This window comes from Antennarius striatus, chromosome 17 (genome assembly GCF_040054535.1).
Source record: "Antennarius striatus isolate MH-2024 chromosome 17, ASM4005453v1, whole genome shotgun sequence".
NCBI lineage: Eukaryota > Metazoa > Chordata > Actinopteri > Lophiiformes > Antennariidae > Antennarius > Antennarius striatus.
This window is the reverse complement of record NC_090792.1, coordinates 11,064,936-12,208,159: the sequence shown is the minus strand read 5'-3', so window position 1 is coordinate 12,208,159 and position 1,143,224 is coordinate 11,064,936. Positions and strand designations below refer to the sequence as shown.

At 40.6% G+C, this 1,143,224-nt stretch overlaps 73 protein-coding genes, 2 long non-coding RNA genes and 1 other non-coding gene across 136 annotated transcripts; 38 read left to right on the top strand and 38 right to left on the bottom strand.

Annotated features, from left to right (window-relative positions):
• Positions 1-9,645: 9,645 nt before the first annotated feature.
• On the bottom strand, positions 9,646-25,348 carry LOC137610951 (uncharacterized). Of its 2 annotated transcripts, none has more exons than XR_011038559.1 (3): positions 24,290-25,348; positions 10,282-11,909; positions 9,646-10,179 (listed from the first exon to the last, which is right to left on the bottom strand). It is a non-coding gene; the product is annotated as an uncharacterized lncRNA (long non-coding RNA). The 2 variants fall into 2 exon arrangements; XR_011038560.1 differs by lacking the exon at positions 24,290-25,348 and adding an exon at positions 13,695-13,838.
• A 2,171-nt stretch (positions 25,349-27,519) lies between these two features.
• Positions 27,520-29,886, top strand: id2a (inhibitor of DNA binding 2a). The gene is made up of 3 exons (XM_068338876.1): positions 27,520-27,983; positions 28,323-28,383; positions 29,249-29,886. Exons 1-2 carry the CDS (start codon positions 27,630-27,632, stop codon positions 28,377-28,379), a joined length of 411 nt encoding a protein of 136 aa, XP_068194977.1. The 5' UTR covers positions 27,520-27,629; the 3' UTR covers positions 28,380-28,383; positions 29,249-29,886.
• Positions 29,887-31,208: 1,322 nt separating this feature from the next.
• On the bottom strand, positions 31,209-71,844 carry kidins220a (kinase D-interacting substrate 220a). Of its 3 annotated transcripts, XM_068338067.1 has the most exons (32): positions 71,720-71,844; positions 67,821-67,969; positions 67,248-67,346; positions 66,468-66,566; positions 64,713-64,811; positions 64,195-64,293; positions 64,002-64,100; positions 63,324-63,521; positions 63,118-63,216; positions 62,692-62,790; positions 62,201-62,299; positions 61,928-62,105; positions 61,651-61,815; positions 61,384-61,563; positions 61,126-61,291; positions 60,875-61,026; positions 60,491-60,591; positions 60,207-60,392; positions 58,895-59,035; positions 57,708-57,945; positions 57,498-57,589; positions 56,025-56,169; positions 55,704-55,866; positions 41,794-41,972; positions 39,656-39,867; positions 38,752-38,868; positions 38,257-38,316; positions 35,284-35,400; positions 35,008-35,106; positions 34,398-34,616; positions 32,926-33,147; positions 31,209-32,646 (listed from the first exon to the last, which is right to left on the bottom strand). In XM_068338067.1, the coding sequence occupies exons 2-32, from the start codon at positions 67,950-67,952 to the stop codon at positions 31,768-31,770; spliced, it is 5,133 nt and encodes a 1,710-aa protein (XP_068194168.1). In that variant the 5' UTR covers positions 67,953-67,969; positions 71,720-71,844; the 3' UTR covers positions 31,209-31,767. The 3 variants fall into 3 exon arrangements, with proteins under 3 accessions (XP_068194168.1, XP_068194169.1, XP_068194170.1); XM_068338068.1 differs by lacking the exon at positions 38,257-38,316; XM_068338069.1 differs by lacking the exons at positions 38,257-38,316; positions 38,752-38,868.
• A 716-nt stretch (positions 71,845-72,560) lies between these two features.
• Positions 72,561-106,871, bottom strand: mboat2a (membrane bound O-acyltransferase domain containing 2a). Its single transcript, XM_068338070.1, has 13 exons — positions 106,714-106,871; positions 90,999-91,144; positions 87,475-87,552; positions 83,269-83,364; positions 82,222-82,277; positions 81,118-81,172; positions 78,671-78,857; positions 78,106-78,298; positions 77,609-77,712; positions 77,447-77,511; positions 76,862-76,994; positions 75,955-76,106; positions 72,561-74,854 (listed from the first exon to the last, which is right to left on the bottom strand). The coding sequence occupies exons 1-13, from the start codon at positions 106,795-106,797 to the stop codon at positions 74,662-74,664; spliced, it is 1,542 nt and encodes a 513-aa protein (XP_068194171.1). The 5' UTR covers positions 106,798-106,871; the 3' UTR covers positions 72,561-74,661.
• A 19,185-nt stretch (positions 106,872-126,056) lies between these two features.
• Positions 126,057-171,597, top strand: asap2a (ArfGAP with SH3 domain, ankyrin repeat and PH domain 2a). 4 transcript variants are annotated; one of them, XM_068338042.1, is made up of 28 exons: positions 126,057-126,654; positions 140,944-141,016; positions 147,532-147,677; positions 149,167-149,241; positions 155,096-155,145; positions 157,422-157,551; positions 157,748-157,833; positions 157,942-158,017; positions 158,126-158,212; positions 159,377-159,480; positions 160,031-160,100; positions 160,355-160,442; positions 161,078-161,126; positions 161,315-161,481; positions 162,974-163,107; positions 163,578-163,672; positions 164,294-164,483; positions 164,572-164,657; positions 164,770-164,885; positions 165,478-165,545; positions 165,646-165,753; positions 166,029-166,263; positions 166,718-166,870; positions 167,099-167,204; positions 167,589-167,647; positions 167,761-167,840; positions 168,794-168,906; positions 170,053-171,597. In XM_068338042.1, exons 1-28 carry the CDS (start codon positions 126,529-126,531, stop codon positions 170,078-170,080), a joined length of 2,898 nt encoding a protein of 965 aa, XP_068194143.1. In that variant the 5' UTR covers positions 126,057-126,528; the 3' UTR covers positions 170,081-171,597. The 4 variants fall into 4 exon arrangements, with proteins under 4 accessions (XP_068194143.1, XP_068194142.1, XP_068194141.1 ...); XM_068338041.1 differs by having other exon boundaries at positions 126,059-126,654; positions 168,791-168,906; XM_068338040.1 differs by having other exon boundaries at positions 126,060-126,654; positions 168,794-168,910.
• Positions 171,598-172,021: 424 nt separating this feature from the next.
• Positions 172,022-175,181, bottom strand: itgb1bp1 (integrin beta 1 binding protein 1). 3 transcript variants are annotated; one of them, XM_068339051.1, is made up of 7 exons: positions 175,074-175,181; positions 173,789-173,904; positions 173,615-173,693; positions 173,399-173,529; positions 173,226-173,318; positions 172,802-172,951; positions 172,022-172,698 (listed from the first exon to the last, which is right to left on the bottom strand). In XM_068339051.1, the coding sequence occupies exons 2-7, from the start codon at positions 173,858-173,860 to the stop codon at positions 172,627-172,629; spliced, it is 597 nt and encodes a 198-aa protein (XP_068195152.1). In that variant the 5' UTR covers positions 173,861-173,904; positions 175,074-175,181; the 3' UTR covers positions 172,022-172,626. The 3 variants fall into 3 exon arrangements, with proteins under 3 accessions (XP_068195152.1, XP_068195151.1, XP_068195153.1); XM_068339050.1 differs by having other exon boundaries at positions 174,892-175,119; XM_068339052.1 differs by having other exon boundaries at positions 172,802-172,917; positions 174,892-175,119.
• Positions 175,182-175,449: 268 nt separating this feature from the next.
• LOC137610481 (cleavage and polyadenylation specificity factor subunit 3) lies at positions 175,450-180,006 on the top strand. Its single transcript, XM_068338043.1, has 18 exons — positions 175,450-175,579; positions 175,706-175,769; positions 176,095-176,192; positions 176,296-176,424; positions 176,513-176,690; positions 176,796-176,885; positions 176,975-177,125; positions 177,313-177,488; positions 177,565-177,723; positions 177,842-177,988; positions 178,093-178,245; positions 178,396-178,504; positions 178,602-178,700; positions 178,819-178,913; positions 179,010-179,097; positions 179,217-179,283; positions 179,422-179,518; positions 179,596-180,006. The coding sequence occupies exons 1-18, from the start codon at positions 175,509-175,511 to the stop codon at positions 179,695-179,697; spliced, it is 2,073 nt and encodes a 690-aa protein (XP_068194144.1). The 5' UTR covers positions 175,450-175,508; the 3' UTR covers positions 179,698-180,006.
• A 127-nt stretch (positions 180,007-180,133) lies between these two features.
• Positions 180,134-181,852, bottom strand: LOC137610482 (uncharacterized). The gene has a single exon (XM_068338045.1). The coding sequence runs from the start codon at positions 181,846-181,848 to the stop codon at positions 180,823-180,825; it is 1,026 nt and encodes a 341-aa protein (XP_068194146.1). The 5' UTR covers positions 181,849-181,852; the 3' UTR covers positions 180,134-180,822.
• Positions 181,853-186,027: 4,175 nt separating this feature from the next.
• On the top strand, positions 186,028-190,155 carry iah1 (isoamyl acetate hydrolyzing esterase 1 (putative)). Of its 4 annotated transcripts, none has more exons than XM_068338949.1 (6): positions 186,028-186,605; positions 186,751-186,803; positions 187,128-187,305; positions 187,836-187,980; positions 188,072-188,193; positions 188,539-189,123. In XM_068338949.1, the coding sequence occupies exons 1-6, from the start codon at positions 186,543-186,545 to the stop codon at positions 188,629-188,631; spliced, it is 654 nt and encodes a 217-aa protein (XP_068195050.1). In that variant the 5' UTR covers positions 186,028-186,542; the 3' UTR covers positions 188,632-189,123. The 4 variants fall into 4 exon arrangements, with proteins under 4 accessions (XP_068195050.1, XP_068195047.1, XP_068195048.1 ...); XM_068338946.1 differs by having other exon boundaries at positions 186,033-186,605; positions 188,988-190,155; XM_068338947.1 differs by having other exon boundaries at positions 186,048-186,605; positions 188,991-190,155.
• Positions 190,156-190,260: 105 nt separating this feature from the next.
• Positions 190,261-202,925, bottom strand: adam17a (ADAM metallopeptidase domain 17a). Its single transcript, XM_068338945.1, has 19 exons — positions 202,757-202,925; positions 202,306-202,438; positions 201,642-201,775; positions 201,087-201,175; positions 200,540-200,729; positions 199,177-199,307; positions 198,931-199,017; positions 198,281-198,400; positions 197,365-197,509; positions 196,290-196,381; positions 194,803-194,955; positions 193,982-194,181; positions 193,728-193,831; positions 193,457-193,591; positions 192,929-193,059; positions 192,715-192,793; positions 192,462-192,550; positions 192,284-192,343; positions 190,261-190,679 (listed from the first exon to the last, which is right to left on the bottom strand). The coding sequence occupies exons 1-19, from the start codon at positions 202,872-202,874 to the stop codon at positions 190,263-190,265; spliced, it is 2,607 nt and encodes an 868-aa protein (XP_068195046.1). The 5' UTR covers positions 202,875-202,925; the 3' UTR covers positions 190,261-190,262.
• A 998-nt stretch (positions 202,926-203,923) lies between these two features.
• Positions 203,924-210,824, bottom strand: LOC137610848 (14-3-3 protein beta/alpha-A-like). Its single transcript, XM_068338714.1, has 6 exons — positions 210,702-210,824; positions 209,771-210,171; positions 206,825-206,948; positions 205,123-205,283; positions 204,944-205,039; positions 203,924-204,797 (listed from the first exon to the last, which is right to left on the bottom strand). The coding sequence occupies exons 2-6, from the start codon at positions 210,065-210,067 to the stop codon at positions 204,732-204,734; spliced, it is 744 nt and encodes a 247-aa protein (XP_068194815.1). The 5' UTR covers positions 210,068-210,171; positions 210,702-210,824; the 3' UTR covers positions 203,924-204,731.
• A 27,036-nt stretch (positions 210,825-237,860) lies between these two features.
• Positions 237,861-252,616, top strand: grhl1 (grainyhead-like transcription factor 1). 2 transcript variants are annotated; one of them, XM_068338799.1, is made up of 16 exons: positions 237,861-237,996; positions 240,069-240,258; positions 240,515-240,588; positions 241,284-241,417; positions 241,531-241,736; positions 242,315-242,397; positions 242,722-242,875; positions 242,990-243,101; positions 243,524-243,618; positions 245,718-245,961; positions 246,729-246,856; positions 248,285-248,313; positions 248,506-248,591; positions 250,323-250,408; positions 250,728-250,792; positions 251,337-252,616. In XM_068338799.1, the coding sequence occupies exons 1-16, from the start codon at positions 237,977-237,979 to the stop codon at positions 251,449-251,451; spliced, it is 1,821 nt and encodes a 606-aa protein (XP_068194900.1). In that variant the 5' UTR covers positions 237,861-237,976; the 3' UTR covers positions 251,452-252,616. The 2 variants fall into 2 exon arrangements, with proteins under 2 accessions (XP_068194900.1, XP_068194899.1); XM_068338798.1 differs by having other exon boundaries at positions 241,501-241,736; positions 251,337-252,615.
• Positions 252,617-258,438: 5,822 nt separating this feature from the next.
• LOC137611172 (Krueppel-like factor 11) lies at positions 258,439-261,818 on the top strand. The gene is made up of 4 exons (XM_068339228.1): positions 258,439-258,595; positions 259,338-259,616; positions 259,934-260,894; positions 261,078-261,818. The coding sequence occupies exons 1-4, from the start codon at positions 258,557-258,559 to the stop codon at positions 261,377-261,379; spliced, it is 1,581 nt and encodes a 526-aa protein (XP_068195329.1). The 5' UTR covers positions 258,439-258,556; the 3' UTR covers positions 261,380-261,818.
• Positions 261,819-262,365: 547 nt separating this feature from the next.
• On the top strand, positions 262,366-265,459 carry dnaaf2 (dynein axonemal assembly factor 2). Its single transcript, XM_068339226.1, has one exon. It carries the CDS (start codon positions 263,557-263,559, stop codon positions 265,327-265,329), a length of 1,773 nt encoding a protein of 590 aa, XP_068195327.1. The 5' UTR covers positions 262,366-263,556; the 3' UTR covers positions 265,330-265,459.
• Positions 265,460-265,497: 38 nt separating this feature from the next.
• lrr1 (leucine rich repeat protein 1) lies at positions 265,498-269,920 on the bottom strand. The gene is made up of 5 exons (XM_068338919.1): positions 269,414-269,920; positions 268,082-268,180; positions 267,114-267,366; positions 266,436-266,910; positions 265,498-266,353 (listed from the first exon to the last, which is right to left on the bottom strand). Exons 1-5 carry the CDS (start codon positions 269,594-269,596, stop codon positions 266,098-266,100), a joined length of 1,266 nt encoding a protein of 421 aa, XP_068195020.1. The 5' UTR covers positions 269,597-269,920; the 3' UTR covers positions 265,498-266,097.
• A 2,724-nt stretch (positions 269,921-272,644) lies between these two features.
• On the bottom strand, positions 272,645-276,143 carry si:dkey-13p1.4 (transmembrane protein 151B). The gene is made up of 2 exons (XM_068339480.1): positions 276,015-276,143; positions 272,645-274,276 (listed from the first exon to the last, which is right to left on the bottom strand). Exons 1-2 carry the CDS (start codon positions 276,141-276,143, stop codon positions 272,645-272,647), a joined length of 1,761 nt encoding a protein of 586 aa, XP_068195581.1.
• A 383-nt stretch (positions 276,144-276,526) lies between these two features.
• rpap1 (RNA polymerase II associated protein 1) lies at positions 276,527-290,653 on the top strand. 3 transcript variants are annotated; one of them, XM_068339604.1, is made up of 27 exons: positions 276,527-276,545; positions 277,442-277,644; positions 277,844-277,992; positions 278,147-278,239; positions 278,438-278,597; positions 278,716-278,880; positions 279,016-279,243; positions 280,054-280,169; positions 280,284-280,382; positions 280,986-281,087; positions 281,414-281,581; positions 281,728-281,907; positions 282,004-282,138; positions 282,258-282,428; positions 283,222-283,379; positions 283,934-284,104; positions 284,205-284,400; positions 285,070-285,179; positions 285,289-285,484; positions 285,784-285,930; positions 286,139-286,281; positions 286,493-286,925; positions 287,222-287,340; positions 287,410-287,641; positions 287,720-287,896; positions 289,602-289,658; positions 289,959-290,653. In XM_068339604.1, exons 2-27 carry the CDS (start codon positions 277,446-277,448, stop codon positions 290,100-290,102), a joined length of 4,248 nt encoding a protein of 1,415 aa, XP_068195705.1. In that variant the 5' UTR covers positions 276,527-276,545; positions 277,442-277,445; the 3' UTR covers positions 290,103-290,653. The 3 variants fall into 3 exon arrangements, with proteins under 3 accessions (XP_068195705.1, XP_068195704.1, XP_068195703.1); XM_068339603.1 differs by lacking the exon at positions 276,527-276,545 and adding an exon at positions 276,740-276,785; XM_068339602.1 differs by lacking the exon at positions 276,527-276,545 and adding an exon at positions 277,250-277,357.
• A 34,608-nt stretch (positions 290,654-325,261) lies between these two features.
• ltk (leukocyte receptor tyrosine kinase) lies at positions 325,262-375,005 on the top strand. Its single transcript, XM_068338323.1, has 29 exons — positions 325,262-325,474; positions 335,819-335,917; positions 341,700-341,849; positions 342,147-342,375; positions 343,737-343,876; positions 344,188-344,325; positions 346,117-346,266; positions 346,677-346,777; positions 346,886-347,046; positions 347,449-347,543; positions 349,541-349,612; positions 349,836-350,010; positions 351,036-351,186; positions 351,361-351,489; positions 351,725-351,881; positions 352,682-352,867; positions 356,802-356,900; positions 359,238-359,399; positions 359,511-359,621; positions 363,254-363,440; positions 363,576-363,666; positions 364,095-364,159; positions 366,378-366,507; positions 366,590-366,687; positions 368,624-368,716; positions 368,975-369,076; positions 371,161-371,295; positions 371,722-371,812; positions 371,984-375,005. The coding sequence occupies exons 1-29, from the start codon at positions 325,423-325,425 to the stop codon at positions 373,040-373,042; spliced, it is 4,608 nt and encodes a 1,535-aa protein (XP_068194424.1). The 5' UTR covers positions 325,262-325,422; the 3' UTR covers positions 373,043-375,005.
• itpka (inositol-trisphosphate 3-kinase A) lies at positions 373,507-384,549 on the bottom strand. Its single transcript, XM_068338324.1, has 7 exons — positions 383,878-384,549; positions 379,657-379,756; positions 379,320-379,533; positions 377,761-377,965; positions 377,311-377,412; positions 376,774-376,845; positions 373,507-376,423 (listed from the first exon to the last, which is right to left on the bottom strand). The coding sequence occupies exons 1-7, from the start codon at positions 384,115-384,117 to the stop codon at positions 376,145-376,147; spliced, it is 1,212 nt and encodes a 403-aa protein (XP_068194425.1). The 5' UTR covers positions 384,118-384,549; the 3' UTR covers positions 373,507-376,144.
• Positions 384,550-386,159: 1,610 nt separating this feature from the next.
• On the top strand, positions 386,160-396,494 carry ivd (isovaleryl-CoA dehydrogenase). The gene is made up of 12 exons (XM_068338521.1): positions 386,160-386,403; positions 388,013-388,102; positions 388,254-388,305; positions 388,556-388,725; positions 388,841-388,934; positions 391,422-391,552; positions 391,721-391,817; positions 391,973-392,066; positions 392,326-392,407; positions 392,539-392,643; positions 393,026-393,098; positions 395,524-396,494. Exons 1-12 carry the CDS (start codon positions 386,272-386,274, stop codon positions 395,655-395,657), a joined length of 1,254 nt encoding a protein of 417 aa, XP_068194622.1. The 5' UTR covers positions 386,160-386,271; the 3' UTR covers positions 395,658-396,494.
• A 3,646-nt stretch (positions 396,495-400,140) lies between these two features.
• Positions 400,141-427,033, top strand: bahd1 (bromo adjacent homology domain containing 1). Of its 2 annotated transcripts, none has more exons than XM_068338259.1 (7): positions 400,141-400,247; positions 416,613-418,378; positions 420,907-421,316; positions 421,466-421,625; positions 421,713-421,792; positions 422,455-422,546; positions 422,741-427,033. In XM_068338259.1, exons 2-7 carry the CDS (start codon positions 416,737-416,739, stop codon positions 422,931-422,933), a joined length of 2,577 nt encoding a protein of 858 aa, XP_068194360.1. In that variant the 5' UTR covers positions 400,141-400,247; positions 416,613-416,736; the 3' UTR covers positions 422,934-427,033. The 2 variants fall into 2 exon arrangements, with proteins under 2 accessions (XP_068194360.1, XP_068194359.1); XM_068338258.1 differs by having other exon boundaries at positions 400,141-400,700.
• A 136-nt stretch (positions 427,034-427,169) lies between these two features.
• On the bottom strand, positions 427,170-430,062 carry ccdc32 (coiled-coil domain containing 32). Its single transcript, XM_068338262.1, has 4 exons — positions 429,952-430,062; positions 429,442-429,705; positions 428,337-428,490; positions 427,170-427,863 (listed from the first exon to the last, which is right to left on the bottom strand). Exons 2-4 carry the CDS (start codon positions 429,686-429,688, stop codon positions 427,674-427,676), a joined length of 591 nt encoding a protein of 196 aa, XP_068194363.1. The 5' UTR covers positions 429,689-429,705; positions 429,952-430,062; the 3' UTR covers positions 427,170-427,673.
• Positions 430,063-430,175: 113 nt separating this feature from the next.
• pcmtl (l-isoaspartyl protein carboxyl methyltransferase, like) lies at positions 430,176-433,126 on the top strand. 2 transcript variants are annotated; one of them, XM_068338260.1, is made up of 9 exons: positions 430,176-430,243; positions 430,536-430,682; positions 431,125-431,229; positions 431,303-431,334; positions 431,423-431,527; positions 431,639-431,759; positions 431,858-431,943; positions 432,194-432,363; positions 432,519-433,126. In XM_068338260.1, the coding sequence occupies exons 1-9, from the start codon at positions 430,183-430,185 to the stop codon at positions 432,529-432,531; spliced, it is 840 nt and encodes a 279-aa protein (XP_068194361.1). In that variant the 5' UTR covers positions 430,176-430,182; the 3' UTR covers positions 432,532-433,126. The 2 variants fall into 2 exon arrangements, with proteins under 2 accessions (XP_068194361.1, XP_068194362.1); XM_068338261.1 differs by lacking the exon at positions 430,176-430,243 and adding an exon at positions 430,247-430,331.
• A 460-nt stretch (positions 433,127-433,586) lies between these two features.
• On the top strand, positions 433,587-436,183 carry rpusd2 (RNA pseudouridine synthase domain containing 2). Its single transcript, XM_068339167.1, has 3 exons — positions 433,587-434,244; positions 434,627-434,923; positions 435,050-436,183. The coding sequence occupies exons 1-3, from the start codon at positions 433,609-433,611 to the stop codon at positions 435,902-435,904; spliced, it is 1,788 nt and encodes a 595-aa protein (XP_068195268.1). The 5' UTR covers positions 433,587-433,608; the 3' UTR covers positions 435,905-436,183.
• Positions 436,184-437,565: 1,382 nt separating this feature from the next.
• On the bottom strand, positions 437,566-451,090 carry disp2 (dispatched RND transporter family member 2). The gene is made up of 10 exons (XM_068339348.1): positions 450,921-451,090; positions 446,676-446,820; positions 446,215-446,486; positions 445,215-445,245; positions 444,988-445,110; positions 444,345-444,469; positions 444,009-444,109; positions 443,595-443,692; positions 442,423-442,581; positions 437,566-441,840 (listed from the first exon to the last, which is right to left on the bottom strand). Exons 1-10 carry the CDS (start codon positions 451,013-451,015, stop codon positions 438,517-438,519), a joined length of 4,473 nt encoding a protein of 1,490 aa, XP_068195449.1. The 5' UTR covers positions 451,016-451,090; the 3' UTR covers positions 437,566-438,516.
• On the top strand, positions 443,210-443,281 carry trnat-cgu (transfer RNA threonine (anticodon CGU)). Its single transcript has one exon. It is a non-coding gene; the product is annotated as a tRNA-Thr (tRNA).
• Positions 451,091-453,521: 2,431 nt separating the features above from the next.
• On the top strand, positions 453,522-462,514 carry pkdccb (protein kinase domain containing, cytoplasmic b). The gene is made up of 7 exons (XM_068339606.1): positions 453,522-454,214; positions 454,895-455,026; positions 456,820-457,091; positions 457,438-457,517; positions 457,824-457,931; positions 461,064-461,240; positions 461,535-462,514. The coding sequence occupies exons 1-7, from the start codon at positions 453,621-453,623 to the stop codon at positions 461,639-461,641; spliced, it is 1,470 nt and encodes a 489-aa protein (XP_068195707.1). The 5' UTR covers positions 453,522-453,620; the 3' UTR covers positions 461,642-462,514.
• Positions 462,515-470,544: 8,030 nt separating this feature from the next.
• On the top strand, positions 470,545-512,845 carry eml1 (EMAP like 1). Of its 9 annotated transcripts, none has more exons than XM_068338089.1 (25): positions 470,545-470,753; positions 496,119-496,301; positions 496,516-496,569; positions 499,274-499,412; positions 499,820-499,840; positions 500,578-500,706; positions 501,088-501,116; positions 501,922-501,948; positions 504,915-505,044; positions 505,645-505,794; positions 506,393-506,462; positions 506,633-506,743; positions 506,855-506,950; positions 507,354-507,488; positions 507,674-507,773; positions 508,036-508,187; positions 508,651-508,776; positions 508,972-509,103; positions 509,575-509,642; positions 509,777-509,865; positions 510,119-510,216; positions 510,537-510,624; positions 510,949-511,044; positions 511,127-511,257; positions 511,369-512,845. In XM_068338089.1, the coding sequence occupies exons 1-25, from the start codon at positions 470,726-470,728 to the stop codon at positions 511,492-511,494; spliced, it is 2,508 nt and encodes an 835-aa protein (XP_068194190.1). In that variant the 5' UTR covers positions 470,545-470,725; the 3' UTR covers positions 511,495-512,845. The 9 variants fall into 9 exon arrangements, with proteins under 9 accessions (XP_068194190.1, XP_068194186.1, XP_068194185.1 ...); XM_068338085.1 differs by lacking the exon at positions 470,545-470,753 and adding an exon at positions 481,368-482,034 and having other exon boundaries at positions 506,636-506,743; XM_068338084.1 differs by lacking the exon at positions 470,545-470,753 and adding an exon at positions 481,369-482,034.
• Positions 512,846-514,018: 1,173 nt separating this feature from the next.
• evla (Enah/Vasp-like a) lies at positions 514,019-545,677 on the top strand. 6 transcript variants are annotated; one of them, XM_068338694.1, is made up of 14 exons: positions 514,019-514,433; positions 533,291-533,459; positions 534,581-534,761; positions 537,930-537,987; positions 538,621-538,682; positions 539,562-540,506; positions 542,782-543,035; positions 543,144-543,259; positions 543,452-543,479; positions 544,251-544,275; positions 544,416-544,476; positions 544,645-544,702; positions 544,807-544,864; positions 544,983-545,677. In XM_068338694.1, exons 1-14 carry the CDS (start codon positions 514,429-514,431, stop codon positions 545,018-545,020), a joined length of 2,058 nt encoding a protein of 685 aa, XP_068194795.1. In that variant the 5' UTR covers positions 514,019-514,428; the 3' UTR covers positions 545,021-545,677. The 6 variants fall into 6 exon arrangements, with proteins under 6 accessions (XP_068194795.1, XP_068194794.1, XP_068194793.1 ...); XM_068338693.1 differs by lacking the exon at positions 514,019-514,433 and adding an exon at positions 518,968-519,185; XM_068338692.1 differs by lacking the exon at positions 514,019-514,433 and adding an exon at positions 523,891-524,245 and having other exon boundaries at positions 542,836-543,035.
• An 844-nt stretch (positions 545,678-546,521) lies between these two features.
• On the bottom strand, positions 546,522-554,568 carry degs2 (delta(4)-desaturase, sphingolipid 2). Its single transcript, XM_068338698.1, has 3 exons — positions 554,379-554,568; positions 549,348-550,090; positions 546,522-548,124 (listed from the first exon to the last, which is right to left on the bottom strand). Exons 1-3 carry the CDS (start codon positions 554,458-554,460, stop codon positions 547,981-547,983), a joined length of 969 nt encoding a protein of 322 aa, XP_068194799.1. The 5' UTR covers positions 554,461-554,568; the 3' UTR covers positions 546,522-547,980.
• On the top strand, positions 553,772-554,507 carry LOC137610838 (uncharacterized). 2 transcript variants are annotated; one of them, XR_011038552.1, is made up of 3 exons: positions 553,772-553,849; positions 554,151-554,286; positions 554,383-554,507. It is a non-coding gene; the product is annotated as an uncharacterized lncRNA (long non-coding RNA). The 2 variants fall into 2 exon arrangements; XR_011038553.1 differs by lacking the exon at positions 553,772-553,849 and adding an exon at positions 553,880-553,956.
• A 1,123-nt stretch (positions 554,569-555,691) lies between the features above and the next one.
• yy1a (YY1 transcription factor a) lies at positions 555,692-559,881 on the top strand. Its single transcript, XM_068338852.1, has 5 exons — positions 555,692-556,305; positions 557,215-557,365; positions 557,679-557,739; positions 558,572-558,730; positions 558,840-559,881. Exons 1-5 carry the CDS (start codon positions 555,807-555,809, stop codon positions 559,020-559,022), a joined length of 1,053 nt encoding a protein of 350 aa, XP_068194953.1. The 5' UTR covers positions 555,692-555,806; the 3' UTR covers positions 559,023-559,881.
• Positions 559,882-560,066: 185 nt separating this feature from the next.
• On the bottom strand, positions 560,067-567,708 carry tpp1 (tripeptidyl peptidase I). Its single transcript, XM_068338851.1, has 13 exons — positions 567,630-567,708; positions 567,141-567,215; positions 566,502-566,641; positions 566,120-566,270; positions 565,663-565,784; positions 565,377-565,561; positions 565,069-565,267; positions 563,955-564,143; positions 563,385-563,454; positions 563,093-563,213; positions 562,853-563,014; positions 561,559-561,684; positions 560,067-561,127 (listed from the first exon to the last, which is right to left on the bottom strand). Exons 1-13 carry the CDS (start codon positions 567,641-567,643, stop codon positions 560,984-560,986), a joined length of 1,698 nt encoding a protein of 565 aa, XP_068194952.1. The 5' UTR covers positions 567,644-567,708; the 3' UTR covers positions 560,067-560,983.
• A 1,598-nt stretch (positions 567,709-569,306) lies between these two features.
• mis18bp1 (MIS18 binding protein 1) lies at positions 569,307-574,804 on the bottom strand. Of its 2 annotated transcripts, none has more exons than XM_068339165.1 (16): positions 573,971-574,804; positions 573,748-573,885; positions 573,318-573,607; positions 573,053-573,126; positions 572,768-572,889; positions 572,554-572,644; positions 572,238-572,344; positions 571,956-572,116; positions 571,788-571,857; positions 571,057-571,705; positions 570,802-570,980; positions 570,425-570,564; positions 570,180-570,322; positions 570,015-570,099; positions 569,880-569,934; positions 569,307-569,637 (listed from the first exon to the last, which is right to left on the bottom strand). In XM_068339165.1, the coding sequence occupies exons 1-16, from the start codon at positions 574,743-574,745 to the stop codon at positions 569,537-569,539; spliced, it is 3,180 nt and encodes a 1,059-aa protein (XP_068195266.1). In that variant the 5' UTR covers positions 574,746-574,804; the 3' UTR covers positions 569,307-569,536. The 2 variants fall into 2 exon arrangements, with proteins under 2 accessions (XP_068195266.1, XP_068195267.1); XM_068339166.1 differs by having other exon boundaries at positions 570,425-570,558.
• Positions 574,805-575,444: 640 nt separating this feature from the next.
• LOC137610890 (serine protease HTRA2, mitochondrial-like) lies at positions 575,445-579,187 on the top strand. The gene is made up of 8 exons (XM_068338792.1): positions 575,445-576,131; positions 576,763-576,967; positions 577,341-577,535; positions 577,609-577,641; positions 577,759-577,867; positions 577,972-578,041; positions 578,126-578,221; positions 578,626-579,187. Exons 1-8 carry the CDS (start codon positions 575,674-575,676, stop codon positions 578,789-578,791), a joined length of 1,332 nt encoding a protein of 443 aa, XP_068194893.1. The 5' UTR covers positions 575,445-575,673; the 3' UTR covers positions 578,792-579,187.
• Positions 579,188-580,627: 1,440 nt separating this feature from the next.
• Positions 580,628-598,352, bottom strand: hif1aa (hypoxia inducible factor 1 subunit alpha a). Its single transcript, XM_068339313.1, has 15 exons — positions 598,091-598,352; positions 587,659-587,849; positions 586,387-586,538; positions 585,919-586,003; positions 585,504-585,613; positions 584,928-585,130; positions 583,752-583,858; positions 583,509-583,656; positions 583,079-583,389; positions 582,802-582,983; positions 582,569-582,691; positions 582,211-582,467; positions 582,023-582,122; positions 581,846-581,921; positions 580,628-581,754 (listed from the first exon to the last, which is right to left on the bottom strand). Exons 1-15 carry the CDS (start codon positions 598,120-598,122, stop codon positions 581,591-581,593), a joined length of 2,241 nt encoding a protein of 746 aa, XP_068195414.1. The 5' UTR covers positions 598,123-598,352; the 3' UTR covers positions 580,628-581,590.
• A 3,751-nt stretch (positions 598,353-602,103) lies between these two features.
• prkcha (protein kinase C, eta, a) lies at positions 602,104-619,480 on the bottom strand. Its single transcript, XM_068339075.1, has 14 exons — positions 618,749-619,480; positions 614,831-614,894; positions 613,317-613,470; positions 613,191-613,225; positions 613,019-613,101; positions 612,360-612,489; positions 612,145-612,278; positions 611,936-612,067; positions 611,471-611,644; positions 608,706-608,860; positions 606,273-606,411; positions 605,061-605,249; positions 602,788-602,934; positions 602,104-602,653 (listed from the first exon to the last, which is right to left on the bottom strand). The coding sequence occupies exons 1-14, from the start codon at positions 619,097-619,099 to the stop codon at positions 602,504-602,506; spliced, it is 2,037 nt and encodes a 678-aa protein (XP_068195176.1). The 5' UTR covers positions 619,100-619,480; the 3' UTR covers positions 602,104-602,503.
• A 9,435-nt stretch (positions 619,481-628,915) lies between these two features.
• Positions 628,916-641,565, bottom strand: slc38a6 (solute carrier family 38 member 6). Of its 4 annotated transcripts, none has more exons than XM_068338142.1 (18): positions 641,493-641,565; positions 641,271-641,371; positions 638,890-639,020; positions 638,692-638,765; positions 637,852-637,904; positions 637,689-637,728; positions 636,819-636,840; positions 635,722-635,838; positions 633,838-633,923; positions 633,705-633,763; positions 633,560-633,631; positions 633,044-633,100; positions 631,345-631,424; positions 631,158-631,258; positions 630,935-631,059; positions 630,451-630,595; positions 630,031-630,125; positions 628,916-629,888 (listed from the first exon to the last, which is right to left on the bottom strand). In XM_068338142.1, exons 2-18 carry the CDS (start codon positions 641,361-641,363, stop codon positions 629,805-629,807), a joined length of 1,434 nt encoding a protein of 477 aa, XP_068194243.1. In that variant the 5' UTR covers positions 641,364-641,371; positions 641,493-641,565; the 3' UTR covers positions 628,916-629,804. The 4 variants fall into 4 exon arrangements, with proteins under 4 accessions (XP_068194243.1, XP_068194244.1, XP_068194242.1 ...); XM_068338143.1 differs by having other exon boundaries at positions 638,890-639,270; positions 641,493-641,511; XM_068338141.1 differs by having other exon boundaries at positions 641,271-641,546.
• A 99-nt stretch (positions 641,566-641,664) lies between these two features.
• trmt5 (tRNA methyltransferase 5) lies at positions 641,665-644,506 on the top strand. The gene is made up of 5 exons (XM_068338140.1): positions 641,665-641,688; positions 641,820-642,418; positions 642,843-642,967; positions 643,255-643,894; positions 644,398-644,506. Exons 1-5 carry the CDS (start codon positions 641,684-641,686, stop codon positions 644,466-644,468), a joined length of 1,440 nt encoding a protein of 479 aa, XP_068194241.1. The 5' UTR covers positions 641,665-641,683; the 3' UTR covers positions 644,469-644,506.
• Positions 644,507-644,627: 121 nt separating this feature from the next.
• mnat1 (MNAT1 component of CDK activating kinase) lies at positions 644,628-679,207 on the bottom strand. 2 transcript variants are annotated; one of them, XM_068338145.1, is made up of 9 exons: positions 679,040-679,207; positions 677,581-677,675; positions 671,996-672,148; positions 671,540-671,613; positions 670,306-670,409; positions 669,844-669,984; positions 668,612-668,743; positions 657,297-657,418; positions 644,628-644,950 (listed from the first exon to the last, which is right to left on the bottom strand). In XM_068338145.1, the coding sequence occupies exons 1-9, from the start codon at positions 679,100-679,102 to the stop codon at positions 644,836-644,838; spliced, it is 999 nt and encodes a 332-aa protein (XP_068194246.1). In that variant the 5' UTR covers positions 679,103-679,207; the 3' UTR covers positions 644,628-644,835. The 2 variants fall into 2 exon arrangements, with proteins under 2 accessions (XP_068194246.1, XP_068194248.1); XM_068338147.1 differs by lacking the exons at positions 677,581-677,675; positions 679,040-679,207 and adding an exon at positions 672,390-672,463.
• A 14-nt stretch (positions 679,208-679,221) lies between these two features.
• On the top strand, positions 679,222-685,840 carry six4a (SIX homeobox 4a). The gene is made up of 3 exons (XM_068338139.1): positions 679,222-680,093; positions 681,632-682,335; positions 683,691-685,840. Exons 1-3 carry the CDS (start codon positions 679,360-679,362, stop codon positions 684,299-684,301), a joined length of 2,049 nt encoding a protein of 682 aa, XP_068194240.1. The 5' UTR covers positions 679,222-679,359; the 3' UTR covers positions 684,302-685,840.
• Positions 685,841-691,365: 5,525 nt separating this feature from the next.
• Positions 691,366-693,825, top strand: six1a (SIX homeobox 1a). Its single transcript, XM_068338903.1, has 2 exons — positions 691,366-692,275; positions 693,110-693,825. Exons 1-2 carry the CDS (start codon positions 691,716-691,718, stop codon positions 693,402-693,404), a joined length of 855 nt encoding a protein of 284 aa, XP_068195004.1. The 5' UTR covers positions 691,366-691,715; the 3' UTR covers positions 693,405-693,825.
• Positions 693,826-707,801: 13,976 nt separating this feature from the next.
• six6a (SIX homeobox 6a) lies at positions 707,802-714,902 on the bottom strand. 3 transcript variants are annotated; one of them, XM_068338912.1, is made up of 3 exons: positions 714,005-714,902; positions 712,780-712,959; positions 707,802-708,452 (listed from the first exon to the last, which is right to left on the bottom strand). In XM_068338912.1, exons 1-2 carry the CDS (start codon positions 714,574-714,576, stop codon positions 712,794-712,796), a joined length of 738 nt encoding a protein of 245 aa, XP_068195013.1. In that variant the 5' UTR covers positions 714,577-714,902; the 3' UTR covers positions 707,802-708,452; positions 712,780-712,793. The 3 variants fall into 3 exon arrangements, with proteins under 3 accessions (XP_068195013.1, XP_068195012.1, XP_068195011.1); XM_068338911.1 differs by having other exon boundaries at positions 712,753-712,959; positions 714,005-714,901; XM_068338910.1 differs by lacking the exon at positions 707,802-708,452 and having other exon boundaries at positions 712,241-712,959; positions 714,005-714,901.
• A 27,624-nt stretch (positions 714,903-742,526) lies between these two features.
• ppm1aa (protein phosphatase, Mg2+/Mn2+ dependent, 1Aa) lies at positions 742,527-756,760 on the bottom strand. The gene is made up of 6 exons (XM_068338827.1): positions 756,378-756,760; positions 754,611-755,464; positions 754,392-754,509; positions 753,631-753,742; positions 753,419-753,476; positions 742,527-743,325 (listed from the first exon to the last, which is right to left on the bottom strand). The coding sequence occupies exons 2-6, from the start codon at positions 755,445-755,447 to the stop codon at positions 743,296-743,298; spliced, it is 1,155 nt and encodes a 384-aa protein (XP_068194928.1). The 5' UTR covers positions 755,448-755,464; positions 756,378-756,760; the 3' UTR covers positions 742,527-743,295.
• Positions 756,761-763,903: 7,143 nt separating this feature from the next.
• On the top strand, positions 763,904-768,734 carry dhrs7 (dehydrogenase/reductase (SDR family) member 7). Its single transcript, XM_068339154.1, has 7 exons — positions 763,904-764,170; positions 765,930-766,082; positions 766,172-766,278; positions 766,576-766,815; positions 767,033-767,155; positions 767,289-767,504; positions 768,043-768,734. The coding sequence occupies exons 1-7, from the start codon at positions 764,041-764,043 to the stop codon at positions 768,082-768,084; spliced, it is 1,011 nt and encodes a 336-aa protein (XP_068195255.1). The 5' UTR covers positions 763,904-764,040; the 3' UTR covers positions 768,085-768,734.
• Positions 768,735-769,000: 266 nt separating this feature from the next.
• pcnx4 (pecanex 4) lies at positions 769,001-779,617 on the bottom strand. 2 transcript variants are annotated; one of them, XM_068339151.1, is made up of 11 exons: positions 779,481-779,617; positions 777,744-778,518; positions 777,460-777,639; positions 776,438-776,976; positions 776,242-776,342; positions 776,026-776,148; positions 774,533-774,893; positions 771,676-771,779; positions 770,490-771,595; positions 770,199-770,385; positions 769,001-770,028 (listed from the first exon to the last, which is right to left on the bottom strand). In XM_068339151.1, exons 2-11 carry the CDS (start codon positions 778,439-778,441, stop codon positions 769,777-769,779), a joined length of 3,651 nt encoding a protein of 1,216 aa, XP_068195252.1. In that variant the 5' UTR covers positions 778,442-778,518; positions 779,481-779,617; the 3' UTR covers positions 769,001-769,776. The 2 variants fall into 2 exon arrangements, with proteins under 2 accessions (XP_068195252.1, XP_068195253.1); XM_068339152.1 differs by lacking the exon at positions 779,481-779,617 and having other exon boundaries at positions 777,744-777,846; positions 777,966-778,247.
• Positions 779,618-783,854: 4,237 nt separating this feature from the next.
• lrrc9 (leucine rich repeat containing 9) lies at positions 783,855-802,081 on the bottom strand. The gene is made up of 33 exons (XM_068339110.1): positions 802,041-802,081; positions 798,488-798,555; positions 797,854-798,072; positions 797,456-797,596; positions 797,184-797,247; positions 797,011-797,081; positions 795,725-795,907; positions 795,449-795,604; positions 795,109-795,314; positions 794,847-794,978; positions 794,578-794,757; positions 794,352-794,469; positions 794,035-794,173; positions 793,815-793,955; positions 793,613-793,728; positions 793,201-793,380; positions 792,983-793,102; positions 792,618-792,809; positions 792,414-792,539; positions 792,139-792,279; positions 791,852-792,029; positions 791,386-791,606; positions 790,825-790,947; positions 790,600-790,730; positions 790,377-790,485; positions 790,152-790,285; positions 789,374-789,510; positions 788,693-788,910; positions 786,627-786,695; positions 785,645-785,770; positions 784,425-784,572; positions 784,059-784,212; positions 783,855-783,978 (listed from the first exon to the last, which is right to left on the bottom strand). The coding sequence occupies exons 2-33, from the start codon at positions 798,545-798,547 to the stop codon at positions 783,924-783,926; spliced, it is 4,488 nt and encodes a 1,495-aa protein (XP_068195211.1). The 5' UTR covers positions 798,548-798,555; positions 802,041-802,081; the 3' UTR covers positions 783,855-783,923.
• A 325-nt stretch (positions 802,082-802,406) lies between these two features.
• Positions 802,407-824,908, top strand: rtn1a (reticulon 1a). Of its 3 annotated transcripts, XM_068338930.1 has the most exons (9): positions 802,407-802,999; positions 812,480-813,217; positions 813,934-814,608; positions 820,848-821,055; positions 821,135-821,273; positions 821,387-821,456; positions 821,743-821,789; positions 821,869-821,927; positions 823,771-824,908. In XM_068338930.1, the coding sequence occupies exons 1-9, from the start codon at positions 802,780-802,782 to the stop codon at positions 823,811-823,813; spliced, it is 2,199 nt and encodes a 732-aa protein (XP_068195031.1). In that variant the 5' UTR covers positions 802,407-802,779; the 3' UTR covers positions 823,814-824,908. The 3 variants fall into 3 exon arrangements, with proteins under 3 accessions (XP_068195031.1, XP_068195032.1, XP_068195033.1); XM_068338931.1 differs by lacking the exons at positions 802,407-802,999; positions 812,480-813,217; positions 813,934-814,608 and adding an exon at positions 816,542-816,782; XM_068338932.1 differs by lacking the exons at positions 802,407-802,999; positions 812,480-813,217; positions 813,934-814,608 and adding an exon at positions 819,314-819,389.
• Positions 824,909-824,964: 56 nt separating this feature from the next.
• On the bottom strand, positions 824,965-841,446 carry tdrd9 (tudor domain containing 9). The gene is made up of 35 exons (XM_068339344.1): positions 841,322-841,446; positions 837,271-837,353; positions 837,099-837,166; positions 836,390-836,611; positions 835,367-835,489; positions 835,093-835,173; positions 834,852-835,016; positions 834,652-834,755; positions 834,441-834,560; positions 834,180-834,264; positions 834,028-834,085; positions 833,832-833,936; positions 833,650-833,747; positions 833,441-833,572; positions 832,754-832,916; positions 832,550-832,613; positions 831,421-831,484; positions 831,248-831,292; positions 830,663-830,716; positions 830,373-830,489; positions 830,126-830,233; positions 829,898-829,998; positions 829,626-829,796; positions 828,926-829,037; positions 828,610-828,822; positions 827,897-827,986; positions 827,556-827,813; positions 827,130-827,297; positions 826,643-826,713; positions 826,456-826,565; positions 826,204-826,300; positions 825,986-826,124; positions 825,534-825,652; positions 825,374-825,446; positions 824,965-825,291 (listed from the first exon to the last, which is right to left on the bottom strand). The coding sequence occupies exons 1-35, from the start codon at positions 841,444-841,446 to the stop codon at positions 825,181-825,183; spliced, it is 4,017 nt and encodes a 1,338-aa protein (XP_068195445.1). The 3' UTR covers positions 824,965-825,180.
• Positions 841,447-841,815: 369 nt separating this feature from the next.
• Positions 841,816-851,706, bottom strand: kif15 (kinesin family member 15). Its single transcript, XM_068339490.1, has 35 exons — positions 851,574-851,706; positions 851,261-851,291; positions 850,810-850,996; positions 850,631-850,707; positions 850,481-850,518; positions 850,281-850,378; positions 850,005-850,184; positions 849,597-849,806; positions 849,374-849,499; positions 849,019-849,141; positions 848,789-848,936; positions 848,499-848,587; positions 848,184-848,393; positions 847,689-847,866; positions 847,481-847,604; positions 846,946-847,087; positions 846,663-846,830; positions 846,454-846,582; positions 846,189-846,294; positions 845,708-845,873; positions 845,474-845,624; positions 845,301-845,386; positions 845,121-845,199; positions 844,917-845,003; positions 844,725-844,829; positions 844,443-844,565; positions 844,194-844,340; positions 844,020-844,115; positions 843,736-843,900; positions 843,472-843,563; positions 843,299-843,365; positions 843,187-843,224; positions 842,970-843,102; positions 842,654-842,785; positions 841,816-842,562 (listed from the first exon to the last, which is right to left on the bottom strand). The coding sequence occupies exons 1-35, from the start codon at positions 851,590-851,592 to the stop codon at positions 842,488-842,490; spliced, it is 4,125 nt and encodes a 1,374-aa protein (XP_068195591.1). The 5' UTR covers positions 851,593-851,706; the 3' UTR covers positions 841,816-842,487.
• A 1,333-nt stretch (positions 851,707-853,039) lies between these two features.
• On the top strand, positions 853,040-859,244 carry tacc3 (transforming, acidic coiled-coil containing protein 3). Its single transcript, XM_068339248.1, has 17 exons — positions 853,040-853,150; positions 854,362-854,527; positions 854,936-855,063; positions 855,150-855,196; positions 855,281-856,352; positions 856,458-856,500; positions 856,590-856,725; positions 856,851-856,909; positions 856,995-857,125; positions 857,279-857,363; positions 857,502-857,630; positions 858,077-858,144; positions 858,241-858,284; positions 858,374-858,534; positions 858,649-858,755; positions 858,836-858,956; positions 859,043-859,244. Exons 2-17 carry the CDS (start codon positions 854,363-854,365, stop codon positions 859,106-859,108), a joined length of 2,562 nt encoding a protein of 853 aa, XP_068195349.1. The 5' UTR covers positions 853,040-853,150; position 854,362; the 3' UTR covers positions 859,109-859,244.
• Positions 859,245-859,976: 732 nt separating this feature from the next.
• On the bottom strand, positions 859,977-884,717 carry LOC137610793 (fibroblast growth factor receptor-like 1). Its single transcript, XM_068338608.1, has 7 exons — positions 884,369-884,717; positions 883,646-883,741; positions 868,730-869,002; positions 863,475-863,561; positions 862,740-863,024; positions 861,801-862,154; positions 859,977-861,425 (listed from the first exon to the last, which is right to left on the bottom strand). The coding sequence occupies exons 2-7, from the start codon at positions 883,728-883,730 to the stop codon at positions 860,974-860,976; spliced, it is 1,536 nt and encodes a 511-aa protein (XP_068194709.1). The 5' UTR covers positions 883,731-883,741; positions 884,369-884,717; the 3' UTR covers positions 859,977-860,973.
• Positions 884,718-886,196: 1,479 nt separating this feature from the next.
• On the bottom strand, positions 886,197-906,091 carry zfyve28 (zinc finger, FYVE domain containing 28). 2 transcript variants are annotated; one of them, XM_068338901.1, is made up of 14 exons: positions 905,750-906,091; positions 894,647-894,787; positions 892,337-892,474; positions 891,952-892,154; positions 891,756-891,845; positions 891,534-891,623; positions 891,343-891,444; positions 889,723-891,252; positions 889,396-889,491; positions 888,932-889,086; positions 888,727-888,843; positions 888,507-888,611; positions 888,299-888,402; positions 886,197-888,188 (listed from the first exon to the last, which is right to left on the bottom strand). In XM_068338901.1, exons 1-14 carry the CDS (start codon positions 905,783-905,785, stop codon positions 888,057-888,059), a joined length of 3,039 nt encoding a protein of 1,012 aa, XP_068195002.1. In that variant the 5' UTR covers positions 905,786-906,091; the 3' UTR covers positions 886,197-888,056. The 2 variants fall into 2 exon arrangements, with proteins under 2 accessions (XP_068195002.1, XP_068195003.1); XM_068338902.1 differs by having other exon boundaries at positions 888,507-888,608.
• A 665-nt stretch (positions 906,092-906,756) lies between these two features.
• Positions 906,757-914,662, top strand: cfap99 (cilia and flagella associated protein 99). 3 transcript variants are annotated; one of them, XM_068339044.1, is made up of 16 exons: positions 906,757-906,836; positions 907,175-907,309; positions 907,402-907,546; positions 907,757-907,851; positions 907,936-908,042; positions 908,270-908,447; positions 908,575-908,655; positions 909,382-909,450; positions 909,665-909,751; positions 909,854-909,942; positions 910,405-910,609; positions 911,100-911,241; positions 911,334-911,485; positions 912,250-912,464; positions 912,941-913,130; positions 914,100-914,662. In XM_068339044.1, the coding sequence occupies exons 1-16, from the start codon at positions 906,834-906,836 to the stop codon at positions 914,157-914,159; spliced, it is 1,953 nt and encodes a 650-aa protein (XP_068195145.1). In that variant the 5' UTR covers positions 906,757-906,833; the 3' UTR covers positions 914,160-914,662. The 3 variants fall into 3 exon arrangements, with proteins under 3 accessions (XP_068195145.1, XP_068195146.1, XP_068195147.1); XM_068339045.1 differs by having other exon boundaries at positions 906,776-906,836; positions 907,185-907,309; XM_068339046.1 differs by lacking the exons at positions 906,757-906,836; positions 907,175-907,309; positions 907,757-907,851 and having other exon boundaries at positions 907,443-907,546.
• Positions 914,663-926,683: 12,021 nt separating this feature from the next.
• On the top strand, positions 926,684-932,563 carry si:dkey-21a6.5 (tumor necrosis factor receptor superfamily member 14). The gene is made up of 9 exons (XM_068339155.1): positions 926,684-926,890; positions 928,945-929,118; positions 929,702-929,840; positions 929,927-930,015; positions 930,251-930,314; positions 930,570-930,658; positions 930,784-930,896; positions 930,978-931,134; positions 931,936-932,563. Exons 1-9 carry the CDS (start codon positions 926,842-926,844, stop codon positions 932,091-932,093), a joined length of 1,032 nt encoding a protein of 343 aa, XP_068195256.1. The 5' UTR covers positions 926,684-926,841; the 3' UTR covers positions 932,094-932,563.
• A 1,173-nt stretch (positions 932,564-933,736) lies between these two features.
• mrpl35 (mitochondrial ribosomal protein L35) lies at positions 933,737-935,337 on the top strand. Its single transcript, XM_068339258.1, has 4 exons — positions 933,737-933,817; positions 934,203-934,368; positions 934,866-935,010; positions 935,090-935,337. Exons 1-4 carry the CDS (start codon positions 933,787-933,789, stop codon positions 935,276-935,278), a joined length of 531 nt encoding a protein of 176 aa, XP_068195359.1. The 5' UTR covers positions 933,737-933,786; the 3' UTR covers positions 935,279-935,337.
• Positions 935,338-935,415: 78 nt separating this feature from the next.
• On the bottom strand, positions 935,416-942,731 carry reep1 (receptor accessory protein 1). The gene is made up of 8 exons (XM_068338699.1): positions 942,654-942,731; positions 941,326-941,398; positions 941,116-941,192; positions 940,834-940,954; positions 940,310-940,423; positions 939,927-940,089; positions 938,264-938,508; positions 935,416-937,493 (listed from the first exon to the last, which is right to left on the bottom strand). The coding sequence occupies exons 1-8, from the start codon at positions 942,683-942,685 to the stop codon at positions 937,422-937,424; spliced, it is 897 nt and encodes a 298-aa protein (XP_068194800.1). The 5' UTR covers positions 942,686-942,731; the 3' UTR covers positions 935,416-937,421.
• A 1,136-nt stretch (positions 942,732-943,867) lies between these two features.
• On the bottom strand, positions 943,868-946,832 carry chmp3 (charged multivesicular body protein 3). The gene is made up of 6 exons (XM_068338959.1): positions 946,531-946,832; positions 946,094-946,154; positions 945,543-945,722; positions 945,293-945,414; positions 945,039-945,153; positions 943,868-944,791 (listed from the first exon to the last, which is right to left on the bottom strand). Exons 1-6 carry the CDS (start codon positions 946,573-946,575, stop codon positions 944,652-944,654), a joined length of 663 nt encoding a protein of 220 aa, XP_068195060.1. The 5' UTR covers positions 946,576-946,832; the 3' UTR covers positions 943,868-944,651.
• Positions 946,833-948,547: 1,715 nt separating this feature from the next.
• hspa4l (heat shock protein 4 like) lies at positions 948,548-957,043 on the top strand. 2 transcript variants are annotated; one of them, XM_068338503.1, is made up of 20 exons: positions 948,548-948,651; positions 948,755-948,909; positions 949,824-949,881; positions 950,008-950,148; positions 950,393-950,515; positions 950,604-950,703; positions 950,850-950,983; positions 951,072-951,316; positions 951,418-951,494; positions 951,796-951,947; positions 952,064-952,170; positions 952,315-952,448; positions 952,567-952,763; positions 953,190-953,264; positions 954,610-954,750; positions 955,199-955,324; positions 955,438-955,545; positions 955,662-955,781; positions 955,949-956,110; positions 956,190-957,043. In XM_068338503.1, the coding sequence occupies exons 2-20, from the start codon at positions 948,803-948,805 to the stop codon at positions 956,379-956,381; spliced, it is 2,499 nt and encodes an 832-aa protein (XP_068194604.1). In that variant the 5' UTR covers positions 948,548-948,651; positions 948,755-948,802; the 3' UTR covers positions 956,382-957,043. The 2 variants fall into 2 exon arrangements, with proteins under 2 accessions (XP_068194604.1, XP_068194605.1); XM_068338504.1 differs by having other exon boundaries at positions 948,587-948,683.
• Positions 957,044-957,571: 528 nt separating this feature from the next.
• plk4 (polo-like kinase 4 (Drosophila)) lies at positions 957,572-963,441 on the top strand. Of its 4 annotated transcripts, XM_068339552.1 has the most exons (16): positions 957,974-958,340; positions 958,379-958,525; positions 958,638-958,733; positions 959,032-959,127; positions 959,350-959,464; positions 959,564-960,542; positions 960,618-960,709; positions 960,968-961,305; positions 961,391-961,495; positions 961,625-961,727; positions 961,826-961,975; positions 962,064-962,292; positions 962,376-962,460; positions 962,566-962,703; positions 962,790-962,896; positions 962,974-963,441. In XM_068339552.1, the coding sequence occupies exons 2-16, from the start codon at positions 958,406-958,408 to the stop codon at positions 963,083-963,085; spliced, it is 2,865 nt and encodes a 954-aa protein (XP_068195653.1). In that variant the 5' UTR covers positions 957,974-958,340; positions 958,379-958,405; the 3' UTR covers positions 963,086-963,441. The 4 variants fall into 4 exon arrangements, with proteins under 4 accessions (XP_068195654.1, XP_068195653.1, XP_068195652.1 ...); XM_068339553.1 differs by lacking the exons at positions 957,974-958,340; positions 958,379-958,525 and adding an exon at positions 957,572-957,735; XM_068339551.1 differs by having other exon boundaries at positions 957,974-958,525.
• Positions 963,442-963,575: 134 nt separating this feature from the next.
• Positions 963,576-994,370, bottom strand: itpk1b (inositol-tetrakisphosphate 1-kinase b). 2 transcript variants are annotated; one of them, XM_068339555.1, is made up of 11 exons: positions 994,147-994,370; positions 993,517-993,670; positions 989,184-989,208; positions 981,698-981,823; positions 977,537-977,654; positions 969,493-969,591; positions 968,738-968,778; positions 968,263-968,428; positions 966,538-966,605; positions 966,286-966,448; positions 963,576-966,116 (listed from the first exon to the last, which is right to left on the bottom strand). In XM_068339555.1, the coding sequence occupies exons 2-11, from the start codon at positions 993,609-993,611 to the stop codon at positions 965,797-965,799; spliced, it is 1,221 nt and encodes a 406-aa protein (XP_068195656.1). In that variant the 5' UTR covers positions 993,612-993,670; positions 994,147-994,370; the 3' UTR covers positions 963,576-965,796. The 2 variants fall into 2 exon arrangements, with proteins under 2 accessions (XP_068195656.1, XP_068195657.1); XM_068339556.1 differs by lacking the exon at positions 994,147-994,370 and adding an exon at positions 993,769-993,786.
• A 1,828-nt stretch (positions 994,371-996,198) lies between these two features.
• Positions 996,199-1,001,426, top strand: LOC137611388 (putative E3 ubiquitin-protein ligase UBR7). The gene is made up of 11 exons (XM_068339558.1): positions 996,199-996,416; positions 996,750-996,883; positions 997,082-997,142; positions 997,244-997,339; positions 997,434-997,487; positions 997,593-997,698; positions 997,814-997,941; positions 1,000,018-1,000,212; positions 1,000,327-1,000,483; positions 1,000,662-1,000,723; positions 1,000,914-1,001,426. Exons 1-11 carry the CDS (start codon positions 996,309-996,311, stop codon positions 1,000,995-1,000,997), a joined length of 1,185 nt encoding a protein of 394 aa, XP_068195659.1. The 5' UTR covers positions 996,199-996,308; the 3' UTR covers positions 1,000,998-1,001,426.
• Positions 1,001,413-1,019,725, bottom strand: btbd7 (BTB (POZ) domain containing 7). 2 transcript variants are annotated; one of them, XM_068339549.1, is made up of 11 exons: positions 1,019,405-1,019,725; positions 1,013,864-1,014,091; positions 1,011,434-1,012,573; positions 1,007,550-1,007,758; positions 1,006,967-1,007,042; positions 1,006,432-1,006,592; positions 1,006,173-1,006,316; positions 1,005,545-1,005,734; positions 1,005,128-1,005,306; positions 1,004,633-1,005,037; positions 1,001,413-1,004,501 (listed from the first exon to the last, which is right to left on the bottom strand). In XM_068339549.1, the coding sequence occupies exons 2-11, from the start codon at positions 1,013,943-1,013,945 to the stop codon at positions 1,003,734-1,003,736; spliced, it is 3,354 nt and encodes a 1,117-aa protein (XP_068195650.1). In that variant the 5' UTR covers positions 1,013,946-1,014,091; positions 1,019,405-1,019,725; the 3' UTR covers positions 1,001,413-1,003,733. The 2 variants fall into 2 exon arrangements, with proteins under 2 accessions (XP_068195650.1, XP_068195651.1); XM_068339550.1 differs by having other exon boundaries at positions 1,001,413-1,004,498.
• A 4,712-nt stretch (positions 1,019,726-1,024,437) lies between these two features.
• On the top strand, positions 1,024,438-1,054,750 carry LOC137611291 (protein unc-79 homolog). Of its 5 annotated transcripts, none has more exons than XM_068339396.1 (51): positions 1,024,438-1,024,570; positions 1,025,860-1,025,980; positions 1,029,065-1,029,378; positions 1,030,117-1,030,287; positions 1,030,455-1,030,550; positions 1,030,640-1,030,695; positions 1,031,804-1,031,933; positions 1,032,055-1,032,119; positions 1,033,403-1,033,491; positions 1,033,861-1,033,901; positions 1,034,056-1,034,081; positions 1,035,191-1,035,420; positions 1,035,628-1,035,799; positions 1,035,946-1,036,176; positions 1,036,409-1,036,599; positions 1,037,463-1,037,586; positions 1,038,240-1,038,380; positions 1,038,875-1,039,090; positions 1,039,327-1,039,554; positions 1,039,766-1,039,907; positions 1,040,298-1,040,377; positions 1,040,487-1,040,635; positions 1,040,728-1,040,885; positions 1,042,115-1,042,296; positions 1,043,090-1,043,291; positions 1,043,392-1,043,574; positions 1,044,187-1,044,255; positions 1,044,660-1,044,949; positions 1,045,042-1,045,224; positions 1,045,354-1,045,516; positions 1,045,606-1,045,755; positions 1,045,860-1,047,146; positions 1,047,909-1,048,010; positions 1,048,344-1,048,460; positions 1,048,730-1,048,832; positions 1,048,923-1,049,063; positions 1,049,181-1,049,219; positions 1,049,343-1,049,455; positions 1,049,647-1,049,732; positions 1,050,085-1,050,318; positions 1,050,549-1,050,617; positions 1,050,717-1,050,827; positions 1,052,067-1,052,171; positions 1,052,272-1,052,349; positions 1,052,453-1,052,542; positions 1,052,634-1,052,809; positions 1,053,180-1,053,363; positions 1,053,450-1,053,653; positions 1,053,841-1,053,918; positions 1,054,012-1,054,053; positions 1,054,146-1,054,750. In XM_068339396.1, the coding sequence occupies exons 1-51, from the start codon at positions 1,024,549-1,024,551 to the stop codon at positions 1,054,332-1,054,334; spliced, it is 8,163 nt and encodes a 2,720-aa protein (XP_068195497.1). In that variant the 5' UTR covers positions 1,024,438-1,024,548; the 3' UTR covers positions 1,054,335-1,054,750. The 5 variants fall into 5 exon arrangements, with proteins under 5 accessions (XP_068195497.1, XP_068195498.1, XP_068195496.1 ...); XM_068339397.1 differs by having other exon boundaries at positions 1,034,053-1,034,081; positions 1,050,085-1,050,258; XM_068339395.1 differs by having other exon boundaries at positions 1,034,053-1,034,081.
• Positions 1,054,751-1,056,987: 2,237 nt separating this feature from the next.
• On the bottom strand, positions 1,056,988-1,068,851 carry prima1 (proline rich membrane anchor 1). The gene is made up of 4 exons (XM_068338875.1): positions 1,067,367-1,068,851; positions 1,066,412-1,066,553; positions 1,064,076-1,064,208; positions 1,056,988-1,059,386 (listed from the first exon to the last, which is right to left on the bottom strand). Exons 1-4 carry the CDS (start codon positions 1,067,646-1,067,648, stop codon positions 1,059,287-1,059,289), a joined length of 657 nt encoding a protein of 218 aa, XP_068194976.1. The 5' UTR covers positions 1,067,649-1,068,851; the 3' UTR covers positions 1,056,988-1,059,286.
• Positions 1,068,852-1,071,680: 2,829 nt separating this feature from the next.
• Positions 1,071,681-1,075,722, top strand: LOC137610948 (protein FAM181A-like). The gene has a single exon (XM_068338874.1). It carries the CDS (start codon positions 1,074,646-1,074,648, stop codon positions 1,075,423-1,075,425), a length of 780 nt encoding a protein of 259 aa, XP_068194975.1. The 5' UTR covers positions 1,071,681-1,074,645; the 3' UTR covers positions 1,075,426-1,075,722.
• A 199-nt stretch (positions 1,075,723-1,075,921) lies between these two features.
• Positions 1,075,922-1,081,509, bottom strand: LOC137610947 (ankyrin repeat and SOCS box protein 2-like). 3 transcript variants are annotated; one of them, XM_068338872.1, is made up of 9 exons: positions 1,081,405-1,081,424; positions 1,080,693-1,080,875; positions 1,078,358-1,078,527; positions 1,078,052-1,078,207; positions 1,077,688-1,077,933; positions 1,077,431-1,077,602; positions 1,076,654-1,077,248; positions 1,076,411-1,076,564; positions 1,075,925-1,076,253 (listed from the first exon to the last, which is right to left on the bottom strand). In XM_068338872.1, the coding sequence occupies exons 2-9, from the start codon at positions 1,080,812-1,080,814 to the stop codon at positions 1,076,123-1,076,125; spliced, it is 1,746 nt and encodes a 581-aa protein (XP_068194973.1). In that variant the 5' UTR covers positions 1,080,815-1,080,875; positions 1,081,405-1,081,424; the 3' UTR covers positions 1,075,925-1,076,122. The 3 variants fall into 3 exon arrangements, with proteins under 3 accessions (XP_068194971.1, XP_068194973.1, XP_068194972.1); XM_068338871.1 differs by having other exon boundaries at positions 1,075,926-1,076,253; positions 1,080,693-1,080,878; positions 1,081,405-1,081,509; XM_068338870.1 differs by lacking the exon at positions 1,081,405-1,081,424 and having other exon boundaries at positions 1,075,922-1,076,253; positions 1,078,726-1,080,835.
• A 1,157-nt stretch (positions 1,081,510-1,082,666) lies between these two features.
• Positions 1,082,667-1,085,538, top strand: ccdc197 (coiled-coil domain containing 197). Of its 2 annotated transcripts, none has more exons than XM_068338298.1 (9): positions 1,082,667-1,083,398; positions 1,083,494-1,083,539; positions 1,083,730-1,083,906; positions 1,083,987-1,084,144; positions 1,084,231-1,084,313; positions 1,084,416-1,084,588; positions 1,084,661-1,084,771; positions 1,084,851-1,084,967; positions 1,085,154-1,085,538. In XM_068338298.1, exons 1-9 carry the CDS (start codon positions 1,083,295-1,083,297, stop codon positions 1,085,337-1,085,339), a joined length of 1,155 nt encoding a protein of 384 aa, XP_068194399.1. In that variant the 5' UTR covers positions 1,082,667-1,083,294; the 3' UTR covers positions 1,085,340-1,085,538. The 2 variants fall into 2 exon arrangements, with proteins under 2 accessions (XP_068194399.1, XP_068194400.1); XM_068338299.1 differs by having other exon boundaries at positions 1,082,668-1,083,398; positions 1,085,143-1,085,351.
• Positions 1,085,539-1,087,481: 1,943 nt separating this feature from the next.
• Positions 1,087,482-1,088,892, top strand: LOC137610621 (ubiquitin thioesterase OTUB2-like). Its single transcript, XM_068338304.1, has 6 exons — positions 1,087,482-1,087,570; positions 1,087,684-1,087,764; positions 1,087,841-1,087,959; positions 1,088,037-1,088,121; positions 1,088,235-1,088,426; positions 1,088,551-1,088,892. The coding sequence occupies exons 2-6, from the start codon at positions 1,087,684-1,087,686 to the stop codon at positions 1,088,755-1,088,757; spliced, it is 684 nt and encodes a 227-aa protein (XP_068194405.1). The 5' UTR covers positions 1,087,482-1,087,570; the 3' UTR covers positions 1,088,758-1,088,892.
• ddx24 (DEAD (Asp-Glu-Ala-Asp) box helicase 24) lies at positions 1,088,804-1,093,647 on the bottom strand. Its single transcript, XM_068338295.1, has 8 exons — positions 1,092,236-1,093,647; positions 1,091,694-1,092,158; positions 1,091,463-1,091,616; positions 1,090,283-1,090,798; positions 1,089,870-1,089,945; positions 1,089,564-1,089,752; positions 1,089,357-1,089,486; positions 1,088,804-1,089,277 (listed from the first exon to the last, which is right to left on the bottom strand). The coding sequence occupies exons 1-8, from the start codon at positions 1,093,083-1,093,085 to the stop codon at positions 1,088,991-1,088,993; spliced, it is 2,667 nt and encodes an 888-aa protein (XP_068194396.1). The 5' UTR covers positions 1,093,086-1,093,647; the 3' UTR covers positions 1,088,804-1,088,990.
• A 118-nt stretch (positions 1,093,648-1,093,765) lies between these two features.
• serpina10b (serpin peptidase inhibitor, clade A (alpha-1 antiproteinase, antitrypsin), member 10b) lies at positions 1,093,766-1,096,047 on the bottom strand. 2 transcript variants are annotated; one of them, XM_068338296.1, is made up of 5 exons: positions 1,095,986-1,096,047; positions 1,095,177-1,095,791; positions 1,094,817-1,095,090; positions 1,094,451-1,094,598; positions 1,093,766-1,094,367 (listed from the first exon to the last, which is right to left on the bottom strand). In XM_068338296.1, exons 2-5 carry the CDS (start codon positions 1,095,775-1,095,777, stop codon positions 1,094,176-1,094,178), a joined length of 1,215 nt encoding a protein of 404 aa, XP_068194397.1. In that variant the 5' UTR covers positions 1,095,778-1,095,791; positions 1,095,986-1,096,047; the 3' UTR covers positions 1,093,766-1,094,175. The 2 variants fall into 2 exon arrangements, with proteins under 2 accessions (XP_068194397.1, XP_068194398.1); XM_068338297.1 differs by having other exon boundaries at positions 1,095,177-1,095,787; positions 1,095,986-1,096,007.
• Positions 1,096,048-1,096,185: 138 nt separating this feature from the next.
• atxn3 (ataxin 3) lies at positions 1,096,186-1,101,239 on the bottom strand. Of its 3 annotated transcripts, none has more exons than XM_068338302.1 (11): positions 1,101,133-1,101,239; positions 1,099,808-1,099,972; positions 1,099,675-1,099,719; positions 1,099,496-1,099,581; positions 1,099,325-1,099,391; positions 1,099,151-1,099,238; positions 1,098,945-1,099,074; positions 1,098,630-1,098,796; positions 1,098,245-1,098,398; positions 1,098,049-1,098,110; positions 1,096,186-1,097,949 (listed from the first exon to the last, which is right to left on the bottom strand). In XM_068338302.1, the coding sequence occupies exons 2-11, from the start codon at positions 1,099,859-1,099,861 to the stop codon at positions 1,097,900-1,097,902; spliced, it is 903 nt and encodes a 300-aa protein (XP_068194403.1). In that variant the 5' UTR covers positions 1,099,862-1,099,972; positions 1,101,133-1,101,239; the 3' UTR covers positions 1,096,186-1,097,899. The 3 variants fall into 3 exon arrangements, with proteins under 3 accessions (XP_068194403.1, XP_068194404.1, XP_068194401.1); XM_068338303.1 differs by having other exon boundaries at positions 1,101,137-1,101,211; XM_068338300.1 differs by lacking the exon at positions 1,101,133-1,101,239 and adding an exon at positions 1,100,474-1,100,545.
• Positions 1,101,240-1,101,311: 72 nt separating this feature from the next.
• Positions 1,101,312-1,116,050, top strand: ubr1 (ubiquitin protein ligase E3 component n-recognin 1). The gene is made up of 47 exons (XM_068338335.1): positions 1,101,312-1,101,362; positions 1,102,285-1,102,544; positions 1,103,192-1,103,270; positions 1,103,520-1,103,630; positions 1,105,675-1,105,802; positions 1,105,891-1,106,029; positions 1,106,109-1,106,171; positions 1,106,280-1,106,403; positions 1,106,514-1,106,621; positions 1,106,712-1,106,800; positions 1,106,888-1,106,986; positions 1,107,077-1,107,234; positions 1,107,323-1,107,422; positions 1,107,507-1,107,635; positions 1,107,768-1,107,948; positions 1,108,029-1,108,081; positions 1,108,188-1,108,298; positions 1,108,382-1,108,447; positions 1,108,548-1,108,649; positions 1,108,734-1,108,797; positions 1,108,872-1,108,996; positions 1,109,083-1,109,135; positions 1,109,226-1,109,328; positions 1,109,420-1,109,468; positions 1,109,552-1,109,706; positions 1,109,817-1,109,916; positions 1,110,032-1,110,135; positions 1,110,263-1,110,343; positions 1,110,493-1,110,674; positions 1,110,756-1,110,964; positions 1,111,050-1,111,149; positions 1,111,260-1,111,412; positions 1,111,510-1,111,610; positions 1,111,727-1,111,814; positions 1,111,901-1,112,049; positions 1,112,130-1,112,185; positions 1,112,277-1,112,373; positions 1,112,483-1,112,550; positions 1,112,680-1,112,827; positions 1,112,932-1,113,019; positions 1,113,249-1,113,385; positions 1,113,470-1,113,578; positions 1,113,649-1,113,705; positions 1,113,804-1,113,881; positions 1,113,972-1,114,142; positions 1,114,273-1,114,374; positions 1,114,557-1,116,050. The coding sequence occupies exons 1-47, from the start codon at positions 1,101,318-1,101,320 to the stop codon at positions 1,114,696-1,114,698; spliced, it is 5,214 nt and encodes a 1,737-aa protein (XP_068194436.1). The 5' UTR covers positions 1,101,312-1,101,317; the 3' UTR covers positions 1,114,699-1,116,050.
• Positions 1,116,051-1,116,192: 142 nt separating this feature from the next.
• On the bottom strand, positions 1,116,193-1,119,537 carry prph2lb (peripherin 2-like b). 2 transcript variants are annotated; one of them, XM_068338336.1, is made up of 4 exons: positions 1,119,406-1,119,537; positions 1,118,313-1,119,180; positions 1,117,685-1,117,931; positions 1,116,193-1,116,933 (listed from the first exon to the last, which is right to left on the bottom strand). In XM_068338336.1, exons 2-4 carry the CDS (start codon positions 1,118,891-1,118,893, stop codon positions 1,116,661-1,116,663), a joined length of 1,101 nt encoding a protein of 366 aa, XP_068194437.1. In that variant the 5' UTR covers positions 1,118,894-1,119,180; positions 1,119,406-1,119,537; the 3' UTR covers positions 1,116,193-1,116,660. The 2 variants fall into 2 exon arrangements, with proteins under 2 accessions (XP_068194437.1, XP_068194438.1); XM_068338337.1 differs by having other exon boundaries at positions 1,118,313-1,119,110; positions 1,119,406-1,119,505.
• Positions 1,119,538-1,126,114: 6,577 nt separating this feature from the next.
• On the top strand, positions 1,126,115-1,127,435 carry LOC137611372 (transmembrane protein 179-like). The gene is made up of 4 exons (XM_068339523.1): positions 1,126,115-1,126,500; positions 1,126,882-1,127,019; positions 1,127,101-1,127,179; positions 1,127,262-1,127,435. Exons 1-4 carry the CDS (start codon positions 1,126,115-1,126,117, stop codon positions 1,127,433-1,127,435), a joined length of 777 nt encoding a protein of 258 aa, XP_068195624.1.
• A 1,076-nt stretch (positions 1,127,436-1,128,511) lies between these two features.
• Positions 1,128,512-1,141,392, bottom strand: c17h14orf180 (chromosome 17 C14orf180 homolog). The gene is made up of 9 exons (XM_068338795.1): positions 1,140,964-1,141,392; positions 1,140,160-1,140,190; positions 1,136,799-1,136,885; positions 1,135,492-1,135,612; positions 1,133,723-1,133,753; positions 1,133,279-1,133,387; positions 1,131,214-1,131,380; positions 1,130,968-1,131,094; positions 1,128,512-1,130,201 (listed from the first exon to the last, which is right to left on the bottom strand). Exons 1-9 carry the CDS (start codon positions 1,141,114-1,141,116, stop codon positions 1,129,996-1,129,998), a joined length of 1,032 nt encoding a protein of 343 aa, XP_068194896.1. The 5' UTR covers positions 1,141,117-1,141,392; the 3' UTR covers positions 1,128,512-1,129,995.
• Between the last annotated feature and the right edge of the window lie 1,832 nt (positions 1,141,393-1,143,224).

Here is a 1,143,224-nt window from a genome sequence, read left to right as displayed (position 1 = left end):
CGTGCTTCTGTGAGGAATCTGACATTTCAGGAATGGATGCCAGAGCGTTTGATTTCCAGTGCAAAGAAATTTCCAGATCTCAGCTTTACTTGTACAACTGATTGTGTATTTTTCTCTTGTGTAAACCAGCATTTTTATTTGCTTTGTGCCATTGTAAAATCATTGTGCTCCAAGTATTCCTGCGCTAACACATGTTTCTTTTTATGTTGTGTGTGAAATTATCTTCCCCCTTCTCCAGCTCTCATTTTTTTTCCTCTAAGAGATCTATTTGTGGAAGTCATGGCCTGCTGGTGTTTACGATTCTCACTGGGCCCCGACTGCTGGTGTTTTTCCTGCACACACAAACAAGCACAGAGTGGGTCCTTACTGCTGACACTCAACTTCACTCTTTGCTGCAGCTGCATCTGTTGCCACCATGCAGACCTTGTTTATTACTTAACCCCCCTGCTCACAAAAACACACACACATGCACACACTATGAATGAAGCAGAAAGGCTGTGCATCCCTTTGTGTTTGATTTGGTGTTATGGGACCCATCGGAGCACAGCCCCAAGCGTGCCCGGGCCCATATGCACAAACACACACTCAGCAGTTGGCCTGCATGGATCCATAAGCAGCACACTGCACCTAATCACCTCCAGGCTGGTCTGGATAATAACATTTGTTAAGGCTTTGACTCAACCTGCGTGAGTGAAGAGGCCAGTTTGGCAATCTTTCCTCTCACACAAAGATATAAAAAGAGAAACTAAAATGATGTAAAGCAATGCAGCAGGTGCATCTTGGTGGCAGGGCTGAGTAATAAATTGCATGCAGGTAGAATACATGTGTATGTTGTGTTAGTGTAGAAGCGTAAGGTCATCCTGCTTAGTGGACGGCAGAGTACAGACAGGTTTGTCGCAAAACGGGGAATCTGTTATGCAACATGTGAGAACCTGATAATCTGGCTGAACAGCCTGGTCTTCCCGGTCACCTCTCGGCACCTGTACGCACACACACACACACACACTCACACACACACACACACACACACACACACACACACACACACACACACTGGCCATCTCTCTAACCATGCATGATTACACACCCAGGTGGCCTTAATAGGTTTAAGAGCAGTCGGAGATCCTCCTGCACGTCTGTCAAGACTTGTCTCCTGTCTGCACATGTGACTGCATAGAAAGATGCACAAGGAGGTCAACGAGTAAAGAAGCCACCAAAAAAACATAATAGAAGCAACTTCTTCAGATGCAAAGTAATATTATTTTGATGTGCTGATGGCCATCGAGGGTAACCTCACCCAGCAGGGACACAGAATCGTTTCAGTGTTATCGTTTCAGAAAGTTTGTCAGTGTAGCTTATTGATCATTTTGGCATCTGGCTCTTTGCAGTTGGTCATTTTAGGATCGTGTGTCTACAGCTCCACATTTGAAGTAAAGGTCATTTGGTGACCTATTGAGATCAGGCAGCTCCACTCACTAAGCATGCCTTCAGCAGCGGTGCTCAGCTCGTTGGCATACGCTGAGTGGCTCAGCCTGCAACAGGCGTACATACGCACGTGTAGGTACATCCACACAGCTCTCCACCAAAGGTCTTTTACAAGATGACCTCCAGGGGATAGACGTCATGCAGGCTGCTCACAATTTAAATGTGAGATCTCTAACAGGGACGGAAGTAGCATTAGGCTATTCATTTATCTTGACAAGGTAACAATTTAACCTAATTCAGTAGTGCCAAGTTAGTTACCTATTGGAACACCAGGAAGTCAGTGATAGAATAGTGACAATATTAACCAGAACATGATCACTACCATGCTGAAAAAGAACCATTAAAGAGGCTCCTCATCAACAAGAGTTTAGGCTTATTTCATTTTTGCCTTCAGGATTTCCTGCCATTTGGCCCCTGCTCCACATTTGTGACAGCTTTGATGCGCTGTGAGGCTTCAGATCCTCTCTGTATCCATAATTGCTGTACGGCAGCACAATAAATACTTTGATAACAGCGTAATCTGTAACTTGGGGAGAGAAAAAAAAATAACACTGCGGCCCTTACAAGAGTTCTGTTGTCAGGATTTGGTTCTTGATTCATGAACCGAAGAAAACAATTGGTTCCAGATTGAGGCTGGCTTCTGTTCTCCCCAGGGGGATGGTTTAAATATATCAGAGAGGAGAGCGAAGCAGGAATAACAGTGAAAATGGTGAGAAAGCAATTGAGAGAGGACAAGTGAGTGAAATGGAAATTAATTCAATCGTGGGTAGTGTGAGAACATTTAAAAGGGATAGATGGACAAAAGGATAGATGATAGTGCATAAAATAATTATATTTTGGTGAAAAGTAACAAGCAATACTGCCATTGACTAATATTAAGCCTCCCTGACAGTATTAGAGAGGGTCAGAGTGGAAGCCAACCTAACCCCTTTTATACAGAGATTGTGCATTAGGATAGAAAAGGAAATACTTCCCTATGCTGCCTTCATTTATTTACACTGAATGAACCAATGGCAACACAACCAGTCTGCTTGTTGATCACATGGCAGGACTCCTTGAACAAAATGTTTTAATGTATAGCACAACATCATCTGTGTAGTGTGATGTTTTCACACTCCCATCTTGTCCCAACCCCCACTGCCTCGCTTCATTTACACAGATGTTGATCTGGTGTTGTTATCGTCCAACACTGCCAGAGGTGGAAAACAATGACCCACTATGACTGCAGGTGAAACATTTATTCTGAATGTTGGGAACCAATAAAGACCAAACATTTTTACCTCTATATGGATCTGGAGCAGTGTAACTGTATACAGAAAGCAATTACAGACCCAGCTGATTGAACTGCTTCATCACACTTTCGGAAACACTAACTGGAATTTCCCACAATGTACCTCCACACCCACTTCAAACATTTACTTACTTTCCATGCAAAGGGCTTTTGAAGGAACAGGTGGCTGTGTGACATCAAAGGTGATCTACATTGTTTTTGAGAGGACGAAAAGCGATGTACGTTTTTCTTGAAGTTAATTACGTTGTAACACTCTCAATGCTGGCTTTCTGTAGCACACATTCATACGCGCTCTCGCTCTCAAGTGCATGCTTCATTCTTGAGAGGTAACAAAAAGGACCTAGCAAGGGTTTGGCCAAGGTCCAGCTGCCTTCACACACACGCGCGCGCACACACACACACACACACACACACACACACACACACACACACATACACATACACACAAACAAACAAACAAACACACACACAGGGCACACTTGGTCCCCATCTCGGGTGATTACACAGTCTTTCAAACTCATTTACACACACAAGTAGTCAAGCTGAAAACTAATTTGTGCTAACATACAGAAATACAAGGAAACACACACACACACACACACACACACACACACACACACACACACACTTTCTCGCCTCCGCTTGCTTCAAGGTAACATCATCAAGCCACAAGTAGAAGAGCTGGAACAATGTAGGTGAACACAAACACAAATGTTCATACACGTTCACACATACAGAAACCAGAGCTGTGTTCAGTCCATTTCCAAACAGTGACCGGATTTGGATGTAACAGCTAAGACCTGCAGAATCACAAATTGTGGACCTGGTGTCACAAAGGACGCTTCTCTTTTGGTGGATGTCTTTCAATCAGTCCCCCTTAAAACTAAGATTCCACTGGATGGTGATAAAGGAAGTTTCCACCTCCCTACTTCCCCTCCACAACACCCACATACCTCCTAAATTCAATACCACACCATTAGCTATTAGCAGAAGCAGAGCCGGTTTGGTCAGCTAATTACTCATTATCAACTTATTATCAGAGCCACAGACTGTGTGCATGGATGTGTATATATGTGTGTGTCGACAGATGTAAAGCACACTCAAGCACACACACAAACACAGATTTTCAATTGTTGCATCCCAGAAATGGGACCTTAGGCCATCTGACACCTCTTCCTGTTTGGACATCAGGCTCCCTGAGGACACACACAGCTGGGGACAGGACAATGCCAACTCCCTCTCTCTGCATCCACACAAACACACACACAGTGTCACCAGTAAGGTCTCATTCATCAGCCTTGTTTGTGACACATTCTCTTTTTCATGTGTGACTATCAGCCCTTGGTCACATGAAAGATCTAGTAGCAGCTGTGAGGAGCACACAGAGGACCATCTGTATCCATGTAGGGGTGTGTAACACGAACTGTATGTAAAATCGATGTATGTGCACTTGTTCTTGTCAGTTTAGTCTGAGTCAAACAAGTTTCCTCTGACATCACTTTGTCATTTCTGTGAAACTAGCCAGAAAATGACTGAGACTAACAAAATAATGTAAAACCACAGCTGCATCTCTGAGCAGAATGAGTACAGAGACCAAAAAAGACAAAACAAGGTCTCATACCTGCTTTGTACAGAGCAGGTGTATTAAAATGTGTGTGGGGTTTTTTTTCTTGCATCATGTTCAGTTTGTATGAGCTTGGGAAGTAAGAATTCACATTGTCTTTTTGGAAAAGCAAAACCTGGCCAAACAGCATGTATAATCACATTGCAGGATATAAATTAAATTAGTGTACTGCATGACATATACTCCAAAAGTACATTCCCCTGTTCACATACTTAAGGGTATTTATGATTTTAGGCCATTTTTCAAGGTTTTGGCTGGGATAATTGGCTTAAATTAAGGGAAAACTTGATGCCACAACATGCTATGATATTTCAAAAAGAACTGCGCTTCCAACTTTGTGGCTACAGTTTGGGGAGGGCCCCTTTTCTCAACATGAAAATGCCCGCCCCTGCATAAAACATGGTCTTTAACTAACCAGTGAATATTCCAGGAAGTGACTGACCCCAACCACAAAACATTCCAGCACACAATCCCACATAAAACAATGAATTATTGTTGGCACACTGCTAACCGGTGGTCTGTATGAGTAGAATGTACATTGACTCAACACGTTGTCGTTTCTACCGTTGTATTATTCATTCTCAAGTGACGTTAGCATACCTTGTGTGGATATGTTATCTACTATATCTTATTTTGTTATGAATTTTGTCATGAGTCACATGAAATAATGAACTATCGAATTATTAACTCAAAAATTTGAGGGAAATATTTGGTCAATTGACACTGATTGATATACAGACACCAATCTGTTCAATGTTAGCTAGCCTAGCCTCATTTATCTTTTTGCTTTAGAATAAGATTTGTAATCATCAAATGATTACTTTTCAACATATACATAGAGATGTGCTGTAATAAATTATTTAGAATACAAATCTTTTATGGAGACTGACTAAGGAAGGTTCGCCAATTCTTAGATCACAGTAAAGTCACGACATTGCTGCAGTTAGTAATAACCGTAAACGTTCTTTACAGTGGCCTTGACAACCAAAAATAGTACACTGATTTCATTTACTGGGCTTAAAGGTCTTCTCCTCAAAGAGTAATTTCTTGTGAGCTGAGATTTCTCTTTTCAGTTTTGTGTATGATGGCAACACCTTATAATAACTCTCAACCAAATATGAATTTGCTATTGTGATGTGGAACATGAGTGTTCTTTGTGAATTACTCAAATATTTTCATAAAAATTCTTGCCCTGTGTAGCTTTAAGAATATATGACCCTTAGGATGCCTGTAAAGATTTACAACAGCATGTTTTTGTGTCAGCAAGCTTTGGTGCGGTTGTAGCCTCAGGCATTTTTACATTTAGCAAGGCGTAGCACTCTATCCCAGCCACACCACGTCTGATAAGAAAAAAGACATGTGGTGCATTAGTGTAGCATCTTAGCCAGCCATACTACCGTAGTAATTCCTACTTTGATATGAGGGAACCTGAGGAGGACGAGAGGAATATCTCCACCAGGCAGCTGAACCAGCCTTGATATGGGACTAGACATGTGTGGGAGATAGACGAAGGAGGAAAGAGACTCTTCCTCATCTCTGGGCAGCGGGATTAGAATGTTTACCCGCTAATGTCTTTAGCTACACCGATACTAGAAAAACACACAAAAATACATATGCACGCTGATACAAATAAGGTAGATACTCTTCACACAAACACAGACTTGATCCATATTATTTCCCATACATGCACAGACAGGAACTCCTGTGCATCCAGTTCGTTCAGCTGGCCAGGCCTTGCTTTGTGTGTTTGTGGGTGCTGAGGTCTGCACCCATCTGCTCTGTGTGTGTGTAATCTGCCTCAGACAGGCTACAGCGCTTAAAGGGGCAGGACTGCAAACACTACTCTGGGATGAGACACCTGCCACACGACTAAGACCAGAGCTCTGACGCACAAACACACACAGATGGATAGGCCACATTTACCACATTGGACAAAGCAGTCACTCCATTACAGCCCAGGCAGCGTCACACTCAGGTGTTTTTAGACTATTTAAACCATAAAGTCATTCTTATTCGTGCATTTCCTGAGGTGTGTGGATTTTACATCCCTGTGTTGCAATGACCAGTCCTAATTGGCTGGTATTAATCATCCATGGAGGAAGTACATTTGACGGTTCTATTTAACTATGGTGTTCATAATACTCCTGGTGAGGAGGGAAAAGTCTCTACTTATCCTCTTCTTGAAGTCTAGCTTCGAGCATCTGCTGTCAGGGTGTCACGTCTGAATTTAGCAAAAGCCCAGGCACGAGGTGGCTGCGTTTTAAATGCCCAATGCTCAAAGGACTGTCTGTCGTGCCGCGGCTCGGCGTGCCAAATCAGAGCTGGCTAGGAGCTCCCTATAGGCGAACAGATGGCCATTACTATCATTTATAACTTATTAGGGCCTATAATCCTACCTGCGTCAAACACGCCCCGACGCTTACGGCTGGGTCCTTTTTTTTCCTGCTTCATTTAAAACAGTTCCACATGCCAGAGAAGTCCTCATCACGAATTCCTCTCTATCCCTCTGTATTGTTAATCTCTAAACTGCGTGGTTGACACATATGTGCAGGAATGATATCATATAGGGCTATCTTTACTTTAAATCAACAGTCAACAGATTGCCCCCACTATGGCACAGAGCTTGAAGAGGATATTGCTGGATGGAAATGCAGGAAAAACATGCGGCATTTGGTCATTTTCACCAACTGTAAAGGAAAATCAAACAAAATTATGTTTATTTTCATGAGCCAGCACTGTTTTCACTGATAGGCTGCAATCATGGCAACAATAAACAGCCCGTGATTTGAGCTCATGGTGGGAAACTCACTTTAACGACTGTCGGCAGGTAGCATATTTGTGTTGAATAAAATTCTGATATTGAGCCACAGTGGATGTCCAATTTCTCCCAGATATCTGCCTCCTAACAAAGTCCTTCCTCTTACTTTGTCAGTCTTAGTCTGGCTCCACAGAGGCAATCGTCAGCGATGCCTCACATTCACCACCCAAGCAGGTGTGGGCATTGACGTTTCTGCTGTGAACAGGCTGCATCTGTCATGTGGCAAAGCAAAAATAACTCTAATCAATGTCCCCCTCGGACACACACGTACACACACACACACAAACACACTCACACAAACACACACACACACACACACACACACACACACACACACACACACACACACACACACACACACACACACACACACACACACACATTATGTCTATGCACACAACCTTAGCATCGCTGTTCTCCAGCTAACCCTAAACCTGTGCATCCAAACCATCCACATTGAACTTTACTCAAACTTCAAAAGTAAACACAACCTAGCCAAGGCCGAAACGAAATCCCCAAACCTTTTGACTCAATATCGCGCCTCCCGTTGGCCGCCATTTTGCTGCAGCTACTTTGCTGCAGCCATTTTGTGTTCCTGCCACTTAGCAGTCTATTGAGCTTTAGCTTGGGATGCCAAATAGGACGTGTGAAACCCCCACCCGCCCACTCCGCCCGATCATTTGTGACCATTTGGAAGACAGACAAATAGATGGGCAGACAGAGAGACAGAAGGAAGGCAGATGACTGGCTTTGATGAGCTTTATGGGGACATGTGCAGAAGGACAGACAGACAAATGCGAGTCAGCAAACAGACGGATGGATAGTCGGACAGACAAGGTATATATGCACATGTGTCTGTGTGTGTGTGTGTGTGTGTGTGTGTGTGTGTGTGTATATATGTGTGTGTGTGACAGAGAGAGAGAGAGCGGATGTCAGACCAGGTTGTGTGTTCCTGCAGTGGCAGAGATGAGAGGGAGAGAACAGGAAGCCGCTCTCCTGGAGACAGATGGACTGCCATTCTGTGGACACACACACACACACACACACGAGTGACACACAACAGTGCAGCCAGCATGAGAACACATCAGAGCACGACTGCTGAAAACAGAAAAACACCAAGATGCTAGCCTAAACAGGCGTCACGGACACAGATGCAGCATTCAAGAGAGTGAAGGAAGCAATGCAAACAAAACAAAGTTTGCTTCACAAAACTTCTTCCTGTGGTTTAATTGAGGAAATGCTTCTGAAATCTTACAAAATAAGATGTTAAAAAAATCCACATGGACTACAGCAAGATGTTGATTGACGAACATGCATGACACACTCACGCTCTGAACAGGTGTTAATCCTGCCTGCCTCAGGTATGTGGTGACAACCTGCTCACACCCAACTTGAGAGCTCTAGCGGATCTAGGCTACGCCAGGTTGTCACACAGGATGTGTTGTGTGTGTGTGTACGCAAAAACACACAAGTGCACATTCCGATTCTTCTCCGCACTTTTCACTGACTTTATTTTGAACAGAGATGCAGGAAAAAGGAAGGAACCGGGAAGTGAGGGAGCGAAGATGAGAGCCCGAACAGACATCGACTCCAGCAGCGACAACAGCAGTATCACACCGTGTGCTTGGGTGTTTCTGTGAGTGTCTGCGAACGTGTGTGTGTGTGTGCGCCCAGGCGCGTGTGTTAGGTGTGTTTCACAGGATTGCCAACACATCTCCTCGCAGCGAGAGCCCTATAGGAACAGAGACATCTGTGGAGTGAAAGGACGCCAGCTTGCATGGTTGTCTCTAGAGAAAGGAGAGGATGGAAAGAGGAGAGAGGAGTGGAGAGGAGTAGGAAGAGGAAGATGAACCGGCAGGAGGATGGAGGAGAATCGGCAGGAGCTCCAAACCTTGTGTGTCAGGAGATAATTAGAGGAACCCTGTCTCGGTTAGACAGAAATGTTTCATCTGAAAAAGTTTCTCAGTGGAGTCCTGAAGTAAAACAAGACAACAAGGCAGATAAATTTAAATATTTTCCGATTTATCCCAATTTATTAGATGAAAAAGTATCAAAATAAGTCAATTAAATGATTGGCTATTAGTTTGCTTCATTTGTACTGAAAAACACGTCAATTACTTTTTTGTGATCAATATTTGATGGCGTTCTTTGACCTTAATCAGTTATATTAAAAGCTTTGTGTTGTTTCTGCTGCTAGGTGACTCACAGTAACAATACAGAAAATGTTGAGCCTGAAAACACGAGAAGTGCTGTTCTCATTGTTAAATAACCGTCATCATCAATGAAAGTCTGTAAATCTTGAAAATCAGAGAGACTCGGATAGAAGGTTTCATGGATTCGCTTGTGTGAAAAGTTTTCTTTCAGGTTTCTTTCTAGTTACTTTTGTCAGTTTCCTCCATCACACCATGACTCGCTCCTGGAGGAACAAAAACAAACATATCTTACTTTTCATATTTTATTACCTTGAAAAAGTAGACATTTCACCATAATACACAGCGAAGGTCAATTTCTATCTCTTTATGTGAATATGCTGTATAGAAGGTAATAATGAGTGAGCTGCATGTGATGAACGTTAACCTTGAACACACCACGAATTAAAGTCAGTGAATCAAATCTGCCTCGCAAACATAAGAATAAAGCACCTCAGTGATAAACGAAAGGCTCCCTCAGTGAACATCAGCAGATCAGAAAACAGATATTGAAAATGTTGGCCTTCTTCAACAATCCGTCAATAACCCTGCAGCCAGGGACGTCCACCACAAATGGAGTTGATGGCAATACAAGCAAATCTTCTCCTTTTGTACAAAGCAAGTGCTCTCGAGCAGATGTGTGCTGCAGACCTTGGGGGTTTAAGCCAGGCAACAGGACACAGGTGCACACGCTCTCTGCTCTCGATGAAAGGTCAGCCAAATTCAGTGAGGGATGCAACCTTCCAGCTTTTGTCTGTAAGTGTGTGTGAGCCTGTAAAAAGAAAAAAAAAGAAAAAAGAAATGTGAAAGAGAATGAAACAAGGACAGTTAGGATTTGTTTCCAGTCTGAATATTTACAGTATATACAGATTACTTTTGTAGAATTGGTGGTGCATTATCCCACTTTTCTTCCTGGATAACCATCATCTCCACACATCCAATCTGAGAAGGTATACAGGAGAAAACATGTGCAGCCGGACGCGTGCCAGAAGAGACAGAAGGTCCGCAATGATGTTTCACTACATAGATTATGCAGATACCACGGTTAGAACGAGGAACAGACAGAGAGAAGGAAAACGGGAGTGGGAGAAAGAGAAGATGAGAGACGGACAAACAGGCGACGCACAAATACAGACGGAAAGAGCGTAGAGAGATGGGAGCGGGCACAGAGAGACGGAGCGGGTGTACGCATGAGAGGGAGGACATGAGAGACGGAGAGAGGGAAGTGAAGCAGAGAGGGGTGTGTGCATGCTACAGCTGGCAGAGGGATTCCCAGAGCCAACTGCTAGTGTAGTGGAGCTCCTTAACAACTTCACAGGACTCTCAGAAAGGAGCTTTAAAGTGGCCACATGGCCTGGCCAGCACAGCAGAGCAGAGCAGCAGGCTTTACTGGGGCTCTGCACACACACAAACACACACACACACAAAGATTCACGTACATGTATTCATACACACACAAGCTCAAACAAGACTCGGGCCGCCAGCTGCTGACAGGGACAAGAGTGTCCAGAGTGATTAATCTGTGTGAGCGTGTGTGTGTGTGTGTGTGTGTGTGTGTGTGTGTGTGTGTGTGTGTGTGTGTGTGTGTGTGTGTGTGTGTGTGTGTGTGTGTGTGTGTGTGTGTGTGTGTGTGTGTGTGTGTTGGGAGGAGGCAGGAGGTTGGCAAAAAAAAGCAAAAGAGCAAAAAGCCTTTCCTGACCTTGCATGGTATATAGAAAATATCAAATAAACCTGCATGAAATTATGAAGTTTCTCAAAGACATTTGTATCTCCTTTTTCTTTGTGCCTTTATGCACAAAGCAAAAAATCTAAATGTCCAAAAAATGTTTTCTTGCTCCTCATCCTCCTTATGTTACGTATCCAGGAGCCAAAATGTTTGGTGCATACCGTTCAAGCAAAGCGGCTTTGCTTTGTGCCCTTTGATTCTTTTGATAGCGGTGAACGGTGATCATCAAATGTTTTCAGCAAGTTAAGCCTCCTAATTTCAGAATCACCTCCTGATCCTTGAAATACCAAAGCTTGATGCAATGTCAGAATTGGTTCTTTTTTCCATGTGCTCCATTCCCATGCTTTATAATCATTCTCTCTCATTTGAGCTGAACCTTGATAGAAAAGAATGAAGGGGGGGGGGGGGGGTCAGGATGGGGAGGAAAATGAGGATGAGATGCCATCACACATTCGACAGATATCTCCCCCTCTCTTTCTCAAAGCCTCTTCGGACGCCCGTCTGTCTGGATCTGCAAAGAATATTTTCTAAGGGTTGTTCAGCAACAAAAGTTTTCCAGCCTGGATTGCTGTCTCTCTTTTTTGTCCCAGCATCACTATGCTAGACCACCACTATACTAATGGAGGGGCATTAGCATTTCAAGGAGCCTCCATTAAGGAGGGCAAGAAAAGCTGCTCTCAGTGCAGGGAAATCCATTTTGTCCCGGGCTCCAACATCTGCTGCAGCCAACCCAGCCAGAAGGACGATGGGATAAAGCCGAAGAGCCCTCTGATTTACTGTAATGACAGACAGACAGATAGACAGGCAGAACGGATGACCATATGTGGAAACAAGGGAGAAAAAGGGAAAAGACAAAAACAACTTCTGTCTCACTGTCTGTCATTTTCTGGTGCTTTCTATGTGCATGTGTTAGTGATGGTGATGAGTGGTGGTGGTCATGGGAAAGGCAGGTTGCCAGATTAAGCTCTGCCGGGTAAAATCCTTTACGCCATCAGCCGTGTGCGGAATAAAGACAACAATATCTTAGAAATAGGATGTCATAGTAGAGCTAGAGTTAGTGGTGAGAGGACATCTGCAGTTATAATGGCACAGACTCACAGGCTTGATGTCATCTGGTCTCACATAATGGCTAAAAGACCTGAACCAAAAAGAGACGAAGAGTGAAAAGAGGTGGCAGAGATGCAAATGGACAGAGGGACACAAGGCCTTGATCCCTGTCCCATCTGTCTCCCTGTTCTCAGTGCCCCCCTATATCCTTCATCTCATTCTCTATGGTGGTCTCCTGTTTGCTATGGTCTAAAGGTCTCTCTATCCTAAAGCTTGAGCATCATGGAATCAAAGCAGACAGACACACACACACTCAGCAACACACTTGTACACAATTCAGAACTGGGAAAACATCAGCAGAAACCTAAAGCAGGAGTCTATCTTTTTTTTTTCTTTGTAGTAACACACGGAATGTAATGACAGTCTGTCCTTCTAATGATAGAGCATGTCTCAATTACATGACCTTTTCCCACCCAAACAGAGCGTTTGTGATGTCATGGCGCCGCTGCACAGATATTTTTATGCTCATCTGCATGAAGCTCCCCTGATAATAACACATTCTTTGAGATAAACACCATAGCAATGGTAGCAGGCAACCTCTACGCTGCTGTGACACAACGCAACACGACTGTGATGGATAACGACTGTTGCTGCACACCAAAACAAAAACCTCCCTCTGGCTGATAAACAGTTTTTTGTTCTGTTTTTTCAGAGAAGCATATCTGAGTGTTTGGCTGGTTAAATTCATCTGTCTCTGCACTATGCCACCTACGAGTAAAGATACTGATACAAGGTGTCTGCTGGAGTTTAAACAGATGGAGAGCCTCTGCTGGGAAGGTCTATTAAAGAGGCTTCTCCTCTCCAAAAAACGTAGAAAAATATGTCTTAAATCTTGGCTTCATTTAGCAGTCTGCTATTAAGAAGAGGTGGCTGCTTCCAAAGCAGTTTTTTCTTTTTTCTTGGAAGTTGCAAAAACAATTTGATGCATATTGGAAGAGCCTACATGTCAGCTTCATGGGTGACTGGATTTGAAACTCCGATTTTCCAAAAATCCATCAGACAAATAACACCTACAGAACGTTTTTAAAAAAACACTGAAAGTACTGAATGTTTTTAACCACCACACAAGCCTCTATGACAGAGGCTCCATCAGAGGAAAATCTAATGAATTTCCATGGGGACTTTGAAATGCAGTTTAAGATTAACAGGCATTTTGTAGAAGTTGGTACTTATGCAGATGAAACTTTATTAAACTCTGGTGATGCCATGATAAACTACGCTGTGAGAAACATCATCCTCACACCAAGACAGTCAGAGGTACAGTATGGTGTCCAGGTTACAGTGGATGCACAAAGACAGACACTGATTAAAACAAACCTCCTCAGACTGCTGCAGAGGTAAATGCTGGGAAATAACTTTATTGGTTCTTGCAAAAAATATCAAATTTACTGTTTTCAATACTAAATTGAAGTACTCTCATTCTTTGCTATGAATGTGTACACACAAAAACATACGTGCACACTTGCTCTCTGGTCAGCCCAACTAAGTCTGTGGAGAAGGAGGGCGATGATGTCATCAAAATGAGACCGATTCAGCTGCAGAGAACACCTGGTGGCTTAAATCACAGGAGAGCCATTACATGTCGAAAATGTCATCGCACCTGTACACATTCAGACACACACACACACACACACACACACACACACACACACACACACACACACACACACATAGAACCGTCAACTGATTTGCAATTTCAACTAGAAATAAATAAAACATTTGAAAAATGGCAACAAACTGGATGCTGCAAAAACCTCCTCTCTTTAGAGCCCCCATATCTCTCTCTCCCTCTCTCTAGCAGCCTGATGAATGTTTTTTACTCTGTGTGGTCCAGACATAAGTCATCCAGGTCACTTGCTTCACTCTGTTTACTAGTAGGTTATTTCTGACGCACACACACCTACACACAGATGCACATCATGGCTTACTCTGTCTCTCCAGGTCTTCTTCTGAGCTCCATCCCTCCTAACAATTATCTTTGGTGTTACCTCACACATCGGGCACCTCAGAGTCTGAAGCTGCTTCCAGGCAAGTCATACTCGAGAGGTGTGTTTACAAAAGCCGGGCTTAAATTGTGAGTGTGTGTGTAAGCATGAGGAAGAGAAGTAAGTGCAGCTAGACGCTTGTAGTTTGCAAAGTAACACTTTAAAAGGAAGGCTTGAAGTGCTCTTCCTGCTACCAGATCATGTCCAGTGTGTACATACACAAACACTACAAACACAGACACACATACACAGACACAGACACACACACACACACACACACACATAGAGCCAGATGGACAGCAGTGCTAAGGCTTAGTTTAATGACAAAAGGACCCTCAATCTGGACACGGATTTATCACTCACTTTAAAGTCCATCTGCGAGAAGTTTGGACTGCAAACACAACTGTTCAATCTCTCCATCGTCCACTTGCGCTCAAGCAACTCCCCATTTCCCTCTCTGCAGGCCACACTCTCACACTTTCTAATACATCTCACGCATCAATTACCAGTATTAATGATAAATGTTTGAACACAAGGGTGGTGATGGTGGTGGTGGGGTCTCTCAGCCCGGTGGCGATATCACAGCAACCATCGGATTTTATTTCCTGGGTTTAGTGGTGTCCAGGGCCCTGGCAGCACATGGGGTAGGGTGGGGTGGGGGGTTGAGGGGAGGCTGGGAGGCAGATAGACAAGAAGAGTGACAGCAGAGAGATAGACTAGCTACCTATTTATAGCCCAGGCCATCTGCAGAGCTCCCTCTTGTCTTTGGTCATCCTGTTCACAAAGGCTTGGAGGCAGATTCCAGCAGCCCAGCGCCCAGCCGCTCCATTCACTATTCATTCCAGAGCCGGCAGCACCATATGGATCCGGCCCCACTGCTGGGCCCTGGTCGGCCTGCTTCTCCCTCTCCATCTCCCCCTTCAGATTGACATGAAGCCTGGCTCTACTTTCTTTTACACCCCTCTTTCTCCTTGTGTTTTTCTCCTTCTATCTTAAAGGCACCAGACCGGCCAGACCCCCACCCACCCCACTTCTCCTTCCCTCTCGTCCCTAGTACTCTCCCTCCTCCTCTCTCCTCCTGTCTTTCTTTACACACAGGCCAGACCTTCCTCTCCTCCCTATTCCCACTCTCAGACAAATGATCTCATTTAATTCCCTGACACCTGCAAAGAGCTAATGTGACCTTAAGTGGTCAAGGCCTTACTACATCTCCATTCCCACCCAAACTGACACATTAGACTTATACTGTATATCACCACAGCAACACGTCACAATCCTATTCTGTTAATCATCGGCATCATATGTCAGCTTACAGGTTGGATACTCCCACACCACTTCCTTTTCGTCAGCTCAGATCCCCTTTCCAGCTTGACCATCTCACTTCAATCATGCAGGCCAAACTGACAATAAAGCGGAAATGAGTCAGAGAAGGGGATTCCACACAAGGAAACTGCTAATGATGCTACAAAATGTTGCCCCTCAGGGGAAGTAAGACGATTGTGAAACTAAACTCAAACGGACCTTCTGTCAGCCTCACTCTGTTCCACTGGATTCTTTGATCTATTGGGGAAAAAGAATTATAGCCGTGTTACTCACCAAACTAGTTCAGCGTGGTAAGTGTGTTATAAAGCCACATCTAAATTACATGATAGAACTAACAAAAGCTGGCAGACAGAGCTATGGTAGTTTTCTTATTGGCAACCAAATGTATGTAAAGGCCATATACACCCACACCTATGATGCTGACATTCATTATAATAAACACACCAGCTTCCTTGAGGCATCAAGCAACATCATCCTATAAATTGTGAATCTGGTAAAACTAATGGTGAACAACCTGTCTGGTCTTCTTTATCCTAATGTGTTTTCCCCATTGGACCTATTTGAAGCGGTATCACTCCATCCCAAGACCTAAAAAAAAATAAAAATAATTATGCTCCCAAACTATACATCTTTTATTGAGCTCTCACTACAGAAGTGTCAAAATTTTAATGTTCAAAAATTGCGAACAGTCTATTTATTGTATTGCACTGTTTTACAAAAAATAAATGAAAAATACAGTTCCTACCATTTCCCCCCATATTAATGGGAGAGTTTTACCTGCTAACTGCAGATGGAGAAGGTATTTTGCTGTGATCATATTTTTAGAAGATGGATAACATCAACGGTTCACTAGTAGACATGGGTGTCATTCAGCTCTATGTGTGGTGTTCACCTTGGGATCTGTGGCGCCTGAGGCCTAGGCCAGCCCAGTTAACCATGCATGCTGTGCTGGGCCTAACCTAATTAGGTGCCATCCCAATGTCAACACTGCTGTGTTCAGTGCGTGACAAAAGACAAGCCCTTTCTCCCTCTATTCAAACTGTGAAAGGGCTACAAAAAGTCGGGTTAGAGAGAAACTACCATCTGCAAGCTCTGTGTGTGTATTTGCATGTGTGTGATGCAGGCTGTCCTTTGCTTTCAGCCGTTCACTGCGAAATGCAAGATATAAGGCATCTGACCAACTTCTTTATCTTAGCGGGACATTAGCAGCAGCGAGTGGACATTTCAGTTCATTCAAAGTTTCTTCCGTTTTTCTCACAACAGCCAATGCACATCATACATTACGGATTACGATGTGCGTTGAATCCATTCCCACTTTAAATGCATGTGCATTCTAATTTCATGCAGTGATTTCATTTAATTTTATTTGATTTTGCATCCTCCGCATCATTATAGCAACAAACAAACAAAAAAAACACACAAATCCCAATTATGGTCAATCAAACATGGCACCTCCAGCACTGATGCACATGCATGTTCACACTCAGTGTTGCCTTTTTAGCGCGTCGTCAAACCATCCACTAATTCCATTTATACGGATAAACCACTCTCACAAATAGATTACCTGCTACATGCGATCTCCTCTTTCACTGCGAAATGGTGGCACGCAGCCACATCCTCCCACTGCTTCGTAGTCCATTAAAATACAGATGAGAGCATTTTACAGCCTGGGCCAACAGCAACGCCTCCCAGCTAATCCACCAACAAACACAAACATCAGATGAATTATCTGTAATGTAGAGGACTCTGTTCTGGCACTGGTGATGGAGAAATGAAACAAAACATGAGTTTATTTTTGGTAAATATTTGGATTTCATTTTGATTCTGCTTTTCTTGCACATAATTAGCTGGCAAATATAGATCCATTTAGAAATCCCAGCTTTTTTCATCAAGAGGGAATTGGTGTCTTTAAGTGCGCTTCCAGCAGTTCTTTTCAGAACTGCCTCACGCGTAAACTAGATAGGAGAGAAAAGTTTGTTCTCTTTCAGCATTTGAATAGTTTTGTCAAGTTCAGCTCCCACAAATGCAGTTTTCAGATGATGAACCACTCTCTGAATCCTCAATCCATCCATCTATCTGTGGCCACTAGCACACATGACAGTTTCACTGGTTCAGGAGCCAAGCAAACATTGCTGCTCTGACAAGCGAATCTCTCCCGTGTTGGAATCTCATCTGCTTAAAGCGCTGTTTATTCAGCACACATCCTTTTAATACTGAATCTTGGCAACGGCGCATGAAATCCAGCACCTTAATTCCATTAGCTTGTTACTCCAATAAGTCCCAATAATCTAAAACTAACTGCAACACATACACAGACACTGGAAATACACAAGCCGTAGCTGCTCCCTCTGGGGTATTTTTAATAACACTAATAGCCTTTAAAAGTTGATTCATTCTACTGATATTAAAGTAAATGGCCACATTAACCTGGGCTGTCTGGGATTAACTGCAGCGGCGCTTTGTCATAATGAGGAAGCAAAAACCAGTAGCAATATGAAACACAGCAGGTTTGAAGGATTTAATGTAATTACATCACAAAGATGTAAAGACTCCACAGCTGAAGAAAGTTGTTATTCAAATGCTTTCTCTTTCCCACTGCTCCTTAGTTTCCCACCATCCTGAATGAACCGCCTTCTGCTTGATCATAGTCCCCAAACAGGTCCAAAGCTATTGTTGATAAGAGACTGAAGCTTCTCTTCAAATGGGGCTTAGCAAGCGTCATTCAAAGACTCTGCTCTTCATTTGAGAAATAGTGACTCAGCTTTTGTTAGTAGAGGGGGTGAAAGGGGTCCTTAAAGACCCAGATGCCCTTGGTGGGAAAGAACCGATAAATCTGCAAAAACCAACACAAAACTGAAATGAAAATAATGCCGGACGGTCCGAGAGAACGACAGCAGTATGAGGCAGATTATCTGAGAGGAAAGAGAAAGGGAAGGTAAAAGCATACCAAAGGAGAAAGGCCTGAAAAAGTCTGTGCTTGGTCTGATCCTGTGTGAGCCGATGAGATGGGTGACGGGTGAGGAGGGGCGAGAGATAAGAGCCAAAGAGGATTAGGGCCGTGAGAACCTTTGTTGTTGTGATCAGTTAAAAGCAATGGCTCTTAATGATCCACCTGACTGCTCCAACATGCTTACAGCAGCAAATCTGAGTGCAAAGGTGTGGCAAGACGGCTTCAGCATCTCTGAGCACCGACTCAAGCAAGGTCATGTCTGCAGCAACAGAGGCAAATTCTCTGAACTGTGAATGACTTGGGCAATTAACGCATGAACACAACACTCTTGACTGATGTGGATAATTCATGTTAAGAATTATGTAATGCATATAAAGTAGCAAATGTTCAAAAACAACCTACATAATGCATCATGTAGAAAGGAAAATTAAATTCTGAAGTTCAAAAAAAAATTTTTTTTAATTTTGTAGTTTTGTCGCCTTTATATTGGCAGTTCAGTAACCTGAGGGAGGCTACTCAGTTTGTTGCTGGGCTGGAAATATGAGTGAGTTTAAAAAAAACACTTTTTCAAAGAAAAAAACTCTCCCCATGTGAACAACAGTGGAGCAGTGAGAGTGACTCAAACTACAACAGTGAAAGGTCTGGAGGATGGGAGTCAGTTTCATCTGATGGTGTGGTTGCAAGTTGAGACCAACCGAATGAAACCAACAGAACAAACCTTGTCTCTTCCCAAAGAGGAAAAAAAGTGGAACCCTCTCTCTGAATCTAACGTTGGGTTTCTTCAATAACAGAAAAACAGAAACAACCATAGCTTCAGGTGACTATGCAAAATACAAAAGAAATACTACATCCAAATTTTTGATTTTTTTTTTTAATTCTAAGTTTGTATAGACATGTAGTGCCTTGATCAATTACTATTGTTATTCTGATATAACATCTCAAAATATCACGTTGCTTTAAGGACAGTGCCTTCTCTCTGGAATTGTATTGTTACTGCTAACTGCTGTTAATTCAGTCATATTAGCTGCCTGTGCCCGGAGTGGGTGCTTGGCGTTCATGGGAAAGTTGGTTTACATTAGCTTTGGTTCACCACAAGAAGAGTTTCAGGGATCAGGTGCCTGAAGTTGAGCAGGATGTATTCTTATTCCTCATAGGTTTTATGTGCCTGTAACAAATAACTACTAAGCAAAGAATTTGTTTGTGTGAATTTGTATTGATCTGAACTGCTTCATATTTCCCAGGTGTATTTTTTTAGGACATGTGGATGTAAAGAGTCAAATTTGGTTCAATATAGACTTGATCTGTGAATAAGTAAACTAGCAGTACCGAAAAGGCAGCCGGTTGTCAGCTCAATTCAAATCAGTGAGGAAGATAAACAAACACACAGCCACAGATTTATATCAGCAGAAATCAAGCTTCGATTGACAGCAGTCATGCAGCCTCAGTTTACTGCAGAAGCAGAAGTGCTAGTGTAAGGTTGGGTTAACCTTCCGTCTCTGTCAGGCATCAGTTCGGATGTAGTTTGGATGAACGGTGCTGTAGAGAGTCAGGTTTTGAACAGGCACTACACAAGCCTCAAGAAATCTCCAAGACACAGATGTAAGGTTGGGATGCTGACATTAATAAGGCAGAGATGGGATGATTATTCATGGATGGATGGATGGATGGATGGATGGATGGATGGATGGATGGATGGATGGATGGATGGACGGATGGACGGATCACTTTGGAGATGCTCGCTGTCATGTGATCTACTTTGAACTTAAACTGAGTTAGTAGTTTAGTACGTAAATATTACATAGAATATTTACGTAGGATAGTTAAGCAGTTTTATCATTTCAATGTAGAAGGAAAAAGTATTATCATTTCTTTGTTGTAGTTGTTTATTTCTCTACCATTTAAACTCACTTAAATATCTTGGAATTATGAATGTGTACATGTGCTTTCCAGTATTTGCAGCACTTAATACAAGAACAACTCACGCTGAGATGCTGCAGCCTTTCATCAAACACAAGAAACATCGTTCATCACAGTGGAAGCATGGGTGGTCAGCGACGGAACAGGACAGAGCAATGAAACAGCCCCAGCTGTTTTTACAGAAAGGAGTGTGTTTCCTACATTAACTCTCTCTTCCCTTTGTGTCACATAAATATATGCAGATTGAGTAAGAGTGGGGTGACTGCGGTCAGATGGTTTGGGCTTATGAGGAAGTAGGCTCTGCTGCAACGAAGAAATACAGCAGAAGGGAACAAGGCCATCCCAGAATGCTAACTTCATGTGGTGTTGCTTTGTTCTGTCTACACAACAACAGACCGCGAGCTGGACACTAACACAAGCTCACACAAGGCACACTGCACAATCTATTGTGTAGAATTTCTGTTCCTAAATATTTCTATTCAATAACTGACAAATGTTGCTGCTGCTTTGCTACCGTAACGGGGCTAGCACTCAGGAGTCTGAAATATGACAAAGGATAAGACAAAAAGGTTGAGGTTTGGTTGAGGCCTGCAATGCGCTGGCGATTTGTGTAGTATGTACCCCACCTCTTGCCTGTAGTCAGCTGGGATTGATTTCAATAGAACAGTGACCCAAAAGGCAGAGAAGTTGCTGTAGACGAGGAGATTGCAATTGTTTTGTCTTCAAAATGGATGGATGGATGGATGGATTGACGGATGGTGTTTGGTTGAAATCAGTTTAAAGTACATAAACATATTCAGTAAATTACTAGCTTTAAACTAGTCATGTTGCCTCGAACTAAAGCAGGAACCTTGAAAATCTCGACTTTTGCCAGATGTCATTGAATCACAAGAATTCTCTAATTTCTATTTTTTCTGAGCACTTTATGATGTTCAAAACTTCTTTCCACTATTGATTGGCTTGTTGCGTTCAAGCCACCACTAGGTACCATATTTCTTGCCAACTAGATATAGAGGATTTGTTTAATTGAAAATGGGTTACTGTTGTCACTCTGTCAGCATTAAATACCCGAAATTTTGGTCATAAATACAACTCTAAACAAGGGAGTCAGAGACTGCAACATCCAGTGACATCATCACATTTTTGTGCCTCCGGCTTCCTGGAAATGTTGCTTTTTGTTTTGTGATTACATCTCATCAGGTTTCAGAGATGTGCACCTAAAAAGGCATAAAAGTGAAAATTCGACCTTGATCTACTTTTTCATGGTCAAGTTTGTGATCTAATTTTCATCCCCTAGCTTTCCTGAATATAATGCCTTTTGTTTTGTCTTTCTATTTTATCCGGTTCCTGAGATATGTACACAAAAAATGTACAATTTGACCTTGACCTAGTTTTCTCAAGGTCAAGGTCATCATCTCATTTTCATCCTCTTTGCCACCCAAGTAATGCGCTTTTTGTTTCATCTTTCTATCTGCAACAGTTGTGAAGATGTTTGACGGACAGATGGACAGACGGACACACAAACACTGACAATTACAATACATCAGCGCTTCGCGGGATGTAAAAAATATGAAAGATCTGCAGCCAACAATATACAGTCTGTAATGGGGAAGTTCTCTAAAATGAAACAAATCTTAAGAGAGAACTGTTTCACACATGCCATCTTCAAGATATCCATACAAAACCATGTGACCACAGAATCCAAGAAGTATCAGGCTGAGGTGGTACCAGAAGTCAGTTTCACATCTCACATATATTCTCAATTCCCCTTGGGATAGAGGAACCTGACAGTCTGCACCTTGGGATCGAAACAACACAGACATTCCGTTGCTCACTGACTAATTTCCAGTGAAGACACTGCATTGTGACTGCATCCGTTTCATCCCCACGGTAACTGACTCAGTGGTCAATAACACCAAATGTTAATGTTGATCATTTTTTGCAACATAACTCTGGGACAGATAAGACACCCTAAAGCAATTTAAAATTCACTCACAGGCAGCAAACTCACATCCATTCTCCTTGCTGCATTAAATCTGATTCCTACAATCTTCTTCTGACAGTAAGGGCAACCAAAAAACCACACTGTCATACTCCCTGTGTGAAAGTGGAGATACGTAGATATCTGATCATGGGTTACAGACTGCAAGCTGCAATGACAGCTGTGCAGCAGTGATAGGTGGGCGACACAGCAATGTGAACGTGTGATTGTATGCCAACAGGCAATATTGCCCAAAAGTTAAACTGCAGCCAATTTTTCCATACTGCCAACTCGTTGGTTTTGGTCACACTGGCCTAAATATTGAAGATTCAAAGAGAAAATAAGTTGATTTTTTACTACTTCTGGTGACTACTTACTTATACTTACTTATAGCTGCAGGGAACAGCATTAAATATTTTACAGTACCTCAGCTGTCAATCTCCATTGTCCACCACCTGTCACTAGACCTGAAGCCAGCTGTGTGTTGTGGGGGGAGTCTTGTGTGCAGGGCAGGGGTGGGGGCGTGCCTCCAGGGAGGCTTGGATTGGCCACTCCACAACCAGACTACAAGTCACTTGGGCAGTCACGGTGTCTTTGTCTACCAGTCCAATCTGGCCACATCATCTCTCCTATGTATCCATGTCTTCCATTGCCTCCTGCAGCTTGTCACGTTACAATAGGCCTCCATGCCGGATGCTCAGAGAGCACAGAGAGTCCAATCTGGACCACAAGACAGACTTAAGAGAGGCATGAAGGAGAACAGGAACGAGGGGACAGTTACTAACCACGAGTATTTTAATCAAGGCCACGAAATCCGAGCTGACTTGTGTCTGATGCAGTGGATTTTATTATCAAGTAAAACAGAATGAAGAGAATGCAGATAAAGTCATGGTAAGTTTGATCAAAGAATGTGTCCAATAACAAACCTCGTTTTTTACACAGATATTTCAAGCATCTCATGTCTCTGATTACAGCTTCTTGCATATGAAGACAGACTGAACAGCTCTGAATGTTGATTGGATAAAACCAGGACTCTGAAGGCTGTACCTCCATAATCTAATTTAAATATTCTGTGACCTGATATTTCCCGACAGATCCCTCACTGTCTTCTTTTAAAAAAAAGACAATGAAATTATTTCTTTTATTACAAAAACCAAAGACAACCGTGGATGTAACGGACATTGGCCTGATGCAGCGTTCGCTCCGTGGAAATCCCAGCTCGCCCCTCTTTTCTGGGTTTATTCCGGTGACACGTCACTAGTGTTTAGGGGTGTGCAGGCCACGCCCCACAGGTTTCCACGCTGCTACAAGAGTCCAGCGCCACCAATAGATGCTCACACTCCTCCACGCGATAGGCGCGTGCAGCGCGGCAGAGGCGGACGGGAGCGCGAGAATTCTGCGGGACGGAGGAGCGCCGACGCGCGTCTGCGGGGCTGTGCGGGTGTCTTCTCTAGTGGACACGGAGCGTTCAACTAGCAGAGATAAATGCGCTGTTTTTTGTTGTTGTTTTTTTTAAAGACAGGGTCAAATTTGGGGAGAATAATCGAGAAAAGTCGTGTAAAAAAAATAGATTGTTCAAAAGTTGTTTTACTTTTAAATTTCCATTCGCAGCTCACCTTCCAGCACTGAAGTTTTCGTTAATGTTTTGACTTTTTTTGTGCACGTTGTCTCCTAGTTTGTGACCTTTTATATTTTAATTCAGAAAATGAATGATTTGTAGCTCAACTTTTCCTCTAAAGGACGAATCGTTCTTCTGGGAATGTTCTTAACTCATCCCACCATAATTACACTCAGTCAGTTACAACAAATAAAAAGTCACTCTCGTTCAGTATTTTTGTCGTGCGTATTTCTGACGCGCTTTGGTAATTGGAATTTTGCGTAATATTCACCCACAGACGTCGGTGCTGCTGCAGGGCGAAGGATCATCTGGTTGACCGGTGCGCAGACAGCCCGACGCCGGGACGGCAGGGCGCGTTTCTCCTCTCTGGCAGATCGGCTTTGTTTCCCAAACCTTATCTCTTGAACCCAAACTAATAGGCTGGTGACCTTCGCTGGAACTGAGGAATGTCTTTCAGTCTCAGACGGAGCAAAAGAACCAGATAAACTTGTGCCTCTTCGTTAGGACGTGGGCTGCATTGGAAATTCACAAAACTTTTTGAAAGTTCTTCCTACCCCTACCCCTACCCCCCCCCCCCCGCCCAAAAAAAAGCTTCATACGGGATTGTATCTATTTGAAGATGACCATCATACTAATACATATGAATTATGTCTCACTGTTAATGATTTTGAAACATGCAGAGAAGATCAACTCTCCCCTATACCTAAACAAACTGAATAAAAACCTCCACTATCTTTTCCTTAAGGTTAAATTTATATTTCATGATACAAATTCAGATAATTTATTGACTTTTTCCCAGTCGTGAAACTTGGAACCCTGTCAGACTGGAAGGTGCAGAAAACACATAAAATACCTGTAGTCTGGCAACATGAACTCAGAATTACGACAGCAATAAAAGTACAAATTTGATGGATGATATATTCTGATAATTTTCGGCCGACCTAAATAGTTCTCAACTTTGACGGTCATTAATAGAATCTAATTAAAACTTTTACAGTGTACAAAAAGGACTGCGGCTGATATGGTAGCTATTATATAGGCTAACCCAGTAAATTCATCTTTTCATTAGTGATTCATTAGGGTATGAGTCCAAGTAAAATTTAATTTTACTGCTGTGTGTGGATCCAGTTTTGTGTGGATCAAACTGATTTTAATATGCGTGAGATCTCTGTATCTTCACGGTTCATTTTACTTATTACAAGATAATTATAAACCAACGAACATTAGACAACAATTCTCGTATTAATGCAATGGGGGTAAGACGTAGCCTAATATTTTCCTCTGAATTGTTCATGCATTGAAAAGAAATATTGAAATAAAGTATCTCTACAGGTATTTGTACTCTGGACTATTACATGCATTCACCAGTCATCAGCGACCCGTCGTGAAAACTTCCCCGGTTCGGTCCCCAGGTTGATCATCTGAGAATTACTTCAGATTGACAATTCCGAAAACCCGTGTCCATAGAAACCGCCTCAGCGGCGCCGCGAGGATTGGCTCTAGGGCTGCTGTGAATGGGGTGACGTCACGGCGCCGGCGCCAGAGAGTCTGCTCCAAAGACAGAGCGAGAGAGGGGAGAGAGAGGGAGGAGACGGAGGAACAAGGGAGAATAGAGAGGAGAGGGTAGCGCCACTGCCAGAGGTTCCCTCGGCTTGCACCGACGTGCTCTTGCGCCAATTCATCACCTGGCTGTCAGACATCAGTCAGTGGGGGTGTCTGCGGAAGGTGCACAGCTGCGGGAAAGAAGGGAAGACAAGGAGAAAATGGAAAATTCGATTGCACCAGATGCGGACACAGTCTGCAGGAGTTCCAGATTATATTAGAAATGCATAAAACAACCTCACCAGACAGCTGAAGGAGAAGGTGTTCCTGTCTGCTGAAGAGAACCGCGCGTAAAAAAAACAAAAAAACGATGGTGCTCTGTGAAATCCTGCAGAATATTCCACCCGATATTCATTCCACATCGTATCCCGAACGCATGATCGTCAAATATAGACTTTAGCAATTCAGTCTCTGTCATTTAATCAAGGGAATGACTGTTTGTTTAAAGGTGAAAGCTTTTCATAGTCGTGTATACCTGCCTCTTCATCGCGAAACGGCGTCTCTCCTGTAAATCGTTTTTTAGAATAAACCGGGGAAAGCCTCTAAATCCTCTATTATTATTTTTTTTAGTGACCCTCTCATCTCGCCTCTTTAAAAAAAAACCTCACACATTTTATTTTATTGAGGAAATTTAATTCACAAAGCAAATATAATCGAGCACGTCACAACAGTCTACAACTGCCCTCGGGGGCAATTAGTGCAGCATCAAACAGCCTCTTACCTTCAGCTGAAGAATGAAGCGTGTAATTCCTACAAACAAATGGCTCATTCAGAAAACATTAAAGTGTCAATCGTAGTTAATCACCTCCTCCCGTGTTCGGATATGAAAGGCACATTTGGAGGCCGTGACTAAATGACGTTTGACACAACAGATTCGGGTGACATTTAACGCAAAGATGCGCGGAACCTCGTGCATTTATATATGACAACACGCTAAAATGATGGGCTTTTGTGCGTGGATCCGTGGGGTCAATTTAGCGCACATACAGTTTAAAATTACTAGGTGCACAGATGTATTAAAGTTATTCGTCAAAACACTTTTTTTTTCCTTTTATTGATCTGTTGTGGCACATGATTTCCATCAATGTTGATTCAACACAAGAAAGAACAGACAATGTCAAGGTGCACCACATTACTGGATCATTTATTTTGAATCACTGCGTTCATCTGCCTCTAAACTTTATATTCTCACGTATTAAAAACACGTTTATTTGAGAAATCATTTTTCTTGCAGTTGATTTCTCCACATTTTCCTAGTGGAAGCTTTCATTTGCCTCTCAAACTTTTTCTTTTTTTCCCACAGACTTGCCGTCACACCGGTCCGGGCTGGACTGAATTAAGAATGATCAGGCGCGCCTGACGCGGCGGCTGTCATCAGTTTCACACCTCTAAACCCGCACATGTGCAGGTACCGGTTATTCAGTGCGACGGTCCTGCCTTGAAAATAAGTGTCATATATAAATCCTCATAACGTCGAACAGGAGGTGAATGTTTATTCTGACTGGAATCCGTTTGATTTCTAAATATATATGTTTTCTGCTTGATAATCATCACAGAACTATAAAAAAAATAAAAAATAAAAATCGTGAAAGGGAAGTTACTGGCGCGTCGCCATATTTAGCCATAGTCGACTGACAGCGGTGCGAATCATTAATTTTCTTGATCAGAAACAGGTAAGGGCTTAATTTTCCAAATTGCCCACCGGAGCTGTGAAGCACCCTCTGGGTTCCGCCTCCAACATGCGTTGCTACTAGTAACGCGGTGGGGAGGGGGAGGGATTGGAGCGCGAAGAGCCAATAGGAGGCCTAAATATCGTTGAGTGACGCGGCGGCCTTAACCAATCATCGCTTTGGACCCGCCTGCGTCGCACGTCCAGCCTGCTGCCTATATAAACCACACTGACAGTTTAGTAATCCAGTCTGGTCGCTCGTCGTCTAGCAAAATTAAGGGAAAAAAAAAAGAAAGGAATCGCCACTCAGAAAAAACCGTCTCGCCAAACTTAACACTGACAAAATGAAAGCAATAAGCCCCGTGCGATCCTTCAGGAAAACCAACGCCAATTTATCAGATCACTCCTTGGGAATCTCTCGGAGCAAGACCCCGGTGGATGACCCGCTCAGCCTGCTGTACAACATGAACGACTGCTACTCCAAACTGAAGGAGCTGGTGCCCAGCATCCCCCAGAACAAGAACGTCAGCAAGATGGAAATCCTGCAGCATGTCATCGACTACATACTGGACCTGCAGATCGCGCTCGACTCCAGTGTCGCACTCACTACTCTGCATCACCCACCGCGGCCGGGACAGGCTCCATCCAGGACCCCTCTGACAACCCTCAACACAGATATCAGCATCTTGTCGTTACAGGTAATTACGCTGTAGATAAAGAAAAATCTTAATTTTGGAAGCCATATCCTTTTTTTTTTTTTTCCAGGAAGACATGTAATGGATGTTTTTCTTAATTATCTTTTTTTTAATTATTTGTACGCACATGCAGTGCGCTTTTCGTAGTGAGCACGTAACCCGCAAAAATAACATGTTGGAAAAGATGTTGTTTTTTTCGGGGTTTTTTTTTTTTTTTTTTTGCTGAATCAATTGAATAAGAGATTCCACCTACAAGATGGTGTTGCAAGAGTCTACGTTTAAAAAAAAAAAAAAAAAAAAACACCTAACATTTGACCTGTTTGTTTGTTTGTTTGTGTTCAGTCCCCGGAGTTGCCATCAGAGCTGGTGACAGATGACAGCCGGACTCTGCATCGTTAAAGCGGTAAGTAGGCTGTCCTCATGTCTGCTGCTGCATTCTGTCCAGGGCTTTTAGGCTCCACAAACAGCCTGTCTCCCAGTCTGGCTGAAGCAGTGTGGGCTAGAATTACCATTTACCAATCCGTTTGTTTCCTGCTAGTGTGGCTTCTCGCCTCACGTTGCCGTAATGGTCCCAATACGTTTTTTTGGAATGCAAACGCTGGGGCGTCAGCGATGAAGTGGCGCTTGACTTGAATCCAAATTTTGATCAGATGGGGTTCGAACAGAAAAGCGGAGCTACGAGCTCCAACATCACGGGCTCTTTCAGGACTTCAGTGTCTCCTCAAAGTGGCCCAGATTCATTCGATTCCGTGACTCATCTGTGCGCAAAATGTTTCGCCAGCTCATATTTGAATTTTGATGGAATAAAATGGAAGATATTCGCTCCAGGCTGCTCGTGTTACTGTATATAAGCAGCAGTCGTCGGGGTTGTATTATACCCTCTTGTGTCTGTAATGAAGAGCATCTGCAACAGGAAAATAATGGCTGTTTGGATTACTGCTACTACGATGTCTGCACATAATTGGTACAAGAAGTGGGTAGGCGCCAGCTGAGCGGCAATTACGCTGATTCTTCCCCAGATTGTAGGCTGAAGTTGTGCGAAAAGTGTGTGTGTGTGTGTGTGTGTGTGTGTGTGTGTGTGTGTGTGTGTGTGTGTGTGACTCCCCCCTTCTTTCTCTGTGTGTACATCTGGAGCGCAGGGTTTGCTTAGTATTGGGAGTGTTTGGTTAAATGTTAAAAACTGCGGCTTCCTCCCTGGCGCCAGTCTGTCCGGATCTCTGCCCTGTTTGCATTTTCTAAACACGCCTCTCTTTCTCAATCTTTTGCAGGTGTTTGGTCAAGACGCAAAAACACACACAGGACCTGGGGAGCAGGACTTTCTCCCCCCCCCCTCCAACCTCTGTCCTCCAGGCCTGGACTTTCTTTTTCTTCTGACGCTGAAATCAAGAGACTTCTGCTTATTATGGGACAATCTTATGTGATGTGTTTTCTGTTTGGACACTTGATTATTATTTAACTTAAGACTTTTTATTTGTGGGTCCTTTCTGGAAATGGAAGGAAGGTTCGTTATATTCCCGACAGTGGGAGGAAACACGAGATTATTGTCACAAGGATTATTTCCCCCTCACCCCTGTCCTGTGTTGAAGACTCCGCTTTTTGCGGAGGTGGGAACGTGAATAGAAAAGACAACTTGATTAGTTACTGTAAAAAAAGAAAAAAGTTTAGTCTTGTCTTGTCAGAATTGTTGGCACATGAAGGACTGGACGTTGTTTAAAAAAAGTTAAATGAGAGAATGAGAACGTGTGAACTCTTATTTGGAGTTTATCTTGTATAGTTGCAGGAATTTGAAACTTCTGCAAAAGTGTAACGTTGTACTTAATTATGCTGAAACTTTTTATAAAAGTAATGTAAATTGTACCTTTTTTATACAAAAATAAATCCAAAACTCAAGTTGAACATGTTTCATTTTGGGAAGTATGTAGTATTGGGTGGGAAGTGGGTGAGAATTGGGTATTGGTGTTCGTGTGAAACCAGTGCGTAAAACCAGTTTCCCAGCAGTGCATCAAACTGGGCGAAAGCGCACTACGGTGACGTGACAGCTCCTGGAGGTACAATGAACATCTGACCCACTTCAGAACAAATTCCTCAACAAAGTGTCCTTATCTTACGTGATTATGCGATGTATGATTGTCTTTAAACAGCGCGTATACATTTCCACAAAACTAAAGCAACCAGGAGACAGTTACCTAAGATTTTATTTAAAACCCACTGTTTACCTTTTATTCTTTCTCACATTCTCTGTAAACAGGATTAAATGTTTCTGTTTGAGGTCCTCCCTTTTGGCTGCTTGGGAATAAAAAGCAGATTTCCTTTTTTAAAAAGTTTAAAGAGAGCTCCTGATGTCTCTTAGATTCCAGGAGTAATCTTAAACTTAGTGCTGCTTTGGGGTTGTTATTACAACCATTTATTCTTAAGCAGTAATGTGCTGTTATTCCTCATGTTTGCCTGAATGTGTCTTATCCCGTCTTGTGACGGATGGAATAAGACGAGTCCAACTACTAACTTGATAAACCAGTTGAAAAAACTCACCTGGTGACTGAACATTGCCGCTTAACGCAAAAAAAAAAAATGTTATGAACACAGTTAATCAAGGGATGGTGGGATGTAGCGATCAAATAATCCAACTGGCTTTAAATACCCTGAATTTACTGTGCGCAAAGTCCGGCGATGTCACGTGTCTGTGGTATGACAGGTGGAGGCGGCTCCGGGGTGACATTAACACACTGCATTGGAAACAACTGTCAATCCTGTTGGTTCTACAGCGCAGCATGACTGCTCAAATATTCCCCAAAACATAGTCATTTGAGTTCATCCCATGGATTAGGATTACGGGATCGTCCTTGACATAGACGAACTCACACTTTACCTGACATGGCACGTGTAAACTGTGAATCGTGTCGTACCTCGACAACCTCCTCACAGGCCTCCTGCAGGTCCGGTCACTGTGCTGAAGCTGAACCCGGCAGGCAGCTTCCGTTCAAACAGCGTTTGTATGGAGAGTGCGCCATCTATCGGATAATAGAAATCCTGTCACCGAAGCGCTATATGGTTGCCTGACATCCTCTCCTTTTTTTGATCTTAACTGCAATAGATAAAATATTTAATGGCTGTCGAGAAGACCGTTACTTTAAATTCTATGATTTATTCCGGGATTAATAAAGTATCTATCTATCTTATTCACAAGATGAATGCAATTTCACTGAAAGAAGAGGAAAAAAAAACCAAGGCACATCTAAATGATCCAAATAGCAAATGTTTACTGATTCACAACAATGTTGACCACATGAGGTTAATCTACTACAGCAATGTCTAACAACACGCGGTCCCTCTATCTACATCCCAAAAACACTTTCACATTGGAGACTACCAGACAACAGCAGCACAATTCACACACGTAAATAAGTCTTCAGTAACACTGCTTTTTTTCACTCTACAGTTTTTTTTCCTGTAACATTAAATGTCCACCACATGTAATATTTAAACTTCACGCAGGCAGAGGAAGTCACACTTGATTGATTCAATCACAGAATAGAAGGCCTTACAGTATAATTACAAGGAAAGTAAATCCAAGTTTGACCTGGTCAACTATAACTATGAATGTGTATTTGGATTTAATTACTTAATAACAATGAATCAACTAAAGCTTTTTTCAAACTGCTACTCTTGATTGAGAAGAAGGATCCCTAACAGTTAAACACACACCTACTCTATTTCTTTATGACTCATCACAATACCAAGTTTAACATTGCTGCCGACCACATCAAGAAAATGGTGCCCCATCGTCTCCTCAGAGGACGCTCTCCCTCTCATCTCCCAGGCTGATGGTGTGCAGGTTCTGGTTGTGGATGGAGGCAGCCGTTGTGTTGGCTGTGCTGCTGCCGGGGGTGATGATAACAGCTGGAAAGATGTTGATGCTGGAGGAGGGGGTAGCAGATTCAGTGCCTGTGATGTTTGCGGGCTGCTGGTAGCTGTTGTTGGTGTTGGTGTTGTTTGCGTTGTTGTTGAGGGAGGTTTGGCTACTGGTTTGGTTGAGGTTGCTAACGCTGCTGGATGTCCATCCGTCGTCTGGAGTACTGGCCATTAGACTGGCCTCGGACGGAGCTTCGGAGCAGATGGACATGCGGGCCACCGTAGCGTCCTGCAGGCCGCTCAGGCTGCTGGGGAGGAAGCCTCTCTTCTTCACCTGGCCCTCCAGCTCCAGCTCAATTGAGCTGGGCTTCTCTTCTCCTTTATTTACATCAGCGCCAGTTTCAGATTCCTCCAGGGAGGGGTCTGAGGAGCTGTCGCTGGACCGCATCCCTGAATCGGATGAGTCCTTCTTATCAAGGCAGATCTCAGCGAGAAAACCAGGCTTGGTCAGCAGCCCAGTCGGCAGGGCGCCTCTGTGGGAGGACGGAGCGCCACCCTCTTTGTGGAGGAGACGTGTGGTAACGTCAGCTTCTTCAGGGCCTGAGTCTTCATCGTTTGGAAGCCTGTGGTACAGTGCCCCGGCTCCCTTCTTTTTGGTGCCAGGAGTCCGAGAGGATGTGCTGTGGTTCTCGTCCTCTTCGCTGATGGGGTCCAGGAGCTGAGCATCAGGCCCCAAGGGGAAGTCGGTGGCATCGCTCGCCTTGGAGCCTCTCTTGGTGAAGGACTTGCGGCAGTCTTGGTCAGCTCCTTCCTTGGCCTGAGTAGGGGAACAGAAACATGAATGAGTAAATAATCATGAACTTTCAAGAAACAGTGATGTCCCTCTCCTCACCTAGAACAGGATTTTTTCCATTCCAAAGACCATTTGAATGTTTAAAAACTACTATATTTAGAGGACGGAATAAATTAGTCTCAGAAAATACATGAATGCAAGTTAACGACAGCGACCACAAAGTATTTTCTGTGATACGATTATTTACATTGTCATTGGTACCATGATAAGAACTGAACAGCCTTTTCCTAACCGTCCACCCACCCCTTTGTCCTCTGAGCTGGACGCCTGAAGGAACTGTCCAGGGTGGGGCTGCACGGGCCGCTCCCCGGCACCGCCGGACATCTCCAGCTGTGCCATCTGTGCAATGTACTCCCTGTAGGCGTCACGATACTCTGCTTGCTGCATGTCTGTCAGCTTGCAGATGTCGTTGGAGGATTCCTGAGAGTTGAGGCTGGACAGGCTGGAGGTGCGATGATTCCTCACCTAACAGGACAGCAGAAAGTTGGGCGCAGTTTGTCCATGCAAATACAGCGTTTCTATTAAAGCAACTCCAGAGGGAGGAGCTTGGTTTGGGATTGAACCGACAAGAACTGACACCTGAATATAATAAATCCAAAAAACGTGGCAATTACAGCAGCAGTGGATGAGGCTATAATTACATTAGTAACCAATGAAATATTCAGAACGTGAGAATAAGATACAGCGATAAAGTTAGTGGCAAAGACAGCAGACGGAGCGGCAACGAAAGCCGTGGTGTGTTTTCAGTGTCAAATGATTTGAATTTGAAGAAGATCATCAAGTGAGATTATATAAAATAGAAGCAGAGCCAGCTGTCTACGTGTGAGTGTTTGCTCGTGTCTCAGATTTTGCAAACTGGAAATAAGGAAGGTGAAAATAACAAACAGGGGGCCTCTTGACACCCTGGTGTGCGGCACAGTGTGCTTGTGTGTGTGTATTTTTAATTCTGCCATGTTCAAGAGCTCCGTCAGCTTCCTCTGCCACGCGCTTCTCTCGCTCCGAGCCACATTAACATCAAGTAACTGTGACTGCTATCACGCTGACTTGATTTGGGTGACCTTGCAATACCATGCATAAGTGTTACACATGTGTATTTTTAGAAGAGCGACATTAAAGAGTTCACCTATACATTTCCCAATCATTACAACTGAACATTTCCTTTGTGGGAGTAGCCTCACACCGCCAGTTTCTCAAGCAGCAGCTGGTTCATCCTCCTCTTTTTTGCTTCTCTGTACTCTTCTATTTGTTAACTTTGACTCCAACAAAAACATTTTGTCCACCTTAGAAGTTACAGAAATCTTTTAAAATCACACCGTGAAATGCTTTGTCTTCGTCTATATAAACTGTTCTTTTCCTTTCCTCCTTTTCTAGTAAAGCCTTCCTGCAAGAACTCTGCTGGAAAAATGGGAAAGAAACTTCTCCTTAAGCAAGATTAGGTTTGGCAGAATAACATCAGACAAAATAAGGGAAACCTAAAGAAATTAAGTTTCAAAAACAGAAGTAAACAGAAGCTGCAGTTTTCTTGCTTAGAAGAGGAACACAAAAAATAGTCATATTTTTTCAGCAACTTGGATGAAAATACACAGAAAAGTAGAGTTTAGGTTCTAAGTCTACAGTTTAATACCTGTTTTCTCTTCTAATTTTGAAGAGCAAAGACACGGTTCAGTATTAGCTGATGCGGTTTATTGAATCCATGCTCTTGGAGGAAGACTTACCATCCAGTGTGAGTTGATGCTGTGTTTGGCAGGCTCCTCCAGACCCGCTCCGCTCAGCTCCTCGAAGCTGAGGTTGAGGCTGAAGGCCGCAGAGTCGTGCTGATTCCCCCCTGGGCGTCTGCTGGGTTCCCCATGGTGCACGCTGCTGCCCTGCTCACTTGCAGCTTGGCACTCATCTTGAAGCAGCGCCTGGCTTTCAGCATGACGTTGCTCCATCATCTGCAAAAATATTTGACAGTCTTTCATTATTATTATTATTATTTGTTATTAAAGCATGAGGCAGAAGAAACAAAAGGTGATGGTCTCTGGCAGCAACAACATATGGCTTTGGGGGCGAAATGTTCTTTCACTTGAGCTGTTTCAATGTCCAATCCCCACCAAAATACCTGTTAGGGCATGACGCTTAAGACCACTGCATTTTCCAGCAGCTCCAACAGGAGCTTTGCATACAATAAAGTAGAGAATTTGACAAATTCTTTCATAATCATTTATATCAATTGATATCAATCAGAATCAGATTCATTCATTCATCGTCAAACGTCCACAGTCGCAGGTCCCGCACAGAGCAGGACTCGCACAAGGTTTCTCCAGAGGAGGAATATTGTCTCACCATTCCTCTGAAAAGCTGCCAGTCACCAAAGTTCATCTCCATCTCTTTCTTCAGCTCGTCGAGGTTGCACTGAGACAGCACTCGGCCGTTTATGTTAGCCTGCAATGGAAAAGGAAGAGACCAATGGGTTTGCCCTTTAGTGCAATCAAATGATGAAATAGCACAAAGAAAAGATGCTGCACAACAGGAGTGGGGAAAAAGCACAGATCACTATCTATATAGTCTAGTAGAGATGACATATTCCTTATATCATTCTTCATGTTCTAACAGATGTACCTTCTTGATGGTAGAAATGTACTGAGGCAGCATGTTGCGGTCGATTCCATCTATCTGTTTGACAAGTTCACACACTGCATCCGTGTTCATAGAGCTGAGCAGGACCAGAGGAGAGACCTACAATCAAACACACAATTAGAACATAAGAAATCCTTTCAGACTGTTTTTGTGAGGTAAGGTTACCAGAGCAAACTCACACTCTGTTAGACTGACTTAAAACTGCAAACACATGGATTAGGACAAAACAAGCAGTGATTCCTGGCGAAAGACATCTGAAGGGTTTTTGCCATGAGACTCGGGGAGACGGAAAACGGCATTCCTACACAGTATTCCTCTCTATCAGTCACACAGTGTAAGTGTCAAAGTAAACAAAGCTGCCAACCTATCCAAATACGTAGTTATCTGCTCTTATTCTTTTTCCCTGTGTATATACAAGTGTTTAAAGTTTGCACACAACACTTAAGGGATGGAGTCTGTAAGTCTGTGAGCTCCCATTGAGCTGTGCCACACGGAGGAGGCTTAAGCATCGAAGTCTGATGAGACCCAAACCAATGTCCTGCTGATGCTGTCTGAGGCCTCACATGGCAAACATACTGTAGGTCCCACTGGCACACACACACGTACATATCCAAGCTAGTTTTGGGCTCTGTAATGGAAGCTCAAATCACATCTGAATGACTTTCAGGTGACTCCAACCTCCATAGGGTGGGGGCCTCCAGCCCTTGGAGAAACCTATACGAACATCTTCAAGCCTGTCCTACAAGTACTGCTGACATTATTCAACACAGACATCTACCATGAGCTGGATGTTTCCACTGAAAACCCTCACCATCTTTCGATCCTACCTTCAATCCAATCCTCCCAAACAGCGTCTACTCTTTCTCATCACTGTCTTTCCCCAACTCTCATGTCATTTCTATTCTCTCTTGGTCCAACACCTTTAAGACCTCAGAGTAAACCCTGGGGCTTTGTTTCTGGTTCTGAGGGTGAGAACAGCAAAGCTTTGTTGGACTGGGAGTGTTTGGTAAACAACATAAACAAAAAACAAACAGCTCATAAGACATAATACACAACACTAGGTGCTGACTTTCTGCAGGAGTGAGCTAGAGAATGAAGACCAGAACTTCAGGACTTTTGCTTTATGTGCAAACAGGAGATTCACACAAGATTTCATTAGTAAATCGAATAAACGAATGACAATAAGAAGATTTAAATTAACTTAGAAGTGATGAGTCTGCATTTATTGTTTCTACAGCGAGCTTGGTAGCATTGAACTGGTGTGTGAGAAAGGAGGCAGAGGTATGAGGGGAGATAAAACGTTGGATGCAGACACATAAGTTACATGAAATGGAAGGAGTACCTGCTTAAATTTATAAAGTAGTGACTTTCAATGCTTGATAATAGAGACAAGAACAAAAAGAGGGACAAATAAACAAAGACACATGTGTGTAACATTATGAAGATCGAACTGTGTCTGGACAAAAACGAGGAGGACAGGCAGACAAGCAGAGAGACACACATGTTGAACTCATCAGCAGACAGGAGAACATAAGAGCAGAGCAGACAGACATTTATCCATCGTTTAGTGGATGAAGATGGCTCATTTACATGTCTGCCACATGTCAGACAGAAAAAGAAAAGGCTTTTGGGAGCAGAATTTCTGGACAAGAAGATTTTGGTTTTCTTGATGGAGTCAGAAAGCTTTTGCAGCGATAATCTTTGCAGACGACAGAGTTGGAGAATTGATGCGGCGAGAAAATCAGACATCTCTCAGTCCACTCACAAAGAGCTGAAGTTCCGACTCGGAGAAGGGCTCGAATTCTCCTACTCTTGACAAAGAACTAAGAACGTTAGCTAAACAGTTAATGTGTGTGTGTGTGTGTGTGTGTGTGTGTGTGTGTGTGTGTGTGTGTGTGTGTGTGTGTGTGTGTGTGTGTGTGTGTGTGTGTGTGTGTGTGTGTGTGTGTGTGTGTGTGTGTGTGTGTGTGTGTGTGTGTGATAAGACTGTAATTACAGCTGGGCTGAGCTCAGGGCTGGGCAGAATTATGGGGAAGAGGAAACAGAGCTCTGTGACGGAGGAAACGTCTTTGTAAGGAGATAAGCTCTAACAGTGCTGGGTTCATTGTCGGTGTGTGTATGTGTGTGTGTGTTGCCAGCCCCAATAGTTGCTCTGATGATAATCCCGACAGCCTGAGAAATCCTCGCTCACACTTATATCAACGAAGCAATTACACTGGGCTAGGCCAGCATACACATTTAAATGAGCACGATTCCATGTATCGTATAGATTTGCAGAAATAGATGCATGTGAATAAAGAGATTAAATGTGAATCAAAACAGGATAAGATGGGCTAATGATGTATAAAGTATGACTGGAATGAGAGAAGGTATGAGGAATGAAAATGGTGTAAATAGTTAAACATTTGAGCAAAAGAAAGAATCTTAAAATGAAAAGTGTGGCTATTTAGGGATAAATTTGAACAAACGATGCTAACCCCAAATGCAGATAGAGATGAGGAACATCAGAGAAATCGATCTTCAAATGTTTCAACAGCTCACTCCAATGGGTTTCAGGCAGTGGAACAGAGCTGGGTTCTAAAAAAGGCTGCTGCTTTCTCCAGAAATGTTCATATTTAGTTGTAGCGACTCAGGTTTTGTCAGAACAATCTATTTAGGATATACCTGGAGCTGTGTTCTGCTGGGCCATCAGTGTGTTATATTTACTGCACATATGGTGATATTCACCACTATAGAGGGTTAGTGGTCACAGGAGATGCAGCTGAAACAGTTAATGATCTCACCTATAATCAGTTTGAGCAACAGAACTGTCTGTTACAGGCATGCTTCTTGTACATGCAACATAAGAAATGACGAATAGGCTATAAGCATCAGACCGACAGGCAGATAATGAAGGACCGGCTGTCTTTCTGTATACTGTATCTGCAGCGTTCGCTGATGTTAACTACATGTTACCATGGTAGGCTCAAAGGGACAGGAGGGAAAGCCTTCTTTGGTGTCCTCTGCAATAACATCCTGACAGAATGGAGACAAGGATCGCATGGAGTGAGAGAAAGGCAAATAAAGTTGGAGTTCATTCCCACCCCGAGGCATTGAAGGAGCCTTGACTGTTTTGTTTTTTTTGCACAAACTGAGAATGGCCAGCGTCTGGAGCTGCACAGACGTCGGGTACAGGAACAGTAAAACAGGTGATGTTAAAATTACGAAGTAAAAGGGACAGGTCAAACTTTACGTCACAAGGAGGAAAGGAAGGGTTAAGGAAGAGGAAGTGAAATGATTTGTTGTTTATGTAGCAGGTCAACACCATAATTTTGTGAAAATGAACGTCTAATCTAAAGCATCAAAAGACATCATTTGAACATTAAGGCAAACATTTTTCTTTATGATAAATAACACCAAAATTTTGTCAGTCACAAGACCTGATAGATCTAGTGTTGCTTATTTACTTACAAGTCCACTGGTGTTGTCCTTATGTTGACCGGGTGGTTTAACGCAGGGGCGCGAGGATGGGGGAGCATAGTGGGAGTAATGCCGTGGCGGGTGATACACATGATGGGGGAAATAAGGCTATAAGGGTAAAAGAAAGCAACATGAAGAGGGAAGGGAGAAATAAAATGAAAATCATATGAGGAAGGTCAAATACAAAAACAAAAATGATGCAGGGAAACCATACCATCGCTAACATGCTTCTCCTTTTTCAGCAAAATAAACTGTCTTTATTAAAAGCCGTGGTAGTGTATTAGTTGTCATGTGGTGAAAAAGAATGATAATGATAACAGCTATGAATTTTATGTTAAACAATCAAATGTGAAGCAGTTTCCTTTCTCCATTCCACAGTGATAAAAATGAAAGATGATGAACAGAATAAACACCACCTACTAAAGCCCATCCAATAGTACTTATAATACTGGGATGTTTCTTTTAAGTAAGCTAAAGGATGCATTAATCAATGTTTTAGATTGGCTACTTTCACTGTCTTGACCATAATAACAAAATTAACTTTAACAGTTTTTACAGTGATGTAAAACTTAGATTAAATGTGTATATATATTGAACATATATAAAAACATAAATTGATTCATTCACATATTAATTTTGACTTAAACTATGGGTAAACTTGTCTTCAAAAGGTACAACAATATTGCAGCAGTGTTCAATTCAAACACGTCTCCTTGAATCTCTTAGTTTAACTGCAGTAAAGGTTATTAATAATCTGTGGGTGTGGATGGTACTTCACTGCCAAGTGAAATCGGATTCAGAAAGAGGCATTTTAATACCAGTGAGGCTCTCTGTGTGTACCATCAACGAGCATCATTCAGCTGGAAGGGACTGACTGAGTCCCGTCCTGTCTCACCCGGTTGTAGAAGGGGTGCTGAGGGCCGGTTATCCCACTGAAGTAGGCGCTGTGGGGCTGAGGAGGCAGCGGTCTGGCATAGGAGCCCGTCGGGGAGCAGGCGGCAGAGTGTTGGCCGTAACCTGACTGGGAACGCGGCACTGCATCTTGCAGAGGCATCGTGGGATAGGTCACTCCTCCCATGTGCATCTGCTCCCTGGCTGCACGCACATCTAACAGAGGGAGTCGAGGAAAGAAAGCACAAGAGAGGAAGAGAAGGAGATTTTATCTGTGATGCTGAGGATTGTGTCTTGGCTGTGATCATAAAGATCCTTCAGATCCACCCACGCATTACTAATTTAGCTTTATTTTATTCTATCAAGAGACATAAGACGGTTGTGGGAAATAATATACATCAAATATTTGATGTACATGAGAGCAAAAAGCCTTGTTTCTGGAAGCGCAGTAGGGAATTAATGAGAACAGTTAAAAGCAGCACAGAAAATGCAACCCTCTCTTTGATTTTATTATACCATTTGCTGACAAACCAATACATGTCATGATTGGCTGTGTTTTGTGGAGTCAGCTACATAATGACTCCAGCACATGGAGCCCCTTGCTGTCCCTGTGAAATACATTTAGCCATGTAACCAAATAACACGGACCGTATGAGACACTATCAGTGAATGTACTGTGCTGCAGTTTGTTTCAAATGAATCAAATGGACTCTGAGAGAAGTCTAGTAATAACAGAGGAGGGAGCTTATGTGAAACATCTCAAATTAAAGTCAAATAAGCCCAGAGACAGAACACAGTGGCTCTGTGTGGCTGGCAACAAAGTACGAACCAGAAACAGAAGCAGGCACCAGAAAGTCTCCTGGTTATACAAGTGGCTGCTGAATGACACGCTAAGCGAGACCCAAACCAGTCCGAACACACAATAGGGGCCTTATGATGTGAGTCAGGCTCATGGGCGGGTATCACTCACAGCACTGCCCACTGGCTGGCCACAGGACACTGGGCACCAAGTACAGAGTGGCCGTGGAGAGAGTAGGGAGAGGAGGTGGTGGGATGACGGCTTAGGAGCATTGGTCACCTTCCGCTCCCCGGAGACATGTGTGGACTTAAAAACACCTACACATTTCTGTGCACACATAATTATACACATGTTCCATGGATATATGTACGGTATAAATGTTACACACCTTTTGGGCAACAGTCCTGTATTTAGAGACCGGATCTCTCCATGTGGAGTTTCGCCCACCATGACTCAACATTGGTTCAATGGAACAGACTTTGTGTGTGTGATGTTGTGTATTTTTGTGCTCTCAAAACACGATGATGCAGCAGCTTCACACTAGGCGTCACTAACACTGGATATTCTAAATGAACACTGACGCACAGTAGCAAAAGGACAGCACCACTCCAGCTTACAGTTTAATACTGATACACTATCAGGTCACGGTAAATACTAATTGCGAAATTAGGCGCGGCACTGGAGGCAGTTCGGCGACAGCGAGTGAAAATATTCTCATAATGCAACAATGCTGCGATGCAACCTTGCTCGTCATGTGATTGTTCGGAAATGAGAAGGAAGCTGTGGGTTTCTGTGAGCCCCTGTGGTGGGTGATTTTAGAGCAGACCCTACTGCAAAGTTCTGAGTAATGTCACTGCCAATGAGCTGGCAATGAACGCAGCACAACACCGAGAGGACAGTTCTCATTGCTGTCACATAAACACACACAATTATATCCGTTTCACTACACAAAGAATTACGAAGAAGTGGGAACTTCCAACTTTTTAAATTTCTAAAATGAATGTCAAATTTAGATGCAAATAAACATGGATATAACTACATGCATATACAAAACAAATATACACTACAGAGGCTTCTTCACTGCTCAGTCAATGGTTTGAATCAATAAAAAAGATCCAAATCATATGAAAGACTGAGGATTTAAACCACACCTTGTTGTTGTCATGAAGATGGATTAGTCATTGATTTCTTTTCACATTCATGATGACCGATCAAGTCCACTTATTTAGTAAGGCCAGGAGATGAGATTGTACGCTTTTGCGGGCCTAAGCTAAGATTCATGCAGTCTGTTCTAGCAGCTTACAAGAATCTGTTCTCCTGTATGTACACCTGTGTCCATTTACCTGCTATGATCTCCCTGAGTTTAGGATCCAGGTTAACGGTACAAGGCAGAAACATCTCCACATCTCTGGCAGTGAGGACGGGTGTTCTGGAGGACAGAAACACCTCAAAGCTGCGGACGTCTCCATCGATCTCCAGCAGGGGTTCCACATCTTTAGTGAAAGGGATGTTCTTGGAGATTCTATAGGAGAAATTTGAAATAGATGTTAAAGAAAAAGCTTTTTCTAAACATTCAGAATATTCAAAACATCTAAACAATTTGGAGAATAAGCTTATTTGGTTATTGGGAATAATAAATGAGAACAACTACTACACTACAACTCTTTATTGTCACCAGTTTTTTTCGGCTACATAACATAAATGGGTCACCGTATTCTGATTCCTAGACTCACAGTAGAAAATACAAACTCCACATTCTGGTGAAAAAAGAGCAAAGGAAATAGCAAACACGACTGTGAAGAGATTTGCACCGGTCATCAGCATCAAGAGAGCACAGAGATAACTGGATTTAGAGAAGGCAAGATAGTGAAAGGGGGGATGTTTGAGGACAGATAGAGCGAGGGATGTTATCTTTTCTCAGCAGAGGAGGAAACCTGAGAAGATGACAATCAGGGTAATTTAGCAAGCAGTGAACGGAAATGCGTCATGATGCGCCACTGCAGTTAGCATGATGTTTATTATCACAGGATGCAAGCAAGCAGTATGTTTACCGCTTGTTCCATTAATGTGTGATATATTTTTTCTTGCTTGTACCAAAGAAAATTATAATAAATTAAGAACTCAGTTTAAAACAACAATCTCTTTCCCAACAAATTCCAAATTCTAACCCCATATGATACAAACCAAAGATTAAAGCAGTAGTTCAGAAGCATCCCATCCATGCATTTTATGTAGACGAGACAATTGTCTCACACACCCCGGATGAGATGCCAATTCATCACCGGGCCACAGGAAAGGCAAATAAAAAACCACACTCTCACTCAAACCTACTGGCAATGTGGTGTTGACCAGTTCATCTAAGCTGCATGTTTTTGGAGGTGGGATGAAGCTGGAGAGAACATCATCAGCGTCTTACGTATTTATTGAACTGAGTCACATTTCAGGTGTACAAGGTTAAAAAAGATCTGTTTAATTAAGGACAATGTAGCCTGGCTGCAAGAAAAACAAACATCAACAACCCGGAGCAATCAGTGCACCCCATTAATCCCATCATTCAGACGTGAAAATATGAAATTAGGAATGACTTATGACACCAGTCATTCATCAGCAGAATGTGCCGCTCTTATCAGATGAATGAGACTCCAGTATGGAAGCAGAGCTTTTCTTTTTTTTTTTTTGTTCATGACTGCATCCATTTCTCATCCAAACCCTTCATCATATTCTTAGTGGATGCTTTCCTCTCCCTACATTCTCCTTAACCTTTCCCCCATCTAGTTCACTCTCCTCCTCCTCATATATCACACAGTGTGTACTGTTGTGCTCTGCTGAGAACATGGGCTGATGGCTTCAGTTTTTCTCTCTTTTTGAGAGTTAGCACAGACAGGCCTTACTGAGTCTTGATCAGATGATTAGTAACATTGCTACATAAGGATAGCCAAGTCATAGTATGGTCACAATGTAGCAAGAGTTCAAAAAAGCACATTGTTATTTTATAATCCAAGCTAACAATGAACATAATTCAGTAAATAAATTAGCGATAAAGTTCCTGTGAGTCAATGCAGTTATTATACCAAAGTGATGATTAATGAAAACAGCACCTGTGAATTACATGATCATTTCCATTTTTGGTTTTATCAGATATTTTCAGCTCTCCTCTTACACAGAGTGAACAGTTAGGAATCCAGACTTCTTTCCAAGCACGTTGTGACAGGACAGACAGCTGGCGGTCTATGCCTACAGTTACTGTATGCTTATAATCAATGCACAAATGTAGAAAGAAATACAATTTCTTCAGAGTGGCCTACTTATATGTACATACTGTATATTAAAAATTCCCACAGGTTATCTGTATCATAATCTCTGCTAAACTTTGATTGCTCTTCCGTGCAACCTAAAGGTTTAGGTTGCACGGAAGAGCAATCAAGTAATTTAGACAACATCTATATTTCTGTAAATGACTATTTGCAGTCAAGCATATCCTTTTTGACACTTCTATAAAGGAGTCACCAACCCAGGTGGGCAAACCAAACCTCACAATCACCACCAAACCACTAGCACAGACCCACAAAGCAGAGAGGATAGGCTGTGAGACAGAGGGACACGGGTGCACAGCTGGGCTCCGCTGGACAAAGCCCTCTCAGTGTTCCTTTCATTTGAACCTTATACAAGACCCCAAAGGTCAAGGAAGCTCCATGTTGGCACAAAGATGAACCCCACTCATGTGACCTCAGCTGGAGAGGATGAGCAGGACTTCTGAAGACACAGATGTTACCTGTATATATTCATGCTCATGGACAGCACCAGTTAGCGTACTGGTGCTGGTTCAAACAGTGACAAAAACAACACCAGTATATACAGTATGTATACCTGGACAGCAAGGATAAGAAAATTCAATGGCACGGATGAGGGGTGAGTATGAGTATGTGGGTGAGTATGTGTGTATGTGCAAACACATACAGTATGTGAGGCCTTTTGGTTCTTTTTCCCATGAACTGTATTAACCCGTATCAAGACTGAGAGTACCCTGTGCTTTTCCCCGTTTCCAGCTGGCTTAGTGTTGTTTATTTATGGGTCTGCAGACACAGACCAACAGGAGCCAGTGACTCTCTCTTACACACACACACACACACACACACACACACACACACACACACACACACACACACACACACACACACACACAGACACACACACACACACACACACACACGCGCGCTTAATACAGAACACCCTCCAAGATTTTCTATGGAATCTTGGGGTTTTTTTGGACCATCTAACACAATATAACCATAAAGTGTCCATACATATAATTTTGTTATGTGCCAAAATTTGCATATACACATAACTTATTTCTTTTAATATATTGATTGCCACAGTTGCAACACTTGATCATTTTCAAGAAATAACAACTGAAAGTATAAAAAATAACAAAGAATGCTTTATTATCAGATTGTTTAAAAACCCAAATGGATATTTGTTTCTTCTCTGCAAAGGTTCACCTGTGGGTTGTTGAGCCCCATGGCCTGGCGCTCCAGACTATTTAAAACCGCCTTCAGACTTCAGACACTTTCTGCACTCTGTGCGCTTTGCATTTTGCCACTGCTGCCATCCTGCTGTTGAGCTGCTACTTAAATAAAGGTGTTATTTGTCTCCTATCTGCATCTCTGAGCCACGTTGTGACAAAAGATGGGGCTCGTCCGGGATTTCAAACACACAGTGCAATATGCAAAATAATCCATGGTAACAAGCAAGGTATCCAAGAAGCTACAACGGCCTACAACTGCACGTATTTTGCTGATCTGCATGTTTGCTCTGGGCCACAGTTGAACACTGTAAATCTGAGGTAGGAAAAACAACCGTGTTCCTCTCATCAGCTCCTGTTGAGGACATCCCACACTGACGTACACCCAGAAAGGTGAAAAGAAAAAGTGATCATTTATGTCCAGATTTCCATACTGCTGGAAAACTCTATTTGTACTGATGTGGACAGGCACAGCAGGACAGTGGACAGCAAGAAACTTCTGGGTTCCAATCCACCTGACCATTCTGTGGAACTTTGCAAATTTGACTAACCCACACAGTACAAACACTTGCAATATGGGCAACCTGTTGACACTAAATGTGAATGGTTATTTGTCTTTCTATATTTGGTCCTGTTGGTGAAAAGGACCAGGGCAACCTTATGTACCCGCTTTGGAAAGGACATGAAAATGAGAGTCAGAAGATCCTAAAGCTCGTGCTGACTTCTGCAGCCGGCTCGACAGGAGCTCACACTTCAACACTGGTCATGTAAGATCGTAAGCAACAAATAGAGAATACCAATAAGTGGATGATTTCTATAGAGAGTTCTAGAAAAGGGAAAGAACAAATCCAATTATGTGTAAACTGATGAACCAACAGGTGAGACAGCATCATTTGTCACAGAACAAATTGTACCTTTCAAATCACAGCATCAGTCTGTCCATGAGGTTGAACAACATCAAAAGACTTCTTTTCAAGTTAACTAATGATAAGCTGCTAGCTTTGGTATTAAACAACTGACACAAATCACTTCAGCCTTAATTATAATCACAGTGAACAGACAGGCAAAACGAACAAAGCCATTTTTATCAGCGATCACTTGCCAAATGACAAACCAGCGTGCTACTTTCAAGCAGACTGAGGACAAGTGAGATAAAGGTCGTCAGGCATCCCAGCAGAAGTTTCTGCACAATGGCTCCATTGACTGGTCTTAGCTTATAGCTGTGGCAGCACAGGCCCAACCTCTCTCTGTGTGGCGTGTCCGCTGAGAGTTTTCTGAGCTTATCCAAATGCTAATAGGTCTCAAAGATGACTGGAGCAAAGCACAGCCTTTCTTCTCCTCTCTTCCTCCCACATGCTGTCGCTGACGCCAATGAGAAGAATTCAACTCTCTATTTCTTCCATCGTTGATCTGGGCGCTGTGTATGAATGTGCCACTTGACTTTGTTTTACAGCTGCCCACTGTGCTTACAGATGACATGCGCAAGCATGCTATAAAGAGGTGGTCCTGCTCTCAAACATCTCAATAATGGGTCCAAAGTCAGGGCGAGATGCCTACAGAACAGACAATCGCCTTTGCACATTGTGTTCCAAAAGCTGAAGCGTTTTAGGCTGTATAGTACAACACAGTGTGGGTGAAGAAGTTAACCGGGACCTGGTCCGGCAACATTCCTCTCCTGGTCAGACTCAAGCTGGAGTCTGTAGCTCAGTGTCTGCCAAGAGTGTGGATGAACCCACGAAGTCCTCTCTGGGAGAAGAGTGGACAAGCAGACAGACCAACATTCTGGCACATTAACTTGAAGCCTAAATGCTGAGAGAGGTTACTCTTTCAATGGCTGATGCAGAGAGCAAAAACATGTTTCCACTTTAGATGACGCCACGTTCTTTGTCTCCTAAAGATCCAGATTTATTTCCTTGATTTGAATCAAATCCGTCATGTAATGGGGACACCCTCCGTCTCTGTTCTCCTCTCTGTCTACAATTTTCTCTCTCATGAGTCCTTGTACTGGCAGTGCCAACCGACAACTTGTGGAAGCGCCTGCTTTCCATATACATTCACAGCAAAGTTTATTCCAATAAATGAAACTGTCTTACACTGCTGGACCTGTGCATCTAAAAGCAAACCACAAAGACAAGCAGGCTAATGGGAAACACACCAGGCTGATAAAAACTGAGCTGCTTTTGAGCGAACAGCCTCCCTTTGAGACAGATTCAGGACTTTCAGTGGTTCCCTGACATGATGATTAAACTCATGTGTAGCGACCAAACGGAGCCTTCTTGTTCCAGACCCCAAAAACCTTAACTGAACCCTCTATTCAATGCACTAAGGCTTCATTCTTGACAAATTGTAAAACCCTGAAACTTATCTTGGTGATTTATGCTCCGAAAAGCGAGTTTGAAGCAACTTACGAGCACAGAGAGTTTGTTCATCATGACGCTAATTGCACCGTCGAGTTCACTTTGAAGCAAATGGTTGTTGTTAGTTGTAATAAGGAAGTGATTGGCTGTATGATGCTGAATTAAATGAGATGGACTGCTAAAATGAGGAAAAATGTGAAACTCTACAGAAGATGGTACATCTGGAATAATTTTGTTTTTGAGCTCAAATCCATCCAAAAACTGATGAACGTGACAAAAGGAAGCTACGGATTCTCAGATTGGACCAAAAATGCTCTTGCTCGGAGTGAGATGTGTACCTCCCTAATAAGATGTGAGACTGACATGAGAATGCCAACTAGTGTCTGAGTATGGGTGGGAAAGAGCCCAGCAAAGATGTATGATAAAGCAGATTTTTTCAATTAGGGTCAGAGGCAACAAGGAAAAGCCCCTCCTGATTATGAAGAATTTTCTTAAGAACCTGAGACCCATCGATCGAGCAAAACAGCATACAAATGTGATTACTAAAGACTGGTGCTATAAAGTAGCTGGGAGCATGAGCCAAATACAAAAATATTTTAATAACAAAGATAGGGAAGAAAAGGACACTCGTGATTTTTCTTGAACATAGGCTGGATGGGCTCTGTCTTCAGTTGGCCTTCTCCGGGCTCACACACATGTACACACCATAGGAAGGACTGACCCACAGGACTTTTGAAGGGTTCTGTGTATGTTTGTGTACCTGGTAGTGCAGCTATCAAGTGTGCCTGTGGTTTCTGCAGAGCCTGAGTCACCGCTGAACCTCTTGCAGTCTTGTGCTGCTATTTGTAATCCCCCCCATCCAAGTTCCCCAGTTCAGCCCCCCCCCAGAAAAACAACAGAGCGATCAGCAATAATTCTCAACAGCAGTAAGATCCCAACCTATCAAGCAGATGTCAGTTTCTCAACCCGAACTCCTTTCCTGCCATCTCCGTGTCCCATTTAAATGTTAATCCAACCCTGTTTTCACTGATATGTGACTCTATGGCTAAAAAGCAGAGGGCAGACAGAGGTGTAGTAGAGGCTTTTATTGCATTTGAAATGACTCTTTATGCTTTGTACAAAAAAGGAAGGGAGCTGTTCTCTTGTTTCAGACCAATTAGACTAATCCTTCAACTTCAGCTTACAGGCAGGAATGAAAAAGGCTTTAAGGATTTTCTAACAAAGAAGATTGCTGCATGAAGTTTTTTTTCTTTTCTGTCCTCAAGTTGAAGTCGATACACAGAGAAAAAAATACCTGTAACTAAAACAATATTTAAAAATTACCTTGTGCAACGACATACACACACATACAAATTTGTCACCTGTGCCTGTGGCTGATTCATCACTGAGTCACCACTTCCACACACCTGAGGAATGGAGGAACAATGATGCAGGCCAGGCCAACACACATACATTCACTCAGGGAATCATTCGGGAACCAGTATCAGCCATCATGTGGAAACCGTGTGTGTGTGTGTGTGTGTGTGTGTGTGTGTGTGTTCACCACCTGGACTATCTCACTTGCAGCAACAGCATCACCTGAGGCTTTGAACACACCTGACACAAACCAATGACAAAAAAATAGCAGTAATCCTGCTCGTACCAGTTCTGACCTGCTTCAGTAGTCCCACACTTTGATTCCTCTACCGTGTTTTAGCTCTTGAGAATAGACTATTGTTCCGACTGTCTCTCGATGACTTTTTTCAGTCAATACAATCGCTTTCTTTTTTCAATCTTTCTCTCACTCCAACCATCCTTTCTTTTTTGTGTCCTTCCATCATTCTCTCTTACTCAGTTGGGTGATTCTGTTAGGACACTGTTGAGGAGAATCAATAAAGACCTGGTGTCCAATCAGTGATGCAGCGAGAACTCTGTTGAGATATTCATCCAAATTCAGGACTAGTGACAAAAGGTAAGGCAAAGATCTCTGGCTTTTTAGGAATTAACTCCATCTTTAAGTGAAATGCAATCTGGTAGAAAGGCACAAAGGGCTCCTTCAGAGAGAAGAGAGAAAAAAAACAATTGTGCACTTGAGCATTTGATGTGTATCAAGAGAATTGAAAGTGTTAAGAATGTGAGAGGAATACACGTGAATAGGCAGTGTGGCAAAGGAGACTTTTCTTTTCAGGGCAAGAAGAGTTCACAAGTATTAATCATAAGAAAAGAATAGTATCTCGTCATTGTTACAGCAAGATATTTAGGAGCTTATTTAAATACTTCACAATAGGAATTCACTGAAATAAGCTTTTATCCGAGAACATAATTGCGGCTGAATTACAATAATAGTGTCAATTAAAATAATCCTGAAGGAGAAGAGAATAAGAGTATCTCTAGTTTAGACTCAATTGGAAGGCTACATATTCTTTCAGAGTGTGATTATATACAAAAAAGTTTAGAAGTGTCTGAGAAGTGCCGAGAGAGCACCTCGACAATCTGCAAGAGGGGGATTGGAGAAAACGGGGAAGGGAAGAGGGAAGCAGTTAGTTTTTGACAAGTGATGAAAAAAAAAAGGAGAAATTATTATTTACATATTTTTTTGGCAAACAGCGGCTTAACAACCGGCTTAAAAAGCACTACACCTTTACCTGACAATTATTGTATTTCTCTGCTGTGTTTTGATTCCACAACCTATAAACATGAGCACTTGTGTGCAAGCATGCATTGCATGTATGTACGTGTGTGTGTGTGTGTGTGTGTGTGTGTGTGTGTGTGTGTGTGTGTGTGTGTGTGTGTGTGTGTGTGTGTGTGTGTGCCATGCATGTTTGCTGAATGCAGCCTGCATCCCAGGGCCTAATTAATTACACTGATTCCCTGAGGAGCTGGTGGTGACATATGTTCTTGCACTGGTGTGAGAGCTAGGTGTGCATGTGTGTGTGTCTGCTGCATGTGTATGACATGCATGGTTTGTAGTGCAAAAGTGTTTGCATGCGCGATTGTTTCTGTTACAGCATGATTGCATTTTACCAGTTTGTGCACGTGTGGGTGAGTAAGTGCGTGCATGGCAACAGTTTGTGTACTGTTTGTATTTGTGTGGGTGTGTGATGAACAGAGGATTCAGGTGCAGCGCCAGAAACACACTCTTGAGTGCGTCGGGGGCATCCTGGCACACACAGGGCACCAGATGTCAGAGCAGAGCAGGAACCTGCTCAGTGGACCAGTGACACTTTTTAATGTAGAGCTGAAAACAGGATCTGGATGTCCAGGAATAAACTCTCTCTCTGGGGGGTCTGAACTGAAACTGCCCCTTTACGTCATTTGGTCCAAATATGTTCGGCCCTAAACTGAAGCACAGAACTCTTTATATTACAAAAACCAAGAGATTGACAGAAATTGTCAAAAACAGACTGAAGAGCATTTAGAAAGTGACTGGAGGTGTGTCCAGTGAACGAGAACCTGATTGTGTCCCTTGATCCAGTGAGATTATCCGAGTACTGCAACTTACTGTCTACATTAATTGTCTAGTTCCCTTGTCGAAGGGCTAACCCACTACTAAATGACTTAAAGTTGCAAAATAACTTGCATATCTCTGTGGTGATTTAGATCTGCTCCAGAGTTTACAGGTTCTTACTGGACCCATGATAACCCCATCCACAAAATTTAATGCAAATCCAGCCAGCAGTTTTTCTGGAATCCTGGAAATAAACAAATGAAGATCGTCCTTGAGAGCCATAGAGGACCTATGCTTGCTCACTTCACTGCATGGCTAAATATAATGTAATGACTAAACAACCTAATGGAAATTAAGAAATGCACAGAGTCCATTAACAGCCATAGGAAACAATAGGTCTGCTTTAAAGCAATAACCATACAGCATAAGATAGCTGAGTTAGATGCAGTCATTTAGCCTCTAATGGCAGCTAAAACAAGGAACAACTGACTCCTGAAAAGAGGCAGGGAAGAAATAATGATGCTGAGAATGATGGTCACAGGGCTGCAGGCTCCAAATTCAATTTGCTAGTGATAAAAAAAAACAGATTTAAGGTTGTTAATTTGATGACTACAAATACAGAGGTCGGTCCAAAACACTTGTTTTGTTTTCTGTTCTGTTTCTGTCAGTCTGCCGGGAAGGCCACGGTTGCTGGCTCACTGCTCGAGGTGTAATTGTGTAGTTGTCCCTGCAGAACTAGTGAGACAAACATTTTAGTTACACTTTGTGTGTGTGAGTGTGTGCGTAAGCTTGATTTTTTTTAGCCAATAACTCCTACAGACAGTACAATCTTTGTTAAACAGCTTTTTCCCCCTGCAACTATGCATTTGTCTTGCTGTTAATGATAGAAATCGCTGAGGTTATTAACCGATTACACATTCTGCATCAGATTAGAAGGGTGGTACTGATCCCCTCCCTCTACAGGAATTAGCACTACAGAGTTCTCTTCATTTTGTGTCCAACATTGACACGTAACAGCCCTTCATGGATTCTTGTAATTCCCAAGCGTTCTCATACAAATGTGGGTTCATTTCAGATGTATGTGCAGCCATTCATATATGTACGGATATTTTTTATCTTTTCAGGACAGGTTTACACTGTGCAGAATAGCTGCCACCTGCTTCAGTGAGTGGCACTTTCTCTATTGTGTTTTAGTGCATGGATTCATTTTAAACTGGAGGCCTCTGCAGGCCATGAATCCAGGGGTCAAATCCAGACCGCAAGAAGCTTCTATCCAGCCCACAAAACCTTTGGACATAATGAGAAATATGCAGAGAGCATATTTTTTATTTTCCTCATTAAAGGAAATTTGAAAAGATGATATGACCTGCTTAGTCGAGAAGCCTGAATCTTAAAGGGTTTTTCTGCGGCTGGGCTGTTACAATAATCTGATAACATGCTGCTGCTGCTACGTGTGCTGCTACGCATGTTCAGGAAGCAGGAACAGAGGAAACAACATGCACAAAAAACAACTTTACCAAAAATTAGAAAAGGTGACAGTGAAAACTGACAATTGTGTATTGATCACACAGATGTGCACATTTATTTTTTTTGCTATGTTTTCCTAATTTGCATGGAGTCATTTGCAATCATCAAAATCAAAATATTACATGTCATTATGGAAGGCACTTGAAAATTTACATGAAACACTCATAGGTTGTGACATCAAGAATGAATTTGTGCACCGTACGTAATTTTAGCAGTTACATGCCACTGGCAAAAACTGAGGGAATTAGTAAATTAACTAAAAATTAATTATTGGCAAGAAAAGGAGCTTAAAATAAAAAGTTTGCTCAGGTTTTTGGGAGATAATAGGGATATGAGCTCTTGACCTTTTTGGTTAACATGTCATTACAAATAAGTGACCTCTAGTGTCCAAACTTTCCAGATGAAGATGGACATGAAGTGGACCTCCAAGAGTACTGCACGCAGTGAAGCCAATTCAGAGTAAGAGAAATGTTTCCTCTCATTTTGATTTCATTCAAAAAACAATTGGAAACATGTACATTTTCACAACTTAAGTTCAATTCAAGTCAGAATCCTTTTCTAGTCAAAAATATGATCACATTTTCACAGGAGACAAAACCTGGCATTTAGAGAACAGTGTGGATCGCTCCCACCGAATTTTGGTCGGAGAAACAGATCATGTGAATGAAAATATTAATGTGAGTTGTGATATTTGATTTATCTTTTTTCCATCTTTAATCTAACTTAATATACTTTAGTAATCCCCGAAGGGAAATTAAGAGCACACTCTAGTTAGTCCAATCAAACCACATATGTTAGTGTGTACAGGCCCTGAACAAACAAACACACACAGGGGGGCTGTACGCATGTAGGGGAGGTAGAGTGGCGGGCAGCTCCTTTGTGGTGCGCCCGAAAGAACAACTTTAAGGGGGAAGGCGACTTGCTCAAGGGAGCATCGGCAATACTCTGGAGGTGAGCTGACACTTCCCACTGTCAGCTCACATCCGGGTGTTTTTTTGGGTGGGAGCGGGAATCGAACCGCCGACCTCTGAGCATTGGACGACCCGCTCTACCGCGCACTTTACCACTGAGCCAGTTGCTTATGGACAGAAATGCATTTATTTATAATGCAAACATGGAAATAAAGCTGTTCATGCTGTTTATCAAGTGTTTAAAAAATGACAAACTAATTTATTTAGTCTGACAAAGAAAAAACCACAAAAAACAAAATCCAACAGCAGGGGCCAGTTTACTTACTGGAGATAGTCACAAATTTAAACGATCAAGCCAGGACCAAGGAAACATTTTATTTTTATCCTGAAAAGGATTTATCTGTAAAACACCATATCTGTGGTGATCTGTAGCCCACTACACTGCATGAATCCTTTCAAAAAGGAGAAGAGAGGAAGTGCCTGCTGTCTTGTGACTGAGATGCAGGGCGACAGTTGACCTATAAGGGGCTGACTTACCCCATGTTCACTTCACCACTAATATATTCACTTAGTAACGCTCAGGGGAGTGTGGCGCTGCATAAACACATATGCATTTGAAACGCAAGTAGAGCACATAAATGAGGTCTGAACTTTCAATTGTGGTTTTGTGGTAAAAGCATTTAACAAAAACATGTTAGCCATACCTAACAGAGAATAGGAAATGGTCTACTGGTTGAGTTCAAGAAATGAAAATGTGATATTTGTACATGTGTGAATATGCACCGCTCAAGAGGGATGCAAAAGGAAGTAAATATCAACTTCTCAAGCAGACAGCCAAGTGAGAAAACCTGAGGTTCTACGACACCAGTCAAGTGCCCGTCTTTTGTAAGGAAATAACAAAAAATTTCTCATGTACAGCAGGAAGAAGACCCTAAAAGTCTGAGTATGAAAACAGGAATATAATAAAAGAGGAAGAAAAGAACAGATAGAAAAGCATGCACACAGAGGCCTGAGTCTTATCAGTAGAAGATTACTGCAGGAGATAAGGCCTTGAGGCGAGGCGCTGTGTTTAGCCTGTTTGAGTCTTCCTGTCATCATCATTAGGGCCGCTTCTTCGACAGCCACAGCGATACAGAGCAGTCATTTGGAAAGACATCGAGAAGGAGAGGAAGATAAGGGAAGACAGGACCGTTGGTCAGAAATAAGATAGCTATATTAAGTCGAATGAAGACTGTAAACCCAATCCCACAGAGCAGTAAATCCATTCACATCTAGACCTTTAGCTGTAGGAACCAGTCAGAATGTTACGGCAGTCATATAGTATATGATCACATTTATCTTGTATTACTTCCAATTGTAATTATGGTGAAAGAGTGGGCATTGACTTTAGGGTGTCTGCTAAAGATTAAAATGATAATAACAAAAAACAGGAAAAGATGAAACAAAAGTGTAATGAAACATATCTTTGTGTAAATTAACAATTACAACAGGCAACAATCATCCAATCCAGTAAAGTAATCAGTCTTTCAGACCGTACTCTGTCCTCCCCTCATGCTGTACTACACCATGAAACACTACATTGCTGTATAAAAATTGGAAGATAATACTCATTGTTCTTTCAAATCTAAACAGTGCAAACCAAGTCAAATGAGACACCAATTTGCCTCTGAGAAGGGGGAGGGAGGCTTGTCTCCCAAATCTAGCTGGCTGATTGGCTGACAGTAACGGTCTGTGACACTTCACTGCCGCAGGAGTCATAGTCACTAGTGTATTGTGACAGAGTGCAACCTTTAAAGGCCAGCGACTGATGCACAACAGCACCCAAACCCAGCGGCTCAGCTTGTGTTGGTTCTCGTCCTCTCATCTGTCATGAGCATGCCTAAAAGAATCCGCATTCACAAACACACAACGGCATGAGCAGTCACACTGTTTACACACACAGAGATAGGAAGCCTTTCCTCACTGCTCAACCACAGACTCCACGTCTCATTTGTCTTCTGACCAGTGCTACGGAAATGTGTCCCTCAGCAACCTGGAGAAGTCCAAGCAATAATGCAGACATCATTTATCTTTTGAGTCATGAACAAAATTTGTCTGTCAGTGCCAATTAGTGCGGCCTTCATCGCTGAAGACATGAATTGTGGACTGACTCAATGTAAAAGCCTGTACTGCTACCTGCTGGTCAAACATGCTCATGTCAGAATTTTAATCCATCACCCACAAAAGCAGTGTTCACCAGTGAGTTCCAAACGTTTGTTTTTGGACCAATATTTTTCACTACAGAACTGATTATATCCACTCCTTTTAGGTAACACTTGAGAAAATAATTTTATTTGTTATGTGAAGGCCATGCAATTCCTCTAACCACACCAAATGAATCTGCAGGCATTTCTGTAGGATATAACCATTCCTATGATCTAAACATCTTCTAAGCATTTTATCTAATGAATCCTTTCTCCAACAGTGAAGTGATGAAGAATAGACTGTGTCTGTCTGTGTGTGTTTGTACCTCTCATAAATGGTCTTCAGAGAGACCTCACAAGAAATACCATCCGTCTCTTCCAAAAAGAGGATGATCCACGAAGTTCTGTAAGGCCACTCTTCTGTCAGGTTGATCCATGAAGCCAGTCGGTCCCAGTGAAAGATGATATGATTAGCCCTCAACAGACGACCTGTCAACCATGGGAGAGTTGAAGAATTAGTGGTCAAAGAAGTCACTGCTCTGGTCTTTCTCCAAATGTCCTTCATGCAGTAATTTCTAAAAACTCCTGCTCTCTTCTGTTATCTTTGTGAACAGGATGGTGAAAAAGAAACAAAGTCCACTCCTTACCTGTGATAGAAACAATGTTGAGCAGCCTCCTCATGGTCTGTGGGCTGATGTCGCTAAACCAGTCCTCAGTCACCAACAGCTTGGTTAGATCAAAAGACATTTGTCTGGTGATGGTCCTCTGCATCTGCCGACGTCGGTATGTATCCTTCACAAAGTAAAAAGAATGAGACAAAAAAAATCCCAAAAGAAATTAGCACAGAATCATAAAACACACATTTAAATCTGTCATGTTATCACCTGGCTTCTATCAAGTCTTCATGACTGTGGGCCCATTTGTTGTTTTAAGGAAAGAATATATTAAATGCCACAACGAACAACTATAACAATGAGAATATGGGAACTGTGTGTGTTAACCCACTTAGGTTTTGGAATTATTTTGATTATCAGTATTCAAAACTGAGACAAAAAACAAGTAGCCCCCTAAACATAGAATTTCATCTTGTAGGTCCATTTTATGATCTGAAGTGTGTCTATATCAAAATTTAATCAACTCTTTCTTGACCTAAGATCCATCTCTGCAAAAGATTTCTACAAAATGCATAGACAATATCTGGAAATATCATTGGAAGAGACAAAATATGAATGATACCATATTTTATTGCATTGGATTACGACTGACACAAGTTCTACATTATGAGACACAAAGCATTTCAGGATCCTCGCTGTATACTTGAATCTGAAGTCCTAACAATAGTTTTCCTTAGTAATATACTGTTTAATCAAAATATGAAAACTTATTTTCACATAAAAGGTCATTCCATTTTTTTTTAGAAAAAGACTTTCATGTCGAACATTTACCTGGAATTGGAAATCAATCAATTCTAGTAAATACTAATAATACGGCAAAGAATCTGGAAATGCCGTTTATGATTTAAGAGACCACATTAAACCCACCTCCATATTAATCTCCATATACAGCTACCAAGAGATAGTTTGTGGTGGAGGGCAAATAAGACAAGAACACCACCTCCTAATAAAAGGTCAAAACCAATAAATAGCGCTACTGGTAAACCTTGGGTACAAAAATGTGAGGCAAACTTATAAAAAGGGAGGTGAAAAGAAAGGACGGGTAACGAAAAGGTCTCACAGAGGGGGAGGAAGGCATCAACGACAGCAGCAGAGTCACTTAGCCTCCTGCCAGCAGACCTGGTGCCAGTGTTTTGTCACAGGGACCCACTGCTGCTAGGCCTTGTCATTAGGCCATGGCAGCACAGCAGGAAGGATAAACAGTCATTACATCAATTACACCAGAAACCATGGCTGCACACCGGGCACCTTTCTCTTCTAAGTGTCTCCTTCTGCCCTCTGGCCTGTGCACCGGTTTGCCAACCCCCTGCCCCCATCAGAGAGAAGCCTCACATTCACATTTTTGAGGTCAAAAATCATTTTAACATACATTTTCCAGCTTTATGATATTTCAGGCTATTTGACATTGGCCTATGTGAATAAACTTGAAATGAATATATTGGTTACCCTGCGATTTAGGGCATTCTTGCTGCCAAACTTGGCCTGGTCTTGTCCCAGATTGGTCAGAGACATCTTTCTGTCCATGTCTTCATGCCATCCTGAGGTGAGAGACAAGAGGACACAATACAGAAACCAACAATAACTTTTAGACATTTCTATCCAGAACTGTGTGCATATAATACAATATACAATAAGTAATTTATCGTTTGTCTTTACCCTCGGCGGACATTGCCTCTCCATTGGTGGGAGTCACCATGCAGAGCTTTTTAGCCGTACTAAGACCTCTACTGTTTAGGAATACTGGCAGGTGAACGATGTTCCTCATGTAGTCGTGACCGTTGATGTTGGAGTCTCTCAGCACACTGTTAAGGTTTTGGTTGATGGCTTTGATAATAATATGAGGGTCACTGGCAAAAATGGAGATAAATGGGCCTTTGGAGAAGAGAACCCGTACCTAGAAGAGGAAGAGAAGGATTAATAAAACAGTTAAGGATATTGTCTGCCTTTTTTAAATTATATGTCATATTCCATAAATAAGTAAAGCAAAAACAGGACCTGTAGCCCCACTGCTTGTATTAAACCGGAAATGTTGTCATGTGAACAATGTATCCTTCAGTGAATTGTCCACTACTTAAATGTGAAATGGGGTATTTTATAACTTAAACATTTAACAACCAGAAGTAACAGCATGCAGAACAAGGACTGAATGACTTCTGTGAGAACAGACTGCAGCACATGGTGTCGGGGATTTCCACTTTGATCACTAGGTCACACAGAGTCACAGGACATCTATTTGTGCTGTATGAACATGAGGTTTGTTACCCCCCTGACCAGCACCCTCAGCTTTGACCCACAGGATGATGAACCGCTGTCCCCACTGCAGCTGTTAGCATTTAAGCACCATCACATGATGTCAGCTATTTTAATGGAGATTATCTGGTGTGGAAAGTACAGAGACAGATTTTGGTAAAGTGTATAACCTAGGAATTGGATTTTAGAGTGCTGTGTTTGTATCTCTCTGAGCTGACAATGGTTTCAGAGTGACTGGGGAGTGCTTACAGAGATGAGGAGATTAAATTAGCACACAGGAGGTTGCCATCTTCTCTGGGTTTACTTCATTAAATAACAACGTTTGGCTAAAGGAAATTTTATTATAGCAGCTGGGTGGACGATTCTTGTAGGCGAGCTGACACAGCTGGGAACAAAAGGATGGATGTATAGTGTGGCTCTGTGTGTCCAGGTGACAGACCCATTGAAAGTTAAGACCACATGGCAGCTGCTTTAAGTATTTGCTGGAGACAGATGTTGGAAAATTCAATTCCTTCATGTTATCTTGTTATCAGCAAAAAGGAAGCTGCGCTCATCATTTTTGTCCCCACGCAATGAGTCATGTGCAAACACACCGTGTCCAACATCTGCAGCACTTTGTCCTGCTCACAGGCATCCAGCCCATCGATGATGACGGCCATGCGTGTCTGGTTCTGGGTAAATCCATCAATTGTTTTGGCCATTTTTGATATCAGCTCTACCTCGTGTTTTAAAACCTGGTAAAAGGGGGGGGAAAGTAATAGACAATTTAATTATCAAAGCTTATGTCACATGAAAAAGATGATTGAATTAGAATTACAACCATAAAACATCATGAACATATCCAAGACTTGAATATGTTCATGATGTTTGAAACATTCAATGTTGGAAAGCTTTAAATCTACTTAGACTAGATTTTACAAGATTGGAACCACATTATATAGGCCTCAGCAGAAACATATTCAATAATTTATTTTTTAAAAATTAATATTGACTGACAAATACCTTGGGAAATCTGAGGAAATACGACATATTTCAAGTTATAGCATTAGAATCAAAGCAAATATAGAATGCACCTGACTTAAAAGGATTATGATTCTCCTTTTCAGAGCAAAATTCTCTGTGGAAAGATTAGAGGAGAACAGAACAACTCAGCATTGTGATGTTGGAAGAGCTGCCCTGTAATTCCATCACCTTTTTCAATAAAGTCAGATATATACAGTATAATCCTAGAATAAACTACAACAAGAAAACACCTTTACACTTCTGGGTGCTTGAAATGTTTCTCTCCAGCTCAATGACAATTTCTGTAAAACAATGGGTGTTTTACAGAGATTCTGTAAAACACCCATTTTTCCACAGCTCTGGCCATGCAGCTGGGAACAGCTGGGAACTTGCAAGTCATACAGTCAATTTTAAACTATTGTTGGATCTCTGAAGAAGAGGAACTTCCCTTTGATCTAACAGCCTATTTCTCCAAAGCCTACACTGGAGAAATAGGCTAGACTGTCTATTAAAAAAAACCCCACACAAGATCTCATCTTTAGAACTTTTTCGAAAACACAAACCTCCCCCAGGCCAGGTTACCTGGGAGAGGGTTAAAAAAAGGCCTCGAGTTTGGTTGGGCGACATAAATTATATCGCATGTCTATTGCAAAGACTCCCAACTGAAATTTTACTTAGCCTTTTTTGTGGTGGAAAATTGTAGACGTCACATTTCTTCATCTTTACAATAAGTACTCCTTACAATACTTTTAAAAATATATGTTAAAGTTTTAATCCTACACAGACATTTGCATTACATTTCAAGGTTAAAGTTTTAAAGTATCAATATCAGTTTCATAATCATCAAGATCAAAGATTTCCACTCATTCATAGTAAAACAGTATGTCGAGTGCTTGAATCCACCTTCATAAATCCTTCACTCTTGAGTTTATGCAGGTTGTTGGCAGCGTTGTGAAGCCGTTTCCTCTGAGAGTTGAGAACAGAGTCAGCCACCTGCCACCAGGTCCTACAGTTGAGCAATAAGGCCAGGCCAACCACACTGGCCATGGCAATCAGCACTGCATTAACTGTTAAGTTGTCAGGGTCCACCTGAGAAATAAAAGCATTGAAAATGATTAGTAACGGGCTCAGGGACTAATTGTCTTTATATTTAAATCTGGATTCCACAGTTCATTACTCGCACACACCTTAAAGATGGCCAGAAGGGCCATACCGGTGATTAGGCACCCCAGTGTCACGGCAAACAGGATGAAGGAGGGAATGCAACACGTTTTCTTCCACTTCTTACCTGGGTTTGAGAGGAAGATATAAGTGAAGAAATAATGAAAAAGAAAAAGGAAGAAGAAAAAGAAAAAAGAACAAGAAGAATAAGGAGAAGAAGAAATAGAGACACCTAAAAATTATAATCAATTGTGCTTTTAAGAGTCTCATTCTATTTTTCAGCCATTTTCCAATGATGATGCAAATTTATGTGTGTAACAATAAGATTCTTGTTAATCCAACCAACAAGACTGAGTTTGACTATTAGTATCAGCTGAAAGGTCATTCAGTGCTCTCTAAAGTGACATCACCTTGGACTCCACTGCTCTTGAAAACCCTGAAAAGTCTGGCAGCCATGAATCCAAACTCCCTCTCACAGGCATCAGAGAGTGTGGCAATCATTTCAGCCATGGAAGTCTCTCCCCCAATGCTGGACAGACGGTTATAATCTGTGAACAAAAACCTGTATGGCAAAGAAAAGTTAACCATTGGTTTACTCAAATACATATCAAACTGCAGGAGTGTGTGTGTGTGTGTGTGTGTGTGTGTGTCTATCACCCACCTCACAGGTAGTGCGCGGGTGGTCTGTTCAGGGAGTTCAGGAGGGTTGACAAACATCAGTTTGAGCAGCAGCTCCAGGTAAATAACCTGACGAGCCAGACGTGTGCTGATGACCCACGCCCAGTTCCAGTTCTCCCTCTCACGTCGACTTCCAAAGTACACCAATACTGAGGACAGTAAAATTATTAATAATTAGGTATTTTCTGTTTCATTTATTTAAACTTCCAATTTGTGGTTTGCGGTAGATTCATTTTCACACCGAAAAATATGTAGAGCAGTGCTAGGAGGCTGAGGGAAACGGATATTGCCAGCTTGGGATCCACAGTGAAGCCGAGAACAACGGCCACCGAACTGCACAGGAGCAGGGTGAGGAAGACGACCAGCCAAGAGAACTGGAACAATGGCTCTATTTGCTGACCTGCAAACGTCTTCATCTCATCTGTGGCACAAAATGAAGGGAATGACAGTCAAAACAGAATCTCATGACAGATATTTTACGTAAGTGAGATGCCATGATTTGACTTACCCTCCAGCTTCTTGAGGAGGAAAGACTTGCCGCTGCCCCACTGGGCGTACAGTCCAACACAGATAGGTGGCTGCATGGTGGGCTCACTAAGGATGTCTGCTAGAGCACTGCTATACAGGTCATAGCCCAACATGTCTCCATCTGACTCAGAGGGGGAGAGGTGCTCTGAAAGAGAAGGGGGGGAAAGATAAACAGTGTAAAAGAAAACCAAAGAGAGCAAAGTAGAAGTAAAGTTTAATCTTTTTGGGGTATGAGCTTTTTTAGAAATGGGTCATACTGGCTCCAAATATTTGTGTAAGGATGCTTTTCTGGTGGGTGCAGTCAATGTTGTACGGCGTCTCTCCAGCTTTATTGGGCCGGTACAGCAGGCGGCCATCTTTAGGGTTCCTCAACAGCAGCTCAGCCAACTTTCGGCTTCGCCCTCGAATGGCGATATGGAGTGGTGTGTCTCCCTTCTAAGTGGGGAAAAAACAAGGAACTTTAAATCCATTCAGCCATAATAAATAATACTTGAAACATGCGCAGTTTGCAAGTGTGTTGTTTAAATTACCTTGTCCAGTGCAGACACCTTTGCTCCTTTGTCCAGCAGCAGTTCCACTATCTCTATGTTCCTCATCTTTGTAGCTTTGATGAGTGGCGTCTCTCCCTCCTCCAATATAAACATGAATTTTCAGTTAGCAACACTCTGAAATGTCTCTCAAGGACTAAAATCACACACTGGATCATAAAAGTCCAGCTAATATAAACAACACATATGAAAACAACACCACTGTGAAAACAGAAATGTTTTTTTGTACATATGGTACTTGTAGCTTTGTAGGTAGGATCTGGAGTTTCACATGTTTTTTCACAAGCAACAAATTTATATTGATATTTCTGTTTATATTATATTATACACTTTTCCTATTTATAATAGTGAAGAGGATATTTTATTTTTTTTTAGAAAACAAGAGGACTAAAGGGAATTACACCATACAACTAAAGATCAGACAGCTTTTGTTCTTTACTTCTTCACTACAGTGCATTGCATTTCAGCAGTACCTTAGTGCAGCTCTCAGTGTCGGGGTTACACTGGAGAATGTCTCTGACCATGGTAGCGTTGCCTTTCTCCACTGCCCAGTAGAGGGCAGTCTTTCCATCCTAACGCAAAAAAAGAAGAGGCAAAAAACTGATACAGTATTAAGAAAATGAAGTTTCAGAAATACAAACAGGAGTTCATACAGACTAATGTGCACGGTTGAGAATGGATTGTATGTGTGCATAGTACATGCATACCATGTAGCAAAACTCATAGGACATGTTGACGTGTGTTTTTATTGCATTAATACTTATTTGTGTATGTTCATCTAAGTGTTAACAATAGAGTACCTTTCAGGTAAGAAACAAAACCTAGAGAACACAAAAAGGCCTCCTGCTGTCTTTCAAACATTGACAAGGCTGCAAAACAGCTGGAGATGAGTTTCCTACCTGGCCCCTGACGTCAATATCTGCATATTTGTTCAGCAGAGCTCGGACAATCTCCACATGACCTCCTCTCACTGCTCCTATCAGCATTGTTTCCCCACCCTGAACAAGATAATAAAAACAAAGAAAAGTAGACAAATGTGAGTTGTTTTTCCATTCACACCGTATTACATATCAGTCATTCTTCTGTATCCTCTCGCAGGACTCACCCTGTCTGGGATATTGACGTAAGTGCCGGCATCCAACAGGTCCTGAACAATCTCAGTGTGTCCCTCCTTAGCAGCAATGGCCAGAGCTGTGCTGCCATCTTTGTCAGTCATGTTAACATTGGGGTTCCTCTTCAGCAGTTCCTTAACTACCTCTGTATAGCCACCTTTAACTGCCACAATTAAAGCAGTCATTGAGTTCTGAAACAAAACGGGGAAAAAACTAATTCCTTTTAATAACTGTTTTCCTCTTGTGGAAATTTTTGGTTGGTGTTCAATTTGTTTAAAGTACAATCATGAACAACTGACTATTTACAAATGTCAACAGCACATTAAGATTCAACAAAAAATATCATAAATATAAATCTTTTAACTATCAAATTTTATGTTTATAATTACTGTATATGAAATTACAAAAATATTGTTTATTCAATAATTATGTAAGCAACAATTATGAACTGTAGTTCTAATTAATCGTGACTTGACAAGTTTTCAAACCAATCTAGCGATCATGTACACAGCTGCAAACACATGCACTGTCTTGTGTTTAGAAAGGCTCATGAGTCTTGTTGAAGTCAAAACGTAAAATGTTTAGACGTTAATGTGAGAGTATCAGGTCTCTTTTGAAAATTATGGTTTTGTATTTATCAACCATTTGCAGGAAATGCACCACTAGCTCACCGCTCCTTCCTGATCCACATCTGCTCCATTTGCCAGTAGATGCATCACACTGTCATAGTGGCCTTTCCTGGCTGCCCAAATCAGGGGAGTGGTGCCATACTGCCACAAAGATGAAAAGTAAAAAATCAAAATAAGAGAGACAAAGGAGTAATCTTTTGAGCTCATACCACAGCACCTTTCGGTATGTAGTTACCTTGTCTGAGCAGTTGACCTTGGCTCCGTGCTGCAGCAAGAGACGAACAATCTCAGCATGGCCTCGACCTGCCGCCCAGATAATGGGGTAGACGCTGTACTGCAGAGGCATAGGACACTAATGATCAGTGTCAGGTCTGTGGTTGTGCTAACAGCAACACCGTGCATGACGACTGAGACAGCAGATTATGGGGAGGCATCAGACAGGCATCAGGTGAAAAAACGGGCTTGTGGGTACACCAATTTCTGTTACTCTGAAGTTTACTGACAATAAATGTTCATCTGTTTACATTTACATTGAGCAATGAGATTGAAACCTAACACATGTCATCACTTTCTTTACAATAACAAAAAACAGCACCATTCAGGAACGGTTTTCTGAGATTCAATTTAACCAAAATGGTAGAAACTCCAAAATTTCATATATTATACATGTGGCTATTGTCATTGCAGGTTTCAATAATGGTATAGATAAATAAAACCAGTCAGGCTATGCCACACAGTTTCTAGTCTCAGTACCTGGCCAGTGATGTTGGGGTTAGCTCCTTTTTCCAAGAGCAGCTCGGCCACATCTGTACGACCTTTATAAGCTGCCCACATGAGGGCAGTCCATCCTCCCTGAGGAAACAGACACAGATCAGAGCTGCATTAAAATAAAAAATACTTGTGCAGGAATGATAAGAGTAGAATGTTTTATGACTGCAAAACACTCTAAATGTAGAAATACACCAAGTGTATATAATATTCTGGGTAATTAATTTGTGCACTATGTATAATTTTATACTAATGATAACAATGTGTATGGGAAAAAGATTTTTTTTGCAGGATAAGTTTTGCAGTTGTGGTTAAAAAATGCACTATTTAAAGATAGTGTTACACTCTTTCCAGTGGGTGAACAGTATCACACACTGTGGTTTATTATAATCCCACTGTGATGACTGGCTGGGATCTGTCCGGTGCTGCTTAGACATGTCCTGCACAGCACTGAGACAGTTTACTCGCTGAGTCACTTCCAGAAAGTCAAAAACGAAGAGGATTAAAACAACTTCAAATGTCCTGTCATACATCATAAAATAGTAAATGGAAAAAAGTGTCGTTACACAAATCTAACGCATCATTTTCTCCCCACATCGAGAGTTGTTGCTCATCAGTTTGACATTACAGTAATGGAATTTCTGGCTGCTGGACATAAACCTCTAAAGCTGAGATATCTAAAACAAATAATACAGAGTATGTTTGGCTCCAAGTAATAAATGTATATCTCTGCCGCCAATATTCTATACATGAATATACAGGTTAGCAGACACAGCAAGACTACAGACAGTTTGTCCAGATCCAGATCCCAAAACGAAATTAAATCCCTGCCCGATGCAGATACAACCAGTTTGCAGTAAATAGGATTACAACTAATGGGAAGCCATTACACATACAGTAATGTAATTCTTTCTGTTCCTTTCAAGGATAATGGATTATTCCAAGCAACCAGCCTATAGACTGTGTTTTGTAAAACTTTTAATAACCATACAGTCAAGGTATCAATACCTAATTTTTTTTAAAAGTTTCACAATAAGACTCAAATTATAGCTCATTTAAACAGGTGTTCATCAAACTGAAGTTTTACTCTAATGTTTTCAGCAGAAGTTTGACACATAGTGCAATTTGTCCATGTTGTTTAGCCATTTCATATTTCTGCTTCAAACATGAATAGTGAAGAAAGCAGATGACAAAATGCATGAGCGGCAGCAAGAATATGATATGAAACAAAGGCAACATATTCTCACTCTGGATCTGCTTGACAAAAATTGCACATATGTTGACACTTTGGTTGTATTTGAGCATCAAAACCCATTTGTTAAATTCACTCATCAGATACCACTGACAGAATGGCAGTGCCATTACATGCCTTATTCTGCCGAGTGGCTCATCACGACAATGACACTTCTATCCAACCACCTCGCACTCTTGATACTCCTGCACTAGACGGACACTTCCAAATTTGACACAACACAAAAAAATGTATACTTATAAATGAAGAATCACATCATGCTGCTGTGCTTGACTTAATGGAAGAGAGAACGATCTGAATCCAAGCATGCTGCAATTACATCTCATTTACTAAGTCTTGATAGATAACTGCATGGCCTTTCCAGACATCAGGCATAATCAGTAAATTACCGTTTTGGATAATGGAATGTTACAATTATGTTTGTAGTGCATTAAAGAGAAAAATAAATGTGAGTCGAATATTTGTAAATTCTGATTGTTTATTCTCACCATGTCTCGATGTTCCAGGTTAGCATTATTCTCCAGCAGTTCTCTCACCACCTCAATGTGTCCTTCCTTGGCTGCCGAAATCAAGGCCGTCCAGCAGTCCTACTCACACAGACAATGTTTTACTCTCGGAACCACCAACCCCAGCTGAACAGCTGTCCATCTGATCTCTGTGCTGGAACTTTAAAGGCACTGTACCTACCAGCTGGTCATACCAGGTGCTCATGGGAACACGGTGTCGCATGGATATAAATTAGTGTCAGAGAGTAAATGGTGAAAGACAACAGTGAGTAAAGTCTCTACTGCTTCTCCTGTCACCTTTTCTGTTAATGTGAGTGTGAGCTCAGGTTTTTGGTGTGCAGTTTGTAATGCCAGGTTTCACATACGTAAGGTGTTAATGAGAGGTGTAGTGTGTGAGCATGCAAGCGTGTGTCAAAATGGGAGGAGCAATATGCATGCGTGACTGTGTGCGTGTGTGGGGGGCCGTCTCCTGAAGAAACAGGGTGTTGGCCAGCGAGAGGATCCTGTGATTTAGTCAAAAGCGAGATGGCAAAAGTGTGTAATAACTCATCATTATGGCTCATAATAGCCATGACTAAGCCCAAGTGTGATGAGTTCAGCAGGATCGAACATCAAGGCCACTAGTTCAATGTGGTTCAAATGATTTCACTGTTTTGCCACCTGTGCTTCGACTCTTGTGCCGTCTCACACCATGTCAATTTGTGTGTGAGGGCATGTAATTAATATTAGGCACTTTGAGAGGTTGTGCGTGACCATACTTACAACATCGTCCAAGTTAACATTGGCTCCTCTCCTAATGAGCTCTTGTGCTATCTCCAAATTGCCCTGCTCTGCCGCCACCATCAGGGGAGTCTGTCCATTCTGGAACAAGGAGAGAGAGATGGAACAAAGACTGTGATACCAAATTTACCCCACCAACAAGAAAGTTAATTATATTTCTTTCTCAGCAACCCTCAGAGCTTTCCCTGGCAAGCAGTGATGTTATTTGATTATTTAACTATAATCCTGCAGTCCTAATGAAATGGTGTGGACATCCTGGCTTTCTACATGCCCCTCTAAACTCTCAATTTGTTCATAAAGGTATAACAAAGTCAGAGTGTGTTACCTCAGTTTTCTTTATTTTTAGTAAAGAAAACTAAAAACTTAAATGTTTGGTTATAACCACAAGAGTTTCTCATGGACACTGATAAAAAAAAACCCACAAGTAAAATAGAAAATAAGCACTGCATCTTCTTTTACAGTTTCAAAAGATTCTATTATCCCTTGTCTCACAAAATATTGATCACTGAGAGTGTCTCATTATTTCACATTCTATCTCACTAATGGATGACTTACGTCACTCCTACTGTCCACATCTTTAAACTTGTCCAAATGTGCCTTAATGGCAGCCAGGTTCTCCTCTTCTAAATATCCAAACAGACTCTGGACAGCCATGGAGGTCATCTTCAGGGAGGTGGTGGTATCCATGGCTAACTTCTACACCACTGTAGAGCAAGAGGACAGCTCAGAATACACAGAAGTTTAAAGACACCAGTGATATCTGTCTGCTTGCTCAACAAAACCTTGACATGCTACCAAAAGAGAGGCAGAATGGTTAAATGGAAGAAGGGAAGAGGGTGCAGTGGACCTTTGAAGTTACGAAATGGAATAAACAAGCATCATCCAAAAAGGAGCTCACACGCACAAACTCACCCATGTAAACAAAAAGAGACTGCAAACATCACAATAACAACAGAGGTTGTCAGACTTTGAAAACAGGGAAATTCTGCTGTGTTTGTCGCCATATATTTAATAAAGTGTCACCAATGTGGTTTGTTTGCATGTGTGCTCTTGCATGCACATTGGTTCAATGGATGTTTATGCCTCCACTATAAAATCTGAAGGCAGTTGATTGTACAAGCAGAAACACACACACACACACACACACACACACACACACACACACACACACACACACACACACACACACACACACACACACACACACACACACACACACACACACACACACACACACACACACACACACACACACACACACACACACACACACACACACACACACACACACACACACACACACACGATTTAAGTGTCTGTTTCAGCCAGATTGTATTAGTATGGATGGATTCAATAAGACAATGCGATAAGCCTGCTCATAACACAAGATCTAACAGGGGCACAGACTTCAGGTTTTGTTTGTTCAGTCTGTTTGCTTGTGCTGAAAACAGGAATTGAAATTTATCTGTTTAGTATAATAAATGCAGAGCAATCAGAGTGCTCCACATATAGAAATCCTCCTGTGTCTCACATGGCACTGAAGATAAACAAGACTTCAGACTTTGAGTCTTTGATCCCATTATCCTTTTGGACAATAGTGCACTCAACTGTGTGCTCTAATTATATCAAGACCCTTCTCATTTAGACCCTCTGCTACTGTCTTAAGTTGGACTTTGTGAAACCGTTGTGCACTGAAGAAGAGATACTTTTTACAAGTGCCTTCAAGTAAAACAGGTGCAGAATGCATGTATAACTGCTTTATATTCTTAAATAAATATCAGTAAAATGCAATTGCACAACTGCTGGCAAATAAATGCACACTGATTGCTTTAGGATATCATAAATAATTTAGTCCCACCATTTATAGGAATTTTAGAAACATGGACATAGATTAGCATAAAAATTGTAATTTTAACCACTCTAATGTTAAACAGTTTTACTGTAATCTCAAATGATGCTTCTCTACCTCTTTGGCTGTGAAAAAATATTTACTGTTCAATCTCAATGGTTTCTTGACTGCAAATGTATGATTCATCATCAGACAAAGAAATCCCCTTCAAACATCAAGCATTTATCAGTAGTAGTGACTCACCCAATCCATGAAAACCTCATCAATGATTCATGAATTTAGAGTCTTCCATTTTTGTCAGACCTACTTCCTGCCCACGGCAACACAACATTAATTAAACTAGCAAACATGCTGCTCAATATTTCAATGTGGTCTGTAAGACAAGCAGCTCACATTTGCTGTAGGTTATTACATGTTTAAATGTCACATGTGTTCTGGACTGAAAGTATACAAAGACTCAAAAACAGTCCTTTGGATCAATTAAGGACAACATTATTTTGTTTTGACTGAAGTCTAACACTGTTCCTCCAGTCAGGGATTGCCTGCCTGCAGTTATCCATATCACAGAACAGCAGAACACACAGTTCTAAATAGGAAAAGAATCTTTTGTTGAATATGAAGGCAAGAAGAGCCTGTTGACACACCCTCTTCAGCTTCTGTCTATAGGGACAATGGGTGGACAATAACAGCACACAGGAGCCAGTCAGTAAACATTTAGCTCTCTCTCTGTAGAGTAATGATCCGATGGGAGCTCACATGGAGCACTTGAACAAAACATATACACAAAACACATTTAAAACCAGCAGAGAAAGCAGACAAATAAAAATTACAAAATTCATTGATACAGATTAGAGAAGATGTTTACAGAGATACATGGTAAAACAAGTAAAATATTTAAGAGATGAACAGACAACCCCACTTACTCTGGATGAAGCTTATATTATTTTGGCTATTGAAATCAATCTTTATCCTTTGCTCACTCACACACAGTATCAACAAGCACTGGCTAATGCTCAGCATCCCCCTTTCAGAGCTGAATATTAGATGAGGGGGGCTGGCCTCCGCCCAGCTCTTCCCAACACAAAAGACACACATTAGATGCAACGGCTGGGCACCAACTGATAGACATAATGGAGAAGGACAATCACAGTTTTGGTGCTGTACTGGACAGATTATGACTCTTGAATGTATTTGATTGAGTCATCTCTTTACATGGAAACAGCAAACAAATCCAGAAACTGTAAGGTTATTTTAAAATATCTGATTCCTTTAAAAAATCCTTTAAGAAATCAGCCCAGATTCATGATATTTTAATTTTTAAGCCCTATTTAAGGGTAATGACATGTACCTTATTGGGAAGTTGTACTTATTTCAGAGTAGGCAGTGACTAACGATTGTTTAAAATAAAGACTGATCTCTCCATTCTATACCCAACCCCCAAAAAACCTTAGACATAATATGAAAAAAATAAATTGTAAAAACATACTGTACATCACAATTTCCCATTATATACTCCATGTGTTGTTTAATTTGTGTAAGCATCAAAAACACATGTAAAGATTAAAAAAATACATGTAAGGGACCTGCGACCACAGATTTTTTTTCTTTTAAGATTTTAACATACTTAAACAATCATCCAAGCAGGTCTGAAGGAAAGCACAAGTCCTCATACCTGTTAACGTCTAAAAAAAACCATGCTTTCAGGTATAATGGAATCTAAATCCTCACAACAAAACACACATTTACATTAGAGTCAGATATGGTACATCGTTTCTGTAATTTCTGGCTACTTGATTTTATTAAGAAAATAACACCACTGTCAACTACTGTGTGCTGCTCTGAATGAACTCAAACGTAAACTTGGGCAGCACTGGATAGGATCTCTATATTTAACCAGTCATCTCTTCGTGGCTTGTCATGTGGGTATGAAACTGCTGAGGATTTAATTTCCATGCACATACCAGTACCAGCTCCTAAGAACAGGTTTACGTAATCATCTGTCTGCAAATCTTAAATAAAAAACGCACAACAATATTTAAATAGTCATTGCCACGACTTTAGGCGGTTCTGATATTTTTCACAGGTCAAACATAACTGTTTGGACCAAATGTTTACATCCAGTACAGTCAAAGCAGCTGATGTTACAAACATAAAACCCAGACCGTGTCAACATGGTGATAAACATACTGTGTTAAGTGGTTTTCTTGTCTCAATTTGCAGTTACAAACATTTATAACAACAGCGTGTATTGCGCGGCAGCGGCTGACAGGCTGCACGGTAACGGGCTGTCAAGCGTCAACATCTGGATGACAAACGTCACACGAGTGGCTTCAAATTCAAGTGTATCTACGAAGTTAAGTTACTTTCTGCTGTTTCACGAACGCAGTTTGACACTGCAACTACATATAGAGTGAACTCTCGTGTTCTTCATACAAATCACCAGGAAGCCACGACCAAAAAAAAAAAACACTTAAGGCGAAACTCCCAGTGGCTAACAGGCTAACGGCGGCTAGCTCAGAGTGGAGAGCTGTCCAACTACCCCTGACTTGACGTGTTAATTTCTAAAAATTTAAAAAGTGCAACGCACAACATGCTGTCAACTTACATGTGCTCTGGTGATCTATAACCGGTTGTATATTTCTTCAAGTCAACAGAGACTAAAACTGCCGACGTCTAACGCCATAGTGTGACTTCTCTGCTTCTGTTTTTGACGTCAACCTGCTGCCCTGGTGCTACAGTAAAGTAGCTCCACCCCTTATCTGTGGTTACAGCGGAGCGTAGGATCGGTAACTCCTCCCTCATTGTGACGTCACCAGAAGGCCCCTTACCTGTCACCTGTTGACTGTCAAGATGTCTGTGTAGGTTCTGACTGTCAAGATTGCAATTAAGATATAGCTACAGCTGGGTAATAGAAATATAAACTAAAGAATGAAATATGATTATTTGTTTTCCTGGAAATTATACAATTTAAAATAAACTTAATCTAATATAATCCGACCCAACCAGCTATAAATGCCTCTGTTTATAATATACAGTAGTGTAAATCAATAAACAGTACTTAATTCTTCCAGGGATGGAATAATTTTGGGAAGTTTCTGAATTATTTTTTTCCTCAAAATATATTATATTGCACCTTGTCAGTAGCTTGTGGCAATATAATTACAAACTCAATGTTTAGTGAGTATATGATCAACCTACACAGACCACATCAGATCAAGTAATTGGCATGTTTGCATGTTAAATACATTACTGCGCTGTTCTGCACCACAATAAGGGGACACTGTTGTATTTCCCTATGCTGTCCTGGATTGAAAGTAAAAACATAACGATTTATGCTGGCATTTGATTTCGCCAGAAACAAAACAGGAAAATGTTTTTGCAAATGATCACTCTCCAAAGACATTTTTTTCAAACACTACATTAGTATTTAAAAATAATTTGTCTTTATTTTGCCACATAAATCAGAATTTTAATGTGCCGTCATACAAATCTTCAAATAAATTTCCCTCTGACACAAAAATAACCATATTACACAGGCACACATACAAACTACATGGACACATGCACACACATCCACACACACCAACACATACAAAGCGCCAACTGTGATTTGGCACTTTGGACATATGGAGCCGTTTGCATTGATCTGCTGGTTTGGATGGCCATGCAGTGCAATAATGACTATGTTTGTATAATGACATCCTTTTCCCTTATTTGGGTCACACACAGGACCCAGGCTACAAATATAATTCACGTGAGACCACATCAACATGTTCGATCACGTGAAATTTGGTACACACACAGTTATGGCAGGGATATGCAAATGTTACAAGAAACTAAGAGGTACATAGTTTAAGCTTTCACCTCTGCTGCTTTCATAATTTGCATGAGACAAATGCCAACTCAACTGAAATGAAATTTTTAGGAGAAAAACCCCCAAATCTTTTGTGTAAATTAATATATATATATCCTGTTCTTTTATATGGATAAAACTGTCTCTTTTCCTTGTGGAAACAACAAGGAGGTGCCATTTTCCAGTTTAAACCAATAAACTGTGTAAAGAAACAGAATCAATTCATGTGAGTGGACTGTAACCTTGATTATATCCAAGTCTTAAGGTGAGACATGGATACAAAAAACAAAAAACGTTTACACCATACAGTAAATGCACCTTGAAACATCCCTAATTCTAGCATAATTGCACACCATGTGAGATAAGACCATTTTCCACAACATGGGATCTTCCTCTTTGAATTGTGCACATAATGCTGTCATGTATATAAACTACAAAAAATAAGATTTCATCAGAGACAAATGCAAATTACACACATCATTTGTGTGCTTTTATGCACAGAGCAATAATAAAAGTGTTACATTTAACCAACCTCTAACTTTGATGATACAAATATAAATTGAACCAGTCTCCAGTGAATGTGGTTATCAGACAAGATTAGCTTTCGTGGGATTTAGAATCCAATTACATTTTTTTGTTCAACCTGTGTTTAACAGTGATATTAACAGCCCAATCATAAAATTATTTATTATGTAGTTTTGGAAACTTGTATTACAGAGACAAGACATTTGCACACAGAGGAAACCTGTTGGGTGAAAAACATGAACACGAAAACAAAGCCCTGAAACCCAAGTGAGATCATCTTAAAACAATTAAAATCAAAATCAAAACATGGTAAACTATGAAAGTCACATTTAGCTAATAAATTGTGTTCATCAACGAAGCAGCAGAAAACAAAAATTTAAAACAAGTAGAAGTCCATTTGGTAACTCTTGAGTGTTTTTATTTGTTTTACACTTCCTAATCGATGGAGACGGATGAATATGAATTCTACTTTGGGACTCTCTGTGTCAAGCAAAGTTAAATTAATCCCAGCAAAAGAAGCACTGAAAAAGGATTTTCAAGTAGCATTTTCACAAACATCTAAATACAAAACATGTAAAATGTGGATTCTTCTCCCAAAAAGAATTTTATTTTAAAAAGACACTGAAATAAAAAAAAAACATTTTTAGGGATCCTAAGGCCTGTTTGAAATTGGCAGCTGATGATTAAGGTTATGTTTCTTTTACATGAACACGTTTTCCATTTCCCGTAGCAGAGGCTTGTGTCCAGACAATGACGAAAACCCTCAACATATTGACCTTTTGTTCAGTTCGTGTAACCTGACACCACAGCAGTGAAACTTCTCATGGCGTGCCGTCCAATTGTTATCTTTCAAGACAAGTACAAAGAGGGTTTAAGGCAGCTTGGGAGTCTTCATTTCCACTAATGTAAAATAACCTTTGTTAGTCATTAGTTTACACTGTGACCATTGTTACCTCCTGGTGTCATATTCTAGTGTATGATTGCTGTTATCCTTGCTACTGGAAGTTGTGACAGAACATTGATTCATGTTTTCTGTCTATTAGGATTTTCAGAGCATCAGATATTTGGTTCTTTGTCAGGAACGTTTCCCGCCACGCTCCAGAGCTTAGTAGTTTCTAGTTTTCAAGTCTTCCTGCTGCTGAAGGGACTGTGCACTGTTGTCCAGAGCTTCATGTGGCTTTGTCCTTCTGGTTGCAGTTGTTGTCTGTGCTGTTGTGGTCTGTCTGTTCCCGTAGGCCTTCCTTTTGTGGGCCGTCTTTCTGTGGACCGTCCACTTGCTCTTTGACCTGCCGGTGTCTTGATTTCACAGGCAGGACTATCACCACCAAGAGACAAAGGAGGTGAAAGCAGAAGTACCAGGTCCTGCAGAGAGACACCAAAGACAGACTCATGTCAACACATTCATTAGGACCAGTTGGAGAATAAAATTTAAAAATAAAGGAAATATGGAATGACAGTGTCACTCAGTTAGTCCATCTCACAAGTACTGGGTTATTTGGTGTTACATTTTTCTGCAGACAACCATTTAATATCCACAGAAAATGAAACCACAGAAGATAATCCTTTGATTACATCTTGATATTTACTAAAGCATTTTGAGGTTGAAATTTCCCAAAAATTATTTGATTAATGAACACAAAATTTGGCAGAAATCCTCAAGTCGACTTTGAATTTGTCCAGCATTCAACAAAAATCTGCAAGGCGTTGCACTAGTGCAACATTTAACTATAGACTCGAAGATTATTGTCTTGTCCTTCTATGAGCAATGACTGCATGCATAAAAATGCTTTGAGAAAGTCAGGGAAATAGAGACGAGCCTCAAACATGTATTAGTCATATATTACAAGATGAATTTAGAATAGGAAAACTACATAATGATCAAAAATAGGACATTCTTGTTGACAGAAAAATTATGTTTCTAACTAGACTCAATATAGGGAGCAGTCGGAACATCAGACAGGTCAGTTAGGCTTGTTATGCTCTTGACCTATGTGATGCACATGGATATACAGTATACATTATTCCACTTCTCCAACATCCCCGACGCTGTAATGAGTCCGTTTTATTTTAGCCATTTAGTAGCTATGTGCTGATTTAATGGCAATCCTCATCTGGACGACACCGTCCATCGATGGGCCCTTATTCCAAAGCATCTGCAGCACAATGTTAAGGTCACACTTTTTATTTCACCCTCATCAATCTTTCCCCCATCATTTTCTCATTAAACTGTCCAGATAAGTGATAAAGCTTGACACGAGGGAACCAGCCAAATAAAAAAGTGTTCATTTCTAAAGGCAGCCAGTAAATTCATTAAGAACCTTAGTAAGACTTAGAATGGCAGAGACAAGAGTACTCCCTTTTGATCACTCATACCATTTGCTAATGGACTGCACAGTGTCAACAAAACAGCTCAGACAAATACTGTGTCACCAACAACACACATTTCAGTCAGATGGACGTACCTGTAGAATTTGAGTGACGGTCCTACAGCAAGCAGGACAAATGGCACCACAGTGTAGCTGATGGCGATCTGAGTGCATGCCCACGTGATGACATCATAGATGCATTTGTTCGAGTCAGAAATGAGGAAGTACGGTCTGATGTTGTGCCTCACCTAGAAAACCACAGTAATGTCCTTTGAGATTTCAGCATAAATTAATTGGTAAACTACAAATTGAATGCCACTACACTTGCAGAGCTTTACGATAAATTTAGATTGAACCACCACTGACCTACACACCCCACCCCCACCTCCACCACCCTAAATCTTTTTCTTTTTTGCTTTTCAGTCTCCTAGATGTTCAGAGAGATCTAAAAATGAATGTTACTCTTTAGCATTGGTCAGTAGTTCTAACTGGGTCACTGGCTGCGTTGTTATCTTTTACAAAACGTAGAGCCTGTCAAAACTCAACTCACTGAGCAGCCTTCAGTTAATGAACCCTTCATGACCTGAGCCGATTATCTGGAATTATGGTGTGAGTTTCCACATGTACCAGCACACCACTGTTTCTATATAAATACCTTCTTCTCTCCTTCATTCCCAAGAACAGAGCAAAGAGCTCTGGTTTAGCAGAGATTAGCGGTAAATGGTCTCACACTTACACATGAGGTATAAGTGGAACACTGCTTTATAATTAATGTCTTACTCTCTATTTTAGTTGTGTGTTTGCGGTCTGCCACAAATCTGAAGAGCTCTTTGACTTTTGTAAAATGATGGGAAAAAAATACATTTAACTCACTGGAAAAACTCCTATCACAACTGCAGGAATCATTCTATACAGTATGAAAGCAAGGTTGGTTCATTTTTTTTTCTTCTTCTGTGGATCCGGTTTTGTTAATGTTCTGTAAACACGGAAAGTGAGTACTTACTGCACGTGCAGCTGTAGTCATGACAGTACCGGTGAGGAAGGTCATGTAGTAGCCGGGGTACACTCCATGCCACATGGCCGACAACATGAAGGTCGCAGCAATGGGGTTGATAGTGCAGCGCTCATAGCACACCCTGGAAACAGAAAATGTAATCAAGCTATACTTGAGATAATATTCAGCTACATTATAAATGATTATGTAAGTCACAAGTGTTCATTTTCAGAATCAGAATACAATCATTTATGATGAATGAGTATTCTATAATCTGCGGCGCACTGGCGTTGCACCCGGAGTTTGCTATGCCTCACGCTCTAAGACAGCTGGGATAGGCTCCAGCTCTCTGTGACCCACTATGGCAGATAAAGCGATTTGGACGATGAATGAATGAGTATTCTATAATTAACGTTAAGCCAAATTTTGTGGTATTTTTGCTTCAGTCAAAAACAGTTAAAAGCAAAATGCCAGACTTGAGATATTCATCATGTATTTATGAGGATATTCCTGTGGACAATTTAAAATGAACACTTTTTGTCATGCAATTTGAGCAAAGTTAAGTATTACTACATGATTTTTTTTTTTTTTTACCTTTTGAGCCAAAGTGCTGTCTGGATATTCCAGTTATCTAGGAAACTCTTGAAACTGGTTGCAAACTGAGGCAGATGCAAATAAAATACTGTTAGACTACAGTAAAGAAGAGCTTTTATCTGGTTATATGCATGTATTATATAAATCATAAAAATGTCAAACCTCAATATCAAGAATTCTGAGATTTGATATCAAGTCCCACCGCGGAGAGCCATCTTTGTTGTATCCATTGAATCCTAATCCAGCAGCATTGTTGATAGCATCAGCTGCAGGAGAGTGTTGCAAATGTTTTGGAACAACAACAGAAAAAAGAAGCTCCACATCTTCAGAATGCATCCTTTTGTGACACAATGGGAGAAACCGATGCAATTTGACATCGGGGAAAAAATAGTTTTCACCACTAGATGTCAGTAGACATCAAAAATGCTGTGAAATACTGTCTTGTAAATTGTGAAATGTACTGAAATTGTAAAAACAGAAGGCAGACTGCTTAGACAGCCCAGTGAATTTATACCATATAGACAAGTTTTGCTTGAAATGTACTGACTTTCTATCGAGAATTAATTATACATTGTTCTATGGTCATCAGTGACAGAAAAAAATAGACTTTTTAATATGAGTTATATTTGATTTAAAAAATTCAGTCATCACCAACTCACCAAGTGTCCAGACAAAGTAGTACTTTGGTCTCAGAGCCAGCATGGCCAGGTAGAGATAAATAACCTGAAGGTAGAACGGTGTGGAGTTGACAAAGTCATCATCGATGGCGCGTTCCACTGGGAGCAGCTTGCACAGCGACAGGTAGATGGCCAATGATATGGCACATGTACAGAGCTTGGAGATAACATCATTCTTGTTGGAGGTCAGAGAGGAGGATGGGGTAAAAAGGAGCAAATTACACCAGATCATAATCATATTATAAGAGATGATACTTCACAAACTTGAAAGGTCAGCATGATTTATATTTAAAGTTGACTGAGTGTCTTTGTGTTGCAAATTCTGAACTGTAGGACAATTATTAATGTATTCAAAGTTTCACACATTAGCATTTGACATGTCAATTTCTCAATAGGTAACCAAACACATCATAATTTAACATGCATTCTTTAAAACAGATTTCAATCATAAAAACACACGTTATATTTTCATCTCGCATTATCACAGCTTCTCATTTAAGTACAAAAATTTTATGATGTGGACTAAGTGCTCAAATCTAGGTCGTACCTTGGGTGAAGGCTCACTCTGCTTGCACTTGCCGTTCTCCATGCCGTTGGCATTCTCCTGGTGGTGTGGCTGGAAGCTGGTACCTTTGATGAAGGCCATGTAGTCGTTGTATGAGCAGGTGGGGCCTGCCAGCATGCCCATGAAGTTACAGTTGTAGCTCAGGTACTCGAGCAAGCTGGGCATCCGCCTTCAGGGGAACAAAAGACAGACAGAACAGATATCAGGAAGGAATTAAAAGATAATTTCATGCTGTGCTATAATGTACTACCCTGTGAAATACATGCAAGAACAGCTACCAGAGAGAAACTAATATGGTCTAATCTACTAAACTACCCAAAGTGAGTCTGAATGCTTTGGCCAAACAGTTTGTCTCTTACCCTTATCTCTCTTCTTAATAATCTGTTGGGTAAGGTATCTAAACTGTAGTTTAGATAAAGTAGTTCTCACTCATAATGGCTGGCATAATGGCAAATGAAAGAAGGGTCTGTTAGCAAAAATATAGGAAACAATACCAATTACTTCATCATCTTCTCCTAATCGCAGCATTTCATATTATTATTGCAACTTAACTGCACTCCCATCTCCAAAAGAGACAGGAATCTGCTATTACAATAATGGAGGACGGGGCATTCCTCCAAAACGGATCAAATTAAATCAGTGTTCTCTGTTTGCGTGCGTCCTTTTTTTGACAGGGACACACGAGTGGGACGCAAATTTTAAATGCACTTCCATTCAAATAATATTCGCAATTTATCCATTTCTGCACAGCAACTCTGTGTGGAGTTTGTATGTTCTCCCCGAGTCTGCGTGGGTTCTCCTGCTTCCTCCAACCTCCAAAAACATGTGCTTCAGGTTAATTGGCCATTCCAAATTGACCATAGGGGTGAGTGTCTGTGTGACTGTTTATCTGTGTCTCTGTGTGGCTCAGCGGTGCACTGGCATCACACCCGGAGTTTCCACCGCCTCACGCCCTCAGTCAGCTGGGATTGGCTCCAGCTCCCCACGACAGCGAATGTAGCAGTTGTGACAATGAATGAATGAATGAATGATAAAATCGACCGTCTGCTCATTTTACACTCTGCAGTGAGAAAGTGATGAGTAAGTCTCACATTATTGCCATGTCTCCGAAAAAGAGGCAAAAGTTGGAGAAAACCCAAGTTACAATGAGTGCTTTCCCGAATAAAAAAACAATCAAAAGTTAATGAAAATAAAGAGACAGATGTTACTGTGGACAGTACGGAAGAGATGCAGAAGAAGCCGAGCGAAAACCAGCAAAAATCCGAACATCCGTACCTCAATGGACACGATTGTTTCCATGGGTGAGGCATGGCTAAATGTCAGCACCCAAGACAAAATGCAGCTTAGGAAAAATATGTGTGGAGAAGGCTTTGTCAGCTTGGTACAGTGTCCACAGGAGAACACAGTATATGAATTAAAGGCAAAGAAAACTATTGAGTGAAAAGCAAAAGGGAAAAAAACTGTATTACATCTTTATTTTTTTTAAATGTTTTTTTTTTTTTAAAGAATGACTAGCAGGCTTCAACATTAGATTCCTGTCTCTTTTGAATCAGAGAATCAGAGTCTTTATTTGTCATGCTGACACACGTTTTCACATATGACAGTATGAAATATGTCTCTGAAGGTCCCAGCAAGCCCGGTCGACAAATAAGATAAGTTAAGAAAAACAAGGGAAAAAAAGGGTTAAAAATGTAAGATAAATAAGAGAACAGAGAAAACGTTAAGAATGCTAGATATATAAAGTGTAAAGTGTACATTGTAAAGTGTCTGAACAGCAAAAATTTATTTACGATGCAGCAGCTTAAGTGTGTAGGTGCTCCATCTATTGCACCTGATGAAACACCATATTGCAGTAAATCCCCATGTGTCTGTGGTGACATAGGGGGCGTTGTGACGGTGGCTACAGAGCACCACAGGAGTTTGGAGATGGGATTGGAATTAAGTTGCAATAATAATGTGAAAGAATATGTCATTTTACTTTTTTTCTTTTTACTTAAACAGTTATGACATCACTATTAATAAAATCATTAAAATTAACAGTTTGTTTAGTTTTTATATTGTACTGTTGGCAAAACTCAATACATGCGTACCCTTCTACCGTATATTCTGTTATTACTTTGGGGATGCATAAACGTCATAATGGGATGCACAAATTTTTGTTGAAGTGCATCCCAGGGATGCACTACTTTCTTGAGGTAAAATGAAGTCTGAGAGATGCGTGGCTTTTCCAGGATACAAAGTGCCTAACAATGGCAGAGCGCTGTGGAGAGTGTAAAAATAATTTCTTCCCCAGAGACCGATAAAGCCTGGCAAAATAAGCAGCATAAAGTTTTTCAGTTCTAATTTTGAGACCATGCCAGTTTTTTCACTCAGGTTAATGGAATAATCCCATCCATCTGAAGCAGTGAAAACATACCTGGGCCACATACCTGATAGCTAGGTATTTCTGACTGGGGGTCAGCTGCACATCTGGCTTGGTCAAACCTTCAAGTAGACACGAGGAGAAATACATCTTAGAGATACATTCGTGCATAAGAACGTGTTAAAAGAAATGTCACATTACACAACATCCTGTGTTGATGCTACATTTGCTCTAAATGGAAAATCATCAAGTTGCACTTTGGCCTTCCATCATATTGAATGTTATTAATGGCCTGGTGTGTTATTTGGACTAAATATCTGAGTGTATTTGCAGTGTGTAATTTGTTAAGACCCACAGCAATGCAGCTCATTAGAATGGATGCTCACAGAGCTTTGGCATCATGGGACATACACATGGTGGAGCGCACAACTCATCTGACAAGGCTACGTCTGGTTAAATTCTTCTTCACCACTGGCCGCAATTACATCTCTGATCTAGTTAAATAAATTAAAAGACGAACTGTAAAGTGGCTTCAGTTTGCCTTTAGTAACTCTTAAGTGCTGGACTATCAAGCATCTTATGCTAATACACTGTGCAGTGTGTGTGTGTGTGTGTGTGTGTGTGTGTGTGTGTGTGTGTGTGTGTGTGTATGACAGTAGGTATCAGGGTGTGAAAGTTCTCTTAGGATGGGGATTACAGACTGTTTCTCATTAGACCCACAGTTGCGAGGAGAATCATTGATCTGAGGTGAATTTAAAATACCACACTAACACAAACCTCAAACACGCGTGCATCCACCAACACACAGACTGTTGTGAGCCTGCTGAACACCAGGAGGAGGAGTGGGAGTTGAAAAGCTGTCAGTGACTTTCATCAACGCCTCAACCTCTAAACCCCACAGATACTCTAACACAAGGATTTATTTTACCTCTGTGTTTTTTATTATTGGCCAGCAGCTCAGGTGGCGTTTCAGTCATAGAAAAATGAGCACCAATAGCACTCGTCTTCAGCTTGTGTTTAAAGTCCAATGTTTAAAGAACACGTTTTCGGTTATGTTACTGTGTTTATGCTGGTTTTCTGGATCACTGGTCAGTTGTGAACTGAGGTCATGTGATCTGTTCTGATGCTTTTTCAGACAGACATTCTCCAGAGTTTCTGAGGTTCATCTTACCGTCATGTATTTCAAACGCCAAGCTGGTGATCTTCTGTGTCATTACCATCATTGGTCTGAGAAAAAACATCAAATGAGAAGTTACGCTAGTGAGGGCTTTTAAAATCCATGTTTTTTTCCTTCTCACATCCTTGAATGTAGAGGGTGTTTGACTGCTAACTCGTATTGTTGTATTTTACAAAGGTAACTAACGGCCTTAGACTCAAATCCCTCCACTAATAATAGCAACAGTGGCAGCTGCAGTAATACCTCCACAATAAGACGTTTCCCCCTCGGGCTAATTTAGGCAATTTTTTTTGGATTTCCTGTTGCTGTTCATTCTATTCATTCTTTTTTGTTCTTCAGGCCCAAACTGGTGATGCTCCAGTCATCTTCTTCCCTCTTGGCCTCTCTATGAAAGACCGGCGTAACATCTGATCTCATTTGCTTCAGCCTGCATTCAGATATTGTATAAATTCTCTCTTTTGACATTTGCATCAGCACGTAAAATTACCAACCTAATTTTAGACATAGGAACTGCTGGTGGTTCAATCAAGATGTACAACAGAGTCAAAAACAAATGACAAGCCACAGACTTTCTACAGGTTTCTATTTTTTTTTTACATCATATCAACCTCCAAAGGCAAACACGTTTGGTTACCAGGTTGACTAGGAAGTCCTGGAAAAACTTGCAATTAGAAAAAATCTTGCATTTTGCAAGAAAAATAGAGCCATTACACAAAATAAAAGAAATAGTGAAATCTCTGCACTCACTGAGGCATTATGGGTTTGTATAAGGTTGCTTAGAAACTAACCACCCCCACCCTGCTGGGTGTGCAGGCTGTCTGCTTTATTTGTCAGACAGTCTGGAGGAGTGGGAACCAACCACAAGCAAGTACAGTCACTGTTGCTGGCCCCCTGTTGACCAGACCTTGTAACGCATTCCTTCTTCTGTTCCTTGCCCCCATCCGATGTTATTCTGGCTCGTATTGAACACTTCTCTATCAAACACTATGATTACTAAAATTAACCTTCTGAAGTCAGCTCCGTGGTTCTTGTGTAGCTTACCCTGTAAAGTCTGCAGAGTACATGCCATAGTCAAAAACGTAGACTCGTGTGATCTGACACATTATCAGATAGCCAAGAGTTATGATGAAGCAGTACCTGCAAAAAAACAAACAAAGAGGAAAGAGGAAAATAATTTATACCATATAAGTTTTTTAAAAAGTAAATAAAAAGGCAAAAACACAGACATTTGTGAATACAGTATATCCTAATCTTACAATTGTCATTTTCACAGTGTTATGATAAGTTTAAAGCAGATTATCTTCATCTGCTTTTAATCTCTTAGTTCCTGTGAAATAAACAGTCCATCGCTTTGTTCGCACATCTGTGACAGAACAAGGACTTTGTTTGAGTACAGCACAAAAGGCCTCAGTAACGGAGCAGAGCTGTGGGAAGAGGAGGGGGCCGAAGATCAGACAGAGGAGGCTCCAGTAATGTGTTACCGTCACTGGTCCAACGTGACCTTTCAAGACCAAAGACAGAGCAGCACTAACGCCTATTGTACAGAGATCTGCTGCAGAGTCAGCTCCGGGTAAAGCCAGCTAGCTGGCATTCCTCTGCTGCCAACAAGAAGGGGATTGTGCTGCACAGACCAGCCTGATGATTCTGAGAGCCTACTGTATCAGGGGTCCAAGGCACAGTCAAGCACGCAGTCATCCATAGTCTCTAGCATTTTCAACTCAGATGCTAAAAACGCAAATTTTAGTCTCTACAGCCAATCCCAAAATGAACGGTTTGATTCTGCAGAGGCAGTCAAGTTTTGTGGTTCATTCGCAACAATTCTTTGCAGCAACCTAAAACTTGTATGTAATAAGTGCTTTCCTTTTCATTTTTGTGTCATACACAATAGAAACACCTGGAACTTAATCCAGCAATAATATTAATGGCATTTAACTGGCCAAACTAAAAGGAACAGCTGTTTTACTTCTCTAAAAAAAAGGTTAGACTGACTATTTGCATGTCAGGATATAAAAATAATCAGCAATGTTAAGATGCTGTATCTTGTGACTAAAGGCATCCAAGTCTGTCAAACTTTTCTGCTGCTGTACTGCTAAACACTCACACATGTTGTCAGTACATTTGCTTACAAGCAACAGCCATTAGAAATACACAGGAAGATACTCGTAGCTTTCAAGACTTTTTTTTTTTTTGATACATAAAGTCTGGACATAGCTTTGGAAAAAGTTTTTTTGGTCTGCCATTCTGTTTTTCTGCAATCAGTTACAACCTGGCCTGAATCTGAAGGAGACGGTTTCATTAAAGCTACATTTTAAGTACATTTTAAGAGTTTGATGTACAGACATCTGGTTAGAAGTGTTTTCATTAAAACAGATACTTTGGTCACATACACATATTATTTTCACCTACAATTATTTACTTTGGTTCTATTTTGACTGTTATTGTTGTATGTCTGTTTACATGAAACCCTGTTCATTGCTGCCAGTCTTGATCAGGACTCCCTTGTATAACAAATGTCAAAGAAAAGTATATGTTTTTTAAATAACTAAAAATAACTTCAGGGGGATAATTTTATAATTTTTTCAATCCTTAGCAACGACCTTATATCACTAATATCAGATTTTTCTACTGGCAGCTGCAGATATCACTGAGGATGCGAGCTATATTTGCAGTTGGCCCATCAGGAGTCCCGTCTTTATCCTGGTACAATTTGTGTTTGCATAATTCACAGCTCAGAGGGGTGCATGTTTCATTTCCACTCGGGACTAAAGTAGGCCAGCTTCCCACTGTGGGACAGCGGTCGATGGGTCAACGGGTAAAACCACAGGTAGATAGATGGGAAGAGATAATACTTGGAAAGAATATATAAATAAATATGTGATCCCTCCAAGACCTCTTCCTGAGCCTGTTTGCGCACATTGAATAGTTGGAGGTGATTATATTTTTAAAAAGATCCAGAGGACATACCCATCTGTTCAGCTGAAATTTGAACACTTCACCATCTGATTCTTCGACATGCTCTTATATGAAACCTAAGACAAACTGAAATTGACTTACAGTAAAATATTTTTTAAAAGATGGCATGCCTAACTCAGACCTACCTGCAGATAAGGGGTTTTAACTCTAGGTGGAAATCTGCTATTGGAGGTTAGATTCTGGGTAAACAGCTAAAGAAACCAGTCTCCCTCGTCAGCATTACCATTTCCTGTTTTCTTTCACTGTTTCTGTCTACCTAATGCCGACCTAAACTTTGGTTTGTAGAATAAGAAATGGATTTTAATAAAGTGTTATATCCACAGATTTTTCCTCTTTAACACAGTGAGATGAGAATTTTCATGATGAGATTGTGTTTCCACAAGAATCAGTTTGTTTTCAGTAGGGCTTTAGGAGGATTGCTCAAAAACTACAAAACAGAATTCAGCAAATTTTCATGGACAAGTAAAAACAACCCTTTAGTTCAGCCTGGATGTATGTGTTCTACTGATTGCTATTCTAGTATAACACATACTACTGGTTATGTGTGATGATCAGACTTTCCTATATTTTCATTTTATTCTTTATTTATCAATGTCTAATTCTGCCTTTTCAGTGAGTAAGAAAATTACAAGGGAAAAATAATGTACATAATTTCCTTGAAAAAATGAAGGAAAATCCACTCTGGTGTGACAATCAGTTGAACACACTATCTTGATATCTGCATTAGTTTAATTCTCAGTTCCCAGTCCATCCTTGCAGTCAACCAGCAGGCAGTGCTGAGTTAACATGCGAGGTGAGTTAGGAAGCGTCTGGAACATTCCCTGTTTGCTCACCACATCTAACAGGTGAACTGTCAAACAGAGTGTGTGTGTGTGTGGGGGGGGGGGATGACAAGAGTGAAGAGCATGAAATATGATGCCTCACCACTGACCAAAATAGTCGAGAGTCCCACCACACAGGAGTTCAAACTGAAAGTCATACTCCAGGAAAAGAGACGTTAGCTATTCCATAAAACCGTCACACTGAACTCACTGTACTTAGAACACAAGAGGTCACTACTGTAGTGATCCAAAGCCTGACAACTCTCACAGAAAAAGGTGTTGTGTTAAAAGCAGACAAGGCATGATAGAGTTTCACTTCATCCCTACACAGGAGAATTATCCTTTGCAAGAGTTGAATAATTCTATAAAATATGAGATATGAGATACAATGGCTGATAGAGAAATGATGGCTAAAATGATGATTGAGGGAAAGAAATGGCAAATCTGTCTAGATCAGACTAGAAAAAAGGTGGGATGGGGAACAAACACAGAGTTAATATGACAATGAAGAGGATAAACATAGTCCAGTATAACCTGGCCAACGGTTAAACTTTGAAAAGACATCCAGTTAAATCTCAACCTGTTACCACAATGATATATTTGTTAAAATCGCAAGCAGCAGGTTCAACACCCTGTGCAAACAGAAACATGTCAGTACGCCCTGACTGACTGTGGGTCTACCATCCCTCTATGGATGAACTTTACCTCTGGATTGAATGGAGGGTGTGCAGTTTGGGCTGTGGTGACAGCTGCAGATTTCATTTTCAAAAGAGGTGCAGTAAGAGGGGGCAACCTCTGCTTATCTATCCTCTTATGCAAGGGGGTGAAGATGAGGCTAAATGCAGACTAGTGTTAGTGTTAAAGGTAGAGAGTTAAAAGTGTAGGAAAAATGGAAAATGACTGTTGGGTTACATAAAACTAAATATCATGTGGAGTAGAATAAACTTGTCCCATGTGTCACTGGCTTCCGGACCATTTCTTCCTGAGAAGACTCACTATGATGAATGCTTTGCTATCATCTAGTTAACTAAGGATAACTCCTCCCACTCACACCTCCACCCCTGACCTTGGATTCTGGTAAAAATAACCAAAAGCTACGCATGTGTGTGGTGTGTGCATCTGTGCTGATGAGCCATGGTCACACAGATGGAAGTCTGGGGGCAGAATTATCGGAGTCATCATGACCGAGGCTGGTAAAAATCCGAGATGAACCCAAGGAACCACAAAGAGAGGATTGCACTAAACTGAAACAATACAAATGATGCTGTTCTCATGTCGGGTCATTTCTGTCTTCTGATCTGGTTTGCTTTATTACACCTTCAATCGTGTTCACATGAGAGAGTGAACACGTTTGTTTGTAAAGCTGGGATTTTCTGATGTTGTTAAAGCATGGCAACATCAGGGGGAAATACAGTATTACATTCAATTTGCACTCCAACTCCAATTCACTTACTTATGCATGTTCTCCAATCCAGCAAAGACGATCACGCTGTAGGACAGACCACTCTGTACCAGGAAGTGAAGCGAGTACCTGTGGAGAAACACAAATCTCAACATTTTCTTGGCATGTTATCTTCTTTTTTATTTACAAGAGAAAATACTTTTTAAAACATCCATTTTCCATACTGACCACTGTTGGATTTCTGTTTTACCGTCCATGTCCTGATGAGTCATGCTTTATGGTCATTCAAAAAAGGAAGTAACATTATTACTAAACCATAGGTGACAGCAGACCTTTGTGACCAGTAATGTGTCATCTGTAGCAAACTGACAGAGGAGTCACGTCCACTCATTCTGTGTGAGTGTCTATGTGGGTATGTGTGTGTATGTGTGTATGTGTGTGTGTGTGTGTCGATTTCAAATTCTGTAAACTGACATCTGCTTCACCCTGATACACACACACACACACACACACACACACACACACACACAGACACACACACACACACACACACACACACAGACAAACACACGCAGATGGATCTTTGAAGAGCACTATGATTCTGCCGACATCTAGCCCTCCAGGAATGGACCAATGCCACTACGTGTTAGTAGTGAGTCAACAGATGATGGTAGGTCATCAGGGATGGTTGGGGGAAGGGAAGGAGATGCAAGATGTGATATTTAAATGAATTGCCCTTTAAATTAAGTTAGCTAGTGCTCCAGTATGTGGAATATTCCTGCCTTCCTTAGGTGTACTGAGAGCAGTAGGGATGGGTATCTGCTCTGGAGAAAATGACCAATCTTCATATCATGTGTCTAACTAGTATACTGTAATTTTGCAACAAAATCTGATAACAACATATTTATTTACTTTTCATATCTGGGACCAAAAGTGCACAAACACTTGAGGACAGGAGAGGACAAGATTTAACAGACATGGTTCAACAATCATTTGATAACATTCAGAAACAAGCATGTGTCTGACATGGCAGGAAAATGTCCTAAAATAAACTAACACTCTACAGCATCGGTGAAGCAGATCCTCTAGGGCCAGATGCACTCTATGTCAGAACAGCATCAGTGTGTGCGTCAGTGTGTGTGCGTGTGCGTGTGTGTGTGTGTGTGTGTGTGTGTGTGTGTGTGCGCAATGGAAACTGAAAAACTCAGGGAGAGCTTGTCACGTTTGATAAAAGTGTGCAAATGTGAGTGTGTGAATAGATGCACTCATGCATTATTGATGAGGAAGTAGTTGAGGAGGGACATCTTGATAGAGATTCTATGAACAATTCTAATTATAACCAGGTTACTGAGATCTTCCTCTTTCTGAGATGCTCAGGAAACAATTGGCTAATTTCAGCCTCTGCATCATAATGCAGTATAGTAAATTATTTAAAATTATATATCTGTGTTTAACGTACCCCTTGAATATTTATAGGTATTTGAATATTTATAGATATTTGAAAAGGGACTAAGGGAAATATTTTTTTAATTGGTCTGATAAATTGATCTCTCATCTTTAAGTACTTACAGTTATGTTCATAATAATAGCAGTTGGTCTTAAAATGTGAGCAAACCTCAATTCTTCAATTAATTTTCTATTTTAATACAAACAAATGCATTGCGAACACTTCACATTCTATTTCACGGAAAAAAGAAAAGTGGAAAAAGTCATTGCATATGATAATATTTTACAGAAATTCAACAAACATAATGTTCAAAAAAGTAGGAGTGCTGAGTTTAATTAGTGACATTATTGACTATGTGAAGAAAATAGGTGTTAAACAGGTGGCCCTTAGTTGGATCAAGGCAACTGGTGCTGTAGACGCTGACTGTGTATTTGGTCTTGAAAAACATAGTAAAATGGGTCGTTCAAGGCATTGTTCAGAAGAAGAACGTTCTTTAATTGAGAAGATAATAAAAGAGGAGAAAACCTATAAAGAAGTGCAAAAAATGATAGGTGTTCAATTAAAATGATATCAAACGCTTAAAAATGGCAATGAAAACCAGGAAGTTGAGGAAGAAAAAGAAAAACAACCACTCAAATGGATTCGGGAATAACCAAAATGGCAAAGGCTCAGCCAACAATCATCTCCAGGAGGATCAGAGAAGATCTGAGGTGGTCTGTGAGTCCTGTAACGATCTGATGACATCTATGCGAAGCCTAGCTACAAGCAAGACACCCCCACAAAGTCCCATTTTCAAAAAACACTGTAAAAAATCTACTGAAGCGGTTAAAATTTGCCGAAGGACAAATCCATTGGCCTACGAAGAAATGGCATAACATTTTGTAGACTGATAAAAGTCAGATTGTTCTTTTTGGGTCAAAGGGCCACGTACAGTTTCTCAGACGACCCCCAAACACTGAAATGAAGCCACTGTACAAAGTGAAGCATGGTGGTGCAAGCATCATGATATTGGGATGTTTCTCATACTATTGTATTGGTCCTATTTATCGCATACCAGGGATCATGGATCAGTTTGAGTCCATCAGGACACTGGAAGTAGTCATGCTGCCCTATGCTGAAGAGGAAAAGCCTTTGAAATGAATGTTTCAACAAGACAATGACCCCAAACACACATACAAGCGAGCAAAGTCATGGATCCAGACAAGCAGCATCCAACTAATGGAGTTGCCGGCACAATCCCCAGACCTAAATCCCATAGAAAACTTGTGGGCTGACATAAAAAATGCTGTTCATGAGGCAAAACCAAGAAATGCGAAGGAATTGTGGAACGTAGTAAAATTGTCTTGGGTTTGATTACCTGTTGACCGGTGCCAGAAGTTGGTCGACTCCATGCACCACAGATGTGAAGCAGTTATCCGAAACTGTGGTTATGCAGTTAAATATTAGTTTAGTTAAGATTCTCAGGAAAGTTGAATCTTCGAATAATGATTAGTTTTATGCAAGACATTTTTGAGTTTTAAAAAAAGATGCAACACTGCTATTTTTTTGAACATTATGTTTGTTGACTTTCTGTAAAATATTATCCTATCCATTGACTTTTTTCACTTTTCTTGCTTTGGAATAGAATGTGAAGTGTCCCAAATGCATTTGTGTGCATTAACATAAAAATTATTTGAAGAATTTTGAGGTTTACTCACATTTTTAGACACACTGTTATAATTATGAACACAACTGTACATTACAGGTAAGTCAGTGGGTAAGTGAAACCACTGGTGCTTGCAACACACGTGATCAATGCAGATTCATGAATTCATGTTTATTTTCAACTTTCTTTAGCATTTAAATTGGATTTCAGTTCATGCAAAAGCTAGAAGCATCAATCTTTTTGGTACCACGCAGTCTAGGAATGAATTACACAGCATGATCTCACTCAACCAAAACAACAGTCTCAACTTGATCTAACCACAGATCAGTGTCAGTTCCATCATGTGCATGAATCATCTCTGCATGGTCTAATCCATTTTCCTACTAGCTGATGTCAAGATAACGTTTCAGGGGAGGAGGAGAGCAGGGGATGGCTTAAATGACAAGACAAAAATTTACCAGGATAAACAGAGCCATGACTTACCAGCCAAAACAGAACAGAGCCAAGTATAAGCCCAGCAGCGTGGCCACCACATGTCTGATGAAAGGACTGGTCTTGCTGGGGTGGAGGTAAATCCGAAACCACACAGCCATCAGCAGGGCAAACAACTGGCACGCCACAAAGTTAACCTGAAGACAGACACATAAAAACAATGATGCCCGATGTATGTGATTGGATTCAACCCAAAAATAGTGATGGCTGGAGCTGAGCCATGTGAGGTTTGGAAATTAGAGAGCTATGAAGGCATATCAGTCATGAGAAATTATAGCTGGAGGAGTGTCATGAGGCTGGCAACAAGCGCCACTGTGGAAACTGTAGGAATACAAAGGATATGAGCACACCGATCACAGACTGTGAGTGCATGACAATCAAATCCCTGATGTCAGAAACATGACACCATAAAAGATAATGATTCCCCCCAAGATGTGCATTCATCACTGATTATGAAACTGGAAAGTGCGCCTCAATACACTAGTCAGGTTGCAGTTCACATCTATGCCAGTCCACACAATTAAGTTGTGGTGAATTATAATGATTAAATTCTGAATGAAGCATCAAGTAAGAGACACATTCTAAAATGCAGAGGCTGCAGTTTGGGCTATTCCGTGATGTCACACTGTTGTTCCTGTACATAGTTAGTGGCTAACCAGCTATTTTTGCAACTTGCTACCGAGTCAGTTTTCTCTCCCAAAGGCATCACGTTCTTTCTCAACAGTACTTAAACTGATAAATCACAAATATCTTGTTGTTTACCCTTTGAATTTGTGAAGGATAGCAAACAGGTACATTATAGATGTGCCAACAAGTTCGCTATAATCTAGATAGCAGGGCCTCAGCTAAACTACTGCTGAGCCAAGCCTGTATTCTACTCACATGTAGAGGTTTTGTAAGAAGCATAAAACATCCCATATTGTCCACTCTGTCCCACTATAGAATGTAGATATTAACCCTTTCCGTTAATGGTGTATAATCATGCTGAACATTATTTGTACATAAATAGATCCTGTCTGACATGTTATGGTAATGCTATCTTAGAGTGGTTCTTTAAGGCATTATTTAATCTGTAAATGGTACAGCAAAGAGGCTTTACGCCAGACAATAGTGAGGATTGACTGGATCAACCGAGGTGAGCACAATGGAACCCTCTCTGCTTGATTACTAGCACTTTATCTAGACCCATAAATCCCATGGTGTAGGATAGACAAGGTCTGTAAAGACTGTAAATATACAATGGGTTTGAAACCACCATGACCTATTTGTTTTTAGCCTTTTTTTTCATCTCTTATCCGTCATTTGCATACATATTGAATTTAACAGAAATTGAATTTGTGCATGATTGCATGACTCGCAATTCAAGGCTGATGATTAACATGTTATTTAGGATCGATACATCCCATGTGGCCTAGCTGTTATCACACTAATTAAACAAAACAATGACACATGCAGCATGCCTACAGGCACAAAATGAAAGAGGCGAAGAGAAGACTTAAACTCTAAGACTGACATTTGTGTGATGCCACATTCAGTGATGCATGTCTGGAAGGACAATGATCCGTCCATGTACATATGTAGGTCGTGTCAGCAGGTCCGTCTGGACAGAAAACAGGGAAAGACTAGAGACACAATCTTTTGTCCTGCATGATTTATACAAAAAGGAAAGCAAGGGATAACTGCAGGGTTGTTTAGTTTGCATGTTTTCATGATAACACAATTATTGCGTCACATCAAATGCCACTAGGTAGCAAATCCTGACAACAAATGTGTGCAAAAGGGAGAATATGAAGATCTGGCCCCTTCTGGCAAGTACTGTAGATAAAGAGGAACCTAAGAATCAGATGAGTATAATTAACAAACAATTAAAAAAAAAGAAAAAAAAGAAACAATTTGGTGCTTGAAAAGGTTGCTTGAGCAACTTCTTTTGTTTACATCTTCAAACCACAATACACTTTGTGTTCTTTGGCTTTGTCCATCTCCATTTGACAAGTCGGCAGACATTTTTAAATCTAATTCAAATATTGGTGGAGTGAAAACTGAATCAAAAGCTCTTTTTGGAATCTCCCACTTAGTGTATTCCCTGTCTCAGTCTATAAAGGATATCGTCCTCTTCCCGACCTTAATAGCAAGGAGACTCTCATTAACTGAATTAAGAAACCATTCGTCTCATTCCCATTGGATAACGGATGACATTTACTCCCGTAGATAAAAAAAAAAAAATAGGGCTTTCCATTAGAGGGGTATTCCAAAAGATTTCAGAGCATATGAGTATTTTAGTATTCTGAAGAAATATGACGAGGTTTCCCACATTTCCCTTTTTAGGATACTCGAGCTGAAACAATGTAAAGCAGTAACAGGAATAGGGCTGTGTCATGTCTTATCTATCATCATCACCATCTCTTACTGACTTGCTGTTTTTCTGACATTTGTGTCTACCTTCTCTAGGCTGCTGCCTTTAGAGCTATTTTTGATCAAAATAATGAATGAACACTGAAGAAAAAAGACAGAAATATGGCCTTAATGCTCCAAACCTTGCCTCGTTTTAAGATCAGCTTGCTTGATTAGGAATTAACAATGTCACTTTGTACCAGGTTTAAGATAGGATAGTGTGTCAGTAATTCGGAGTGGGGGATATTTCAATCATTTATACAGTACATCAATGATACTGAAAGGAGGCCTTTTTTTAGCCTAAATTGATTTGCTCCTTGCATGAATACTAGGGGTTACACATGACTGAAATTAGATGCAGCCTCATCTGCAAGTAACCTCCTCCTGCTTTACATCTAAAACACTTAAAGTAGAAAATGATGCCATAGTAATGACAACATAGCTCAAACACACATCTGACCAAGCCTTCTCATGCAAGAAATATTTACGTCATACACAGCTTCGGATGTCATTTTATGCTTGTATTACTTCTACTCTCTGAGACAAGATGGCATTGCTAGTTAGATAAATGAAAAGACAAGAATGAAAATGACAAGTGGGTTGGTCAAAAAATAGCAATGACGCACGGAGCTGGATATGAAAGAGGAGCTTGTATGTCAATAAATGTCAGTATTTATTCAGACTGGAAGCTATTTCAGTCATTCAACCATAAATAAAACAGGAAATTGGCCTAGTTTTGGTTGTAGTCCACATTGATTCGCTCCTCCCTTGCACGAATAACTCTGTGTTCTTTGGCTTATTTCTAGTATTACACATCCAGAAAAATAAACATCTGAAAATCACTTATTAGAAATCAAATGCTAAAAATAGAATGCATTACAAAGACTTGCATCGAACAGCCCTCCTCTTACCACCTCATCTCGTGCTGAGCCACCCAATCCACTGCTCTGGTCATTTCACACTTTGATTACTTCAAACTGGGCAACCTGTGGTCCGGCACACACAACGGCTGACCGGCAAACATCACACCCAGCAGACACACCACTTTTCATTGGAAGAACAAATACAGAAAGAATAAGGCAGTCAGAGCCTGCAACATCCCGCAACACCCCTGAATTCAACGTTTTACCCTGACCTACACATATTTGTGCTTCTGGCAGCCTGAAAATGTTGCTTTTTGTTTCATGATTATATCTCATCAGGTCTCAGAAATGTGTACCTAAAAAGGTATACAGTGTGCCATCGTTCTTCGAGGTTAACGCGTTCCAGAAACCACATGGAATTAACGAATCTGCGATATAGCGACAAACTATTTATCTTATTATTTACGGTAATTTAAACGTTTATGAACCCTCCCTATACTGATATTAAACTACCTTCTATCTGTATTACCTTTTCCCACACTCTTATCAACTGTTTAAAGCTTTTGTTGTCTCATGGAAGTCCGAGACTCACAGACTGTAGAGCACTTCCGGATGCCATCAGCCAATAGAATGTGTGTACGGTATCACGTGACTGCCTTCCAAAAATCCGCGATGAGTACAAAAGTTGAAATATGACCTTGACCTAGTACAAAAAAAAAGTTGAAATATGACCATGACCTAGTTTTCTCAAGGTCAAGGTCATCATCTCATTTTCATCCCCTTCGCCGCCTGAGTAATGTGCTTTTTGTTTCATCTCTCTATCTGCAACGGTTGTGAAGATACTTGGTGGACGGACAAACACACAAACACTGGGATTTAACAAATAGCCATTAGAGCTTGCCTTTCTAAGCACATTCATTCATAGACTCTAATGCGTCAAAAACAATATGCTGTTTTACAAGTGTGTGTTTCTTCAATTAAACTTGACCTTGACAAATCTGACTATAACACCCTGAAAGCAGGGAGTGTGAAATTGGCCCCTCCCTGGTTATCAAGACATTTCTTTGTAAGGAAGGAGGGCGTGACAGAGGAACTGTATTGTTCACACAGCAAAGCAAAGTCGTGAGTGACTGCTAAGAACTGTGCAGCAAAAGTCTATTGCAATTTATCAACCTGGGAACTATTTGCTCTTTAGCCTTTCACAGGATATCTAGACTAGGTCAAACTATTGGGGTGGTAATATTTGACGATGAAGAAACAACAATCACTTTAAAAGCTGCTTTTTAACAGAGGGCAGCACTATGAAAAGCCTAAAGAGCAGACTTCCAGTCAAAAGCTTGCACTAGTATTGATTTGACCTAATTCCATGCATCAATTTCACTAATACACAGTTATAAAAAAATACTTGAGATATGAAACCAATAATTCTGAAACAGAAAACACATATCAGCCAATGACTGACTTCTATACTGACAAGGCGCATAATTAAAACTTAATTTAAAATGTAATTTTCCAATATATAAATTACTTCCAGTTGGAATCTATAAATGTTGACTTAGCCATTCTTTGATTATGCAGCTTATAATTGAACCTGGTGACTGGCATCATTTATCAGTGATATCAGGTTCCCCTGAAACTGCACTCCCTGACACACCATCGGTCTGAAGGCTCATGAAACTAATGAACCTGCAAACCCCTTTACAGACCTGGGAGCAGTTCCAGAACACAGCAAAAACACCAACTGCATGCGAGAACAGATGGTTGTCAACAAGCAACAGGTGTGAACAGCGTGAAAAAAGTGTTTATGAAAGGATGTCATTTTAGTTATTAACACATGTTCACATGTTTTTCCATCCAAATTCCCATGGTTTTTATATTGTTTCATCACCAAATATTGCCAAAGTAACACTTTATCAGAATTTTAAAACAGACTTAAATTCACTGGATCTATGATAGGGTAGTACAATAATTATTACAGCAGACTGACACAAACTAACAACAACACAACTGTTTCTGGTGAACCGACACCACGGCACCCCTGCTGGGATTGTCGTCCTGCATCAAAGATGATTTCCAGATAAAAGTGCAGCACAAGATTTTGTTTCCCGAAGATCCATACTGGACATTATAGGAATGTTAGATGGGGCAGCGCATGAGAAAAACAATGAACTATGAAGACCTAAAGACATAGTGCTCTTGTTTCACTGGGCTTGTTTGTTAACATACCGGGCTAAATGTGGGGTTTCTTCCCCCGGTGATGAAATAACAGTTTACTGAATAAGCAATTTGTACCAGACAGGCTCCTGTGCCAGGGATGTTGCTTATTCATTCATAATGAATGGACATTCTTCTCCATTATTGATCCACTCTGAAGTTAGCCCTACCCTGGGGCACAGGCATCTTTTTTATTTTATAATGTAAGGGAGACTTATCTGTACAGCAAAACAGAAAAAATCAAAATGAGCTACAAAGATTTTAGATAAATACGTTGGAGCAAAAGGATTGAAAAATGTTCCTCAGGTTAAAAAAAAAAAAATTGAAAGGCAGGTTTGGTGGAAGTTGCGATTTCAGAAACCTACCGCTCATTTCATCTTGATTCGAGACGAAAGGCATCTTAGAAGATCAATTGTGAATCGTTACAGCACGTACGACTAAGAGTCGGGAGGAGTAACAAGTAGATGTTTTGATGGGTGGGGGGCACTGCCGACTGATTAGCACTTCAGCTATGAAGCAGTTCCTCCTGACAGATCGTTCTTATAGACTGACATATAGTCTGGCAGAGGGAAAGCAGCCAAAGGGGAGGGAGGGAAGGAGGAAGCCATTGTGGATACAGTGGAAGACATAGATAAGCCGGTTTCCTGGAGCTCATTGTTTGGTGAAATAAAGACTGCATGGCCCTCTCCAGAGAGAAGGTACGAGAAATACCAACAGGACTGAAGCACTGCTCTCGTTCACGTCCTTCTAAAAAGACTTTCCCTATTTTTATTCACTTTCTGTGTCCTTCCAAAATAACACCAAAAAGAAAGGTTTCATCCATGACTGAGGCATTAATATAAAGATGTAATTTTTTATCTTATTCCATCTGGTCTGTGTTAAATTTAGCTCAGCTAAGAGATGTCACAGTGGAATTAAGATGTACCCAGGTAGTTATGAATAAAACGATTGGTTGCACAGGTAAAAACAACTAGACAGCTAACTCTTTTTTTGTCTCTGTAAAAACAGTACAGAAAATCTACAATCATACTGACAGCTCAGGGACGCTGTACTTCACAGCTATTCTGTGAAGTTACGTGCTAACATCAGCATTATATCACCTTCATAATGACAATACAAACACGGTGATGTCAGCAAGAATAGTGTTTATTGTGTTATCATCCTGGATATGAATGTTAGCATGCTAACAACTGCTTATTTAGCATTAAACACAAAGCAGAGCCGAGACTGAAGGGAAAGTCTTCGTGTCGTGTGAATTCTGTTCTGGTGACGGAGCTAAGTTAAAAGTTTAGGGACAAACAACGTATCCTCAGGCAACTTGGAATTTGCATTTTCAACATTAATATTTTTGGTGATTTTCTTCATAAAATGGACTTTTAAAAATGGGAGCAGACTTTGAACAATGACATGCAGGAACTGGAAATCTATCAGATCTGACGTATTTGTCACTAAACACGTTCTAGTCTTTATTTTTGCTTCACAAGTGAAGAGCAAATGCTGTGCGTATGGTTCCCATGGGACACTAAGGCAGATAAGCATCTCGATAAAACAGCTTCTTGAGTTTGACCTGCCCTCTCCTTGAGCGGGATGCCTTCCCCATGGCAGAGCTCTTTGCTTTGGTAATGACACCCAGGCAAACACAACTTATCATACATTGTCAATCTCTTGATAGAGACTATAGCATGTTTGCATTAGTTTGTGCATATCTCAATACAGAGGAGGATAAATCCTGACGGGCATTAACATAAACACCCCCCTTTCCATGTCAGTGAGTTGCCACTCGCTCCAACACCCCCTTCCCTTTGCAACGCAACGGTTCTGTCCTGCATAGTCTCATTTCATTCCCGTCAGCTGTGACCATGACTCATGCCGCTTCACGTCGCTGCTGCTGCCAGACCCGATTCTGACACCTGAAGCTTCACAGTCCGTATTGTACGCTAAAAGTCAAGGGAGTAGCATATTTGGTAGGCTACTTGTGTACTCTAATAAATATTCTTCTGGGTACACAAAACATTGTGTTGTCAGCAATTTTCACATCAGGTCGGCACTTAAGAGAGCATCAGTGCTCACCACAGAGGATTAAAAACAGCTCTCAAAGGGTGTTAGCAAATGTTTTGAAGGGACGTGGACGGTACATCGCATGAGAAAAGGTCCAATTTAAGCTGTTAAGTGTATGTTAAGTGCAGATTTACCATCCCAAGACAACGCAGTTGCACATGGATGAAGTAATGTAGTGAGGAAAGTCAAGTGGGGATTGTACACAGAGAGAAACTAGAGTGAGAAATGTCTCCATCACATAAAGATATGTGTACACACACACACACACACACACACACACACACACACACACACACACACACACACACACACACACGCAGTGTTAGCCTGCAGTCCAACCAACTCCTCCTCTGAGCTGATCCACAGATACCGCACAGGCTCCACGGTCAAGCGGGCTATTAATAGTCCAACGATCAACCGTTCCTCACAAAGGAGGCGGCAGCACTGGGCCAGAACCGCACACACTGTGTGTATCCTTTGTTCAAGTGCATAAAACCCATGTTAAGACTGCAGGCCTCACAGGTGCTCTGATCATCCCAGAGCCCAGCCAGCGAGCGCATGATGATGGAATCACATTAACAAATGGAAATACATTTATACACTGTTGAATTCACTTGGCTGGATGGTCTCAGGTGTATTCTGCATACATGTAGATGCAAAAACAAACAGGCAACATGTGTAGAAAAGGGAGAAAACCCCTTACTAATGACTTGCAAACACTGTGTAGGTCTTGTAGACTTTGGGGGGTGTTTGCGTAACTTCAAGTGCCGACACGTCCACCTCAAGGTTACTTCTTTCCTTTATCTTCTACTGTCAGACAGCTTTAGTATTGCTTACACCTCTTATTAAGAGCAAACTCCAGCAAACAACCTCCAGCAACATCATTTACACAAGAGATTTACTGTCATCATTAGAGAGGCAGGGATGTATTTTTAAGAAATAACAGGTCCTCTGATCATCTCATTTATTATGGCATATTGAAGCTACCGTTTGATCTTTTACAGTTTGGAATAATGTGAATAGTGATATTAACAGGAAGCTTTATTTGACAGCTTCTTTTTTTATGCAGAAGAGTTTTTGCAAATAACAGTAGTGCAGCTATTTGATTTATAAAGTGACTTAAATGCAAACAGGCGGGAGAGGAAATACCTTTAAAAGCCTTTTTCATGGGAAATGTGGACAGTTCTGGAGCGAACACAGACTTAAGGGAAGTCTTGGTAAGAAGGAATGATGGCATACTCCAGCAATGAGTGATGTAAGAGAGGGAACAGAGGGACACTGAACAGCCAGAGCACCCAGTTAGAAAAGATCCATTCAAACTGGTCTCATGTTTCAAAAACTGTGCCCAGCAGGCTCGGGATATTTACTGTAAGTAGTTGGCATGAGTCCAGAACATACCATGTGATACCAGATATTATGATGATATGATATTAACCATCAATGTCTAATTCATTCAAACACATTTCACTGTTAGATTTTGATAATAGTGGTCCCCAGCCATCGGGCCTTGAGGGTTAATTGGTACCAGTACGCACAGAAAGAATACATCACCTACATTATTTCCGTTTTATTTATTTTTGGAATCTGAACAATGCTGTTTTGGAAAAGTACCAGAGATCCACATCAGTCTGAGTCACTGTTTACAAGATGCTTGCCTCGGTCACATGACTACCTTCTTAAAGGGGCCGCGCCGGCCGGTAAAACAGAATTTATTACACCTTGAATGAAACTCACAAGCTAGAAAAACAAGCAAAGTGTTACGAGGACACTGCAAATAAAGATACACATTGGATTCACACTTTTATCATGTTTTAACAGTTTTTATGCTGGTCGTCTTTGACGTCTTTATCACCACACTTTAAAGGTCCTGTGTGAAAATATTGTCTGATGTTAAGTTTGTGGTGCAGAAATGGTTGGAAACCACTGGCACCCTACCTTCAGGTATTAAATAATATCTTTTCACGCCACACATCATTGTTGAACATGAGCCTGTGCTAGTTTAGAACAATCAGATGTGTTTAGGTGAGCATATATGGTGGACTCCTCATGGTGAGGATTGCTTATGGTTTGAGAAAAAGCAGTGAGTCAGCACCTTGGTTCAGATCATCCTGCTTCACTCACTCACAGCCTATGAAGAAAAAACCTTGATGCAACAGTCAGGAGTTTTAAGCTAATTTTAATCAGCTGGACTTCCCTGGCAGACAGAGATGCATTGGGGGTGATTGTGTCACCATGCACGTTCAGCTCTACATAAATAAAGCTGCTCAGATGCTGTTCAGCCTCAAGCAATGAAGCAGATCAAGATTTATTTTGATCATTTTAACTTTGGTATCTAAGGGTGCAGATCCAGGTAAGGGATCACACGTAAAAGATGCTCAGTCCTACTCATGACTTCATGAGAATAGTTTGCATGTAGAGGGGAACAGCCTTTGATTCCAGAGAAGAAACGCAGAATAATCCTAGTATTGGCAGCCAAAACCCTGATGAGAAAGCAGTCAGTTGCTATGATACAGCACCCTATATGCACAAGTCCTCTCTGGTGTGAGCAAAGAGACAACCTTTAAACAACTATCTCTGCAAGTGACTGAAGGCATTCTGGCAAAAATCTGCAGTCAAGTACTCACATTATCAGTTGTGAATGTTGACAGGCTTTACAATTTTGTAAATCATTAAAAATAAAAAAGAAACACTCAGAAGTCCAGTGGTGAAAATTTAACAGAAACACTCTGGCATCAGAACAGGCCACAGCACAAGAGACAAGCTTTTCAGTCACGCTACAGGCTTACATAAGCATGTTAAATAACTGACATTTGCTGTTTGAGTAAATTCTCTGGACCCCTCATTATCGATAGCCGCTTCCCTGACAACCACTGGAAGACGCTTCATCTGCGTTTAATTCAGGTTAATTAGCAGTTGGGTAAGATGCATGATAGGTGAAGCATAGTCAGCATGGAATCATGCAAACATACAGACAGACTTCATTCTACACAAGGTTGTGTTATACTCCAAGAAAGCTCTGGCTGATTTTCCATTAGACGGGTGGCAAAAAGGTATTAAGTGCCTTAATGAAATTACACGCGGCAGTCACACCAATAAATATTCAAGTCCTCTCATGTATATTGGATTCATTTCCGTCACCCTTCAGGAGTATCGGTTGAGGTCAGTGGCAGAATCAGAGGGTAACGAGAGTTTTATTGGGGAAATGATGGGCCTTATACTCTAACATCCATCTAAAATTTATATATGTGGCACCTTGTGATGTTGTCATAGTAGTGTCTTTCCATATTCTCCCAGGAGGAATCTTGCATGCTTGTGTTGATTGTGAGCCATAACAAGAGCAGCAGCCAGCAGCCCTCCATTAGAGAGTCATGAGGAAAGAAATCAATTGGTAGAATAAGACTCCCCAGAGGAGCACCAATTAAAGACCTACGGGGCAAGAGATGCTCCGTGGAGGCCTGAGACCTTTAAGACCAGAACTCCCAAACCTGTGAGGATCTGAAGCAGCAGTGGTTTTGAGAAGCCGTTACAAATAACTTCTTGACCCCTGATTTTAACCTTCAGTTTAAGTCATTTCACTCAACCTTTAGTGTCTCATTCCAATGATAGCAGAGAATTGTAAGTGGATAAAAGAAGAGTTAGGAGTCAAACTGTGGGCCCAAAAACCTGGCAGAAAAGGCAGCAGCAGAAATAAAAGAAGGCTGTTTATCCTGACCAAAGATGTTCACTGTGACAAACTGCAATCCAATATGTCATGCAAACAGAGGACATTGAACAGCTGGGCGGTGAGTCTTTTGTGACCAGAGGACATCAAACATTACTGCTCTACACAGCCAGCTGGAAGCTGAAAGACTGCAACTTCATATCGACTGCTGGCACATTGAAATATATTGGCTGCATGTTTTCTCCATAGGGGCATTCAACTTCTACTAGTCCAAAACAAAATAGTAAAGTTGGACATGAAAATTTTTCTCATCAAATACTGGACAGAAAAATAGAGCAGTCATGACACGTCATATCCACTTGTTCCACCCTGAACTTGTCAATGACATGCGAGCTATTTACAAAATGAGCAAGTCAGAATGATCTACCCATTACAAAAATTCAAAATATGTATTTATAAATACATTGAGAAATCTTTATATGTACAGTGAATGTGCCTTGCATACCCACAACGACCCATATTGCACAACACAATTAACTATGCTCATTTTTTTGTCTACTCTGATGATTTGCACTGAATGGAACCAACCAGGGATGTGAAGTCCGCACGGTAGCTGCAGGTGAAACGCTCAGGTGAAACAGGGCTGCAATTTTTGATGTGAGTGAATCAACCTCAGCATTTTCCCGAAAAAAAAGATCCATGCAGCACATAAATGGAGCGACTGGCTCAAGCAAAGAAAAGTCTTGAAACTCTATCAATCCCCCTTGCATCTACACCTCTGGTGCCACATTCTGCAAGATTGCCAAATCATGCCGCCGCAGCTTTGAGGAGAGATCTTGCATCATGAACTATTTATTAATTAGTTGAGTCAGCTGCTTCAACAAATGTCTCTTATACCATCTCTCTGTCTTGAAATGACTTCTTGATCTTAACCATGACTCACACGGAAAGATGCTTCAGTGGCGGCTTTTGCTTTTAAAATTGGCTGTGAGAAAAACGACTGCTGTCTGGACAACTAGTGGTTTAGTTCCTTCACCTTTCTCATTCTCAGCTCACTTTTGGCAGAAAGTCGGTGTCATAGTTTCTATGAACAGTCAGAAAATGCTCCTCTACATTTTCCTTCTGCGGTATAGAGATGGTAGATTGGCAGAGGAGGCAAAAGCATTTCAAAAATGTCATAGTGAAAAAAAGTCCTCCTCTCATTCCGTATGAAAGTGTTTAGTTTTTGTTTTCTTACTCGATCCAGCAGTCACTATTACCTATTGTTCATTATGTTATAGAAATATCACTAAGGACAAAACTAAATCTAATGTTTAAAGATCAAACCAATCACTACACTTACAACACATTGTGCTGGACATCTTCATGCTGCATGCAAGCCCAATTAATCCATCTTCACGAAGACCATGTAATCCAGCTAACCTCACAGTTCATTGTACATATATATGTGTGACCCCACAGCTGCATGTTTTAACAGCTGCAGCTGTGGAAGAACTTCAGTGTTACTGGAGTCCATTCTCAAACATTTTTATATCAATGAAAAAATAAATAAGTAACCTTGATTTGAAAGCCTGAATGAAGTAACAATGTTTCTAGTGGTCCTTCAGTATAATTCAGCACAGGTCATTTCTGATTTGCATTAGCTAATACAATGTTTTTTGTAGCCACCTTACGTTTGACGCCTATATTACACTTATGACGTTATATACAAGGGTTTAGATTTAGATTATATTTTTTGTAGGAATATCAACGTTGTGTCAATATGTTGATTTGTTGGAAAATGTCAGAATTATTCCACAAATATAACATTTATAACAAACAGACTATCTGGCAGCCTAACACAAATTTGGTTACACATGGCTCTGACAACCTGTTATCACTCATCGGTCTGTGGAGCCATCTCGTTTGCATGCCACATGTTCTGGTGAGACTTCATGACGTCTACATGCAGAATCAGCTGACATACAATGAATTTCTCAGGGTCTTGAGACTCCTCACTCTTAACACCAAGTGGGACAAAACCAAGGACTGACCAGGGCAGTAGAAGATCAAATTTTTCTGCTGTCACAAAGCTGATAAAAACCATCATGTTGAGTGATCCTATGTTTGTGTGATGGAGAAAGGGGTCAGGTTTCATGGCTAACATTATAGTGCCAAAGCCTGTCTCTGCCACGGGACTCAGACAGACCAAGCACCAAACAGAAAGGCTCCACAGTATAGCAGCTTCATTTAAACAAGTGTGGATATCAGACACAGATTATAGAGTATCTGAGAGGCTGTATTGATTCCTGAGGTGCTGACAGCAGTCCTGGCACACTAGAGCGCCCTGTTGGAAATAAACAGACGAACTACATCGTCCCAAGGGTGACACCTGTCCATACACCCTGATTGTTTGTCCTATTTGGCTAATGCCATTCTCTCTAGATCGGCCAGCATTTAAAAAGAGGGAACTTACGAGCGAGAGACTCGGCTCTAGTAAACAATATACTGTACATGGCAGTGGAAGACTTCTCACTTCCTGCATTACAATTACCAGACTTCCTCTGACTGCATTACCATGGCATTATGTTCCAGATAGTAAACAAGCTGTATGGAAAACAAACGGCTGCTGTTACTGTCATCATGCTGGGTAAAACGGTGAAATGTGCTAACAGCACAGGTCTGAGTCAAGTTATACTATGTGTCCAATTTAAGAAGTCTGATTATAAATTTACATTTTTATAAATACAGTACATTTATAAAAATGTGCAAACTTCAGCCAGATCAAGGCTGAGAACACAGTCATTACACACAGCACACACTCATCTTTTCAGGTGTCTTTACAAAAGGCTCGGGTTCAGCCCCGAGTGTAGAGACAACTGAGTCATGAGCTCCAGGCTTGCATGAAAAAAGGAAGAAAAAAGGCTCATCTGTCTATCACCCTACTGCTGAGAGGAAATTCTTAAGATAAGTGCAAGTGACTCTGTGCTGTGATTGGAATCAGTATCATATAATCCACTATAGAAACAGTAGCATGAGAAGATAACCCCCCCCCCAGCCAACACAAAAGCATGAGCAAAGAAGAAACGGATACTGAAGATGTATGTATTTATGTACGTACTGAACAATGGGTGTACCTTGTTGCCATAGATATGTTAAATTATAAATCGTATAGTGTACATAAAATAATGATTAAGTTATGCTCCTGGTTGACTATTTTTGCCCAAAACAAGAAAAATGAAAACTTAAATGAAAAGTTAAACATATACAAAAAAGCATCACTCTTGTTTGTTTAATGCAGTGGCTGAATCTCAAGAATTAAATAAAATTTGAGTTGTGTTCAAGACAGAAAACATTTAAAGACAGATGGATGGAGTGACACCCATATGGGATGACAATTTAATCACTGCCTGGTGAAAAATTATTGACATGTTTCTAACTTTCCTCTGACAGGCCACAGTTCAATTAACACAACAGAAAATAGTTTTTAAAAATCTGTTTTTTTGGACAGCAACGTCTAACCTACTGATCTTATGTGTCTGTTGAAACCACTGCTGGGGGGAATGTACTCCCCTATGTACACAGGAGTACACATGTATCATTTTCATAAAGAAGGTGTGGTGCTGGTGAAAGTGCTTTAAATGCAAATTTCAAAGAATGCAGAAAACTATCATTTGCTGTTATAATCTCATGATTCTAGACCGAATAGTGACTGCCAATCCCATTTTAAAGGTGTGGAGCCATCTCTCATTACAGATGAGTAACAATGACCAACAAAGTAATCTGCAGCACCACAAATCTATTTTCCCCAATAGGTTTGGTTTGCAAATGTAAAACTCCACAAGGTTTGACTCATTCAAATGTGCTCCTATAATATAGGCTTTTATCTTTACATATCAATCTCATGTCTTTCTTCAGATTGAGTACTGCTTCAACTGGTCGTGAAACTAAGATCAGTAAAATCAATATATACCAGATCCAGAATCTGATTCCATCCTGACCGGATTAAACAGCTTTCGATTTAACAGCACGTTCCTTTCTCAAATGAAACTTGATTCACTTTCTGTCTCAAAGCTATAGGGACAACAGAGTTCAGTCTGGTTACACATTGAGGCCTGAATTTCACACTGTTCTGTGGCTAACTTCAAGAGAAGGGTAGGAGAAATTTAACTAGTTAATCCAGATTACACGGGTGATCCGATGACTATCAGATCAGATGGATCTCTGTCCCTAAACATCAATCTTGGAAACACTGGATTAGGACCTTCGCAGTCGAGAGGAAGAGACAAAAGACATTAGCAGCAGGCTGACAAGGGACTAGCTGATGATGGGAGTGAAACGCCTCTGACTTTGAACACGCGTTTTCAGTAAATCCGCAAAATTTTATAACAGCGTTTGGACAGATTAGCGCAGCGCATCATCAACCTCTGCTAACGCTACACACACACACACTGCTTTCTATCGCTAACTACGCAAACTACACTACTCAAAAACATTCCCATCAATGCTTTATGTATCTATATCCACAAACATCACCTACCTGGTCAAGAGGGAGATTGATAATTTCGCTGATTGGCTGCAACAGAGTGGACCCAGTGCATGATGATGTCGTTTGGGTAGCCATGCTTGCTCCGTGTTCCTAAATCCTCTCTCTCCCCGAGGCTGCAGCGCTGATAACCACGGCTGCTGCTGCTGCTGCTGCTGCGACGGACTGGACGCTTGTCAACCACTGAACACATTCAACAGAGAGTACACATTCACAGCAAGATAGATATCCGATGGCGACGTCGGTCTTTGTCAGACACGGGACGCCGTATTTCCTGTTAGATTAGATTGCCTCACATTGGAGGTATTACTGAGGCAACGCACGTATTTTACTTAAATGTGTTGTTGTTTAGACATCCCTTCTAAATACATACCTTTCTTTTAATTATTGTGTCACAATAGGCAAAAAACAATCTTTTTATCCACTTTGGGGTTTTTTTAACAATTTGGGCGTAATTTCCCAAGGAGATGTTGAATTGAAGCTAAGAATAAAAAAAAGTGTACATAAAATTAATTAAATTTGAGCGAAAAACAAAATGACAACAACAGCAGTAATCTACAAAGTGCACAAAATTGGCTATAATTTTTGGACTCTGAGTGTTTTACTGTAAACAGCAGACAAGAGTGCAAAACGCTTTAATAAAGATTTCAGATTAAAGCTTAAAGAGTTATAACTGAGATCAAAGAAGAGTTCCATCCATACATCCATCCAATCATATTCTTCCGCGGTGCACTGGCGTCATGCTCGGAGTGTCCCCCGCCTCTCGCCCACAAGTCAGCTGGGATAGGCACCAGCAACCCCCGCGACCCGCCAAGGGTGGAACAAGCGGTAGACAATGAATAGAAACCATCGAATTGCTGGTGTAGACAGTAAACTATCTTGACAATAGCGGATCTCTGACGATCATAAAAATGGTAATGATGTGGGTGGAGAGATGGCGGTCAGTCCTCTGTAATGACCATTCACTTTCATCCACGGAGGAAGGGAACTCCTGCAGCTGATCCTGCTCTAAACGATGGTGGGTGGCAGTCCGAACTAATGACAGTGTTGAATGTGGCCCTTACGTTTCTCATATGGGCACAAATGAGGGCGAACAAGTCGGATGTGATAGAGCAGCTTGGCTGCGTCCACTAGAGAAAATGACCACGATGACACCGGTAGTGGTTGTTCACAATGAAAGGCTGTGTCTGCATAGTGTTCCTCTTTTTAGCTACTTGGAGACATGAGGTTAATAGTTCCACATGCTTCATGACCTTAAAGCTGGTCCCGTGCATTACTATAAATGCATACAATTAAATAAACTACATCATGAACTTGCAATAGTAAAATATAAAGGTGAAAATCAAGACTTGTCTGGATATGATAATTGAAGGTATTGATTGACATAAGTAAGTAGTGACTGGCAGCAGGCTTTTTTATTCACAATCTACCAGCACCATCTACACGTTGCTATTGGTATTCCTCCAAAACTATTTTAATTCAATGTTTGGAACGCTACATGTATCCTCAATACAAAAAATAAAGTTCGAAAATATTTCGATAAGAAATTATTCGAAATTTAGGTCTAAGAAATTCAACTACCAGTACATTCAGTCATTTACATTTTTTACTAGTTCGATTTTTTGCCTTTGTTTGTAATGTGTTTCAGAAGCCACTAGGGGGCAGCCCCGATAAACCAAATCTACCTGGGACTCCTCAGTCTACTCAGAAACTTTGGGGTTGGAATTCTGAGTTCCTATGACTACCTTCAGGGGGGAAAAAATACGACCTGAATCCAGTTTCACACAGCCATTGCACTTTAATTGCAATTATTATCTGAGTTTGGATCTACAGCACTTTGACTGTATGTGTAGAATGACTCAGTGCATGTTGTGTGTGCTTTTAAGCCTGCTTCTGCCTGTGGGTGAGAAATCAACATACTATATTAAAGGATTTTTATTAGAAGCAAAGGAGGAGAAGCTATATAAAAAATGAATGTTGTTGGCCAAAACAATATATATAAATTGACATTTTAGAGCACAGAACATAAATGTCATAAATTATTAGCTCTTTCCCATATATGGGTAGAATATATTTAAATGCATGTGACAAAAACACTTGTATTATTGAATGTTATTTACTCATGCCAAGCACCCCTGGAAGCTCCTTCTGTCTTCCTTTTACATCTATACATGCTGTCTGTAACACTTGTTTTGCACTCCAAGAACAGCACTTATATATAATATAAGTGCTGATAATATGTAATGATCATTAATCATTAATAATTACACAAAGAGAGATTGAGACCATGTGTGACATTAAGGCAGGCTGACAGCAAGACAGACAGAGCCTCATTGCATTCATGTCACTCCACTCAACTGAGATTTTGTTCCTCCTCAATGATTCAATCCAATTAAGTCCACAATCAGGAAGGGAGGCAGTTCGTCAAAGTTTGCATCGTCATGGCAACCCCATTCCTCCCTTCCCTCACAAATTGATACTCCAAGGAGAGCATCATTTTAGAGGAAAGAAGGGAGGAGAGACCGACAAAGCTACCATTAATCTGTTTAAAAGGCTGCGCAGCATGTGAATGGTGGATGAGTTACTGGAGAGTCCCACTCATTCATCATGAATGAGTGGGACTCTCAAGTCTATCATAGTTAAGTTTGAATTTCCTTTTCTTCTTTTATCAATTTTTATTTTTAATATTCTTTACAAAACTGCTACTCAACAATTATGAATCTAACATAAATATAGTACACATTAGGCTATGTGATTGATATATATTTTTATGTATTTTGCTGTCAATGTCCATTATTCCCTCCATATATAGTCACTACTTCATGTTTTTGCACTCTGACTTGCTCCCCCAAGGACATGGACCCTTTCACCGCACAGATCTGAGAGGAAGTGCCTTTGTGTTTGGGATCCTGGTCAGAGTTTCCCCACTGGATGCTACTTCTTGAAATAGAACAAGTCCACAGAGATCTTCATGTAGTGCATTGAGTGCAACAATGCTCTATGAGTCTAAAAATCATGCCATGACTTCTGCAATGCCTTTCTGTCGTTTCCACCTTTTGCTTTGCAGAGACAGCTCACTTTGGAAGCACAAAATTGAGCGTTGTAATGCCTTTGAAATCCCAGTGGGATTCCAGCAACAGGGCAGGAATCCCTGAGATGTTGTTTAAGATCAGGGACATATTTTCAATCAATAAATGGTGTTACCCAATCAATATGACCTTGTTAAGTGATGAGTTCCAGCCTTGGATTACTGGCCATATTATCATGAAGACATCATGGACGTTAAAGATAAAACATAATGTGAATTATGGTAATGTAATATTCTAAATTTGATATTCAAAAGCCCAAGTACTGCAAGTGGATTTTGTTCATTTGAAGACAAAATCTGGCACATAGAATTGACATGAAATGGGATACAATTAATGCTGAGTGTAACTAACACCCACTGCATGTCCACTTCAGCTTTAGGAAAATATGGAGACAACTCTCCAGTCATTGTCTTTTTCACTGGCAGAATCATGAGCTCTCTTAGCTCACAATTCATTTTCTGAAAACAGTTAGCCCACAAGTGGGACATGAATGTATTTTACCTTTCTCCAAGTATGATTTTATGGGTTGAGGTGCTCTACTCTTTTTAAATTCTAGCGTAATGTATCTTCAACCATCTCTCCCTCTCTCTGAATGAAAAAGAAACATATTTACCCATTTCTCGGTGCTTTAAGAAAAAAATACTCTGATATCAAAATGATCACAAGATATTTCATGTGAGAACCTGCCTTTTAATGAAATAGACCTCTTGTATTGTGTAATTAATTTCCTGTTTTTCCGGGTAGAGATATGATGAGAGTGACTCAGGGACAACACACCAAAGTTCAGCGTCAGTGCACATAGCAATGCAGCATGCAAAGTGGGAACAAAAGCAGGCTGCCGGGAAGAGAAACAATGCTTCTTTAAATGGGAGGGAGTGCTGCACAACTACACCAAATATCTTTGCAACCGTTGCAGATAGAAAGATGAAACAAAAACCACAGTACTCAGGCGGCAAAGAGGATGACCTTGACCTTGAAAAAACTAAGTCAAGGTCAAATTTTAACTTTTGTACAGATCTGATCAGATAAGATAAAGATAAGATAAGATAAGATAAGATAAGATAAGATAAGATAAGATAAGATAGAGACGAGGGAGAAGGCCAGTGTAAGTAAGACCATAGACCAAAGGCCGTGCTTCCATCTACCTATGCAGTAGATTTGATCTCCGTGGAATTTTGCAGTCTCTGACTGCCTTGTTTCTTCTTCTACCTATTATTATTATTATTATTATTATTGTTGTTGTTGTTGTTGTCGTTATTTTGTGGTAGAGTAGACACCAGTTCAGTTCAGACACCTGGACTGATGTTAAAGAAGATCTCGTGCCGGATCTTGTACAATAGTTTGGATTTTATGCTCATGCACTTTTAATTGTTTATTTTGGTGGGATTGTATGTCCATGTTTTTTTGATAAAATCTAGGTCTGGTAAATATTTAATATCTCCATCATAAGGCTAGAGGCAAGAAATTGTTAAGATTTCAGAGATCATAATCAGGTATGTGTTTTTCCTGTGATTTAATAATTAATATCCTGGGGTTTACGTAGCCAAGAGACCAGAGGAGACAATCCGCAGCATACAAATACAGCAAACCAGATTTATTCAAACTGCATTAGAGGACAATGAACAAAATTGCTGCTCTGCTACACAATGAAATAAAATTGGACTTGTTTAGCATGGAAGACAACAAACACTTCCTGCAATGTTTACAATTTAAAGGGTGCAAAGTGGAAGTGAGATGCTTGATTATGCATCTCAAGTTATGGTAGCTAGGAAACCAGGAACATCCTCTCTTGACATGGCACCTGTCAGGATATAATGAAGCACAGGGAGAGTTGACATGCTCAGGCTCACGGTGCCAAATCCTAAGAGGGGTAATAATTACTGTAAAAGCCACTTGCACTTAATGATGCTAGTGAATCAGCTGCAAACCCCCAGTTGTGGTCATCACTCACATGAGTGTGTGTGTGGTGGGGGCTGGTTGAAAAAGTCATGTCACTATTCTATGGGATGTATTTCTTGGATGTCCTTCAGGGTGGCGAGGTTAAACAAAAATGATGGGCTGGATCGTTTCCCAGCTTAAAGAATATGGGAGCGCCCATGTTACCGGTCCCAAATACTGAGGGACGTAATAACAAATGAATGGCGGTTCTGTACGCCTCGCACCCTGAAAACACAGGAAAACAGTCACAGGAATGAGAGAGACGAACCACCCTTGTTGCATCTCCAGTATGTTCTCTTTTTATTTCACAATTATTCACAACATTACGATAAACATTCATGTCCCTAATCTCTCCCTAATACAATAAAGTTCATGTCTCAATGTCCATTGTGTGGCTCTCATACTGTATGTCCATGCTTAAACTCCAGGACACAGTGTATTCCGCTCCATCTCACATCACAGTCAGTTTAAGATTTTCACCATAAAACTCAAAATAAGCCAAAAATAAATAAACATGAACCAGGGGGATTCAGATGGTATATTACTTTTGTCCCAAAAGCATATTTTCGGCATCTAGGCTATTATCGTGGCTACTATGATATGTAGTGCTCTGGTATAATCTAAAACAGTAAACTCATTGCATAGGGAATGTTAATGGACTAATATACAGTAAAACTAACAACTTTAAAACTGACGAAAATGCAGTTTCACCCTTCATACTGTAACTATTTATTCCTGAAGGCACATGAAACTAACAGTGCTTTTTATAAACAGAAAATAGCCATTCAAAAATATATGCATCTACTTGTTCAAGTAATTTCCATAATGCACCATAGTAAACAAAGATCCTACAATATTAATTTAATCATATCCCAACAGAAACGCTCTATCTACAATGTTTGTCAGGTGTGCAGGGCCAAAAGAAGGAAAACAACTAAAATCTTGCCACGCAATGTGCACGTATGCAAATGAACTCTGCCTAATATTTAACAGGTAGGCGCCATTTTCCGAAACTCCCGCCAAGTGGCTTTGCTTGCTAGGCGGAGTTTTCTAGCTAACATCAAACTTACTTCTATACGTTGAGAAACGCCACCAAAGCATGTCAATAATGCTAAAAATAATTATCTCTTAGAAGGTAGTCATTTTGTGGTTGTCACAATGTACTAACCTGAAAACACAGGAAAACAGTCACAGGAATGAGAGAGACGAACCACCCTTGTTGCATCTCCAGTATGTTCTGAGGAGAGGGGCCGAGGTCCGTCACCTAGAGTCACCTGGGTGCAACGCGACCTGCACTTAGGTTCCGCCCTCCTGTTTCCCTGCTACATGAGTTACTTTGTCTTAAAATAAAGACGAAATTAATATCTGGGAGGACAGACATTAATATAAAAATGTTTCATAAATTAGAATTGGCGAAAATAAAGTGCTGACAAATCAATAAAATAATATGTAAAAATTAATCCCCAACAATGAAAACAAATATGACCATATATTTTGAGTGTACCACACACTCCCCAACAAATAGAAGTGGCTCCTGACACCTGATTAGATCAACTCAAAACCTCAAAAATTCAAACACCACATAGGCAATCAAGGTAGGTATGGAATGTAGGTAAGTATGGCTCCAATGTATGTGCATGTGTGTTACAATCTCTCCTTTATGTAGATGTACATGTAAAGGTCTCTTCCCTGTCGTTCAGAAGCAATGGATTGGTGGGTGTGAGTATGGTACAAAAGAGGGGGACTGGAAGGGATGAGGGTAGAAGCAGGGGTAAAACCAGTGACTATACTGAAAGGGGTGGACTTCAACTGCATTTACAGTGGGGCGCAGCTCATAGGCTGGTTGGCCAAGGGATGGGTATGTGAAAACAACATTAGGCCGTCTTTCTCTGGTGGATTGTCTCAGAGGGATTTGGGGTTCAACATGAGGTTCTGGAACATCCTCCTTCGGGTGAGCCATTTGAGGGGCCTCTTGATCATTATTGGGCTGAAACTGATCCCTGTCAGGCTGATACTGACCCAGTTCATGCTCATCCTCACTATGCATTCCTGGCTCCTCGCCTGCAACATCCTCCATTTCCAGTTCCAGTCCGGCTTTATCTCTCTCCTCTGGGTGAGTTTCACTCCGTTCCAGTCTGTTCTGCAAAGTGCGGCAATTACTTTGGTCTGGCAAGTTTCTGCCCGTCCTTTCCGCAGGTAGTCTTAGCCAATAATGAGGCACACCTTCCTCTCCATCAGAGTCATTTGTATCTGACTTCTGTCTATGTTCTGTGGTTTGTGAGGTGACTGTGGGCTTCCTAGTTTTTCTGTGTGACTTGGGCACATGCGCAACAGGGCTCTGGGGTGCTTCTAGGGGCAAGTCATTCACTTGTAACAGCAGGTTTCTGTGTAGAGTGCGAACGGGCCGGTCTCCGGCTTCTGGGCTTACTTTATAGACAGGGTTTTCTCCAACCTGCTCTCTTACAACATAGATGGTCGGCTCCCAGTACGGCCTGAGCTTTCCGGGCCCACCTCTTTCACTAAGATTACGTACGAGAACTCTGTCCCCAGGCTCTAGAGTCACACCTTTACTTCTCTTGTCATAGTGGGCTTTCCCTTTAGCACTGGACTGCTGGCTGTTTGCATTTGCTATTCGATATGCCTCAATCATCTTTTCTGCCCATTTTCCAGCATAGCCCCTTGGAGTTTCCGTTTCTTTGTCTGTTACAAGGCCAAAGAGAAGGTCAATGGGGAGGTGAGGATGACGGCCATACATCAAGTAGTACGGGGAGAAGCCCGTGGCCTCATGCTTGGTGCAATTATATGCGTGAAGCACATGAGGTAAGTGGTCCTTCCAATTTTCTCTTTCTTTCTCCCCTAGGGTCCGCAACATTTGCAGGAGAGTGCGATTTAGCCGTTCAGCAGGATTGCTCTGAGGGTGATAGGGGGAGGTCCTTGAGTGGCCGACACCGGACAATTGTCTGAGTGATCTGAATAGTTCATTTTCGAACTCCCTGCCTTGGTCGTGGTGCAATTTAGTGGGGTAGCCAAATCTAGGGATAAAATCATTAAAAAGCCGATCAGCAGCCGTCTTGCCAGCTTTATTTCGAGTGGGATAGGCCTGAGCAAACCTCGTGAAGTGGTCAACCACTAGTAGAATGTACTCCCATCCCCCACGAGAGGCTTCTAGATGGAGAAAGTCTATACACACGAGTTCGAGGGGCGAGTTAGATGTAATACTGCCCATAGGTGCTCTTTCATGTGTGGCTGGCTTTTTCTGCTTAAGGCAAGGGCACTTTCTGGTTATGTACTGTTCAATCTCATTTTTCATAAAAGGCCAGTAGAACCGCTCTCGTACTAGGCTCAAAACCTTTTCTACACCGACATGGCCCATGTTGTCATGCAAGTGAGTGAGTGCTAGTTGTCTGTAAGTGGCCGGCAGGACCAGCTGTCTTTGCCCTATCGTTCTCCGATAGAGGAGACCATCCTCTATATGCAGTCTGTTCCACTCCCTTAAGAGTCTCCTTGTAGCTGTGTCCACTTCCCTCTTGTCATCCTCTGTTAGTTGTGTGTTTCTTTCCTTTAGCTCCATAACTTTCCCAAGTACTGGATCCATCCTTTGTTCTCTTACGATTTCATCATGACTGAGTGCCTGCATAGGTTCTGTGTGGGGCTGGCTTTGGGACGCCATGTTGAGAGCGGCCACCCAGGCTACGTCTCCCTGCTGGGCCCTTCGGGTTCCTTCCCACACAGCGCCTACAGCCTCCTCCGATAGCTCCTCAGAGCACCTCTTCATGAGAGTGTCAATGTCAAGGGGTAGACGAGATAAAGTGTCGGCGTCTATGTTGATCTTGCCTGGCCGATATCTTATGTCAAAATGGAAATCAGCTAGTTGACCCACCCAGCGGTGGCCCACGGCGTTAAGTTTGGCTGAGCTGAGGATATATGTCAGTGGATTATTATCTGTAAAGACGGTGAAACCCGGGGCATAGAATAAATAATCCCTGAATTTATCACATATCGCCCACTTTAACGCCAGGAATTCTAACTTTCCACTGTGTAGGTGATAATTCTGTTCGGCGGGGGTTAGGGTGCGCGACCCATAGCCAATTACCCGAAGTTTCCCACCCTGGTTCTGATAAAGAACTGCACCTAACCCTTTCTGGGAAGCGTCTGTGTGGAGTGTGAAAGGAAGGCTAAAGTCTGGGTACGCCAATACAGGGGGGTTGCAGAGCATTTCTATTAACTGTTCCAGTACCTGCTGATGTCCCTCATTCCACTCTACTGGGGCCCGGGAGGACAGCTGGGGTCCTTTCAATTTCCCACATGTTGTTTTGGGCTGCAGTGTATCGGGCTGGGACTGAAGCAGGTCGTACAGGGGCTTGGCTGTACGTGAAAAGTCCTGCACAAATGTTCGATAGTAACTGAGAAATCCCAGCATCTGTCTGACTTCCCCGACTGTCTTAGGTGTTTTCTCTTTCAGTATCCGCACGGCCTCCAGATCCTTGGGGTCCACTCTCACTCCCTCTGCTGAAACCAGCCTACCAACGTAGCGAACCTCTTTGCGGAATAACTCACACTTTTCTGGTTTCAGTTTCACGCCGTGGCGCTGCAGGGCTTGGAGGACTCGGCGCAGCACTTGAACATGGTCATCAAAGGATTTTGAGAAGCAGAGGACGTCATCAAGGTAGGGGATGCAGCATTCATCCCTCAGCCGGTCAAGCATCTCCTCCATGCTCCTTTGAAATGCTGCTGGGGCATTTGATAGTCCGAAAGGGATGCGGACCCATTCATAGAGTCCCCAGGGGGTGGTGAACGCAGTCCGGTACCTCGATCCTTCGGCGATAAACCCTTGGTGGTACGCCTTGCCCTGATCAAGGATCGAGAACCAACTATACCCTCCTAACGAGTCAGTGAGATCCTGGATTCGGGGGAGGGGGTGTCGGTCTGGCACAGTCTTGCTATTCAGCAGCCTGTAATCGATACAAAGGCGCAAAGAGCCATCTTTTTTCCTCACACATATGACAGGAGCAGCATATGGGGATTGTGACTTGACAATCCATCCTTTCACTAACAACTCCTGAATATACTCCTTTACCTCTTTGTACAGTGGTTTGGGGATGGATGCATAAGACCTTTGGGTTGGAGTATTATCCTTGACTTTGATCTCCATCTGCAAAGTGGGGATACAGCCGATATCACTACTGTCGCGGGCAAATGCTCCTGACTCTGTGCGGAGCACCTCCTCCACCATCTGCTTTTGGTCGGTGTTTAGATGACTGAGGTCGACAGGCGGCAACCAGGGTTCAGTGAGAGAGTCACTAGGGGGCGTGCTACTGACCTCAGCTGCTGTTACCTTTAACGGTGTGACCTCAGCTGGCTGTGACTCTGGTGAGTCTGTTTCTAGGATCTTATCAATATGTTGGATAGTACCTAGGGCAGTTCTTTTTGGTAAGATAATCTCATGCTTAGAGTGGTTAGAGATGGGCACCTTGACACAAGGCCGTTGGGTGTTATTGACTTCCAGAAGGCCTTCTCCAACACTTAACTGTCCCAGGGCAGTGCTCTCTTCTGTGGGTTCATACAGAACGAGGGGTTCAGAGGAATCAAAGGTTGGAGGAACCCTGCAGTGCACATGTACAGTTTTACCAGCTGGGACAACAATGTTATCTTTCCCCACTCTGACTGTGGCCGGCCCACAATCTGTCTTTGGTGGGACCTGGAGGAAATTGGCAAAGGCTGCCCACTGTTCTTCTTTGACTTTCAGCGCACTGCGTAGGAGGCTGACCACTAAGGCGATTGCCTCCTCGTCATCTCCCTTGAGAACCTCCTCAAGTACATTAGAGCCTACTAAGGGCACGGCTACTGGCATCTGACTGACTAGGAATGGGGTGGGTATAGTGACATTGGGGTGTCCACTACCTGTCAGACTGACAGTGAGCTCAACCCACCCATCGTAGGGGATAGCATGGCCAGTTACACCTTTAAGATCAAGGGGTAAGTCAAGAAGCTCTTCTAGTGGTCTCACAGCATAATGAGGAATGTGAGTGTTATGCCACTCTCTATCAATCATACTCACTTGCGATCCAGAGTCAATTAAGACTTCCATTGTCTTACCATTGAGCAAACATTTTAGCTTGGCCTTTTTGCCAATCAGGGGTACTCTCTTTTGGGGGGTACTTTGGCAGGTAAGTACATTTGGCTTTGTGTGTTCCTCTGGCTGGTTTGATGGCTGTTTAGGGATGGGGCTTGAGGGACAGGGAATAGAACTCGTTGGTTGGGAGATGGGGCTTACCCCTGACTGGGACTTGGGCTGTGCACCGGTCACTGGCTGTCCCTCGGCAGAGACCGGACACCGTTTCCCTGAAACTTGGTTCGCTTTAAACATCCCACCGCTCGGTGTCCTGTTTCTCCACATACAAAGCAGTGGCTGCACTCCTGCAGGTTCTTTTCAATGCATTTTGGGCAGCGAGCTATCTTTACCCTTGTTTGGAGGTTGGGCTGAGAGGGAGAGCGTGGCTGGTAGCGAGACTGTGGCGCTGACAAATTAGACTTCTGGGTGTTTGCTACCTGTTGTTCCATTAGAGAGGCCACCATCTGTGTTAGGTTCTCTACCTGGGCACTAAGTTGTTGTATGATCTGGGAGCTATTGTCTGCGGCTGTGGCAACTGGTTTGTCATTGCTATTCCCAGGTCCTGTTTCTACCTTGACACTGTGTGCATGTGTTGACTTTTGACGTGGAAGTTGGCCGAGTCTGCGCTGATGCTCATTTTCCTCATTTATTATTTTCGTTATCTCACTAAGGATTTCTTCATCCGTGATTTGGTTGTTCGAGACCAGTGGTCTCACTCTCTGTCGGAGCTCGGTGTGTTTTGCCCCAAGGCCCTGATAGATAGTGTGGAGGAAAACTTCTTGGATGGTTTTAGGATCATATGTTATATCTGCATCGGCCTGCTTCGACTGAAAAAGAAGTTTTTGTTTGAGCCCAATCATGCGATATATAAATTGCTGGGGTGCCTCCTGCTCAGTTTGCTTAGCGCACATTAATTCCTGAAACATCTCTGTGTTTGCCTTCTCTCCTAGATGTGACCTGAGGAAGCCCTTAAGTTCAGGGATAGTTATTTCATCTTTGTTCAGGAGCATATCCTTAAAGGTGCCTGGTTTAATTACTCTCAACACACCACGGACTACTTCTGCCTCTGTAAAGCCCTCTTTGACTCCCTCATTAATTTGTTTAACTATGTTGTTATAGCCAACCTCAGAACTTTGGTCTCCAATTTGACCGCCATGCACCTTGAATTCTCTGCGCTGGAAATAGGGAAGGTCTCTCAAGGGAAACAGTCTCTCAGATGCCCTCTGTGGCATTTGGTGTGGTGTTGACTCACTCTGGTGGGTGAATACGGTGGCTGGTGGACTAGCGGTAGCTTCGCATTGTCTTAGTTGTTCACCCAACTCTTCATACACTTTTCTCAACTTTTCCACCGACTGTGTGGCTGTGTGGGTATGTGCTTTTGAGTGAGGATGTTGAGATGTGTGCTCTGCGCTTACAACAGATGAACTGGGATTGAGTGTAGTGTGTGTGACACCAATTAACGTTTCTACTGGTACATCACCTGAAACATCTGTATCTGCACAAACAAGCTTAGACACCAGATCTGCCAACCTAAGTATGTGTCCCATACCTTCATCTTCTAACTCTAACAAGGCCCTGGACTGCATGTAGGAGAACACGTAGTCGAGACAGCTCTCCTCATTACTCGGGTCCAGCTGGGTTTCGTCGTCGTTGTTGTCAGCCGCAATGTCCTTGGCAACCTGATAGATGTCGGTGCTTGAGAGCTTGAACAAATTTTTCTTGATACTCCAAACCACTTCTTTGCGTTGAGTTCCCATGGTGCGTGAGTGTCTCTGCCTCCAACGGTAGGGGGAAGTGGCTCTAACTGGCGTGTTCTGACCCCTCAACTCAGCAGTGCGGCTCCCTTGTGAAGTGAAGATCCTTCTTCTCCCTCTGGACACCCACCGACTGGCTCTTGGGCTGCAGCAACGTCTCGACACCTCGGTCTTACGGTTCTGGTATCACTGGATCTCTCCTCCGCTGATCGGGAAAGGAAAGATCCCGGACGAGCCCCCACAGTTTGTTACCGGTCCCAAATACTGAGGGACGTAATAACAAATGAATGGCGGTTCTGTACGCCTCGCACCCTGAAAACACAGGAAAACAGTCACAGGAATGAGAGAGACGAACCACCCTTGTTGCATCTCCAGTATGTTCTCTTTTTATTTCACAATTATTCACAACATTACGATAAACATTCATGTCCCTAATCTCTCCCTAATACAATAAAGTTCATGTCTCAATGTCCATTGTGTGGCTCTCATACTGTATGTCCATGCTTAAACTCCAGGACACAGTGTATTCCGCTCCATCTCACATCACAGTCAGTTTAAGATTTTCACCATAAAACTCAAAATAAGCCAAAAATAAATAAACATGAACCAGGGGGATTCAGATGGTATATTACTTTTGTCCCAAAAGCATATTTTCGGCATCTAGGCTATTATCGTGGCTACTATGATATGTAGTGCTCTGGTATAATCTAAAACAGTAAACTCATTGCATAGGGAATGTTAATGGACTAATATACAGTAAAACTAACAACTTTAAAACTGACGAAAATGCAGTTTCACCCTTCATACTGTAACTATTTATTCCTGAAGGCACATGAAACTAACAGTGCTTTTTATAAACAGAAAATAGCCATTCAAAAATATATGCATCTACTTGTTCAAGTAATTTCCATAATGCACCATAGTAAACAAAGATCCTACAATATTAATTTAATCATATCCCAACAGAAACGCTCTATCTACAATGTTTGTCAGGTGTGCAGGGCCAAAAGAAGGAAAACAACTAAAATCTTGCCACGCAATGTGCACGTATGCAAATGAACTCTGCCTAATATTTAACAGGTAGGCGCCATTTTCCGAAACTCCCGCCAAGTGGCTTTGCTTGCTAGGCGGAGTTTTCTAGCTAACATCAAACTTACTTCTATACGTTGAGAAACGCCACCAAAGCATGTCAATAATGCTAAAAATAATTATCTCTTAGAAGGTAGTCATTTTGTGGTTGTCACAATGTACTAACCTGAAAACACAGGAAAACAGTCACAGGAATGAGAGAGACGAACCACCCTTGTTGCATCTCCAGTATGTTCTGAGGAGAGGGGCCGAGGTCCGTCACCTAGAGTCACCTGGGTGCAACGCGACCTGCACTTAGGTTCCGCCCTCCTGTTTCCCTGCTACATGAGTTACTTTGTCTTAAAATAAAGACGAAATTAATATCTGGGAGGACAGACATTAATATAAAAATGTTTCATAAATTAGAATTGGCGAAAATAAAGTGCTGACAAATCAATAAAATAATATGTAAAAATTAATCCCCAACAATGAAAACAAATATGACCATATATTTTGAGTGTACCACACCCACATTAGGATATTGATGGAAACTGGAGAAGAAAAACTGTATATCCATTGCTGATTCCTGATTACCATTTGGTGATTTTATTGATAATTACCATATGATCAAAGAACATTAGTTGTCTGCGATCCAAAAAATGAAGAAGCTCAATCATGGGATGCAATGATGGTGTATCATTAGTCACACAAAACAGGAGAATGTCTGATCATTACAAATGAACTGAGCAGACATTATTGATTGAGACATCCATAATTGCATCTAATACTGACCTTTGACCCTATTGGCATTTTACCTGGTGTAAAGACAATCTGAGTTTCTGAATGACTGACTTTAAAACTACCTGTACTGTTCAACTGTGTTTTGTTTCAGGGTGGTTTTTAATTAATTAAACTCAGTGGATGTGAAGCCTTTTTATGTAACCTGCAACTCTAAAGCATGATTTAGCGCGAAATGATCTGAAGTGAGATTGTAAGTGGTAAGCTAGTTAGCCATACATGTAACTTCTGCAGTTTTATTTCAGGATCTTTTTCTGGCACTTTTTTTGAAGAAAGTATATCAAGGGATTTATTTATGACATATTGCAATAACTCTCATTTTTTGGATACATGTCTTTTTGACCAAATTACATTTGCTAAAGCTACAAATGGACAGTCAGGCAGTGTCAGGAGAACCTTTGAATATACAGGCATGTCAAATTAGACACCAAGCTTGTAACACTATTTGATAAAGGTTTAACAAACTCACTCAAACTAATATAGAACTGGCACTATAGTAACATCTAAAAATTGAATTAACTAATAAAGACAAAAAAGTTTTTTGCAGTTTGAGACTATGTGAGCATGTGGTGAGGAAACAATATATAAAACTAGAATCACATCAGTCAGAAGAGCTGTTCTTTCATCCTGGCCAGCATCACTTCTATTTAACAGTGGCTGACATGTGTTATGCTCCAAGCTAAAGCTCTGCAGTTTCCTTTCCTCAAGTTTTTCTGTCTGTTCCACTCCACTTTTTTTTCTGTCCAGGCGCTAACAATATGATTGATTTCCACTTGTCCAGGCAAGCCATGCTGTTGATTGGTTTCCTCAAATGCCACGGCAGTCATAGCAGCCATTAAAAAGAGTACATCTAGCATCCTTTTGTTTCCTGTCACTTGGCCAGTCTGTTTCCCTGCTGAACTGTTTCAGCAATTTATGATAGTCCTTTAAAATTCTATGTGGTGGGAAGTTAAGGAGAAGAACATGTTATACATCATGTCATAGCTGTTCACTAAAAACACAAGATTAAATGGCCGATGCCATATCTGCTAAACTGAACCTGTACTTGCCAAGTCCACCCATTCATCAAGAGCCTTCAGGTATTATAAATAAGTAAGTTTAACTTCTGCTTTAAATTAATCTAGTTCTGAGGTTGGAGATCCACTGTCTGCGACACTGCATCTAAACATCTGCATCTAATCAGTAACTACAGACGATAACGCAGTCTAGTCTCTACTCCCAGTTTTCAGAGTACGTGATTGAAAACACAGATAAGAATTTCTGTTACATAATTTGCACATTTGACAGTAGCTTAAAGAAACTGCTCAAAAGGTTGCTGAAGGGAATTCAAAATCCATGATTCAATCGTGTTTCTCAACTTGGACTAGCGGAATTTCTTGTCTGAGAATTTGTGAGAAGACTCGAGTCTTTACAGTTCACTGCCCTTCCCTCGACACCCTCCTCCCTCTGCTTGTTCCTTTGGCCTTTCCCTCCACTTCCTCCTCAACCCGTCCCATCAGGAGTCTCACAGTATGCAGCCACCACTTAGGTTCAACAGGCACTGTTTATTCAGTTCATTCCCCCTGAATGTACAGCGACCTCATTTGTGAAATAAGCTTTTTTTTTAACAGAGGATATGCAATTCCATATGCTTGTATTTTGGAAAGTTTCAGCAGCCAAATAGTTAGACTTAGTTTAGTATTCCAACAAAGAAGTCATTCATTCTATTTGGGATGTAAGTACTGTATCAGGATTGTGAAGTTATCCCACCTGTTACACAATCATGATGTCACTGCACTGCCTTTAGGAAAAAGTGACTCTCTCAAACTGAAGTCCTTTTTATTGCAATAATATGTTTTCTGTTTCCTCCAACATTCAAATGCCAAATTGCCATACTGGATGCATAAATGATGAAGCATTCTGTGCTAATGACACGTAAATTAGAAGCATCTTTACACGAGGATCTGTTTGACATCTGCTTTGGCTGTGCTATTGCGAGCTGCGTGGTTGCATTTAATTTCAACTTGTTTTTTTCTAAATCACTAAATCTTCTTTAGGTTTAAAGGATAGTGAAAATAGCCCGCTGTTTACTAAAGTTTAAATTGCGTGGAGTTTGACGACTCACTAAATCATTTAAGAATGTTCAGCATCTGTGGATGCCGCAAATCCAAAATATTACCACCCTAACTGAAGGCTGTAAGCACATCCTGACATGGTACATGTTTAGGGTGAGTGCGACTGATGAATAAGACATCTGTTCAGTATATTTAAGCGGCTCTTTTTTCTGTAAGGTGGGGAAAGCTGGGTTGTAAAATAAAAAAAATAAAGCTTTATTACACTTTTAATATGACACAGTAAAAGCACAAGATGGATTAAACTCCAAAGGCACATAATTTTTTGGTGTTTCATTGAGCTGATGTTATGATCCTATATGTGTGGTTATAGTGGAATTTATCACTCACCCTGGTTTCCTGTGCAGCTTTCCAAAAATAGAAAGGAAGAAAATCAATATGATGCAGCACTAAATGTTTTAAAGTTGGTATGATCTTGATTTAATGGATGAGACCTTTGTGTATGAAGGCAGATGGTGTTTAAAATATAAAACTGTGGCGGAGTGGAGGGCCTGTGTTGTTCAGATCTGCTGGCCTCACTGACTGAGCTGTTCTGTCTCTGGATAGCAGATGTTTGCTGGGAGTCTGTGTATTCATTTCATAACGCAGATGAAGCCTGTGAAGCCAGTCAAGGTCAGCCTGGGTCTCAAGCTCTTCATTTAGCGGTCTGCCAGGAGACGCTGCAGAGCTGAAAGAATGTGTGAACACTGCCCGTTTTGTGATTTAAACGCTGCCAAGGCTTTTGCCGCAGACGCTGTGATACTTTTTATACTGGTGGCTGTCCTGCTGACTGAGCTGGGAAAGTTCAGAACCAATGCAAGGGTTCTGACAGCAGACACTTGTTGTTGAAACCCCTGCAGCATGGAGAACGAAGTTAATGGAGTCATCATTAGATTTAGGCAGCTCTTCATGCTAAAATGGCTTATGTATTTGTTGCCTTTTCTCACTAGGTCTTACAAATATATACATGTATCTTATATTCAGATACATAAAAAAGCAACAGAAAAAAATCCCAACCCTCCGTTATAGACATTTGCACGAAAAGACACATTAGAAAACACTTCCATAATGGGACTGCATTATTATCACACAATCGGCTGATTCTCCTGTCTCCATTTAATCTGTTAGGATAGTGTGGTCACGATGGTGGTGCTTTCAAGGACGCGAGATTAATCGTATCCCCTAATTTAAATACTGTATAGTGAAATAAAAGTACATTTGGAAAATAACTCTTGAGTCGGTCCATGAAGGTCGAATGAGTTATGCCAAGAACTAATGTACATATTCTAATAGTACTGTGGCCCAGTTTTTGTTCTTTTTCTGGGATATACTGTATATTAAAAAAAAAAAAAGTCCCTCTCCCTCTCATATATATATATATATATATATATATATATATATATATATATATATATATATATATATATATATATATATATATATATATATATATATATATATATATATATATATATATACTGTCATCCATATATATATATATATATATATATATATATATATATATATATATATATATATATATATATATATATATATATATATATATATATATATATATATATATATATATATATATATATATATATATATATATATATATGGATGACAGTGAACATCGGTTCACTGGCGCTGCAACTGCCTCATGGCACAAGTCTGCTGGGATAGTCTCCAGTAACCCCGCCAACAGCTAGCGGGTCTGAAGATGAAAGAATGAATGAAAGAATGAATGAATGAATGAACATCCGTTGAAAGTTTTTAACACACGTTTTCAAAAACTTTGACAAAAAGCGAGACTGAGAAACTCTTAGAAGTGCAATTTAATTGCATTTAATTAATTAATTTTTTAAATGCCAAATGTGCTTTGAAAGCCTGGAGCAATAAGACATTTACATCAAACACATCCAATTTTAAGATCTTTCATCAAACAACATCTCGGGCAACACCTTCATAGAGCATTACAACAGGATTTATTTGAACTAAAAATGCGCCCTTCCGTGTTCTGGGGAAAAAACGAAATCACAAGAAACAGATCAAATCAAATCAAGGAAAAAAACTCCTCACGTTATATGACGTTATCCAGTGCTGTAATCTATTAATACATTTGCTCTAAAACCTATAATTTTTAAAATAAACCTTCACAAGAAAGTAATTTCAACAGTTTCAGATTTAGCAGCGTCATGAACATAATCCATAATGTCAGTTGTTTTCATGTGGTGGGTATTCAAACATTTTAAATGTGGTTTTGTCCAGTCTCCAATAAGAATTGAAATTGATGTCAATTGATTTCAATCAATTGAAACTGACTGAAAGTTCTGTCAATTTGCTTACATCGCTAAAAGAACGGACGGACTTGAAAGCTGCACGAGTTCACGCCTTCGGTGAATCCTGATTGGCTCCCAATTACCAGCGGGTGACTGCCATTGGCTGTTGCGTGTCCACTGAATCCCCTCCTCTAGTTGTATCAATTTGTTGCACTCCAGTTGGAAGCGCCTGCTTGTTGTCCCCGGGTCGAAGAAGAAGAAGAATACATTGCTTGAGTTCGCCGTGGTGCGTGGTTTGGGAACGCCGAGAGAAGTCTCTACTGAGGAGTTTCTGCTTTCTACTGTGACCGGAAGACGACCCGTAAAACTGAGTGAAAACACAGCGTTTGGCTGGAGGCTAATAGGGATATTACCTACCCCATCACCTCGTATCGTAGCGCGGTGTAAGCGGCGACACTCCAACTCCTCGAGCCGGCGGGCAGCACCGGCGCAGCGGATTGAGTTGGGAGCAGAAGGGGCGATGACATAAACACAACCAGAGATGGTTCACTGTCCGCTGGGACCTGCACAGTCACTGCTAGAACTGCCGCTTCTGTGAAGTTTTCTGTCCAATAAGTGTCCATACGAGAAGATCGGTAACGGAAAGGGATACATTCTTTTTAATTAGCGGGATTAATTATGCCGGACCAAATCACAGTCACGGAATTTGTGGTTGAGACAAATGAAGATTACAAATCGCCGACTGCTTCTAACTTCACCACAAGGATGTCCCACTGCAGGAACACAGTAGCTGCTCTGGAGGAGGTGAGGGTGGTCCGCAGAAACACCACTTCCCTTTATCAAGCAATATTAAGTCTTTTTTTAGTATGTTTACTCAAAATGTCATCATTAATTAATAAATGTTATGCTAATTCAGGATAGTGGTTTACTTCCACCTCTAAATAAACTGTCCTCCAGCGAGCGCTCTTCTAATGACTCCTCATGGCCCATTTATTACCTATTCCATCCTGCTAAGCTGTAGTTCATCAAGGTTGTTATTAAAGTCGACGATCTATAGTGTGATATCATGCAGTAATATTACTGAAGAGGTTGGAATTGTTCCATCCCTTTCATCATTAAAAGTCGAAGCAGATATACAGTAAATCATGACCCACTAATTAAACTTAAAGTCTTTACTTACTACTTACTCGTAGAGCCTCTATTGCGAAGTAAAAAATCCTTTTCTTAAAAGGTATGTTCGGTTAAAAAGAAGTGATGGGTGAGAGATCTGTCTTCCAGGACATGTACTATAATTCCTTTGCACATCATAGACACTGGAATAAAAACAGGAAAACCACTGAGAAAGAGAATGCAAAGACCAGGTGCATACAGAAAGAGAATCATCATCTGCACGTACTTTTTCTGTGGTCATCACAGTTATTTTGGCTTGATCTAAAGCTGCAAGGCTCTGAATGAGCACAGAGAACACTGTGTTGTCCCTTTAATTTGCAGGTCATCAGGAGGAAGGACACTTTCCGCTTTGCTCCCTGACAGCCCTCCACCACCTCCCTGCCTCCCTTGTTGTAGTTTCCCTACTTTGTGTGCTGTATGGCAGAGCCTCGCCCTGCCTGGTGATAAAAATAGAAATTCCCACATGAGCGGCTCGGTGCATAATGTGTGTTAGTGTGTCTCTACTTGGTGTGCCGGCGGATGTCCAGTGTCGTATCCTGAAATGGATCGTTTCTCCCTGACTTAGTTCTGCAAAAGTTTTCAGTTGTCACCTAAATGAATTGTGAGAACCTTTTCATGTTGAGCACAGACATCTGAATGCATCACATGTGCACCCATCTAGTGGACCCAACTAGAACCAAGCCAGTCATAGACTGCAACATCTTGCGACACCCCTGAATTAAAAATTTTACCCTGACCTACTTGCATAGGTCAAAGATCAAAGCTAGTGCTGACCTACTTGCACTTAGTCACACTGGCCTTCTCCCTTGTCTTTCTATCTTATCTGTTTTCTGAGTGTGCAAAAGTTGAAATTTGACCTTGACCTAGTTTTCTCCAGATCAAGGTCATCATCTCATTTTTATCCCCTTTGCTGTCCGAGTAATGTGCTATTTGTTTCATCTTTCTATCTGCAACGGTTGCAAAGATATTTGGTGGACTAACTAACCAATGGACAGATGAATGGACCAACACACGAACACTGACAATCACAATATATCATTGCTTTGAAGCGGGATGTAATTAACATGGACAACCAGTCAGTTTTGCTTTCATTTTATTTTTTAAGCAGAGCTTGGGCCGCAGTCAGACAAACACCTGCTCTGGCTGGCAGGTGCTTCTCCTGGGTGTTGAGGCACCTTTCCATGCCCTCTGCTGCTGCTGGTTTAAAAATAGCAATAAATTTGCTTTTGTGTCAGGAGTGCTTCAAGTGAATTTGCCTTTTCTGTCTGAACTCAGTCAGGAATATTTGCTCATTACTAATAGTGTGCTCATGTGGTTCAAATTCAACAACTTTTAGCAGTGAACTGAATTGTTGTTGCAGAGATGTTGGGTTGTGTGTTGTTGCTTCACATTAACCTCTCTGTGCTCAGGCTCAGGGAACACAAGGCCTTATACAAAGGACAGCAAAACCTTGCTCACTTTGGTCTGTTTGACCAGTTAACCGCTGCACTGGTCGGGGAACACTTCCACTTATTGTCTACATGGAATCTCAAACACACACAGAAAACCCCCCACATCTGCTTTACAGAGGCACCCGCAAGCTAGATGGCATTTGATCACTCTATCTTCCTGTTAGCATTTCTAGCTAAACTTAACAGGTCAAGACTGTGGCTCCGACCCCTGGACATGATAATGAATTCACCTACAGTTCTGTGTGTTCACAAAGCCTAAATGGAAATAGAAATATCAGATTCTGCTCTTTTCAGCATTGTTCTGACTTTCAAATATTGTGCTGATTGCAGCCTTTCTAGAAAGCATTTCTAAAATAAAGTCATTCACCTCCAGCCTTCACCCTCACACTGACTGTGGAGGAAAGGTTGACTGGAGCAGCACTAATATTTGTAATTCTGCAGCCTGCCTGTATATCATTTGATAAGATGTCTTGTGTGAATTGGCACCTGTGAGGTTTGCTAATGGGCAGTCTGTTTTGTTGCTTACTGACATTTTTGCACAGACCTTTTTCTTTACTTGATTTTTATTTTTACTCTACAAATGTAACAGACGTGGCAATGCTGTAAGCTGAAAAGGAGTGTTTTTAAAAAATACGTTATTATATGTACATTTATTTCCTTTTAATATGTGTCTGAACAGTAAGGTTATGCAAATTTTTTAACAGACATTTCAACCACATAAAACTTTGTGAGAGGTAGGATTTTAAATGGATCTCGGCTAGTCACCTCTCGTTGAGCATTAGCAGTACTGAATTAAGATGAGCAATGTCTTTTGAGCTTGCACTTCGTTAAAATAGCAGTACTAATGGCCTCATATTCCTAAACACCTTCAAAACCGATCACTCTGTCTGCTTATTTATAGGAAGCCTTCTAAACCATTAACAGAAGAGGAGATTCAAGCACTTAGACATTTTACCGAAATGAGTGCCCAAATGTTCCGTGATTACTTCTTTTAAGCTTAATGGCAACTGACACGATCTTAATTAGGCTTGTAGTATAAACTGCAGGCATTAAGGGGCCATCCAGACAGCTTGTGTGTGCATGTTTGTCTGTGTGATGGCAAAAACACAGCCATAAAAACCTGTTTATCCAGTAAGAGGATGTTGGGATTTGGGCCATGACCCCCCTTCATGCTTTTTTTGCCGCACACTGTTGATGTTGTTCTCGTTATGGATCTCGTTTTCCCTTTAAGGTATCATTCAGAATTATCTGACTACCGGTTTTAGGTTCTCTGAACAGGTTATGATCCGGCCCTTGTGCTTGGGTTAGTCCTTTTCTGGTAGATTCATAGTTCCTCCAGCTATTAAAAAGTTTTTAAACACCTTCCTCCTTTGAAGATTACTGATCAATGCACATTACTTATAACTGGAACCACATTTTGCCAATTCTAGTAGAAGGTACCAGTAGGTAACATTATATGCAGTTAAATTGTCTCTATTTAAAAAGGTCGCAAACGTTCACTTTTCTTTTCAGCTTAACTGTTTTCAGACGGTAAAGCACTATTATTATAATTAAATGTAACCTCTGTCTGAAGGACACATAAACCTTGAGGCCTCAGCTGACCTCCAATGCTCAGAGATATTGATCTTAATTGAGCTACCCAGTGCTTTTATTCTATGCACTGGACCCTGATAAGGATGTCTGTTTGACCACAAAAAACATTTTTGTATTTGTGTCTGTTTATGATCCCCCACCGTGGTAACAGTCGTACCAGTACTAGTACACATACCCTTAAAAAATACCAATATAATACTTGATTTGATAAATGAAGAACTGCCGGCTTCTCCAAATGCACCATGTACAGATTCACCACACTGTCACAGTCACAAGTTGCTCTCTACATTAAACTCTTCTAAACAACCAGTATTTGAAGCCCTAAACCACTTCTGATTGTTTGTGCAATATTTCTAAGTTTATTGTTATATTAATTATTTGGCAGAGTGAAAGGATTGTATTGATGGTAGTATAATAGCTGCATCACAATGTTTGTGCACAGATAACAGTTGGTATAATGTTTTCTAGGGATTGCAAATTTTCTAGGGAGCAAATATTCAAAGCAAAGGTTTTTTGTCGTTAGCAGTGCAGCCCTGTGACCAGTCTGGCTGGTGCATAGGTGCATGTACTTATGCAAAGAGACGTGCAAGGTGTTTCATGATATCAAAGCTCCTTTCAAATTTATGTCGACGAGAGGACGTTTCTTCCTTTGTTCAGTCCATTCATTTTCCTTAGATCAAAATATGCTTTTTATTACCAGGTCAACTGTTATCACATCCCGCTTCAAAGCGGTGTGATATTCTAATTGTCAGTGTTTGTGTGTTCGTTCGTTTGTTTGTTCATTTGGCCACCAAATATCTTCGCAACCATTGCAGATAGAAAGATGAAACAAAAAACACATTACTCAGACGGCAAAGGGGATAAAAGTGAGATGATGACCTTGACCTTGAAAACTAGGTCTAGGCCAAATTTAAACTTTTGTACACTCAGGAACCAGATAAAGATAGAAAGACGAGGGAGAAGGCTCGTGTGAGTAAGACCATAGATCAAAACTAGTGCTTTGATCTACCTATGCACTAGCTTTGATCTATGCTCTTACTCACACTGGCCTTCTCCATAAGCACTAGTCTATGCACTAGTCAGGTACTACTTTCAGGGTACCCTGAACAACACTGAAAGTAAGTCAGGGTAAGTTGCAGGATGTTGTAGTCTCTGCTTTGTTGGACATTTGCTACTGTTGAAAGTTTTTTGGTTGACTCAGCTTAAAGATTAGAATTATTAGTCCTTCATTGGGCTGTTTTCTTCAGCCAACAGAGGTCCATCACTCTGGTATGTCAGCGATCCTTACAACCTTGCTGTTGATTGAGACATTATTAGATAGTATCTCTGGGAATGAGATTGGCATTCACGGAATCCATCACAAACATTTAGCATTGAATTTACAGACTACAACATGGTAACAGGGTCTGTAAAATATTTTCAAAATCCTCAATGAAGTTCTTGTCCTGTTAAATGTTAAAAATCTCTCAGCTTAATGTAAGGCCATCGGTTGTTTAAGGTTTATGGATGTCTCCTGTTAACACAAGATTATGTTTCATTTTATTTCCAGTTGCCTCCATAGCTACACTGCCCTGAATTTGCATTGCCTATTGTTTTGGAATAAAATATTTGTTCTCAGACACTGCTTTGTGACGAAGCATTTAAATTAATGTATGTAAATTTATGGCTGATATTTTTTTTAACATCCAAAGGCAACTGTGCTCTCGTAACCTTTCCCCATGTGTCAGTTTGCCAAGTTGTGTTTATGCTGAAGCTACTCTCAAGCCAAGGGAAAGCTTGTTCCCCTTCCATCTTGAATCCTTCCACTATTCCAGGCAAGGTTGTTGGGAATGGCTATGACCTGGCCGGGAACAACAGCTGCCCCTTTGCAACAGGTGGCTTGGAGGAAAGTTTTAACAAGGCTTCAGACATGAGGATTATCGATGTTGGGACAGTCCACTTCTAACAGTTTTAGAGACACACAGATGGCCTAAATGTGTAGTGTGGCTCAGATGAGCGGTCCAAACCTCAAACAGTCTGGTTAGTCTTTAACATACCGTCTAAGACGATTAATGCTTCCTATAATTAAAATGGGATTTCTGACAAGATCGCCCTGTGTCCCCTCCCTTCACCACAGCACAAGTTTAAAGAATCCACATCCATTCCTCCAACAGCTGAATGAGAACTTTTTCTTGGGGGGGGGGGTTCTTTATTGAGGTGTTCCTGATGACTTTTATTTTTAGCAGTGTAAAAAAATCAGGTTCCTGGCACCATATTCTTGAATAGCGTGTTTTGGTTGCATGTTGTGGATTGCAAATTGAAGCCAAGAGATGAACAGTGATTAGATCAGTCAAAATAATAAGGTTGAAATAGAACATGTCCTCAAGATTTATGAACAGAAACATGGTCCAGAACACTGGTAGTCCCAAATTCCAACCCACAGTGTCAGTGATAGATATCTTCATTATCAGATCCTAATTTTTTTTTCTTAATAAAGGGTGTCTTCCTGGCCTTCATGGTCACTTATAGCAAATAGAGCAGGATCTGTGTTATCGTCCAAGTACAGACAGTTCCAGCCCTGATTATAATGCAGCAGCACACCCCATGGATCTGTCAGGGCCAAAGGTCACGGTTTGTCCAAATTGATCCAAAGTCATGATCTCTCTTGTCCCTGATGGGGTTGGGATGTTAGGATGTTATATGGTTTTACTCGCTCTTGTACACAATCTATCTTCATTGAATGCTAACATTTGAGAGTAATGGTATGGTATGTTGGTCCTGGTTGTCTGTTTGGTTTGATGGAGAGTTGTTGGAGCAGAAATGAATGTGGAACTCATCACTGACACAGTGAAGGAGATTGAGGTGAAACAGGAGACAATCTGAGGTTCGGGGGTTGGACACTAAGGCCTCCAGTGGTAAATGGGAACTTTAGGCTCATCCATCAGAGGAGAGACGACCGGGATGTGTGGAGGACTATATCCATCACAGAATCCTCCACCGGCAGGCAGCGCAACGCGGTTTGACCCAGAACTGGCGATGGCGTCTTTGGCGAGGAATGTGAATGAATAAATAAATAAATTTATAAAATTTAAGACTCATAAAGAAAGAAACAGATAAACATTCAAGTGTCAAGCATGTTTATCAACGCGTCTTCGACGTGGAGCTGTTATACGTCGGAAAGTAGCCGGTTTTGACTCCGTCCATTCTGTTTGTATATGTTGACACAGGTCACACGCATGACGTCACAGTGGTTTTCGTTGCAGGGAGATGCCCCCCGGATAGAAAATACAGCGGATACAGCGTCCATACGACAACGCAGGCCCGGCGTTTTCACAAAACGTCACTTTGACCGGTGTTTTCTAAAAGTTGCGTTTTCGTCCCGGATATCTGTGTTGTCTTGTGGATCAAAGGCATAACTGCAACAAAAAACTTGCGTTTTCGAAAACATCCGGCACCATGTGGACGGGGCTTCAGACTTTTTTTCTTCTGGGATTCAGCAAAGATGAACTCCTTGAGTGTCTGCTTTTGTCTTACTTGAGATCAAACTGGATGATTTGACTTGAAACACTGGTATATTTTTAATGTCTGTCCAGTCCTTCTGTGTTATTGTTTTCAATCACTCATTTTATGTTATTGTATTTTATTTTTTTGAAAAACAGTATCAGCTGGCATGTGATTAAAAAAATCAAGGTTGAGATACTATTCCTTCGATTCTGACACCCAACAATATACCAAGTTGAAATTTTTGGTCAGTAATGTGGCCAACCTTATTGGTCACATTACTTAATGTAATTAATGTTTCCCTCCTTTGTTTTGTTGAGAGAGTCTTGAGAGTTTTCATGGGTTGTAACTCTGAAAACATTTTTTTTTTAAATTAACCCTGCTCCTCCTGCAATTGTGTAAATTGTATCTCATTGAAATTCTCTTTCCTTTCAATTTATTTTCATTTCTATCAAACAACTCCTTTTGAGCTCTCAGTAGAGTACTAAAGGACTAGTTTTTTGTGCAACTGAATTGTGATCTCAGATCCACAATAGCGCACACATCCAGTTTTCCTCTGATGGCAGTGCCTAGCCACCATGAGAGTGATCTATGTGAGAAGACTTACTACCAAGTGTTTATTTCCAAAACTCTTCTTTCTCCGTTTGTTTTTCTCCCTGCCTCTTTATGAACTTAGTTACAGACTTCCCTCAAAGTCGGAGAGACCATTTTAACAAGTTTCAAATATGGCACCCTGAAGTTTCTGCAGGTTTTATTCAGGGATCCCCAGTGGCTCTGAACATTAGATGTCTTCATGCAATTTCCTTTCAAAGCAAAAATTCAGAAATTTTGCAAATAACAATTGTCAGTGACGATAATTACCAAAGTAAGTCATAAATTTCTTTTGTCATCATGGTAGAGATCGGAGACACACAACACACAATTAAGCACGTGGCAGTGCAACCTTCTGAGAATTGGAAACAGAAGCTCTGCGGCAGTGCGTGAGTCTCTCTGGTCATAAAACTTAAAACACCCTGAACAACGCCTCAGTAGTTAACATGAAAGTTTGTTTTCTCTGTCACTTCACTTACTGCAGCTGATGCAGTCATCCCTGTGTGAAATCTGGCAGCTCGTGGTCGAGGCTCCAGTCCAGCACTGGTGTTGGCAGTGCTCATTGGGGAGCCTTAATCTGCCCTGGTGCTAAAATATCACTTGGCTTGTATAATATGGTTGAATAATTTGCAGTCTGGCTGAAAATGGAATGAAAACGGAACTAAATAACATCCTATCCTACCACCACTGAGAACGGCATATTTGTTTGCAAGTGTTTCTATCTTTGGTAGATACAGCTTCAGTTTAAGTTTTCACTGCTCTTACAGCTCATGGCTGGGGCAGTGAACTCATTTGTGTCAAACAGTCTTATGATGTTGTAAAAAAGTCCACCAAGTCTGCTGAATTTGAATGCTGAATGTTTCCTTGCTTTCCATGACTACACACACATCTCAGTTGTCTGTAAGGACAGCAAAACCCTGACAGCACTTCATTCGACGGAATCCACCTTTGTCCAAATATTGACTTTACTCCCTCAGCACTGAGAAAAGTTGTGAATGAAACACTTTAAAGGGTGTTTCAGACACCGTTTTTTATAGTGGAATTTATAGCAGTTTAGAGTCACTCTGTCTGGAGCAGACATCGCTAAAATAAATGGCTGTAACAGAGATAGTTTGTGCAACGGCAAACAACTTGACTCAGGCCATTTCCTGAGGGATCTGCCTTCTCTTTGATGCCTGCGGTGTTAAACTGTATATTTGACATGTGTTTTGAATGAGTCACAGCTTTTCCTCTGTGGATGTTCAGGTGGAGAGAGAGAGAGAGAGACCATACTGTACCAGGGCCGGACAGGAGTGTTTATAGAGAAAAGACAACCACTGTAATGACACACCTGCAGAAATGCTGACTTGTGAGGGGAAATTATCCATGGATTGCTGTCAAGTGACAGAAGTTCCTCTCTGCAGAGCAGAATGTTGGCATTTTTTTGCCATTGTATTTTGTGTGTAATGCTGTTTTTACAAGTGAGAGGAGTCAGATTGTTTGTGAGGGTGATTGTCTTCAATGCCCCTCTGAAGGGGTGTACCTTTTAAGACAGGCAACTACAGTACTTGAAACAAGCTTGTTTGTATGACGTAGTGTCTGACAGCAAAAGTGCTTATAACTATCAAAAAAAAACAAAAACGCAGTCACTCGTGACACGAGATGTGATGAGTCATAAAAATTATGATGTAGAGTCCGTTCTATTTTTGAAGTAGCTGTATGAAAAATGGCAGAAGACTGCTTTATTCCCTCTCTACTCTCACCTCTAGGCATGCAACATCAATAGGTTTCTGACGCCAGAGGTTTTGTAGTTTGGCGTGTATTGGGGTTTGTCATGCAACATCTACCACCTTCATGAAGCATGGTTTACAACCCAGCACAGCCATCACCCTCTTCAATACTGCACTCACACGTCAAAACCACACAATAAACTGGATAATTGGATCTCGGCCTGTAGCCTTCTTATTACCTGATTTTCACAGCATGTGGCAGACTGTTTCCTCACATGACTGTCTTGGGGGGGTTAGCTTAAAGGGTTATACAAGTTTAGTAGCCAAGTTATTAAGAGACACCGGACAGGATCCAGATTTGTGTGTGTCAAAAGAAATGAGTGTGGCAGTGGCATTGCTATAGACGTGGAGAAGCGCTTGGATTTTGTTGTGTTAAAATTGGATGCTTGTGTGTGCCGAACAGTCGGACAGCGTCTTGCCAGGCAGACATGCTGTCATCAGCAGACAGTTAGTCGGCCGGAACAATGGGGCTGGGTCTCTTTCTCTACTGTCGGTTAATCCAGCAAGCAATCATCCAGGAATTTCTTTTCTCTTTAGACAGAGGTGGAGAGGACTGCTCTTAGATGTTAGTGTGTGTGGATTCACTCTTCATTCACAGTGAGCAGCGTCTTGTCTTCCTTTGTGTTTATATGTTAATCCCAGTGCTTGAGGTGCTGAAAGTGGCTCAATTGTCTTTCAGGAAGATCAGATTATTAATTATATTTAATCGATAAAAATTAATCAAGTGAATAGAACCCATGCTCCATAGCTGGTGAGCAAAATCTTAATCAGAGAAATATTCATTAAGTATTATTATTATTAATTCAGCACATTAATCAATAATGAAAATAATTCTTTAGCTGCATCTTTGGCCAAGTTTTAATTGACCCACCTTTTCTGGGAAGAATTAGCATAGCATTCCTCATCTGTTGTATCCATATAAAGGGACTTTTGAAAGGACTTGGTGACCTGTTTAAACCAATTTCCCTTTCTGGGTTTGGTTTTACAGACCTTGAAGAATGTCGGATAGAGCACATTGGATTCATTTGTTCTGGTTTTGGATCTTTTTATTCTAACTTTGTACTTCCAGCTGACCTTCTGAAAGAAGCTGAGTTGGTCAGTTTACACACCTATTTTGAGTCTGGCTATGCTTTTTTAAATTCGCCCAAAGGTGGTTGCAGTTACTGCAACAGGAGTAAGTTACACATGTGGAAGAAGGAATTCTCAAGATTAATTTTTTTTCTTTATTCTTGTATTTGATTTACTTTTTGCTGATCTCTGGATATATTTCTTTCAGCAGAACCCAACTCAAGCTGAAGATTGTCACTCTAAGCATAAACTCGTACTGTAATCGATCTGAGCATTCTCAACATTAATTAGTTTTCAGTGTCTTATTTCCTTCCCTGTGTGTCCATGCATCTGTACTGTGTTCACATAAGTTGGTAACCTGATGCGCTTCACTCAGCTTTTCAGGAAATGCGTCATCATAAGTGAATGGATCACAGTAGCAATGACCCCCATGACCCCCCAGCATTGTTGTGATCCTGTGTCTTTGGATTTGGATTGGCAGCAGATGGTGCCCATTTGTATTAGTGGTGACGATGATGATAATGATGATGATGATGTCGGGCATTAAGACGAGGATTAGTTCGATCCGGTTTGGGGTTCCTCCTCCCACTCAGACTGAAACGGTTGGTCAGTGGCAGGAAGACAAAAGAAGGCCATTCCGGATAGTTTACTGCACGTAGCCATCAGGAGTGGAAAAATGCTGACGTTGCACAAATGTCATATGAAGTGTGCTTGTGAAGCAGCTGCAGACTAAGAGGCCTCCTCTATTGTGTGATGAATGAGATCTGATGCTGCTCATCAAATGCTTGTAGATGGTGGAATTCCCCTCTTTCTCTCTCTGAGTAGTTTGTCTGAAGTTAGAAGAGTCTAAAAAGACTTTTTCCCAAAGAATAGAGACCACAGATCTCATGGGGTAGAAGTGTGAAAGCAATTCAAGAGATGTGAAAGAGAGAGTGATTTAGGGCAGTGTTTTTGTTGTGCTCAGCAAGGACTGGTTTATTACCACACCTGTCTGACCCCCACTGGTTTGTCTCCCAGTCACACAGCTCTCTAAATGTGAAAGGGTCGGCTATAGGCTGATGCTGGTGTGTGTCTATGTGTGTCGGCTTTAATAATTTATACGCTATTACTTAATTTGTCATGAGCTAGATCTGAGTATAGTGACTCCACACTTACGGCCTTGAATAATAAGTAAAGAGGTTCTAGTTTTTAACAGGTCATGGTCTCGTTTAGACAACAGAGTATCTACCGTTGAACTTTCAAGTATTACAGCTATAGAAATGGCTTTATGATTGGTCCAATCCAAAGTTGCACAATGATTAACATTCTTGGATGAAAAAAACATCATTCTTTGACATTTAATATGTTATATCAGAACTTAAAAATCAATACAATCTTTCCTGCAATCCTCAAACTTGTGGATAAATGGATGTTATTTTTTTATACAACCTATAAAGACTTTTACTTTCTCACAAAAGCTCAGGAGATGCTTTCATTGCTCTCAAGGCTTTTCTTCTGGGATTGTGTTAAACTCACGGAGCAGCCTCAGGTAATATAAGCTCTGCTAAAAAAAAAAAAGCAGAGACCGTGTCTGGTTACCTTTTTGAGTCTTTGTGTGGTTTCGGTGTAGACACAGATCCCAGTCTATTCTGATAAAAAAACATTTTTTCACTCTGTTCCTCTTTGCTTTGTTTTTTGAAGTATAAGTTTTACAGTATGGGGTGTCTTGTGTCTGAGTGAGGTCTGAGTAGGTTAATGGGATGATGACATTTAACAGAAGCTGAAAGAAACCACAGCAGTATAAGTTTTAGTTTTACTCAGAGGGACAAGTAGCTTCTAGTCAGCTTCCTGGTACCCCTGGTCAAAAATATCATATTAAATTGCAGTTAGAAGTTCAGTTTTATGAACAAGCTCTTCTATTTTTTTTTTAATGTGTTGTTGTTTTGTGTCTAGGACTAGGTGTGAATTAGACTGACCAAGTTTACTTAATAAACAATACTTTATGCAATCTGTGTCTCAACTCTACTGAAAAAAAGTATAAATTTACACACACATAGCTCAAAATTGGAAGTATTTATTCATCAGATGTTCCATGTTGAAAACATTTATGTTGTTATCTTGTTTTTTAGCCACATGGTTTACAATCCCAGGATGCCATGGGTAGATTTTGTTTACCAATCAGAGGGCGTTGCAGCTCTGATCAAAATATGAAACACAATCTAATGACAAAAATTTGACCTTTATAAATTGTTTATACGATGACGCCAATGAATGCAAACTGCTGTTATCGTAGTCATGTGATCATGACTGCCCTACAATATGCCAAACCCTGAGACTGAAACACTGAAATGGAATTCAGACATTTTTTATGAGTCCCCGTGAACAGCAACTTATACAGGAGTTGAAGGTTTCAGTGTCATCGCCTTCGTCTCATCTCTTTATCTCTATTATTTATGCCATTAAAACTTTCAAATGTAAATCTGTCAGTTCCCATTCAAAGTCACTTCTTGTATGCTTTGTGTGTGTGTGTGTGTTGTGTGTGTGTGTGTGTGTGTGTGTGTGTGTGTGTGTGTGTGTGTGTGTGTGTGTGTGTGTGTCAGGTCGCTGAATGGTAGCCATTGTTTGTTTTTGTTTTCAGAGTGGGGATCTGGGGATTGAGGGGATCTGATATGTTTCATCCAGATGGGAGCAGGGCAGGGAAAAGTGGTGGCGCCTATGGCACGGTTGGGCGGACATACTTAATAAAGCTTCTAAAAACTAATTTCCTAAAGCCGCCCTCATCCCCAGAGACTCTGTCATTCATCGCTGGTACAGTGCTGCATTGTTTCAGCTGGACGGCTGGACTGTTGTTTTTTTTTCTTGTTAGCATATGCTTCATTGCAAATTGCATGTGTAAGTGGTTATTCATAGGTTACTGCTCACATATGTCATACATGTCAGGGACCTCAGATGCTCATTGCTGTAGTCCTACAAGCTGTTATAATGATGAACACTCACACACACACACACACAACACACACACACACACACACACACACACACACACACACACACACACACACACACACACACACACACACACACACACACACACACACACATACTGCTATGATAACTGAGAGAGGAGCTCAAGTCTATTCTTAGCTTTACCTTGAATAATTCATTACTTACAGCCAGAGTGGAAATGGCATTGACACACACTCTGCACACTCCAATCGAAGGCGTGTGTGTGTGTGTGTGTGTGTGTGTGTGTGTGTGTGTGTGTGTGTGTGTGTGTGTGTGTGTGTGTGTGTGTGTGTGTGTGTGTGTTTGTGTGAGTGTTCATCATTATAATGATGGGCATGGAACTCATAAATGTAAGTTATCGACTTGAATTGTCAGTTTGAACTGCATGAAGTTGACACATTTTTAGTTGATTTTCTTCTTTAACTTAGCTGACAACGTCTCCTAGTTGAAATGTAAGTCCTCCACTTAAACGTAAATGTAAAATCTTACATAATTAATTGTAACAACACCACACTACACCCGGGCTTTCTCCGTTTTACAAACGACAATTTGTCACTGTTATTACCTCCGCTGCCGACTCAGGCGTGGAACAATAACAACCCCCGATTCGGCTTTTTCAACATTTAATGCAGAAGAATGAGGGTGGTCCAGGTGCAACAGTCCCACCTGGAACAAACTTGCAAAGTAGACTTCAAATATACCTGGTTTTATGCTCAGTCATGGACTGATCGGTGCTTTTGGTGAGATGACAAATGAGGACTCCATGCTCATACCAGATAGCTACAGGTAACATTCATAACATACTGTACAATGATGTGATTGGAACAACAGACAGTTTATAGAAATAACTACTGAATGAATGAAGTGAAATCAGGCGTTCTGGACGTTTCACCATCCACAAGATGCGTAAAAGTGACTCATTAGAGTATTAACCATATAATTTGACAATGACTTCCCAGTGTCTTCTTCTTGGTGTGTCTGTTTAGGCTCTGGATGTGGACCGCAGTGTTCTGTACAAGATGAAGAAGTCGGTGAAGGCCATCTACTCCTCTGGTCTCGGTGGGTCCTGCTTTCTGTCCTTCCATGCTTTCTGTATCTTTCTGTTATCATTTTAGTCACTTGAAATGTTTCCTGTTGTAAGAGCTGCCCTTTTTCATTTTAAAATATATCTTAATGAAATATCTTTCAGAATTTGGGGTTTCCCAGCTGCTGGACAGAGAGCCAGGCAGTTCTAAGAATTGATACTGAGCGGGTTCTCGTTACACTGGATAATTAGTTTATTCAGAAGAGCGTAATAAATTAATTGCATCTCTGTGTTCCCAAAGCATTTGTTCTGCTGCCTTTCATGCAGAGAAGGGTGGTTATATATTTTTTGCTACACTCATTGATGCTGTCTCTGCCAGTTTGCGGTCTTTGCAGTGTCTTTTGTTTGGCCAGCGAGTGAGGGGAGTGACCTCTGAACAATGTGCTGAGCATGTCTTTTTCAAAACAGTGTGAGTTCTGTTTAAACCCAAGGGGCAGCTGTCGGATCCAGACCCCCAAAGGAACAGCTGGGGGGCACCCTGTGTTTGCATGCGGGTGTTGAGGCATGGACATTTTCACTGGACTCCACTGTTACGCATGCATTTAAATGGATGTTGCCTTTGTGTGTGTCTGCCGACTCAGAATATCCATTCTATCATCCAGTGCCATGAAAGGCTGATCTTGTGCAGGTGTAGATTTTTGAGAGTAACTTCTACAATTTGGTCCTGCTGTTAAAATTACACAGTGAATGACCATTTTGTTGCTAAATTAGCTGCGTCTCAGTCTGTATGTTAGTACAACAGAGTATACACTGGAGAGTTGAAGTTATTGCATGCACTAGAAAAAGTAAGGAAGAAGTAAATCAGGCTTTAAGTGTGAAGCTCATCCAGATTCCCCAGTGATTACAAGAGAAACACCTTTGTTTGTCGAAATGCTTTTGGGAATGCTGTTACGTACAGACCTTCCAAGGTAAGCCCTTATTAAGTGGAGTCGCCATGACCTCTAGCATTCAAAAAGAGCTCTCCAAACTCTGTTTTCAGCACAAACGACATGAATCCCTGTTTTATGTCTTAACTATTTTATCTGGCTGTGATGAGACGGATGACAATTAAATATTTTCCAGATATTGTCTCTTGTTTGGGACCATTTATGAAACACTACACTTAAAACGGCCGTTCACCCATAAATAATTTTCTATTCATCTGTTACAATCTAAGATCTGGTGAATTTATAAATCCATAAATAAAAATTCTCTGGAGATTAAGAAAAAACAACAAAGAATATTAAAAAGTAGTAAAACAATAGAAACCATACAAGAAATAACTCCAATCAGATTATGTGGGATATTCCTTGTCAGAAGCACATGTACAAGCTACGCCACTCTGGTGCAACTTTGGTTTGAGCCATAGTGCAACAGAACAGCTCAACCATGTGTAAGTCAAATATAATTCATTTGAATTTAAGAGTATTTACATGCAAGTTCCACTAAAAATACTCTAGTTTTAATATACACTTGATCTTGGCAGCAAACACCTGGCCATAAAACCCAAAAGATATTGATATCAACAGTTCCCAAAGTCTTCTTAGAAATTACTGTTGATAAAATTTTGGAATGCAATAAATGGAAAAATAATCCAAAATTACTGTGGTGATGTGTAGAACACCAGTTGTGCTAAAGGAACAAAAAGAATTCTGGGAGAAAAAGAGCAAAACCATAATTTGATGGTTTGTCAGGGAGGATACTGGTATAAAGTGTAATTAATCACACACCACACGGAGAATAGACACTGAACGCATCATTAACCAGGGAAGCACTCCTGGTTATAAAGTCCAAGCACTGAAAGGATATTTTCAGCAATGTCTTGACTAGCAATGAGGAAGTAAGTATAGAGATGGCAATTTGGTGCCACACTGTTGAGAACCAGAGAGCAAGAAATTATTAGTGAATGAGCTAAAAAAGGAAGAGATATGGGGAGGCTGTACAGATGAGTGACAGATCCCCGTGTTGCTGCTGGGACCTGTCAGATTGTCAGCTTGTGCATTTTGATGAATAAACCAGCACCCCTTGAATAACCTGGAGCTGGTGGAGTAGAGCTGCTGGGATAGACCTGCCAAAAGCTGCTGAACCGACAGCAACTCCAGGCAAACGAGTGAACATTGTGTTCCAGCTCTGGTACCCAAAGGTGGGCAGGATAGCTTGATGGGGTTCCTGAATAATGCAGCACTCTGTCAGCGTTGCATCAGGAAACTCTGAATTTGATGATGTACGATGCCTTGTATGAATCACTGCCACACACACCTGACACACACATCACTCCTGGCAGCCAAGTAGACTCGAAAATGAAATTCCCACAATGGTGTCATTACACTGCACTAAAGTTAGAGGGTAAAATCCCCAATATTTAGCATTTTAGAAGATGAGTTGTTTTTTATTTTCTTTGCCTTCGTGTGTGTGTGCAGGAGCTGCTTATTTTAGCCAAGAGGAATGACTGAAAGCAGTAGGAAGCAGTTAGTGTAATATATCTTAAAAATTTAAATGTGGTGTTACGTGTGTGCCGTTCTTTTCCTTCAATGACCTCTTGGGGGGCTTTTAGAACTGTCCGTAGTAGTATTTTGATGCCCTTGTGTTAAAGTAAGCTAACTAGCTCAGAATAAAGAGAGAAGGGGTTCAGTAGCATTTCACTTAACCTGAATTCTCTCCTACAGTGGCATATCAAGTCTTTACAGTGGGGCAATTATGCATGTTGGTTATAGTTGTGCTTTTATTTCAATATGTATCTATATGCCTAAAGTATGGAAATTCTGCTTTGTGTGTGTAGATAGATAGATAGATAGATAGATAGATAGATAGATAGATACTTTATTAATCCCGGAGGAAATTGCATATATCCATTGCTCAGACATTACATAACAAATAATACTGGATAAATACCAGGAGAAAAGGAAACATTGACATCACAGGACATACCACAAGACATACATTACACTAACAGACAGGCACGTGCAGCACTAACAGGACTTATATACTAAACTATAACTAAAATATAAACAGTATAAAATTTAAAAATATTACAGTATTAAAATATAAACAGTATAAAATAAAATCTAAACAGTATAAAATTGAATTAAAATATAAAACAGTATAAAAAATAAATAAATAAATTATATATATATATATATATATATATATATATATATATATATATATATATATATATACAACAGTATAAAATTAAATTTAAATTAAATTAAATCCATATTCAACCCTGTGCTGACCTCGCCACCTCCCCCCCGCTCTTCCTGAGAGAGTCATTGTATCCCCTGATGGCACGGGGCACGAAGGAGGACCTCAGCCTCTCTGTGGAGGCGCTGTGTGACAGCAGTCTGCCGCTGAAGGTGCTTCTCTGCTGGGAGAAGGTGGTGTGTAGGTGGTGCCTGGTGTTGTTCATGATGGCCTTAATTTTAGACATGGTCCTGCTCTCCAGAAGCATATCCACAGAGTCCAGGCTCAGCCCGACCACTGAGCCCGCTCTACGGATGAGTCTGTTCAGACGGTCCATATCTCTTTTCCTGGCCCCCCCACCCCAACACACAATAATAAAACACAATAATAAACACAGTGTAAAATGTCTTTGTTTGAGAAAAAGCACGGTTCCACAATGTAGGGGTAGAAACTGCAGAAAAAAACAAAACAGCAGAATTATCATACTTGATAATGATATGGATCTTGGTGTCAACTCTTTTTCAAACTCTTGTTCGTTGTCTTTTAGATTGTTTATTTACAGTAAATGCCCTATAATTCCTGATCTCTATCTCCTGCATGTTAAAGTGGACTTAATTTCCTTCTTTCGGTATCCATGGCTGTTTCCATCGACTCTGCAGAGACAATGAGTTGATGTGAGGTTAGTTGCACAAAGAGTTGGTGAGTTCCATCCTGGTGGAGCTGGATGTAAGGCAATGAGTGTGGGAGAGACCAAAAGAGGAAGCAGAAGCATGCCTGCTGTCTAATGATTAAACCCTCTCTGTGTGAGAGGGAGATGGAAGAAGCTGCAAAATAAGCCTTTGGAAAGCGAGATAGTCCTCTGTAAATGGCAGGAATCTGCATATTGTTTTTCTTCCTGCATGTGTTTTTGAGGGGAGATAAAGTGAAGAACATTGTAGACTTGTCAGTGTTTGTGTCCAACTCAGTATCATGGCCTCTGTTCTCCAGGACTCTGCTTGTAGGTCTGCAACTATGTCATGCATCTTTCTGCAAGTTTTTATATATGGAAAAGTCAACAGGTCCAATCAAAACAGATGGGTATAGTTTTTAAAGCAACACGGTTCCAAAGCTCTTACTGTGTTTTGGGGAGTGAGACATTCCTCAGTGTTTCAGTTATAATGCTGCATGTCTTTATTGTTATGCATTTATATAAAACACAGTCTTCAGTTTCAGCTTCAAATAAATCCTCATTGTGATTTGCGGTGTGTTGGTGATCTTCTGTTTTTCTAGGAATCCTATAACTTTCAACATATATGTAGAATATTATTTGGATTTTGATGACTGATTGATCCTTTTTAATGTTGTTGTGTGATTTTAGTCTAAATAAAAACAAAAAATCTTTCATTTCCTCCTGTTCATGTCAAGTTTCACTGGGTGCCCACAAGTGTTTTTAGAAATCTTCTACTTCTGAAAAGTCAGAAGTAGAAGAGCTTCTTGGCATAAAAAACATACTAGACAGGTTTTTAAGTGTTGATTGATGTTGAGGACTTGGACCTACTCCTAAGTGAAACGTTTGATCTGATGGAAAGCCCTTCATCTTTATGAATGTCCCTGAACACTGGCTTACTGCGTCGCTAATGTTTAGCCAACATGTGAGCAGGTTTTGTTTCCAGTGGAAACTAGAAAAGGCTGCTTGTTTCCTCGTGTCTCGCTCCTTTCCATGCATGCCATATGTCCTGTAAACTAGCTCAACATGCTGTGTAGTTCTTTGGTGTTTACAGCTGTATGCGTGTTCATGTGTTCAGGCTAGAATAAAAACAATGATTGGTTGGGTGAGCTGTCGTATGGGACTTAAGAAACAAAAGTAGCCCGTCAGCCTGTTTGCTCAGAGCCACAGCAGAACAGCTGGAGCTAATGTGTGAACAGTAGGCTGAGGGTGTGTGGTGATCGCCCAACATGTGACATCAATTGAAGTTTATGACATCTCTCTGTGCGATGCATTTCACAGCTGTAAACTATAAACTGTATTTAACAGGGTCAAAATATTTTGTTTTTGCTGGTGTTGGTTTGATTGTCTTTCTGTTTGCCGGATTAGTCAAATGGTTTTGAACGGGGGCTGATGGTGTTTCTGCAAGAGTTCCACAATAATCCTTTTGATCTACATTGTGATAAGATCTGGATCCAGACTCTTTACCTTTGCCATAGAGAAGGAATTAAAAGATGACGTCCACATTTGAATTTGACACATAATAATGGATTTAGTGATACAGATTTTTTTTATTTATATGGCGAGGTAGCAAACAGTAAAACTAATTCTAAGAAATTAATTATTTTGTTCATTGTTCATCAATTGGAAGTTAATCACCAGAAGATTTGAGGAATAATTATAAGCCCTACCATAAGTCAGACTTTATAAAGGTGAGGATTTGGTGGTGGTTTATTTTGAATAAGATTTTGGACTACTGGGGATTTTGTGTGTGTGTGTGTGTGTGTGTGTGTGTGTGTGTGTGTGTGTGTGTGTGTGTGTGTGTGTAGGGGGGTGGGATGAGGGGGGTAGGTCACACAGAAGTAGATCACAATCTCATTTTGCCACTTCAAATCTGTCTTAAAATAATCATCTCATCCTCCTCACCTCTCGGATCACCTAACATTTGATGTTTCCAGTTAAATCTAAGTGCAGTGAGGAGGTCAACAGGATGCTTCTGAAAGGCTTTCAGCTTTGTCCTTGAAGTAACGTGGTTGATTTGTCGGCAGTGGAGATGTGAGCTAATCCAGCTTCATCTATTAGTATTAACCTGTCCTCTAGGTAATGGACAGATTTGGTGATGATGTGTTTATGGTTTTGTCCTTGACTGGAAGTTCAATTTTAGGGCAAACATGTTTGTTTTTGTGTTCATCTTCAGCTTCATATTTTATTTAGCTATTACTGCCTTTGATTTTAGTCTTTCTCTGCCATCAAGGGGTGGGAAAATGTGGATAAAAGATATAACAGCAACAATTTCCTCATTGTCTTTTAATTTTTCATTTATTTGGAATTATTTTTACGCCACAAATTATTTATTATTTATTTACTATTCAAGACATAACGTTTGGTACAGTTCAGAACCAATTATCAATTTATCCCTTTACCTATGGCATTTTTTGTCAATCAAGTAAACAAGAGCAAATAAAAAGCTAAATCCACGTCAGTGGAGAAAACATGTCTGTCTGGTCACAAGTAATGGTGGACAAGACTTCAAGATCACAACCATAACAATTTGAGGCACCAGTGATTTGATTTTTATTTTAAGTTTGACTCCTGCTACCTTTCAAATGTGACGTGTTTTTATGTTTGTGTGTTTTTTTCCAGCCCACGTAGAGAATGAGGAGCAGTACACCCAAGCCCTGGAGAAATTTGGAGAAAACTGTGTTTACAGAGACGATCCTGATCTGGGTTCGGCTTTCCTCAAGTTTTCCGTCTTCACCAAGGAGCTCACTGCCCTCTTCAAAAACCTGGTGAGTCCACCTGGAATCCGAAGCCAGGAGATAGCTGTTGATGTCCAATCAGATGTTCAAGATGCCAGTGCAGCACAAAATATCTTTCAGCATCTAACTGAACCTGATTCTGCTCTGCTAAAGCCAGGCTTTGTATGGAAACCAAAGGTTTATTCAAAAAATTTGACACCGTCTTGTGAGGTCTGGCGCTGCCCGTGGATGCTGTATCAACTCATACCAAGACCAGGAGCCTGAGATTCTGTACCGATGTTATCTCAACACCTCATATTAAAGTAATATGAACTGCAGCTTGGCCTAGATGTGAAGATGTTATCTCTGAAAACTTGAGCAGCGTCTCTCAGAGGCCAGTCTTAACTGAAACACAAAATGGAGAGTTTTTTGTCTGTCAGGGATCATGTTTCATTTTTGATGTCTTGTGCATACTGTACAGCAAGTATTGCATTTCTTTTCCTTCTTTCATTTTTTTTTAACGCAATATCACCTAAGAGTAGAAAACTGATATAAACTTGAAGACACAACATGCACTTGCACAAAAACCTGGGGATACTAAAAGGGTTCTTGGTCAAATGTATTATTTATCAACTGTTTTCTATGATTAAACCACAGCACAGAAATTTAAATTGGTTGATACAACACCCAGGTTGTATCGACCCTTTTACCAACCTAGCTATTTTTGTATTTAAAATAAAGGGTCTTATACTGATTGCTGCAGTCTGTATTTGATGTATCACTTGTATAAAATAGAATAGAAAGCCTTTATTGCTCTAGTACTCTGTTGAAACCGTGTTACTGCAAATGTGTTACAAAGTCAGACAACATGTTCAGGAATCTTAGCCCATTCCTTGTGTGCAAAGGCCTCCAGGTTTTATGATATTCCTGGTTCACATGCTGAAGCTGCCTTCTTCACTTCCTGACAGACGTTTTCTATGTGACTTGAGTGGTGGCCAATCCAGAGTTATTCAGGCCAAGGTGGAATTTGAAGTCTGCTTGAGTTCATTGTCATTTCTGAATATCCAATATCACCCAAACTTCAGCATCCTAATTGAGGACAAGATGTTTTTTTTGTGGTTTTCCTCACACTTTATGGAATTCATCTTACCCTCTAAAACCTGCAAGTTTCCAGTGCCAGAGTAAGTTAAGCAGCACCAGAGCATCTCCGCACCAGTGCTATATTTTACTCTAAGCAGGGTGTTATTTTCAACATATGCTTCATTCTTCCTCCCATCAGATTCCAGATGGTTGGTTTTTGCTATGTGACCACCCCAATGATTCAAAGTAACATTGTGTTTTGATTGAAATTAGTTTAAAATCTATTGCACTTAATGTGTTGTTACAAACAGCTGATGAATACTATAATTTGCTGATAAAAAAGCAGGAGTTGAATAAATTTGCATTTTGCATTGAGAGTGATTTCTTTCTCCCTTCAGGTTTAAATCTTCTGATAGTCTAACCTTTTCTAACTTCCTTGTCTCTCTTTCCATTCCACAAGTTCCAAAACATGAACAACATCATCACCTTTCCTCTGGATAGCCTGTTGAAAGGAGACCTGAAGGGAGTCAAAGGGGTAAGGCAACTTGACGTGATATATTATAGGTTTAATCCTCTATTGAATCAATAGTGACCTTCAAGGAAGCCAGTAAGCAGTAGTATCTTACCATATACGCAGTTCAACCAGACTTCACCATTTGTATTGCTTTGAACACATTAACAACTTCCTTAAGCCACAGCAGGCAGGAAGAGGAAATGCTAAAAGTCCTGACATTTCATTCTCGGTTTGGCCGTTTCTGATACTTGGTGTTATGGAGACATATTTGCCTGCCTTTCTTTCCGAGGTTTGAAGTGATGGGTCTATAATGAGTCTGGTTGCCATAGAAATACTGACTGTCCCCACGACCAGTAGCCACTTGACCCTGTGTTGACCTCTGAACCTTTTTATTTTTATGCTCTTTTCCAGCCTCCCAAGTGTTGCCTTTTCTTCCCTGACTTATCTCTTTCTGCTCTCTCGTTCTCTCACCCTCATGTGTCCTTTGCACTGTTGACATTACACCCCACCCCCAACTCCCCACCCAATCATTTTGGCTGTGGCAGCCAGCCACGTCTGTAATGTGTACCCACTCATTGCCCATTAGCTCTTGGGTGATTCTCATTACCCCAATGATACGGGGGCTAATGAGCTGCTGCTTGTTTTATAGGTTAGGACATGTGCACACATTTACACACCGTCATCCTTTTCAACCTGTTGTTCACTTCCACACCCTGAGGCGGTTCCCTGGTCCCTGTCTTCATGTTAATCATCTTCATCCTCCTCCTCTGTCATTATCGTGCTTTTCACCCCTGTCCTGTCCCAGGAGGAAATACCTGTGAGGAGGGAGGAAGTCCAGACCTGCATAATGTGTTCTTTAGACTGCAGGGAGAGAAGGAAGAAAGGAGGATTAAGTAATTGGTTGGACATCGTTGTCAGGAAAGAGACAGAGGGATGTTTAAAAGTTCAGATTATTGTATAAAGCAAAAGTAGTTATAATATTAATGATAATTTGAGGATGTGAAAATCTTTCCAAAGCTCCCTGTGTTTCCACATGCAGCAAATTGTAAATAAATGCTAAATTAAGACATTTTTTCTTCATATAGAACCACAACAGGAAGGATAGGTAACAGCTCGGATAAAGTCTCATAGGATCATAAGGAACAAAGGAGGAAAAAAAAATAAAATAGGGAAATGACTAAATTTTATTTTCTTCAAATGCAGTAAAAGTGCAGTTTTGCACATTTAAAGGCTTTGCAATTACTTAAGCTGTGTGGCAGATAGTTACTGGGCTTTTCATTTGGTTTAACTCTGCACTTAATGGTGGCCCTTGTTCTCACAGATCTTGTTAATATTCCGGCAGTAGCGCCTTTGGCAAGGAGTGCGATGAACTAACCCCGGTGGGATGGACATTAATGGCTCAGTGATTACAGGCTACCACCTAGCAACGTGTCCCTGCTGTTCCTCTGCTAAAAGCTCACTTTTCCCCCTCATGTACTTTCATGGCCTTTTTACCACCACGAGCAATTTGCATTTCTTGTCAAAGTCAGCTCTTGCTTTTTAATTGGTGCGTTTTGCAGCAGGTAAAATTGCTGTGAAAAGCTTTGTAGTCCTGACACAGGATGCAGCTTTGTCAGTACTACAAAAAAATAAAGGCTGCAGTGGGGTCCCAGGAAGACTCAGTAGTGTTATTGTTGAAGATAAGCACACACTCCAGGCTGTGGAAAATGGAAAGTGCTGATTCCGGGAGACCTTTCTGCTAACAGGGAACTTTGAGAGCGGGATGATGTCATGCCTTATCCTCTGCTTATTGACCAGTCTGTGTTTCTAACCCGACATGAGTCACATCAGCTCACTGCTATTCAGTTAGTGTGTGTGTAGTTACTGTATAATCTATGTTGTGTAAGAGGAAAAGTGTGAGAAAACAGGTCTGTGGTCTCACGCTTTTCCAGTGAGCGATGAGGCGAGTCCAGCTGTACTGTGTGTTATTGTGGTTCAGTGGGTCGTGAACAGCCGAGTGGCCCATGCTTGATTGCTATTGGTCATTTTAGATAAGAGACCGATCGAGGTTTGAAGAGAGAGAATAGAAAAACCATCGCAACTGCAACAACAACCTATTTAAATATCTGGGCTTGCGCTACCATTCGCCACTTCACCATAGCCATAGGCAAAGTAAATTCCAGAGTGGCTACAAGGTTTTTAGCCTGTGTAGCCACAGTGGCGTTCTTATTTTTAGGGGAAAAAAGGCTCAAACTTACAACTTTTTTGGACTCACAAAATCCCCGAGTGATAACATAAGAAAACAAATCTTTTCTCTCGCTAGGCAGCGCCCATCTTCTTCGTCTTCTTCTTCTTCTTTGTCATCTTCTTCTTCTTCGTCGGCACGCATGCCGACGGAAATAGCCGAAGTGACCCGAACGCTCCCGATCATTAAATATGCACTCAAGTCATGACCTCCTCTCGTCAAATGAAAAAACAAGGATTCTATTTTTACAAGCTAAACCCGCGAATTGGTGTACAACAAGGAGAGGACGATCGATCGAAAGAAAATGAGAATAGAGTGTTTTATAGTAGATTTTGTGTTAAAATTCTAATTGAACAACAAATGGTGAATGCTGAGAGGGGGGAGGAGTGGTGACAGACCGATCAGAAGGTAAATGAAAGATATTATCAATACTTTTTTGTAGTCTTAGACTTTTGATCCCTATGACCGGCAGGAATAACCAGCGATGCATGTAAATGTGTTTTTTTATTTTTTATTTATTTATTTTATTTTATATACTGGTTTGATCCCCGAAGGGAAATTAAGAACGCACACTCTAGCTACTGATTACAAACGCATGCATACATATATATTTGTGAGTACAGGCCCCTGTATCACACACATACACAAAGGGGCCTGTAGGCATGCAGGGGAGGTAGAGTGGCAGGCAGCTCCTTCTTGGTGCGCCTCAAATGAGCAATTTGTAAAGGGGACGGCACCTTGCTCAAGGGTGCCTTGGCAGTGCTCCGGAGATGAGCTGACACCTCCCACTGTCAGCTCACCTCCGGGTATTTTTGGGGGGGCGGGAGCGGGAATCGAACCGCCGATCTTAAATCATAGGACGACCCACTCTACCGACCGCTTTACCACTGAGCCACTGCACCTCACTTGCTATAATAGCAAGTAAAACTTATAAGTAAACATTTAGTAATACCAAGAATCAAATTTATTAAAATCCAAGTGTCTAAGTCAAAGTTAAAATGTCTTCTAGTCTAAGTAAAACGTACAAGTAAACATTGAATAATATTTTGTATGACTGTATCTTCACATAGTGAATGCAAATTTTCAATTGTTGAATTTCACATTCATATCTGCATAAAGTAGGATAGAAATATAGTTAAGCTTGAACTGTTGACTTTAGTGTATTTTTGTAGGTAAACTCAACAGAAGATTTTGCCCTTAGAATAGAAATAGAATAGAAATGCACCAGAATGCAGTAAAACAACCCCGTTTTCTAAAAAATGGGGTTGTATCCCCCCCCCCCCCCCCACACACACACACACACACCCCACGACAAGTGTGGTTTTACACCCCCCAACAATTGAAAACTTGCATTCACTATGTGAAGATACAGTCATACAAAATATTACTCAATGTTTACTTGTAAGTTTTACTTGCTCTTATAGCAAGCTGCTGTCTTGGACACAGAGTGTGGCTTTTTGAGGCTTACTCAATTCATTTACACTGAGCCACCGTGGCTTAGTCATACTACCTTCTGGTGCAAGCCCAGAACATGTAATTGTGGGAAAATTTATAGGCCATTTTTGACTGTTCTCTGAAATTTTAAGGACACATTTTTGAGTGGGTGCATTCCTTTGATTGCGCTGCACAGAATTAGCCTATCCTGTCACATAGGGGGTTGTGGTCATTAGATCCCTTTTCAGGACGTCTGACCAGCCAATGGGACGTGTCATAATGTCATCATTGATGTCAGTTGACTTCTCTTGTGTACTTTTTTACATTTCCATGATTCCATAGATCATTTGCTGAAAACTGCTCCTCTGTTCACTACTGTAAACATGGCAAAGGAAAAGCAGAACATGTCCTGTATGGTTGAATGGTGGAGTTGTTCTTTGTTCTGCACCTCTTGGCCAAGTCACAACAACTAATGGATTTGTTGGCACGGCAACATAAATGCATTACAGAGAAATGTCGAAGTCTGATTCCGGCTTAGCAGACACAGGTTTTGATTTCATTTTTTAAATTATTATTCAGTGCTGTGAGCAACTCAGATTAATCATTCTGTTTAGAGACAGAAATTTCAGAGTGCAAAGAATTTAAACAAGTAAATAGGTACTGCCACAGTTAGACGGATTTCCTTTCTAGTGTGAGGGAACCTAGCCTTTTTTATGTTGGTAAAACAGATTTGCTGCTCACCATCTCGTGCTTTCATTACTGAGGTGGGAAAAGGTGAGGAATGTCTGACAGGAGCTGCTTTTCTTAGACATGTACGGCGTTCGGTAGGGAGAGGCTTGAAAATGAAGGCCCTTGTCAAGGGCATGACATTCCTTTTCCCCAGTTTGGGTTCAGCTGGATGAGGAACCAGGGTGCTAAGAGCTGGTTGCTCTCTCAGGGAGTGTTTAGTCCAGGCCTTGTTCTATTCCTTTCCCAGTGATTGTTGGATCGGTATTTTTAGCCATTGTTACCATTTTTCTCCTCTCTGGCACTGACATTTCCTTCCGCTCAGCCTCTTTCTGTCTTTGCTCTCTTGACCTGCAGTTTGTTCTGTCTTTCTTCCTCTTTTTTTTTTATTTTTTTATAACTTTACTGGCCTGTCTGTCACTTTGTTGATCGACTCAGTCTTCTACTGGCTCCTGCCCTTGAGCTGGTCAGTTTAATGGCGGGGTGTTCCTTGGGTCGGTCCAGTGAACATCAACACGTTTCTGTGGGCTGACAGGTGGGGTCAATCCTCCACTGCTGACATGAAGGTCAACAACGGGGTCACAGTGTTGTCTAAAAATACATTGAATCTGTAGAATAATTTGGAATGATATCGAGCAACAAGAAATTTTTAGTGTTTTCTCTCAGACACAGCCAATTGCAAACAATGATATTTACTTTTGTTTGTCTTATTTTGTTTAATCTGAATTGCATTATGGGATGTTGAGTCAAGTGCTCTGCTCAAGAAGCTTTTGAAAGCAAAACCGTGATGACAGAATATCAGCGTTGCTTTATTTACAAATTCCAAACACCGTCAAGCTGCTTTCCCAAAAACTTTCCACCTAGACTTTCCCAGTTTCCTGCTGAGACAGCTGTAAGGAGGATTATCCATCTTCCTGACTGACTTTGTGATGAAATACACGCCTTAAACACACACACATTGCATTTTAGTCCAATTAGTGTGTTAGGAAGGAAAGTTTTCTGAACTTGTGACAGTTCGCATTTTACTATTGATAAATATGACATGATTGTACTTCCTGCTTGTTGCTAATGCAGTGTGTGTGAATTTGTCTCTACAGCCTCAGGCATCACATGTTGGTTTATTCTATGATATAATTATCTCATCATCTGTTAATCCAGCTATTATTTTATGATCAAAAACTTAAATTTTGGGAAATTTTTTGTATCTGCTCTATCCCCGTGATAAGCACGTACTGTTTTCACCTGCTGCCAGCAGTCACTTGGTTTAGCTTAGCTTAGTTTAGCATAAGTTAGAATCTGCTGCTTTATCCGAAGTCAGCCTCCCAGTCCCTTTAAAGCAGGTTAAATGGGGGTTTGTTGGTATGGAACATCTATTATATATTTAGATCTATTATATATTTAGATGTGATGCTCCTTCCGGTTCTATAATTGTGTTGTTTTCAACTTGAATTTCTGTTTTGTTTTATTTATTTGTTTGTTTGTTTTCCACAGGATCTGAAGAAACCTTTTGACAAAGCCTGGAAAGACTATGAAACAAAAGTGTAAGAAATCCTTCTGTTTTCTCCACTGATTTATCCTTATTTAATAAACATAACCAGACAGTTTGTTAATGAGTTAAACAATTTTGCATCATGCTGACCTCGTTCTTAAAATCTTGTGACTGCAATCATGATCTAGAAAACATAAAAGCTGAATCTAGTCTTAATGCATGTGTCATTAGTATGCTATGATGAAATCTGTGTTGATGACTTGTCCCAACAAACTGCTCTCCCTGTAACCCTCCTGTGATAATCTGTCAACACATGCTTGATGATGTGAATAACCAGTCCTCCCCATTATTCTCCCACATCCACATCCTCTGACACACCACTGTGATGGTGCATTTACAATTTTTTTATAGCATTTCATGTATTTTACAAGCTGCAAAGGACATTCTTTACTGAAAGGGTAATACATCTCCTTTCCAAACCATTTGGATCAGACAGTGCAGGCTTTGTACTGTCAACTGGATGCTATGTGGCTAGTTGTTTCCATCCCAATTTATTCTTATGATTTGACTCTATTGATAGCAAACAGAGGCAATTGATAGTGAAGTGCAATTTTCCTCCTGATTGGAAAACTATCTAAACACCCCAGCATATCCTGCTGCTCCTCTAAATCAGGGATTCTCTGGCTGTCTGCGATCTCTCTGCTGTCTGCTCTCAGTAATGTGCTGTTTTCAGATTCACAGAGGCAGAGAGATTGAATTATTACATCTTACTTCAAAATTAATTCCTGATTCTTCCATGGGTTTTTATATCCTACACCGTGAATTCTGTTTTCAGTCTCCAGGTCAGGAGTTATCTCACTTCAAATGCTGTTCATTCAAGATTAGTGTCTAAGAAATTGATTTAATAAAATCGAACTTTTATTCTTCTTAAAATTAGTCTCTGCAGCAACATTCCATTGGTGTATTTGTTTCCTAAATGGTGAATTGCTCTCTGAACTGAGCGGACTGAAAAGACTGTCAGCTCAGTCATCATCTGGCTGTCAGTTTGGCTGGAGGCCAAACAGTCTGGCTAACATGTTCCATGATTCGTCCAGATTTGATGATGCCGTAATGCTGTCATGGTTTTGAAATTCGTGTGCTGATGAAGGCTTGCAATGTTCACTTGGTAAATGGTAGGTTTACCACAAAAACATCTAAATCACAGATATGTTTTTGAACATATTAGTTAATTTTAACATAGAAGTGTTACTCTATGTAACCGCACAATAAAATATAAAATCCATTCAAGATGTGCAGTCCAAATAAAGAGTAAAAACAATTCACTTTGCTATTGAAATACATCTTTTGTTCATTAGAACAGTGAACAGGAATTAATTCCTATAAGCTCTAAATAAAAATGTGAGTTTCAGAATGACATCCTTTGCCACATATTTCAAATCAGTGCAGTTGAAGGTGTGAAGATGGTTTTCATTCACATGAATCAAGCTGAGAGAACTCTTAGCTAGCAAATATACCCCGACAGGCTCATCTCTTTAGAGGGAACATACAAATGCTTCTTTTAAAAGCAAACAAATATACTGACAGAGAAAAGAAACGGCATATGGAAAAGAATGCCCTTTTGCATGGAAAGATGCCTCCTCTCTGTGTGTGCTGTAATTGTACTGATTGCCTGTGAGAAACTATGCGTAGTTTATGGTCTTTGTGAAAAATCTGCCCTGAATATTGACTGTCATGCTATGTGTTGAATTTTATTTTCTCATTCCTCAATAAAATCCTATTTCAACTTAATATTTCTCCATTATAACAGACACACATAATAAATTACTAATGTACGTCATTTGATCAATAACTATGAAACAGGCAACAACTATTTGTTGTGGATCTGAATGTCTTAAGATCTGAGAGAGGATGCTAAGACTCTTTATGAAACATGCATTTCAGGATAACCATTAACACCACTTTCTTCAGAGATGGTGTGGTGGGGATACTGATGGTGTTATGAAGAAGATTGTGAGGATTTTATGTGATTATGGTTAACCTTCATCATAAGATGCTATTTCTAGGTTTTATGCCAAGGTTTCCCCACCTGACTGCAAAATTGATTACATTACATGCCATCCTTTAAAGTTTGCAGACTTATAGTAGTTGAACAGACACAAACATACTGACTCAACCTCATGGCTAAAACTATTCATTTTCACTCGGCATCGTTTAAATAGGAAAACCATTGATTTCTTGGTAAAAAGACTGATTTTACACAATACCACATTGTTTTGAGTTTTTAATGCTGCTGATGTGCTTTTTGACCCCTTCATGATCTGTTTACAGCACCAAGATAGAGAAGGAGAAGAAGGAGCATGCAAGGCAACATGGGATGATCAGGACAGAAATCAGTGGGGCGGAAATTGCTGAAGAGATGGAGAAGGAGAGGCGATTCTTCCAGCTGCAGATGTGTGAGGTTAGGTGGATGATGATGGGGAGTCAGATATGACTTATTAGTAATTTAAAGGAAAAGGAGAACAGGATATTAGAAAATATGAGGGCAGCAGCTAAATGTTTGTTTTTTGTTTTTTCAGATTTGAGTAGAAATTATTATGTTTGTGATGCACCTGGCTTCAGGTGCCTGACTAAATCTGTATTCAATACGGTTATAGTATCTCCTCAAAGTCAACGAGATCAAGATCAAGAAGGGGGTGGACCTGCTGCAGAATCTCATCAAGTATTTCCACGCACAGTGCAAGTAAGACACATATTCCTATATAAATTTTAACTGCTTTGGTTTTGAGCCAAATGATCTTAAGTGTTTATTCTGTTTAAGGCACTGATATGTGGGACGTCTCCGGTTTAGTTTCTTTCAGGATGGTCTGAAAGCTGTAGACAACCTCAAGCCTTCCATAGAAAAACTGGCCACAGATCTGCACACGGTGAGAAAAACAGCGGGTCTGGAGTTTATTCTCCTTCAATGGATTTTTCTCATCACTTTCATGTATGTTTATTGTCTCTATTTTCATCCCCGTTTTATCTTTCAACAGATAAAGCAGGTGCAGGATGAGGAGAGAAAACAACTGACACAGTTACGGGATGTCCTCAAGTCATCACTACAGGTGGAGCAGAAAGAGGTAACAGACATAAATTAAACGATGCTCATCAATCAGTATTATGATTGACAGAAACAATCCTGAACCTTTTAACATTTTAAAGGAAACATGGTCTGTTCTGGTTGTGAGAAGTTGTTTAAAAAAACAATAACACTTTTTTACTAAAAGTCTGGGAGCTGTTTGACCCCAACCCTCAAATAACCAGATTTGAGAAGTGACAAGAACCAGGATTGAAATGCAGAATTGGAATTGAAATTAAAATCCTCTAAATGCAAGCAATACCAACACCACTTGAATGAAGAATGATATTTAGCTGACCCCAGGTCTGTGCTGTGTAAGTTATCAATAATGCTCCCAGTCTCACCTGAATGTTGTTTTCTTTTTTTCCCTCTGTGCCTCCATCTTTTGTGAAACAAGTCTAGGAGAGTAAGTGCATTTCCTTAAAAAACAAGAAAGTCTTATGTCTCTATTTCGTTACATCCTGTTTCCAATGTGGTGTCGCTTCATTTGTTTTTACTCCTTGTACGATTTGCGTTCTGTTCTTCTGTTGTAGCACATTTGATTTAATTGTTTCGTATCAGTGTGATGTTATGTTTCAATACATTGGTTAAGTTATGCTTTTAATTTGAAAGACTGGAGCAGGGGCTGCATTCCTGCTCTTCCATGTTTGTCCTGTTGGCTGTGGGTGTGCGTCTGCTGATAACAGCACACACCAGTGAAACCATGAATGCTTTGTCAACGCCTGGCTTCAGAAGTCCTCCTGTCTGTTTCCTGTAGTGTTTCCAAGAGGGAAATGACATCGTTCATGCAAAAATCTGGGCTTTGTTTCATCTTTATTATTATTACACTGCAGTCAGACCCGAATAGCCAAAAAATAAATCATGTTTTATTTGATCTATAGAATTTTTGTTTGTCTGACTGTGATTCAGAGGCGTAAAAGCTCCTCATGTTTTCTTATCCTCATGTGTACAAAACCATTCAGGCTCACAGCAGCAATCTTCCTATTGTAGTCTGTAATGGTCTGGAAAATGTCTGGGGACCCTGAATCAGAATGTAAATCATTTAACACTTCATTGACTCCACTAGACTGCAGTGAGGATTTGCAAATGTTTTGTTGGCCTCTGTGTTTAGTTCATGTTTTATTTATTTTGCAGCGCTTCTGATTTGCTTTATGTGTTTTCCAAGGATTCTCAGGTGCGGCAGAGCACCACCTACAGCCTGCACCAGCCACAGGGGAACAAAGAGCACGGCACGGAGCGCAGCGGGTTCCTCCACAAGAAAAGTGATGGGTGAGTTTGACAAATGGCTATAGTAAATGAACAGTGTGTCTCTGAATAACGTACATCCATAAAATGTTGTATTATTTTTTCTGTTTTAAATTTGAAAATGAATTATAATGATTCATTTATGACTTTTTTGTTAATTGTTTTTCAATAAACTGTCACAAAATAGTAACTCATAACTACCCAGAACCAAAAGAGACATCTTGATAAACTTCTCAAAGATATTTAATTCATAGTGGCACAAAACATAGAAGAAAAGGAAATTATCACATTGAGAGGTTGGAACTAGATTATATCTGAATACTGTAAAATATGTGACTGAAACATGACTAAAAATAATTCAATACAAACCAAAATTGCTACAGATGAATTTTTACAGCAATTTAACATTAATTGATTTAATGTGCATCGATCCCATAGTCAATTCAAAATAACTCAAGATCACAACGATGAGTTATGTTTATTATGCTTGTATGTTATCGTTACTTAAACATTTATTTTGTTTACATCTGTTGATGTGCATGACATGTTCTATTCTTCATCTTCTGTATTTCAGTTTGAGGAAAGTTTGGCAGAAGAGAAAGTGCACAGCAAAGAACGGATACCTCACCATCTCTCATGGCACAGTAAGAAATGTTCCTTAGTCTAAACCAAACACCAGGTAGAAGTGATGTGTTTATTCTCATCAAAGCAGAGAATAAACTCTCATAAACAACAGTGTTCGTGTCCTCAGGGTCTCTTCAGTTCCTCTCACGCAGAGCAGATGTGGCATTGGTTCTTGCAGGTGGGATTGGGTTTAAAAACACTCTCATTTATGCTGTTGTTACTCTCCCTCTCTCCTTCCCTCTCCTTTTGCTCTTCCTTCCTTTTCCTCTGACAGGCTAACCGGCCTCCAGCTAAACTCAACCTGCTCACCTGCCAGGTGAAACACAATCCGGAGGAGAAGAGAAGCTTTGACCTCATATCCCGTGAGTTCAACCTTGGACCTTCTCAGACTGTCCCTTCCTGGTTTTGTCTGCACTGACTGTTCAACAACTTTTCCCTGTCAGTTCTTTCCATCAATCTGTGTGTGCTGCTGCAAGGCTTATTTTTAATTTACACAAATTTTAAAATTGACTTTCATTAAGAAAAATGTCTTTAGATAAATAGATGATGAAAATATTTGTTGATATTTTCCTTGCATGCCTCCACATCATAGATTTATCAGTTTGTTTGAAATCAACAGTGTATTTCAGACTTTGGTCTTTTGTGTCTGGCTGTGACACTTGTTGATTTTGAGCATCTTTGTTATTCAACCATAGAGGGATGACGGAATGATTGGAAGGAAGAGATGATGGGATTAAAATCCGAAACACTCTGCAGTATAGATACAGAAACTGGTTTCGAGCTAAATCCAGTGGACACATTCTGGTTTGCATATCTTGCTTAGATCGTTCTCAGCCTTCCTGGTTACTTTCTGCAGGAAGCATTAAAAGCTGCAAGATTTTTTATGTTTGTTTTCTGTCCAGAAGCTCAGTCTCAGTGGGGAACTTAAATGTCTTTTGATTTGTTCTCCTCTCTTTCTCTTCTCTTATGTGATGTCATTCATTTATTTTTGTTTCAGATGACAGAACATATCACTTTCAGGCAGAGGATGACCAGGACTGTCAGATGTAAGTTCCTGTTTCTTTATTCCCTGTGTTCAGTCTTAATGCATCCTGTTTCCATCTTGGCCACTTTACATACACTTCCTACCACACACAGAGTCTGAAGCCATGCTTTATCCTCCAACCTTTTGACATTCATTCCTCCTTATCCTTTTTTTAATCCCCCTCCATTTTTTTCCTGCCCCCTTCCCCAGCTGGATCTCTGTGCTACAGAACAGTAAGGAGGAGGCCTTGAATCAGGCCTTTAAAGGGGACCAGCATGTCGGCGAGAACAACATTGTGCAGGAACTGACCAAAGCCATTCTGGGAGAGGTCAAGAGGATGACTGGAAACGACGTGTGCTGCGATTGCGGAGCTCCCAGTGAGTGGTTGGGACAATCTCTTGCTTCTGTGAAGAATTTAACCAACTTTTACGATCTTTAAATCATTCTTTCAGATTAAAATTATTTTTACAGAAGTTGTGGAAAGTCTGAACACTTTCTACACATATCAGTCATGAGTTGCAAATAGTATTTTGATTTTTTACAGTAAACTTTCTACATGTAGTAACCAAATACTTTAGCGGTACCTTTTGTTATGTAGATTTTTAGTTGTTTGTACTGGTAGTCCTCAACCTGTGAACACAAATGGTTCCAAGAGGCTGTTCGTAAGTTGAATTGTTCATAAGTTATTTATTAAATTTTAATCTGTAATTGCCATTTGAGGTCATTTAAATACCATTACTACTATTCACTGACTTAACAGAAACAATTACAGGTTAAAAAAACAACACATAATGAAGTGAAGTACGTAACAGGTTGTTTCAAGTTAAGTCATTCTCAATTATACGTTTTCAAAAAAAATGAAAATAAAAATCGAGTTTGTCATTTTACTCGTCTTAATGTCTGTCTGCCACAAATAGTGGACTTATAACGCACTAACATGCATTATCACAATGTCATGTTACTGTACAAAAAATAATAGAAATCATGTAATATATTACAATCCGTATCTATTGTTCCAATATCTGCAGTTAAGCCTCACTTGTGATTGGCTTCTTTTGTTTTTTTATCAACAATTCAGTGTGCATTAAATGTTATATTAAATAAAAGATACATACATATTAGATACAGTACATATTACAACAAATAAAGAATCGTGAACAGTCTTTAACAAGCAAACTAGTGTATTAATATTGTAGTCCTCATGTCACTCTATCTAGTTGCCAGTAGAGATATAATAAAGTATAATAAAGAAAAATGGCACACTGTCCACATCTTGTGTTTCAAATAGAATTTAATATATGGTGGGAAAATCTCAGGAGACCCCAGGAAGAATGATTTATTCTTGGAAGGATTTGAGTTTGAAATCTTCAACCTTTGATTTGGTTTCTTGACTTCATCATAAAATACATTATGTACACAGCAATTGGAAGCATATTTTATGACTGCAATTGCTGCTTGAAAAAATGTGTCAAAAAATGTTTGGTATGCCTCTGGAAAGAGTTATCAGTGATGAATCTGGTCTGCTCTGGTCTTTGGTGAGTTCTTAAAAGCTGCACCTGTGGAAGTATTCAGTCATGGCTTTGAAACAAGCTTTCCTCAGTGTTCTTCCTTCAGACATGACAGACCGACATGCAGAATATCCACATATGGATGAGTATTTAGGCAGACAGCTATAGTTTAGCCTGCTCACGTTTCTTAGGCAGCTATTGAATTTCCTCGCTGATTTCGATGAGGAGACATTAAAGCTGGTGAACACACTCCAGAAGAGTACCCCAGAGATTCATGTTTTGTCGCCCTTATTCTTCTGCCTTTCCCTCACATGTTGTTTTTCTTCCTAATCTCTCCATCCTCTTCATTTCTCACCCTTAGACCCGACGTGGCTGTCCACCAACCTGGGCATCCTGACCTGCATCGAGTGTTCAGGGATCCACAGGGAGCTGGGAGTCCACTACTCTAGGATCCAGTCACTCACTCTGGACGTACTCAGCACCTCTGAGCTCTTGGTAAATCACTCCTAGTGCCATTTTCTCCACACATCTCCTATTTTGGGTTAGGTTTAAGCTGTTCCTTCAAAGTGAAAAAAAAAATGTAGGTGGGAGGAGGACACGAGGGGGTAGATAGCCTTAGGAGGAAAACCATCTCTTTTATTTCCTCCAAGACTTCTGGAAGTCTTCATTTTGGCTTTCCTAATCACTGCTTGCTGGAGAGATTTGCCACCTGGATGATGGTTAAAATAAAATGCTTCCAGTTGCTTTTTTGTTGTCCTGACATCAGTCCTGTTTGCTGCAATTAGGTGGCTGATGTGCTGCTCATATAGAACTAAATACACACACTTAAGTGTCCGCACCACACCCTTAAAGAGGTGCAAATTGAAGTTGCAATGATGATGGGTTGAATTAATGTATGTGATGTTGGAAATGCCTCATGTTTGTGTGTGTGTGCGTGTGCCTGTGCCTGTGCCTGTACTCCACAGCTGGCCAAGAATGTGGGGAATGCAACCTTTAATGAAATTATGGAGGCTTGTTTAAGTGCCGAAAATGTGGTGAAACCCAATCCAGCTAGTGACATGTAAGTCCTTCCCCCTCTACACCCCGTCCCCCCCCTCCCCCCTGTCTCTCTGTCTCTTCTCAATGGTATCATACTAATGGGGCGTTAAAGAGTTATTAAAACACAATTGTAATGTTTAATGACTCTTCGAGGCTGACCTTCTTCCACACCTGACACCAGATTATAGTTTAGGTGTGTACAAGTATTTCATGACTCCATTCAGTAACATTTGACTGTTGTTTTCTTTTCTGACTCTTTTCAGAAAAGAGTCTTTTCTTTTTTGACTCTTTAAGTAGAACAGCCATAATTTTTTTTGAAACAAAAACTTTTTTTTTACTCATTCGATTCGATTAAAGGACTAGATGATACAAATCCCGGGACTATGCATGACAGTATTATAGGTTACATTGGTTATTTTGTTGTTCTTAATGACACATCTTGACTCTAGAGAGTCATCAAGGAACAGTGTGAGAGTTTTATATATCGTATTTATTTCTGAAACTTGATCAAACACTGAAGTGGTTATCAGCTGATCAGGAATCCAATGCACTGTGTTGATTCTGTCGTGTTCAGATACAATTACAGCCGTTAAGAACAAATTATGTGGCTGATACTGAGCTGTTTCTTCCCATCTCCCACCAGGCAGGCGAGGAAAGACTTTATCACTGCAAAGTACATCGAGAAACGTTTCGCCAGGAAGAAGCGTCCGGATCCGACATCACGGCTCCACACACTGTGTGAGGCGGTGAAGGCCCGGAACATCTTCTCCCTCATCCAGGTCTATGCTGAGGGTGTGGACCTCATGGAGCCCATACCTCTGGCCAATGGACATGTTAGTATACAGCAAATAACACATGAGTCTGCCTGTAAAGATGACATTATTCCAGCATCCCCAGCACAAAAATGTTATTTAATCTCAGGAACAAGGCGAGACGGCCCTTCATCTGGCAGTCAGGCTGGTGGACAGAACTTCTCTTCACATCGTTGACTTCCTCACTCAAAACAGGTAAATACAGCAAGAAAACAACAGATTGACAATATGTTTGCTCTTCACCTCACTTAACAATACAGATGTCATGTTTTCATATGCCTATTTAAAGCCGTGTGTCCCTCTTCAGTTTGAATTTGGACAAGCAGACGGTGAAGGGCAGCACAGCGCTGCATTACTGCTGTCTGACCGACAACAGCGAGTGTCTGAAGCTGCTGCTGCGGGGGAAGGCCTCCATAGACATCGGTAAGGAAAGGCCTGAGCAGGATGGCCATGGTGTGTTGAGGTTATCCTTCTTTTCTTTAGGTTTTTAGTGATGAATTTTATTTATAATTTTATGTTTTTAGTCCATCTAATGTTCTTCAAAGCTACTAGCTGGTTTCAAATAGGACATATGTCGTCAGGCTGCAGCGTTATAAGATCCAATTTGTCGGTTATTAAGATAGAAATAGGATATAATATTGATATTTGTGTCTCACACCAATGTTTTCTCTTCCTGCTTCTCATCCTCTCTCTCTCTCTCTCATTCACACAAACACACACTATGTGGGCCAAGACTTTCAGGTTTTGTTCCCAGCGGTGCCGGCTTGGCCAACAGACCATAGCAATACTTTCTCACAACACTAATCTTTATGAGCTGGTCTGACATCAACAAAGCAGCAAGATAATAGATACAGAGAGGAGGACAGGGAGAAACCAAAGAAGTTGTTCGGTGTGGGAAACAGGCAAATTACACATTTCTCATGTCTCAGTGAAATAGGAGGAGAGAAAATGGGCTGTGTGTTTGTGCTCAAGTGGATACAACAATGATTATGTGTTTCTGTTGTTTTCCTTGCAGCTAATGAGGCCGGGGAGACGCCGCTTGATATCGCTCGGAGGCTCAAACACCTGCAGTGTGAAGAACTGGTGAGCTCCCTGTGTTTCGTCTTGGCCCATGTCTGCAAACATACTACTTTCTGATTGAACAGTCAGTCGATTAAGTTTGCGTGTTTGTTTGTGCTCACAGCTGAACCAAGCACTGGCTGGGAAATTCAACGCCCACGTCCATGTTGAATACGAGTGGTGCCTGCAGCATGAAGACCTGGATGAAAGCGATGAAGATCTGGACGAGAAGGTGAAACACACTCAAGTTCCCAGGAGAACATTTCGCAAAGTCTCTGTCAGCCTAAAACAAAAAATAACCACAAGCGCTTCAGGGGTTTGGTTATCACCCAACTGTTTGTACAAAAATAAAAACGGAATTAATTGATTCAAATTGTTTTTTGTGACTATCGAAAAATATTGAAATTCTAGTATTTTTACAAGTTTGTTGCCGTCTGTGCTTCAGTGTCACATTCCCATGTTATGTAATTAAAAAATCTCACATCCTTTGTTATCCCTCCCCTCCAGCCGAGCCCTCATCGCAGGGACGAGCGTCCGGTCAGCTGTTACACCCCCGGCAGCAACTCCCACCTCCATTCCAGTGTGGGCTCCGCGGGACGAGACGCCACCGGCCTGGCCAAAGACAAGCAGCGCACCTTCATGCCCAGCCTGGTGAACAACGAGACATACGGCACCATCCTCAACACCAACCAGTCTCAGCCCGCCACCACCCCTGCCCCGCCCTTGCCTCCGAGGAACCTGGGTAAGCTCCGAGATATAGCAACACGGAGGGTAATTCATCCAGTCCAAACCGTCCTGCATCTGAAGGGAAAGATTTCTTTATATGCTGAAAAGTGTTCTGTTGTTCTTCAGTGTAATGGAAATTGTGATTTAACCCAATCACTGCTGATATTTTTGAACCTAAAACCTGTTCAAATGAATGTCTGTGTCCAAATAGCTTTGTAGGCCGACAAACGTGTGCCTCTTCCACCGCATTTGACTTCTAATGTCATTAGAGGCCGCCTGGAGCTCTGCCAGCAGAGCGGAGGAGAAACGACCAACTGTGTTTATGCAGCACCTGAATTATACACATTCTCTCTACACAGGAACTGATGCTTTCAATTACACAAAGTGACCTGGTCAGACTTTTACGGTGGATGTAGGTTCTGTTTTTTCTTTTGCTCTATCTTTATAACCCCCATTTCTCCGTCTCTCAGTCCAGATGTCTGGTCTGGGGGGGATCGGTCAGACTTCAGCATCCAGCAGCTGGAAGCCTGGTTCTTTAGACCTGGTTGGTCGACAGAGGTCGTCCTCAGATCCCCCCAACATGCACCCTCCTGTCCCCCCCATGAGGCTCACTTCAACTGGAGGTATGGGCTCAAATTGATTCGTTATTTTAGTAAATGTGTGATAGCCTTTAGATTCTGAGCTGTGGAGCACAGCTGTGTACCGGTGTTGCTGTACCCATGTTTTGCTCTAATCTAGTGTGACATACTTAAACATCCTTTTATCTGCGGAGTTGTAAGGGTCCGATGGCATGCGGTCAGTGCAACAACAGGAGATGAAGAGGAATCGAGGTGTGTCCCTTTGTGTTTCAGGTCTGGGTCCTGCTGCTGTGGCAAAGATGGAGGCCATGAACGTACAGTTCAAGTCCAACCAGGGATCGGCTGGATCCCGAGCCGTGCCACCTAAATCTCCTGGAGGGTAAGACCAGTAATGTCCCAAGCTGTCTGCAGATGTAAATCTGTTATTAACTGCAACGAGCCGTGTTCAAAAGTGTTTTACAGGAAAATGATAGATGAATATAACTGTCTACACATTCCCAGGAACATTGCACATCACCTCAGAGATTATGGATCTCGCTGGTGTTAATCTTTGTCTTGAAGACGCAGCGTTTGTTTTGACAAATGAGCCGACATCACCGCTCTTAATCCGCTTCATTAGCTTCAAGGATAAGCTCTTTTGAGGCAGACGGGCAGAAGCTCTTTACCTCCGGCATGGTTGATCGCACTTTAATCACTGTTCCAGGGTCATTGAAGGTTTTGGTGATTGGAGTCTTTTTTTTTCATGTTTGTTTTTGTTTTCCAGCAATGATAAAAGCTTTAGCAGAGGACTTCTAAATCGAACACATTCTATCGAGAGACCGGGTGAGCGTGCAGATAAGCCAGAAAAATGTTGTACAATCTGTCCCGTTTCTTCTGTGGAAACGTGGAAAGTTTTGTTGTTGTTGTTGTGATCTCATTTCCTCTTCCTGTTCCAGCTAAGGAAGTGCCAGGATGCCCCCAGAATTCCATAGGTCAGTGTCTGCCTCCGACCCTCATGCCGAGGAAGGCCTATCCAGTGAGTCGTTCTTCCTTTCTTTATTATTCAGGAGTAGACGTCTGTAAAATTGTTAATCATTCATGATTTTATGATGATTTTACTCGCTGCTTAATTCCAAAGTTATGGTTTGTCCTGTTATTAGTGTTGTGTATTTCCTTTAGGTTGCCACAGGATTAAAATGTTGTCTCCATGATTCCTACTTTTGCAACAAATTCCCTTCCTCGACTCTAAACAGGCTAATCTAATAAGCTTTGGGGTTTTTAGAAGAGGAGGAAAGGTTGATTTGCTTCATTGTCTTCCCAATAGTTAGAAGTCAGTGGTCAATCGTTGAAGAATCCTGGTTTTCAGTTACATTTTGTTTTCATTTCACCTTTCTGGACGAGCTAGTGCTGCATGTTTCTACTGGATGAAGCGGTGGTTTTGTCTTCTGAACGTTTAGAAATCAAGTCAAAATCTCAATTAACTTTGAGAGAAAGAGTCAAGTTGAACCATAGAACTAAGCTAATGATATTTGTCCAGACTATTTGGGTGATTTGGTGCATTATCCTTATTATATTAGTGAACAGACTTCATTTACATAAAAATAAATGTTCGACTCACAGCCTTTGTACCCCAAAAACATAATTAGGACTCCAAGAACTTTAAATCTCTCCAGTTTGAACCATCACCTCTTAACTCTGTATGAACATTGAAAAACTCCCAAAAAGGCTTTTAAACATGAACACTAAAAAAGATCCTCCCAAAGAAATTTTAATCAGTAATCTGACATAAAACAGAGACTTCGACTGACTTCATTTCCTTGCTGCGTGACCTTCTTTTAGTCCCAGATAATAGAGGTAAACATCTCACTATTATGAGACAAATGAAAGCAAGACAGGAAGCATAAAGATTCACTAAAGATTCTACCATATCTTGTTCTCTGCTTTACAAACCAGATAAATCCTTTTTTTGTGTGCTTCATGTCTCAGAAGCAAAGGCCAAAGCGAGTGAAAGCGATCTATAACTGTGTGGCCGACAACCCAGACGAACTGACCTTCTCCGAGGGGGAAGTGATCGTGGTGGACGGAGAGGAGGACCAGGAGTGGTGGGTCAGTATGCCTGCACATTCGCTGGTTTCAGGGTCTGGTCTCACTTTTTTAGGAAACACACAAATGATTCTCAGTTTAAGTGAGAACTCAATCTGGTCCCAGGGATGTCAGTGTATTTGGTAACCATGGCAGCCAAAGTAGAAATCCATGACCTCACTCCGGCTGATATTCCCCCTCCTCCTCTTTTTTTCTGCCTGCTGCTGCTTCCACTGTGCTGCCCCTTGTGTGAACATCTGCAGAAATGACCGTATTTAGTCACTCTCTCCTCTGAGTCCATGCATGGACAGTAAAGTCCCCTGGGGTTTGTTCCAGGCTTCCTCCCTGTCCCAAATTCAGCAACATTAGCAGCCTTTGTGCGTCTGGGATATTAAAATAAATGCCAAGTAATCAGACAGCAGACGGAGGGGGATGATGTCCTCTGTGGCGAGCATCACTTTACGGCTGTAATTAGGGGTTATGGTCCAATATAATTATATAATATGTGTTAAATGACTGCTGCTGCTGAGCATGAAAGGTGATTTCACAAGAAGTAAAATAAATGAGGACGCTTTGTCTTTTGTAGCAGTGTTTTAACATCTTTCACTCCAGAAAAAATCCAACATTGCTCATTGTTCTGATTGTCTCAATTTGCTGAAACATGTCTTAGTTTTTTTTTATTTTCAGGTATAGAAGATGTTTAAAATGACTTAAATGGACATAATAAATACTCTCTTCTTTAACGGCCAAGGTAAAATAATGTGGGAATGTTGTTTTGAATATAATCCAGAAGTTAGCTGTGATTTAGCCCCTCTATAGTCCACCTTGTGTTCCATTAGTGGGTGTTTAGTCGTGCTGGATGTTGGCAATGATCTTGTGATTTTGATTCCTATTGATTTGTTTGTTGAAGATGAATTTTAAACATTAAGCATCCCTAACATTTATTACACATTCATTACACTCAACACATACTATATTAATGAAATTATGCACATGGATTACAGAATCTATGATTTTAAGAGTAAATATCAAATCTTTTAGTTGTCAACTAATCTTAAAATCTTTTATTTTTGGTGTGTTTCGGCCCTAGGCGACTTGTTTTGTTTCAAGCCTACAGCTTAAAAGCTTCACGTCTGACTTTGATGCGCAATTGTTCTTCTTCACAGCTGGGCCACATCGAAGGAGATCCGATGAGGAGAGGAGCCTTTCCGGTCACGTTCGTGCATTTCATTGCCGACTGATCGGCATGGGTCACTGGAAGCATCGTGGGATATAGCACCCCCACCACCACCCCATCAGCCGGCTGACGTGGTGTATCATCACCTCATGAGTGTCGCCCCTCGCAAGGAGCGTTTGTGGATTTAATGCTTGCTGTTACTGTTTCTGACAAAGAAAGAAAATGTGATGTTTGTGGTCGTTGACCTCTCACAATAAATGCACTTTCACATCTTGATCATTATTACATGATATGACATAATGAAGGTTATATGTACAGTATTCCTTTCATCTGTTTAATACTTAACAGCGTTGTACAGAAAAGTGATAATAAGTGAGGCAACAGCAGCAGTCATTTGTTTTATCTTACTAACAACTTTAAATGTGAACCTAGTCGGTGTACATTCCACCTCAGTGCATGAGCTATTTTAGATGCTTACCTGCTTTTCTACCCCGTAGTGGGGTTCTGTCATGGTGCTAAATCAAACCTGGAAGCACTTCCTTACCCCGTCTTAAAAATGGACTGCCAGTGAAAGACAAGAAGTGTAAGAATTGCTTCAAACGCATCACCTCTGAGGATACTCTCTCACGTGTGATGCTTTTGAGGCAATAGATTTTTGTGTAGGGAGAAAGAGCTGCATGTGAGCTCTACTTCTTCCATTTTTTTCGCGAATGCTTCTGTAGACACACACACACACACACACACACAAAGCTCGTAATACTTCACAGATAATATTGAAGAGCAACACTCCAGGTCTTCTGTCTGTGCAGTTTTAAGCTGACTGATGAGGCTGAAGCTGCAGAAGCCAATTACCTTGATGTCTGGCACCTCAGGCTGTCTCTGCCTTATTAGAGGAATAAGGATGTGTTTGTGTTTGTCTCGCCAGCACAGCCACAGCGGAAAGTGAAAGAATATCGAAATAAGTGGAAATTTAAAAGAGTGAAGGTGGGGGGTTACTTTTTATTCCTCTTTCGTCTTACATGACTCACACTTACAGCTTGATTTTTGAACTCGCAGCTAGATGTGACATAATGTAGAAGGATCAGTTTAATAGTGTTGTGAAAAAATATAAACTTTTGCTGTAAGTTCATTTTGGTTGCAAAGCAACTTTCTTTGTTCATGATGTTGTGGTTTGGGCATTGAAACCTGAACCAGAGCCTTCCATAGATTTGTGAATGACCAGAAGAGAAGCAGGACAAGTGAAGCTGATCCATTCTCCTCACATCACTGGAAACAGGACCATTTATGAATCTATTCATGTGAATACATTTTTTTTATATTTAAATGTAAAAGAAAGCGTTAACCTGGGCAGTAAATGTCTTAATGTGCTGTGGTAGTTTGACATATGACCTCAGCTGGACCTGTGTGTAAGCTAGAAACACATGAATAACTGGGGAAATGAATTCTCCTGAGCTGTCTGTGGATCACTGCAGTGACTCTGAACTATATGGTGCAAGCAAATGGGAAAATTAAACTGGAATAATAAAAAAAATTAAACAACACAAGGCTATGATCTGTTTATTACAGAATAATAATCCATTTTTATCTTCAATTTGGGTAAATTACTAATTTAAACTAATTATTGTTGCTGGCACAGAAACTTTTTTTTAAATTGACTAAAAAGTTCTTTGGAAATCAGCACCCTTTCAAAAAAAAACCGTGGCCAGAGGTGAGACGGTGCACCAACAGCTCCCTCTGATGGGGGATATTTCAACATGTTAGGTTCCATGCTTCAAAACATGTATTGATGTTGAAAGGCTAAAGCCATGCATGTAAAATTAAAGAACAAAATAAACCATGTCAATGTGCTTATTGTCACACAACCCAAGTTAACTAGACTAAGCTAGAAAGGAATATTCAAGAATAATTTTGCAAAATAAAACTTGTATCGTGACAGTAAATACGATCATATATTTAACTTAGAATTCATGTGCAAATTTAATAGATTCAAAGAATTTTAATGATGCAGGAAAAAAAGACATCACACTTTTGGTATCAGATGTTTACAGCATTAAATTGAAAAATACAATGAAATGAAAATATTCAGCAAATAAACCACAGGTGGTTCAAAGTTAAAGCATTTTGTATAATCTACCTCTGAGTGTACCGATGTTATCTCATAAAAACAAAAAGATATTTAAACTTAAAAAGGGCATCTGAGTGGTTTCCACGTGGAAATAAAGGTGACATCTTTGTACCGTGTCTTCTCTGCATCGATAAGTGCCTCACATAAATTACCCGACAGCCAGGCAGAGATGGGTCAAAACATTATGTACCTGTTTTTACCATAATTTACATTGAATATGACCGATACCATATTATTAAAAGTTTGATCTGTCTTCCATTGCTTTAAAATGAAAACATTTCCCTTTTCCTACAGTTTCTATAGTCATTTTTGTTCTTCTTATTCCATGGAAATTATTCAAAATCTCAGTCTTTGTCTTAATTTGTGAAAGAATGATTCCAACAGTTTCCGTTTTTGCAGTTGTCTCTCTTCCAGAAAGCTCTCGGCCTCCCTCTGACCTCAGGACTTGTCTGACGTCAGAGCACAGTCAAAAGAAGCTGACAGCACCTTGCAGATGGACTGAGCCTGCTCCTGTTGAGACACATGATTGAGAAGCCGTTTTGTTTTTGGTTTTTTTGACAGGACAGATGACCCTTTACAGGTTGGAATACATCCAGCAAACTGTCACACTCACTGAGCTGCTGCACTGGTACACCCAGATGCTGCACTCCTCTTGATTTGAATCAGTGGTTTTAAGAGCCAGAAGGTTCTTCCCTGCGCCCAGGCCATCATCATAACACAGCATACGCACTATCAGGTACAGAGGGTGACGATGCAGCACGTCCTGCCCACAGGCACAATTTAAAGGGCATAATTAAAGACTCATTAATTTATTCATTTGATTTATGTAGTTGATTATCACTGATCGGTGTGGTTTGAAACACATTATTTGGAATAAAAAAGAAAAAGAAAAGTCCACTTTATTAATCCCCAAAGGGGAACTTACTTTTACACTCAGCTATACATATTTTTGTGTTAGATACAACGTTGTGTACAGGATATATTGATGGTCCAGCAATGAGAAATCAGTTAAAGGACCATATATCTGCTCTACTCACACACTGGTCCAGTGAGGACACTTTGACTCCATACTTTGACACTCCCAGAACCATCTCTTCGTCTCCTGGCACAAAGGGCAGCTTCCCGTCTTGCTGTAAAACGCAGCAGATCATTTAAAGCACCTTCTCAGTCTTAGAGTAAAGCAATGGCTTGATATCATTCAGCTTCTTACCTGAGCAGCGTCAATGTAATTGATGAGGTCCAGCGGCTCCTGGAGGGTCTTACTCATGTTAAACTGTAACTTCTCAATCGCTCCCACGTACTTCACCCTGAACTCGGCACATGTCTCAGACGAGCTGTTACCTACAGAGAGAATATATCAAATAATCAGGAAAGAAAAGCGAAGAGGTGGTAGATAAAAAGAATAAAGAGAGAGAGCAAGACTGACCTGAGCTCTTGGTGGAATCTGTGTCGAGGCTTGCGACTGTGCTCGATCTGGAGAGCCCTCCCAAACTCGAGTCCACAGACTAGACAGAGGGAGGAACAAAAGACGGCGTTGGTTAAGGTCAACAAGGAGAAAGTGACTCTGTTGTAACACTTGCATTTGTGTGTGCTTCTCTACTTTGCTTTTTGTGCTGATCTCACTGCTTTGCGAGCTGCTGCTGCTGTGGCGCTTTTTGACTTTCCGGAACATCGTTCACCATGACGACCCACATCTAGGTCTCCAGCATCACCCACCTAAACCGCCACAGACCATAGTGTTAGGATGACAGCACTGATGATGACAGACATGACAAGCGTCCACAGAGGAGTTTGGTGGAGTGTGAGGCAAACATGATTTACAGTCTGGGGCATCTCTGTAGCACCATCAGAACCTTTCATTTCTAATAATGTGCTCAAAGACAATTTATCAGCCACTTGGAAATTTAACTTGGGATGTGAATACAATAATTAACAATTCAACGCTCGGTAAAATTCAGTAACCTGATATAAAGAATATTAGGTCTAAGTAAAGGTTTTAAAAGTCACAAAGTCAAAGTTACAATTACACAGTGTCAAACAAAGACTCGTCTGAAGATGACGTGTTAACTAATCGTCAAAAAATATATTTTTATGGAAACTAAAACATTTTAAAAATGTCAAATTAAACGCAAATACGAAACAGCCATTGTTTTATTTTTATTTTTTTAAAGCTGCTGATTTAAGTTACTTTACGCGAGTTGCCAAATCTGCTCCAGATGGAGGGATGGTCGCACCGAAAATTATATTTTAAGAAATCGAAAGTAAAATAAATTTTATCCTCTCGCCATATAGAGTAGAGTAGAACTTTATGGATCCCTTAAGGAGGGTCCGTCTAGGAAATTAATATATAAAGAAAGGTGTTAAAGACAAACCACATTTTAACTTTGAATTTGCATATATCGATTGACAAGCTTTCAAAATAAAAGTAAACATAAACATGAACACTGAAACACTGACAGACGCGTGGAAAAGTTGGAAGTTATCGCGGAGATACTGTTACACCTGCTGCTGTAACAGTATCTCATCCCGCCATTGATCCGGGGCTATTGATCACTGCTGGTGTGGAGGCAGGACTGATAAACAGTTTACAACACAACCCGTGAGGACACATGATTGCTGGACTCCACGTGAAAATCTGAACAAGCTACTGAGGTGAAACAATCCACCGGACATTAAAACCAATGTCCGCATGAGACTACTCACCACTGAAGGTGCCGCTCCGCTTTTTATTTTCACCCTTGAGTTGAAAAGACTTTCAAATTGGGATGGCAAACACAAACGCTTCCCTCAACAGAGTTAGCTTGACGTGAAATTTGCACACGCTTTCACTGTAACCATCGAAATTTAGTGTTTAATTAATGGTTTCATCAGAGCTTGATGTTTACCTTGAGTTCCAAACGACAGTTTCACTCTTTCCCCTCTGACTTCCACAGCCCCACCCAACAGCTCTTAAAGGGGCCGCAGCGGACCACGACGAGCCCCTTCGGTCCAGTCCGTCAAGCAGAGAGGCACTTGAATAAAATACATGTTGAAGCGTGAAGAATGCTTTTAAGTTTTTATACATGAGTGTATATATAAATATTTATCACTGTCTTTTATTAAATGTATTCTTAGTTATGTGAATTCGTGTGAATTCATAGCGGAAGTATACACTGCCTAGGAACTCTTGTCAACATTTTGAATCGTCATCGGCGGTATTTTGGCACAGCACCGGAAGTGTGACGTCTCGAGAGGTCGCCCCCTCTCATTCATTCAAGACAGTACAGTATGGACAGGTTTTATTCTTCTATATCTACGTTTACCTGATAAATTCAACACAAATGGCTTTAAAACGCAAAGTGGAGGTGGCTGTACCCGCAGAGGAGAGCGACCAGCTCCTTATTCGTCCACTGTGAGCTGTTTTTTATTCGTTATGAACAGTGTTTTCAGATGATTTGTCTATATGTAAGCACAATATCAACAAATAAATGTACACATATCTTAATTGCTACCTTCCCGTGTAATTGTGTTACTGCAGGGGTGCTGGTCAGGAGGTTGGGAGGTCATGTATTATCCTGGAGTTCAAAGGGAGGAAAATTATGGTAAATATTTTTGAATATCTTGGTTTATAATATGATCGGATTATGACTGTTTTCTGCTGTCTGTCTTGTTGCATTTCATGTTATGGTTCTAACCCAAATGAAATATCTGTGTACCTTAATGTATTCAATTAAGGTACAGAGTACAAGATGTTCTTCTATGTCTTTGTGCAGGCTCCAATGTGCAAAATTTTTGTTTAGCAATTATCTAAATGTTCTATTGTTATTTAGTTCTGTCCTCTGCAGGTTTTATTTACACAGGACCCTCTAGATAGTGATATTAATAGTCAGTCAATCATCCTGAGTGAAATAATTTGGTTTCTTGCAGCTGGATTGTGGTATCCACCCTGGCTTGGAAGGAATGGATGCCCTCCCCTACATAGACTTGATCGACCCAGCTGAAATTGATCTGCTACTCATCAGCCAGTTAGTCTTTTTCTATGATCAATTTCCTTCCTAAGGCATGCTCTTCTGCTTCTGTCCCATTTGGATATATAGAATACATGATGCTGATGTGTCCTTCCAACAGCTTCCACTTGGATCACTGTGGAGCTCTGCCATGGTTCCTCCAGAAGACCAGCTTTAAAGGCAGGACCTTCATGACCCATGCCACAAAGGCAATCTACCGCTGGCTACTGTCAGATTATGTTAAAGTCAGGTAGCAGCGGACCACTCGTTCATGTAAAACTCCTTCATTTGCATTCACCAATTCATCAAACAGGGTCTTTCTCATTGTTTTATTGCAGCAACATCTCTGCAGATGACATGCTGTATACTGAAACTGATCTGGAGGAGAGCATGGACAAAATTGAGACCATCAACTTCCATGAAGTCAAGGAGGTGGCTGGTATCAAGTTCTGGTGCTACCATGCTGGTCATGTGCTCGGCGCTGCAATGTTCATGATTGAAATAGCTGGAGTCAAGGTAGCAACTCCTTTTTTATACCTAAATTTCTTCAAATAAATCTGTGGTTGCATAAAACTATTTTCTCTCAACAAGTCCACTGACAATCTGGATTTCCCTGTACAGCTGCTGTACACAGGAGATTTCTCACGACAAGAGGATAGGCATCTGATGGCAGCCGAGATCCCCAGTGTCAAACCTGACATCTTGATCATAGTATATCAGATATTACTTCACCTTGAACACTTCTTTAAATGACCTTTTGGGTGATTAAATCGTGGTAAATGCTCTTATTCCATCTCAAGGAGTCGACCTATGGCACTCACATTCATGAGAAGAGGGAAGAGCGTGAAGCTCGGTTTTGTAACACGGTTCATGACATTGTCAACAGAGAAGGTCGCTGTTTAATTCCTGTGTTTGCGCTAGGACGGGCCCAAGAGCTGCTGCTCATCCTGGGTGAGGGGTCTTGTGTCACTCTCAGATTTGACTCATACCTCAAACTGGCATGCCTACCAAATGCAAATCACATTTTAATCTTCTGCATCTTCATATCTGACCATCATGAGATGCTTAGATGGTTTCATTGCATTATTGCCTCTGGATTCTATTGAGTTTGATTCTACTGAGTGATTGTCTTTTGTAGATGAGTACTGGCAGAACCATCCAGAGCTCCACGACATCCCCATATACTACGCTTCATCCTTAGCCAAGAAGTGCATGGCTGTCTATCAGACCTACGTAAATGCAATGAACGACAAAATCCGCAAAGCCATCAATATAAACAACCCTTTTGTGTTCAAGCACATCAGCAACCTCAAGGTAGAGAACTCTTCATGTTTACATATTCTTTCAGTTGCTGCTGAAAATCTTTAACTGTGGTGTTGGTTGTTTCCAGAGCATGGATCACTTTGATGATATCGGCCCCAGTGTGGTGATGGCTTCTCCGGGTATGATGCAGAGTGGGCTCTCCAGAGAGCTCTTTGAGAGCTGGTGCACGGATAAGAGGAATGGAGTCATCATCGCTGGATACTGTGTTGAAGGAACACTGGCCAAGGTCAGAATACAACTGGATAGGTAGACAATTGATGCGTCTGTGTATTGCATTGATTAGAGTTAACCAAAAACAAGTACACCCAGTATCAGGGATGACAAAGTGCTTGTGTGTTCTGCAGCACATCATGTCTGAGCCGGAGGAGATCACCACCATGTCAGGACAGAAACTGCAGCTGAAGATGTCAGTGGACTACATCTCCTTCTCCGCTCACACCGACTACCAGCAGACCAGTGAGTTCATCAGGGCTCTCAAACCGCCACATGTGGTAGGTGAAAAAAAACAAACCCACTGATAAATGGATTTGTGTTTTATGTTCTCAGTGTGCTGTGCGTCAGTACTGATTGACTATCCCATGTGTGTAACCTCCAGATCCTGGTCCATGGGGAGCAGAATGAGATGGCTCGTCTGAAAGCTGCGCTGATCAGGGAATATGAGGATAATGACCAGGTTCACATCGAAGTCCACAACCCCCGCAACACAGAGGCCGTCACCCTAAACTTCAGAGGAGAAAAATTAGCCAAGGTCAGCAATCTGACAGTCAGTCCATTTTAACTACTACTTTATGGAGGTCAACGAGGCTAATCCACGATTATTTCCAGCATTATATGAAACTGCTGAATTTGTAGCAAATGTCAGACAAAAGAAGATTCTGAAAACAACTCCTCCTCGTAGGTGATGGGTTGTCTGGCTGATAAGAAGTGTGTTCAAGGCCAGAGGGTATCAGGCATACTGGTGAAAAAGAACTTCAACTACCACATCCTCAATCCATCTGATCTTTCTAGTGAGTATATTTTAGTTCACCAAGTTGCACTTAGAGAGTAAGTCTCTGACCAATCAAGTGAGATGTGATGAAGTGAGCTACTGTGTCTGTTTTGCAGCATACACAGAGCTGGCCATGAGCACAGTGAAACAGTCCCAGGTGATCCCCTTCACCGGACCTTATTCCCTGCTCGTCTGCCATCTGAGAAACCTCACCGGTAGGACCTTTATGTTTGTGTGTTAACTCGGAGTACGCATCATATTTTAATGTATTTACGTGCAAACTTTTATTGTGTTTTACACAACACTGACTGCAATCTTTTCTCTTTGTCTCAGGTAGTGTGGAGGAGCTGGATGGAACAGAGAAGAACACTTTGAAGATTTTTAAAAGCATCACTCTGGTCCACGAGGTCGGAATGGTGCTGCTAGAGGTGAGCAGTCAGGTTGGCTGGGGGAGTTTATGCTGTTCAAACTGAATACTTTCCTTTGTTTCCTCTTCATCTGTTTTTCTTCCTCTCCTGTCTCAGTGGACAACTAACCCTCTGAATGACATGTATGCTGATGCCGTCACCACTGTGGTGCTGGAAGTCCAGTCAAACCCAAAGGCTCAGAAAGGTCTGTCTTTGAACGCTTTGTGAACTGCAGGTGTTTTATTGTGAGGCCACTCACCAAAAAACATGGTGTGTCATTGGACATTGGAATCTTCTATTTCATGTGTGTCACTTTATCAACAGTCATGGAGACCCAGAGTGCTGTTATGGACCTGGACATCTTCCAAACCAGACTGGGAGTCATGTTGCAGTGAGTGACACAAACCTTCTCTAAATCTATACGTCCTTGTAAAATTACAAAGATGGATCAACATATTTCTAGTATTGATAATATAAAATACAAACAGAATTTTTTTTTGTTACATATTTTTGTTCTCTGTGTCTTCAGGGGCATGTTTGGAGATGAATGCGTGGATTTCAGCGATGATAAAACCATCTCTGTGACAGTCGATGGGAAAACGATTCTTATCTGCTTGGAAACCAGGGTGAGATGCAGAACAGAGCCGATGTGTGTGATGAAGGTTTGTTTTTGACTTTGTCTGAATTCCTTTATCCTGACCAGCTGGTGAGCTGTGAGGACGAATGCACAGAGGACGACTCCCTGAGGGAGATGGTGGATCTGGCTGTGCAGCGGCTTTTTGACGCGCTCAACCCAATTATTTGACGGTGAAGACTGGACCGCATGCTTTCAGGTGTTTGGAGCATAACGTGACTTTTTTCATTTGTGCTTAAAAGCTGTGTTATCTGTTCTTAATTACTTCAGTCAGATAATCTGGCATCTATAAACGTCTGTAGTGGAAAACTGACCCGGATTTTAAACACTCAATGATTATTAAAATATGTTTATGACCTGTGAACAAACAAAATTGATAAGCTGTGTATGAAGCGTTGAATAGATTTTGATGTTGTTTGATGTTCTGCAAGCACTTTAAATGTGTTTAATAAGTTGACTGTATTTGTAGTGATGCACTTTTTATTTGATATTAATATATACTAATATAACATGTGTTAAACCTTGATGTTAACTGATGTTCTAAATGTTCTAAACTAAATGTTAGTGTTTATTACAGTTTCTGGGGAAAAAAAAACTCAACACAATGTGCGTTGAATCATTTAGTAACCTTGGTCACTGAATTCATCAGCCAGCGACAGAACGACTACAGTTCCAATTAGTCTTCAATGTTCAGAAGCATTTCAATAACTTCATTCTCTCAGGCATTGTTCATGTCATATATTACTTAAATATCAGCACAATAAAATCACTAATTTCAGTGACAAATTCCATCTAAGGCACATTTTCTGATTCATAAATCCACTACTCCTGTGTTGCCCTCTGAAGATGCAACTGACCCACACATCTGTTTGTTTTCCTTACAGTTACAAATATTTAAAATAGCAATACATTAAAACTGTCAAAGCATGCATCACTATTAAAAATGAAAAACTCTTGCCTAACAAGTGATCTTTTGGTATAGCTGAACAACAACACATAGTCTGTAAATAAATACGGTAGCCTGATCTTGTATTTGTAGAGTACACTTAAAGATAGTAATACACATTGCATTTTGGTCTTTTTAGCAGCTATTCGGAGAAATACTACCAAAGAAAATGCACTGATAAGTTGACCAAAAGGATGATGTCAGGTGACATTTCTCTCACTGGTCAATGTCTCCCTCCACTAAGGAGACCGATGGAGGACGAGGTAAAAGTCAAGTAACCAGTGTCTGTTTTTAATGTGACCTGATCCACTCTAAAGTTAGACGTTCAGAATGTCTCAGCCAGATGTCCTTTATCTCTTTTTCACGTTGAAAACCACTACCACTGTTATCGACACCATACCCAAAAATATTAACTTCACTAGCTTGTCCAACTTCTCGTGTTCAGTCTCCCCCATATTCTTCTTTTGCATCTCTTCTTTCCGCGTTCTGAGTTCTTTTTCTCTCCGTAGCTGATCGCCGTAGTGAGCCTTGAAAAAATTATCAAAATCAAACACGTCTCCTCGTCTGTCTGCGCCCGTCACAGATCCTCGGCTTTCGGATTGCCGTTTGGCCGGGCTTCCCGTGGTCTCCTTTCCGGATGGTCTGGCTGTTGCTACGAGGTCTGACTGACTCAAAATACCGCGATCGTACTTCTTCCTCAGTGCCTTGTTGCCCAGGACGGTGTAGGCCTCACTGATCTCAGAGAAGCGGACAGTGGCCACCGCGCTCCCGGCGTTCCTGTCCGGGTGGTAGATGAAGGACTGCTTGTAGTAAGCGGTTTTTATCTGGGCTTGCGTGGCCTTAGGTGGAACCTCCAGGATGTCATAATAACCAGTTTTAGTATTGTAAAGAGGTTCAGATCGACTCCCATTGCTACTGTAAGCTCTGATAAACACAGACTGTCCATGTCCCCAACTAAGACGAGCGAAACCAGAGGCACACAAATTCCTGTGAAACTTGTCCAACCCCCTATTCGGAGAAACAATGTTTACTAAACCTGGATCTTGGGACTTGTTAAGGAGCGATAACTCTTCATGAAGTCCAAAATGATGAGGATGTTCGGCAGTATTCCCCCTGGTATCAGTAGAGGTACTACACTGCGGTGTTGTCCTTGCGTAACTGCGCTGAGAAACTCCACCGGTGACTTTGTCCTCAGCTCTCTGGGCTCCACAAAGTCCGCAAGTTTTAATGTCACCGACAATAATTCCCGTCGATAAAGCCGAATGTTGTACCGCAACTATACCATGCTTATTCTGACTTCTTGAAAGTCGGCAGTTACATATATTCCTCACAAAATAGAATAACCCTCTCCCCGGACACCGGACAACCGCCGCCATGATTAAAGTCGGCAGCAAGAGGAGAAATGTGACTTCCGTAAGGATGAAGGAGGTTCGTTTAACAGCAGCGCTCCAAGTGGTCAAACTGAAAACTGCAGGAAAGCCGAGCGAATAATTCGTTGAAAAATGATGTTATTTTGTGGTTACGTGCAAAAGGCCTTTTACACATTTATTTAGCATGTGATATTTTGAAATTACCAGTTTTTTTTAGCATCTACGTAATGCCAAAAAATAAGAGTCAAGATATCATCGTAAAACGTGTATATTTCCATCTAATATTTAATAATAATAAAAATTTCCTCGTAATTTATTAAATATAGCAGGGACAGCAGGGATAGTGATCGGTTACACACGTAAATTATTAATTAATCAAATGAACTTCGAATTCAACAGTTACCCACTAATTAGATGTAACCCAGGTTATTTATAGTAATTAATTTAAATTACAGACACTCCCTAAATGCATGCATTTTGTAGACGCTCCCTGAGTGGAGGGGGGACGTTCCCTAGAACCAGGAAGTTTAAAAAAAAAAAAAGCCCGCGTGGACAGGTGAAGTTGGAGGAATGCATGGAACGGCACGCAGAGAGAGAGAGAGCTCCGTGATATCTATTTTTTACATCAGACACAATCAATCAAATCAAATATAGTATGAAGTAAAAAGCCAGTCAGGATAAATCGGTTTGTGTACTGTTCAGTGTTTTATTTTGTGATTATTATGCTGGTTGTAAATGCAAATTAAGTAAGCACATGTGTTGTGTGTATATGGATAAGCTAATGTTCTGGAAACAAGAGTAACACGCTAATATGATTGATTCGAGAGATGAAGAGACAATGGACTATTAATATACCAAAAAGACATCTCTATTGATTGTGATGATTCTGCTGGTGTTGAGACCATATTATAATTTTCTGCACACTCTGGCTGTGCAGTCTAGTTTTTTTTTAGGGAGAACTCTCCCTGATGACCAAGTGGATGATCCTTAACACCAACCCTGGGAAGACTTCACCCTGTCCAATAGTTGAGCCGTTCAGGAGGACGGTAGGAATAAATTGATAAGAGACTTCAAGGAGGAGCACTTCTTTCCCCCCTTCTGTGGTGAATTTATCTTTTTTTTTTTTTTTCTCCACTGAGATCTCAGTATATATATGTATATTTTTTTGTTGGGCCCAATGACAGATAATTGGAAGGGTTAAGACATAGTAAGGTTGACGGTTGATTGAATTTTATTTATTTTTTTGTATTTTTCCTGTGTACATTCAAAAACACAATGCAGCTCCGTTCCGCCTTCTCTGTACTTCTTTATCAACATCCTCAAAGCAAATACTGCATCTTTAGTACTCTTTTTTTTGGCATAAAACCATACTGCTGCTCACAAATGTTCACTTCTGCCCTTAGTCTAGTTTCCACTACTCTTTCCCATAACTTCATTGTATGGCTCATCAGCTTTATTCCTCTGTAGTTGCCACAACTCTGCACACCTCCCTTGTTCTTAAAAATGGGCACCAGCACACTTCTCCTCCATTCCTCAGGCATCTTCTCACTATCTAAGATCCTGTTGAACAACCCAGTCAGAAACTCTACTGCCACCTCTCCTAGACACTTCCAAACCTCTACAGGTATATCATCAGGACCGACTGCCTTTCCACTCTTCATCCTCTTCAATGCCCTCCTCACTCCATCCTGACTAATCTTTGCTACATCCTGGTCCACAACAGTCACCTCTTCTAGTCTTTGTTCTCTCTCATTTTCCACGTTCATCAACTCTTAAAAGTACTCTTTCCATCTTCCCATCACACTACTGGCACCTGTCAATAGACTTCCATCCCTATCCTTAATCACCCTAACCTGCTGCACGTCCTTCCCATCTCTGTCTCTCTGTCTTGCCAACCGGTATAGATCAGTCTCTCCCTCCTTACTGTCCAACCTAGCATACAAGTCATCATAAGCTTCTTGTTTGGCCTTTGCTACCTCTACCTTCACCTTATGCTGCATCTCCCTGTACTCCTGTCTACTCTCCTCAGTCCTCTCAGTGTCCCACTTCTTAGCTGACCTCTTTCTCTGTATACACTCCTGTACCTCCTCATTCCACCACCAAGTCTCCTTATGTACTTTCCTTCCAGATGACACACCAAGTACTCTCCTACCTGTCTCCCTGATCACATTAGCTGTAGTTTTCCAGTCATCTGGAAGCACCTCCTTGCCACCCAGAGCCTGTCTTAACTCCTTCCTAAAAGTCATGCAACGCTCTTCCTTTTTTAGCTTCCACCATTTCGTCTTCTGCTCTGCCTTTGCCCTCTTCATCTTCCTCACCACCAGAGTCATCCTACACACCACCATCCTATGCTGTTTGGCTACGCTCTCACCTACCACCACTTTGCAGTCACTGATCTCCTTCAGGTTACACCATCTACACAAGATGTAGTCTACCTGTGTGCTCCTACCACCACTCTTATAGGTCAACCTATGTCCCTGCCTCTTCTGGGAGAAAGTATTCACTATAGCTATTTTCATCCTTTTTGCAAAGTCAACTACCATCTATCCTTCTGCGTTCCTCTCCTGGATACCAAACCTGCCCATCACTTCATCATCACCTCTGTTACCTGCACCAGCATGTCCATTGAAGTCTGCACCAATGACAACTCTCTTACTTCTAGGCATGCTCTGCATCACTTCATCAAAGTCCAACCAGAATTTCTCCTTCTCCTCCAGCTCACATCCTACCTGTGGAGCATACCCACTAACAACATTGAACATCACATCTTCTATTTCTAGCTTCAGACTCATCACTCTATCTGACACTCTTTTTACCTCCAGGACATTCCTAACAAACTCCTTCAAGATAACTCCTACTCCATTTTATACTTTTTTTATATTTTAATTTTATACTGTTTATATTTTAAATTTATACTGTTTATATTTTAATTGTTTTGGTATATGTGCTGTTAATGCTACATGTGTCTGTTAGTGTAGTGTATGTCTTGTGGCATGTCCTGTTTTGTTTTGTTTTTTCCTGGTGTTTGGCTGAGCAGTGGATATGGTTATCCTCCGGGATTATTAAAGTATCTCTCTCTCTCTCTCTCTCTCTCTCTCTCTCTCTCTCTCTCTCTCTCTCTCTCTCTCTCTCTCTCTCTCTCATCTACACCATGATAGAACAACTTAAATCCCACTCCTAAACTTCTAGCCTTGCTACCTTTCCACCTGGAATCCTGGACACAAAGTATGTCTACCTTCCTCCTCTGCATCATGTCAACAAACTCTCTACCTTTTCCTGTCATAATTCCAACATTCAGCGTCCCTACTCTTAGTCCTATACTCTTGGCGCTCCTCTTCTCTCTCTTCGTGCCAACACACTTTCCTCCTCTCGTTCTTCGACCAACAGTAGTCCAATTCCCACCGGCGCCCTGTAGGTCAACAGCGCCGATGGCCGTCGTGTTAACCCGGGCCTCGACCGATCCGGTATGGAAGTCATAGGTTTGATTCGCATCTTTGATCATATTCAGTTTGGATAATTTACATATAATACTATGGTGACGCCCAACCCGCCCATGTCTGCCTTTGATTGGTTTACTAGATTTTACCGCCTTACAAATAACCAGCTGTCATCCATCTAGACCAAATCAAGCCAACCCGACTAACTAAAGCAACAACTATTAGCCAATCAGAAGTAGAAGTAGGCGGGACCTGCCTTCATTTAGTAAACATTGATCTTGGGCCCATCCTTCGTGCCCCGTGCCATCAGGGGGTACAATGACTCTCTCAGGAGGAGCGGGGGGCAGGTGGCGAGGTCAGCACGGGGTTGAATGGATTTAATTTAATTTAAATTTAATTTTATACTGTTTATATATATTTATTTATTTATTTTTATACTGTTTTATATTTTAATTCAATTTTATACTGTTTATATTTTATTTTATACTGTTTATATTTTAATACTGTAATATTTTTTAAATTTTATGCTGTTTATATTTTAATTTTATACTGTTTATATTTTAGTTATACTTTAGTATATAAGTCCTGTTAGTGCTGCATGTGTCTGTCTGTTAGTGTAGTGTATGTCTTGTGGTATGTCCTGTGATGTCAGTGTTTCTTTTTGTCCTGGTGTTTATCCAGTATTATTTGTTATGTAATGCCTGAGCAGTGGATATATACAATTTCCTCCGGGATTAATAAAGTATCTATCTAGCTATCTAGCTATCTATCTATCATGAACAAGCAAGTCGTTACTAATGCCCCGTCCACACGATGACGGATTTTTTTAAAAACCGAACTTTTTACAAACGCATTGAAAACGATTCGCGTCCACACGACAGTGTTTTTACAAAAAAATCCCCGTCCACACGTAAACGCACCAGTGCGTTTTCGACGACGGCTATAAGCATGCCAAACCATGTGGTGGCAGTATTGAGTCAAATTTTATCCAATAGGAATCCCCCGTGTTTTGTTGTCACAACAAAAGGGCCCATAATTATGACGTCACATTGGTTTTCGTCGCAGCCAAGACGTCATTGTTTTTAAAAAGTCGCGCATACACCGTCCACACGACAACGCAGACCAAGCGTTTTTTTTAAAAATCCACCTCGGCCAGCGTTTTTAAAAAGTTGCGTTGTCGTGTGGACGGAAGGCGTAAACTCAACAGAAAAGTTGCGTTTTCAAAAAATCCGTCATCGTGTGGACGGGGCCTAAGGATTCGCCATGTCCAAAATCACAGCAATGCTTTGGCCTCAGGTGATTTTGTTTGGGGACTCAATTACACAGGTAACTCATGCATTAATACTAGATTCTAGATACCTTGTTTCTATTATTATTATAATTATTTCTATTATATATCTTTACTTCCGTTTCACTGTGCTACATGCTGACGGGAATTGAATGAATGATCCGGTGCTGTTGATCCTTTCAGTTCTCTTTTCAAGCTCATGGTTGGGGTGCGAAAATTGCTCATAAATTGGCGAGGTAAGCTTCCATGTATTGGCTGTTGATTTGTTACATACAAATTTTAATTATGCAACTAGGAAATAAGGTCAGATCTTCATTATTACATAGTAGTCGGTCAGTCATTTTCTTAACCCGCTTGATCCGCTTAAGCAGGTAGCGGGGGAGCCGGTGCCTGTCCCGGAAGTCTCAGGGCGTGAGGCGTTCCTGGCCTTCAGATGTCAACCTGTGTATTCATTTGTTTTAGACAAATTTTAGCCATCCATAGTTATAAACAAGTGTACGGCATTTTTTAATGTAAGATGATTTTCTTGAGTGTCTGATATTGACATAGTTTCTCCCCAGGAAGTGTGATGTTGTAAACAGAGGACTGTCTGGCTACAACTCCAGATGGGCCAAGATAGTTCTTCCTCGTCTGATCAGCAGTCAGAGATCTTCAGACATAGTTGCTGTTACTGTCTTCTTTGGAGCCAACGACAGCGCAATGAACGGTAGTTTCATTCACAGAACCTGTAATGACTGTGTAAGAGGCATCATAAACGCGCATCTGATTATACAATTATGGATTTCCATACTTTTACAACCTTCTCTATGAATAGGTTAATAATTTTTCATGTGGTATTGCTTATAACTAAATACAGCTAAGGGGTTTAAAACATACTGTTGTGTTTTCTTGCAAATGTGCGCAGGTATTTTGTATTGTTGGAGTGTAATAACCGTTTTTGGTTCCTAATTCATTATTATTATTTAAAATCAAGTGATAACAAAAGCAGAACCTAAAAACCCAAGTATCATACACTTCCCAGGTGACTCAACTTCTCAAAATGACATTTTTACACAAGGAATTAGTGTGTCCTCCATCAGCATTGTTTACAGCAGGACTCCTCCTCCTCATGGACCTGTACCTGTAGGCACCCTGTTTTTGATTCTTTAAAATCTTCACATCAGAGCAGTTTCCCTTTTCTTTGTTTCTTGAAAAATTTTTGTGCCATAAAAGCCATAAAAATGGCTTTGGATTATCTTCCTGTCATCCCTTCCTGTTCTGCAGAGCAGCATGTTCCTCTAGAGGAGTATGCAGAGAACCTGAAGGAGATCACCAGGCATCTGGCCTCAGCTGGAGTATCAGCAGACAGAGTGATCTTCATCACCCCTCCACCTGTTTATGAACCAATCTGGGAGAAGGAGTGCATTTTGAAAGGTAGTACTTGTTCATAAACATTCTGTTATGTCAGATCATTATTGGTTCCAGGCCTTCATTTTTCGTGAATCATCATTCATGCATTTTCCAGGATGTGCTCTCAATCGCCACAATTCCACAGCGGGGCAGTACACCCAAGCCTGTGTTCAGGCTGCTGCTCAGTGTGGTGCAGATATCCTGGACCTCTGGACACTCATGCAGAAAGATGGACAGGTGAGAAGAGCACGTCACTCTTAGTGTGTGTCATTAGAAGCCTCTGCAACATGCAGTGCCTGTATATTATAGTGAAAATAACTTTTTGAGTCATTTCTAAATAATATGCAGTCATTTGAAAGAATTATTTATCAGTGCAAATTAGGTGAATATAACCTTTTCCAGTGTAGATTCTCAATTCCAGTAACACTTGATTGCATTATGTACTTGGATGTAAGTCAAACATTCAAGCTCTTCACTGCCAAATAGACATTTCTTTTAAAGTAATTATTAGTCTATTATAGATCTTTAATATAGAGGAAGTAGAGGAAGTCAGTCAGTCATTTTCTTAATCCGCTTACGCAGGTCGCGGGGGAGCCGGTGCCTATCCCGGCAGTCTCAGGGCGTGAGGTGGGGGACACTCCGGGCATGACGCCAGTGTACCGCGGAGCCACATAGAGACAATCACACTCACACACACACACACACTCACTCCTACGGTCAATTTGGGACCGGCCAATCAACCTGAAGTGCATGCTTTTGGAGGTGGGAGGAAGCCGGAGAACCCGGAGAGAACCCACGCAGACACGGGGAGAGCATGCGAACTCCGCACAGAAAGGGACTCGAACCCGGGTCCGCCGTGTTGTGAGGCGGCACCACCGCTAACCACTGCGCCACCGTGCCGCCCGAGTAGAGGAACTCAGATTCTGAATTATTGATTTTCTGAGTCATGTGATAATCTGATCTGATTTTTCATTCAACACAAGTCATCATTTTCAAATCCTTCTGAGACCATGTATGTCCTGTTTTGTCAGCAGGACTACTCAGTCTACCTATCCGATGGGCTGCATCTCTCCGAGAGGGGAAATCAGTTTGTGGCTGAACACCTGTGGAGATTGCTGGAGAGTCGGGTGGCTAATCTTCCCTTCATTCTTCCATACTGGGGAGACATCGACGTGAAGAACCCTGAGAGCAGCCTCCTCTGTGACCAGTGAAGGTTTTTGGGAAACATATGTTCCTTTAAAGCTGGACATCTGGAGAAGTAATGACTCGCTTGTGAACTGAGATCCCGGTAGTGGATACAATGAAGGTCTTATCTGTTTATGTAAAAAGTCAGAACAGCATCATTATATTTAAAAAGCCACAATGAAGATTTTTATTTTGAGATGTTTTTTGTTAATACTAGAAAGAAACCCCAAAATATGAGTGGACATTCAAATGAGTAGAAACATCAAGAATATGCACATCAGAATGAATCAGAGGACATCTACTCATGTAACAACTCATATCTACTGAGTACAGTCAGTGTTAGCTATACAGCTGAATTTATTTACCTAAACTTCACACATTTCACATTTTTACGTGTGATACAGCAAACAACAGTGGTGAGACAGGATTACAGTAAAGAGAAACATGATTCTCATTGGTACAACAATATAAAAACATCACTTCAGTCAATTTCCTTTACGGCTTATATCAGGATTGTCTGGATTTGTGTTCATTGACTGGAATCTTCATATCTTTTAAAAATAAGTAATCTCAGAGCAGTTAGGCACAAAATCTGACAAGGCACTGCACTGTTTGGAAGAGGGATCAAACCACACAGACATGACAAATAACTACCCAACAGTGTTAATACAACATTACTAGAGACTCGGTCATTGCAGAGCATTAAATATGTTGGATCCTCAACACAAAGTGATCGACACATAAAGCTACAATCACTGATACAGCAAGAGCACACATACTAAAATTCAAATACTCCAGTGATGTGAAAAATACCTAAGTCATACAGGCAAAGGTATTTTCTTTTTAAAATGTGTGACCTCATAGGAATGAAGACTGGGGTTTTCAAACTGTTGAAACTACCTGTAGTATCTGTCCAATGATTAAATCCAAGTAACACCTGTCTGAATAATACCCATATCTATGTAGGGCTGAAATGTCCCTAGTTTTGTTCACATTAAAAAAATTATGCTTTTATCTTTTGAGACTTGTTTTCTTTCAGTTGTAACACCATAAATGTATGTAAGCTGCTGCAAGTATTTGCATGTTCCCTGACAAAACACATCAGAAATGCTCATGTGCTCTCAGCACTCTGTCTCTTTAGTGTCAATGCATTCTTGCCTCTTGAGGCGCCGCCTGTCTTTGAGCGGTTGTCTCTGCTCTGTCAGATCCTCGTAGGAGGATCTCGTAGCCGACGAGCAGACTCCTGCGGTGGTGAAATCGTCCAGCTGGCCCTCCTCTCCCTGGTGAGAGTCGCTGCTGGTGTCCTCGTGGATGGTGGCCATCCGTAACCCCCCTACGCTGTCCGGGGTGAGGCCGCAGCTCAGGGCGGGGGCCTGGGTACTGCTGCTGGTCGCGGGACTGGTGCCGACCTGGCTCAGCTGCTGAGGCCGCGTGAGTTGGGAGCAGGGCCCGGTCTGGCCGGCGGAGGAGAATGGAGGCTGAGGAGGCTTGATGATGTGAACAGAGGCCGCCTCGAGGTTGTTCAGCATTTCTTGACTCTGAAGAGCCGAGAACAATATGTGTGACCGAAGAACGTAAAAACCCGTCTGAGGCGAGATTACATTTTTACTTCATTGTATTCAATAAATTCAGCATATATTTCTCCATATTTTCAGTATTTAACATAATAACAGAGCAAAAAGTCTGATGCTGCTTCAGAGATAGTCAATAATCACTCCTATCTTTTCACGATTGTCATCTCCATTAGCACCTTTAAAATGGAAATGAAAACAAACGATTCTCATGGTGGACAGTTTGCCCTGGTCGACAGAGGTGGTGCTCATGGCAGGCTAGGAGAACACAGCTCTGGCTGGCATTGTGCATGCAGACTCACTATCAGGACTTAATATCTTGTGAGCAGAATGACCCCCGTCGTAAATGTTCGCAGTCATTCCTGTTCTTTTTTCTATTAAAGTCCAAATGTCTGCCATGAGAAAGGTCCACTGATGAACGTACCCTCAGTCTCCAGGACTGAACACAGTGCGGACAACAATTTTAAAAAAAAAGGGTAAATAAAAAAAAACCTAAAGGATGTTACCATCATGTTATAGCTATGAGCAGCAGCAAAAGCAAACTTAAAATGTTGACACACACTGAATCAGATTCCACAAAAGACAACAAGTGCAACCTGTTTAGTCTTCTCTCTGTTTGAATACTCCATAATGCCATCTTGCTTTCTTGGAAGTAATTTCTGGTCAGATACTAGTTTGGACATGTGTGCAGAACACACCTTGATTCAGTCATGCTAAACTGTTAGCTTAAGTTTTTTAACAGCCTCTCTCACTTCTCAATGTGAAGGATTTTAGTTTGAGGGATGGAAAAATATGGGACCTGATCAGTGATTACGTCAAGGAGTAAGTGACTGCAGGAGTATCACAAACGTGGCCACCGATCATGCACCATGACTCAATGGCAACACCAAACCATGGCACACACACTCACCTATAGCAGGAGCTCTACTACAAACTTCCACCATCTGCTGCAGTTCCAATGAGAATGGAAAGGGCCAAGGCAAACAGTGATGGACAGGTCATTTAGAGCTTGAACCCAGAAGTGACACCGAGGCCTTGACTGATCAACATCCTGACCACCAGCTCACACTAGCTCAGGTTTCGAGCTCATAAAGACATTTATGTTCCACTCTAATCACCATATTTTCGGGACTAAGGCAATTCGACAATGGATTTGTCAGGACAGTCTAGGAAATTATCCTTTATAGTGGTGTGGAAAACTTGTTGAGGATTTGTAATAGAACATACTGAGTAGACCAGATAAACACAGTAAGTCATTCACCTCTTGCGATGCCACTGTCAGACAGCAGAGGTTCATTTAACTTTAAGAGTGCAGGACTTAAATTCTTATTTTATTGTTTGATTTATTTTCATCAGGCTTTTGCTGCATTGACATCCTGTAGACGGTCATGTAATGCAAGGATTCAGGGAAATATTTGAACCTGCTACCTTCGTGCTTCTAGCGCCGCCCCTTAATAAGCTGTCAGTGCAATTGTAAAAAGTTGCATGGGATTGTTTTAGGTTGGTTAGCACGGCAACAATGATAGTGACAGGGGTCATAAGTGGGGGCATTTGATAAACGACAAACTTACACTTGGAGTGTAGTAGTGGCACTTGGTGTCCTCCTCATACTGCTGGTCAAGTCTTTTATCCTTCAGGTGGAAATATAAATTGGTCAGCATTTGATAATGGAAAAGAATTTCTTTGTAGCAGTTGGTGCAGAACACATCAGGGATTGTTAACATACTCTAAAGTCTAGCAGGTTCTTACCACACAATGAACGAGAATGCTAAGAGGAATCCAGAAGACGAGGGAGAACACCACAACGGATCCCACTATATTATCAGCCAGGAACTTCCCTGAAGGGTGTGATGAGAAGAAAAGACGAACATTAGGAGAGTGACAACACAATCAGGTCTGAGATTGGCTCAGCGGCTGTAGTCAAATGAGAAAACAAAAGATGGACTCTGACATGTTCTATATGGTGATTAGATTTCAGAGCAGTGTGTTGTAAACTACTCACCAAATGTATTAATGTCCAGCTTGTCAATGAAATCCCACAACCTCTCGATCACATCCTGCACCTGCTTCATGCATTTACCCTGTTTTGACAAGAGAGTCAAAAGAAACCCAAATCTATCAACTCTTTGTAGCCCATGTTCCATTTTATACAAGCTAAAAAATATCTCACAATGTCTAATGTTTGCAAGGGTCAGACAAAAGATCTGGTGACTCACGCTCTCATCGCAGAAACCCACAGTGCAGGGCTTCCCTTTGCGAAGGAAAAGAAAAGTGCCATTGGCCTGGATGAAGGGAGAGCAGGAGCCATCTTTTCGCCTGCAACACACTTTACAGGAGTCCTCCGTCTCTGCAGGTAGAGCAGCTATACGTCAATTTTTTATATAATAGATATTAAGATGACGTATAAAAACAGCTTTATATTTTTAAAACACATTAACAATATTTAAATAGAAACTAAAATGAGAAAATCGAACAGCAATTTTCCATGAGATTGTTTAAGATATGTGGTGAACAAAATCTAATATGAAACAGAACACTTCTGTTTTGTTTTTATTTTGGGTACAAAAAGCAGTCCTGTCTGAGACGTCCAAAGGTTCTCAAGGGTTCATAATGCAACAGCAGATCAGAAATGTATTTTTGCTGCAAACCATTCACTGATTTATAAACCAACAGCAGCTGAAGAGGATCTTGGTGATGTTGGAACATCTTTGATTTGATCTAGTGACAAATATGCTGCCGCTTACCGTTGCAGGCACAGGACTGAAGATTCTGCACAGCCTCACAGAAAGGGTTGCATTCTCCTTTAAGACACCGACCACTGTCTACGCATGTTGTGTTGTCAGCAGCGTTTTCTGGAGGCGGACATTCACTGCTGTTGCCTAAAAAGTGAGCAAAAGAGAGAAGGATGTAATATTTTGAGGTATTTACAATTTATCAGTTTAGAAAAACACCCGAAGAAAATTCCCCTCGAGTGATCTCAGCAGTTCTTGGAATGAACCAGCAGGAGGCGCTCACCTGTGCAGAAGGATATGCCTTTACAAGTCGCATTAATTGCTTCTTGGCAACTTGTTCCTGCCTGCTCAAACTTGCAATTCCTACAGCAAGGGCTGTTTCTGTCACTGTGGAGAGAACAGACACGTAGGTGCGTGGGACGCTCCAACCAATACGACACACATCTTAACACGTTTTCATTATTCCAGTGTTGGAGTGTTTCTTGGGAATTGTCACTTGTGTTATATACAGTTTATTCCGTGTTAAGGAGGTCGTACCTGCACTCTGCATCACGTTTGAATTTGCAGTCAGATGAGCAGCAGAGGTCGTCATTAAGGTGGAGGAGCCCAGGGTCGCATTCCTCCTCGTTCTCCACCCGGGAGTTTCCGCATACCTTACTGTTCCTCTCCTTGAAGCACACGGGAGCTTTGAAGCGCAGCGTCTTTCCAACAGAGGTCTTACTGCATTCAGAGAAGCGCTTTAGGTGGGAGTGAAAAATGGAGGGTGGTTAGATATTAACCAGGTGTGGATGCTTTATTTCATACTCAATCATGAGAGGGGACTCGACAAAGCATTAGAATTGAGCTAAAAGATGAGAGTGGTAACAGTTTAAGTCTCGCTCTGTTTGAAAACAAGACATTTAGTAATTAAAACTGTATAGATAGGATGATTATAAACTCAATGAAAGAATAGCATTGTTTAATATTGATTGAGTTTGTTTGACACATCTAAACACAAAAAGCTACACTGTTGTTGTTGTTTTTTTACTGTGGCAATAAAGAATCAATGTAAAACCCCTTCAGACATCTTCCAGAAGGACCAGCTTCAAGTAGAGACTGACTCAAAACACACAAATTGCAGCGGAGCTACATAGAAGCCATTAAGGTCAGTACTGAGGAGGGGCAGAGCATCCTTTGTCATTACGTTTCACAGGCGTCACATTCATTTAACAGAAGACTGAGCACCTCCTTTAGGCCTGGAGTTCACACATTATATCACACCTTACATCATTAACTCTGTGTACACTCTCAACTAGTTGCATAGTTTTGTTGTTTTTTGCCAAGCAGATTGTTTTCTTTTAGCCTATTTTTTGAGTTACCTTGTTGTTGACATGGTCTCCACTCACAGCAATGGGGTACATGACAAACTTCCCCCCCTGGTCATCACTGGGAGCACAGTGAGGGATGTTGTCTGGATCGTGCTCTGCTCCAAAGTTATGACCCAGCTCATGAGTGGTCACCAAATCTGCCTCCTGATGGGACATACACACCAGATCAATTTGTTATTAACACAATGTATACAGGTAGTCCTCAACATACAAATATTACTGGTTCAGAGAAGTTGTTCATAAAAGTCGACATTTAATCAATTTCAATTTATAATCGCCATTCAAGGTCATTTAAATGCTATTACTACTCTAAAAACGAAAGTACTATTCCCCAAGACTTACCAGAAATATAAACATGACATTAAAAAAAACACATCATGAAATAAAATACAAATACAGGTCATTTTGAGTTAAGTCATTCTCAATTATATGTTGGTTTTCAAAAAGATAATCAGGTTTCCATCATTTCACTCAATGTATGTCCCCCACAAATATTGGACGACTTATCTATTTAGTTTATTTAATTTTTATTAAAATCACTAGAAAACCATCAAAAGCACATAACATCACATTACTCTATAACAAATAAAAATACATATTTAATCACATTAAAATATGCACATATAGTTCCAATATCTACCGTTAAGTGTCACTTGTGATTCATGCGAATGCTTGGAATTCTGAAAAGTTTGTGCATGCTAAGATTTTGCTCCTTATAATTTAATTCTTGAGGAGGAGAAGAAAACACTTGAAGGAAATCTCAACCAGTATTTCAAGTGCATCCAACAACAACAGCCAGAGGCAGCTGTTGATGTTTACAATCCACTGTATCATACGGTAGCACATAGCAAGTAGTTGACCTATAGGGCGAAGGAAGAGGAGGAGGAAGAGGGAGAATTATTGCTGGTGAGAAGCAGTTGCCATCAGAGAGATGGTAACCAGTATCACTACCTTCATTAGCCTTTGCTTTAACATTCATGATAAACAGTAAAGCATCCAAGGTACGAAGCCTGATGCTCTGAGATGCTCAGAGACAACTGTGTCTGCGGTGTGTTGCTGTCCTGTATGATGACCGTCACAGTGATACTGTGTTTTGAATTTAGAGGGTTGTTTCAGAAAGCGGAACTGCAGGACAATAGTCCGATACTGCGGCGTGTGTTTTTGTTCCTATCTCCGAATGTCCTTAAGTCAAATGTTTGTACTAAAGTTTATGACAGTATTCAAGTCACTTAAGAATAAAGTAGGCAAAAAAATTACATCAGGCAAAAAATGGTCTGACATGAAGTCCTTATGCAATGAAAGATGCTGGTGTTTAACTACTAATATGAAAAACTAATGAGAAAAGAAAACCTGTGTCTGACAATCTTAGAACCCAAACTTAGCAGGATGACATGTTGTGTAATTTCAGGACCAAAAAGAAAGGCATGCAGTCACTAGTTCTGTCACTAATGGAATTTGAGTAACAGACTAAAACAAACCTTTGTGAGGATGGTTTTGCCATAGTTCTTGGTGCTGGTCAGGCCTGTGTTGAGGTAACTGGGCTTCTTTACAGATTGAGATGGATAGTATGCTACAAGGCAACACAGTGAAAGGAGGAGGTTTGCATTCATTTTGGTTTGCACAATACCAGTGACATGTCCTGGGAAGCGCACAATTATTATATCAGAAAGGTTTGAGAAACATAAAGCCAGGAATTATGTTTGCAGGTTCAGCTTAAAATGGTTAAAAACAGTGATTTACTTGTATGTTTTATTATAATTATCAGCAATAGACTACCAGTTGAGAGAAAATGTTATAAATGTCACCACATAGAAACTGTGTTATTAGCACAAAGCAGCGCAAACCGTATCCCGCACATTGAATAATCAGAGGATGCAGAAAAATACTCTTTCTAATTGTGTTGAGTCCAATGAGTCTCTACTCCTTGTGTGGTCATTATTTACTATGGGGTTAGCCCCTATCTGGTTCTGTATTCTAGTTCACTTAAATGTGAATCTGAGTACTGATGAAGAATATTTTGGGTTTTAGGCAGTAAATACTGTATGTTAAATGCTATTTCTTATTTTCATACTCTCTTCCGAGGAACACCACGCATAAATAAACTAATTGCCTGGCTTAGAATACTATGATGTAAACAACATGCAAATGGTCCATTGTGTGTAGCAGGAGTCACATGACAAACTTAAAACCTGTTTGCACGATAACGCTATGTAAACTTATGCCATGCCATGCCCAGAGCATTAAGAAACACTTGAATTTATTTAATATAATAAAATATTGTACAAATTAAATGAAGTTCCATGTGAAGTTCCTCTTAATTTCCCTTCGGGGATTACAACAGTGTATAAAATGAAAATGAAAATTAGATTAAAAAATGCTGAATATAAAACTAACCTTATCTATATATACACACTCATACAATATATAAATACATACACATAAGTACTCATATAAATACATACGTGCATCTGTGCATCATGTTGTGGTTATTGTGTATATAAAACACTGAACTGGACGAAACAAAACCATGTGTCATTAGTGATGTGTCCTTACCTTTTGGGCAGAGGCCACCCAGGGCCTGGGGTTTGGAGGGGGCCACATAGGCCAGCCCCAGTGTGCCCTGATCAAAATCCTGGTAGGTGAACAGGTGGGCCAGACACACAATGGAGGCGTTGTCAGCTATGTCAAAGCTGAATTGCTGAGGGAGAAAAAAAGTATTATCAGGCACTGATTTTCAGAAATGACTTTAAATTGGACTACTTTACATTTCATGAACATAAATCTTTCTTTTTTTCCCCCTGACATTAGGATGACACATTACATCGTTCTATCTTTCTTAAGGTGTCTGAAATAAAAATGTAGTCAACAAACTGAGAAATGGCATGCACAGTATGGCCCAACCAATAAAGGAATTTACAGGAATCTAATAAAGATACTCATTTTCCAAAAAATAGACATGGAGACACATGTGATGACGTGTTTGCCATGTAGGCCAATGTCAGTGTAAGAGTATAGGTAATGATCAGGTGAATTCATCCAAAATGGAATGGAGAACTGATTCTAAACAACCATTGTCCTGTGTCATTACATTATTCCTTTTATTTGTATCTTCCATATAAATGACAATTTATCTATCTCACATGAGAATAAGAGACTCAAAAATCTGAAAACATCCTCTAAAAATGGAGGCATTGATGAATCAAAGGAAAAACAATAATTTGATTAATAAACCACCGTACTCTGTATTTTCAGTTTCACTTTGCTGCCTGTTCTTTTTACATCCCGCAAAGAGGTGATGTATTGTAATTGTCAGTATTTGCGCGTCTGTCCGTTTACCAAATATTTTCACAACCGTTGCAGATCGAAAGATGAAACAAAAAGCACTTAGAGCACTTCATATGAACATGTCAATATATTTCCACATTGTATTTTTACCATCTATGGATGCATCCAAACACTGCTTTGTTACCTCAAGGAGTTTCTTCACATCCCAGACCTCCACTCCAATCTCAGGGCTATTTTTCATGTTATAGTGAACCCAGCCCTTATGGTTAGAAGGCGGCTTTGTTGGCTCCTTGTTGATGATAATCTGGGAATCAAGTAGACATTAAAGTGTAATTACAATAAGAAATAGAATTATTTTAGTTATTTAGGTTTTAATGCACTGGCTAATCAGTGCAACAGCTAATTTTTATTATTTTATTGTGTTCCTGATATCATTGATGCATTATGATGGGATACATTATATGACAACAACATGTGAAAAGTACCTGTAAATTCCTGTGTTTAGGCTTGCATCACACAAATTCTCATTCTTCTAATACATTTTAAATGAAGCAGGAGACATTCTTCTGTGTATAATAGCAAAACTATGAAATTGAATGTATATCTTTCGCAGTACAACAAACAGAGCTCCCATTCATTCCAGCCGCCTTTTGAACAAGTTGTTACCCCACGTGGTTCATATTAAAGCTGAGAAGCGTACTGAGGGAGAGTGGGCTTCTGAGCCTCATTTAAGGGAATGACGGAGTAAAACAAAACCATCACTCTGCTGGGAGCAGAACTAAAAACTGAACCAGGCTGGAGAAGTATAACACAAAGCCAGTCACAAACACACACCAGATGGATCTGGACCCCATAGCCTTTGAATTCATCGTTCCAAGTTGTGTTCCTATAAATATCATCAACACGATCAATGAGCTCAATCTGGAGTGAGAAAAGAAAAAAAAAATCATTACCATACAAGAATATGGACAACATTTCTTTCAGCTTTATAATGTGCATAAAGGAGAAAATAAAAATGGATAATATAGCTAAACATTTTCCACTATTTTGGGTTTTGTATGCAACATCATGACAACTGACCAGGTAGTTGAGGGTGACACTCTCTTGTCCCCGGCCCATGTGTTCAAAGAAGCGGTAGTCTGCAACCAGCAACAGAGGACACGTGTTCTTCTTGTGGTCATTATCCTGCCTCTTCTCTCTGTGGTGGTACGCTGTGGGGAAGATGGAGCAGGAGTAGAGATAAAGATATATGCTAAGGAAGGTCCCCTGAGACAAAAATGGTGCTGGGAAAGTGGGAGCATACTGTATAAAGATAGCTACATAAATGCAGTTTAACAATGAGGTCACACTCAAGTATGTCATTTTTAATTGCCCTCATTTCCACATGTAGCACCAAATCTTCTTTTTCTATTTGTCTGTGCTGATTAAGCTTAACATTTGTTCTTCAAATCAGAATGTGATGAAACAGTAGTTGACCTCTATGAAAGAGTCTTGAATGTATAATTAGACGTGTAAATGTCCGGCATATATGAAGACAAAGATGACAATGCAACAACAGTAATCATAAAGCCACTCTTCAGTTTAAGGTTTTATTCTTAGTCTTGAACGATGTGGGGACATAATAGTTTTCATTTCAAAGGAAATTTCTTTTTAAGACCTCTACATTTTTTTCATTCTACTTTCTCTCATGCCCCCTATTATTAATTTCTTTTTTTATTTCACAAGTGTATTTAAAAGAAAACTTTCACATTATAGAAGCTGGAAGTTAAAACTAAATCTATAGTAATCATATCAACATAAAATCTGAGCTTGTCAAATACTCAGTAGCTGAAGAATAATTGAAGACAACAAGAATCATCACATTTCAGCATTATGTCATATACTTGGCTATGCACGTTCAGAAGTGTGGGTGTACAATGCTTTGGCTTTCACAGGGATCAGTGGGAGACCAATGACAGCTCAAAGCCATCTCACTGAGCCTTGATTAATTTTAATGCCTCCTCCATTAGAACATTTACTTCAGTTCAAGTTGCCAATGAGCGACATGAACTGGCAGTCTGTGAGGTGGTTTGATTTCTTCTCTGGTGCATTATTGCCACCCTGACAGTTCAAAGCTGGCTTTGACCTTTCAGGGTAGGTCAAAGCTATGCACTTGTCAGATACTACTTCCAAGGTACCCTGACCTACCCTACGCAGGATGTTGCAGTCTCTGACTTCCTTGTTAACATGTACTTTGTCTCCCTACTGTAGCTACCTTCTTTTTTGCTCTCTCCGCCTATCCTAGGCTTTATTGCCTCTTTAGTTTGTACAAATGAAAAATGAATCAAGGCTATACTAGATGTGTGATCTCCTACCCTTCTCCCACACATTTCATGTATCAACACATGGATACTACATGTGCACTATATTACCATCAAACAGAGATGGAAAACAGAAGAGCTACCCTTTTCTGACTCCAGTTCCTCCTGTTCTTCCCAGTCTCTCCTGGCAGTCTGCGGCAGCAGATCCTTTCCCTCTGCATGGACGTAACCACACACTTTTGGAGAGGCGATGCGGCTCAGATTCTTGATGTCGTCTGAGCGGTAAACCAGCAACCTACCATCCATTGGGGTGTCTGTAAATCTCCATAGGGGCTGGATGGGAGAGAGTGGGAGGGATTGAGGTAGATAGAGAAAGAAAGAGAGAAATAGAGAGGGAAAGAGGGAGAAGTGACATTTAAAGAACTACAAATGCAGTTTATCAGATACGTAGAAGAGGTGAGTGTAAAAATGCAACAAAATATATAAAGAAAGAAAAGAGAAATCTGACTAAAAATGTGAGGAATGAAAAAAACGAATCAATAATCACATTTTTCTTCTCTCTTTAAATTACAAATAGCAACCAGCTTGTTTGCCTTTCATAAATACTTGCATACATGTATCAAAGTTGCAAAGGAAGTGCCCGCTACACTATCAAGACTTAAAGTAAATATATTTTAAGTCTCTGCTTACCTCTACGTTGTACTCTGCTTCATCAGTTAATATGTGCGCAGAAAATTCATCGCCTTCTATGTGTGCCTGCACACGTGAATTCTCCTCTCCTGCAAACCCAAAACAAACCAGATTTTTTACCAAATGAATAAAATACATAAATATGCAAAATCATTCAATGCTCATATCTGGCACCAAAAGAAAACTAAATGATAATAATTTCACAGAGAAAGCTTAAAAAAAAACTACTTGATTTTTGTGGTGTAATGTTAATCATGCATGCAACCTGAGAGGTCATAAGGTGGGCCTTAGGGGGTACTTCCGGATTGGGACTCGGAAATGAAAGGTGCTGTATTGAGTTGTATGTCTGATCATCTTAATCAGTAAAAGATTTTTACGCAAGCCTGAAGGTGGTCGTCATTGTTTCCGGTAAAAGAACCCTACACAATGCAACAATTTTCAGAATTTCTTGTATTAACTGTTCAAACTCACTTAAGAGTCTTGGAAAAGGTGGGAAAATGTCATTAATTTGAATGAAACCCTTCATGCAATCCTGATCCTAAGTCATTCACTCACCAACAACATGCCCAGTGAAATAGCTCTGAAGTTGAACATCATAGTTCTTCTCCCTTCCATATTCATCGACAAAAACAGCTTTGAAGTCATCAGTGAAAAGGCCCGTGTTAGTAGTCAAATAAAGTTTGAAATATCTGAAATAAAAAGAAGAAGAATTAAAACATGATGGAAATGAGTAGAAGGAAGTTTTTTTAGACTTAAATTCAGCCACCCTTTAAAAAAGGGTGGCTGAAATTACATAAATTTTCATACATTTAAAGTCAAAAAATTTAATACACATGGAAATAATTTACAAATTGAGAAATACTGTCATTTTAGAACATTCAACAGACTATCTAACACTGAAGTATCATGTTTTTTCTGGCTTTTATCTGATTAGTAAATTTTTTCCCCACAATACTAGACTTCTGGATTTTAACCTTGATCTCTTGTGAGGACACTTCCACCACCAATATTGTAAAAAATGTCATTGTGCTTTACAGAGGAAATCAACTCTTTGCAAGTATGGAAAAATCACAATAACTGATGTGATAAGTCATTTTGCTACTATATGAATGGGTATATGAGTTTTGTATTAAGATTTGAAACGATTTGCATTTATCCTGTATCATTCCCCTAAAGCTCAGAGCGGCTTCATGATGCGAACAGGCGGGTTCAGGTGTACCTCTGCAGTGCTGTGAAGCTGACCAGACGCTCCAGGTGGGACTGGGTGTGGACATCCCTCTTATTCACGGAGTGCAACTGGAGGTCTGACAGTGGCAGTACCTCAAAATCTGAGAGGACTGACTTCAGAGAATCTACAACATATAGGATGATGGCAAAACTAAGGAGTCTTATACAATCAAATAAAACTGATGCAACCGAGTTGTGTAATTTGGAAGAGACAACCCACTTGCTAGACTGAAGAAGCGTTTTTACTTAGCTGCTAACCTAGACCGTTTGCCTTTAATATGTATATAGCTCTCAACCTGTCAGTATATTTATTTGATTATAAAAAGACATTACTTCAGTAGCATCGGGGTACAATAATCATCGTTATCGCTGGATATTCCAAACACAATTAGCATTATCATTAAAGCTAACGAACGCTGGGGTTAGCTTTGGAAGTGTCTTACCGAACTCCGGATTATCTTTGTAATTATCATCTTTAAGTCTTAATGTAATTACAGCGGTAACCAAGCAAGTAGCCAAAAAGGCGGTTAACGGTCCGCTCCTCATTTTCAGGAAGCTCATTCAGCTATGCTAGTTCTGTCATTGTCACAAGTTCGTCACTTCGTGTGGACAACCAGCTGAGCTACCAGGAAGCGGTTTTACGAGACCTACACTAGCGACGCGATGACCCGCCCCCCCCGTCCTCTCACTGGATGATCGTCATATTTTTGCTCGAGCATCCACCAATAATCACCTCTCATTTTCTAAATCTAACCAATCAAACCAGCTAGGGTATGAAGTATTTGTCAATCGAGTTGAGAATAGAAATGAATGCACAGTACCTTCGTTTAAGTAGGACAAGAAAATTAGCGAAAATTAAGGGCGTGTAGACGTAAACGTCTGGTTCTGATCAGTTCTGAGCCAAAAACAAATTTGTGCGTGTACTGTATGATCATCAAAGTGTCTGTCCGCAAATCTCTGAAGGACCCATCTTTACGAAAAAATGTGAAGGATACAATACTGTGGATAACTCATCAAAATTTGAAATACACCATGTTCTACTGAACATGCTGGGATTACTTGTCCAGGAAATATTAGTCCTAAATATGCCGAAGACCTAATCTGTAAAAAAAAATTGCTGTGGAAAAATTTAAGCAGTGCCGTGTTTCAGCTTAAATGTAGTACATGAAAAATACCATTGAACAATAGAACTGATCGTGCAGTGCCCGTATAGTAACCATAATTTCATATGTTCTTGTATATCAATCTGTGTGGTGAAACTAGGAAACAAAGTTTCAATGTGGCGTTAAAATAATCCCCATAGACAATTACAAATTAAGGCATAAAGATATGGTTCGCATGTGCAGCAGTGATGGAGAGCTTCGAGTCACCAGATCCGGGGGTTTTATTTGTTCTGCAACTTTAAGTTCATTTTTCCACATTTTATTTACAAAATGCATGTGCATACATTTTGTTTGAATCAGAGTTGACAAAGATGAAAGGTACCTAAAAGACCAGTTTATGGAAATTACAGTATTAGATGAGTAAGTACGCTGGTAAAGGTTTGCTACATCTAGTCCTCCACGTATGCAAAACTATTCCATTCATTCCATTCAAAAAACAACTCAGAATTGAGTTATAAAATGTTTTATTCATGTTAACATAGCTGATACACACAGATTCAAACAGGGACTCCACAATGCTTTTGGGCATAACAATCGAATCAATAGAAAAACAATAGTGCTCCAGATCTGTAATGACATCACCTGACAGACAAATCATCCTATTGTAGGATGTGTACAAACCTCCATTTAAAATGACTCAACTTGATACAAGGACTTGTGTGTTACAGCATTTTTTTCCATTCCAGTGTAATATATGTATATCAAGAGACATGCATGACAGATTGTCATCTTCCCAGAAAAAAAGGTCCCTGCATTTGGTCAATCATACACAACCACCTACCTTCCCCTCCCAAAATAGGCATGCTTCAGTGAAAGAGTGGCATTAAAACTGGGTCAGAAAACAAGGGTTTAACCAATTGGCACTACTTGGCTATATTGCAACATCTGCTGCCAGCATGTAAAGTGCACTAGCTTTCCCTGCAGAATGAAAACTTAATCTGTTAGAAGATGAATGTCAGACTTCTGTAACCGTACCACATACACTCAAATTTTAGACTTCCAGTTGTTCAAAAATGAGACTAAATTTATCTGCTTTTAATCTGAATTTGGGGTCTGATAGCATGTCACTTTTCTATAGCTGAAACTGCACAAATGGGAAGGTCAGGACAAACGAATCAAAAGGAATGGAAATTTTCTCTTTTCACCAGTCATTTAATTTCTAGAATGTTTTAGAGGAGCAATAAGGATTGAAGGATGTGTACGTTTTTTCTTGTTTTTAGAGACTGCCCAATAGTGAGGCGGTGTGTTTTCAGCTCTAGTTGTCATTGGCCTGTCCTTCTCCATCTTGGTCCTCTTCAGTAGGATTTTCAGTGTTCCACAACTGAAGAGAGAGATAATTAAAGGATTCAGTATCACATTTAGGACCTCTCATCCATTAGGTTTTGAAGTTTATAAAGTAAATTAAAATAATCTACAAATGTAGTTGCCAATGATGTTGCTGATGATAAATGCCAGTGGAACACTTACTGTCAAATTGTCTCTGAGGAGCTGCATGATGAGAGTGCTGTCTTTGTAAGAATCCTCACTTAGGTTATCCAGACTCGCGATGGCCTCATCAAAGGCCTTTAAGGAAAAGAAAATATGTTACCACTTAGAACACGTTGCTAAGAAAAGCATGTATGATTAGTGTAAGGTAGTCAACAAACCAATTTAGCCAACCGACAGGCTTCAGCTGGACAGTTCTTGATCTCATAATGGAAGACAGAAAAGTTAAGTGCCAAGCCCAAACGGATGGGATGTGTGCAAGGCAACTTTGCGGCACACTCGGATGCAGTGGTGTATGCACCCTCTGAGTCTTCGATGACACCTATAGACAGATGAAGAATTCACACTCAATATTTCCATGATTAAGTTCACTAAAGATCGTCAAAGCATGTTTACTGACAAGCTGCAAGGAAGATGAATTGAATAAAACAATAACTGAAATTTTCAAAAATTCAAGAAATCGATACATTAAGAAGATCAAATTTATCATTTCATGGTCCGTTCTAGAGCTGCGTAATACAGAGTTCCACTATGTACCATAATACTGCCTCATTTCACAAAAAACTGTACATCAGAAATCTTCACCATTCTTGTATCTTTTTGATATGGTGTACCAAGCACAAAAGAGTTGATTTACTAGTTATTGATCCCTAAAGAGATACACAAGTGTATCTGGGCGATGGTCTGGCAGAGCTGTCAAAATCAGTTCTACCCCAGTGGAATGAGAAACTGATCCCGTTGGTGGCACCAGTGCCATTTATGGATGAGAGATCAGCATATTTTATATAAGGAGAGGAAGTTGAACTAATTCAGGCAGCTCACTCTCGAACACTGTATTTTTCATGGTAGTTCAGGGAAAAGGTCACAATTGTGAGGATGAACGAATGGAGGTTCACATGACATCCATTCTTGTGTAACGCCAGAGAGCTGCCGCAGAGATCACTAGATTCACGTACAACTGCGACAGCAAAAATATTTTTTAAATGTCGATATTATACAAGTTCTATATTTGTACGTAAATTGTTACATTCCCATCAAAAGCCCCTTCTCAGTGTTTTTGATGTTTAGAAAGAAACCTCTGTCAAGATGTTTGAGTTGTCACTAAAGCAAAAAATATTGGCATCAAAGTCCCTGGTTCAAGTTGCAGATTTTCACTAAAAGGTCTTTTTCTCTGTTTTTAGTGAAACTATTCTTAGTTCTACTGCTGATAACTAAAGAACAGAAAAAGGTAGAAACAAACTTGATGAAAGCTGAGTCCGCCCCTTTTTTTTATGGTAGTCTTGGTGTTTACATAGGCATATAACACAACCATTTTTTCAACTTCTCTTTAACAGGTAAAATAAATTCATGAAATATTTTAAAATCTATGGATATGTTCATTCATAACATTTGAAACAATTCTTTTCAATCTGCGCCAGATTAGCAGAATACAGGTGATTTGGGTCGTTGCCTCACAAAAATTTTCCATTTTATCATGAACCATGAAATGTGCCATCTAAATAATTAATCATTAATCGCAGACATGCATGTCAGTCAGTCCAAAAGGTCCACCTCAAGTTACAGTTAAGTACAGATGAGGAATAATGGAGAGAAGATGTGAAAGAGCGACTGTTCACCACTCCTGTGAGCAGTGTGAAATATGAACGAGACTTATGTTCAATGGGAAAACAGGAAAGGAGACCTGAAATCATTTCAAGCTCAATCATATGCTTTACTACTGTGAAGCGTTTCAAATTAGAAGGAGTATTTCTTAAAAAATAAAAAACAGGCACCTCTAGAGATTATCCACACCATTGACACACAGTAGTAGTGGAAATCATTCACTTTATGTACAACACAAATTTTCCACAACTGTCAACTCACCCTTTTTTGTTTCTCCAAGTTCCACCTCAGCCAGGTATCTATAGTAGTCCCCCTTCATCTTGTTATAAAACACTTTGCTTTCATCATCTTCAGCTTCTGGAATTAAAAAATTGCTCAGCAGTTCCTGTGAAGACAGAAAATAATCAGAGCCATCCATTAGCTGCACTCAATAAGGGGATTCCTTGTTTATAAATCATAATTCCACTGTGACAAAAGTCATGCACAAAAAAGTTGTTTTCCTACTATTGATTAAAATAGTCACATATTACACTAAGCACATTAAAGTGCAAGAAGGAACACATCCAGATTACAAGGTACAACTTGAGAACAACTGGACTTACTAATAATTCACTCCCAATCATCAGAGACCCTTATTCTTAGGTCTTCATCTTTCCAATTAAATCAGGCTTATTATGAATTAATTTGATCTGGGTTTATCAACATTTTCATAAAAGCTATAAGTTGTGGTATTAAATTTAATAAGAAATTTAGTATTCAGTATTATTAGTAAAAAAGATGTGAATAGATACTTTATTAATCCCGAAGGAAATTCAGACCGAAAGAAATTCAGACCAATTCAGAGTAATTAACAACTTTCACCTGAAAATTCACTTGGAGCGTGAGCCCCACAGGAGCTAAAGTAATGTGTTTGAATGTCATCCCATTCCCTTCAACAGGAAGCAGTTTTATTTGTAAAGCAAATAATTTAAAGAAAGAATCTTCCAGCCTCCTAATTACAGTATCTTTCGAAACCATTGCACTGCCAACCCCTCTAAAATATTAGTTTCATCATTTTCATTTCTAATTGAAAACCAGAAAACCCCCCAGGTGACGGCTAAGATCCATCCACTGCAGTCTCCTAAAATGACGGAAATATGGTAAAACCTGCTAAGTTACTGCAGACAAGTTATGGCATGAGGATTGACACGCCCTCCTATGCTGACCTTCACTGAACAATGGACAGCAGTAGTACTGAAACCTGAGTCACAGACATGCAAACAAACTTACTTCGAAAAACAGACATCTGTTTGAAAAACAGCCCCTGTAGCACAGTAATGTAATTTTTTTCAAAAATAGGGCTGTCAATGTTAACACCATGCAATTAATATGGAAAATTTAATCTTTTTTTAAAGCTCTTTTAAACACCAAGCGTGACCTCAATTTTCTTCTCTTCACCCCCAGGCAATTGACCAAGATGGTGGTCAGTCAAGTGAGGCTATGACCCGCCCAACTCTACCAACCTGCTTACTGGGATACTATTTGCATGATTTTATCCTTCTATCATTCATTGTCAATTAATGATAAGCTAATAAAAAAAGTATTGGTGGAGCAATGCGGGTAAAATGATGTCAGAAACAGCAATAGTAAAAATAAAAACCAAAATGTTCTAACATTTTGGTTGTCAAATCAAATAAAACATTTGATTTGTATCAATTTAATATGCATTTTTTACTACTCAAGCAACTATCCCAAAGCCACAAAACAAATATACTGTACATACATATACACAAACATATATATATACATGTATATTAATATATTTGAGTGATTTTTCATTCAGTTTTTAACTTGTGATTACAGTAATCATGGACTGTCATGTTGTGCCAACTTAAAAGTTTGTAATCCACCTACACCATTGTGACATCATTAAAGGCAGCTCAGTGAAAATCCCTCTAGTTTGATTTTAGACAACATCCCACATCCTCCAACAAGAGATGTGGCTTACTAGAGGGGCACCCAGGCTGATATTTTATATATGAGCTGCACATTTAAATTACCAAAATAACCTGGCAGAAACGATCACCAACGTCTCCTCCTTTCGGCTTTTCCCTTCAGGGGTCGCCACAGCGAATCAGTTGCCTACATCTAACCCTGTCTTCCTCTTCCTCTTCTCTCACACCAACTACCTTCATGTCTTCTTTCACTACATCCATAAACCTCCTCTTTGGTCTTCCTCTAGGCCTCCTGCCTGGCAGTTCAAAACTCAGCATCCTTCTACTAATATATTCACCATCTCTCCTCTGGACATGTCCAAACCATCTCAGTTTGGCCTCTATGACTTTATCGCCAACAATCTCCCTATTTTGACGACATTTTCAGATGATTTCCCTCCATTCTTTTTAGTTGGCTGCAGTTATTAAAGCTATAAGGTGTGGGTCCTACACGATGTTATATAGACCTCACTTCCCCTTCCTGTCTTTCCTCGTCAAGTCAATTCTGAACCAGTATTATTACAGCTGTTGCTATAAGATGGAACAATGTCCTCTTTATTGCACCTTTTAGACATAAAGGTGAGGTAGTAAAGTTGCAATAGTCTTGCCTTGAGCAGGCTGTGTGTAAGGGGATCTCCTTTCAGACACACCTTGCCAGTGTAGCCACAAACTTTTTGCAAGTTCACACCCTCAGTTTCAAGCCTACTGAAATTGTTTAGTTTCTCCCACACCCCACACATTCTTATTACCCTTTCCATTTGTAGGTTGACAGACCTGAGAAACGGGCTGAGGCATGCAGGCTTATGTAGTTTCAGGTATTTAAACAAGACTCATCTGAAGAGACTTCCAAAACCCCCACAAAAAGGGCAACACATATAGTCTTGATTTTCTTTCTTGGTTGGTGTTAATATTGAAAATCAAAACTAATTTCATCAATGTCGGAAGACATGCAACAGGGATATTTTTTGAAAATAGGCATATACAGTACAAAAGTCACTTTAACATTGTGTTTGATAACCTATTGACTGCATGTTCACAACTCTGGTACCACTTGACCCTTTGAGATGGGGACTAAAGAGCGAGACTGACCGAGTATAAATTAACACAAAACATATCTGAAGGTATTGTTGAGGTATCTTAACAATTAAACAAATCCACATCAACTAACCACTTGATAAAAAAGTTAACATGGATCATTGCAACAAATTGAAAAGATAAAAACTGGAAACCTTACCAAAACCGTTTGGCAGATTTCTTTGAGCTCCTTCTCCACAACCTGCCGATAACTCTTGGTCATCGCCAGCTTTTTTTCATTCCCAGGTTCCAAACCCGATTCGATACTCATAATCACCCTCCATGCAGACCGCCTCGCCCCAACCACGTTTTTATAGGCAACAGACAGCAGGTTCCTCTCTTCGGATGTGAGCTTCTTCTGTGACCCTGTAAAAGCCTTCATGACTTCTGCCATGTCCTCATAGCGCTCTGCCTGCTCAGCGAGCTTGGCCTTGCTAATCAGAGGTTCACTCGACATAGTTTATGTATTTTAGAAGATGGAAATCAGAAATCCAAAAATATGAGACAGACGATGGCCTTGGTGAGTCACCGTCGATGTCGATCCTCACGGTGACGTTCAAGCTGCAAAAAATTGTTTTTGATAAAATTAGTTGATGTCCATGAAGCCATAGAACATTCATATGACATGAGAAAAGAAGTATCCACCCGTTATGGGGCGGGAACGGCGTTTGTTAGCATTTATTAAAATAATCTGCACTGAACAAGACTTTATAAAAAGAAGTTCATGGTTCTCCACAAATCAATTCAAAAATTTGCGACTATATTATCGTCTTGTGTAATGTGCAGGCTACTCTCAATATAAAATAACGAGCTGTTTCTGAACAAAACTTTAGTAGGTCCGGGGTGACTACGAACATCGGAAGTACAGCTACACTCGCTAAGCCGTTTCACACCGCACCCGCGACAAAGCTATCGGGAACACAGTAAGTTAGCTAAAGCTAGCTGGCGTTAGCTGGATTGGCCACTCCTTTCAACACAAATGTCAACTTTGTGTTAGTAACACAAGATACCGGATAAGCTACAATTCATTAGTTTATGAATCAACCAACAAATATGTTTTCAAATATAACAACGAACAGTTTCCAGCCTACCGAAATGTAAATTTGCTGGTCTAGCTGGTCCGACTTCTGAGGTTGGTCCGAAAGGTAAACCACAGCAGTAAGAGTGGAAATACATCTGAACATGCTAATATACGCCGTTTCAGCTACGTTTCTATTCTCCAATCATATATCGTAATCACGTTTGATGGGCAGCATAATTTGTGAATGTGAACCAGTAGCTGCTGAGCGCGGGGGAAATAGGCGGGCCTTCCAGGAAAGTTTGGCAGACCGGAACGCTGCAGAGGAAGGGGCCACGGGGTTTCCTCCAACTAGAGCAAGGGACGAATACGTCATTCAATTGCCATGGTGATGTTCGTCCGATCACTCCCAGTTTTCACACACTGTCGGCACAATAGCAGCCGGGTGTGGCACTTATTCCCTTTAGTTAGATATTTATTACCTCCGCCAAGCGTTGGTTCGCCTGTCTGTATCCAGGATCAGACAAGAACTATCAGACAGAATTTCTTAAAACTCGTACTGCAGGCAATCATGACCTGTATCTAATTGTTTTGTTCTTTTATAGATCAAATGAGTTCTTTCGGGTCAATGTGACAAGTACATATCATGTAACCTCATCTTTTTAACTGTAATTTGGGCCCTTGTTTATGTTGTGTTAAATCACATACAGACTGAATTCCTGCTCAGCATTTTGAATATTTGCATCATGATTCATGTTCCTTCCCCCCCCCCCCCTTGACATGCTGCTATTATCAATGTCTGAGCAGAAAGAGTAGACACTCAAATATGGAGGATAACAGCAAATAAAACTGGGTTTTAAAAATACAGATGAGAGATGAATGGAAAAAATGCTATTATCAAATCCTGTTTTTACCATCTTTCAAACTAAAAGGCTTACTGTTTGCTAAAATACTGAAATACCAGTGCCCTCTTCTGTGTTATCAGTGTGCTTGTTAAAGTGGGAACATGGTGCAATTCCATTTACAGTATTACAGTATATGTATTTCACATATACTATTAATCTGAACAGTCAAGTTAAAAATATACAGGGGGAAAAAAATCTATATTGGGTCCAACATAGGAGCATTGTGACTGCAGCTTGAGGACAGGGTTGGGTACAGCAACAACTCATTCAGGTACTTAGGTTGATATTATCACTGATTATATTATATTATAGTGTGAATAATAGAAAATGTACAACCTACTTTCACACATTCTCTGCACCCAGCCATACATTCTCATTGTAACCACAGATCAAATGTTTAAAGAGCCCTTTGTTCAGCGCTCTTTAAGAGGGATTCAACAGGTAGCTTAATTCAGATGTTTATGTTGTCACTGCACTATGCCACAAAACACAAGTTCAGAGTTTGAATTACAATTCAGATCTGTCTGACAACTGTAAAAAGTCATTCAAAGTCATATAGTTGTTAAAGCAATCTTCATTGTGAATAAAATCCTTCACTGTTTGAAATATTTGACAACTTTTTCAAAATGGGAATGACAGAAATTCCAATCCAGCACCTGAAAATGTCTCCAAATGTTTCTTCTTCGTCAATTTATTTGTGTAGCAAAATGAGCTTCTGTTGGGAGAAGCCTTAAAAATATCTTCTGAATAGAACTTATCAGCTTGCACTGTATATTCAGCACCTGACCACTGTATATCAACAATGATATCAGAAAACACACAGACTTTTTTTTTTACAGTCATTTATACAATGGTCAACTACCATTGCTCTTGACAGGAAAGAACGTGATGGTTCACATCCTGCATAAGACCAAACCAAATTGCACAAGCCTGTTCTTGCCTCTAGAGACCCAGAGGAATCTACAGTAAAAGACTAATGGATGAAGTTTAAGTCATATTCTAAGAGCACCTGCCCCAAGGAAGAGATTCTGAAAGGACATGTGTTTACTGATCTTCTATGGTTCTAATAGTATTCTTTTTAATTCTTTTAATAATAAGAAAGATTTTCTTTTTATTATCTCTCTTCTAACAGTAGTGACGTCTGTTGCATTTTATATGCTAACAGCCAAGATGTCTGTAAAAGACTCTTGTCCACAGCAGGTCAGATAGTTATAGAAACAGTTAATAGGATGAGAAATCCCATGACTTCAGCTCTAGTTATAAATGTCTGTATTTTTTTTAATTGCCATCAGAATATTGCCATCAGAATGGTGGCTTTTATAACACATTTGCTGTTGTTTGTTTGAAATATGAACAAAATATTAAGTGAAAAATGTATTAAAATACTGCAGTGGAACAGAGAAAGATGTTTTGTAATTTAAAACTGCTGTATAAGCATAAAACAGAAACTCACATACACCTTAGAAGGCAGAGGAGCAGTGACGTAATGCTTGGTCATTCTGTCTTTGGTAGGAAATAAGGTATAAATTGAAACTGATGAGAATCAGCTGACTAACTTCAGAGGTTATTTCAGACAGGATGCTCAGGAGTTACTTAAGGAGACGTGATTCCTGAAACAACATTACACTTCTGGAGCGTGCATACAGCACAGCATTATTTAGGTAATGCTGGACTTGAAATTTGTTGAGGTCAGAATTTTGGTCTTTAATGTCAGTTTGTGCATCAGACATTATGTATTGCCTCTTTCTCCACCCAGAGTAGCACCAGCAGCAAGGAATGTGGCACAGCATCCCTTTTTTTGACCGAGAGACCATCAGGAGAACAGTGGAACTGAGTGGCGTCTATCTTCCTCCTGGACTTCTGCTCGAAGTCAAGTGAATTTAAGTGAATTTGCATCAGCAATCATGATTTAACCAAATTGTATTTTCAATTAACACAGTTAGGGAAAATTGTAAGTGAATTCATTAGAAACATGTTCACTGACAGTATGTTAAATTTATTTTTAATGCTGTCTCTAATCACTTCAGCAACTGCAGTGTTGTGAAACTGTTTATGCACTACCAGCTCTAATGGTCATGGTTCTGTGCATATGTGTGCACACGTGTGTCTTGGGGCCTGATGTTGAGATTAAATAATACATGAGTGCTGAGACTATTTAAGAACTTCAGTGCTTTCTTGTTGGTGTTCTGTAAATGCTCTACTTTTAGGTCTTCCTTCATTTTGTGATTAGAACATGAAGACTGGATGATGATTGATTGACAGATATACATGTTTACCTTTTGCCGTAACCATAACTGCATTTATTTAGTGTAGTGTGCCTGCTAAAATGACTGTAGAAGAAAAAGTTGTCTGTGTTCCACACTGTGCAATTGGGAGGGAACTGTTTCATAGAAATTTTGTCTTTGTATTCCAATTCACAATCCTTCCCTCAGCTCTGGTTAGAGGTAACTAATGCACTTTCTTTAAGCAGTCCTCAGATGGGGCTGATTTAGTGACACTGACAAGCTGATTAGCCTCTCTGCTTACAACCGCCCTAACAATGGGAATCCGTTATGACTGGATAAAAATTTGTGTCTGTATGTTTGCATTAGTAAACCTGCTGCGCAGGTTGCATCTTCAGTTCTTTGACTGCATATATGAATAATACATTACCTTATCTCACCAAGTGCATACTGCTGTAGAGATTCACAGCACCAAATTTTTATATTTTACTGGCAGGTGTGTCCTAATATATGCATTAGCCTGTCAATCAAGTCATGCAAAGCTTTTGTTATACATTTTACACGACTGAACACTAAAATCACCATTACAACAACAGTTTCAATAACCTTTTGCCACATATTTTCAAATATTCTATTACATGACACTCACCACAGATGCCATGGCAACGTTTGGAAAGATAATTTGTTGAATTTTTTAATTAGTTAATTTTTCCTTTTCAATTCTGTGTCTTGGAGATGAAGGAACAACTATGATTAAGTTCTTGCATGGTTTCAGCTCTCCTTTCAGTCAAACTGTGTCTCGACTGTCTCGACCTTTCCCGGGCATGACTGACATTCAAACATGTTCAGACACCTACGTACATGAACCAGTCATTACTGGAAGAATATCACATCGCTTGTTCAGAACTGTACCCATTTTCTGCATTACATTCATTCTCCACCTCTTGTTCTTGACGTAAGTGAGGATGAAGCACCCAAACGAACATCTAAACACCATCTCTATCACAGTAACCCCTTAAAAATATGCTGTAGCATTTCTAGCAGTTGCTACTGCCGAGCATCATCCCACCTCGATGCAGTGGCTGTTGTCTGCAGCAGAATCAAAAGCTAAGCACACTTGTGGGATTTGGTGCTTCTCTATTGGACTGGACGGAAAAGAAATCAAATATTGAATGTTTCTATGGTGTACTCTCAAAACCAACCAGTTGCTAAGTCAGTTGTCATGTTATTGGCCTGGCATGACTCAGCGTGCTCTATAATACAGGCCAACACAAGCCTTTTCTATAAATGACAGGCTAGGTATTCAAAAAATCGCACAGACAGCAGTGGGACAGTCAGTGTGTCTTGCCCCAAAGACATTTAGACTACAGGGACTAGGAGAAAACCACACAACGTTTGATGAGTGGACAGCATCTACCTCCTGAGGCACAGCTGAGCAGAGTGAAGTCACCATACATACCAAGACTGCTATGACATTTTTGCAAAACATGTGCTTTTAAGAAGGAATACTAGCCTTTAAAAATTATATAATTGTATGAATATAGATATAAAATACAGTATATTTGTAACTATGTAAATCAAAAGATTCCTCTTCTCATTTTGAGTCGTTAATCTGAAACCTCAAGTTTTAGTTAATATCATTTTTATGCCATTATAGTCATTTAATTTGAAACTGCCACTTTTAAAATGTATGATTGATGCATATTTTGCAGCCATGGGCCTATGTTTCATATGGGTCAATGCCATTACACCAATTTATTTCATATTGTTTTTATAACACAGATAATATCACTGGGTCCTCACCTCCCTGCCATTCATAGGCTTTCTTAGACACAGTGGTGATTTGTGGTGATTACTGCAGGGTTGTGATGTTTCATGACACAACTGGGTGTGTATCTTCATTTGTCTTAATAATTTAACCCAACTTCTCTAATGTGAGATTACACAGACTAACCTCACTTGCAGACATTTCAGAAATATTTTGGAAAACTATGTAGGACAGCGCCAAAACTAGGTTGTGTGCCTGTTGAGCATAGTTACATGAGAAGGTGGGCAAATATGTTCTTGAAAAATGCAACACGTAATGTGAGAATTGGTTTGGTTGTGACACGTGTGTGTGATGAGTCCCTAACCCTGCCTTTTCATGGTGCTGACTAGTGCATGTCACAGAAGTGTGGGAAAACACAAGTAGGAGACTGTAGCCACATTCAGACATCATATTATTTCCCACCTGTTGCACTTTCATTTCCACCCTGATGTCTGTCTGAATGTGTCAGTTTATGCCACCTCTGATCAGCTTACGATATCTCTAACAGTACCAAAAATATATGTATGATTGCAGAACATCTCTTATGTTCAGGTGTAAAACCTACCATAAAATAATTGATGCCATAGCAACAGGAAGTCTGATATTTGAGGATCAAGCACAGAAGTTTGCCTTTAAACTGTGGAGATGGTGAAATAAATTAGCTTTTATGCTGACTGTCGTCAAATACATCACACCACTTAAATGTTATTGAATGGCAGTTGTGACGTCTTGGACCCGTACAGTGGAACGCAGCCACTTGGACACAGAGCAGTTAATTAGTTTTAGAACAACTTGTCAATTTGATTATGAAGTCAGCAAGTTCAACAAAGATGGTCCCATGCATGGCTGCTGGGGCACTTTGCTACTCTTAAATGGGGATTAATTTTGTAACATGAAACTGCAATAACTCCCATACATATTTCTACAACTTCTCTGCACTACTGTGTCTCTGAAGTTCACAATTTGTGGTGCTTCATATTCCTTGTAAAGTTTATCTTTATTCCAAATTCCCTATTTATGTGCATAAACTTGTCCAATAAAATTGATTCTGATTGAGACACTTCTGTTGAAATTATTTTACAGTGTATTGGAGAGGGAAATGGGGGATAAGATATAAAACTTACTTTCAATAATACTTTAAATAATTCAAACCATTAAATGAAAGTGTTGTGATTCAAACTCTCTGTAGCAGACTTTGTTGATAATGTGGAGGAGGGAAAAGGTGTTACACAACAAGTGGGCTTTCAGTACTCCCACATATAGAGCGCTACAGTCAGCCAAATTAAACAGTGAGAGAAGTAGGCTGAAATGTTCCCATTCGTCTTTCTTTTTCCAGCAGTCTCTATTGCATCGTTTGAATCTCATTCCCCTCATTTTTCATTTTTTACTGCCCTCTTTTTTTTGCTCTGTGCTTCTTTCTAACCTCTTTTGTCTATAAACGTGCATGTAATTTTGTCATTAGAAAGAACACCCTTACATCTGCATAGTAAGTATTACTGTGCTGCATTTGCCAAGGACTCGGCCAACACCCTCTCCAGCTTTGTCATTAGACCTGTGTTAACCTGTGTGAGATACAGCAAGACCTGCTCAGGAATGCAGCTTAGGAGGAAGGTAGAAGGTAGAAAAAGGGAATGAATGTTTTCTTCAGGGACATTCTCTTGATAAGGACATGTATCTGTGATGATGTCATCATCACCGTGAAAATGGCAACCATTGAGTTAGTTCGTCATCTCGAGGAACGGGTAATAGTCTGATAGTACCAAATCAGGCGACTGGGAGGTGTTGGTTGAGTTTACATAGGCCTTCCTGGACCCTGACTGCCATTGTCACTGTGGACTTGAAGGCTAGAGAGTTATCTTTGTTCTCAGCTTCCCACACCAAGTAGTCCTGTAGCTGTCGCAAAAGATAGGCAGAGCAGGTCGCTAATGTACGTGGACAAGTAGTCCACCAGCAACCCGTTTTGCATGGCAAAAAACTGAGGACAACCTTGTCTGAGGGCCTCACGTATTTGCCCTTCTAGGCCGTGAGAGAGTTCATTTTCCAGTCATTAGTGGTTGTATGTAGTTAATATCATGCAAGTGGAATCCACAGTCACAAGTTACTGGTGAAATTTTTAGAATCAACCTAAAAATACAGCAAAGTTGTCCCTTGACATGACCTTTAATCTCTCTTCAATCAAGAGATTCAGGACTGAGTAAGTTGACACTTTGGTCATCTGTAGTTTGTTGTCCATTGTGTGGGTATAGAAATGTGGCTCATCTCTGTAACCTATATACACCTTATAAGCTGCCAATAACCTTAAATGGGATTTACATTTTTTCAGGGAGCATGGTGGTGCAGTGGGTAGCGCTGTCGCCTCACAGCTAGAAGTTTCCGGGTTCCAATCCTTTCTGTGCAGACTTTGTATGTTCTCCCTATGTCTACATGAGTTTTCCAGCTTCCTTCCATCTCTAGAAACATGCAGCTTATGTGATCTGACCACTGTAAATTGCCCGTAGGTGTGAATGTGAGCATGAGCGCTTGTTTGTCTTTTGTGTGGCTCCGCAGTGCACTGACGCCGTGCTCAGGGTGTCCCCCATCTGTCGTCAAAAAGTCCGCTGGGATAGGCTCCAGCAATCCCAATGACCCAAGAAAAGCAGAATAAGCAGTCAGGAAGATGAATGAATGGATGAATGAATGATTTACGTTCAAACTTTCACTGATTATTATATACAAATATATGACAGCAGAAAACACTCTGCAAAGCAAGACAGTTAAAAGCATCTGGTTGCACTTGTAGGACTGTTTTCAGCCCACACTGACCTCTAAACACATTAAAATTTTCTAACCAGGACATTTTCAATGCATGGGTTTAAGTCCCTGGGTATTCCTGCTGCCCAAGAAATAATTTCAATACTAGTAAAGATGGCATTTTTAGATTTTTTTTTATGGCATTTTATTACCTTATGTAATAAGATGAAATATGCTGCTTTTTATTATGCGAAGGTTAAAAGAGATCAACTCCTTGCTACAGTGCAGTGTCACATTTAAGGCAACCAAATGTCCATGTCTTTAACCACATCCCATCAAGCTGTCAATCTTATACAACAGACCACTATCAGGACTGTGCTCTACTGGTCCTGACCAGAGGGCTTTTAAAAGTGTAGTGGGATATTGGCTCTACACACACACATAGGAAGTCACATAACAACAAAGCAGTCTCAAGCTCGATTATTCCCTAGTGAGTCTCATTTTGGATCAATGCACCGATTAACAAGTTGTTCGAAGGTGATGAAAGCATTTCAATGTATTTTTGTGCTGCTCTGAACCAAATTACACTGAACATGCAATGTTTAGTTTAGCTTTATTTTAACATGATAATTCTGTCCTGGAGTTTCCCTGAAATAATTAACATGAGTTTCATGATAAGTCCGCTCTTAATTTTTACAAATCAGCAGCAGAAAGGATTCCAGGAAACAGAATACTGCTTTCCTGCAATCAAAAACACCCTACTATCATTTAAAAAAAATATTTGGATGCTGCTGTTCTTTGACGTATATGGTCCTTGATAATAATCACCACACACACACACACACGCACACGTACACGCACACACACACACAGAGGCTTGCTTACACACCCTTGTAGATTACAGCTTGTAGCCTGTGTAAAACAGAGCAGGCCATCACGAGATGTATCACCTCCTCCCGTGTTATTCCAACTGACAGTGCTCTCTGTCTTTTCTGGGTTGCCGTTGCATGCCTCTGGGGCACAGATTGGCACAAAGATAAACTTAGCAACAGCTAGCTGGGTCAAACTACAACCTTAATGAAGAGAGAGGGAGGAATGAGGAAGTTTGTCGGGGGTAGAGTTTCTACTAAACTGAGGAAGGCAAAGAGGGTAAAATATATCCTATTAAGTTCTTTGTAACTAGAGGCAATTAAATTAGATGATTGCATGCTCGTTGTTTTTCCTGTCTGTAAGACGAGAATAGTAGCCTGTTACTTTGGTTTAGCATCTACAATGAAAGCAGCAGGAAACAGGTTATGCCTGTACATAACACTGGCATCTGCACATTTGATTTAATTTTTTTGTACTGATTAATAACCTGTGTGCATTTGTGTAGCACTGTACTTGAATTCATCAGTGGTCTGCACCATTCCTCAGTCATTCAGTTCAAGTGTACATCTGAGCTGCTGACATTTCCTATACAACCATACACTACCATCATGAGAGCTCTTAGCACATGTTGTAACAAAAGCCTCTCCACTGCAGATCTGTTTTTATTTCCGGTATGGTTTATTCTTTCAATTGATTTGCTTTTGCTTCCCTCTCATGTTACTGATTGCATTCTTACCTCCTGCTGTGGTCCTGTCAACATTATAAAATGAGCTTCCCACCCACATATTGTATCACCATTTTAAAAAACAATGGTTGAATCAGCTTTAAAGGAAACCAGGACAATAATCTGAGTTTGAAAATAAATCTCTTATCTACATACTTGTATCAGTGTCTCTCCTGTATCATCAAAGGTTGGTCTATGATTAATCTGCAATACATTACCTTTATGAATTACCACGGTACGTTCTATATTTGAAAAAGGGATGTATCCAGAATTAGAACAGATATCCTGTAGCCTATAAACACACTAAGGAAATCCCCGGTGGAAGTACTGCAGCTCCATCTTTTGTGGACAATGCTTTAAAAGGAAGTCATTTATGAATATGGAAAATCTAAAAAAAATGTTTGGTATTATGGTAATATATGTGTTTCAATCTTGTTAATATCTTTTGGACTGATTAAACATTAAGCATCATATGTACAGCAGTTTATCAACTCAGGCACTGTGGTGAATATCAGCTTACCATATTTGTTTCCTGTTATTTTCTGCTCTGAGCTGATTATGCAAGACTATCACACAGATTCATACAGACTGAATCTACATGGTCTTCATATTTGACACTTCGATTAAAAAAAAATAAAGTAACAAAACTGTCAAAGCAGCTTTACTTAATAAAGGTAACCTGGTAAAAAGTCTGAGAACACAGAAGTGAAGGTGTCAGTCGCTGTCCGGGCCTCAGATCAAGTTTTGTTGTGATGAACACCCTGCTCTCATTTCTTTTGCCTCCTCCCCGCTACCCCCCCCCCCCTTTCCTCTCCTCCCCTCCCCCCAGGGTGACCTTGTTCTATAAAGATACAGCAGTTTGAAAATGTCTAACTTGCACCAAATTCCACTTCCAAGCAGTGGCTAAAAAATGTGATCAGATCCTTTTCTTAGTAAAAAAAGCAACATCACACTCTGAAAATACAAGTTATACATGCAAACCAAGCATGTAAGTAAAATTGTAAGTATTTGTTTTGCCATTTTGTAATTATATGTTTTTTTAATCTTATATTATTTTCTATAAAGCTAGGTTTATTTCAATAGTGCTCAGTAGCATCAAAGTAATGCATGATATTTGATAAGTTCATCATAATGTTGAGATTCTCTCAGAATTACTCGTCACCAAAAGTTAGTTTACATCAGACCTGAATTCAGCTTTGTGATAATATATTTCTCCGCTACATTGTCGTAGTAAGTACTTTATCTCAACAGAGGTTACAGATTTACCGGTTGTGATCACAACAACCTGTGACACCCTTGTCACACCCTCGCTTACATTGGACACCAAGTTGTCGACCTGTCTTGAAGAGAGTGTGTTTGGTTGTCTGCTTTTGGTCATCAAAATATTTCTGAACTCTCATTTTCATTCTTTTTTGCTGCCATCGGTTTACATAATGACAGACATATTTTGAATGCATCACTGAATTCATATATATATATATATATATATATATATATATATATATATATATATATATATATATATATATATATATATATATATGTTGGGGTTTTTTCATAGTATCTCATAACTTGGGGCACAGCTGTTTCAGAAAAGTGAACATTTTATTTTATTTTATTTTTTGCAAAAACTTGTTTCCAGAACTGTTCCCACCTCTAGCGATTTTCTCTGACTATTTTTTTAAAAATACAAATCTGTATATTCTTGAATCAGATGAATGTCCTCAAATTCTCTCATTGTGAAGATTTTATCTTTATCTAGATCTGCTTTACTACTAAATTCAATGACTCCCCTTTGAGAAAATACCCAGTCTTCCTCATAGTGTCATGGGAATCTGTCAAATAGATTACACATCATTGACAAAACAATCAAAAACGCACCACCTTGCAATTTTCAAAATACTTTTTGTCTGTCTGCCGTGGTTTTCCTAGCTGAAGTACTTGAAATGTGCACTGAGAGGGAGGAACATATTTCTGAGGGGGAAAAAAAAAAAGAAACACACCCAGCAGCCTTCTGAGCATGAATTTCACATGGTTGAAAAGAGCAGGAACTCTGGGGGCCACCTATGTTCAAAGCTATGACAGATGTGTTTGCTCCAAAGTCCCACTTGGTCTAAGCAAACATGTCGGGATAATCAACCTGCGTTAGACAACTACTGTTTTCAAGCTCTGGAGATCTGCAGATTCATTGTACACCCACCTCTTGGCCTCCTCCACCTCTGTCACCAAGGGGCCACCATCCAGATTAGTCCAGCCTAAAAACGTTAACAGCTGCAGGAGTGAAAAAAACAAGCACCTCTGTTGTGTTTCTGGTGTTTCCGCCTCAGAGACCCTCAGTAGAGGGATCAGACACCCGTGTTCATCCTATTGAAAACTCAAAGGTCCAAAAAATTCTGTTATTCCCCTTGGTTTATATCCCGACTTGAGGCCTTTCTATGCGGAGTCTGTCTGTGATGACACGGTGACTTGCCCAGGGTTATCTCCCGCCTCTCACCTAATATCAGCTGAGGTGTGACCCTGAAGGATAACTGCAGTTGCTTAGCTTCATCTATACCGGGATAAATAATTGGGTTTTTTTTTTACTGTATGATTATTCTGAATGCATTTCCATGGCTACAAGCAGTACGCCAACGTTCAAACGGTTGTGAGGCAAAGGAAGGACAAAGGAGCATTTGTCTGAGGGTTTGTAATGTGGAGAAGGAGGATGGAAAGGAGGGGACGGGTGGTGTATTTTCTGCAATTCCTGTCTTTCCTGTTTCCTCTCCTGTAGGGAGGAGCCTACCTGTCCATCCTTTTTCTCACTCTTGTTTTTTTCAAGGTTCATTTTATGTTCATGTGTCCTGCTTCAGTGCATGTCTGAAAACATGTTGATCTTCCCTTGATAGATTCTGAATACATAATTATCTCATATCAGCCCGAGGTTTCAAATTACAGGAACAAGAGAAAAAAATGTGCCAGAAAGAAGCGAATGAATCAGGTGAGGTGTGTCTGTCAACTACTGCTTCTTCGCCCTCCTGGCTGAGTGTGATATGGGGTTTTTTTCTCTCTCTTTTTTTTTTCTGCTTTAACACAGAAGCAAACCGATCAATACCAAAGTCTGTCTTCATCAGGATCAAATAATGAGGAGAAGAGGGGAGTCAGTCAGAGCAAAACTCAACAGGGGAAAGAAAACAGTGAAATATTAATGAGAGAGAGACCTGAGAACAGAAAGGAAACAAAGACCGAGGCAGTGTGGCTTGGAATGGTTGTAAGGGGGGGGAGGGGGATTACTACCTTCATGAGAGGCCCCCCAGACCAGAAGCGTATTGAACATTTTTTTATCTGGAGTGTCAGTTACAGCCAGCCACTGATTTCCTTATGCAAAACCGTCTATACACCAACTACAAGATTACATTTGCATGAAAATAGACGGGTTGAAAAGGGCTGGGACTACATAAAGCCCTCTTCAGTTGTGTGTGTGTGTGTGTGTGTGTGTGTGTGTGTGTGTGTGTGTGTGTGTGTGTGTGTGTGTGTGTGTGTGTGTGTGTGTGTGTGTGTGTGTGTGTGTGTGTGTGTGTGTGTGTGTGTGTGTGTGTGTGTGTGTGTGTCAGATATGTGAGTGATGGTCCGTGGTTTGCCTGGGGGCAGTACAGAACAGAAGTTAGGCTGGAACTAATGTTTGGGAAAGATCCACTTGCACAACCTGTTTCTTCTGAGAAAACAAAAGAAAAGAAAGAAAGGCAAGGCAGGAGGAGCGGATAATGTTCTGTAGATGCATTCCACATATGTTATCATGTGGTGCTCTCTTCTGGCCCTTCGCCTGCACTGCACTGCTGCGCCAAAAGGGATGGGAGTTATTTGAAGGGGAGTAATTTGATGCCATATTACAAAAAAAAAAAAAAAAATCAAGTTACTCTAAAACTGCCATGTGGTTTGGAGTTGTCATAGAAACAAAATCGTGTTTACTGCTTACACCGTATCCAAATTCTTTCTTTCTCTCTGTATCTCAGTGTTACTATCTAGAATGTTATTATTATTAGAGTTATTATTAGAGTTATTTTTATATGTCTAGACTTGTTATTTTTGTTGTTAATATTATCCAGTGAGGAAAATCAAAACTTCATGTACTCTTACCTTTGAAAAATCTGCATCTTCTGATGTTTTTGCATCGTATGATTGTGTTTTTTATTTGACTATTTTGAGATAAGTTGCCCTAATAAGTAACTTTATTTCATTTCCTCTTGCAAGGGGTAATTTTAATACCCAATATTAGAATGTGAAACATGCAGATAAAACATGGTTTACTCCAGGTAGCTATAATAAACAATTACATGTATTAAAGACTGAGTGTTAAGTGACAAAAACAAAGCAGTTCTTAGTCAGAGGCATTGTGCACAACAAACACTGATGAAAACATAATTACGGCCCTGAATCCATTAACAACATGATTACCACAGAAGGCCATGTGCATTGAGATGTCTGAACAAGTGTCATTCAGAATAATGATTTTAGTTCATATGTATTTTTAAAATCTCCTACATGCTCCAAAATACGAAAATATAAACTTCTGTGTCCTTGGTGGTAGCCGTGGTACTGCTTCTACATCCATACAGGACCACGACATATAAGACCAGTTAGGACATTAAATCTTCTTGCTGTGCATTTATCACTCAGCCTCCAAAAATGTCCTTTAAGATAAAAAATTAAAACAAATTCCAAATAAAATTTTTAAAAAACCAAACAAAAACAAAATCTATCAACACCATATGAAAACATGCGTGGGCTTAGGTGCAGAGAATGAATGAATGTGAGACTGAAACCCCACATTAGGAAAACAAAGGTGACGGTTTGCCAAACCCAGCTTTTCAACTGCAGTGATTTCTCTGCTCCACCCTGAGATGTACCAATGACAGACTGTTGCTGGTTTGACTGGTCTGAGGACCATACAACAAAAATCCGCCATAAAGACGTTTAAGGAGCAGTTTCACGGTCCTTCCGGCTCAGTCCTGTCTCACAATAACGGCCAAGGTTTGGGGAGAGATACAAGAAAGTCAAGATTGGATTGTCGAAATCAATACAGTAATACTGGAAATATATTTGATAAGTAAATGAATAATCAGGCATAAGTTATTCCCACAGTCAAAAATATCTCAACAGTTAAAAAAGTCTATTAAGCTAAAATCTTTAAAAATTTCTGTTCAATTGTATTTCCTGACAGTTATATGTCACAGGAACATCTACATATAATGAATAATAAAGGCAGAAAAACAACATAATCTCTGGCCAAAAGACATGCTGTGGAACAGTTTGGTTTTTTCGAATTTTATTTGTGATTTCAAACTTCTAATTCTGTAAAATAAGTTAGCTTTAAACAGACAGAATGAAAAATGCTGAGATGGCTAAAAATGTACAGAATAAACTCTGTCATGCTCACTAAAAATAATGTCCCACATGAAATCAGTGTATTGGATCAAACATGACTTTATTTATTTCCTTTTCATTTAGCGTTTATGTTCTGTAAAGGAACTGGCCCTCAGTATTGTACTCTATCACCACCAGTCAACTGCACTTTAATAGCTGTATGTTTAGGAGTATTTTCGATATTTTTCCCGTTTCTCATTGCCCTGAGGCTTGGGTTTGGCTTTGGTTCAAGTGAAACTGTTTCCTCCTTTTCTCTGTTAAGGCCTGATGCTAATTATTTTTTTTATTATTGTTGGATGTTGGAGACAACGGATTTCACACTTAAAGTTGTGCCCATGCACAATGAAGCTAAACCCACCCAAAAGTGCGCCAGAATCAAAGGTTTTCTGTATGTTAGAGGTCGAACAGGTGAAGAGGACAAATTGCAGCACAATACCCTCACAAATGAGGCTTGAGGAAATTGCTTAGCTGCTACAGTTGGCTTGTAGACAACAGAAACTCCTGCAGGTTCATGCATGTCCTCTGAGATCCCGCTGACTGTAAGGCCACAAATCTGAAACTCCGTGTTTGTGTGTGTGTTTGTGTGTGTGTGTTTGTGTGTGTATGTGTGTGTGTGTGTGTGTGTGTGTGCGTGCGTGCGTGTGTGCGTGCGTGTGTGTGTGTGTGACGAACAGTGTGTCAAATGAGTCAAATTGATAATAGTGAAACTTCTCCCTTGACACTTGATCTTCATCGCTCTTTTCTAAACTGTGGAAGAGAGTGTTGAAGATCTCTCCCGGGAGAAAATCTTTTTATAAACATATATACAGATCACACATACACACACGACCACACACATGTGAAATAATGGAGACGTGTTGGGGTGAAGGGCAGGCTCACAGCTGAGTCCCAGGAGCAGCTCCTGGGGTTTGGTGCCTTGCTCAAGGAGGTGAACGGACACCTCTCCAGCTACCAGTCCACAAACCACACTTTAGTCTGGACTTGAAACCCCCCCCCCTCTTATCCCCAGGACAAGTCCTGCTGGACTGAGCTAATGCCGCCCTCATCCTTGATTGACTGTAAACACTGAAAAAGACGGTTGATTTTCACTTTCTACATGTAAAAGCTCTCTGTGGAGTCATGCGTTATTCCCGTAGACATACAGATGCTAACAGATTGATGGACTTGACCTCTAATGATTACAAAATCAAATATTTTTCAAGGTTAATTGAAATCACCTGAAATGACAACGCTCTGTGGTGATGGTAAAAATGGTGCAGCGCATAAAGTCTGATTTGTTTGAGAAATTAGAAAATGAAAGTTAAATCTATTTTCTGTATGTTATTGTATCATTAGTTATGTTTTTTGTGGGCGACATGGTGTTGCAGTGGGTAACGCTGTCACCGCACAACAAGGCGGTTTTGGGTTCAAGTCCCGCTCTGTGTGGAGTTTTCACATTTGCCCCCGTGTCTGCGTGGGTTCTCTCCAGCTTCCTCCCTACTCCAATTTAGGGGATATTCATCAAATAAGTTTGCAGCAACATCTCACCCTATAGGCAGAAAAAGAAATTGCATAAGGTAAGTCATTCTATTTTAATGAGTTCACATCCACACAGAGTATCTTAAAGTGTTTCTTGTGAAAACTGCAAATGTAAAAGAAGGAAAAACTACTTTCCTATTTTACTTCAATTTTAGATCCGTTCAAGATGAAATCACTCCTTATGTCAGTTAGACTCAACTTTTGTTTCCTGCAACATCGTAAAGACACATTTCAGGTTTGACAGCAACTCTGAAGACCTCCTTCCTGCTGGGCGGTGCATGTCCAACACAAGTGACTTTGTCTGAATGCGACACAGAGAATAAAACCAGGTTTTTATCTCCTCTTTACCTCGTGGGAAAAAGTTAAATCTGTCTTTCTCTCCCTCTCCCCTCTTTCTCTCTCTCTTTCTCTCTTTATGTAGGGTTAAGGTATAAGTTATATAGTTGGGTTACACACACACACACACACACACACACACACACACACACACACACACACACACACACACACACACACACACACACACACACACACACACACACACACACACACACACACACCTTCAGTGAATTAAATTGTATTTTTGTTGTTTCAAGGAGTCAGAGCCAGCAATGCCCTGTTAAAATATGTACCACTTACAATTATAAAATGCATTATAATGTTACTAAAATTTGTGAATGTCCCGTGTAGTGAAGTAAGGAGGCTGTGATTGCTGCTCCTGTGGGCGTGTTAGAATCAATCAGGATATAGAACAGTGAACTGGGTAGAAGGAAAAACTGCAGGTGACAACTGGCAGAGCTTGTTTCCCAGTCTCCCACGTTTGCACAACAATAACTACCTTCAGTCAGAAGTCACCTCCACCTCTACACATTACTTCTATATGACAAATAAATAATGGGCACATTGTTTGTCAGTGTGTTTGTGAAGGTATCTCTGAGTTAGAACACAAGGCCGACAAAGATTATCATTAGTTGTCAGCATATCAACTTTTTTCTCAGTTACTGTTTTGATTTATAGCATCACCTGATAAGGGGACTGAGTGTTTTCAACTAAGTATTGATCTTATCTGATCAATACTTAACACCACTCACCCTTTTAATTAAATACTTAAATTAGTGCAGAACAACAGCAGCAATCTTGTCTTTGACTGGATCTGAAACTGAAGATGTTCCAAATGGATGACAGTGCACAGATTTTAAAATATTTATTCGCATATGTTCTGATAACCTTTGCGTGCATTGCTTATGAAGTACAGTACATGTACCTGTATTTATTTTGAATGACGGCAACATTTCCCCATTGATTTGAGTCTTTAAATAACATGTCGGAGTGTTGGTGATTTCACAAGAATGTTGTGCGATCTGCTCGCCTGCATTCCTCTAACAGCCAACATGGAGCCAGTCGAGTCACCAGTGAAAATCCCACACCTGTAGCTGACTGTAAACACAAAACGGTTAGTAATCAGGTGCACAGTTGTGCTCAGTGTAGTAGTAGAACTGAAACGATTAATCTCCTTCTAAATCACTGTAACAGAGTATGATTCCGTGTAATCTGGGTATAGTGTATTCCACTGCATGTATTGATATAGAAATGTCTGGGCCTGCAGCTTCTCTCCCCTCTTTTTAGAACATATGGTCCATGACATCAGCTCTAATATCACACACACTGGAACCTGACAACGGAATCGTTGTAAAGATCTGAAAGACTTGTTCTCATTTCACTGCACTCTGGATTTTAAGTGAATAGCAAAAAACAGTCCATGTTTGCTGATATGTTGAGATATGATACTGTAAGTTTCAGAACTGGACTGAACCTGATTAGTTCAACCCTGTGCTGAAGAGAAAAACCCAAACCTTAAGAAAAAACAAATCTGTCACCTTTAAGGTGAGATTTTTTTGAGAATCTTTCATAAGTGACTTAAGTAACAGTAATGCTTAAATAAATGCAGGGGTAATTCTGCTGCTTTGATAAGTATATAATTTTGTGTTTAATTTCATACTTTTAGGTGGTGATTTTCATTCTTAATTTTGGCATTGTGCTATGAAATTATTAGAATCTATATCATATGTAATTTCCCTGCAACAGACTTAACTGGTTTGAAGCTTTCATTTAACTATGACAAAAGTAAAAATAACACAGAAGAAGAAAACAGGTTTGCATTTCAGGAATGTTAACAGTAAAAACAGCATAAATAAGATTGCTCTGATCTGATTGACACAGAATACTAGAAGTGCAACTTCATACAATTTCACTAATCCTTAGATTTTTTTGCCTCAGTTGCTCAATTAAGTCTATACAATATACAGTATGTAACCTCCCACCTCATATTGTTTGTGTTGCTGAATAAACAAGCCCAACTTTTGTGATGTTTGATTTCCAGTTATAGAAGAAAGAGCAAACATTTGTAATAGAAATAACATGGAAAACTGACCTGTCATCCAGATTTCTCTGTCCAGGACTCAGAATCTGTTTCTAATTTATGTTTTAATGAAACTCTGGAAAAGCATCAACCCAGAACTGGATTTGAGGAAATCAAAATTATTTACTCTGTTTCACATTTAGCAGGAGAAATACACCCCCCCCCACACACACACACACACAGAAATAACAACACAAAAAACAACAGACATAACAAATCAATATAAATTAATATGTTTGGTCAGAAACTCCAATCAAAATTTAGAATGTTCACAAAACATTAATTCAACTTTTATTATTCAACTAATTGTGTTCTTATGAAAGAAAAGACCTGGAGCAAGAAAGTTATAGTTTGTTTAATTCCCTTCTTCTTTTCCTTTCGGCTTTTCCCTTCAGGGGTTGCCACAGTGAATCAATTGCCTCCAGTTAACCCTGTCCTTTGCATCCTCTTCTCTCACACCAACTACCTTCATGTCTTCCCTCATTACATCCATAAACCTCTTCTTTGGTCTTCCTCTAGGCCTCCTGCCTGGCAGTTCAAAACTCAGCATCCTTCTACCAATATATTCACTATCTCTCCTCTGGACATGTCCAAACCATCTCAGTCTGGCCTCTCTGACTTTATCTCCAAAACCTCTAACATGTCCTGTCCCTCTGATGTACTCATTCCTGATCCTATCCTTCCTGGTCACTCCCAGAGAGAACCTCAGCATCTTCATCTCTGCTACCTCCAGCTCTGTCTCCTGTCTTTTCTTCAGGGACACTGTCTCTAGACCAAACAACATTGCTGGTCTCACCACAGTTTTCTACACCTTTCCTTTCATTTTAGCTGAAACTCTTCTATCACACATCACACCTGACACTTTTCTCCACCCGTTCCATCCTGCCTGTACATGCTTCTTCACCTCTTTTCCACACTCTCCATTGCTCTGGACTGTTGACCCTAATTACCTAAAATCCTCCACATTCTTGATCTCTTCTCCCTGTAACCTCAGTCTTCCACTTGGGTCCCTCTTATTCACACACATGTACTCTGTCTTACTGCGGCTAACCTTCATTCCTCTCCTTTCCAGGACAAACCTCCACCTCTCTAGCTTCTCCTCCACCTGTTCCCTGCTCTCACTGCAGATCACAATGTCATCTGCAAACATCATAGTCCATGGAGATTCCTGTCTAACCTCATCTGTCAGCCTGTCCATCACCATAGCAAACAAGAAGGGGCTCAGAGCTGATCCCTGATGCAATCCCACCTCCACCTTGAACTCCTCTGTCACACTTACAACACACCTCACCACTGTCTTACAGTCCTCATACATGTCCTGCACCATTCTAATATACTTCTCTGCCACTCCAGACTTCCTCATACAATACCACAGTTCCTCTCTGGGCACCCTGTCATAAGCTTTCTACAGATCTACAAAAACACAATGCATCTCCCTCTGGCCTTCTCTGTACTTCTCTATCAACATCCTCAAAGCAAATACTGCATCTGTAGTACTCTTTTTTGGCATGATACCATTCTGCTGCTCACAAATGTTCACTTCTGCCCTTAGTCTAGCTTCCACTACTCTTTCCCATAACTTCATTGTATGGCTCATCAGCTTTATTCCTCTGTAGTTGCCACAACTCTGCACATCTCCCTTGTTCTTAAAAATGGGCACCAGCACGCTTCTCCTCCACTCCTCAGGCATCTTCTCACTATCTAAGATCCTGTTGAACAACCCAGTCAAAAACTCTACTGCCACCTCTCCTAGACACTTCCAAACCTCTACAGATATATCATCAGGACCGACTGCCTTTCCACTCTTCAGCCTCTTCAATGCCCTCCTCACTTCATCCTGACTAATCTTTGCTACATCCTGGTCCACAACAGTCACCTCTTCTAGTCTTTGTTCTCTCTCATTTTCCACGTTCATCAACTCTTCAAAGTACTCTTTCCATCTTCCCATCACACTACTGGCACCTGTCAATAGACTTCCGTCCCTATCCTTAATCACCCTAACCTGCTGCACGTCCTTCCCATCTCTATCTCTCTGTCTTGCCAACCGGTATAGATCAGTCTCTCCCTCCTTACTGTCCAACCTAGCATACAAGTCATCATAAACTTCTTGTTTGGCCTTTGCTACCTCTACCTTCACCTTACGCTGCAACTCCCTGTACTCCTGTCTACTCTCCTCAGTGCTCTCAGTGTCCCACTTCCTCTTAGCTAACCTCTTTCTCTGTATACACTCCTGTACCTCCTCATTCCACCACCAAGTCTCCTTATCTACTTTCCTTCCAGATGACACACCAAGTACTCTCCTACCTGTCTCCTTGATCACATTAGCAGTAGTTTTCCAGTCATCTGGAAGCACCTCCTGACCACCCAGAGCCTTTCTTAACTCCTTCCTAAAAGTCATGCAACGCTCTTCCTTTTTTAGCTTCCACCATTTCGTCTTCTGCTCTGCCTTTGCCCTCTTCCTCACCACCAGAGTCATCCTACACACAGCCATCCTATGCTGTTTGGCTACACTCTCACCTACCACTACTTTACAGTCACTGATCTCCTTCAGGTTACACCATCTACGCAAGATGTAGTCTACCTGTGTGCTCCTACCGCCACTCTTATAGGTCACCTTATGTTCCTGCCTCTTCTGGGAGAAAGTATTCACTATAGCTATTTTCATCCTTTTTACAAAGTCAGCTACCATCTGTCCTTCTGCGTTCCTCTCCTGGATACCAAACCTGCCCATCACTTCCTCGTGACCTCTGTTACCTGCACCAACATGTCCATTGAGGTCTGCACCAATGACAACTCTCTCACTTCTAGGTATGCTCTGCATCACTTCATCAAAGTCCAACCAGAATTTCTCCTTCTCCTCCAGCTCACATCCTACCTGTGGAGCATACCCACTAACAACATTGAACATCACACCTTTGATTTCTAGCTTCACACTCATCACTCTATCTGACACTCTTTTTACCTCCAGGACATTCCCAACAAACTCCTCCTTCAAGATATCTCCTACTCCATTTCTCTTACCATCTGCACCATGATAGAACAACTTGAACCCTGCTCCTAAACTTCTAGCCTTGCTACCTTTCCACTTGGTCCCCTGGACACGCAGTATGTCTACCTTCCTCCTCTGCTTCATGTCAACCAACTCTCTACCTTTTCCTGTCATAGTTCCAACATTCAACGTCCCTACTCTTAGTCCTATACTCTTGGCGCTCCTCTTCTCTCTCTTCGTGCGAACCCACTTTCCTCCTCTCCTTCTTCAACCAACAGTAATCCAATTTCCACCGGCGCCCTGTGGGTCAACAGCGCCAATGGCGGAAATTGTTAACTCGGGCCTCGACCGATCTGGTATGGAAATCATAGGTTCAATTCGCATCTTTGATTTGGCAAAGTTTTACGCCGGATGCCCTTCTTGACGCAACCCTCTGTATTTATCCGGGCTTGGGACCGGCACAATAAGACACTGGCTCGTGTCCTCTTGCGGCTACATTAGTTTGCTTAATTCCCTGTGAAGTTTATATTTTAAACTGAATTCAGATGAATTCTAAATGAACTCAACCACTTCCTGGGATGCTCATGATGATGGAATGTCTGCAGTTTTCTCAATCATTTGAGTCAGAGGTTGCCGTCACCAAGGCAACCTCAAAGTTGGACATAGATTTCTTACATGCTAATTAGATCACTTGATATCTTGACATTTAATGACTTCCATTAATTTTGATGATTATTTCTAAGTAATTGCTTAACAGATAGAGCTTGTATTGTAATATTTGATGACTAATACTCAGCAATGGACTGACCGATTGATTTCCTGATCCTTTTCAGTCCTTTGATTCATCTACTTCTGTGTACAGATGGTAATGGTTCCTTTTATCAGATTGGATGGTCAGTCATAGATCAGGGCTTAAACATCCAAGGTGTTGTGAAGCACAACACACACACACACACACAGAGAAACACACACAAACACTTCATCCAGAATCTCAGAATCCCGTAACACCTGGAAAAAAGTACCGACGTGTTTCCTTGTCGTTGCTTTTGTGCATGTGTGTGTGTGTGTGTGTGTGTGTGTGTGTGTGTGTGTGTGTGTGTGTGTGTGTGTGTGTGTGTGTGTGTGTGTGTGTGTGTGTGTGTGTGTGTGTGTGTGTGTGTGTGTGCGTGTGTGTGTGTGCGTGCATTAAGAGGTTTTAAGAGTTGCAGAGCAGCATGCGGGTTTGTCTTGCCCTTAGTGGCTGTTTTTACTGTCATCATTGTGATACCATCTAACCCCATCCTCAGCAAAACACTCTAAAAACATCACAGCCATGGAACTGCTTGGATTCCACCCGAGAAAAATGAAAGGTCCCCCACACAAAGCTCAAGAGTTCATCAAACAAAGAGTGAGAGCACTGAAGGATGATGCTCCAATTACAAAAGCAAACCACAATTAATCAGTTACACGAGAGCAATGACAATCCCACAATGTCAATAAATACTATTTGTGTATCAGACTCCTTTTTCATTCAGGTGACGATGACTTTGTGTTTATGATCAGTCCATGCTGACAAATTTGTCACAGTCCAAGCTGATGGCTGCTAACAGTTGCAGAAACAGCAATGTGATAAAGACAGCAGCCTTTCGTTGTTCACTGTTTACCCAACAACAGAGAGCTTTACCAAACTTCAGAGCCAAACTGACGCCGGTCTGCTGAGAGTCGAACAGACCTCGGTACAGTTACAAGAGCGCTATGCTAAAACAAGTACGTACATGTTGGAAATGAGGAGATTCATTTGCATCTCATTTCCATCTTGGTTAGATGCCTGGAGTGAAACAGGATGACGTTAAAAACCAACTGTCTTCCAGGATGAGGGAGGTGGAAAAGAGGGATGTGAGAGAGGGGGGACGGGGAGTATCCTACAAAGTAAATTGACAGAGACGACATGGAGGCGTCCTGGAGGCTTAAAATCGTTGGGAGCTGTTGGAAGCATGTAATCCACAGTGCACCGTGGAAAGTAAACACGTCACATTTATGCCCACTTGTCTGTAGTGCGCTGCTAATGCTTTCCATTGTTTTTGCCGAGTGTTTGTGTCTGTCTCTTTCAAACAGTCATGAGATCATCTTTTTGCTTCGGGCTATTGCAGGCTAGTAACTACAGCAAGCTTGGCATGGGTGTGGTTTCCCATCCGTAGGAGAGCAGACTTTAATTAGAAGAAGACCAAAAGCAACTTAATGAATTCTTTTTTTTTTGCTTTGCAACTAAATTAAAATGCTCTTCTTTCCTCCAGACAGGACTTATTAAACCTGGTCTCACTTTACCTTCAGGTGGCTTTTGGGGTGTTGTTCTCCAGTTCTTTGTGAATAATGTGACAAAGGAGGCATATACGTAAAACCTCTCTTGATTTCTTTACTTTGAATTGCACTAAAAAGACATGAAATGAACTGTCATGTCAGCTCACCTCCCGAGTATGACTGAGGCGCCCTTGAGCGAGTCGCCCTTGAGCAAGGCACCATCCCCTTTACAAGTTGCTCATTGGAGCCACACCACGAAGGAGGTGCCTGCCGCACTACCTCCCCCTCACCTGCATGCCTACAGGCCCCTATGTGCGTGTGTTACGGGCCTGTACATACTATATATATATATGCATGTCCCTACTAACCTGTGTGTAAAGTGTATTCTTAATTTTCCTTTCGGGGATAAATACAATTAATAAAATTAAATGAAAAATTAAAGGAAGATGCTCAAATGATGGAACAGTACCTCAGATCCATCAAGACATGCAATTCTAACACAAGTTATTCTTAAAATGTATGTAATATTACAAAAGTCTGGATGGGACTAAAATAAAGGCCTGATAATAAACCAAACTAGAGCTAGAATTGAATAATATTGTTCTTCTGGAATGCAGTCATGTAATTCAAAATTAATAATTTCTTAATGTTGAGTGTTAAGAGACATAAATAGCTTGATATCATGGTTGTAATCAATCCACTCTTAGGTCATAGATTTCCAGTAATGTAATTCCTGTATTGTTTTTTTTTGCCATCTCAAACCATAGAGTTTCACTGAAAATATGGAAAGAAATAATTTACAGATTTCCATATTTGAATATGATCACTCCTAATATAAGATTAAGAAATATGGTTCTTTTTTAAAACTGAGTTTTCCATCTTTTATGACGCTGTTCAGATGACTATTATGTACTGGTACTTTGAATATGTAGTGACTTTTCAAGTGTCTATGAGACGTGAACAGCTCCACCAGAGTCGTTCTATAAATAATGCAGGGATTCATTCCACTGTAAATTATCTGATATTTCTCAAATAGAGCCAAAACAGTCATCTGGACTGTCTCCTTCATGAAATAGTTAAATATAACACCAGCTCAAGCAGCTTTTGAATATCCAAGTACTGTTTTGCAAATTCTAGAGGGAACAGTTTTGCATGCAGGAATGCTAGTTATAATGGAGCATGATCTTTATCAGGGCTTCTAGCAAACATATTCGTTTTCTCTTGTTTTTTTTTGGTGAAACTGTCTTACTTCAGCCCCATGATCTCTTTGATCCATAATCTCTTTCCTTTGTTTCTCTCCCCCACTGGCTTCTGTCCTCTTTGTGAAGTCAGCATCTACCCAGACCACCATCAGCAACCAAGAAAGCATTCCCAGCCTCTCTCTTTCTCTTTCTTTCTCTCTGGTGGGGGTGAGTGTGTCACACACACATCCTTGTATCCCTCCATGGTTGCATTATCCCATGTCTTCACTGCAAACACAAACATGCTGCAGTAGAAGCAGGTGTCCTTTCTCTGGGATAAATAAACAGGATCCAGGAGATTGAGTCGTTCTGTATGTGTGTGTGCGCGCGTGTGTGTGTGTGTGTGTGTGTGTGTGTGTGTGTGTGTGTGTGTGTGTGTGTGTGTGTGTGTGTGTGTGTGTGTGTGTGTGTGCGTGTGTGTGTGTGAGAGAGAGGGAGAGAGGGGTGGGGTGGGAAGTTAATGTCAGTTTCACTGTTAGTTTGTCTAGAGTGGGAGACTTGGAATATTTCTGATAGCATCTTTTCTTACCTCTGTGACAGCTGTTTGTTTTCACAGTCATGATGTTTCTTTTCATCGTGCATTTTAGAGTGGTTTATCGTTCGTTCAAGTATATTTACCAGAATGAGTTCACAGCTAGGTGGAGGTGGCTGCAGATTAGTTACGTCAGCTCAGAATACATGATTTACTATTCGAGTTGTTCAAAGTTAAAATAGGTTTCATCTCTGACAGCAGACCCATTTTATGAAGTACCACTAACAGTATCCTCTTTCAGGCTACATAGCAGACTGTTAACCGTCAGGAACACCCCACCACCACCACCCCACACAAAAACCCTTACCTCAATTTGGTTTCATGCTAATCTGTAATTTCATTTGCACACTTTTGATGTTTCTGTTTAAGGTTTTGGATGTAAATTTGCCTACTTCTTACCTGCAGCCATTCAGGTATATTGTAGTCTGTCCTTGAGGAGAATGTAAACAGCTCGCCCTGTCATCTTCCATTAACAGTGACCTGGATGTGAGGGTTTCATTTTGAAGTATAAAAGTAGTTGATTTATCACTAAAAAGGATGGAAAACTGTAGGATAACGACACATTTCGGTATATCTGTGTGGAAATGTATGCAATGTGGTTTTAGGGTTATATCACCTGGTGTCTATGTAATAACAAAGCCCTCATCAAAGTCAGTTTACCTTTGCTATTTTTACACTTTACTTTTATTTGGGGAAAAAAACAAACATAATTGCATTAATTACAAATAATGTTCCCACTGTTCACAAAATGGAATATATAAACAGACAGATGTGAGGCGTTACGTAGTTAAAAGATAATTAGTTTGTAAATATAATTGTCGCAAAGACAGTCTCACCACAAGGCCTGTCGTGGAGCTCCGAACGCGTCACAGAAGTTTCATCAGAAGATCTACTTTAACCCACTTGCCACATATTTTATTTCTTTGTGATAAATTTTCATTATTTTCAGATAAGCACGCTTTTTAGAGTTGATGACACTTCCATGATCTTGCTCAGGGCGTGTCTCATCTTAAAAATTACTCTGATACCAACCATGAAAAGGGGACTGAGGGAATCAATTAGGATGCAAATTACGCAGAGTTTCACTGTTTTTCCAACCCCATCTTTTTGTTCTGGAACTCTCGGGGTGTGATATGTTGATGTCTCTGTCTCATTTCAACTTTGCATATGTTTTTGCATATATTCCAGCTGCGCAGAACAAGAACTGTGGATTTTGTGCTTTTTTAATTTAATTTGGAATTGTGTCACAGATTATAAACACAGAATAGCTGATCACATCTGATTACATTCTTCACCACAGTCATTATTTAAAAAATAAATTTCTGGTTCGATACATGATTATTCTTTTGTTATTAATTGCATTGTGTAATAACAAACTAGTCAGATACCATCATAACTGTTAAACCCTGTTTTTCCACTGTCCCTCCAGAGGTGGAGGTTCGCCACCAGATCAGCCAATCGCCGCCTCTCAAACGGCAATTGACAGCGAGGCCCCGCCCCCCGTCCACCTGTAATCCAATCCGCGCTCTTGTCACAGGTAAAACCGGCCTCGATTTCTTAGCTTTGCCCCTAAAAATCGAGAAAAGCCGACAAAACCCGTTCTCTTGGTAGGGGACACCTTGTTTTCCCTTATCCAGCATTAGCAGAGCAACACGGGAAAGAAGACGGATCGGATTTTCAGTACCAACTAGAAAGTCCAGTTCGACCGACCGAGATGTCACAGGAGCATGACAAGTAAGTTGTCCTGGCTCGTCACCTTTAGCCTGCGCAGAGGGACAGCTCCGCACACCAGCCTCTATTACTGACTTATTATTTTTTAGGAATCATATTCTTTTTTTTTTTTTTTTGCACTTTTTTAGTTCATGGAACTATAAATGCTTAAGTCCCACTGTTGTCCACCTGTTGTGCTCAACTGACATTAATGTTCCCTCAGATATTTTTCTATAATTTATTCATTATTTCAGGATTTTTGTGACCTCTACTTTAGGGTAAGTTTACACTGCAGACTGGCTGCCAAGTGGGAAAGAGATAGTATCTCATAGTTTCCCATGGAGTAACTCCGCTAATTTCACCTGTCATGTTCGAGCCTGTACAGGTGTTTCTCCACCTGTCGTGCGAACAGACGCGCCTGTTAGAATAATAAGTGTCCCGTGATAGCGATGGGTTGTCTAGTGTTTGATTTTGCTTTAAGCTTCAACAGTTATGTGACTAGTCTAAATGATGTTTGTTTAGGACATCATCATGGAGCACTCACCTTAAGAAAACTGCCTGACAGTCTTTTTTTTTATTGCCCAACAAGAGGTTTTTGGGGTTGTTGGGGGTTTTTTTTTTCAAATAGCTTCACATAAAACTAATAAGAATATAATATTTTTCATGTTGCTGTAAATACTTCATATATATTATGTTTTATGAGGGCGATGACAGGGAGACATTTGAGGGGAATGAAATCGTACACCTGCTAGGCGTTGCCCCGACTACTTACACAGACAATGTAAGCAAGCACGGGGATATATGAGGTTTTACACCAAACGATCCGAATGTTACGTGTCAGAAAATAAACTGTGCATCTATGCTTTTAGTAAAATAATCCTTTTTTTAATTTTTATTTTTTTACCATGTCTTGTGTTAAAAAATGTTTCCCTATGTAAATGCTACAATGCTGAAAATGGCTCCTTAGAAGTGAAATCTAATTTTAATCAGGGGGGGAAAAAAATAATCTTTTTTATGTTTTAGCAATGGCTCCTTTGAGTTTTATTGCCGTAAATAATGGATCTTATCAAGTTGCCTTTTATGAACAGCACAATTAGATATAGGATTACTAATTATCACTTTGCTGCGACCATTGAGAGGAAAAAAAAGCTGCATTTGTTGTAGCTACACAACGTGGAAACTCAACCAGTCCGTTTACACTCGGCTATAATTACTTTGTTACGGGTGAAGTTGTACTGATGGGTTTTGGTGGCTGAGTGAGGATGATGATGATGATGATGATGATGATGATGATGATGATGATGATGATGATGATGATGATGATGGTGATGATGATGGGTTCCTGACGTGGGGTCATTTCCAAGGGTCCACAAAGAAAACAGATAATCCAGGTGAAACTTTAAAAAAAAACAAGACGTTGACTCATGACTTCACCATCACCGTGCTAAACATGTCTAAGTAAATATGAGTTGAGCAAACATTATAATTAACTGTCAATAGGCAAGTTCAGGCACTAAAATGTTCAGTATTTTCTCCTTTCTCTTGGTTTTCATTTCCAACTTTGAATTAACACAAGTCTACTCTGTAAATGAAGCAAGGACTCTTAGAAAAGGGATGACACTTTTCACCGACTTCAGTGCGGCACTGATAAAACATCGGAATGTAGTCTGGTCAGATGCATCACTCGAGGTCACTTCCTCAGCCAATGAGTGTTCCCCAAACCAAAGTTGTCGCACTGGATGAGCCTGTAGATCGTCTTTTTCTCGAGACTCATTGGTGCTTCCACGGTCGAGATTTGTTGCACAATCATAGAAAAGCTTGAACAACTGGTCCTGTGTAATAAACAGTATCATGATGTACTTTTCCTCTTCTAACCTGTTCTTCTGTCTTGAATGACGCCGTGATTGCATGTGTTGGCTTTATGAAGTAATCATAAAGAGGCCTATTTATCTATTTATCCTGTCTAAATCCGTTTCTTCTAGAGGTGTAGAAGTAATTTCCTTACAGTAATATCTTCATCAACAAAATTCCATGTGGTGATGAAGCTTACAGGAGAAATAATATTAGATAACCAAGACTAATCTGTGCTCCTGCAGTAAGCGTGCGGTCCTGGTTCTCCAGAATGATCCAAGCTATGGTGGCCAGCGTCGCTCCTTCACCACAGAGGATGAAGCCTGGAAATCGTTCCTGGAGAACCCGCTGACGGCTGCCACCAAAGCCATGATGAGCATAAATGGTGATGAGGACAGTGCTGCAGCTCTCGGGCTGCTCTACGACTACTACAAGGTACTGTATCAGGAAAACCTCCAGAAAATAAAATCAAAATAAATCAAAAGTGTGGAATATCGCATGAGAGGATTAGTTACAAAATCTGTCCAGGCTTTTACCTGCTTGTTGCTTCTCCATACTTAAAAACACCACCTGTGAAGCAGAGTCTATGACATGTAATGTATCTAGTTGCACATACTGACAGCAGGATGAGCTCCGTTGTTGGGTGTGATGTGGTCAGATGCTAAGCGGCTGTGTTTACCCGCCCATACAGGTGCCCAGGGAGAAGAGAACAATAACCCAGAGCAAGCCAGAAGCACTTGTCTGTGATGTGGATCCCAACAAAAGGTACGCAGCAGCCCTCATCTAATACCCCTCCAAACTACCACCAATGAAAGGGCAGCAAAGGGGAATCGCAACATGGAGGTTAGGGAGAGATTTGGGTGTGAATATAGTTTGTTTTATGACAATAATTTGTGTCTCCAAATGGTCAATTGAGCTCTTTTTTTGATCTTGAACATAATAAAGGGTTTTAAGCAAATGTAAGGGTCTGAACAAAAGATTTTGTTCTTCAGTGAATGTTAAAACAGGGTTTGCTGTAATATAAAACATGGTTCACTAGATTCAATCATGTCAGTCGGACAAGAACGGTCAAGCCTGATGGAGGTGACTTTACGTCTTGACGGAAATCCTTTCATATGCAAAGCAGTAGGGGATTAGTAGTAGGGATAAGTGTCAGAAATCAATCACCTCAGTGGAGCTAATGGTTGCACAGCGGTGAAACAAAATAATACTACTAAGTGCATAAACACTCAGGATGGCCTAGGAAATGGGAGTGAAACAGAATCTTGTTTGTTGGTATTTAGGATGTTCCTTAATTTTGCACATCTCTAAATGAACAAAAATGTTAGCTTTGGCTAATAGGTGTAGGGAGAGAGGGAAGATACAGTTATCTTTATACTCATAGTTATGTTTTTACAAAAACAATCCGCTACCTTGGTAACATTTTAAATTCAATACAACATATCTGCTCTTTGTTGCAGACACCAGCTCCAGGCTGGACACTCCATAGCTCCGCTTCAGGAGGCCGGGATGGAGGGCAGGATCCCAGTCCTCAAGGGGCCCTTCAATATTCTTCAGTTGGCCCAGGACAAGCGGAACCAGTTCCCCTCACCAGGTCTGCTCATATTCAGTAACACAAGAAGAGGATGGCAACTTGAAAACAGAAAACGTGAGTCAGTTTGTTGATTTTGTTTTCAGACACAACAGTCACAGTTTCCATTGCCACAGTTCCAAACTACCCACCAGTGAAGACAGAGGTGCCCAGCCACGGTTTCTCAGTCACCATTCCCAACAACTGCACCGAAACCGACAGCCATGTGGGTGTCTTCGACCGCCAGCTCACCCACAACGGGGTCCAGTTCAGCCCGAGCACCCAGTCTCGCACGCCCCCAGACTCCACCTTCTCTGAGAGTTTCAAGGATGGTTCCCAGGAGGTGTGTGTTTCGATCCCCCTCTTTTTCAGCCCCTTGTAATAGCCCCCCTCCTCCTCTTCTTCACTTTCCTCCTGTCTCCTCCCTCGGATCTCTCCCAGAAGACAATGGGATATTCACCCGATCCCATGGAGCCAGTGGTGGGCTCAGCCTCTCCTGGTTTTATTTGAACATGCCAAAATAGCGGCCAGTGTGTTATTATGCTTTTGTCTAACCAACACAATAAAGTGCTGTACTTTTCTCGTACAATAGCCGAAGCTTTTTCTCTGTTTCCTCTCTTTTTAACCTGGAGGGGAATTACCATAGAAAAGAGTAACCTAACTAAACCCTGAACTGGAGGAGGGTCACGAGACGCAGGTAGAGCCAATCAAAGAAAATGGGATGAATGGAAGAAGAAATTAACAGCAATTAATCTAACTGCAAATTGACAATAACGCATAAAAAAGTGAAGACACATAGAAAAAAAATTCTGGAATTTAATTAGGAAACTGGAGAATCATGATTTGTAATTTATATATGTGGCTATCCTCTCTATGATGTAATTCATTTCACTCTTTTTCTGTGTTCTTTCTGCACCACAGGTGTTTTCCTTCCCAGGGGATCTCCCACTACGGATGGCCACCATGTCGTCTGACGAATACTCTCACTTTGACACGATGCCGGGGTAAGTCAAACCGCCGCCGGCCCACTGTCTGACTTCCACCTCTTTTCAGCTTTTAACACTACACTGCTGAATGGTTTCATTCATTACAGTCACAGGGGGAGACACCAAACTCCCCCTCTGTGTGAAAGACAAGAGCTTGCACACACAGGCCGACAACACACTGATTTTAGGTCAAGATTTTGCTCCGGCGGCTAAAGGAAGTGTGTCACATTCAGCTGTAGTTACATACATGCTTTCCAATTTTGCCTAAAATAAATACTTGAACTTTTTTTCTTATATCTGTCTTCTTTTACATAAATCTGATGTAGTTCTACCTTTTCTTAGGAATAACTTTGAGTACACCCTCGAGGCATCCAAGTCCCTGCGTCAGAAGACAGGCGACGGAACGATGACATACCTAAACAAGGGCCAGTTTTACCCAATCACCCTCAGGGAGGTTGACAACAAAGGCATGCAGCAACCCATCACCAAAGTCAGGGTGAGAACGAAATACGAAAACAAACCTACGACATTTTAGCTGCTACTGACAGAAATCATGAGCTGAACATCTTTTTAATGCAGGATGTTGCTGTGTGTGTCTGTGCATACTTAGAGTGTAGTGATGGTGGTGTTTGGAGAAGAGAAGTGCAGGGATGACCAGCTGAAACACTGGAAATACTGGCATTCCAGACAACACACTGCCAAGCAGAGGTGTCTGGATATCGGTAAGAGTTCTGTTTTTAATTTAGATGTCTGCTGAAAGTCTACAGCATGAAACTGGTTGTACAACATCTTCTGGTGTGAAAGTTGTGCAATAATGGGTTGAATGAACTCAAGTTTAATGCCAGAGACAGAGAGTCATCCATGGTTTGGGCTGTCTGCAAGATTAATTATTGCCTTGAAAAAGCAGGTTACCATTTAAAATCTGTTCTTGAGTTGTACTTCATTTGTGTCGTCAGGAGATTATTTCTAATCCCCCAGCATGTCAAACAGGGATTAAATTATTAAAATGACATTTTATTGAGAACTGTCTTGTTTTCTGATCAAAACACCTCTCATACTTGTGTTTGTTTGGTTTTTTTTTTACATGGGCCCTGTTTGGCCCACTCTAGTGAATTAGTCACTGAGGTCTTGTCTGTTCTCACAGCTGACTACAAGGAGAGCTTCAACACCATCGGCAACATCGAGGAGATTTCCTACAACGCCATTTCTTTCACATGGGACACCAACGAGGAGGCAAAAGTAAGGCTGTACCTGTAATAGATGCATGTGAATCTTTTTAGCATCTGCACCTAAGCAAAAAAAACTACAACTCCTCCTTTTTTAAGGTGTATTTTTTTCTCCCGCAGCCCTACATGTGGGACTCAACCATGTTGCTCATTGTGAGCCTCTTACACATGCTCTTGTGTGTTCAGTCGCGTTACGTTGAATGTGTTGTGTGTGTCTATGCGTATACATTCTGGACCGGTCCAACCTGACTGTCACCTTTATTGTGATGCTGCGTGTTAAGCTATTTCTACGCATCAGACAAAGAAGCAGGAATGAGGAAGCTCAGCAGGAGGTGACGAAGACAGGATCAGACTTCTGAAAAATAAAATCCGGTTGGACGGGTCGACAGGTAGGAGAGGCGACAGGAAGGAGGAGCTCCTGGCCTCTGCTGCCACTCTTGACTTTCTCATTGGTTGTTGACCCTCATGTCATTCTCTGGCACTGATCCACTGTCAGCCTGAGATGGAGGACGCTTGACAGCTAGAAACCGCACTAAGAGACAACATGGCACCTCAGCTCATTGGCAGCATCTTACTGTCACTGTAGACTGACTCTCTCTCTCTCTCCCTCTCTCTCTCTCTCACACACACACACACACACACACACACACACTTATACACACACACCCACACACATACACACACACGCACACATAAACAAACACCAGGATGTGGGTCTTACTGTCTCATGACTTCAGGCCTTATGTGTGTAGGACGTTCATCCTTGTGTGTATTCTTGGAAACACCGCGCTGCCGCATTGTTTGAGTATATCGCCAATGATGATGGAGCTCATTGATCAGTTTAACGACAAGTGTGTGTGTGCGTGTGTGTGTGTGTGTGTGTGTGTGCGTGTGTGTGCGTGTGTGTGTGTGTGTGTGTGTGCGTGTGAGGGTGTGTATGTGTGAGGGTGTATGTTAGGGTGTGTGTGTGAGTAGCTGTGTGTATATATTGCCTGCCTCCAGGGTGCTTGCTCTGCTGCACACATGTATTTGCAGTGTATTTGCAAATAGCAGCCTTTGTTTTATGTGTTCCATCTTGGGGGCAATTTACAGATCGTACCACGAAAGACTTTCTGCTTTATTTGTGACAGTCTGTGGATTCACTTTATCTCTCTGTTGAGCACGTCTCGTTGCATCGCTCATTTTAAAACTCTCTGAAGTCTGTCTACTCAGTAGTAAATATACAAGGCAGATTTTATTAGTAGCATCACTTCATATAAAGTGTGTGGAGAAAAACTGTGAAATATTTCGAAAGCGTGGTTGTGGGACTTTAAAAAAATCATTTGGGTGGAAAGAAGGAATTGGGCACACTGTGATCAAACCAGTTTAAAATTATTTTTCAAACTAAATATTTTTAAGAATCATTTTTGGAGTGACTACCACTGAACTTTTGTCCAATTTTAGAAATGTCTATTTCAGATTTCTTTTATTTAGGGTTTCTGGAACTTTTCACACTTTAACTGCACTGCAGATCCGGCGAAGCTCAAATATTCACAGAGGGTCCTTTTCTTCTATTAAAAAATATCATTCTAATCTGCCGATTTATATCCTTTCCTCACGAAGAGCCTTTCAGTGTTTTGTAGATAGTGCGTGTCTGTTTTCACTGCAAGCGTCGAGCAGCGGTGCGTCTCTTTGGATGTAATGCCAAATATCGACCATTAGGGGGCAGAAAAGACCATTGAATGATCCAGCTGGCTGAACAAAGGCATTAGATTTTCTCAATGATTCCAAATTGCCCGTAGGACTGAGTGTGTGTGTGCATGGTTGCATGTCTTTGTGTGTGGCTCCGCGGTGCACTGGCGTCGTGCTCGGAGTGTCCCCCGCCTCACGCCCTATGCCACCGGGATAGGCTCCGGCTCCCCGTGACCCGCTGCAGCGGATACAGCGGTGGTAATCTGAAGATGACTGACTGACCAAGTGACAATTCATTTTTAATGCTTTAAAATGAAAGGTTGTCTTTGAGGTTCAGTGACAAAGTATGTGTAAATGTAAATGTTAACACAGATATTTTGAATTTTGTACATTTACTTTTTGCTGTAAAAAGTTTTGCTCATCTATTTCTTCTTTCTGCAGATCTTCATCTCTGTCAACTGTCTCAGCACAGACTTCTCCTCTCAGAAGGGTGTGAAGGGACTTCCTTTGAACCTGCAGATCGACACCTACAGTTACAACAACCGCAGCAACAAGCCCATTCACCGTGCCTATTGTCAGATAAAAGTCTTTTGTGACAAGGGAGCTGAGAGGAAGATCCGAGATGAGGAGAGGAAGCAGTCCCGTCGGAAAGGAAAGGTCACAGAGCTCACCCCTGGTCTTAGCTGTGAGTCACCCAGAATTACATTTAACATGCATTATCCAGTTGTAGAAATGATTGACCCAGGTGTGTCTGTAGCTCATGACTTTCAAGTGTTTTAAGAAATACTCCTTAGAAATACTCCTAATTTTAATTAATCTATGCACTGTTGGGTGGCACGGTGGCGCAGTGGTTAGCGCTGCCTCCTCACAACACGGAGGACCCGGGTTCAAGTCCCACTCTGTGCAGAGTTCGCATGCTCTCCCTGTGTCTGCGTGGGTTCTCTCTGGGTTCTCCGGCTTCCTCCCACCTCCAAAAGCATGCGCTTTAGGTTAATTGGCCAGTCCCAAATTGACCATAGGAGTGAGTGTGTGTGTGAATGATTGTTTGTCTCTATGTGGCTCCGCGGTACACTGGCATCATGACAATATTTGTGTAATATTTCAACTGGTTTGACACACAGTATATCATGCTGAAACTTTACATTTAAACCTTATTATTAGATATTACCATCATCACAGTTTACTGTAGTGTGATGTCAGTGATTATTTCAATTAAAGCAGCTTCAGTGCTGTTATGGCTTCTAAGGCCTGATTGTAATTCTCCATCATATAAGGAGTTCATTTTGACTGAAATTGACTGGAAACGTATGTTTCCTGCAACTTCTTGAGGCGTCAATGAATCAGTGGTGTGATTAGAGGTGGTTTTGCTTCCGCTGAGCGGCCGTGAGAATATATTATTACTGGTTGAAAGACTCTGAGGATATTCTTATTCCATTTCCCTGTTCCTCTCAGTTGGGGATGTCAAAGTGCCCATCCTCCAGAAACGGAATGATGTCACCATCTTTAAGATGATGACTGACTTCGAGACCCAGCCCGTCCTCTTCATTCCTGATGTTCACTATTCTTCATTCCAGCGCCATGTGAGTACCACAGATACAAAACACTTATTCACTCCTTGTCTTCTTCACCACCGCTGTTGTTTGTCATTTCTAGTCATTGTCATAGTTTCTACTCCATTCATGCATTTAGTCCAAGAAACAGTTTGTTGAGTTCAGCTCCAATTCTATCAATGAGATGGGCCAAAGTTACCAGCTTACTTAGTTGGCAGGAACAACAAGTTCTATTTTCCACCTATCACTGCAGTCCTGTGGCTTGTTTGCTGTATTTTGGTAATTCACAGGATGAATCATTTACCAGTGACTCAAAACAAGTGGTGGTGTTTCCAAAAATATAATCTGCTGTGCAGCCACAGCTACCTGTTTGTGTCCTCAATGAACAAAAAAGAAGATTTTTATAGTTAATCTTTAGATATTGTATCTTGCAGTCTTCTCAGGGCACACTGTAAGCATGTGTACATTTATGTCAATTTTTTATCAGGGTTGACTTTTTCACCTCTGACCTCTTGACAGGAACTAAACACTGAGCTCTGACGCAAAGATGTCACATGAAACAAGTATCTGTGTCTATGTACACATGACTTTTTCATTTTTTGTGAGATGGTCATTTGGGTATTTTCTTTTTTTTTTTCTTTTATGAATTTAATTAGGAAAATGATTGGGTGGTTGGGGTGGAATGTGATTACTTGTGAAGTTGGAGTGACCCCGAGTGGTCAAATTTGATCAGGGCTACTTGGGTGCAAAGGGCTAAAAGTGCCCTTTCTCCCCTTGCTGTCATGCTTACATGTTTACTTTGCTACCAGTGCAGGTTATTTTTGGTTCTTCCAATGACATTGAACCCAACAGAACTGCTATCAGTTTCTAGGTTTGACTCTGAATAGAATTATATCATCAATCAATACAGTCAGAAGTTCATCAGCTTTCCAAGAACAAAAAAGTAACAGCATTTTTTGCATTATTTAAACAGTCGATATAGCGAAGAGATTTTGTGCAATAACCTCAACTTTTTTTTCTTATGTGTTTCTGTTCACATTTTATCATTTTGAATGTAAATATGCTACATAGACAAAACTGCATTGCTTTGCCCAAAAGATGTAATGTCAACTAATAACTGAAAAAAATTGTTTTCTTTGCATTCTTTATGAAAAAAAAAAAATCAAATTAGAGGATCAGTTTGTCAAATCTCAACTACGATCTGAAAAAAAGGAGTCTGATCACCTGTCAGTATTCAGCTGTAGCTGTACAAGCTTTGTAGAATATATGAAACTCAGCTGTTTGTTTATTAGTGCAATTCATTATTAATAAAGGTAGAATAAATAGTAAAAATGGGTTAAGTTTTTGATTTCGTTGCTGACTGAATGCTGCAAAATTGCAGAGTAAGAAATGCAGCTGCTGTGAGACATTTTCATTGCAGGGCATTAAACTCTGTCTTTGTTTCTGTGCCTCTGACAGCCTTTCTCCACAGAAGACGGAGAAGAAAGGTGAGTTTATTGATGATTCTGATTTCACACTTTTTCTTTTATACATTTGAAACGAGACACTCTGGTAAAAGTCATACTGTATTGCTTCCTGGGAAGGCGTCTGGTCTTTGTGCTCATGTGTGTTTTAAAGCCTGTTAACTGCTGGTTAAGGGCTTGTAAGCAGTGATTTGTTTGTGTGTTTATCCACTACAGTTCGTCCATGAAGAGATTACCCTTCAGTGATGATGAGTTTGCACCTCCCCCAAACAAGATGCCAAGAGAAGAAGAACCAAAGAAAGGTACCACATGCCTCTGTTTTGTTGTTGTTGTTGTTGATGTTGTTGTTGGGTTAGAGTTGTTGTTATTTAAATGCCTGTGGTTTGGCGATGCTCTTCTCAGGGCCTTGTGTGTGTGTGTGTGTGTGTGTGTGTGTGTGTGTGTGTGTGTGTGTGTGTGTGTGTGTGTGTGTGTGTGTGTGTGTGTGTGTGTGTGTGTGTGTGTGTGTGTGTGTGTGTGTGTGTGTGTGCGCGCGATCGACCCCTTAGAACAGCCACAGTCACACTCTCTCTCTCTGCAGGCCATGTGATTTTTCCAGGTCTTCCAGTGCGTACACGTGCCCAAGGCCTCAACTGACCCAACAAAGTATTGCAACACATGCAAACAAGCCAGCGCCCTTTACCCTATATTCTATTACTGGGCCAACAGCTTGGTTTACTTCTATATTAAAATATGGGAATAACATCTTCATCATGTATTACTGACATTAGAGGAATGTGTGTGAACTCTCTTCACACACATTCTGCATTAATGTCTGCAGTGAGGTGTCGAGAGTTTCAAAGGAAAAATCGAGAGGTCAGTCAGATTTTCTTTGTGTACTTTATTTTTTGGGCAAAATACTTGATAGCCTCAACTCATTTAACCTCTAAAAACTTTCCAAATGAACAGCCTTAGAGGCTTAAATTAGGTTTTGATTATATTTCTTGAAAAATTGTGTCCATACAAGGCTTTGACCTGAGATGAGGTCACCAGCAGACGTGACTTCATTTGAACAGGTTAAAAAAGATGAAATGCTCAGGGTTGAATATTAATCTGGAATTATTTATAGTATGTGTTATCAGTGTAATAGGAATCACGGTTCTACATAAAGCCATGTGCCACCCACAATTTATTCCATTCTTAAGATGATGGCAGATAAAGGTTTGTGTGGCTTATTAAATCTCTCCAAAACAGCTGTCATGTTTTTCCAGTTAGATGGCAGCCTTTGATTTAGATTTAATCGTACTGATATATAGACAAGAGAACTGCCAAATTAGCAGTGACCATGTGTTGAATAGCCTCCATCAAATAACATACGTCCAAAACAATTAGCCAAGGCTGCTACAAACCACAGAGAAATAGATATACTGTTTTTACACCATGTTACATTATTATGAATGCAGAAGAGGATGCAGAAGACAGGGTTAGAATGAGGCCACAGATTCGCTGTGGCGACCCCTGAAGGGAAAAGCCGAAAGGAAAAGAAGAGGAAGTTACATTATTATGAAACATTCACTTGCCTTTGTCATATTTTTATCCCATACACAGATGATGTAAACCGGCTAAAGTATTACTCATATAGACATCTTCATTCCTCTAAATAGATGCCCACTTCTAAACAGATATTTATCTTACAGTTAAAAATACTCAAAAATGTTACAACAACAGGTTGTTAAAACATTTTGAGCAAATCTATTTACGTGAGGATGTATTGAAGAGTGAGTGTGAGATGTGTGCCTGTTTAAAACTATTATGATGTAAGGTCTTTGTCTAGCACCAGTCGCACTTTCTTGGAGTCTGATTTGTTGCCTTGCTGTTCATCATGGGGAGTATAGTCATATCCTCAAAGTTACTAATGGGTTAAACATATGTCTCAATGTGCTTGAGCTTCACCACGTCTGGATGAGTCCAGAATTAGTTTTGTTTTTCCAACCAATCCACATCCCATCCACATACAGGCTTTGCTTTGACATATCTCTCTTTTTACCACACAGTCCTGCTCTATGTGCGCAAGGAGACAGAAGAGGTGTTTGATGCCCTCATGCTGAAGAATCCCACGCTGAAAGGCCTGGTGGAGGCTGTAAGTAATCCACAGTGGGATTGGGTAAAGAGAGAGTAAAGTTCTTGTAGGCTGGAGGAAAGCCACGGAGAAAAAATGAGGTGAAGGCATCCTGTGTAGAAGTTTGGACAAGGACATGTAATCTGGAATGAGGCAGGTTTATGCTTAATCTATGGATCGTTGAGTTTGAAAAGACAGATTAGTGAAAGATACTATCGTAACTATGTCAAGATGTAACATTAAGAGCTAAGACAGGTGAATAACCTGTGTTTAGAAGAACACAACAGCTGGATCATTCAAGTTGTATATAATTTAACTTTTTTGTTGTTGTCCCAACCAGATTTCAGAGAAGTATGAACTACCTCTCGACAAGGTTGGAAAGGTCTATAAGAAGTGCAAGAAAGGGTGAGTATGAGTCTATGAAACATTGTGAACGGCCAATATATCTCAGACATCTACATGGGCTTACTCAAATAGTTTTCAGCCTCTTCAAGTGCATATACTGTAATTAGATTTGAAGTGAAAACCATTGCATTCCCTGATTAATGATTTATCTTGTTACTTTTGGCAGATATAGACTGAACAATACTGTAATTTTAACTCATTTGCATAATGGGGATAAGGACATGGACCTGAGCTAAAACTGAATGAATTGAAGTATTTAAAATCTAATATCCAATTGTTAAATTTTTATGATGATGTTGATACCATTCTTTTAGCTGGAGACAGCGAGACAAGCTCTGTTTATTTGTAAATAATAAAACTACAAACACGGCCAACCAAGAAATAAACATGTTAATTTATGACCTTAAGAAGTTTTCACTAGGCGTTCAGATCAGAGCCAGGCTGGTTCTCCCCGTGTATTTAGTTGAAAGATCATATTATTATTGTTCATTGTCAGTAGGATGAAATAAACAGGCCAGTAAAACCCACATATGTCTTTTAATAGGATTCTGGTTCACATGGATGACAACATCATCAAGCACTACTCCAATGAAGACACTTTCCAGATCACCATGGAGGAGTTGGGTGGCTTGTACAAACTCACCCTCACTGAAATCTGATTGGACAGCAGGAGGCGATGTCACTCAGAGTAGAGGGATGGAGGATGAGTAAAATGGGGACAGAATAGTGGTTTACATGTTTGGCTATGCAGTGATTATGGACTTTTTGAAAATTGTAAATTATGTTGTCTTTTTACTGTATTAATGTCAAACAGAGCTTAAAAAAGGAGGTGTTGAAAAAGCCATAGCTGTTAATAGAACTTAGATATGTAAGTTATATGTCTTGATTCATTTTAAAGCCTTTTGTGCACCGACAGGTCAGGGTTGATTGAAGATGATACCTTCACTTTGTATTCATAAAATTGCACCTCAAATACTGGTGCCTTTTTTGTACATGATTGAGTGTTTGTGTCGCTGCTATACCTCATGCTATGCAAGCAGCAGTGTTTCTCATATGTACAAATTTAATTAGGAGAAACAATTCCCTTCCTAAAGCCATAGCACTGATGATGACAATATGTAAATTTGGGTATATAGCTTAAAAAATGTAGACACATTTTTGATGGAGCCCCAGTGGCTCAGTGTATTAATGCCAAACAAGCGTGCAGTATTTAGTGTGTACAAACATCAACCTTCACACAATTAGCAGTGACCATTGTATAGTAATATTATATTTTTAGCATAAGATACATGTTGTTTGCAAGTGAAATGGCTTTAAAGATGTTTTTCTTCAGATCAACTTAAATAATGGCCTCTGTAAGTATTGAATCATTACTAAATATACTGATAGTACTGTAATGGTAAAACACAGCTATCCTGCCCCTGTAGTAGTTAAGATGGAATAGGTTAATGAGTGTCTAGTGCAGTCCACACAGGCTGCTCTGGAAGTGCAATATGGTCTCAAGGATCAGACACAATCAGAAAAAAAATTCTGTTGCTTTAGCAACAGTATATAATAACTACTGACAAATGAAACAGATTTTTTTAGATGGAAATTTTGTTGTATATATCCACGGAAAATAAGGATCTTTATATAGATCCCTTCTTTTTTTTTTTAACTCAGTACTTATTGTGTATATATTTATTAAAATAATGGATGTGGGTCATTTTTTTTACCATATATATCAAATTTCTATAATTCTTAATAAGTGTCCAAATCCTAATAAATATTTTCCTTTTTATATGAATTATTCCAACTGTATATGTCAAGGGAAAAAAACTTACTGGCATGTTTTTAACTGATGTTTTTCTCCTTTTTTTTGTAAAAGATGTGATGCACGACATACCCAATAAAGGGTTTCCAGTAGTTGTCTTTGTGTTTGGCTCATTTTCTTCGGTATCTTTACTTACAGTAGTACGTTGGGATACAAATTTAATTTGTTCCCTGACTGAGCTCAAAATCTTTACGTGTGCATAACTAATTATATAAAAATTACGTAAACAATGATCAAGTCTGCGATGAACTGATGATGCATCCGGACTGTCCCCTGCCTCTTGCCCATAGTGGAATAGGCTCCAGCAACCCACGTGACCAACACAGAGGAAGAAGTGGAAGAAATGGATGGATAGATGGATGATAAAGTATGAAAAGAAACACCAAAGTCACAAGTTCAAACAAGCTACGTCTTTACAGCTGACTACACGTGAAAAAAAAGAAGAAGATGCGGTCTCAGCTGAGGTTCCACCCGTCTGCCAACTGGTGATGGTGTCCCAAAGCATCACTCATTACTCAGATTTTCTCTTGTATGTCAAACAGACATATGGACTAAGTGACATCTCGTATATCTCAAAAGACTTGTATGTCAAGTCAGTCATGTCTCTAGGTAAGAATACTGCACTACTGTACTTTCAATTTTCAGATATAAGCTTGCATATTACAAACATTTTTATAATCCAAGGATATGGAATGTGTGATAATGTACAGTATGTACATATGTGTATGTGTCTAAATGTTGAGTACGGAGCATGTGTATAGGTAGTTGCTGCTTTTGAGCGGCAGCAGACATTAACCGTATCTGTGCCAGTGTTTTCTGTGTTTCTCCATGGGAACAGATGTAGAGGCTTCAAAAGCCGGGTGTCAAGAGATTGCTCTGGTGGAAAGATAGGAGCAAACCATTTCAATCAAGCACCACCCTATCCAAGACATTAATGCTCTTATACTCTGAGTACAATAACAGGTGCAACGCGTCATGTGGGAGACCCAGATTATATGATTGAATATATTACCAATTTGCAATACAATGAGATGTGATGAGATGCAATTAGAAAAACCTAATTTTAAACTTTATCCATAATTTTGACTCCAAAATATCAGATATTACAAGCCTGTTTAATTGAAAGTGTGATATTTTCTCCACAGCCATACAAGAATATATAAAAATATTGTGTGTGTTTTTTTATATTATGGTATGTCAGAAAACTCAGGTGGCATAAAGAGGACCCCCGCCAGTCAGCCCTCACCCCAGCCTTCTGTTCTTCATGTTGTCAGGACAACATTCTGGCCAATGAGGAGCTAGATGCTTGTAGAGGACTCTCACATTTCTATTGTATTTTAGGAGGGAGCATTAAGATGTGTTTTGCGTGCAACACAAAGCATCCTTCATTGCAAAGTTGACTTAAGATGACTTATAAAATTGACCTTGGGTTTGGCTTCAGGCAATATTTACTGTCTAAGACACACTTAAACACGCACTGGTTAATTAGATCTTTTATTTTAATGACAACTGAGAGTCCCCACAAGCATAACACTTTGTGAATTATTTTCGATCCAATTAACAAAATGAAGATTAAAGGCAAACACAATACAAACTAAGTCCATTAAGAGCAGAAGTGAGACTGACATTGTTTTTATCGTCTATAATTCTGGGTGTTATGTGTGATGGAAATCTATACTGTTCAGCTCAGAACATCAGACAATTAAAATAGAGAAAGTAAATAAATAAATCATCTACATAAAAAATATAGTATCTTAAGATTGATTATATCATATTATATAGCATGATGAATATGTGTGTGTGTGTGTGTGTGTGTGTGTGTGTGTGTGTGTGTGTGTGTGTGTGTGTGTGTGTGTGTGTGTGTGTGTGTGTGTGTGTATCACACCGGTTGTGTGTGTGTGTAAAATTAAACAAGACAGAGCCAAACACAGGTTCAATAGATTTATTCATGAAGAAAATGATCGTCTGTGCCACCGTGCCGCCCCAGTAGGTCTTTTAGGTGTTTAATAGGATATTTACATCTATGTCATAAACATACCAGCGGCTCTTCTATGATTGTTACCTTATCTGTTTAATTAGAACTGCTAATAAGAACCTAGAGACTGATTCTAGCTTTCTTTAATTTCTACAGTGCTACACAAATGATGAGTGTGATAAAATGGTGAAATAAGTAGTTCCATGTCCCAGAATGTTATTGGCAACGTTTTTAGCCTAACTTACACAGTCATGACAACAACAACAACAACAACAACAACAACAACAACAACAACAACAACAACAACAACAGGGGGGCGGCAGTGGCTCAGTGGTAGAGCGGGGGCGGGCGGTAGAGCGGGTCGTCCAATGTTCCAAGATCCCGCTCCTGCCCAATAACACCCGGAGTGTGAGCTAACAGTAGGAGGTGTCTGCTCACCTCCGGAGCACTGCTGAGGTGCCCTTGAGCAAGGTGCCGTCCCCCTCACAAGCTGCTCAATTGGGGCGCACCAAGAAGAAGCTGCCTGCCACTCTACCTCCCATTGCATGCTTACATGCCCCCTTGTATTGTATTACACAGGGCCTATACACTAACAGTGACGTGCAGCGAGGTTCATGGCTGGTGAGGACCGCTCAACTCACGAAAGACGTTACACACATGCAGTTGTTGACAAAAAACACTGTACATTAGCTAAATTCTGTAAATCTACTTCATAGAGCAAACGTTTTTGAGCATTTTAATAGTGACATAAATAGATAGCATTACGGTCTCACTGTACAGCATGCCAGCTCAGCTAGTCGGGCCATTGCGCAATCCATGGTGAGGCTCGGCTGGCAGGTGCCTCACCACAGCACTCTTGCCCATATTTAAGCGGTAAATATGAAAATTCAGCGATTTTGAGTAAAATAACCTAAAATTGGTGATGTTAAACAGAAAATAACTTTATAATACACATCAATGGATAAATATAGCCATTTAATTTATTTCTTCCATTTTTCATATTTTTCTTTCATGACTGCATGTGAGCCCGTGCCTCACCTGCCTCCCCTGACGGCACAGCACTGTGCACTAATATACGTATATATGCATGCGTGTGATTGATTAACAAGGGTGTGCATCCTTAGTTTCTCTTCAGGGATTATACAGTATACAAATTTTTTTTAAAAATTGTGCACCCACAAACATCGCTCCCACGTCTGAATGCTGTGCCCCCACAAAGGACTGATGCAAAGGAAGACTTTAGCAGAATTTTGTATGTATTAATTTATAAATAGCACTGCTTCTCTCTTCTTACTCACACTTACCTCTTCAGCGCTCCAGCCTCCTCCTCCTCTGCTTCTCTATTAGGTACTTATGTTCATCATAGTGTTTCTTAACAATTTAATTCTTTGTTTCCAGGAATATTTCTTCAAACAGAAAGTGTAATGTGAATTCATATAAGTGAGTAACAATTTTCATTTAGGTGTAGCTAAAATATGGATATTTCGGATGTTGTAATTAAAAGTCATCTGGTGTGTTTCTTTTTTTTTTTTTTACTTCTCCTTGAATGGCTTACTAGTAATGGCATACTCAATTGTTTAGTAGGTGGTAAGCAGGACATGTTGGCTGGTTATAGCAAGCAGCAAATAATCACAGCCCTTATTATGCCATTAACTCCACTGTGTTCCTCGCTGTGACTTTCTACAATAAGCATTTATAAACTTATCTTTGCTAGTCGATGTTAAACTTAATGTTACCAGTGTGCCGGAGCAGGACAGTGCAATAGACGTTTTTGATGTAAAAACTTCAGCGTCTAATTGTGAAATGCTGACATTTATTTGGCAGGAATAAACTTATCAAAAATCATATAAACTTGTTTTGCAAGGGCTTGAATGTAGCAGGAGTTCATTTGTAGCCTGTGTAAAGCCCCATTGCCTTTTAACAATCTGAATTTATGAACTCCACAGCTCACAATATTATGAGCAATGCAAGGAATATTTTAACATCAACAGTCACACAAAAAATATTATGATAAATTATGTTAGGATTAGTATCAAACCCATAATCTAAAATGAAAACATTTTACTTTGGCATGGAAGATCAACTAACAGAGGCAACATTCTCGTGTACATGTCAGTGATGGGCTGCCTGTCACAACTGAACGGCTGGTAGTGAAATATTGTCCCAGGGTGGTATGTTTTACCTCGCAAAGAAATTCCCTTTTTTTGAATCCACTCCCTGAGTTCCTGAGTTGGGGGGAGTTGACTGGACAGGGGAGGTGTGCATGTGGAGGCCCAGACAGGGCTGGTATAACCTTTCCTCCAGATTCCCCAACTAAGTTGAAGAGGGCTGCCCCACTTATATCACAAACAGGCTGGTGTACTTAGTCCCAGGCTGCCTATCATGCCTGCGTTGAACTAGTTTTCCCTCACAACCACTCCCTCTTCCGTTTTCTCTCGTTGGCCCTGGAGCCCCTGGTGCTCTCTGAGGTTATACTGAATGAGTCATGCTGAGGCAAAGCCTGCAATCGCATCCAGTCGCTGCCGGAACAAAACCAAACCCGTTACACTCCCTTCTGCTGCAAACTGCTGCAACCAAATAACAATTTTGTAAGATTGCTCAAGGTAAATAAAAAAAATAGGGTGTGTTGTAACAAAGCAGGAATGATACACAGAACACAAACTATTATGTTCTTCTACAAAACAAAATTTTTACTAAACTGAGAATATTTCTGACATAACTTAATTGGAGCATTCTTGGTATTATGGTTTAAGAAGTTTGTCGGCAAATTTTTTTCTTTGTCCAAATGCAAATGGTGATGTAATGCTATACGTAGGTCAAGACCAATTTGAATTTTCTGAAATCTCAAATCTTAAGGGAAATATCATACAATAGACCATCTAAAAAACTACCAGCAACATATTCATTTTAAATAGGCATAAAATATGCATTTTGTATCAGTAAAATAAAACATAATTTCACTTTCCGCAACTGTGTACCATGAATAGTATATGATTATGAATACTATGTGTGCTATTCATATAAAAAGCCTCATTCATATTAAAAGCCTGATGGAATAGAGTGACAACTAACTAAATAATATTTTTTTAAAAATATTATTGACTGACCACACCGACATTCTTTGAGGTAGTTCATAAACTATATCAAACTTTGGCGATTTTTACATACCATCTGACCTCAAAAATAACTCTCCAAGTTAGAAGCGTGCTGCAAATTTTAATTGTGTATGTGTTTGTGTGTTGTATGGCATTATTTTTGTTTCTATGGCTGAAAAACCATAAAACCTGACATTATTGTATGAAAAGGCTTAATATTATGATATAGTGTAAAGTTTGTTGTTATTTGTGAAACTTCATTAATTAAATGTAGTACATATTAGTCTTACGAATACACAGAAACAATCCACGTCCTGTTTTTGCCCAATCGGAAAACTAAAATGAGATCCGATTTCTATTAATTCATTGAATTCTACTTGGTAAATAAATTTATGTAGGCTTACCGTTTATCGTTTTATATAACAATTTAAAACCGGTTTCGCCAACGCGTTTCACATGTTTTTCCCACATCCAGTGAACGCCTCATAGACCAATTGACCTTTTGCCTAGATTGGAGGACAGTAGTTCAACGAGTTTGCACTGACACTGCTGACTCTCCTCGGACACGCCCATCAACGGCCACGCACCTTATTTCCTCCAACCGCTCAGCGAGCACGCTCTGTTCACGCGCTCCTTTCTCTCCCATTTGCTGGAAGCCAGCACACACTCAATTGTGATTGGCCGAGTGTTGCCACCCGCCGGTGCGTGTTGTGAGTTTTGTTTTTCTTTTTTTCCCCTCCTCCCCTTGTTTTACACACTCAGCTGAGAGAAAAGAGAGTCAGTCAGAGAAAAAACGGCCTCAACCCAACCCTGTAGACAGCAGCACTGGCGCCCGCTGGCTCTTTGTTGTTTAAAGTGATATCTACTAATTTTCTTCCTCAATGCCATCGCGAAATATTATAGAGATGGAGTCGAATGGGGTAAGACATTTTTCTTACTCAAGCTTTGGCGCGACATTTATTATTTCAATTCAGTGACATTCAGTTATTTACCGAGTGATTTAAATTTTCAAAATGTTTAATATATTATTAATGTTTTTTTCCCCCCACACATTATTTGAAACATTTTGTGGTCATTCTGTTTTTTTAAGTTTAGAAAAAATATACGATAATTTAAAATAAAATGCAATTTGGAGACACGCAGAACCCCTTCTCGTTTCAATAATTTCTTAATTCTGAATGTGTTTATTTGAAGGATGATATTTGAAGGATGATAAGCATCTTTTGTTGACAGTAAATTTTTTCAGCTGTAACCTGGGCCCACTTCCTGATACAAACCCGCTTTATGGGGATTTCACATGGGTCATCTGGGCAGCACGTCACCGCTTGGTCTATATTTGGCAATGGGAGGTGTCCTGGCTTAGCGCCAGAGGCAACACGCACTGGGCTGGGGTGCATGCTTAGTCACCAACGCCAGCCACTCAGTTTTCAACATCAATTTCTTATTTAGGGTAAACGATTGAACGGATATTACATAAAAATATTTATTCTGCATAGCAATTTTAAAATATTTCCCTTGTTTGAATGATGCTTTGGTCGCACATGTCATAAGTTTAGTCAGCGTAGTGTGTCATGCATTTGAAAGTAACCGTGATCATCCAGATGATGTGGCGATGTTGTATTGTACTTCCTCTATCTAATGTTTGATCATTGTTCCTGTCAGATGGAGTACATGGTTCGTTGTCGGTCCCGTGGGAAGAGAAGGAGGAATGACAGCGAACAGTCTTTCTCAAGTGGATCCTCTGGGCTGGAGTACACAGATCTGGAGGCTGCTGAAGCGTTGGTGTGCATGAGTTCTTGGGGCCAGAGTAATTTTCTCAATGGCAAAAAGCCAACCCCCTGCAAGGCCAGACCTCTCACCCCAGCTTCAGATTCCTGTGATTCCCTCATACCACCAGAACTTCCAGAACCATCAAAGGACTTTGTGTCCCTGTCTTCCCTGGTAAGAGACTTCTCATCATGTACAAGTCCCCTCTTAATGATACTTTGAACCAGAAATAGACATGGAGAACATTGAGAAAGCTTAGGAAGAACAGAAAAGCCTTGACACAAAGGGTTTGACCTTCAAACAGTGCTTTTCTCTTCGAGGCAGGGTCATAAAAATCACAGTTTACAGCTGAGAGTGATCATTATTCTTGAGTGGACCTGCTTGCCAACTGTGATACTTATGCAAACACATTTTTCCTGTTGGATTAGAGAGACTCCCATTGATGTTGCAATGGTTAGTTCTCCTAATGTTCTTCTCATTTCTCTTTCCAGTGTATGACTCCCCCTCACAGCCCCAGCTTCACTGAGACCTCAGTGCACCAATCAAACTCCGGCTTGGCTGTGTCCTCACAACAATGTGGGTCTGGGCTCCAACATCCTGTCCTGGCACCCAGTGCTGACAAGACATCTTTGCTCCCCCGTCTGGCTCAGCCCTGCAGGGCCATGGCGACCAGCGTCATCCGCCACACTGCAGACAGCACCCCCTGCCAACAACACATTCCAGTGGCCCCTGATCTACCGAAAGCTACAGACAGACCAACAGCTTCAGTGTTCTGTCAGCAGCAGCAGCAACAACAGCATCGCATTAGAAAGACTGATCACACAAATACACTTTTATCTCCTCCTCCTATCACACCTGAATTATCTGTCTCAAAAACAGAGCCTCAAACATCTCCCTCACCCTTTTCGGACAGTTTTTCCAGCCCCACTCATGTCAGTTCCAAAACAGCCAATAGTTCACCCACTCCCATCGCTCCGGCAACACTGTCCCTGCCTCCCATCACCAGCCCTCAGATCATCTGCCAGATGATCCCTGTCAGCAGTCAATCAGGTCTAATCTCAGCATTCATCCCTGGGGCAGTGAAGACGTCTGACAGTGGGGTGAAGACCACCACACCCATCCTGTCCCAGTACGCCTCAGGTAATGCCCCCGCTGTGCAGCAACCCCTCATCATGGGCTCAACGGTGCCCCAGGGCACCGTGATGCTGGTTCTCCCTCAGCCGTCAGTGTCTCAACCCCCTCACTTCCAGCAATCTGTCATGACCCTGGGGAACACCAAGTTGCTACCTCTGGCTCCAGCCCCTGTCTATATGCCCGCCACCCACACCACCGGGACAACAGTTACAAAAATGGACTTTTTACGACGGAGGAACTACGTGTGCAACTTCCCCAGCTGTAGGAAGACTTATTTTAAGAGCTCACACCTCAAGGCTCACTTAAGAACACACACAGGTGAGGGTTTGCTTCATGCTGATGAGTCATAGATCCTGTTTGTTAGTCATTCTTTGGCGTCTTGAGTCTTGATGGGAAGTGTGAGCTCATTGCTATATCCCAGAAACTTAATGGTGTGGTGATAAGCTTTTATGACTGCGATGTAACTCACCTACTGACTCATTACTTTCCTGTTTGTCGTAGGGGAGAAGCCTTTCGGCTGCAGCTGGGACGGCTGTGATAAGAGGTTCGCCCGCTCAGATGAGCTCTCCCGTCACCGGCGAACACACACCGGCGAGAAGAAATTTGTTTGTCCAGTGTGCGAGCGGAGATTCATGCGCAGCGATCATCTCAACAAACACGCACGACGTCATATGACCACAAAGAAAATTCCTTCCTGGCAGGCTGATGTTCAGAGCCTGAACAAAATGGCTTCTGGAAAAACACCGCCCTCCAAACCAAGCCTTGCCACACTAAGCATGCTGGTGCCTGCCGGCTCTAGGTAGACACACACTGTCATGCCACCCACCTCCTAAACATTGCTGGGAGCAGGCAAACACACAGGATTGCTGCTATTTCACTTTTGGGAGTGAAAGGAAGAACATGCACTGGAATCTTTTCTTCTCTTGAACTGCTCATTTGTACGGAAATTTATTTCCTGAAAGTTTCCTTGTTTACTTTTGAACAACTGATGTGTATGCACCATCACCAAAGCCTTTGTATGAAGTCTGTCTTACACGTTTCATTTTCTCCTCCCTTCCCACAACACTTTTAAACAACAATGTAAACACTCTTAAATCGTGTTAAAATGGTAAATGAGTGTGATGTGAATGTATTGTTTGTTTTATCATGAAGTGCATTTATTTGTTATATTTGGGAAAATGTTAACTTGAAAAAACGTAAATATGAATGATTAGTCATGATTGATGTAATTTTGCCTTGATTCTATTTCCATTTCTAACTTTTACTATTATTTAATACATATTTGTAATAAACAAGATTAACTGAGTAATCATGCTTTTCATGACGTTCTCATTATCTAAACTAAGAAAAAACAAGGTGTGTGGAACATGGCAGTCTTTCTTGTTTCTCATACTCAAGTGCAATAATTGGTGACTTCCTGCGTCCTGTCTGTCACACCGATTACCGACAACCCCCCCCCCCGCTAACTGACTGAACAGAAACATTTTTTGGTATTCTAAACACACTGTTAGTGAGACCATTCAAGGACGTTGTGTCTGGTTTGCCAGCTCAGAGGGCCTGATGAGATTTATTTCAACCTAATCACCTCAGTCTCATGGGAATTAGGCTGTGGGACCATTCCATAGCACACCACTGGGTTTTACTGATCTGAAACGATTCAGTAAACAACATACGTACTGATAAATAAAAATAATAAAAGTTCCCATGCTGCTGGACCAATAGTTTTCTCTGATGCCTCTAACTTCTCACGCACTCCCACATTTCTCAGAGACGGGCCACGCCCATTCCAATCAAACGGTGGGAAACATGAACTGTCAGGGGTGTGACCAATCAGCTCTCTTGTTTCCGTGCCCGCCCCTTTGTCTTACTGACCGACATACTCGCCGGTTTCGCTCTGCCTGGATGAGGTCTACAGCGACACCTGCTGATTGTTTTCAGACATTACTACATGAACGGCATCTAGGATGAAAAAAACTGCTGAAGAAAAAAACTGTAAAGATAAATTCATTCATTCATCCATTCATTCATTCGTTACTGTGAATCCTAAACAGTTTTAGGTTGTCCACGTCGCTCTACCGTTTCATATATTTTTATTTTTCAGATGTAATCCCAAGCCCAGCTGATTCCGCTTCAGGTCATACATGAACTATGGCATCCGAACGAATTTGGGTTCACCTTACCTCCTTTTTGTTCCTTTAATCGTTTAATATTTACCCCTCTTTAATCTTTTAAGTCTTTAAAGTTGTTATTTAAGGTTGAGCCTCGAATGAACTGCAAACCAACAATGAGAAGTACAAGCGTAGTGTTGGTGTCTCATCATCTGATCTAGAATTACCACAAACTTTATTGAGTCTGTAAAGCTTTTACAAAGATTTTGGGTGAGGCATTTTTCTGATTTCTAGATTTCAACCCCTCTGTACGTCGCTGTAGAGAAATAGGAATCAAAATACTGCTAATGTCCATTAGAGTTCGTTCTCTGAACATATTACTGGATGTGTCCTCTGCTAAGTACTCAAGTTTTGTGTTTGTACGTTTAGTGGACGTTCCTTAATTAAAAAGTTGTTCCTAGTATTGTTTTTTTAAAAAAAATCATGTTATACAGGACAGTCTTTATTCTAGCAAGGTATGAAAATGGAGTATCGCTGAAACCCTAAAATATTTACAGTTTCTGTTTAACACACTAAATCATGTTTTAAGCAGTTACACAATTATAGAACTTCAGCAGTCATTTTTAAATTTATTTATCAAAGCGCGTCGGTTTGCGGCGACAGAGGAAATCCTAGGGAAACATTTTCCTGTTACACCACTGACTGTTGCTATAGTTACGTCAACACAGCTGTGGTATTGACATAAAACGAAGCTTTATTCTACCTTTTTCTGACGATGACGACTTGTTGTACTGTTTTAATTTAGGAAACCCTTTTTCTGGATAATTCTTCTGATCTACTTCACGAACGAAAGTTGAGGTTCCCTCAAAGACATGGACGTGACTGAGGATGAAATTGACCAGCTGGCAAGAGCTTTAAAAGAAAAGAAATTCAGGGAAATGCTGTGTGAGTATGCCCAAGAATTATCAGACCCCGAAAATAACAGGAGGTATGAAAAGGAGATTGACATGATGGAGCAGGACAGAGATCAGGAGCCTAATTTTTTCTACCCGCAACCATTTAGGTGCCTAAAGACAAGTATGAACAACAAGCAGAAGTGTTTTATTAACATCTGCTCCAGTGAAGCAGCTGACAAGCCTTACACCACACCAATGGTGGAGAAGTCGCGCCAAGAGTGGACCCTGCCTCACTTTTTGTCTCCAGGGAGGTCAGACAGAGATCCTAAAGGGAACAAGTTCATGATCTATGACATCACTTTTCACCCGGAAACTCTCGACATTGCAAGCAAAAATGTAAAATTCATGGAAACATTGGTGACTATAGCAGTTGCAACAATTCAGAAGGTTTTTAAAGTGACCCTGGATAAAAAAAATGTAACAGAGATTAAAACTAAATACAAAGGCGCAATCCAGCCTGGTATCCTCCGAAGTCCTTCACCTGGACATGAGAACAAGGAGCCCTCAGAGGAGCATGACCCGCTTGCACTCCCGAATCCAGATGAAAATAGAACTGCTACACCCCCACAAGCTGCTCTCAAAAAATCACTTGTGACCACAGACAGCAGTGAGGCTCATACCCAAGAGAAAACCACACCAAACCACACAATAAAGTATCGATCATTCATTGATATACAAGATTTCAGCTGCTCCAGAACCAACTCAGTGAAAAGCTCCAGGCCTAAAGAGATTGTTGTTACTATTGACCTGCCACTTCTGAAAGCAGCAAATGATGCCAGCCTGGAGATACAAGAGAGGAGGCTGCTGCTGGAGTCCGACAAACCAGCGTACAGGCTGGAGCTGCCTTTAACCTACCCCGTGGACGGAGATAAAGGAGAGGCTAAATTCAATAAACAGAAAGGACAGCTGACAGTAACACTTCCTGTTCTTCTTTCTTGTGAAGTTTCTGACTTTGCTGTGGGACCCGCCGAGACTGCAGCTAGTGATGATGAAAGGCAGGAAAAAAGGGAAGCTGTGGAGGTGGATACATGGATGGAAAATGAAAAAGGAGGTGATGAGGAAGAGGAAAGGAAGAAGGATGAAAGACATATTGAAGAGGAGAAGTACAGAAAGGAGAAAGGGCAGGACAAAATGATCATCACAGAAAACTGTGAGGAGAAAGAGGATATTACTTTGGAGGAAGCAGTAAAACAGAAACAAGAAGGCCAAGAAAGTGTGAAAGAAGAAAAGATAGAGCAGACACAGGAAAATGAAGTTAGAAATTCAAACACACAGAAAAGGCAGCATCTTGATTATTTATATGAGGACAGATGTGAAGAATTGAGGAAAGACAAACCATTTCTACTCGACAATGCTCGACGCCAGAGCATTGAGAGCTGCAGCTTTCCCAAGGCAAATGAAGAGTTCAGCACGAAGCCTGAAACAGATGACACAATCAAGTCAACAGGTTCAGACAGTGGGGTCGCACTCTGCTCTGAGGAACTGGCCATGGGGTCAGTAAACCAGAAGGGGAACGTAGATGAAGATGACGTGCCAGCAGTGCAAATCTTTCGAAACCCAGAGCCCAAAAACGAGCCTCCACCTGTGTTACGGGAAATCGATCGACAAGGGAACGAGACGATCATCAAGGATCATTCCACATCTGCTGGGTTCACCTTCCAAAACTCCCTGATTTATGAGCTGGACTGAGAATTCCGCTCAAAGGTTCAGAGAAAGTTGTCTGTGATTTTGAATTTGCAGATGTTTGACTGCAAAAATAATTAATGTTCACATTTTAAAACGACATTGGTCTTCATTCATCACAAAATAACATATTAGAATGTCCAATAAAGAGTTATTTATAACAAAATTGTGAATATTTTATTTCATTGAACTTTTTACATTATGAAACTTGTGGGTCATTAGTACAGTATAAAAACAGATCCCTCTACTCAGACTCCCAGTAACTGTGTTAAGGAAAAAACTAATTAATACCTTGTTTTTTATCCCCCTGGCACATAGAAGTAGGTAAGTGGGAGAACCTGCAGTTTTCTTTAGGACGCAATACAATCAGAGAAGACGTGTGACACTTTCACACTAACCCTTTTATCATTTTGTGCCAGTGCTGCTGTTAGCTTTTTAAAGGCAGTGTCACTCGATTACACACAGAGAAAGGAACTAAGAAAGATATTGTTTCTTTCTGCGTTTTTGACACGAAGGAAGTACAACATAAGTTTGCTGTAAGTGTAAAACTGCTTCGAGGACCTTGAAAAAGAAAGCTTAACAGTCAAGATTCTTCTTTCAGTCTGGAGCTTCAGCAGAAAATGAGTCAAATGATCTGTGGATTCGTCCTGATGTTGTTGCTTTGTCTCCTTCGCTATCTCACAACTTGCAGTTGTGAAAACCACAGCTGTCTCTAGTTCTTTGTTTATTTCTTGTCAAAAATGTGAGGTCACCGATCAATTAGTTTCTTCTTCCTCATCTGATTCCTCTTTGGAGGGAGTTGTCTAGAAATTCAGAGTAGCAGGAAAGGGAGCAGAAGTGCTGCTGCACCGGAGCATCTGTGCCCCCCATGTCGTCCACCAGGACCACCGTGTGAGAGACTTGGTGCAAGTTCATGCTGACAGCAGTCTGAATGTAGAAACTGATGCAGACGCTGCCGCATTCGCAGGTCTTGGCTACTTCCAGGTCGCGACACAAGTGGGCAGGGATGAGGTGAGGTCCGTACGGAATCCTGTGAATGAGATAGAATGCCATTAGGAGTTAACTATACACACCGGTATATGAAGCACAACTACAATGTGTTTATATCCAACCTGAGGTTGGCCACAGCTCTGGAAGCCAGTTCTTGAAGTGGAAGGGGAAACGAGAGTCTCATTTTGTGGTCCAAAGGATTAGGTTGGACAAAAGGATTTCCAAAAAAATCCAGGTTCTGCAGCCTCAGTCTCCGAAAGTCAGTGGGCAACACAGTCAGCTGGTTATGAGCTACCGACAGGAACCTCAGCTTCAGAAGGCGACCGATGTGGAACGGCAAGTGGATGAGCTCATTGTCATCCAACTTGAGGTTTACTAGCTCTTTGAGCAGACAGAACTCAGGGGGGAGAGACTGCAGGCGGTTCTGGCTGAGATCAAGGAGCTGGAGGGTTCGCTGCAGGGTGGACAGGCAGAGAGCCACGCTGAAGGCTTCCAGGTGATTATTGTGGAGGATGAGCTCAGAGAGGCAGCTGAGGTCACCGATCGTAGCAGGGAGCTTTTTGATGTGGTTGTTGCTGAGGTCGAGCTTGCGGAGAGCTGCAAATATCAGATGACATTTTTTTGATATATGATGAAACTTTTGGTGAAAATAATTACATTTCTTTCAATAGCATCATTTTACATTGACCTCTGTGTGAAATCAGTGGTGTGGAGCTTTAAAATTGTTAAACCTCACCACTCTGTATACATGTCTATGAAAATTAAAGGCTGTAACCAACAAACCCACAGATCCACTCTACCTTTAAGAGACAGCATCCGCATGTCCACTCGTGACAGTTTACAGTAGGAGACCTGCAGCTGCTCCAGAGAGTAAGGGAAGCTGGAGGTGAGCGGGTAATCCTTTTTGGACATGATGGTGAGCTTCTTCTTAGGTTGCTCTATGTCTTTGGCGCGAACAGGTGTGAGCGTGGAGAGAGGAAGGCTGCTCGTGTTGCTTCCTCTGTCTGCCAGGCGGGCAGCTGACAGGAAGTTCTTCAAGCTATTGGCGTCAGCCTGCAAATCAATAAATAATATTACAGGTGGGTCAGTAGATTAATAGGTAACAGGCACAGCAGAGTCAGCATGTCTTCTAAGGTGGGTGATCGGATTTCCTGAAATAGTCAACCTAAATTCTCTGGCCTGAATATCTTGACATACTTTCAATGAACATGATGAACTTAATGCTGTTGGGAATTTGAATGTGAATGACTCGTGTTAGATGGGATTAGTCACTACTGTAGAATTTGATGCAGTAAAAAATTAACTTACAAAAGAACCAGCAATGGAGGTATTCAATGATCTGTGATTTTTAAAGCATATTTTCTGGTGATAGTGTCAGTTTTCCCCCTTTCTTTTTATTTTACTTCTACAGGTTAACTGAAAATTGTTTTACACATTTGTTACAATTCAGTAACTCATATTTTCCATGATCATTTTCCTGCTGGGTGTGAGACACAGGGTGAATCTGGGTGAAAGCTGACCACAGGCTCCAGGAGCCAAGAAAGTTTTACAGCATCTGCAAATAATTCTGAGGCTGCTATGGTGTCTGTCGAGGCATCAGCTGGAGTCAGAACACGAATATCTGACTAGTTCGTACATGACTGAGTGGAACGCTAGACTCCTGTGTGACACATCTTCCAAGGAAATAAGTGTCGTCATCATAAGCCCCGAACAACAGCCAGTGTGTGCTTTTAAGTTTTAGTTACAACATGTTAGATGTCATACATACCTTACTCAAACAAATGTCAACAGCAGGTTCCTTCAATCTCACGGTGGCTTTGCCTTCCTCTACAAACCAAGTGAAGAACTTCTCTATGTTGTCTTTAAGCTGTAAAACAATGTTAGCCAATGTCAGTGATGGAAAAATACATGACAGGATAGCTGAGGACGACACTTGGCCAACAGTACAGTGTTTTCTACACTATAAGGTGCACTGGATTATGAGGCGCACTGTAGGTTTATGAGAAAATTATAGGCTTATAGTGCAGAAAATACTGTAATCACTTTCTCAACAAGTGCCGACTCTCAGTAGCTGGACATAGTAGCAGGTTTATATCTACAGCTGTGCCATTTCAAATCAAAAGTGGGAGCTTCTGTGATCCACCTGAAGAGAGCCTTTGAGAGCATGAAGATAACATCTAGGGTTTCCGATCTACATTGTTCTGGAAAAGATAATGCTAAATGTTTTGTTTTTCATTTATTTTGTTGTGTATCAAATTCCTAAATAACAACAAATGCTGTTGTCTGATGTATCAAGATATTAATACATTACAACACAAACATACACCACCAATGAATGAAATGAGGGGGGTGTATTGGTTCTAAGGGCTCTTTGTGGCACAAATGTACAAATGTACAGGATATATTCCCCCACCTGAATGGGAAGTTGATCAACATATAAACAGAAGCTAAAAAAGACAAAAAATAATGGACATAAACACCGATTAAAACACTGTACATATTGTCTAGTGTCTACATGCCTTAGGGGATAAACTCTGTCACTGCTTCCACAATTTTGCAAGTTCTGTTTTCACTCATGCCCTTTGTTAGTTTGTGAACAGGGTGATGCAGAAAAATACTGAAATGACTTGCATTAAACTTGATATTAGGTACAGTAAAACACATTTTTAGCGGTGACACATTTTCCTTATTTTCTCAAGAAATAGTTCATGGATCTTGATATGTCGAAAAATGGCAAATTTAGAAGGTTCTATCTACGATTACTGTATGTGGAATTTTGGGCTGATCTGAATAAAAAAATCAATTTAAATCAATTCTTATTAGACCACTAACCTTAAATTATTATTATTATTATAGAGCAATGAATGTAACCGACTTCCTATTCCTCTCTGTGTATGATGGGAATTGCATTGTTCTTGAAATTCTGTTGGAGTTATTAACAAAAGGCTTCAGTATCAATACTGAGTCAAAGTCATCGTGCAATCGGGGGTTGGAAACTACGTAAAGAACAACAGAGTTCATGGTTAATTTAAAAATCCGTCGTAAACAACCACTAGTTAGTTGCAGAAACGTGTGAAAGAGTCACAACAACAGCCCTGACCTTGTACTTTGAGCCCGCTCTGTCTTTGGCTGTGCAGATCATCATGTAAACGCAGCTCCGCTGACATGTCTTGTCTAAATGCTTCCCGATGGAGAGCACGGCTCTGGTCCCTTTCCCTCGACTTTTCATGCCAAACGTGGGCAGCATCCGATTCACCACCTCGACATCACACTGTAGCTTCATCGCAACCGAACACTTGAGACCGAAGTCCGCCTTTTACTGCCGAGTCTGCGGGAGAGCTAAGGCTTTGACTGCATTGCCAGGGAGGAAAACTTCCGTGATGAACGGTGACGTTGCTAACTAACGCGCTAGAAACACATCCGCGTCCGTCCTGAGCGTAAACAAGGCAGCTGCTAAACGGCTGTCAGTCTCGGTATCCATCCGCAACGGGTCTTCCGTGGCTTTACGAGCTTCCCTGATGTACCGGGTAAAATACCTACAGAGTACAAAGACTATAAAGCGGATGGCTTTTATCTGTCGGTTTCCTCACCGCTGTCTGATGTTAGCATGAGCTCGCGCGACTAGGAAGTGACGTCAGTGATGCGCTTGAGCGCTAAAAGTGAGGGGAAGACCTGTTTGTAGTCCAATCCACGTTCATGTCCTGGTTTAAAAACTTACTGATGAAAACCAATAATTTCTGTGAGAAACGAGATTATCTCTCTCTTTTCTATGAGAAGTTATCTCCTCTTATAACTCTCTGTACTGTTGAATAAGATAAACATTAAAAGTTGTAAGTGGCATCATTTAAAAAAAAAAAACAGTGGTCGGTTTTTAAATCCTTTTGGAGCATAAAAGAGCTTGACAGAAATATCTATGATATACAAGTTTATATAACAAAAAAAGTAAAGTTTCAAAATGTAATACCGTGCAAACTGTCGTTATATGAGAAAAGCATAAATAACAGGACAACTTCTGTCTTTAAATCAAAATAGTACAATACATTACCAGAAATATGAATGTAATGAGAATTCAAGTAAAATCTCAAATGAGCCAAAGCTGGAATATAATGTTTGGACTGTTTCACAAAGTCATTTCATTTATTACCTTTGGGATTAAAAAAAAAAAGAATGTCACAAAGAAATTATCCAGGTTCGCAAAGATACAGGACCCAGCAAGAACGCAAAGAGTTCATTGCCTTGTTCTCCATGTATTTATTGTATTTATTGAGGAGGCAATTAAAAAATAGGACCTAGATGTTGACAAAGGAGGAAAGAACAGGGAAGTAAAGTTCAGTAATTTAATGACAAAAAACTGAAATACACAAGAAAAATAAAGTCCCAGAAAGCACAGATACCCAAACAATAATTTTTTTAAAAAGCACATGAATGAACATTACCCACAAGGAAAATACCTTGAAAAGAAAATCCAAAGGCAGACAGAGTGAAAACAATAAAGAACATCAAATAGCAAAGCAAACCAACAACGGGCACAAGGAATTGCAAGGACTAAATGCACAGAATGTGGACACACACAGCCTGGTGGCACAGAGAGGCACAGACAACATGGGCCAGACCACAACCACAGACATGGGAAAGACAGGGACAGAAGTAAAAGGCAAGAAAATACAGGAAGTGACAAAAATGAAATCCTGGATCTACAAGACAACCCCCCACCCACCCACACACACACACAGGAAAAAGGACCATGTATGACAGGACAGGCTTTATTTGATTCTTGGGATTTATGGAACTCTGTCCATATCTTTTGCATACAACAGAAAGGCAGCGTCACCCACAGATTTTTAACTTATGGCTTATTGTCTTTGTTTCTAAAAAAGGTTTTTCATATATTTTGATTGTTAAATGATACTACATTGAATATATTTGTACCAATAAAACAATTCCTTTTAAACAGTGTAAGTTATTTCAGCATGTGATTTGCTCCAGGTTACTGATCAACAGACATGTAAGGTGAACTGTAAATATTCGACAGTAGAGGGAAAATCAGTTTATTGTAGTTAATGCCATTCTGATATTAATCATTGCAGTGAAAACTATTCTTTCCTCTATTTATTGCACTATCCCTCTTAGAAATAAAGGGCCATTGTCAGCCCAATATATATATTTATATTTATTTATATCTATAGTGAGAACATATTTTAACAGTGATTAGAATCCAGCATAATTCACCATGTAGTGTTATAAATCCGTTAAATACCGGTAGGCAATATGAATCCATCAAAGCCACTTTTATAGCTTACATTTTGATAATTTCTTTTGTTCATCACTCAGTATAGATTTCATCTTTAAATTTGTTTTGTTTTAAAAATTATTTGGAGAGAACGACAAAACTGAACTCTTTGATTTATTCTCCATAAGAATCAACTAAAACACATGACCTTCGATAACAACATGCAACATTGGTTTTTTTTTTACATGCCTGTATTTGACATGGATTTATTTTCCCTTCACATGCAACAGCACACAAAAGAGTAAGAATTAGTGAAGATTTTTTTCCCTGTGATTAAAAGAAAAAAGATTAAAAGAACAAGAAGCTGAGAATGTGGTTAAAGTTTATTTCATTTATTGCAGCAATTTGTATGTGATAATTGACCTGCTTGAAAGTTAGACTCCAAGTAGATTTTAATTGAAGCGCATTTGACCTGAGCAGCATCAAAATAAATCCCCCAGTAGACACAGAATGCCGACGGTGGTGGTGGCCGATGACTCTGCTAGCCTGATTGAAATGATGAAGTTGAAGTGAATCTGCACAGACTGAGCAGTGATGGGGAGATGGATGAATGTGCATAACCACAGCATGAAAGAAGACGGGTTATACAGTTATCCCCGCCGGGGCTCCAGCTCCCCGTGACCCGCTACTGTGGATAAAGCGGTTTGGATGATGAATGAGCTATTCTTTTGAACTGTTTTTGCCACAATAATTGTCTGCCCAGGAAAGAATGCCCTATGTAAACATTTACACACACAGTTTGTCACACTTCTACAACCACAGACACAGTTTTATTTCAGTACTAATATACAGTATGTATGAAGCTATGACCATTCGGTGAATAAAACTGATATTTCATCTATGATCTATCAATAAAAACTTTCTCCATCCATCCATCCATCCATCCATCCATCCATCCATGTATCTATCTATCAGTACATATCAGTTCATAGTTAACAGTATTCATCCTGACTGAGGATCAAATTATGGCCAACCCAACATTATAATTCATTATGAATGATTTTAAGCCATTTTAACTATAAAAGCCTTATCTGAAGTCCCTCACAGAGCTGTCTCCATACAGGATGACCCCCTGCGTATAAAATAACGCCTCACATCCCTCCCATCTTCTCGACTGCAGCCCTCAGATCGATGCACAATGAGAACTGGGAAGAAGCGGGCGTCCCTGTAGGTGGGTGGGCTGTCACTGAGGGCCAGCTGGCTGGAGTCGGAGCGGCAGCACTGCTCCTCCACACAGCAGGGGTCCGTCAGGTCGCTGCTGCGGCTCCTCCACAGGGCCACAGTGCAGTGGGAGCCGTACATGCGACAGAGAGAGAAGCGGGACGTGTCCGGCGAGAGGTGGGAATGGAACAGCGCTCTGCGGCAGGAGAAGATAGAGGAACAGCTGGAGCTGGTGACCATCCTCCTCCTGCCTCCTCCGGTGTCTCGTCCGTTCGGTTCGCTGCGTTGCTCGCAGTTGTCCGGGCTCTGGAGGGCGCCGTAGCTCTGAGCTGCTCGGCTGCCGTCTAGGTGGAAGCCGTTGGACGATACGCTGTGTTCAGTATCTTGTGATGAGTTACAATCTGCTGTGTTCATGTTGATCAGCATGGCCTCAGAGTAGCTAGGTACCACATGGTGGTTACAGCGGATGTGCCACTCTAATTCAGTGCTATCCAGTGTGTCTACTCTTGGAATAACACAACCAGTATTACTCCCAAAAGGTCTGTCCTCCTCTAAAGAGGGGCTGCTGCGCCTGTACTCCAAACCAAATAGTTTCTCTATGCGGTAGTGCACATAAGCAGTGCGGTACTCGATCAGCACTCTCAGAGGCCAGGACAACATCAGCAGAGCTGCTAGCCAGAAGGCGGTCTGTGAACTGTACCAAGGCATCCTGTCTGGATCGACATAAGCTATCAGGTTCTCTCTGAAGTCCGTGTTCTTCAGCTGCATCCCCTCCCTTGCTTCCATGTAATCGTCCAAACCCTCAATTTCAGAGAAGAATCTGGCTCTCTGGTTGAGGTAATCATTTTCTGGACCAGCTTCTGTGAAGCTGAAACATTTAGTAAACCGTAGCCGCGTTGCTTGATGCTCCTCTAAGCCTCTGAGGTCATGTGATACATCCTTCATCCCACAATGGCTGTAGTCAAACTCCCCCTCGGCGACGTGGGTGTTCACCCTCTCGTGGTACACCTGCGTCGTGGTGTAGGCGTCCCCGTTGCGGTATCGAGTGACTTGTCGAGTCCGTCGGACAAAATGGTAGCTGATGGCCTTCCACCAAATGCAAGGTTGGGCCTGTCGCATCAGCAGGATGCGCTCGTACACGCTGTCTACGTCTGCTTTGTACTGCAACTTGGTCCTGGCTCTGCAGTGCCAGCACTCCACCATGTATACAACATAGAGCATCATCAAGAAGGCCAGAGGGATGTAGATGTAGCCATCGGAGCAGGGGCTGTCGTGGTAGATCATTGAGTGCCCTCCGATTCCTATGCCAGGGGCCCCCCGCAGGGAGGAGGTGAGCGAGGCGGTGAAGGATGAAGTGAGGGCCGGGTTGAAGCTGATCTTAGTGACACGGGTCAGCTGGCACCAGGCCACCACGCCCAGGCAGCTGTACATGAGCAGGGAGAGCAGCAGACAGCGCCAGTGGGACTCCCGGCAGACGCAAGCACCCAAGGACTGCTTCACTGGATGCTGGTGCTGCAGAGGGGGGGAGAGATAGGGAAGAAGAACACGAAAGAAAAAGAGAGACACTAATGAATAGAAGGCACTTACAGTAATGAGCTCGTGAAATGAAGTAGTGACATTATGACTTGCAGCAGAATCGGTGCTGGTGCCGCACTATAAATTTCTAAGCTTCTTTCATTAGTCAGCATAAAGTAAATGAAACCCAACAGAGCTCAGTGGGATTCAATTCATTACTGTCCAAGGCTGTGAGTCCAAGCAGCTGACAAATGCTAATATTTATTGAGGTGTCTTCACACGTAAAACTATCACCTTAATATCAAAGTATGATTATTTCTGAGGCACTCATCACTGTTGATATTTAAATATCTCATAACAAAATATAGTATTTGGATTTACAATCAATATACATTAAAAAAATTATGAGCACCAGTTTAATCATATAATTTTAGTGAGGTCTCTATTTGTAAGTGTCATAACTGTGTGTGGGCTTAGTGTTCAGCATCAAATCAACAAATATTAATTTAAATATTTTTTATTTTTCAAAAACAAGGAATATTCCTACACTGGGATTCAAAAAGTTAAAATATTCTGTGATATTATCCAGATTAATTATATTAACAACTAGTAGTTTGTTGCAGCCCATCATGGAACACTTCATCTCATGTGTGCATTCATGTGATTAATCAGAGTGGTTGCATTTACACAAAGTGTTCCGACTAAACTTCTGTAAAGGAAGAGATGATGCTTGAAATACTGATCACAAGTTATAAATTCCTATTCTAAAAACACACTAGTCTGAAACAGCAAAAGAGATTTAACTCTTTACGCAGATTAAATGGCGTCAGATGGCAGCATTTGCGTGAAAGGAAGTAAGGTTCAAAGTTTCCCAGCTGAAAGATGTATTTTATCTCGTTATGGAAATCTAGTTTTTTACTTGCTTGATGGTACTTTCAAATAATCATGTCTGGTTCTTGGGGGCCAAACCCTCCTGGTAAAATCCTGTGTTGTTGTGAATTACCTCTGGTTCTTTTGCCGAGTGAAAGGATTTATGTTGACAAGCAGCCCATCTACTACTGAGCTGACAGAGGGGAAGGGATGTCACTTTGCTGGTTATTTATGGAGCAAACAGGGATGCAGTTTTAGTGAGGCAGAGAGGACAGACCTGTCAGCGGTCCAGGCTAACTGACTGCAGACATTTTAAACTTATGCACAAATTGTAGTCATTTTCTGGAAAAATATATAAAAAGATTTTGAAATATCGTGTTTAAATAGTTCATGTTATGTAAAGTGCATTTATAATTCTTTTCCATAGCTGGCAACCTGTTTAATATCACACAATGAATCAGTAATTACATAATGGCAATGACAGTAAACACAAACATTTAAAGTTATAATTATAGGACTTATCAACACCTGAATTCATGGTCTGGTTTTGTATTTTGTTTGTGAGTAAGTCTGTTTCCACATAACTTGTTTTTGCAGCTTCTAAATGGAATGTGTAATTCTGATGGGGAATAAGAAGAGAGGTGCGGTGATGGATGAAAGAAGATATCATTTTCTGGTGATCCATGATGACAGAAATTACAATTTAATATGCACACATGATTCAATCACCTATATGAGTTAGTTTATTTTTTGTTAGAACAAGGTTATTTTTCAGAATTTCTGCTTTTTTGTAAGTAACTAACATACTTGAACTATTTTAATCTTGATTAATTTTTTTTGTAAGGTCATTTGTGTGTTCACATACCTCCTCCAGGACATTGCTTTCAGCCGGTGCGTCTTCCTCCTCCTCCTCCTCCTCCAGCTCCTCTCCCTCATCATTTGTGGGAGCGCTGGTCGACGTGTCCTCCGCGGGATCCGGATAAGAGGAGAGCATGCTGCACTTTTCTCATGTCAAAGTGAGATTATAAAGTCACCGTTTTCTTATTCGCTCGATCTGCTTCCTCAGTTCGCTCCCCCTTCTGGGCCCCTTTCATCCCCGCTCCGTGTGGGCCGGAGCCAGCAGGCTGCTGCTGCAGCGCCGAACGGGGATCCCGCGGAGGTCCAGTCTGACCCGACTGAGGGGGGCGGGGTTGAGGGATCTCACCACAGCAAAGGCAGCAGAGGTTAACCATGATTCTGTCAGTGGAGCTTATTTTCAAAGACCGGTTTGATGATTTGAAGTAAAAATACAATATAAAGTACACACTACCACACTGTGTGGATCCAGGTATCCATGCGCTCTCCAGCACCCAGAAGGAGGCAGGAAGCACAATTCGAGATGTCTATGGGGTCTGAGGTAAACCCTGCGATTTATGGGCGTAAATCTGAGAGGATCTATTAATCTGTCTAAACGACTAAAATATAAAAAAATAATTTATGAAATCTAAATCGCTGCACTGCCTTTTCATTTTCGACAAAAGAACGGCTCGTGTACCCGGAAATGTAGTTGCATGACCTTTATTTTGAAGGTAGAGTTTGGTGTGTCGTTGAAACTCCTCCGTGTGACCTAACGAGTGTTGTGTATCACGGATTCAAGGTTAGCTAACAAAAATATACATATTTTAGAGCATCAGAAGCAGCTACATTAAAGAAGTATTAATATTTTTATGTTGGATAATTTTAGATTTTATTATTATTAAATTTGAGCTTTCCGGCTAACTTCAAGCTAACGTTAACTACGTTTCATTCGTGAGCAGCGTGTCGGATGTGCGCTTCAGCATCGTTGAGGTGTTTTTTTCATTTTGAAAACAAAAATACAGAACAAATCGAGATAAAGCTAAAGACAGGCATGCCTAATACATTAATAAAACTTTGTGGCCTCATTACGTTTTTGAAACTCGTAGATAACATCTGTTATTTAACCAAAGTTAAGTGTCAAACTAAACAAAAGGGTTTTATTTTCTTGAATTATGGACGTCTCTGGTGAGCCAGACGCAGCCATCAACTCCACGTGACATCTGTGAGTGCCACTGGAATTAATGACACTGGGATGGAAACACCATAGCACTGTCCTTCATCTTTCAAAACGGCATGAAAGTTATGTTAGCAGGTCACACAATCATCAAAAAATTCCCACCCTGTCTGTGCTGACTAGATGTTGGGTTCAAGGTGAAGTATTGAGTGAGATACATGAGGAGGGAAGTAGAATTAGACACACCAGTGGCATTGACTATGATCTTCTGTGTCCTTCAGAGGGATGCTGCGACGTCCCAATCCAAATGACTCCGAGGCGGATCTCCTGAGGGAGCAGCAGGAGTTCCTGGCCTCCGGCGCCTCCTCTGCTGCCAATGTTGTCCGTCGACCCGACAAGAGAAGAGGCCAGGCTGGAGCTGCAGAAGAGGAACACGATGGGGAGGAAGAAGAAGGAATGGAGAGAGATGTTGTCACCATAGACGGTAAACAACGTCTTTCTTTTGTCTTTAACGTTGAAAATATTAGTCCAAGAATGTTGTCATTTTGAGCCTTGCAGGAGCAAAGCTGCTAGTTAAGAGATTTAGGTTATGTGTGAGAATGCCCTATTTTTAAAGGAACTATTTGCTCTCAATGAGTCATTCATATCTAAGAGTATTCAGTGAGCTTTCCATACATCTCTAGATCTTCCAGATCAACTCCCATCCCTGACACCAGCCCCTCCTAAAAAGTCTCGATTTAAAGCCAGTTGTGTGACTTTTGAGGATGAGGATGCTGATGAGAGACTGGACAGACATGACACTCACATCAGTGCTGTTCTCTCCAGGATTGTTGTAAGTCTCCATCATGAAGCCTAATTTAATCATGAATGGTTGGTGGTGTGCTTAATCATTTAGCTTTTTGCCTGTGCTTCCAGCATGTCCCTACGAGCTTGTCTAGAATTTATTACTTTCCCCTGTGTACTATTATCAAGTTCTTCTTTTGAAGGAGAGAGATATCAGCTCAACGCCAATAACCCTACCAGCACTCACAGGCATGGCCTTCCCCAAAGTGTTGCACCGCTCGGAAACCAGCGGTCAGGTAAAACAATTTTAAGGCCAATGCTTCTTAAATTGTATTATTTTAGAACCTCTCAGCTGTGTAATTACTTAAAAGTGTTACTATTCAAGCTGTTTGTCCATACTCATTCTGTGTTTCATTCTAGTAATGGATATAAGTAAAATTTTTATATAAAAAAAGATGTAAAAGGATTTTGTGATACTTTGTCTTTACAACCAGATGCCACTATCGATACCAGGGGGGAAGAAGAGCATCTTTGCACGTCAGATCGCAGCTCAGAGAATCAAGGAGGGAAAGACGCCTTTCATCGTTGCACCTGAAGCTGCTGTGGGTCGTGAAACCAGGATGGACACGGATCAGTGCGATGCTGTCGATGGTCGTAAGTAGAGATGAGCCGGATCATTATCAGCTAGTCTTCTCTTTTTTGTCACATAACCGACTCCTCATGTATTATGTCTTGCTTTTTCTTTGTCTCCTCGCTTCTGTCCCCTCACTAGTGCAAGCAGCAGATTTGGGCCCCAGACTAGTGTCTGGTCAAGGGCTCAAGGGTCCGGATAGCTCAGCGGAGACATTGCGGATCCACAGTGAGAACCAGGCTAAGCTCCAGAGAATGTCTCAGTCTGAGATACTAGAGGAGCAACAGAAACTCTTGTCTCAGCTCGGTAGGCAATGATGTTCTCTACACAAGGATGTGATCTGTATAGAGTTTGATTCTCAAGTAGTCAAGTACTGTACATCAAAATCTTCTCCACTGTGCTGGTACCACTGTGTGTAACACGATTACTTCTGCTTCCCAGATCCTAGACTGGTGGAGTTTGTGAGATCGCGCAAAGTCCAGAGTGTCTCGTCTTCTGCCTCCTCATGCAAACACCCCCAGGGCAGGAGCAGGGAGGGGGGCCTTACCCTTAAAGCTGTGAGCACAGAGTCCGACTCCTCTGTTGCTCCTGTGTCTCTAAAGCCCCAAGAAGCAGAGATGGAAGGGGAGGAGGAGGAGGAGCAGCTGCCTCCTCCTCTTGCTATGGCAGGTATGAAGGATTCAAGAGAAGCACACATAGCTCTATGTATTTTACCAGTTGTTAATATCCTGTGGGGTTGCTGCAGACACACAGAATGAGTGTGAATGACTTAAGTTTTTTTTTTTTCATATTACAGTACTATTAAATTATTGATAAAAAAGGCAGTTAAATGAAGTGTCGTAGAATTTGTGTTCTGTTAAAATCATCATGTGTGTCTGTCAGCTTTCTCTGCCTTCACTCCAGCTTCAGTCTTTCTGCTCTACCTGCTCTCCTTGCTCTCCTAAAATGACTTTCTATAATTGTATAACCAAAGATGAATGCTTTTGCCACATGGCTAAAATCCAGACAGTATGCCGATTACTGATATCACTTTGTGTGATTAGCAGAGTCCAGACGGAGCCAGAAATATCCACTCTGTACAATTAAGTTTCTGCAGACAGTTCAAGTAACACTCGCAGTTTTGAATAAAGTCAATGCAGACAAATCTTAACCTCTGCATTTATAACGTTTTATTATAAAAAAGATAATAAATCATCTGATCTTTTTCTGTCCTATTGCTCTGGAAAAGATCATTTATTACTTCATCTACCTGCTCTTTAAGTGGAAAGTGACACCTCACTTGGTTTGGGGTGAGAACACATTTGTCTTTTTTAACCATAGCCAGAAAAGAATAGCAACCCTCAGAACTGAAGAAGCCTCTTGGATGAGAGGGGGAACGTCTTCAAGAAACTTTCTTAAAGTCCAGTGGATTGATTTTATTAGCTTCAGATAATGGATGCAGTACTTGTCTTACTATGCTGTTTCCTTGTGTGAGTTCAGGTGAGGATCTGCCGGTGAAGCCTCAGAAGGAATGGGTGCACATGAATAAGCTGGAGCCACAGAAGCTGCAGTGGATGAGAGACTTGCCTGCACCCAGAAAAAAAGGAACCAAGAAGGTGGAGAGATACGTCTTAAATTACTAATACAACCAAAATAATCATTTAGTCTTCAGTGACGGATCTGGCTGAAGGATGTGTGAGTCAACAAAGTCTCTTATGGTTTCCTCACAGGCCATGCAGGCACGGTTTGACTTTACCGGGGCCTTAATTCCACCCACTGAGGATCTGCCCACTCACTTAGGCCTGCACCACCATGGAGAGGAGCCCGAGGTCAGTCAGTAATATGCCAAGAAAACAAAAAGCTTTAACTCTTGATTACCATTTACTAAGCATAATTTTGTTTTGCATTCAATAACTACAAGGGAATTCCTCTAAGGGCTGTATTGTACAAAACAAACACAAAAAGAATGAGGACAACAGACAACTAAAGATTATGACGGCAGTTTTATTTAGTATATACCAGGTTGTGATATGTAAACTGAAGCAACAGTGTGAAAAGGAAAATAAGAAACTAAAAGACATGATAAACAGTATATATTAAATGATTTTCAGTAGCAATGCAAAGGCGTTTCTAAATTCTAATGTTTTGCAAACTGTATGCATTATTACGGTATAATTTGTTAAATGTGAATGCACCCGTCAGGAATGTCTCACACTGTTAAAGAACGTCAACAGAAGTCCAGGGACATCTTGACAAACTTTTCTTGAATGTCTTGGCATGTTGACATGACATTCTGCCAACTACCTAACAAACAGTGAAGACAGCATGAATTCTTGATGTAACATTGGCTAACCTTTAAGCAATGGAATTGTTAGATTTTATTTTTAGGGTCATACGTCATGTTGACTCTGACGCTGAGGATTTGTCTCCAGCGGGCAGGTTACTCCCTGCAGGAACTGTTCATTCTGTCTCGCAGCCAGGTCATCCAGCAGAGAAGTCTGGCCCTCAGCACTCTAGCCAACATTCTCTCCCAGGTAGACTTACAAACACATACAGTATTTTTTGCACCATAAGGCGCACTGGACTATAAGACGCACCTTCAATGAATGGCCTATTCTAAAACGTTTTCATATATAAGGCGCACTGGATTATAAGGTACATCTGATTATAAGGCGCACCTTCAACGAATGGCATATTCTAAAACTTTTTTTCATATATAAGGCATGATGGATTATAAGACATACTGTTGTTTTTTGGAGAAAATTAAAGGCTTTTAGGTGCGCCTTATAGTGCGGAAAATACAGTACATTGTTATGCATATCGGCAGCACATCAGCCGTCTCACCTGTCTCCTCCTGTAGGCTCGTGCTGGGGCTTACTTGTCTGACCTGAAAGGCAGCGTGACGTCGACTCTGCTCGACGCCGGCCTGCTCTTCCTGCTGCGCTTTGCTTTGGACGACAGCGTGGAGGGAGTGATGTCCGCCGCTGTCCACGCTCTCAAAACACTCCTTGTGTGTGACAGCGATGAAGTAAGGCAACTCGGGAGTGTGATGTTAGAAGAGAATATGAAATGTTGCCCAACAAAATATGCCAGAAAAAAGAACTGAAGATATACTGTATTTTGATCAGACATAGTGTTTGTCGTTCTTCATATCCAGAGTGTTTTCTCTCTCAGGAATGTCTGGACTGCACCTTCTCCTGGTTTCGTGGCGTGGCTTCTTTCCCTCTGCTGCCATCTGTTCAGGAGGAGGAAGATGTTGAGGATGAAGGGCTGCCTGAAAGTATGAGGGAGACCACTAAGGAGAAAGAAGAGAGGAAGAGTGATCACGACGTCGCCAGGCAGGACGTCGTTAAAGTAAACAAGCGGAATTCATCAGTTATATTTGGGGTTTATTAGATTAACAGTTTGTTGGGAATCTGAAAACTGTGGTTTCTCCTGTCTGTGTTTTAGGGTCTGTTAAAGATGAAGCTGCTCCCCAGGCTGCGTTACATCCTGGAAGTGGTGCGTCCTTCTCCTCGAGTGGTCCAGGATGTTCTGGAGATAATGACTCGCATCGCGAGGCACTCGTCCTCATCGGCCACACAGGTACAAATCACAAATCCAGACCCTGCATTTGTACACCAAATCTAGGCAATCTATTTTATACGTGTTTGCAGTACAAATTAATTATTATTGTCTGTATTTAAAATCTATTTAATGTTCAGGTGTTGGATTGCCCTCGCTTGATGGAGATGGTGTTGTCAGAGTTCCTTCCCATTTCTTGGACAGCGCCATCTTCACCCCTTTCTCCATCTGTTTATGGACTCCCTCTGGCCAGCGCCATGAAGATGTTGAGAGTGTTAGCGACCTCTGGCAGACACGCTTGTGCCAGACTGGTGAGTGCTGTGTTCATATTAATGAAACACATTCATGAGAGTGTGCAGCAGCGTGTAAACATCTTTCTTTAGATGAGTTATGATTTACATTTTTGCTTCTTGATTGCTGCTTATTTTCTGCTAATTTCACAAAATCTCTTCTTCCATGTCATCAGATTGTTCTTTTTTATTTGGTGTGAACCCAAAATGTGTCCACAGCTGTTTATACAGTATATGTGATTCACTCTACTAACAACAGATGTCCATAGACAGTTTGTAGCACTAAAGGTTAATTTTATTTTCTGCCCATAGCAGAGGAAGGACAACTGGAAGACTTTATTAAAGAGCAACAAACAAATACTAAATGGTGTAAAATGACTTGACAATCTTTTCATCCAGCTGTTATTTTACAGATGAATGAAAGCAATTAGAGCACATGTGAAAAAGCTACACGTTGGTCTAATATTCATATTCAGGGGGATTATGTAACAATTGTGACAGGCCTAAAGGGATAACCCCAAAGACAGCATCACTATTGTAACCAACTGTTTGAAAAAAAAATACAGTTGAATGTTCCTTTTGTTGTTTGTTAATGTGTAACGTCTGCGAACACAATCTGAATCCAGAAAGAGAAGAAATCAACTTTATTAATCCCCTGTAGGGGAAATTATTTGTCCATTTTAGTTGTTGTTGTTCTTCTTCTTCTTCTTAATCACATGTGTGTGTGTGTGTGTGTGTGTGTGTATATTCTACCATCCCAGTTTATTCCATGATTCTAATTATCGCACACATTAAAAGAGTGTTTCTCTTTCAGTTGAACTCTTTTGGATTGAAGCAGCGTCTGTCTCATCTGCTCAGCGCTGATCCCAGTGACTTCCTGCTGGAACTGAGCGAGGCCCTGAGGATCTCCACTGAGGCCTACAGGCTGTGGGCCGTAGCAGCCGGCTATGGGCAGGCTTGCAAATTGTACATGTAAGAGAAGAACAGCCATTATAACAAACAACAAACAAACAGACAGACATACGGACAGACAGATGGTCTGTCCGTATGTTTGTCGATCCGTCTAGAAAGTTATTTACTGTGCAAGAGGAGACTTGTATTCTTCAAAAACTGGATCAGAAACAACTAGACTTCTATTACATATTAAAACTACACATTTTCTTGAGATGCTTGAGATACGGTGTTGCATTCACTGCAGAGAAGAAGAACCGGCTAGAAGGATTTTCTCCAAGCACAAAACCCCCATTCTGCTTACTCCTCGTAGCACCTTTAGACAAACTGGTTTCCCCTAATAATAAAATACCCGACCACAAACTCAGCATTGAAGCCTCTTGAATGAGAGTTGAAGCGTCTTCAGACTGTAAATACAAGTCCAGTTGCCTCTGATTCAGCCTTTGAGGATTAGCCCCTGCAGTGCTGGTCCGCCATGGGATACACCCATAAAGAGAATGCTTTAGTTTGTCATTCCAAAAATATGAGCCTTTGAGCTGCTGCTTTCATCACTATTCTGTCTTTGTTTCCCACAGAGACCTGTATCCAAGCATAGCAAAGACCTTACAGTCTGTTCACAGAGTCCTGTCCCCGTCAGATCCTCTGTTGCCCCTGCAGCTCCAGCGGGTCCTGGCTCTGATTTCCTTTCTCACACAGGTCACACACACCGCTGGCTGCCACCAGGAGCTGCAGGCTGGTGCAGTCAGGTACAGATGAGGATTATAGTCCTTTATGATACCTCTCTGTTACGTGAAGCTTCACATAAGCCACGTTATTCCCCCTTAAATCTTCATGTCACCCTTTTAGCTCGAAGGGAGAAGAATGTCTGCCTCCTCCTCCGGTATCGTGGGGTCAGGTTTCAGGGTTGCAGGCACCCCTCTTGGGGCATTTGAAGGGGTTCCTGAAGAGCCTTGATGATCCCTCTCAGAGAGAGAGTAGCTTGACTGTGATCCCTGCGTACCTGATCTACTTAGAATCTTACTACCACCAGTTCTCTAGACAGGTACCGTCTGGACCTCCGATCACATTCTATTAGTTAAGATATGTCAGCTCATCTTATTTTTAAAAACACATGTAGGTTCTGAAAGATGAGAAGAGGTGTAAATTTTCCATAATTCATATTGCTAATCCAAAAAATAAGTATTAATCACCCATTAGCAGTAACCACATCAAACAAGAACAGTTTTGACATTTCAATAAAACGGATTTTGCAGCCGTTACAGCTGACTATTAAAGTCCTAAATTTATAATCCCTCATAACAAAAATTGTCTGTACAGTTTAAAGCACCCGTTTGCTTTCAGGTGTTCTTTTAACATAAACTTCGTTCTCAGATCCATAGGAAACAAAAAGTGTATTTTATTACTTCATAAAACAACATCCCCAGATTTTTGTGTCCTATGACTAATTTTGGTGCTGCAATAGTCAGTAAAAGTAACTTTTTTTTTGGTTGAATCTATAAAGATTCTTTTGCTTTGAGCTTTTTTGTTCTTGTGTCTTTTGGTAATTGTGAAAAGCCAATAAATATTATATTTTGCCCAAAATCACCTTATTTGAGGGGTTTAATAATTATGCTTCCAGCCGGACTCAGGTCAGATACAGTGCAACATGTAAACAAAATCAAAGAAATTGTCAGTGTGTGATTATATGACTACTACAATGTGATTTCTTCAGAGCTGCTTCAAGCCAGTGGAGACACTTCAAGAACTGGAGCAGCTGACATGTGAAGTTCTCCTCCCCCTACTGTCCCACCATGTTGTTCAAGGCTTGATAAAAAACCTGAAGTAAGTGTCAGACAAGTGGCATTACAGTACTTACGTACGTGAATAACACATTCTGAAAAATAATTATTTTTCTTTATTTTCCTAAAATTCTTTCTTCTGTTTCCACCAGATCCTCCTCTGTAGTGTGTAATGTTAAATGTAGTCCTTTGGACCCTGAGTCCACTCCCAGCCTCCCTGGGTTGTCATGTCCAGGATGGAGGGACCGACCAGGGCTGGTTGCTCCCAGCTCTCCCTTCCCTCTTCTCACAGGCCTGGGGCTCCTCCTGCAAACAATCACAGGCATCCACAAAGGCCTCAGCAGCAAGGTAGGTCTCAGAGAAGAGCAGGAAGTCTTGTTCAGAAGTCTTTTATAACATGCAACGACAGACAATAATGCAGTCTGGAGGTTTCCTATTTGATTTTTTTTTCCCTCTGCTCGGTGTTTCTGTCAGCCAGATATGAGCAACTGATCAGCAAAATTATTTTTAGCAGCAGACTTTTGGCATTAAACGTTGACCTTTCACTGAACTAGAAGCACATCCATGTGTGTTTTGCTGCCATCTTGTGGTGCCTTACATAAAATCCTTGTAAATAATAACTTTCCATTGTTCCTGATCCTCTATAGTTCACTGGTCTCCTCCTGTCTGACGCTGTGCTCCAGTATTTGCAAAGCTGCAGTCAGGCTTCACCCACCCAGTCTCACACCAGAGCCTGGCTTCTCCGTCATGAGCAACACCTCCTCTATCTGTTGCTCCGGCTGGCACACAGGCTGGTAGGCACCAACTCAAACAGTATTCTGTTGGTTTCACTCAGTTACTGTTTCCAGCTGAGTTTAATTTGTCATAATATTCGTAACAATACTAATATAAACATTATAGTTCTGGTTTCGACTTCCAAAAACTGTTGATGCTGCACATGTGTCATTGAACTGTTTTTTATATTCTTATCTCTAATTCCACTTTTTTTTTTTGCGGTTTCAGGTCCCCAGTGACCCACAGGTAGCCAAACATGCCTCACTGTACCACCAGGTGGCGCTGGTTCTGCTGCCATGGTTATTGCCAGGCAGTGAGTATCTGGCACATGAACTGCTTGCCACCATCATTTTCAACAAAGACTTTATATCGTGAGTTTTTTTTAAAGTTTTATTTTAAAATGATTCTATTTTTGTTTATTTTGTTTCACAGAGTAGCAATTGAAAAAATAAGCAGATAAAAAAAATATTTTCACAAATTATATTATCGTAAATTTTGTTTGGACTCTATCAGATAAGCCACATGATTTGCTTGTTGTCTACTGCAGCGCTACCCAGTTTGTGCTTGTTGTTTGCTTTCCAGAGAAGGCCACAGCGGCGGACCCGAGGCTTTAGAGTTGGGAGAACTGAGACTCCAAGAGGGAAGACATCACCAGACCTCTCCCTCCTTCCAGACTGTTGGAGCTCTCCTGAGAGAAGCTTGTGTCCAGCTGCCATCCATACGAGGGTGCTTCCTCACTCACCTGGCCCACCTTGAGCCATCCGTGCTGACATCCAGAGACGCGCTGCTGGGCCGTAACCCATGGATCAGCTGCCATCTGCTCCCAGAGCTCACTGGTCCCACCTTGCCATCCGATTGGCATTTTCTCCCTCTCGTCAGCCTGTATGAGCAAGCGGGCGTGTCGGATGGTGGCGGGTTGTTGGTTGAGGAGCTACCACAGGGGGCTCTGCAGGCAGTGACCCACTGTCTACAGTGGCTTCTGCTGCTCGAGGTCTGGAGAGAGGAAGCTCTGAAGGTACAAAATCTAGTAAGGAAGAAGTCCCCCAGAGCTGAGCCTGTTATTATTATAATTATTATAATTATTGTAATTGTTATAATAATAATAATAATAATAGTAATTATTATTATTGTTGTTATTATTATTATTTTTATACAAACAACCACTCATGCTCACACCTGTAGACAATTTGAAGGTAAATGTTGAATCTGGAATCAAAATCATAATTCCCAGGTCCAGATTCAAAAGTATTCACATCACAAATGAAAGTGTGTGATGTTTTTAAAACGGTATTTCTTTTTCTTTTTTTCAAGGTGATCCCTACTGTTGCCAAGCTGGCCCGCCTGTCCTGTGTGTTCTTGTGTTCCAGTGACTTGTTCCTAGAGAGACCTGTTCAGAAACTGACCTGGGGTCTGTTCAGACTCCTGACCAGGTCAGCAAATGTTTATGTCTTATCTTAGAATGCAAGGCTGTAGTCAAACTTAATCCCTTTCATTTACAGGCCATCCAGGCTGGACTCCTTGGACTTGAACGTTCCTCCTCCGGGTCTCGCCTCCTTCCAGGACCTGTACACTGCTCTCCTGACCCAGTATGAAGCCGTGTCCTTTGGAGACCAGCTGTTTGGCTGCTGGGTCCTCTTACCCTTACAGAGGAGGTATAGCGCCACCATGAGGCTGGCTGTGTTTGGAGAACATGTGGGGATCCTGAGGTCACTGGGGGTCACGCTGGAACAGGTAATGAGGTTACTGCTCTTTATGGTGATATGACACAGGTTTCTGTATAATTTGTTATTTGTCTGTCTCCTCTTGAAGTTCTCAGTGCCAATCGAGAGGTTCACGTCCCCCCCTGAAGACTCCCTCCCTCTCCTCCGTCTCTACTTCCGCTCTTTGGTGATGGGAACACTGACGCTACGCTGGTGTCCTGTCTTATATGTTGTCGCCTTGTGTCACGTCAACTCCTTCATCTTCTCTCAGGATGCTGCAGCACAGGTAGAGCACCACTGAACACACACCTCTGCAGGACTGTAATCCTTTGTGACAGCAGTTATTCTGGCTTTAAGACATAAATCCAGGCCTGTCTTGATTAAGCTGGTGTGCTATATTAATGTTAGGATTGTGGTTTCTTAAATCAGCCAGACTGACTTCAGTAAAGATGTTTCATCCTTTTTCTACTCAAAACCTTGCTATTATATTTCTCGGTCCCTGCTGTAAAACAGACAGCTATACTGTCTACTGAACAACTGAAGAAGCCGATGACTCTTCTCATGTATCCACAGCTCTAAACTTATTTAATACTTTAGATAGATGGATAGATAGATAGATAGATAGATGGATAGATAGATAGACAGATGGATAGATAGATAGATAGATACATACATACATACATACATACATACATACATACATACATACATACATACATACATACATACATACATACATACATACATACATACATACTGTATTAATCCCGGAGGACATTTTATGAGCACTTCGTTCATGTTTTTAAGACTCTGTGTCGATCTTTTACAGAACATATACAGTACATGTGTTCTCTTTTGTTTAAACAAATCCTCAGCTCCTGCATTTAATAGGAAGCAGTGTAGTTAATCATCTTATTACATCCCACTTCAAAGTGGTGATGTAATTGTCAGTGTTCGTGTGTTCGTCCGTTCATCCGTTCCTTCGTCCGTTAGTATGTCCACCAAATATCTTTGCAACCGTTGCAGATAGAAAGCTGAAACAAAAAGCAGATTACTCAGGCGGCAAAGGGGAAAACTAGGTCAAGGTCAAATTTCAACTTTTGAACCGGATAAGATAGAAAAACGAGGGAGAAGGCCATTGTCAGTCATCTTCAGATTACCACCGCTATATCCACCGCAGCGGGTCATGGGGAGCTGGAGCCTATCTCAGCGGCACAGGGCGTGAGGCGGGGGACACTCCGGGCACGATGCCAGTGCACCACGGAGCCACACACAAAGACATACAACCATGCACGCGCACACTCATACCTACGGGCATTTTGGGACGGCCAATCAACCTGAAGCGCATGCTTTTGGAGGAGGGAGGAAGCCAGAGAACCCGGAGAGAACCCACGCCATTGTGAGTAAGATTATAGATCAAAGCTAGTGCTTTGATGAATGAAAGTAGGTCAGAGCACTAGTTTTAATCTATGCAAGAAGGTCAGGATAAAATTTTGAATTCAGGGGTGTCACGGGATGTTGCAGTCTGTGACTGCCATGGTTCTAGTTTATTTTTTAAAAGTTTGACATTTTATGCATGTTTGTGACATGTGTGTGACTACACGACAACTGAAGTATTATTATTTGATGAACTCTGCTGACAGGGAACCAGACCTATACGGAAGTTTCGTTTTTTAAATAATGAGCTCATCTGCTGCAATCTTGAAATTCTTAAAAATTACGGAATCATGCTATTGATTAGCGCAGAGAGGAAGCGGAGCCTCTGAGCCTCTGATTGTCTCACATGATCTACTCGGCTCTTCGTGGTTTGGGGTGTTAACGTCCTAGAATCAGAAACACATTTAGTGACTTCACCTCAATTACTTTACTTAGAAATAAGTTTAGAGCTGTGGAAAACATTCTTGCAGACAGGTGAGTAGTTTTTATAAGTCAAAGTTAAATAGAGCACATCGATCAGTCTTTGGAGCTTTAATCTCATTGTCCTTTTCCAGGAGGTTGAAGCAGCTCGTCAGAGTATGTTGAGGAAAATCTACTACCTGACTGATGAGGTACTTACTCCTTTTCTATGACTTTATACTGAGTGAGTTGGGTATTGTTTACACCATCACTTATCCTCATGTCATTAAGCTTTCTCATGAAGTTTTACAGTCAGGTCCATCTGATAAACCAGTATGTTTCCATGCCGTTTTTAATGTTTTTGACTCACATCTTTTCTATTTTAATGCCTTTCTGGTCATTTCTCTGTGTATCTCATTTTCTATTTTGCTATTATAAACTGTTTTTACGCTGTTACCACTTCCTCTAACCACCTCACCTCCTTCTTACTTTTTTTGTGTGGTCATTTCCAGGTTTTAAGGAACCATTTGCTGCTCTTCCGTTTGCCACAACAGCACTCAGAGTTTGGTTTCAGTGTCTACGATCAGCTGCCTCCTATCAGGGCAAAACGTTTGGAGAGCATCCTCAGACAGCAGGACAGTGACAAAGGAGACTGAAAGCAGTCAGGAGTAAGATAATATACAATAACAAGATATGCAGGGGAGGTTGAGTCTGGGACTGAGAGTAACTGAAAGCAGAGACTAAGATCACAATGAGAGGTTGGTGTTGGGATACCGACAGAGATATTCAACTAATGTCATCCAGATTGGTCATTAAACAAAATTTGGCATCCAGAAGGGTACTTCGAGGAGCAGATGTAGATTTTTCCAGAACTCAGTGTAGCAGTAGCATTTTTAAGAATAATTTTCAGTCACTTGGTTTATTTAGTGATAAAGGTAGAGTTTTACTTGTAATTTAACATGTACAGACCATCAAATAAATATTTGTGTTTAATCTGCCTTAATTGAAACACAACCAGTCAGATCAACCCACAGTTAATTCAAAGGTTAACATATAGTTTAGATGCCATTTGGCACAAGTTCTTTCAACATTTCTTCTGAGCTAACTGTGCAAAATCACAAAACAGTTGTTTTGTGTCTGATGAGCTTAAAAAGTGAATTCTTTACATCTCAAATGAACTACTGAACTAAAAGTGTCTGAAATTGTCTCTCTTTTTATTTCATGTGCATCCTGTTGTGTTGTATTGAATCCCTATGAGTCATAAAAGGTTGTTTTCAATGGAAAAATCTGAGCAACAAAGCAAACATGTTTTGTAATAAAAGAAAATCACAGTAAAAAAAAACAAAAACCTCCTTACTGATTGGGCTGCTGGATAATCAAAATAATTAGAATGCATTGTCCTCGTTCAGCGTCATTGATAAATAACACTCACTCTGAAGTCCTTCACACACACACACACACACACACACACACACACACACACACACACACACACACACACACACACACGCACACACACACACACACACACACACACACACACACACACACACACAAAAACACAGATTCATTACCAGTGAAGCTGCCCCAAATGTTGCCAGTGTTAAATAGGATTTGGAAAATGCCCAGAAGGGACCAACATGTTTGAAAGCATTGTGTTTGTACTCAATCCACCCTGATCGCATAAGTGTTCACCCACCTTTGATTTTCCACATTATGTGGTATAATGGCATTATTGATTGTGATGGGCTTTTTGTCATTTGATTAACGCAACATGCAGAGGGATTAGTAGAGGGCCATGTATGCTTTCTCTAATGAAGCCCAAACCACAGCCATGTGTTTGATGAAAAGTCCCTCAGGCAATATTTGGTCCCATTTCTGTTGCTGATTATTCTCTATTAAACCAGTACTGTCAAACCTATCACACTTACAGATGCTTGAAGACAAGGGGCTAATGTAAGTTTATTGTGCTCAGAAGATGGTGATGAAATAGACTTAAAAATCAAATGTGGGAGGAAGTGTGATCACTGGAGACACCGATGGAATCCGTTACTTGGCTGCACAGCATCTCATTTCATATGAATATTTGAAGATGAACCAGATTAACCTTCTTCCCTGAGTTTTCTGTCTCCCTTATGACTTTAAGCAACGGGAAACAATTCATGATACTTTACATGTTATGGTGTTGCTTTTCCAAAAAAAACCCCCAAAAAACCCAACCAGATTTATGGAGGTCACAAGTAATGGTAGGCCTGGGTGGAGATTCTCTGTCCTGAGCTGTAGATCTTTCCATCTTCTCTTTCCAGCTAATGATGGATGTAATGCTCCTCTGTAAGAATTCCTAGACACTTTAGAGGAAGTAAGACATAGGCCAAGTAAGCTAAGAGGGATTTGATTGAGTTTGGTGGAGATATATTCTTTAGTGTGTCATTCCGGTTCATTAAACAATATAATTCCTTTCCACATTATAGACAATTCCAATAAATCTATATTACTTTCTAATGTTTCTTATATTATTGCAAAAAAATGTGTCAGTAATGTGGGTCTGAGTCATGAAAATACATGACAACTTTGAGAGCACACACTGATGGAAGTCAATTCCACATCGCTCTGGATGAAGTATAACTTGAAGATGAAAATATAATTTTCCTATTACTAATATGCATCAGTAATAATAACAACAGCTGTGACCAAAGCTGGACCCCTTGATTTGCCCTTAAGTGTTTTGAATGTAAGTCAATAATATGGTTACACAGATGAATTCACAGATGCTTCTTTTTTTTTTCGTTTCATGTTCAGATTTTTTTGTCATATTGTTTATTCATTAAATTGGCTCAAAAGCTAGACTGTTCTTAAAAATAGGAACAAGGAACAGTTGGTTCATCAATTTACTGTTTCCCAAACAAATACCTTGATGTGATCTGTCGTTAAAAGACAAAGGCACATCTTGTGGGTAAAGCTGATCACATGGTTCACTCCACTTCTAGTTTGTTCTCGGCATGTGGAGGTGCAACCAGAGGTCCCCCCCCCCAATAACACATGCCAGCAGGTGCCATAGCTCCTCAGCATGTACTGTACCTTCAAAATGAGCCAACCAACGTTAAAAGAAGAGTTTGTTGCTCTGGAGCTGTTGATACCAGCCCGTTAGCTCAGCTTTATACAAAGTCATGACTAGGGGGTTCGTATTTAGCTTTAGACATCCTTGAAGCTTTTTTAGGATTTTAAGGATTACAAATAGAGGGAATATATCCCATTGCTCAAAATCCTCAGCTAGGCAGCTGTTGCACTTGGAAATGTAAAAAAATTGTCACATTTTGCCAGTAAGTTAATTCAAAGGATCAGCAATGTATGCAGGAATGTCTAACTCTAGATGAGGATTGGGAAAGCTGAGATGTGATGAAGAGATGAAAATCTAGGTATCATTATATAACAGGGTGGACAAGTTCAGAATTCTTTGAGTGGAAAAAAATATCCAGAAAAGGTGCAGAGGCCCCTTTATCCAGAGTGTATGAGCGGTCCATATGCATAGGTAAGCCTTTTGGTTGGTGCTGATTTGAAGATAATACAATGAAATAGACAGGTAAAAGCCTAATCCTGAAAAAAATGAAGTGATGGAATTAAAAATGTGGAAGTCACACAGAAACCACTCTGCAAAGGCAGTTTACATAAAAACCCTAAAATACTGAACATAACATACTATTATAACACTCAATGGAATCAATGGGCCAAAGGATGAGGACGTAAAGAAAAATATTTAGAGGTTGAATGTTGCTTAGTGTAACAAATAGCATTGTGTAGCCAGGAGACTGTGCCAGCAATGGTGAAATTCCTCTGCATACTTACTGCAGATGGAGACAGTTCCTCTGGAGGAGAACTCGCTCTTCAGTCAGGAGTCAACCCGGATGCTCTCCAGGCAGTTTGTGAAAGACAAAAACAATATTGTCCAGCCTCACGACATTTGCTCAATTACAGCAAATTCGGATTTGGTCTCATAGGATCTGTTTCATTACAATTTGACTACTTCCAGTGTTGCATCTTAAATTACCCTCTTTGATGTTTTGGAAGTTGGTATGAACAGTAAGCCTTTGCTATTACATGTAATTTATTGACATGTCATGGTATGAATGAAAAACACCCACGTTAAAACTTATGTTATCACTACTAGCAGCAACTTTTCTGTATCAATGCACCTATTTTGTGAGTTGTCTGTGGAGATTTTCAGTCATCCATGTCACGGTAGTTCTCTGTGTTTGGATGAAGTCAGATGGATTTGTAAGAACAGCTTAACAACCTTTCATCGTCATCAAAGAGGCTTCTTAAGTCAATGAAACCCAATCACATTGGTAACACATTCATATGACTTCATTCTCATGGGTTTAAAGATGGTTTTAATTGGCAGGCAGATGACAATCACTCCTTTTCCAGTAGGACTCCAATATCACCAACCAGGTTCTCCAGTAGGACCTTCCTTTCTCGTTGTTTTGTCTTGGGGCTGTGACCTATTCCACTTTTTTTTTTTAACATTTGCTGTTGAAAAATATCTGGATTCATTTTTGGTCCCATGGTTGAGTATTCATCAGCTATTTTACTTGGCCTGTTTTAGCTGGTTTGTTTAGCCAGCTAAAACTTTGTGTTGTAAACCAGTCAGGGGGATGGATCCAAATATTTCTGTTGTCAATCATCTGAGGTCTCTAATCCAAAATCAGCCATCAGTTGTGAAATTACTCACACAGGAGACACATGAATGCTCTCACATAGGAGGCCCCTATTGGCACCAACACACGGTCCCATGCAGTTTCATAGAGTTCATGACATGACATCTGAATCTTTCCAAAAGGATCTGTTCCTTTATGGTAGTCAAACTCTGACAGTCAGCACAGAACAGAATCAGGAAATACACTGCTCACAAACATTAAAGGAACAACTTTTAATTGGGCCTGGCATAAAATCAATTAAACCTTCTGATAATTTTCTGGTTGGTTAAGCAGCTGGGGGCATTGTTGATCACTTTCAGCTGTATTGGTGTTCATGGAATTAACAACAGGTGCCCTACAGTGGCAACAATTAGAAAACCCTTAAAACGAGTGGTTTCACATGTGGAGGTAATCTCAGATTTCTCCCTCTTGATATTTTTTGGCTGGTTTTCCACACGTGCTGGTTTTGGCTTGAGTAATCATCTCTACTGGCAGTCTGAGGCGATTCCTTAACCCTACAGAAGTTGCACAGGTTGTCCCAACTTCTCCAGGATGGCACATCCACACGTGCTGCAGCAAGAAGGTTTAATTTGTCTCCCAGCACAATCTCCAGAACATGGAGGAGATTTCAGGAGACTGGTGGTATTTATTCTCAGAGAGCTGGACAGGACCGTAGAAGGTCCTCAACCCAACGTTCTGGTTTCCTCCTAATGCACGACAATATCCAGCCTCGTGGTAAGAGTATGCAGGCAGTACCTGGAGGATGAAAGAATTGAAACAATGGAATGGCCTTCACGATCCCTCTGACTTAAACCCAATAGAACATCTGTGGGAGATTATGTTTAAGTCCATTAGGCCCCGCCAGGTTGCTCCTCAGACTGTACAACAGCTCAGGGATGCCTTCACACAGATCTGGGAGGAAATTCTACAAAACGCCATCTGTCGTCTCATTAGGAGCATGCCGCGACGTTGTCTAGCATGACTACAAGCTCGTGGGGGCCACACAAGATACTGAAAAGCATTTTGAGTTGCAGAAATTAAGTTTTTGAAAAAATGGACTGGCCTGCCACATCTTCATTTCACTCTGATTTTAGGGTGTCTACACAAATAAGCCTTCTTAAAGTAAAAAGGCTTGAGTGCCAATGAAGTCAAGTGTTATTTGTCTACAACTGTGTTGACTTTATACTGGGGCAACTATTTCTAATAACCTCCACAAGTGTAATCTTTATAAAATGAGATATTAAATTGGTAAATATCGTTATTTATCATGTGATAAATATGATGTCAACACATACATGATCACTGATCGCTCTAATCTGCTGCTGTTCTGTGATTAATCGATTTATAAAGTCTGTATGAAAGATGAATTAATACATGATTCACCACACGCGCTCCCAGAAGAGCTTTCCCATAAATACATCAAACATAAGACAACTTCTCTCTTCTTACGCATTAAAGACATGATCAGATTTACAATCTTGTTTTTACTCACTTGTTTTTACTTCAACTAGCAGTACAGAAATTGATTTAAGTTACTATAGTGCAAGAAAAAGAACACAAGGCGACTATGTTCGATCATGGCTCAGGAGTTAGTCAAGATAATAAGAAACACTAATTTATCAGCAGTATGTTTTTGATTGAAGAGAATGCTTATTAGATCTTATTATTATTAATAATCATTGTGTTTAGATGACTCAGCTGCATAAGTACAATAATGCATTTATGTTGATGCATGGTTGTAGTCCCTGAAAAATAGCACTAAAAGTAAATGCCGGGATATATAGAAAAGAGGGAAACAAGGCAGATGGTATAAACTGACAAAATCAATTTAACCAAAACACAATAAAAATCTGTAACTTCAAATAAACACATATGTCAATGTTAACTCAAGGATAAAGGCTGACACTCCAGATAGATATCACCCTATTTAATACCAGACACGTCCATCTGGGCTAATTCACTCTTGTCATTAAGGTTTACAACAATTATGCATAAATTATGACACACCTTGAAATCCGTATTATCATCAGCCATGTGTTCTAGTTGCTTTCAACCTCAATGGAATTGAAAAGAAGACACAATAATAACAATTATCATGTTCTGAAGAAACAGCTAATAGATCTGTGTGCAAAACATCTTTAAAAGAGGGCAAAGGCTTCTATTCACCATGCAAGCATTAGGTAATATTCATTATCATACAGTTATGTATTTGTAATACATATGTAAATGAATTATTTAAAAAAAACAACATGTCAGGCTTCTGCTTGTTATAACTCACAATGTGTGATCATTGAAAATCAAAACAACAACCCATTTTTGGCTCAGTAAACTAAGATTTTCCATGTGCTGTACAGCTTAGAATTTTTTTCTGAAGTACTTTTGGCTACACTCACACTAACGTTTGTGTTCATGGGGAATCAAGTAACTGATTGCTTCCTGGGACAGCTGCGACCTTTGGGAAATACTCTGCACATCACAAAAGAGATGATGTGGCACTTTATCACACATTTGTTGCTGATGCACAGCGGCAGCTACTCTGTGTGACTGTGGAATAATTACGCAGGAAGGTGTAAATATATGACACCATCACAAAGCAACATTACAAATGTGATTTGGGACATTTGGAAGCCAGGTCAACGGACTGACCTCCTTTTTATGTTCCTAAAACCATTCCTGAAACACTTTTGTAGTGTGGCGGGGTGCAGTCATGCTGAAAGAACCCCTGCAATTAAGTGTCCTTGTTCTGCAGCCATGTTTAGTCACACGGTGGGTGGTTGGTTTCAAAGTAATCATGTGAAAAGAAGAAAAACAACACAGCCAGCCAGCTGTTCACATGATTGTAAAGAATAAAACAATCATCTAGACCTCGTCGCCTTCACCCAGACTGGGTGTCCCAGTTCTGATGCTCACATATCTGTTACAGGCAAGGCTCAGCTTGACTAAGCAGCCCCATATGCAGCACGCTGTGACGTGATGCTGTGCTCTGACACTTGTCTATTAGAACTATCATCTACATTTTCACCAATTTGTGGGCTGACCTCCTTTCCTCCGGGGCAACAACAAACTGTGGGCACCCATGTCCCTGTTGGCTGACTATCCGTCCTCAGACCTCTTTTGTTTGGTGGTAACCACTGAAGACTGGGAACATTCAATAATACTTTTGGAGATGATTGTTTCCGAAAGGAGAAGGAGAAGAAGACGATTGTGTTGGTGACACAATTTTTTCCTCAGATCCTTTGACGTGTTCATGTTTCTAGCTTCCAACTCATCAAATTCAAGGGTGCGGTGTTCAGTTGCTGGCTAACATGTCCATCCCTCTGACGGGTGGTAACAAAATGCTCGGAGTCATTCCCTTCACATATCATTTTAAACGGCTGATCAGCGTATGTGGGTTACATCTGTGTTGTGCTTGTTTCCATGGTGCACATTGGCTATTGCAATTTGATGAGAGCCATTAGTGGTCTTGTTAACAATAGCCAAGAAAGTAACAGTATTCAGCACTTTATCAGATACAAGTTGTCAATGCAGCAGCCAGTCAGTCAGAACGTCAATGTCGTCATTGCACACATGGATTTGAGTCATGTTAAACCTATTATAAACTAATGTGAAACAGTCACAGCTAAACCCACGATAATGGTGACAGCAGTGAAGACAATTATCCCTAACTCATGGATATAAAGACTGGTTTATTACCGCTTTGGCCTGTCTCGCAACTACCGCACTGGCCTATATCTCAATTGTGACCTTTCAGTAACTCTAAAACATTTGTCATTTGGTTGAATTAGAAAAACTTAATTCTATTCATACAAATGATTAAATATATTTTTAGACATGCCAGGAGGTGACAAAACATCTCGGAATCAGATATTCAAATGATTTATGCTGAATTTTATGTAACTGCAAAAAGACCTACATTAGTTTCCGACCAAATAAGAACACCTGTAATGCCTTTAATGTAGTTTATGATTTGTTGTAATGATAAAAATATTTGTATATCACAGGACGTTTTTAAACAAGATATTAAATATTCTGTTGGTTTAATGTAACCATGTCAGCATTAAGACTACCTCATCATGTTTGTATGTTAGAAAATAACAGAAAGCTGTTTCATTCCAGCCTCAGAGCGCTACTAACATATTGTAGACTTTTCATGTTTTTGTAATGACCTAAGCATCCAATGAGAAACGCTTCAGAACATGAATCAAACCTTTTATAGATTAAAAAAAACAACAACAGAATTTCTCAATCTGTTTTTAAAAAAGATTTTTGACAAATACATTTCTCCCTTATTTTAAAATGACTAAATGGAGCTCAACTCAATTAACTTCCTAAATTTTTTTGAAAATTAATTTTGATAAGGAATTCTTTGAAATTTGTGCCAGATTTTGTCCCAGTTTACAGGGAAAAATCCTCACTGCTATTCTACTGTATCACCAGAGAGTGATGCAATCACTCTCTTAGCTCCTCACTCCAATGTTTCAAAGTCTGTGACATACAGGGACTGAACTGAACTAAATGAGTGTCACCAGGTCCTAATGCCATTAGGCGCTGCTGTAATTCACTGAAACTGATTATATTACAGGAGGGACATGCTGCTCTCACGATGTACCAATAACAAAGCCTGCCTTCAGGCTACGGCCCCTCTTATGACAGAGAGAGATGAGTAGAGAGAGACAGAAAGGCTTGAAATGCAAATCCCACTTTGAAAAAGCGATTGCTGTGAAGCTTCTTTTTTGGAAGCACTATGCGAACGCAGTTTGCATTCATAAAAAGCTCAGAGTGTACACAGTTGTCTTTATGCATATTCATTTTTGTGTCTGTAAATTATGGAAATGAACCGAAATTACTAATTACATTTAAAGCCTTATAATCAATTTAGACGTGTGCAAATCACCAGTGACTGAATCCGTTACGGTGGAGGAGCTCTTGTGAAGGGGACAACAATCTTTTATCAAAAACTTTATTCAGTTATTAAGTACAGATCTGTATTTCTTTCAAATACAGATCTGCTGCTGTGGTATTTGTATTGGTTCTTTTTACCCCTAACTCTTCTTTACCCCCTTTGACTCTATCTTGCTACTTCTCTGGAGCTTGGGGAGTATGAAATATTTAACTCCCCGCTAACGAGGGCCTTGATTCTTCAGTCAGGCTGAGATGTTTGAAGCTGAAGGGGCTGTGTGTCCTGGCATGAAAGGTTATAGAATTAACCAGACTACTCTTTGAAAGGCTCCGTCAAATGATGAGAACTACTTTTTTAAAGAAATGAGATTTTTGGCTCAAAGCCCTCTGGGAATATCTCTGCTTCCTCTGTCTGTGGTGTGTGCAGCTGTGTATGTGTGTGAGCAGGTGTGAATGCAGAGAAAAAGGATAACTATTTCTCCAGAACAATTTGACTGTAAATTTGAGGTTATGTAATGGTGGTGCTTTTTGTTTGTCTCACTTAGAACAAGGGGATTGTATGCAGAAGTTGACAGTTGTTTTTCATAAAGACACAAATGGAAGCCACAGTAAGGGAGAATCTACATTTAATTTTCTGTGCTCATTAATCCATAACAGTGTGAGAACACCAAAGAAAATAGACAATAGAGGAATCTACTCAGATGCTTGAATGAGCAATGTGAGCACAGCAGCTATTCCTATGAAGCACTGGAGATATAATCTGTTCCTGCGAGTGTGAGCGCATATGAAGATTGATGTTAACCTGGGTTTGCTCCCACATCTGGGCCAAAAAAATACAATCCATCATTGTAAAAAATGTTTAAGTAATCGTATGTCAACACCTTTTATGTCTCTGTTTTCTTTTTGACAACACTTGAGATTTGACAGGATGGATCCTTGTGCATCCTGACGGTGAATTTCATACATATTTCCTCAGAGTTCATGAGGGCGGTTTGACAAACTTGTCTCTGAATTCAGCATGCCCACGTCTATAAAACATTTTCCATTCATGTGCAGACGCTTTGTCTTTCAGTTTTTATCATTCTCACTTTCCATTTTAGGATAACGTTTTGGGCTGCCTTTAATTCTCTGTTAAGATTGGATTCCAAAAATTTCTTTTTCTTTTTTAGCCTTTTTTTTTTACTGTCTTGGAAAAATCCTGTCCATGCATTTCTGTTGTCATCTGATGTCAGCTCTCTAGTCATCGCTCCTACTTGTTCGGTGTGTTGTCTACCGTAATTAGTGAGTCATGAGGTCTAGGCATCCTCTCAACCTTCATATAAATGTCTGTGTGATGATAGACACAGTCCAGTCCTAGAGCCAGAGCAAACATCTCAGACAAACTGACTTTCCAAGACTGGAAGTTTGCTTTATAGATATTTACCTCTTTATTCATTGCTATATTTTATTATACGTAAATTGTCTTGGATTTATTTAATTATTGAAATAGTTTTGTGATATTTCTTGGAGAGACGGGATATGGCCCCAGGACTAATTGTCTGTGAACACAGAAACAGTTGTGTCTATGGCTGAATAAAAATAGAGGCAGGAAGAGGAAAATTTGTTTTTATGAGTTTTACAAAATGAGCTCCAACAAGCATTATTTCTCTAGAAAGGTCAAATACACGCATGGAGTCTCATCACAATTGAAAAGGAGAAAGAAAAGCAATGTGTCTCTCACAGATGTTTTACAGGCAGGTTCTGTCTCGAGGGTTAGGGTTTGGTAAATTGGTAAGGCATAATAGACATCAATCTATATGGTGTAAAGAGCATTAATTTCTATCACAATGACCTACACCCACGAATGTCTTACCACGACAGGGCGCCAGGCTCCTGTGGAGATGAGCTCCACTGCAAATTTGCTTAAAAAACAAACAGTTCCAAGTACAAACACAAATGTGGTAAGACGTGAGCTTCAAAGAGGAAACTGAGCTGTCTTGACCAAGGTTTGTGCTCTCGCTACGTAATTTATGCATGAAATGTTCTTGAAATTCATGCAGCTAAACCGCTGCACTCACTGAGGTGAAGACTGACATTGAGGATCTGGAATATCGTTTCTCACATTGTGATGGCAAAATGTGACATTTGGTCAAAATAACAACATGATAGCATGAAAAAAGATATTAAGATGTTAAGAAATGTAGAGTATTTCAGTCATCCGTATTTAAATTGACACCACAGTGGTTTCTACAGATGCTGGTCACCTTTGAACAATATTTACTACATACCAGAGGAGCTGTCTGTGTTTGATCCAAACCTACCTGCAACATGTGTCAAGCTTGCCAACAAACAGCGAAAGATTTTACAGAAAACCTTCCCTAGTCAGGTGAATTGAGCGATGAAACCTCTCTGTTATTTTTAGGTGAAATCCAGAGAGAGAGAAAAACAATTAAATGGAAGTCCTTTGACAAAAACAGGCAAATAAAAGACACAAAACCTAATGATTGGATATCTTTATTCAAACAATGTTATAAAGGCTATAAAATTATAAATGTCATGAAGTTATTCATTTCTGTAGGTTAGTTTGAACTCTTTATCATATCATGCTTGTCTGCTTTTGTAAAGGGTTGTCAAAGCTTATATTGTGATATACTGTATGCTCTCATTGATTAGTTCATTAGCATGTTGTTGACTACGAAGCCTCTTTTGTAGCTGATTAATTTTCCTGATTTCTATTCAATTAAATTGCAAAAAGTTCTAACAGATGGTGCATGGTATAAGAGATTCTTAGGAGGTTCTTATTAAGGGGCAATTACTCCCATCAGGAGAGTAAAAAAAATCTGGAATATCTGACAATATGAAAATGGAAATAAAGCATTTACCCTACAAGAAGAGCAGCGATGCTGTGATTATAAAGTTCTGAGTGAATGAGTCAGAACACACAAATTTTGTTCGACCTACTTAGAAACCCATTAATGCAATCGATACTCAAGCAACCACTTTACAACTGTGCTTAACATTTTCTCTTAAACACAACCGGTGTGATACACACACACACACACACACACACACACACACACACACACACACACACACACACACACACACACACACACACACACACACACACACACACACACACACTGGGTCATTCACACTGGGTCATTAACTTGGTTGAATAAATCCTAAAATGCAATCATTTAGCACAATCACACACACACACACACACACACACACACACACACACACACACACACACACACACACACACACACACACACACACACACACACACACACAAACGCACGCGCACGAGTGTGTGTGTGTGTGTGTGTGTGTGTGTGTGTGTGTGTGTGTGTGTGTGATTGTGCTAAATGATTGCCTTTTAGGATTTATTCAACCAAGTTAATGACCCAGTCAAGCCTTAGGGCTGTGTGTGAGTGTTTGCGTGAGGTCATTGATGCAAACATTTAAATGCTCATTTTTACAGTGTGGTCTAATATAAGCCCAATAGTAATAACAGACATGATATTAATAAGAATGGACTTTGTAACATGGCTGATGTCACACACTGGTAAGGAACTTTTTTCTGCTACAATGTGTTTGGAAACATTTGAGACAAAAAACGTGCTTTGTTGTCACATATTGATTCATATTTGATCTAGACTGTCTAATTTTACTATTTAATCGGAGCCCGGTGTATTCTGTCTTGAAGTAAAATACATTATGAGCCGCAATAAACATTCTCATTATTGCACAAAACAATATTGCAAAATGTGCTTGTGAAAAACATGCAAGCAGACCTGACTGATGTTGCAACAAAAATTAGAATCATATTCGTTCATCACTGCATGTTGACTAATTCTTTACATATAACATGATTGGTTATATTCCCCACGATGAGCTGGCGTCTTAACTGGAGTTTAGCCCACCTTTGGCCCATAGCTAGCTGAGATAGCAGATTCATTTGCAAGAAAAATGGATGGATGAATTCACCTAAGTTGCATGTTTCTACCCACTGCACCATCACGCTGCCCAAGGTTCAGAGGTTCTTCAGACATAGCATTCATAGACAGTCAGATTGGGTGGGCCAACCACCTTTGCAAGACTTTCCTGTTAACACCTAGAGACAACATGTTACCAGTGACTGTTGATAACAACTAGGTGGAAAGTACTGTGCAAAGTCATCATTTTATAGTACATGTAGTAACAGCTAGTAAACTGTGTGACTTTCCAGGCAATGTTCAGTTATTTTTTTATTGTGAACAACAGACATGATGACAAGCAAATAGAAGAAGGGAAAAGTGGAGGAGAAGACACTGATGCAGGGTGAGACCATGTGATCAAGCAAAAAACATGCTGCACATACTTTGTCTTATCCGGGGTGTAACCCGCCTTTCCTCCTTCGCCAGCTGGGGATAGGCTCCAGCAGACCTGTGATCCATGAGGCAGAGAAGCAGCTGAAGATGAGTTAATCGCAATCGTCTCATTTACAGAATAGATGGATAAATAATTAGTTATATCTAAAGTATTGGTCCACACAAAATTTTAAAGAAGTTAATTTAGCCCTTGTTTTATCAGGTCATAGTGCAGCGTTTTGATTTGTTTTTTCCATGGTTGTTCCACACCAACACATTGTGGCTGTCACAGCATTAAAGCCTCTTCTGTGTTCAGATTTGTTAATAGCAGACACGTCCACTCATGAAACCCCAGTCAACTCATGAAACAATTTGTGCGCTATTCAGTTAATTGCAGCATCAGAGCCATTGTTATTTATTTTCATCCATGTGTTTCCTGTAGAAGGGGTTGAGATATCTAGATTTTTATTGTATTGGTTAAACTTGAAATATGCACAACACGCTTAACACAAACCACCTGCAGTTCCATCTTTCATTGGACTCAGTCGGCCTTTTCTGTTAAGAATTTGTAGTCAAGACAACCACGACGAGATAATTACGATCTTAATTTGTACTCCTCTGTATCTACCCCAAATCACCCATTGATCCATTTTGTTGAAGACAAGACAAGTGCAACGTTCTCGTCTTCAGACACTTTTCCGGTCAAGGGTGCTGCTGGATCCTATCCCAGCTGGCTACAGTCGAGAGGCGGGGTACACTCCAGATACATCACCAGGGAATTGCGGGTCCCCCCAAATCAAGTTTTGCTGTGGCTCGAGCCAAGACAGAATAAAATAAATTTTGGAATGCACAGAGCCATGAGTCAGCTGAGAAAACAGTCATCCGTAGCTCAGGGCTCTTGACTAAAAAGTTAACGAAAGTGGTTTATAAATTTTATACACAGATGATTAAAGTGGGGTTACAGTTTATCAATTCATACCGAGGGATTTACAATCCATTTCAAGGATTTAACAATTTCTGACAAATTATTAAACAGTGATTTGGTGATCCATACCTCAAGATATGTAAATTGAATTCATGGTTGAGCATCTATAACAGTGGTTACAGATCAGTGCCTTCACCTGCTGTCCTTCGTCTGTCTCAATGATTCCATTCATGTGTTAATCATACATTTTATTAGAATTATCTTAATTTGGCTGATGGCCTTGTATTTTTCACCTATTTATTTTTTCCATATATCTCGTGTCTGGTTTATTTTGTAGCTTGACTCTTGCAGGTTGTTTGTGACAGCATGGCAAATCTTGTGTTGAACTTTCTTCCCCCCATGAGCCAGTTGTTTAACATGGTTTGCAGAGATTAATTATGAGTATCCATACAGAAGGTCTCTATTCAGGGTCTGACCGACACAGTAATATAGACATGTTTTGAACAGGGTGAACAGCAGTAGGTGTTCTCTGCCAGGTCAAGCCACATTAGTTCTGGTGACTGGTGTGTGCGTGTGTGTGTGTGTGTGTGTGCGTGTGTGTGTGTGTGTGTGTGTGTGTGTGTGTGTGTGTGTGTGTGTGTGTGTGTGTGTGTGTGTGTGTGTGTGTGTGTGTGTGTGTGTGTGTGTGTGTGTGTGTGTGTGTACATGTGGCATGTTTGCCTACTGCTGTGTTGACATTCCGTATGTGCAGACACCCATGACAGTCCTGGCTGTGTAAGGACTGCATCATATCCATTATGTCCATAACCATGGCACATTTTTTCTGACAAATACTCTACACATGAGTCAGAACAAACAGTTAAACAGACTAAACTGTAATTTTGAGCTACATGGGTTTTTTTTTTCCAAAGTAGAACTACTTTGTGGATGGAAAATAAACTTTTATTGGCGTGAAAAAGGCACCTGTAATGCGTCAAAATGTAGTTTACTGACTGAAGATTGTACTCAAGGTAATAAAGATAATCGATGATCACATTTGCTCAGTTCCCTTTCACACAGGACAAATGGATCAGTTCTATATTGCATTGAGACTAATCTCTCTCCACTGACCGATGTATTCCACATGCACTGGAATTCATCCCTCGTTGATCGATGACCGGGGACACATGGATCAGATCCCTTCTGTTTATAGCACGTAACATGTATATATACCTGAAACCAGTAGCTTTCAAAATGCATATAAAAGGCTGGCAGTATCTCAGATGGTAGATCAGGTTCCTCATGTTTGGAGGTTGGACAGAGGTCACCGGTTCAGTTCTGCATGTGACTTTTATTTCCGTCTCCTTAAGAAAGTCACATGTTGACTTTGTTTATGAATGTTAATGAGAAATGAGTGCCATGCACATAGAAGCATGTATTGGGTCCAAACACATAGAAACACTCTCCAGGAAATAATACTGACTAGGGAGCCACTATGTGGGTCCAGGCGTTTCCTGCCCCCTGCATGATCTTTCATGAATTGGGGCTGGGCTTTCCACAACTTACAAAGTGATGTTTCATTATTGAAACTGTTTATTTTGACAGGGACACCGCATCTTTAAAACTAATTGCACCAGATTGAGTTTGCAGCTAATTGGTAGTCTAACTCCATCAGTTTTACTTCATAAATAAAGTCAGCCACCACTAATGAATACAATAAGTGTAAGGCAATCATTGATGGTGCTGATTTTGAGTCTGGTTTGAAACACCACAAAGCTCCTTGAGTTGTGAAATGGAATTTCACTTCCCGACTACTATGGCTGCTGGGAGTAACCAGACGTCCTTTAAGAGGAGGGGATTCATGGTTATGGATTTCTTTGGACATGGTCTCCGTCAGAGCAAATTGGAATGATCAGGATTGAGGAAGTTATATTTTTCAAAATATTAGAGAAATGATACCTTGATTTTTTTCTGGCACTTTAATGACATTTTTTAATGTCTATTTTTCCCTGTATGTTGTACAAGATGTCTATGAAAATTCTCAGTCATTTAGGTTATGGTATCTGGAACCCTGCACCAGCCTTTTCAGAACAAAAGCAGCCTCTCAGATGAGATGCTGAACATTTTTAAGACTTTTCCTAAAGGTCCAGTTGACTTTATTCAGCACTAAGATCTGTCTTTTCTGGCTTTGGCATTATCTTTTAAAACAACTCCAGCTCCTCTTCATGGCCATTTATATAGATGATAACTGAAGACATAAATTTGATTTGACTTGAAGCAGAATAAAGTATTTTTTTCTGAGAACAAAAGAAGATACCGACAGAGAAAGATATTGGTTAACAAATTAATGGCAGACATGTCAGCACACATACCACGGTAATGTATGTCATACCCTTGCTGAAATGCAGCCAAAGATATTGTGTAAATTAATTCTATGTTTGAACTCCATGTGCAGAAGCACTGAACAAGATGTTTTGCTTCCAGTTGCACCAAAATCCATTTTTGTTTTCTCCAACTCCCTCTTGGTATGAAAACTCTACCTCATGTCAGCACGGCATGAGTCCAAGCTGCATGTGTGTTCATCACCTGTCAGATGAACCTGTTACTAGCCAGATGCACAGCACAAAATTCTGGACTGTGTGCATACACTAAGCGTCATCATATGGACAGAAATTTATTCCTATTAAGTGCTGGACTCTCCTCTCGTTATTCATTCTCCTTTTCCACTTTTCCATTTGTTCCAGTAATTCCAGTATACACAGTATTAAATTTCTTGGGATTTATTCCCTCTCAGATATATTGATGTCCTTGTCGCATATTGTACAAATACATCATCAGTAATTCAAAGCTTACTGCCTACACTGAATGTGTAAAACAGGTCCGTCAGTGCACAGATGAGAATAACGATGAAAAAGGCCGCTGAAAATCTTCCTAGCCAAGACAGGAAGTTGAAGTTTCTTTGCTATCAAAGGATTTTCTATGTTTACGATGTTTTCTGCCGTGAATATCTGTGCCAAAAGAAACAGTCATTTAAGGACTCCCATTTCAAGAAAGCTACTGAAGCCAGTAGATCAGACTGCAAGACGTTTTAAACCCCATACCATACTTTTACATCTGCTGGACTATCTATATGACTCACTATCTACAGTATGTATTCTATGTATTTTGGCCCTCACTATTAGCTAGCATGTAAGTGTTGACAGAAACTCTATCTCACGTCTATTTTTCTGCAACAATTGAAGGACTTTGGAATATTAAAAATCTTGTCATCTAGGTTCAAGAGATATGTTTCCAACTGAACTGAGTCAGGCGGAACAGTTGGTCATTAGAAGATCACCCTTAAAATATTTTAATCAAATGTAATCATATTTTGGAATCATTCAGCATTTTGTAAACATATAATGCCGTTCACTAGTCATAACCAATATTTTCTTTAGTTTTTTCTGGTTTTGTTTTTGGTTCTGTTTAAAGTTTCATTCTGTACTAACATAATAATTTCATCTTTTACAAAAAGGGAGGGATTGGATTACTTCTTTCAGCTTTTATTTCCACATATGGTGTTTTGTTCATGTTCAAAATAAACAGAAACAGAAACCATAATCAGTGCCTGATGATTTAGAGCAAGGTCACCAATTACCAGACCGTGGTCCAAATCCAGGCACGAGGCTTCGATCCAAACTACAGAGACTTTCAAATACATACATACATCTTCCACCGCTTATCCGGATTCCGGTCACGGGGGCAGCAGCATCAACAGGGAGCCCCAAACTTCCCTTTCCCCGGCCACATCCACCAGCTGTGACTGGGGGATCCCAAGGCGTTCCCAGGCCAGTGTCAAGATATAATCCATCCACCTGGTCCTGGGTCTGCCCCGAGGTCTCCTCCCAGCTGGACGTGCCAGAAACACCTCCCTAGGGAGGCGTCCTGGAGGCATCCACACCAGATGCCCAAACCACCTCAACTGACTCCTTTCCATGCGAAGGAGCAGCGGCTCTACTCTGAACCCTTGCAAACAGCAGTGTTTCTCACTTTATCTCTAAGGGAGACACCAGCTATCCGCCTGACAAAGCCCACTTCAGCCGCTTGTATCCGCGATCTCGTTCTTTCGGTCATGACCCATCGCTCATGACCATAGGTGAGGGTAGGAACGAAGATTGAACGGTAGATGGAGAGCTTTGCCTCTCAGCTTAGCTCCCTCTTTGTGACAACAGTGTGGTAAAGCGACTGCAATACCGCTCCTGCTGCCCCAATTCTCCGTCCAATCTCACGCTCCATTGTTCCCTCACTCGTGAACAGGACCCCAAGATACTTAAACTCCTTCACTTGTGGAAGGACCTCATTCCCCACTTGGAGAAGGCATTCCACCGGTTTCCTGCTGAGGACCATGGCCTCAGATTTGGAGGTGCTAATCCTCATCCCCGCCGCTTCACACTCGGCTGCAAACCGGACCAGTGAGCGCTGCAGGTCATAGGCCGATGACGCAAACAGGACCACATCATCTGCAAAAAGCAGCGATGCAATCCTCAGGCCACCAAACTGTAAAGCCTCCTCACCACGACTATGCCTCGATATCCTGTCCATGAAAATCACAAACAGAATTGGTGATAAAGCGCAGCCCTGGCGAAGGCCAACAGCTACTCGGAACAAGTCCGACTTACTGCCGAGAACCCGAACGCAGCTCTCACTTTGGGCTTACAGGGATCGGATGGCCCTGAGGAGAGGCCCCCTCACCCCATACTCCCGCAGTACCTCCCACAGTATGTCCCTGGGGATCTGATCGTACACCTTCTCCAAGTCCACAAAACACATGTAGACTGGATGGGCATACTCCCAAGCCCCTCTAGGATCCCTGTGAGAGTAAAAAGCTGATGCGTTGTTCCACGACCAGGACGGAACCCACATTGTTCCTCCTCAATCCGAGGTTCGACAATCGGCCGGAGCCTCCTTTCCAGCACCTTGGTGTAAACTTTCCCAGGGAGGCTGAGGAGTGTGATGCACCTGTAGTTGGCACACACCCTCTGGTCCCCCTTTTTAAAAAGAGGAACCACCACCCCAGTCTGCCACTTTTTTGGCACTGTCCCAGACTTCCACGCAATGTTAAAGAGGCGTGTCATCCATGACAGCCCCTCCACACCCAGAGCCTTCAGCATTTCCGGGCGAATCTCATCAACACCCGGGGCTTTGCCACCGTGAAGTTGTTTAACTACCTCAGTGACTTCATCCCGAGAGATTTGAAATAATGGAGAATAAATATGGATAGCCTATTCTCTTTTCGTTCATTAGTATTAATGGTGCAGTTTGTTTGTTTCTGTGTGTGTGTGTGTGTGTGTGTGTGTGTGTATGTGTGTGTGCGTGCGTGCGTGCATGTGTGTGTGTGTTTTCAGTGTTGTGCAATGTCACACTTTTGATGATCAAGTTCAAGTTTCAGTTGACACATGATTAAAGAAGTAGTTATAAAGAAGTTCACATCTAGAGTTCAAAATTTTTACTTTCATGGAGGTTGGGAGGGTTTTACTGTCGGTTGTCTCTGTTGGATGGACAGGTGAGAGTCCATCCCCTTCATGCTGTGTAATCATAGTCACAGCCCATTCAGTGGGAGCCCCTCCATGATCTGTTCAGACTAGGTTGCTCCAACATCCTATTCTCACCAACATGGACTCCTGGGTGATGCTAGATTTCAGTCAGTTCTGCCTTTTAGGCAGTCTTTCAAATCCAGCAGATTGCAATCTGTGAGAGTAAGTACAACACAAAACATCTGGAAAACTTAGTTCTCTCCCTGAACCGACCCCATTCCTTCCCTTTCTCTTTCCTATGTCCTGTGGAACCCAAAAACCTCACTGCCACACTTGGCCAATCTTAATTAGATTACTGTATATATTTGTTGGAAACAGCAGAGGTTCCATGTCATATTTAATACTGAAGCATTAACAACAACAACAACAACGGCAACAACAACAACAATAGTCCAGTGAAACGTGTTACTGAATTCCTTCTCTTCCTTTCAACACAGATCGGCAGGTGCAATAAAAAAAACCTGGTTGTTATCAACAGTGACTGGTAACATCTTGTCTCCAGGTGTTAACAGGATTCATTCATTCACTTTCAAACCGCTTTATCCACTGTCGCGGGTCACGGGTGTTAACAGGAGAGTCTTGCAAATGTTGCTCAGCCAGTCTGTCTATGAATGCTATGTCTGAGGAACCTCTGGACTGTGGGCAGCTGGGTGCTGCAGTGGTTAGTGCTGTTTCCTCACAGCAATAAAGTTCTGCGTGATTTGAAAGTTCTCCGTGTCTCTGTGGGTTCTCTCCAGGTTCTCCGACTTCCTCTCAACACTAAAAAAATGCAACTCTTGTCTATAGTTAATTATCTGCATTGTGGCTCATGACTTTTGAACTGCTTGAGTTTTGAACTGCCAGGCAGGAGGCCTAGAGGAAGACCAAAGAGGAGGTTTGTGGATGTAGTGAAAGAGGACATGAAGGTAGTTGGTGTGAGGGAAGAGGATGCAGAAGACAGGGTTAGATGGAGGCATTTGATTCGCTGTGGCGACCCCTGAAGGGAAAAGCTGAAAGGAAAAGAAGAATTGGCTCATGGGTCTCCCGGAGCCTGTCTCACCTTGCTACAGATGCAAGGTGGGGTACACCCCATATGAGATGCCAGCTCATTGTGGGGCCTAATGAAAGACAAACTACCACACTCACATTTTGGAGTAACCGATTCACCTCAGCTGCTCATTTCTGGAGGTGGGAGGAAGCCAGAGCACCTGAAGAGAACCCATGCAGACACCGGGACAACATACAAATTTCTTTCCATAGAAAGGAGTCACACCTGGAACCTTCTTAATGTGAGTCAATGGCACTACCCACTGCATCACCAATGACCAAAATTTGGTAAATTGACCAAAGTTATAAATGTGAATGTGAATCTTTGTATGGTCCAGCAATGAGCTGGCAACTTGCAGGGTGTATCCTGCCTCATGTTCATGACCACAAGGATTGTGTTTGTCTCGTTTTGACATTTTCAAAGTGGACTTCCAACAGCACTGCACATGCTTTCCAGCAATAACCCAAACGGATGGTGAGAAGAATGTTTCTTCTCATGTTGAGGAATCTGCATAGTCACTTTTGATAAGTTCAGTCTTGAAAAACATCTCCTCCATTCTGGTCAAAAATGTTACCACATTTTCACAGGATAATAAAACAGATTTCCAAGTTGGCAGATAGTGGATTTCGACAGATGGAAGTTATTGATTCGCACAATGTGATATTTAGAGAGCATTAAGGAGTTTGTGACCCTGCATAATTATTTGCTGCAGGTCATAGTTGTGGTAAACACTTTTACTAAATAGACAGAAATTGATAGAACTCCTTTTGAAGACTTCCTCAGAGAAATTAACAGTGTTGATTTCCCATACCGCAGTGAATCAGCATTTTAACAGATAAAATAAATTCTTCTAAATACTGTATAACTCCAGGCTATGAACACTGACATGGTAGTTTGAGAATTGCAATGATCTCACTCCTCTCAAAGTTCAAAATTCTAGCAGGAAATCCTGCTTTTTGGAAGCAGAGACAATGTATGTGAATGATCCCCTACAAGGTGTGTTTGATTTGGGATGTTTAAATTCTATTTTGAAATAAGAAACTTCTGTTTCCATGTTTTAGTGACTCTTAAGCCTAGAAAAGCTCTTTATTTAGATATCCCTTCTATTTATGAAAATCTATTTTGACCAGGAATTTAGAGATGAAGAACTTATTATTTAAGCATTTTGTTCAACAAAAATAGAAACAAAAAAGTTCCTCAGTCTGGCAGAAACCATGAACCAGGATTTATAAGTTTGTCTCAGCAGGATAGAAGGAGTGGCGTTCAAGACCTCTAGAGGTTTTAATGAACCCTTGAAGCAGGAACTGAAATTGTGCAGTGGTTATGATACATACCTGGAAAGTACTTAAAACAAACAACCAAACAAACAAAACCAAAAGACCAACCAACCAGACAGACAGACAGACAGACAGACAGACAGACAGACAGACAGACAGACAGACAGACAACACCTATTATACAGATCATAGCATAACTCATCATTACAGCCTGCATAAAGGTGTCAAGCAGCTGTTTTCCAAACTAGGCATCCTTATCTTTGCTGTGAGGACTTTTTCCTGCAGTCGTTCCATCAACATGTGAAAAAAATTCTACAACTGGCACAGAATTTCACAAGTATAGAAACAACAGAGATATTCCAATGGGGTAGCGATAGCAGGACACAGGTCCTTCATTGAAGGCTTTAATGGCCATAAGAATCTGCAGCTGACAAAAACATAATTGGTACTGTTTAAAACAATTATTTATTATTTGGTAAAGGAAACAGGGTTATCGCAAAAAAAAAAAAAAAAAAGATGTCATTGACTTTATTGGATTCACAAAACATTCCTGTATTCAAGTTTATTAGGTACCAAACTGTGATGAAACAAATTTGGTCTAGAATCGACATTCATGCCAGTACGACTTCAGATTCCCAGCATTTGCTGTTTTACAACAACATAAACAGAGGATCAAATAAAAAAACCAAACTAAATAAATAAATGAAGCAAAATGATTGCCACACATATTTCTTGAATTACAATGGCCACAATACACAGTGTTACACTGTAAAACTTTAACTCATAGCACAATTTGAACAGTATTCTGCTGTCTCTGAAATTACACAGTGACATATTGTAAACTTCAATACAGAAGAGGTAATCCATGATGACAGCACGAATACCAGATGGCACCACTGATGACTTTTGTAAAATAAATGTGATATAGTTTTTGCAGTTTGTCTTTATTGCTACAGCTTTTCAGTCTCAAGCGGGCAGCACAACGTGTACCAGGCAGACTGTTGTGCTCTCAGGAAGCTGCTCATGTCAGCAAAAATCAAGCTTTTCAAGCACTTGGAAATCTGCATCCCTTGATCAAAATCTTTTACTGTCTTTACACTTTGAGCTCTCATTACATGATTATGTGCTCTGTAGTTAAATCAACTATAGGCCACAGAATGTTTCAGGCTGTAAATTAATTATCATCCATTCTGAGGAAACAGGCCAACATGACAGCCTGCAAGATTTATTTCTTCTTGATCATCATTGTGCTTACATTTTTACTTGTGTCTGTTGTTTTTCTCGTTAGATTGACAAAAACCCTGGAGGGATTTCTATGAAACTTTGTTGAATAATGTACCAGGAAAGAATGACCCATTATATTTTGTTGCAAATAAGATTAATCCATTTTTTATTTATTTTCCGTCATATCAATCTATCGTACCAATTTTCACAGGATAGTGCATGGGTTAGGCAAGGAGGACAGATGTGTCGTACTGCTCTGAAATGACAAGAATTTCAGCTTGTTTTGCACAGCTAAACTACAATGTTGTGGCTATAAGGATGTTAATGAAGCACTTATGCCCCTGCATGTTGCTTCCCATCGATGTTTTAATGGGGCTCTGTGCTACAAATTGCAGAGGCGTTCGTTAATCAGTGGGTTAAAATGACCTGACTCTAATTATGTCAGTTGTGTCAAAGGTTAAGTAGCGCGAGTTTCCTGTTCATCATTAAATACATTATCAGCTTGTGACTTGAGTAAAGAAGGGAAACTGTTTTACAGGCCGACATAAAGGCATGAGCTCAACTTCATAGCTTCATTGCCGACTGGATCCTGTTTATTTTAATAGATATTGAAGACCATAGCACAGCCTTATTTACTTTATTATTTTCTGATGAAAAAATTTAAAAAAAAATGTCTACATCAGCTGGAAGGGTTAGTAGAAGAGATGTATCCTAATTTTTAATGGACATGGGGTTTATGTAATTCCACGTTTAATGCCAAAATTACAATAACAGCCTTTTCTCACATTGTTAAAGAAGCCTTTACAAATTTTGTAGGTCTGTACAGAATCTGGTCTGGATCATTACCAAAATTTCATTTACAACAGAATATGTCAAGGACCATCTTTGATGAACGCTGCATGGAAATCTTTTTTTTTTTCTTTCTGTAATACTGCTAAGAAGCAAACAAGTAAAAAGAAGAAAAAAACAAAGAGAAGCCGGATCAATCACACAACCTCTTTATAAGTGTCTGTGCAGACAAGGTTGGCATTACTGTGAATACACTCAGACGTATCTTGAAGTGCATCACCTCAAGGAAATCCCTTGACTCAAGCTGCTTTTGTTTTAAACTATTTTACCAGGGATGTAGCCCTCTGTCAGTAAGACAGTTTTCAATGGTCCATTGACACTCATAACATTCCTCTATCTTGAAATATGTCTCTTATGAAACTTCTCCCAATAAAACAGCATCATATTCCCAAAGAGTACATTGTTTTTTGGTCAACAGCACTTACATCAGTCATATGAAATAATTGGAAAAGGCTATGGTTCAATATCTCAACAAAGAAACAGGAAACACACACTTTTTTTTTCGTGTCAAGTTTGTGCATCTCATCTCCAAACACCCAGACAAAATCAAATCATAGGCACAGAGTTCTTTTCTCAGCTGCATTTAATTCTCTTCACCCTGATTTACTTCAACACAGAATGATTTTGATTCAAACCAAAACCTCATTCACTAGCGCAACTTTTTTTTAACAGAATGATTCATGATACCCTTTCTTCTCTCATTCCTGATCAGAAAAAAATGTTGGGGCATTTAATTGTTGCACTGCGATAACTGTGTTGTTAATGTTGTACACTGCATATTGCAGCATCACTCTGCCATTTCTTTTGTCTAGTTTAAAACACTCTGATGGTTTCGCGTCACCATCTCTGCTTAGTGAAATGTCAGATAGTACCAGTGCATTGTTTTCTGGCCAATAGAATGGTGCAATAAAAACTACAAATATTTCCAAAGGTCGAAATTAAACAAGCCAAATCTTGCAATGACTTCCTCTGACTCCTCTCATGTTTTAAAACAACTTCTGTCCTGTGATAGTAGATAAACTTTAATGCAGCAGACTGACTAACTCAAACGGATACAGTTTACATTAACTTATCCTGTTGCTAGACCAAAATCAGAGTAAAATGACATCCAAATTCAAAGGCATTAGTGTTTAAGATGTCAATATGAATTGTCAAATGTGTAGCTGTTTGTTTAGTTTATATGTAAATCTCTAAAATGCCCAAGGATTCAAACTGAATTTTGGAGAAAATTGCCCCTAAAAAGGTATAAAATTATGTTTCAAAGTGCTCTTTTGTTTTATGGGGAAACTTTGATGGAACAAATCATTTTAAAGTAGAAACAACTGTGTAAACCCAGCTTATCTCTATTAATTCATCGTTATGCTCAGTAATGCCAGCTTTAGCAGATAAATGCTGAAGCAAATCTCTGAAAATTAAAAGCATAAAGATAACTCTTTAATCAGAACCACTGTGTATATGATTGTCAGCACAACTGTAGTTTGATCATTATTTATTGGCTTATACTGGGAGATTTAGAGGCCAGATACAGCTGATGGATGCCAAAGGGGATAGGTTGTTACATGGGTCTTTTGCTGAGAATTACTGAAACACAGCATTTCCAGTCTGTCTGCATCGCGTCTGCCACTGTCATTATTCTTTGGCTCCTGCATAATCTTGTAGACAGAGAGACATTGTCATCTGTCAGCCAACAGTTTACTTTATTTGAGACTGGTTATGCTTGGATGGACCACTTGGAGCTCCAAATGAAGCTTAATTGGAGGTCAGAAAAGCTGCTAGTTTGAATTGTGGCTGCAGATTATAGATGCCTACTGAGATATTTAGACATTCTGAGCATATGAATAGTTAATATTTCGCCTTACCTCACTTCTTTAACCTGTTCTAACATATTCTCATCTCAGCCTCAAAATGAGCACAGTTTGTATCACTTCACCCAAATTTCTGGAGAGACATCTCACTAGTGTTACTCATGGAGCCAAGGATATGAAGATTTTTAGATTGCTGGACAAGCTTATCTTGAAGGCTGCCAGTCAGAACCACTCAAGCAGAAATGTGTGGCTGAGGCATGTCTTCAGGAAGTCCATCCAGGCTTCATACCTATACAGTCTTGTAAATGTGAGACATGAGGGTCAGCTAGCTGACAAATGTCCCAAAAAATCATCCAAGCAGAGCCTAAGTGGTTGCAAGTCCTTCACTGGGTGCTTCAGCAAACCAGCTGCAGCTTAGAGGTTTGAGCTGGAATAAGCAAGAACAATCGCATTCAATATCTGGTGAGAAAACTTCTTCTTTTTTTTTTGTTGATAGGTTTTCCCCTGTGCCGCTTAGCTCAGAGCACAAGCAGCTAGTCAATTCTCCTGAAACCCGTCATTCTCCATATACAGTATGTGTGATGACTGCAGCTCCACATCACCACAGAGCAGTAAGGATCTCACTGAAGTGTTGACATATCCACAAGCAATAATGGATCTACCGTCTTTTTCCACATGTCACCATGCTTTGTGTCTCACGTTTATATTCTCTCACATTCATCATATTTTCTTCTAATCTTTTGCTGTTTTTCAGCCTTTGAAGTTATTTATTGCAGTGCTTGGCTGTTAAAGGGTTTTCCATGTATGGTCTTGCTGTTTCCTTTGCAACAAGGTCCTCGACCAGCTTCCCCAATCTATTTGACAATTTGCTTCCAGATTTGATGTTTTCTTAGAAATAAGGATGCTGAACTCATTTAGAGACTTTGTTCTTATGTGCTGTGCCGTCCAGCAGTAAAGTGAACTTTTCTTAATGAAAAAAAAAACAACCCACCAAAAATCAATAATTAAAATAGTTTCTTCTGTTCTTTCTCACATGCACCATAAAATACTTTTATATCACAATAAAAATTTAAATCAATTCTATCTTGGCTCAAGTGCACAAAGCCAACTATGGTTTCTAGAGAAACCTGTGGGAAAAAAGGCAAAGTTTTCCCCAGAAAAAATTTGACTGTGACCCAATCCCAGTCAGACAAGCTGACAATTTATCCAGGATCACACAGACAGACATCCATCCTGTCACACTCACACACCAACTCATACCTACAGACACATCAAACCACCACAGATGAATTGTTGAAATACCTGCAGAGTGTGGGGTGACCTGTTTACAGTAACTTAAACACAATAAATTTTGATTGGTGTTGGTCACGGAGCCCAACACAATAAAGAAGGAGTAAACACATCCTGACTGACCCAGACAGCATCTATTAGATTAGACGTCAAGAGCAAGTTGTTTCCTGCCCGCTGGTGGGATAAACACGCTCCTTGATCTGTGACATCACCTTTCAATAAAACCGTTGGCAAATTTGAGTAAATCAAAAAGTAAGAGTTAACAGCAGTTTTAAAGGGAATTCTCATAAGGTTCGTAGTGCATTTTTAGATTCAAATTCAATTCAAGTTCACCTAAATTTAGGAGAATTTATTGAAATTCAGGGTATTCAATCTACTTGTGTGATTAACTTTAAAACTCTAGGAAGCAACATTGATTTAGGGCAGCATGGTGGTGCAATGGGTAGCCCTGTTTCCTCACAGCAAGAAGGTCCATTCGGGTTCGATTCCAACTTAGATGTTTCTGTGCGGAGTTTGTTTGTTCTCTTCGTGTCTGCGTGGGTTCTTTCTGTGGTTTTTGTTCTCACCTCCAAAAGCATGCATTGTAGGTAAATTGAAGTGAGTGTTAATGAATGATTGTTTATCTATATGTGGCCCTGCAATGATCTGGCAATTTGTCAAGGATATATCCTGCCTCTCACCCGTAGCTGGATGGGATAGGGTCCAGCAGACCCGTGCACCGATTACGTTTGTCTCGTCTTCAGGTAGATGATTGAATTAATTTATAAACATTTGTTTATTCCTCTCAATTATGTCCTATATGGAGCAAACTACAAATTAGGAGGTTTATGTTATTTAGACCCAGATTTACTATTGTACACAAATCATCAAACAAAAGTCTTTTTATTTCCCTTTTGGTTTTTCTCTTTTTGGAAATTTTACAGTCTTTCAAATACACAATTGTTTTGCGTCTGTTTAAAACAACAGGTTACATTTCCAGAAGATTTTCCCAAACAGTACAGAATAATTTAACAGGCAAAAAATATAATGCAAAAAAAAAAAAAAAATATATATATATATGTGTGTGTGTGTGTGTATATATATATATATATATATATATATATATATATATATATATATATATATATATATATATATATATATATATATATATATATATATATATATATATAAATAACAACAATCAGCCATCTCCTCTACATGGATGACATCAAGCTGTATGCCAGGAATGAGCTAGAAATTGACTCACTGATCCACACCACCAGGATCTACAGCGACGACATAGGGATGTCATTGGGATTAGACAAATGTGGCCGGATGACTTCCGCAAGGAAGTCATCCACAGCCAAATACCTCCAGAGAGTAAGGCAAGTCCTGAGAAGTCAGCTGAATGGCAAGAACAAGGTCCGAGCCATCAACATGTATGCACTGCCGGTCATCAGATACCCCGCTGGGATCATAAACTGGCCAAAGGAGGAGATAGAAGCCACAGATATCAAGACTAGAAAGCTCCTCACCATGCATGGAGGGTTTCACCCCAAGTCCAGCATCCTGAGGCTGTACACTAAGCGGAAAGAGGGAGGCCAAGGACTAGTGAGCATCAGGGCCACTGTCCAGAATGAGACATCAAAAATCCAAGAGTACATCAGGAAGATGGCCCCAACAGATGAACTGCTCAGTGAATGCCTTAGACAGCAGAAACCTGAGGAGGAAGAGGAGGAGGAGGAGACGACATGGAGGGACAAGCCCCTACACGGCATGTACCACCGTCAGATAGAGGAAGTGGCTGATATCAAGAAGACCTACCAATGGCTGAATAAAGCTGGACTGACAGACAGCACAGAGGCACTGATCATGGCAGCACAAGAACAGGCCCTAAGTACAAGGGCAATAGAGGCCAATATCTACCACAGTAGATCTGACCCAAGGTGCAGGCTATGTAAAGAAGCCCCAGAGTCAGTCCAGCATGTGGTAGCAGGGTGTAAGATGCTCGCCAGCTCAGCATACATGGAAAGGCACAACCAAGTAGCTGTGATTGTGTACAGGAACATCTGTACCCGGTATGGACTAGAAGTACCCAAATCCCAATGGGACATACCACCGAAGGTGGTTGAGAACGGCAAGGCTAAGATCCTGTGGGACTTCAGCTTCCAGACCGACAAACAGCTACTGGCTAACAAACCGGACATAGTGGTGATGGACAGAAGAGAGCAGTGGTGATAGATGTGGCGATTCCAGCTGATGCCAACATCAGGAAGAAGGAACACGAAAAGATTGAGAAATATCAAGGGTTGAAAGAACAGCTGGAACAGATGTGGAAGGTTAAGATTAATGTGGTCCCCGTGGTAGTAGGAGAACTTGGGGAAGTGACCCCCAAACTGGAAGAGTGGCTCCAGCAGATTCCTGGAACAACATCTGAAGCCTCAGTCCAGAAGAGCGCAGTCCTAGGAACAGCTAAGATACTGCGCAGAACCCTCAGACTCCCAGGCCTCTGGTAGAGGACCCGAGCTTGAGGATGACACACAGATACCCAGATACCACCCTGAAAGGGTGAGAGGGACTTTTTAATATATATATATATATATATATATATATATATATATATATATATATATATATATATATATATATATATATATATACATATATATATACATATATATATATATATACTGTATATATATATATATATATATATATATATATATATATATATATATATATATATAGCAAAATTCTGAATTTAGTGGAATATAGTCCAGCTGTTAGACTCATCAGTCTCCTCTAACAAGATGGTGACGTATGAGTTTGTTTTCTCAGCTTCTGTCTCCAACTCTTAGTCTATCGTACTGCGTAATGCCAATAGCCCAGAGCCCACTTGCAGACCAAAATGTCATGTAGTGAGACCTGAGACAATGCTTCTCTTTTGCAGGCCATTCAAAGTAATGAGGTTCTTCTAATTGAATTATGTGATTAGATTTGAGACAATCCTGAGAGACGGTATACATAGTCAAACAAAGGTCAGGGGAATCTGGTGAATGACAGAGAGAACAGATCGCGGCCTAAACATTGACAACTTCAGCTCAGTCTTTACTTACAATTTTGTACATTGAGAGCCTTCGGGGGGTGTTTGTTAAATACCATGCCCGCATTGAGTGCATAAAGTTAATAATTTCAGTCACCTGAGCAAAACCCAAGATGGGCCTCACAGTGTGCAAAATGACCACTAATGGATGACAGAGAATGTGGCAGGAAGCCATAATTGCACTGACGCCTGGAAAGAAAAAACAATCATTCCCATACACATTTACGCCTACGGGAAGTTTAGAATCACCAGTGGCTCAGCGGTAGCGCGGACGTCTTATGACCAGAAATTGCTCAGACGTCGGCAGATCGATTCCCGCTCCCACCAGACATCCTCAGAGTGTGAACTGCCTGTCAGAGGTGTCAGCTCACCTCCCGGCCACTGCCGAGGTGCCCTTGAGCAAGGTGCCGTCCCAAGGTGCTGTTAAATTGGGCACCTACCAAAGTTGCTGCCCTTCACTTTGCCTCCCCATGTATTATTTGTTGTGTTTACTAATTGCATGCTTGCAGGCCTCTTGTATGTTGTGTTTCAGGGGCCTGCTCAAAACTCTGTATCTAACACAAATATATTTGTATGCATGGAGTGTAAAAAGTAATTTCCCCATTAGGGGATTAATAGAGTGGATCTTCTTCTAATCTCTGCTGCATGTGATTGTTTTATAAAATAAAACACAAATCTTGTAAGGCTACCAGTTCAATAGGATTATAAGGTCACTCTGACTTCGTAATCAGAACAGAGAAACTGGAGCTGGGGCGACACGAGAACAGAACGCAAACCCATATGAACATGTTGAAGCCAGGACCTTCTTTCTGTGAGGGAACGGTGTTACCCACTATGCCACTGTGGAACCTGAGTGTACATTTGTTCATAGCTCATTTAATGTGTATCATGCTTTGTCTAAACCAGCTCCTGAAAAAAAATACATGTGGTTATTTGTTGCTAATCGTGTCTGCTTGTTCACAAACTTGTTGCATATTGTCATTTGTTTTTTTATGCAGTGAACAGGGGGTTTTCGGATTCAGTTAGTCTTTTTTCTCAGTTATGTGTCACTTTGGCTGTGGTGTTTTTTGGATGAAGTCATTTTGTTTTCATGATTTCCTGTGAAAACTCAGCTAAGCATGGTAATACACAAATAAATAATGATAATAATGATAGCTTGACTGTGGGGTTCACTGCATTACAATTTTTATGTTATGATACTGTCATGTATTTCATGCCCCTTCATGCTCTTTTGATTTCCTTTATCTCAGGTTACCACAGAAACCCAACAAACATCTAAGTGAAGTAATGTCTAAAATTTATTCTGTGTTTTCTTTTTCTTACCTGAAAATGTTGACTATGTATTTATTCATTTCAACACCTTGTATTTTTTTATCCACAAATGATTCACGCCTCAAACTTTGCAGGTGAGCAGCAGTAGATGCCCTTTATCCTCAAGACAACCTGCTATGAAATTGTGATTTTGTCATTTTATGGGACAATTGGAAAGAAGAAAAGTACATGTACGGATAACTTATTTTATGGAATATATATTTGCTGTTAATTAAAGTGTTTTTGTGTCTTTTATATTACACTATTTTGCATCATCCTGGAGATCTGAACAGACAACCTTATGGATAAATATAATTGAATCATTTTCTCATGTTCAACTGAGAACCTACACTAATTCAGTGTGAATGTTAAAGTGTCTGCAACTTGTACAATAATTCCAAATGGTGAACAGGCAGTTTCACTTAAAGTATATAATAAATGTCCTGAAGTATATTAAAAAGAGATGGATCCACCCCTTTATCTGGATCCTCCACTTATTTCTGCATATGCTGCAATTTTCCACCAAGTTTCATGAAAATGTTCAAAGCATCCCTATCCCTATCTTCCACTGCTCAAAGAATTTTTGAAAATACATGAAACTATCACTTTATCCACTTGAAAATTTGAAAATACTTTCCATAGAACATGTTCCACATTTTGGTTCAATTTCATCCTAATCATATTAATTCAAGTAATTTACTGTATGTGTAATTGACAAAAGCAGTCATAAAAGGCCAAAAGAACTTGAGAAAAACATTAACTATAAAAGGAAAATACTTTCAATGCTAGTGAAACTAGCATTAGATGTCTGTGCAGCAAGATAAGTTTGCTGGTCGAGAAAATAATGGTTTCTTACGTGTTTCCAGGGGTATGACTTTGAATTTTGGGATAGACAGAAGTGCAAAGGCTTTCTAAAACCGACCATTTATTCAGATAACTCCAAAATGTAACCCATCTATTGGATAGTGTGCTTTTCCATATGTCCAACTGTTCCACTTAGTTTTCGGAAAATCTGTCATGTAGTGGATGTACAGTTGATGGCAATGGTGAAAGAACTGTTGAACTCCATGAAGTCCATGGAGTAGACTGTGACAAACCAAACAACCCACAGACAAACAAATGGTTAATAAAAACAAATTCGAGGGAAAGAATTTTATAACCATGACAGACGAGTTTTACGATTTGTTTTGGAATGCTCAACAATGTAAGCATAAAAATAAACAGAAATAAACGTGTATCGACACAATACATGAAGGAAACATGTAACAATGAAACAATAATTTTTTTAAAATACAAAACCTAAATAACGCAATCAATGGAACCAAATGGCTCAGGCACCATAAGATGAAGCTTGTGTGCTTGTCTGTTGAAAAATAGATTCTTAGACTGCTGTGAAAGTGAGATGTTCTGGTCTTAATACAGTCTCTTTACCATATGGGAGACACGCAAGCAGTATGTGGTGATTAGATAAACAGAAAAAAGCACTGTTCAAAGCAAAAGAAAAAAACACATCAAATACATCAGTAAGAATCAAGATATTGTAATGTAATTTGATTAATGTGCCCAGAAATGTTTATTCAGGCACTCCAGTTATATTATCTCAGAGAGTTAGTTCTTCCAAGAACTCATTTGCCTCATGCTTTCAATGGGGGAACAATAAAGTTTCTCTTTAAAATTAGATTAAAAACAAGTTTTAATAGATGCATCTTCTTGATGAAATCATTCAGAAAAAGTTTCCAAGAAGTAGGACAATACTGGGTTGATACTGCATGTCATCATCTTAAATGTAATATTTGTTCTGGCCTTTTTATTTTTTATTAATTGTTTTCATATTTAGGTAGAAGATTGCATCTTGAAGATTTATCTGGGAGAGAATATGTGAAATACTTAAAGCATAGGAATGTGATGAGTTGACTAAGGACAGACTGCTTATCTTAGTAATCAATAAATATAAGGTTTCATCGTCTCCTCCCCTAAAACTCATTTCAGTCCGACATTAGGAATTTCTAGGAAAGCATTTCTTTCATTTGATTCATCGGTTATAAATATATTTTGCTTGTTCCTCCCTTGTTACAAATAAAACTGCACAACTTTTGTGTATCTTTTTAAAAATATGAAAATAATGTACCAACATTAAGATGAAGCCCTCACTGCACCACCTTTGTTTACAGAGAACAAACCAACAGTGATATAATACTGTTCTAGTGTCAGATTGTAATGCCAGCATTTCATAAACAAAAGAAGCATCACATGTAACACTGCAGTGTTATGTGACAGCAACTTGTTCTCTGTTCAATGGCAGCTAATCATATCCTCTGCTCAAAGGGTAAGAAGCTAACAGGCCGTGCGTTACCTCTGGATCCAAAGACATTTTCAGTAGTTTACCTTCTATAAGTTAGCTGCAAATGATGACTTTAATTTCCTGGGTAGCAAACATTACGTATCATCAAAACATCTCACCCCAGTCCTCTCCTGCTGCCTCACCTATCGCGGTATCTATACAGATAGATTCTGCACCATTGCTACTGTACCTCCCCTGTTTGCTCAGATGTGGAATACAACTTACCTCCCATTCCAATACTGAAAGGAAAACCTAGTTGTGCCAAAGGTGAGACACATGCATTTCGTAGAAACATCACTTGTGGCTCCTACCGGCTGGTTCAAAGGCAGTCAGTAGAACAAAAAAGGATAAATTTCTGGGGAAAAAAGCTATTTTAAAACTTTAATCTGACACACACACTCATGCGTGTGTGCACACAAACACACACACACGGACACACACGCACACACATACACACTCTCTCCTTCTTTCTCAAAATGACCCCCCCTCCCCCCACCTTGCAAAGCATGAGTTAGTCACAGCAGTTAAATCATGCTCATTCCCTTCTCCATTACAAGCCCATACTCCTCCACCAAAATAACTTGTGTCAAAACACTGAAGATCTGGAAACAATTTAGAAGTCATTGTGGGTTTCATACCTCCTCTTTCTGTGCTCCATTAGACGCAAACCATGTTACACCCATTATCCCCACGATTCAAGGTCTTTCCTCATTTATGTCTAATCTTCAAGTTTATTTGGTTAAAAAGGTTAAAAAAAAAACCAAACCCCAACCTGTTGGCCTAACATTTTCAAAGTTTCAGGGAAGCTCCTTGCGAGCAGGTGGCACCTTGCATGGGTAGATCCTACCATCACAGTGAGAAAGGGGCGGAAGCTGGGTTTTGATGTAAAATGGTTCGTTTGATGAAACAAATTACAAATGTGTTATTTCAGATAGGCTGCAGACGGGTGAAAATAAACACACATTTATTGACGAACGATATTCATAGACCAGGAAGTCACAGAAGTCAACAAGGCAGACAGAAAGGGCCCAGAACAGATGAATATGTGAAGCACGAGGCGCCTGTGTGAGCGGTGACAAACGCTCATGAGAGAGAGAGAGCGCGCGCGAGAAGGGGGTGGGGGGAGTGGGGCTTGCTGACGTCACCGGGAACTGCAGCAGCATCAGCATCACTGGGATCAGTAACTGCGCTGCGCAACTTGAAGGAGCAACTATTCTGTCGCGCGTGTCGACGTTAACTAACTGCGTGACTCACGACTCAACCGGTGTCGATGTGACGATTTATCAAATGTTTTCATGAGGGCGTAAATGTGCCAAAAAACTACCAACTAACAGTGGAACTGTCGAAAAAAAGGGAAGTCATGGACTATGTAAAAAGATTCTATGTTTGTCCGTCGATCGTCATTTTGATGAGTAAGTACATAAATCCTCTTCTACTTCCTGTAGCTACAGCAGGCTTTAATAGGTTAAAAGTTTTAGCCTTTCAAAATAATGTTTTTCCTGAAAAGAAAAGAATAAAGTTGCCCATAAAATAAGCCTTTATATTCAAATGTAATTTTCATTTCAAGCAAGTCGTTGGAAGAAAATCGTCTCAAGAAAGTGTGTATTTACAAATGTTCATGCACTACAGCTGTTGTATTATGAGTTGGTGTAGCGGGTTAAACGGTAGGTGGCGCTAATCATCCAGTCAGATGCTAACGGACGTGCCATCAAAATAGCATTACAGGGAAAAATAAAGTAAAATATAAATACAGCGTTGATGTTTGTTCATGCTTTTTGCATGTGACCATGCAAAAAACATCCTTATGGTTTTACACTGTTCTGATGTCACAAGTTTTCATCCCTGCAGCTTTCGCTCTGTTTTGTAATTCTGTTACACAAACTGTCGGTTTATAATATTGTTCATTAAGGTTCTTTTGATTGAATCCGTTTGATTTCATTTCGCTGCCTTTGACTATTCAGCGACATCTAAAGGTTTTTTTGTATTCACTTTGAACAACCACCACTGGAGGAAATCTGATTGGGCATGACAAGACTTGGCAAGAAGTGGATTCTGCATCTTCTTAAGTGGGTTTCATGGTTCAATTATTCCAACTTCTGTTTTTCAAAATTCCCCATCTGGCTTTCTTTTTTTCTTACTTTTTATGTCAACTCCTAACAACACTATTTACTGAAAGACAGTGATTTGTGACTTCCTTATCAGATCTGAAAAGGCTTAATGCCAAATGAATGGATTGAGTGTTTATGACCAGTACAGGCCTGTCATGTGGTCATAGAAATTGTGAATTATCTTGCATTCAGTAGAGCTGGTCACTGTTCCTTAAAATATCTCAGTGGAGCATATTAATTTATCCTTTACACGATGAGGCCAAATGTGGATCACTTGCTTCTAATCAACAACCACATTGTTGTGCCAGTGTTTGTTTTTCAATATGTTATCTGATGAATGTACATTCATACTGTTGTCTCAACTCATGAGTCATCTCATACTTACACAGATTCCATACTCCCATTACTCAGTCAGTCAGAATCATCATGCAAGATTTTTTTCCCAAGAAGATAGCAGTGAATAATTTACTGCTAGCGACACCACACTTTCTTTTAGAAAAGTGAGAGACCAAAGTTCATTTTTTGTGCAGAGGCTGGGCCAGTGTAAGTGGCTCTTACTGCAGTCAACCCAGTGACAGGTTGAGCTTTGCCAAAGCTCACTATATTATGTCACACCCCCTCCCTCTGTATCCTGCATGCAGCCCACTTAAGCTGCAAGAGAGGGACTGTTCTTTAACACTCGGTACCAATGCACATGTAGCGTTGGGTACAATTCAACAACTAACCAACTGTATCATTATGTGGGTTGTTGTTTGTTTGAGGAAAGTGTAAATGGACTTTGCTGCAGTTGAAGAAACTGGTTTTCCGCACATTTGAAATACAATGAAATCAAATCAATTTTATTAATCCCCCATAGGGGAAATTATTTATTCACTCTAGATGTTAGTCACACACGCATGGATACAGGCCTGTAACACACATAAACAAGATGCCTGTAGGCATGCCAATAATGGGGAGGTAGAGCTCCTTCGTAGTGCGCCCCAGTGAGCAATTGTAAGGGCACGGTGCCTTGCTCAAGGGCACTTCAGCAGTGCTCAGAAGGTGAACTATCTCCTCCAACTGCCAGTTCACACGCCAAACTTTTTTGCTCTACGTAGGTCTAGAACCGGCCTCCATTCGGTTCTCAGTCCAAGAAAGTGGACTGAGCTACTGCCTCCCATTTAATTCAGCAAGGAAAACTGGTCCAAACTGAAGAGAATGATTAAATATCAATATCAGTATTAGACTGCATTAAAAAATACACAACTCCAAGAATGCACTTTCTTAACAAATAATAGCAAGATAGAGAGGGTTGGAGTGCTGTGTCAGATAATCTCTTTGTTTTTATGTTTAAGAAGTCACAGAACTAGCAAGTGTTGATGTTTTTCCACTTACCACACGTAAAAGGAGCGATTACAAGGAGAGGATGACTCAATAAACTCCATTTATTATTTATTTATTTATTATCGTTTACTTGAAAAATACGAAGAATTTACATTGAAATGTCACTGCCACATGAAATATTCTATGAAATTCTAAAATTATTATAGAACTACATGACTAGACTGTACTCATTTAGTACAACTTATTTCAACCCCATCTTCTCATTTATTTTCACATCTGTCCATCCCTCTTCCTCCCTCCCAGCTCTTTGATTTGGCTCTGGGGTTTTTGAGAAAAATGTTGAAAAGCTTTGATGTCCTTAGCCTGATTTTCTCTTCACAGCTCCTTGTTCACCTTAGTTTACATAATTGATTTCAAGCTGATTCAACCCGGAGCGTTTTTTTGTGGCGCCTCATTTGTGCAAAGTATTCAACAATCACATGACTGAGCTTGCTAACATCAGTGTTCCGGTTCAGTTTATTATATTCTTCAGTTGCATTCTTTCAGTGAGTCTGAAGGCTTGTTTACATGATGGTGATAGAGGTAGCTAGAGAGGCAGAGCTCTGAGTGAAGGTGGAGGTGGAGTTTTCAGAACAGCCAAGTACAGAGGCCGCCAAATGAAACGATTATTTTCAAATGAACTCACTTTTGATGATATTGGAATATTTCTTTGGCGATAAAGGACATGTTTTTCAGTTGTGTACTTATGCTACACTTACCAGATGCTTGTTGTTCAGGTGGACCTAGAGTTAGGATTCCAAATGGCAGAACAAGAGACCAGCAGATCCAAAGTGTCCCTCAGGGACGTTACTGCTTGTAAAAGATAAAGACAAATAAATCCAACCAGATGCACATCCCTCATGGTCAAGCAAAAGCCAGTCATATGTTTTCATTTATTCTTTTCATCAAGCGGCAATGAACAGTAGATAAAAGTAGGCAAGGGGTGGGAGCAATAAATAAATAAAAAATAAAAATAAAATAAATAAAAAATAAAAAATAAAAAATCATCAAGCAGCTCACTGACAATAAATATTGATAAGCTTTAGAATGAAGTCTTGAAGGGATATTTGTTTTCCCAAGTAAATGTAAAGAGAAAAGGAATAATGATTTAAGGGTATTTGAATAATTTTTGACAATTGTGGCTTCAAAAACTTAATTAGAACTGGCGTCGTGCCCGGAGTGTCCTCCGTCTCACGCCCTATGCCAGCTGGGATAGGCTCCAGCTCCCCGTGACCTGCTACGGTGGATAAAGGGGCATGGATGGATGGATGGATGTTCCTTTGAAAAATTTGTGTTTTGGTATTATAATTAATCCTCTATAGTTGTGGAGAAGTGTGCTAGTGCCCATTTTTAAGAACAAGGTAGATGTGCAGAGTTGTGGCAACTCCAGAGGAATAAAGCTGATGAGCCATACGATGAAGTTATGGGAGAGAGTAGTGGAAACTAGACTAAGGGCAGAAGTGAACATTTGTGAGCAGCAGTATGGTTTCATGCCAAAAAAGAGTACTACAGATGCAGTATTTGCTTTGAGGATGTTGATAGAGAAGTACAGAGAAGGCCAGAGGGAGCTGCATTGTGTTTTTGTAGATCTGGAGAAAGCTTATGACAGGGTGCCCAGAGAGGAACAGTGGTATTGTATGAGGAAGTCTGGAGTGGCAGAGAAGTATGTTAGAGCGGTGCAGGACATGTATGAGGACTGTAAGACAGTGGTGAGGTGTGCTGTAGGTGTGACAGAGGAGTTCAAGGTGGAGGTGGGACTACATTAGGGATCAGCTTTGAGCCCCTTCTTGTTCGCTATGGTGATGGACAGGCTGACAGACGAGGTTAGACAGGAATCTCCATGGACTATGATGTTTGCAGATGACATTGTGATCTGTAGTGAGAGCAGGGAACAGGTGGATGAGAAGCTAGAGAGGTGGAGGTTTGTCCTGGAAAGGAGAGGAATGAAGGTTAGCCGCAGTAAGACAGAGTACATGTGTGTGAATGAGAGGGATCCAAGTGGAAGAGTGAGGTTACAGGGAGAAGAAATCAAGAAGGTGGATGATTTTAAGTATTTAGGCTCAACAGTCCAGAGCAATAGAGAGTGTGGAAAAGAGGTGAAGAAGCGTGTACAGGCAGGATGGAATGGGTGGAGGAAAGTGTCAGGTGTGATGTGTGATAGAGGAGTTTCCGCTAAAATGAAAGGAAAGGTGTACAAAACTGTGGTGAGACCAGCGATGTTGTTTGGCCTAGAGACAGTGTCACTGAAGAAAAGACAGGAGACAGAGCTGGAGGTAGCAGAGATGAAGATGCTGAGGTTCTCTCTGGGAGTGACCAGGAAGGATAGGATCAGGAATGAGTACATCAGAGGGACAGCACATGTTAGAGGTTTTGGAGATAAAGTCAGAGAGGCCAGACTGAGATGGTTTGGACATGTCCAGAGGAGAGATAGTGAATATATTGGTAGAAGGATGCTGAGTTTTGAACTGCCAGGCAGGAGGCCTAGAGGAAGACCAAAGAGGAGGTTTATGGATGTAATGAGGGAAGACATGAAGGTAAGTGGTGTGAGAGAAGAGGATTCAAAGGACAGGGCTAGATGGAGGAAATTGATTCGCTGTGGCGACCCCTGAAGGGAAAAGCCGAAAGGAAAAGAAGAAGAAGAAGAATTAATCCTCTATAGTTAGCCTCAGAATTTCTGAATATGTTGCTCTTACAACTGTAACAGAATATCCCCTATCGGGAGGACCACGATCCTGAGGTTGTTACGCTACAGCTGGTGCTAATCTCTCATTGAGTTGTCAAATGTGTTAACAACCACAGATGGTCACTTGTTTTATAAATATTTTGTTTGTTTCAAAGCACCAGGAGGGTAATATTGCACCATTACTTCCCTTTTCCTGTCAAACTAGCAGCAAAATGTTTGATATACAGTACATCCTATTTAAAATGACTGTGAAAAACTTTTATCCATTCCACAGAAGGAGATATGATGATGTATAGAGATCTATTCATAAAATAAATTGTATTCAAGATAAATTTTGTGATAGTCTGGTCATTTAATTTATTTTTTAGACAAAAAAAAGCAGTTTCTAACATTATCAAATGCGGCTAATACAGTCTGTAGTTGTAATATACTGTATACTGATAAATTGTTCTTCAGAAAATAAGCATTTTCTCATCTAGCATTTGGTGAGCTTTTTTTAGGAAACACCCAAAAGGAATTTTATTTTATACTTATGTAGTTGTTAGGTATGAGTTTGGTAATGGTAATGGTTATTTGAGTTTGTTTGTTTTTTAAATCACTTTTGTTCTTCATCCCATGTGACACAGATTTGAATAAAGGTTGGACTCATGGAAATATGTTCCATGTGAAGAAAAGTGACTTTACTCATAAATTCTGAGTCACATGTTGCATTATGTTACTGTCATGTTGGTTGTTACATTCTGGTATGCAGTAACCAGGGTTTTAGTGTTGTTAAGTTGCATCCCCTTCTGAGTCTTTGCTCTAGCAAATAAGATGTGACCATGATAGTCAGACAGCCAGTGCAACCCTCCACTGAAGTAGCTCAGTGTCACCACAATGCCACTGCACCTCAGTGAAATTTGCCCATGATAGTTTGGTTCTCATAAAATGGCAGTTTACCTATGATAGTCTAACCTTATAATTTGGAGTAATGTTGGTATAATTATTAATTTGATTGCTACTCGTGACAGACAGGAGCTTGAGGCTCAAGGTCTTCAAACGGGGCATGCTGTAGGGAACTGTGAATTGGCTCTCGGTCCCAAGGTGTTAAACCAGAATTTTCACATAATGCCTTCATCCCTGGCATTGGTCAGAAATGATGATGGTGATGGTGATGATGATGAAGATTTGTCATTTGTAAAGCTTTGTCTCGAGTGCATGCAACTCCTGAAAGACTGGTTTAGGATACAACAGGTAAATAACAGGCAGTCAGACAATAACCTCAGCCTTAACTTGAACTATAATTAATTTGAGAATCTTCCATTGTATGTGTAGGCCACTGTGGATAATCCATGTATAAACCATGTATTGTCATGTGCTATGCATTAAGTTTTATTTGTCCATGGCCGGCTCAGCTAATTTATGTTTTCTTGCTGCATACGACGATTTAGATTTTGCAGACGACCTGGCACTACTGTCACATAATCATCATCAGATGCAAGATAAGACAAATAGACTGGCAGAGATATCCTCACAAGTATGACTTATCATTCATGAGGGAAAAACAAAAAGCATGAGGATAAACACAACCAGCACTCAACCAATCACTCTAGGAGACACCATGTTAGAAGAAGTAGAGTCCTTCACCTACTTGGGGAGTATCATCAGCAGTCAGGGAGGTACGGATGCTGATTTGAAAGCTAGGATAGGTAAGGCAAGAACATCAGTTCTACTTCTTAGGAATATCTGGCGCTCTAGAGAGATACAGCAAGCAACAAAAATCAGAATCTTTAACTCCAATGTCAAATCCATTTTGCTCTATGGGGCAGAGACATGGAGAACCACAAGGCGCACAATAAATAAACTGCAAACCTTCACAAATAAATGTCTCAGAAGAATCTTGAAAATCTACTGGCCGGACAAGATCAGCAACAAAGATCTCTAGACGAAGACACAACAACTCCCAGCAGCAGATGAAATTGGACGAAGAAGATGGAGATGGATCGCGCACACGCTACGCAAACCAGAGTCAAACACCACCAGACAGGCTCTGACCTGGAACCCTCAGGGGAAGAGAAACAGAGGCCGGCCCAAAAACACCTGGCGGCGGGATCTCCAGGCAGACACCAAGAGACTGGGATGTACCTGGTCGCAGATAGAAAAGAACGCCAGTGACCATGTACTCTGGAGGTCCCTTGTCGACGGCCTATACCCCAGCAAGGGTGTAAGGCGTAAGTAAGTGCTGCATACGAACAGGGCAGTGTTGTTGAGCTTTGCTACTGCTTATCATTCTGACAGCCTTATATGATCATCATCTCTGTGAGTCTCCACAAAAAGCTCAACACTTTATAAATAATATTTCATGCACACTTTTTTCTGTGCCGAATAGTCAGCACAAACAACACATGAGGCTTGTAACTGTAACTTCAGACTATTTAGACACACTTGAATGTGCTCATGAACATAAATACGTGATTTAAAGGGAACAGATTGTTAAATTTTTCCTTAAAGCATGTGATAAACTTTTATGAAGTGACTTGAAGGTGTACAGTATAACCTTAACTTTGAAGTTTCTGTTTAAGATTGTTACTCAACGTAAACTATTATGAATAGACTCGCAAGCCCTTCAGACTGATAAATTACACTAATTACACCCAAATATGTAGAATATATGGTTTCTTTTTCTTTTTACATCTACTGAGCATTCTTTTCACATTGCAGCTAATCAGTTACACCACTTTTGTAAAAGAGACAGGCATTATATTTTTTTGTGTCAATCATGCAGTTGGTCTTTTTTAATGCCTGGCCATAAGAATGGAAGTCTTAGTTCTTTGGTCTGTTCAGCATTTTGTTCGCAACTTTAGAACCCGTACCATATCATGGAACATAAAGAAATTTGTAAAAGCATCCTCAGACATCTAATCCTAAAGAGACCTCCAGGATTGTGTGGGAAATGTTTCGATTGCTTTAATGTGATCACCTAAAGGGGAACCATAATTTTTATCATTGCTGGCTGGTGACAGGCTTAGTGACCACTAACTAACATGCCTCAGGCAAAATGTTGTAAGACGCCTTTTGTGGCTCCAGAGGGAGCTGCGAGTACTGTGGTTTTAAAAATTGCCCCAAGTGATGTCAGTTGAATAAGCACCGTTTGGGCTGAAAACTACAACAGAAAGCCTGTTCATTCATATTATTGTCATGGGTCCTGAAAGACTCAATCACAGTAAACTAATGGAAATAAGACAGCACGTAAATTATGCCTGTTTCTGTTGCTTGTTGTTGTGTCTTGCTGAAAGAATACGAGCACATGCAGTTTAGACAACCTCCAAATGTGGTTTAAGTGATCAGATCCAGGATGCTTTCACACCCGAGGGTCCAAATCAAGATCAAGGTTTTTGATATACAGTACTGCTTCAACTGGTTGGAGCAACTATTCAAATGCACGAAAGAACCTTCCATGATGATTGCACAGATTGCTGTTCAGTAATAAAATGGAAACTGTCAGTCTCAATCATAGATGCATCACCTTTTCTGAAAATACTCATTCTTACAGAAAATAAAGGCCTCAATTTAATTTTTTGGCATTTTTTCATTGTATATCACTATAATCTATTTGAGCTGTAAGGTCACCAAACCATGGGTCATTTTGATCTGAACCACAACCACCTGTTTGAAGGAGTGAAGACTGGTTTTTTGATCCCAGCCATGAGGTTTCACTCCTCGAAATTGGGTTCAGATCAGACTGCAAATACAGAAATTGAGAACCTATTGAGGTTGGTGAGAAAGTGTCCTCACATGCATATTCAGAACTATAGAGAAAAGTCAAAAAATCCACCCATGCTGCACTGATATCAGTATTTCCTATACTGGAATGTTTTCAGTCACCTGAAAACATTCCAGTATAGGAACCTTCTTAAAAAGGTTGCACTTTTTAAGAAGATGGGAAACCAGTTGTGTTTAGGAGATGAGGTGAGATCCATATCCTTGGTGTCTACTGTAGTTTTTTTTTTCAGTAACAAAGAGGTCCCTAAGAGCTAATCTAATGAAACCACTTTCCTCACTTGTTCAAGATCTTATTGTAACAGGAGACAATTTGGTGCCTCAGTGATATTGTAGTCATGATATAGCTTATGTCCTAATGACCTACTCTCAGACAGCCTTTGCTCTCTGATAGAACTCAAATACACTATTAAAATACAAAAATATGTCAATAATTGTCACCAAATTAAATCAGTCAATGTGTTTTATAAAAGTTCTTTTATTGTTTCATGCATTCATTTAAAAAATCTGGACACAAGGGAACAAGTGAGAGCCAAGAAAAACAAGTTTGAATTCTTTTCGGAATTCCCCACAAAAACTGTTTTCATGCTATTAATAGTCTTTAAATGTTTTTTCTTCATCTGAATCCCCCACATAATGGGTAGCATAATTTTTACTGTTTCCCTATGCAGGAATCTATGCATAGCAGCTTTTATTCTATAATTGCTTATGAATAGCCAGGCCCACCCCCACCCCCCAGTCTACATAACTATCCTAACTTACTGCATTTATTAAGCTGTCCTCCACATAATCTAATTGGTCCTGCTTGACCTATGGACCCTGCCTCCCAGGCCCCAGAGAACAGTAATGCCACTGTCCAGAGGCCACTTTAGCAATGACCTACAGATATATCTTCATATCTCTCATGTTCTACTGTTCATGCTAGTTAATATGTTGAATGTCAAGTCACATGTAAAGTGCTCTCCCTCTCAGTCATCCTCCAAAACAGCAACATGTATTTAAAAAAAGATGGAAAAATAAGCCTGCCAATTATATTTCCTGCATTGTTCTTAGTGATATCACATAAACACATAGTGTTTCAGATAGTATGATATGAAAAGTGACATAAAGAGCTAAAGAAACAAGTCCAATGTTAGACGGTTCCTTAGAGAGCTTGTTAAACATTTTTCTGTTTCTTCTTCTGTGAGCCTGAAGTGATGGCTTCAGGGCAGTCTGCAACATGAGATATGAAATCCAGCACACAAGTTCATAAAGTACCTGTCCTGCTGATTTCTGAGACCAGAATTATGACTTACACCAGGATGAGCTTCTCACAAATTTATATTATTACACTTTTTTGAATTATTTTACTTAAGAAAATAAAATTGTCAAGTGATTGCCCAGTTTGCTGGTGTAAATCTGAGAACCACTTTATAAAATTGACATTCATCTGCAATACTAGCTTTTCCTTTTATCTAGAAATCATAAGGTCACACATCTGAAAGGGCAGCCTATGGTTTTCTCGTGCAATTAATGTCATTGTCAAAGAAAATTTTTGTATAATTCTACCTTCTTCATTGTGCACCAGTTTTGTGACCATTCTCAGTTTCTGTAGATATTGGCTCCAGAGAAGCACAGCTCTTTTGATACACATAGGAGCCAACTTCCTCACAGCGCCACCATCACCTATTTATTAACTCAACAAACGGCATTATCACATTTTGAAAATTATTCCAGCTCAGACAAGTTAATTGGGCAATCAAGGTCTGTGAGAAGATTCTATATCAGCTTGAAGTACTGTTTGTTTGTATTTACTGTCCTCAAAGCAAGTACTTTAACCCCTCTCATTGTCTGTGTCTCCTCAGTTAGCAGCGCCTCTACCCGTCTCTCTGACAGAGCTCCAGAGGAGAATTTGGCAGAACAGATTTTTCCTCATCATACGGGTTTAGAAGACAACTTCCAAAGTAAGAGTAATACACGTACTAATGTGCTGACACACATTATAAATTCAAAACAAGTCTATCTGTATATCTGTCTATCTTTGTATGTTCGTCCGTCCGTCCATCTGTCTGTCCGTTTGTCCACCAAATATCTTCACAGCTGTTGCAGATAGAAAGATGAAACAAAAAGCACATTACTCAGGCAGCAAAGGGGATGAAAATGAGATGATGACCTTGACCTTGATAGAGCTAGGTCAACGTCAAATCTCAACTTTTATACTCATCGCAGATTTTTGGAAGGCAGTCACGTGATACCGTACACACATTCTATTGGCTGACAGCATCTGGAAGTGCGCTAAATTCTGTGAGTCTCAGACTGCCGTTAGACACAAAAGTGCTTTAAACAGTCGATAAGATTGTGGGAAACAGTAATACAAATAGTGGGTGGTTTAATATCAGTATTGGGAGGGTTCATAAACGTTTAAATAACCGTAAATAACAAGATAAATAGTTCATCGCTCTATAGTGGAATTCGTTAACCGTGTGTGGTTCCTGGAATGCATTAACTGCGAAGAACGACAGCGCACTGCATACCTTTTTAGGTACTTCTTCTTCTTTTCCTTTCGGCTTTTCTTTTCAGGGGTCGCCACAGCGAATCAATTGCCTCCATCTAACCCTGTCCTTTGCATCCTCTTCTCTCACACCAACTACCTTCATGTCCTCTTTCACTACATCCATAAACCTCCTATTTGGTCTTCCTCTAGGTCTCCTGCCTGGCAGTTCAAAACTCAGCATCCTTCTAACAATATATTCACTATCTCTCCTCTGGACATGTCCAAACCATCTCAGTCTGGCCTCTCTGACTTTATCTCCAAAACATCTAACGTACTGTCCTTCTGATGTACTCATTCCTGATCTTATCCTTCCTGGTCACTCCCAAAGAGAACCTCAGCATCTTCATCTCTGCTACCTCCAGCTCTGTCTCCTGTCTTTTCCTCAGTGACACTGTCTCTAGACCAAACAACATCGCTGGTCTCACCACAGTTTTGTACACCTTTCCTTTCATTTTAGCTGAAACTCTTCTATCACACATCACACCTGACACTTTCTCCACCCGTTCCATCCTGCCTGTACACACTTCTTCACCTCTTTTCCAGACTCTCCATTGCTCTGGACTGTTGACCCTAAGTACTTAAAATCCTCCACCTTCTTGATCTCTTCTCCCTGTAACCTCACTCTTCCACTTGGGTCCCTCTCATTCACAGACATGTACTCTGTCTTACTGCGGCTAACCTTCATTCCTCTCCTTTACAGGACAAACCTCCACCTCTCTAGCTTCTCCTCCACATGTTCCCTGCTCTCGCTGCAGATCACAATGTCATCTGCAAACATCATAGTCCATGGAGATTCCTGTCTAGCCTTGTCTGTCAGACTGTCCATCACCATAGCGAACAAGAAGGGGCTCAGAGCTGATCCCTGATGCAGTCCCACCTCCACCTTGAACTCCTCTGTCACACCAACAACACACCTCACCACTGTCTTACAGTCCTCATACATGTCCTGCACCGCTCTAACATACTTCTCTGCCACTCCAGACTTCCTCATACAATACCAAAGTTCCTCTATGGGCATTCCTCTATCAACATTCTCAAAGCAAATACTGCATCTGTAGTACTCTTGGTATACCTTTTTAGGTACACATCTCTGAAACCTGATGAGATATAATCACAAAACAAAAAAGTAACATTTTCAGGAAGCCAGAGGCAAAGAAATGTGTAGGTCAGGGTAAAATGTTGAATTCAGGGGCGTCGCGGGATGTTTCAGTCTCTGACTGCCTTGTTATAATTGGCATTTGTCAAAATTACGTATGAAAGATAGTGGCCAATTGTCTCCTTCAAATACGTTTCTGTAAGTAAAAAATTATCCCAGGAAAAGTGAGATGGGCTAAGTACTGATGGGACACCTACAATGTGTGGCAAAAATGCAGGCTTTGTTGGCCTAAAGATAATTCGAAAAGAAAAACTGCCACACACCTCTGATGGCATTTTGTTGTATTATCCACAAAGAAACTGTTTGGAAAAGTTTTGGGAATGGATGAGATAATGTCCATGGTCACAAAGATGTAAAACGTAATTCAGGAGTGTGGCTTAAATCACCATCAGTTCCAACTGTTTCTGCAAAAAGTGGACACATTGCACAGGATGAGATATGGTGTGTCATTCTGAAGTAAGTTTGATAAGCATGAGTGCAGTGCTCAAATGATGTTTTGAGCTCAGGAAAGAGAGCTCCTTTTTATCATTGCCTGAACTATTGGATCTCACCTGTTATGATTTTCCTATGTTATGTAACATAAATAAACAATTTTCCTAAATAATGAGAGGCAACAGGGATGTAAAGAATTAAATAATTAATCACACAAATATTTGACAGGATCACAGTTTTCCAGCAACGACTTGATCTATTGAAGTTACAACTGGAACAAGACAATCTTGTGCAATTTCCTGTTTGCCAGAGCATCTCAGCCTCAGTTTCCAGAAGTTCCAAGTTTTTGGTTGGCTACCAAAGTAAACCTGTCAATTTAGGAGTTTGATCGCTGCTTCTCTGACTTCAGAGGACCAAACTCAGACTTTGTCATCTTTGCTAGTCCTTTCACAGCCAACCAGCAGTGCAACCCCTCACCTTCAGGTGGAGGTAATAGAACTTCAAAGTGCCAGTGATCTGAGCGCTAAGTTTCATGATGCTCAAATCAAAGACTTTTGCAGGCTGCTCCTCTTTAATTCCACAGGTCTGACATCATGCTGCCCATGTTCTATATTCAGAAGCACATATGTTTTCGATAATGAATCTTAACTAGACAAAATACAGATCTCACAGGACAACCTTCAATCTGTTTAATGAGTTCCTACCACTAAAGGCCTAAAACCAGACATTGACATACTGATTAGGAGGAAATGGGACCCCAACATCTGGCTGGCAAAAAACCAGTAAGGCGCCTGCATTTAAAATATCATGAAAAGGCGTCAGCCAACAAAGAAGAGTTTAATATTATTGAGAAAAAACATTTTGTTTTTAATAATTTGTTTTGTGTTTGTAATTTTCAGAGCATGATGGATGGAAAGATGTACAGTATTTGAATTGGTTTGATTTGGTTCGTCAGGATGAGGAATGATCAATGTGATATGTTGGGGACTCCAGCATTATCAAATTCACCTAAAAACTGAGTAACCCAGTTTTAAATTGTGAACTTCCTTTTCATAATTCGAGTTTAATCCCATTTTCTTTATTTTGTTATGTGGCAATGTTGTTATTGTGGAACTTTCACATCAAAATATTGCAGGTAGTGGCGGCAGTGGCTCAGTGGTAAAGCAGGCGGTAGAGCAGGTCGTCCTATGATTTAAGATCGGCGGTTCGATTCCCGCTCCCGCCCCCCCAAAAAATACCCGGAGGTGAGCTGACAGTGGGAGGTGTCAACTCATCTCCGGAGCACTGCCGAGGCACCCTTGAGCAAGGTGCCGTCCCCTTTACAAATTGCTCATTTGAGGCGCACCAAGAAGGAGCTGCCTGCCACTCTACCTCCCCTGCATGCTTACAGGCCCCCTTGTGTGTGTGTGTGATACAGGGGCCTGTACTCACAAACATATATGTATGCATGCGTTTGTAATCAGTAGCTAGAGTGTGCCTTCTTAATTTCCCTTCGGGGATCAAACCAGTATATAAAATTTTAAAAAAAAAAAAAAAAGGTAGTTGACAGTTCAATAAATGCCTGTCTTGAATTTTGGTCACCTCTGCTCTAAAGCATGGACTGCTTCAGTCATGGTATAGATCAATATTGTGTTTGTGTTTCAGTTTTTTGGGGGATTTATATCATTCATAAAATGGTTAATAAATAAATAATGTTTTGAAGTAGAACTCCCATTAGGAAGGTAAACATAACCAGGTTTATGAACAATGAATTCCTATTTCCTAGCATCTTACCTTTCAGTAAGGACAGGTAATATACCTTTCAGTGAGGACATGTAATATTAGGTCATGTTGGACCGTAGTGGCGGTGCGCCCGGGGTGTAGTGGCTCTGGACCAACACTCCATCTGGCCTTTGAAATTCTGTTGTACCGTCTGTGTATGTGTATAATGACAAATAAAGAAGCTTTGACTTTGAAATATGCATTCAGGTCTCATGGGCTACGTTCAGACTGCAGGCAAATCAGATTTCAATCTCATTCCCTGTCTTATCCGATTTCTATTGCTGACTGTCTACACTGTTTTTAGCAAGTGTCCAAACGGGTTCTTGTCTGTTCAGACTGGGCCACATTATTGGCAGATCTGACAGGTTGCCATGGCAACAATGTCGGGGAGGAGCCGTTGTCCATGCTCGTAATGCACATTGGCATTGCATTGCGTAGAGTGAGGTCACGTACAGTTAAAATCGATCAGTGTGTTTGGATATGTTCAGACTGAGATAACTGTCGAAATGCATTTTGAAACTACCTCCCGAAAGTGGTTCAACCCGTCTTGCAAAAATCGGATTGCGTGTGGTACGTGATTGTTGAGATTACAAAATAGCCATCCGCTTTCAATCTGGATGGCCTAAAATTCAGATTTTGGCTGCCAGTCTGAAAGCATCAATGGTTTATGCTTGTTTCATTTTGGACTGTTTCCTTGGATTAAGAGAGGACATTTTTAATAGTTTATACCGCACCTAAAGCTTCTTCAAAAATCGTAAATGACTTTTTAGCTGCTTATCTGCCACCAATATAAAATTAATGAATAGGAAAATACTGTATACAGTCCGATTATTGGTCAAACAATATTCACGTAGAATGCTGATGGGGCAAACAGTTTGGGAGTGAAAAGTCAGACCAGCTGTATTTGAGATCATTTCAAATGTAAGAGAATAAATTTAGTCGTTGATTTATGAAGGAAATACAAGTGAATAGATAGATAGATAGATAGATAGATAGATAGATAGATAGATAGATAGATAGATAGATAGATAGATAGATAGATAGATAGATAGATAGATAGATAGATAGATAGATAGATAGATAGATAGATAGATAGATAGATAGATAGATAGATAGATAGATAGATAGATAGATAGATAGATAGATAGATACTTTATTAATCCCGGAGGAAATTGCATGACGGTTTTGTTTCAATAATGTGCCTTATACATCTGCCCTTAACCCCAAAGGGGTTTGTATGGCTGTTTGCCATATTAGCTGTAGTAGCAACTTCCTCTCACCCATCACATGATGTCTTGAAGGCCCCAGACAGATGCAGAATCACTCACAATTTATAAAGGGCCTCTCTGTTTGGCTGATAAATTAATTTTGGTTTTCAATTGAATTTAATCAACATTTTGGCATTGAACCAGGCAAGTGATTCAATTGTGGTGGAGGTCATGTTCCAGGTATGACTCCAAGGTCTTTTAAACTGTCATTCATCTTTTATGGTATTTTTGTGTTTTGGTATGAACATCACTGTGTGGATGTTGATGCACTTAAGGTTGTAGTTAATGCACAAAAACATCTCGCAAGAATTAAATGGTTAAAAAAATTCATCAAAATGAAAAAAAAAATTGAAGAGACAGTATTTACAAGTGTTAAAAGTATCCATGTAGCAACTTCAAATTCTATTTCCCCCTTTACTACCTTTTTAGACACCTAATTTGTAAAACTGTGGCTCAAGGACAAAATCCACTTTGTAGCTCTCCAATAACTGTATTTTTACTGACATCCTCAGTTTTAGTATATCTCAATAAACTCTAAGTAAAGGAAACACCATATTTTCTTTTTTTTCTTTCAGTTACCTCATGCGATTTTGAGTCACCATGCATCTGGACTTCATCAAATCATAGCGAACAAAGCGACTGGTCAGTGGTGTCTCCGTGGCATCCGGATAATGCACGGGGTGGGATGATACCATTAACTGACCACTCAGTCGGAAGCTCTAAAGGTAAGAGTGCAGAGAAAAAAGAAATTAAAAAATATTTCATGTTCCTTTTATGTTTCCTGCTTCATATTTAGAGGTCAGGACACCAAGTAATGGCTCTTCGAGCATACTCACTGTTCTCGTGAATGAGTCTCCCTTAAATTCTGCTTTGATTTTTTTTTTGTTCTCCACCTTGTACCTCTATTCTGAGATTCATCACAATGTTGAGGCCTTTCTCTTGTTTCATCTACTTACTGCAGTGATGGTATAATGAGGCATTGCTACTGTAAATGGTCAAACATTCTTCTCTTTTTACCCTAGGGCACTTCCTTCTACTCAGCTCCTCCCCTCCTGCTGAGACCTCTGAGAGATGTGAATACCACTTAACTAGCCCAGTTTTCCCAGGCAGCGATGGATCCTGTGTCTTGCAGTTGGCTCTATATGAGACCAGTCCTGCACTGGGGAACCTCACAGTCCTGATCAAGCCTGTTCTGTCAGGTTCATCTATTCATCCTGTGGCTCGCAGCCATAGGAGCCATGATGACCGCAGGTCAGCTAACATACTTGCCCCCCCCCGCATTTTGATTACTATTTGCACAGAACACACTTTCTTTTGCAGCACAGCATTTTATTTTAATTAGTTTGATCAAGTAGAACACTGCACCTTTATTGATTTACGAACTTGTCAAGTTGTGGTCCATCCCATATAAAACCTTTTACTTCTCCGGTACAAAGTTCAATTAAGATAATTAATATTTATAATAATATAAAAGCATTTATGCAGGACAAACCACAGAATGGTGGTCATTTGGGGACAGCGTGCCTATATGTATTGTTGACCAACTCCTATTAATCTAATGGCTAAGTGCAGCCATATCCCAGGAAATGAATGTACTGTATACTGTACATAATTGGCTATGGCAGCAGAGAGATGGATGGCAATCGGCAATATGTTTGTGCATTGAATTTGTCAATGTCTGTGCAGTAATGGCTTAAGAAATTCCATTTTGAGACTTCCTCACAGACAGTGGTTACAGTCATTCAGCTCACTATTCATCCCATACTGACTTGTAGATCCAACTTCTAGATGCTCCATTAAAGACACTGTTCCCATCCCACATGACATGCACTCCACCAGTGCTTTGTGCTATGTTTCATCTGTACTGACTGCTCTTAGATGCCATTTCTGGTTTCCTGCTAGAAGCATAATATTCCAAGAAATGGAAGATTGTGTTGTATACCTTCATGCCGCATTATACTGGTGAAACATTGCTCTCCTACTCTACTAAATGTGCTGTGACAGCGTGAATATATTGTTAGAAATCGTTAGAAAGCACTGTAAGAGATTGATATGTGATTTATCAAAAAAAGCTTTGCAAAGATGCATTACACAGGGAATTCAGTGTGATATTCTGTGTAAAAAATCATTTCTATTGCTCATTGCATACTGTACTGAAGCCTGAAGCTGTGTCATGGTACATGCCAGATACAGATGGATAAAGATAAAACATAACAACGATGATAATGAAGAACGATCATGTGTATTAAAGGTGCTCAATGGGGTGTTTGATTGATAGTAATATACAGTAGTAGATAAATATTTAAGTATTATTGATTATACTGTATATCTTGATTTATAAGTGTGAGAATGCACTTTCTGTGTCCAACATGTTATGGAAAATTTGTGATAGGCATATAATTTGATGATTTTGGACAATGATGCCATCAATTGTAGCAAGGTTATCATGAAAATATTCACTTCTGATTTTGTTAAGCATTATGCCAACGAATTGGAAGTGCTGTTGTTTTTCCACATTTGGGTGCTGGTAAACCAGTTCGAAATGAAAGAAGTTGTAAATTTCTGCAGCTGACTTTTAAAAACCAATCTGTGTTGGTGATTGTTTGATGCAGGGCTGAATGGGAAATTTTGGAGACTGTGATTGGACAAGTAGATGAGCCCTTTCAGGTGACCCTACTCTACACTTCATGTTTGGGATCAAATCAAGGCACTGTGGCTCTGGACTCTTTGGAGCTTATAGACTGTGATTCGGGTAAGGAGATATGTTTATGACCCACAGTGAAGTAAAAATTAAGAAACTACTCAGTAGATGCAAGCAACAATTAAAAGCAGTAGTGTACTGGATTGAATTGTATCAAATTTTGTTTTTGAATAGTCATCCTTCAGACGGGAGCCAGAATGTTGGAAATAGATGTGCAGTGTGGCTCAACACCGCCACATACTATTATCTCAATGCTAAACATAAAAGTCATATATTTACATGTTGATGGTTTAATGAACTTAATAGACAGAATGTGGTTTTAATACTGTGTTATATAATTGTTATATGGTGGGAATGCACAGAACACCAAATCATCAAACTGGATATGGGATGTGTGGATTCTTTCCACTGTGGAAATTCAGGAGGCTGTATTGACAACAGTCAAGTGTGTAACTTCCACACCGACTGTCCTTTGGGAGATGATGAAGGCTTCATTTGTGGTGAGTGGAAATTGTGTCCTTTAATGTTAGTTGATGAAACTTGAAAGTACACGTTTGCAGCTGGATGCAGCATAACTACCAAAAAATGTGACTGCTTGAGTTTGTGTGGCTGTGGGTGGAGATTTAAGTGAGAGCAGCATTGGGAAGTCCTGAAGCTGAATGTAAGGTGACTGGCACACTGCAGTTGTTTTGCATTAGCTGTATTTAAGTTTTGATCCGTGATGAATTGCTAATCCTTTGACTGGAGGTACCAGATTATCCCATGCCAAAGGCGTCTACACATTATATTTAAAGTGCAGGAAGTATATCTTATAAGGACTTTTATTATGTGATGCCTTAATGTTCTCAGCATAAACTTTATACGTAGTTACCAGAAAATTTTGTATCATGATTAATTTAATATGGTTGAAACCATGCTTATAATTTGTCAAAACAAATTTTCAACACTTAACTTTAATGATGCACCCCTTGTTGTATATTGTTTCTTCAAATCTCAGGAAAAAAACACTGTTTTCAGACAGTAAGCTCCATTTATTGCCTCATATTTCACAGGCTGTATTATAACAAGGTTTTTCCTTCTCTTTAACAAACTGAGTCACTCGAACCTGAAGGTCTTGCCCGTAATCAAAGCAAAGAGCTCAGTGTGATTTGGGGTCCTCAATTTGTGGATCCTCAGGATAGAAGACTTCCTTACAACACTGGTATCAATTCTTGAATTACCTGCCAGTAAAATCAGTAAATCAGTCATTCAAGTGCTTATGAATGACTTCTTTACATAAAATATCTTGATAATATAGCTTTTGTTATGTCAATATAAATTGACTAGAATGATATCAATTCCTTGATAAAGGGGACGGGAACCTTACAAGCCAATGGCTTCTACCCGTCAACCCTTTTTTTTCTTTACGGATGTTGTTGCTGATGTCTCAACACTGATGAAAGTAAAATCTGTTGTAATAACATGTCTGGAAAGAAGAAAATAAACTGAATAAATAAATATATAAATAAATAGGCTAGATGTTAGTGAGTGTCCATAGAAGGTTTCACAAATGTAAAAACATGTGGTTAAATGCACACATAATTATTTGGTGACATGAATGTGTTGAAAAATGTACACAGAGCTAACAAATGTAATTTTAATGGACGCAAAATCTTTACTTGAAGTGAATATCAAAAATTTGCAGAACAAATTTAAAGCATCTTCAAATGTAATTTTTGTCAAAAACATTTCAGATTTGTGACACTGCTGAAAGGAAAGAGTTTTATACTGTCTGGTGTATTGGCATACATAATACCAAATATTGCAGAATTCTTTTGTAGACATTAGATGAACAGATATTGGTGAAAATGCATGCATCAGTTTTTAATGTTTGCAATATTTATACTTTACTTGATTACTTACTTATTATACTATTATGAACTCCTCAAAAAATCAATGGTGATATTTTTTTTCTTCTCAGTTATATTTAAAATGAATGCTAAAATATTTAATATAAAATAAATGTTTAAATTCAATTGAATTTGCTTATAAATTATAATAATATATAACATATAATCAACTCTACAGAATCTGAGTTTTCAACTCCTTATCACAGCAGAAACAACAGAGAGAGAAAGAACATTTTACTGCAGAAATGCTGTTCCATATTTTTTTTACATCTGTTTCCAATATAGAGTTGTAGAAGTAGATGTTATGTTAAACAGAAATAATATGGAAAGTACTGACTTTTCAACAGCTGTGATCTCTAATTATGGCAAATGAAACATGACCAGAGTCTTTCTGTTCTCCAGCTGCTCTTCCTTTTGGTTCACATTGTTCGTTTGAACGAGATGTGTGCGGTTGGTCTGTGACCAATCAGCATTCAGCCTGGAGGAGAATGGCTGGAGATAAACTTCTGGAAAGAGAAGACATGCAGGGTGTCACTCTGCAGAGCACACCAGGTGTGTGTGTGTGTGTGTGTGTGTGTGTGTGTGTGTGTGTGTGTGTGTGTGTGTGTGTGTGTGTGTGTGTGTGTGTGTGTGTGTGTGTGTGTGTGTGTGTGTGTGTGTGTGTGTGTGTGTGTGTGTGTGTGTGTGTGTCTGTGTGTGTGTGTGTTTCTGTGCCTACATGCATACGTGTCCAGTGTGAATAACATTGGGATATCAGTGCCTCCTATTCATCTTGTGAATTGTGACACAGGGACAGAGTAGAAAATTCATGAATTTTATTTATTATGAAAAAATTAACATTAATATGTTTATTTGTTACTTTTCACACTGAGTCTCCCAAAACTCACTGGTTGATTTGTAAAGTAATCCAATAAGAATTTGTCAGTTTGTTCATGATTTCTCCTGTTTCGTATTTTCCCCAGGGCACTTCTTGTTTCTTCAGGTTAGAGAGACTAATTCTGTTCAAGAGGCATCCATTCAGAGCTCATTTTTCCCTCCTCCAGTCTCTTCCACTGCCTGCCAGGTTTGTTATTTTGAGAGCAACAATAATTTAATGAATTTATGTTTTTCACCTTGTAAGGAAACAACATTTGGTAAATATATTCTACTTACTCGTTTACTTTCTGTGCAGATACGTTTTTCTCTCTACCTGTATGGGAACTTTAATGGTTCCCTGTTGATGGCTATAGAGGAGAATCAGACCACCACTGCACCATTGGTCTGGGAGAGAAATGGTCAGTGGGCAGACAACTGGGAGGATGTTGCTCTGCAGCTGACTGAACTTCATCATGGGTAATGAAAAACAATAAGGAACAGATGATTATATAACAGTGAAGTATGATTGATGTATGGATAGATAGACATACAAAGAGTTAAAAAGCTCTTGTACAAATTAACATTTTTCACATTTTTTCCTTTGTTCGAATTTGTTTCTGTAAAATTCTTTACCTTTTCATCCCCAAACAAATGTGCAAACATGGCAATACACGTAAATAATCGCAATGAGGAAGTCAAGCATGTTTACTTGCTTTGACTGAAAATGCAGCTTTCATCAAGATAATTGTCTCAACAGTTTTTTTCACACACGAGAAAAGAAGCTTTATTGATATTTTATATTGATATTACAGTTATATTTTACATACAAAGCCAGAAACTAATCCTCTAAATACAAAAGTGGTATGTGCTTTCCTGCAGTTTTAACATTAAGGTGACAGCTGTATGGGAACAAGGCTCCAATGCTGATATCGCTCTTGATGACATTGCAATTGGAGCAGCATGTTTCAGCACGGGTAAGCTTTAGCTAAAATGCAATCATTAACTGCTGGGGGCACACATGATAAACACAATCATTTAATTATGGTAAATCTATTCTATTAATAATTCTCTCAAACCGATGCAATGCTTCTCTCAACAGTCAACTCCTACAAGCAAAAATTCATTTGAATTTAAATACAACAGTTGACTTCAATAACAGAATAGAATAATAGGATAAAATATTCCCAGGTAATTGATCTTGCATCCAAATTCCATTTCCATTTTCTTGTTCTCTCACAGTCAAGTAGCCCCTTCAGAAACATTAAGCTCCTCTTCACATGTAAGTTCGGGGATCCCTCGGCCAAAAACTGTTTCTCTTAGTAAATTATGATTCACATAGCCAGTCGCAGATGTTACCTTTGAGCAAATCCTCCATTTATTTGAGAATTAGCATAATCATAAGCTTCTAATTCTGAAGACAGATATTGTTTTAAAACCACTAGTGACTTAGATGTCGATGATGAATACCCAACACAGTTACCCACGACATCTGTACGTACAGACTACAACACTGGGTTCACATACAATAGAGACTCATCATTCTTAGGTAAACTGCTTATATACCCTAGAATTTTTTTGTTCTCAGTCTGGTGAAAGAACGTTGTTTTAAAGCCTCTCTATGCTCAGCTGAAATGGTCTGGGATGAATTGTATTGTCTAATCTGGCAATACACTTGGTACACAAGTGTACAATGTGATGTTCTTTCTGATTAAAGGAGTCGGTCTGCTTTTGTTTTATGATTTAAGGGAAGGTGGTCTAAAAAGGAAAAAAACACAATAATTACAGTGGTTTCTGTTTGGTGTGCTGCAGTAGTTGGACAAGAATGCAACATTTCATAATTGATGCCAGACTCAAGTCAGGATCAGAGTAACTGAAGACACAATAATTCAAGTCAGCACCATCACATCTCTTAACTCTTGCTGTTGTTTGTTGGATCTCATTGTGCCAGAGAGTGTTATATAACGGATGGAATTTTTTGAGAATCCATGGATTTGTCTAAGTGTTTCTGTAGACATTTAAACCCAGGTAAAATCGAGAGTTGTGGTGTATCGTCCAGGATCTTGGTTTTATTACATATACAACAGAGCTTAGCAGGTAAATAAATAATCCAACAATTAAAAAAAAAATTGTAATTACTAATTAAAATGACAGTTAACCTCTCACAGATGAATTTGTTATAAAAAAATGTTCATTAAAAATAGAATGTCATATTCGTGTTTACTGGTTTTTGTCATTTAAAATCAAGTACACTGCATTGTGTTATGAGATACACACAAACATACAAAATCCAAGTACCGTAAGTGATTTTCTCAGTGTTTACAAACTTATTTTTAGCATCTCCCTTGTTTTGCACCACATCCTTCCCTCTCTTAAATGATCAACAGTTTCATGAATAGAGACCTTTTTTTCTTCTTCTGTGTTTTAAACTATAAATAAAATGCTAAATGTATTTTTAGGGTAAGACTCCAGATGATGTGCATCCTTAGAGGTTTCTATCAAAGCCCCCCAAATCAAATGAAACAAACAAAAAAAATTCCACAGCATTCGGAGATATGTAAATAATATTGAATGTGTTTCTAGAATATTTCATTTAAGACATGAATGAATGCCAAAAATTTTAATCACCCCAACAACAAAAGCAGTTTACTGTGCCACTGTGGCTGCATTAAGTTATAGAGTTTATGCTGTAAAATCTGCCTGTCAAAACACTGATGTTTGTTTTAATAGAATTTGTTAGAATTTAAAAGCAATCATTTGACACTACTGCTGTCATCTCTCCTCTGTGATTTACTCGTCAATTCTATTACCTATTGTAACTTAAATGACATGATATAAAAATATAATATGATAGTAAATGTTTTCTTTTTCTACTTTCTATCTGCATAAAATGTTATGCATCATGATATGTATGAAGACTGTGACTCTTTTTCCTCATTCCTTCCCTCTTTCTTACCTCTCTGCTTCTCCTCAGATCTCAACTCTTTACTTCCCATGACAGATTTGGAGGAATTCTTAAGCCCACTCCCAGAACCGTCTTACTCAGGTAGTTTAGCATTTCAACTGTCACCAAGGATACTTGTGTGTGTACATTGTCATGATGTTTCTTAGGTATTCTGTCATTTTTAACCCATAATGCAGACATAATTTACATACCATGTTGTATATTGTGAACATACAGTACCTACATTTTTTAAGTCATTCAACATCTCTAAAATTTCCCAGCAGGTCATGGCTGTATTTCCCAATTTTTTGTCTCCATTTTCCAGATGCATCTTTGATGACGTGGTGGTTTAACTCATGTGGCGCCAGTGGACCCCACGGCCCAACTCAGGCGCAGTGCGACAATACCTACAGGAACAAAAATGTTAGTGTCATTGTTGGAAAGGAAGGTCCCTTGAAAGGAGTCCAGATGTGGAGGGTACCAGCTACTAACAGATACCTGTAAGTAATGGAGGGAATTGCTGTTATATGGAAGTCATCAGGCTGATCAACCACTGTGTTCCTTTTTATTGTATCATGTTTATAAGTAAACATGACCACACCGCTCTGCGAGAAGGTGCCATAGTGATGCATTTATGTGAATTCAGAGGAATTGCACATGACATACATAAACAGACCTGGAGCTATTTGTAACCTGGTTGTTTAGCCTTAGGTAATGCTGTGATCTCATGCCCTCCACACAGATTTTGACCCACTTCCTAAGACCTGACATGTAGAACTTTTCTCAACAGAGTAAAATAATAAAAATAAAATACAGGAATGCACAGGGTGTACACAGATACAACAACACATGTCTTGTAGATCACATAATTTGATAGTTCTTCTTTGTTAACGTCTCTTTATGTGGATACACTCCAATATCTAATGTGTTGTTTTTATATACCATATATTTATATGCCATATTTAACGCTCATATTGTCAAAACCATTAAATAAAGCAGAAAACTGGCATAAAAACTTAATCTTGTGACTGTGTTCTCAGATACTAAGCTTCACTGGCTGAAATCAGTGCTAACCATGATTTCCTGCAGGATCAAAACTTCTGCAATGTAATTGCACTGTAGGTCAGCACATTCAGAGATAATTATGACATTTCACCTCAGCAAGAAATGAGGCAAAAGTAATGCATCATAGTGTGTCATGATATTGAAATATTTCACCTAGATTATGCACAGCTCCTAGTAATAATAATAATAATAATAATAACTATTATTATTAAAATAATAATAATAATAATAATAATAATAATAATAATAATAATAATAATAATAATTAATGCATTTTTGTAGAGCCATTCAAACAGCAGGTGAATGTTTTTCCACGAGATGTTTTCATGATGTTATATTTATCTTTATCAATATATAGATAGATATAAAATACTACAATTTGAAATATACACTATGAACCTGAAGGAGGAAACAATTCATTTCTGTGTTTTATTCTTTTATTGTGCAACGAACTTCTTAGGATCTCAGCCTATGGAGCTGCAGGGGGAAAAGGAGCCAAAAATCACAACAAACGTAACCATGGGGTCTTCATATCGGCCATATTTCCTCTCGAAGAAGGACATGTGCTTTACATTTTGGTAGGACACCAGGGCGAGGACGCATGTCCTGGGGTGAGTAGACTGCACGGATTCCTTGATAAAATTTATGTACGTGGAATACTGTATTAGGAAGAGGGAAGAAAGACGAGTCACTTGGATGCTAAAGTTTTGCTCTGCTGAATTTATACTTTTGTGAAGCTGACTTCTGTCTTAAATGTTGAATCTCCCTCTCCCTTCATGTTGCAGAGAAATCCCCACACCCAGAAGATCTGCTTGGGTGAATCATCAGTGATTGAAGACAACCTTGCGGGAGATGCTAGTTCGGAGAGGGCTGGGGGAGGAGGTGGAGGAGGAGGGGCCACCTACATCTTTAAGGTGACAAAAGACACTCAAGTTTTATTTAAATATTGTGTGCTTTAGTTGGTTTGATTAAGTAAGAAAACCTTAACAGCTGGTTAGAGTATCACTCTTCAATTAAGATATTACCTTTTTTTCTCCTGCTTTGCTGCTGAGACTATATATATGCAGTGAAATTGAAAAGGTCACATGTGAGTGACTATGTACAAACTTGAAAATGGCGAACATGAGTTTTCATTTGCATTGATATCAGGTGGAGGAAGATGATCTTGTTCCCTTGCTAATTGCTGCTGGTGGTGGAGGAAACGCATACATGGAGGATCCAGAGTTCAGTTTGGATCAAATACCACTGGAACAGTATGAAAACAGCACCAGAGCTCCCAGTGCTAACGGTCAAACTGGTGCTGCTGGTAAGATACTTTATTAAACACATATATTACAATGAGGATGGTCAGTTAAATATAATGATATCTTGCTTTAAGACGTGTTCTGTGCCTAGGTTTTGGGCCATTGCAGACATTTCTTGAGTGTTGTTTGAATCAACTTTGAAAAGTGTATCCAGAATTGGAGAAGTAATGGCTTTATCATCATTCACCCTACAAATTATTCACCTCTCACTCAGCTGGTGCTCAGTCTGATATTTTTGTTCCGTTTAATGTTAATCAAAATTACTTATTTGATTACAATTAATTTAATTAGTCTATTGACACCATCAGACAACACACTTTCTATAAAACTTAATCGTTCCACCCGATTCACATTACATAATAATCAAATAGATCTGATATGAGATAAAGATAATATTGGCTAAATATCATGAACTCAAATAGATGTCAAAAATTGACACAGGACCAAAATTAAAAAGAAAATGTGAAAAAGGCATTACATGTACATTTGCACACTTTGTAGGGAGTTAAACATGTTGGTTGCCTGTCACTTAGCTCTCCATGTTTTTGAAGCAATGTGTTACTGGTGTAAAACTTTAATTGTGATAACCGACATTTGAATTATCCAATGCTCAACCTCCAGGCAAGAAAACTGACTGACTTGGATTACAGTTGACTAACCAGTGAATCAATTTCTGTCCATATTGCTATCAAAGGAATAACCCTTTTACATCCTTTTTTTTCTTATCAATACAATATTTATCTTGTGCTGCATTTATATGCATCAGATACTGTATTTAATAGTTTCACATGTTTTTCCCAAGGTGGAGGTGGAGGCTGGAAAGACACTCCCAGTCTTCACCTAAGGGCAGGAAAGTCTCTGGTGGAGGGATCTGAAGGGGGTTCGTCTTGCCCCCTGGCCTTGTCCAAACTCAACTGGTCAACATATGGAGGTTTTGGGGGCGGAGGTGGGGCCTGCACAGCTGGAGGAGGTGGAGGAGGTTACAGAGGTCAGCAAAGCCTGAACTACAATTTGTGTGTGTGTGTGTGTGTGTGTGTGTGTGTGTGTGTGTATGTGTGTCTTTGTGGGTCTTTTTCTGTGCACGTGTACTTAGGTACAACCTGTAATCAAAAAAAGTAGTCCCTTGACATACGAGCGACTCGATTTACAAGTTTTTTAAGATACCAGCCGTCGCTCTGTCCATATTTTTTTCGACATATGAGCAAAAATCCAAGATAAAGGCCGTGCTTGGGGACAACACTGCTAATTGGTGGGTGGATTCAAGGTCAGCTAAGACCAGATCTTGTTCTTTCCCTCATGATGTTGGATGGATACAACATCACCTGAGACCAGATCTTGTTCTCTTTTGAGGAGTAAAGAAGTAGTTTGTGTGTGCTGGTGACTTTTGCGTTTATTTTCATATTTTATAATTGTTTACATAACTTATATATAATTAATTATGCACACTTAGAAAATTTTTATTAGGCTGTAATGGATTAAAATGATGTTAGATATTTTAAAAGGGGTAAATTTGTTACGAGTTACGGGTTCTTTCATTTTCAGTCTCAGTCACGGAACAAATTAAGCTTGTATCTCAAGGTACTACTGTACACTGCAAAAGAATATGTTTGCACAGTGCAAGTTAATAAAAATAACAAGTAATGACATTACAGAGATGCGTCACTAACCCATTTTCAAACGCCTCAATGTGGCAACTGTCAAAACAATAAGACCACAACCATATCAGACAACAGATTGGTCTTTGATCTTTTACGACCTTTAAAAGACTTGAAAAATGTCAAAGGTTTGTGGTTTGTAAAAACAACCTTTACCAGAAACCACAGACACATCATGGTGAGTCAAAGCCTCTATGAAAGTGAGAAGTGTTTTGTCAGTGACAGAGTAGTTACGCTGCAGTTTGTTAAATTTCATAGATGACCCAATCCACCCTTTTATTGTCAGACTAAATAGATACTGCAATCGTCACTGCATGACTGACATCTACTTGTAGTTTGAAAAATTTCTGTACACAAAAAGTACATTTAAGTTAAAATACGTAATAGGTATTAGTAAAAAGTCCATTGATCTTTACATGGGATTGGCCTGATATTCCAGGAAAGCCTACACAAAAACAGGAACCCACACACGTTTGGTATTTCATTTTAGCAACTTATTGAGTAAAACAACAACCAAAATCCCCATGAAGTCAAACAGACCAAGTAAGGGCTTACAAACAGCAACTGTGGGTAATAAGGAGAAGACCAAATTGAGAACACAGTGGGAGCACTATGATAAGACGGATAGATGAGAGAAGTGGGAAAGATAAATCCTTGAAAAATGTAAATGACAAAGAGTGCATCCAGTTTCTGTGCAGCATGCAGAGAGTACTTCCTATGCAAGAGAAGCCAAGATTAAAATGGACAGGTCCTGGACGGGGGAAAAAATCCAACAAAATGCCTGTAAGTGAATCTCTGGTAACAAAACATTCATAGCTTTTGACACTACGCTGAGGAGAAATAAAGCCTCAGAACCACCCAAATTGCCCCAAGGGAATCACAGACCACCCATATTTGGGACTGAAGGACACATAGGAGAGTAGGAGGCATCCCATAACATCAGAGGAAGCAATAAAACTTTTCATAATGCACAGAACTACCTCCAAGTTGAAAAGACACCCAGGACAGCCTCAAGTGGAAACCGTGATGAGGCTGATGTTACCCTGATAGATGTTATCGTACCTGAGAGTAAGAATAAACCGAGAGGTTGCTTGGGCATAAACTGTCAGTTCCTCTCATCTGCCAAGTTTGTACCCAAAGTGTAATCACAGCACAAAAACAGACCACCCAGAGATAAGAATGCAGGAGAGACTTAAAAACAGGATTGACACTGGCCTGTGGGATACCCAAGGATGAAAGAATCAACTATTTACTAAATACCTACAGAAGGTAGGAGATCAGATACTTTCCTAAAACAGTCAGTTGGCTTCTGGAGCAGATTGAGGCTGCAGATGTCAAGACATAAAAGCTCGTAACAATGTACAAAGGGTTTCCCCCAAAGTCCATTTCCCTGAGATGCTACAAAAAAATGAAAAGGGTGGGTGAAGGGTGATGATTAATGGTTGTCAACACGGCAGTTCAAGTTGATATAGAGGTATCCCTGAATACATGAGAAATTTGGCATATAGCTCACTGGTGAAGTCTCTTGGAAACTGAAGAAAGTACCTTAGGGCCAAGGCAAGAGTTTTACATATAATAAATGCGGGAAGTGAGGAAAATTCGTTACGATAATCTCAATGGGAGCACTATTTTTATTCTTCTAATCTGGAGTAGAAATTACATTGTTGTCATTTGAGGTCCAAGTCTAGCAGACACAGACCTCAAATGAAAACATTTGAGGTCTGTGGACTTTTCAATGTTTCCTGAAAATAGTGACAAAACAATTGCCAGAAGAATCAGTACTAGATTGTTATGATTGAACTAGTGTTCCACAACCTTTCTTTTGTAAAAATAATTCATCGTCTTCTGAGTTGCAGCCAATTTCTCATTTTCCAATTGAACTGCAACATAAAATCTGTTTCTGAAACCATTAATACTCAAGTACGTTTTGAGGAAACAGACTACTATTAAAGCCTCTCTCAATACTATAATGGAATCATATACAGAAAACCCACACACCAAGTTATTTGGACTAACTTTGCACTCTCCTGTGTTATGCCCCTGGCTGCAATGTCAAGCATGGCAACCTCTCTGCCCAATTTCTTTTCCCAATTAGAGGGTAAGCCAAGATTTCACTGAGGTATTCTACTGCGCTTCCTTGTAATAAAAAGTCCAACACACCACTTTATGCTTGATTCTCTGTTTTTGTATCATTTATATCATTTATCTGTTTTATATCAAATTTCTCAGTTAACATCAAATGGAAAATCATTCGGAGTTCAGCGTTCAGCAAGGAAATAACTGTTAACCCCTTAACTTAACCCCGCCAACATTGATTCCGACATACCTGAGCATCAATTATCCCCAGGATACAACATTAAACTCCTACATGGGGACAACCCAGTCAATAATTTCAAAAAAATATGAAAAAGCAGGCAGGTTGTGACAAAGTTTTCTTACAGATACTCTATTTTGCTGGCACTAACTTTTAACCTGACCCAACTTGTAGACAGCCTTGATGTTCGAGAACATGTCCACTCACATAGATTGGTGTGCGTTCATTCCCTACACAGAAGTTTGAAGAGATGTGTTTTGCTTTAGACTATTGCCATGTTCCCGTGATCAGCCCTTTTTCATGGTCCTGAAGTCGAATTAGGCTATCTTCCACATCGTGGCAAGCACAGAAGATTAAATGTTTCCTGTCTAATTTTGTTTGAATATATTAATGTCCAATTGTTTGGAATTTAGGCTGATAGGGCCTGTCAATAACCCCAAAAAGAATTAGCTCTGTTGATTGCTTATTTTTTTCATAATTAAAGAAATATATCATCCCCCTTTGTTTTTCTGGCAAATCGTACCTTCCATGTGAGTCCTTGAAAGAGAACGAGATCCGGTCTCAGCTGACCAAAGCAAAAATATGGACAATGCGAATAACCCATATGTCCGAAAAATAAATGTTCGAACTCATATGTTTACAGCTTGTATCTCGAGGAACTACAGTACTGTACTTGAATAGTGAATGAATGTCTGCAGTGCCATACCATCTCAATCGTCCTCAGTCACAGCATCAGAATGGAATTTTGCACTCAAACTGGCCAAGTATCTGGATGTTATATCATCTAGATATTTCTGGATGTGTTTTCAAATTTTTTCTCACTAATCTATAATGTAAAAATGCAAGGTGTAATGTGACATTTTCTTTTCCTGAAGAAAAAATAGGAGTAACCTCAAAATCTGACATAAATGAAATTACTGAGAATAGATTTTGGCATCCTTTTTTTGTGACAGGTGGTGATGCGGCAGAGACAGATGAGATGACAGCTGATGGTCAGAATGGAATCTCATTCGTTCATCCAATGGGAGAGATTTTCCTTCAGCCTCTTGCAGGTGAGGCAGAGTCATCCTGTCACATCATAAAGAAATTAGTGATGCTGATGAATACTGTCAGAGATGACAAAACAGAGGAGGGATCTAGTGGGCAAAAAAAAGTAGAAATCAAAGAGCCATTCTTTGATAAAGACTATGCAGTTGAAAGTTTTTTAAAACAATGACAATAAATTTACGATTAAATCTAAACAGTATTCTTCTTTGTGTAATGCCATAAAGTGACATACTACAAACTGCTGTAGTCTTCGGTAGAAATCAAATTTAAATTTAAGCTATTAAAGAGAAGGTCATTATTCACAGGATTTTACTGTAAGCTGTAAACAGGAAGATGCGAGAAGTATAAGAGGTCATAAATTGTGTGACCCCTATTTGTTTGCCAATGTATAGTCTTTCTACATCTCATCAAACCAAGTGGACATATTTGAATTCTTGACCATATATTTGAACTTCAGTGATTCTGCTACTTTTGTTGTCTACCACAGTCCTGTAGTCAGTCTCTCCACTCTTAGCAATACATCCAACCACCACTGTGACACCAGAAAACCTATGGAGATGACAGTGCTCTGTGCGGTAGTTGTGCGGAGTGTAAAGGGTAACAAGGAAAGGAGAGAGAACAGTCCTTTGCCCAGTGTGTCTGACCACACTGACGCAAATAGACTCGGGTTGTCAAACCAGAATAGAACAGAAAAAAAAAGCAGCATATCCTGATGAGGCCAATGAGATACGGCTGAACATTTGTCAGTCGAAAATTACATATTTTTATGGGAAAGTGTAATAAATGCAAACAGAAGACATAGTGTATACCAGAAGGATGATGCAGATCAGTAATGGCAAGTATCACTTTGATACTTGCCACTACTCTTGCTTTTTTTCCGTAGTTTGAGGCATGTGTGTGCATATGTGTGTGTCTGTGACTCCAAATGAAAGGCTTTCAATTAAATGTTAATTGAAAGACGGGCTCTGGAGACTTTGATAGCTTACCATATTTAACAATACCGTGGATAGCCCTTATCGGGAGATGAATGTCTTGGAGTGACAATGGCATCACGTGGCCTGAGGTCTTTTTGAAGGATTACTTGAGAAATGTCATTGTTTTGCCAAGCCAATAAGAGGCAGAGGCAGGCCTGTCAAGGTGTTACCATGTAGAGAGTTGGTAAATTTGGAGAAATGAACTCATGTAGTGTCTTCCAGACTGAAGAATTACAGGCTCATTTAATGCAGACAGCTGTTAAAAGTCACCCTGTGTTTTATGGTGTTGGCCATATTCTAATTTAAAGTTATTTAACATGGTGTAGCATTACAACATTGTTTAAAGGGACTCGTCCCAAAGCACAGAGACGTTTCAAAGTAAAGATTCAATCCTGAGCTTTTGTGTGTTTTTCTTGCACATAACTCACCCAGTAATTGATCCGTTTAATGCTTCTGTGTCTGTGTGCGTGCGTGTGTGCGTGTGTGTGTGTGTGATTCTTTTTTTTTGTATGATGGCCATCTGACTCTAATTATTTAGAGGGAGGAACAGAAAGGCTCTCGGTTAATTCACAGCCTCATGTAGCCCATTGGCTTTTTCTCCAACAGACAGACCTTTATTCTCATGTGAAAGCTACTGTTGTTGTTGTGTGTGTGTTGCCGGATGTCAAACACATCGGCAGTGTTCAAACACATTCAAAGTAACATTTAAACGAAGAGATTAACTTATATTATACCAACTTGAATCTGTACCATAGTTAAGTCATTTCCTTGATTTTAAGTGAAACATGGCAATTAAAATATGACATGCATGGCATAAGCCCAAATATCCCTACATTCATAATTCAAATCCACAAACCAGAGAGTCCTGTTTAAGTCATCAACAGATCCACTTCATTATGGACAAAAACATCAAATTTCAAAGTCAAATACAATGTAGAGTCAGTAGTGGCATTTAAATTATTACAAAAGCAATTATTTACAGGCACATACTGCATTATACACATAACACATAAAATTGATCTTATATACTTGAACACATTAAACAATGTGTTGAAAAGTTTGCCATTTTTGTCTAACCCTTTTCATCTAACGTTCAACGTAGCTCCATGTAGTAATGGGTTCATCAGTTTCAATTTATTTCTGACTTCACCCCACAACTTCATTTGTGCTTGCTGAAATATGTACTTATTTAAAAACATTTCACAGATGTTACATAGACGTCCTATATCGTTAATGGAATTTAATTATCAAAACAGACACATAGGATTCACCCAACTCTGCAAACTTAAGGATGTTCCTGCCTAACAAATTGTTGTGAGTGTTACTTTACATCATTGTGCTCATTTGTGTGTAAACTCTTCCCTCCAGCCATGGAGAGCCATGGCGAGTGTGAGATCAAGGTGCAGTTGAACTGCAACCACTGTCAAATGCAGAGCTGCAAACGAGATGAAGACACTCAACTTATCCTTTGTCTCTGTGACGATGACGAAATCCTGGCCACTGATAATGTCACATGTATCCGTGCTGTAGGTATGTAATTGTCCCCAACAAACAACAGTTTTTCTATTGGATAGTAGCTTTCATGTGTTTACTGTTAATTTTAGCATTTAATAATACGAATTGACTCACTTCTCCATACAGGTCCTCGAGACCTGAGTCCACAGAGCCAGCTGTCATCGTCTTTGATCCTGGCTGTAACAGTCTCCACCATTGCAAGCAGCATTACATTGATCTTTGCCAGCATCATCCTCAGTAAGAGACTCCTCGACTTCCGGGCTCGGTCTGTGCCCCATACCTTACAACGGCTGTGAGCAGAGCTGGACATATAGATGCTTCCAGATGTTGCTGATAAAAACAGGAACACCTTTAATAAGTGCTAAATTAAAGGCCTGTGTGCCACTGCTAACTGGCTCTAAATACAGTAACTACAATATTAAGTAAGAGCAGAAGGGCATGCTATTAGAGGCACTCATTTCCAGTGAAGCTTCTTTGTAGCTGTTTTTATGTACATACAATCCGTCTAAAGAAGGTTATGTAAAGTGATTTTTCAGATGAAAAGTTAGATGATACAATTAGATGCTATATTGTGAATATATCATATTTATTGCATATAAATGACTTCAACATGGCTTTAAATTGAATTGACCCAAAAAGCCAATTGCCACTATATTCCAAATATGACTTAAAAGTTAAAATAGAAAACTGTTGAATTTTGGTTTTACATTTACATTCCATGTGAAACCAAAATTCAACAGAAGCTAGAGATTAGGAGAAGCTAGCCTCTACTTTCTGTGAAGCATTGCTCATATTCTACATCACCTGACTTTTGTATTTCCTCCTGCTGTAATTATTACTTCCACTAAAACAAATGTAAAGGAGGCTCACACTACGGACAACAGATGAACTACACATTCTTTTTTGAAGAGTTTTTTTTAGCAGTAGATAGTGGGGATGTTATGTAAGCATCTCACCATTTGAAATAATGTAAAAATACATCATTAGATATTATTGGCTATGAAAAGGGCAAGCAGAGGGCTTTTGACATTTAGCTAGAATGTTCCTTTCAGTTGGGTATGTGCACGGATGAATGAGAGTAGATAAGAGTAAATGTCAGGCATTACAATTAAGTGGCTGTAAAAACCTCCCCTCAAAACTCAAACAATTATGATTATATAGACTGAACAGGTTAGTTAAATTAGGAAAACAGTGAACCGAGATAACTGAGATGAGACATTATCCTTAAACTACTTGGAGGACCACACAGTGACAATGACAAGCTTATTTAGACACACAGGCTTTTGTAGGAGCTGTGATACTGTACAGTAAAAAGCTATAAAGCATTGTCAAATAGATTATTTTGGAGAGAGTGGGTGCCTTCTCAATCTGTGACAGTCTTGCAATCAGTCGAAAAAGACAGATAATTCTTGGACAACAAAACTGCTTCAAATAGGAAGAACTAGGGAATTAAAAATTCACCATTTTAAGAAATTCAAATGAGGGATACACAGAAAGCCATAAGCTAATATTCTGTATAAATAACATTACATGATGATATATTTATTATTAAATAATACAATTTTTTATGTATTTTATATTAATAAAAAAAGTGGTATCAAAGCTGCTATGCAATATATACTGTTGAAACTTCCTTTTAACTTTAACTACAGACACAATGGTGTGTTGCTGGTTCTAAGAACATCTGAAGTCGTTCTGCAGTCTTATAGGACAGTGAGGGATTAAACAGCTAACAAGGCTTTTTGCACTTTTGTCAGTTTCTTGATGGATACAGGTAGATGAGAAGGGAATCCTCACATTTTGATCCTCTATCTAATCCCCTAACAAGCGGCTTGTTTAAATATAGATGCTCTGTTTCCTGCTCTTCCTTACCTCACTACGTGCTGAATTGTACATCAAACACAGCGACAAGACTTTCTTCAGTTTTGGTGAATCTGAACTTTGTGTAAGGGAGAAATGTACACATCACTGTATCCTGAAAAAAAATCATATTTTCATCTTTCTGGGATTTTATGCTGTATGTAACAGTTTAATTTTTGAAGGAAAGTAGAGAGTAGAGTATAACTTTATTTATCCCTTAAGGAGGTTCTATCAGGCAAATTAATTTCTCCTTCGCACACAGCACAGTGAGTACACAAAACACAGAAAAAAACACACAGAAAGCACCAGCACATAGACAGTAGTACAACACCAAATAGAAAGATTAATAAATAACCCATCAATAATATACAAATAGAAAATCATAAATAGGCATAGAAATAAAAAAATAAAGTGATAATTTAAAAAAATACACTAATTAAACGAGCATTAAGAAGATTTTTCATACGTAAACATGAAATCTGAGCAGTCTTCATTAAGTGTTTTTGACCTTTATGCAAATATCTTTTAAAAAATTGATTCCTGGTCATTGTGGTAATCAGTTGTATCCTTTCTCTTCTTAACACAAAAATATTTCACAATTTCTTATTAGACTGATTATCTCTGCAGCATTTTATTATAGGTTCTGGTCAGCCTAACAGTCCCTGTGTATGACATGTAACGGTATGGCATTTAGTTTGGTGGAGTACCACAATAGGAATTCGGGTATCAGTAGAAAGGATATTCTGTCAAATAACTGTACATTAATGTGAAATCTTTAAGTTTGGTTAGATTTTAGTAAACTGATAGGAATTACAGTAACAGCAAAAAAGAAGTCCTAATTAGTTCCTAATTATTACCATATGCAAACAGCTATGAGTCCTGTTATATACAAACGTGCCTGACCCCTGTGCACAAGATTATTGGGAAGACCTCTTCTTTATGCAAAATGGATTTATTTTGTTGTGCCTTCGGTAAATGCAATGTGTGTAATTGTGTGAATTATTAAATTAATAAACCAAGTACTTTAACAAAAACATTTGTGCAATTACATACATGTTGCTTTCAAGTGGAAACCCCCCCACCATTTGGGTTAATGGTGTCTCTTCACCTGAGCTCTCCCCCATGCAGGGAGGTAGTCTGTTCCCTGGGCACCCAGCTCCTCTTCCCCCCCTCCTCCTTCTCCTCAATCTACCCCTCAGCCTAACCCCCTAAGTCCCTAGCATCTGCACTGGGTGATGGCTCGACGGCACCTCTTACCTGCACGCAACTCCCCCTCCCTGGCAGACTACCAACCTGCATGGGGTGAGTCCAAACTCACTGGTACAGACAGACAGTCTAGGAGCAGTAACCAAGGAGAGGACATCCCATCTGCATCCTGCAAAACATTGTGTTCGTGTGTAAATGGCCTTGAGTGCTTAAAGGGGAATTCCAACAATTTTCCTGAGTATATTCACATGTTTTGGGGAGTACTATCTCATTTATGTTAAATAAAGTCATTTGTTGCTGAAGGATAGCTTCACACAGTCCAGACAACTTTCCTCAAGTGAGTCAGTGCCGATTATGGCTGAAGCCTTCAAATTTAAAAATCGAAAACAATCTGAAGTGTGGAATTAGAGAGAGATGAGATTATCAGACAACTTTAGCCCATCCTTCAGTTCTGTTTGAAGTCAGTGGCTTAAGCCTGAACATGAACTGCTGGCGGTTGAGTTGTATTTTGAGTAACAAAGGTCAGGAAATATTGTAGGAAATCAATGTCATAATGGCTGGAGTGCTCTTCAAAATGACAGCCTTCTGACTATTTGAATGCTGTTTTCAAAATTACTTACAAATGACATTACCAAGTGAGATGTGGCTTGACCCCTCCTTGTTTACCGCTCCTACAATAGCGGTTACACTTGAAATTACTTATGAAACTTACAGGCAAGAGTGGGGTTCAGTTACTTTGTAAATTCAAACAACTTTCTTGGACTTGTAACTTAAAGCAGATCTCTGTCTTGTGTTAAATTTAGTGTGGTATCGCAGGAAGAACAAGCTGCATGCAGTCAGAGGCCGTCTACAGACTCCAGAGTACAATCTGAGCAAGATCCGCTCCTCCACCATCATGACGGACTATAACCCCAACTATTGCTTTGCAGGGAAGGCTGCTTCACTCAATGAATTGAAGGAAGTACCACGCAAAAACATAACACTTCTCAGGTACAGAACAACAAGACACAATACAAACATGTCAATTTTAGGTTCTTATGTACGTCCACGTCATGCATTCCCTTAGACAGTAGACAGTTTTTATGATTTCATTTCATTTGTCTTATTGTAAATATTTTTTTCCAGGGCTCTTGGCCATGGTGCATTTGGTGAAGTCTATGAAGGACAACTTCTGGGGATGAGTAGTGATAATAATCCCATGCAGGTGGCCATAAAGGTCAGCTTGCACTCTGTGGGGCACACAAGGAAAAGTTACACCTAAATGTTGGATGATAACACCTTACCACGAGTTATGTTGACTATAATCCACTCGACATCTCAACAGGGGTGGTCTGCTTCTTTATTCTAAAGGTCACACATACACATGTGGAACTTGGAAAAAACAGGACTGAGAAAACTTTATTTGCTTCATTAATTATCCAAAAGGAGTCCAATGTTAGTCCTTTGCCAACAATTTGTATTTAACAGAAAAATCATCCTTCATGTGTGTGTGTCGATATATTTGATAAAAGTGCAAATGCTCCCAAAAAATTGAAAATTTTCAATAGACATCTATACACAGGTGAAAAGGTGTAGTCAAGCATAATTTTTCTTTTTGACAACGGCATATCCTTACCTTCCTCTCCTCCTCGCTCTGCTCGACAGACTCTTCCGGAAATCTGCTCCGAACAGGATGAAATGGATTTCTTGATGGAGGCGTTGATTATGAGGTGCAGCCCCACTCTTCCTGTGTATATTTCAAAAAAGTACCATGGTGCAATCAGGACCATGTACAGTAGTTGATTATGTCTTGGTCTAAGCCCACAATATTTGCAGCTAGTTTCACAAATGTCGAAACCAGCTGCAATGATTTTGACAAACTGTAAGTTGACTTAACAGTATACCACAAAATACAAAAGAAAAAGATCCAGGTGGAATCAGGTCCTCTACATCTTTACCATCTGATATACAGTACAGTATATTTAGTAAACCCAAAATTATATTTAGTCCCCTGCAGCAGAGTAGTCACACTTATCAGTCCTAAGATTGGTGCAAGTGTAGCTGTGATGTTTCTCACCTATGATATGCAGTCTAATCTCTTTCTGTAGCAGAAAAATCTATTGCACCATAGCTTCAGAAATACAGTGTACCACCACTCAGTCAATCAAAGGGTTCAGGCTGTTTTATTCAAGTAGTGAGGTCATCAGTACTGAACTGCAAAGTGCAGTTAAACAAATAATCTAATGGGCTGTTTCAGATGTTCTTGAGTCAAAAAAGAACAAAGACAGAAGTATTACAAGTCAAAAAGGTGTTTATTCCACAAAAAAAAGGTTTTAAACACCCTGATTATATAGACTGATTAGATCTCTTTTTGCACCGCCTTTTATACCCAAAGGTCAGTGGGTAGCTTCCAGCCCTGGCCTTCCCCATGACCCTTTATGTAAATTTAAATATGCTATTGCTTTTGTCTGATAGGTGTGGAGACCATATTTTATTTGTGTCATACCATATATGACACAAATATATAAAATAGTCCATATTTTATTTGTGTCATACCATATATGATTTTCTTCTTTGCAAGATCACACCAGATGTGAGCTCCTCCTCCATGTGTAGCATACTGTATATCCCAGCATTGTCTGTTCCTTCTACGTGTTTTCTGTCAATCTTTTGGCATCACCTCTGGTGATAAATCAATGGTAACCTGTGCATAGTGTTATACTGCACATATGCTTTTCAGCCTTGCTCCAGTCATCCTCTGGTCAACTATGACCAGCTAGTGGAAGGCCTTCGAGTAAAGGAGTTTTGTACAACAGTGAATGAGCTCAGAGATGATGCATACATTGCTAATGTAATCAAAAGCAGCTAGAATAGATTGGATTGGTTGCTATATAGAACACATCTTGCAGTTTTTGCACGACAACAGCGAGGCTGGAGGCTGAAAGCAGAACACCAACATAATATGCTCTACTGCTGAAGCCTATCATTTAAGAAAACAATGCAGCAATATTAGCTAATCATTAACGGATTGTTTCAGCTCATGTTATCAAATGCTGTTAATTAAAATCATTAATTTTTTAAATCTATGTAGACCTTGTTTTTAAAAACAAATAAAACAGGCTTTCTGATAAATATGTTGATCTTTTTTTCAAGAGAAGAATAGAAAAAAGAAACCAGATAATTGACCTTAACAACTACCCGTGTGATTGCAGCTATATAAGTATGACCATTTCAATTATTCAAATGAAATTAGACGTGTAACATGTAAGGTGCAAATGTAAATGAGGAATGTATCACGTGGAGATTTAGCAGGTACCGCATATTCACAATAACATCACAATCGAGTGACGACAAAATTATAGGTTGTGGTCTTTCTGTAGGCAAAAGAAAACCTCAATTTTTTTGTTTACAAAAATCCAATAATGACCCTCTGGTGGCCTGATGGTTGTTCCACACGGTGCTCAAAAGCGAAAGCATCAAGCCAGGGGGATATAAGGGATATTTGGTGCCAGGAAACAATCATAACAAATTGCAATTCTTTTTAATGACCTGCTTAATTTTAATGCTGCTGTATTTATCTCCTTTCCAAAAATCTGTTGGACATTTTCACTCTTTTAGAGATTTTTTTTTTTAGAAACGAATAAGATTAGAGTAGTCTCAGCTCCACTTTATAATACTGCAGAAACACATATTCCAAAGACGTTGCAGTCACTTAGGTTAAATATATAACACACCTAGTGCACATGTATATGTGTTCAGTTTAATGACCATGTCATCTTTGTTACATGTTAATTGCAGGACAAAAAACAGGTCCTGTTTGTCTTTCCGTTTCTCTCTTTCCACACCATCTTGTTTTAGTCATTCTCATGTCTCCCAGCACATTTCATGTGATTAACACAAAAAATGTGCAGCCCAGCAAACCCAGCTGTTTACTGTTTATCCACACAGCAAGTTCAGCCATGAGAACATTGTGCGCTGCATTGGTGTCAGTTTGAACATCCTGCCACGTTTCATCCTGCTGGAACTGATGACTGGAGGCGACATGAAGAGCTTCTTGAGACAGAACAGGCCAAGAGCTGTATGTCTGCATGGCACCTTTCTCTCTCCTGTTGTTTATGTGTATGAGTGGGATTCACTAAACCATGTTCTGCTCTATCCAGGACCAGAGCTCCTCTCTCTCCATGCGAGAGCTGCTGCAGATGGCTAGAGACATTGCGTTTGGCTGTCGCTACCTGGAGGAGAATCACTTCATACACAGGTTCAGACCCACAACTAGTTATTACTGCTCACAGCTGATTTTGAATAAAAACTGTGAACATCAATACCACCAAAGTATAATGTGTTACTGTATGCAGAGTCTTCTGTGTATATGTGTGGGTATTTGTCCGTGTTTTTTTTGGGCTATAAGAATAATGATTGTGTACTGATGTGTGTAAGATGTCTGAGCTTTTTTTTTATGACAGTCAAATTTATTTTTACTTTTACTTGGGTATGAAGGGCACTACTCAACCCAGATTGCTCAGGAGCTGCTGAGAAAGAGTGACTCAAAACTGAAATCAGACATCTAACTTAGATACATTAAAATGAAAAACTTGAAAATCTTCTTCTCCTTTCAGCTTTTCCCTTCAGAGGTCGCCACAGCGAATCAGTTGTCTCCATTTAACCCTGTCTTCTGCATCCTCTTCTCTCACACCAACTACCTTCATGTCCTCTTTCACTACATCCATAAACCTCCTCTTTGGTCTTCCTCTAGGCCTCCTGCCTGGCAGTTCAAAACTCAGCATCATTCTACCAATATATTCACTATCTCTCCTCTGGACATGTCCAAACCATCTCAGTCTGGCCTCTCTGACTTTATCTCCAAAACCTCTAACATGTGCTGTCCCTCTGATGTACTCATTCCTGATCCTATCCTTCCTGGTCACTCCCAGAGAGAACCTCAGCATCTTCATCTCTGCTACCTCCAGCTCTGCCTCCTGTCTTTTCCTCAGTGACACTGTCTCTAGACCAAACAACATCACTGGTCTCACCACAGTTTTGTACACCTTTCCTTTCATTTTAGCTGAAACTCTTCTATCACACATCACACCTGACACTTTCTCCACCCGTTCCATCCTGTCTGTACACACTTCTTCACCTCTTTTCCAGACTCTCCATTGCTCTGGACTGTTGACCCTAAGTACTTAAAATCCTCCACCTTCTTGATCTCTTCTCCCTGTAGCCTAACTCTTCCACTTGGGTCCTTCTCATTCACACACATGTACTCTGTCTTACTGCGGCTAACCTTCATTCCTCTCCTTTCCAGGACAAACCTCCACCTCTCTAGCTTCTCCTCCACCTGTTCCCTGCTCTCACTGCAGATCACAATGTCATCTGCAAACATCATAGTCCATGGAGATTCCTGTCTAACCTCGTCTGTCAGCCTGTCCATCACCATAGCAAACAAGAAGGGGCTCAGAGCTGATCCCTGATGCAGTCCCACCTCCACCTTGAACTCCTCTGTCACACCTACAGCACACCTCACCACTGTCTTACAGTTCTCATACATGTCCTGCACTGCTCTCACATATTTTCTGCCACTCCAGAATTCCCCATACAATACCACAGTTCCTCTATGGGCACCCTGTCATAAGCTTTCTCCAGATCTACAAAAACACAATGCAGCTCCGTCTGGCCTCTGTACTTCTCTATCAACATCCTCAAAGCAAATACTGCATATGTAGTACTCATTTTTGGCATGAAACCATACTGCTGCTCACAAATGCTCACTTCTGCCCTTAGTCTAGCTTCCACTACTCTCTCCCATAACTTCATTGTTTGGCTCATCAGCTTTATTCCTCTGTAGTTGCCACAACTCTGCACATCTCCCTTGTTCTTAAAAATGGGCTCCAGCACACTTCTCCTCCACTCCTCAGGCATCTTCTCACTATCTAAGATCCTGTTGAACAACTCAGTCAGAAACTCTACTGCCACCTCTCCTTTACACTTCCATACCTCCACAGGTATATCATCAGGACCGAGTACCTTTCCTCTTCAATGCCCTCCTCACTTGAATATAAGGGTGTAAAAACTCTACTTCCAATAAGGGTGTAAGAAACACCCAATAAACTGCAACACTTACCTATTAGTTGTCAGTTGTAACGTTTATTACCATCATGAATCTACATGTCGCAATGATACCTGTGTTTTTCCAGAGACATTGCTGCACGAAACTGCCTGCTGACTTGCCCTGGACCAGACAGAGTGGCCAAGATTGGTGACTTTGGCATGGCACGAGATATATACAGGTCTGTGTGAATAATCTGAACATTGGCATTGCAAATCTTAGGATGATTGGGTGCAGCTATAAAGGCAGCACCTTTTTGATGCGGTAAATGAGAGACAAAGAAACATGATTGTTGTCATATTTTCCTCCACTTTTCTAAATCGTAAACTCCTGTTCTAAATAATTGCATGTTTATGTTTTGTGGTCTTTACCTTGTCTTATTCTCTTCTACACCGATGATAAATGTACATTAAGTCTCTTTTGGTTTTTTTTGCCACAGAGCCAGCTATTACAGGAAAGGTGGTCGTGCTATGCTGCCAGTCAAATGGATGCCTCCGGAAGCTTTCATGGAGGGCATCTTTACTTGCAAAACTGATACATGGTATAAATCCTAAACATAATAAAAAATACTTTCATTGTAATAGCAGGATTTTTAAAACAACACAGCAGTGTGAACAGTCTGATTGGAATGTTTGCAGCTTTTCTTCCACTGATCAAGTCAAATATGCATGACACTAAATGACACTAAAATGAATGAATGAAAATGCCTCAGTCAAATTCTATAAATGTGGAATAATGGTACGGATTGGTTAACAATTATGTCAGGTACGGGTCTCACACAAATATGAATGCCAACAGTTTAAGAAGATAGATCAGATTTCAGACGCAAACATTTTTATCACTTTGATAATGACAGAGGAAACCAAAACCATAACATGTGCCTAAAAACAAAATTTTGAACAGATTACTTCATATACTTCATATACAGTGTCCAGTAAGATTTTCAATCTGGTCATTCTCAGTCGTCTCCAGGAAGCTGTGGACAAGAGACTGCGGGACCAGCAAGCAGGTTTTAGGAAGGATTGCTCATGCACAGATTACATAGCAACACTACACATCATCATTGAACAGTCTATTAAATGGAACACATACTTATGTGTCAATTTCATCGACCTTGAGAAAGTTTTTGATAGCTTAGACAGGGCAACTATATGGCAAGTGATGGGCTATTATGGAATCCCCTCCAAGTTCATAAAACTTATCGGAAAGTCATAGGATGGAACCTCATGCAAAGTCATAGATGCAGGCCAGCTCTCTCAGAGCTTCGATACCAACACGAGCGTCAAGCAGGGATGCCTACTTTCACCATTTCTGTTCGTCATGGCAATTGACTGGGTTATGATGGAAACAACAGAGGGGAAGAGAAGTGGAATTCAGTGGACATTGTGGGAACAGCTAGATGATCTTGAGTTTGCGGATGACATCTCTTTCCTTTCACACAACAAGAAATGCAAGAAAAGACAGGCAGGCTTGGAAAAGTTGCAATAAAACTTGGTCTCACTCACAATACAGCAAAGTCACAGGTGATCAAGATCTACCGTATCTGTATTACCAAGCTAGCTTTTACCTACCTAGGCAGTGTTGTGGACACAACCGGAGGAACCGATGCTGACATAAGAAGCAGAATTAACATGGCTAGAGCGGCATTTGACATGCTCAGAAAGATCTGGACCTCAAAGAACATCTCCATCAACATCAGATTGCTCATCTTTAACCCCAATGTGAAACAGGTGATGCTGTATGGATCAGAGACATGGAGGCCCACTAAACTCACAACACAAAGGCTGCAAACTTTTATCAGCACCTGCCTAAGAAGAATCCTTCACATCTGGTGGAAAAATAAATTAACCAATGTGGACCTGTGGAAAAGAACAAACCAGGATCCCATTGGCATACAAATCCGAAAGAGAAAGTGGAGTTGGATCAGGCCATACCCTCAGAAAACCCACAACAAACATGGCCCGACAAGCCCTGAAATGGAACCCCCAAGGGAAAAGGTAACAAGGTCACCTCAGGAACAGTCGGAGAACAAGCGTTGAAGAAATGGCAGAGAGTGGGCTCAACTGGGGAGACCTCGAAAGAACAGCTACAAACAGAGTGAAATGGAGAGCGTTGTCAACAGCCTATGCACCCAGGAGGAGCAAAGGGCTTAAGTCACTTCATAGACAAAGATATTTGTAGATTTATAGAGATTTCTTTAAAGTGAGGAAAACTTCTTATGAAGATGTATATCAGTTTTTATGTGACTGAAGAGAGATGACTGGGAGAGGCACATTATTCCTTCTTACTTGAAGTTGTGTGCAGACGGGGTCAGGATAAATACCCAGAACTAATTCAGAAAAATGTTGGCATTTTATCTATTTATCATCTTTGTGTTTTTACTTAGACATTTTTCTCCGCATCAATAACACTGCTGACAACAAGCATTAATTTTGTGCAAGAGCGAAAGAGGTTTGTGGTTATGTGCTAAGGACATGCTTTCTGGAACTATTTAATTACATTTTCATGGCTGAAAATAGTTTCTGATGAAATATATGTGGAGTCCTCAGTTTGAGGAACGTTAGAATGAAGTGTGAACATGACGATGAAGTGAGCCCAGTTGATGATCTATTTCTCCTCCTGCAGGTCATTTGGAGTATTGCTGTGGGAAATCTTTTCTCTTGGGTACATGCCTTATCCCTGCAAAACCAACCAAGAGGTGCTGGAGTTTGTAACCAGTGGAGGCAGGATGGATCCTCCCAAGAGCTGTCCGGGGCCTGTGTGAGTACTGACAGCCAGTCCATTGAAGGAGACAGTCCTGAATTTAGTCCAGACTTTTTGAAGGTTCTGATATAAAATGGTCCCTTAATGGATGCTGGAGTCATACTTCTGACTCTAAATTAAAATGTGAGTATTTTAGACCAGTCTCTCATTTGACTTTTTTTTTGTAAGGCTTTAGAAAAGGCTGCTTCGATACAACTCTACTTATTTTTAGAGACTAATACTGTTCTAGAAGATTTTCAGTGTTAAAAGATGCATAATGAGATTTTCTTGTCTGTCGTTGCTGGTTGGTTGGTTGTTGAAAAGGACTACACAAACAAATGTTGTTTGATTATTATAACATATTAACAATTATCCTATAACCAGAGGTTTATCTAACAAACGGGTGAAACAGCACGTCTGACATTAGTCTCTGTTGCTCTGCAGTTATCGGATCATGACACAGTGTTGGCAGCATTGTCCCGAGCACCGACCCAACTTCTCTGCTATCCTGGAGAGAATTAACTACTGCTCTCAGGTATGGGTTCCATCACTCCTGTCTGCAGAGACACTCAATTACCTTTAATGGTGATCAAATATGTTGTTTATTAATTTATAATTAATTCATTCGATCTTTGCTTTCTCTTGTCCTCTTGTTTTTTTTTGTGTGTAATTTCCTCTCTGCTTCTACTCTCCTGTTCTTCATCAGGACCCTGATGTGGTTAACACCCCCCTACCAGTGGAGCATGCCCCCACCACAGAAGACGACTGTGGCAGAGTCATTCGACCCTCTGATCGCATGTCCTCCAGCCTTTCTCCACTCTTGGTGTCCCATCCTGTTGCTCAGGATTTCTCCTCCCAGCGGGGTCTCTCCTCCCTGGCTTTGGGTTCCCCATCCCTCACACTACAGCCAACCAAACCCTGTCTACTGTTCCACCGAAGTCAGCTTGTCCACCACGAGGTGATGTCATGCCACGAGACTCTGGAGCCATCTTGGGCAGAGTCTGTTCCTGCACATGGTTTGCCAGCAGCAAATGTGAACACAGGAGGCCGTCGGCTTCATCCTGAGCCTCCTCTTCATCAACCTTGTTCCAGAAACAGCTCCTCCTCAGGCAGCCAGAAGCTGAAGAACAAGACAAAGAACCTGTGGAACCCCACTTATGGCTCCTGGGTTTTGGAAAACCTCTGGGGAAAGAAAACTCTTGCACACACTCAGTCTGTGCCACTCTCAAGCTCCTCCTCCCCAAACTCCAACATGCAGGCTTTTCAGACCTCAGACATCACTGAGGGCAGGTGTGACACTATCAACAGCACCAACCTCAGTCCTTCCAGCTTCTGCACCTCTTTAACTCCACCCTCTTCTTCCCAGTCACAAGCTGCTGCCAGTGCATCGTCCTTTAAGACCGCTACAGGTGGCAGCACAAAACCTGCTCTGGACCTGGCTAAGCTCCAAAGTTTCCCCTGTGGCAACGTCAACTATGCATACGATGAGCAAAGCTATGAGTCAGAGAGTCTCCCATTGGTTAAGCCCAAAGCCCCAGAAACCATCACAAACACCAGCTCAGTCCCCATTCCATCCTCTGGGACCAGCCTGAAGCTGGCGTTCGGTATCCACACTTCCTCATCCTGCATGCCCAAGCTGCTGCTGAAGCGCCATGCCAGCTACGGACATGAGGACATAAGGAGACACACCAAAGCTGAGAAACCCACATGCGACCGAGACTCAGGCTATTCCCTGTCTGAAGACCTGAGCCTTACTCCTGTATAAGAAATGGCTGATGGCAACAGGGATTTGGATTGATATTAGACTTAAATACCTTTTTCTGACAGTTTGAAAGTTCTGGATTTCTGGGACAAAAGCCATGACTGTGACAGCTCGACCGCAATGTGAGAGCCATAACATCCCATTATTGGAACTCCTGGAATGCTGGATCACACACTTGAACACTGAGATGCACAGAGATGCTCCTGGACTCAAACTCCTTCCTTCGCCTCTGGGAGAATAGTAGCTGAACACTGAAGAAATCAGCCCTGCGCTTTCTCCACATCCCCGATGATGGCTGCCATATGTAACTGCTGTAGTTGGATGTGTGCACCGACCAATTTGTTTTTATTTTTTTCTTAAAACCGTTGACAGTATCATATGTTAGCGTCACATTAAACCATTTATAAGAATGTGTTATTGTGTTCAGTATGACCAGAATATTCCATATATTTTGAGAAGTTTTTTATTGTTGTTGTTTAAAGTCCACAAAAAGCTGTAGCATTACAAAACCTTTTCATTTATAATTGATGCATATAAACGTGTTACATTTTTGTGAGTCTCATTTGCTTTTATCCTAAGCAATGTGAAAACACATATAAATTATACCCCACTGTTGCATACTGCAATGATGTGTGTTTTAAGAAAATTTGTTAAACGGTGTTTTAATTTAGTTTCCAAGCATGAAGATTCATTGAGCTTCTACAGCAGCTTGGGGGAAAAAAAACAAAAAAACTCAACAGAACTAGAGCTGCATCAGATTGTATGCCAGTGTTTTGGGATTTTGACTATATGTTAACAAGTGTTAGTTAACAAGTGGTTGGAGATGATTATTCCACCTACACTTTGCTTTTTGTACAAATTATGACAAAGGCTGGATAATATGGGGGGCAAAATTTGGCTTGCAAGCCGATTGTTTTACCCTTGAAACAAAGGGGTGACAACAGTTTCCTTCTGTTTCCAGTCATGTTGCTGATCTAAAACTTACTACCTTCTTATACACTGGCATTTATCTGTTCATCCAACTATGTAAGACAACAATTGAGCATAGTTTACAAAATATCTACTGTATCTTTTGCCTGTTTGAATGGATGTGGAAAAAGTTTGTGAACATAGACTCATGACTTGAGAATCCAGTCTGGATGCAAGCTGACTTTTTTTTTTTTCCAAACTAAGATAATCATGTTTTGTGGATGTTTTTTCACTACTTGACTCTCTTACCCCATGTCCTGATATTTACTTTATATTATCCTTATATGTTTAGAATATCTGATAATGACCATGTAGCTGTGAAATGTTTTTGATGCTTATTTCTGTACACTGGACTAACCCATTATATTTGTAGCTTATTTTATCTTTTATTTGTCTTTACTTATGTTAATAATGGATTTGTAGGTGTAGGTGATCACTGCCATTACATACCTGTGCGCAGCATCGACTGAAGCAGTGCTGGTAGTACCTGTTTACTCAGCAGGGGGCGCTAAAGCGTTGCTTTACCGACCACGCTGCTGCAGACGTCTCAGTTCAGACGATTATGATTTAATTGTGCACCTCTCTATCAAGTATATCTGAATTTAGGTTATTCTTATTTAATCACTTTTTAGTTGTTGAAAAAAAAGGAGTATTTAACCCAAACATTTATTTTTTAATACATAATCATGCCTTTTTTTATTGTCAGGTCTGCTGATTTTTTTTCTTGACTGAAAATAATGTGATTAAAAAGACCTAGCTCACCATTAGGTTAGAATGGTTTTCAAACAACCTTCACAAAATTTATTTTTCTCTCCTCCCAAAAATAACAGACCAACCACTCCACAGTCTTTTAATTTTACAGCCCAGAGTTTTTATTACATTCTTTTCTGAATTTTCTATGTTGCTGTGGGCGTTATGCCTCAGCCAAGTCATTCTATGCAATATACTGTCTTTACAACTGACCTAACTATGTCCCAAATAAATCATCTTATACTGATATTATTTGAGTTTGATCAGTTTGAGTTTTATTCCAATTATACAAAATAAAAAATTATGAAGGCCTGGTTAACATAAAATAATAAAATAGTGTCTTCTTATTAAAAGTACCTAATAACATTTCCATTATTATTCTCTCTTTCTGTTTTTCTCTCTCTCTGTTTCTCTCTCTCTATCTCCATATATATACTGTGTATATATATATGTGTGTGTGTGTGTGTTTGAGTGTGTATGCATATACTATACACACACACACACACACACACACACCACACACACACACACACACACACACACACTATATGTGAGTCTGTGCGTTTTTATGTGAGACATACCTTCACACGCTAACTGTGTATGCATGAGATAACAAACACTGCAGCATCAAAGTACCGTAACAATATCCAAAAAGGTTTTCAACAGAAAAGCAAAATAGAAATACTTGAAGTTTTTAAATGAAAGTGAGTTGGATTGGGGCCATGGTAGCGCACTTAGTAAAATGTTTACCTTATAGGCTGAGTCGTTTCTATAGAGACCAGCATAGATCTTTAGCTCCAGGTTGTTATCCCGTCGCTCTTCTCTGCCTCTTTCCAGCTGTCACAATCGATATAAAGTAGAAACACCCCCTCAAAATAATTTATAAATTTCGAACACAAGGATTAAAGAGAGGAAAGTAAATAAAAAATTGCTGTGCAGTAAAAGACAGTTTGTCAGAACAGTGATAGCTAGTTTTGCAGTACTGTATTTTTTACTGCTGTAGTTATAAGGCTGTGATGTTGCACCAAATTAAAATTACACCTACAGGTATGACATCTTCACAGGGATTTCTCCTCGTTTTAATTTTTACATTAATTGTCATAGTTTCCTACTCAGGTAACATCCCACCTATGAGAAGAAGAATCCCTCTCACTGCTGAGTTAGTGTCAGCAATTATATCCAATCAGTAACTAGTTACACATTCTCCGCTCCATCAGTGTCCATCTCTTTTTTCTTGTCAGTGAGTTAACTATTACTAAACCATCCTGGTTTTAAACTTTATACACTTTGCTTGTAAAGCACCCAGAGCATATCGACATGAACAAAAGCATCCTGAGATGTTTGTTATGCGGTCCGAGTTACTTTCCTCCGTCAATAAGCCAAAGGTCACTTATCACCTCTGGCTGTAGACTGCTTATTTTCTTTAATGACCGTGCCGAAGGTATCAGTATCTTCACAAGTCGCTGCGTTGCTTACAGACTCCAAGGTTTGGATGAGGTTTTCCAGCCCCCACAGGTAACCGTCCTCCCGGTTACCCTCTTGCCAGGGAATGTTATGGCTCAAGGTCTGGCCTTCTGGTAACGCTGTTGTCTTGCCAAAGTCGATGATCCAAACCTCGGCCTTGTCGGTGTGGTCATGGATGAAGAGGAGAGAGCTACCAATCACCTAAAAAGATTTTTATATGAGCTTTTTATATTAGCTTGAACTTCTGGATATGGCATAAGCCCAATATCTGAGTTTGATCATCTGGAAACACTGCCGTGGCTAAAGCTGTCATTTCTTTTACTATTCTGTAAATTATTTTTAATGCGATATGTTTTAAAACAGGGTAAAATCTAGGATAAGACTCTAAGGGGACTGAATCCTATGAGAAATGCATCAGGAAATGCATTATGAAGACCAAAAATAAGTCCCTTAAGTAGAATTTTAGTTAAGCTTCTGCTTTAACGCTTCACTGAGTCACTTAATATTTGCATTTACTGGAGTTTGCCACTCATCCTGTCGTCAGATGTTACCTCATGTCGCTTGAAGAACTCAGACATCTTCAGCGCCGTCTGGATCTTTATCAGTCTGCTCAAGTAAGACTTCTACATTTGAAGAAAAAACAGTAACAAACAAAACTCAAAAACACTAACATTGCTCCAAACCTTGTGGTTTCATTTGAATGACATTTTAATTTGAATCAATCCACCACTGGCCGCAGCCCATAGCAGGACTGGGTGGAGCCCCTGAATATTTTCAAAGCTTCCAATACAAAAGAAAACTCAAACAAAAGTACAATGTGAATATTTGCTTCATGCATTGTGGTTTGCTCTTGCAGTTCAAAGACTTCTATGATGTTTGCGGATATCATTAGACAGGCTCCAATCTCCTTCAAATGTAAGCGTTAAACACACAATATAATATGTATTTGTCCAAATGTTGGACATGGATGTGAGAACTTACTCCACCTATCAAAGTTCCTGCAGTCCTAGGGTATCTCTGAGATTGCTCTGCATGTAAGTGTGCTGATCCTGGTGTATTTGTGCAGAGGCGAACCAACTGATACGTACTATTATGCCAACGTTCCCTCCGACGAAGGTCTGAAACACCTGGATGACATCCTGTTTCGATCTGGTTTTCTTGAAGTCGGTTCGACACGTGCCGTCAGAGTGCTTCAAGACAAGACAGGGACTGAATGAATGAAGTGACCTCAAGTCAAGTCAATTACAAAAGATGCGGGCAGACCTTGTTAATTCATGTTTTATCATGTGTGTAGCTTCACCTACGTTGAGCAACAACTATTTACATGTATTCTGTCCAACAGTGACTCTCCTTTTAAGTATTTTCTTTCTTCAGCGTCTAGAGGAAAACACCTGTCTCTAAGGTAAGTGCAGTTATCCTAACTGTCTGTGGAGCTGGGCTGACATTTACTCGCGCTTCACCTCCACATGCAACACTTTGGTGATTCTGACTGATAACTGAGTATCTTTGATGGCATGTTAATAATAAACCCCTGCTACCTTGATCCCCTCTATCCTGAATCCCATGGTGTTGGTGGAGCTCATGGTTTCCCTCCACTGCATGTAGCGAGGCTTGGTGACCCCCCGCTGGGAGTGCTCTTCAGGAGTTGGCCCCTCGCTGTCCACCTCCACCATCTTCTTGTACAGGTCCTCCCTCGGTTTTGGCTTTTCTCGCGCCCGAACGAGCTCCTCCTCCAGGTACGTCCTGAATAAACGGAGGACTAATAACTTCAGATATTTACAGATTACTCTGTTCTTAGCATATAAACAGGAATGGCTGTTTACTTTCAGGGTTTGCCTCACATTTACACCCTCGGCTATTGAGATATTAAGATGGAACCCTGACAGTTGACATAAGCATACTGTTTTTGTGAAACTGATGTTGAGTGTATATTTCCAATAAAAACTACCAAAGGGCTTTTGTTACCAATATCAAAACCTTACAGGTACTAAGAAGACCAAGTTATATCTGTTCTTAAATCAACTCTGGTTTGACGGAGACGTCCTCTGATAATTTATTTTTAACATGACTCTGACGAGTGACCCTCTTCTTTCAAAAGAACCTGCAACAAAAAAGGTAGGTGATGATTAATTCTTTTGAAACAAACCAATTCATATCAAAATAAAATTCCCCGTCTCTGTTGTCTTCTCATTAAAATGCCATTACTGAGCCACACAGACAGAACCATGTTGTGTGTTAACTACACAAGATTTTGCTGGTGGACGGAGCAGCAGCACATTGTCACTCGACACGCACCATGCACGCTAACGCACAAACATTTCAGTTTCAGTTTGTTTCCTCTGGGCTGAAGAAAAACACTGAGAGGAAACTCCAGCCTGCGGTGCTCGGCTCTGTGAGTCAGTGTGTGTTTGCTTAAGTTAGCAGTTTAGCAACTCTGTGGTTGAGCGTGTTTTTGACACAGGGGAGTCTCTAGGGACACCCTGTGTGTGTGTGTGTGTGTGTGTGTGTGTGTGTGTGTGTGTGTGTGTGTGTGTGTGTGTGTGTGTGTGTGTGTGTGTCTGTATGTGTGTGTGCGTGTGTCTGTATGTGCGTGTGTGTGTCTGTGCGTGTGTGTGTGTGTGTGTGTGTGTCTGTGTCTGTGTGTGTGTGTGCCTACACTGCGCATGCATCAGAATGTATATCTATGCATTCATGCACGCATTCACGATAACCTGAATGTGTGTCTGTACACACAACAGTGAGGTGCTCCACCTCTTGTGGCAGGAAGCCCAACATATAGCCTGCAGTCACAACAGGTGATTCCTTATAGAGCCAACACACTTTAGGCAGTGAGTCCTGTTTGCAAAGCGTCATTAATTCATTTCAACAAAATTAGGAGCCTGAACAAATACAGAAATCCAGTTTAATGACCTGGAAATGTCATTTCAAATTCCTTCTTAGTACAGCAGAAACAAACCACATAGAAATATATGTGTGTGTGTGTGTGTGTGTGTGTGTGTGTGTGTGTGTGTGTGTGTGTGTGTGTGTGTGTGTGTGTGTGTGTGTGTGTGTGTGTGTGTGTGTGTGTGTGTGTGTGTGTGTGTATTGACTTCTTTACCTCACTCCCATCTTGCAGTCCATCACATTTGGAAGATTGAAGCTTGCCAGCAGGTCAGTCATACGAAGGTACGACTCTCCGTCTTTTTCTACGATGCCACAGTAACCAGGCGCAAACGGGAGCAACGAATCATCCCTCAGCTTCTCGAAAGCCTGCATCTCATTTTCTGAGAACTTTTTCAGGATGGTGCCCTCATCTGCTGCTTTGAAATTTCCTGAAATTGATTAAAGTTTGATTTACGTATGGAAAGGAAAACTTGATGTAAGCATCTTTGGTCAGTATCAGAAGAGCATGAGTATCGTAATACAAAAAGAAGTATGTTCTGAACAGATCACACCTTTGTGGCCTGCTAGCTGAACCCAGCTAACTTTTCTCCTCTGGGTTGCGCTGAAGGGCCACTGGACGATGGTCTTCAACTTCCACCATGGTGGTCTGGTCTGTAAAGTCAATACACCCAGCAAAGGGAACAGAACTGAACAGTCAAATCTAGTACAACAATGAGTCAAGAACTTTTGTGTCCTTGTTCTCATAAAAATATCTGATAACAACAAGACATTTTGTGAGGTTATTAAACTTTGGTGCAGTTGGTGCTGTCTAAACAGAAATCTGAACACATAAGCAATTTGGCCCAGAAAGTCTGATTCTGTTTTTTGTGAAACACTGAAATTTAACATTTATCAGTAAAATAAGTCCCACACAGGTAAAGCGCCATATCTGTAAATATAAGAAATTTGTTGTTGCTCTGTTGTCACATTTTAAAGAGATATCAGTGTTTATTAATTTATTTACTTATTTTTTAACTAAAAGGCTGTTTTTCTAGTTTTGAACATTCTGCAGTTTGACTTGGTAGGACAAAACCCAGATCTGCACTCAAAAAAATATATCTTCAACTTTCAGTGTTGATGGCCTTGTGACTGTGATTTTGAAGTCTACCACATCCGTATAGCTCAAGACATTTTCTTGTTATTTACTGCTTTTATTTTCAAGACTTCTAAAATAAGCACAATTTGTGGGTCAAATGTCCATTTTGTAAGAGGAAATCTGACGGTTTAACACCAGATAAGATAAGAAAGATCCTGTCCTTGATCCTGTAACTGATCCCACTTACCAGTCTATTAGGGATCTGTGACCTTTGGATGATAGCATATTATTTAAGTATTAAATCCTGAACAGAGAACAAGAAATAAATGGCTGGCAAATAAACTTCAATTAACTTTTCAGAACCTAAATTATTTTTATTATGGATGTTTATGGACTGTCACAGCATCTTCCGTCTTACTGAGTTTAAGTGCGCCTACACACACACACACACACACGCAAACACACACGCATGCACGCACTCACACACACACACATATACACACACACACACATATACACACACACACAGTCGCAGCTTGTGTGTTTCATAGAGTCACATCAGTCCTTCACACTGAAGGGGAACTGTATTTTTCCCTCCACCCAGAAACCGGACCAGAAACCAAATAAACACACACTGTATTCAGTGTGTATTTTTTCTCTCATGGACTAAATTTGGAGATAATTAAAAGGAGAACCAAACTCATGCGCATACTATTAGATGTCATGTGTAGGCGTTGGATGTTACATATTCTGTGTGTTCTGATTAAAACAGGAAATGAAAGAAGGGTTCTTATTTTTCGAGAACAGCTCACCATCCTCTCAGCGCCGGCCTTAAATGTCAGTTTAAATGCTTCATTTACTGCAGTGATGCGTGTTTACTGTAATATTTCTTTATGAGGGTGTTACACTGCAAAAAAACAGGTGATTGCTATGAAACTTAAACTATTGTACGGGAAGAGTCACAGCTATATTTTCATCAATTTACAAACGGATTGCATTTTTTGATTGACATAAAGTGGAGTCATGTGATGTATTGACAGGGAATGGTGAACTAAACAGGATGGTCTGAAGCTCCCTGGCCAATATTTACATATAAGACAGTCTGACTTCATGTTGTTCTTACTATCCGTCCCTCCCAGCAGTGATGACAGACACAACAAGTGTTTGAACAGAAAACAGTTCAAACCCACCTGAAATAACAGATTCACTTACTCAGTTTAAGAACCCACAGTGAAGCAGAAACTGTCTGAACACCAGCGAGGGGAAAAAAAACATTCAGAAAGTGAAAGTACACTGAGTCTGGTGTTTTTTTTGTTTTTTTCATGTCAAAATTCTTTACCATGTAGTATTTTCCTTATAGCTCATTGTCTTTAGAAAACGAGCTATAAGTCCTGAGGTAAGTCCCACTCTTTTAAACCGGCACTTACCTCATTATTTTTCATCAGCTATGCAAAAAAGAAAGAGCTGTTTGTTCAGGATAATAAGATGAAGTTTTCATTTGATTAATAAAATGGGTTTTGGCAGACGTAGGCGCTCCGCTGAGGGAGTGCCTTTAGAGTTTCCCTACTGAACCCAGGAGGTTTCTTACTTCATTATGAAGTAAGATTAATTTATTTGTATGACACATTCAATAGACAACACAATATCTCCCCAACTGTGATTCAGGATGTTTCCTCTTTTTTTTTTAACATTTCAAGATTTTAGTGTTTTTGAAAATTTTATCTAATGTGTGAAGGACAAGGCCAGATGAACAGAACTGTAGGATTTATCACCTTTGGGGAAGGATTGCACTCGATCCTGAATGCTAATGCTAACAATGGAAGTTAGATCAACATTAGGAAGTTAAAAATACAACTTTTCCCTCTCAATATCTCTAAAGCTATGGAATTAATATAGTGTTTGGATAGTCATAATTGCTTCCACCACTGCTTACAATAAATAAAAGCAGCTTGTTTATTCACCTACAGGAACTGGGACCTGCCGTAACTCTGAGGTCTGACGTAAAACACCATGTAGTTCAGACAATCCAAAGACAACCGCAGCCAAAAACTGATTGACAGTTACCTTCTCAAATGAATGCTGATAAATACAAATAATAACTTCATGTTGTATTTAAAAAGAAGTTGAGGAGCAGAATTCTTTACCTACCTAAGAGTAGAAATATTCAGATAATTTATTCGATACAAACACAAAAAAAAAGAAAAGGTGTATATTCGTAAATAATTTATTGGACTTTGACTTCTGCTCTTGATAAATCAATTAAAGCTGTTTGGCTTTGCATTGTTTGGTTCTATTTATGGTTTTGATGTCAATATCATTATGAATGATAACCAATAAAATTGCGCCTATCGCGCATGTGTGTGTGTGTGTGTGTGTGTGTGTGTGTGTGTGTGTGTGTGTGTGTGTGTGTGTGTGTGTGTGTGTGTGTCTGATCTTGACTTCACTGGACAATGTTAGGTTCAGTGAATACACACCAGTATCCTGCACCCTCTCTCACAGGCTTAGCAGCCAATGTGTATTCAGTCTGTTTAAAAGAAGATGACAGCTGTAGACCTTGTATGGAGATGGCAGAGAGACGTGGTAGCACCATGAAAACACACGTCCACTGATACTCTGAGGGTATTGTGGCGACAGCGATGATAAAAAGCAGATTCTGTTGTGAACAGGAGAGACCAGGAGGGGACTCTCCTTTAAATCAACTTCCTCTTGAAAAACATGCACAGATGTCAAGCGACGCAAATCTCTAAAATTGGAAAATATTGATAAATAAGTAGGTTATGACCTTCATAATTGTTTGAAACAGCACTTTTTAAATGCACATGCAAGCAAATTTCAGAGAAAGAAACCTGTCGGTCAAGAGTGAAGCTTTATCAGCCAAGAATGTCAAAGGCAAACAAATTTGCTCCTTCGGTATTATCCTAAAAGCCAATCCTTCAACACTGTGTGTGCTGAAGGCGGGAAGCAAAGGACTTACAGTTCCAAAACACAGAAGGACTTGTCGATCTGACTTTTGACGTGCAACATGTTTTTAATAGTTATATTGTGTGTCATATGATTACGCAGAGTGGCCCATGGCAAAATATCTGTCAAGATAATAAGCAGTTGACAGAGACACACAATTAACGACGTAACAAGTGCACAACAAGAGTTGTCCAACTTTCAGAAGCCTTTTTGTGTCGGTCTATGTTGAACCTCAACAATGGAAAAGAGCAGACAGATCATATGATCTTTATTAGTCAGAAAAATGCAGGGTGACTGTCTGATGGTCGAACAGCTGAAGTTTTCCACATCTCCAAGGAGTGCTGATAATACAGCAGACAGAAACGTGTTGAGCTGACTGTGTGACAGACTGAATAACTCCTCTTTAAGTTGTGTTTATGTTACTTAAAGATGAGCTTTGAACAAATGTTTCCTCTCTGCAGTTGGAGAAAGGATATTCTGTCAGATATAGTTCTGAAGCATCAATTTTTTACGAACACTTTCTATATATTCCCATTTGAAAACATTTTGCTGTATAAAGAGGTGGAGAATAAGGTTTTTTCCCCAGAATACTTCACTATACAATCAAACCGTAGCTGTACAGGTGGTTTGAATGTATAACAGATGGGAATGCAGTGTTATGACATGCTATAAATAGTCATAAACTGTGACATTAGATATAAAGGACAACTTTAATGCCATAATATTTTCTACTCACTTCTTCAACCTCAACCAGATGCTCCAGAGTGATAAGACCTTTGCTTTTGCTCTCACTGTCACTGAGCAAGTCATCTTCAGACTCCACAGCAGAGGATCCCGTGGAGGAGATGGAGGAGTTGGACAGTTTTCTGCGCAGCGGACCGTTCGGTGCATCTTCCCAGTCCTCCTGCAGTACCTCCCTGGAGGTCCCGCAACCATCCGGGGTGATGGTGACCTGCGGTACGGGGCGCGCATCCATCACAGTCGGCGCTGGGTTTGAGGACGACTGGGCGATGTGAGTGGATTTCTCACTGAGGTCATCGCATGTGAGGGAAGACTCCCCCGCTGCGCGCCCCCTCCTCCCCCTGAGAGCCGTAAGTCTTTCAAGGTCTGTCTGCTTGAGCTTCTTGGGTTATTGTGATCGAAAGTGCGCCGCGGGAGCGCACGAATGAGATGCGCAAAATGGATTCACAGTGATATTTCCAGTCTGGGTCACTTCACTTAAAGTAACGCTGCGTACGTTAAAATACTTCCTGGATGTTTGATGGTCAGGTTTTCACGCCGTACAGGCCGCCATCAGCCTGTGTGATCTGCGCGGTGTCGTTGGAAAGGGGAACCCTCCTCTGCTGGCGGAGCGGCTGGTGCGTCTGACCCGACACCAACGCGCCAGCGCGCTCTTTTACACCAGCGTGAATGTTTATCTTCCGCCTTGCCCGCCCTTTCTTGTCAGTTAAACCAAAAGACTGATTATGTTCTTAGATTACAAAGCTACACGGCAGTGCTGCAGGAAATTATCATCGAGGCGACGATGATTCAACACAACAAGCCGTGTCGGATGTTGGAATAAGAAATAAAACAAATCAAACCTGAGAAATTGCAAAATGCAAATTTGGATTTTTATTTTTTTTTAATAAGCCTTTTGGGAAATTTCAACCTAAACCCCAGAGTTCAAAAAGTATCTGTGCCTACATCAACTCCAGTAATCACAACTAATCATTCAGGATGACTGGATGTCAGTCTCTGCCATGACTAAGATGGAATGTTGGACCACATCCCAACGTTGTTCAGGACCAGGTTTTATAGGCCACTAAAACCAATTTTATTTGTTTGATCTAATCAGCGGTGGATTTACACTCATGTCTGGAATAAGATTGATAGATTAGCTACAAAAAATCTACAAGAAGATGGATGGATGGATGGATGGATGGATGGATGGATGGATCATTCCCCTAAAATTAAAACTCAGAAAAGCATTAATGTTCTGGAATACCTCACACCATTTTTGTCTGGTGCCTTTTGATTGGAGGAGTCATGGACGTTGATCATTACTTAGTTGACAAAGGCCTGAATGTTTTCATGGTTTGTGACTGACTGAATGACTATATAATTACCCTGGAGCAATTGTGGAAAATGATCGACTTCCGAAAAGTTTTTGAGAATGTGTCTCACTGTTGATCTGTGGAATCCCAGAACCTTAGAAATACTATAACTTAACTGTTTGGGGAAAAAAATAATCAAAAGAGTAAAAAATTTAGGACTTCATGGTATGAGGTTGTATTAGGTGAAAATAAATCAGTCTCACGTGGTCACAAATGTGTATTACATAATGTAGAATCTGCAAATTACGACTGGCATTCCAATTTAAACATACATTTTGAACATTTTGTGCACGCATTCATTCATTCATTTTCTGACCGCTTCATCCGCCTGCACGGGTCACGGGGAGCTGGAGCCTATCCCAGCCAACTTGGGGTGTGAGGAAGGGTACACTCCGGGCGCGATGCCAGTATACTGTGGAGCCTGGTGGAGGCACACAGACAAACACACACACAATCACACCTATAGATAATTTGTAAAGATCAATCCACCTGATGGGCATGTTTTCGAAGGTGGGAGGAAGCCAGAGAACCATGCATGAAAAGATTGTTTCATTTTTTTCTGTAACCACTTTTCCTGTGGAGGGTTGCTGGGGGGCTGCAGCTGATCCTGAATGATATTAGGTGGGACAACTAATCATTTCATTACAGGGCCACAGACAAACTCAATCCTTTTATCCTTTAATGGATGGATGGAGGTCAACAGCTGTTGTTGCACCTGCATACATCATAAATCAAAAACAGACAAATTAGAAAAAATAGAAAAGTCATATTCTGGAGTAAATCTGAATAAAGAGGAATACAGTATGTGTGACCTGTGAATAAAAAAGACAGACCACTGGGAAAGATATGAAGGTGAAAATCAATGCTTGTTGTCTTCCAGCAGGTGGCGGTAATGAGCGAAAAGGTTGCTTGAAAACACCAAGAGAGTCAGAAGAAGGAACTTCTGACGTCACCGTCACCTAACCCTGGGTGAGAGTCGGTGAACGACTGCAAGTACCCCGATCTGTCCTGTTATCCACCGGTCTGTCTGCGACATGTTCGTTGTCAGAAAAGCACTTCGTCTGACCTCCAGATTATCCCTTCCCTCGGTGGCGAGAAGAGGATGCGCCGGGGCATCGATCCCGGTGGACGATGTGGTGAACGGGCTGACCGACGATCAGATCCAGGTAGCCATTTGTGCTAACAACAACACAAGAAGGGTCACGTAGCCCGCGTAGTAGATGAGTTTAATTAGTTAAATCTCAGTGTGATTTAAAGGTTAAATAGGGGGAATCATGCGTGTGTCATCATATGAATCATGTGGAGAGATTTTAACAAGCTCTAAATATCTAGTTCGCATTCAACACTGATCTAATAATGTGTTGAAGGTCTACAATTTACAGTAAAGTACTAAAGCCGTGGACACGAACCATCAGCATGAACCCTTTAATCACGATAGTGAATCGTGACATAATGAGTTATCTTAGATTACATTAACACTGAAAAAATGATTTCAGCTTTAGATTGGTTTTAAATGAACAGTGTAGACCGGCTGGTTAGCAGGGCGGGGGCGGGTAGCATTTGAAGGATTTGATTGGTTGATAAAAGCTGCCCTGTGGCGCTAGAGAGGTGGAGGTTTGTCCTGGAAAGGAGAGGGATGAAGGTTAGACCACAGTAAGACAGAGTACATGTGTGTGAATGAGAGGGACCCAAGTGGAAGAGTGAGGTTACAGGGAGAAGAGATCAAGAAGGTGGAGGATTTTAATTCTTAGGCTCAACAGTCCAGGGCAATGGAGAGTGTGGAAAAGAGGTGAAGAAGTGTGTACAGGCAGGATGGAACGGGTGGAGAAAGTGTCAGGTGTGATGTGTGATAGAAGAGTTTCAGCTAAAATGAAAGAGAAGCTGTATAAAACTGTGGTGAGACCAGTGATGTTATTGTCTCTAGAGACAGTGTCACTGAGGAAAAGACAGGAGACAGAGCTGGAGGTAGCAGAGATGAAGATGCTGAGGTTCTCTTTGGGAGTGACCAGGAAGGATAGGATCAGGAATTAGTACATCAGAGGGACAGCACATGTTAGAGGTTTTGGAGATAAAGTCAGAGAGGCCAGACTGAGATGGTTTGGACATGTCCAGAGGAGAGATAGTGAATATATTGGTAGAAGGATGCTGAGTTTTGAACTGCCAGGCAGGAGGCCTAGAGGAAGACCAAAGAGGAGGTTTATGGATGTAGTGAAGGAGGACATGAAGGTAGTTGGTGTGAGAGAAGAGGATGCAGAAGACAGGGTTAGATGGAGGCAACTGATTCGCTGTGGCGACCCCTGAAGGGAAAAGCCGAAAGGAGAAGAAGAAGAAGATGAAGACTTAGTATCCGGCCCGAAAAACATGTTTAAACTATTTAATAAAATATAATTATTACCAAATCACATTAATTTTAATTTAATATATTGGTTTTAACATGTTGTTTGCATTAGTATAAATAAACTCTCCATCTCCTCTTCAGCTGGCCCAGCTGTCAAACTTTAGAACTCTATGTGGCCCACCAGTCAAAAAGCTGGCCCACCCCTGAGCTACCCTAACCTGTTAAAACAACTCAGGCTCAGCTGCTGAGCTTAGAAAAAAGAACATAGCAATTTTAATTTTTGCAACCTATTTCTTTTTTGCATAAAATGTGCAATGTCTTCCAATTGCTTATATGATTCACTAATAACCTTGTTGAACAACCCTCCAGTTAACTGAATATGCTAAATTGAGGAAATTTTGCTGTCAGTAATTTTGTTTATGTTGTCTTTAACACAGTTAAGGCAGACGGTCCGAAAATTCTTGGCAGAAGAACTTTCTCCTCATGCTGATGAGATTGACAAGAGCAATGAGTTTCCAGGAATGCGGGTAAGTTGAAGCATGTCCATTCATCATAAATCTGTTACTGTCCCTGATCAGGAGTCGTCTGAGTCACACAAAGTACACCTCTAGTGTTTCATCACGTCTAAGTCAAACCAAGTCCTGACTTTTGATAACGTGATAAATTTCTGCCCTCCAGAAATTTTGGAAACAAATGGGGGAGATGGGACTCCTTGGTATTACTGCTCCAGGTAAGATGGCTGGAGGGAAAAAAAACTGAATTCAGTTTAATTTGATATGTTGTCATTGGACTCATTTGAAATTAATATTATGTCTCAATGATACATCACATTCATCACATTCTTTTTTTTTTTTTTTTTTTACATACTTTTTTATACACATTGTCCCAATCTTTTTGGAAACGGTTGGAGGAAGTCAGCAAGTGGTTTCTCATTTTGTCAAAAGCGCTGAACTTGTCGAACTGTTCTCAATTGTTTTAAGTGGAACACGGCGGAACGGGACTGGGATACCTCGATCATGTCATTGTGATGGAAGAAATGTCACGGGTGTCAGCAGCCATCGCTCTCAGTTACGGCGCTCACTCCAACCTCTGTGTCAACCAGATGGTGCGCCACGCCAACGAGGAGCAGAAGGAGAAGTACATGCCGAAGGTTAGCATCAAACCAGCCACTGCTTTAAATCATTAAATCATGAAATGTATTTAAAGATCAACCATTTGAGATAAAATCAATTCATCATGCTCACGGTGGACCTTCCTGTCACCAGTTAATGACAGGAGAGCATGTGGGAGCCCTGGCCATGAGTGAGCCCAACGCCGGCTCTGATGTCGTCTCCATGAAACTGAAAGCTGAGAAGAAAGGTAGGACACCGAAGAGTTTTCTGTGTCAGCCCTACATGCTGACGATGTTCTGTAATGTGATTATAAATATTGATGTTATAAAGTTAATGTCTTTACTGTTGTTCACATCTTTGTGAAGAACAGTCAAACTGGTTTTATAGGGTTACATATAACAATCCCATTTGGTGAGCTGCGGTGTGGCTGGTCTGCTGGAATCCTCACTGGGTTATATGTTGGCTGTTGCATTGATTAAAGGTTTAGTATTAACCCTGTTGGAATTCAGCCCAAGCGACTAACGCAGCAGGTCCAAGCTGGATGTTCAGGTCCACCACTGCCTGTTCCCAACAGGGCCGCGTGGTACGAGTGTGTTTGTCATGTCACAACAGGGAACATTATATGTCAAGTTCATTGTATCAAATCAACCCCTGTGTTGATCAGCAGAAACAACCCTGTTAATGCCGTCCAAGACAAAGTGAGACAATGTGCTGATTGTGTGATTCCTTCAGGTTAATGTTGATTTGTTTATGCCACTGTGGGTTTTGGTTGTTTGTTTTTTTTCCAAAAATGTCTTGATGGACCTTGTTATCCTCCATCTTTGAGCAGCATATTGGTGACAATCATTTCAACACATGATAGTTTCTTTCACTGCTGTAACCCTGCTTTACCACGATCGCAAGAATCCCTTTTTTTCCATTTGCAGGTTTAGATTATACACATTAATCTTTTCTGTTTTGTTATACAGTGCGCTCTCGCTACTCATAGTTAATGCATTCCAGGAAGTACACGCGAATAACAAATTCTGCGATATAACGATGAACTATTTATCTTATTATTTACGGTAATTTAAACGTTTATGAACCCTTCTCATACTGATATTAAACCACCTTCTATCTGTATTACCTTTACCCACACTCTTATCGACTGTTTAAAACACTTATGTCTCACGTAAGTCCGAGACTCACAGAAAGGAGCGTACTTCTGGATGCCGTCAGCCAATAGAATGCGCGTACGGTATCACGTGACTTTCTACCAAAAATCCGCAATGAGGTGAAGTTGCGAGTGTTAATGCGCGAGGGCACACTCTATTGTAGATTTAACTTAAGCGAGGCCACAAGCTCGTCTTCTATCAGGTAGTATATCTTGATATGTATTTCTGTTTATATAGTTGTCATTCCATCATACATTTCTTCACCCTTCACTGACAAACCAGATCCTGATTACAACTGTTTCTCTTATCAGGCGGCACGACGATCCAGTCACATCAAACAACACCACGTTCCATATTCTGTTCTGCATTAACTGAACACAGTGATGACTCTTATAACCTGAGGTGACTAATGGGTTTATCCCACAGCCGGACCACGTGGGTTTAGAGAAGTGCCCCTGAAATTTAGCAGGTCTGATTATCGAAAAAATATTTTCAGATTCATTTAAACAGAAAAACAAAACAATATTTTCTACAAATATTCTCCATAAAGTCGTTGCTGTATTTGTCTTTGTGAAGCCACACCCAGCAGCTCTTCCACATTGTTTGCACATTTACATGAATTGAGTTTTGTTGAGTTACACTGACTTCAGGTATTTTTTTTCTCGACACTACACTCACCCTCCCTCTCTGTCTTCCACAAGTGCAGGAGTATAGTAAAACTTTACAAAATGATTCCTCCAAACCTCCATATTTCACTTGGAGCTGTGTGTCAGATCTATTTTACATCAACTCATTTAGACCTTGTGGATGTGCGACAGAGTTCTAACTGAACAGGTTAACTGGGATGAAGGGAATGAAATGTCTCTGGCGGAGATGTTGCTGACATGTCTAATAACTTTTGGGTTTCCTATTAGACCTGGGATCCTATGCAGGTCAGGTTTGGTTGGTTTCTGGATTGGATGATTTTCTTGTACAAACTGAAGTCAGTTTCTTGTCATGCAAACCTCATGATCAACATGTGGCTTTTTAGCAGTAAGGTGGTTATGTCACTGGCTCTTTGACACACACATTGCTGACTTCATGTGTTTTCTTACAATTCAAGCCCAAATCATTGATCACTACTGAACTTTGTTGACTAACCCAAAGTTAAACATTTCATCAACTCCTGTTTGCCCAGTTAAAGTTGCTAAAGGGGAACAAAAAGAGAAAGATGAAGTTGAATGGTTGCTGCGATGGTTTGATCGTGGAGACCATTCTGAGTCAAGAGCAGCATCTAGTGGCAAAGTGTGATATTTTTGTTCAAAGTTAGGTATACAGTGATCCCTCGTTACGTGCGGTAAATGTGTTCCAGGAACCAATAGAATGCGCGTACGGTATCACGTGACTACCTACGGAAAATCCGCGATGAGGTGAAGCTGCATGTGTTAATGTGCGGATGCGCAAGAGATTACTGTAATGTCAAATTGGTATTAAACAATTTTAAACTTTTCTGTGCTTGAGCTTTTGAATTATGTTTACAAGTATGTGCAGATTCAAGATTTTAATGGAAATCTTTGTAATTTCCTTGTGTTTGTCTACAGGTGACTACTACGTTCTGAATGGCAACAAATTCTGGATCACAAATGGCCCAGATGCTGATGTCCTTATTGTTTATGCAAAGACAGACCCTAAGGCCCATCAAAAAGGCATCACAGCTTTTATTATTGAAAAGGTAAATTCAGTCAAGTGACTCCATGTTGATCTCTGGATCAGGATGTACTTTTTTTATGAGGCTTGAATTTTTTCTTTCTTTTTTTGAAGGATTAGGTTCAAATTGATGTGAGTGAAACATGACATGGGAATTAGAACTGTAGTTTTTGTGTACTGGTGTGTTTTGTAGGGAATGCCAGGTTTCTCTACAGCACAGAAACTCGACAAGCTGGGCATGAGGGGATCCAATACTTGTGAACTGATCTTTGAAGACTGCAAAGTCCCAGGTTTGTGTTGAGTTTCACATTTTTTTGCCAAATGTTTGTTTGTGAATGAGCAGTTCTTTGTTTTTCCGAGTCGTATTAATTCATACATGTCGTGTGGTGTTTTATCAAGAAGGATTTAATACATTTTGCTGAAACTTTCTTTTTTTCATCTGTAGCAAAGAACATTCTTGGTCCATTGAATAAAGGTGTGTATGTCATGATGAGTGGCTTGGACCTGGAGAGGCTGGTGTTGGCTTCAGGACCCATCGGGTGAGTTCATACTAGAGGTACAATTTAACTGGTAAAGAGGACTAAACACAAGTGCAGAAACTGGTAATAAAATAATACATCAGCTGATCTGTTATTGTAGGGATAGATTTTGTTTTGTCAAATAGACGTGAAACATTTTGAAATGTTTTTAACAATTACTTTCCTGAATTTGGATTTTCATTCATTCAGTGGTGCTTATCAATCGAGTTGAAATCTCTCGGGTTAAACATGTAATATTACTTTTATGATTACTTTTCAGCATCATGCAGGCAGTCTTAGACAATGCTATTCCCTACCTACATGTCAGAGAAGCGTTCGGGCAGAAGATTGGACAATTTCAGGTTTGACCTTCAGCTTTAATCACAACAGAAGCCACGTTATCTGTGGTTTTCAAAGTCAAGTAGTTCCAGTTGAGACTGTGGATTTCAACCTTGTTTCTTGACACTAATGTTTTCTGGCCATCTGGTTGTAGCTGATGCAAGGCAAGATGGCTGACATGTACACCAGACTAAGCTCCTGTCGGCAGTATTTGTACAATGTGGCCCGGGCTTGTGACAAAGGACACTTCAGTGCAATGGTGAGAGGATTCTTTTCTACTACCACTCCCAATTCTAGGGGGGGGGGGCTAAATTTTACCAAGAAATATGCATAAAAATCTTGACAAAAGGCATAATATATATGTGACGTACATATATTTGTATGGAGTTTTTATCGCATTCTGTATTTGTCTGCATGTCATCATGCTGGGTTTTTTGATAGTAGTTTTAAATGTTGTAAGCTGATCTGAAATGAGTTCGAACACAGGGAGCTCCAGGTTAAGTCTCCATAACGATGTGTCTAGCAGGTTTAATGCTAATGTTAAACATGTTTTATCATTTAATAAGTCTACATCTTATTTGACTTATTGTTGAGCTTATTAAACGCACAGAGGCGGTGCTGACTCCTTCTCACTTTTGCAGGACTGTGCGGGAGTGATCCTGTATTGTGCGGAGAACGCTACTCAGGTCGCTTTGGATGGCATTCAGTGTTTAGGTAAGTACCAAGATGGTGGCGGTGTGACAATAAGATAGGAGCAAGACTCTAATCTGATAAAAGAATAACAGGTTCCTGATGAACGTCCTCAACTCCGGGGTGAACGCAAAGAGGAAGGAACCTCTCTGGTGTTAAACTTCTAGAATGATACTAAGCAGCTGATATAAATACTACAGTTTCTACTAGAATTTGTTTCAGGCCTTTTGGTGCCCACAAAAAACCCCAAAACAGACGGGGCAATGTGATGCAGCCGAATTGGATGAGATGGGGTAGCAGGCAATTTATTTTCATCCAAATTTTTGCTCGCTAGGTATAATCGAGACAACAAAGGCATCGCAGGCGGAGGTTGACTGAAGAAAGTGTATTTATTGACTTCTCAATATTTGTACGACATGGCACTTCATGCACATAGAGTACATGGTTCAGTGCTGTACTTCATCTCTTTTGGATTTAAGAAAAATGTCGGCAAGGACTCTTTAGTCATAAAAAACATTTAAAAAACATCACAGATTGTGTCAAACATCAGTTCAGGATATTAATGTTTGCGCAATTGAGATTAATTTAAGAAGCTACAGGAAATCAGGATATTAGCAACTGATGATTAATACATTTACAAAATAGTTGTCACAGTAATCCAAACTGCAAATTATGGTGATATTAGAGAATGACTCAATGCAGCTGACGGCAAACATCAATGAATCCTGGATCTGCATGTTTACATGCAGCCTACGGAGGAAACATTCAGATGTATTTATATCTGATTTGAACAAATTGAGGACATCATTGTTTGTGATATACGCCCATATTTATTTGTGATGCATCCATCGTGATAAATATACCGCTTCCTTGACACACGTTTGCAAAAAGTTGCCTGTCGTCGGCCTCATATTTGTTTCATAAATGGTTACTGACTGACATCCAGTCCATTCGTCAGCTGTTACTGGAGAACAGGTTTATACTCGGCTCCAACACAGCGTGGAATTAGCTGTGGAAAAGTGTGATGCCTTCAAACAAACCTGATGGAACGGGGGGTGGGATCAGACGCTCCCGATCGTCTCTGGACACTTGTGACCTCCAACAGAGATGCATTTTAAATAGATGGCCATGTGAAACATCTTACCATTGGTCATATTGATACCCAAACACAACGGATGCCATACAATGTAAAAATGTCAACGTGCTTTTGGAGGTGTTTTGATTTTCAGGTTTGGAAAGGATTTGCATTCTTACTGTAACGATCTGAGTCGTTTTCATCTGTAGACCAGCGGCAGGTAATTATTACTGTAGGTGTGTGACATCTGTAACACAAGTGAACCCGGTGAGAGTGTCGTCACCCAGTCGGGCATGTCTGCACCTGTCCGATTGATATGCAAACAGCTCTACTCGTCCTGCTGAGGGACGGGCGTGGGGTCATTTGTTAGTAGCGCCCTCTTCCTCTGCCGTGTCCCAGTCCTCATGCAAATTAGCAACACTGAACTGAGGAGGAGACGAGCTGCAGCACTTCCCATACGTGCGATAGGCCTTCAAGGTCAACATAATTATCACTCTGTGTCAGGGCTTCCAATACCATTATAGTAGGTGGACAGGTGTATCGCCCACAGCTGCATTCCGCCCCTCTCTGTGCAGATACATGCTTTCAGACGTGCAACGCACATACAGGTGAACTTCCTCCTGCCAGCGGACAGAGAGCGCACGTCAGAAAACGTGGCGCATCAAACACATGGCAATCAGCAAAAGTCCACCCCCACTCCCCAACACCCACTCTCTGCTGTAAATCCAAGGGAAACACTGATTATTAGACAGAAGGCGGTTGGAGTCGTTGATGAAAGATTTGACATTTATGCACAAAGACAGCAGTTTAACTTCATCGCTACCAAAACATCCAAAAGGTCAAAGACCGTCCGTGTCCATGTGAACACAGTCTTTACATCAGAGAGTAATAATAAGGTGTGTGATGATGGGTGTTGACCTGTTGTCTGCAGACGCAGTTGACACACCTTGTAAATGACTGGAACGACGCTCAGTTCGGTTTCCACCTGATCTGTGAGGCTTTGTGACGCCTCAAGATGTTTCCACAATTCACCTGGAACACACCTCACCTTAAGAACACTCAAAGAAATGCACACTTAAACAGAGTGGATGGTGAGGGTCCAAACTACTACAAAATGATCTGGACTCTTATGTTGAATATTTAAACACATGAAGGTGAGTTCAGACAAAGGGAGATTTTTTTTTAATGACCGTTCAGGTATTAAATATGCATTGATTCATTTGTCAATCCGTATAGCACACACGTTACCGGAAATAAACAGGGAGACGTTTATATTTTCTCTTTCGACAAACAGAACGTGAATTTTATTACATGTTCACTCAACCTACACTATTACCGCACGCTCACTCTGAACCATGTGTCACTTTTCAACAGGGGGTAACGGCTACATTAACGACTATCCCATGGGACGATTCCTGCGTGACGCCAAGCTGTATGAAATCGGCGCCGGCACAAGCGAAGTTCGACGGCTGATTATTGGACGAACCTTCAATTCCATGTTCAAATAGAAATGTTTGAATATTGCCGGGGACCATTACTCACATGCTTGGCCTTACTGTATGAACTGTGGGACTGGATTATGACTTGTGTCAAAATTTTTGTCAACTTTTTAAATATACAACATGAAATCTCTGCGTTGAGAAAAGCAGGTTAAACAAATGTTTCAGCCAATAAATAAATAACGCCAATAAATCATGAGAAGTGTAATAAAAAAAGAATAATAAATAGGTAGTTTAAGAGATTTTCCTCCTATGCTATGGAATTCAATTCACTGTCTAATGTCCCTCGTGAGATTTTTATGTTGTACTGAACACTCCATAGAGTTCAAACTGCTTTGTCATCAGAGTTGTGGTGGCCACGATTAATTTTAATAAATCCCAGTAGTGTTGAAATGGTGATATGAATGTTTTTTAAATGGGAAACAATTATTAAATAAAGCCAACATATAATTTCAGCTAATAACTGAGGTCATTGGGGGCTCTTTGGCAGATCTTTGTGGTTTAAACTAGAACCTGAGAGCGCCCAGGAAGGACGGAATGTTACAAAAAAGAGAATTCTGTCACTCGTGTGTTGTGTCTGCATAGACGTTCCCTGTCATGCTGGTCGTCTGACCAATGAGGAAAAACCAGAGACGTCGACATTTAGATGCTGGGTGTTAGTACATTATTGAACTCTGTGTGTACAGTGTGGGCTGGAGAGACTCCAGAAGACCTAGATGTATAGTGTGTTTGAAATAAATATTTTTAGACATTCATTTGTGGTGAAAGATCGTGATATTTCAAATGATATCATGGCATTTGGAATAAAAGGAGGAAAATTGTCCAAATCAGTATGATTATGATTCTAACTTTATTCAATCCACAATGGGAAACTGAGATGTTACAGCAGCGTCTGAATGCAAACACACCGAATATCCTCAATGAAAACTCTAAATACTATAAATATTAACGAGACGAGTAACACCAAAAAAATGGCAGTGTCAGAAAGAGAAATATATGCAAAGTGAATACTGATTAATGTACAGATGATTTCATTCAGCTAGATTACAAATATTACAATGATAATATTATTCAATGTTGCATCAAACAGAAACAACCAGAAAATCTTAAAAGTCTTAATTGTATTATATTTCTTCTACAGCTCACATGTGCGTTCCTTTGTAATGTAATGGAGTAATAAATTGTAGAATGTCACTTTTTTTATGAATATACAATATAAAACTGAACAGCACACAGTAGTAAAAAGCTAATACATGATATACTGTAATTGCACTAAAACACCTACAAAAAAAACGAATTTTCTTGTAAATCATCATCACTTACGTGATTTGCTTGAGGTCCATCATAGATTTTGGTCACAGAAATGTTGCATTTAAACGGTGTTTTTAGCACTGAAGAAAAGCTGCCCACAAATTATTTTCAAGAACAACAACAAAAAAAGATTCCCTCCTTGATCTTGATCGACACCACTACTGTAGCCTGAGAGTTTTTACATGATCCATTCTATCTCTCAAAGTTGTATGAAAAGCAGTTAAAAGCCCTGCCAACAAGCACAGAGCGGAAACACCCTCCTCCTCTAGGATAGAAAGCACTGCTTTCATGCAGTCAGTAGTCATTTTCAATCACACACTTCTCTCCCACTTCTTTCTCCAACCTGAACAACCCCCATCGATCTAATCCCTCTTCATTAAAACCTGCTGCTGAAATCTCTCCATCCGTTTGTTAAGATGAGGGATCAGTTTATTGCCTCCGATCCATCTCCTGTTATTTCATCTCTGTCAGCTGCCGTGACTCACTGTAATTGATGTGCAAAGTATTGTTTGGTTGGACTTTGATACTCAGTACGGCTCTGCTGTGTGTCGTTCCAGGCGTTCTGATAAAACCACTCAGTGCTGAGCTGATGGACTGACAGGGCTGGAAGTTGTTAATTTTATTACTGCCACTGGAAATGAAAGAGTGGCATTTGAAGTCTGAAAAGACTTTCAGTTCACTGCAAGGATGAAAACCACTCAGTGTGCTCATTTGGCTATTTGCAAATGATCATGTTCATTCTTACATACACTCATAGAAGCTGACGTGGAGGTAGTCGCTCAGGCAGCGACTGAACTTCCTCTACATTTGAATAATGCATGGGAGCTCTGTTACATGGTGGATTTCCCTTTACAGGAAACATGTCCGGGTTAAAAATGAGAAATGAACACATTAAGGTATCTGAAAATGGAACTAGATGACGATTAGAAACCACACTCAGGTTTTCTCCTTTTAATGAAAAATAGCAGGACTAACCATTACTTATCCAACAATCCCAAATGACAATGCCCTCTTTAAACTAACCCATCACTATAAAAAGACGTAAAGGTTGGTGAGAGAATTACATTTACAAGAACGTGGGGCAACATGTTAACATGTAGAGGTGTAAAGCCCACCAGATAAGTTGCCAGAGTCACTGCAGCTCCACAATAGTACAACAGTCTGTTGTGTAACAACCCAAAGATATGATATCCTCCTGCTGCACCTCAGAAACAGGATCTGGTTGGCAGACAGCCGATACCACTGGTTCCCATGAAGGGATGTGCTGGAACTAAATGTCTGAGTTGTGATGAACTTCAGACACAGTGACTTACACCAATGCTGTGCTCACAGGATGGTGTCACAGCTCTACACTGCACAGCAGTGAGCCCTGAGCCTGGCCTAGTAAATACTGTAAGGTACACCCTCCTCACACTCAGCAGCCTCTCCAGGTCGCTCTGACAGAAGAGTGCGTCGCCTCCCCAGAGCCATGACATCATCCAGCGGCGGTGTCAATCCACAAAGAGGAGCACTGGGAGCCGACTAAACACTGTGTGTGAAAAGATTTCTACTGCAGTTGTGTCACCTGTGAAATCTGTCTAATAATAGTTGATTTGTACTATTTAGTATTAATAAATACATGTGTGACTGGGGTACCTGTTTCTAAAAGGTATATTTATTAAATTTTTAATTCATACTAAAATTAATGATGAGCTAAAGCTTTATAGGTCCATTATAAGACACCAATTAAACAACTTTGCATTTGTTCAGCTGTGAAAATTCCCACCGAGTGGTTGGACCTCTTGGATAACAATATTTTATAAAGTAATGGTTTATTATAATTGAGAAACCCCTGTTCCTTTATTAATAGGCTATACTAGGTATTTCAGTATATAAAGTGCGTTAGTCACATCATTGTTCCTTCAATAACCTGCATTATATCTATAAAAGGGATTTGATTAAAGTAAAATATATAGTTACAACTTGAAAACCCTTTACTGAAGATGAATAATTGTAAAGTGACACCATGATATCTAATGTAAGTGGACAGAAGAGGGGAAATTACAAGATTTTCTGTGAGACTGAAAATGTTAATGAATGCAAATGTGTTATCAGCACCTGTCAGAGATTAGTGTGGGTTTCATTTATGTAACATGTCAGATGACTCAGCTCACACATGGAGAAGTAACCATAAAGATTCCCTGAATCAAACCATTTTCCACATCAGTGGATCTATTTTCTCTATATATACACAGCTTACCGTCCATAGGTGACATGAGGGATTGAAATGACTAAGTCTGTATTATATACATGTTGTTGGCCAGAGTTGACCATTTATGAGGCCAAAAGCAGAACCTGATTTGGATACACTACTGCCAATACTATTGATTATTATCTAAATCATATATATATATATTAATAATTATAAATTATATAATATGATCTATCTATAATATATCTATAATCTATACATAATTTTCAACATTTCAGGTTTACATGCCAGGCATTAGGCTCCGTGCAATATTATGTATTTAGTTATTAAATTTTATTTATAAGACTCATACTGTTAATAACACTTAAAACATGTCTATGTCTATCCTCACACTGTTTATGTTTCCTTACACTATAGAAATAGTGATGCGAACAAATGCTGCGTACTCCGGTTGCCAAGCAACGACATTTCATCGCCAGATTCACTGTTCTGAGTCTCTGTGCAATGACAATAAAAGGAAGTCTAAGTCTAAGTCTAAGTCTAACATATACTGTATTTAGTTGTGCAGCACTAAATGGAATATTATCGTAGGTCTAAAAAAATAAGCCAGTAGAAAAATCATTTACTACAAGCAAATCCATTTATTTTCAACATTTTACAAAGAAATGAGCTGAAGTAGAGAATCAACTACAAATGAAGTCACATGAACATCTAATTATGAAGATCATGGATGCAATTGTAGGAAAAAGAAAACATGAATCAAGTAAATCCATCAGAGGAGTAGGCAACATGACGTCACCAAGATTGTTTCAAGAATAAGATAAAAAGTAAAATAAAAAATACCTTCAGCCCAAACTTACATGAAAGAGAGAGAGAGAAAGAGAGAGAGAGAGAGAGAGAGAGAGAGAGAGAGAGAGAGAGAGAGGCTGAACTCCTCTTCATCCGTGTCACCCCCCCCCCCCCCCACACACACACACACACACACACACGCAGGCCACATGTCAGAGGCAGTCAAACCACAGCTCCCACGTCAGTTACTGCTGTCAGGCTGAACACGGGTGGGTGTCAGAGACACAGGACTCGCAGACATTAACCAGGTGAGAGCCATCTGCGGTGCGCAGCGCGCCGCTGGGGACGCGGACATGTGGACGCGGCGCGTCCGTGGCCCTTTAAGAAACTCCATGTTTTCGCTCCGTGATGCGTCAACATAAAAAGCGGATGATGCTGTTATGTAAAAACACGTTCAAGTAGAGCCGTACTTCACCGGAGCTCGCTGGATTCTCGTCAGGTCACGCTTCTTTTTTCTCTGGTGGGAGCAGGATTGTAGTTGGAAAGTGGAGCGATCGGAGAGGAGCGCGGCGGAGTTTGGAGCTAAAACGGGCTGGAGCGGATCCACTCACGATGTGTCGTCCTCCGCTCCGGTTTCCTCCTTCACTTGCAGGAAGCGAACACCTGACACATCACTCCGTGGCTCTTTGGAAGTGATCTACCTTTCACGGCGGTGTCTCTCTCTCTCTCTCCCTCCACGTTTTTCTCCGGTCTACTAAGTGGTAAGACGCAGCAGCCGTAAACTCGGATCGCATCACGGGGCCAAAACTGAAAGTGTCAGGCGGGACGCGATCGAGCCGTGGGGCAACTCAGACTCGGAAGAATAACTCGCCAGATACTGATAGATGAGAAAGACTTGTTGGTGGTGAAACCTGTAGACGGATTATGGGGTTCTTCGTTCTTTAGGGTGCAGGTGACACAGTCGCGCTAGGGACTAGAGTTGTGAGCCTCGGCTTGGAACCGATGTCAGACAGGGAGCTTCTTCTTCGAGCCAAGTTCGAGGCTCTCCTGCCATGTGTTTGGGGCTGTTTGGTAGAAGATGACAGTTGTACACTGAGATCAAACTTGCAGATACCACCGGGAAAACATGCCTAACATCGAACTGGTGCTTTTATGAAGGTGCTGCTGGAGTATTTCTGGTCTTTTTTTTTTTTTTACTGTGGTATTAGACAATATTTCACTGAATGAGCAACAAATTGTGTGCTCTCAATTTATGTTCTTATTTTTCATGAAAAAGTACAAAACTGTGCTAAAGATATTGATGTATGACAAGAAACTATATTCTGCCTCTGGATTTTTAGACAATCTACACTCCAGGGATATGAAAATAATAACCAGAGTTCTATTATTATCATAACTTTTAATTTAGATTAAATAATTAGATTTTGAAATCTTGATTCTCATGCAGCCAGAAGAAGTGGTTCTCTTTCTTTCTTTCTTTTTTTTTAACCTGTACTGTATGCTATTTAAGTATTTACATGTTACATGAGAGAATCATCACCTCAGAATATTTTGACAGATATAGACTGTAAATTAGAATGTGAAATCCCCATGAGCGCATATTGCTAATTGCATTTTTATACTCAAAATTAGGCTACAGTAACAGCTTAAATGAGCTCCCCATCAACCAAATGTGACATGATAATAGAGGGTGGTAATGGAATTCTGCCACAAGTTCTTCTGTTTATAAAAGGTTCCGCTTGAAACAAATTTTGTAAAGGATTCATCTGTATTTCTGAGAGACAGTTTAGGTGGTTTCTGAGCTTCAGATTACAGAAACGTTTCAAAGGAATGCAGAACAAATCCTTTCTAGATGGATCTCGAATAGAAGGACATTTAGATGTGTAACTAGCTTTTGATCAACAGCAGCTTGTCGTCTCCATCCGGTTGTCCCTTCTTAAATAGAGATGTGTGGTGTGATGTGAGGTAATTCCTTTGCAGAGAAATCTCAGCTTTTAGAAGTGTGTTCCTGCTAAAGCCATTATGATACACTGCAGCCTCAGTAATGCTGTTATTTCCCATGTGAAGTGTTAATTTTCCAAAGTGAACACAGCCATAGTGTTGTTCTGCAGTGAAAAAAATACAGAAGTCTACAAATATAGTCCTACAAATACACGACAACCTCTGTGCCCAAAAAAGTAACCCAGTGTTTATGATTCTCATTTGAATGCAGCATTTTCATATGTATAAAAAGTTGCAGTTAGATTGTATTTCAATACATTAGATGTTTGGTCATTTTTAGCTTCGGACTTAATGTTTGAGAAAGCCTCATATGTCCAACAAACCAATCAAGGACCTCAGCCAGGAAATAAAGTTCAGTATTAGCTTGGAACTTAGATGGATCAAGAGAGCGTTTTTGAAGGAGTGGCTGATTTAAAATAAGTAGACACTACCCAATGAACATGAGGTGCTTATAAAGGCTAGGATGAGGGGTAAATTTAATGAAAGGATTCTTGAAGGAAGTTAGTTGAAAACGTCTAATGAACAGGAAGATTATAGCGTTGTGTTATTTAGTTAGTAGTGACTGGTTTGACCCAGGGTTTGACGGATGGCAATAAAGAGGGGTTTGAATGAAAAAAGAAAAATGTTTTATCTGGTCTTAAGTTAATAGGTTAAAAGATGACTATTTACTTTGATTACTGCCCTTTAAGATCAGCTGTTTCCTTGCCTTCTGTTTATTTTCAGCTTTCCAACAATTGTTCTTCGTGAAACAAATTGAGTCATGAAGTCAGGGCTGAGAGGCTTTTTAAGCGCAAAATGAACCATGTTGTCTGACATATTATTTTTTGTTAAGTGAAATCAACATTTTTTAAAAATTGCTTTAAATTGGTGATGCTCAAGTCAGGTCATTTCACAATAATGCTTTTAGTAAAGAGTAAGATCTGAAAACATCTTCAGCCACTGTTGGTTGCACAAAAAAAAGTACAGTACAGTAAAAACACTTCACTTCGGGCCATCGGGAGCTGTTTTTAATTATTAATACTGTCGCACACATTTTCTAACAGCTCAGAAATTGCAAAATTATTTTAAAAAATCAGATTTTTAAAATTTTTTATTTTAACAAGGAAATATTGTAGGAAAAATAGAAAAATTATTCCAAGTCACAAACCGATTTCTATTTAATATGTGAATCCCTGAGTCTCCTCCATGAAAAGCTACTATTGAGTACAGGCTTTGACGTGACAACAGGGTAAGACACGCCATACAAGTTGTCCAGTGAGTTCTTCGGCATAATGGTGTTTGTGTAGCCTCTTGTGGACAGAAAAGCCTGACAATAGAGCTTCAGTTCTGGAAGTCATGGTAGATGTGTGTTTATGCAGTTCTCCAGAGCCTACTTTCGCAGGCCTGCCATAGCAGCAGGCTCAATAGAGGTGTTGTGCCCACACGTGAGTCATAAAAATGGATATCAATCACAGACATAATCTCATTATTTCTGAAGAAATGTCTTGTTGTGGTCATAAAGAAGGGGGGGGAGGAGGGGAACATGCCTCCGGTGATCCAAACACCCCGTCCTCTGCTGTGTCACAGTAGACAAACACTTCCTGCTCATATATGGGCCACTTGAGCTCAGAAGAGAATAGAAGCATGCAACTGAGTCACACTGTGAACATATTGTTATCATGCATATTACTGCACAGCTCATGGTTCATAAAATGTGTTGTTCTGAATTGAAAAATGCTCTCTTGAATATATTCAAAATCACAACCAGGTCAATATGAATGGCTATTGTTCATTTGGTTGTACTGGAGAAGGAAACTGGCAACTAGTCATTGTCAATTCTGGTTCCCTACAGAGTGGTGCTGGATGTTATCCAACAGTTACCCAATACCTGCTAGCAGGACAACACAAAAATGACAGATTTTGTGGGTGGATAGATGAGATATGAGGAGGAAAAACTCCCAAAATTTTGGAGTGTATCTGAATAAAGGGGATGGAATTTTATTCTATTTATTCAGAAGTGTGGAATGGATTCCTTTCACCTGCAGTTACTCAAGAACTCTGTGACTGATTTTCTTCACACCTAGTAGACTAGTGGGGCATGTGCCCAAATTGGAATCTTTAGAATTTTGGAGTAATCTGGATAAAGAGCCAGATCCATGATGGGTTAATTTTTTTTAACTTACTTTAACAGAACCCTGAGGTCGGCTATTTTGGTGGTTCATATGTCTTGATGGGATTTAGAATATCGGATGTAATCCAATTTATCAAACCTTTCCAAAAGGTATTTTGACCAGTCAAAACACCAGGTTTAACGCATGCTCCATTTGACGTAGACATATTAAAGAGGTTTGGGAGAGTTCCCGTAGACTATACTGTACTCGTCTACCACCTCCTTTTGTGTACTCTGAACAAGAATCCTTCATCCTCCAAACAGTAACTTAAGATAAGTAATAGTTGATGTCAGCAGCACTTACAGGCTTTGTCATGTGTGATAATAATTGTTGTCTTCGAGAGACAGTTTAGTTGAATGTGGGTGTTCTTTTGCCGTGTGAGGAGAAAACCCATGAAGACACATTGAGAACAAACAGGAACAAAGAGGAGGTGTTTCTCTGAAGCTGATCTGCTGAAGCGCTTGATGGGGATGAGAGTCGTTGGAATAGGGTGAGCGCAGAGGGGTAATCACGGGAAATGGTAGGAGAAAGGGATGAGGGAAATGGATGACAGTTTGAGAGAGCGATGAAGTACATTGCAGAGAGGAATGATAATGGAAGGGAAAAGGAGGAAAGGTCTTGGGAGGAACAGAATGATGTTCTAAAGAGAAAGAGGTGAGGGAGATCAGGGAGAGTAGAAGGAGGAATGGAAGGCACGTGTAGAGAGGAGATAGTGGTAAGGTGTGAACAGAGAGAGGGTGAACAATGGGGCGAGGAAGAGGGCCTCCAGCTCTAGAAGCCCTTCCTCCTCTCCTTTCTCGCCTTTCTATTTTTTTCCTTTCTTCGTTTTCTTTCTCCTCATGAAAACTGAGAAGCACATCTCTCCTTTCTTAATAATCCATCTCTTACTTTTCTTCCTCTATCTGCTTTGATTTTATTCAGATTTTGTCTTTGTCTTTCTTCAGAACATCGTTTTGTTGAACTTTTTTGCGGTCATGACCAACATGACAGGACATCTTCCAGCAACATCTTCACCAACATCTTCACCCTGTAGTTCATTCTGCAGCTCAATGGTCTTCTCAGTCTCTAATCTCTAAGTCCTCTTCTTGCTGCCATCTTTTCCTCTTCCTGGCTCAGCTGCTGAATCCCGTTCATTTTTCCCCTGCAGCAAGGAGATCCATGCCTTGTGAGATGACACAGTTTCATTGGGTTTTTTTTTATAACTCCTATTTACAGACGCCACAGTCTGGTTATGTCATATTTCAGTTGTATGCTTTTAAACAAAGCTTCTTTTCCACTTCCTCAGTCCTCAGCTGTTTTTGAGGTTCATTCAGATAGTTGCTCTCATCCTGAATTCAACATTCTTAAGCCATTCTAAACTAATAATTTAATATGGGAAAGATTTCATGGCCAACATCTTCACTGGGCTGTAAAACTCTTGGAAAATGATGTCATTTAAACATATCGAACCTATCCACCTTTTTTTTTTTTTTTTGCCCCTCAGTTGTGTCAGACTACTAATGTTTCTCAGAAAACGTATATTTTGTAGTAGATCACATCCAGTATTTCTAAATAAATGCGACATCTGCATTTACACTGGTTGATGCACCAAGAAGAAAAAATCCTGTACCTGCCTACGTGGGTTTAACCTGGAAATGTTTAGCTGGAAATGCAAATCTATGAAGGAAAAAAAAGATTAAATGATTCCAAACTAGTTATTCATGAACTCTTAACCCTTAACCTTAAAACATGTAGGAAATATGGAGCCTTATGTGAAGTATCGGGTATCTCATATGAATAATCCCTCCTTGGCTCAAATCAAGGTTTTGCCAACATTGCTAAAAGAAGCCAAAAAAGTCACATTCAAACAACAAAGACCCCACCAGGTTAGTCGGTGCTTTTTTGGAAGAGAAAACTCAGGCAAACAGTTAAATGATGACCCAACTACCTTTTCTAAACATGCATCGCAATTTACACTGATTTGAAGGTTTAACTTTGACCTTCTGTGTTTAGTAAATTGAGTGTTAAAACAGATTTCCTGCTATTTTGGTTTTTTTAAAGCAATTTCAAGTGGACTTTTTTTAATTGCCGCTCCATATAACAGGATTATAATCTCAGTATTGCCCTAAACACCACCTGAATAATATGATCTACAAATCTATCAGATGAAGACTTGTGTGTTTGTATGTTTTATGATGCCAGTGAGGTTTTCAGTGATATCTAAATGTTGATCAGTTGAGGTATTTCTCCGGTTTGAATCTGGAGCAACACAAGAGTACTCCTCGTAAAGCAATTTGCCAGCCCGCCCCAACCCCCCCCACCCCCACCAGCTCTTTGCCTGACTCACTCTGGCAAAATGCCTGAGAGACAGCTGTGAAAATTACAGGTCTGTTTCATGGAAACCTAGAAGAAGAGAAGGCCGGGTCGGTGGGGAAGGAAGCACAACGAGACCCACGGCCCGCTGTCAGCTGCTGGCCAGCCCACAGCTGCAAATGATATGGAGCTTTTTAGTCTCGCTCACTCCTCACAAACACACACACATTGGGATTGTTTCCATGTGTGTGTGTGTGTGTGTGTGTGTGTGTGCACATAAGTGGGACTTTAAGCCCTGTTTGGCTGAGGCCGAACAGAACAGAAGCCCCCAGTGTGACGGACAAACGTCAGGCTCCATCAGTGAAAAGCACATGGCACCAAGCGTCCTTCAGTTTGGCAGATATTAAAAACATGAGTGAGGCCCTGGCAGGTGGGCAGGCGGGAGGCCACCCCCATCTCCCCTCCCCTCCTCCCTGCTCAGCTGGTTTAGAAATCCAGCAACAGGCCTCCCCCCATCAGAAAGTCCTTGTTCACGGCGATGACGATCTCTCTCCATTCTCTGTGCCATCTCAATCCCTCACCCTCTTGTCTTTTGACACGTTCTCCCAAAGTCTCTTCTCCCTCGTTCTCGCCTGTTCTCTCAGGAAGTCGATGTCAAATGTCTGCATCGCTGACGAGCTGTCAAGTGAAGAAAGGCAGGAGTGTGAACGTGAAAGATTACCCCACTGATTTCTACTAAGTTTCACTTTTCCCCTCCAGATCGGTGGAATGTAGCGTGTGATCCTCCCTCTACTACTCTCAGTCTCTTTGCTCCAATCTTTTTTTAATTTACTCTTCTTTGATATCTCTCTCTCTCTCTCTCTCTCTCTCTCTCTCTCTCTCTCTCTCTCTCTCTCTCTCTCTCTCTCCTTTTTTTCCTCTTTGCCAGTCAGGCTGTCTGGCATCTTACCTCATCTCTTTGAAGAGGAACAGTAGAAGCAGATAATTACACTTCCTGTCCTGTCTCTGCTCTGTAGTGCTGAACTGGCATCTCTACATCTGTAGGCTACACACACATTACTGCTTGTATAGCAAACACATGCTTTCCAACTTGATGTGTTTCCTGTGTTCCCAACATGTTTTCTCATGTTTTGATTGTCTTCATGCGCTCGTTAGTGTCTCAATCCAAATATAACCCCATGCCAAGTAAATGTTGTTTACGATTTTGCAGTAAATGTTCCAACAACGTGTTTTGTACTGTACTTGTTTTGTACATGTTGTTCTTCTTCCTCTCACGAGGTTTTTTTAAAAAAAAATTGATTTACTTACACTTGTCTTTACAAACTGTTGGATAAAATTCTGTATTGAAATTGAGCCCAGAACACAGACAAATACACATTACATCCTTTTTTTTGGGGTGGAAAAATTCAGATCTTCAGCGTATTTTATAATGTTGTTAAAGGATCAAAAGTCCTTCAATGATAAGCACCGAAAGCTATAAAGAGCACAGAGAAGTGTGCCTTTAAAGAGGTCTTTAAAGTAGCTAAAATCAATATTCGTGAGTATAAATGGATTAACTATGTGTAATGTGAAAGGAGACAATGAAGCCGTAGATAATAATCATCTGACTCTGCTTTGTCCTGTTGACATATTTACTGCTTTGCTTCAGTCTCAACACTCGATCAATGTTATTTTGGGTCACATCAGGCAGCTGTACACTTCCTTCCTCCCACCAAACTGCACACCGCTAAAGTTAGCATTCAGTCAGATGAACACAGCGGACATTTAACCACTGAGGAGACAGAGATGTCTACACAGAGCAAAAGGGAATGAACAAGTGGACCAGAATCACAGCAGCGAACGCCGGGTTAAGCAGCTATTAGTTGACAAGTTGGTCATATCCACTTAAAATATGATTTGATGGTTTTTACACAGAGCTCACCCAGTGTCTGCAGTATACTGTATGTATATATACTATATGTGCATCCACCATCATTGTGCTCACAACAAAATGGAACCACGTGGAGGAAGACAATAATTTAATAATTGATCTTCATGTATGTCCTGTAAATGTATACAGTATGTATGTATGTATGGTATTTATGTACTATGTGTATATGTGCTGTATGGACTTTGTATAGTACATTGTACATACTTACTGTATGTACTGTGTGTACTATATGTATATATGTAGTATATGTGTGTACTGTATGTATATATGTATTGTGTGTGTACTATATGTATATATGTAGTGTGTGTTTGTACTATATGTATATATGTAGTGTGTGTGTATGCTATATGTAAATATTAGTGCTGTCAGGTGATTAAAAAGAATTATCTAATTAATAACAGGATATGTAATTAACCTAATTAATTGCATTTTAATCTTATACCTCCTAAAGGCCCCCAAAATAAAGAATTTGAATTCTAGGACATTACAAAATTGTAATGCATGACTAATCAATAGAATACACCATGAAGAAAGGAGTTTCCACTCTCCAATGGATGTCCTGGAGGGAGCAGGACTCGAGCCATCGCTGGCTGGGCGTTCCTTCTTCAAGACGATTGCTCTACCGCTGAGCCACTTCTGCCCCAATAGTCCCGCGTTTGTTGTTTTTATAAATAAACTTTCCGCCCAAAGGTCTGAGTGGGCTTGCCTCTCTCTCCTGCGTCGTGTCCATCTCTGTTGTCAGTCACTCTGCTTTTGACTAGTGCCGCAGGTACGAAGTGACGTCACTGCAGCCTACGGGTCCTTCAATGGGCCAAATTTAAAATGCTTGTGCATTGACTTGCCGCTCACGATTAATTGCGTTATTTTTATAGTGCGTTAATTTTCAGTGTAATTAATTAATCTAACACGTTTAACTGACAGCCCTTGTATATATGTAGCATAAACGTGTACTATATGTATACTGTATATGTGGTTTCTCTGTGTACTATGTGCATACTATATGTACTGAATGTAGTGTATGTGTGTAGTATATTTACAGTATATATGTAGTGAGTATGTGTACTGTATAGATGGTGAAACGTCAGTCTGTGGCTGCTGGCTTCTCTGCAGAACGCTGCAGAGTGTTTATTGAAGTGCAGGTCAGCTCTCAGCATGCTAAACTCCCTCACCTTCCATCAGTGCTCATGCCTCATTTCCTCTACACACACTGTTTACAGCTGTTAATTACACACTGCAAAGCAGGTATTGATGAGGACAATCAGTATGTATCCCAATGCTGTTCAATGTAAACCTGACAAGACAGTCTTTCCGACCAGAAACTGGTTCTGTAATTGATCATTTCATGAAAGAGTCCAGTTAAAGGGCCTTCAGTGACCGTGGCTATTTTGTGTCTATCATACTGTAACACACCATAGTAGGTTAAGAAATGATCGATTGTGATTGATCATTTTTCATCATCATTATTAGATTCTGTATCAAGTACAGCAAAGGACACAGTAATGCAAACTAATTAAGAGGGATTGTAGGTGTATTCTCTGGTATTATTATCTGACAGAATGAATTAGTGAAGTACTCCTTTAGGGATTTATATTAAAGTGAAACTCATCAGAGAGGATCTCGTACTTAACAGGGATCCCGTTTGATCACTCCCTATGCAATAAGTTTACAATCTGCAAGGTGTATTGATTATAGGCTTCCTACAATGATCATTTTCATCACTGATTCATTGACTACGTATTTCCTCTATTAATCACTTAATAAAATACCCACCCTAAAGTCTACAGTCCTACAATCCTCCCATGTTAAATATTCTCAAATTTATCCATGTAATATATTGCTGCACAACTGAAGTTATTTTTTAGGGCTGATGGAAAATCCACGATAGTGAATCCAGTTCTCCGGCTTCCTCCCACCTCTAAAAACATGCAGTTTATGTGAATTGTCAACAGGTTCGAGTGTGTGCATGAGTCTGTTTGTGTATGGCCCTTCAATGCAATAGCGATACATCCGGGGTGTGACCCGCCTCTCGCCCGTAGCCAGCAGAAATAGGCTCCAGCAACACTCGCAAGGCAGATACGTCAAGACGAATGGATGGAATGGTGCCGATGTTTAGCTGCCCTCAGAGGGTACCCGATGACTACCAAATTAATATTGAAGCCAATGTGATTCTAAACTGGCATCATGGGTTTGTTTTTTCTGTCTTTCCTGCAGCTGATAGAATCAGTGCATCATTTACTTCTCAGTTTATTAATGATTTAAAGTATGTTTCTATATTATGATAATATATGATGCTCCTACAAATGATCTCTCACATATTAGATTACTGTAGTTTTCATCTGGTCATGGTATAGCAGTTATTTGTGTATTATTAGAGTACAGTACATTTATATATAATACATATATATATATATATATATATATATATATAAATTTTAGAGTTACATCCCAAGGAGGTTATGTACTCACCTGTGTCCATGTGCTTGTGTTTTGGATTACGCAAAAGCTGTTGAATGGTTTTGAAACTTGACGGGAGGATGGTTTATCTTCAAGAATAGATTTCATTAAATTTTGGTGAGGATTGGTCTTAAGAGGTGGATTCGGGATTTTTTTCCCCCTTTCCTTATTAGCATTGTGAGTTTGAGTAGTTTTTCAGCATTTATTTCTTATTTCTCTGGAAATAATATACGGTAATAATATGCAAGCTGTAAATGACTTCTTGCAATTAAATGGAGCTTCCATTAAAAGATTGCCTGTTTTAAATTCAGGAATTTTAAACTATGAGTTTGATTTTGTTTGAGACGTATGTGAATTAAAGGGAACTGTTGGGTTGCTGGAGTTATGCACTCTGCTGAGTGCTATTTTAGTTTAATGATTGTTTTCATGAATTTATCATGAATTGCTTCGCTAAGACAAGAATGGAAACTTGACCTTTGCTGCTCCAGTGTGGGTGATTACCATGGATTGTTATTTCATATAATCATATTTTATGGTCTCAATTTTCATTTTTGACTTTTAAACAATTATAAAAAATATGGTAGGACCAACTTTCTTCTCAACTCCTTTTTCTTTTCTTTGTTCTTAATCTCTTCATTTTCTAAGATAATACCACTGGCACATTGGACAGAAAAAAAATATATAATCAGTTAACATCCATTAGTAGTAATTAATGACACCAACATTGTTTCAAGCATATTTCAGATTAGACATTCTAGCGTCACCAAACTTCGTCCTTACTACCAACTATATTATACATCATTTGTTTCAGTGGAAACAAGTTATTCTAAACAACTCTGAGGGGGCAATCATAATTATGGATTATATATACCGCAAACTCTGCATTCTACCTTCACTTTATTTTACAAATGAATAGAAGTAGTTGAGAATTTTTATATTTAGACTTTACTACAAATTCCATGTTTGACTTTTCCAAGGGAAAGAGACATTTTTAAGATGAATGATGGTTACTCATCTTCTCCAAATAATTAACCCCTGCTCCAGGCCCATCAGAGGATGCATGTGTGGTCCACGTGGACCCCCGTGGTGCTGGACTGGTGAAGTTGGGTCACCTCCGCTTGACGTTTTAGCTTTAGAGTGGCTTAAAATAGAGCCAGGTATTCTTGTGATAAAAGGAAATCACGATGGGAGAGAAATCTAATGAAAGACCTTGAATGCTGGTGACTAACAGTTTATTCCCTGCAGGAATATTTCAGCACCGTGATTCGGCTGTGGGTTGGAGTTGGGGGTGGTGGTGGTGTTGGGGGGTTGTCCCGGTGAAACGGCGAATGTGAACGCAGGCAGCGCATGAATATTATCACCAGCATGCCACTTCGGAAGTAGGTCACCGCTCACCGATTTGTTCACCGTGTCTCCGGCTGCCGTGGGCTGCGCGCTCCGCGGATCGCTCTCCCAGGACGACAGCCGCACGGAGTAGATGCTGTTAGCGGGGATCTGTATCTCCGACGGGACGCGGACGGTCACGATGAAGGGAGGCTGTAACAATCCCCGTCACAGCTGGGATCTGATCGGATCGGGGCCAACTCGGCTTTAACCTCATCATCGGATACACCAGCGGCTGCGCGTCGAACCTCGCGTTTGAGCCGCGGATGTTTTACGCTCCGCCACCGAGGAGCTTCCCCCCCCCCCACTTCTCATCTCTACACTCTTGAAGATCAACACTATTAGGCGAGTCTGCTTCAATCCAAGCTTCTTCACTGTCTTTGCTGCTTCGTGTAGTCCAGATCTGTTTCTAAGTGCTGCTGCCTGGACCAGCATGCAGGTTGGAGGATGGTGGTTGTGCGTCGGGGTGTGTGTGTGTTTGTGTGTGTGTGTGGGGGGGTGCTGTTGGAAAAAAGTGGACTTGATATGTGGAGATGCACAGAGGAGCAGAGGTTCTATTCCTGAGGGCTCCAGCAGCCTCAGGGCTTTTCTCTCATGATGACAGCTCCTCACCACATCCTCCTCACAGCAAGGCGGCTCCTCGCCCAACAGGCAGACAGATAATCAGCTATCAGCAGGGCAGTGGGGAGATCTAGGATGTCCAATTCCTACTAACTGGGTTTAATGTGTCACTTACACTCCATTCCCTTTTTAACTGCATAGCGTTTCAGCTTGAAAAAAAAAAAAAGTGTTGTGATGTAATGTGATGTCATTGCCAACCTGGGCTTGCAAGACAATTAAAAAGGATTAGACGGAAAATCCATTCTGTTACACAAATGGATCATTATTTTTCTCTTTTACTCTAATATAATTAAGAGCCCTGGGGGGGTTTACAAGATATTCTGTAGCTGACAGGAGACAAGTCCAGCGGAACTGTTCACTTTTTCTTCAGCTAACCTGTTTGCAACACACAAGTAATCACTGACAAGCCAAAGACTTGTCAATGTCTTTTGACCAGATAAAAATTGACTTTCCTCCTTTTTACTATGTTTTATTTGGATACTTTTGGAAATCCTGCAACCGTAAAAGGGACATTTGAAAAGTAACTCTGAATGCGAGCATTTCCAATTCTGTCTGTGTGGTTGGTCATTATTTGAACCCATTGGGTTCATTTCTTAAACTCTTAGAGTATGACCAGTTATCCAGAAAAGCCACATTAAAGAAAACTTTGTATTTTATATTATAAAAAATAAATGGTTAGATAAAGGGAAGTACAGAAACACTCTTAGGACAGTTGCCAACAAGGATTTTTTTTGTTTCTGTTCATTCCAAAGCAAAATCTTGTGACCTTATGTGTGTGTGAGTATTGCTGAGTGTGCAAAGTGGTTCAGAATTACATGTGAATTGAATTAAATGTAAAACCACAATATTAATCTTAACAAAAATGTAGTTTTATTTCTAAGGGCGAGTTTCGTGGAGGTCTGTCTTTAAAAAAAAAAGCAGTTCTCTTCATTGAGGTTTTGTCTTTGTTGTGCATGTTTGTCTTATTCAAATGAAGCTACTTAATTTGATATCTGTAGACTGAAACTCAATGTGAGACTCCTTCTGTTCTTTTGTTACATGGAAATTAAATTTCTCGTGGATTGCATTTTGGAGGTCACAGAGTCATTTGGCTGTAAGAGCCAACGGAGCTGTTTCTTTGTTTGAAATTGTCCAGCCAGACGGTTGAGTTGTGTCCACTGGAGTTAAAGTGGGTTCATGTTTGTGATGTCACTAAATAGCGGGTCTGTTCTGTCATTTGAAGGTGACATAAAGTGCCGTTGTGGTCAGATTGTATTGTTTTTGAAACAACAGAAATGCACATTTGTTGGATGTAATGTGATGAGTTTAAGTCTTTTAAAAACCTGGGTGCATAAATGACCTGTTGATTGAATTATTCTGTTGTTATTATACAGGACAAAGGCAGTTTAAATGGAATTTGTACAGTTTGAGTCATCATTCTCCTTCTGAACCATGTCACTGTACAGAAAGAAGAATTTAAAACTATTAACAATACAGGAAATGGTATGTTGGCCGACAGTAATCAGATATACAGTATATACAGTAAATCGAAGGAAAGACTTCTGTAACGCGCGTGCACACACACACACACACACACACACACACAAAACTCTCTTTGACTCTCCATTATGAGAGTCTCACTCAGAAAGTTAGGCACAGCTTGGTGAGCGTAACCCTCCACCAAGTTTTGACCTGGATCACCACCAAATTCTAACAAATCCGTTGCTGTGCTAACAGACAGGCAAGCAAGGGAAAGTATATTAGCTGTGATGTGATGTACATTAATTCATCAAACAAGAAAATATAAGTAACCTTAAAATGCGTATAAAAGACAATCTGTTGGGATAAACAGCTCTGGGTGTGTATAAATCAAGCGTGTGGATGCCTTTGAAGCCTGTTTTGGAATGTTGGAATGGTGTCTTTTGTGTAAAGATGCTTTTTCATTCAAACAGAATTCTGTGGGTTGTATACAAAACTCTATACACCTATAGACAATATGACAAGCGTATAGATAATGTATAGATTCCCTGACCCATGTGCCGCCCCTCAACAAAGGCTGCATTCAGACTGGCAGCCAAAATCTGATTTTTAAACCATCCAGATTGAAAGCGGACTGCTATTTTGTAGTTTGAACAGGCACATTCCACATAAAATCGGATTTTGACAAGATGTATGCCAATGAACGTTACGAGCGTGGACAACGTCGTTGCTACGGCAACGTGTCAGATCAGCCAATAATGCGGCCCAGTCTGAACAGACAAGATCCTATTCGGACACTTGCGAAAGACTGTGGAGAGTCTGCCCTAAAAATGAGATATGAAAGGGAATCTGATTGGAATCCCCTTTGCCTCCAGTCTGAACGCAGTGTTGAAATTGGTTTTGTGTTTTTTGCATTAGGATAAATGTTGAAAAAAGCCAAAACATGTTCAGGAATTTTTTTTTTTTTAAATTGAGGGTTAGGGTTTTTGCTTTTGTCCATCAATATTAATAGAAAGGCATCTTTTCATTTGTGTGTTGTTTCAAGCAAAGAAAGTCTAGTATTAGGAGAGAAATATGTCACCTTAAGAAACTGTGAGGGCTCCTTTACTAATGTTTCACGTTTCCTGATGAGAGACAAAAACATCAGCAGTTAAATTACATCAATCAAGAGATATTTAAGCTCCAAATTAAATTTGCATGTGTGGAAAAGGTGAATACACAGCTCGTTATAAGATCGGACCAATAATTGAATACAGTAAGTGTCAGGCCTCGGAGACTCGGTCCTCTTTGAGACATTATGCCTTTGTGAAAAATCAATGCTTTTTTGGGGGTGGGGGGTGTTGGCAGAAGAGTCTCTTAATATATACAAGACCTTTTGCTGGCTTTATTCTTGGAGGTCAAGTTGCACAATTATGCTTGGGGGATGCAGCTATAGGGATGATTCAGGTCTGTATACAGCACACAGGAGTATGATAAAGGTCACTGAGAATTAGCTCTTGAAAGTTGAGATGTTTTTTTTGTGCTGATGAAGCCGGAGGACTCTTGGGATTGACTTCTTCTGTGAAGATTTGATATACTCAGCATGATCCCATCCTGTTTTTGCCAATGGGTTTTGGTGAAATAAGGATTGGTTGAAGTAATTCTTACTTTGATAGCTTGTTGTAATTTGTTATTGATTTTGATCTCCTTCTGGCCTTGCAGAAATGTAGTCTTTTGAGGTTAACCGCTCTTCCTGTTTAATTCAAGTACCTACTCTTTGGTAAGCTGCAGTGCCTTCAGAGATCAGCTCCGGTCTTTAGCTGCACCTACAATGAAATCAGATCAGATTACTTCCAAAAGCATCTCCCATATCAAATATTGAATACATCAGCGAAAAGCCTCATTTGTTTCTGCTCCGTGTTGCACTGTTTCACTTCTGACTGAGACAATGCTTGTATATTTAGGCTTTTGTTGGATTGTGTGAGCCATTAATGTGGGTTCATAGACCTGAAAAAGTTCCTTGGTGATAAAACAGTTATGTAATAGTTTATTCATTAGCTGGATCCAATTCAAACCTAAATCAGCGTGTGCAATGGCTACGGCATGTTCAATTAATTTTTTAAGTGTTAAAAGAGCAGGTGGTGAGTGCATAAAGCCTTAAGTTAACGCATAACATTGAATAATGCGTTCTCCTCCATCCTGTGTGTTCTGTGTGGTTTGCATGGAGAGGAACATTGTCTAAGTGGTGATTTTCTCAGAGGACCTGAAAATTGACCACAAACAAAGTAAAACTGGTTGCTAAATAATGCATGAAAAGATCCTGTGTGTTACATGAAGTCACTGCAGTGTGGAAGGCTTGCTCTGGCTTAAGCTAAGCTAAATGTCTTTTCTGTGCATCTTCACAGTGTTTGGGCCCAGGTGATGATTCATGATGAGGCTTACTGATGGGTCTATTTGAGCTGAAACCCACCATCAGAGGACACAGTGGATGAAGAGGAGGTGGTGGATCTGTCTGTGGATGCTGAGAACATGGTGAAAGCTCAGCGGAGTCGGCCTGTGAAACGCCAGAAGCTGTGCAAGGAAAAGGCAAGCAAGGAGAGAGGAGGCAGTGTGAAAAAAGGGAAGAAGAGAACAAATGAGCTTAGAGGTAAGAAGAAGAAGGATAAGAAAGAGACACAGCGGCACAGAAAGAAGACACTGGGAGTGGATGATGGAGAGGCACTAGACTGTTGCGTCCTGCTCACCCGTCTGGAAGCGAAAGGAATTGTGGGTAAGGAAAAGTCTGTACCAAAAGCTGGGAGACAAAAGAGCACTAAAGTCAAAAAGGCGCTGTGCTCCAGCTCCAGTCAGAGACGGACCAAATATGGACTTAAAAAAACTTCCACAGCCAATCAGCAAGCGCTGGTACCAAAAATACACCAATCTGACGCCTTACTCCTGTTGCCCACTCCTGAGTTTGAGCCCCGCAGGCGGCGGATGGCGTCTCTCAATGCTGAGGCTGTCAACAGCTTGTTGCTCTACAGAGAGGATTCCCTTGCCTCAAGTCTCACAAAGAGGAGGCAGCCTCCTCATGAGGATTCAGTAGATGAAGGTGTAGCTAAAACGGAAGATAGAGATTCTAAAACTAGAAAGGTTCCTCAGGAAGGGAAAGCGGACCGAAAAAGAGTTAAAAATCAGAGGCGCCCGGCAACAGAGGCTCAGGATATTGACTGGTTGGCGTTGTTTGCACCAACACCGCGACGTCAGGCTGGCCTTACGGCTGCAACGCTGCTCAAGCTGGCCAGTTCTACATATGGATTTAAGAGACAAAAAAAGACAGAGTCCAAGCTGTTGAATGAGACTGAAGCAGCAGCTTCGACTGATGAGATTAGTGGCAAGCCAGCGAGTGGAGACACAACCCTGACCAAAAGAACAACACACACCAAACACCAGGACCAACTAAAGCACAGAAAACAGGGTACAGATGATCCGCTTCATTCCCAACAGGGTTCTATCACTCAGGGCTGCTGTAGCTTGTGTAAAAGCGAGGATTTGGATCCGGAGTGGAAGAGCGCCACACGAGGAGAGGACTGTGTCAAACATGCGTTCCATCGTTCCGCTTCGCTGGGATACTCCTTGAAAGCGGTCAAAGAGGAGCAGGTGGAGGCTGACGTGTCGTCGTGTTACTGCTGCTCTCAGGAGCGCTGTGTCAAGTACTGTCACAGACTGGCCCTCATCCTGGACGACAAGACCTTCAAGGAATCAGAGGATGGCTCGCTGTCCGAGGTGTTCCACCACCACCATCACCACCACCATCATCATCACCACCATTTGCAGTCGCCCCACTCCATAGGCCACCCAGCAACCATGACAATCAGCCCACATACGTACACTTGCTTCCCTGGCTACTACGTTCACTTCAGCCACCCGGATAACCAGCCTTCTCCCATATCACCCCTCACTTTATGCTCAAGGAGCGGCAAGAGGCCCAAGCTGCTCCCCAGCTCGGGTCCACAGCCCTCAGGGATTACCCATCCAGTATACTGCTGCACCTCCATGGACACATGCTACGCAGAGCCCTGCAGGACCAGTGGGTACTCTTCCTATACCAGTGTGATTCCTGCCATCACCAGAGGAAGGTGCTCCTTCAGCACATCAGACTGCACCACATGCAGCCACTGCATCAAAAGAGGTAGGAACACGACAACGTAATATTTCTAGTTTTCTTTTTTTAGTCAAACTGCAGCAGCAAAGTTGTTTTTTGATTAAGTCAAAAGGAGTTCTGGATTCTGTGTTGGAAGCGCTTGTATAGCAACACTGACAAAAGCCTCCTCAGATTTCCTGTACATGTGGACGGGACAGCATCCATTATGTCTGATCGTTGAATGTTGAAAGGATGTGTTTGCTGCCGCAGAAAGAGGGAGGTGAAGGAAGATAAACTTACCTTAAGAACAAAGGTTTACTCCTGATTTTGGAAATATAACCCTACTGGGTCCATTTATTTTTCAGCTCTTGTAAAATATGTAGATGTACAGATATTCCAATAGAACAAGATGTACAGTGGGAAAGTAAAACATTATGTAGACAGTTTAGCTAGATTGGAACACTGAAGTTCTTTTTGAGATGATTGAAAGGTCACTCCACAGTAATGTGTTCCAGTTTGGTCACATTATCAGATTATACCAACAAGCCTCTTTAATTCAATCAAATACTATCTAAAATCAAACAACAACAGACACAGATTTAAAGTTGGATCTTGAATTTTTATTTTTTTGCACACACACAGACATACCTGTACACCCCTAAATATGCCTGATTAATTTAATTACGATCTATTCACAAGTAGAAGTAAAAAAAATCTTTGCTATGCGTCTTTATCCGGATCTGAACTGAAATGAGGTCTGTTCTGGCCCCATCCCCCGCCAAGTGTCATGGAAATCCACTCAGTAGTTGTGACAAACCACTCGAAAAACAGACATGACTGAAGACGTAACCTCCGTGGTAGAGGTAATTAAATTATTTTCACAGACTGAGTCACATTTCCCACTACAAGAATACTGAACTTCATGTGTAAAATCATCGACCCTTTTTAATACTTAATGGGAAATCCTACTGTTGTGCTTAAACATTCATGAGCACATAATAGATATAAGGCTCCTTTGTAAGCCTCTAATCTGGCTGCCAAAGTAGTGCAGTGTGTTGAGAATAGCTCGTATTTCAGGCATGTTTTACTGACCCAAGGATGGAAAATTACAAGAATATGTTAGATAAGAGGGAAAGACTTAATGTTTACATTTGAATATGAGCTGCTGGACAGTGAATACAAGTCTGACTGTGAGATAGAGCGTCAGCAGTTCAGTCAGAGATATCTGTCGTGTTAAGGCCAATATATGAACAGGAGTGTGTGCGGTTAGAAACACCTGAATGTTACCCAAGACCAAAACCTGTAAGAAATGAACACACACACACACACGATCACCTGTGTTTGTTTGATTTTGTGAAACATATCTTAAAAGGTTATCAGTTGTCAGGGCTTTAGTCTGGTATCAGAGTGGAATAGAGACGTGGTGTTGGCACCAGTGTGTGGTGTAAATAACACAATTGGTTTCATGTATTTGTGACTGGCAAGAAGTTACGTCTCAATGAAAAACAGATTAGCTGTTCTGGAAAATTGTTTGATCGCTGATAACTCATAAACTACTGATGATGAACACAATGAGAAAAAATGCGTCCAAATGCGAGGAGCAGGTTTTGAGGGTCAACGGATTCGGAAGAGTTACTTCATTTTGTCTGAGGCCAACTGAAGTAAAGCGACGTCACCGTAGTTGCTATGTTATAACGCATCTGATAATCTCCCTCGATGGATACAAAAAGTATCATAGTGAGATTTGCTACCGGATTCTGTTTTGAAATATTCTGGAAACTATTTACAAGTTGTTCACTAGAGGTGGCGGCGTTCGAATGAAATCTAACCAGCACATCTCCTCACACCTCTGAAGCCCACAGGCTGCAGTGCTTTCTGTTGTGGGCGCAAATATTTCAGAATTCACAATCAGACACATTAACCATTAACAAAGTTTGTCGTTGACTAAAATTTCAATGCAACTGTTTACAAAATGTCATTTTCAAGTCATGCATTCCAAAAGTTTACAGTATTTTCTGCACTATAAGGCGCACTGGACTATAAGGCGCGCCTTCAATGAATGGCCTATTTTAAAACTTTTTTAATATATGAGGCACACTGGATTATAAGGCACATCTGATTATAAGGCACACCTTCAATGAATGGCTTATTTTAAAACCGTTTACATATATAAGATGCACTAGATTATAAGACGCACTGTTGGTTTTTGAGAAAATTAAAGGTTTTTAGGTGTGTCTTATAGTGGAGAAAATACTGTACATGAATAAAATTGCTGCTCATTACGTTTTGCTGTTAAACATTAGTTTACTCACTCTCAGCTTTGTTTGGATGCCTAATTGTGTGCATGTGTGTGTGTGTGTGTGTGTGTGTGTGTGTGTGTGAGTGTGAGTGTGTGAAGACTATAATTGACCTTAATAGAGGTTCCCTTTTGTGTTTTCTACTGCAGAACTAATGACAACAGTGCCATTCATGTCTCTATTATGTAACCTTGTTGAAGGCTGTTGATCGCTGCCCCTTTAGGGACTGGTCACATGATCTGTCACTCAGCTTCATGATCTCTTCTGTTCTTTCCTCAGACGACTATCCATCGGCCGTCACCGACCATCACAGTCCCTCATCCATCCCCATCTGTCCCAGCCCCAGAGTCCTCACTGGCTGTCCTGTTCCCACTGTGCCTCCAGCCGGCCAATCAGTGCCCCACATTCAAACCCCTCTGTCCGACCCCAGCCAACCGCAGCCTTTGCTGCAGGTGGCGAAAGAGTGTCCACGGAGTGCCAAGTCACCCAGCGGGTCAAGGTCTGGCGCTCGCAGTGCCGGCATCATCAGCTCTCCTGTCTGCCCTCTCAGCAGGAAGCCGAAACAGAAGCTTAGCCCCGCCGGTGCCAGAGAGCGAACGGTTGCCAGGCAGCCAAAGAATGGCCGCCAAAAAACCACCAATGGCTGGAAGCCAGTTGGCCCTCCGTTCCAGAAGGAGGTCTTCTCAGTGGTACGTAGAGAAAGTCACGCTCATGCTTTGTGTCGCAGACATACTGCTGCTGGAATTATTAAATCTGGTGGAATTTAAGTTGACTGTCCTGAGGGTGTTTGAGATGATTTATCACACACTCCTGAATCTCCTGCTGCTTGTGTCCCCAGGGGGAGGAGGCGATGGTTTTGAGGACATGTTTTGAGGGAGTCCAAAGGGACAGGGAACTGATTCGGGTCAGAGACAATGTCCTGCTGAAATCTGGACCCAGGAAGAAGTCTCTGCCTTATGTGGCCAAGGTCTCAGCCCTGTGGGAAGAGCCAGAATCAGGTAGGACACCTCCAGCGGTGAAGAAGCTGAGTGGATGTCGCAATAACGGCAAACAACAACATGTGTTTTGTTTTACTTCTTCCACAGGAGAGCTCATGATGAGTTTGTTTTGGTACTACCGTCCAGAACACACGCAGGGTGGACGCAACCCCAATGTACATTGTGAGGTGAGAGGAAATTTGGTTTCCAGTGGAAAGATCCAGGCATCTGTATGCAAATCAGCTTGTAAATCAGTTTGTGTCTGAGCGTTATGCTTCATTCGGTCTTTACATGAGGCAGTACACATTAGCTATCGGTACCGAAAGGAATGATTCAGGGAATTCAGAGGATTTCCAGGGAAGATTTCTGAGAATTTTTTTTCTCTCTATTGAATTTACAAACTTCCCTTGCAGAGAGTAAGGGATTGAACAAGTACACACACACACACACACACACACACACACACACACACACACACACACACACACACACACACACACACACAGAGGCAGGAACACAGGAGCAGCAGCTTCTATTTTGCTTGCCTCCTGTCGTCAGAAATCTCCCAGAGGAACAGGTTCTGCGTTATTAAATCTCCAGCAACAATAGCACATATGAAGGCTTGTCATCGCACGGCTGCATTAATGATCAGCACATCACGTCTTCACCGTGAGAACATAACAGCGGAAGAAGTGCAGCACCTTTTCAATCTGTTTGCACATCTGGAGGAAAAGGTGAGGCCGATGTGTTTGTGTGGACAGCAGACTGCCAGAGCGTAAAGGGATCAATCGTGTGGATGATGAGGGTTTTTTAAATTTATTTAATACTTTAATGTGTTTCTGTTCCACAGAAAGAGATCTTTGCATCTCGTCACCAGGATGTAAACAGCGTGGCCTGTATTGAAGACAAATGTTATGTCCTGACATTGGCACAGTATTGCCGGTAAGAACATATTTCTTTTAACTGTATATATTTTGCTCAAACCAGATTATTTGATTTTCTGAGAGAAAGAATTCTATAGGAACATAATTTAAAGCATTTCAAATACATACAAAAGGCATTTAACATGAAAAATCAGACAGTTCAGTCAGTTTGAAGGTGATTGACTGTGATGTCCTGCATCTTTTTTCTTCCAGATTTTGTGCCTTGGTGAAATGCCGACGGGATGGCGTTCGTGATGGAGCCGCCTCCCTCGTGGTGCCACACGCCATCGGCAATGCCACGCCCACTCACCACTGTGTGCCCGATGACGTCGATCCAGACCTGGTATTTTTCTGTCGACATGTCTACGACTTCCGCTACGGACGCCTCCTCAAGAATCTGCAGTAGCACCCGGTCAGGGCGTGTAACGCTCTGAGACATGAGATAACGTCCCCCCGGTCCCTCTGACTTTAGTTAGCTACGTATCTACCTGCTGCCTTTGTGACGTGTAGGATGAAGGTTTAAATGATGAGCTTATTTTGTTTTAAACTGTTTTTCCATGCTTTACATGCCACACCTTTATCGAGTCTGACACATTGTGTATGATTTAATACGGTAGTGTAAAGTGCTCTTTAAGGCTCTCTGGTGTCATTGCAGCTGCGTGAAGAACCTGGATTTGCTCTGCTGTAGAAAGTGCTGTTGTAGCTCTAAGAAGTGACATTTGATAGATGTGGAGAGATGATGTCACATGACAGAAACCAGACGCATCATTTGTCTCCATGATTTGCCGTCGCTGAAGGAAATTCAAAGCATATCACGCTGCATCAGGCCTTTACAGATTCCAAAGTGGCTGAAGATTTGGTCACATTTGTCATTAAAGTTATCTGTACTTCACATTTAGCGTCAGGTCCGTCTGAATGTAGAAAAATTCTCCGAGTGTGAACATCTTTACTCCAGATGTTTAATGAGATGTGATTTTATTTTTGGTTCTCTTGCTGTAAGTCAAGTGAGAAATCAATACCATTTTTTTTGCCTGCCAGCTGCGCACAGATGAGTGGGATTGATCAATTTAGCATAAACAGAGGAATCCAGGCTAGCTGTCTTTGGCTTTGGACACAGTTGGGTTGGTTGCTTCCTTATGCGTGACATGAGAGTGACATTCATGTTCCCACCTAAATCCTGCATAAAGACTATAAGTACATTTTCTGCCATCAAGCCAGTGTATTAGTTAACTTTTCCGTTTTCATCTGATTTTGGATTGACCATGTCATAAACTCGGGACACGGATGTGAAGAAAGTTGTTAATCCGAAGGTTTGATTAAATCCAATTTAACTTTTACTGTCACTGATGAAATACATGCACAACAAACAAACTAAACAGAAAGAATTAGAGGTTTTAAGTCAGATCTGTAAGCCTGAAATTCAGCTCAGTGGCATTTTTCTCATGTCACAACTGGTCTGCACTGCACAAAAAGCACACCAGTTTGTTTTTTTTTGTGATGATATCCAGTAGGCTAAGCATTTTTGTTACACCAGTGCTTAAGAGTGTTTGTGCTTTCTGAAAGCTGTTTGACAAAGGTGTGATTTGACGCCTGGTGTCAATTAATTGTATATTTACATTTATATATCTGGATGAGTATCTGTTCAAGGCAGATGGCATGAAGTCACCTATATTCTTTTTTGCTCACTGCTGAAAATGGTGAGCCATGTATTCAGTGTAGCATTTAGATCTGTCATTCATTTCTCTGTGAAAGAGACGAAGTGTATTTATTTATGTACTGAGAAAATCTAATTTATTTTCAAAAGATAATTTTAAACAATGGAGTTTTAGATGAGTGGCTTTCATTCCTGATCAGAGGGTAGGTGTAAAATGTCTCTCCTTCTGAAGTCGTATTTCTGTGACTGATCGCTTGCCCAATACAAGCTTGTTGAATGTTGTGTAGAGATTCTGTGGTCCTCCGGGCAGATTTAAGGACGCGTTTGTGAGCCTTTGGAAGAATACTTCTGGAAGGACACCTGCTAACATGTTTGTAACCTGCTGGACCAAAACATCCAGGCCTCTCCCAGCTTTCTTTCACTCTGATCAAAAGAGTTTGCCTCGTCACTGTTTAAATATTGAATTTTGCAGTATTTTAGACTTTCCTTGCTATTAGCCTGAACTCTTTATCCTGCTGCCTTAGAGGACATTCCCAATGTTTCATTTTGAAGTATCAGCCTGAGGTCACAAAGCTTTTTAATGTGCTGATCAGGATTTCCTGGAAGCTCGAAATGTTTTCATGTGATCTGGAACGTAAAAGCAATCTATTTTTATTCTTATCTTGATATTATTTTCAAACTACAGTTGTTTGCGTTCCACACATGACCTGAAAAAGAAAGTCAATACCACTCTTGTATCTTTACACTGACTACTGAGTGCCCAATTACACCAGCTTAGCATTCATCCTGCAGGTGTAAATCTGGCAGTCAGAAAGGAAAAATCCACCTAGCTGCAACTACGAAACTGTCTAAATAACGTCTGGAAAAACGAAAATAAAATAATGATCAGCTCTAATTCAACATCGTGCAAAGACAAACAAAGATGTGAGTGTGGTATGGATTATATCAGGTAACTCTTGATAAGAAAGTGATAAGCACGTGTCCCAAAATACTGAACAACTGCGTAAAGGTCTGTAGTTTTGTGCTTCCTGGAGAACACCGGCTGAAATCACCATGAATTCAAGTAGTTAAAATGAATTTCACTCATTTAAAGTTTTCATGATGGACAAAACATTGTGTTTTATCAGAACCCTTTAAAATTCATTCATCATTATCCTCCTCCTCTCAATTTTCCAAATGGCCACTCCTACGCTCCCATGGTTTCAGGGACATCAAGAGTAAAGGGTGGCATTTGTGAATTTAATCAGATTGTGTTCAGTGTGGAAATATGAAATATCATAAAGATGAACAACTAAGACATTTATTAGGCTGCAGTATGCTGTAACCTCACTACCTAAAAAAATAAACTACTTTAAACTCCATAGGCTCCAATGTGATAGTCAAACCACCGAGTGGTTTTGATCAACTTAGTGTAGAATTTTCCCTGTTCCATTAATTAATATATAATTTCATATTTGAGATTTAAAGTTGAAAAGAATAATTTAGAATCATGGGCAAACTTTCTCCACTAAAAGGTTTTATTAAATATTGATAGATGGCACAATACAACACAACAAAGCAGCATTGAGCGAACTTACATCTCGTTCTGCTATTTAAAATTGTCCTGTGCATTCTAAATGAGCATCCACACTGTACACATTATGGCCTGAGGAATCTCTCAGCAGACTCCCTTTGTTTAAGATGTGTGATAGTTATGTCTTAATTGGTCCTCTGTGTCTGTTTCCATTCATCCTTTTATATTCCAAGTGTTGTTTTTTTCCCACCTTGTAATTGCCATCATTTTTGGTCTGATCATGAATCATCACAAAAATGTTTGCACCAAAAAAGAGAGCGAGGAGAAGGTATTGAAACTTGAATTTAATTTCATCTCCAGGTTAAAAAGTGAAACCCTAAACTTTGGTTCTTCTGATGTGAATTCATGGTCTTATTCTTTGCATGACGTTTTGAAAATACCTTGGAAATAGTAATCACAGCACAAATTATTTGTATGGTTTCAAATGGACCTCTGTAATATAAGAAAAATATTTAATTGTAATAAATAATATATGAGTTTATGTGTGTCAATGAGAATTTATTGGTGGTCTCGGAAACAAAAAAGGTTGAGTTGCAGTGATTGTTGTTACCCACGTGGTGGCGCCCTCTGCCTTTGACAGGTTTGATGGAGTCATCAGTGGACAGGATTTAATATTGATTTGTGTAACATCAATAACATGAAACACACTAGCTACCTAAAAGTAATCAAGATATCTGAAGCAGCAAACTACATCCATCTTACAATTTAATAAGGTTTATAATGCTGTAAACTGATTGTAATTGTAAAGGAATCATGATTGAACCAGTTCAACCAGTTACCTGTAACATCCTGTTCTTGTAGCAATCAGCATTTGTTCAAGGGGTGAAAAGTTCTATTTAATTGCTGAAGTATTCAGAGGAGTGCACTTTATTTTTGTTCATAGATTATCGGTATGGTTTCTTCAATGACAGTCTAACAGAATAACTATCATCTAGCCTACATACAAACATCATCTACAAAACCCAACCAGGAGTACATGTTCCTTTACACAGTCAGAACATGTGGTCATCACTGACAATTTATGCATCATTATTTGTAGATCTTTGCATTCATCTGAAGAAACTAAGGTCAAAAAGGTCATTCGCAGGAACAAACCACTTGGCCTTGGCTAGCTGTCCTCTAGTGCCCCTTAATGCACAAATAGAGATGTGAGAGAAAGGCTTAGATGGAGGCAACTGATTCGATGTGGCGACCCCTGAAAGGAAAAGCCGAAAGGAAAAGAAGAAGACACCTTCACAGTTCTATTTTGTAAAGGCCTCATTGAGGTACTTAATTATGTAGTCTGTAACCCTGTTACAATAAAATATGGATCTCTCCAACCTTAACCTTAAAAATGCAAATATGGCCCAGCTCGGCATGCATACATCATAAATAGGTCTTCACATAGTCAAAAGTGCAAGGGCACACAAACTTAATTCAGTGTCAATTTTTAATTGCATCTGAAGTGTGCCTCAGCCATTTTAACAAGCAGACAAACTTCTGTCGATGCGGGCTAAGCATCAGACATAAAAACATGGCAGAGAAAACGACAAACAGTGTTACAATATTTTCAGAAGTAAATTTCATCATAATTGATAACTGCAGTGCTTACATATTCAAGACTTTAATTTACAACAATATACTGCATGTGGTCCTTTGTTAACCTATCGCTACACAAAATTCATTCTAGTAACATACAAAGGGAATCACTACAGATAGAATCTGCTGCTACAGGAAAAATGGTGTAATCTGGTTAAACTGGAATGATTTAAGTAAAGACAGAACATGGATGGCTTAATACATCATACTCTGTGGGGAAACATGATAATGACTTCTAAATAGCCATTTCAATCTCCAAGCGTTTTGGCCATAATATAGCACATGTCAAAATAGGCGTAGGGTTAACCAAATAAATTCTTTACTCAATATTACTATTAAACTCATTTTTCCGGACAATGCGTGTCATCCTCCTCCGAGGTGTTTGTCTTTGCCTCTGTGTTGTCCTCATTCTGTGTTTGGTTTTGTTCAACTACTTCCTTACTCTGAGATGGCCTCAGAAGATACTCCAGCTCTTCTGCACTGATGGCCACCTTCTCAGGAATCAGCCACCGCTTGAAGTGTTCAAGAGCACTGGGACACACAAAGTTATAAAGATGAGGAAGGGTCAATTTCAAGTTATTTACTATGTTTAATCAGCAAAAAGCACATAAAGTCTGTTATCATCAACATGACGATTGCCAGGCCTCATCCGTAATTCCTTGCAGGTGTCTCCCCAATTAAAACTGATAAGGAGGGTGGGGTCGCCTAGATGGATGATCCATGTCTGCCTCCAGATTCCACTGCTCTGGAGCTTCTTGGCTCCCTCCTGCTGCCTGTGACTGTTTAATTTATAATTTGTTAAATATAATAAACTATTGTTATGTTTGAATCATCACTAAAAGATTACCCTAGGCCATCACATCAGGTTGAAGCATACTCCAGTGCTTTATCTGTGGTATGACAGTGGAGAAATGGCGCTCTCCCTACAAAACGTGAAGGTAGTATGTGTGGATTCTTCTTGCAGGATACAGCAGGTGAGTGTGTAACAATACAGTCCATCCTACCTCTCATCCATGTCACCACCTTGGAAGAGCTCTGAGGTCTGAGCGTCATGAAGAAATCGATCCCAACATTCTTTCTTAGCTTGAGACAAAGAGCGCAACATGTCCCTGGAGGTCACATCACTGGTTTGACCCTTAAGTTTCTTCAGGCGGTTCTCTGCACCAAAATAGAGGAAAGAAAAATACAATCTCCATTCCATCTTAAATCACAGCCTTGAAATATTTTAATGGAGAAATCAGTAACTTCTAACTTGGACAAAGAAGTGTACAAACGAGTGCAATCTTTCAAATATGAAATATTGTCTCTGTACAATGCTTTATTACCAAAATTAATTTGGCTATTTTGCCATCTTTACAACTTGTACGTAGGGTTGTTTCCATCAGTTTCTCATTAGTCTATGTTTATAGGTTTATTTTCAGTATTGATTAATCTGAAAACTATTTTCAAAAATCAAAGCAAAATAAGGAAATGTGCAGATTTTTCAATGGAAAACAAATGCACAAATAGATTTTTTCTCAATCAATTCGCTAAACTCTTAAAATAAGAATAACTCAGCTATTAGAAGAAAAAAAATCAGCTGGAAAAAAAAATCATAAGAAGGTGTTACGTTTTGTAAAACTATTTGTCAAATGCTGGAATAATTCTTAGTTCTAATTTTTGTATCTGCATGTTATAGTAAAGTTTTACCATCTTGACTGAAATCAAGACCACTTTTGCCGCCATAAAAAATGTATTATATCAAATAGCAAAATTATCTTGAAAGTAAAACCTTTTAGTCATATTTAACTGGTATGATTAATGTTTTCAGTTGTACGTCTATCTGTAAGTGTCCACAGTGTCTTGAGGATCTATTTTAAAACAATTAATGCAATATTCTTCAGTTTACACTGTATTATTTGTGAATGATTAGTACATGCAACCCTCACATCGCGGCAATAAATCATGGTACACTGATGACGATTAAAATAAAAAAACAACCAACACACCTTGATGCTGAGGGATGCATGAAGCACCAGTGATCAGGTGGATGGAGGACAGGATGGACTATATGGTAAATCAGCCTACAGTCAGAAAAGGTGCTGAAAGATGCAGGTAGGACGGCTGTACCTAAACTGGCTATGTAGACCTCAGAGTCCTCCATGGGTTCCCATCTGGCGCCAGAACAACTCGTGTTCGTCCCATTCGAGTGTCCATTAACGTGGACTCCGACCGGAGCTGCTGGCTGGAACGAGTCCGTGAATTCGGTGTCATTCTCCGGGACTGCTTCCTCCGTCACCTCCGGCAGACTGGAGCAGATCTCGGACCACAACTCCCCGCTGGACCGGGCCTCCTGACCCTCGAAGTCGTCAACCATTATGGTGAATTGAGCAGCTGTGGTAGAACTGACATTAACAACCGGGTTCTAAACCAACAAGGCCTCAAGCACGATCTGTTTCTCTTGTGATATTAAAAACAAGGAAACTACGCAGAAGATTTTAATTAAGATACGCAAGTCCCAATTTCATTAACGTACTTGGAACTAAACTTCTGGCTAACTTCACTGTACTGTCTTTTGATAAGCATTTCAAATGTTCTTTCAACCGTTTGCCATCATGTACCAGAAAAAAAATCTCTTACCTTTATGAAAATAACAATATTATGAAGTTTTTTTTTCATCTGATGTGTTGAAAAACAGCCACGCTTGCTAGCTGTGTCCCTGGCATTAAATAGCAGCAGCCCACTTCCTTATTTAGGGTAATCTGATTGGTCACTTTGACCGCCCATCAAGCTTTCTCGAACTCTGATTGTATGTTTTCTGGGCCGTGTCTATTGAGAGCTTGCATCCTATTGGTCAGTGGTTGTGGGTAGATGAGGGAGAGACAGGAAGTCTACCTCAGCTGGAAGGAGGAATACAGTAGTGGCAAACAAGGTAAAACTATGCTGACCTACTTTGACTATTTAATATTCCACCTTATTTTTATTCCACTATAACCGTTGCATGTGATGAGCACGTCATGGCAAGTGTCCGTTATCTGTTTGTAATATGTGCTTTACTTGTAATTATTATAAACTATGTGAATGAGTTATGACGCTAAATTGGCTAGCTGGCGAACAGTTAAGTTTGTGAGTTAAAATGTGAAAATGCAAACAATGTATGCCCACTGGTGTGTGTTTGCTTTGAAGTCAATGCTTTGCTTTGACGTGAATGCTTTGCTTTGAAGTGGGTGTGCAGGGAGATCCTTTGTGTGAGATGCTCGCAGCGTTCCGCCTGGCAGTAGTCGCAGTGCCTATGGGTGTGCTGCTGTCACGGACCATGGCGTGGATGTCAAGCGGCAAAACACAAACAGAGCTCATCAACCGGCTGAGGGGTACTGAGATGGTGTCACTGATTTCAGCTTTGACCTTTGAACCTTTTTAGTCAAGCCCTCATGGCTTCCACAGTAAATATGTTTTGACAGCTGGTGCTTTTATACTACAAATACATTTGAGTAATGATACTGTCTGGTAATCTCTTGATCGGCATAGAAGACATACTGTATTTATGCATTATGAATTACAGTCAGAAAACATTGAGTATTATTTTACAGAATTAAATTAAAAGAAAAATTTTATATTGTACCCATTTGATAATATTTAAATGCTTTCTGAATTGCAAATCCTGTAAACTGTGTATAAAAACACAAATGGATATTGTAGCATGAAATTTTAAAATCTTTAAAAAATAGCTCTTTGACGTGATTATTATAGAGGTCATCCTGTATACATGTTGCTGTTCAGTGCAGGGCTATTGCTTTTTCATCTCTCCTCCAGATCATGGGGTGATTCGCAGTGACCGAGTGTTTGATGCCATGCTGGCAACAGACAGAGGCCTCTACTCCAAAGACTATCCTTATGCAGACTCTCCTCAGTCCATAGGTATTCATTCCAGTCACTCATTCAAGACACATATACACATTTCTGTATTTGACTTAACGTTTTCTCATCTCAGGCTACAGGGCAACCATCAGTGCACCACATATGGTTAGTAAAAAACACTGAACTGTCTTTGAGATGAGAGCAAATATCCTCAAACTATTACTCCCTATGTATATCCATATTACTTTGACAGCATGCACATGCTTTGGAGCTTTTAAGTGACAAACTCATCGAAGGAGCATCAGCACTTGATGTTGGTTCAGGAAGTGGATATCTCACTGCGTGCTTTGCAAGGGTGGCAAGTTCTACCGTCTCCATCAGACAAATATTTGCTGACTTGCTATTTTTCACCAAACTTGGCAAAAATTCCCTAAAACTGAAAGCAATAGCTGTATTTTTCTGTTTGTAGATGGGACCCAGTGGCAGAGTGGTTGGTATTGAACATATCAATGCACTGGTTCAGACGTCAATAAAAAATGTACAAGCTGATGACCCAGAACTGCTGACCTCTGGACGTATCAGACTTGTAGGTGAGTCTGGTGACGCGCAAGTCATGCCTCCTGACAATTTTTGTTGAAACTGCAGGGCTACAAAAGGCTATCAAAGTCACACTTACATCTGTCCACAGTGGGAGATGGGAGGCTTGGTTTTCCAGAGGGAGCACCTTATGATGCCATTCATGTTGGTGCAGCTGCAGCGACCGTTCCTAAAGCTGTAAGGATACTCACAATTCAGGAGTGATATGAAAGTAGGATAGAATATGACAGATCCTGTGCATAGTAAATGTGTGTTATATCGACAGAAATTGAATGAATCTTAAATTTCTTACATTTTTGTGAAGCACAGTAAATTATGAAACATCTGATGTACTGAGAACAGAAGCGTCACCACATTGTACGACAGAGTTGACTTATTAACCGGAATATCACCTCCTCTCTGGTTTATGCCTTCTTCCTATTAAAAGCTTTTAGAGCAGCTGAAACCTGGTGGGCGGTTGATTCTTCCTGTGGGCCCTGAGGGTGGCAGTCAGGTGCTGGAACAGTATGATCGGCAGAGTGATGGCACCTTTCTCAAGAAAGCTGTGATGGGAGTGATGTATGTCCCCTTGACTGACAAGAGGCATCAATGGCCTGGGTAAATGGATTTACCAATTTTAAATGGAAACAATTGAAGGAAAACCAGACACACACACACACACACCTTCAGGACTTTTTATGCAGTCATAAGTCACCTCCATGTGTATCTTGTATCTTTTTCCTGATTATATCCATGCTATTGTCTCTCCTCAGAGGTGAGCTCTGACTGCCCTGTGATTGCCCCTGCAGGAGGTGGTGCTGCTGTGTTTCCGGCAGCCCTTAGCACTCCTCTCGGTTCAACTGACGCCCCAGAATAAACTGGTACCTTCCCTGTTGGGCTATCACTTGGCAACAAACAAGGATGTTCTCTTTCTCACTGTTTGCCAAACCACACTGTCTTCCAAGAGGACTTAACATTGAGTGCATGAATGAGTAATCACCCCTGGACTGACAACCTAACTACCAAAATTATTGTAGTCGGTGTCTGATTTATAAAATTAGTTATGAGTGAGTTAGTTGGTGCATTGTGTGTGTTTTTTATGTTTGTGAAAAAAAATTTTTTAATGAGGAATTTATGAATGCAGCATGTAAAGTACAAGCCAAGGGATTTCATTGAAATGTCAGAATATATATGATATAAATGTACATTTTGTGGTAACATCTTACTGGTTTCATAGACTGTATGAATATATCCTGTTAATATGGGAGGGATTTTGCCAAATTTTGATTTAGGCACTTATTTTTTTTAAAAAAACAACACAAATATTAATTTATGTGCCCAGTTACAAGATTTATTAATAAAAGCCACTAAACAAACTGTTGGGAATTTCCATTTAACAATTTTTTTTATTTCTGTAACTGAATTGAATAGTGATGCATAGCGGGGAGGCATGATGAAGGAATGTAATATTTCAAATAGAAGTACTGTGAATAATAATATAATCATTTTCTATACATAATCAAATATTTAAATACAAGCCTTCAAAATTGAGCAATTTGAAATAAACTGTGTATCCCATGAGAAACGATAAGCAAGCAGGAAAAAAGTAATACTGCTAAATGTATAGCATCTGTTTTAACACTGGCTACTGACGAGTGCTGATGTAAATTACAATCAATCCTAACAGTACACCGAGTGAACAGATGGTGGCGCTATCGCAGCAGCAGGGGGTGCTTTCCCCAAATAACGGTTCAATGAAGAAGGAACAGCTCGCTAGGACGTCTGAACTACACGTTTGCGTGTAAAGCACCATATAATTACGTCATCACTCTGCGCCGGTAAGTGACATTTGGATAGAACGTAATGCACGTGTGTCCAAACGTTAAAGGCATAAGAAAATGTACTTCACTTTATTTCTTCGTGGTTAACGTCAACAGGAGTGTAATTTATACAAAACGACATAAGATTACTACTTCCGGTCAAATTAACGCTCCTCTGAATCGTTTTATTCGGGACTTATGTAAACAAGGCAGCTCAAACATGGAACAGGCAGCCATACATACAGCGACACCGGCGGAGGAAAATGTCACGATATCGAAAGAGAAAATCACATCAGAATCTGGAAAGCGCAAAAACGATGATTTAGATCAGTCTGCGTCAAATCGCCGTGGGAAGAGGCAGAGAGGCGCGGGGGGTAAGAAGCTTCGTCCGGGGGAGAGATACGTCCCCCCTCCGCAGAAGAGGAACCCCGGAATCAGCTTCGGTCAGGAGCATTTTGACGAGACCACCTACTACTTTGAAGGTGGCCTGCGCAAAGTGTGTCCGTACTACTTTGAGTTCAAAACCTATTGCAAAGGTCGCTGGATTGGAAAAAGCCTCCTGGAGGTGTTCAAGAGCGAGTTCAGAGCCGAGTCCATCGAGTATTACCGGATGGCAGCGAAGGAGGGTCGCATACGGCTGAACGAGACCCCTGTGGAGGACCTGTCTGTGGTGCTCAGGGTCAGTGTCGGCAGCTCACCTGTCATTCTTAATGACAGAATACTAGTCATGTGGCATTACAACACATCAATAAACATTGCTTATAATAAAGAGTGAACGGAACCACACATGATTTTATGATAATCAATACTGATTGATTGACTGATTCTGGAAGTTCCTGTATTCGAATGCTGTTCTGTTTTCCCCCCAATCTTCGTGCCTTTCTACAGGGATGTGTGAGCCTAATAAGTGTGTAAACATTTTGTTCCAGGTTGACCAAATATTTTTGATTAAGAATTATCCTAAACCAAGTTTAAAACATTGAAAAGCTTTCCTCATATTGGTCTTGAAATTATTGAGTCTAACTCTAGCATAAAGTTTTCATCCTCCTGCCTCTCCACAGAATAATGACCACATGAGGAACACGGTCCACCGCCATGAACCCCCTGTCGTCGGGAGACCGCTGGAGATTCTGGTGGATGATGGCAAAGTGCTTGTGGTTGATAAACCCGCTTCCATTCCTGTCCACCCCTGTGGTCGCTTCCGTCACAACACGGTGATTTTCATTCTGGGAAAAGAACGAGGAATCTCTGAGCTCCACACGGTCCACAGACTGGACAGACTTACCTCTGGTGTGTTGCTATTTGCCAGGACATTGGAGGCCTCAAAGAGACTTGACCAGTTGGTTAGAGACAGACAGGTAAGGTTTGTCCACTTAATGGCAATTAAAGATTTCTTTGGTTTAATTATTCATCTCATCTTTTCTCTGCAATTGCTTTAGCATCTATCAGTCTCAAAAATATCCCCCATTTGTATTTGATAACAGCTTGAAAAAGAGTACGTGTGCCGAGTAGAGGGGGAGTTTCCAGAAGAAGAGCTGATTTGTGAGGAGCCCATTCTGGTCGTTTCATTTAAAATTGGTCTTTGCCGGGTAGACCCAAAAGGAAAGGAGTCCAGAACCATTTTCCAGAGGCTTAGCTTTAATGGAAAAACCAGTGTGGTCCGCTGTTTACCCCTGACTGGCCGAACACACCAAATTAGGGTCCATCTGCAGTACCTGGGCTTCCCCATTCTCAATGATCCCATCTATGGGTCCTCAGCCTGGGGTCCTGACAGGGGGAAGGGGGGACTGGTGGGAAAAAGTAACGAGGAGCTGTTGCAGGCTCTAGTAGAGGAGCACCGCTCTCAGGAAAGTCTTATTTTGGACATGCTGGATGATAGAGCTGAGCATGAAGCAGATAAAAACAAAAAACCTGAGAAAGAGGCAGAACTAGACGGCGCCTCTCAACAGAACACAAGTGGAGAAAGTCATCCCACACAGATTGTCACACAAGTGACAACAGGTTGCAGCTCAAGCACTGAGATGATGGATAAAGTGAGTCACGGCTGCACAGACATGAACACTTGCAACAAATCACCAAAATCTCCATCTCCAACCAAATCAACGGGAATTCAAACAGAAACAAGTGACGCACGTTGCAAAGCTCCTGCAGGGAACAGAGACCATCTGTGCAGTGATTGTAAGCTAGTTCGACCAGATCCCACAGAGAAAGAACTCATCATGTATCTCCATGCATTACGCTACAAAGGGCCTGATTTTGAGTATTCCACACAGCTACCTGATTGGGCCAAAGAGAACTGGGTGGAAGCTGATTGGAACCAAACGGGTGAAAATAATTGATGAATAATCGGTTACTAGTTTCTTGTAATTCACCCAAAACTATTAAAGGAGGAGGTAAAATGCTCTGAGGTATTTTTCATTTTGAAGTGATACAACATCTATTTTGTTTTCTGTAACATCTCTGAATTTTTTTCGTGATTTGCTACCTCCAGAATGATTTAATTTGACTTCAAAGTGTATTTTTTTTAAGATTTGATTTTGAGTAAGATTTGTTGACTGTTTTATGATTTAATTTTATCTCTTTAAGTCTGAAATATGTCTGGTAGACTTAACAAGTGATTAAAAAAAGTATAGCAAAAAATCTCCAGGAAAATAAATGTTTTATTTCAGTTTCTGAAAAATGTACACATAGACACCAGTACGTAATTATGGTGGTGACTTGTCCTGTTCATATAAAGACATTTAATTTTCTTCAAGGGAAATATAATCTAAGTGAAGGCCTGTTTTAGAACTGTGATTTGTCAAATATTGAAACCCAGTCACTTTAGAACAGAAAAAATGTTTTCTGTCCAGCAAATATAAGAAACCAAGATACCAGAGAAATAAAGCACTGCAGCTTTATATAATTCATAAGAAAATAATCAAGAGTTAACAATACAGCATAAGGTTTAAGAAGTCTTTGAATGATAAATAATAATAATAATAATAAACCTTTATTGTCCCACAGTGGGGAAATTTGTGAAAAGAAAGAAAATGAAGAAAATGAATCAATAAAAAATAATGAGACATGGTGCAAGCAAGGGTGTGGCAGGAAAAGCTTTACTGAGAAAATAGGAAGTCACTTCCTCAGAGGCTGAAACAATATTTGAAATCAAAGTATGATTAAGCTTTACAGTGATAATCAAATGTTGTTTTATGGATGTAGTAAAGCAAGAAAATTGATGGAATAAAGAGTGAAAAAATAGAGAAACAATGAGAAATATGTAATGCTTAAAATGAAGTGATTAAACTAATGCTTAAGCAAGAGTTTATAGATAACAAGGTTTCTTGAATGCTTAGATAAAAGTCAAAACTGTGCCAAGATGGCTGCTGGCCCCAGCAGGTATGTGGCAGTATGAAGAGGAAGTCACATCCTCTCAGGCTGAAAGATGGAGGGCTTTTACCTAAAAGGCCGAAAAGCTAAGACCAGGATGTTGAAGGATGCAGGCTGGAAAAAGCAAAGACATCCCACAAAGAGAAGGCTTGAAGCAGTGCTGCTCGTGGACACATTGACAACAAGTCATCTGGTCCAAATCACCATCACTAAATAGACATATTTCTTATTCTACTCATATAAATGAAACATCACTTGTGTAACACAGCACGTGGTTCAGCACATGAAACAACCATTTTGAGGATCATACCAACCATGTCCTAAATGCTGCTGTTACATTTTTACAGAAACAAATCAGCTGTGGGATGGATGAAACAGGTTTCTGTTCATCATTCCATTGATGTGTCTTTAACAATATAGCAACACGATTTACAGTATATACGAATTGTAATTGAATGGATGATTCAGTATATTAATCCTTAGATGTTTTGAAATCATCCTTTGCTGTGAAATACGTATGTTGAATTTGTTGGTTAAAACTACAAGAATTTGCTGCTTTCCTTCATTTATGTTGGCAAATTGGTATTCTTTATGGACTGTTGACTGAACAAAAGACGCTATTTGAATTACCTCTTTGGGATCTGGGAAACATTTTTGCACCATTTTGTGACCAAAAGACTAAATTACAAACATAATCAGCAGATAAATAGATGTAAAGAATTTTTAATTACAGTCCTAGTGGGACGTAGACTTAAATATCTTCTTCTGAAAGGCTAACACACAGACACCCACAAATTTAGGAACAGTATTCAGTCTTACGTCATCAACATTGTGTAAACCTGCATTTAGCGTTCTAAAACTTTTTCCATTCAGTACATTAAGTAAACATTAAACTTTCTGGAACTGACACTGAGAAAAACCGCTTGACTCTTAATGTAAATAGTGAAACACTGAATGCAAACAAGTCATGACACAACAAATGGCACATTGCTACTTTTACATTTCTGGTTTTCTTGACACACTGTACATATCACTACCAAATATGCAACCAATGCATTGTAGTTAAATGATGGTGTTTGCCACTCAATGCAGTCCTTTGTCTCTGTCCCACATTAATCTTCAATATTCAGAAGTCCATGAATGTTTATGGCTTATTAAGGTCAATTCCAGCATAAAAAGGCCAGCGGCTGTCACAACATAGTCTGTGAAGGTCAAAAAATGTTCCAGGCACCAAGTGAAATTTTCAGCACTTGATGATTATTGTGTTTTAACTTTATTTTCTTCTAGTGTGATACTGGTTCAAGGCTGTGGCTGAAAAAGCACCTTTCAACATGCTGGGCTGATAGAGTCATGCTTTCATTTGATTTGTGGCTGAACTCAGGCTCAGATCTCATTCATTTGTTGAATGCACTGTAACAATCTTCATTGGACAACCATGCTACATTTGCAGTTAGCGTTTTCTTTGAAAATGGCCTGACTGTTTCTTTTTTTCTTTCCACAAACTCAGGCAAATGCAGGTAGTCTGTTTTCTTTTCATAGCCATAAATGCAGATTGTTGCAAAGATCCCTCTAACCTAGCTCAGGATGTATCTTCCCTGTATCGGTCTCTTTTTATCCAGATGTCTGGCAGGTCTGGCTTACTGTTTGGTATGATGACTGCTTCTTCACTCTGACTTGTGCGGCCTTTATTGCAAGTCTCATAAACTGTTTCTCTCAATGAGAGACGAAGAGTATCTCTCTTCCCATTGAGATGTCCTGGTTGTAACTGAGGCTCTTCTTCCTTTTGAAGCGTAACGGACGGCCCTGCTTCAAAGTCACTCAGGCACGTTTTGTTTGAGTCCTTTAGGCCGTCATGTGGACTCTGGAAGGAGAGCTGGCCCTCACAGGAGTGATGGTAATGATGGAGGCTCTCCTCTGTGTTTTGTTCATCTTTGCTGTGGGATGCCTGGTCGATAGTCTCCAGGGTGTGGCTGATGATGGTCTCCTCTAAGCTAGAAGATGAGGAGACTGATGTATTGCTCCAGTGCTTCACTCTGGAAAACTGACCTCTGCATGTTTTACACAGCAGCTTATTCTTAGCTACATCCTCTTGTGTCAAGCCCACAGGGAGCAGAGTGTTTTCTCTGTACGGAGATGACGTCTGGAAAGCAGGAGGCGGTTGACGACTCTTATTTCGAATGCTACACAGCTCATCACTGTTCCCGTCCATGCTATTCCTGCCCACATCATTCCCACAGTATTCGATCTCATCTGAGAGCACAGAGGGTTGGTTGGAAAGCTTACTGGTGCAGGTGCTGTTTTCAAAACTGTCACTCAGTCGATAGGCTAACGGCTGCAGCTCGTACTGCTCAGGGCCCTGGCCTCCACTTCCTGCTGCCCGAGTCTGTTTCTGTCTCTGATGATGGTGGTAGTTGGGGTACAGGTTGTCACTTGACTGTTTCTCATTACTCCTCCTCATTGTAGATGAACCAAAGGCCCCATTTGCAGCTGAAGCTGGCGAGGACCCATTCTCTGCTGCTGAGCACGAGGATGGTGCACCATGAGTGTGATATGAAAAACAGGGCAGTGTAATCTTCCCACAATTTTTCTGGGGTCCAAAGAAGCAGCACAGTGACTGAAAAAAGAAGGTTGCAAAACCACACGCTACGCATTTCACCAAAAACAGAAAAATTCCCAGTTTTCTGAACAGCAAGGCTGTAGCGGGCAACATGAGGATACCCATGGAGAAAAAGGCACCAGATACTATTGCTACAGGACACCCCATCCTTTTAGTGGAGTGTGCTACTTTCCCAATTTTGTCTGAATGAGGAGCCAAGCTGTAGGATATGCAATAGTTAGCAACAAAGTCGACCGACAATCCTGCCGCTGATGATATAAACAGGGCTTCAATAACGCTTAAGTGCCATTCAAGAAGGACAAGGAGTCCGACGGTGACAAAAACACTGCCGCCCACTGCTATAGTCCCATAAATGCTCAGAGGAATATTGCAAGTGGTTAAAAGAAGCACAGCTAGTGTGAGGGCGATGGAGAAGCCTGCTACTACCAGAGTCTCTGAGCTCAAAGACTGTTGTAGGTCAAAAAGAGACAGGTTGCTGATAAACCATCCATTCTCTAGCCCGCGTGGTGCACCTGATATTTCCCTGTTAAACCATGTTTCAATTTGCCTGTAGTAAAGACTGGTTCTGCTGAAGTTGAAGCTGTAGAGGTACGTTGTTCTGAATGTCAACACAAGGGCAGCAATCTTGCCATCTGCTTGGAAGTAGAGTCCTCCTCTGTGGGCCAGATGGCCCTCGGCATGCCCCTCTGCCAGCATCATACTGAGACAGTTCTCAAAAACCCCAGGAGGGAAAGGGAAAGGGATGTCATTACAACAAAAATGGAGGGAGGCGTTGCTCTCTGAGCACCGCTGGAGAGATACCCACTGTATCAGGCTCTCCACAAGACAGATGTTGTCTGTAGTTGCGTCTTCATTGTCTGTTGATGGCGGGGAATAAAAGCTTTGGTTCTGAATTCGTCCACATAAGTCCCTCAACCAAACCTGAGAATCTGGGTGGCTCATGTTAAATTCTGGATCAAGATCCAAAGACCCGTTGCTCTTTGGGTTGAAGTGATCACTGTTATCAGTTGGGCGGATTCCCCAAACGAGCATTAATGTGACAGGTTTATCTTCTCCATTCCTTTGTCTCTCAAACATAAACATGTGACGATACTCTGCGTCGTATCTTTCAAACGGATGGCTGGAGCGGAAAAGCTGGGTGATCCTGCTGTCCAAGGTGGGCAGCTTCATGCCTGGGTCAATGCAGGACATGTAGGTGCCCCCAGCAGCCAGCACTGCAAACCAGCACACCCAGATATACCGGAATTTCACCACTCCACAGGGCAGGATTTTCATGAATAACAAGTTGCTAGTATCTGTCAGGCCTTTTTTAAATTCTCTTAGCTTCTGCCATAGAGTGAACACGCATCTCTTACGAGAGCTGGTATCCCAGAAGCCGCCTGTGGTTTTGAAGCAGCACGGTTTCCACCCCTGCACAGCAACAGATGCCTCTGTGTAGTGCTCACGCAGTACGAAGCAGCATGGCAACCACACTAATGACAAGATTGAGCTAATAAATGAGGCAGTTCCAAGGTAAACAGAGAAACATCTGATTGCTGTGATGCTGCTGAGATAACCAGAAAAGAAAGCTGTGCTGGACGTTAACCCTGAGGATAAAATCAAATAGCCCACTTCCTGCAAAACCCTGTTTATTCTCTTTTCCAGGGAGGCAGAGGGATTGTGGGATAACTGCAGATTCCAGAAATCAGCAAAAATTAAAACATGATTGGAGCAACTTCCCAGGAGAATAAGAGCTGCTAAGAGGTTGACTGGAGGGAAGAAGGTCAGGCGAAAAACTACTTTGTAGATGAAATAAGAGGTCAAGAGGGAGCCTGTGATCGCTATGGCAGATAATGCTACTATAAAGAGAGAGTGGATATAAAGAGACATGGTGATAAGAAGAGACACAACAGCCAGGACAGGATAGACTGCATCTCTTGCCAGGTAGTACTTGAACAGGGTCTGTTTGATGCCAAAGTCCATGCCAGTGATTGTCGTATTGTTGTACGTTAGCTCCCTACCCTCAAGACTATTCATATACATTTCCATCATATGTTCTCCTTTGTCGATGGGTAAGAACAGAAGGCTGTACTTCAGAGTCGGAATTTGATATTGCACAGTCTGTGGGCCGAGGAAGTCTTTATCCACCAGGAAGTGCAGGATTTGGAAGACCATACGGGATTGTTTACAGCGAGACGGGACCGAGGAACAGCCGCCATGTTTGGGTCTCTCAGCGCAGGCTTCCACCAGATGTCCTCTGTGATAATATGGAGCGCATTTTCGGAGAAGGTTCAGCGACTCAGACACCTGGTGTGAAAAGGAGAAAGTAGAGTTTCCTTTTTTGAAAATTGCTCAGGCAATAAAATATGCTTGTTGTGATGTAGTGTGTCACATTCATTTTCCCTCAATCTGCCAGCTTCAAGTCAAAGAACACCTTTGACATTTCAAGAAAATACATTTCCATGTATTCCATGAGATGACTGTTGAACTTTGAAACAAAATAAAGTATGAAATAATTCAAATGGTTTGACAACACAAACTGATGCTGAGGCTTTTCTGTACATTAATACGTAGCAATTTGTGACATAAATCTGTAGCTGTACTAAAATGTCATAGTGACTTAACTTAAAGCCTATTTGTATTGGGTTATTCACAAGAAAAGCATCTGAATCCAAGTTAGGCCACAAACGTTTCCAATTCTAAAATCTAATTATATTTTAAACAAGATAACTATCCACCGATGAGGATCCAATGTTCATAAACAGAGAAACATCTGATTGCTGTGATACTGCTGAGAGAACCAGAAAAAAATGCTTTGCTGGACTTATATTTATTAAATGTTTTAATATAGTTTATGGTGTTGGAACAATTAGAAGAAAGCTGCACTACCTGATGTGAGGTGAGGCTGGAACAGCAGGAGGCATTCGTGAGGACAGCTAAGTAATTCCCTAGAGACCAGCTCGGACAGCAGCTGCCTCTTGGCGTCCCCTCAGCCTCCCCCCTCACATGCTTCTGGCACAGATTCTGGAACTGAGCCTGGGAACTAATCTGTATCAGACATGGGGAAGATTTTTTGAATGCAAGCCCAGTTTTGAAAACATTTCATGCAAATCAATTAACTGTAGCAGACACAAGCCACATGATGTAGCATTTTAATCCCCCCACCATGAAGTGTGATACTCCTCGGTATGTCTGTCTGTCTGCTATAAATTTTTGCCTGGAGCATGTCTGACAAACCTGTCACACTAGGTTCACCACACTTATCAGCCTTATTTAGTGCTTGTGTCTATTGATGATTTGAATTTAATACCAAATTCATTTTGAGTAGTTTCAATGGAACCATTGTTTTAATACAACTCTAATGGACAGTTATCTTGTCCAGACCACATTTAGGAAATTATATATTCTACCTTTACCGATCTTCATTTATATTCACGATTAATAATTGTGCCTTGCAGTAGTTTAATTTCCCTGGAAATCATATTTTGAGTTTGATCTGGAAATACAATTAAATTAATATGATCTAACTCATCTTGTCCATGGCATATTTTGTCATCAATATCCACTACTTTACAGTAGGCTCATTGAAGAATAGACAGTATGTTATACACTGATGCATTTTTTTCTCAGACTGTTTTTAAAAAAAGAGTATTTGCTGGAAGAACACTTGCTGCCAGGCGCGGTGGCCAAGTGGTAAGGTGTCGGTCTCGTAAACCGAAGATCACGGGTTCAAACCCCGTCCGTGCCTGTAACACTTGTAACAGCACTCAGTTTTTCTTGGGTGGCAGTTCCTCAGTCCACTAAGTCTAAGTTGCTCATTAGGGCACACCACAAAGGAGCTGCCTGCCACTCTACCTCCCCCTCACCCAGGTGTGTTATGGGCCTGTACCCACCATATACTGTATATGCATGTGACTAACTACCAGTGTGCGCTAGAGTGGACTAACAATTTCCCTACAGGGATTAATAAAGTCCATTACACAGGAAGATATATCATTGTTTGATGACTCTGGGTTTAAAGTAGAAAGACGACATGAACAAAAGAAAGAACAATTTTGTACCCTGGATTGCTCCACCTCACACATGGCGTGGATGGCCTTCAGGCTCCAGAGACTGGCTGAATTTTCTGAACGAAACACCAACTGAGCCAAACGCTCGTCTACATGGAGAGGCAGATGGATTGAACAAACAGGAACAAGATGACAAACAGTGAATCAGCAGTTGTCAACAGTTCATATTTGTGAGGAGAATTCAGGCAAACCCATTCAAAAAAGAAAATTCTCCTTGTGTTATATTCTGCTGTCATAAAATAAGAAAAAAAGAGGAGTATTTCATCAACCAGCACATGAACATTAAAAAAAAGCTCTTTTATTCTGAGGTGGTTGGTATTTTTATTGTTACTATAATCAGTGTAAATCTGAGAGACTTATTTGTCATCTATTCACATGTTGAGCAGTAAAAAAGGGCTGGCCGACCTGGAGCATCACAGAGGAAAGTGTCTGGAGAGGAATGCCTAGCCAGCATCCTCTTTATCCGACGCGCGGAGGAACCCTGGTCGCTGGCAGCCTCCCCAGGACTAATGCAGATAAATACAAAAACACATTTGTACATTTTTAACCTTATTAATCCTATTACGTTGTTTAATAGTAACACATGATTATCATCATAAAAGGTTTGAAATGAAAATGGGATTATCACTGCAACAAGGACCCAGGCCATAAGATGGTGCTATTTGAACACCTGTGGTTTAGAGGATCTTCGGTGGTTAATATTTTATTTGACTGTTAGTTAATATGTTTGTCTGTCTTTGCCCTGCTGACCTTTTTTTGAGCTGTTGTGGCAAGGAAGAAAAAGTTTTCCCTGGGCCAGTGTTCTTCTGAAGCTCCATCAAGCTGGACTGGCGAACTCCAATGTATGTTCCCCGTGGCTCAAAGCCCTGCAGAAAAACCACACACACAAACACACACACATAAAGGCTGCAGAATGGAAGCTGTTATCCCATCTGCTACTGAGCATCACAAGCGCCTTTGAACTACAGGAGAAAAACACAGTGAAGTAGCTTTTAAGTAGATGAGTGTTTGATGCCATCTTTACAAAATGAGCCCTTAAGCACAAAGCCTCTCGTACCCCTGATGTAAATCCTTTATATTCATTATTAATCATGCATTGATGTCATCCACATATTGCATTTTCACAATATTGGCATAATCACGGTCAATCCCAAAAGCATGTAGATATCCTCCAGTAAATGTGATTTTTTTTTGAATCACTAAATCAGAAATATAACTGAACTACTGTTGATTTCAGGAGTCTGTAGAGAAACAGCAATGAACACTCATCCTGAATTAGTGATGGATGTTAATGGAGTGGAGATGTGCTGCGCCAAGAGAGAACACAGGACTGTATTCTAGACATTATTTGCTTTGTGTATGACTGTGTGTGTTTGAGCCTCACAAGCAGCGGGTCGGAGAAGTCTGGCAATGGACCGATGAAGAGTCCAGCCAATGAGCATCCAAGCAGAAGCACGACACAACCCACCAACATGGCTAACGGGTAGCTGACTATCACTTGGGAATAACTGCCAAATAGAAAACCACAAAAGAGGAAGTCATCAGTGACACTGAGTAAAAGGTGATCATCATTATACCTGGGTTTGAAACTAAAAATTGGATTCAGTTTCATTTTCTAAGAATACAGTATAATACTGTATGCCTGTAAAATCATTGAAAGCTTTATGAAAATAATAACTCAGTGTACATTTGAGAACATTTCCATATAAAAGGACAGTAAGTCATAGAGGTAATACACTGACATCACTTTTCCACTGGATCACATCCCTCAGTTGGACTGAGAGGCAAAAATCCTGCACCAATTAAGCTATTACCTTGTTAAATTTGATGATGTTATTTAATAAAAAGCAGCCGGACTCAACAATGGTCATACATGTGGCCAAGAGTTAGGTTTCCTGACATTTATGTGTTATTTGTCCACTAAGAAACACAAAATGAAGTTAAAAACCTCAATGCATTGTCTGCTGGAGGACATGATTTGGCTGCTGGAATGAAAGTAACAAGGGCATCAATGGATATTCCTGTTGCATGTGGACACAAATATTATTTCACGACAAAGTTGAGATTCATGTTTTCATGCTGTAGCACTGATGTTTGCAGTTAAGTTTGGATAGATGAGCAGTGACGCACAGTTCCTCATTGTCATATCCTTCAAGATGAAGAAAACTTCATGTGGATAAAAATGTTGCTTTGAGCAGTCATGACAAGTATTTGGGATCTTAGGAGGATTGTTGACCACAGATGCTCAGCCACAGATCCACATTTCTATTCCTATCTTCTGGTTTTATCTATTTGCTTCGCTTTTCTTTGGCTTTCAGAAGTCGTTAAAAAATGCTAGTTCAAATTTAATCTATTTGCACAGATAGACACAACAGTTCTTTCCCTTCGGAAAGGGTTTTTGTGTTTTTGAGCAAAATGGCAACACGAGTCAATAAGAGCTATCTCCCACTTAATGCGTAAAACCACAGTGTCTTAGTTCCTCCTAGCACAACCTTTATAATTTTGGGAAATCATTGGAAATTATATTTATTAAAACTCTTGTTGAGTGTTCGAACGCCTCAGACACAGAGAAACATTGTTTCTTCTCACTGACCAGCTATTCCTTCCTCACCTGACTGTTACCCCATGTCGCTGCGTTGGTGTCTGTGTCCCACTTTTACTTGACCCATGCAGCCAGTGACATCTCGCCGCACCGTGACGAGCAGAGCTACGATTGTCCATATGTCTCACTTTCACCACCAAAGCTCCTTCAGATTGAGGGCCTGTTTTGTTTGAGTGACAGTTGTGGCAGATGTTTGAATTGATTGGCCTGTAGTGCCTGCAGTGGGGACATATTTGAGGCTGCAGGGAATCGTAGCCCCTAGCTCGAGGATCCTGTGGAACCTACAGAAAACAGAAAATACATATAATTACATGGAGGATTTTGGAATATTCATTTGTGTGACACAATGACAATTTCTGCAACTATTTCCAGCCTTTCGAGACATTTTGACACAGTTTTAATGGTTTCTCATATACATGTATACATACGTATATATACGTATACGCTCACAATACAGTGTTGAAACATACTTGGTGATAAAGTTGGCAGGAGGAAGAAGGTCTGCCAAGGCTGCTGCAGCTGTCACATAGCTCCCCATCAGATTGGATGACTGTCAACTGGGCCTCAGCAGCACAGTCGCTGTCAGGAGGGCACAGAGACACAGCTGGGATGTCGCTACGGAGACAAAAAGACAGCAGGAGAGAAAAACGGGTTAGAGGGTATGACAGGAATAGCAGACAAGAAAATAAATAAATTGTGCAAATGCAAATGTTGGAGAGGAAATGATAGATGAACTGACAGATAAGCAGGAAAGAAAGAGACAAGAAGGTGGAAGAGAGTTTCAGTTGATGATTTAATTAAATCTGTGAAACAATGCTAATATGCAGACGGAGATCTTTACCATATGGGGAGAAAAATCCCACGCAATGATTCCGTAGACCCTGCCATAATAATTACGTAAGGAATGGATTTCTTTTGGGTTGGTTATCGCAGGCAATTTTTAAAAAAATAAGAGGTGTATGAGAGAAAGAGGAGACAGAGCATGATGGATGTTTTCACATCATGTCCCAAACCCCATTAAAAGAATGAGACGCCTGTCAAGGATACCTGACAACAGACTGACTGATGGGTGATGGCAGCAGTCAAGACAGCCCAAGAATGGCTTGTGTAATGATATGAGTTTGACATCCAGGCTAGTGATGTTTATCTATCACATTCCTAACAGGTGCTGGAGAATCATCTGTTTAGCCACACTGTGTTGCTCTCAGGATGGTAATGTTGTGTGTTCCACCAAATCACTCATCCTAGCTGTGGTTACCTCTGCTGTCTGTCAGAAACAGATGACAAAAAATATGAAAGGAGTTTGATTTTGTTTTTTGTTTATAGCTCCCATATTGTACTCTGTTTAATTAATTTCACACAGCTGCCAAATGTCCAACTACATTGTATTTGAAATGCGATTGCCCCAAAGTGATGCATGGTCCTGAATTTCAACTGTCATGAAGTTGATGAAATGAGCTCTCTTGAGAACAGGCTGTTTGTCTGGGCTGGTCAGTAACTGTTAATGATCTCCCTCTGTGAGCGATGTCTGTGTATGTTCTCATTCATCCAGGTCATGGTTATCCAAAGGTGTTTAAATTAATCCATTGATCGCCTGTCAGTGTCAGCTACACGCCCCTGTTGAGGTGGATGCACATACTGTAAGTGCACATGCATTTATGAGCATGTGTCTCCGCAACCTCTCACTTTTACTTTCAACTTTGTTACCACTTATGTTTGTTTTACTTCTTTGTTATTTTCTGTCTTTTTTTATTATATAATTAAATTTTTATACAGTAATCATGGAGGTACTTTCACTCTCAGTCAGCTGACAGTGTCAACTCTATGGCTTATTGTGTACACATGAGATCAGGTGATCAAACTGAAGCCGACTCGCATTTTTCAAAACACCATGTGTCTGAAGATAGAAAAAGAAATCAGTGGAGACAACGGATGAGTGATGATGATGGAACAAGACACACACACGTATATATACTGTACGTATATTACTATACAACCAACAAATACGGCTGTATATGTACATAAGTATGCATAGGTGTGTGTGTGTGTGTGTGTGTGTGTGTTGTGTATACATACAGTATATATATATATATATATATATATATATATATATATATATATATATATATATATATATATATATATATATATATATATATATAGACACACACACACACACACACACACACACACACACACATACTGTATATGTAGAGAACTGAAAAACCCTTTAAAAATATAAAAGTTATGATATGAATAAAAGGTGTTTACCTTTTCATGGCCACGAACAGATGACACAAATTTAAAAAGATGTTCAAATAAAATCACTAGAAAGCAGAAACAAAAAAAGTCTATTTGTTTTCTGAGATTGCATGTAATCGTCTGGCAACAAAAGAAGAGCGCAACATATGATTGCATGGGAATGTGATTGCAGAAAATTAAACTAATGGTGTGTTTTTTCCTTCCTTTAAGACAACAAATATGAAGATAGTTTATAGACCAGGCCTTTTCAGTTTTGTTTTTTGACAGCCAATTTTAAAAGAAAAATCCAATAATTGCTGGTTTTTGGTTTCCATTTTCAGATTAATGAAATTTAAATTTAATTACCAAAGGATATTCATAGGAAGACTCTGGATCTGAACAAGGATGGCTGTAGACTCTAAATTGTTTTCCATTCCCTTTCCACTATATTAACATATTTTTTTGAACGCTCGGTGTCTGAAGCCTCCACAAGGCAGTTCAGTCTCCCATCATGTCACTGCAGCTGAAAGCAAGAGTCCCACAACAGTATGGAATTCATTATATATACATTTAAGTCACATTTTTTGACTCACTGACTGACTCACCTAACTATAGCCCTACAATTTGGTACCACTAGAGTTTCCAATAAAATTTGCAATTATTTAAAAAAAACCAACCCATCAACAATATTTCACTAATGGTGGTTAGTAGTAGAATTTTTAGAATTTCACACATAATGGACTCCATACAGTTCAGCTACAATCTGTTTTTAGTTTTTGTAGCATTATTATTGATCTATTCCATGCAAATATGTATGCATTAAAGATCAGCAGACCTGGAATATACTATGGATGACCTGATCATTTACTATATGGAGAAAAATATCATTTTTTTAACCTTAAATCTACAGGACTAGACTGCATGTAACACAGTATTTGAAGATTCATTCTAATCCCTTGCTTCGAAGCCAGTCATATAATTCTCCTAATCAAAATTTAAATTTTGAAGAGTCTCTAACATTGAATCTAATGTAAAATAAAAACTACACTGTGTCGCTGCAGCTTCATTTCACCAAATGAGGAATGAGGTCCGTGTAGTCTACCACATGATTGTTTTTCCACAGTAGACTGGATGCTACCACACTTCCTGTCTTGTCGCTGTGGCAACAGAGTAAGTCAACAGAGCCTAAGTGACCTCACGCAGTTTTATTTTCACCCCATAATAAGAAGCACGTATGATGATTCATCTGATGTTGAATCGGTGGTTAGGGGTAGTAGAGGGATTATGGAGCTGATTAATGCTGGAGCTCAGTGAACCTGAATAATCTGTCTAAGAATAAAACCTGTAATATGATCTGAATGATTTTCAGTTTAGTGTAGCATCATAATTCAAAGGCACCATCCAAAATGATTCTAGCAGCACTGATCTAAAATAGCTGACTTTAAAACTGAATAAAGATGTTTGTCTAAGGTGGTGTTTATCTGTCCTACTTTACATTCCCTCTAATTTAACATGATCTTGTGTGGTCTGTTGGAGGCAAAATTCTAAGCTGTAGAAACAGTTTTAAGGCCACAATAAGACATTTGCAAAGAGAAAGATTGAAAATGAATGAGAAATATTCGTGTCTGTCTCTCCCTTTCTCAACCTCATCTGTTTCATTAGCTTGAAACTCTGGATGTCGTCAGGAGATACAGCCTTAGAATCCCCCACCCCCACCCTTGTTTTTTTCTCAATATTAATAAACACAAATGATCTAGGGGTCAGCTTTATACAGGAAAAGAGCAATTTTGACCCAGAGACACAAATATTTGGATTTTTCTGACATGTTGACAGATTTCTACTGTTTCTACTCCACATCATGTCATGTTTGAAACCCCTTGGCCATTTGTGTATACAGCACAGTCAGTTACAGGGTGACATTAGTGACAGAGAGCCAGCAGCGGAGGCTGACATTGAACAGATCCTGCTGAACTGTCAGTGCATTGTTCTGTTTCAATCCAAGTATATGGGGCTGTTTATTTTAAACCTGGCAATTTGTTCTGTTAATGATTAGTAAATATTGTTTAACAGCAAAAAATAAAAGCACGTAAAACATTATGTCAATTCAAACTATTTATGATGCCATTAAAATACTGACATATTCAAGGCTTTCATGAATCAAGTTATTCTATTTGAACTAAAATGTTGTAATTATCCCTTAAAAGTAAGTTTAAACATTGCCTGATCATCTCTTTGTTTTGCCAGCAGCACATAATGATGAAGACCGATTTAGGGGTATAAGTGAAATTAATAGCATCAGAAATAATATCCAGAACAATAAAACCCTTTTTTCCATAGTATAAATACAGCTGGACAGAGCGGTACTCGCATCGACCACAGGACGATCAGAGAGTCCTCGGGTCTACAACTGTAATCTCGTTTATTTTTCCACAGTAATCAAATTACACCTTCCGAACCAGAGAAAAAACACTCACCTCTGACAAGCCTTTTGAACCTCTCTTCCATCTGTGGGGTAATCATCCATCACTATCGCATCCGTGCTGTCTCCTGTCATGGGGCAAGCGTCCATCTCCTCCAACTGGTTCGACTCTTACACTGAATCTGAAGCAGGAAATTATAAAAGCACGTTCATTTTTGATTGGTCAGTCACCATCTGCCCAGACTGAGCCCACGAGGATGAGAGGTTCGGGTTTGTACCTGCGGCTGCTCCCACAGAGCAGCACCGGGGATGTTGGGGTTAATCTGCCCCCAAGCCGCGCTCTGATTGGCGGAGCCGCGATGATGCTCGGGACGCTGGCTGGTCGCTGTCCAACCGATCGCGGTGCTGGAGGAAGATGAGACGAATAGAATGCGTCACTACCTGAGTAATAATCATGGACAGCAGATACAGCTGCTGTTTAAATGAAGGTGCAAAGACGGTGATGATGTGTCCGATTAATTCGACCGTGTGCAGGGACTTCCATGATGGCATCGTCGTGGTGTGTAATAAATGAATTAACTACACATTTATTCTACACACATCTCAAATGTCCTGTGATGACATCTCATCAAGAGAGGGGCTGAGATCATCACTATCTATCTGTCTATCTATCTATCTATCTATCTATCTATCTATCTATCTATCTATCTATCTATCTATCTATCTATCTATCTATCTATCTATCTATCTATCTATCTATCTATCTATCTATCTATCTATCTATCTATCTATCTATCATGTGAAATGTTCTTAGTTGTTTCTCCGTAATTTTGCTCAAAATCCAACCATCTGACAAACTGATGGATGAAATATATCGTCTGAGGTAAACGTTGTGGATTTTGAATTACTGTATGCCTTGCACAACATAAAAATGTTTACTGACAGCATTGTAACTATTCTACCAAGGCCCAATGTATCATTCAATTCAATCATGCCTTATGCAAATTCAGCCTCATAACTCATAATTCTTTTGACAAAACAACCACCAAACTAAACAGACACAGGTAATAACATAACCTGCTTGCAGAGGTAATAAATGCAGTTTGTTGCTATCTTCTTCAGATAAGGAGAATCAGAACATTAATTTAATGGACCCGTATTTCCCAATATTTTCTATATAAAGTATAGTGTTTTTCTACTAGTATTACCTCACCTCCATATTATTTTTTGAGGTAAAAAGTTCGACTGATTCCCGAGAGGAGGTAAAAAGAAGGAGAGGAACTGATCTGGCAGTGCTGTCTGACTTGCTGCTAATAAGGCGGCCGCTGGTCTGGCTCCGGTTATGAGTATGAATCATGGCGCTGGGCCTTTGTGTCTGCATGGAAAGAAATTAAATGATTTATTAGTAGAGAAAGGCAAAGATCGTGAAGAGGAGGGTGTGAGTGGGTTCAGTGGAGACAAAAAGTGCTGTTTTGTGATTTTAAATGAGAAGCAGAGACAATGAATGGAGGAATATCTGTATTTCAATATCAAAAGCGAAGCCTAATTCATATCTGTTGGTGCTTCAGTGAGTTCATCCACCCATTTTACTGCTTCCCCTCTGCAGGCTGTGGGGGGCCCAGAGCCTATTGTATCTGACATTGGGTTTGAGACATGTTATACTCTTTACACACAAAATTCACACCCATGGGGGTGGGGGGCTTGAAGATTTGGCAAGAATATTCAAAGTTAACACAGAATGGCCCACAATCTGGATTCCAACCTGCTGTCTTGCTGAGCCATGATGTTAAAAATTGCTTCATGTGTAGTAAAACTAGCTGACTAAGCTCCATGAGGCTGATTCGGGGGGTGGGGGTGGGGAGTGTTTCAGACAGTTTATGCTTGATGTCCAAACGATGCAGCTGGAAGCTCATAAAACCAGATGTTGAACCTCAGAGCTCGGACTGTCCTCAGACTTCACAGGGGAGGGGCAGGTCTGGTGACGGGTGGAGTTTTCTGAACAACCTGAGCTGCAGCTGATGTCATCAATGTCCTGCTGACTACAGATACTGATTAAGTGCATCCATATACTGTAGCAAGAGGGGATGGCGCTGGGTAGGTGGGGGGTTGTGAAGTTGAAAGTGGAAGATCTCTTGGAAAACCAAAGGTGGAGTGAAGTACATCCCTGAAATGTTATATGATTGAGGAGAATAAAGAGCTTTGTTGCCACCTGTTGGACAGGTTCTGCAGGTACCCGCAATGAAGTTGTCCCTCCAGGAGGGAAAATGTGAACGCAGGTACTCTTCCTGTGATCTGAACAAAAGCAAATTATCAATATCTTGTAGTTTCAGTCAACTTATTTTGATAATGAAATGAAAAGAAAAATCAGGAAATTTTTGAGTTTTATTTCAAACTTGAATGGCTTTGTTTTCTCCCTTTTCTGGAAGTTTCTGTTCAATAAAATGTTTAGATTTACTATCAGGGAGTTACTTTTACAGCTATCAGCACGGTGTCCAAATGCTGCGTTAAAATCTGCTGCGCTTTTACGCGCGGCTTGAGTGACAACACGAGGTCGAGCTCTTCTGCAGAGTTGTTCAGAGGGTGTAAAGTTACGGGCGGACAGGACACACCTCTAGAGGGAGTTCCCGGGAGGTGGAAACAAGAAGTTGATCACTTCTGCTGTAAAGTCCTTTCACTTGGGGCGAGCGGTAGTCGGGTCCTGCGGCGCTGCGCCTTCTTTTCCCCCCAGCAGCAGTAGCCGTGCGGCGAGAGGAACATGCCCGGCATGGGCAACTCTTTACGCGCTGCTGCCCTCCTGGCTTTTGTAGTTCTTTCAATTCTGGTGTCACTCTTGATTAGCAGTGTACAGCAGTTAGGAGCCACAATATCTCAGTTCTCCAACGCAACTCCTACTGGTGATGAAAGGGAGCTTGCGCCGCGCCACGGGGCGTTGATTCACCGACTGAATGAGAGGCGCAAAGAAATTATTCCACTACTTTCACCTAATGAGGATATTAAAAACGGACTGTCCTCACATTATGTAGCACTAGATCCGACTTTGGATAACAGCTTGTGGAATGAGATCGCCCGGGGTTCCAGGAAAGCGCATATGGGTGAGATGGATTGTGATTCTCTGGCGGACATGCAGGCGGTGGAAGTCCTCGGGTCTGGATACACCAAACTGGTTGTCAAAGTGCATTTAGCAGGAGGTCAGCCCGTGGCTTTAAAACTCGTCAACGAGAAGGGGATAGACATGGAGAAGTGTATGGAGGATTTCAAAGATCTCGACGGCTGCCGTGAACTCGTTTCTTACAAGTTGAAGAAAGAAATAGTTCTGTTGCAGAGGCTGCAGCATCCAAATGTCATAAAGGTAAAGTGCTCCCTTTGTATCTGTTCTGTGCACACTATTAAACATGTTTTATGCACTGAAGAACTCAAAGGTTAATGTCCAAACGAAATAACAACGTTTAAGGTGATTCTTTTTAATGTTAAGTAAAGGAATCTAGAATCGAAGCCCATTTTTGAACCACATCTGGAATATTATTAAGATTTTCCATAATCCACGTACCGCCTCTCACATTTTCCTTTGTCTCACACACAGTGGGCTGGATGAAAGGCCTCATTGGCTCTGCAGGAACCTTCCCTTGTAATTAAATTAAATTCACTGACCCTCTTCTGACCTTTGGGTCCAGTTTGGCAGGGGCAGACAATGTGCCTCTGTCCTCTGTATTATCCCCCAGCGTTTATGCACCCAAATTGCTATAGCTTTTTGGGTTGTAGTGGTTTGGGTGCGGTTTCTCGCATAGAGCAGTCATGCAGAGGTGGTGTGTATCCAACTAATCCATCGCTTATTTGTAAATGTACACATCGCATTCCCCAGTCGGCAAATACCATTTTTGCTGTTGCAGGTCTGAGCCACAGCGATCGAGGTTGGCAGGACATTTGCATTCTTGATTTCCCTCTACATTAAGACCCGTCTGCGTAGTTTGAATTCATAAGCAATAGCATAATGCCACCACGGTTAACCACAGTTCATTCTCCACTCCACAGCTGAAAGGTCACTGTGCAGGAGACGCAGGAGGAAGAACAGGAGAAAGAGGAAGAGTCACTGTCATTCTGGAGCAGGGCAACCCTCTGCAGATGATCCAGCTGCTCCAGAGTCCGTGGGAGGACAGATTCAGGGTGAGCATGTTTGCTCCCATTTTTGCTCCCATGCCGATCTGTGTGATCTGTCATTTACCCGCTGCCCTGCACGGCACTCTGTGAGGCCAAGAGTCCTTTTCTCACATGCTAAATGTAATGTGTGCGTTAGACGTCCTGCTGTTCTTGGTAGCAGACATGAAGGTTGAAAGATGAGAGAGGCGGATATTTGAAACTCCTGGAGGTTCGACATCTGTCCCTCAGTGTATTTGATCAGGCCGGGCTGGAATGGAGATGGGTCCTGGAGTTAATCCACTGCAGGCTAGAATGACATCTCACCTCACACACACTCACACACACTCACACACACACACATGCATACAACCCCCATCACAGGTATGCTCACAGTTGGAGTCAACAGAGGCTGAATTCTGTTCTTTAGGCTTCCCTGTGTGTCTCTTCATGCATGGGTGTGTTTGAAAGATGGGTGGAAAAAATGTTTGAGTATTTCCAGACTTTGTTTTTGGATTAGTAAAACCAACATGACAGATTGCCAGTTTCACTTCAAGTACGGGCCTCGTTTTGCAGCATCACCCAAATAGCTATTCATAATACACCCCCTACCACCCCCCACCCTGAGCTGCTTGGCCCCTTTCAGCTACGTTGCATCTGCGCAGGCTACAGTAATCCAGGGGTGTCTGGTTTCACTGAGCCCTGTTATTACTGCACTTCGATCCCACCAAGTGGCGTTCAGGAGCCTCGGAGCATTACCGAGTGACCCAGCTATGCTTGTGTGACAGGATCATTTCATGCTCTGCATGGCTAATGCCTTTATTTTGCCTTAACCCATTTTCTCTTTTTGGCTTTATTAAAGGATTTAAACTTCATTATAAAAACAGTCTCCGGAAATGACTCGCAGTCGTAGCATCTTAGACGCAAATACCTGTGAGGCGCCATGTTTTGATATATTTATATTTTGGTGTATAATCACACTTTTGTGTTGTTCAATTCACTACTTTTTAAAATATATTCAACAGTTTTTAATTTGACCTGCTTTTGTACATTTTTATTTTTTGAACTTGTGTTTATAGGGTTTTCTTTTGGACCAAACTATTAAATTCAATATTTTATGCTAATAAACTAAAACCTAAACATGATGTAAAAGCTGCTTGGGTGCAGCCAAAAAATACTTTAATTTGTCTTTTTTTCCTTACTTTTGTTTTTTTGTACTTATCAATTAATTTTTTGATGATAGGACTATCAATCATGTAATTAGAAAATACAATAAAAATGTGCAGCATTTTTTAACAAACATGGAAAAGAAATTCAGTTCTGTCGTGCTGGTTTTCTTTGTTTTTCGTGATAATAGATTGAATAGCTTGGGGGTTAGGGTTACAGACTGGATTGTTGGTCAGTAGTATTTAATTGTGCCAACATGGGCTATAAGAAATGTTTAGGAAAAATTAAGTGATATTTATGTTATTTATTTTAAATTTTATAAGCAGAATGATCAATAAAAATATAATTGCAAGATTAAAAGTCAAACCCATAATTTAATCCTTAAAATTGAAATATGACACGACCCAAAATGACATACAAATAATTGCTAATTTTGTCAGAATTAAATAACTATAAATACTTTAAAAGTTATAAATATTAAATTCGAATTAATAAAAAAAAATGGATTGTGGAACTTTAATTTAAAGATTTAATTGATTATCATTGCTGGCATTTTTAAACTTTAACTTTAGTTTGGTTGATTTTAGTTCCAGTTTGATTATAATTTTTTCCTCAGTTTATCTGAACAGTTCCTGGCATGTTTGATCTCCACCCAGGTGTGTCTGGATCTGGTCAGGCTTCTTCACTTCTTATCCCAGTCTCCGTTGGGTTCAGTGGCCCTGCTGGATTTCCAGCCCAGACAGTTTGTCACTGTCTCTGGTGAGTTGAAGCTCACAGACCTGGATGACGCCAGCGCTCAGGAAACCTTCTGTCAGACAGATGCAGACTGCACCCTTCAGTTTCCACACAGAAATTTCACTCTTCAGTGCTCGTCCCGAGGGGTGTGTGACGGCCTGGGCGAGAAGAGGAACATTTACAACGCCTATAGGTAAGAAAAAGGACAGTTTTACTATGTGACAGATTGTGTGATGGATTGATGGAACAGCCGCTACACGAATGACTGAATGTATTGTAGGTCAGGTCCAACTGACGCTTGACTGGTTTGATAGTAAATACTTACTGCTGGAAAATTGTGGTTTGGTGTAGGAGGTGTGATGAATGAGTTTGTACTTTCTGTGGGAAAATAAGTCCTCTGTTTAAAGAACCCTGCACATTTTTTTTTGACAGCTTTATGGATTGTTTGCTTTGACACTAACGTGAAACAAGTCATGTTCTGGGGGGAACTATCTGATGGGACTTGTTTGTCTTAATGAGTTGTCTTTACTTGGCCCCAGGTTTTTTTTCACCTACCTGCTGCCTCATCAGGCCCCACCCGGGCTAACACACCTGGTAGAACACATCATGAACTCCACAGGTGAGGACAGAGAGACGTCTTGACATGACAAGATGTGAAATATTGACGATCACAAAAAGCAAATCATTAAATTATTGTAGTCTTGTAATAACATGCCTCCGTCTGAGTACGTCTTCACATGAGCTTGACAAGATCCTTCCAGGCGTCTAAGACTGTATGAATACAATTTGTTCCCTGTTACTACAGCATATGATTTGATAGGAGAGCATTGCTAAGAAAAAAATCCAACAATATTTGATGAGAATGATTAAATACCTTTACTGTAGTTAAACTATTTACAAGATTTAATAAATTTTGTGTGTCCAGGGGAGCTGAAAGCTGACATCAATCAAACACTGGAGGCCTTTGAAAACATCCTCCTCCTCTACAAGTCTGGCCTGCACCTGGACAACATGCCTCCATCAATAATCAGAGGTAAGAGCTCATGGAATGAAGGCTGCTTTTTATAAAGTACAGTAGACTCTTTTTCCTCCTGGAGAGAATTGGGTTTTTTGTCCTCCGTTTAGAAAAAAAACTCAGTCTGCATTTCTACTTTAATTTTCAAAAAATGAAGATGGGTGTTTGCACCGCTCAGGCTGTTTTCACAGGTTTATTAAGCAGCTGGAATGAAAGAACAGAACAACAAAGTGAGATTAATCCTGCATGTCTCTGGCTCAAAAAGCACAGTCGGTGTTCATTTTTAAAAAAACAGTACAGTGCGCCCTCCTTCCTCACGGTTTATGTGTTCCAGGAACCACACGCGATTAACAAATTCTGCGATAGAGCAACAAACTATTTATCTTATTAGTTATGGTAATTTAAACGTTTATGAACCATCCCCATACTGATATTAAACCACCTTCTATCTGTATTACCTTTTCCCACACTCTTATTGACTGTTTAAAGCACTTTTGTGTCTCACGTAAGTACGAGACTCACGGAAGGTAGCGTACTTCCGGATGCAGTCAGCCAATAGAACGCATGTACGGTATCATGTGACTGCCTACCAAAAATCCGTGATGAGGTGAAGCTTTGATGCGCGAGGGCGCACTGTACTGAGATCATGACTTATTCATGATTGAAGAAGTTTATTTTATTTTACTTCCTGTAATTATCAGGGTTGTCCACATTCAGTTTTGAAAACACTCCCACTTTTGAAACATTTATGTTTAAACAGTCTCATGTTTTTCCATTACAGACTTTTTGCAAGCAACCTTTGCCTTCCTTTCCTTTTAGCATTAACGCTGAAAGTCCTTTTACTTTTCTTCTCTTCAACTTGCCTTGGCTCACATTGTAGCCCCCCCCCCCCCCCCCCCCCCACTGTTCCTCTCAGCCCTCTGAAATATTAATAACAGAATGACTGGCTGCTTTCTTTTGGTGAGATTTTCCGTCCCCCAGATGCTGAACTGTTTATATTGAGGGGCTTTGTGAATTTAATCAGAGATTCGGTGTGAAGAGGCCTGAGCACTGAGGCCAACACCGAGGAAGAATGTTTCAGCTTAACAAGGAGATTCGATCAGCTCTGCTTGTACAAATGTGTTGTATTTTGCCATGTTGCATATTGTTTTGGAGAATAGCCATTTTGGAGTGGGGAAAAAAAACTGCCACCCCTTATCCTTAGCTTAAGCCAATTGAACTTAATTAGTTTTGCTTAGCTGTAAATGACTTTATTCAATGAATAGTTTGAGGTATTGGAAAGTGTGCCTTTATATGCAGTCAGGAGTTAAATAAGATTCATACTGGCATCAACTGAGTGAGAACTGTCATCGTCATTCAAAGCCAGTCACAATCTGAGTAGGGTGAAAGATTTAGGGAGGGGGGACACCTGGACACGATCCATTTTATGGGAGCGTCCGAAGTCCACCTTTCCAGTAAAGTTCATTGAAATGCACTGATATCTTTTAAAGTTATACTGTTTACAAAGAGATGAATGACACCAGTCACACGGCCTCTCTGAACGCCGCTTGGTGGGTGTAATAAGAACGAAAACAACAATGCGGCGTCGTGTTCTGAAAAACAATTTTACTCATTAGCACACCATTTTGAAAATGGAAAAACAAACTAAACTGCAGCCAAAAGATGTATCTGAGTTTGATATGATAACCTAATAGCAACACAGCTCGAAGAAATTGTGTGTGTGCGTTGACAAACACCACCAGACCCAGACTTTTAGTTTGAATCCGATGAAAAAATGATGCAGGTTTTCCTATGAGATCATCATTGATCAAATGGAGAAAACTAGAATCAAACAAACAATTGCTTTGAAAAGGTGTTAAAATGCAGAGTGAAATAATGAATCTCCTGAGAATCTTTTCATTATCTCACATGAAATAAAGGTTGTTTTTCCGTTCTTGTTCTTCAACACAAAGCGCTTAAATTCACGTCTCTGTCTCCTCAACGGCTGAAGCCGAGCTCCCCGAGAGGCCTCATATTTTTTCTCCCCAGAGATCGATCCTTGAAACACTCCCTCTCCTTGTTCCCTATTCTCGGGCCCAGAAGGCAAATCCGTGTATCTTTTTCCGATTAACAATACCCCCACACACACTGGCTGCTGCCATTTAGGAAGGTTAACAGTTTGTAGCAGCGTGCCTCCTACGCACAAAATCACAGACAAGCCTTTTGTTGTGGTGCGTGTGTGTGTGTGTGTGTGTGTGTGTGTGTGTGTGTGTGTGTGTGTGTGTGTGTGTGTGTGTGTGTGTGTGTGTGCAGCCACATGTATACATTCTTCCTTCTCATGGCTACTAATGCGTAGCAGATGATTTAAGGACAAGACGTCCGACTAAAAGAGTTATAATGATTAATGAAATGCAACTTGTGGAGAGAGTGGTGGAGTTGTTTTTCTGTTGTCAAGCAAAAGTTCTGTTTTTGTTTTATTCAAACTAATAGATGTGGTTGGTTTTAACATATACTGTATACCAAAGAAAAGGCATGAAGTGAAATTGCTGAGACAAATCAATGATTCCTTAATTAGTCATCCTGCAAATAAAGATGATTTTTTTATGTTTAGTTTCTCTGTTGTGACAATATTTCAGTTTCACTTATGGAAGTTAAATAGAATATGTGATTGTTTTTCCTTTTTTTTTTACATTTTCCAGATTAAGAAAACAATTCAGAGATTAATCAATATGAAAACACTTGTTACCCCTTTATCAAAAAAAGAATAAAAAATAAATCTAAAATTTTGTTTTTGAAAGGATCTCAGGCCTGTGAGGAGGACAATATATTTACATTTTGCAGGAAAGGATTTACATTCTTTTTGTGTCATAATAAAACACAGCCTTGTTTTGATGACCCTCCTATTATTGCTAAGATAATCTATTCATCATGAAAGGACTGAATAGTTAAGAAGTCAATATATCTCTGAATTATAAATTACAAGTATTCCCTGTTAGGTCTTTGTGTGTGAAAAAGATGCTGAGCGTCACATTTTTTCAGTTGTTGTTCATGTTTGTGTTTTGTTTTCATCCCACGCTGCACAGTATCTGCTCGCCTCGAGTCTTCCCTCACAGAATCATTAACTATTTGTTGCATCATGCATTAAAATGCGTTCTCTGCTCCTGCGGTTAGATTACACCCTGATGCGAGGCATGGTGACCTCTGGAAACGTGGAGTACCGCTGCTGGCCTTCCTACGGCCAGCAGGGATGCGTGCTGTCGGTACACAGCGCCAGAGAGGCGGCGTACATCTGCAACACACACTCTCAGTGTAACAGCTTCACTCTGACTGGACAGAAGACGTGGACAGGTCAGCTAAGATGGATCAATCGTTTTTATCATTTTATTTCCAGCTCACTTTAGTCTTAATGAAAGTTGTGTCTTGATGCCTCATGAGTCCTGAGAGTGATTTAAGATAAGCTCATATAATTGCTCAGTAAATCATGTCACATGACTACTGACTAATCAGTTCACTACGTTATTCTTTTCAAACGGCTTTAATTGTTGAGCTGTATACAGTTATTAAGAACGTCAGGTTAAAACATGTCACTTGATTGATGTTTCATTTAATGCAGCTTTTTTAATCTTTCGTTGTTCTTGGCAGGTCGACTCCTGGCCTCCTTCAGGAGCGGTTTCAGTCATCTGGTGCCTGATGGGACATCAGAGGTGTACGTGAAGAGAAACAAAGCTCCCGAAGCTTCAAGTCTGTGACTCCAAAGAACAGACAGAACGATCCTGTTTTGGTTTTGTCAAAGAGAGATGAGGGATAACATACATTTGCGATGTAAGCGTGCAGCAGAAGAGGAACGCGTCCGCCTCCTGGCGAACACGACTCTCCTCTGTGGGGCTGCAGGAGGAGCGTGGAGCCTGGCAGAGGAGGAGACTTTGAAGAGAGGCGAGCGAATGTGATGTATTTATAGGGCTTCTGCTCAGCGACTGTTTGATCTGCCTGCCAGCTCGTCGACTTGGCCAGCTACTATTTAAAGGGATTTCCCTTCAGGTACAATTAAGGAGAAGAGAGTCTTGTGCCCCCAACATGTTTTTTTCTACCTTGCCTTTATTTACCATGTGTGTCGACTTGTCCTATGAGGCCAGACCCCCCCCCCCCCGTAGGAAGATTTTTAAGCCAAATAGGTAATAAGAACAGCCACAGCAGCTCAGCGTCTGAAGCTCGAGGATGAGAGAAGGAAACAAGTTCTTCTACAAACACACTTTGATGTTCATGCTCTGAGGTTGTGGCTGTTTGTGGGTACACCACTCATTCAGTTGCACTGTGGTATGAGATGACAAAAAAACAACCGTAAGCATTTACACGTCAGCAATGAGCAAGATTATTAAGTCCATTCCATAGCAAACTGTTTGTACACGCTTTTGTAAGCTTAGATTATAGTGCTTAGTTAATAAGCATAATTATTTGATCCAATGAAGTGTAACTTCTTACATGATTGTGCATTATCGCTTATGTGCACCTTGTGGGTGAAACTTTTATTTTCAGTGAAAAATCATTCCTTTTTTTATACTTATGCTTATTTTAAATGTACAGATTTACAGTTTTGTAATTATAAAGATTCAATGTTTATACTATTTTGCTGTTGTTATTTCCATTCCATCCACGCAGGATTACTTTTGTACATACATTAGTGATGGGGAATAGTTTCTAAACGTACTCAAACGTCAAAGTACAGTATGAATGAAATTTCACATATATTTTGTTCTAAATGTGCACTGGATGATTGGCCTCTTCTGTTTTCTTTGAACACGAAGAACACATTTTTTTTGAAGAGTGCACTGTGCATCTCTCTCCTTTACTACACCTCTTTTGGTTACTTTAACAGTAACTAACTAAAATCCTATTATTTCTCATTAACTCTTTTGTGTTGGCAAGGTGTAACACTGACCTGGTTTTATGTGTGTTTAAGATCTTTAACTGCCCACATGCCCCACATCAACAGCCTATAGCCCATTTGAAATGGTGAGACTACAAACCCACAGAGTTTGCACAATACGAGAGGAATGCAAATGCCTCCTCTTGCTAAGCTCATTATGAGCCTCAATTAATACATGTAAATAAGCTTACTTACCAGCCCTTTCTTATGGTGACAGTGTGGGGCATTACTGTAAAACAAAGGCACTCATCAGGACATCGGAGGCCAATCTGTTGTTTGCACACGAATGGACTTGCCATCTGTGCTTGTTAGGACGAGGTGGGTGAAGCAGAGATAAAGGCAGGACTGCAGGGTGGCAAGCTGGAGGATTTGTGAAGTTAGGACTTGTCACAGCCACAGAGTCACTAGTGTTGGAGAAAGAGCAGACCAAATACCAGTGATGTCCTGATAGGAACCAGAGACCTAACTATTCATTCCCCCCCACTTTTCACATTTTTCTGTTGCTGCTCAAAATGGTGATAAAATTTAAATCTTTGGCGTTAAAATCTCACGAAAGCAGGTTATAGTAGTTGTAGATATAAACATAAAAATTGTATATTTCAATGTGATGACTATTTCCATTCAGCCATACCACTACTACTGGCGTGAAAGGGCATGTCTTGTCTGCAAATTATAGTTTTACAGCTGAGACAGCGAGGAGGCCCCGGGGTCCTCTTTGCCTCATGTTGGCCCCTTGTTGTCTGGACAAAGCCTGCTGATTAGAGTCTGATTATGGAGATAAGGAGTCTGTTTCAGATTAGATAAGAGCAAACCGACTCACTCGACCAACATAGTAGGAGTGACTGGGCGGACTGGTTAAAGCAAGAGATTTATCTGTGCTACAGTCAACAGGCCTGACCCAAAAGAATTCCTGAAAGCCACAAAAATGTTATCACAAAAAGACTCCCCCTGACATTCTTAATGAGAGTTGAACGAGAACATTGATACTGGACTCACACCTGAACAATGAAGTTGAGGATTTTCATTTGCAGTAGTTTGGTTTGTTTTTTTTTCATCAGAGGAGAGTTATGTAGAAAACACCTGCTGCCTTGAGAGACAGATGATAAGACTGATAGCACTCCAACCAACCAATGGTATGAATTTTAACTTAAGAATTTTACTATCTAAAACTATATATAAAGCAACCAAATAAGGTTATACATAAATGCCTCTTAATACACAAGAAAAGTTCTTAAGCATTTCTTAACCAAAGTACTGACTAAGACAGAAGACACCGCTTAAATTCTCCCAGTGATTAAAGTGATTGATTAATTTCATCGCTGCGGTTCGTCCTTCTCCACGTTGGCACAGAGAATATAACCTCTGGCGCCTGGTTCTCCTGTCCTGGCACTCCTTAACATGGAGATAATGCATCTTCTGTTTTATCTGAAGTTTGCACATGTGTTTCATGCAAATGTTTCAAATGTTACAAAGTAAATCACAGAAGTTATTCGGTTGAAAGTGGAGTGTATTCACAGCGCAATAATGTTATAATATACAGCTCTGTTGGACAGCTTGGGGTTGGTGAATCACCACAATGTTCTGCGGTCGTTCCAGAGGAGGTCTTCCTAGTCTGAAAAAATTCCCTTTCCCCCCTCACTTTATTTATTTAGCTGGAAATGCGTGTGAAGGGCCGGGGGTTTGTTTTCTATCAAAGCCATTTTTAAGGGAATATTTTCAGATGTAATCGTGGTGAAATAAGTAAAACGTGGCATCATGCAGCACTGAAGGACACATGTTCATGTGTGGTACACTGTTCCTCTGTAATTGACAAGTTGCTATATTCTCGAGGTTAAGGCAGTGAGCGGGGGAGGAGAAAGGTTGTTTGCTTTACACGGCTCCGTGCCTCTACATTTCTGTTTTTTTAAGTTTCCAGTTTCAGCCAGCCCGTTTCCGTCAGGTTTTATTCATGGCCTCCATCTGGAAATAATATATGTTCATAAAAACAGACCATCAGCAATTTTGGGGAATACTATGCATGTGTGTGTGGTTGCATGGATTCGTCTGTATGGAGGTGCAGGGAGAGGGACATGAGGGGCCTCTTCTGCAGGACTCAGGCTCCACCATTGTAACTGTGTTAGTGCAGTGAGAAAGAAATACGCGTATGGCTGCGTTTGAAACCAAAGTCCCCATCATCCTCTTTTAAAGCACTGCTGCAATGCATTTGTGGTCTGGCTGAAGTCTTTGATTCGAATGCAAAGTTAGTCATCAAATGTAAGAAACCACAGCTGCTGGGAGAAATTACGTGCCAGGCAGGTCTTTGGCGAAAAAATGTTTTGACCTTGGCTCAGTCTAAAAATATGCATTAGCTCAGTGAAAGCCTGCAAAGTTCTGCAGGAAAGAAGATCTGGCTTGTGCTTGACTTACTCACAGGAGCGTATGCTGCCTCTGACAGAAGAGATAGAGCAGATATTCACTCTGGGCTCACAGAACACCTCTGTTCCTGTCTGCCGCCTTGGCTTTGGTATACAAGAGGGCAGCCGGTCACACCTGAGAGCCTCTGAAGAGTAGCCAGACATTTAACCAGCCTGTCCGCAGAGCACAGAGGCGTCTTAGTTTGCAGTGAGCGGTCTGTATATCTAACTGTCTAACTAAGTATTTGTCTGTCTGCCTGGAGCCGATACGATCTCTTTCAGAGCTATAATAGCTTTAGCAGGCCCTAAAGGAGGGAGCAAGTAGTTATGTGTGTGGAGAGGTTTTCATTTCTGACTGGTTGTGTTCGGGGGTGGTGTGCGGCTGGATCATGTTTTAAAAGCCCTGAAGTTAACCCCTAGTCAAAAGGTTTATGCCCACCACTAAAGCCACAGAGACATCTTGAAAGGTGTAATAGTTCAGCGTTGTATCCAGTTGCATCTCCCAGGACCCACTGCATAGTTTTCTCACATTAATTGCGGAATAAAAAAAAATCTCTTCAATTTTTTTACCTTCAAGCAGCTTTCATAACATTTTTGCTTATGAGATCTCCACATGTTCTGCTGCCTTTCATTCCCTCCCTCTAAATCCCAGCAGCAGTCTGACTCAGTGTTCTTTTGAAGCTCCCCCCACCACCTTTCTTCCTCACCAGTTCATCCATCATACAGAGTCTGGAACCTCCTTTTTTACCCAACCCATCCTCCTGTGATACCACCACAGCCCTCCCTCCCTGTTTGAACCTGCTCCTTCGGGCCAAAACCTCCAGAGATTTACTATTAATCAGTCCCTCAACGTTGTTGTTAAATTGTTCCATTCTTTACAGAACTTCAAACTTCCATCAGTGTCCTACTCCTGTCAGTCTTTCACTGCTTCTTTTTTCCAAGTCACAACCCACAACTGCTGTGAAGCATCTGGATTTTCCCCCCGATCTTCGACCCGAGGGCAGAGCTGCTGAGGATCAGGAACTGGGGTTTGTTTGTGTGTCAGTGTGTGACTGTGTGCTGATTGAAACTGCTGTTCAAATCAAAGTGCCCTGCCTTTTGTTGTGAGCTCTGGAATCCTTTCCGTCACACCTCAGCCATTTCTCATTTGAGGGGTGGGGGGCTGCCTGGGGGAGAGGAAGTCTTCTCCTTTACAGTTAATCTTCTACCTGAAATAAACCAAGACTCACTTCTGAGTCACACAATTATTCACCATGTATATGAATTTGTGCCTTTGGGAATTTTAATTTCATAGTGTTTTACAAGTTCTGTAAAAGTGAGAAAATATTTTGTTGCATTTGAACTTAAAAAATAGAAACATACTATTTTTTTTCTTATAACAAATAGATTAATACACCATAGAGATTCAGAATGACAAGTTCTTCTTCACTTCAAAGAAAGTAAAAACGTGATTTAGGACACAATTAATGCAAATGTGTTAGCACAAGTACACAGTACGTTACTATAATGGTATTTACAGTATGAATGCAGCCTTTCTTTCGGTAATTTTATTTGATGTGTTTTTGTACTTGTCTTCTCCAATACTGAGTTAAGATTCAAAACTTTTATTAGTTACTTAGAGTTGGGAATCCATTAATTAGAAATACCCGAAATGCTTGTCATGACATTGAGGTGAAAAGTAACAAACTAACTGTAATAGTAGTTGCATGCAATGTTTGCATCGTCTAACCTGAGCAACAATGAGGTACAGCCTCAGAAGTCTTGTGCAGGTTGTTAAAACTGTGAAGAGAGCTCTTTGCCACAAGTCCCCAATTAGGGTTCTGCCCACACGGCTATAAAACAGTTAGCGGAATCATTGAGAGACTGTGAGATTTAACACTATTAAGAGCTCATTAGTACCTGCATACACAATTGCTGCCAGCACAGGAGGGTCATTAACATAGACCTGTTAACGTAGACAGGAGCCCTTTGCATTCAAATTAATTAAGCTCCCTTTAATTTACAATAACTTATAATAATATATTTAGATAGAGATACATTCTATTGTATTGCAAACAAAGCGTTGTAATCAACACTGAAGCTGATTTCTCAACAGATTAAGTTTTATATGGACTTCCATCCAATTTAGTGGCTATTTTCAACTAGTTAGGCTATTTTTTAGATTTAAAAAGTGATCATTAAAAATATATGAAATCCATATTATATTAACTCATCTTGCCTGTGAATTATTTAATCTATTAGTATGTTGAAATACTACTATCTTCAAGAACTGTAAATGTAACTAACAGGAGGGTACTGAATACACAACATTACACAAACACAAAAATTTGATTATATAATGTAACAACTTGGCAGCAAGTCAAGATTTGCATTTCAGTTCTCATTCAGTAACAGCAACTGACAGATGGGGCGAGGAGAGAAAGAGAAACAGCTGTTGGAAGAGAGAGTGGTTAAGTTTCAAACTGAGTGAGGAAACCAACTCGCCTGTGGAGGACGAGTGAACAGAGGCTTTGTGATATCTAACTTAGAGGTCAGACTGAGAGGCATCGCTTTATCATCGGAATTCAGGACCAAACAATTACAAAACATGTAAGCATGGTGGCGCCGGGTTCTCTCGGGGTTCTCTAGCTTCTTCTGGTGTGAGTTTAAAGTGGTTGAGTGAGTGAAAGAACTGGCATCTCATCTGGGGTGTACCCCACCTCTGGCTCACAGTCACCCGTGCCCCGTGTGTCAGATGAACGGCTGAAGATGAGATGATTAAGATCGTCTCGTCTTCAAGGAGATGAATGAATCACAAAGAAATGAAAGCTGCTACTTTCACATCACAGATTCACCCACTTCATCATTTCATCGGCCTCTTCAGCCGTAGCAGCCGCAGCAGACTCATCCGTCACCACCACCACCGGCGTCTGTGGATCTATTTTACTGCTGCTCATTCACAATTTTCCTGAGGAGCCAATGTGCCGGAGACTTCTCAACAGCTCTATCACATATCATCTGCTGCAAGGAACAGTTGCCTTTGCCAAATTTAAATGTGTGTGTTTTCCTTATTGCATATTTGAAACATGTAAACCTAGTGCTTTCATACAGTGCACCATCATCAGAAGGGATTGTTATACGTATACAGTATCACTTAATGCTGTCTGAGACAGAGATGCTTAGAGAGGAAAACCTATGAAAGAAGTGTGTATCTTAGATCGCTAATCTACTTTCACACTGTTCTAGGAACATTTAATGAGCTTTCTCCACAAATTGGTGGTTTTTAATTGCTCTTAATCATTCCTTTCATTGCTCTCAGTACCTTAACCATCCCGTTTTATAGTTGAGAGCTGGTGTTTGTTCACAAATTACTATCACTTTGTTGTGGCCTGAATTAAAATGAGCGTTTGTGTTTCTGGGATTAAATAAACATATTATTAATAAATTAAAGAAGAGTTTCAGTGTTGAACGTTCATTGTTATTTGTTCTTGCAAGGAATGCATGCAATGTGATGTTAATGTAATCTACTATGCTAATAAGCCTGCCAGATATCCAATTGGAAAAATAAATCACGTTTAATTGTATTGCGTACTTCAACAATGCAATTCAAAGTGCTTCTCCCAGAACATAAAATATATTTTCATATGTTGAAAGTAAAAAAGCTAAATAAAGCAAAGAAGAATTACAAAAGTGAGCGCATAACAAATGTGTTAAACATCCGTCTTGAGCCTCAGCTTTCTCTGGGAGTCTGCTCAGGATATGTGGAGGATGAAAACTAAAATGTTGCTTCTCTTCCTCTGTTTAGCAGGTTTTACAGAAACCAGATTTTTGCTGTGTTCACAAATGAGTTCTCAGATTTCCTGCTCCAGCCTGACCTCTTCCAATAGCATAGTTTCTTGCCTTCTGGTAAACATTGAATTGTTTATAGCCAATGCAACAATCCAAGTTCTTGAAAACTCATAACACACTACTTTACAATCTCATTAAGCACCACTTTAGATACTCTGGAGTAAATTACCTCAGCCGAAGTAATTGCATGTGATCATTAGCAAGCAAAAAGGAGTCACAGAGGTTGGATGGTCCACTTTCTGTTTGCCAGAGCAAGAGGGGTCGAGAGGTCTTTTTGGGGTGAAGGTATGGGTTATGTTTGCAAAGGGGCCATGAAGCTCTTCTGCAAACAAGAGGTTAAGATCAAACATTTAAACTTGGTACTGGTGTGAAGGTAGTGGTGGAGGCTGGGGGGGTTTAGGTAGAAGACCCAAAAAACTCTACAATATAACACTAAATCTGGTGTCCAAACATCTCAAGATAACCCTGATCCCTGACAATCTGAATCTAAACCTTTTTGACAATGGTGCAGCTGAACAAGTTACCATCTGACCCCACTCAGTCACATGCCGGACCTTTCCCTACTGATAATCCGCCTAGTCAAGTGACAAAGGGTCAGCTGTGTAAGCTGAAAAGTAATTCAGGAATGAAGGTATGAGAGGGTTGGCGGTTAATCAAAGCTGCACAGCGTTAGTATGTTCTGAAGAATAGCTGTGCACTCAAGTGGGCCAATAATCTGCACAGCATAATGAAGTGCTGGCGAACACTTTGCTTTGTTTGTGAAAGAAAAGTGCTCAGAGGGAGAGACAAAGTTGGCTGAGACCTTTAATTCCCTCAGACTCAATCGTCATGGATTCTTCTTTATTTTCTTTCCTAATGTCTCGTGTCTCTTCTGAAGAGAACATTCTGGGTTGTCGGGATTTTTTTGTTGTTTTTTTTGTTTTTTCTTCTTCTAACCAAACAGACCATCAAATTAAAGTTTAGTTGTCGAAATTGAAGACTTGAGTAGAGTCACTTGACCCTGGAAATTTCATGGTATCCAGGCCATTTGAGGAACTGAAGACAAAGAACTTTATCCTACAATCAACCATGAGCTACCCTTCAATAAGTCAAACGCGCCCCCTAGAGGAATAAACAATGGAGCTGCTGCCAAAATACACTGAGATCTTGGAATCATGCCAGGTTTGTCCAACCTGTATCTAAAGGGATCACAAACTTTGAGGGGGTTTCGTTACAGGCTCAAGGGATAAGAAGGGAATGATACCAGAGACGGGCTGGGGTTTGGAAAATGTTATGGCGGGTTATTAAGGCGAGGGGCCGGTAAACAACAATCTTCTCTCTTTAAGTTTTATTTACAGTAAATGTTTAGATGCATGTTGTAAATACATGAGAAAGTCTGTGAAATCCTATCTAAGAAGATGTGTCGTATTTCAGGGAGACAGTATCGGTATGGGAGAACTGCTAGTTACAGATTTAGAATCCAATAGCATGGCGTTTGATGTTTGATGGACATGTTCATGAGCCACTGGTCAGATTGTTGAGAGTTGGATAGAGAGAGGGAGGACAGGAAGAGACAAAGTAAAGAGAAGACGTGTAGGAGAGAGAGAGTTTGACTAAAAATAATAAGAATTCACAGATTCAGAAGAAGCAACAGGCTCCAGGAACTCAGCTGACAAGAGAAGAAGAAGAAGCTGTTGTGACCTGGAGCCATGTCTGACTGTGACGGGCTACCTATGGGTAAGCAAAAGGATTCCTGTCTCAGTGTGCATGCATTGGTTTTCAAGATAGATGTATGATATACAGAATATACAGTACACATATGTGCATATACTTTTTGTTTGGGTTTGTGTGTCCGCAGTGCATGCTTGAGGTTCGCCGTCTTTCTCTCCTGTTTTAGGCAAAGCCCTCCACTAACACAGCTCACCCAGCAAATATTCAGCTGCAGAGAGGAGCTGGTTCAGTTTGGGCCCTTATATGGAGAGTTTCTTCAGTTCCCCCCGGTTCCATTAAGATAATGCAGGATGACTGCAGAAAGTTTAATCAGAGATATGTATAGAAGCAAACAAAGGATGGGGTGGGGGGGGGTTGAGTGGAGGTAAGAAGGTCGTGTTTAGTCCCTCCCACATGGTTGAATCAACAACGCTGGATTTGACCTGCTGTTCCAGGGGTGATGTAGACAAATGATATAAAGATGTGTGTGTGTGTGTGTGTGTGTGTGTGTGTGTGCGTGCGTGCGTGCGTGCGTGCGTGTGTGTGCGTGTGTGTGTGTGTGTGTGCAGGTGTGTTCTCTAGTATGCATGTGCAGTGATGTATGAAGGGAAGGGTCATTTCCCAAAAGTGCAGCCAAATTCCTACTGCTGCCTGACTGACAGAGGAACAGAAACAATCTGTTATAAATAGAAACTGTCCCCTCGTCTTGTTCTTTCACTCAGTCATGTTTTAGTCTCCTTTTAGTTTCCCTGTCCCCTTATCTCCTCTTTTTCCTGTTGCCTCCCCTCTTTGGCTTAGCTCATGCGTGATTCCCTAAATTATACATGACACAGTGGTATGAGAGTTGTTTGATATTGACAATTATACAACAACTGCTTAGATGGTTGTATTTGATGGGTTGCTGACCACACCTCTGTTATCCATCATATCGTAACCCTAATGTCAGGAAATTACATTGAAATCATCATATAACTAAAACTTTCTGGCACCAAAACCCTTCTGCTAATGGTTTTGTTTCCTCTTGTCTTTATTTTACCTACATACAAATTAAAATGACACCAGTTCTAAAGAATTACACCTGGCATTTTCACATATCCTCATTTAAAAATATTCAAAGTATGTTCAATGCGACTTTTCCGTGAAACTATATCATAATTCATGATTAAATAAAACTTCTTTTTGAATTTCTGAACTATTTTGTGCAACCTTTGAATGGTTCTATTCACATATTTTGTTTTTCAAATATTTTTTTCTTATGTGTGAAAATTTTGACTTAGAATTAGAAATATTTGATTTATCTCTACAGGGAAAAGAGAAGCATCACAATCGCTCACATTTACTTTGAAACGTAAAGAGTACAATAATATAATAAAAATATAAAATCAGCTAAAAATATAAACTTACGAATAAATAAATAAATAAATGAAGTAAAGTGAAATTAAAAAATGAAATGTGACACAATGAGCATGGGTCACCCTACAGTATGTATAGTGGTGGCATAGAAACAACAGTAATGCTGTTTCTATGCTATGTTTCTAGTAATAGTTGCTGTATAAACTATATTCATTGCTCATTTATTATTTGATGTCTGGATTTTTGCACATACTGAAAAGTGTTTAAGGTAACTTCAGATGTTCTTTTTGTTTGCTATCTAGCATAAAGGGAGGATTTTAGTTTTAGCTCTAAAGCACTCATCAGCAATTCAGCTAATGTCCTGCAGATGGAAGCATTAGCACATTTTTATGAATGAATGGCACTGCTAATGGAGTGAATGAAAGAGGATGGTGTAAAGAAAATAGTTTATAGAACACAAGGACATGAGATACAAACATGGCCAAAAGGAAGATCTAGAGAAGAGGGAGATGAGTTGAAGGATGAAGGGGTGAGTAGTGAGGCTGTCACCAAGGACATCAGTTTAAAGGCCGTGTTGCTCATCTACATCAAGTAACTGAGAACGTTGGTGTCAGGAGAGGCTAACAAGTGTTGATGTGACAGAAACCACCGGCATCTAGTTAGCAGTTGTGTGTGTTCAGACATGCAGATAAGACATGAAGACAGCATCATGCCCTGTTGATGTCAGCCCTCCGTCTGTGCCCTGAACATGAGGACGTGTGGCTTTGCTGATGGTAAACATTTTCCTCAATACACTTGCTGAAAAATGGGTCATTTGTCTCTTGCGTCTGAGCTCAGTCGTCTGCATTTCTGTGTCGTGTTTGTGTAGCTTGCTGTTAGGAGTGTCACGACCTCAACACACACATCACAGACAACTTTGCAGCAGATGCTAGAAATCCTCAGAAGATTTTATGCTGCATCGATTGGAGAACTCAGGCGTTTAAAGGCACAGGGGAGGCCAGTCATGGAGCAAGATCATTAGAAAACAATTTGAAAAAGGGAATGGAAATTAAAAGAAGAAATTTATATTATATACAAGTGAAAGATGGCACGTCTTGCTGAAGGGAAATGCCTTTCACTCTATTGTTAGATAATTTTTTTGAATGCACTCACATCTGTGTGTCGTACAGGGAAAAAGGGAGCAGAGTTCTTAGTTGTTCAGGAAATGGGGGAAGGGCGTACATGGATGTTCAGCAACCAAGTCAGATGTGATTAATGTACTCATCGCTTCAGAGAACACACAGCCCCGCATACTTCAGGATACACAGCAGGAGAGTCCATACCCCACACTACAGCACTACTGAAAGTTCATGGGAACAATGAGGTTAATAGAAATTACATGTACCCGTTATATGAACACATACATTTCACAGCAGTAGAAGGTTGACAGATTACAATGATTGTGATTGGATGGAAAAGTGTTTATTTCTGCTTTTTAATGCCTCATTGATGGATTTCCATGGATCGCGCCCTTTTGAATTACACAAAACCTGTTCTACTTCTGCATTTGAGTTGTGTCTCATTAACATATAGATTAGATGTACTGTATATAAGGCAGTGCAGGTTATAACCCTTCTCTCTACCTCTATTGCATCATTACTGTAAAAACAAGGATCTCAGGCAAAGAGGAAGGAAAAGGCATCAAGTAATCCATAACAATACAGTTTTACATGGATGTGATGTTATGACTGTCCTGCTTTTGTGGAGAATAACAAAGCAGCTCCATTTCCCTGACGCACTCTACATATCTTAATATGCCAGTCTGGTATCTCTAAGCATTTGTATGTGTGCGTACTGTTAAGGTAATCCTCTGCACATATAGAACATTACATATATGTTTGCCCACCCCATGCTAGAGGAAAGAGCCCGTCTTGCATGTTTTTCCATATTTGGTTCAACAGTCAAAGAAAGAGTGATAGACATGTCAGATGTGAGCTGGTTTGTGAAAGGGTGAGTCATTTAGGAAAAGATAAAGATTTATGATGAAAATATAGGATCATATTATGTTCACTCTATGATCGTAACTTTACATTTCCCTTTAAGGAATGTACACCGTTAATTTATTAGAATAAACTATTGTCACCCTTTCAGTTGAACTCCACATTTTTTGTGAATCCAGTGTTTTTTCAAAATAAGGTATTCAGTTCCTTTAGATTTAAAGAGACATTTCTGATTCTTTCTTAGCATGAACTGCTTTTTCATTTTAAATTATTATTAGCTTAGAATACAAATGAAGTGCAGGGAGATACAGCTTGTGTGGTCTAATAAAAGATGCGCAATAATTTCCCATGGTGTCACGAGTTGTTGAATCCTCTGGAGAAATGTCACGGTTCATAAAACTGCAATTGCTCATTCACTTTTAAATAGACAGAGTTAAACAGTGAATAGAAATTATGGGTCTCTGGATCCTGCTTGCTGTAACACAGTTTGGCAAAAAGTTATCTCTGCTGTCAATCTTTAAGCTAACACAAACATCCCCTACATTAAGTGAATGATTCATGCACAGAATGATATTGTATAGATTTTCTTAGAAAGCCATCGATAAAGTATGTTTCATAAATATAGTAAATCACATCCGATAAGGATCAGGAATCAAAGACAACAATGATGTCATAATCCTGGAACTTTCTGCTGATACCAATGATGGCAAGGTCGGCATATTAAAGGTAAATACTCAACAAACTACTGCTTCAGAATTGAAAGTTGTAGTAGTTTCATAAAACTTTTCACGGCTTGAACACAGATTTTCCCGTTGTATCAACCTTAACCCAGCAGGCAGTGGGATAGGCAGTACATTTTATTCTTTTATTCATCTTCCGAACGCTTTATCCGCTGTATCGGGTCACAGGAAGCTGGAGCTTATCCTAGATCTCTTGGGGCGTGAAGCGAGGCCGGAGAACCCAGAGAGAACCCACACAGACACGGTGCGAACATGCAAACCCCAGAAGCGCCTTGCTGTGCGGGGACAGCGCTACCCACTGCACCACCTTGCCACCCACATTTTATTCATCATAGGGCTAAAATGAAACCCACAGGATTAAATGAAAATGGTGCAGTCAAGAACCAGTCATTTATTTTCGCAACCTACTTTGATTCATAACTGACTGACATAAAGGATTTCATAAATAAGTTGTAAGATAAGAAGCTATTTTTTTGTCAAGACTTATGTAGCTATAAAATAAAACAGCATATTGTAAAAATGTTAGAAGTTGTTCTTTGATCAATACTCCCTCAGTGCCTTTGACGCCGTATAGGTTTCTCCATGCAGAACAGAGGAGCTGGAAGTAACACAGCTCCACTGCCTCAGGATTAGCAGCTATTTGTGGACTCAAAGCAGATTCTTCTCTTCAACACTCTCATGCCTCGTCTGTGACTTTTAAGCTCCAGCCACCAAATGCTTCTTTGCTGTCATTCACTGCTTCCATAGTAATAGTGTCTGTGGCTACAGCATCACACCAGAGTCTGTGTTTAAAGATTTATTCTAAGAATGTATGTGCCGATCAAGTATGACTCATACTTATGACCCATATAATTTATTTGTTGAACCGACAAACCTATCCAACCATATGGTAAAAATATCACTGTGATCCAATCCTTTAAATGCATTTATCAAACCACAGTTAAACTTAACATACATTCCCACAAGCCCTCTCTGTCTGAAGTTATTTGATGTGGCTAAATTTGTAATTTTAGAAATTATGGACTCTTGTACTGGATTTCTACACGTCTAATTGTATTAGGGATGGAGTCCAAAAAATAAATGCACTGAAAACAGAAGAGGTGACCGTAATCTCTGAAGCATGGTCTCAACCACATTTATTTAATTAAATTCATTTTCAATTTTCTATTTGAACAATAAACCATATAACAGGGATGAAGTGAATGGTATACTGGGATGAGTCCCAGCTCATTGATCATGTTCAAATCCAGAATCCAAGGTCAATTTGTTGCGTTTGAAGCCTCCATATTCTGCCTGACACAGCAGTCTCTGGTTTTAAAATAGGTCACATTTGCTCCACATAATGCAGCATGATTTGAGCAGCTCTTCTTTGTGGCTGTAGTGCATTTTGCAGCGTCATATTAACACACAAAGCATACACACAGACACAGACATAGCACCCTCTTCTTACATGAGACCTTGACAAATCACCAGCTGATCTCAGACACATCATGTATACAGACCCTGCCCTTGCATTCTTGAAGCTAATAATATCTGATGTGAAGAGACAAGAGATTGGAAATCAGTGTCATAAAATGTGTTTTAAAGCAGACCCGGCGCCTACGCTGATCAGAGCGTTTTTGAAATGACGGCTTATTTTACCCACCAGGTAAGATGATATATTTCCCTCGGTCAGCCAGCTGATGTGCTGTCCTGTCTCATTCAATCTTTTTTCCACCTCTATCAGTGCGCTCCAGTCCCAATAGATATTAGAAAGAGTGAACCTGCCAATCACAGATGATAATGCATCTTCTCTGGATCTGCTAGCTTCTCACCATCTAGGTGAAATGATAGCATAGGCACAGTCAGGGTTTAGCATTTCCAAAAAAATAGAGTGGGGGACAGGTCATGAAAGTCACAAAAAAATAAGCAATCAACAGGGCTAATTCTTTTAGTTTGAGGGTAGGCACTATGAGCCTAAATTATGAACAGCTGAACATTCATATTTAATATAAACTTAAAAATACATGAAGCATTTAATTATCTGTGCCGGTCACGATGTGGAAGATGTCCTAATTAGACTTCATGGATAAGGGCCAATCATGTGAACATGGCTAGAGGATTTAGCTTAGTGCTAACGGTCTGTAAAATGTAACATTAACACCCCACAGATTAAGATTCCACATCATTTCACTTCAATTTGATTGATAATCATCTGCAGTGTTTCATCCTGCTTTTATCCACATCTCCATGAAGTTCTGAGCAGTGAATAATGTAATTATGTACATGGGGACATTCACCAACATCAGGGCTGCCAACAATTCGGGTCAGGTCAAAAGTTAGTGCCAGCGATATAGACTATAGGCTTCCTGTACGAAAACTCAACCTGTCACAATCTGCTTGTTATTTCATATATTTTTAAAATTATTTACAGGGTTGTCCCCCTGTAGGAGCCAAATGATGTATTGGGTCTTCTGGAGATAATTTGATAATTGGTAATTGAACTCTAAAAGTTTTGCTATTTGATGTTGACTATTTGTTGACTTAACTGAGAAACTTCATGGAAATCAAACAAAGTAATCAAGACATTTCCTGTCAGACCTTTGATGACCAGGAAGTGCATCAGCGGGTCATTCCCATGTGTGATGGAATACCTCAGTGGCTTAAAGTTTGGCTTAGCCTCCACACCCCCTGAGGATGAAATTCATTCAGCAGAGGTAGAGATGTAACAACCAACAGTTATGGCCACAGTTATGACATGTCATGGTGTCACTCCTTGAGATTTGTTTTACAAGCTGAAGACGAGAAATTTCAGCACTGACAAATATCAGCAGCGGTGGAATACAATGCTTTAAATATACAGTAGGTGTTGATGCATAGATGATGTGCATTTTAATAAAAGGATACTTCAGGCATCTTCAGACAGGTCTACGGAAGTCAATCACCTCTGTTTCAAGAGTATGGGAGCAACTGATTAGTGTCACCAATTCATTATTTGCTCAAAATGGTCATAACACCTTTTCTGTATTGATTTATGATGTTGAACATCAGTCAGAGAAATGCTTTAGCAGAACAATAGGATGTCATAGTGAAGCTGACCTTAACATTTTTGATATAAAATGTTATTTCTGAAATGGGTTGCATAAAATCTGATTATAATTATCATTTGAATTCTTGAGTCATAGCCAACATAGCCTTACATGAGGTCACAGTGATCGTACAGTACAAGAAATACTAGAAAAATACCCAAAACATTCCTGTAGTATCAGAATAATGTGTTTGACCCAGTGACACTGACCTTCCAACTACATTTCACTTTTTTTTACACATTGCACACACACACACACACACACACACACACACACACACACACACACACACACACACACACACACACACACACACACACACACACACACAGTATATATGTGTGTGCAGGAATATTTAAGAAGCACTTGCAAAATCTGTGATCAATCTCACCTCCTGTACACTACTGTGTAATTTGTCCATTTTCACCTGTCCAGGTCCACATAGTGCATGTGTCTCTGTGCCGTTGGATTAATTCTTGATGTAGAGCACAGGAGCAGCCAAATAACCAGGACAGGCACACAGATGGTGGCTGGATAATACAGAGGATTGACCTTGTTTATACCTCTGTTCTGGATTTGACTGTTTATAATCCTGACTCAGTAGCAGACTGACTGATAATCTGTGGATAAAACAAATGTCAGCCATTTGTTGTAAAAAAAACAAAAAAATCTCAGTTTGAACATGACATTCATCAAAGCCTAAACAAAAACTACAGTCAACAGCCAGGTTTAAACGCCTTGCTGCAGTGCTTTTAAGATGTTCTGGACTTATCGATCCCAAAGTATAAGATGTATAGGAGCACAAATATTTTCATATAAAATGAAATATAAATTAACTTTTATCAGAAACAGAAGAAGAAAAAATATCAACCCAAGCAACCTACGTGATAAAAAGGCTGGCTTCATACTTATTGTAGGGGCGTCATCTTTTTAATGCTAAGGTTGACCTCCCCGTGTGCAAAACACTCAGTACTACGTACTGAGCTTGGCACCATAAAGAACATTGTGATTGATTTATGGAAATAAATACAGCCTGTCTCACTATGTTTGACTCACTCAAAGAAAGATATTTTTATGTTAATACAGCAAATAAGTTGGCTCACAGTTTATTCACACATAGAGCAATCTGAAGGAACACTGACATTCAATGGGAGCCATTTTTCTGACTTCCTCCTAAATTTCAAACCAAATTTTACCATTAAATTTATCTCTGTTGTTGATCTCCATCAAATTACAATATAAATGCACCTAAAAGAAAAATTGTTTCACCACTAGCTGTGCACTAACATAATATATCCTGACACTCGGCGGAGCACTATCCTGTTTGCATAAGAATATGATCATGTGTGCACCCTCTGGCTTCACGGACGGGTGGTGGCAGATAGGAACAATGGGGGAGGTGTGATGAAAAGATGGGTGGAGTCACAGCATCTCTGCCACCTGCCACCCGCAGTGTCGTAGGCGGGGTTTAGAGACCCCCCGGGGGATTTTTAAAAAAAACTATAGCCCAGTTTTAGCAGACTCTCAAAAACAGGTCTGTCCCTAATCCAGATCCCATATCTGGTCCAAAATGAGATTTACACAAATCTGAACAATTTCAGACTAAACGCCAAAGTAACTCACAACCTTGTGTGTGTGTGTGTGTGTGTGTGTGTGTGTGTGTGTGTGTGTGTGTGTGTGCGTGCGTGCGTGCGCGTGTGTGTGTGTGTGTGTGTGTGTGTGTGTGTGTGTGTGTGTGTCTGTGTGTGTTTGAAATGTAATATCCTTGTGATTTTACAAAACAATTACTGCAGTGTGGAACCGCGACACCTGTTCTCAATGATCACCTTGTTGTCTGGTTGCCGGTGATCTCGGTGGATCTGATGCTGGAGGTTCTCATGCTGTAATAAATGAAGCAGAGTGCAGTACTTTCCTTGGGCAGAGCTTGTTAACAATACAGAGGCCTTGAACCATAAACTCATCAATGGTTAAAGATGCTTCATTGCAGCCCTTTCATCTTCCTGCCAAAGGTCAAGTCTCACAAGATGATCTTTGGACCAGAAATTGTTCTAAATATTATAAGACATACCTCAACTGAGAGACACCTGCTGAGCTGCAATGAGAACACTGAGAGAAAACAAATTAATGCTTTCATGATTATTTCATGTGCCGCCTTTAGAGCATTCCCGCCTTCATGTCATTTTTTTTTTTGCCTCCGTCTTGTGATCTAGCAAGAAAGGGGGAAACATTTCATCCATGAATATAGGCCACAGAATCTCTCTTCGTCAGTCTTGTTATTTTTCCCTGCAAGCTTGAATTCTAAATAATTGAAAGACATGCAAATAGAAAAAACACAGTCAGAATGAACTGGCTATCCCTCTTTTTACACCTCACTAAACTCCCACCTGGCACACTTTTTAATTTGCTCCTGATGTCTTTACCCCTCACCCTCCTCAAGCTCTCTCTGTTTCTTTTTCTTTCCCATCCCCTCCCCCTATATCCCATTAATTTCTCTCTACTCTCAATCCCTTCTTCTTCCTTTCATTTCCTCCCCCTCTTGTCTATGTTGTAGGATCCCCGGGTCTCTGCGCAGTCTGCAGTGTGCCAGATAAGACAGAAAGAGAACACAATGATAATCATGTTTAGCCACAGCAGAGATCCCCTGGCAACGTTAGCACACTTGGCATTGAGAGAGGTGTTGTGCAGCAGTGTGTCTCATTTGACTCTTTGCATACTGTGTGGAAGAGCGGGAGAGTAATGCAATAATAACATGGGTCCCACAGCACCTCAGTCATTTTACTAACTAACCATTGTTATTTCTTACATTGTGGAGCCACGTGGCTTCGTCAGGTAGGTACCCTGAAAACATAGAATGGCCGCGCAAAAATTCAAAAACATAACTTTTCATAAAAATGCAAATTATTGACTGCTTCATACATGATTAGTGTCTCATATGCCCCTTTCCTTGTGTCACATTGTCAGCTTATGACTCATAATATGACTGGTCTGCCTCTGCTTTCCTCTGTTGGCCTCATTTGTCCTCCAATATCCACTCCTCTCTCCCTCCTGTATTGTGATTTCCCTTTCTCCTTCTCTCTCTCCTCCTTTTCTTCCTTGCTCTCGTCTTTTCTCCTCTACTACTGTTTAAATATTTAAAAAAAAAATCTTTTTCTGTATTCATTTCTCTTTAACTGTCATTTCCTCCTCCATCCTTTTCTCTGTTCTTCTCCCCTGCTTACATTGAACCTTCTTCTCCCATCCCTTTGTCTTCACCTCCTATAACTCTCTTCTCTCCTTTTTGCCATGCTGTTCTCCAGTCCTGCCTTGTCCTCATTTCACCTCCTTTCTGCATCCTCTTTTAGCCATTCCTCTGTCCTCTACCTTGCCTTGTCCTCTCCTTCTGTTCTCCTCTCTCCTCTCCTCTTGCAGAGGAGGAGGAGGAGGAGGATCCATCCAACAGGCCCAGCCCCTTGTGCGCTCACTCGGTGTGCGATAGGGGAAGGCTGGGCTGTCCCGAGCTTTATCCAAACACACACAGACACACACACACACACAGACACACACACACACACACATACGCACACACACTCACAGTGACTGGCTATGTCAGAGCACCCTGCACGCTCAGCTCAAGCCCTCTTAAAGCTGTTTTTTTCTGGAGCCGGAGCTGGAGATCAGTGGGAGCTAACAACACACAGCTGTCTCTGCTGAAGACAGAAGGACAGAGGGAGGAGAGAGGACGAACAGGACGGACGAGAGGACGAGCCTACAGGAAAACCAAACCACCAGCAGCCTCCTAACTTCTGCCTCTGTGTCTCTCTGGCAGTGTGGTGCTGTCATTCCACAGCAGGGAGGGTTTCCAGGACTTTTTTTTTTTTTTTTTTTGTATTTTGTGAGAGTGTGGTAGAATTGAAAAGGTGAAGAAGGGGGCTTGAGTTCACAGGGCATAATCAGAGTGAATGGGTTGCCATGGAGACACATCAAGGAAGCCTGACCCGTGCAGAGTGAATGGAGTGAGGCCAAGTGAACGATAAACGGAGACACCACAGAGAGGAAGGAGGGAAGACGGCGAGGAGTGGTGGATAACAGAAGGAGCAGAACGGAGCGAAGCAGGCGTTCAGAATGGAGGACGGCTTTTCCAGCTACAACAGCTTGTATGACACCTCATCACTGCTACAGTTCTGCAACGGTAAAACAAACTAATCCCAACCCCTCCTCTTCATCCCTCTGTTCTCATGGCCGTGTGTTGTTTCTGTGGATGTGACATGTCACCAGATGGGCAGCTGAACTTGACACCAAGTAGAGAGGTCTAAAACCAAGCATGTGTTTATGTGAATGGGGTGTAAACTATTTCAGCTGCAGGAACTTAATGGCTTTTGAAAAAGCCTTCATGTTGTCGTGCATTTTGATGTTGAGCATTTTGGCTCTCCTGATTGACAAAAAACAAAATCAGGAGAAATCAGAAGAAAGTTTTCTGGAATGTAGGACAGAATAATGTCAGCAATCAGCCCAGCACCATCACAAGCTAATAAACAAAGAAGCAGAGATGATGAGGGGCCATCCTGCTCGCAGCAGCTGCCCTGATTCCTCTGGTTCAGCCTGATGACACAGGGGTATGTTGTGAATGCAAGCTCTCCCCAGTTGGCTGATTGCTGAACAGAAATGACAGAGCAGGACATGAGCGCCGGCGCTGCCTGCTGTGCTCAGAACCAATAATTCATGCTGCTAATGTGGGTGGGTAGAGGAAGGGAAGAACCATGACACATCAGTGACATCAGTGTTATTTCCAAGAAGCCATGGTTAGTTTTCTGTTTTTCTGTTTTCTTGAAGTAGACCCTTTTGTAAGATGTATGTAAAGTTTTAAAATACTGTTTTTAGTGAGTTCTATTTTTGAATAAAACTCAGTTTGTTCAATGCGCCCATACCAACAAACTACAGTTAGTGTCTCTGATACTACTACTGTAGCCGAGGGACTTTGAACCAGGTTGTTTTAAGCTCCTCTGAAACAGTTAATGGAGATACAATAAAATGTTAAACACATAAAAAGTGCAATCTTGCTCTTCATCCCTCTCATAATGACGTCCTCTTTACCTTTAATGTATATTCAGTGAGTCCTTAGTAGTTACAGTCGCCTGGCACTTTGCCAACATAAGCAATTATTGATAAATCAAAGAGCAAACAAGAATTTCAGTTGTATGAATCCAGTTAAAGGCTTTTTATTCTTTATGTTAAATTTACACTCAATCAGAAAGGAGCAGACCCAAATAGGGGAAGACATAAGATAAACGTATCCTAGTGATCAGATAAAACCGTATGATATAGATGTGTTTTGAGTTAATAATGTGTTCAGAAAACTGAGATGCAGTACATCCCTGCCTCCATCTAGTTGTCAATTGACTACTTAAAGATGAGGCGTCTGCAACTTGAACAAGTGGCCACCATGACACACCAGATTTAAGCTGTGTGTGTTGTAGCTGTTTGTAGCATTCCAGCTACGGTGGGCCAGTTGGACTGACCTGAAAAACAGGTGGAGCGGTTGTGGAGCATAATCAGAATAGTTCTACAACTTCCTTTGGAGGAAATGAGTGACCTTTAACACTTCACATACCAAAGTGGCAGGTACTGGAACACCTCCAGTGAATGTGTGTCAGCTGTGAGGTTCACTGGTCTGCTGACATGTGGAACAAGGTTTTTCAGCTTTTAGAGTTTCAAAGTTAAGAGCAGCTTTCTGAGTTTTATCAAAGTAAGGCCAACTTTTTACATTCTATTTGTCCATTTTTTGAATAATTGCCCTTGTTCTTCTTAACTAGCAAGGTTTGATGCTGTGAGGTTGTTAGTTATCCCTTCCAATGGTGTGTTTCCTCCCTGAGAGAAAGCAGATGAAATGCCAGGGATTTTCCAACTTCACAATATTGTGTATCTGTCATCTTTTCACATACACACACACACACACACACACACACACACACACACACACACACACACACACACACACACACACACACACACACACACACACACACACACACACACACACACACACACACACAACTACAACACTGCAGCAGCGAGGGAGCAGTCTTTTCATCATCGCTCCAGCAGACTGCTGTTGACGAATCTGTTTGTGCCTAGGCCAGAATGACATCATGCTTCTCAGTCGTGCTGAACTCAGATCCTCTCAAGGCAGAAGTCAATGATGTCACTCATGCCTCATTCTCTCCTCTCCCTTGGCCCGTGTGTTGTAGTGACTCCAGCCAGACTAATGTTCTAGGTCAGCTAAACTGCAGAAACAAATGCAGGCTGAATGTTTTGTTCTCAGAAGGTCTGGGCTAGCTCAGCCTCATTACACATACATATAGTAAGTTTATCGTGTGTGTGTGTGTGTGTGTGTGTGTGTGGTGTGTGTGTGTGTGTGTGTGTGTGTGTGTGTGTGTGTGTGTGTGTGTGTGTGTGTGTGTGTGTGTGTGTGTGTGTTAAATCCATTAAATCAAATTGGGATCCAACATTTGTTAGGAAATGGACAGTTGTGATTACATTAGTCTGTGTCTTCTCTCTGCTAAATGTCTTTGCTGTGGGCTTTACAAAATTATCATGGCCCTCATGTCTGCTGGGCAGGATGCTGGTTCAATTTAAAGAAGGAGTGAATCTATTTTATGGAACGCAGTATTTCATGTGTTTGTTCAAAGGAAACTTTTAATGCAAAAAACACCTAAATTCATTCCACTGTTCCTTCTATTTGTTCTGAAGACTAAACATCCCAAACTCAAAAATACCACCTGATATTTTTAGCCATGTTTCTAGTGTGACTACAGGTGTCAGTCCAGTCAAGACTGACATGGAGCTATTGATTGGACTGCCATAAAATATTGCAGTTGGTCATCAATTTTCTCTCCACTGGTTTATAATGTGTAATCTGGTCTTCTCAGCTCTGATCAGTGTTTTATGTGTTTATACGTAGATTTTCCCAGGTAAATCCTCCACTCTAATACAGATGATCACACACACTCCTGTTTGTCTGAAGGCTTAACAGACAATTTTTTTCACGAGAGAAATTTGGCCGTGTACCTTTGGAGCTAATGATGTCTGCTCAGATTTGCATCAAACATGTCTTTATCTCACACTCGTCTTGTTCAGCCAGAGGCACACACTGGCCCAGCTTTGCCTCAGCCCAGTGTGCTATTAGTGCTCTTGAACATGCCTGCAAGACAAGTGATTGGGCAAGAGGAAGACAGGAAGATGGATTTAAGCAATGTAGCAGCACAGAAAGAGCAAAAAGAGTGCATAAAAATGAAAGGTGGTAGGAGTCAGATGGATGGGGAGATATGGGTGGAGAGGACACATTAATCAAGACGGAGGAATGCTTGATGTTGGTTGGGGTTATTTTGATATCAGCAGAGGTAACACCACTCCACATCTTCTTGGCTGTGTGTCTTTGGCTATCTGCATCCACACCCTGATTGATGCCCTTTACAAGAAATTACCAAGGTGGGATGCCAGGAAATAGGAGTCAGTGGTTCTATAAGTACTAATCTATAAGTGCTGACTCTCCGATGGAATATATTATGTTTATTTATGCATGTAAACATCTAGTACTTCTCTTTATTTTAGCCTATTTCCTTGCTCTATTACACATACATCAAAGCCAGTGGTCGAGCTGACCTTTGCGCTGACATTTCCTCCACTCTTGTAAAACTGCTCAAACATTTTGAGTAAAAAACAGTGAGAGAGAGAAGCGGAAGGAAGTGGTGTGTCTGTCTGCCATTACTTCTGTAACATGCACCATAGTGGCAATTTAATTAGTATTGACCTGAGTGGGATAACTCATCCACTGATCCTCATTCAGTAATAAAGGTTGATATTGATTTACTTTTTCACAGGATATGTCACTTTACTTTTCTTTAAATGCCCCACTCCCCAATGCCAACACTCAGTTCCCTTTTACTCTCTGTTTACCTTCAAAAATACAACACATTCTCCCACCTTTGGTTTATCTTGTACATGTGCCCTAATTGGAGCTCAAAGTTGGTTTAATATTTTTTTCTCCAGGCAGTGGGATATCGAGCAGAGCAGTTTGAGTGTCTGTAGTCACGAGTCTCGTCCAACCCCTCCTTATCTCTCCTGATAAGGCTCTGCCTTATATTTTCACTTTCGTGCTGCCGAATAGCAAGCCATTATCTAGTAACCGCACAGTGTGTGTGCCCATTAAATGTGTATATATATACAGTATTACAAGCTATGATCTGTGTGTGTGTGTGTGTGTGTGTGTGTGTGTGTGTGTCTGTGTGTGTGTATGTGTGTGTGTGTGTGTGTGTGTGTGTGTGTGTGTGTAGCAGCATGCAGCAAATGCTCTGCATCTTCGTCTCTGTGGTACATGTTGTTTAAACAGCAGATTGTGCTGCAGGAGAGGGGAAGTTGAGCTGTGTGTATGTTTGAGATGTTACCAGTTGAGATATTATGTAAATTACATAAAGGATGCAGTCCAGTGTCTATTAGTGCTGCACATGGGTTGGGGTTAGGGTTTTTTATTTCTATTCCTTTGTGGTAAATCCTCATAAATAGGACATTGTATTCAGTAAACACATGCTGCAAATGTAAGGAGAACTTTATCTGACCAGCAGATGTGTGGTGACTGTGAAGAGGCCACAGGATGGGTCGAGGACATAACCATGTTTATTACTGATATCTGTTGATGTACATGCTGAGAAATATCAGTGAACAGACTAATAGAGTATGTCTCCTTGTGGCCCCAAAAAAAGGCTAAATGCAGTACGGTAATTATAAGACCTGGACCAAACTTAGAGTTATTAAAATATAGAAATTGAACGTGTTAAAAATTGTCTAAAACTAAATGATAACTCAATTTCCGAACAGGAAAAAGAGAGAAAAGTTATTATATAGTTGCAGAATATTTTTACTGTTAATAAACCAGCACAATGACAATAAGTCACAGGAATGGGCAAATTATAGTAATTTCACACAAATTTCCCAAATTAAATTCACACTCCAGTCATAATGTTTGAGTTTGTTTATGGATGAATATTGTGTGAATTATTATGCAGTATGAAAAATTGTTAGCATTGCATCATGTTTAGCATTATTCTGGAATAGGTATCACATTCCTTACACCTGACTGATCCATAATTGAGTCAGAAGTACTGCACATTTTCTGTCAACACAGATTGATTTCAACTCTCTATAAACATCAAAACTATTTTCATATCAAAATTACAAACTATTTATGTATTTGGTGTGATAACCTTGTGATCATGCATTTTATTCAAAAAACAAGGTCAGATTCAGCATGTTCATGGAAACAGTCTCTGAAGCGCCATTGGGCAAGAGATAGCATTCGTTGATGCTCTCTTTCTCTCTCTTTCTCTCTCTTTCTCTCCCCCTACACTGACACACATTCACACAGTCTTATCTCATGACCCACTAAAACAATCAGGCATGTGTGATTGTTTGTGTGAGTTCATATATATATATATATATATATATATATATATATATATATATATATATATATATATATATATATATATATATATATATATATATATATATATATATATATATATATATATATATATATATATATGCAGAGGAGACAGAGAGAGAGAGAGAGAGAGAGAGAGGGAGAGAGAGAGACTCTGTGTGAACAAGTCCTTGAACAGGAAGTCAGGGATGTGTAAAAATACCACCACAGAGCCAGAAACAAAATAATGTCGGCTCAGTCCTTCTGAATGGTAACGCTAAATGTGCTTTACAGGACGTTGTCTTCTACCTGTGGGGGAGGGTGACTAATAATAAATCACACAAGTCAGCAGAAACACAAGAAGATCACATTATTTTTAGACTCTGCTTGATGCTGAATATCACCAAAGCTATTCCGTCCAATCAGAGAGATACAAGGAGAGAAAGTAGCTCATGAATTTTACATTTGAAGATGGCTTAATGTGAAGTCAGACAGTCCAGTGTTTTAAATTATTTATTTCCTGTATGTGTAAGTCTCCCTTGAACTATTGTGTGACTCCTCATCATTTTAGATTCATTTAATGATTAATTGCATCACAATGACAAGGTGAGTGTTTTCCATATTCTATTTATGTTAATATCTCTGGTAGCATATTGTCTCCAGTCAACCTAAAACCACAGCTCATTGATTTGGTTGCTCCTCATTCCTGAACCATAGCCAGGACTTCATCTGGTCAGTAATGATGTGAACAGATATAATTAACCTCTCGGTGCCCACGGAGCAGCTCCCACAGGCTTCCCATCACACTAATTGGTCTCTTACACCTGCTGTTAATAAAATATCCATGGGGAAAGCCTCAGCCCTGCGTGTGCATGTGTCCCCAACTGCATATGTTCACCCTGTCTGTGACAGATGGAGTGGGAAAAGAGGAGAATCCCATTAGAATTAAAATAGATTCATCGGCAGCACAGGTGCAAAGATGAGAGGAGTGGAGTACAAACCTGGTTATTTGATTTTTGCCTGCTCCCTTTTTATTTTTCGATTTTTCTGTTTCAGTGAGGGATTGATGAAGAAATCCATACTTTAATTAACAGAATAAACTGAAACTCAGGCTAGCTTGTTGTAAGTTTCATCCTTCTATTTGTTTTAAAGACTAACAATCCTGTATAGGTTGGTAAGATCTAAAATAACTGCAAATATCACACTATTGTGTAAATGGAAATAAAAAAGACATTTTACATAGAAGGTCAGGTACGCAGTGTGCAGCCAGAAAAAATAATACAGGGACATTCTGAAGCAGCAGTGAAAGCCAAGAGGAACAGATTTAAAATAAAGATTTAAATTAAACTCACCAACAAGTACAAGTAAACTAAGTGCTTGTAACCCACTGACACTCATGTTTGGTTACTCAGAGGTTGGAAGCACTGAAGGAAACATCAGTGTAAAGCAGAGTGCTGGTACGATAAACTATATATCGAAAGCAACTGTCCTTAATAATCCCAAAATGAATAAAATGAAATAAATAAAACATAAGATACATTTTAAAAAGTTCTAATGATTCTCCTTGTATTGTATGTAATTCTACACCATGACGTTTCAGGTTAAGAGGAGAATTATATCTGCGAATACCTTTGAGGTAATATCAATTCATTTTGGAATGATGGAATTTATATGTCGTATTAAATCTCTCTGCTCGCACTTTTGTGGGTTGTCTCGGTGATGCACGGATGATGAGAATGAGTAAATACTTTCTTTAACACAAAAATATCTTTAACACAAATTCAGCTACAAAACTTGCAGCATATTGTTCCCCCAGTCAGGGATGTCAAGCATCAACTCAGACATGTGTCTCTCATCTCCGGTGCTCCAGGTCCAGCAAGAGCGGGAGCAATCAGTTCAACATGAAACATCTGGAATGAGAAGCTCTCTCTCCCTGACCCCATCCCCCTACACACTCTCTCTGTCTATGTCACCATCTCAGCCCAAGACCCTCACCCTTTGACATTCTATTATTCTATTCTATTATTACATCTGTGAAAGCCTTACATTCACGGACAGGGCGGGCTTCAGTTGCTTTGCATCTTTTTCAAATTGCTCATGCAATTTGAAAATTGAGCAAATAAAATTTAGACCTGTGCCTTTCCTTTACTTTAATTCTGATTGCAGCTCGGTAAAGGTTGCAGACATCACATATACTGCACTCATCCACAGCCCCACCTTCTGAGTGCAATTCAATTGTGTAGTGTTTGCCAAAGCTGTACCACTACTGTATGTAGCCTCGCTCTGCTAGCTGGCAGATTTACAACTGATTAATGTTCAGGATGACAGCACACATATTCTGTGTATCTGTCTGTTTGACTATTTTCACACCATGGAAATCTGGTTTCCCATAACAACACTGTTACTGGATGGAACAACAAGCGTCCCGCCTCTTGTTCCTTCCTGTGTGTTCTGTTTGTGAGCTACAAAGCCCTGTTTCATGTGGAGAACTGCTGAGACTGAGACAGAGGTTTGTGTCAGACCCTGGAATGACTGCCAAGCATGACTTAATACTTCTGTGGTCAGTTTCCACCCTAAAAGTCACAGTAGAAAAAAGTCTGTCTTCAGACTTTCATCATTTTCTCCATGTTTTAGGCCAAAGTAGAAACAGATGTTGGTATAGATATCAATCAATATGTTACAAAATCCCAAATAAACATCAATTATACTGATTTTTCCGTTGAAAGTTCTTCTTTATTTTCCCATATGACTTTGCAGACCCTCAAACCTGTTTGCCCCTCTGCACCTGTCAGAGGAACAAAGAATAAAAAGGCCTTTCAAGGCTCTGACATTTACATACATACATACAAAGAGAGACAGAGTGAGTCAGGCAAATGAAAGTCTGTTTGAATCCATGACCAGAATGATGGTTCTGGTTTCACGAGGGTAGAATCTGAACTCCACCTTAGTCTACCACAAACGTTAATCTGTCATTGCACTGAGCAGCAGAGACAAGAGCAAAAGAAAGAGAGGTTAAAGAAGAAAGATTGCTGAGCCCTGTCGAAATGTAATCCTCTAGGCTTCTTTCCTCCCACAGTCAGTTCCTTCAGGCCTTGTTTAAAAATCCATCCCACCAGAGCCTCACGAGAGAGAAGCAGACAGACAAATACAGACAGAGGTGAAGGAGGTTAGAGGTGGGGAGAGGGAATTCAAATCCAGTTTGCTGCTAAGCTCAAACCCTCTAAGAACAGGGATCAGTACCATTGAGCATGATCTGGTCTATTCATCCAACATAATCCTTGCTCAAAACTGCAAACACTTCCTAGATTATATGCTGGAGTGGTGTCAGGATGTTAAAAATATGTATAATCTAAGAAAGAGTTATTTTCTTTCTGTTTTGGCTTTCAGGTTCCTCTCACTACAAAAAAGTTTTCAGAACTGTATAACTGTATTTTTTGTCATCCTTAACATTATTATTAATATATTGCTGCACAATTGTTGCACTGACCGTTATAACCTAAAAAAAATTTCAATTAGACTTTCATATATCTAAATGCTGTCTCTGAATAAAAGTGTGTGTTTATGCTTATGCTTCATCCACTAAAATAAAACTAACCCACGAAGGGACGGCAACAGTAGAGTCTATGCACATTTCCATGCTGTGTTTCTAGATGCCTCTTAATCTCAGTGTGTGGTGTTGAGAACATCATGGATGTTAGAGCTACATCATCCCATTTGACCCAAGTTTGACCCCAGGAAGGATGTAGCCGATGGGAGGAAGGAAGGGTTTAACATGCTTGTAAAGGGACACTAGGAGCCCTCACAGGGGTCATTTTGCCTCTCCTCACGTTCCTCTTTGTCCTAGACACACACCCTTTATGACGTACACACAAACACACACATTAACAGCTCCATCTTCCTGACTAGATCCCTCGGTCAGTGTGACAGTGTGGTTCTCCCTGACATATATTTTATATATTTTTTAAATCTCAAACAAGGTGAGGTGAGGGGCTTCCCCTTCGCTCATTCACCTCTGTCTAATTACAGTTCCTGGGATCTTGTCCAGCAGGAGCCATTAAACAAAGCTTGTAAAGCGAGCATCTGTCTCTTTAATCTCATCCAATGAATTGCTAATAAACCCCTGACAGGTTTCTCTGCTACTGGTCTCTGTTACTGGTATTAAAATTTCTCAATCTGCTGATATTTATTGGATGGATGGCCTCAAGCAGACCCGGAAGAGAGCTGATGTTGGGATAACGCAGTTTCACTTTGTGCAGTTATACTGTACTGCATTTATTTATGATTATTTTTATGTTTTTCAACACCAGCTGCATTTTCCAAGAATTACAAAGTCACCACTTAAATCCAGACGACATTAAAACAAATACTGGATTGATTGACATCAAAGTTTGTGATCCCCAAAGGATGAACCCTGATGAATTTGGTGATCTCACCATCCTGACGGTTTGTGATTTCCATTTGTGAAGCCTGGCACGGACTGCAAACTGCAGCAGATGAACTGGTGCTATGGCAGCGCACCACCTCCCCATTCATCAGAATCATCTGCTGTACATTCAACTGGGAGCAGAACGTGCCAGCAGTGTGACCAACACTTTCTGTCTCTGAAAAACACGAGTTGTTGTCATAATATTGTGACAGGCTATTTCCTGCAGCCTCTCGTTTCTATGATAATTACATGTTTCTATGAGCACACACTGTGGCATAATGTAACCCGACCACTCAAGTTTCCATCAAATGAGTTTAGCATTCTCTGCACAGCTGAGTGAAAAGAAAATAGACATCGGTGTACAGGTGTGATGGAACATGTGGTGGGACAGCTGGCTGTAACTTATTTTCTCAGAAAGAATTTCCTTAACACCAATTTCCATTTATTCCTTCAGTGTAATGCTGGATTAAAAAATCAGGATTTAGAACTAAAAAGCTGCTAGAGGAAGATATTTTATATATATAACGGTCGCCACACGTTGCTCAAAATATCAAAATAGTTTTGTGAATATATTAGGATTGAACCAGGTAATATCATTTTACAGTTTTACCTATTAACTTGGATGATAGGGGTGCAGATGGTTGGAAGTAACTCAGGAATAAGGCGGACAAGAGTGAATGTTGTTATTGTAAAGCTTGAAAACTGAGCTCTACAGCGCCTTCAATACTGGCTCTTCAGTCCTTCCGTTACAGTGTATACTGGTTGTAGGTGGTCCTGCCAGAATGACAGCTCCTTTAACAGGAGGGTAATGGGGATCAGCATGTCAACATGTAGGATGTGAAGATAGACTGATATCTATTTTGGATTTGTGACTCAACTACTTGGTCTGATAGATAGATAAAGAGAAGAAAAGCTCAGTCAGAGAACTGACAGACATAAAGTCATTAGAGCAGACAGCTGAGAAGTGTGAACAGAGTATTGGTTGGATGTAATTGTTTGATTTTTTTTTCGGGGTGGAGAGTTAGAAGAGAGGCATGTATGTTCAGTCACATTAACAAGAAATGTAGCCCCATCATTCACATCCGTGTCACAGGATCCTCACTAAACTCCAGCCCTGCTGATCTTTTCTGAATGCCTCCCCATCTGCGACTGTGTTATTGGGTTTTAATTTGCCCCAGAGGTTTTAAACCAGGGAGCACGGTGACAGACGGAGGGTGTTGATGTGGAGGCGGGGGGATCGCGGCTGTGACAGTCACTCATTGTACATCCACGGCTGATGGAATCATGCTATCATTGTGTCAGTGTTGGGAGCAGACCCACAGCAGATGCTGAACAGATAATAGAAGCTTTATCAGGGGATATTCACTCTGTGAAATGTGAATATGAACAAGGACTACTTCAAAGGAAGTGTCTCAGGTGAGGAGAGAGATATGGATTTATTCCCGGAAGACATTTTACCTGTGATAAGAAGATTGTATAAATAAGTAATGAATGTATGTGCATATAGAACAAACAATATTTCACATTGTATTTCACTGCTGGGAGTGTAATGTAGTCGATTATGTGCCTGCAGATTCACTTGAATCAATTTCTGCAAATAGGTAGTTGTCATGATGGAGTCTCTCTGTGTGGGCCAGTGAGTTTTCGATGTGAAGCAGCATTTCCTATGTGTGTATTTGTTGAGTAACAGCACAAGCACAAGTGGCTGGTGGTTCTGGAACAGAACGAGGCACTGGAGATCTCTGAAGTGTGTCTGTGTGTATATACAGTGTATGCCTTTAGCTGGTGTTTTCAGACATCCTGAATTTGTTGAGATGAACATGTCCTATCAAAGGTGTGCCAGAAAACAATTCAGAACTCTCTCACTAATGGAATTTGTTGAATCGTAGACAAATATGTGGAACTTTTTTTCCAATGTGTACAACTTAATTTGAATCTATTTCATTGGAGCGGAATACCGGTTGGGATTCGTAACCATCAAAGCTGTGATAAACTTGCAACCGAACAAAATTAAGTGCAAACTAATATGTAGAGAGTATGAAGGCATGTCATGAAAACAACCAGCTTCAATTTCTGACTCCATGTTCTGTTTTGTGTTACATAAAAACTTAGAAGTTTTGGTAGTTTTTGCAGCATATAAAATTTTGTCGAACAGTTAACTGAAAAAGTGTTGGTACTATACAGTATTTCCCTTCAAATTAAAGCAAACAGGAATCATCTGCACATTAAGAATATTTATTTTGTAAATATTAGTGCAATTTTCATTTCATTTCACTAATAGTATTTAAAACAACACCTTTGTTCATCAGCCATTTTGTTAGTTTTAGTTTAGTTTTAGTTGGTTTTAGTTTTAATCTGTAATTTAATGATGACAAGAAATGTCATGTGTTGCGTACCATGTGTGAGCCAGTAGCAATGATTTCATTATTTATGAATTTATTGTGATAAAAGTTATTAATAACTGCCAAGATCTTTTTGTCCAACACATTCTGTGCTACATGTTCAGGTCAGTTAGAGTTAGAGGCTTATAAGCGCTGTGCTTTCATCATATTACCTGGATTCTATGAAATTTGATAAAAATTTAGTGCTTGTGATGCTTTGCTGTTCTTGAGTGTTTGAATAAGATTAATTACAGACGAGCTGGCCAAATTTCAATAATCAAATTTCAAGACGGAACACAGACTGCAGACCTACGGAATCAGCAGACGCCCACGTTCTAATGCATAATGCATCGCATTGATACTGCTGGTCTGCAGGGAAAACACAGCAGTGAAGTACATTAATATTTCATCAAACGCTGTGACATCAAAGGTGTGTGTGTGATGCGTGTATGTGTGTGTGTGTGTGTGTGTGTTTGCGTGTGTGTGTGTGATCATCAATGAAGTGCACCTTGGTGGCCAGTGATTCGCCTCTGTCGCGATGCCATGGGATGTGGGAATGATGTGTCTCTGTAGCTTAGTTTAAACTCGATAAATGTCGCTTTTTGGTTCTTCAAGTACGATTTCATTACAAAGAACCAATTTAAGTCAGGGAGAGGACCCTAAGAGACGTAAAGAACTAATTGTTTGTATTCTAACCCTGGCATTTGCAACTCTTGTCTGTCCTGTAGTTGTTGGTCCTTTTTTATATATCGAAATTTAGGAAAAAATTAAAACACAGTTCTGGGATTTGATAAATAAATACATAAACTGTTAACCAATTGCAAGTAAAATTATGAGAACTATTAAAACCTCATAAAGTCAATTTAACCTTCTTTATGTTACCTTTTCTTCTTTGATACTCTTTGTGAAACGCTGATGTGTGGTTAGACTTGAGCAGCTTCTTGAGCTTCAGTCTTTCTAGAGCTAGGTGCACCTGTGAAGAGAATAGTTTGTTTTACATTTAGTAAATGAGAACACTGATGCCACTCCCTTTGTATAGGGTAGTCATATCTATAGGTTAGGTTAGTGTTAACGAAACAGGGAAAGACCTAGACAGCTGTGTGAATCTATCCACCAACCAGCACCTAAAAAGTGGTCTATTAATTTGTTATATTTTATTTTTTCCTAAATTATCCAAGTCACTGAGTTTGAAAGGATTTTGTGCCAGATTCTTTCTTCGCTCCTTGTCTGGAGATTTGAAATGTGTTATCTTTGGACAGCCCTTCCAGCCATGATGCTAATCTAAGATGCTAATCTACTTCTTTCAGCAGCTGTTTAATATTCACAATGAGATTCCTGTCAATTTTCCCTTTGGTTTCTTAAAAGAGTAAGTCAATTTGCTCTATTCACAACAATTGAATACAAAAATTTTAAAAAATATGTTTAAATTTTTTTGTTGGTTATTGTGAATAGAGCAAACTGACTTACTCTCTTAAAAATGACATATAACCCAAGTATGTCGGTATGTCAGACTTTCTTCAAGCTGAAGGTTTATCACAGTTTACCAAAAGAAATCACAGGATTACAGATCTGAGAGGGTGATGGTTTGTCCTCATCTCCTCAAAAGCCATTAGGAAGAAGTCAATGAAATTCCACACATTAAATTAAATTTAGGTATATCTGAACTTAGTCATACCAGTTTACTAACATTTACTCGTGATAAAGATTGTGTTCCATCCACATTAGCATAAATGGAGTATTTCCAGCAGTGGAGAGAATATGGAGCAGAACATTAGAACATGAAGAAGACAACCAAGGGAACTCATTAGCATACTTACAACTACCACAAGATCTAATACCCACACTGGATTATTTACAAAAATTGTCACATGGGTATTATTAACAAAATGTCAATATATTATCTTTTAATATTGCAGTTGTGGTCAATACCAATATGTTGTGCCACCTATCACCCTGATGTAGCAGCATTCTGACACTGAGTGTTTCCTCAGATGACAGTGCATCAGCAGCCAGCAGTATGGAGGTGACCGACCGCATCGCCTCTCTGGAGCAGAGGGTCCAAATGCAGGAGGATGAGATTCAGCTGCTGAAGTCAGCTCTCGCCGACGTGGTGCGACGTCTCAACGCGTCTGAGGAGCAGCAGGCCGTGGGTTCACGCAGAGGACCCACCAAAGGTAACAAGCAATTTAGTATTCTGATGCCCTGAGGTGTCACCAGGACCTGCAGGTCGGTGACAGGGTGATTTCTCCCCGTCTCCTTCTCTTTGTTAATTTCCCCTTCCAAAACGGCAGGTTTCCTTCATCAGTTTGCTGATCTCCTCTTCTTCTCCCTCCCATTTTCTTTTTGCCCGGACTGTGTTGTCAAATGTCTTGTGTGCCGTCTGTGTAGACCCTACTTTGATGAGAAAGTCTTCCTCAGCAGGCAGCAATGTTGGGAAGTCAGGTAGGCTGACTGTGAAATCTGTCCGCACTAACAAGGCCTGGTGTTGTGTTTTACACATTAGTCATTGCCTGCTGATATTGTGTTGAACACAGAGCAGTATTTCACAATGAAACCGTTGTATTCAGTACTGCACTCCCCTGGAAAATGAACTGTAATCTTAGTCTGAAGTACATTTATATTTAAGTAAAGACATCTGTGTGGGGGGTCATACACTATAATCACAATGCATCTCTTTGATAGGGCACTTGTCTGCTAGATAAGTCACCCCTAAATCTCTTTTTCACTTGTTAATATCATTGTGTTTCGTTGTAATCACAGACACAACCTCAGAATGTACATACATGTGAATCAACCCAACCAGCTGCACTGGTGTGATTTTCTCTGTTCAGATTTTTAGGCACAAAGACTTTGACTAGTTCTTTGTTGATGTGTGTTCTTTTCTTTTTTTTAAGAAGCATTTTAAGCTCTTCATTTTCATTGACAGAACAGCTGAGAATGGAGACAAGAAACAGGAGTTAGAGAGGGGGAATCATGCAAATGTACAAAGGGGAAAATATCCAAAATAAAGATGGGGCCACAGGTAGAGGAATTGACCTTTAAACACTAGCACATGCTCTACCAACTAAGCAATGTGACTTTATACCAAATAATGAAGGTTTTAAAGATGAAAGAAATCCATCTGTATCATGGTATGAATACGGCCAACCAGGAATCAATTTTTAATCATTGTTTCTATGAAATAAGAGATGCTTTAGGAAATATGCTTGATATCTTTCCAGAGTATTAGAAGAGGAAAATCGCTCCAATGCCTGCTAGCAGTTCGTTTAGCATAGGAAAAGCGCAAACCAGCTACCCTGACACTATCCGATATTAACAGTCTCAAATACCAAGTTAGGTCCTGACCATCTATTTCTCTGTCTTGTCTTTGTGAATAACTAATCCAGACAAATGTTGGTTGCAGCTTTCTATTTTTTTGTTTGTTTACTTGGATCCCCATTAGCTGCCATTAAGGCAGACATTGCTATTGAACAGAAAGGTATGAAAGTAGTATTGATTTTCTCATCTAACTCTTAGCACATCTCCCGAGACGTTGACTTTTACCTCCATGTTGAAACATCTCTCTGAAATAGTCTCTGTTTAGCTTCAGTGGTTCATTGCATTCAGCAAAGACAGATTTTCTTACAACTAAACGGATCAACTATTGATCAATTTACCTTCTGTTATTTTTCTACCATGTAGAAACAGCAGAATTCAGAGTGTTCTTTCAGTGCAGTGAAAAATAAAAGAAAACCACACATCATCACAGAGTGACAAAACTACTGATTGATAACTCTTTTCATTTTCTAAGCATACTGCACATTTTTAGCTGAGGCGTGTCTCAGATGTAGTCTCATCCCAAGGCTGATCAAGTCTCCGTGTGAAAATCAGCTGCAATTCAATCCCGATTGTGTCCCCAAATGTGTGTCTCAATGATGAAACAGGAACAGATTATGATTCTGAGATACAGGCAGTGTGGTTCTCAGGAGTGACGGTGGACGGATTAAGTTTCGGTGTGATAGGAGAGCCGGAAGATGACTCACACTGAGCTGCTTTCACTTATTGTTGTCCACTTTCATCCTGCTTCTCTCTTCTGAAGTACGGCCTGACAAAGCTTAACCGATGCACGCAGACTGTCGCTGATAGAAACACATTCATCTTCTTTAAATGCTAACAAAATTACCTCCTTTCGTTCCTGCTGTGTAATTACTACATGAGCGATCACAGAGCAGGATGTGTGTAGTCTAGAGTGTGTGTGTGCGCTGGATGAACAATTAACTATATAAAGCTGAAGCTTTGTTGTGTGTGTGTGTGTGTGTGTGTGTGTGTGTGTGTGTGTGTGTGTGTGTGTGTGTGTGTGTGTGTGTGTGTGTGTGTGTGTGTGTGTGTGTGTGTGTGTGTGTGTGTGTATGTGTTCACGCCTCTTTGGTTTTATCAAATTAAGCCTACGCCATCTGCTGTAAAAGTGGATGGATAGAATAAAATCATTAATATTAAAATCAATGAAACAAAATGTAGAACATGTTTAAATTTGATTCAAAACTATAAGAATCACGATAGCAGCAGTAACTGTACATTATATATTAAAATGTGTAGTGGTGGCATGGTTCAAGATTATTTTTATTGCACTAATCAGGAAACAAAGACGAAGCTCCTTGTATTGAGTTCACAAGTATAAATGGTCACATTTCAGTAATTACACTAAGTCTATGCCCCGAAATGAACAAAAACAGAAGAGTATATTGGTTTATTCATTTTTTTAGGTAGTTTTTGTGCTAAATTTTCATCGTCTAAAGTCGTTTAATTTTGACTCTATTATAAAGAAATTTTGAGCTCCTCTTTCAAAGGTCTCTCATTTTATGATATGCTTGATTAGCTTCATGGAATGGACCACCAACTCTTGAAGTGACCAACCACTAGTTGCCGATCACTAATTTAAATTGCTCCTAATGCAGATGAACCAGAGAACACTGGACACACATGCATGAATAAAGCATCGTCTATAAGTCCTTTACCTCAGTGCATGCTGGGATGCCTCTGCCTCTACCCAGTAGTACATAACGCTATGGTTAAATTCAGTTTTGTAGCTTTTTACTTCACGTTGATAGGAGTTTCATATGCAGCTTTATTCTGAACATGCCCACTGTTGTCTTCCCTCTTCTTCTAGCCAGGCCAATGATCGCCACATTGCCATTAAGGCCCACAGTAAACAACGGGACCATCCTACCAAAGAAAGGCAGCGGGACTCTGCCTTCCCCATCTGGGTCTGGATCCAAGAGGGACAACACTACACCAGCCAACAAAAGGTAGTTATTTTGATGTCTAAGAAGGTTGTAGGCCTCAAGATGTGCAGGAAAGTTCAGCTCTCCTTGAGTCAAGTCTGTTCAGCCAGATTTTCTTCACTGAAAATCAGCGTCTTGTTGACTTTGTCATTTGACTACATTAAATCTAGATTTAGCTTCACGTAGACCAGGTTGTGGTTAAATCACACTTGTCTTTCTCAACGTTTCATTTGTCAAGAGACATTTTTTTGGAACACTTACCTGTGCCACATCTGCAATTCAAGCCGTAAATTATATTGTGATTTTGTTTGACTGATGTTAAACATCGCTGACATACAGAGAAACAGTATGACTGCCTCTGTGCAATCAGTCTTGTCTGTTGTAGTTTATGATTTCTTGAACTCTTATTTGTTCTCCACTTCCTTCACCAGAATTCTTCACCTGCCCCTCAGGTGAGAGGAATTTGCAGCATACTAATCACTATGTAACATCATGGCTCTGATGCATGCTAGCAATGGCACTAAACCATTCATCAAGCTGCACAGATTTGGTGACATCCCCTTTCACCATTTCTGATATTGATATCGCTCTCTCTAGCTTCGCTAAAATCCTTGTTCTCTGGAGTTTGTGTTGTTTACTGTTTGTGTCTTGGATTAGTATAAATTTCAAATAAAATAAAATACATAGCTGCCTTCCTCAATGCCCTGTGGCCCAATTACTTTGATTCCTCGTGGGATAAAGCAGCACATAACAGTCTATCTCTCTTTCTCCCTCTTTTTTCTGTTCTGCTCTTTATTGAACAAAAGCACACAGGCTCTCCAGAAGGGACATTGACCACCGGCTAGTTTTAGGATTTGAATAGACTTTCTTTCCATAGGGTGGATTAGGCGACTGGGCCTGCTGACCACTGGATTGCTGATGGAGCCTTTTCATTGTTGTGAATAGGCAGGCTGTCTGAGCTGCTAAAATGCAGATTTGCATCTGTCTGTACTGATGTAGTAATTATGATCCGCAGCAGGGAGTAAAAAGAGAATACAATAGTAACTGCTTCCTTTTTGATGCCTTGGTGCAAATTTTCTCCGTTCTGTCACAAAGCATCGCTTTTTTATTTTCATAAAAGCGGCATCAGGTGGGTTTATGGCCTTGTTCTCATGCTCCCCCCTCCACTCTCTCTGTATTCTCACCACAGCACTGTGAGGAGAGCAAACTCAAATGAACATGTGGGAACTCTCACACGAAGAGATTCGGGCGACTCCAAGGGTAACCGAACTCGTACCGGGTCCACCGGCAGCAGTTCCAGCGGCAAAAGAAGTGACAGGTAGCTCCACGTGAAAGCTGTCCCAGATTACACTCTGCATAGTTAACTTTACTTTGATGAGGAGAAGTTCCAAAGTAAAGTTCCAAGTAAGGAGGATCACTCTTATTATTCACCACAAACAGTTTAAATGAATCCATTTTTCTTCAAATTTTTGCGCCAATTAGTTTCCTGATTTTTTTTTTTTAAGTGAAGTCAGTTTACTACATTTTACGGAAAGGAATTCTTCCTCCTTGATAGGAGACTGCTTGGTTTTAGTTTTAGTTTTTTTTTTTTATTTATAACTAGACAGCATAATGATCGCCTTATAAAGCTCTTGTCAAATCAATGGTGTGCCTGAAGGCAGGATGCTGAATGACAGCTGTTTACTCATTTACTTTGCAGCAAACAGAGGGAGCCAGTGTTCAGTGCAGGTAAGAAATAGAGGCTGCTTCACAGCTCTGCAGCCTGACAGCTATGACAGTTTCATGTTGTGGTACAACTCGCTGACATCATTACACTCAGAGGACCACTGAGGGCTTTGCTACATGATCCTTAACATTAGATCCCTTACATGATTCATTCATCCATAAATAACCAGTTCATTCATCCATTATTTCATGTTCTCATCCACATATTCATTTTTCCTTTATTTTCAATAAGCTTTTTTTGTGTTGTTTCAACTTTAATCGTGTAGCCTATATGTTTAGGGTAACGTTTCATATTATATACATATTTGCAAAGACTGAAGAAGGAGGGGAAATGTAACTTATTGTACCAAGACTGTTCAGGTTTTCCCAATAAACTTTTAACTTTTGATTTTATTTGAATAATTTGATTGCCAAAGTTGAAACACGGAGAACAACCCCATTGGTTAGCTTATTGCAGCAAATATCATAGGGATCTACTTTAAAACAACAGATTTACACTGAACCAAACCAGCTTCACAAAAGTATGAAAGTATTGATTATGTTGTTTCATAGGATATAGATATACACAGATATAGATATAGATATACAATAGATATAGATACAGGTATACATAATCAGGACGTTTGTACAAAAGATTCTAAATTAAATCCGCCATCAGAAAGGAGTGGAAGACTGTGATCCATTGAACAGGTGATGTTCATTAATAATAGGGCACAGGAAGTGCGTTCATATTAGGACAGACCAGGCAGTGAGGATGTCATGACGCCCCTCATGTGGTGCTTGTATCTCTCTGTGTGACCTTTACAAGGAATGCGACGTGTGACCCACTGCAAAGGTAGGCTCCCCCTGCTCCCCTCCCCCAAAGCCCCAGCCTATACAGCTCTCTGGACAGACAGAACCATTTGTTTTTATGTCATGGATCATGGATAAATACCAGGAATTTTGGAGTTACTTCTTTCTTAATATGATGATAAACGTGTAAAACATCTCTTTGTACAATGATCGGGGAGCTGTCCAGACAGGGGAAGGATTGGTTTGACAAGTGTGTGTGTGTATGTGTGTGTGTGTGTGTGTGTGTGTGTGTGTGTGTGTGTGTGTGTGTGTGTGTGTGTGTGTGTGTGTGTGTGTGTGTGTGTGTGTGTGTGCAAAACCTGCCTTAATGTTCACAAGCCCCTTTTACACAAAAATCACACACTCTCTGCTGCTAACTGCGGCCAAGTGCTTTCTAATTCTCCTAGTTTTGACTCATAATATGGCACATTGTGTAAATGTACCTATCCCCATCTTTGCTGGCTCACTCTATTTATACAGACCTTGATTCGGTGCCCATTGTGCTTTTGTTCTATTTGTACAAAGCTGTCATTGCAGCTAATGGGGATCTGTACAAATAAACAAATAAAAATAAACAAATAAACTTCCTGCCTTCAGGAGGTTGTGTAAAAGGGGCAATAGACTAACACACACACACACACACACACACACACACACACACACACACACACACACGCACGCACACACACGCACACTTTAACTGCCACTGAGAGCTGCATCAGTGTGTTTGGAGTGTTTGCAGCTCAGTCCTGCTTCACCGGACTCACCTGTTCACCTGTTGATGAAGCTGCTGCTTCACTCTGACGTACACACAGCTCTTTTGCTCCATCACGTTTATTCTCCATCACCATGGTAACAGCACAAAGTTTTCACATTTCTTTGACTTTTGTTGCCAAAGCTCACTACCAAACTGAGAGCAAGTAGATTTTTTTTTTGCTGCTGTTCTTATTATTTTCCTGCCCTCAAAATGAAGACTTATTCATAATTGGCTTTTTTGGGAGGTTGTTTCTGTTGTTGCCTGTGTGTCTACCTGTGTGTAGTCTTCATGCTATATCCTAGGATTTTGACTTGAATTAAGTCTCATTTTCTCTCAACTTTATTCAATTGATTCTAGTGAATTTTTACAGGATATTTTAATTCTTGAAAGCATTAACACCAGCGGTTGGTAACAGATGTAGAATCAGCGTATATAAAGCTGGTAAACATATTTTTTTCTCTAAGGCGGTCGGTTAATTTCATCGAAATAATTATGAATAATTATTTGACCTGAAGAGATGAACATATGCAGGGTCTGACAAGACAAAAGCAAACAGCAGAAAAAGAAAATCATTCGGTGTCCATACTGAATGATTTCCAGAGATTCAGTCATTTTCTGGTTTCTACCTTAAAATGGTTTTAGTAAATCAAAGTAAAAATTGTCTGACATAAAAGCACTACCAGGAATATTATCTCCAGGACCATTAATCATTTTGGGACCCTCAGACTTTAATTTCCTGGGCCCTATCAGATTTGTAACCAAAGATTTAGACTAGTAATACAAGTTTTTACTAAAGGTAGAGAAAAAAATTTTTTTTTTTTGAGGTCCAAACATTTTAGATCCCATTGTTAGATGGCAGCACTCAACATCCTGGTGGATTATCAGAACACTCCCCTTGTGTCTTTTTGATAGTCTGTGTCTTTTCAATGTCATAATGCTCAATTCTAAATATGAGGTGTCTAACTTATTCTACCAACTTCCTCCATCCTTTACTTTTACTTGTCCCTGATTGACCCCTCGACACCCAAACTACTTCCACCTCCCTCCCCACAATCGGCTCCTCTGCTCTTGTCCCCCGTCTACATTACAGTCACAGTACAGATTTACCTCAGCCTCCCCGCCAAACCGACCAGGGCCAGTGGAAGCCTTGCGGCTTCAGCTGTAACAGCCGGTTCAGCTGCTGACCTCCAGCAAACTTCAGACAGCAGAAAGGCCATCAGGGCCACAAAGGGTGATGCCCCTAGAAAGACCCAGAATTTAAGACTCCAGTTTAGAAAATCAGGGAGTTTGTCATCTTACTCTTCTCTCGATACACCCAGTTATCGAAGCCCCATCAAGTCTCCCAGCCAGTACTTTCAGATTTGTTACTAACTGGGAGAAATCAACAGTAAAATTCACTCTTCTGGATAAATATTAATTGCAGTTCTTCAGCTGTAATGTATCCAACCGAGTCAGCACAGAGATAGATTTAGTTTTATTCCAGATGACAAAACACTATGTTGTCACATATCCTCTTATAATGAAGCAAAACAAATATAACAAATATATTATATTAATTATATTATAAGGTCTTATGGGTGAGATTGTGGACCTGATTTATATTATAATAGTGGTTTCTTATAATGAGATTTTAGTTTTTCATTTTGTTTGTTTTAGTTCCCATAATGTTGTCTGCATCGTTTTGAGTTTTAGCATGTTTTGTATTGATGGAGATTTTTCATATCCACATTTCTAAGCTTGGATCTCTTATTTCCCCATTGCATTTAATTGCTCTGCTTGCGTCTGCGTTTTGTGTTGGTTAACCTCTGCTATGAGCTGAATAATTGTGTTTAAAAATGTTTGGGTTCATTTCACACTGTGTGTTGTCATTTTGCACTCTGTGTTTCTGAAATGACTAATAAAGTCAGTTCAAAAGCTAATTTGTTTGTGTGCTCAAATTCTGTCATCTGTTGTCTGTGAATCTTTTTATAGCAAATGAAGCATCACATTCTTCATCCTGCAGTCTAGTCACACTCATCATTATCATGCTCATCACTCACATGAAATAACATGTTATGCTGTGTTTCAGTGTCATGTTTGAGCTTTTTACTACACACATATATAAAGTATATTATACTGTCTTAAAACTAAAAAAGAAACATAACCCTAGAAGTCACATGTGTTTTTTCTTTCATGTATATTATCTTATTGATCTTTTCTGCTGCTTCTTCTAGAGGAAGGTTATGTGAAAATGTTCTTGAAGGGTCGACCCGTCACCATGTTCATGCCCAAAGCGCAGGTGGACAGCTACTGCCTGGAGGCCAGAGGTGAGCTGCCCAGCAGCAGACTGAAGCTGGACTGGGTGTATCCTTTCACCAAAGCTTGTATTCCTAACACAGAGCTTTACAGGAATGCGAAAAGCCCTTAAATTTGAAAAATAGATAGACTGTATATATCCTTTCAGATGATCATGTAGGCAGTGCATCACTCCTGCTATCAGTAATAACCTGCAGTCAGCAGTTCCTCTTGTAATTCTTTCATTTTTTATTTTGTTCCATTTTGAGATTTCATGAAGGAACATTTTCTGTGATATTGAATCCTGCTGAGCTCAGGAAGCGAACAACCCATAATAGGAACAAGGAACATATTGAATTCTGGCAGCATACTGTATGTAAGCACATGGACACACGGACTGTGTGATTTATAAATTGAATCCACTGTGATCTGAATTACACATTTCTGAGAATTAAAGGCATAAATACAAACTAGGTAGATAATATACAGCGAGTAGCATTAATGCATTTTAATGTCTTTTGTTTCTGACCTTATGTTGCTGCCTTGTCTCCTAGGTTCTTATCAAACAGTCCAAATCCAAAGCTCCTTCAGTATTAAGTAGGAACCAGGGACTATCTGGATATTATTTGAATATTACTGGTTTTTTTCCTTGACCTTTTGAATACATAGTTATGGCTACCGTGGTCGCGACTGTCGCTCTAACCTGTACTTGTTGCCCACCGGAGAAACAGTTTATTTCATCGCGTCTGTTGTGGTCTTATTCAATGTGGATGAGCAGCTGCAAAGACACTACACTGGACACACAGATGACATCAAATGGTGAGACACACACATACCTACCCACATCACATCTGTCATCAACCTTTGATTCTTTAAACACTGGCCCTCTAGTTCTTATTCAGGGCATGATTGCTTAATTTCACACATACCAGAGACACAAAACAGTGGTAGGACAACATGGTGAGGTAGTTCTGCTGTATTTTTGTCTAGAAGGGCCGGTACGAGGGACGTTTTTGTGTTTGCATGCAGACATTTCTGCACAGTCATGTCTGTCTGTGAGATAGTTAGTAATGCAGTGAACCTAAAAAGAGTCGTGACTAGATTACACTCTGGGGTTAATGAGGGCTGAAATGATGAAGAACGCTTTGGATTAAAGATCAAATACGGACTGGATGCAGATCCTTTGAAGACAAAATGTCAGAGCTTTAGATGTGCTACGGCTATATCTCCACTGTCACACTCAATCAGTGTCTGCCATTAGCTCATTGCGTGGTCGATGCAGAGGATATCACAGCTTTAGAAACCACATTCATCTTTCATGTTCAGTGAGCGCTTCGTTCTTCTTTATTCACATGCTCCTTTTGATGCTGGAAGGCTTTTAAAGTTTCATGTCTTTTCATATATTCCTCTTCACCAGCCTGGCGGTCCACCCTGATAAAATCACCATAGCAACCGGGCAGGTGGCGGGCACCTCTTCAGATGGAAAAGTAGGTGACAGACATATTTTATCACTTTGGATTTTGATTCATAATTGAACTGACAACTTTAATACCTTTGCTCGCCTGGGAATTTGAAATACATTCACTCCAACACGTATTGCGCTGACAAAGCACTTCTTCTGGTGTTTTTCCAATTTATTATTGTTGTCCTCATGCAGCAGCTAGCTCCTCATGTCCGCGTGTGGGACTCCGTCAGTCTGAACACACTCCACGTTCTGGGCACAAACTTCTTTGACCGAGCCTTGGTCTGCCTGGCTTTCTCCAAGTCGGTAAGGAAACGTCAGATACACCTAACAAGACCACCTCTCGTGTTTTTTACCATGTTTCTTACAGATAATTCTGTACATAAACATAGATTTATTCAATTTTCTCTTTGTCAGAATGGAGGAAACACCTTGTGCGCTGTAGACGACTCCAATGACCATGTGCTCTCCGTGTGGGACTGGCAGAGAGAGGACAGACTGGCTGAGGTCAAGGTGTGTGTGTGTAACTGTGTGTTAAATAGTAAATAAACTTCCTATGTGGGATGACGCAGTAGGAAGCATTGTTGTGTCACAGAAATTTTTTTAGAGGTTAGAGTCCTTTCTGTGTGGAGTTTGAATGTTCTTCCGATGTCTGTGTGGGTTTTTTGGCTTCCTCCCACCTCCAAAAACCTGAACCCACAATGAGCTTGCGTCTCCTCTGGGGAGTACCCCTCTTTTTACCTGTAGCTAACTGAGATAGGTTCCAACAGATAGGTGGATAAGCAGCTGAGGAGAAGATGAATGAATGAATTAATGGATTAATGAAAGAACAAACAAACAAACAACCGAATGAATGAATGAACAAAATTCCTCTGTTATCAACTCAATGTTCCTTGATTCGTTTGTGTAATTTCAGTGCTCCAATGAGTCTGTGTTCGCCACAGACTTTCACCCAACAGACTCCAACATCATTGTGACCTGTGGGAAATCCCATCTCTACTTCTGGACCCTGGAGAAAAGCACACTGGTCAAGAAGCAAGGCCTGTTTGAAGTAGGACACTAAACCGCTCCCCACATGCTGGATCAATAAAGCAATAAGAGTTTAATATAGGGGTGTAAACTCAATCATGGGGGGGCCTGTCTTGGGATATGATCTCATCTATTATATATGAAAATAATCACTGCAGACTGTGCTAAAATGAAACATTATTGTATGTGTTCTTGTGTTTCTTGCAGAAACAGGAGAAGCCCAAGTTTGTGCTGTGTGTGACCTTTGCTGAAAATGGAGACACTATCACAGGAGATTCTAGTGGAAACATCCTGGTGTGGGGAAAAGGTACGTTAATTCAGTCATGTTTTCTGCGTTTATTCATACAGCATTGTCTAAGGAAAACTCTCTTTTTCATGAACAATATTTAGAGCAAAAATCTGAAATGAAGACAAAACAAAAATTCCATCCACTTTCAAAGCACTTTCTTTTTCCCTCTATTTTATCTATTGTAGCTCTGTGCAATAAATTAATCTGCCCACAAGCCATCGACCTTTATGTCTGACCAGATGAACTTTCTCATCCATCTCCTCCCGTCTCTGTCACACAGGCACTAATCGTATCAGCCATGTCATCCAAGGCGCTCACGAGGGTAGCATCTTTGCTCTGTCCATGCTGAGGAACGGTACACTGGTGTCTGGAGGAAAGGACCGTAGGCTCGTCTCTTGGGACAGCAGTTACCAACAGATACAGATGGCAGAGGTGAAATATTCAAGAGAAATCAGAATGTCCTTTTTCTTGGAAAAATAAAAATCAAATTGGATTCACAATCATCAATCACACATATATTCAAAGGTGAAAAGCACAAGTTCTGCTCTGACTGCAAAGATATTTTAATATTGAGCTTCACAGATTCTGAAAAATCTAAACTACTGTTATGCAACTCTATTAATATGCTGTATTAAATTTGTAAGATGCATATCCAGTTCTGGCTCGAGGGTTCAGTCTTTTCTCAATAGTGCACCAAATCATAAAAAGTACAGAGAGAATGATATGGATTAGTTCTCTCAATGAAATCTATGGATATATATATATGGGTGATCATTTCAGATAGCCTATTTGCTCTGAATAGACCCATTATGCAGTAAAAGATTATTTTATAATTGGAAAACGTTGGGTTTGAGGTTAGCAAATGATTTACACGATTGTTCTCTTTTCTGCACAGGTGCCTGAGCTCTTTGGCCCCATCCGGACCATAGCAGAGGGCAGAGGAGAGACTGTACTCATTGGGACCACTAAGAACTTTGTATTGCAAGGCAGTTTGGATGGAGAATTTGTTAATATTACACAGGTACATTCATCCTTGCACAGATATAATGCTCCAAGTAGGATTAATGTTGTTATAGAATAAACTCCTTGTTATTTTCTTAGTTAACAAATTGTTAGGGTCTATAAACAAAGATAATGTCCCCTAGGAGATCATCAGAGTGTCTTGTTCTCTTAAACTGGGTCCATCATTGTAGGAAATCTCTTCTCTCTTCCTCAGGGTCACACTGATGAGTTGTGGGGTCTGGCCGTTCACCCGTGGAAGCCCCACTTCATCACGTGTGGTTACGACAGGCAGGTGTGCCTGTGGGACTCTGGTTCCCATCAACTCATCTGGACCAAAAGTATGGAGGTAAACTTAGTCTCTCCTGCCCCCTGGCGCCAATTACGGGAATTACAACACATTCAGCAGACCACAGATCAGTGGTCTTGCTTTCAATGTCCGGGAGGGACAGGAAGAACTTCACTAACAGAAGAACATCTTCAGACCTGACATCACCATAAAAATATTTTATTTAACATAACATTCATTAATCAGTTAAAATGTGTAAAATGAATCTATTTACTATTTATTTATCTTTTTCTTTTAAGTTCGGTACTGGGCAGGAATGCAGCACTCAAATTTCTCAATCAAGCATTTTTGTGATGCATGTCAGATCCCTATGGCTTCCAAACTGGTTTTACCATTATAAAATCCTACCTTTGAATGTGTGTTGTAAAGTGATTTAACTTTGGCAAAGATGTTGAGTATGAAACTCTTAACATACAACATTTTGCAATGTGAAATTCTGATAAACAGTCCTCTCCTTCCTCATTCTGAAAGGATGCTGCCCAATCAGCAGGATTCCACCCATCTGGATCTGTGGTTGCTATAGGAACCCAAACTGGCAGGTAGGGGATGTTGTGATTAAACAAACACTGATCACTATCAGTACTCACTTTAAAAAAAAGTGGTGCAAACCTGTTGATCTTCATCCCATTGATGAAGAACCAGATTGCGGAGCTTTCTGTCCTTCGTCCTGCAGGTGGCTGGTGCTGGACACTGACTCCAAGGATCTTGTAGCAGTGCACACAGATGGGAATGAACAGCTGTCTGTTATGAGCTACGGGCCAGGTATGGTGAGAACCGCTGGCAGTTCATTATCTCCCCTGCCTATAAAGTGACTTTGTCATATTGTTATTTGCAAATTTTCAGCATAAAATGAATTCACAAAACTACAGATCATATGATGGTTTCAAGTTTCTGAGTAACTTCTTCTTTTTTTTTAAATGTGGCATGTTTTATTCAAACAAATTTTACCTCCACAAGCAACTGCATTTCTTTCTGCACCACCAGTAATCTTCTTGTCCTGCTGGAATTTATTTAGATGGTAACTTCTTGGCCATTGGTTCCCATGACAACTACATTTATATCTATGCCGTGGCAGAAAATGGGAGGAAGTACAGCCGAGTCGGGAAGTGTTCGGTGAGCGCCCGTATTTATAATCCCCCCTCATCTGTGACTTTTTTTATTTATAGTTCCTCCCTCCAGCATCTTTATATTTAGGTGCTGCCTTAGCTCTCCATTTACTCTTCTACACAGTCTGCCCAAAATGTGTTGATAAAGAGCTGTAAAATAATCAATGGCAATGATGTGAGTCATATCAGGTAACAGTAAAATAATTCCAAAGCCTCATTTTTAGGATTTTTTGTGGTGCTTAAAGAACTACATTTCCTCTCCAGGAGAACATTTCTGCAATAGCAAAAAAAAAAAATTCTAACATGTTCTTTTGTGTTATATCTCAGGGTCACTCTAGTTTCATCACCCATCTGGACTGGTCGACAGACTCCCAATACCTGGTATCAAACTCAGGGGACTACGAGATATTGTACTGTATGTATGATCACTTTTTTAATGCTCATTCTTAGTACCTCCTCTCATTGCTTTTGACATTCGAGTGAGTTTAGGAAAGTGTGATGAAATAGAATCATGTATCTCGTTCACCATACATTTAATTACTTTACGTTAAAGAATGAGTTTAAAGTGAAGTGTTTTGCAATCAATCCAGTTTATAAACTCCTCATGATCACATCTTCCTAGCATTGTATACTGTATATTATTAACAATTGTTTTGTATTGTGAGAAAGGTGCTAAAAACTGCCAATAATGTATTAAAATTATTAATGAGAGTGAAGTCGTTTTGGTTTCTTTCCTCAGGGATCCCATCAGTGTGTAAGCAGGTGGTCAGTGTGGAGACCACCAGAGACATCGAATGGGCCACAAACACCTGCCCTCTGGGCTTCCAGGTCTTTGGTAAGAGACGGTTTATTCTCTCCTCAGGAGCGTGTTTGAAGTCGGTTCAGTAGATGTTTTCTCCACCCACTTCTGTCTTCAGGCTTGTGGCCCGATGGGTCAGACGGCACCGACATCAACGCCGTGTGCAGAACCAACGACAAAAATGTCATGGTTACTGGAGATGATTTTGGGAAGGTCCACCTATTTGCGTATCCCTGTTCACAGTTCAGGGTAAGACAAGATACTGGTGCACAAAACACATCCTGGCATTGTCACAAAGGAGATCAAGAGCTGGGGAAACAAAAGACCTTAACTCTAGTTTTGTTTTGTTTTTCTTTCCAGGCCCCCAGCCATGTCTATGGAGGCCACAGCAGCCATGTGACCAACGTGAGCTTCTTGTTTGACGACAGCTACCTGGTGTCGACTGGGGGGAAGGACATGAGTGTGATGCAGTGGAGGATTGTCTGAAGGATGGAGACAGACCTAGTTGTGTTTTTACTGCTGCCTGGAACTCCAGCTGATGCAAACTTAGCTTCATTAAAATGAACTGAACCAAACTTAAACGAAGTCAGACTCTAAAAAGAGGCAGACGTGGATTTGCCTGAACTAAAAGCATTCGACAGAAGAGAGCATTGAGGTTTCTCCTCCTGATCATATCCTGGATCCCGAATGAGATGGACTGTTGGAAGAGTGACTTGCAGATGCTCAGACATCTCGCCTCTTTTCCCTCTTCTCTGTTCACACACTACATGTAAAAAAAAAATCTCTCTTGCATACTGTAGCCCACTCACCAATGGCTTGTGACAAAACAAATGAAACAGATCAAATTAATGGAACCAAAGTCTCTTATTGTCTGGCTACATTTGTGCAGGATGGCTTTTACATTTGTTAGAGTGTACAGACTCTACAGACAATAGACTGACGAAATCTCTAAATGAATAACATTGCCCTGGAGAGCCGAACAAAATGAAGAAAGAACTGTGTACAGAAAGAAAAAACATAGACTAGTGATTTTCTGTTAGTCTTTAATTCTGTATGTAACAACTCAGGAAGGTGCTGGTAAAGTGGGGCCTCTACCACTAACATCAGAACAAGTCCTAAATATGCAGAGAAGTATGAACTACACTTAACATCAGATACAACTCTTCAATCAATAGATTAACTGCATGTGTGCAAAAAAACTGCAGTTTGCTGAATTTGAATGAAGGAATAATTAAATGCAAAGAGAAGGGTACAGTTTATGAACATGATACAGAGGGGGAACTATTAAAAGATAATAAAAATGGATTCGCAGGCTGGATTTTAACCATTTCACACATAATCTAAACCTTTTCCTATGTTTTTGTTGTGCTTCCAAAACTTTTCTATTACATTGTGAACATGATTCAAATACTTCACTTGCTATTTAAATTCCTTTCAGTTTTTAGCTACAATAAACCCCTACTTAGCTCCAGATGTGTAAAAAATACAAAATAGACGGTATAGAAAACAGCTTCTTTTTGGAATGAGTTGTATCTTTCCAGGTATAAGAATCAAGCATGTATTTGTGTTTGTTTTTTTCAATAATGTGAAGCCTTGTTGAGTCTGTATGTGCATTTTGTTGCACCCAGATGAGATCATGAAGGGGGACAATAAGACCATTACACTGTAACTGCTTACGTCAGATGTGCAACATCAGTCACTGACAAAATATTTGACTTGAACATTGTTGAGGTGTTTTTTTCTTACTTTAATGCACTGCTTCAGCCAAAAGGTGAATTTACTTGCACAATAGAACAAGCAAGTATTCTTAAAGGACATAATAAACCTGTGGACAGCTTCTGTTCTGCACACCCTCCTTTTAACATTTACAGTAAAACAAGAGAGATGCATGAATAAGTATTATATCTCTGATGGGGGTTCAGATGGATTTTAGGATAGAACATCCACTGATGTGAGACATTGTTCTGATTGCTGAAATATTTGTCAGCAGTGACAACCAGCCAACAGGCTGCAAAATACCATCAGAAATTTCATTTGTCTGACAGTAAATGCTAGAAGAAAAAAAAACATTCCAATGAGACAGTGTGTTTTTCACTTTAATGCTTTTATGCATCTACAGATTTTACATATTTGTGTTATGTCCCATATTTCAATGTTACAATGGGGCAAAAACACACCAGCGCTGATCTAAACTTACCACAAATTGGCCGGTCCCAAATCGTGTGTGTGTGTGTGTGTGTGTGTGTGTGTGTGTGTGTGTGTGTGTGTGTGTGTGTGTGTGTGTGTGTGTGTGTGTGTGTGTGTGTGTGTGTGTGTGTGTGCGTGTGCGATTGTCTGCGTCTCTGTGTGTGGCTCCTCGGTGCACTGGCGTCGCGCCTGGAGTTTCCCCCGCCTCACGCCCTAAGTCAGCTGGGACAGGCTCCAGCTCCCTGGGACATGTGACAGCGGATAAAGCCGTAACAGAAGATGGATGGATGGATGGATGGATGGATGGATGGATGGATGGATGGATGGATGGATGGATGGATGGATGGATGGATGGATGGATGGATGGATGGATGGATGGATGGATGGATGGATGGATGGATGCAGAGAAAAATATACACAAAGGAGACAAGTAAACGCTGAAATTAACACAAAGTTAATGATGAAACTGTCTAAAAATCTCACGTAAACTCCATGATCAATTTGGAGAACACGTGGGAAGAGCAAAAGAAAGAGGGCAGGGAAATGGACAACCCCCACAGGGCGCATACAGCCTCGACAGAAAACCTCCAATTTATAAATGCGACTTATAAATATAACAGTCTCTATTTTATTATGACAATGGTAACATAAACGCATTTTCTGGGCAATCTTCCTCCTTGAGCTGAAAATAATATAGGAATATTCAGATCATTCTGGTTATGTGTGGTGGATTAGGGTTAGGGGGCGTCAGTGGGCTGCGTGTGTGCGTCTTCGCCGCAGATGGGCAGCATCGAGCCGGCTTGCCCTCCTTTCCATCCCTTCCCTTTCCCCGTTCCTTCGTATGCAGCATTAGCATTTCGCCCCAAATCTCTTCACCTAACCAAAAACACTCCGAATGGGAAGGAAATATTGTATGAGGGAGGTGGCGGCTGACGACCACCGTTCACCGTCTTCTACCGAGCTGAACATGGACTCAAGGATACGCGGAGGCGCGTTTGGAGATCAGAGACAACGGAACACAAAGCTGATGGGAGACGACGCTCGTCCTCTCGCTTAGCTTGTCTGCAACACGGCCCATCACCAGCCTTCAGTACATCTACAGACACGGATCGGCTGTGATTCGAGCCCACCGGACTGTGTAGACAGAAAAAAAAAACCCCCAGAGGAGCGGTGCTCCGATTCTTGATCATCATCATCATCATCATCATCTCCGGTTGAGGAAAAGACGAGAAAATGAGGTAAGTGGCACCATCCGCTCCGTTTGACGCGTCATGACAGATGCGCGCAGACACGCAGCCTCCAGCCTCCATCTGCGTTCAGATTTATCAAATCATTCATCATGCACATGATGTTGAGAATCTAAGGGTTTTCAGATTGATCCCTGTTCGTTTTACTGCTCACATATGATCAAGGGCCCACGTCCACATATGTGTCCTTACCGTTTGTTTTACAGGCGAATCTTTCATTGCCTACCCAACCAAGCGTCTATTGTCACCACCGGACCCACCCCAGTACAATTCAGGATTTAAGACTGGTTAAAGTTGTCATGGAAACGGCGACATGATAGTTTTCTCTACATAAGAATCTCGGGGAATTAAAGTGATTGGCTATAGAATAAAAGATGAGGGCACATATATCCATCGCAGTAGGAGGAGGGTGTTTATTCTGGTGGTTGCCAGGCAGGTTATCAGACTCCCCCCACCCCCTCTCTCTCCCTCTCTCACACACACCTACATGAGCCCACTCCTTAAAGGATCACACATCCAGTCAAATGAACGTGTCTCATGTTGAAATACCTCCATATCTGAGGCTAGGGATGGTATGATCTGCCTCCCCCTCTTATGATTGGTATCTGGAATGCGTTCACTTCTAAATCTTCCCCAACAGCACAGTCTCTGTGTTCTGATCTATTTATAAATCAGTCTTTTTATATTTCCCACTGCTGGTTTTAGTTTGACTCATCCGTGGCCCCGTAGCTGCACCCTGCATCATCCTGGTTTCTGGATTCTTCTCCAACAGTTCTCTCCATATTGGGGCTAATATCTGCTTCTCTTGTGATCGTCTGCATGTGTGACGTCTGGGTGCAGTGGTCCTCCTGGTCTGTGGAGGGCGCCATGCACAGAAGCTCATCTTTTTCTTCTTGAATGCTGTAATGCCATGTGTGAGGCATTGAGTCGTTTGTATTCTGAGGTCAGTCCAGGTGATGCTTAGGATGATTGTCCTTGTCCTGGGGGGTTGGGGGGTTGGTCTGTCAGCCACTGACTGGTGTGTTATTGAAGGTAGTGGTACTTTGACGGTGATGGTCCCTTGTGGCCACCAGGATCAGACATGTTGTCCTTTACCCTGGTTGCTCTTTTGGAAACATGACCATTTATTCTCCTCAGCCTCGGAGTCTGGCAGTCTGTTGCTGGGTTGGACATGGTTTGGAAGTACATGTTCCTGGGTCTGATTCCACTTCTGGCCCCTTACTGCTCAAGAGATTGTTGTTGAGACATTTGTCAAGGACTATGCTACTACATGTTTGACAAGAAGCTACAACAGTGCACATTTAAAGACAATACATGCCACCGATGGACCACGATTTCACCTTCTGTTGTTAAGATAAAGGGAGTGGGAGCAACAGTCCACTGTCTAGTAGTGTTCGTGGTACCCTCACTGGCTAGTATTGAAAAGGCAAAGGTGTTTAGTTATGTTAGTTGTTCATCCTCCCTTGCACAGAATAAGTTTGGTAAAGGTGTTGCATTCTGCTGACCCAGAATTCAACCTGTGAGGCGGAAACTATAAAAGCTGTAAGTAAAATGTTTTTAGAGGTTCTCAATGGCCAACCCTAGTCTCCAGATCCTCCCTTATGGGTGTCTTGTTCTTCTTTTCCATTTAATACCTGTCCCATCTACTCTTTTGCTCGGACACTGACATGAACTTGGCTTCTGTCTTCATCTCTTAATATCTCTAGGTGTCTCTTATTCTTTAAGAGGAAGGAACTACCTTGTTTGAGGGTGTCCTATGGGTGAGTGGAGATGTACTGTAGTCCTTTAATTTTTAGGGGGTTTATAGATACCTTAGCAAAATATGCTAATGTAAGTGTCTGGTAGTAGGAAAAAAAGAAAGCTATGAAGAGAGACATATGTACTCACATCTGGATATCTCGTGTTACTGTTTTGTTTTTCTTTTTTCTTTTTTTTTTGGTCCTAATCCAAATTTTTCCTCCCTTTCCTGTAACCTCACACAACTCGAAGCCAGTCGTTGAACTACTTTACCATCATACACTAAACATGTAAGATTCATGTCTTCCATTCCAGTTGAATGAACATGACTTTCCCTTTTTTCTGTAAAGTGGTGCTACTTGTGTTTTTTGCTTTTATCAGAGGCAGATCTGTTCTAGTCAAAATGTCTCATGTCCATACAAACTAGAGGTGGGACCTGCAGTTTAAAGGAAGAGACGTCATTCATTGATAATTTATTCAGTATCATCACTTCCATTGTAGCATTTATTTAATAGGACACTTGTATTTTATGAATGTGTTTGACCATTCTGATCCTTTTAAGTGTGTGAGCGTGCGCATAATTGAGTTGGATGCGTGCACTGGATGAACAATTAACTATTTTAAGGTGAAGCTTTGTTGTGTGTGTGTGTCTGTGTGTGTGTGCGTGTGTGTGCGTGTGTGTGCGCGCGCACACACCTGCGCGCATGTGTGCCTATGTTATCAAGGCAGGATAGATTCTGAAGCGATCATTGCAGTGACTCATCATCTGAAAGGTGGAGAGTACAAGTGCAGCCAGCGGAAGGTGAAATGCTGAGTTATGCATGGTACCGCAGGTCGCTGCTGCCCTCGGGGCAGATCAGGGGGTGGCAGGATGTGAATGTGAGCCAGCATCACCACGTACAGCAGCATCACTCAATGTCTCACTGATTTCATTGACAGGGATGATGTAGGGTTCACATCAGCCTGTTGGAGTAACAAGGGAAAAGAAAAAAGCTTTTGACTCTGAGCTATCTGACCATACATTTATCCTTATGTTTATGAATTATTCCCCTCTATGATGCTAATTAGTGAATGTTATGGAACAGTAGTGCTAGGGTTGTGACCTCACTAAAAATTTCAGCATGTTTGCAATCTCATTTTTAGCTGTTAACATGCATTTATTAAATTCTTATTGTTTTTGTAGTTTGCCTTCCTCTCCCTTGGCTTGGAGATCCCATGATGTTTCCTCTTTTAGTACTCGGGGTTTTGTGGTTTGGGGTGAAATATTTGTTGAATGGATTTCCATCAATGCCAACAAAACTGCTTCAGTAAAGAGTGGATTAAGTAACAAACGTAGTGAAATATGTAGACACTAAACAAACATCTACTGCTCTACGTCGAACACATTTAGAGAAATAACACATTATTTACAAATGTTTCTTGATCGTTCCCAAAGGGGTCACAAAATACAACTGAGAAATTGAAAGATTTACTATTGACAAGGAAACCAAAAAGAATTTATCCTCCTTAAAATGATAATTTTATGAATGCATAATTTCTCTATTCTTTTTTTCACATTGATTTTATCACAGATCTAGTTAAAACCTACAGGCACACAGAGGCAGTGATGTTAGGTCAAATATTCTGTTATCTAGAGTGATACTTGATACGTGAACTCTGGGAATACAGATCCTGTATTATCCCACATGTTTTCCTTTATCCCCCTCTCTTTTTGTATCAAACACCATGTATATGCTGTAAATCATCCACGCACCATCGTTCATATAACCTTCCTTCTTTAATCTGGTCTTCCGATCATGCCTCATCCCTTTAACTCAGGCTTTTGTGCCTTTGAAGAATTGATGCTGAATTTTGTGTGCTTTTGACTCCATGGAGGTCAACTGGACTGTGGATGTAACCATAGCATACTGTGAAACACATTTGCAGCTTAGCATGGCATTTCTTTCTCACTTCCTCCCTCTGTTTCTGGCACTCTTTGCAGACATTTCGCCCCACAGTTTAGAGACATGTTAGCTGTTTTGTGTAAAGTCCGCCAGTACTGAGTCATAGTTTGCCCTTCTGTACCAGACTTATTTTGTAGAAGAATATTATCTTTTATTTTACTAACATTCCAAAACCCCATTTTGGAGACAGTTGCGTGTTTCTACGTATTTTCTAAACCCACAAATCCTCTTAATCTTTCAGTGGACTAGACTGCTCCTTGTTTGTTTCCCACACCTCAGCTCATTGTGGCAAAGAAGATTAATAGTCTTAAGTTTGTTTCGGCCAGATGGACCACCAGTTGAGGATAAATTCTGATCAAACCACAAGGAAATCATGAATGTTGCCAGAATGCAAAACTAATCATAACATCTGTTCCTGTGGGGCGTTCATTTCTTGTGTCCTTTTCATGAAAGCTGAGTTGAGCGACTTAGGGGTTATGGCTTACATGCATTTTCTTTATTCACTTACTGTGGAATCCATTTAAAGCTTCTTTCAAGTTTTCCTGAACTTCTCACGCTATAGAGAGAAGCTTTGTAAATGCCCTCTTGTTTCCTATATAGCCTAACGTGTAATTTCCATTCAATGGAAATAATTTCTTGGAGGTTGAATGATGGTACTCAAAGTAACGCGATGAGTGGTCTGGACTGGTCACATGATCATTCTCTCTCTCTCTCTCTCTCTCTCTCTCTCTCTCTCTCTCTCTCTCTCTCTCTCTCTCGCTCTCTCTCTCTCTCTCTCTCTCTCTCTCTCTCTCTCTCTCTCTCTCTCTCTCTCTCTCTCCCCTTGCTTTGTTGCAACACTCCTTCCCTCCCACTCTCTCTATGTCTCAGTCTCATGTCTGCTGTGTTGGCGTAGTGGATTTTTTAAATGTTTTCAGAGGATGTGACTTTTCTTCAGCATGTACGCTACTCTCACCTCTCAGACTGATACTTCCCCCTCTCCTCCATAATATCCCCCTTTTACACCTCTGCTAGAAGGCTGGTCCATCTTCTTCAGCAAAATGTATTCCCTGGATGATTTTGGGTAAGTCAACGACACTCCTAATATCATTACCCTTTTCTGTGTTCCTTTCAGCTCTCCAGTGCGTTTGGAGTTGGTAGAAGCAAAACTAGCTTTGGAGTTTCTTTCTCTGGTGTAATTTGGTTCAGTGCGGTTCAGCTTTCAAACCACAGCATGTGATTGGTTCTTCAAACAATCTTTCTTCCTAAATTCTTCCATTCCAGCTCTATTTGCTTACGAAAAATGCCCCTGGCTTGAAAGAAATGGAGGGAAAATGGGTAAGGAAAACCTCCGAAAGTTGCTGACTTTCTTTCTTTCCACTCCTCTGTGTTTTCTCTTGAGCCAGCTGTTTGCAGAGAAGCCTGATTGGCTACCCTTCAAAAACTCTTTCATTGGTTCGGTCTCTCTCCTGGGAAGCAGGAATGAGTTGTCTGTCAGTATGTCAGCTCAGCTGCTCTCCGTCGTTTACGGGATGGATCCCATCTGACTGGATGAACGTATGTGAAAGAAAAGCAGGAAGAAAGGGATAAAGTGCTAATCTGAGTGGCTGAATGAGTGTAACTATCACACGCCACATGACATGAGGATGGAGGTTCTCTCTGTAATATGGCCCTGCCAGATTACAGTGGAGAAGGATGATTGTTGAAGCTCAAATACAGATGTAGAGCTGATTGGAGCAGATGAGAGAGATGTACTCTAGTAATCTACTGTGACAGTATGAGCATTGGAGGGAAAACCTCACACACTAATACAAACACACACAGTTTATTATTTAAGAGGTGCTGCTCACATTAGCGTGGTCAGATTGGAATACTGCAAAATATGACAAAACAAATTCTAAATAATGGTGACATCAATAATTATAATATTTTCCCAAACAAATGTTTCCAGAAATGTGATTCCACTGTTACCAGCAGTTTTCCGATAGTTTCTTAAGTCATCTAAACATCTTCCTTTTCCTACCTGTCACCCTCCAAACACAGTATTATGTTTGTAATATTATTATTATAATAATAATTATTATTATACTCAGAGAGGAGTAACAGTATCATACATGGACAGGCTTGTATTATTTAGTCTTTTCTATTTGATTCTACTCTTTCTGCGTATCCTGTGTATGTTTGTGCTCCAGATGGAAGTGGTGTTTCCCTTTAAGGATCAGGATTAGTGACAGGACATCGACTGGAGAGGAAGGTGGAGTGAGGCAGAGGAGTGGAAGTGGGGGAAGGGTCTCATAGAATGGGTTTTCCATCCATGGGCAGTATGTGTCCATGATGATTGGCCTGAGGGCCAACTGGCATCTATAGACCTACATGATGAATAAGTGATTTCATCCTGCTCGGCTGATTGATTTGCTGCCATCAGGTTAACTCCATATGAGAGAGCAGAGATCCACAATGAGGTTTTAATCTTTAAGTCTCATTCATTTTCACTAAACAAATATCTGTCACTAGATCATCTCATGAGTGAGGATCTCAGCGTTGCTGTTTCATGGCGTAGCACACTATAACAATGCAGATATGATGAAGTCGCAAAACTTGGTTTCACCTCATGCTAAATGAATTCTTTCTTTACCCTTAACCCCAGCACAAAATTTCTTAAATATCAGATGACAATTTTTGAAGACCTCAGACAGATAGAAATGAACAATCCCATGATCTCCTCCACCTTCCCTTTTTTGCATCTTTTTCATACTAAGCCCTTGAAATGATGTTGTCACACCAGAGAAAATCAAGTTGAGATTTTTAAAAACTCTCATGATTTTGTGTTACTTTACTATTTTGTCACAATCTGTTTCCACCAATGATGTAGAATGGGCCAATAGACCAGGGTTGTCAAACTCATTTTCACCGAGGGCCACATCAACACAACGGCTCTCCTCAAAGGGCAAGATGTAATATAAATGTAACTAAATATAACCGAGTGTAATGTAAAATAAATGTAACTTTAATGTTAAATAACTCTGAATTTCTTACTTATTCTAGTTACAAACATTACAGTTGCATGGAAGAAATGTTTTCTTGTTACTCTGTTATAACATAAATCCTTTTAATTTGTCAGGTTTTTAAACCCACAGAACTCCATCAATCAAGGATCAAATTATCCAAGTGAATAAAGAAAATAGCATGAAACACAAGTTAGGACATTAATTTTGTTCAAAATGTTTTTGTCAGAGTTAAACTGGGCTTATTTAGATCCCACGAAGTGGTGATGTATTTTAATTGTCGGTGTTTGTGTGTTCATCCGTCCGTCCGTCCACTAAACATCTTCACAACCGTTGCTGATAGAAAGATGAAACAAAAAGCACATTACTCCGGCTGCAAAGAGGATAAAAATGGGATGATGACCTTGACCTTGAGAAAACTAGGTCGAGGTCAAATTTAAACTTTTGTACATTTTTGTACATTTTTACTTTTTTTTTGTGTGTACATTTTACATTGTCCTCCCTCCCCAGGGTAAATGCAGAGCCTTCTCTCTCAAAGGTCTGACTTGTTAACGTTTGCCAGGCTTGCCACAGAAATGTCCTGAGGTCCAGCTGGGCACCCTGAGCCACAGGAATGCCCATGGTAATTCGGCTGGCACAGGAGTAACTGTGAGCCCCTTCAAAAAACAAATCTGTGTTGACTAAATTTCCCGTTCAGCTGATCTTTTGTTGACATGAACCCGGTTTAACCAATCTAACAGGGGAAGTGTAGGACAGATAGATTCTCCAGGGAGAATCTGTGTTTGAAGGACATCTGTCCTGAGCCACACTGAGACAAATCCCCCATGGAGTCCACATACTGGTGGTGGTGAAGGTGGTGGTGGTGGTGGCTGATGACTCTGCAAAAACAGCTGTTGAAGAGGGAATAATGAAGTCGGTGTCTCTGCAAAGACTGGTTGTTGATCAAGACATGGAGTGATGCCGATAGCAGGAGAATGAATGAACTAAAGTGTGGAGAGAATCCCGTCTGAAAAAGAGCAGCAAGATGATGAGCCGGCGTTTGTGTTATTCCACAGATGTAAACAGCTGATATCTCAATTAACAGCACCAGACGATAACATTATGAAGCGAAGACTGAGCACGTGTGAGAGCTGTGACTAGCAGGATTAGAACTAACCACTAAACTCTGACCGGAGCTTCATCTTTCTGCAGCAGAGCGAGCTGTCACGCCCCATGGCGGTGTGAGTGTTGTTTGTCCTAAGTGAGGAACATGAGAGAAGTCAAAGTTCAGAGTGAAATATTCTTCAAATCATCCTCACGCTGGATGACTCTCAGCCCTGAGACTGTGTGTGTCTATAAGTCATGCAGACACATTTATTGGATCTATTGGATTTATTGGATTGATTACAGCCTGGACAGTAACAGAGGGCAGATTTATGAATATCAACTTTTGAAAGTTTAATGCATCCAGTAATGATTTTTAAACCAACTTTAAAATTTTTGCAAGAGTTCAATCCTCTTATTCCCTTTTTTAATTTAAAAGTCCCTAATTTAATAATAACTATCTGATCTCTTTCCCAACAAGACACCTGTCCTATTATACATGGTTGTTTTCCATTGAAGCAATAAAGCGAATGTTCATTTTTTAAAGAAGTATCAATCCATCCTGTTTTCCAGATTGATCCCAGAATTTTATCATTCCTTCTGTGGGACAGTGCTCTGCATTTCATCCAGTTTCATGAAAAGTCACCAAGCTGTTATAGAATTTATTTTAAAAAATGCTGAAAGAAGCTTCAACTTGAATTGTTTAAGGATAGCGATCCTGAAAACATGCAACATACAGTATATGATAACACATCTCTAGTGGAGGAAAATAGGAATAGAAGATTTTAGCAGAGCTTTTTTATTCTAGCATTTTATTCCAGAGTGGACAGTTTGACTACTAGACTACTAGCAAGTGGAAAACTGTTTATATTTGAATTGGACGTGACTTATAAATGTCAGTGGGAATATAAGGTTGATGTATCGCAGCTTAAATGATGAGTGCTTGTGACTACTTTAACATTGAAATGGTCCCAGTAGATTGTGGCATCCCATCTACTAACAAGTCAACAGTGCTCACTTCTAAATGACTGTCATTGTTGTCTATTCAATACTGAATACATCAATATCATTACGTCAGCAATGAGCTATTATGGCTCGATTTAACAGCCGAGCTCTACTTCTAATTCGTCTCGACTACAGACGATGAACTCCAGCGTTAGTCCATCAGTCATTGGGGGCTAATGGGCATTAAGCACGCTCACCTCACCAGGTCTTGTGTATTGTGTACATGTTGGTCTGTATTCAAAGGCTGCATGTGTCCTCTGAGGGAGAGGGCATCCCAGTCAATAGGAGCCGGCCACAATATGGACTACTTAACACTGGGTGGCTATGGCAACAGCAGGCGGGGGGAACGGCAACACCCCCCACCCCATGGTGCACACTCACTAAATATTAGTGTGTGTGTGTGTGTGTGTGTGTGTGTGTGTGTGTGTGTGTGTGTGTGTGTGTGTGTGTGTGTGTGTGTGTGTGTGTGTGTGTGTGTGTGTGTGTGTGTGTGTGTGTGGATGGGGGGTGGAAGCTGAAAGCTGGTTTTGGCGGATATGAGGTAATCTCCCTTGGGTTAACAGTATGACAATAGCTCAGAGGTTCATCATACAGACACACACACACAGACACACACAGACACACACACACACACACACACTCATTTGCTATGCGGTCATACAACAGTCTAGGCAGTGACTTCATCTCTGACAGTCGGTCATTATTTTCTTTGTTTCTGGATGCAGTAGGAGAACAATTGAAAACTGAGGGATGTTTTATATTTTTCCATTGTTAATTAGTGTTTTTGTTGGGGGGATTTTTTGTTCTTTGTGCTCTTGGAATTTATGTGGCACACTTCCTTTTCTGCTGGAGGCCTTGAACTGCTTTTAATGAGTTATAATGATAAATTAGTGGAGCAGCACAGGAGGGAGTTTGCGTCTTAGACTGCTGCTGTAGTCTTTGTTGTTTCCCTGTTTACCAAAATGGATGTACATCGGGTCCAAGTGCTTCGTTACTGCTTCCCTCAGAGCGTCAGTGACTCAGGCTTGTTTTACAGTCACATCGCTGCCAGGTTAGTACCAACACTTTCTATGACTGGGTGTCTGTGTGTGTGTGTGTGTGTGTGTGTGTGTGTGTGTGTGTGTGTGTGTGTGTGTGTGTGTGTGTGTGTGTGTGTGTGTGTGTGTGTGTGTGTGTGTGTCAATGATGGGTGATTCACATTAAATGTGAAACGCAATGAAACAAGCGCGCGAAAATATTTTCGGTCGAATGAAATTGCAATGATTATTTAGAATTCATGCGCTTGACATCTGTTGGTTTTTTTTAGTGAATACGTTTTACTCATTTCGTGTGAAGAAAGCGTTTCATGTTAGTAAAACAGATGGGGAAATCGTCCTTTGTGTTTTAATCAGACCTAAAATACTAAGCTTCATTCTTAATCTGGCCTCAACAAACAGTTGTGTAGACACAGAATTTGGGTTATTCTGGATTAGCAGTTGTGTGCATGGATCAAACTGCTCCTGGATTGAAGAATAATTGTTAGAAACTACAAATCTGCATTCTGGATTCTTTTTTCTCGACCTGTCACATGTTTTCAGTCAAACCAGAGTTGCAACACAACACTATATTCTCAACACTAAGCAGCCTTTCATAGAGTGCCTCTGAATAGCGAGGCTGTATATGGACTCCATACATGTTTAATTCAATCCAGTATTGAAGACAGTATGGCTTCTGGCTAAAACTGCAAACTTTCGGTCCAGTGCCCATTTTATCCTGTATTTTCTAAAAGGATGGAGGATATAGACAAGAGATAGAGAGAAGTGGATAAGGATTGTTGGCTGATGCCCTCCAACGTGAGAACTGTCTAACCAAACGGCTGTTGGCTGCTTTATCATGAGGCAGAGGAGGATAGAAGCAGGCATTGATACTGTAAGCATTATGTGCTGCTTAAAAATGATCTGAGCCTCTCATCTCCATCCCAGTGAGGATGTTGCATACATCTACATAGGGATACACACACACGTGCGCGCGCGCGCACACACACACACACACACACACACACTCAACTTGCTTCACTGTTGAGTCTCATAGTCAGCTGCAAAAGAAAATAATGCCACAGTTATAGTTTAATGTTGTTGCCTTTAGAAAGAGTTTATTCATACTTTCCAGTAAAAGTGTATAAAAATCCGTGTGACCTGCAGCTCTCTGCCTACTGGACTGCAATGAATGAAGCAGAATACAGGTCAAAGGAGAATATAGGTGTTCAAACGTAAAACAGCGCTGCACTCTGATAGTTGATGGCATGAGACGGAGCTTTTTGCTCACAACTGGGACATTTAGTTAAGAACATAAGCACATTAATGCAGTTTGCATTAATGCCATTAAGAAGGCAGCATTCTGCTCTCTCTGCTTTTCTTTCCACGCTCTCTCTCTCTCATGTGGGGTTTAATTTTAGGCCTGTCTGCCGTATTGCACTATCAATGGGGCAGAGGTTAAAACACTGTTTAAGTGCAGTTGTCACAATCTGGACAACAGGATGGCTCAGGGATTTTCAGGCTGAGAATGTGAGCTGCTGTATTAATTTATAATCACGCTTTTGTTAGTGCTGATGCATTAGTGGAGGAGATGGAGGGATTTTTTGCTCTTAAAGCTTTGCTTTAAAGTCTCTGATTCCTTATTATTGGGGTTACGATAGCTATTATATCACATGACTTCAGTGTTCCTTACTGGTATCACACAGGACATCTAATTCAGATTAATATTTACTTTTAAAATATCTATGTGGACCTGCGTGAAACTGATCCTTTGTAATCTCACAGGAATCAGTGCAACTATATTTTCTAGTCTTGTGGAGTTTTATGTGTTGATTGCTGAAAACCAGCCGGAGCTGATGCTGTGTTAAATGTGAGAGAGGGGTGCACACACAAATACACACACGGACTCATTTTTAAACCTTTAACAGCTCATGTACATTGTCAACACAATCTCTGAAGTCTTGCAGTGATACTTATCTGGTTGACAATGTGTACCTTCAACAAAGCTGATAAAAATCATGTTATTTATTCTACATGTCTGCCATCAAACCTACTTCCTGCACTGACTGACTGAACTGACTATTTAACTAAGGAGAGACCTGCTGCTGGATTTCTGTGTGGACAAGAGGGGATAACACACACTGTGTTAAGGCCATCATGCCTCTGCTGTCTGACGAGATTGTTTTTCTGATATATTACATTCTAACAGATGCACATGTTTACAGCATAATGTGCAGGGTTGTTTTAGTCAGCTCTGTTAAATCTCGTGGGGTTATGGGTACAAAGGTCAGGGCTCACAGACTGCCTGAGGTTGAATGTAGAATGTGTGTGGGCTTTCTTCGTTTACTTTTAATTTACTTTACTTAATTTAATGTACTTTCTAGGGTCAGTATGGTTGGGGGTAAAATATCAATTAATTACATTATATATTTGGATCTAGTCCAAATAAGTAATTTAATGGCGCTTGTCTGTCTGATTTTGGGGGGGGTTCATCCACCTGCTATGTCCAATTTTAACCCCTGGTCACGCTAAACGTATCACAAGTCTGCAGGGGCGCCTTTATGTCTGCAGGGGCGCCTTTATGCTTCTTTTGTTCACTGTAAATAAACAGCGGTAGTGTAAGGAAGTGTCTTCATTGTGTTGCTATTGTACTATCTTTGTGTAAAAGCGCTCCTATAGAGCTATATTCTTTTATTTCAGTGACTGCGATCACAACACATTTGCAATCCAAGAAATCTGGCATCTATTGCTTCTCACTGTTTCTATCAAACCGCTGTCTGTGCTTAGTTTGCTCACTTACAAATCACCAGAGACACACACTGTTTCTCAGCAGTAAAGTTGGCTTGTGCTGTTTTTAGTTCCCGCAGGCCTCCTTCCCTCCATGTGCCTGAGCAGTACTTTCCCTGTGGAGTAGATTAGAAGTCTTGTACGAGAGTTTAAGTCCTGGTTAATTTAGATTTAAGACTGCAGTGAGGTAATGATCTGCCTGCCAGGCTCCGTCTCTAATCCAACCAGTCAGGCAGAGTTCTTCAGCTGGACCCCAACACCCACCTGGATACACACGCAGGCATTCATGCTGTAGTTATACACACACCCATCTATTCCATATAGGAACAGTAGCTTTGCTTTGCCCCAAAAATTTCCCTACAGTGATCCCTGGAGACTGTAATCCTTATGGTGAGTGGAATAATAATAGACAACTAACCAAATCCATACACAGCAACCTGTGTGTGTGTGTGTGTGTGTGTGTGTCACTCTAAGCCCTCTCTAAGAATATTACTGACTGTTATTTTGGGTGTACATACAGTATGGTACTATAATATTGTGTGTGGGCGGATAATTACGTACTTCTGTTCGGTCTCAGCAAGATGAAACCATGAAGTATCGCTTAAACTTCTGTCAGTGCTTTACATTTCCCAGCAGTCAGCATGTTATGGAGCTGGTTTAACTCTCCTCTCATATTCAGGATGGACGTGTAGTAGAGGGTTAACATGCTTATTTTTCAGGTGAAACTGCGCTGAGGGCCTGAATCACCGTCTGCAGCTTATATCTGTAAATCCTCTGGTGTGTTTCTGAGGTGGTTCGGGGGTACACAAAACAGTGTAATTATCACCTCAGAAGCCTCGGTGGATTGCTTTCATCTCCCAGCAGACTGTCGCTGTGCGGGAGGTCATGATTTTTTTTTGTTAATTTGCATGAAATGAGCAGATCAGTTGGATTAATTGGGTTGTCATCTGCCGAGCAGATCGACTGCAGCGCCTCTAAAACGAGGACGTTGATTCTTTGTTCTCTGGTGTGGCAGTTGAGGGCAGAATTAGTACAGATTTACTGTTTGTGTTTGTCATGATATCATGTCTCCATTCATTATTTTAGGTAGCAGTTAGCTCGTATTAGCCACTTGAGCCTTACAGAGATAAGCGAGGGAAAGTTACCGTTGAGTCTGGTTACTGATTCCTCTTATATTTACCAAATGTCAAAAGAAGGAAAATGTGTGTTTCCACTTTGGCTTTGACAAGTTTTGTGGTTTTGCTTCTGTGCTGGATGACTGATTCTGCTGATTCTGCAGATTCTGCAAACAGTTTGAAAATTGTTATCATTAGGAAACTGCAACTTTTCCCAGACTGGTTTGAACACTATGGTTTTATTGAGACAGTCGTAAAAAAAAAAAAAAGATTGTCTTCTCAAAAACAATCAAATCTAACAATGGAGACCTCTCTGTTGCTGTATAATTAAGTATTAAAAATTATAGATAATGGAACAGAAAGGGAGAGTGGCTTCCAGGTTTGAATTCTCTCTGGGATTCTTGTCTTATTTTGTTGGCCTCCCTTCCTTCCTTTGTTTCTCTCCACAGTCAAATTAAGCTATAAATGAAAAAATAAAATTACAAAAATGTAAGCCATCCATCTTTATAAAAGTGTTTATGTGACCAATTAAAAATCCTTTCACTGACATAAGCAGCGTTAGGGTGAAAGGAAAAGGTCGATCCTGAGAACTGTCATGCTGATGATTACACCGCTCTCTGTATTGGTTCAGCATGTTATTTATAACAAAACACTTCTCTGCAGCGTTGGATGCATTTTTTGCCTCATTGTTAACATTTAGTAACAAAGGCCAAGCGATTCTGAGCTGCGATCCTGAGACAGGGGTGCAAGGCTGTACTGGTGACTCATCATTTGTTCGTGTCTTCCGCTGTGAGCCAGCAGGATGAAACAATTACCCCGACAGCAAAAGCTAATTGCCATGATAACAGAAGCTCTGCCCCGGGTTGTCTTCCAGAGAAAATTCTCATCCCATCTCCCCCAAAAACACTCTCGGCATACCGGTTCAACATTTCCCCAGCGAGATCCCTGTGATGCTACCATTTTATCCTGCGATCGACGTTTGCTGAACGGGATCAGGCGTCATTGCTGAGATCTCCACTAATGGACTGAAAACTCACAGAATGTATGTATTGGATTTGAGTGGAGCAGGGTGGGATGAGGGCTGGGATGGGGGTGGGGGGGGCACATATGTCTGACCATGTGTGCAGGGAAGTGCTTTGCTTAATTCAAAAGCCTGGGAATGTGGCCTCCTTTCTGCCATTCGCCTATGAGGCTTATTTGACAAGAGGAAGTGCTCAGTGTGGCAGAAGCCTTTACATCCTCCCTCCCCTTGGTTTTGTCTCTCCCATGTATTCATCCCCTCCTCCTCCTCCTCCTCCTAGGTTTTTTCTCCTTTCTCCTCTCCTTTCCTCTCAGGGTGTCTTTTTTTAAGTGACTATCATTCCAGCTCTACTGAGAAATCTGCTTAGTCTGCAAAAAGCAAGGTGAAACGCTTAGACATGAGCAGTAGATCAAATCGGACAAAAGCGATCTTTTGCGAGATGTGGACGATTCAAATTCAACATATGTGCACGCCATCACTTTATCCTGTAAAGTTAATGATTTAAAATTTAAAATGTGTTTTTGCTTCAGACGTAAACACATTTTAAATTTGAGTGCTCATTTCATTAGATCCTTAACGTGTTGTGAGTAACAAATATTCTTCTTCTTTTTGTTCTTGACCTGATTAATGGTGGAGGGCTAATGCATTTTTAAAGCTTTGGCTGATAGAATACTCAAGGGAAGACACGAGTGGGCTCAATCCTTCAGAGGATTGGAGGAAAGAGAAAAGATCAGTCAACTTCAGTTCATTCCAACTACAGCTACCCTCCAAAAAATCTTTTTCTCTGCAGATGTTTTAATAAAGGTGGAAATGAAATACAACTAAAAAGAAAATGATCATCTGCTTTATTACACAAGCCAGTCATACATCCGTTCCATGTCAGCATAAGCAGCGGCAGGCTCTCTGGACTCGTACGTAGATACTGTGGTTCCCTTTCACATTGTAACAAATATTGCACAATCACAGTCATTCAAACAATTAAATGAAATTGGGTGCACTTTTGAAAGGGAAATTCATAAACCACTGATAATGAACATATAATTGTAATTCATAAAAGTCAGAAAATAAATGTGTATGTATATAATTATGGTGACATGGACAGAGTTCTTGAAGGTTGGATCTGGACACCAAAGTAAAAAAGGGATTACGGAGAGTCTCAAGTCACCTTTACGGAATATAGGATTTGCGTCTGCATCTTCCTCCGCTAACTCATTTTCTTGCTCATTCTTGTCACTTATCATCTGCCCAATCAATGCAGCGTCAGCACAGGTGGCATTTAGCACCGTTAATTTGTCTTATTGAGTTTATATCTGAAATTCTCTTTGATTAATAGGATTTTTCTTCTTTCAACCTGGCCTCGTGCTTAGACTATCAGCTTGATTCATCGCGTTATTTTAATGTCACTGAATGTGTTTTTCAGCAATAAGTGACCTTTGTCAGATTATTACCGACAGTCTCTTCATCACACACACACACACACACACACACACACACACACACACACACACACACACACACACACACACACACACACACACACACACAGACACTCTGTTTTCCTCTCATCTCATCCACGTCAACTATTTTGTGCTCTACTTCCCAATATGTGTTGATTGAGCAGCATATAGAGATTCAGAGGAAAAGATGGCTCCTTTATTTCTGACTGCTTGAGAACTGAAACCTTCAGAGTCAATCTGGAGGCTCTACATCAGTCTGGCCCAAACTGCACTATAGTAGAAATAGGGCTTGTTTTTGTATTAAGATCCATCACTGAGACGCGGTCACCTTTCTCCTTTTCCTGTTTATAGTGAGAGTATGGTGGCCTGTTGGGTTTCTCATGGGGAGATGTGATATATGATTGCCTGGTCAACTTATTTAGAGAGGCAGGAAGCGTGTTGTCTGTATTTATTCTCATGGTTTTGCATTCAGATTTGAGAGCTGTGAACCTTTTAGATCCCTGTGTCTTACAGATCTAATTTATCAGGGATGAAATCATTGTTTTCCACTGAAAAATTACTTATAGATAATATTAAATTAATATTTGAATGAGGTTACCAACGTATCTTTACTCAACCATCAAAGTTTTTACTTCACCTGCACTATTTCTTGTTTAGATTCTGTGACACGCTTGACTATATTACAGGAACTTCATATGAATATATATTTCCTGTGTGTCCCAACAGAATGATATATTGCTGCTGATACTGGACAGAGCGAGGGTTGTTGTTGTAATCGTGGCTGTTTTGTTGAAATTTGCTGTCTTGTGAGATTTAAATCCTTCTCCCTTCACAACGACATGATGCTCCTATACAGTTTATACACTCCAAAATTGTTGCTTGGAAATAAATCTCTCAGAAAATTTATTACAGGTTTTTTTAAAAAATTTATTTCATAAAGTATGCCAAAATCAAGGTGTTTGCCTGACATCAAACATGTTTCATTCTGCTATCCCACCATTACCCTATAAATTATAAGGAAATTAAATTTACATTACACAACATTGAAATCAGAGGTTAGAGCAAAACTCTCTTCAAATGTAAAAGATATTTTCTCAAGAACGTTAGCAGCAGTGAAAACCTGCCGTCTCATCACTGCTGTGTTATTTGAAGCTGCTTAGAAAACCTCAGGGGGAGCTGGAGAACAGCTGATGGCAGGAAAGAGAGTCAAAAGGACGGCGGTCAGAGGAGGGGGTTTCATGTCCTTTACAAGCCTCAGAGCCTTGAAAACAACTTCTCATTTTCTTCTTCCTCACAAATCTGATATCATTACTTCTGTTTTGTTTGTTGTGCTGTAATAGTATTAAATTGCTATGACGTAGTGTCTAATCTCACTTTCAGCTCTCAAGATATTAAAGGAGTTCATCATTCTCCTGCTTCTTGTCACCTTTTGTCACGTAATCACTGCTTCCACTCAGTGTTTAATGGTTTTACGCTGCTGAGAAATATTGATGATTTTAAAAAAATGTTTTTTAGGTATTGAAATTTGCTTTAGGCTGCCACCTCATTAACATTAACTTGTCTAGTTTGGCTCATGATTTATTTCATGATGTCCTCTAGTGATTAATCCTAACTTGACAGTGAGCGACCGACGTCTTGTTTGCTTTTCTTGGCCTTTGGGCTGTTTGAAGCGACTCCCAGCTGATCAGAAGTGAACGTTAGAGAAGCATTTAGATGATGTGTGGGTTGGTGATGTTAAACCTTGTGCCGTCACCTCTTCGCCTACCGTTACGTTATTCATACATACTGTACGTCTTAAGGTGCATATGGTGTGAAGATCGTAAGAGTGTTATGAGGTGTGTGGCTTTTTATCTTTATTTAAACTCTTTTGAAAGCTTTTGCAATGTGATTTAATCCACATAAACCAGTGGCCAAATGTGCCTTTTAGTGAATGATTTGTATTTTGTGAAAACTACACCATAATACTTCATGCCTCTTCATAACTAGTGTGCTTATGTATTTTGTGTGACTCCAGCTGGCAATGGAGTTGCTGAACAAACACTTTTTTTTCCCTTTTTAACACACTGTCATTACCAAACACATCACACACACCCTTCACAGTGGTGCTTCTAGACAATCGTAGATGTGCTGTGATGATGCCATACACCACTGTGAAGACCAGGAGGGAACGAGGAGGTTTCCAGGGTCCGGTGCTGGGTTGGGGTGTTATTTATAGCGTTGAGAGAGAGTTCATCAACACAGAGTCTGTCACATTTCACTGGAGCTGTTTGTCTTTGTTAATGTGATAAATTGGAGGGTAACAGCTTCAAAGTGTGGCTCCCGTGGTGACCTGTCAGTCAACCATATGATCGGTAAACCTCAGTTTAACTAGTTTTATCTTATTACCACATCACACTTACTATGATGAACAGTAAGGAGAGCTAAAGCTGCATTTAAATGTGTCTACAATCTGAGAATAGAGAACTGAATCCAGTTATAGTTGTGTTCCATTTATCAACATATTAGTTCATGAGAGTTTAATTTTCATTATTGTTTTTTTAAACCTGGGACATGATTGTAATATTTAACATCAACCCCATGACACACAGTGAATGTTGGAAAATACCACGGCAAACAATCCGTTTCATCAGTGAGTCACATATCTGCAGTCACCAAAAGGATGTTTCAACATTCAGCTGCATTCATTTTCTCTGTCTTCTGCAGTGAACAGAGTATCTGCCAAGCGCGGGCCTCTGTGATGGTCTATGACGATGCCAGTAAGAAATGGGTCCCCATCAAGCCTGGACAGCAGGGCTTCAGCCGTATTAACATTTACCACAACACTGCCAACAACACCTTCAGAGTGGTGGGAGTCAAACTACAGGACCAGCAGGTGAGAGATACCAGAGAGTCAGGCAGATCACACAACGTGCAAAACGTCACAGAGCCATGAATGAGTAAGTTTGGTCGACTGGTTTACATTTGGTTCAGGATGCAGCGTGTGGTGAATTCTTTGGCTAAAGGTCGTATAATGGCATGAGTATAGTAACTAAATCATGTCTGTGTCTAAAAAATTTTTCACCTGCTACATCAGAGAACACCACCCAGTATTGATAATCAATGGGATGACATCAGGAACTCTGTGTACCTGGACCTCACCATGTTTTTCAACACATTATTTACACTTCTAACATTCATGAGCTTGTCAGTGGTGTAAATAATCCCTATTGACAGAGCAGGCTGAACTGTACGTAAGGCTCTGAGGAGGATACCTAACAGGTAATGATAGCCCTTTACAAACTGATCCTGTTATTTTACAGACACAGCAGGACACAGATTTATTTAATGTGTGTTTATTGTGTGTTTGTGTTACCTTGACTTGAGTTTCGTGAGGCGGAGACAGACCTGTTTGTCTAATCCCTTTACGCCAGAGAGGCTGCACTGAGGACTTAATGCTAGCTGCAGCAGCCACTTTCGTAAAGCAACACCCTTCTGGTTTAGATTCATTTTACTTCTGTTTCCTGAAGCGCACTGACCTGAATGTCTAGACCCGTCTGCCCTGACAACTGGAGTAGAGATCAAAATAGATTGTGTCCATGTTGTATTTGAAAACACACCAATAACGACTTATTGATTCTCCAGTAATGACAACTTAGAAACAAGAACTCATTCATAAAAATAATAAAAAACTCATTTCTAATTACACAGTTTATTGTCTCATAATTAAAAACCCCTGCCTTCATAATGTGACAGTCTGCCAAGCATAGAATTTTATGTGTTTTCCTCTCTGATTGATTTGATGTAATAATGCGTTTTGACTTTTTCATGATTAAAAGTTAAAATGCCTACATTTGGTCAAATAGCCATTTATTATAATTATAACAAAACTAGACAGACTAAATATGGAGCCCTCAAAGCTAACTGATTCCTTCCATCATGAGTTTTGCCAAGAGCACATTATCAAGTCTGCATAATATTATAACTGACAGATTCATGTTCCTTCCTCTCTTGAAGGTGGTAATCAACTACTCCATAGTGAAGGGTCTGAAATATAATCAGGCCACCCCGACCTTCCACCAGTGGCGTGACGCACGCCAGGTTTATGGGCTGAACTTCGCCAGTAAGGAGGAAGCCACCACCTTCTCTAATGCCATGCTGTTTGCTCTCAATGTGCTCAGCTCACCTGACAGTGGAGGTAAGGCTGAACGTAATACGGTTCCTCTATAACCAGTTCATTGTGGAGCTCATTAACTACTGAGGCTTTGATTCTACATGTTTTAGTCAAATCAAACCAGTCAGAGTTTCCCAGTAGAGAAGTGTAAACATTTAAATGTTTGGCACCAACTACTGTTGGTGCCAAATGAATATCAGGTAACCACAATCAAATAATCATCACAGTTTTTAATGTTCTTGATTTGGTTTTTATGATTCTTGAATATAAACGTTTTCATCAGACCTGTTCACCAGGATGCATCTTTAATAACTGAGGCTGTTGAACCAATGTATTTAAAAGACACACAAATCTAAACTGTTAATTTTAAATCCACAACCGTGTCCTGTATGTTTGAAAGGATGCAGCCTCCTTTACCAAGCTGTGCTGCCCTCTGATGGTTAAAAAGACATATTGCATATAACAGTGTCCCTGCAAATGAAGTAGGAATAGCATAATAATAACAACTGGGGTGGCTAGTTGGTTAAACTATGGCCTTATTTAATGATTATGTATTTTCAGTATTTTAATTTAAATGAATTTATCAAATCTATTGAAATGTCTGCAGGGAAGGAGAATGAAGTGATTTTTGGAAGTTTGAACACTGAACTGCATTTCAAGTCAGACTCTCACCTACTTTTCGTTTACTAAATATACTAAATAGCATCTGACCAGCTCTGGTTACAAGCTACTTATAAGACTGTGTGTGTGTGTGTGTGTGTGTGTGTGTGTGTGTGTGTGTGTGTGTGTGTGTGTGTGTGTGTGTGTGTGTGTGTGTGTGTGTGTGTGTGTGTGTGTGTGTGTGTGTGTGTGTGTGTGTGTGTGTGTGTGTGTGTGTGTGTAAGATGAAGAATGTCTGTCAGTGTTTAATTGCGGTGGTGTCATCTCATCCTATCACATCCTTCTGACTCTCCCTCGGGAGGTTAAAATATCCCACACACAGCTTTAATGTCGTACCCCTCTTTACTCAGAGTAAGCCCTCAATTTTGGGGGACCTTTTGGATGTAGGATCATGGGGCTCATCATGCCAGGAAAAAATGTCTCTGTTCATGGTAAACACAACCTACCTTATTCAGCCATGTTTCTTCTGTTGTTTCTCACTGAAAGACGTAACCTAGTTACTTAGAGATTATTATATAGCACTGAGTTTCTCATCATGCTGACTCCAGGGATTTCACCTGGTGTCCTCAGGAAGGTTTCTTCAGCTGTCATCATCCTGAGTAAGTGTACTATTGAGAAGATACGTCTACGGGGCAAACATGTTTTTCTCTGATAAAGAGATGTAACTGTGCACTGTGGTTACAGTAATTTAAAAGAATTGATTGTGCTACTTTATGCTTCTACAAAATTTCTACTGCAAAGATTTTACTTGTTGTTATTTTGATTCTACTTTATAGATTACAATTTTTACGTAAGGCAGTCGTCATCAGACCTGGAGATTTACCTGAAATAAAAGCAGATTGTACTTCCAAACTGAACAAGTAGCTTTTACGAAGAGAGATTTGTTGAATGTGGTGTGTTACTACATTAGACATCCAAATGGATTAAGAACACAAGTACAAATCTGAATGAAAAGTCACTTTCCAGCTGATTGTCTTGTGAGAAAGGACAAAGTACAGGCGGAACAATTGATTTTATTGTGATCACATCTAGATGACTCATATGCACGCGCGTGCCATAAAGTGCTAACAAGCCTGATCGGGCCCTCTCCTCCCCCAGGCGTCCTGTTGTCTGACCTTCACCACAGCAAAAGCCAGAGGTGTATATAACGCACTATTTCAGCATTACAAAGAAAAAACACGTGCTCTAGGAGTGATACTCATCTTCTGCTGATAGTTACCAGGTTGTGTTTTAGGATTGAATCCCTGAAGTCTAACTAAAAATAAACTCTGCATCAGCAGGTGCATGCAGCAGCTCACAGCTCAGTTCTTGATGTATTATTTCTAAATCTTTTCTTTTTACAGCTGTTTTTGTAACAAGGATATTGCTGTTGCTGTGTCTGAGAGAAGTTTCAATGCCTGAAATCCTGTGGATATTTGTTAAATCTCATGTGCAGCTTTGCCAGTGCAGCACATCATTACTAGGAGCTAACAAGCAGAGTTCTGGGTATTATCAAGGAGCCTGGGAAACAACACATCTGCCAGGGTTCACTTTCATTTTTGTTGTTCTCGATGTTAAGTAGTCATATTAACCGTGGCCACGCTGGCCACTCCCATGCACCAGACACAGTCAACGGAAATATCACCAGTGGGTGCTGTTGATGTCACGATGGGTGCTGAAGTTGAATGGCTGGTATTCTGGTGATATGTGATCAGCACCCTCCTGATGCTCCCCGTTAATAGCCGACCCAGAATGAGGTTCTAATTCTGTTGCTCAGCAGGTTACTGAGGACTGTAGTTGGTCAACAAGTGCATGACTAGAAATATTCCCATAAGAAACTCTGTTGACATAGTGACTTAAACGCTGAACAATTATCTTTCATTGACTTGGTTTGCATTCCAGTGGCTGGCAGCATGTTGGGTAAATTACATTCTGCACAGCTTGTTAAATCCCCAGAACAAAGTACCTCACATGATTCCTGCTCTCTGCCCATCCAGTAAACCATGCAGTCACGCTGGAAGAGATTTGTTTAAATTTTTATCTTGTTGAGGAGTTCTTCATTGATGACATTGTGGTTTACCATTGCTCTGTTTTTGTCTGTCACATTTTGCAAAGACTGAAAGGTGTTGTAAACGTTTACTCGTACACATCATCCATAAAGACACAAGATGATAACACATTTGAGTATTATGGAGTAAATACAATAGCATGTGGGTAATGTAAACAAAGAAACAAACTGCAGGGCAATAAACAAGATACCAGAGCAGTGAAATACCATAAAAAAACAAAAGTTGTTTGATATAGAAAGGAACATTAAAAAAAGGAACATGGTCGGAAAAGGGAAATGTTGAAACATTAATTGCAGGACAGAAAGAGAAAATAGCAACGAGAAGGAAACAGTAAAATACATAAAACCCTAGATTAGAAGATGAAAAGATCAACTTCAGAGAAACGGATGACTCTCTCATGAAGAAGCTTGTTTCATGTGTGTTGAAAGTTTTAAGGGATTTATTCTTCTTTTCTTTTCTTTTTTTTGGACCATGTGTCTTTCAGGTCCAGTTGTCCAGCGGCAAAATGGGCCCTCTTCAGAAGAAAGTGAGGCACAGAGGCGGTATGTTTCCTCAGCGCTGCGTTCAAAAGCATCTGAGAGGCCATCTTTGCAATAACAAAAAAGAAACTACTCATTTCTTCTAACACCACCGCTGCTAAAATCTGAACAACTGGAAAACAGTCTTGAGGCTCCTTTAAAACAAATCTGTCTACAAGCATGCATTGTGCATTCTTGTATATCACTTTGTGGTATCATTGCACCCGTGGCAATGCACTATGGTAATGTCACCATAATGACCTGGGCTTTGCTTGGATCAGCCGTCTGCCAAAGGAAGTACCGTAATACCACTGATAAAAACCTTCTTCCATCTTTTGTCAGTCATCAGAATCTTGATTAGATCACTTATAGTGGTGGAATATATCATTTATTTTATTTTGATGAAATGAAAAAATGGGTTTAAAAAAAAATCTGGTCAGTGATCCAAATATCAGTGTACTGTTTTCAAGCCATCTTGTGGAAATCACATGGAAATTATTAGATGTAAATACAAAACAAGGCATCATCCTGCTGTTACTTCCCTGTTACATAACATAAAGACAACTGTGGACGACGTCGAGCGTCTGACAGGTATTGTCGTACTGAACGTTAAAATAAAGACCGCTTATGGAGCGCTGGCATCTTTGCAATTCGTAGGATGATGGAGCAACATCAGATGCAGGCGCACAAGGAGAGGGAGCGACGAACATCAGGATCAGGTGAGGCTTGAACAAACACACTCACACCCAGGTGTATTCTCTCACACTCACTTTTCAAAAGCACTCTGAGTACAGAATGGATCGAATGTTAACATAGCGCCTGCTCTTAGCTGTACAAACATTTTAGATCAGAAAAAAGTTGATGTCAAAAGCCTCACAGGGTTCAATAAACAATTTGCTAGAGTAGCAAATATTTGCTCTGCTTCATCCCTTTTTCTTTTTTTTTGTTTTTAATGAGGGAAGTTACAATTGTTGGGTCAGAGCACGGTTAACTTACCAAGAGCAAACAGGTGGTTTCATCAGTAATAAATACCAGAGATTCCTGACTCTGATAAGGTGAGTTCCTACAACTGAACAGGCTTTCCTGATGTACTTTTGTTTCACGCCTTAGTTTCAACTACCGTTCCCCAGTCTCTACACGGTTCTGCTTTTTTTTTTACCCATGCACATGTTTAAATGTTCAAGTCTGTCCCTTAAAAGCACACTCAGACTTAAACATCCTCCTTTGTCCCCCGCTGTCAGTGGCGATATTATCCCCTTGTCCCTGCAACATGCTCTACTGCCATCTTTTTCTTCCAGCTACTGTTGGGGGGAAACGCCATATGCTTTCTGACCATGGCTCAGTCATGTTGCATTTCTGCTTGCTCTTTTTATGATATTTTTGATTCTTTATTTGCTATTGGCTTCTGTTTTTTGGATTGCACCTGATTTTCTCATCTTTACTTGCTTGGTTGCTCAATTGGTTGCTTTTCATTCTTCTCACGTTTTTCTCTTTTCTGTTTTCCTTTGTTTGTTGCCCTCCTTCGTCCTTCTCTTCATCTGCATTTCCTCTTCCTTTTCTCTCTCCTCCTCTTCTGTCTTTCTCTCTGCCCGTCACAGTCGTTTCGACTCTCCAATATAAAGTCTCCACCCCACCTCACCCAGACACTCCTCCTGAGTACAGACAGTACAGAGCTAGCACACTGCCCCCCTCCTACGTTCGCGTGGCCTCCTCCTCCCCTCCCTCCTCTGTCTCCTCTTCTCCCTCTCAGGAGAAAGAGGCGGGGGCTGTTAGGGACAAGGCCCAACTCTCCTCCCAGCTCTCCACCTCCCTCGCCTCAGCCTTTTCCCCGGTCCAGGCAGGAGTGACCACCCAGGGCCGACAGGTCCGTCAGATCCCCCTGTCTCCTCCCACCGCAGCCCGCCACGCCCACCTTCAGCAGCAGCTCCAGCAACAGGACGTCATGCTCCCCCCCAAACACGGCACCTGGTCTGCCTCGCATTTGCAGCAAATGTACGCCCAGTTGCCCCCTTCCTCCTCCCCTCCGGTTATGATGGCCATGCCTGTGAAGCAGGGTTTGCCCCCGCAACCTGTCCTGCCGATGGCTCACCCCCTCCCTCCCCTGAACACAAGGATGAAGCCCCCACCTGTTGACCCAAGCATTGTGATGGGCCCTCACCAGTACTCGCAACATCAGCCCCCCCAGCACCAGCCCCACCCTCATTCCAACGGCCAGCCAGATGACTCCTACTCTCCTCATTCTCAGCAGCTGCCCCTCACCCCGCAGTACTGCGAGCCCGTCCCCCTGCCTCCTCTGATAGGCCAGACAGCCCCAGGCCACACCCACAGCAACACATCCCAGTTCTCATCCACCTTCCACCCTCAGCAGCAGCAACATCCACAACAGCAGCAGGTGTACTACCAGCAGGCCCCGCCCCCCACCACCACTTCCACTTCCTTCTCCTCCTCCTCCTCACCCCCCTCTTACACTGCCATATCTGACGGGGGCTCGCCCAAGAAGACCCCCTCCCCAGTCCCCCAGCAGGCCACCATGGCCGGCAGCAGTGAGTATGAGATGAGGAGGAGAGGAGGAGGTATTCTCTAAGCAAGGGTGTTGGTACATGTTTACTGTGTGTGTGTGTGTGTGTGTGTGTGTGTGTGTGTGTGTGTGTGTGTGTGTGTGTGTGTGTGTGTGTGTGTGTGTGTGTGTGTGTGTGTGTGTGTGTGTGTGTGGGTTGTTGACTCTCAAACAAATGAAGTTTACATACACCCCCTTGGCCTTTTAAGACGTAGTTCCCCATGTCGGCTGGAGGCAGCGGGACCACAGGACTCGTAGCACAAGAAGCACAGGTGTTACTGAGAACATGAACAGCGGCTCCAGTTTCCAATTTTAATTCGTGTTTCGGTAAAAAGCCAGACTGTCTACGGGAAAGTCGAGCCAGTTACACATGGATTCAGCCCGACCCACAATCAGATGATAAAATTGGTCTGTGACTTCTGTAACACAATATGAAAATACATTTCATTTGTGACATTTATATCTTTGATTGTTTTCTCTTTGTGAAGTAGCTTCGACAGTTGTTCTGTCAAACTGCTTCTTCAGAATCGTTGCTGCCCCAGACATGAATCTTTATGAATCCTGTAATGTTTGATCCCCCGTTAGTCGTGAGTCTGAGATGAAAACCAAATTTCATTATCTGGATTTAAAAGACACAAGTCTGCTTATGTCAATATATATCACTGACTGGTTGAAAGCTTCCATATACAGTATATGACCCATAAATGCTGCCTTTTTGTGACTAGAATTACGGTATTTTCTGCATTATAAGGCAGACTGGACAATAAGGGGCACCTTCAATGAATGACCTATTTTAAAACCTTTTTTCATATATAATCGCAATGGGTTACAAGGCATACTGTTGGTTTTTGTGAAAATCAAAGGCTTCTAGTTGCGCCTTATAGTGTGGAAAATACTGTATTCATTTTTCAGTACATGTTTAATTACAACACTTTTCACTAATATTACAGTTATCTTTACTGCTGCAACTACAGCTTTTATAACAACCTGCTGTGGTAGCGTTGTAACACAAATGCTGTCATTAACTCGGTGACAGGCTCAGTATTTCATGACGCAACAGTTACGATAGGAAGAACCAGAAATTCAACTGGCGGTTGAATTTCTGGCGTGGCCGTTGTTGACTGCAGCATTCAAGGGATACGACCCTAATTCTGAATCACGGCTGAATTGAATAGCAGTTATGTTGAGGACGTGGATTATTATTTACATCTGTGCTTTTTCTGCTATGATAGTTCTGAGGTCTTCTGTTTAAAAATTAAAGGAGCTTGCAACCGTAAACGTACATGCAAGCAGCCAAGGAGCTGGCTGACCCAGTATTGAAAAATTTTTTTCCAATAACCTCAAACCAATCAAACCAAATGACTGCAATGTTTTGCTGATGTCTGAGTCATAGACATGACTCATTAGATGTGCAAGCAAATGTGTGATTGTTTTATTCCTGTTTGCATTATAACTTTAGGAGTTACCCTCTGGGGAATCCAGAGGACGGTGGTGTAGAGGGCCAGAACTTTTACGCTGTTCACCAGACTGATGTAAACAGCCTCGACCTGAGGCCTCAATTTGATGCTTAAATCGCTGTGGATTCAATGTGCTGTGGTACAGAGACAGCACAATAAAAATGAATCACTGTTCTAATACTGAAGTAGAACTTTAAAAAAAACAAACCTTGTAGACCTTATAGAAAACATCTTTAACTCTCCTTTCATTTAAATATGCTTTGGAGGTTACCCATAAAGTATTTGAGGAAAGCCAAAGTTTTTTCACCTTGATCCTCAAAGTAATATTCTTGTCACATGTTTATTGGAGCTGCTGGCACCTTTGATAGCTCTTGGTGTCACAGTGGATTTATTACCTTTTGTGGCTGCTCCAGTCATTTTTACTAATTTTATTGCAGAAGCTGTGAAAGGATAACATGCAGTTATCAGCAGTATGTGGTGTCTCAGTTGTGACATTCCCTCGTGCACTGCTTGAACAACCCGTTTGAACTGCATCACCATCAGATTATAGTGCTTTCATCCTGAAAGCACTAAAAAGAAACTGCAAAATACAAAATGATCCAAATTTTTGCATCACATTTCACTCGTATTTAATAATTATAGTTTGTAAATAATTCCTAGTTTTATACATAAGTGCAGTCAGTGACCAGCAGGGAGCCTGTAAATCATTCCTCAAATGGTCATCATGAAATCTTCCAAGAGACAATAAAAAAAAATGAGGTTATTCACGCGACCAGTGACTGACATCACACTCTGCTCCTCTAGGCGCTCCCGTCTCTGCAGGTCACCCAGCTATGCTTTCTGTCGCACCTCCTCCAGCTGCAGTTCCAGCGCCCATGGCTGGTCCTCCAGCACCACCCCCACCACCAGGTCCACCGCCTCCCATGGCAGTACCCCCACCCATGCCCCCTCCACTGCCCACTGGTGGAGGGCCTCCTGGGGGCCTGCCCGGGGTCCAGCACCAACCGTCGGGATTGGCTGCAGCGCTGGCGGGTGCCAAACTTCGTAAAGTACATAGGGTGAGCCACCGTCTTATTTTACCTATAACAAAAGGGTGAAAAGGTGTGTGTGTATTTATAAAGGCTGGGGGGCAACAAAAAAACAAGACTTTAAAACTTGTTTTTCAGGATGAAAGCAGCCCTCCTGGCTCCAGTGGCAAAAGTGACTCCAACCGGTCTAGTGGGGGCAGCGGCGGTGGAGGGGAGGGGCTGATGCAGGAGATGAATGCGTTATTAGCTCGCAGGTATAACGGCAGTAGACACATTCACACACTCCTGTCAGCCTCTTTTCATTTAATCGGAGAAAAAAACATTAAGGTTATTTTATCACCTTAAATAAACACTTAGTTTGACGTCTGTATTACATTTGCTAAATAACCCTCTCAAAGTGAAATAAACTCTTATACTGTGTTTGTCTGTCGCTTCCTCTCTCACAGGAGAAAAGCTTCGGAAAAACCAGATGAGGTAAGTCAGGTGATCTTTTGTGTGCATATGAATACTAGAAGAGAAGACTGACACCCCTCATGTCTGTACAGTGTGTATGTAAATATATATGAAGCTGACAGCTTGTTAACCTAGTTCACTAATGTCATTAGTCTACTTTGTCATTGCAGCTCCTGGTCAGTTTTCTGCTTTCTAGCATTAGCAATTACCTATTAGCCTGGCTACTGTGCAACAGTGGGAAAAAAACCCCATAGGAGCTTCATTTATCCTGGAAGATACCTTATTGGGATACAGTTTGAACATGGAATATGCGATCAGTATTTATATGTTTAAGAAAAGAGGTGTCTAAATTTAGGCTGTGTTTAGCTCAGTCTGTAAAACCTTGTGCTCCATGTATCGAGGTTACAGTCCTATAAATGCCGTAGTGGGTTTGATTTCACCCCTAACCTTTTGGCACATGTCTCCCCCCACCTCTCTAAAGCATTTCCTGTCACATCTTCAGGAGTGTTTGTTCCCTATAAAAGGCAAAAATGCCCCCCCCCCTACAAACTTTTTATATTGTAAATAAACATGAGTGAACATTAAAGGAAAGACACTCACAAATCAAGGCAAGCTGTTTCCCCTTTTTCAGCTATTGGCCGTGGCTTTTGTCAAAAAAACAAAAACAAAAAAAACAGGCATTAGAGTGAAGTCAGTCTTCAAAATCCTGTCAAGGAAGAACATAAGTGAATAAATTCACATCTTTGGGAAAATTACAATGAAGTTAACTGTGTTTGATTTCTTTTCCTGCAGGATGACTCTAGCAGTCGAGGACCAGGTCAGCAGAACTCAGCAGATTCAGAAGAACCAGATCATGACATATCACAGACACTAGATTAGCTCCATTCAATATCTTCTCCTAAATGGTAACATTCACTATTTTAAAGTTGATTGACATTTATTCTTGCCCGTCACTAGATGCTGTGAAGAAGCCGTGGGAACGATCCAACTCTGCAGACAAGTCTTCACTGGTTTCCAGGTTGGTACAAAGAAGAGTTGAGGTTTTGTCTGAATAGGAACTACCAAACCTTATAAACGACACGGAGTTCAGCTTCCTTTTCACTTAAGACACTGGCGTAAAGAGGAGTATTGTGGCGTTATGGCTACGCTTAATAAAACTTTTATATTCAATCCTTTTCTATTGTAGAGTGAGACCGATCGGCAGCACAAGTGAAGCAGACACAGAATTTGACAGAATGAAACAGGTTGGAACAGTATAATTTTTTATATGAAGAATTTTTAATGCTCTCTATTGAGCAGACTGACGTTCAAACAACTCAAATACATTTGCATTTTTCTTCAATTGCAGGAAATTTTGGATGAAGTTGTACGTGAGTTGCATAAAGTGAAAGATGAAATCATTAATGGTAATTAATTGTCATTAATGAATCATTTCCTGCAGTTTTTAGAACTGACAGTATTATTTGAGTACTTTGAATGATGTATCTTTGTGACAATACCTATTGACACCAGTTCTAATTGCAGCCATCAGACACGAAATCGGCAGAATCAGTACATCTTAATCTGAGCAGCAGGATATCGAGAGCAGGAGCTGGAGGAGGATGGACATGCAGATGCACAGACAAGAGGACCGGGGAATGTTCTCTCAATGTTTCTGTGACCTCGACGTGCAGTGATACAAGTTGCAGAGACGTTGTGCCAACATTTGAGTCTGCTGGACAGCAACAGTGGGTGGGGGGGGTTCATGAGACTGAGGAGCAGAAGAAACAGAAGGATGGATAAAGAAAGTTGTGAAGGACTGATTCACTCAAACAGTGGATGAAAAAGCAAAAGTTGAGTTGAGGGATGGATGGACACGTGCCGAGTTTGGTGTTGTGGTCCTCTCTGTGCACCTATAGACTCAATCAGCCCAGTGTTGCAACTCTTCGTTCTCTGTTCCGTCCAAGTCTTAAGAAAATATTTTTGTTTCTAAGTTTTTACTGTTTATTATTTAAAAACCGTGGTGATAATGATGATGATGCTGTTGATGACAATGAGTATTTTATTGATATTACTGAAGGAAAAAGGAATCTTGCACACCATTTATGTCAGCCTTTTATATTTTCTATTTTTGTTCTGTTTTAGGCCTAACTGTTTGATTATAACAAGCACAATATGGGTATGATGGTGCTGTAGACTCACCTGCCCTGAACTGGCATATTAAAAAAGAATTTTTAAGACCTTGTTCATACTGGTGTTGTTTTGCCTGACTTTTGTTTTCCAGAGATTTTGGAAAATCTTTGAGCCACAAGTAGCCACTTCATAATTTGTACTCCGCATCCAAGGAATAAGACTTTGGCAATTAATCAAATAACACAACAACACTGGACTAGAGTGCATTGCAACTCCAGTGTGAACGAGGTACACATTTCTCTACCTGTTCAGATTTGTGAGATCATCAGAAAGTGGGGATCACTGACAAAACAGGCTGATAACTGTAAATGTGCCACCTGGTTTGACCTCGATATACAGTAACGTAGTACTATCTATTAGTCACCCTATGCTTTGTGAACCCAAGTATGCATGAAACCCCCATCTCTATGAATTATTTGATTTAAAAAAACAACGGTGGTACATTTATTATAGTGGTTTGTTTCCATGATGACTCCCCTCTCTATATGATATGTTAAACTTGATCATGGTAGCAGTGTAAAAAATACTGGTTTCTCTGGCAATATGCAAATCTTACCTAGATAAGAATTTGCATCAAATGAATGTTAGGTCTATGTGATGGTAGCTAAACGTGTCCAAAGGAAAGATTTGGTGGAATATTGGTTGTTGCATTCTATCCCCTCTGTCCGCTCTCAAATACGTTCTGATTTCAAAATGAAGTAAATTTGTTCAAACAAACACAATGCACCGTGTCAGTGTGTGGGACATTTAAAATGGTTTTTGCTACTAGGTTACATTTTAACTGTATTTTAGAGAGAAAAAAGTCATACCGTAAATGGGAAGTCAAGAACTAAGTCAGTCTTAATGATTTTTATGAAGATCTTTTATTGTTTTTTATATACAGCAGTGAATTAAATAAAAAAACAGAGGTCATAACACACATGCTGACCACCTACACTAGGTGTTCAAAATAACAACACAATAGCACTGATATAAATTATCAAATGCACTAAGATTGAAGTAAAAAGGTCTTAGGTTATTACCTGCAGTTTGTGGTGGTCTACTGCTCAGGTAAGTCTTTTGTTTGGCTACAGTCAACATAACTTTCAAGATTTAGCTCCTCCTATTATTACATTATATTACATATAATTTTGAAGTGAATGTGTCCAAGTTTTTGTGGTGCCTTGTATACATCATAAAAATGTAATGCCTCATGTTCATTTCAAACTGGCACACAGGTGACAGACTGTTTTGCTGATGAATCAGTCAGAACACTCACATGATGTAACTCTGTAAACCAGGGTCAAAGTCATTAATGGCCTGATTGTCAGATCCAAAAAGTATTTTTCGAAATATAAGAATCAGTTTTAAATGGTGACAAAATTTCCAAAAATGCTAGGTTGATTTGTCTGTTATACACACATGTCTATAACCACTCAGTCGGCCATGCTCTTAACTACATGGACAGTCATCTGTAACTGAGTTGATGAGAGTTGGTAATATACATTAACTACAGTAATCTAAAGTGAAGACTACATATTTGCCAACAAAATGTATTTAGTAGAAAAATGAAATTCTCTAGGTAAATACATATGCTTTAAAATTGTACTTAGGTGTAGCACTTTGCTATGATTAATAAATTAAGCACAGAGCTCTGTGTTCACAATTATAAAGAGAGAGGCTGAATATTGGGAAACTGAATCAGCGGAGTACCAATAATCTCAGGAAGGAAGCCGTCCCATAATGACATAGCAACGAGTTTTTACATTATGGTCTCCTTTCATTGAAGGTGACATTTTATTTAAAATTTTCCATTTCAGTACTGTTTTGGGTGACAGATGTGAAACTGTATTTGATAAGCTAAGACACTTTGTGAAATACATTTTCAGCATTTAGACATTCTTAAAAAACCTCTTGTGATGGCAAAAAAGCCATACCACAGAACAGTTGACATCTCTACAAAAGCCAGATGAAAATATACAAAACCACTGCATCAGAATGTCTTCTTTAGGATTTCATTACTTGCTGTCACCAACGGCACAAGGAAATGTTCTCTTTTTCATCATTATTTTTACATTCAGGTTGATCTCAATCCAATTTCCTTACTGAGTTAGGATGAGAATATTAATTTTTACATACACTCACATCACAATCTACGTGAGGAGCAAAAAAAACTACAGAATAAAATGGTGTTTCTTAGTGTTCCATTAAGATTTACAGTTGAAGTTTACTCACACAAGCATCATCAGCAACTGACAACCACAATCTACATGAGGAAAAACACTGAACTACACAATAAAATTATACTTCTTAGTGGTCCATCAAGTTTCACAAATGAAGTTCACTCAAGCAAAGATCATCAGAAGCAGATCTATCCCTGCTTGCTCAGCTTGTACTTCCGCTTGATTCTAGTAAAGGGACCAATGCTGTCATCAAACACAAAGTCCCATAATACTCGGGTCCAAGAAGTGTGTTGTGGCAGGAAGTCATAATACTCTGCTGCGATTTTCTTGACCTACAAGTAAAAAGACAATATCACAAGTGAGAAAGCAAAAATAAGATAATTAACTGTAAATCAAATTTCAAATTGCAGATGTTAAGTTTCAGAAATTTTTCAGGAACCAACAGAACAAAAGGTAAGAATTTTACTGCTTTGTTGAACAAGGAAAGATAAGTTTCTCCACATAAATCACTTTGCCAGTTTTTTTTCAAATCTGGTACAAGTTTGAGAACAGAATCAGATCATTTCATCAAAATAGATCCTTAAAAAGTGCCTTGAATGAAAACTTTATTCAGTAATTTTTCAAATCTTTCTAGACATACACAACTAAACATGGTGCAAACAAATATTTAAAGTCAAACTGATATCCTTTTTACAACATAGAACCTCATTCTGAATATATATTTGCATCAAATGTTTAAAATGTTAGCACATTTGTTACATCACCTTTTATCTTGACCCTCACTTAGAAACTGAGGACAATAACTTTTGAATGTTTTATTCTTGCTTGATATTTGATCAACATTCAAAGATTCATTATGTTGTATTTTTTCTTCATAATCCATTACACAGATTAAAGCCACCCAGTCTACTGCCTGGACAAACACTCTGAAGCTGTGAAGAATGCAGCTTTGTGACCAACCTGTGGAATGTTGCAATAACATGTTTTTAGGGAGGAAAAAAACAACTTTCTTTAAAGTGCTATTTCAAAAGTAATTTCGTGGACAAATACATATAAGTTTGAACTTTAAATATCATATTTTAATGAATTCAAATTAAATTCTAAAATTTAGTTGAAAGTTGTTGTACTTTTATTTATTTTTTACATAACACCTTTAAAATATGAAGCAATTGAGTTGAATCTGTACTTGAATCCATCTGAGGAATAAGAACAAAGCAACCCCACCTAAAAAACATTCACACTACTCCACTGAACCAGTTGTTAGGGTCATGTTCTACTGGTGCTTGATAGGCTATGGTTTATCAGCTGCAATGCTTGGTCTTTATCTAACAAATGTTTGCAGTTGACAAAACAAATATGCTATGCAGATTTTGTAAGCAATTGTTCATTTAGATTTTGAAAGATGGGAGAGGCCTGTCTTATCTGAGCACACCTATGGGTGTATTGTGACTGTCCTCATTTTTTGCAGCTCAACTAATGATAGTGACAGGGTTAAAAATGACTCAATGTTTGCATATTGGAAATCTTACTGTGCTTTATTAATATTCTCTCTCACCTGAGGTAGTTTGCTGCCAGGTATGCTCGGGAAGTCATGGTGCTCCATGTGATACCCAACATTGAAGGTAATATAATTCAGTGGTCCATAGTAAGAATAGGTCTCATGTCCCTTCAGGAACATGTAATGTTCGGCTATGAAATGTCCAGAGATAGGATGTAATCCCATACACAGGACAGAACCTGCAATTAAGTAAACAATGGGTTTCAGACCCCAGAGATAGAAAATAATCACGTTGGCTATGAGCTGAACAACTGCATTTTGGATTTCCAACTGGCCCACTGGTTTAGGGTTAACCAACAATGGGCGAAGGGCGTAGAAGAAGGGTTGGAGAAACAGCCAGAGAACCTTCCTGGCCGGGGTACAGAAGAACCATCCCTCAATGTCTGTAGGAATGTCAACATCCAGCTGGTCCCCACCCAGATACCGATGGTGGTCGATGTGGTACTTCTTAAAGGAGGCGGAGTAGGGTAACCCGATGGGCAGGTTGGCCCACATGGCAAACCAACGGTTCCACTTGGCTAGCTTGTTGCCAAAGGCCACATTGTGAGAGATGTCATGGATAGCCAGAGTCAGTGAGTGGTTGATGCAGCCTCCAAAAACATAAGCCCAGAAGAAGATCCACTTCCAGGAGAGATTGTGGACTAGGTAGCAGGCCAGGAACTGTGTTAGAACCATGCCAGATACCACCCACTTCAGCTGGGGGTCTGGGCCCATCAGAGACTTGATCTCTGGATATTTGGCTGAGGAGAGAAGCAAACAGATATGGTCAAAGGTAGAATTGTGAATTAATTTGTTGAGCAATTGTGTAGAATATAAAGAAAGACAAATATCTCATGAATCCAATTTTTAAAACTTGGTGTCAACTGAAGACCGTCAAACTGTAAAATGGTAATGTGTATCTCAATGAAGACTATGAAAAGTGTGGAAGCACCCCTTCTCCTGGGACAAACCTGCTTAATTGGCAGAGGTGTTGTTTTGCTGAGGGACCTGAAACTAAGAGAGAAGCAATGTTCCACAGCAACCTGTTCCTGAATAAGTTGAATTTATAGCTTTGGGTCATTGTGAGTTTATAGAACACCTAGGAAAAAGAAGAGTCTAGTTTGTTATACAGTACTGGCCACTCCTTACATGTTACCCAATTATGCAAATTAGATGCAAATAGGTCAGGACGGGCAACACAGTGATGCTTTTGCACGACAGGAAGACAATGGATGGATAGGTCAGGACGTCATTGACGTACTGTAGCCAAAGTTGGACTGAGGGAGTTGAGGAGTTGGCCCCAGCATGCTATAGATGACACATAATCATGCACTATTGGGCTGTTGTTCATGAAAATCTTGCCAGCTTCTTTGTTTTCAGCACATTTGAGCAATGGCTTTATGCAAACTGGGCCTAGGGTAGGTAACTTAAAGGTCAAAAGCACCAGAGCCTGACGCTTTTCAATGGAATTTATGTTACATGGAGATCTCAATGTAACTGACGAAACCTTCTTTTATCAGTTAATCTTTAGCAAAAAGGCTCTGAAGTACCTCCCTTTGGTTATTTACTTTAAAAATTATCAAGACACAACAACCATGAACAATTTTTCTTCATGTCCATGTATGGTTCAAAATCACCTTCAGTGAATTAGTGGTTTATGTTATTCACATTTTATATCTGGCATTGTTGTACACTCACAAGATATAAAGCTAAATCAGTAGCCAGCTATAATAAATTTGTTTAAACTACTTCATAGTAAATCTGCAAACATGCTGTAAAATCTGGGTTTTAGCTGCACTATCAAATCATCTCATTGAACTCATATTTATACTCAGCCCAGCTTATCTAATCAGGCAGCGTCATCATTATTAATCACCTGTGGGACTTCACAAAGTTAGAGGTAGCCACTGATGACACTTTAACATCTACGATATGTTATACTGTATACAATCTAGCCATTCATTTTTTTGTAGACTAGACTTTTGCAATCGTCTCATCTACAGTCGCTTATCGACCCTGGCAAGTTGATCCAAAATATACAAGGTACTGACTAACCATTCACTTCAAGTTAAATCCCACGAGAACCCACTGAAAATGAAACCAAACCATTTTTACCACTAAGATGCCACAATAGGCTGCATATAAGGAAATCAGAAACTATGATCTTGATATCCTTTCAATCAGCAAAGTTACACGGAATAATTCAAGTGCAATCAAGATAAAAGCAAGAGAGGTAAATGGTCCACATCATGATGAGAACTGCAAGGATATGGAGAAGACAACATGATGAAAAAACATTAATAACAGGTTAAACCCTGATTTATTGGTACATTTTACCCACTTACGAGTTAAGATAATTCAGTGCTACCAGTGATTCCAAGGTAGATAAAATACCATTCTCCAATCCAAACTATTGGACATAAATTCATACCTTTACATTAACAACCACAATGAGAGAGCAATAATGGTTATGAATATGGAGATATGAAAGCAATTCTGAGAAGGAATAATTATGTACAACAATTAACAATGGTTACTGGTGGAAGCACAAGAACATCCACAATTAACATGGCAAGGACAAGAGGAACATCAATCTGAGAGATGAATAAGAGATCTGATGTCACCACCACCTTGTGGGATCTGACATTAGACTTAAGCCAAAAAAAGACAAACATGTCTGTCAACCAAAGAATACAATGATTTGATGTCAGCATATTGAATGCTCCCTCTTTAAAAGGGAACATTCAATACTGCAATACCGCAAGATCTAAATAGATGTGAAGCTCTCTCAGGTAACCCTGAGGAAGATGAAGCTGATGATGAACAAAGTAAAAAGTAATTGGACACAGAAGAAAAGTGTAGAAACAATAGAACAATTGGAAGTGTGGAAGGTCGCTAAGGAAAGGTGAGAACTCCATGAATAAAATGACACCCAATCACTAAGACTGAAAGAGAAATTTGATGCTTGGTGTATAAAAGCAACAATTATGTGAAAAGGCTTGCAAGGAAAGACAAGAGGACCATCATGGAAGATAGGCCAATGCAGCTGAAACAGCAGTGACAAGCGATCAACAAGGGACCAACTTCAATCACAAATCTGTTATACAGTAGAGAGTTCATCTCAAAGATTGACCGATCATCTGTTTATCGCACACACACAAAAAATCAGGAAGAAAGGTGAATGGAGCTCTTAAGAGAAGCAAGATACAAGAACCCACATACTGAAACTACAGATAGAGAGACGGAAACAAATAGAAGATAATGCAAGATGAATCTGATGAATACTACGCCTTGCTTGAATTCTTTTGACTTTATTGATAATTGAGATTTTTGATTTGATTTTGAATATTCATAACAAGTCAAATTACAAGTTAATCACGTTGTCACAAAATCCAAAAAAGATATTCACGTAAAGAGTATTTTCAATAGTACTGTGCATTTCCCGAACAAAGAAACATCTAACCTTTAAACAAAAAAAGCAGACAAAATTAAGAAAAAAAAACAATTATCCATTCTCCACAATCATCTCTTCTACAATCAAGTCTTTTACTTTTTTCTTTAGTTTTTTCAATCTATAAAACTGTCTAAAAGCTGGTTCACCACTTCTTGTTTTACTTTTCATATAAAAGCTGACACTATCCAGAAACATGTTGAGGTCGTCAGCCTTGTGCTGGTGTGATAGGAATAAATGATTTAAAAGATAATAAAAATCTCACATAAGGATAGTAAAAAAAACACCTCTGTCAGTTAATCCACCCTGCTTCTCCCATCAGAGCAGAACAGACGATAAAACAAAACGCTTGAATAATTCAACACTGAGGGGTGTCAAAGAACCCATCACCTGTAACCATGTAAGGCAAAAACAGGATGAAATATGTATCAACAGGTTTAGCTGTTGTTTATTTAAATTGTTTTAAATAGCTGCCATGATAAAGTGGTTTAGCAGAGAAGACTGTCCTTTCTACAGGTCTGCTGTCAGTTTTAAAACCAGTGGTGATCATAGAAACAAATGTTCCCTAGCAATTATCATATAACAACAAATCCAGTTGAGGGGTCTGCCCTCACAAACACTTGGAAAGGCTTTCCTCTCTTTCATGCATTGTTGTATGTGTGTTTGTCTTGAACAACCAATGGGTCTTGTTACCCGGCAGGCTCTGGGGCATTGTTAGCTGCACCTTTTTTCATTGTCATTATTTCCTAACAAGTCAAACAAAAAGATGTCCAGAATGGAGAATGATTAATCTGAAAAAGTTAACCCCTATTGTTGTTTTAAAGCAAATCTCAACTAAAAATCTTGGAGTAAATATGTACTTATTCTTTTCTTCAATCATGGGTGACTAGAAGTTCATTTAATGACTTTTTTGCTGATACAGTATCTACACTCCCATTCTACAAAGAAAGAGACTTTTTAATAAGACTCAGACGCTTTACATGCACAAACAGATGAGACGAACCAGAGCTGTAGAAGCAGATGAAATGGGTGGAGCAGGTTAATGAAGGTTGCAAGATGTTTTAAACAGGTAGGTTTTTGACTGTTTCTTGAAGGAAAATAATGAGTCAGGGGCACAGGTGCGTGGGGGGGGAGGGTGTTCCAGAGGCAGCTATGACAAAGGCCCTGTCTCCCAAGGTAATATGCTTCAGATGTTAAAGTTCCATTTGTACAGATGGTATACTCCATTTCTGACATCCATGTCTGACTGTAATTAATTATCTAGCTTGACTTGCAAATATTAAATTTTAATAAGATTTATTTGTAGCAACAGAAACAGAACAGAAACACAGCAGTCTGAGCAATATTCTTTTTTGTTTTTTCCTTGCCAGGGAAGTCACCTGCTACTTCCCTCCTGCTGACATTGCTCGTTAAGCAGCAGGCAGTGAACAGGTTTAACCGGCTATGACTCTATGAGCAGGTTGCGGTCAGAAGAGGAAAAAGGCTCATTCAACGCTTTCACTTAGAGTAAAACATTTTTCTCATCTAACTCGCTAGATTCCTCATTGACCGTATTATTCTTATTATGCAATGTCCTTAATTTTTCTGAAATGTCTTACCTAGAATTTCTTTCCTTCTGGAAGTGTGTGGCTGGTCATTGTATACCCATTCAAAGTCGTCTCTTACTATCGACTTCCCCATGATTGCTCGTCCTGTGAATGAGGCAGTGTGGCGTTATGTGTGTCACCAAACACAGTATCGGGGCACACCCACTGACACAGGTTGTGGGCTGCAGGTGTGAGGTGGGAATGAAGCTCCGCCCCGAGGCGGAGGAACACAAAGGTAATCACACACCTCTGATACATCATGTCCTATTATACTGTACTGCACTCTCTGGCATGCCCTGCGTGATCTCTTTTTATTTTATAGTTAGAGCAATTCTACGATCACTAAATAATTACAAGCATTTCAAAATGAATACAGTTCAGTACCGTACCTAGAATGCCTTTATTGTCATCATATACCTGTACAAGTGTATAACGAAATTCTTAAGACAACTTTCTGTGCAAAAGGACTCAGGTTCAAGTGTAAAGTGTAACTATAAAAAGAAAACAAAAACACAGGTGCAAGAAACAAGCAATTATGAAACAGATGTACAATGAGCCGTCAAGATTGTACGATGTACAAGTTAATGACAACGTCATCCTAACGCAACGCTTTTTAAAAATGCGCATTTTTTTGGGTAATTTTTACAATTTAGTAGAGGTCACTGTTAAATATACTATACAAGCAAATACAGAAGAAATCTATCTTAATTCTACCTTTCGAATCCCGAAACCACACAACATCGCCACCATATGGTAATTACAAGATTTTCAACAACCTCAAACCTAACCTTACGCATAGTAAAGCCCTCATTTGCGATCGTCAACTAGGTGGATGGATGGATGGATGGATGGATGGATGGATGGATGGATGGATGGATGATGTAACTACTCGCACACACAGCATGCTATTCAGAAAAGTTACATACTTGTATGGATTATCATTGTCGTGCAAATAATGAAGTTGAATTGTTTGATAATAAAATGGAGAATACAATAAAATATATACAATACAATTTATTAATGACCGCAGGCCTAAACCTATATATATATATATATATATATATATATATATATATATATATATATATATATATATATATATATATATATATATATATCTCCACATTTAAAAACGACATATTAAAAATCTAAATGTCCAGTTAAACTTTAGTCTTCCACGTTTTGGCCATTGGCAGAGTGAAGAAATGTCTGGTTTACATGAAGCTGCAGAGTTGTGATTAAGATCAACACAACGCGAGAAGTCACGCTGTTGATTTAATCTAAATCTCGCGAGAGTTGAAATGTGGCCCATTGTGGCGACGAGAGCTCGGTGATGAGTTGTTGTCGGAGTGGGAGGAGGAAGGCTGAGTGTAGACAGGAGGGTAAGTGAGAGAAATAAAGACAGCATACAAAGTAAGAGGGAAAAAAACAAACTTTATCATGGCATCGGGGGATACCCTGTATATAGAAACGGATGGTTCAGAAATGCCAGCCGAAATTGTGGAACTACACGAAATCGAAGTAGAGACAATCGAGACCACAGTTGTTGGAGACGACGGAGACCATCAGCCTATGATCGCCTTACAGCCTCTTGACACCGATGATCCGAACTGCATTCATCCGCACCAGGAGGTGATTCTGGTGCAAACGAGAGAAGAGGTTGTGGGCGAGGATGATTCTGAACTGCATACAGATGATGGTTTTGAGGACCAAATCCTCATCCCAGTGCCCGCCGTAGATGAAGACTTCATTGAACAGACTCTCGTTACTGTCGCCGGGAAAAGCTCCTCGACAAGTCGGATGAAGCGAGCTGGAAGCGGAAAGAAAGCGGGCAAAAAAAGCTACCTGAGCGGGGGTGAAATGGGCAGAAAATGGGAGCAGAAGCAGGTGCAGATAAAGACACTGGAGGGGGAGTTTTCAGTAACTATGTGGGCATCGGGTAAGTTCCGAGTCAATTCCTGCAAGCTGGTTCCTCTTTGTCCCCGCATGTGTGTCTTGTGACTGGGCCCTGTTGCGGCCTTGTCCGCCACGAAACTTGGAATTATTTCCAAACCCTGCGCCAATTAAACTTCATTTGAAATGTTTTTGTTTTTATGGGAAGCCATGTTTTATGTGTCAATGGGCGCCGCCATATTTCCCCGGTCTACAAAGTATGGCGGCCCGAAAAAATGGCGTTTATTTGGCCGACGAAGATGGCGGCGAGAGTGGGACTGAGTGCAGCTGGCTCCGCTAGGCCGCTGTGGCGCAGTTCAGTTCAGACGCAAACAGAGGTGGTGCCTTCAGGGTCCCGTCGTACTTTCTTCAACCCACTATTTGTAATACACTTTGCGTGTAGTTCAAGTGAATCAAATCCCACGTTCTGAATTATGTTTGCTGTTTGGTCCTGGGTTTGGAAATATTTTATTCAGAAACGTTTATTACATTTATTTTCTTTATGTTGTATAGATGAATTCTAGGCTTAATTATTCTTTCACTGTAATTGGGTATTTGTGTACGGTCTTTGTGGATTTGGATAAGTTGCACATTATTTGTCAACAAACATTATTAACGTTTTATTTAATTGGTAATAATTTTATTACCACTGTGTTAAGTTTACATGGCAAAAAATATCAACTATTATTGGACAGTTCAAAATTTTAGAATTACAGTACCTGCAATCTTATATTTCCCCCCATATGATGCATTTGGTGATTCTGTCCACAAAGTAAATTGTTTTTAATACAGACGTGTATCTTCTGTCACATTTTGTGAATGGCAAGTGAGGATTTGGAAGTGCAGTAGATATAGGAAGTCTGTTCCAAGGTGATCATGTAATGTTTGAATGCTTGACACACCTTACCTCATTCAGATGACAAGAAGGATATAGACCATGAAGAGCAAATCACGGGTGAAAACTCGCCTCCAGATTATTCAGAATACATGACAGGGAAGAAGCTTCCTCCTGGAGGCATCCCAGGCATTGATTTGTCAGACCCCAAACAGCTTGCAGAGTTTGCCAGGTAAGTCAGTGTTGACCAATTTTGTTGGGCCACAATGAATTATAATGCCATAAATTTTTCATGAAAAGTTTTTGTCTTGAAGTCAGCGACAGGTTATTATTATTGAAATCCATCTTGGTGGAGTAATGACAAAAGTACTGTTTAATCATTTAAAAATTTTTATTGAACTGATCAGATGACTGTCGCCCAATCAGTGACCTATTTTATCAAGAGTGATATTTTTGTGATATCATTATTTTGCTCTAGTATTAGGTTGAATCAAAACCATGGATAGTTGTGTCTATAAATATGTAACAATTTTATCCTGTGTCAGAATGAAGCCAAGAAAAGTAAAAGAAGATGATGCACCGCGCACAATAGCTTGTCCACACAAAGTGAGTAGAGATTTGTGTATTATGCCTTAGTGTGCAGTACCTTGGAAAGATCATCATTAAATACACCATTATTCTTGGTCACATGTGCAATGTACAATGTATATTTAAAATTTAAAATACATTTTTGTACATTTGATGTCAATATTTTAGATCAACTCATTCCAGTATCTGGATTCACCATAAAACTGTAGTCAGGAATCTTTTCATTTCAGACATGTATTTAGATGGTTCTTCAGCGTTTTCTTTTAGTCTAATAAAATTTCCTTCAGTGTGTGTGAGTACAGGCCTGTAACACACACACACAGGGCCTGTAGGCATGCAGATGATGGGGAGGTGGAGTGTAGGGCAGTGGCTTTTAGGTTTGCCCCAAATGAGCAGCTTGTAAGGGGGACGGTGCCTTGCTTAAGGGCACCTCAGCAGTGGTCAGAAGGTGCACTGATACCTTTCACTGTCAGCCCACACTCCAAATGTTTTGACCCACTGGGGTCTTGAACCAGCAACTTCCAGTCCCCAAGTCAAGACTTAGTGGACTGAGCTACATTTTAATTTAGGAGGGCTGCATTTTCTGCAAATTTTTAATAGCTCAAATGTATTTTATAGGAATATGTTATCCAGTTTCATTTTTATGTGAAGCACTTCATCTATTGTTTTGGCTTTTCAGTCACATTGTAAACATATTGAGGAAGTGCTATATAGAGGGGTTTTATTACGGTAACTATATACATGGCTGTGGATATAAACATTACATTTTTGTGAACTTACCTGTTAAAGCTGCTATGTAAAATGAAAATATCCCGAGGTGTCTTCTCAGTCCTGTCTATCTTTCTATTAGGGATGCACCAAGATGTTCAGGGACAACTCAGCCATGAGGAAGCATTTGCATACCCATGGGCCTCGTGTGCACGTCTGTGCAGAATGTGGCAAAGCCTTTGTCGAAAGTTCAAAGCTTAAGCGGCATCAACTTGTGCACACAGGAGAGAAACCCTTCCAGGTGAGCCCCTTCATTGGATGGCACACATCTTTGTGGAAGGAAAAGTAGGTCTGTCAGCTGAAATCTACTGCCAAACATTTTAAGTCAATGTCTTCTTCTTTGTTTCCAGTGCACATTTGAGGGTTGCGGCAAGCGATTCTCTCTGGACTTTAATTTGCGCACACATGTTCGTATTCACACTGGAGATCGCCCGTATGTGTGTCCCTTTGATGGCTGCAACAAAAAATTTGCCCAGTCGACTAACCTGAAGTCGCACATCCTCACACACGCCAAAGCCAAAAACAACCAGTGAATTGGCCGTGGACCGACTAACAGCTGCAAAGTGAACATGGGCTGGAGGACATGACGGTACCTCCGCTCTGACAAAACGTCCTGTGGCCTGCTTTGTTGTGAGAAGTCTCCTTTTTATCATGTGTATATAGAAAAGGTTTAAACACAGAAACTACTTTTTCCTCTGACTTTTTGATATAATACATTACACTTGGAGGTTCGAACAAAGAACATGTTTAGAACTCCAACCCCCTCAGGCATCCTAACACACTATGGCGCTACCTGGATGAAACGATTTCGTTTCTTCTTGTGAAGATGTTAAATCATGGACCTGCACCTAGAAACTCATTTATACCATAACAGCCAGTTAAAAAGTTTTTTCCATTGACAGGTTTGCCTCAGCTGTGACACCTTTTCAATTTTGTATCCCCCCACCCCCAAGTGTGCATATTGTACACGGTTGACATAAGCTGTGGTGATGTATGTAGTCAGATTATCCCTGTAACTCTTCATAGAAGAGGCTTGAGTTTGCTTTACTTTCCCCATCCTCCTTGTTTCAAGAGGAGCTCGTGAGCAGGTATCTTTACATACTCGCATTTTGTACAAGGAAATACCAGAATAATGTAGATAATAGCCGTGTGATTTTCAATAGTGATCACTGATTAAAGTGTTTCCCTCTTGCACTACCAATACAGAAAGTTTTGTCCTCTCATAGTGAAAACTGAATTTATAATTTAAACAATTAGTGTTAGAACATTCAGCTATTTTAGGGGGATTGTCAACCATGAATTATTAAAAACTTGGGCGCCTGTGTTGATTTTACTGGGATGTGGGGTTTTCTTCAGTAGTGCTCTATATTTATAAAGAACATTTTAAACTAATGAGTCCATGTGAATCTTCTTGATGTTGATAAATGCTTGGATTGGAAACTGAGCAAAACAACTGTTCTTTCAAGGCTCGGTATGAATTTACATTTATGATTAAATATTGACAGTGAGTCAGTTTCACGATGAGGGTTCAGGTTTTTAACAAAACTATACATACTTTTATGGAAATGAAAGAACAATTAATTTAAATTTTTATTTTTATTTTACAGTCTTCATCAAACCTCAGTCATATGAAGTTTTGAAACTTGAAGCAGTTTGACAAACGTTCAATCTTGACAAAGCCTAAAGGGAATGTCAGTTTGGCACATAACAAAAAAGGTTTTTCAATCTGCAATCACATTTGTCAGTTTAGGAGTGCAAATTTCAGTACAAATCTGACAGTAAAGTTTTGATTCATGAAAATGCATTTCATCCAAACAAAACTCCACAGATATTACAATTTTAAAAAATCTATCAAATGAAAAGTTTCATATTGAACACACCCTGGTATAGATCTCTGGAAACAGCTTTCACACAACTGACTCGGGGCAATCCATTCCAAGGTCATCCCAGACAATCGTCCTCTGTAAACTGATCTGAATTTAAGATTTGCATAGTGAACTAAAAACACTGCTGGTGGGACAGAATCGCTGAATCATTCAACCTTTTTGTACTTCTGGTAAGTCTGTAGAGAAAATCTGAGTTTTAAAGTCCTGTTGATCTCAATCTGTTTTGTTGCATTATGTACTGTCTTCGTTCCTAGTGAGTAACGACAAGGTCACTTAAAAACATTGAACAGCAGAAACAAGCAGCTGTATGAACACCAAACCACCACCTAACCTAAAAACATTTGCGGAAAAGCTTTAAAGCCATTTGGAAAAAAAATTTGCACTAACAAAAGTAGTCAAGCATTTCCTTAAAGTGACAGAAGTGATATTTGTTTAAAAAAAATGTCCCTAGGTTTAGGCTTATGCCACTTTTGAACCTCATAAAAATAAAACAGACAAATGTAAAGCAAATGCATTGTTTTTCAACCACTGAATTATTCTTGGCAGCAGGAAGCAAGTTCAGAGTGAATGTGGGCTCAACAGGTATTCCCTCCTTTTGTGGTTTAACATTATGAATCAGAAGTCAGGATAGGCAGCAGTGCAGGGTAGTTGGGGGTCCCCCAGCCTGTAACAGGGTCCCACAATTGTGCAGCACAGAAACCTTGACCCTGAACTGTTTCATCCAGGCAGCCCAGGTGACATCCTTCAGTCACCTGAAGACGAGGAAGCACAGGATTTAAGAACAGACCACAGGTAAAGTGCCTTACATACACACTCAATGGCCATTTTCTGATACACCTGTGCGATTTAATATTGTTAATTATTAGTGTTCTCATATATCCTTTCAAAAAATCCTTACTACACATTGTATCACTGAACTAATAAATAATAAGCCAGAACTTACATAAATACTATTACATATTTAGTTTATAACTTGGGGCAGCAAGGACTTGGTTTGGGTCTTTAATAAGTCGAGTGAAAAAAGCAATTAATGAAGTAACTTTCAGAAGGAGTAAATATCAACAAAGCCCACAACTCCAGATATACCGGCAACGATGTAAGTTATACCAGTTAAGTATGAACACAGCGCCAAAGTGACACTGAAAAAAATACTTACTTTACTACTAATGATAATAGAACTTACGTCAAACAGGGCCTGTCCTTTGAGCTTGTAGAGGCGAGGGTTGAGGAAACCCAGGACAGGAAGGCCCTTCTGCAGCCGCCGGTCATTAATGAGAGAGAGCAAACCTCCAACCACAGGAGTCGATGCCTGCAAGAGGGACAAGTGCAGACTATAATTACAAATTATTAAGTCATTCACACACAACTGCCCTTTTTAACACCACATTCATCCTCACAAAATAAGAGGAGTAACTACACAAGTGGAGTAAAAGGTTTTAGGCTACATAAAGGCTACAATGCCTTTTATAACTTTTTGATTGTGAAAAAGAAAAACCATTTCTAATCCAATACAGTATTTAAGCAGCCTTTGGACAAGAATGATTGAAAATTATTTTAAACAACTACTTTCCTATCAAATACAAATATTATTAAAATGGCTTCAACTAGAGGCAGCAGCAGTACTTAATGTTTAAAAAACTTATAGTCCATCCATCCATCTTCAACCGCTTATCCATGGCCGGGTCGTGGGGGCAACAGTCTCAGGAGAGATGCCCATACTTCCCTCTCCCCAGACACCTCCTCCAGCTCCTCCGATGGGATCCTGAGGCGTTTCAAATCCAGCTGAGAGACATAGTCCCTCCAGCGTGTCCTCGATCTTCCCCGAGGTCTCCTCCCGGTAATTATAGGTAGGACATGCCCAGAACACCTCCCCAGGGAGGCGTCCAGGAGGCATCCGGAACAAAAGCCTGAGTCACCTCAGCTGGCTCCGCTCGAGGCGGAGGAGCAGCGGCTCTACTCCGAACTCCTCCCTGGTGACTGATCTCCTCTCCCTAACTCTAAGGGTGCACCGAGCCACTCTACAGAGGAAACTCATTACAGCCGCTTGTATCCGGGATCCTGTCCTTTGGGTCATGACCACCTGGCACTCGCATACGAGCCCCAACACTAGGCCTGGCTCCAGGGTGGGGTCCCGGTTGCGCCATACCTGGCAACGTCACCGTTCTTGATGTTTTACTTTTTTTTCTTGACAATTTATTTGTTTGAACAGGTTTTGCATTCTACTTGAAATATTACAGTTTTTGTAAATTCATGTACAATATAGTACATCAAAAGTCACTTCACGACACCCACTGAAACATACAGACAGGCCAAACATTTTCTTAACAGTATATACTTCTAGTTCAGTTTGCCTACGGTCAAACCTTTTATATTGTTGCGCATGTTGTTTCCTCCAACCTTAGTTTTTACTTTCATGACAATATCTAACCAATCTACTGAATCAGAGGCATTGGTGAATGCACTATACAGTATCTTACCGAGGTCCCAGACACAAAGGGGATGGGTATTCTGTTGGTAACCACCCAGTAATTATCAGACAGGGCAGCCATGTCTGGATAGGCCCTGCCACTTGTGTTGAAATATGACGGAGGCGGGAGGGATGCTGCTACAGTCTTGAGATATGCATTCACTGCACTGGTCTGTAAAAGACACACAATGTCATTGATACGTCTACAAAAATTGAGTAATAAGAGAGCTGATGACTGTATTATTATCACCTGGTAGTTAGGCATCTTGAAGACATTGCTAAAGCCTCCTCCACTGATGTAATCTGTAACTTCATATGTGACTTTAAACGGGTTTTTGAACGAAGTTCCTCCTACTGTAGTGACATATGGGCTGGGAACCAGAAGCAGAAGTAGAGCAATAGATATTTAATGAATGTTTTTAACCTTTTGAGATTTGGACTATGTTTACAGCGTGTTCAGGATTTGCACTGAAATACTACAACACATGCTAAAAATATGTTCATCAGTTCAAAAATGGGGTTACTGTAAAAAAATATTGTACCTCGAGGCAGGAAAACTTGGTCTGAAGCTATTCTCTTTATCCAAATGTTTGCAGCCAGCACCACTGTCACCTGAAAAGGAAGAAAGATTTTTTTTTAACACAGCTTGTCGTCAGATGATCATGCAGTTTAAATTTAACAGTTTTTTTTTAATGAATACTTCAGGTCACAGAACATGCACAACAACGAAATTGTTGTGCTTTCATGTTTCCAAATAGTAACACACTGGAGCAGTCAGCTGACATGTCAGAAACATCATCTACTCTTTCTCAGACTGTTTGGCATTACAACTGAAGTTCCACATTTGTTCACGCTCTTTCTTTCTACCATTGAAAAGAGAATTTTTGTATTTTTCTATGAACAAGCATTCTGATTAAAAAGCTAAACAAAATCAAGTAAGAGGTCACAATATTACAAAACTGTGACCTGTCAAAAGTTATCAGCCTGAAGCTGTTCTGTCGACAAACAGAGGCTTTGTTAGTTCTGAGACATGGTAAATATTTAAGTTTTGTAAATGCTGACTAAAGTCCTTCACAGCAAATGGATGTTCTGCATGTTTCCTCTTCACTTACCAGAAGCAAAGAGCAAAGAAATTCCCCTGACTCCAGCCTTCATGAACTCTGTGTTGATGCGCATCATGTAAGCAGTGGACAGGCTGTCCTCATCGTCCCCGTAGCTGATGGTGTGAACCCAGGGCAGGTCAGAAATGTTGCTAAGTGAAACAATCCACTGGAGAAAAGGCTCCTGGGATTCATGGCGACCTGGAGGAGAATGACCAAATGAGGAAGAGTGAGTTTTTGATGGAGTTAAAATGTAGGTGATCAGATTGGAACAATGAGCTGAAAATATAATGAGCCAATGCATTTTTAGACGACTTTATGCCCTTTAACCTCCTAATGCAGCCTGCAAATGATTACAGTCAGTGCTAGATGTATAATCACTGAGAAAGTTGGAACAAAAATTTTAATTTTATCTTTGCTCAGGACCTGTCCTTCAAGTGAAGCATAAAATAAATTTCATGGACTGCATTTTTTCATCTTTTCAGAATTAAAATAAAAAAAATAAGTCACATAATAAGCCAACAAGATATGGAAAAGGCAGTGGACACCTTTGTTACTTCCAGGCTGGATTACTACAATTCATCACTGTCACTTTGCCCAAAGAAATCTATCAAACATCTTCAGAATGCAGCAGCCCACATTCTAACAGGAACCGGATTAAAAGAACACATTTCCCAAGTTTTAGTATCTCTGCATCGGCGCCATGTTAAAGCACGAATAGAATTAAAAATACTCCTTCTCAGGAACAGTCAGGCCCAACCATATCTTGAAGAGCTCATTGTGCCATATTGCCCCACTAGAACCCTGTGGTTCCAAACTGCCAGTTTGCTTGTCCAAAAATTTCCCTCACCCAAAAGCAAGCGGAGGGTGTGGGGGGGTGCAGGACTTTCAGTTATCGAGCTAATTTATTGTGACGCAGCCACCATCTTCATGTTCAAGAGTAGACTAAAAACGTTTACTTTTAATAAAGTTCATCAATAGCTCTGCTGTCAGGTTGAGGACTACCTGTAATTAAATTCTTGTAACATTTGCAGAATCTGTCACAAATATGGATTTCCATCACTTTAAGATTTACCGTTAATTTTTCCACATGCACACAAACACATGGCTGAAGCCTCACTCATACCTGGATTAGTGAAGACCCATGTAGGGATGTTTGCCCCTGTGCTCATGATGTACTGGACATCCAGACTGGCCTCCAGACCAGCCTTTCCTGCTCCTTGAGTCCCCACAACCCGGTCTACCTCAGAGAGGTGCTGGAAACTTCTGCCAAATATGCTCATGAACTCAGCCAGGTCTGCAGGACGGTAATACTGCTCCAAGAACTAGATGAGACAACAGCCAGCTAGAGTGATAAGTACACAAAGCTATAAATCTGTCCTGTCGTGGATGATGCACATGTCTAAATAAGAGCTTATTTTGAGACGGATATACCTGAGCTACAGCCTGGCTGTTGTTCTGAGCTGATCCCACATCAGTTACTGTCAGGTTATAGCGCTCCCTCAAGATGGCAGGAGTCACTCCAAGATGAAACCCGACTTTGGACTGATTTCTCTTCAAGTAATAGGCTTTGGAATAGTCCTGTTGCCCTTTAGGAGGGAAGCGGTGAAGCCCTCCAACTGTGGGAAAAAAATTGTAATGTGTTTTTAAGATCCTACTAAAAATAGACAGCAGACACAGATATAGTCTGAAAAGTTTGTAACCGAGAAATGTTCCCAACCGAAGTCCAGGTGCTGGTGAATGTCGTCACTAACAGAATATGGAGAAGAAGACCTCACCACAGACTGGCCATCTCTGACGTAGTGTTGGAACTTACTGCCTGAAAGCAACGTTTCTGCAACGCTTAATGCACACACAAAAAATAACAGTTTCAATCTAATTGTCTCCATGCAAACATTTGACATATTGTCTTTCATAAGAGCATATACTGGATCTAAAACCTACCTTGATACAATTATGCATTTAGAAACTCTAACAGGAAGTAAACTGTTATGAAGGGATTTCAAATGCCTCTCGCTCAGTAACCACACAAAGAGGAACCATCTCACAAGACAAAACCTTATTTTTGGCATGGTACACACAAGACAAGGAATATTTAAGCAGAATGCAAGTATTTTTTTAACTGTGTCAAAAGCAAGCAAAATTATTGCTGTGTAAGCGTAAAAACATATGCTTACTCTGCAGTCATGGTGCACTGTAAAAAGTCCTGAGTCTGAACAGTCCAGCAGTTTTTAATCCCATGGCTCGCCAGCCACTGATGCACCACTTTCTGGGTCAGTTCAGATGGACGCACCAGAGAGGACACCTCCTCCAGGGTGAGGTATTTACCTGGGGATCACAAAACATACCTCAGACAGTCTGCCGTTAGTATAGACAGCAACCAAAGTAAAAAGATCGGTTAAAGCTGCTTCTTCTGTTAAGAAACTGTCATTTACGTCATTTCATCATGATATGCTCTCTATTATGGAGGACAGAAAAGACGGACAGTTTCCAAATGATCATCTTGGATACACGTCAGGTTTCATCAGGACAACCTGCGGCCCTCATACAGATTCATACCATACTGAGCTGAGTCCGGGTCTGACACCCGTCTTAGAGTTTCCTCCAGTTGCTCGATATTCTGCTGCTTCAGGGCAAAGGTGAGCTCCACTTCCTTTTGGGGGTCAACTGGGCCCACACGAATCCAGTCCTCTGGTGTCCTGAGAAAATAGAAGAAGAAGTGGTTGATGAAGATGACTGACTGTTGCACCTTTCAAATGTTTTCATTACTTTGCTGTGATTCTTCAGTTAACCTTTCAGTAAACCTTTGAAAATGTCACAGTAATTTAATAACTTTTGATCAATCCCGAGTTACATCATTTGGAAAATTCTGAGTCATTCTGTAAAGTGGTTTAAAATCATCATATAGTACACACCATACCATTAAAAATCTGAGCTTGCACTACCTAATGTGTCAACCATATTTGGAGCCACATTTTTGTTAGGTACCAGTCACTGTAAATATCACAACGATTTTTTTTTTTTAAATCCCCTTTTTAATCTTCAGTCATACTTGCTTTGTCAAGACTGATCTATACAAATGAAAAAATCAGTAGGCTTCACTTTAAAAATATGTAATTAGACTTTGAACAAGGACAGATCGAAGCATAATAAATTAAAAATAGATAAGACAAAGGCTGTCAGGGTGGAATTTCTCACAGAACATTTTGGTTCGATTCCAGATATCCACTCCACACCAATGGGCTGAATAACAAGGGTATGGAGAAGGTCAGTCTGCAGCATGAGAAATAAAACATGGGGTTGTATAATTAAATATGCACAGGTCAACACATATTAAACTGAAAAATATTTAATCACGAACTTCCCTGTATAATTTTGAGGTCATCAACAGATTCAAAGTTAGCTAATGTCTCTCTTTAGACACAAACGTAATAATCTGCTGACTGTCATACTTGATGTTGTTAGCTATGGTCGTCAGTATGTGTGAACACTCGGCTAGCGGCCAGCTATGTAGGTCATCCCACACTTAATCCGTCAAGGTTCTCCACAACACTAGCCACAGATATCAAGAGTCACCTGATAGCGGTGTATTTTCTTAATAAATATGAATTAAAGATGCAAATATAAACATATTAGCATATATTTCTGAATAAAACATTCGCCTCTTGACTTATTTAGGGTACCTACAGTATGTTGTTCATCGTGTCCTCGCTCCGAACTGTTGTCTTCAATGTGTTTGTGAGCGGTGGGCGGGCAGTTACGGAAGCAGTCGTCACGTGACAGATGGTCATATGACTTTTGTCAATTTGTTAAAAACTTCCGCCAGTACTTATTTTTCCTCGTTTTTATACAAAATATCGCAAAATCAAGATAAATGGATTTAAATTCATTTTTATGCTAAGGAAATCTTCGTACAAATATTTTTTTATTACGAAAAATATTCGTAAATTTTTTTTATATTACTAATAACATATCCAAAATGAATCAAATGAATGATGTATCTTGAAAAGGACCATTAATGGCAATACATACATTATGAGAATAAGGTCACAATTACTTTAGGATAAGTGTGTTTGATTTTGTCACACCTCAGTCAGCAATGAATGCTTCAAGTGTCCAAAGCTTTTCAACACTTGCTAAAGAGAAATTCCTGACAACAATGGAACATTAATAACTTGTGGTTGTGCTCATTGAGTCTAACAATGGATAGGGATACAATCGTGAGGCTTTTCAGTTTTTAGTTTTTTGAACATAGTACATGTTTGGATTTTGCTTTAAAACACAAAAGTACAATTTGTCCTTTTTAAAAAAATAAAACATTGACAGACGTCCTCATTTCAGTGGCTAAACAAACTCAAAATTTGTGTTCTGAATTGTTCTATGTGCTGTACATACGGTGGGCAAAATAAGTATTGAACTTCCAATTTTTCTAACTAAATATATTTCTATAGATACTACTAACAACTAACTTTCAACAAATGTCAGTAACAAACCATGGAGCCCACACATGCAAAGTAATCAAACTTTACATGTGCAAAAAATTAAGTTACATGTAAAAGCAATGGGAAGACACCATACTGGAAAAAAAGTATGAAATGCATTTAATACTTCATACCAAAGCCTTTGTTTGGCAAAACTTTCCTCCTGTATGAAGAAACGGTCTCATGCATTGTGCAGATGTGATTTTGGCCCATTCTTCCAGTCTTCAAATCTTGAAGGTTTCTTTCAAATTTTCTATTGTGCCCAATAATTCTGATAATTGGCTTGTCCATTGTTGCATTATTTTCGTCTTGTTGTTTTTAAAAACTTGTGTTTTCTATACTTCTCTGGAACTTTCCAATTGTTTCGGATAGTGGCATTGGTGGAAGCATGATGTTTTTGTAGGTTAATCTTAAAACATTTTTCGTATGCATGTGTTTATTATACTGTATTGTAGTTTAATGTCAATGAATACCATATCCTCTGGGAAGTTTTGGCTTGATCAGGCACAGTGATGAGGTGTGTCAAGGACTAATCAGATCAGTGTTTGGCGTCAGGAATTTGTATTCCAAATTCTTCCAGTTTTGTCTCAGATTGGTGGTGAGGTCTGAGTACAAATCAGTCTCCTTTGACTTCAATACTATTTTTGAATTCTTCAAATAAGGAAATTTCTTCTTTAATTCCTTAAGTGTGCAGGATAATAAATAATGAATGTGCTTGGATGGGTCACAAGCCACCTCAATAATTGTTCTCTAAAAACATACAAATACACCAATAAACCATGATTAAGATTTAAAGAACATTTATTCAAAGTTACAACTGAGTCCTTAAATCATGACAAAAACTATATTTACAGGAACATACTGCAAGATAAAAGCACCATCTCCAAACTCCATGTTAAATGGTTATATGGCATTTCATTCAATTACTCTGACCTATTACAAATCATAGCTTGTGTTTGCATTTATAAATTTAAAAAATACTGGAAATCATTAAACATATGGTGAATTAAACAAGGAAAAAGTCAAGTCAGAATCTGAAACATTGATTTTATTTTGTGCAAGACCGATTTGATTTTTCTTTAAAAAATGACAAAATATTTTAGATCAAGTCCATCAGTTATTATCTGAAAAGTAAAAATCCTCTTCCTCTCCACTGTCAGACAACACTCCATTGTTTCCTGGGAACATCTCCCAAACAAGAAAGTTGTCATTTTCTGGTCAGAGGGAGAAATAAATAGATTATGCCAAGGGATGAAACTTATATTATGAACAAAACCAAGTATAAACTCTTCTTTCTGAAAATTGTAAAAAAAATGAAAAATTTCTTCTTACTGCAAAAAAAAAAAAAAGCCAACCTCAGCACAACAAAATCTTAAGTAAAGCACAATCTGGTTCATCCCTAACCTCCATCATGGAAGTGTAAACCTATGGTGAGTACTTTTCTCAGGAAACCTACCTGTGTTAACGCATCTCCTCAGTGATCGCTTAACTGACGGCGTGGGAGAGAAGTTCTGAGAGAAACAAAAAAGTAAATTGCTTTTACATTAAAAAGAATCTGTGTGGTTTGTGAAAAGAATCTCATCTTTAGTACCTTTGAAGAAGGAGCCTGTTTGCAGTTGAACTGACTTTTTTTCATCCTCTTCTGGAGCTGATACACGTACTTATCATCATTGCTCCTATGAAATAAAAAAAGAGGTAGTTTAGTTCTTGCACTCCAGTCATCTTTTACTAGTTTGTAGGATTGAATGCCATGCACCTGTTGGCACATCCCATCATGCCCGGAGTGATGTGCAAACACTGAGGAGTCTTGCTTTCAGGCAAACCTATTGACATGGGGGTCGTGGGCTCCAGGTCTGTCAACGTGAAGTCCCGGTCTTCACTGGGGCACATGGAGGGGATCTGTGCATCAAGACGGTAGTGAGACAGTCTCATAACTACAAGATGAGGATTTTGCAGAATAAAATTGTAGACGGAAAAAAAAAACAAAAACAAGAAACAAACCTCAAAGCGTTTATTCTGCATATACTCAGAGTTGAAAACATCATCAACATTTTCTCTGGGCATGGTCTCCAGGAACTGACGCACCTGCTGCTTCCTTTTTAAGGTTCCCACCCGGGCTGATATGACAGGATGGTCTGTAACTAGTCACAGATGAGTAATAAGTAAATAAATAATTTAAATTTTGAAAGAAACAACAACAAAAATAACCACAGCAATCATAGTTTTCCAAAAAAAAAAAAAGGAAGCAAATTTGAAAAGAAATATCTTTAGTTCTTCACCAACTGTAATATTTTTTCCCCTCACTATGTTAAAGGAGTGCATTGCTCACTAGTTGAAATTGAACTAATTTACTTACATAAACTAAGAATGTTCTGTACCTGGATGTTTTGGAGCTTCTACATATTTCTTTTTGGGTTTTCTGCCTCCCTTAGCTGGTGTCTTGGAGGTCTCCTGGGATGTGTGCTGGCTGTGGCATTCTTCTGCTGAACGTGTTCCAACGAATCTTGCCACTTTTGCCCAGTATCCAGTCATGTGCTTCGGATAGAAGGCTACAGCCCTGGAAAATGTACATATGCACGTTACTTTTAACTCTACAAGTTCTACTTTCTCCTTCGGTCAACGTACAAACTTACTCTTTAAGCTTCATAATCTCTGCTTCGGTCCACTTGTCTTCATCTTGTTCTTGTGGAATCAAGGTGTTTCCTTTGTGTTTAGTGGTAGGCTGTGCTGACTTACATGAAGGCTTTGGGGGTTGGGCTGTCTCTGTGCATTTGCTCTGTTTGGCTTTTCTTGGTATTTGTGCTGCATCTCTAATTTTTGTCTTTCTCAGATTTCTCTCACTCTCCTCTGACATGTGACTTGGCTGTAACCTATCACCTTTATCCCTGTGGACTCTTCTGCCCTGCTTCTTTCTATGAATGGATAAATCATCATTTGACAACTTATCCTGTGATGTTTTTTTACTTAAAGGAGATTCTGGGGATGCCGACAGTCTCAGTGAAGACTTTGTTTTTTCATGCTCCCGTCTTGTTGTGCTCCTTGTTGAATACTTTTCAGGTTTGCTTTGTTTTTGAGGGGCAGCGAAATACTTCTGTCTGGACCTGGCCTCTTTGTCAGAAAACTTTTCAGCACTGTTGGATGAGTCTGTAGAAGTTTGGGGTGAATGAGAGGATCTACTCTCATGACTAACTTTGGATTTGTTATGTCTCTGGAGGGGAGCCTTGACCTTTCTCTGCGGTACTGTTGCTTCTTTGTTGCTGGCTTTGTCACATTGCTTCAGGCCTGAAAACACGAAAAAAAATTTGCCAGCCTCCATCTCAAAACCAATCTCACAATATTAAAACTACAGCTCAATTATCTTTACCTTCACTGGAAGCCTGGTACACAAATGTAGGTTTCCGAGACGCCCTCGCAGACACTGCTGTGATGACCTCCTGTGAGATACAGAGATAGTGATGTAATGACAAATACCAGCTGTTTGAATGTAAACAACAGTCATTGGATTTTCATGTGACCCGTAAGTTGAACTTACAGGTTGGAGGACAGAAGTTTCATAGCATTCATGGATGGTAACATTCATCTGTGCATCCACAATGACTCTCCCTCCTTTCCAGTACTCCAGAGGTGGTTTGATGACACGACCACTTCGAGATACTGTTGTAGAGGACGAGGAGGCAGGACGACAGGACTCGGCTGGAGAAGTGCAGAGGGTAAATAGATATGTTAAAAAAAAATTTAAAAACAGCATTAATACTCCAAATAAATAATACTACAAATAACGTCAGATTCATATCAGCATGTCTCTTATACTTACGTGTCTTCACAGAATTTTTCCGATGCTGTTTTATAGAATGCTTGATAGATGCCTCAGATTTAGTCTTTGCCGTGGCACCTCTCGATCTGTTCCTTGTCGTTTCTTTGCTGGGGTCAAAATGACAAGACAGAATTGAGCTCCTCCAAAAACTTAATTTTCAAAACCATTTATGAAAGTGGTTACCAAATACTGTACGTTATTATCTAATCTCATGGACAAATAATTCAGTATCCTCGGCAAAAAACAAAAAACAGTCCAGTGTAAGTGAGAGTATGCACTGTATTGTGGGTGTCTTAAAGGATATTAAAAATCGTACTTTTTTGACTCTGACAAGAACTTTTCGTAGATCATCTTCCAGTTTGGAGGAAACCCAGTGACAAACTTCTTCAAAAGCCACTGAGGGAGCCCTGAACAAGTATAAATGAAAATGCAAAATGTCTATATATATATTATGAAAGCATTTCTTTCTGCAAAATCTAAAAAAAAAAATTCTTTGATTAAAATATCAACTTATACAAGATTGGACTTACCATTTTCAACACGCAAAACCATCTTTCCAACCAAAATGTAAACCCTCCCGGAGACAGTCTTGAGAACACGATTAGAAACTCTATCCATAATGATGTTGCTGTTCCACGGTATGCCTTCCTCTCTAAGTGAAGAAGACGGGTCAAAATGACCTGTGTTTTCATTAAAAATCACAAAAAGTCCCAACAGAAACCAAGGAATGTGGGCTTCAATGTTTGTCTCATAGGAGTAATTGAATGAGCGAAGTTCTTCATCATATTGTTAAGTCAAAATTCTAAAACTCATACCTGTGGATTCCCTCGACGTAAAGGCCCTTAGTAGCTTTCATTAAATACCACTTGGTGAGGTATATCACACTCTCCTGCCAAAAAGAGAAACCCATCGCAATAAGGAACAAAAACATCAAATCATTTCTGGGTTAAAATATGTAGACAAATCCTTTTGCTTGAATTGATCAATACTTTGATTATCCAAGTTCAGTGACCACAAGGCTAACATTACCCCCCCTTTAATCAATTTCAGGTATATCTCCGTATTTTAAATTCTACTCACACTTGGGAATTTTATGGATTGGAGCCCTTTGTCACGCTTGAACACAGACTCATTTTTCTTCGGTATGGAGATTCGGGGTGTATTGAGTATAAGTGGGTCTTCGAGCAAAACAGGTTGTGGTGGCACATCAGGGGTCACGACCTCCTCAGAGAGACCTGTGTCTGACTGGCTGTTAGGCGGTTCTACTTGAGACCAGTTAAAAGGAACCACTGTTTCTGGAACACTCGCACTGCGCTCAGCCTCATCCATGTTGTGATCTGCAGGTGCATTTTTGGACTGATGGAAATTACCTTTGAAATAAAAAAATGGTAGCATGAACAAAACTTGGTAAGGAATTCCATAAATATTCAAATAAAAGCAATCCCACATACGTAAACATCTCCTTTCAGCGTTTTGGTTTGCAGGATTATAAGCATATATACTTACTCACCTCTATCTTGGAAAGCCGTTGTACTGCTCCTGATATCATGAACTTCTTGCTGCTCTTTTCTACGTTCCCTCTCCTTCATGTATGCAAACATCTTTGCTGGAGATATGGGGGGAATTTTTTCCAGAGCAATAACACAACCTGTTAAAAATAGTTAAGGGGTGTCAGTTCATGTAAATAATGACTCGTTTTGGTTCAAAACAAATTAAATTTAAAAAAATCTCACATTTCTTTGCAGCAGATGGAGGTGGTGGGAAGTGGACTGCAGACGTTCCTCTATTGTGAACCAAATCCTCCAGACATGAGTTGTGGTGTGTGTCATCCTGAATGAAAACACTTTCCTGTACATGACGACCATCACTACAGACCTGTTTTGCGAGGTAGCTGACGTTCAAATCCCCTTTCCTCTTTCTCAGCCTCTTCTTCATGGGGCTAAACACACTGGCTGAAGGCTTTGTAGAATTATTCTCCTGAAGCATCGGCTGTATATTAGTCATACTGTTCACATTGAAGTCATCCAAGTCTCTGCTCGAAATCGGTTCTGTGTGGGTCTGCTTCCTGATGACTGAAAAGTGGGGCTCGAACATTTCTGTTGACTCCAGGTTGGTTCTCTTTCCTGGTGTGTGTCCATGTCCTCTGTTGATCATTGGGTAAAAAAGCCCCGCAGGTTTGCTGATATGGTCGGAATAAGAGTACCCGAAGTCTTTCTGAGGACTTGATATGGGTGAAAGGGTCAAGGGCTGCATTTCGTGTGGATACGATCCAAACCTCTCGTTCTCTTTAAGCTCATCCGCTATCGATGAGTTGTCTGCTGTCCGTTTCGTTGGTGATCTGAATTGTGCTCCTCCACCACTGACCTTATTCAGGGCATCGCTGGTGGCAAAAATCCTCTCGCCCGCGCACATCTGTCGCTGCACTTTAGATTTTAGTTTAGCAAACACCTTGGCAGGAGATTCATATCGAGGTTTCGTGTGTTGTTTTAAATGCTGATATGACGCCATGTTTTACAATCAATAAAGATTATTATGATACATCAATTGCGTATGTTAGCAAGCTAACTCGTTACTCCGCAAATTTCAAACTATGCAACATTGCGGTGGTTGGCTAAACCCATGTGACGTTTTCCTACTAATACGTCACTTCCGGAGTTTTTAAAACGCTTTTTTTTCTTTTTTACTTTTTTACTTTTTTACTTTTCTTTTTTTTCTCTTTTTTACTATTTCTTATTACATTAACAATTTAATGTAACAAAATCAGTGCAGCATAAAAACGACAAAGTATATAAAGCGCAATAGAAAAAACGAACACAACGTAAAGTAGAAAAAAAAGAATGCAATTGCAAGTCACTCGTCCTGTACATACTGTTCGTGTCAATACACTTTCACATAAGCACGCAATACAGTACTTGGAGATTTTCACAAAGCAAAAAATAAATTAAAATCTAATAAAACAACATGAAATGTAAAATAACAACATACTTCTTGAAACACAAAAAATATACAACATAAAAAGGGCTTTGGGAGACCAGATATTTTTAATAAATATTTGTTAATGTTAACATCAGCTGAATTTTTACAATTTACATATACATTTTTATTTATGTACAGTATTTGTGTAGGTATGTTCTTGTCCATTAGAGGGCAGTAACCCACGTAGTGTCTGTAATCTCAAAAAGAGACCACAGAAGAAGAAGTCTTCCGTTCTGTCAAGCTGCAATGTCAAACTTCCGGTAGAAGGTTGATAGCGCTGGTTTCTTCTGTTTCGTGAGGATAATGTTAAAATGCAAAGGACGCCGTTGCAATTATTAATTTTGTTTACGTGACTTTAGATAAACACAAACCGGACGGTTGTTTTGGTGGACGTATTTGGATACACGCTGTTGTTGGATCGCCTGAGAACTCCTGATCCAGTGTGACTCAGTGATGCAACATGGCAGCAACTCCAGTCAGGTGTCTCCTGTCAGCGCTGAGGCGGCACGTCAGGTGTCAAAGCCGTGGACTGAACTGTTTGACGGAGAGCACAGTCAGCCAGGTGTCCTCTGTTGTCGTAAGTAAACACAGGGGAGCCGAGAGGCACACCAGCCTGGACATGAGACCCCCTGTGGGGTGGGACAGACAGCGGGGCAGCAGCAGCAGCAGCTCCCGTCTGTTCCGGTCCGTGTCGGCGGCTCTAGGAGTCTGTGGCGCGGCGCTGGTTGACAGTCACGAAGATGGACAAACGAGGGACAGAAGACTGCAGATGTCTGAGCGGTGTCTCGGTCTCATTCTGACACCTGCCTCCTGTGCCTCCCCCTTTAAACCCGACAGCCCCCGGTATAAATACAACTTCATCGCAGATGTGGTGGAGAAGTCCACTCCAGCTGTTGTGTACATTGAAATCATGGGCAGGTGAGCTGACTGTAAAGGTGCTGCACAAAGGGGAAAGAAATCACGAAATTTACCAAATCCATGTCCATTATGTTAGAAAAAATTATCTGCCGAAGTGATAACATACTGTATACAGTACTGTAGGTTGCGGTGGAATTATGCTTACAGCAGGAACACAGTTTATTAAAATACATGGCATCAGAGTAAAATATACACCTGGCAGAAGTTCTTCAGTGAAACGTAATGCATTTAATTACTTTATTAAACTTTATACAAACATATTTGGAAATTCATCATTATAAACAACTAATAATCAAAAGTACTGTTACTATATCAGATTGTGTTTTGCACCTGTAGACTACTTCTACTTTTTAAATCACAGATCATTTTCTGTACTAATTTAACCAACCTTTTCAGTATGAGCATCACAAAGTCTCTTGCTGTTACTCAGACCTTCATGGACTCCCAGAAGCACCAATTTCACTTCTTGGTGAAGCCACTAGTTTTTAGCGGGTTTGTGTGAATATGGGTTCCATCTGACCTTATACAAGCTGCTTTTTTTTTTTTTTACAGGTATACAGCTTTTGTTTCTAATGTGACTCAACCAATATATTACATTCTGGTTCCAGTAATGTCAAATTCTGTCTTCTAGACACCCATTTTTAGGAAGAGAAGTGCCAGTGTCAAACGGCTCTGGTTTCATTATCAGCAGTGATGGTCTCATCGTCACCAATGCCCACGTTGTGGCCAACAAGAGAGGCGTGCGTGTGAAGCTCACCAATGGAGAGATGTACAATGCCACTGTGCAAGATGTTGATCCAGTGGCAGACATCGCCACCATCAAAATCTCTGCCAGGGTGAGTTGCAAACCACAATAGTCACCACCACTCACATAAACAAAATAAATCTTCTGTCAAATGTTTCGTATGTTCGTGATGAATCTCACAATGCAATAGAAATTTCTACATTTTCTCTGTCTTCCAGTTTTAGTTTAGTTTTTCTTTTCTTTTCCATGCACAACGCTCCCACCGGGTTTTACAGTAAACTGCTCAGTAGTTCTTTGTCATAATCCTGCTGACAAACCACATATTAAATGGACATGAGTAAAAATGTGGAGGACAAAAAGGGCATGAAGGTGATAAAAGAGGAAGTTTTGTCAGAGCTGTGGTTTTAGGGATTACTGCAGTCGCTGCTGACTTACCCTCTCTGCTTTATTTTTCGGACTTGCAGAACCCTTTACCCACACTCACCCTCGGTCAGTCATCCGATGTTCGACAAGGAGAGTTTGTGGTCGCCATGGGGAGTCCGTTTGCTTTACGAAATACAATCACGTCAGGCATCGTCAGCTCAGTGCAGAGAGGCAGCAAGGAGCTGGGCCTGTCCAACTCCAACATGGAATACATCCAGACTGACGCTGCCATTGATGTGAGTGTTCTGTAATAATATGAGAGGGACAGAGATGGGACGGGTCTTATATGTTACATATTTGTTTTTGCAGTTTGGAAATTCTGGAGGTCCCCTGATTAACTTGGTGAGTTGCTCTTCCTTCCTCACATTCAAGCAGTTGAACACGCTGAAATGTCAATGGGTTTTTGCAGCCAAATATGAGCACAGCACCCTGTTTTAGTGTTATCATTCTTCTAATCAGGACGGTGAAGTCATTGGTATAAACACCATGAAGGTCACTGCTGGAATCTCCTTTGCTATTCCATCGGACTGCCTGAGACGTTTTCTTGATCAAGCAGAAAAGAAAAAGAGTAAGAAAAGTTAAAAGCTAAACATAATCTATTCCTCTGGTCCATGTTCTCTGCAGTTATTAAAGAATATTTTCATGATTCCTTGTCTTTGATCGTCCTCAAAGGTTCTTGGTTCGGCGAGGCTGAGGCAAAGAGGCGGTACATCGGTGTAATGATGCTGACTCTGACTCAGAGGTAAATGCTTTAAGTCAAAACGAGTGACGTGTATTTAATCCAGTCTAAAACTATGTGCGTTCACGTTGCTTCTCTTCACTTCAGCATCATTGCAGAGTTGAAGCTGAGAGATCCGTCCTTCCCAGACGTGACACATGGCATCCTGATTCACAGAGTGATCATGGGCTCCCCTGCCAACAGGTGAGTGGATCAACCAGCTGCAGGTATGGATGAATGGTAAAGGATTTGTTGAAGGTTACATTTATGACCCAGACCTACACAGAGCTGCTGAATTGCAGGTTTAACCTGTTGAAATAAGGTTAACCTTAAATGAATTGAGAAAAGATTATTTCCATTACTGAAAAATGTTGAAAGTGAGCCAGCATTAATTAGTCAGTAAAATATAATTCAAAATTAGTCACATAAATCACTGGTCAAAATGTAAAATTTTGCAATTCAAACAATCTTGATTCATTTTCCTTCAAACATTGTACTGTAATGTCTAATATACATATGTATTATAAATGGAGGTTATGCTGAAACACTGACAACACTATTGTTGTGGTATTGCTCTTTAACCCACAACACTGTCGTCCTGTTTTCAGAGCTGGCATGTTTCCAGGAGACGTTGTGGTGGAGATAAACGGAGCGAAGGTGAACACTGCTGAGGAGGTCTACCAGGCTGTCCGCAGCAGCGACCAAATCACCATGCTTGTGCAAAGAGGACGCGAATTGCTTCGACTTAAAATGACTCCTGAGTACACGGAGTGACACTACATCACACCAGCCTGACTGATAGAGATGTGATTAGTATTTAATGTACAGTAACAGAGAAAACTGTTTGTGGTTGTGAGCATCATGGGATAAAAATGTTTGTAAACCCATGACCACTCAGTTGAAGGTAATGTTTTTGAAAATGTATACATTGTTCTGATCACTTTTGCTAAAGCATTAATGACACTATAATAAAATATTACTGTGATTCTGGAGTTAATGTTCTGTGAAGAATGTCTTGACTTATGGATGTTAATGAATTACAAAATCATTTCTGAAATACAAGCTTAATATTTATGAGCCTATCTGTACAGAAAAATAAAGTTCAGTATCTATTCTCAAGTTTAATAAAATGAGTTTTCTACCTCAACTTTTACTTTTTACAGTAGCAAAGACTGCATCATTCCATGACAACTATTGAGATTGGACCTTGGAATTTTAAGGTTTCTGATCATACCAATTTTATTTATTTCATGCCATCCAAAATATCTAACACTTGCAATAAACATTTGTCAAGTTCATGCACCATTTTCTAAAAGTCTTTAAGTACATTTTATACAGAAATTTCTTTTTTTCATCCTTTCACCAGACAAAGTTATCCAGTTCAACATTTTTAGATTAAAAAGGACAATGTTATTCTCTTCGGAAAGTGTAATTATGTTCAACAACAATAGTTTTTGATTATTTTAGTTACATTTTATGTGCAGCATTCAAAAAGAAGTACGCTAATGGTATGCTAAAATCAGTTTCTTTAATATGCCATGGAAGGAACATGTGAAGGTGATAGTGATTAAAATAGTTTAATCCACCCACTTTTTTTTCTGCAATTGGGTGGAGATGTTAAGCTTGACGGAGGCTCTGGAAGGAAAATTGGGAAATTAAGAAACTTCTTAAAGAAACGAAGAGACAAATCACAGCTGGGTTCATAGCCATGAAATACTTGGATGAGAAATATGACAATTATCAAATGATATATTGCGACTGATGGACTTTATGCGGGAAACTAGGTTAATGGACAGAATTTAGGAGGATCCGTCACTAAAGGGTTCTAGTCTGTAACTGCCTAATCTGTAGTTCCAATGTAGATTCAGTAGGTGGCGCTAATACTCCAGACACGAAGGGGTAAACTGCCATTAAACCAAACAGAAGAAGAAGATGTTGGGGGGGGGAATTTTGTCTAAACTAGGTCAAGGTGGAGGATGTGCTGCTGACAGTACAGTACATGGTATTTTTGTTGTTTCAAGTAGAGAAATAAAAGAAAAAAGTTTTACCTGCAATTTTTTGATTGGCTCATTTCTGTACACCTGGCCCTCATCAAACAAACTTAGTTACAAAAATCTACCAAAAACATTCTAAAAGAAAAATTAAAACACCAGTTTGAACTTCTCTTCTTCAGAATCTTGAATGACATTTCATCTGTAATGCATTTTGATGCAAAATTACATCAGTGACAGGGTTGAAAATGAAATTGATGGACACAGATAAATGTTATTTTGACCAAAAACAAGGGTCATTTTAATATACTTTAACACATTTCCTAGGAAACATGTGAGATTTTATATTTTACATTAGTTTCACATTACACGAATGACATACTCAGGGCAGACATGAAAAAATGAGTTGAGGATATACAAATTGTATATTAATTGTATTTTACCTCATGATAACAAGTAAATTTGGTCTCAGATACTGAAAATATCACTGACAGCTTTATTATGTCTCCCATTTCTCTTTGAATGTTGGGGACTCGAACTTAAGTTTTCATTTCTGTATTGATTTTTTTTTTTTTAAATTTGAAGGGTTTCTGAAGGACAAGTAAAACCTGAAGCGATGGCACTTTATTAAAGCCATTTAATGTTTGACAGCAACAAGAAGCATGAGACCCAACAATGACATACAAATCAATGGCATTGAACTGACTACCATTAACAGAGGAAACAAGTTTAAACAACTTACGGCTGCTATCAGGATGACAATGATCACAACAGTAAAATCTAGCATTAAGTTCTCTTTTGAATATTTTCACACATAATAAAAACCAAAAACATGAATTCACCTCATGTTAAAGAGAAACAGGCGAGTTGTACATGAGAAGGAAACAAGCGGAGACTCGTTCTTTTGAGTGAAGTCACAGCTGTGACTCCCTACGTCGTAAATTAAAATCCCTCTGCTCTCTGTACAGTAACACACAAACTGATAAAGTGACATGTACTGAACTGCTACACAAATGCATTTACCTCAAAGATTGACAGCTATTAAAAAGAGATAACATTCAAACCACCTATGGTTTAAACAATAAGTTCATACTGTTGGACGAAAGTCATTTTGTTAGTTTTGAGTACTACAACATACAGGTAGGAAGGAAAAATAAAATTGTTCAAATCCCATTAAAATGACTTTAAAAAGGCTTAATATATATTGCTGGTAATATCATTCTTTTTAAGAAAATATAAATTGTGCGACTGAAGCTTACAATACAATGCTGGCAGTAGTGCCAGGTTCCGTGGTGACCTGGAGGAAAAGGGTCATCGACGAAGCGCTGTGTGCTGAGAAATTTCCCCGGGCGAGACAATTGAAAGGAAAAACACCAATTGGACATCACGCAATGCTTGAATCCCTTGCACCAAAACTGGTTATGGTGGAATGCTGCAGATATCATACGATGTGCACAAAAGGCAGCCAAACTATAGTCAAACTCATTCAGATACATAAATATGGGACTGTGGGGTTGCGTGACAAAATAACAGAGACTGCAGTGTCCAATCTAGTTCAGCAATGAGCAAGCTAAGCATCAACTCAATTGACGTGGTCCAGAGCTCGCAGCAGCTCCTCCCCCTGCAGCAGGTATTGACGACCCTGTAAGGGGGCATTGACCTCGCAGTCGTCACGGGTGAGCTGTGGCAGCGTGAAGAGGTAACTGGTGCCCTCTGAAGTGCAGCCCAACAGACGACTCGCCACATCTAGAAGAGAACAAGGTCCTTGAGTTTAAGATTCTGTTCATGTTTAGTTTCAGGCAACAATACAAAGTTTGTGCCACAGAACACTGGTTACCTGATGGCAGCAGCAGTATTGTCCTGGTTGTTCCCGATTCAGAAGACTTCAACTTCTTGCTCTGCTCCACTTGACCCTAGCACAGATGTCCCCGTGATAATCATTTACTACAGACACTCAACATCTCCAATGGTAAATGTAAAACCAATCCATACATCACACTGAGACATCACTCACCTGTTCAATTGTCTCTTTTATGTCACCCAGTCTTCTTTTGCGTTGCGTGTTCTGAGCTGCCTGGGTCTGGAGTGACACATCTGTGTCTATCTGTGTGGTCCTGCAGCACATCAACTGTCATTAGCTAAACGTGACTCATGTAAAATTAAATAAATAAAAATAAATAAATAAAAACCGAGAGACAATACCTCTTAGCAAGGATGCTAGCAAGATGGTGGGTGCTCCTTGGTTCAGGTAGCGCTGGGGAAGCTGTGCAGCTGTCTGGTGAACTGAATGGGGAGCTGGGATAGCTATGGATGTCCTGTGTAAGGCAGACCAGAGGACTCTGAAGGGGTCTGACTGGTCCGCAAGATAGAGGCTGGTCTGGGGGGAGACTGCGAAGCTGGAAATCATCGTCCATCGGGATGTAGGGGGCTAACATCTCCAGATCCAAGTCTTCCATTGCCTGAACGGGAGGCAAAAGACACGGATATGCAATACTTAGAACACTGCGTCACGTTAATAATGCACTTAACAAACATGAAAACTATCTTTCAGCATTATCACCTGTGTAGTAAAGGGGGTCTTGGGTTCTGTATCAATGGCAAAAAGTTTCTCCACCAAGTCCAGCTTGAAATCTGAACTCATTTCAGAGTCTATGGGGAAGCAAAACTCCAGCGGACCGTCAGCCTGATGGAGGGAAGAGACGTTAGGTAGTTTCCTCAGTGCATTAGTGCGCAGCAAGAACTAACAGATTTAGAATCTATAAGGTGAAATGAAAAGATTTCACTTGGCCTCACCACCGAGGAGCTGGCTGGTGTAGCAGCTGAGGCTTTTGCATCATCAGATGTGGTGGTGGTGGTGGCAAGGACAGGCTCGCTGTGTGGCAGGGGGGAAAAGGGAAGAGCGAGCTTTTCACTGGTCGAGGGAAGCATTACGTCATTGTAGACAGGGACATCCTTCGGCAGCTGGATTTCTGATTCTGCAGCAAAAGAGAGGGAGGAAAGAATGGCTTTCAGAAAAGATACAAACTCTGCTTTAAGCTGTGGAGAAGTCTGGGGATCTGGGGCCACGAACCGGGGCAGCTGAAGTCCAGAGGGATGATGGTATCTCCGGCTGCTGGGGCCAGCAGGGTGAGGGCCTCAGGCTCCTTCTTCAGTCTGTCATACAAGCTAGATGGCGGCATGGTCTCCACAGCTTGAGTGAACAGTTTGATCACATCCACCTCTGCACCCTCCTCCTTCACCTCTTCTTTCGGCGTGGCTTGAGACACGTCACAATGGCTCTTCTCCACCACAACTTTTTCTCTCTCTTGCAGCTCTTCCTTCACCTGCTCCACATCCTCTGTCTGCTCCAGAGATAAGATCAGCTTCTCCTCCTGGATGCCACTGTAACAGTCATCCAGACTGAGTATTTTTCAAGCATTCAAAACGGACGATCTATCTCACTAACATTAACGAATTAGAATTTCTTCTGAAAATACTTTTCAAAGAGTCTTTATAAATACCTGAGAACAAAGTTGACACAGACTACACACTGCGGCTGAGAGTTCTTGTTATTGTAGATGACTGTGGCCTGGGTTTCCACCCACACAAATCCTCCTCTCTTGGCCAGCATCCGGTACTGGCCTGTGCAGACCTGGCCTTTTGCAAACACTTATAGGACAGAGAAATGAAAGGAGACAATTAGAGTTAGTCACTTTTTTTTACGGTAACACAAAAATAACACAGCTGGAATATGCTCTGCTCACAGTTGTGGTGAGTCTTATTGAGGTGATCTGAGTCTTGAGCGTGATAGTACTCATACACAGAACGATTCAGCAAGTCCTCTGGATCGTAACCCATGAGCTCAGTGATCCTGGCCAAACAAAAAGCAAACCAAAAAAAGATTATTCTCCTTCATTGATATGTTCTGAATTTTTAGACCTTCTGTAGTACCAACATTAAACACTAGGGGACTCTGTGCTCATGGTGATGAGAGCTGTGATTACAGCCAATGCAAAACAATCCCTGTGACTTCAAAGATCATGTTAAGCAGGGGTCCCCAACATTTTTAGCTCCATGGACTAGTTTCATCTAAGACAATATTTTCACGAACTGGCCTTCATTTGCTCGATAATTATTAATGATGCCAGGACAACTGTAGTCTAACAACAAATCATCTGCAGTGGTTTTATGTAAAATGCAAACATCAACAGACAATAAAAAAACTTTTTTCACAGATTGATAATCAACATCTCTGTAAACGAAATAATTGTAAGAAATAATTATATTAAAAACTCAATTGAAGTGTCCGCACTGATGAGGTTTATTCTGACATATAGCGACTTACAATCAGTGCATTCAACGTAGGAGAAATACTGATCATTTCCAATAAAAGGGTGAACAATTCAATCAAATAATAATAATGACAATAATGAGAATTAGTGGTTGGAGACTGCTGATCTAGGGGTAACGGGAGACAATTACACATGAAGTGTGTTCTGGACGTCCGGTCTACTCCGCAGTTTGGTTTTCTTTATAGTCACTGCAGAAAATCCCGCTTCACAAAGACAGGAGGTTGGAATTGGAAGCATATCCTGATATCAGGATATTCTGCCTTGACTTTAATCCAGAACACTGGCACAGTTGTGGGTGCTTAATAAAGGGGCAACCTGTCACATGACCGAGACTTGTCAAGTGGACAGACTCACGCATTCGTCTGTACATCATTCCACAGATGTTACTTTTCAAAATAAAACAGCTTTCAGATTCCGAAATAAATAAAACCAATGTAATGCAAGTTATTTATTCTTCCTGTGTGGCCCGGTACCAAACGACCCACGGACCGGTATCGGTTCGCGGCCCGGGGGTTGGTGACCGCTGATGTTAAGGGTATATGTTTAGCTTTCTAATGTTATAATATTCTCCCAAACGGACAAACCCACCTCTCATCACAATATGTGAACTTCATGTCCATTGTATGACGACTGAGAAAGGTCTTGGTGTCAAGAGGGACCTCGATGTTGGAGGGGTGTGGGATGGGGTCGCAAATCAATACCAGGTAAGGGACCAGTGGCTCCTTTTGCACGTTGGGAGTCTGCTCAGTGAGGCTGTCATAGACTTGAACATGGCCTGAGCAGCGGAGCACCTAAAGTAAAAACGGGTCACAACCCTTTCAATAAAGTTGTTTTAAGGGAATTATATTTAGTTGACAAATAATTTGACTTTTCCATCATTCTTTTTCAAACTCATTTAAATGTAGACTAATAAGTAATGAAAACAAGGATCACTATCACAATTACATGTTTTACTGTATAAATATGACATCCATGATGTAATTGTTACACTAACATGAATCTCCTCCAGATATTAGATTGATATTACTGCTGCGTAAACGTAAGACACAACATTCTAGTTTTCTATTTCTCGTAATGTAACTTCAACATCAGGAAAATTCTTTGTGCTGATGTTGAGTTGTTTAAACTACAGGATCATAATAAGACAGAATATTCCTTGCCTACCTTCCATGTGGCTGATTTGACATTGACAGTGCGGCCCCTGCTTGTGAGAGTACACTTCATTCGGAGGAAGAAGCTGCGCTCTGTGTTCAGCTCCTTGGCCTTTTTAGGACCTGAAATCACACGAGTAGGAAGAGGTCACATAAAAAAAAGGAAACCAGCTTTGATTGTTATCATATCAACAATGTTTGAATTCACAATTGCCATTCTTTCTCATTTAGTGTTTTATTGTATACTTTTATGACCTACCAGCAGTTCAAATCTGCATTAAAAATTGACTTTTCAATTATCCATAGTGAGATAAAATTTGTAAAAAAAAATCATAATTTAAAAGTCATTTTTGAAGAGATAAGAGTGCATACAACTGTGCCTAAAAATTGCATCCAATGCAACACTGGACAATGTTTCAGTCTCTCACCTGTTCTATGCACCAACATCTCCCTCACTTCCTCCTGGTCACAGGGATGAATGAAGTCAAACACGCTGTGTCCCGTCAGGTCAAACTGCAGTGGAAAAAGTTCAGGATTTTAATCTCCAGTTCCACCTTAAATAGCACGTGAATTTCTCCACCGCCTGAACACAGCAAAATACACATTACATACCTAGCATCGTTATTCTAAATATAAGTCAACAGGCATCATTCTAATAAGTCACGTACAGTAGAGCCACACAAAATAATCTAATCTGTGTAGCCATGCAGCTAACTGTAATAATGCATTGATTTGTTCAGATGTAAAGTATAATTAATGCCACAATTTTGATAATCAATTAGGAAAAAGATAGTTTATACCATAAAGAATTACCACAATTTAAGATTCTTGATTCTCGACACCTAGGTCACTTTTAATCTTTGAAACAAACAAACAAATCAGTAAATCAGACCTACCTGTGCCAAACCAAGGCACTTGTTGATATTCTCAGAGAGATAGATCATATCTCCATCTTCAGACAGCACCATGAGAAAACCTTCCAGAGCCTTTAGGTAGGAGCTATTCAGCAGTAAATCAAGCTCTGTTTCCTTCTCTGCCATTGGCTTATCTGGTTGAGATAACAGAAAGGGGGAAAAAAGGACATAGAGAAATAAAGAAAAACTGCAGGAGGAAAATACAGCTCAGGAGACCAAAAATGTTAGTTGTCCAAAGAGGAACGGGAGATCGTGTCACAAAAAAGACAACACCCACAGGTATATCTGCAGGAAGATCTATACTTGTCTGAGTCAACAGAAGCTAACTCATTTGTGATCATTTAGTGATCGGTTCAGTTTTTCTATTTTCTCATAGTGTGCTCACTTTTAGTTTGACTCTCCATGCCTTCAGAGAAGGCATTATACAAATGATTTTTTCACTATGCCTGGAAGATAACAAAGAAATATGTTGCATAATTTTGCCATTGTTCAAAAATTATATTTAAAAAGCGTATATAAAATAATAATTATTGTTTTACAAGCAGCGTAGAAGCCGATACTTTTTTGACATGAATTGAACCCTGGCGTCGTGCCCAGAGTGTCCCCTGCCTCACGCCCTATGCCACTGGGATAGGCTCCAGCTCCCCGTGACCCGCTGCGGCGGATATCGCGGTGGTCATGTGACAATGAATGAATGGATGAACCCTGCAGCTGATCTATAGATGTTTACAGGCTAACGGCCTCTAGGGGGCACTTTAGCAGGACGCACAAAAACCAGATGGGTAGAGATAATGCGGTGAGGAAGACTGGAGATTGATTGTATTTTGAACAGACGTTTTGCACATCATGCACACCCCTTATGATGGAAAACAAGCAAAGAAAGCCAAATGATGCAGATTTTAAGTTAAAGGCAATTGAGCTGGATGTCGAAGTTGGAAACAGTGCTGTAACATGCAAGCTTCCCATCAATGAATTGATGGCGACACATTGGAGACGGCAGTATTGTGTTACTGCCATGTTACAGGTTCTGTTCGGAAAGAAACGTTACTTAATTACAAAAATCTTTCTGTGTATCATTTTCCTGTGTACATATCTCATGTTACAACACCTCGACACCTGCAGCTTGTACACAGGTGCGGCCTTGATATGTACAGTTTTTAATATGTAATATGTAAGTTTTTTTAACATTTAGTTGGTGCAGCTTATATTCAGGTGAGTAGTCTCGACACAACCGATCCTCCTTCAGATACTGACCTGTGCCGAGTAGTTTCCTCATGCGCAGGTAGCTGATGGTGAGCCTCATGATGGAGGCCTTATCCAGGCTGGAGCTGATGCTATGAGACATGGGAAGCTCCTGAGCAAGCTGGTAGAACACCTCCGACTCCTTTCCACGCCGGCATCGTGCTGCATCCCTTGACTTCTCCTTCCTCCTCTCTGAGCTCACTCTATGGGAGACAGGTTGTGGGACAAACAAAAGCTGGTCACAAAGTGGTTTTGATCCCACTCTACACACTACAAGAGCTGACATCTCTTTATCTAAAGTGTATGTACAGAGTGTGGTCAGCCATAGACTCCTTTACATGTATATACAATTTATTGGCTGCTGACCAAATGAAATGATGTCCAGCCCCCCCAGAGTGATTGGCTGAGAGACGGCGCATGGATGGATTTTCTTGTCTTGTCTCTTGGCGCACAGCCAGGCTTTTGTGTGACACCGGTCATTGTGACATTTATGAGCCTGTCTCAAAAGAACTACAGAGTAGAAAATGATCACACACAATCACCAATGTAATCTGCGACTACAAAGACAAATATTTTTAAAATTTCATACTAGCCTTCCTCCTAACTTCCTACTGCTCCTTCACATCAACCATTTATAAATGGCAAAGTTCAACAGACTTGTGCAAGTCACTATAAAAGAATACATTCTGCTCTTGTGCAATGGCAAATCTAATTTTTATAGTGAGTGCTGATTTAAATTTGTTTGTATTGGTGAGGTAAGTCACGCGAGCTCTTACAAAAATAGGTTTGCATTTATAAATCTTTGAAGCAATTATAGTAGTCAATAGTAACCATGAGGGGTGGTGAATTTATATCTCATTCAAATCCTATCTCATTACCCCACAAGCATTTACATGAAATTGGAGTAGAGTCACAACAGAATTGATGGCAGTTCAAAAGCCTTCACTCTGAAACACGCCATGAACTCTCATTGATCTGTTTTGCTTTTGCCGAGGCCAAATTGATTTCTGTGGCTCCTTTCCAGGAGAAGATCATCCTCCTCCTTAAAGCTGGTTATATATGTATGGAATAATATAAACACATGTCAACCTTGAACATAATTACGACTGACAATCACAGCACTGACTTGTAACCCTATCTTGCATCATCCCTACGGAATATCTGGTCACAAAGAAAGCTGATCGCAGCCTTACACAAACAGTATCACATCCCATCAGAAATGCTGAATTCTGTCTTGGACACAACAATCTCCAACAATCTACAATCACGGGAAACATGTAAACAACATCGAAGTCAAGGCACCTGGAGATAATCACCATCTTCTGTTAAGCACTCCAAATCTAAACACAGCTCCCTTCTCAGTCTCCACTTATCCACAAAATTTCCCTGAAATCCTTTCAAACCTTTGGACTCACCCTGCTTCCATACAAACAGCACATATCCTATAACCTCCCGTCACTCCCACTGGCAAAGGTAATGATCCCAAATGATTAACAAGCTATGGCACAAAGGGCACACACTGGGAAAGCTGTCCTATTAAGTTAAATCTGCAATAATGGAATATTGCACTGCTATATGTTGTCCCAACGGAAGCCGGATAACTGATTAGTAGACTTAACCCAAATTGTATTGCTTTGTAATGGATATAACCTACTGTTGGGGTGGGTATAACCCACTGTTATAAAATGTTGTCATACGGATCCAATCTAAATCAACTCATCTGCAATATTCCACTGCAAGAGGATGACATGCTAACTAACCCAACACTCAATATAACACCTTTGAATTTGTGCTAATGACAGACTTAAAATTGCAGTTCTTTATGCTCTGTTTATTTTCAGCATCACTGATTTCAAATTTCAACAGTCTGTCACTCTTCTGACATGAGGAGGGGCAAAGAGATGTGCTTTAAATATAATCAGAATTGTTACTGACATGGCATCTCTCTCCTGTGTCTGAGGCCCCCTGACACAACCATCCAGCAAGCATTCAGCAATGCTTCTGTGAGGTCACCAGGAACTCCCAGCACGGAGAAGAGTGTATCAAAACAAAAATAAATCAAAAATACATGAATGTTATAAAGATTTATACATTTCAAAAAAATTCATTTGCTTTTTCAGATCTAAACAGAACATAAAAAGTAAGGAAATTTGTGTTTGGTAGATTATTTTGTTGTTGTAACGATGCTTATTAGAAATAAATCTTGTATCATTAGAAAACCTGTTTATTTCCTTTTAAAATGGTGCCACACTTCTAAGGAACATACATTTGTGGGGTGAGCAGCACAGATAAGTACCACTAAAAATGTGAAAAATCTTCTCTGCCCAGTAAACCAGCTTATTCTGCCATTGACTCTTGTTTGGTGGATTGGATGATTGAAATTTGAAGAAACAAGACATAATGGCAATTTAACAGTTTATTCATTCAACAAACAGGAGCCTCATTAGCATGTGGAAGAATCATACACAGTCACAACATCCTGGCATCTCCTCCTCATGTTGGTCACCAGCCTGGTCACGCACTGCTGTGGGATGGCATCATATTCTTTTGCATTTATTGCAAATCAGCCAACATGGTTGTGTCAGTCACTCTGGCAGGAACAGCACGCCGAAGCTGATCCCACAAATGTTCAATGGGCTTGAGGTCAGGACTGCTGGCAGGCCATTCCATCCTCTCCACTATCCTTCACTGCCTCCACAAAAGATGTTACACTATCTGTGCAGCAATCAACATAGCATTCTCCATGTCTTGTCCAAATCAAATCAAATCAAATCCACTTTTTTTCGTCCACACAAAGGGGAAATTATGTTTTCCACTCCAGTATTTTGTACATATATATATATATATATATATATATACATATATATATATATATATATATGTGTGTGTGTTAGTCAGAATACACACACACAAACATCGTATACAGGCCCCTGAACACAACACACACTAGGGGCCTGTAGGCATGCAGTTATTGACAACCAGTACAAGGGAAGTGGAGGGACGGGTCGCGACTTCGGAGGTGAGCCCCAATGAGCAGCTTGGGGACGGCGCCTCGCTCAAGGGTGCCTCAGCAGTGGCTGGGAGGTGAGCTGACACCTCCCACTGTCAGCTCACACTCCGAAGATGTCTGGCTGGAGCGGGAATCGAACTGCCGATGGCTGGGCGCTGTCTGGTCCCAAGACGTCTGCTCTACCGCTGAGCCACTGCCGCCCCACTTTGACCCTACGATCCAACTGCCGTAGACAGAATCTAGACTTATCAGTGAACATAACATTCAGGTTCCAGTGTAGGTGTTGTCGACACCAGCACAGATGGGTCTGATGGTGAAAGCCAGCCATTGCAGGCCTCTTGGTAGTCTTATGATTCAAAGATTAACTATGTGCAGTCTGTTCTGGATTGTCTGGGCAGAGCCGTCGGCTATATCGTTCAGCAAACCTTGATTGTGAATCTGCAGAAGACACCCTACAGTACGTAAGTGTTGACAGGTTGAGGAAATGGTCTTCTTGGGGGGTTGTCATCACGCGATGCCTACCTTGGAGCCTGTCTGGGACAACTACTGTTATGGAGATGGTACTAGAGCTCACTCCAAACAATGCCTCAACTTTGTTTCGTGGAGCACCTGCTTGACGTTGCCCTATCACACGGGCTCTATCCTGGTCAGTCAGGATTAGACAATCTACTGACCATTGTAGCACAATCCATTTTCACAGGTCTCAAATGGGGGGGCCAGAAGCGCAAAAAAATCTATTAGCAACAGCAGAATAACCTGTTTGATTGGACAGAGAGGATTTGTCACATTTTTTATGGGCACAACCCAGATACTTAGCTCTGCTGCTCACCCCACACATGCATGTTCCTTACAAGTGTGGCACCATTTTGAAGAGGAATAAACAGGTTTTCCAATAATATAAGACTTTCCAAGAAGCATTGTTACAACAAAGAAATAAGTAACTAAACACAGATTTACTTACTTCTTGTGTTTAGTTTTAGACACTGAACTAGCCTCATTAATCTGCAGCTATTCAATGACCCCGCGCCGCACAAAAAGGGAGGAAAAATGCTTTCATTCGTTTGTATAAAGCATGCAATGAAAAAAATGTCCCCTTGATGTTAAAACAAAGGCAACAGAGAGGCCATTATTATATAACACCATTAATACACATGGCCATGAATACCCAGCAGTCCTCTGCCTGACATGCTTCACTGCAAACACAATCACTCTCACCAGCTTTAATTGTACTAATGTGCCACAGTGAAAAAAGAAAATATTGAATGTGTCTTTAGATGTATTTTGTGTATTTGTGTATTTTGTTACTAAGCACTTTTACAAGAGAAGTGTTCCCACCATCTGTCAGTCCTGTTTAGAAAGAAAGTAAACATATTCTTATGTAATATATAATGTGGTTTGATGAACCACTGCAGCTAAAACCCTCCTACTAAAACTACCCAATATGGAGAGAAAAGCAGCGCAGGACTGAAAATCAAGCCCCTCTACAAACGAACGGTACATAATTCCACTACATGAACCAAATCAGCTTAGTTGGGTCTTCCTTCAATTCACAGAAATGACCTCATTAGCAACAGAAAAGGTTTTACAGCAAAAACTGAATACAGTGCTACCTCTACTTACAAAATTAATTGGTTCCGGAAGAAATTACGTAAGTAGAAACTTTCGTAAGTAGAGAGGCGTTTTCCATGCAAATTCCCTAATACGTTCCAAGCCCCCGAAAAATCTGACATGTTTTATAAAGCATAAAAATGCATCAAAACATGTATCAAATACATGTTACGATTAGATGATTGCACAATAAATGAGAGTTGTGCGTAACGTAAAAAACAAAGATCATTAAAGGTCATTTACCTTTTAACTGCTGTCCCCATTGTTTTTTGCCCTCTTTGGTTCATGCGCTCCTGCCTCACTATGCCGAACAACAGACTGAATTCCAGTCCTCCTTTTGAACTTCTCCAACCACCCACGCGATGCCTTAAACCCCTTAAACTTCCTTTTGCTTTAATAACGTGGCGATTGTAGATGCATTACGGCCACATCCTTTGGCGAGATAAACCAAACGCATCCCTTTTTCATGCTTTTCTATTATCTCTTGCTGTTTGTATGGACAAAAAACTCTTCTTCGTCTTTTCTTTTCCTCATTTCTCCGTCACTTTCTTGGGGTCCATAGCGAATACTCAAAACGTTGATACAGTATGTTTTTGCATTTGCATGGAAAACGCCTCTCTACTTACGAACTTTTCTACTTATGTAATTTCTTCCGGAACCAATTAATTTCGCAAGTACAGATACCACTGTAGATAGCAATGGTGAGAAACAGGTTGTGGAGAAAGGAAATTTAACATTCTAACTTGGGGAAAAAATCATGCCAAAGATTATGTTCCACACACACACACACACAACACAAAAAAACCCCAACTCAAAGTACAAACACTGAAGACGGCCGCCAAACCGGAGAGACAGTGAAATTATATTAGCATGTATGTATACTATCAAGTCATCCAGGTCGTTGTAGATCTTTGTGTTGAATAAAGTCAACTGAACATTCATTGCTGTTACGTCATATGTCAAGATGCTTTAGGTTAAATGGAAGCTCACACTGTGGATGCACACATAAAAGAAACCTGATCCATTCTGCTCAGGCCAATCACAGAGAGATTTCATTTTTGTGCTGTTGCAGCACACCTTTCTGAAAGTGCTTACGGTCTTGTTATATCAGAAAGAATTATTTTTGTGTGGCGAGTGTGAAGCAAAGCCATGTTTTAGAATACAGTGCTCCCTCGCACATTGGCGCATCAACCTTCGCAACTTCACCTCATCGTGGATTTTTGGTAGGCAGTCACGTGATACCATACATGAATTCTATTGGCTGACTGCATCCGGAAGTGTGCTATGTTCCATGAGTCTCGGACTTACGTGAAACACAAAAGTGCTTTAAACAGTCGATAAGAGTGTGGGAAAAGGTAATACAGATAGAAGGTGGTTTAATATCAGAATGGGGAGGGTTAATAAACATTTAAATTACCGTAAATAATAAGATAAATAGTTTGTCGCTCTATCACAGAATCCGTTAATCGCGTGTGGTTTCTGGAATGCATTAACCGCAAGGAAAAAGCACTGTGATGAATATTATGGAAAATTCTGGACATTCAAACACTATGTAAAACAAAAATCTCGCTAGCCAACATAGTCAAAATGACCAACATTATAAAATCAGCCACTAAACTAATACTAATGCCATTTGAATTACCTGCTCCAGTGTTGTGTTCCTGTCAGACTACCGGTACTTCACATGATTACTGGCCCAAAGGCATCCATCAAATCAAACTTATGGACTTAAACAAAATTAAAAAGAAAGCGTCCTCTCATTTAGAAATGGACTAGATAGACCTAACCAATACGATTGTTGCAGCCAAAAAAGCTTTTAAGCTTGTTTTCCCAGTAATAAAAAAAAAAGCCTCACAAACTGTGGTGTCATATGTATTTTTCTTTACTGAAATGACCTTTCCACCTCAGGCTTTCTTGCGAAGCCTCTGGGCTAAAACGGCAAGCCTTCAAAGCAGTGACAGCATAAGTCTAACTGAGCTGACCTTACAGGCTTTAAAATAGGCCAGAGGGTTAAAAAATGAGAGGTACATTTCAGTATTCACAGAGCTTTAGTTCTTACACATTTTGTTATGTTACAGCCTCATTCCAAAATGAAATAAGTTGATTTTCCCCAAAAAAATTCTACGTATAACACCCCACAATGATGCAAAAAAGTTTTCAAAATTTATCAAAAATAAAAAATGAAGACAATGCATGTACAGAAGTACATAGCCTTTGCTCAATATTTGGTTGAGGCACCATTGGCAAGTCTTTTTGAATGATGCCGCAAGAATGGCACACCAGTCTGTGCACAATTTCACCCATTCCTCTTTGCAGCACCCCTAAAGCTTCATCAGGTTGAATGGGGAGCGTTGGAGTCCAGACATTTTCAGATCTCTACAGAGATATTCAATTCAATTCAAGTCTTGGCTCTGGCTGGGCCACTCAGGGACATTCACAGAGTTGTCCTGAAGCCATTCCTCTGATCTATTGGCTGTATGCTTCAGGTCATTTTCCTGAAAGATGAACGGCCACCCCCATCTGAGGTCAAAAGTGAACTACAACAGGTTTTCTTCCAGGATGTCTCTACATTGCTGCATTCATCATCCCCTCAATCCTGACCTGTCTCCCTGTCCCACCACTGAAAAGCATCCCCACAGCATGATGCTGCCACCCACATGCTTTGCTGTAGTGATGGTATTGGCCAGGTGATAAGCAATGTCTTGTTTCCTCCAAACACATTGCAAATTCATGGCAAAGAGTTCAATTCTTGTTTCATTAGACCAGAGAATTCTCCTTCTCATGGTCCTCTGAGAGTCCTTCAGATGCCATTTGGCAAAGTCCAGCCACTTTGCCATGTGTCTTTTACTAAGGAGTTGCTTCCATTTGGCCACTCTACCATACAGGCGTTATTGGTGGAGTGCTGTAGAGATTGTTGTCCTTCTGGAAGGTTCTCCTCTCTCCACTCTGCTGGAGCTCTGACAGTGTGACCATTGGGTTTTGGTCACCTCCCTGACTAAGGCCCTTGTCCGCTGTTTGCTCAGTTTACGCGGGAGGCCAGCTGTAGGAGAGACCTGGTAGTTCAGAATGTATTACAGATACGGATGATGAAGGCCACTGTGTTCATTGGGACTTTAAAAGCTGCAGAAATATTTCTGTACCCTTTTGTACCCACAGATTTGTGTCTGAAGATAATCCTATCACAGTGATCCAAATTATTTGAATCCATGCTTGTGCTTTGTACTCTTAAATGTACTGTCACCCGAGGGACCTTATTACACAGGTCTGTTCCTTTCTAAATCATTCTTCTAAACCACAGGTGGACTCCAATTAAGCTTCAAGAACATCTCAAGGATCAGCAGTGGAAACAGGATGCACCTGCGCTCAATTTTGACCTTTGTGACAAAGGCTGTGAATATTTATGTATGTCATGTCTTTTGTCAAATAAAAATAATGTCAATTAAGCTTTTCTGTTTTGCAATTGTGGGGTGTTCCGTGTAGAAATTTGAGGAAATGTTTTTAATTCAGTCCATTTTGGAATTAGGCTGCAACATTAAATGTGAAAAAAGGGAAGCACTGTGTATAATGTGTATACTCTTCAGATGTACTGTATTAAAAAAAACACTAAAAATTGATCAAGTGTGCAACAGTTCTGTTGTCTGCTTCCAGAGATCACATCACTACAGTCCTAGGTGAGAGCTGGGCTGTAACTATGGATTTTTTCTTGCAACAGTGAAAATGCAATATATACCCATGGAATGGCGGTTAATCACTCACATCCCACAATTGCAGCACAAAAACAGATGCAGAAATAGAAGAGAAGATAACATTTAAATCTTAGGCTAGCATAAAAATATTTGGAGCACACCTATGGAGACGATAACAGACTTTTTAGATTGCAGGCCAAAGATACATCCTTCACAAAAACAGCAGCACAAAAACAGATGCAAGCTATCCTTGACAGAGAAAATAAAATTCAAATAGCAGGATAGCATAAAATATTTGGAACACACCTTGTGGTAAAGACAATAAACCGATTTTAGTTTGCAGACCAAAGAAACATCCTTCACACAATAAGACAAAAATGTTGTCTCAAATGGTGCACTTACATAGAAATGGACAGACTATTGCTCTTATGAGCCCTTTTTCCACTGCAAGAGTGGTAATGATGGAAAATGTTATGTCAGCTAAATGGTCATATAACGCACACACACATCCACAGGGGAAAAAATCTCATCATCCCAAGACACCTCAGGTGAGATATATTGCAGTAATGCAATTTTTGTCACAGCCCCAGGTGTGAGATGTTTTTTTTTATTTGGCAAGAGAAAGGTAGCAGAGGTAAAGAGCTCTTTCGCAATCAACCCTGGCTTATAATAACAGTTCAGAAGACCTCAAATACTGGTTTACATGTAATGTACAAATCTCACCGGCAAAAGTTTCACTTTTTGTATTCAAAAACAGTATAACCAGTGGCTCACTTCAACTGACATCCACAGTAACCAGCAATTTATGCAGTGTAATAAAATAAGCAAGCCTTTAGTGTATGTTTGAATTACTGTCACATCATTTTCAAGTTCTAACTAGTCTGCAAACAAAAGCCAATTGTACCTGAGAACTTCCAGGCAGTGGATCACTCCACTCATTTGGCCACTCCTATTGACGTCAAACCCTAGTGATTAAGGGATGAGGCAAAAATAATACCAAAGCACCTCACAGGGAACAACTGCATCACATCAAATCCTTTACCTTCATTTGACTGAGATTAAACTGAACACATACCTGCTGAAACAAAATATTATGTTTACCCTTTACTCGTGCCCATACAAAGTCCAATTTTCACATTTTAAGAGAATGAGAAAAGACTGAGGCAATACATTTTGTAATGACACATCCCTTATGTTGTAATTGATTGAGAAGAAAATGGAAAGTACAGACCTGTTACTCAACTCACGGTAGACTATAAATCACCTTTCCTTAATATTCTGCAGAAGAATTATGTTACTGCGATTTAGCCATCAAAATAGCAGATGAATCCCACATTTTCTCGTCCAGCATATTACAATATGTGGTCACATGTCTCATTATTGTACAAAATTTTCCAAGTTACTATAAAATTACATTTCTGGTGAAATACTTATTTTAATGACTCCCTATTTAACTATGAAACAAAACCAACCAAATCAAGAAAGGAACTTCTGTCTTACACTTTGTAGTTAAAAGCTATACAAACAAAATTACATGTAACTTTATTATTAATTATTTGTAACTCGGAAAATGAAGAGCACTTCAAACCGCGGAAATCTTCACTAAACATGACATATTTGGACAGGGGTCGATCATCAGTGTCTCAGACTGTTTACATGAACTACCAAGGACACTAAATCGAACCATTCATAACATAAAAAATGGACTACAAATAGAAATGAGTCTGTCTACAACAACATTCGAGTAAGATTTCTTTCCTTTATGTTGGCGTTTTAGCACCTATACGAAGAAACACGCTGGCGAGGAAAAGTTTATTTATGTCAAAGCTAGGTAACTCATTAAAGAGATGGAATCAATCTTTGATTACAATAATATCAACTGGACACACTTTAACGCTGACTTCTCTCTGCCTGCTGGTTTGTTGCATTAGTCACTTGCTAACAGTAATAGCATCGCTAGCAGACGCGTTTTGTTAAAGCAAGACGCCGAAGTCGCAGTTAACCTTGAAAAAAACCCAATAGTGTCACACCAAGAACACCAACACAACGTTAGTCAAACCCAAAAGGACACGCAAACTATTAAGTTAGCCTTAAAAGAACAACATAGCGTACTCTGTTCCATAGGCTGTCATTGCATTACCTTTTCTTTTCCGGTACAGTTATTGTGTCCATGTCCGGACGAGAGGAACTGAGTTGAGTCTCTCTGAGGGTATCAAGCTCTATCAAGGCCCGTCGACAAAATAAACACTAATCCAAATATTTTCAAAATAGATGAATCCGTAAATCCTCAAGCTGGTTTCATACGAGCTCCGCGTTATTAGTCGTCAAAGATATTGAGCTTTCTTTCACCCGCTGGAAGAACCGCCCACTCGGTTGTGTCGCGTCACGCGATACTGCCACGCTGGAGAGGTTAGCTGCTCTCCGAGATGAACGTTACACCGAGCAGGATCTGACCCCGCCCCCTTCCCCCCGTATCCCTCCGCGGGGACGCGCCGGTCACATGCTGTCTCCATCGAGGACGCGCATCAAAAAACTAATCCCGTGTAACAAACTGTAATTCAGATGATAATCCATTGAGCCAGGATAGACATTTCTCACCTTAAATTTTGAGTTCATTGTGATCCTCAGCAGATGACTTCATGTAATTATAAATTTAGTAAGACAAACAATTTTGGACATGCTTATTACTTGGTATAAAAAAGTGTTAAAATCACCAAAATGTTTAGACAAATCAAAAACAGTCATTACAATCACTGGCTTGAGTTTAGTTTTATTTATTTATGTGATTTTTATGTATTCCTTCATTTATTTCCTGGTTTAAAGTTGTCTGTCCAATCAGGGTTCTCAGGTTTGACAGGATGATGCAAGATGTCACAGATGCAGATTTAAACTTGAGGACAAATATACAACCAGGCCTCGGATATCTTAGCTAAGACCCTTTGAAGATAATTTTTAGTCCCGTAAACCAGAGCGCAGCAATGGTGAGTGAATTAGTGCAATGAATTGTGTATCTTCTACATGTGTACTACTGGATTTTCTTGGTTCATACACAATGCTATTAAATGCCCTTTCCCTGGGTAGGGTCTGTTTGTTTTCAAGATCAGTCAGTCCTTTCCTTTACAAGGCTATTCAAGGGGTCATTCAGTTGCAGCAAACATATGTAGTCATGTAATCTATTCGTCTAAGTTCATCTAAATGAAGTCTTAGCCACCTCAACCATTTCAACACAAGTAATTCCAGTCAACTGTTTGTAAACCATATATATGATCGTTTGTATCATGTTTATTGAATGCGAAGAAATATTGATACCACCTGAAAATGTTTTGGACCATAAACTTTTCCTCAAACAAGAAATCCAGAAGAACAGGCAAAGACTTAGGCTGTTTGACACCATTACCAGAGCTTTGAATAGGTAATGTAAAAAAAAGAAAAAAAAGATTGTATTTTCATTATATAAACCACCATCATCTCATCTAATCTATTCAACCATTTCCTGTAAACAGGGTAAGAGCCATTGTACAACTATACTTTGATGTACTTAGCAAGTGTATAAACACATAGTATGTAATACACACATAAAAATTTACGCAGGAAGTTACTTGAGTAATGGCCATGAAGGAGCTTTTTCATTATCTGTTGTTTAAGAAAATCAATCATACTGGATGGACAGCAGGGTCAAACATTAATTTAATCTTGCAGTGCATAGACCTTGCTTGCAGCCAACAGTATGTCTCAGTAATGAAACGTCTGACAGAACTCTTCAATCTCTCCTCCCATCCAGACATCACCTGAGGCAAGCTGTCAATAGGGCCACACAAATGTATAAACAAAATAATTAACAACAAAGTCCCTTTCTTTGCATAGTTCATACAACAATTACTTGGAAAAATTTTATAAGTAAATTGGATCCCTCGGTTTAAGTTGTATTTCAAATGGATCAGAATGCACAGCAAATCGAAGCATATTAGGAAGGATCTCAGTGGCTTCTTATTTTGTGTCATGGAAACATTACAGCACTGTTTCAGTTTCAAAACGTGCAAAGGCAATGTTTGATACTTGAACCACCAATTTACGGAATTCAAAATCATAGTCATCTACAGCATGGTGGACTTGACATAAATGAATGCAAGTCTGAACTTTTATTGCCTCAGGAAAGAGGCCCTCTATATTTCTACATCCCCCTTCAAAGCAGTGATGTATTTTAATTGTCAGCATTTGTGTGTTCATCCATTAGTCCGTTCGTCCATCCATCCGTCCATTAGTCCACCAAATATCTTCAAAGCCATTGCAAGTAGAAAGATGAGACAAAAAGGACATTACTCAGTCGGCAAAGGGGATGGAAATGAGATGACTTTCACCTTGAGAAAACTAGGTCAAAGTCAAATTTAACTTTTGTACATTCAAGAACCGGATAAGATAGAAAGATGAGGGAGAAGGCCAGTATAAGACCGTAGATCAAAGCTAGTGCTTTGATCTATGAAAGTAGGTCAGAGCACTAGCTTTGATCTTTGACCTATGCAAGTAGGTCAGGGTAAAATTTTGAATTCATGGGTGTTGCAGTCTATGATTGCATTGGTTCTTGTTTGGAGTTGTGGCTGTTCATGTCTGTGTAGCTTGAATACTAGTCAAAAAGCTCATTTTAATTTCTCTTACCAACAGACCATGTTTTTCTAACCGTAATTTCCTTATCGTATCTTACGGTTTCTATCAGGCATCAGCAATGATGCAGAGTGGTTTCCTGTTTACGCTGTACTGGGTTGTGATGACAGAAGGAGTAGCTGAAAGCACCCTCCACATATTTACTGTGCTGCAGAGTTAATGTTCCATCTCCACATCTAACTCACGCTTTCAAGTTTGTTCTGGGTGGTTGATGTGTTCATCAGGGAGACTATTCATTAACTCGTCAAAATTACATGTTTACAAAATATCGCTGTGTGAGCTGCCCTTATATAAACTTCCGCCATCGTATTTTGGAGGTTTCGAAGGCTGTGTTTGTTGAGACAGAAAGAAGAGGGCAGCAAACTCAGCAATTACTGTTAGTCTTGGCGAAAGAAATTTGATTCCAGTGATTTCTAAACACTACGATGTGTCAGCATTACTCGTGTTGAAGACAACCATGCGGCACAACAGCCAAACTTTTTGATATTTCACAATCAGCACGAACCATTTCTTATGCAGTCTTGCATCATACTGAACAAACCTGGCTGATTAAATATACAAGGAGGTCATTAAAAGGGATACACAGTGTTTGTTAGACCTACAATAAAAATAAAAATAATTGATCTCAACTTATACTGCCCGGCCAAAAAAAAGTTACCTTTTGGGTTTCAATAAGCAAATTGCAGTGTTATGATCAGGGGTTGCTTCGGTCGGTCAAGTCTAGGCTCAGCAATATTATTCAGCAAAAAAATTAAGTCAGCTGAGTATCTGAATGTACTGAATAACCAGGCTATCCCATAAATGGATTTTTTCTCCTGGATGGCACAATCATATTCCAGGACAACAATGCCAAAATTTATCTGACTCTTAATTGTGAAAAATTGGTCCAGGGAGCGTGAGGAATCATTTTGACACATCGATTGGCCCCCACAGTCCTGAGCTTAACCCCATTCAAAGTCTATGGGATGTGCTGGAGAAGACCTTGCAGAGTGGTTTGACTCCTATCGTCAATACAAGAACTCGGCCAAAAATTAATGCAATTCTAGACAGAAATAAATACTGTGACGTTGTACGAGGTTGTCAAAACAATGGCGTGGCAAATGCACACCGCAATCAAAGCTACAGGTAGTCCCACGAAATATTAGAGTGTGTGACTTTTTTTTTGGCGGGGCAGTGTATCTTGTAACTTATCTTAAATTTAATGTTGAGTTGAACAGGATATTGTGCTGTTTCTCAAGCCATTAAAGTATTTGAGTTCCAATCTCATTTGGTTCGAGTGTGGGACTGTGCATGTTTGTTTTTTTTCCCAAAGTCAGTCACATCACAGAGAAACTATTTCATCTGTTCATTCAGTCTTTCCTGGATTTGAACTGACAGCCAAACTTTTCAGGGAATCTCTGTCTGGCTTTTTAAAATGGACTCTTGAATTTTTTCCTTCCTCTATGCTGGAAAAAATATGAAACATGAGACAGACACGTCTGTATGCTCCAAAAAATTCATTTAAAGAAGCAAGGAACAGATTCATCCATTTGAGAAAGAACAGAAAATGTATTATAAAATTCAGGCCTTGTACACCCTAATTAAACAGGCGTGTAACTTTTAAAACGTAAAACATACCATCTCCACATAGACACTGTGTCTGAGCCAATCAGTAACATACAGTCAAACATAAAACTTATCGTGTTATTTTTTCCCTGAACAACAGGAATGCTTTTGAGTTCAATGAACGCAGTCCTGGTCATCACTGGATATTTTTAACACGTTGCACCCTTGTGTTTGGGGAATGTGACAACCTCATACTGTTTGCATTGCTGGGAAATTCTCTTAGACAAAAACCACAGAGCCCAAGATGAGTGAGACAAATAAGGGGTGACTCCTGGATCATTGAGGAGTCTCAGCTCTCCATCAGTCCAGGCGATGTAAAGGAGAAGTCTCTGAATTCCTCCTGGTTGACGGATGGGATCAGAGGATCATCGATAGGCGTGAGGATGGGCTCTTCCTGAGTAAAATCTGGGTCGAAGTTGTTGACATCCTCTGGTGCTTTCTGGAGAGGTTTAATAAAGGATTACATATCAGAAGCAACATTTTAGCACAAAGCAGTCAGAGCCACAAAGTAAGACACTACTGGTAAGTTGCTGCATTATCAGCTCTGCACACACTGTCATACTTCTGACTTACAATCCTGGGCTTGAAGGTTGGCTCTAATTCTCTACGATTCAGCTTCTCCCAGTCGATGCCGGTGAAGAAAGCGTGGCTGGTCACAGCACTTTCACCGCCCTCTGAGGCCACACAGCCCAAACGCTTTTCTGGGTTTTTAGTCAATAACTGAAAACCAAAGATGGATGAATTCACAGACACAATTAATACTGAATATTAAAAGTTGCATTTGATGAAGAAAATAATTGTAAGCAACAACAACAAAGGAGGGTGATGATATTTAGAATCAGTGAATTTCCAGATTATTTCTGGTCCATGATGTACGTGAACCAACAACATCAGACTTGTTTTATAGATGATCTCAAGCTGGACTCAAGCCAGGACGACATCCCATCTACCTCCACCAACCCACTCATAAAAATAAAGCCTTTGTTTGTGTCTGGCTTTTCCAACAGCAGTTTATTTGAGTTCAAGAATGTGACGTCTCCACTTTCCGGTGTTGTGTTCAACAAAACAATAGAGCAGTGAATCACTACTTGGATTTTGTGCAGTTTTTTTTCCCACTAAACTAGAAGATGTGAAGTGATAGAGGTCACAGAGAGGGTTCAAAGAAAAACAGCCACTAAATTGGAAAGCTTTGTTTTAACATGCCAGTGGGATTAAAATGACAAAAAAACAAAACAAAACACAATTGTGTTTTGAACAGTTCTCCTACGGTGTGAGGGTTTAAACACACCTTAAGGGTGGTGACATTCAGACTGTAACATTGCAAATGAACAAACAGACCACTTGCAGAGTGTTGTCAAATAAAAAGACTGGTAGACACCCGCAAAGGGTCAATCACTTCATGAGCTCACAAACCACTAAACGGTCAGAGGAAGTTGATGGAATAGTATTTCCTTGGTTACACATCAGCTGTGTCAACCTCAGACCTGCTGTGTCAGCACAGCCAGAATACTAATGGTCAACATTTTAAACACTGATATTTGTGAATTTTCAAAAGACTTGATTAATCAATCGATTGATCGATTAATTGATTAATTACTCAATATGTACAAAAAGGAAACTAGAAAATGTGTATATAAGTATGCACAAATGGCCTAGCTACTGGAAAAAACTCTTGTCAACAGTAGGCAAAGTTTGAATGCTCCTTAAAATGCAAAAACAAGCAAACAGAAAAGACTGTAAGACACGTAATTATGAGTGTGCATTGTTAGGACTTCTGCAAAGCATGAGGGAAAATTCACTGATATTTGTTAAGCCATTTATGAGGAATTAAAGGAAAGACAACATACCCGTCAAACCTGTTAAAAGAGTTTGCTGATACTTTACTAAGATATACTTAAAATACTCACTTTTAGCGATTAACATTAATTTTTTCTTTGGGTTTTGGAAAGTTGCACCAAATAAGTAATTTGTTAAAGTCATCTAAAATTTTCACATAATTTCTTGTACCATTTGTATGATAATATCAATAAAATAACATTTTGTTAGTATTAATTAATAGTTTTTCTTTAAGTCGATAAAAGTGCATTCACTGAACAACAAAAAATTAATGTTATTTGTATTTGCTAATTCTCAACAAACTTAACATTGGTGACAATTGTTAAAACCACAAAAGTGTTGATTGACCTCACAACTAAATTCCATTGACTAACTTACAGGGACATACAGAACCTTACAAAAGATCAAACGTCAGTAAAAATAGAGACACGTCAAATCTCGCTCACACTAACATGCATCTTTACATAACATGGGACACTGGCAGCAGTCCAGTCCTCCCTCAATAATGTTGGCATGACAAATAGGATGCGAGGAGGTGAGCAGGGAGCAAAAACAGTGGAGAAATAGAGGGAGGGGGTTCCTGTCATATTTATAGATGGAGTGCTGTGGCCGGGCAGTGGACCATGCCTTAATATAGTTATGTAAGAGACCCTGACCAAACAGCTGGCTGAGTCCAGTCGGTCTCAGTCAGCCTGAAGGACAAATAACAAATCCTGATCACACGAATCAACTACAGGCCAGTAATCGTCTGTCCAGGAATGCAGGTAACTGGTCCTTTAGTTATATATCACACAACCTACTGGTTTCCACAAAGTGCTGTTCACAAATCCAGTGAAGAAACTCAGTTTAGATTAAAAGATAAGACATTTCTTGTAATGTAAAATAATGCAGACTACAGCAGCTTTTATCCATAATGTATATATATATATATATATATATATATATATATATATATATATATATCCATTATTGAATGCCTCACTGTGAATACAAAATAAAAAACAACTCACTGCTTTGAGTATGCTAACGGCCTCCGTGCTGAGCCAAGATGCATAAATGACTTCTTCATTGAGGATGGACTCAAAGAGGTCATCTTCATTTTCTGCCTCAAAGGGGGCGTGTCCCGACAGCATCTCATACAGCAGCACCCCGAGAGCCCACCAATCAACAGAGGTCCCATACAGCATCTCCTGCAGGATCTGTGGAAACACATCCCAAAAATAAACCATCAAAATACACAGTCTACTCTTTGTTGTGTTGACTGTGGAGAAAGAAGGGGCCTGTCATCAACTCAGAGACACACTTTGAAAATAACATCTCTAGTACATGAATGCATCTTACTCCATTATCATGAAAATGTAGCATGCCTTTATGGCACATGTGTCGAACTCAAGGCCCAGGGGCCAAATGTGGCCCACCAGAGCATACAAGGTCAGAGTGCCTAAAAATAAATGAGTCAAACGTGTACTTTGACCAAAACTACATTTCCCTCAATGCAGTAATTCAGCCTGTTCTATCTTGTGTTTGATGTTATTTTTCTTAATTCACTTGAATAGTTTGATCCTCTATTGATGGAGTTACGTGGGTTTAATAACCTGACAAATTAAAAGGATTTAAGTGATAACTGAGCAACAATCAAACATGTTTTTTCAGTGTAACTGCAATGTTTGTAACTTGAATATGTAATAAATTCAGAGTAATTTAACATTAAGGAGTAGTTACATTTGTTTTACATTACTTTGAGTTATATTCAGTTACATGTATTAGTTACATCTGACCTTTTGAGGACAGCCATTATCCTGATGAACCCCTTAGTGAAAATGAGTTTGACACCCCTGCTGTATGGGATAAGGATATCAGAAACGGTAAAGTCAACGGTGTTATTAACGAGCTGGCATCACGGGTGCAGCTTCCAGTAGGTCAGGAGGGAATCTGGAGTGACAGCCAATGACCACAGTGTTTGCTTTCAGTGGTGTGGTGTGATGTAGAGCGGACGGGACAGGGAAGTTGGTAATATGAACCCAGACGGCCTGGGACGCAAGAAAACCTAAATGTTGCTTGATTTTTATTTTTTTGTTGTTGCAATGTTAAAAAAAATAAAATATAGAATAGCACCAAAAGGTATAAAAATGTTTCAAATACAAGCATGGAGTATAAAAAATGATTAGCATGTACTTCCAGACATCTAAATGTAATTTTTAAGAACATATGTAGAAACCAACCTCTGGAGCGATGTAATCAGGGGTCCCGCAAAAGGTTCCTGTGGCTGCACCTTCAAATATGCCTTCTTTGCACATCCCGAAGTCAGCCAGCTTACAATGACCATCTTTGTCAAGAAGAACATTGTCCAATTTCAGATCCCTGGATTGACAAACGGACATAAAAAGACACAGAACATATTTTTCTCTTGGGATATTGTATCCAGGAATACACGGAACATGGTAAAATATTGTAAGCTAATCACTGACCAAAAATCACGTTTGTCATTTTGGCAATGTTTCTATTTCTGACAAATTCATAGTGACATGAAAACTGTAAGGGCAGTGAATCTCCTGTGGTGTTCTGACACTAACTCTGACCAGTAAAAACGACAGGAATGTCTGAAACCTTCAGACAACCACATTGGCTCCTATGAAGGGGAAAATTGCTTAAAATTTATTCTGAATAGACAGTAGGGAAACTTTAGTCATTATTTTTTGTGGCATCTTAAATTCAATGAAGTCTTAGAGTAGAGACGTTGTTTGTCATAAATTGGCTGTGACACCCATAACCAGCATCCATAACCAGACTGTTAAAGAAGATGTATTTTTCCAGTAAAACAGATTGAAAAAAAATCCTCACAGATTTCCTCAAACAGATCACAACAACAGGAACAGAAGGAAGAGGAGGCAGTGTGTTGGTCAAGGAACCCTGATTCGGGTGGATTAAACTGGCTCTCCTTCCTCTACTGTAAGCTGATTGCGTAACAGCTACTCGGAAGATCATGTTGATTGTTGCCTGACAGTGAGCAACGTCCTGAGCAATGACCAACGTCCTGCATATGCAAATATTTACAATTATTTTATTCATGTTTAAGTGTGTGAATTTTCAGTGGTACATATTTCAGAACAAACCTGTCAAGTGAGAAACGAAAAAAAATATTAGCCTTCAACCCTGACCCCACAGATCCAAACAGCGTTACAGTAATAACTCCGCACTCCCTCATCCACCCACATCTTCAAACTGGAAACACAAGTCTAACGTAGACTTTCACTCATTTTCTAAGAAGAGAAGTGGTCGGACATTGTGTCATGCAAGATAGCAATCAAACAAGCACAACACAGAGGAGTGTTTTGTGTATGGCTTCTATGTTGAACATTTCAACACTGAGCAGCTGCTCATTCCCTGCAGACTTTTATTTATTTAGCTGTCAATAACCTGTCAAGAGTGGGTTATGACTATTTGGAGTTGTGTTTTCAAATATCAGTACAGACAGTCTTTTAACAAAACTAGATGTAAAAACTACAACAAGTCAAGAACGCATAAACTCCTGTTCAGAATATTTTGGTTTTAACATTTAACCTGTTTGACCTCAAAGTCATGCTATGTAGTGCCTGCTGGCACCGAGTTCACAGACCCCTAAATATAACTCGGGTTGCAGATCACATGCTGCCCCCATCTGTTCATCATGTATGCAGAGAATTTGGTTTCACCTCAGGTCTTGCAAATAACAATCCCATCATCAAAAGGCCTCAAAAACTGAACTCAAATACCTGGAATAGAAGCCATGACATGATTGCTATCAAATTAAAAATGATAATTATTAAAAAGTTCAGTTTATCCAAACTCAAAATCACAACCTTTGCTTTTGTAGCACGCACTCTATGGCAGTCTGCAGTCACATGTGCTTGCTGAAAAGATAAGGACATGGGCTGAGCCATCAGGAAAATATTTTTGATAAGGACATTCAAAAATTAATATCTGGATACACAGCTTAAGTATCTGCTTACAACCCACTGCGCTGCAAAGGCTACTTGGAGATTTTAATTAACATTAGAGGAAACACATCCATCTCGATACACCAGCAATTTTTAATCTTTCTATAACAGAGCTGGACGATTTACAAGAGACCGAAAAAATGAATGGAATAAAAGGCCAAGACACAGTGTAATGAAAATTTCTGCCTAGTATGAGTGAAGGTTTAAGTAAGCAATTTTTCCAAGGACAAAGAGGACCCCACTACTGGTAAACATTCTTTAAGTGTGAGCAAAATGACCTAGACACTGGTAAACAGACAGAAATAACACTAATGGCCCCTTTGATGGGGGAATAAAATGGTTGGACATTAATGTTCCTGTCATGTCTCAACGTTAGTACAAACCTGTGTAATAAATGAATAATAATAAACGCCACATATATCAAAGGGATATTTTCTTTAATTAAAACGTAATTATTTTCATAATATTGTCAGAGGTCATCTTCTCACACCTGTGATTGCTACACTGACATGGACGTGAAAAATTTGTGGCATATTGCTTCAACAATCCCCAATAATGTACCATTTGCAGAATGTCAAGACATTTAGTAGATGTTCACCTCTAGGTTTGGAGACTACTGTGAGTAAGAGCTAGTCTACTTTCTTATTCCACTGTTACTTTGAGATCTCTGATTCAGACCTGTAGATGATGCCTTTGCTGTGCAGGAACATGAGAGCAGATGTGATCTCTGCTGTGTAGAAACACGCTCTTGGTTCTTCAAATTTCCTGGACTTCTGAATATGGAACATGAGGTCACCACCATTCACAAACTCCATCACAAAGAAGAGACGATCCTGGAGAAGGAAATAAAAAATTCTATATATATACGCAATCCCACACAAACCACACCAGCTTCACAGAGACCCCCATTTTATGAAACAGTCCAGAACCCCATGTCTGACCTAGTGAGATGGCTCAAATAATGATACACGTCAGTTTCTCATAAATTTCACATTTGTATTTAATGGATTCCTGTGCAGCTGAATAAGTGCAGTTGAAAGTCAGTTGGGCAAAAAAAATATTTATCAAACCCATAAATCTTTCTTTCTCATTACAGAGACCAGTCGATATGTGAACTAGAAAATGAGAGCCTAGGGGGAAAAAACACTGCAGGAGAACGTGATGGTCTGCCTGTAAGACTTACTGAAGCGATCAAGACTTCAGCCAGAGCTGATTCTGTTTAAACGCTCTGTGGCTTCCAGCAGTCTGGTGTTTACCCTGAGATCACAGGTATGATGTATAATAATAATGTGTTGCACAAGCGGAGCAAGCAGCACTCTGTATGCGGTTTAGGTGTAAGGCCCTAATGATCCAGCCCACAACGGAGCACTTTTGTGGTTATATATCGCTACCAAGTCTTGTTGACGTATAGTTGAGATTCAAGGCGTCATTCCAATCTTAAATTTCTGTTGCAACACAGATGTTGTTTCCTGAGGTGGTCATATTAAATTCACAGCCAATAAATGTTTGTGGATGTCCAAAGTTTAGCTCTGCCACTTATTTTTCAACACTCCAGACTACTACGAACTTCAAGAAGCAGATGTCTGCTGATGCAAGTTCAGAATTACTTTTATGTCTCAAGATGAGTAGATGCTGGGAAAGGGAACACAGTTTAAAGGGATTTTTTTTCAAAAAAATCAGATTATTTGTGAAATGAATGTGACAACTCTGCATCACTGCCAAGACAACATATTCACATCAAACACATAAAGGAAATGGGGGAGAAGCTCAAACTGGATGCAAATCACTCTTCAATTCTTAGTATGTGTTACCTGAGAGAGAAGTACAGTTATGATAGTAACAAAAAAAGATGCTTCTGTTTGTATGAACGTTTAAAAATGTCCCTCTGTGCTTTTACAAGAGAATGTACATCATCAATAGAGACCATCAGTAGGTGGAAGAAAGAAGCAAAACAAAGTAGAGGTGTGACAACACATTCTTAAACGGTCCGGTGTGGGTTTGAACAGGTCTGGGGAGCAGCATCACTGATTTCCTCTGTGCTCGTCTATTTTGATCAGAGGTGAAGTAGGTCGGTAGCGGTTAAAAGAAGATTATAAGTGATCTGTCTGTACCAAGAGGAGCTGATCTGCCAACAGCCTCTGATTCTTTCCACACCCTCTCCAACATGAGACAACTGCCATCTGCTGACCAATGAAGGCATTTCATTGATTGATTTTCCACACTTGACACAACTACACACTTCTGTAAGTCTAACTAAACCTATGTGTCGCACAAAATAATAAGAATATTGGTATTTTTGCCAACTAAGAAAATTAAAACAACCGAAATTTAACTGGAAAACTACAATGGATTAAACTTCACAAACAGAAATTTTGTTAACAGAAGGAATCTTAGTTTTCCCCCAAGTTATCACACCTCTGTTTGTTTGCACCTTCAATTAATTATTTATTTAGATTCGGTGGACTCTCTGTGAGAAGAGAGAATGACATATATCTAAATCCCTCCATCAATCTCTCAATGATGGATTTCTGGTGTTTTACAGAAAGCACTATGTCTTTATATTTACACACACTCACACACCCACAAGGTACTATTTCATCACACTGAATGTTTCTACCACATTACTACATTACTACAAAGGCTCAGCCTCACATTTAATTAAGATGAAAGGGACTATTACAAGTAAAATTAGAACCAAAGCAGTCACAGACTGCAACATCCCGCGACACCCATGAATTCAAAATTTTATCCTGACCTACTTGCATAGGTCAAAGATCAAAGCTAGTGCTCTGACCTACATTCCATTGATCAAAGCACTAGCTTTGATCTGTAGTATTACTCACACTGGCCTTCTCCCTCGTCTTTCTATGTTATCTGATTCCTGAGTGTACAAAAGTTGAAATTTGACCTTAACCTAGTTTTGTTAAGGTCAAAGTCATCATCTCATTTTCATCCCCTTTGCGGCCTGAATAATGTGCTTTTTGTTTCATCTTTCTATCTGCAACGGTTCTGAAGATATTTGGTGGGCAAACGGACAGACGGACGGACGATTGAACACACGAACACTGACAAGCGGTATATAAATACATACATACATACATCTTCCAACCCGCTTAATCCGCTAACGCAGGTCGCGGGGTAGCCAGTGCCTATCCTGGCAGTCTCAGGGCGTGAGGCGGGGGACACTCCGGGCACGACGCCAGTGTACCGCGGAGCCACATAGAAACAAACAACCACTCACACATGGTGTTTTAAAGGTTCTGTCTCTATTTAATCAAGTGATGAAGGTTGTCTTTGACAGTAAGCTAATCTTCAAACCTTCTGCAGGAGTGAGAAGGTTTCTGATCTGACGAGAAAATGTTGCATCAGTACCTTTTACACAGACTACTCACACACTCGACTAAACTGTGTCACAAAAATATAAAGTATGTGTGTGTACTGACCGATGTCTGGAAGCAACAGTATAGCTGTGTGAGGTAAGGGTGATAGCGAGCCAATGACAGCACTCTTTTTTCAGTCATGGTGCACTCTACATCATCATCCTGCAAAATTATGTCCTTCTTCAGCACCTTGATGGCAAAAACAGAATGTTTGTCGTTCAGTTTGGCCAGCATCACCTGCAGATAAAACATGCAGAGAGGAGATGATGAAATTACTTGTCAATTTGATACAAACCCTAAAAAAATTGAAGATTTTTATTTATAGAGGTTAATCTATTCTGAGGTTGAAAATGATAACCAATGCGATCAGTACTGTACTTCAAATATATTTCAGCTTTAAATGCATCTAGATCATATCAGATACAAGTTCATCATATATTTAGCAGACACATTCCCACACTCTATAATATTCCTCATTCTTCAGCCTGATGATCATCTCTCATCATCCTTTTTTTTTGTTATTTCCACCTTGCCAAAGCTGCCCTTGCCAAGGACTTGAAGGAACGTGAAGTCCGAGATGCCCAAACGAGGGACCTGCTCCTGACTCTGTGTCCTCTCTCTCCTTTCAGAAGGTGCCCACATCTGACTGGGATCTCTGACCTGTCAGTGCAAAAATAAAAACTCTGAGTTATGACCACATTTCAAACCTTGTTAACTCCTTCTGGGAAACTACATACCATTGAGTCATGTTTAGCAGTACTGCCAGGCTGCAGACCCATCTCTGCAAGCTTATTGGCAAGTTCCACACTGTTGACTCCACAATTGGGAGCGACGTTGCCCCGGCAGCGGATGTGAACATTCTTTTTACACACTGAGGAGAGAAAGCAGGCAGATAGACTAATTAGAGGATCTGAGATCCAGATTTGGAGAGACAAATGTTCACACGTCTTACTTTTACAGTGCAGGCCCTGCCTGACTATTCCCCACAGCAGCGAGCCACAGTGGTCACAGAAGGCAGGAGATTTGTAGGTGTGGATGAAGAACTTATGAGGGACGTTGATGCTAAAGCCTGGATTCAAGGGCTGTAGAGAGAAAATAAACAGTAAAAATATTTTTTCAAACATTGCATGAATGAATTCTGCACAGAGTTAAATTTACACATAGAATGCATTCTGACAAATATTTAGTTCCTGGTTTGGTCACAGCGCGGCCTTGTGTCAGGTTATTGCTGCAGTGGCTTTTCTCTTTATTTCCCCAAGGAAGAGAAACTCGTAATGCTCAGCAAGATAAGGGAGAATATTATGAGATCAAATGCTAAAACAAGCACAAATGTATTTATAGAAATGTGTAAAAACGATACAAGCACGCTTGGAAAAGTGTAGAATGGTACAGTGTTCCAGCTCAGTGACCAGATCTACGAAACAGGAACATGCACAACCTGCTGATCGATGCAGCTGTGTGTGTGTGTGTGTGTGTGTGTGTGTGTGTGTGTGTGTGTGTGTGTGTGTGTGTGTGTGTGTGTTTGTGTTTGTGTGTGCGTGCGTGTGTGTGCAGATGCATTGGTCTGGTGGCTTAAATCCTTCTTGTGTAAATATGGTTACATCATCTCACCTGTTCCTTTGTCGACTTCTTCATACGTGGACACACAGTGACAACCTGCTGGTGGCACCGTTTGTGAACCACACAGGTACACACTGAGAAAAGGAGAACATGTCAAACTCATAACCCAGATGTGTATGGTTGACGAACTGAACACTGAGCAGAAAGGGAAAATATGGTTTACCTTGACACTGGTAACCCTGCTTCCCAAAAACCCCCCTATAAACAGACACAGAGACTAAATCAGATCTGGATTACAGTCGACACAGATTCATGCAGGCGATCATTGATTTGTCCTCGACAATCTCACCAGATGAATTCTTTGCAGTGAAAGCAGAAGGTGGGTTGACGGAGGAAAGTGGACATGAACTTGTGTCCGTTGACCTGGTGAATCCTCCGTCTCACCGCCCCTTGGCGCTTCCTCGTAAACTGCTTGCAAGGTTTTTCTTTAACTATGGCATCATCTAACAGAAAAAAATGACAGCAATGTCAATCAGCAGAAGTAAAGCAAGCACTGCTCTCTGAGTCAGAATCTACACACTATTTCCATGACCACATGCCCTTTAAGGTTAAGGCTTGAAAATATCTAAACATATTAAATGGATTTCTCACAGTGAAAGCAGCAGCATTTATCAGTAAAGTGAATTTAATTTAATTAATTTAAAGCTATAATGAATTGCATCACTACTTATTCTTCGTGTGAAGCAGAGTGCTTGGAGTCAAATCTTTTGCTGCTAAAGAGCACTCACTTAACACCTAGTGTACACTTCCCGCTCAGAACAACCACTGCAGAAATAGCTACCAATTGTTAAACGCAGCAGAGTGATTAGTAGTTTAAGAGCCACATCGGTATCTGTCATTTCAGTTCATGTAGACCTTGAAATAAATGACGTAAAATGTTACCTGTAAATTGTAGTTTTAACATTGTGATTTGAGAATAAAAATGACTTTTTTCCGCTACATTAACATGTGAGAAAAAATAATCTGTCACCAGAAAAAACGTCTCAAGTCTTGGGTTCATCCAAGCCATTTGTAAACAGGGAACAATGTGCAAAATGTATGAAAAATATTCAAGATACTATATAAACGACTGAATACAAGTATGGATGAATGAGTGCTTGGAAATTTCAGAACAGAAACGTTTTAGGTCACCACTATTTCAGTGTTAGTGACAACTTCAATCACGACTGAGCATGTTAATTAGGAATATGTCCAAGCTGACACTACGTCTGTTTTTTGTGATGAAAACTTGATGTTTGCTGGTAGTTTTGAGACGGAATGGAAAAAAAAAAAACAACAACAACAACAACAAAAAAGGGTATTGTAAATAAAAACAAATTAGTACTTTTATTTATTTGTGAACACTACTTTTCAAGGAAGAGAACAGCGTGTGTCCAGGTTTTGGTAGTAATAGTAGTAAATTTCTGGGGGAAATGCATGAATATTTTATTTAATTAAAACAAAATTATATAACAATAACCGGATGTCACTTCTCATTTGAGTTGAGTAAAAGCGTCAGATGCCATCAGTGTTTCTCTCCTTTGACGTCTGAGGAAAGTTTTAAAAAAATACCATGTAACATAGCAACCTTGATGAGTCACAAACACCTGCACACTTAATTCTGAAAACCTTTCGCCTTTGACAAAGATAAAGGGGGACACAAAATTATGATTTAAGAAAATGTTTCTTTCAAACTACAAAAAACAGAAGTTAGCATGAATGGTTATCACTGCTGTTCAGTACTGTGAGTAAAAGACACATGAGCAACCGTCATGCATTAACAAAAACATTGGTTTACATTTCAATGTACCAGAGCAGCCTTACCATCGACGAAGGATCCATTGAGAGCAATATACACATAAACTTTGCCCTCTGGCTCCAAATCCATCTGTAGACACACAAACACACATTTAAATTTCTGCGTACTCTACCACAATTATACAAGATCATTATTAACAATTAATTGATTTAAAAGAGTTTTTTTTTTTATAATGCCTGGCTAATAAAAAGGCATGTGTGATGTATGCTATGCAGAAGTGAAGAGCATATTTTTTGCATTCATTTGTGTGCATGTGACACTCTAGGAATTTGGACAGTGCGATGAAAAGAAAATAAAGCAGGTCGATCAGGTTGGGCGGGTTGCAGAAATTGTGTTGACCTGATGCTCAGCTGCATTATGACTTACAGGTGACCAACGTTTAATTTATACTTAAGACAACAGGGATAAGAGGACTGCAGGAACTGCTGAATGTAAACGTAGGACACTGTATTCATACAAAGATCCATTCATGCTACACATACCACCTACTGTGTAACAATCGTGACACATGGGTTGAAAGTATGACCAAGCAGTTGGTACATTTTGATCAACGCTTTGAATTCCAAAAACAAAATTCCCTTTACCTCAAAGATATCCACTTTTGTTTCCTGCTCATACTGTGTCTCAGCCTACAGCCTTGACAGTGAGGTTGTATTAGCTACAGAGAATGGCTTCCATAAGTTAGTTCTGACAAAGTGGTTTTGTATTTTCACTCTTGCTTATTGTGGTCATGATCAGCTTAACAGCTTCAATGCATTTCTAAAATATCTCCCATGTATGAGCATCATCTGTACAAAAGGAGTTCAAGCAATAAAAACAATAGTCATGAGTTTTGTGGTTGGTTGCTTGTCAAATCCTCGTCTTTGCGTGACGATTACAGACCATAACGTCAGAGGACACGCTAGTGGATCACAACTAGTCAAACTACATTCTGCAGGCACAAGTTGACCAATTCAGTTTTGTTTATCAGATAGTTCCACTGAAAAAAAATTAGACTTAGAACTTCAAAATAACATAAATCACTCTTCACGTTGGTCTTTGAAGTTATAACTCTTCTTAAATATGATGATCCCTGACTATTTTTCATAACTGGAGCTTTTCAGGCAGAAGGAACCCTTAGCAGAAGTCAGTCTATTAAGGGAAATTTCTTCCTGTTCAAGTTTTCCTTCCTTCTTCCATCGCCAAGTGCCCGTTCATGTAAGACGAGTTGTGTTCTATAAGAGCAGATCTTTCCCTGCTCCACCTGTAACATACAATGAAATAACCTTTTGTATGATTTGGCATCATACAAGTAAAACTGAACTGAATTGCAATTCCAAAGATGCATCTTTTAAACATAAAGAAACTTTGAATAACTTTTAATCAGAGGCATTCTAATTGTACAGACCAGTCCCTCCGGGGACATCTGAAGGATTTTGTTACAGTAAAATTACTGAAATAGGTGAAAATACATTTAATTTGCAAGTTAAAACCACACATTACTGTACGGTGTAGGTCACAACTCAAAAAGGATTTTTTAAGTACATCTTGATATCCTACACACTAATACTTTATTTTACTAAGTGACAAAAATAACAAGGGCAGCTTTTTCAAGTCTTGCAGAAGTGCCAGAAAGCCAGACAGTTGCAAACCCATATCAGATTATAATTTGAGACAGTTTTTGTGAGTTAATGGAAATCAACCACTGCTGTGCTGCCATTTGTTCAAAAATAAGTATTTTTCTAACCAAATCTGAGGTCACTATGTGTGACAGACCAGTAAGAGTACTTCAAAGTACTGATGTATTGCATTTCTTGTCACAACTAGTTGGGGGTTAGGGTCAGGGTGAGAAAGCAGTCAAAGCAGAACATTTAATGCTATAACACAGAGGAGGAAGTTTCTTAATACACAGGGGATGAGGCCTATTTGACTGTCAAAGTACCCATGACAAGGACTTGATTATTTCAAGCCTGAGAGTCAACAGCAAAATGTAGTCTTTATTTCAAGGGACTTACAGCTCAAATAAGTCAAATATGTGGCCATGTGGTTCATGTACATCATGAACGTGCTGAAAGCAGGCAAGACAGAGGAAGTAGGGCATCTGAAAAGAACTGAGAGACAACTTTACATAGAGAGGCGTTTGAGTGCTGATGGTGGGAAAGCGGCGATAAACAGTAGTGTAGGCGTGTGCAGGCTTGTGCCTCAGCCTCCGCCGCCTCATTGTGTGAAGACAGTTCTGATCTAGAGGATAGCAACTTCGAGCTTATGTCTTAAAGTGAGAAGGCTCAATATCATGGTTTTGAACTTCAAGATGAGATCTACTTTCACACTGCATCCCTTCAGTGCTTGGGTCCTGCTGTAGGAACTCAAACATAGATCATGTATACTTTTCTCACGTGTTGATTCAAGTGCTTTTACATTTAAATACTGTTTATTTCAAATCAAGTAAGAATGTTTGCAATGAATTTAAAAAAAAAAAATTCTGCTTCATTGGACTGAAAAATACACCAGTCCGTCTCAAACGTGACTCCTGTGTAAATTCACATTGTACAATCTTTCATGTTTTGCTTTACTTTTTTTACATTACTGTAGTGTTCTTGCTCAGTACATTTAGTGACATGATGTTTCTGTCATTCATTTTAATTACTTCTGATGCACAATGTGAAGGGATTTTTTTTGCTTAAGGTAATGACAGATTTCAAAAATGTTGACTAATAGACGTATTGGATGAAAGAAAAATATGTCTCTGGAAGAGAGACAATTCTTCATACCACCAAGACCATTTCAAAACGCTCCAGGCCTTTACTGGATCAGGTTACACACTGACAAATACAGTTACTCACAGTCTGGTGGGGTCAAAGTTAGTCAGAGGAGGGAAAATAGCAAATAGAATGAAAGTAAAAACTCAAGCAGGATCTTGAGCTAATAACAAGCCCATACTGAATAAAGTGACTATAATTTAAAAATTTAACTTTAATGCGCTTGAGTTTCTTTCAATGTGCATTACACACAATGAAGATTTACACTGTGTTTCCCGCAAACTCACAACTTCTTGAACAGTGGTGGATTTATTACCAATGAATTTGTTTGAACAGGCAGGTCAGATAATGTCCAGGCATGGAAACTGTTTGTTGAGTCTACCTTACAAGCATGCTTAACACGTGCTGTTTCAAAAATTATATTTGCAGACAATTACAATAAAGATTCTGGCTCAACAAGATCCTGTTCCTCACTTCATCGCTGCCTACAGTACATCAAGACACAGAGATGTGAATATGAGTGGGTCCTGCTCTAAATAAAACCACAGTATGTTTTAAGAAGTGAGCTGGATGTCACGTGGTATTGACATTTCAGGGATAAATATGACGATTCGTCACAGGGAAGTAGTGACACATATAATTATCATCACCCCAGGCTGCGTGGTGTTTTGTTTCCTGAATGCCTTCTAAAATACAAGTTTATTCATCAAGTCTACATTTAAAAATACTGAGTATTGTTGAGAGGAAGTAAGTTTATGTTACTTTTTCTAACTTTTTTAACACAATATAGTACCTGTATTTGTGTAAGCATGGATGGAAAATACTAAATAGTGGATTTTGAGAAAGAACACAATTCCAAAATTCAAAAACGCACATTTAGACATTGGATGGAGGTCAGAGCTACTTCTACTGCTCAGAACTTCCTCAGTGCACCTGACGTGTTCTATAGATGTCATGTTACTTCTGTATTGATACTGAGACGGTGGATGACTTCATTAAGTCCTGAATCAAATTACAATAAGGAACATACAATGAGAGCCTGGGGCTGTGTATGGTTACAAGATATTTTAATATTTGGTGATCATTTTTCTATTAGACAATATAATAACAAAACTGTTTATTCTGGACTTCTGGTAATAATTTAAATCTAATTCTCCATAAACGTTTGGGTCAACTAATACTCACCCATCCCTCGAACACCTCCCCTGTGTTGGAGGTCTTGATCAGGTCCTCAAACTGCATGATGCAGTTCGCCACAAAGTCATCGTATCCGATCGGCGTGTCGTGGAACACGGCCACCTCGATCTGTTTCCCGTTCATCACGGTGAGGCTGAACTCTTCGTTGTAGGTCGGCGTGTTGGTTTTCTGTTTGGTGTGAGTTTGTCCGATTTTGTAGTCGTCCACCTTCACCACCACGTAGGGGTCCAGGATCGGAGGAGTCTTGTTGAAGATGACAGAGTGGCGCAGAGAGAAGGTTGTTGGTTTCAATCCCACCGCCTCGCCGATACGAAGCTTCAGATACCCGTTAAACTTCATTTTTCAGGCTCGGTTGACCGCAGGCAGGAATTAAAAAGAAGTTAAAGGCGGAAACAACAACAAATGTAAAAAAAAATAAAAATAAAAAGTCAGTTGATATCAACACAGCATCTGCAAAAAAAATGATAAATACATCGAGACAAAAGCGCCATCCATTGCATGTATCCTGACTTCACGCGTGGGGTGCGTGCTATGCTATATACTGACAGATTCTTTATGGCGTGAACCTGCGTGAAAAAGTTTCAGTGATCGGAAACCACAACACACACACACACGCACACACACACAGCTGCCGAAGTGGAGGCGCAACTTCCGCATAGCTCGTCTGGAAGCGCACACACTTCTACAGCATTAGAACATACTGAGGCCGTCTCAGCGTGTCTCTGTTGTCAGGAGCCGTCAGGTGGGGTGATCACGTGACTGCATTTGCAGTTCTCGTTAGACAAGTGTGGAAGTCGCTACGTGTACTTCACGGACCTTGATGCTGGTTGTGAGCGCGCAACGCATCTGTCCGAGCCGGCCGTGAACATACCACCATCTAAGTGGCTTTCAGACGAAACTACATGATGTGCCTATAAGGCGCTTTCAAACATGACACACACACACACACTCACACACACACACACACACTCACACACACACACACACACACACACACACACACACACACAAACATACTGTACATACAAATTACTCATGGATGTTTTTGAGGGTTATTATTAGGTCTACTGTCTAGTTTAGATGCAGCTGAGGACCTGGGACTTTTCATGCATTTTTATGTTCTCTCTGTGACTGAGTGGGATCCACCCCACCCCCCCACATACACACACACACACACACACACACAGACACACACACACACACACACACACACACACACACACACACACACACACACACACACACACACACACAATTCACCAAAAGCATGCGCTATAGATGATTTGTTTGTTGGAGGAATCTGTAGTCCCTTGCCTCCCACCCACAGTCAAAGTTAAGTTGTTGAATCCGATTTGGTACCTTGTCTGTTTATTTTTGTTTGTTTATTATTTAAATTTGATATTTTTGGGGTTTGCACCATTTAGTTTTTAAAATAAGCATTGCTATGACTAATTTATATTTCCAATAAAATAAAAATGAAAGAAAACAAAAGAAAATTCTACATATGAAAAATGTAAATTCAACCGGGACGTTCATTTTAGCAATCCTCTTTAAATAAAATTCTCTATCTTTTTTCTCTTAGGATGCTGTGGCTCCTCATCCATAAATGTCATGATCAAAGTCTGCACTTTATTGGTGTTAGACTTGACCTCTGACCCCACTCTGCCAAATGTCAGCGACCCACATTTCTCTGTTCCAGCTGTTATAAATAAGGAGTGTGGGTCCAGACCTTACACATCCCTAGGATAGAGATTGTCTTGTAAACCTCATCTGAGACATGACCTTACTGAGCAGAAAGAGGCACAATAATGAACCAGGCATATGGTAGATTGTCACGGTGCAGAAGAGTGAATACACTCATAGGTATGAGCTGCAAACACTTAGGTACTCATGAGAGAACTATGAGTTTAAGTGAAGTATTTTAAACTTAAAACCATACCTATACTGCATACTAAAACATCCCATCGTGCCGAAACTGCCTGCATTTTTTCACAATTTTGTGGAAGTATATTTTAAATGTATTTTTCAAACTGAGAGGTGTGGAAAATGAAAATATGTTCTTGATTCAATTGGCCAGCAGAGGGCAGAATAAGCCTGTTAGAGCCTTGTCTTTACAACCCACTACCCTCCTCCTCCTCACTGTTGTTTCCTCCCCTCTGTTGAAGCACATTTAAAAATCTGGATGTTTGACTCCCTCTCTCTCCAGTTTTACTCTGGAGCCAGCGCTGGCATTTTTACAGTCCAGGATGATTTGTTTTGCCTTTAATGTACCTGCAGCCTCCCACCCCTGTCTGTCAGCCCTGTTGCCCTGTCTCCATTCCTCCTCATCCCAGTTTAACTTTCTCTCTGTAAGTGGTTGTCATAGCTAAATCATGAATCAGACACCGTCACTTACATGTGCACAAAACATAGATGTGTGACAGCCTTAGACATGCTAATAGGTATGCAGTGCATCACCTCAATAACCCAAAATTGTATTGCAAACAAAGTCAAATACAGGAAGTCTCCCATAATTCATAGCAAACTGATTCTCCTTATGCAACTTAATTTAAAATACCTCAGTTTCCACACTAACGTCACAGTCTGCACTCCAATTTATGTCGGCGTAACCGAGGACACCTCCATCCTCTGGCTCCCTGCCCACGTACACCCTGTGGCTGCAGCTAATGAACCATAGCATTGGAGCCAAACAGAGAAGTCAGGGAAGGAAGAGAATGGTCTGGTTATAGCAAAGCCCATTCACAAATCTCTTGACCTGGGTGAGAGAAATCCCAGGGGGGGAATATGTGGCCCACCACAACTCCTCAGAATTAACTTTCATCCTACAGCACAAGACCCCCCCCCCCAAATATCCTCTGGGAACTCTGTATAGAAAACAAACTGAACAACACACACACACACACACACACACACACACACACACACACACACACACACACACACACACACACACACACACACACACACACATCCCATAGGCTCACCTCTGTTGGAGCAGAAGCGCTACATAAATCACGCCTGTTAAAGTGTGCTTGGTGCTAAAGATTCCTGATTCACAAGTGTTGTTTACTGCCAGTGGTCTAGTACAGGAAAACACATGTTATGATGGTGCTATCCAGAGTTTAGTGAGAATAGCAGAAGAGTTTGTTCCATATTTAAGGTGCACTATATAATTCTGGAGAACCATAGCTGCATAGTTCCGCGGACATCAAATACTGGCCCTCACAAAACCTGAAAATAAATTTCAACAATCCTCAATCAGAATCTCCAACAGGATCTTTAAGCTGACTTTTAAAACATTATTCATCCATTATTCATCCAGCTATCCTTTTTGTTGTATAAGAGACCACTATAATCATCTAGTCTACAGTCCCTTATCTGCATTACGGGTCATGGGTGTTGCTGAAGCCTATGCCAGCTTGCTATGGGCAAGAGGTGGTGTGTGCCCCGAGTGCGTCACTACCACATTGAGGGAGGACACATGGACAAACAACCACTCACAAATACTCACAACACTCACACCTACGGAATGTTTGGAATTTTCAGTTCAACTAAATTGCATATTTGTGGAGATGGGAGGAAGCCTGACAACTAACAATAGCAATGGAGAAACATTGATGAGTAAAGTGTGCTTGTTTGGAAAAGTCTGCAAGAATCAGAGGGGCCTAAAGATTCATCAAGCAAGGATGAAATGCAATGAGCAGCACCATCAGTGACCCTCTTTTCTCCGACAGTGAACATGTTGGTGACATTTGCTGAACCAGAATGCAGTCTAGGGTCAGCCAACTGCCAATTTGAACCTTACTGGATGACTTGACAGTGACCACCGAGTCTGTGCCTGGAGGCAAATGGGGCCTGAAGGAGTTGGAAAAGCTGATGGGATGGGCCAGGTTGTCATTCAAGCTAACTAAGTTCCTTTTTCTTGAAAAAGGGCAGAGTGGTAGACAAGTTCTACTTATTCCATTGCAGGAACACAAATCCCTACTCTCTCAGGGAAGTCAATAAAGAGCTTCAGGAAGTTTCTCAACAACCTCAGTGACACAGACTCCATCAGGAGGTACCTGTGAAAATATCAAGGGTTGGTTGAGGGATGTTGGCAAATCTGGCATACCAGGAAAATTCAAGGTGTGCGTGTACCAACATGGGATTCTACCAAGGATTCTACCACTGCTCTTTTATGAGTTTGTGAACACCACTATCTCAGAGCTGGAAAGGAGAGTCAGCCGCTACCTGAGGAAATTGTTAAGACTGCCGAGGAGTATGACCAATATTGCCCTTTATGGAAATACTTGCAAACTGACCCCACCTTGAAATCTATTGAGGAGGTGTTCAAAGTTTTGCACGCAAGGAAGGTGCTGCGCCTCTGTGAGTCAACAGACCCCAAAGTCAGCTTTCAGTGAATCTAAGTGGGTAGCCAACTAAAGTTCTTTCGGCATGTTGCTAAGTCCACCCTCAGACCTGACATCGTCCTGGTGTCAGAAGCAACAAAGAACATGTCATGTTTGAACTTAACATACCATGGAGGAGGTCTTTGAATGGAAGAAGAAGTGTGGCAGCATACATAGCACTAGGCATCACAGGTCAGAGGAGGAGGAGGGACATATACAGGTAGCTTCAGATGAAAAAGGCATATTTGGTGGTTGAGTGTTGTTAGGGCACAAGCTGGGGCCCAATCAAGCTTAGGGGAGTCACGTGAGTGTATGATGTTCAGAAGACCTCAAACACCCAATGATGTCAGGAACTATCACTGAAGATGAGCCCTAGCTATATGTCAATAGATTTTTCAAGGCAACATTGTTTATTTGGAAAAATGGGCCGAGAAAGCAAATAGTATGGCAGACAATTACTTTAACATGGCATTACTGTTTTTTAACAGCTTACTAGTGTTAAAAAACCCAAAGAGGAGATTGTGTTTTAAGGCAGGGGAGTTAAAAAGGGCAAAGAAGGACAAAAGCAAGGTATGGTGTAGTGAAAAGGAATGTAAATGTGTGAGTTGACAGCATAGAGGGTGGGGGCTCTGTCACAGCCCCTTCAGGGTAATTGACTCCAGATGTGAGGCAGTATGGCCCCTGCGCCAGAAAGGCGTCAGGGCCACATTAAGAACTCAGCCCAGGGCTGATGGGATCGCAGAGACTCAGCCCCATCTTGCACAGCTGACCACTGGGCTTCCATGAGTAATCATCTCCAAAAATAACATAGCACTGCAATACTCATGTTATTAATGCATCAGTCTTGATCTTGGTTTCTGTGCTGACAACATAAAATCTCAGTCATTTTTGTTCCAAAGCTTATTTTGTGATTACGCTGACAGCAATCTTGGATTCAAGTCTATTTTATGTCATTATGTTGCTGTTACTGTGTTGTCCCTGTTTGTGGACTGGCAGGTGATGAGTGCCTCTAGCAATTCTTCCCTGGAAATGCTGTTTCTCATTTAAAGGCAGCAATATATTTTCTGCACACAATGTTTTCTAGAGTGTTCAGTGTTTTTTGGTGAAAAGCAACTTTGTACAGATAATGTTCCTTTTATATCCACATTGTATGTGAAGTCAGGACATCAGTCATCTTCACACAAGCAGTACAGAGCCTCTGACAGTCACTGGGTAAAAACAAATCTAGACAACAATTTCAGGAGATGTGATGTCACCCATTAAGTCTGAAGACAAGCACAGCCTGTTACAAACATTTGCCTCGCAATTCGTAGACTGATAGTCTCCTAATAGGAAGTCTGTGCTTTCTTTTTAACCAATCAGGTTTTACGAAAAGGATGAAGAACTTTTGAGTGAAAAAAAAACTTTGGTTGGAACATGTGCCGTCTCCACAGACTCCTGGGCACGAGGAATGCTCTGACTGTGACACAGAGCATGTTTTCTGATAGAGCATGGAAATTGATTAAAAGCAGAAAAGCAGCAGGGAGTGATAGTCGACAAAGGGGATGGAGAGACTGCAAGGTCAGAAAAAAAAAAAATGAATGGGAGCACTTCATCTGGGATGACACTTACATAAAGATGGCTGATTTGCTAGTCGCAGTCTGCCACCATGACTAAAGAGGGAAACCACTCATCATGCCAGCTAGCATTAAAAGACTTATATGAAAATACCCTTAAGCACCTTTCAGCTAGGAATGCCTGTTGAACAAGATCAAGCCGGTAAATAGAAAGCAGATGTGCATGTTCTTGGTTGTAACATTCTCTACCTGTGGATGCACATATTTGATCTGGTGTCGTTGTTGAAACACAAACAGGAAGAGGAAGCAGAACACTGCAATGAATCTGCTCTCTGTCAATAGTTTTTGAGCCACAATTACCTCAGGGCAGAGTCAAACAATTTAGACCAGGGGTCTCCAAAGTTTTTCCTGTAAGGGCCACATAACTTTTCCCTTCTCTAATGGGGGGCCGGGGTCAGTTTGTAACAGAAAAACTGTGATGAACCTTTATTGTCTTCCAGAAAGCCACACATAACTAAATATTCATAACCCTTTCCGGGATCTTAACAGAAAACAAGTCATGAAATAAATAATAACACTATTAATGAAATAAATAGCACTATTTATGAATGAGATAATAATCAGGGTGTTTTTCTTCTACTGTTCAGGGGGCCGTGCCAAATGTGGAGGCGGGCCGCATTCGGCCCCCGGGCCGTAGTTTGAGGACCACTGATTTGGATGCTGTAATCAGAATCACCCTCACAGCTCTGTCAAACACACGCTACCAGTTTTCTTATTTCTAGATGATTAACTAAAAGCTATAAAAACAAGTTATCAGCAGATAACGTTGAAAACCTGTTTCATAGAGGTTAAATCTCAACATATAAGTTGTTCAAGTTTGTGTTTACAGCTAAAATTAATGCTGTTGCCTTCAATTGAAGTGGCTGAAAAAGGTCCTTGATGGACTTTGTCATTTAGCCACCATTTAATAAACCTTTTTGTTTTTTGTTACTTTTATTAAGTGTTTCAGCTGTTTATCCATTACTTGGACAAGACATATTCCAAGTAGTGATGCTTTGTAAAATGTAAATAAAAAAAGAATGCATTTGCAGATTTTGGTCAATCTATGTTTGATTGAATGCAGTACAAACAAAGGTTAATTCTATAGATCCACTCAGAATGTGACATCTGCAGCAAAGCAGTTGGATGATGAAAGAAAATGTTAGCTATGTTATTAAAGGCTCATCCTTGGAAGGGTCTGAAATTCACAAGCATAAACATGACACTATGTGCAGTATAAACCTCTATTCCAAACAATTATTAATAGATCATCTAAAATAAACTGATGCAAAATGTAAATGTGTAGTGCCATAATAAGCCCACATTTCAAAATATTTTAGTCATCATTTTAGTCATGCTACAGAGGAAAAGGACCTTCCAGACTGTTATCAACACAAGCAGCACCTGTGATGTATGAGGGTGTGTTAAGATAATGTTTGTGTAATGTGCACATCTGTGAAACCGAAATGCATGCAGGTTTTGGATTAAAATTCGCTGCCTTCCGGATGATTACAGGTTATTTCAGCAAGACAATAACGAGTCTTATTCTGCTTGCGTTACAACAGCATGGTGTCATAATAGTAAAATCAGAAGAGCGAGGCTGGTTTGACTGTCATTTAGACAGTCCTGAATTCAGGTTGCACTGACTATGGCATCCAACAAAGGAATGTCAGACTGTTGAGAAATAGACGCCATACATAAAGTAAGAGACAGCAGGAATTCCACTTTCAAGTCTCCAAAATGGATTTGAACTATTGTACTATTGATTGTTATTAAATAACAAATGAGCTTTCGTTCAATTTGTAGTTGTGATTCACAAATAAAGAACTCTCCCACAAAATCTATTATATAATGGAAGTTTTTATTGGTAATTTAAACTTAAGTTCCTTCTTTTTACATAGTGGAAGTTCCACTTTATTTTGTCAAGTCATTTGGTCGCCGTAGTTTTTAATTACATTCTATACCAGGGGTGTCAAACTCATTTTCACCGAGGGCCATGTCCTCCAAGGGCCATATGTAACTAATAAATGTAATTAAATGTAACTCAATACAATGTAAATAAATGCAACTACTACTTAGTGTTAAATAATTCTACATTTATTACTTACTCAAGTTACAAACATTACAGACATTAAAATGTGGTTTCTTGTTGCTCTGTTATAACATAAATCCTTCTAATTTGTCAGGTTATGTAACCCACATAAGTTCACCAATCAAGGATCAAACTATCCACATGAATGAAGAAAAATAACAGCAAACACAAGTTAGGACATTAACTATGTTCAAAATGTTTTTGTCAAAGTTAAAACGGGTTTAATTACTGCATTGTGGGAAATGTAGTTTTTGATCAGAGTACACTTTTGACATATTTATTTTTAGACATTGATATTTTACTTTGTCACGGGCCACATAAAATAATGTGGTGGGCCACCATTTGGCCCCTGGGCCTTGAGCTTGATACATGTGCTATAAACATTCTACAAACATTGTCATCGCATTCTATTAATGGTTTTGTAGTCACTGCATTCTGCTGGTGTCTACATTGTGGTTTCTTTCTGGTAAACCCTAAAGATGATGTCAAACTGTCTCAGAGGTCTAAGTCTCACATTAGGAACCGACACAGCTGTTATCTGAAAATCCTGATCTTCAGCAACAGAAAATATTTTTCAGGGAACACAGCCAACACCTCTTGAAACAATACAAGAGAGACCAACGGCAGGGGATCAGTTTCAGGCCACCATTGCTTCTCCATCACCGTCCATCTGCATCCCGCAGACATGGTGTTGTCAGTCTGCTGGATATGGGCCCAAGGACCGATTGGATTTAGATAAACAAAAACACTCCACATATGCTCCAGTCAAACCTCAGAACAGCTTTGGTCTGTGTTAAAGTGCTTTTCTGTGATTTCAAAATAAAATAAATTTATTATTATTATTATTAAATAAGAAAATAAGAAAAAAATGATAGTGGTTAATTCAACCTGGTTAGGCTTTCATGAACTCAATGAAATGAAGGTGAATGGACTGCTGTGAGTACTGACTGGCACTAGGTGGTAATCTTGGGTTGGAGATGGTTTTGTCATTGGTTTCCATAGGAACCTGTGTAGTCAGTCATTTGTTAAAAGAGATTCTGTTTCACCGTAGTGACAGGCAGCTGTTGATGGCTTAAGGGGGTGTTTATCATCTACATATTCACACTTTTTTAGTGTATTTCCATTCATCCCTGGAGTCAACATTTCTTTGTATTTTATGTGAAAATATTTTACTTTATTATTCAAGTGTATTTGACAGGAATTGTTAGATATTAAATTTTTATTTGAAATATTCCAAATTAGTTAATAGAAAGAAAAATTTCTTTGGCTGAAAGTATGATATCTGATTTACTGCCGTAAAAATATAAAATAAATAAAAGACAATTCATGGCCTTGTGATGAGCTGGCATCTCATCCAGGGGTGTACCCCACCTTTTGCCCAGCTGGCTAGGATTGACTCCAGCAAACCCGTGACCCACAAGTCAGATAAGCATCTGTAGATGAGACGAATCCAATCGTCTTGTCTACGAGAATATGTATGAATGAGTGGAAAATTCAATGAATGGATTTCATGTCTGTTCGAAAGTACACCAAACCACATTAAATGACATCCATATTAGCTGATCAATGTTTAAAAAAATAATATGAGGGAAAAAAATCACATCTACTCCACTTAATCAATAACTTAATGGCTCTTTTGGAGCACTTAACCACTAAACTGTCTTGCAGTCACTAAGGTTCCCATACTTTGCTACAACAGGAACCTGCTGTTCAAAAACTGTCATATCAGCTTTACCAAAAAAACATGTTTATATATAGCAAAATACTGTGTATCATTTACATTTTATTCATCGGACATTTTGCTAATAATTTCTGTGCACCTTTATTAAGTTGGACTTGAGACTATAATTTAAGTTCTTTTGGATTTTACTTGAGTCAAAAATATAAAGAGTCGCCACTGACTGTGGTGTATGTTTGGTGTCAGGAGAGGTTGTGGAGGAGCTTAAGGGTCAGGGACGTTGTCCTGCCCTGAGGAACCCTTTAAAAAAGAGAGTTTAAGAGCTGGGACTGTGTAGCTGGTTTGCTCATTTGACTAAACAGCATCATGATTAAACAACCCAAATATGCGACTTACGCTTTGATGAAAAGTTTTATTTTTGAGTTGAGTTCACTAGCTAGAGGCTGAAATTCTGGTACAATGCAGAAGAAATGCAGGTTACTACTATGAAAATGAAAATCAGACTGACAAGCAGTTGTTAAAGCAACAAATTGACATGTCAGAACATAAATTTCCCTTCATTGAATTCCAGCACACACACACACACACACACACACACACACACACACACACACACACACGCACACGCACACACACACACACACGCACTTAAATTAGAACAACTTGGAGAAAATAGTTGGTTCAAACAAAAAGTGACCGTTTTTAAAAAATCTGTAACCCAACTTTTCACTTTTTGTCATATTCATTAAAGCTCAAGAGATAAAAGCAGCACCAGAAACACCTGAGGATTTTCACCATGAATGGTATGGAATGAAACAAGAAAACATAATAAAGTGACTAAAATTAACATTTGTTCCAAAGTCATGAAGGAAATTAAATTAATAATTTTAAAATGTAAAACTATAAAAAAATTTCCCATGAACAGAATTTCCCAAAACAGTAAAACTATTAGTGTTCACACACTTTAAAAAAACCCCCCAAAACAAACACGTTTACATAAACCAGGTGATCTTCCACATAACATTAAATACTCTCAGAATGTGGAAATGAAAAATAAAAATGAAACATAAAATCAACTTAAAGGAAATGGACAATTTCATTTACAACTATCTCACCTCTCTTTTTTATCACATGCATTAAAATTTTGCTGAATTATAAGGAGTACAATCTGAGAATCAGTGATTGTGTAAACATTCTTATTTTATCTTACATGTTAGAATCATGAGTATTTGACACCGCTCCGTTTCTTTGCTCTTGTGTTCAATCTGGGAAAGTGGTGACGCATAAACTGTTAGGAGGTCGTCGTCCATGACATGACAATGACAGAGAGGCTGAGAAATCCCATAATCAAACCGAACACCACCAGAATCAAAGCCTAGGAACACAAACAGCACAAACACAGTTACATTAGTAAGAAGAAATATTAAAAATGTTCACACATAAGTTGGTGACTAACATGGAGTAAAAATGAATCCTTATTTGATCTTTATCTGTATTTTGAATATTTAAATCCTTACCCCAATGCAGTCAAAGGTTCTGAAAGATCTGTTGTTGATCTTGAGGTACAAAGTGCCAGGGAAAACAAACAAGAGGCAGCTAGATGTCGTGGATCCTGTGAAAGAAACCATGGAGGTGCTTACATTGCACAGACAACATACCATATGTCTGATAATAGATGTTTCATAAGCCAATCGTGCAGGACTGCACCATTAATTATGTATAAGCAGATCCAGGGATTTTAGACACTACAATAAATAATTGCAGAATATTGATATCTTGCCTGCTTTTAATGCATGCTATAGCTGAAGTCACATCATGATATTCAAAGGTTAGAGTTCCCCAAAACTATTGCATCTTTGAACTTAAAAAAAAAATCATATACAGTACATATTTACAAAAATCCTAATATCCAGTGAAAGAAACTTCTCTTCGCATACCTACTACACCAAACATCTGCCTGATGTCAGGAACAAAGATTGCCAACAGCAGCACCACACCCAGGATGAACAGAGTTGTCGTGACATGGATCACCCAACTGAAGGGACGTCCTTCAAACAGCAGCATAGTCACAGACTTACGGGCCTACAGCACACAAAAAAACAAACACACAAATAAGCAACGCTTGTTCCAATCAAACATTCTCTCAGAAAACTGTGTGAATAATTCAAACCAAATACTTGAAAAGAAAAATAACGGAACAGGAGAGGACCGTTCTGGACCACATGGAGGAATATGTCAATATTGGTGAGACTTTTTTAAATTTTTAATTTTACTTTAAAACCAAAACTTTGTTAAAAATTTAAGTCACAAAAAAATGTCAGAAAATGTCAAAACATTAAAAAGATTCTGAAGATTTAACAATATGGCATACATATGGTTACCTTCTGCTTGTGTTAAAGAGTCAGTGTCCGGTGTACTCACTGGGAACTGGATAAGAGGCACGGTCAGCAGCACAGAGCACAGGATAGCCAGTCTGACCATCATCACCATTATGTCATGAGGCAGGTACATATCATAACTGAGCAGTAGCTCAGATTCCACATGATCTATAAGCATAAGACAAACAGAGGGGGGGTACGAAGACAACAGATAAGTCTGAGCCAAAAGAAGTCGTTGATGGTAAAATGTGTCACGACAGACTTACTGTAGAAAGTGAGGTAGCCGAACACCGCAGAAATGAGGTAGAGCAGGAAAGTGAGACTGATGCTGACATTTGTAACATTCTGCATTTTGCTCTTGGTGGGTCTGATGGGCACAAGAACATTTACTGATAACAGATATCAAAATACAGAGTATAAGGAAAGGTGAAACTAAAAGGCCAGAGTTCTTACTTGTCCAGTTCGCAGTAGATTGGCAGGACGGATGTGTGGCACAGAAAAGAGAAAGCCATGGTGGGGATGGCGAAGGCGCTCTGAAACACACAACAATCAGAGCACAGCGTGAACAAATTAACAGCTTGCACTGTTACATTTAACTGACAGGGTGGGTGGGTTTGTGTAGCACTAATGACCATCTGGGCTGCACAGTGTGTCGATGCAAAGTTCAGGTTTGGGTAAGACCTATAAAGATCTTCTCACAAAAGTTTAAACAACTGGACTAAATGTCTTAGCATTCTGCACGCCGCATGTACATCAGAGTTCATTTTAACTCAAGAAAGTAGTGCATCCCTGGGATGCACTGCAACAAAAATTTGTGCATCCCAAAAGTAATAACAGAATATACGGTAAAAGCCGTATGCAAGGATTGAGTTTAGCCAATAGTACAATATAAAAACTAAACAAACTGTTAATTTTAATTATATTATTAATAATGTCATAACTGTTTATTGAGTCAAAAGAAAAAAAAGAATAAATTACATATCATTTTTTTAATCAAAATGTTAAAGCCTGGCAGTTATTCTTTTAAAAAAAGTTCTACAAATATTGTGTCAGTAAATTATTTGAGCATAGAGAACTCACCTCTTTACATTTGTTACGTCTGTTGACTCGTCTGCAAGGATGCTTAATACCGGAGATGCCTGAATTATTTCTATTAACTCTTTCTCTGCGACTGCGAGCCAAACCATCCAAAAGTAGGCTTTCTATGATGAACGAGTCATAATGTATGGTTTGTTGTTTAATGAGATCCACATCAGGTACACCAACGCCATGCATAAGTTCAATGATAGTTTTAAACTTGTTGAAGGGTATATTTTCAGCAGCCATCCATTTCACAACCTTTAAAATTTTATGTGCATAACACTGAATTGTGTTGTGTGCATAGCTCGCAATACATGTAGCTTTTTCCGTAGCTATCAACGTGCTTCACCCATGGAAACAATTGACCATTGATGTACAAATGCTCCGATTTTACTGGTTTTTGCTTGTCTTCTTCTGCCCCTTCATTCTTACTGTCCACAGAAATATCTGTCTTTTTGCCTTCATGAATTTTTGATTCATTTTTATCCATAAAAACACTGATTGTCATTTGTTTTTTTTCAGAGGCATGGTGATAATATAAGACTAACTCGTCGCTCTCTCACTGCTGCGTGCAAAATGAGCAGACGTCGTGTTGCCGTTACTCTCAATGCAAGTTGAGTCTCGTGCGAGACATAACGGCGATTTCCAGGTTCGAAATTTAAGTGGAGAAATGGATAAATTGTGAATATTTTTTGTTGAACGGAAGTGCATTTTTTCCCAATATTATATCGCGGAAAAAAGGTAGCATCGATTTTTTTTTTTATCGTCAGAATTTAAAGCTTGCGTCCGTGGGACGCACGCTGCCCGACGATCGTGCGTCCCCGTCAAAAGTTGTGCGTCAAAGACGCAAGGACACACGCAAACGAGAACACTGGTACATGCTGCCTTTATGTGTGACATAAATGTGACACACAGCTGCACAGTAGCTCCCATGTGTGCAGAGCCGACCCACTGGAGTGTGATTTTTCAACAGGGATGAACACAACTTCTTCATCTTGCCCCTACTCGATAAAAAGAAATAGAAAAAGATGGGAAAAACAAACAGTCATAAAGCCATGATTCATACACTTACCTTACTGGAGATGATAAAGAGTTTGGGTGTACATTCTGAGTCAGTGGAATTTGATACCTGGGGACACAAGGAGAGAATAATGTGTAACTTCTGATAGGATGACTACTGCGGTGTTGCCATGAATGAAAGGAACAAAGGGCTGGATTATGTTGGCTGGTTTTGGAGCTAAAAGAAAAGCATCCTAGATACACCAATCTACATTATCATTATTTACTTTTTCCTACTCCTTTTCAGACAGTGTCGACACCTTTCCAGCATATTTATTGTTTATTATCTTTATTTTTGTTTTTGTTATTTTAAATAAATGAACTTATTTATTCATTCATTCATTACATTATGACCTGCATAACTGATCCCCATCAGCCAGATTTAGCACAATGAATAAACTCTGTTCCATGTGTTTACCTCATGGCAGTGATCTCCTGCTCACCGTCACCACACCAGGGTTGTAGTGTCTTAGTGTATGTGTGCACACGGAAAAAGAACGCAGAAAGGTATTGTGGTTCTGGTTGTTACCTGGCAGCTGTAGGAAAGCGTAGTCACATTCTGGGGGAGTGGGCAGGGGATGGACCACTTCTTGACTACAACCTAATAGAAAAAAGTAAAATATATTAACAACAAAAAAGACAATGTTTTTTTTAGGGGATATATTAAAACTTACCACAACTACAAAGTAGAGCACACAGAAAGCGGCAAAACTGCTGCTGTATCCTAGGAAGCCTGTTAGGGTTCAAGAGAAATCTGGTGAGAAACAGGTATCATGACTCATGATGCTATCTCATGTCTATTTTTACCAATTTTCGTTAACATTGCCAGAGGTACAACAACACAAAGGGTGACGATGATCAGAACCACTCTGCCATCTTCATACCAGGCATGTCTAGAAAACAAAGAGACGTGAATTATTAAAAGGTCCGCCAGGAATCAAGTGCATTTGGCATCAATGCCTCCATGGTCTTGTAGCAGATGTCATGTAAGAGAAAGATGAATCTTCAGTATCTTGGCTGGCTCTGGAAATTTGTCTGCATTTCATGCTCAAATACAGAGTGACAGATTCATCATGTGGTATGAATTAGGGGCTTTAGCTCTTGCAAAGCATAACAATTATGTAATTCGCATGCAAACGTTGTGTCGCTCCATTATTGGAGACCACATTTCACTTGGAGAGAGGGAATAATATTTTCCTTTGCTGAGGGATAGCCTTGGTGGTTTATTCATGATTGGGGAGCTGAAGGAGGCGGAGGAGGAAGAGGAGGAGGAAGGAGGATGGGGTGTTCAAGGTGACACATGTGGAAAGCATGCCGGCTCCACTGGGGTCGGGGTTGGGTGGGACAGGCGCTGCTGTATGCTGGATCGCAGCGTGGGGGTCACGGGGGACTGGCTCCACCACTCTTTATTGGGCTCCCACAGTCGGCAGCACCTGCTCCGACCACATCAACACCCACTGACCCCTGCTTGGCAGATTCACAGCTGTGGCGTTACCGTAGGCGCTGACAGATTTGTCTCTGAGTCTACGCCGTTTCTGCCTTGTTACTAGACGTTAAGGGGACCTCTGTTTTGACTCCCCCCCACCACGCCTGACTCCCTCTTGTCCAATCACTTCTACTCCAACCTTAGTTCAGCTGAAGCACCCACCCGAGGCTTAGCTAGCCCTCTTCTCCATCTGGACTGTTATGCAGACACAGGGATGAGAAAGAAATCTTCATAACCGCTAGGATCTGGCTGCAGGCTTACCATAAAGGCACAGGATACATAGACAACCCATGAAATGTTGCACATTTTCATGCTATAACGAAACACAGGATAGCTCTTACTTAAGGTTAGAATTTGACTGCCAATCTCCACGCGTTTCTAAGGATCAGCATAAATCTGGCCAGCGCAGCACAAATCCACAGCTGTCCATGTCTCATAAACTGAACTGAAAAAGGAAGTGAGAATCTTAAATAGGACATACAGTCCATTAACGCAGACAAAAACTAAAAGACTGAGCTTTGCCATATTACGATAAACGAGGCAGAAAGAAACATTGGTGTTTCAATAAAAACAACTTGTTTATTTAGGCTTTGATGGACTTGAGTATGTGTCTGCTAACATCCCAGAGTCTCTCATTAACAAAAATGTTTTGCTTCCCTCAGCAGTGAGCTGTAATTAGAATGGCATAACCGATATCCCCTTGTATCAGTCTGATTCCGGTGAACATGTGCAAGAGATTTGGGGGTGAAAGGAGTACACTAATACAAAGCAGCTGCATGTGTGTGAGATTCAGATGTTGATGGATTGGGCTGAGAGCTGCAACAACTCTTGTTTTAACCAGTGTGGCCAATAATATAGTGATAAAAGTTACATTCTTGGCTGGGGATGAGGAGCTGTAGGCTTGTCCACGTTGGCCAATGAGAGACACGGGCTGTGGATGACAACTTCTCCTTAAGGATTAAAAAAAAGCCGCGGTTTCATGAGAGGCCTTCTTCCTCTACATTATTCATACATTAGCCATTGCCCTACAAATTCCAGTTTTGTGCAGCTTTGTGGTGCAGATGTGTCACATTTGACTTATTGGTGGACCAAAGTTATAATCTAGAACATCACGGGAACAAAAATGACTCATTTGTTATCTTAGTGCCGCTAATTTAAAAAGAATGGCTTCATTTCAGCCACAGCTGTGACATGTTGTTCCTTACTGGTGGGAGAGGGAGCTCACAGCGTTCTTTACACCCACCCTGTGCCGTCTGCCTCCATGAAACCTTGAATGGCTGCAGGAAGCTCTGACTTCAAGATGAACAAATAGGATGACATCGCTGAGAGAGAAGAGGGAAATGGTTCAGTAAAAAAAAAGAAGGAAAAAAAATGCACAACTGTATCGAACTACAAAATCATAAACACATCACATTGTCACAAGCAATCTTAAACTACTGTGAGTGGGCGGTGTGTTTTTCAGCTCAAGGGGATGGAAGGCAGGGTGGAGGGGGTACCGTGGCTCTGAGTTAATGCAGATGGGTGGAGTAGGCAGCTCAAGGGGATCACTGGCAAAGCCCTCAGCGCAGAGAAGCAGACACTACCCAGATCTCCCAACTGCTAGAGATTGGGAGTAGCAGCTGGGATGAAGAAGTGCAAAGAATGCTGACAATAATGATCTCTGACACTAATCCAGGTATTTCTTCCCCAAATCTGACTCAATAGGAAACAGGACAGCATGCCGCGCATACAGGCTGTACCATCATTCCATGGATAACCAATCAGAGAGGGGATAGAGGCCACTTCCTTAAAGTCATGCCAGGATTCAAAGACACCGGGAGGATAATGATAATGGGGAGATGATAATGGTTGCAGCAGGTAAAGAGGGGGTTTCCGGAGGAAATGGGATTCCATTATGGGCGTCAAATGTAAAGGAATATTGAGGAATTTAAATTTGTGAAGCAAGGCCAAGCCAGAGCGAGTTAGGACCCAAGTGCCCCAGGGGCAGGTCCTGCACTCAGCGTTAAATAAGCCTAGACCATAATCCCTCAGATCCTGTCTTTGTTTAGAAAAGAGAATTCCTCCATAACCCTCCAGCCCACACAGACACAAAGACACCCACTCTGTGGAAAAGTAATTATTGATAAGCACTCAGTTCTCTCATTAAGTGGTTATTCTGGGTCAGCAAAATAAAAATGAATCACATCACATGTAGCTAACACTGACAGGGATCACACTACAGGCATCAAGCGGTGATTTAGGTTCATGCATTTGGGTATTGTAAGCACACTTTCATCAGCATACCTGCTTTGATCATACTTACATCTTTAAATAAAAGAAAAATCCTTGAGTGAAGAGAAAAGGAATGTTATTGTGAGAATGGTAGGAAAGATTCCTGATAATCTGAACGCATGTGACAACTCATGGAAAATTGATGTGAACCGTTTGCACGTGGTCAGTATGGAGAGTAGGAGAGGGAGACAGAGTCACTTTCTATTCATTAGGAGCTAGAGAAGAGGCAGGCTGAGAGGGAGCCCCGGGCCAATCACTAATTAAAGTCAACTGGTCCATCAAGCTTTGGCAGTGCAGATGAATGTTTACCCAGACTGAGGCATATTGCACTGTTATAAAAGGGCCCTGCAGTGTAGACAAATGCATATGAGGAAGGCCAGCTCTCACACATATCGGCCCATGCTGGGTAAACCACAAACACACCAAAGGGCGGGACAATGATCCACTCAGCTGTGCCACTAATGACTGCAGAGGAGCTATCACCTCTGCTCCCCAACGTCTGAGGATCAACGTTTGTGGCTGAGGGAAGGATGGAGAGGCAGTAGGCTTGAGAGTGTGTGTGTGTGTGGGGGGGGGTCCCATTACGTTACTCAACACTGGGTGGGTTTACCATCAGTGATCAATTAGACGAGCAGTCAGGTTTCAGGCTCAGGGGAGGGAGCTGAGAGAGCAGCGGCTACATGGTCAAAGGTTATCTGGGAATCTGTATAACAGTCTTACTGGAAGGATGGACTATACCTGAGTAAGGGGTTCTGTACACCAGTAGGAGGCGTTATCCGCCTCCACTATAAAATGACCATGTCTGACCCTCCTTCAACATCTCTAAAAACCACAGTTGGTTTATGTCCAACATGGCAAAGATAGCGTATGTCACTGTACGGTGAAATAAGGGAAGACTTACCACCAACATTTTGGATGATAATAGTAATTCCAACCAGCGCCTGAAAAGAATTTGAACAGTCAGTGAGTGTGAATGTTTCCTGGCTATCCTCAAAATACAAGTATGTGAATTCCTTTACCATTTAAAAAAAATCTAATTCAGACTAATCCAAGGGACAACCAACCTTTCCTGGTTTTTGAAAGGCTCTCCCTCCAAGGTCTTCATATGAATTCATACCTATGAAAGTCAAATCCAAAATTAGATACACACCACTCTTAGAGCATTGCAATCCCATAACATGACAGGACCATAGATGGACAGCTTGAAAATGAAAGCAGCAGAACAGAAACATTTTCAAAATTTATAATCTGAAGGAGCCCCACAATGAGCTGGTGTCTTATCCGGGGTGTACCCCGCCTTTTGTACATAACCATCTGGGATAGACTCCAACAGACTAATGTCCTGCAGAGCAGAGAAGAGTCTTTCTGAGCCATCCAGAAAATGGAGAGAGGGAGGGATGATCTTAAGGATAAAGAAATAATGACCCAATTGACATCCTTAAAGTGCTTTTTACACTCAACACACGGCGCTTCCCATGTCCTGATGGCATTTTTTGATGTGTAAAAGCTGTGGCACTTCCTGTTAAAGATGATCAAATATTATGATGTCTCTGCCCTCTAGAAACAAACCCATATTTAGGTGAAAATGGATAGAGGTTAACTAGATTACCTGTTTTTATCTCATTTGATCTATTTTAAAATGTACACATATCAGATTGTATGATCAATGATCTAATCATGAGTGAAGAAAAGAGGGCATTGCTGTTTGTGTGTGTGTGTGTGTGTGTGTGTGTGTGTGTGTGTGTGTGTGTGTGTGTGTGTGTGTGTGTGTGTGTGTGTGTGTGTGTGTGTGTGTGTGTGGTTGTGTGTTTGTGTGGTGTGTGGTGTGTGTGTGTGTGTGTGTGTCAAATAAACTCTCAGTCTTGTGTTTACCTAAAGTGTTTACCTGTTGTTTGGTCTCTTACCTGTTTGGTCACATAACTTTAGGAGCAGATGTATTGAGTATGATGCCAGAGTTGACACTGTTGTCAACAAAATGCTAGAGAGGTGCACATATAGCAGATATTAGTTTTCAGGTAATTGTAATAATGTATCATTTCTTAAAACATCTGTCAGATAAACTGGTAGCACAATGGTAGCAGGCATACTGAGAGGACCCTCACCAAAAAAAAACTATTCCGGTGCTAGCCATAGAATAAGCTAGACCCAGTATACCACTGCCCATGATGGCGTTCATCATGTTGAACACGCTGGAGGCAAAGGAGGCTCCTTTGACTCTGACTGGCGCTGATCCCTGGACACAATCAAATGACATCGAAATAAAAATGTAAAACATTTGAACACAAAGGCTGTTACGTCTGCCTGGCTTGCAGAGCTTTTAAAGTCCATGGCAGGTGACGAGGCGAGGCTTGGGCCTGTCAGGAAGACGGCACACCACTCAGGAGATGGGCATGGTGAAGGGGTGTGGCCAGGAGTCCCAGAGACACTGCATCTGGCACTGACGAAGGAGGGCAGAGCATCCTGCAGCACTGCAGTGCCAGCAGCTAGGAGGCAGGGTCACAGAGGGATATACAATATAAACAATAGTCATGAGCTGCGGCCATAACAAAGGTGGAGAAAGAATTGGCTTTTTTGACAAATTTCATCAGCAACTGGTCCGTGCTGATGATGGATGCCATGAAACAGCAGGGAAGTGGCCCACAGGATCAGGAAATGGAAATGAGAACGTATTGCTTTAAATTTGAGCTGCTGGCTGTCTGACAGCTGCCTGAGCTCAGGATGAGGGGAGCTGCCCAAACTGTTTGACCTCTCTAATAGGGGATATCCCAGAGCCAACGAGTGGTAACTCTGGTGTCAGTGTCACAACAAGCTCAAACTGACCTGCTGAATCTGATTCAACACGGTTTAGAGTCCTGGAAGACAGGAATAATATATGACACGAGATGAAAATATAATCTGGCTGCAATTACAATGCAGCATAGAATTACTTCTAAAATACAATAACTAAACATAACCACATATTCATAAATATATTATTATTGTTCAGGAATAATCTTAGTGGTCATTAGTCAGTGTAATACTGCATAATCAAACAAGTAATGCTAGCAAAATACCGCTAATCTCAATATTTTTGGTCTGTTTAATGTTTGATCATTGATGATGAGAGTCATCCAGATAATGTGTTCACACACACGATTTAGAAGAAGTGGACTCTGTGAGCATCCTAACGTGACAATGTTAGGATGCTCACAGAGTCCACTGATTCCATCTAATCACAGGAACACACTACATGAATGACCCCGACTGATAGGTCCATTCATCAGCTCAAGTTATTGATGACCACTCTTGCAGGCTTCTTCAGTTAAGGCTCTTAAATGAGAGGTCAAAAAACTTCCAGTTGACTTTATTCAACAGAGACCCACTACTTCTGATGACACCAGAAAAACCACTTTTAACAGAATTGAATTTCTTTTGCTTCTCCACATCTTCAGAAAATGTAAAAAATTAGAATCAACCTAAAATATAGTTAGCATTTCATATTTATTTACTTAATTTAAAAATAAAATATTTATTCAAAGGGCCAAACAAATTATGGAGTCAGACAAAATGCACATGTCTCTTGTAGTCAAATTACAAATTTTGTCTAGTGATGACTTGTTAACATACACCATGGTACATATATGTACAGTCAGATAATAGATTATTTATTAAACTGCCCACTAGACTACTTCTGTACGCTGGAAGCCAAAAAACAGACATTTTGTTGCATATATTTAAGTGTTGTGTTTTTTGTACAATAATAAATAAAGTCTAAATCTAGGTCCAATAAAACCGATGATTTCCACACAGAATTTGTTTGAATATACTGATGAATGTTCAACCAGAACAATAGATTAACATTCAAAGCTAGAGCTGCACAATATTGGAAAACACTTATATTTAAATTTTTTTAAATATACATTGTTATAAAATGAAATTAATGTCCACTAGATTATATAAAGTATACTCTGAGAGTTTTCTTTTGATATACAGAAGCAGAGAAACATGGTTTGTTTGAGCACTGGCTTCAACTTTCTTGACATTAAATGTCCTGCGATACAGCGGGAAACAATAATCAATGTCTTTGCATAAATTTTGTAATGTGAAGCCCCAAACAAACCATCTGATCCTCAAGCAGCACTTCTCTGAGCTCACACGATCAATCACAAGTAATTAATGAGTAAAAACCCAAACGAGTTGTTATAACACCATCACCACTTGATGCAGCTGCAGCCACAGTACCGCAGGGTTAACACCTCTGAATTATGTTTTTACTTCATTGACTTAACAGATTATATTACTGCTCTCAAAAGCTGAATGTGATTTATTATTGAAATAGCAGTCTGAAATCTGTTTCAGATTTGACCTTTTTGCATAACACGTTTTTCAAAACAAGTGCATGATGTCTGTCACACACACGGGAGGGTAAAAGCTAATGAAATTAATTGCAGATGTCCACGTCTTCTAACTAAAGCCCTGCTTTAAACGCCGGTTTTGGACTTACATTAATTAATAGCGGCGCCGATTCGCTGCTTCCCGGCTCTCCGATGCCTGTTTCTCCAGGCGCGTCTCTGGTTGAACTTCCTAGAAAGCTCATCTTCTACTCTGAAACGGGACACAAACTGTAAGAAACAAACTCCCGCAGCACAGAATTCACCCTCCGACTGGTGGGAGCAGGAGAAGCGGTAGAGGAATTATTCCAACTCCTTTTTAATCGCATTTATACTTCGTTCTTATCAACTTGTCAGCTGATTGTTGTTGACGATCTTGGTCACGTGCCTCACTTCCGCGTCGTGTTTTTAACGTCAGGAGAAAGATCTGTCCAATCAGAGATCAAGTCTCTACTCGATTGACCAATCACGAGTCAACTCCGGTCGCCCACCAATGACGCAATTCAAGCATGTCCGAAAGTCAAGTATGAGGTGAGTTCTGTGCGCTACATCTCAAACTACCGGCAAATGTCGCGTTTATGTCGCCATTTTTACATGTTTTACCTATTCAAGAGTTATAACATGCGTTTTTATGTCCCTGATAATTATTTTCGTCCTTTCAGGCTTCCGTACAGAGTATTTGCAAATATATTAAGTCACACAAGCCGCAAATCTGCCGCACTTCCCCTGCGTCTTCACCCCGCAGCAAGCCTGTCAGCCTCAGGTGGTTCTGTATTTGTTGTGAAACCCGTAATGGAGCCTAAACTGTACCGACCCCCTCCAGAGGTCCAGGGGATGATCACCCTGGACAAAGAGGCCTTCACGCAGACGATTACTGTCCCAGCTCTACGAGTGCCAACTAGTGTGTTAAACAAAGTGGTGAAGAGCCTGAGGAAGTCCGCCATCCAGCGCCCAGGTGTCCCTAGAGTGGTTCACGATAAAGAGGAGAGCAGCGACTTTCGTTTGGTCCTGTTGGACCCCCATAAAGTGTCCTCGACCACCTGCTTTAGTGAATCAGAGGTTGACGATCTCAGGGCGTTTGGTGTCCTCGAGGGGCTGCAGTCCTATGATCTGACTCTCACATACGACAACCTGAAGGCTGAAGAGGTGCTGGAGGCGGTGCTGCCTCAGGGTCAGGATGTGACCTCTGGGTTCAGCCGGGTGGGACACATCGCACACCTGAACCTGAGGGACCACCAGCTCCCATACAAGAACCTCATAGGTGAGAGGCACAAGTACACTCATGGGATTTAAAAACGCACCACTGTGTTTAATTTTCTAATTTGGTGTGGTAGTCTGCATTGTATGAAAACAACCTTCATTCTATTCCTGATGAACTTCTGATTATTACATTTGATCAACAACAAAACCACTAAAAAATGGGAAAACCGTACATTTTAGAGTCACCGCAGCTGGAGTAAACAAGATTTTACACAATCAGTGTCTGTCCTCCAGTAGCATGGATTATATTTCCAAACTCAGCGATTTGTTCAGTGTATTGCTTCACTTCCAGTATAGTGGCATGATCCCAGTCATGTTGTCCCAGTTGAGGTATTCTCGTTGACTTCATTTGTAGGGGTCATATGAACATTTTTTTACACAATGCTCTGACAAAGATATTTCATTGTTGGTGTCGTCCACTGCAGGTCAAGTTATCATGGACAAAAACCCAGGGATTACCTGTGTGGTCAACAAGACAAAATTAATTGATTCCACGTACCGCAACTTCAAGATGGAGATGCTAGCTGGAGAGGAGAACATGGTTGCCAAAGTAAGTTAAGGTGAAAACAGACCACTAGACTTTCCAGGTGTATTATTACGGGTGTTGATGTCATAAGAAAAAACCCAAAAATCAATATAAACACACACATATGTTTATATGTATAGAATGTATATTTTTCTGTGTGTATGATTTTATTAGTTTTAATATAATACGATAAATCACAAATCTAAGTTATCCCATATTAATTATACACACATTACATATTATTGTGTTTTTTATCTTAACGTATATTCCGATCATTGACTGCTGATCAATGTTATGTTCGTCTGCTGCAGGTCAAAGAAAACGGGGTGACATACGAGTTTGATTTTTCCCACGTATACTGGAATCCCCGGCTGAGCACAGAGCACCATCGTGTGGTGCAGCTCATCAAACGTGGAAACACCGTGTTTGATGTCTTCGCTGGCGTTGGACCCTTTGCTGTCCCAGCTGCCCGTACGGGCGCCAATGTGCTGGCCAACGATCTCAACCCTGAGTCGTACCGATGGCTACAGCACAACTGCAAACTCAACAAGATGGAAAAGAAAATTAGAACGTTTAACCTGGATGGCAGAGACTTCATTCAGGGACCCGTGAAGCAGGAGCTGCCTGCACTTCTGAAAGCAAAAGCCAGTGTTCATTTTGTGATGAACCTGCCTGCCTTGGCTCTGGACTTTCTGGATACATTCAGGGGATTGTTGCCTCAGGAGCATTCCTGTGATGAAAATCTACCAATGGTGTACTGCTACTGTTTCTCTAAAGACGATGACCCTAAGACAGACGTCGTGAAGAAGGCCTCCTGCAGCCTCGGGTTCCCCCTCGAGGGCCAGTGTTCTGTGCATTTTGTTCGTAATGTAGCACCCAACAAAGAGATGATGTGTGTGAGGTTCAGAATTCCAAAAGAAGTCCTTTTCAACAGTGATCACGAACACACAGGTGAGAATTCAGAAAAGCCTGACGGATTTAAAATAAATTGAAGGCCTTTAGAGAACATGAAATAGAAAATAATGTAGGAACCTAATTCAAACATCTTACACAAAATGTCTTAAAAAATAAAAGACATCATACAGGTAATTGTTTTTATGAGTTTTCAGAGTAAAGAAAAAAAAACTCAATTACACTATTATTATTGTTAATTATTGACTTTTGAAATACAGAGCAAAAAACCCCATATTATCACAACTTTTTCCCTGGCATGAATTTGAAGGTTGTTGTTTTTTTCTTGCATAAAAACTTCAAACAAAACTTCAAAAATAAATAAGTCTACTTCATCAAAAGTAGATTTATTTAGGTCCTAATCTGAGAATATTTACAAGCTCACGGTTATCTCTGATGATGATTTTATTTAATTCACAGGTCAAATGTGGAAAATGCTTATTTCAAATATGGTAGACAGTAAAACAAATTTATGTGATTAAATTAATTTTGTTTTTCCACAGAGACTTCAGCAGAACCAGCCCCAAAGAGACAGAAGTATGAAGCTACAGACTCCACACATTCATCTTATTAATCCTTCACTAAGAAGCCTGCAGTGATCTTTTAAAAATTGTAGTTTCTTATTCCAAGATTACTACTCCCATAAATGACTTCCTTTGTTAGTATCAGACTGTTGGGTCTTGTATTCACAGCTTGACATCATACTGTACAGTTAAAATAAAATCCTTAAAAATGTCTGTTCAGTTTTATTGAAATATTAAATATGAACACAAAATATAAAACGACATACAGTCTAACCAAAAAATCAGTCAGAACGCAGTTCTGAACAACAGCTGCTTTTGGTGCCATGGCGATCCTTTTCTGCAGTGACTTTAATGGTCCTTTTAGTAGCATTTCTGTGTGGTGGCCGTTGTGCTGACTGAGCTGTGATGTGCTCAGCTTCATGTATAGAAAAGCCCACTGAGAGCGTCCTCGACGGCTCGAAGACATGCCAAAGCTGAAGTGTATCCTCCAGCTGTGTCCTGAGGCAAGGCAGCCCGCACGTGGTTCAGATACCTGAGAACACACACAGATCCCCTGGTTAGTAACAGCAGTGAGCTATTTTCAATGACTGACTGGCAGTCCCAATTTCTTTTTTCAAAATTAGTTTCTGTGAGTGTAACCTGAGTGAAAGTTTATTCTTCATTAAATCCACACTTAAAGTTATTTTCTCTGGCTCTCCATGACCCGCTGGCCTTTTGATGAGTTCAACAAAGACAGACGTACTCATACACTAACACTAGAACACCCTGTGTCTAAAAGACTCTATCCAACATGGCTCTATTAAAGTATTATAGATGTCTTTTACTTTTTAAGTGTGAACAGATGGATCCTGCAAGACTTTTCGGGATCTTAAGTGAAGCCAAAAGTCACTGTTTATTTTCACATTCTTGCAGACAGAAAAACATTCACACTGTTAATACTGTCTCCACATCGTGTCCCCACAGTGAAAGATGTCCTTCTACTTTGTGTGTGTGTGTGTGTGTGTGTGTGTGTGTGTGTGTGTGTGTGTGTGTGTAGAGGGGCTGACTTGTTTCCCCACCCACACTAATCCTTCCTCGTGAGCGTTGCTGTCAAAAAGTCACTAAGCAAGAAACCTGCATGCACGTTCCACACTAGTAGTGTGTAACTGCAAAGCTAAAAAGACAATAAGACGACACGTAGCATAAACTGTCATTGCCCTACAAGCCACCCCCCCTGCAGGAATCATAGTCCCACAATGGGCTAGAACCCTCACTTGAGTCTGGCTTTAAGGCTCCTGTTCCTGAGAACCGGAGAAACTTCAAAGTGACATGGAAATCAAGCGCACAGACAGCCTTCTGTGACCATTCAAACGGCTTTACCCAGTAACCTAACACTTTTCATGGAGGCCAAGCGGTGAGGTGTGTAAGAATGCATCTCATGAAAAAAATTAGCCTTCACATAACATAGAAGTTGAAACATACATGTCTGCGTGACAACAACAAAACGACAAAGTTGTGCACATGTCACATGAGATGACCTTGTTTTACAGTAGACAGTGAAACTGAGAGGAACAAAGGCAAGAGATGTCAATCAGGTTTGGCACACAAAGACCACTCATCACCCACTAGAGAAACAACACACAAGTTCAAAACAGGAGGCCCAGTGATTAATAATAACTTCATTAGGCCCAAGCTGCTGTAGCCTGTCCTTCAGAGCACTTGAGGGAGGTCTTCTCATATGGCTTCCTGCATCAGATGAGTGCTATCTATTGATTATATTGTACTGGCCCTTTTTAATGGTGAAAAAAGTGGGCTATTTACAGCCTGGCTAAGTCTGCTCTTCCTGCTAATCTAATCCCCAAGCTACTCATGTGGTCATTCCTTCCAAGAAAGCTGAGAGCTCTGTGTAACTTTATACCTGCCTGCCCCTAAGGAGAGAGAGAAAGAGACCAAAAAGAGAACATGAAGGAAAGGGAGGGAAAGGGTGAGTGGTGCCGATGGGGGATGGGGTGAGGAATAGAAAGAGGAGGCAGAACGTGAGGGGAAATCACCTTTGGGCATCATCATCATCACAAGTCGTCTTCTCCTAAACCAACCGCGTCTGCCCTCTGCTCACCCCAAACACACAACGTTTGTTCAGTTCTGCTATATTAAGTCGGCCGCTTTTTCCGCATCTTCCTGTAAGGGTGAACTGCAAATACGTCCGTACACGAAAGTGGGCATGGATGTTCGTGAAGCCGAAAGATAAACCCGGCTCGTTTCACATGACTGTACTTGACAATGCAGACACATTGAGATAGGAGTGGACTAAACGCCTAAACGTGTGACAACATGTTTATGAGTTTAAAATGTTAAGCAAACATGCTCAAAAAAAAAAAAAAAAACAGGCAAGAGTTCTCCAATGCATGCAATTATAAAACTACATGGAAGACACACACACACACACACACACACACACACACACACACTTCGACTCCTCTGATACTACAGTTTCACTCTGTGCACTCACAGTCTCCATACCCCCACACCACCACCACTCCATCAACCACCCCATCCCATCTTTCTCCCTTTCTCTCTGAGGACTGGACTGCCTTTTGTTCACAAGGCCCTGAAACCCAAGCCGTTTCGGCCGGTAACATCTTTCACTCTCTGGGCCCCACTGGAGCATTAGCTGCAACTCGATACGGGTCTTTTCAAAGCACCATTTTATTGGGTAAATATGGGTCACTTCTTTGGACTGGCCCATTATGTCGCTTGGGGGGTGGGAGTGGGAAAAGACGAGTGCAGGTGATGAAAACAACTGAATGACACAGTGCGACAGTATGTATGTCGGACTGCAACTGCTTCAAGGCAATATGGCAGGGGTTTTCCATTAGTGCATACAGTCTTCCCTCACCATAAATGATGTGCATGAACTGCTGTTAAATTAATTTTGCTTTTTTTCCCCCTCAAAGACTCAATACAGGATTTAGTGCTTGGATTATTTTACAACCTCTGCTTATACTCTCTGCTATTATGCATTTCTTTCAAAAAGCCATGTGCCGTTGGATCAAAACTGCTCAGAGCTAACAGCATTTTTCCACTTGCATCTGGAACATTGAATACCTGGGCAATGTCTCCTGCTAATGCTAATAACGGTCAGAGTTTTTCCTGACAGGATCCTGAAAGTATTCCCTCCTCTGGCTGCCTGGAAAACACAGCACAACCCCATCTCTAATTCAAAGTGAAAAGATAAGTGGCAAAATGTTCCGGGGGTTCAGCGTGAATTTCAGCAAGAGAATGTGCGTTTGGATCTGTGATGCTGCTGCAGAACATAGAGAGTTTCTTCAGGGCAATAGCTGCAAGCTTGGGACACCAGAGGGAAAACATCAGGTATCAGACAGAGGTGCACGACACGTTGGGCCTCTTGTCTAGACTCCATGTGTTGACTGCAACTGTCTTAAGAAGGGCTGCAGAGGCATAGGCTTGATGGAAAAGAAAAGAGGCATCTAACTCTGCAATAACTTCAACAAGAAGACACTCAACAGACGGTCAGCACAAAGACACACAGGATAATGGAGCAACGTGAGTCAGTCTTCAATAAAAATGTGTAATTATCACATGTGGTCTGGATACTTTTATACACAAATATTTCAACCTCTTTTTTAGAAGTAGAAGAAGTCAAAGGATGATACACTGGCTCCTTCAGTGGGACAGAATGTGAAAGGACAAAATCTAAAATCGATGAGAATTTTCTGAGCGATTTCCCCTCCAAAGCGCTGATCTGAGACCTGGCCTCAGTTTGCCACCTGTCCGCTCTTACAACGCCCTCACTGATCCAGGGTCAGTATTTGTTTTGACTTCCCTGAAGGATGAAAGCACTTTTTGAATACAGCTTGTCATCAGCACAATTTGTGACTCAAACAGGGTGTTGACTTTCAGTCAGCTGGGGAGGATTCACCTCTTTTTAGAACAACACTGGACGGAAAAATGACATCTACAAAGTTGGATCGATAAAACCTATCCTGTCTGAGGTGAACTGAGGGACTGAAGCCTCATTAGTTATGTTTATTAAACCAACGGAGTCTCCACTGGTGTGTTGAGTGCACGAAGAGGGCAGCTGAAAAACACAGGCCAGGATATATCTGAACAGAGGTTGCCCCATACTTCTGAAAGGCCAGTCATGGGGTTGCTGGATGGCAGGGTGAATGTCCGGAAGTCTTCCTTTAGCGCTCTACTCTGGCAGCAGTTGCGGATTCCTGGCTGGGAAATGATGGGACTTTGGGGGGGGGGGGGTGCAGAGCCATACACCTGCCAGATGATTTGTCATTATAGAGGGGTCAGCACTCAGCTGTCACCCCCTAATCACCCATCCTACCCCTCAAATCAACCCCCTTCACTCCCCATCCTCCACTCCAGCCCTCCAAAAACACCCCCTGCATTCCTCAGGCAGCTCCAGTTTCACTCACAGCACTGCTACCCCATCTGCCCCTCCTTCACACACTCTACCCTGAGAGAAAATGTACCCCTGTGAGAGACACAGCACACTGAGCGCATTGTGTGTGTGTGTGTGTGTGTGTGTGTGTGTGTGTGTGTGTGTGTGTGTGTGTGTGTGTGTGTCTCATGTGTGCTCATACAACCATGTGTGTCTACACAATCCACGTGTGTGAATGTATTGTTTATCCAAGAGCAAAGCTGTTTGCATTGATACCAAAGGGCATCCTATGGAGCTGAATCTTTCCATCGGAGATCATGTGATTTGGTTTTGGCTGCAGTCAAGAAACAAAACCCCCACAGACAAGCAAAACACAGAAGGGCTCTCACAGGTATACTATATCTGTCAACAGTGGTCTGTCGTCACCACGGGTCATAGGTCACACTCTTTTCCATCAAATGCAGTTTCCTTTAGGATGTGCAAAAAATATTGTTAACCATTAGCCTATCCACCTCCGCCAGATAATCTCAAGTTGTTCTCTGTGTGTCTGAGTGCAGTTACATCATATCCTCACAAGTCTACAGGCCCCCTTATCAATTAGCAAGTGTCTTATCATCACCAATGACAGCATCTGCATTCAGAGAGGAGCAGAGGGGAGGTGGGTATCACTAACATTTAGGTGAGGGCAGAACATGTTTAGTGTTAACAGAAGCTTTGGGAGACACTTGACATTAATGCTAAGAGAAAAACATTCTCACATGGAGTGACTGACAATTTGTTAGCTGTCCTGGAGAGGGCAGCTCATTGGTATTTGTGTTGATCACTTAGGGAACTACATGTATTGCGTCTAGGGAAGAAAATATTGTGAACAGGCATATTATGCAGACATATTGTGCTACTTGTGTCAAATTCAACTTAACTTCCTGGTAAACATGTAACCCGTCATTGCCCATTCTGCCTGGGCCCTGCACCTCCTCCATCTAACCTGACGGGGGCAGTAGAGGCTGGCTGACAGGCCTGGCTCACAGCCTCACTCCAAACCACAACAGCCATGGGCTTTGGAGAGGCATCACACAAACTGCCGGCTACTTGATACACAGAGCATCTTTCTTTCGTCTCCTGAGCTGCCACCTGATAACTCGGCCCCCTGGAGAGCTGAGGGGGTGACTAGACTGGGGAGAAAGGATAATGGCATGACATCAGTGTCATCGTTAACCAAATGGGGTCATAAACAATGGAAAGACATATGCTGTTCGGTGAATGCCTGCCAACTGGAGGCACACCCATATAGGCAGCAAAGGAGCCTTGACAGTTAGATTTTAACATTCTGGGAATAGAGAACCAATCCAGAGAGGAAGAATAGAGTTTTCCTGAGGGGGTTGCATCCACAGGTATCATTTACTAAATCACCTCAAGCACTAGGGAGAGACAAAGAGGATTTCAGTTAGGGAGAATGATGGGAATGGAGCAAAGTAGGGGAATGGATGAAAACAAAAAGACAGGGAAAGGTACAAGAGGGGGAGACTGATAACACATACATCATAGTGGAGAAATGCCTTCTATTATGAGGTGTGTGTGTGTGTGTGGGGGGGGGGGGGGTGCTGGCCCCACATGATGGTTTGTTTTTTTTTCTCTCCAGCTCTTAAGATGGGAAAATGAGTCCACTAATCCTGCTGCACACTGCCGGGCCCTTTGCCCTCAGGGCGAGGAGCAGGGAAGAGGAACAATGTTCAGATCTGTTGATATTTGTGTGAGACACATGCTCAAACTGAACATCGTCAAAATAAAAATATACAGGTGTAGACAGCATGTGGTTGATTGGTAAAGCTCTTCATAGAGCTCTTTGTGTCAAAATCATTAGGAGATCACCTGATGATTTTTACACGGTGACTCCCATTGGATTTCGGTTACGACACAATTATAATTAGAGAAAAGAGTTCCCTTTTTGATGATGTCTCCTTTACTGCCACCGACCTGCTTTGGCCTGGCCTGGTTGCATCAAAGGAGGACACTGTGGGTCCGTCTGGCACTGAGCCCACAGAGGGAAACAGTCACACTAAAAGCAGAACTCTTTCAGATGACTGGAATACACACGAGGCAAATGTTTCTTCTGCTCTGTCATTTTGTAATGTTCCCTCTGTTTCTACCCAATCTTTGTCAGAAATGATTCACCCACAACTAAAAAGCCTCCAGTCAAATACGGCCAATGCATATTTTGAGTCATACTTCAAGAGAAGATCAATATTTGCTCAGATCTGTGGGAGGGAAAACAATAGTGATCTGGCCTCCACCAGCACCGTCTGTTAATGGTCTGTTTACTGAGACAGACAGGATAATGGCCTGGGTGGGGGCTGGTGGAGAATCTGACAGTGGCCACACTCTTATTCAGTTTCTGATCTAGTTAGTAAGGAAGAGAGTATGCAGTCCACAGTACAAGAGCTGTGGGTCAAAGCAAGGTGGTGGCTGTGTGCTGTAAATAAAGATGGAGGGTGCAAGTTTGCAAGTCAAATAGTAAGACTAGAGCCTCCACAAATTTATAATGCGTGGGCTGTTTTTGGCTATGCAAATTTGAAATCTGTGAGTCCGTCCCATGCCTGCAGTCTGATTTGAAGACCTGAGCTATGGTAACACTTAGATGCACTGAAAAGACGTCTATAGTTACCAGCTATGCTGGATCTAGTAACCCCAGACATTGGCACGCGCAAAGACTGTGTTGTGTGGAAGAATGGAGGATATCAGATATCTGAGAAAGCAAGTTCAGTTTTAGGTCCTGGTTATAGTGGTGACCCATAAGCATTTGAATGTGAACCTGACCGTTATGCAAGAGTTAAATAAACCACTTCCCCATTCTGCAATGTCACAGAATACTTTAATTGAATGAATGAGTGAAATGTGCTTCTTCAGATTTGATCTAATTGTAAAAGTAAATCAAAGACTACTGCTCTTGGGGGAGTTCATGTGAGGTCAGGCCAACCGGCATCTCAGACTCCAGCTCATAACTTCAGCATCAAAGCTCTGTTTGTGTGAGAGAGTGTGTGGTGAGTACACGACTATTTGAGGCCAAGAATACCAGACCAGTCTCTCCAAGGTGCCATCATTCTGCTCCCGTCAGTCTTGGCACTCTGACATCCCAATGCTGCACCTCAGATCCTCCACGGTCAGTGACCTCTGATCCCTCCCCTGGCCCTTCCAGACCCATCAGGCCCATTAGATGGATATGCACCCTGCAGGGATCAGAGACACTAGGATGCATGGGAAAGCTGCTCATGGCACCTTTTTTAGAGCTGCATCTGGGGCTGCTCTTCTTCACAAATTGAGCGTACAAGAAGGAAATCATGGAAGGGGAAAGACGGAATAATGTGGACATATTTAAGAGTACTCTTTCTATCATTTTTTATTAGTTCTGCTAACTCCCACGGCCAAATTCAGGGTCAGTAGGCCAGAGCGAGACCGACGGGGCGTTTGGATCTGCAGTGAAAGAAACCAGGCAGAGAGAAGCTCGCAAAGCAAACTGCCAGGAACTGAGGGTGCTGTGATGGAACCACTGACAATTCTTGATATTGCCCTCCCACTAAAGCACTTAACATACAGTATAAGCCAACACACAAGAAAACAAACAAATAGACACATACGCCATTCACATAAATACACAGACGCCAAGGGATGCTTGGAAAGCTAAAGAACACAGGCAGCAGGAGCGCATCACTCAGAGACCCATTAACCCTTGGCTCCCAACCAGAACAGTGAGCGAGCGTCCTTGAGTCTGTGTGTGTGCACAAGTGATTTATGTATTACTTCTTCTGTGTATGTACATATGTCCATAAAAAGACTGAGTCGCTCGAAATGAAGCCTTGGGGGCACGTTCTGGGAGATTAAAACCATAGGGTGTGCCCTGTGTTCCAAAGCTTAAAAAAACACTACCCATTGCTAATTAAACCATCAGCTAGTCACTCGTTGTCTGTTTTGGTGAGGGAAAGTGCTCTGAGGACTCCTTCCCCATGCTGAGGAGAAGCATCCCCATGAGAGGAGCTCCAGACTAAACACTCATTCAGCTGCTCCCCTTTACTCCGCCAACAAAACGATGCTTGACAAGCACTTCCAACAAAAAACCTCACTTTTTCCACCAATTATAGAAAGCAATGCAGAGTGGGAGAGGATGCAAATCTATATAATATTATACACACTGGCATTTTGCAAAGCTTATTGAGAAACCCCTGTCAAAGAGAGAAGGGGTAATTTCAGGGTGACCTCTACCAACACAAACAACTGTTCTGGCTTGCTTTCATTGTCAGCACTTGAGGTCTGAGTAAAAATTTTCAATGCTCCACAGCCAATTTCTCTTTACCCCTATTTTTCCCGAAGTATGACTCGTTCTCGTCCAAGATCCCAGTTAGTCTTTCATCGCCTATGCAGGCAAAGGACAAAAAGTGTTATTGTAGAGAACAAACTCAGACCCAGATGCTCATCTGCACACTAAACAAAACAAAACAACCCCAGAACATATATTTTGCTTTCAAGCCATTAGTGTATCGGTGTACATAGGCCCTTGTGCCGAAACACAGACCTGTTTTGACTATAACGCAGACACGAATTCATTTGTCCATTCACTGGTGGTTTTGATGTATGCAAGTAGTTCCATGCAGTTAATGTCCATCAACAGGCGGAGAGTCTGAATATGAGGAGGTGGGAGTTAAATCGGTTATTGCCTCGGTCTGTGTGCTGGGATTTACATCACAGCCATGTCAACGTAAACATCATATGTTTCTGTTTGTGTCTCCAGACCAGTATTTACTTCCACTTTGATTCTGTTTATTAAAAATGTTTGCTCTGCGACATAAAAGCAAGGAGCAACAAAAAAAACTTCAGAGTAAAGGCTGACATGTTCCATTCATTATTACTCCTAATTCTTACTGATCCTGACTGGTTCTGGGTCTGCGTTACTCAACCAGATGGACACAGATATGCAGCCATATAGAAATTTTACACAGGTGGGGTCCCATGCATTGTGGCGAATCACACACACCTATGAACATCAGGGGAGGAGCGTTCAGTTATGTGTGTATGACGGCGTCTAGATGTTAAGGTGGAAGCTGAATGGGCATTTTTGGAGGCCTTTACTCTGCTCCAGTACTGAGCCAGCTGTCTTTAATATAAGAGCTCAGCTTAGCCCATATTTATTCAGGTACAGCTGACGGAGGGGGAGAGACAGTGAAAGAGGCGTGCCCCTTCTTTTTCCTGGCAGCCATGCAGCACTCCTGCGGTTTTTAGGGGGGCAAAGGGACAAGCTGAAAAAGACACAGACACTGAGACAGAGGGAGAAGGAGGGAAACACACAAGAAAAGAATGAGTTGAAATAAAAAATAACTAAAAAAAAAAAAAGCATAGCTCCAGTCAGCCCTATGTTGACTGGACATTCTGTGCAAAAGACCAGCCCCAGAGGCCCAAGGGCCACCGGGGAGGGGGTGTGTGAGCTCAACTCTTCAGTCTCCAGTTTTGATGGCTGTGTCCAAGACAAATCACCAGTGGTGCTGCTGTCACCATGGGCCTTGACCAAGACAAACAGCCGTATTTTAAAATAAGTACCTGCCCCCTTACAGCCTCTTTCACCTCATCCACACTCAGGCACATCCATGTCTCCTCACACGTTCGAGCATATTCCCCTCACAGGTCATAGGACTGGGGCTGGGGTCCAATGCTCCACACAGGGGACTCACTTCTCACATTCTCAAAGCTGTATGCCTTCTCTCGCTTTTGCACACACACTTGTGAATATTAACCACATCACAGTCATTCCATTGCAGCTAAGATGTTGGAACTGCAATAACAGGGGTGACTGTGAGTTTCTATGACACATTTTCTGGGCACTGTTTGAAATCTCTGTACATTGGAACATGAACTAAAACTCAAACTTAGCTGAAGTACAAACTGCCAACACTGCGGAAATGTCAGTACTATTCCTAGATTTTACTTCACAGCCTGTTGCATCTTGGGAGTTGTGGTTTGTCTGAATAGGCCCTTCTAAGACGCTGCCTGTGGCCTGCACAAGTAAGACTGGTGTTCCTTAAAGAACTCAACCTCATTTATCTCTATGGCAGTCACTTCGCTCCAACTTTGGTCCTCCTGGACCCTAAACTGCTGACACTGCCCCGCCATCCTCCCACCCAGCTATTCCTCCATCCACCGAGTTCCAGCATGCAGCAAAAATTGTGAGATGTGTTTCATCTGCATATTGATCGACCTGGCCATAAGAAGTAGGACCTCAGCACTTCACTGAATACATAATGTAAATAAGTACCAGTTATTCTGCTTAAACTCAAACCTTTAGGGAAAATTTTCACTTTAAGAAGGTGATTTTCCAAGTAATTAGAAGAATGTGATTGTGCAACAAAAGTCAATAACATGTTCCATCTGGAAAATAAAGTAAAGCAAACTAGTAATACTGCACCCTAAACCTGCTGACGTTACATTCAAATTTGTAAAAATCAGCTAATTGAAGGTTATTGTCTGGGTGAAGCAGTGCTGAAAGTCAATGAGCTGGCCCCAAAAGAAAAGAATATGACATGGTTTTGCTAGTCACCCAATAAAAGCAGGCTGTTCCTGGTGTGTGGGCAGACTTTAGTGCCAGCCAGTTACAGTGCAGAAGGTTGGGCGCTGGGATGCCTGATGGATAACTTAAATTGGTGAAGACTGGACCAATGGCGTCGTGTGGATTGATTGGCCCAAAGGGGCCAGCAGGAAAAGCACTTCCTGTGTGTGTTAATGGACGATCCAGCAGAAGCCCAGTGGTGGCTTGTGGCACAGTGATGATTGTTACTCTTTCCCTTTCTCTCTTTCACCCCTCCTCCTCCTCATTCGCTTTTTACTCTCCCCATTAATAAGAACAGAGTCAAGTGAGACGAGCCAGACTTCCCCAGCAGACAGACTTTCTTGCAGCTTTATAAACCCATTCCACAACCTTAAACCTTCTAAAGCCAGAGAGGCACAAAGATCTGCAGTAATCACTTAATTTGGCCATCCCTCAAAGAAGGTATTGTTTTTACCGACACTGATATACTTGCTTCTTGTTTTTTTTTCTAATTTTTGAATATTATTAAAATGGTTAAAGATAATATAAACAAAGATGAAGAAGAAAGTTCCTTTATTAGTCCCTCTGTGGAAAATTCTATGCACGCATGTGCGCACGCACACACACACGCACACACGCACGCACACACACACACACACGCAATAAGGTGAGAGATGGTGGTGGAGTGCAGGCGGCCACGTAGCAGCGCCCCAGCAGCAGCTTATGGGGTTTGGTGTCTTGCTAAAGGGAACCTCAGCAGTGCTCAGGAAGTGAACTGGCACCTCTTCAGGTACGAGTTCAGACTCCATACTTTGGTCCGCTCTGGTCTTTAACCGACCAGAGCTACTGCTGCCCCTATAATACATTTCAAGGTGCTTTTTTGTCAGGTAGAGTCTGTCCAAAGGGAAAATCCATTCAATTAGAATGGTGACCGGGATCAGTGTGAATCGCAAACAATGCTACAGACTTGCATCAAAAATCATAGTTTTATGTGCCAAATTTGATGTATCTTGAAAATTTATTGAGATAAAAACTGAAGAAGACCACCGTACACGCATTCCATTGGCTGACAGCATCCGGAAGTGCGCTATGTTCCGAGACTCACGGAACGCAGCCCAATCCGTGAAACACAAAAGTGCTTTAAACAGTCTATAAGCGTGTGGGAAAAGGTAATACAGATAGACGTTGGTTTAACATCAGTATGGGGAGGGTTAATAAATGTTTAAATTACCGTAAATAACAAAATAAATAGTTTGTCGCTAAATCGTGGAATTTTGTTTTTCACGGGTGGTCCTGGAACGCATTAACGAGGGATTACTGTGTATCCTTTAGATTAAAAAAAAACATGATTGAGGAACTGAATTTTCTTGGCAAACATTTACATACTATAATTGCAGTGTAATTAGTAACTTCACAATCATATGTTATTGTGGAGATCTTTTCCATTGGGTTCCTATTTTAAAGAAAAGTGAATCGTGAGTCAGACGATTTAGTATACTACATATAATTCATGTACTACTCTTACCTGATACTTTGTGCCAGTTCATTGTGGTCAGGCGAGCTTTTACCTGACATTATCTTAATATTTAAATGGAGCCTTTCTTTCAAGGAGTTTAAAAGTGAAAGCAACAATTCCTCATAAATTTGACAGAACTCAGTCAACAGTCTTTCAACTGCAACTTTTTTTTTAGAGGCTAGTTGAAAATACACATTACATATGAATTTCAAATTATGCACCTGTATTTGGCGATTCACTCTTTGTTTCGCTTTTGATCTTTGCTTACCGGTATCTTTGTTTTGCTATCAACTTGTCTCATCTCCAGGAAAAAATGAAAGTTGTACTTTATGGTTTGAAGGAAGTGAAAATCTTTTGGTTGGTCCTTGTTTCTGATGTATGTGTGGGATTGAGTGTATGTGTACCCAAGTCTGCCAAGCTGCTCCAGTTCAGGCGCTGGGGGTCCGTAGGTTTCAATTTGAAGTGGTTTGTAGTGGTACAGAACTTCTTCAATCTTGGGCAAAGGCTGAAGAGACACCGTCTGACGCTTAAAAAAACAAAAGCAGTGAGAGAAAGTTAGTTCATACAATGCAACACTGGAAATTATGCATATGAATGACATAAATGGAGACTAAAGTGCATTTTCTTCAACCATAAGTAAAAAATTTGGAAAATAGTTCAAAGTCAAACAAGTTCTTGACAAAGTGGTTTGGAAATAGGTCCTAAGTCTGACAACATTTTAGCTTACTTCAGGCACTTCTCTGGCGTAACCTAACTGGGACATAAACCGACCATGATTTAGAGGTTAGCAACATGCTAATTTTTGAACTGCCAGGCAGGAGGACTAGAGGAAGACCAAAGAGGAGGTTTATGGATGTAGTGAGAGAGGACATGAAGGTAGTTGGTGGGAGAGAAGAGGACGCAGACGACAGGTTTAGATGGAGGCAACTGATTCACTGTGGCGACCCCTGAAGGGAAAAGCCGAAAGGAAAAGAAGAACAACGGCTTTAATGAAACCATTTATAGACGAACAAACTGATAATGTAAAGGATGCCACAACCAATGTATCATTGGGTCTCTTCCAGTTACGGTGTCTTCAAAGCAAAACACCGAAATCTGTGGCTGACTTATAAAAAACCCATCTAGAACCAATGCACTTACACACTGCAACATCCCACGACACCTCTGAATTCAGAATTTTACCATGATCTACTTGTATAGGTCAAAGATCAAAGCTAGTGCTCTGACCTACTTTCATAGATCAAAGCCACTGCTTTGATCTGTAGTCTTACGCACACTGGCCTTCTCCCTCGTCTTTCTTTCTTATTCAGTTCCTGAGTGTACCAAAGTTGAAATTTGACCTTGACCTAGTTTTCTCAATGTCAAGGTCAAGGTCATCGTCTCATTTTTATCCCCTTTTGCCGTCCAAGTACTGTATTTTTTTGTTTCATCCTTCTATCTGCAACAGTGAAGATATTTGGTGGACTAACTAACGGACGGACATACGAGTGAATGAACAGACGGACGATCACGTTCACAATCACAATACATTACTGCTTTGAAGCGGGATGTAAGTAGAACTTAAAGTTGACAGTTTGGCTGGGCTATGCTAGTTCTTAATGCTTTTAACCATGATGATCGAGTAAGAAACTAGATACCTCTTAAAAACTGTGCAGAACTATTCAATTTGGGGCTCCGTCATCAAAGGGGAAATTCCACACAGTGTTTTCTCCAGCATTAAGTAATGATACTTAGAAGACGAGTCACCATCATGAAACAAGCCTGGAATTAAAAAGACGATGTCTGAATAAACACTGACTATTTTACAGAGGAGCAAAGGAACTTCGACAACGGAGAGATAAATAGATAAAGGAGAGAGCAAAGAAAATACTAGGGAACTATAAACACCAAAAAAATAAAGGGAGCTGATGAAACCAAACTAAACGAGTAACATGTGCCCTGTGGCCTCAGAGTGGCCGCCCTTACAGTTTGGCCCATAGAAGTACTCCCATGGGAAAATATAGGAACCAACACTGGACTGGTAGTTACAAAAAGCACTGTGTGATGTACACTGAGACAGCAAGAGATTCAAAGTTTCTTTGCCAAACAAAGTCATGGTATTTACTTAGACGGATACATAAAACAATAACAGCAAGTGCAAAAAACTTACCCTTCATTCTTATAATGTTTTGGGGTTGATTTAAGCTGTGTTATAAAATAATGCCATCTTCAGTATGTGTGCTCCCTTTCACAAAAATACTAATTTATTCTTAAATGCCACACATTACGCTATTACAATTTCCTCTGGGATTAATAAAGTATCTACATACAGTATCTGTCCATCTACACAACATGTAGTCTTAACATGATCGTTTTTCTGTGACAGTATCAGTAAAATGCTTGTAAAACAATACATCTCTTCATTTAAAATTTTTCCAAAAATATCACAGTCATGGCAAATCATTCCTCTGACAGTCACAAGGGGACCGGTGGAATAATTCACCATTGTCTTTTGCAATGATACAATGGCTGCCTAGCCTTGGACAAAAGACTGTTTAGGAGTCCAGCTAAGCTAATGATGATAAAACTAACATTGTCCATGTGGACAGGAATACTGCGGCCTCCAGCAAGACCTGTAGACCTGACGTACTCACACTGCCAAATGGTGTGTGAAAACTGGTTACAAACCCCGATTCCCCACATCTCAAACTTGTACTGGTGAAGCAGCCATTTTTATTTACCAAAATTAATCAGCCATATTTGTTGTGGCAGTATATATTACTCCATCTATATTACAGTGACACAGGATTTTATTCATATCACTAAATCCTGTTAAACCTCCAAAACAGAACAAGTCTGAACCTGCTGCATTGAGCAGTGGTGTATACATGAAAGTGGAGCTACAGTGATGAGAGCCAGTTTTCTCAGAAATGAAAATAAGAGTTGAATTCAAGCACACTACTTGTTGGCAGCATTACCTCATAACCAATATTATACCCAATTTGCTCATTTACGTAACTGACTTATTTATTGTATTATAATATATCAAATTCTATTAGTCACACTAGTGTTGCTCCTTGGATGTAAAGAATACCTTATCAATGTTTGGTCAAGTGTCATAACCAAAAACGTAAGTGGATAAAAAACATCTAATTAAAAAACGGATAAAAGAATTTTTTTTAAACCAGGTCATTGTCCATATATGCCATGTCTTTAAAGACTATTTTAATGATTTACCTTCAGGTAGTTGCATTTTTCTCCTTAAAGTACAAAACATTAGAGACATGCTTCTCTGTGGTTTTCACTCAACCTTTGACCCCAAGGTGCCAAGGATCCCCTTTGCTGTCCCATCCATTCATCCAACACAGCAGAGGCCCACCACAGGCTAATGAAACCCAGACCAACCATTGCAAGCCCAGTCACTCTGCCACACTTTCAGTCTTTACATTCATTTTCTTTCCAAATTTCAGCACTGTTCAACTCCCCTACTTCACCAATCAAAGAGACACACTGAGACACGGGGCTCAAAGGAGAAAGAGAAGAAAAGTCTACAGCAGTAGACAGGTAAAGAACAAAAGCAGCAAACTGCGAGATGAAGCTAAAAGACAGTAAATCACATTTTTAAGTGACAGAGCAGAATCAAATGCCAGTTCGGAGAATTCCTGTTGCATTCCTTTGAAAGGGCACCTTGAAAATTTGGCAGAGGCACATCATAATCAGCAAACACAGCATAAGACACACATACCAAAGAGGAGACATTTCTATTCTGAATATATTCATTAAAAAAATAATTAACTGATCATTTCAAGTATGTTTTAAGTGCCTCGATAGAAGACAAACTGTCTCCCTAATGATCTGACAGTACAGCACTGTACTGTAAGATCATTTCTGTCCTCAACCTAATAACTATGCTGTAAATTTGCCTTTTTCATGATTGAATTGCATCCTTTTAAAAGCTTGTGTGAACTACATAACATGAATGTTATTTTCTGAATGCTCTTGTGAAAAAATGCAACAAACAGGTTTAGAGAGGGGACCATGGATGGGCTCAGCAGAGCAGAGACAGCTTAGGAGCTGGGGTCCATTGCAACAACATCACTAAAACAGCCAACATAAACATCTGCTTTTAACATCACAGAGGCCCAATCCTACAACCTACACAACGTCATGCGTATCCTCTGGTACTTTCAAGTTTGTGTATAACCGGTATTAAATACTCAAATAATACCCAAGTGGCACTAAAATGAAACTCCAGGGAGCCATAAGTCTTAATAAAACCACAGGGATGGATGAATGAGGAAATCACCGTTGTGCCAAAGGGAGTCAACTCCTTCTCAGAGTCTCATCATCCTTCTTCTACCTGAGGTTCAGATGGAGCTATTGTAACTTAATACACCAACTCCAAGTTCTACACATGGAACCACTGTAAACTTCAAAACCATTCAGGGGTTCATGATGCCCTGTTGTGTTTTCTTTTTTAACTCTGGTGTCTGTATTTTAACTCTGGTGCTCTTGCATTCCGACAGAACATGTTGAATTTTTAAAAATAATTTTTGAAACTCAGATTTATTGTAATAAATGCATCCAATCATTAGTCCAGCTATGGTTTCTGTGCCCTTGCTATCTGTAGTCCAAAGATATTGCTGCTTGAGCAAAGAAGAGGTCTTATCCTAATTCACCATGCCAATTTTGTGCTCAAGCCCATTGGTGGACATCTATGAGTCAGCACTAAGAATGCCACTAGAAATGTGTACCACACAGACATACACAGAAACTGCTCGATCATCAGCCCTCTCCAGGACCTCTGCATCTCCTAACTGTGCAGCTCAGCAGGACACATCAAGGTCACTTAGAGACTAACCTCTTTATCAGCACCTTCCCATTACATCCACTGAGATGCACTTGCTGGATCGCAAATGCTTTGGGTAGCTACAGCTAAGGAGGAGGCCCAAACAATTAATCCACCAAGTGATAATGAGAACAGTGGAAAGGTAAACAGTGGTCATGATTATATTGATCATACAGTTAATGAGCTGAGTTAAGGGCCAGCCTAGTGTCATCCCATCCACAGCCCTCACTTCCTCCCTCTGTCCTGGCATTGCCAGTAATTCTGCGTGGATAAAGAGATTTGGGCTGCCCACTGGCCAACTAAGAAGCAAGTAGGAAGTGTAAAAGCTGCTGCCCACACAGTGACTCCCCTTGCCTTACATGTTAAAAATAACTGCCTCACCAGTGGCAGCTGTCCCGGTGCAAAGCCCCTAAAGCTGACAACTCCTTTTTCTGCTGGGTTGGCCTGGCCCACCCTGGCCTACCCATGGGCAAGGGTTACTGAGGCCAGGGTTGGCCTGGCCCACCCTGGCCTACCCATGGGCAAGGGTTACTGAGGCCAAACTTGACAGGGTTGGGCAAAGGCAGAGGCAGAAGTGTGAATACCCACATGTGTCGATGCCAATCAGGGTTGATCACTGTCTTTAACCTATGAGCTCACGGTCTTTCCCAAAATCCCTCCAGCTATCAAACTACTGCGAGAAATCCAATGAATAAAGTTAAAAAAAACTGTAGTCCCAATCATGAGTTTCTGAGTGCATCATACATCAAAATATATAAACAATAACACATTTAGAAAAACTGTACCTCCACCAAGAGCACGTTTTGCACAATGTTTCATGAACATCAATAAGGAAACTGAAAACAACAAAGGAGACAGTGAAAGCGTGAGTGGGGGTTGAGGGAGAACAGAGTGACAACGTCCCAGGAAAAACAGGTTTCGCCAGTCTGCCAAACTTCAGGCTGACAAGTCTGTCTACCAAGCAGAGGTCACTGTTGAGGACGGCTTCACCAAGTAAATCAGGCCTGAGCAAACAAGTTCACAGCATAAGTGTGCATGTTTGTGTGCGAGTACGCAACTGTGTCAGTATTTTCTGCAGTAGTCAAATTCCTTAAGCGTAGAATAGACTAACGCCAGAGGAACGAGGGGTTATTTCAGCCAGCAACACATCTGTGTTTAGGGATAAACTTTCCACCCCCATTTGCCTATGAGAGTGGCACTTTGTTTATGTGTGCCTCCTGCTTTCAGTAGGTGCCCATGCCAGTTTTGTCAGGTATGTCAGCTGCTACTGTGACCTCTGAGCAGAGGATTGGAGCCCAGGAGTGTTGGAACCTTAGACTTTTCATTTAAGAAGGTGCTGAAAGCTGCTCCAAGGTAGAGAGATTCCCTATCGGTCAACTTGGACTGGGACACAGCAGCAGCTGAGAACAATGTCCAAACTCATTCAGCCCTTCACAAGAAAATTCAATGCCTTAACACAAACAAATAAATCAACTACGCAAAATTGGCATCAGGAATAATTATAACAGAACTAATCATGATATTCTTCATGCTTAAATAAAACTAATCTCATATCTTTGTTTTGCTCTGAGCAGGTGCCAACCTTTTTGTCATTAGGCTTGGCAGTGGGACTGGTCTTGTGTGTCAGACAACAAGCAACCTGTTTAAACAGTGAATAGTTGCCTCCCCGCCACAGAGTCTCTTTTGATATCAGTGGACATCGTGTTTTAGAAAGAGACTTTATTCTTCAAAGGATGTTTACTCAGACAGGATAAGAGGAGTGTGCTTTCACATATGTCTGTGTGCGTGCAAGCAACCGTACACGGTATGTGTCTAGGTTCAATAGAACATCTACAAAGCAATGGATTAGTGAGTGATCCAAGACCATTCCTGAGGCAAGACCAGGCCCATCCCACCTCCCATCACACCTGGACCAGAGCAACTTTCCCTCAGGATCAGTGAATTTCCTCGAGCATCCATTTGAGAACATGTTAACACGCAACCAGAGTAATTAAGATCCGTGTTGGAGTCCCCTTCACCTACTCCTGGGAAATGACCTCAGGTTAAGTATAGTGCCAGAATGGTGGGGATGTTCCCTTGCATGACTCCAGTAAACAACATTACACAGTGGGAGGCAACATTGGATCACTCACTAAATAAAGACTGGAGTCATTAGGAGGCTTGAGGAAGAATTGGCATCCTCACGTTCTATGTATCAGGCGGCTCAAAGTAAGCCAGATATGTAATTCCAAAAACGCCCGCCACCCTCGGCCACCTTGGCCGAGGGTGAAGCAGCTGGTCAAAGCATGGGCCAGGTACTGGGAGTGGGCTGGGGTTGGGGGAACATGAATGTCTGATCCATGACTGGTGAACTCGGACATCACCCAAAACATCCAGATGTAAAAACAAGGGGTCATGAATTAGCCTCCTGTTCATTCATCACTGTCACAATCAAACAGATTCTCCTTGTATTTGTTCCACAAGAAAGCAAAGGAAACTTGGGTTTTTACTCATGTTATTGTTGAGTGTCCAGTTATCTTACAAAAATAAACCCAATATTTTTTGTAATACTCATCGTAATTTCCCAACACATGAAAAAAAAACATGTAAACAATCAATGTCAGATAAAAAATAAAGAAAATAATGTAATTTGGATTTGGTAAAACTATTGAATACTTGGCAGTTCACTTTTAGATTACATCATTAAATGATATTATAGTCACTGCAGAAGGGAAGCAGCCATGAGCTGATAGGCATTTCGGGAATATGTTGTCATCTTTAGAAATGTTTTTTTACTTTCATGCCAATTGCTAAAATGATTTAATCAAGTTATTCACAATACGCTGATTAATTGTATGTTTGTGAGTGAATGTATGTATGTGTATGTATTTGTGTGTATGTACTGTATGTGTGTGTGTATTAATACGTACACACTTTGAGGGAAGTTGAAACAAATACATGTATTAAGTAAGAAACACATAGTTATTAACATCTCAAAATTGAAGCTATCTTTGGCTTGGTAAAAAGCAATGGTCATCATAAATTGACTACTATATTCATAAGAGGATATGATTATTCCCATGTCTGCATGCCCTGCGTGACTTTAGTGTTCAGTGTTTCTAATGTTGCCAGTCTCTCAGATTGAAGTGAGGTTACAGTAATGTGGTCCTCTACCGTGCTACTATTGACAGCATAGACAATTCACCACAGTGGGAAACAAGACACCCTATTCTGTATCTGACTGGTTTGTGCTTGCAGCATTGGTGTATTTGGGTTATTAAGGTTTAGGCATGAGGGGATGGGACTGCTTGTGGTCAGGGTAAAAGTAACAGACTACGCCAGACAGAGGTGGAGTTGGGCACGTCGTGGCATCAACATTCGCAGCCATCTGAGCTGGAATTATGATGAAATTTGGCAAAATATTTATGTTTATGCTTAATGTAAAAAAAAAAATACAATGGCTCAAGTATCCAAATTTATGAGTTAAATTTATGAGTTAAATGCATTTATGAGTTAATATTTCCAGACAGATTTTACATTTACCTCCCTGAATTTGTGCTGAAGAAAATCAGAAAGCCTGTGGGTAACAGGGACCCCAACCGAGCAGATAAACAAATTCAAGCAATCTGCAGGAATCCGGCACTCTGTGTTGAAACCCCACCAAATCAAACAAAAGTGATTCTTAAGGAATCTGAAGTGAAGGAAAATCCAAACCCAAATGTTCCCCTGACTCTAGTTTCTCAGTCCAAAACACAGCAGACACATGGTAAAAAAGCTATACTCCACCAACGGGAGCTCAAGGACGAGGGAATGAAGAGAATGAGAAGAAAGAGGCATGAGGGAAAAAAGCCACAAAAGAGGCCAAAAGCAACAAAACCATGAGGTTCATCTCCATCAGCAAGTTTAACTTCATGCAGTATATCAAGGGGGTGACATTCAGAGCACCTCATCCTCCATATATATCAATTCATTGCTTTTCCCACTGGAGAGGATGATACAGTTATCTATTTGTGGATTGTCACTATATCACATGATTTATGCTTGTAATATTTATTTTAAAGTTGTTTCAAATTGGTTTACACACACACACACACACACACACACACACACACACACAAACACACACACACAGTTTAAAAATTTGGGGTCACTTAGAAATGTTGTCAAAGAAAGGCAATCTTTCTTTTCAATGAAGATAACTTTAAACTAATCACACTATACATTACTAATGTGGTAAATGACCATTATAGCAGTAAATGGTGTTTTGGTGCAATATCTACATAAGTATTTAAAGGCCCATTTCCAGTAACAGTCACTTCAGTTTTCTAATGGGACAATGTGCTTGCTCATGGCATCAGAAGGCTAACCGATGATTAGACAATCATTTTGCAATCATGTTAGCACAGCTGAAACAGTTTAACTGGTCAGAGAAGCCCTACCTAAGACTGGCTAAAGATTAATATGGGCAAAAGAAGACAGACATTGGAAAGAGGAAGATTTGAAAAAGTGTTACGGACATACAAACTGAAGTCTGGGATGTTTGGATCATATAGAAACATCTGTGAGACGCAGGTGTAACGTGATGGTCTGGGGTTGCTTTGGTATTGATAAGGTGGGAGATTTGTTCAGGGTAAAAGGGATTTTTAATAAGGAAGGCTATCATTTCATTTTACAACGGCATGCCATACCCTGTGGACAGTGGTTGATTGGAACCAATTTCATCCTACAACAGGACGATGACCCAAAGTAGACCTCCAAATTGTGCAAGAAATATTTAGAGAAGAAGCAGGCAGCTAGTGTTCTATCTGTAAAGGAGTGGCCAGTGCAGTCACCATATCTAAACCCCATTGAGCTGTTGTAGGAGCAGCTTGACTGTATGTTACGCAAGAAGTGCCCATCAAGCCAATCCAACTTGTGTGTGTGTGTGGGGGGGGGGTCTTCCAGAAACGTGAGGTGAAATTTTTCCAGATTACCTTAACAAATTAAGGCCAGAATGCCAAAGGTCTGCAATGCTGTAACTGCTGCAAATGGAGGATTGTTTGGCAAAAGCAAAGTTTGAAAAAAGAATTCAAATACAAATCATTATTCCTAATCTTATCAATGTCTTGACTGTATTTTCTTTTCATTTTATAACTCATGGTATTAAATAAAAATGCAATCTTTCATGGAAAACACAAAATTGTCTGGGTGACCCCAAACTTTTGAACGGTAGAGTATATATATCTGTGTGTGTGTGTGTGTGTGTGTGTGTGTGTGTGTGTGTGTGTGTGCGTGCGTGCGTGCGTGCGTGCGTGTGTGTATCACTGGGATATGTACACATATGGTACATATACTGTATATACACATGTGTATATACATATATATGTGTATATATATGTGTGTATAGATGTATGCGTGTGTATGTCATATATACAGACAAACAGATCTAAAAAGGATAACCCTAAAATGCAACTGTCCTGTATTGTGCCCGTCCAAATGGCAGTTCTATTTCCTATTCTATTATGTTCATTACTATGTCCAGCATTAATTCCAACTTGAGCCTAGGTAAGTACGAAGCAGATAACTCTCCCACGCATCACTGAGCTGTAATAAGACAACCGTGCCTCATGAGAGCTGAAGGGGAGGGGTGGGGGTGATGACACAGCCTATCTCATCACAGTAAAATGAAAATAAACGACTGAAAACCTGAACAACAGCCAAAAGGTAGGTCCCTCCAGACATGTGGAGCACAATGCTGCAAGCAGCCAGAGCCTCGAGCCCACATGCTCTCTGTGGGTCCCACCATTCCCCCAAAGGAATGTGACGACAAGACTGAAGGGGTGAGGGCTTGTTCACATACTGAGGAAGCCCCGGACACAGAGGAACATCATCCCTTTGAAGGTCTGGATTGTTGTCATCACTCCACTGTCAACAAGCATGCCACATAAAGTTTAAATTAGCACTGAACTACACTCACACTGAGGCCTTGACTGTTAAGACCCACCTAACCACCATTGCACTGAGGTATAGTGTACAACCTCGGGACTTCTGAGCACAGGCTCATTGTAAATATAGTAGCTATTAGTAATTTATGGTATGTATAGCCTCTTCAAGTCTTCAGATTACACAGCGCTCACTTTGCTTTAATTCGAAGCAGGAAAGCCCAGTCTGACAGGATATGCTAAAAAAAACCACGTGGATGCTGTGAGGGAGGGTACAAACACAGAGAGATTGAAGATAAACAAACAACAAACAAAACAAAACAAGAATCATTTGGGATTCCCAGCAGATGTCTACTCAATATTTTTGCAGTTAACTCACAATAGTTTTGGAATTTAAAAAAAAAAGTTTGGAATTGCCCTTTCTGGGATTAATAAAGGAACAGTTTAACAGCCACAGTGGAAAAAACAACAACAACAACAATAATAATAATACTATTAAAGTCATAGCAAATTCCAAGAGATTTAAAATCTACCTCACCTCAATGTGCAGCTTTACCAGATTATTCATGACCCTTATGACGTTATCATGGACAACTCTTAGATAAATATTTATTTTCTTGACATTTTGCTCAATTATGTTTTTATACTAAATGCTGTGTGTTTGGGGAATTTCTTTTGCCATTTTAGATCTCGATGCTGAAACTACAAGTGACCATCCAAAACCTGGTTGGCAAACAAACGGAAGAAAATATGTAACACAGTTTAAGCATGGCTGTTGACAGCTCAACAATGGCTATTACTTCTTGAAACAAGTGTAGTATTACAAAGGATTTTTGCATCACGGCCATGAGAGAAAATAACTTTTCAACTAGCACAGACTATCTACATTACTGGCTTGTCAGATTACAAAACCCACAAACTCAGGATCATGAAAGGAAAGAGACACAGTCACTCTGAAATAAAAAAGTACTACCTTAAGTGTTGAACTCACCATGTGGATTCCAGTAGAAAACAGATTTGTAGGTTTGACCACCTGTTTCTGCTGCTCTATTTGTGTCTCCAGCTCGGCGGCACGGACCTTGTGTTGGGCGAGCAGGATGGTGGCAGGAAGCTGAGAGTTCTCCTTCAGAGACAAACAGCATTTGGAATTTATGAGAATGTAATGTCAGGTGCATTTGCAGAAATGTTTCATCAGCACCAGTTAAGCTGAGCAAAAACAGCTTTGCACCTGTAAATGATTAAACCTTTTCAATTTGTGACAGATATATCAGATATGATCCGAATAAATATGTGCCGACCCAGATGACCATCTAAATATGGTGTCTCAAGGCTAGTCACCACATTATTGATTCAAGCCACATTTTAAAAAAGAAAAAAAGAAAAAACGTGGCACTGCAGGGGACACTGCCTCAAGTGCACTGCGCCGCCTTCACCTCCATTAAATGCAAGGTCGGACGTTTCAATTTCTCTGGTGGAGTGTTGCCAACCAGAGGTCTAACAGCACAAGCTTGGATATGTCGTGCACTGACAAGGTAGGACATTTTTGAGGGAGGGAGCAATAGTAGGACAGACAAGAGGTGTCTTAGCATTTAACAACAACCAGAAGAAAGAGATTATACTGCCAGTACTAAGTCCTGGTCTGATGGCAAAATTTACCACTTTCATATTAAAAAATATTGAATTATTTTCCACTTAGGCACTGGACAATTGTTAACAGTTGGATAGAATGATAGCTACCGTATATCCTGCTGTATTATGTGCTGACTCTACATGTATGAGCTTTGATCAAGGGTCAGAACAGTGATCAGAAGGGCACACAGATGTCAGCGATCGGGACAGTTCCTTGAGGGGGGTAGAGAACTGATCTCTTCTGCCTACTGTCAACAGGTCCTGCGCCTTAAACAAACAAACACACAGCTTAACTTGCTATCTGACTGGTCCCTCAACAGGCCTCCCTGCAGGAACAATCACTTCCAAAGCCTGCAGCTCAACACAATGGAGCCAAAAGGCTTTGGAATCACAGAATGAGAACAATGCAGCTCGCAGCACAATGACTGGTAATAATCTCTTAATGATCTCACTGCAATGAACCCTCAAGCTAAATGAGTGTGTGGGTCTTTGTCTGCATGTGCCAGGCATCTGTAATAATGTGATTGCTTTTTATTTCACTGGACTGCAGAGGTAAGTTGTCAAAAACACACATACAATACTTGTGTTTCTTACCAGTTCATCTAGCAGAGTCTGCTTGTTCTTCCTCTTGGCCTGTAGCTGCCTTTGCTCCTCCTGCAGCACCTCCAGTCTCCGCTGCTCACTGCCCTGCTGCTCTAGCAACAGCAGTTCCTCCAGCTCCTCCTGCTCTCGTGTCTGAGGAGTGAGGAATAGAAAGGGAACACACAAATGGAGAATCACCCCAGTGAGGTCAGATTGGACATGATTCAACACTCCCTGTGGAGCAATTAAGCAACAAAAAAGCTATTCTCTTATTTGTCTCTAATCTCCTTTGTTCTTTTTCTTAATTCTAAAATATCCACCCTTGTCTTACTTTTATTTATGTTCTACAGCGGAGTGACTGTAACAAAAAACAATTTTCCCCATGAGAGATTAATAAAGAATTCTGATTCTGGTTATTTCATTATCATCATTAACAAAGTGTTACTATACAAGTATGGAAAAACAAACTCATACAAGTCGAGCCTTATTCTTCTGGATGATATCTCTGTTGTCCCTCTGATACTGATCCATCCTCTGCTTGGTATTCTCAACATCTACATTGTTTGTCAGGTTAAACACTGCATGGAGGAGACACAAAGCACAGTTAAGCCTCAATTTTACTTTATCGGAGGTACTCATTCAGCGTTTAAATTGCTTTGGAGATGCCCTACATCTTACTGAAGTCACACTGTGGTTGTGTTTTGACACTCCTGTAAAACCCAGTGACATGCACAGTCATTTTACTCACCAGTTACTGTATGTAGCAGGGAGAAAGGTTCTGAGACTGAACCTATCAGCTATTGCACTTGATTCTATGAATAACTATTTCTGTAAATTGTAAAGTGGACAGCCACTGCTACATGCCATCCAAAATCAATTAACCGTTGTCCACTCTCCCTTTACTCTACCCCTGTTTTGCATTAACAATCACACAGTCTTTGCAGAGAAACACAGAGGGACAGAGAGGCATTTTCTAGCATTACATTCCTCTAATTGCACTAAATGATGTAGGCCCACTTGACATTATTTGACGCTGCTAAGTGCACCTGCCTGGTGCTGAGTAATGGCCCCATGTCGAAGCCTCTTGCTTAAAAACTGAACTGTGTGTATATCTGTCAGTTTCAAACACACATTTCTAGCTGATACTCAAAAAAGTGCAGTATTTTACATGATGTCCAAGACATGACAGATTTTCCATCTAAATACAGCAGCCTGGAAAATCGCATTTAGTAATATAATATATCTTTCACCAACCCTCAATCAGGAGATTTTCAATGACACACTGGAATGTGGATGTACAGAAAAAACATTGCAAGTTGTTGCAAACATGACCTAATACAAGAGTTTTTTGATCTGTTGCGAGCTGAAGGTCATCAGTGAATCACAGGAACTGTAAAAATGAAATCACATCAAATAATGTGAAAGCTTTCTGTGCTGTTTGCTGCAGAAGAACAGTTGAATATGGGGACAAAGTAGCATCATTCTAGTGGGTAACTAAAACACATTTTTTATTTTTATTGTCGTGTAAAAATATCTATACTTAACGGATATGGTGGCATGCAAGTCAGGATGTGTTAGGAGGGTCACCCCAAAATCCATGGACCTGAAAAACAGTCCCCCATGCAGCTAAGCATAAGGACTAGGAATCCTTTCACTAGTAAGGATCTAATTTTCCCTCCATTTCTGGTCTTCCAGTTGGTGCTCCTACCTATGTCCTCCACCAGCTCCAGGTAGTCATTGTATTCTCTCAGGCTGGAAAAGTCAACATCTCTCTTGTTGTATCTGCATTGAAAGAACAGAACTGATAATACAAAGAGTAAAACCTGCTGAAAGCAAATTTACGCTGACATTAATAGCCTCCATTAAATCAGCCGTTTTATAATACCATACCATGTCTGCATATTGCCTAATAGACACACATTAGATGTCAATTAAGGGGCTATTAAAGAGAAGATGAGAGGGAAGGCAGGGAGGGGTTGAGAAGTAAAAATCTGGCAGGGAAAGAGCCTTCCTGTTTGAGCCCCCCTGGGGAGACTCATTGTCTACAAAACAAACAATATAATGAGAAAGACAAGGGTGGCTTAAGAAGTGGGAGGAGGCATGAAATGACACATAAACACGCACAGCCGCACCCCTTGCCTTTCCCAACCCCCCGTTCACTCACATCTTCAGCACCTTCTTGCGAATCTCCACCTCCTTGTCTACGCTGGGGTCTTCGAAGAGCTGCACACGGAAGTTGTTCTTCCTTAGGGGCGTGTCGCACTGCACGCAATTACTGGAACCACGCACAAACAGCATCTCCACACAGTTCTCACATCTGAAACAGAAACAAAATAAAAATATCAACAAACTATATTGGATTTTAAGTTATCTGGTGCAGCGGGTGGTAGTGGCATACAAATATTTTATTTAAGTGTTCAAAGATGGCTGGATTTACGATTAGAATGTCGATTAGGACGCCTCAAACTCTCAGGCAAGAGGAAATTAGTCTGAGACACCATCAGGAGAATGTCTCTGTGCACTGGAAAAACATTTGCTTTATTGTTATTTCAACAGACCTCAGTCGTTCTGCTGTTGTCCTTTGCATAATATGAGAAAATCCAGATCAGTCATCAACAGCAAGTGCAGTCTTATATAATCTGGAAAAAGCAACATATTTTAAAATGAGGTTTTATTGGGTGTATAGCTTTAATCTGAGTTACACATTCAGCAGCAGTAACTCTCATCTCTCTGTCTTTGGCAGCAGAACATTTCATTATTCCTGACTCTGAGCCTAAACGAAAGGAAGGTGAATCAATTTTAAGTAACATTTCTAAATAGATATAAATCTGGGCAGCTAATGACCAAAGTATGTGTTGTAAATCTGTTCAATGCTTGTGATCACTTTCCAAGACAACTATTTAGCCTTAGAACACAGTCATGATGAGTTTTTCAGACAGACTTTAATTCCTCACACAAATTCTCTTCAGCAATAACAAGACAATCTTCAGATAATGAGAATTTCATTCAAGGCCTAGGCTAAAACGGAGGCTTAACTTTATACACCATGATGACACAATTCCATGGCAACTACCAGACCCACCCAAAGGCACAGCCCTGAGCGCAGCCATCAATCACACCTTTATGCAGGTAGGTGTTTACCCATCAGTCACATTGAAGTGAGGAGCAGACACTGAAGACAATCGGAATGCTCCTAAATCTCCCCTGATGGGGTAGAGGGCCTGGATAAACGTTTGCCCAGTAAGCTGCTTTAATTAAGTCTCTGCAGACCTTTATTTCCACAAAAATTCATCTGGCTACATGTGATCACCTTAAAAAATGGACAGCAACTGGTTTCCAAATGCAATGGTCTGTGTTTGAGCACTAACAGTTTTCAAAAAACATAAAAATCAACAAGGACAACTTTTTAACCATACTTCTTTGATAATAAGGTAGACTTCTTTCTTTCCAAAGTCCAGCTCTAGGCTTTCAAATGCTGTCCTTACTCAAAAATTCTCTAGGGGATGGTGCCATCTTACATTACATTTTGCTTAATCAGCAGGATTCAAAATTTTAAGTAGTAGTCAAAGCAGAAAGTGCAAAGCTATGGACTTTGGCTGTTTACATCTAGCATCTCAGATATGGGTCAAACAAGACTAACCTGCCAAGTACGACATCAAACAACAAACAGATAAAACTCTACTTAAACACTGTTAGGCGTTCTTTTACAGGCTTGTCGGTTCAGCTTGACTTTGACGAAGCCACAAACTAAAAATGAAAGTTGAAGGGGTGGACAGAAAAATCTCTTGTTTTGTTCAGTTGCTACTAAAGAGCAAGAGGAACTCCTGCTCAAGTGCACCCTAGACAAGGCAGATGTTCAAGGCCCCAGGCTACAGGAGATGTATAGGCCAGGCCATATGGAGGTAGATGGTGGGATTCGGCTTGTTTCCACAGGCCCACAAAGAGCCCATTCATCAACGCAAGGCGAGGAGTGGGGCGTAGCTTGCCCCCTGCCCAATAAATGGAACACACAACAGAAATCTCCAAAGGGGGAATCCTGTGTATCATTAGAGTGAATAGGTGAAAGTACAAGAGATTTTGAAAGTCAATTAGCCCTCTACCTTCTGACATCATACTCTGAGTGACAGATTTTGAGGTTTCATCTGTTTTTTTATGATGGAGGGGGGTTCAGAAATATTGCGCCACAGCCTCATTATATTGCATTGCATATGAAAAAGACATTTCTATGAGCTGGCAGCTCTCTGGGCTGTTGTCATTGACTGAGTGATCCCGACTCCTCCCTCTCTCACCTGTCCCACTCACAGCTCCAAGATCCTATCTTTCCCATCTGCAGCTGTCAGCAGGTCAAAGAAGGGGGTGGTAAGAGGAGGGTAAACAGGGTCCTGGCTCAGCAAATACCCCCCCACCCCCAACCAACCATCACCACCACCACTCCCCACCCAACACCATCCCTTGGTCTGCATCTTTCCCTGCTTGTACAAGGAAGAGCAGAAACAAACTGGCACTATAAACAAAAGAGTTGGATTTACTTGTTTCGACCACAACGAGCAAAATCCCCACTGAATGAGTCACAGAAAAGCTGGCTTTGACTCAAATTTAAACCAAGACACTCTGTCCTGCCTTGTGACCTACACACAGGAAGGAGAAAATTAAGGCAGATTTGGTGTACTTTCTTAAGAAGCATATACAGCACACCGCAGGCTCCAAAATCAATATTTAATCATCTTGATGTTCCTAAAAATAATAACACAAATCTAGAAACTGTGACAATACTGTGGAGAAATGCTGCACACTCAAATAAAGCAGAAGAGGAGCTAACACTGAAGAAAAGTTCATGCTAAGATCTCCATTAGGAACAAAGGCAACACAAACTTAAGCTGGGTAATTGTTTGCCTTGACCCAAAGGAACTTGACTTCAGTACTTGACTTCTACCGTAAAGACATTTAAACATAATTGGAAATAAACTCAAAACCTTTTCTAGAAGAGAAGATTGATCCCACAGTAAATTTTCTGTCTGTTAAGATAAAGAGTTGCAGCAGAAGGTGGTTGGATTAATTTGAAATACAAAACAGGGAAAAGTGCTAGCCTAGCTGTGTCATAAAATGATAAAATCTGCCTACTAGCACCGCTTTCAATCTAATAGGCTGATTATCTTGTTTTTTAATCTATGTAGTAACTGAAGTGGAAAAACAAGAAGATTTGGTTTAGTGGTTGTCAAGATGGTTAGAGCTTTTGGGCAAAGCCTGGCTAGTTGTTTCTCTTGGTTTTCCTGTGTGTGTTTATCTAATGTCCCAGGATCTGTGAGGGACATTAACATAATTTTAAGAAAATGTACGTTTACTTCTGAAACACCAAACCTGCACATCTCACTTAACTACTAACTATCAATCTTGAATATACAACTACCCATATAACCTACAAGTACGGCAGTAGCTTCCATTTGATAATAAGTCCCTCCTGTCAACTTTATTACAGAGTCCATTTCTCTGATCCTCATCTTGAGTCACCACTACAATAGTTTGTGCTTGCGTGTGCCAAGTGTCAAATGCTAAAGGACATGAGCCCTGTGTCATTGTGCAAAGGTAATAAATAACACACATCAAATGCCCCTGGCGACAGGGATACCAAATGTGCTGCGGTGGTGTTTAAATTTAGATGCATGCTATAGGTGGAGAATTTCAATACCGCATTGCATTGCTGGGGCAGAGGTTGGTCAGTTCAGGGTGGAATAGCCATTGAGCCAATACAAGGCAGAAAGAGGCTGGCCACAATTCAAATGAATGAGCCATAAGACTCCAACCAGGGCTACAGCTCCTGGAGCTATGCTGACTAACACTGATTAACTAATTCCAATTAAATAGTTTTCCCCATCACAAAAAAAAAGAAAATCCAATGAAAACTTTTCAGACTGAAATATTAAACCACAGACATAAATGTGCATCAATAAATTTTCCTTGTTCTTATATTTTTATAATTGTATTCTTTCTTATGAACTTTTTTCTGCATAGAGTTGGTGCTTACACCAAATGGAAAACCAGTAACTGTGAAATTGAAAAACCACTAACACCACAGTACAAGTCTCCATATCAATTCATGGGGACGTCTTGCTCCACACGAAGAGCCAAATGAAACAATCATGAAATACTAATACTGTTTAAGAGTACAGCAGTTTCCAAGTGGTGCATTTATTCACCATCGTACCAACTCTGAAAAACAAATCCAAGGTGACCTTGCCTAGGACATCTCTACAAATTGCTTCATTGCAGAATCATTTTAATTTTCTATGTGTAGCTCGGCTTCCAGACAGACGCAGTGAGTTATGAGTTTGCTGACCTGATGACAAAGCACGACCACTTCTAGATGGTAAGGTCAATAAACAGACAGGGTCAAAAGAGATGCACTCATCAGGCAGCAACTGCAACTCTGCTTCATTTAAGTGACTAGGATTTTAAAGAGATGAAGGTTGAACAATGAAAACTGTATCACATGCTTGTTTGGGTACAGCACCACAAATTGTAGCGCAATATAAATAAGATTAGTGTCAACTAATGCAACAATGATTAGATGGTCAAACAATACTGTTAATAAACTTGTTTACACTAGTGGAAGGTTCATGCCTAAGCTAGTTTAAAAGTCATGTTTTAAGTTACTATAATTTACTTTTGCTAAAATGCTCATTTATTCTTGGGCAGAATTTGTTGATACCTTAGACTCTGGTAACTTGTGATTAGCGTTGACAAAATGTTTCTTCTTGGCAATGTAAATTAAGATTCAAGCCAGGTTAATACTGTAGTTATTTCTTCTGTCACGCTAAAGCAGACCAGGAACTCAGGGACAACAAACAAGTAAAAGTTATTACTTTTAGGGGTCAGTCTTTAAATGATCATGTTTATGGATGATGGTGGAAGCCACTATGCTTCAACTTTGCTTCATGTGGTTACTTTTTGAAGTCTCGGAGTGATCTGCAATCATTAATCCATAAGAAGCAAGACAAGAACAAATATTTGAGTTTAGGCTGAAACAAAGTCACATGATTGTGCAATACAGTCAAAATGCAGGCTACATTATATGTGTTGCTTTTAGACTTTCCCTTTTAAAATCACTAATGTATCATACTTCGATTTTAAACTAGAGTTCCTTCAAACTTCATACATACATGTTAATACACTCATCAAACACCCCTCTCCCTGCCATCTCTGTACTTTTCACGAAATGTCATATTTCAGTAGAATCAGTGTTTCAGTGATGTAGAAACACTGACATTGTGGTGACTGCATCTGTTTGAGGAACTATTCCTCCCGTTCTTAAGGAAAGTTAAATATAAAAGGTGAAGGTCAGATACCGAGAGAACAAAAACAGTGACCAATCCTCTACCTAAACATCCAACAGGGCTGTCATTTGACATTGAGCATTATCATCGCTGATATAAAGGGGGAAAATGGTGAACATGTGTCAAATCAACGAATAGTGACGTCATCGGCATTTATTAGATGTACGTTTTCATAATGATAAAATAGTAAACCGCTAGCTGCAGGCTAAACGCTGGTGAAGCTTAGAAATGTGCGAACGTTTCTCTGTCAGCGCAAAACTTTCAGATTTAAGATGTGTTATAGAGTTTACCACAGCTTTAAATGTGCATTAACCAGCTAATGTGCAGTTTTATTTGGTGCACGTCCACGGTCTGGAGCAAAACAACGTCGTGTTATAGGCTGTTTGCTTCTGTTTTAGCTGTAGATATAAATACTCACAGCGTGTGGCCGCACACGTTCACCATCAGCTTCAGCGACGGGTTCCGGTATTTAGTAGTTTTGCATCTCGGGCACCCCTGGTCGTCCATTTCTGTCTGTGCAACAATAAACAACACTGTTGCATAAACAACAACACGTAGACCTCCTGTCACTTCCAGACTCTGGACCACTGTGTCACATCTAATGCAGTCCGATGAGAAACGCTGTGAAGAGTAGTTCCTTTTTGCTGATCGCCTTTAAAACAAGGTGGTCACATTTGGAAGACGCACCAAGGAGATGAGAATAAAAACCATCACTTACTCACATGATGGTATCTTTTTAGAGAGAATATTTAGAAAGATTGGTTATGTGTTTCACATTATGCTGTGGGTCTGCTTTAAACATTACTTTATTTGTATAGAAAATAATAATCGTGCAAAAACATCATAATTCAAACTAAAAAAAAAAGCAGATGTTATTGTAAGTTCTAGTTGAATGTTTCATTGTTTAAAAAAAACAATTCGACAATGGCGATGGCTATATCATGTCGTTTCTGTTTATAGATTAAGAATGTCCGACGATCAGAGAAAATCTGTAAACTATTCTCCAAAAGGTGTTGAGTCTCATCGACTCAACACCTTTTGGATAACCATGACCTGGATGACTGAGAACCTACACAGACATCTGTAGACTATTAAAAATCATACTGATAAAAAAACTAACATTAGTGTCAACAGTTTAATCTACTTCCATACAATGTTGTGAAAAAACCGAAGCTCTGAAATATTAAACTATGTGCTATCAAAATTATTATTTAAGTGTCAGTAATTGTTCGTCATAGTGACGATTTGAACGAGACAAAAATTTCACACTTCTCAGATTTCAAATTATTTTTTGCAGGATAAATTTGATGCTGCGAAGTATTTACTTTCGCATATGTGTGCTCCTGATTAATCTTTCCAAGATTCTAAAATTGTATAATTTGTGGTCATAGCGACAGATGAAAAATAATGGTGTAAAGCACACTAGCCTAACACTTTTTGGAGGATAGAACGTCACAGCACACATGTTACGTGTCATTGAGGAAGCTGTGCGAATTTTCACGGTCAGTATGATGATGATTTAGGCTCCTTTTATTTGATCTGGCATTGCTTTATGGAATCATTATGTGTTTTCTCTGATTTGCTCCCAAATGTGAGAGTTGGGAAAAAAAATTGTAATGAAACACAAGAAAAAGCAAAGAAGTAGTAATATCCATGTGGTATTTCAATCTCAATCTGCATATGGGTTTGTCCTGACAAGTGAAAATGTACACGCTCGTAAAATTACTTTTTAGGGACTTTTATTCAATATATATTGGTTTGGTTTGGTTTTTTAAATTGGGTCACTGAATGCTTGAAATAATTGTTCCTTTATAAGGTTTCTTCGTGACAAAAAAACAAAGCCCATAAACCGTTCCCACGATCCCAACAGCACTCACCTTGCACAGGTGAACTACCAGAACGTACTTCTTATGAACAGCACCTGAAAACCTAACATTCATGTGTGAACGCCGCTTGCTCCTCCCTTATGGGGCCGTCGGCGGCCAATAGCGTGGCTCTCTCGCAGATAGACCCCAGTGAGTCTCCATACAGCTCCAGTCCCAGCAGAGTAAAAGTCACGTTGGAAGGAAAAGGGGAGAGAGATATCTGCTTACAGCTGCTGTCAGATATCCGATCGCATTCGCATGGCGAGGAGGTAACCTGATCGAGCTGGGAGGAGTGACTTTACCAGGGAAGGCTTGAACAAAAAAAAAAAAAAATGTCTTCTTCTTCTGCCGGAGAAGTCACAACAGCAAGTGACATCAAGAGGGAAAATGTGAAGGACGTGGATACGCGGGAGTGCATCAAGCTTGTGGCGCTGGACACGGCGGAGTTGTCCATGGAGCGCGCAGCTCCAAACGCGGACGCGGTGCGCACGGAGCTGTTGGTGAGCGCTGCTTCCTCTCTGGCTTTCTCCCCGGAGCAAGTTGCGTGCGTCTGCGAGGCTTTGCAGCAGGGGGGCAATGTGGACCGGCTGGCCAGGTTCCTATGGTCCCTGCCACAGAGTGATCTACTACGCGGCAATGAAAGCATCCTGAAAGCTCAAGCCCTCGTTGCTTTCCACCAGGCACGTTATCAGGAGCTGTACAGTATTTTGGAGAACCACAGTTTCAGTCCGTCCAACCATACCTTTCTGCAAGATCTGTGGTACAAGGCCCGGTATACCGAAGCAGAGAAGGCACGGGGGAGACCCCTGGGCGCCGTGGACAAGTACCGGATCCGGAGAAAGTATCCTCTCCCCAGGACTATCTGGGACGGTGAGGAGACTGTGTATTGCTTTAAGGAGAGGTCTCGGAACGCACTGAAGGATCTGTATAATCAGAATAGGTACCCGTCTCCTGCCGAGAAAAGAAATCTCGCCAAGATTACAGGACTCTCCTTGACCCAGGTCAGCAACTGGTTCAAAAACAGGAGACAGAGAGACAGAAACCCGTCAGAGGCACAGTCAAAGAGGTGAGACAAGCAATAATAACTAGCCATAAGCTAAGATATTTCGATTACAGAGGGAAATCTGATTAATTAAATAATTAAAACTCGTTTTAAATGAAACTGAATATGCTGATTTTAACAACATACTGGAAATGATATTCAGAGAAGAAAAGGCGCCTTCTTATTATTTTTAGTGCCTGGATAAACCCAACGTCATACCGCACTCTCTCTTAATATTTGATCGTGTAAGTCATTCACTTTGGATGATTAGGAAAAAGAAAAAGGAAGCGTAAAAAGGTTTAGAGCACGCTTTTAATGTTTTGAAATATGAAGCGGGTGCCTTTCAGATCCGGTTTCAACAGCGTTGGTGTAAAGGGGCATGGAAACCCATCTGCAACTAAATAACACAGCAGCTCCAACCCTCCAGTGATCTGACCGTCGGACGCGCAGAGGGAGAATTTGATGAAACAATTGAAAAGTTTGTTTGAATGGTTATACTTTAGTCGAACCTTAACAATTTACAGTGTGCGCGAATTGTCTCGGTTGTCACCTTTTTCCTCTCTGATGGGACATCAGAGCCTCCGTCAGATCCTGCGTTTCATTTCATAGACCTCCATACAAACACACTGACATGGGCCTTCTTTCATGTTAACTCTCTCTGTGAACAAAGCTGACGCACACCTGGTGGAGGTGACCCCTATCTCTCTCACACACCACACGCACACACCAGTATATAGTATATTTACAGATATTTGGACGAAATCGTCTCATGTTTGTGTGACTGGTGCCTTTGTTCATACCTTGTCCTTCTGAAAACGGGGTGTGAGATGTTTTATGGTGTGTGTGTGTGCGTGTGCGTGCGTGTGCGTGTGTGTGTGTGTGTGTGTGTGTGTGTGTGTGTGTGTGTGTGTGTGTGCGCGCTGCAGGGGCTGCGGCTGTTGAGATCAATCTTACAACGAAAGTAGTTTTAAAAGGTTATAATTTATGTCGTCTTTCAGACTTCATCATAAAAGAAAACATGGATTTTAAATTCCAGCACTGCATTAAATTCAGGGATAAATTCAAAACTGAACTCTCAGCCGTCTGTTTTGTCAAGGCATTCAGTGTTGGCATTTTGTCACAAGAGAATTTATTGCAGCAAATGGTTGCACTGTTGCTGACGCCGGTTGGTTGTTGTCAGTACAGCTAGAGAGGGCTCATCATTCAGAAGTACAGTCTGCTCTTCAAAGCTTTGTAACAACACAGAGACAACTTGTGAGTCTGTTTGCTTTCTTCGCTTGACACAAGATGTGGGCAGAGAAAGAAAAATACCAACATATAAAGCTGTAATTACCGGAGTTCAATTTTAAGTATTGCTCAAGAATGTGCCTTCTTTACAAAAAGTACACTAATGTCAGAAAAAGTCTTTCATCTTATCTTACAATATAAGATATCTTATCTCTTCTTTTGAAAACAGTGCCATAAAAACCTCAACCATATTACAAAAAATGTACAGGTAGTATTAAAAAAAAACACACGTGTTTGTTTAGCTGCACTTCATTTATTCTCTTTTTTCCCCACAGTGAGTCAGATGGAAACCACAGCACAGAAGATGAATCTAGCAAAGGTCAGGAGGAGCTGTCTCCTCGGCCCCTATCTAACTCCTCAGATGGGGTGATCACCCATGGGTCCCTGCCCATTCAAACAGGACCTCTGGAAAGTGGGGTGGTCATCCAACAAATCGGGGACATCAAGCTACCCCCTGGATCCAGCAGTGGCGGTCTCTACAATGGAAGTCTAGTGACAAGTAATACCTCCTCCACAGTGTTTCACAATGGTAGCTCGTCTTACCTTCACACACCCGGAAACATCCTCTTCAATGGGCTCAATTTGGGCATCCAACCCTTGGCCTTCAATCCTCTCAGGCCATCTGGAGGGATGCTCCTGGGGGGATCAGGAATGGACATGCAGATGCAGACAAGTCAGGAAAAGGGACTGAGCAGTTCTGCTGAGGATTCGACCCTGCAGTACACCCCTTACTCTGGATGTGTGAACGGAGCAGAGGTCAAGCTGGAGGAGGTTCACACCATGGCTCCCCAGAACGGAGGCTCCTCCGTGCTCACGTTCAGCTCTTCATCAGGCGCGCTGCAGCTGGGAGGGTACAGTCTGGTCCAGGTACCAAGTGGAGTCCCTGATGGTGATGGCAGCTCAATACTGAACAGCAACATAAGTCTTCCTCCATTGCAACTCTCTTCTGCCTCATCTTCTTCAACAATTACACAACAAGGTGGGTCCAGAAAGTGATTAGATTAACTTCTCAATGTTTATGATTTTGTAGAAGTTATATTTTGATATGTTGAGGTAGAAACTGGCGTTAACTACAAAATAAACTGTGATTGGTTTGATATCTTATAACCATCTGACATTTGGATGAGAACTATTTATTAAAATATATCCTAATTCGGCTTGGGTAGTACTACCTTGTGATTTGTTTAATTAAGATAGACACTTAATGTTTATTCTACCTTTTATTAAAGTCAAGTTTTTCAGAGTTTCCTAAAACAGCGTGGATACTTACTGTACAAATGATCCCTAGTGATCACTTACGACCCACTGGACGCAGGTGGAAGTGTCTATCTGTAGGGATCCTAAACTATACCTGTATGAAGTTATTTTTTTCTGTTTTTGGGACTGTCAGTTTTTTTGGCAGTGAGTGCGCGGCCTCCGACCAATGACAACTCATAGTGTGAGGGCAAAATTCTATAAAAACACAGCAACCAAATATCAAGCATCCAATGGGAAGATATGAACATGAAAAGCCAGAGTGCAGGGCCCAACGTTTTTGTTGTATTCACAAATCATATTCATAATGTCTGTAATCACTGTTGCTATGCCGTGCTGCAGTGAAGACTAAGGGAAGACTAAATGAGTTTGATAAATGACAGGTGTTATGCTTTCCCCTCTTTGAATGTTGCAATACTTCACTGGTATTGAGGCTTGTTAACAGGTCTTCACCACATCCACTCAATATATCCGAGATGCTGTTTTATTGGCTTGTCTGTTTTCCAAAAGGCCCTGAAGAGCTGATACTGCACATAATCCAGACTAGGGCCACACACACACACACACACACACACACACACACACACACACACACACACACACACACACACACACACACACACACACACACACACACACAAACATATATTATCAGTAGTGGTGGTCCTTTGGAAACCCCAAAGATTAATGAAAACCAGTTCTGTATTCACCATCACTCATCATCATTGCAATCAGGATCTACGAAGCAGGGAGGAGGGGAAATATGTTTCAGCCAATCAGATGCAATGAAATGCAAAAGCAGGTACAGTACTAAACTTTTGGTATTTACATTGACATAAAACAGAAAGTCTACACCAGGAGAAACAATAATGAATAGAAAATGACTGCTTGCTGTTGTTAAAATCTGGCAGGCATTCATCTCTGGGGCCGCGCAAAGTCCAGCTTTAAGACAGGCCCAGTCTAGGCCAAGGCCTGCAGTCATTCACATTTATAATACTTGGAGGAATGGGAAGGGGATCCAGCAAAGAAAATTAACCTGGTTGAGTTACTAAGATTGCATCCGTTGTCCTTTCACCACAGGTTCCATGCCTCTGAATAATGTAGCAGTGAGCTCTTCCAATGAAGAGTCCTTCCAGCAGCAGGAAAAGATGAGGATGACATCCCTGCACCACAACACTGTCCTCTATAATATGAGCAACACCGAGCAGCCATCCATCAAGAAGGAGCCTCTGGAGGGAGGCGTCTATTCCTACCACCACGGCCTCCACTTGGATGCTAGCGGTCAGCTTAGCTACTCCTCCTCCAATACAGAAGAAGTTCCCTCCAGCCAAGGTCCAACATTGACCACCAACATCCCTGCAATCAGCTCCTCCAGCCCTGAGCCAGAGGTCTACACCACCCTTACTGTTAGCACACCCCTGATGGCTCCGTCAGACCCCAGTGGCCTCCACCTTCCGTCCACAGAGTATCTCGTGGGCCATGAGGTGCGGAGCGCCCCGTCTTCGCATCTGATGGGTCCTGGCATGAACAGCAACTACATGAACCTCTCAGAGAATAAGGTGGATGGCTCAGGCTCCAGAGGGGTGACCGAGATGGTGCGGGCGATGTGTGGGGAAATGGAGGCTGTGGAAGGAAAAGAGCTAGCCAAACTACAGACAGTGCAGATGGAAGAGGACATGGCTGACCTTTAACCTCAATCCTCCCTCCCTACAGAAGTACTTATGTCAACCCAAGCAACAATGGTGAATCTTTTTACTTGTGTGCGTGTGTGTGTGTGTGTTCTACAATGAATTTCCTTTAAATGTTAAATTATTTGACTTTTTCAATGCACTCTAGAGCGAGAGGCCCTGTAGGTGTGTTTTATTAGTTTAAAAGTTAAAAAAAAGAATCAATGACATATTTTAAAAGCTGCGTCTGTTAGAAAGAACACTACGACTGTTACATGCTCACAAAATAAGTCGCGGTACGAGTTCAAGTCGTGTATAAATGTGCATTTTTTATAGACAACACCTGCTACTTCCTGTTGAGTGGATTTGATCCGCAGAAGCAGGTGCTGGAATGCCTACAGTCATGTGACCAGGATGTTCCTCCAAACTAAATGCGTCATCTGGGTCAAACCAAAAAGGTCATTCAGTAAGGGGAACAGGGGGAGAGCCTTTGTGAATGCGGTCAGCCGAAGAACAGAACAGAGAACAGGCCATTAACACATAAAGCTGCTGATTTTAGGGGGAAAAAAGTGTCCTTCAGTTATTACACCAAATAAAACAAAGTGTTGGATATGGGACTTAAGAAGAATGTGCCTTTCTGCTACTTAAAATACACAATGGTATGTTTTTGCATTTGCACTACCATAATGGCATTACTACGTGTTTCAAACAGGCGTCAAGTTTGAGAGTTTGTCATGTGTGACACACCTCAACAAATGCACACTATTTCAGTAAGGACTCATATTTCAAGCCTCACCAACCTGTGAGACCAAGATATGAATGTTGGCCGAAAAGCTCTGTCTCACCTGTTGTTCATCAAATATTGTTGATAATGCTGCAGCTCATAGGATGTTAACTAGATGTGTTGATGCTATACTATATCATGTTTCATTTTGATGTGTCTCTCCGAATGTCAATAATCATGAATGATATTTTTCTATAAATGGATTGTAATAATTTCTTTTTGCATGGCATCATAATGTTTTGGACACTAGTGCCTTTTACCATTGTTTCGTGAATAACACTGAAAGTAACCTCGTTCGTAGCGCTGGTGTTAGTGTACAGGCAGTGATGTTTGCAGCTTCAGAGACTTACACCGCCGCTGCCGTGGTTGACACATTTGTTGGATGTCAGTTGAGGGAAAAGACAAGAGAATGTGAAGCCCATTTGTCAAGTGTGTCTGGTGCTTTTCACAACAGGAGCCTAATTCCTCGCTGTCATACATGACTGTAATAGCACATTTCAGCCTCACAGCCAACTCACACCATACACACACGTAAGTGCATCACATGTCTTCAAGTGGACTAATAATACTTTCCTTTGACAGGATTTATGGAAAAATCCCATCAATTTGAATGGACACTTCAGTGAAAGTATTGTCAATGCTTTAATGTCATATACCAAAAATGAGTCAAGGGCAAATAGATGGTCTTTTTTAATCTTAGTTTGAGTTATATGTTTGTTATCTGAAATTATTTGAATGTATTTTTCTAAATCTCCATACTGCAATAAAAGTTTATATTTATAAAAACATAAAACTGATATTTTTATTTCTAACAAATTTCTTACAAATGTAGTATTAGCATCATGTCTGATAAAAATTGAAGAATGATCATCTTGAGAGTCACAACGTGTGTGTAGTGAATGCAAGTTTTTGACAACAAATGTCTTTCCCAACATTTAACGGTCCTATGAAGTCACCCTGTGAGGATGAAGGGGGGTTCCAGCAAACCTGGTACTGCTCTCTGCAAACCTGCAGTGATCATTTGCACATGCCTGGCAACCTGGAGTTCATTACCCTCGTTTTCTCATCTCAGCCCCTGTAATTCAAATAAACAGCAATGAGATTTCCAGAGGTAAAGCTCCTTTTGGGTGGGGGGTCTGCAGCTACACATAGCTAAATTCAACCCAATGGCCTTTTCCCTGAGTGAAGGCCGAATAACCCCTCCAAGTGCCCCTACTTTAATTTGTGGAAGAATGAATCTGAAGCTCTGTCACTCACAGAGTCTCTATCCAGAAAGAAGCCTGAACTCCACTAGAGGGGATTTTCCTCAGACTGATGAATTTCCACCGGATCCTCGTTCGCTCACTGGGCACCCAACCAGACCAGCAAAGGACAGATAAGATGGAGACAAAGTTTGACAAATGGATGAACAGCAGGGGATTTTATTTTATTCACAGTGTGGCTATGGTGGATTATATAGGAGGTGTCCTCTCAGTGGATCCCGGTTGGAGGAGTTATATATGATCTAACTGATGACCTAAATAAACAGAGGCTATTTGTCTGTGCTCACTGTTGAGGCACAGAGAGAGAAGAAAAATGGGAGAGACTAGCGGGAAAGGGCGGTAGAAAGAAGTAACTGGGATAAAGTTACCTATGCACAGGTGACCTCGTCGCCATGGGCAGTGGATTAGCTGATTGTTAGGTATCAGGTGACTCCTCCTGTAATATTGAAGAGGTTGAAAACAGCTTTGTTGGAGCCCAGAACAATATCCCATTCGCAGCGCATGGTCCATCGGTCTCACGGGGAGGGGGCCACAGAGAACTCCAAATTCCACCTTTGTATTGTGCCTATAAATTTACCAGGAAAGCAGCCCAAATGTTCCCTCACAGAGGACATTTCCATTTCCATTGTACATGGAAAACAGAGACACTTTGAATTTTAATTCAATGTAATTAATTTTACTGCTTCACTTACAGGTGAAAATAAGGACATCCAATATTTATTTTAGCTGCAATTACAAACATGCAATCTAGAACATACTCGGGTGCACAACAAGGAAACTCCTCCCAGAACCCTGCCCTTATTAAAAACATTGACCTTTGATCTTTCAGATGGTTTCAAAGCTGACATTTAATGCAGCACAGCAGACTGGAAGCCATATGTAACATGACCTGGGGAACACGGTACTCCACTGCTCCACGTCCCACTAATGAGAGGGCAGGGGTCAGTGGGTACCAGCTTGCTTTCACAGACCCACCACTACTAGCAAAAGGCACAGTGAGAGAAATTCTCAGTCCAGGCAGGAAGAAAATACATTACTGGCTCCTGAGAGCTTGTGAAAGAAGGTGGAGTTTATGATCAAGATGGGGAAGAAAATGCCCTCAACACTTGTATATTCCTTTCACACCTACACATAATTGAAGTTTTTGCATAGGAGAATCGATGGTATGTGTAATGCTTCATCGGGATTCACTGGATTGCTTTAGGAAATATTATGGGGGAAATTCTAATGGTGTGCGTGTGTGAGAAGACACAAACAGACAGAGAGGCAGCAGCTGGAAGGCGGCTTCACGTCCACACAGCAGTGGTCAAATGGTATTTCCCAAAGAGAAAAGCTGCTCTCTGTAACATGAGCAGTACAGATCATGGATACACACACCTGCTGTCATTCAACTGCTCTTAAACTTCATCGTTTGCTCAAACAAATGCAGCTCATCCTCCCTAAGTCGTCAGATAAATAGGCTTTCGCGATAGGATGTCATGGCGCCCCCTCCCTGCAGGCAAGGACGCACACGGTAGCAAAAATATCCCGTTGGAAAAAATAGTTCCTTTTGTTTGCCTGTGTGTTTGTCTGACCATCTGAGTTGTTTACTTAGAAAGAATCTCAGCAAAAAACAAATCATCTGCATGCTCGGGGCGTGTTTACCGAGCAGAGCTCTGTGAAAGCCGGGGCCCTAATTGCGTATTTGTGGAGGTGCTCCTCTGAGGAAATGCGTAATGATTTTGATGGGGGGCAATAACCCCAGTGCACTTGTACCAGGTCTAATTTTCCAACATGACAGGAAACTCTGTTAAGCTGATAATTGCAGCTCCAATTTCATTTAACTCACTCATGTCAACAGTTGTGTTTTGTTTTGAGAGAAGGAGGTTCTTCTTTTTTTCTTGCTTCCTTTCGCCTCACCGAATAAACCGCTTTAACTCAAATTAAAGACCGACTGAGGACATCTTAATTGAGGTAAGACGATGATTAACTACGGATTAGACGAATTAATCTGCGTCGATTTTGTGTAATTAATCAATTATAGAAGCACGTATTTCGTTATTGCATTTCACGTTTCTGCAAAGAAAACAACCAAATGTACGTTTTTATTCCGTGGAATTGTCGGTTTAACTTCTAATTAATTAATTAATTAATTAACTTTTGACATGTTTCTATATTCAGTAAGACAGTACAATTAAATGGTATTTTTTTTAAAAACAGCGCAGAAACGCAAATATAAAAACCCAAGGGAATAAACATCACATTTGTCACGTGACTGACACAGTGTCAGCTTTGTTCCGGTCACTGAAATAACACTTTAGATTTAGATCGAGTAAAAACCATCTGTTCGGGGAGCCGGTGTCAGTTTTCCTTAAAGTTTTCTAAAAAAATCAACTCTTTCAGGGTTTGTTGGGAAACGCTCTTTTTATTGTGACATTTTAAATGATTGGCTTTTTGCATTTTGTTTCCCACAGGACTGGAGTGATATCGTTTCCCAAACAATAAAGAGTTTTTATTAACTGGAACATTTACCTCTATCAATAAGCCTGATTAATTGGCCGCTTTGTCCTCCACATTGCCATCATGAGGTGAAATAATTTTTTTTTTTTTTAAACGAGAGCCAGCATTTCTCTAAGGCCTACCTCAGATGAATGAGAAATGGAAAAATTTTATTTTCCCTCTGACTCATTTAAGTTTTCCAGAAAAATCACTGAGTAAAGCTTGAAACATCCGTGAGAGCCTGTCCCGGCCTTAAAAGAGTTATTGCGGTTTCTTTCTTTCTTTCTTTCCTTCTTTCTTTCTTTTTTTATTTTTTTGACGCAACAGTGGAGAGTGAGGAAGTCCTGCTCCATGTAAGACCCATTTTGAAAAGAGTGATACCATGGCTGAGTATTGCATTACTAGTCGGGGGTATGAGGAGCCCGGCGCTGGCCGCGGCAGAGGCGGAGAGTCCACATCTTGAAATAATCTCGCCCCCCAGGCTGCTGAGGTTAAAGGAGGAGGCGCGACGCAATGTGGTAGAGATATTAGAGAAACCCGAGAGGAGCTCATCAGACAGCTCATTTACCGAAGCACTGAGGTTTTACACGCTGGCCGAGTGCAGCTAAAGTGGCCTGAGAGCCTGCGCGTCCACTAAAGACACGGTGCGTCATTTACATCAGGAGATGAAGGCCTAATTGAATCATGTCGGAGCAATATGGAATGGATGGCTGTGTCGAGCCGCCTGAAAGCAATCAAATTAAGTTGTTTTTAAGATCAACTTCAAATTAATGCAATAAGGTGTCGACGTTGAGGTAGAAGTTTTTTAGTTATTTGTTTAAAATGATCTATAGTAGGTTCATCTGTAGGCTGATGACATCACTGCAGATAAACAATAAAAAAAGAACATAAACCTAAATCCAATCTCTTGCAGGTGACTAACGAGCGACTGTGAACAAATCCCTCCTTCCTGTAACAAAACAGGATGCTTTAGGTCCAGTTTAAGATAAATAGTAAAAACAAAAAAATGTATTTAAAAAAACTGTAGTGTTACCTGTAATTCTTTTGTTTTAACTCAGTGAGCCCAATGAAAAGTCCCAATTAAATGTGATTATCAATCTTTCTGAATTAATTTTATTCAGTTAATTATTGATTTAATTCACATATTCCATAATTAATTATCTTGTGATTTTATCTTAAAAACTATTTCAGTTAAATTTCACCATGAACTTTATAGTTTATAGTAATAAACTTCTATACATGTAAGATGCATCCAGGGTGATGACGTAACTACAGCGTCATAATAACCCTATGATGACCCAGCTGCGCTTCATGAACTGCTGCGCAGGTGTGGAACTACAGACAGTCCTACTTGGAACCCTAGTGCTTTTTTTTAGGTGTCTGTTGCCACAAGGGCAAAGAAGTTGATCCTCATGCAAATAAAAGCAAATCGTCTCCACGCATGATTTATGGTTTTTAAATAAATTATTATTTCGTCATTAAATATTGCTTCTTAACATATTAAAACGAGTTCTTTTGGAGATGAAGAAATTTGATCTATGTGGCTCTAATCAACATTTGCACCATCAAGAACCAGTGTCGCAGAGAAGTCATTTACTAATGGATTGGTTTAGTGTTTCACCCCACAAAAACACACCGGAGTCAGTGTGGTGCCCGTCTAATCCTTGAAATATCCATGGCAACAGGCTAGATTTAGATCAAAATTCCCTTGAAAAAGATATAAAACATGAAATAAAATGGAGGGTTCCAATGTTTGTCCAGATGACATGAAATATTATTTTTAATATAATTCCTAACATTGTCGTATATGAAACCAAACCTGACTTCCATGAAAAGGCCTAAACAAAACCGCGACATGACATGAAGCCAGTACACACTCAGGCCTGAAAGCTGGGGAAACACTTTATTTTGCAAATTTGTGTGTGAAAAAAAGCGTAAAGGGTGCTGAATTACTTCTGTGCTTGTTATTTTCAACGATGTTATAAAAACTGCATCTTTGGCTTTAAGTGGCTGACTTCCTATCGGTGGTCTATGTCCCATTACGCCTTTGGCAAGTCGCATGTTTCTCATATAAAAAGGCGTAATGGACCCAACTATCATAGGAACTTATTAAATTATATCACCTCGTAAAATAAACGGCTTCGGTAATTAATAGACAATAAAAGGTGGTGATACAAAAAAAATCTCAGTCTGCATGTAATTAAGTTGGTGGGTGTCAAGCAAGATCAACTGTGATAATAAACCTCTGGTTGGTGACGTAACCATATCGATTTTTTTTATGGAGCAATCTAGTTTCTGTTTAAATGCTCTGTTTCATGACGTGTCCTGTTTCAATGTTTCAGCCTTCAAAAATGTTCCTTCACAAATGAAAAGCTTTTTTGCTGTGGTAAAGCACCACTCATGGAGAAGCACTGCGGTTTGTTTGACGTGCGCAAACCTGCAACCCTTGACGATATATATTCAGAACATGTGAATATGGCTTTTAAGAAGTCTGTAATAATTGATTAGTGTTTAGGTGCTGCTCTGCTCCCTCGACTGATGCGGGAGAGGGACTGTGGGGGCGGGAGGTGGGAGCGCTCCTATTTCAGCCCCTGACGCACTGCCTCTGGGGAGGAAACGGAGCTGCAAACTCAGTCCTGCTCTGCTGTACACGGTGCAGGGCAGAGAGAGAGCCAATCACCGAAACGCACAGGCTCCCTTTAAGCCTGACATATCTCCAAGAGGAACAAATTGTCCCAACAATCAACATCACAATCTGCGACGCGCATCAAGGGGCTGGAGCTGAGTGGAGAGCCAATCGGCCTGCGCTCCGCGGACGGATTGGAAAGGATTGCATCCCAACAAATAATCTAAAAACAAGCATCAATCGTTTCGGATACCAGCGCTTTTGGGTGGAGGAGTGAGCTCCGACATCATGTCTATATTGCCGTCCTTCGGGTTTACGCAGGAGCAAGTGGCGTGCGTTTGCGAGGTGTTGCAACAGGGAGGAAACCTAGAGAGGCTCGGTCGTTTCCTGTGGTCTCTGCCCGCCTGTGATCACCTCCACAAGAACGAGAGCGTCCTCAAAGCCAAGGCGGTGGTGGCCTTTCATCGAGGAAACTTCAGAGAGCTCTACAAGATCCTGGAGAGCCACCAGTTTTCTCCGCACAATCACCCGAAGCTGCAGCAACTCTGGCTGAAGGCGCACTACGTGGAGGCGGAGAAGCTGCGCGGCCGGCCGCTAGGAGCTGTTGGGAAGTACCGGGTGAGGAGGAAATTCCCGCTGCCTCGCACGATATGGGACGGTGAGGAAACCAGCTACTGCTTTAAGGAGAAATCCAGGGGTGTCCTGCGAGAGTGGTACACACATAACCCCTATCCGTCCCCGCGGGAAAAGAGAGAACTGGCCGAGGCCACAGGACTGACCACCACGCAGGTCAGCAACTGGTTCAAAAACAGACGGCAGCGAGACAGAGCCGCAGAGGCGAAGGAGAGGTACGTTTGACCAGCTTTACATCATAGACAACGGCATGTAAGAATTATCGCACGCTTCAAAGGCAAATTATGGTTCGTTTTAGGAGAAATGTTATGAATATGTTGCAGCAAGTTCCCAAAGAATGTGAAGAAGCTCAGATGGAGTTCAGACCGTCAGAAAATGGAAAACAACACAATTATCAGAATATTCTTGATAGGAACCATTTCTTTTCAAATAGAAGTTCCCTTTATTCATTTCGGTTATTTTTAGTTTCCCCCCCACACACACAAAAAAAGTCGCGCCCCGAGAGAAACGATAGTAAACAGAAGCGTGTTGTTGACAAATGGATCTTGTCCATCCTGATAAATGTGGCTTGATTTGGATCAAGTTGTCGTTGTTGTTTTTTCCGTTTCATAGATAAAGAGGATGTAATTTTTAAAACAGGTGGAAAAATGCAGAAAACACAAATTGGTTGCATTTCTGGATAACTGTTAATGTTTTGATCAGCAGTGGGTTGAAGGTTAGACTGGGTTACAGTTGACTACAGAAAGTAGCATCACACATTTATTTAACACAAATTATCACTACAGATCCTATAAACATAAAAGGAAAGAAAACATTTTATGTCCGAAATTGATAAACAAAATAAACATAAATCTATCAGATTAAATTTTCCTCATGGCATATGTTTGTTATACTGTATTTTTTTTTGGTTTTTGAGTGCAAAATAATTATCCCTACTTTTCCCGCTGCTTCATGATGCCATCTAAAGGCCTTTGACGCATGAATTTAACACCATCTTACAAAATGCGCACAAGGTTTTCCCCTAATTTCCCCTCCGTTTTGATTTCCAGAGAGAACAGTGAAAACAACAGCGCAGGAGGCAACAAACAGAACCAGCTGTCCCCGCTAGACGGAGGGAAGTCTCTCATGTCCAGCTCAGAGGACGAGTTTTCTCCACCCCAGAGTCCCGACCAGAACTCGGCGCTTTTGCTTCAGGGAAACATGAGCCATCCTGGGGCCTCTGCTTACCCAATGTCCGGCCTGGGGGGCCCACAGCCGGTGCACGGCATGCATGGACACCCGCACCAACTGCAGGACTCCTTGTTGGGACCTCTAACCTCCAGTCTTGTGGATTTGGGCTCTTAAAGAGGCTGCCAGATTGCTATATTTTACCAAAACAAAACGCAGAAAAAGAAGACTGATAAGTATATCAGATTGAGTACATGTATGAAATAACACTATAGTAACCTACCTTATAATATAGACTGACTTTGCCTGTCGTTAAATTTGGTTAGAACAAAATTCCTTTATGCGCTTAACCTGTACCCCCCCACCCCCCACCTCCAACCACAGGAGGCGGTTTTGAACTCCTGCACATGGAAACACACAAACAGGACCTGTCTGAAAAGTCAAACCAAACACTTAACTGGACTGTCCATTTGCTTAATTTATGACATTTTGTTGAGATAAAATAATTATAGCACCAACCTGCGCTGGAAACTAAGAGGTAACGTTTTCATTAGAGTCATGGTAAGTTAGTTTCCAATAAAACAAAGGTAATACATTTGTCTCTGTGTTATTTGTGTAGGCACAAAGCTAGAAAAATAGCCAGCGGAGTCTGTTCAAAATGTGTCCCAAACATTGTGAAAACAGCGTGAATAAGGAGTTAAATGATTGATTACCGCTCATTGATGTGAATCATTTCCTTTTGGGTGTTGACTTGTTTCATAATGTTTTACCCCCGGATTAAAATTAGCGCATCCTTTAGAAGGAAAAACGACGAGACAGCAGTGACATACATGGGTGGGATAGGAGTCCAAATCAAAAACATTAGGCTGTGACTCATTCTGTGGTCGAGATTGAAGTCATGCTGCGGCGTCTTTGGCTTTCTAACAATAATTATGGTGATTCGAAGCATAATTCAAAAGCGCAATCATAAAGGGAAATTTAATTATACAAACGTGAGTCAACATCAGCAGCTGTCTGTCAGGAGGCTGTTGTGTACTCACCGTGGGCCCTGCGAAAATGGTGGCTCCCCATCAAACATTTTTCTCTGTCAATCTTTTGTGGTGAGTGGGTCGTTAGTTTTATGTTGTGTGTTTTTTTTTTGTTGGTTCTTTTTTTGTTTGTTTTGTTTTTCACGTGAATTTATTCTGTCTGTTCCGGTCCGTGAGTAATGAGACACTTTTGGCAATCCCGACCAAAAAAAAAAAATTAAATAATAAAATAAAATTAAACATTAAAAAATAAAATAAAATAAAATAAAATAAAATAAAATAAAATAAAATAAAATAAAATAAAATAAAATATTGCATGTAGGACAGAATGTGAGATGATGTTGACCTGAGTAGGACTCTAATGCGAGGACGTCGTCGTCTCTTGTCCCCCACCCCCTTCACTCTCTTTGGGCTCATTTCAGGGTAAATTGTTTTGAGCAGAGAGCACAGAGGATTTCCTGAGTATAATCTGAAACAGTCGCTGCCAGCATTACTGCCTGATTGCGAAGATTGCAAGGCAGCAGCCTGACTTCAGTGGAGGGACCTTGAGGCATTCTATATCCTGGAGGCCTCGCTCTCTTTCTCCCTTCAGTCCCCCCAGGTCTACTCAACACACCAGGGCTGTGTTCCCCATCTATCATCCACAGACCGGTATGGCTTGATTGACTGATGGGCCTGTCTGACTGTCCTCAGCAGACCTTTCACTAGCAATCTTTAGGTCAGTTTCTTTTGTTTTACATTTGTAATCTAACATTTTAAAGTACTCAGTATGAGTCATTTTAGATAAAATATAGGAAAATGAAGCACCACAATTAAAGGAACTCATCATGTGGACATGTGTTTGTTAATCTTATAGCTAATTAAACTACTTTATGCACTTCTGGAATCTTGATCCATAAAAATGCACCATATTTGAAAAAAACAGGTTTTTTATTTATATTTAAAAAATCATATTGCATAGTCTCCAAAGTGTCATCCGACTGCAGTAAAAATAAATAAATCTACCAGAATGAGTGACATATGAAGTGGCAGAAATTTAAAAAAAAATACTATGATATATAAATGATTCAAAATTCTTAAATTTCATAAAATTGAAATTTCATTGTGATGGAGAATATTTATTGACTAAATGAACAAGAGTTAAAGTTGCCTGCAGAACTCTCAATAACAAGTCAGCCCTGTCAGGCTTGTGTGTGGATGGTTTGATCAGATCAGATTTAAACATGAACAAATAGAACTTTCACCCGACTCTAATGTTGTTTAGTCCTGATTGGTGCAAGGACACATGTGACATCATCTTTTTACACTTGAATGACAAACATATATATTAAATGAAGTAGGGAATAATGTTTTCACAGTCTTACTCCTTTCGAGGTTTGTTACTTAATTACTGTGCCTTAGTCCACAAGAGAGATTAAACCTCTGGAACTTCAAGTAAAATAAAAGAGGATTTTAAATTATACGACACTAAACAAACATGTACTGCCATAAAAAAACAATGAAGGATTAGTAGAATTGAGACTTTGCTAAGTAGCCCATTGTAGCCAAGGACGGTTTAATTTACAGAACATATAAGCAGTTCAATTCATATATAGATGTGTTTTAAAATAAAAATATCCACTCACATGGGCTACACTTAGAAATATCCTGCAGAATTATCCAGAGGTCATCCAGGATCAGGGGTCGCTTTCAATCATACAGTTCTGAGCAGAGCGCGTGTCCTTTCCTCTTGGCACACAGTGTGGATAAATATTCACAAATTAACAAACAGGTGATCAGTAAGCTCCAAAATGACTCATCATACCTGTTAATCTAATGACAACATGTCCCACAGCAAACAGACGCAGTGAGGATTAAAAAGGCTCTATGCGGCATATCGGAGGCTATCGGAGTCACCTTCAGGATGTGCAAGAGACTAAAATCAATCCAACACGGACATTCTGACAGTGCTTTTAATCATGATCAAATCCCTCGCTTTCATATCCAAAGGGACAGAGTCTCTTTTCATAAATCTACCAGCTGCCTCAGCCACCGTGTCTTCTTCTCATCAGCTTTGCAATAAGTGCAATCGGTAGACGTGTTCCAGCCCATACACCACATGGCATAAGCTGGGAGCAACAGCAGCCCAAAGCACATCCGAGCCAGTAACAACAGCTGCTGATGGCAAACAGAGTCCGTGTCATCAAAAGCGCATTTTATTTGACATAGGCGTAAGTGGCAGTGGCTCTAAATCAACAGCAGGAAGGGCATCGACGTGTGCAAATAAACATGGAGAGTAGCCTGCATGAGTCTGCAGCAACGTCTGGCTCGATGTTTTCTCTGGCTTCAGAGTCGCTGTGCGTCTCTTCTATGAAAAATCCAAAGCTGAGGAACTCTTTGCCTGATGGCTGCAGGTAGCTTTGCCCCACATGGGAGCAAGGGTGTGAGACAGTTCCAGGTATCCATAACCATAGGCCTCATGAGGGGTGTGTGTGTGTCAGATGGGGGAGAAAAAGGAGCGGGGGCAGGAGGGTGATGAGGGACAAAAGGATCTTTTCAGGTTTGGGGCAGGGCTGGCAGTGTGGGAGTGGTGGACTGGAGGAGGGGGGTAGAGAGATTTTCTTTCCAATGATGCATGGAACTGACAATGTTCCTGCCTGGACGCACCCGAGGCAGATGCAGGCTGAGCATGTGTGTATGTGTGAGTGTGTATGTGTGTTTATACCTGGGGAAACCATATGTGATTTACGTAAAAATTCTGAGCAAATTCCAGGATTGCAGTAGCTGACATTCATTATAATCTATGACATAAGAGGTCGAACTACATTATTGTGCTCTGATGACAAAAATGTTATTGTACTGATGTAGGAGCCATGAGCCAAAGGCAGCTTCCACTCATCAGCATAGGAAGTCTCATCTGTCAGGAAGCTCCTATGTGATGGAGCTGAAAGAAATATTTATCTCTCTCTTCCAAGCAGGATGAGTGATGCCTGACCCAGAGTTCAAACAGGAGGAAGAGATGACTCAGACACTCCCTGCATATTAGGGAGTTAAATAGCATGTTATATGTCAAATAAATGAAAAACAATATCATATGCGTGACCTGATGAAAGGGTGAAGTTTTCTCGTACGTTTCCAGAAGAAAAGACAAAGGACAAGATAAGACGTGTGTAGGAAACAAGACTTGTGCTAGAGAAATGTGGCCAGAAGGCAAAGGCTCATATAACACACTCTCCCAGGGACAACAACCCAGCTCTGGTTGCTGAGAATCAGATATGTATATTTTTGGAGCTTTGCGAGAAAGCTGATAGTGCATTAGTCCAATGTGCTTCATCAGGACAGTGACTTCTGTCTGGAATGTTGTTGGTTTTTGTTTGTTTGTTTTTTTTGAGGGGAGGGTCACTTTTTGTAAAGATTTTTTCCTCAACTTTGTTTTAGAGTTTCAAAGTCAAGTTAAAACAGATCTACAGCCCATGCTTACCATTTTTAGTGAATGTATTTCTTCCAGTGGGTTATGGGATAAGTTTCATAAAATGGAGACAAAGATGTAGTGAGAAGACATCTAAAAGTGATAGAAGCTGTCTAACGAAATGCTAGAAAATCCTACACAAGTACGATTATTATGAGTTTACAATTATAAATTAAAGGAAATAAAAAGCACAGGAACAGATATTTTATGCTTTTATAAATTGCCCTCAATGAAAATTCAAGATCCACATATTATCCAAGTTATTCAGTTTACAGCAGCAAGTCCCGTCTCATAATCCCACTTAGTTCCTCCACCCAGGCGTAATAGAATATAAGGTGCATATAATTTATGCAGAAAAATACAAACATGGCAATAGCTCGAAACAATTCTTCTAAGTAAAAAATTAGATTTGAGAAATGAAAAAGTAGGTAGCAAATTTTGTTGGACTGACAATCAAGATTTAACAAAAACTACAGTTGCACACCTTCTGAATTCAGCTTTCACTTGGAGATTAAATCCTCAACTAAAATATAATGTACATAATTTTATTTATGTATATAATATTCATCATTCAAAAGAGGCACTTAGAATGGTACTCAATTTTTGTACTTACTGAAATTCAGTATCGTTGGGCTAATAGGTTTTATGGAAATGTGTTCAGTAGTTTTTGCATAATCCTGTTGACCAACAAACCAAACAACCAACTCTGGTGATATGCTTCCACGATGTTTATAGAGCTGTTTTTATGTTCTGGTCACATTTTTTAAAGATGCAGATGGTCCTATCGATATACATCACATTTCTGATTTTCCTTTCAACCTGTTCGAAGATGGGTCACACGTAGAGTAAATAAATTTATAAAAAGGGTCTGCGATGTCCTAAAATCACTGGGAAGCATCGTCTGTCAGGATAATCCAGAAAGGAATGAATGGAATATTTCCTGGGGGATATTTCTTTGATGTGGAGTTATTTGCATTTTGTGCAATTAGTGTTTATAGAGGTAGGCATTTGGAACTGATTCAGAATGATGGAACATCATTCATCAGTGTGTTTATTGGATTATTGTGTTTTTTAATTGAATCTGGGGCACAGTCGCAATGAGAGATATGAAGACTATGGTACAAATACTTGCTAGTGGGGCTAATTCATTGTTGGTATTGTTTTATTGATTTTACAGACAAGAAATACAGTCACCAGATTTACACTCTTGTGATGCAACTGCAGAGCTGAAAGCACTGCAAATTATATATCCAACAAAATAAATTCAAACAGACAAACACAAGCCAAAATAAGACACTACTGACTCATACCCAGCAAATATACAGCACAAACACAAGGACAAAAGAGCTGCTCGCTCTGACAACACAGTCGAATGGCAGTGAACCTGTTTACAGGGAACAGCAGTGAACCAGAGACATGAGATTAAGCTTCATTTTATTTTCAACTCTGAAGGCATTATATAACTCTGGGTTAGGGTTAGGGTTTGGGTTATCTCACTGTCGGACCTTCAGTTGTGTGGATTTGCAGCACGATGTCTAATGGAGGAGGTTATTTTCTTAAATTGTTTGTGTTTTATCATGTGTATAGTGTCTTGAGCTCTCTAGGCCACCATACCTTTAATCAGGATGATTGTGTATATATGAATAAGAAATTACTGATTCGATCCAGAGAATAGAGGCAATCATTCAGCTTAATCTCTGTTATCATGTCAGAATGGATTTCAAACAAGAGTTTCAATGGGATTTTAGATGTAAACCGTTTAAATGAACAGATAAAGAGTCCAAACAAAACAAAGCCATGCTTTCCTTGTGTGAAAAGGTCTCATTATTTTCTGATGTCCATGGATATAAGAGCAGATATGTGCTGCCCTACAAAGGCAAAGAATAGTGTCTTCATTTAAAAAAAAATAATTTTGTTTGCCCCAAACGAAAGAAGCCAAACTTTTCAGTCTGTTATCGTCATGATTCTGCTGTCACATGTTCTGGACATATTGAGGTTATTATTTTTGAAGCTAATACAAAGTGCTTAAAGCACATTTGGCTGTTCTATAACGTAATATGATTTGTTGTTATTAGAATCTTGATTTTAATATTCTCATATAATCCTAAGGGTTCACTTATTGTTATCAATAGTAATAAAAATATTAAAAGTACACACAGCTTTTTCTTTCAGGCCATATAGCTTAATTATTTAACTGTTTGAAAAACATTAAACACAAATTCATGATAAGGTGACAGGAACAAATGGACTCGGGGTAAGAGCTGCTTAGTCTCTTTATGTCTGGAGAGATGGATTGACATGCTGTTGGTTTTAGTCTTTTCTTATCGTCAACAGGAGAATAAGAGCCTTAAGAGATCACATACCTACCAGTCTCATTGAGTAATAAGTCTTCACAATCAGCAGCGGCCCCTAACTTTAGCCAAGGTTGCCATGGTGACAACAAGGTATAGTACTCCTTCATCGATCAAATGAGGCTACGATGAAAAGTATATAGGTCATATAACTGACACGACGTCACTATGAGCAACCTGAGATGCTGCTGATGAATTCCATTTAAAATACATCTGTATTAAGTGAAAAATCATTTCAAAAACTGAAAATTTATGGGGGGGGGGTTTCCCCAATTTTTGTCTGTTGTTTATAGCGAGACCTCACATGAAGCCCCACGTCTTCTGAAGTCAACATTAGGATACTGCTTGCATCCTAACACAAGCATCAAATGGTTATTTTGAAAGTTTGAAGTTTCGAAATAGCAAAAGATACTTCTATACAGTATGTTTGATGAGTTACCTGACTTCTGTGAATGTATAGTAATTTTTTAGTATATCAGTGACAAAACATTTTTACAGTTAGACAAAGGGTTATCTTTATTCCCTGGTGTTATAGAATAATTATAGCGTTGACCTTCATTTCGACTCCTTCCAGAAGAGTGATAGCTGTTATATCCATAGCATATTTTCATGTGACGGAAACAAGTATGGACCATAAACAAACCTAAAAGGTTTCTTTTGTGCAGTCTGACATTACTTGAGCCACAACGACGCGATTAAGTATCATATTATGAACAGGGACATGGTTTCACAACAAAATTAATAATTGATAATTGTACAGATGGTTATCATCATCCTACTTTGCTCTTGCCTTTATATCCAGCCAAGAAAGGCTAAAACACAGATATATCACTGTTCCAGGCTCCAGGGGCTTTTGAGGAGGGACAGGGTGGCAGACACAACAAGAGGAAGTGGAATGGGATATGGGATAATGTAATATACCTCACAATCCAGAGGGCATCACCTCACCTATCCTGGGGCTCACAAATAACTCCAGTAACTAAGCCAGCCTTACATCAACCACTATGACCCCCCCGCTGAGCCCAAACTGCAGAACAGATATCCTCCAGGACTCTGAAACTACGTACAGTTTATACTTTATTTGCCCGCGTTGGAGTGACAGCAGCCCGAATCTGAGCTGCCATCATGCTCCCCTCACCCTTCATCTTCACACTGCAGAGTGGAATAAAATACCCTTCTTGGTTTCACACAGGGAAAAAAAAAAGAAAAATATTCAGGAAATGAAAGTTGTAACATGATCTTTTGTGTGCCAAGCGTGTCCCTGAGCAGGGACAAAAGGTCCAGAGAAAAGCTGCCGGGCCCATTTTAGCCTGCATGTGATGTAAGAACAGGGTAGAAAGAAGAGTAGAGAAGACAGGACTAGGTATATACTTAAAATAAATGCAGAATGGATGAACTGGAATGATTCTCTCAGACAAGTGATATTGGAGGAGGAGGAGGAGGAGGAGGAGGAGGAGGAGGAGGAGGAGGAGGTGAGGGTGCTGCACTGATGAACTCTGTGCAGAAACTGTAGCCCTCCATTCACGGAGCCCCACATCCCACAGATATTCATGCACCAAGCAAAATAAACTTCCCATTCCGGCCCTGCAGTATGTTTTCCAGCGGGCCTCTCATGAAAAAAAAAAAAAAGCTTCACTCAGTCAGTGGTCACGGTCCAGTTGAGTGCATCCAAGATGAGGACAGAAAGATGACGATTTGTGATTTGCATCAACATGGAGAGACCAAAACAACATATTCCAACATGCTTTCTGCACCTAGGGTTTCATTAATGAAACACCAGGAGCCAAGAAAGAGATGATGCTTCTTTTCCTTTCTGCAGTTTGGTGAGAGGCACTTTCTGATGTCTTCCATGGAATTAACAGGGGATCCTGGCAGCATAGAGGGAGGGGGAAATGCACTGCTGGTCCTCAACGCTGACTGGTGCATTTGCAGCATGGTGTCAGAGACTGGCGGTAATTACCAGGCTCTCTCTGGGTTACTGCTACACCAATGTGCCACCGGTGCTGGTATGCCAGCTAAGCTCTGTTATTAGGCACAGGGCTGCCTCTGCACTACTGTCAGTCTGCTTCAGTAGATGCAGTCAGTCTGTCTATCAGATCCATCCATCTATCTATTACAAAGTACAGGTTGAAGTGCTAAATTAGTAGAATCGTTTTTGTCATAACCAACATGTTGCAATAATTATGTACAATGAGCTGTCATCTCGTTCTCCTAAAATGACTGAAATCCACTCACCCATCAAAGGGGCAGCAGAGAAGAAGAAGGCCTGTCATCATCATCATGCTGCATGTTCTTCAAACAGACAGGAGACGAGCTAGTGACATCAAATGCAATGTCGATCGGAATGAAATATTCAGAACTTTCTTCTCTTTTTGCATATCAGGCATGGCATTTCAAACCAAAATCAACATAAGAAATTTTATATCGATGTTAATTTGGTGATTGAGACAAATTGATTTGTGTATCTGGTTCTTAAATCTTGTTCTTTGAAAACAATACATGATTTTCATGTTGCTTTCAAACGGGTTAATGTATCTATCTATACATATCTATCTATCTCTCTCTCTCTCTCTCTCTCTCTCTCTATATATATATATATATATATATATATATATATATATATATATATATACTGTATATATATATGTATATATATATATATATACACAGTATATATATACGTATACACACACATACACACATACAGTATATATGTGTGTGTGTGTGTGTGTGTGTGTGTGTGTGTGTGTGTGTGTGTGTGTGTGTGTGTGTGTGTGTGTGTGTGTGTGTGTGTGTGTGTGTGTGTGAAGTGGAATTTCACAAGATAAGTTTCTGTAGTCCTGTTAGCAGCAGACATGTAATTTTATTAATTATAAACCAATACAGTATTTACCATAACAAAAGGCAGTGGAACGACCTTCATGTAATGAGTTTACGTGATAAACAACCATTGTCTTTACAAACACTAATAATGCTAATTGTTATACATTAGAAAGGGTATGAAAAAATAATTTTATTATAGCTCTAAAAATAAATCATACAAACAGAAGCTGGAATAAATATGATGTGACCTTCAGAGTGCCAATTTTTACATGCCGCTTCAAAGCAGTGATGTATTGTATTTGTCAGCGTCAATGTGTTCGTTCGTCCGTCGGTTCGTATGTCCACCACATATCTTCGCAACCATTGCAGATAAAAAGATGAAACAAAAAAGCACATTACTCGGGCGACAAAGGGGATGGAAATGAGACGATGACCCTAACCTTGAGAAAACTAGGTCAATGTCAAATTTCAACTTTTGTCCACTCAGGTTCCAGATAAGAAAGACGAGGGAGAAGGCCAGTGTGAGTAAGACCAAACCTAGTGCTTTGATCCATGAAAGTAGGTCAGAACGCTAGCCTTGATCTTAGACCTATGCAAGTAGGTCAGGGTAACATTCTGAATTCAGGGGTGTCGCGGGATGTTGTATTGATGACTGCATTGGCTCTTGTTTCTACTGTAATTGTTAAAGACATGTAGATGAAAAACATTCGCGTGACTATGAGATTCCATGAAAATAATCATATTTTAATTATTTCATTTCATAAGCAGAAGAACTACACTTCAAAAATGTCACGACATTTTTGAAGTCTGAAGTCTAATATATTGTGACGCTGGAGACAGAGGGGCAGGAGAGAGCCGCTTGAGTCTTTCTGTGTCGGTTTGGCAGGTTTATAACGATGACCTAAGAGCTGAGAAAGGCTCAAGGTGCTGAACTTAAACTTGGCGACAGCTGCAGAAACTGGAGACCAGAGAGTTTAAATATAGACCCTTAAAATCCTGACATGTGCCCTTACCCTGCATCAACACTTTCTTACACATGTACATTCACACCCTCCACTCCGTAATGCTTTTCACTCATTTACATTCATAACAAAATTGACCTGAAGTTTGTTTGTATACATTTCAAAATTATTTAAAAAAAATCTTAGACATTTCTCTCTTTTCTTTTTTAAAACTTGTATTATTGTTAATGTGCCAAATGTTCTCCCATTAAATTAAGCCTGAAATACATAAAAATATGCTTGCATTGCAGACTTTTGAGTGATGTTTTTTTAAAAAATTAAATTAATCCTTAAGGGATTTCTTCCCAATGGAAATAATCTTACTGTTTTTTAATACTGGGTATGACAGATGAAACCTGTTTATGAGCTGTCTGCTTCCTGCTGTGGATGTTGTGCTCCATCTTGTGTCCAGAAGGAAAAACTACAAGTACACATATTGAATGCACTTGAATTTTTTGGGTTTTGGTTGTTTTTTTGTTTTGTTTTTAACGTTATTGGGGTTTTTTTATTACTGGTATTATTCTTTGCCTTTGTCATTTTTCAAGTGTTAATCTACACTTCTTACGTCCAAGAACCAATAGCCTTCATGGGTTCAATGAATCCCTCTCCAGAATCAAAGACATAGTGCTACAATGCAGAAACATAATGATATGGATCCAGATTTTTATTTGGGTCCACGCAAAACTTCTTTTTTATTTTGACCATCAAGACTGACACATTATTCCCTATGAATTGAAAGAAAATGTCTGAAAATGACCCCCTTGAACAAAAACGGCTCTTTATCCACTGAAATTTTAAATATAAATTTCTTTGATAGTTTTCGATTAATTCATTCTAAAAATCCAACTGACCAGGTGTGAAAAGTTTTCAGTGCTTCACAGTTATCCACAAATGGCACAAAAGGCAAAAGAGCATTTTCTCATCATATCCACAGGTTGAGAGGTTGTTCTTGTGCCTTAAAAGCTTTTTCAGGCCACAAGTAGATAGAGGAGAAAAGCCAGTATCCAGAAACCACATATAAAATAAATTTAAAATCACAATAGAATAAATCAAAACATAAATACCTGTATTATACATAATACTGGTATTTAATTTCTATCTATCTATCTATCTATCTATCTATCTATCTATCTATCTATCTATCTATCTATCTATCTATCTATCTATCTATCTATCTATCTATCTATCTATCTATCTATCTATCTATCTATCTATCTATCTATCTATCTATCTATCTATCTATCTATCTATCGTTGAGGTTTCTTTCTTTGGTCACTGTCTCTTTCTAGAGGTCAAATGGAGTACTACATCATTTGACCTGAAAGACCTGGTATATAACATGTTTGTAACATACAGTATCTTTTTTCTGGCAGACTGATTACAATTTGGAAGAACATCTTTCTGATGCTTTCATAACATCTAGTCAAGACTTCATTACTAGTAGGGTAAGCCCCAGGGTCATCCCCACGGCAGAATCTCACGACACCCCATCTGGTCATTTAGGAGAGCAAGAAAATATCAGAAAGGGTTAATAAAGTGAACAGAGATTCAAATCAGTACTGTATGTGTTTTCTTTGGTGCGCTGTTAAGTCATAAATATTTCTATATCGTTAATATATTGGTTATCTCGATGCTAAACTAGCTGTCAAACAAACTGTTCTGTATTTTCTGTATTATTTTTTTATTGCTAGATCGACAGCATCGCTTCAGGTCTACTCCTCTCCATCAGAGATCCTCCGCCCCGATCTGCTGTATCGATATTAATGTTCCCACAATGCACCAGGCCTGCGTAGATAACGTGTTTGCACATTATATGTTGCTCCTGGCGTGACAAAGGTCACTTACAGGCCTGAACACAGGCGGTGTGTACCCGTCGACATTAGTCCTCTTTGTCAGCAGCCAGTGATGTGAGCCCTGACTTCATCCAGTTCAGACTACAACCAGCATCCCTCACATTCCCTCCGCTGACAAACAGTGGATTTATGGCCACACAATAGGACCAATGTGGGTTCATTGATTAATCTTCTAGCCGAATGTATGATTCAGAGCCTGAACAGGACGTGCTGTCTGTTGTCTGGCCATATTGTTGTGGCAGTATGCCGCCCGAGAGGAGGAGATGCAGGATACATGAAAACCTAAAGCCAGGGTGACATTTGTTCAAAAATGGGAAGGTTTTTTTTTTTTATATCAGGAAAGCATAATCAATCAGTAAGCAATCAATAAACCCTATGAGCCTAACGTCCAAGCAGTTTAACATTCAGATTTAGTACAAACTTTAATACAGACTTTAAGAAAATAGGAAACATTTAATTTTCTGTGCCAGCCACGATATATAAGATTGTCTAATTAGGCTTTAGGAATAAGGGCCGATCAGGTGAACATGGCAAGAGCATTTATCCTCATGCGAATGGTCTGTAAAATGTAACATTAATACCCCATAGATTTAGATCTCACATGTCAGAATAACTCAGCAAATTTAAGACTAGGTCAACAGTTTGCTCTGATGTTGGACTTCATGTGGTCTTCTCTTTTTTCCTGTTCACTCGTCATCTGCAGAGTTTTGTCCTTCTTTTATCCACATCTCTGTGAACTCCTTAGCAGGGTACGAATGCACAATGTATGCTTTTATGTGCATTTGTGAACATCGAGACTGCAAATGTAGATTAAACGCTTCCTGTAAGAAATCTCTGCTACAACCTGCCTGTTATTTTCTATTTTTTAATTATTGACCGGTGTGCCCCTGTAGGAGTTAAATGATGTATTAGTTCTCCTGGGGATACTTCTCCCTTGTGGATTTAAGGATTTCTTAAGATTTAAGGATTTCTCCCTTGTGAGTGCATGTTCTAGAATCTTAGATTCTTAGGTTCTAGGCCCTATAGGGCCTGTAGGTACAAGTAAAGAAAAACTAAACAGTAAAGAAAGTGAAATTGTAGTATATTTACAGTGGGTCTCGAAGTACAGTACCTGTATTCAGATGTCACTGACTTAGTTTGCATTGTATAGGAAATATAATAACCAACTTTATCATAATTTATTATTTGTCAGGCTGGTTAAATGTGAATATTCTTTATGTAGCCTGTAATGTGTTGGGGCAACCCAACAGAGATCACAAAAACAGTAGAGAATCATTCAACATTGATTAAGCAGATATGAGCTAAGAATATAAAGCTAAGTAGAGCTGGTCAGGGGTGTTTTACTAGTATTGATCAGCTGTGTCCGTGTAACATATCTTACAATGAAGGTTCAGTAATAATGCAGTGCCGCTGTTGGTTAATGCACAATGTTCAAAATTCAGTACAAATGCAGAGTATGACTCATTTTCTATAAAGGCTTTCTATAAAGATGAATGTCCATACATTTGGTCGTGGACTGTAGGCCTATTCTACACTGGGATTTATCCAGCAGTCAAATTAAATGTTATTGATCTCATAGATTTTAATTTGCCTTATTGTTCCAGGGATCTTTGTGTTTTAAATTTGTCCCAGGAGCCTTGAACTGTTTCAATTTTGGTCAAAAACAAGGCAGCAGCATTTCAATAGTTTCCAGCGGTTGCGGACACTCATTCAAGTGTAGATGAAATATTCAAGTACACTTAATTCAAGTGCATTTGACTTAGTTGTAAATGTCCTTTGGTGAAGTAGTTTCTATGCGGCCAACTCTTGTCATTCAGTTTGGAGTGTGCACAGAACCAAATTCAGTAAAACTATATGAGGACAGGTAACCTGGTGAACTGTTTGACTGATTGTAGTGATATAATACAGCAAATATCTGAGCTGAGCTCATGTTAGTTCTTGACGAGAAAGGGAGCTGCATGAATACTGTTGGAGGACAGCATAACTTCTTCCTTAGCGTGTTCGTTTTATTTCGGGTAGTGAGAATGTTGTAGGTCTGAATAAAGGCTGGAGACGATGAACAGTCCTTCGAAGCTTTATTACAGAATATTCTGGGCACAAGAGACTTACAGACAAGAGCTGCAGTGGTGCAAACGAGTGCAAAGATAAGGGAGGATCACACATCATTTATACTCTAAAAGGCAGGACTGTGGGCGGTGAATCTGTTGTTTAAACTTGAATGTTGGTACATCATGACCTCTAGGCCTTAACACAAAATGTCAAGTCGACAGTTTCACAAAATTATCTCAGAACACAACATAATCAGACCCCATCAGGACTTATCTGTTGCAAACGACATTATCTAAGGATACTGACAGTCATACAAGCATTTCCAAATATGGTCAAACAGTAGATTATGTATATCCATACAGAGCCTTCATGACCTCACACAGCCTGGTGTCACCCTCATGAGCGCTGAATGATTTGACACACACACACACACACGCACGCACGCACACACACACACACACACACACACACACACACACACACACACACACACACACACACACAGATATAGATATATCCATACAGAGCCTTCAACACTAGAAGGCCATCTGGGAGCCTTCATGCGCTCTAACCACCAGGGGGCGTCACCAGCTCGGTGCTCCATCGGGTACGTCATGGTGGAGATGATGCGAGTCCTTCAGCAGATGAGGCAGACCTCTCACCACAGATTTTCTTAAACAGAAAATGAGATGGGAGGGGAAAAAAACCCAACCAGGTCATAATAAAACGAGACCAAGTCTACACAAACAGCTATGCAGGAATGGCTATATTAGGGGGAAAAATGTATTTTAAAATTAATATTTTGATTTGAATGCTTGGCCTTGTAGTGACAGAATTTCGACCCTCGGCTGATATTTTCGGTGCACTCTGGTTTTTCAAGAGATGTACCAACCAGCGCCGATTTAAGCTTGTAAACAAGTACTGTTGCAATGGAAGAGCTTCCCTTATTGCTGAATGACCTCGACCATTTCTGGAGACCTGTTGGAGAGTTATTTCCAATCTCATTATACAAGAGTATTTGTTTACTCTCTCTATGAAATGAATGAATGGAATAAATGCAAAGTAAACTTTGAGTTGTGATGATACTGAGGAGAGATTTGAGAACAACCAAGCAAGGACAGCAGCGGTAGAAGAAGCATTCAGTGATTTCACTCGTGAAAGTAATGATACGTTTAAAATGGTTCCAATAAATAAATCTGGATTTAAAAATAAGAATGAAGAAGATTGTTGTTACAAGGTCAAATATTTAAAGGTATGATAAATGGAAAATATTCGTTTCTTCAATTTAAAAGAAACATTCAAATCCGTGTTTTGTGTTGAATCTATTAGTTTTATTTCATCATCACGGGGTCAAAGCCAAATCTTTTCTGTGATCGATTGCTATTTTTCTTTTTTGTTTATCTCTCTATTTTATTTTTTTACTGAACATGAACTGATAATTTATTTATTTGGATTGACACATATTGACATTGTGTAGTTGTTTTAAGCGCATCTTGTTCAAACAATTTGTTCTTATCGCATAAAAATAACGAGACAATAATAAAATAAAACTCGTTATTACTTATTCTGGCATGGCAGCATTATTCTGCCGTAGAAACACAGTTAAACAGTAGTTAAGGCTCACTTTAACATATTTTAAACTTCTGATCCATTTAACCCAACAAGTGCATCACGATACAAAACGTTCAGGGGAGGAATATTGAGGCCATGGTTAAAAGTTCTGTTGCACTGTAGAGTTTTATGTTGAGAAATATTTCAATTTTTAGTGGTCATAGAGGGGAACAGTGCTGGAGACACCTCGGTGTAAAGCAGTGCAGTGAAACATCATAACCTCAGAGGTAATAGATCATTTATTTGAAATACTAACAAAACTGAACATTTCAGGGAAAACTGTCAGATAAGTAGAGCGGGATGAAAAATAGCACATTTACTTCCAGCATATTTTTGAATATGTGCAAAAAGCACCAAATGATGCAGCTTCCGCAGATTACCTGAATGGGAATGCGGGGCTTCAGTAAATGTAATTTCTCTTTATATATCAACACAGCATGTATAAAACCGGCATTGTGTTCATTGACAATCTTCGTGAACACATTGAAAAAGGAATAAACTGCTTTTCTTGGCAAACAAAGTCTGAGCAAGTTAAATTCTAGATGCTGCCGAACCGCCTGGTTCGGAGTCTTTTATCGCATCAATCAATTTTACACTAAATAATCGAAAAATATTTCCTCGATATGAAAAACACTGGTGGTCAGACTAAAATTCGTAACTTTATTTTTTTTAAATCTGAATTCCCTGACATAAATCTGGCTGCAGGTTCGGATCCCGGATCCCCTTTGAGGTTGATAATCTGCAGAGGTTGATAATCTCGTCATGGTTTCTTGTAATCGACTTGGAATTCAATCCGTTTTTAGTTAGAAACTTCAGATGAGTTTGACACCACTTTGTTTCACACATTAGAGCAGGAAGCCTCTGTTTGCGCCTGATGATATGAGTTCGGACAGAACTTCTTCCCTCCAGGTTTTATACAGGATCAGTTTCGATCCGTTTTCTGTTCCCACACAACAGTCTTCATTCCGATTTGCATGTTAGAATGTAGTTTTATTAAGGATACTCAAATTCTGGGAAATATTATATGTTATCAGAGATTATATGACTATTATTTAGTCCTGGATTTAGTATTATGACATAACAGGATATACAGTTTAAGTTTAGTGGTTTAAGCAGAACAGGAAGCAGGAATCCATGAGTCTGTCATGTCAGACTCAGTTTCAGCAACAACAGATAGAAAACCAAAAATCCAGCCGTTCAGACATCAGAACCAAAGCTGGAAGAAGCTCGACTTTTCTTAGAGCTCGTTAAAAAAAAGCTCTGAAGCCGAGATCCCCGCTGGATGTTCTGCTAAACCAACCGGCTCCAAAACACAAATCACTGACAGCTCAAGCAAGTTAAAACCAAATCAGAAGACAATCAATCGGTGATTAAATCCGCTTAATAGGCCGAGCTGAGCTGAAACTGTCACACACACACACACACACACACACACACACACACACACACACACACACACACACACACACACACACACACACACACACACACACACACACACACACACACACACACACACACACACACACACACAGGTCCTTTTCTTTTGGATAGGGACCCGCGGTCGCTTCCCTTCACAAAACAGCAGCAGGGCCTCCTTTGTCCGAACAGGGACCCCAGACCCATCATTAGCAATGATTACCGCTGACCAGTTTGACAGCCTTATTGACTGCGAGAAAGACTTTTTCATCTCGTCCCACGGTTGTTCTTATTTTTCAATAGAAACCAAAAATATTCAGCCATTTTGTCTGCGCTGTTTGAAAGAGGAGCAGCAAAAATAAAAAAAAAGAGACCCCGCAACTCTGTTTTCACTTGTTTCCTCTCTCTTTCTCTGTCCCCATACAGATTTAGCTTCTGTGTTGTTCCAGCTGAAAGGCTTCTCTGTGTGTCAGAAGTTACTCCAGACTAATTAATTGCAAATTGGACAAAACCAGGTGTCTGTCCAATCGGTTGGAAAAGCTCAGCTGGGACTCATTCATTGCGCTTTGCTCACTTTGGTCTTTATCTATCCTCTAACCACATTAACTCTTCACTGCATACCAGTTTGGATTCATAGACAAGAGAAAAGGTTTGATCATTACCAGGGTATTTTAAATACATTTTACTGAAATTAATTTAAAAAGTTCCGATTGTAGACCTTTCTTTTTTCTTTTTTTTTTAAATAAAAAAAGAGGAAAACTTTCTAAAACGAAATATTCTATATTCTATTATTTTTAAGATTAAATTGTGAGAACACAAACAAGTCAGTAAATTCAAATTTAAAATGAACCACGCTTCTGAAATATTTAGGATGATACCATTTGTGCGATTAACGTCTCATAAATTATACTGATTCAACTGTAATATACCTGCAGGTTTTTATGTCAGCATTTTATAACATGCGCTCCTCTATTTAGGAGAAACTGAACACTTGTGAGACTGAAGTCTGACTCCACTGCGCGTCCTCTTCCACTGGTAGAATAAAGCCTATTTCCACAATCTGTTGTGTTTCCGTCCCTATGATCTCTCTCGCAGATCATCCGGGTTAGTGAGTCGGCCCCTCTGTGACCTCTCGCTGTCAGCCCGCATTACAGAACGTAACGCATGTTGGCCAATTAGAGCTCGATCCGTGCGCGTCGGGAAACACCGCAGCAAGGCGTTAAAATCACCCAAACTTTTGTTTTCTTGAAAACAACAAAGGATTTATGTAAAAAAATAAAAAATAAAAAACATTCTACAACTGCAGCCAGCCTTCAGCAAAATACAAAAACAAAATAAAACTAAAACTATATTCTCTTGATCAACAATTATTTTATTAAGTTATCTTTACTTTTTTCCTTTACTGAAACACATTTTCACTAAAGCGCGCATGCTCAACAGGTTCACCTGTGTACAAGGTAAGTATTAAAAACACCAAGCAAATGAATATGAAATCCGAAGAGACAGAGCAGATCGGGGTTTGTTTTTTTTTTTAAATAGGCAAATAAACATTATTTATAAAACTTTGAAAGTAAAAATATCACAGTTCTTTTTCGACATGAAATACCCACAGAAAACAGCAGGTTAGGCGCGCAGATGCCTTCATCCCTTTTTAATGCTTTTTTTTTTTTTTTTTTTTTTTTTTAGCTTTTCATGTCGTTGGTTTATTAGTCCGTCAAATATCTTTCGTCCGTATTAACTTCTGTTATCCACGTGGAACAAAAAAAACAAACAAAAAAAAATAACAAAAAGAAAAGACGTAAAAGAAGGAAAAGGACGGTCCGCCGCAGAGCTCCGATCCCCCAAATGTTTTGGCACCCGTCAAATATCAGTTTGTGTGTTTTTATGACTCAATGCAGGCACTATGACTTGTTTTATTAGATTGTCTCTGAGTCCCCCTCACCCCAACCCCCCCCTTTGAATTCGTCACCCTCGATGTGCCGGTCAGATGTCACATTCACTGTCGCTGGAGGTGATGGAGATGGCCGAGGCGGCTGCTTTGCTGGACAGACTGGCCTCCGGACTGGACGCGTTCCCCAGGCGGTCCACGGTTCCGTCCTCATCCGCCAGGGAACGAACCGAGCCGCCGGACAGAACTTGCTGCTGGAGCCTGGGAAGATATGGGGGGGGGGGCGACATTAAACGTGTCTGTAGGGCTTTTCTTTCGAGTAAAAGCAAAATAATTCATGTTTTCTGAGAGCATTTTAAAGAGAAGGAATAAATTCTGTTTTTTTCTGAGACGATTCTACAACTGATGCTCTTTTTTTTTAGTCTATAAAACCCTGAAACAAAAGAAACGGATGCTACGCATTAGTTTTTTAAAAAATATTTTCATACAAAATACACGATATGAAATTAATTTAGGCTAAAATATTATTTTTTGCAGTGTGGGTGGCTCTAAATAAATAATTTCTTTCTGAAAAAGAACAGTAATGTACAGATGAACACTGATGCACAGCAGAGGATACCAGAGGGGCTACATTATAAATAGCATAATTTCACAAGGAGCTCCTTACTGTTTTAACACATCACCAATTGATGCAGATAATCACTCCTAAATTATGTTGTGTTTTATTTGTTAATAAGGATCAATGCAGATCTATTATATTGTTCTCGGGGGATTGTAAATTGAAATTTACGTCACACAATTTCAATATTCTATTTATATGTCTTGATTTATTTTAACCCCACTGACCCAATACCAATCTGCTGAGCATGAAAGAGTGAGAAAATGTGTCCAATTCTATTCATACTCATAAATGTTAATCTGCTTTTCAGTGTTTCAACTACAATTTTTAAATTAAAAAAAAGTCCCAATCTATAGCTTTGTTTTCACTCCCCCAAAAATATGAGTGAATGAATGGAAATAATAGGAAATGCTTTCATGGTAATTTCTTCATTTCAGACATAAACCAAGATTGTAAACATAATTTACAAATTTAATTTGTCCAACAGAAAATATTCCCCTGGTTGAAAGGATTACAGGATAATGATCAGTTTTATTTCCAGTAGAAATGTGACAATTGCAGCTTGTTTTTGTTATAATAAACACATGATAATTAATAACAGAACCCATTTAGTTGGATGTTGTCCTTTTCTACTGTTTCAAAATTATTTCTCGGACAGTTTTCATAATTCCAATCCGTCCAGCTCACCTGTTCTTCGCTGCCGCTGCTCTGTCTCTTTGTCTTCGATTTTTGAACCAGTTTCCTACTTGTGTGGGTGTTAGTCCTGTAGCCTGTGCAAGCTCCCTCTTTTTACTGGGATTCGGATAGGGATCTTGCAAATACCATTCCCTTAACAAATGCCGGGTTCTCTCCTTGAAGCAGTGGGTTTTTTGCTCTCCATCCCAAATGGTTCTGGGAAGGGGGAACTTCTTCCTCACCCTGTATTTGTCCACTGGCCCCAGCGGGCGTCCCCGCAGCTTCTCAGCCTCCTGGTAGTGCGCTTCGAGCCACAGCGCTTGCAGCTTCGTGTGCGACTCTTTGGTGAACTTGTGGTTCTCCAAGATGTGGTAAAGTTCACGGAAATTACCCGTGTGGAAGGCGACCACCGCTCGGGCCCTCAGCACCGATTCATTCTTATTGAGGACCTCGCAGGCCGCCGGAGCGACGGGCAGCGACCAGAGGAACCGACCGAGGCGCTCGACGTCCCCGCTCTCCTCCAGAGTCTCGCAGACCCCGGCGACCTGCTGGGGGCTGAAATTCAAGATGGGCAGCTGAAACATGGAGGCTTCTCCTGTGTTTCCCTCTCCCCCTCCTTTCTCCTCTCTCTCTCTCTCCTCCGAGCAGAGTCCTCCGTCCTTCTTTCCTCCGTGCGCCAGGAGAAAGTCCAAGACACCCCAAAAAACAAGGCAATCCCAGAGCTGCCGAACCAATCGTCTGTCCAGCCGTAAAAAACAAAAAAAACAAAAAAAAAAACAACAACAACCGCAAACACCAAATGCCGCGGAGGTGGAACGATGCTGATGGAGCCGGCTAACGCATCCTCCAGCCTGGGAATGTGTGTGGCAGGCAAAGGGCTGAAGGTGCGAGAAAATTAAAGCCGGAGCCACGATATCTTTTTCAAGGTAGGCTAGGATTGAAAGTCGAAAGAATTAAAGCCGGAGCAGAGATCTATTTTTTAAGGGGGGAGAAAAAGACAGTCAAGCCCCCCTCCGATGATTTTCTATTGGACTTGGCAGATTGGCTGCCCGGTTGCCATGGATGCACGTCAATCAATGTCAAGTTCGGCCAATCACGCGTAAAGAAGTGCTCAGCGCCTCCCTTTTCAAAAAACATAAACATTTTGACCTTTTTGCTTCGTATCTTCAAATGTTTTGCTGCCCCAGCGTGCTTTCCAAACACCCTCTGCCTTTGTGCGCCGAGCGGCGTAAAGAAAGACTCTTCAGTCCGCTTTAAGTACCAAAAGGAGGCAAACGCGCTCAGCTCAGTCTCCCCTCAGAGCTCTTGAAACGGGCTCGACAGTGAAGAACGACGTCCTATCTCCTGACGCGTCGTTGTGAAATCAATAAAATACTATTTTTTTCTCTCGACAAAATCATGTTTCCAGTAGAGAAATATATTGTGTTATTTCGTCTATGCCCCATTAATCTGAGTTTTAATGTGCTGTTTTTTTTAGGGGGGATGGGGGGGATTTTAACGCACAAGGCCTTTATTCTCGGACCCAGAGGTAATATAAAAATCGAACGCTCATTTTAAAATGATAAAATTATACTTCGTTATGTTCAACACTTGTATCATGTAAACCAACTCGTAGACGCATACTCCAAAGCTGAATAGTTCAAAAAGGGGTCAATGTGGCCTTTGTTTCAACAGGACTGTGAATTTTTCTGTTTCCCAACCTTGAACAGAGTTTGTCGAGGCTTCCTGCATTTTTCAGCCGCACAATAGTAATAATTTATGACACGTACAGTGATAAATTATATCAGAGCCTAAGTTATAATGATTGCCTGCTCTTTTTATGTAGAGCATGAATAAAGGCTCTTTTCGTTATTCTGGCTGTTGATTGGCGTCCGACAGAATCTCTTTGCTGAGCGCAGAAACTCTGCGCACAGACTCTGATAGCTGTAAATCATGGCAGGAGGAAAAACCTTATATCTATGTACACAGGATTATCGTCACGGCCCTGCCGGGCAACTCGGCTTTAGTATCAGACACACTCCGTTTTGTGCACAGGCTGATTTAGTAAATAAGAGGGCGGATAGATAGCGCAGATGGTTTGAAGTGTCGGGTCACATTATTTCATGGCTGGATACAGTAGGAAAGTTCATTCTGATGGAAAAGCCTGATATTATTTTCACAGGAACCCCCCCTCTCCACCCCCACCCCAGTCACCCCCCCCACTCATGCTGCGCCCCCCCCCCTCCGTCTCTCTCGCTGACGCGCACGCGCACGCGCACACGCACTGGAGCCGAACCCCCTCCGGGCTCTTCCTGCATGAATTATGTTATGAAATGCCTTCTGCACAGGAGGCTGTTCTTTCTTCTGCAATGCTTTGCTGGACGCAACACCATATTTGCATAAATTTAAAAAAAAAAAAAATTAAGAACCTGTGTTCCATTCCCTCAAGATGATTTCAGATACAGTATTTTGTTTGTCACCGATAGTCCTGATCTAACCAACCAAACGCTTACATTAACTTGATGTATTCACCGGTTTACAGCAGATGGATGGGCTACCATGAAAAAAGGACGCACCTTCATTGTTACATTGGCTAAATAAAGAATTATACCTGCATCACACGCTGCAGTGGAAGTAACTTGTGAGGACGACTGACAAGGTGCGCGTCTGAAATATTTATCTTCCTATAAATATTTCATCATTGCGGGCTGCCTGCCCAATCTAAATTTACAAGGACTGCAATATTTTTTCTAGGAAGCGTGCATCAATAAAATATAGTCGTGTTTCAAAAGTCTTAAACGGAGGGCTGGAGATCACAATTGCAGACTATGGTTTGTAAGCAACACGTATAGGTTATAGGCACCGTTAAAAGATTTATAGGGTGGGGGAAACGGGCAAGATACATTTTTCTCTCACAGGGAATTCGTGCTTTAGTATCACTGCGCTGTGATACAGTTTTTCATGTTCTGTGTTATTATTCTTACAGAAAATACAACCAACAGCTCACTTTTTTATTAATGTTTCAAATTGTTTGCATGCAGCTGTTGGATTCCTTCATAAGACATACATGAAGTTCAAATGATTATATTCATCTTTAATACTCTAGCCGGTATATCAGAGCGCATTTGATGACTTCAGGCCTATACTATCAGGAGAGAGGAGGCCTCCTGACACCAGTATCTCCACACAGTCACCACAGAAACACAGAGGCTCTCATTCAAACCATTTTTTTCCCATTTTCTTTTTTTCTTTTGTCTGTTTGTTCCATTAAATCCCTGTAGCCATTTATCCGTCTGGCAAAACAGTTTTGATGACTTTGTATAGGTCACTATATTAAACCTGACTGTTCGGGGTTTTTTTTTTTACTGATCGATGTCTCCGTTTTTCTTTAATTCTAATGAGGAGTCCCTGGTTATTTTGGTGCAAAAGCAGTAGTGAGTACATCTCCCCCCTATAATCAAACATGGCTCAATCTTGAGGTGAGGTGAACAAGAGGAGTATCAGATGATAAAACAACACAGCACCTGGGAGCCAAATACCAAATGTGAACAAGGATCGGAAATTAAATTGAACACATCTCTGACAGACTTTTACACAAAAGCAGTCTGTGCTACTTTATTGTGGTGTTACTGTTGTTTTTAGGTCCAGAATGACAGGTTTTCTTGTTATTTCTAAAATAATTATGGTGTCATTTAAAAGCAAAATATTACCAAGTCTAAAAAGAGCTTAGAAAAATATTAAACAATTGTGAAAAACTTCAATTTTAAGATCATGTGATGAAAGTGACAGCTCATACTGTAAATAGACCTGCAGTGTGACTTAAGACTGTTGGTCAAAATTAAAATTCAAGCATCAAAACAAAAGATTATTACCATTAAATGAAAGCAAAATAACAGATTCTTGTAAGGTTTTTTTTTTTTACACACATAGGTTATTTGTTAAATCATGAATGCTTAGTGGTGACTTATGAATACAATCATGATTATGTAGCTGCTATGCAGGTTTAACAGTGCGAGATTACCACCAAAGAAAAAGCTTGAAAAGCATTAAGTGTCAACATGGACTAAAGCTGGGACCACAGAGGTGGTGTGCCTGGCTCCATACCGTCTCTCAGCTTCATATCAATTTACAATTAGAGACAAGTACATATATTTTGCATCTTCATTATGCAGCTGGGTCGTAGCTCGCCCTGGGCAGAGGGAGGGAAGGAGTTACATATGAACGGGCTGGAAATGACCCAGATTCCCCGGGATCACTGGAGCAGACGAGACGCTACAGGAAGCCTGTCACCAACAGCCATGCAGCGACTATCCCATAGAGACCTACAGCACCTTTCTCTCTTAATCCATTCCCCCCTACCCTTACTCATACTCAGATGACCTCAGACATTCATGTAAGCAGACACACTGAAGAGAGTTCACAGCAAAAATCACTGGTAAATTCATCTGAAGCCCAAATAATATCACTATATGTTGACATGCCGTAAACGTATCCTGATCTGTCTGAGTAGGCGCCCAGCCAGTTAGAAGCACTTAAACGGCATCGAGAGAAGGCAGACAAAGATGTCATAATGCTAGTGTATGCTGTTAGTCACCAGGCAAAAGATGGAGGATGGAAACATCACTGCCTGCTTGACCGTTTTTTTAAATTTTTTATTTAAAGTCAGCTGTGCAGCAGCAGGATTAACTTTCCAATTAAGATATCATGTCAGCAACACTACCCATGACCCCTGGATTACCCGGATGTATTTAGAGGCCGGGGGTCATGCAGCGGGATTTACAGACCAGTCACTCTGCTCGTACGTTGCCTCATAGCTCTACAGTGACAGGAGGGTTTTGCCAAAGCTCTCTGAGAGTTGTGTTTTCAGACCCACTTGCCCTCAGGGCAGCACCAGCTCTCCACATTGGGTTTAATCTGCGGATTTGTGGTAACAGAGAAGACTTCTTATCCACTGACCCATTGGCCCTCAGTGTACGTAATCCACCGCCATTCAGTCACACAGCCCTGCTGACATGGATAGAGGCGAGCTAATACACTGTAACACACAAACACACACCCACACGGTCAACCCTGTCCTGACACACATACTCCTTCCCCCCAGCATATACATACTACACATCTACATCACTGCTGTGAACCGTACACGTGATATCTGACTTTATACCCAGTAAGCCAATTCACACTAGAATGATGAACAGAATATTAAAGTCCATAATGCCCATTCAAACAGAAAATGACAGCAGCACTGAACATTTTTTCTGAAGTGTGCTTTGACGGTGCTGCTATGAAAAGAGTTATTTTACTGATGGAGCAGTTGATCATGCAGTAGTGCTATTACACTGTGGTCAGAGAGATTTTCCGTTGCGTAAATCTCTGCAATGCTCATACATATCACAGAAAGCTTTATCAACCATCTGCTGCCCTTAAATTTTATTTCACTGAATATTGCTAATGTCAGGCAGCATAAAAGTGAGATTCTATAATGATGTTTTGTAGTATCTCCATCTTTCATCTTCAGTACAGGCTTATACAAAGCAGTGAGCAATAAACCTCAAATCTTTGGCAAAAAGCCATTAGGAATACCTTGAAACCCAACCTTTTTCTTCTGTCTGTTTCAAAATACATTTACAGAGCATGTTATAGAGTGCATGCAATTATTACATCCATTCCACTCTTGAATACAGTCAATTTCTAGACAGATAAAGGGCTAAATGAAGCTAGGTAGAGTGCATGTTGCACACCGCTCCGGCTATATATTATCTGTGCTTGTGAGTGTTTGTGTAAGAGGCAGAGCAACAGTGACAAGAAATTGCAAATGAACAAAATTTATACATCACCTACAGCACTTGCACAGCAAAGTGATTGTGTGCGCTAGGCAGCAGTTCGCTGTCAGAGCTAAAAGGCAAACCTGATTATCATGTCCAGCAAATCCTCTATTCACACACAGTCACATACAACATGCTTGAAATTGAAATTGAATAGCAGTAAGTGATTTTCCATGAACAAAACATACACGAAATTGGCATCCAGCAGTGTTCTTTTCTTTGGAGACACTCCTTTGTGTTTAGTCACATTAAATTGCAGTGGTGTGAAGGCAAATTAATATAAACTGTCCAAGCTCTGTGTTATTTAGAGCTCAAAAGCGGCCTGGGTGTCAAACATGAGTACAATAAGTGAAAATACTAGATAAATGTTGTTAAAAAGTCTGTATTGCATTAATGCAGCCACAAATAAACTATCATCACAGGGAGTTTCATGGTAGATCTTCCTCTGCAACTACCTGCATACTATCGGTGTCACTCTTTTTACATTTCAGCTCTGTCACACACATTTAAATACTTGAATAAGGGTTATGCAAAAAAGGACATCAGAAGCAGAGGCTTCTCAGCGCTCTTCAGTGCATTGAAAGTTTTGGACAGAGTTCATCTTGTTAGCTTTCAAAGTGATTTCTAAAGCCCAAGGTTTGGTTGTCCTCTGGTACCATTATACTGCCAGAGAATGACGACAACAAACCTGATACTTTTTGTGTTCTAGTCTTAACTCTCTGACAAGCCTCCTGAACATCTCCTCTCTACTCTGTTCTTCACTGGTGGGGTTGGTGGTCACCCGTGGAGCATTTTGAGCTGCAAAAAAAAAAAGAAAAGCATCCACTCTAAAATAAATAAATGGAAAAAAAAGTCATGTTCATGTCAAAGGATCTTGACGACACCCAAAGGTGACAGAAGTCAAAACTCATCATGGTCAGCAGGTCCTCTGGCGCCGGGAAGCGACATGATGCGTGAGTCGGGGCACAGGTCACAACGCCATAGCCGTGTCGCCTGGGCCTCACCTCCACTTCACATTGTTTAAGAGCTTCCTTGCCTCCTAGTCACCACACACACACACACACACACACACACACACACACACACACACACACACACACACACACACACACACGCACACACGCACACGCACACGCACACGCACACGCACACAAGCACACACATGCACACACACACACACACACACACACATGCACACATGGCAGTCAATAAATGTCTCTTCCAGCTACAGACTTTGCTCTTTTGTCTGCAACATCACAGTTTTCTTCAACAGTGACCTTTATATGGTCTTTTTTCAGATGTGTGATTTAATCTGTTTGTATATGAGCAGAAAAGAAGCTTGCATGAAAAACACTGATAAACACTTGTTCCAGTGCGTAAATGCTATACTAGAACAAATTTGTATATTTATGTTCAAGTGTTTCCCTTATAACTATCTGTGCATGTTCAGTCAATTTGACAGAAAGAACAAATAATACAGAAGGCTGAATTTTGCCTATTAGCTCACGGGAAGAATATATATTGAGCCCTATAAAGCGGTGACTACATCCTGAGCTCACAATTACTTTATAGTAAATGGTACCCTCATCACTGCCGTAAATTCTACTACAGTATGCTGAAAGGATCAAAAAGGCTCCTTTGAGTCCATTAGTTTCCATAAAACCATGTTTCCTAATCCGAGTGTTTTATTAGTTCCAAACAGGGATGAGCAGCAATCTGTGATCTACTGTAAGATGAGGCTCACGCCCAGACGAGCCTCTTCTAACAATGCCATACAATTACATTCAGGGTCTATTGAAAACAGAGATGTTTTCATTGGCTGGGTTTGTTGTTTTCTAATCAAGGATTTTTTTTGCATTTTGTCACATGAGATATGGCTTAAAATAGAAAGGTAGAAAACAAAGATGGGTATCAGCAAAAACAGAGATCAGTTTAAAACCACTTGAGCAAATGCATCAAGATAAAAACTCTTCAGTGATTTCAGGGAGATAGATAAATAGATGGATAAAATTTAATGATCCCAAACTGGGAAAATCACAGATTCGGTATTTGATGAAACCAAATTGAGGACAACATCGTCATCAGGTTCAAATCTGCCTCCTAACTGCAGAAAGAGAACAAACTCAGAATTAAGGAGTTGTTTCCACTGTGATGGGCAGAAGCCAGGCATATCCTGAATATCCAGTCTCATAAAGTCTGTCAGCTGTGCTTTACTGATGGCTTATGTCAAATGCCATCCTGACAGAGCTCATTAGGATGAAGTGATTCGTCTAGGTAGAGGCAGGAGAAGGCAGAGCTGGCAAGCTGCCTGCTAACTGTGCACAAAGCTCACCAAGGTACCCAGAGGGTGATGCCTCTGACAGGAGTTAGCTGACAGGGCTATCTGTGTGTGTGTGTGTGTGTGTGTGTGTGTGTGTGTGTGTGTGTGTGTGTGTGTGTGTGTGTGTGTGTGTGTGTGTGTGTGTGTGTGTGTGTGTGTGTGTGTGTTTTGCGAGCCAGACTGAACACAGTATGTATGTGTGCTCATGTCATCTCTTGAGTTACCTGGTGTCACTGAGCAGGTCCCTGCTTGATGTCAGGACTCCAAACACAATTGACAGGCTGAGAGTCATCTCGCTTTCACCACTCACACATACTCAAATATTTATCTGTGTGCAGCCCTCTCAGTGCACCGTGTGGCATCAGCAGTCTTGTGCTACAAGGACGAGGCCCTGTGGAGACCTGAGAGACCTTGAGAAGATGAGTCAGATTTTTCCCTCACTGGTTGCTGCTCTTATCTGTCAACCTGTGAATGCATCATCCTTCAACATCACAAAAATCATAATTTGTAGTAGGTTGATCCCGGTTCAAATCTTGAATAGTAAAAAATATACTTTTCAATTATCCCTCAGCCATTATAGTCAGCTCACCTGCAGTCAGGTCCTGATACGACACTAAACAGCTTAATCAATATCCGCTGTGGCCATCGGCACTGCTGACACGCTCAGGCTGTTAAGTGACATCTTAATATACTGATTAAAAATGCATGTATTGAGGGTAGCAGAGGGGTGCTCTGGGTGCTCCTGCCAGGGATGATTAAATCATTCTACTTAACAGACATCCTGGGGATTCAGGTCAGTGTAAATGAGCTATAAGGCACCAAAATCAGCAGTGGATTTTAAAAGGTGGCAAAAATTGCATTAATATATCAAGATAAGAAAATTAAAGTCATGGTTGTGAGCCTGTGTATAGGCTGGATTTAATAATATGGTGACACCAATTTAGAGTTTAGTGCAAGCAAGCATTTTGCTTTTAATTCTTTCTAAGAATGAAACATCTTTCCTAAAATCAGTTTCATTTAAGAGAGATTAATGTTTTAAATAACTGAACAAATGTGGCACCAAGAGTCATGAGCATAAAGTTTCATTCAAGTCCTGCCAAACAGTTTGGCACAAGAGAGAACACCAGCGCTGACAGTGGTTGAAAGGTTGTTTGAATTAAACTGCAAAAAACACTACAAGTGTTATAAGACGCCATAGAAGAAGTGTCATAAGACGCCATAAGACCTGTGGAGTCTGGCCAAAGAGACATGGCTCATAATCAAATCAGGTGAAACACAGAAGTCTGTCGGCTTCGAGTCGCGCTGATCAATTACTGCTGCTCTTTCTTTGCTTCACACAAACAGACAAATACTAAAATGTAACTCAATTACACACACACACACACACAAACACACACACACACACACACACACACACACACACACACACACACACACACACACACACACACGCGCGATTTCTGAAATCAAGCTTAAGAGTATAAACTACTGTGACAGTAAAGAAAAGGTTTGGCAGGATTGGAAAAAATCTAGAATGAAATTATAGCGTTTTATATTAATTTACATACCAAAAAATAATTACTTAATGTATTAATTAGTTTACACATTACCATTGACTGTCTGATCACACATTTATTTTTTCTGGTAAAAAAAATAAAACTTTTAGTTTGATTTAAATTTCATACCTCAAAATAACAGTATTTAACATATTGTGGTGACTTGAGTAAATGTTAAATATAGCTGTATAACACTCTGAGTGAAATTTATGCTGTCATATTAAAATGATTAAAGAAGAAAATCACAATTATCTTTATAACCTGTAGAATTTTCTGAAATATACTGTGATTCCATGAGTTTATTCTGTAGTCATTGAATCAAAAACAAGGTGTTTCATTTTGAAAACCTTTTTGAATGCCACCCTTTTTCATTACTTTACAGAGCCTTTTTAATATAAAACGTGAAGTCTATATCTTGTTCCTGACAATTTGACAGTCTAACATATAAAAAGATGCTATTGCACACAATATACTGTATTTTTTTCTTTTTTATTCTCAATGAATTCCTGTCAGTTTTTAGCATCACCATTTAATATCTTCCAAATGCTTTCAGAAACACTGACTGTCATGGCCTTGTGCTGAATAATACAGCTTTAGAGACAGCAGGGGAATTTTCCTCAGGGCACACCTGTGCCCTGATAGTCTCATAAGCCTCTGGCAGCACAAAAAAAAGAAAGATGCTTTCTTGGTGAAAAGGAATAGGGAGGCACAAGGTGGAGAGACTGATCAACAATGGCTTTTTCATTTGGGTGTATTTGATTTTGACCTTCAGACGGAGCTTCACATAAATGCAACACAGAGGGGGAAATCAGAAATCTCAATGACCCTGAAGCCCTACACCCAATGCTGGCATATAAGAAATACATGATGTCTTAAGACGAACAGGGGGAAAAGTGTAATTTTTGAAAGTGTAACACATTTTCATTTGAATGGGCAGGACGACATGTGCAGGTAATACGTCTCCACAGTCATTCCTCTTATTTTGAATACTCTTCCGAAGAGAAGTGCTCCAAGCATTTTTCTATACGTGACAATTGAAAACACATAATGCTTGTTACCGCAACTCAATATTGACATCCTCATAAAGTCAGCCTTGATGTAGAAGCTGCTGTTGTTCATTCTTTTGGATTATGAGGCAACTGGGCATTTGCAGAGAAGAAAAATTCTCTTCTGTCGTTTCCACCTTAATCTTAACTTTTCTCTTCTCTGAAATGGTCAGAGGCTGAGCTGGTTGACTTGTTGGAATGGAATTGATAAGTGCTGGGATGGTTGAATCATGCAGTCAGGACATGAGACACAGAGCTGAAGCAAGCGTTCGCTCGAGTACTTCAATGACTCCGAAAATTCTAAATAACCATTTTCATGGTGGGGTTTGATGGGAATGAAAAAGGTGAGAATGACTATTTTGGATTACATTTGAAAATATCAGGATTCCAAATGGCAAATCTACACAGCAGTGCCTGTATGGAGGTGGGGGCTCAGCCTGTCCTTGTGTGTCACTTACCAGCCCCAGGAAAAGGCTTCTCCTTTATTTTTTTTGCTGATAGCAAAAAGTGTCTCCATGAGGCTGATGCTTTATGTCAGATTGTGTACTAACTAGCACTTTAAAAAAAAAAAGAAGACAGAATCCACCTTTCTCTTCTGTGCAAAAAAAAAGCGTTTTTCTTTTCCCACAACACTTATCAGCAGCAGCGGGATTTGAAGTGTCGACGCAGTTGAAGAACTGGTTAGTGGTGTTTAGCGAGTCATAAGGGTGTACAGTAAAATCCATCATTCACCCTGTTTTATTCACACTGCCTGTGTTATCTTCCTTTTTTTAATCTCCACATTAGAAACCAGGAGAGCCAGACAAGTGAATTGATGGGAGGGTAGAGAAGGGAAGGAAGGGGAGGTAGAGAGGTTAGGGGCAGGGAGTGGGGGGGTGGGGGGTGATAAGGAAGAAAAACCAAATAAAGAGGAAAACAGACAAGGAGTGCCAAGCTCTGAAAACTGGCATGCTGCAGTTGTATGTCAGTCACCTAGCAACAAGTCCTCCCCATCACTTACCCCCCGCTTCCCCATCTCCTGCTGCGCTCTCTAATTCAACAAATCTGCTCAGAATGTATGGCTGCTCTTCTAACAAAAAACATTATGTGCTGGGGGCTAAGGATGTGGGCCTCCGCTGAACACGCCACTCAGCTGCCCATTGACCACCAGGGCCTTTCTCTGCACACACTAAGGAGCGAGGGACAAAGACCCTGAAAGCGGGGGCAGCTCGACAGAGAAAACATTTGCTTGTAATTGTGTTTGACTGCATAATGAAAATGATGTTCTTTTTTAATTTGGGCTTGTTAAGGCCACAGTATTTTCCTCTGGTCACCTGATTATTATATTGAAGCAACCTCTCACTTGCCCCATGGAACACAGAGGTGGTGGTGGTGGGGGGGGACGGATATTGAAAATAGTCCAAAGACCTGCCTACTCTTTACTTTAACCTCTCTTGTGTTTCAAGAGTTCTCTGGCAAAAACATAAATATGTGGACCTTGTTCATTGCAGGATGGGAGCATATGCGAGAACAAGTAACCCCCATCCCTCCCAGTGAAATGGTAATGACAGCAACGCACACAGAGATGCACACTCATACACAAGTGGGAGTGCCGCCATGATTTGCCCCGAGTTGTGAAGCATTGAGAAGGTTGGCATTCCTGGTGCTACTTCAGTGTAACAGACCATTAGTGGGAGCACCGGGGCTAGCACCCAAAAGTGTGCTTCAATGGAAACATTCTCATCCAGTCATTATTTGCACTTTTTAGCCCCCGGTTTCCTGTTTCATTAATGTGTGTTTTTCACATTTGTCTGGCTTTCTCTTCTTCCTTTTGGAGGCAGACGTGAGGCGGATATCTGAGAAAAAAAGCATAGTTTAACTAGTCCAAGCTACAGACCAGTGGTGTGTTGTTGGAGAAGGTTGCACTATGCCATAAGCTTATGTAAAATTTACAGCGCGCCTGATGCCTTTAATGTCATCTTCCTTCTGTCGTTTTATATTAGCGGAGGCTGAGGTATCTTTCTGTACCTCTCGGTTTCCCATCACCCTCCCTGTGGATATATATTGAGTGATTTAATTGGTTAAAGTAATTCTCGTTTTTACAAGCTCCTAGTGGAAACCCCTTGATAAAACATGATTCTGCTGGCGGGCTGGGGCTGCGGGGGGGGATCACAGGTGAGAAAAATAGGGTTGACCTCTACTCACTGATATTCAAGCATATTCTTTAGGTGTCTGTGTAGGAGGCTGGATAGAAGGTAGGTTCGTGTGGCCTTGACGCTGAACCATGACTCTTCTTGTAAACAAGCCATTCATCTGCAGGCTCAGCAGCTCAGTCAGTCATTATCCCGGCTCGTGGCACTGAATACCAGATTTATCAAGGGTGTTTTGATTGATCGGCCACTGATATTTATACTTTACTGCAATAGGTGAAAATGGTTTGATTGATGGTTTCTACAAAGGTCAATCAGGAGCAATCAGATAAAGATGAGACGGTTTCTTCATGCACTACTAGGATATGTCGTACTCCATGGGATAGATTACTGAGAGTGCTATTACACTCCTCTATTTCACTTTGCCAACAGTGCCGATACTTTCTGTGTTCTTTTTCCCTCATGATGATGAGCCATTTTCTTAGTTCACAATTACTATATTCATTGAAAAATATCAAACAGATCGAATTGACTGCCATCTGTCAGGATTCAGATCAGTGTTATATTTCTAACTGTTTAGTATTTTAGATTCCTGGTGATTTTGAAAACTGCAGTTTGTGATGCGGTCACATACATGTCTGACAAATTCTGGCCTTCAGCATTAATTATTCATGAAAAAAACTTGTAAGTCTAATAGCATCATGAAGCTGGTTTGCTTACAGTATCGTTTACAAAATTATTAATAATGTCTTTATGTTTATCAGATATATTGCATAGCTAAGAACTGGAGAAAACTTTGAAAGAACACAAATAATATCACAGTAAACCACTGCAAATGAATGGCATACTAGTAGTTTAATACTCACACAAAACAAATCAGCCACAGTTTTCCTGTTTATAGCTTTTCAAGGAACAGAACAAAATCAAAAGACTTCATCAAATTGTAAGACTTTTTTATGGAGTAAGTAATTCATAAATCATGGAAAAAATAACTCATTGGGGAAACAACATGTAGTTAGGCTCCACACATCTAATGCAAAAACACTTTCACACATTACAATGAGATAAATATCTTCTTCAAAGTGTAATTAGTATGAGACTAAAACTACTGTAAGTCTCCTCTGTCATCCCAACTGGGTCTGCGTTATTCAAGGCAGGTGTAAAGAGAAATGACTGAACAGTCTGGGCGTTCACATGGGACTGACTTAAACTGAAGGATCCTGTCAGACTGGGGTAGCTAGAGGGCCTGCAGTAACACCATCTGCATTTGTTCATTTTTTTAAGTGACACCAAGTGAGCGTCTCGGTCTGTGTGGGTATTTTCGAGACTTTCACCATAAGGACTTCAACTTTGACACCAATTAAAGAGATTATGTCTTAAAATGAGAGGAAAACTATGGCTGTGTGCCTTATTGCCTTGATCGCTTTTGACAACGTCACTGGGTACCATGCAACAGTATGGTAAGGAGTAAGAAGCTGATGATATTACTTAAATACAAGCAAACAAAAAGAAAATAATCAGCATAGGCCAACAATGAGACATCACGGTGTCCAGGACAGACAGATGGCACAAAGGCAGCAGTGGCTCAGAGGACTAAAGGAACAAACTATATGAACTTAGTCACCAGTTTCTTTTCACATTGAGTCAGTAATATGAGATTAAAATGGAAATGTAACTGAATTTATTTAGAACACATATCGCTATAGTTATTTATTTCAGCATTAATATCTTTAAGAATATTCTTCAGTGAAAAAAGTAATGTGATGTAAAAGACTTAATTGTAATCCAAACTACACACACGTATAACCAAAACAACACCTGAATGCAACTCAAAAATCACATTTACCCCCATTTGACTGCTGGCTTTTTTGAACAGATTTCCATGAGACTTTGTCGGAGTCTTGGGTCAGAATAAACCCCAATAATATGTTTGGATGTGCCTCTAGTAAAGGGGCGGGACCAGGATTTATTTTTTATAATTTTTTTTTTTTTACATTTTAGTTAATAATTTTAATGTACAAAGCAGAACCAAATAAAAATCCAGAACCATTAATTTAAATGACCAGTTGTTACAAATCTAGTAATCTTGAATTGAGTTTTATTTTGGATAAGGCTTAATTACCGGTAAGGGGATCTGGTAGGCCTGGTAGGTCAGAGGCATGTGCTTCAGTGCCATTCTGGTTGCACTTGTGATTAGCATATCCTATTTATTATGTCTAATACAAAGAATTTTAACTTTAAAAAACCCCATAAAGGGATCAATTTATGATACAGAAATACAATAGTGGATTTGCTCATAGAGTTTGGCATTCACTTTACAACATTCGCTAAATTTCAATGGCAAATTTACTGGAAAAAAAAAAAAGTAAAGGAAAGTGTGTTTTTTGTTTTTTCTCGAGGACTTTCCAAACTAAAAAATGTTGAACAAAAACACACGGGCAGAAAATAGAATAATGTACTTCAGATTAATTCAAGATCGAATAAGCTGAACCACAGAACTGAAGTGGCATTAGCAATAAATTAGCTCACTGGTCAAAGGGCCACATGCTACATGATAGGCTAAAGCTGCTCACTTTTTGGCCCTGCTCTTTAAGTTAATAAGAGTTTCTGATGACCTACCTTGATGTCGAGGGCATGTTCATCCTGACTGAGTCTGGTGTAGAAACTCAGCAGCCTCCTCCCCCTCTCTGGAGTTTCCTTTCTGACGTTTTTTCACGTTAATTGGCAGCAGTTGAACTGTGAGCCGTAAATCAAGAAGTGCGGAGTGTATTAATGAGTTGGACCACCCAGGGAAACTATTTTCTCTGCACTTTCTTAACGCACAATGTAAGGACACTCAAGTTTGCCATGCTCTGAAAACCTTGAATGAACATTCACAAGAGCAGTGCTCGCCCGTTGCCACATGTCCAGTTGGCTAAGGGCCGCGACGAGTACTGATTAAAGTGTGTTAAAAAAGATAACATTCTGGCCAAAAACAGAGTGTTTAATGGACAAATTTAGTGTAAAACATGGAGATAGGATGGGAAAAGTCGCAATCTGAGCTTCAGTTTATTGGAAATAAATAAGCCGATAAATAAACACCAAATTAAATGAAGAAATATTTACTACCCTTGGAATCCACGAACTTACTTCAAACAAAAACTGCCATTCATCTATTAAAGGGACGAGAGACTTATATTTTGAGAAAATATGTCCTCACTAAAGATGAGAATATTTTACTTTTTATTTTACCAAAAGCCTAACCTTTTTATAATACAAAATGAGCATTTTTAAATAAAGCAACTTAAAGGCCATACTGATATATGGCGATTCGACATGCTTCACGGCACACCCAGAACAAAAAAGAAGAGAAAAAAGATATTTCCCTCTGCCTGCCAAAAAGATCTTGCTATTAATCTCGCCTATGTGTTTTTCCTGAAGAGCAGATCCTCTGCACTGAAAGTAGTACTTAATTGTCTTCCATTATGAAACCTCACAAAGCTAGACCAATGGCTACTAAAATACCAAGGTTAATCTTGATTAAATGTCTTTACAGGGTACAAAAAGCATATTTTACATAAAACATCTTTCAAGGAGATTGAAACATGATGTTGGAAAAATATATATAAAAAATGTTGCTGATGGCAAGGCCAAGCATCCCAAATCACAAATGAAAGGTATCAAAGAGATTAAAGAAAAACCATTACAAATCAACATACTAATATGGCTTTATCTGCCCTTCCCATTATCTACCTCTCCAATTCAAGTCACACCTTAGCAAGCTAATTAATCTCTCCTCAAAGTACACTTTAAGATTTTGCATGATTAGTTTTCAGTGCCTATGCTGTATTTTAACATTTCCTGCTTTAGAAGCTGTGATGCTTTGCAAAAGACAAGTTTTATAACCTCAAAAAAGCAACATACAATAGACTAAGTGCTGTTGAAAAAAGTCAAAACCAACTAACATTATTCTCCATCTGTGCATGAAAACAGGCTATGAAGGTGACTTAAATACAAGGGTTGATTCAAACCATCTCTTACACATTACTTTAAGACTTTAAGCAGCACTGATTGTCCAATCTCATTATATACTAAAGACCAAACAAATGCATTTAATTCAGCAGTAGAAATGCTTATGCACTGCCAGCATATCAAGGCTTCCGGCTCTTCTCTCCTCTTCCTAATGTGGAAATCCTCCTGCAGGCTGAAGGGCCCCTGCCAGGGACTTTTATTCCCTCACACATCCAAACATTGCACCCTTGTGTAGATAAAAAAATAAATAAATTCTCCAACACCTGTTGGTGAATTGTATTTATGCAGTGTTCAGACTAGATGACAGCATGTGTGTCTGTGAACAAGTGAAGCACAGTCTTAAAATTGTTTCCTTTTATTGACAACGATGAATGAGGAAAACCCTTTTCTCAGCAAGGAAGCTCGTGGTCGAACTGGAATAGTCATCGCACACAAATGGAAAAAGGGCAGTTTGTGCTTCATGGCAGGTGGATGAATGGTGATGAATGTCTTGCCAATACATGCAGCTTGCTTTAAGAACATAAAAAACCAACATTGACAGTCATGGTTATCGCGTGTGCCCAGTCGAGACTTCGCAAACTATTTAATAACCCTTTCATTTGCACGTTGTCTTTGAAATTTGCTTGTCAACCTGCAATTCTGTCATGTGATCATTAAAAGGAATCATACGCATAAGTAATTAATACATAAGACAAACTGATGTGATGAAACTTAATAGAAATTCTTTGAATACAGCAGCAATGAGGGAGAACATTTCAACAAATCAAAATAGAATTCAAATCATCCTACTGTCAGGTATCTCCCACCTACTTACCTTATGAACTCTGAAGAACACATCACAATAAACTGAATGAAAATACAGAACTGCAATTCTTCAGCAGCATAAAGTAAAAGGAATGAGAATTCCATGGATTTGTGTGTTCAGATATGTCAAATAATATAGAGGAAAACATGGAGGATCTGCCTCTTTAGAAATCAGGGAAACTTTTTAATTAAAATGTTATACTGAGCTTCTTGTTTGGTTTAATTTTTCTATTATATAAATGCTTTATGTAATGAGGATATGACATATTAAGAGGACTTTACACTTAATGAATATCAAATATAGAAGTGTTCTCTTGAAGAAACAGTTGCCAATCCAGTTTATATTTTAGTACAAGGTCGAAAGATTCGTGGTATGAAACCACGACCGTGCTCTGACTTCAACCTTCAGAGAGGCTCAGGCATGCAGTCCTTTAGTAAATGAAACTACAGTGTATAGATTAAAATATGTTTGGGCTATTAAGACCAACTTTTTTTAAGTTTAAAAAGAATGTAGAAAATAAAGAAACTACATGAATATTTTAGGATGTGAATTCAACATGGTCAACTGCATGTAGACATATTACAAAAAGTTTTAAACTTTACAGATTTGACTGTTTTGTGTGTGATGTGGTGTTTAAACAGGACAATTCAAAAAATCTGAAATGCATAATACACATTGGAAAATACACGCTTTATATGGAATGGAATGAAATTATGTATTTAAGGATGAAAATTCAAAGAAGACCTTCACAAATGAGAACACTACAACACTTACTTTACTTACTATAAACTATTTGAGGCTGTCATTTACTGTCACATATAAAAACATGTAAATCCACTCCTGAATTAATTAATTGGATCTAAACAACAACCTGTTTCATGAGAATGAGCGTATTTATGTTACAAATGAGTAGAGATATGATGGTGGATGATGAGAAAGCCACTGTATTGTACAGATAATCACACTACCAAGAGTAGCTTTCAAGGATTTATTGGTGGACACAAAATTTGTACAATTCAGTGTGAAGTTAAGATAAGTTGCTGGTGACGTGCAAGCTGCGGACTCCAACTCCGAAACACCAAATCAGATAAGCACCGATCTGGAACACATCAAATTTGATTTTATTCCAGTCAAACTAACCAACAGAAGAAAATCATCTGAAAGTTTTTAATACTGCAATAATGTCATTTGACAATGTTACTGGATTTTTTTTTTTAAATAAAAAGTTGTATGTTGCTTCCATACATGTGAAAAGTGGACACTGTCAGGAAACAAAGACAAGGATTTCTAAAAGCGGCACTCACAGCTTGATAACTGCAACTATTCAAAGTTAAAACATCTACTGTTAAAAACTGCATTTACTTACTGTTCCAACGAAGAAAGATTTACTGGCTCTGAAGTATGATTGTTAAGGAATGGGAGTTCACAGACCTAAATGTTTGCCAGGGGAATGATGGTAGGGGGCAGGCTGTAGCCATCTTCAACCCACCTTAGAATAAGCTGCTAAATATTATGAATGGAAGGATGGAAGCAACGATTTAAAATATTTATGTCGTAACTTAATAAAATGAAAACCTTGTGCAAAGGGTGAGTTTCCTCAAGTGGTGCTCTTAAACATTCCTAAATTAATCCATAATGTTTGGTTAAGTTTTAAAATATAATTTAAAGGCAAACTCATCACAAATGGCTTTGAAAGCCAGGGCACCTCTGGGTACCATCTATTTGGTGAGTTACTTTGTTTGTCTTTGCTAAATCCTGTCCAAGTTTAACATAAAACTAGATCTAGGTACAGGCTCTTCCAGTCTGAGTGGGATAAAGGGTTTCGTTTAGCTTTACATTGACAGGGAATCCCACCTGGACACACGCTAATTCTCTTATTTGAGACACCAGTGTTGAATTTTGATTGTTTCACAACCAGGAAAACACTTCTTTTAGCTGCTTTGAAGCACAGGAAGAATTGATCAGTTGGATGTGCAAATGAAAGACAGCTTCAACAAATGAATGAAGATAAATTATGGTGATGGTCAAATTTGAGGCAACAAATATTTGCTCGACATCCTCTGCTTTGTTCTTGTTTTAGCTGAAACCACGGAAGGAGAGGATGTCTGGGTCCTGTGGAGGAGAAGAGCAGGGTGGTGTTGAAGTGACATCTGTAGATACAGATGGAGCGATGAGACGGCATGCTCACAGCTTACAAACCACCAGAAATGAGATAGCATGCAGAGCTGATGAAATACAGACATAAATGCTTGTGATTGTTTTTCAAACAATTGAAGCCATGACTAAGGGACAGCTGACAATGACATGATGACAAAACACCTCCAGACAGTCATCAACATTTCCATCTCTCCACAGACAAATGATGGACTGGAGAGCATGCTGGAAAAAGAGAAACATCATACAAATGGTAAACAATGTCACATGATACAGTTTCACAGTGAAAGACAACAGTTAGTCTTTGACAAACAAAATAATGAAGAAAAGTGCTGCTGAAGACTGAAAGCAAATGAAGACAAAGCAAATGCCAAACGCTTCTGTGTCCTACCATTAAGACCAAAACCAATCACTGACAGGATATTCCAGTGACTACTGCTGCTCCATCCTAATATCCTTAAGTCATATGTTACAGGACTTTTCCATATTGAATCATTGTGATGTAGGTGTAACTCACACTAAGTAGGACTACACTAATCTGGAACAACATTGTTGTGCCAGAGGTTGCTCAGAAGTTACAGTAATCATAAAATTGAGTAACAGAAGCAAACAAAACTGATTATTGATATGAGTGAAACATAAGGATTCTCGATGACACAGTGGGCAGCTATGAATAAAACATTAAAGACAAGCATTGTGTCAGTACTGAGGATTCCGTTAGATTTAAAAAGGTACTCAGGTGATTCTAATATTCAACTTCCATAAAATTGGGGGACATGAACCCACAGGAAAGGTGGAAGGAGCTGAGTGTTGCAAGTCTAATACTAATGTGGGACTGCTTTTTCTATTAATACAGTAAAAGATTCGTAATATACTGAAAATGTTCTCCGACAGACCTTGAAGAAAAACACAGAGACCACGGCTTAATTTAACTTTTTACAGGAGTCTTAGGAAAGGATGCTAGTCTGGTTTGCAACAAAAAACATCTTCAGTGACCCAAATGATGAAGAGTTCATCCATATTTACCACAACCCTTACCCAGAGGTAAACAGTCACAGGACTCCAGGCTGAACCCTGATCTCTGTTCTCGAAGTTGCATTACTGTGAACACAATCCAGTTATCGCATATGTAAGCACAGATGTATTCTTTAACATCATTTTAGTATTAAAAAATGATTTTTAGGAATACTGGATCCCACATTCTCCAAAAAGAAAATCGCATATTGGCTTCCTGACAGATTATCCATCTTTGGAAAGCTCCTTCCAGAATCCAAAGAAAACAGTTTTTTCCATTACAAATGTTTTACCGCTGATAAATTAAAAAAAACAAACAAACAGGCTTTAGGGTCATGTTGCATAGAAATTGGGTTTCAGGGGTTTCATCCACACCCTGGACTTGTTGCAGATGAGTTATTCTAAGACATTTTTCCCCCTTCAATGCAATATGGATAAAAGTGATGAGGATAGAGGGCAGCTGTCAACAAATGCCACGGCTTCCCAGCACCTCTGATGACTCCGTCACATATCTGAACCACAACAGTACTGACCTGCTGGCTACAGCTGACATTAATCCTAAACCTTCCAGTCAGTGCGGAGGAACGTCAGGACACAGAGTGGCGGTGGTGGGAGCAAATGCTGATGTACGCTCTAACAAGAAAAGGTGCTGATGCTAATGAGTATCTGAGGCTCTCTAACAAGCTTGCGTCGTTTGATGCCCTAATTTACAGTGAGCTGTGTCTCAGGGGTGCAGGATAATGAGCTGGCCAGGGATTCCCAGGGCAGCGGCTTGTGTAACCCACCTCATGCAGGGGACACTGAGCGTAAGTGAGAGGTGGGGAGAGAGGAGGAAGGACATATTGTATGTCTGTGAGGAGGGCTTGGGGGTGGGGGTGGGGGACCAGAGGGGGTGCATGTCATCCTTGCTTGATGTGCTTGTTTGTACACACAATCAGGGAATCTACAATCAAGTGAGAGAAGCTCGGGTTCTCCGTGGCAAAGTGACCTCGGGTGGAAAGAACTCGCAGAAAGAGGAAATGGAGAAGGACAGCATGGCGAGTGGCATTGGAGGCAGTAGATGCAGGATTTGATCTGGATCACGCTCAGATGAAACACCCATCAAAGGCATCCACTACTTAGCTCTCCTGCGATTGATTCAATCAAAACTCTACCGAACAACCCTGAAAAATCCGGCTGCAAGTGCACTCAAAAAAGCAAATTAGCAAATGTGGAGCTCAGTGACCTCAGTGCAGAGACCATCCACACAAAGTATGCGCTGTGCTGCGCCACCCCCACCTTACTGCTGCGTCTGCATGGCTGCATTAGTCAAGCTCAAATGGGTTTTTCCGCCATGAGAAGCAGAGCATGACATGCGTTAAACAATGGCAGGCAGATGACAAGCCAGCTCCATTTGATGATGGCCTCTGCCGACGATGCTGCTTTTTTTTTTTTTTTTATGTGGAGGAATATGAGGGCAGTATGACTCATTAGGGGTGCACAGGTGGTCCAGGATCTAATGAGTCACTTTTTTTTGTGCTGTTTTAACCTACAAATGGCTCAAAGGGGAATGGGTGGGCTTAAAAACAATCTTGTTTTAGATGGGAACTGTGATATATTTGTGTTGTTGACATGTGTAATGATCGTTCATAAGCAGCAGATGATGCACATTTAAAAACAAGAAGATAAAGGCCTAACAACACGGTGGAGGCAAAAAAAAGAGATGAATTTAAGAGAGGTAAATAATGTTATACGAATAAGACAGACTGTGATCGACATTTACTTCATAAAAAGACAACATTTGTTTTCATCCGTTTATTTTAGAGGGATTTGTGTGTGAACGCTACAGCTGGTACCTTTAATCATCAGCCTCAGCTCTTAACACTCCCCTCTGGCAAACTGGCTGACTTATCAGGATATCTGTTTTGATTAATCAGTCAGATCCATTAAAAAAAATGTAAGTATGAATGCTTTATCCCCATTGTATAATGACATATCTTTAAGGGGAAAAAGCATTCTTAACAAAAAAATAGTATTATTTTACACCTTATAAAACAATAAACTGCATGTTAAGTTAAAACTCTTTCAGCATCTTTGAGTAAAACACAACAGCAAACCACAAAATGTTCGTTTTAGCATGCTAGCCAATCCATCACTGTACACAACAATTCAAATTATACCTGATCTATTAACTGCTTGCCACTGAGCACCATTTGAACGTTTGACCTTCTAACACAGCTCATGACATTATGTTGACATTTAAAGTAATCCCTCCCACGGTTCTTAATCCCAGTGGCCTTGGACTGCCCTGGTCCATCCTCTGAGCTCAAGCCCCTTACATGCACTCAACACACTGACAGAAAAGGCAGGCAAAAACCCCTCTGACACCCGGATAAGACAAGCACCCATCTGTGCTTTAGAAACCTCACGGGGCTCAGACATAAAGCAGTGAAAAGGGTCTGTTGATCAAACTCAACCCACACTCTGACTTTGAATGTATGGAATCGAGGCAGCTCCTGTTTTGTGCCCCTCTTGTTTTAACAACAGATTTGAGGGGGTGGTTTTTTTTTTTAACAATAATGTCTAGGTTTTAATTGAAAACCCCAGAGTTGATTTATAACCTGAAAAGAGAAATTCCACTAATGATGTCCACTGTCCTTTTTATATTTCTTGGAAATGCCAATTCATAAAACCTTCAAATAAAAAATGTGTAAACACCAAAATATACCAATGCAACCAGAACTGAAGAATATATCCAAGGACATTGATGAAAAATACACTAGTGTATATCTGCCTCACGGGTGAATGTGGGAAAACAGACATGAAGACGTGAAGATGCACATAATTAAGGCCCCTAAAGGGGTTGTGTGGAATTTGACTGAATTCTGCCCATCAGGATTTTTTTTTGACCTGTGGACGGGTTATGGAGGGAGAGGCTAGGGTCACATCGTGTGACCCATGTGGTGGGGGAGAAAGGGCATAATCTGATGTTGACTTGCATGTTAAGGTTTTAGATCACATTTAACTACAGTATTTTCCACACTATAAGGCACACTGGACTATAAGGTGCACCTTCAATCAATGGCCTATTTCAAAACTTTTTTCACAAATAAGGCTCGCTGGATTATAAGGTGCACTGTTGATTTTTTTGAAAATTACAGGCTTTAAGGTGTGCCTTATAGTGCGGAAAATACTGTACTTTGTGTGTTAATGAAGGAGCTTGTGATGTTTTCAAAGTCCTGTGACTCAAATGTAATGGTAATAAATGACAGACGCCAACTGGGACAAATTCGACGTTGTAAATGTAATTTTTTTTATGATTTAACCAAAAACAAAAGAGCCCAGAGGAGATACAGACACTGTACAAAGTATATTATGATATATCAGTGTGTCAGAGTTTAGCGGTAATCAAAAGCCTTTTCTGCATTAGATACGTATGATTAGTGTCATGAGCAGCAAAACTACACATCACTTTACCGGAGTCTGAAACTTACTGTGCATATTAGAGCATTACATTTAGTGGCATAATGGACCGTTCCCTGTAAGAACTGCATTTATGTCTGTCAAGTTTTTTTCCTTTACACTCACTGAAATGTTCACTTATGCAACAAACCCAAACACATAAAAAAGGGATGAAATAAAAGGTACATATGACAACCAATTTATTTAGTAATACATTCTGCAAACTAGAAATTTTATTCAAACTTCAATGGCTAAAAAATGAAAGAAAGAAGAGAGAAGGGGAAATTTTTCCATAGGGTAAGGAGAGAAATGCATCAATTCACAAGCAAGGAATGAAGTTGTTCAATTGACAACACAAATAGTACAATTTAGTTCAGAGAACAAAGCCTTTTTAAAAAAAAAAGTTTTCTTTTTTCTGCCATTCCTTTGGAGCTAGAACATAATACAAAATATACAGTCATTGAAATATCACTCACAGAGGCCTCTGAGAAGCATTTGAATCAACACTGACAAAATCTACAGCACTCTAAAGCTATTCTTGATGTAACCATAAATATAGCAGACATTAATGTATGTATGCACATTTTGAATTCTTACGAGGTTACCATGTTAAAACACTTGCATTTGTTAGAAGTATGACATCATCTGCAGTTTAAAATTAAATAAGCTTTCAAGACCAAAAGTTAATAGGTAACAAGGGGATGGGGGAGGGGCATACAAACCAGAATTTACTGAAAAGATGTACCTTGTGAAACATGACAAAGTCACTTCATTGGTAAGTACTCTGACATGGGGCAAGCTTTTAGTCTATAAGAGTGTAATGTCAGCAGCATCACTCCTCCTCGTAGTGTTTTGTTGAACAAGTACTTGATTGGGCAACATGAAATTGGGTAAGGCAAATCGGTGAGCTTATTTATGAGCTGAAAAATGTCAGCAAAGTGAGGCTCAGGTCGCCCTCTGGGGGGACAAATAACCCACCACTAAGGATCACACAGTAAATGCCACAACCGAGGTACATCAATATGTACAAGAGGCTGCAAGCATTTAGATTCTCTTCAACCTCCACCTGGTAATCCTCCATACGATAATATGGAGGCAACCAAAGGTAACTCTGTAAATAACTTTATAATCTTTTTTCAACAATAACTTTTTTTTTTCTGAGAAAAGTTGATTATACAGTTGATCAGTTTATGCCAATTAGCATTTAATCACACATCTCACATTTCTAAAACCCTGAACTCTCAATACAATTCTAGACTTATGTTAAGTGAACATCACGCAAGTGTACAAGTTTGTGAAAATATACAGGAGCGCTTAGGGAGGGATTGTTTTGGTTGAGGTGGAGGAAGCTTATAAAACAAGACTATAGTGTTAATAGTTACTAAAATAAGTTGTGACTTGCAGTATCCATTTAAATCATTGCTTCTTTTTTTTACGGCAGCACAATTCAATAATGTAAATCAGCATAGGCTTAGCTCAATCAAACAAATTATTAAAATCATAACTGATGTGGGCGAGCAAGAAGAAAAACACTTTCATTAAAGTCTTGACTCAACTGCTCTGTGATCAGTTTGGATTTATGCAACATAAGTTGAAAACACTTTCCCTAAATGAGGTATTTCAAATCATGAAAAAGTTAAATATAAAGAATTGGGTTCATTGTATTTGTTCATTATTCAGTGGAGGCGGGAGGGTTCCCTGGAAGAAGAGAGCTTACATGTCTATCTAGGACGTTCCTCATTAAAGAAAGAAAAACATTAAATAAAATAAAAATTATGCCAAGGAGGTCTAATGTCAAACGTGATAAATCCAAACCTACAATATCAGCTCCTGGTAAATATTTATGGACTGTCATTTGGAGAAATTTGTAATTCATCAGCATCATTTAGGGGACACATCCTGAAATGTTAAATATCTGAAATGATGAAAACGAGCAAATCAGTGGATTCCTGTGATTTGAAAGTGCATAAAATGATGCTTGAACAGCGAATGTCTAAACAGGTATGCAGCAGGTAGCTGTGTGCTGAAACTGATGAGTGGCATTTAGTTTTGCCACTAATGCAAGCAATGCATCACAAAATAAAATGACTGTTGAATCTTCAGAAAATGGTATCATCACACATATTTTTTCTGCAAATACATTGATTTAAAAGGTTTTTTAAAGTGGATTTAAAAGTGTAAATATTTCAGTAGCAATGCAATACTATCATTTTGAAACAAAACATTTAGGATTATATTTATTCTTTTGTTACAATTTAGTTTTTTTTTTGTCTTTGTAAGGGAGTAAATATTCAGTAAAACCACATTTTCATACATACAACCACTAAACTAAACCACTGTTCTATCTGGCATTTCCAGGTTTGTGTTCGTGCAGGAAAATGACCAGATTACAACTTGTTTTAAAGATGCCCTGTGGAGTTTCCATTGAAACACAGATTTACATTCAAACATTTATTGCCAAAAATGGATTTTGCATTAAGGCCTAATTTAAATGTTCGGTGCTGCTTCATACATCATCACACAAACCTGCATATTCCAAGTCAGTCTGCAGTCTTTTATTGGTTGATTAACGCTGCCATGACATCAACTGTTGATGTTCACATTACTGCCCCCTGTGGTCAGCAGGAGAGCATTTAACACGAGTGTGTGTTCACGCTCCATGTTAATCAGTGTTCATGCTCATCTAGCAAGAGCTAAATGTTGCTACAGCACAAGCAGTCATTCAATGAAACTCCACAGAGTACCTATAAGTTGTCCTCCATTATATGGAAATGTAAAATTTTACTACCATCAATAACATAATATTTAAGATGTTTTATAGGCTTATAACTATAGCTTTTTCATTTGTATAGCTCCTTGTGATATAAAATTTGGGTGTTCTTTGGCCTTTTTGCCACTAAAGCAGATTAGAAAGCTTATAATTTAGGGTCAAAGTTAAAGTCTGTGTTTAATTAAATATTTAATAACTTCCTACCAACCCAAATCTGTATGTAGTGAATGTTAGGATTGTCATTTTGATGAAGAATTTAAAACATTAAGCACCAAACCGAGACTGTTTCAACTTCACAATTAATTACATGGATGGAAAGTTGACCAGAAGTCTCACAAATTCACTTTCAAATTCCAAGACAAGGTAGAATCTTTTTTTTTTTCATTAAAAAAAAAACCCCTCAAGCAACATGATTTATTCCTTAAAAATTTAGGTCAAAAATATACACAGACACACAAACTTGATATTGTACCCCGAATAAAATTGAAATAAAAATATTTACTGCATCTACTATCTGTCAAATGAAATATAAATGTAGTTTGTGACTATTCATCTTTTCAGAGTGGTAAATTAACTGAAAAAACAAAAACCTTCAACCCACAAAGAAAATATTATAGCAGCAAACTATATTGTGCTCTGGCTTGTGGTGCCGTAGGCAAGCAGAGCACACCCGATGGGGAAAAAGGTGCCATGCAACCATAAGAACTCATTGCAGTTAGCAGATTTGTTCAGACTTTGAATTTCCAAATAAAGTTCCCAAAAAATAGCTTTAGAAGTTTTACAGTCAATAGTTTCTCCTATCATTAGACTGATAAAGTTTTTTTTAAAATAGTCAGTGCTTTGACTGTTCACATCACGTAAATTGTAAGATTTTAAAATGAAAAGAATTAAAAACCTATAACCTAAAACAAACTTGGCAGAAGCTGCCATTAAGATGAAGCAAGTGATTAGAAATTAAATGGTGCCCAGTGGCCATGTTAAAAAAATTATCTCCAGAATGATTTTTGAATGACAAAGACGTGTAAATAGTCCGAACCTGGCTGCAGCTGCAAACCACTGTAAACCAGGGGTCAATTATACTACTTGCTTCATCTCAGTTAATAATATAGTTATCATATAAAGCTTGATGTTGTTCACATAGCATAAAGCAATTAATCTGTGCTAGCCAAAGCTTTGTGGAGTAATAACTGGTGAATGCCTATGTCATGATAATTAACAAGGCTGGAAGAAAAGGAAGAGCAGACAATGAGTGAGGAATGGGAGAGCAATTCCCTTTAACTGCAGCCTGGTCTGCTGTCTGATCCATGGGGGAAATTTAAGTTAGAGCTCAACATACAGATTTGTCTTTACATTAACACAAGTGTGCACACACATACACAGAAGCACCCATGCACGCTTGCAAGCCTCTATTTGTGCATACGAACGGGTATTTTATTTCCCATTAGATGCCTCAAAGAAATGAAAAAAACTTCAGACAACCAGAATGAATGCGAAATACCTTTGCCATTATTATTTGAGCATTTACAGAAAACCACTTACAAAAATAAAACACAATAAAAAAAAGCACAGGGAAAAATTATTAGGATTTAAATGGTTTTGATATAGAGAGCTTACTGTGCTGTCAACTATACAATTTACCCGTTTCTTAAAGGAGAATAGACAAACTGAAAAAAAAAAGAAAAGCACAGAGACATTGTGCCTGCAGGCCAAGCAGAAATACTCACTGAATAGACATTTGTTACAATTCCAGAAGAGCAGGAAAAGGCAGATAGTGCATAAAAGGTTATCTTTTTCATTTCTTTCATTTTTTAACTTAAAATCAAGCTGCATTAAATACAGGCTGTTTGTACAGGACAATTGCACTTCACAAAAACAAATATACAAACACACACAAGGAAATGTGAATCAAATTAATTACAGCAAAAAAAAAACTACTGAAGCTGATTATTTAACAAAAAGAAAGAAGACCTTGTGAACTTGTTATGGATTACTTTAGAGGAAAATATTAAGGTAGGTGAACATAAAGGGGAGACAAGACGGTAGGGATCCTGAACTCCAGAGTGAACTGGTGCTGCACTATACCAGGTCTGTGTGCATGCAACTCCTCCTCCTCTTCTTCCTCCCATGAAATTCCCTTCTTAGAAACCAAAAGCTCAGAGTGACGGAGAGACAGACTGCTGAGCTGAGCTGCTGTGGGTCTTGAGAGGATGGTGGTTTGTAAACTCTATGCAGTGTTAGTGGTAGGAGGTTGTGTTACCACATGTCGTCTGTGGACGCAGAGTCCTTGATGAGAGAAAAGAGGAAGGAGAAATCCTTCAGACTCTGGTTCTACATCGTCCATATCTTTATCAAGAGGTTGAAGCATGTATGACATGTGACAGATTACTACCATTATTCAGAAGATGATGGTGAATGAACACCGTCAACTTAACATCTATCATGTTGTAAAAACAGGTCAAATGCACTATATTATTTATTTTTTAACGAATGCTGCATGAATATATTTAAAAATAACACATTAATTACATTGTGCTAGTCAAGTTGTTACTCACTGGCTGACAGATGGAAGTCTGCTTGATGAAAGCACCTTTGTGTACTGAACACTCACTAGCTAAAGCTTCTGATGCCAAGTTATTTGTTTCAAAGTAAAAATAGTTGTGTGTTCAACCACCAATTCATCCTCATTAGGAGAGTTGGCTACCAAACTGTACTGTCATGGGCAATTACACCACTATTAAGGAATAGACTTACATTCAATCTGTGCCAATCTTCAGAGCATTAAGAGAGCGATGCAATATAACCTTTCTACCATGTTTTATATCATTGGCACAAATGGAAATGATCTTTGACCATAATGCAAAACCAAACAGGGCAGAGTGTATAACCTGAGAAGATGCCTGTCCAAACACAAAATATACCAAAAACAAACAAACAGTGCATCATATTTGAAAGCCTGAAAGCCGAATCCTGTGTACAGAATCAGCTTACACCAGCATGTCTGTGCCAGCATCACACTCGTTCATACAGAGTTGAACCTTCAACAAAAGGGTAAAGAAAATTCAGATACCCAGTTTGTGAGCTATGGCCACCAAGGACAAAATCCATGTTCTCTGATCTTTGTTAAGCATACTCTCTGTGCAGCATTAGGCAAAAGTTCTTCAGATATCGTGTTGACAAAAAATCTGGGCATGTGAGGACAAAAAGATATTGACCACAAGCTAATCACTTCATCCTTGGGTCAAATAGCAAAAAATCCTCAAGAGGGGCTGTGCATCCTGACAACATTTTTGGGCAATGACAGTTGCCAGTGTAGAGGCATAAAAACCAAAAGTCAGTCAGAAGCTGGGGGTGTGGTTTACACAAACAAATTTGTTTTGGTCTTTTCTCAGGAGCGGCAGTGGCTCAGTGGTAAAGCGGGCGGTAGAGAGGTTCGTCCTATGATTTCAAGATCGGCGGTTCGATTCCCGCTCCCGCCCAAAAAAATACCTGGAGGTGAGCTGACAGTGGGAGATGTCAGCTCACCTCTGGAGCACTGCCGAGGTGCCCTTGAGCAAGGTACCGTCCCCTTTACAAATTGCTCATTTAAGGCGCACCAAGAAGGAGCTGCCTGCCACTCTACCTCCCCCGCATGCCTACAGGCCCCTTTGTGTGTGTGTGTGATACAGGGGCCTGTACTCACAAATATATATGTATGCATGCGTTTGAGTAGCTAGAGTGTGCGTTCTTAATTTCCCTTCGGGGATCAAACCAGTATATTAAAATTAAAAATCAAAATTAAAAAATTCAATTATGGCTGGAGGTGGGTGACATAAACAAGGCTGGATAAACCGGTGTCCCGTATGTGTACGCCATATAAGCATAACATACTTCTACATTGGGGAGAACAAGTATTTGAAAAACGGACTAATTTGCAGAGTGACGTGAGTGACGGAATCTAAATCAAAAATCCATTAAATAACAATGGCTGTTAAATAATTAATTTGCATTTCACTGCATGATACAAGTATTTGAACACATACCAGTAAGAATTCAAACTCTCAACAGACCTGCTAACTTTTTGTTAAGAAGTCCTCCTGTTCTCCACTCATTACCTGTGTTAACTGCACCTGTTTGAACTTAAGTGTGTTTTTGTAGATCTGGAGAAAGCTTATGACAGGGTGCCCAGAGAGAAACTGTGGTATTGTATGAGGAAGTCTGGAGTGGCAGAGAAGTATGTTAGAGGGGTGCAGGACATGTATGAAGACTGTAAAACAGTGGTGAGGTGGGCTGTATGTGTGACAGAAGAGTTCAAGGTGGAGGTGGGACTGCATCAGGGATAAGCTCTGAGGCCCTTCTTGTTCGCTATGGTGATGGACAGGCTGACAGACGAGGTTAGACAGGAATCTCCATGGACTATGATGTTTGCAGATGACATTGTGATCTGTGGTGAGAGCAGGGAACAGGTGGAAGAGAAGCTAGAGAGGTGGAGGTTTTTCTTGGAAAGGAGAGGAATGACGGTTAGTCGCAGTAAGACAGAGTACATGTGTGTGAATGAGAGGGACCCAAGTGGAAGAGTTAGGTTACAAGGAGAAGAGATCAACAAGGTGGAGGATTTTAAGTACTTAAGGTCAACAGTCCAGAGCAATGGAGAGAGTGGAAAAGGGGTGAAGAAGCGTGTACAGGTAGGATGGAACAGGTGGAGAAAGTGTCAGGTGTGATGTGTGATAGAAGAGTTTCAGCTCAAATGAAAGGAAAGGTGTACAAAACTTTGGTGAGACCAGCAAAATTGTTTGGTCTAGAGACAGTGTCACTGAAGAAAAGACAGGAGACAGAGCTGGAGGTAGCAGAGATGAAGATACTGAGGTTCCCTTTGGGAGTGACCAGGATGGATAGGATCAGGAATGAGTACATCAGAGGGACAGCACATGTTACAGATTTTGGAAATAAAGTCAGAGAGGCCAGACTGAGATGTTTTGGACATGTCCAGAGGGGAAATAGAGAATATATTGGTAGAAGGATGTTGAGTTTTGAACTGCCAGGCAGGAGGCCTAGAGGAAGACCAAAGAAGAGGTTTATGGATGTAGTGAAAGAGGACATGAAGGTAGTTGGTATGAGAAGACGATGCAGAAGACGAGGTTAAATGGAGGCAACTGATTTGCTGTGGCGACCCCTGAAGGGAAAAGCCGAAAGGAAAAGAAGAAGACTTGTATAAAAGACACTTGTTCATACACTAAATCAAACAGACTCCAACCTCTCCACAATGGCCAAGACCAGAGAGCTGTGTGAGGAAATCAGGGATAAAATTGTAGACCTGCACAAGGCTGGAATGGGCTACAGGACAACAGGCAAGCAGTTTGGTGAGAAGGCAACAACTGTTGGAGCAATTATTAGAAAATGGAAGATAACATCAATCTCCCTCAGTCTGGCGCTCCATGTAAGACCTCACCTTGTGGGGCATCAATGATCACGAGGTAGGTGAGGGAACAGCCAGAAGTACAAGGCAAAGGGGACAGGACTACAATGTATATATGAATATGAATCATATAATGCGACTTTCTGGATTTTTGTTTTAGATTCCGTAACTCACGGGTTGAAAAGTACCAATGACAAAAATTACAGACTTCTGCGTGTTTTACAAGCAGGAAAAGCTGCAAAACCTGCTGTGTATCGAATACTTGCTCTGTATATAACAAGAATTTAATTATACCAACACATCATTTTGAACACGTGTGTTGAAGTATGTGTTGGGGCAGGTTTGATTGAATTATTGCAGACTGCTTAACTCACTGCCCTGTCCAGCCCATGTATGATTTGTCTGCTGGCAGTCTGGAGCACAAGTGGACTTTATTATTTTGTGAATACATTGGAGTTCCTACGGCTGTTAATAGGTGTCACCTTAAATGGCAAATCATTTTCTGTAATATTTGTTCAAATTGTTGTTTCTGCCAAAATTATTTTACAGTTGCTAGCTTAAAATGCTAATTTACAGAACACATGAGAAAATAATGCAACAGTGAGTTGGATCTTAGTTGCTTCATTTGTTCTTTTCATTCTGGACTATTCATGCGGAAGACAAACATTTCTTCTGAGAAATGCATTTTAGCATTCTCTAAAGAAGTTTTCTTCGTATGAACTTTTGAACCCAAACTGGTTTTGAAAAGAGAACTTTATGCTTACGTTAAACATTTTTGCAACTGATGGCCAATGACCAGTGAAAACAGACAAAGGACTGTAATATTCGTTTTGTTAGAAAGCCTACAAAACCAAAAAAATAGGGCATAAAGATAACACTGAACAGTCTACACGGTGGGTGCCTTACTGTAGGTTGGACAAGGCTTACTCTTGGCTTGTCTTTTGTCAAACAGGAAAGAATATCAGCTGCCTTTGTCACATCAAATACTGCACATTTACCAGATAAATGCAGTTCTGGATACATGAAAGAAAAAAATTCTCACAATTTTTTATACTTTTAAGGCTATTCTCTGCTAACACATCTCACCTTCACAGCTGGCCCAGGCCTCTGCCAGGTATTAGTGTGCCAAAATTGTGTTATTTTCACTAAATTGCTGCTATTCCTAGCGGTGTTAAGCAATAAAATTCAACATTTAAATTTTCTTACAATGTCCAAGCGCAAAGACGTTGTAACATGACAACATTTGTAGTTATTTGCCTTGATACTGATAGTCTTGCAATGTAATTACTGTACTTCGACACACTGTTTGGTTTATGCTGAAATATTTCAGTTGTGCCAAGTAGTTCTGAAAAAAGTAACTATTTCAATATACCAGCTACAGATAATAAAAGTCAGCAAGGAATACATCTGAAAGACTGTACAGCACTTGATGCCATGTTTTATCCTGGCCTGGTGCGTTTCAGCATGTCAACTATAATAGGTAAGAATAGCTACCTTAACACAGATATGAAGCTGCCTAATCCTGAGACCAATAAATGCTGCTGTTTACCAAGAATGGCAGCTGCTAATCAAATATGCTTTTGTTCAGTTTATGCTGCAGCTTACAGTTGTAACCTTGAAATAGTAACAGAGCTGCAGCCATGTAACTCCTAGATGAAGTAAACAATTGGAGCAAACAATTCACCAGTATCCAGGCACTTGGTTTATCAAAATACAAAAACAAGTGTTAACCTCCAGTGCAGACACACTTCTGTATGATCTTAGTCCAACGCCAAAGGAACGCTCTGGCTATTGATTGCACCACTTCAATTTCAGGAATTTTAACGCTTATACATCAATTTGAATCATTTTAACAATCTCATACCTAATGATGCCATTTATAAATAATGAAGCATTATTTTTAATAGGATCCACGATGAGGAGAGCACCCCACCTGAAATTCAAAACAGACTATGCTGCGAGCCAAACAGAGTTCACATTTATTGAACTGTCCAGTACATGCAATATCTTAATCTGACAATTTCAAATTGGAACGATTACTACTTTTTCCTCAACAAGATAAATAGGTGATTGGGCCATGAGTTTGACTCGTGCAATATGTCATTATTTCTTGTGCGTTTAGAGCCATTACCCACAGAAAAGTGATAAAACATTATCACAATAAGCATGACCTTATCCCTTATTCCTTCAGGAATAAGGGATAAGGTCAGCTCAACTGACCTACTGCCACCAATGTGCCTAAGCACATCAAATTTACTAAATATTTTTATCTTGTGATTTAGAGACAAATTTGTCAGACTTTTTCTGTATCTTTGGTGATACAGCTTGCCTTAGATCACAATGTTTTAACTAGAACCAAGCAGTCACAGACTGCAACACCCATGAATTCAAAATTTTACCCTGATCTACTTGAATAGGTCAAAGAACAAAAGCTAGTGCTCTGACCTACTGTCATTGATGAAAGCACTAGCTTTGATCTAGTATGGTCTTACTCACACTGTCCTCCCTTGTCTTTCCATCCTATCTGGTTCCTGAGTGTACAAAAGTTGAATTTTGACCTTGACCTAGTTTTTTCAAGGTCATCATTGCATTTTCATGCCACCTGAGTATTGTGCTTTTTGTTTCATCTCTCTATCAGCAATGGTTGTGAAGATATTTGGTGGACATACTAATGGACGAACGAACGGACGAAAACACAAACACTGACAATCACAATACATCATCGCTTTGAAGCGGGATGTAATAACAGAGAGTCAAGTGGTAATCGGTCTGTCAGCCATTGGGTATGTGCCATGGCATTGTCTTTCTGCTTTACCTTCATCCAAAATGTGCAACCATATAAAAAAACAAGGAGGGGCCCTTGCTTGAAGTCAGAATGTCAAGGCTGAGAACAATTATTCAGCCATAAAGCTGTGTGTTATTAGATATGATCCTGACAGTATCATAATGAAAAACTGTGTTTTTGCAGCAGCTGTAGGAATGTTAATGAATGGAGCCAAATCATGTGGTGCATTCAATGATGAACATCTCCACTGTCTCCTCTCACTCTATGTGGAAGATTTTGGACTAATTTTTATACAGTTGACGGCATCTTGGCAGATTTGGAGCTTAAATCTGCCTAGTAGTGATGAAATAGTCACCACAGAGTCAAAGTTCACTAGAGACCCACTCGACTCAATTGGCATCAGAATATGATCTAGCCAGCTAAAAGTGAGCAATAGAGATGTTTTGCTCTCAGAGATCAACTTGTCATCTTCAGATTCAATATGCCAAAAACAAGGACGTTTTTTTGGAGAACATTCTGATAGAAAAGACATTTTCATTCAAGCATAATTGTTAATAAATATGATATGGAAATGTGTTTTTTGATAAACGATTTCTGTCTAAGCCCTTCCTTAGACAGAAAAACACTGGCTTGAAACAAACAAATCCAGATGTGCAAAGATCATTGTATGCCCTCAATGAACTGGCAGAGAAAATGGTGCTAAAGGTGGTTCGAGTGACTGCCCGTGTCACAGAATACTTTAACAAATAGACTTTTTAGTCACTTTTAAAAAAATTCTGAAATCATCTCTATGCAGGGCTTTAGTGACAAATTTTATCATCTGGTTGTTCAGTACAATACAGCTGAAGTCCTTAGTTTTAAAGCTAATTAAACATGAGATAGTAATATAAAAGGCTGCATTTGTGCAAACATGAGTTGTTACAAGTATCAGTCTTCACTGTCAAGGATAAGATTACATGCGCACAATTTAACTGTAGAGGATACACTAGCTTATTTGATAATGTTTTAAAAGAAAATATTTGAGTGAACTCTTACAGCAGCTGTGAGATCTCTTTGTGAACTAATTGTCTCCATAAATCAACATGTAGTGTCTGCAGTTTTTAATTCAATCCACACAAAAAGACAATTTTACCAACAAGTCTGTTCTGTTTTGCCAAATCCAACATGCAAATCAAACCTATGACTTCCATACCGGATCGGTCAAGGCCTGGGTTAACAATGACCGCCATCGGTGCTGTTGACCTATAGGGTGCCGGTGGAAATTGGACTACTGTTGGTCAAAGGAGAGGAGGAAAGTGTGTTCGTAGGAAGAGAAGAGGAACGCTAAGAGTATAGGACTGACAGTAGGGACGTTGAATTTTGTAACTATGACAAGAAAAGGTAGAGTTGGTTGACATGATACAGAGGAGGAAGGTAGATATACTGTGTGTCCAGGAGACCAGGTGGAAAGGTAGCAAGGCAAGAAGTTTAGGAGCAGGGTTCAAGTTTTTCTATCATGGTGTAGATAGAAAAAGAAATGGAGGAGGAGTTATCTGGAAGGAGGGGTTTGTTAGGAATGTCCTGGAGGTAAAACAGTGTCAGATAGAGTGATGAGACTGAAGCTACAACTCAAAGGTGTGATGTTCAATGTTGTTAGTGGGTATGCTCCACAGGTAGGATGTGAGCTGGAGGAGAAGGAGAAATTCTGGTTGGACTTTGACGAAGTGATGCAGAGCATACCTAGAAGTGAGAGAGTTGTAATTAGTGCAGACTTCAACGGACATGTTGGAGCAGGAAAGAGAGGTGATGAGGAGGTGATCGGCAGGTTTGGTATCCAGGAGAGGAAGAACAGATGGTAGTTGACTTTGCAAAAAGGATGGAAATGGCTATAGTGAATATTTTCTTCCAGAAGAGGCAGGAATATAGGGTGACCTATAAGAGTGGAGGTAGGAGCACACAGGTAAGACTATATCTTGTGTAGACGGTGTAATCTGAAGGAGATCAGTGGAGAGCAGGAGAGCAGACAGGAGTACAGGGAGAAGCAACGTAAGGTGAAGGTAGAGGTAGCAAAGGCCAACAAGGGGCTTATGATGACTTGTTTGCTAAGTTGGACAGTAAGGAGGGAAAGACTGATCTATACAGGTTAGCAAGACAGAGAGACAGAGATGGGAAGGACATGCAGCAGGTTCGGGTGATTAACGATAGAGATGGAAGTCTAGTGACAGGTGCCAGTAGTGTGATGGAAAGATGGAAAGAGTACTTTGAAGAGTTGATGAACGTGGAAAATGAGAGAACAAAGACTAGAAGAGGTGACTGTTGTGGACCAGGATGTAGCAAAGATTAGTCAGGAAGAAGTGAGGAGGGCATTGAAGAGGATGAAGAATGGAAAGGCAGTCGGTCCTGATGATATACCTGTAGAGGTTTAGAGTACCTAGGAGAGGTGGCAGTAGAGTTTCTGACTGGGTTGTTCAACAGGATCTTAGATAGTGAGGAGATGGCTGAGGAATGGAGAAGTGTGCTGGCGCCCATTTTTAAGAACAAGAGAGATGTGCAGAGTTGTGGCAACTACAGAGGAATAAAGCTGATGAGCCATACAATGAAGTTATGGGAAAGAGTAGTGGAAGCTAGACTAAGTGAGCATTTGTGAGCAGCAGTATGGTTTCATCTAAAAAAAAAAAAGTACTACAGATGCAGTATTTCCTCTGAGGATGTTGATAGGGATGTACAGAGAAGGCCAAAGGGAGCTGCATTGTTGTTTTTGTAGATCTGGAGAAAACTTATGACAGGGTGCCCAGAGAGAAACTGTGGTATTGTATGAGGAAGTCTGGAGTGGCAGAGAAGTATGTTAGAAAAGTGCAGGATATGTATGAGGACTGTAAGACAGTGGTGAGGTATGCTGTAGGAGTGACAAAGGAGTTTAAGGGGGAGGTGGGACTGCATCAGGGATCAGCTCTGAGCCCCTTCTTGTGATGCACAGGCTGACAGACGAGGTTAGACAGGAGTCTCCATGGACTATGATGTTTGCAGATGACATTGTGATCTGTAGTGAGAGCAGGGAACAGGTGGAGGAGAAGCTAGAGAGGTAGAGGTTTTTCTTGGAAAGGAATGAAGGTTAGCCGCAGTAAGACAGAGTACATGTGTGTGAATGAGAGGGACCCAAGTGGAAGAGTTAGGTTACAGAGAGAAGAGATCAACAAGGTGGAGGATTTTAAGTACTTAGGGTCAACAGTCCAGAGCAACGGAGAGTGGAAAAGAGGTGAAGAAACGTGTACAGGCAGGATGGAACGGGCGGAGAAAAGTGTCAGGTGTGATGTGTGATAGAAGAGTTTCAGCTAAAATGAAAGGTGTACAACACTGTGGTGAGACCAGCGATGTTGTTTGATCTAGAGACAGTGTCACTGAGGAAAGACAGGAGACAGAGCTGGAGGTAGCAGAGATGAAGAAGCTGAGGTTCTCTTTGGGATTGACCAGGAAGGATAGGATCAAGAATGAGTACATCAGAGGGACAGCACATGTTAGAGGTTTTGGAAATAAAGTCAGAGATGCCAGACTGAGATGGTTTGGACATGTCCAGAGGAGACATATTGAATATATTGGTAGAAGGATGCTGAGTTTTGAACTGCCAAGCAGGAGGCCTTGAGGAAGACCAAAGAAGAGGTTTATGAATGTAGTGAAAGAGGACATGAAGGTAGTTGGTGTGAGAGAAGACGATGCAGAAGACGAGGTTAGCTGGAGGCAACTGATTCGCTGTGGCGACCCCTGAAGGGAAAAGCCGAAAGGAAAAGAAGAAGACGACCAACAAGTCTGTTCCTCTTTATGGAAGAATAAATAAGTGAAATCAGGTGCAGCATCTGCAATGGAATTGTGGTCCTTTGCAAATATTAAACTATGTTAAGCCTCTGATTTAGGACTACTGATAGAAAACAATCTAACATAGAATGCTTATATAGTGGTGCTTTTGCCCAGTTTCTCTCTTTGCTTTTCGAGACACAGACATGTACAGAGACACCCTTGATAGGTCACCATGTTATTGTAGAATTAATCTGCATTACTCTGACTCCATTTTGAGGAGTGCATTACAAGAATATTTCCTTGTTTCATCTTGCTAAATGCTAATGACATGCCTAAAAATTGTTAATTGCACGTCTCACTTCAAAAGGCATGCATGCATCCATACAAAGACACCTACATGGAGTTAAAAGATAAGCTGGGATACTTACTGTGTCATCGCTTCGGTATGGGTTGAGTTTGTTGTACATTGCTTCAATAACAGTTCGTCTGAAGGGATAAAAAGGTATAATGATGTATTATTGGTAAATATACTATACAGAATATAAATAAATTATACAGAAACAAAGTTTTTTACCTGACATATTCAGAAAAAATGACACCATTTAATAGGCTTCCATGACAAATCATAAAGACAACTCACTTGCTAGCCAATTCTCCTCCAGGGGGAAGGTTAGGGATGGCCTCAGACGCTAACGTACGCATGACATGGACCAAATCTGGGACACCTTCATCCCCCTGCTTTTTGATAATTTCTGTTGGAAAACAAAGTTTAATTCTTTTCAATCCTTGAACAAAATGTACCAATGAGTGTGTAGAAAATATTATATGTGGAGTAAAAATACATTATGGAAAACCTCTCGCTTGCAAAACCATACCATCAAATTTAGCTTGACCAGACTCCCAACCTGAATATCACTAGTATATTTTTTCGTCTTAATTAAGAATATATTATTCCATACCACGTTATTACAGTAATTTGAAAAAAGATGCAATACTACTTTGAAAAAATAGGCAACACATTTGTCATGATATAATACAATTTTGGAAAGGTGACGCTTCAATGTTGCTCTTCGTGAGTTTTCCCTCCTTTTCTCCTCAATGAAAGAGTTGTTCCATACATGAAACAATAATTTCAAGACAGAGATTTAAAGATGTTGAAAGGAAATTTTAATGTAACTACTTTTAAAAATACTGTTCAGCTCCACTGCAAACATAATTATGTATTTCTTTTTCTCATTTCAGCTTTAGCATACTAGCTATTGAATTTGTTAACTAATCAATTTGGACAATATAGTCTTTTTTTTATCATAAAAAGGACAACAATCAGAAACAAAGAAGGGAGATTATCAATGCTGCACTTAATCAGTTATGTATTAAAACAAATCAACTTCTATATCCTACCTTCTACTCTGCCTTCCAGATATTTATCCAACTCAGCCTCCTTTTTCACTGCCTCTGGAGATACCTTTGGGGCCCCAGGAAAGGAGATTAACACAACACTCATATTGTCTCGACTTCCCTGAAAAATAAAGAACAGGACCAAAGGTCATGTAAATCAATCATGACAACAAAACAGACATATATGTAACAAAATGTCAAAGTGTTGTGAACATGCCAAACCTTGTACAAGCAGGTGTCAACAATTTCATTGCTGACTCTTTCAAGATCTTCTGTCACCTCTAGCCTTGACCTTACAAAGTCACACAGTTCCTCATTGGCCATGACATCCCAGATGCCATCACATGCTAGAATAATGAATTCATCTTCCGCATCACATCTCTCTATTGCATAAACTTCAGGCTCAGGAGACACAAGTTGCTCTGTTGGGCCTTTTCCATGCACACACTTGTAGTCGAAGTCTCCCAAAGCCCGAGACACAGCAAGGGACCCATTAACTCGCTGTATCATGACTGAACCTCCGGCATTCTGGATCCTTTCCTTTTCCAGTGGGTTGCTGGGTTTGTGATCTTGTGTGAAGAAATGCACAGCTCCACCACGGCTGAGGAGTCCCCGCGAGTCACCACAGTTAATGAAGTAGATATGGCTCGAAGAAATCATCACTCCCACCGCAGTAGAGCCACTGCGGTCCACACCATGCTTCTTCTCCGAGATGGTTCGCATGTGCTCATCAATCTGCAAGAATCCTGTGCGGATCCCACTCTTTACTCTATCCACCGAAGGGTCCTCCTGTAGAGCCGTCTGGAAGTCTGAGTTGCTGGTGATGTGCTCCAGCAGGTGCTCACAGCAGTACTTGGCCACCTGAGAGCCAGCGTGGCCATCATAAACGGCAAAGAATGACCAGTGGTCAAGACCATGAGGCAGCCCAATCACTGCAGTGTGCGCATCTTCCATCTCTACTCGCCAACCTTGCATGCTACTCAACCCATACCTCAGGTTGTTACCCTCACCATGGGAATTGTACTTTTCCATCTTTGGTTTGTCCAGAAATGCACCCATTTTGTCCTTCTTAATACCTGCAACAAAATTTTTTTTTTTAAAAATGAATCCATTCAAGAAATAAGACAGAAAAGTGGTGTGTTTCTAATTGAGTTGTTATGTATAGGTATGTGGAGAAAAAAAGCAGATTTCAATATTAAATACAGTGAATGCTATGGTATAACTGCACAAGTGTAACTACGTTTGTGAAGACTGGTATACACCACGTTCTATCAATTTGTGTCCAAAGATTTTGATACAGAAGCTCAGTTTAAACCCTGTCCTCTAATCTAAAAATAGTAGACTCGTGTACACATTTTGACTACATATTAGGAACAGTGCTTGAGAAGATCATTTTAAAATGCATTCAATCTCCTGGTTGATCAAGTTCAACCCAAAGTGCGTGTAACGATTTCAAATGAAGATATTTCGCCTCAATTGAATTAGGAATACGCGACCGGGAAGCATCTCTGACCTTCGCCATGCAGAGCACTTTAACATACTAGCTTGTCGGAATAGAATTAGCTAGTTAAAGCTATCATTACATGCCTGGAGAGCTAACCTTAGCTATCGATCCCTCGATAACCACAACAGAACAATTCCAGGAGACCAGAAAAATCCCACATTAATGTTGACGTTAGCACAAATAAGTTGTTTAACGTAATAAATCTGTTTATTGGGGAAAGCTTAACGTTAGCAGAGGAGGTTAGCTCCATAGCAAGAACAGACTCCAACCCAAATAAACAAACAGGCTTGCCTGGTTGTGGGCCTTGACCCTTGTCCCTCACGGCTAACTCCGACGGGCCTACTTCTACCCCAGTCTGCCATCGTGATGTTAAGGCAGTGAACAGCCTTCGGCCTTGCTAAGGCATTATCGTTACGTGCTAACATAGCTTAGGTAGCTAACTATTCAACAGTTACTGGCAAAATAATTAAAATTATATAACTTACCAAATATCCAAAAATATCGACTGACAGCAACGGAAGCTACAAAGGTGATAAAGACTGGCTGGCGGCGGTTCACACCAGAGATGTACGCCGAGGAAACAGAGGGTTTGCAGCGGTTAGCTAGGCTAGCTAGCCAGTTAGCTAGCAATGAGTAATCGTCACTCAAGGCTCAGTGCCTATAAATTGTTTCAGAACAGAAGTCCCTCTTTGCGTACGCCCGTGATTCATTACATTATCTCAGCTGGCGATCTAATCTATAGCTGTTCTAATAAACTTCGTGGGAATTTGTGGATCGGAGCTTTGCGTAGCCAAGCCAGGGGAAGCTGAAACGTTTGTCCCAGCCTCACCACTACACAGCTTGACAGCTTACAAGCTAACACTAGCTGCTGAGGAGCACAGAGCAGAGCCCCGGAGAACGGCGCTTGGCTATGCAGCGATTTTGCCCTAGCGGCGGAACCAGGTAACTACAGCTTGACGCGATACATAAAAATGAAGTTTAGAGGAGAAATTACAGAAGGGCAAGAACAAAATGTTCAATAAAATATAAGTTTATCATGATTAATTACCTAAATGACTATGTTTAGTTTACAATTTCATTAAAAAAATTAATTCATTGACGTAATGTTGAAATTTAAGTGATTTATACACATTAGATTTATGTAGTCTCACTGCAACAAGGAACAAATGTGTGTCCATGACAAACGGGGCATTGTGATGAGTACTTTTGGTCATCCAGCCAGAATAGATTGAGTGAGCAGCAGTAGGGTTGCATTTTATTGCACTGTAGATTGAAATGGTTTGTTGTAGTTGTAGTTATTAGTTTTTTCATTTCCTAACCTGTAATTTATAAAGATATGTGATTAGAATAGTCATATACAGTAACTGTATATTCTTTGGTTGATTTTCTCCACTTTAAGATATGGAATACTTCATATTCTTAAGTAATATCCCTCTTATTGCATAGAATAAATCTGGATTGCTCCTGAAATTTCATCACTAGTATCCATGGGAGTTTCTTACCAGGAAGGAAATCAATTTTGCCAACAAAGTGCTGGTAAATCTACCATGTATTAATACCAAATCGCAGTTGAGGATTTTGGACTGATGCGACTCATTCTACCTCAGTCAGTCAGTCAGTCATCTTCAGATTACCACCGCTATATTCGCCGCAGCGGGTCACGGGGAGCCGGAGCCTATCTCGGCGGCATAGGGCGTGAGGCGGGGGACACTCCGGGCACGACGCCAGTGCATCGCGGTCATTCTACCTCAAATATTTTTGAAATTAAATAATGAAATGAAATCAAATTAATATCAGGACATCCAAGTGGAATGAATTAGCGAATCAGTAAAGATTCTCTAATTCAAGGTTGACAGTCTGTTAACAGTCTGCTTACTGTACCTGTGACTGTGGGCGTGTGTGCAGATGTTTGTGTGTGTGTGTGTGTGTGTGTGTGTGTGTGTGTGTGTGTGTGTGTGTGTGTGTGTGTGTGTGTGTGTGTGTGTGTGTGTCTGTGTTGGTGTGTGTGTGTATGTGTGAATGGGGGTGGGGGTGGGGCTATATGTGTCACTTTTTATTCTTGTATGTTTCATTATTTTATCACATTTTATCTTGTGAAGCACTTTGAGTTGCATTTTTTATGTATGAAAAGTGCTATATAAATAAAGTTTGATTTGATTTGATTTGATAAAGTGGAGTGCCATGCTGTTATGACAATGTTCTCCACACTTAACTCTTTCGGAGCGATGCAGGATTTTACCAACCATGTGACAGATTCAATCCATGGTGGAAGCAGTCTTCACACAACAGTTGCCATTTTTGACCTAAACATCTGTATACAACCAACTATTGCATAACAGGCAACACTCATAAACTTCCAGAACACATCCAAATATAGGACTCACAGCTTCACACCAACACCTATTGTCTAACACCATAATACATACACAGTCCTGTATAACTGTATAACTTACTTTTGTTGGTAGATAATTTAGTCCTTAAAGAAAAGGACTGAAATCAAAAAAGAGACACTTTTTGGTTTGAGTTTGAATAAGAATACTTTCCACGTGCAGTTTTACTTGAAAGCTATGCTCATCCAATGAAAATAAAGCTGAATGTTAAAATAGGAATTTAGGATTTGTTTTTAGTGAATTAACACGCAACCTTGAAATTCTATGAGTGAACCATTTGTGCAATTATGTGATGTTTCTGATCACACTCATGTATGATAATTCAATAATTGATTATATTGCTTCATAGAAATTAGTTAGAAGCTCAAGATGATGTGTTAGTGGTAAAAATTTTCAGGGGAGGAAAAGAAGAAACAATTACAGTACATCCACCTTACACCAGTGTCAGGTGATCATTTACGTCAAAGAGAGTCTTTGCTGCTTTTCATCAAGGAAATTAAGTGAGACTACAACTTTCGGTTTCGATAAATTGATATTTTAAAGCAAATGAACCTCCATCATTTGACATGTCACTCCCTTGGGCCTCCAGAAAGTCACTGCAACTGCTAATCCAGTGAACTACAACTATCTACAAGCAACTAAATTAGTATTCAAATATCAATCATGTTGAAAATCAATGACGAATATCAAATCTTAAAGCACAAATGGCCATTATAATTGTAGCCATTGACTTTAAGATCAACAGTGACTCACACAGACTCTGTACATCACAACATTTTTATTCAAAGTCTACATGAATCAGTCACTTTAGCGTTTCATGTACCTAAAGGATGAGGACATTTATGTTTCAATAAGGAATTAGTGATAACCTGCAGATACAAAATTTTCTTCTGGGAGTCCACAAAGGTCAGTGCTTGTACCACTGCTCATCAATATCTGTACACTCTAACCTGGTATTATCATAAAGAAACATCCTATTTTATACCATTCCTATAGTGATAACATAGTTGTATGTCACCCTTCTCTCTGGTAATCTTGGTCACATTAACCGACCACATACAGAAGACATTACTTGCTGGAAGTTTAAAATATACTTTTTGAAACTTAGATTAAATATAAAATGCTAATAATCCTTAAATACAGAGACAAAATTTCTTCATACCAGGCATCATTGTCTTTGAAAGACTGTGAGCAAGACACAAACACTGGAACAACTTGAATTCAGACCTTACTTAAGATATCAAAAATAACGTGACAAACATTATCAGTATAACCAGAACTCACTTTTAGCAACATAGCCACATTTATGACTCAATGTGGCTATGAGCAGCAAATCACTTAATGGTTTGGTTCATTAATGTTAAAGCAGTTAGGTCCCTCTGGTTATCAATAGAATGTGTATAAGATCCACCTATAATTTGGTGTTTATAAGCTCATGTTTACTTCATTTTCCTGTTTTTTCAAACTATCCTTCAATAACACCTGATGAATACATATATAAAAATCCATTGTCACATTTTACCCACTAGAGGGACTTCATCACGTTTATTTTTGGAACATTTGACCACCCTAATATAGGCATCCAAAACACATTTTATGTTAGTATTCTAAACATGTGGTGTAGTGCAAAATCACCATGCATTATGGTCCTGATACAATTGACAATTAAAAAAAAACTGAACAAAACAAAAAATACACCAATAAAAAACTAAAACTTTTTGTTTAACTTTTTAAAAATGTATTTGGAGTGTATTTCAGAGATGAATGGCATGTTAGGCAAATGTTTGAAAGCCAGAGTTAATTGAAAGAACAACTAGGAACGCAGAATCAACAGAGCAGAAAGGAAGAAATAACTCATAAGAAACTGGAGCAAGGATTTATAGGTTAAAGGAAGAACCTTAAAATCATTTATTTTTGTGGATGCAGACTTTACTCTACGTACTTTGTTTGTCTATTTGGACACATGCCAGGTAGGTCACTCTTTAACTGTATTTGTTAATAGTTCATGCCTTTGGTATGGACCAGTTCAGTCTTAAAAAGTGTGCAACAAACGACAGGGTCATTTTGCTTTTCTTTGCTGAAAGAAACTTACACTTATTTTAATTGTGTAACTACATTTTAGAATAAGCAATGACAGAAATATGGCATGTTCTCCAATGTTAGGTCATTTGTTAGGCAATCAGTGTTGTGTCGTACTTTTTATTTGCACATCTGGTTGAACTTGTTTTCAGAAAACGTTCATTATGACTTAGACAACTATGCTATTAGGCTCACAATATTTATAATACTCCAGGACAAATGAATACCCATTACAAATGGCATGTTTAAAATGTGCATAACCTCATTTGAGACTAATTAGAAGTTGTCAATATATGATACATTTTTTGTTTGACTGACAGCTAGTACTGATGTATTTCAGGCCTTGATGGAGCTCAACGTCCTGGTTACAGTTTCCATTACCAAGCAGGTGTGGACTCACATGATACAGTAATTAATTGTTCTTTCTGTCTCTCATTCCCCTATCTCGATTACCATTATATGAAATACTTCAAACTTGGCATGTTCATTCTGTGGCATGGGACACCAAAAAATTGTAAAGACCATTTCTGCTGCTGCTTTTCCCCTTAAAGTGACTTTTAAACAGAAATCCAGTGGTTCATTGTAAGCACTGCAAATCAGACGCGTCTCAACACAGCAGGATAATCACGATATTGTTTAATGTTTCATTTGAATGTGCGTTGATAACCGGGGAAATTGTTTAAAATATGACAATCTGTTAATCATGTCCTCTCCTACATTGTTGAACAATCTTTACATTCTGCTACACTTTGACTAGAGGTTACATGTGCTGCTGGATGCTGGAAATAATGTTACTTGCATGAAATCTAGAAAGTTGTGACCAGTAATAATCCAGGACAAATTAATGCCCATTACAGATGGTATCTACTGTATAAAATTTGCTTAACCCCAATTGAGACTACATTAGAGTTAACTATTCAAGTCACACTTTCCCATTCTTCAGATTTGTATATTTTCTGTGCCTTTTCAGATTTCATCCATCCATCTTCTAAATAGGCTTCACCTGTTGCAGGGGACGCTCTGAGCACGATGCCGGTAAACCGCAGAGCCACACATATACACAGACAAACATGCACGCACACACTCACACTTACAGTAAATTTGGGACTGGCCAGTTAACCTGAAGTGCATGTTTTTGGAGGAGGAAGCCAGAGATACACATGATACCGCAAGGCTGTGGGGCCATTGTCACTGTCAGCAGTATAGCTGGCTAAATTAATGCTCATTCCAAATTGCATGTTTAAAACTGGTGTAACCTCATTTGAAACTAATGAGAAGATAGTTTGCTTTATGGGTGTGTTAAAATGCTTCATTTGTATTTGACATGAGCGCCATGAGCTACAACATCTCTGTTGCTTTAGCCCGTAGTTGTGAATGTGTGCTTGAGTGGTTGAGTGGTTGAGGCATGATTGAGGGAAGAAACATTCACAAATTTAAAGCTGGTATGTTCAATGCATAAACTTATTTGAGGAAAATGTTTTGACCAAAGTTATTGTGGTGAATAGCATAGACCTAACATATGTCAGATTTAGAATCAGGGAGGTTCATTTGATTTTTTTTTTCCCCAATTGAATGTGATTTTAGTCTCAAATGAGACAAAACACTGAAATCACACCAAAGAGTGACAAGCCAAAGTGTAGATATGTTTATCTGATGGTCACCTTGCTTCACTGTTATTTCATGAACACTTGGAAGCAAATTTAGTATGAATACAGCGACATATATAGAACAATTACATTCTGGACTATTTTTAGAGTAGCTGTTAGTGAACCAGAAATTTAAGAAAAATTATGGCCTTATATTATCATGGTTACACAACTCTAAAACATTCATATTTTGGCTTGTTATTTTTCCATCATGGGTATGAGTTTTCTTTTTCAGAGAGCCAGACGAGCTGTTTCCAGACATATTTTACACATGTAACTACTCCAGCTACATATTTAGCACTCAGGCATGGGAATGGTCAAACAAAGCATTTAACACCGTTGGAAACCAAACCAAGACAAAAGTGTCTTAACACAGCAGGATAGTCAAGATATTATTTAATGTTTTATTTGAATGGGTGTTGATAACTCGGGTAATGGTTTACAATATGACAGTCTGTTAATCATGTCCTCACCTACATTCTCGAACAATCTTTATTTTCTGCTACATTTTAACTAGAGGTTACATGTGGTGCTGGATGCTGGGATTAATGTTACTAAAGCTTGCATAACCTCATTTGAGACTAATTAGAAGCTGGTTGATACAGTATCTTAGTGAATTTGACTTCTTCCCCACAGTGCAGACTGATTGGCGTTATGTATGCTTTTAACTTTGAATGCCATATAATAGAATAAAGAAAGAAAGAAACTTTATTTTATTAATCCCCAGCGGGGAAATTATTTCTTCACTCAGACTATACATATATACTGCACGTTAGACATGCGTACATTGTTGTGTACAGGGCCCTGAAACAAACACACAACACACTAGGGGCAATTTGTACAGGGGGAAGCAGAGTGACGGGCAGCGACTTCACGTTGCGCCCCAATTGAGCAGCTTGTATGGGGGACAGCGCCTTGCTCAATGGGGCCTCAGCAGTGACCGGGAGGTGAGCTGACACCTCCCACTGTCAGCTCACACTCCCGAAGAAGGCTGCTTATATTATATTGTAAAATAGAAAAAAAAAGTTTGTGTTTTAGGCAAACATCATGTTTGCAAGGTAAGATTTCTTTAGTTTTCTCATAACTTTAATTCTGAACATGATTCCCTGATGAGAGTATCTTAAAGACCAACTGATTTTAAATAATTTGTATGATTCCTTATTCATTTTTCAAAGCTATAACTCTTGTCCAATTTCCTTATGATGTAGCTATGTTTATACATTTAATTGTTTTATAGCTGCCTGTGTTTTGAATGATTAGATCATTGAATTTAACCCCAATACCCTCTGTACTGTTAATGTTACTGTAATTGTAGTATGTTATTAATAAATCTGAAAATGGAACACTTTAAATCAGGAGACATGACACATGCTGCACATTGGATTCTATGAAAAATATATCATGAAGAGTTGTGGCAGAGCAAGAACTTATTGCATCCGAAGACAGTCATGACACACATCTGTATTTGGTTTGAATAGAGATATTAGAACAGAGGGTGAAATTAATAAAATTATTTTGGACAAATTACATTATTTTTTCACAGTAATAAACTGAAAAACGTGGTGGATTTTATTCCTCATAGTGCATAGTTTCTACAAGAAGTGAGTTACGTGTGTTCAGACGCTGTCGCGTCCCTTGAGAAATCTCGCGAGAAGTCCAAAGTCTACTTGTATGTGAGGAGAAAAAATAGTGAAATAATTTTTTTTCGTCCAGTACTCATCCAACTACATATTAGTTCCATTTCCTTTAATTTTAACATATTATCCCCACAATACTGTGACGCAGAAAATACATTTTGAGACTGAAAAATTAGACGAAAATGAAACCTGTCCGCGTCAAAAACATACTCTCGCTAGATTTCGAGAGCTCTTCCTGCTCCAAGCTAGTTCCGTAGCAAGGAAGCTAGGGAGACTGAAATGTTGTGATTAGTACGAGCTACACCTTCCGGTTAGGTCGCGGTGAGGACTGGGGAAGGACCGGAAGACGCAACGACGTTAAAAGACTTTCCAGTGACAGTAGTTAAGTCGGCTACAATGGACTGCTGCGTTTTAACTGCACTGTGGTATCTTATACCACTGTGTTTGCTTATTTGTCTTGCGATTTTTATCGTCGCCGACGCAGATTTCACTCTGCTGTGGGCGAGTCGGTTTGGACATGAACCAGGTAAGAACCCTGTCCTCATCTGCCCTTATAGTTCAGCCTTTTACGCACATTCGTGCAATACCACCGTAATGACGACCCTTCTCCATGCAGAACACAGGTGAACATTGGTGGCCCCCTTGTTACTACTTGTTGGATTTGGATTCCGTTATTCTGCTCACACATTCTTTAACTTGTTGCATTCTGGCATTTAAAAAAAAACTTTAATATTAATAAAGTGTAAAACATTTTATGTCAGGCTGCCAATGGTAATTCTGTTGTCTCCTGTCTTGGAAAAAAAAAGTGTTTTATAATAACATTATCTTCAAGGTAATATGTCAGTGAAAAACAAGTTTCAAGGTTTCAACTTTTATATTAATATTGCAGTTGTCTCTGATTCTGACTGCCAACTTCTTTTTTACTGTTGAACCATTTAAATGTATAAAAGGAAATACAGTACATTCCAAACTAAATATTATAGGAGGTCGATAAAGAAATATACACAAATGCATGACAAAACAGAAAAATATTTTATCAAAAAAGAAGTGGATTGTATATAGTGAACGATGCACATTGTTCCCATCATTAGCCTAATTTGTTGTCCCAGCGGTTGTATTATAAGGAGATGTAATCAAGCTCCATCATTTATCAGCCAGTCTTTTCTTAAAGGTACATTTAATCTTTGCTGGTAGATGAGTCCTTCAGCTGCCCAGTGGAAATGGGATTCTGCATTGGCTCAAATTAACTAATATGGTGAAGGCCTCAATTACAGGTATAAAAATACATGAACTAGCACAATCAGCACTAATTTTCACCTCATAGGTGGAATCCATGTTTAAATCAATTTTGTTCACTTAAATTGAACCTATGCCTGCTGTAAATGGAGGAGACATGTATTTCTTAAAGACGTTTCTACAGGAAGAGAACATACAGAACATACTTTCAAAAGTATTGGCACAAGAGACCAATCCTTCCTTTTTGCTGTACAAAGTCAACATTTGTACAAAGCCTGAAGATGGGGCAAAGGATCAGTATGCCAGCTTTTATTTAATGGTATTTTCATCACAATCTGATTTAAAAAGAAACTATTAAGATATCACCCTTTTTCTTTTAGTGTTTAGGTTTTCATTAATTCGCAACAGCTGCAGGAAAGAAATTCCTTAGGGGTTTCACAAGGACTACTCTCTAATGTCTATGCGTTAATTGTATATTGTAATGAATTGTACTGAAAACATTAATTATTAGTGGTTTAAAAACCACAGACAAGACTGCAGTACTTACTGTTGGCCGAAGTCTGAGACAAGCCATTTCCTTTCCTAAGAATACTTATTTTCAATTTTTGTTTTTTATGCGCCGTCATTCAGTGAAACTTGCAGATGTTATAAATCCCCTTGAGAAACGTCATCGTGTTTTGCATATTGAGCCACACTAATAAAGAGCAACTTTAGAGGCAAAAAGCATTGTCAAGAAGAACACCATAAGTGCTATAGTATATTTTGATTGGATTTTTCACACAACAAAACACAAATTAGAAGACATCTGAAATAAAGTTGTAACAATAAGGTACAGTGCTTTTCTCTGAATGAGTTTTAGCAAAATAGAAACAATAGGGAAACAGCAGTCTGGGAATCTAATTATCTCAAATTGTTTCCATGGTAATTGAACCAGACCAGAACCAGTGATTGGTCAATCCTGATAAAGTTGGTGTTATTCAGTTTTGATATTAGTTACAAATCTGGCATGCAGTATGAAATACCTCCTTCTGTTTATTTCCTTTATTCAGAGAATAAACTAAAGGGGAAAGTGGTGTGGGTCACTGGAGCTTCTAGTGGTATTGGAGAGGAGCTAGCCTACCAGCTTGCAAAGTGTGGCGCACGTCTCATCCTGTCTGCTCGGCGTGAGGACGAACTAAATAGGGTGAAACGTCATTGTTTAGGTGAGAGATTCTTTTTATTGAAAGCTGCAATATTGCTTCATTCAGCCGACTAAATGTTACTCTACTATTTCTGTCATTTATTTCACAAGAGTGCTCCGATCTTCAGAGTGACAGTATTCTTGTTCTTCCACTTGATCTAATGGAGAGATCGTCACATGAAGAAAAAACAAAAGCTGTGATCCAGCACTTTGGACATGTTAAGTTGTTGCAATTACTTTATTACAATACAATATTTTACTACTTTGACTATTTTTTGTTTGACTGACAACTTAATAACTTTTACATAACCATTTATCTGTTTTATACTGTAATAGATGTCCACTTTTCCCTGTTTGAAAGACAGCTTGTTAAATTGGCACAATTTTTGTTCTATTGCTGTTATATCATGTGAATATGTAACTGACACCAAGTGAAAGAATTCTATTATAAGTTAAAAGAGTTTACTATTCAACTTCAATTCCTGAGATCTGTATATTTTTTTGTGACTTTTCAGATTGACGTGCTAGTTAACAATGGTGGGCGAAGTCAGCGCTCTCTTGCGACAGAGGCGAGTATTGATGTATATCAGGCCTTGATGGAGCTCAACTTCCTGGGTACAGTTTCCATCACTAAGCAGGTGCTGCCTCACATGATACAGCAAGGCTGTGGGGCCATTGTCACTGTCAGCAGTATATCTGGACTGATGGGCGTGCCCCTGGCAACAGGCTACACGGCTAGCAAACATGCTCTTCAGGTAAAGAGCGAACAGATTAAAAAGTACAACAGTCATTCAAAACACAGTGTTTTCTAATAAGTTAAAGATGACTAAATTTTTTCCAGTATTTCTCGGACAACCATGTTTTTTGGAGATGACTTCTGAACATTATAATTCAAATTTCATATTAGATATTAATAAATATATTAATAGGATCTTATATATCTATTTTTGTCTGTAATTATATTGTCTAAAGGGTTTCTTTAATTCACTCCGGATTGAACTAAGTGAACATCCAAACATACTCATCAGCCTAGTGTGTCCAGGACCTGTGGTATCACAAATTGTCCAGAATGTGTTCACAGAGCAATTGAACAAGGTAATTTGCTTTATTTTTATAGAACCATTAATAGTGAACATAATAATTCTGTTGTATTTGTAATGTGTGTTATCAGCTACAACATATCTGTAGCTTTATTTTTCAATTAACTTTTTCTCTTTCATCACATAAGCCTCTGCACAGTCCTGGTAACCAGGACCATAAGATGCCAACAAGCCGCTGTGCCCGTTTAATGCTCGTTGGAATGACCAATGGTGTCAATGAGATGTGGATCTCGCAGCAGCCCTTCCTCTTGTTGTGTTACTTGTGGCAGTACACTCCCACATTTGGTCGGTTCATCATGAACTCCTTTGGGAGAAGAAGGGTCCGCAATTTCCAAGCTGGTCTGGTAGGTGTTTCATCTCGTTCATGGAAATCTTTCTTTAAAAAATCACTCAAAAATTATTGTCATGATGTCAGGCTAGTTGTTTTCTTTTTCTCAGTTTGATTTTGCTGTTACATTATGTGTGGTTGACCTTTTTCTGTTAGACCTTGGAATGAGGGATACGTCAGAAAACTAATAGTACCTGAATAAAGACAATTGTGGCAGCAACTATGGAGAACTGACTCTTGCTGCGGGGGTCTCAGCTGTTATTGTCCTTGTGTGATTCTTAAGAGATTTAATGTGACTCCCTCCTTGTGGTGCAGATTGATTGTTCACTGTGTGTGTTAGCCTGTGTAGGCAGTGACAGCTGCAGTACATGAAGAAAGGTCATATCTCAATAGGGTATATATCGGAACATCACACACTCATATTTATTAAGGAATAAAGAAAGTCTGTCTGGATCTTGGACGGCCCCCACTTATTTACAACAGATTGAGAATGTCACTAGGAAGCAGTCCAGTCCAGTACTGTCGCTAAATCCTCTTTGTTTTTTTTTCTCCAGGATGCAGACTCATCGTACTTCAGAAAGCTCAAGACATCCTGAAAGTAAGGTCATTGCTAAAGATGAATCGCTTGGACTTCATATGGAATGTTTAATTCAAGTAGTAGGTCTTCCAGCATATATTTTAGTTTTTTGCCATTAAACTACAAGGAAAACTATTTGGGTGATAATAAAACCAGGAGTGGAGTAAAACCCACATTTCTCAACCAGGATGGTGGTTGTGCCATGAAAATTAAAATTGTGATGAGAGTGACATCATGGAACAAATAAAAAATTAGAAAAGGTTTATCTAAAAGGTTCATCAAGTATTACAAACAATAGTTTGAAACAAGTTTTATCATTTTGTTGTCAGAAAACGAGCAGATGGGTCAATTTATTTCTGACTTTAATCCCAGCTGGCTGTGATTCAACAAGTGTGTAAATAAATTCAGATGGAGTTGGCTAGAAAAAAAAAATCTGTCATAGAAGCCAGTGAACAGGAGCAGTTCTCTGTGGTTCATTTTAGTTTTACACTTTAAGAAATAATTGTTTGACAAATCCTAAATTGAAGACAATTCAATAGATATTTCTGCCTGCTTAAACCATGTCTTGATTAGAATTCGAATAGTTAATCAAATCGTTGATGAATGTTTTGCTTATTGTAACTAATTTTAAATGAAATTATCTGTATTATTAAAGTTATGCTGAGTTTTTGCTTTGTCCTTTTACTTTGTCCTGTCTTTTTGCCTCAACAATGTGTCAAGTCTGACCTCTTCTCACTAAATCATTGAATGGTCTATCATGTTAATGGTTTTGTTTTCTAATGTTAAGTAAATCCTGTATGTCATTGGACTGTGAGCTCCTGGTCAAGAGCCTTCATGATATATAGCTTTCCTTTCAGAAGGTAACTTCAGAAGACTTGAATTTTCCAATGAAATTCTATTTGGAACGATTTTGTTTTAGTGAAACACAAAACCAATGCTTCTGCCAATATTATTTTATTATAATTTTATACAGTTACACATATAAAAATATTTACAAGAGAAAAATTCATTTAACTACCATATTTTGATTGTAAACAAGTGAACTGTAAACAAAACAATAGCACTAAACACCTTGACCACACGGCAAGACATACCAAAGGCACATCCTTGATATCTTTAAACATGAATATCCTTGTCCTGGTTTTGTCATGAAGGGAAATTACCTGGAAATTGTGAAGTTTGAAGCCCAATAAAACCAGAGGTATTCATAATATTTTCCAACAGGGAAGTGAGTACATTTATTGACATCTTTTTTCAGGTTAAACTTTCATAAAACCACAAAACTGTGCTTCTGTGGAAACATCATCCTGCTTTTTGTTTTGTTTTTTTCATTTTAATGTGCTGTTCTAGGAGGTAGTCCACATTGTCATTTATTATTTGTTTAGAGTATTCTGCAACTTGTACAAAAGTACAGGCAATGCCTGCTTCTCCCTCTCTTGGTGTAGGAAACAATACACCACAAAAAGTAATGTAAAAAAAAAAAGTTGATTCCCATACCGGCATAAGTCTCCTGTACCTGACTTGTGTCAAAAGTTTCAAAACATTCAATAACCCTGAATGCAGTTATTGTCTTTGCCGGGCTTCCAAATATGATTTTCTTAACATCCTTTAACTTTGGAAATGAATATATTTCAGACTTTTCTGTGACTGTACCAAATAATTAACCCTATTCACAGAGAGTGTTCAACAGGAGGGCAGAAGAAGCCACATGTCAGAGGCAGGGGAAGTGAAGAGGGGCTGAGGAGTAAATGGGGTATCCTAAAGGAGGATCAGCTGCCTGAACAGTTAGGTTCCTTAGCATGAAGGGGTGAGCCTGAATGCTGTAACGCTCCTCATCGTCATTAGTGGCATACAGGAGCTCCCAGGACAGGTTTGCCCACTGACCTCGTACACCTTCTCCATTTAGACGGCCCACATGCACTAGCTGCTCCTGTAAGGAAAGGACTCTTCCTGTGTAGGTTCCCTGTGGGGAAAAAAAAGAGTAATGAATAGAAATATTTCACTGAGCTGGTCTCTGAAATGACAAACCAAATTTTATTCCAGTGTCTGAATAGAAATATGCTATGGATAAAGCATCAGCAAATATGTATGTGTATTTTATAGTTTACACTAAAAGTGAACCAGTGGGGTTACCATGGTGAGGTCATGTCCTAAGCAGAATAGGAAGGGTTTCTCTTGAAGAACACTGTCGTGCCAGCCTTTCTCAGTCACCAGGCCGATATACCAATCCCTTTCGTATTCCTCCAAGGTGCTGAACAGTTCTTCGGGAGACTCCATGGGCCCAAGACTTGCTTGATCAAACAACAGCTTGAAACTGAACCTTAAGGCAAACAAATGAAAAGTTTAGTGATGTAACATCTATTTCTGCCATAAGTAAGCTCTGGTGGTAATTAACAAAACTTTGCTACAAAACTGAAAGTTTACCTGAAAGCACGAAGTGCAAGTTGGTAAAGTTCTTTACTTGAGGAGAGCCAGTTGAGTCCTTCTGTCCAAGGTATATCTCCACAATAGAGTCTGTAGACATAACTGGGGCTTGTAAAAGCAGACTCTGCACCCAGAGAGATGAGACATGAAAGTGCAACACGTGTGTGCAGCTCTTTCAAGACTTCATCCTCCTTCAGGGCTTTAGTCATGTCCTCTGTAGTCTCGCCCTGCACAGCAGGCCCGAACTGCCCCAAGGTGAAACGAAACCAGTCCTCTGGAAACAAAGGCCTGAGCTGCAGCAATCGGGATGGCAGCAAAGGAGCTGTCCTCCAGCCCGTCGGCAGGTTGAATACCTCTGACTGAGGGCAGCTGAAGTTCAGCTGAGGGAGAGAGCTGGGACTCTCTCTGAAGACTTCTGGGTTATGGCATTTATCTGCTGCTGGCACTGTGATGCCCAGACCCAGAGGTTGCAGTGGTTGCAGGGCAGAGAGAGCCATGTTCTCAAAAAGACTGTCCATTTCCACGGAACCAGGCAGAGAGGCCCCTGTCTGCAATGTCATGTGTCCAGGCTGGGCCTCTGCAGTCACTAATGCAACAGTCCGCCTGGTTGGTTGGGGTCCAAATAAATCATCCTCATCTGACCAATCCCCAAAGGAGGTCAAACTGGAGCTGTCCTGTCTGAATCTGAGAGAAGACACATTAGATTCCACTATGACAGCCTCAGGTGGCTGGTTACATGTAGTCTGGGCCAACTGGGAAGACTGGGACTTTCTGGCTCCAACTCCTGGCCCTTCTTCACTGCCCCATAGAACTCTTTTATGGTTTTGCACACAATATCGAAGAAGCAACCATACCAACGATTTGAGAAAGTCATCCTGAAGTTTCCGCAAGTTGTCATGAGAGTCAATGATGCCAGAGAGAACATTTCGGGCATCAGAGTAGACTCTTACTGCAAGGGTAGCACAAGGAGTAAGGGCATTCCCCCAGTGCAGGTTAAACCCTTGTGTAAACCCCAGACGCTCAGGACGTTCAAAAGCAGCTTCGAACACTTCATCCACCCTTCGTGCTTCCACTGTGTGGCAAGATGTCTCCTGCAGCTCCAGACCCTGTAACAACGCCTGCATTATTTAACCTTGTTTTAAATGACTGCGATGATTCTAAAAAGTAAGACAAAAGCATACACCACCTTAATATTGACTGTACAGTAGCCATATCCTCTCTCCAGGATCATTATCCAGACCATACGGTCCTGAAAGCGGCCAAGAAAATGAGAGCCAGGGGCTAAAGAACCTACAAAAGATTGGGGAATAAAAATCAGTCAAGCAACTCATGTTAGAGGATATTATGTGTGCTTTGAGGGTAATTAGGGAAGAACAGTGTGGCTTTGTACATAATGTAACACACATACATATAGGGACTCTGGGTCCACATCCCTTTCATTTTGCATCAGCCTTGCGTCCCTCTGCTGACTATGTTTATAACATGGCGACTGGATGAGCTGCAGGGAGATGCTTACCATCACAGTTGTACAAGAAGGTCATGATACTGTTATAACTGGATGACTGCAGAGATCTAAATATTGAATCTATTCATGGCCTTAGCTTTCCATTAGGCCCCAAAACCATCTTGAATGGGTTTTGTTTTCTTCATCAGAAAGCAGCACACAGATGTTGATTTCAACTTATAAAAACAACAAATGGCAACACTTTTCTTTTAAGATGTGTATACTGTGGTGAAGAATAATGTCATGTCCCATAACAACAGCTCAGAATAGCCCATACCAATACCTCAGGATGGGAAGTGACACACTGGGTAGATTACTTCCCTGCTCAACACTCCCTCAATGTTAACAATTCAAATGAACATTGCCAGGAGCAGTACTCCACCCCCAAATAAATAAACATGATGACATGATCTCTGCTCTTCTATTCAGTTTTGAATCATCCATCCATAAATAATGATTCTCTATTTGCACCACTTTTCTGACATCCCCTCCTGATAAAGCCCCTAACAAAATCCAAGCAGCAGCTCTTGCAGCCTTCGGAGTATTACACGATTAATGGTGCAGAAACATTTGGATGTAATGAATACAGATCAGAGCTTTTTTTTGGGTCACTTCACAGGAAGCTTAACTGGATCATGCAGGCTCACATTTCTGCCAGCAATACCACAGAGCTGCTCACAACATTCCTCTTACTATTAAACCATATGAGGTGATGCTCCAGTGCTCATTGATGTGCATAACATTACTACTTGACCTATAGAAAAGTTCAGTCGCAGCAATAGTACAAGTCAAAACACATTGTTGTCAAAAATAATTTGAATTTTGTTGGAACTCTTGAGAGTGGTATGTGTAATGTTATGGCCCTGGAATATCTTTACCTGCATAAGAATAACAGCAAAATTTGAATTGAAATCAGAATAATGTGGTAGTCTAACACAACGAAGGAATCTGCTTTTCTCTGTCTCTATAATTTGTCTGTCATGATAACCATTCATCTGCTTTAATTCAATGTTGGCATGTGACTTTCTCAAGACCTGGGAAAGTGCAGTGCGGAGTGGTAGAGCAATTTATGTGAGACACTATATTAATACATTTAGAATTTGTTTGATGCACAGAAACAATAAAACTTGAATAAAACAGCCAACAACACTGCAGAAGTGGGGACGATGACATAAACTGAAGTGATCTCATTAATCACAACTATGATGCCACATCCCGATGTCACAATTAATAACAAAACACACACTCACCCATGGGTTAAAACATGGTTCTACTCGCAAACAAGTAACAGCTAAAAATCGTCACCCTAAATGATCCTAATTTATTTTATACAAAGATTTAATGATGTGTTCCGTAACTACTGAACACAGATTTGTTGTACACGACAGTACAACAAATCTGTTTAAGCACCTAAAGAGAAGACTTCAGGTGCTCCATGTTACATCCAGACAGCAATAAAATTGTACTTTTCTGATAGTCATGTCAATTTACTTTCAAAATTTTGTTCATTAATTTTTGTACTGCTGCCATTATCTAAAAAGAAAAAACCTCACCCATAAAGTGTATTTAAAGCAGATCAAACATCATGATTAGTTAGAATCTCTGTAAATGGAAAATGACTCATTACAGCATGATATATCAGGATATGGATATATATTTTCTGTTAAGTTTTATGGCTGCTTGTAACAGAGAACACAGGTTAAACTGTCATTAGTCTTTAAATGCTGTTTTTAGTTGTTTCTTTCAATTGTTTTTACCACAACATGGTGGCATAGTGGTTACAACTGTTGCATCACAGCAATGTTAGGGGTTCAAATCCCAACGTGGCCTTTCTATGTAGAGTTTGCATGTTCTCTCTGTGTCTGGATGGGTTTTCTAATGGCAAATAAAGCTGCATCTTCCTCTATGCCTTAAACATGCTGTAGGACACATTTTTAAGTAGAATGCAGAAATAAAAATATTGATTCTCCAGTTCAGGTTTCTGTGGACCAGTAAACATTGACTAAATGGGTAAACAGTTGTTTTTTTTTGCAGCAGGAGTACAGTTCAAGGTTTCTTTAGTTCCAGCATGTCGTCACCTACATCTGCAATTAGGTTTTATTTGCTGCAGCTTTTTGACTGAAGGTCACTTTTGCTGCTGGATGCTGGAAATAAATTTATTAAGAAGAAAGCTGCAACCAGCAATACCACCAGACATGCTAAGGCCCAGGTATGTGTTCAATTGGTACTGTGACTGCACTAGCCTGTTTCAATTTAGAAGTTCTTTACTTTAAAACTCAATTAATCCAAATAACCGGTGAATGAATTTCAAAAACCCAATTATTGGGAGACAAATACTTGGGAGCTTCTGAATGATAGGTTGGAAAAATTGATTTTCTTCAAAATGAATATTATTTGCCGCATTATTTAAATTAAATAAGCTGTGCTCTCAGAGAGCAATGAACAGCGTAACAGATATTGAGATGTTCAGACAGTTTTGCAAATCTCGTAAATGCTAAAATAGCAATACATCATGACGTATCAAATATGAACCACTAACCCAATGATCCTCTTGCAAAGGCCATCCTCAGAGCATAGGCCAGACTTCCACTCATCTGCTGGTAAAAGATGGAGTCTGGGCAGGGACAGGCGGTGCCTACAGGGCCTGGCCAGCTGCGCTGAGGCCTGGGAAACCCCACCAGGAAGATGGGCAGGGTGAAGAGGGGCAACAGAGGGGCAGAGAGCAGAGCAGAGAGAGTCACCACTGCCAGTAGCAGTGGGCAGAGGGAGGTATTCAGAGCCAATAGAGTTCCAGCTGACTGGCGTCGCTGCTTCTTCTCTGTCCAAGATGTCACCAACAGAGTCAAGGTGAACTTAAGCTTGGCAAGAAACTGGGTCAGCCTGTCAGTCACGAGGCCAACCTGGATCAGAAAAGCAACCATGAAGAGAAGTGAACAATTGGACCATCAGTAGGTCCTACCAGCTGATATTTGTGTGACTGGGACAATAATGGGGACATTATTACGTCCCGCTTCAAAACGGTGATGTAATTGTCAGTGTTTGTTCGTCCCTTAGTATGTCCACCAAATATCCTCATAACCGTTGCAGATATAAAGATGAAACAAAAGCACATTACTCAGGCGGCAAAGCGGATGAAACTAAGATGATGACTTTGACCTTGAGAAAGCTAGGTCAAGGTCAAATTTCAAATTTTGTACACTCAGGAACCGGATGAGATAGAAAGAGTACCCTGACCTACCCTGAAAGTAGGTCAGGGTAAGTCGCGGGATGTTGCAGTCTTGTTTGTATTATGTAGCGTATATGTAACATCAATATGATCTTAAACAACTACACATTCAAAAACTCTTAACTTTTCAGGACAATATTACTGTATTTAGATTTAATTGACTCCACTGAAAGAATTAATTTCCCTATATTTATTGAGGTTATATTATGGTTTGAATCTAGTCTCTATTACATTGGAAGTGTTTTAAGACACAAGGCGCACAGAGTCCTGGACACACAAGCATGAAATTCTCAAGATCCACCACCACTGCTGCATATTTCACTGATGAAAAGTACGGTAGTTAGAAGTTATTGAAGTTGTCCCTTTCAGTGATACTTATTATTACCTACAAACCTGAGAAAACAATAAAGACAATAGACAATAACAATAAAGATCCTAAATTTAACTGGTACCTACAGAAATGGGAAAAAATGCGACCAAGGAATGAGTCCAGTGACGATGTTCACTGGACAATGTTCAATTTTGCCAAAATATAAATAAGTAAAAATCTCTGCGTTCAGAAATTGAGTTTCCTACGTGGTGTCAACAGATGGATGTGCCATTCACAGCAAACATATGAGAGAAGTATGAGAAATGTAACAACAGTGTTTAAAATAGTTGAGATTAGATTAGAATAGAATGCCTTTAATGTCATTATACACAAGTGTACAATGAAATTCTTTAGGTCTAATTTAGGAAAATGCAGATATGCTTTACAGTGAAGATGAACCTACTGTAATGTGAAGAAACAGTTTTGTGGAACTCACCAGAAGAAGCTGAACCTCAGTTCCCAGGTTGTCCCACCCAGATAGCACATGGACTCCAGCTGCAAGCTGCATCAGGACCACCACCACAGTTTGCAGCAGAGCTTCCTCTGAACTCTGCCACACCTACACAGCAACAAAGAGCAATCGCAATCGAGCTCCACACACTCATACATGAATTAAATGATACGGATACGTAAATTGTGACTGTGAGCATACCACTCTAAATGCTCGTGTGAATCCCACACTGAGGGAAACCCTATGGAGAAGGTGTAGAGATTTGTCCATTGACAAGAAAGCAATCATTGCAAATGGAGACACTGCAAAGAAAAACATTCCATTCATGTTAAAAATAAATTCAGGTATTGTTTTCACACTTAAGAGATGTTAACTTTGTAGATTATAACAAACTCACCAAGATGAAGGAGGACTCTTCTGATTGCTGCAGCAACATACAACCATCTGTTCCGCTGCTTGAAAGTCTGCACACTTGATATGCCTTTAGGGTACAGGGGATTGATGAAAACTCCTCCAAATAGATAGGCGCCTTGAATCTCTCTGAGAGCCCAACAGATCAAGTAGAGTACAAGGAGAAGATAGCCAATAGGTGCCTGGGGTCCTGTAACCAGGCTCTGTGACTGAACTGAACCGAAGAAATGATGCAACAATCCTGCCTCTGTCATTGCTACCAGAAGCAGGCTTAAATATACCAGGAACTCTCTGCAACCAAGAGTCCAGCCAAAAGGGTTAGAAGTACGTGGTGGTGACTCCCCTCTGCAAAGTCCACGATTCCCAAAGGCTGTCTGGGGACCTCTGCAGAGTGTGCCAACCTGGCTGAGGTCAAGGCTGAGCAGAAACCCCATGGACACGGAGAAGATAACCACACCCAGCGATGAGGGGATGAAATAATTACACACAGCTATGCTGGCAGACACACCAAACATCAACAGCAACCTGTGGGACAGCATTTATGCACATAGTCAGTGTTGAGGCTGCACACGCTACTGTAATATTTTTCTGTTGGACAACTTGAAATTGGTATGAGGAGACACAGAAAGACTTTGAGAGTATTTACTCCAAATGAGAGCTTTGTCGGACTCAATATATGAGATTTCTATGTAGTCAGGGTGACATTAAATTAAAATATATTAATGAAATGCATGGACAATGCGCCTACTAAAAAACAGCTTTAAAATCAGTGGTCCCAGTGAAATTATAACATGTATATGTACATGTAATAACTAATACCAGGTACAGGTAATATACATGTAATGATAATATATTACTCTATACTATCTAATAACAAGCTATGAAAAGGACAAATCTGCATCATTCATTTGCATGTCTCTCTTTTTGTGCTATTTGCCTGTGTGTTTTCTATTTCTCAATGCACTGGAGAATTCTGAAGAGTGCCATGCATGTTCAACCTATATCTACCTGAGGTTGCTGGACATGGGTGAGCCTCCTAATCCAAACACAAGAGCCTGTTCCATACCCCAGAGGAGTAAGGCATCCAGTGGAGGCAATAAACCTAGTGCCCACAGCAGAGGTAAGAAAAGGAATAACACATGAAGAATCTGGCTGGCCAACTGGAGCTCAGGAATGGGGCCTGAAAACCTACACAAAACAATGATATTATTTAATTACTCATAATTACAGCAAGCATTGTAAATACATTAGCATACATTGGTCTTCTCAATCATTATTTTGCTGTTGCTCACCTATCAGCTACGTCCACAGTAATAAAAATGAAAATATACAGGGGCCGGGTGAGTGGAGTGATCTCGTACGTGTCCTGTGCTTGGAAAGTTGCCGTCTCTGTCGCTGTATTCACAATGAGGGAATACTCAGCTATACACAGAGTCACCCAAGTCAGGACAAAGATGACCAGAGATACAGAAATGCTGCCATACAGAGCAGTCAGTCTGCCCAGTAACACATACCATGTCCCAAAGCCACAAAGCACCCCAGCAAGGACTGTGTGCAGCACAACATTGAGCCCAAACCTCTTCCCAGGGGCAATGAATCGGACTGTCTCTGGGCTAACGCAGTGGGTGAATTCCACTTCCTCTTCATCAATCAGGATGTTGGGGGCACCAAGTCTCTCCACTGTGCCGCTCCTTCGTGCTGCGTATAATGCCAGGGCCTGGACAGCTGCTGCAGCCCCAAACATGAGCATACCAGACAGCACTGTGGCATGGAGCTCCTGAAGGAGCTGCAGCTGGCAGAGGAGAGTACCAATGCCCCCAAAAAGCCATGGTGTCAAGAACAAAACAGCTTGATTGACGTAGACATACGGTGGGGCACAATAGCCCAACTTGAAACGTGGACCCCCCAACACTGTCTGGGGGAAGCGTTTCCAGAAGAACTCCTGCTTGTACTCATTAAGAAGGGGCACGTCTGGCCCCATTCTGACCATTCCCGAAGGGGTTGCAGGTCATCTCCACACAGGTGAAGAACGGTGTCCATTCATTGCTGCGTACACAATGAAGCTATCTGTAATGAAGCACACCTTCAGTTAGACAGTTCTTCAGTTAGATCACAAATGACCAAACCAGTGATGCACTGACCCACTATCATCACTGCCATCAATACAACAGCATTCCTTGCCTGTGCCTCTAATTTAGTGTATTACACAATGTGTCCTTAGTAAACAATACAGAATTTGACCTGCTGTAAACTGTACTACCCTTTCTGCTGACTGAATTACTAAGACTTTCTTCTAAGGAAGGTGAATGTAGCTCATGAGAGTTGTCAGTCTAGCTATATACTGAAATTGCATGTTTGACTTCCTGTAATAACCTGCTTGAGCATTATCGATCATATTACATTTCGCTGAATTAGACCAATAATTCCATATGATTTACTGTTCATTTAATTTCGTCTTTTATAAACTTAATTTCATTTGTAAAATCATTCCATCACAACAGGATAGGTGTGTCCGTATTGTCTAACCCACTAGGTACATCATAACAGAATGTAGTCCGATCATCCCTGTATACCGTATTTCAGTGAATTGACATTTTAAATAATTACGACCTTAGAAAACAAATCTTCAAAAAAGTAGGTGTAGTTTCAAAGGACCCAAGATCATCAATCGGTTCTAAACACAAATATTAAAACACGACACAGCAGCACCAGCTGCCAAGTTGCCATGATAACACATCACAGATGCCGTAATGTTAGCCTGAGGACGCGCTAACATCGGTTTAGCCTCTAAAGTTAATACCTGAACAACTCAAATTAAGTCATTTTCCCTCCAGGTCATGACCCAAGACAAAGTTTTCTCCTAGACTTCTCTTAGAACGTTGTTATCGCTGTGCGTTAGCTAGCTATTACAATATTAGCTCGCGATAGCAGCACGTCTTTAGCTTGACTCTCCTTTAGCATGTTACTACTAACAGGTAAATAACAGCAGGTTGGTAACCTGGATGGTCAGTGGTGTGAGACAAACTTACCGTTAGCAGCAGAAAAGCATCATGAATCTAATGTTGTTTAAAAATGTATAATATATGTAGTATTACGGGGGAAACGGATGGAATTCGTTAATATCTGCTAGCTAACTGATTAAAAAACACACATCTTCGACGTGATGCACAGACAGATTGTAACCAATGGAAGTAGAGGAAAAAGGAGAGCGCGTCTTATGATTGGCTTAAAACATGTAAAGCCCGCCTCTCATGGCATCCAACTCCACACATTCAGTAACCCTACATTATTGATATAAAAGTGACCACCACAGATCAGACAGTAACCCTGGACGGGCTTGCTGTTATTGACAGTGGAACAAAATGAGTTCAATGAACATCTTGGGAGTTTCAGACACAATATAGTTATCCGATTAGCACATTTTTTCGATTGCTTACTGTAGAGGCACTTCTTGAAAATTGGTTCAACGCTATCGTGTTACGAAAATGTTTAGTGACAAAATATTAATTATAATGATGTTAAAATTAATAATATTGATTATTAATAGCACTTTGGTAAAAACTTCAGATTTATATTAATAAAAAGTGTAATAACCGCTCAAGACTCTCATGAAGTTAAATATCCATGTGATTGCGAATAACTTGGAACTCTGAGCATAAACTATGATTAACGACTGTACAAGTTTTATATTTTATTATTTATAATTTTATATTGTTCATATAAAAGATAATGAGCTATAAATCAGGACACAGTATTAGACTGTAGTTGTACTTTTTTTTGTATTGTAATAAAATTTATATAACTAAAGTGTAGTGAAAAATTCATATGTGCAATAACAGATTTTACCACTCTAACTTGCTCTCCAATACCTTACTTGCAATTATAACTACATCAAATGGCACATATCCACTGGGTTGTTCAATATCCCCAGTCAGTTTTCAACCTCTTACTTAACAGTGTCATTCAATCACCAAGCGTTATTGTATACCTGAAAAAAGACCGCTATTTACAAACAGATAGATAGATAGATAGATAGATAGATAGATAGATAGATAGATAGATAGATAGATAGATAGATAGATAGATAGATAGATAGATAGATAGATAGATAGATAGATAGATAGATAGATAGATAGATAGATAGATAGATAGATAGATAGATAGATAGATAGATAGATAGATAGATAGATAGATACTTTATTAATCCCGGAAGAAATAGTAATGCATTTTAAATTCTTGCTATCATGTACTCAATACTGTAAAAGCCCTCAACTATTTCATTATTTCAATCTCTGAAAGTGATTGTTGTCAAATGTCTCCTTGTCCAAAATGTTGATTTGCTGCACAGGAGGACAAAAATGAAGATCTTGAAAGGATCAACTAAAAATGCCTCAATATCAATAAAAAAAACTGATATAAACAAGAGCAAAGGATTATATTGTTGTTGTTATTCATGACTGGGGCTGAAGGGACAGGAATAATAGTAGGTTGTGACTCCTTATCATCTAGGAAGAACGATTGTTGTGGTCTGTGTGTAACAAATAAATCATCGGAAACAGATAATCCTGCCTGTTGGTCATAATAACAGTATTTCACCTTGTAGTCCTTTCATAACTCCAAATATTTAAAATAATTGCACTGTTTGTTAAGTCAGCCTGATAAACTATACCAATTTAAATTTTGTTTAAAAATCACTGAAGGAGACACACAAATTCAAAATTACTGATACAGAATAGGATAATCTACAAAAGCAGACAACCTGATTGCTCTGAAAATCGATTCCAATTCTATGTACCAGAAAGTTGAGTATTTGCCTGTTGCGTGGCCACTTACATTGTTTCTGCCATGGTAACCACCTGGAACACTTTGCAGGATTGAAATAATGTGATAATTGACACACAAATCCAATAATCTGATAAATCATACACAAGCACATAAATGAAACGCAGTTAAGATTTAATGCTTTTGGGCATCATTCTGTTGTGCTAAATGTTTGTACAAAACTCAGACAATTAAATTTTTCGCAGTAATTGCAACTCACTAAATTCTGTTGACTGCTCTCCATTTACTCTTTATTGCAGGGAGTGTCACAGTGGACAAATGTGGATTGAGATGGATTTCATGAGAGGCAATATGGCAAGAATATTTTTAGATAAATAACAGAGAATATATTTGCGGGGATGAATAATGAACTCAGTGCACAATGTGTACTGTTTAACAGTAAAACAATTTATATTTTGATGATGACCTGAACTTGCTTGTTGTCACCACCTGAAAGAAGAGAAAACATGTTACTGTATTTTATAAAAGCAATTGAAAGTCAAGTGGTGATGTAATTGTAACCAAAGCACTTTTAAAGTTAATACAAGCTGGTGAGTGTGTAATGAATGTGGAGTTTAATGTTGTTCATCCATTATATGCACTGTGCACAATGCTGTACAAGATGCAGCGTTTTCTTCTGCACAAAAACATCAATCACTGTCCCCATCCCTCTCATGTCGCCCACATCAACCAACCCTAGAAGTAGAGTAGATAGCAGTGAAAACATGGTCCTTTCAGCAATTATTCACAGAGTCTTGGACTAATGGTGCTCTGAAAGAACAGACACAGCAAATGTAGGGAGTTAGTGGGCCAGCAGTAATGGCCCCATACAGAGCATGTGTTGTTCTATGTGGGTGTGTGTTGGTGTGGATGGGGGAAAGAGCATCATCTATAACTGATTTACGACAAGCACAAACATGTCTAATTATGAATCCAGACTACAACTGTAGAGGCGAGCTCACCTCCCCCCTCCTACCCACTCTGTCTCTCTTTCACTCTCTCGTTCCCTCCCATCCAAGCTGGACTTGATATCAGGCAGATGAAAATATAACCTGTCACATTCCATCCCATTAAACCAGCTATGACCCATGTGGTCTGTTCACGTGAAGGAGAGAACAGAGAAAGAGACACAGAGAGAGCAGTGCATCTGGCTTCACTCAGAAATTATGAATTATTCATCTTATGCTAATTTCATTTTAATGTTCAAAAATATTGTCACATATGCAAAAAGAAACACACTTCACCAAGTGGAATGCTCACCACAATCTTACACTGTCCATAGAAATACAACTGCATAAAAATTGTTCTTGAGGTATATCAATACTGCATATACTATACTCAGAAATAAAATGTGTAATTATCCTTTGCAATACCTAATTCCTCAAAGAGCTCATGCTGAGAACCCCAAATCTGTGTATTAAGGGTTTTTATTCCAATGTGAGTCCATCAGCTGCCATGTGATGTGAGGCAAGGTAATGACAGTGCACTCACTTGCACAGTCATTAGCCCCGCTTATTGCTGGGAATTAACACAAATTAAGTGAAGTTAAGTACATGCATTAGAGGAGCCTGTTTGAGTAGAGCTTTTCACTTTTGCAGCCTGAAGCGGACTTGCGCCTCACTATGTTAACAAGAGCTTCAGTTCGAACATACAAAACACAAACTGCAGCATACACATCTGCTTTCAACTGATAAAATGACTAGTCGTGTGGTAAAGTCACCGAGGGCTGATTAACAGCATTTTAAATCAAGAGTCAATAGAGCTCTAAGGACACCTAGTGGTTAAATTAAAAAATATGAAAGTGAAAGTTCTGGAAAAGTAAAGGTTGAATGATAAGTGTAAGTCATTTAACTTGAATGTAGATGACTTCTTTTCCCTTTTACTGTATATAAAATGTGTCTACATTGAAAGATGTCATTAAATGTCCAATCTAAATGTTTCCACATGGAGGAATCCATCAAATAGCAGTCTTATGGTCCCAGAATGAAAATATTTTTTAAAATCTCTTTATACACTATATCTCACACATTTAAGGCTTAGACAGATATTTTTGTTATTTAAAGGACTACTAGATTATTAGGATAAACTAACAGGGAAAGTAGGTTTATAATCTCCTGTTCAACAGAACTAATATCATAAATAGCAAATAGACTCATTCCCAGTTAGAACACACAAGGTTTGCCTAATAGTCAAAACTGTGGCTTTTTTGGAAAGAGGCTAACATGATGAAAATGACTAGCAAATCCATTTGGACCTCATTCTAGATTACATCTTTATCTGACCGCCTGCAGATTATTGTCCACAGAGAGGTGTGCTAAAGCTGGATTATCCACTTGCTGGTGATGCATTTGACCCAATAGATGTGACGTGCCAAACTCACACGGTCTTACATCTGTGGGTGTTTTTCACTTGTTAGGGGCCAAGGATGGAATAGCAGTGACATCAAAACCTCTCATTCTCAGATTATCATGTTAGTTATCCAGACATGTGAATAGAAAATTAGGTCACAGTGATTTTAAATGCATTTGAAAGAACACACTAGAATCAACCATCCAGCAGCCAAACTTTATTTAATTTTATTACATGGTTATGTTCTTGGATGTTGCGTGACGTTCCCTTATAAATCATGGAGTGCTCAACAAGTGTTGGTATCAGGTCCTCCTCTTCTGGCCACTACATGGTGAAGGCTTGGCACTCCTTGGAAATCTGGAATACAACAAATATGAGGAAACAGTATAAATATCTTTTAAACAGTATTGATATGTTTAGGATTTAGATTTACCAACTTGTTATTTTGCTCCTGTTTGGGACATGTGACGATGACTTTGTTTCCAGCCAGTAAGATGTCTGTGGTTTTCAAGCTGTTTTCTGGTTTTTGAGTATGTCTAAAGTTCACAGCAGTTTGACCATTTAGAGTTGCATTGCTGTGTTTATTCTTGTCTGAAATGACATTTAATAAAAGGGTTAGGTCAGGGAGGAGGACGGACTGGTGGAAAAACGGTATAGTGTCCTGTTATAATTGTGCAAAATTGTCAACCTGTATCTCACAACTGTAATAACAACACAAGGAAAATACTTTTTGTGATGATCTTAAGTTTGCTCTGGAAAGTCATATCAAATAATTATCTGTATTAGAGCGATGCCACACTCACGGGCCTCGTCCGTTTTGTCTGGAGAGTTCTGCAGCCCTCCACCTCCGTTGATTCCTCTTAGAGGGACGTATCGAGGCATGAGGGGTGTAATTCCAAGTGGGTTTATGTCAGTAGAAGGAAGAGAAGCTGGACTACATTGGTGGCATTGCTAAATAGAAATGTTAAATGTTATATAGGAAGTATAACAAAGAAAAGTACATTATAAAAAGAATTAGACGCTTGGTAGATACCTCATGACCTGTTCATTTTTTCTCATCCTTCCTAGGACTACATCAATCATTGCTGTCTCTCACTCCAATAATACATTTGGGAGAGGACTGACAATTAAAGAACTAGTTCTTTCACATATATGAGCATCAATATCGGGTAACAGTAACGCCTGCTCATAACAATGTTGAAATTCAAACAGCAGACGTCACAGGCTTTAACTGAGAGTGGCAACTGAGGAGGTGGTTGTAAGAGTCAACAGAGAAGGTTAGTGTCCTAATCAGAATACCCAGGATCTACTGTATGTTCTGTCATTTTCATATCTACTATAGGTTTAACTAGCAGAGGGATTCATGATGACCTGGCTAATAGGCTGTAAATCCACTGGTGCATTATCGGCTGGGCACATTTCATCTAATCAGCAGGATGAGGCCAGCAGGCTTATCCTGCTCTTAATTCAGAGCTGTAGTAGAATTACTGCACTGGTCCCTCATAACATGAAAGAATCAGTATTAGTTTGATCTAGGCTGTTCCCTTTTTTGTGTACTTTAGTTGCTGCAATTTCATTTATTTAAGCTGGAATACATTTTACACAATAACGTCCTATGTGAGCCTCTAACACAAACAAGGTATCAGGTCATTTGACATTCTGTCATTCTCACTGTGTGATACAAAGAAGGAAAGGGAACATGAAAGTGTTGCAATGAAATATCCTTTCCAGAAAAACTGACCTTCTTCCTAATCCTGTTTGTATTTTCTACAACATCTTCATTTTTTTGGTTATATTAACTGAATGTGTTCAGGTCTGCAGCCAGGCAGGCTGCAGACCTGAACCTGAAGATCTCAATGCTGAAGATCTCAATGCTTTCAAATTGTCCTCACACTGCCAGGTATTAAATTATGGGGGTTAAATGCTGATGCTTTAATTATGTATAGTTTTGTCTCCAGTGTTTTTAAGTGTAAGATTGTTGTGTAATTTTTTCCACAACCCAGGTGTTCAGTGCAGTTCTCACTGGTGACTTGGTGAGTAGGAGCTCAGCCCTCGTTCTCTCTTCCAAGGTAATCGTCACTCCATCCAGGACTTGTAGCTTTGACAGACGCAGCACCACTTTGCTTCTGTAAAGAGAGCTTTTGGCCACCTGGAGGAAAAAGAAAGTGTCTGTTTGATAAACAATGCAGACTGTCAGCCACATGCATCAGTTTTATCCCTGGCTTCGTGGCAAACTCTGTCCTCCAACATCATTGGATCAGAATGATGGGCACCGATGTGGTTACCGACTGTTTCAGTGACCCAGCTGACAGCAGCAGGCAGCTCCATACCCAGCTGAGGGCACTCCCTGGCAAGGATAGATATTCATCGTGATCAGTCACAGAACTTTATGTTCCTGCATGACACTACTGCTGTGATCAAGTTGGGAATACATGCCAACGGATATCCAGCAGAGAGGAAGAGACAGACTTTGCTGAGGGAATATGGGTGAGGTAGAGATCTCCTGCTGCCATCAGCAGGAGGTATTGTCTCTGGGGTGGCTGCTGGCCTCTACCCCCTGGCAGGATTAACCCTTCCTGTGGGAAATGGGGGGGCTGGGTCAGAGGCCACTACAGCTGAGCATGGCCCTGTGGCTCCGCTCAGGCCTGATCCATTAACTCCAGATGGGTGGTATAACGGGGCCAATAGTACCCTGCCATTTGGTCGACAGATTTGTCTGTGATGCTGCCAGTTTGAGGCACAGCAGATGGCCCATCATGTAATCGCTTAATTTGGAACTACTGACTTAGACAGGGTGAGTGTATGTTTTTGTGTGTGCAAGTGAGAAGTAGAGCTTGTGAGCAGGTTTCTACTTCTTTTTTTTTTTTTACAGGTGATGGAGCTCAGCATGTTCCATGCCTGAATAGTACGTCAGAGTTCATGTTGGTAAAGTGAACATGGATGATCATTTTTCCAAGTTCACATCAGTTAATTGTTTTTAATGCTCCAACACCTGAAATACTCACAGGATTGCCAGCAACAGAGAGCACTGTCAGCAAAGGAAGAGCGTCTAGTTTGTTCAGTTGTTCAATGTCCTATGAAAAGAAAGAGAATATAGATTATTTAAAGTTTTTTTTCTTTTAAAAATACTTTATTTTTTTCCACAGGTTGCCTGGACCTTCTGTAATTTTTGATCTACGGAGGAGGATAAGAGCAGCAGATGAAATGAGAGAGATTACATGTGTGAGCTCTCATTAATCTGAAGGGAGAGTTTGGGCACGCAACAGGGTATTGGGGGGGGGGGGCTTCCTATCCTTTGCAGGTTTATGGTTGGAGTTGTCTGTAACTCAAAGATGTTCCCACTGTTAGACCTGTGGTGCTGGGATGATTGCTGCATTTCATGTCTTAATTGAATGCATGAAAACATTAAGGAAGTGAAGGGAGGCAAGATCTGGCAACACAAAATGCAAATCACTCGCCCCGGGTGAGAAGCAGTCGCAGACTGAAAAGGTGATTGCACGTTGTCTTGATTGTTCTCCTCTTTCTTCATACACACAGCCTTAACCTTCAATCAAACTTGATTCTCCTAAACGGCACCTCTCACTTGCCACAGTATGGTAATAATGACTCGTGATTACTATACTTTATACACTGAATCAAGGGCAGTTTTAGGGTCAGACTTTTGTGGGGGCTCAGCCTCCAGAGGTAGAGAGGATGTTTGTGAAGGCAGAATTTTTGTTGTTGTCATGACTACACATTCTTCTTCTTCTTTTCCTTTTGGCTTTTCCCTTCAGGGGTCGCCACAGCAAATCAATTGCCTCCATCTAACCCTGTCTTCTGCATCCTCTTCTCTCACACCAACTACCTTCATGTCCTCTTTCACTACATCCATAAACCTCCTCTTTGGTCTTCCTCTAGGCCTCCTGCCTGGTAGGTCAAAACTCAGCATCCTTCTACCAATATATTCACTATCTCTCCTCTGGACATGTCCAAACCATCTCAGGCTGGCCTCTCTGACTTTATCTCCAAAACCTCTAACATGTGCTGTCCCTCTGATGTACTCATTCCTGATCCTATCCATCCTCGTCACTCCCAAAGAGAACCTCAGCATCTTCATCTCTGCTACCTCCAGCTCTGTCTCCTGTCTTTTCTTTAGTGACACTGTCTCTAGACCAAACAACATCGCTGGTCTCACCATAGTTTTGTACACCTTTCCTTTCATTTTAGCTGAAACTTTTCTATCACACATGGTAGATTAAAAATGCGATACAATACTCATTTCACTATTTCATCATATTCATCATTTTTGTATCACAGTAGACATTAAAGAATGCTACAATCAATATCTAGGCTCCTACCAGCAGGTATAATTAAATAGATGAGGCAAAAACCACAGACCTATACATACCTATAGGCTAGAAGTAGTTATACGTACAACAATATAAATACGCATATTTATGTTTATATCTATTCTTTCTTTTTGTTTGAAGGACTCATTTAGTCATTTTAGTTGGAAAAATGATCAAGCTGTTCTTGTTAAACACACCAGGAGATTCAGACATGGTAGCTACGTTAATAAAACTTAAACTGTTCCAGTGACACAAACATAAAAATCAAACATCACACTTAAACCATTAACACAACATCAATTAAACATCACTTTGAAAAATTAAGGTTCCCATGAGTCTTTGCTCTCCTAACTCAGACCTGTTGCCAACCACATTGATCGCTGCCTCACGAGATGTTTACAAGACAAGCGCATGCTAGTATTTTGTATTTCTGTTGGCTGATTTGCATTTTTAAAGATATGTATTATATAGAGCATATCTCCAGGTCTATATGGAGTAAGATACTAGTAGTTGGTGCCTAATATCAAATATCAGGCGATACTGCCTATGTATTGAATCATCTGTTACATTCTGTTTATAGAAAATGAAAAAAAATGCACAAAAGCTTATAGTGTCCTTGATGGTCATCTTAAGAAATCACTGTGGGGAGAATCATTCAAGCACCTCATTTTAAAAAGATCTGAATACAGACACTAAAAAAAAAAACATGATACGAGAAAGCCCTTGTACCCTGAGGACAATACCTGCAACTTGTTCACGTTAACAAACAGCTTGCGAAGCTCAGTCAAAGAATCAAGATGGCTGAGTTCACGGATCCGGTTCTCTGCTAGGTGCAGTTCTAACAAGGCAGTCTGGTTGACTAAAGAGTTATGAGCCAGAACGTTGATCCGGTTCGTGTCTAGTACAAGCTTTCTGAGCTGGCCAAGGCCTTCCAGTCCTTCCACATGGCTGATGTCATTACCTGAGAAGAGAAGACATTATCAAAACAATGGAACAATATCAGAAACAACTGTTTGAGATTTCTGAAAATAAAATCGGAGAGTAAATTTCACACACTGAATAACATTAAAGGTAGCAATTTAACACAATGATAAACATTTGTTGGCTTGTTTGCCCCAGGTGTGAAAGACATCAAAATTGCAGAGACAGCTTGTTAACTTTTCTAAGCAAAAGAAAAAAGACCAAAGCGTAAGTCAGGTTTATTTTGTGGGACAAATCAACCTGACAACACAAAGCTCAAGCACAATCAAATCCATCAAAAGCTGTTGAAAAGACAGTCAGTTGTTCTTTTCTTTGTGTCTCATCGCCCACCTGGCCTCAGGTCAGCGGAAGACTTCGCTCTCAGTGCTTGTCTTTTCACAGGCTGTATAAAACACACTTTAACAGTATTTGTGAGGGGGGAGTGCTATCCCAACCTTACATACCTTGAAGAAAGAGCACTTTAAGATTGGTGAGCCTGCTGAGCTGTAGATTGGCCATATTGGAAATCCCATTGTAACTCAAATACAGAATCTCCAGACTGCTCATCAGTGGCTCTAGACTGCAGTTGGGCCAAGTTTCCCTGCCATATAGTCACAGAAAGAGTTTTTCACATCTTTGTTTGTAGTGTAACATGTTTTTCTCCCTCCTATTGCCTCATTCAACTAGTCAGACATTACAGGTGCCAATGCCCAGGACTAATCACAAGTAGTCAGAGCTATCAAAAGCATGCTGTTACTGTACTCTATATGAAAAAAAAATATTTGGAAGATCACATTATGGTCAGGTGGTCGGTGGTAGAGCAGGTTGTGGTTCAACCCCCCTCTTAGCCGCATGTTGAAGCGTCCTTGTGCAATAAATTGAAAGTGTAAGTGTTTCCGTCCGTCAGGCCAGCAACCTGTGTGGTAGCTCACTGACATCAATGTGTAAAGTGGTATTAACCTCCTACTTGATTATTACCAATACATACACGAAAATTTAGAAACAGAAAATAAATATCTAGTCATCCAATTTAAGCACCTGGAAGCAGTGTTTGTATGGTTTATAGGCAACGACTGTGACACACATCTGATGAAAATGTCAAGAGATTGTTTAAACATTTGTCTGGTGAGTGCTGCCACCTGATGGTCACAGCCATCACCTTCAGCTGCAGCCGACACTTGACAATTAGTGATGTAAAATGAACAGTAATTCAAGAATTATTAAAGTAAGAAGTATACTCACCCTTTGCCATTGGAAGAGCTCTGTTTACCATACCCACTGGAGGGAATGTTGCTGTACATTTTCTGTGTTTTTGTGAGGTGAGTTTTCTGGCTCGGGAAGATGGACTCAATATGGTTGTGATTTAGACTCAAACCCTGAGAAGACAACATTAGAAATTTTTGATTTGTCCACAGCTTAAGTTAATGTAAAACCATGTTGATTTTTAGCATTCAGTGTAATGTTTACTTGGATGTTGGGCAGGTAAATGAGGCCAGAGAAAGATGTGAGGTTGTTGTGGTCTAAGTTGACACAGTACAAGCTATTGAAAATGTCTGATGGATCAAGATCAACTGTCCTGGGTACAAAGGAAACAAAAAACTTAATTTGGGTAATACACACAACAGCAAGTCAACATCATTGTGCTCATTTTTGGGTGTGTGTTTGTCTGTCTGCAGAGTCAAGCTATTACCTAATGGAGCAACACTTCAGGCTAAGGTAAGTGAGGTCTGAGAAGTTTGAGTGGCCAAGCGTTTGTGCTACAATGTCAGGGATTAGTCTTCCTTCAAACATAAGCTTTGCACTTTCAGACTTATTTGTGTCCTGTAGGAAAAATACACTGAAGACAAGTCAATAACGAAAACTTTCACCATCAAAATATGTATAAAATTCAGCTGGTTGCTATTTCAGTACATACCACCTCAATGCCATCCAGAGCTCTGAGGAAAGGAAGTTGGAATATTACATACAGTTCATAGTTTTTCAGTTTTGTCGATAAAGGATTCCCACAAAGGTCTAGAATGATGAGGTCTTTTAAGCACTGTTAGGGAACAAGAGCACACAAGCAACATACTATAATAATCTGAAACCAATTAATAATAATGAATTACATTTACATAGCACTTTTCTAGAGACTCAAGGTGCTTCACAGTGGTTGCATTATTCATTCACTCCTCATTCGTACATGGTGATGGTAGACTACGTGTGTAGCCACAGCTGCCCTGTGGCTACAAAAACGTGGCAACCAATCCACGCCAATGGCCTTTCCAACCACCACTGGAACAATCACATACATTCACACACCAGTGGGTCCCTGACTGGAGGCAAAGAGGATAGAGTGTCTTGCCCAAGGACAGAACGAAATATGACTAGGTGAACAGGAATTGAACCACCAATCCTTCGATCATTGAATGAAGTCCTCTCTGAGCCCCTACCGCTCCATATTAGTGTCTTCCATTGATATTTCTCTCTCACTTACCTTCAGATAGCAGATATCTTGTGACACAGAAATGTTGTTGTAGCCGATATAGAGCTCACGAAGGGAGAGAAGTCTCTTGATTCCATTCAAGGAGCTGATGCAGTTATTCTCCACTGACAGAAAAGACAGTTTGGGCAGGTGACCTAGGACTGACTCTTCCAGGCTGGACAGCAGATTCCCATCCACACTGAGTTTTGTCAGGTAATGCAGTTTTGGCAGGCCTGATAAAATGAAAAGGCAGGTACACAAATAATAATAATGCACATGATGGATCTTTCATTCATTCATTTTCTGCCGCTTCATCCGCCGTAGCGGGTCACTGGGAGCTGGAGACTATCTCAGCCGGCATAGGGCGTTAGGCAGGGGACACTCCGGGCACGACGCCAGTGCACCGCGGAGCCACACACAAATGGATCTTAATGTTGCAAAATAGTAATTTCATTGTGGAGCTGACAGTGTGACGAACCACTGAGAGTGCTGATGCTGTTGTTGTTGAAAGAAAGCTCCTCCAGCTTTAAGCAGTTATCGAGACCCTCCACTTTGGAAATGTCATTATCATTAAAGGAGGCCCATCGCAGATTGATCAGCATCTTCAGATTGTCCAGTTTGGAAATTCTCTGGTTGTCAAGACTCAAGGCGGTGATCTAGACAAAATCAAGTGACACAAATGTATAAATCTGCTTTTATCTTTTGAATTTAATACATGTAATACAGCTGAAGCTACAAATGTACATTATACATTATGTTCCTCACCTTTGCAGTCCAGTCAGACTCAAGTTCTTTGTTCAGGCTCCAGGGTGCTGGACTGAGATTACATAGGAGCTGGGCTCCTGACAGCAGGCTAAGATTGCGGGGACGGTGACTGTTGGTACGCGAGTGAGTCAGAAGACATGCCTAGGGACAAAGACGTGATTGGATCTTAGCAAATGATGAAATAAACAATTAGATGTTCACAGCCTGTACCACATCCTTCATTGGACCATGTTCTAATTTTTTTTACACGATAAATTAACTTTCAGTATCTTAACCTGGTTAATCATGGCTCTGGCAACCATTTGAACAGCATTAGAAGACTCCTCCTCTGTTACCATCATGTCATCCAGATGAGTGAGGGTTGTTAGATGGCCCAGTATGGTCTCTCTGACTTCTTCAGGCTGGAAAAGGAAAACAGCTTTTACAGCCCCTTGTTGTTCCATGTTTTTAATTTCATTTTATTCGATAAAATAACCCACTCTCTTCCAGGGGTTGTGTTTAGCATTCAGCTTTAGCAAAGCTGGTGCCTGTTTCCCCAGCACAATTGATTCTTCTCTGGCTTTGCTCAACTTGTTCCAGCAAACATCAAGCTCTTTGAGCTTTCCCAATGCCCTCAGCCCCTCCAGGGTCACAAGCTGGTTAAAGCTGGCATCCAAAAACTCAAGGTTGGGCTACAATTAAAAAAAACAGATAATAAATGGAAATATGTACAGTTTTGCTGTTTTCCAAAATTCCCAATTTATGTACACAATACAGAATGTCATTAAATAAACAGAAACAATTTACTGCAAAAATAGTGCTGTCTTATGAGTACACACAGACATTTTCTTTTATACACTTTTACCATGTGAGAAATGTCATCCAGGCAAGTGAACTCATTGAAGCTGATGGTGAGATGCTGCAGAGCTCTGAGGTGGGAAATCTCCTTTATTTTACTTAAACTGTTGCCATGAAGGTTCAACACCTGGAGATGTGGTCAGTACAAGTTTTTGTCAGTTTCCTGTGAGTATGATCAAAATGGCTTCAAAAGCAAGTAGTCATTTAAGAAACCAAATGACTTACAGTGATCTGACTCAGGACATTGGCTTGGGCCACATTAAGCATAATTTCCTCATTTATGCTCAAATATTTGGGTTGTGTTTTCAGTACAGGCTCCATGTTTAAGACTTCCATGTCTATATCAATGGATGGAGTATTATCTTTTTCAATGATGAGGTTCCACAATACAGATTGTTCTTGGCTCTAGTTAAAACATCAGATATTTAAAGAATGGAACATCAATGGCAGGTAAACAAGTATAGTATTGACTTCAATGTGTACTAAATAAATGTTTAAAAAAAGAAGGAAAAAAAGGAGTGACAAGAAAGTCAGAATGTTATTTCTAAGTTTTGGTTCAAAGCCATGCATCCAAAATTTGGTTGCATGGTCAAAAACAAAGTGGGTGATAGAATAACAGCATAGATTACTTAATTACCTTTGTGATGTATTCAAAATATATGATGTACTCAGGCAGGACAAGTTCATGGTCAAACACAAACCACTGTCTTTGGTGACAAAGGCCAGTGTGTTGCCTAAGGGAGTACGATCCTCCTTCATGGAAAACACAAAGAGACAATGACACTCAGCAAATAACAGCTAAAAATTGCATTTTTCATGCCTTGTAGGATATTGTATACCTTCACCCAATGCAGTTTGTTGCCTGATATCCAAATCACAGTACACAGAGTCGACTGTGGGATAGCTCATTCTGTAGAATGGTTTTCCCTCTCTGACAGGTGTACTGTTGCCCAGATACACTTTGGAAACAATAATCTGACCTATAGCAAGAAATTCTAGATGTAAATACAAATATATCGAAGAAAAAAAAACAGAATAATGTAAGGAAAACAAGCTCACTATGTCTGAAGGAGATTGTATGCTCTGCACTTTGCTTGGAACGTCCTTTGCTGGCCTGTCGCATTGCATGTTCAATTCTGGGAAGGTCAATCTTGCTCAAGCTGTTAGTTAAAGGTATCGCACCACCTTTGTCCAAGCTCTAGTTCAAGTCAACATTGTTAAAGTTAGCAGGATTTGGCCTTAATATGAAAATAATATTAAATAACACTTTCTGTTCCACTACAAAGCATAAAACGCTAACAAAGTCTAAGGCCAAATAAGAATTTAAATACACAATTTCCTTCCATTATTGTAAAGAATCACGGCAGTATATGCACCTTAAATGGTCCAGGAGTTTGGAAGCCTTCCTCTAGAATGGATAAAAGTTCCTCCTTTTGATGGCTTTTTTCGGGATCAGACATGTGGAATAAGTACTGCATCTGATGTTTATAATTCCTGTTTCAAAGACGTACGGTTAAATCAACTAATTGGAATCCTTGATATACAGTTGTTATAATCATAAATTAACACAGTCAGGACAACATGTTATTGCCATCGACTTACTGTGAAATGTTACCACGGTCTTTCCTGACCAGAATGCTGTGAAGTTTGTCATCAAAGCGAAGCCTTAAAACATTGTTCTGAATGCGGAAAATCCTTTTGATCTTAAGACCACTGATTTTGTGAACCCTAAAGTCTGAATGACAGAAGCGGGACAGCAGGAGGTTGCAACAAGATGTATACCTGTTGGGTACATAACATACAAAATGTGAATTTTGTCTGCTATAACTGTGAACATCATGGTGAAGGCAACTGAACTTAATTATATCTACCAAGGGTCTGTGGAGCAGCCCTCTTTTAAACAAATATTTTCAACACTTTTTAGCTCCATCAGCAGAAACTGGACTGTATAGTCCATCATGTTTCTGGCTAGGATCAAATCCTGCTTGTGCTCCGCTTCAATCCTGTATGTAAAAGGATGGAAAATGATTTTCACCCACACTGTAACAGTTTTCATAATCAGATGCTTGAGTGTAGAACGCTGCAGTACAGCATGAGGCTAGATTGTTAAAAAACATTACAAAATATACAGACTTGTTCAGTCTCGAATTCCATAACACTAGGCTTTTCTTCAATGCCTCAGTCTTGCAGTGAATTTGGTCCTCCATGGCTGCATCATGAGTTGTGTTGATTTCATCTCTTCCGTCAGCTAAACCTTCAACCAGCTGCGAGGATCTATCATCTGACTTGTTGGCAGATGTCTTACAAACTCTCGACAACTTGGAGAGCTCACGTTCAAGCTAAGGAGGTATCAAAATGTAAATATCAGTCTCAACTGTGTACAGCAGATCTGATTTCAACAGGAATATAACTAAGAGTATTCTATTGTGACAGCTGCCAAAGTAATTAAAAATATCTCAAGGACTGTACATACAGACTTGAGGGTATGACTGAGTCTCCTGATGCATTCCTCAGACACCCGCAACAAACTTTTCTTCCTATCCATCAGACTGAGCTGTGTACTTTCAAAGTTCCTCCGAGCGGTGCGCATACGCATGCTGTAGTACATCAAGTTCGTCATCACTGTGGACTAATAGAAAATTGGTTAAATAATGATATGGTAAAAAAATATAATGTGTTGTATTTATAGTGACAGAGACTCAGGAGAACTCAGTCAGTATAACAGAAGTCCTGCTCGTCTTCTTCATACCTCAGCTGCTTCCTTGATTTGCTTGCTTGAGACATCATGGGTGTCCAGTCGCCGAAGTCCCGGTATGTGGTAAAGCACATGTGTGGCATAGTTACGGAGTAGGCACACTGGGTTTGGGGGTGACATTGGGTCATTCAGTGCCAGTTCGGTCAGATGGGGCAAATTGGCAAGCATGGTTATCTCCTGTTAGAACGACAACATGGACCACGGCTATTTCAAAAATAATTTTCATTCCTATCAAGCGTAATAGCAAAGAGAAATGAGTCAGTGATCACTGAAGAGACGCTTCTTTCCATAACTTTTTTTAAAACCATATGGCATTTTTTCTTTTGTCATTATTCATTGCAACAGTATAAACTAGAACCAAGGCAGTCAGAGACTGCAACATCCCGCAACACCCCTGAATTAAAAATTTTACCCTGACCTACTTTCACGGTAGGTCATGGTAAGTTGCGGGATGTTGCAGTCTCTGAATTCAAAAATGTTACCCTGACCTACTTTCATAGGTAGGTCAGGGTAAATCAAAGCATAGGTAGATTAAAACACTAGCTTTGATCTATGGTCTTACTCACACTGGCCTTCTCCCTCGTCATTCAATCTTATCTAGTTCCTGAGTGTACAAAAGTTGAAATTTGACCTTTTACTAGTTTTGTGAAGGTCAAGGTTATCGTCTCATTTTCATCCCCTTTGCTGCCGGAGTAATGTGCTTTTTGTTTCATCTCTATATCTGCAACGGTTGCGAAGATATTTGGTGGACTAAAGGACGAACAGACGGACGGACGGACAGACAAACACACAAAGTAACAATTACAATTAAAAAGGAATATAAAATGACACAGAGAATTGCAGTAATATCATTTGATAAAGCTAATCAGTGGCAGTTTTTGGGCTGTCAAAATGACCTCAAAACAGAGAATGAATGAGAATGGTGACAAGAAAATGTATCAGAAAAATATATAACTAATACACACAAGATCGCAAAGAAATAATGAAAGCACAGGTATTTTTTAAATTATGGTGCTCAATAAGTCATCGAAGGTCTTGTACTGCCAATTCATTGCAAAACTGATTGGAAATATGAACTGGCAGAGAGCATGTATTTCTCAATTGATGGAGGAAATTGATTCACTGTGGCGACTCCTGAAGGGAAAAGCCAAAAGGAAAAATAAAAGAAAGAAAGATGTCCTTTCTGCAGACCAAGTTTTAACAAGATTTAGTCAGATAATCAAATAGAAACCTATTTAAAGGAGGACTTTTTAAAAGAATATTTGTGTAAATGGTCTTACCTGAAAGGAACTGATCTTGTTTCCAGATAAATTGAGATTTTCAAGGCTGGTATTAGAATCAAGGCTATGTCCTTTACAGAAATTAGAAATGATTTGAACATTAGTTTTCCAAAATCCCAAAATCTCAATCAAACCTTTTTCACATGCAAATGTGTAAGACTCTAAAAACATACCACACTTTTCAATATAGTTGTCAGCCAGGTTAAGTTCTTTGAGATTTTTCAGGGTGTTCAAGCCCTGCAGAAACGCACACACACACATATACACACACACACACACACACACACACACGCACGCACGCACGCACGCACACACAAAAAGTACCGCTTTAAAAGACAAATCATAATAATACTAAATCAGACAAGCAGATATAGCTATACACACAGACAGATAAACAAACAGACACAGACAGACAGACATAGACAGATGACAAACAGATAGATACCTTTATTTCACTTATTCTGTTATTGTTGAGCCAGAGGACTTTCAAATTGACTTGCGACTCTAAATTAGTTATTTCAAATATGTTATTATCATAAAGATAGAGTTTCTGTAGTTGCAGACAGTTCTGTAGTCCAGATATCCTCTGGAAAAAGAGAAGGTAAAACAATTTTTAAAAAAATGTTTGACATATGTACTACACACAATTCACTTACACAGGACACACTACTCTTGTGCTTAAAATATTGGTAGTGATCCACGAATGGTTATCCACAGATGTAAGATTTGCTGTCAACAGATGCCATGAGGGCAATATTATTATAATTATATTACTGTTTATGTGATTATTCTTGCTATTTAGCAATAATTCGAAATAGTACCAGCATAGCAGAGCAAACTCACTGTCAAACAGCACTCAGCGACCCAGAGCTCCTGAAGCTCCTGACAGCTCTCAAGTGCTTCAATGTGTTCAATATCCTGGCCCACAATGGTAAGCTGGGAAAGCGTTGTGAAGAAGGAAAGCCCCACCATGCGGGGAAATCCATGAAGGAACATCTCAATGGAGACGACCGTATTACCTTCTTCTGCAATATTTGTATAGGACACTTCATTGGCCTCACACTGTTGAAAAAAAATCCATGTGACAGGATAACTTAGGCAAACCTAGTCATCCTTTAGAAGGCATACAAATACTCTTATCCTTAAACTTCCAAAAGGCAAAGAAAAACTTTCAAAAAACAATTAAATTATGATGAATCTTGATGTTTAAGTGGTTGGCATTTATAAGTGTATGTAATTTGGAGTAAATCTAAACAGAAATAGTGACCAACTAGAAACCAGTGAGTCGCTGTTATCAAAACAGTGACCTTAAATTACTGTAACTGGATTACATGCATGACAGTGAATGAAAAAGTGACTTAAATCTGTTCTCTATGTTCCACTTCAGCACTTCCGATAACAAATTCAGTGTTTACTGGGTATTAATGTAGCAGTTATTTTCTATTTACATCTAAGTAATTAATGAAAATATACTCACCAGTTCTTTGATCAGTTGCTTATCAGGGAGCTGCCTTTGTTTACTTCTCAGTCTAATCATATTCTGCCCTGTATAATAAAATAAAATAAAATGTTATTCCTTAAGAGCTTGGCTATTGTACTGGTGTACAAGACCGGAGGAGACGTACTATGTTAGTAGGCATTCATCCCTGGGCTCTTTTACCTGTTAACTAATTCAAAGGATTCAGAGGATTCACTAGGTTCAAAGGATGAAAAGATGTTTTGGTGTTTTTTCTAACATTCATTTAATGAAATTGTGTTTTTTACATCCTGCTTCAAAGCGGTAATGTATTGTAATTGTCAATGTTGGTGTGTTTGTCCTTCCGTCCGTTCGTATGTGCACCAAATATCTTCAGAACCGTTGCAGATAGAAAGATGAAAAAAAAAGCACATTACTCGGGTGACAAAGGGGATGAAAATTAGATGATGACCTTGACCTTAAGAAAAGTAGGTCAAGGTCAAATTTCAACTGTTGTACACTCAGGAACCAGATACGATAGGAAGACGAGGGAGAATGCCAGTGTGATTAAGACCATGGATCAAAGCTAGTGCTTTGATCAATGACAGTAGGTCAGAGCACTAGCTTTGATCTTTGACCTACGCAAGTAGGTCAGGGTAAAATTCTGAATTCAGGGTTGTCATGGGATGTTGCAGTCTGTGACTGCCTTGGTTCCAGTTAAACCATTGTAATTTGACACGACTTACGTAAAGCATTGTGCAAGATAACCTGTTAAGGAATTTATTCTGAAGGAAGTGTTTGTGTCTGCATAAGGTCAGTTTGACTCTTGTTAGAGTGCCTTCACCAAAAGCTTAGCTTAGCATTGCTAAAAGTGAATGAATGGTTGTTTCAGTGTCTGGAAGGACTGTGCTGATAGGGTGTGTGTTCATGTAAAAACATTCTGGATATGTGTAATTTGGGGATGGTGGTAGGGGGGGAGGGGTTGAGACAGAGCCTAAAATACTCATACATAAACAACATAAACATTATATAAACAACATGTAAAACGATGAGATTATTTAGAAACAGCAGATACAGCCTATTCCGTCAAAGTAGCAAAGGTTGAGGAAGGTGAGGCCTGGGCCTTTGCGTTTTGTCTTGTATCATCTCCCCACCTATATACTGTATTTGACTAAGCTCACTTGAAAACCCCACGGTGTCACGCTTTAACTCCACCCACTCAAGCGCCGAACCAATCTGCCAGAAGGAATCACGTGAACAAGAGCTCCTGAGAGCATCATGGAATTAAATACAAGCAAACCTTGATTTTCGAACACTTTAGACATCGAACAAATCGGAATTTGACCAAAAAATCTGAATTTTTTTGCCTAAGACGTCGAACAAAATTTGGAAGTCGAATGTGAAACAAACGCAGTAACATCCATCCATCCTCCTCCTCTACCTCTCCAACATTCACGTATGCTCACCACCACAAAGGTAAATTCTTATCTTTGTTGTTCTTATGCTTTAACTGTAATGTGCTTTTTATTTTAGTTTACTGTATTCAATAATTTTTCACTTAATTTGCGTTCCTTTGCCTATGGTAAGAGTTAGGGTTCCGTAAACTTCTGTCCAACTCGTACCTTAGGCTAACCTGATTACGTTGATGGTTTTTTTTTAACTTTCTTTCTGTTACGATACCAGACTTGCTCATCCGGAATCTGCGTGGTGAATGATAATTGGAACGAAATAAGTTTTTCTCTTCTTTATTGAACCGGAGCCCGCTACGCTCACCTGAACTCACAAGGATACACTGGCACATTACGCAAGTCGCACTCAACAGAACAAGAGCATTATATTTACATTCAACAACTTCCAGGTACAACAGGAATCCCAAAATTAGAGCGTCACAGGCCCGTACTTAACACTTTCTCTCTCGTGTTTGCGTCTTTCTTTGATATTTCTTTGATATGTTTCATTACTATACAATTTGATATATAAATGACGTTATGATCCCCTCAATCTCCGTACCTAATCCAATTGATTCTCACATAGGGAAAATTTGTTTTTCAACCTTTTCCCGTAATAATAACAGACATACACGTGCTCTATTCCAGAAAGATGTTGTTTCTGTTTCTTATGTTGTTTCTTATTGGAACCTTTTTTTGAATGACATTGTTTGGAACAAGGTCTGGATGATTCCACACAAATATCTCATCTACAATAAGGTGAAGGAAGTTTCCTTCAGAATTATTCATAAATACTATCCTGCAAATCACTACATGCTTAAATTCAAAAGGGACATAAATACAGACTGTTCTTTCTGTGTGGACTACCCAGAGACTCTGTTAAATCTATTTTGGCATTGCCCTTATACAAAAAAACTTTGGAAGGATGTCAGTAGATTCATTATAGACTATGTTTCCAAGGACTTTACCCTACCTTGGGAAAATGTTGTTTTTTGTTTTTATAAGTGCTCTAAGAAAGAGGAAAAGGCTTATTTTCTTATAAATCTGTTAATAATTTTGGCTAAATTTTTTATTCATAAATGTAAATTCAGCAAAAAAACCCCTAATTTTATTCAATTTCTTAAAGATGTTAAACAATATATACAGCTTATTGACGGCTCTGACAACAAAAAAGCTGTGTAGACCTTAAACATATGTTCCGCTTTAGGTGTTTTTGTGTAATGTAAGGACATGTGGTCATACCCCCTGGCAACTCCTTTATATGTTCTCTGTCTGTAAATGTATACTGTTTTTGTATACTATACTGAATTTTCTTCAATAAACTTGTTTATTTAAAAAAAAAAAAAAAAAAGGACACACAGAATGGACGGAGTTAAAACTGAATGTTTTGACGTATTACAGCTCCACGTCGAACACGCGTTGATAAACATGCTTGATACTTGGATATGTGTTTGCCTCTTTCTCTCTTTATGAGTCATAAAGTTTATTTATTTATTTATTTATTCATTCATTCATCATTCATTCATTCATTCATTCATTCATTCATTCATTCATTCACGTTCCTCGCCGGTGCCAGTTCTGGGTCAGCAGGGCTCACTGTACATGTTAACTGTATTTTCATTTTCATCATGTCCAAATGATTATTTTCCATACTGCCAGGGTGTGTGTGTGTGTGTGTGTGTGTGTGTGTGTGTGTGTGTGTGTGTGTGTGTGTGTGTGTGTGTGTGTGTGTGTGTGTACTGTATACGTGTGCAAACATTTGGAGTTAAACAAAAGTAATTTCCCAATGGGAATTATTAATAGCCCGTGACCCTCGCAAGCGGATGAAGCGGGTAGGAAGATGAATGAATGGATTTTTTTTTTTAAATGATAACTTTATGATATGCATCACTGGATAAATATAACCATTTGATTTATTTCTTCCATTTTTCTTTTTTCTTTCTTTCATGATGGTAGGTGAGGCCGTGCCTCACACCTGCCTCCCCTGACCGCACGTCACTGCACCCTCATCCGATTACATGGGTTATTCCTAGTTTTTCTAATAGTTTTGAGCAAGGATTGTCGAACACACACACACACCACATGCAGGCTTGTTTTACCGGAACGATGGTTGATTTTCAACTTACGCTGCAAAGGTTTCTGGGGTTGTGGATCATCTACTTGTCCGTTTGGAGTCTGCATCTGTTCGTCTGGAGGACGATTTCAGCACTACCATTCGATGTTTTGAAGAAACGGGACACACTATACCAACACAGGCAGGAGCGTCTGGTTGCTATGGAGGAGCTATGTTGAAACTTTCTGTAAAATGATATTTTTTATACCACAAGAGGGCGCCACACTACAAGACAATTATTTATAAAACAGACATTTTGTTTTATTTTATTGGCACATTATTTCAAAATGTTATACTGAAAATCAGTGTTTAAACAACTAATATTTTTGTACAGATCGTTCTCTAAGATCCTGTCTGTCATGACCAAGCGTCGTTTTCCTCTCATCCACCTTATGTGTGTCAAACCCATTCGGCACTTGTTCACCGAAACTGCCTCTCGCATTTGATCTGCCCCACATAAAGTACCAGCCCTGAGCATCGCGGACACCATGACGTCATCGTCAGAGCACTGAACTAAAACAATCAACCTCTCTCCTCTTCTCCTGCTCCCCGACCGACCGCACCGCCTCGTCTGTGGCGTTCACGAACCCCAGACTCCGCTGACAGACGTCCGAGCAGGAGCTGCGTGTCCGCGTCCGCCTCCATCAGCAGCCGTCCTAACGTCCAGCCTTTGGCTCAGCGCGCCGACGAGAGCAGGAGGAGAAGCCCCGGTAGCTGTAGAGGATCTTGTTTCCGATAACGGGGGAAGAAGCATGTCTGCTAAGCCCGGTGAGGAGCTCGGCTCGGAGGGGAGGTGGTTCGGGGATGACTATGAGAGGAACGGCCTGTTCGGAAAGTCATCCACCCGGTTTGGCGACCTGAGCGACGAATTGAAGCCGCGAGGCGGCGAGGCGGCGGGCGACCTGGATCCACAATTTCATCCTTTCCAGGACGACGGCAAAAGGCCTGTTGCTATGGAAACTGCTCCTACAGGTAAAGCGGCTGTTTTTTTAAAAAAATTATTATTTGCAATTAGGTCTTAATATTTAAAGCCAGTCAGTTTTAATCTTGTGTTTTAAAACACACACATAGATTTGCAGCTATAACGAGGCAGACGCAGCCATTTGTCCACTGGACCCCGACTCGGCGTTGCGACAGACCGTCTGACAACCGACTCCAAACTTCTGGCCTTCAAAACAAAACAAAGATGCTCGGGGCCAAGTTCTACAGGAAAAAAAAACAAAAAACAGTTGGCACAAGAATGATGCTGGATTGATTAACAGCATCAATGGTAAATTTGTTGAGACCTGGTACAGTTTTGGCCATCCATAGTTATGAAACATCAAACATGACAGGGGCGTTGCTCGACATGAGGCTGTGCTGGGGTGCAGGGCCACAGGATGGTCACAATTTGTCTCCTCCTATGTTTAAAAATGTTTTAATGGCATAACATTCATACCTTGTATATGGAAATTTAAAAAACAAACAAAAAACACCACACATGTTTAGTCTTCTTCATTCTGCTGTAACAGCAATCACTAAAAAAAAGACCCTAAAAGTTATTTAAGAACTTAAGATTTTAAAGAAAAAAATCAATTCAAGGATTGAGTGAACATTTTTCAAAATAGTCTTAATATAATGTAAAATAATACGATGGCTCGATTATATACGATGGCATATAATATTAATGATATAATATTTCAGAAGGTTGAGATTGCATCTCATGTCCAACATTGTGTCTATAGTAAACCAAACTGGTTAACTGATCATGGAACTTCTTTTTCATGTGTCATTGACACTGTGGATTAGGAAACAATAAGAATGATAATTGTGTTGTTGTTGTTTTTGAGCATGTAAAACTGAAATTTGAGATTTGCTATTACACAGCAGATCGATACTGCTGAACATGCATATGACCTATTATATTCCCCACTAGTCCACACAGTTCTTTGTTTGAGTCTGATGGGACGTAGCATCCATTAGCAAACAGCCTGTTGAACTTTAGCTGATGAGAGATGGTAAAACTGCTGTACTGGGTCCCACATGCAGACCAATCTCTACAATAAAATTCCTGCACTCTGAATATGATGAATGAATATAATTAAATCCCACAGCTTATCAACAGGACAAGACTGTGTTATCTCTACTGCACCAAGCAGTGTTTATATTGTTGATGCTGATTTTCATTATGAGATGACAAAGTCAGTGATTTGGCTTTTCTCAAAGTCATGCTGCTATTTTTAATCTTGAAAGAATATGGCTAATGGTGAGCTAAACTAGACCCCCATGGTTTACTTCACAAATTCACTGAAAAATTCATGAGGCAATGTTAAAAAAGGCAGCCTGCTATCTCCTCTTTGCTGTTCGGGCAATTCCCCTAACGCAGGCTGCTGCTGGTCCAAGTAAAAGAAAAGACTAAAAATATGTATGTTCAGTAAGTACAGGAGTATTGAACACACACACACACACGCACGCATGCACGCACGCACACACACACACACACACACACACACACACACACACTTATATTGATAAGATTCCATCTGAGTTGTGACCATAGCCATACCAGTGAAGTAATCCATTGTGTCACTTGTGTTCTTGATGGGAAGAGCACGTACAGTATCTCGTCTCAGATAACAGGATAGAGTGAATGTTTTCTTCTTGACCACACATGCTATAATCAGTTCTGATCTTTGTTAGACTGTCACTTTAGACACATTCTTTATCTCTGCTTTGTTGGTAGATTGTAAAAAAGAAAAATCATATTCTGAAAACTAGATATTGCTGACTAAGAGCAGAGCAGAAGTTTGGGCTTTGAGGAGTCTGCATTGTGAAACAGTATCTCCTCATGATGTCTGGAAATGCCTTGCTAAGTAATCGATCCATGCCTATCCTAAATCTTGTTCGCACCAGTGATCCACCAACAGGATGCTGATATTGCTGACCTCAGCTGTATTAAATTACCAAAGCATAGAATCTTAGACATGGATCACAGACAGGATGGCGCAAAAAAGCCAATTTCATTGAGATATTGAAAAAATCATGACCAGGTTTCCTGTGCAAATCACACATTGGAGTGGGTTTTGAACATGTGATTTGTCTGCAAGTCTTCCCTGGTCTCTGTACAGGAGGAAACAAACTGAGTGCATATTTTAAGCACTGATACATTTTCCAGCAAGTTCTTTGGAGCTCCTGATGGTGCATAATAATTTATCATGTCTTCAATCTACAGCAGTCAGATAATCAATCCTGGAGGATTATATTGTCTCTCTATTTCAGCATATCCTCAGTGATCAAGATGAGATAGCATATGTCTGGCTCCATGTCTTTACGGTAGAGAAAGCACTTAGTGGTCTCAGCTGGGCCCCACAGACCAGTGCAGGACAGCTGCACCTTTAGCTGGTGAGAGCCCTGTTCCTGCTCCCAAGGGGCCCAGTAGTGCTGGGTCTTTGCAAACTAGATGATAAAGATGTAAGATAATACAGGGGTGGAGGAAGAGGAGGGGCGGCAGCATAATGGTAAAAGAGGTGAGGCTGTGATGAAAAGACTGACAGTTCAAATGGCCAAGCAGTCAAAATAAAAGGAGTAATTCAGGTGTTGTTTAGTTTATTTTTAATTCAGCATCTCCCAGATTCCAGTCATGAGGGCATTTAAAAATGAATTTTATCAAAAATGTTTGGTCCAACAACCTTACATAATTAAACAATGCTTATAAGTATAATGTATGCTCAGATGTCCAGAATAATTCAATCCACATCCCTCTGAATGTGTTACCCGCCACATTTGCAATCTTTGTCATCTTCATCTTTTTTTTCCAAGACCAATTAGCTAATGCTGAGGGGTTAAAGGATAGATTAAAGCCTGAACAAAAAAATCCCTGAATTTCCAATACAGGGGAAAATAGCCAAGATTGTTGCTATTATTATATCAATGGACCGTAAATTCTTATGTGCTTTTATCCATCTGTTCTCCCTAAAAGCAATTAAAAGCCATAATTTCAAATCCTGTTTGCTGTCAATCTCTCAGCATAATCCAGAGAGTATTGCAAAACTGTTTGGGATTAGCGCTTCTATCAGAGGAGCATCGTCCATCAAAAATTCTTTCTGTGCAAGATATTGTAGCCTGCTTTCCCGCCTGCGTCTGTGGCCTTTAAGGCAAATTCAGTCTGTACGGTAAAGCTGAAATGCCAACATAAGCTCACATTTAATTGACTCAAAGTAGACAGCTTGAAGAACAGACACACACTCTGCATCCTCTCTATTCATCCATAAAGTTCAATCAAAGTAAGAAAAGTGGGATTGATACAAAGGACGACGAGTACAGTATGTACCACTGATTCTGAATCTGAATAGAGACAGATTAGCTTTTATTTAGCTTGAAATTGCTCTTCATTGATTTGTCTCTGACAAAGCTCGTTGAAACAGAATTTGCCTGTTGTGGGGTTGAGTGATTCTTTTAAAAGAATGGAGGATACACTGATGTTTCATGCAGTAATTGTACGCCCTCATTGTCTTTGATCAATGTAGCTCAGAGCGGTTGATTCCCTCAGCACAGCTGATCGACCTCTGCTAGGAGATTTTTTTGTTCCTCAGCTCTTAGAACAAACTGCTCTCCACATTCCTCTTGCTTACAAACGTTGAAGTAATGAGTCGGATTTGTGTATTTGTTCAGCCAAGTATATTGTAATCAATACATTGTGAACATAAAAGTTCTAACCAAAGCTTTTAAAGCCAGAGACCATTAAGAGTTAGAAGTGCAGCATTATAGTAGAACTATAATGCATGAAGTACGTTAAGGAAGAGACTCAAAATAATATTATTCCAGCCTCCACCAGAATCATATTGTGAATGAATGTGATTAAGTTCAGTCAAACAGTATTTGACTGATCCTTAAAGTTCTTGAAATTATCATTATTGTTAACATTTATCATATTATTTAGAATATATATTGGCATATATAGCAGCAATGTAGCCACAAGAGGGCACAAGCCAGTGTCTTATTGTGCCGGTCCCAAGCTCGGATAAATACAGAGTGTTGTGTCAGAAAGGGCATCCAACGTAAAACGTAAAACTTTTGCCAAATCAAACATGCAAATCAAATGTATGACTTCCATACCGGATCGGTCGAGGCCCGGGTTAACAACGACCCCCATCGGTGCTGTTCACCTACAGGGTGCCTTTGACAATTGGACTACTGTTGGTCGAAGGAGAGGAGGAAAGTGTGTTCGTAGGAAGAGAGACAAGAGGAATGCCAAGAGTATAGGATTGAGAGTAGGGACGTTGAATGTTGGAACTATAAGAGGAAAAGGTAGAGTTGGTTGACATGATGCAGAGGAGGAAGGTAGACATACTGTGTGTCCAGGAGACCAGGTGGAAAGGTAGCAAGGCTAGAAGTTTAGGAGCAGGGTTCAAGTTGTTCTATCATGGTGTAGATGGGAAGAGAAATGGAGTAGGAGTTATCTGGAAGGAGGAGTTTGTTGGGAATGTCCTGGAGGTAAAAGGAGTGTCAGATAGAGTGATGAGTCTGAAGCTAGAAATCAAAGGTGTGATGTTCAATGTTGTTAGTGGGTATGCTCCACAGGTAGGATGTGAACTGAAGAACTGAATTCTGGTTGGACTGTGACGAAGTGATGTAGAGTATACCTAGAAATGAGAGATTTGTATTGGTGCAGACTTCAATGGACAGGAAACAGAGGTGATGAGGAGCTGATGGGCAGGTGTGGTATCCAGGAGAGGAATGCAGAGGGACAGATGGTGGTTGACTTTGCAAAAAGGATGGACACGATTGGAGCGAATACTTTCTTCCAGAAGAGGCAGGAACATAGGGTGACCTATAAGAGTGGAGGTAGGAGCACACAGGTGCACTACTTCTTGTGTATTCAGTGTAATCTGAAGGAGATCAGCGACTGCAACGTAGTGGTAGGTGACAGCATAGGATGGTGGTGTGTATGATGACTCTGGAAGTGAGGAAGATGAAGAGGGCAAAGGCAGAGCAGACGACAAAATGGTGGAAGCTGAAAAAGAAAGAGTATTGGTTGACTTTTAGGAAGGAGTTAAGGCAGGCTCTGGTGGAACAGTGGAAAGGCACTCGGTCCTGATGATATACCTGTGGAGGTATGGAAGTGTCTAGGAGAGGTGGCAGTAGAGTTTCTGACTGGGTTGTTCAACAGGATCTTAGATAATAATAAGATGCCTGAGGAATGGAGAAGTGTGCTAGTGCCCATTTTTAAGAACAGGGGAGATGTGCAGAGTTGTAGCAACTCCAGAAAAATAAAGCTGATGAGCCATACAATGAAGTTATGGGAGAGAGTAATTGAAACTAGACTAAGGGCAGAAGTGAGCATTTGTGAGCAGCAGTACGCTTTCATGCCAAAAAAGAGTACTACAGATGCAGTATTTGCTTTGAGGATGTTAATAAGGAAGTACAGAGAAGGCCAGAGGGAGCTGCATTGTGTTTTTGTAGATCTGGAGAAAGCTTGTGACAGGGTGCCCAGAGAGGAACTGTGGTATTGTATGAGGAAGTCTGGAGTGGCAGAGAAGTATGTTAGAGCGGTACAGGACATGTATGAGGACTGTAAGACAGTGGTGAGGTGTGCTGTTGGTGTGACAGAGGAGTTCAAGGTGGAGGTGGGACTGCATCTGGGATCAGCTCTGAGCCCCTTCTTGTTCGCTATGGTGATGGACAGGCTGACAGATGAGGTTAGACAGGAATCTCCATGGACTATGATGTTTGCAGATGACATTGTGATCTGTAGTGAGAGCAGGGAACAGGTGGAGGAGAAGCTAGAGAGGTGGAGGTTTGTCCTGGAAAGGAGAGGAATGAAGGTTAGCCGCAGTAAGACAGAGTACATGTGTGTGAATGAGAGGGACCCAAGTGGAAGAGTGAGGTTACAGGGAGAAGAGATCAAGAAGGTGGAGGATTTTAAGTACCGGTACTTAGGGTCAACAGTCCAGAGCAATGGAGAGTGTGGAAAAGAGGTGAAGAAGTGTGTACAGTCAGGATGGAACGGGTGGAGAAACGTGTCAGGTGTGATGTGTGATAGAAGAGTTTCAGCTAAAATGAAAGAGAAGCTGTACAAAACTGTGGTGAGACCAGCGATGTTGTTTGGTCTAGAGACAGTGTCACTGAGGAAAAGACAGGAGACAGAGCTGGAGGTAGCAGAGATGAAGATGCTGAGGTTCTCTTTGGGGTGACCAGGATGGATAGAATCAGAAATGAGTACATCGGAGGGACAGCACATGTTAGAGGTTTTGGAGATAAAGTCAGAGAGGCCAGACTGAGATGGTTTGGACTTGTCCAGAGGAGATAGTGAATATATTGGTAGAAGGATGGTGAGTTCTGAACTGCCAGGCAGGAGACCTAGAGGAAGACCAAAGAGGAGGTTTATGGATGTAGTGAAAGAGGACAAGAAGGTAGTTTGTATGAGAGAAGAGGATGCAGAAGACGAGGTTAAATGGAGGCAACTGATTTGCTGTGGCCACCCCTGAAGGGAAAAGCCGAAAGGAAAAGAAGAAGACTTGTATAAAAGACACTTGTTCATACACTAAATCAAACAGACTCCAACCTCTCCACAATGGCCGAAAGAAGAAGATTGACAAATAGTTTAATCTATCAATACACTTTGGGAGAAAAAAGTTGTAGTTTATGTTTTTGTTTGGATTCAATTTAGGTTTTATCGTTTTGTGGTAAGATGATGCAGACGATGGCATCACGGAGGCGCAGCGGGTAGCGATGAAGAAGAATATACCACATTGGATTCCTTTATGTGTAGGGTTGTACTTTCTCCGGGTTCTCTGCGGGTTCTCCAATTTCCTCCCATCTCCAAATATATGCAATTTAGATCAATTGATCACTCAAAATTGTCTGTAGATGTGAGTGTTTGCGTGGTTGTTTGTCCAATGTGTTCCTGCGGTGTGCTGACGAGGTGTCCGGGTTTTGCTATGCTGCGTCATATGACCCATGCCTCATCAGGTGCATAGGTTTTGGCTTCTGTTTTTATCTTCTCAAGCTATGTTCTACACAGTTTAAAGTGCACTATTTCTCCTTAAACAATTTGAACTGATTAAATTGCAAAGGCACAAATAGGTTTGAAAGGAGAGCACAGACCGGACGGACTGTTTTCCCAAGGTCATGGAGTGAAACAGATTCCCTGAAAGGTAACACCACATCCATCAAGGTTATGGATGGACTGATGAAGTGCACCTGAATTTCTGCTGGGATTAATGACAGTGTGATGATGTGATGGACAAAGAGCGGCCCTTTGGTAGTCAAAGCTGCTTGTTGTTGTTTTTATTTGTGGGTCCAGTGTGTCTGAACTGGGCTCCTGCTTGCAGGAGGTGAGACCACATATTCTACATTTCATCGATCAGTTTTCCAATCCCTCTATTTTTCACATTGGTATCCTCTTCTTATTCTTCCCTGGATACTGCTGTGAATCATTAAGTGTCTTCACGGGAGTAAATCCTGCTGAGTTCAGATTCCTACGCGCTGCTCAGTAAACCCCTCATTTCACAGTCATAATGTATTCATTTTTCAACTCGGGCTCTTTTGATATCGTCTGTGTTCACGTTTTTGTCTGCATTATGATAATTAGAAGCCCATGCCTTGGCATAGCAGATTGTCAGGCTGCATTAGTCTTGGATCTGCACTAGCTGTGCAGTAGAAAAACAAAAGGACAGCCCCTTCACAGCGAATCCACCAGGACTTATTTATTTAACTGCACCATCCTTTCAGTGGCATGATTATTTTGTGTGGCAGCTATACAGCCCGAGCTGAGAATTCCTCTGTTGTCACATCCAATCCCATTTAGCACAGGAGACCACTTGTTTCCGCCATATTGACTTTTTTTTTTTCCAAAGCTTGGGTGCTACGTCATCTCAGCAGACTCAAAAATGCCCTCAGTGTCCACACACTAACATTTTACCTGCTCATCTAAAGACAAGCAGCCTGTCTCTTCTTTAATGCGTATGCCATGTGGAACTGCTGTAAAGTTAATCTGTGTTTTGTGTAAACTGTTTGGATTGGGGGCTGGGGTAAAGTCAGCAGGATTACTGGCAGGTCACAGCACCAGAATCACCTCTCATCTGTTTTGTAGTGGCTCTGAGGGCCTCCTTCATCTGTTCAGCGGTATACAGTGAATCAGTGAGTGTTAGATTATGATGGTGTTGCCAGGGTGATGCCTGATGGGACCTACACAATGATAGTACACTAAGAGGATTAGACATTAGTTCGCTTTAGCGACTTATCAAGGGCATTGGTATCACTGAAAGGAACTCAGTTCAGCAGCTGTGCTCCATCTATGTTGCATACAGCTTGGATCCCTCAGTTTAGATGTTGCTCTATGAAAACATTTGAGTCCATTAAATATAAAATAAGCTGAAATTTAAGAGCCTCTGGGCCATCTTTGATTTTTCCTCCAGCACCACTCCCTTTGTATCCCAGCATGGGTGTGTAGCGATTATTCCATTGTGCTGAGGTATAATGCCTTGTTGATTACCGAGGGAGCAGCGGCGGGAGCGACAGCAGAAGGGAAGGGTGGTGAGATTGTACAGGAAGTGGAGCCAGAGACGGGATGTCCTGACCTGTTGGGTCATCTGTCAGTCAGTCTGCATCCTCCGGAGCAAACCTGAAGATGGCTACTTTAAATCATCCCCCTTTCTGCAGCCCAGCAGCTGGACGCGTCCTACTTATAGCAGCACCACAGCCCGAGGAGAAGCATGGCTAGAGGGGAGGGGAGAAGATAACGCCAGGGAAGTGTTGGTGTTTGTGTTTGTGTACGAACAGGGGGTGGTGTTTTTCATTTAGTTGCTCGACTGAGAGGCATTACAGTAAGTTGGTGAAAGTTAATGGATCTGATGTTTGACCTTGACGTCAGACCTGATGATTTAAAGAAACATATCAAATTTGTCTTGTTCTGTTTTGCAAGTCATAAGCGTCCTTAAAGTTCTATAACACCTTAAAAAAAACTATCCACTGAGTGATAATTTATTGTAAAGCACAAAGTCCCTGCTTAGTTTTGAATTCATAATAGTGATCCAAAACCCAGTTAGCACTACTATAACCATCATTACCCCACTAAGTAGGTTATGTTTTCACAACAGTTGTTTGTTTCGTTGTTTGTTTGTTTGTTGAGACACAGAGATAGTGATTGTAGAGCAGAGATGAGACTACAAAAAGACAGTTGCTGACATTATATAAAATAATCTCAGCCTGTGGACTGTTGTTCTTTCGGGGGGGGGGGGGGCAGTCTGAACAATCCCCTTTTGTCCCCCACCGGGTACCAGTACTCTCTGTTCCTGCCGCTTCACTCTTCTTCACAGCTCCCAGTCTGACGGCGCTCTCACAGTGTCCGTCCTTGGAAGCAGTGTCATCTGAAAAATTGCTTTATTTAACTGGATGTTTTCATCTTTCAGACAGATAATGTTATTATTCTCTATCAATTTTTTATGTGTGTAACTTCTTCCTGCTCACCAGATGACCCGATGTCTGGCCTGTTTAGGAAGCCCATGAATGACGACGGTGATGTTTACACTTCCCTGCTCTCCAATCAGAACTTTGCGTCGAGTCGAGAAGCCTCCAACCTGCTGGACGACCACAAGCCATCCAAGCCCTTCTCTGGCTCCTCTCTCCTGGATGACTTCTCCAATGACGGCTATAGCTTCAGCTCAAACACCAAGATGACTTCCAGCCTGGCTGACGACATGCCAAAGTCTCTGTTCGACTCGGATAAGACGGAATCCTACCACTACATGGACATCAGCCATGGGGATGAGGGCCGTGACCAGCAACAGGAGCCCTTCCACAGCCTGGCGGAAACAGTTCCAGCTGGGCATGACCTGTTGGGGACCTACATGGATAAAAACCCTGGAAGATATGAGGATGAAGAGGAGGAAGACGAGGAAGAAAACTTAGGTCCGGCGCTGGACTCCCACTCCTTCCCCTATGTGGAGGAGCCGTCGGATGAGGAGCTGCCAGATTACCGCTCCTATCGAAACCTGGGCGGCACCCCCCAGACGGCCAGCCCAGTAAAGATCACCTTGACGGAGTCCCAGCCCCCAGCTGCCAAGGCTGAGCTGCAGCAACAGCCCCCCCCAGCCAGCGGATCTGAGCGCGAAAACGTCCTCAGCGTGGGCTTACAGGGGGTCCCCACTGTGACGCTGTCAGAGCCCGAGGACGACAGCCCCGCTTCAACTCCCAACGCTTCACCAACACGTAGGGACCACACACACACACACACACACACACACACACACACACACACACACACACACACACACACACAAACATACAAACACAAAGTGTGACGTGGAACAGGATGTTAGCAAAAACAGAAATTTGTATTACGAAGCAAAACATTTCTAAATTTCATATTAACTGTCAATACTGTTGATAATACATTATTTCCTGTTTCCATCCCATCACCAAGATGGTAAACAACAACACAAGTAACAAATATCCATAAATCACTGATGTAAATGATGTCCATCAGGTTGAGCATATGTCTAAAATAAAATGCAAATTTAGGATCAGGAAGTATCACATCTGTCATCATAGCAGGAAAAACACTCAGTACACATGAAGTTATAGTTTATTTGTGTTGGGGATAATTTGTTATTTCTCTGTGTTGAATAAATTTAACTGGACTCGTAGGAAATGCTTGAAGATATTAACTGAAACTCCCCCCTAGCCATTCAGAACTGAAGAAGCCATTTGGATGAGAAGCGAAACATCTTCAAAAATGTCGTACAAGTGAAGTTTGACTTTTATATAACACAGAGATCCAGCTTGATCTGGATAACCGAGAATCTCTACAATGTGTAATGTCTTCTTTAAAACTTCTTTAAATCTTCTAGCTTTTGTCTCAATTTGTCACATGAATGGAGACTCCAGTGCCCAATCCATGCATTTCTTTTTCTTATTTTGAGCAGACAAAGAATTCCCCTCCCATGGTGTGTTCAAGGCTGACGCCGTGAAGACTGCAACCTCCAAAAGTCCTCTGAGCACAAATGCCGGCAGCAGGGAGCATGATGGCAGCAGCGCCGAGTCTGGCGACTCAGAGATCGAGCTGGTGTCAGAGGAGCCCCTGAAGGCCGGCGGCAACCCGTTTGCAGAACCGCCTAAGAGCAAGGGCACGTTCAGCAGACCCAACAACCCCTTTGACAATCCTCCCGTCGCCAAGGGAGGTTTGGGCCTGACTGGCAACCACGCTCCTCCCACAGCGTACAGCATTCTGAGGGAGGAGAGAGAAGCCGAGCTCGACAGTGATCTGTTCATTGAGTCTGCATCTGAAGAGAGCCCAAAGAGAGAGCAGGGCTTCAGTGGCCCCAAACAGGGAGTGAGCCCCCCCTCTCCCCTAGTTCCCAGTGCCGCCGCTCCCCGCAGTACGGCCGAGGCGGCGTCCATGATAACAGAAAAGGTTAAGACCCCAGTGAAAACAGAGGAAGACCGTGCCATCAAGCCTAAGCCCCCCACTGCTGCCGTGCCACCAGAGGTCCGATTCGAGAGGCCTCCCCAGGACGAGATGCACCAGCACAGCAATGAGAGCAAAGGAGAGCCAGGAAAACCTGCTGCTTTACTCTTCCCTGGGTTTAATAAACAGAAAGGTCAGTATTCAGTCTTTATTTTCTGTCCTGTGCTAAAAAAAATGTAGAATTGTACATTTTCACCACCTCTTGTGGCTGTTATAGTGTTACACAAACATCCTTTGTTTGTGGTTTCTCTTTGTGACTATGGTCAATGTTGGCTTTCAAAAAATGGAGTAGTGTTGTGTCTTCCGATGGGTCTTCATAAAAAAGTGATCTGGTTTATCTTTGTTCAAACCAGAAAGTTAGTGGCAGTATACTTTTACCGTAGCTGTCTGCATGGCGTGCTTGGACATTGTTTTGTTGACAATGTCTGAAAGTAAACAGGAATGTACCATGGGTGTGAGGGAGGGAAGTGTTTCCATTATGTTTTCCTGAGGTCTGCTTCCCCCTGGTGGTACATTTACGGAGAAAGTGGACTGAGGATGCACCGATTCATATTTAAACACTCACAAACTGAAGCTCAGCAGCTCCAAAGTGAAACTTTTACATATTCGCTTTCAGTTTTCAAGGGGAAAAACAATCAAACTGATGCTGAGACATAAAAGCCTAGAACATATGAAAAGACAAATCAGACACTCCAGACACAGACAGCAGGAGAACCTGCTGTCTCAGCTGCACATTTGATGTTGGCATTTTGACTTTTACTTACTGGCTGTTGCATGTGAACAGTGGTTTTACGTAATACCACAGTGTCAGAACTGATCGCCTTCCTACTTGCGGGGTTTCGAGTTGTTTTGTTGAATTCCATGCAGTTTCAGTGCAGAGAAAAATCATGGGTGTCGTTAAGACACCCCGAAACTCATTATTGTATCCGTATTATCCATTATTGTATCCGTTCAAACAGAATATGGTTATTACATTCCATGAAGAGCTGAAAATCTGAACTTAATATCGCTGCTGACTGAAACTAAAATTAATACGCTCTACTTATTTTGTTTACTCACACTAGAAGAAGGTTCTGGAAATTCTGAAAAGCAGGTCAAGTGTGTTTCTCTTTTTCACCGCTAGAGGGCGCAGTGTGCTTTTTTTTTTTCGTGCAAGAGCCTGTGCACTTTCGACTAGTTACCATGGCAACAGTGATGAGCCAGTGTGTTCCGTCTGTTTTCAAAGAATCAGCTTTAAGATTTAAAAAAAATGTCGTGCTAATGGCGTCTCTTTGTGTGTGTGTGTGTGTGTGTGTGTGTGTGTGTGTGTGTGCGTGTGCGTGTGTGTGTGTGTGTGCGTGTCCGTGCGTGTGTGTGTGTGTGTGTGTGTATTTCACGTCACTGTGACTCCTCGGTCACGGGTTGTTATTTGCATGACAAATGTATTCTAGAGGAAATCATAAAACACACACACACACACACACACACACACACACACACACACACACACACACACACACACACACGTCCTGGGGCACCAAACAAGAAGCTTTGCGCTGTAATTCTTTGTGTTTCTTGTTATGAATTATTCACACACAGAGCACTTTGCCTCCTGGTTTATGAGTGAGTCATAGTTGAAACAGCTATTTGAGTCTGTGGACAAACCTTTTGGTTCTTCCGTGTTGATAACTGAAGGCAGAGCTGGATGTTTGCCACGTTTCTCCTCAGCAACACACACTCCTGTCCGGCCATTTTTATCCCGTCTTGGCTGCAAAATGACTTCATCCGCTGACTGATGCAGTCATGAACCTGGTCCTGTTAGGCTGAAGGATGCTGACCAGCTATTAGAGAAGAGGAGCTGGTTGTGGTGTTTGTGGGATTCTTCATTGCATGGATGGTTTGCTGCTGCAGTAAATGTGGTATGATGTTTACAATCGACCCCCTCCATCCCCATCCCCTCCCCCCAGCAAAGGCGCGCACACACACATTACGCACCCCCCCCCCCCCTCCTTCCTGCTCCGTCTCATCACAGCCAGCGCTGCTTCTCAGCATCAGTCTGCGTGCTCCGCCAGCCGGCAGCACCTTGGAAACCTTTCCTCCCTCCCTCCCTCCCTTCCTTCCTCTCCTCGCTGTCGTCTCCGCATCCTCCTCGACCATTCATGCCTCTCTGGGATGAGTGAGTGAGTCGGTGCTGCCGAGCAGGGAGACAAAGAAAGAGAGCGAAGAGCACACAGAGACAGATTAGAGGGACACAACCGATCACCAGCATGCAGGCCACGGCAGACGTGACCAAGAAGGAGAGCTCCTGGAGCGGCTGGAAGGGACAGGGTACTGGCGCTCTACCGACATTCACCGCTTTGTGTTGTCGTGTGGATGTGGGAGAGGGATGCGTCTGTGTATGGAGGGAATGACTCCGTTTGTGTGTGTGTGTGCGTGCGTGCGTGTGTGTGTTTGCATTGCATGCGCACATTTGTCGTGTAACTGTATTCGTGAATCAAGAGAAACGTTTACCTGCGGCTGGCGGACACGCCCTGACGCCGCGTTTGCGCGCACAAGGCCTTGTTTGAAAAAAAAGAAAAGAAAAAACAAAGGGTGGGTAGTTGGGTTTTTTGGGGGGGGGGGGGGGTTGGGGGGTGAGAGACACTCCTGGTTGCTTGAAAAATACGTCCTACACACACCCCAGCTCAGTGGGAGCCGTGCGTTTTAAGTGCGTAAAAATGGACGCCCGCATTCAGGCGCGTCGTCGGTTAAGGCGCGTCGTTGTCATCAGGAGCCACATTTTTGCAACCACAGAGGCGGGTGATTGTTTTTTTTGTTTTTTGTTTTTTTAATGCCGTATGGTCTGTTTTTGTGTAACAAAGAAGTCCGAGCATCCGGACGGCACTGACAGACTGTCTCCATGGTAACCAGGACACACCCAGACTGATTACATCAGTCCTTTTTCATCAGCTGCCATGGCACCTCACGGAGACTGGGCCAGAGAGGAGCTCCTTCACGCTTAAAGTCTTTGGCTCAGTAGTGAAAATTAAAAATAATGGTCAAAAGTAAAATGAGATTAAATGTGGAGGTGCAGCTTCTGTAAAAATAGCTGCCATGACAAAGCCCCGCTTCATCGTTTTTCTCCTAAGTCATTCTTCACGTCATCTGGACAAACAGGACCCTGACATACTGGAGTGTCACATGACATTTTTTTTAGGGTGGGGGTGTGGGTGATGAGATCTCGCCTCAACATTAGGAACACATCAAATTAAGCTGATACCATCGGCACAGCAAAAGATGAAATAGAAGATTTACTAATCAATTTGACTCTGATGGCGTTTTTATGTGAAGTCATTATTGTTTTATCTCATAAGTAATCCTTCATACTGCTTCCAGTAATTATCAAACATAGAAGCAGATGAATTTAATATATATAGCGTATGTATATAAGTATGAGTCATTTATTAAAAAGATGATAGATCACAACATACCACAACACCTATCAATTGTTAGATCTGCCCTCTTAAATATCACATCACACAATCACATGGGTGACAACAGCAGATAGTTTTATGGGTTATTATGTGGCAGACATTTGTCTTTCAGTCAAACCTTGGAATACTTCTGAAAGAAAGGATTGGACCAGTTTATCACATGATGAGTACTGATCACGTCTGTCTAAATCGATTTAAAGACGTTCAACAAGAGAAGAGAACACCACTGAAGATTGTTGTCCAGAAATGTTTTTGTGAGTTTTTCACATTTGCTACCGGAGCAAATGACCATGCATTAGTCTCAAGTGACTCATAACATCGTGTGTCAAAAAAATTTCTGATGACAAATGGGATGTTGGTAATCGTTCTGTCACAGCAGAGTCGGAGTTTAACATCCGATACTCGAGTTCTGGATTTCATGTTGGCAGCTGAAGTCTTTCGGCCTGTTTGCTCGTTTGAGGATGTCTTCAGTGATTTAATGAGGTCAGGTTAAACTAGTTTCACTATAGACAAGGACGAGGCAGAATCACATTACTGTCAACGTCGCCCATCATGGTTTAAAGATGTATGGGGGCTGGAATCATAACCCAGCTTTACTTCCTCTGTACTCTGATGCACATCCTGCATGTCTGACATGAAACTGTTATCCATGAGCTGCAGCTGCTCCTGCTGTAAATAACTAATCTGCTCACCTTCATGTGAACATCAGGTAGATGATGAAATGAAGAATCACCCAACACACAATCTAAACATTTCGTTTTGAGTTGTGTGAGTTTGTCATGTGACGCCATCGACCTTGATCCCTTGAGACTTACACAGTTTTCGTGAGCGCTAACTGGTGTGGCGTTGGAGCCACCATTGTTCTTTTGTACGCCACCACAAAGGGTGTGGCTGTCTTCATGACACCGGGTGTGGAGACACATTATGTGCTGCCGATTCCCCCCCACGACTAAGAAACAAATGAATTTCACTCTGCTCCCACAGGATCACTGTTTCCTCCCCACTCCCTCTCCCTTCTTCATTTTTGTCCCCTCCCTTCCTGCTTTGCTCCATCTTTTGGTAAGCGGCAGGGAGAGAAAATGGAGCATGGTTACTATGGTAACTGCATCAGGCAAGTGCTCAGCAGATCGCTGCTGCTGATGTCTGTGTGGTTTATTCTTACGTTGTGATCTTCTCTTGGAGTTTAAACGTTAAAATCTCATATTACTGTAAGAGACTGTTGTGAGCGGATGGCTCTGTGATTCTTTGGCAACCGCACCCCTTTGACACCCCCCCCCCACACACACACACAGACACACACACACAATCTGTTCCTCTGCATATGACGATGCTGATTTGCTGGTTTGGCTGAAGCACCTCCCCTCCTGTACAGGGGGGGAGGGGGGGCTCCCCTGTCAGTGCTCTCCTTTTGTCCGTGGATGAAGCAGCTGCCTTTTTCCCCGTTCAGCCATGGGAGCCGCAGGTCAGTACTGCTTCTACTGCGCTAAGCTAACGCCTTTCAGTCAGCGTGACATCACCAGGCACGGCCACTGCCGCCTCTGATGTGTGTGTGTGTGTGTGTCTGCCGTTACAGCTGATGTGTGTGTGAGTGTGCGTGAGTTCATCTCTATTCAAACAGCAGGTACATGGACTGGTGGCGTCTGTGAGGAGTGTTCCCTGTGCAGCAGTCAGGCACAGAGATCCTGTTGGTTCTGAATGAGTGTTGTCTTTGATTAGAAAGTAATACACATTAAATGTGTTGTCGGGCTTCTAGGACTGGTGAGTGTGTGTGGCACAGATCCTCTCTGTGACAATGACAGTTGCCTTCGTGGCATCCAGAGATGCCTTTAGTTTAGAGTAAAGATGGCCGTCATCACTATGCTGCTCACAGCTCCACGGCTAAAATTAGAGCTGGCAGGCTGGTGGACAGCTCAGAGAGAGGAAGAATAAAACCCTCAAGAGACCACAGCCATGATTACCTCTTCTTAACTTTACATTAACATTCTGGCTTTACTGCCCACCCCTCGTGATATGATGGATGTAACGTGTATTAGTGCTGTTGGTTCAGGAGCGGTGAGAGAAGCAGGCCGACGCTGTCATGGAAACAGACCCGTGTTTGAAGCAGACACAGACGACTGCCAGCCGAGGACCTATTCAGCCTCCGGAGCTGTAATGGTACACTGGGCTAATCCTCTTCACTTCTTGCTCATCTTCTCCAGTGGCTTTGAATTACAGGCCCCACCACCCAAAGAAGTGAGCTGATGTTGAGATCGAGGAAAAAAACAGGGCAGGAGATAAAACAAGAGCCGGTTGGCGTGTTTTGTCATCCTGCAGTTCAACTGACACGTTGTCATCCTTCATTGTGGACAGAACCGTCTGGTCCGGTCACACTGAACTGTTATCTCTGGACTGCTGATAGCACTCCTGTATCTGCTGCTGTAGGTCAATCATTAATTCTGTGCTGAGAGCTTTCAGTCCACATGGACCCCCCCCCCTGTATATGCCCCCTTCTGCCTGACCATATGTGTGTTTGTATGTATATGAGATCAGGCCAGGTGTTAATGGTGATAGACATGTCAGGTGTAAGTACGAATTCCCACTGTTCTGGAATGGAAGGTGGCAACACACACTTAGGAACTTAGAGTCAGCTTTACGGGATGTGTGTTCACGTACAGGAGCAGAGAGACTAAACCAAAGAACTTCAGCACACAGCTCATCTATCCTATAAAGCTGGGTTAAAGTGATCACGTGACAGCTGGAGCTCTGAGGACATCAGGTTCTGAACAGCTTCCAGATATTTGACCCAAAAGTGTGTGTTTGTGTGGCGCGTCGCATGCAGTACCCTGATCCCCAAGGACAGCACAACCATGGGCGTCCAGACCTCACCAGGCTATGGTTGAGGATTCTTACTGTGTTTTGTTCCTCCCCCCTCGCCCCACAGCGATTGACCTGCTCTACTGGAGGAATGTGAAGCAGTCGGGGGCCGTGTTCAGCAGTGTGCTTCTGCTTCTCTTCTCCCTGACCCAGTTCAGCGTGGTCAGCGTCGGAGCCTACTTAGCCCTGGCAGCCCTCTCTGCCACCATCAGCTTCAGAATCTACAAGTCCGTGCTGCAAGCTGTGCAGAAGACCGATGAGGGCCATCCCTTCAAGTGAGTGAACCAGTGAGACGGTTTCTGTAGATCATTAAAGCATTTACTTACTGTGTTTTGATCTGTTGTTTGCTATCAGATCCTACCTGGATATGGAAATCGCTCTGTCCCAGGACCAGATTAGTAAATACGCTGACAAAATCCTGCTGTACTCCAACACCTGCATGAAGGAGCTCCGCAGACTTTTCCTCGTGCAAGACCTGGTTGATTCTTTGAAGGTTTGCCTTTAGCATTGTTAGTATAGTTTAAACTCCACCGATATGATCTGTAGTCTCTGATGGGGCATTTCTAGATGTTTATGATGACCTTGTCACATCTGTCCATCCCTCAGTTTGCTGTGTTGATGTGGCTCCTGACCTATGTGGGCGCGCTCTTCAATGGCCTGACACTGCTCATCCTCGGTGAGGTCATCCTGATTCCCACTTTAATAAATTGTCTTCCCAGCTCTTCTGTTGACTCACACACACTTTTGCCTTTTCAGTCACCAGTTTAGCAGTCGTCCAGACATTTGTTGTTAAAGAAAAGTACAAGATGTCCTTAGCAGCACGACAGAAACAAACAAATGTATAAAATGTTTTTACTGCAGTGCATATGCAGTAGATAGGTTTAGTACCATGATAAACACGAATGTATTTCCACAGTGGGTCAGAACATTCTAACATTATTTGCCTCTTCATGCCTCCACAGCTGTGGTCTCCATGTTCACCATGCCTGTGGTCTATGAGAAGCATCAGGTAGGAATCTGAGCGTCAGAAGTTCAGGTCTAGAAAGCGATGTTGAGTATTTACATCTGTAATATTGTTTCTGTTTCAGGCACAGATCGATCAGTACGTGGGACTAATACGGACCCACGTCAACTCGGTGGTCGGGAAGTGAGTGTTCATTTTTGTGGTTCAAGGCTAATTTACATCACACTAAAGCATAGAGCTCCAAGCATTGTGTCATTGTTGTGTCATTGGAGGCACTGAAATGCCATTGTGCAAGGCACTTAACCCTTACTGCTCCAGTGGAGTGCCCAGCGGCCATGAGATAAGAATTCTTCTCCACATATTTTAAGGCCACCTCCCAGTGTTTGGTTGTATCTCCTGGTGTTGTCCATCTGCTTAAGAGACCAAAACCTGATTCATGTCATGTGAAATTGGTCTTCATGGAAATCCAACTTAACATAAGATGTTATATATCATTTTCAAGTCTAGATGGTAGTAGGTGCACATATGGTTTGGGCATCGCTGAGAAGAATAATGCTCAGCAAACCTCAAACTTTGTGTGTTTAATTCATGGAAACAATTACAGTATTTTCTGCACTATAAGGTGCACTGGATTATAAGGCGCACCTTTAATGAATTGTTTATTTTATAATTTATTTCATATATAAGGTCCCATATGATAAAAAATATTAAAATAGATTTATAAAAACTAGTGGCTGTCCAGTACCTTTATTCAGCTGTGAACGACCCCTAGTGTTATTTCAATGAGCCATTCTGAGCCTCATCAAGCAAACCTGATCCCTCGATCACGTTACCGTCTTAGAAACCTGACATTAAAACTGGTTGAATTCATTACGAGTCCACTCAGTTCGAACAGGGCGGATTATTTCCTGATCTGAACTTTGAAGCAGCGATGTTCGTCTTCTTTTACTAGATATTGTTTCGATCGATCGGTAGTCCAGTCGGAGGTGAGGTGCAGCTATTTGCTGTCTAAACAGTTTTTAACCAGTTTTTAATGTCAGGCTGCTAATTTACTGGCAAATATGACGCTGTTTTACTCCTGGAACTGACTTTAACGTCGGTGTCTCACCGCCGTGAATCTCACCGCACGTCTCTGCAGACAGAATACACAAACCTGAATGCCCCCCCCCCCCAGAGATATCAACTACTTTTGTAAATCAGTGCAGCACACCGGGTACCGTTGTCTCTTGATATTTCAGAAAAGGCTGGAAGTTCAGCTTTGAGGGTCTTTCATTCGCCTTTATGCCAGTTTCTCCGTGTGTTTCCACAAACTAATAGAATTGACCGTCACCAGAATCCAGTACTGACACTCGACAATAGCATTTTTTAGACCAATTAAGTTTAAAGTGGGTTATTTCCGGCGCCACAGTACTTGTGAAATACTGACATCTGTCAGTCGGTCAAACTTTGTTAATAGAATTGTTGAAAATTCCCAATGTTTTGCTACGTTGTCGTACCGGTGTTCTCCTCAGCAGGCTGCTCTGCCGTCAAACAGCAGGAGTGAAGGTCGGCACTTCGGCGACGCCCCTTGACTACCGTTGTTAGGGGGCGTGGTACGGCCTGAATGCTGTCTGAGGGCGCCCCCTGGTGACAGTGCAGCATGACTGCTGGCTTTTTTTTCAGCGATCTTGTTTTTAACCAATACTAATATCAATATTAATCCATATACAAGGCGCATTGGATTATAAAGCGCACTACGGGATTATGAGAAAATTATAGGCTTTTAGGTGCGCCTTATAGTGCGGAAAATACTGCACTGTAAGTCAGTTAACCCAGATAATTCAATCATCCTTTATCTAAAGGGTCAGCTAATGCCAAAACATCTGCATGTGGCGTTTGGACTGAACCTCACCCTTTCTGAAAGTTCTTGTGACACTTGAATTATTATTTCTGTGGCCAACCATGAAAAGTGTGAATATAATAGGCAGTATGTTAAAATAAGCACAACGTATTGGCCATGCTGTATTAAGTTCCGTTGTCTTGGCAGAATCCAAGCAAAGATCCCTGGGTCCAAGAGGAAGGAGGAATAGACCCATCTGTCTCACTGAGAAGCTGACGGTCCAGTCCAGCTCAGAGTCGGGCAACTCGGTCACTGTTGAAGAGCCTGGTCATCATCTGTGGAACGTAGTGCTATGTCATCTTGGTGTTCTCTAAAAGCATCCACTGGAGAAGCCTTTCACCCTGTCTATAGCAGTCTTAACACTAACACACAGCCACACCTGCATAATACCTTCTCTAGGAAGACAAGTACACAAATAGAAAACAAAAAAGAAAACTGACTTTTTGTGTTGCTTATTATGAAGTGCATGAAGTCGAGCCTTGGGTAAATAATATTTGATATATTTTGTGTAGTTGATCACACTACATTTTTTGCTTTGCAGTGCTTACCTCGACCTGTATGGATGGTTTGGCACAAAAAAGCTAAATGCCCTCAGATGTGCTCTGCTGCCAATGTTAAATACTGCTTCATGTTTCTGAGTTAGCAGACAGGGCTTCTCTTAGTCTGTGTCAATATATAAATATCAGATATGATTTCCTTTTGGTGTTTTCAAGCACAAAATAATTTAATTTAATAAGCGTCTTAGATGTGGTATCTGTAGAGTCTTTGCTTTTGTATAACCATAAGGAACAAAACACGCTCATGTTTTAGGGACTGTTGTACAACTACGTTAAAGACAAGGAGTATCTGGTGATATTTAGCTTGTTTGAATAACTGTTCAACTTTGTACTATGTTCAACTATACTCTGTAGTTCTTTAGACCCTGGACTCTTTAACTATTTGCACTTGCGTACACTATGTATTTAATTACAGGACTAAGAAAAATAAATGTACCTTGATGTAAAACATCTTGTCAACCACTTTTAAGTTCATCTTCATGAGAAAGGGTTGAGTCAGCGAAGGTGAGCCTGTGTATGACACCACAGCAAAGTCTGTGGGGATGACTGAATGGGAGACCTTGAATGATGCTATAAATACATAAAGCTATAAATATAAGCGTTTTGACACACAAGAACCTTTTAACTCATAGTAGAAGTGTGTGTGTGTGTTTGTGTGTGTGTTGCGGTGTCAAATTCACCCTGAATCCCAGGTCATGAGGAGATCTATTTGAATAAAGACTATTTGACCAGCCACATCTGTTGCAAACAACTATTTTTAATGGCCAACTGCTGAGGCATTGTTACACAAACTTGCAGCATGAACTTTCAGGCCACTTCTCAAAACAAAACAACTCCAGTAAAGCTGCAAACAACAAACAAGAGGCTGAAGATTTGGCTGTGCTGCTGAGAACTACAGTTTCATTTAAACCAAAAAAATAATAATCTCTGAACATAAATTCAGAATCACGATCAACCAGCTCTCAGCGAGCATTTAGAATAAGTTCTTTGAACATGCATGCTATGTGGCTTCTTCGCTGTTGAGGAGAATGATGGGATGCAGCTGGAAGAGAACGCCTCTTGATCCTCTACTGTCAGGCTCCTCAATTTCCATCTTCAGAGCAGGATCGACCTGCAGGTTCAGAGCAGATACGGTGGAAAACACAAAATGCAGAAGAGCTTATGACAGGTGGAACAACTGCTGTGTGCCATACCTGGTTCCACTGCTTGGGTTTCTCACAGTACACTGGAGTGACAGCTTCTCTGGCTGGTGACTTGGTGAACAATCTGCATTATGCAGAATAAAAACAGCGCATTGACAACATATCGTATAACAGCTTTCAAAATCTTTGTAGTTGATCGTCCTGCAGTGACCTTGTGAGGCGGTCTCTGCATTCGTCCTGCAGGTGAGAGATCCTGTCAGGGTCAAGATGCAAAGTGCCTTGCAAGCCTTCACATGCCAGACGGTTTACTGCCACCCGCAAAGCATTGATCTGAAAAAGACACAAAACAGCAACATTAACAGAACTGCAACATACAATATTGACATTAAAGTTTAGCACAGCTATAGATTTATAGTACAACACTAATCTGTCTCAAAAGTACGAGTTTATACTCGCCAGAGCGCCACTTGAATGCAACATTTTCCATCCCAACTAATGTTTTATTCATAAACATTTACATGTATACTAGATGCTCTTTATTTGAAGAGTATTTCGGATACCATGACTTTAGATTTGAGACGTTCAACTCTTTTTTTTTGTGAAAATCTTTAACAGATTTCTGGTTCTGTAACCTTCTTAATCTGTCACAAGGCTGTCTGTTACCTCAGTGATGTCCTCAACATCAAATTTGACATCAAAAGCCAGATCGATGTCATGCTCGGGTAGGACGCCCTCCCCCGTCTGACTGTTCCAGCCCAGGCCACAGAGGGCACCGGTGTAGCGTGTCCTCTCTTCGTTAGTGCTATAAATATGGGGAGATTAATTTTAACATGTCATTGTGCTGGTTGAAGTGTTCAGTGGCTCCTTTTCCTTTGGCTAACCGTAACTCCATGACGGGGGAGAAGAGCATGAGGATGAGGGCAGGAAGTCCTGGGATGTCTGGCATGATGGAGTTTTCTTTCAAAATAATCCGAGACCCTGTTGGATTTAGACATTTATGAGAACAAGCTAAAATTCCAACGTACTACACAGGGTTTACATAAACATACAGCAGAAACTGTTGCCCGAAGCAGACCCTGTCACATAACATGATGTCATCGTGACTTTTTGAGAGTCTGGCTTGAATCTGGTACCTGAGGGGGCGACCATCACGTTTCCAGCCACGATCATCTTCTCGTGTTTGTACTGAGGGTTTTCATTCACGGCCAAGGAGTTGATGCTCCCCCTCTCTATGTTCACTGACCTGCATGAAGACATGTTCATCAGAGGAGCACCTGTGTGCTGAGGTATGGGTGCTGGTTAGTGAACATTAATGCTTACATGCAGTGGGTCATGTGATTCATGCTGTGGAACGTTAGCTTGTAAGGACTGCTTGGTCCACGCAGGTGAACCTGTGGTGTCAGTAGGAAGGCAGCAGTCAGACATTTCACATGACATATTCGTGCTTCCATTACCCACAGCCTGTTATCACCGCTAAGCTCGCCACAGAATGGGTGTGCCTCTGAATGGACACAACACAGAGCTGAGCCAATGAAATGGCGCCATCACCTGGTCAAACTGAGAGCAACAGAGAGCAGAGCGCAAGGCGACACACCCAATCCAAAATTATCTCATTCAATGCACAAGTTTTAATTAAATTCCTGCTCAAAAATAATCAAATCACTCTTTTATACTTTAACTGTAATATGTGTTAATATCACTTAGATTAACCTTGAGTGCATTCTGACATTTGAGAATGAAAATCATATCAAAAATAATCAAATCACAAATGAGATGGGAGTGAACCCTAAACTGCACGTCATCTTGCCTTATTTCTGGAATAGGACTGGCGGCTCTGGGAGAAGTGGGCCAGCAGGTTGTCAATGAGCTCCTTCTCCTCTGCCTTACGTTTCTTCCAGGAGTTGCCGGTGATGTTGGGGACATACGTACCGGTTTCCATGGCCTTGTACAGCAACGTCAGTGACTCGTGGTTTTGCTAAAAGAGCATTAAGATAAAACATTGAAACAGAAATGACGACACAGAATTGGAATCTTTTTTTTTGTCTTGTCTCAACATGAGATGTTTTCTTACTTTACAGTGAAGAACCGGGCCTCAAAACCCAAACTCTAATTTATATAGGGGAATAATGTTTAATCTGGGTCTCAACATGAGGCCTAAAAGAGTAACGAGTTATGAACGATGTATTTTTATGTAATACAATATAAGCAACCGGAGCTCCTGACGTTACCTCACCTTGGAATCGATGCTCTCCTCAGCCTCCACAGCATGTCCTTCTGCCAATAAAATGTCTACCACATTGGTGTTTGTCATCTCTGTGCTGATGAGCAACTTCACACGCATGACATCGTGAAGGATGGAGTACAGCGACACAATGTGTGAATGTCCTTTCACCAAAGTGATGAAACGGTCACGAGCTCGGCTGCTCCACTGGTTCCCCAGGATGATGGACTGGGCTGAGGGTCTCATTCCAGTGACCTGGAACTCCTGTGCCTGAGAGCGTGTGCAGAGTGTTCATGTGTTACTGTTCAGGATGGAACAGACTAATGTGGATCACTGGTGGCGTTCTTAGTTACCTGGAAGGGAGGACATAGGAGCTCAGAAGGGAGCTCTCTGAGGCTGCTGCAGGGAACAACTGCTGCGTTACCAAAGTCCAGGAAGAACACCTGTAGGACAACATATCATATGCACTAGTGCATGATGGGTAAACAACAACTAACACTATCCTACTCATGTTAAAGATGAGACAAAATGTTTTATTTCACAATTTTCAAAGATATTAATCTAATGTGGATAGTACAAACCCTTTGGTTTGTCAGTGTACTTTACGTTAGTTGGTATCAATCCAGAGGCCTCAGGTAAAAAAAATGTTTCTTTACTGACAAATGGAGATTTTAACCCCAGATTTCCTACTTTTCTTGTCAATGACAATATAGATTTTAAAATGACTGCTAGACATTTAATTTCTTGTACTGCCAGGCTCAATCTATATATTTTATGAATACAACATATTCTAGTTACATGTATTTATTGTTCAGCTATAATGTGAGAATAGGCTCATATGTTTAAAGGAGAGACATCTATTCTAATATAAAATTCCACAAACAAATGGGACTATTATAGATCAATAATAAAGCCTGTGTTCTGTTACAGAGAGCTGGAAGAATTAAAAATGAAAAGTAAACCCATGATATCAAATATGAGACAGAAAATAAGTAAAGGAGGTGTGTTCAGCAACAATTGATAAACATATCTTGAACAAAGAACAGCTCTGTCAGCACATGTTCACCTCAACCATGTTGCCACGCATGTGTAGGATCTTGGCACGGTAGTAGAGGGTCTGGTTAGGCTCAGAGTAGGGGGCTGCACACAGCAAGTTGGGATAGAGCGACACACTTATTGGAGGCAGGGAACATTTGTTTATCTCTGTAGTGAGGTGGCGCTGCTTCTGCAAGCTGGATTCATCTGCCCGGAAACCCCAGAAATGACCTACATCCACGACCTGAGGTCAAAGTTGACAGAGAACCCTTTAGAGATTGACAGTTTGACAGAATTGAGGATATTTCACATGAAATTTAATTCTGCTACACAATATACTTACTTACCTCTGTAATGTTGACTGCAAACACCTGGTTGGGTGGTAGCTTTTCGGGGTCAATGGCACAGGTCACCACTCCCACTGGACAGACAGACTGGCTCTGAAAGTCCACATTTACCCTGCACAGCAAGAGCACTGGACTTCACCGTTGCATTTTCACTTCCACTGGATTCAGACTGGGCTTCATTTTCACACAGCTTTGATGTTTTTATTAGTCAATATCAAAAGTCTGTACTCAATAACTCGATAGTTTTTCACTTAACTAATAAAGTTCATGAGACGCTTTCAGTGAACAGATTTTGAAAACAGTCTGAATGGTTCTGGACTGAAGCTGATTTATATATTTTGCCAGATGCCCTCTAGACAAAATATTACAGATGGACAGACAAATAAGGATGCATATTTGAAATTAAGTTATCTTCATGGCAATGCTGCCAGTGAGCTGCATCACTGTTGGACAGCTAATGCCACCCTACCACCCGTGTCCCAGACGGAGGTAACCAGTCACGAATCTGACTAAAATCTCTCTACTCTTGAGCCCAACTGATTCATCCAGAACATCCCTTTAGGTTTTACTGCAGGAGCACAGACCAGTAGCCTCTATTGCAGGAGGTCCCACTTTCCAAAATGAAGCCAAGAAAGAGCTTTTCTACCCTTTAAAAGACAAACAAAGCCAAACAAAGTTATGTGTGAAAAAAGAACCGTACCGTGAGTACTTCATGTGAGTTATGTTACTGCTGCCAGCAGCCTTTTCTATTTGTTCAGTGGGATAGACAGACAGCTCCATGGGTACATTCTGTTGTTCCAGGAAAAGGGCGAGGGCTACCTCAGGCAAAACACCCAAGTTTTGGGATGTCCTGTAGAACTCCACATAAGCTCTGAGCAAACACACAGTTACATACAAGAAAAACATGTATCCAAATTTTTTCTTTGAATTAAAAAGTTTCAAGATTGTTTTTAAAAGTCTTGGTTTCAGTACCTGGAGCTTTCAAAGTAAATGCTTTTGACCTGTCCACAAAGGCGGCACAGAGACTGCAGCTGCTTGTAATACAGGAAACTGTATGGTGGGAGGTTCCTGAACTGACAACACATGCACCAATGTTAAATGACAAGTTTCCTACTTCCTATGCAAAATACCTTGTCACGAAAATAAATTTTTTTAATGAACATTACACAGCGGCTGATATTAATGTCACAGGAGACATACCATAACTGTTGTTCGGTGGTTGAAGCCACTCAATTCTCTGGAGGCCAGCTCCTCATCCACTTCCCCCAGGAAATAGTAGTTGGGGTAGAAGGCGCCAGCAATAACCATCTGATACAGGGCAATACAAGCCATAACAAACTGACATAGGTTTCTATATGAAGCAAGCTATCATTGACAGTGATGACTGGTGCACACTGTAAGCCTCACTTGGCCCTGAGGGGGGGTCGCTACAGCATCAACAACAAACCTGAAGAATGAACTTCTGCCAGTTTTTGCTAGTGTAATTCAAGAGTTCGGTGTTCTCTGATACATGCATGTTGAAGTTGGACACGCGTTTCTTCAGGTCTTCATACACTTCTGCAACCTAAAAGGAGGACACAACATTTTACAAACAATATAGTTCCTGTCTCATTAAGACAGGAAGCGTACATATTGACCAAATCATGAGAATACGCTTAAATGTGAAAAAGTTGATCATTTATTGGCTTAAATACAGTATGTCACTAACATTAAAAATCAACTAAAACTTCACCATACCTCTTTAATCCTCCTGATCTGAATGAAGTTCTCTTTTCCCCAATGAAACTCGTCCTAAGGAAACAAGGCAACAAAGTCATGCACTTTGAAAGTAACAACAGTGCTGCAACAATTCATGACGCCCCCATAAATAAAGCTTTAGTGAATTCGTCATACTCTTCTCAGAAACGTATTGAATAAACTGGAGACAATATGCTCCACAACTACTACTGACAGGCAGCTGGTCTGTAGGCCCGGTATCATGCTCAGCGTGGTTAAGTATCTTATTACTATCATTTTTATTAATAGCGTTGTATTTAAAATGACCATGAAGGATTGAAAGTTTTGGCTGAAGAAATGCTTTATCATAAAAAAACATTGTTTTTTAATCAAAACCTTCCCTTTTGATAATAATTGAAACAAAAAAGCAGGACATGTCGGGTTTGACACTACACGAAGGATAAGAAAATCTCTAAATATATCTAGATTTTTATCTCTGTTTAACTCTATATGGCAGCAGATACACCATTCCTCAACCTGATATAAAAAGTAGTTTTTATTCATGTTTTCAGGGAGGTTGGATTCTTGGTTGTTGTTTTTGGTCACCTTTGAGTATCTCAGTTGTCCTTTCTTTTTGGCTGACAGCCATGCCTGGAGTAAATGACAGAAGGGAACACTAAGTTTTTTTGACAACAGCCTGCATGTGAATATGTAAATCCATCCACCATATGCTGTATACTGTACATAGCATGGTGCTGATTTAGCATCAAACATGTTACCTTGAAGGCATTGACAAAAGCGATGGAATCACTTGCTGTGCCTTGGCTGAATGCCAGCTTGGTCCTGTGATGACAAAATATTGTTAAAAAAACAATCAAACAAAAAAAACTCTACAAACAGTCCAAAGAACATTATGGTGGGCCCTCGCCCGCCATAATGTGCGATCGCACAACAATGATTGCGACTCCACCTCATCGTGGATTTTTGGTCAGCAGTCACGTGATACCATACGCATTCTATTGGCTGACAGCATCCGGAAGTGCGCTATGTTCCGTGAGTCTCAGACTTCCGTGAGACACAAAAGTGCTTTAAATAGTCGATAAGAGTGTGGGAAAAGGTAATACGGATAGAGGGTGATATAATATCAGTATGGGTGGGGTTCATAAACATTTAAATTACCGTAAATAATAAGATAAATAGATAGCGATCTTGATTGCGGATTCTTCAATCGCGTGTGCTTCCTTGAACACATTAATCGCAAAGAATGAGGGCCCACTGTATTTGCTTGGTGATGAAGCCTGTGAAGCATTTATGGTCCAAAAGCATCGACAGAAAACGATTTGAGCTACAATTGGCTAAAACAAATTTATCACATGCAAAGAATGAGCAGAACAAGATTCTTAAATGACATTTAATGCTTTAACATGGAAGTTTTAATCCGCATATACTATTAATTTATAAAATTGGGTTAACTGCCACTGAATGGATGATGAGGATTACATCCTGTCTAATCCTGATGACCGCTATCTCCACAATAGCCATTTATTACCTATTATTATTTTTAATAACTTGGGGAACAAAGCCTTTATTATTATTATTATTATTATTATTCATTATGCCCTCCATCTCATCAAAGCTCTGGATGAGATTGATGGCCAGATTGTACATCTCAAATGAAATGTTAGGGTTATTAAAATCAGGCGCCTCAACCTGATTATTATTCATAATAATAATAATAATACCCACTGAAAGGACGACAGACTGTCAGGTGAATCTCCCGTCAGGAGAGAGTTCTGGACGAGTTAGATGACATTTTCCCAGATATTTTGTAGTGCTTTTTTGGGACACTGAAGTGATGTGCACTGACATCCTGTCTGTGAAGCAGTGCAGCTGCTGGCTATGACTCACCTGTGACTGGCAAGTTTCTGCAAAGATGGTATGGTAAAGAAACACTTCAGTGAGTGTGAGGCAGCTGTTAATAGGGAGAGTGGTAGTTAGAGCAAACAGTCCCCAAAAATCACATTACTTGCATACAAACTTATTTCTACATAACAAATTTGCTGACAAAAAGTAAACTGAGGTTGAGTCCAGCAGCTCAGTGACAAGACTGACCTATGATGAGACACTCATGCAGGCAGCCAAAAACGTGGCCAAGGACAATCAGCTTGCCCAGGTTCAGGTCCACAGGCAAGTGGGCCAGCACTCGCCCAAGGAACGTTAGCTCGCCATCCTCATTTTGATGTCGTCTGTCCCTTTTCACAGATAGCGCACCAATCTACAGATTTCACATAATTAGTAAGAATTAAAGTAATATGTTTACCCATAATTTCTTGTTTATTTCTGACATAAACAACATGTATTCCTTTATATTACCACTTTTATATTCTTACCTGTTTCATCACCTGTAGTCATTTAATTACTGGCAGACTTTGCGGCTGAATACCTTCATCATAAAACCTTGACATCATCACTGTGTTCTACCCCACACTATGAGCTCTGTTACTTGATACATACAACATCTGTCCATGTAGGAGACCACACTCTTAATAAAACCGCACTGATTCATCTACTCATTCCGCCTGTTTTCATTTTAAACCTTTGTAATACTTTCATGTATAATTTCTAAATACAGTATACTTAAAGTCACTCTACAGACAAGTCAATGTACGTCAGAATTGATTTTTAGGACTTTTATGAGCTTCACTTTGAAGATGCACACGACTTACATGTACATTATGTCCCACATGACTGGACGTAATGTCTCTCTTAGTAGAGACTCATGAATCTGTATTTATTTACCTGTTTGAGCTGAAGCACTGTCCTCACTATGTCACAAAGTTTGGGGGGTGAAAGGGCAGTGGAGAGGATGGACCGGGGGTCTCCCATGTCCAGCAACTTCACCTTCAACAAGATGGTGGACAAAGGAGCAATCTGGGATGAAGGTAAAAATTTGGGTCAAGTTCAAGGTGTAGGAAGAGGGAACACTTATGTTCATATGTTGCTTTTACCAGCATCTCAGGGACCATGTAATCTGGGATGTCATTGCTCCAGAACTCTCTGGTAATAAGGCGGTAGCAGTAGCCCTTAGAGACTCGACCGGCTCTACCTGAACAGGAGAGAAAACAAGTGTAAAAGGCCGGTAATGAAAAGACACGCTACAAAGGTCAGGTTCTGTCCTGGAATAATGGACCTCGGCGCTGGTTGCAGTTGGTTTTTGAAGCCCAGGTGAGACGCAGAGACTGGTAATTGGTATCTTGGTCACAGACTAGGTGACGGGCCAAACAGAAGTCAATCACTGTGACAATAAAAACATAATTATATTATAAATATTCTTACAAAATACACATATAGAACTACACTGAGGGTCACATTGAACCCCCCCTCACCGTATTTGACACCTGGAACAGTCACTGAACTCTCAGCAATGTTGGTGGAAAGGATGACCTGTGAAAATAGAGACATCAGTACAGCAGGTTGTAAGAGAACATTGTAAGAGACAAAAGGTTGTAAGAGACAAAAGAATATGAAAGTATTTTACCTTCCTGTAACCAGGGACAGGGAGCAAAAACACGCCATACTGCTCCTCTGATGTCACAGTGGAGTGGAGAGGAAAGACCTGTAATCTGAACGATAGATTGTAGTACTCAACACAGGTAGAGAATAACAATTAAATCAGCATTACGGGCTTCAGATAAATTAATTCTGACTATGATTATTGATTAAAAAAATTGACTGGTTTCAGAAGCAAGCAAAGATCAAAGTCCACATTTATCAGCAACAGAAAAACACAAATGCTTACCTTTTGTGAACCAACTTGGTCAAGGCCTCCTGCATATAGACTATCTCATTTAACCCAGGGAGGAAAACCAACACACTCCCCCGCTCTGTTGAAGTCATGCCACCTCCTTTGTCTTCTTTGCTGCTCAAACATGAACATACACAGTTAAGAGTTGCTTCATGCTTCTGTTGTACAGGTGTAATGTAAGGGTGCAATAACACTGACGTCTCACCTGGAGTCTTTGCCCTCCATCTCATCAAAGCTCTGGATGAGATTGATGGCCAGATTGTACATCTCAAATGAAATGTTAGGGTTATTAAAATCAGGCGCCTCAACCTGATGGATAAACAGAAACATGAAATTCACACATCAGTTATTTGGATTCAAGTCAGGCAGACAGTAAAGTAAGCAGATTATTGGCCAGTTTCTTACATATTGCGGAAAGAGTGCCTGGAGGTCATCCAGGTAAAATTCTTCAATGGCAAAGGGAGCCCCCTCAACTTCAAACACGTAGGCTGGGCTCATTCTGCCATGAACTAGTGTGCCAAAGTACTCCGCAAACTCTCTGCACTTAATCGTGGCTGACATGAGGATGATCTGAGAAAACAGGGGTCTTTAGTTGAGAGTTCATTTGATTCAGAAAAATGACAAAGTAGTCTGAAACTCTTCTTACCTTGACATAAGAAGAGTTGGAATGAAGAAGTTTTCTCAAAATGAGAAGCAGAAAGTCCATCTCATAAGTGCGCTCATGAACCTTGTGTAAAGGTACAGACAGACTTTAACAATCATTAGGACATGTTGGATCCTGACACCATAGTTAAATTGTGCCCCTGCAGTAACTTAATGTTAATTATATAACAACAGAAAAAAAAAATTGTACAAAACGCAACAAATTATAAAAAGAAATAAACGTCAATCAAATGTCATGTTATGAAATAATTACGCACCTCATCCACAAAAATATGAGAGAACTCTGTGAGGCATTTGGCTTGAACCAGTTTTTGCAGCAGCACTCCTGTGGTCATGTAGATCAGCTGGGTGTGCTCAGTAGCCATCTTCTCCAGTCCAACCTCAAAAACAAATGAGCAAAATTGAGTGACACTCAACCTTTTATTTTGGCACTAAAACTGACCCATCATTTAAGCTTCGTCACTGAGGATTTGAGATTTATTGGTTTAATCGCTCCTTCTAGTTTCCCACAGGATGTTTTGAGACTGTGTTGGATTGAACTTGGAACGGGCAAAAGGCCACATCATAAATAATTAATTACCTATGATCATAAATATGGTGAAAAAATTACACTTGCAAAAACCTCAAAAGAGACCAAACAGTTCAGATAATACACGACCATAAGAAATAATTCTATAACCAAATGTATTATCTATAAAGCAATTATCTGATATTACTTTATGTTGGACTATTTTTGATATATTGCATTTTCAAATATGTTTGGTATTTTGTACCAAAACATATTTTTTTCAAGGTGAATTAATGCCGGTCAATGACATGTGCAAAAGTATTACTCTTCTTTATTCTCTCATTTTTATATTAAAGAACTTGTATTTCTGTATTCACATTCCAAGCTACAGCTAAAAAACATGCCTTTCCAAAACTGATGACTCTGAAGGAATTTTTAAAAAAGCTTTTGAGCGTAGCTTTTGGTAAAACGGAAGTCGTATTACTGACATACTTCAGAGACCAACTTCCATAAATGACCATTACTGTGGTAATTTAAAGGCTAATCAACCAGGAATGGGTCGACATGTGTCACATTAAAAGAAATTCCTTGAATAATATTGCATTCAAAAATAACCCAAAAAATACAGTGCCTCCAAATCCAGGTACTATTTGCACAGAGCCACAAAAAACAGTATTAGGAAAGTGTTTGAAAATAACCCACACATATAGTCTCACATATGTATCTGCCCTGCAGTTTAAATAAATCAGACTCTGTCTAATGTAGCACTGACCTGATATCCCACTAGACTACCCAAAGCACACTTCCGCTGTTTGGCAACCCATCGGGCAACACTGGTGGCCCCAATTTTGCGTGGTTGGGTAACAGTAATGTTGCACTGGGCATTTTTGTCCATGTATTTGTCCAGAATGTACTGCGGCAGCTGGGTGGTCTTGCCACTGCCTGTGGCTCCATGAATGATCACAACAGAGTTGTTTTCTATAAGAGAAATCAGCTGGAAGAACACGGGCACACAAAAACAAAACACATGCAGAAACATGCTGTTAAAACCCCAATATTCAGCCATTTGTACAATACTGAAATGAAAAGAAATCTGCATTATAGAGCAGATGGATGAACTAAGATGACTGTTCACTAGAAGTCAACATTTGCATTAAAGAACATCTTCAATACCAATAATAATTCACAACAACACAAACAACAACAACATAGATTACTTCTTATTAACCAACAAATAATTCTGGACAAGTCAAGTTACAGTTGGTTCTTACTCTGCAGCATAACAATAACATTGAGTTCATTTTGAAAAGTTAGTAAAAGCTTAAGTGCACAAATGTCCTCAGGATATTGGTGTACTTACCATTAGCCTAGTAATGGTAATTATAGTGAAACTCATGTGGTCAAAAGAAAAAGTACTTAAGAGCACTTAAAGACCAGGAGGTGTGGTTGTGTGTATGTGGAGTACAGATAATATGTTATACCTCCTCTCTGTTTTTCTCAATGGGTAAGCTGGGGTACTTGTAGCTACCAAGGGAAGGAGGAGCAGCACCTAAAGATACAGAATGGATGCATAGAAACTGTTAAACCACAAGGAGACAAGCAAAATGACTGCGTAACTATAGCAGGGAGAAGCTAACAACATTTAACACTCACCCCATCCAGGTTCTGGGTTTATAACCTGCCGTCTATCAGATTTCACATCTTTTAGGCTGTCCTCGTTGACGACTTCTGATGGGCTGAAACAAATAAAAAAATGTCTCGAAAGCCATGCTTTGCACTGAACTGAAATAATACACACACTTACATACGTCTCAGCATCAACTTGTGACTTTGGGCTACAGAAACGAAGATGACGACAAAAAATAGGACACAATGTCAAAACCTGAAAATTTTCACAATGTTACTATGAAAAGAGCTAACATTATATTTAAAATATTAGACAAGAGCCTGTGAAATGCTCTTATATTATACAACAGGCTGTCCATGCAGAATTCCCTTCAACCACTGGTCAGTTCGCACTTATTAGTTTCATCTGAGAAACTAATTTAGACATGAATCAACACCGATTCCAAGTTGAGTTTAATTGTGAACTTTCATCAATGTTCAAATGTTAAGTTCACAACGTGTGAACATGAGCAGCACTGCCTGCTTCAGAGCTTTGTGCCATCTGAAACTTTTGCGATTTTCTGCCTCCCTGTTTCTTCTGGCCAGCTCTCTCTGGCCCAGAGTCGGCATACTATCCATGTCTTTGTTTCTCATCCTCTCCTTTTGAGTAGTTTCATTGCAACAGCAGGAACAAACACTGACAGTGTTAAGCACAGCGGAAGAGCAACACACACGACTTGTGTGCGGACACTTTCCTTTCTCTCCAATGCACACATTTCACACACGCCACAAAGCAGATGACCTTACGGCAAAGCTGCACACAGCGCAGAAGAGATGGATGGAAGGAGAAAAAGCAGCTCTACTTCTGTTAGCCATGTGTGAATAACTCTACAGGAAAAAGTCTGAATGACAGGAACAGTGAGACGGCTGATGTAAGCAAAGATATGGGAAGGATAAGATAATAACTACAAAACAAAGAGGAAAACACATCAACAAACCAAAGCAATTGTTCCTGTGGTAGCATTTGCTGTCGAGAACAGCAAGAGGAAGTCTGCTTTGACTGACTGCTGGAGACCTAGAAGCTGTGCTGTCTGAAGTTTGTGGAATTTGTGAATTCTGGCTAAACATCAACGGTCCAGCTTCACTCGTGAGTACAGAGCTTTCCTGTCAAGTTCAGCCAGGCATTAAATGCTGGGCAGACTGGTTATTGTATAATTACTAATCAGTACTTAGTACTTATGCAGGAATCACATCGTTCCTATAAGATTTTTGTACAGTAATTTAGGTTTAGATCTATCTCAGAAGTGGAAACTTATTGGTGTTGACCTCTTTTTATTTGACTTCTTTTTAAAAAAATATTTTCATTTCCATTCATTTTTTTCTTTCTTTTTTATATGCAGATGCATCATTCGGCACATTTGAAAATAATAGTACTTTATTTTTATGTGCAGATTAGAGAGACATAGGATTCTGCTTTAAAGTAACACATTATTCTAGCATATTTAAATGTCTTAAAATACGCAATATGGAACTAATGGCGTTACGATAATAAATGTTGCTCCTTCAGGAGCGCCTGCTGTCTCTACCATGCCCCTGTTCAGGTGGATGAAACGATCTTGCGACGTAAGAATGCCTGCCCACGGTGAAGCGACACTTCAAAAGACTTCAGGGGGTGAATCCACCCACACTTTGATCACAGAGCTCCTGTGGCATGTGAAACAGCGCGAGAAGCTGATGAGGGACCTCGAACGGGAGAACAGGCTTGCCCAGAGTGCCCCAGGTCTTCAGTGGTTCCAGAAGTATCCCAGGTTACAGACTCTGATTTCCACATCGGAACTCCACCAGCTGGAGTTCCTGTGTGGTCAGATCCCACCAATCCACGCAGCCACGGTGCTCTCCAGGTGATTTGGTGGTAGCCATGACGCATTCAGTGCTCACATTAGCAACCTGTAAGCAGTGGCTAACTGCTAATGGATGGATACAAAAGCCTAACAGCAGGCTTTTGAGTCCAGGAGGATGCAAAGGAATGGGAGGCAGGGGGAACTGTTGAGAGAGTCATTAGGTATTAATGCCACAGATGCAGGATCTGTCGTGAATGAACATGTGGAGATGAAGGATGATGGATAAAGCAGGGTTTTCACTTAACATCTGTTAGCCATAATGTACAAAAAATTGTTTTTATTCAAATTGAATTAAGTATAGCACTCGCCAATGGGTCATAAATTTATGTGTAAATAACCACATATTTAAAATGATATTAATAGTTGTAATAGTAATAACAGATAATAAGGCGTGTTGTAATTTTTATCCCATCAAAAAAAAAAGTCTGTGCTGTTTTATCCAATTATTTGAGTCTTCAGAATGACTCAACACTGTGGATGACTAATTATCTGTAGGTTATATATCCTTCATTCAACCTTTGTGAAGGCTGAACAACAGAAGAAACGGTATTGTGGTGTAGCAATGATGCAAGTCCTTCCAACACTGACATATATTTATGAACTCGCTTTGGTCTGCAGGTTTCGTGAGGTGCTTGCCACTAACAGCATAAGGCCCTGGGAGCTGGCATCAGTCTTCAAGCAAGTTCTGACAGACTTCCTGAGTCGAGAGGTCAACCTCCCAGTGCAGCAGCCACAGCCCACGCCAACAAAGTCCTGCACCTGCCACTATAAAAAGAGACAGGACTTTCCCATACTTACTGAAACCAGGTTTGGACACCACTCAAGAGAGGAGATCCCAACAATCTCTGGATACGTGGATGGAGCCATGCAGCATTCCGGTTCAATCGCAGTATCAAACATGGACTGGAGCCTGTCATATTATCATTCATTTCCATTGAAGCCCATATAGATGCACAGCTCTACACTGTGACAGGATGTACTGTTTAAAATGCCTGGTACCACGTTAAACAACAACAACTAACAGGAATAGTTACCACACGGAGCCTGTTGACAGAGTCATGACGACATATGTCCCCCTAGGACCTTACAAACTTAAAATGCAGAAACACAAGCTTCTCTGATTAAGAAATAAACATAAAACATAGACATAAAAATGAAAACGTAAGCTTTTGCTAAGTTTTTGATAATCTCATATATAAAAATGAACACCATACTGCTGCCACAGAGACAAAAAAAAAAGTAAAAAATTATCAAAAAATACATTTGTCGTAATTCGTGGGACACATATTCCATTTGTAAAAGAAAGAATAGTTTTTATTTGCTTCTACTCTACCACAAAATAAAACTATCATTTATTAACAGAGAATTGCACTACAATCGCCCTGCATGACATATTGATATAAGATGATAATGAATTTTTATTAATGAAAATGTATTAAAGCCTGCGAACAAAAATGTTAGTATGACATGAAGCCCGGTGGACTAAATGTTAAAACTGTTTTATTAGAAGAACTAAACATGAAGAAGTAAAGACATTTGTGTTTAGCAGATTTTTTGTTGTAACAATGCTCCTTGGAAATAAATCTTATATCACTGGATGCCTGTTTATTCCCTTTTAATATGGTGCTTTTGCTAAAACAGAATATTCCCATCGCGCCATGAACGCCTGCAAGACTGCGCAGCGGGATCAGTGACAGACAAGCACGTGTTGAGGTTCACACTCAGTAATAACGGTGAAATACCGTGATACTATGTTTCTGAGACGGTATTCATGCCGTAATAATTTTGTAAATACTTCATAGTATTCTGAATTTTGGAAACTGTGTCCGAACACGTCTTAAGAAAATTAATTTTCGTCAGATTCTATATGGGCGACAGGGGTGACAGCAAAAGAAACAACAGGTGGACAAGCAAGAAAGAGAGGGAATAATTACAGTAAATGAATGATATAAATTATTATTAACGTTATCTTCTATTTGATGACAAAACCGAGATGTCACTTCTTTAAGTACCGTTAATTTACAATAATTTAGTCTTTAAAAAAGTTGCCTGAACTTCACAAATATTTACGTTCTCTCTCGTATTATCCAGTCGCATCTATTTCTAAATGAAATGAAGCCTAAACATGTTTTCGTGGAGTTAGCGTGTGTGTGGAGTTAGCCCCCTGAGCTAACGAGCCAGTCCGTCTGGCGCCTCACCTGCTTCCTCTCGACAACGGCTCGTTGAATTTTCTTTCCACTTCTTCTGTGATTTTAATTTTCGCAAACGCCGTTCCCGAGGTGAAATGCGCCGCAATTTGTTCAGCAGTAATCATTTTCTTCATCTTGAAGATGTTTACTGAAACTACGTGGTCAGTAATCTCAGATCAAGCTAATTAATGCTTGATAGGCGCTTGACCCGCGTAAGGAGCGAACGAGTCCGACATCGCCCCCCTGCGGCAGGACGAAGCATCACCTGCAGCCGTGATTCAAATTACAGTAACTTATTCCCTTCTCGATTTTAAAATTCCTAATATATACATATACAGTACTGTTATTTAAAATAACAATGATTGCAAATATAACACTCTGTTTCAGAAAATAACAGAAAAAGGATTTATTACCATTAAACACATAAATGTTAAAAGAACACTTAACATAACAGCTATTAAAAATTATAAATGTATAGAATTATTATATACATGAGAGTAGAGTAGAACTTTATTGATCCCTTAAGGAGGTTCGGTCAGGGAAATTAATTTCTCCGTTGCACTACACACAGCACAGTGAGCACACAAAAGGTTGTACCAGCACATGATATTGTAATACATTGTAAGGTTTTATTTCATGTGTCTTATGACGTTGGTAAGTACTACAAAAGATGCACTTAAATCTTTTAAATGAAAATACCACCAAAAAAGATTTTAAACCAAAAAAAAATTACAGTAATTAAAAAAACAACTTTCATTGTAATAGAAAAAGGCTGGTCATACATAAAACAATGATGTGAAAATTTACACCATACAAACACCTGAACAATCACAGCTAAAAAAAAAATGTAAAGAAAATATTGAGTTTTCACATTAAGCAGTTATCCAGCAGTTACATAGTTTTCTTTCAAATTAAGAGAAATGTAACCTGGTGTAGTAATGTCCATTTAAAAAGACCCAACTCTTAAAAAGTAAATTCAAGCTAATGGAAGTTATGGCATCACTGGTCTGTGAAAGCTGCTGTAGTAATGCATCCAGGCCAAACATTTAAAAAAACTGTTATAATGTGGGCATGGAACTGCCAAAATCTTTACCGTGTATTCCTTAAATTAAACCATTAACAGTTAGCAATGTCAATTAAGTGAAAAAAAAGAAATGCTCTCCATTCAAACAGATTTAAATCGTTTCCATTCGTGGACATCCAATGTGGTCTTGAAGAAAGACCATCTCTGATCTCAGCTTCTCGTTTTCCTTTAAGACAAATTAATGCCACACATTGATGTTAAAGTACTCACACGGACAAACAGAAACATTAGTTGATGACAATAAAAAGGTAAGTTACCTCTTGAAGTTTGGTGTTTTCCTTTTTCAGTTTTACCAGATATTCAATTCTTTGTTTGTGGTTCTTATGTCCCACAAGTTTCCCATTTTCCTCGGAAAGCTTATCGTTCTGCTTGCGGAGAACTTCATTCTCCTATGAAATACAGAAGCATTTCAGAACTCCAACATGAATTATCAATTTCCTCTGTTAACATATGGAAGTTTAAAAGTCACATAAATCTTTGAACAGTAACCATCCAAACCAGACCCTAAATTCTTAACAACTCTATCAACATGTATTTTTAGTGAAAAAAATATTTATATCATCAGACTGTGACCTGGAGCAGTTTGTCCTCATCCTGGATCCTGTGGCTCAGTTCCCTCAGCTCCAGACAGCGGTCCCTGAGCTCAGCGGTCAGCTCCTGGACACAGGTTTGGGACTGGGCCAACATCGCCTCCTGTGCCTGCAACCTAATCCACAAACACCAAACTTAAGCAAAGGTGCAGAATGATGTGCAAACTAGTCATTCATTTAAGTAAATCACACATGCTTACCGTTTTAGAGTATCGGACAGCTTCTTTGTTACTTTGTTCTGTTAAAAAAATAGAGGAACAAACGTGTGTTATTCAGTCATGACAAAAATAAAATCAGCAGACAAATACTAACCTTCTCTGTTCTCTCTTCCTGTAGTTCTTTATGCAAGGAATGATTGATGGCATCATTCATCTCCTCACTGAAAAGGACAGGATTGCATAATTTACTTCACACATGAAAATTATGGATGAGCGGATATGTTTTAGAGCAATGGATGGCTGAACATATACATAAATATAGTCAACCTATTATTCCCATTCCGGCTCTGCTTGGTATAAAACTGGTCAAGTAAAGTCTGGATCTCCATTCGGACCATTTCTTTCTCAGTCAGCTGCGTCTGAGGACAGTGAGAACACACTTTTAATGGACTACTAACCTCAATGAAGAGGATCAGTCTTTTTAATTTTGTCAAGTAGCTAATCCTGAGTAAAGAAACCATGTTGAATAATTTTTTTAAGTCCGATGTCAACTTTAATTTACTTTTGCAAAACAAACAAACAAATAAATACCTTCAATCTTTGGATCTCCTCATTCTTGGCAGACCTTTCTGCATTCAGTTCAGCTAAAAGAATCTCCATGGTCATCATGGAGGTGCGTCGATTCTCCAGCTCCTTCTCCTGACTCTCTAACACTTGGGTCAGGTCCCTGCTGAAACTTCCTGGTGTGCATGGGGTCTTGAGTACAATAAATTTAAAGAAAATAAGAGTATAGAGATCAGCAGATATTAGAAAAGCTGCACATGCTTCATTTTGTAATGCATTTAGAGAACAAACAGATGACAAAATAGTCTTACCCGAGGTAATGACTTAGGAGTGACTGTTTGCTCCACACATGGTTTAAAACTTCCATTCCGGATAGTTCTTTCAACAGCTTCTTTTTGTTGTTTCACCTAGTGCAAAAAGAGTTTTTGTATTTAGTAATTATAATAAGATTCTATTTCTTTTACCTTTGAGGACAAAGACTCCACCTTTTGTTGTAGATTCTGTATGATGACATCTTTCTGGGCTGTTTGCTCTTGAGATGTTTGGAGGAGGCTGCTCTGTTCATTTAAGACCTTAGTGAGCCTTTCCACTTCCTCTATGGCGTAGGCGACCTCCTCCTGCAACACCTCAACCTAAGAACACACACATCATCAATATCTTAGTCTTACTAATTGTCCTAAATTTTTTATGATCTACAAATCTTCTACCAAAATTCATACCATCATAGAACTTACTTCTATTTTGTTGGATGCTACACATCTGTCCAAAGTTTCTTTCAGTTCTAAAACTTCTGTCTGCATCTTGGTGTGTTGCTCACTGACATCCTCTTTTTCAAGGCAGGTAGAATTGTATTTGGCCTAGATGAGAAGGGACATAATAAAAACACATTGGCTGAATAAGTAATTCACAATAAGTGAATTAGTAAGAAGTACAGCGTAGAAAAAACATATAAAAGGAATGACAATTATAATAAGCGGCTGTTTAAGACAATGCAAGGCAAGGAATGAAAAAAATACTGTGATGTCTTTGATGTCTGCAGACAGGTGGGCGATCGTCTGGTCCCTCTGGCTTAACTCGCAGCGAAGGTCCCTGATTTGGTTAATAAAAACTAAAACAACATCCTGTCAAACACACAAAAGTGGGTCAGTATATTCAGTGAAAATTTATGTGACAAAATCAGACATGAAGGACAATTCACACAGACTCACTTTGTCGTGCTCAATCTTCTGCTCCAAACCCTTTAACATTTTGTTTCTGGAATTGAGATTTTGCTCAAGGTCTATAATCTTGGATGTCTTAAAAAACAAAGCAAAACAAAAAACAGACATTGCAGAATGGTTAGCAACTGAGATACCACCACTGTTTAGCAAAATCGTTCATTTTCATAGATGCATATTGTATTTCGGACTGACCTGTTCTTGATTTAGCAGCGTCAGGTCCGACACCTGTTTCCCCAGCTGTGTACTCTGCTGCACAGTTTCAATTAGTTCTCTGAGGGAAAACACAAAGGTTGGTCAGTTACTTTATCCAAATTTTAGAAACTGCTGCAATACGAAAAAGCAAGGTGGGAAACACAGTCTGTCTGAGCTCACTTTGATGTACTCTCTTTGTTTTCTCTTAATTGAAAACTCAGGGTGGTTGTGTGCTCTTGCTCCATTTTCAGAGAATTATTCAATTCCTGCAATGGGGGGAAAAGAGGAAATAATATATGGAGTGTAGATCACAGGACATTACAGGACAAAGATGAGTTTATGACTTTACGAACCATGAGCTGTGTTTTCAGTTTATCAATCTCTTGCTGTCTGTCCTGCAGCTGCTGTCTTGCCTCATCAGCTTCAAACTTGGTCTCAGCTTGCAGCTGGTCAAATGTATCCTGCAGCATGCGATGCTGCTCCAGGAGCTGCTCCCACTCCAGCCTAAGAGTTAAAATGTTAATCTAACACCTGTAAACAGAGCAGCTGAAGAAGAGTCGCATGGGAGGCTTTTGAAGCATGCTTACTGGACTTTGTCAAGACGGAGCTGTGTGCTGATCAGATCGTTGGAGAGCTGGCTCGTCTCTCTCTGGTGCTCGCTTTTCCCCTCCACGAGCTCCTTCTTCACTGTGGCCAGCTCCTTATCGGAAGAGTTCAGCAACAGGCGGAGATCTTGAATCTCACTCCTCATCACTGATAGGTGGGGAGAAAGAGATATCACCATGTCTGTGTAGGTTCTCAGTTATCCAGGTCATGGTTATGCAAAGCTGTTTAAGTCAATCCACTGGACGTTAAGAAAGTTTTTGAAGACGCTTCGTCTCTCATCCAAGAGACTTCTTCAGAACTTCTTCAAGAACTTTCTTAACGTCCAGTGGATTGACTTAAACCGCTTTAGATATCACCATGGCACACTTCATCTGAAAGAATTCTCCTCATCCAACACCAGCAAAGATCCAAATAGGTGATTCATCCTATCTGATGACATTAGGGAAAGCATGAGAACGTTACCTTCTGCAGCTTGTTGTTGAGACTGGAGGCTCTGTTGAAGCTCACTCACAGTTTCTTTCAGGATTAGATGATCCCTGTTCCTGTTGGCTTGCTCAGCCGAGAGTAGCTACATCCAGTGTAAAGAACAACGGCAGTAACATATTAGTCCATGGCTTTAATATTTTTTCAAATATCCATACATCCAGTTGAAATATTCCTTATAATGAATTCAATATACAGCATATTCAAGAATACACTGCCAATCAATAAGGTAAGGGAATTCTACCTGCTCCTTGTGGTCAGACTCTTGTGATATCAGAGTGATCTGCTCCTCAAGTTTTGCAATTTGCTGCAACAGTTTGTGGTTCTTTAGTTCCTCCTCATTTAGCAGCGTCTGGACATGACTGGATTTCTCCTGATAAGAAGTTTGGAGACAATGCATGGCTGTTGTGTTTTTTTGTGCATGTATTTAGAGGATAATCAAAATCTCTGTACCTGTTCTTGACACAGGTCCTCAGTCAAAGCCATCATAGCCATGTCTGAAGGAGGCAGCTCTGCCCAAATGTTATCTCCATTATCGCTTTCCCCTTTCAGATGTTCTGGGCTCGAGAAAGGCACTAAACGAGACCGCAGGTTGTATGCTTTGGTGGGCGTGCTGAGAATCTGGTATAACAAATATTTGAAGAAAATTTTTCACAGGAAAACAAAAGCTTATTGGGTAAAGAGAGCTCCTATTTTGTTTCACTGTGATCTGAATACTGAATTCTCATTCACTCACCTTAATAGTTTCTACATGTATTCTATTCAGCTCTGACACCTCCTGCTTCTTGTAAGCATTTGTGGCTTCCAAAATGTTTTCCAAATGCCTGTTAGACTTTTCAAGGTATCTTTTCTCAGACTCCAGCTGAGCCATCTGTTTCCTTGAGCACAAAGCACATCAACAAAATATATATTAACCCTTTTGTGATGCTCAAGGTCTGTGGGATACTTATTCAATGTTCGGTAGGAAGAACCGATGCAGTTATCCATTCTAATATTTGAGATACCCTCATTTACTATGAAAAACACATAAAAGCACACTTTTAATGAGTGCATGTGGTCACCTAACAACCATTTTTCCCCCGCTAGACCTGCATGAAATTAAAGTATTATCATAGTTAAAGCAATTGTATTTATTATTGAAGACCTTCATGATGGTTAGAGTTCTCTATATATACTTAAAGCTTTTGGATGCTTGTTCTTTTAACAGCTGCTGAGTGTTCTAGATGATGTCATTGTGACTCTGTGCATCTTTAATTAAGTGTCCTCCTTACTTAGTGATTTCTTTGTATTCCCCAAAGGCCTGAAGGATGCCTGTGAAGTCAGACTGTTTCTGAAGCAGTTGGGCCTTCAGCTTTTCAGTATCTACAGCAGCAGAGGTTGAAGAGACCGCTGGAGCTGAGGAGTAGAATGAGCTTACAAACAAAATCTGATAATATGCATTTACTAAGCATTTTGTTATTAAGTTTTTATTTGTCTTACTCTCTGTGAGTCTCTCTGTCTCCATTGCCCTCTGGAATGTTTCATCCAGCTCAGCAGCAACTGTGGCTGAAGCCTCTTCAGCTTTCACCACTGAATCAAGAGAACGGAGTCGGCGGTTTTCCTGTCGGAGACTGAAGTTCTCTGCAGCATACTGAGTCATCTTCGGGTGATGTTCAACCTGATAAAGTAAAAGTTAGTGCATTAAAAACGGATATTTTAGCTGTCAGTTAAAAAAAAAAAAAAACTACTGAAGACAATCTTATGTAAGTCAATTGAGCCTTCCAGTTTACAGAGGTACGAAGGAACCTAGCATGGATTTCAGTTTCACTAATTTATGTACTGGTAATTTGAATTTTCTTCAACTCCAGATAGAGTAAAATTACCGACAACTGAATGACAGTTTGGATACACAAAATGTGTATCCATACATTGATTATACAGACAGAGCCATTAGCAGTGATTTATACAGTGTTTAAATAGTATTAGAAGTTGTACCTGATCTTTTAAGATCTGTATCTCTTCTTTCAGCCGGTCAATCAGAACCTGAGACTCAGAGTCTGATCGTCCATTTTTCCCCTCCTTCAATTTTTTCTCAAGACAAGATATGTGGTCTTCTCGAAACCTGACAATCATTCGGCTAGAATAAATGAATTTGTCCTTCTGGGTCAAGGCTTCCTCAAGCTGAGTCACCTTCTCAAGCAGGATCTGTGTATAGTCAAACATTTCATTGAGTAATCAAGCATCTGCATTATTTCCTCACAACACAACAATTTTCATGAATGGATGAAATAAATATATAAAATCTTTTACCTTCTTTTCCTCATCTCTTTTTCTCCACAAACGAATAGCAGCCATGAATTTTGGTTTATATACATCATGTTGAATTTCAATGGATGGATCTAATGAGAAAACATGATTTACCCTCAACACCCATGACATAACAGTCCATTAAAAACATGTACCGGTAACTTTGCATGCAATACAGCAGCCCAAGTTATTATATTTAACATTATGGATTTAATTTTGAATGTGTAACATAGCGCATATCGCAAGGTTTTTGATGTTGATTTTAAGCTTGATCTAGTGTATATATATTTTACCCATGAGGGGTTCAGGACCTCCAGGTGCTACATCTTTCCCACCATCCATTGCCTGTAACACCAGCACTTGCGTAAGCTGCTCCTTCAACTTCTTCACCTCAGCTTGTAACTGCTTCACATTCCCCTGTGTGTCCTCATTGATAATGGCCTGGAAAAAGATAATAATGTGTTTGAATTTTAAAAGTACATAACTTAGTTTAGTCTGTTTTAACACATCATAGATTTGATACCTTATTCTTTATCAACTTTGCTCTCTGTGCAAACTGTAAGGTGGACAGCGTTTCTCCAAAACACTTTGAACCGGGGTGCACATTGGCTATGATGTATGTCTTTGCGTTTCCACCGAGAGAGTCCTGAAATAACAATGAAGCAGTTGCTGCAGTTCATAATACATATTCATATTAAAACAAATTGTGATCACATTTTTGGATGTGGCATTATGTGAAAGCTTATTTTCGCCAACACAACTAAATATATGGCACATAAAATCTCAGGAAATTTCACATGCAGACTCTATAGTCATAGTGACACACAGCAATGGAGCTTTTTGTTTTCAGTAAAGCTAATCCCTGAATTGACAATTACCCTTAACAAGAAGGTGAGTTTAGAATTCCTGTAGCAGATGTGGCGGTTCTTCCCATTGGACACATCAACCAGTGCCATGATCACCTGGCCAAGGCACATGAGAGACCGATTGATATTGCTAGCCTCCTGAAAGTGAAGCAATGGAAGGAACTGCTGTTAGCAACAACACAACTTATAAATGTAGAATATCAGTGGGTGAACAAATAACTGGACAAAGCTTCACCTTAAGTCTGGAACCTTCTGTGTGTGTGTCTTTCTGCCTTTCAGACCCTGCCAGATCTACCAGGTTCAACTGAGACGTTCGGATGTTCACCACTTCATTGACAGATTCTTTGGACTCTAAAGTCATGGTGAACACCGCGTGAGATCTTGAGGACTCGCGATTCATGGAAGTAGAGGCCACACGTCTATTACGCCAGCCCATAGACAGCACCTAAGAGGTTTAAAATAGAACTTAAATAAGTAATAAATAACATATTTTGTTTGTTTAAAAATATTTTTATGTTATGAAGATGGGACTAGATACAGCACACATAAGAAGATGGGGATTATCCCCTCTAATTAGAAGGATATTATCATGTAGAAAGCACAAAAAAATTCTGTTAACTCACGACAGACATGCAGTTTATACCTGGTAGGCTTCAGCAGCTGAGTTGACAAACTTCTCCACAGCTCCCTCAACAAACACACCTTTTTTGATGTTCTCCCTGAGGAAAAGGCTGGCTGAGGCTGTGTCCAGAAGGTCATAAATTTGTTCATTGTAAATCTCAATAAATGAACATTTGCAAAGGAAACTCTTGGACTGGTCAGACTTTAAAAATAGAACAAACAAAGAGCCACCAATTATATGGCAAACACAAAATATTGGTATAAAACTTCATCACAGCGAAGAAATTGTACAGCTCACCCTTTCCACTTCTCTGTTGATGAGAAAAAATAAATACTCAAAACTTCGAGGAATAACTCCCCTTAGTTCATCGGTAAAGTTATCCAACTCTGACGGTCCTACAACAAAAAGTAAAAACTTAGTGCATGAATTAACCCATTACTGTACTTGAGCTTAAAGAATTTATAATACATAATACAAATAATATACTGAATTCTCACCAAGCATGGTGAATGTTTTCCCTGAGCCTGTTTGTCCACTGCAGAAACATAAAAGAAATTAATACTGCACATAATACACAGTGAACAATTATAATGTCTTAAACATTCTTACACGTATACCATCGACAAAACAATGTAAGGACTACTTACTAGGCAAATATTGTACCATTATATCCATTCATGCAAGACTCCACAATATCCTTGGCCACGCTGGAGAAAACAGAGTCCTGTCAAAGAAAATCACATGCATCAATAACCTATCAGCTTGTTATCAGTCTAGTTTTACCCATGCCAGTGATACATTGACAATACAAACATTTTCTCCAAACCTGAGATGTGTCCATGTCTGCAACATGATCATAGGTGAAAGTTCGTGATTCTGGTTTGGAGAGCAGCCGGATGGTGTTGGCTGAGGTAACTGTGAGGCAGAGGCTCTGATCTCCATCTGTAGTCAGTCCGTTACCCTGGGTCAAAGGACGAACTCGAACAAAAACTTTGATGGAGTTGCAGTCATTGCTTTGGGACAAGGATAAAACAAAACAAAAACATGAGCACTTGTACAGCATACAATATTTAATGACAATATAAGTGGTTTCACAGCTGCCCGTTAAGTTTGGTGAATATGAAAATGTCTGTTTTGTTGCAGCTCCTCTAATAGCAAATTCAGTCCAGTCGTAATTTCACCAGGTTTGAATAAGAATTGGATTATTTGTATTCGTACTTTAAATAAATGTTAGTAAGGTATGACGATGTTTGCAGAGTATCCTTAGGGTACATTACCTGGCAGCAAGCTGAGACGAATCACCATGACCTGTCAACAAAATTGTTTAAAAAATATATCAACGCCTCATATCCTTACTACAGTAGTATCTCAGTTAAGTCAGTATGCGTAGCTGCACGTATAAAGTAACTAACATCGATAGTAAAATAATGGTGTTAAGGGGAGTTAGTTACATTATTAGCATAAACCATGTTAGCTGATTCACGTTGTTGACCAGCTCGCTAAACGCTGCAAAAAGAACTGAACGATGTGTCAGTACCCTTGTCTCTGATAAACGCACAGCACATCAGATGACTAGACGATGTTTCTTACCTTTAATACTAAAATTCATTGCTGACAAGGAGTTCGCTTTTATGAGATGAAATTAACCCTCTTCATAGCAAACTGCAGTAAACACGGCCTGTTTACATCTGTCGAAATTGGCGGGCAGGTCTTCTTCTTCTTCTTTAACTAAATTAGTCTCACATTTCGCCACCTAACGGTAGCTAGTGGTAAGTGCAACTTTAGTACTGCAGACGCCCTTCTTTGAATGACCAGGAAGTAGTGTTATAAAACAGTGGAAACCGAACGTTATTGATTTGTATTACACAAAGTAGTTGAGTGTTTTTAAAATATAAAATACTCTATTTATCACTATTAAAAGTCTTGATCGCCCACCGAAATTATTCCTCTCACTGACATCAATTGAAAACAAAACAAAACTGTATAACCCAGTCAAGTCTACAAATAAAAATGTTCAGTGTCATGAAAATGTCAGTACTAGATTCCAAATCAAGAGATATACTGGTTATTACATAAATCATAGTGATATTATGTTCCAGTTACACAATGATTCCAATAACTTGTTCACAAATTGCCATGACCAAATATAGGCTATATGCATTGGGAAAAAACAAACAAAACAAAACTGGTGTCATCATATTCCACCAGGCATACTTCAACAAAATAATTCTCTTATTCAGATAAATCAATCATTTATTTATTTATTTTTATCTGAGAGAAGAATACATAAAAATACACTTTATAGCATTATATACTAAAACATAATAATTCCGCGGTGCACTGGCGTCGCGCCCGGAGTTTCCCCTGCCTCACGCCCTCAGTCAGCTGTGATAGGCTCCAGCTCCCCGCAACCCGCCACAGCGGATGAAGCGGTAGACGATGAATGAATGAATGAATGAATGAATGAATGAATGAATGAATGAACATAATACTTTTGCCCATTGTACAGATAACTGGCTTGTAGTCAAGAAATGTCAAGACTCTATAGTAATCCCCACAGACACTGTAAACATAAAAGAGCAGAAAATTATCACACAAAAGGACAACTACCATCACGAGTAGCTATTACAAGTGACAGACATGAGCTCAAATAAATCAGCGTAAATCTAAAGTTAATTTGTCATACTGATTCTGTGTTTATCTTGCCCTGAGAACTGATATTTAAAATCGTTTCACTGAGGGAGCCGTGATCACACTTGAGATTCTCTGTGTTGAGTGAAAAATATAAATGGAATTAAAGAGATGAAATCTAGCTTGGAAATGTGGGCTACACAGACATCAACGTCGAGTGTTCTTCTTTGAACTCGACTTTTGGGAAGATTATCATCTTGCTATGTATTTCATCTTTGACAGTGGATCCGTAAACGCAGTCAATTGGTCGATCCCCACTCTCTAACCTGATTGGCTGGTCATCCCGGAAATACGTTTCGTTTTCAGGTTTCTTCCGATTTTATTGGTGAATTTCAAGACTTTAAAAATCCAAACGGTCGCCGCCCAGAGAGGCGAGGAGTTTTCAAAATCATTACTTCTTGGTCACAAGGCAGTCGAAAGCGTAAACGACAGAAGTTGTTATTTTTGGCAAAAAACTGTTTTGTCTTTTTTTAAAGGTAGGTGGTCGAAGACCTAACGTACCGTGTTACGCTCCCCTATACTGAATGTTGATAGAAAATGATCCTGTGATGTAGTTTGGATCCATCGCTATTTCAGCTTTTGATAGGCCTGAAGGTAGTGTTCAGTGTGGCAAAAGTTAGGTTAGCTGAAGGGCGTTTGTTGTTAATTTGTTGTAACAGGTAATTGGACGGCTGTGAATTGGATTCCAACGTTAGACTAGGTTTTGTCTTTTTTTTCCAGTGCTTGGCTAGCTAACTTTGATGACTAATGACTGTAGTTAACGGCGACTGTCCACGTTATGCTAACGTCATTTTGAGAGACCAGCGATGGTGTCTGAGACGTGAAGGTCCATGAACGTTTCCAATGTTAGTAAGAGAAAATTGTCAATTGTGGTTTACGCCTAAATTTCACATCGTAGTGTGCAGTTAGGATACACTGCATATATCGCTGTTGAAGCTGAGAGAAACGACATAACTTCAAGCTTTTCTTACAAGTCCATTTGACTTTATTCAGTACAGATCCGAGTATTTATGTCATCATAAAATCATTGATAGTCCAGCATTGTTTTAAGAATTAACAAAACGGCACCATACGTAATGTACTAGATTCTGAAATTAACATATGTTATGTCAATGCATCGAATGTATATCTTTTTATTATGCAGTATAATGTTATCGTGACCGATTTTAATTTGTTTATGTTTATGTTGGAGTTTATGTTGTGACATCTTGTTCATTATTGGGAAAGAAACGTCCTGACTCATTGGTGCCCTCTGGTGGGGCAGTTGTAGAATACAGAACGTTTCTTCCTCTGACATTTTAGTCTTACCCTATCGCAATTATTATGACAGTCTTTATGCCGCATAATCGCCTGTGTGCAACTTTAACTGTATTTTATATTGTTAAGAAATTGTATCATGGTTATACTTTGTTTTATTTGTCCAAACTGCAATAACATCTTTTTCTAAATGAAGGAGCAGCTCATTTTGTCAGTAAAATGACTTGAACTTAGCCCGACTCGCCAACATCAATAAAGTTCTGGCTACTAAATTTTTGACATATTTTTCTGCCTAGCAACATCTTTCAAAAAACATCAGTTAACTCCAGGACAGAAAAGTGTCTTATCAAATGTGTGCAGCTTTGAGAATGACGTGTACCTCAAGCAGAGTGTTCCAGGCTTTTAACAGGCTGTCTCTCTGCTTTTACAGGATGAGTTCTGTTGATGTGAATGACGAGAATCGTGGGGTCTGCCCAGGAGGAAAACATAACAGTTCAATTAATGACATTTTTGCTCTGGATCAGCCAACTGGAAGGCCCTCCATATTACGTCAGACGGAAAATCTGCCCAGTAAAGCTGCACCAAAGGGGACAAAGGTACAGAAACGGCTGCCTTTATAGAGGTTTTGTTCCTCTTCTGTTGACTCTTCTCACAAATTGCATTGACAATCAGGCTGAAATTTTTTTTTTGTTTATTAAGTTCCTGTGAATCAGTATTAGTTTTGTCTCAGAAGAAAATATTGCATAGATTTGCAGTGTAATTGTTCATCAACCCATTGTAATTCTGAAAAATAAAACTGATCACATTTGTCTTGATAAACAAACTACTGTAGATATTTTCAGACATGTTCCTACTTCCAATTTGTAAAGATCACTGACTTAACTGTTCCATCACTGTGGCAAAAGGGCTTCTTTTTACCGTCCTATTTTTGTTGATACAAATGTATCAACCTTTGCTAACATTTAGTTAACATTTACAATGCTAATTAAATCATTTGTGTGAAGGTTTGTTTTCAGACTCCGCGAAGAGACCCCTTGACAAAAAGAATTGTTTCTCCCACTAAGTTGGCTAAAATGACAAGTGTGGAAGAGTGCACGAAAGCAATGGAATCCTTACATTTTGAAAACGCAAAGTAAGAAACATTTCTGATATTCCAACATCAATTGAATGAAATCATAATAATCAACTTGCATAACAAAGTCTGTTCTGTTTTTGTAGTTCTGTGCAAGAAGGTTTCATTGAGCAGCGTGACGATCCCAAACCAGGTCATTTGTCAAACCTTATAAACATTTTGATTGAAAGTGTCTGATTGCTGAAAATTAATGACAATCTTCTTGAATTTTTCACAGAAGTGTCCACATATCCTGATGATGATATGCCGATTCTAAGCAAAGGAGGCTATCAGTTTGATTTTGACAACCTAGATGCTATTAATCCCTTTCAAGGAACTAATAAGACGCTCCTTTCCCCTGCGAGGCCGACTGTAACAAATCTCCCCACAGATCAACCTGAACCCGCAAAAGAAAACTGTGTTTCTGAAGAACCTGCCAAAATTGAGTCGGCACTAGATGAGACACTTCCATTCATCCCGTCTGTGGAAAACTCACTTGCTGACGTTTCCACTGATATCGGCTCCACAGAGAGCAGCGTGGTCACAGTGCTGAAGGCCTCAGGGGTCGAGGAACCAAATTCTTTTACTGTCACCCCTGATGAAAAACAATCTGCTAAAGAGTATGTAAATGTTGAAAAGAAAGACTCAGGCATTTTTGTGGAAGACGCTCCACTGCCAGCAAAAGGCTCTTACAGTTTGGATTTTGACAACATTGATGATATTAATCCTTTCAAAACTGGTGGCTCTAAAATCCCAAATTCTCCTGTCCTTGGAAAACGTCTGTCAGACAGTAACCCACCAGTCGAAGAGATGCAGGAGACCACAGATAAAGTCACAAATGATGTTGGGAAGCTGGAGCTAACTCAGGATGTTCCTGTTCAGCCTGCCAAAGCAACCGATGATGAATTTGCATCCCAGCCAGTTGATGTGCCTATCAATGAGGGACCTGTGAAACTGGAATTCAATTTTGATGATGGCAGTGAGGTTCGACAGAAACCACAACCAAAGAAATTTGGTAAAAGGCCCCCTGGTCTAAAATCTAAAGCAGGAAAGCCAGTGTCTGACACCAAACTAACACACGAAACTGCAGAGAAGTCCGATTCCAGTGCTGTGACTGAGGCTGCAGTTCCCAAAGGGTCTTACTCGTTTGACTTTGAGAAGTTTGATGACCCAAACTTCAACCCCTTTGGCACAAAAGCGACTATGGAAAACTCGCCACAGTGCAGCAAGAAACCCAGTCCTTTGTCCAAGAAAGATTCCATTCCAAAGCAAAAAGACAAGCCTGTGGAGGACAGTGTGCCATCGCCATCGTATGTTAACCATTGTATCTGAATGCATCAAACATTTATTTTCAGTAGAGACTTCAATGGTCAGCAGTAATTCAACTTTAAGTATGTATGTTTATCGTTTCGTAGTGCTGGAGAGAGCGTCCCAGCTGCTGAACCAGTCCCTGGAGCAGTACGTTTGATATGACCCAGAATGCTTTAGCACGTAGTTTTTCATTGGTTGTGTGTTTTTCACCATTACATTTTGTTGTGGGATGACAGACAGCTGAACACAGAGCTGAAGAGGGACGTCAACCTGAAGTTGCACATCCCATGGAGAGTCATCTGGAGCTGTTCCAACCAGAGCAGAACTTACAGACTGGCATAAGCAACGATGAGTTTGTTCCTGGAACTGTGTGTAAGTGAAGGTTGACCAAACTCAATGTGAGAGATTGGTATATGATTACTTAGAAGTTAGATTTTCTTTCTCCATAAAATAAATGTTTTGTAAGGTAATATTTGTGAACTGTGATCTTTCTCAAGTCATGGCCAACGACTTTGGCGGACAAATCGATTACCTTGAGCAATTTGGCTCCAGCAGCGTGAGTTCCTTACTGGATGACTAAATATATTGATTATTCTTGCTTGAGCTGACATTTTTATTAATCTGGGTCTTTGTGTGTGCAGTTCAAGGAGTCTGCATTGAGGAAACAATCGTTATACCTTAAATTCGACCCCCTCCTGAGGGAGAGCCCAAAGAAGGCGGCAGGTCCGGCTGCTAAGGCCCACGTCCCTCGCCCCGTCCCCATTGCGTCACAGTATGACTCACTTCTGTTTCCACTTATCCTGATTGCTGCTGTCACTGGACGTTAGAGCTTACTTTGTTTTGATTTTATATTTCTTGTGCAACAAAATGTTTAAGTTTAATCCCTTTGATCACTTCACAATTGACCCCCCCCCCCTCAATTCAGGCTTGGGTCGCTGCAGATGCAAGAGGGAGAACCTACAAACGGACCACAAAAGGATGATTTCAAACTTTTTGATTGTAGCATGCCAGTAAGTCAATCACCTGCTATTGCTTGGAAACCGTGTTTTAAACAAAGTATTTGTTCACTTTTTTTTTTTGGAAATAATATTCAGTGTGGTCTTGCTATTCTCCTAACTTAATTTATTTTCACTGCGACTGTTTTACAGCCTCCTCCAGTCCTTGAGATCTTTGTTCCTCCCTTCCCCCAGCCAGTCAGTATAGAAGACTCCATCATCGAAGTGTTGAAGTACAGTCAGAAAGACATGGACGCGGCCATCGCCAGGGTTCAGGCACAAGTATGTCCTCCTCAGTGATTAGTGTTTAGACAAAGACCACCAACAACCTCTAGGTACAGCTTTAAACAGATTCTGTTGATAGGATTGTTTGTGTGGTTTCCAAAACTATTCCTGAAGCAAGTTAGAGTGACACGATTTAGGCACAGTGCATTCAAGCATGAACGCCAGCATCCAATGTCAAAAGAAATGTAACACTGTTGTTGATGATTGGTCACTTTAGGGTCAGCTTAGGTTTGCCTGATTCTTAAGTCTAAAGCCCATGGAGATCAATATTTCATGGATAGTAGGTTAGATTGTTGAAGCTCAGTGACACATTTGGAACGTTCACTGCTGACTATAAACCCCAGGTATGAAACTATGGGGTTATGGCATCTTCCAACTCACACATTTTAATCAGTAGTTTAACATCCTGATTCCAAATAATCAGTGTGCCATCTCTCAAACAGGCCAGGGAACAGGAAGAGCAATGGATTGCAAAGCACAAAAGTCTACTTAATGATGGCCAAGAAATGAGGTGAGCTGTGCTTTTTAAATTTTTAAATTTGTTTTTTCAGTTCAATTATTCAACTTTTCAAGACATTTAGTGCCTTTTTTATTTATTTATTTACAGGAAAATTATTGCAGAATTTGAGCTCACTATTACACAAATGATAGGTAAGTTGGCATAAATTACATACCAACCATTTTGTTTTTTAAATGGTGTTACTTTAAGGAGAGCTCATCAATCTGCTTGTATTACTCAGCTGATCAAGAGAGGGAGAAGGAGGAGTCCCAGAAGAAGTTGAATGAAGCCCTGCTGGAGAAGGACCAAGTTTCCAATGACTTGAATGCCATGGAGAGATCTTTTGCTGAACTTTTTAAGAGACTGGAGAAATACAAGGATGTTGTTCAGGGTTACAAAAAGGTTGGAAAAAACAAATACTTATTTTGTTACAAACCACAAATCCTTCACATATTTTGTCATAACAAAGGCTGAAGCAGTTTGATTGGTAATTATTTTCTTCTGCCTTCTGTTCAGAATGAAGAGACGCTAAAAGCTTGTGCTCAGGATTATCTAGCAAGGATCAAAAAGGAGGAGCAGCGCTATCAGACCCTCAAAGCTCATGCTGAGGAGAAAATTACCCGGTAAGAAATGTGTTACTCTGCTGTCTTAATCAATTAGATTGCAAGGCACACAAGATATGACTGACATCGTTCATTTTCAGCGCAAACGAAGAAATTGCTGAGGTGCGGACGAAGAACAAGGCTGAGGTATCCGTCCTGCAGGCGCATCTGCGACGGGAGCAGATGAAGGTTCAATCACTGGAAAAGAGTCTGGACCAGAAGGTCAGTATTACTGGCAAATTACAAGGTGTCCATTTCCGTTAAGAAATGGGTCAAATGTGAAATTTTTCTGTTTTGCTTATTTACAGGAGAAGGAGGCTGAAGAGCTCACAAAACTCTGTGATGAGCTTATCTCCAAAGTCCAGAAGGGCTGAGCTCAAGTTGTAAATACTGTATATTTTAATGTTTTGTTGATGACATGATTAGTTTCTTGTTTGTGTTGTTTGTTTTCTATCAGTGTTTGTTCTTAAAACTGTTAAAGAAACTAATAAAGATAATCTAGAAGTTTCAGTTTTCGTCATAATTACAGTATTGGAGATCTTGAGTTACCCAGAGTAACCGCTAGGGGGCACTAAATATCTTCATTGTATGGTCTCTAGCGTTGGGATTTGTATAGTGTGTGTATTTAAAGGTTACGTGACTCTGAAGCCCCAGTCCAGAACTTCAAGCTGATTTCTTTATCAAACTCACATGTTTCAAGACCCAGAGCTCATTCCCATCCTACAATAGTACTTAGAACAAAACTAGAGCTCACCTGACACAATAGTCCCCTTCTCCCCCCAGTGCAATCTCTGGATACTGTCACATCACTCCCAGAGCAACACAATGTACTTCTTAAATAGTGAAAGGAAATCCTAGATTGGAGCTGAATGAGGTGGTAGTGTGGACCAGGAGGGGGAAGCAGTGAGAGTGGGTTTTATATTTTATGGGGGGAGAAGATGCTGGTCACTTGGTGTAGTCTTGCAGGACCCATCACTCATCTAGAAAGGGACCTGTGTGATACTGCTCTTGTGTCTGCAGTATCTATTCACTCATTCATCCCAGCAACTTCTGTCCCTCTGCTGGCTGCCCTCTGAGTCACCCTCACTTCAACTCAGTCAAAGGAGGAAAGCTGACCTGCCTCAACCGTTATCTTATTCACTGGACTCTTCCACCTTTTGTTGAGGAGTACAGACTGCAGCCATTGAAGAATGCCGATGAAGGGCTGAACAAATGCGTTACTCACGACAACTGAACTGGAGTCAGGTCATTTAATGAAACTACCAAATCATCACACTTTAGAGGATTTAGTTTTTGAGTGGAGAACATCATACAAGATTGTCAAATATAACCAAATACATACAGAAATACCTAAATACTGACATGAAGTACATGTGATTAAACTGTGACGAAATACTCAAAATATGCTATACATAAAAATACATAGATATGAAAAACACCTTACTCTGAAAAATAAACTTTAGATACAATTTTTTTTATCAAAATAAATTAAATATTCATAACTCAACTTGATTATAAATGACTACAGCTTCATAAACTGTTTGGATATGGTGGTGGTCTGCTTTTTCTCTGCATGCTACTGAATGATGGGAACGTAATCTAATTTTTTTTTAAAAACTCAAACGAAAAACCAATTAATTTTTATGTGGATTATTTCACCCCTTGCAGTCTTGGGAAAGGTTTTCATGGCATAAAAATGCTATAAAATCTCACCAGTTCAATCTATATCCTGTATATCCAGAGGACAAAACGGGAGGGATGAAGAATAGTGGTCAGCATTCCAAACACGATGCATCTTTAACAAACAAAAGGACTACCTGAGTAGGAGCGTAACAACTGGCCCCTTTGTAAATCTTGAGTTCCGTTTTCATCTTCATTCCCCAGCAGAAACACACGGAGCCTCTGCGCTCCAACAGCTGAATAAGTGAAAGTTAAAACCCAACCTCCATTCTTTTGTGACACCTCACATGGGAAAATACAAAATTCTACCACTGAGGAAGACTTTACTTCGAAAGCTGTGACTGAACTCTGCAGAAAAATGTCTTTGTCCTTCTGTATTAAGTGCACAACAAGGATTTGTGGATTTTAGTGGTGCGAGGATCTGACTGATAAAAAAAGAAAAGGAGCACCAAATATGGAAGTATGGAAACACAAGGTCTGTATCACTAGCCACTGGGCCCACAGTTCATTGTCCCTCTGAGATGCGGGAGCAGTCCGTGGGGGATGTGTTGCCCCGATGCTAACATTGGAAATGAATGTGTTGATGTTGGTGTACTTTCCCATCCACATGCGAGTGAGTGTGTGTGTGAATGTCAGTATAGATTTTGGGGTATATTTTAGATGGGATTGTTGGTCCTCCCTGGGTGAGGAGGAGCTGCTGCTGTGCTAGATACTCCTCATAGTTCACGGAGCTCATGCAGTCTTTTTCCGGGCTGGAGGAGATGGAGGACGGAGCTACCAGGCCCCTGTCCCGCTCTCGATAATGCGGCCGGTGGGATCCCTGCAGCACCTGTGCAGCAGCAGCAGCAGCAGCTGGTGTACTGGGAGGGGGGCAGTGCTTTCTGCTTTGGCAGAACCACAGCAGCACCGTGCCAAAGATGAACACTATTCCAGCGGGGATGCCAATGATGACGGGCCAGGGGAGGGAGCTGGAGGCCGGCGAGAAAACGGGTGTGATGGGAGGCTTCGTGTCTGAAAATAAGAGGACCAGAATCAAATCAAAATGTGTGTATGACTCTGAAATGTTGCTACATGTTATGCACTGGAGAGATCAGGGTTTGAAACAAACAATCTGTTTGTTGTTCTTTGGATTCACTATCTATTAGTAGCATGTTTGACATGGCACCAGTATAAAAAAAGAGAAACACCTAAAAAAACCAACTTAAAAACCAGTAAACAAAGCTATTTCATTTTCTAAATGATTCACAGAAAATTCACGTCAGATTTTAATGTCATCTTAACTTTAATTCAGATGAGCATCAGCCTGAATTACGAGATCTGATCTGACCACAGATCTGAGGTGCTGATTTGTGATTCCTGTATTTTACTGCTGCTTTACAGCCTCACCTGGCAGCACAGTGAGGAAGGCGCTGCGGAAGCTGTAGCCCATGGTGTTTGCTCCCAAGCAGATGTACATGCCAGCGTCCTCCTCCTTGGCCCGGGTAATGAGCAGCTTGTTGAGGTAGGAGCCGTCAGGTCGCGACCACACATCCCCCGTGGGCAGCACCACGAATTGGTGGTCCCCCACCTCGATGGTGGAGTTGTAACGGCTCTCTTCGTTGGACTCCACGCGTTTGAGCCACTGGATGACCGGCTTGACGTCGCTCCTCACTTTGCACTGGAACGATGTGGTGCCTCCGTAGTCCACGGTGGTGTTGACCGGGTGAGTGCCCGTCAAAACGGGCTTGGAGTTGGTCCTCTCTGTGCAGACACACAGACAAAAACAGTAAGGACGTGTTTTGACAGCCATTCTGCGAAGAGGTCTTAGTTTTCTAGACTGCTATTAGCCCCCCAAGCTCACAAGTTAAAATTGTCAGGGAGGAAGGAATACCACATGTAACATTAGAAGTATGTGTGATTCGTTTCCTCTCTTTCTTTGCTCCTGGTTGTACAGCATACATTTCTCATGGGAAGAGGTGGGGAGGGGGCCGGGGGTCTGGCAGACAGCTGGGCTTTAATAAGCTCCAGATTGGGTGGATGGTCTCTGACTTGAACACCCCCCAACCCCACCCCTTGCAAACACCAGCCTCCCTCTTCAATATGCTTCTCATCGTCATGATTACCCAGCCAGCCGTGCTCTCAGGATGAAGACTTGCCGATCGCAATCAGACATCATGCGTAGGTGGATCAGAGGAAACACTTTTTTTTAAAGTGGTTATTATTCCACAACATTTCAGCGTCAGACAGCAGCGGATGGGAGGTCATAAAAATGATTCACACAAACACAGGAAATAATTTAAATCAAAGTTTCAGCTGTATGCATTTCAGCCTCCCAGGGATACTCACGTATGACCTCGACTTTATACGTTGCGTTAATTTCGCCCGCCCGATTCGTCACCCTGCAGGTGTATTTTCCGCTCTGCTCTGGCATCAGGTTCCTCAGACTCAGGGTCCACTTCTTCTGACGGCTCTCGCCGACCTCCTGCTCCATCAGCGGCCGATCGTCCTTCAGCCAAACGATGTCCGGTTGAGGGTTTCCGCTGGCCATGCATTTGAGCCGCACCGAGCTGCCGACAGGACGAGCGATCACCCGTTTTCTCATCTTGGCGGGCTGGGTGAAGCGGGGGCGGACTTCAGGGAAAAGAGAAGGAAACGTTTAGTAACTTATTGGTGGATTCAAGACACCGGCTGACAAATGATAGTTTCAGATGTTCTTTTTTTTCCATCTTCCGCTTCCAGAAATCAATTAAGTTTTATTCGTTTTGGTCTGGTATGGTAATCAAATGGTAGTTTATTTATTCTCCAGTCGTCTGATCGATTACAGTAAAATCCACAAACAACAAGGATGACAGTGAGAGACATTAAATGCAGACACGACTTCCAGTACAATTAATTTAACAGATAGAGTTCAACATTGAAAAGACATTAACATGAATCGGTGGTTTCCAGGAGAAATAAAAACCAAAATTAAAAAAAATACGGCAACATGATTTGAAAGAGTACTTTGAATATACTTTAAATATCTGATCTGATCCTTGAATTTACAAGTGCCTCATTTATCGTGCATGATCAAGCACTTACCAAATTTTTCTGACAAGCCATCACTACCTGGAGCAGACTCAGCGCCATCAGAGATCCTCGGGCTGGTTTTATCAGAACCGGAGTCATCTACAAACACAGTGAGACAAAACAGTCAGTCAGCAGCTCAGAGAAGCAGCAAGTTGTTGGTTATTATTCCAGACAAGGAGATACAGAAAATCTATGAGCACATAATTCAACACTTTGTGAAAAAAGAAGCAGTAATAGTGTTTAAACATGAAGTAGCACATGACTTAAAAGTTTTAAAAGTGGCTAATGATGGGGATTATGTGAGGTGATTCTGTTAAATTTTACCTGAGTTAAGATATGAGGCTATTTGATGTGGTGACATAAAGATTTCGTTTTCCAACTTGGCGAAGGAATATGAAACTCTACAGCACTGAACTGCATCACAAGCTTTAGAACATCATATGAAGATTATTCAGTCAAACTATCTGTAAATTTAAAAGGACTCCAAGTGTTCCTTTTTTATTCTTCAGCACATGTTGCAACAGTAAATACGTTAACCTTTTAAAACCTCTGTAATTTATCTTTAATCGCTGACCGTGCCGCTGTCACAGCTGTTCTGGTGGCGACCCAACACCAGACAGACCCAGCAAATTGTTCTTGGCTCTATCTGAGCAAATTTGGAATTTATAGATAGGCTCCTCTGAGCTGGGTGCACGCTCAGGTCACACTCTGCAGCATTTGGAAGTAATATGATGAGTTTTCATAAGCCCAGGTCCAGGAGACAGCTGTGGAGCTTATGTCATTACCTGACATCATGCAGCAGAGCTAAGACAAGGCTTAGAAAACAATAATGAGTGAAGCCTACTCAGCAGTTTGGGATGCGTATCAACATTTTGAGTTAAGCAATGACGAGTTAACACAACCGGTGCCAATATCCGCCGCTTGACAACGTCAGGCAGATGATGGCTGACCTGGCTTTAGATCTAAAGCGAAAATTTCTCAGCATTTCTAACTAACTCCCCAACAACACACCAAGAGAAACACACACAATCCTCTGACGTATACAGGCTGTGGTACAGAATGGAAAAGGTGCTCGCCAGTTAGGAACCTTTTGTGCCTCTTTTTGATTCCGACTTTGGTGCAGCGTCAAGCTGGAATATTCTAGATGCAGTTTTGGCGCACTTGATTCCCTCTTAGGGTTTGATTGGGTCAGGTAAAAAGACCAGATGTGACTTCTAACCCCCTCATTCTGCCTCACTCCAAGTCCCCCCATAACCCTCAGAGCTCTCTAGGGTTGTCTGGGTACAAACCCTCCTTTGTTTGTCCCCTGCATCACGGAGCCCAGCCATGATGTCATGGCTATTTGAAGGGGTTTAACTGGCCAACTATAATAACCCATTCCTTTAAAAAACTGCCTCCACTGGAAGAAATATTTCTCTGTTGCTCACTTGGGCTCTCTGCATTCCTGCCGGTTCCTGAACCTCCCAATCCAAACAGAACATGGTCCCACACTGCCGGGGTTTTCTTTTTGACTTTTTTTTTTTTTCCTGAATCTATTTCCTCTCTACTTAAAGCCATTCTTGGGAACAATGGCACCCTTTATACGTCTGTGTTGCTGAAGCTATCCCTTGCCACTATTGTCTTGATACAATGTTGGCTAACTAGACTGCAGACAGGGCAGAGGTACGGCTGTCACAGGATTTGTATCTTTGGAAGATTGACAAATAAAATAATCATCAAGCCCTCTGATTATGAGAGGTCTCTTTTTTCAACTGGAAAGTAAATAAAATCTGTAACCTATTATAGAATCGGAGATCAAACAAGAAAATAAGGAATACTGTATGAAATCCAAATAGGTTTGCGAGGCAAACGGAAAACATAATCAGATGATCATTCCATGAGTTAATGTTCCATGAGAAAGTATAAACCTGTAGAAAATGCAATCAGCCTTTTTCTACACAACTTAAAATCCATTCATGATCTGGTGTTTTAGGTCCGATACGGTCCCCTCCCATTTCATTCACAAATCCAGTCACAGGAAACTGGTCACTACACACACTCTCCCCTGGCCTCCTGTGTCAGCTGAACCAGAGGAAAAAGCCTGATGATTTGAGGTCAAAATGAGCTCCAGATGTTGGGAACATTGTAATGTCCAGGGAAAGTTATGCACAGTGGCCTTGCATCACACTCTAGATATCTCCAAACAGCTACCACATGTGATCAGTCACACATGGGGCAGTTTATCCAACAGTTGGCCAAACAGCGTCTCCAGAGAGGAGCCAAATGCAAAATGTGCCGCGGGAGCCAAGATCTCCATGTAGGAATAATGAGCACTGCCAGTGCCGTGTTAGCCCGGTAATATATTATCTGTGCAGACATAAACATTAAAATCCAATCCTATAAATGTTAATATGACAATCCCATGGTAATGCTGACATGAAGCCTGCTGCAGCCCAAGCCCTCCGAGGACGGAGGATGATACATGCACTACTCTTCCGCAAGGGGGGGGGGTGCTGAGAGGTGTTTGGAGGGCCAGTTGTCAAGAGACCACCCCAAACACGGCCAAAACAACCAGCTGGAGGGATTGAGGAGGCGCCATGTTGCACTGACTGACCAGATTCTTTAGATAGCTCGGGGGAGGACAGACTGTCCACTGGCAGATGGAAGGACCTCTCCAGCCCTCCTTCTGACATCACCCAGCAAACCCCCCTACCACCATGTCTTCACTGTTTCTTTATCTGATCGTCTTTTTTTTCTGCTTGGCTTCTCCGCCGGGTCCAAGGCGATATTTAAAAACTCGTACTCTCCACGTTAAACCTTGAACTTGAACAACAGCCAGACTTTCGTTGACCTCTCCCCTCTGACTGCCACAAAAACTGACTGCAGTCGGGGTTTTTTCCCCCTGCGATCCAGTAAAAATAATATATTATGAAGTGTACAATATGTGGAGCTGTGCTGGGAGTGTACTTTGTACATTTAAATATCTGCCCTTATCTTTTTTCAGCTCTATAATGGGCTTCTCAGTAAATCACTACAATTATGCATATGCTGCTAAATTAAAACAGCTTAAAATGAGGTGAATCAACGTCACCAGAGCTCACGGTTAATGATTATCACAGCATATCGACTGCATTACGTGACTTCAACCATGGAACTATTTTGACAATGAGGCCCCCATAAAGGCATCCAGAATGCAAAGAGCTCTGATGGAACAATTACTTAAAAAAACAAACACAGTGGTGTTGGCGTGCCAGCACTTAATGGGATGACAGACGAGAAAGCAGAAAGGGGGTGGTTGGGTAGGTGGAGGCGGGGGGGAGGGGGCTGTTTAATATCTTGTCAGCTTGACACGCATCCACTACCACCAGAGGACAAGTAGGAAATGGAACAAACCAGATCAGGATTAAGAGTCAGGCCAGAAAGTCTCTAGGTAAGTCCATAAAGGGCAAAAACACTCCTGATAGAAATCTCAAGGAAATATGCTTCCAAGAAAGAACTTCCACAGTATTTTCTCTGAACGTCATCTCTGAGTGGGAGTAGAGCGTCGCTTGCAGTCAAATTGAACTGATCTCTAGCGTTCAGAGACGCCGTTCTTCTCACTCAGCTGCACAGCAGCAGACAAATAACCTGTCACGTAAAACACCCCGCATGGGAAAAGTAGTTATCTATCACTGAGATGAATTGGCTTAATATAAGTGTGTGTTTGTGTGCGTGTGAGTGCACAAACCAAAGCTTTAAGCTGTAAAACCAATATCTAAATCCCCAAAAAATTAATTCCACATGCATGCGTAGTGTTTGGCTCTAGAGCAGAGACAATTACTTTATTTTGAAAAATAAGCTGTCTCACATGTAAGACAGCCCAGAGGTCTTAACTCCTCGACCGAGACAACTTAAAGAGCTTCCACATCAACTCCAGCTCCGGACGTTACTTCACGTGTCAACGGTGGATTTTCTACAACAAACACCAAGTCTGAAATAAGCCTGAACAGAAGTCTGAATAAAAACATCTACGGATGTATTTCTCTATTTTTTGTAGTTTCAACTGCAACTTGAAATAAACTGTGTTTACCTCCTGCTGTTGAAAAAAACATTTTTTTTACAGACTTTATCCATCACATCAACAGAAACCCATGATGGCGGCAGCATCCAATCACGGTAGCCTTGAAAATGACAGAGTAGCTGCCAGTCGTTGCATGATTGATTCTGAACGTTATTCCACACAGAATCGTTCGGTGCGTGTTAAACCTCAGAGAGTCTTTTAAGTGCAACGCAGACACAGACACAGACATAGCCACGTCTGATTTTGTTACTATATAGCACTGCTGCAGTATAAACCTTGACATTATGGCTGGCTTGGTGCCACCGTGTCCAACCTTTCATTTTAGCACGATCAGCAGACACCCTCTCTTTGAACTTTGTGGCGACTTCATTGGGGGGGGGGGGGGGGCGAAAAGGGGTGGGGGCCCAAAAATAAACCATGGTCCCATCTATTCCCAACTCACGACCGTGATTTACAACAAAAAACAGTGTTTTGTGAAGTGCCCTGTGTTTTCCACATCTGCCTGATTATGGCTCTTCCGCTGAGGACCGTCTGTTGAAGGTCGGGCTGCAGCTCGTCCTATGAGTGTGAAGGCAAGAGCACAGATTCTGACCCTAATTAGGCATCTTTGAGTAATTAGACTAAACACAGCCTTCAGGCTCCCCTTCGCTCATTCATCATGCTCTGCCCTCACGCAGGGGAAATACACTAAATGCAAAACTACAGAGTAACACACTTTGTTGGACTGGAGTTCATTCTCCCGGTCCCGTTCAAGAGCCGTGTCAGAGTCGTGAAGGCAAACTGGAACCAGTCGGCCCAATGTGTTTCTGATTGCAGAGCTGCAGACCTCCTGCCTCCACCGAGGAGCCTAAGGAAAAGGAAGAGCTCGAGATCCAATTGAGTCACAGAGGATGAAGGGGTATGAAACAATATCCCACCCCGCTGTTGACTTTGGGCAGGGAGAGGTAGGGCCTGTAACACGTACAATAGATGAGAGGATCATACTATAAACCTTCCGAAATCCACTTGTTTTAGACTGTGACCTCCGTAACTGATGCTGTCTCACAGCATCTGAACTGTGGAGAGAATTCCGAATGCCAAGTTACCGGTATATGACATAAAAACCCCACAGCAGGAGGTGATGTGTTCTGATAGCAAATCAGAAGACTGACTCAGTGGTTTCAGCTCCAAAGGTGAAGACACATATTAAAGACGCTACTGTGGTAGATAAATCTCTGTCTGTACTCACCGATGACAATCAGAGTGTAGTTGACGTTAACGCTGCCGAAGCCATTGGTGGCTTTGCAGACGTACGTCCCCGTGTCGTCCACCTCCACCTCCTTGATCTTCAGCCCCATCCGGAGAATACGGAAGCGAATCCAGCCACTGTGGATGTTGCGCCCATCTTTGGTCCACATTATGAGGGGAGGAGGGTCTCCTTGCACTGGACACGGCAGCTTGATGGCGCTGCCAAGGCGAGCCGACTGCCTGTGAGAAACCTTTTCAGACACCCGAGGAGGCCCTGAGAAACACAGCAACATAATAATAGTGTGTCATTCCATGAAAATACATTTTCATAAAGGGGCACCCACCCCCACACATCCTACTTTTACCTTTTTGGAGATATGCTCCCTTTTCCAAATTAAGTGGACGTAGTTGACGTTGAGCTTTTGGTGCTCAAAATTCAGTTTAAAAAAAAACCTCCACAATAAATAAACCCAAAAAAAACAAAACAGCAAACCAGTGATCGTGGGCTGGTTACCCAACAGAATCAAAAGATGTTGTTGTGAGCAGTTTCATCTTGGAGCCATTCCGTCTGTACCACCACACAGGAGGAAGGATCTTTTGTTCATAACGGAGGGTCTGTCGAGTTCTTTAAATGTATCGCTTGCGCTTTGAAGAAACTAATTACCATCTTGTTCTAGATCTTTAATCAACTTAAACTCACAGTAGAACGACCCTTCAAGATAAAGCTATAGTTATCCTGATGTACAAAGCGTTTGATTCATTCTTAATAATCTTGATGTAAAAAAAAAAAAGACAAGATTACAACATACTCAAATAGAAACATGAATACAAATTGTGGCAAAAAATATGTTTAATCTATCTGGCAGAGCTAATTTCACCACAAATTACCCTTCTTGAAATTTAATCTGAACGTTGAAGCCAACATGCTTGTTAAGTCCTTAAAGCACCCACAGGACTGTAACTTGAACATCTACACTCTTCATGACATCTGAAAAAGCCTGACATCTGCTCATGAAAATCTTGTCGATCGATCAAAAACCACCCAATTAGGTGCTGAACAGACTTTATGGTGAGACTGATTTGCCAGCAGCTGCTGCAGAATGACTTGTTTCCTTCTTCCCTCTTCCGTTAATCACAATGAAGGCCCTTCATGGAGTCCTTATCCCCAGAACAGGCAGTGATCTGAACTACAATACACTGAACTCACCATTCAACTTCATTTTTATAATATATTTAAGGTACGTGAAATGAGAAATTACAAAAATGAGAAAGTGTGAAAACATTAGCTTCATTACTAAATTTTCAGATCTGATCCGTATTCCCTCGATTTCAATCGGCTCGGTAAACAGCTCAGACGTGGGCAGTGGAATGAGATCGAGGCAATTTGTCATCTTTTTGTTTGATTACCCGGAAATGTTGAAACCAGATTGTAATAATTGGACAAGTTCTGTTGTCCAGTGGCTGCACAGAGAGGGTGAAGTGTTCTGGCTCTGGTTTTGCGTAGCGTGCGAGAGATCAAAGGGATAATGGGGGATGGTGGGGGGTCACAGCAAGACGGACAGCGGCCTGTTCTCCCAGCTCCTAATTGGCTCAGGTCTGCTCCCTCAGATCTGGTGAAGTGGAGCGGGCCAAAACCCCCTGTGATGGTGTTAGAAGGCCCGCGCCGCTGCTTGCACAGCAACAGTGTGTTGTAACCCCCCCAACAAAAACTAAACAAACCCCAAAAGTTACTGAGCAGACGAGATCCGGGAGACAGACGGGGGGGGTGGGGGGCTATGGGAGCGAGCGACGGGGAGGAAACTGCAACCGAACCCCGAAGCTGCAAGCAGAAGGCCTCAAAGGTACACAGCGCTCCGTCTGTGCCTCCGAAACAAATGGTCAGTCTGGTAGCAGTAAAAACAATGGGGAGGGTGAACACACACACACACACACGCACGCACACACACATTCCCTTGGTGCATTTTATAAGTAAGCACACACATATGGCAATAAAGGCAACTCCAGCTGCTGGTACATCACCTATAATGCTGGTTACATAAAAAAAAGCTGTACTTGCTCATAATTTCTATAAAAAGGTAAAACTCGTGCCACAAAGTTCGGTGGAAAAAACGTTGAACTTGTGAACGTAAAACCATCGCAAACCTTCCATTTTCGTTTCCATGTTTTCTCGACCATGCATGGACACAGACACGCTCACAGTTTTCCTTCCTCTGTGCGGACGGCCCACACCGAGCTCAGGAAATTGTAAGTGTCATTGTTTATGTCTGTTGACAAAATGGGACCGCAGCTTTTTGGGCTGTTGTCAGCTGGCCCATATCTCACGTCACTATCTCGCAGCAGAACAGAGGCCCTCACTGTTGAGTTCTTACCCTGCAGACTCTGCCTTTGGACCGCTAGCAGGTCACAGCCTTGGCTCGGTGCTGGAGCCGCTCACATGGGCCGACTTGATCCCAAGAGAACTCAACTGCCTCGCAAAAACACTGACACATTTCTAGGAAACTCTTAAACAAATAAACTTTAGTTGTCTCTTCTAAATTATTGTCTTTCGTGCCATTCCTTCAGGATTAACGGAGAGGACTGACTGAAAAAACAAAAGTCTGACTTAAGGCAGCGGTGTGGCGGAAACAAAACACACTGACCCAGCATAATTATTGCTCCTGTCAAACAAATGTTTTCTGAGAGTTAAAGGAGATGCCTTCAGATATGTTCTCCTCAAATAGTAAAAAGATACAGCAGCCCTGTTGGACCTCTATACGGAGTTCAGACTCCTTGACTAAACCTCAGACTTGATAGGATCTGGTCTTCGCTGACAAAATCCCTGGATCTGACCCGAATATTAAGTCTGAAATGATCTACCAAAAATTACTGGCATCTGAAATGTTCCCCAATACCAAGCACAAATGTTAAACATGTCAGAACTTTTTCACATCCCTCTGAAGATGACAAGATGACACAATAAACACCTGAACGCTGATGCAATGCAATCAATGCCTCGACCTTGTTGATGTTTCATTCAGGTAAAACCACAAAAGAGTTGTTGGTGAATGATGGCGGTAAAGTTAATGACATAACACACATATTCTGTGCTAACGGAACTCTTCATGAAACCCAAGTACTGTATGGGGCCACAATTGTTGATTCTTCCTCTTTCCTGAACAGCAGACAGAGTCACGACTGACCAGTTTCATTGATGACACATCGCTGAAACATCGTTTAGGGTCAAACTGGGTGCATATTCTGACAGTGAGGATCAAAGATCATCATGGAAGACAAATTTATAATTGGCTCACACTGCTGTGCTATTCCTTTGATTGTGGACTCTTTATGATGTTGAACTTATGTTATTCGGGACTCCAACTCCTGAGCTTTTTGGCTTGGACCAAGTGATAAAACAGCTCTGCCTGGTGCAGCAAGCGTGAGGAATGTGCAACAAATGATTTCCTCCCTCTATCGCCGCTCTTTCAAAATGCTTTTGAAGTCCTTTTGAAAAACAAGACATGAAGAGGTGGTGAAATCAAGGACATCGCCTGAATAACTTAATAAGTATTTGTGTGGTGTGCATGATCACCATCTTTTCTTCAACAGGGACTCTCCTCCTCCTCCTCCCTCTCAAAGAGAGATTCTCTTGACCTTGGAGTTGAAAGCATTGCAGTTATCACATAGAGGCCCTCTGTACAAAACATCTTTTTTTTTTAGAAACTTTAAATGAATGCCTTATCGTTTTGAATGTAGATACCTTGTTGAAGATATGGAGTCACTGTAGACGTTACCACAGCAGCATTTTTCTCTGTTGTTGCTAACTAAACATTACGCTCCTCCACAGAGGCTGTGACGAATTGGAATCTGACAGATTTATGAACAAATGTTGAAAGTTTACTCAAATTGTAAGAATTGTTAGCTGCTCTCTAAATGGAAAAATGATACCCATGACCATTTGGGTTTTCCCGTATGGCGGTGTTTTGACGGTGCTCCCACTTATAGCTGAACCCCACGCGTGAAAGGAATCTTTCATAGCGCAGGAAGAGGAGGAGAGGGGCTGGCGTCTCGAAAAATTTGCTCTGTTTTCCTTTGCTCCATTTGATGAAAGATTATTTTAACTTTAAATAAGAGCCATTCTTGTCATTTCGACTAAATATAGCCAATTTTGCAAAACCTCGTGAGCGGGTTAATGAGCTGTTGATCTGACATGCAGGCATTCACAGAGGGAAATGTCAAAGAAAAAAAACCAGAAAAAAAACCCTAACTACAAAGGCTGCCAGATCTGATCAGCATTACGTGTGCTGGTACTTCTGACTACAATATTTTCCACACTGTAAGGCGCACTGGACTATAAGGCGCACCTTCAATGAAAGGCCTATCTAAAAACTTTTTTTCATATATAAGGAGCACCAGATTATGTGGCGCACTGTCAGTTTTTGAGAAAATTAAAAGCTTTTAGGTGTGTCTTATAGTGCGGGCAGTACTGTATTTTTGTCACCTGTGGTTTTGTAGTGAAATGTACATGCATTTTTCATCCCAAAGTGCTGTGGTCTGTCTACCCACTGCATACAAAGGATTGCCTAGACTTTCAGATTACTGCTGTAATAACAAATACCTGGAACCTCAATACAAGATGTAATTCTTCAAACAACTCTAACAAAAAGGATTTAGTTCTGTGTCTCAAACTGCTTTTGGAAGCTGCCAACTTTAAAGTGACTCGTTGCTGAACTGAACACTGATCTGAGCGACTTCAATGTGTTGTATTTACACAAAGGATAAAAGGCAGAGAGACACAGAGAAGCAAGAGAAAGCTTCTTCCTCCTAAGGAGCGTTGTGTTAGCTCAGCCGACCATATGACAGCAGGCAGCTCCCAAACATGAGCGAAGAAGTTTAATGGAGCCTGAGCTCCCAGGGAAATATTCTATCATGCATCTCTTAAAACCTTGAGAGCCCTTGTATACTTAAAAAAACGGGGGAAAAAAACAAAAAACAAAATGGATGGAATAAAAAGTAAAAAGTTAGCTTCAAGGAACATGAGTGGAAAGAATGAAATTGTACCAAAAAAAAAAAAAAAACCTGCTTGAAAGACAGAAACAGAATCCCGAGCCGGTGGCTTTGCTCGATCCCGGAGTGACTGGGTGAGGGTGAAAGGTGAGGTGGCCGCTGCAGCTCAGGGAGTGTGTGAAAGGCCAGAGCTCCTGTGCAAAGCCAGCCGCCGCGCTCGGCTATACATTTCACAAGCGGAGATAACAATCAGAATAAAACAGTGAGAGAGAACGAGAAAGGGACAGCCGACAATTCAAGAAAGGCGGTCAGGTGTGTGTGTGTGTGTGTGTGTGGGGGGGTTGACACCGTCAAAGGGGGACTGGATCTGTCGGGTGGCTACAGAGGCTGTTCTGACAGCAGCGGGGCAGCAAAGGGTGAAGACTGTAGTCTTTTCTTACTCCTCCAGACGTCCTACTCAGCAACCCCAACCAGTGAGGTAATCAATACCCGTTATTTTCTCCTCGAGGCTTTCCAATCAATAGATAAGAGCGGGGTAAGACCAGCTCGGACAATGGCTCTTTCTTTGGCGCCATCTGATGTGGGCTGAATAACAACTGCTTCAGCGGTGGGAATGGTACAGGAGGAGCTATTGGGTGACATGAGGGACTACAGAAACAGCAGGAGGGGCCAAAAGAGAAAGAAAAGGCTGGAGAGAATCAGATGCACCCGTCGATCTATCTGATTGAAGCTGAATCGCTGGAATAATGTCGCAGCTTGTTTGACTCTGAGGGCGCTTCCTTCACTAATGGCTCCAGAAAAACAGGCTCCTGTAGGTCCAAGCGTCATAAAGCTTCTGGAAACATCTCCATCATGTGGCCTAAACTTAACGGGCTCTCTACTGTGGAGCCTTTGAACTCTAAGCCGCTATATTTCATTAAACTTGACTGCGTCCTCTCAGCACCAGCTGCCTCTGTTGGAGAAAAACAGCATGTGTGTGAGCGTTTGCAGACTCTTTACAACCATCCTCTGTATCTACAGTGGCTGAAAAAAAAAAAATCCAGGCTCCAGTTTAAGTAAAAATGAAAAGTATATTTGATTATTTGCCATATAGACTGGACGGATATTTCTGTTTTCTTGAAGGAGAGCAGGAAAAAGCAGATAACATTTACACATTTAGGGCTAAAGGACCAGAAGTCCTTATGGAAAGTCAAGTTAAAAGAGGCCTTTCATACACGTATAGTATGTTAGGAGTGGTCATTTGGTCTGATCGCTGGAACAGCTTCTAACCATCTTTTCCACTGTTTTACCTGGTCTACCACTGTAAAGAGTCATGACACCATTCTGAGTTATTTTCAGTCTTATTTCTTTGCTAAAAAAATAACTCAGGTATGTCCCAGTAACACTGACTAATGCTGTTCAGGCAGTCTTCTCATTTTATTTTATTTGTTGCTGTTGGTCTCCGATGCTTTTAAAGAATTGGAACGGTAACTATAACTAAATACATTATCATGGAAGAAAATCTCTTTATATGTGAGCCATACAACTCGACTGACATGTTCCTTCAACATGAACATGGACACACCGTCCTGCTTCCAAAAACAGTCAACAGCTCAAAAAATGAGTAAAATTCCTCTGAAAACAGTCTTCAGGCATTCAGCTGTTTTGCCATCTGTGAAAACTTTTAAAGATTTACATCAGTAGGAATCAATGGGCTTGAGCCCTGATCCAAAGTTGCTCATTGGGCACTATAGAAAAAGAAAATGGCATGGGCTTAAAATGTAATCTGCACTGAATCATTTTCTCAGTTCTTTTGTCCAAAATCCAAATAAAATATGTATTTATCTAACGTGACTGACTGAATGAATGATCGTGACCACAAAAGTCCAGCATTCATTCATACATTCATTCATTCATTCTGTTTCTGGTGGAATGAAACAGACAGACAATATTCTCTGTAAATAAAACGCTCACACTGTATATAGAAGCACATGCCTGCAGCTGTGAGTCAGTCCGTCCGTGGTCCTGTCATAAAGACCGAGGTGAGAAGCACTCCAGTCGCTTTATCTCACTCCATTAGGCTAAGGCCTGGTGCACACACTGGGGCTGAGAGTGTGCTTAGGGCCACTTATCAGGGGAGAGGCAGCAGGAGGAAGACGGGGAAGGGAAAGCCAGCCAGAGAAACATGGAGTCAGACATGGATTGGTCAGATGACGAGTGAGGGACAAAAGGAGAGGCGAAGGACAGAGATGAAGGGTTAGGGCTAAGGAGACGAGGGTCGATTTAGAGAGGGGCAGGGAGCAGAGGCTAAGATGGCAGAGAGGCCTCCTTTAACACACAGCTCATGAGGAGAGGAGGGATGCTTGGGGGAGTGACGGGGGGATTAGATGGGCCCAGGCGGCAGTAACCAGGAATCCTAACAATCTCACACCCCGCTCCCTGGCTCGGGCTTAGCCTCAGCCACATGACACACTCCAACAGGCCTCCCTCTGCAGCCAGAGCGGGGCAGCGAGCAGCACCTGTTCAGAACCGTCCGACATGTTGGGAGATGGGCGAACACTTGGCACCAACAGGGATAGTGTGTAAACGCTGGGTGGCTGGAAAACCGCCTGCGTATTATCTCGTATTCTCACGATCCCGCGCTGATGTGAGGGTTTAATGGCCAAAATATTTATCCGAATGTTGCCGCTGTACTCCTCAATATCGTAGTTACGCTCACGTTCTAGTAGAAAAAGAAACATTTTGTCTTTCATTTGAAATAATGAACATGCACGCCTCTTAAAACCTGTGAAATTCCTCCAAAGAAAACAGCACGAGAAGGGAAACGGCACACAACTCACGTCGAAACCATCAACTGTGATCAGGACTCAGTAGTAGACGGGTCTTTATTTTAGTGGGCAGGATGCCAAAACACTTGGGGACCCACTGTTCTAAATGAATTACTGAATCATTCCACATTTTCATGTGTAAATGACTCAGATGAGGAAGAAAGAGAGCGAGACAAAGAGCCTCTTATGTAAGAGAAACCCAAATTTACAAACTCTCAAACATAAGTTGAAAGGTCTAATGCAGTGTTCTAACAGTTAGATCTGATTGTTCCTTCAACCATGACCTGCACATATGCTAGAATCACACCTGGACACAGCAGATGCTGCTTTGCCAGAAACCTTGGGAACCGCTGCTCCAACGAGACATTAGTGAAACTTGTTTCATTGTCTCCACCCAACAAGAGCTCTGCTTATGCTTCACGGTCTCCATCAGTCAACACCGAGGTGCATCCTGTCGCTCCCTGCATGCCTCCTCCTCGACCCTTCCGGCATTCCACACTGGGCAAAGATAAGCAACCTTTTTGTATACAGTAGATACAGTCTGGAGGTGCAGAATGAGATACAGATGCATGTTGCCATTGTTGCTCAGAGGCAGTGAAAAACTCTTCCAACTCGGACGACGCCGTCAGCGTTACGTCAGTGCGTGACGAGGACGATGATGATGATGTTCAAGGCCAAGCTTGTTGCTGACTTCTCCTCAGTTCTCCATTTGCGCGAACCCGACCCCGCGTACAGTATCAGCCAATCTCTCTGACACTTAGAAGCGCTTTGGACCAGCGCCTTTGTCAACAAGGTCTTTTGAAAAGGAGGGCCAATGACAGACTGCGATGTTAGCAGCAGTGTTTTCACAGAATGGAGCGATTCAGAGCCGTGCAGGTGGGAGGGAGATGCGAGCAGAGCAGCGGGCGAGGGGAAACAGACAGAGAGGAGACAGAGCTGGGAGAACGAAGGCGAGACAGACGGAGGGGGTGGAGGAGCTGGTAAAGCTCTCACTGACAGCAATGGGGCCTCTTGACAATCCAGGAATATTGTCTGAAATCAGTCTGTCATCGTCGAGCTGTTGAGCCTGTCATTACAATGTGGTACTCACCCTTTCACAGCGACAATTTGTCCCATGCTTTTCCAGTTCACCTTACTGCTCGGCTGCACAGAGGTCACTGCCCTCCATCCGTCTGTCTGTCTCTCTTTGTGTTCATCTGTCCGTTCAGTCGTCGCATTGAAACATCCCTTCAACCAGGCTGCAATAACAGCAAACTGGTTGAAGGCGTGGTGAGGTACGGCTTTGAGGAAAATGCACATCAATATGCTAATAGCTAATATGATGCTAATATTGAAGTTAGCATGAGTAGTATTTTTCCTTCTTAATTTAGAGCATTTGCATGAAAACAATTCCAAAAGGTGCAGCTGAATCTGTGGAGAAAGTCACTGGATTTATAAATACTGGATCAACATGAATTATGGTTTTGGATTTGTGTGTATTCAATCCATCCTCTTGAGAATATCTAATATTTCATGATGCTTTACTTTATTTCTGAGGACATTAGAATTGAGAAATAACTGCAGTCATATTGCAGTCTGGAGGAACTGACCAACAGAAAAGTCCTTCGTCCTTTCACTACGATTAAAAATGAGCAGGAAGCGAGGTCAGTTGATTTCAGAGTCGGTCGTCATGTTAAGGCTACACCCAGAGTGACTAAATGTATGGAGCTTTTCTGCTCCTTTTGCCAGGCCTCTAACTCCAAGAACATTCAAGCTGGGGGCAGATCCCAGTGCACGAGGAAATCAAATCAGTTACCCTGCATGGTGCAGAAGTCCAGACTGGGATAGCAGTAGCTCTGCTATAAAATATGACAGATTACATAGTGTTTGCTCCTGAAATGATTTTTCCTCCCTTATCCTGTTCTCCTCATCAAGTCAAAGCAGAAAAATATTTTTCCAATCATTCCTCTTAATGAAATATCAGTGCTTCTTTGCCTCCCTGCTTCTTCTCCTAAGTGGAGAGAGGCTGCTGCTGGACTGAAAACTCCCATTTAGAGGCAAATCACCCAGATCAGACTCTTTATAAGCTCAATCAATGGGGACAAAGCACACAGAATTTCTGGGGTCACTCAAAAGAATCGTTAATGAAAAACAAAGTGGACGTGAAAAAGCCACAAAGCCATGTGGGGTCTCATTGAAGCTCATCAGGGGTGAATTGAAAAGGAAGGGGGTGGTGGGGTTGAGGAAGGGAGGATGGAAGAGGCTGGAAAGGGAGTCAGGGTGTGTGTCGAAGACAGCGGAGGCCTCATTCAGCGCTTGTTATCCCAGCTGTCCTCTGGCTCGGCTTTCTTCAGGCTCAGCCAGCCATCGCTGTTGCCACCACCATAACTTTCAATCAACCTTTTGACTGGAGAACGGTATGGTTGGTTGTGTTTGTGCATGTGTCTGAGTTTTTTCAGGAGGCCAGTTTATTCTAAAGAAAGCCACAGAGAAAGGAGAAGGAAGAAAAGCAGAGAGGAAAAGTTTTTTGGGCGCGGTGTTCGCGTCCGATAACAGATTACAAAGATGATTACCACCAATGTGTTTCCCAAAATCATAAATCGATTGAAGACATTCAAAGACTCGATGCCAGAGAGAAGTCAAAACCAGGAGAGGAAGCTCATCATCATATCGCATGCAACAGGTAGCACCGCTGCCTGATTTGGCGCTCTGATAAGTCCAAAGCGCAGATTCAAGCAGGCTGTGGCAAGCAGTCAGATGGACCCGATTACTGCAGTTTATATCAGCCTTTTATTCACTAACATCACAATGACAACTGGTGAACTTGTCCAAACCTGCTCTGCAATGTGGTGAAAGCTGCCATCACAAAAAAAATACAGTATACATATGATTTTCAATGTTGTTGCAACAAATCACTTTAACCCAAACCGAATGCAAGAAGACAGATTTTTTTATACCTCCTGCATGTGGATGGGTGCAAAATCATCACACATCAAATACGAGACTTCAAAATAACAGACAAAGAGCATTTGGCTTCTCCTGTTGGAAGCTCACTGCGTCACGAGAAAGGAGGCTTAAACAGACGGATTGCTAAAGACAAACATTTCCCACTGTGGAGCTGAAATGTTATTCTAAGGTCACTTGTAAAGTTCCAGGGAGGCTGACCCAAACCTACAGGCTCACTGCTAGTATTTCAGTCCACCGTGTAGCGCAGTAGAGTGGAATCCAGCATCATCTAATATGTATTTTACACCAAACAACTCTCAATTAACAGAAATATATCAGATAATTCCTGCAAGTGAGACCAAAGACGGGCATAAAGTCGGTTATCATCTGATCGGTGACAGTCTGGCACCTCTGTGAGCAGCCACATGGGTTTTGTTCAGGTTAAAGCAAGCAAAAGGAATTCTATTTAACAGAACCCCAGTCCATTCAGCCAGCAGGAAGAGTGTGTGTGGTCTGAAAACACTCCCAGAGCCAACTGCCCAAACAAACTAATGAGCATTGTACACACACACACACACACACACACACGCACACACACACACACACACACACACGCACGTGCACATACACACGCACACACACACTTTTGTGTGTTAAAATGATTCTTTGAAAAGAAAATTAAACAAAAAAAGGAAATTAAGTTCTCCTCATTTGCATGGAGGCATTAGCATACAGCTGAAAGCAGACAATGCTTTGTTGAAATTCCACATGAATGCTAATTGAAGTGTCCATTAGAGTCAGTCAATGAGGAGAGTGTTACTCACAGGGATTATATGACCCTGCTAAAGTAAACACTGACTGACCTCCATTACGTCTACTTATCACCGCCACAGCCCTTTCCTTTCTTTCCATCTGTAGGGTAAAAGTCTGACACATTCCTCTCTCTCTGAATGCTTCCTTCGAACCGACGGGGGTCACAGTAATTTGCTGAAAGATGGAGAACATGGATTGTTCAAAAGTTATTTCCGTGATAGATGGGAGAATCCCAGCAGGAGGAATATTATTAATATTATTTCCACCTGGATCAAAGTAGCAGGAATAGCTGTTTCTATTCCTCTAACGTTACCAAATTTTCCTGGAATGTCTCATTAGCTTGACTTTTTTCTGGGCAACTCCAGCTGGCTTAATAGAACACACACATGTATATTCAGACACACAACTTCTGATCACACACATCCAAAAGGAAGTCCCCAGTCTGCTGTGAGCTCTAATAGACAGCAAATAATTCTGGTCAACTGGGATGAGGAGTGTTTAAAATTAATCACTGCTGCTCTGTCCAAGCTGGGGGTCTGCCACACATAATAATCCATCCATTGTTCTCCACAAATGGACCCAGACTCAGTAAATAGGCTGTATAGGGAGCTGAGGAAGGCTGTGTGGGAATAAAGGTCAGCTCATGCCTTGTTTTAACGACGGAACATTAACTTAACTCACTTCCTTCAGCTTAACACTGGTAATAAATGGGAAGAAAAGCAGAGAGAAGCTGTGGAAAAGCAGGGGGACATGTGTCAGAGGGGTGTCTGACAGCGGTGGCTGTCTGGGTTTGAATAAGACCAAGTCGGAGGCGACGAATTGCAGGGTTACTCAGAATAGAGTCGAAGCAGAAGATGGTAGGTGTTTGACTTCCTTCTAATTTCCCTGCTAAATATGGGCTTAAAAACAAAATTTAACGTGAAACAGATTTTTTTTCTCGAAAATCCAAATAGAGTATAAAAGTGTGACTTGGTCATGGGCTGTAAAAAGGAATGTACTATATGCCCTGAGCAGCTCAGCATCTTGGCCCAATATCTAGAACACCCCTGTTACACCTTCTTACTATTCAAGAGCTATTTAAAAAAATAAAAAGGACTTTTGGGCATTTGAGAAACGAGCCTCATTACGACGAAAGGAAGTGGAAACCTGTCTGGGAGCCAAATGGCCTCGTGATTTTAAAAGCCCATGGCAAACAATTTATCACATAGTACCTTCTTGTTATGAAACCATGATGTAACTGCTATTAAATGTATACGTTCCGATAGGGTTACAGGGCAGTTTGCATCCTCTAAACGTCACCAGATGGCTCCAGGGATGAAGCAATCACGTGTGGCGTTAGAGAACGCGAATAAAGCAGAGTCACAAACATGGTCAAGTGAACACAACTTTTTTTTCTGTTGTTGCTTTTTTTGCCTGTTGGTAATTAAAATGCAATGCAAGCAGCACCACTTAAAGTGTGTGTGTGTTCATTGTTAGCTAGTCCTGGCACATAACACATGACACCTGGTGCCTCTCTGTTTCTCCCAGGGTGCATTTCTGCAGATCCATGTGTTCAGTCTGTTGCATTCCTCAGTAAGTGGAACCCAGTGGTCCCCGGGCCTGTCACCACATTAGAGGCTCTGCTGGGACACATCACTGAGCACCTTCTCCAGCTGTCGGGGGGGTGGGGGGGTGGCACCAGGACGGAGGAAGTGTGGGGGTTCCTAAGGGGCTCTTAAGGAATCATTCTTGCTTGGGCAGTCAAAAAGTCGCAGGAGCAGCGTGAGCTCGTGTGTGTTGGTAAAACATCTGATGACAGACAGCAACAGGCTTTAAATGGTCCAACCCAAGCAGCTGCCTTCAGGTGCATCACTTGAGATGTGGAGATAACAGCAGTAAAGAAACACTTCTGTCGCTTTACTGTTTTACACACAGTCAAAACAGGGGCCTGGTCTTTATCATGTAATTTGTATTTATCAAAGATGCCATCATACATCATCAAATTTAACCTGGACAGATTGATTTGTTGTCTTTGGCATCAGCTTGACTAATAAAACAATAAACGCTGAGTCAAACCCCCTGAACGTATTTCACTGGACGTCAGTGTCAGCTCACAGCATCGCTGCTTCTGCTGGGATGTTTGCACATCACAGACTGTAAAGCATCATTCAAAATCATCTCACTCATGCTGCCTGCCAGCTACATCTCTCCCCATGTGTGTGTGTCCTCCTCTGCTTCTGTTACCACTTTCAGAGGAATATTGAAATATGAAAAACAGACTGTTTCCTCTGGTCTGATATTAAATAATTTCAGACCCTTTACTCCATCGGATCATCGGATCCTCCTCTGGGCTCCGATTTTGCCGACATCTGTTAATTTATAAACATACAAAATTGCCTGTCTAATCTTATTTAGCCTTCGCCTCTTGTTTACTTTTTGTTTAGTCGTGCAGCGCAGGAACGTCTGCCATGTAGTGAATGGAGCATTGTCTGCAGACCCGCAGATCTAATCTCCACCACTAAACCTCTGCCAACCCCCCTCCTGCCCCCTTTCACCTTGAGCCACGATGGCCACATGTAGGTATTGTACCAATCAGACGCCTCTCGAATCCACTTCCACGCCGAGCTGGGAAATAAAGACAGTGCTATGGGGCTTTGCAAGTTCTGCCAGTGTGTGGTGTTCTGCTGAAATGTGTCTGGCTTTCAGATTTCTCCCATTAAACCAGTGTGGTTTCCAGTATTGCCCCTGTTTATTGACTAGTGGCACTGGATTGCATCAGACATGGTTCAAAAGTTTGCAATGTTGGATGAAATCATAGAAAATGATTTGACAGTTATTATGAGAGTTGTCTTTATGAAGTTAGGTATTGATTCTAACACCACAATGAACTGTGGTCACACTGGGATCTGCTCACAAACACACAGGCTGATGTGAGACCGTCCTTTGGCCAGCCTCCGGAGAGCTGGACTTCTGTTCTTTTGCCCCGGGAAGCTGATGGATGATGTTTGTTTGGTTTAGCTGGAGTGAATGTGCACACACAGACACCCACACCCACACACACACACACACACACACACACACACACACACACACACACACACACACACACACACACACACACACACACACACACACACACACACACACAGCCGTGACTAAAACACACACAAACTGGGGGTAGGGGTTGGCTTGCCCTCTCTCATTCCCCTGCCCTGTGTTGATTTTGGGCTCAGTTTAGAGATTTTTTAGTTCTTAGTTTTCCATCTCTTACTTATTGCTGCAAAAAACGTAGACTTTGATCACGCTCGCCGGCAGCCAACCAGTCGACTTGAGTTAGAATAATCTGGCTTTATCGTCCAGGCTCCAATATATTAGTGAAAAATAAAGAAGCTTTATGAAGCAGCTCTCACCTCTTACGCAGTTGGTCAGTAAAACGGCGTCCAACATGAGCAGCACAATCTTCAGGATGCCCATGCTGTCCAAAGTCAACTTCATGTTGCCTAAACCTGAAAGACACATGGTCACAGTGACACAGAGTACACACTCCAATCCAAAGGGATAATGAGGCAGAGGACTTTAAAAATCTTTTTGTTCAAGCAAATTTATCATGCTTTGATTCAAAAATACTTTTATGCAGAACGATTAAATACAGCATTGCAATACATACAAGCAATAAGACTCAGTAACTTAGTTTTTAAGTAAATGAAAAACTTTTTTTTATTGACATTAGGTCATTGCAACTATTCTCCTAGCACTTTGGGGTCTGTAAAAATTTTTGCAGGGCCAACAAGGAATGAAATGATGTAATAATATTTCAAAAATAATAAAAGTTCACAAAAATGCATGCAATAAAAGTTGAAACGATCACACACTGCGTTTTTATATTGGGCTAGGAGTACAGTGAGACGCTGACGTTTGGGGTCTGTCTCGGGTTGGGGGGTTTGTTGTAAAATTTAAAGTCTTAGTCAGCGGAGTAAAATAGATGGACTTAGATGGAACCAAATGATATTTTCTGTATTTACTGTAACTTTTAAAAATGTCACACGTGCTATTTATTTGTAATTCGGATAAATAAGCAACTTAAAAAAATAAATAAATAAAGAAGAGGCCAGCTAAATAAATATTCACCATACCTGGATATTCAGTGAATGAAGTCAGCCTCGCAGCAGCCGGTTTCTAGAAACGGTTTCAGCTGGAGTCCGTTTGGAGTCCATGAATCAGAGGTGTGAGCGGTCGACTTCTCACCGACCTCTAACGGACCAGGACGCGCTCGTCTCTGACGCACACAAATGTTTTTATTAACAAAATAACATCAGACTCTTCTAACAATCGCGGCTGAAGTCCTAAATGATGACATTTCACAAACTCGGCTGCTCTCTGCAAGTCCGCTTCGTCCACCCAGTGACTTTTCCAGCGCGCACAGAGCGGAGGGTTATCGTCCGCCCCAGAGCTGCAGCTGCGGGCCAATCACAACCTGTCGGGGCCGGACGCGTTTAACTCTTTATCCACACGCGTCTGATGGCAGGGATATGAACCCAGCGCTGACAGCTTCACTCTGCAGAGTCGGAAGTAGGATGCTATATAAAAATCATTGCATTATCTTTTTTTTTTTAAATGAGAAAACTTTCCTGCTCATTCCTCTTTATTTGAGAAAGTCCTCTGACTTACGGCTGCGCATCAGAAACTTAAATCTCCACGTTACCATTTAAACGCACAACTCGGAAGTTCAGAGGTTTACCTGAAGCAACATCTTGTTCAACGTCGGACTATTTTTTCCCCCCCTGTATTTTACGGTAAATAATAAGAAAAACAAAGTTCAAGGCTTCGTCTTTCCTCCGTAATGCTGATAAATAACATTTAGCCACGGGGAGGTGCTGCCCCCTAGTGGTGGAGTTCGGATCAGTTCATTAATAAAGGCCGTTATACTGACGCGTTTGTTTGTAGTTTACAGTCTCTGGCAAAATTATTCACGGCCTTTGACTATTAGGTTTGTTAGCAAAATACAGTGTTTATCAGCTTACAACGACTAAGTTAAACAAAAATTATTTAAATCACACAATAAGACGGTTAAAAAATGATATGAAAAAATACTACTTTAATTAGACAAGTCTTACATGATTAATTCTTTAAATGACTTCGTATCTTATTCTCTGCACCCATGACCGACTGCTAACGTGATGTGTGGACGGACACCTGCCTCCCCCAGGACTCCTGGGGAATCTTAACCCACTCTTCAACGAAAAAGGCCTCTAGTTCTGTAATATTCTTGGCTTACATTCACTAGGGTCTAAATAATTTTGCTTCCAAATGCAAGTTTCTCTCATCTACAAGTGACTGCTGTGATCAGGTTCTTGATATTTTGAGATTCATGTCAGACAGTAGAAATGACTTTCTGGGGCATCACCAAAATAGGATCTTTCTGTGACGAAAACATCTTGACAGCACTCAGGCCTTCTGGCAGCAGTGACCAGAGGTCATTTGCTCGGAGCAGAAAAAACAACATACACATTACAAGTATCCACCAGGCAGTTAGGTGGAAGCCATTTATTACTTTTAATTAATGTAGTCTACTGAACCTCTCACAACATAAAACTGGGTCTTTCTTTGGAATACTACTGTGAACTGGTTTTCCTTTAGCTAAGATGGTTTCCCACTAAAAGATCATTATGTGTAAATCACCATAGTGCCCCTTTAATCAAATCAAACATCTGCTCGAAAAATGTATCACATCAACTCTCCACAAAACTCAAACTGCACAGGATTTTTTTCTCATTTGAGTGTGCCTACACTGCCTCTTCTGACAAAAAAGAATCATCCAAAATAGCCTTAAGCTGCGATGAGCAACTTTGAACAGAATTCAGTTTATCATTCAAATCAGAAAGACACGTAGCACTACCGCTTTTCTGTCTTGGTGTCTTTAAGTCAGTATGAAGCTGTAGACCAGTATGACATTACAATGTGAATGTTCATGGTCACTTTTTATTTATACATTAAAAGAACAGGAAGTCCGCTAGGAATCCAGGGAATAAATTCATTGGCACATTTCAAGAAACTCAGTCGTACCTTGTTGTAAAATTAAACAGAAGTAATCAGTTACTTATAGAGGGGGAAGTCATTTATTTTAATAGTCATGGCATTTAAAACTATATAACATAATTTATTTGTTAAATATTTCACACAGTTTCTTTCATGGAAATTTACTGCAATTTTTGAAAATAAAAAGCTTCGAAACAAAGAAATACCCCAATTTCTAATTACTGCATGATTCCTGGTACCTCACATGATAGGAATGATAGCTTCATACATTATTCATGTTCTTTATAAAAGAAAAAAAATCATAGCTTTCCATTGTGAATTCTTGTTCTTTGATGAACATAAATCCCACAGTTGTGATTCTGACAGAATGTAATGCCTGAGAAACTGCTTTACATTACACCAAAATAGACAAAATGTTCTTTCTTTTGTCACACAAAGGCTTCATAATATACTGTATGTATGTGTAACGGCCACCTATTCAGTACAAACTGTAATATGTAATTAGCATGGAAGATATTTTATATGCTGTAATTGCAATGGAAGCAGATTCAGGAGCAAACAGAAGTCCGTTTGGGAACAAAATACCTGTTCCACTCAACTATAACCCCGCAGCCAAATACAGAACTTGGAAATTGTTGAGTGCAAACCCAAATGCAATATTCCTCTTACAAAATGGAAATTAACTACAATCTATAGAGCAAAGTGTTCTCTTTAAAATGTGCAGAACCATTTCAGCTCATAGTCAGAATATTGCACTAGGCGAGGAAGAGAAATCAATTGTAGATAATCGGCCTGTAGTCTGTAGGCCAGCACCTGAGAAGGCCTCTGGTTCAGAACAAACGGTTCTGATGGGAGCACTGATGGAACAGGTCGACTCTCTACTGTGGGGCCTTCAGAGACCTGACAGCCATGCTTGTGGAATCCACTTTAATCCATGTCAGCTGAGTCCCAGAGAAAATTAAAACATGCTATGATGCAACTGTAAAAGCAATGGGCACAGCCCATCAGAGGTGAACGGTCACACTTATAGAAACTAGACCTCATTTCACAAAGTGGTATACAATTACACATTCACTGCCATTGAGAGCATGAAGGATTTTCAGTATAAAAGGTGTCTGTTTCTCATTTTTGCTTCACTGGGACTGACAGTCTGGTTGAGATCAGTTTCTAGTTCCCAGTTTCCTTATAAATAGCAACAGTTTACTGTTTAAGACATTGCAGAGTAGCTATTACCAGAATTATCCTTACTTACATGGTTATCATGACTTACATTCTTTGCAGTAATCCGAGTCCCATGGGAGCTCTGGCACAAATGCAGGAAGCTCGCTAAAGCCTAAGAAAATATGTCACAAATTGTTTCATTTACACCTAAAGCAACAAAGCAAACAAGGAAGCCTGTTTTGAATTTGTGCTGCTACAAGGGAGCGTTGTACGATTCCAGTTCAAAATCTGTTATTGCCGGTTTAAGCCCTCTCCCTTTTGTGTCTCTTAAATCAGAGAGGCAATTGTGAATCATTTGTGTTTAAGCTGGGCACTGAAATCAAATCCTTTGGTTCCCTGTGACGCAGCAGTCTCTCTCCAAAGCAATAGAAACAGGTTTAATCATCGCTCGTAGCTGTGTGTCTCATCTCTCCTCTGTCGTCAGTAAAGGCCGTACTCTGGAGCAATGACAGCCACAACTTTTAGCCAAAGCGATATGGCAATTGCTGTGCAGACGGTGGACGATCTATCCACTGCACATGCCTCTGCTGTAGTCGACTGCACGAGTTCACCGTTGATCTGCGGTCAGATGCTGGCCTTGTCACTGTAAAAAGGCGTGACATGAAACATGTAGCAGTGTGTGCAGACCCTGACGGGTTTCACCTGCCCATACCGGGGCAAAGGTGCAGAGTGAGACGAGCAACGGGAGCAAAAGATCTGGAATGACACAACACGTGATGCATTAGTTATTACTAATGTAGTTATTATGCAGCGTGAGTCATCATTTTGGTCAATAACACATTAAACAGGATATCCCAACATCGTACCTTGCCGCAGCTTCTACAGTGATGCTTCCGACGGATGACGGTGAAGGGAGCCTTACAAGCGATGCAGGAGTTGCAGGCTTCATCAGGGACCCAATCTGGAGGGTCTGTTCAGAGAAACAGATATCACAAAACTAGCTTACAACCAGTCATATGACAAGGAAGAAAAGGAACAGGTTGACGTTTCAGATAAGGAAATTTATTGGTTGACCTTCGAACTGGCCCTCCCGCGCCTTGGCCGCCATTTCTGATGAGGAGATAGTCTCCTGACAGAGAGCGCAGTCCTCCAACACTGCACTGCGCAGAACAGGAACTGCTAGACATCACAGAAGAAGAAAGTTCAGCTTAACATTTTTCCTGATAGCTACAGAGTGCCGAATTATATAAAATGTTGAACAGAAAATAAAAACAAGATGATAAACATTCCTCACCTTTGTTTTGATTATCGTTGTTACCTTGCTCACACTTGGTTGCCATGACTTCAAACAGAGTCTTGAGGATGCTGCGCAGGTCACTAGCATAGTTGGTCTGCAGCTGATCGGCGACGCCTGCATCATGTCAGAGTTTATTCTATCAGCATAACAGACACAACCAGATGGCGTAAAAACCACGTGCAGAGAGAGAGAGAGCTTTTACCGGATATACAAACAAAAAGCCGGTGGATGAGGTCGCTGCTGCTGTGGAAGCGTGATCGGATTTTGTTCCTGGCAGCCAGCTTGGCATCTTGGAGGGCCAGCTGGATCTCCTGATGGTCCAGGTCTTCTGACATCCCTGAGCTGGGGGTCACTGAACTGGATGGAGTGAACAAAGACAAGACAACCCAAGATCAATATGATCTTTTCTCAAGTAGCATTTACATTTAAGAAGGTCAAATTTAACTTTCAATCTGACTTGATGAATGGAGCAAATACACTTCATAGCTTTAATCATCCTTTAGGAAATACTTTGCTCACATTGGAAGATTAACTGACATTAAGGACAGTGTGAAGACTGGGCATGCATGTTTTCACTCATCAGGCACCGGTCTTGTTAGTATTATCAGAGGCAGGAAAAGACACAAATACATGACAATGACAGTTTCATCATTGGTGATTGGTTACCTGGGAGTGTATGCACTGCTTGATAGACTACATGATGTGACGGAGACACTCTCACAGTCACTACCTGACACTGAGCTGTGTGGAGAGTTCTGAAAACTGAAAACAACCAAATCATGGGTAAAACAACAGAACAAACATAACAGTAAAAAAAAACACAGCGAGGTAATTAAGGCAAAATAAGAAAAGACATGGATTAAATTAAAGTAAACTGAGATAATTAAAAATATGATGAAAACATGCAGAAATTAAAAGATTGATGCGAGACTCTTGTGGTCATATGAAGGCATATCCTCCCAGAATGAGCCCAAAAGCAAGCAAACAGCACACCTGGGGTTCCTCCTGCTGTCCTCTTTGTTGTCCTTCTTCATGTCTTTAGGCTCTGGCTTGTCCTTATCCGTCTCTTTGTCCCTTTGCTGGCCTCCACTGCTCTGCTGCTTCTTTTCAGTCCCCAGCTGGTGCTTGCACAGAAAGAGTCCATCCTCTCCACTGGAGCCACAATCCAGAGGGTGATGCCCCTGCCGTGGAGCCAGGCACTTCTCACAGAGCTGGAAGTTTGAGTCGTCTTCTAGGCTCTCTTCAGAGCAGCTGGAAAAAGGGTGAGTCAGCTGCGAGAGGTCGTTCTTATTTAGAGGCTCGTGACCCCGCACCGGCTGTCGGCGAGCAGAAGACTGGATAACAGCGCTGGAGTTTGCAGTCTTGCAGTTTCTTTCCAGTCCCAAGTGGAAGCCTAACCCGAGTCCAGTGGTCTCTGTGGTGACGTCTTCATGACTGTCCTCACAGCTCCCACAGCAGACGCAGGAGTTGAGCAAACACTGAGTGGCCACCAGGGGGCCGCAAGGCTCAATCTCAGAGGGAGCGGGCCTGGGCATCAGCAGTTTGTCCACAGCCAGCTCTGTCAGGCTGGGGGAGCGGGGGTTGAAGATGACTGTGGCAGAGAGCTTCATCCCACCCATACGGTGAGCAATGACCTCAGCTGTTTCTGATGCCGTACCTTCTAAAGCCATGTCCCACCCATTGGTGTAAGGCAGAGGTTCAGAGCCAGGAGCAGAAGAGCACAGATGATGCTTAGGACACTGTGCGGTCTGGCTGCATGGCTGTGGGCATGGCTGCTCCGACTGGGCCTCAGAGTACCAACCGTTCCTGGCAGAGTTCGGCCGTAGAGCCAGCCTGCACTGCACAGGACGAGCAGACTTTGGTGCTTTGGAAGGAGAGGCCACAGAACTACTGGCCTCTCTTGAGGTGCTGGTGATGTCTCCTGCTGCATCCAGGTCCTCCATGAGGAAAACCCTGTCCTCCTCCTCTACAAAGAGGCCTGTCCTTCCCAAGCCGACAAGGAACCTTCGGGGAGAGGTCTCAGCGCTGGACACTCCACTGGAGCCTCCTGCCTCTCCTCTGTGTGGGTGGTGTGCCGGGGACTGACCCTGGCTGGGAGGCGAAAGCAGGTTGGACATCTCATCTCCCACACGGTAAACCATCATGTTGAGCTGCTCAAGCTCCTCCTCATCATATTGCATGGAGCACGCCAATTCAGCCTCCTCTGCTTCCTCACACAGCAGACCCTGATCCTGCTCCTCCCCTCCTCTCTCGGTTTCAACCTCCTCCCAACCTTTTTCCACTTCTGCCAGCTCCTCCTCTTGGCTGGGACACACAAACAGAGCCAGATGCTCCTGCTCTCCCTCGTACTCCACCTTGGAGGTGTTGTATGTGGGAATGGAGGATGTCTGACTGTCTGGAACTGGAGCTGGTGAGCAGTTTATACCAGGCTCCTGATCTAAAGACAACTCCCCATCCTGAGATACGCACAGATTCCTCTCCAACGTAATTAACTCCTCTTCTGTAAGGGTTTGTAGCAGGTCTCTGCAAGAGCAATATGGTAATACATTAATGAAGAAATAGATTGTTTAGAAAGATTAAACAAAATTCTTACAATATATTGACCCACAGTACCTGATTTTCTTCAATAAAGTGCGAAAAGGTCGGAAGAGCTCAGACATGTCCTCTGATTTTTGGTCAAGGTTGAGAGGTCCCTCTGAATACACAACTAGTCCACTAAAAATGTTTAAAATTCGGTAAGAAGGCAGGAAGGAGTACAAAACCACATCCTGGGTGGAATAATTGCGAGGACATGCAGCACTTACCAAACAATGGCTAGTCTGGGAATTGTAAACATCAGCGCGGGTTCATAGTCATCGATCATGTCTTGTGTGAGATAGCCCAGCTTCAGAGCTCTGAGACCCAAAGCAATAAATCATTAATAAATTTATTAAGGCAAATATTTTAGATTCTGGTTAATTCAAGATGAACTCAGCGAGGCTCTATCAGCTGCAAGAAACAAAATGTTTGTTCTTCTGTGCGCTCACCTCTCTACAGTCTCACAGAAGAGCACAATCACTTCCTGCTGAACATAGTATTCTTTGGGAGACTTCACAGGCACCATGGCTGACACATAACTGATAAAGACAGAATGCTTCAGGCATTGTTTTTCAAAAAGAATCCTTCAAATGTGGATTAATTGTTTTTGCTTCAACTGCAAATCATATACAGCCCTTCGTATACCTGAGCTCAAACTCAGCGAAAAGGCCGTCGAAATGTCGCAATGCGTCCTTCAAGCGGTCTGTGTACAGGTTGAGGTCCCTCAGGGCCTGGTCTCTCGTGATGTTGCGTACCTCCTCCAGGCTGCGAGTCAGATCTTTAGCCAGCGGCCTCATCGCTATACTCTCTATCTCCCTGTTCATGATGATGGAGCCAGCAGCTAAACACTGAACAGGAACACGTTTCATAAATTATTTTGCCTTACATCAAGGATTAAAATGATTCATAGGGGTCTGCAAAAGATGGGGAAACACTACAACTGTAAGAATTAAATATGTCGTTAATATGTATGTGTTGAACTTATGTAAGGTTGTTTTGTTCCAGACTTACACTGGAGGGAATACATTACCTCAGCCCCAAACCACAGCTGCCCAGCCAAGTTGTCATGACGAATCTCTTCAGGGAACTTGACAGAGAAGTCTCTGTTGGCCCGGTCGTTGGGGATACATTCATCCATGATCTGATTGATAATGTTCAACACATTGTCCTGCAGATAAGCATAAGAGTGACAAAAGAAAAAATTGAACAAACTAGAATGAGTAAAGATCTGTTGCTGAGAAGAAAGCAGTGTGTGTGTGTTTTTCTGATTAGCTAACATTGTTTAAAAGGTCGAGCTTTGCCTTGATCAGGAAGGCCAGTGTATGACAGCGTTTAAAGACAATTGATTAGAGAGTGAATGAAAACAATTTGACAAGCGCACACGACCGTTACAGCCCTTGCAGCTACTTTCTCCTCCAATAAAAACACTAAACTACAGCCCATAATTTCTGCAATGAAAATGTAGTGTCACACACAGCGAGAGCTAATCAAGAGCTTATGTGCCGCTGGCATGTACAACAGCCATAACAATTACTTACAATGAGCCTTTTACTCAACAGCAGCTGCACTGTGCAGTGTAATCTTGTCAGGCCCAACGCTGCGTCTTTCTCTGCTCGCCCCGAGGAGAAAGATTAAAAAGCTTTGAGAAGGAGAGCTTAACCACCGATTCCTTTATAGCTGTGTCCTCTGGGTGTGTGTGTGTGTGTTGGGCCTATACCCCCCAATGTCTTTCAGTGTCTTCTGGCAAGGTACACTAGTGATAACAACCTTCAAAACTCTTTGGAATAATCCAGATGTCGGATACTTTACATTCCTGAGACACCAAAGACTGACTCCTAACTTTATCTTCCATGCTTTTCAACCCCCATCTCTTATTCCTTTGCCTTCTATCTCCTGTATGCTGTTAAATTCCGTCTTCATCCATCTCACACGTACACATGCTTGACAGCCTGTTTCTAGCAGGTCAAACTGTAAGAACAGCCCTGCCAACACAATGTGAGCAGCATGCCAGGAACCCCCCAAGGAGGCCCATGAGTAAGAGCTGATATGGCAGTGGCAAGTTCAAGTAGCAAATTTTGGCCTGAGTGCTGTTGTATTCTATTCATGGGACCTTGAGGCTGTGGGGTATCACGCTGCTTAATTCATTCTCCAACAACCCATTAGGAGCTACACCAGCAAAGGGACTCCTCTCTGGACTATGATGCTCAAAACTACAGGCTCAACAGAGGTTGTTGTGTATCATAAAAAGCCTTCATTAATTTGTGGTGACAAGGCATTTAACAAAAAAACCCCCAAAATATTAAAAAATCAAAATCAAAACAGTGAAAAATAAATAAACTGGGAAGAAATACCCAAACAAGGTGGCAGACTAGAAGTGGGAAAGATGGAGGGGAGTGAGAAAGAACAGTCAGGGATCAAGTGATGACCTTATTAAGTGGTTCTTCCCTATGTGCTCTGGCAGTGGGGGGGAGGTTAAGGCACAACGACCTCCTCTCCACCACCTCTAGCTCTCTCAGCATGACGCAGCATGGCAACCATCAGTGTTGCACACAGTATCACCTTCAAAATCATGATCGAATGAAAGACCCGAGAGAATCATTTCTAGAATCACAAGTACTCTAAGATTCTAAGTTTGTGTTACTAAATTTCAGGCTAGCATCCAGTTGAAACAGAAACCCATTTCTGAACTAATTCATACTGAAATATTTAATCAAAGCGATAATAGCGCACAATAGCGTATCTCTTACAAAAGGCCATGCCCTTGTAAGCATTTACTAAAGACCCAAATATCATATCTTATATAATATCTTATCACTCAAGCTGCTTTGTGTAACAATTTGGTCACCTAATATTTGGTGAGGCCGCAGTCATATCATTATATCGCATCCAGGAAGGGATAGGAAGTATTTTGTTGTTGCAGCTTCCAGGCCAACCCAAGGTCCACTGACAGTCATTCCCACTGACAGTTCTTTCATAAGGGATCTCTTAGTGGCCAGAATAAAAGGGTTATTCTACTCGACTATTGTGTATTATTTATAATGAATGACACCAAATAGTCCGTAGGTGTAAGTGTGAGAATGCGTTTGTTTGTCTTTCATGTGGCCTCATGATAAGCTGGCATCTTGTCTGGGGTGTACCCCACCTTTTGCCTATAGCCAGCTGGGATAGACTCCAGACGAGACTGACTGTAGACGAGATGATCGCAATAATCTCTTTGACAAGAAAATGGATGGATGGAATTCATAAATATTATTGTAATTCAAACATACTCAAACGCATGCTTTTTGATATGCGAGGCAAACCATGATGACTTTGAGTGTGTGGGTTTCTCCTCACTGACCTGACAGGATCTGAACTGATTGACCAGCAGGGTGCATCTCTGAGGGTCCTTCCTGCCGTCGAGGCTGTCCAGCTCCGTGGCCACCTGATTCAGCTCCTCATCAGCGTAGTAGAACTGAGCCAGGAGCTGAGGGTCTGTCCTCTGCACACAACCACAACGACACACAAGTCAAAAAACCTTAAGATATTCAGTGTGGTAAACATGAAAGGCAGAAAAAAAGAAATTAATCAAACATGCTCTCCTGTTTTACGCCTCATGTGAAATTTCGCTTGGGGTTTTAAGATACCAATGAAAGTTTTTTTAAAATATACCACTTTGAACTGTCACTATTAATTGCACTGGCTTGCCCAAATCTATATGCAGCCCTGCTTTTCAGACACATAGTGTAATTTAATAAGGTGCTTTTTTGCCTTACTTAACTGGGAGTCTTCAACCTGCTGCCTGGCCTCATTAAGTGAGTCATTAATTTGCTTCAATTGCAACAATGAGAAGCTCTGATAGTAATATAGAGTCAAAATTTCAGCTGCGGACTGCTGCAGAACAGAAACACAGCTTGATTCTCAATAGCTTCTGTAACAGCACCTAATATGTTAACAGTTTTGAGAATTTAAAAGAACATCACAAACTACAAATGTCCAAAGGAATGAATGATCGATCTCTCATTTAATTAACAAAAAAAAAAGACACTAAAATGACAGTAGCCACATGAAGCCAGTTCAGTCCACACATGAATGTTGTATAAGACAGTAACATGCAGCTGATCTGTAGGGACACAAATTAAATCAGGTAAGTAGGGCATTTTAGAGGCCAGCTTAACAACAGATTTCTCTCCCATTTGCCAAGGCACATTTCTGAGGAAAAAAAATCTTGAGTTACACAAATTCACAGACCAATTACAATAAATAAGAATGAAATTAATGACAGACAGACACACATCATGGAGAGTTCTCACGATGAAAGGTTAATAGTTATGAAAATAACCACATGTTGATGCTCATCATGAAATATCACATTGACCCAAAGACGTTACTGGAAAAAAAAGAAGGGAGAGCAACACTGGTCTAAAAAATAATCTGATGTCTACAGGAAGTTTTCATAAATTCGAAGTTAACATTGATATTTTCCAAAGCCAGGGCATTTTCCCATAAGTTTTCAGGGCTTCCTGTTGTGTGATGCTCCCTCCTGGGTCCTCCATTCTCTGTGAATGTGATACATTGTGCTGTTCCCTCACTCTCTCTCATTAATAATGAAACAAACAGAGAGAAACAGAGATATAACCTGCAGTAGGGGTTCTTGTCATATTATTACTCCGAAGGAAAGATCTCTCATGGAGGACTGTGATATGCTATGAAGAAGAAAACCACCATGAGGATTTGAGGTAACCTTTACCTCAGTCCTAATTATCTTGGGTGGTAACACAGATACAAAAAGTATATTTTAAGTACTTCAAAGTATGTTTTTTTTTTAATGGGAGATACTTGATGGATCATTTAAATAGAAATGCCACGATAGAAAAAGAATTCAACTTGAAAGAATGACGTGAACATAAATGACAATAAAAGTAAGCCAATCTGTCCTCATATCTGATGTTAATCTGAACAGTGAGAAGGGAGGTGGCGACACAAGTGAACCTTATACAACAATCAGTGAGTCTATGATACAAATGTCAGGATGGCCAAACAGGAAACAGAGAAGACAAGGAACTTTTTCTAGCATACTGCCCACAGAGTGGTGACATTCATTTAGAGACTTCTGAGGCATGTGAGCCATCACTGATGGACGAAGAAAAGACGTGTTTGAGGCAAATCATCCTGTAACCTCCTCCTGCTGCATTCCTCACACAAGAGGGAACATTCCTGCACCACTGCATCATGGGGGAAAAGTCAAAGGCAGGCAATGTTCAAAACTTGATTTACTTTTAGATAAGCAGGAATGCTCAGGTTAAAGCTCAAATAAAGCTGTCCAACCGTAGCTCATTTATAGAAGGGACTAAATAGCTGACTAAATTAGAAAAGGTTAGCAACTAAAAGTGGTTTCTATTAAGAGTTCATTTGTTGCTAACTATGAGACTGACTAACAGAGTTTTCAGCAAACCAACCAGATAAACCTTGCCTAAGGCTGGCAGATGTGTGTGAGATGTTCAACATGACATTTAAATAAAATACCACTTATTAACTAAATATGAGAATGAGACAATTCAACAGCTTTCAAATTACAAATGCTAAGACACTGATATTAGACTGAATCGATCCCTGTCATCAGGCGAATCCCACTCATTCCAAGCTGCATTAATATTAAAGCCATTAAAGGCCACGGTGACTTCCTGTTTACACATTGATTGCTTTTGATTGGACAACTCTAAGATGTTCCGTAGTATCACACTTATACTTTACACAAAGCTTTACCAGCTAAATAAGCTTTCTAATAACTTTCAAAACCAAATTCTGCGTGAATTATAAAGTCTAAACAATAATACCACTACTTAAACATCTTACCATATTCAGCATAGTAAAGCACTGGTCTATAAGAACTGAGAACGTATAAGTCATAAAATACAGATTTCAAACTCAAATCTAAATCTGATAACGGTAACAGCGGCCTTCAGTGATGACGTGACACTGAAAAGCGAAAAAGGCAAGTAAAAATAAAAAATATATCTGCTCAAATAAGTTTTGATCAGCTTACGTAACAATAACTTGGGCTGGAAGAGAGTGAAAACTGTTTTTTTTTACATTGTCTTAACACATACAGAAACATTTTCACCACTTAATTGTGACGAGTTCTTACAATAACTGATAAGCAGGTAAAAAAAATTCCAAATTGAAAAAGATAAATTACAAATGACAGAGTGATTGTTCGTTTTTCGTGTTGTTCCACAATGTGATGGCAACATGTTCGGAGCGTCTCCCAGCCTCATACCTTTAAGTCTGCTGGGACAGACTCCAGCAACCCCTGTGACCCACAAAAGCAGAGGAAGCTGAACGGAAAAACGAATGAAAGAAAAGAAAAAACATATTAAAAAGACACTTTTGAACTCAGAAGCTGCACATCAATCCTTTCCAATAGGGCATTACGGTAATAATATTTTACAAAAGCAAATGGTGATCCTGTCACCTCCAACAATGAAAGCCCTCCCCTGTGTAAGTGACAAGATGATTCAGCACTTGTGTCCTGTGGCGCATCCCTCTTTCATTATACTCCAGCTGTCCGCTGTCCTCTGGGATGACTCAAACAAAAACCCTTCCCATTGCGGTCACAAACTCATCATTTGTGACGATACCGCTGACATAACATCACCCAGAGTGACAATTACTGTTAAAGGTCCTCAACCATCATTAAACAGTGACTCAGTAACATTTATTTCACTTATATTTCACGTTAAATAAAAAAGTTATTGTTATTAGTTGGTTTATCAGTCAGCTTTAAAGAGACTACAGCCATAATTTTGTTAACACTTGGTGTAAGGTCATACGTCAGGTCACAAAAGATCCAATCCTAACGTAAGGCTGATCTGAATCCTGAAGCAGACACATAAACTACTTTCTCTTTCACAAGTGCAGAGGTGGTGGAGGACACTCAAAAGTGAATGAAGAGAATGATTTCTTTAGCATCTTCTAAGCAGTGAATCATAGAAAAAGAAAGTTATATACATATAGTTTTATTTTATACTTTCATTGTTACTGGCTCTGGGCTACCTGATGCCCACACCAAACACTCATGCTTAGAACAGTCTCCAATACCAATTTAACAAAATAAGGCAGAAATACAGGCACACATAGGTCTATGCAGATATATGCAGGTCGTGTGATCGAGAGGTGATGCTGATCGAGACACAAACAAATTTTCACATAACAGAATTATTTTTGGAAATGTTTTAAAGCCTGGAGTAGTTGTGCTTCATATTGAAATCAGAACTCTTGCCTTGGTGCGTATACGGAATCCACGAATGCCCTTCCAGTTTACATGTGTTGGCATTGTGTGCCACTGTACAATTAACATTATCACAACCAGCTTTCTTCTTGAGCTGCTGATTTAGGGGTTTGTCTCTGCTCAGACTGCGCTGATGATGGAGGTTGTCGAGCTAATGCCTCATGAATGGCCGTAGCATCAGTGTGTGCACATCCAGCTCACTTTAGGGATTTGAGAAACATTGCCTCTGCTCTCCATACTGTATTCATGGCTTGATTTGCTGTCTTCTTGGCTGCTTTCCAAGGCTCAGTGGCAAATATTGTAGTGTTGAAACCAGTTCACTCTGCTATATCCAGTAAGTTGGCCGACCGGCAGAAATGCAGCCGGATACAGTTCAACACCTTATTTATTATTCAGGATTCAGCATAAAAGCGCTAGCATGAGAGAGACAATCGTTTTGGCAACAAACAAGAAAACTTCCTTGCCCATTATTTATATTAAGTTTGGCAGAATACGAAAATGTCCTCTCTAAGAATGCAGTGTAATGCTGATAAAGGCTCAGTTCTGTTGAGTCATTCATTTCATGTTCAGCTTACATCAGGAGTTCGTTTTCTCACCTCTGCATTGTTTCCTGCAGATGCCAAGTTATTGATGATTTATTAGGTATAATCCAGTTGTCTTGAAATCATTCTGGTCTACTACTGGAATGGACTGTGGAAGAGTTTACTTCTGATGAGGCTGGGCAAGCTTACATGTCTTACATACACCAGATCCGGATCCCCTCCAAAACTTGTAAAATAATAAGAAATATAATCTGAATCTGTACCACCCTATATATGCACACTGATCTGTTTTTTGTTTATCCTCCTGATATTTAACAATACTGTTTCTCGATTTTTAGCGGATTTTAATGGCAATGGTATGGTGGAATTCTGCCTGAGTGCTCCCTGGTTTTCTAAGATATTACGTAAAATGTCAGGTATCAATCTCTCTATTTGGATCCACACCAAAATATAATGGGTTTTTGTTTGATACATTCTTCCACAAAGTTTGGTTAAAATTTGATACAGCAGGGTTTTCTGTTAAGTTTGGTTTCTTTTTAGGAAACACTGAAAAACAACCTTTCTTTTTTCTTTTACATTTATTTGAAAAAAAACCCCAAACCAAACCAACATGGGAGAAAACAACCCGAATGATGGAGGTAATTAAATCAATGGTACTGATCACAGATTGCTGAGCAGTATTTCTACAACACAGTTAGAGATGAGAGCCACAACAAACAACAGACTCATGACAACTTCTCAGCTCTTTGACTAAATATAGTCAAGTGTGGCCTTTCCTTCTGGACTGACGGTATGATCTGTTACTGGTCTCCTCCCTAATCTGGCATATGGACTCAGCAATGATGTGTTCATGTGCCTGGCACACAAACACAGCATGGCAGACCAAAGGGATAAGGGGGTGTAGGAGATTTAGGTGGCTATAAGGCATGTCCAAGACCCCCTGTTTGCAATGTGGATACATGTGGGGTCATTCCTCCTCCCCTTCTGTTCTTATTCCATTTATTATTTCTGGTAATAGAACCTAGATCTGGCTGTCAACCTTCTGATTCAGAAATCTACGACTTGATATTTTTTGTAACTAAGGAGATTTGTACAGATGACAAAACTGAGGAGTCACATGCCCCCTAACGTTACACAAAAAACACATGCAGGTTCTCCAAAGCTGAGAAAACAGCTTTTCAGGCATGTAGCTTTAGATGATATAAGAGCTGATCCACACATCAGTAATGTGGAACAAGCTGAATGTCAGTGAGTTGTGAAGCAGACTATCTTGACCCATCTTACTATCTGAATCATGTAACCTTTAAATAAATGAATACTTCAGCGTGGACTTCAGACCTTCTTTTTGTTGATCAATTGTGTAATTGCTTTCTGTTGCAACAACTTGCCTGACCACACCTCATTTTAAGACTTCCATGCATACGGACACAGATCAGCAACTCAGGTACATTTACGTCTTCCACAACGTGGCTGCTGGGTGCCAATACAAAATAAAAGCCCTACACCTAACCCTAACATTTGTAACTATGGAAAAAACATAAACAGAAAGATCCGAGAAGACAAAAGGTACTGCTTCGTATTGGATTGTTTAGTTTGGAAAGAGATATGACAAAATATTAAATGTTTTTGATTTATGTTCTTGAAATAAAATATGGTCAGATGGAATGAAACAGAGTGAAATATCAATTTCCTCGTTTTCTTTGTGGCAGGGGACCAAAATCTCCTTCTCACCTCAGAACCAGATCCTGAAGATCTTGTTCTTAATTTTGACAAAGATCTGAGGCCTGAAAAATCAACAAAATAATGACAAATGCAGGTTAAGCCAGACCATGAGATTCTTTTGTTTCCAAATCTAGAGCTAGTGATTGGATAGGCAGAATATCAATGCACGTGTTTATTAATAATAATGTTTTCATTCCTTCAGGATTTATCATGTCGACCCTAGAATGCAATCAGATGAAAGACTGAGAGAAACAACTTGTCATCCCCAGCTCCAGCCACCTGGAAACAAACTCAAAACACAGGCGTCATGTTATTTCCTTCTCTTCCTGCTCAAACACAACCTGGAGCTAGAAGGCGTTTCATTTGCTGACTCTTTTCGGAATAGTCAGATTTCAAATAGAGACAAAGGTCACCCTGACTGCAGGTTTTATGATTATCGTCAATGAAAATGAAGGAAGGAATGTGAAATGGGACTGGGGACGAATGACTGCCAATAAGAAAAGAGTTGTGGAAAGCAACGGCACCGCTGTCTCCCTCATCTGATTCTCTGGGGTGCCCCTAAATCTCTTCTGCCAAAGACACATCCCTTCAATCATTGTTCCCCCACATCTCAGACAGTGGGCTCTGATTCCCCAATCCTGCAATGAATTTGAAAAGATCTTCAATCGCCTTGCCTGTCTCCATCTGCACTAGGGTCAGCTCTCTAAATCCTGGCAACTGACACCAAATCAATTACAGCATGGCTGGTGGGTAAGCAGAATGGGACAGCCACAAAAAACAGAAACAGGCCTAAGTACGAAGCCACGTTGCTCAGCAGTTTGTTGTTCTCTCTTCCATCAAATCCTCACCAACTGTGCAAAATCAGCTCTGAAAAGAAAACATCCTAATTACCTTGCCTGCTCCTTGCTTTTCTGACTGCATTTTAGCAATATTCAAAAACAAACCAGTGTCACAATGAATGTCAAATGCAGAGGAAACAAGGGCGAGAAGTTTAAGACTGCACAGCAGAGAATCTTAAATTACTGAATGGGCTACATTGCACCGAAAGTATCAGGAAAAAGGCAGCGAATATTCACATTATAACCACACAATATGGGCATTTTTTTCATCATCATTATACACAACAACAGCTTTGTTCATGGGTATCAACACAGATGGGGCTGTAAGAACAACATCAACCACACAGTGAATGTCAAAAGCGTATTATTGAAAATGTACCTCTTGTTTTACACAACACTGTCAGATATTTACAAAAGAATGAAGAATACTAAAGGAACCTCTAAATCAGTCTCTGAATTTATATAGATTTGACCAAGTTTGGAATACAATACAATTCAAATACAGCAATTACTGTGGTTTTAATTAGAATCCCCATCACTTCCTACAACTACATTCCTTTTAAAATCAACTGCTGCTTTTTTAAGTAAGGTCCACGTAGCTGACAGCAAAAGGAAAACTGCCTCCTGAACGGATTATAATTAAAAATATGTTGCTTTTGTCAAAACCATCAGCTGTCAACATGTCACATTTCCTTTCTGACAACACAAATAAACATCTCTGAAACATTTTTTATTTTGGCTTGACAATGATTTACGATGGGAGTAAATGCTCATGATAACGCTAATGCTAACGCTGACAGATGCACTTTCATTGTGATTCAGTTTACAGTATTGTTCAAGATGACGAAAAGAAAAACAGTAGTGCTGTCACAGGACAAGAATTTGTGATTACAAAATACCAGTTAGATAATTTTAGTGAAAAACTATTCATATGAATTTAATATACAAGTGAAATCAAGAATATTATTGCCGTGATATAGGACTATTTTAATTTATTTTTCAAATATTAAGAAACGGCATATCGGGAGGGGGGTGCATATAAGGTAGTAGCCACTTGCAGGTGAAGGCGCAGCGACACATGAGGTAATGTCGAGCTGAAGGTCAGCTTTTCAACGTCTGATGGAATAACAACCCAGGCCGAACACATGCTACAGAAGAACTGACATCTCTCTCGTCATCCCACCCTGCCAGTTGTCCACTGATGGATGGAGGAAAAAGACTGTCGAAACAAGGACTGCATGGATGAGTGACAAAGCAGATTTTTATGAATACTTCATCTCTGATTTTAGCCTCTCCATGATATCTCTACCTCTACACCTCCTTTCTGTAGAGCACACAGTCCAAATTCAACAAACGACAAAACAAAATGCATTGATCAAGGTTAACTACTTATCTTAGAGTAAAGTTTGTTCTGCACCATAAAGGCGCACTGGTTTATAAGGCGTACCTTTAATGAATCGTTTATTTTATAATTTATTTCATATATAAGGCGCAACGGATTATAGTACGCACTGTAGGTTTATGAGAAAATTATAGGCTTTTGCGTGCGCCTTATAGTGCAGAAAATATAGGTTGCAACTTTGATGACAGTTAGGCAAAATATACAAGTACAGTGCTTTATATCCCAACTCACGCAGAAAGTACACACTATATAGCTTGTGTAGCAGGACAAAAAAAAATTCCTTCTCAGTGGGACTTATCTGGGGAGGAAAAGAGCGGCTCTGGAAATATCCAAAGCTCAGCTTCAGTCATGGGACATGCTGAATCAACATTTTTCTGTTATTGAAAAAACAAAGTTCAATAATAAACAGCTTACAGTTGATGCACAATGACGATTCTTTGCCATGTTCAACTACAGAACACAACACATGTGGGTTTGTGTTTAGCACAAAGTTTAATAAGCCTAGAAACCTTTACTCTAGGAAAAAGAGATATTATTTGTAAGATTAGCTGCTGTTGAATAGTGCTCTCCTTTCAGTGTTGTCTTTTTATGCCCTTTGGCAAAATTACAGAGGACCGCAGGGTTTTACTCTTCCCTCCTTTGAGGCAGAAGTGATCATTTAACAGCCACAAACTTACGTATCATTCTACTAATTCTTACCCACCATGCAACTTGGCAGAAAAGCCACTGATTTAGTCTTTCAGTGCTTCAGAGCCAGTAGTCATTCTTGAATGTGCCTATACTCTGGTGAACCTCAACACTTAGGCTTTACGCTAACAGTGACCGACCAAAACGCTGTGACAGCAAACATGCTCAGACAGAAAACAGAGGAATGACGCAGGTGTACACATGTGGTAAACAGCAGGTGGTAAGACTGTAAATATTGACAGATATTTCATCTTATCCTTTGGAACACTACTGTTGCAACTCCTTCAATTACTGATTGTTGGTAGGGAAATTTCTGACCTCTATCCCAAGAGAGACCAAATGCATACTGCCAGTTGAAAGAGATCATTGATAAAGTAGGATATGGCCGTATTAGCCAGTTCACACAACACACCACAGTCACCAACTTAATTAAGAAGCTGTCTGTAATATATCTTTCTCAGTTTATTATTAATAGAGTGTTGGTTTGCAGACAAAAGGCAAAACATTTTTTTCCTACCAGGAAAAAAAATTCTTTCCAATTGAGTATTTGCTCAGGATTCCCTATAAATTGAAGACTGTTATACCTTGTTAAATATTTCAACAGCTGAACTTTGGAATTCTCTTGATGTAGATCAAATTTCAATCTCACTTTGGATACACATAAGATATAATACAGCACTAAAGAAATACAGGTCAGAGACAACTTGCCTCAGATTAATCCAGAAATAAGAAATTTATCATTTTAAGAAAAGCATTTACAATTCCTCCAACAACCTTACTATTAACGACAACTCGTTCCCTATAGATGAACAATTAATTAGCACTAAAAAGTGTAGCAGTTGGCATATATTAAACTGTTTATTCAAAGAAGGGACACTGTCTTCAGTTCCCCTCTGCTGTGTCAGCCATTCCACACTCCTAATTTAAATAATAACAGCACAATCCATCACAAGCTCACTCCTGACGATTTGGCTACAAATTGTTATGGGCCGATCAGTAGCTGATGTGATATATTTTGTTTTTAAGAACACGCTTTTACCACCAATTCATCCAGTTTGCAGTGAAGATTACAAGCAAAATATTTTTTTTAAAAACATTCAAATGAGCCAGAAATGAAACTACTAGTCATTTAATAACATAATTAAATATCATTTCAGTTATTTGTTTTTTATGGTAATAGTTTTCTCTCATTTCAGTTTAGCACTTGTCAGGTTTCGCTGCTTATCTCATGTGATAATGAATTAACTACCTTTGGGCTTTGACCTAATAGTCAGACAAAACAATGGAAATACACCACATAGGGCTTCAGTTAATTTAGAAAAATGGGTTTGTTTTTCTTTGTTTTTTTCTATTTTCAAATATTTCATACACAATGGAATTAATCAATTGTTCAAAAAACAGATTCATTTGTAACATAACAAAATTTTATAAACGTGTTATTTATTTTTCTATCACAATCAAAATCACTAACCTTATATATTTCTATAATATATATCTATATTCTATAATATATATATTTCTATTTTATTAACCTGTACATTATTTGTATGTATCTTATTAGAGTTTATTTTCTTATTATGAATGATGATAGTACTGGCTTTATTATTAAGGTTTTATAAAGAATTTCCTTCTTTGCCTTAATGTAAAAAAAATCTTTAAATAAAACAGTCGACAGTAGTAAACTTTGATGAAAATAGCAAATGAGTACTATGCAGTCAGCAAAAATGAGTGTACATTGTTAGGGTGATGCTTTGTTTGTCCTGACTAGCGCTTGAAAACAAAAGCATCAACAACAACAAAGGAATAGCTGCTGGTTAAATCAGTTTAACATCAGGGCTAACGTTAGCAGCTTTCTGCCAGTGTATGAAGTGATCAAGCTAGCGACTCACAGATCCTATGTTCTTCTAGCCATATCATAAGGTATGTATAAAACATGTCTGCCCGCAGAGCTAATACATTATGCGAACCCATGACAACTCACCTTTGGCTTATACAACCACTTTCGAAAGCGGTTCATCGTTACCTCACCACCTTCCTTTGTCACCAGCCTCTCCTCTCCTGTACCTGTGTGTCTGACAGTACCAGCGCTGGGCTGCTAAGCTAGCTAGCGCTGGTAGAAATCGGAAAATTAACAAAACACAAACGCGCTAAGTTGTCTTCAACGTTACAACGCAGCTCTGGAACAGGACAAACGAGCCATTAAAAACAAGGACTTATTTCCATGTATCCCGAGGTTGGAAGTCCGCCTCGCCCGCCCGGCCACTTCCCAAGTCCCGACGGTACAGACAGGCAGCGGACCGAAGCTGTGCTGTTCTCTACCCCTCTAACGTTACTTGATGACAGTCACGTTGACAACATTTACCTCCCACTTTCCCAGGAAATGATGCCTTCACGGCTGCTCCCAAATACACAACTCAAAATTCTGTTGGGCGGAAATAATATCGTTGAATTCTTTTTTTTAATGCTCAATGTCACTGATTTCTCAGGGACAGTGAGCTTGCAGTCTATTCGTACAATTCCACCTTTGTTTAAAAATACACGGGTTACCTACTCTAAAACTACAAACAGACTATTTCGCTTGTTTAAAATATACATCAATGTTTAATTGTGACTAGAGAATGATCATCATTAACTTTGCGTGCATGCCAGATATTGTTAAATAGATCAGCTAATGCCTTTTGAGATCTCTGGAATGCAATTTGCACGTGATTTGTTCACTGTTTCCCAACCAAATCATCAATTTATTCAAAATTTAGTCACTTAATTTTTTTTTGGACATATGCACCCATGGGCTTGCTATTTATAAATGGACATTTGTTACATTTGTTGATCCATCTGTTTAAACTTGTTTATAAATGTCAGCATGGAAGTTGTTGTTTATGTTTTTGAATGATATTGATTATATGCATGAAGCGGTGGATGCTGAACATTTTCAACAACACGTGAAGGCATCGCACGTCTCGTGGTAGACGTCACGATAAGCTACGTCATATTTTGTTATGGCAGCCAACAAACGGTCGGGATGTCAGAAGTCTGACTGTGAAAACTATTTATATCTTTGACAAATGGTAAATAATAAGATATTGCTCATAATTTAATATAATTTTTTTTTATATTTTGTGGCGGTGTCATCTTACCGAGGGAGACGAATTTTGGTGTTTACGTCATTTGGGTTGCTGAGCAACAACTTGACACAAACGTTAAGTGAAAATGTTCTTAAGGCCTCACTTCACTTGATAGTTTCTGCCCGAGTTTTAAGCATTGCATAAAAATAACTTTATGCATACCGAAGAACTTTCCTGTATTGAAAGAAACGACGACGAAATGCTTCGTTTCTCACGGATTTTCTGATGCTGCATTTTCTGCATGTAAAAACATTTTCATAACAACTGTCACACTCATGCAGCTTTCCACAGGACAAACTAAAATGACATCGAGCCATGGATCACTCGTCAAGGAGGCCATTGTGCTGCTGGACAAGTTCAACTCCGGCGGACAATATTTGGACGACTTCATTGAAGATGCCTCAAAGGGACTTCAGGTAGGTGATGTAATACAGAGTTATATCAGTGTCATGTTAATGTATGGAGTCTCACTCAATGATTTGACTCAATTAATGTCTTCTTGTTGCAGAGCCTGGACAGCCTGCAACAGAAGTTCATCCTGGATGTTGTTTCCGGATGCGTCGAGCATAAGGCGCTACTCGATGTAGTTATTAATGTCTTCTATGACCAGAATGAGAGACGCTTATGGAGACGCGATCGTAGCCAGTTTGTTGGTAAGGATCGACACCATCTAATATAATACAATACAATGCAATGCAATACAATTTATTATTGGACACAGGCCAAAGCCTACTGCATGTATCCCTATCTAAATACAACACATTAAAAATTGATTTTGTGTTACAAACTGTAATCCCAAAACAATTTTGAATGAAACAATGTTAGAGTTAATGTCATAATAATGTGTAATATTATGTCTTCAGTTGTCTGTTATCTCACCACATTTACCCTTGATGACCTTGGACTTCAGCATTTTACAAACATTGTGAAATCCCTGGACATTAAGAAAATGGAAGCAGTAAGAATTTCAGTCTGTGATCACAGTAGAGTTCTCACCATTGAAGCAACCAAAACCTCTAACTGTGACCTGTTTTTGGTGTAGTTCTTGACTTTCTTCCTTAAAAACCTCACCACACTGATACAAAAGGAGTGGAATAAAATCTATGATGCTGCCTATGTGGAGAAATACTGGATTGCCCCTCTACTACGGTGAGAAACAAACATATATATATATATATATATATATATATATATATATATATATATATATATATATATATATATATATATATATATATATATATATATAAATTAAAAATATATACAAATATATACAAATATAAACGTTCATTCATTCATTCATTTAGGGGGGTGGGGGGTAATGAATTATTTTTAGAAGGCAATGACCAAAATCAGTATGTCCATTTGTCCTTTAGGTGGCGTCCTGAGATTGAAATTCTCTTGGAACAGGTTTCTGTAAAATCATGGAGTGGGAGTCTGGTCAAGAACACTTCAAGGAAAGTCTCGGAGCCTAAAAAGTTCTCTCTTACCAAACCTAAACCCCCATCTCTGCCAATGCCTGAGCTCATTCCACAACAGGAACAAAGCAAACCAGTCAGTCTACAGTTATATACTATAATTATTTTACCCTGTTTCATTCATGTGTGAACAGGGTAAAATAAGAGCCAACAGACACACTACATCCAAAGTTTACATCAGTAAAATCATGTTTGTCTCATAGGTACCAAATAGCACGTACAGGGATCCCAAAGAAATACAGAAGATTGAAGAGATCAAACGACAGAACCAACAAAAGACTCAGGTACAATCTCTGCTCAGCTAGTATATTGCAATGGTCTTATGCAAGAGTGAATAAATGTAATAATGCTTTCAAAAATTTAAAACGCAATTGTTTATTTTTATTGAATTTTCAAAATGCAAAATTATAAATAGATGGATGGATGGATGGATGGATGGACGGACGGACGGATGGACACACACACACATAAATACATACACATGCAGACACACACACACACACACACACACACACACACACACACACACACACACACACACACACACACACACATACAGTACATGCATACATACATTATAAACGGCTACTTTTTTCTCACCCTTTGAACCCTGCGGTTTAAACAACAATACAGACACTCATTTTTGTACTGCATTTCCTTACTGCCCTTAAGCAAAGAAACTGCTTTTCACTGCATCCAAATATTTCTCACTTAGACTAATCAGTCCAGAGCGCCTGCTGCCATTTTCTGCACCCCGGATCTTATGTTTTCATGCCTTTTTTCTGTATGAGAGGAGTAGATGTTAGCACACAATTCTTCCATGAAGTCTGCTTCTGTATATACTGTACATCTTTGGACAGTTGGTGTGCGTAGCTGGGTCCCACTGATTTCAACTACTTTTGAGCTTATGTCACTGCTGGACATCTATGTGTTTATGAAAATAGTCTTAAATGTTTATAACAGTTTTGTTGTACCTCTCTGTAATAAATCACATCTGTTTGCCTAAAAAGGAACTGCTTTACGAGGCCAACGAGAAACATTTTAGATGTGCAAATCCACAGAAGTCTGAACACACCAAGGTTGGAGCTTTTTTTTTTCTTCTGATCTCCAAAGCAATGTTAGTAATTTGTCAGGGTTGTTTTTCTGATTTGGGACTATATAAAAAAGCTAAGATGGCCTAATGCTGATTTAATCTCTTTTTGTACCTATTCTCCAATATTTATTTTTCCAAAAGTGAGGAAAACAATTCAAAGCCACTACAGACTCCTGGTGAACCATTTCTTTTCATTGCAGAAGGTGATGTCTCAGATAATGGTGGACTTCAATTCTAAACTCCAGTTCAATTCATTTCGGTCATCAGTTCCTCCACCCAATAATAAAGTGAGTATTTCTCTGGAACAGCCATTATTACAAAAATTATGAAAGTGAACTCATGTACACATAATATCCACTTGCATGTGTGTATTTTTTGGTTTCTATTAGACTAAGAGCGCGCCAATGAAGCTAAACAAGGCAGCCATGCTGAGAGAGGAAGCACAATATAAGCGTCAAAAGGAGGCAGAGATGCAAAAGTGGGGCTAAGCTATTACCTGACTTTATTATCACAAACTATTTACAAATGTGTGTGGATAGTTAACTCAGATGAAAAGCTTATGTATTTGCCAAAGTTTGTCTGCGTGCCTCTCTATTTGTCTGATTTTTGGGAGGATTGCACAAAAAGTAAATGGATTTTGTTTCATGGATTTTTAGAGGATTGGGCACATGATAGGGAAACACCCCTAAAATTCTAAAGAATAAATACAGTTTGATATTCTATTCAATGATGGAAATACAGATGAGTCATCTTTTTAAACTCTTGCATGTTTTAATATTGAAATAAGCTGTGAAACAATTTGAATGGGACCAACTTTAAAACTGAAAAATCCAAACTGATAGTCTTTGACGATGCTTGTCATTATTTTATTCGTCTTGTTGCAGCTGCCTTAACAAGCCAATAGTGATTTCTTTATTGTTTGTGTGTGTGTGTGACATAGAGTACAGCGTCTCGCGGAGGGGACATATGAACCGTCAGCTTTCCAACAGTGGCAGGAAGAGATCCGTCTGAAGGAGCTTCAGGAGGAGATGGATAAGATTGAGCGCCGGTACCTGGAGCGATGCACTGCTTTTAATGAAGGAGCTATGGCCCGCAAAGTTCTTCAAGAACAGAACCAAAGGGCTGCACAGCTGAAGAAAGAAGAGGTGGGTAAAGATCAGTCAGCACCTACTTTAACAAACTTATAATACTTAAGATCATTTTATTAAAGAAATGCAGTTAATAAGATTGAAACAGACACCAGTAGCGAATGGGAGATACGTGAAGGAAACTTTTTTGAATTGTTCCCAAAAAAATCCTCATCTGAGACAAATCCACTGAACGAGCCGCAATTAAACAATTAGAATTCATAAACAGCCAAAGGTATCCCTTCAGTACTTGTGTGTTGTGTGATGAATTATCATAACAAAATATTACACAGTTTTTGAGTCAAGCTCTAGAACTGTTTCCTTTTTATTCCAGAAAACAGACAGACATTTACTGAACACGCACAGTACATAAATATGTATTGAGAATGGTGATAAGTCAGAATGATGACTTGTCATTGCAAGCAGTCTTTTGAGAAGTGTTATTTGTATAATTTTAGAGTTACTTATAAAAATGTGTTTGTTATGCTGCTTGATTTGTCGTTTCTAGACAGCAGACCTCATGAGGAGATATGCTGAGAAAAGGTTACAGGAGGAGAAGAAAGTTAGAGAGTTCATGCAAGAAGTGAGAGAAGGCCACAAGAACATAAAAATAGCTAAAGAGACGCTACAGAGATTGAAGCAAAATACAGGTGAGCTGCGTCAGTAGTGAACAGACATTTCATTAGTGTTGTTGCTGATTTTTTTCCCCTGATTTCCCTTTCATTGATTGTACATTTCACAGCAAGAGACATATCAACCCAAAATCAAGAACTTCTTCTTCAAGCCCTAAAGGAGGAGCAGGCAGAGCTCAGCAGGAAATGTGAACTAATCCAAGAAATCCGTGCCTTTGAATCTGTTCCTCACATGAGAACCAGGAAGTTTGATGAGACAGAGGTGAGTAAAGTAAAGCACTTTGTGTGCTTTTGATACAACGGTTATTGTTGGTTTTTGTAACCAAAGATAAGTACAGTAGCTGGATTATGAGTACTGTACTGGTTACTACAGGGCTCCGATTAGAAATCACTTAGTCACCAGGTGGAATTCTATTTCTTCACTAGCGATAATGAATGTCAAGCAGTCACAAGCTTTACATTGTGATCTGTCATCTTTGGATGAAATACACCAGTATAGTATTTGAATAACAGCTCTAACATATTAACGGTTATCCAATGTCAAATAGTATCACTTATGACAGAATAAGCTCCAATACCATAAACCCTCACAGAACACGTGCTAAATTCTCAAGTCACACTTAAACAGAAGCACTGAGCATAATAATATAATCAACATGTTCTCCAGCATTCTTCAATGTTATTACACCTTAGCAAACATACATGGACTGATTCAATTAACTAGCCAGCTAAAAAGCAATAAATTAACAACTTCACACCAGTGGAGATGTAAGATTCATATAGCCACAGATATGTGCATCGTAAGTTTAAAATTCCTTATCACACCTGTTAACCTGCTAAAAAAAAGGCCTCACCTGCTGAACTCTAATGCTGTAAAAAATGTCCTCAGGGCAAAACCTCCCATAATTTATGTAACTATATGTGTATAATTGAACCTATGTCACTGAACACATGTAATTGGCACAGCTGGTACCCATGTGCTGTGCCTTATGAATTCACAGTGGTTAACATGTAATCAAATGTCAGACTGCAGGCTGTGAGCTTCTGGGAGAGATGTCCATCGCTGAACTGAAGGAGCGACTGGTCCTTCTGAAGGAGAAGAGGCTAACCGAGGAGCAGGAGAAACGGGAAAGCATCCAGGAGGACAAGCAGAAAGAGAAGCAGCAGAGGCAGCTGCTCCTGGAGAAGCTGGATAAGTTCAACAACGACAAGAGAGCACTGGTACAGGCTGCTGCTGTCAGGTTAGATGTCTGGCTGTACTTGATCATTGTTGGACAGCATCGGTTTAAATAGATTCACACAAGTATCACATGGGGTGGCACATGGCGCAGTGGTTAGCGCTGTCGCCTCACAACACGGCAGGTCCGGGTTCGAGTCCCGCTCTGTGTGGAGTTCGCGTGCTCTCCCCGTGTCCGCATGGGTTCTCTCCGGGTTCTCCGGCTTCCTCCCACCTCCAAAAGCATGCGCTTCAGGTTGATTGGCCAGTCCCAAATTGCCCGTAGGAGTGAGTGTGTGTGCGTGTTTGTATGTCTTTGTATGTGGCTCCGCGGTGCACTGGCGTCGTGCCCGGAGTGTCCCCCGCCTCACTCCCTATGCCAGCTGGGTTAGGGTCCAGCTCCCCATGACCCACTACGGCAGATACAGCGGTGGTACATGACAATGAATGAATGAAAGTATCACATGGACACTAATTCATGATTGTTTTGACGCAATGCAGAAAGCAAGAAAAGAGAGATGCCAGGCTGCAAATAGAGCAAGCAGTGAAGCAGAGTGAACCAATTTTGGCTCTGCGAAAGAAGGCTGAAGAGAAAAAACAACAGTTCCAGAGAGTGAGAGATGAGGAGAGGCAAAGATTGAAAGATCTTGCCAGAGGCAAAACCCCAAAGACTTCTACGCAGCAAAGCACCGTAAGAAACACAGACACACTGTGACACCGTCACACTAGTGAATGGTAAGGGGTAGCAAAATAATCAAAAGTTTTCAAAGACGCACACAAAACATACGTAAAATGATATTTACAAAAAGCTGTATGTATTGTTTGTTGTGTATGTATTGTACTGTATGTATTGCACTGGTCAGTTTTCCACTGTGACCAGTATGTAGGTGGTGGTAACTATTAGTTAATGGGACACACCTCTCAAGGGGTATGCAACTTTTTAAAGGAGACGTCCGGGTAAGACTGTTGAAAGATAATTGACAGCAGCATTGAGTGTAAGCCAGTAGCGCCAGAGTTGAAAAATGCTTTGTTAATAATTTAAAAGAGTCAATAAATTTTTTTTAAACACCCCCAAACATTCCTTTCAGCGTTTGGGCAGGATCAAAATCCATCTAGGGAATGAGTAAGAAGGTGCTCCAATTCTGAGTGCTGGATTATGTCTCTATCTCCAGTGAGACCAAACCTTTTTTTTTCAGTCATTTTTGTATTCCCTGTTGAGTGCGTGAATTTTTTGTTTCCGACATTTTTTGTGGATTGTATTTTTTCCTTTTTTGTTCTTTCCACTTATCAACAGTCTCGAGGCTGTGGCCTTTCAGACGCATCTCAAAATGTTGACTTCGCTTTGCGAAGGTTTTTCTGCGTAAAGTGGCGTAAGTTTTGTTAGAAAGTTTGTGGGCTGCCATACTGCTGGGAGAAATAGGGATTACCTTTATGGATTATTGTTTGAATGCTTACGAACACACAGCGCCGAGTGCGCATAAGGAAAACATGGTGCTGTTGATTTATTGCTATTTCTAATAACATCCTGATAAGATTACTTAGCTTTCATTTTCAAAAGAGAATCCATTGTGCTTAATCACAATGACTGAGTTATGGTTTGTCTTTAACCTGGTTTTGGTATTGAACATCTTTTCTGTCTTTCTGTTTCTTGTTGTAACAGAAAATGTTGGAGGTGAAAAGCTGGGAGGAACTGGAGCATGACTTAGAGGATTTTATCTAGAACACGTAAGAAGAATCATGTTTAATCCCAAGAACAAGCTGGTGATCTTGAAAATAGGAGAAAAAAACTGAGGTGCTACTCATGTCCCTCAAACCTTTGGTGCTTGAAAAGTGCACTTTGAATTTAAAAACTTTGAATCAAAATAGGCACAAGAAATCCAAGTCTAGACTCTGGAGTTGGTTTGAAAAAGGCCTTTTTTTCAGTGGGTTAGACTGTCTTAAATAACCTTTTTAGGTCAGATATTTTCCACATTTCTTAGTTAATAAAAACTTACTTGATTCACTCCCTTTCTAAACAGATGTTAAAGAATGCTTCACATACAGCATGAAAGTGGGACGTGCACCACCACAAAATAATCAAAATACATCCTAACACAGTAGACTATTGGGAGAACAAGGTGATCATGTTTCATGCTCAGTGGCGACTGTGACTTAGGTGTTAAGAGCATTGTCCACTTATCTAAAAGTCAGTGGCTAAGAATACATGTTTAATCTCCATCTGTTGTGTCAATAAATGAATTTGATTTCATTTCATTTCAATCCCCATCTGTTGTGTCTTGTTACAATTACTAACCTACTGAGGGCGCTACTGTGTAACTAATGTATATAAACCAGAGTAACGTGAAGATAAAGAACTGGTGAAGTATAACAAAGTGGGAATATCTCTGTTAGTGCTTTACTTTTACAATGGTATAGAATACCACACCATTATTTTCCCTGGTGCTGTAAGGGCTTTCCAGTCTGGGATGGGTCAAATACAGAGAAAAACAAGGAAATAGGCAGTCAGACTGCAACATCCCGCGATACCCCTGAATTCAAACATTTTACCCTGACCTGCTTGCATAGATCAAAGATCAAAGCTAGTGCCCTGACTTACTTTCATAGATCAAAGCACTAACTTTGATCTACTGGCCTTCTTCCTCGTCTTTCTATCTTATCCGGTCCCTGAATGTACAAAAGTTGAAATTTGACCTTGACCTACGCTTCTCAAGGTCAAGGCCATCATCTCATTTCATCCCCTTTGCCACCCAGGTAATGCGTGTTATTTCATCAAACTATCTGCAACGGTTGCAAAGATATTTGGTGGACAAACAAACGAACGAACGAACGAACGAACGAACGGATGGCAGTTTGACTCAGAAAAGTAAAAAGGGAATTAAAGAAGTCAAAAGAAAAAAAGGTTTGAATGACACATTAGAGATCAGAAGAAATATGTTTTAATTTGCAATATTCATCATGGAAACATCAGAATAAAATTAATACTGTCATAGGAGTATAAGAAAGTTTTAAAGTACAGTATTTGTTAAAATCATGATTAATATAATTTAAAAACTTGATTGATTTTAGTTGGAGTCATGATTAATATTAGTTAAAATCATGATAAATATAAGTTAAAAATCTGATTATTAGTTAAAAACTTGATTAATATTAATATTATTACCAAATAGTAACATTACCAATATTACTATTGTTAATATTAGTTAAAAACCTGATTAATATTAATTAAAATCATGATTAATATAAGTTAAAAACTTGATTGATTTTAGTTGGAGTCATGATTAATATTATTTAAAAACTGGGTTACTATTAGTTTAAAAAAAAGATAAATATAAGTTAAAAACCTGATTATTAGTTAAAAACCTGATTAATATTAGTTAAAAGCTTGATTACTTGATTACTGAGTACTTGCCTCAGTGACCTTGAACAGTTTCAATTTATCTTCAGTACATCACAAACCTAGTGAAACAAGGGTCTATAATCTCCGAAAAGGTGATGCACAAAACACAGGGAATTAAAGAGATCGGGTCACAGAATCACTAGTCACATTATGGCAAACTCTGAACATCCATCCATCCATCCGTCTGTCTATCCGTCCATCCATCCATCCATCCATCCATCCATCCATCCATCCATCCATCCATCCATCCATCCATCCATTCATTTTCTTGGAGACAATCTAAGTGACCGTAATCTGGTAATGGTTTGTATGGATGAAGCACTGCCTAATTTGCCTCCAAAGCAATCTTTCACAACAATGGAGAATATATGATTACATATTTAGCCTTATGGGCGGCACGATGGTGCAATGGGTAGCGCTGTCACCGCACAATAAGGCGGTTCCCTGTTCGAGTCCCGCTCTGTGTGGAGTTTGTATGTTCTCTCCATGTCTGCATGGATTCTCTCCGGCTTCTCTGGCTTCCTCCCGCCCCCAAAAACATGCACTTTAGTTAAGTTGGTCAGTCTCAGATTGTCCGGACTTTGCCTCACCCCACAAGTCCACTAGGATAGGCTCCAGCAACTCCGTGACCTGCGACAGTGGAAGAAGCGGGTGCTGAAGATGAGTGACGAAGAAAAAAAGGCAGTTAAGACAATTAAAAACCAGTAAAACTTTGGAAAGAGGCTGTCAGCATGTCCACCTCAATCTCTACATGGATTCTGCCTTCAAGCTCCAAGCCCGACCGAGCTGCCCGTCTACTCGCCCCTCAACTGCTCCTGCTTGTGTTGGTAGTTGTTGAGCTGTTTCTTGTGGGTTATATTTCCACTGTTCCTGTTATTGGTCTTGCTGGTTTAGTCTCACTCCTTGAAGCTGTCAGCGTGTCTAATGGGTCTATTTCTGTGCCTTTCAGTGTGCTTTGAAGTCCAGTACATCAAGACACAACCACACCTTTCATCATTCATTCTGTTGTCAGTCACACAAGTTTGTCCCGAGGCAGGTCTTGTTTAACTGGCTGCTGATGAACGAGTGAGGCCAGGACTGACAAACTGATGTGCCATCACTAGTCAATTCATTGTGGGACTTGCAGGATTATGGTGGTATACAGATGGCCATGTCTAATCTTCTTCTTTTCCATTCGGCTTTTCCCTTCAGGGGTCGCCACAGCGAATCAATTGCCTCCATCTAACCCTGTCCTCTGCATCCTCTTCTCTCACACCAACTACCTCCATGTCCTCCCTCATTACACCCATAAACCTCCTCTTTGGTCTTCCTCTAGGCCTTCCTCTAACCATCTCAGTCTGGCCTCTCTGACTTTATCTCAAAAACCCCTAACAAATGCTGTCCCTCTGATGTACTGATGTACCCTCCTGATCCTATCCTTCCTGGTCACTCCCAAAGAGAACCTCAGCATCTTCATCTCTGCTACCTCCAGCTCTGTCTCCTGTCTTTTTCTTAGTGACACTGTCTCTAGACCAAACAACATCGCTGGTCTCACCACAGTTTTGTACACCTTTCCTTTCATTTTAGGTGAAACTCTTCTATCACACATCACACCTGACACATTCCTCCACCCGTTCCATCCTGCCTGTACACGCTTCTTCACCTCTTTTCCACGCTCTCCATTGCTCTGGTCTGTTGAGCAGAGCAATGGAGAGTGACCAGAGCAATGGAGAGTGCTCTGGTCAACAGAGCACTCTCCATGTACTTAAAATCCTCCACCTTTTTGATCTCTTCTCCCTGTAACCTTACTCTTCCACTTGGGTCCCTCTCATTCACATGCATGTACTCTGTGCTACTGTGGCTAACCTTCATTCCTCTCCTTTCCAGGACAAACCTCCACCTCTCTAGCTTCTCCTCCACCTGTTCCCTGCTCTCACTGCAGATCACAATGTCATCTGCAAACATCATAGTCCATGGAGATTCCTGTCTAACCTCGTCTGTCAGCCTATCCATCACCATAGCGAACAAGAAGGGGCTCAGAGCTGATCCCTGATGCAGTCCCACCTCCACCTTGAACTCCTCTGTCACACCTACAGCACACCTCACCACTATCTTACAGTCCTCATACGTGTCCTGCACTGCTCAAACATACTTCTCTGCCACTCCAGACTTCCTCATACAATACCACAGTTCCTCTCTGGGCACCCTGTCATAAGCTTTCTCCAGATCTACAAAAACACAATGCAGCTCAGTTTGGCCTTCTCTGTACTTGTCTATCAACATCCTCAAAGCAAATACTGCATCTGTAGTACTCTTTTTTGGCATGAAACCATACTGCTGCTCACAAATGCTCACTTCTGCCCTTAGTCTAGCTTCCACTACTCTTTCCAATAACTTCATTGTATGGCTCATCAGCTTTACTCCTCTGTAGTTGCCGCAACTCTGTAGATCTCCCTTGTTCTTAAAAATGGGCACCAGCACACTTCTACTCCATTCCTCAGAATCTTCTCACTATTTAAGATCCTGTTGAATGGCCATGTCTAATAGTAAGTTGATATTATTCAAACCCCGTTGTCCTGGACAAAATCCTCTAACTCATTCTCTAGTTGTTCCCAGGTTTTCACCTTAAAGGTTTTCTGATAGAACTAGAAAAATAAAGAAAAAAGGAAAGAAACATAATTTACAAGCATAAAGAATCAAAACACTAACAAAACCAATTCCTACAGTTGATTGACAAAATCATTGGTGCCGCTTGGTCGTGGATTTCATACATACTGAGCTGTGCCCATGACACATGAAAGAGGAAGACGCAGATAAGAAGACGAATGAAAGAATTAGTCGTGTGTCTGTGTTTCTTACGGTGTTTTGCTGCGTAGAGGTCTTGAGGGTTTTGCCTGTTACGAACTCTGCCATTCTTTGCCGGTCCTCATCTTTTACTCTCTGGAACTCTTGTTTTTTCTCTTCAACCTTCTTCCGCAGAGCCAAAATTGGTTCACTCTGCTTCACTGCTTGCTCTATACGCAGCTTGGCATCCCGTTCTTCTTGTTTCCTGCATTGTGTCAAATCCACCATGAATTAGTGTCCTTGTGATACTTGTGTGAATCTATTGAAACCAAAGCTGTCCAACAATGATCAAGTAGAACCAAACATCAAACCTGACAGCAGCAGCCTGTGCCAGTGCTTTCTTTTCCCTCTCAAATTGGTCGAGGATCTCCACCATCTGCTCCGTCTCCTGCTTCTCTTTTTCTTTCAGCTCTAGGATTTGCTTCCGTTTCTCCTCCTGCTCAATCTGTTTCTTCTCCTTCAGAAGGACGAGTCGTTCCCTCAGCTCAGCAAGGGACATCTCTCCAAGGAGGTCCCAGCCTGCAGTCTGACATTTGATTATATGTTAACCACGTTACATAAAAACCATGTGAAGACATGCCAAATATGAGCTAGCACCATTACTTTCCTTCACTCACCTCTGTGTCATCAAACTTTTTGAATCTCATTAGAGGAACAGTTTCAATTGAATGGATTTCTTGGATAATTTCAATTTTCCTGGTGAGCTCTGCCTGCGCCTCCTCTAGAGCTCGATGAAGGAGTTCTTGATTTTGCACTGATACTTCTCTGACTATGAAATGTGTGATTATACAAAGAGATATTAGAAAAAAAATCATTAACAAAACTAAGATGATGTCTGTCACTGGTGGTGGAAGAGGTTTACCAATGCGTTGCTTCATTCTCAGTAGCGCCTCTTTAGCTATTTTTGCGTTCTTCTGGTCTTCTATCACTTCTTGCACCAGCAATTTCATTTTCTTCTCCTCCTGGAACCTTTTCTCAGCATATCTTCTCATAAGTTCTGCTGTCTAGTAAGTTATCATGAAAAACACATTCACAAATAACTAAATAAATAAAGACACTGCTTAAATTAGTTGCTGTCTGATCTCTACCCACCTCTTCTTTCTTCAGCTGAGCAGCCCTCTGGTTCTGTTCTTGAATGGCTTTGCGGGATATGATCCCTTCGTTATAATCAATGTGTCGCTCTAGGTACCGGCGCTCAACTTTGTCCAACTCCTCCTGAAGCTCCTTCAGATGGATCTCTTTCTGCCACTGATGGAAAGCTGTGGCATCACGTCCTCCCTCCGTGAGACGCTGTACTCTATGTCACACACACAAACAATAAAGAAATCACTCTTGGTTTGTTCAGATATCGTATTTGCAAACAAGACCATAAAATATTTAGAAGCATCATAAAAAAAAAGTATGAGTTTTGATGATTTGTTAGTTTTAAAGTTGATCAGATTCAAACTGTTTTGCAGGTCATTCCAGTTTAAAACGCTGATATAGATGACACACTGAGTATAATAAAAACTATTCTTCCATTAATATCTAACTCACAGATTTTTTTTATACATTTACAGATCTGAAGATTTAATGGGCTCTTCTCCACCATATACCCAACCATCCCACCAAGCTGGAGTAAAATCCACTAATGTCTTTGTGTAATTCTTACCTAAAAGACAGAAAAACAAAGACAAATGCAGACAAACAATGGAAAAAAAATCATCTTTTCACAGAGTTCATTTAGAGATATTTGTCTTGGCTAGGACCCACCTTTGCTTCTCTATATTGTATTGATGCATGTTTTGTGATTCCATCCTCAGCATAGTTGCCCTGTTGAGCTTTATTGGCGGGCAGTCAGCCTAATAGAATCCAAAAAATACACAAATGCCAGTGAGATTAATGCTTCTGTTTGTTTATTTTGATCACTTTCACAGAGATCTGTTCCACACCTTACTACAGAGAAGTAGTACTTACCATCTCATGTGTTGTCTCATTCTTGAATGAAGGAGCAGCAGAGTGAAGTGCGGCCATCTGGCGTTTTGAATTGAAGTTTTCCATCGTCTGAGACATTTTTCTCTTAAAAAAACCCAAAACCCTTCATCAGAAATGTGTTGTGACTGTGAAATGCATGAACCGAACTGCGCATACTGAAAAAGATACTTTGGGGTTTAGTCATGAACAGAGGTCAAATCGACATCAGGGTAGAAATGTTTTTTACATAGCCCACAATCAGAAAAACTCCAATATAAGACAAATATTGACGAATGAAGTGTCTTATTATTTACTCTTAATGACATTAAAATGTCGCAGTCAAAATGTATGACAGAATGACCAAACACACAAAAATAAAATACAACATTTTCACAACAAACTCATTCAGAAGTACTACATACATTTAATTAATTGATAGATATTCTTGCTATTTACTAGGTTCATAAACCTCTTGAATCTGGTAGCGCTACCTATACTCAATTAATTATGTCACAATTGATTAGGATCATTGAATGAATCTGTTGTGATATTAAACATTCATGTAAAACATGCCGACATAAGTTATTACTTACAGCAGTCAATGTACATTAAAAATTATTGTCTTGAAGATATTTATAACGCTTCACATGACAGCAGTGATAGAACTAAAGGAGGAAGGGGGTTTGATCAATAACATTAACATTTATCATCCTTGATGATAAAGATCTATCATGTAGCTATTGTCTACCATGATAATCATGTAGGAAATCTATCATCTATCTCTCATCTTATCTTTCCATCCATCCATCCATGCATCCATGCATCCATCCATCCATCCATCCATCCATCCATCATCCATCCATCCATCCATCAGTCCATCCATCCATCCATCCATCTATACAGCATTCTAGGAAGTACTGTAGTCCAAACATGGCACGTCTTCTATTTTATATATATATATATGTACTGTGTATATATATGTATATACAAATATATATATATATATATATATATATATATATATATATATATATATATATATATATAGTATATACAGTATAATCACACTTGTCCCTCCATAAGTAAGTTCGTTCTTTTGCTTGTAACAAAGAACTGCAGATCAAAGTACAAGAAGTAGGAGAGTAAACAAAGGAGATAGTAAAGATGAGATCAAAGGAGAGTAGAGAAGGTCAGTCTGGCTTGGTAGGTAGGTAAGGTAGGAAGGAAGGAAAGTCATGACCCACAGACCCACGGGGCAAAAAACTGATAATATGACATGTCATGGAACGTGAAAGCAGAGAGCAGAGAGACTGCACGCATCAGAAGATGCAGGTAGTCTGGCTTTGATCTACCCTGTAATTTACATGCTAGTACCTATAATGGAAATTATAATTCTAATTTACACGGGGCCCCGCTAGTTGTTATAATGGACTAGCGGTGCAGTAGTCCATTCAGGTTATGCTTTCAACATTGATGACAGGATTGCAAACTAGCCAGAACACTAAAAAAAATACTATTATCTACATTGTACACTTTCAGACACATTGATAAAAGAAAAGTAAAAATAAATCAGACATATCTGGTGCCTTACATGATTATTAAATATAAAAAGCAGAACATTTTAAACATATGAGCATTCTGTGATGTGTCCTCTTACGGGATTATTTTACACTTTATGCTACAATAACACCCAGCATGCTGGTGGCCCTTATAACATCAAAACAGCACAGCTGCACAATTAATTGCCTGATTAATTACAAATAAGAAATGCAAATTCCCATCTGCGTAATGATTTTGTTTGTTATTTGTAACATAATGATATGAACACAATATTAAATGTTCATTTGATATAACTACAATCTATGTTTGAAGTGCTGCATGCTCAACCACATTAGAAAAGATGTCAGCTTGATATTAATGTTTGTCAAACCTGTTATACATTCACAAAACATGCCTTGGTGGCAAGGTGAGAAGGTTGGCAGGAACCACCGAACAGGGATGGATCCCAGTCTCAAGAAAAAACTGTCAAATGTTACAATAAAAATAGCTGTCCTAAAGACCATCACAGGAAAGAACGACCAATACTTACTGTAAATGTTCTATTCAACATAGATAGATAGATAGATAGATAGATAGATAGATAGATAGATAGATAGATAGATAGATAGATAGATAGATAGATAGATAGATAGATAGATAGATAGATAGATAGATAGATAGATAGATAGATAGATAGATAGATAGATAGATAGATAGATAGATAGATAGATAGATAGATAGATAGATAGATAGATAGATAGATAGATAGATAGATAGATACTTTATTAATCCCGGAGGAAATTGCATAATCCCGGAGGAAATTGCATGATGATGATGATGCATGATGACAAACATGATGATGATTTTAACAGAGGACATGACTGGATGTTTATTTTAGCTCATGATATGAACAAAACCAGTATGTGTGCTGCTTCTGTAAATACAAACAATCTCAGGTAAATAATTGGAATACAGAAATTGATCACAAAACAATTATATGATAAAATTTACATGATAAACAACCAATACTTCTGATTAATTTCTCATTTTATTGAGCTTGAATTTGCTCTTTTAGAAATCTAAGTAAAATAATCCACTGTCCTGCTGGGTAACATCTTTCTCGAGGCACTTCTTGGCTAGGTTTCTATTAGAATACTAAAGATCCATATTTACACTCCACTCAGTTACATCTCTCATGCTGCTTCCTGTCAACACCATAGTGTGACAAACTCTTCATGTAATGTTATCTGTTATGGTCAAGCATCTTTCATTCATTTTTAAGTTATGAAAACAGAACTGCAACACTGCAAATGAGTATCAAGGAACAGAATCCACCCGCCCATTCCCAGTCCCGTTCCCACAACCATTCCCATTCCCTTGATGTTATTTGACAGGCTCACAAATACATCACAGATACACAAGTCGTTATCATCATCATCATCATCATCATCATCATCATCATCATCATCATCATCATCATCATCATCATCATCATCATCATCACTATCATCTTCTTCTTCTTGGAGGAGTGAAAGAAGAGAGTGTTTCAGCGCTTTTTTCTATCTTTACGTTTTGTCTATATGTTCATATTCTTTGTATAATGTTAATTGGGTTTGTCTTGAGTGTTCAGTGTCATTTATTGTCACTTTTTTTTGGTGTGGTTTTTGCCGACCAGGCATGGGCTGGTTGGCGGCCACTCAGACGCCGTCATGGGATATGGTGGTTTCACATCGCTGACAAGGAGTCATGGAATCAGAGTGGTTTCTCCACGCAGCGTGGAAGAGGTAGCACTTGCGGTGAGGGATGTTATCGGGTGCAGTGCGCTTATGTCTGCTGGCCGGATGAACAGGGCAATCGTTATGTTCGTGGAGAAGGTGGAACAGGTGAAGTTGCTGGTTGAAAAGGGGATAAATGTAGACGGACTGTTTGTACCGGTTATGCTGTTGTCACAGCCGGTGTCTAAGATCACACTGTCAAACATCCCCTGCTTCATCAGGGATGAATCTGTAATTAGAGAACTTTCTCGACACGGTAAAGTTGTGTCGCCAATTACGAAAGTTCCATCGGGGTGTAAGTCCCCGCAGCTGAAACATCTCGTGTGTCACCGCCGACAGGTTTCAATGATCCTGAACAACAAAGCGGAAGAATTTAATTACCGCTTTGTTGTTAAAGTGACAACTAGGACTACACGATGTACGCCAACTCCTCTCGGCTTAAATGTTTTGGCTGTGAAGAGGAGGGACACATTGTTAGCGACTGTCCGTGGCGCATCAGCGCCCGGTAAGAGGGTGGTTCCCACCGCCGCTCCGAGGCGTCCCATTCCGGCTCCACGGCGCCGGAGCATCGGAGACGCGGAGCGGGGAGATGCTCCAAGGAGCGAACCTGAGAGTCAGGTGCTGGTAAGTGATAACCAGTGATAACATCGTGGTGAGGGGGGAGAGTGAAGGTGGAACAAGTGGGAGGTTCCTTGCCTCCATCTAACCCTGTCTTCTGCATCCTCTTCTCTCACACCAACTACCTTCATGTCCTCTTTCACTACATCCATAAACCTCCTCTTTGGTCTTCCTCTAGGCCTGCTGCCTGGCAATTCAAAACTCAGCATCCTTCTATCAATATATTCACTATCTCTCCTCTGGACATGTCCAAACCATCTCAGTCTGGCCTCTCTGACTTTATCCCCAAAACCTCTAACATGTGCTGTCCCTCTGATGTACTCATCCCTGATTCTATCCATCCTGGTCACTCCCAGAGAGAACCTCAGCATCTTCATCTCTGCTACCTCCAGCTCTGTCTCCTGTCTTTTCTTCAGTGACACTGTCTCTAGACCAAACAACATCGCTGGTCTCACCACAGTTTTGTACACCTTTCCTTTCATTTTAGCTGAAACTCTTCTATCACACATCACACCTGACACTTTTCTCCACCCACTCCATCCTGCCTGTACACACGTCTTCACCTCTATTCCACACTCTCCATTGCTCTGGACTGTTGACCCTACGTACTTATAATCCTCCACTTTCTTGATCTCTTCTCCCTGTAACCTCACTCTTCCACTTGGGTCTTTCTCATTCACACACATGTACTCTGTCTTACTGTGGCTAACCTCCATTCCTCTCCTTTCCAGGACAAACCTCCACCTCTCTAGCTTCTCCTCCACCTGTTCCCTGCTCTCACTGCAGATCACAATGTCATCTGCAAACATCATAGTCCATGGAGATTCCTGTCTAACTTTGTCAGCCTGTCCATCACCATAGCAAACAAGAAGGATGCAGTCCCACCTCCACCTTGAACTCCTCTGTCACACCTACAGCACACCTCACCACTGTCTTACAGTCTTAATACATGTCCTGCACCATTCTAACATACTTCTCTGCCACTCCAGACTTCCTCATAAAAATCACAGTTCCTCTCTGGGCACCCTGTCATAAGCTTTTTCCAGATCTACAAAAACACAATGTATCTCCGTCTGGCCTTCTCTCTACTTCTCTATCAACATCCTCAAAGCAAATACTGCATCTGTCGTACTCTTTTTTTGGCATGAAACCATACTGCTGCTCACAGATGCTCACTTCTGCCCTTAGTCTAGTTTCAATTACTCTTTCCCATAACTTCATTGTATGGCTCATCAGCTTTATTCCTCTGTAGTTGTCACAACTCTGTACATCTCCCTTGTTCTTAAAAATGGGCACACTTCTCCATTCCTCAGGCATATTCTCACTATGTAAGATCCTGTTGAACAACCCAGTCAGAAACTGTACTGCCACCTCTCCTAGACACTTCCATACCACAGATACAGTATATCAGGATCGATTGCCTTTCCACTCAGATACATAAATCATATGCACTGTAAATGGTATCTTTGCTGCAGAGGACAAATTCATTAGTGATAAATACCTCAGAAAATTACCTTTAATAGCATCCTACAAAAAATATTGACATAGTCCAAGTATGTCCAAGTATATACACTTCTTAAAATCAAATGTTGAGAGGAGATTGTGTGAACCAGGCCTTCATGGTAACATTTATGCAAATAAAAAAAATGCAGTAGAAGGGAGTTGCTTGGGCCAAGGTACACAACGAAAGTAGACAAGTAGAAATCTACATTAGTAGAATGCTGCATCAGAACACCTGTCCTCTGAAATCAGCTGACCTGAACACATCTGAGATGTATTAACATGAGATGTTTTGACATGAGCTGGACAGCAGAGTAAACCGACAACAAATATAGATAAAGATATTTGACATTGACAAAGTAACTACAAAAAACCTGAAACTGCATCCAGAACTGGTTGCAACTGGATTGGACACACCCAGACATGATCTCTAACAGCCATGTTAAATAAAATCATTACATTTAGTTTGTTTCTTTTGAGATAGACATAAAATTAGAGGAAATCTTTTTCACATCCTCCCAATTATCTGCTTGTTGATACGCGTGAAATGGCGCCCCCTCTGGTCATTATGTGTAACAGACCTGTCTGAATCCGGCCCGTTTCGCTCAGATTTTCCGTCTAAAGTAGAATCACATGATGTGTATATTGTCATATGATACTGATGAGAGGACCGAGCCCACTTGGAGTGAGGGTTGCTGATGTTCTCTTTGAAAAAGCAAACGTAAGTTGACCACATTGTCAGGGATGAGATGCTGTAGATCGACGTTGTTTGGTGGAAGTAGTCGATAACGTGGACGATGGGGTGTCGGCGCGTCCTGCCCGCGGTGTGCGCCGCCTGTCTGATAGGTAAGAGTGCTCTAAAAACCTGATTCAGTGAGATCCCAAATGAAAATGGAGCTCTGCTACAGTTGTTATAGACTTAACTGATTTGTTATAAAGTCAGAGGGTTATTTAGACAAACGGATTAACTTGTTATAGCGCGTCATTACGCATGTTGAGCGGTTTTGCTGTTGGATAAACAAGTTTTGAAGAAAGGTAAGGGCGGGGGGGGGGCAAAGTTTAAATGGGATTAAACTTCATCTAGTGGAAAATGCTTAATTCAACCTGTTTATTATACTGTCTGACGGGTGCTCTCTAGAGTTCAAGTTCATTAGTTGTTTTCCTTGTAATTCCAGAAAATGTATTGACAGGAGTTGGATGCTTTAAAGTTTTATTTCAAACATTTCATGCACTTTCATCATCACAGTATAAATTTTTTGGACCTATACTTGATAACAAACCTTGTAGTCATTATCAGCTGCTGGAAAAATAGTGCTGTCACTTGTTTCTGTTTACTGTGGCATTTATAGCAATTCTATTCAAAGTTGAGGTATTTTCTTATTGTTTTTCTGTGGGAATGATTTCAAAACTTTTAGGATTATCTTTTCTTTTAACAGAGGCTTGTGTAGAAAGTTTTAGTCATGAATGTGGCCAATACAAAGGAGACAGAACCAGGAGCATCACATGACATGATTCCTTTCTGAATAATTGCATTTCATGAGAAGGATGGCCCATATTCGAGAAACCACACAAGCACATGGCTAATGTCATTACAAACACAATCTAGGCTCTGTTTTGGTGACGCGCTTCTACCTGTTGCTCCCACTTTTCCTCAGTGATTCGATAATTTTGAGTGGTTTACTTAAGATTGTGTTTTTATTCAGTCAGTTGAATAAAGATGTTAGTGTGTAGTAAACATGGTCAGTATGTGCAACATAGCCCTGGCTACTACCAACCATGTTTTTCGATCCTTAGTTGTGTAAATACTGGGGGAGGGGGTTCATTAAGACAAGCACTGTAACATGTAAACAGGGGTAGAATTGCATTGTATGGACAACATTAGCACGTCCAATTGCAGAATAAATGCTCTGACAATATGTATTTTATGCATTTGATGCCTGTTATGTGTGTGAGAATAGGAGAAAAAGCAAAACTATGCAAGCTGTAATTTTCATCACTTCTGTCCAGGAGGGTTGGAGGATGGTTTATTTGTTGTCTAAAAGATGACTTTCAATGGATTTGGATTAAGTTTGAAAAGTGGTGAATTTCTTTTATTTTGTTGTGAGGCATATCTCTGCATGTACACAGATACGTGATCATGGTTTCTCTTTCTTCAACTGTGATGGCATTATCTATTTTATTTTTATTACTAATTGTTGTTGTTTTTTTATTTTCCAATATCATTAAAATGAATAAGAATAGACCAACTGAAAAACAAAACTCAGACATGGAAAACCTATGACCACGGATGCTTGGATCCAGATCCAAGTCATACCCAGTTTCGGGCAATATGTCTTGTCACACTTAGGTAATGGTGATGGATTTATATATGGAACTGCCACAGTATGTTGATGAAATAAATCAGGTTCAGAGGAATGCAAACATAAGAATTCAGAAGAAAAAAGCTCTATCTGGTTAAAAAAAAATACTGTAGATCTGCCACAATGGAAAATCGTATCTTCCTTAGTAACTCAAAGTACTGATGATAAACATGTGATTCCAAATGCTAGGAGTGGGTTTCCAAGGTGAAAGGCTCTCTGTATTTGCTATGTCCAGATACAGTAGAATGATGCATGAATCCATGATCTCTTCTTAAAAACCAAGTTCACACATTACATAATCCTGAATGCTGATAGAAATGGCTGAAATGCTTTAATTGTTCATGTTATCATGGGCTTGACAGAGGTCTGCATTAGGTGATTTCCAGTTTCTAATCTTGTTTGTAATGGAAATTGATTTTTTAATCCAGAACCGCTGAACTGATACTGTAAGTGGTTATGTGAATTATTTTTACATGAAGAAATATGGAGAAATGTGTTTTACATGGAGAAATGTGAAATCATCCAGTCCTTCACTTCCAGGGATGGTGCTGAGTCAGACCACACTTACTCCTGCCGTGGTAAGCACCACTCAGATGGAGAATGCAACCGGTCTCACTGTAGCTCCCGTGATCCTCAGCACCACAACCTCAGGCTGCTTTGCTTTCAACACTTCTACTTGTGAGGCCTGTCCACCGGGATCACAGTATGATAACAGTGAGTCACAGACTGCGTCTTCAGACGTGTAGCAATATTCATTGTCTGTGTTCGTTGTCTTTTTTTTTTTTTTTTTGTGCACAAGGTATATCAAAAGCTTAATTAACTAAAGTAGAATCCAGATCCAAGTGCAGATACAGGTTCAAGATTCTATTTTAAATTATAATTATGTTACCTGATAAAGCTTATTTAAACATTTTCAACTTGGCTTATCGTTGTCAAAAATCATGTGTGTTTGGTTGAGTTTCATTCATGATAGCTGTGATTCATTTCTTCTAACTGAATAAAATAAAATGTGTTTTCTACCTCCAGTGGAGACTTTTTCAAATTGTAATATTACTAATTGTATGGAAATTTGTTTTCCTTGTAAATTATTCTATTTTAGATAAACATCTTTGACTGCATTATAGTGCTAATGTTCTCTCCATATGTGTTCTAGATGTTTTTGTCTTTATTGTGATGTTGGATCACCTTTGTTTTAGGATCTTAATTCATCCGTGTCTTAAACACTTGTCTGCAGTGACTAAACCTGCAAAAATTGAGAACAGATTAAGTAATGATATGCTTTTCAATCCCTCTACAGGCACCCTGCTGTGTTCATGCTGCTCTAACCCTGGGTTGTGTGTAGTTCCTGAAGCATGCCTTCCGTGCACCAGAGGTTTTTATCAGCCACTGCCTGGACAGCAGCAGTGTTTGCCCTGCAGCCGCGGCTTCTACACAAAGTAAAGACAGAAAATATGCCATAAAATGTACTCTGTACACTTATAGAGAGTGCTGTGCTGTCTACATACCCAATCATGTTCTTTAGTTTCACAGGAAGTCCATTATGTCTCCCCTGCCCTCCTGGTTCCATGAACAATAACACCGGTGGAGACAGTTGTACAAGTTGTTCACCAGGTGTGTTTATTTAGCGCTACTCTTGGTGTTTTAAATCATAGCAGCTAGAGTTGTGCAAGTGGTCAACAAATACATTGACGTCTGTAAAAGATCTAACATGGAGGAACGTCTTGCTTGAATGAAAGGATAGTCATTAATAATTTACATGCAGTGATGTCAGTGCAGTTTGATCCAAGCTAAATGCAAGAGAAAACACTAATCACACATGTTGAGTCTTCCTATTTGCTGCTTGCAGGTTCCTTCTCATCCCAGCAGAGCTCCACCTCATGTACACCCTGTGCACTGGGAAGTTTCTGCAAGTAAATCACCTTGAATGGTTTCTTTTTCTGTTCCTTCTGTTGTTTGTGGCAGGGACTCAGGAATCAAAGGACTTTACTCTAACGACCAGATTGAACATCACATGCGTTTATTGTAATATGACAGGGGAATATTCAAATTTTCCTGATTGATCAAAATCATTTAATCTTTTATTGATAAACATACACCAAACTATTGCTAAAATCTCTGTTAGCAATTTGAAAACAAGCTATTAACAAGTTATTTCTCATCTCCAGCTCCTCTGGTTGTCTCCAGTGTCAGATGTGTCCTGGAGGAACAGAAGCTCTACAGGCTGCTGCTAAAGAATGCACACCCTGTCGACCAGGTAATTAAAATACTACAAACTTGAAGCTGTAGGACCACAGTAAGTCACGTTCAAAAGTCCTGAAGCTCAGGCTAGAAGATAGAAAAGCATCAATATGCACCAAGGTGATATCTGGTTTGGAATAGGTATGCACAAGCCCCCCCATCAGACTATGTGTCAAATCTGCGGCAGTGGATTCTTCCAGATCCACTGGGGCCAGGAAAACTGTGATGTATGTCCAGAAAATCACTACTGCCCTGTAAGTAGTGTGCCTTTCATGTTCTATCTAAGAGGAAAAAATCAATGTCTGTGTGTATTTTAAAGTCTGCTGTTCTTTCAGAGTCCAGATGTGAATCCCATTCAGTGTCCCAGCGATGCATTTTGTCCAGAGGGCAGCTTAGCTCCGAGCTACTGCATGGAGACTTTCTTCCACAAAGCGGGTGACACGTGTGAATTAGCTCCTGTAACTATTGCTCTGTTAGTTATTGGAGGAGGGGGTAAGTAGTGATGCTTGAAAACATAACACATTCTGTATGTTTTTAATGTAAATTTCTAACAATCCAGATTCAATGTGGTTTCACTCAAAGCCCTTTGAAAGTTTATTTCCACCATTATGATAAAGGCACTGGATTCAGACCTCTGCTTCTCACACTGATTATCTTGAAATTTGACAATCTTCTATCTTTTCTAAATATACTCAAAGCAGTTTCTTGTAAGTATTTTTAGTTGGAGGTTGATGTAGTAATGGCGCATGTCTCGCTTTAGATAACATTAGGCAAGCTTGTTTCACAGAGTAAAGCTGAGGCAAATGAAAAATGTTGAGAAGCTTTAGAAAATGCCCCACATAACTAAATTTGTAATGGTTGCTCAAAGAGGACTGTCAGGAGCTGTTCGTTTATAACTACATAACCTTAAATTAACCTTGTGAATAAAACAGGTATAACTAATTGTTGAAGAATATTACTTGTCTTTTTGTTGGTAATTTGCTTATTGTTGAATCTTTTTAAGTTGTTACTTGCAGCTCTTACTGTAAATTTCATATTAAGTATTAATGCTGTGATATTTCATGCTTTCATTTTCAGAGTCTACTGCTCTTTTCTTCATTTGGCCTCATTAAAACAGGAACACTTTGTATTTTCGCACAGTGGATGCAGATTATTTTTCACTCTTACTCTGTGACCACATGCAGAAACAGGATGATTAACAGATATCAATACGCTCATTGTGTATTTTTACAAAGCCAGATTGCAGATAGTCATGTCCTTAACATTTTTGGTATTTTCCCTTTCCCCTTTTAGTGGCCCTACTCCTCATCATTTTAATGGTACTACGTCGACGGAGAGACACTGACGGAGAGCTGACTGTAGCCAGAGCACCATTATTAGGCAAAGAGCGACCTCAAGGTCGATATTATGGGATTCCCTGTGATGGAGAACCAGTTTATGCTGGCTGGTGAAGGACCTCAGCTTATCTTCCTGGTTGGCTGCACAAACCGGTCTCATGTGGGTCACAACTGATGACAAGGGAACACATGGAGGGAGACCGATGTGAAACATCTGGTACTTTTACAGTTCAGCAGCTCATTTGGTACAAGCTGTAACTATTTCTCTGAGTGGTAGTTTGACACTATTTTGAATACTTTCCTTGTGTAAACTAGGTTGTTGGATTTTGAGAGTTATGCTGAAAAGATGTGTGTCTACACTGAATGGAAATCTCTCTCTTATGAAATGCACTTGTTTTACTGAGGTAACTGATTTATTTGCACTTTGGTAGAGCTGTGGGTGCCACTATTAACTTTGCTTTAATGCATATCATTGCATTGCATCATGTTGTCTGTAATTTCATACATATTCCTTTAATGACTTTCATCTGCTTTTTTAAATGATTCTATTTGTATGTTTTGAATAAAAATAAATTCAATGATTCACTTCAGACCCATTCCATACTCATTTGGTTTTGTTTTGAATGTTAAGTCAAATATGACATTGTTAACATGAATACAGCAGAAAACAATTAGCTATATAATGAAAATGTGGAACCATATTATTCTGAGCAGAAAATTACGTCTCCGTGCAGTGAGTTTATCTGTTTGTTTCAATATTGTGGCAAAAGATTTCTGATACACAAGTTTGATTGTTGCAGTAAAATAGGTCTACTAAAACATGAAGTTACAACAAAATTAGTTAAAAATCTTTGAGCCAAGATACAATATGAGATTTTTTTTTAATTTAGGAAAGCTTTACTCTGATTGTGCATGTAAAAGTGTTAACACTTTCATTAATTTAGTGTCACTTTATTGATGGTAATATAGGTTATTGTTTTTCTTTTGTCAGTTTAAATTATCCTATTCCTCGTAGTCTGCGATTTAAAAAGAGAAAGTGTAATTTGTATTTTGGCGTCAGATTTTTGTCTTATCACATCATTTAAATTTGACTGCAGTACAAATTTATATTACAGTATTCAACATAAAAACCAAAGCAGTATTGAGAGGTTTACTGCACACCATAGGCTTTTGATACAACAGACATGCTGACATAGAGCACACGGCTGGAATTCCTAACATTAAGAAATACATTCCATTTCCAGATCCAATATATCTCAGTTGTGTAGAGGGAATATTGAGCAGTGCTTTCCCCTGTTCATGTCCTGCTATAACAAGTAAATGTGTCAGGCACAAAAAATCTATTCCGTGTATAGTGTAAGGTTTAAAACACAAAACACAAAAGAGAAGTAAAGGCAAACCTGTCTTTAGATTCCACAGTGAGCAATTCTTTCCATGTTATGTAAACATCCATCATGAGTGTGTGACAAATGCAGATCTCGGGATCAGATAAATAAGTTTGCAATGTGTCAAGTAGCAGAGTGGAAAAAGACACAGCTCGAAGCTGCACACAAGACTGTGAGGAAAACTCCATACAGCCAGCCTATACTGGAGTCAATGAACAACCTTTGCCAAGACATATACGTAATTATAATTAGCAATAACTTCATTCACTGTTTCATATACAGTAATGTAGTTTTGTAAATTACTTGAGGTGAATTTCTGGTACCGTTTACTAGATGGCGCTAATGAACTGTGAAGAAATAAAATGCGAGGAACTCAAGTTTGTCCTTCTGGGCTTCCGTCATGCCGTAAACACACGAGAAAAATGGCTGCTGTCATTGCAAGAAGGGTGTCTGGTGTGTTTGGCCAAATTTATATTCAAGCTATTTTCATTTTATGCTTCTAAGTCTGTAAACGATTAATAAATGCCCGTGGTCATCGTACTGAACTGACGTTAGAGTAGTTGTTACATGTGGTTTGTTTACAGAGATATTGCGTAGAGTCGCATATTCGCTGGCTAGCTAATGGTAGCTAAAGGTAGTTTGTTGCTGTGAATCCTGTGTTTTCATCCTGTCTCTCTCTTTGTGTGTGTGTGTGTGTGTGTGTGTGTGTGTGTGTGTGTGTGTGTGTGTGTGTGTGTGTGTGTGTGTGTGTGTGTGTGTGTGTGTGTGTGTGTGTGTGTGTGTGTGTGTGTGTGTGTGTGTGTGTGTGTGTGTGTGTGTGTGTGTGTGTGTTTGACAGGGCTGCTGAGGCCGCTGTCCGTGTCTCTGTGTGCCAAGACTCAACAGTTCCACAACACCTCCAACCTCATCCATCACCCGCCGTTGTACAACGCGATAGCAGGCGCTGCCTGCGCTCCTCTGCGGGCTGCTGTGCATCAGACACCCCGGTACAACATCCTGCAGCGGTAAAGTCCCGAATCCTTCTCCATGACGTCCATGACTCCATCCTTCAGCTTTGGGAGGAGTGCTGCGTCTCTCCTGACTGAACTGCTTCCAAAATCGTAGGAAAAACATTTTTCCAGAAACGCGGATGCTATTACAGCAGCAGATTGATGCCCAAAGTAATAGATGATCAAGGCGCCGACGGATATTTATTCAAGTGATGTAAACTGGCATCAGACTCATTTGATAATTCTAGTTAACATGGAAACGACTTGGTTTGTAGATACATTCTTATAGTTAACCTCTGATAACCACATGTTAGGATTAGGCTTAAATTTCTGTAGAATTGCAAAAAAAAAAAGTGAGTGCGAAATGTCAGAGATTGATAAATCAAAATATAACCAAGTATCCAATCTATACCAATGTTATTTATGGTATAATAAAAAAACCACTAAGTCCCCCCCCCCCCCATTGAAGTAATTTAACACCCCCCAACTCAGTCTTCTCTATACTGTTACAGGGTCTCAGTACTTATTCCTAGCCTGACTCATCAACCAAGCCGAAGTCTGACATACTATAGTGTGAAGAAGGGGAAGAGGAAGTCTGTAAAAGCTGTGACAGAACGGTTTAAGAGGCTGCATTGTGGCCTTTGGCTCAGACGCAAGGTACAAGCCTTTGGCTGTTTTACTTATCTTTACACAGTAAATACAGTGTTTTTGACCTGTTGTGTTTGGCTGTAAACAGGCAGGATACAAGAAGAAACTGTGGAAGAAGAAACCGGCCAGACGAAGGCGCCTGAGAGAGCATGTATTCTGTAACAAAACACAGTGTAAACTTTTGGATAAAATGACAACCTCCTTTTGGAAAAGGAGGAACTGGTATGTGGATGATCCATACCTGAATTATCATAATCGTGTCAACCTTAAACCATAATTTGCTGAATTGTGCAGTGACATTGTATTTCAATGTAGTATAATAAAAATTTATATATGCAACAATTATAAGTTAAATGGTCTTTTTCTTGCAGATGAAGTTTTATAACAATACAAAAACACTGACCCACTGTTTTTCTTTATATTTAATGGCTGAAAGTCAGTTTCAACAGAAAATTTTAATTCAGCAGAATGAAAAAATGATAGCAATAAACCACTGTGTCATCACTTCACTTTTTTGTTTTATAATTTGTAATAATCCCGATGGCATTTGTTTATTTTGATATTCTGGCCTGCCAGAACAAAATTTCTTAAGATGATTTGATCAAGTTGTCTCTCATGAGTTAAGTCAAAGTGGATTACTGATCAGTAAGACATGGTTTACATACATACATGTGTATCTGCAGAGCCAACCTGTGTATATAGTTTAAACATGGTATAGTCTTAACAGAATACAAACAAAAGGGACACAAACAATTGTTTACCATCAAAGCATCTGACGAAGCAAACAGCTTCACACAAAATTGTTTAAATCCAGTTTTCATATAAATCAAACATGCAATGATGACTTTTATCAAACTATGCTCAAGTACACATACAGTATATGCAACTTGGCAACATTTTTTCTCCATTTTACTTTGTATGAATTTTCAAAACAAATCACCTCCAACACCAACACTGACACTATTAATGCTGAAACACAATCTTTTCCCCCCCCACAATTTATCCATTTTCAAGGACATTTCATGTGCATAATAAGGGTATCTACAACATCAGAGTGAATAACGTGTAAACAAACAGTTGTACCTGAGAAGCTTTTGTTTCAAACTTCAAAATGACAGACAGTGATGACAAAACTGCTGTGCAAGTCCACCATCAACAACCAACACAGTGCTAGTGCTTGCAAAACATCACTTTCGTTTGGGCTCAGTGAAAAATGTCCAGGATGAAAAATTTCAGCTTGTTGTCAGGCAGTACTAACTTATATTTGAATTTATAAACTTGCAAGCAAATAAAGTCACTGATGAATTCCCAAAACACATTTGGTGTTGTTTAGTAAACTGCAGAGCATTACACAGTGATTTCACATTGAGGAATGAACCATATTTATAAATGGTATTAGTTCATGTTAGATCCTATTTCCACTGAGCTAATAGAAACCTATTCCTCATTCCCCTTGAATTACCGAAATAAAATGTCATTACAATGACAAATTTGAACACACTAAACAGTAGATTGTCAAAACAGTCTGCTCCATCGAAAAAACTTCTGATACAAACTGAAGCACAGAGGTAATAAACTGTGAAATGTATTGTTGATAATATTCAGCAGTAATTTGTAATGACAATCTTTTCATGTAACTTGTGGCCAGTTTAGAGACTTGAAATTTGTGATTTTTTTAAAAATCTAAACATATTGCAGAATGATCAGTGAGAACATACAGTTATTGTGTTACAAATATTTAAATCATGTGGAGACATTTTATGTCTCTGCTGTCTTTCTTAAGGCTTTAATAATAGAGGTAAATAACAGAATATTGTCTGCCACTGCAGCCTGACCTTTCATTACAACAAAGTCAGGTTGTATGAACTCTAGAATAGGATTGTGGGTAATCAGCTGATTTCTCATATCTATATGTGTTAACCAGTGCAGGAGACTCAAAGATGTTTCTCCACAACAGATAGAATAGTAGAAATAGCATGTGTTTTTTATACCCTTGGCGTGTAACACCTCCTCCAATGGCAACTGTGTCACACTCGGTGTCAGCTGTAGCCTTGAGTGACAGTACATTCTATTTCACTGACAGTAGACCAACGACCTGGTGGGTACACATGCAAAAGCTTACCCGAACCCGAAGTATAAAAAGAAACTAATCAGGAAGATGTAATTCACACATACTGTACATTAATACATATTCAATAACCCACAGCTTTAAAATATCGTTCATGTTCTCTATGTCACCGACCTCATTTCTTTTTAAAATCATCAGCCATAAGCAATATATATGATCTAGAGGGGTCTTCATAGGTCACTTTGGTAACAACTTATTCCAAAGCAAGGCTGCTTCAGTAATGTAGATTTGGGGCATTGAGCGTTTTCACATCCTGCAGCAAAAGCGGCTAAAACAGTCTGTAGGACTAGTTTCACATGGCTTCGTTGTTTGAAGACAGAGCACTCCTGGATCTCGTGAGGGGCCTTAAGACTCTAAGAGGAGGCTGGAGGGAAAGATCAGAAAAAAGACTTAATTCAGCTCATAAGTACAATGTGTTCCTTAGTAATTAAAAAATAAGGCTGGCAAAGATTTGTACTTTTCTTATTATCAACAAACAGACACAAATAGCTTTAGATTAACATTTTCTCCTCTTAGTATTTCTAGCAACAGGAATCTGTGTTTTAGTAGTTTTTGGACAATACACATCTAAATCACAAGAACACAGCTACACACTCTTGTTCGTAGGATTTTTTAAAAATTTTTGTTGCTTTTTTTCCCCATGGGATTTGTTGGTAATAAGAAAAATAGACTGTTCATCCATTTCAATAGTGCCATGCCAAAGACACTGACATTAGATGTGAATAAATACTCATTCGACCCGGGGACAGATTACGATGAATCATTTCCATGAACATTCCACACATTAATTATTATCAGGGATCAAACATACTGGAAGGCAATCCATATCAATATGTCAGTTATGTTTTGGATTTTAATCATGCCACATTTCAGGTGAGCATTTGTAATCACATGTGAGCAAGATGACACACTGATGTGAACTAAACATTTCCAACAAAATTAAGACATGACCCAGCTTCACTGCTGAAATATCCTTTGCAGACAGACTCTCCACAGTTGCAGGAGCAGTGAACCATGATGATTCCTTTAGCTATACAGCAGTAGAAATTAGTGAATGCGTGAGTAAATGGACACTCTCAAGGGGCAGTTAGAATCAGGCAGCAGCTGAGCAGCCACAGTGATGAGGCAGTATACCTCAGGAGCCCTTCTCTTTATCAGCCTGAGCTGTGGGGAGCTGGGTGTTGCCTGCTCCCCTTTCTCCACCTCTTCAGACTCTGGAGCAGGAGGTGGAGAAGGTGTGGAGGGTGGGGAGGACTGGGATGTCAGGGAGGCCGTAATGGAAGCGGACCCAGACTCAGTAGGTGAAACAGTTTGGGAGAGAAACTTCTTTGAATCCCATTGGTCCGACCCCAACACCTCATACTCAGTCAAATCCTGTCCTGCACGGTGGAAGACGGTCAGGGGGGAGGGATGAACAACATGTACAGCCTGTCTATGGCCTTTTTAAGTAACTCCTGCAGTGCAGCATTCGATTTTGGCCAGTGGAGATTACAAAAGTTAATCATTTTGACCATTTATGTTCAATCAGAGTGGAGACCAAATAGGGAGCTGTGATAGGTGGGAATCTATTTGCTGCAGCACAAACAAGCACAACATGCCTGCTCTTATGCATTCTCATCTGTTCTTCTCTTAAATGTTTGCATGACTTTTCCACTAATTTTAATCTGATGCAATGTCATTTGGTGAAATATGCATTTCATATTGTCAGCAAATCCCTTGAAAAGACCAAACCAACATTTAATTGATCCTAATACCTTATCTATAATTGATTTCCACAAATACCCAAAAAAGTTCAAATCCACTGTCATGTTATTAAATAAACACTATCTACTGGCACCAAATGAAATAATCTGTGCTCAAAATAGTCCAAATCAAATGCAATGTTTATCCCAGTTTTATCGGTCTTTCCTATAATCTCGAGAAACCATCTGATTCAGGAAATTACTTGGTATTGTCAGAGGAAAAACATGCTGATACGTGTTTGTGATGTGTTTTTAAAGATTGCTATGTTCAGTAAGAGCCACTGAGATTGCAACTGAGAACCATGTCCAGGGCGTGGAAGTTGGAAAACAGCTACAAACAGATTGAAGCAATTATTTTTGGTCTGTCCTTAGGATTCTTGACAATAGCTTGAGACATGTTGGGCATCGTTTAGTAAATCATGCCAGACTGAAACTTCAAGTTAGTGAGAACTCATAACTAAAATTTTAAAATGGCAGTAATTATGTTTAGTTTATAATTGGAAACTAACAAAAGTATTGTTTGATATAGGCGTTAGTTTAACATTTTTACTGTACAGATATTTCATTCTAGTATAAAGAGTTGTGTCTTAATCATGTCTATATTTATCAACAAAGGAATAATTATCGTTTGAAATTTTTAAAAAAAATGCCTGAACACATTTAAACATTCCACCATTTCCATGTGATGTTAAACTAGGAACAAATCCCCACAGCTAAATGTGAGCTTTATCACAGGATGATTGTGTCTGGCAGCTCTGTGAGGCCTGAGCTCTTCCCAACAGGAAGGCAGGACGGAGTGCAGGGGGCCACTCAGGAAAGCATAGGCTCGAAACAATATCTGTCAGCTTAAACCAGCTTTAACAGGAAAACAGAGATCCAGGATTATCTCTTTTACCCAGATCGACCAGGAAATGTTCCTGCATTATAATGTCTCAATTACAGCTAACGTTCCCTGAGAACAGGCAGCATGTGATCATTTCTCATCAATATGTTAAATACAAAGCTGATTCATTCTAAATTTCACACAATAGTCTTCATGTGCCATGCTGACTCACCCTTGTTGTAGCCCTCTGACTTGCTGCGTGTCACAACTCTGGGCCGATGCTGTGCTGCTGCTGGCGGCGTGGTGCCTGGGTTGCTGTCAGAAGATTCAGACTGGTAGGAGGACAGGTCCTGCATGCTGAAACTCCTCAGCCTGTCTGACAGAACCCCCTGACTCTAGAGCAGACACACATTTTCATTCTCAGCAGCAAATTGTGACACTAAGATCATCTTAATAATTTAATACAATCATAGCAATCAAGGGCTGTATCTGTTAGCGTTTAAAGGTTTGTTCAAAGTCCTACTTCATTATTTGAACATGATTGATTCCCATACCCACAATGACCATATACTGTACCCAAGGTCGATACAAAACAAACGCCGTGGCTTGCATTACCTTGGTAGCAGCCATGACTGCAGCAGTAGCTGCAACATTCAGCCCCTTTCTCCCAAAATGTACCAGTGTGTCATAGCTTCTGTCCTTTGCTTGTCCAATATAGTCATCGATTTCCTAAAACAAGCACAAAAAAATACAAACATACAGTTTTCTGGCATTGTCAAACTCGTTTGATGTGCCTGGTTGACAGGCTGTTTCTTATACGACCTAAATCATTCTGTTGTCTTCATCAACAACTCACAACTGTGTGTCCAGTTTCAGACATGAATTAGAAACAAAGTGGGAAATTCATGAACATAATGACAATCCTGTCTGCTGTCCTCGCGAAACTCATCTTTAACAGCTAAATTGGAAAAGTTAATTAGCGCTGAGGCATTTTTTGCTCTCTAAAAAAGTTGAAAATGTCTATTTATACTCCTCACCAAACCCCATGACTTTAGGGTCTAGAATGACGTTTTGATCTCAGCTTTTCCTTGAAGTGCTCCAGCAGATGTAAAAGGAAAACCTAAAAGAATTATTTTCACCTTTTCTTTTGAGGAAAGTGTCGGATGAACAAACTTCCTGTAGAGCACACTGGAGCCTCTGGTGTATGGCGACAGCAGCCACACAACAAAGGCTATCTTCAGTTCATAGTAGAAAGGAAGCCTGCAATGAGGAGAAAATTATGAAGTCATCAACACAACAAACCACAATGAAAATCACGCTTTATGAGTCAGTGTCAATGTACTGTATTTTATACTCCACAGGTTGTTAAATGGTTTAACTGCTGTGTATGAATTGGCTGTATATTAACAAAGGTCGCTTACCAGCAAAGAAACATATCTGTAAATACTTCTACAGTCGTAAACAGGGCAAATATTATCCAGTACATCATCCATTTCACCTGAAATTAAAAGCAACAGTTAAAATGTTGTTAAAGGAGCTGCACACAGAACTTTTTGGAATCACGACCAAAATCATGACTAAAATCACGACTAAAATCAAATGATATATAAAATGACAAATGATATACTCACATATTCTTTCACGTCTTTTGACTTAACAGCCTTGTAAGACGAGTATGCAGGATATAGTGTACCAAACACGAGCCTTAAAGACAGCGTATGTTTGACATTTAATTACAGTCAAACACAATAATTATGAGCTACAGCTTTCATAACCAGAACAACTGAATGACTACATGTCAGAAGAGAGAAAAAGAAACCAACACATTTTTTAAACTACATTTATATGTGCTTTGCTGATTTTGCTTCACTAACACGAGGTAACATCTTACAAAATAATTCTGTTGCTTTCCCATACATTTTGTGTTACTGTGCAGACACCTGTGCTGTTGGGAGTCTGGGCTGAGACTGTTCAAATGTTACAGCCAGGCAACAGCTGTGAGTTCGACCTGATCAGATTACTGCCCTACATCATGTTGCACCTCTCAGGCCTGGCTGGTTAACTGTGCTTTTACAGTGTAGAAACACAAGGACACTAAAAATAAATGTGTCATGTTTACAACTGAACCTCTCGTTTTGAGATCTGACCCAAAATGACTCAAATGAGCAGTGTGTGAACAACCACGGTTGAAAAACTCCGATCTATAGTATGCACCAAGTTCTTGTAATCCAAATTTAATTCGTCACTATTTTGAGGCTGGGCCTGCTGTTGGTATACTTCACATGATCTGCGATGGCGCTGATACTTTGTGCAGGTAAATATAGCCAGAAAAAAAAATTTCAACCCTGTTAGTAAATATGATCCATTATCCTGCTTATGGGCCTAAGGGGAAATTCTGGGATATGTCTTGTTGCACGAATAACTCTTGTATTGTAACCTGAGAAGGCTGACCCATCCCTTTTGTTTTTTTTTTCCAATATGGGACATCAACAGGGAATATAGCTCCACTCCAAGACCACTCCTGTTGTTCAGGCACTTCGTTGCTCAGTGACATTTAGCTTTACGCCAGTAAAAGACTCCTCTGACTTATGGATGATTCATTATCATTTCATGCATCATAATAGATTTTTCAGCCCATCACGTCACCTCTTTGTGTTTGTCAAATGGCTCTTTGTAAATTATAGACAAGAATATCTGAGGCTGTCCGCGCAACAATCACACTCCAAGGTATAATCCTGAAAATCTCGAACTATATTACAGACAATAACATGTCATCTGTCTTTTCACACTGACGTCTGTTTCTGATTAAAAACGAGACATTGCGGGGGATTCTGAAGCGCGCCGCTCCTGCACCATCAGTCAGCGCAAATGCTCTCAAAACCGCGATAACAGAATCGCTTCTTATTTATCCTACCATATACAAAAAAGCATTACAAACAAACAATAAGGCATGACTTACACCACAAGTCTAGAGATGATCCAGGAGACCATTGCGCTGAAAAGGCGACAGGACGCGCTGTCTGCTGGGAGGAGTTTCCTCCAGATGACAGGCGCGTCCAGGCGGCTGCGTCTGGACGCAAGCAGGCAGCAACGTGATGCGGGGAAAACAGCGGGAGGACGACAACGCTTTTCCATAGATGGCGGTGTTGTAAAGCAGAGACAGCTCTGACACTCAACAGATCCACGGTGTTAAAATGAATCAGCAGGAGACAAAATGCTTTCTGTTGGGCACAAAGCGCGTCGGGTTCCCGCACAGCATGGCTCAGCAGCGCATATTGTAAGAAGAAAGGGGTCTTAGAATAACCAGCGATCGTAGGAGTTTTTGTGTGTCTGTCATTTTGTAAATAATCTGTATTTACACTCTTTCCTTTAAATTAATTTTGCCCTTGGAAATTCAGAAAATATTGGAAAATACTGTACCCCTAAAAACCTAATGGGCATCTTCAGGCACACATGACAGGTGATGCGCAGAGTGATTCAGTGATTAAAAAACGCTGTTACACCATCATAGTGAAGTACAGTTTGTTGCGGTAACACTTTGGATGATCTCAAGCGATAGATTAAAAATTTCCACCACCTGCTGTTAGTTCGGTGAATTACATCTGAGCACTTCCACCTTGTTTTTTGAACATCAGTTGAATGCACATATACTTGATTTATTCTTGCTAACGCTTTGTTTTCACTTTAAAAACACTCTCAGGAGGTCCAGACATGTAGTCCAAAATGAACGATAATCAATCGAGTAGACATTAAACGTTAACAGAGAAAAAAAATCTGTCCGCTTTCATCATGATATGGACATAATGTGTAATATTGTGGTTTGGACATGCAGGTTACGGTTTACTGCCTGTTCCTTTGGTGACTGGTCGTTTTCTTTTGTTTCATAAAGAGATATATTGGACCATCACTCACCAATGTTAAAACCAATACAAACTTGATCTGAAGATTTTACTTTTTTGAGCTTTTTAAAGTAAAAGGCATTTTGGCTTGCAATTGGTAAACTTTAAATAATATGCAAATCCAATAATAGCTTAATTACAACAGTCTTTGTTTATGAGACTGTCTAATTAAACACATGTGGAGAACTAAGGATGCTGTCCTGGATTAAAATGTTCAGGAGAGATCACCCTCAGAAAACACAAACATCTGGAGCTTCTATCCTCAGAAAAAATGTCTTTTTCTTAAAATTTTATTCACTGATTTTCCCCATTTGGACAGAAAAATTAAACACAAACTTCCACAACACACAAGTCTTGAATAAACCAACATGTACATTTCAATCTGCACAGAAGGAACTCAATCATGGCATTAAGTCAAACATTTAAAAAGTTAAATGTCGATGTAAAGGTGGTTTAGGGTAGTGTGGGCACATTTTTCTTATTCGTGTATTTCATATGTATGCCACATATAGAATAGATACATACTGACTACACAGAAAAGTAGTCAATGAAAGCGAAAACCATCCAGTGTTACAGATAATGTGGGCCGGATACCACTCAAGAGAACAGCTGTTGCTTCCAGGAACTGCTAACTAGTGATACATGTTATGATTTATGTGAAGAGAGACTTCCATCAACAGTTACCTTATTTAATCACTTGACTGAATCTTAAATCCATTTTAAAAGGTACCTCCACTTCCAGTCCAAACATTATGAAACACAAACGGGACAAAACACTCTAGGCACAACAGGCTCTTCATACTTACACTATATACACCTTCTTAAACCTTCTGTTTGACTTTGGATATAATGACTTTTATTGTTTCAGTTAACTCAGATTAACTCAGACAATAAAAAAAAACAAGAATAAAAAAGAAAAAAAAAATTCTTTTGGCTGAGTAGATCAAACATTCTATACATTTTACTACAGAGACACAAACTCTCATAGCACAAAATGTTAACCCCAAATAATTATGTGAGTAAAACCTGCACCAGAAAAAAGAAAGCAGCAGATCATCTTAGCTCCTCAGAGCCGCCAATCTTGACTGCATTGCTTCAATGTCCTCCTCTGATTCCTCATCTGAAGCTGCTGTGGCTCCAGCGGGCTCCATTTCAGGCAGGGCATCAGTGACTTTGCTTGGCGCTTTACCAAGAGCACCTAATGGTGAAAACAAAATTGTGAAACAGAGGATTAGGTATTGCTAATTTGTGGCCTGATTCAATCTGGGATCTTTAGACTTCAATTATTAAAATGTCTATAAACCAAAACCTAATGAAAAACAGATGGAAAATGTGCTTGTGTAGATTATCATTGATAATCCTCAAAGGGTCGAGGGCTACTTATGAATCAACCCCCAAGAACGTAAAAATGTATTATGATAATTCAACTGAACAAAAATCTTCACCTGCAGTGATCTCAAAGAGGATTCTGTCGACTTCCTCCTCTGCTGCTTCTTCCATCTCATCTTCATCTTCCATGCTTTCAAATGTGTCTTCCATCATTTCTTCAATGATGCCAGCCTGAAAAATAAATGTGTGCACATAATTCCATGGTTTACCAACGCTTTCTTAAACAGAAATAATGAATGATGCAGTTTGAGGTCATTTGAAGTACTTGTGCTAAATCAACTCTAGAGAAATTGTGTCTATTGCTACTGACCCTCATCATCTCCTTTGATAACTCCCTCATGCTGGCCTGGATCTCGGGGATTTTGACCAGATTCTGCATGGCTTTCATCACCTCTGTGCTTTTCTCCAAAGAACCAGCTATACGTGATAAAGCTACAAACAGACAGTCATCGGAGATAGTTGAGGTTGATGAGAAAACTGTTCAGCTGACAGCAATAAAGAATTAAAGACCCATGTCCTTCTCTAGTGATGCCTTTGTAGTACTGTACTCTCTAACTCACCAAGTTGATTCTTCATGCTGAGTAAAACAGAGTTCATCTGGGCTTTGGAAGAATGAAGTTTTGTGATAGCTCGTTTTGAATGAATCATTTCCTTTGCAAGAATCAAACACACGTCCTTCTGGCCCTTTTTGGCAGCATCTTTGATGGATCGTTTAACTTTGTCTTGTTCTCTTTGAATATCTGAAATAAATGCATTTTATGACAAAACGCACAAAGTACATATTAGGTCACTGACTCTGGCATTTAAATTGTATAAATCATAGCCATATAAATAATAATGATTCTTCACCTCCTGCTTAAAGACTGCAGCTAAACTTGATTTAAAATGTAAAGTATGTTACATAATCATCCATTCGTCTTTTCAAATCAGTATGTTCCAAGATTTTTAAACAAAGTGCACATATCTGGCCTTGCTTCGGATATTCCCATTGAAACTATTTAGTATTTTTTTTATTTTGAAAGATTAGACCAACCATGAAACAACATTTAGTTTTCTAAATTGCACAGAGATCTGACAATGCCTTGTTGGTTGAATGCTGAATGTACCTTACCTCGAATTTGTCTGTCAAGCACTCTGCTTTCCTTTCTGATTTTTCCAGACCACTCTTTAATCTGACAAGATACGATAAAATTAAACACGACAGTTATCTAATGCAGTGCGTTTGTTAAGAGTGAAGCAATAAAAAGATTTTCAGTGACAGCTCTATCAAAAGCAATCCAGATTTGTTTACGTTGAAGCAACTCAGAGCTCCTGTGCTAGCTCTTTAGCTAACCAGCTAACTGAACAAGTTGGATTAGCTACGCTAACCACGTAAATGCTATAGGAAGAACTCATTAGCAACACACGTCTACTTTACTGTTAGCAAGAATTAGCATCGGAATAGACAGACTAAGCTAATAACAACACAGCTAACGTTAGCAAGGTTAGCAAAAGGCATCAGGCTTTTTTTTTCATACAGCTGGCAAGACAGTTGTGTTTAGAACTCACTAGTTCCTGAGGTGGTTTATCTTGCGTTCTACCGAACAGTCCCATAGCGACCTGTGTGATAAATGAGAAGTTCAGGAACCAGTCTACAACCAGCTCGCCAGCTCAGCTGAAACTGTTGAACTTCAGCGGGTACTTCCGGTTTTGGTTCGGGTTCCGCTGGTTCAGTCCAGACACGGACAGACGTTCAGTCCAGGAACAAACGTTCCGAGTCAGAGATAACCGGTCACACAACAAACCAGAGAACGTGTACAATTCTTCCAATACTGCGTTGATGTAAACATTATATACTATAATCTGAACAAACAGTGGTTCGAAAGTAGTTTCCGGCATGTGTCCATTGTTTATCAGAGGTGTGGCCACAGCGTGTTGATCTGCTCCATGCTGTTGAGGGGTAGCACCCATGGTAGGTGATAAATGTTCACATCCCATAACACAGGTATATATGTAAAATATGCTGTTTATGAGATGTTTGTAATAAACTAGTGACTTCTGCAGTCTCACAACCATTCATCATCTTTGTGCTGTCAGAGCACCCTTCTAATGCAAAGTCCTGCAGCAAACCTACCGCATAACCATCCGTCCGTTCATCCATCGTCCGCTCTCCAGTGTTCCAGTACAATATTCCTGACGAATCTTAGCCCATTCTTCAAAGGCAAAGACCTCCAGGTCTGTAATACTTCACGGTTTACATGTTGCAACAACGTACCTCAAATGAATACTTTAAAGATGAATACTTTATTGATCCTGAGGAAATGTTGGGAATTAGAAGCCAACCATCAGGCTTTGAAAGTAATAGACAAAATTGTGTTTATAAATGGCTTATTTGTGTTCAACATCGTGATGTTTGTTCACGTTTTTTGGAAAAGAAAAACAAGTTTTGAATCTTGCCTTGCTTTTGCAGAGAATAATCCTTTCTGATACAGTATAGTAAGGGGCTCACTGTGGGGGGAAAAATACTTGTAGTCAGGAACCCTTTTGGAAACTCATTAATCACAGTTCATTCCTTGATCTATAAATGCAAGTCAAGACTATTATAGAAATGCCATTAGCACTCTTTTGGCCTATATTCATCTGACATTTACATAAGGTCCAAAATTCAGTCCATTGAGTCCAATTCAAAATTAATCAATGTCATGTCCTCTGGGCTAAAGAGAAACAAGGCCTTCCAGATTGCTACAAAAACAGAATTCAAACACCAGCATCTGTGATTGCAATGGGACTTTTTAATGCCCATGGTATGAGTAAATTGTATATCTGTCACGACACATTTGATGGATAAAGGTACATACAGGTTTAGGAACAGTGTATTATACCATTAAATAAACTTTTTTTCCAGGGATATACTCATGTTTTCCAATATTTTTTCTGTCACCACAGAACTGAAGGTTCTGTTCTACGACCAAATTCAGTGTGTTCATGTCTTCACAGTCCTACAGTGAACACACGGAGAGCCAAAAGTGTAATCACCTGTGTGGGTCTTTTTTAATCTACTTTGGTTTAGATGGGATATGTTTATTTGATAAATTATGGGATACGTTTTTTTAAAATCTGTGTTTATCTTGGCATGGATATTCGCTTTCTTCCTAGTTAGGCCATATCTGATATGGAAGCACAGTTTATCAAATGATTAGAGAGTTGATTCACAAATTTACCCACTGTGGGACAATAAAGGTCTATTATTATTATTATTATTATTATTATTATTATTATTAAATACTTAAAGAATGCTTTCATACTGTGTGTAACCTCCAATACGAATGAAATAAAATAAGATAATCTGAAACTCAACCTTACAGTTACTACACCTCTTATTCACTTTTTGCTTGGGGCGTTATATACTCTACGGTGACAGTAATATGCTCGCTGCTGGTGACGTATACTGTGGTCTCCTCTGTCTCGGGAGGTCAAGATTTTTCCGTTATTGATTGGTCATCTACCCAATCACGTGAAGCCAATGGGTGGACGTGACCAATCGGGAAGGTTCTGAGGCGGGATTTAGAGCATCACTCTGTCGGAGCCGCTGGTGATGTTCGGGTCGCCTTGGAGTGGGAGAATCCGCGGTGGACACCATTACCCTGGGATTACTCTGAATGAGTTTGCCACGGACTTACGTAACAGCAAGTAATACAACTGGTGCACCCTCTGCTAGCTTTGTACGAACCGCTTAAAAACATTTTGTTTTGTGTAAATATATATAATTTAGGCCTTTTTTTTTTCTTCATAGGTGTAAAGTGCAGTCGGATAACCCGAAGAGGGGAATCTTAAGCCGGTCATGTCAGTGGTAGGCATTGACGTGGGATTTCAAAACTGTTACATCGCCGTGGCGAGGAGCGGCGGCATCGAAACTGTTGTCAATGAATACAGTGACAGATGTACACCGTAAGTATAAATACGGACAGGTGATTGTCATCGTGACAGCAGAGATGTCTGGATGTGTTTTTGACCAGAGGCGCTCTGGTGTAGCCGTGACGCGGCCTGGTTGATTCACTGTCACCGCAGGTTCACGTTAAGTCCGCCGCTCGACATGATCCCTCGTCTTACTGCAGACATGTCTCCTGATAATCGCCAGTCTTATGCAGTGGGACTAAAAGTTCCTTATAAGCAACTTAAAGAGGCCAAGCATGTTGATGTATTGGTATGAGCCAATGTGAAGGAAAATAAAAGGGATATCACGTGACACGGCTATGGTGCGTCTATTATGACCCTTAAAAAGGAGACATCTTTCACATTTACAAAGACTATGACTATAACAGCCCATATTTAAATACAAATGCAGATGATTTATTTGCTGTAAACTTGCTTTATACTTCCATGTGGGTTTCTCCTTCTGGATCCATCTGATGCAGCATCCTACTAACAGGAATGTGCAGCTGGGAAGGGGAAGGAGCACTGCAGCTCCAAATGCATGGGGATGTTTTAGTGGCAGGGTGAAACCAGGGAGTGTTCTGTCAGTACCTGCCAGTATGACACCAATCCCTTCACCTCGACTAAAAACATCCATTTTTATACGTGAACACAATTGTTTGTTGCTTGCCTGCTAATCGCAGGAAGGGATGTTTTTTGGGTGACCAACAAGACAGTACGTGGTAAGGTGACGTGGTGTGTTTCACTGGCCTAGTTTGTGGCTTTTCCTCAGACTCCCTTGTGAAATTTCTCTAATTTATATCTGGCTCAAAATTTTATTCTGTATGCAGTAGGGAGCTAGTTGCAATTCTGCCTCATCTGCCACATCGTTTAACATTAATATTTGTTTTATTCTTCCTAATGGCCTGATGTATTCATCTCCCATCAAGGGCTTGTGTATCATTGGCTTCCAACAACCGCATGATTGGAAATGCAGCCAAAAGTCAAGTAAGATTATGACAGTGTTACTATAATAACACATTTTAATTATAGCATTAACTGTTGTATTTTTGAGCATAATGTTAATAGTCACATTACAATTTAGAAAATGTACTCATTATTTTCTCATTTTAGATGATAACAAACTTCAAAAACACAGTCCACGGCTTCAAAAAGTTCCATGGCAGAGCTTTTGATGACCCCGTTGTCCAAGTGGAGAAACCTAAACTGCCTTACAGTTTGTGTAAACTGTCTGATGGAAACACTGGTGTTAAGGTGAAAATGTGTCCACACAGTTTGTTCTTCACTGCTTTTATTTTGATGTGTCCACTGTGACACTGACCATTCTCTGCTGTCACTACATAGCTTTGTTCTGTGTTCTACTTTGTTTGACCATGACACTGACCTTGATAAGTGAGCTAGTTGCAAAAAGTTTTTCCCCTCTGATTTAGACTTAGACAGCTTTTTGGCTTCATGCTCAACAGCCTTACTCAATTTTGCAACTGCTTCATGTTTACAGGTACGCTATTTGGATGAGGACAAAGTTTTCACGGTTGAGCAGATCACAGGGATGCTGCTCAACAAGCTGAAGGAGACGTCAGAGAATGCTCTGAAGAAGCCAGTGGTGGACTGTGTCATCTCTGTTAGTAATAAAAAACATTATGGACGAACATGACCACAATTCACTGAGGGTTTCAATGAAATGAATTGAGTTGAGCTGTCTGTTTCAGGTCCCAAGTTTTTTTACAGATGCTGAACGACGGTCCGTTTTTGACGCAACTCAGATTGCAGGCTTAAACTGTTTACGACTTATTAATGACACGACTGCAGGTCAGTGTTTGCTTAGCTTTCTGAAATCACCTTTTAAAAATTGTTTTTACACTATATTTTTCTCTTAAAAAAATACACGACAGCAATACACACAGTACGCTTTGTAGCTCAACCAATCACATCATTAAATGTCTTTTTCCTAACAGTGGCTTTGGCCTACGGGATCTACAAACAAGACCTTCCTCTACCAGAAGAGCGACCAAGAAATGTGGTCTTTGTGGATATGGGACATTCATCATTCCAGATCTCCATTACTGCTTTCAATAAAGGCAAACTGAAGGTTAGCGTTTTCATCCCTTTCAATCTTGATCTCTTTCTAAATTCATAATCTTAAAACCCCAAGCTCAAAGCCACTTCTGCGCTGTCAGGTCCTTGCCACTGCCTTCGACCCATACATTGGCGGGCGCAGTTTTGACCAGGTGTTGGTAGATTATTTCTGCGAGGAGTTTAAAGGCAAGTACAAGCTTAATGTGAGGGACAACCCAAGGGCTGTGCTGAGGCTCCATCAGGAGTGTGAGAAACTGAAGAAGCTGATGAGTGCCAACTCGTCTGATCTTCCACTGAACATAGAGTGCTTCATGAATGACATCGATGTTTCTAGCAAAATGAACAGGTACGAGTTTTACTACTTAATCATACGTCTCTGACGTGTAAATCTAAACTTTTGAATGTTATTTATGATTTAACTTTTTACTCTGTATTTTTTATCCACAGGGGCTACTTTGAAGACATGTGTTGTCAGTATTTAATGAGACTAGAGATGCCAATGAAAGCAGTCCTTGAACAGTCAAGTATGTCTTTCAAATTTGGTGCACTGTTGAAGACTGGAGATTATGCATGTGATGTCAGAGTAGGTGGAAGTCACTGGTATGAAATCATAAAAAAAAGAAAGCAAATTTTCAAAAGAAAGAAGCAAATTGGTCACTGCAATCCACGGAATCAATTGGAAATCAGGCACTGAAATGTGGTCCTGTAGTTGGGCATCTATGATTAACAAATTCTCCCAGACTTCATCACATTTGTCATAAAGCTGAGATGGGGAGGTCAGTGCAGATGAAAGAAGAGTCCAGTCTCTTGTGTATGTTGTTGCAGAGCTGAGCCGTGATGACATCTATGCAGTGGAAGTAGTTGGAGGAGCCACAAGGATCCCAGCTGTCAAAGAGAAAATCAGCAAGTTTTTCTGTAAAGACGTCAGCACCACGCTCAACGCAGACGAAGCTGTCGCTAGAGGATGTGCTCTTCAGGTGTGACTCTTTTCTCCACACATAACAGTGTTTTCATGTCCTGCACAAACTTGGTTTAGTGTATAAAATCCAATGGAGTTGCTCATGTGGTGTATGTGTTCTTGTTTTGGCTGTAGTGTGCAATTTTATCTCCAGCATTTAAAGTACGTGAATTCTCCATCACTGATGTGGTTCCCTTTCCCATAACTCTTCGCTGGAAATCACCGACTGAGGATGGACTGGGGTGAGATTCGACAAATAAAGTAGTAATTCAAAGTATTTTATCTCCTCTGAGCCTTTCCTCAGCATGGTAAATCCAAGAGACTTGACTGTTTTAACCTTCTTAATTTCAACATAATTTTTTTCTCTTATTTTGTTTTTGTCAAAGAGAGTGTCAGGTGTTCAGTAAGAATCATGCTGCTCCATATTCCAAAGTGATCACCTTTCATAAGAAGGAACCCTTTGACCTGGAAGCTTTCTACAGCAACCCTCAAGAGCTCCCCTATCCGGATCACAGGATAGGTAATGCTTCTCATTCTCTCGACTTGTATAATATGTGTGAAGTTTCTGACTACCGAGAAAGAAGTCCTCCAGCTGTAACCCTTAATAAACCAGTGAATTTGTTTTCATCTGCCACCAGGGTGTTTTTCTGTCCAGAATGTGGTTCCCCAGGCTGATGGAGACAGCTCCAAAGTGAAAGTTAAAGTGCGCGTCAATGTCCATGGAATCTTCAGTGTGTCCAGTGCTTCTCTGATCGAGAAGCAGAAAGGAGAGGGAGATGAGATGCAAATTGTCTCAGAGCCAGTGGTGCAGAATGAAAGCAAGGCAGACGATCAAGTGAGATGATTTTTCTTCAGCTGTTGTTGGATTGAATTCTGTGAAATTGTGTGATCATTTTGCACATCCTTGGCTTTTTTACAGTCATACTGTAGATACTTCAGATTAAGAAATGTGTATACTGTAAAATATAAGTATACAAAAAATACAGTAATTTGTAAGCATTTACTAATTTTTTTTTTTACAAAGTTCTTTGAGCCCAAATAGTAACATCATCTTCACTATCATTGTTTGTGAATGAAGTTACCTGATCATTGTAAAGTTGTAATGTTTGAAATAGTTTAGATTAATTGTCCTTTTTATTTTTAGGTTCTATCCTACAGAATACAAGTTAACTCTATTGCATTTTTAGTTATGATTCAGATATGGTTTTAAAACATATTTTATCTTGGTTGGATATATTTTTTCATGATTGTTGTGTTTTAGACCAAAATGCAGATGGACCAAGAAGGTCAAATCCAAGGAGACCATCAAAATGAGGACAGCAGTTCTAGTAGTAAGGTTAGTTGGGAGTTGAAGTTATGTATTTGCTGCAATGTTTATCAGGCAGTTGATTCTCTAACATAAAGGCTTCTGAAATGATGACATTGGTGGATTTGATAAGATGAGGTTTTGGCGGGGAGATTGAAGGTGCTTCTAACAGCAGCAGGACGGAACAAGAGGTACAGAGTCATACTTAAAAGAGAGCAGCCACATTGCACACAATGATGATGTTTCACTGTGTGACTGGATGTGACCAGCTGGTGTGAACAGTCCTAGAAAATGGCTGACTGTATAATGACTAAGCATGCATGTGAGGTGTGAATGACAGGATGGTGTGTGAATACGCTGTGGTCCAAGTGTCAAAATGAGTAATTGCTAACTAAATCCATGGTAGAGCTTTGTGAGACTGGTCATTTAGGCTCCGTCCACACAATGCCGAAACTTTTTGAAAACGCAACTTTTTTGTTGTGTTTACGCCTTCCATCCACACGACAATGCAGATATCCGGAGCGAAAACGCAACTTTTTGAAAACGCTGGCCGAGGTGGATTTTTAAAAAAACGCTGGGTCTGCGTTGTCGTGTGGACGGCGTATCCGCAACTTTTTAAAAACGCTGACGCTTTGCCTGCGACAAAAACCTCGGTGAGGTCATATTTATGTGTGTTGTGACAACAAAACACAGAGGATTCCTATTGGATAAAATTTTACTCAATACTGCCACCACATGGTTTGGCATGCTTATAGCACTGGTGCGTTTACATGTGGACGGAGATTTTTTTGAAAACGCTGTCATGTGGACGTGAATTGTTTTTGATGCGTTTTTAAAAAGTAGCATTTTCAAAAAAATCCGTCATCGTGTGGACGGGGCCTAAAAGACAAGTACATTTTTTGCATAAAGCAGTAGTCGTGTTTGGCCTTTCTTTCAAGGGCAAGGATGTGACAATAATGTTTTGCCAAAGAAAAACTTTGGACACAGAAATCCACAGTAAAATCTTTTGACTACACCGCACTTACTGTGTTTGATTAACTGGCAAAATGCAGTCTAATGAAAACTTATAGTACATGGCTTCACTTTTCACATGGCTTTTATAGCCATGCATGAAAAATACAACAACCAAAAGGCTAACTTGCTTCAAGGTTTTAACTTTGTTTTGACTTTTGATGCTTTTTTGATCCAGGTTCCCTTTGAATAGCTATCCCTCTCATCATCTGTCTAGACAAAATGATCTATTTTGCCATGAGGTTTACTCACTGTTGTAGAAGAATTTTTTTTATGTAAATGTAGGGGAAAATGTTTGGGTTTTTAGAAAAACTGTTGTCATGTAAATGGATTCTGAATTGTGATTTCTGCTTTACACACTCAGGAGGGGATGGCCGTGGAAAGGCAGGAACCAGCAGCAGGGGAGAGCAAGCTTAAGGCCAAGGTGAAAAGTATTGATCTGCCCATCATTGCTAATGTTCGACAGCTTGACAGTGGCGTCCTTAGCAACTTTGTTGAGTATGAGGTGAGTGCTCACTGCTAGAAGAAAAGTCATTTCCTGACGGGGGATTACTATTATTAGTATTGTTACTTTTATTATTAGTCTGTGTGAAAGGTGAGTCATGGTTTGATTTACATACTGATCACCTGAGCATAAACGATTGAGAGGTGTATGGAGTGAGTCCTGGATATGTTATGGATTTGTTGTGGCTGTCAAAGTGTTGACATGAACAATATTATGAGCTGCTTTCAAAATCTTATTAGCAAAATACAATAAAAGTATTGCAAATTGACTTTATGTGATTAAAATAATTTCCTGGTATAAACTACAATGAAAGCTTTGCCATGTTCAGTCAGTTATTCAAACTAACATTTGATGCTTGACCTCGTCAGTTTCATAACATTATAATATAAAGTATTGGTTGTATTGTTGGTTCATTTTTGACACTTTCTGAATGATTATCTCTATGCAGCATCAGATGACAGTCCAGGATAAACTGGTAAAAGAACGGAATGATGCCAAAAATGCTGTTGAAGAGTACGTATATGATCTACGGGACAAACTCTGTGGTATATATGAACAGTACATCACAGAAGATGTGAGTCTGCGTTCTTTCGTGATTATAATTGAAACATTTGATTGCCATGACATGCAATTGATTTACTTTTGTATTTACTCAACTCTTGGTGTGTGTTTGTCCATTAATATTAGGACAGTAACCAGTTGTCGATGATGCTGGAGGATACAGAGAACTGGCTCTATGAGGATGGAGAGGATCAGCCCAAACAAGTGTATGAGGAGAAGCTTGATGCACTCAAGGTCTCAATTTTTTTTCAGTTTACCAAAAACTTTGGCAACCTACTGAGACTAAGACACATCTCAATGGTTTTGATGTAGAAATTGTCAAAATGAACCTTGATTGTGAAATTTTCTAGAGATTGGGTCAACCCATTCAGGCTCGACACAGAGAGCATGAGGACAGACCAAGGGCATTTGAAGAATTTGGAAAAAAACTCCAACTTTACATGAAGTTTTTGGATTCTTATCAACAGAAGGTACATTTTTCTGATCTCCTTTTAATTAAAAAAGACTTTTTTATTGTGTCAGTATTTGTAGGGTTTGCCCAGTGCTTTGCAAGTATGTCATGAAGCTTTAAGTCTGCAGCAATTCTTTTGGATTTGAGACCATTTTGATAAGTTTTTTATAACAATCTGTTTTCCAGGATGAGCGATACCTGCATTTGAGTACAGAGGAAATGAGTACTGTGGAGCACTGTGTGCGTGAAAGCATGGGTTGGCTGAACAGCATGATGAATGCACAGAGCAAACTCTCCATTACTCAGGACCCCGTCATTAAAGTAGCAGATATCATTGCAAAAATACAGGTATGAGACTGATCGTGATCAGAGGTGGGATATGCTCAAAAAAAATTTGCCAACACATCCTGAACTTCTGCCTCAACAGGAATTAGAGGATGTATGTAATCCAGTGATCAACAGGCCGAAGCCCACAGTGGAGGAGGCCCCTGATGTCACTGATCACAGCAGTGGAGCAGCACATAATGGTCTAACAACCAAACGAGGAGCAGAAGGGAAGGGAGACATGAAGGGAAGCCAGCAGACAATGCCTGGCACCAAGGCCATGGAGATGGACTGATATCAGTGTCTGAGTCGCAAACTCAGCAATCATCACCATATTTACCAGAAACTGACCATTTAGACTGGAAAACATCAACACGTGGGACTATTTGCCGTCTTCAATTTAATGGATTTGTTTGTGTTTGTGCCCTTCCAACCCTCTCCAGTGGACCTTACTATTTGAGGGCTTTGTTTAAACCCTTTCTGCATTCTGCTTGACATTGATGTGCTTCATTCTCTCAAGGTTTGGCGTATTTAACAAGTGAATAGATAACTCTGATACTGATGACAAACAGCTTTCCCTTTATCCTACAGTACAGTAAACTTGCTTTTGTGTTTACATTCCTTGTGTCTCAGAAATAGCCAATGTTAGCAGTAAATCAAATCACTCTTAAGAGAAAGAGGTAGTACAGTCTGCACTGGATATATTAGTTTGTATGCAATAATACATAGTATATATTTATATTTAAGAGAAGTTAAGTTCATGTTTAGAAATTGTAAATACTATTTTAGTAAGTAAAATGAGCTAATTAACAGCATATGCACATAAAGAACTTATTCCTACTACAATGGTAATTGTACTCAATAAACTGAGCCTCTTAAGTCATTAGTTACCTTCTACCTTTTTTGTTTACTGGCATTCTCCCCCCCCCTTAAGTACAGGGATTTAAAGAAAAAATAAAATTTATTTCATCTGATTGCTGATTTTAATTTATTAAGGAGTTGAACTCTCAAATAGAAATGCCTGGATGAAGTCTTGGGATGAGTGAGGATTTGTGACTTCCAGCTCATTAAATCTTTCTGGCACAAATGCGTATTCAGTCCAAAGTCATTCAAAAAGAAATTGGGACTAATGAGTGTGAAGAATCACATTAATGCTTCTAGAAAATGAGAAAATTATCTAAAATATGTTAAAATCTCAATTTAAGTAATTAATACATTGACTTGTTATTATAATGATTGCAGAGAAACAACCCATTTAGTGAAATTAGGTTAAGAAATGCGTAAAATTGAGTGTTTTTATATTACACACACACACACGCACACACACACACACACACACACACACACACACACACACACACACACACACACACACACAGAGTGCTGTTGGGATGAAAAAGGGGGCGTGGAAAATCTGGAGTTGTTGTCGTGTGACGCAGCGTGATGACGTAGTAACGGGCGGAAAAATTCAAAAGGAAAGAAATGGCGAGGTTTTGGAGGGCAAACACGATAACGTTTATTTACAGTCCGAGTAAAGCTGTACTGGTAACACATGCAGACAGCTGATCAGGGAATATTATCACAGAGCTGCATGCGTCCGGAGGCGAACAGCTGACACGATGAGTGCCTCGATCGGTGATAAAATCGAGGTAAGTCCTTTATTCAGGCTAACGCCCACAAGCTAACTTCAAACCAGCCCAGTCCGCTGACGTTAACCCGGGTTAAGGTGTCCACACAGCCTGCGGCTGACCGGAGTCTTTACGAGATAAATATTTAAAACATTCAAACATTTTAAACCCTGAACTATATACAGTATTAACGGGAGAAGTGAGGCAACGTTTAGCAAATAATTTAGCATTAGCGAATTTATCCTTTCTTGCGTGCAGCTGATTGTGTCGATTGTGTTGCAGTTTAGTTAATTATTATTGTTGTTGTTATTACTAGTAGTATTAGTACTAGTAGTAGTTCTAGTGGTAGTAATGGTAGCAGCTGAAGTAGCAGTGACAGTTTTAAAGGGCGGTGTTGTCGCTGAGGCGTTGCCGGCCTCACCTTGACTCCTCTGGGACAAAAGCTGCTGCTGCTTGTTGTCTGTTTGCTCCTCCACTGCGTTGCCTAGAAACGGCCACCAGCGATCCCAGTTAGCGGGAGTCCAGCCGGGATAATTAGAGGTTCTGGTTGGCCACATGACAGCGTCAGGTGTTCGTGGCTCGTCCGACAGTTAACGTCTGCTGTGAAGGGACGTGTCCCCGGTGAGGTCGGTAGACCCCGGTGAGGTCGGTAGACCCCGGTGAGGTCGGTAGACGCCAGGTCGCATCCAGCATGTCGCTCACGGTCTTCGATCAAGTTATGGATTATTTATTCCAAAACTTTTCTTCCTATACGCAAACCAGAGGAGATGAAGATAAAAGTGTGTCTTATTGTCAGGAGGTCAGGATAGAGGTATTTAGGTATTTATATATGTATATATATGTATACTGTGTGTGTGTTTGTGTAAAAATTTAAAATCATCGATGTAATACAAAATTATTTTTTTAATTTTTTTCTTTTGTAGGATTTTAAAGTCCTAACTCTCCTTGGCAAAGGATCTTTTGCATGTGTTTACCGGGCAAAATCAGTGAAAAGTGGCCTAGAGGTTGCCATCAAAACGGTAAGAATCTTTCACCTGTCATTTTCCTTTGTTAATTCTATGGTTACGTGCTTTACCTTTAGTTTGCTTTATCAGGTGTAAACTAGAACTGTTGGTTAACAGGTCTGAACTGCTTCCCAGGGGGGTTCTTTGGGTCCCCTGACAATCCATCAATGTGGTGTGAATATTTAACGGTCTTCACGAGAGACAGATTGACTATTATCCACTAGACTCAACCACAGTGCTATATTATGGTATCACATTACATGGTGATGATCGGAATGACGTGTGTAATTATCTATGTTGTTCGTATTCACAGATTGACAAAAAAGCAATGCACAAGGCTGGTATGGTCCAGCGTGTGACAAACGAAGTGGAGATCCAATGCAGATTGAAACATCCTTCAATACTTGAGGTAAAGTTTTTTGTCAACTGATCCTCAATTTTCTTCTTTTCTTTTTTTTTTAAATTTACTGTTTTTTCCCCACTCTATCCAGTTTAAAGTCTGGTTTCGACATGTCTAGATTCACCATGAGACCAGGGTGAATTTTAGTTCACTAGTAGTTAACACATGTCCAGTCATGAGAATTCAGGATTTTATTTTTTGTGCATTTACATTCTTGTGTCTAAATTTCAGCTGTACAACTACTTTGAGGACAGCAACTATGTCTACTTGGTGTTGGAGATGTGCCACAATGGAGAAATGAGTCGGTACCTTAAAGAGCGGAAAGTTCCGTTCTCTGAGGATGAAGGTCAGGCAGAACAACTTCACTATGAAAATTAAAATAAATAATATTTGCAGTAAGCGGATTAAATCTGCCTGCTTTTAAGAAAATGTTTTTGGTCCACAGCGAGACATTTCATGCATCAGATCGTCAAAGGAATGCTGTATCTACACACCCACGGCATCTTGCATCGAGATCTGACCCTGTCCAACCTGTTGCTGACCAGCAACATGAACATTAAGATAGCAGACTTTGGCCTGGCCACTCAGCTCAAACTCCCCAATGAGAAGCACTTCACCATGTGCGGGACACCCAACTACATCTCCCCGGAGGTGGCCACTCGCAGCGCTCACGGTCTGGAATCAGACGTCTGGTCTCTGGGTTGCATGTTCTACGCCTTCCTGATGGGGCGTCCCCCGTTTGACACAGACACGGTGAAGCACACTCTGTCTAAGGTGGTTCTTGGGGAATATGAGATGCCTGGCCATGTTTCTCTGGAGGCTCAGGACCTCATCCATCAGCTGCTGCAGAAGAACCCCACCCAGAGGCCCAGCCTTTCTGCTGTGCTGGACCATCCGTTTATGACCCAGAACCTGCTTGGTAGGACCAAGGAGCTGGTGCTGGGGGAGGACGGGTCCATGGACAGCGGCATTGCCACCATTTCCACAGCCTGCACTTCCTCCACCTCAGCCAGCAGCGGCAGCCGCCTCCAGAGGAGGACGAGGCACGTGATTGGCTCTGCACTTCCTAATCGCATGGCACCTATTCAAAGTTTTACTCATCACCCCAGCAGCGCCTGTCATGAGGACAGAGACCTGTGGCAGCCACGTCCGACCGACAGATTTCACAGGGAAGGCAGAAGTCGGGTGGGTCCTGTTGGAGAGAACGGGCCACCGCATTCCCGGTACCTGAGGAGGGCTCACTCTTCAGAGCGCTCCAGCTCTTCTGCATCCGGCCACGGGTCAAATCACTCCGAGCTGGGGAGATGTCACTCAGAGGAGACTTTGACCAGGCTAGCAGGACAGGTCTTACCCATGTCCTCAAATCAGCACCCATTTTCAGAGCACGGAAGACTCCCTTCTCCACCCATCAAACAGTCAGCAAAGTAAGAAGTCCGTCTGAACGCGATCTTCTATTAAACAGATTTAATGGAACTAACAGATTTCACTTTCTGTTTCAGCTCTGGCTATTCATTACCCACACAGACTGTACATCCACCCAACCTGCAGTTACAAGACATGGAGGGAGTAACTAATTGGCTCAATAATGAGGGTAAAAAAACACACACAAAAATCAATTTGCATGTGATATATCTCAGCAATGCTAATCTTTTATTGAGACCTGAAAAAAACTAATTTCAATTTAAAGAAATAATATTTTTTATTATTTAAATATAGATGTGTCATTGGCTCAAGCTTCTGTTCTGAGACCGAATACAATTTAATGATTACAAAAATTGATACCTTTATAAGGACATTTTAAAAATGCTGCTAAAAAAACATCGCTAACACGTTTCCTTTTCTATGTCAGCCTCTGGACACAGGCCGACCGACCGCAGCGCTCACAGCAGCAGCGGCAGCTTCCAAGAATCTTTAGGCTTTCACAGCTGCCAAACAGACAAGTCCACGTGCCAAGGAGCAAATCTTCACCACAACCAGAGCCACATGCTCCACAATTTTTCCTCCCACTCTGACTTGCAAAACGAAAACATGCCGACAGCAGAGATTCATCTTCCCTACGGCAGAGAGTTAAAAGTCCCTTCTACTAATCCCGGTTTTGAAAAAGAGAGGAGAACACTCAGAGACATCGTCCCGCCGCTCTGCACATTCAGACTGAAGGCCATCAGACAGAAGACCAAAAATGCTGTTGTAAGATATTTCTCACAAAATATGATTACAGTAGTTGTTGTTCATTGTGCAATTGTTGGTGTGTAATGTTTGTGTTTTTTTACAGGTGAGCATCTTGGACACAGGCGACGTGTGTATGGAGTTATTAAAAGGCCTCAGTGGTCAAGAGAGGGTTAAAGAAGTCCTGAGGATTTCCTGCGATGGTTCAATGGTGAGTTCAGTTCATTAGAGTCTGAAATATATCCCATCATCATCCACAGGTGAATGAAAAGGACTGTGTAACAACACAATACTGGTGTCAGGATATTATCGTGTTTATTATTATCATCACGTCATGCAGGTGACAATATACCAGCCTAATGGTGGGAAGGGTTTTCCTGTCCTTGACTGTCCTCCTGCTCCTCCGGAAGATATTCTGATTTGTAGCTACGAAGATCTTCCAGGTATTCTTATTAATGCGTCATACCTAGTACCATGTAAGTATGTCATTTATATTAGACGAGACATTTTTGCAGTCATTCATTAATTTTTTTTGTCACAGAAAAATACTGGAAGAAGTACCAGTATGCGTCGACGTTCGTGCAGCTTGTCAAATCAAAGACTCCAAAAGTGACCCTTTACACCAAGTACGCAAAGGTCATGCTAATGGAAAACTCTCCCAATGCAGACCTGGAGGTTTGCTTTTATGATGGTTAGTCAACCGTTTGTTGAGATGCATGACCGCTCTGAGGAAGAACCTCTTGAGTTCAGAATGCCTCATGAATACTCCTGTTGTGTAGGAGCGAAGACCCACAAAACATCTGAACTAGTACGAGTGGTGGAGAAGAGTGGGAAGTCGTACACGGTGAAGGGCGAGGTGGGGCTGAACGGGTTGAGTCCAGAGAGCCGGCTGTATGTGGAGCTTTCTGATGAGGGCCACAGCATGTGTTTGTCCCTGGAGGCTGCCATCGCCGCAGAGGAGCAGCGCAACTCCAAGAACGTCCCTTTCTTCCCCATAACTATTGGCAGGTGAGTGAAATGGAATATTTAAAAATGCATTCTTGTCATTGTCTTTCCCTCGCTTTGATGGTTTTGTCTTCCACACCTCCTAGGAGACCTACCAATCCAGAATCCCAGTGCTCGACATCTCTAACCCCCAACCCTGCACCTGCTGATTCAGCTTCACAAACGCCTTCCGTGAGTGTTACGCTCGAGGATGTGTGAAGAGATGCCACAGAAGATGTGATATCTGAGCTATGATGGGAATTATCTTTTGAATATCTACATTTGCTTTATTTTCAGATGATTTCTTACAGCGGCTCTGATTTCACCACAGCCAGCCTGAGTAAGAAAAGCTCTCCGGTGCGACAGGATCTCGTACAAAGCACAGGAAAAGTTGTTAAGTCGATATTTGTGCCCAATGTCGGGTGGGCATCCCAGGTAAACGGAAAGTCACCTAATATATAATCTGCACTGGAATATTGTTTATGCTGAAAAATATTAACCCCGTGTTATGGTCCCTGCAGCTGACCAACGGTGAGGTTTGGGTGCAGTTCAATGATGGGTCTCAGCTGGTGGTTCAGGCGGGCGTTTCCTGCATCACCTACACCTCTTCAGAGGGGAGGGTCACCAGGTACGAAACAGTCAGTTAGGCTCTGGGTGTTTACCAGCAGAACTGTAGATGTGACTGATATTTGAATTCTTCTTTAGATATAAGGAGAACGAGAAGTTGCCAGAGCACGTCAAGGGGAAGCTGCACTGTCTCTCCACCATCCTTGGACTGTTGGCAAACCCGACGGCACATCACCGTCAGCCTCAATGACGCTGTTTTAAAGAACATCGTGGCAGCAAAGAGGGATGGAGAACAAAGTAGCAATAGAAAGCGTTACACTGTATTTTGTCTGGTTTCCCTGTAAATATGTTTGTTTTTTTTACATGTACAGATCACCAAAATTATGAAAAGATATATTTTTAATAAGTGACCATTTTGTATAGTCTTTGTTGGTTGTTGTCTTTTTGTACTGTCTCATTTGATGAAATGCGTAATAATGAGGCAATAAACACCAGGATGCTGGGGGTAGGAATGCTGGACAGCAGTTCTGTGTGTTATTCTTTGCATACAATATTTTCATACAGGAAGTTTTGTAGAACAAAATTAAAGTATGGTTATGGTATCATTTATACGGAATTCATAATGGGAAGCTGCCTCAGAATTTGTATCTAAACAGAGTGGTAAGTCATGTTATAAGGATAGATGTAGCATCACTAGGGTCAAAAAGATATACTGAAAAAAACCTGAAACCAACACAGCCAAAGTTTCACATATTTATTTCACCCTGTTGTTTTGGCCATTTAATTAAAAAAAGGTCACAAAATTGTAGATTCATCTCAATTACACAACTGATACAAAACTGCGTACTGTACTGATGAAGCTGAGGCATATATACACATACTGTACAACACACCCAAGAAGTAAACATTCAGGTTGGAAGCTGGGGGCATGATGACACTGGGTGGCAGAGACGATCTAACGGGAGTAACTGTTTATTCCCATTCTGAAGCACAATGAGGAACACAACAGGACATACGATATAGTTGTGTACACAGAGAGCCTAAACAGAGACACACCTGCTGCCTTATGAAAGATGCCCCTGGAACCTGCTGCTGTACATTTATACTAGAATAACTGCTGCATCACAAAGTTTCAATTGTGGTAGATAAAAACAGGACACGACTTGTGAAAATATTCTCACAATGGTCAGGGTTTTGTTCCAGAGAGATGCTGGTGAGATGGTTGACACAAGTATTTACGATCACAGAGTGACCGGGAGTACAGCTAGTTCCCTCAGATACTGATGGAGAAAATAAAACAGCTCCCTGGGACGACAGAAGTAGAAGCAGGCCCAGAGGAATCCCACGGTTAGTGGTCCTCCCTGCTAGATGCTAGAGGGAGACAACATCAACCGTGAGATCACGTCCCTTTGAAACCACCTGAACAACCAGACCCAGCATTTGACTTCACCTAGAGAAAATGTCCACTATTTGTTCAAAAAACATCCCATGCTTTCATTTCATTTATATAAAACATTTTTTCCCATTAAATCTCAATAAAATAAAGTTGCTCTGAGTAGATATCAGGACAAAGGTATTAACAAAATCAGAGTAAAAAAATCTCACAGTGAACACTGCGAACAATAGTTGGACCTCCCCCTCCCCAAATGACTATTGTGACATAAATACAGCAGCTGGAACAGAAGATGGTCTGTCAGGATTTGAGTTAAACGCCAATCGATTAAAGAGAATGTTTCTCTGACTGAATCTGTAAAAGTGTTGTTAGAATAGAATTCAGTCAAACAACAAGTAAACCAGATGAACAAATTCCACCTTTATCTGGAACCGTTGTCATTTAAGGGTATCAAAATAATTAATACCTCATTGGTGGGCAGTCGTGCACAACTTTACTATTATTCTACTGGAATAACGGAGTATGTGACAAGTCTGTTGATGGGTTAAATTGGCATCAAGAGAGTAGTTTTCTCAGATTACAGACACAAATATAGAAGGCATGTAGAGAGTCTGTTGATGGAGATAACCTATGAAGTCATGAGAGATGATCTCACACTGGATCCCAATGGAATTCAGAAAAAAAAATAACCAGAAAGAAAACACGTCATGGAATTCTCCAAAAATATCCACAAACACAAATAGGAATGTGATCCATGTCTTCCTGCACTGGAACGGCTCAAACTGGGACTCAAACAAGGACGTGACTTGTTCTGCCGATGACATAACATCAGACGTTTCACATACGGAAAACACTCAAACAGATCGGTGCAACAACAGAGGTTAAAAAAAAAATTGGTCTCATCTATATGGAAATGAACTTTCTTCCTTCCAATCATTTAAAGTGATGTTTTTCATGGCACTTGGAAAAAATAAACAACAAACCTGTTTGTTCGGTCGAATAAAACCCACAAGTGTCTCTCATGTTCAGACTCGTGAGCTCTGCTGTCGGTAGGATACGCTCACGTAGCAGGAGTAGTGTTCAAACGTTCACCCCCCTCCCCCCTCCCATGTTGTGCAGAGGAGTCAGTGGTATTGACCAGAATACAAACACGTCACTAGAACAACATAAACATGCTTGCGTGTGTGCGTGTGTGTGTGGGAGACATACAATGGCTCACACATTGCACATCTAGTGGCACATCCTTCTCCAGTCCTGATTTGACTCACCTCATTACACTTTCATTTCAGAGAACTCACACAAGAGAGAAAAATAAAATCAGCTATTAGGCAAAAGTTCCCAAAAGTTCACATTACAGTACTGTTAAGTCTCATTAGACAAAATGAAAAATACAAAAAGGTAGAGCGAAAAGAGCTTACACCCAATCATCATTTCCAATAACTATGGGAAAAGGTTTGTTGATTAGATATATTATCGTCATTAACATCATAATTATTATGATTATTATTCATTGTTATTGTCACCATTGTCATCTGTTTTTCATTAAGGGATCAAATGGAGTGGACCAGTCACTGGGACGAAGCCTTGGTCGCTATAGTGGAGACACAGTGCTGCTGGAAGTTGGGGGACACTGCCGAGTTGCAGCCCAGTCTCTGACGCGGGCCCTTCAGCCCGCTGTCGCCCTCTACAATCCAAGGGTTGCTGCTGGCCTCTTTTCCCAGCATGCTGCAGCAGCCAGGAACTGGTGGGGCGGTGTTCGGTACCATGGTGCCCACAGGGAGGCTTGTGGGCTGCTCACCAACAGGGGGAAAGTCTGGGCTGTGGCTCTGGAGCATGCTGGTGATGTGGTTCAGGAGGTCGGTGAAAAACTCAGGAACACCCTCATAACCTGTTGACCATGTTTGCAAAGGTTACTTGTACAATCTTTTTTTTTTTTAGCGTTTACATGCTAAGCTGTAGGTTAAATAGTAGGTTGAATAGTCTGATAATCAATTTTATTAAATTTGTTTTGCTTTACTATTTAAACTGCTGAAGGCAGATCTTCTCAGTCTACCTACCAGGAAAGGCATTAATGTCGATCACTGCATGTTGGCCCGTTTGGTTGTTGATGATGACATCGATGCCAAACAGTGATACGCCAAGCGCCTGTCGCAGAGATCTGGACAACTCTCTGATGACATCATCACTGGGTGGCTGAGAGACACCCTCAACATTCTCCCTCTGAGATAAACAACAAAATATTAAAATGAATAAACCAACACACGCGTTTATATCACACAGGACCGTGGTGAAGGCCAGTCTGGACGTACCGTGGTCAAGTCTGAGGATGACTCTGGTTTGGAAACATTGTGGCTGTTGAAGAAAATTGCTTTCCTGTCTATAAGAGCAACAGGAAAAACAAAACGAAACAAATGTTAAAAATTTCAAGATGTTTGACAACAGTCATCTACTAACATTTCTCATTCTGGCACTAGGTGGCGCCGAAGACCAACGTGTTACAAAGCAGGAGGTGATCGGAGCTTCTCTAAACTCATGCCTTTAAGCCTTTTAAGACATAAAGTCCTAAAACTAAACCACCAATGGTGCCAAATCAGTCATAACTACTTCAGTTTGAACACCTGAGTTCACCTGACCATAAACCAGTGCACAGAATAAGTTGTTTGCATCAGTGGAGCCTTCTTTGAAGCGGTGACACATTGGAAGAATTACTTCTGTCTCATATTTTAATTATTCACTTTAAAAACAGCTTGATGGATGACAGCTAAGGAGTTGGGTGAGTAAATTCTCTCATGTCTTGATTTATAAAGGGCTGTGGCAATTTAACTGCTGTGCTGAAGGACTTATGAATTTAAGGACTGTATGAACAAACATCAATTTAACAGGACACAAGCAGGAGAGGTGAGGCCAGCTGAGACATGCCACCTATCACACCGTTATTTATCATAACCTGGCTTTTAGAGTCATAACAAAGAGGGACACACAACGCTTCAAAGATTAAATCAAGTCATTTTTATAACAAAAGTGACTTAAACATAAGCATCAGAAAAACAAAGGGTTTCTAATGTAGGGTGAACATGAGGATTTGATTAGTTCATCTGTGTTGAAAATACATGAAATAAGCAAAGGAGACCAAGCAGAAACTAAGGAGCCCAAAGCTGCATCTGAAAAGTAAAAAATTAAATCCCATTGTCTAGTCTTCAACACTTCACCTGGACCTCAGTGGAAAATGTCCTGAGGTAAAGGAAAGATGTGGAGACATTGGAAAAAATGAGACACTTTTGTGAACAGAAGTTGCTGCTGCAAGGAATTGTGGGACAGTCTTATCTCCTTTCATAACGGCTGATCCAGTTTATCCTGCGCTGAAGGAGATAAGAGCAGAATTTTTCTGAGCATTCAGAGGATTCCAACAGCTCTCATCAAGTCCTGACGGCCGCTGGATACCTCTCATAGTTTACCGACTCCTCGTCTCCACTTCATGGAGGTAAAACGTGATGTACAGCACCGGACAGACAACGCTGATCTAAATGCTTGCTCGCAACTTCCACCTAGGTATTCTGCTTTTGTTTCTCACAAGGGTTGTGTTTTCTTTGCTCCAGCATTCCAGGCTGAATGCAACCGCTCTCTTTGTTCCACATGCTGCTGCACTGATGGCAAAACCTGGTTCGCACGAGGGCCTCAACTGTATCACACAAAAATACTGGAGTGTTTATGCCGAAGGGACAAGCCCGTATTGAAGGCCGCACCACGACGACAGATTCTGACAGGTTTATGGAGAAGAACACCACTCCCCATTTTTATTTTAAATGGCATGTACCAACAGGGCAACAATCTGTTGCACTCTGCTGCATCCCTTAAAAGGTTGAATATGTCTAATCACAGGGACTATAAAGCCATTTTATGAGGGCTTTTATTGGCTAATTTAGAGAAGCTCTGCAACTTCTACAGTCAGGCCATTGTGGCAGTTGGCAGCCCTTGGAGTTCCCCGATTGTTTCTGTCTCAGTTTCTCTCTGGCACCACCCATCCATCTCCTTACCTGCCCGGCCGGCAGGGAAGTTCTTCAGCGACGGCCTCTCCACCACGGTGTAGGAGTCTCCCACCACAAACACCTTGTAGAGCACTGCGTTGTGGTTGATGAAGCTCTGGATCACACAGGGAGGCTTCACGTCATTCAGGTCCTCTTCGCTGAAGATAATGGCCATCTGTGAACAACGCCCAGCGAAACGACACGCCATTCATTCATTTTTCAGACAAACGGTGCCTTTCAAACACGTGTCTACTTAAGTCCTGACTTCATTCAATACAGTGTTGAGCAATGACCACCGTTTCGCAAGCCTGCCAAGGTAATTGATCGTAGCTTTCATGTAAAGACACATGAGGTACAGCCCTTTATCTGATCCTGTTGTTTGGATTTAAGTTAAATGACAACCCCATGACATGACAAGTGTCACTGTTTACACAAAGCAAACTGTGAAGTGTAGGAGTGACCTCTGAGCCCCGTGGCCTCTTACCTCATGGGAGTTGGTTCCATGAGCCACCCGTGTTTTACAAACTAAGGAAGAAACATAAGTTGGGGAATAGTGAGAATTTATGGTGGAAACCTGATTTTGACTTAATAACACAGAAATGAAAAACATGTCACACACACAGTATTAGTTAAGTGTTACATTAGGTCAAAAAATGTTATTGTAGATGAATTACAGGTAGTCCTCAAGATACAAATATTCAACCTACAAACATTCATAGATACAAACAACCGTGCGCCGCTGAGCAGCGTAACATTAATACCCGTTAGATTCAGATTTCACGTCATGTAAAAATAATTAATAAAAATTTAGAACTAAGTGTACAGTTTACTCTGATGTCAGATGTCAGCGTCATTCACATAAGTGTGGTGGAATACCTCAGTGGATTAAAAAAACCTGGCTAAGCCTCCACAAACCCCTGAGGATAAAACTCATTCAGCAGAGGTTGAGGTGTTCAAGTTAAATGCAGTACTACAGCATTTCTTTGGTGTTGTTTTTATGTCCGGTAGCTGTTTCTGTTAAGTCTTAGTGAATAGTACTTTTGTATTCAGAGCACCAATTTAAATGTACCCATCTAAATTTAAATGTACTATTTAAATGACCTCAAATGGCAAATGTAGATTGAAATTTAATAAATAATGACATACAAACCATTCAGCCAACAAACAATCTCTCGGAACCAATTTTGCCCCTAGGTCGAGGACTACCTGTATAGTGCTTTTCAAAGGATGTGTACTCACTGAAGGGGAATGTCAGTCCTTGCCTCTTGATCTGGTCCAGCACATCTGGGTTGCAATCCGTGTTCAGTACCATGAATGGAGGAGAGCAGAGCCTGTGGTCTAATGTCAGTGGAATAAAAGAGAGGGACTGTTATCAAAAAAATCCAGTATATATTTCATTTACTGGAAACAACAGAAGGAAGTCTTTATGGTGACACACCAGAAGAATTCTTAAATACACTGGTTTGGTGGGAACTTTTAAAAACAGCTAAATGACTCCTCTCTGATGAAGAGCTTTACTGGATAGTGATGATAGGTTTCTTTCTTCTCTATCATAACGAGGGCACCAAATTCTGCTATTTCAACAAGAGAAGCAGATGATTCGCTCATCCTTGAAACATGTTTAAACTACAAACACACCCAAGGCAAGAGGGACAAAGGACTGTCACATAAAGTAAAGCACAAGGTTTTAAACATACAACCAGAAACAGGAAAAACATGGAAACATGAGGAACTACAGACGAGTCCAACCAGCTGAGGACTGAGACAAAGAAAGCATTGCCTGACTGGAAGATGCAATACATTATTGTTGGCAGAATGGTGAGCAAACAGCAGGTGCAATTACAGACCAGCTCCACCATACTCTAATTAAACAGGCCAGGACAAACATTCAGCCCCTTTTTCATCCATCTCCACCATGTTTTTACATCACTTCAATGTTTGTTTACCTCACACGCTGACGTCACATCCTGTAGCAATTGCAGTCACTTCTGATAAGAATAAAACCACAAACATCCTGCACCACCATCATTCATAGTCATATCAGGGTTTTGGACGCATCTATGTTCATGTTTTGCTTTGTGCAATTTCCCCTCTATGGGGTACACGGGGGTGATAAGGCGACAGGTTGGAGATATCAGCACAGGAAATCAGTGAAGGGGCCAACCAAGAGCTGGCAAATTGCTAATGATTAAAAACACAATAGAAAATCGCTCCGGCCTTTGTGTGGTGTGGGCCCCAGCGGTGGAAGGGCTCTACGCTCCCACTAATGCTGAGGTCAGGAGAATTCATCCATTCATCCACATTTAGAGCTGAGGGTGGGTCTGGGGCTTCACCCAAGAAAGTTATCACAGAACCATTAATACAATAACTTACTGGTATAGAGCTGCACCTTTAGTGGGGTGACTTTGGAGACATATGGTGGTAATAACTACACTGTCTTGGATTTTTAAAACTTTAACAATAAATGCCCTATTTGTAAAATGAGTCAAAGTTTAAGCCATTTAAAGGTGGCCACTCTACTATTATAAGAAGAATATCTGTATGTTGATCTGTACCCAGCATACGTTCATTTGATCTATTTCAAGTGTGGCATGTTAAGTTGCTGGTGGACAGACGCTGAAGGATTTTGTGTTCTGTAAGCCCTGACACTTAAAATCTCTTATCAGAACAGAACTTATCAGTCTGAGCATTCATGCATTCATTCATTAATTTTCGGGCAGCTTTATCCGCTGTAGCAAGTCACGGGGAGCCGGAGCCTATCTCAGCTGGCATAGGGTGTGAGGCGGAGGACACTCCGGGCACGACGCCAGTGCACTGCGGAGCCACACACAAAGACAGACAACCATGCACACACAAACTCACTCCTACGGGCAATTTGGGACTGGGCAATCAACCTGAAGCGCATGCTTTTGGAGGTGGGAGGAAGCCGGGGAACCCGGAGAGAACCCACGAAGACATGGGGTGAGCATGCAAACTCCGCACAGAGCGGGACTCGAACCCGGAACCGCCGTGTTGTGAGGCGACAGCGCTACCCACTGCGCCACTGTGCCACCCCAGTCTGAGCATTTGAAGTGAAAAACGCTGAGCGCTTTATCAGGGCGACAAGAAGATGACACAACACTGCAAGTCCAGTTTACTTTTCTATCATGCAGAGCATGTTTCTAAAGATAGTAGCCACATCAATTTAAATAACAGCTATAAGGCTTTGCCCATGAAGAAAGAGAGCATTTCAAACAGATCCAACAAGGTGGTTTACTTCAAGTTCTGGTGGAAACATCTTGTTATATATTCTGTTTAGTTTGACAGCCATGTGCACTTGTTCTGTATAACAGCTCATTATGGTTACGGCTCCAATTGATACTAGTCTCTCAATTATTTCAGTTTGCTTTGGCCTAGACTCGAAGAAAAATAATTCAGTAATTATTTTATTTACATTCTTCAATTCAGGTATGAAACTGTCATTTTTAAATATGAGACGCTGGTTGCCTGTTCTTCCAGTCTGGCAGATCCTCACCTACGTCTGCAGCCAGTCAAACCCTGACACAGTTCATTGAATATAGGTCACTTCTGCTGCTGGAATTTATGTACGATAAAACCCCACCCCCCAAAAATTACATCACGAAGTTCATGTTTTCTTATCAAGGAACTGTGTATGGTCATGGTGGACTAGAGGAGCAGGATTTGGTTTGATGCAGCATCACCAGGCAGACAACTTGAGGGTTAAAAGTCTGAGGTTGTTGTTGTTGTTTACTGGTCTGGAGCTGGATGCAGTGGTGATGTTGACCAGACACTCATTAGACATGGGGTAAAGATACCCAGAGAAACCACACAGGAAAAGCATGAAAGAACAACGTTACCAAAAAAGTGCAGCCAGCAACACTGCAGGCCAGGTCGACAACTTGGTCCAAACTGAAAGATTAGAAAGGGACCGGACTACTCCAGTGAAAAGTGAATAATGCTGAGACTGGGGAATGTGGTGACATTCTAACGCAACAATGAAGGCAAGCAGTCAGGTTAAACGAACTCCATCAATAGAAAAGTGACCTGGAACCCAAATCTAATTTAATGTGTGAATGAGTTGTAATCATCAACCTTGGTTTTCAAAATGTTGCGAATCAACATTGTCAGTCATGTGGTTCACAGATAATGAAACAGTCTTTTGTATCCTGAATGAACCTGTCCTGGATGTTCTTTTCATGCCAAACCACGATGGCATCAGCTGTTACTCATTAACCTCTTTGCTCAGTACTTTCCCAGCCAATGGTTACACCTGTACCAAGCCTTTAAAACCTTTGCAATATACCGTATTCATAGTGAGCATGCTGCTTTTTTTTTAAAAAAAAGAAGAAGCTGATGATGGAAAACATTGAATATGTTGTCACTGTTTTCTACTGTGTAAAAAAAAAGTTTGAAAAATGATCACAGCTGTGTTTTATTTAGATTTTACACAGCATTTGAGTTATTTAGGAATTTGCATACTTGAACTGGAATAATCCTTCAACTATTCGCCTTGGTGATGTTCCCTAACCCTTAATAATCAAACCACTGCAGCCGTGCACCGGCTTTAACCAATATGAATAAAAGCAACTTCCTAATACGGATACTTTTATTTTTACAAAAAAAAAGGAATTACTTTGCATCCTCTCAGTAGCCTAAAGCAAGTCCAACAGGGTTCACAGCTGTCTATTTCTGTTGTTATGTGACAGACAGCACAATGCTATTATTTTCCCAGAGGCAAATACTTGCTCCGTACGCTAACCTCTCCCTGAGCAGCTGGAACTATTCCAGGTCTGGCTCTGCAACCAGCCACTCTAGGGAGCTGGAAGCTTGAAGGGTTACCCATCAGTCATAACTGAAGCAATGCTTTCCATTCTGTTGTTATTTTAGCAGGACAGGAATAGCAGTATTACTTTCAAAACCAGGGAAAACATCCCCATTACATCCCGGTGTCCCTAAAGATTGATGGTGTTAAATACTGTCAAACAAATAAACCATCACAAAATTAAACCTTGCCAAACAGAAAACATTTCAAGTTAAGAATTTATAATATGGAGATCAGGAAAATGTGGACGTGAAGAATACTTGGCTCAGTTTGTAATAGCATGCATGCTTGGCTCTGGTTGACATTTTAGGGCTAAGGGTATGGAAGGGATCAATCTCTGGCTCTGTCTAAACACCGTGTACTTTGCGCAGACCCAGTGGAGCCGAGAACGACGTTTACAGGATGCCACAAGGAGATGCTTTTTAAATGTCGTTATCCAGTTACACTGCTTTTTCTTTTTCCTCTGTTGTTATCTCATCTGGACTTCCGTTGCCCTGTGCACGGTATAATTTTTATATTTAAGTGCAAAAATAAACAACAAACTTATGGGCTATGCCTGGTACCTATGAATGTAACAGGAAGAAGAAATTCCTCAACCAATCAGTTCTCATACCGTCAGGAGTGTAAAACTCTTTTTACTTCCGGGGCTAAATACAGCGCTAGTTGATCTCAAGTGAGTTGAACCAGTAAAATTGTAGCATAATACAATAAATAAACATACAACTCTAAATGCATTTCTTTGTTTCAGTGCAATTGAGGAAATATCATGGGGGAAATAAATATTTTGGACAACCTGCTCCATGATATGGCTTGCAAAACAATGGCTCCTGGTGCAAAATATAGTAAAATGTCAAAAATCACGTCCTCCATTCACAGCTCTTTTTTCTCTCTGAATTTGGTTACAACACCTGCTTTGTTCCCCATTATGGGTAGCCACCCTGACAGCATAAGCCCATTCCCCTTGATCCTGACCAGAGCTTTAATGATATCACTGTAAAAATCATCCATTCTTGTCGTAACTGTCATAGCCACGAACTCTATGAAGTCCTTTGTGATGGTCACTCTCCTTAACAAGTGAACAACAAGTGAACAACATCTGTAATATCAGTGTTCTTATCTATTGGAAAATACAACATATCACTTGGACTTTTTTTAGGCTGTCAGAAATCATGTACCGTATTCCACATAAAGCTAATGTTAGCAAAAGCTTGTCACTTCTCAGGGCATACAATTTTTGCTGATTTCAGCAGCATATTTTGTCAAAGTAATTTTCAAAGTATGGCAACTGTGAAACACTGTTTCGTTAGCAATGACATAGCTGGCTTTGACCGCTGCATCACTAATCTCTTGGCTATTGGTAAAAACAGCCTGCTGTTCCCTCAGACCTGCTAACAGTTCATTGATCTGATCATTGATTGCACTTGTCCTTGGAAATTGAGTTTTCATTACGGTGAGTCTCATAGTGGCCAAATATGACATTCCTAGAGCGCTGCACCTTGCTGCATACACACCAAGCATACAGGCTACCCACTGTCCTGTGTGAATAAACAGGAGCTGGTCCATTTTTCCTAAAATATTGTACATTCTGTGTCCAACTCTTCTTTTGGACAAAGACCTTTCCGGCTTTGGGTCAGCCTGAGGAAAAAGAATGTTGTTTTCTATCCACTTCTCTCTAAAATATGGTGCCCCCCCAGTGGTCACATAAATATTTTGCAGTTCATGTTGTCACTTCTCTTGCAAATTTCATCTTACAGGCCAGGTTAGATACCGTCTTGGGCTGGTTGTGGCCCACAGACCATATGTTTGACACCTCTGCTTAAGATAGTGATCATATCTTCTGTTTAGGTCAAGATATCAGCAGACAACCAAATCACACTAAGCTCTTGAAAGTGCACAGCTGTCTGGATGGAAGGCTGAAGGCAACAGAAGGTTGCTATTTAGAGTTTGTTTCCTAGAAACTCAAGCGCTTTCTCAATGCTGACCCCACAATTACAACTATCAGTACTTCAATTTGAAAAGAGAGCAAAGACAGATGGTACATCAAAAACGGTACGTCCTACACGTTGGTGAGATACTCAGCTTTTAATGGTTGCGGCAAATCTTGCAGCTAAATTGTTGCAATCTAGTCTTCAATCATAGTGTTTGTCTTTCTAATGCAGTAGCTGTGATTGAATATCAATATTTAATCAGTGCTTGACTGATCTCTTGCATAGGATTTATGTCAGCACAGAGACCTGAAGACAGATTAATATGATAATAAACCAGGAAGGATTCAATTTGATCCTGAGAAATCAGCTTCCATTCAACCTGCCGACATCCAGAGAGACTTTTCTCGTAGGGTTGACTTGACAACGGTTTCTGTCTACAAAAACAGTCTAAGTTATCAAAACGCTAGCATACACACGAACCAGTAGATTCCAACAACTAACATAAACAGTTACCTTGCTCTGGCTCAGATAGGAAACACAAACCAAAGTCAGACAGAAGAGCAGTGCCAAAGTTCCAAAGAATACAATTATGAATCGGTGACACTGATCCATTAGCGCTCATGTGGCCCTTGTCTGGGTATTTTCTATCAAACATAACATTGGGATGAGCTAATTCTTGCTCTTAAGTTTATATTAATTCAACAACTCAGAGTGGAACGGTTAAATGTACCATGTCAGGGCCATCTACCATCAAGCAACCACATAAGTGATAAAAGAAGGCTTTCCAGAGAAAGACTACCTCAAGTACTTCCTCCAATTGAGTACTATTCTGACTCATGCAGGCTGTGATGCATGGCTGTCTCTCTACAGCCTTCCAATACCAGGTTGCCTTAGCAGCTGCTCCAGGACTTCATGGTCTCCACTGATAAGGAGGAGGAAATAGCCGTGCCTGAGAAAGCACGGTACACTTTCCACACTTGTCTACTCCAACCTTATCCTGCATCTCTTGGTCAGTCCTCCTTTCTTTTTTGAAGCAGGGTACATTTAACCCCAGCCATGTGTTGATTTTTTTTTTTTATAGAATGATTTACACCCCTTTTGAGTGTCTAAACCAACAAAAATTGACAGGGAGGCTTCTTATTCAAGCCAAAGTGTGAACAAAGCACCACTGGTATCACTAGGAGAAGAGAGCTTCCTGAAAAAACAAGTGTGCCATCTTCCTCTTCAAATCAAATACACACAGTAATTCAGCAATGCAGCTGATACATACACACTGTTATGTAACCATCATGTCTGTTTGGATAAAAGACTCTTCTTGTGGCTCTATTTTAAGACACTCATGACACTGCCATGCTAAAATGCCTCTGATCGGTTGCTCTGACATCACAGAACAACCCCCCATTGAGTCATGGACTTTTTGGTGAAGCAATACTTGAGGTTTAAGGTTCCTTGCCATTTATGGGGTAAAGGACATGTTGATGAGTTGCAGGTGTGTTTATATTGTGTGCGGGTAGGGAATGTGCTCCTGTCGTCATTGAATTTCTCTGCTTCTCGCCAAATGACACTGCCTGCTCAATCATTCATGGTTCAGTGACAGAGGAAGGTGTTGCTGGACCGACTCAAAGGCAAGTTCAGTTCCTTCAATGAAAAACAGGCCAGTACCAAGTTCATATGGGGTTCAGGCAGGAGGAAATGGAGAGGTGTTTTTGTTGCACGAGAGAGAGAAACAAGGAATTATGTTATCAGCAGAGCACTCTACCAGCGAGAATTAAACATCTGCTCGGAAGCATTGTGTAATATAATTCAAGCAAAGGGCGACAGTGCTGCCATATGTTATCCATGTGTCCCCTCTGGGAGTGAAGAGGAAAGACAGACAACCTGTAGTTATCACAACTGGGCTGTTTTAATATTACACAGGCTAAGTAAGGAAGAAGAGAGTGTTAGGGAATCAGCGGTTCCTTTATTATTTTAGGAACTGCTGCTTATATACACAATATTGAGGAAAGGGAGAAGGAGAATGGAGACACTAATGTGTTGAGTTCATATGGGCCATGACACTAAACATTAACTCTACAGACAGAATTAAAAGCCTTGCCATGGCAGAACACACTTAAATGTCAGTTTATCAAGTACATGAAGAAAAAACTTGCAAAGTGCTTTTTTAAAATTCAAAACTGTTAAAGAGTTTGATTCAAACTAATGGATGCTTTGAGCAACACGATGTGTGGTCGTCTTGAATTGTACTTCTTTTCTAGTGTCTGGTGTTCTTCGTATAGTCTGCCATTGTGATTCAAATTATGCTGTAAAATTCACCTGTGCTATAAATGTACTTGCTAAAATGATCAGAACAATAAATCAACCCCTCCCTATGGTAAAAACATAACAAAGCTTGTGAAGGATTTACTGTAACATTCTTTTTAGTACACTGAGCAAAGTTGTCACGACCAGCTGAACTCTTGAGTGTCAAATTTCACAAAACATTAATGCTGTGTGACAATACAAGAAGTTGGATGTGATTTTGCAATACATTTACCTTGCATTAAGCTCTCTATCCTGTGGATAAGCTGGTATGACTTGCAACGGTCCAACAGCGTTCGGATGGCTGGAAGGGGGTCCAAAACGATTGTCTCAGGGTGGGCGTCAATGTAGTCCTGAAACCAGACATGAAGAATTCTAGGAAACAGTTTACCTTAACAGTACTTATAAAGTCACTTCTCATCGAGGGTGGGATGGTGGTTTGTCTGAATCTAGAAGTTTGAATCCCAACGTGGTCTGTCTTTTTGAGTGGGGTTTTGGGGGGAGTTCTTCTCTTGTCTGCATGGGCTACCAACGTGTGTGTTTACTTCCTTCAGCGGTCCAAACTGATGAAATACAGATTAACTGGAGACTCTGGGTTGCCATAGGTCTTATTTGAGTGTGGCATGAAAAGTTAATTAATTTCATCTCCTCTCTTGTCGTCTTTCTCTTAGTAATCACCTGGAGGATAAATTCTTCTCTACACTTAGTCGATCCCAGGGGGGCAGTGGACAGCCCTTAAGGCACCCAGAGAGGTCAACATTGGTTAAGACTGGGGCTTGAGCCACCGACCTTCTGATGAGTAGACAACACTCTTCCGACCTAAGCCGCAGCCGCCCCCCCTACGGGTCGCCATGACCCGCTCTGTCTTATTTTGAGCTAGAGAGAGTGTGACATATACGCCAGAGGTTCAGTGTAGGTTACATCACTGGATGTTAGGTCAGTGTGCGGTTTCCCATTTTACATAACTACACTCTGATTCTCTTTTCAGCTTTCATTTGCCTCTGTCCCCACACCACCTCCTAGATACTTTGCAGCTCTCACTTTCATATCCGTGGATATTTGTGCCAACCTTTCCATCAGAGAAAATTTTCATGCAAACACAAACGCTGTCTGGTTTTAAAAAAAGAAATAAAAAGAAAAACCTGCCTGCTTATATCACCACCCTTTAAAAACACTGGAGCTCCACTGTCACACACATTCAGAAGAAATTAAAACATGGGAGACAATGATGGTACTCAAACACATACATGAGCCTATACACAAAGCACAGAGAGAACAAACTTTATTATCCACATACTGATGCACATGGCATGTAAGGAAATGTGTTTGCATTGACGTGCTGGACCCATCTGAGGGATTTGCTGGGATTTAGTGGGCCATGGTGATCAAAGCCAGTCGAGCTGTTATGCAAGTCAAACATGCTGCCACCACAAAATAAACCCAAATTAATCTTTGCAGCAGTTCAGAAGGATATTCCGCTGATAAGTGCCACTGCACGCTGATGTCTGTGTTTCAGAAGAAGAAATGCTTTTAGACAAGAGGAGGAGGTGAGAGGGAGATGAGCTCTTGGCAGCAGGTGCAGAAGTGAAGGGCCAAAAGTATATCAGCGTGGCTGAATGAGAGTGGGTGTGTTGGGTCTGCACATTTTCTGCCTGATTTTCTTTGCAGATCTGCTTCCACAGGGCGAGAAACTGTTCCGTTTTAAAGACAATATGGTCAGAAAGGACTTTCAGTGCTACTAGCTGTAGGTTATGTGTGTTACACTGTCGGCATTAAACTGAAGTGAATTTGTTTTATCCGTTTTAATCGGTGCTATCACAATAATGACACGTTAGCTAATTGTTAATTAGTTGTGAATTGTTAATAAATTTGTCTGTACATTTTATTACAACGTTATATAGTATAAGGCTAATCATAGTTTCATAATCCACAAACGTCTAATGAAGTGGAAGTGACAGTTATTGACACGGTCATATTTTTATTTGATTCTCATCCAAAAGTTTCAACAATAGTAAATTGTGTGGATTCAACTGTGGCTATCTGTTCAAACTGTGGCATTTATAACCATGTTTATTTGTAATTTCCTCCATTGGTATTTTTTTCCCCCTAACTACAGTTTTGGTCCAAATTCAAAAAACCACATTCTCAGAGTTATTGGCCTCTCCTTTCTTATTTGGCTTAAAACCAAAGTGTACCAAATCAAACTGTACTTAAACAAAACATCAGTGCTCTGGTGCTTGGCTATGCTGCTAAATGATCTGTGATCATATTGATAGATACCCATCAAAAATGTTGTGTCTCGAGGGATAAAGTCATTCACGTGGTTAATTGAATTCTCCAATAGCAGAAAAAACAAACCCTAGAAACTTAATTAATGATTGAAGCAAACCACATCTTCTTCTTTTCCTTTTGGCTTTTCCCTTCAGGGGTCGCCACAGCGAATCAGTTGCCTCCATCTAACCATTTCTTCTGTAGCCTCTTCTCTCACACCAACTACCTTCATGTCCTCTTTCACTACATCCATAAACCTCTTCTTAGGTCTTCCTCTAGGCCTCCTGCCTGGCAGTTCAAAACTCAGCGTCCTTCTACCAATATATTCACTATCTCTCCTCTGGACATGTCCAAACCATCTCAGTCTGGCCTCTCTGACTTTATCTCCCAAACCTCTAACATGTGCTGTCCCTCTGATGTACTCATTCCTGATCCTATCCATCCTCGTCACTCCCAGAGAGAACCTCAGCATCTTCATCTCTGCTACCTCAAGCCCTGTCTCCTGTCTTTTTCTCAGTGACACTGTCTCTAGACCAAACAACATCGCTGGTCTCACCACAAACCACATGAAGCAAACCACATGTGCGGTTTTATTTAAATAAATTAGTTTCAAAAGTACTTATAACTTTACGCTAATAAAATATTATAATAATATTACACCCTTGTAAGGGTGTAACATTTCCATTTACTTTACTATAATTGCTAGAATCTAATCTGTACCAAAGTAAGCGAACAACTTCAGCTCATCATACTGCAGTGTTCTACAGAGTTCAGACAAATAATAAGTGGAGAACTAACTTCTGAGTAAAACCATTAATGTATGAAATGTGTGGAGTATTTGAATGTATGACATGATATTGATTTGCTATTTTAAAATAAATTTTGAATTCTTTTGACTGTAAATATTGAGCTTGGTTTATTTTCTCCCTGGCTTGTTCACACTTCAAGATGCATGGCTTCACTACATCGCAAATTTTTAGTAGGTAGTCATACGTGCATGGTATTAGCTGACAGCATCCGTGTGTTGTCAGCTCATAAGACGTATCCTGTTTCTGAAATACATTTATTGTAATCACCCAGAGAGGTGTGATGGTGTTTTGAACCAACCATCGTAAAAATAATTCCTAATTTCATTCATAAATGCTTCTATGTGGTTTCCATAATAAAAGAATGCACAGAATACTTTTAGTATTGTGCTTGTTGTCATAAATGACAAGGTTTGTGTCTTTGTATCAAAAAATCCATAAAAGTACCATAGAAGTACACCACTGTTATTATTAATAGGTCATATTAACCAGGTTGTGCTCTTTCAGTGATTGTTCCACACTAGCATCATGTTTGTCCTTTCTAAATGAGTTATTCAGGAACAAGTTGACAGAACTGCTTGATGTGATTATGACTCATCTGAGTCATTCAGAAACAGGGAAAGTGAGATTGGGGCTGACGGGAATTAAATTAAATTTCACACCATATTTAGCAATGCCAGATTAATGAATACACAGGCAGACCCGTTTTGTGAGGTGTGTTAACAGTAGCTGCAAACTGCTGCCCAGCTGAGATTTTTCCCACTTCAGGATGAATGACTGAATCATTCCAGTGAACAGAACTAGATCTTAAGAGTCAGAAAATGTTCACCTATAGCTGGTAATACTCTTTATGTTTGTGCCGCTGAAGTCTGAGGCTTTTGGCCCATCTGATTCTTTGAACTTGGACGCTTACATGTAAACATAACATTCCATCATTTATAAATGTTTACCACTGAAGCTGCGTGTTCTACCGACAACACTAACCAGAGATTCAACCTTTATTTTAGAATTATATTTAAAGCGCATGTGTTCCATACCGTGTCTGCTGTCTACTGTTCACAAGGTACCAGATGAACTTCCTCAAAGAGACACAACATTAGACAGTTGTATCACAGCGTATATAAAGACATTTTCATAAAATCTGTGACCATTTAGATCACTATGCTTGATATTTTCAAATAAGTGTGTATAAACCCATTTTGTTGAAGAACTGGAAAAGATCAATTTAATTCATGCCACTTTTTCAAAACTTCTCTGCTTGTATTTTTCACACCGTGATTCCTCTAAGTAAGACAGGAAGTGTACCTCCAGATGCATACCTGTACTCTTTGCACCAGCAGCACAGCCTGCGAGTCGTTCTGGTCTGCCTCTAGGATTAGGTCAGTCAGTTTGTGAATGATGACATCCAGTGGACCCTGGTCTTCTAAAGGCTGGCTGAGGTCCAGCTAAGAGGAGAAGAAGTAGTCAGAAATTAAGAACAAAAGTCCGACATCAAGTATTCACTTATCAAATATATGAATGTTTTATCTCAGAGTCCGGATCACAAAATATAACAACATAAAATTTTCTCAGAACATTGAACACAAACTTGTTCTTCAACATCATTGGAGAAAAGGAGCAAGTGATCATTTAGACCCTTTTCATAAATTTTATTATAAGACAATATATATTCAAAACAGAGTAGGGTCACTTTGACAAGGGTCACAGGATTTTATTAATTCAAAACTCTATTAGGACTGCGACTACCTAGCAAAAAAGCACCATATATTCTAGTTTGTTCAGGCTGCATGTCTGAACCTGCCTTTTTTCACTATCTCACAGTAAACCAAAAGTCCTGTTTTATGCTGTTGGTTCACATATACTGTACAGTGTGTGTTTTATGTGGGAAAGTATGGGCACATTATTTTAAAACCTATGTAGTAGTAAAAAAAACTAATTTTACTTACATGCAGAAAAAAAAGGGGCTTGTCATATGTTTAAACAAACCTGCCTCTATGTAGATTGAAACACCCATGGGGCATTGACTAGTTAGCTCAGGTAGGGGCTGGTAGATCTGGAATGTATAGACATTACCAGAGACATGTGACTACATGGCTGCAGTGGCTTTGTAGGTATCTAAAATGGAAAAATTACACAGTACATGCTGTAAACAAAAGAATTCACCAAAATATAGCATTATCTACTCTAGCTGCATTTTCTTTGACATGGACTTACATGATGAATGAGTGGGAATTTTAATTGGACAACACAAATTTATCAATGCCCTCCTTATTCATAAAAGTGCTGAGAAAAACCTCTCCATCCAGCCTTACGTTTCTACTCTACGAAATAATAATTTATTTTATTTTCTGTTTTGGGGTTATAAGACAGGATCAGGACAAATCATATCCTCCCACTTATTTATAGTTGTAACTTCAGTGCAGCCAGAGTTTATGTTGTATTTGTTTTGAATTACACCACCAGGGTTTATTTTTGGTGTCACATATTCTTTACAGGAAACACAAAGGTGCTTCAAGTTGTGACGGCTTGTTTTTTTCGGGTTGCTTGACAGTCTGTTACACAACACACTAACTCACTACCGAGTCAAAATTACATGTTCTAATCGTAACAGACAAAAGACGGTTCAGCAACACCAAAGCAAACACTCCAAGGCAGGACAGGACAACACTGTCCTTTTTGCAGAGCAGATAGTATGCATACCGAGAGTGAATGCACCTTAGACACACTGGTGTGGATCAATGCAAGAACTGTAAAACTGTACAGAGTTTCAGTTGGATTAGGGTTGGCCACTGTCAAAGCCAACAGTTCCTGGTTAATGATTATGAGAGGTGTGATGGATAGATGATCAATTAGAGTACCCTTGGTCTAACCCTGAGAAGTCAATTGCACATAGTAAATCTGCTAAATATCAGATGACTTATACTATCGGTAAGAGCACAATGCCCAATCAAAAACCAATGCTGTCAGAAAACGTTTGCTTTGTTAAATTTGCGTCTAAAGGCCATTCAGTTTATCACGACCGTGTGACATGGTTTAAAAAAATTTTAATTGATAAAACGTGATGAATACACAAAATGTTTGAACACACAGCAAACTGCTCAACAAAAGCTAAATCTACTTAATCCACCTAAACTACAGCATTCCATTCTCACCCCATATACTAAAGGTGCCCGTACATTTTTGTGCATTGTGTGTCTGAACGCAGCAACGTTGTCACTGCAGCTACATAAATCTCTCTCTCTTTCTGAGTGCTTACTGGTTGTTGTGTAGAAAAACTTTTTGAATTACAGTCAAATAAACAATATTTATTTGAAATCATAATAGAATTTATGCAGGTATTATCTGAAAAAATGTGATGGCATTTTTCTCATTTAAAGGTTTAAATGAACTTGTGAAACAATGTCATATCCTACATTGTGATAGAGCTCCACCTTGAACTGTGTTAGTGATTCACCACATAAAATGTGTTGACACCTGTTGATAAACTAAAAACATGTTTATAACAGTCGCTGCCATGGACACTAGTTTTGACAGGACCCAGCACTTGTGTTAGGCTTGGGATGCACATAAACCTTAAATGAATAGTTGATTTAGGAGTGCCAGTGTGATTAGGGCAGGTGGAGGGGAATTTCCAAGTCCTGAGACATGGCTTTAAATCTCACGCTTACATAACAGTGGGCCCATGTACAGCCTGGTCCTTCCACAAAAAGATCACTTGTTATCATGGGGGTCAACCCCCACTGGCAAAGACACACAGCCAAGGATGAGGCTCTCCTCTCTCTGCGTGAAGACAGAATGACCTCGCTTTGGAGCTCATCCAAAGACACAGCAGTCAAGTCACTGATGTCCTGCTAAATACTAAAAGACAAAATGTCAGCTGACGTATTTGCAAGTCCTCTGGGACAGAGTGCTAACAGAGGGCTATGGTACCGATTGGCATCATAGAAAACATGCTGGATCCTGGAGGGAGAGGCTGGACCAAGGCCAGTGTATTTTAAGCGTTGCTTGAGCTGAGCAGGATAAACTCCAGGGATCTCGACGAACCACAATTTAGAGTGAAGAGCATGAATAATCTCATGTGTACCTCAGTTTACAACATATGTACAAGCAAACCTTGGTTTTCGAACACTTTTAGACATCGAACAAATCGGAATTCGACGTGGTGTGTGAATGTGTGTGATTGTTCCACTGGTGGTCCGAGGGGCCGCAGGCGCAGAGTGGTAGCCACGCCTCCGTCAGTCTGCCCCAGGGCAGCTGTGGCTATACATGTAGTTTACCATCACCAAGTATGAATGAGGAGTGAATGAATAATGGATCTAATGTAAAGCGTCTGAGTGTCCAGAAAAGCGCTACATAAATCTAACCCATTATTATTATTATTATTATTTCTCACCGCCAAGCGCAAGAAAAGGCGAGAAAAGTCGAGAGAAAACATGACGGTCATGTGCTTTTTATTTTAGTTTACTGTATTCAATAATTTTTCACTGAATTTGCGTTCCATTGCCTATGGTACGAGGTATGGTACCGTAAACTTCTGTCCAAAAGACGACGGTAACTCCTACCTTAGGCTAACCTGATTACTTTGGTATTTTTTCTTTCTTTCTTTCTCTCTCTCTCTCTCGTGTTTGCTTCTTTTACATTTCTTTGATATGTTTCATTAATATACAATTTGATATATAAATGACATTATGAAATAACATATGTTGAAAAAAGGTAGTTTTCTAGTGTCTTGGAACAGATTAAGACCAATTACATTATTTGTATAATGTATTTGGAAAATGTATTTGGAAGTCAAACAAATCGGTATTCGAACAGCCTTCCGGAACTAATTGTGGTCGGAAACCAAGGTTTGCCTGTACATGTAGTATAGTGTACACAAACTGCATTTTGTTAGCACCAGTAATTTATCTCTGTGCCTGTGTGTGGTGAGGCCATGGATCTTTTTCAGGCATCTCTTTAGCTGCCTTTAGCTGGTTCAAATATCACCTGGCATTTGCGTTATTGTCAGACTACTCCAGCAACAAACAGTGCAGATGCAATGAATGATTTATACTGGATGATGTGCATCTGTGGACATCCCAGTGTAAGAGGAAGTCCAATCATTAAACATGAGATGGGATTACTATGATATTTCTGAAAAAACAACCAAAAAAACCATATGGGGCGGGTTCAAACTGGGAAGTTGTTCCTCGTGGCCTTCTGGGCATTCGTGGAGGCCTCAGTGCTGAGGCCTCCGGAAATGAAAATCATTCAGTTTTCATCAATTCCAGTAATTCAGTTTAACTATTTATTAATGTGTGTTACTTAAGTGACTCAGCATGTAGCTCCATTTCTGGCTAGATAAATCCAGAGGAATGAAAAGCAGCAGTTTTAGAAAGAAAGAAGGTTCACATCCCTGTCAAAGCTAAGGAGAGACGAATGACTAGGAATATTTAGAAAGCTGAAGATGTCACTGTGGAGGTCACTGAATTCAAACTAACAAAACCAATTACTTTAACATGAAGATATGTCAATTCTATGACAGACAGACATATGCAGTAGGTTGTATTCTGTAAGCTATACTGTAGATGTAAGTTAATGGATAATGTGCTGCTTTAATAATGAGCAACAGAGGCTGGAGAAGCAACAAAAACTTCTGTTCTTTTAGTACTGTTCAAATAATTGGACATACATGTATGTGGTGTTCCCACACTGACATGAAAATATAAAAACTCCCAAGGGCTGCCTGATTTACTAAAGCTCATTTCACACAGGCCTACGTCATAACCTGCAAACCCTATGGGGATTTAAAATCAAATGCCATACATCCCAAGATGGAAATATGTGAAATATCCACAGTGCTTTTCACTTCAATCAGTGCATTCTATGGATGCAAACAAAAACATTTTTCAACACTACTTTATCTTCCAATTATCTCATTTATTAAGTACATATATTGTATGGTCTAAAAAGTACTGCTTTTGTTTCAGGAAAACCTGGTTTTGAATTGTAAATAAAGAAAACAACTTGTAAGATTGAGTGCGAGGCTGCATAAGGCTTCCGATGGGCTACTTGTAAATTTATTCTATTGAATGAACAGACAGGTGCGTTTACTGCACAATTTTAAGGAATCTGGAGAGAAAATGTCTATTGTGCGATAGCTTTCTGTACAAAATTTAAGTTTACAACAACATTTTCATCACTGGGTACATGTTCTATGTAAGAGGATGTTATGTATCCGTAAACTTATTTTAGAGAAGTCCCTGACATGCCTGTGACCAACATAAACTAATGATGTTGGAATAAAAGCTAGGATTCATTTATCCTTCCAGATCCAAGGTTGAGTCAGTATCAGCTAGTCTGTCACACCACAGGGACAAGGTTTGTTGATTAAACTGGCTTCAAAAAAATAAATTAGTTGCTATAACCTCCTTTCACATCCTGGAGAAGGTCAGATGGTCTTTGAATCAAGATAACAGCGACAGTTCAACGCACCCATGAAGCACAAAAAACAAAACATAACAAAAAAACAACAACAAAATGAATAAAACATAGATGATAGCCAACCTGAACATTTTAGCTACAATTCTAGAGCTACTGAAGTCCAAGACAGCAGTAGAACTTTAAGGATTTTTCTCTTCCCTTTTTTGTTTTTATTGCAGTGGCTAATGGGTAGCAATCAGATATTGGACGAGAGAACAGTGAAATGTTAAAGACGGCACAAGCCACGCTATTATGTGGGACAAACCACACAAAGCAGAGGGCAAAATACCCACCCCACTATAACATGGAAACCAATTATGTGGCATAAACTTTGGGGTGACATATTAGAACATATGCTTGCACTGGCCATCCCTGTATCTCCTTTATAATCCAACATATCTCTGGAAAGTTAACTCCTCACTGACAAGATTCACTTATAAGAAAATCTTATGTCCGTGGACATTGTTCTTGGCCTTCAGTAAGATTGCAATGAAGGGAAAGAAGTTACAAAATCTTAATGTGAAGAAATACTATTACATTATCCGGCATTGGAAACACATTTTGACACATAACAGTTAGTCACTTGGGCAATGGAAAGAAACAGCTTTGTACGTTTTCACCACAGGAAAGAGCATTACAATGGCTACCATTATCTTAACCTGTGATCCGTTCCGGCCAGTACAGGCTCTGACTGGCATTCAGTGCATTTTAGGTAGTCAATTGACAAGTGTAAATTCAAGTCAGATTTATCTTAGTAGAACTATTAATCATGGTTGATGTGTCTTAAGCTGAGAAGCCAGTACAGACTGATTGATAGGTTTGATTGACTGATTGATGATGACTGATATGTTCAGGAGAAGAAGGAGAATCAACTGTATTGATCCCCCCGTGGGGGAAATTATTTTTTTTCAGGGTGTCTGAGTAAAGGTGAGCAATCCTAAATGTTGGTGAACTGAAGGGAAAGAACGCAACACTGTTCACATGCATCCCTGAGTACCCAGTGCTGAGGGCCTGAGGACCTGCTGTCTCCCAGGAGGGGCTAAACGCACAGTGGGAAACAAAGGCCTGCTTACTTTTGGACTATCCCCAGGGCACAGCTCGTTCTGGGTGTTCTTGTGTCCTCAGTACACAGAGAACAAAAATATCCTCAAAGCCAGGGAAAAGCAGAACCCCCAAGAAGACAAGAGACTGCATTAAATACCAACGAAGAAAAGGCAGGATGATTTCCTATTCAACTTCAGAAAGCACTTTAACTGATGACAAATCTAGGCTACTGAGCTCCCAGGGCTTAGTAACAATTGTTACTATGCCGTTGTATGGCATGTTATTTAGTCTAGTGTGTTCTACAATATCAATAAATGACAGCAGCACTTACCTCCCTCGACAGTAATTCCACAGTCATCTCTCACTTAAGCAAACCACACGAGATGTACCTTTTTTTTTTCTTAACGCAAAACCACATTTAATAGACTATCCAACAGTGACGCAAACCATTTCTACATGGGCTCTACATGCTTACTTTTTAACATAAATAATGTTCTCACTGTAGGTTAGGGTAATTGATGTCAAGTTATGTGATGACTTCTACAGTGCCTTGCAAAAGTATTGGCCCCCAAAAAATTGTTGATATTTTGCCACATTTCAGGCTTCAAACTTAAAGATAACACACTGAAAATATTTTTCAAGAGTCAACAGCATGTGAGACACAATCGTGAAGTGGAACCAAATTTATTCAATATTTTATATTGTGTTATACAAATAAAAAACTGAAAAGTGGGATGTGCAAATGTGAGACCAAATGACACATAGGTGAACTCTGTCATTGTTGTTATTTAGGTCAACACTGGATCATTCAGAAGTCATCAGTGAACTTCTGGAGTCGTTTGGCTGAGCTGAGAGAACAGGGGGCCAATATTTTTGCACATCCTATTTTTCAGTTTTTTATTTGTAAACACAATATGAAATGTTGAATAAATTTGGTTCCACTTCACGATTGTGTCTCACATCTTGTTGATTCATGAAAAATATTTTCAGTTAGTTATCTTTAAGTTTGAAGCCTGAAATGTGGCAAAATGTCAAAAAGTTCATGCGGGGGGCCAATACTTTTACAAGGCACTGTATGTTTTCAAGTAATGCTCCAATTAGATAACTCCAATGAACAACACAATGTACAAAGGTGATGTCAGGTCTTGAAATTTCATGACATGATAAGCTCCAATCTATGATTTTCATAGACTGAAAAACACTTGTAATTGATGTAACAAACTTTGTTTTCTTTACAGCAAAAGTCTGAAAGATGCAATAAAGGACTGACTTTTCAAATAAAAAGTGTTTACCACTTACCTGAATAACTTCTATTCCCCTTTTCCTGAAAAACAAAACAAAAAACAAAAAAAAACCAAAGGTGACAGTTATTTATTTGGGTAGTTTGTCGAAAAACTAAACTATCAATATACAGTTATCTATTCAAATATCTGAACCCTGTAGGACACCATGTAAATGTAAACGGTACTAGAATGAGGAAATGTATACTGCTTTCAGAGACTTAGGCTTATAGGTTAAATACTAAGTCTGAGGATTCCTTTGATATGTCCAACCCAAATTTATGTGACATAACAAATATCTCTTGAATACACAGCAAAAACAAAAAGAAAACACACTCCTGTTATTATTTTATGTTGTTCCATAATCTTACTGTCACAATTAGACAGCCTGTTCACAACGTAGACTTTCGCAAACAGCTCACTCCCACATTTCCACATATGTCTGGTACACTGAAAATTCATCTGTGAAAAGAGCACTTACCTAATAAAGTGCCAGACATTATGAAAGGTGAAAGAAGACAGTAATGATAGTGAACTCTTAGACCCCAGTGAGGATAATGAGTTCTCAGGAAAACTTGTATGCAATGTTGTCTATGATAAACTGTGACAAATTTTTTTGGGTTTTGCAAACCAATGGTTGCATTAAATTTCCCTGTAGGTGAAGAAGCTCGGTGTGGAGATCTTGACTGGAGGGGTTACATGTGGTGTGCAGTTGTCAAAGTAAGTTGGAGGCACAGCCAAAAATCTCAGTATTGCTGGTCATGCCTTATGGTGGTGAAATTAACATTAAGAGCCTTGTTGGGGATTTGCTCTCTCTCTAAAAACCTGGACTGTGATATAGTGCTAGAGGATACAACTAAATGCTTTGAGTGGCCTATTACAATGATCAGTCCAAGTAGCACCTATGCAATAATTGTGTTGTTTAACAAACATCTAATGTAATTTATGTGTTCTATTTTTGTTCAGTGTAAGATGATCCAAACATCAGTTGTCCTTTTTTCTGACATTGGTTCCTGTCATTGTTATGCAAATAATTTTTAAAAAATTCCTCTCTGTTAAAGTTTGACAGCTCAGATTTCTTCAACAGTTTACTCTGGAGAGTAACAGACATGAGTGACTGACACCATTCACTGCTGGTGCTTCAATGTAAAAACAAACGAGCAAAAAAAAAGAAAGCAAAAAACAAACAAAAACACAGACCTGAATTGTTCAGGAACTTTGTCTGATTGCAGAAGAACAACATATGATTATTATGACAAAGTATATAAGAATCCCATAAAAGAACCTTCACAAAGGGTATAAAAATACAGTCTTTAGATTTTCAAAAGTTGGCTTGGCAACCAGTGGATTACTGCAAGACTGAAGTTACAAGTTTGACAAATACACAGAGGCATTGTTGGCTTTCTATCTGTTAAGCGCTTTGAAATGTCTGCAGATGTAATTAAGCACTATATAAATGAAAGTTGATTGATTGAGGATATCTTACAATATAAAGCCAATAGAAAAGTCACAGACTTCAGGAGATACATGTAAAATCTGGTCGGCTTGGTTTAGGATGAGGGCAGAACGAGTTAACCAACTGGTTCTGTTCTCATCCTAACTATAACAAGCTCAGCCTGTCGAGCTCAGTTTTTGAGGTTACAGTCCCATGGCAACAGGCGTGCCATTCACTACTTCACAATAATGTGGATATTTAATACTGCAGCTGGCATGTTTCATGTGGTGTGAATGGGGTCTTTGGTTTGGGCCCATCTCAAATATGGAAATGGTCTGCTCTCCTGTATCGTTACACAGGCAGTAGAATGATGAGAAAGAGAAGACTCATAATTGAATCAGGTCTATCTGTCTCTTTCAACAGACATGAAACACAAGTAAATGAAGGTGTAATGACAAACCAGGCTAATGTTACACCATATCTGAACAAAGTATCATATATCCATAAACTCTGACCCTAAAGTTTAGTATTAATGGGACACCACCAACACTGTTGTAGTGGCTATTGGACTGCATGGCCGTATTCAATTACAACATTTACAAGTGGACGCAGATGAGGTGACTCAAGGATAAGGAAAATAATTGCATGTTGCAGATCAATAAAATGGACTGTGGTAATGTTGCTAAAAGGTTGGCTAAGCAGGTAAATCTGACAATCCACAACTCAATCTTTTGGATGTTTACAGAATGGAAAGTGGCACTCGATGGTTTTTACTAGTCACACTCTTCCACTGCCATAATTGTATGATATTTATTTAAGACGAAATGTCTTCACTGTAATGTAACTCAATGCAACCTCATCAGATTTGACCTAAAATGCAACGGCCTTGCCAGATCAAAATCATGACATTTTCATTTTCTATAAGACAGTAAGACAGGCTGTCATGGCCATTGCATTAATCTTTTGAGTCTGAAATTTCTATGCAAGCTTATGGGACAAAAACAGAAACTCCAGTGGCTCTGAATGGCAGTAGTCCTTTCAGTCCAGCTGCACAAGACAAGACAGACTCTAAAATGTGGCAGAATTTCAGGTGCATTGAGAGGGAGAAAACCTGATCAGTGATTATTAAGTTTACGATGTTGGCACATTCTGATACGAACAAACATGTTGTTCATCTGTGATAATACAGCCTGATTAGTCAAAGTCCTTAATCAATAAAACCGTCTTAGCCATGGTTTTATCCATAAGTTTACCAATGACACATCAGTAATGTACAACAACAGGTGAAGCAGCAGTTCACCAACGCTGGGCTTTCTTGGGACTACTGCGGTCCTCGGAAAGACTGTCACAGTCTTTCTGTCACAGACCATCTCGACCATTATGAAAATGATTTTTCCAACCTGGTGTATGATGAGGGGGAAGGAATAAGAAAAAGGAGCATCAGGAGTTATACCTCTGTAACTGCCTGGTAAAAATCAGTCATACAAAGATAATAATGATCCACATTCTCTCGTGGCTCTCTTGCATTTAGATGTGTTGATATCGGTCATGAAAAGTTATTAGTGTGACTTGATTGCATGTTAAAACTAGCGTTACAAATACTCTGCCTCTGAGCTTTTGTATTAAAACAGCCCTCCAGACATATCTGGAGGAAAAAGGGTTAGGCAGGGTAAGGGTTTACTAAGAGATTACAGATCAATGACCCAACCAGGTCACCCCTTGAAACAAGTACAATAACCATCAAACTGCTTGCATAATGACACCTGGTCAAGGTGGTTATACTGTCAGCGTGCATTGCGGCTTAACAATCCTCTCTATTCTCTCTCACAGTTATCTGTTGCTTTTGTTCATTTTCAGGATTAATGGGCAGCATGAACTACAAGCTCGAATACTTTACTGATCCCGACAGGGATTTTTTCACCCATCCCTGAGGAGCAGTGGGAAGTCTTTGCAGAGATTGAGCTCAAGGAACTGGGGATCAAAACACTAACCTTCCAATAAGTGTATGATGCTTTTACCACCTTAGTCACATGAGCCTCCAGTCCAATACTGATCAAACTAACTAAATGCTACTATTCTCAAACAGTGAAAAAAGAATCCATGTCCTCTTTTATAATACCTTATATAACATTTCACTTGGCTGCTGAGGGATAAGATACAAGATAACATACACACAACACTCGCATGGCTACCCCTTTCAAGGCTGGAGAATCGGAACAAATCCTTCCTACAACACAAATATTTCCTCCTTGTTATGACTACGCAAGTGTCTTTTGTGCACATAAATAAAACATCTCACAACCTGAGACGAAAAACCAAGATGAGTTTACTTAATATCTCATTGCGCCGATCCCAACAGGGGATACCATAATGGTTTGTCATTTGTTTCAATGCAACCCTAGACTGCTGCTTCACGAAAAAATGAATAAACGACAGCACTTACTTTAGCAGTTGTTTGGTTGCTCATCCATTTACATGTGCACCTAAGGCTAGTAGTCCTATTACCTTAAATTACCTACTCCCTCTATGTTTCAACAAGTAATGGCTCAGCAAATTACCAAACTACACTATATTTTTGGTGAGTCACACCTTCAATTGAGTGTATATTTCAGAAATCACAATTGTGATGTCTACTCAATATCAGTCTGTCAAGCAATCCAAATTTCTTGACAGACTTCAGCATGAAAGTAAGAAAAAATGAAGGTGAAAGCTCAAATGAAGATGGAAAAGGAATTATTATCTACAGGAAGAGAAGCTAAACTTGGCAACTTTCAATCAGTGTAATGCAGTGCATCGTCAGCACAACATCTTATCTAGTGACAGTTTGAGGATATGTGCGTCGTGTTTGCGTCAAGCTATGTATCCTAACTTAATTCAATTTACCAAAACCCATTAAACTGGTGTTACAGCCACATACCTGCACAAATCAGCAAAGGCCTGAAAATTCAGCTTCTTCATCTTCTTCTCGCTGAGCCAATAGCCGACTCTCCGGCCTTTCAGGAATGTTTGCATCTCTATTGTGTGCCTTTTCCCCCCCCTCTTCAGATGAATGTCGTGACAGAAGACTCAACCTGGATCGTCGACAAACATGAAAACACTGTTTAACGTTTGTATCAAAAGAGCCGATAGTGAGCAATAATTATCAAGTTCCCGAATCCGTTCGTCATACATTACGAAAACAGCGCCAGAGGTGACACTTTCTAGCGTTCCAGCCGGCCTCGTGGAAGTGAGTGTCCTAGTCATTAACATTAATTACCTTAGACCCATATCACAACAAATGTGGTTCATCTACGAACCACTCACAGCTAACACAAGCTGCTAACGTTAGCTGGCTAGCTTGGCAATGACACTCAATAGCTAACCATTGGCATGCAATTCGGAAAGGCAGACAAACTCGTTAGTAAGGTTTAACTACAATAATTGACTTAACAGATTCGAACCACTTAGAAACATCAAATGCGTTAACAAATGTTGGTTGACAATGGCTAGTTAGCTACTGACTTCAGTACGACAACGAGAAGGCAATGGTGAGCTAGCATTAACAAACCTGTAAATTTTAGCACAGTCCCACCCCCTCAGTGTATGTCCGCTTCAGAAACTAGCTCGGATAGTTTCCCATTCCCTGTCGGTCTGGTGAAGGAGAATGAGTTTCACAGAAGAAAACAGATGACAGCCCCAGCTGGACTCATGTAGAGATGTCTCTGGTGTTTTCACTCAGTCTCTAGACTGAGTTCAGTTGCTGCACACACCCAGGATCCAGGAGACTGATGCTCCCTTCACGATCCCTCGGAAAATGTCCCGCCTCATAGTCGCGTTGGTTTTCCGTGTAGCAACGTGACGACTAATCAACGTATCTGTCATTATTGTCACTGCCCATTAAAACTTCAAATTGGTCCTGTTTTTCCCCAACAGATGTCGACCATGTTACCGCACATGAGACGAGCAAACACTTAAACTAATTGGTTGTGTTCTATCGATAATTTTTACGAAAATAAATCTGTTATGTTAAAGTAGAGTAGTTGAATGGAGCACAAGGTGTAAAACTGAACGTGGTATCATGTTTAGTTAAATTTCAAAAAACTAATAATTGATTATGGCGTTGGTTATAACCCCTTTACTGAGCAGTATGGGGATTAACCTGATTACACAGAGTGTGTTCATTAATTGCGAAATACACTGACATTTTATTTATTTGTTGGCTGTTCACTTTGGTACTGTAACAATACCGATAGTCTCTGAAGGCAACATGGATGCGGTCAGACAAGTTCAGCCTTTTCCCTGCTAAAAGGAATTGCGGCCCGCGGCCCCGCTGTCTGTCAAATTAGTTTGTAAACGAGTATTCAAGGAAGTGATAAAGACAAAATATCGATCAGCAAATCCTGTTGGTGAAATTGTATATAAATTAACTGTGTATATGAGCTATTCATTGGGTCGTTGTAGCTTACATAATACGACTACCATCGAGTTTATTAAGGATTCTATGTGGGAACTGAACATGTACGTATACAGTATTTCCGCGGCGCCTGTTGGTTAAAAATATGTCAAAGTAGCGCCATCCACTGGGCAAATATCGCACTGCGTTGGATTTTTGTTCCCAGATACAGTAGTTTCATGTTTTCATCGCTAAGGAGTTTGGATTTTCCATGCCATTCTGTGTAGATATTTAAATTCTGTATTAATATTAACTAGAAATAGTAACAGTCGAATGGTTAAGACCCTATTTGTGAATAAAACAAGTATTTTGATACTTTGAGAAACAGAACAGACAAAAAAGCCTGTTTTACTTTTGTAAAAAGGTTTTTCAGGGGAAAAAAACACTGCTGGGGATTCAAATAAAGAAAAAAAAGTTCTTGCCGTAGCATTTGCCCCAAATTAAAGCGAGTGTAATTGTAATATCCAATTAAAGTTAGAGATAAGATACGCCTTTATTCGTCCTACAGTGGGGAAATTTCCACATAAACACTTTCTTAGATATGATCCTTAGCAACGATAATTAGAGTGGCGATCAGGAGAGTGCTAACCTTTACCTTTGACCAACAGTCCTCTTTATTCGGATTAAGTAGTACGGGAAATGAAAAGCAGTTTAGGGCCGCTGGATTTGATGTAGCCAATTATTTCAATTGAGTAGATTTTTACTTTGTGTTTTCACAGGATGGGTCGTGCAGACACAGATAAATGGGTTTATAATGTTAAAATGAATAAATAAATCAAGTGCATCGAGGGAGTACATATGCACAACCAAAATGCAAAAAAAAAAAAAGAAAAGAAAAAGAATAACGTACACCAGACATGGTTTTAAGGTTATCAATTTTATTTATGGGGCACTAATTTAAAGAGCCTCATAACGGAATTTATTTATTCTAAATAAAACGAAACCAAAACGATCGTCTGGTATTCTAATACAGGACTATTTGTTCAGGTTTTAGAAGAAGCAATAAATACTAATATTTTAATAATGTTTTAATTAATGAATTAAGGTGGCAACCAAATCCTTAATGAATCAAACCTCACTATCACTGATAGAGGAATGAATACAATGACTGTACAAGCAATTGTAAATAGCGGGAGTTGTTGATTCACCGTCAGTATTACGTCACATCCGCCACGTGGTCTGAGCCCCAACTCCCGCCACGAACAGTCCTTTATCAACACGTCCCAGACCTGTGTTTCTTGGGTGTCTTTTTGTTCGCGTTCTGTTCATCAACCAAAATGGCAGCGAGTCAAGTCGAGGCGGATTTCCAGGCGGACCCGGAGGCCCTCCGGGAGGCTCTGTGTGTGCTGGCGGGCAGCGACGCGGAAAACTGCTCCTATTCCCAGGTAAGAATGCATCTCGCATCCCCTTGTTAATCTGCCTACTTTCACCGTCAAATGCTGCACGATTAAATACGAGATCTTGTGTCGTCTGGGGCTTTGCATTCATTTTTGATATGCAGTTGAAAGTTCTCCCGGTGGGTTGTAGATTGTTTTGGGAAATTTAAGAGTAAAACCTGAATCGTTTTGCATTTTGTCGCAACAAGATATTTTATATCCCCCGATACCCGAACGATCAGGTCAGAGAATACTAGAAACTGATGATATTTATAATTGGGGTTTTATCTTCAGTAGATCATAGGCTGCAGTATGTACTTCTATTTCTTTGTGGTGTTACAGGGTTATGTGAAGAGACAGGCTGTGTTTGCCTGCAACACTTGCACAACTAGTGCTGCAGAGCCTGCAGGGATTTGTCTGGCCTGCGCCAATAACTGCCACGACGGACATGATATCTTTGAATTGTATACCAAAAGGTATTTTTGTATTTTTTTTACACACACACACACACACACACACACACACACACACACACACACACACACACACACACACACACACACACACACACACACACACACACACACACACACACACACACACACTGCATTAATACTTTTAGTGGTCTTTTCTTCATCTTTTCATAACTAAATGTGTTTGTTTTTCTGTTGTAGAAATTTTTGCTGTGATTGTGGAAATAATAAGTTTGGGGAATTCAAGTGCAAGCTTATTCCTGTGAGTCCTCTGGCTTTAGAATTATTTCCAACTGAATTCATATCATAAAATATATATTTTATCTCCCAGTTTGACTGATATTTATGTTCTGACTATTCAAGGACAAAGCTGATGAAAACTTCAGGAATCAGTATAATCACAACTTCAGCGGCTGCTACTGTACGTGTGACCGACCGTATCCAGATACTGATGATCAGGTACTCATTTTATCTGTGGACGTTCATTTTGTTTATTTGTGTGGTGTTTTTTCTGTCACTACACAAAAACATCTTTTTTAAAATCGCTTAACAGGCCAACGATGAGATGATTCAGTGTGTGGTCTGTGAGGACTGGTTTCATAGTAGGGTAAGATAAACAGTGCTAATGATAGTTAGCACTTTCTCATTCCAACATACATTTAATCAACAATAAGCCATCTTCTCATTATGTTGTCATGTTGGTGTTTCACAGCATCTGGGTTGCACTGTAGTGGAACCTGAGGAGCTGCAGGAGATGGTTTGTGAAGCGTGCATGAACAAGACACCTTTCTTGTGGACATATGCTGCACATTTTGCAGGTAATTTATCTGCCTGGGTTATTTGTATGAGATAGAAATGACATACCTATGTCAAGCTGTGCATACAATTTCTATCAAAATCCACAGACAATTTTCCACTTATTTTGCCTTTTAGTACCCCCAGTGATGGCTCCGCCTGAGGAGGGGGTAGAAGTCGATACTGAGGATGAGGAAAACTCATTCACAACACAACACATTCACAAAACCCCGTCACCATCCACTGGTGCTGAGCAAACAGAGAAGGTGAGAAATCATGACTGAGGATTGTTTGCCTTGTTGTTTTCTCTTGGAGAATTGACCATTTGCACAGTGAAAAAAAACAAGAAAACTGCTACTACCACCCACTGACTATATATATACTGACTGAGATGATAACATCTGTTTTAATATCTTTTGTGAATTTGTTATTACATAAGATAGAGCGGTTGGATGATTGAAGAGTTGGTCTGTGGCAAGCATTGACTCTACTCTAAATGAAGAATTTGTTAATGTTTTTCATTTTGTTTTTCTTCCACTGCTCATGGGTGATTTCAGAGAAATAAGTTACATTTTAGGGAAACTCAGCTTTTCTCAAACATAATTGACCTTTCGCGTGTCCATTCAAAAGCCAAAAATACATTAGAAAAATAGATTCACTATTATAGAAATTACCAAGCATTGTAGCTCCATTGTCTATTATGAAGGTTCATTATGACGAAAAGGGTTCCGTTACCGCTAAATATTTGGGAGGAAAGTGCCCTCTGTGTCAACATGGTGTTATTTGTGGCCACTAGATGGGGCTGAAGGGTAAACAAGAGGATGTTCTGTGGGTAGGGGGGCCTAAACGTGCGTTGTAGCTATTAATCCTGACTTCATTTTGATAAGAATTTTTTATTCATTTTTGTTTTTTTAGGTTAATGTGTTTTATATGTTGTGTTCCTCAGTTAATGTTGAACTGAATTTGATTTTTAAAAAATATTTATTTTATGTAATTGTACAGGCAAACCTCGGTTTCCGACCACAATTCATTCCGGAAGGCTGTTCAAATACCAAATACATTTTTCCCATTACAAATAATGTAAATGGTCTCAATCCGTTCCAAGACGCTAGAAAACTACCTTTTTCAACATAATGTTATTTCATAATGTCATTTATATATCAAATTGTAAAGTAATGAAACATATCAAAGAAATGTAAAAGAAAGAAGCAGACACGTGAAAGAAAAAAAAAACAACGTAATCAGTTTAGCCTAAGGTACTAGTTATCGTCGTCTTTTGGACAAGTTTACGGTACCGTAACTCGTACCATAGGCAATGGAACGCAAATTAAGTGAAAAATTATTGAATACTAAAACTAAACTAACTAAAAACTAAAACTAAACTAAAATGAAAAGCACATTACAGTCACGTTTTCTCTCAACTTTTCTCGCGCTTGGTGGCGGGAAATAATAATGGATTAGATTTATATAGTGCTTACGCTTTACATTAGATCCATTATTCATTCACTCCTTATTCATACTTGGTGATGGTAGACTATGTGTGTAGCCACAGCTGCCCTGGGGCAGACTGACACAGGGGTGTCTGCTAATCTGCGCCTACGGCCCCTCCAACCACCACCGGAACAATCACACACATTCACACACCAGCGAGTGCATCTCGCTGTGTAAGGAGGGTTAAGTGTCATTCCCAAGGACACAACGACAAATGACTTGGCGGGAGTGGGAATCGAACCGCCGATCTTAAATTATTGGATGACCCGCGATACCACTGAGCCACGGTCGAGTTTTTTGGTCGAATTCCAATTTGTTCGATGTCTAAAGCGTTCAAAAACCAAAGTTTGCTGGTATTTTTTAGTATCAAATAGTGCAATAAGTTGGTCAAAAATGTTTAGTTTTTTGTTTTGTTTCAGGTAAACTGATGCACTTAAAACTTTTGTTAGACTAAAAATGTTAATTATTCTGTTATAAATGGAACTATATTTCTTTTTTGTTTTAATGTTAATAAGCATACAATGTTATGCAGAGGTGTACTTATAACAGTTTTATAGAAAAATATAGTTGCGGCAGAGAGTGGGGGAGCGCAACAGAAAACAATTAAGCAGCACTGCTCTAGGTATAGTAATTCAGAAAGTAGTGACGCATGAGTCAGTGCTCCTCCTCCTCTGGTGACAGCTTTGGCCAGGCTTCACAGCACAGCTTATTGTAAACGGGTTGCTTTCATCGCACGATGTCATCACATCATTCGCCGGTTAACTCGCCCGGATGATACAGCAGATGTTTTCTGCAGCCCCTGCCAATTTAACTCAGTAATTTGTCCCATCATGACTTAATTTGTATTTTAGGAAGTAGAGGACAAGAGTTCCTCTTGCAAACGAACTCATGTTGAAATGATGGGCAGCCCCGCACGGACTGTGGCGAAGACGGTTGTGTGCCGGTTGAGGGAGCTGCAGGTTCAGGGCCTGGAGAGGCCGAGACGAGGAGCGGTGTTCTGGCCTTACAGTTGGCGCTCTGAGCTCTGCACTTGCATGAGCTGCAAGGTAGCCCGCACAGATCATTAAGAATACAGTACTTGGACAAGAATGTTACATGAGATCCATTGAGATGTCAGTGTCATTAAATTTCTTTTAATGGGTTAACTTCGTGTTGCGCAGAAAGCCTATGTGGCTGCTGATGTTCCGTTTCTCATGGATCAGTCTGACACCATCCTGGCCTACGAGAACAAAGGCCTGGCTGAGCCTTTTGGACAACACCCACTGATGGCACTGATTAACTCAATGGAACACGTACAGCAGCTGGAAGTCATTTACGGTGAGGGCAAATGGTTGGATGTATGGTCACTTTTTATTGATTCCCCTCCTAGGGATTTAATTATATGTATCCTACAACTGCTCCTGGCAGAAATGTTTTCAGACAATGTGGATGAACTGAAAAGTGAAAACTCTAGGACAGCTGATTGAAAGACAAATTACTTGTGTTGTTTCCCCAGGTTTCAAGGAGATGACAACTTCATTCGCTGCATTTTCAGACCAGTGTGTTGCAGAAGGAAAGGTGAGAACCGGATGTCTGAGGACAAGTGTTGACTGGTCTGTTAGAATTAAATGTAACACCTGAGATGTATTAGTTAGTACTTATTTATCCAGCTGTTTGACAAAATTTTAGGTCGGTTATTAAGTTTGGACCGTTATCTATGACCTCCCTCTAAATGTGAAATGTGACCCATTCCTTCCTGTTCTCTCAGATGGTGACTGATGAAGCTGTCAATCAATTCTTTGAGGAGCTGCGGTCTGGAAAAAGACGCAAAACCAACACAGGATACCAATGAGAAGCAAGACGCGCTACTATCATGGATGGTTCAGTGCTTTGAATGTTTACCGGGAAGAGACTATTGATTCTAGAACTCAATTAGTGCAGAGAACTGTTTTGAAGGTTAACGCTAGAGTGCAGGCTTGAGCGTCGTTTAAAATGATGCCCTTAACTTTGAAACTCAGACATTACTTGAAGCATGTATGAACAAAAGAATGTTTCAGCGCTTTAGAAGTATTTTCATGCTGCGATAAAACATGAACACATTGCTATATGCATTCCTGTGAACAGTTTAAATTCCAGTTTTCTGAAAAGCCTTCAGTTAGTACAACATGTATCTGAATGTAATGTCAATGCGTTACTGGTTAATGTGGGCTCATGTCAACCTTTTTTTTTTTTTTGCACACAAAACAACCCAACTGAGATCAAATAAATTCCTTTTATCAAACCAGTTTATTTTGAGGATGCCCAAGTTGACCACTGTTATGCTCCTTTTGAAGTGAGTAGAAAAATAGATTCAGTGAAACTAAATGCAACTTAATATCAATCTACAAACATGTTTCCATACCATTCAAGCACAAAGTACCTGTTATAATTCAACACAAGCAATCACACATTTCAGATGGTTCCGTTTCAAAAAGGTGCTAAATAATACTATGTACACAAAACGAGCTACACTAGATCTCAGAGAATTATTTGATGCAGGCTGGTAGAAAAGAGCTTGCATAGACATCAAAGTCACTTCTCCAATAAAAGCCCAGCCGCAGGCAGGGGAAGGCACTGACTTCTCTACAGCAAAGGGCAAAACAAAAGTTTTTATTCAATGGAACACTGTCCTGGAAATTAAAACAACTACTCAACATGAATATGGGGAGGAATCTGGAGTTTTGCATTTTTTCCCCATGAAGCAACTTGGATGGAAAAATTATTTTTCTGCTTGGCAACTTTCATAAGCTGAGAGTTAGCATCTGCAGATAGTCCACATATTCCTGTTACTTTAAAAGTGAAGGAAAAACGGGACAGAACATCTCCACGAATACGCATTAAAACATTGAACGATCGGTCCTCACATGAGAACAAAACAGATTCTGAAACAAGAAGTTTTATGCGACACATTCTTAGTGAGATTTCATGACAAAAACAAGTACACAGTGATGTCCACTACAGTAAAACAAACCTTCAACAATCACTACAACGTTCTAGAAACAACTTGAAAATCATCAGAATACGTGGACCTCAATTCATTATATACAATTTCCATTGGAAAATATTAAAATGCAACTGCCAACTACTCTTTCAATGAAAGGATCATGTTCCTTTTCGCTAACAAACATTTTTTCCTGGAGTGATGATACTTGTGAGGTTGTATTCCAGCTGTGCGCACTTTGTAGGGGTTTGGATGTGCAACTGTTGCAGTTCTTGAACAGTACATCTCATGGTATCGACACTGACTGTAGGCCCATTATTTCTAATGAGTTGGCAAGATTTAGGCCTGATAAGTACATGCATGGTGTTAGCATTTGGGTTTAATGAGATACAACTCTAGCAGCCATTAAAACTGCAGCAAATGTGTTCGTAGTGAACAAAACAGTCAAATAAGCAGCTAACACGGTTTGAAATATAATGACATCATACTTACTTGAGTAAAAGTAGCTAAAACGTAATATTCCTGCACTGATTAAGGCTAGATTTGACTACTTGATGCTATTGGATCAAACCAAACATGAGGGAGCTCTAGCATACAACCACTCTTAAAATCTGATATGTACAAACAGACCTGACTAAAGATGGGAGCGTACAGTACTGAGATTGTCTAAACACCTGTGTGTAGCGCAGTAATGCACACACAGACAAGCATACACCAACAAAACCCCAGCCTGATTGCTGTAACCTGTCAGTTATCGCGGCCCATTCAGCCACCATTGCATCTCAGTAATGAACTGGCCTGTAACCCTCCTACCCGTCCAGCCCCTGTTTGACAACCTGGGCTCTGCCCATCCCAAGACTGAGAGTCTGACACAATTATCAGACTGGGTTACCAGAGAATGTTGTGCTCTGATGACCCGTTTCCTTTCAGATCAAATTTCTGCTTTGTGCGACCAAGCCTTGGCTCCTTAATCACCAGTTCTGCAGAAACGGGAGGGAAAAAAACAGTTTGCTATAGGCAAATTTACAAGAAGAAATGTTAATAAAAATCATGGGAGGAAAAGAATACAGCCAGAAAATTTTACACATGATTTTATCGGTATACTCTGTCCCTAACTGGATGCTATTGTTTGCTTGTGTAAACTGAGATTCTTGTCCTACTCTACCCATTCAATGCTGAAAACGAGACAACAGAGGTGAGAGTTCATCAGTACATAACTGAGCTACATCAAGAGTTGTGCCTTGCAATGCAGAGTTCACACAGCATAAACTTAACCTCTCACTTTACACTCAGTCCATCCCAGTGACGCCTGAGTCATCCTCTAAATGAGAAGGATTAGGCAGGCTTGCAGAGATCAAGCTTCAACAACTAACCGGCAGGTCTTACTCTTTCCATACTCTGACTGTGTGATGGATAGCACAGTGTGATAGAGGTAGGACAAAAGGACAGGTCCTATAAATAGCAACCACAGATCACCTATTTTTCCTTCTCTGCAACACACATACATATACACAGGCACACATTTAGTGCTTTGCCATCCACTGTTATGGACAACCATTCATCAAACTTTCCCTTTTCCTCAACTCAACCCCTGGTCCTCCACTGGGGTTAAAGTGCAGATTTCTTATAAGGGTAGTCAGGCTTGCTGGGAGACCTGCGGTCTCTGGAAATCTCCTCGATGACACTGTTCCTGTGAGGCTGCTGGAGGGGCCCCAGTCCTAGTGATTCCCCAGCTAGAACCATCTCTTCTGGTGCATCTCTAGATCCTGTGTTTCTGTCCTCATAGGTGTCCATGTTCCCACTAGGTGACCTTAAATGACTTAAGCCGTGAGTCAAATCAGTTTCGTTTGATCGGCCCCTTTGGATGTGCCCTATTCTAGGATGGGCTACAGAGGGACTAGGAAGGACTCCGTCATGCCTCTGGGATGTCATTGTGAGGACATCCAGACGTAGTGGGTCTGGGGCAGTCCGTGCCTGCGACTGAGAGTCAGAAATGTAGGAGGCTGGGTAAGAGCCAGAGGGGGTGCAGCTGTGACTGTAGAGATCCGGTCCTGCAAAGGAGGGCAGAGGGTGAGTGGAGGTCGGGGTTGCAGGCCGGCAGGAGAAGTCATAGAGGTCAGGAAACTCGGCTTGAGCCTCCAGCTTGGGTTCAGGAGCGTGTCGCTTGCACGAGTGCCCGTGCCCAGGACCATGGGCATGACTGAGGCGGACCGAAGGGCAGGGCCCAAAGGATAGATGGTGGCCGGAGGGGCCCATGGGACTGTGAGGTCCTTCCCTCTCCATTTCTGCTATGTGCTGCTCCCTCAGGGACAAGACCGAGACACCCAGTGCGATGTCAGGCATGAACTCCCTCATAACAGGCTCCATATTCATCTGCTTTAGGAAACAAACGCAAATGTGTCAAGCCACAAAGAAAATGGGTCCACTCATCCCTGGCACAAACCAGCCGGCTATATTTGAACAAACAGAAAGTAGCACAAGGACTCTGGGTTATAACACACACTCACCGCTTGTCGGTCAGAAAGCAAGGGTCGGCCCATAGCCTGTGGGTTGGTGCAATCTGGGGGCTGGGGCCTGGGCACAGAGGAGTATTCTGAGCTGCCATGCTTGGTGGCTGCATGGCGCTGGACCAGGGTGCGGTTGCAGGGGTAGGAGAAGGAACGGGTAGGGGTTGGCATGGGCACGCGAGGTCGCCAGGCACCTTTCAGTTGGGCGTGACTAGGTGTGGCTGGAGGGTGGTACGGGGGAGGGGGAGGAGGTAGGGGAGGGTGGAAGCCTGCTACCCCTTCCATTTCTGTGAACATGCTATCCATGGCTGGGCTGCTGTTTACCCGACATCGACCCACCTGGCGCAGTGCTAGTATTGGACTTTCGTCTCCAAACCGTTCGTCAGGAAAGAATTTATTTGGATTCTAAGGGGAAAAAAACCAACAAAACACAAATGTATAAAATATTAATTATCATGTTTGAAAAAGCAAACCTTATTTTAAGCTTCTACTAACCTGTAATAGTTCAGTAGCTCCATCTGCTAGACCAAACTCCCTCAGCACTCGTAGCTGCAGCTCATAGCTGACAGTCGCTCCTTCACCACAGTTGAGGGCGTAAGCTCTCTGAACCTGCTCCGTGTGCCGCAGCTCCTGCAGCCTCCTGATCATCTCCTTTACTGCAGACAGCTGAGGCACTGAAGGATGCACACAATACAAACATACCCATTGATGGATTTTCCATTTACGGTTCCATTAACACAACATATTAATAATTCATTGATTCTTTGTTTTGGCCCATCTGGGGAGCTCAGACTGAACCAGAGGGAAACATCTTGTTAAAGGATATTTAAGCAGTTAGAATATTTACTGAAGGGTGGTGTATTTTTGTTTAATTCTCGTTTTTACTTAGTCGTCCTTCGATAATTTCCTTACCTGGAATTTCGTTAGCCACGACTGATGGGGCTGTGGTTGAGCTGCTTGCCATTTGCTGGTGGCTGATCATGTGACAGCACTGGGGCACGGCGTTGTTCACCATGTAGAGTGTGTCTGGGACGTTGGACATGCGTACTAACCGCAAACGCACCAGGTCCGTCTGCTCCACCATCATTTCATCCAGCACAGACTGAAGACAGGCAGACGACAGAGAAAAAGTGAGGTCGAATTTGTAAAAAAAATGTATTTCGTCTTACGTTGAGCTCAAGGACACTGAGAAGGATTTGTAAATTAGTTTCATCTGATTGACACTTCATCTAATAATGACTTTCTCTGGTCTCAGGATACGTTCATAAATATTCATGATTCTGGAAGGTTATTAAGAAAACTGTGCAAATGCACGTAAATTGAATTTCAGTCAAGTTGATGTCGGCAACTATTAAAAATGTTCAGTATGCATAGCAGCAACTCGATTTCATTAGAAATTTTAAGATATGAACAGGTCCACAAATTTTCTAAGGCAGGTAACGGCGAGCCCTCTACTCTCTTTGATGATAGCTGGAGGGGATAATCCACTGCGTCCTGAGATCTCTGAAAGCTCCATTAATCAGAGGTCAATGAGCCATACCTTAGCCTCTTCGACATAGGGAGAGAAGAGGCGGGGGCGCACATAGATGCCAGCGTTCTTCTGCCTTAACCAAGCATTGGCTTTCCCCCCCTCAGCTGTGGGTAGCATGTCTGAAGGAGGGGTGCTTATCAAACCCCTTTTAAGCTGTAAAACAGGTTGAAGACTGTGAATCAAATCTCATTTTATGAAGGTCGCTATAACTGAGGCGGATACTTTCACACAACAGCGAACAACTGATAAATTGCAGAATAGTACTGACCGCATCAGCCAGGACGTCACTGTTGGGGGGTAAGATGTGCTCGGTTCGGATGAAGGGCAGGAGAGGAGACAGGATCTCCTTTAGCTCCTCCACATCCAAGTCTCTCCTCTTCACCCCTCTCTTGTTTACGCTGTGGGCTGTGCCGCTCAACAGGTTGGGCTCTGAGTAAATGAGGACAAGAATAGCCATCAGCAACTTTTTTTTTAACATAATGTAAATGAGCGTGACTATTTTTCACCAGGATTATGCATTACATGCTTTTAAGTCAAGCTGCTGGCCTTTCCCCCCCCCCACATCATTCAGGAACAAATTATGGATAAACACTGCAGTGCCTGCAGGTATATTCACCCTTACAATATGGATCCTCTTCACCATAAACCCCACATCACACACAATAACATGATAATTACTATAAGGCCACTTCCTGCTAACCTGGGCAAGTTTGGCTCCTTTTTGGAGGGTCTGGTAAGTGGGCAATTTCCTAAGAACCATTAGGGGGCTGCTCGGAGGTTAATTATAGACTGTATTATCTTACCCCTGTCTGCCATCCTCTTAATAAGCTGCTGCTCGCCCCACTTCACAACATACTTGAGAATGTCCTGTTCACTCGCCTGTTCATGAGACCAAGGGAAAGAGAAAGGCAGACATATATAGGACAGGGACAAAAAAAGTTATTATTAGGACAAGATTACATGCTCTCAATATTGGGGCAACTGTTAAATAAGAATTTAGTGAAAATGTACTATAATCAGGCAGTGCAGCAGTAAAACTGAGGGCTGACTGGTTTATTTGTGCAGCTTGATTAGAACACTTCACCTCAACCATCTGGTCTGACATGAGAGTAGCTGTGCAGTGCAGGTGACAGCTCAGCTTTGATTAGGTTCTGGGTTTGAAGGCATTGCCCTCGAGGGAACAGTGTGTTACTCAACTCTGCAGACTCCAAATGTTGCTGGTGTGTACATGTGTGTGTACTTGAGACAGACACACGATTATTTGAGTGTGTGTGTGCTGTATTTTTCACCAAGCAATCATGGAGAGAAAGTCAGACACGTTCTGCTGTCACTTAATAAGTGAAAATATGAAATTTGTCCAGGAAAGGTGACATTCCATTTCCTTACCTGTAGGTAGTCCGACTGTATTGCGCTGAGAAGATGCTCTTTGCTGAGCTCATAGAGAACATCTGAGGTGACAACCTGATTGAACTCCTCACAGAGGAAGTGCATAGCCTGCCTGTGGACCCATTTGGAGCCATATGGCTGGGAGCTCCACTTCAGGATGGGAACGAGTGAGTCCAGAGACAGGCTTTCCACAACTATGTCCTCACAACCTGAAAAACCAAGGAGATCAATGAGTTAATGAGCTGGAATGTTTAGCTTTCCGAAGAAAGTTCAGATCTTATGTCTAGTAATATAATACTTAATAAAAGTTAAAAGAACAAACAGTTGAATGTAGATGAACTAAACTGTTATTAGAGTAAAAGCTGTAATTGTACAACCACTAGCAGACCATCGGTAGTTCTGACTCATATCCACTGAACCAAGGAGTCCCCCCAGTAGCCCCCACATCCTCCTTGCCGTGTTTCCTAAATCAGTACACATACCAGAACAGCAGGCAGTGGTTTAACTCTGTAACACATCAACCCACAGAAATGCCTTTGATATCTTGATGTGTTTCAGTCTTAAACTGCGATGCGTAAACACCCTCAGGAAACGCGCTGCCAGAGCAGAAACGCAGACGCTGCAAATATGTACACATTTCTTTATATACTTCAAAAAATTAATTGAACAGCCACACAACCTTTAATGAATAATATACCTGCTGCTTGAGCTGTTAAAAAGAGAGCAAAGTTTTAAAAAATCTCCTAATCACTGGCAATCAAAATCACTCACAATAACAAGGATCCTTTTACACAAAATGTAAGTAAAGGCATTGTTCCCAACCCCAACACACCAGACCATCTGTGGCTCTTATTCTCAAATCAATAATGTTTAATATAAAACAAACATCCATGGATATGACGCCAGACTGATCGACGTGCAGTTAAAGCTTCTTCGAAAATAAAAAAAAGCTTTCCAGCTTCCTTATTCCAAGCTGTCCTGTGCATTAGCCATGATTATGCAAGTGGTGAAGCTCCTCAGGGAAACACTTATCTTAAACTGGAAGATCTACAAAACGTTTCTGGTTTGGCTCATTCCAGTGTTTCACTTTTGGATCTTATACCTCTCCTAAAAGTAGACATAAGCATGTATGCAAAAAGGCAGACAATTCCCCACGTGGGACTAGAGTCTCAGGAACAGTTCTGCTCTGTGATAGTTCTTTAGAACTCATAGCAACAGCACTTTTTTTAAAACAAAGCGCTTTTATTATGAGCCGGAGGTCACAATCAGCATTACATCAAATGCTGTCGTGGACTGACAAGAACACAAAAACAGCAGATCCACACTACAGTACACTAGAGTATATTCCTTGCTGCTCGGTGTTTCCTAATCACAATGTCTCCAAAGCATATACACCATCAACTGCACTCAATATCTTAAAAAATATGAAAAATATCTGGTCTAAAGTCTGGTCTTAAGTCTAAACTGAAGGACTGGGACTTCAGTGGTTTCCCCATCCAGTCAAAAAACATGGATGGTGAGGAGTTACTACAATGCACACGATGAAACTACACCAACTGACTGGTATCTGTGGGGCACTTGAAAAAGAAAAAAAAAGATTTTAATATTGATTGCTATTCGAGTGTGATGGAGGTACAAATGAACATCTTTAAAAATTAATACGGGTGAACAGAGACCTCAAGTTCTCCACAATATCTTCCACGGGTCAAAACGTGACACAGCCAGAGGCTAACAGTCAAACAGCACACGGGTAAAACAAATGACAGAAGAGAGGTTAGCACATCTCCATACAGAAGATCTCACAGACGGCTCTCTGCTACCCCCGCCAAAACTTGTAGCAGCTACTGAAGCCACCAGTGGTCAGATGGAATTATTTCACAATCAGTTCTTAGATGGCGATATCATTTTGTAATTTGGTGTTTGAAAAAGGCCATAAAAAAGCCCTCCCTCCAATGGTAATGACAGGAAGTTTAATGGACTGGAGCCACAAAATAGACAGATTGAGGCGATGTGGAATAATATGACACCGGGTCAATCTGAAGCGTCTCACCGCATTCCACATGGAGGTTTCATGGGAACTGATTAGAGTAGTGCAGAAGGATAAGATGGGATAAAAATATCCTTACATAGGGGCTTGATGGGGTGGGAAGAATGGAGAGGTGGTTTCATTTCATCTTGACTTTATAAAACTGTGCTGAGTGACAATGACTTGTGTGTTTGAAAAAAATTACTTTAAGCAGTGAATTTCACAGGTAGGAGATGTACTACCCATAACGAGTTGCTGACAGAAACTCAGATGTCCTTTATGCATGAGAGTCAGCTGTCACAAACAGCCCTCCAAGGTACATCAGACTTTTTCTGGCACTGTCAGCTTTAACAGACAACAACACAAGCTACCTTTTTACTGCACAGCTGTATTTTACATACGGCAATGCTGGGCTTGCGCTAGCCGATCGCCACTACGCCATACGCGAAGTAAATTCCAGAGTGGCTACAATTATTTTAGCCTGAGTAGCCACAGTGGCATTCTTGTTTTAGGGAAAAAAGGCTAAAACTTACAACTTTTTTGGACTTGCGAAAATCCCCAAAAGATAATATAAGAAAACAAACTTTTTCTCTCACTAGGCGGCGCGCATGCCGACGGAAATAGCCGAAGTGACCCGAACTCTCCTTATCATTAAATATGCACTCGGGTCATGACCTCCTCTCGTTCAATGAAAAAAAAAAAGGATTCTATTTTTACAAGCTAAACCCAAAATTGGTGTACGACAAGGCGAGGACGATCGATCGAAAGAAAATGAGAATAGTGTTTTATAGTAGATTTTGTGTTAAAATTCTAATTAAACAATAAATGGTGAATGCTGAGAGGGGGTAGGAGTGGTGACAGACCGATCAGAAGGTAAATGAAAAGATATTATCAGGTCAGGCCCTTGTGGAACTGCTGAGCAAAGCCACAGCTGAAGCCACAATGGCCTCTGGATCAAAGGAGGAAGATTCTACAGAGGAAGAGGATGATGATCTAAGTTAAAATTAAAATGTAATGTAAATGTTAAACTTACAGGTAAACATTGAGTAATATTTTGTATGACTGTATCTTCACATAGTGAATGTAAGTTTTCAATTGTTGAATTTCACATTTATACCTGCATAAAGTAGGATAGAAATAAAGATAGTTAAGCTTGAACTGTTGACTTTAGTGTATTTTTGTAGGTAAACTGAACAGAAGATTTTGCCCTCAGAATGCACCAGAATTCAGGAAAACAACCCCATTTTCAAAAAATTTCCTGGAGTAGGGCCGACAGACCCCCCAACACCCCAGCGACAAGCGTTGCTTGTTGGTGCGGCGCTGCTGCCTTGGACACAGATTGTGGCTTTTTGTGGCTTACTCAATTCATTTACACTGAGCCACAGTGGCTTAGTCATACTACCTCCTACTACAAGTCCAGCAATGTATGGAGTTATTTCTAAGAAAATTATGAAACCTAAGCACATGGTTATTAACTGATGAAATGATCAAATTTGGTCTTGAGAGTTTCAATCTGTTTGGCCAGTTTTTAGTCAGTGAACACATAAGGAATGAAACTGGAGTTGTACTGGACAATTAAACAAATTTAAGGCATTGACTGAAACATTATGAAGCTCTTAGTGTCCAAATTTTATTAAAAACTTTTAATGAGAGAATAAATGCATACAATGAAGTTGAAAAAAAAAAATCTAGTCACATGACTGAAACTCAATCTGATATACTGTATTCATGTCTTTATATAGATGTATCGTCACAAAGCCCAGTCATTAGCCCAAGCACCCCTAAACATGGCCAATCGAGCTATTCTAGAGGTAATTTCTCTTTTGATGTGTTGGACATGTATGTGATATGAACCTACCTTGAGCCAGCATACTGAACTCCAAGAACAAAGCGATGTGATACAGCTCCATGGCCTCCTCAGTGCGTGTGCTGGCACCACGGCCAGAAACCAGAGCCTGCACCTCACCCAGGCTGCCTGCCGAGGGGCTGCCACGCAGCACCAGCCCCAGCTCCACCACATCTGTGTACATGCAGTGGAGAATAACCTGCACATACTTCCGTGGAATAATTGACTCGTCCAGAACTATGCGGGTGGGTGTCTGCAGCGTGCGCTCTGTCATTTCCTCTCCAGTGCGAATACGCCTCTGCAAAAGGTTTCTAAAGAAAGGAGAACGTGCTGAAAGGATAGCTTTGTGGGCCCTAAGGTCCTCATCTGGGGTCCCAGGACACCCAGTTCCTCCTGAGCTCCCTGTGGGTGCTGCTGCCACGGCCCCTCGTTCATTACAGCTCTCTATCATCTCAGAGTCTGAGGAGAAGCTGAGCAGAGCATCAAAGTAACACATGTAGTCAAACAGGCCCTTCATGTCAGCCTCCAGCGAGTTGGGTGTACCAAACTCCTCACTGAGCTGAACCAGTACATCCACGTTCTGAAGCCTGGTATCCTCTGCTCCACCCACACCAAACTCCCCAGTGTACAGGTAGTGAAGAAGGGCGGAGAACATGGGAACATCGATACCAGCCGTCTCTATGTCCATGAGAACCTCTGCTCCGTAGCCGGGCGATGAAGACAGGAGAGTTTTGAAAAAGGGGCAGCGGGCAGCTAGAATGGCACGGTGTGCTGGGAAACAAGTACCTTGGAAGATGAGGTCCACATCAGTGCAGTACTTATGCTGGTAGAGGGCAGCAAGGTCCCTTTGTAAGCTGGGGGCATCAGCACGTGCCAGACTGGCCTGGAAACTTAGCTCCTTGAGGGCTGCTGTGCCCTCGTATTCCTCCACCAGGGCATTTGTGTCACGGACATCCCATCCCGACAAAAGCTCCCTCATCTGCCGCGCGTGATCTGCAGAGCGGCTGGACTTTCTCCTTTTGATGAACCTCCGTTTGAGGGTGGCCAGACCAAGGCTCTTCTTCTTCCTGTCTGTGGGCCTCTCATGGCTGTGCTCCAGGCTGTACAGCTTAGACTCCCAGCCATATCCCTGCTGAGAGTAGGATGATGTCCCTGAAAGCAACACACAATGCAGGTCAGCTTTGTAAGGAAAATATTAAGGGATATAAAGTGGATATAAAGAATTTAGAATCATCTTCTCAGAAAAGCATCGGACAACAATGATTGTATTTCCTGAAAAAACAAAAAATAAAAACGGCTGTATGAGGCACTCATTTGACCCCAGCACCTGTTCACTCTTCCAGCCAGACCGCTAGAAACACAATCTACCTCTAGTACCCCCGTGGTGTGGCCAACTCCATCACACCAACGTACACCACCCTCATGCAGCTACCCAAGCACTTGGATCTGATTCAGTAGTAGAAAAACAGAAAAAAATTGGTTTATTTTGTGCCATTTTTGTTTCATTACAGACCAAGTACCACTTTCTTTGTCCTGCTTCACTCCTCTCATTGAACTTCAGTTTTTTTGGACACTTGGGCCCAATCAATTACAATAAATAGCAGTCATTTATGGCATGAAAGATGGACCTCTGTCAGCAGAGAAAACTCTGCCAAGGCGATCCTCTCTGCCCTCCCTTCCCCTGGCATCCATCACTGTGACGAAAATAGTAATTGTTCCAATACTGTGAATAATCTGAGGACTAACCATGCATCAATGCAGATCAGAATAAACCACAGGGGCCTCAGGGGACACAGAGATAATTTAGTGCCTCTAACAGTACATGAGTATATCTGACATAGTCAAAATTCCATCAAGTTGGATAGCAATGTATACACTGATGTCACTGTAACACTCTAGTGCAAACACATGTTGGTTGTAAATGTCTCACTGATCTGCTTGATTGATTGATTGATCTGAAATACACATGTTGATCAAAATACTCTTTCAAAATGAAATCTAAAAAGTAACACAAATAAACTCATACAAATCACAGCTATGCATGTCTGGATTGTGTACATTGAGAACCAACCCCAACATGGAATTAGAGGTTCATTTTGAACTCTCTACGTTGTTTTTTTTCTTTCTTTGCTTATCTGTCTTTTATAAACCTTAAAAATGTAAAAAGCATCCATTTGGTGGTGGAAAATCCTATTCAGGTCAACGGTATCACTGTTTAACAGCTCTCATGCACTAAAATATACAGCTTTTATTACATTTATTGTCATAGAAGTAAAACAATTTTATCCAAAATGTGAATTTGGCAGTACTAAACATGCTGCACAGATGCTCAGTGAAAGATCTGGAAATATATGAATACAAATCGATCTGTCAGAGCTGAGTTTCTGCCAACTATGCTTTCTATCATGGTGGTCTGAATTAAATCATAGATAAGACACATACCTATGAACGTCTGCTGTGACGATGCGTTTCCCCCGATGCGTGGGGAGCATGAGTGTGGATAGCTGGACCCATTGGCACCCATCCTCACGTCTCTTCACTTGCTCTTTGGGCCTCCCCCCTCTTGCTGAGTCATTCTGCTCAGACGACGTCTTCCTCTCTCTGCTCAGTTGCGGGTCGGGCACGGATCCTCTGAAGTCTCCTCAGAGCCCCGGGCCCAGCCTGCCATGCCTGGTGGGAAGAAGATGACAAGAGAAGGAAAGAACAGTAAAAGACATGTTAAACTAAAGAATGAAAACTTGTTCGGAATGTTGCTGACTAACATCCTGCAGGGAGTACAACATGATGAGTTTGGACTGTTTGGAGATAACGAGTGGCCAGAGGCATCAGCGCTATGGAAGCTGAACAGAAGGACATCTACTATTATCTATCACACCGATTTCAAGGCAAAACTCACTCATCACTGTCTTTAAAATATAACAGGCCTGGAATTTGTGATTTTGTTATCAGTAAGACCTTGTAGTCAGGTTTCTTTAATCTTAGGTTAATGGAGCCTTCCTGTGTTTGTCCCACAGGTCACACTAATTACCGTTTAGCAACAAACCTAAGGCAGATGTTTGGAAGTATGATATACTGTAGGCACAATGCACTGATAGGGATACCACAGGGTTGTCTGTAGTATAGTGTTTTGGGGTTTTTTTGTGGATTGTTTAAAAAATGTCACTGGTGAAATCAGAACTTTTCAAAAAGCAGAGGAAACATTTCTATTTTCCATAAAAACATGTTCATGCATAAATGGAATCCTTTGCAAGATGTGGATCATTTTGCTTGCAAAGCAGTGGTGGCTGGAGTGCTTAAAAGACAGATATTACCGGTTGTCGTTACAAACAGCTACACAGCAAACTTCTTTCCTCATTTCTGAAAAAAAACAAAAAACCCAAAAAACAACACTGCTATAAATATGAAGAATATGAAATGATGGGTCAATTCAGCCCAAGCAACATCACAAAAACCCGCTGAGCAAAGTCTGAATGCATCATTTGGGGAAAAAAAGTGCCAAATGATGCATTCAGACAAGCAAAACAACAGATGATATTACGTAACAAATGTGAGCACTGAGCACATCACAAGAGGAGTCTCACTTGAATACTCAAGTCTTAAGTAAATGAATTGATTTCCCTTGAATTTTTTATTTGTTTTTAATCAAATTGATAGTAGACAACAATTAAAATTCTATATACAAGAGAGCTCATCAAAAATAAAACTGCTATGATGCAAAACAATGTGTAATTCTTCTTCTTTTCCTTTCGTCTTTTCCCTTCAGTGGTCGCCACAGCGAATCCATTGCCTAAACCTGTCTTCTGCATCCTCTTCTCTCATACCAACTACCTTCATGTCCTAATTACCATTAAGCCAAAATCACTAATTATCATTAGCAAAAAACCACACACTAGAGTAGTCATGCAGGGCACCTTTTTACAAAGGAGCATTATGATTGAGTTTTCACTTCCTTTTTGCATCACTGGGGTGAAATACTTTAATTTGTCACAAATCTAATGTATAGGATTATCCAAAAAATATCTACCATATATCTTTTGATTTTGTGTGCTACTAATATCTCAACACACCGTTTTCACAGATGACATTTAAACAGTTAACAAAAGATAAAATGTGAAACATTGAAACATTTTTCCTTGAACTCCAAGTTAAACATGCACCGAGAGCCTCTGTAAGTTAAAGAAAAACATCAGAGAGTTAGATACAAAAACAAGTCATAACCTTAACCCTAATCTGTTTAATTATATTTTGGTTTCACAAATGATAAGACAAAACATGCTGTGCGTCAGACGTGGGGAAATGCAAAGACTGCAGCTCAGCTCATCAGTTTTCTTTCAGGTTCCTTGGGTCAGAGAACTACTCATGGTGATCTTGGCCATTCTTCTGCTCCATTTCTTACGGTCAGTACCTACAACAGCAAACCTGGCATCTGTTCAGTCAATCAGGCTGTTAATTATGGCTTTATTTCAACTAGCAATTAAACTGAAGATCAAGTTTCAAATTCTCCACAACATCTATGTTATGAGTGATATTGTGTGAATACTGTACTTAATAAATACTAAAAGCAGACTTTGAGAAATGATTCACTGCTCTTCACCTTTCAATAGTGTGATATAAAACATACACACTGTATATACTCTCCCATCTACATAACCACAGTGCAATGGAAGGATTGTTCAATTCCAGTCCACTAGTTTTTCCTTCATACAGTTCTAATAAATCATTGTGTCTGCCCATGTAAAGCGGCACTCCACAGCCTCCCAAGGGTTCAATGGAAAACCACAGCCTCTCACTCCAAACACACAAATACTCAGCAGGCAGTCACACTGGAGATCTCCTATAAAAATGTTGGTTGATCTTTATTTAATTTGACTGCTTTAAATATGTGCAATTTTCATGGGACTTCATTTAGCAAAAATTTGAAATTGAATACGAATATGTAAGAGAAAAGGAAGCCCTCGGGATATATATAGTTCCATGTTTACAAAAGAAGCAAGACAAGTTGTGTGTGTGTGTGTGTGTGTGTGTGTGTGTGTGTGTGTGTGTGTGTGTGTGTGTGTGGTGCTAGTCTTCAAAGGGGAAGAGCAGAAGCAGACTAAAACAAAGAAACCAACAAATCACTCTGACTCCCAGCTAAGCAGACTCAAAGCTTTAACTCATTCAAATGAGTGTACCAAATTTAACTGCAGCTGCAGTGCAGAATTCTAAAAGCATAATTTAGGACAGCGTTTTCCTTGACACCTCAATCACACCATTCAACAAGAAATATCTCGATATTATGTGTTCAGTGTTGATATTAAGGCCTTTTGTGGTGGATGAAACAGTGCAGTGTTTGGGCTGCGAGCCACAGACTGAGGGAAGGCAGGCGCTGGCTGAGCTGGACTATACGTCTCTAATGAGAGGTGACAGGAGACACTCCCTGCCCCCATCTATCTTTTTCTCTCTACACACATACAAACATGTGCACCCTTTCAAACAGCTCACCTTCTCTCAGTCTATCATTAGGTTTCAGCTACAGACAGAACCCCAGCCTCCCACAAAACATTACTATACAAAAATGTCTGGTTCAAGAGCAGGAGCAATATATCGTTAAAAGTACACTTCAAGGCACATTATCAATAATTTGTGTGGATTTCTTCATCATAAAAAAATGGAAGCTATAGGTAACTAGATTTGTTTGGCAGTCAGCAACCCCCCCCAACTTCATAGCACATTATTATTTCAGTGCAGAGTTTCACTGAAACTAAACAGCACTAAAAAAAAACACCATCAGCCAGCATTTTGAAAAGTGACAGAGGTATTAAAAGCAGAATGGCATGGTAACACTAACGGTCAACATTAATGTGAAGAAATATTTATGTTGAATCCTGCGACTTAAATGATGAAATCATCATCTTATTGATAGTAATCAGTACTGTTAGAATCACAGGCCTTAATGTTTAGACGAGCAACCACTGTGTCAGTATCAGAACCAGGATTGTGATGGAAATTTGAAAATTAAAAGAAAGCATCATAAGAAACATATACTATATACACATACATACTTACTATATACACACTTACTTACTTAACTGGTTAACAAAAAAAAAAACCCCCATCATATCCAAATAAATAAAATACAATGAAAGAATGTCAACCAATCCTCTGATTACAATTTACAAAAGGTTTTAAGAGGAGAAAAAATGGTTGTTTTCAAACAAGCTTTTAAATGTCCTGTGGAGGGTCTTGGTCATTATGTGCCTATGTGACAATGACACTGCTGCAGACATTAATTAGAGACGGTTGGACCCTTTTGGATAGTTGATACAGTTCATTCTTTAAATGGTTCTATTAAGCAAAGGAACTGTGAGTAGAAAACAGAACTTTGTAACAGACTGACCTCCATGGAATTTATGTGTCTGCCCTCATACCACTGAAAGATATGGAAGTGCAATACAGATCACAAATAGAAAAGAACAAATTATTCCCTTGGTAATGATGGTTTTATGTTTTGCCTGAAATGAGAACAGGGGAAATAAAATTTCAGCAGCAAACAGACTGTTGCCCGTGTTTTTGCCAACCAGGTCAATTAGTATAATTAAGGGTACAGGAAACAGATCAGGGATCAGAACAGGCTAGAAACAGCAGAGAAAGGCCGACAGAGGGAACAAAAGTTCCACAATGATGACTCACGGTGGACGACCACTGGACTGCCATGTCAATATGACATTTGACAGACTGTGCTGTCAACCGATAACCTTTTACTGTTAGTGGCATGATGCATACAGACAAAGGTGGATATCGTACAGAACCCTAAGCTGTTACATGTTCTTTTCTTTTGGACCTTTCGGTGCCTGTACTTGCTCCAACAATTCAAAAAAGAATACTGCCACACTACAGCTAGACAATCAATCTGAAGAGAATGAATGGTTTGAGGTGACCTATCGATGCTCATTGTCAAATTCTAGCCTGAGTAAACAGCATTCAGGCCAAAGTCCGGGTCTGTTGGTTAAACGTATCAAGTAGTTGCAAACACAATGCCTTTCATACAAGTAATGGACTTCTGAACATGTAAGGCCAATAATTACATATCATTATGTGACCTTGGAGCATTCACACAAATACTTCTGCTTCCCCCAATGAAAAGGTAGAAAGACAATCACACACGTTCAGTGCAAGGTTCATTCCAACTAGAATGTCAGAAGATTACCACAGGATTATCACAGTCTGCATGCAGCTCCTCAACATGTCAATAGATGGGGAATAAAACGAAACAAGCTTATAAAACAATACTAGAGGAACCCCTTGAATACCATTACAAACAGGATCATTTGAGTGTGATATTTGATCCAACACAAGATTTGGAAGCAAATGGAGAAATTATAATGATCATGTCAGACTACCTGAAATTATTGGATGACTTTGATAACGCTATAAATCGTAACCACCAGTAAGCTAAAGCCTGCAACAGCTAGGTGACAGGCCACATTGTTGCCATAGCACAGCATATCAACAACTATCTGACTCAGAAACAATAAACACCTACAGGCAACTTAGGGTTGATCCACAAAGTGGAAATGTACTTTCTTCAACAGTTTTAATTAAATTTAACCTCACAAATCGAAATAACCGTCTTAATACTTCGCCAAATGTAAATAAATCAATAAATTGCGATGGCTTTGTTAGCCCTGCGTTAACACGTAGCCATTGTTGCTTTTTGGGCTGCTGGTGAGCTATCGCTGCTTGGCGGAAAGCCTTGATTTAAGTGGAAAAATTAAGTAGGTTGTTTGTATCAGCGGATAAAAACGGGAAGTAGTCCACAAATAATTCCCAACAGCCTTGCAATAGGAGTCGTATTCACCACAGCCCTGTAATTAGTTGCGTATACTAAGAAGCTAGTGGGGTAAGCTACCTTTGCTGTGTCGCCTTGACTTTACCACTCGGAAATTTTGGTTCAAACAGGATGCGACGCAACTGTTGAAAAAAGGAGTAGTGAAAATTGTTTACCAGAGAGTAGCTGGATTGGTGGACATCGTATTTCTTCGCAATAACTACTAGTTAAAGCAGCACTCCGACTCAAGTTCTTCCTGGCAGAGGAAAAAAAAAAATGCAGCTCAACACCTTCTTTTTCCAACTCTGCTCATTACGCACGCCTCGACGTCAACGTCAACATTTGAGCCCCTGACGTATAATAATTTCCACTTGCATCAACTTCCAGGCGATTTTCTATCCTTCACCTTGAGCAAAAACTAAATCCAACCGTTTTTATTTTCGGTTCGGTCCAGTATTCTCCCATGGTACCACAACGCCTTTTAGGGTGGCTGCTGTGGCCTATCCCAACCCTAACCCATTTAAAATAGACAGAATAAGATAAATCACTTCCGGTAGTATATTTCGAAATAAAGGACATAAAAATAAATGTTTGAATTTTTTACAGTACATATCCGATTACATGCATTTGAAGCACATAGTCAGTGTTGTAATTTAATTTCTTTTCAGCAAAAATGTCTTGTAAATTCATAACATAACAATCAACAAATTCGGCGATCCTATATATCCTACATACATTTGACACTTTTAATTTGAAGTACCATAAAATCGTTTCCTGTGTTTTGGTGAAATTGCCAGGTTCTCAATCCTGTACACCGACTGGCCAAGAGACCCGTCAGTACACTCGGGACAAATACAGTAATACATAGGCGAGCGTCCTCTAGCGATATTTTTGGGAATCGCGACGGTTACGTCTTCAGGTCAGTACAGTCATGTTTTTTGGCAAAACGAAGAACGACTACAGTGAATTGAAGGTGAAACAAGGCGCTGTTTGGGAAAAAAATACAAGCCAACCACAGTGGCATACGTATTTCCTCTTATTTATGCAATTGTGTCTTTTTTTTAAAGTCTGTTTACTTGAGATTAGTATGAACAGAATGTCTTAAATCATCTAACCTGTCAACATTATATAAGCCATGATAACCTTACTACTACTACCATAGTATGGTAAATGTGACAGCTCACCATAGAAGAGGAAACAGCACCATACATATTTACAGATGTCGTTGTTTTAAATATTATTTTATTAGTTCTTTCGAGTATGATTGCGCCTCTTATGAATGAAGTTCATAATTTCTCCTATTGATGGCGACACAATACATTTAATTTATGCCACAACTTCTAGCACACACTCTTTTAAAACTTTTCTTCATGGACATTATTTCTTGATTCTAAAGTCACATTCGCAGTTTTGTTCTGAACAGAGCATGTAGTCTCATGCACTCTGAATTCCCTTGTTGATCATAACACCTGGAATTAAATTGCTAAACAGTAAAAAATATAAAACATCTGAATGTGAGTCATGTAAGACTAAACCATAAATACGGTTTATTTTAATCACCATACTCTTGCACCAGTAATCAAGCAGTTAAGCACGTACTATTGGATTTATCCAATCATGGTGTTCCCTGTTTTTGGCAGCGTAGAGGAATATAATTCATTATGAATAAATGAATAATCAGGGATTGTGTAAACTCAGTTTTTCCTTTCTTCCCATGTTTGTTTATGAGTTACTAGAGTTGGCTGAGCTATATTCAACAATCTATCCATTTATTTGAGGCACAGCATTATACAGACAGATCAATCCTTGTAGTTTCCTGTTTTGTTATTTGTATTGCTTTAATAGAAGTGGAATTAGAGACAATTTTAGATTATGTTCTTGTACAAAAATTTATGTGTATACCTGATGTATAAATGGTATAAATAGTAAAATATAATGAATAATATGCAAGAAATATGTTTAAAAAGAAAATTTTGTGTGAGGTAGATATTAATCACAGCTTTCTTTTTTTAATATGAGTGATAAGTCTGAGAGACTTGCGATTTCTTTTTACATGAACTGTCAAAAACACATCTCTAAATGCTGTCTTCTTTTACTTTATCTACTGCTTCTACTACTGATACTACCACTACTGCTATCACTAATGCTACATCTTAAAATACAAATGCAATGTGGAATCATTGGATTGTGCTTTTTTCTATTTCTGTCACAGAGACAGAGTCTGAGTCCTTAAACCGATGAGAATTTAGTCAGTGTGTTTACATGAATGTGATTGACCTGTTGAGCCAACTCATCCCAGAAAAGAGTCCTGGGAAATAAAGAAAGAAGGTACAGAGTATCTTTTACTATCTCACAGACTATGAGGAGACATCGCTGCAGCATCATTTCCACACAACAGAGTAGAGTGTGAAAAGAAATATGTTCTCTGTGATCAAGGGACCCACACTCATCCAGTCCAAGTTAATGAAAGCCATTCAGCAAAATCACAAGTCAACCACCTACAGCAATACCCTGAAGGAAAGGATTGGGCCAGTGGTAGGAATTTATTTATTTTTACTGAATAGTAGAAGCTGAATCGACAGGAATCCTTTTTTCCTTACTTATATTAAATTGTAATACATAAAACTGAACTAATGTGTTCATTTATGTTAAATATGTTGTTAATAAACTATAGTGAATATAATTTTTAATTAAGTTAATTGAACTGCAAAGACTATGTTGGAGGATAAACAGAATAAATATTGCAACAAGGTCACTCTTGGAAGTTAGTGTCTGTGATACTTCACTGTTTTACTTCTAAATTGAGGAATTCAAGCGAACTGTGTTCCTCGGCCTACAGAGTGGGAGAGATGTTTTATTCATTTCTTATCCATAAGTCAGTGCGACGCTCTGGCCTCTGTAAAGGGATCCCATGCAGGAACTGCAACACAGTGCCTGGTGTTTATGCCACTATAAATCTGTTGATCTGTCCTCTGGGACAGACACAAGAGGTTTTGCAAAGCCAGGCTCAAGTTAGGAATGCCAAAGTGCACAGGGACACAGGGAATATAATGGTAGATTGATATAAATGGGCCTGTTGTTATATTACTGAATGAGTGGAGACTCTTCTATTGCTGACTCAGGTATTTGATCCTCTCCAGCCAACTCGTAGTAGATGACAGATGTTTGAACTGTGACACAGTGGTTCAAACCATTCATTGTGCTGTTGTTTAATACTGGTTAAAATAATATATGTCAAATAATTACATTTTTGTTTATTTTTTTGTGGACTTCTTTCAGCAGTTTGTCTATGTTTGCTGCGACTCTCCTGGGTCCAGCTGGATGGATCATGCATCACATCCCAGAGTATCGACAGAGATCACTTCCACGACCATGACCCATGCAATTACGTCTGCTTTCATATGACATACTGTATTAAGAAGTAAATAAAACTTAATGATCAGATTGTTTCCCAGGTTGATGTCATATTTTTTTTTATTCCGTAATGTTTAGGATATATTATGAATAGTCTTTTATGTACCATAAGGCAGTATTTAGCAAACATTGAAGAGAACTAGAGCTTATGTCAGTAAATTGCCTCCTTCAAGAACTGGATAGTACAAATTTGGGATCCTTGGACTGTAACTGAATATTTACCTTATTACCTTGCTTCATATTTCCACTTACATCCACCTCATAAGGGACTACTTTGCCTTTTTTGTGTTACATTTGCCAGTTTTAGTAACAAGTTACTGGTTTAATTTTTTTCCCCTTGTACATGCTTATTTGTTTGTATTAGGAAGAATATTTCTTTGAGAATTTAATTCACTTATATCTTAAGTTACAATATATATATATATATATATATATATACATATATATATATATTTAAGAAACATCTCATATCAGCAGAGAAGTATCACAAATTGTCACAAATGTTATGAGAGGGCTATTGCACTCCAAATAAGTGGAATTTTTAGCAATGCAGTTCTTTCTGCTTTGATGCACAAAACCTTGTTGATTTATAGAATATGACAAACCTGTCCATCAAAAGTTTAGTGACAGAGTCTATTGTCTTTGCATACTTCAACTTGTAGTTCTATTCTCATTTTATTCTGTTAATCCTCAGTCTTGAGGGTTTTTTTGGTTATTGTTTAGGACTGAATATGATGCCAGCTGTTCTCATTTTATTGGAGCAATTTAATGCTCACTTTGTAAACATATTTTGCCTTCTACTACTGGTGGATTCATACTGCTCTTGTTTACTTCCATCGCCTTCCAATTAGCAAACAGTATTCACAGATTAACAAACGTCATTACATTTCACCCAGCCTCATCAATCTCAGCAGAGTCATCAGCCACCACCACCAGTGTCCGGTTACTAGTAGGGAAATTTATTGAACTGCATTTCAGGGTGCATGTCCTCCAATCACGATCCTCAATCACTGTCACAATCTTCCTAAAGAGTCTGTGTGCTGAAGACAGTCTGGCAGACTTATTATCACATGTCATAAGGTGTAATAAAAAAATGTCCTCATTCATCTCTGAAAAAATGTTTGAATTGGCACAAATATAAGTGTATACAGAAATAAACACATTATTCAAGCAGTAATGTAATCCAAAAACATCATATACACTCAAAACATATAAGTATAGTAAAAAACGTGATTTATTCTATAAGATCCGCAGGTGATGAAGGGATTTGGTCACCTCACAGTTTGCTATCAAAACTAGAAAATGTGTCCACAAAGGGAAAAATCAAAGTCTTTAAAAAAAAAATCAATAATAAAAAACAACAACAACAACAACAACAACATGAAAATGATTTAATAATGACACAACCATCTGTTGCGTGGCTTTCCGCTTATACACAGGACGGATAAACAACCGCGCAGAAATATCCGTATGAACAAACGGAGGACCTTCAGTTTTTGCTTCCTATATTCACTTCAGACTGGGATGTTAGGGGTTGTCGGAATTCTTGAATGACAATTTGTCAAAGCCGGATCAGTCCATTTTGGGGAGATACTGTGACAGATCAGCGTCCCTATCCGCCAGGAGAAATCGAATCCCTCAAATTAAAAACCGATTCACCAAAGGACTGTTGGTTTTAATCCCAGTGAGACCTCGTGAAACAGCCGCACCACAGCCAAAAGAGAAGGTATAAATCCATCTCTCAGAGTGGTACAATCAAGCCCAGCCTGGGCAGTGAGGAGGAGGGGGGGGGATTCACTTTTTTCACGACTGAGGGAAACACAACGCCGGGGAGGACACAAAAAAACCACCATACCATTAAAACAATTGACAGTCTGGGTTTTATGTCTCACCAAGTGTCTGCGAAATGTCTACGAAGGCAGAGCAGTGTAAGTACAGCTGTGCGTGTGTGTGTGTGTGTGTGTGTGTGTGTGTGTGTGTGTGTGTGTGTGTGTGTGTGTGTGTGTGTGTGTGTGTGTGTGTGTGTGTTTTCCTCCGGTCTTGATGTCGGGGTTTGAACGGGATGTGCGGTTTTTGATTTTAACCAGAAAGCGGATGAGGGGAGCTGTCCTTGGTGATGAAACCTCGGTTGCCATGGCAGGTTGCAACACGTCCTCTCACTGCAGAGGATGGCCGGGGGGGGGGGGGCTCACATCACATATGGATATAAAAAATGTGCATTTACATGTATTTTTATTTATTTATCGGCATGTTCAGGGAAACCAATTTGGTGGCCGAACGCGCAGTCGTCACCTTATTTATCTATTAATAATTTCTGATTGACGCGATCGGATGGGGGTGCGTTCGAAAAAAAGAGAGGCGTTCCGTTTGATCAAGGACGACCTGACAGATTCTTTACAAGACGATACGTTGGCATCGGATTGATCAATAATGTTTGATCACAGCCTTCCTCTTCCCTCCGGTTGCCTCTGAACAGGTGGAAAAACCCGACACAGATTCTCCTCCATGATACTGAATGATCCTGCGGTCAAACTTGGTGTTTCCGTCTGCTTTGGATAAAGACTGTATTTTACTGATATAGTTTAATGTTCCAATAGGTGGAAGAATTATTCAGGGGGGAAAAAAAGAAACCATCCATACGCAACCACACTCCTTCAATTACATAATATTATTACCACATCAAGTTATGAGCTGCGTTTAGAAATCCAGATCCTTAAAAACCTGTACAATTTGTCACTTAAGACTCCAGGGGTAAACATGTCCAAACCCACTGGTTCAATACAGAATTGTTGCAGCACCAGTCCTCAGTATCATCTGTTAAATATAAAGCGAGCCATCTCTTATATTCTACCCCTGAATATATCTTTCCAGCTTGTCTTGGGACTTAAACTGGCAACCTTTCGTCAGTGAACTTATTTCTGAAAGAAACAGTTCACTCCCCCCTCTAGGGTTTTTTGTGACCCCCACTGCCATATTAAAGAAGGTCACCTGATGAAGCCCCACTAGCCATGGGAACACCGTTCTGCTGTTTGCCTTGATATCTGGGGCGTCTGTGTACATGCTGCTTCTGTCTGACAGGAATCTTAGTTAAAACACCAGAGCAGGCACTCAGCTCTATGCATGTATCTGTGTTCAGATGATTATTATAACCCCCCCCCCCCATGACAGTATCACTAGTGTTGATTTTGCTTGTTACTCTGCTCTTTATTTTGTCTAGTTGCCTCTAAGATACGATACTTGCAAGAGTATCACAACCGTGTGCAACACAATATTTACCCTGTGCCCTCCGGAACAGACATTGCAAACACTCTGAAATACTTTTCCCAGACCCTGCTCAGGTAAGTACCCTGCTCTGTAGACAACAGGTGAAGCAATAGACTGCAGAATGTTTCACGATCAGACAACTTAGTGTAGCTCGGTCTGACACATCTCTGACAGGATTATGCAGGGAAGCCAACTCTGTCCCGTTTTGACGGAGACTGTATTAGATTTAGTTTTGCATAAGTATAGGCTAGTGTTAAAGCAGAGATAGACAGCTCCACGATGTATATTGATTCAGTCGACAGCTGTTAGATGAACATCTCCCTAGGGTAGTTCGTTTTGTCCTTCCAGAGGAGCCGGTGGAGAGGTCAGCTCTTCCGGCTCTGCAGATCCAGGGTTAGTCTGCTCTCCTGTGTGCTGTGAAAGCCCGAGGAAGGAACAGCTTGTTATTTCCTCCTCCAACACAGGTCAAGTAGGCAGCCATTTTGGACACATCTTAACACTGTGTCTCTTTTCCCACTTTTTTCCCCCGTCTGTATCAAAACACAGAGCAGAGACAGGATATTTCTGCATCCCATTTGTTTCGCTGCTTGCAGACCTCACAGAAAACAGTAATGCTGTCCTAACTTACAAGCTAATTTACAAGAAAGGGTGGGATTATTGGAAGCAGAACTTGCATGCCCCACTTTTATCATTATTATCAGTTTAGGGTGCAATCTATTTGAGATTGGCTGCTGGCCTCAATTCTACACTTTATGCCTCAGCCCCTCAGGATTAATCCTCTACCGATGATGCATAGTGTATCCTGGATACGAGGGATATTCAGCACCCGTGTTTAAACATGGCCTCTCATACGCCTTTGGCACAGATGGAGCACGACGGGTCTGCAGCTGTGGGAATCTGTGTAATCTCAAATGACGATTTTGTCTTTGAGGGCTGGTGTCATACGAGTGTGAAATGAATCAGTCACTATGATGCCACTTGTAACATTTGCTTGATATTTTCCCTGAAGCAGAGCCTCTTAGCCTGCGATGTGCAGGGCAAATAATCCCCCCCCCCCCCTGCCATCAGTGAGGCCTGGCTTCCTCTGCCAGGACCCCAGGATTATCCATATACCTGTGCCTTCTGAGGCCTGGGGTGAAGACAGCTAAAATGACAAAGAATGAGAGAGACAAATTGGGCAGCCATGTGTCATGCCCCTGGAGCGAAACGCTGGAATGGCCAGAGGAGGTGGATGCTGATTCATAAACCATTTTTAGGTTTAGCACAGAAAGGGAATTTTTCTAAATCTATTCACTGATTATATGTCCCTTTTTAAAGATGAGGCAGAGCTTTCTGAGCTCCCTGCATCAGTCAGTCACGTCAACGTCATCCCAAACTAGTACAATAAGAACAACTGCAGGCAGAAGAAGTCGTATGTAGTTTTGTTTCAGGTTTTCATAGCATAGTTTTGTCTCTACTTCATACAGCTGAGAATCTTCAGGAAGTGTGATTGTGCTTTGAATTACTGCTACACACAGCCAATGACTTTGACAGCATAGGGTTTGACAGTTGATGTACGTCATGTGTCTGTATTGGTGCATTTCTACATGTGTTTTATGTGTCGTACATGTTTGCGACTCTTGTGTTGACTGTATGTGTGTATGTAGGCACATGTGTGTGTCTTTGCGTGCATATATTCAATGTATGCGTGTGAGTGTGTCTCTTTGCGTCTATGTTCATTGTTCAAAATAATGATGTTTTCTATATGAAGGAATCGGCAGTGAGAAAGTCATACTCTGAGATGCGGTCTGTTATTGGAGTGAGTCCCATTTTGAATTTAAGATGTGCAACTTTTATGAATGAACGCACACTGACTAAAATCTTACAGAGTATAACTTTGAGGGGATGAGTCAGAAAATGTTAGATTCTGCTGTTGACAGTATAAACTGTTAATCCACAGGCTTGTAATTATGCATCTAATAAAATCCCCTTTCTCACTCGCCGACAATGCTGTAACTCTACTTTTTGAGTGACCTTTAAAAAAAAAATCAATACATCAGCATTTATAATCTGGGCTCTCTAGATAAATCCCAATCGTTTACCTGATAGAACAGCTTAGCTCTTTGGTTAATGTGCAGAAAAAAAAAAAGAGCGATGCTCTCTGGCCCTCCCTCCCCCTCCTCTACCCTAGATGCTCCACACTCAACCCAACTAGTTTTTTTCTTTTATTTTTCCTCCCTTAAAACCAAATATGTCCACCACCTTCCCAGGGGACAGCAAACACAATTGTCCATCCTGCATTAGCTCACAAACATAATGCTACCAGTCATCTCCCCCTGATACAACCTATTCCTTTGTCATTATAGTTTCTCCTTTACTGTAGATTAGTTGTTATATTTATTTTAGAAACCTGAATCCATATGCCTGTTGGATCTCATTATTTCTCCTGATGATACTGGTACAGTATCATAACGTATGCATACGGACATTATTTCTCTGGTGCAATAAACATGTGCTGTGACCTAGGACCTCTTGATCTAACCTCACACACATGTTTATTACTGGCTGAAGCATGTTTCAAAAGTGTCACCTCTGTATTTTCCCGAACCAATTTGGTGTCACTCCCATCCTTGACAGCCCCAGTAAAGACAAGGAAATTTCTTCTTTTTTTTTTTCTTTTTGGAAATTCCACGGCTCATTGGCCTTTTCGCATGGTAGCCTTTGACCTTGCTGATTGGAACACGGCAGCCATTGAGGGACAGTCTTTGGCACTGTGCCTTTTTGGAGAAGTATGGGGTTGCCACTGAAAACATGCCATTTTTTTTATATTTTTGCTCCTTGTCACCAGATACGCATGAGATGCAGTGATCATTGCAGTTTGTGCTCATGTTTTTTGTTTTTTTTTTCCAAGTTCAAAGACAGACAAAAATGATGAATTGAACTCAAGTCACTCTGAACAGACAAAGCAGGGAAAAATTGCCCGTGCCTTCAGTGATACAGTCAAATAGTGAGACACTGCATCCTATGTGGGGTTTATCTGGGTTTGTTTTTTTCTATTTACGCTGTCTCTGTAGTGCCATTTCAATGTAATGTGCTGTTTTTTTGTGTCTTTGTTGTCTCTTTTTTTCCCTTGTTCCCTTCCCCTACCCTCCCTCTCCTCCCCTCCCACCCCGGAGCAGCATTCTGTCCCGCACAGGCAGGAAGGAGAACCAGGAAGCTTCCAATTTGGCCGTGCCCATGACCATGTGTCTTTTTCCTGTGCCATTCCCACTCACCCCATCTCTAAGACCACAAGTCAGTTCCATCAACCCTACAGTTACTCGCTCCCTCCTTTACAGCGTTCTGCGCGATGCCCCGTCAGACCGCGGGGGGCAGGGGCAGCAGAGTCGGGACGCTCAGCTCTCAGAGTACCCCTCTCTGGACTATCAGGGCCTCTATGTGACCCTCGTGACCCTGCTTGACCTGGTGCCCCTGCTGCAGCACGGTCAGCATGGTGAGTCAAGGCCCAGTGCACCACTGTTTGTCATCATCATCCCCGAGCCGTCTGGCCTCTGCATGAAGCCAATGCTGCTTTTTTGGCCTCTTTTGTAACTGGAGGAGACAAGTCCTGCTGAGGATCATGAGGGATGCATGGGGTGATTGGGAGCACGCTGGATCCTGTCAACTTAATCGTTCATAAGCCATTGGATACACCAGTTATAGGCCTTTTCTTCTGTGTATCATACTTGACTGCATGTTTGTTATGTACAGTGGGAGAAATGTTTTACTTATGTTGTCATGTGTAAATATATAAATTAACTGGAAAATATGCATAGGCAAATGTAATGTTTCATTTTTTTCAATATGTTTGGAACACATGCGAGAATGACTTATTTCCACACTGGCTCAAGGCTGCATCACAGTCAGTGCTCTTGTTTTCCATGAATATTTTACTGCTGTTAAGAAAAAAAAAAAATTAAAAGCATGAAAACCCATCTCTTCAGCTAGAATACTCAACTTTTCCTGAGGGCAAAATTTACTTCAGTGGCTTTTAAAGGAAGCTCACTGCCCTCGGTTAAACCTCATATAACAATTAATCTCTATTTTCACGTTCGCTGTCTTTAAAAGCTGAAATCCCATGTAACCTTTACATCTATGTTTGCGTACAGTACTTGGATACTGTATGTACTGTTAATTGAATGAGTGTCTATGTATCTCTCTGTCTCTTTTCGCCTTTTCCTTTTCTCATCAGATCTGGGACAGTCCATATTTTACACAACAACTTGCCTCCTGCCCTTTCTCAGTGATGATATTCTTAGCACATTACCCTATACTATGATCTCCACTTTAGCCACATTTCCCCCCTTCCTCCACAAAGACATCATTGAATACCTGAGCACCTCTTTCCTCCCCATGGCTATATGTGAGTATGACCAGATGAAAAGATGAGATCACTGATTGCTAACTAGATTAGAAGGACCTCTGTGCCTTCAAAACATCAAAAATAAGTCAGTAAGCAACAGGCTTTAAGATCCACCCAGACAGTTTAAAAAAATGATGCTCCCCCTTTTCCTCCGTGCTTTTCTGTAGTGGGCTCCACTCGGAGGGAGGGGGGAGTCCCAGCCTACGTCAACCTTTCTGCCTCCTCTATGCTCATGATTGCAATGCAGTATACCTCAAACCCAGGTAAACCATCTTAGTGACCGCTTTAAAGCATGCATGCATAATTAAACAACACTTTATAATGCTACAATTTCTTCTCTGCTTCTTCGTAGTTTATCACTGTCAACTGTTGGAGTGTCTAATGAAGCACAAACAGGAAGTGTGGAAGGTATTTATCTTCTAAACACCTAAAGTAAACATAGGGACCGTTGCGGAAAAGCTCCTCTCCAAGTTGAGAGCTGGAGTCATGAGGTCACATCTGAGTGAGCCACTGGGTTTTGTTAGCATGTGCAATCGCTCATTATTTGGCTTTTCCGAAAATCTATCTTGATCCTGAGGTTTCCTGTTTATATTCTAAGACAAATTGCCAACCACTAACTCAGTTGCTACTGGAAACAGAAATTATTTAAAAATGATTTTATGATGATTTTGAAATAATAAGTCTTAGCTGCTACGTGACCACAGAAAAAAAGACATTACCATGAATGAGGTTGAATGAGCTCTTGGAAAAGAATCTGGGTGTTCCAGTTTCACAGTTCCAATCTGTGGATATCTTACATCAGACACATCTTGTGGTCTTCAAGTATCTTTTCTACAGTGTTCTCTGAAGTTCCTTTAAAGCCTGAAAAATTAAAAACAAAATTGCCAATAGAAAATTAAATTTTTACAAATAATCTCTCAATGAAACATTTTTGCATTCATTTTTATATATGATTGATAATTTGTATAATTTTTGCTAAATCCAGAATTTTATCCATGCAAAATGCAGATGCTTGCATCTGATTGTAAACATCAGGTTTGGGTTTTTTGGGGGTTTTTTTGGGAATAAATAAATAAATAAATAAAATTCATCAAACATATGATGTAGAGGTATGAAAATCCTGAAAAGCTTAAACATTTTGGCATTTAGCTAAACACACTTGTCTCTCATGTTAAGAAAAATTGATTCCACCCCAAGCATTAGTGTTATAAACATGAAGCTCCGGCAACAGGATGACAAGCTTACTTCAGCTCAAAAGCTGCAAATATTGAAAAACAGCTTGTCTGGCTCTGCTCAGAAAAATGTTACCAGAGAAGCTCATTAATAAAAATTTTGTAATGTGTTTAATATACAAAACTATAATAATTTTATCATATATAACCCAAAATACCTTTAACTTAGATATAGAAAGAAAATTAGCTTGAACACAGGCTATGATAAACACAATGCTTTCCATTGCAAATTTCTTCACATATTCTTGCACTTATAGTTGCGGTTATGTTTCTATTCTGTGCAGGACCTCCTTTATGTCATATCTTATGGCCCATCCCAAGTCAAGCCTCCAGCTGTACAGATGCTGTTTCATTACTGGCCCAACCTGAAGCCACCAGGAGCCATTAGTGAATATAGGGGTCTGCAGTACACAGGTTAGACTCTCTGAAAACAGATCTTCTACTTTATCTGTCCTTGAACTGACCAAAGGTTTCACCTGTCCCTCATTTTTTCTGCTTTATTCCCCCATTCCTGCTTTTAAATTTCCTGGATCAGCCTGGAATCCCATCCATTGTCAACATATTGAATGCCACAACGCCATCAACAAACCTGCTGTCAAGGTGACATCATTTGTGGAAAATATACTGTATATTAAACAAAAACTCTTACGTCTCTGCTGCATTTAAGGTTTTTAAAAGCATAGACAAAATCCCACATCTTGACTTTATTGTCTTGTTACTGTAAAAGGACAGATTAGCATTCCTCTGTGTGTGTGTGTACGCTGCTTCCTCTGAGACTTTCATTGGCTATGCAGTGGGCATCGTCATCCCCATGCATCCCAGATTGCCTTGGCAAGTTCAGCTGAACATAATGGTGTGTTTGCTATTTTAGGTAAATAAATCAGTGCTTGTCCAGGAAGCTGCACAGATTCTGTAATGATATCAGCTTTTATGCCGCTTTGCACCAGCCTCTGCTGCTATTGGGCTGCAGTATCAGCCCCATCTGCCTTAGCTCAACAAACCTCATAATTGACAAATAGAGGAGAACAGGAGCACAGGCAGGAGCTGGATTTCAATTACCAGGACTAAGGAAGGGGGTACAGGAGGAGGAGGGCTTAATTGGAAGCAATGACCCTGAGCGAGCCCTTGAGGGTAGGGTGGCATCTAGTGAGTACAGTGAATTACAGTACACCATCTGAACACTGAGGCCACGAGCACTGAGGTTTAGCACAGGGTAGCAAAAGGACAGACTGCAGCATATGCAAGCAATCATCCACGCAGAGGGGTGGAGACACAGGTATGGATGTCATATGTTCTCTCATGATAAACAACCCATAAAGGACAAATAGATACTCCAGCGTTAGTAAGTGTAGTGTGTGACACTGTTGAAAAACATAACTCCTACTTTGACTCTGTTTTGTACCTTAACAGAAATAAGAACCAAGATTCGGTTCAATATGTGAAAAAATGTGAAATTTTTTTTACACCATGCGATGCTAAAATGTACTGGTTCAAAATTAATTGCTGAAATATTTGCTCTCAGGATCTCTTGATTTCAGTCTAATTCAATTCAAAAAACTTTATTTGTCCCCAAGGGGTAATTGTAAATAAATTGTTGTAATTTATTTATTGCTAAGTAATTAAATAGTGGAATTAGTTAATTCCATTTCAATTGGTGGTTGTGTAAATGAGCATTTACATGTTTCAAATTGAGGTTTGATTGGTTTGATTGATTGATTATTTATAATAATCCATACTGTTATAAAACTTCTTGAAAAGAGGCGGACAAAGTTTAATGTCCAACCTCACACCTAACAACTTTTTCCATGAAAATAGCACATCATTATATTTTCACTTTGGATGCTGTGTTCATGCTCTATAACCCTATTTGTCCTACTATACAGATGTGTATAGATCCTACGCTTTCTGTTGCCCTGGGAGACAAGCCACCTCCTCTTTATATATGTGAGGAGTGCAGCCAGAGGATAGCAGGGTATGCATCTGTTTCGCCTCTTCAATAACTTACCATAACACACCTCCTGCCTGCCTCATTATTCCTCACTTAAACCCAGAGGAAGTACATTGCCATGGTTACATAATTCCCTTGTGTCGATAATAAGATCATCATTACAAAACCAGGCATCTACTTGTTTTTCTTTTCTCCAGTATGTAGCATGTTATAATCACATAGCTCTGAAATCTTGTACTCACTGACATTGAATGGAAATAATTGTGTGTCTATGTTGTGCTTGGAAGTTGAGTTTACCCTATATGCTCAAGATGCAACTGTCTGGATTTGGGAAGCAGTTTTTCCGAAAAAGTCAAGCGTTGTTTATACAGTACACTTATTTCACTTTCTCAGGGACCATGCTGAATGGCTTGTTGACGTTCTCCTGCCTCAAGGTGAGAGTAAACACAAAAGGTGTCTGAATTGTTATCAGTTTGTTTTTACTTTGCACAGATAAAGACCTATTTATTTAGAATCATTTTAGTTGTGAGTAATGTATAAATAAGTTGTTTTCAAATTGAACATGTGAATTAATCTTTTTTGCAGCAGAGATATCCGCCATTTGTCAAAAGAAGGTAAGATAAATGACATAAACATTAATACGACTGCCTACTCTCCTATTTGCCCACATTCATTATGATGTCATATCGAGCATTTTTTTGATGCTTCTCTATATTTACCACAAATAAACAGGTCATTTTACTGCTTATCAAACTGACAGCATCTCTGCAGAACTGAATCTCCTCTCCGGATACAAAAAAGAGCACATGATTTTATCACAGAGAACAGAAACAAACATATTTCTTCACCCGCTGAAGCGACTCCATAAAGGCCAAATCCTTTTAGATGAAGCTGCTGGGGCGTAATGTTTGATCTTTTTTGTTGAACGTGCTCCTGAGGGCAAGCGCTCCCTGCCGGTTTCCAGGGTGGTGGAGTGTGACATGATCTCAGGTGTTCTGAACAGCTGCTCAATATCATCATGGGAGGCAGCTGGCTGCCATCCTGGTTTGTCCGATGCCTTATAATCCACAGCAGCCCCTTTTGGTTGAGCTTTGTCACACTAGTTTCAGAAGACCTTTTGAACTCCCACCAAGTCTGTCATCGTTCAGCGACACATTACTCTTCAGCTCAGAATAGCTACTTATAAATACACCTGATACCCAAGATAGAGCATATTATAAATGAAGCGACATCAATAACGTCAGGGTAGAAATTATTGTTGAAAGCCAGATAAGTAAACAGAGGAACTGGCCATCAGGGGACAGATGTGTTAATTTGATATGGAACACTGCATCCCTCAAATGGCACAAGATTAGAGAGTGATCAGATTAGAAAAGCTCCCTTGTGCCATGCTGTTTATTTTTAGAAACCTGAGACACTAAGGGGACACATTAAGACTTGTCTATTGCAGATATACACACATCAGCTTCTCTAAGCAAGTGCTTAAAAGACGATGTGATGCTGACTGTCAGAGCAGTTTGTTGCTTTTGGACCTGGAAACGTGTTCATTTTTTGTTGGCTACAGCAGTATTATTAGCTGCTGTGATTATAATATGCTTTTATTTTGCTTCCCACGGCCCATGATAGAAATAAACTGACCTCTCCTCCTCCTCCTTCTCCTCCTCCTCCTCCTTCTCCTTCTCCTCCTCCTCCCTGTCCTTTCCTCTGTTTCTTGGCTTTGTAGAACTGTAGCTCTCATGTAAGGAGGGCTGTGGTCACCTGCTTCTCGGCTGGCTGCTGTGGGCGCCATGGCAACCGGCCGGTCCGCTACTGCAAGCGTTGCCACGTCAACCATCACAGCAGCGAGGTGGGGGCTGCAGCGGAGACCCATTTGTATCAGACCTCGCCCCCTCCCATCAACACCCGGGAGTGTGGAGCAGAGGAGCTGGTGTGCACCGTGGAGGCCGTCATAAGGTGCATTCACACGGTTTACACTGACATGTCACATCCAGTGGTGTAGGGCATGACTGCAATGAATCACGACGCTACTGTGTATTATTAACGTACATATTTACGTCCACATTTTCATTTCCTGTCTTGTTTTTCCACACATATGTGAATATTTTACACATTTACAGTATTTCTCTGTAAATCATTCCTCTCGTCCTCATTTCCTTCCAGTCTTCTGAAGGAGGCAGAAATACATGCAGAGCAACGTGAATTTGAGCTGAACAGGCGCCGTCAGATGGGCTTGTCTGCCTCCCACCACTCTTTGGACAACATCGAGTTTGATAACAAGGAGGACGATCAGCACGACCAGCGACTCCTCAGTCAGTTTGGCATCTGGTTCCTGGTGTGTAATCATAAGCTTTCAGCGCGTCTGTCAACAACAAGGAGTTGTGAGATAAGGATGTGGACAATATACGGCCTTTTATCACTACCCCGCTGCATCTGTTGCTACTCCACTGATTGGCTTTCTTTTCTGACCTTCGCTCACAGGTGAGTCTTTGCACACCCAATGAGAACACTCCAACAGAAAGTCTGGCTCGGCTTGTCAGCATGGTGTTCCAGTGGTTCCACTCCACCGCCTATATGATGGACGATGAGGTCGGAAGTCTGGTGGAGAAGCTGAAGCCTCAGTTTGTAACCAAGTGGCTAAAGACAGTGTGTGAAGTGCGATTTGATGTAATGGTCATGTGTCTCCTGCCCAAGCCAGTTGAGTTTGCCAGGGTAAGGTCAACTATTCTTAGAGTACATGCATTTCAATCATACCATAACTATAACTTATAACTATTTAATCAGTGCAAACCCTGAATTCCAGTTTATCATGGTTATAGATCTTATCAAACCTTCAAGGGTGGATATTTATGGCTCAACATATTATATTAAACATATAGTAAATGTTGCAGGGCAGGTCGCATCTGATCTACAGGCTGTGTTTGATCCGTCCTACACTCCTCAGGTCGGAGGATACTGGGACAAGTCATGTACCACTGTGACACAGCTAAAGGAGGGCCTGAACAGGATCCTGTGTCTGATACCTTACAATGTCATCAGTCAGCCGCTGTGGGAGTGTTTCATGCCTGAGTGGCTCGAGTCCATCCGTACCGAGGTGCCTGACCACCAGCTGAAAGAGTTTAGAGAAGTGCTCAGGTACAAATTCATGTTCACATATTGTAAATAAACCTGTAAAACAGAGATTTGTTACATCACACTTCACTGATGAACGCTTTATGCAGAAGTAGCAAAAACACTCATTTGATGTCATGTGCACTCATCACCTGAAAGCTGATCTGAACATTAAGTACTCTGCATAGATGTTTATGAGTGTCTTCATTAAATGTCTTTTATTCTATCAATCTGAAGCCTGACAACATCAAAACATCATAATATTGCAAACGACACTGACAATTGTGACAAAATTCTTGCTTGTTCAAAAAGAAAAAAAGACATGTCATTGAGTTTTAAGAGCATCAAATAATGTGATTCTAAATGAAGACATAAGTGCTCTTGACATGAACTTATGTGTTCTCAAGTCACATGATATTTCTAGTAGAGCTATGATAGAGCCACAATGCATTTTTTAGAAGTCTTAACATTAAAGATAAATAATGTTTTGGTGTGAAGGAAGGCTCTCCAGAAATAAAAAAAACCTCTTCTGAAACTCTTAAGCCCGGTGGGGAGTGTTTTCACTTTCAATAGTCTATAATGTATGATGAAGAGAAACATCTCAGACTAAAGAGATGACTGCATTTTTAGTTCATCAACAGAAAAGGTATTTTTGCTATCTTGCTTCGAGTAAATATCTGATATCTATGCATTAGAAACCATAGATTTCTAGCATTACAAATGGGAGCAAAGAGAAAATAATATGTTAGTAATAATCAGGAATTTTGCACAAACAGAAACATTAAAAGTTTAGATGCTATCATCAACACTAACTTTGCCAGGGCTGTGTTGTTTCATGGAAAATATTTATGCAACATTATCAGAAACACATATTCTGTGTCTTACAGTAAGATGTTCGACATTGAGCTGTGCCCCCTGCCCTTCTCCATGGAGGAAATGTTCGGCTTCATCAGCTGCAGATTCTCTGGCTATCCAGCATCTGTGCAAGAGCAGGCTCTGCTTTGGCTGCATGTACGCACACGCACACGCACACGCACACGCACACACACACACACACACACACACACACACACACACACACACACACACACGTTTGTCTGGTTCATTTCCTGGGGTTCAGTCCACTAGGTGTGAAGTGGACAGGTTGTCATAGACTGTGAGATTCTGGGCAGGGGCCCTGCTGAATATGGATCTGGGTCACAGAATTAGACTAGAGAAAGGGGGGGGGGGTTGTCTCTCATCTCATATCCTCTCGCAACTAGCCACTGTGAAGACATGGATCAAATTCTCTGTCACATGTGTGATCAAGAGATTGCATTATTTTACTCTCATTAAATGGGTCACATTAAAGGAGTCAGTGGTACATTGCTACAGAATCATTGATGTGTGCTCTTGTCAATGATGAAAAAAACTCCAAAATAGCAGTTTCATTAAATTGCCTTAGAAAAAATTGTTCCAGACAAAGACACAATAAGGGCTCTACTTGATTGTCAATAGTTTGGAATGTGGGGGTGCAAAGTGATACTAATGTTGAATTTGTCTAATGTTTTAAAAATGTTTCGAGCAGCATGATCAAAATTAAACTATTTGACTTGGTGGATTTATTAGCTAAGAGAAATAGAATCAAAACACAGATGAGTTTTTGTGATCATGGTGAAATGTAGGTGCTGTCAGAACTGGACATCGTAGTTCCGCTTCAGCTGCTGATTGGTATGTTCTCTGATGGAGTGAATTCGCTGAAGGAGCTGGCCAATCAGAGGAAAGCACGCGCATCCGATCTGTCTGACAACACGGGGACTCGGAGGGTGAGAGGAATGGCAATGCCATGCTACACACACACAAAAAAAACATCCTGTCATTCAACTTTAAGAAAGAAACTAAACTAAAAATTAATTAATTAATTAATAAAACAATTGTCAGATCAGTGTTAAGCCCCAGTCTACGTACATTTAATTAAAAAAACCCAACACAATTAAAAACACATTTCTCAACTTGAATGGACGATTTTACTGCTTTTCTACATTTGGATGATTTAGTGTCTGTTAGATAGCTTTTTAGGAATAAGGAACCCTGTTTTTCTACTGGAATGAACTTTATGTTGCCATAGTAATTGCCAATATCTAAATGTAGCTCCCTTAAAAGCTAGAACTTGATCATGATGTACAATAAAATTGAAATTCATAACCATGCAACTAAACATTTACGTGCCATCATGAGTGACAGTAACAGGGGTTGAGATTAAATAAGATGTTAAATGATTTGAGTTCGAAGTCAGACACTTTCAATTTAAATCCCACAGGTGAGTGTGGTGTCAGACCCTGGGCGCCGTGGGCAACACAACACCCTCAGCCCATTCCCCAGTCCCTTCAGGAGCCCATTCCGCAGCCCCCTGCGCTGCAGCCCTTTTAAAAACCTGGGACATGCCACCGGCCATTGTGCTCTTGACCTGGACTGTGACGATGACGACATGAACCTCGGCTGCTTCATCCTCATGTTTGACCTCATTCTAAAGCAGGTGACCACAAAGTCCTCGTGAAAATTAGATTCGGTTGTTAGAATTATATCATTAAAGGGTCCAATTTTGATGCTGGTGAAAATTACCCTATATCGTTCAGTTTATATAGTATTTTTCCTTTATTTGTAGTACAGTTTAAAAAATTTATGACACCAATGCACACAGTTGAGATTGTGAGATTCTGGCATTTTGCTCCACTTTTAATTCCCGTATTTTTGTCTTCTCTGCTGCCCTAGATGGAACTTCAGGACGATGGTGTGATGCTGGGTTTAGACAGCAGTATGGGGAAAGATATTGTTGGTATCATCAACAACGTCTTTCAGGCCCCGTGGGGGGGCTCACACACCTGCCAGAAGGATGAAAAGGCCCTGGAGTGCAGCCTTTGCCAATCCAGCATCCTGTGCTACCAGCTGGGCTGTGAGCTCCTGGAGAGGTTGACCCCCAGGGATGAGATTCGCCTGGTGGTGAGGAGAAAAAACAAAAACAAAACCTGAATATATTATGCAGGGAAGGCTTTTAATTTGATCCCAAGCCCCCAACTAGATAAGATTGATTTGTCTGCTTATGAATTAACCAGTCATTAAAAGTGGCCCCAATAGATACAACATGAATCTGAGGTATTTATGAAGCACAAAACAGAAAAGCATGTTTTACCTGTGTTTGTTTCCTTTTCAGGAGCCCACAGATAGTTTGGAGGAGACGTTGCTGTTGTCTCAGCCAGAATTCTCCGTCGGAACAGAGAATGAAAACGAGGAAGGAGAGAACCCGAGTGTGGTGCAGACGGACAACCCTGTTAACCACTCTCCTGATAATGCACGTATGTTTCAGTTTTGCACACAATACTTTCAAATCACAGTTGAACAGAAAAACAATGTTTTCACCAAATGCTTTATCACAAGAAAAACACCTTCAAAAGAATACTATACACTCTGGGTTTTAGGTATTTTATTTGATAAATCTGCAGATATTATCTAAATGTATGGGTTAATCATATTTCAAAATTATATTTTTCTGACATGTTGAGAAAAATGATGAATTAGTATTTTAATGGAACTTATCATTATTATAGTAAACCTTCCTTCTATTTCTACTGCACGCATGTAGGACTTGTGTCAATTTAGAACTCATGTTTGCATTGAAATGTTTTATACGCTGTTCAACTACCTCCATTGTGGAGTTGTTTCTACCTCTACATTGTTTTTTGCAGCCATGAAGAATAACTCAGAAACAAAGTTCTCCTACCAGCAGCTTCCTGTGTCTTTAAAACTCATATACACCATTCTGCAGGTACTGGTTCTGAATAACTACATATTAAAACAGGGCACAAGCACACCAGGGGCATCCGAGAAGGATTTGTGGGATTTTTGGTGTATATTTGGTTTTCCTCTGCATTCAGGAAATGTCTAAGTTTGAGGAGCCTGACATCTTGTTCAACATGCTGAACTGTCTGAAGATCTTGTGTCTCCATGGAGAGCGTTTGTACCTTGCCCACAAAGATCACCCACAGTTTCTGGCCTACATCCAGGAGAAGATGCTCATTCCGAGGTGTGTGCTGACAGGTCGTTTGTATTGTGTTGTTTTGCTCAACATTTTGACAGCGATTTCACTGTGTGTCTAATTTCATGCTTGTGTTTCAGTCTGTGGTCCATGCTGAAGTCTGAGTTTTGCCAGTTGGCCTCCCTGGCTGTGCCTCAGCTTTTGCACGCCCTCTCCCTGTCGCACGGAGCAGACATCTTCTGGAATCTCATCAACTCGAACTTCAACAGCAAAGACTGGAAAACACGATTTGAAGCAGGTGAGAGTTTTCCTCATGCTTTGTAAACACTTAAATTGCATCGGACATCAAATATAAGATATTAGATTTTCAAGTTGATTAAATCCAGTGACCTTCCTCATATGCATCTATAAACCCCTCATCAGGGTCAACAGAATGAACTGATTTTTATTTTTAGTTACAATGGCATGTTTTGTGAGTGGAGTAGCTGTGGTTGTTCATTACTAAACCTTGAGTGGAAAACCATCATTAGTCTGACTATGTAATATACTACCTACGTAAACCAAAGCCTGTCAATAGCTTGCACTTTGGTTGCCATGGTTTCCATGTGGTTCGAACAGAGAAGGATTGTGACATTGTGACATAAATAAGAGAGAAGCTGTTTGACCTTGAGACAGAAACATTGGAGAGATTTTGTGAATCGATACATCAATTAAAGGAAACAGAAAAAAAACCTGATCTGGCAGTTTCCCCAAACATTATTGAATTGTTTTCTGTATAAATACCTTATGTTGATTATTTTTAAATAGAAATTTAAACTTAAATAAATCCACCTGCTAAAGGTTTTTCATGTACAGTATCTCTATATCATTATGTCGAAGCTCTGGACGTTTACTAACGTCCACACTGACATCTAGTGGTCAGGTTTGGGTACTAGCCACGTGTTATTTTTGGTGAGTCTTAAATGCCATACTGCAAAAAATTCATTTACATACTTCATTTTTTAATGTAGCATTGCACACAAATTACCAGCCTTGTATAAAAATTAACCAGAATGAGATTGTGTGCATTTTGATAAACAAAATTTTCTGTAAATTTTGAATTCATTGCTCTACATAATGAGATATTTTGCTATCTTTATGTACGATACACTCCATCTTGAATTTGGAGTATTGAGCAGACTGGAGTATGTAGAGTATAAGGTACCTCTTGTGTATAAAGTAATTTACATATGAAAATATTATAATCCATTTTAATGTGATTTAATGTAGATTATTCTACCAATAGTATTTATTATGTAAGTTCTCAGTTCATTCTCAATTAAATTTCTTATTGCCATGCACATACAGTACATTATAGACAAATACAAATACATCTAAATATTAGCTATGAATAACTTGTCTTAATCAGTCACCTCGTATTTCATTCTATTTCTTTCATCTGGGTGTCAATGGAGAGAGCTCACTTGTCTGTTCTTTTTGTGTAACCTGTGTGTAGCTGATGATGTTCTCTTTCAAACTGTTTCTCAGCGGAAAAGGTGGCCGTTCTGTGTCGTTTCCTGGATATCGGCGCCGTGACTAAAAACCATCTGCTCAAGTATTCACTGGCCCATGCATTCTGCTGCTTCCTGGCTTCTGTGGAGGATGTGAACCCAGCTGTGGCGACACGGGCCAGACTGCTCCTGGATACCATCAAGAGGCCTGCGCTTCAGGTGAGACAGCAGTCACTGCTCATCACTGGTCCTAAATCTGATGAGACATGTTCATGGATTTCTGCACCAAAACTTTTGTATGAAAAGTTTGTATCTTCACTTCTGCCTTTACAGTGTTTTGTGGTGAGGACATTTTTTAACAACACTTTTTTTCAGTATAATAACATAGGACCTTTATTGTAGTGATGTAAGAATTCCCTTCAACTGAATACAAGTCAGTAGAAAAACGTGTAACTCCAAATCCAGCTTTTTTAAATAGAGCAATAATGATCTTTCCTTTTTATATCGACAAATAATGAATTAGCCAAATACACAATATTTTCCATTTTTGAGTGTGCAACATATGCTATATTTGTTGGCAGCCTTTATTATTTTATTTTTCCTAGGTTAAACAAATTTTGAACTAAGTATTTGACAGCAAGTGTATTGAGAACTGTTACTGAAGAAAAAAATGTGCAATTATTGAATGGGTCACATGAATGCTGTGATTTCTGATATATCTATTTAAATCTATAATAAATATTTTTTTAAAAACCTCTGTAACAATGCCTCAAAATTGAGATGAGATGTTCAATTTAGAGTTGAGTTTAGAGTTCAAAACTGAAAAGTGAGTAAAGATGATCAAATTGTAATACTTTTCTTTTTATAATCAGTTAATTGATGAAATTGACTAAATAATTTTGTTAAAATTATTAATTTTCAGCATAAACATAACTTTTTGTGCACATATAGTAATCCTGTGTTCATGGAGCTGCAGACAATCATGCACTGATGTGTTTTATTTCTCATTCAGGGGTTGTGCCTGTGTCTGGATTTCCAGTTTGATACTGTTGTGAGGGATCGGCCCATAATCCTCAGCAAGCTCCTGCTTCTCCACTTCCTAAAGAAAGATATTCCTGCTCTTAGCTGGGAGTTCTTCGTCAACCGCTTTGAAACATTATCCCTGGAGGCTCAGCTACACCTGGACTGCAACAAGGAGTTCCCTTTTCCCACGAGTACATTCAGAGATGCTCTTACTCCATTCACTCCTGCTACTTTTGTTTATGTGAATCTGAAAGTGCTCTACGTTAAGTTTGCAATCTTTTCTGTTGACAGCCATCACAGCTGTACGGACCAACGTGGCCAATCTCAGTGATGCGGCGATGTGGAAAATACGAAGAGCTCGTTTCGCCAGGAATCGGCAGAAGAGTGTGCGTTCACTCCGTGACAGTGTGAAGGGTTGCCCAACGGAGTCCAAAAGGGCATTTTCACTTCCAGAATCCCTGAGCAACCGACTTCGTGAGTACTGGGGATGAGCCTCTGTCTCGCTGCCACTTTGGATCTGAGCCTGTGTCACTTTCACTCAATCTGTGGTCTGACAGTGTTTGCAAATAGTAAAAGTCCAAATGTCTCATATGTGCTTTGTTTTACATTGCACACACAGAGACAAAGTTCTTACCTTTCAATTAGTTTCTTACCAATTTCTGGAACCCAGCAGTGCTTGCATTGTGATCTCTGATCACTTTTCAATGACACAAAATTCCTTTTTATTTGCAAATACAATGTGATCCAAGTCTGGTCCCATTTTTTTAATGTTCCACTCCTCACTCCTTTGTTTATAACTTTCATTTAACACGTATTTGTTCAATAAGGGAGGATCTTGACACTGTGTGGTTAACTTTGTCACTGACTCTGCTCAGAAGGCCAACTAAGTTTCTGGGAGTTGCTGCTCATGATGACCTCAAACATAATGTTATATCTGAAATTTCTGATTAGTCAAATAATTTTTGGGAGCAGTTTTTGTGTGTGTGTATGTGTACGTGTGTCGGATGAAGATGAAGCTCAGATACCTTCCTGTACTTCCTCGCGTGTACATTCTCCTAAATTGTGTTCTTCATATGTGGTTTTTAGCTCTAAGGCTTACGAGGCAAGATCACTCTGCCCCGACACTGGGAGATATGATAGAGAAGGTCCTGCCAGGTAAACAACAACCTAAATCTGAAATTTGCAGTGTTCTTCATCATAATCACATCATGTTGGAGGAAACGTACAGTATGATTATCTTCTTATTACTTATTACGTCAAATTATGATTGTAAATCTGAAAAATCAACTTTGATCAATGGTGACAGTCATTGTTTTTTCATCTTGCCTCTGGCAAACTAACCGCTCATTTTTTTTATGTTCACGCTCCTCACAAATTCTGCATTACTCTAATGTGTGTTTATTGCATGATAAACCCTTCACATGTCTCGACACAGGACGAGTTGACTCACCCACTCTGTTATTACCCCCTTCCCCCCCTTGCTCCCCCCCCCCCACCTCCCCATCTTCTCCCATGCCTGTTGTACGTTTCTGCTCCTGACCCTTTGGCCCCTCTTGCAGGCCAGACCCCATCTCCTGAGGATGACAATATCATCAAAGACCTGCTCCCTGAGGACGCCGGCATCGATCACCAGACGGTTCACCAGCTGATCATGGTGCTCATGAAATTTATGGCCAAAGACAAGAGCAGCGCGGAGGCGGACATCGGCAGTGCCAAGGCTTTCAACACGGTGAAACGTCACCTGTATGTGCTGTTGGGCTACGACCAGCAGGAGGGCTGCTTCATGATCGCACCACAGAAGATGCGCACGTCAACCTGCTTCAATGGCTTCATTGCCGGCATTGCACAAGTAAATAATATTCAATATATATGTACTTATTTTTTCCTCCTGACACATAGTACATGAATGATTCTGACAGGCTTAACTTTCATTTCTTCCAGGTGATGGACTACAATATTGGTTTGGGGAAGCAGTTGCTCCCCCTGGTGGTCCAGGTGTTGAAGTACTGCACGTGTCCCCAGCTGAGACACTACTTCCAGCAGCCACCGAGATGCTCACTGTGGCCCTTGAGGCCACACATTAGACAGTTGTGGCTCAAAGCCCTGCTAGTTATCCTTTATAAGGTGCTTTCATTATAATATGTCAGTGGTTTTTTTTCTGGACCATTGTTTATCCATTCTCATTGGAAACCTCAAAAATAATGTAAATTTCAAAGACTGTTGGGTAACCTAATGATTTTGTATGCACTACAGTACCCTTACAGAGACATGGAGGGCAGTAAAGTTGTCTTGCATCTGATCCACATCACCATCAACACGCTGAATGCTCAGTATCACAGCTGCCGTCCCCACCCTACAGCAGGACCGCTCTACAGCGACAACTCCAACATGAGCCGCTACAGTGAGAAAGAGAAAGGTGACCCAAAATTAAAGCCTTGGGTTGGTTAGAATTATACATGAGGTCTTCATGAATGCAGTAATGATGTTAATTTCTCTCCATCTTAGAAGAGGATAGCGTGTTTGATGAGTCAGATGTTCATGACACGCCGACTGGAGTCGCTAATAAAGAGTCACAGACATTCTTTGCACGCCTGAAGCGGATCGGCGGCAACAAGACTGTGAAGTACCAGCCGGTAGAACTGAACGCCAGAAAAAGTAAGGAGCAAAAGCTTTCTGAGTGAAGTCCAGCATGCTGGCACCTTGGTAGAAATTGTTCATGGATATCACATTTTGACTGTCACTGGCTCTCTGTTTATCAGGTGAAATTGAACTGTCAGAGTACCGTGAAGCCAGCACACTCCAGGACAACATCCTGCACTGTGTCAGAGAAGAGAGCACCAGGAAAAAGCGTCTGCAGGCCATGCACAAGCAGAAGTCTCTGGATATTTCCAACACCGACTCCATCCTTTTCAATCTGGATGAACATCGGCGTAAATCCTGCATTGATCGCTGTGACATGCAGGCGCCATCTGTGATCCTACCCCCATCCTCATCCACATCCCACAGCAAGCATCGCGGCAAAGGATCTTCTGATGGCTCTTCCATTCGGGTAGAGGGCAGCGATCATGTAGATCGGCGAGGATCTCGAGGTGGCCAGTCCGACATCTGCAAACCAGTCATCCCAGAGGTTCGCCTCAGCTGCATGGAGACCTTTGAAGACAAGTTCGACCAGGGCTCGCCAGAAGGATCAGCACAGGGAAAGGAGGACCCTGACCTGATTGACCTTTCCTCTGACTGCACTTCTATTCCAGAAAAACACTCACTGCTCTCTATGTCCGACAGCGACTCCTTGGTGTTTGAGCCATTGCCTCCACTACGGATCATTGAGAGCGATGAAGAGTTTGACCTGAACACCATTATAACCTCCAAGTTCAATGGGAGTCCGAAGGTCTCAGCTTCCCCTGCAAGCAGTAACACTTTGCGACTCTCTCCTGTGGTCCAGGTGAGTGTAGAGGACTGTTCTAGTGATAAAAAGACCCCAGATCTCCTGCTTGAAAGAGTAGGGTTAGAGCGACCACCTCTGGAAAGGAGGTCATACCGAATGACTCCCAGTGCCTCTCTGGACCTTCCAGACCGACCAGAGAATGTCTGTCATGACAGCCCAATGACCCTGAAACAGAAGCGAGACCTGTTGAGAAAGACCCCACATGTTCCCTACACTTCTTTAGACGACATCCCCATAAGCTCAGATGAGTTGACATCAGGAATGGGACCAGGAACAAGCCCATCTGGTCGGACCATCTTCTTGGACATCCCAGAAGACACAGCAGAGCCTCTTTCCTCGCCAGAAAAAAGCAAGAACAGCAACAGCAATGATGAAGAAGAGTATGGGGATGATGAAGAGGATGATGACATGGGTGATGAGGGGGACAGCGACCCAAAACTTGACGATGGGAACAACAATGACGAAGCAGAGTTTAAAATCCAGATTGTTCCCCGGCAACGGAAGCAGAGGAAGATTGCCGTCAGTGCCATCCAGAGAGAATATCTGGACATTTCATTCAACATGTTTGACAAGCTGGGCAGTGAGCAGACCTCCGAAACGGGTAAGAAGGAAGGACACATGATGACCACTCCAGATTTACCAGTGCACTAGTAGTTAGTTTTGTGGTCAAATGTGTTAACCATTAACCACTAAAGCAACAAGCCTTAGCATGAGTCAGCCAAACCTAATGGTTTTTCTTTTGCTTATGTCTCTCTCCATGGTTGACATCCAATGGTATTTTCTGTGAAGTTAGCAAATACAAATCACTTTATTATGGAGCAGGAACAAGATTTTGCACAGGAACTCTGAATCTATATCGGCAAAATATTTGAATATTTTTTTTCCTTTTGATTTGCTAGATTTGATTTCATGAGCTCCAATTTTAGCCTTTTTTCAAGGTTAGACTGTTACTGCAAGGTAATAATGCAGACTTATTAAATCTCAACAAAAACAAATTGAGACGTGACGTTCGTTCTTGATGGTGTCTCAAGCAGAACACGGTCGATTATATTATGATACGTCAAATAAAATGGAAACCAATGGTAGAAAAATGCACATATCAAAATCAAAAGTGAGAGTTTGAATGCAGTTGGAAAACATATTTTCTAAGAGTACCATGTTTGTAATAACGGAAACAGTGAATTTTATATTTCAGAATAAAATGCATACTGAAACACATCCAGAATGCCAAAAATCAATATCAAATCAGCACTCATCAATGTTTTTCCTATAACTATTGTATGCTTACACATTGAGCAGCTTTATTTTTGTCATATAAGAGGATTTATTCTGATGCTAATGTCTCGTCACGGTTGCCTTGCAGATCACAAAGTTCTCTCAACATTGGAAAAGCCACGAGAATCTGCCTCGGCCCCGACGCTCGAAGCTGCTCTGCCTGAAACAAGCCACCGCTGTTCAGTATCAAGTAGGATCCAAAAGCCTTTTAGTCCCCTTGTAAATTTGAATGTTGTGGTGTCAAACAAATCACAATTTTTCTAGTGATTCATGTACTTATGTCATTTCTTAAAATGTCATATTTTGTTAAGTCAAGGAAGCTGGAATAAAATTGCACACGTTTGAATGTTATAATGACGTCTTATTATAGATGCATGAGAAAATGTAGAAAACAACACTCTGAGGTGTTTCCATGTAATTCCTGAGAATGAGCTAAATACGTGGCCTTATTTTGTCCACATGGAACTATAAAATGACAGCGACCATTTCGTTCTGAGGTGTTGTTTCTGTGTCTGACTTTCAGCCCAGTACCGTCAGGTGAAGCGAGGATCTCTGGGAGCTCTGACCATGAGCCAGCTGATGAAGAGACAGCTGGAGCATCAGTCCAGCGCTCCACACAACATCAGCACCTGGGAGACGGGTCAGTCGCTTCATACTCTTCTCCAATTTTCTCCACCAGTGAGAGTTTAGGGAGGTTATATGATCTTCCACACGTGTTTGCTTGTCTGTTTATTAATTTGATTGTCTCCAAAAGGTGTGAAAGGATTTTGATGATGTTGATCTGAGTCTCTTAATCTTTATCTTGGGAAAAAGGAAGACTTGGATACATTTTCATGTTCTTCTTATTGATCTGAAACAGCATCTAAAAGCTGAATCTTACCAAAACCCGTTCTTTCAATTCTTTTGTAGGTCCTACAAAGACCAGTCTGCTTTCTGCACCCAGTACGGTCAGCATGTTCGTCCCAGCTCCTGAGGAGTTCATCGATGAGCAGCCCACCACCATGTCTGACAGGTGTGTGAATAAATAGACCGTTACACATGCCTTGAAACAAACCGTCTTAATGCTTGACTGACGTGATTCATTTGTGCGGAAACAAACCAGATGTCGGGACTGTGCAGCTGTCTTGGAGGAATATGACGAGGAGACTCTCGGCCTGGCAGTGGTGGTTCTCTCAATGTTCATCCACCTCAGCCCGGATCTGGCTGCTCCCATGCTTCTGGACATCATGCAGTCTGTGGGCAGGTACTCTGGGGATTAGCAGTCACATAGAACTTCACCAGTAAATGAAGTTTTATAACCTCAGAGTTCATGTATAATTCATCTCTGGGTCCTGATCTACCGCTTCGTAACTTCTTTTAGGTTGGCATCCAGCGGGAATTTTTCTGGACAAGCTGAGAGGTATGAGACCTTGAAGTCATTTCTTTGCAAACTTGATTATTCGGTTTACTTATGGATGAGTTTAATAGATATGAGATGAGTCTGTCTGTCAGACAGAGTTATTCCCCTTGTGGTATTTTGCAGTATGCTGATTCCAGGAAATGTAGCAGGTGTAGCCAAGCAGTTCCTCCGCTGTATGTTTCACCAGCTGGCACCTAATGGCATCTTGCCTCAACTCTTTCAGAGTAATATCAAAGGTGTGCTCAAACCCCAATGACTCAAAACACATAAAATGTTTGTGATTAATGTACCTGAATGTCCCAGCTGTTGATTTTGTTGCACTTCATATGGAAGTCTGTAACCTATAGCAGATACAGATTTGTAGATTTTTTCCCCCACCTTCATCGTTTTCATGTTAAACTTTCTTGTTGTTGTTGTTTTTTTTCAGATGGAAGTTTTCTGCGAACGCTGGCATCATCCCTGATAGATTTTAATGAATTGAGTTCTGTTGCTGCCCTCAACATGCTGCTGGAGGTGAGACCTCCTTCACTGAATTGTGTTGAGTCGCGCCACCAGCAGGAGGAGCTCTTGGCAAAGCTGAGGCTGAATGCACTCCATAAGTGCATCTAAAACAACAAATCATGCATAATCTGCTCTGCCTTACCAATTTATTGAAATAGTTTCACTAGATAAATGACACAGATAAGAACCCATTGGTGCATGAGCTCATCTCTGCAATCGTTTGTGCTCCAGTGTCCTAAATTCTCAACTCTCATCATGGGCATTATGATTGATCAGGACTGAATGATCAATTAAATGGAAATATATTCGCTTACAGAGTTACTTGATTTAACACTGCAATGGTTAATGCCTTTGTGCCCTCCAGGGCCTGAACAACAAGAAGAGTTTACCAGCAGGGGGCACAATGCTGCACTGCCTGGAGAACATTGCCTCCTTCATGGAGGCTCTCCCCATGGACTCTCCTAGCAATCTGTGGACGACCATCTGCAACCAGTTCCAGACATTCCTCACAAAGCTGCCCTCTGTGCTTCCTCTGAAGGTAGATGTGGACCTTTCCATCTCCTTGGAAAGGGGAAAATTCATGGTTGGAAAGTCCAAAGTTGAGTGTGGTTGATTTGATTATGGTTCGAGGAAAAAGTACCTTACTGTGCCCATATTGAATGTCGATGTCTTTGACCTCAGGGGTCAGATTACTGTGATGTAATCAATTATCACCACAGACAAATATAAAAAATCTAAATCCAGAAATATGCCTGTGCAACAGGCAAAAACTTCTTTAAAATTTTTAAACCAGATTGTTCAACATACTTGTTCGCAATCTGTCATCAGTGCCCGATGGATTCCAGTTTGAGGATTATCATTTGCTTGCTGAAAATCCCAACTACCAATGCAACCCGGGTAAGCCCAGAGCTGAATTTAACGTATTGATTATGAATTATTGATTATAAAGTCTAGACTTCAATATCCAACCCTATCTCATCTTCATATCTCTTACAGAGTCTCCTGGAGCCTTTTTCAAAACTACTGAGCTTCGTCATTCAGTATGGCATGTTCAGCCTTTCCTACCTCGTGGAGCTCTGCGGTCTGTGCTACAAAGCCTTCAACAAGGTACTCATGAGTGCGTTTACATGACAGCTTTTTCTGCAGGCGTGATATTTGGTATGCAGTGATGAAACGTGCTGACAACCTGCATTCATGCAGCTTTGAAAGAGTTAAACCTTTTAAACTAATCCACAGTTTTAAAGATGTCGAGCTCCAGTTTGCTCATCACTCTTTTGGTTCTACACCTACTTCCCGACTCTCCAGTTGGCCAGAAATGTGGCCATGTGTCACTGATGATTAAGTAGGCAATCAGCTAGTATTGATTAACATGATTAGTTGGTGTGCTTGGACTAAGGATGTATGGTGTGTTACTGAGTGGCTGCCTCAGACAGAGATGGAGCCAGGGCTGTCTGCACTGTTAGAACCAGATGGATCCTTACTCTTCCACCACTGTCAACACTGCATGCTTTATGTCTCCTGCAGTATTGATTTTCTACACCCTCTTTAATTCCTTTCTATATAATATCCGCTTTTCAAAACCCAGAGTCACCATGAGCAATTGCTTTTGGAACCTGTGCTGCACAGATTTATTTTTTTGGGAAGAGGTGAGGTTTCTGGGAAGTGCTTGAAACACGATTAGATATATTTGGAGGTCAACCTTTAAGGACACAAAGTCAGATTTCTCTGAGTTTGTTTCACCCTTTTCCACAGCCGCATTGCACTACATGCTAAACATGAGTGGGCCCTCTGGCTTAAGAAGGACCCGTGATTTGCTATTTACCACAAGGACATGTTCCATTGACTTTTAATTATGAGAGTGCTGCGCACAGGTATGCACATTAACAAACCACACAGCGGGAAATGTCGGAGGCAGCTCTGAGCACTTGCCTGCGCTGAACATAAGCAAACATGACTGCATAGAGAAAGAGAGAGACAAAGTGGAAGCTGGGAGATGACAGTGTGGTTTGTAAACAGGCAGCTGGGCTTTGTGTGGATGGGATGAACAAAGAGAGCAGCCTGTCCTCGGGGAGGGAGAAGGCAGCCTGACAGCCTCATTTGAGCTGCCTGGGACTCTGGGAGGAGAGATCTGGACTGGCCTAAATCTACTCCTCAGCTTCACTATTCTCTGTCTATTCTGTCTCCCTTGCCTCCCCTCCCTCCTCTCTCACTGCCTGTCCTTCCCCCTCTATTCAGACTATGGAGTTTATGCTCTCCTCGCAGCATGAGTAAGGGAGAGTGATAATAGAAAAAGGCAGTCTTGCTGCATCAGTACATTTACTCCACTGTCCGTCTCCTCATATCCAGGAGAGAGATAAGTTCTACATGTCCCGCATCGTGGTGTTAGAGCTTCTGCAGGCGCTGAAGTTTAAGTCTCCTCTGCCTGACACAAACTTGTTACTGCTGGTCCAGGTAAAGACACAATCTCAAAATGCTTTTCAGTCTGCAAGAAACAAACACATCACACTGTTTCCTTCTGAGTAGGATTCTAAAACTTGTTGGATTCTTTCAGTTTGTTTGTGCAGATATCGGTACAAGACTAGCAGAATCCACCATCATCCAAAAGCACATGATCTCAACGCTGTCAGGAGTAAGTTGATGTTTCTGCTGATCGTATGAGAATCAGTGTCATAAAACAGGATAGACCCATTGTGATTTGTTCTAAAGGATGAACTGGTTTTTGTCACCAACAGTGCACAACAGCAGCTATGGAATGCATGAGACAATACATAAGTGAGCTTTTGGACTTCATTGCAGATATGCACACGCTAACCAAACTTAAGGTAAGTCACTTTCTTCTTCTGAGCACTAGAAGTCTCGTATAGTTCCCCCCCCCATTTTCCTTTTCGTTCCACCTTTTCTTTTCTTCACTAGAGCCATATGAAGGCTTGCTGTCAGCCATTGCATGAGGACACTTTCGGAGGGAACCTGAAAGTGGGTCTGGCACAAGTCGCAGCCATGGAGATCAGCAAAGGCAATCACCGTGACAACAAAGCTGTTGTTCGTTATCTTCCCTGGCTTTATCATCCACCATCCACAATGCAACAAGGGTGAGTACCAAACAAAACTACAGATGTGTTTCGTAATAATTCATTTTCTTTAACGGGTTAGTTCACCGTAATCCAGGTTTGTTTCTCCGGGTGGTGAGATTTGTCAGATTAGAAAACTCTAGGCTATTTTTAGATCTTGACGTAAACATTTTTAAATGCAAAAAAGGATTTTTAAATCTCAAAACATAAAAAAATAATATTCAGTATTCATGGATTTCTAGCACTTCAAAGAAGTGAGAAATTATGTGGGCGAGGCCAACAAATATGTCAGCAGTAATAATTGAGGAAATATTTAGTAGAATCTGAGAAATATGACTTTTTTTGGACAGATTTGTGACACTGAATTTCAATGGGGGTTTTTTCTCTGCAGACCCAAAGAATTCATTGAGTGTGTGTCACACATCCGTCAGCTGTCTTGGCTCCTCTTGGGCTCCCTGACACACTGCGCTCTGCACCAGGGATCCACTTCCTGTATGCCCATTCCTTTGGATGCTGGCTCCCACATTGCAGATCATCTCATTGTCATCCTCATTGGTTTTCCAGAACAGTCAAAGGTCTGACAGAAAGAAATCCATATAAATATTTACCTGATTTATAACCACCTGACCTGTCTCTCCTGTTTTTGTCTCTGTGTCTCCAGACGTCGGTTCTGCACATGTGCTCTCTATTTCACGCCTTCATGTTTGCCCAACTGTGGACCATCTACTGTGAGCAGGCAGCTGCCGCTCCATCCCCGCTCAACCAGAACCAGACAGAATTCTCCTCCAGCGCCATCCTCACAGGCCTCGAATTCTGGAGTCGGGTTACACCTAGCATCCTGCAGCTCATGGCCCACAATAAAGTGGTGAGTGCTCTACTTTATGTTTTTGCACTCAGGGTATGTTAAAGGTAGCTCAGGTAAGGTGAGTGCCTTAGAAATGTGGTGTGGTTGATCACGCCTGAAATATGAGAAGAGGTAATTATGTTGAACCTTTGGAATTTCTGTTTCATAGAAAATTGAGGTTTTTTGCTTGATAATTTTTTTCTCTCAGATGGTGGAGATGGTGTGTCTTCATGTCATTAGTTTAATGGAAGCACTGCAGGAATGCAACTCAACCATCTTTGTAAAGGTTTGTCATGTTTCTATTATAGTTCTGCATGGCTGATACATGATTATTTCGACATGTAACCTAATACTCGTGCATCCTGGCTGTCTCCTATAGCTGATTCCTATGTGGCTACCCATGATCCAGTCAAACCTTAAGGTAAGGACAGTATCAACACATAACTGTCTACAGACACAATAGATGTGAGTCAAACTAAAATCTCCATCACCTTCTCTTTGTTGCTCCTTCAGCATCTGTCTGCAGGGCTGCAGTTACGTCTTCAGGCCATCCAGAACCGGGTAAACCATCAGTGTCTGCAGGGCCAGACGTCCGGAGCCCCTCCGTTCGCTCTGCGCAAATGGCTGCAGTGCACCCAATTCAAGATGGCTCAGGTGGAGATCCAGTCTTCAGAGGCCGCCTCACAGTTCTACCCCATGTGACCTGTGCTCTGGTCACCTCAGGTCCAGACCTGCATGCAGCCTCTCCAGCTGAACCCTCCGACAGAGAAAAACTCTAATGGAAAAGCGATGCCATGTGGGATCCGTTTGAGCTGATTCGTTTTCAGCACCTCTAGTATAATCTCAGAATATGTACAGTAAAGCTATGCTATTTTAAAGAACTCGTGCTGGAGCTGATCATTAAAGCAAAGCGTGACAAGCTTGTGTGGGATAATTGTATCAGGTGCCTCACTGTTGTATTCGACAGATCTGAAGAATGAGTAGATGACTAAGACCGTTTCTATAGACCCGTGTTCGTAATCGTGAGGGTCTGAAAGCAAAGGCTGTCTAGATTGTATTCTTTCATATTATATCACCTTTTGAGTTGCTTGATTGCAAGCTAGATAATAAAAGTTTAAGAGTTTTTACTAACTATTGAGCCTTTTTGTGATTTCATAAATAATGTCGGCCCATTCAGAATTCAAATGTGACATTTACTGGCCTTTGGTGTCCTGGCTGATTTGGAAAATGTCCAGTTTACCATAATGCCAATGACAAAGTGATAAAATCAGCTCCGTTGTTTACTCCTCTGGACGAGAAACTGAACCTCAGGTGTCTCCGGGAAAATGACATGACATGCATTACTCAGCTCCCTTCTGAGATCCTTGTCAGACTGTCAGTCATGCTGCCTCTTAGCATCAGAGCTGCAATCAATCAGACGGCCAATCTGAGCAGCAGCAGCGTCTTTGTAACTCGATAAGGTGGAGCCAGACGCAGGAGGTAAACAAGACTATTTTGGTTGCTCTCCCCTCCCTACCTCAAAGTGGAAAGCCCCCCCCCCCCCCCGCCCCCAATCTTAGTTCTCCATCCTCCCTCCTCTTTCTTGGCAGCATCGCAAACAGATTGGACCATGCATATACCAAGCAAACATAATTACCTTTTACCTAATGTGGTTTGTTGTGATTAAGCATTGTTGTGAGGTCTAACCACATTACCACAGAGCTGGTCTGAGAATAACAGATGACGTGACAGCAGAGCAAGAGAGCCAAGCAGCACATCCATCTTTGTTTTGATTTTCACTGCTGCAAGGATTTCATTATCGAGCTTAAACATGAATTAGACCTTATTATATATGTGTGTGTGCGTGTGTGTGTGTGTGTGTGTGTGTGTGTGTGTGTGTGTGTGTGTGTGTGTGTGTGTGTGTGTGTGTGTGTGTGTGTGTGTGTGTGTGTGTGTGTGTGTACATATGTTAGAGAGAAACCCACATTGAGAGAAGGTGCGGGCCAAAAGAGTCATTTGTAATAATGATATCCTACAATATGACTATTAAACACACACACTCACTCGCACATGCACGCACGCACGCACGCACACACACACACACACACACACACACATACACACACACTCCCTGGTGACCCTAAGCTAGCTGAATCAGGCTGCAGTGCCCCTTCTCATCAACCTCTTGTCTTGGCTCATCAAAGAGCACCTCTCCTGCTGCTTCCCTCCGTGTGCGAATCTGTATTGAAGTAGTGATGGATGCAGGTGTTTATGTGACTGTGTCCCAGCGTGTGCGTGTGTGTGTGCGTGCGTGTGGGTTTAATCAAGTCCCCCTCGCTCTGGTGTTGCATCTGTCAGCCACTGCCACTGTTGTTATCGTTTGAACTCGCAGCCCTTTTCCAGAGAACCTCTCTCATTAGCAGCAGCTTATGTAATCAGTGTCCCACAGGTATCCAGCACTTTCCCCACCCCTGCCTGCTGCCTCCTGGAGGACCATATGGGAGCGCTGACCTGATGAGCAGGCACCTGGAGGCACTAAGAGTAATTATTGCTGACCAAAGGCCTCTCAGTCAGGCAGGGTGTGAGTGGGTGCTCAAAGATTGTGAAGGTCAGCTTTGGAAGGACTATGCTAGCTCTCACAGATGCAAACATTGTACTAATGCACCAGCACGACGTGTCACCAGATGTGTGCCTTGGTGACATTTCTTGATTAAAGAGCAGGCTGAGAGAGGTCGCATCATGCAGACTGCATCAGATCAACATAATTAGTAGTTTTTGTACAGAGACAATTTAAAGAATGCAAATCTCAAGAATGCTTGAAATGCCTCCTGAGAGCCTCGTTGCGACAGTGACAATCCCTGATTCCTCCGCCTAGTGCTGTCACATTGCTTTTATTACAATGAAATCCACAGCACCGTGGCTGGACAATGCATGAATGTTTAAATTGCTCAGAGCTTCCATTGGCATTAGCATCAAGTGGCGCGACTGAAGCTGGGAAGGCAAAGTACTCTATGGTCCCTCATTCACATTGTAATTCATTGACATTCCTCTTCAGTGCACCGCTGCATCAGCCTGTATAGTACAGGTTTCTCTCCATTGTTTATTTCACATCGTTATATTGCAGTTAATGGCTAACAAATTATAACAGAAATGGAAAAAAAATCATATTTATTTTGTGTAAGACCATTAACTTCTTTCAGTTTATTTTAAAGCACTTGCTACTTTAAGTGCATATATCCTTATAGTATTATTTTTTTATTACATTATTGCTACCAAGCTATAATATGAAGCCTATAACTCTCACTTATGTGCCTCAGTAAACCACATGGCTTGGAGGGGGGAGGGTCACCAACACTGATCAACAACACTCCTCAGCTCCACGCAGGCTGGGTGGGCATAGGCTGAACATAACAGACTAACTTTTATCACATTTGCCACATGTGGGCCACTTTGTCTGCCGTAGCATAACAAAAGATATCTGCACGCACACCTCTTTAATCACTTCAGACTGTAGCTCTCATGTTATGTACACTTTTATTTACAACTGAAAAACTCAGCAATGTAATCAACTTATGCACATCTTTCTATCTGTTTGGTATAATGCATAAATTGTACTATTGATTGCCATATATACATTAATGGCTTGCTCCATCAACATGACAACATTGACATAATTCTAAATGGTAGCATATCGTATAATTTTTACTATGTATAAACATATGCTCTGTCACACTGTACATTAATTAACAGTCAAGAAGGCAGATATTTAAATATCAATATTTACATTCATGCATCCATCATTCCTCTCATATACGTACATAGTGGGATATACTGTTAGCTAATAACCTGTGCATGTTTAGATGCAAGCATGTGTTTTTCCAAATGTCCACACTTTAGCCAGTATCTATACTAAACTGAAAGCCACAGAGTATAACCCACTCTCACTGAGTCCACTCATTATGCATGCACACTGATAGATAGACAGACAGACACACACGCACACACACACATTCATACAAACATGCATGTACACACACACACACACACACACACACACACACACACACAAATGATGTAAAAAAAAAAAAAAAAAGCCAGAGCAGCGGCAAGCGATGCTCTGATTTAGCTCAGTTGTGTTTTTCCAGCAGGGATGATCTTCTGTGAAACCTGATCTCTTGCTATTGGCTAAGTCTCTTGTCTCTCACCAGCACACAAGGTCAACCCTAGACTCCTGTACACCAATTATAAAGTGATGGGCTAAATAAATAAATAAAATGAATTAATGAATAAATAAATGAATGAATAAATACACACATACATACATACATACATACATACATACATACACACATAAAGAAAGATTGTCAAATTAAAACACGGCTGAAGGCATCTCGCTGATCTAGAGACTCCAAAACATTTAACCAAATCATTTTATGGCACGGTAATATTTTTGAAGGAGTGCTCTCATGTTGAGTTAACAGATCGTAAAATGGGGACTGGCTTATAATGAAGCAATGTTTGGAAAACACACAGTCACATAGCACATCAATGGGACCCCAGACTCTTCAGCTGGAGCATCGGGAATGCACAGAGTCATGAAGAACACCCAGAGTCGAGGCGACTGATACCGAAACACTCAACAGAGCCAGCGTTTGTTCTGCATCAGTGTCTCAGCAAACTGACAGCAGGCTTAAAACATCAGAGCATCACAAATGATTTACATGGATTAAAAATGACCAGTTTTTAAAAAAGAGCTATAAATAAATAAAATGAATTCATCAAGATGTTCAGTAGTCCTAATGACGTGAGTAACTTACGAGACAGTTTTTTCCCTTTAAGTAGAAAAATAAATTCAAAGGTAGCTAGATAGATAAATAAATAAGTAAATAAATAAAAACATAAATAGAGCAAATAAATTAAATCAATCAAAATGACCAAAGTATATTACATTGAGTATAGGTATTCTGAGACATTTTTGGCATGGTAAAATTACCACAATATCCCATGTTGATGTCATTGATCCTTAGTTCCTTGTCAATAAATTTCTTTAAATTGCATAGTCAGATAAATCCACATTTCAGAGCCAGGACCAACTGTCATGTCACACCTCTCACAAAGCATCTGAATCAAAAATGGAGAACCAAAGATGGACAGTGTGTTGATTGGAGTATAAAAAACATTGCATTCTCTGTAAAAACTGCATGCACTTTTTTTCTTATTGTGTGTGATGGGCTGTCCTGTCTGGCTGCCCATGGGACTGCAGCGCTGCTGTATTGTCTGTCGTTTCGTTGCAGATGTCAACAGTGTATGAGGACTGGATCTGCGGCAGACTGGCAGATAGTCCCTCTCCAGCCAGCAGCCAACCAGCCTGTCAGCAACACTTGCTGTTACTAAGAGCATAATGTTCAGCCTGCTGTGCCACTTTCAACACCGTTGGGGTTTGAGGATTTTTGTCTCCATCCATCCTGCCTTCATGTATTTTCCTTCCATCTTTTGCAGCTCATCTTGAGCCAAATGGCATCTTCAGTCCGGGCGACAAGCAAAGAAAAACAGTTTACCTAAAAACCTCAGGTAAAACCCAGTTACATTCTGGGTGAGAAGGGATTCTTGCATCCAGGGGGAGAGGAGAGAGACAGCAATTGTGATGTCACTTCCTGAATGTAGGAGGAGCCAGTCTATACCACAGTGTTGTTCGTACCCATGGCCTTCTTGTTACGGATGCTCATGGCGTACTCCCCACGACTTGTCCCGTTCTCCTCTTTTCGGAGCGGTTTCCTGCGAATAAACATTTTCATAACATGAGGACAAATTCCTTGACAAGAGAGATGTGACATTAGCTATAGGCCATGTCATTAAACAGAGTTTCGAGACTATTAACCTTTAGGCTGATTTGATTTCCTGGGCTGCTCTGGGTGGAAACGCTACTCCCCGCAATCCTTTCTAATAAACTCAATGTGCAAAGGTCATTTTTGCAAGGAAGCAGGAGGCAAAGATACATTGCAACACAGGGGATAAGGAAATTACCTTCACTGACTGGTATATGCAATCTTCTCTCTAAGTAATGAAAATGTGTGTGGCTGTCAAAACAACTTGGGAATAACATTGATACATAAATTCCCCCTAAACACCGGCTGCGCAGTAGCACTGTGAGCACGCTCCGGTGCAAAATAAAGCTCCAACACATGATCCCCCTGCTGCTGCTGGCCTGTGAAGAGCAGTATCATTCAATACAGCGCTTTTCATGCACTCCTAGCTGCCTTTGTGGTTATTATATTTGTCCAGTGTACTGTGACTTCTGCACCGACCCCCTCAGCTGCTCTCCCCTGCTCAGGCTTATGTAAGTCAGAGACAGATCTGAATACAGTTAAGTACAGTCATTGTCCCGCTCGACAGCGTACAGTGCCTTCACCGCAACAGAGGACCCTTGAGCGACATCTTAGCTCAGTGTCTCCTCGCCTCTGAAAGGCTGACCAGTCCAACTTGGACAAACAATCATTCCCAGTTCAGTCCGCTACAAATCTGTCCCACTTCCTGTGCATCGGGTACAGAGGGGATCCTTACAGGGTGAAATGAGCTCATACATGACGTTATGCAAGTCAGTGCAACAGCCAGGCAAGAAAAACTAGGTTTTAGTCTGACAGATTTTTAAGGGAGGATGTAACATAATGTAAGATTACGACGTAGACATGCGTATTATCTTCTCTTTTCAAATAAGAAGTGAATGAATGACTAATTTTCGGTTAGATTTTTTTTTTTGCTGAGCCATCCAGTGATAGCCGCTATGTTCTATGTTAAGCAAAAGAACACAAAGACTATTTTGAAGACATTTAATAACGTTGTTATATGATTCTGTTAGGATTTAAAGATTCAAAGCGACTGTAAAATATGACTCTTAAATATCACACAGCTAATATAAATGTGTTTTGGTGATGGGATGTTCATTTAGCCCTGTTACTTCTTGCTGTCACCTCAATTTGTCAGCTGCCTCCGTACAATTAAGACAATCTGATTTCACCGTGCTTCTTTAATGACCATCTTGTTGCTGTCAAGCTTTCAGACTCTTCCTGCCACGACTGTTTTTCCACTGTCATTTCAGAGCCTTGACCCACCTCCAACCCTTCATTCACCTCCTGTGTTCATCAGAGCTCGTCACACAACTCTTTCGTTTGGAGATTCCATCTTTTACCAAAGTTGGTTGGTTGATTGAATTATTGATTAACAAAAAGATCCTCCCTTAACACCAATGTAAGTTGGGATAAACCAGGAGAATCCAGGATTTTATTTTTTCCCACTGCAGGTTTGATATTTCTAGCAATGTTGGAATTTTGATAGAAAGAACAGATTTTTTAAGGTGGTTTCTGTGGATCAGCAACCTCAAATCAGGGTTATAGGACTATGATTTGGATTTTGCTTTGTTTTCTCATAATCTTGTCCTTTTAAGCATCTTTCCAAAATGCGAGTGTTCAACAAATATTACAATTAACTGTGCTTGCGGTAAAATTACCACAATATCCCATGAAGCTGAACTTTATACATTAAGACTACAGATTAAATGTGATATGGAATGAGTAGAACGTCTCCATTTAGTCTGGAGTGGTTAGGGCTGTTGGAGTTGATGTGAGCTAAAGTGAATGAACTTTCCAGAGGGACTCTTGTCAACTGGAAGGAGAACCGTATGCTTGGGGACACCAGGGATAGATGCTAGCCATGTGGGACAGATGCTCCTTGTTCTGTCCCTGTGGGGCTTGGGGAAAGCCTCAAATGGGAAACTGTCCAGCCATAGGGAGGAAACACATTCTGCTGCATGGGAGATGATTGGCTAGGAGTTGGAATATACCAAGGATTGCTTGAGGGGGATATATGACATTATTTGCAGTCAGTCTGGGAATTTTTCTACTTGAAAGCATCAGTGGGGCTGATATCCGTTAGTTATGCAACATTCTTGTAGCTCACTAATAATTTTAATCCTGGATATTTTTGACAGGTCAGTATTTCATTTCTCATGTGGTGAAAAACTTTTTGACACTGATGATATATATATATATATAGCCTGCTGGAAGGCCCTTTCGATCCTTCCCAGCTCTCCCAGGATGTAATCTCTGCTCGGACTGACCACGTCGCTTTGGGCTGCCACACGGGGCCGAGCCCTGGGCCTCTCAGACCGACCCCTAACCGGGTCTTCAATAATAGATGCCATGCTGTTGACACATGGCAGGTGGCAACACAACACTTCACAGGTTGGATGAATATTTCATATCAAAGCTGTGCAATCACAGCACACTTGCCTGTTTGAAGTTTGAGGAATGGATCATGGTGAAAATGGGACATGTGTTATGCTGTTTGTGATTACTCTAGCCATCTGGAAATTACAGTAACATGCCATGGTTCAAAGAAAGAGCATTATGAAACAGACGGTAAAAATCTGTCTGCAGTTTTAGTGTTACTGGTAGAATCATTTGGAAAATAGAGCACCTGACATTATTTTGACAGTAAATACCCTTATTTTGCATCACTTTGCCTTCATTGTATCTGTGTTTCCTTTGGACATGCTATATTGCATTTGTAAGGATCAGATGTGATTTGTCTTTGGATGAGCCTCTCAGTGTTTTGGGGAAAAACATCCAGCTTCCTTAGTGAGTTGGTTTGAGTTCTATTTGTTCTGTCTTTTTTGAATGGCTGCCAGCCTGGACTTCAGTGTCATGTCTTCTGCTTTGGACGGCTCGGCAACAGTAAAACACAGTCCGCTTGCAAACACCAGCCTCCCTGGTGCTGTGGCCGCTCAATGGAATTATAGGGTTGTTGTTTTTTTCTCTCCAGCCCCTTTGCTTCTGAAAGATGACTGGCAGACACAGATTATAAAACATAACAAAGAACCATGAGGGCTGGGACCTGCAGAACAAGCTCCTCTGCTGTCTGTGGAGCTCAGGCATTGGCCCTCAGCCATCTGATTTTCTTTGGGAAAGCCCAGAGCTTTGAGGGGAAGGAAGGGCTATATATATATAACTAGCTGTGCTTCTCTCACTGTCAAACTCTCACACACATTGTTATTGAATAAAATGCTCAATTACTGCCTTTGCTTGCTTTGGCAAATATTTTTTCTGTGCTTTTTTGCTGTGTTGTTTCCCTCTCTCTCCTCTGAGGAAGGACGGATGATTAGAGTATCCATGACAAATGTTAACGGAATAGCATCCTTCCCTTTCCTGTCCTCTTATTGGCTGGTGACTAATGAATGCCTAATGAGGCCATCCTGGACTGACCTGAGTATTTTTCCCTCCTCATTCAGAGTGGAGGGCAGCTTGGCTTGGCACATAATCTGCAGTCTAGAGCCCACAAAGCTTCAGGACACGACCCGCTTGCATGTATAAAAGATGTGGCCTGCGACTGAATGACTGCGCAAATTAATTCATAAATAATGACTTGGGTTTGGGGCTAGAGCCTGTATTGCAACAACACTTTCTTACAGCTACTGCATTAAAAAAAGGTGCCCCTTGGCTACACGGGGGGCTGGAGAAATGCCATAATGAATTCCTGAGCCAACCACCAATTACTTCCGCTGCCTGACTTTGCTTATTTGTTGTTTAGAGAAAGGAGAAATAGAGTTCTGCTGATGAAAGCCTTATAGTATCTGGCATGCAGGCTTTATACCGTTCCATAAATATAATAAGGAGTGATGCTAAATCAATGTAAATACAACCAAGCAAAAGACAGACATAGCTCCTGATTTTAGCAGTGTAATTCTAAGTGTGTAAATACGCCAAGATGATATACTGCATCTATGTGTGCAAAGATGCTGTTTGATAATGGATGGATGCACACAAGTATCCTCCACATGCATCCCTCTGTGAATGTGCAGCGCTTTGCACGATGTGGGAGAATGTGTGTGTGTGTGTGATTGCTAAATGTCTGCAAACATTAACATGGATGTCAGAGTGCATGTGTGACACCGTTCTGCCTGAATGTCACACAGAGAATTGGGTCTGGGTTGTGCTACAGGCGAAAACCTCACACAGCCTTGTCACTAATAAGCCAAATGGGGGAAAACAACAGCAGCGTCTTGGGATTCCTCTGCTCGCCTCTTTGCTTTCATTTTCATGAGCCCAGCTGCCATTCTAGGAAGCTTCAGACACTTAAATAAATTGAAATCTACACAGTATTGAGAAGTCAGGCCAATTCGATTAATTAGTTTAAAATATCGGATGCTTCTGGGCGACTCGGCATACTGGATCTTCCTCGCTGACGGTTACAACCCATTTCATTATCTAACCTCTCTGACCTAAGAGCGACCCAGTGGGGTGATGACAGGGTCACCGCGGTTTCCTACGTGACTTACACACAAAGGCAGGGGAGATCATTTAGCGTCCCGTGGGTCCAACTATACAGGACGTTTAGTAGCTTGATTGTCTTTCAAATGTCATCACTAAACACAGCGTGATTTAACTGAAATTAAGTTAAATGACATCCAACCTCTTGATGGCCTTGTAGCAGATGATGATGGCTGAAAGGAGGAAGACGACTGAGGCACAGCCCACCGTTCCAAGAACTATGATATCCATCTCCATCCACCAGGGCCTCATCAAAGGCACTATGGGCTCTGCCACTTACAAAAAAGAAAAGAAAAGAGGGAGCATGAGGAGAGAGATTTGGATGTAGAAGAAGAGAAAATAAATTAAACATTGAATTAATTTGAAAAATCACATAGAAGCACACACAAAGACACATATATGTGATTTTCCTCCCTGCTCTGAGTTCATAAAACGCTGTGTCCTCACCTGTTCAGTAGGTCTTAGGTTCAAAGATATCCAACCTGACACCATGAATCATTTAAGGTCCCATCAACCTTCCTTACACCAGCACTCTTGTCCACATCAATTACTGTTGCAGGAACCTCCTGCTCTTTCCACATTAGATCCATGAGGTAAGATTGCTCACCAGGAATGCTGAATAACATTATGTGCATCAGCAACTTTGTGTCTGTAATGCTGAACCTTCCTCTTGTCTTTCTCCACCATCCGTGCATCTGTTTAATCACGTGCATAGCTATCCATTTAGCAGCATGAATGCTACTTCATTCCAGCTTTGTGCTCCTGAGCACATGGAGTCACAAACTTCTGGCTTCTGCAGGTTATCAATGAGTGGAAGGGTTTACATCACAGCAACAAACACTCCTTAGTAATGCTGTGGATTACCTTATACCACAACACATTTCTATGACTCCTACAAGGCATCAATCACACCACGTCATAAGTCAGTATGAATTCAAAAGCTCCTCAGAGCCAAACTTCCACTTTAATCCAACATTTTGTAAGTAGCTGAAGGATTTGATTCAGTCGTTTGTAGGGATCTACTTCATTGTGTGGAAGTACACTCCTTTAAAGGACTTCAGAAACCTTTTTCAGCACAGACTTACCTAACATAGACATTTTTTTTTACTTCCAGTGGATGAATAGGTTTGTGACTGTCCCAGTTTTTCAAGTAAGGTATGCATATTAATTTCGTTTTGAAACCCTATAGTTTAAAGGACAATTTCAACCGACAGTGTTGTGTCAATTGGTCAAAAGAGAAGAGATCAAGATAATTATGTGTGTGTGCAGATTACACAGAGAAGTGGAAATCTAATTTAAGTAAATTATTCACAGTTTCCCCATTCTCTACAAAAAATTCTGTGTAAAGCAGAAAGGGAATAAAAATTGCCCTAGTTATCATAGTTATCATGACACACTGCTGCTGATGGAAGCATCAAACACTAGAAGTGGAGTTTTCCACCAGTGCGTTGGCTGCAGTTGGGCATTCAAACCCCTGCAGTCAGATGGTCATGGTATCCTTTATAACAACTTACATAGAGGGTCTATAACCCTTCATTCATAGATGGCTCACAGAGGTCTAACTGTAAAAACAAACAAACAGTGGAACTGATTAATTAAAAGCTTTATACTGCTGTCTGTCGTGATGCTAATGATTTAACACCCTTCCCAGCTTGTAGTATTAAAGGCTGACGGTGAGTGATTCAAAAGTCACAGTAATTGCTCAGAGTAGCTGCATCATCAGCAACGCCTGTCCCATATTTCAGCGTACGGTGGATCCGACTACATACAAATCACATCAAGTTTCATTGAGCACACCAGAGTAATATATTTGTCTCTCTGTGGATGGATTTATCATTAGATTAGGGCCAAAGAGGGAGTGTTGGAGAGGAAAAGGTGCTGCAACAGGCAGTGGCTCCAAACCAGTATGTGTGCTTCTTGTATGCAAGCACCAACACACACACACACACAGACATACATGCAAAAAAAAAAAAAAATCACCCGCATTCCCTGATTTTGCCGGAAGCTCAACTTCAAAACGAAGCTTGGAACTACTGAGCTGGTTCATTACCTCCTTATCGCTTTCAAATTAAAGCTAATTTAATTAACTCGTCTGTTTTAATCAGGGGTCCTCCGGGGGGAAACCCTAGCACAACCACTGAGCTGAGCAGCCCAGCGGGCGTGGATCTCACAGGCAGCTGGGTACTCCCCAAGGTCAGACCCGGCATAAATTAGTCTTGTGTTCAGCTGTCAACATCACGCTGGCTCTATCACACGCACATGCAAAGCTGCATCCATGGGCGCACAGAAAACTCCAGGGGGGTTGATGGTACATTTTTTTCCTTCTTCTTCTTCCGAGCATAAAAGGCAAACACTTAACGTCAAAACAGTTTCTTCAGACTCGCTCTCGTCTGGTTTAGTGAGCGAGATCTCTGCGGGGCGAGAGTAGACTGAGGGTGAGACAGACTCGGAGAGAGACAGGCGCGAATGCCAGCTTACCTGTGGTGCCCAGTAGCCGCGGGGGAGGTGGGGGAGGCGGTGGGGGAGGGAGGGGAGGGTATCTTCGACAGTTGCATGCCAGCTGGCACTGCTCACTAACTTTCTCCGCCGCGGTCCGTGAGCATGACCTCTGGAGTTCTCCCTTATGGTGAGGGAGAGAGAGACAGACAGACAGACACCGACATGGAGCATCATCAGCATCACAGCGTGCAGAAACAGGGATGCACCTGCACTCGGTATCCTCTCGCTCTTTTTCATATCACGGCTCTGATGTGGTTGCTGTGTGTGAAGTACATGCAGAATAGCATCACATCTATGGCTGCAGCCCGCTCCCTATAAGAAAACCACCCACCAACAGAGTGGGAAGCAGGCTGCCCCTAGGAGTGTGCGTGGGTGGACTTGGAAACTCAAGTAGATCACATTACACATGAACCCTGGCAACACTGTGTGAGCAACAGCTCACCACTATCTGTAGGCAGCAGCAGCGCGGGGCAGAGGTTAGAATACTCATCACTAACATATGCCTGCTGTAGGGATCCTGGTGGGATAACTGAATATTGCTATCATGAAAACACAGTTGACTGCTCCATATTCCCACTACTAGAAAGCTGAGTGTCTCTAGTGTGTGTGTGTGTGTGTGTGTGTGTGTGTGTGTGTGTGTGTGTGTGTGTGTGTGTGTGTGTGTGTGTGTGTGTGTGCATGGCTTCATTTCTCATGCCTTACTGGAAACCACACATGAATGCCTAACAGTATTTCCTACACACAGGTGTTGGCCTGGACTGGTGACTCCCAACATCCTGTGTAAACATACATGTAATATTAATTATAGCATTATATATATAAGTGGCTTTGAAAAATATTCACGTCCACAGTTCTTATCCATAGTCCATCAGTAAATCGAACTCCTTGTTACATTAGTGTAACAGCTTCTCATGCGTAAATTCATCATGCTTACCTGGCAAGAGAGTAAAAACAGTGAGAGAAGGCAATGACCGAAGAGGAAAGGCCAAAAACTTAAAGTAAATGGCATTAGATCTTGGACGAGCATTCCTTTTGTGCTGTTCTCGAAGATACTAAGCAGCGTTTCCAACAAATGAATGCAGTATACATAGGCTTGAACAGTTTGAGAAAGAACCATCCACCCTGTCCAGTTCAGCGGCGATATCTGTGACAGACGTCTCCAGAAATAGTTTATGCCACAATCATTTTCCTCTAGAAATCCCGTTGTCGGTAGCATAGGACAGGCGAGCCGGTAGGAATAACTCACATCTCGAAAGAAGTTTTTTTTTTTTTCTTCTTCTTTTTTTTGTTTTTTTTTCTTATTGCCACTCAGATGGCGACGCGGATCACGCCGCTACTCCGTGTAAATATGAGGGCGGTGGATGGCCCCGTACCTTACATCCCTCCTCGGCTGCAAGCATGAGTGCAAATGGGCCATCGAAGTTGAAGAGAGAGGGGGAAAAAGAAAAAGAAAAAAGAAAAAGAAAAAAAAACCACGAACAAGGGAGCGATCCTCAGGAATAACGCGCGGCAGGATTCCTCCCAACTGGATCACACATCGCCTCAACTTATCTAGGCTGAATACAGTTTGACCGAGTCCGGAGGGCAGAGCCGAGGGTTAAACTGATGCGTTCCCCTCTGTGCCAAAAAACAGCGGGCTGTTTTATACCGGAGCATCACCGCCGCGCACTTGATGCAGCGCTCACATCAGCTCAGTCCTGACAGCGTGTGCTCCAACAAATTCACCCTCCGCTGCTCAAAAAGTCCCCCCTCCCTCCCTAACAGCAGTGGGGAAAAGGGAGAGAGAGGGGGGGGGGCTGTGGTTATGAAGGAGTCGTAATGTCATTGGGGATTTTTCTTGTTTATGTTTGATTTTTTTTTTTTTTTTTTTTTTTAATAGTGGTAGGCAGAAAGTAAAAGCCCACAATGCGCGGAGGCGAGTCCGTCAGGATGACGCGTAATGGACCAATTTAAAGTCAAGTGGAGAGAAAGGGAGAGAGCGCAAAGACGCCTACCGACTGAAAAACACTGGCATGCCCGTGTTTGATGTGCTGTTTGCCCGCTAGAACACTTCGCGGCACAAAGTCCCAAAGTAGGCTGAGATCAGCAGGGCTGATGGAACTTGGCATCCGCTGTCGAAGCTCAACAACAAATCAGTTTGAATATATGTGTTTATCAGATGTTTCTATTTTAAACTTCATTTTCTTTATTGACTCTTTAACCTCTGATACTATATTGATGCAATAACTGGAGCTGTAGGCCAGACTCCAAAGAATCAGACTGTAAAGGGTCGTTTGTGAGAGCAGAGTTGCGTAATGGTCTTGGTGTTCTCCACTAGGCACAGTTATGAAATTAGCCCACAGCCCAGAGCCGTGGATGTGGAACTAGAGAGGCTACGTGACATTCACACTTAATTGGAATTCACTATCAGCCAGTAACTAATAGAGAGGATTCATACCAGCTTTTTCTGTTTTCAAAAGATGATGTTAACTGTTTCTGTTTACATTATTCACATCACACAGAAGCTAAATCAGTAACTTTTTTTTTTAGGATAACATGAAAAAGCTTTACTCATATATCCAGATACAGGTTCCAAAATCACTGAGAACTACTGTTAAATTAATTACCTTCACTTCATTTTTTTTTTTTTGGTCTTGTTGGTTAATTTGTCTGTCTGGCTTTTAGCAGGATGCTTTAAAAACTACTTGACAGATTTTCATGAATTTTCGCAGGAGAGTTGGGCATACGGGAGGGGGAAAAAATTTTTTTTTGAAGTGGATCCAAATAAAGGATACAGGATTTTGTCACTTTCCTTACCATTTTGAGATCAAGCATTTTTCAGCAATTGCATCTATCATGCATATTTCCTCCGGGATTAATAAAGTATCTATCTATCTATCTATCTATCTATCTAACTACACGGTTCAGATGAAATGTTGTAGGATTGGGTTTGGCAAGGACAGGACTTGTGGAGTGGATCTGGAGGAAAGAGATTCTTTCTACTTTTCTGACCATTGTAAGGTTTTCATAAACCTTATTTACACATTAATTACTTGATGGTTTACCGTGAAACTGGATGAAAGAGAGGAGCATGTGCTATGAAATGAATTAACATATTTTGGAATAGATATATTTAAAAGAACTGATCCAAGAATTGGTGGCAAATTTATACATGTATGTTCTCTCCATTTCTGCCTGGATTCTGTTTGGGTTCCCCAGCTGCCTCCCACTAACAAAAATAGGCAGCTTAGGAAAATTGGTCATGCCAAATTGTCCGTAGGTCTGCGTGAGTGGTTGTTTGTATTTCATGTGGCCTTTACATGAGCTGGCATCTTATCCAGGGTGTGCCCTGCTCATTGCCTGTAGCCGGCTACAATAGGATCCAGCAGACTCATGAGGTGTATAAGCAGCTCTACAAGAAAATAGATGGATGGATGCATGGATGGATGCATGGATCCATGAATGTCTGTCATCTGCCTCTGTTGACATAATGAAATATGTTTTCTTTCCACATTGTTTTCAGTCGCACATGAACTGTTTTACAGATTTTCATAAAACCGGTGAAAGAGTATGTCATGTGACAAAAATAGAATCACCAAAATTCTGAGTCAATCTCATTAAAGTGGAGCACACCGACTTTTAAAAAAAATAATTTTCCAAAAGCCTGAGAGACAGCCACTTTGAGCATGTCTTATTGGATTTATATTAAACAGTGATGTCGCCATAAGATCTTCCACAATGTGATAGATCAAAGTACAGTATTTCCCACACTATACGGTGCATCTAAAAGCCTATAATTTTCTCATAAACCTACCTTATAATCTGATGCGCCTTATAAATGAAATAAATTATAAAATAAACAAAGCGTTAACGGTGCAGCTTACAATCCAGTGTACCTTATAGTGCGGAAAATACTGTACTACTACAGACCCAGAATGTTTAATTTTAATTGGCAGAAAAAATTAACAAAAACGTCACAGGATACTGAGCTTGATCCTGACCAGAAAATCCATTGATTGACTGATTGATTGATTGATTGATTGATTGATTGATTGATTGATTCATTCATTCATTCGTTCATTTTTCATACTGCTTTCTCTGCTTACGTGGGTCACGGGGTTGCTGGGGCCTATCCCAGCGGACTTACAGGCATGAAGCGGGGAGATGTTCCAGACATGTTACCAGTGCATCGCAGAACCACACGAAAAACAAACAGATACTCAAGCACATTAAGCACTACTCACAGTATCATGGGATTGTTGCTTTTAGGTGCTTTGAATAATGGAATATCTGTGTGCTCTGGGTGTTGTCTAGTTGTATATGGAATATCTACAGGTTTAGGATCGATCCAAGATGTTACTTTAGAAAGTAGGAAATAGTGATCAGCATTTAGCACTGATTCCTTACATTTTAGAGCCTTTCATCAATTATGAATGATTACTTGCAGGCACGCAGGATTTTACTACTTCCCTTTCTGTATGCATACACACACTCTGTTGTGGAGCGCCAACACCATCCCTTAAACCGTTTATAGATCCATTATCTTTCATAATGCACTTCAGCAGCAGCGATACTTGAAAGGTGTCAGCTTTGCAGGACAGGGTCTGCACAGTAAATAAACATGCTTTCCAGTTTGTATTTCCCTGTCAGATCATATTCATGTTTCACACATCCACAGTCATTCATCGGGCCCAAATGATTTATTCCTCTGAAGGTACTGCTTGAGTTTAAATAACAGAAGCAGAAGCCAACTGTGTCACATGCGTCTTATTCCAAATACCAAAAACAGCATCTAAGCCAAATATTCAAAGAACTTTGGATTAAGATCAATGGATTCAGCACGTTGCCCTACAGCATCTGTATTTATTTATTTAGTTTTACGGCTGAGCATTCACCACATCTCTTGCCTATCAAACAGCTCTTCACAGACAGTAATGGGTTGAGCTCATGCACAAGAGCTGTGGGTGACTTTTAGAGTGGAAAATCCACAGCTGCTGTTAAACTGCATTTGCACATACAAAGCAGAGATTTTCCAGAGTTTAAGTTGACAACAAGCCTGGGTTTGGCATCTAGTATGCCCAGCAGTTCAGCTTGTCCATCCTCTCCTCCAGTCTGTCTCAGAATTGATTATCTGACAAGAAAAAAGCACTACATCCTCCTGGTTCCTTCCTGCTGCCACAAACATACATCACATCCCCTTAAAAGTCAGATAAGAAAACCTCTTAATAAGATTACTCTGTCATTCAGTGTTGTTATTCATGTAGAGATACTTAATCAGCACCCGTTCTAACAAACTGAGCTGGAAATGTTACATCAAAATCTGTGACATTTAACTCATATTAATGGGCGATTATATTAACGGAATTGTGTTTTCTTTTGCAGTCTGTGCATTTCTCCTTTATTCTAGGCGTCCAGCCGCACTTAACGTAGTGGAGGAAGATTGCCATCTAGTGGGAGAATCTAGTGCTAAATTGCATGTCGGTGAAAATATTACAAAATAAAAAAGAACAATTTTCTCAAGATGAATTTTCTATTTACTCTAAACTTTGTAATTTTTAAAAAAAATCCGGAACATCAGCATATTTTTTTATTTCTTTTAATCAATAATAATTCAAGTAGACAAACAAAGACCACATGGAGGATACCCTGGTCTTTTGTCTAAGCTGACATTATCCTCAGACTTACCCAGAGCCAGATTCTATTTTGAGTGCAGATCATTTATTTCTCCTATTTACTGGAAATTCATCTCCGTATTCCTCTGGGAAAATGTTTGTCGTCATTCATTAAAAACTCTTCAGCATAATGTGTATGGCTGGGTTGATCCATTGCTTTTGGGAAGTAATAATATCTCACACTGCCATTGAATATGAATGTGTTCTTTTTTTATCCAATCAATGCTTCTTAGATGTAAATTGGGTGAGTGCCAGATCTCTTCTGGTGTTTCTAAATTTACTCGACGTTGACCTACAGAGAGTCTTTATCTTGTTGAAACAAAGTGTGTGTGTGTGTGTGTGTGTGTGTGTGTGTGTGTGTGTGTGTGTGTGTGTGTGTGTGTGTGTGTGTGTGTGTGTGTGTGTGTGTGTGTGTGTGTGTGTGTGATTTATAAATTTGTTACAGAATTTAATCTTGTGTCTCCATCTGCTCTGCTTCTTGTACTGCTGTAAAACTTTGCTCCCCTGGGTAGTGGATCAATGCAGTCTTATATTACATGCATTACATTTATTTTTGAACAAAGACGGGAGAATGTTCTCAGTAGAAAATTCCATTAATGTACGTTGACGCTTCTGACAGAGTCATATTTCAGTTGTATTTGCTCCACTGGGCTTCAGCTGAATAGATTTTCAGTTATAGAGTGCAAACAAGGTGAAGAGTGGTGGCTCAGCAGGCTGCTTTATCCCTGTACTACATACCCCAAAACGCTGTAACCAGTGCATTTTGGATGTGCACCAAACGTATGACAGTTGCTTATCTCCAAAGCTGTCATGAAGTAGTTAAAGAATGTCTGTGTTAAATGGATTGATGGCAGGTAAACACCAAAATATGCTAAAAATGGAAATGGAATTATAGAAAAAGCTGCATAAATCAGCTCAACAACCCCAAATATTTGCTTGGCAAACATTTCTTCCACCTGCCTTGGCACAGGGACAGCAACATGCTGTGAATTTATAGGTGCTACTGTGGTCTTTCCCTTTCTCATTCTTCATCGCTTCAAAAGAACAGAAATGGGGTGACAGGCCAAAGGAGGGGAGCCCCATTGTTAATTGGTCTTTTCAGCTGAACAGAGAGGTGGGAGACAGAAGAAAGGGGTGACAATAGGATCCCAATGCCTCCTCAGAACAGGGGGATTCACTACCTAAAAAAAAAAAAAAGATAGACCAGACAGAGACGATACAGACCTGCAGTGCTCTCCTCAAACAACCCCAAACTGAGTGAATGAGGCAATCAATCATTTATCCTGCAGCTCACTCTGGAGAAATGACCTGTCGGCTCGATACAGAGGGTTTATGATTTGGGGCAGCATAGTGCACAACAAAAATTGAAGAGTTACGCACCAGACAAACAGTTTCCTCACATCCCATTCCTCTGCTGAGCCTCTGCTGTGGTTCAATGGAAGGATAGGTGCTCCTCTTTCTACTTCAATAAGGGGATGAAGCTCAATTAGCATTTCACAAGTCCCCCTTTTCCTCCTTCATTGCAACCTTCCCCGCGGAGCCCATGCTTTCTCCGGGGATTGTCCTGTTTTGGGCCCTTGTTGCCGTTGGCAGGGTGACAGTATTCGAGTGTGCAAACTTGTGCTATTGTTCACGGGCCAGAGGGAGCCATGGAGACCCCATAATATGACACAGGAAAATGTTTGCTGATGGCAATTCTATGGGCTTTGTCCGATCCTTTCTCCTTCATGACGACTCGATTTAAGTCTCTAAATGTTTGACTACAAATGCAGGAGTGCTATCCAGATCCTTTGCTTTTGTCCCTGGAGGTTTGAATGAGTAATTCAGCCTTTGTGTCTCTCGATTGAGGGGGCAAATAGAAAGACAAGATTCTTGAGCGTTCAAGCCCCGTTCCATGGTTATGCACTCTTTAGACCACCCCCCCCCCCCCCCATCCCAGCATCCTTTTCCTCACCGAACCCTACAGCTGACATCAGTGGAGGGTATGTGGGGCATCCCATGATTCAAACTCCACGTTAGCGGCTCTGGGATAAAGTTAGAAAGCGCACATAATAAACCAGGATGCGCGCTCAGACGCGGGCAAGCACCCGATTTTAAAAGATGCTTGGTCGATTCATCGAAATCGCCGTGTAGAAAAAAATATATCGCATCCCCTCTGCGGTTTTTTTTTTTCTAGATCACCACGACAACAATATGCAATGGTGAAGAATTCGATACCAGAGCGCTTGGAGGCTGATTGAGGTGCATTGTGAGGGGCCTGAGGTCGCTGATTGGTTCAAGGAAAGCACCATAACTACAAGGAGTTTATATTCATTCAACATGTTGTAGTGCTAACCACTACAGCCTGGACCCAGATCTGTGCCCGAATTGAGTCTTTGAGAGGGTTTGGACCCAGCAGCGGTGAGTAAAGGGTTATTAAACCATCACATGTGATTTAAAGTGCAGAATTCTTAAAGCAAAGAGTAATGCGCACATGATAAATTTAAATTCGTTTTACCTTTAGATCTCGATGTTACACCACAAGTTCTGACATGGACTGACTGGACAAGAATCAGTGCAACTATGGCAAATGCGGACAGTGAGGTCAAGACGTTGCTGAATTTTGTAAATTTGGCATCCAGTGATATCAAAGCGGCCTTGGATAAGTCGGCTCCGTGCAGACGCTCCGTGGATCACAGGAAATATCTACAGAAACAACTGAAGCGCTTTTCTCAGAAGTATTCCAGAATCCCAAGATGCCACACACACAGGTCAGCTGAATACGGGTGCTCCAAACCTGTGGAGACGGTTCACCAGAGCTTAAAGCTGGTAGACAAGGTCAGATCGGATGCGCAAGGACTGGAGAACGTGGACAACACCGCGCAGCAGGTGCCGATGAGGAAGCGCCAACTACCAGCATCGTTTTGGGAAGAACCCAAGTTGGTCCACACTAAGAAGGAACACTCACATTTAGGACCCAAAAGAACCCATACGGGGATATCTGAGGACATCGAAAATGAAAAGAGGAAGAGGAGTTGGGATGTTGACGCGAAGGCCAGCCTGTCAGCGTCCAATCGACGCAGCGCTGAGGAAAAAGACTCGCAGAAATTGGACTTGACCTCTCATCACTGCGTGAGCGTCTGCGGCTGCTGTCCCTTCCAGTACCACGGACATCAGCTGCTCCACAGTCACGTCGTTGTCCCTCATGCGCCCACGGGACTGTGGAGCAAATCAGTGGGGAATGAGGCGGACAGACCTGAGCGCATTTATGGGCAGAAAATTCACACTCACGTTGTGGTGAAACCCATACCGACAAAACCCACCGTCCAGTCACCGATATTCAGCGTGTTTGGATTCATTTAGTATCAGAAAAATGTGTAAATAAGACTCTTTATGTTCACTTGGTGCTCCACACAGCCAACTCTTCTTGTTACAAAATGTGTGCATGAGACACTTCCTAAAGCACTTATTGGAATACGTCTTATATTTCCAGTGTTTAGGGTTATGTAGCACTTGCTGAAAACGGTATCATGTTTACTTTGGTGCCAATCTGAGGCCTCCGAGTATCTGAACTCTGAAAGTAAGTTAACGGTTTTCTACTTTTATTGTCCTACTAGAGAATGACTTTAGCTCTTACAGCACCAAAAGTCATATGAATGAATGAATGCATCTTGTTTTAGTTTTCTTTTTGAGTGATCAGAATAGAATGTGGGACATAGATTGCCTCCTCTCTGTCAAAGTATTGTTTGATCAGCACATTTGAAGCGTTGCCTCATGTTTTCAAATAAATGATTTAACTTCCCTCAATAACTCCGTTGGGTATTAGATCATTTTTACTTCCACTGAGTATTTCAATGAAACCAAAACATTCAGATGGGCAGATTAAAGAAACTTTTGTCACATTAAAAATGATATAAATAGACATTTTATGCACAGAGGAATCCTTTGAGGGGACCTTTTAACACATTGAAGATATTAGATGCGACTAAAAAAAGAAGCAAATGACAAATTTAGTCCCATTGCTGAGGTCTGTACTGCTTAGCATTCATCTAAAGGTCAGTCAATCATGCAGGCTTAGGTATCTGATCATTCTGTCAGGTAGAGGTAGGCTTGTGAGAGATTTCAATCTGTGGCTTCCCATCTGGGTCCGGATGCACAACCTGCAAAGGTGCAGCAGTGGACGAGGTGACACTGACAAAACGAGGGAGAAAAGACACAGACGTTTGTCACTTTCAGACTGTGTAGCCTACACTTATGTTGCGTGAATATGTGAGGAAGTGAAAGCCATAGAGGGAAGTATCTGCATGTTAGGATGTGACTAAACGATGAGCTATTGTCTGATGCTTACATGACTTCCTCTTCACTGAGAGCCATTCTTCACGGCTGTCAAGTAGCTCTGTGACTTTGTTGCACAGCTGAACTTGACCAACGTGGTCCAGCAGCAAGTCAATGACCGCCCCTGCCCACTTGCTCATCACTGATGTTGTGATCCATTCACAAAACTGAAGGAAAAAACAAGAAAAAAGTTAACCTGTAAAGAACATTGAAAGGACATTAACTCCACAAAACAGTTATAGCTTATATTTCACACCTGTGTTTCCCTCTCTGATGGCTCATTGCAGTTTAAAGGAGGCATGTAGCCGTTCTGAAAGACATTTCCACTGCTTCCACCATGGGATCCTCCTTCTGCTGGGTGATCGCCACTGCCATGTGAACAGGCAAAACAGGAACGGGCATCGCAGCCATTGTCCAAAAGGCACTTGAGAAGTGGAAGGTTGTTCATGCAAAGTGCAACAGCAACAGGAAATGTAGTCGGATAGGAAGGGATTCTAGTGTTGGCGTCAGAGCCTCTGTCCAGCAATAAGGACACAGTTCTGACACAGCCCAGCCGTACCGCCATCAGTAGGGGGCTGATTGGGTCCAGGTTCACATTAGCACCAGCCTTCAGTAGCACCTCTGCTGTCTCGGCGCTGCCGTTGGCGATAGCGAAGTAGAGGGCTGTCGTGCGTCGGTCAGCGTACTGAAGAGAGTGACTGTGGGCCAGTGTTGCATTTATGTCTGCACCTGTCTTCAGCAGCACAGCTGCCACTCTGTGTCTGTCGTGCTCCGCTGCCAGGTGGAGGGGGGTGATCCAACTGTGGCGGAGCCTAGCTCGACTTGTCACTGGGACTAGCAGGGACACAATCCTGCATGCAAAGTCAGAATGTCATCCACATAGAATACAGGAAGAGAAACACGCAAGGCATTTGCTTTAGCTCCATTTTTAGTCACCAGGCTACTGTCCACAGATTTTATTTATTAAATCTCACAGGTTTGTGGTTTTTTTTTAATAATTATGATAATATCTAGTTACAATATCTCCACTTACTCATGGTGGCCATATTGTGCAGCAACATGCAGCGGCAGCAGTCCTGAGTTAGTGGGTTTATTGGCATCTGCATTTTTAGTCAACAGCAATGCAACGCTTTCCTTGTGGCCATTTTTACTAGCCTCATGCAATGCCGTGAAGCCATCACAGGTCTGCATGTTCACGTCTGCGCCTACAAAAAAAGCATTAGTGTTTCATAGCCTTTAAATGGAGATCAGAAACATGAAGCGGACGGGGTGCTTTCATCAGAAGAGTACCTCTCTCAATCAGGTAACGCAGTGCCCTCATTTGTCCTTGCTGAGCTGCCACAATGAGCGGTGTGATGCTGTAGGTGTTGGCCGGATTTATTGTGGCTCCGGCGCTTATTAGCATTTCACACAACTCTGTGTTGTTCCTGGAGACCGCCTCGTGGAGTGCTGTCCATCCCTGGCCACACCGCTGGTTCACGGTGGCACCGTAGGACAGAACGAGGCTCACCATGTCCAGATTCTCCAACTCACAGGCTGCAGGAACAGAAACAACAGTGAGCCATCTCTGCCAATAACCACGCTGATGCACGGTTATCAATGCTGGTCTTTGTCTCTATAGTATTGCTGCACATAAGTGATTTCAAAGCTGTACCTTTGTACAAAGGGGTGTCTTTGTTCTTGCTGCTGATGTCAGGGTCAGCGCCTGCCTCCAGAAGGCACTGCACACATGATGCGTGTTCACATGACACAGCAAGCAACAAGGCTGTTTGCTCCTGCAAGGTACGTTTATCCACGGAACCTGGATGAGCTGTGGCAGAAATACACACACATCACCCAAATCAGCTGAGTTCATGTTTATTTTCCACACACACCACAACATGTGAATACATCTCTGGGCTCATGTGATCTCAATTTGAACAAGGGTTTGGACTCCCAAATGATGCTCTCGATGTCCTACCCTTGAGTAGGATCTTTAAGCACTCCGTCTGTCCGCACAGGGCTGCATCATGCAAAGGTATCCACCCATGTTTGTTCTGCTTCAGGAGGCGGTGAGCGGCGGATGCTGCCAGATCATTAACAGCCTTCACATCCCCCCTCCTGATGGAAAAGACCACCGGGTCCTCATCCCTAGAAAGGGGAATTCAGAATAAAAGTTAAGGCAGGCACCACCATACAGACATAATCAAGGAATTTGTATATTTACATGACTGACTGAGTACTTTAGGTTAAATTATGTCATTAAACAAAGCAGGATTAAAGTATCCAGAACCCCCTCCTTACCCCCACCCCTACACACACATCACATAAACAAAACCAGGGACTCACTCCTGCTCCAGCGTCACGTCGCGCCGATCGTCTTCTCTCCTGTCTCGACGCTGTCGCGATACAACGTGTTCAAATTTACCTCCAGCATTACGGAACTGAGATAAATATTCTGAATATCTGAATTTGGTCATTACTGGTGTGAGGTTTAAGCGGGATGTCTTCAGAGCGGCGGAGCGGCGAGGCGCGCCTCAGCTGTTAGCGCAGATTATTTTGGGATAGTATTGTCAGGCTGCAGGGTGAAGGGGTTTGTCCATATAAGTCAAGAGCGATAAGAGCAGCAGCGCTGGAGATAATGCAGTGAAGGGTCGTGATGATGTGCTTTTATCAAGCATATTTTTTCTTTTCTTTTGTTAATTGGCTTATTTCCCACATTAAACAACCGGGTGCCTCGATGAAAAGCGCTCATCTCAAAGGGATATTTCGGATGAATAGCAGCACAGAAAAAAAGAAAGAAAGATAAAACAATGACATCTACAAAATAAAAGATCCACAACGGTTTATGAGTCACTCCTTATTTCCGTATCCTGTAATCAAATGGGCTGGTAGTAGGGCCACAGCTCAGGGTTTCACAACCGGGCTTTCAATGCATTCACACAAAAAGTGGACAAGCTAACAAATGGTTTTTTAAAAAATATATATATTTTTTGACATTTTCTTAACATTCAATCAAACATGTGAGGAAACACATGTTCAGTCAATTTAAATGTCCCAAAGTGATTGTCTAAGACTAAAAATTTAAATAACAAGGAAAGGAAACAGCTGAATTACAGAAAGAAACACTTTTCATGCAAAATATAACAATCCTGCAAAACCTGAACGTTTTATTTTTGTTCCAAACTCCCTGATATTATGATCTTGGTATCCTTAACCTCACAGTAAATAGACTGAGATCATTTTATATCCTTTTTCTTACAATGATTTTTCAGTCATGTGCCCCATGAAAGAGTTAGAAAATGAGGTCAGGTTCATGGGGAGTCAGTAGATTTATGAGATTGTGTGTTCAATTTTGCTCGCCTGGATAGTGTCTCATTGAAAACTACAAATGATTCTCATCCCCTCAGGGCAGACAGGCAGATATTTGAGTCACATGGGGATATAATTTATCCTATTCATGATCTCTGAGTAGAGATCATGAGCGTCATGTGCCAGACTTTGTTTTATAGAACCATTTCATATTTTAACTTTCTCACTCACTAAGTCACTGATTAACTGCAATTAAAAACAGATTCTCCCAAAGGGAGAACTTTGATTTCATGATTGACAAGCTGAATGTCGATTTCATTGTTGCCTCTGCTGTAGAGTGATAACTGCTGCACACTCTCAGTCGACCCATCAAAATGCTTTACACAAAAATTTTGCTAAATAAAGCTTAATTCATTTGTTACAGACTGTTTGAGTTTGTTGTTGTTGTTCACTTGCCTAGCGCCTGGTGCAAAACATTCTATTTCTTTTTGTTCCAAGATGTAAATAAATACAATATAATATATATTACTATTAATAACAGAATCAGATTTTGTCACATTTCCCCTCCAGTTTATTACAACAAAGCAACTACAGTACTGTATATTGCGGAGCTATGAGTTACTCAGCATTTAGCGTTTAGTATTTAAAATCCAGATGGAAATTATCCAAACTGTAAAGTATATAATAATATTTTCTTTTGACAACTAATTATGCTTATGCATTTGTTCTCAGCATTTGAATAATCTAACATCAATTAAACAGTCATAATTTTGAATTCTTGTGGACTGACAACACTGTCCTACCTCTTACACCAAATAATTACAGTGGAAAATACAAGTATATTCACAACAAAGCCATTAACCTGAAAACTGCAGACATGACGATGCTAGCAGCAAACTCCATATAACTAACATTAATCAAGCTGGAACACAAAGAGCACGTTCTTCCTGCCTCAACTACTGTATATGAAAAAATGCCTGACAAAATTCTACCACTTTTCTCACCTGAGCAAGTTTACTGTTGAGTTGTCTGAAGCATAGAGAGCCAGGGAGCAGCCAGCCAGCCTTTCTTTGGTATCGCTGATTAGCCTCTGGTAAAGAGACCTGGATGTTCTGATTGTAATCATCACAGGATGAGATGTCTTGTCAAGCCTGAGGCTCCAAACGTCCAACAGCGTGCGGCTGATTCTTCTTCATACATCAGTGATGAGAATCAGAGCAGAATATTTGAGCAACCCAAACAAGTTGTAAAAACAGATTTTCAAAGTGTCCAAAACAACAGATGAGATATTAATAGTATCAAAGCCACACACACTAAATAGCCAGACTGAAAGAATTAGAAGCTAAGTTCATTTGACAGTGCTTAAATGTGCACTGGCAGGCATCAGAGAGCAGCAGCTCAGGCCGTGAGGATAGATGCCTTTTAAGGGCATTTTCAACTGTGTTTGAGTTCTCTTGATTCTGCAGAGGCTACGCCGAGGTGAGATCGTGAGCAGTGTCTCAGTGAGCTATGCAGCACAAGGATGCCATTAGAAGAACACACGGAGCTGTAACTAGTCTATTTGCTCATGTGTCTCTGATTAACAGACTAAGAAAAATAGGTCTTTTCAGGACGCTTAAAAAAAGATTAACTAAGACAGTTGAGAGACAGCTTGATAATCATGTGTGTAAAACTGCTAAACTATCAAGTTTGAAGTATTTAAATTCTTTAACTCACCAGTGATCCAGGTTACAGGTGTGGATCCTCTGTGCTAGACTGTCTTGAACCCATCTGCTTGCCTGCTTTTAAAGCATGCAACTGTGACCACAGATTCTTGTTTCACAACCAAGTACGTACTTGTCAAAAAAAGCTTCCTGTCTGCACACTGGAAGTGGGTTCAGTCTATTTACAGCTAGAGGAACTAGATTAACTAGTAGGTGTGAGGTAATTTTTTTCAGTTAGTTAGCAGTGCTGAGTTGTCCAATCTTTGATTACAAGGAATGCCAGTCACCCGGAAACATGCGTTGCTATTTTAACCTGTCCGTCCTGTTATGACATGTCAGTCCAATATCTACTAAAATTTGTATAATCTATTTTTTTATTCTAACTCCACTCCTGATTTGGTTGACTAAAGTTAAACCACCTGGAATTGGATCTACCTGATGTGTAGATCCAGTTTGACTCTAGTTTTCATATTCATCTGCTGAGACCACAACTTTCTCTTACTTCAGATCTAGTTTTGAGATTCATGTGTGATTCTATTTTCGAGCCATCACTTGTTATGTAGAAAATTAAAACCTCCCGTGTGCATACTGTGTGCTCACAATGGACTTCCCACTGAGACAGGAACAATTCTGTGTTCACTGGTGATGGTTTTGAATCAAGATTTTCATATTCCAAATTTGATATTCAAATCCATTTTCAGCAGAATACACAGACCTATTTGCATAAAATGAACTTTGAATGTGAAGATGGTTATTTTGTCGAGACTTTTTACACCTTATCCTTGAGGGGAAAAATGTACAAAACATATTAAACTCTGTTTGTTTAAGGAAAGCCTGATACATGCATTGTATAGCAGGAGATCCTCAATCACCACATTATTGCACAAAGGGTGTTACATGTAACTATGGTGATGTCACCATGATGTCACTTGAGTTACAACAACCTCTAGTTAAATGAAGTAATACAGTACTTCAACATTTCACCATGGAAAGCTACGTCTACCATTTGCAGTTGTGAGTTTATTCGAAGTAGCTCATGAGTTACTGACAGAACGGGATTTCTTATAATAGAAGATTCAGATGTATTCTCTCTGTCCTGAATCCGTCCGTCCATCCATCCATCCATCCATCCATCCATCCATCCATCCATCCATCCATCAATCCTCTTGTATATGAGACAAATGCAATCGTCTTGTCTGTAGCTGTTTATTCACCTTGTTGCTCACATGTCTGCTGGAACCTATCTCAACTAGATACAGGCAACAAACAAACAAACAAACAAACAAACAAACAAACAAACAAACCCCCACCCTCACACCCCCAGCTCTATCTCACAGTGAAGAAAGAACACTTTAAAATTTGGGATACACTTTAAAATCTAAAACTCATCCTTGGCTGATGGAAACATTGGTAGATATTTTATAGAAAAACAAACAAACAAACAAACAAACAAACAAACAAACAAGTGATTACATTACCCCCTCCAACTCTCATTAGGAGATGCAAAGCACACAGGCGGTTTGTGCAAAAATGAGAACTTTTATTTGGATCCTTCGGTATATTAAACTCCACCTGGACTATTGTCTGAGTTTTGTCCACATTGCGGCTGAACCGGCAGACAAACAGGGTTTGTTCACGTCCAAAAAAACCCCGGTTCTGACCCGGGTCTGGAAGTCCGGGTCACGGGAATGAGAACCGAGTGAACCGGTAACGATCTCTTGTCGATGCCTCTCATTCAGCCAATGATAAAACAGAACCGCCATGACAACCGAGAAGCCATCCCATTCCCTGCCGTCGCGCTTACGTTTCCTTGGCAACAGATACACAAATCCAGGGAAACATCCGGAAAAGACGCTCGTTCGTCCGATCGTGGACTGACGGACCTCGGTGGTCAGGACCCATCATGACCTCTTCCCTTCCTCTCCTGGGCAGCAGCGGTCCTCGTCCGAACCTGACGGTCAACAACAGAATGAGAAACGTGTTCGTCACGCAGACGGAGGAGGTCAGGTGAGGCTGCAGTCTGCTTGTTGTCACCCATCCTGCATGAAGTCTTCTTTCTTTCTCTTTGAAAGTCTTCATAAATGTCTCGATTGTGTCCTTAGACAGAAAAAGGAAGAAAATGTCAACCATATACCTGTTATAACAGAGGTAAGTCACCTTCAGTCAGCAAGACAGACAAATAACGGGAAATGGCTTTGTATTTAGTAATACAATAAAAAAAATATTTTATTGTGGAGCTTGTAACTGACTTTTAAAAGTAATACATGAAATTCATTAAAAGATCGTTTAAACATAGGGATTTTTGTGTTTGTACTTATAGTATTTTGCATATTCCTAGAATTCAAGCAGAGTGCTTGAGTCGGGAGTGAACACTTTGCAAAAGACCCTGGTTCTGAAGAAGCAGGCAGAGTTGGATGAAGTGGACCGACAACTCTCCCTCAAACGACAGGAGTTCAAGAGCTGCGTGGAGGCTCTCGCCCAGAGAAGGTCTGACCTGGAAATGAAACATCAGCAAGTGAGTTGAGCCAGTCCAAACCATCGGGGACTTGATGTCTATCGTTATCAAATGACCTTGATTTTTTTTTTTGTATCCAGACTAAAGAGAGGACGATGAGATTTGAGAAGTTTGTGGCTGAAAATGAAGCAAAGCGTCGTCGGGCGCAGAAGAAGTATGAGGCTGCGCGGGATGAGAACATGATGAAGCAGAGAGCGATAGAAGATCTGAAAGAACAGCTCAAATGGCTCAAATCCAGGTGGGAACTTGAACCCTGAGCAAAAAGGTGTCATGTTTCTCATCATGACACCTTTTGTCTCAGTTTTTTCATATAACATTTCACAGGCAGCAAGATTTAAAGGACAGAATGATGAAATACAAAATCTACGAGGACTATTTGAAGAAAACTCTAGATTACCTACCCAGCAGTAAGTCCAGAAATTGCTCTTCTATCCACAATTTATTAATATTACGTTAAAAACCGTATTTATTAATTTCCGACTGGCTGTAAATGACACAACCTTTTTCAGCTTACCTTGACAGTGGGTCCGAAACTTCGGTGATGCCCATCATCTGGCGTCATGAGACCCTGTCCATCACTTACCAGGAGCTCCTGCAGCGCTTGATGCACCTGGAGGAGGAGGTGCAGCAGGGCCAGCGGGACCTGCACAACATGAAGCAGGAGCACAGCTTTAACAAGCTGGTCAGACTTGAACAAATGCTATATAGATAAATGACTGAATGGAAAGCTTATGGGAGGTTTCATGTGTTGCAGATGTCCATGAAGGAACTGTCTCAACTCCAGGCTGAGCTAGAAACTTTGAAGGAGAAGAACAAACAGGCTGAGGTCAACCTGCTAGCGGAGCGAGGTCTGTCCAGACAGAAGGTGCGTCTTCATGCTCATTATGAATCAGGAATGACGCAGACGTTTGGATGGAAGTGTTACATGTGCCACCATCTCTCAGGTTGAAGAAGTGGGAACCTTACTGATGGTCATCAAAAACCTTGCAGAGCAGTGTTACATAGCAAAATACGGACCTTTGGAAGACATGGAAATACTGACAATGATGGACATGGTGAAGGTAATCACTGGAGCGAGTAGTTGGATGTGTGCAATAGTTAGTGCTGACTCTACCTTCTACCCAGTTCCACCTAGGACAGGCTCCAGCAGGCCTGCAGCCCTGTACATCATCAGAAATTGTAGAAAAGGAATACATTGGTAGCATTATTGCTGTATAATTAATGTTCCTGAATAAGTTTGATTTCAGGAGTGCCTTCTGGACAAGGCAGACACAGAGAGGAGAGCGAGGAGGCTGATGGAGTCGGCGTCTGCAACGACAAGTAGAACAGCTCTGACTGGCAGAGGGGAGAGGGGATCCATGAAAAGCATCGGCAGTAAAGCACGACTCAAAAGTCCAAGTAGAGCCAGAACAAAGAGCGAGACGATGAGCTGATGAAGAACTTTTTAGAACCTAACATCCTGTTTTCATGCTCGTTCTATCATGAGAGTGAAAGCGAATTTTTGAGTGTTGTATGATAAAGTTTCACAGTATAGTATAATATTGTAAATACAGGATATAATGTGTAAAATTTTGTTTCAGATGTTAATTGACTATTTCTGCATCAGAAATTAAAAATTTTAAATTAAATTTAGATTATAGTGTGAGGATTTTGTGGGATGTTTTTCATTTTTATTCATGAAATATGGTAAACATGATTATTTTTAAGAGAAGATTAGACTGCTCTGTTGTTGTCACATATCCCTGTTGTCAGGCACCGTTTTACATATTTACATATTTTTCAAATTTGTCACACAGACAATAATCACCAATTATATTTCATTACCACTTATCTGAGTGTTACAGCTAAAGCAACAAAACATCCTGAGAAATACTTATTGTTGACTTGTTAGTAATTTACATTCCTAACGGCAGGTAGTCGGTCAACTGCATGTCAAAAATGAGTTTCTCATGACTGATCCTGAAAAAACAGCAAAAGATATTTTAAATATTTGTCTCCACTAGTTTCATATACAAGGAATATTAGTATTACATTAACCCTGAAATTTTCTTTACCCATCCTGACCTGTTAGTCTTTTTTTGACCAGCAGCAATGACCAGCTTTTACAGGCCATACACTCAGCTGTAAAATGAACCAATCTCTAAATCAAGTGATGCTCATTTGCGTCGCCAGCAGCAAACCTCTGGAACAAACCTCCTGTTGAATAAACTGGGTCTGTTGTCTATTTAATAAAACAAAAATTATTTAACACACTTTTTAAATGAACCTTTCTATATGTGTATGTAGGTACTGTTTGTATGTTTGTAAGAATTTTGAATTTATCATGAAGGCATTCTGTGCTTGTGTTGCATTTTCCTGTTGTTCTTGTTTTATGCTAAGCCCATTGTAACTTGTATTCAGGTGCTATATAAATAAAGTCAAACTTACTTTTTTTTACATGTGACACACATCTTGGATGGTGAGTATACTGTGACTGTGACAGAATTATCTTATTTACCATTTTATATTCTGTATTTTATTTATAAAATTGAGCAAATATATTATGTAAAACCTTGACTTTGACCTGATTTAGACAGTTTTAAAGGTTTTCTCATGGCCTTCAACTGCAGACAATGATCTGCTGCTACTGTATGTTCCATTGTTACTCATCAGAAAAATGCAGGTAAAGCTGTAAAACATGTCAAGACATTTTCAGAGTGTGTTTTGTGACACAGTATCCTACTGGAATGTCTGACTCCATTCCTTTCAGTCCCTGACATCACCAGAAAGCTGTGTACTAGGAATCATCTGTAAAGAATTATTAAATACCTTTATTCAAACACAGTATTACATGAACATTTCTAAATACCACTGTATGAGAATGTTTAAATGTGATGTTACATCCTTATTCTGTTCCGCTGCATGTCAGAGGAACCATTTTACTGCTTACTCCACTAAGATTATGTATATTTCGTGGATTATAAAATGCACTGATTTTTTCCGTTTCAACTGGAGAAAACATTTTTCCAGTGATGTGTCTGTATATAGTTCTCATTTTGTGGTCATTCTTAGTGAATACATACAAATATGAATGCTTTTGTCGTGCGTGATTATTCCGTGTTAAACTAACCCACTGATGCAAAAAGGTTTAAAGATTTCATCTTCAACAATGACTTGGATGAGACACTGTGACCAGAATCATGCCACTACCCTGCTGCTTGATTTTGTCCATTGTTTAGGAGGTAAGAAGCTCCTAAACAATTTAGTAAAATTGTTTAAAAAATTTGAAGTTTTTTTTTAATTATTATTGTTACTATTATTGTGATTGTTGTTTATTTATTTATTGACTTCTATTTTAATAGGACACAAATATGTTTTTAACTCCAGACAAATCTAACCACGTGTTTTAAAGGACCTGAGTATTCCTTTCCCCCTTGATAACCCTCACCTATCAGTCCGACAGTACAGTGATGGACATTCAGGGTTGCCATGTTTTTCAAAACCCGTCTTTCTAACCTTTGCTTTGAGCCTCCAGACAACGCGTTGACGTCAGCATTAAAACGGGCGGCGTGCGGCCCCTTTAAAACGAACACGTCACACTTACAAACATCCGGTTTCAAGAAAATGGAATTAAATTGCACCAAATGTTTTGACACCGGCTTGACGCAAAGAGGGTTCTGAAACTGTAACTACGTTTTTCTCACGTTGTTTTCACGTTTGTGGGGGGAAAAAAACCCGGACCTGTCACGTGACCGCGGTTTGGTCTCAGGGGCGATAACAATCTTTGTTTGTCGACAGATGGAGGCTTGGAGATTCGTCTCCAGCAGAGAGGACATTTCTACGCTGTTCCCTGCGCAAACGCTGCCTGCTAAATACAAAGTATGTCTGTAGAACGGTTATCAGAGTCACCCCGATTTATTCATGTCGACTAATCGCATGTTTTGCACTTGATCAGGATTTAAGCGCCCAGTTTTCCTCCGTCAGACAAGTGCGGGGAGATGGGAACTGCTTCTACAGAGCGCTGTGCTTCGCCCACCTGGAGTCTATCCTGCACAACGCCAGGGCTCTGCAGCGGTCAGTCCCCATCATCACTCCACTCCAACCGATGATCGATTATTAACGCGGTCGTGACTTAATGGTTTCAATTTCAGATTTAAGGAGACAATCATTGAAACCAGCAACCACTTCTCCTCAGCGGGATTCGATGAGAGTTCCTTTAGGCATCACATGAACACAGTAAATCAAGCATTTCTCTTACAGCCATAACATTGATTTGAAATTATGTATTATATATATAAACTCCTAAGTTAAATGATCAAAAGAAAACATAAAATTACTTTTTTTGTCAGATGGTGCATGTTGTGGAGCAGTGCCAACGTGATGAGCAGGAAGAGCAGCTGCTCCGACTCTTCAATGAACAGATGACTTCTGACAGCCTGGTGCAGTATCTCAGGATGCTCACTTCTGCTCACCTGCAAAACCATGCAGACTTCTTCTACAACTTTGTGGAGGCGCCCAATCTGCTAGTCTATTGCCATCAGGTTAGTGAGTGTTGCTGCCACCTAGTGACAAAGTAGTGACTCATTTTTCACTATCAAATTCCTAAAATAAGAGAGCTATGCCAATGCAACCCCAAAGGTAATGTATGGTTTTGTTTTCATACAGGAAGTTGAGGCGATGGCGATGGAGTGTGATCACGTGGACATCTTAGCTCTGTCACAGGCCTTGGATATTTGCATCCACATAGTCTCCCTGGAGGGCGATGAAGAGCAGTTGACTCACCACGTCATTCCAGAAGGTGCTGAACCTTCCCTGCATCTCCTCCACCAAACCTCACATTATAACATCCTTTACCCAAGACCACAAAACTGACCAATGATCCACAAGGACTCGGCTCAACTCAGGAATGACTTTCAGAAAAACTCTAATGGACTTTAAGATACTTTTTAAAATCAAATCTTACAGCAATACAGCAATTGAATATCTTAAAATACATTTTTTGCACGTTTTGCAATAAACATTTTTAATAAAAATTTGTTTGCTTGAATGAACTAAAACTTTATGTCAAATGACATACATCAATTCTATTGAATCCTTTTCAATTTTTATGGCAAATCACAGCTGTTTTTTTGGGGGTTTTTTGTCTGTTTTTGCTTTGGTGGAACAGCCTTCTTTAACTTTTCTGCCTTCTCCTGTGCTGAAACCCTGGTGAGGGCACTTTCCTTCTCTGCTAGAGGCATGTGAGGCAGCGACAGCTTTCCCATCTGAGTGGGGTACTTGGTCTTGATCACGTTTTTGAATATGGGCTGGGAGATCAAATGCTTCAAATGCTTTTTCATTCCCTTCACCATCTTCTGCTGTTCCCTGTCATCATCTTCATCCCTTGTTCCGCCTGGGGACATGAAGTGAATATTTAGTTGCCTGTTGTTACACATTTTTAAACACACTGAACTTGTTATTAGAGATTTTACCAATTAAAAGGTCATCATCCAGGTCCACCTCCAGAGCATCTGCTGCCTGTCTCAACCAGGAGTTGTGCTGCTTCGCTCTGCTATTATGAAACTCAATCTTCTCTATCTGTCTGGCCAAATTTACTCTCTCCTGTGGAGGAACATGCTCGTCAATAAATGGAAAAATTCAGAATCGATTCTTCACATGAGGTAGGACCTGGATCTCACCTTTATTGCTTCCATGCATTTCATCTCTATGGGGAACACAGGAACCTCCTCATCCTTTTCAAGAGTCTTATAAATCTTCTTGAAGTTTATCATGTCTTCTGGGCCGATCAGCAGCAAACTCAGACCTTCTTTGGTGGCTCTTGCTGTTCTGCCACTCCGATGGACGTAAGTCTCAGATGTCCTGGGAACCTGGTCAGCGTGAAAGTTGATCAGCATTTATGTTTACAGGGGGTGATAATAAAGGAACTGATTGAATGTCAACTATCTGAAATAATACACACTTACAATCTAGAAACAAGACTTTACCTGGTAGTGGATGACATGCTGGACATCAGGGACATCAAGTCCTCTTGCAGCCACATCAGTAGTAAGCAGGACACATCTGTGAATGAAATGTGGATATAAACATTCTTTTCTTTCTGGGTTTCATTTGATTATTCAAAAGAAAAAGCCACAGTCATTTGTTTTTCGTTCATTCATTTTCTACTGCTTGGAGAGGTGCTGAAGCCTATACCAGCGGACTACAGATGGATGGTGGGGATCCGCTCCGGACGCATCCCCGGTGCATCATAGATCTGCATGAAACACACACATCCAAACCTACGAGCAATTTGGAGCAGATCAATTCACCTGAAGTGCATGTTTTTGGAGGTGGGAGGAAGCCTGAAAACCTGGAGATTAAGTCCCTGCCTCAGATATTGCGGTAATGCAGAACGCACCTGTCTCTCTCAGCAAAGCGTTCCAGGTTTTTCAGGCGTTGTTTCTGGTGCATGTTTGCATGAAGAGGCAGCGGTGTACAGTTCAAGATCACCAGTAGGGAGTTCAGTCTCTTGATGCAATCTATACTGTTGGCAAACACCATGGTGCGGCCGGGATACTGCAGCAAGAAGTAATACAGGTAGAAGTCCTTCTCCTCCTTCTGGCAGTGGATTTGCGTCTCTGTGAGGGTCTCTACTGTCGCCTCCTTCCTGGTCAGGTCAACAATTTTGGGTTTGGATTTGATACCCACTTTCTCCATGAGAATTTCCACTCTGTTTCTCTGGTCCAGGCTCTTCTTCTTCTTCTTCTGCAGGAGCCGGGTGGGCAGGCTGCGAGCCATGGTCAGAGTGGCTGAGAAAATAAATGTCTGCCTCATGGGGTTAAAGTGTACGGTGTTCAGCATCTCCAGCAGACTCTCCAGCTCTGCAAAGTGGCCTCTCTCTACCATGCGATCTGCTTCATCAATGACCAGGCACCTGCAGAATAAATCAGGAAGACAGTAGCATTTTGAAATTCAGTTGTCCTGTGCTACCCACGGTGACACTGTCAGTGAATAGCATTTCAGCTTCCAGTGGACTATGAAAGAAGATTAAGTCAGTACTATCCATTTGTTTTCAACATTCAATCACATTTTGCTGCTGTCTCAAGTCTTTTGTTTGAGAATGACTCCACAAGAACTCCTCCACAGTTAGCACTACAGTGTCTGAAGGTAACATCATTATTCTATGTGTTATTCAAACAGTGTGTTTCTTGGATCCTAAACATTTTAAAATACAATAACATAGATTTCCTGGGTTGTTTTTACCTAACCTCTTGCACCAGCAATTACACTACACGTTACCTACAGGATTAATGAACTGTTGTATATTCCTTATTTGCAAATTCTCTATATTTCATCCTGATCACAGCATAGAAATCCAGACATATTGTATCTTGATTGTCAGTGTATACTGCAGTTGGACTTTTCAAAACATATCTACAAAATTCTGAAAGTGGCATACATAGGGACAAAGTTTGTAAAACACATAATGATAACTATCTGAAATCAAATGTTTTCCGACATCTTCATACATGCCATATATTAGTTTTCATTAGTAATTTTCACCATCACATAGGACAGATTTTTGATGTGTGACTTGCCTAAGCTGTCTTAAGTTCATCAGATGTGGATGTTTCTCCTTGATCAAGTCCCACAAACGTCCTGGAGTGGCAATAATGATCTCTGGTCTGCGCTTGAGGATCCTCCTTTGTTTCTGTTGTGCCATTCCACCCACTACTATTGCTGTTTTGATGTCTGCAAAACAGTAATACCATGACTATTTCCACATTCATACTTCAGTATAATTATTCAGAAAAACTTAAATCATCTACCTGTGAATTTTGTGACAGCGTCAATGTGGTGTTTAATCTGAACAGCCAGCTCTCGGGTGGGAGTGAGCACAAGTCCAAGCAGAGGTTGACTCTGACTGCTATCAGGAGTTCCTTCTGCTTCAGTCGCCTGATCAAAATCAAACTCTGCATTTTCAATTACTTGAACACATCCAAACTTATTGTCGTTATGTTCATAAGCTTCACGCTCATCTTCACTGTCATGTTCACTTGTGCTGCGTTGATCCTCCTCTGTGATGCCTGCACCCTCTCCATTGTCCTCTATGTCATCCACTTTGTCAACTATTGTGCATTCTCCCAAGTTTGCGGACGCCACAGCTGGTAAATATAAACTCTCTACTTGAGTTGTTGATTTGGCAACATCAGGAGCAGGATTTGCTGAAGTGTTTCTCCACTCCAAGACGGTGTGGATCATGGGAATACCAAAAGCCAATGTCTTCCCACTCCCTGAAATGAAAATGTTTACATCATCTTAATTTATGGGAAAACAAAATCAGATTTAAGAAAAAGGTATTTTCTCTTACCCGTCTCAGCTGCCCCAAGGATATCCATACGATCCCTGATTGCTGAAGGTAAAGTCAACGCTTGAATAGGAGTTGGTGAACAAAATCCAAGACTGCTCAATGCTTTTAGCACAGGGGCAGGAACAAACAAGTCCTTCCATGCACTCACATCTGAATCTTTGTCATTAGAGCGAGAAAGTGCCCATTTTGTCCAATTATTATTTTCTTTTTTTAGGGGCTTACTCACTTTTTCTTCATTTTTTTCCTGCCCCTGAGGGCTTGATGGAGACTCTGGGCCTGCAGCCTTTTCTTCCTGTTTTTTCTGTTTCATTCTCCTCTTTTTGATCTTTTGTGTGGGTTTTAATTCAGCATCAGTTTTTAAACTGACTGCATTTTTTGAGGAGTCCTCTTCAGCCGGTGCATCCTCCTTTCCCTCCTCGTCACCTGCAGCCACATCCTCTTGTGTAGCTTCAGCACATGTTTCACCAGGCTGGACTGAATCCTGTTCTTTTGGTTTCTTTTTCTTCTTCTTGGGTTTCTTCTTTGCTGGCTGCACTTCCTCTTGGCTCTCCTTCTCACCTACCTTCTCCTCGGATTCCTCGACCTCGCTGGCTTTTCTTTTCTTCGCTTTTTTCTTCTGCGTCTTTTTCAGTTCTTTCTCTGCTTTGGCTGCAGCCTTCTCAGAATCCACCAAACGGTAACTTTTCAGCTCTTCAAAACACACTAGACCCTCCATGCCCTCCTCGGAGAAGAGGCTGGGATCAAGATCTACAGCTTTCCAGTTGCCTTTCACGACGATACTCCGTTTAGCTCGTTTTTGCGGCCCAAAGGACTGGCGCTTTTTTGAGGGCTTCATCTTATTTGTTTTCATTATTCCACTGATTAAAGTGTATCAATATGTTCAAATATCTCTCTTGAACGCGTTTGTTAAACGTGTAACGTGACCTAGCAGCTAGGATAGCTAGGTCTTAGCTAGCAGCTAAGTCCCTCCGAATGTATAGAATACAGTAGAACACGTATCGTATACAGTTAGCTTGTTAAGCTTTCAAAATTAACTAGTGAAAGTTGTACAATAAAAGTACATTATCATCACTTACTGTCGCAAACGATAACAACCACGCACAACATGAGGACGCGGCCATGACAGTGATGATCACGTGTTTTGAAAAAACTTTATTAGTCCAACAACTGCAGCCACGATTCCAGAGATCTTTTCCTTCAGGAATGTTCCTATTAATAATAATTTAAAAAAAAAAGAATATACTGTATGTTATTTCTTTCGTTAAATTGTGTCAAACTATAATTTAAACCTGTATTTAATATTCAACCTATTAAGCAATGTTTAAAAAAATGTACGAGCCAAAAGTAGCTGATGTAACAGAACTATGTTCCCGAACAAGCTGGTCTTTCGGATATTTGTAGTCTGAATAAGCAGATTACGAAAACTATTGATTTAAATGTCTTTAGGGAATTTTTAGATATTTGCATACAAATTAAAATATAAATACGTTCGTTAATGTTTTTCTAAATAATCCATCAAATAAAACCATAAATGTTAAACATTTAATTTATTAATTTGAGCATTAATATGAGTAACAAATTACAATTTATAAACCACTAAAAAAGCAATTCATTAAAAAATGGTAACGAAATTTTTAGATGCAATGAATACAATTAGAATATAATTTGTTGATTTATCCATTATATTGAAAGTGATTCAGTTACTGAGGCTCTCACACTTAATGTGTGGCATACAGTTGGCATTCCTTGGGAGTTGAAATTATTTGATCAAATCCAAAATAAGGACCCAGATAACAGTTCTTTATGGTTTGGCATACAGGCAGCCTTGAAGAACAGAAAAGCACAAACATAAAAAATTGAAATAATTTGTTAACAGCATTAAAAAACAACAAAATAGTACGTGCAATCACTACAGAACTCAAACAATACAGTTTTGAGTGCTAGTTTTTGGTGGGGTCAATCACCCTCCCCATGAACAGCATGCAGTTTGTGTTTTCGTGGTATATGAAGAAGAAGAACGGTCTGTTGATGGTGAAGGTCTTGGGTAAGGAATACGAAGTGATGCCGATTGTTGTGGCAGCTGCTGCTGTGGTTCCAGTCTCATCCACATCAATCACAGCCTTGTGTAGCACCTGTGATTTCACATGACACATTATCATAATCCGTAGACAATGGAATATTGATGCTCATATTTTAAAATCTTATGAAAACTAACCTCTGACACCTTGAGGCGTTCATTCTTACTCAACTTTGTGAGATTGGCTGAATTACTGAACACGCTGCCCATGCCCATGTCTGGCAGAAGGTCGTGTAAGGAGTACGACTGCTCCATCTTGAATTTGGGCATATTGACTTCTAGTTTGCTGTGAATGATATGTGATGAGTAGACTCCCATGTTACCTTTAAATATTTAACATCAGGTGTCTTTTAAACATCATTTTGTAACAGATGTCAAAAAATGTAACACAATGTTTCAAAAATGTAGCTAAAATACTTGAGAATACTTGAAGGCTCTGCGTGTAAGTTTTTGCCTTTCTCTTTTTTTGTTTTTTTCTTGTATTTTTTCAAATTAAAAACTTACACTTTTCTCAACTTTCTGATCCAGCTTGAAAACCTCTCAGCTGTGATTTCCTCATCAATTTCTGTGTAGTCCATGCCTTTGTTTGGCAGCAGGATGAGCATAGAAACACCTTCCAGGTATGGAAGCTTAAGCACTTTGGCACCAAGAGGAACATCATCCATCATGTAGAACTTATCATCTTTAAACATCATCGGCACCTGCACAACACTGTAGTTGTCAATGTAGAAGGGTGCGTTATAAGTAAAATTGGGGTTGAAAGGCATCTTCCAGGTGCCTGTGGACAAAACAATCCTGTTAACTGTGGACACTGTCAAAGGTTAACACAAGATGACACCCTAGACTACAAGTGAAGTAACTCACCCTGGAAGAAAATTGTGTTGATTAACATGAGTTGAGTCATTTCATCCAAGGTGGAAATCATCTCTGTCACCTTGCCATTAGTTTTCTGCTTGATATACTCGTTGATGAGGCTGATACTTCCTTTTGTGTTGCTAAAATCTATAGCTTTGATGTCTGCATCAAAAAACATCTTAATTTGGTCCTGAAATAAATTCTCCGCTTCAAACTGTGTGTGAATAAAGAGGGCCATGCCTTGATCCAATTTCAATGATCCATTCTGTGTGATGTTCTCATTAAGGAGTTGAAAGAGTTTTGGGAGAAGATCTGGCTGGTCTGCCCGCTCCAGCTCATCCAGGTTAATCCCTTTAAGTATTTCCGTGTGTGTGACACCATCTGAAGCCATTAAAAGAGCAGCGAAGCTAGTGGAGATGCTCAGAGGTGAGAAAAAGATGTTTTTGTCATGGTAAGTGGATATTTTCCTGTAAAGGTTCATGGCAAAATCCATGTTTTTGAAGGAAAGATCTGAGATTGTGGGACCATCAATGCGTGCTTGTTGGACCGGAATGAAAAAGCACATGTAGACCACAAGGAAAATAAATCCCATCATCTTGTGTGCTGACATGTTTGTAGATCTGGCTGAACATTGAAAGGTGTAAACATTCCCGTATGAAAAAATTACCAAGAACACAACCGAACATCAACACAGTTCATTTCAAAGTAATAATGCAGACTATATCTCAATACAATATTCTTCCTTATTTACCTTACAATCATAATCAGACAGAATTGAGACTGAAATTTTTTTTCCGCAAAATTATCCATATACGTACCATTCAGCTTGGGCAAGAATATGTCTAAAGCTCCATCTATTATTTGGGGATACAAAGTGCAAGTGTGCTCTGAGCGTTACATATTAACTAAAAGCAGTTTTTTTTTTTTTTTAAGCATACAGCACCTCCCCCATGTGGGTATGCCATAACAACCCCCAGTAACCAAGTCACATTAAATTACCAGAAAACAAGAGACTGCAGAGGAGTGAATGTCACTTTAATCTGGGAATAAGAACTATACATTAAATCAAATCATGTGCTAAAATTACAGGTGTTTACTGTGAGAATGTAGTGAGAGAAATTAGTGTAAAAAAAAAAACCCGGCTACCAACATTTTAGCATCATTCACACATGCCCTATAAATAGAAAACAGCCTAATGGATCAAAAGGAAAGACAATAATCAGGGAAGTCGCAGTCATCCAGCACAAGAAGACATAAAATGCAACACATCTAGATATAATCATGCTGAAAATTGGTTCCAGAAAACAAAACAATTGTAAACAAAATTCCCAGTTTTAATGCTGTAATGTGGTCCATTTGTTAACATTGTGTGCTGATTTAGGATTTTATGAATGAACAGGGTGAAATTAATTTCAACGAGATTTAGCATAACAAAAGAAAAAAAACTACAAAAGGTGCAAACATAGTGAGAAATGTTAATGTTTTGTTTTTCTTTGGATTTTAAATTCTACAAAGAATGGAATGAAATAAAAATCTCCCTTCTTGCTAGTTTACTGTTATTTCTGGAGGTCATCAATCAGCTAATGGCTTTTGTTGCTTTAATCAGTAGCAAATGTGCAAATTAATATATATTTGTACAACTAATGTGTACAGCCTTTTTTTTAAGTATTACTGGAATACAGGATCATTCAAATCATTGCAATCAAGCAAGTATTTCAGGGACGTATCATAAACTGGTTTTTATCATAAACATGCTCCGTTACCGTTCATAACAAATACTGAAAACACAGGCCTGTTGAATGTGAGACTGCAGTTTAAGACGGGGGAAAAAACAGATAACCGGGTATTTACATCTCAGCTGCAGCTTAATTGTTTTCACTGACTGCTTCTTTGTTTTAAATTACACATCAACTTTATCTGGAATAAGTTATAAAATTAAGCAGTTAGTCAGTCAAATGTATCTTTAACTCAGCAAATAGCTCTGTAGAATTGTCGTTCAGTGTCCATCTAAAATGGCCAAAACATTCATGGACTGTTAATCTTAAATTATTTATTAGGCTTACTTAAACGTGATGAAAAGCCACATCAAACATATCATACATTCGGGGTATAGTCACACATATTCACAAAAACATGATTGAGGTGAGAAAAAAAACAACAAAAAAAACCCCCGACATGTGTCAGTGCTGCTTTTTCAATACATCACAACATTTCAAACTAAAATGGCATTGGAATCTCCTGCAAATGCAAGGATATAAATGAAGACAGTTATAGACGGTTAATAAATTTTTGTTTGTGGCATTATCATTGGTCTTCTGTGATTCACACTCATTCCTGTTTGCATTCATCCACTCAGGTAAACACACTCTTTGTATGCTGAAAATTAAATTCCATGTCTTCCAGAGGAAAAACAAGAATAAAAAAGAGTACACAATACAAATAGAAGGCGCCATGGTAAAAAGGCATTTGCAAACTTGGATTAACTGCATCAAGAGTTTTGTTGTCAGCATATTCCCAGCCTCAGCGAGTTAGAATAGACTAACTCCTGCTTTTTCTTTGCCATTGTTATCTTCTCTGTAGCCTGTCTGCGAACTAACCAGGGGAAACATACCAGCCCTGTGGCGATCCATGTGTTCGCATATGCAAAAAGGTTAGAGGAAGGAGCAAAGCTAACCCTCTACGGGGTCGTCAATCCAAGCAGTAAACAAGGAGGCAAATGTTTCACATCGCCTTCACTGACTACGTTTTTGTTGTTGGTCCTCCAGTCCAGTGTTTTGTGACCCTAGAAGAGGATTTGGGTTAGTACATTTCACGACTTGGATTATTTTAGAAAGTCCTTCAAACTTGCGTTATATACAGTAATAATAGTGGATGTACTGACCCGAGCCACATGTTGATTCTGTGTCTGGTTGTGTTGGAGTGTCTGGCTGAGCTTGTTGTTGCCTAAAACGTCAACAGGGAGCGACAACGGCAAAAATGTCATAGATATATAGTACTGCTATTGTAAGACTATTTTTCAATATTGTTTTTGCCCCTCCTGCATCTGTTACCATGACAATGTTTGCAGTTATACCTACCGATCAAAGTAGGCTTGTCTCCTCTTCCTAAGTTCCTCGGCTGTAAGCGTTTCCTTCTTAACTTCTTTTTGTTCACTAGTGCTTCCTGCTACCTGGCTCCCTGATTTCACATTTCCCTTTTCACAGTCTGAAGACTCGCTGCTCATTACAGCTCCTATTATTAAATAATCATTCATCTTAAGTGTTGGCATGTCAACATAAATTCAGTAAAACACTTTTATTTTTGTATTTTAATGCTATTGTTGTGAACAAATACAACTAATTATTAAAATAAGGCTGTAAGATACAAAAATTATTAACATGACTCAGGTGTAGAGTCCAAACAATACATAGCAAAAATATATTAAAATGCTTAACATAAGTGTAATACATTTTTCTCCTTTACCTTGCATGCTGAGCTGTATTGCCCTGCGTAGATCAGCTTCTTCATCTTCCACATCTATGTCCTGTCTGCTGAGTGCCAGAGCTCTCTTCAGCTGCTCATCATCTTCATCAACAACCTCATCTTCTGCACCAACACCCATTTCCATTTGTGCCAGAGCTGCTGATCTGCTGCTCAAAGCACAAAGCTTCATAAGCTGCCACACGTAATTCAAAGTTTATTGTTAGCAACTTGAAACATAGACACACACTAAGATACTCCTTTTCTAAATAACAATAAGTTGTTATAGGTTGGAGCGTCTGCATATGTAATTCATACCCAGCACTTGTCTGAGCCTCCTCCTCTCCAATAAGCCTTGGTCTCTGTTGCTGGTGCACTCTCATGAATCCGAGGATCTGTTCTGCTTCACACTCCGGGAGGTTTCCTCGGATCACAAATATTGAATAACCTGCAAAATTAAACTCTTAGAATCTTTTCTGAATTACAGCCTGCAAACAGCTTCAAAAGACTATATTTTACACTACCTTCTTGTTGTAACTGTGCAAGGAAAAGTGCTAGATAGGTGTCTGATATCAACTCTGGTCCAGTCAACAATGAGTTCAGATTAAACCACTGTAATAAAAACATTCATTCATAAACACAAAAAATTAAAATAATGCAAGATTATTTTTTGTACGATGACAAGAAATGCCTCATACCTGTTGTCCAAGTTTCCGTATAGTAAACCAATGCTCTTTATAGTTGCAAATAAAGGCTTTCTCATTTCTGAAATATAAAGGATGGAACAGCTGTCAACATACACCTCACCTGTCAGGTAGTGAATACAGATGAATCTACAACAGTAATGTCCTAAAAGAAATAATCATTACATTGGATTAACCATCAAGCTCTGATACTCCCGGCTGTTGAAGAGGATTATTTCCAGGCCCCATACTCTCAGAGCATTGCTAATTACCTAAAGAAATAATTTGACAGAGAATTAAACTGATGTCATTGCCAGATGTAACATTTACTGATCATTTAATGAACAAAGAATAAAGCCACTCACTTGAATTGAGAAGAAACCGCTGTCATCCATGTTCCCAGATGGTTGCTGGAACCAGAGTTACAGATCAAGTTGGGAGCTGTTTGGTTTGGTAATAGCTTGTAATGACTAACATTCACCTGCTGTGTTCCCTCACCTGTAAGAAAGTTCTATACTCCTCGCTGGCCATTCCTCCCTCCGCCATCCTCATCCTCTCCTCTTCATCAAGCTGGTGAGCGATGGAGGACAGATCCACGGGAGTGAAGTACTCACCCTGGAGCAGGTTGTTGAGACAGTGCTGGGCACAAAGGGAGCCCTCTTGCTACAAACACAGAAATGATTGGTGCTAAGACATCGGAGCAAATAACACAGATTAAACAGGGAATTAGTTATGTCAAGAAATTACAGTTTAATCTAAACGGGATCAACAATCATTTTTAATGGTTTGGTATATATTTACGTAAAGTACCATACAACATTAGAGCTCAAAACAGCTAGCTTGCGCACAGTCTCTCCATTTAAAGACCATATAGCAATGCTAAGACACCTTTTTACCAACTACATATTAGATAGCAAGCTGACTACCTTTACGAATCTCTCTGCGTCGACACACATTGCAAGAAATAAACTTTTCTTCACCTCTGGAGAGCAGGAGCAATTAGCATTTTAGCTTTCTTGACAACAATACTCCCAAACACCACCACAGACCTCATCACACCGACCAGGCCCGAGAAACAAATCTCTTCCGGAACGTCCAAAGCTTTCGATACAACCAGAAGGGAATGCTGAGGCTAAACATGTGGAATTAAAGGGTTTAACTTACTTTCTCGTGAAATATGGAATCCATATTCAGCTTTCTGTCAAACATTCAACTCTGACCTCTCGCCCCGCTTCATTCATCACCATGTAAAGAAGGGATAATTACGACCAGCGCCACCTAGCGGCTGGGTTCCTCCTCTGGCTGTCTGTCTCTGTCTGTCTGTCTGTACAGTATTTAATTTCCCTGTTCAAAGAAAGCAAAGACGATGAACTCGAGGCAAAACAGCGAACGATCCCGTTGTGTTTAGTGTGTAGGGAAAAGCTAACAGGTCTATATATACTGTATATATAGGGACACAACCTAAGATTAAACGGCATCTTCAAACGAAACACTCGTTACTTCAAAGCAAGAAAGTACACTATTTATTTGCCTACGTGAACACACGGAGAAACAGGAAACTTTAATGAGAAATGCCACGAAGGTGAATGAAAGACCACTCGAAGTAAACTAAAATTTAAAAAAATTCCCACGTTGTGGCTAAGCCGTGAATGCCACCTGTCTGTAACTCTATTAAAGCGGTTAAAAAGAAACAGCCAAAGTCCCTCTATTAAATTACAACTGGTAGATGTATTGATACGTGTTTTGGACTCAGATATATATCAGAGACTTTTCATATATGAGAACGAGCGAGACAGAGAAAGAACATTTTTGATTATATTTACCTACTTCCTTCTTTGTTTGTGTATGTTTTCTTTGACCTATTTTCTTCTTTGTGTGTTTATTTATTATTTTTTCCCTGCTTACATTTTTTGCGCCGTCTATTTTTTCTAATTGGGTCGCAAACTGTTTTTCCATTACAAGTCGAGCAGTCTCCTAGTGACACATCCTCCTTTACGGCAAATGGAATATGGCGGAGGGGGAGAATTCTGTTAACGGACTGGAGCTCAGCAAGGTATGCTTTTCTCTTCTGTACACTAGTTGACAGTGGTTAGTGCTACTCGGGGACGAGACGCTGTAGTTTAATGTGTTATTTCCAATGTGAAATATATTTCGAGTTCACAGATGAAGCGTGTCTTTTTTCCGGGCTAGCATTCGCGGCTAGCTCTTGTGCTAGCTAGGCTGATGGTTAAAATGTCAGGAGGCGAGCTGCAGTGTTTACTGTTTCTGTCAGTCTGAGGCTCTGCTTCCAGGGCCACAGGTAAACAACAGGGTGGTGGAAAACGCACTGGTGTTTCTGTGGTGAGATTTACACACGGTGTTAAAAATCTCAACCAACGATTGCTATAGGATCTTATTCTATAATGACAATTAAATTGACCTGGTTGGATATGTTGTCCTCGGCGATTAGGATTAAACTACAGAGTAGCGCAGAGATGAGATGTAAAGTTTGTATTGGATGCCATTTCTAAACTTTAGAACATTTTACAGTCAGCGAATGAATTGATATTGACCTGATATATTCTCTATACCTGTTCAAGGTTGTAGACATCAACACTAACATGGGATGAAATAAAGGCAGCATGTGATGAAATAAACTAAGATACAAGTCTGCTAGGTCTCCTTTGGAACTTTTTTCTTATTTTGTGATTTAGGCATGAAAAAAAGCCACAAACGGAGTAGAACTACTTTATGAGAGTATCAACACACAATATATTTTTGCGTTCTTCACAAAGGTTTTAGCTTTCAAGTTTTGTTTTTTTTAAAAAAAATCAAATGTCCACATAATAACATTTGGAAATTTAAATTGATTTGTAAACATGATGCAATGTCAAAGGTAAATATCTATCTGAACATTATGTCAGAGTATTGCTTTATACTTGTGTTTGTGTGTCAGTAGATGGAAACAGGTGAAAGTCTTATGTTTTGTCCGGCAGGAATGGCTGGAGGCCACAGACATCAGAGGGGAGCTGCTCCGATACCTGAGAGAACAGGTGCCTCAGATCTTCTGTGTGAAGACGGAGCCCAGTCCTCAGGAAGAAGAGGAGCTCATGCAGAGCAGACTGCTTCACCCTCTGGAGTGTTTTCTGTTTGGAGAGGATCCTCTGGAGGGTCTGGAGAAGCTCAAGCAGGGCAGCACCTCTTCACAGCTCTGTGGACGAGTCTTCAAAGAAGGAGAGACTGTCTACTCCTGCAGGTAGGAATGGACCCTCTAATTATGGTAGTTATGATAGAATCAGTAATAAACACTAGCCGTCATGTAGGACGTGAAATTCAGCTTTCAAAAATGATCGGCCCCTGTGCTGTCTGTTTTTTCTGGATGAATTATAAAACCACCAAGTTCTTAGAAGCCAGTGTAAGGGCTTTCAAAACAAGTAGTGTGGCCTCAGGTGATTTTAGCTCTGTAGTGATTGAGCAACCGGACAACCTCATAGTGTTTGAGCAAAGTGTCTAAAAATGAATAGTTAATGAATAGTCTCTCTCAGTTTTCAGTGTGGTTCAGTCTGTGAATGGAGCTGAATAATGTGAGGCACCAACATTTACTTGTAGTGTTTTTCATACTCTTCCCAAAGCTCTAGTTTTCTTATTAAAGAACTTTCCAGTTCATCCTCGCATACTTTGAAATAGTTGAAAGCAGTGTATCCCCATTTGTATTCTGTTGTTGTCACTGGCCAGAGACAAATAGAGGGAGAGAGGTGACAAATGTTCATATGCTCAACAAATTGAGACTGAGTTTACATTTAAAGGAAATAATGTTTAATACATGAGAAGTCGTTGAACACTTATACAGACTTTGTTGGTAATTATGTTGACATGAGCTGAATTTGCTTCAACTTTTCTTAGGGATTGTGCAATAGATCCCACTTGTGTCATGTGCATGGATTGCTTCCAGGATAGTGTGCACAAAAGCCATCGTTACAAGGTTGGTGCTTATATTTTTAATGTTTCAATTTTTGTTTGAATTTCCCTTCCATCCATCCGTCCGTAATTGTCTCTTAGATAAATGAAAATTGTATAAAGTTATTCATCAGATTCTCAAAGAATTGATTTGTAGTCTCCCCATTTCACTAAATCCAAGAAAACTGCTCTCCTTTAAGCCCCTTAACAGCTGAGAAAAACTTGGCGTATACAGTACTGTACATTTTCTTTTTCTGTTTTTTTGTTCCTTCAGATGCATGCATCTTCAGGTGGGGGCTTCTGTGATTGTGGGGACGTGGAAGCTTGGAAGATCGGCCCCTGCTGCTCCAAACACGATCCCGGAGCAGCCACTTCCATGGTAACGGTGAGTTACATAAGAGTGGGGAATTGGGATGTGGGAGGGGCTCACTCATCTCATTCTGCGTCAGTGAACCCCAGAATGCTTATTTTCCCATCTCAGTCCCAGATGCCGCTCTTTTGGCTGTGGCTTTGGCTCCGGAAATGAGGAGGAAAAGCACTTTGTTGACCTGCATCAACTCAGAAAATTTATGATGAGGTTAAAAGCTGGTGAGGTTGATAGAGTATGTGAAAGCCATTGGAAAGCAGTTGTTTTTTAAGCTGGAGGGGGACCACCCTTGATACTGTTGAATCCTACTGAACCGTGCAGGATATGTGTGTGCCCATGGTTTTCATCACGCATTTGTTGGTCCTTTCATTGCTGATTGACGGTGTTGGTTTTCCTCTGATAAGATCACACGGGGCTATGAGCAGATGTGCAGCTTCTCATCGGTCCCTGTTTTTGTACACAGCAGGTGCTTCTGGTGGGAGAGGCTGCTTTGTGTCTTCTGCACCAGATGTGAACCTGTGCTTAACAAGCAGTGACATATCACATGTTCATGAAAGCAGCAGCTCTGCACTAAACGTGCAATTTCACATCAGTCTTAGTTTAGATTGTGGAAATTCCAGCCCTTGTTGTCACACAGTAGCGTGTGTGTAACTGGACTTACTGTATGCTTTGTTTGGATTGTGGGTCAATAGTCTGACATTTGTATGAAATGCTTGACTGCACTGTGGAATGTTTGCTCTCAGAGAGCATGATGGCTGCTTGTTTAGTTTTCATGAAGAAAAATAATTGAGACCCTTGCTTGTGATATTGTAGAATCACTCCCAGCAACTTAAAAATAATCAATTAGTGAATTACACAAAACTTTTTCTTTGCCATATTCACATCAGTTTCTGAGAAAGCAGATTTTCTTTATTAATTGTACCAATGAGAGATATAAAAGGTAATGAAATAATTCGTATTACCTGCACTTTATTTACTGTTGAACCTCAAGATGCGGATTTAATCCATTCCATGACTGACCTCGTAAGTCAAATAGTTCTGCATGTAAAATAACTAAAATTGCTTATTCAGTTGCAGCCTTGTAAAAAAGACCCAAAACTCTCTAAATTATGAAAAAAAAAAACAAACATTTTTATCAACCAATCGATATGCATATTTACGTGTGCATGATTAATTAATTTCATAAACAGTGATAAAGTATGAAAAGATAAGCAAAAGTCACAAGCACACACGAGCTACGTCTTTATTAAAATTAAAGATTTAGATTAAACACACTTTATTGTCGACACAAATGGGGAAATTATCTTTACACTCTTTGTTCCTCCTTGTATTCCATGAAAAAGAACGAGATCCGGTAGTTCTTTATTTATCTGTGTGTTCACAAGATGTCTCCAACAACAGCAGTAGTTTCTGAAAATATTTTTAATGAGAAGTCGAACTTGCATCATTAGAGAGTTGATCAATTTTTGAGACGGGTACAGATGTGGATTCTAGATCAATCCTTCACTTCCTCCAGTTTTGTTAGTTTGGGTTTTATGTGTGAAGAGAAGCATGTAGGTATAAGATCTGTTTGACTGCTTCCATGACTCGATCTGTCAAGCTTTCTTTCTGGATCGTAATTTAAAAAAAACCACAAACTTTTTGTCATTTGTTTTTTTATTTTGAAAATTTCATGCCTCTATTTTATGCAGAAGGTTTTTTTTTTTCATTATTCTTGACTAATATTCAAAATGCTTTCTCCAGACACATAGTCATTGTGTGTTATCTGTTCAGTAAAGGCTTTCACTTTCATTTTCATCAGTAAGTGCTCCTATGGTTGGGAATCCTCTGTATTTTAATCTTGCTTAACATGGTGCAAACATCATGACGGATAATTAACAAACAACTGATGATGTTCCACTGCTATGGACAGTTGGATCTGGATCAGGGAGTTTCTATAGTATTCAGTACAGTAATAGAGAGGGATGAGTCTTGGCTCTGCCACTGACACATAGTCATTCTCATTCATTCAAGAAGTTACATCTCATTTTAAGTGTGTGTGTCCTTGATTCCTTTTGTGCAGGAGGAGTGTTTGTTGGAGCCTGAGCTGTACGAACGTGCTGAGAAGCTTTTCCGGGAACTGCTGCACTACGTCACAGATTTCCTGGTGTGGGAGGAGAGCTTGGAGCTGCCAGCAGAACTCCAGCCACGGTATCTGCATCAGACAACAAGAACATTTTTTGAAGACGTAGCAGGGCTCTCAACCTAACTGTGGCAGTGTCTGTCTTCATCGATGCAGGAATAAAGACAGCGCACACTACTGTGTGCTGTACAATGATGAGCACCACTCGTACGACCATGTCATCTACACGCTACAGCGCTCTGTTAACTGCAATGAGGCTGAGGCACAGACACACACAACACTTATTGACAAGGAGGTATTTTTTTTTAGGTTTTAATGGCTCTTGACTTTTCTTAAATGTACTCACCATTTAACTGCTGCTAACCGTTACACAGGGTCGGCGGGCAGTAAAGAGAGGAACTCTTCGTTCCTGCCAACAAGCGAAGGACCTCATCCGGGTAATCTCAAACCACCTTCTTCTCCAGTGTAGTTATTTAGAAAGTCGACAGGTCTTTTTTGATTGTGTATTGTATTGCATTTCTGAATGAGCTCCTGCTGTCTTTCAGTCCAACTCAGAGCACATCTCTCTGCAACCACTACGTGTGGAGATCCTTCATGCAGCAGTAATGGCTCATCAGACTTTTGCTCTGCGCCTTGGCTCCTGGTTCCAAAAGATAATTGGTTTCTCAGGTGCTGTTGTCATTGATTATCAATTGTGCAGCTCTGGACTCTACCTTTTTTATAAAACATTTCTCTACCTTATTGCTCATTGTTCATAAACCCATGTCTGTCTTGTGCAGTGGGATTCAGGCAGGCCTTTTGTCAGGTGGCACTAGAAACCAACCCGGACTCTGATTGGCCATGTCTCATCAGCAGACTCATGTTGCACGATGCCAGGATGTTCAAAGGCATGTGGCTAAATTATCACGCAACATTTTAAATTTTGTTTTAAAACATCACTAATATAATGATTTTTTTCTCCTCTTCTTCTCATCAAGGAGCTCGCAAGATCGTACATGAGCTGATTTTCTGTAGCATGCTAATGGAGACTGAGTTCAAGAGGCTTTTTGCACTTGAGTTTACAAAGGTAAAAAAAAAAAAAAAAGCTGCCATTGCATTTGTTTGTTTTTTTTTGCTTGATTTAATAGATACTCCATCTTTGCTCTTTTTTTAGCACTTTAAGCAGCTGCAAAAAGATTTTATAAACGATGACCATGAGAGGAGTATATCCATCACTGCTCTGTCCGTTCAGATTTTCACCGTCCCCACATTGGTAAATAAGTTCAGACATCAGTTTAAACATTGTAGCCCAGTATCATTTTTAATGAGCTTTATTTCTCATGCATCCCTGTTTCTGACCCAGGCCAGACAGCTGATCGAAGAGGCCAATGTGATTAAAGTGATAGTTGATACGGTCATGGAATTGCTCCGTGAACACCTGGACATCCACAATCGCTTCTTCTTCCTCGGATACAATGGAGATAAGTTCTCTCGCATCCAGGTCATCTTCCACGACCTCAGGTCATTAAACAGGAAGTCGTTTTAATCATAACATCCCCAAGTTTTCAGGGTTTTTAATCTAAAACCTAACTTTTGTTATGTCTCTCAGGTATATTCTGATCAGTAAACCCACAATGTGGACCGAGGACTTGCGGACACAGTTCATAGAGGGGTTCAAAGTCTTTCTTGGACTCCTTCAAAGCATGCAGGTGACATTGTAGGGATTTTACATTAGGTCATAAACCTGAAAATCCAGATATTTAATGAATCCTGGCCTTATTTGACTTTACAAGGGTATGGAGGAGGTGAAACGCCAGTTTGGTCAACACATCGCAGTAGAGCCAGAATGGGAACCTGGCTTTTCTCTTCAGATACAGCTCCGTCATATTCTCGCTATGTTTCAGGACTGGTGCTTCTCTGATGTGAGTTGTCATGCACCATTAAGAACAAGAACTTAACCCTCCCTTACAGTCTGTTCACGCACAAAAATACACAAGGGAGAAATAAATCTCTGAGGCCAAGAAGTACCGGTTTTCTCCTTATAACTCCCACAGGATCAGATCTTACTGCTTGCATTTAAAGAGTGTAGAAGAGCCCTGATGCAGTGCAGCAACCAACCCTTCCAGAGAGATGCCAGCGACTACTACATGTGCAAACACATCCTCCATGTCCGTCCATACAAAGTGTCTCAGCAGCCCATCAGCATACACTTGCCTATCTCCAGGCTACTGGCCGGTAGGAGAAATCCTCAGTCATGTCAATTGTATATATTTTTTGTGGACTGAGCTAACAATGCTGAACACTTTAATCTCCAGGCTTGTACGTGCTTCTGTGCAGAACGGGAGCAATAGAACGTCTGGATGATATTGTAAGTCAGTTAAAAATAGGGATAGAAAACAAATATTCTGTGTGTTTTGTTTTACTGAATGAAGCCACTTCACGTCAGAGTTAAGGCTTCTCTTGGTTTGTTGCAGGACAGCTTGGATCCCTCTCTGTTGGCAGAGCATCCTCTGCGCTGTGTGGTGTTGGCTGCACAGGTCTCAGCTGATATGTGGCGAAGAAATGGCCTCTCATTGGTCAGCCAGGTATACATCAATAATTTTTGAAGACATTGTTGTATTTTCATTTCTTTTCAGTATAAACATCAGTCGTTGCTTCACACCACCAGGTCTACTACTATCAGGATGTAAAATGCAGGGATGAGATGTACGATAAGGATATTCTCATGCTCCAGGTTGGTGGCAGACAAAGGCGTTCACAGTGCTCTTGCTATTTTCCTTATTTAATTTCTACTCTCATTGTGATTAATAGCCTTCTCCAAAAATTGTTCACAGATAGCTGCTTCCAAAATGGACCCAAACCATTTCCTCATGCTGATCTTGTTGAGATTTGAGCTTTTCGATTACTTCAATGGGAGTTGCTTAAGCAAAGACCAGGTAAGCATCACTGTAATGACCAAGCCAGACATAAATCATGTAAACCAGTACGTGATTAGTGATTAAAATTAACTGCATTTCCAGGATGAACTGATGCAGTGGAATCGTCTGACCGAAGAGATGCTGTATCTCATCATCGTCATTGTTGGTACAGTGTTCTATCTTACATGGGCAGTGGGTTGTTAGCATGTGGAGCATACAAACATTGAATTGTGTCTCCAGGGGAGCGATACGTCCCCGGTATCAGTCACGTGACCAAAGAAGATGTGACGATGAGGGAAGTAATTCACCTGCTGTGCATTGAGCCCATGGCTCATAGTAGCCTGGTCAAGGGTCTGCCAGAGAACGTAAGATACACATACTCCACATTGGAGAGCTAATTTCTTTGCTTTCATAAGGTGTTCATGATTGATTGGAAACATTTTTTTTAAAGCAGTGCGATGAAACCGGCCTGGAAACTGTAATAACCAAAGTTGCTACCTTCAAGTATGTAAAGAGTGTACACAGAATTTTAAGTGATTTATGAGCAGAAACACATCTGTGTAGTTTAGATATCTGTTCTGCTTCTGTTCTCAGAAAACCTGGAGTTTCAGGACATGGACTGTATGAAGTAAAAAAAGAGCGATTGGTAGAATTCAACCCGTTCTTCTATCATTATTCAAGATCGCAACATAGCAAGGTGAGGCATTTTCTCTGCATCCGTGTATTCATTCTGCAGAATTTCTTTTTAAAAAATGTAAAACAAGTGACATTTGTTTTGCCTGTTGTAGGCTGAAGAGTCTCAGAAGAAGAGGAGGATTCAAGAGAGCAACGATAAAGGTGACTTTGTTCAGCATAGTCTCTCTGTATGGTTACAAATTTGACGTTCAGCTCTACTGACTTCTTTTTGCATTTTATGTCAGCTCTACGTCCTCCAGTGCCTCCGGCCTTCTGCCCAGCGTTCTCCAGCATTGTTCGACTTCTCTGCTCAGACATCATAATCCACATCCTTAGAAGCGTGCTTCAGAAAGCTGCAGAGGACCGAGCCACTCACTGGACAGAAGCCATGATCCAGAGGGTGTGTTTTGCATCTGCTCTTTACGTAACAGAGTTGAGTTTGTTTTGAATTTTGCTTTTTTATTGATCAAGCTACGTGTGATTAAAAGAACAGATGCTTTTTTCTGGCAGGCCCTGCACTTAATAGGTCAGGCATTACTGGAGGAGAAAATACAGCTTGAGGATTGCAGTGTGGAGGAAGTGACCTTTGATTTTAGCCTTAAGGCTCGCAGTGAGTGAAACAATAAGGGTTTTCTTCCCTTAATGTTAGTCATAATTCTAAAAACTTAAAAAGTTGTTTGGTTTTATGATTTTCATGAATAAAAAAACGTATCGTCTTCTTCCAGAAATCGGCTCAGACCATGGGAAGTCAGTGTTTATCTTGTTGTCCAAGATTAAGGCTGTTCCTTCCCTTGAGGCTCAGAAAGATATGGTCAAATGGGTTCTTCAGGTCAGCAATTAAATATGCTGCTTTTCATGACGTACTTTTTATTATTAACATCAAATCACAGCCTCTGTCATTTCATTCTGCTGATGCATTCGTGTTCCTGTTTATTTTGTAAATTTTTATCTGCCAGATGTTTGAGATTGTCAAGTGTCTTAGAGAGAAGTCCAGTCCATCTGCCTCCATGAGCACAGAGACAACCAGGCCTGAGGAGGTAGAAGAACAAACAGAAATATAAAAAATACTTAACCAATGTAGCTGCTTAAGTTTTTGCTCGTGAATTCCTGTCGGTCTTTCATGGACTGCCTTTCACAAAGACTGATCAGTGTAAACTATAAACTGCTGTCTCTTGTTATTTTCTAGAGTTCTCAAGACAAAGAGAAAGCTGAGCGCAAACGAAAGGCAGAGGCAGCAAAACTTCATCGGCAAAAGATTATGGCCCAAATGTCAGCCATGCAGAAAGTCTTTATAGAGTCAAATAAAATGCTTTATGACAACATGCCGGAGAGTGGGACGCAGGGTGAGCTTGTTCCAGCCATTGAGAGGTGAGAACTGTTCAAAAATAAACATGGATGTGTTCAGTATCAAATCTGTTTGACTAAAGCTAGCGTTTATGACTCCTTTAGCAGTGCTATGGAGCAGATGGAGCTGTGTGTGGCCGTCGGACCCCATCGAGGATCCACTCCGGCCGAGAGGGAGGTGCTCACCTGCATACTATGCCAGGAGGAACAGGAAGTGGCAGCACAGGCTCAAGCCATGGTGTTGACGGCGTGTGTACAGAGGTCTACAGTGCTGACACAGTGCAGAGGAAAGATACTAACTAATCGAGAAGACGGTCAGTCTCTTGTCACAAACCAGTTAATTGTTTATAACCGTAATTTGATGGGTGAGGTGAAATATATACACTGAATCCTTTAAAGGGACGGGGACCTCATATCCGCTGTTTATGTCCCCTGAACTGGCTGTTGGGACTCACACTGGGAGCTGTGGACATGTCATGCACGCCACATGTTGGCAGAAGTAAGATATTTATTGTGCTTTTGTGATCATCTTGAATGAGTTTGTGTGTTTTTGGTTCACGAGAAGACAGACCATTATTCATTACGGCCATTATTTTCTCCATTTTCCAGATATTTTGAGGCTGTCCAGAACACAACCAGAAACCGGCTCCACGCCGAGTTGATCATCGACCTGGAGAACGGAGAGTATCTGTGTCCTCTGTGCAAATCTTTATGCAACACTGTAATTCCCCTCGTTCCGTTGGAGCCGCTCATGTTTGACTAGTAAGCCCAGTCTATCCTTTTCTTACCAATCGGTGGTACATTATTAGTTGTGCAAAATGTGTAGAAGTTAATTTAAATAATTGTCTGCTGGACACAGTGAAAACGCTGAGATAATTGGACAGCATTTGACCCTGCCACGCTGGATCCAGATCCTCTCTGCCAGAATTAAAGGACTCAAGTCAGTCACTCAGGATAATGGTAGGAGGGCCACATTCAATAATTGGATCTTTGTATGGGGAATAAAATTCTGTGTGTAATGTGTGACTTTGTTTTTGGCATGGCAAGTGATTACTGATGAGTGTTCTTTCATGCAGAAGCCAGCAGTGCTCATGGTGATACAGGCTTGTGTGGTGAGGGCCAGCCAGACTTCAGATCCATTCTGAGCTATGGAGTACAAGAACCGTGAGTTGGACTCCTGTGTTTTCTCGACATGCATGTTGTCTCTATCGCAGCTCCCTTAACCCCCTCTCTGCTGCTTGTTTTATTAGGAGGAAATTCTCTGACAGCATGACAGAGATGCTGGTTGTGTGCGCTACTACTGTCCACAGGGTGGGGCTGCAGACTGTACCCAATGAGCTGTGCCCACTTGTGCCCATTATGGCCTGGAACACATGTGCCTTCACTATTCAGGCCATAGGTACAGTAAGACTAGCCTATTTCGTCAGTCCGTCCACTTTTCATGTTTCCCAAGTCTCACAATATATTTGTGTTTCACAGAAAACATTTTGCAAGTAGAGGACAAGCCACTCTTCGGCTCATTACAAAACAGACAGGTTAGACGTCACTATTGATGAGTGATTTGCCGTGACATAAAGCATGTAAAATATAGTTGTTTGTCTTTATAAACTTGATTTTCTCCTCCAGCATGCAGGTTTGAAAGCAATTGTTCAGTTTTCAGCAGCTCAAAGACTCAAAAGCTCCCAGGCTGTCATTCAGAGGCACTTAGCTGAAATGTTGGGGGGTATGTGCTTATTTCAGAATACATTATTTTTAATTTTTTCTCCTGTTTTATACTGTAAATAAAGGCAGCATTTATGCCCATCTACATAAATACAACCCCTTTTTCTCAGTCTTGCTTCCAGCCATGAGCAGAAAAAACTCTCCTTCGGTTCTGGAGGTGGACTTCTTCCATCTTCTGGTAGGTTTACTCAAAAAAGAATGGCTTTGCTGAGAATTGTCCCGCTCTCTTATCAAATATAACTATTCATAGTAACATTTTTGTGTGTTTTCACACATAAAAAACTCATATTTATGTGTGTTTGAACAGGTGGGGTTGGTGTTGTCTATACCTTCACTGTATCAGGAGGAAGCTGTAGACTTAGAGCCGTCTGCTGTCAGCTCTGCCTACAACCACCTACACATCCTGCATCTTGTAACTATGGCTCATATGCTGCAGATTCTCCTGTCCTCCACGGGTACAAGAACAATTGTACAAATTATACAATAATACTAAAACTAATAATAATACAAATTCTGATGGCAATTATGATGATTGAGGAGTTATTCCTTTTCTGCCTAGATTTCGTGGCAGTGATGGGTGGAGAGGAGACGGAGGAGGCGAGAGCAGCAGCAGAGCTTTGCTCTACAGTCTCACATCATACTGGAAGGTAAGTGTTTGTCATTCTGTTATTTATCAGATAACAGCCATTGAAACACAAGACATGGATAACAGGGACTAGATAAATGAAAAGCTGTCATCCTCATGAGATTGTAACAATATATAGCAGAATTTAATGAAAAATAGAAATCTGAGCCTAGGTGTGCTGCATGCTCAGAGGTGTGTGTGTTCCTGAAGACTTGTCTTCAGCCTGTTTGACAGCTGTGTGTTGTCATCAGGCTGATTCCAGACGTGTCTGGCAGCGCTGTGGCAGAGAGAGTGAAGAGAGGACTCGAACCGTTCCTGCGCTGTGCTGCTCTCTTTTTCAACAGCCTTACAGGAGTTCATCCTCCAGAAGAACTCTCCAGTGCTGCTGGTAGGTCAAATCAAGTACTTTATTAATGTAACTGACTGTTTGTAATGAGGAAAAAATTGAAACTGGCTCTTGGAATCTTTACAGTTTCTTCTCAAGCACGGATGGAGGGGCTTTGCAGTTACTTGGCATTACCCTCCAATGTGTTCCAGCTCTTCCAGGAGCACAGAGACTCTGTTGCCCCACTGCTGCGGAGGTGGGTAATAAATGAAGCTGTGTCATTGTGTTTTCATCAGTGATCCTTCACTTTTAACTTTCTAACTTAGGTGGTGTGTGAGCCCAGCTGTAACCAAAGCCCTGAATGGGAAAATGCAAACAGCCAGGTAGATTTCACACTTTACTTTCCCTCATCATTTGTTTTATTTAGTGATTAAACATGGTATAATAATTGCATTCTTGCACTTTTGCATCTTTTTTCCAGATACCCGAGGAAAAGAAATCGTTTGATTGATCTTCCAGAGGATTACAGTGCTCTCCTCAATCAAGCCAGCCATTTTCAGTGAGGATGATTGAAGTCTTTCAGTCACCAACTTTCAGTTAAAAATTTGTCGGAGGAGTTTAACTCTCTCCCTTCTTTTGGTTTCGTCAGGTGTCCCAAGTCCACAGACGATGAGAGGAAACGCCCGACGCTGTGCCTGTTTTGCGGGGCCATGCTCTGCTCTCAGAGCTCCTGCTGCCTCAGCCAGCTGGACGGGGAAGATGTGGGAGCCTGCACCGCCCATGCTGCTACCTGTGGTGCAGGAGTGGGGATGTTCCTCAGGTAGGTCGATTTTAGGTCTCAAAGGGATGACATTAATTATTTTACAGCTCTAATACTGCATGCATTGACTTTGAAATTATTTGTTTTGCACTGAATTCTTTTAAAATGAAGTCTGATTTTACCTTATCAGAATAAGAGAGTGTGAAATCATACTAATGGCCAGTAGGACTAGAGGAAGCACCTACCCTGCACCTTACCTGGATGATTATGGGGAGACTGATCCTCGTCTTGGGTAAGATTAATTGTGATTATTTGTGTTCCAGTACTGACTTGTCATATTTTCAACAGAAATCATATTATTAGAAATTTAAATAAGGAATTCTTTGTTCACCCTTCTTCTGATTTACTCTTCTGTTGTGCGTTCTCTTGGACGAACCCCGGACTAAAGCACGCCTTCTGTGTTGTGATTTCTAGACGTGGGAATCCATTGCACCTTTGCCCTGAACGCTACAAAAAGCTGAACCAACTGTGGCGGCAGCATTGCATCCTGGAAGAAATCGCCCGCAGCCTAGAAGTGGTCAATGTTATGTTTGCCTTTGAGTGGCAGATGTTGTGATGATGGCTCCATTTGTGGTGGACGGGGAGAGAAGAGCACAGCCATAGAGCACGGTCTGCTCGGGTGCTCCTGAATCACTCACACACACTTCCTCACACACACAAACACAAACAACCCTTGTACAATCAAACAAAAACAACAGAAAAGGAAAAACCTGCTGGAGTCCAGAAAAGTGGGACCGTCAAAAGAGGACGAGGAGGAAGATGCAGAGCGAGTAAACCCAAGTCGCCTTTTTTTTTTTATTTGTCTGCTTTGAGAATGAGTTTCTCTGAGGGCAAAAGAGGCTCACTGAAGTAAAGATGAATGATAGATTTACAATAACATGCTTCTGTTTCCAGGTTATGGGATTGATTTCTTTCTTCTGTAATATTGTGAATTTTGTGTTTTCATTTTGTCTTAGTTTCAGATGTGTCCTAAGTTATAATTGTTGAACTACACCATTTTGAAGGGTACATTCATTTGCAGTCGGGAGAACCTACACGTTTTTGTGTAGACAGTCAGAAGGCTTCACCTTTACTCATACTGTAGATAAACACGTGTGATAAAACTGTTACGGAATATGCATTGATTTTGGAATTGATTCCATGCAGTCAGTATTCTGGGGGAGGACTCTGTAATCTGCTTCCATCATTTTCTGATATAAACGTGTTCAATATTGACCAGACAGTTTGACACCGGGTGGTTTTCTTAATATTTAATATTTTTTTGACATTTATGGTTACAAAGCCTTGTAGATCTTAAGAATTACTGAGTGAGTTATATGAAATATTCCTGCCTTATAATACCTGGTATCATAGAATGTCCTGATAGAAATGAATCTATTTGGCTAAATTGAATCAAATAAAAAAAATAAAAAAAAATTGAAATGAAATCCACAACTCTATCAGATAGAATATGTACTTTTAATTTTAAAAAAGGTCAGTTATGGTATCTTTACAGTTACTCCAGTATTACCTTTCCAAGAGAAGAATTGTGTGAATATAAAACTGTGTTCTTTGTGTTGTTTGACTACTTCATGACTTCCAGGCTGTGGAAATAAAGACACTGGCCTCTATACAGATTTACTGGTCAAGTACCCTGAAAATAACCTACAGCACAACCTCTAAAAGCAGATTTGTTTTGGAACATCATTTTCTATCAGCATTGATTTATCCATCAGGTGGACCTTCGATGAGGCAAAAGTAGGCCACGACTCTTCTCAACCGCCATTTGTTATACTACTTTTGAAAACAACAGCAGTGAATTCCTTTAAACAACTGACAAGCTTGAAAGTAAGACAGAACCCAGTTGTCAATGTACTGTTTTTGAATCATTTCACATCAATCACCAACAATAAAACCCAGTCATCACCAGCTCACAGGGACGACTTGCTCATTGTGGTGCAAACGACTGACTTATAAGACCCTGGTGGCTTTGCTGAGGCACACGAGATCAGTACAGAAAAGGAATTGTAAGGTTTTCTTAGTCAAGAATCCAGTTGGTTGTGTTTCTATTGTGAAAGTCATGTAAATCTACACCTCAGGAGACTGACTGCTGCTTTTAGTACATATAAGGTCAGATAAAATGCACAGAAGGAATACTAAACCGTTGTTATTTATCCAAGTAGCCAGCTATAGGTGCAGCTCATTTGTATATTGCATATCATTCTATTACAATATTTTCTATCATTCTTGCGGGCAGAATATCTGTTTCTATCAGTGTTTTGTCTTCATCAGAAAATAATGAATTCAAGTTCATTTTGAGCCCAATGTTGCAAACCCACATCAAATACAGGCAACACAATGTCATTTGTAAACAGTAGATTACAGTACAGATGTACAGAAAACTATGTACATTTGTGGTGATTTCTCAAACATGTACAGAGATTTTGCTTCATTTGGGATAAAACCAATAAAAGTAACATGAAACTCTTTAAGTAGTCTGGCTGAAGGCCCTTCATTGAGTTTACAGAGGGGTGAGAGGTCAACTGGCTTCAAGGGTTTGCTTCAGGGGTACATTGTCTGGCCCATAGCGTGCTTTAGACGAGGAAGGAACGTCAATGTTGGGGTCTCCGTTGCTAGCAGTGTCTATCTGGTTGCTCTTTCCGAGGCTCTTGATGATGTTTAAATTAATTCGAGCTGTTTCCATGAAGCTGTTTTCCAGCAACCAGCCGTCGGAGTCAGAGTCAGGGTCGCCTTGTCTTAGCACGTTTTCCAGGGAGGTTTGGAGGAACCGGACGCCCGTCAACACTGACAGCTAAAACAAGACAAAGTCAAGTCACAAATTTGCACAAGATGCGACCACAAAGAATAAAATGAGTAGGATTTTATTATTTATTTCAAAATTGTATTTGCAGCTCGATGAGAGTCTCGCGTGAATGATGTACAAATAATATTTACTCTGGGATTTAGTCAGGGTTTATTACCACAAAGTGTTTGAAATGAATATTTAATAATAGCGTAACAGCAAATGCTGGCATGGTGTTTTTCATTGAAGAATACACCAATGGAAAATCCTTCCTTGTAACTGTTGCTGTGATTTTATGTAATAATTTAAAATACAACACGGACACTACCCTTAAACGGTAAACATATATTCAACCTATCTGGTAGCATTAATACCAAAGTGACTTTTTTTTTTGTAGAAATCAACCTTCAGTGAGGTTTAACAACAGTCACTTCGCATTGCACTCCTATGACATCATTATAGTCATGATGGCGAGTCTACGGAAGGACATGGGTCACAAGTTAGCTTTAGATGAAAACCCTGCATCTTCTCTGCCAAATAAACTTAAGCAAAAATTTGAAAAAGGATGAATATCAGTGCTGCAAATTGTCTTTTATTGTTCAGAGGTTTCTTCTTCAAATCCTGACACCTACATTGACCACATTGAAAAACTACTGGGGCCACAATAGAATATTTTTCATATTTAATATTATTCCCCAAATCCTGAACAGACTAAGTGTAAAAAACATCTGCTATCACCAACATGTTCAGATCTCCTCACCTCAAACAGCCAGATGATGAGGACCGTGAGTCCGATGGACTGCATGATGTGGGTGAAGTACTCCAGCAGCGCCTGGCGGCATCCTTTCATCCACAGGTTCAGCATCTCCAGCTGGTGCTCGTAGCTGAAGTGAGCAGAGTTGTTAGTGACCTGGTGCTGGATGCAGGGCCGGGGCGAGTAGGTGTTGCAGCAGCTGAAGGGGACTCCGTCCACCAGGTATTTCCCCTCCACGTTGCTTCTTAACCGGCTGGAAAGCAGAAACAAAAGGAAGATGCTCAGGGCCTCCATAGGTGTGTGTGTGTGTGTGTGTGTGTGTGTGTGTGTGTGTGTGTGTGTGTGTGTGTGTGTGTGTGTGTGTGTGTGTGTGTGTGTGTGTGTGTGTGTGTGTGTGTGTGTGTGAAAGATATCTTTATCTGTAATATCTAAATTGATGATACTTTTATTAGTCAATATTTAAGTTTTGAATTACAATACTGTTGATCACTATTTGTATCAGAACGTATTTTGAATGATTACTAAATGGGAGGTTGAAGCCTTTTCCTGCAGTAGTATTTTATGCGGCCCCTTCTTTTATGCCATCATTAGATTCTCTCTTAAATAGCGTCCCCAGTCTGTAATTTGAACTTACTCCACCACCTCTTTTTGAGACATATCCAGGTAACGGCTGCTGACCCACTGGATTTGAAACCAGTCTTTATAGCCGTTGTTTCCACAACACTGGAACTCAATCTGCAGCATATCCACAGTGCGTTTTAGGAAGCAGCGCCCTGGTGTGTCTGTGTCCTTATAGAACCTCATGGCCTCTGTCAGCCCCTGGTTCAGTGATTCCTCCAGCTCCCCTCGCATGCTATAGCACATCAGAGCTCCCACCAACACGCAGAAGGTGAAAAAGAAGGTGCATATAATATAGGGCAGCATGATCAGCTTCCAGCGCAAAAACTTGGTGCTATCCACACAGTCATAGCAGATCTTCCCACCCAAGAAATTTATGGCACAGGCGATGAGCCCCACAGCAATCAGCATGTTGGGCACATACTGGATGTTTCTCTCAGCCATCAGTTCCTCCCGTTTATTGAGCTCCACCTTGAGGAAGATTCCCAAGCTGAACAGGATGGCCCCTGTCACCACTGAGATCCAGTTCAGGATCCACAACACCTGGGCTAACTTGTCCCTCTTGTTCTTGGTGAACTTCACTCTCAAGACAGCCATAGCATAGATGCCCTCAAACAAGTTTTAAGTCCAGAGGTAGAAGGCAGATTAAGGGTGGGCTTCAGGTAGAGCAGGAGAGAGGAACAGGTTATCCTCCGATGGACTTGGGGGACCAAGGGGAGGGGGATTGGCTGCACGGTTCCCTGTAGGTCCTGTCATAAGCAGCTTAACCCGGTAGTCATGATCAATATCTTGTGGACGTTGCATTTTGGTTATACTGTAGATGAAGGCAGACATATGAGACTTGTGGAGAGAGTATAAAATAATCCCACATGCCAGCAGTTTCTCTGAGTGAAAAAAAGCAAAATACAGTGACATATGATCAGTTGGAACTGAACAAATAACAGCCAATTCAAGCTTAGAAAAGATCAGCAACATGTAATGAGGTTTTAAAAAACCCCACATTTTTATCTAAAATCAATTATTCTGGTATTTTCATCTGGGCAAAGTTTCTTTAAATAAACTGTAAATAAAAATAATTGACAGTGAAACAAGAGGTCTGCTGTGCTTACCTTGTCCTGCTCAGTGTTCACCATGAAGACTTGATATTCTCTCCTTTTTAGTTGGGTTTCCTGCTCATAAATTTAGTCCAGAGAGAGGCAGAGGTTGTTATGACACACATAGTATAGAGGCAGCTGAGGCAGCATCAGAGTGAGACTAGTAGCCTAGTCCTGACCCACCTCCTAATCCCCCTTAATCATTAATCATCCCTGGGCCTCACAAGGGATTTGTCCCACCTTCTGCCACCTATGCAAATATGTAGACTGTCACAGCACTGTGAAAGTAATGGATGATAAAATGCATGAAATAAAATCAAACGCACAGACATTAAATCTGAGAATTTTTTATTCTAATAGTTTGTCTCTGTTTGTTGTAGCATCACCCTGAGAGCAAATTTCCTTTGAGGAGATGAAAATGAGTTGACACTGAGGAAGAAGATCTAATATGTGCTGCCCCCTAGTGGCTATTATGAAAACTACACACATTCTACAACAATGAAGAGGTTAATTATGGGTGGAAACATGGTGAATCAATTACAGGAGAAAAATCCTGTGCTCCACCCTAATCCACAATGCAAAGAATTTGTTAAAATATCTGTTTAATCAGAAACATGTGAAGAAAAAGGTGTGAAAATTATGTCAATACAAAGATATTGTTCCATATCACGTGTGACCAAACAAAGCAGACTCGTGTTTCCTTTAAACACACAGACTGATGTCATTGTGTTCACCTCTGCAAAGTGTTGAAAAAATCGAGTGTCATGAGTAAAAAAACAAGATCTGACAGTCATAAGGAGACCAGAGAAGTTTTTATTTCCCACCGCAACAGATCAAGTTTAATGGAACTACTGGATAACTAGACCACATTGTCAAGGAAGTACTAAGTACCCATAAAACCAAACTCAGCTCCCAGCGCTAGGACAGATGTTTGTGCATGCAGAAGTTTTTAGTTCTGAGGTCGGCTAAAAATGCACAGGGCAGAGAATTAAGTCAACAACATTCTGGACAGAAACAATTTTTTCCTTGCTCTGTAACTAACTGGGAAGTAGACACAGAAATAAATAACACAAATGTCATGAATGCAGACACAGCAATATAAACCACTTACAAATCTATTGATCCCATTTGAGGCTATATATTATTTTTTTGTGAACCAATCTGATCTTGTGGATAAAGAAAAGCTTTAACTATTAGGAGCTGTGTCTTTCTTCCCTTAATGATACCCTGTTTTCTATGAACAAAAAGCATATAGTGTTTATAACAACATCTTATTAAATGTGGCCAAATAGTCCCGTGTCAGCCTGCACCAATTTTAATGAATTACCCCCAGAAGAACTGAAGAGGGTGACTGAAGAGAGGAAGGTTTAGGTTTATCTCTCCTGCACTCCTGACCTGCACCAAAATAAGCGGAAGTAAATGGATGGACGAACGGCGTTCAACTGGAAGGCCTCGCTGCTCAATATCTGACACTGCGTTTCAGAGTCAGTAAGTAAACGCAGTGTCCCCAGAGGAACTGGTCCAAAGCCATGATGGAGGTGAAGCTACATTTCAAGATGAGGCACGGAAGTTCAAGTTGGTTTAAAAGGGCCTGAGACCTTCTGACCTTAATTTTTTGTGTGGAGGTAATCCAGCTCCGCTGCGATCGCCTTTGTATTTAGTGACAAAAAAGAAGACGCAACACCAGATGGAGCCAGAGAGGCCATTTCTTCTTCTTCCATTTCTTCATATTTAGAGTTTGTGGAAAGATAAAGAGATTTTTTAAGAGAGTAGAATGTGTTGTGACAGATGATGGATGAGCAGCAGGTAGAGATTGACAACCCAGTCATCAGATGAGGCCGTATAGGTGGTGCGAATACAGTGTTATCAACACTGTGGGTTGCTTATCACAGTTCCTGCTCTTCCCTTCATGGACCCCAGTGGGGACATGTCTCCCCCTGACATGTGCAACTCCGTCTACCCTAAACATTCAGCAGATGTCTGATGCCCAAGGTGCAACATCAAAACCACCTTTTGTCTTTTAGGTGCTACCAGAGCTAACGGCTCCTCAAAACTCCAATTAAAGACAAATGGATGGTGTGTTCAGATCAGTATGAACTGATCAATGCTAAATGTACAGCTGGTGAAAATAAAACATGGAAAAGTGTAGCATCTCCACTGAGTCTGCTGCAGCTCTCACATTAGGAGAATAATGCTCCTTCATTTTTCTAACTGAACAATTCTTTATATATTAAACCATACATGGATATATTCAATCATGCGGTTTATGGTGATTGGAAGAGACAATGAAATATGTGCACCCGGCTGCCATACTGACATTTAGAGCTCCCAGAACAAATGTCAGCAGCAAAATGCAAATTGAAAAACCCATTTATGTCATTGCCAACGACGGCCTGGTAAAACATGCTTTCCACTGCAGGGTGCAGGACACAGGTGCTTGTACCAAAGGCAGGGGGTCTTTGCTGCAAGGAGAGGGAGACTGGTGAGGAAATGAAGCACCAGAGATTGCTCCTCTTAACCTTGCTGCAGCAGTCATTCATCCATAAAACAATCACCTCCCCCATATTTCGTAGGTGCATTGTACGATCTACTGTTGCAAGCAGACCTCCAGTCCATCTGCTGGGATGTGTTGATCTACTGGGATCAACCTGGTCACTGGGACATGGGTTAAATGCATAACAATGCTGCATAAACCAAAGCACTGGTGTCATATTTTTCCCAGATGTCCATTTTTCATGACCTTTCTGGCAGTGGATTATTATGACACATGAAATTTCATTAGAAAGCAATTCGGAGAGTGTTATAATTTATGATCTTGTTTGATTCACAGACAATAGGAGTCATTCTCTTTACTAAGCCAAATGTATTCATACGCACTGGTTATTTATGGGCTGTAAAGCAAAGCATACAGGAGACAACAGGAACTGCACAAAGACGTTCATCATAAAGCCATAGAAACCAGTCTGACCAGTAGGGGTCACTATTGTTCCAGTTGAGGACCATGGGCAGCCTCTCTGTTCTGATGATCTCATTTCTTGTCTCTGGGGATTTTGCTTCATCGCATCCCAGCAGGTGGCCTCTTTACTACCCTTCATCCCTCTCTCTCTTGTCCTTTCGCATAAACATCATGCTTTTAAGACCTCCGCAAACAATGATGTCATTTTCCAAACACGAGGACAGCGTGGCAGGAGACATTGTGCTTTGCATCTCCAATTGTATCTGCAAAAATCACATGATATAGATAATTTTTTTTAATTTTTCAGAAATACATCATCAACTCTTCTATAGTTTCTACTTTTACTGTTCTGTTTTTAATCAACCTGAGCATGGTACAGGCTCATTACTGGAAAACTGTTGTGGGGATATGATCAGATAGTTGTTTTACTGGTTTCAGTGGATAAGTGTTTAAATGGGAGGCGGTCAGCTGATTACATTATTCAGATTGGTGATCACATGGAGCTGGATTTACAGGTGAAACATAATGAAGAAATGTTAATTTATGATGATTATAATTTGGACCTGAGAAGGCTATATTGTACAAGCAGTGTGTGTCTACCTCAGTCCACTTTGGCTTCACACCGCAGGCTTGTGGTAAACACATTAAAGTAATTAAGTTGCAGTGATGGTTTGTGTGTTTTGTTCTTAGAGAAGTGCTGCTAGTGTTATCTAATTGCTCCACCAGCCTGGACACGATGCTGCTGCTGATTTGCCTGTTAGAGAGATACGGCTGAAAATTAGTCAAAAAAAACAAACCGATAATGACTGCTCAATATATTAAGTGCCAGAGCGGCTAGAGATAAGAAAAACAGGATATTAAACATAGTTATTGGTTCAAACTATAAATTTTCATCTTGTCCCGTGTGACCTCATGCATGACTGTTTATGATCGTTGTTGTGACAGTTATAAATGAGGTATTCGTGGTGAAAACAAAGTCATTCATCAAATCTTAGAGGCTCCCGAAGACATCATCCGCACTTTAAAATAGATCACGGAATGAAATATGATTGACTTTTCTGTCTCAATGAAAATGCCAATATTTGCAGAGAGAGAGGTTGGAAGCATGATGTTGGGTGATGTCTCCTGTTGAAACATTCAAGATTCAAGGGGAGACAAATGGCCTCTATTAGGGGCATTTAATCAATCCCCCTAGCCTGTTTTGCCCCCTGGGGAAAGATTAATGAGTACAGGATATATCATCAGACCGTCCACATCACTGCTCAGGATATGAGGCCGTAATTGTGTCTGTTTTGGCTGTTGTTTTGTGTTACAGGCAGACAAAGTGGAGCTGCAGGTTGAGGGAGATTTTAGAAGGGGTTTGCCTCATGCAAGGTGCAGGATCCCAATCAAGAAAAAGGAAAACAAGTGAAATTTAATGCATTTAAAGAACACAGGAGAGCCCACAGCAGGCCAGAGTGAGTAGGAAAGGCATTCCTGTTCATTCAAGTCTAGTAACATGATGCATTTAATTCAGAAATACATATTTAATCCAAAGCAATAATGTCATGTTTAATTCACCTGGTCATACTCCAGGCTTCATGATCACCTCATAGACTTCTCACCTTGACTTGCTCTGTCTACTCCTCCTCCTCCTCATCAATCACCCGTTCAGATTATTCAGAAGGGCTCCCACTGCTTCCATCATCAGCGTTTCCCACCCGGTAATATCGTCCTGCCGCACCCCTGTCCTTCCACGGTCGCACCATGTGTCAGAAACACTCACTCAATAATGAATTTCTCAGGAATTATTTATAGGCCTGAATTGAACATTTTGCTGATCAAAATCACTGTGAAAATGTTATTATCTGCTCCAGCATTACAAAGATGCATGCTCGTTCCTTTGAAATTTGGTGGTGTGTCCTTGAAAACGATTTTTCACGGTTTAAAAAGGATGTTTGCTTTGCTGCAATTGCGTCTCATGAAAAATTGATGACCTCCCATGGCTTTCTGCTAGCCGGTGCTCCCTGTGTTTGCACAGAGCAGGGACTGCATTTGGGTTAGCCTCCTCCTCCCTTCCTTGCTTGCTCTGGGTTTGAATAACTTAACACATATTTCAGCTTGACATAGTTCTGTTGCGGGTCTCTCCCGGGTCTCCCCCATACAGAAGCCCGCACATGCTGTATTATTTAAAAGTGTGAGTTAAATTTATATGTGTGGATGTGTGGAAGGGTGATCTGATCAGGCCATTCCTTACGACCTTACAAGGTTTTTTCTTTTTTGCTATTCTATGCTTTGATTTGTCTGTATCAAAACTGAAGATTTGTAAAATGAGGAACCTGTAAAATGATTTATTACAAAAAAACAATAGTATAATTTGCCTCACTAACTGTACTTAATGATCATAAAAACCAAAGTGAGAGTAAAATCAAGGTTAAGCCACACATGAACATGCACACGCCTCAGAATGATGTGAGATCTGATAACAACAAGGACATCAGACTGCTTTTCTGCATAGAAGTGACACTTAAATCATGTGCAAAAGAAAGGGAGCAACATGCTGCAGTTTGTATGATGTATACAAATAGTCGTCTGATCTCTGTCATATAAATACTTGCCCCCATATGGCATGGGCGTCTCACAGGAGGAGGTTATACAGCTCTTAGTTTCTGATGAAATATCACACAATACCATCTCTGTAAAACTCTTCACTTTGATGTATTACTTTACAACATAAAAATGGAGGTTTACAGAATTTCTAAATCACACCAAGATTTTCTTTTAGATATTTAAATGAAAGCTTTTCCAGCTGTGGGTGCTGGAAACTCACTAGCCTAGGATCCCAAGTTCTTTTGCTCTCAACACAGAAATAAAAGTCTTCAATCCAAAACTCTTCTTTTCGTGTTTTACTAAATGGCTTGAAATCATTTGACTGCAGATGGAGGGAATGTTGTCTATGTTGTCCACTAGAGGGCGCTGTGAAAGGGGCTGTGAGGGTGAAAGACACCTTGGCCAGCTCACCAGATGGGATCAGTGAAGCATGTCAGATGGCAGTGACAGCTACCTGCCCTTCTTTAAGGACTGTCACCATGTATAAACAAACCATTAGTCTGATTTGTGAGCTCACCGCCTTACATGTGTGTACTATGTGTGTGTGTGTGTGTGTGTGTGTGTGTGCGTGCGTGCGTGTGCGTAAGCTTCAGTTTTTACCTTGAGGAAACATTAATCTAATTTCCTTTCATATGATCTCCCATGTCAGGTGTCTACATGATGAACTACCCATGATGCAACACTGTCTGTTGTTGGATGAAGGTCTGGAAAAGGAGATTCAAGAATGGAAAATCTGCTTATAACTCATAAACTACTGATGAACATCAACCTAAACTTTAAAATGTACATTTTACAGGGAATCTCCAAATGTATCAAGGTGTTTAATCACTTTTTTCCCCCTCAGATTTTGTGTATTGATGTGTTTATTGTGTAATTATTCTATTTTTATATGATGGAACCTTTTCTTTTTTAAAAGTATGTAATACTTTTGTAATGATTACACCCTAGATAAACAGTTACTGTATGGTTTTATTTTATCATATACTGGAAAACTGTTTTTTTTTTTTCCCTACAACGTTATTACCACTCTACTGTATTTTTACTAAAACAATAATTTAGTTCTATGGCTGATGCTCAAACCGGTGCCAGTGAAGGTCACACGTCCGCAGCCTGATGTAGACCACACGGACAGCCCTGAAGGCCTCATCCTGCTCGTTAATTCCTAACGGAGCGCGTCGGATGCTGCGCCTCCGCTCGCCCCTGCCTCCACTGCGCAGCCGCAGTTTCTCCAGGGCGCAGAGAGCAGACAAGAGAGGCAGAAAAATGGCCCTGGATAATTTAATTTTCGCTCAGTGCATCCTTTATTTTTTAGCCTTCGTCTTCGGTTTCATCGCTGTGGTACCTCTGTCTGAGAACACGGAGGATTTCGGTGGGAAATGTCTGCTCTTCACTCGGGGAATGTGGCAAAATGAGAACATCACTGTGTCGAAGCAGCGCTTCATCGTGGAGGAGTGGGGGACCGAGTCCTCCTGCAGCTTCATCACTTTTGTCGGGATAGCGTCCCTCATCCTGTCCGCAGTGCAGGCATGGAGGCTGCTCTTCTTTCTGTGCAAAGGACACGACGAGTGAGTGACATTTTAAATCCTTCATACCACTAATCACTACCGGCACCGTAAAGACATTAAAGGTCTCAATGTAATGTGATTTTTTTTCTCCACAGCCATCTCACACGCCCTTACCATATAATATTCTAGTAGACATTTAGATTACATGTTACATCAAATAAAAAGCAACAAGCTTGCAGAATCAAGCCATATAAATAATAAGAAACTATTGTTCTTTATTATAAAGACAGACAATATATCCAAAAAGCGAATGTAGTGTGGCTGATATGAAGTATTTCTATCACATTGTCGTGATGTGATTGGCTTTGGGCCTAGATGTTCCAGGAAGATGACAAAGGCCTACATCAAGTCCACATTCCCATATTGTTTCCTTATCTGCAGCTCCATCTTCAACGCCTTCCTCAACCTGCTGATCAGCTCCCTGGTGGTGTTCACCGTCTTCCTGTCGAGCACCATTGTCAGTGTGGGCTTCAACATGTGGTGCGACTCCATCACTGAGGGTGGGAGCATGCCCAGCAGGTGAGCTACAACACATATGAACACAACTTTTCACAATCTTTGTCATGATGATTAAATACCATCCTATGCATGCTGTGGTAGCTGTGAAGACCTGCAGGACACTGATCTAGAACTGGGCCTGGACAACTCTGCCTTTTATGACCAGTTTGCTATCGCTCAGGTGAGACTGTTTTATTGTTAATGTCAACCAAACCATTTAAAAGGTCCCCAGTCTGATTTACAATGCCTTGTTTTTTTGGTAGTTTGGTTTGTGGGCTGCCTGGCTCACCTGGCTTGGGATTACAGTGATGGCCTTCCTGAAGGTTTACCACAACTACAGACAAGAGGACCTGCTGGACAGCCTGATCCACGAGAAGGACCTGCTGCTGGGCCGCTCCTCGCGCTCCAGCTCGGACCTCAAGACTGGCGTCATCTAGAAACCAGAGGACAAACACACACACACACACACACAAACACACACACACACACAAACACACACACACACACAAACACACACACACACACACACACACACACACACACACACACACACACACACACACACACACACACACACACACACACACACACACACACACACACACACACACACACACACACAACCCGACAGTCCTCTCACCTGCCATTAGAAAAACCAACGTTTGCCTAAGTAGACAATCAAAAGTCATTAGCTGTTGTCTCCATTGACCACAGATTGAATGGAACTCCTGTTTTTAGCTTTGTTCTTCTGATTTCAACTTAAAAAGTCACCCATGAATTCTGTATTGAATTTGTTCAGTGCATTCCTCTTTAACACACACAATCATACCTCAGCTCAGATAATACAAAATCTATTTAATGGAAATATAACTTCAGTATTTCTCATCTCAACACAGTATTAATGTCTTGGACTGATTGGCTGATGTTTTTGTGAAATGTCTGCATGGGCCTGCATGAATTTTTTTGTAGGTGGTGTTATTGTTTGTTTTTTCAGATGTAAAGGGATGTTCTTTTGTTTTATGCACCAATAAATGTGTTACTAAAGTAGGCCTCTTTCTGGTAGGATGTGCACATCACATTAACTGAGGAATGTTTTGCATGCTGCAACAGCGCAAATTAATGTGTGCTTTAGCAGTATATTCGCATTTTATCAACTTGCAAAAGATGTTATACAGAAATAACATATTGTAGTTTGGAACTTGCATCAAGGAATCTGTACTAGGTAAAAAAGAGACAACAATATTGTGCCAGCTGCAGTAGTAATTCAAGTTTCTCATCCTTCAAAGTAACAGACTGCATTACTGTGAAAAGACACACAAATGTACCTGCATGCATTTCTGTTTTTTCCACACGTCACACACTCACTGTCAAAACACACACACACACACACACACACACACACACACACACACACACACACACACACACACACACACACACACACACACACACACACACACACACACACACACACACACACACACACACACACACACACACACACAAAAGAAAATCACTTGCGCGGCGGCTTTGATAGGCAATGACAGTTTATTCAAAACAACTGAAACCATAAAACAGTAGGAACTAAGAAAACCCTCCATAAAGGCACTTCTTTCAAAGTGACCATAAATGTTTGGACAGCTGTGAAACACAGCCCACAATTTAAATGTGCACATACAAGACATGTTCTCTGGATGTTGTTTTATTGCTAATGACAGTTTTGTTTGACAGCACAGACCGGAGAGTATTTCTTTCTTCCATACGGGCCTTATTAGCCATATATTGCTTTGACACTCAAATATGAAACCTCCGAAAGTTTTTGCTTTTGAGTTCCCTGAAACCTGTTATATAAAGAACAATGGAAACCATGTGATGTGTGTTATTGCTCATAATGAGAGGTCTGTAGGATGCTGTATCATTCCTATTCTCCATTTTTGTGGTGGTTTAGCTGTTTGAATTATATCTGCCTCATTTAATAAAGAGGCTCATCAAATAACACATAGTCTGGTATATTTCTCTTTGGCCTCATCGCTATAGGTAATCCACTTCATTCAAGAAGTACATCCTTATTTTTATGTGTGGCAAACATCTTTTGAGCCCACACAAATCCATCCGTGAGTCTGAGGCCTGATTAGCCACTGATATCACGAGTAAAACCTGAAAATTATTGTTATTAAATAGAAATGTCAGCAGTGACAAAACATTTTAAAAAATTCAAATACATTTTACATAATTAAAAGTAAAATAGTTTCATAAATTCAGATACAGTGAGGATAGATAAATAATATGTACACAAAGAATATTTTGTGTGATTTGAGAAGCAGTCAGAAGTAGTCACATTCATTCAGTTTGAGTATAGTATCAACAACAAATGAGAAAGAATTCATGACCTTGTGCTGCAGACCTCTGGAGCTTGGAATCAGCAGAGGACAGTCAGCAAAGAAAGAGGTGCTTGAAATATTTTAAGTCAACCATTCTGCTGCTGATCAGCTTCCATTTTCTTCCTCCTTTTCTTCCAAAATCAAAGCTGTTTCCAAACATCTCTACATTCGTTTCTGTGCAAGTACAAGGCTTAATATTTAACCACATATCCACATTTGCTTCTGTGTCATATCCAGTGAGCACTATTCATGTACAGTAAAAAAATAAAGATGTGCATTCCATGACATACACCCAAAAATCAAATGGTTGTTACGATAAAGTAAGTGTTATATATCAACATCAAGATTACAGATTTACAAAATCATTACAACTTAGATATGCAGAGGTTTTACCATCACTTTAGTACATAGTACATTATATGCAATCATAGATGGAGGCGACAAATTTGTGGGGGTACACATTTCCCCCTTTCACTGTGACAGTGTTTCAACAAATAGCCTACAGAGCCTTACCAAATGGTTGAGGTGTTCGTAGACTTGGACTTCAACAGAAATAGGAAAAAAGGAGTCTGAAAAATCAAGAAAGCTCCCTGTCGCCACCTGTGGTTGGTCTCCGTCACTGCATGGTGAGCCATATCCAGCAGCCCCACAGGAGCTGCTTCATGTGCAGCAGGTAGACAGCCAAAGCAGACTCAAGCTCCTCACACAATCTCTGTGGGCGCCGGCGTCCTGTGCAGTACATCGCCACACCGAGGAATGACATCAGCAGGAAGAGGCAGGTGAACAGGGCAAGGTGGGGGCGGGATGGTGTGGCCTCGTAGGCTACAAACACAAAACCCAGGGCAGTTTTTCATAATTTTAATTTGTAAAGTAGCATTTCGATTGTCACATGTGCTGTTCTCCCTCACTACCATCGAATCAACAAAGACCTTAACAGGTATGTTTTTGGTGGACTTCAAGTGATCACATTTATACGGAGCGGTGTCAAAAAGTGGGTGTGAGAGAGTAGACTATTCAGCATGACAAGCAACAAGCTTGATCAGAAGTGCTCACCCGAACAACAAACCCCGTTTCTCAATGTTTCCCTACATTGACAGTGTTGTCATTCACTCATGCATATCACCAGTGATTCTCTCAGAGACTTACCACCTAAACAGTCACAGTAAGGAATGTCTGTGAAGCCAATGGAAGAGAGGCCAATCAGAAAGAGCCAACCTCAGCCATGAGTTGAAGCTATTGGCTGCTTGTGCCACCCTATGTACTCCACTATCTCCCTGGAACAGACTCCATTATGACTTACTGTATATGCATATGCATGCATAGTTAATTGCCCGACACTTGCTACTGTTTAGAAGTCTGTTGGAATTACATTATCTTTAAATACTAGTGAATCCCCAAGGACAATATTTTACGATGCAATCACAGGTCATTTTAATACATTTTGTCCTCTTTACTGCTAGGTAAAAGCCACAAGCTGTTGCCACATGTGGATTTAGAGGCCTCTTGTTCTCCTTTGTTGTGCAAACTAGCGTGATCTCCTGTGACTAAGTGGACTGATCAAATAGCTGGACCTTGTTTGTGTTCTCACCGTGCACCGTTGTTTCTGGCTCCCTGAAACGAACCCTCCGTTCACCTTTCCGTCTGTGGTTGGGCTCTGTGTCCGACCCATAGAGGGGTCTCTTCAGAATGGAGGTAGGGACCTTTCCATTGCTAACCTGCACTCACAACAAGCACATTTCAGGTACAGCTGGAAGCACAGCACACAGATCTTTTTAGAAAGAAAATACTCATATCCATTTTGATACTGCTGAATCTCTTCAGTTGTCAAGCCGACCTTAGATTTGGATGCGTCCTCCTGTTGGTGGTAGCTGTCCTTTCTGTGGCGGACCTCGGAGTGTTTCTCCCGCTGGGAATGTGGAAGACAGTTGATGGATGAGTCCCTGATGGACTCTGCAGCAGCGAAGTGTTTGGACAGCGCAGACACACACTGACCCAGGGAGTCTAGCAAGAGAACCATGGCCGGACATGAGTAGTGATCAAGAACTGCTTCAAGCTGGTGTTTTCAGTCTGCTTCCTTTGTTGCTTGCCAAGTTAAACATACATGCAAATGTGTCAGAGATCAGTGTTAACTCTATCAGCACCAGCTTGAATCCTGTTTTGTTTTCCAGTTTGTCACATGCTTTTTATATTATATTTATATACAGTAAGTCCTACTCATTCATTTGTTATTTATTTGATGTCATCACATTTTCTGTATTGCTGCTCATACAGATCAAGTATAAGTTTAGTTACTCTTACATGTTAAAAAAAATGTATTTGTCTCTATCATATCTTTTGTCTGTCAATATCAGCTGATAAAGTAATCATTTGCTGGAGTGTTCAATGATTTAATCAATTGCTAAATTATTCTTTTTCTTCCTGACATTGAGTTTTGAGTCCTAAAAAAGACACCAAGTGAAAACATATTTTAAATACCATTCAAAAGCACAAAAATAGATATTAAGTATAGATTACTGAGTTTACAGTGTGCGTGAATGCACCATAAAGACCTTATCAGCACCCACTGGACTTGCCATGCAAAGCAATGCATTTTTCAAGTTTCTGCTTTGCATTGAAATGCACCACGAACTCCCTGCCTTTTACAGAGCAGAAAACAGTCTAAAACACGCTCTTGATTCAACACAGTTTTAATTAAATGACATTTATGCAGTAGGATGACACATAAGGACACTGATCCACATTTGGTGCTGAGTCACTGTCGTTCTCTCCTGGAGACTAAGAAGCCCGGCTTTAATAAAAGCACTTATTTTAACACTTAACACTACTATGCTGTCATGAAGCTGCCACCTTGTTCACAGTTGTTCATTGGTGTGGTTCATATTTCTAGTGTTATTGTTCATTACGACTTTTTGCACAGATTAGTTTGGGTCATCCTATTGGATAAATGCTATAGAAACAACAACAACAACAACAACAACAACAATAATAATAATAATTGATACAAATTAATAACAAAAATAACAACAATGTAAGGCAACTTTTTAAAAAGATGTGCAAACAAAGTGAGGGATATTTCAGGAATGGTAAACTTCAGCTGACCTCCTCCTTACTTCCAAATATTGTCCAGTCACAGTTTAAAAATGTTCCCTGAATAAACATAATATAACATTTTGGATGAGCGGGAGTGAGAAACCTGAAAACAGGTAACTGTATTTCTGCTTGTGTCTCCTATGGGTCTCTGTGTACAAAATAATATAAAAGGTCACAAATTGTGCAGTGACTACTGTGTTTTCTGATCTGCTATCTGCTCTGATACACTTTCACCACATGATAACACTTAAACAAGGACTTTTTAATTGTTTACCCTTGGATGCTATAAAATTCAACTTTATCCAACTGGCCTTGTTTGTTCTGCTGCCTCCAAAAGATGACTCATCATCAAAAACTGATATCAACTTATGGCTTTTAAAAACACAGCAGGTTTCACAAAAATGCCGGGTTCAAAACTGGGCAGAGACCATTGCCTTTAAATGCAAGTTCAGCGTATGTACGTCCTGTACTACAAAACTGCCCTCAAACTGTCACAAAGCCACTGTTCTCTTAAGCTCTGCATAAAAGTAGTCCTGTGTCCAACGCAAATATAAGTGTTCAATAATTAACAATTTGAACAGAATAACATGTTTTAAAGCTGTAAACTCTGTAAAGCAAAGAGGAGATAACTTGTTCTTGCAATTAACATCAGCACTCTGTTATTCTCATGCCTCACAAAACGGAGCCTTCATCTCCCTGCTTCGGACTGGATATTAAAATATTTAAGTACATACTGCTGAGAGATGCCCCCCCCCACTGCTATTTTCATTATCGGTCAGGCATGTTTGTCGTCCAAGTTGAGTGTTTACCTGAATATTCAGTCTTGCCTATCTCAGCATAGACAGTGGCCATGAGCTCCAGGCTTCTGACTGTGATTGGATGGTCATTACCGAAGGCCCGCTGGTGGATCTTTGTAGCCTGAACGATAAATGAACAGACAGATGGCTTTTGATGCAGGAATACGGAGGTGTTAGATCTATTACTGGACTAAAACTGCCGCTAAAGCATACAGTAACACTCTGCTACCGGCAAAAGTCCCACATCCAAAAGTTTAATCAAGCAAATGTACACAAATTATTAGCTCCCAATATGGTAAAAGTACTCAAATATGCTTAATTTAGCATAATCGATTATATGTGATAACCTGACAATTGACCCTCTAGATTGCTCTAAAGTAAATGTACATGTTCCATAAAATATATGGTTGTTTTAAAATCTTTAGAGAAACAAAGAGGAAGTTAAATTCTACGCACCTTCCCACTGTATTCAAGAGCAAGATGAGGTCTGCAAGAGATGAACAGCACAAGGACACATTATGAAAAAAACTTCCTCCATTTTTTCCGTAGCGTTGAGGGAGATATTTAATACTTAGTGAAAACTGATTCATTTTGTGCAAAGAGAATTATCTTCTCTTTAAACACAGATATTGTGATACACAACAAAGTCTGACCCTCATCAGGTGTAGTAGCCCGTACTGCATTCTCATGTAAGACCGATTCATTGGAGCACAGCAGCAGGAGAAATATAAACATACATGTGCTGTGATTAGACACAGAACGCTGGTCCCCGCCTCAGTTAAACAGGCTTGGTGAAAGAAGTGGAAACCTTCTATTTGAGCCAGCACTGACTGCCTCTTTCTATCCTTATGGGTAAATTACAGAGGCCATGGTGCATACAGCTTCAGTTTACTGACTCGTATCTGTCCAGCGCTCCTCTGTTTGGTGCTAAGCTAGGTCAATATGATGTGATATGCCAGCTGTTCTTCTCATATCTGCCCTAGAAAGTCAGCCAAGGACATTCATCACCCTCACGCCCTCACATGTTCCCATGAATGTAGAGCAAGCTCTGTTTAGTGTGACAGATGTCAGCTTCACTGTTCAAAACCCATGCTTCCCTTCAATTAGTAATGGGCAGGTGTCAATTTGCACTGCTTTAGCAGGTCCTTTTCGGGGGACACCTGATAGGTAAAGACAGAAAAGCCCTTCAAAAAGCCCTTCACTGATCCAAAGGACTTCCCACAATATTGCTGAAGGCGGTAAGGAGTATTATTACTACCTGCTGACAGGAAGGAAACAAAGTTTTGGCTCAGGTGAGATATAAAAATGTCAAAACCCAGAAATTCTAGCCAGGCCAGAAACTCAAGAATCTGTTCTTCACAATCTGTACCATCTCATGTAAGTTTAACTACTGTGTGCTTCATGGGTAAGCACCCCGTCCACCCCCTGTCACCCTCAATGGTAATCAGGTTAAATGGCTTATTCGAAACAATGACAACAGAGGCAGAAAATGGGTACATGCTGCAAAGCCTAACAATGTAGTCCTGCAACAGGAGCCACAGGATCTAGTTAAGGTGTTCCTCCTGTAACGCTCACATAGTGCGGTGTCTCTTTTCCCTACATCTACAGGGAAATTCAACTCTCGCTAAAAAGAATTAAGAGAGTCAATGTAGTTCAAGAAGTTTCCACTTCAGAAAGGACTAACGTGCACGAAAGTGGTGGTGAATATACAGCCAAGAGCATCAGTGTTTAGGGTCACCTTTTCACACGACAAATAATCAGGACACATAAATGACAGCAAATATAAAAGAGGAGATTTTATGCTATCACACACACATTTTTGATCAGGGAGAAAATAATTGATCTTGAAGTGATTTCAGTCTGATCTTAAAAGCTTGAACTGAAGGTTTTACACTTCAAACAAATTAGTTGGGGTTTTTTTAGAATGGCTGTTCGTGTAAGAAAAGTGATAAAGAAAAAAAGTGCAAATGCACTGTTTGCTTTCTAAGCCCTGAATCAACATATTTTTCACTTCAGCCTTGTTAACTACTGAAGTCTTGCACGCAGCAAAACCAAACACACACTTACACACATATGGTTGAAGTGCTTTAACTGGGTAAAAAAGCCTAATGATAACAATCAAAAAAAGCCATCGCTAATGGACCATGAAACTAACAGAACATACACTGTAATGCCCCATTAGTTATGCCCCAACAGAAGCTACAGCAGGACACAGGTTTACCTACTGTTTGCTCACGATGCAGAGCTGGGCCAGCCGTTCGAGGTGCTGCGCCTGGGAGGCCTGCTCCAAAAGCTCCTCTGGGGTTGTCCATCCTGCAGAGCCCAGCGTAGCCTCCTCCTGAGGCCCTGTCACACACACACAGGGCATAGAATCACAGTCCAGCCAAAAAACAGCAGCTTTTCTCTCTTCTCGTCTATCTGCTCCCTTTTTCCCCACTATCCTTTGCCGCCTTTAGGTCTCTGCCACTGCACAGAGGGCACAACGCAAAGCTGAAAACCAACAAGGTGTCTGGTTATCAGGCTGCCTGGCACAGTTGTGAACTGCCTGAACAGCAGAGTGGAGCCAGCAGAGGACTGGAGTCACCAGAGTACATATCAGGGCAAGGCGGAGTGGATAAGGGAGTCAGAAAACATTCTCACCACGCCCACTGAAACACACACACACACACACACACACACACACACACACACACACACACACACACACACACACACACACACACACACACACACACACACACACACACACACACACACACACACACACACACACACCTAGGGCGACAAACAGCAGACATAGTTCTGTACATTCACACACATGCAAGAAGTGGTTCTGGAAATGAGTCTGACTTGGAATCTATAGTATAACCATGTGCCAGTAAATCATTTAAGGGGTATGTGATTGTCAAAAATCCCAAGATGACAACTGCATCAGCTTATTTTGGAAATAAGGAGAAAATGGACTGTAAGAAAACCACAGGGGAGAGGAAGCCTGTGAGCTGCAGCCATAGTGTTAACTCTGCCCCCCGGAGATGCGCATTCAATCTCAGCAGGTGCTGAATCAGGGGCTCCAGCGCTGTACAGTGACGTGCAGGGCTTAATGAACAAAGTAAGGCCATTTGTCTTCTACTACATCTCCGCCCAGCATGCTACACTGCAGCAGACAGAGAGGAGGAGGCAGACGAATGGATGGCAGCAAGTGATGAATGAGCAGCCCTGGATGTCGTCACGTAAATCCTCCAGCAGGTAGGGCAAACAGAGCTGGACTTAGATAACAGAGTAGTTTAGAGTGTTACAGAAATATGCTTTTATAATCTACAGTATATAGTCAGTAGATGCAGGTCCTACACACACACATTCTGTTTTGCTACCATGAAATGACAGATTCCAAGGAAAGATATAAAGCAAAGTTTTCCTGTCCGAAATCATTCAATGTCAAAGCAGATCATTTTTACTTGGCTTGACGTTTCAAAGACAAAATAAAACACAGTACTAGTATTTTCATCGATAGCTTGTGGCCAGAAGTACTTGCCTGAGCTGCCATGGAGAGCTGTGAGTTCGATCAATGCCACCTCATAGAACATTTTCTCAGCCTGAATGAATTGGAGGGCCTTCCCATCTGTTTATAAAGGTGAAGGATCAGTTTCAGTTGTCAACAGGATTAGTCAGTTGTTGTAGTTAAAAACAGCTTCGGGCTCTGGATGCCACTTGTTTTTTCTCTTTGTGTTTTTTGCAGATCTCTTCAGCATGCACGCTGCCTCTGGTCAAACACGCTGTGTAGTATTACAAAGCAGGTTGTTGCGGTCAGGATTTTGCACCTCAGATTTCAACTATTGGCCTCTGTGATGTTGTCTTTACACTGGAATTGATGCAGGCTGTTTCCACAGGGAAGGATGTGATGCAAAACCAGATTCAAGAGCTGAATCACGGCACAGATGTCCTTACGTAATCGGCCCACATTTGATTCAGCCTGTTTTACTTTAACTTCTTTATCTTTACTTTGTTGTTTTTGATCAAGCAAGATGCCAGTTTTGTTTCCAAGAAAAGACTCTATTAAAAGCATTCTAAAAATAGTCTTTGTCAAAGCATTCTACATACTGAAATTCCACCACTGTAACATGACACCACTGATGTTTGACAGGTGAAACTAAAGTCTAGTGAGACGAAGAATGCCTAAAATAAACACAGCCCTGCTCAACAAAATGTCACACTTTAAATGGTAGAATTTCCATACTCGTCTTTTGGTTTTTGAATACATCTCACATAAAAAATTCTACTAGTACAAATAGTAAACTTGGAGTACTGGACAATCAGTTTACGTGTTTACAGAACAGTTAAACTTGAACCAGAACAACAACAGCTGATTTCCTTCACTTTGTCACCAGGACAATGAAGGAGAATCATCACCCATGCCGTTGAATTCCTCCTGCATGCGTGTTCCTCAACAAAGTGAAAGAATGATTACAGAAAAAGTAAGAGAGAATTGTTTCTCATGGGATGAACAGTAATCCTTCGTTCCTCGCGGTTAATGTGTTCTAGGAACTACTCGCAAAAACAAAATTCTGTGACATCGTGACAGAGTATTTTATTATTTATGGTAATTTAAATGTTTATGAACCCTCCCCATACTGATATTAAACCACCTTCTATCTGTATTACCTTTTCCCACACTCTTATCGACTGTTTAAAACACTTTTGTGTCTCACGGAAGTCTGAGACTCACAGAACCAAGCGCACTTCCGGATGCCGTCAGCCAATAGAATGCGTGTACGGTATCACGTGACCACCTACCAAAAATCCATGATGAGGTGAAGCATCATGTGTTGATGCGCAAATGCGCGAGGGATTACTGTATATTATGTATGTACATTGCTTAGCAGCCTGTCATGAAAACCAACCATTGCGTCACAAAATTCAGTGTTTTCTATCTATTCTGAACTACAAGATGATTTCAATTACAGCATGTCCGGCCTGATTCCTTGGGGTCACTAGGGAATGAAGTTGGTATTTGGCTGACCACCTGGGAGGGGGGATTAGGACAACAGCCATCACTAAAGGTCAGAGCACGGCTTCTGTCTGATATTTTTAGCCCAACTGGACCACAACAGCGCCACAATGGGAACCTTGCTCAATCCTCTCCTGGGAGCATGGGCTCGTGCTGCACTTCATTCTCAACACACACACACACACACACACACACACACACACACACACACACACACACACACACACACACACACACACACACACACACACACACACACACACACACACACAGAGTTAAACACTCACCTTCCAAACAAATAGTAATCGGAGCGCACTCCAAAACACAATAAGAGCTTGCATTAACACTTTCAAATACACATTTGACCTCACGTGTTCCATTACTGTTAATAGCAACCCATGAAGAAAACAATGTCCAATAGGAATGTTGGATTGTCTGTAGAGTTACAGATCACGTGATCAAAAATGAGCAAATGCCACACTGCATGTCCATGCGAGAAATATAAATACAGAACAAGTCAGGATTTATATTAATAGTATTTCTTTGTTTGAGATTTAAGCCATATTTTTGGGTCAAAAAACTTTCCATGAACCACGTATCAGCAAACCCTCAGGAGTCAAAAGGGCTTTTGGCTTTGGACAGAGGCCTGTTGAGGATACCAGCTCAGATAACAATACATCAAGCCTGAAATTGTCGAAGCTGCCATTATTTCTATCAACCACACCTCTCAGAGTAATTTTATCAGGAACAAACCGGTTGATTCAGCTGAAAATCTAGACACTTCAAACATGTAAAGTCAGTTTTGTTTTGTGCAACAGGCTCAAACATGTCGAGAGGCAAAAGAATTCTTGATATCTCCAAGATTTGTGTGAAACTCAAACGTTCCCACATCCTTTCCCAGTCGGAGCAAAATGACCCTTCACCTCACTCCCAAGACGACCGCATCACAACGACCACATCATCACAGCCTCAACTCTTTTGGTGCTCGTGAGAACAAATGAAGAAAAATAAAGGCCAACTTCAATGAAAAAGGTCAGATATTTTTAATCTCCATACAGAAATATATATTATTGAATCCTCTCTGCTGCTGACCTACTAAGCGATGCTGATGCAGTCACATGTTCATGGCTGTAGCTTCACAACCACTGAAAACCTACTAATTCTGCTAACTGTACCATACATACAATCCCAGAGTTTAACATTGCTAGCACAGATAATGTTATCTGATAATGCATGTCAAAATATTTAACCCCTGTAAGCAGACACCTTCTCCTGCTGAGAGAGGGCTCTCTGTTGGCTATTGATGGAGTTAAGCTCAGCAAATGGAACCTATCTTGGAAAATAGACAGTGAAGGGTCGGCCTTTGCCGGCGTAGATAACCAGAGCTAGCAAGTTAAGTGTTGGACTGTTTCAGTAATGGTGAGAAGAGCCATGAAGGTAATATATTCCGAAACCAAACACCCCCCTATTATCTCCACATCCCATACTGCTATAGTAAATAGAAGTGGCGAAGTGGCGATGCATAGACTACTCCTGCAGATACAGGCTAATTAGTGCTCTTCCACTCTGTTGTGCAGAGATAAGAGCTAACAAATCCTCTTATGAAGCTGACACACAGCCTGAGTTCTACACAGTATGTATGGCATTCTGAGACAAATGGGTTATTATGAAGTCACCCCGAGACATCAACACATGCTCCCCTGTACAAAGAGACTGCATCATCGATTGTGTGGAAATGTTCTTCCACTACAGAAAATGCTTTATATGTGGGCAGAAATAGCACACTAGTTAGGATGAATGCTAACGTTTACATCCTGAAAGAATGATGAAAATAAAAGTGTGGGATGTGAAACAGAAGGGAATCTCCTCCTCTGTCAGTAAAGGATACAATTCTTTTCTGTGATGAAGAGTTCTGCGATCTGCAAAGCACAGAAAAACAACCAAAAGACACAGTTACGAGTGAAATAAATTATTCCCATTGTTGTTATGGGGTTGTGTGTGTGTGTTTGTCAGTATTTGTCTGTGTGTGCATGATGTCATGAGTGGTCAAAGCATCCAGCTCTGCTCTCCTCGCTTCATCAATGGTTTTGTCAACATCATGCCGCACATTCTAGAGTACTGGAGTAAAGTCTCTGTCGGGCACCGGGGACGTTCCCTCAGGCACTACTAAATAGAAATAAAACGTGAGTGTGATCTCTTAAGGCTTCAGCTGTGTGACAGTGTGCCAAAACATAGCTCACACACAATGGGATAGACAATCTGGATATCAAAGTGACCGTATGCATGTGAGCTGCATCATAAAAGTACATTAGAGAAGCGTCCTGTTTTAGAAGCACAAACGCTTTCAGTGTGGAATGTCAGAGACTGAAATGATCCTTTGGTGTTCAGCATAGGAACACATGATGGGTCGTTAGTTTTGACATTGGTGTCAGTGCAGTTGAGGCAGTGTGTGTGTGTGTGTGTCCTGCATGTGATGGTGAGTGACAAATGATGATGCTGTAAGTGATGGAAATGTGTCAGCTGTGCAGATTAAGTGGGTGCATGCAGTGACTATGAACATGTATTTAGTCTGTGTGTAAGTGGTAGGTGTGTGTGTGTGTGTGTGTGTGTGTGTGTGTGTGTGTGTGTGTGTGTGTGTGTGTGTGTGTGTGTGTGTGTGTGTGTGTGCCAAGTCCTCTGGCCTCTATCTCACCTGGTGTAAACAGTTGGGTAGAGAGCTGAAGCTCTGCACATGGGTCAGTCCCAGCAGGCAGCTGAGGAAACAGTGGAGGGCGGCCTGGTACTCTCCCTGCTGCTGGAGCTGCTGTCCCAGCTCAAACAGGCCCTCCCTCCCCCTGTTCAGCATCCCCAATCCCAGCCAGAGCCAGCACCGCCTCCCATCAGAGCTCCTCCGACCGAGGACAAACGCTCCTCTACTCGCCTCTATACTATCGCACCACAGGTAGAAAGAAACAGCCCTGCACTGACTCAAATATTAAAAAGGAAAAAAAAAGACATGCAGCTGCTCACATGAACACAGACAGAGAGGGGCCCAGAGAGGAGGAGTGAGGAGCACAGCTTCCACTCAGTCTTGTCTGTGAACAGTAAGTCAAGGACAGGTGGGAAGGAGCAGGCTGAGGGACTCCAGCGACTCACACACAAATGATCCATTCCCCTCCCTCCTCAGCCTGCACCAGGAAAGGAGGACAGAGGAAGTCGGAGAGTATTTGCTGTTTGAGTGGCAGGGCTGACGACCAATCGCTGCTCTGCTCATGAGTGGTGGCTCTGCCAGCACGTCTAGTACATAAGGTCTCTCTACAGCACTTGAAAAGGGAAATTGCAGTGCTGTGCTGATGAAAGCCAGATGGGATCTGCAATAGTGTCCCTTTAAATGCACAAGGAACGACACTTACCTCAATCCACAGAGCAGTGGTTAACGCAAAGCTACAGCCTGAGTCTCACTTATGATTTATAAATGAGGTTGCATAAGATAAATAAATCAGTAAGCAAATTAGAATGAATGCTGCGTGAGCATGTTTTACACGACCGCAAAGAAACCATGTGTACGTACATTCTCTAAAGCAAGGAGTTGATGCAAACATAAGGCCATTAGGAACATTTCCTGCACCGAGAGAGAGAAAGAAAGACAAAGCACTCCTTACAATCCAAACAGAACTGACAAATATTTATTCAGAAGGACTGCCTTCTCTAGGTGTTTGTTTTTGACTTCCCTGTCAAACCCACATTTATGTGAGGCCAGTGTGTACCTATGGAGGAAGAGAAGAGATACCGGCAAAGTATTTGATCCACGGATGAGCGAGAGGATCATGAATTGATCTTGACTGTGACAGCAGGGTTCTCCCCCACCTGTGATCCGTGTGGCCGCCAAAGGAAATGAATACGCTAACACAAAGTAAATGAGCTGAGTCAAACTCCATTACTGGCTAAACAAGGTCAGATCTGAGTGGCTGTGAAGGCCAGCGTAAAAGGATAAAGGGGCATTAGACTTGTGCTGGCAGGTGCTCATGTCAGCCTGACAGCATCCGGGGGAGTGGTGGGACTTGAATATTCTTGTAAAAAAGCTGCTAAGTTTTCTTCTTTCCAACCTGAGAATTTGAGACTGAAGAGGGTTTTTTACTGTTGTGTCAGAAGCATTTGATTAAAATGTGGCAAGAAAATAAACAGTGGAAGACCACTGACTGACTCTCAGTGTTGAAGCCTAATTGAAAATAAGATGACTCCATTTCCTCATTACAGACCAGTCAAGCTGAACAGACAGCAACTGTGAGGAGGAGGAGGAGGAGGAGGAGGGGGAGGAGGAGGAGGAGGAGGAGGAGGAGGAGGAGGAGGAGGAGGAGGAGGAGGAGGAGGAAGAGGAGGAGGAGGAGGAGGAGGAGGAGCTGGATGTTCAGTTGTTCCTGTAAACATTTGACAACAACAATGTGATAAAAAAAAAAAACCACCCAAGCAGGAACGTAACAGTGATAAAGTTGAAAAACTATGTTAAGGTACATATGGTATCTGGTCTGACAACAATACAGTAAATTTAAAGTAAGTCATCATGTGCTGCATGTTTGGCATTAAATAAATGACTTGAGAGTTAAATATTAGTTAGTGTCCACACATGACATGTTAGCCAATGTCATACAGTATGTTACAGCAGATACTGATTCTATTTAAGGCATTACTTGATTATTTGTATGGACTCTGAGACAGAACGTCTACATGAGTCTGAATTTTCCTGCTATATATTACTGTATTAGCATTTACTTATATTAGCACAACAATGATAATGAATTAAATCGCAGTAGTTAATTTCAGCTGTGGTCAGTGTGCCACAGTTTCAAAGTACATGACTCTGGTGATGCCATCAGAGCTGAGAGACTACCAGACATCTAACACATCCAACACATACACGTACATGTAGGTACAAATATGTATATTCTGTTTTTACCTAGGTAATAGTGTTACCTT

Excerpts from the sequence above, each read along its gene's own strand:
- prph2lb (XM_068338336.1), bottom strand. The coding sequence starts at position 1,118,893 with ATGGCTGTCTTGAGAGTGAAGTTCACCAAGAACAAGAGGGACAAGTTA. Across the intron at positions 1,117,932-1,118,312 it reads TCTCAAAAAGAGGTGGTGGA|CCGGTTAAGAAGCAACGTGG; the intron begins GTAAGTTCAAAT and ends TCTGCTTTCCAG. Across the intron at positions 1,116,934-1,117,684 it reads TCATCATCTGGCTGTTTGAG|CTGTCAGTGTTGACGGGCGT; the intron begins GTGAGGAGATCT and ends GTCTTGTTTTAG.
- atxn3 (XM_068338300.1), bottom strand. The coding sequence starts at position 1,100,518 with ATGTTTGACAGAAAGCTGAATATGGATTCCATATTTCACGAGAAA. Across the intron at positions 1,099,720-1,099,807 it reads AGTATAGAACTTTCTTACAG|CAACCATCTGGGAACATGGA; the intron begins GTGAGGGAACAC and ends CTCTGGTTCCAG. Across the intron at positions 1,099,582-1,099,674 it reads GCGGTTTCTTCTCAATTCAA|GTAATTAGCAATGCTCTGAG; the intron begins GTGAGTGGCTTT and ends TTATTTCTTTAG.
- ubr1 (XM_068338335.1), top strand. The coding sequence starts at position 1,101,318 with ATGGCGGAGGGGGAGAATTCTGTTAACGGACTGGAGCTCAGCAAG. Across the intron at positions 1,102,545-1,103,191 it reads GAGACTGTCTACTCCTGCAG|GGATTGTGCAATAGATCCCA; the intron begins GTAGGAATGGAC and ends AACTTTTCTTAG. Across the intron at positions 1,113,020-1,113,248 it reads GTCTCACATCATACTGGAAG|GCTGATTCCAGACGTGTCTG; the intron begins GTAAGTGTTTGT and ends TGTTGTCATCAG.
- ccdc197 (XM_068338298.1), top strand. The coding sequence starts at position 1,083,295 with ATGACCTCTTCCCTTCCTCTCCTGGGCAGCAGCGGTCCTCGTCCGAAC. Across the intron at positions 1,083,540-1,083,729 it reads ATATACCTGTTATAACAGAG|AATTCAAGCAGAGTGCTTGA; the intron begins GTAAGTCACCTT and ends GCATATTCCTAG. Across the intron at positions 1,084,772-1,084,850 it reads GAGGTCTGTCCAGACAGAAG|GTTGAAGAAGTGGGAACCTT; the intron begins GTGCGTCTTCAT and ends ACCATCTCTCAG.
- six4a (XM_068338139.1), top strand. The coding sequence starts at position 679,360 with ATGTCTTCTTCTTCTGCCGGAGAAGTCACAACAGCAAGTGACATCAAG. Across the intron at positions 680,094-681,631 it reads TCAGAGGCACAGTCAAAGAG|TGAGTCAGATGGAAACCACA; the intron begins GTGAGACAAGCA and ends TTTTCCCCACAG. Across the intron at positions 682,336-683,690 it reads TTCAACAATTACACAACAAG|GTTCCATGCCTCTGAATAAT; the intron begins GTGGGTCCAGAA and ends CTTTCACCACAG.
- LOC137611291 (XM_068339395.1), top strand. The coding sequence starts at position 1,024,549 with ATGTCTACGAAGGCAGAGCAGT. Across the intron at positions 1,025,981-1,029,064 it reads TTTTCCCAGACCCTGCTCAG|CATTCTGTCCCGCACAGGCA; the intron begins GTAAGTACCCTG and ends ACCCCGGAGCAG. Across the intron at positions 1,033,902-1,034,052 it reads TGACGTTCTCCTGCCTCAAG|CAGAGATATCCGCCATTTGT; the intron begins GTGAGAGTAAAC and ends TCTTTTTTGCAG.
- rpusd2 (XM_068339167.1), top strand. The coding sequence starts at position 433,609 with ATGCACGTGTGTCCAAACGTTAAAGGCATAAGAAAATGTACTTCACTT. Across the intron at positions 434,245-434,626 it reads ACCTGTCTGTGGTGCTCAGG|AATAATGACCACATGAGGAA; the intron begins GTCAGTGTCGGC and ends GCCTCTCCACAG. Across the intron at positions 434,924-435,049 it reads AGTTGGTTAGAGACAGACAG|CTTGAAAAAGAGTACGTGTG; the intron begins GTAAGGTTTGTC and ends ATTTGATAACAG.
- mnat1 (XM_068338145.1), bottom strand. The coding sequence starts at position 679,102 with ATGAATGTTAGGTTTTCAGGTGCTGTTCATAAGAAGTACGTTCTGGTA. Across the intron at positions 671,614-671,995 it reads CGCAAGAAGGTGCTGAAGAT|ATACAACAAGAGAGATGTTG; the intron begins GTGAGTGAACGG and ends CTTTCAATGCAG. Across the intron at positions 668,744-669,843 it reads AGACTCTGCTAGATGAACTG|GAGAACTCTCAGCTTCCTGC; the intron begins GTAAGAAACACA and ends TTGTCTCTGAAG.
- asap2a (XM_068338039.1), top strand. The coding sequence starts at position 126,529 with ATGCCGGACCAAATCACAGTCACGGAATTTGTGGTTGAGACAAATGAA. Across the intron at positions 155,146-157,421 it reads AAAGACTATGAAACAAAAGT|CACCAAGATAGAGAAGGAGA; the intron begins GTAAGAAATCCT and ends ATCTGTTTACAG. Across the intron at positions 163,108-163,577 it reads TCAGCACCTCTGAGCTCTTG|CTGGCCAAGAATGTGGGGAA; the intron begins GTAAATCACTCC and ends TGTACTCCACAG.
- chmp3 (XM_068338959.1), bottom strand. The coding sequence starts at position 946,575 with ATGGGACTGTTCGGTAGAACGCAAGATAAACCACCTCAGGAACTA. Across the intron at positions 946,155-946,530 it reads ATAAACCACCTCAGGAACTA|ATTAAAGAGTGGTCTGGAAA; the intron begins GTGAGTTCTAAA and ends GTATCTTGTCAG. Across the intron at positions 945,723-946,093 it reads GCTTGACAGACAAATTCGAG|ATATTCAAAGAGAACAAGAC; the intron begins GTAAGGTACATT and ends CATTTATTTCAG.
- LOC137610890 (XM_068338792.1), top strand. The coding sequence starts at position 575,674 with ATGGCAGCAACTCCAGTCAGGTGTCTCCTGTCAGCGCTGAGGCGGCAC. Across the intron at positions 577,868-577,971 it reads TCAAGCAGAAAAGAAAAAGA|GTTCTTGGTTCGGCGAGGCT; the intron begins GTAAGAAAAGTT and ends TCGTCCTCAAAG. Across the intron at positions 578,222-578,625 it reads ATGGGCTCCCCTGCCAACAG|AGCTGGCATGTTTCCAGGAG; the intron begins GTGAGTGGATCA and ends TCCTGTTTTCAG.
- LOC137610481 (XM_068338043.1), top strand. The coding sequence starts at position 175,509 with ATGGCTTTAAAACGCAAAGTGGAGGTGGCTGTACCCGCAGAGGAGAGC. Across the intron at positions 177,489-177,564 it reads AGCACATCAGCAACCTCAAG|AGCATGGATCACTTTGATGA; the intron begins GTAGAGAACTCT and ends GGTTGTTTCCAG. Across the intron at positions 179,098-179,216 it reads AAACCCAAAGGCTCAGAAAG|TCATGGAGACCCAGAGTGCT; the intron begins GTCTGTCTTTGA and ends CTTTATCAACAG.
- si:dkey-13p1.4 (XM_068339480.1), bottom strand. The coding sequence starts at position 276,143 with ATGCTCTCCTCTTATCCGGATCCCGCGGAGGACACGTCGACCAGCGCT. Across the intron at positions 274,277-276,014 it reads AAAGCAATGTCCTGGAGGAG|CACCAGCATCCAGTGAAGCA; the intron begins GTATGTGAACAC and ends CCCCCTCTGCAG.
- dhrs7 (XM_068339154.1), top strand. The coding sequence starts at position 764,041 with ATGGACTGCTGCGTTTTAACTGCACTGTGGTATCTTATACCACTGTGT. Across the intron at positions 766,279-766,575 it reads TGATCCAGCACTTTGGACAT|ATTGACGTGCTAGTTAACAA; the intron begins GTTAAGTTGTTG and ends GTGACTTTTCAG. Across the intron at positions 767,505-768,042 it reads GCAATTTCCAAGCTGGTCTG|GATGCAGACTCATCGTACTT; the intron begins GTAGGTGTTTCA and ends TTTTTTCTCCAG.
- grhl1 (XM_068338798.1), top strand. The coding sequence starts at position 237,977 with ATGTCACAGGAGCATGACAA. Across the intron at positions 243,619-245,717 it reads ACACCAACGAGGAGGCAAAA|ATCTTCATCTCTGTCAACTG; the intron begins GTAAGGCTGTAC and ends TTCTTTCTGCAG. Across the intron at positions 248,592-250,322 it reads AGAAGAAGAACCAAAGAAAG|TCCTGCTCTATGTGCGCAAG; the intron begins GTACCACATGCC and ends TTTACCACACAG.
- tdrd9 (XM_068339344.1), bottom strand. The coding sequence starts at position 841,446 with ATGAAGAAAATGATTACTGCTGAACAAATTGCGGCGCATTTCACCTCG. Across the intron at positions 836,612-837,098 it reads TTGAGAAAAACAGAGAGGAG|CTGATTTCTCTTATAGAAAA; the intron begins GTATAACATATT and ends GTGTTCTTCCAG. Across the intron at positions 834,086-834,179 it reads CTGTCCCTGGTTACAGGAAG|GTCATCCTTTCCACCAACAT; the intron begins GTAAAATACTTT and ends CTATTTTCACAG.
- pcmtl (XM_068338260.1), top strand. The coding sequence starts at position 430,183 with ATGAGGGAGAGACAGGAAGTCTACCTCAGCTGGAAGGAGGAATACAGT. Across the intron at positions 430,244-430,535 it reads ATACAGTAGTGGCAAACAAG|TGGGTGTGCAGGGAGATCCT; the intron begins GTAAAACTATGC and ends TTTGCTTTGAAG. Across the intron at positions 430,683-431,124 it reads GCTCATCAACCGGCTGAGGG|ATCATGGGGTGATTCGCAGT; the intron begins GTACTGAGATGG and ends TCTCTCCTCCAG.
- LOC137610947 (XM_068338870.1), bottom strand. The coding sequence starts at position 1,078,856 with ATGACCAAATTCAGATATTCAGAATATTTATCTCAGTTCCGTAATGCT. Across the intron at positions 1,078,528-1,078,725 it reads GACGTGACGCTGGAGCAGGA|GGATGAGGACCCGGTGGTCT; the intron begins GTGAGTCCCTGG and ends TCCCCTTTCTAG. Across the intron at positions 1,077,249-1,077,430 it reads GCACAATATGGCCACCATGA|GATTGTGTCCCTGCTAGTCC; the intron begins GTAAGTGGAGAT and ends CTTTGCATGCAG.
- itgb1bp1 (XM_068339051.1), bottom strand. The coding sequence starts at position 173,860 with ATGTTCCGGAAAGTCAAAAAGCGCCACAGCAGCAGCAGCTCGCAAAGC. Across the intron at positions 173,530-173,614 it reads AGATTCCACCAAGAGCTCAG|GTAACAGCTCGTCTGAGACA; the intron begins GTCAGTCTTGCT and ends TTCTCTCTGTAG. Across the intron at positions 172,699-172,801 it reads TGTACCAGTGCAGCAGCTCA|GAGCAGGCTCAGTCCATCTG; the intron begins GTGAGTGTGACA and ends GTGTCTCAACAG.
- LOC137611372 (XM_068339523.1), top strand. The coding sequence starts at position 1,126,115 with ATGCTGCGCCTCCGCTCGCCCCTGCCTCCACTGCGCAGCCGCAGTTTC. Across the intron at positions 1,127,020-1,127,100 it reads GGTGGGAGCATGCCCAGCAG|CTGTGAAGACCTGCAGGACA; the intron begins GTGAGCTACAAC and ends ATGCTGTGGTAG. Across the intron at positions 1,127,180-1,127,261 it reads ACCAGTTTGCTATCGCTCAG|TTTGGTTTGTGGGCTGCCTG; the intron begins GTGAGACTGTTT and ends TTTTTTTGGTAG.
- itpk1b (XM_068339555.1), bottom strand. The coding sequence starts at position 993,611 with ATGCAAACATTCCTGAAAGGCCGGAGAGTCGGCTATTGGCTCAGCGAG. Across the intron at positions 977,655-981,697 it reads TGCTGGTGCAAAGAGTACAG|GACTACATTGACGCCCACCC; the intron begins GTATGCATCTGG and ends GTCTGGTTTCAG. Across the intron at positions 968,779-969,492 it reads AGGACTGACATTCCCCTTCA|TTTGTAAAACACGGGTGGCT; the intron begins GTGAGTACACAT and ends TTTCTTCCTTAG.
- disp2 (XM_068339348.1), bottom strand. The coding sequence starts at position 451,015 with ATGGACGCTTGCCCCATGACAGGAGACAGCACGGATGCGATAGTGATG. Across the intron at positions 446,487-446,675 it reads CCTGCCAACTTTATCACCAA|GTTCCACAGGATCCTCGAGC; the intron begins GTATGTTTCAAC and ends TGTTTTCTGTAG. Across the intron at positions 443,693-444,008 it reads TTTCCTCTGTGATGCTCCAG|ACGAGCGTTTGGCTCAGTTG; the intron begins GTCGGCCAGCCC and ends CTCTCCATGTAG.
- pcnx4 (XM_068339151.1), bottom strand. The coding sequence starts at position 778,441 with ATGGTCAGAATGGGGCCAGACGTGCCCCTTCTTAATGAGTACAAGCAG. Across the intron at positions 776,977-777,459 it reads CCCATGTCCAGCAACCTCAG|GTTGCTGTTGATGTTTGGTG; the intron begins GTAGATATAGGT and ends GCTGTCCCACAG. Across the intron at positions 771,596-771,675 it reads ACTGTACAGTCAATATTAAG|GGTCTGGAGCTGCAGGAGAC; the intron begins GTGGTGTATGCT and ends GCGTTGTTACAG.
- lrrc9 (XM_068339110.1), bottom strand. The coding sequence starts at position 798,547 with ATGATTAGACTGAGAAGTAAACAAAGGCAGCTCCCTGATAAGCAACTG. Across the intron at positions 797,248-797,455 it reads ACAGAATAAGTGAAATAAAG|GGCTTGAACACCCTGAAAAA; the intron begins GTATCTATCTGT and ends GCGTTTCTGCAG. Across the intron at positions 793,103-793,200 it reads ATGTCCTGAGTCAGATCACT|GTGTTGAACCTTCATGGCAA; the intron begins GTAAGTCATTTG and ends CCACATCTCCAG.
- bahd1 (XM_068338259.1), top strand. The coding sequence starts at position 416,737 with ATGGTGAAAGCTCAGCGGAGTCGGCCTGTGAAACGCCAGAAGCTGTGC. Across the intron at positions 421,317-421,465 it reads AGAAGGAGGTCTTCTCAGTG|GGGGAGGAGGCGATGGTTTT; the intron begins GTACGTAGAGAA and ends TTGTGTCCCCAG. Across the intron at positions 421,793-422,454 it reads ACCCCAATGTACATTGTGAG|AAAGAGATCTTTGCATCTCG; the intron begins GTGAGAGGAAAT and ends TCTGTTCCACAG.
- si:dkey-21a6.5 (XM_068339155.1), top strand. The coding sequence starts at position 926,842 with ATGGGGTGTCGGCGCGTCCTGCCCGCGGTGTGCGCCGCCTGTCTGATA. Across the intron at positions 930,315-930,569 it reads GCACTGGGAAGTTTCTGCAA|CTCCTCTGGTTGTCTCCAGT; the intron begins GTAAATCACCTT and ends TCTCATCTCCAG. Across the intron at positions 930,659-930,783 it reads ATGCACACCCTGTCGACCAG|GTATGCACAAGCCCCCCCAT; the intron begins GTAATTAAAATA and ends GGTTTGGAATAG.
- LOC137610948 (XM_068338874.1), top strand. The coding sequence starts at position 1,074,646 with ATGGCAAATGCGGACAGTGAGGTCAAGACGTTGCTGAATTTTGTAAAT.
- hif1aa (XM_068339313.1), bottom strand. The coding sequence starts at position 598,122 with ATGGACACAATAACTGTACCGGAAAAGAAAAG. Across the intron at positions 586,004-586,386 it reads AGTGCCTTGGTTTGGCACAG|TTTGACCTGACGGGACACAG; the intron begins GTAGGTCTGATT and ends TTTCCACTGCAG. Across the intron at positions 585,614-585,918 it reads GATGTTGGTGCATAGAACAG|GTCCTAAAAAGGCCAAGGAG; the intron begins GTGAGAGACTGA and ends GTGTGATTTCAG.
- LOC137611172 (XM_068339228.1), top strand. The coding sequence starts at position 258,557 with ATGCCATCGCGAAATATTATAGAGATGGAGTCGAATGGG. Across the intron at positions 258,596-259,337 it reads TAGAGATGGAGTCGAATGGG|ATGGAGTACATGGTTCGTTG; the intron begins GTAAGACATTTT and ends TGTTCCTGTCAG. Across the intron at positions 260,895-261,077 it reads TCACTTAAGAACACACACAG|GGGAGAAGCCTTTCGGCTGC; the intron begins GTGAGGGTTTGC and ends TGTTTGTCGTAG.
- mrpl35 (XM_068339258.1), top strand. The coding sequence starts at position 933,787 with ATGGCTGCTGTCATTGCAAGAAGGGTGTCTG. Across the intron at positions 933,818-934,202 it reads CATTGCAAGAAGGGTGTCTG|GGCTGCTGAGGCCGCTGTCC; the intron begins GTGTGTTTGGCC and ends TGTGTTTGACAG. Across the intron at positions 935,011-935,089 it reads GCCTTTGGCTCAGACGCAAG|GCAGGATACAAGAAGAAACT; the intron begins GTACAAGCCTTT and ends GGCTGTAAACAG.
- ddx24 (XM_068338295.1), bottom strand. The coding sequence starts at position 1,093,085 with ATGAAAACAAATAAGATGAAGCCCTCAAAAAAGCGCCAGTCCTTTGGG. Across the intron at positions 1,092,159-1,092,235 it reads CCTTGGGGCAGCTGAGACGG|GGAGTGGGAAGACATTGGCT; the intron begins GTAAGAGAAAAT and ends TTTTCATTTCAG. Across the intron at positions 1,089,278-1,089,356 it reads GGATGATGACCTTTTAATTG|GCGGAACAAGGGATGAAGAT; the intron begins GTAAAATCTCTA and ends TCATGTCCCCAG.
- slc38a6 (XM_068338142.1), bottom strand. The coding sequence starts at position 641,363 with ATGAGCTTTCTAGGAAGTTCAACCAGAGACGCGCCTGGAGAAACAGGC. Across the intron at positions 635,839-636,818 it reads TTTTTCTTTTATTTAAAGAT|CGATGTCATCCTATTTGTTC; the intron begins GTAAGTATGATC and ends CTTCTCTCTCAG. Across the intron at positions 631,060-631,157 it reads CGGCTACCTCACTTTCTACA|ATCATGTGGAATCTGAGCTA; the intron begins GTAAGTCTGTCG and ends TTATGCTTATAG.
- trmt5 (XM_068338140.1), top strand. Across the intron at positions 642,968-643,254 it reads AGGAGAACATGGTTGCCAAA|GTCAAAGAAAACGGGGTGAC; the intron begins GTAAGTTAAGGT and ends CGTCTGCTGCAG. Across the intron at positions 643,895-644,397 it reads CAGTGATCACGAACACACAG|AGACTTCAGCAGAACCAGCC; the intron begins GTGAGAATTCAG and ends GTTTTTCCACAG.
- mboat2a (XM_068338070.1), bottom strand. The coding sequence starts at position 106,797 with ATGGCTACCCAAACGACATCATCATGCACTGGGTCCACTCTGTTGCAG. Across the intron at positions 82,278-83,268 it reads TACTCTGCAGACTTTACAGG|ACCAATGATGGTAATGACAC; the intron begins GTAAGCTACACA and ends GTTTTTTCTCAG. Across the intron at positions 78,858-81,117 it reads CAGAAATACCTAGCTATCAG|GCGGATGCCCAGCTTGCTCG; the intron begins GTATGTGGCCCA and ends GTTCCCCTGAAG.
- ivd (XM_068338521.1), top strand. The coding sequence starts at position 386,272 with ATGTTCGTTGTCAGAAAAGCACTTCGTCTGACCTCCAGATTATCCCTT. Across the intron at positions 388,726-388,840 it reads AGGAGAAGTACATGCCGAAG|TTAATGACAGGAGAGCATGT; the intron begins GTTAGCATCAAA and ends TCCTGTCACCAG. Across the intron at positions 392,408-392,538 it reads AGAAGATTGGACAATTTCAG|CTGATGCAAGGCAAGATGGC; the intron begins GTTTGACCTTCA and ends ATCTGGTTGTAG.
- LOC137610482 (XM_068338045.1), bottom strand. The coding sequence starts at position 181,848 with ATGGCGGCGGTTGTCCGGTGTCCGGGGAGAGGGTTATTCTATTTTGTG.
- prkcha (XM_068339075.1), bottom strand. The coding sequence starts at position 619,099 with ATGAAGTTTAACGGGTATCTGAAGCTTCGTATCGGCGAGGCGGTGGGA. Across the intron at positions 612,068-612,144 it reads CTGCTAAACATGACTCAATG|GTCAGAGATCCCAGTCAGAT; the intron begins GTATGTAGTTTC and ends TTGCACTGACAG. Across the intron at positions 608,861-611,470 it reads ACTGTTGCTTCCAGACATCG|GATCGTCTCTTCTTTGTGAT; the intron begins GTCAGTACACAC and ends TTCCTTCTCCAG.
- tpp1 (XM_068338851.1), bottom strand. Across the intron at positions 566,271-566,501 it reads CCCGGACTCAGCTCAGTATG|GTAAATACCTCACCCTGGAG; the intron begins GTATGAATCTGT and ends TGTGATCCCCAG. Across the intron at positions 561,685-562,852 it reads CCTTTGTGTCTGGGACCTCG|GCATCGACTCCTGTGGTTGG; the intron begins GTAAGATACTGT and ends TCCCTCTTGCAG.
- LOC137610621 (XM_068338304.1), top strand. The coding sequence starts at position 1,087,684 with ATGGAGGCTTGGAGATTCGTCTCCAGCAGAGAGGACATTTCTACGCTG. Across the intron at positions 1,087,765-1,087,840 it reads CGCTGCCTGCTAAATACAAA|GATTTAAGCGCCCAGTTTTC; the intron begins GTATGTCTGTAG and ends GCACTTGATCAG. Across the intron at positions 1,088,427-1,088,550 it reads TGCTAGTCTATTGCCATCAG|GAAGTTGAGGCGATGGCGAT; the intron begins GTTAGTGAGTGT and ends GTTTTCATACAG.
- six1a (XM_068338903.1), top strand. The coding sequence starts at position 691,716 with ATGTCTATATTGCCGTCCTTCGGGTTTACGCAGGAGCAAGTGGCGTGC. Across the intron at positions 692,276-693,109 it reads GCCGCAGAGGCGAAGGAGAG|AGAGAACAGTGAAAACAACA; the intron begins GTACGTTTGACC and ends TTTGATTTCCAG.
- LOC137611388 (XM_068339558.1), top strand. The coding sequence starts at position 996,309 with ATGGCAGCGAGTCAAGTCGAGGCGGATTTCCAGGCGGACCCGGAGGCC. Across the intron at positions 997,143-997,243 it reads TCAAGTGCAAGCTTATTCCT|GACAAAGCTGATGAAAACTT; the intron begins GTGAGTCCTCTG and ends TGACTATTCAAG. Across the intron at positions 997,340-997,433 it reads ATCCAGATACTGATGATCAG|GCCAACGATGAGATGATTCA; the intron begins GTACTCATTTTA and ends ATCGCTTAACAG.
- kif15 (XM_068339490.1), bottom strand. Across the intron at positions 846,831-846,945 it reads TACATGTAGAAACTATTAAG|ATTCTCAGCACGCCCACCAA; the intron begins GTGAGTGAATGA and ends TTGTTATACCAG. Across the intron at positions 843,901-844,019 it reads CTCCTAAGTCATTACCTCGG|ACCCCATGCACACCAGGAAG; the intron begins GTAAGACTATTT and ends ATTGTACTCAAG.
- zfyve28 (XM_068338901.1), bottom strand. The coding sequence starts at position 905,785 with ATGAACCGCTTTCGAAAGTGGTTGTATAAGCCAAAG. Across the intron at positions 892,475-894,646 it reads ATCAGTTCAGATCCTGTCAG|GACAATGTGTTGAACATTAT; the intron begins GTCAGTGAGGAG and ends GCTTATCTGCAG. Across the intron at positions 891,624-891,755 it reads TTCTGTGAGACTGTAGAGAG|AGCTCTGAAGCTGGGCTATC; the intron begins GTGAGCGCACAG and ends TTTGGGTCTCAG.
- id2a (XM_068338876.1), top strand. The coding sequence starts at position 27,630 with ATGAAAGCAATAAGCCCCGTGCGATCCTTCAGGAAAACCAACGCCAAT. Across the intron at positions 27,984-28,322 it reads TCAGCATCTTGTCGTTACAG|TCCCCGGAGTTGCCATCAGA; the intron begins GTAATTACGCTG and ends GTTTGTGTTCAG.
- kidins220a (XM_068338067.1), bottom strand. The coding sequence starts at position 67,952 with ATGGATACCACCACCTCCCTGAAGATGACCTCCATGGCTGTCCAGAGT. Across the intron at positions 64,101-64,194 it reads AGGTCAACTGCTCAGACAAG|TATGGCACCACTCCCCTGAT; the intron begins GTAACTACATAC and ends TCTTTGTGGCAG. Across the intron at positions 59,036-60,206 it reads AGAGTGAAGGATTTATGAAG|GTTTTAAAACACGAGGTAGA; the intron begins GTGGATTCAAGC and ends CCCTTTTACCAG.
- yy1a (XM_068338852.1), top strand. The coding sequence starts at position 555,807 with ATGGCATCGGGGGATACCCTGTATATAGAAACGGATGGTTCAGAAATG. Across the intron at positions 557,366-557,678 it reads CAGCTTGCAGAGTTTGCCAG|AATGAAGCCAAGAAAAGTAA; the intron begins GTAAGTCAGTGT and ends ATCCTGTGTCAG. Across the intron at positions 557,740-558,571 it reads CAATAGCTTGTCCACACAAA|GGATGCACCAAGATGTTCAG; the intron begins GTGAGTAGAGAT and ends TCTTTCTATTAG.
- c17h14orf180 (XM_068338795.1), bottom strand. The coding sequence starts at position 1,141,116 with ATGCTGAACAGGGGGAGGGAGGGCCTGTTTGAGCTGGGACAGCAGCTC. Across the intron at positions 1,140,191-1,140,963 it reads TACCCAACTGTTTACACCAG|ATCGCAGAACTCTTCATCAC; the intron begins GTGAGATAGAGG and ends TGTGCTTTGCAG. Across the intron at positions 1,133,388-1,133,722 it reads CTCTTGAATACAGTGGGAAG|GCTACAAAGATCCACCAGCG; the intron begins GTGCGTAGAATT and ends TTTATCGTTCAG.
- iah1 (XM_068338946.1), top strand. The coding sequence starts at position 186,543 with ATGTCCAAAATCACAGCAATGCTTTGGCCTCAGGTGATTTTGTTTGGG. Across the intron at positions 186,804-187,127 it reads ATTGCTCATAAATTGGCGAG|GAAGTGTGATGTTGTAAACA; the intron begins GTAAGCTTCCAT and ends GTTTCTCCCCAG. Across the intron at positions 187,306-187,835 it reads ACAGAACCTGTAATGACTGT|CATGTTCCTCTAGAGGAGTA; the intron begins GTAAGAGGCATC and ends TCTGCAGAGCAG.
- dnaaf2 (XM_068339226.1), top strand. The coding sequence starts at position 263,557 with ATGGACGTGACTGAGGATGAAATTGACCAGCTGGCAAGAGCTTTAAAA.
- itpka (XM_068338324.1), bottom strand. The coding sequence starts at position 384,117 with ATGGATGCGCGCCCCGTACCGCAGGTCACCATCACCCCGGATGGTTGC. Across the intron at positions 379,757-383,877 it reads ATCTGGTTGAGGTTGAAGAA|ACCAGACCACCATGGTGGAA; the intron begins GTGAGTAGAAAA and ends TTGACTTTACAG. Across the intron at positions 376,846-377,310 it reads GAGGGAACGTTGGCATAATA|AAGTCTTACTTGAGCAGACT; the intron begins GTACGTATCAGT and ends CTTCAAATGTAG.
- plk4 (XM_068339552.1), top strand. The coding sequence starts at position 958,406 with ATGTCGCTCACGGTCTTCGATCAAGTTATGGATTATTTATTCCAAAAC. Across the intron at positions 962,293-962,375 it reads TTCCCCATAACTATTGGCAG|GAGACCTACCAATCCAGAAT; the intron begins GTGAGTGAAATG and ends CACACCTCCTAG. Across the intron at positions 962,461-962,565 it reads CAGCTTCACAAACGCCTTCC|ATGATTTCTTACAGCGGCTC; the intron begins GTGAGTGTTACG and ends CTTTATTTTCAG.
- ccdc32 (XM_068338262.1), bottom strand. The coding sequence starts at position 429,688 with ATGGTTGACGACTTCGAGGGTCAGGAGGCCCGGTCCAGCGGGGAGTTG. Across the intron at positions 428,491-429,441 it reads GGTCTACATAGCCAGTTTAG|AGAACCGCCTGAAGAAACTT; the intron begins GTACAGCCGTCC and ends ATTTTGGTGCAG. Across the intron at positions 427,864-428,336 it reads GGTGGTGACATGGATGAGAG|TGCTCTTGAACACTTCAAGC; the intron begins GTAGGATGGACT and ends TGTGTGTCCCAG.
- prima1 (XM_068338875.1), bottom strand. The coding sequence starts at position 1,067,648 with ATGCTACCGACAACGGGATTTCTAGAGGAAAATGATTGTGGCATAAAC. Across the intron at positions 1,066,554-1,067,366 it reads TGTTTTTACTCTCTTGCCAG|GGAGAACTCCAGAGGTCATG; the intron begins GTAAGCATGATG and ends CCTCACCATAAG. Across the intron at positions 1,064,209-1,066,411 it reads GCGGCTACTGGGCACCACAG|TGGCAGAGCCCATAGTGCCT; the intron begins GTAAGCTGGCAT and ends CTTTTTTGTAAG.
- six6a (XM_068338912.1), bottom strand. The coding sequence starts at position 714,576 with ATGTTTCAGCTGCCCATCTTGAATTTCAGCCCCCAGCAGGTCGCCGGG. Across the intron at positions 712,960-714,004 it reads GCAGCGGCAGCGAAGAACAG|GCTCCAGCAGCAAGTTCTGT; the intron begins GTGAGCTGGACG and ends ATATCTTCCCAG.
- serpina10b (XM_068338296.1), bottom strand. The coding sequence starts at position 1,095,777 with ATGTCAGCACACAAGATGATGGGATTTATTTTCCTTGTGGTCTACATG. Across the intron at positions 1,095,091-1,095,176 it reads CAACACAATTTTCTTCCAGG|GCACCTGGAAGATGCCTTTC; the intron begins GTGAGTTACTTC and ends TTTTGTCCACAG. Across the intron at positions 1,094,599-1,094,816 it reads ATCAGAAAGTTGAGAAAAGT|CAAACTAGAAGTCAATATGC; the intron begins GTAAGTTTTTAA and ends TATCATTCACAG.
- cfap99 (XM_068339044.1), top strand. Across the intron at positions 908,448-908,574 it reads AACAGGAACAAAGCAAACCA|GTACCAAATAGCACGTACAG; the intron begins GTCAGTCTACAG and ends TTTGTCTCATAG. Across the intron at positions 909,451-909,664 it reads AGAAGTCTGAACACACCAAG|AAGGTGATGTCTCAGATAAT; the intron begins GTTGGAGCTTTT and ends TTTTCATTGCAG.
- evla (XM_068338690.1), top strand. The coding sequence starts at position 524,157 with ATGGATGTACATCGGGTCCAAGTGCTTCGTTACTGCTTCCCTCAGAGC. Across the intron at positions 534,762-537,929 it reads CAGCTCACCTGACAGTGGAG|GTCCAGTTGTCCAGCGGCAA; the intron begins GTAAGGCTGAAC and ends TGTGTCTTTCAG. Across the intron at positions 540,507-542,781 it reads GGCCACCATGGCCGGCAGCA|GCGCTCCCGTCTCTGCAGGT; the intron begins GTGAGTATGAGA and ends CTGCTCCTCTAG.
- lrr1 (XM_068338919.1), bottom strand. The coding sequence starts at position 269,596 with ATGAAGCTACAGTGTGATGTCGAGGTGGTGAATCGGATGCTGCCCACG. Across the intron at positions 266,911-267,113 it reads GCGGATGCTGTCTCTTAAAG|CTCTCCGCAAGCTCGACCTC; the intron begins GTAGAGTGGATC and ends TGATATTTGCAG. Across the intron at positions 266,354-266,435 it reads AGAGCTGTGGCCAACCTCAG|GATTCCGTACGGACCTCACC; the intron begins GTTGGATATAAA and ends TCTCATTCACAG.
- hspa4l (XM_068338503.1), top strand. The coding sequence starts at position 948,803 with ATGTCAGTGGTAGGCATTGACGTGGGATTTCAAAACTGTTACATCGCC. Across the intron at positions 948,910-949,823 it reads TACAGTGACAGATGTACACC|GGCTTGTGTATCATTGGCTT; the intron begins GTAAGTATAAAT and ends TCTCCCATCAAG. Across the intron at positions 950,704-950,849 it reads TATTAATGACACGACTGCAG|TGGCTTTGGCCTACGGGATC; the intron begins GTCAGTGTTTGC and ends TTTTCCTAACAG.
- reep1 (XM_068338699.1), bottom strand. The coding sequence starts at position 942,685 with ATGGTCTCCTGGATCATCTCTAGACTTGTGGT. Across the intron at positions 940,090-940,309 it reads CAGTCATGGCTGCTACCAAG|AGTCAGGGGGTTCTGTCAGA; the intron begins GTAATGCAAGCC and ends TGTCTGCTCTAG. Across the intron at positions 938,509-939,926 it reads GTCAGAGGGCTACAACAAGG|GACAGGATTTGACTGAGTAT; the intron begins GTGAGTCAGCAT and ends TCCACCGTGCAG.
- tacc3 (XM_068339248.1), top strand. The coding sequence starts at position 854,363 with ATGAGTTCTGTTGATGTGAATGACGAGAATCGTGGGGTCTGCCCAGGA. Across the intron at positions 856,353-856,457 it reads GACAGTGTGCCATCGCCATC|TGCTGGAGAGAGCGTCCCAG; the intron begins GTATGTTAACCA and ends ATCGTTTCGTAG. Across the intron at positions 857,126-857,278 it reads CCCGTCCCCATTGCGTCACA|GCTTGGGTCGCTGCAGATGC; the intron begins GTATGACTCACT and ends CCCTCAATTCAG.
- mis18bp1 (XM_068339165.1), bottom strand. The coding sequence starts at position 574,745 with ATGGCGTCATATCAGCATTTAAAACAACACACGAAACCTCGATATGAA. Across the intron at positions 573,608-573,747 it reads AACGGCTTTCCAAGATAGAG|GTAATTTCCATCAGTCCAAA; the intron begins GTGAGTAAGTAT and ends TTTATTTCAAAG. Across the intron at positions 570,981-571,056 it reads GAGATTATGAAGCTTAAAGA|GGCTGTAGCCTTCTATCCGA; the intron begins GTAAGTTTGTAC and ends TACATTTTCCAG.
- LOC137610793 (XM_068338608.1), bottom strand. The coding sequence starts at position 883,730 with ATGAAGTTGACTTTGGACAGCATGGGCATCCTGAAGATTGTGCTGCTC. Across the intron at positions 863,025-863,474 it reads TGGCTTGTCAGAAAAATTTG|TCCGCCCCCGCTTCACCCAG; the intron begins GTAAGTGCTTGA and ends TTTTCCCTGAAG. Across the intron at positions 862,155-862,739 it reads GTATAAAGTCGAGGTCATAC|AGAGGACCAACTCCAAGCCC; the intron begins GTGAGTATCCCT and ends GTGTCTGCACAG.
- ppm1aa (XM_068338827.1), bottom strand. The coding sequence starts at position 755,447 with ATGGGTGCATTTCTGGACAAACCAAAGATGGAAAAGTACAATTCCCAT. Across the intron at positions 754,510-754,610 it reads TTGACACCTGCTTGTACAAG|GGAAGTCGAGACAATATGAG; the intron begins GTTTGGCATGTT and ends TTTATTTTTCAG. Across the intron at positions 753,477-753,630 it reads GGAGGAGAATTGGCTAGCAA|ACGAACTGTTATTGAAGCAA; the intron begins GTGAGTTGTCTT and ends TTATCCCTTCAG.
- pkdccb (XM_068339606.1), top strand. The coding sequence starts at position 453,621 with ATGCCCGGCATGGGCAACTCTTTACGCGCTGCTGCCCTCCTGGCTTTT. Across the intron at positions 457,092-457,437 it reads AACATTTACAACGCCTATAG|GTTTTTTTTCACCTACCTGC; the intron begins GTAAGAAAAAGG and ends ACTTGGCCCCAG. Across the intron at positions 457,518-457,823 it reads ACACATCATGAACTCCACAG|GGGAGCTGAAAGCTGACATC; the intron begins GTGAGGACAGAG and ends TTGTGTGTCCAG.
- degs2 (XM_068338698.1), bottom strand. The coding sequence starts at position 554,460 with ATGGGGAAGTCGATAGTAAGAGACGACTTTGAATGGGTATACAATGAC. Across the intron at positions 550,091-554,378 it reads CAGAAGGAAAGAAATTCTAG|CCAAATATCCAGAGATCAAG; the intron begins GTAAGACATTTC and ends TTCTCTCCTCAG. Across the intron at positions 548,125-549,347 it reads CTGGCAGCAAACTACCTCAG|GTCAAGAAAATCGCAGCAGA; the intron begins GTGAGAGAGAAT and ends TTTTACTTGTAG.
- LOC137610848 (XM_068338714.1), bottom strand. The coding sequence starts at position 210,067 with ATGTCGAGTGAACCTCTGATTAGCAAGGCCAAGCTCGCTGAGCAGGCA. Across the intron at positions 206,949-209,770 it reads AAATCTGCCAAACGGTTTTG|GAACTGCTGAGCAATTTTTT; the intron begins GTAAGGTTTCCA and ends CTGTCTTCACAG. Across the intron at positions 205,284-206,824 it reads ACTTGGAGAAACAAAAAAGG|GTGTCATCGAAGACTCAGAG; the intron begins GTGAGTTGACAG and ends ATCTGTCTATAG.
- ltk (XM_068338323.1), top strand. The coding sequence starts at position 325,423 with ATGGACTATGTAAAAAGATTCTATGTTTGTCCGTCGATCGTCATTTTG. Across the intron at positions 349,613-349,835 it reads CCCAGAACCGTCTTACTCAG|ATGCATCTTTGATGACGTGG; the intron begins GTAGTTTAGCAT and ends TCCATTTTCCAG. Across the intron at positions 371,296-371,721 it reads AAGAGCTGTCCGGGGCCTGT|TTATCGGATCATGACACAGT; the intron begins GTGAGTACTGAC and ends GTTGCTCTGCAG.
- adam17a (XM_068338945.1), bottom strand. The coding sequence starts at position 202,874 with ATGAGCTTCCTGAAAATGAGGAGCGGACCGTTAACCGCCTTTTTGGCT. Across the intron at positions 192,344-192,461 it reads GCATTCTCGTTCATTGTGTG|GATAAAAGACTTGACCAGCA; the intron begins GTAAGAACCTGC and ends TTCCACCTGAAG. Across the intron at positions 190,680-192,283 it reads GCCACTACTACACTCCAAGT|AGTCAAGAAATGCTGAACAA; the intron begins GTAAGTTTGTCG and ends TCGGCTCTTCAG.
- btbd7 (XM_068339549.1), bottom strand. The coding sequence starts at position 1,013,945 with ATGGGTGCCAATGGGTCCAGCTATCCACACTCATGCTCCCCACGCATC. Across the intron at positions 1,007,759-1,011,433 it reads GTTCAGTATGCTGGCTCAAG|GTTGTGAGGACATAGTTGTG; the intron begins GTAGGTTCATAT and ends TTGGTTTTTCAG. Across the intron at positions 1,005,038-1,005,127 it reads GAGCTACTGAACTATTACAG|AATCCAAATAAATTCTTTCC; the intron begins GTTAGTAGAAGC and ends TTTTCCCCTTAG.
- rtn1a (XM_068338930.1), top strand. The coding sequence starts at position 802,780 with ATGTCTGCTAAGCCCGGTGAGGAGCTCGGCTCGGAGGGGAGGTGGTTC. Across the intron at positions 821,457-821,742 it reads CCTGACACTGCTCATCCTCG|CTGTGGTCTCCATGTTCACC; the intron begins GTGAGGTCATCC and ends ATGCCTCCACAG. Across the intron at positions 821,790-821,868 it reads TGGTCTATGAGAAGCATCAG|GCACAGATCGATCAGTACGT; the intron begins GTAGGAATCTGA and ends TTTCTGTTTCAG.
- eml1 (XM_068338084.1), top strand. The coding sequence starts at position 481,968 with ATGGAGGACGGCTTTTCCAGCTACAACAGCTTGTATGACACCTCATCA. Across the intron at positions 499,413-499,819 it reads ACTACACCAGCCAACAAAAG|AATTCTTCACCTGCCCCTCA; the intron begins GTAGTTATTTTG and ends TTCCTTCACCAG. Across the intron at positions 511,045-511,126 it reads TCTGGGCTTCCAGGTCTTTG|GCTTGTGGCCCGATGGGTCA; the intron begins GTAAGAGACGGT and ends TTCTGTCTTCAG.
- rpap1 (XM_068339602.1), top strand. Across the intron at positions 280,170-280,283 it reads GAAAAAAAGGAACCAAGAAG|GCCATGCAGGCACGGTTTGA; the intron begins GTGGAGAGATAC and ends GTTTCCTCACAG. Across the intron at positions 285,180-285,288 it reads GGCTTGATAAAAAACCTGAA|ATCCTCCTCTGTAGTGTGTA; the intron begins GTAAGTGTCAGA and ends TGTTTCCACCAG.